The 1,116,886-nt window shown below is 42.8% G+C and overlaps 5 protein-coding genes, 2 long non-coding RNA genes and 1 pseudogene across 23 annotated transcripts; 5 read left to right on the top strand and 3 right to left on the bottom strand.

Annotated features, from left to right (window-relative positions):
• The first annotated feature begins 19,008 nt into the window (after positions 1 to 19,008).
• LOC137383701 (endoplasmic reticulum magnesium-transporting P-type ATPase-like) lies at positions 19,009 to 53,746 on the top strand. 4 transcript variants are annotated; one of them, XM_068056877.1, is made up of 6 exons: positions 19,009 to 19,110; positions 21,504 to 21,655; positions 23,461 to 23,563; positions 41,247 to 41,427; positions 45,096 to 45,402; positions 52,619 to 53,746. In XM_068056877.1, exons 4-6 carry the CDS (start codon positions 41,407 to 41,409, stop codon positions 52,798 to 52,800), a joined length of 510 nt encoding a protein of 169 aa, XP_067912978.1. In that variant the 5' UTR covers positions 19,009 to 19,110; positions 21,504 to 21,655; positions 23,461 to 23,563; positions 41,247 to 41,406; the 3' UTR covers positions 52,801 to 53,746. The 4 variants fall into 4 exon arrangements, with proteins under 4 accessions (XP_067912978.1, XP_067912977.1, XP_067912979.1 ...); XM_068056876.1 differs by having other exon boundaries at positions 19,009 to 19,153; XM_068056878.1 differs by lacking the exons at positions 19,009 to 19,110; positions 21,504 to 21,655; positions 23,461 to 23,563 and adding an exon at positions 30,480 to 30,530.
• Positions 53,747 to 70,939: 17,193 nt separating this feature from the next.
• On the top strand, positions 70,940 to 78,331 carry LOC137383702 (endoplasmic reticulum magnesium-transporting P-type ATPase-like). The gene is made up of 4 exons (XM_068056880.1): positions 70,940 to 70,994; positions 72,139 to 72,335; positions 74,608 to 74,780; positions 78,141 to 78,331. Exons 2-4 carry the CDS (start codon positions 72,209 to 72,211, stop codon positions 78,318 to 78,320), a joined length of 480 nt encoding a protein of 159 aa, XP_067912981.1. The 5' UTR covers positions 70,940 to 70,994; positions 72,139 to 72,208; the 3' UTR covers positions 78,321 to 78,331.
• A 4,158-nt stretch (positions 78,332 to 82,489) lies between these two features.
• Positions 82,490 to 148,323, top strand: LOC137383622 (endoplasmic reticulum magnesium-transporting P-type ATPase-like; annotated as a pseudogene).
• A 37,211-nt stretch (positions 148,324 to 185,534) lies between these two features.
• On the top strand, positions 185,535 to 252,167 carry epn2 (epsin 2). Of its 6 annotated transcripts, none has more exons than XM_068056502.1 (10): positions 185,537 to 185,687; positions 199,597 to 199,674; positions 201,633 to 202,428; positions 211,308 to 211,420; positions 218,605 to 218,712; positions 220,330 to 220,483; positions 221,447 to 221,614; positions 229,814 to 229,909; positions 233,824 to 234,042; positions 246,456 to 252,167. In XM_068056502.1, exons 3-10 carry the CDS (start codon positions 201,831 to 201,833, stop codon positions 246,773 to 246,775), a joined length of 1,776 nt encoding a protein of 591 aa, XP_067912603.1. In that variant the 5' UTR covers positions 185,537 to 185,687; positions 199,597 to 199,674; positions 201,633 to 201,830; the 3' UTR covers positions 246,776 to 252,167. The 6 variants fall into 6 exon arrangements, with proteins under 6 accessions (XP_067912607.1, XP_067912603.1, XP_067912604.1 ...); XM_068056503.1 differs by lacking the exon at positions 199,597 to 199,674 and adding an exon at positions 196,261 to 196,318; XM_068056500.1 differs by lacking the exon at positions 199,597 to 199,674.
• Positions 252,168 to 252,423: 256 nt separating this feature from the next.
• b9d1 (B9 protein domain 1) lies at positions 252,424 to 276,958 on the bottom strand. 3 transcript variants are annotated; one of them, XM_068056497.1, is made up of 7 exons: positions 276,834 to 276,958; positions 274,552 to 274,620; positions 265,462 to 265,573; positions 265,207 to 265,303; positions 264,497 to 264,559; positions 262,483 to 262,550; positions 252,424 to 261,738 (listed from the first exon to the last, which is right to left on the bottom strand). In XM_068056497.1, exons 1-7 carry the CDS (start codon positions 276,894 to 276,896, stop codon positions 261,614 to 261,616), a joined length of 597 nt encoding a protein of 198 aa, XP_067912598.1. In that variant the 5' UTR covers positions 276,897 to 276,958; the 3' UTR covers positions 252,424 to 261,613. The 3 variants fall into 3 exon arrangements, with proteins under 3 accessions (XP_067912598.1, XP_067912599.1, XP_067912600.1); XM_068056498.1 differs by lacking the exon at positions 276,834 to 276,958 and adding an exon at positions 276,498 to 276,633; XM_068056499.1 differs by having other exon boundaries at positions 261,667 to 261,738; positions 262,467 to 262,550.
• An 83,572-nt stretch (positions 276,959 to 360,530) lies between these two features.
• Positions 360,531 to 898,879, bottom strand: cacna1ha (calcium channel, voltage-dependent, T type, alpha 1H subunit a). 7 transcript variants are annotated; one of them, XM_068056489.1, is made up of 35 exons: positions 898,093 to 898,879; positions 844,392 to 844,474; positions 671,442 to 671,489; positions 671,067 to 671,200; positions 665,877 to 665,974; positions 647,469 to 647,628; positions 614,731 to 615,040; positions 563,560 to 563,652; positions 547,407 to 548,193; positions 538,526 to 538,917; positions 459,697 to 459,848; positions 458,347 to 458,532; positions 457,835 to 457,952; positions 456,940 to 457,095; positions 455,246 to 455,333; positions 454,939 to 455,147; positions 439,486 to 439,935; positions 433,796 to 433,896; positions 433,245 to 433,368; positions 432,942 to 433,010; positions 431,499 to 431,683; positions 425,798 to 425,924; positions 424,226 to 424,351; positions 420,048 to 420,137; positions 419,098 to 419,290; positions 415,916 to 416,067; positions 414,224 to 414,333; positions 405,516 to 405,649; positions 399,567 to 399,637; positions 379,306 to 379,384; positions 377,026 to 377,147; positions 374,302 to 374,631; positions 366,451 to 366,622; positions 365,190 to 365,362; positions 360,531 to 362,762 (listed from the first exon to the last, which is right to left on the bottom strand). In XM_068056489.1, the coding sequence occupies exons 2-35, from the start codon at positions 844,398 to 844,400 to the stop codon at positions 361,542 to 361,544; spliced, it is 6,969 nt and encodes a 2,322-aa protein (XP_067912590.1). In that variant the 5' UTR covers positions 844,401 to 844,474; positions 898,093 to 898,879; the 3' UTR covers positions 360,531 to 361,541. The 7 variants fall into 7 exon arrangements, with proteins under 7 accessions (XP_067912590.1, XP_067912591.1, XP_067912589.1 ...); XM_068056490.1 differs by lacking the exons at positions 671,442 to 671,489; positions 844,392 to 844,474; positions 898,093 to 898,879 and adding an exon at positions 681,269 to 681,351; XM_068056488.1 differs by lacking the exons at positions 844,392 to 844,474; positions 898,093 to 898,879 and having other exon boundaries at positions 671,442 to 671,548.
• Positions 672,885 to 711,143, bottom strand: LOC137383495 (uncharacterized). Its single transcript, XR_010977413.1, has 2 exons — positions 709,694 to 711,143; positions 672,885 to 673,307 (listed from the first exon to the last, which is right to left on the bottom strand). It is a non-coding gene; the product is annotated as an uncharacterized lncRNA (long non-coding RNA).
• Positions 898,880 to 955,139: 56,260 nt separating the features above from the next.
• Positions 955,140 to 1,023,563, top strand: LOC137383496 (uncharacterized). Its single transcript, XR_010977414.1, has 3 exons — positions 955,140 to 955,223; positions 959,322 to 959,454; positions 1,023,497 to 1,023,563. It is a non-coding gene; the product is annotated as an uncharacterized lncRNA (long non-coding RNA).
• The last annotated feature ends 93,323 nt before the right edge of the window (positions 1,023,564 to 1,116,886 follow it).

Raw genomic sequence — 1,116,886 nt, 5'->3', positions numbered from 1 at the left:
TATAAAATTGTGGTTTATGGGAGCTTGCTGTGCACAAATTGGCTGCCGCGTTTCCTACAGTGCAACAGTGACTACATTTCAATTGCTTTGAGATGCCCAGTGGTCATGAAAAGAGCTGTATAAATGCAAGTCTTTCTCTTTTTTTTGCATATATGTGTTTATATATAGATGCTGTGTGTATATCTAATGTGTCCATATATAAACTTTCCAGCAGGATTTATTGCATAGTGATCAGGAGCAAACTTCCATCTAATCTACTTATTGCATCTCTTGCTATCCCAGGAATACATCAACAACAACTTATATTTATAGAGCACTTTCAACGTAATGAAACGTCCCAAGACATTTCACAGGAATGTTATAAAGCAAAGTTAGACGCCGAGCTAAGTAAGGCCTAAAGCTTGGTCAAAGGTTTTAAGGAGTGTCTTAAAGAAAAAAGAGAGCTCAAGAGATGGAGAGGTGTTGGGCAAGCACTCCAGAGCTTAGGGTCTAGGCAGCTGAAGGCACAACCACCAATGATGGAGCAATTGAAATCAGGGATGCTCAAGAGGTCAGTTTTAACTTGAGTGCAAATATCTCAGAGGTTTGTGGGGCTGGAGGAGGTTCAGAGATCAGGACGGGCAAGGGCACGAAGGGATTTGAAAACAAGGATGAAAATTTTAAAATCAAGACGTTGCTTGACCAAGAGCCAATGTAGGTCAGCGAGCACAGGGGGGATAGGGGAACGGGACTTGAAGTGAGTTAAAACACGGGCAGCAGAGTTTTGGATGACCTCAAGTTTACCAAGGGTAGAATGTGGGAGACCACTCAGGACTTTGTTGGAATAGTTAAGTCTAGAGGTAACAAAGGTGTGAATGAGGGTTTCAGCAGCAGATGGGCTGAGACAGGAGCTAATCTGGTCAATATTACAAAGAGGCCACTTCCTACTACATGCACACAATACATTGTATTCCTGCCAATACTATGTTGGGATTGTATCATCGTACCTGCAGTACATTACTGAATGGTGACATGTCCCCTTGAAGTGGTGCTTTCAAACTCTGGGATCTACAAGTTAACTGCACAGATTATTGAGATGTTGCCGTGCAGTCAGTTCCATCCCTGAGCACTGCTTCCCTTTTTATGAATGATCAGGTAAACATCTGAGCGTTCATTTTTAAGAATTCTTCTCAGGTCCGCCCCTTGCACATTTCCCCTTAGCTTCCACCTCCGACGCCCCCAACCCCATTGCCCCCAGCAGTGATCTTGGTCACTTTGGATCCAAAGCCATGGATCCAACAGCTGACTGCTGCACAGGTCGTATCACACAACCCAGGTTTCAACTGTTGCTGCATCATTAGCAGATCAGCAAGATCCACTTCAGATTTCAGGGGCTGTAGCCAAAGCAAGGGGAAGCAAAAATGACTTTAAAAGTTGAAGACTAACTGTTCAATTTCTACTAGGCTGATAGCTAAATGCACTGCATATATTTAACAGGCCAAGCAAACCTGTAAATGCTAACTTCTGTCGTATTCTTAATTTGGCCCTTTTGCGCAACATGTTGCTTGCTGTTGAAAAGTAGTTTTTACATTCTTCCTGTGTTGCAATGAAATGCAAGTAGATTTAGCTGTCAAAAATGGTGATTACTTGCAAGAATGTTAATTATTTGCGATATAGAACTATTTAGTTTTCACTACAGAAGCAGTTTTTGAAGAGGGTTTGCTTTGACATTTCCCCTGTCATTAAGCCAACCCTGCCTCCAACCCCCACCTCAACTAGTAACTCCTCCCTGGTAAAGATGTTTCTACCAGGTCAAGTCAGCAATTCACAGGTCAGAGAGGTGGGAACTCTAAACAACCAGTGATAAATCTGCCACTAATTGCAGTAAAGAATGTGCTGAAGAGGTTCTTCAGGAATATGATTATAGCCAGCATTAGTAAATGGGAAGTTACTCCATATTCAAACTAAATTAGGTTTGGAAGTTGTGTTGTGTGGTTTACATTTTCAGTGCATACGATTCAAGCTTTCTGCACTGATTTACATTAACTCAAGGTGGTCAATCAGGCACAACTGATATTGGGAAATTTCCCTGTTTACCAACAACCAGACCAGAAAAAACATTATTTGCCCAGCTCCTTAGAAGCTCATTTGCAGAAATAATTGCATATGCAAATATAAACTTCTGTTACAAAATACATATTGCAAAAACAGCTGCCAATTTATTTTTGTGTCTGCAGTATTGGAAAGTCAGCTTGTAATGTTTTTACAATCTGGCATTAGTAGTCTGTTGAAACTATTTGTCTTACATTTTAATGTATACATCCATATTTATAAAATTATAGTATGTTAGCTGCTTTGTTGCATATATCCATTTCAGAAACGATATATGTAGCTATTATTCTGTTATTCCATTTTTTTTGAAGGGGAATGAAAGCAGATTTCAAAACCTTGAAGGGAAATAACTCGTACATGCTTATATGCAAATCTTCCTGCATCACATGGTTATGTGGTATGCAAATGTCAGTTCGATTCAGACAATTTCATCTTTCAAGACCCACAGTTTGAAATCAGATACTAGCCTCTTATTAAAAAAAAGTCTAACTTTTTTCAATCACTTTACATCCTTCCGGACTCAACATTGAGCTCAACGATTTCAGATCATGAACATTACTCCAATTTTTTCAGACAGCAGGTGGCAGTAATGATGCTGCTGTTGCCATTTACACCTCCGGACCCATCTTTTGTTTCTTCACTTGGCCCATTACCATCTCCTTTTGCCTTGCACAATTATGCCTTTTGTCATTTATTCTCTCCTGCCTTCCACCCTATCATACCCCTTCCCTTGTGTTCTTTCCTTCCCCTTTCCATGCCTCTGTACCTGTTTAAATCCTATTACATTTCTAACCTTCGCCAGTTCTGATAAAAAAATTAATGACCTGTAATGTTAACTCTGTTTCTCTCTCCATAAGTGCTTCCTAACCTGTATTTTCTGTTTTTATAACCTTTTTAATATTGGCTATCTGTTCTAGAATTCATGCTTCCTCACTCAGTAAAGATAAACATTTAATACCTATGATTTTTTTTTTGTCCTCCAAATGTTCCAAGTCCTTTCTTTCATCTTTAGTTTGATTGCCTTGGCTTCTAAGATTTTTCTTTCTTGTCTAAGTAAATTGTGTAATGGCTCAGATTCCCTTCCTGTGAACTCACTTGAATCAGCAGCTTTGCACAACGAGTAGTTAAGACACAGAAAAGTTCCTAGGTTCAATCATCAAACGAGTTGCTGATCTCAGCCAAGTTGGTAGTTGTGGTGGGCACTGTAATTCATCTCATCACCACCAGCGTGGGGCGATGAATGAAGGCCAAGATTCCTGCTCCTGGTTGTTGCCTGGCAACCACTTTGGCAAGTGGATCCACTTGAACAGCTTTTTTTTAAATCCCTGCTGGCTTCCATTACCTTTAATTTAACCAGAATGAATTTAAATTGTAGAAAAGCTAATTCTTACTAAGGATCTCCGAACTATTATTACATTTCACATAATAACAAAAACTTGCATTTATGTAGCACCTTTAAGTAGTAAAACGTCACAAAGAGGGTTACCAGACAAAATTTGGCACAGAACCATATAAGGAGATATGAGGACAGATGACTGAAAGCTTGGTCAAAGAGACAAAGGAAGAGAAAGAGTGAAGTAGAGAGGCAGCAAGGCTTAGGCAGGAAATTCCAGGGTGTAAGGCTGTAGGCACAGTCGCCAATGTTGGAGCAAAGCATTAAAAAAAATGAATTTTGCATACATAGCTTTTATGTTAAGAGTCCTTTCACGTGAGTATTAAAATGTCAATATTGCAATCACTAAATCCTTGACGCTCATCTTCTACTTAAAGTAACCTCTCGGGTTCATTACTGGAAGTTGGATGCATGACGGCCTTAAGCTATGATAACTGTTAAACAAACTGAGTAACAGAACAATGCTGCGCGATCACACTGCACCACAAAAGCAAAATACTGAGGATGCTGGAAATTTGAAATAAAGAACAGAAAATGCTGGAAATACCCAATAGGCTAAGCAACATCAGTGGAGAGAGAAACGGATGTGAGCATTGCTTCACAGCTTTTCCTCTGCTATTGTTTTCTGTCTGTGTTTGGGTAATTGAATTCCTCCATGATTAACATTCCAATCTGTTTTGCATGACAGGCGTTCCTTATCTGTTTAAGATTTACCTGCCCTCTCTTGGAGGGAGGGCTGAGCCATAACAACTGCCAATGTTATTTCTTTTGTTTATTACCCTTAACCTCAGTCCATGTTGCTTCAACAAAGGTACATATCTTGTTTGCTTCTGTGGATGCAATGTATATTGCATTTCTCCACCTGCTCTGTGAAGCCTGTAAACATACCTGACCTACTAAGCTTTTGTTCTTCTTGACATCGTTGAATCACCCAGTGGAATTATTCTGTAGAAAGATCAGATCAGCATGTTTTTTCCTTATCATATCTTGCTCAGTGGGTAGCACCCTCTCACCTCTGAGTCAGATGGGTAATGGGTTTAAGTCCCACTCCAGAGATTTGAGCACAAAACTTCGGCTGACAGTCCAGTGCCGTACTGAGGATGTGCTGCACTCTCTGAGGTACTGTCTTTTCAATGAGACGTTAAACCCAGACTCCGTCTGCCCTCTCAGGTGGACATGAAAGTTCCCATGGCACTATTCTGATAAAGAGCAGGGGAGTTCCCTCCGGAGTCATGCCCAATATTTATCCCTCAACCAACATTACTAAAACAGGTCATATAGTCCCTATCTCATTGCTGTGTTTGGTGCATTGCTATGCACAGATCAGCTGCTGTGTTTCCTACATTACAACAGTGACAACACTGCAGCAGTCCTTCATTGATTGTAAAGCACATTGGGATGTCCTGAGGTCATGAAAGGAGATACATGAATGCAAATATTCCTTTTTTCCTACCTTTCCTTTAACCAACAAGTGGTTAGGATTTGGAATGCATTGCCTGATAGGGTGGTGGAAACAGCTTCAATAGTAGTGTTCAAAAAGGAATTGGATAAATAGTCAAAGGATAAATGAATGGGCGGCACAGTGGTGCAGTGGTTAGCACCGCAGCCTCACAGCTTCAGGGACCCGGGTTCAATTCTGGGTACTACCTGTGCGGAATTTGCAAGTTCTCCCTGTGACCGCGTGGGTTTTCAATGGGTGCTCCGGTTTCATCCCACTGCCAAAGACTTGCAGGTTGATAGGTAAATTGGCCATTGTAAATTGCCCCTAGTGTAGGTAGGGAACATGGGATTACTGTAGGGTTAGTATAAATGGGTGGTTCTTGGTCGGCACAGACTCAGTGGGCTGAAGGGCCTGTTTCAGTGCTGTATCTCTAAATAAAATAAATTGCAGGGAAATGGGAAAAATGTGGGTGAGTGGGACTAACTGAATTGCTCTTTGGAAGAGCCAGCACAGATGGGCTAACTGGCCTCCTTTTGTGCTGTACTATTCTATGATTCGATGATTCTATAAAAGCTTGCCATTGTCTTTCCAACTGTGCAACCACTTGCTTGCATTGTCAATCATCTCAACCTGTTTCCAATAGTGACGAGAACAGTGTAAAGACATGCAGAAAAACAGCAGTGGCTCATTGCAAGCTTAACTGGCTTATTTTCAGAGGTTGAGAACAGATTCAATAATATCTGTTTCAAAAAACTTATGGCAGCCACCCTAAAAATAAATTCTGCTTATGCAGTGTTCAAAAATGTCCTTTTCAAATTTGTTTCCATTGTACAAACACTGTATCATAAAAAATATTATTGAATCTCAATTTGATGGGTGTTTAAACTGCAGCTGCACTGTTTTACAAAAGCTGATCAGCTTCTTGTGTCATTATAAAAGACTGGATTCTGATCAAGTAATTACTTTCTCTTGTTTTTTTATCACCAGCTCTTCTTTATTGACCTCGTTGTCACACTTTTTTGTGTCATCTGTGGCTCAGTGGAAGGACTCTTATCTCTGACCCAAAGGTTCTAAGTTTAAGTCCCACTCAAGATCTTGAGAATAATAAAAAAAAATCAATGCAGCTGCTCCAGTATGGTAATGAGTGGTGCACTGTTGGAGGTGCTGTCTTTCAGATGAGATATTAATCTGAGACCCCGTCTGCTCTCTCAGATGGACATAAATGATCCCATGGCACTATTTTGAAGAAGAGCAGGGGAGTTCTCCTTGGTGTACTGGCCAATATCTATCAATCAACATCACAAAGACAGATTATCTGGTCAACATCACATTCTTGTTAATGGGAGCTTGCTGTGTGCAAATTGGCTGCCATATTTCCTACATTACAGCAGTGACTACACTTCATTGGCTGTAAAGTACTTTGAGAAAAGTGCTACATAAATGCAAGTCTTTCATTCTTTAATTAAAGTGCTAAACATTGAATTGGTTGGTTTAGAATATAGATGTTGACATGGATATTGTTTTAACATTAAAATAAAATTGAAACCTTATTGGCACTGCTGATTTGAAACATCGAAAGCTCTGCCTTTAGATGACAGCATTGCCATTATTCCAATAACTTCATAATTTATCTTATTTATTCCCTCATATATAATTGAGGATGCAAACAATTATTAGTTCTAGATAACACTCGTTGGAATGTATTATTAATGAACTATCTAAAACGGTGGCCACTACAGATAAAAGCAGCACCTGTAAATGACAAGTAAATGGATCTGACTCGCTCCAATTGCAATAGCCACTGATTAAAGGTTCGGTCGTTTCCATGGCAGCTGGATTTTCAATGGGTTTGATTGTTTTCCTTCTGCAGCGGTTCACAAGCCCTATATTACTTAGTGTTTCATTTGGGCATGTTTTTAGCAATGATGGTAACATGGGAAGTGGACGGAGGAGATTTGGTATGTATTTTCAGAGGACTTACATTGATGTTCCATTTTGGAGATGTTATTATAAAGTTCAGGTGGATTTATATGCATAAAGCCATATATCGTAATCAAACAAATGGATTTCAGCTCTTGTTAATTGCTAGGGACATGTTGTGAATGGCGTTTTTAACTTTATAACATTCAGGAAAAAATATAGTTTGTAATAAAAAAGAGATGGTCTACTTTTTCATCCATTGAAGACACTTGACACTCCACTTGCACCACGTGCAACATACAGAGCACCATCCCACACGTATCTCTGAATCACTATGGTAAAGTTTCCATTGTGGGTGAGAAGATTGTGGTGAAATTTGTTTTTCTTAAATAACAATCTTAATTTTCCTAGGAATGATTATTACTCCTACAATCAGAAAATGTGGCTGTTTAGAATAGAAGAACTGCATAACTAAGGACTCTTGCCTTAATTGCTTCATGCACAGGTGTAAAAACTTTATTATTTCCCTAAAAACATTAAACCTGATGTTTTCATAAAAGTATATATTACTGATCGAAGTTGGTTCCTTTTCTATATGAGTATGCATGAATATCAATTATCTTACACATTGAATGGCTTTTATTTGACTTTTATCAGCCATATCTCAGTTGGTAGCATTCTTGCCTCTGAGTCAGAAGGTTCTGGGTTCAAGACCCACTCCAGAGACTTGAGCATAAGGGCAAGGCTGGCACTTCCCGTACTAAGGGAGGGCTGCACTGTCGGAGATGCCGTCTTTGGGTTGAGGCATTAAACTGAGGTACAAAATACCAGGGAAGAACTTTAAGATTTTTGGGGCAGATTTTGATTTTACATAGGTTTCACAATGTAGGTATTCTCAAATAAAAACAAGAAATGCTGGAAATACTCAGCAGGCCTGGCAGCATCTGTGGAGACAGAAGCACAGTTAACGTTTCAGGTCAGTGACCTTTCATCAGAACTGGCAATGGTTAGAAATGTAATAGATTTTAAGCAAATAAAGCGGGGATGGGGCAAGAGATAACAAAAGGCAAGGCGTTGATAGGACAAGGTCACAGAGAATAACTGGCCAGAAGGTCATGGAGCAAAAGTAAATGATATGTTAATGGTGTGTTGAAAGACAAAGCGTTAGTACAGATAGGGTGTTAATGAAAAATGAACAGCCCTGGCCCAAAGCACAAACGTCAAAAAAACAGTGGGCAGGCACATGGTAAGAAAGACGAATGATGAAACAAACTGAAATAAAATAAAATAAAAAAGAACAAAGAAAAAACTGAAAATAAAATGGGGGGCCCGTCATGCTCTGAAATTATTGAACTCAATGTTCAGTCTGGCAGGTTGTAGTGTGCCTAATCGGTAAATGAGATGCTGTTCTTCGAGCTTGTGTTGATGTTCACTGGAACACTGCAGTAAGCTCAGAACAGATATGCAGGCTTAAAGGGCTCAAAGCCAATAAATCCTTATAGGCAAGTGATATCTATCCAAAAGTATTAAGGGAGACTAGGATATGAATCCAGATGAGGTCCCACTCACTTGGAAACAAGCCAATGATGGTCGAGAAAGGTAATAAAGCATTGCTCTGGGTAATTACAGGCCCATTAGTGAGTAACAAAATGATAGAATTGATCATTAGGAACAAACTTAAGGATTACCTGTTTGATAGTAACTTAGTAGGAAGTGTCATGGTTTTAGAAGGGAAAGATCCTTTCTCTCCAGTGTCGAACACCTTTTGAAGGATTGACATCCTAATTAGGCATTGAAATCCCCATGGTGTATGCATAGACTTCCAGAAAGTTTTTGATAATGTACTACGTGAAAGGCTGTTACACAAGCTTAATGCAGTGGGTATTCCAAGTAAATCTTGAGAGTGGATAAAGAATTGAGTGGAAGAGATGAAGCAGCAGATACTGGTTAGGGAATGCCAGGCTGGATAAATGTGGAGTGCTCCAGTAATTGATATTGTGGCCCCTACTGTTACTGATCTGCATTTAGGTCATCCTTGTGCATGTACAAAGGGGCATTTTGTCTTGGGTAGGATGTGGAAAACTTTTGCTTAGAAGATCAACGCTTTTCCCCAGCAATTGGGCCAAACATCATGGAATCACTGTCTCAAAGGTAAGATTCATATCCTCAGTGATGCCAGCTGCATATGATCTGTCGCAGCTGGCCCATCTCTACATAGGGCTTAAAAAATGCAGGTATCCTTGTCCCTCGCCAGTTCTGCTCTGCTCCATTCCATTCCTTGTCCTGCAAGAGAGAGGGAAGAACATCAGTGATTGTGAAGCACTGTGTTTGGGTGATGTTCCTGCCATAGCTGAATAGCTGGAAGTATGTGAAGGCAGTGAGAGGTGGGTGTGAGGCTGGCAGCATTGGTAGGTATGTGAGGGTGAGGTGGTGTGTCTGGATGTTAGGCATGAGTCCTGAGTGCCAGGCACTGCTAATGGGGGAGTAATGTGGGTGTGGTGCGTTGATCATTGTGACAGGCTGGTGTTGTGGTGGGTAGGAAATGTAATATGAAGACGTATAGACTGACCTTGGCCACCCAAGTGAGGTCATTAGACTTCTTGTGGCCCTGCTGTCTGGTCCTCGAGCCAAGATGGCAGGAATTGACCTCACAGACAACCTTGTATCAATTCCTTCTGAGGGTGGTCCTTCATGGTCTCCTGGCCTCCTGCAGAACCATCTGTCCTCCTATCCACCTCCATCACTAAGGCCTCCAGCACTGCATCTGTGACCCTGGAGCCATCTCTCTGCCCTGGTGTTCCATTTTCCTCGTTTGGAATTACAGCAATAGCATTCCGCAGCAGCCTCCTGTAATTCAATGCAGCTTCCTTTTAAGAAGGACAGACTGCCATTAAGAACAGAAGGCTGGTTGCACGCCATGCTGTTAGTACACACTGCTTGGCCCCCTGCTGAATGCTGAGGCAGCCAGCAGCACAGAAGCAGCTTGCCCCAAATCTACTATCAGGTAAGTGAGGTGGCAGCACCAAATTAGTATGCTCCCTTCCTCCACCTCAACAGGAGCAGGCAGGAAATTATGACCCGCCCCTCACATGCCAAAAAAAAACATGGACCAATTTTTAGCCCCTTTTCTGCTCTCTCAGGTGGACATAAAAGATTTTACATCAGTATTCAAAGAAGAGCAGGGAGGTTCTCCCCAGTGTCCCTCAATATCGCTAAAGAAGCAGATTATTTGGTATCTTTTTTATTCTTTTCTTGGGATGTGGGCATTGAAGGCCATGCCAGCATTTGTTGCCAATCCTTAATTGCCCTTAAGAAGGTCGTGGTGAGCTGCCTTCTTGAACCGCTACAGTCCATTTGATGTAGATACACATACAGTGCTGTTAGGGAGAGAATTCCAGGATTTTGATCCAGCAACAGTGAAGGAATTATGATATATTTCCAAGTCAGGATGGTGTATGGATTGGAGAGGAACTTGCAGGTGGTGGCGTTCCCATACGTCTGCTGTCCTTTTCCTTCTGGGTGGAAGAGGTCACGGGTTTGGAAGGTGCTTTTGAAGGAGGCTTGGTGAGTTGCTGCAATGCATTTGTATATGGTACACATTGTTGCTACTGTGCGTCGGTGGTGGAGGGAGTGAATGTTGGAGATGATGGATGAGGTGCCGATCCAGCAGGCTGCTTTGTCCTGGATGATGTCAAGCTTCCTGATTGTTGTTGGAGCTGCACTCATCCAGGCAAGTGGAGAGTGTTCCATCGTACTCCTGACTTGTGCCTTGTAGATGGTGGACAGGCACTGGGGAGTCCGGAGGTGGGTTAGTCACCGCAGAATTCCCAGCCTCTGACCTGCTTTTGTAGACACAGTATTTATGTGTCCAGTTCAGTTTCTGGTCAATGGTAACCCTCAGGATGTTGATAGTGGGGGATTCAGTGCTGGTAATGCCATTGAATGTGAAGGGGAGACGATTAGATTCTCTTGTTGGATATGGTCATTGCCTAACACTTGTGTGGTACGAACGTTACTTGTCACTTGTCAGCCCAAGCCTGAATGTGTCCAGGTCTTGCTGCATATGTACAAGAACTGCTTCAGTATCTGAGGAGTTGTGAATGGTACTGGACTTTGTGAAATCATCAGCCAACATCCCCACTTCTGATCTTATGATGGAGGGAAGGTCATTGATGAAGCAGTTGAAGATGGTTGGGCCTAGGACACTACCTGAGGAACTCCTGCAGCAATGTCCTGGGACTGAGATGATTGGCCTCCATCAACCACAACCATCTTCCTTTGTGCTAGGTATGACTCCAACCAGTGGAGCGTTTTCCCCCTAATTCCCATTGACTCTAGTTTTGCTAGGGCTGCTTGATGCCACACTTGGTTAAATGCTGCCTTGACATCAAAGGCGGTCACGCTCACCTCATCTCTTGAGTTCAGCTCTTTAGTCCATGTTGGACCAAGGCTGTAATGAGGTCAGGAACTGAGGGGCCCTGACGGAACCCAAACTGAGCATCAGTGAGCAGGTCATTGCTGTTTAAGTGGTGCTTGATAGCACTGTCAACGATACTTTCCAATTCAATTTCTGGTCGATGTTAACCCCCAAGACCTTGATAGTGGAGGATTCAGTGATAGTCATGCCATCGAATGTCAAGGGAGATAGTTAGATTCTCAGATAATTAACAGAAGCAAACTTATCCAGTGGATTTTAGGAGTTAGCTCTCCCATCTCAGGCCTTCACACACTAAAATGCAGATTGGAAATTTGAGTACCATGCATGATATGCTGTCCTGAATTATACTCCCAATGCTGGAACTTCTGCCCTTGGAGTGCTAATTCATAAAAGTTATCCAGCATAATAATTAGATAAAAGACCTGTGATCAGTCCACATCTGGTTAGTCTACCTTTATTTACGTGTTGGAATTGTTCTCCATCAAAATAAACAATCCAATAAGTTTTAACATCAACACAATCTTTTGGTTCCGAGATGTTTCCCTTCATGAAAATATATGTCAAGTAAGTCTTGTTATGAAACACATCTCTCTGACAGGATTAGAGTCAGAGGGAGAAAAATCACTACCTGAACTGGTAACACAGCATTCCTTTAGCATACTTTCCCCATTGAAAACAGGATCGCCCACTAAGTTTGATTTAAATCAAGCATCAAGACAATAATAAAACAAAATACCATGGATGCTGAAAATCTAAAATAAAATCAGAAAAATGCTGGAAAGTTTCAGGAGGGCAGGCACCCTCTGTGGAGAGAGAAAGGTTATCGACCTGAAACGTTAACTTTGTTTCTCTCTCCAGAAATGCTGCCTGACCGACTGGATGTTTCCAGCATTTTTCTGCCTTTATATCAATGTCATAAAGCATTTTTCCCTTGTGATAAAACATTAATCCTAAACCATAATACAGCATCCAGCCAGTTCATTAATAAATGCAACCTGGCCATCTGCAATTTTTTGTTGTTGTTTGTAACAATTGCTGTTTTTCCATCCAATTCACATGAAATGACAGGTGAACACCAAGGGTTGTCCAGTGTTAAGGCATTGACTATATTACATGACCAAGTATCTGCACTTCTATCCGAGCATCAAAAGCATCAAAAGGAAAGAACATGGAAGGTATTCAAGCATGGCTTGTTTATTATTTAGTGCCAAAAATAGCATAACGTAACAGTCGTGGCAGCCCATCAAATAGAGCTCACAACAACCAGGGGTAAAACTTGACTGTTCACAGCAGAAATAAAATGATGCAAACAAAACCTTAAGAAAGGGATAGAAAAATAGTGAGTTTGTTTGCATACTGATGAAGAGAAAGCAAAAGAGTAAGTTTCAAATAGAGTTGTTAAGCGAAATAAACTCCATAGATGGGAAGAAGAGTGAAGCCCAACTGATGAGAATTGGAAACAATTTCATGCTCTTAAACAGTCAGAAAGAAACATATATCCCCAGCAAGTCCAGGAGGTGAGGGCATAGAACACTGAACCCATATATCTGCTGGAGTTAATTTAATTCCAAATTTTAAAGAAGAAAACAATGTTGATAATTTTATTAAGCTTTATAAGTAGTAGCAAACCACCAGGGTCCCATTTCCTTAGAGCTCATAAATATCCAGTTTGAAAGAGGAATGCATTTCTGTCTTAAGTTTTGATTGAGTGGCTGTTTCTTTAAAATTCAGTCATTGTGCTTTAGGGATTCAATGGCCAGTTCAGGCAGAAAACAGATGCAGCTTAATATAAAGAAGTGTGAGGTCACTTTGGATCTGAGGAAGAGAAATTGGAATATTTGCTTAATGATGAGGGACTAGGAGTTGTGGAAAAGCACAGAGATTCAGGTGTCCAAGTGTATAAATCGCTAAAAGCGAGTGAAAATGATGAACAGTAATTCAAAGAGTAATGGAATGTTGGCCTTTAGCTCAAAGGGGATGGAATACAAGTATGAGGAATTATTCATCTGGAGTATTGTTTTAATTTCTGGGCACCAAACCTCAGGAAAAAAATATTAACCTTGGAGAGGAGTTTTTTAAAATTCGTTTGTGGGATGTGAGTGTTGCTGGCTATGCCTGCATTTATTGCCCATCCCAATTGCCCTTGAGAAGGTGGTGAGCTGCCTTCTTGAACCGCTGCAGTCCTTGGGGTGTAGGTACATCAATAGTACTGTTCGAACATAGAACATAGAACAGTACAGCACAGTACAGGCCATTCGGCCCACGATGTTGTGCCGAACCTTTAACCTACTCAAGATCTAAGTAACTACCTACCCTTCATTCTACTATCATCCATGTACCTATCCAAGAGTCGCTTAAATGCCCCTAATGTATCTGCTTCTACTACCACCGCTGGCAGCGCTTTCCACGCACCCACCACTCTCTGTGTAAAGAACCTACCTCTGACATCTCCCCGAAACCTTCCTCCAATCACCCTAAAATTATGTCCCCTGGTGATAGCCCTTTCCACCCTGGGAAAAAGTCTCTGACTATCCACTCTATCTATGCCTCTCATCATCTTGTACCCCTCTATCAAGTCACCTCTCATCCTTCTTCGCTCCAATGAGAAAAGCCCAAGCTCCCTCAATCTTTCTTCGTAGGACATGCCCTCCAGTCCAGGCAGCATCCTGGTAAATCTCCTCTGCACCCTCTCTAAAGCTTCCACATCCTTCCTATAATGAGGCCACCAGAACTGAACACAATATTCCAAGTGTGGTCGAACCAGGGCCTTATAGAGCTGCAGCATAACCTCGCGGCTCTTAAACTCAATCCCCCTGTTAATGAAAGCCAACACACCATACGCCTTCTTAAACACCCTATCAACTTGGGTGGCAACTTTGAGCGATCTATGGGCATGGACCCCAAGATTCCTCTCTTTCTCCACACTACCAAGAATCCTGTCTTTAAGCCTGTATTCTGCATTCAAATTCGACCTTCCAAAATGAATCACTTCACACTTTTCCAGGTTGAACTCCATCTGCCACTTCTCAGCCCAGCTCTGCATCCTGTCAATGTCCCGTTGCAACCTACAACAGCCTTCCACACTATCCACAACTCCAGCAACCTTCGTGTCATCGGCAAATTTGCTAACCCAGCCTTCCACTTCCTCATCCAAGTCATTTATAAAAATCACAAAGAGCAGAGGTCCCAGAACAGATACTCGTGGAACACCACTGGTCACCGAGCTCCATGCTGAATACTTTCCATCTACTACCACCCTCTGACTTCTATGGGCCAGCCAATTTTGTATCCAGACAGCCAACTTTCCCTGTATCCCATGCCTCCTTACTTTCTGAATGAGCCTACCATGGGGAACCTTATCAAACGCCTTGCTAAAATCCATATACACCACATCCACTGCTCTTCCTTCATCAATGTGTTTTGTCACATCTTCAAAGAATTCAATAAGGCTTGTGAGGCATAACCTGCCCCTCACAAAGCCATGCTGACTGTCTCTAATCAAACCATGCTTTTCCAAGTAATCATAAATCCTGTCTCTCAGAATCTTCTCCAATAATTTGCCCACTACCGACGTAAGACTGACTGGTCTATAATTCCCAGGGTTATCCCTATTCCCTTTCTTGAACAAGGGAACAACATTTGCCACCCTCCAATCATTTGGTATTACTCCAGTGGACAGTGAAGACGCAAAGATCATCGCCAAAGGCGCGGCAATCTCTTCCCTCGCTTCCCGTAATATCCTTGGGTATATCCCGTCTGGCCCCGGGGACTTATCTGTCCTCATATCATTCAAAATTTCCAGCACATCCTCCCTCTTAACCTCAACCTGTTCAAGCATATCAGCCTGTTCCACGCTGTCCTCACAAACGACCAGGTTCCTCTCACTAGTGAATACTGAAGCAAAGTATTCATTTAGGACCTCCCCTACCTCCTCCGACTCCAGGCACAAGTTCCCTCCACTATCCCTGATCGGCCCTACCCTCACTCTGGCCATCCTCTTGTTCCTCACATAAGTGTAGAACGCCTTGGGATTTTCCTTAATCCTACCCGCCAAGACTTTTTCATGTCCCCTTCTAGCTCTCCTAAGTCCATTCTTCAGTTCCTTCCTGGCTACCTTGTAACCCTCTAGAGCCCTGTCTGATCCTTGCTTCCTCAACCTTAAGTAAGCTTCCTTCTTCCTCTTGACTAGCTGTTCCACATCTCTTGTCATCCAAGGTTCCTTCACCCTACCATCCCTTCCCTGCCTCATTGGGACAAAACTATCCAGCAGTCGCAGCAAGTGCTCCCTAAACAACCTCCACATTTCTGTCGTGTATTTACCTGAGAACATCTGTTCCCAATTTATGCTCCCCAGTTCCTGCCTAATAGCATTGTAATTCCCCCTCCCCCAATTAAATATTTTCCCATCCCGTCTGCTCCTGTCCCTCTCCATGACTATAGTAAAGGTCAGGGAGTTATAGAACATAGAACATAGAACATTACAGCGCAGTACAGGCCCTTCTATGATCACTATCACCGAAATGCTCTCCCACCGAGAGATCTGCCACCTGGCCTGGTTCGTTGCCAAGCATCAAGTCCAACATAGTCTCCCCTCTCGTCGGCCTATCTACATATTGAGTCAGAAAACCTTCCTGGACACACCTGACAAAAACTGCTCCGTCCAAACTATTTGCACTAAGGAGGTTCCAATCAATATTAGGGAAGTTGATGTCACCCATGACAACAACCCTGTTACTTCTGCACCTTTCCAAAATCTGCCTCCCAATCTGTTCCTCCATGTCTCTGCTGCTATTGGGGGTCTATAGAAAACTCCCAACAAAGTGACTGCTCCTTTCCTGTTTCTGATTTCCACCCATAATGACTCAGTAGACAAACCCTCCTCGATGACCTCCTTTTCTGCAGCTGTGATACTATCCCTGATTAACAATGCCTCTCCCCCACCTCTTTTACCTCCCTCCCTATTCCTTTTGAAACATCTAAATCCTGGAACATCCAACATCCATTCCTGCCCTTGTGATATCCACGTCTCCGTAATGGCCACAACATCGTAGCTCCAAGTACTGATCCATGCTCTAAGTTCATCACCCTTATTCCTGACACTTCTTGCGTTAAAATAGACACACTTCAACCCATCATACTGCCTGCAACTTTGCCCTGTCAACTGCCTAACCTTCCTCACAGACTCTCTGCACTCAGTATCTGCCTGTTCAACAGCTAACCCATCCACTGATCTGTGGCTCCGGTTCCCATCCCCCTGCCAAGGGAGTTCCAGGATTCTGACCCAGCGACAGTGAAGGAACAGCGATACAGTTCCAAGTCAGGATGGTGTGTGGCTTGGAGGAGAACTTGCAGGTGGTGGTATTCCCATGCATCTGCTGCCCTTGTCCTTCTAGGAGGAAGAGGTCATGAGTTTGGAAGGTGCTGTTGAAGGAACTTCGGTGAGTTGCTGTAGTACATCTTGTAGATGGTACATACTGCTGTCACTGAGCATTGGTGGTGAAGGGACTGAATGTTGAAGGTGGTAAATGGAGTGCCAATCCAGTGGGCTGCTTTGTCCTGAATGGTGTCAAGCTTCTTGATTGTTGTTGGAGCTGCACCCATCCAGGCAAGTGGAAAGTACAAATGAGATTCAGCAAAATGATATCAGGACTTAAAGGGTTAAATTATGATGCCAGGTTGCATAAACGTGGTTTGCATTCCTTTGAGTTTCAAAGGTTTAAACGATTAATAGATTCAATTTGATAGATACAAAGAAACTATTTCCTCTGGTGGAGGAATCGGGAATAATAGGGCGTAATTGTAAAGTTCGAGCTAGGCCATTTAGAAATTAAATTGTTACATTTTTGGCTCGATTCACTTTTATTTTTGTGTTCTCCATTAGATGATCTGGAGAAGTAGTTTTCTGCACCATTCAAATCGTTGGTCAAGCTTCCATTGGCCAGGAGCATTCCTATTGCTCCTGGCATCCATTGCCCTAGCTGGTTCCCATCACACTGAAAGGTAAGGTAAACTGAGAAATCTCTACACAGCAATAAAATTATCTATTTGAGCAAATGTAGCTGATTACAAAGACATTTCTCCTTCTCCCTGAATAGTTCTGATTTCCATGTGATTCAGTTTTATCATTATAGCGAGTCCCTGGTGTAAGCATTGAAGAGGTAACTCTTCTTTCTTCTTCTGGTGAATCACTTTCCAAAGAGTCATGTGGGTTATTGGAACGTCTGCATCAGCCTTTCAAAGATGAATCTTTAATATTGTGGGTGTTTTCAACATTGGCTGCTGCTTATAGAAGAGCACAAAATTAAAAGATTGCAGCATTGAAGGTGTTATTTTGTCAGCACTTTCTATTAAGCATGAGATATTCAAATATAACAGCACCCAAGAAGCCTTTTCAAATACAGGACGTGTATAATCGCCTGGAAATAAATTTAGAAATCTTGTTCTGGTGAAAGTTAGATCAGTATTTAGATTACCTTGCAGCTGGCATTAAGTGATTATTCTTCATGTGAGGCTGGACACTGAGTGCTTGCAGATCCTTTATCCATAACGTGTCACAGCTGAACCTGGATCCTAGCTTCAGCCGGCAGTCACATGCCTGTAGTTCTAGAAATGGTTGGTGGGCGTTGGTGCCAGCTGTGGCTCAGTGGAGAGCAAACTCACCTATAAATCAGAAAGTGGTGGGTTCATGTATCACTCTAAAACTTGAGTGTGATATCTGGGCTGATACTCCTGAAGGCAGTGTTACATTGCCTTTTGGTTGCAATGTTAAACCAAGGCCCTGACCAGCCTCTAAAAGATTCCATGGCACTATTTCAATAGAAATATAGTGACCTGGCCAATATTTATTCCTTAACAAAAACCAGTCATTGTTGCATTGCTTATGTACAAATTGGCTGCCTTACAACACTTGAAAATTACTTCATTGGCTGTAAAGTGCTTTGGGACATCCTGAGGTTATGAGAGGTGCAATAGATTTGCAAGTCTTTTTGGCTGGTGTGTTTGCTTTTTTTCTTTCCTTTCCTTGTTCAGAATGCAAAGGCTAGTAGCTGTGCTTTTTCTGGCTGAGACTTCTTAATTTGCCACATACTCGGGATTGAATATGGGATCTTGTTTGTTAATCTGTTAATTGTGTAGCAATTGTTTGCTTATATGCAGGTGAAGGGTGTTAATTGGGGTCTTACTTGAGCACTTATAAGCAAACACTCACTGAGACTGGTGAAGAGTTTTGAGTGAGGAGCTACATGTTTGTAATCATTTTACTCTGCACAATAAATTTGAATCTAAGTGAAGATAGGCTCCAGGATTATCCTTCCACAACAAGCTTTCTGGAGTTGAACACTGTTGAGCACCAGCTTTCCCCCATGTGACAACTCCTACATTTACCCACTGAATCATGGCTGGGTAGAGGTGGGAATCACATTGATCCTGACTAGATGCAAGAATTTTAAAGAAAAATTCCTTTTTTCAATAATTAATTATTTTCACTTTGTAAAGAATGAAGAATTACTGAATTTCAAAGGTGTCAAATAAGTTTGTCCCAATACATTCAATTGTGTTATCAATCACATTGAAACAAGTTGAAATCATTAATATCTGTCTTTTTTTTTTAACAAAATGGGTTTCCATTATTATTCACCACTCACACCTGAGAACACTCTGTAACTTTCAACTCTTCCTCCATTTTTCTCAGTCAAGATGCAAGACTCATTAACGAATCTGCCCTGCTTTTCTTCCTTGTGATAAACCTGACTGTGATTGGACTGCAGCAGTGGTTAAAATCTCGAGAGATCCCACAGAGGGTCCAGGCTATTCTGCAAAGAGTAAATGGTAAAAAGACTTCATGATGTGATAGTGGCTCAATGCCAGATTGGTAATTAGATATTTTAATAATTCTTCTGGTACTTTCCTAATGTGTTTATGATTTAAGTTTTAATTAGAACCCCAGAATTTGGAAGAAATAATTTCTGTCATGAACTGTACACTCCTCCTTCGTAGTCCATATCTCTCCAGTGGACCTACAGGAATGTCAATTAGTAAATCTGCCTACCAGTATGCTGGTTGAGGGAGATATTATAGCCCTGAGACCAGGGCATAAAGCACCAACATCCCTTAGAGGAATCCAGGTAACTTCTAATACAATATTGGTTTACCTCTTTAAATTTTGTAGAGTTATAACCTGTCTTTTGCAGTATTCTACCAACAGTTGAAAGTAGACAGCGTTTATGAATCTGCTTGACATATGGGTGTGGTACAGGGTTGCCAACCCTCCAGGATTAAAAACCAATCTCCAAGATGCTGCTATGAGCAAGCCAGGAGAAAAATCAATGGGGAATTTTTAAAAAAATGTTCTTTTTAAAAAAAAGAATCTTTGGATTCTTTTGTTTACTAGTTATAAAAGGATTAAACATGGAGTAAAAGGCAGTTTGAAAGATAACCAGGAGTCAGGTAAAGGGTAATGAAGAGTCTATGAACTTTCCAATTGGCTGGAAAGGTGGTGTCATATGAGTATGGATATGTTGGGCAACCAATGGCAGGAGAGTGGGGGCGGGGCAATTGGAGGCAGGACATCATGTGATTGCACCTCCAGAATTACATCCAACTGGAGTTGGCAACCCTAGTTGTTATGTTACTGGATTAGCAATCCAAAGGCTTCAACTAATAATCCAGAGAATGAGAGTTCAAATTGCGCCATGACAGTGAAGATTTGAATTCAAATTAAAAAGTACTAGTATCAGTAAAAGTGATCTGGAAGCTATTAGATTGTCATAAAAAAAAACCCCAACTAGTTGGAGCGTAGAAGGATGAGAGGTGACTTGATAGAGGGGTACAAGATGATGAGAGGCATAGATAGAGTGGATAGTCAGAGACTTTTTCCCAGGGTGGAAAGGGCTATCACCAGGGGGCATAATTTTAAGGTGATTGGAGGAAGGTTTTGGGGAGATGCCAGAGGTAGGTTCTTTACACAGAGAGTGGTGGGTGCGTGGAAAGCGCTGCCAGCGGTGGTAGTAGAAGCAGATATATTAGGGGCATTTAAGCGACTCTTGGATAGGTACATGGATGATAGTAGAATGAAGGGTAGGTAGTTAGTTTGATCTTAGAGTAGGTTAAATGTTCGGCACAACATCGTGGGCCGAAGGGCCTGTACTGTGCTGTACTGTTCTATGTTCTATGTTCCAGTTGACCAATGTCCTTTAGGGAAGGAAGTCTGCAGTCTGACCAGGTCTGGGCTTACAGGTGACTCCAGTCCCACATCAATGTGCTTGATGCTTAACTGCCCTTTAAAGTGGCCTAGCAAACCACTCAGTTAGCCCACCATTACTTTCTCAGCAGCAACTAGAGAGGGGCAATAAATGCTGGCCTTGCCAGCGATGCCCACATCCTAAAAATAAATAAAAGAACAATCACTGCTAGAAAAGTACACAGTTATAGAATATTGGGCGAGGGAAAAGGTGCAATTTAAATTATTATATTTTGTTTTCAATGTCCATATTCTCCAAGAGCCAGCTGGTTTGTATACAGACAGAAATCTTCAGTATAAAGTTATATTATTCCCTTTCTTTTCCTTGTTCTCCTCCAACACCAGTTCAGCCTGATGCAAATTTCTTGGCCTGGATATTGTGTTTTTCTTGCACCAAAGGAGGAGCAGGGTTGGGACAGGAAGTCTTAACATTTGGAACCTTAAGGAGCTTTGCATCGGCCATCAGTTTGCAAACCACCGCAAATCAGGTTCCCCCACCCCCCACACTCTCGAGCCACATCGGAACTTCAGGAAAATCGGAGCTACCCCAGCTAATACTCTGGGGACGGTTGTGCAAATCCCACCATGACAGTTGGTGGAATTTAAATGCAATTAATTAATAAATTCAATTAATTAATTTTTTAAAATTCTAGAAATGAAAGATAGTCTCAGTAATGGTGACCCATGAAACTACCATCAATTGTCATTAAAACTCATCTGGGTCACTAATGTTCTTTAGTGAAGGAAATCTGCCATGCTTACCTGGACTGGCCTACATGTGGCTGCAGACCCACAGCAAAGTGGTTGACTCTTAACTGCCCTCTGAATTCAGTTGTCAAGGGCAATTAGGGATGGACAGCAAGTGCTGTCCTTGCCAGCAATGCCCACATCCCATGAAACAAATACAAAAAAAAAAATCAACTTCCTGAAATGCACTGTTTTTTTAAAAAGCAGTAAAGTATGATTCTCTACTTCCATGTAGGATGAAGAACATGTGATTTTAGACAGGGGTGACATCTTTTGCCACTTCTCCTCACCTCCATCACCTCTTCAGAACAAAGAATTGAGCACCCACAGCCTTCTGAAGCCTCACCCTTTCAGAGTAACAAAAACACCTGTGGTTGAAAATATCCAGTAGGTACAAGGGTGCAGTTCTGTTCATTATTGATTCAAGAAAACTATAGTTACAGTGGTTGAATCACAAGGTCAAGCCTCCTCACACACTTCTGTCTCCTCCTCCTTTTACTCTTACAACCTGCTCCCTCTCTTGCAAAGCCATTATATATGATTTGTTGCTAAGGTCAACCTTTCTACTCAGTTTGTTTCCACTTGAACTTTAACATTGCTTCTAAATAACACAGAAGGCAGAAAGAAAACTTTTGTATTATATGTGCTATTAATAACGGAGGTTAAATTGGTGGTGTGATTTATTTGAAGGAAAATTCAAACAATAAAAGTTGTGTGCAATGCAAAACCAAGTACAAACCCCACCCCATTCTCTGATCTTTGTTCCCCCTCTAAGTCCTTGAATGTGTTGCCATCTTCCTGTTTGAATCCCTCTGACTGCAATTCTGCTTACATCTAAACATCAAAATGGCCCTAACCTAAGTCACAAATGAGGTTCGATGTGAATATGATGCTTTATGTCTCCTTATCATTATCGACTTCTCAGCAATCTTCAACATGCTCGACCATACCATCCTTCTTCAACACCTCTCTTTTATCCAGCTTCGTTGGAACTGCCCTTGCATGATTCCACTCCTACCTATCAGGATGTAGTCATAGCATCTCCATCAATGCCTTTTATTCTCACCCTGACACCATTATGTTGGAATTTCCCCAAGGATTCATCGTTAGTCCCCTTTTTCATCCTCATTTACATGCTGCCTCTTGGCAACATCTGTTCCAGACATGGGGTTGATTTCCACATGGATGCTAATGACACATCGTTCTCCCTCTTAATCATGTCTTATTTCCTTTTGTGTTGGCAGACTACTTCTTGGATAAATCATATCTTACTCCAGCTCAGTGTTGGGATGACAAAAGCCGCTGAGTCCATTCTCATCCCCGGGCACTATCTCAAACTGAACAGAACAGTTTGCAACCTCAGCATCCTGAATGCCCCTGAGCTAGTGTAGACTCCATGTCCTCTCAATCACAAAAACTGCTTAATTCCACTGCCATAGCATCACCCACCTCGATCTCTACCTCAGTCTTTCTGCTGTTGAAACCCTTATACCTGCTTTCTTCGCACCTTGTCTTGACTACTCCAATGCTCTTCTGGCTGGCTTCCCATCTTCCACTCTCCATAAACTTGAACCTGTTACAACTAAGTCCGGCTTGCCATCACCCTAGTTCTTGCTGACTTATAATAGCTCCCCACTCCTCTTTGCCTTATGCTTAAAGTCTTTAACTCCCTCCATGGCCTCACTCCTACCCCCACCCCCACGCACACCCCCACCCTCACCACTCTCCCGCAGCCCGATTAAACACTCCAAACATCCTGTTGTAGTTGGTTTTTTATGCATCACCCATCCACTGGCAGCAGAGCTTTTCTGCCCCCTGAGTTGTAGTCTCTAGCATTCCCACTCATTTCTCCTCAAAACACATTTTTGTCGCACAAACTTAACCCTCCCAACCATTAATTTCTTGGCTTAGTGTTGGCCATACTCTGCCATGAAACCCCTTGGTCCGCTATGTAATTTGTGTATCAGTGAGATTGAAGATTCATCGGAAATGAATAAACCTGGAAAAAATGTAGTTTTTCATTGTTTTCCTTGTGCCAATGCAGTTAAAAAATCTGTTACAACTTGTACATTTATTTTTACATTTGTTTATTTTACAGAAATGCGTTATACAAATGTAACAATTGAATTTTAATAAAATACAAGTATCTGACACCTCTTCAGTTTAAAACATGACTCTTCTATGTTTCATAGGCAATGCCTTGAATTGGGACAGCAAAGGCCCGTGACTGTATTGGATAATGAACGTTTCACTGCTCAAAGGCTTCTGGAGAAGTACATTGCTCCAATGGTTTTGGTATGTCAGTGTAATGATTGACCTAGGGGAGATCTTAGTTTCAGTTGATATGAACTTGGGTTCAGGATTTTGAGGATGAATTTATAACAATGCAACGTTCTCCTGGGTTCCTGCCACCCAAACACTTGAGCACATAATCCAGGCTGATGCTATAGTGAGGCACTGAGGACACGTTTTACTATCAGAGGTGCCGTCTTTCAGATGAGACGTTAAACCGAGGCCCCGTCTTGCTGTTTCAAGTGAAGTGGATCCCATAGCACTATTTTGAAGAAAAGCAGGGGCGTTCTCTCAAATGTCTTAGTCAATATTCCTCACCCAACACTTAAAAAAATCAGATTATCATGATGCTGTTTATGGGACCTTGTTGTGTGCAAATTGGCTGCCACATTTCCTACATTACAACAGTGACTACACTTCAAAAGTTCTTCATTGGCTATAAAGTGCTTTCGGACATCCTGATGTAGTGAAAGACTCTATACAAATGCAAATCTTTCTTCCTTTCAGACAAAGAGAGGATCAATTAACTTGTGATTGAAATTCGTATCCATAATGACTAATTATCCCATTTCAGATGCTTCAAATGGACATTCACACATAAAAAGATGGGGAATAAAGTCTGTTTTTTTATGTACAGCATGAGTTTGTCTGGTAGAAAGCCAATTTTGGGATGGCGATAACTAGAATCATAGAATCATACAGCATAGAATTAAGCCATTTGGCCAATTATGCTCTTTAAAAAAACTATCCAAACAGTCTCATTCCCCTGCTCTTTACCTGTAGTACAGAATATATCTCCTTTACAAGGAGATGTCCAATTCCCTTTTGAAAGTTACTATTGAATCTGCTTCCACCGCCCTTTCAGGTAGTGCAGTCTGGGTCATAAAAACTTGCTGTGTCAAGAAAAAAGTCTCCTCATGTTCCCTTTGGTTCTTTTGCCAATTACCTTAAGTCTGTTAAGTTTGGTTACCAGCCCACCTCCAGGTTAATTGAAAAATTTACAGGCACAATTTAACATTTAAGAGTTCTGAGTTGTGTTTATTTACATTGTACTTTTCTGTGTTACTGATCATCAATGGTCTACGATTTCTATTTGATGCTCCAGGGATAGGTTCATGGCAAGTTACCCTTCTACAACTTCAGGCAAGATAAGTGCTATGTATCACGTTTAAAAAAAATTGTCTTTATTGCAAGAGTTCTGGGTAACATCACCCGACTCTGCCCTCCCTCAGCTCATCCGCTGCTGAAGCCTTCATTCTTGCCTTTGTTAACTGTAGACTTGACTATTCCAATGTTCGTCCTTCCAAGTATCACCCTCCATAAACTTGAGCTCATCCACAATTCTGCTGCCCATATCTTAACTCACACCGTCCCGTTCACCATCACCCCTGGCCTGTGCTCACTGATCTACATTGATCTACATCAACTTCCAAGATATCTGTACTCCTCCAATTCTGTTCTCTTGCATATCTCTGATTTTAATCGTTCCCCTCCCACGGCAGACGTCCCTTCAGCTGCCCGGGCCCTAAACCTCTCTTCCTTCCTTTTAAGATGCTCTCCTGCTTGTCCTAATATCTCCTAATGTGGAAAAGTGTCAAATTTTATTCTCCTCCGACGCACCTAGGGAAGTTTACTGCATTAAAGATGGTATATCAGTATAAGTTGTTCTTAATGTCAAAAATATTCACCTTTGCACATTGGGCTGAATTTAGTGAGGCCGTTTTGAGTGGGAACAGAGGCATGGCGGAGGGGGAGATGGGGGAGGCCCGAGAATAGCATCAGATGCGTCCCACCTGGAAATCTAACGTCATGCCGTCCGGATTTGGTCAGTGGCGGGAAAGCTTCAAGGCAGCGTTGCCGCCCTGACGTGACGTGGTTGCGAATTAAATTGCTGAGCATGTAGTTATAATACATTTGCATGCAATTGAAAGCAATTCAATGGGGGCTTGGAATTAAGTGGAAGATGGGCAGCGCTCACGTGCCTCAGGTTCCCGACCATTGAAAGATGGTGGCACCAAGGTGAGGCCTCAGTGCCACAATGGGAAGGCAGCCATGTCTAGCATTGGATAGGGGAAAAATGGGGGAGCAGAGGCAATTGTTAGCCTGCAGTGCTGGGCACTCTGCGTGGGTGGACATGTTGCCTGGTGGCAATACAGGGTGGGTGTGTTGCTGGGTGGCATTACCGGGTGGCCATACTGCTGGGTGATCTGCACGGGTGGCCATACTATCGGGCGAGAGAGTTGACTCTCAGCATGGATGTATGAGACCCTTGCCAGGTGATCAGTTGGCCTCCAGAGCGTATCCTTGCAGAGATGAAGTTGCCTTGACAGCTTTGCCTTTGCTACTCATCTCGGCTTTGTCGCTAATGGCTCTCAGTGCCCACCCTTGAGCAATAGGTCAAGGAGGCAAGAGACAATCTCATGCTTACCCATTTCCAGCCACCATGATGGCTTCTCATAGTGAAATCAATAAAGACTCACCTCAATGCATTCATCCATCACCTCCTTCCTATTTGGGTTCCATGCCCAACGCCCAGCTTAACCACGTGCTCTGGCCCACCTGAGAAGCTTACCAAAGGAGGGCTGTGCCGACACTGGCAGCCCAATAAGGGAGAAGGGTAAAGTCAGCATCTCACAATTAAGGCATGAAAGAATAAGCATTTTTCACATTGAATGTGAACTTCAATAACAAAAAAACTTTGTGACACAAAACAAATGGCAAATGTCAAACACCTGTGAAACCCCAAGTCTAGGTGGTTTTCTTTATACGTTTGTGAGTGCTCCTACATGGTATGATCCCTGCCACAGCAGCTGGGCTGGAGACAGGCTGCTGATCAGACTGCCCCTTGGCCTGTGATGACTTCAGCAGGTGTCCTCCGGCTGCCTGAGGACTGGAGGGCCCCGGCTTTCTGAGGATTTCCTGTACCAGTGCAGGACTCAGGTGTCACAGCTACTGGAAGCTGGGCTCACTGGCAAAGTGGCTGAGGAGCCGGTGTCCACAAGCAGAGTGCCCTGAGGGGAGCCCCCAGGTGCGGAGGTCAGCCTCTCCTCCTCCCTTTCAAGACTCACTTGAATCTCCCTACTGAGCAGTTTTGGATGAGGAGCTGGAGAAGACTCCTTCTTGTCCTTCTCTCACCTTGCCACTGCTGTGTGGAATTCATGGCCAAAGCGATGCTGTGCAGGTCTGGGTGCATCTGTGGGATCTGGCTCTCATGGTAGCACTCATGGCATGGATGAACTTGTCCTCTCATGGTTGCTCATGGCCTCTGGCAGCTCCACTAGATGTTGCCTTACCTCTCTCTGCAACTCCAGCATGCCCTGTGCTGTCGACACTAGAGGCCCGTCATCAGTCTGGGGCTCAGCATGAGCCTGGACACCCACAGTCCTCTGAGTATCAGAGCCCTCGGCTGTCTCAGCTTCAGCCAGCTGCTTGGGTACACGTGCGGTGCTCTCACCAGCTTGTGACCCTGATTCTAAAGCCGAGCGTAAGCCCACTGAGGTGAAAGTTTCTGCGCTGGTGAAAGATGCCAGAGAGTCATGTGATGGTGCATCCTCTGACTGTTCCTCATGAGGAGTTGTCTGCTGTCCTCCTTCTGAGGGAGTCTCCAGTGGACACCGACCTGTATGAGAAAGCACAAATTTGTGTGGTTTAGGCTGTGCGGATATCCATGCATGATGTGGATGTCCAGAATTGTGTTGGATGTTAATTGAAGACAATCCTCACTCTTTTGCATGGAGACTCCAGTCTCACCATCCACTATTGATCCACTGACCTGGATCCCCGTTAAAGTCAGTGCTTCAGTCTCAGCTGTCGAGAGAGGCCGTATGTCTGGAATTCCTCTGCCAGTCCTAGAGGTCTCCCTTTGTTATGGGCCCGCTTGTCCTGCAAGTGGAAAGAGAGAGATAATACTTGGCAGGAGTCACTGCAACACCAGTTTCAGCAGTGAACAGCAAACAACAAATGACTCTAAGGCAGCAATGAAAGCCAGGCTGGCAGGGCTTTAAATATGGTGCTATCACCTCCTCTGGAGTCATCTGACACCACATTCGGCACCTCGTAGCCTGCCCCCATCGCGTGATTGGACGGGCCCCTGCCTCCATTATGATAAATGGCTGCCCGCCATGTGACTGCGGTGAGCCCGACACACATGTGACGAGTGGTGACAGTGCCCAATTCCGGATCTGCTGCCGGAAATTGCAATGGGAACACAAAATCCAGCCCATGAGAAGATTGAGTAGCCGCAAGTGAGTTATACTGAGAGTTAGATACAGAATAAATCTTCTTCCACTTCTCCAATATTGTAATTAGAGTCGAACCTCAAAAAGCCTTGATTATAATATCGTGACATTCCTATTTCACACACCAGCCACCCTTGCAGCCTCGATAAGTAACATTGACATTTAACTCATAGTATCACTAGACAATGATCAGATAGTGCGGTAGATTAGAATTAGAATTACTCCTTTTATCTCAGCACCCAAATTTGCTCTCTGTAAAGATTCGACAGTTTCAAGTTTCAAGACTGTCAAGGCAGTGCCCAGTAAATCTGCAGGTGCACGTCATAAAGAGAGTGTGGGTGCTGACATTCAGCACAGGGTTAAGGCAGCAGAGACGGTGACACACACAAGTTGCCACTGGCTAGATAAGTACAGATTTGGATAGTGGTTGGGAGGGGAGGAGTCAGTAAGTGTGGATTTGGGAGGGGAGTGGAGGGGGGGGGGGGTCAGTAAGTGTGGATTTGGGAGGGGGGTCAGTAAGTGTGGATTTGAGAGGGGGGTCAGTAAGTGTGGGTTTGGAAGGGGACTGGGGGTGGGGTCAGTAAGTGTGGATTTGGAAGGGGAGTGGGGGGGGGTCAGTAAGTGTGGATTTGAGAGGGGGGGGGTCAGTAACTGTGATTTGGGAGGGGAGTGGGGGGGGTCAGTAAGTGTGGATTTGGAAGGGGGGTCAGTAAGTGTGGATTTGAGAGGGGGGGGTCAGTAACTGTGATTTGGGAGGGGAGTGGGGGGGGGGTCAGTAAGTGTGGATTTGGAAGGGGAGTGGGGGGGGGTCAGTAAGTGTGGATTTGGAAGGGGAGTGGGGGGGTCAGTAAGTGTGGATTTGAGAGGGGGGTCAGTAACTGTGATTTGGGAGGGGAGTGGGGGGGTCAGTAAGTGTGGATTTGAGAGGGGGGGGGTCAGTAACTGTGATTTGGAAGGGGAGTGGTGGGTGTCAGTAAGTGTGGATTTGGAAGGGGAGTGGGGGGGGTCATTAAGTGTGGATTTGGAAGGGGAGTGGGGGGGGGTCAGTAAGTGTGGATTTGAGAGGGGGGGTCAGTAACTGTGATTTGGAAGGGGAATGGGGGGGTCAGTAAGTGTGGATTTGGAAGGGGAGTGGGGGGGATCAGTAAGTGTGGATTTGAGAGGGGGGGTCAGTAACTGTGATTTGGAAGGGGAATGGGGGGGTCAGTAAGTGTGGATTTGGAAGGGGAGTGGGGGGGGTCAGTAAGTGTGGATTTGGTAGGGGAGTGGGGGGGGTCAGTAAGTGTGGATTTGGGAGGGGGGTCAGTAAGTGTGGATTTGAGAGGGGGGGTCAGTAAGTGTGGTCGCTTTAAGAGTGATGTCCCTTTAAGATCTCAGTATGCGAATGAGCTAATTACCAGGATGTAGTCATGTGACTACAAGCTGAGGGTCACTCTGCAACTGTAACACGCTGAGGAAGGTTCTGTAAATAGTTTGTTCTGTACTGTGTATAATCATTTAGCTGTTAATAAACCTGTTAAAGATCTCCAGCATAACTCGTCTCCACACATCTCATTTTGTTGCATCAGACAACATAAAGAACTCATTAAGGGAGGGGGTTTGATAAGTCCACAATTCGGGCAGTGTGTGAGAGGGTTTGTAGGGGAGGCCCAAAGTATCTTCTTGGGGCCAGGCGTTTTGCGGTATGTGATTCGTACCCCTTCGCCCTCCCCTCATCCTGCAGTAGTGCAGCTGGGTGGTGAGATTAAAATTTGCCCTGTTGTTTCATTCCATTATTTTCTGGAGTTTTTTCTCCATTTACCCTCTTCTGTTTGTTTCAGCCCCATTTACATCCCCTTCCCAAGGCCAGTAAGGCTATCAGTACCCCTATGGTGCTGTATCCTTCCGATGAGACATTAAACCTAGGCTCCGTCTGCTCTCTCAGGTGGACATAAAAGATCCCATGGCACTATTTTGAAGATCAGCAGGGGAGTTCTCCCTGGTGACCACGCCAATATGTCTCCCTCAAACAATATCACTAAAAAAAAAAGATGATCTGATTGTAATCGTATTGCTGTTTGTGACAGCTTGCTGAGCTCAAATTAGCTGCTGTGTTTCCTACATTGCACCAATGACAACATTTCACTGGCTGTGAAGTGCCTTACAGACATTGTGAAAGGGGCTATATAAATGCAAGTATTCCTTTCTTTACCAGTGACTGTCAAGGATTGTATGAATGAAGCTTGGTTGACAGGCCCGTCAGTGGTGCTGTCTTGTCAGGAAGTGCCTCCCCTTCAGGCAGTGTCTTTCTTTCTCACTGGTGACATGGTGCAGGCCTAGATCTCACTCTGTGACCCATTTCGAGCATCAAGTCACATTTCTGGCATATTGCACAATGTTGCAACACCACAATGCCCCAGTTTGCTAGTCTGTACAACTGGATTTAACGGACACACATAACAATGTACCACAGGTGCAACTGAACTCTGTTACACTGCAGAGCAAAACGTTACATAAAAATACTGAGAATTTACAACACAGAAACAGGCCATTTGGCATTTATGCTCTACTTGAGCCTCCTCCCACCAATTCTGTCTCACCCTATCTGCATATCCTTCTATTCCTTTCCCCATCATGTGCTTATCTAGCTTCCCTTTAAATGCATCTATGCTATTTGCCTCAACTACTGTTTGTGTTAGTGCGTTCTACCTTCTCACCACTCTCGGGGTAAAGAAGTTTCTCCAGAGTTATTGGTTAGTCATTATCTTTTAATTATGGCCCTTAGTTTTGGATGTTAATGATTTAAGAGTTCATTAGATTTCCCTGAGTTTGTAATACAGCTAGATCCTTTGACTCAGTTCCATGTACATTTTCAAAATTATGTTTCGTGAAGAAAATCATTTCCTGTCAGAGAATCAAATTTTGAATAATGGGTGACATTTAGAAAGGGTTAGCATTGAAATTGTAGCTATTTTACCTGTCTGATTGATGAAATGCAGCAAATATCTCTGTAACAATAGTTCTATATAAAGCACAGCGCTCTTAGTAGAATAACATCGTAATATCATAGTACATTTTTTCTCTCTCTCACAAAGATTGAGACTGTCCATTCAACTGCAGCTGCTGCATTCCCCATTTCCTCCTGCCAACAAGCCGAACCTCCCCAGTAGATTTCCCTGCCTTAGCTCTGAACCCAGGTCTTTCTCTAATTTCTCTCTCATCTCCCCTCATGCCTTTTCTGAACACAACTTGTCTGTGAGCCCCATCTCCTGCTCCCTTGACAACAGTTTCGCTAAATTGCTGACCATCCAACTTCCCTTTCTGGCTTCCATGCCAGCTGACATTGCAAATGGTTCCGTTTTCTCAGGTTCTGCTTTCTCCCTCCTTTCAAAACTGCCATCACCACTCTCTTCCTCTAAAAAAATCCCATCCTCTCTCATGTCCTTGGAGTATTGCCAGCTCCCAAATCCACGCCCATCTTTCCTGCAAGTCCCTTTTGGAATATTCCCACAGGTGCTATATAAAAGCAAGCATTGAAAGCAAACGACTTGTATTTATATAGTGCCTTTCATGACCTCAAGACGGGTCAACGTGCCTGACAGCCAATTAAGTATTATTGAAGTGAAGTCACCTTTGTTGTTAATATTTATTATTCAAAATACTCTGTTTAAATTGTGTTAAATGTAACCAAAAATATAATGCTGACTGTGAAATAAAACTATTGTCCTCATGTCTTGCTCCATGATTGTCAATTAGACTTTCCATATGGCCTTGCAGCAAATCAATTAGTCCTTATATCTTACGCAAATATCATACCAGAAATGTTGGGGAACACAGGGCTTAGTGAGAGAGAGGAACTGAAGGAAATCAGTATTAGTAGAGAAATGGCGTTGGGGAAATTGATGGGATTGAAGGCCGATAAATCCCCAGGGCCTGATAATCTACATCCCAGAGTACTTAAGGAAGTGGTCCTAGAAATAGTGGATGCATTGGTGGTCATCTTCCAAGATTCTATAGACTCTGGAACAGTTCCTACAGATTGGAGGGTAGCTAATGTAACCTCACTATTTAAAAAGGGAGGTAGAGAGAAAGCAGGGAATTATAGACCAGTCAGCCTGACATCGGTAGTGGGGAAAATGCTAGAGTCCATTATCAAAGATTTTATAGCAGAGCACTTAGAGAACAGTGGTAGAATAGGGCAGAGTCAGCATGGATTTACGAAAGGAAAATCACACTTGACAAATTTACTAGAATTCTTCGAGGATGTAACTAGTAGAGTTGATGAGGGGAGCCAGTGGATGTGATTTATTTGGACTTTAAGAAGGCTTTCGACAAAGTCCCACATAAGAGATTAGCGTGTAAAATTAAAGCGCAATGGATTGGGGGTAATATATTGCGATGGATAGAAACTTGGTTGGCAGACAGGAAACAAAAAGTAGGGATAAATGGGTCTTTTTCCGAATGGCAGGCAGTGACTAGTGGGGTACCGCAGGGGTCGATGCTAGGACCCCAGCTATTATAGATTAATGATTTAGATGAGGGAACTAAATGTAATATCTCCAAATTTGCAGATGACACAAAACTGGGTGGGAGGATGAGTTGTGAGGAGGATGCAGAGAGGCTTCAGGGTGATTTGGACAAGTTGAGTGAGTGGGCTAATACATGGCAGATGCAGTATAATGTGGATAAATGTGAGGTTATCCACTTTGGTAGCAAAAACAGGAAGGCAGATTATTATCTGAATGGCTATAAACTGAGAGAGGGGAATATGCAGCGAGACCTGGGTGTTCTCGTACACCAGTCGCTGAAGGTAAGCATGCAGGTCCAACAGGCGATAAAAAAGGCAAATGGTATGTTGGCCTTCATAGTGAGAGGATTCGAGTACAGGAGCAGGGATGTCTTGCTGCAATTATACAAGGCCTTGGTGAGGCCACACCTGGAATATTGTGTGCAGTTTTGGTCCCTTTATCTGAGGAAGGATGTTCTTGCTATAGAGGGAGTGCAGCGAAGGTTTATCAGACTGCTTCCTGGGATAGCGGGACTGACGTATGAGGAGAGATTGAGTCGGTTAGGATTATATTCACTGGAGCTCAGAAGAGTGAGGAGGGATCTCATAGAAACCTATAAAATTCTAACAGGACTTGACAGGGTAGATGCAGGAAGGATGTTTCCGATGGTGGGGGAGTCCAGAACCAGGTGTCATAGTCTAAGGATATGGGGTAAACCTTTCAGGACTGAGATGAGGAGAAATTTCTTCACCCAGAGAGTGGTGAGCCTGTGGAATTCACTACCACAGAAAGGAGTTGAGGCCAAAACATTGCATGTTTTCAAGAAGGAGTTAGACATAGCTCTTGGGTCTAAAAGGGTCAAAGGGTATGGGGCGAAAGCGGGAACAGGTCACTGAGTTGGAAGATCAGCCATGATCATAATGAATGGCGGAGCAGGCTCGAAGGGCCGAATGGCCTACTCCTGATCCTATTTTCTATGTTTCTATGTTTACTGGATGTGTCATTAATTTGGATTATTTATGTCCATAAGTGAATGGTGTCCTCCCGGTGCTGCCTCTGACATTTCCTATATTTAGGTTCCTAGTCAATGCCTATGGTGAAGCCCGGATGGTTACCTTGTTAATAAAGCCAACATCAAATTATATGGTATGCAATTTTATAAAAAAAGGCATTTGTAAAATCAACACTAATGTCTGCACCTGTCCATGACCAAGTTTGTCAATTTTCCTCGCAAGTTGGTTAATTGTTTAAGTTTCTGTGCATTGCTGCTATTGATTTTAATTATTTTCCACTTTTGAATGCACCGATCAAGACCATTCTGTTCAATGTCAACTTACTGGTGAATACATTCTAGTAAAAAAAATTCCATCCAATCACATTCCAGCAGACAAAAGATTGCTGGAGATTCCAGGCAGATTCTTCTGCTCTTTAAACATTTTCAGGCGCAGGACCATTTCTGGCTCCCAATCCCACTGGTGTCCGTGGTTTGCCCACCTGTGTGACCATCCCAGAGGTGGCCAATTAAAGGCCACCTTTGAGCAGGCATGAGGGTCAATCAGAGCACCTGAGGTGGGGTGCATGCCAACCTCACTATGAAGTCTGTATGCTGCCGATCTGCATGGACCAGGAGAGGGCAGCACAGGAGTCATAGAGTTAGAGTCATTAAGGCATAGAAGGCCATTCAGCCCATTAATTCCATGCAGGCTCTCTGTGGAACAATCCTGTCAGTCCCAGTCCCCTGCTCTATCCCTGTAACCCTGAAAGTTTATTTCCCTCAAGTGCCCATCCAATTTCCTTTTGAAATCATTGATCTCCACTTTCACCACCCACATGGGCAGCGAGTTCCAGGTCATTATCACTCACTGTGTAAAAAAGTTCTTCATCACATCCCCCCCTGCATCTCTTACCCAAAACTTTAAATCTGTGTCCCCTAGTCCTTGTACCATCAGCTAATGGGAGCAGCTTTTCTTTGTCTGCCTTATCTAAATCTGTTATAATCCTGTACACCTCTACCATATCTCCCCTCAACTTCCTTTTCTCCAAGGAAAACAACCCCAGCTTCTCCAATGTACAGCTAAATTCGCTCATTCCTGGAACAATTCTGGTAAATCTCCACTGCACCCTCTCAAGGCCTCTCACATCCTTCCTAAAGTGTGGTGGCCAGAACTGGATGCAATATTCTAGTTGTGGCCTAACCAGAGCTTTATAAAGGTTCAGCATAACTTCCCTGTTTTTGTACCTAATGCTTCTACTTATGAAGCCCAAGATCCCATATGCTTTGCTAACTACTCTCTCTATATGACCTTCAACGATCTATGCACATGAACCCCCATGTCCCTTTGTCCTTGCACACACTTTAGAACTGTGCCATTTAGTCTATATTGCCACTGCCTATCCCTTCTGCCAACATGCATCATCTCACACCTCTATTAAATTCCATCTGCCACTTGTCTGCCCATTCTGCTAGCCTATCTGTTGCAGTCAATTGGTATCATCCTCATTGTTTGTCACACCTCCAAGTCAATTGGTATCAACAGCAAATTTTGACATTTTACTTTGTATTCCAACATCCAGTCCATATCTCACTGTTTTCTGCCCTAAAGCAAATTTTTTATCCAAGCTGACACTGACCCTCCTATTCCAAGATGAGGCATGATTCTCATTATGTGATGGGCAGTCTATCCCTTCTGCCCAGCACTCTCCAGTGGATCCGTCTGCAGGTGAGTTGAATCCACTTGCAAGCCTTTGCTGGCGGAAGTCCTGAGGATTGTAGTTTGTACCCTTAAAGTTAAAATTTCATGTTGATCTCAAGGAGCCTTGACCTCCTGCTCTGCTCTCGCCTCCTGTCAGTAGTCGAGCTGCAGATGAAACGGGTGTCCCATGTGCCCTTGGAAAAAAATCTCAGACTCTTCAACAAATGGATGCTAATTATTTCAATTAATGCCTCCACTGTCTGTTTGCCGCTGCTGCTTTGACTCTGCCTCTGGCAAGATCGTTCAAAGGCAGAAACATGTCAGGGAGCCAATGCGACGCACAACTTTCTAAATTAGCTCCCGGCTCCGCCTCCAAACCCACCTCCGTGGGGCAGGAAAGATTCTGCCCTTTGTCACCCCAACAGTTCCAATCACCCCATTATGTAAATTAAATAATATTGATTACATAATAAGCCCACAAATTGGATTCTGCAACATCCCACCCCCATCGCCCCAATAAAAGTTGACATGGTCTGGTGGGTGCACACAAATGTTCATTTCTGATGCATGAAATCAACATTAATTCAACAGTGCTACAGCTTAGGAAACTGGGATAAAAGAGGGGACGATGGATGCTGTGTTGCAAGGAAGTGAAGGCAATGGGACAGAGACACTCTGGAGGGAGTTGAAGGGAAAATGAGAGGCGCCTTTTGGTCGCCTGGTTGAGAGAGTGACACAGAGAGGGAGAAAAAAGAACCCGATTGTGAAGGGCAGTGAGGAAGTTTTTCACAGTTTCCAGGGTTGAGGATGGTGTGGAGAGAAGGAAACCTATGGGGATTTGGGGGAAAGAAAGAGACCCTTTTGAAAACGAGGCAAGAAGAAGAGAGAAGCTGAGAGAGCCATCCTGGTAGGCTGAGAATGGGGAAGAGATCCCCCTAGACAAATGTGGTTTCTAAATGGAAGAGAAAATTACTGTCCAAGCTTATTGAGCCCATATCATGAAACAATTGCTCTCTAAGTCACCATATTTAAAATAATTCATGGCATCTCCTGCCCCTTCTTCTAATTGGAAATAGAATCATTAAAAATATCTTTGAATATACCTGTTTACGTACAAGAGTTTTCTGAAACAAATCACAATATTAAAATCACCTGCTACAACTTCATAACAATTTTGAGATTCCTGTTTTCAAAGTATTACTGATTAACACCAACAACTTCCATCTATATAGCATCGTTAACATAGTAAACCATCCCAAGGTGCTTCACAAAATCAATTTATCGAACAAAGTTTGACACCGAGTTACATAAGGGGATAATAGAACAGGTGGCCAAAGCTTGGTTGATGCAGTAAGTTTGAGGAGTCTTAAAGAAGACAGAGAGAGAGAGAAGCAGAGAGATTTAGGGGGGGAATTCCAGAGCTAAGGGCCTCAGCAGCTGAAGACACAGTCACTAATGGAAGGACAAAGAAAATAGGGGATGTACAAGAGACCAGGATGGTAGGGCTGGAGGAGGTTGCAGAGATCGGGAGAGGTGAGGCCATGGAGGGATTCGAAAGCAGGGATAAAAATCCTACCATCCTGCATTTCATTAATTTAAGTTGCAAAATTATAATGTTTAAACACATAGATGAGGATCTAAGGGCAAACAGAAATATAGATTAATCCTGCCTGGAGTGTAACTTATTCAAACGTAAAAGTGTATTTGAACAAGGTTTTAAGAAGCAAAGTAAATATTTTGGTTCAGAAGTTGGAGCAAATGTTCATGCCATGGTACACTTCTCTTCAACAAAACCAGGAAACAGGAACTAGGTCTGGTTTTGGGTCTAAAACCTGCCTCTTCTGGGAAACTGATTCAGATTGCAATTTTCAAGTGGGAAAGCTTTAATTGGTATATGGATGGGTTTCCTGTCCTCATAGAGCCACTGGGATTGAAAATGGAAGTCAGTCAGATCAGGCGTGGGGCTCATATAGACTTTAATGGCAGCCATCACCGAGGCTGCTGGTTGTCCTGACAGAGAGAGCTGCCTTCCACAGCACCAGAGGGAAGCGAGAAGTCAGAGGGGAGCTGGAGGCCTGGCACTAGGAGCAGTGCAGACCCTTGTTTCATCGATGCCCACCTGGATCTAATGCTGGAGGCTGTGAAGGAGGTCCTCTTCCCAGAGTGTGGCCGGAGGAGGCCACCTCGTCATGCAGCAGGGATACCTCTCTGTTCAGTGTTCCCCCCCCCCCCCCACTCTTATTCCTCCTCTCTTGCCTCCTGCTCCTCCCCCATTGATGTCTCCTTCCAGGGCCTCACTGTCCTCAAGGTCCACACCTTTCTGGAGGGCCATGTTATGGAGAGCGCAGCAGACAACCACAATGGCTGAGACCTTTGCAGGAGTTATTGGAGGGCACCACCCGATTGATCCAAGCACCGGAATCATATCTTCAGAAAGCCGATGGCCTGCTCAGTGGTTGGCCTGCTGAGTAGGTGGCACTGGTTGTTTCGCCTCTGTGCCTCTGTCTGGGATCAGTAGCCATCTTTTCAAGGAACTTCTCTTGTCCCCTTGGATCCATCCGCGTACTTTGGGGGATGGAGTGAAGTACTGAGGCAGCCTGGACTGGCGAAGGATGACGGAGTCATGGCAGCTGCCAGAAAAGTGAGGTCGCCATAGAGGAAGCTCTTGTGGTCACCGACCAGTTGGGTGCTGAGGGAGTGGAAGCCCTTCCCGTTGATGGATTTCACTGGCCAGTCGCTGGGTGCCTTGATAGCCACATGGGTACAACAGATGATGCCCTGTACCTGGGTGAATCCAGCAATGGAAACTGAGCCCAATTCCCTCAGTGCTTATGCAGGCCCATCTGTAGTCTCCTGCCCTCCTTAAAATGGCATCTGGGACCTGCCTGATGAGTTGCCGACTGCGACATCCCACCTAGGTCCACAGCTGATCTCTGGAACAATCTGATTGCGTGGAAGTTTAGGGTGACAGAGACAATGACGGCTGCAGGTAGGGGACTGCCATGGCGGCCCTGAAGTCTCAGGGCATTGTGGATCAGAACACACAGGACCGAGACCAGTCTCCTATGGCACTGGTGCTCTTTCATTTGCAGGTTGGTGATTCTTGGGGTATGCACCCAATGTCTTGGGTAATTCCTCCATCCCCTTGCAGCTCCCCTTTCTGTGCTCCTCTGGTCTCTTGCTGTCCAGAAGGTTGCATCTGCCACAGCTTATTCTGTCCAATGTCAGAGTCACCTGTTTCTATCTAACCTCCGTCAGCTGGGCCTTAAGGGCTCACCAGGCCTTCCCGTACCATCCCCAGATGCCACAGTCAAGCCAGTGGACTCACCTCCCTACCCAAGCTCATGTCAATCTCCAATGTAACATTTGACTCCAATATCTGCAACAATATCCACAGTGAGACACATCTGAGGCAGCAAAGCTTCATTTGCTGTCTCTGCTTTAAATTAAACAGCCATTTCCATTGCCTTCATATCCTTCCACAATGCTCATGTCCTCAGTAATAAAAACAAGAAATGCTGGAATCACTCAGCAGGTCTGGCAGCATCTGTGGAAAGAGAAGCTTCTCTTTCCACAGATGCTGCCAGACCTGCTGAGTGATTCCAGCATTTCTTGTTTTTATTTCAGATTTCCAGCAGCCGCAGTATTTTGCTTTTACTCATGTCCTCAGTACCCTGCCATGTTCCCCCACCACCCCCCCCCCCCCCCCATGGCATTTCCCCCCATTCTCAGCATTTAAAAATAGCTAAAATAAAAGAAAAATACTGCAGATGCTAGATCCCTGCTCCTGGCAAGCCTGTTAATGAGCTCTTTAATGAGCTGAACAAGCAATTAATTGGACGCAGGTGCCCGACCCATTCTTTCCTTGCTAGCTGCAGTTTAGAAATTGCATCGCGATCCAGAGGCGACAGGACCTCGTGCCGACCTTTGGGAATGCAATCTTCGAATTGTGCTCGCCGCTGTCCCCACTCTCAGCGGGGTTTGAAAATCTGGCCCCACGTTTTAGTGACATAGCTTAGTGTAATATCTTTGGCCTAGAAATTATCCATACTTCATCCATTCAGGAACAGATCATACTGAAGCCCACTCTTGCGTTGATCAGTGGTTGCATTTTACATCCAGTCACTAATGAGAGTGATAAAATGAGAGAACTTGTTTGTAGATGGATGTGCTGTTTCACTTATATTTGCAAGTGGGGTAAAATATACCCAAAAATGCCATTACTAGGCCCAAAGGAGCTGCAAGGCCAGTTATAGTACCTCAGCTTTCAACCATAAATGTAAATCAGAAAAGCAAGAAATTGCATTTCTATATCGTCTATCATGAGTCTTGGACATCTCAAAGTACTTTACAGTCAATTAAATACTTTTTTAGTGTAGTCACTGTTGTAATGTAGAAAATGCAGCAGCCAATTTGCGCACAGCAAGGTCCCATGAGCAGCAATGAGATAAGTGACCAAATCATCTGTTTTTAGTGATGTTGTTAGAGAGATTTGGCCAGGGCACTGGTAAGAACTCCCCTACGCTTCTTCAAAATAGCGCCATAGGGTTTTCTAGGTGCACCTGAGAGGGCCTCAATTTAGTTTTTCATCTGAAAGATGGCAGCTCTGACTGCACTGAGGTAGATTTTGTGCTCAAGTCTCTGGAGTGAAACTCGAACCCACAATCTTCTGACTCAGAAGCGAGAGTGTTAAATTAAATGTTGCAATGAGATGAATCAGAAGAGATTGTTGCTACTGTTGCTGCCATCGATCCTACACTTAAGCCCACCCTTTGACCTGTGTAATGTAGAACTTATATAATTCCAGTTCACACCTATCTTCAGTGCAAAGTTCCTTTTGTGCAATTAACTTGTATTTTCGAACAACCTGCTGTCATTGCTACAATATCCCAAAAGATGCAACATTGCTAACTGCAACTTATCCTCTCTACATCCTGTTACCACCCACTCAGGTAATCATCAGTTCATATTTCATATAATTATGTCATATAAGTTGCGTGTTCTCAGGTACTGCTATGCCAAGAGATAAAAGACAAAGGTTTGAGACATCTTAACTATTCGACAATTTCTGTGAAGTACTGGTGGTTGTCCTTGATTATTGGTAACGGTTTGATACAGCAGTTTGCTCGGCCATTTCAGAGGGCAGTTAAGAGTCAACCACATTGCTGTGGGTCTGCAGTCACATGTCGGCCAGACCAGATTACAACGGCACATTTCCTTCCCTGAAGCTGGGTTTTTATGACAATCGGTAGTTTCATGATCATTGTTACTGACAATAGCTTTATATTCCAGATTTATTAATTAATTGAATTTAAATTTCCCCAACTGCCATGGTGGATTTGAACTCATATCGCTGGAGCATTAGTCCGGGCCTCTGGATTACAAGGAAATTCACAAAATGAATATTCAGTGGTACCCGCTTGATCCTTGAACCTGTTCTGCTCTCAGAATTAGGCCCTGTCTGCATATCAGACCCTTGTCTCTCCCAACAAGAGTTGACAGCCCTGTTTAGTGCACATAGCTTCATCATGTAAACAAAATAACTTTACTAAATGATATACAGTTACCAAAGCAAGTTTATGTATGTTTCCATCTGAAATTTTGAATCTGAAGGCCTCTGCTTTAACTGGTACACAAAGATTTAACCATTTATTATTATTGCTGAAAATAGAGACATGTCGTCGAAGCTTTTTGTCTTGCACTCATCAGGACAATCCACAAGAATACCAATGTAAGGGAAAACAAGAACTTTATACTGTATGAGAAGAGTTATAAGTTGTTGTTTTCCATCACATTGGTATTCTTGCGTATTGTCCTGACGAGTGCAAGATGAATATCTTCGACAACATGTCTCTATTTTCAGCAATACTCAAGTTCTGTTCTACCAAACGTCTAAATGTATTATTAAGCATAATGTTCAAGCTAAAGTAGGCTGGTAACCAGAGGACACAGATTTAATTGGCAAAAGAATTGGAGTGGGGAGATATGTAGAATTTTTTTTTTTACACAGTGAGTTGCTGTAATCTGGAATGCACGGCCTGAAAGGATGGTGGAAAACAGCTTCAATAGTAACTTTCAAAAGGGAATTGGATAAATACTTGAAAATTTGCAGGGGTGCAAGTAAAGAGCAGGGAAGTGGGGTTAATTGGATAGCTCTTTCAAACAAACCGACACAGGCACGATGGGCTGAATGACCTCCTTCTCTGCTGTGTAATTCTATGATTATATGATATTTTAGGTGGCCTTTTTTGTTGACTTGCCCCTTTAGGTGCTCTGCTATGTGGATAAACAAGGAATCCTCTCTTGGCCCAGCTCTTGTCCCGAATAAAGTCTTTTTCTTCACGGATGCACATCACTGAGCCAAGCCACAGGATGGAAACCTCCCAACCCCAATCATTCTGAAGACAGCTCTCTCCACCAGATGCACAATGCAGCAAGGAAATGAACACGTAGGTTGCTGACTTGTTTATTGCTTCTGTTCAACTGCAGTTTCAGGTATATTTTCCCAGTGACACTGAGCAGCCAGGCATTTAAGGCCACCTGTTGTGCAGAGAAAAACAAGGTCTCTCAAAACAGTCTGTTCCCTCATTGAAGGGACACACTGCGCCAAGAAAACCAGATTTTTACAAGGAGCAATAATCTTTTAAATAATTATTCAGCTGCTCTTTTACCAAATTTAATCTTACATTAAACTGCGACTTGTTTTAACAAAATTAAAGGCTGATATTAACGCCAGCGATTTATCAGAGTAGTGAAACATTCCATTCAGTTCTCTGTGCACTTGGAAAAACTTTACAACAAATTCAATCAAGTAAAATTATTCTGAAAGCATTTTGAGGTAGAAATTGCATGTGTCTTATGCGTCCATTTTATGTGTAAAATGGACTCCACATGCAATAAGTATTTTTAGATGTTTAAATATTTTTCTGGCGTTAAGCGGGCACATGCATTCCAATTTGGCACTGGGATGGCCTGCGTTCCTGGTAGATGCTTAAAACATTGAACTTGAATAGGTGAATTAGGGGGCCTAATGCCTGTTGAAGGACCCTTTTCGGAAATGAGTCAATGATGCCTATTCTGCCCAGGATTTATCAGAGCCCCCTGTGGCCACCAGCTAAAGGTATGTGTTAGGTGCCTATTTTGTCTACCAGGAGAAGAGTACTAGATCAGAGCAGGGCCTGTTCCCCACCAAACTTTATTTGGTTTGAATGATTACTTAAGTTATATGTTTAAGTTTTTAAATTTATGTGGCGGTGCAGCAGTCTACTGTGAAAGAAAGAACTTGCGTTTTCATTGCATCTTTCACAACCTTGCAATGCACCTAAGTGCTTTTCACCCAACAAAGTTCTTTTTAAGTGTAGTTGCTGATGTAACGAAGCATGTGCAGCAGCCAATTTTCACACAGCAAGGTCCCACAATGAAATAAATGACTAGATAATTTGTTTATAGTGATGCTGGCTGAGGGATAAATGATGGTTGGGGCACTGGGGCAAACTCCCCTGCTCTTCTTTGAATAGAGGTCATGGGAATATTTGTGCCAACCTCGGATGGGTAGACAGGGCAAAGTGCAACATGCAGAGTGGGCAAAGCACTAAGTGCAGAGCCACGCAGCAAGTGAGGTGTAGAATCTGTAACTGGCCAGCTCCCAACCAACAATTCTCACCTTGAAGAGCATTCTGACCGTCAGTAATTATCAGACTCTGATTTTTTTCTTAAATTAGAATTTACTCTTTTTTTCTTTAAGTAGCTTTAATTTCACCAGCAACTCATTGGATATCACTGGCTATATGTGATGCACTGTTAATAGTTAAGCAGCAAAGATGTAACTAACACGAACTTTAGATAAAAGTATCTCTTGCTCGGAAAGGACAATTGAATGTTGCGGTTTTTAAATTTTCTTTTCTGTTATCAGATAGACATTGAATAAAGCTCTTGGACTTCTGCCCTGATGCAGTGGATTTAGCAACATGAAGCTGCCAACTGAGAGCTTGTTCCCTAATATAATAATCCTTTCTATTAAAGATTCTAATTTTCAGATGTAACCTTGCATTTCCTGCATCATGTTTTGATATGTGGTGCAGAAGATGTGATTCTGCAGTGTTGAAATGTTGCAAAAACAATTAAGTTTCAGTTCTATGCAAGACCATCAAAGGGTTGTTGTTTATCGACAAACCTCATTTTTGCTCCCCATGAGGAAAGTGCAGACTGTGAAAAAAGTGAATGAGCCTGCCTAAAACAACATGCAAGGAACAAAGTATGAATGCTCGTACCTGGGTTTCACCAGTCTGTAAATATACTCTTGTGTGTTATAAAATCTGTTATTGTGACTGTTCAGTCATTTGGGGCTGAAATTACCCAGCCCTATGGCAATGAGCTCGGAGGTGGGTGGCCTGGCAATATGGTGGGGGAGGTCATTAGGAGGAAAGCTCAACGTCTTCCCACTGCCATGACATATTACCAGTGGCTTGGCTGAAGTGCCCAATTAAGGGCCACTTCCACCCCTGCAGGCATTTTGCCCACATTGGGAAAGCCTGTCACCACGTGGTTAGACTGCAAGGTAAACTCTGCTATCCTGCTAGCAGGACCTGGGCAGCCCCGTGGCTTTTTACTTTGACCCCCTTCCCACTGCCCCAATCGTCGGGACCTGCCTGCCTGGCCACAGCTTGCTGAAAGAAACTTACCTCCTCTTCAAGGGCACCTCATTATGGAGGCACCCTCCGTCCTGCAGCCTCAGCATTGGCCGCCGCTAGTGGTGGCACTGCCTAGTCTGCCAATCTGCTGGTCATCTGATTGGCCAGCTCCTGCTTTCAGTCCCTGGCAGCAGAACTTCTCAACTTCTGACAAATTTCTATCCTTCATGTCGGTTTCTTCTAACCTGAAGCTGAATATTTATTGATTTTGATTGACAAGCTTCCCTCCATTTAACCACAGGATGTGCAGCAGTTAGGCTTTATAGTCTTAAAGCAATGAAAAAATTTTCCACCTCAGCAACAGAATAATATATTGTATATTACATGGTGTAACACTGCTATCATTGTAAAGCAGTGCACCATCTGAGCAATGTCATGGGAAATCTGCTTGTTTGCAACTGGATTTCAATAGATTGAGCAAGTGAATCAAAGGCTTTGGAATGTACTTCAATGTAGCCAAATGTACAGATAGGCATATAGGTGCACCTAGTAAGGACCTGGATAGAACATGAGTGGGTGTCAGTTGAAAGCATGCGAGAGAGAAAACCATTTTGAATTGATTGTTGACTGCGTGCTCAAGAGTCAGGTTCTGTGGTAGGGGCTGTGGCCAAAGCAAGCAGGGTACTGGGCTGTATGTCCAGATTATTCACTACAATAACAAGGCTAGATAAAGCTTTGATAGCACCTCGTAGGATTCCCCATCACAGGTAGGACATTGCAACTCTGGAGAAGGTACAGAGAAGGACATCAAGTAACTGCAGCCTGAGATCATTAAGCTTGTGAACATAGACATGATACCTAGGTTGTGTACTCACTGAAGTGATGAAAACTTAGAGGAGATGAATGTGTAGCTGCTTTATAGAATAGAATAGAATCATTGAATGGTTACAGCACAGAAGGAGGCCATTCAGCCTGTCGAGCCCGTGCCAGCTCACTTCAAGAGCAATTTAGCTAGTCCCACTCCCCGGCCATCTCTTTATCCACTCTGTCCAGACCCTTCATGATTTTGAACAACTCTATCAAATCTTCTCTCAAATTTTTCTTCTCTAAGGAGAACAGCCCCCACTTCTCCAAGTTATCCACGTAATTAAAGTCCCGAAATGCTCAAACAATTCTAGTAAAAGCATTCTTTTAGATTATCAAAGACATGGACTACATGCAACTAGTGTGTTTGCATTGATGGAATTTGGTAGTACTGTAACTATTCATACAAACAAGAAGTAGGGGATGAGATTGGATGTCAGGAGAGTGACAGTCCTGTGGAACAAGCGTTGTCGTGTGTGTGCGAATTGATTCCCGTCCAAAGTTTTGCACCAACTTGAAAGCAGTCAGTAAAATTGGAAGAGAATTTGTACTGCTAGGCTGATCATGGGCAGCTCCTTAAATATGGCGAACTTGACTCAATTGTGTTTTTCTCTCTTCCTCAGTTTGAATTGCCGTCTGATGTTGTAATGGAGGATCACCATGCCAATTCTGCTATAGAAGTGCTGAGCCTCTCTCAGGACCAACAGGACCCAACCCGCATACAGTTTGATGATTCCAACTGGCCGCACCACAGTGCCTCACTAAGGCCACTTGGTCTTGGCATCCTGCTTGGCCTTTGTGATCCTGCATCGGCAGCCAGAGTCTTCCAGTTGACTGACCATCTCTCCCACATGGCTTTGCTCAACAGCAGACTGAGCTGTTTGCCCATTCAGATACCTGGGGGACTATGTGAATTGCCGAGGATTATTGGTAACAATGCACTTTCTTAAAGTGCGTTTTGCTGTTCACTTAATATTATTCAGCGCAGTTTATTTTGGGCATGTTTCATGATTGGGCTATTTTCTCCTCTGACTTTCCCAGCGTTGCAAAGAATCACTGACTTGAGTTTTGCTAGGTGATAACAAAAATAATGTTTTATTAAATCAGCCATAGAGTCATTATTACATAAAGCATGGGATTGTTTATCATTACAGAGAAACAGTGACATAGAAAGAGGAATCTGTCTGAACATGTCGAGTGCTAAGATTCACCAAAGTGTGTTTTCTATAAGGCTGTAAATATTTGTGTTTTGCTTTTTTGTCGCCAAATTATTTCAAAAACTTGCTGAAACATATATTTCCTAACATTATTTGAGTTAACGGGCTGAACTTTTCTGCTGAGGGTCCAGTCCCGTCTCTGGCGCTGAAAGCAGGAGCTAACCCAGCTCCAGCAGGCTGTGGGACCCTGAGATGGCATTTTACTAGCGGCAGCCAATTAACAGGGCCAATCAGAGGGCTGGCAGCTCAGCAGCCTTGGCAGTTGCACCGCTAGTGGTGGCCATTGCTGAGGCAACAACATGAAGAAGAGGGCATCTGAATGAGACGCCCCTCGAACAGCAGGTAAGTTATTTTTGAACAGCTGGGACCGGACGGGCAGGCCCCTACGACCAGCGGGGGGTGGGGGGGAGGGGGTCACTGTGCACCGGCGGCGCCAAAGCTGCCGCAGAGTGGCCATTGCCACGGGGCCCCCTCTGTGAGCCATGGAGCGGCCACAAAGTGGAGGCCCCCTCCCCCCGCCCGCCCGCCCAGGAACCAGCTGGAAGGCTCCTAAGATTTACCTGGTGGTCTACCCACACAGCGGCAGGCTCTCTCAACCCAGGCAAAATGCCGGCGGAGACGGGAAGGGCCCCTTAATTAGTCAATTAAGTGGATCAAATGGCTGTCCAGTGGGTGGCCACGCCATTGAGGTTCCAGCCGCTGGCAATGTCCCATGGCACTGGGAAGACATCAAGCTCCCTTCCCCATGCCTTCCCCTGCCATATTTCCAACCCTCCTGCCTCCTGCCTCCCGTCCTGTCACCAACGGGCCGGGAGAATTCAGCCCAAGGTTTCATCGGTAAAATATTTTCAAGCACTTATTTTTAACTTGAGAACAACCTTCTGACTCACAACAAGAGGAGGATTAGAATACCTTATCTTTCTTGCACTGAAAATATGTAAACCAGATTCAGGCAGAGGTTAATAGGCTCTTTTTCAGGTTAAAAGTCAAAATGCATCTTTTGTAAGCTGTAACACTACTCACGTGTTTTGTTCTTTCAAATTATTTTAAAATGAGTTGCAAGATTAATTTTAGCAGTTTTTTGAGGAAAACTATTAGGTGCTTATTTTTTTTACTTCAGGGAGAAAAAGAGACAGGTAGATTGCATAATACTACATCATATTTACAGCACAGAAATAGGCCATTCAGCCCATCTTATCCATGACACGTTATGCTCCACACAAACCTTCTCCCTCCCTACTTCATCTCACCTTATCAGCAAATCCTTCCATTCCTTTCTCCCTCATGTGTTTTTCTAGCTTCCTCTGAAATGCATCTATGCTATTTGCCTCAACCGAGCGAGGGAGCCGTGGTTTATGAAAGAAGTTGAAGCGCTTGTCAAGAGGAAGAAGAAGGCTTATGTTAGGATGAGACGTGAAGGCTCAGTTAGGGCGCTTGAGAGTTACAAGCAAGCCAGGAAGGATCTAAAGGGAGAGCTAAGAAGAGCAAGGAGAGGACACGAGAAGTCATTGGCAGATAGGATCAGGGAAAACCCTAAGGCTTTCTATAGGTATATCAGGAATAAAAGAATGACTAGAGTTAGATTAGGGCCAATCAAGAATAGTAGTGAGAAGTTGTGTGTGGAATCAGAGGAGATAGGGGAAGCGTTAAATGAATATTTTTCGTCAGTATTTACAGTAGAGAAAGAAAATGTTGTCGAGGAGAATACTGAGATTCAGGCTACTAGGATAGATGGGATTGAGGTTCACAAGGAGGAGGTGTTAGCAATTTTGGAAAGTGTGAAAATAGATAAGTCCCCTGGGCCAGATGGGATTTATCCTAGGATTCTCTGGGAAGCTAGGGAGGAGATTGCAGAGCCTTTCTCCTTGATCTTTATGTCGTCATTGTCAACAGGAATAGTGCCGGAAGACTGGAGGATAGCAAATGTTGTCCCCTTGTTCAAGAAGGGGAGTAGAGACAGCCCTGGTAATTATAGACCTGTGAGCCTTACTTCGGTTGTGGGTAAAATGTTGGAAAAGGTTATAAGAGACAGGATTTATAATCATCTAGAAAAGAATAAGTTCATTAGCGATAGTCAGCACGGTTTTGTGAAGGGTAGGTCGTGCCTCACAAACCTTATTGAGTTTTTCGAGAAGGTGACCAAACAGGTGGATGAGGGTAAAGCAGTGGATGTGGTGCATATGGATTTCAGTAAGGCGTTTGATAAGGTTCCCCACGGTAGGCTTTGGATCAGAAATTGGCTAGCTGAAAGAAGACAGAGGGTGGTGATTGATGGCAAATGTTCATCCTGGAGTTTAGTTACTAGTGGTGTACCGCAAGGATCTGTTTTGGGGCCACTGCTGTTTGTCATTTTTATAAATGACCTGGAAGAGGGTGTAGAAGGGTGGGTTAGTAAATTTGCGGATGACACTAAGGTCGGTGGAGTTGTGGATAGTGCCGAACGATCTTGTTGGGTGCAGAGGGACGTAGATAGGCTGCAGAGCTGGGCTGAGAGATGGCAAATGGAGTTTAATGCGGAAAAGTGTGAGGTGATTCACTTTGGAAGGAGTAACAGGAATGCAGAGTACTGGGCTAATGGTAGTGTAGATGAACAGAGAGATCTTGGTGTCCAGGTGCATAAATCCCTGAAGGTTGCTACCCAGGTTAATAGGGCTGTTAAGAAGGCATATGGTGTGTTAGCTTTTATTAGTAGGGGGATCGAGTTTCGGAGCCACGAGGTCATGCTGCAGCTGTACAAAACTCTGGTGAGACCGCACCTGGAGTATTGCGTGCAGTTCTGGTCACCGCATTATAGGAAGGATGTGGAAGCTTTGGAAAGGGTGCAGAGGAGATTTACTAGGATGTTGCCTGGTATGGAGAGAAGGTCTTACGAGGAAAGGCTGAGGGACTTGAGGTTGTTTTCGTTGGAGAGAAGGAGGAGGAGAGGTGACTTAATAGAGACATATAAGATAATCAGAGGGTTAGATAGGGTGGATAGTGAGAGTCTTTTTCCTTGGATGGTGATGGCAAACACGAGGGGACATAGCTTTAAGTTAAGGGGTGATAGATATAGGACAGATGTTAGAGGTAGTTTCTTTACTCAGAGAGTAGTAGGGGCGTGGACCGCCCTGCCTGCAACAGTAGTAGACTCACCAACTTTAAGGGCATTTAAGTGGTCATTGGATAGACATATGGATGAAAATGGAATAGTGTAGGTCAGATGGTTTCACAGGTCGGCGCAACATCGAGGGCCGAAGGGCCTGTACTGCGCTGTAATATTCTAATTCTAATTCTAATTCTAATGAGTCAACTTTGACCACCTACGGCAAAAGTGCGAAGAGAAATGCAGACTGGTTTCAATCTCATAATGAAGAGCTGGAACCTGTCATAGCCGCTAAGCGCATTGCACTGTTGAACTACAAGAAAGCCCCCAGTGATTTAACATCCGCAGCACTTAAAGCAACCAGAAGCACTGCACAAAGAACAGCCAGGCACTGCGCAAACGACTACTGGCAACACCTATGCAGTCATATTCAGCTGGCACAGACACCGGAAACATCAGAGGAATGTATGATGGCATTAAGAGAGCTCTTGGGCCAACCATCAAGAAGATCGCCCCCCTCAAATCTAAATCAGGGGACATAATCACTGACCAACGCAAACAAATGGACTGCTGGGTTGAGCACTACCTAGAACTGTACTCCAGGGAGAATGTTGTCACTGAGACCACCCTCAATGCAGCCCAGCCTCTACCAGTCATGGATGAGCTGGACATACAGCCAACCAAATCGGAACTCAGTGATGCCATTGATTCTCTAGCCAGTGGAAAAGCCCCTGGGAAGGACAGCATTACCCCTGAAATAATCAAGAGTGCCAAGCCTGCTATACTCTCAGCACTACATGAACTGCTAAGCCTGTGCTGGGACGAGGGAGCAGTACCCCAGGACATGCGCGATGCCAATATCATCACCCTCTATAAAAACAAAGGTGACAGCGGTGACTGCAACAACTACCGTGGAATCTCCCTGCTCAGCATAGTGGGGAAAGTCTTTGCTCGAGTCGCTCTAAACAGGCTCCCGAAGTTGGCTGAGCGAGTCTACCCTGAGGCACAGTGTGGCTTTCGTGCAGAGATATCGACCGTTGACATGCTGTTCTCCTTCGTCAGATACAGGAGAAATGCCGTGAATAACAGATGCCCCTCTACATTGCTTTCATTGATCTCACCAAAGCCTTTGACCTCGTCAGCAGACGTGGTCTCTTCAGACTACTAGAAAAGATTGGATGCCCACCAAAGCTACTAAGTATTATCACCTCATTCCATGACAATATGAAAGGCACAATTCAACATGGTGGCTCCTCATCAGACCCCTTTCCTATCCTGAGTGGCGTGAAACAGGGCTGTGTTCTCGCACCTACACTTTTTGGGGTTTTCTTCTCCCTGCTGCTTTCACATACGTTCAAGTCCTCTGAAGAAGGAATTTTCCTCCACACAAGATCAGGAGGCAGGTTGTTCAACCTTGCCCGTCTAAGAGCGAAGTCCAAAGTACGGAAAGTCCTCATCAGGGAACTCCTCTTTGCTGACGATGCTGCTTTAATATCTCACACTGAAGAGTGCCTGCAGAGTCTCATCGACAGGTTTGCGGCTGCCTGCAATGAATTTGGCCTAACCATCAGCCTCAAGAAAACGAACATCATGGGGCAGGACGTCAGAAATGCTCCATCCATCAATATTGGCGACCACGCTCTGGAAGTGGTTCAAGAGTTCACATACCTAGGCTCAACTATCACCAGTAACCTGTCTCTAGATGCAGAAATCAACAAGCGCATGGGAAAGGCTTCCACTGCTATGTCCAGACTGGCCAAGAGAGTGTGGGAAAATGGCGCACTGACACGGAACACAAAAGTCCGAGTGTATCAGGCTTGTGTCCTCAGTACCTTGCTCTATGGCAGCGAGGCCTGGACAATGTATGTCAGCCAAGAGCGACGTCTCAATTCATTCCATCTTCGCTGCCTTCGGAGAATACTTGGCATCAGGTGGCAGGACCGTATCTCCAACACAGAAGTCCTCGAGGCGGCCAACATCCCCAGTTTATACACACTACTGAGTCAGCGGTGCTTGAGATGGCTTGGCCATGTGAGCCGCATGGAAGATGGCAGGATCCCCAAAGACACATTGTACAGCGAGCTTGCCATTGGTATCAGACCCAGCAGCCGTCCATGTCTCCGCTTTAAAGACGTCTGCAAACGCGACATGAAATCCTGTGACACTGATCACAAGTTGTGGGCGTCAGTTGCCAGCGTTCGCCAGAGCTGGCGGGCAGCCATAAAGACGGGGCTAAAGTGTGGCGAGTCGAAGAGACTTAGTAGTTGTCAGGAAAAAAGACAGAGGCGCAAGGGGAGAGCCAACTGTGTAACAGCCCAAACAAACAAATTTCTCTGCAGCACCTGTGGAAGAGCCTGTCATTCTAGAATTGGCCTTTATAGCCACTCCAGGCGCTGCTTCACAAACCACTGACCACCTCCAGGCGCTTATCCATTGTCTCTCGAGATAAGGAGGCCAAAGAAGACTCCATGTGGTAATGAGCTCCACATTCTAACAACTCTCCAGTTAGAAAAATTACTCCTGTATTCCCTATTGGATTAATTTGTGACTATCTTATATTGATGGCCCCTATTTCTGCTCTCCCCTGCAAGTATAAGAATTTTCTGTACATCTACTCTATCAAACCTTAAAGACTTCCATCAGGTCACCCCACTGTTTTCATTTTTCTAGCATAAAAAGCCTTACCCTGTTCAATCTTTCCTGATGGGTATAACCACTCAGTTATGGCATCATCCTGGTAAATCTTTTTTGCAGCCTCTTCAGTGTCTACATCCTTTTAATAATATGGAGACCAGAACTGTTCACAGTACTCCAAGGTGTGGTCTAACGAAAGTTCTCCACAAGTTTCACATAATTTCTCTGCTTTTCAATTCTATCCCTCTTCAAATGAACCCCACTGCTTTGTTCGATTTTTTTATGGCCTTGTAAACCTCTATCGCTACTTTTAGTGATTTATATATTGAAACCCCAGATCCCTCTGCTCCTCCAACACATTTCGACATTTATTTTCCAAGGAGTATGTGACCGCCTTAAACTTCACACTTAATATTGAAGTTCATTTGCCAATTACAACTAATCTGCAAATTTATTGATGTCTTCCCACATTTTATTGCAGTCCTCCTCTGGCTTAACTACACCCCCAATTTGGTATCATCTGTAAATTTTGAAATTAAGTTTCAAATCCCCAAGTCCAAATCTTTTATGTAAATGGGAAACAACAGAGGCTCCAGCACCAATCTTTGTGGTACAGCTTTTCTCATATTTGGCAGTGAAGTAATTACCTTTAACCCCTACTCTCTACTTTTTGTTTAGTATTCATTAATACACAAAGCATTTGAAAATTCACTGGTATATTATAAAAGTGGGATGACCTGGTTAATTTCTCGTGTGTCACCATGATCAATTTAACTTTGAGTATCAGAATATTTAACTTTATTTTGGTTTATGTGCTTGTTAAGGCATGTTCAAAGATGAAACACTTTTACACCTCTTGTCAGGAAGAACAATCAACTGGGGTATTGTTTAATCAACGGAAGAGCAAAACTGCTTCTTTTGGTGTTTGATTAATGTGTTTTTGAGGTTTGATGTTTATTATTCAGGGAAATATATCTGTTATTTAATTATTGTCATCCAAATTGCCTTTTGGTAGAATCATTCTAATTTTTTTAGTGCACTGGTGCAACTTTATGAAAAAAAGTCATTTTCAGCAAGATAGGTTGCACGATATAGTTCACCCTGTATTCGTAGCTGTAAATTTTTAATACCTTAAACACCGCAGGTATGAGCCAAAAATGTTCCTGTTACCACTTCCTGTCAAAGATTAATTGAAGCCTATTTCATCTTGCAGGCTTCACCTCCTCTGCAAGGAACCTCTTCCACAAGCAAATGTATACTGCTGCGTACATGTCAACCACAATGACTAACATACAGGAAGCGTCACCATGGGAACCATCATTCATCACCAAGAGAAAGCTGCCTCTGAGTCATATGATAAACCTGCTTGTGCACATTTACGATGCAAGTTCGTAAATCTGCTTTTGATTTTCTTTTTTTGGCAATCTTGTGCGTCCCTATTCTTAACCTGATCTAGTGTACTTGATACAGAGACAGCAAGGATATTCCAGGGATGAGGGACATCAGTTACGCAGAAAACTAGTAAGACTCAAGCCTGTGTAATTTCATGTAAAACCAGCCCTGTTTGCACTTATAGAAAACAATTTTGTAAGTTATCACCAATTGTGGCATTAACACTGCAAGTACATGAAATAAAGGGCACAGTTTATAAATAAAAACAGAAAATGCTGGAAATACTCAGCAGGTCTGACAGCATCTGTGGAGAGAGAAACAGAGTTAACATTTCAGGTCTGTTTTTATTTCAGATTTTCAGCATCCGCAGTATTTTGCTTTTGCACAATTTATATATCACAGGCTAGGCCGCAGCTGAAGTATTGTGTCCAATTCTGGGCACCACACTTTAGGAAGGATGTCAGGATCTTGAAGAGGGTACAGAGGAGATTGACTAGAATGGTACCAGGACTGAGGGACTTCAATAATGTGGATGTACTAGGGAAATTGGGATTGTACCCGTTGGAGCAGAGAATCTTAAGGGTTTTGATAGAGTAAACAGGGAGAAACTGTTTCTAGTGGTCGAAGGGCCGATTACCAAAGGGCACAGATTTAAGATAATTGGCAAAGGAACCAGAGGAGAATTTTTTTTACATCGTGGATTGTTATGATGTGGAATGCACTGCCAGAATGTGTGGTGGAAGCAGATACAATAATAACTTTCAAAAGGGAGATGGATAAATACTTGAAAAGGAAAAAAGTTGCAGGACTATTGGAAAAGAGCGGGAGAGTGTGACTAATTGGATAGGTCTCTCAAAGAGCTGTCACAGGCATGATGGGCTAAATGGCCTCCTTTTGTGCTGTATGATTCTATGATTGTAATTGGCAATTCTAAGCTCTGTAAAGTACTGGAAGATATTTTTTTACTGTCAAAGTTAAATGTGATTTGAAGATTTAATTTTGTTGATTTTTTGTGCTCTTCAGGATGCGATTGTGTGTCAGCATCAAGTATGCTAGGTCAGGTATGGCATGTCTGATGTGGAAGCAAATGCCTGTTTCGTTGCTCCAACAGTTTGCTTTAAGTTCAACTTTAGAAAAGCACCAGTTTGAAGTCTTCTGTTTCCTATCCCTCTCTGACTGAGAGGGATAATTTAGTGCCAATTTATACCCAATGATATACCATGTTGCAGATTCAAACATAGCAAAATATGGGCGAGATTGGTCAAACTTAATTCTACATGGGACCCTTCTTACCAGTAGAATGGATGTCCTTCTCTTCTCAATGGACTAGATTTAAACCCAGGTTCCAGAAGGGAAGCAATAAAGCAACCTACAGACTTACCTTAGAGCTCTGATTTAAACCATTTGCTAAGTCCTTTGTGTATGTCTCTTTTCACACTCAACAGATCAGAATAAAGCTATATCCTATATATAATTTGCAGAATTACTTTCAGTAAATCACTGACCTGAGATAACCACTGGCACATATTTTGTATCTTGAAAAGCAATGGGTGTTACGTTCTTGGGTTCTTACTCGAGAAATGTTTTTCAGGTTGGGCATCTTGGATCACTCCTGTAGGCCAGCCTCACTCCCAAGAGCCTTTACATTCCAAATACCTATATCCAGAGACTTGAGCACCAAATCTAGGCTGCTACTTCAGTGCAGTTCTGAGGGGACGCTGCACTGTCAGAGGTTCTGTCTTTCAGATGAATCATTAAGTCAAGGCCCTGGGTCTGCCCTCTCCAGTGGATGTAAAAGATCTCATGATACTATTCGAAAAAGAGCAGGGGAGTTCTCCACAGTATCCTAGACAATATTTATTCCCCAACCAATATCACTTAAACAGATTATGTGGTCATTATCACTTTACTGCTTGTGGGTCCTTGCTGTGTACTAATTGTCTGCTGCATTTTGTACATTACAACAGTGACTATACTCCAAAAAGTACTTGATTGGCTGTAAAGTGCTTTGCGACTTCCTAAGGTCATGAAAGGTGCTGCATAATCTTGATCTTTCTACACTTTAGATGGCAGTAGAATAAATTCTTCACTAGACCATGTGTTAGGCTTTCACCTGGCAAACAAGATTTATTAATTTTTAAATCAGTAACAGAAGCAATGACCCACTGTAGATTTACAATCGTTACAGATTTGATTTGGATAGGCAGAAAAAAAAAGGTAAGTCTGTTAGAGTAAACTGAAATGTATACTGGATTGGATACAAGATTCCTGAATATTAATCTTTACAGGGTGATTTATTACTGACCATTCCTGGAGACTCTGGCCTATCTGTTTCTGGCTTCAGACAGATTATTCAATGTAAGACCAGCTGAGAAAAATTATTTCCACAAATACATTTAAAATATATGTGTCGTAAATGTAAAAATGCTGCTAACCAAACAAATATAAAAGCAGAGCCCATAAAATGATTTGAATTGAATGGCTTGACCCTGCCCCACTCCTCATTTCCCTCAGGCATCTAACCAGAGGTAAAAGGCAGGACTTTCGGCAGGAGTTAGGCAGACTGCTCAACATAATGTAAGTAAGTATGAGTGGGGAATTGCTCCAGGGACTGTTTCACCAGCACTGCCCTTCGCCTCACCTTACATTGCCGAAAGAGATGGGGGAGTGTAGAAAATGGGCCTGATTTTCATTCAGTGTAAGTGGGTGGGTTTTGAATGAGTTAAAATCTTGCTTATTCAGTGGCCATACAAAGGATTGTATATATAATCTAATATGCTTCCTGCTATTTGCACCTTTGCTGGAACGCCTTCTAGAGTCATTATGACACAGAAGGAGGCCATTCGGCCGTTGAGTTCATGACACCTCCCTGTACAGCAATCCAATCAGTCCCATTCCCCCGCTCTATCCTCTAACCTCAGCCCTGTAAGTTTATTTCCTTCAAGTGCCCATTCAGTTTCCTTTTGAAATCATTCATTGTCTCTGCTTCCATCACCCTTTTAGACATAGATATTATTAGCACCTAGTGTTGCTATGGTGTGCAGGATAATTATGGGCTTTTCTACTCCCAAATTCCCCCTGTGCTCCCGTTGTTCCTAATTACCAATCAACTGTTAAAAAATTAAGACAAGGGCCTCCCTGGGTAAAAGGGATTAGCCAACTAGCTTGAGACGTTTCCAGAAATCTGTTGCAACAATTAAGAGCACAATTCCAATTTCAGCCTCTTTTCTTTAAGAACAAAGAACAAACAAAGAACAAAGAACAGTACAGCACCGGAACAGGCCATTCGGCCCTCCAAGCCTGCGCCGATCTTGATGCCTGCCGAAACTAAAACCTTCTGCACTTCCGGGGACCGTATCCCTCTATTCCCATCCTATTCATGTATTTGTCAAGATACCTCTTAAACGTCGCTATCGTACCTGCTTCCACCACCTCCCCCGGCAGCAAGTTCCAGGCACTCACCACCCTCTGTGTAAAGAACTTGCCTCGCACATCCCCTCTAAACTTTGCCCCTCGCACCTTAAACCTATGTCCCCTAGTAACTGACTCTTCCACCCTGGGAAAAAGCTTCTGACTATCCACTCTGTCCATGCCGCTCATAACTTTGTAAACCTCTATCATGTCGCCCCTCCACCTCCGTCGTTCCAGTGAAAACAATCCGAGTTTATCCAACCTCTCCTCATAGCTAATGCCCTCCAGACCAGGCAACATCCTGGTAAACCTCTTCTGTACCTTCTCCAAAGCCTCCACGTCCTTCTGGTAGTGTGGCGACCAGAATTGCACGCAATATTCTAAGTGTGACCTAACTAAAGTTCTGTACAGCTGCAGCATGACTTGCCAATTTTTATACTCTATGCCCCAACCGATGAAGGCAAGCATGCCATATGCCTTCTTGACTACCTTATCCACCTGCATTGCCACTTTCAGTGACCTGTGGACCTGTACGCCCAGATCTCTCTGCCTGTCAATACTCCTAAGGGTTCAGCCATTTACTGTATACTTCCCACCTGTATTAGACCTTCCAAAATGCATTACCTCACATTTGTCCAGATTAAACGCCATCTGACATTTCTCCGCCCAAGTCTCCAACCGATCTATATCCTGCTGTATCCTCTGACAATCCTCATCACTATCCGCAACTCCACCAACCTTTGTGTCGTCCGCAAACTTACTAATCAGAGCAGCTACATTTTCCTCCAAATCATTTATATATACTACAAACAGCAAAGGTCCCAGCACTGAGCCCTGTGGAACACCAGTAGTCACAGCCCTCCATTCAGAAAAGTACCCTTCCACTGCTACCCTCTGTCTTCTATGACTGTGCCAGTTCTGTATCCATCTTGCCAGCTCACCTCTGATCCCGTGTGACTTCACCTTTTGTACCAGTCTGCCATGAGGGACCTTGTCAAAGGCTTTACTCAAGTCCATTTAGACAAAATTCACTGCCCTTCCTTCATCAATCATCTTCGTCACTTCCTCAAAAAATTCAATCAAGTTAGTGAGACACGACCTCCCCTTCACAAAACCATGCTGCCTCTTGCTAATACGTTTGTTTGTTTCCAAATGGGAGTAAATCCTGTCGTGAAGAATCCTCTCTAATAATTTCCCTACCACTGGCGTAAGGCTCACCGGCTTATAATTTTCTGGATTATCCTTGCTACCCTTCTTAAACAAAGGAACAACATTGGCTATTCTCCAGTCCTCTGGGACCTCACCTGTAGCCAATGAGGATACAAAGATTTCTGTCAAGGTCCCAGCAATTTCTTCCCTTGCCTCCCTCAGTATTCTGGGGTAGATCCCATCAGACCCAAGACGCCCAACACCTCCTCCTTTTTGATAACGACATGACTGAGACTATCTACACTCCCTTCCCTAGGCTCATCATCCACCAAGTCCTTCTCTTTGGTGAATACTGGTGCAAAGTACTCATTTAGTACCTCGCCCATTTCCTCTGGCTCCACACATAGATTCCCCACTCCTTGAGTGGGCCATCCCTTTCCCTGGTTACCCTCTTGCTCTTTATATACGTATCAAAAGCCTTGGGATTTTCCTTAATCCTGTTTGCCAATGACTTTTCATGACCCCTCTTAGCCCTCCTGACTCCTTGCTTAAGTTCCTTCCTACTGTCTTTATATTCCTCAAGGGCTTTGTCTGTTCCCAGCCTTCCAGCTCTTACGAATGCTTCCTTTTTCTTTTTGACTAGGCTCACAATATCCCGCGTTATCCAAGGTTCCCGAAACTTGCCAAACTTATCCTTCTTCCTCAAAGGAACATGCTGGTCCTGGATTCTAATCAACTGACATTTGAAAGACTCCCACATGTCAGATGTTGATTTACCCTCAAACAGCCGCCCCCAATCAAAATTTTTCAGTTCCTGTCTAATATTGTTATAATTAGCCTTCCCCCAATTTAGCACCTTCACCCATCAAGCCCATGCCAGCTCTATGTAGAGCAATCCAATCAGTCCCAGCCACTGGCTCTATCCCCATAGCCCTGCAAGTTTATTTCTCTCAAGTGCCCATCCAAGATCCTTTTGAAATCATTCAGCATCTCCACTTCCACCACACTTGTAAGCAGTGAGTTCCAGGTCATTACACCCACTGTGTAAAAAAAGTTCTTCCTCATCTCTTGCCCAAAACCTTCAATCTGTGTCCCCCAGTCCTTGTACCATCAGATAATGGGAACAGCTTTTATTTCTCTAGCTTATCTAAATCTGTCATTATCTTGTACACCTACTGCGGGCGGCACAGTGGCGCAGTGGTTAGCACAGCAGCCTCACAGCTCCAGCGACCCAGGTTCAATTCTGGGTACTGCCTGTGTGGAGTTTGCAAGTTCTCCCTGTGTCTGCGTGGGTTTCCTCCGGGTGCTCCGGTTTCCTCCCACATGCCAAAGACTTGCAGGTTGATAGGTTAATTGGCCATTATAAATTGCCCCTAGTATAGGTAGGTGGTAGGGAAATATAGGGACAGGTGGGGATGTGGTAGGAATATGGGATTAGTGTAGGATTAGTATAAATCGGTGGTTGAGACTCGGTGGGCTGAAGGGCCTGTTTCAGTGCTGTATCTCTAAACTAAAAACTAAACTAAACTAAATCTCCCCTAAATCTCCTTTGCTCCAAGGAGAACAACCCCAGCTTTTCAACCTAACCTTGTAGCTAAAATCCCCCATCCCTGGAGTCATTCTGGTAAATTTCCTCTGCACCCTCTCAAGGATCCTCACATCCTTCCTGAAGTGTGGTGACCACAACTGGATGCAGTTCTCTAGTTGTGGTCTAACCAGAGCTTTATAAAGGTTCAGCATAACTTCCCAGTTTTGTACTCAATGCTTCTGTTTATGAAGTCCAAGATCCCATATGCTTGTTAACTTCTTTCTCAGTATGTCCTGCCACTTTCAAAGATCTATGCACATGCACCCCTAAATCCCTCCGTCCCTGCACACTCTCTTTAGAACTGTTCTATTCAGTCTACATTGTCTCTCCCTACCCCTTGTGCCAAAATGTATCACCTCATACTTCTCTTTGTTAAATTCTATCTGCCACTTGTTTGCCCATCCTGCTAGCCTATCTATGTCCTGTTTGCCAGACCTCCAAGTTTGGTATCATCACAAATTTTGAAATTTTACTCTGTATTCCAAGATCCAAGTCATTTATATATAGCAAAAAAAGCAATGCTCCTAGCACTGACCCTTGGGGAAATCTACTGTCTACCATCCTCCAGTCTGAAAAACAGCAATTTACCACGACTCGCTGTTTCCTGCCCTTAAGGGAAATTTTTATCCAAGATGAAATCTAAGCTGGATTTCATTAGTCTCAATTTTGTTAACCAGACTTGTGTGTGTTACTTCATCAACACTTCCTTAAAATCCATATCGACAACATGCACTGCTTTCCCTTCACAACCTTTTCTGTTACTTCATCACAAAATTCAATCCGATTGGTCAAGCATGGTTTGCCTTTTCCAAATCCATACTGGCTCTCCGTAATTAAATCAAACCTCTCCAAGTGCCTGTTGATTTTTTTTTCTTGATTATTGTTTCTAAAACGTTACCCAGCACTGATGTTAAACTGACGGCCTGTAGTTACTAAGAATTTCTTTACACCCTTTCTTGAATAAGGGTGTCACATTTACTGCTCTCCAATCCTCTGGTACCTCCCTGGTATCTAGGGATGCTTGAAATATTATGGCAAGCCCTTCAGCTATCTCCACTACCACTTCCAGGTAACATAGCCACTCTAAGCACAGCCACTCTTTCCATTTACATCCTTCCTTTCAATGTTCACCTCATTCATTACCTCTACCATCTCCGCTTCTGCCGATATTTTGTCAGCATCCTCTTCCTTAGTAAACACTGATACAAAGTACTCATTAAGTATTGTAGCCTTCTCTTGCATCTCTAAACATACATCACCCTTCAATATTAACTGCTATTCAATTCTCATATTCTCTCTTTTCCAGTCTTATTTTCCTCTTCACTTCTCCTTTCAATGTTTTGTATTTGGTCTGGTTGTTGCTTGACATGCATCATGCACCCGTTTTTTGTTTCATCATATTCTCCATCTCCCTCATCATCCAAGGAGCCCTGGCTTTGGTTCCCTTACCTTTCACACTTCTTAGAATGTACCTAGCCTGTACCTGAAACATCTCCTCCTTAAAGATCACCCATTGTTCCATTACAGTTTATCCTGTCAGTTTTTTGGTCTCATTTTACCCCGGCTGGATCCCTCTCATCCCATCGATGTTAGCCCTCTTCCAATTTATAAGTTCTACTTTAGACTGTTCCTCGCTCTTCTCCGCTACTGATCTAAACCTTATGACACAATGGTCACTCTTACCCAAGTGTTCCCCCAGAAACACTGGGCCCAGCTCATTCCCAGCACCAGATCCAGCATTGCCTCCTTCCTAGTTGTTCCGAGAGCATACTGGTCAAGGAAGTTCTCCTGAACACATTTTAGAAATTCCTCCCCCTCCTTACCCTTTACTCTAACATTGGTTGGTTGGCATCCTTTCATCTATGAAAGATGATGGACACACAGCAAACAATCCATTTAGGGTGTCTTCACTTGGTGCACGCAAGTGCTGCACGTGAAGCTGCCAAGTGATGCTTTGAGTTCTTGTTTTGTCATTGGGGCCTGTTGCCAAGCTGCTGCAGCAACTGGTCATCATGGTCGTGCACACCAGTCCACAGGCTGTGTCGCCATTTCCCTCTTTTGGCAGCTGGTGACTCTCAGGTGCAATCATCGACATTTAGGGCCTTCATGTCATGCTTGCAAGCATCCTTAAAGCGGAGCTTTGGGCACCCCACTGGTCATCTGGCCCGGGATACCGGATAACTCAACATACAAAAGGTCCTTGGGTATGCGATCGTCTACGTCCTGCAGATGTGTCCAATCCACTGAAACCGCCTCTGTTTGATTAGTACCAACACACTTGGGAACTCTGCCTTTGAGAGGACTGTCACATTTTAGATTTTGTCCTGCTGGGAAATTACCCACAATGCCTGCTGTAACATTATTCCAATCAATATTTGGGTTATTAAAGTTTCCCACTATCACCACTCTATAGTTCTTCCACATCTCTGTGACTTCCCTGCAGATTTGCTTCTCTGTCTCACTCTCTCACTATTTGGAGGTCTATAGAATATCCCCAATAGTGTGATCATACCCTTTTTCCTTCTCAACTCTGACTACATTGATTCTGTTTCTGCCCCCTCAAGGACATCTTCTCTTTCCAATACTACAATGTCTTCCCTTATCAGTGCTACCACCCACCTCCCTTTTTTCCTTCCCTATCATTTCTGAACACTTTGAATATTAAGCTCCCAGTCCTCACCATTTTTAAGTTACATTTCCGTTATTGCCACTACATCATATTCTCGCATGGCCATTTGTGCTTGTAGCTCACCAACCTTATTCACCACATTTTGTGCATTTACATAAATGATTTGTAAACCTGTATTTGTATTCCTAGTAGCCCTTCTCAGTCTGCTCCTATCTAATATGGTACTACTTCCTTCTCTAGTACGAGCCACTCACTTCTTTACCCACCTTATTCCTCTTTTCTACTTCTATATCCTGGTGCCCATCCCCCTGCCAACCCATCCCTTTTGAATAGGTGCCTCCTGCCCAGAAATGGTCCCAATGCCCTAAGAATCTTAAGCCCTCCCTCCTGCACCAAGCTTCAAGCCACACATCGATCCTCCCGTTGTGTGATTGCCTTTAAGAGTAATGTACCTTTAAGATCTTGGTATGCAAATGAGCCAAGTATCAGTATGTAGTCATGTGACTACATGCCAGTCTCACTCTGCTACTGTAACATCAAGAGGCAAATTCTGTAAATAATTAGCTCTGTACTGTATACAATTGTTAGCTGTTTAATCTTCAAACAACCTGAATTCCACGCATCTCAGTTATGTAGCATCAGACAACATAAAAAGAGCTTCTCATTGCATGGTGGCAGCTGTGGTGAGAAGAAAAAAATCCAAGGTTGAAGACCACAGGAAAACAGCTTTTAAAACCTACCTCCCTACAGCTGGAAGAGAGAAAGTTAAATAAAAATACTGGCCCAAACAGGGAAAGAAGAAACCAGTTACCTCAAGCTGTAGAAGACAGAGCGTTGACCAACAGGCTGCAAGGAAATCGGGTGAGTCATTCTGCCGACGGCGAGGGATACTGCTTTTAAAAAAAAGCTTTGAAGCCCTTCAGATCGTTTTTTTCAAAAAGCTCTGAAGTGCCTAAAATGTATCTTTTTCAAAGCCTCTGTTTAAAAAAAGGGAGAAGACCCGACTTCCCTCCCAGGCTGAATGATGGTTGGCTCAGTTGAAGCTATAAAAAGAAACCCTATTAAATCACTCAAGTGTGAAGGGCTTTCATTCACTCAACCAGAGTTTTTAAAAAACTCATAAAACCACTCAAGTGTTAAAAATTGCCTATTGAACAGCTGTATAAACAGACTAACAGAAAAAAGGCACTTGAAATACCTATTGCACAGATGTGTAAACAGAACAGGCTTAGTGCTGGAAGTTGGACAAACAGACAAGCTGCTGCTGTCAATCAAATTAGCCAAGACAGTTTCTTAAAGAGGGAACAGTAGAGTCACAGAACTAACTCTTAAAACAAGTTTTAAAGCAAAAGAACAGGAGAAAAATGGATTCTAAGCTTCCCAACATGAACTGGAAAACCATGGATATCCTATCTGAGTTTCAACTGTTCAATCAGAGAATGCAGTTATGTTTCACCGACCAAGTGATGGTAGAACCAGCGATGCAAGCTCTAAAAATAATGATAGCGATTGGAAAGGAGGGATTGCACAGAATCAATACCTCTGAATTATCTGAACAGGACCAGAAAGATTCCGCTAAGGTGTGGAAAGTGCTGGAAGATCAGCTCCAATTGAGAGTGCATTTTCGAATTCACCGCCTGGAATTGATGTCCTACAGGCAATAGCCACAGGAATCAATAGTTCATAAGCAGATGCCGTAGCAAGGGCAATGAATGTGACTTCTCAGAAGCTGAGCTGTCAGATCGAATAATGGTGCTGGTGATTATATCAACACCCATTGAAGCGTTTCAGAAAGACATCTTGAGGAAAATGAAAGGTCACAGCATCGATGCACTGCTGGAAGATGGCAGGAAATATGAAGCCATTGTATCTGGACAACAGCACCTGCCAGTTCTAGGTGCAGCCAAAAGTATCGGCACCGTAACCAGGTCGAAAAGAGCAAACGAGTTGCTCCCACCCACGGCAGAATTGCCCTGCATTTTGAGATCTGTGCAAGGCGTGCAGTGTAAAAGGACACTGGGCCCACCTATGCAGGAATTCTGGCTCTGAATACGCAGCCAGAAGCCACGGTCGGACACGAGCCAACAGAAGACAGGTGCAGCAACAGGACAACAGCAGCAAGGAAAGCACCAGAGACCTGCATAAACACAAACCGATACATGAGGTCCACAGAAAAACAGACCTCAGACAAGACCCAGAGAAAAGTAAGTCTCAGTCAGAAGACGAGCAAGCATTCCACTTTGTGAACCTGACACACCATGTTGGTGAAGTCAAGCAACTGGAAGCTTTCCCCATTACTAACATCACATGTTCAAAGAAAGCTGGCAAGCATACACTCAAGGTCAAGATTGACATCGGCGCAAGTACAAATATCCTACCAGTCCGAATCCTTAAAGATAAGTACTGGAGTCATTGGAGATTAATGATACAACCAACAACTGCCAAACTATCTGCATACAATGGATCACCCATCCCTTGCAGTGACACATTAACAATGCAATGCAGATACAGCAAGTTGCCTTGGAAACTACAAATGTTCTACCCAGTAGTCATGAGTGGACCAGCAGTGGCAGGACTACCAGCATGTAAGGACCTCAACATCATCACCATCCATGAGACCATTGCTCTCTATCTTCCTATTTTTACTCTTACTTGCACGTGGCACTGAGAGTAATCCAGACAGTACTACCTTTGAGGTAAAAACAAGAAATGCTGGAAATACTCAGCAGGTCTGGCAGCATCTGTGGAGAGAGGAGCAGAGTTAACGTCTCAGGTCAGTGACCCTTCTTCACCTTTGAGGTCCTACCTTTTAACTTCCTCCCTAGCTCCTGAAAATCTGACCTTAGGACCTCATTACCTACTCTCTCTATGTCATTGGTAGTGACATGTACCACACTTTTGGCTCATTCCCTTCCCCCTGCGAATATTCTACACCCTCTCCATGATGTCCTTCAGCCTGGCACCAGGGAGGTAACACACGATGCGGGACTCGCAATGCCGATTACAGAAATGCCTGTCAGTCCCCCTAACTATGGAATCTCCTATAACAGTTGCATTTCTACTCTTTACTGTTCCCTCCTGTGCAGTCCTTTGCCCATTGATGCCACAGTCTGGACTGCACTCCTTCAAGGTGTCATCTCTCCCAGCAGTCTCCACTGTTGAGTACCGGTTTGAGAATGGCACACACACACCACATCCTGTCTCTTCCTACTCTTCTGAATGGTGACCTACCTACTATCCTGAACTCTCACTGCCTGTGAGGTGACCACCTCCTGGAACGTACAATCCAGGAAATTCTCATCCTCCCTGATGCTCCGCAGTGACCCAAGTGACCCTCAAGATGGATGAGAGATTCCCTTAGACTTTTGAAAGTAAATGGTTGATCCGCGTCCAACTTCAATCCTTTGATTTAAAATATTTTCCCTGTTGGATAACAAGAAGAGGCATTTCAGAGGCTGTAGAATTATTAATCTTTCATTGCTTCCGTCCATTCGACATTGTATCTACCTTAAATGTGGATGTTTTGAGATAATGGTGAATACACTGACCAGTAGTTAACCACACAGTGTAGTGTGTGGTTATTGGTTTTAATCTCAAGATGCAGTGGTGGCTATGGGGATAGTTCAAAGGCAAGTGTTTGTCAAGTGGTCCAAAAATAAACAATCTGCTGATGGTGAAATGATTAGTTCAGTGGATTGATATGGTCTTTCATTAGTTATGTTTATATCTGTACTGACATCTGTTTTTCTTCCAGATATATGTCAATTCCTATTTCTAGCTATGACCATATGTGTGAGTGAGTGTGCGTGAGTGTGTGCATGTGTTTGTGCGAGAGTGTATATGTGCGAGAGTGTATGTGTGTGAGTGTATGTGTGTGTGAGATTTTCGTGTGTCTGTGTGAATGAGAATTTGGGTTGGATTTTACGTGCAGGCAGCAACTCCTGCTCCTGAAGCTGAAAGTGGGTAGTGAGGCTGTGCTGGCTTTGGTGGGGGTGGGGGTGGGGGTGGGGGGTGGTGCCGGGGTGGGGCAGGCACAAGGGGCTGCAGAGACTCACATGCAATATCATCAGACCTGGCAGCATGGGGAGGCGCCCAGTGAGACGGACAAGTGGGGCTGGGGGGAGGAGTTCCAGAGTGTCAACCACTGGCACTATCTTTAAAAGCCAGGCAGCAGCACAGCAGAATGCAACAGCACTGGAGGGAGCAGGGAGTGGTGAGAGAGCCCTGGCAGCAAAGTGTGGTGAGAGAGCCGTGGTGAGAGAGCTGTGGTGAGAGAGCCCTGGCAGCAGGGAGCAGTGAGAGAGCCCTGGAGGCAGGGAGCAGTGAGAGAGCCCTGGAGGCAGTACAAATCAGAGAAATGGCCAAAGCTCAATCAAGCCGTAAGGGAACGAAGGGAAGTCCTTTTCCCTCAGGACAGCAGGAGGAGAATGGCTCTCAAACCAAGCAGGCCTGGATGGAGATAGCAGAGGAGGTCAGCAGACATGGAGTTGTCCCTACATGGCCATCTTCACTCCCAAGGAGAACGAGGCATTGCAGCTGGTTGGAATAGAGGCAGGCCAGGCTATTGCAGGTGGTGAGACAGGTGTGGAGTCTCAAGAGAGTGAGTGGCCTAATGGATGGACACAAGAGACCCTCAGGTGAGCACAAAGCATTGTGCTCATGTGTGCAGCACAGCTCACATAGAGCTCCAGATGATGTGTATTTAGAAGGATGTGTTGGAAAACGCATTGCCCTCTCATCAGTCTTTCTCTCTTTCGGGTCATAGACAAGAGTGACCAGCCACCGAGCCTGAGCAACAGCCTCCCCACCTCTGAGGTGGAACAGATCTCAGAGGATGCACCATCACATCATTCCCCTGTATGCCCCATCAGGGCAGATACTCTCACATTGGTGGATAGTCGCGTGCAGTTAGTAACAGGGTCACAATCTGGTGAGCACATCACAGACACACCCAAGCTACTGGTGGAGGCAATGACATCTGTGATCACTCACACTCTGAGGACTGTGGGAGGTCCTGGCGATGCTCAGCCTCAGTCTGATGACATGCCTCTGGAGTCATCAACAAGGCTTCCGATGCTGGAGCTGCAGCCTGCGGTGCGTGAATATCTAGCAGAGCTTCCAGAGGCTATGAGCACCCATGAGTGGACGATGGAGGAGTCCATCCAGGCCATGAGTGCAGCCATATCTTTGGCGTATGCCTGCATGGTATCCTCCATTGAGAGAGTGGCAGCCGTCATGCACAGCCACATCCAGAAAACCACCCAGTGGATGCCAGAGATACACGCGGACCTGCATGCCGTCACCTCCTCCATGAGCTCTGTAGAGCGATGGGTGGGCAAGAGGGGGATAAGACGTCAGGAGGCATCGCCAGGTTCTCATTGTCCTTGGGTGAGCAGGGAGGGCCAGGTGTGCCCTGATAGGGTGGAGGAGCATGGGCGGGCTTCTCTCAGGGTGCTCCTGGTGTGGACAGCTTCTCCTCAGCCACTCTGAGAGTGGCACCAGCGCCTCACAAAGCCACAGAGGACCTCAATATGCCAGGGCCCTCCAGGCCTCTGACAGCGAGAGAACGATTGCCACGGTCATCAACAGCCGTGGAACAAAAAGGTCAGCAGCCTGTCTCCACCTCAGCTGACAGTGCAGGGAGAGGCACCACGTAGGAGCACCCGCAAGCGTGTTATAAAGTCCACCTAGCTGCATTTAGGTTGCAAGGGGTTAGCTCCTGATGTTAGATGTCACCTTGATGTGTACTTGTCTTAAATGAATTGTGATATTGTGCGCTGGCTGTTGCAAAGGATGTGATGGGAAGGAGCAGACCAAGTGACGTCATGGCATTTCCCATGCTGTTGCCTCATGTGATGACAGCTCCAGGGAAATGGTAAATATCCTCATTTTCGGAGGAGGCATTGTGCTTCAGGATGTTCTCATTGTTCAAAATTTCTCCCCTCTGTAGCACCAGGATGTGCAGAGCACGGCACTGCTCTACAATACGCGAGACCTTTGCTGGGTATATTGAAGGGCTCCGCCAGATCTATCCAGGCATATGAACCTCATCTTCAGAATGCCTAAGCCCTGCTCAGTGATAGTTTGAAATTTTGTTGTGATATCGCTTATATCTCTCTTCTGCATCTGTGCTTGGGTTCTTCACAAGCGTCAGTAGCCACCTCTTCAGTGGGTAGACCTTATCAGCCAATATTCATCCTTCAAGGCACATTGGGATGGGGGGCTGGGGGGTGGCGGAGGAGGTGCCTGAAAAGGTGGGGCACCTGGGATTGCTTTAACATGTGGGAGTCATGGTAGCTTCCCGGGAATCTTGCACAGATCTGAAGGATCGGTTTGCGGTGGATGCAGACCAGTTGTACATTGAGCAAGTGGGAGCCCTTCCTGTTGATGAGGGCCACTGTCTGGTCTCTGGGAGCCTTGATGGCCACATGTGTGCAGTCGATGCCACCCTGCACCTGGGGGAATCCAGCGATGGCCCCAAATCCCTTTGCCCTCTCAGCCTGACTGTCCGGATCAGTGCGGAAGTGCACATTCTGGTTGTCCTTCTTGAACATGGCATTGGTAATCATCTTGATGTGGTGATGAGCCGCAGACTGGGAGGTTCCACAGATATCCCCAGAAGATCCCTAGAATCATCCTAAGGTGTAGAAATTCAGCGTCACAGTGACCTTCAACGTGACAGGCATTGGGTGCCTGCCATTTCCCATGAGACTCAGCTCATCCATCATCATGGCACACAGCTTGGTAATGACCTCCCTGGAGAGACGCACTCTTCAGTGATGCTGCTGCTCCAACATTTGTAGGAAGTTGACCCTCTCTGGGGAGTATTGTCGTCTGTTTACAAGTGGCTGATTGCGTGCCCCTCTGCAGCCTCCTCCTCCTAGCCTCCTTCCAGGCTCCTGATCCTTGAGCACCTCCGGTTGATGCTGCCCCACTGCCTGTGGCTGCAGCTCTCTCCCTCTCTAATGCTCCTCCTCACTGGAGGTTTTGAAGCTTGAATAAATGAGACCCATGCCAAAAAGCTACACTCAGTTCTCTAGGCCTCCCAACTCTCCTCTGCTCCGTAGATACAGGTGCCAAGTCCGAGAGGGCACTCAAGCAAAATGCCCCTGCTGTGATAGGCAAGTTGGCCCCTGCCAAGCCACTCTACCGCTCGCAATGGCTGCTGCCTGCAGCCAGCACCAGAGCACAGCCAAAGATCTCCTTCAGGCCTCCTTCAGACCTGCTCCAGCCAGCAGTGCAACCCTGCCAGTGGGAGAAGACCAAGAGGTCAGCGAGGCAGGCATAGTGAAGGCCAGCGGGAAGAGGTGCAGTCTTCAACACTGCCACTCCAACATCTGGAGATAGTTCATCCTCTGTCTGTACAGCCTTGCTACAGGGTACCTTCTTCTCCATGCTGGCGCCTGCTTATGGCCCCTCTGCTGCCTTCTGCCGCTTCCCCATCCCGAGTTTGCCTCTGCAGGTGGCCATGAGGTTGCTGCTGTGGAATCCCTGTGACTGCACCTCCCTCCCTCTTAGGTTCTCCTCCTTTCTGGAGGACTCTCTCCTGCAGGGATATGGTAGGTGGGCACTGCCTGGTCTGAAAAGTCACTCTGCCAGACGCTTCCTCCAAACACCCCTCTCCATATCCTGTTAGCCTCCTCTTAATGCATACATGTGCCAGCAGCCAGATGGCACTATGGAGGCTTGGCCCCAAAGCCCTGGCACCTGAACACCCACCTCCTCAATGCAGACTGCTCTGACCATGCTGCCCCAGCCTTCCTCTGAAGTTACACTACCTCACCCCACAACTGCTGAGTGCAGCAATGACCATTGCCACCCTGATATACCTGCCGGTGCTGCGACGCCCCGTGGCCCCTATGCACTTGCTGAAAATTGGAGCGGGCCCATAAGATGCCATTCAATTACAACTTTAATGGCCTTAAACTACCTCTTAATTGCCGTTTTAGCAAAAGAGCGCGCCGTTCACAGTTGACTTGCCACCCACCATTGGTAAAATCTGACCGTGCCAAAGCCACTCCATGCAATTCTTCACACACCACCCCCTCCCCACCCCAAAACATCCGGGCCTATGCGTGTGTGTGTGTAAGTGGCAGTGTGTGTGTGAGTGTGTGTGTGAGTGGCAGTGTGTGTGCGTATTTGGGAGTCTGAGTTTATGTGTGTGAGTGAATGTGCATGTCTGTGTGAATGTGTGTGTGTGTGTGGGAGCGAGTAAGTGAGTGTGTGTGTGGGAGTAAGTGAGTGAGTGTGTGTGTGTGTGTGTGAGTGAGTCTGTGTGTGAGTGAATGTGTGCATGTCTCTCTCTTAACCCTAGCTATGTCTACATATTCCCAGCTAGGGATGGGCAGAATATGATCGCAAGGAATGAGACAGTGGAATAATCCTGACATCATACATTAATCACCTTAGTGGCTGTCGGCACAAAATATGGTTCATCCTCTTTTTTCCTGAGCCTGTCCTCTTCAGGTTTTGTTCGATACCCCAGACCATGGGCCTTCTCCAGCCAGTGAAGAAGGGAGGGGGAAATCTTTAAAGCACCTCACTCTTCCACACCCATGTGTAAGGCCATAAGTAAAAAGAGGCAACTTCATCTATTTTCAAATGAATGGCATTTCAATAAATATATGAGAACATGGCACTGCACAATGCAGTATCTTGTTTGTCACAATTGCATGCTTACTTAGTATGACTATCAAAAGTTTGCTTTTGTGTTTTATTTTCAGTTCTTTGGATCTCGTTGTAAAAATACAAAGATGAATTGAATTAGGAATGTAAATTTAAAAGGCACCTGTGAAGGGCTAGGGAGTTTTCAAAGTTCAGGAGGAGGAGAATGTGTGGTTCTGATGGACAATTTGTTGTTAATGGAATGAGAGGACACTGCTGAGGTTTTTTTTAGTTGTTGGAAAATCTTTTAAATGGAGATAAATTCAAGCAAGTGCTGAACCTGTTTCTGGCTTGGACAGAGATCACCTCTAACACAAGGAGTGCTCCATAGATAGAATTATCAGGGCCAGAGTGATCTCCTAGACCAGCTTCGATCGCCATGGGGAGCTGGAGTGGAATTACACAGATTGTTTCTCCCAGATTGGTTTGGGTTTTTATCTGGGGTTCTTTGCCTCTACCAGGGGATCACATGGGGTGGAAAGCATATATTTTGTGACGCATAACTTATCACAATTGTGTGGAACAAGCTGGATGGACCAGGGAGAACTTTACCTGTCTGTCATTGTTTGTCTAACTTCAATAAGAAATGCAAACAATGAACTGAGCCACTTTGCTTCCAATCTGACTTTAACTGAATGGTCTTTGTGTTCACAGAAGCGATGCAACTTTTCTCCTACGGCTCCGCTGACACAGTTTTAGATGCTTGCGTGACTTCTGGGATGGAAATGATATTTGTCCACTTTCTAGATGTGCCAGGTAACAATATGACCATAATACCAGTGAATATTCAGATACATTCATATATCAGACGATAAAAGGATGTGATCGGGTAGATAGAGAGAAACTATTTCCTCTGGTGATGGGGGGTGGGGGAGGGAGTCCAGACAAATGGGGCATAACCTTAAAATTAAAGCCAGGCCATTCAGGGATGATGTCAGGAAGCACACCTTCACATGAAAGGTTGTGGAAATCTGGAACTCTCTCCCCCAAAAAGCTGTTGAGGCTGGGGGGCAAGTAAAAAGGTCAAACTAAGACTGATACATTTTTGTTGGGCCAAGGGTATTAAGGGTTATGGAACCAAGGCAGGTGAATTGAGTTAAGATACAGATCAGCCGTGATCTAACTGGATTGCAGAACAGGCTCAAGGCGTTGAATGGCCCACTCGTGTTCCTATGTTTCTACCTTCTTCTAGGCACCAATTAATCTAGAGCTCTGAACAGTAGTAGTGTTAAGTGGGATTGTGTGCATGCTGATAGTGAACTTGTAAGTCAATGTATGGTGCAGTGTGGAATGGTGACTCTGCTACTCTATGGCTGCCATCTTCACCTGAAAGAAAAGTGTGCCATGCAAGTTAGGCACAATGGTAAAAATGTGTACCAAAGGCCAATGATTTGTCCACGGTGCTTGAAACAGTAACTTCCCCAGTGGCCACAGTTCTCCTGAGTGATAGGGCCCCCACAAGTGAGAAAGAGTGCTCACTTTTCCCCTGCTCCAGACAGCAGCACGCTCCTCCAGTATGAAGGGCCTGGAGGACTGCACTGACCCAGTTGGAAAACTCCTTCATGCTGTTGGCTCCTGCGCTTTTTCTGGAGGGCGACTGTCAGCCCCAAGTAGGTCCATTTCCCTTTGCTGCACCTTCCTGCAGCAGGACCTCCAACTCTACAGCATCAGAGTGTTGCCCACATTTCTCTGTTGTACTATTGTGAACACTTGGTCCATTTTCCTTGCACGACCAACTTCCCATTGCAAAATACATCATAGACCGAGCCCTGTGCCACTGGTAGGTGTCAGCCTGCCCCATGGACCAGTATACCCTCACACTGCAACATTAGAGCTTTAATATTTAATAACTCATCATTTTTAATTTCTTTCCTTTTATAACAATTGATTGCTGTTACAGAAAGAAAGTCCTTGATTTTTACCAACGTGCCTGCCTGACTGGAGAGTGTATTGCTTTATCTTGTAAGCCAATGTTCCACACCCTGCATCCCAGTAATGATGGCAAGTGTCTCCAAAAGTCTTCGAGAACCAGAAGGTGCAGCCAAGCATATGCTAAGGAAGAAAAGATGATGAACTCTGGAACTTTGAACACTGATGGTTAGTCATAGATAACATGTGTGTACTAAAAACTAGGAAATGATCCATCAAATCACAAATACTTGAATTTAGAGGACACATATCTGTAACGTTGTGCTCCCAGGAAGAGTGTTGGGATAAATTTGCAGGTGTGTGTACACAGTGTGAGAGTGGCTCCAGACTGACATCACAGGATACAAGTATTAGCCTTATGTACCTTATTTCACTTTGCCCTTTCGTACTCATGAAGAGATTACAGCCGGCATTATCCTCCACTATCCCGCCCCACAATCATTGTGATAACGGTGGCAACAGTGGAATAAAGAGCACAGTTAAGCCCACTGTCGCATCTCCAGCCGAGCCCTGAAATTTCATCTGACCGCCCTTTCTCTACCCATCACACATAAGTGGCAAAGGGCATATCGGTCTTAGCAGGCCACTCCGTTTCCCTGCTGCCTTCTTTGTGTGCCAGCATTGCTCCCAGGGATCACCAGGATGGAGATGGAGGTAGTCAGCAGAGCAATGCCAGAAGGCCTATTGATACCCGTTTTGGGGGGAGCGGGTGCAGTAACAGGCAACTCTCAGGCCTGACAATGTTATCCTTATTAGACAGTAACAGCATGAGGTGAAAAAAAAAATCACACTGAAAATTCCCCTTCACCAGAGCTGACTTCAGGTGCATGATTTTTGCCCCCTACAGAGGGGGGAGGGCATGAAAATTCATGCTGCCAGCCGGTGTGCCTGTTTGCTGGCACATTCCTGCCCCCGGGCCATTTTATCAGAGGCAGGATCGGCGGCGGAAGGGGTATCATCCACAAGTGACGGATAGCCGATTAAGGGGAATTAATGGCCTATTGAGGCCTATTGTCAGAGGACAACTAGAATTTTCCAGTCAGCCTGTGGGCCCCCTAAGGCTTCGGGAACTAGGCCATCTGCCTGGACTAGCAGCAGACCTGGGGCGTAGGGGGCGGCGCTCCAGTCAGGCTTTGAAGCTCTCCCCCGCTTGCCAGGAGGAGGTGCCCTCTCTCTCTCTTCCTCACCTGAAATGCAGGCTGCTGCTCCTTCGATGCTGGAGGGCCTCCTATTGGCCCTCCAGCTTTGAAAGCCTACCTGCCATTCTTCATTGGACGGCAAGTCTGCCTCTGGCTACCATTGGCCAATTCAGAGAAAATCACTGCCAGGTGACTGTTTCCCACACAGTGTGGGATCAAGACCCCCATTTGACCCTGACTTTGGGGTCCTGACCCAAAACTTTGCCCCAGTATGTGACAGTTGAAATAATTGAAATATAGCTTTGGGCGCAGATTTTGCAGCAGCACTCATTGCTGACCTTGAAGAAAGCAGGCCACAAAAATCTAACAATCTCTGTGGTGTGGATTTCCCCTTTCATGATGTTATTTTGAATCTGGTGCCAAGTCAAGGGATGTCTTGGTCTGCAGCAGCAGTGATGTCAGCAAGCAGGGTAAGCAGTCAATCATACAAAATAAGAGCAAAATACCGCGAATGCTGGAACACTGAAATGAGAACAGAAAGTGCTGAAAATACTCAGCAGGTCTGGCAGCATCTGTGGAGAGAGAAACAGAGTTCACGTTTCAGGTTTGTGACCCTTCATTAGAACAGTAAACAAACTTATTTTTTTGAATGTGGAAAATCTTTATCGTAATGGAGAAATTTAACATTACACAAATATAAAATAAGCTTTTCAGGGTCAGTGAGGGTGTTCAGCAGTAATTGTGAACTTAGTATGCCATTAAAAACCCAGTTACACCTCATTCAACAAGGTGTAACGTTTTCAAGGATTTTGGCAGCAAGGCTAACATCGTAAGGGTGGAAGTTCAAAGTTTACCATTGACTGCAGTCTGGGCAAACCTCAATGGCACACCCTCTGGAGAAGAATAAAATTACTAACAGCAACTTTGGGATTTCCGCATTATTCGGCACATGTAAAAACTACAGCAGTCACTGTCAGTTTCAGTGATGTGATGACAGCAAACGCTAACAGTTTCACCATCATTATTACTGCAAAATCTGGGCCAGGGTTTCCAAAAACTCTCAAGGCAACAAACAATTTGCGGCACTGTAGTGAAGGAACCCATCAATATTTCTTGAATACTCATGCTACACTTACTTGATTCAGTATGTACATTTTTAACTGTTGTGATCCAAAGGTTTCCACAACAATGCTTAGCAAAATATTTAATGATATAAATATTCATTTATTCATTTTCTACCTAATTGGTGATATCTATGGCTTTATAATAACAAACACAATATATTTTTGCTTGAATTTCAGAATTAAATTTTGATCAGGAAGATAATTTCCATCCTCTTGGCAATCAGATCTTACTCAGTCTCATATCCTCCCAGTACCAAGCCAGACTAGACGTGGTCCATCTGATAGATGGCTTGGATAATGCCTGCATCCGATTTGTTTACTTTTCCTTGGAAGATGAGTTAAAAAGCAAGGTATAGACACAAAAGTACAAATAATTACTCATTTAAATATTGAGTATTGGAGTTGTGTTCTGTCTGGGGCTGAGGACACTACTTCTTATGTGCCATTTTTGTTGAAGACTTGCGAAAGAGAAAGTAATTTTCGTTATGTGCTCCCCTTGTGGCCTCGGCGGAGGTGGAGGCACCCTGCTCACTTGTCTCTGCCTGCAGCTGAGATGCACATGGTGGTTGTGTTCGTCATGTAGCTGCCTGTGAGGGCACATCCAGAGGCTGCTGCGCCTGCATCATTACAGGGGCAGCCTCCGTCACTGGGCACTGTTGCACAGATGCTCCCTCTGCCAGAGGGGCCAAGGAGGCTGATGATGATGATGGCGCCCCATGACGAGTGGCACCCTCATCCTCCTCGGTAACAACCTCGGCCCTTGACTGGCACTCCGGTTGGCTGGAGTGGACCAGCATCTGGGGCACAACTGGCATCCCCTTCAAACATCTCTGTGCCACCAGAACGACTGGCCAAGGCTATGTAGTGAGGAATGCATCCTATGAAAGTCAGTGTGCTGTTCCTGCAGACACTCCGAATGCTGCCGCATTTGGCGCTCTATGGAAGGTCTCAGGTGCTCAAAGCCCTGAGTCATAGTGGTGCAAATGAGCTGGATGGACTCCTCCATTCTCAACCCACGACTGCGCACTGTCTGAGGGAACTCTGGCATGTGGGAGCACATCTGTTGCCACTGGTCCAGGTACAGCCTCCTTTCCTGTGACTCCTGAGGCCCTGCATCTGTGCCCAACTGAGCAGGGTTATGTCTGTTCGCCATCCTCCGAGGGGGTCTGCCCACTGCTGTCGCTGCCTCTGGCACTTCCTCCTGCACACTAGTGCCGTGCTTATCACCCAGTGCCACCCTATCTAACTACATGAGGACCCACCAAGGTGACTGCTGCAGGAGGGTGCACTTGTAAGGTGTTTCTTATGATCTCTGATGTGGCTATGCTTGGCCCAGTGATGGTGACCGAGTTGGTCTAATTGCCTCAACATCTGCACCTCCAGGAGACACAGGAAGAGATCATGAGAAGTAGCCTTGAAGAGCAGAAGCCTCTGCACATGCTGAGGCTTCCCAATGTAACTCAGTCATCGGTATGCTGTCGGATAGGGTGGAGTGCAATGCACCCCCTTAATGAACGCATTGTCCTCTGTAATCACCATCTCCACCACGGATGCCCATTTTGCCATGACCAACCTCCTTGTGATCCACAGCTCTGTCGATGTCCACAGCTCCCTCCTTCATGGGAGTGATAATGTGCAGGTATAGAACCCAATCCACCAGTCTGGGCCCTCTCGTGGGCATTATGAGCCTGTTTCTCCTGCAAGGACAACAGAGAGAAATAAGGCACTGCTGTCCTCTATGACTAGTGCCAGCCAATCTTGTCCATTAGAAGCTGCAGGTTTCAGTGCTGGTACGTCCTCAGCAGCACTATGACTCTGAGTCATTCTCGGGCGTCAGTAAGTGCCCTGGGCACACACTCCTCCCATGTTCAAGAGCAGCATGCACCCTGAGGCTCCCCAGCTGATGTGTCTCCTTGCCTGAGTGAATCAGGTCATTGAACCTCCACCTACACTGAACCGAGTTTCTGAGCACCGCACTGCATCTGCTGACTGTGTTAGCTATCTCCATCCAGGTCTGCTTGGTCTGGGTGGGTCTCCTCTTCCTGCCATTCTCCGGGAAGAGGACCTCCCTCCTCACCCTCACGAACTCGAGGAGGACCTCCAGGTCCACATCCACGAATCGAGGGGCTGCCCTGCCTTAGGTTCCAGCCTCTGCCTCTCCTGAGACACCTTTCAAACAGAAAGTTAAGCAATGAAATGGCAGCCACAGTAATGAGCCCGCACCTGCACAGTCCCACCTCCGTTCCACCCCCTCGGCCACTAATTGGCCACTTAACCTGTCACCAAGCCAATTAAGGGGACACACCCATGAAAATCGGGGTCAGCGACTCTTCCCCAACCCCCCTCCCCGGGGTGGGTTTTGGACATGGAAACAGTCCCAACTTCGGTTTCCTGCCCCTGGAAGGAAAATCCCGCCCAAAGTCATTGGCGGAAGATTTCTTCTGTCCCGTATTATATATTAAGAATGCATTTACAATCTCGCCATGAGTAGTAAACACCACAAATCTTCCCCCATTGAGAAGGCGATGTTACAGTATGGTCCTCTGCCTTTGTTTTCTAAAGTGTTCTGGCAAATCTGTCAAGGTTTTGCTGTCAGACTTCCTTAATGTGGTGCTGGCATCAAAATGATAACTCAGGTATAAGACTTAAAAGGTGAACATATTGCTACAGGGCAGATGATTCTGGACGACAGTATTGGTATTGAAGTGTAACATTATTATGATAATGATTTAAAAACTCCTTGGTACATGGGGCTACTCTTCAAGGCCATTCCAGGTGTGTGCAAAGTGCCATCCTGTTGTAAATACTGAGAAATGATGTATGCTCATACCTGCACGTATTTTGATAATAAAATTAAGCTCCTGCAAGCAATGTACAAGAGCTGTCAATGTGGGCTTTAAGCTCAGTTAGAATTTGGCTCATTGCAGGGGCATGGAGTAAGGTGGGGGTGGGGGGGGCGTGGGTTGTGATTCCTACAGGAATTGGGTGCAACACCCCGTAAACAATTTTCTGGCCTCCACAAACCCAACTGACGGACCCTGTTACTAGAAAATGTACCCCACGGTAGTCAGGTTTGACACTGATGAAACAGGATCTATTGGACCCAGTAGCAATTTTCTATCCTAAAAACTCCTTTATGTTCATAAATTGAGTCAATGTTATTTTCACATGTGTGCTAGAAAATGGCTATATTCATAGAATTACACAGAATTTTACTGCCCAGAAGCAGGCCATTCAGCTTAACAGTTCTGTGACAGTGTTTATGCCTCACATAAACTTCCTCCCATTTTACTTCATCTAACCCTATCAGCATATCCTTCTATTCCTTTCTCCCGCATTGTGTTTATCTAGCTTCCCCTTAAATGCATCTATACCATTTGCCTCAACTACTCAACTTCAGAGTCTTCATTTGGATTTCAGTAGTGAAAGGGTTAACATTTGCTTTTTAAAAAAAGTGTACTGTCTGTCAGAAAATCTGTACATTTCCCTCTTTAAAACTGTTTTGTGAGTTTTCCTCTTTCTGTGTGATGCGAGTTGGTTTGACCTCACGGCCCTCTGCTGGTACATTCTAGAAGCGGCCAGATTGCTGTGTGCTAATGTGTGGGGACATCTTCATTATTTTGAACAGTGCAGAGTAGGTTCCAAAATATGAAGTTAGCCCGTTTATACAAGTTTATTTAAACACGTATATTACTTGATTGTGTTTGCAGGGATTTGCTGAGAAGATGGGCCTAGAGACAGGTTGGAATTGTCACATCTCCTTGCAGTCGGATGGTTTTGTCACAGAATCAGATCATTTAATGTCCTCTTTTCAAAATACTGTGGTGCAGCAAGGTTATATATCTCATTTCCAAAGTTTATTACTGCTTGTCTTGATATTTGAAACTTAGCTACCTGAAAATGCAGCCTTATTTAACTCAATATTATCAAGGAGCTTTCATCAGTGAACTCTAGCACTGGCTCTTAAGAAAGAATCAATTTTCTATATGAATTTTAAAAGTACAGCAATTTGATCCTGTGTCTATTCTATCACTCAATGTATTTGTGTCTATAAATGTCAGTTAACAATCTTACTTCTCAAGTCTGTCTTATATATACTAGCTATATAAGGGTTTTACTACATAAATTCTGACGAAATGCACTTTAAATTGTCTAATAGAGTGCTACTCTAATGAGCCTCTTTCATGATGAATTGATGTGTCTTTTTTATGAGTACATCATCCCTTGCTCTTGTCACTATCCACAGTATAAAAGAGGATTTGAGGCTTGTTAACCCGAATAATATGTATCCTGTCATTTCTATGAAGATTTCTCTATTATCTGCTCCATTTATGTAGTTTCCACTCGTTAATTCTGGAAATCCATTGGTCGGTGGGTGAGGCAATTCCAAGACAAAAAGAGTAACAGAAAATCACAGCGATTTCATGCAGAATCATTGATAAGAACCCGTGAGATCTGAATTATATCCAGGCGTGGCTAATCTAATATCACATGGAATGAGAGTGCAGTCCCATAGGTGCAAACGATTAGCATGGACCATCTCTGTCACAAACCATGGGCTAGGTAATCAGCTGGATTTCAAATTCAATGGTTAAAATTGAAGTAATATGAAATGAGGATTTCCACTGTGATTCTCTTTCATTCACCCAATATATAGCAATGAACTTTTCTGTCAACAAATTTAGTTGACTGTAGACCTCAACGGTTTTTAAAAATTGAACTAGCATTAACAGGAAGGCATTCCATGTTCCCACTCAGCCCAACACCACCTGCCCAAAGATTGATTATATTTTCAAAGTTTATAATAAAAGCTACAGCATTTCTCTCCCCCCTTTTCCCCTCCCCCTTTCCCCTTTGTCCCTCTCTCTCCCCCTCCCCCTTTCCCCTTTGTCCCTTTCTCTCCCCCTACCCCTTTCCCCTTCCACTCCTTCCTCTCCCTCCCTCCACCATCACCATTCTCCCCTTCCTCCTCTTCCTCTTCCCCTCTTTTCCTCTCTTTTGCTCCTCTCTACCTCATCTCTTCCTCCTCTTCCCCTCTCTCCATCTCCCTCTTCCCTCTCCCTCCACTTTTTTCTCCTTCCCCTCTTTCTCTTCATTTATCTCTCTATACATACACATTAAAAAAAAACACACAACATAAATTGCACCTCAAAGCTTTTGGAATCCTAGAAGAAGCTCATCCAGCTAAGATTAGGTGGAGTGCATGGAAAGATAAACATAGAAAATGGAGGCAGGCAGACAGAACACAGGGTTATATTGGCTCTGAAATTCTGTGGGCCCACCACTGGTCCCTCACTGTAACTCTGTCAGGAGACTGACAGAAACAACATCTACAGCAACGTCCTAAGGTGGACCACAGGAGTGTTATCGAACAAAATTTAACACTGAGCTACATAAGGAGATATCACGATAGGTGACCAAAAGCTTGGTCAAAGAGATAGGTTTTAAGAAGCATCTTAAAGGAGGAAAGAGAGGTACAGAGGAGGAGAGGTTTAGGGAGGGAATTGTGAAACTTAGGGCTGAGGCAGTTGAAGGCATGGCCGCCAATGGTGAAGCTACTAAAATTGGGGATACTCAAGAGGCCAGGACTGAAGGAACACAGCTATCTTGGAGCAATTGCAGGAGGTGTTATACCTGCCTATTTACCTCCTCTCTCTCCTCACTATCCAAGGCCACAAACACTCCTTTCAAGTGAAGCAGCAATTTACTTGTACTTCTTTCAATGTAATATACTGTATTTGCTGCTCACAATGTGGTGTCCTCTACATTGGGGAGACCAAACCCAGACCGGGTGACTGCTTTGCAGAACACCTCCGCTCAGTCCAAAAGCATGACCCCGAGCTTCTGGTTGCTTGCCATTTCAACACTTCCCCCCCGCTCTCATGCTTACATCTCTGTCCTGGGATTGCTGCAGTGTTCCAGTGAACATCAAAGCAAGCTCGAGGAACAGCATCCCATTTACCGATTAGGCATGCTACAGCCTGCTGGACTGAACATTGAGTTCAATAATTTCAAAGCATGACGGGCCCCCCATTTTATTTTTATTTTTTGTGTTTATTTTATTTTAGTTTGTTCAGTTTGTTTCTACTGTGCCTACCCACTGTGTTTTTTTCATGTTTGTGCTTGTGGCTTTTCAGTTTTCAGTCCACTAACACCCTATCTGTACTAATGCTTTGTCTTACAGCCCACCATTAACACATTGTTTGCCTTTGCTCCATGACCTTCTGGTCAGCTATTCTGTGACCTTGTCCCATCAACATCTCTTTTGTTATCTCTTGCCCCACCCCCGCTTTACTTGCTTAAAATCTTTTACATTTCTTGTATCTGCCAGTTCTGAAGAAGGGTCACTGACCTGAAACATTAACTCTGCTTCTTTCTCCACAGAAGCTGCCAGACCTGCTGAGTATTTCCAGCGTTTCTTGTTTTTATTTCAGATTTCCAGCATCCGCAGTATTTTGCTTTTATCTTGGAGGGTTGTAGGGCTGGAAGAGATTGCAGAGGTAGGGAGGCCATGGAGGGAATTGAAAACAAGGATGAGAATTTTAAAATCAAGATGTTGCTTAACCAGCAGCCGATGTAGGTCAGCGAGCACAGGGGTGATAGGGCAACGGGACTTGGTGCGAGATAGGACATAGCAGCAGAGTTTTGGATGACATCAAGTTGACAGAGGGTGGAAATTGGGAGGCCGGTGCTGGAATAGTCAAGTCTAGAGGTAACAAAGGCATGGATAAGGGTTTCAGCAGCAGATGAGCTGAGGCAGGACAGGGTCGGACGATGTTAAGGAGGTGGAAATAGGCAGTCTTAGTGATGCTGTGGATATGCAGTCAGAAGTTCATCTCAGGGTCAAAGAAGGCTGGGATTTTATTCTGGCGACAGGGATCTCGGTGATTGGAAAAAGCGACGTTGAGATCCCCACATCGCCTTTTCTCCAGAAGGCCCATTGAATCTAGTGCCTATCAGGCACTTAAGTGGACAGCAGCGGGCCTTCCACAGGATCAAGGACCTGTTGCCAGAGGTCCCACACTTGGAGAGCTGGCAGCTGCAGCGCCACCACGGAGGCAGTGGCTGCTGCTGGAGGAGGACCTACCAGTGGGCAAGGAGCGCCGCTGGACCCAGGCCACATTTATGTCAGGCGGGAGGGGTCTCACGGGGTGGGGGGGGTCGCAGGGGAGGGGGTCGGTAGCAAGGACAGGGGGGTGGCTCTCAGCGGGCCCCCCCCCCCTTCCAGATACCACGTGCCTCGTTCACGCACTGTCTTTTAACGAGGGATCACCACACCCCCACCCTGAACCTGGGAAGCAGCCTGCACAATTTTTCATGATGTGCCTCCTGTACGGAGACAGGGTCGCCCGCCACATAGCTCATGGCGGCTGTGCCGGGAGGAGGCCCTTAATTGGGATTAATTGCCCGGTTAAGGGCCTCAATTGGCAACGGGGTGAGAAGGCCGTTCACAGGCCTTCCTGTCCCGAACTGAATTTTGGCGGAGGTGGGATGGTGTCAGGAACCCCTCCTGCCACCATTCCACCTGATTTTATGCTTTCCCTGTCTCCAAACCTGCCGCAGGGGAGAACATAAAATTCCCCCCTAAGTTTTTGAACAGTCTGGTTCAGCCTCTGACAGTTCCCAGGGAGAGGGATGAAGGTGGTAGCTGAGGAACAGAGTTTGTGGCGGGGTCTGAAGACAATGGCTTCGGTCTTCCCAGTATGTATTTGGAAGAAATTTCTCTTCATCCATTACTGGATGTCGGACAAGCACTGTGACCATTCAATGACAGTGGACAGATCGATAGAGGTGGTGGTGAGGTAAAACTGGATGTTGTCAGCATACATGAAAATGCCTGCGTAGACAGTTTCTTTGGGGTTTCCTACAGTATCCTGCTGGAGCCTCAGTGGGAGACCAGTGATAGCCCCACAGAATTTCAAGGCTGTTGTATTTTTCAGAAGCGTATTGGTCAAAAGTAACATTCTTACCAATTTGTAAAGAACACTCAAAGATAATGGCTTGAACAATACATCCTAAGACGGGTCTAGTTCTTTTAGATTCTGAGACTCAGCAACCGATGAGAGAAGATGGGAGTCTATCAGGAAGCAATGGCCAAAGGTCACCAGACAGTGAAACGTGCAGCTTTATGGAGGATCTCAACCGGGTGAGACTGATGTACTAAAAATTTAGAGTGCTTATATGTGGGTGTGTACAGCTATATTAAATCACACCCTACGATGAAGTGCTGCATGTACATCATTGTGTTCACTCTTCATTTGCGCTACAAAATCAATATATTGTTATGACTGCAGCTGGAGCAATACATTGTAAATTCAGTCCCGTCACTCCACAGGTCGCAGCATATTATTAAAGTTTTCCCACCCAAACAGAAAACAGTCAAATTAAACACTCTAGTAACCTCCGGAATAAAGCAGACCAAAGCAGGTATCTTTAGACAACAACAAATTAACTATTTATTAAAACTAAATCTTAAGCACTATTAAGATAAAGCTATGTCTAAACACCTTATAACTTCTTATTTTAATCTAACTTCCCCATTCACACACGTACACTCAAAAATAACAGTAGTTAACCAATTTTAAAAGTGGTGTTTTTAAAGAATTAGCTGTTTCTTAAGAATAAATAAATAAGTAAGTCTTTGTGGCATCATGTGTGGCTAAGGTTGTACATCCTGGCTTATTCCTACAAATTCTTTTAAATGCTGTGAAAAGCCTGGTTAGGTCTTCACGTTGTTTTGCCTCTAAGTACAAAAGCATGTTGACCAATTTCCCTAGCCATTCTGTATTCGCTAATCTGATAGTTGGAGGTTCAATCTGAGAATTTTCTAAGCCCCCTTCTGCCACATCCTCACTATCCTTTTCCTTCTCAATAGTCCCGATCACCTGACATACCTGTACTGGCTTATCCTCCTCCCTGAGATAATATTGCTTAAACATATTGATGTGACACAACTGGTTCCTCTGCCGGTGATCAGGGGTGTTAATCAAGTAATCTACCTTACCCACTCTTTTGATCACTCTATATGGGCCAATGAACTGTGCTTTTAATGGTTCTCTTTGTAACAGTAACAACACCAATACTTCATCCCCTGGTTGAAAATTGTGGGCTTTTGCATTCTTGTCTGCCCATTTTTTCATATTGGCTTGGGATGCTTTAAGGTATTCCTGAGCTACACCACAAGCTTTCATGAGCCTTTCCTGGAGCACAGATACATAGTCCAGTATCGAAGATTCATTCTTTTATTCTAAGAATCTGTCTTTTATGAGCTTTAGAGAACCTCTTACTTCATGTCTGTAAACCAATTCGAAAGGACTGAAGCCTGTAGACTCATTTGATGAGTCTCTGGTGGCAAATGATAGAAAGTCTAGTCCTTTATCCCAGTCATGCGGATATTCGTGACAGTATGTTCTAATCATTGTTTTGAGACTTTGGTGGTATCTCTCTAAAGCTCACTGTGACTGTGGGTGATATGCTGAAGATTTCAACTGTGTAATCCCCAAATTGCCAATGACGTCTTGAAATATCTTCGTCATGAAATTAGAACCTTGATCCAATTAAACTTCAAGTGGTAACGCATATCTCGCAAAGAATTGGGTTAACTCAAAGGAATGGCCTCTGGAAATCAATAAGCCATATCCATGATAGTTAGAATGAATTGATTTCTGCTTTTGTTTTCGGCAAGAATGCTACACAGTCCACGAATACCCTGCTAAATGGTTCCTCAATCACTGGTATGGGAACTATTGGTGCCGGTTTTATGGTAGGTTGTGGTTTTCCCACCATTTGGCATATATGGCATGTCCTAGAAAATTGTCCCCCATCCTTAGTAAGAGCTGGCCAGTAATATGTTGGCTTATACATGATTTGGTCTTCCAAATTCCCCTATGTTCTGCAAAAGGAATGTGATGTGCTAACCTTAATATTTAGGTGGTACCATTATCTGTTCAACAACTGTCCAGTCTTCGTCCACAGGTCTATGAGGCAGTCTCCATTTCCTCCTCAAAACCCTGTTTGCCATATAATAGCAATTTGGAACTCCTTTTGCCTTAGCCATCTGTGCTATTTGGTATAACTCTGTGCTTGCTGTGCTGCAGTGACAGAAGATCTGTTAAACATCTCATTTGGATTATCTAAATCCCCAAATAAGGTTTCGGATACTTGTGCTCTGTTTGTAGTGCCACTTTTAACTTCAACAATGGATCCTGTTTAGCCATTGCTTGGGTTACGACACGTGCAGGAAATATTCCCAGAACTTGTTCCTGTAATTGCTCTGTTTCCCTAATTTCACTTGGTTCCTCTATAATTCTAGGAGAAACTGATACTTCTAATCTGGCCAAATCATTTCCTAGGCGTGGATCAATTCCCCCTACCGGCAAACTGTGGACAACTTTTACAGTTACCATCCCAAATATTAAGTCACTCTCTGGGCATACTTTATATAAAGGTATGGGTATATACTCCCTGCCAACTCCATTAACTAAAACTTTAGCATTCAGAGCACTCTCTGGTGGAAACGATATATCTTTCCCCAGCAAGAGTGTTTGGATTGCTCTTGTATCCCTGAGTATAATGATAGGTTTTCCTGCCTCACTTGAAGGATATGGAGTTACTTTCCCCTTTGACAAAAATTCACTACAACTTTTGGGTATCTTATTCTTAACCTCTACACTCACTTTCGTTTTTGTATTTGGTTTTACAGCTGCCATTAAAACAATAGCCTGGTCTGCTATACTCTCAGTTAGAGTCTTTTCCTCTGCATTAGCTTTGTATACCCCAACAAGTCCTATGGGTTTACCTCGCAATTTCCAGCATTCTGACCCATTTAGTGGTAATGATAACACTTCGACTTGCAAACCTCACTTTTACCCTCAGCACCTTCCTTTCTAGCCTGAGGAGGTGATCTTGGGGCATTCGCAGGTGTTCCTTCTTGTCCCCGGCTATTTGCCTTCCTTTCACTCTCCCACTTTCTATCCTTCTCAGGTTTGTGGGGGTGATGGACAAAAGGTTTTGGCTTATCTACAAGCTCGAAATCAGCATGCAATTTCTGCTGATTTCCTAGCTTTCAAAACTTTCTGATTATCTCCATTAGTTCTCACTACTGAAGGAATGGAATTTTTAAATTCTTCCAAGAGAATCAACTCTCGAAGGTTCTCATATGTGGTTTCCATCTTTAATGCCGACGATAAAAATTAATTTGCTTCACCCTCTCAAATACTACATATGTCTGCCCAGCCAGTCTCCGTATGTTCTGAAACTTCTGACGGTAAGCTTCAGGGGCTAACTCATATGCATCAAGAATAGCCTTTTTTGTCATCTCATAATCTGTAGAAACATCTTTAGGAAGCATGGCATAAAGTTCATGAGCTCTGCCTACCAACCTGCTTTGCATAAGCAGTGTTCAGCTTTCCTTCAGCCATTTCATCTGTTTGGCTATTTTTTCAAAAGGTATGAAAAATGCCTCTACGACCCTTTCCTCAAACTTAGGAAGAGGTTGTATAAATTTAAATAGCTTTTTGTTGGGTCCTGGGCTGAATTCAGATTCTTCCTGTCCCGAATTTTCCCTGGAGTCAAGACCATCCCTTTGTCTCAATTATACATCTCTTAGTTCAAATTCCCTCTCTTCTCTTTCATTTTCTCTTTTTTTTCCAATTCAAGTTTTCTTATTGCTATTTCTTTTTCCTGTTGAAGCCTAAGTTTTTCAATTTCCAACTGAATTTTGGCTAATTCCACTGCATCACTCTCTGACTTACTACCTTCTTGTTCCTTGTCTTTTTCTTCTAATTCCAGGTGTTGGGCTATCAGGTCAATTATCACTGCTTTTTTGGCACCTGATATCAATCCTAACCCCAATTTTGCCACCAATTCTTTTAGTTTATTCTTAGTTAAAGTTATCAACTCACTAAGGGAAACATTCTCCTTTGCCAGAAACACTGCTGCAACTGCTAATGCCATTCTGATGATATAAACTGTATCTTATTATACAAGAAACCTGGTTCCTTTTATTTTTCTGTAATTGGCGTTAGATTTGGATCCCAACAATCAAGTTTCCAATTAATATGATCCCAGATGTGAGAGCAATTAATATGATGCCAGACACAAGACCACAATTTATATGTTATCCCAGAGACAATTAGTCTGATTCTGATCCCGGACGAGCCCCCAATTAATATATTACGACCGTGGTGGGAGCACTACACTGTCAATTCAGTTCCATCACTCCACAGGTCGCAGCATATTATTAAAGTTTTCCCACCCAAACGGAAAACAGTCAAATTAAACACTCGAGCAACCCCCGGAATAAAACAGACCAAAGCAGGTATCTTTAGACAATGACAAATTAGCCAGTTATTAAAACTAAATCTTAAACACTATTAAGATAAAGCTATGTCTAAAGACCTTATAACTTCTTATTTTAATCTAACTCCCCCATTCACTCCCATACACTCAAAAATAGTTAAAAAGCAGTTAACCTGTTTTAAAAGTGGTGTTTTTAAAGAATTAGCTGTTTCTTAAGAATAAATAAGTAAGTCTTTGTGGGTTACATTCCTGATGGACGAGGTATTCTAATGTGAATATAATCAAATGCTACTCGAAGTCTTCAAAGAACAAAGAACAAAGAAAATTACAGCACAGGAACAGGCCCTTCGGCCCTCCAAGCCTGCGCCGATCCAGATCCTCTATCTAAACATGTCGCCTATTTTCTAAGGGTCTGTATCTCTTTGCTTCCTGCCCATTCATGTATCTGTCTAGATACATCTTAAAAGACGCTATCGTGCCCACGTCTACCACCTCCGCTGGCAACGCGTTCCAGGCACCCACCACCCTCTGCGTAAAGAACTTTCCACGCATATCCCCCCTAAACTTTTCCCCCCTCACTTTGAACTCGTGACCCCTAGTAATTGAATCCCCCACTCTGGGAAAAAGCTTCTTGCTATCCACCCTGTCTATACCTCTCATGATTTTGTACACCTCAATCAGGTCCCCCCTCAACCTCCGTCTTTCTAATGAAAATAATCCTAATCTGCTCAACCTCTCTTCATAGCTAGCGCCCTCCATACCAGGCAACATCCTGGTGAACCTCCTCTGCACCCTCTCCAAAGCATCTACATCCTTTTGGTAATGTGGCGACCAGAACTGCACGCAGTATTCCAAATGTGGCCTAACTAAAGTCCTATACAACTGTAACATGACCTGCCAACTCTTGTACTCAATACCCCGTCCGATGAAGGAAAGCATGCCGTATGCCTCCTTGACCAATCTATTGACCTACGTTGCCACCTTCAGGGAACAATGGACCTGAACACCCAAATCTCTCTGTACATCAACTTTCCCCAGGACTTTTCCATTTATTGTATAGTTCACTCTTGAATTGGATCTTCCAAAATGCATCACCTCGCATTTGCCCTGATTGAACTCCATCTGCCATTTTTCTGCCCAACTCTCCAATCTATTTATATTCTGCTGTATTCTCTGACAGTCCCCTTCACTATCTGCTACTCCACCAATCTTAGTGTCGTCTGCAAACTTGCTAATCAGACCACCTATACTTTCCTCCAAATCATTTATGTATATCACAAACAACAGTGGTCCCAGCACGGATCCCTGTGGAACACCACTGGTCACACGTCTCCATTTTGAGAAACTCCCTTCCACTGCTACTCTCTGTCTCCTGTTGCCCAGCCAGTTCTTTATCCATCTAGCTAGTACACCCTGGACCCCATGCGACTTCACTTTCTCCATCAGCCTACCATGGGGAACCTTATCAAACGCCTTACTGAAGTCCATGTATATGACATCTACAGCCCTTCCCTCATCAATCAACTTTGTCACTTCCTCAAAGAATTCTATTAAGTTGGTAAGACATGACCTTCCCTGCACAAAACCATGTTGCCTATCATTGATAAGCCCATTTTCTTCCAAATGGGAATAGATCCTATCCCTCAGTATCTTCTCCAGCAGCTTCCCTACCACTGACGTCAGGCTCACCGGTCTATAATTACCTGGATTTTCCCTGCTACCCTTCTTAAACAAGGGGACAACATTAGCAATTCTCCAGTCCTCCGGGACCTCACCCGTGTTTAAGGATGCTGCAAAGATATCTGTTAAGGCCCCAGCTATTTCCCCTCTCGCTTCCCTCAGTAACCTGGGATAGATCCCATCCGGACCTGGGGATTGTCCACCTTAATGCCTTTTAGAATACCCAACACTTCCTCCCTCCTTATGCCGACTTGACTTAGAGTAATCAAACATCTCTCCCTAACCTCAACATCCGTCATGTCCCTCTCCTCGGTGAATACCGATGCAAAGTACTCATTTAGAATCTCACCCATTTTCCCTGACACCACGCATAACTTTCCTCCTTTGTCCTTGAGTGGGCCAATCCTTTCTCTAGTTACCCTCTTGCTCCTTATATATGAATAAAAGGCTTTGGGATTTTCCTTAACCCTGTTTGCTAAAGATATTTCATGACCCCTTTTAGCTCTCTTAATTCCTCGTTTCAGATTGGTCCTACATTCCCGATATTCTTTCAAAGTTTCGTCTTTCTTCAGCCTCCTAGACCTTATGTATGCTTCCTTTTTCCTCTTAGCTAGTCTCACAATTTCACCTGTCATCCATGGTTCCCTAATCTTGCCATTTCTATCCCTCATTTTCACAGGAACATGTCTCTCCTGCACGCTAATCAACCTCTCTTTAAAAGCCTCCCACATATCAAATGGGGATTTACCTTCAAACAGCTGCTCCCAATCTACATTCCCCAGCTCCTGCCGAATTTTGGTATAGTTGGCCTTCCCCCAATTTAGCACTCTCGTCTTTGTCCATGAGTATTCTAAAACTTACGGAATTATGATCACTATTCCCAAAGTAGTCCCCTACTGAAACTTCAACCACCTGGCCGGGCTCATTCCCCAACACCAGGTCCAGTATGGCCCCTTCCCGAGTTGGACTATTTACATACTGCTCTAGAAAACCCTCCTGGATGCTCCTTACAAATTCTGCTCCATCTGGACCTCTAACACTAAGTGAATCCCAGTCAATGTTGGGAAAATTAAAATCCCCTATCACCACCACCCTGTTGCTCCTACATCTTTCCATAATCTGTTTACATATTTGTACCTCTATCTCACACTTGCTGTTGGGAGGCCTGTAGTACAGCCCCAACATTGTTACCGCACCCTTCCTATTTCTGAGTTCTGCCCATATTGCCTCACTGCTCGAGTCCTCCATAGTGCCCTCCTTCAGCACAGCTGTGATATCCTCTTTGACCAGTACTGCAACTCCTCCACCCCTTTTACCTCCCTCTCTATCCCGCCGGAAGCATCGATATCCTGGGATATTTAGTTGCCAATCATGCCCTTCCCTCAACCAAGTCTCAGTAATAGCAATAACATCATACTCCCAGGTACTAATCCAGGCCCTAAGTTCATCTGCTTTACCTACTACACTTCTTGCATTAAAACAAATGCACCTCAGACCACCAGTCCCTTTGCGTTCATCATCTGCTCCCTGTCTACTCTTTTCCTTAGTCACGCTGACTTCATTATCTAGTTCCTTACAGGCTTTAGTTACTACCTCCTTACTGTCCACTGACCTCCTCATTTGGTTCCCATCCCCCTGCCACATTAGTTTAAACCCTCCCCAACAGCGTTAGCAAAAGCACCCCCAAGGACATTGGTTCCAGTCCAGCCCAGGTGTAGACCGTCCAATTTGTAATAGTCCCACCTCCCCCAGAACTGGTCCCAATGTCCCAAAAATCTGAACCCCTCCCTCCTGCACCATCTCTCAAGCCACGCATTCATCCTGACTATTCTTTCATTTCTACTCTGACTATCACGTGGCACTGGTAGCAATCCTGAGATTACTACCTCTGAGGTCCTACTTTTTAACTTGGCTCCTAACTCCCTAAATTCTGCTTGTAGGACCTCATCCCGTTTTTTACCTATATCATTGGTGCCTATGTGCACAATGACAACTGGATTTGGATGAAGCAGTCTTCACTTGGATTTGATGAAGCAGTCTGGTTTTGATCGGCTTTCAAAATATTTGGCTGCAGCAGGCATCAACAGTTCCTTCAGCAATACCAAATGGTCTCTTAAAAGGGTTATTTCCTCTTCAGGCAATTAATTTGGTCTGTAGCTCCTTGTAGAATTTCTGCTGGGAGAGAATGGAGTGGCGCAGTGGTTAGCACCGCAGCCTCACAGCTCCAGCGACCCGGGTTCAGTTCTGGGTACTGCCTGTGTGGAGTTTGCAAGTTCTCCCTGTGACTGCATGGGTTTCCGCCAGGTGCTCTGGTTTCCTCCCACCACCAAAGACTTGCAGGTTGATAGGTAAATTGGCCATTGTAAATTGCCCTTAATGTAGATAGGAGAATGGTAGTGAATATGGGATTAATGTAGGAGGGGATGTGGTAGAGAATATGGGATTAATGTAGGATGAGTATAAATGGGTGGTTGATGGTCGGCACAGACTCGGCGGGCCGAAGGGCCTGTTTCAGTGCTGTGTCTCTCTATAATCTACAGCTCTTTTTCTCTTTGATACGCTTTGCTGAAGAGTCTGGTTCAGGTTTTATTTTGCCAGTTTTGCACACAGTCAAATCGAAACATTATACCATGTGACATCTCTCTCTCTCTTGCTGCTGCCTAGGTAACAAAATGCAGCTGTGGCTCATTGTTCTCAGAAACCTAACTTCTCTCCCTGTCTTAAATGCACACTGTTTTAATCCAAGGAGAAAAATAATACAAGTCCGTGACAATGTTCAAAGTAGTTAGAGGAATTTGTCTTCAGATTTCAGGTTTATGATGAGTGTCACATTGTTTAATCCCATTTGCTGTGTATGCTTTCAGTTTTTTCCCCTTACTCTACCATTCATTCCCTTCTCGATGTGTGCAGTAGTGTAGTGGGTAAGTCACCGGCCTAACAATACAGAGAATGAGAGTTTAAATCCCAGCAGTTTGAGAATATGAAGTCAATTTATATAAAAATGACCATGAAGTTGATTGACTGTTGTAAACACCTAACTGGTTCACTGAATGTCCTTTTTTATTGGGCATTAGGGGATATGAGAAGAGGGCAGGGAAGTGAAGTTGAGATAGAAGATAAGTCATGACTTATTGAATGGTGGTGCTGGCTTGGGGGTGGGGTGGGTGAAGTGGCACATGGCCTACTCCTGCTCCTATTTATTACGTTCTCTTTTAAAGGCAGTTGCTGATGTTTGGGGGATGGTCCTGTGCATAATGCCTTAGCCAAATGGCCATTCTTCAGAGGTGAGAATGGAAACTTGGACAAGGTACCAAAGGTTGGTTGGCGCCTGTGGGACAGTCCTTCAAAATGTGACAGTGCTTTCAGGAAAGAAAGATGAGAAAATGGAGGTTTACATTCCTCCCACTATCCCAACCCACACCTCCCCAACAACAACATCTCTCCAAATTTCCTGCCACGCTGTACTTCATGGATTCCCAGTTAAACTCCCATAATGTACATATACTTCAAAACTATATGAATTACTTTCTGGAATGTTTGGGTGGCAATTATTTGCTCACTTATAATGAAGGTTGCAGGGCCTGCTATAAATAAAACCTGACATTTGTTTCACAGGCCAAATTACCCAGGGGAATTGAGAACATTCGACCACACTTAGAGCATGTTGACAACGTTCCTCTTTTGGTTCCGCTTTTTACAGACTGTACTGCAGAAAGTAAGTACTGAGAATTGTTTGGATCAGTCACCGGCGTATCAAGTGGGCTAAGTTAGGAAAGAAATGTAACCAAGTTCTTTGCTCTGATAAGGTAGAACTCCATTAAACCTGCACGTCATCCTTTCTTTAAAGGGAGATTGCATCATACTGAAATTTCTTATTGGTGCCAACTGATAGCAACTGGCCTCTTGAACTTTCCTAATTTTCTTTGTTCCACCGTTGGTGGCTATGCCTTCAGCTGCCAAGGCCCTAAGCTCTGGAATTCCCTCTCTATACCGCTCCATTCTCTACCTCTTTCTCCTCCTTTAAGACATTGTTTAAAACCTACCTCTTTGACCAAGTTTTTAGTCGCCTGTTCTATGTGGCTTGGTGTCAATAATAGCTCTTATAAAATGCCTTGGAACGCGTTACTATGCTAAAGATGTTATTTATTTTTATATTTAGAGATACAGCACTGAAACAGGCCCTTCGGCCCACCGAGTCTGTGCCGACCAAGAACCACCCATTTATACTAACCCTACAGTAATCCCATATTCCCTACCACCTACCTACACTAGGGGCAATTTACAATGGCCAATTTACCTATCAGCTGCAAGTCTTTGGCGGTGGGAGGAAACCAGAGCACCCAGCGAAAACCCACGCGGTCACAGGGAGAACTTGCAAACTCTGCACAGGCAGTACCCAGAATTGAACCCGGGTCCCTGGAACTGTATATAGATGTTATATAGGTGCAATAAAAACAGAAAGTGCTGGAAATACTCAGCAGGTCAGGCAGCATCTGTGGAGAGAGAAGCAGAGTTAATGTTTCAGGTCTGTGACCTTTCATCAGATAGATGCAAGTTGTTGTTGTATCATCAGGAGATGATATTCAAGTGCATGGGAATTCTGCCCAGAGGGAGAATATCTATTAAAGCACCGGTGCCATACTTATTGCAATTCTCCAAAGTTGTTTTGGCTTATCAATTATCCATAATATGTAGTGAAACACCAGCCTAGCTGGCGCAAGTCCAGGATTTAGCTTCAGGCATGTGACCAAAATGGAAAGGGTAAATTCACACCTCTTTGGCATCAGCATTTTCGGTGCAAAGCCAACACTTTAAGCTTACTAATGCACATGCAAACACCCCTCCATTCTCTTGACAACAGAGTGCCATGGTGCTGCCAGTATAACTTGATGCTGCCAGCTTATCGCACTCCCAAAAAATACCTGCAGTGTAACTGACTCAGCTGGACTTTATATTATTGTGCTTGTGCAGGCCTGCTTTACCATGTTTCCTACCTGCTACTGATAGTTGGCTATCATGTGTAAGCGTATATGATTTAGGTCGGTATTAACACTTCAATGAAACAAGTGTATTTGTGATGACTATGGCACTGGTAACATTGCAGTTTTTTTACAAGACAGCATTGATGGATGATTCACTTCCTCAAACCTCTGTGAAGTGTTTTGTGATGCTTTTTCTTTGCTAAATACACACTTATAAATGTATATTGCTGTAGTTCCTTCTAAATTATATAATTACTACAGGAGAATTTTAGTGGGGTGCTACTAATCTCCTGTCATAACATTGGAGAAATGGCATAAACAGTTGGTTTGGGCCATTTTGCCATTTCTCCAGGGGTTTCCAATCATCTCCCAGCAGATAACTCCCATGGAAATGCCAAGGCTATTTTGTTTAAATTACTCGTAAATTTTGCATGGTGTTGTCCATGGTCATTTGATGAATGTAAAGCTTTTTTTTAAATCATAGAGAAGGTGGCAATGAAGTTGGGAGAGAGAATCCAAAAACTCTCTTTACAGTTCCACCTATTGGTCACAGCCTGCACTGCATTGTTACAGGCAATTGTTTACATGCAGAACTTCCATTCTAAATGATTAAATAGGCTGTTTCAGTGTTAAATATTTGCAGAAAAGTGTGACCAAAAACCATGACAATAGGAAGTGTGAACAAATATAAGATTTTAAATAATAAATGATTATTTTAATCATTGCCTCTTGAAATACATATGTTTTAACACCTAGAATCCAAAATTATGCATTATATGCATGATAAATACTACCAGGTAATTTGTTAAAAGGAATTAAACTACAGTAATATTCAATCACAGTTGAATTCAATTGAAAATATCAAAAGCTGAACAGAGTTTTGATTGTCTGGTGAACACAAAATACAAACTTAGTTTGGGAGTAAGTTAACTTAAATCAAAATTGTGGATATGCATTTTTTGTATTTCTCAGAACAGTCAGGATAACTAGGATAATTTATCCTAGTACCAAGGATAGGCCAAGGTTGGTGAGATCAATTTTAACAGAGGAAATCATTCATGAAAGACTGGTGGACAGTGAGATAAGTAGGTTCCAGTAAGAACAGCAAATCTGGGGTCTCTAGGAATTGCATTTAGGACTGGCACCCATGAGTCCAGCTTCACCTTTTATCAATATCAAGAACTATACTCCAAGTGTCAGCTGGGGCTCAGTGGTTAGCGCTCTTGCCTCCGAGTCAGAAGGTTGTGGGTTTAACTCCCACTCCAGAGACTTGAGCACAAAATCTAGGCTGACACTGCCAGTGCATTACTGAGGGAGTGCTGCACTACCAGAGGTGCAGTCACTCAGATGAGCTATTATACCAGGATCTCTCTTAGGTGGATGTAAAAGATTTCATTTTGAAGAGGCGTAGGGGATTTCTCCCTGGTGTCCTGGCCAGTATTATTCTTCAACCAACATTCACAAAAACAAATTATCTCATCATTATCACTTTGCTGTTCTGTGGGACCTTGCAGTGTGAAAATTGGCTGCCACTTTTCCTACATTTCAACAATGACTACACACCAAATGTACTTCATTAGCTGTAAAGCACATTCTGAGATTGTGAAAGATGCTATATAAATGATTTCTTACTTTATGCTAGCCACAATAACTAACACTTGGAAGAAATCCAATAGAGTTCTTCATTTTATGAGGAAGGAAAGAGAAATGAAAAACTCTGGAAAGAAATTATACATAATTAAAGAGAAAAATGAAGTGATACTAACCTCTGGAGCACTAATTTGATTGGTTGTGAAGTTGATGGTGGCTTGACATTAATCAAGTGCTATAATTTCCTCTGTTTGAGAGATAGAAAACAAGAGTAAATCAGATTGGAGAAGTAGGCCATAGTTACGACGTAGCCAGCAAATCCTTACAGTACAGCAGAAATGTCTCTTGAAGGTTGCCTCATTTCTCACTTTTAAAAAGGCACTGAGGATTAGTTTTGAGCAAACGGTGGGGCAACACCATTCCCCAGATATTTGTGTAACTCATGTGAATGTTGCAGTTAGTACCAATTAAAAAGGAGCAAATACACCATGGGAAAAGGAATGAGCTTTAATTAGAAATTGCATTTTTACGGCATACATTGCAGCCACAGAATACAATTACACCTGATGATTATCAAAGAATTAGACAGCACAAAATTGGGTCATTTTTTTCCATTTGTATTTTTCAATGGCTAGCACAAGCACAGTTATATCTTCATAACTACTTGCGTGTACATACTTAACTGGTGTCCTTAAAGATCCACCTCAGAGTTTATAAATGTCGCATTAATGAACTCAGAGCAAGAATTTTTTTTTTTAAATGTAAATTTACATTTCACGTATTTTTGAAACCTGAAACATGTTTTGTTTTATTACTCCTAACATTTCATGAAATTTCAGATCAAAATAATTGCTAAGCACTATAGGGGAATTTTAACAGGGAGCATGATTCAGTCGGGCAGGGCCAAACATGTTCAATAAAAGCAGCATGGGGGGCTGGGATATTTTAACTCCCAGGTTTTGTACATGCCATTGGTCAGCTACCACCCGAAATGGGCATAAAGCTGCAGAGGGTCGGTGAGTGGAGCAGAGGTTCTTGACCAGTCCCACAAGGAAAGTAAATGAACTTACCTCAAATAGCCTCTTCTGGTCCTGGATCCACTTCACCTGGTGGAAAAGCAGCAGCAGCAACTTCTTCCCTCTTTCAGGCTCGAGATAAAATTTCAATCACCCCCAAATTACAGAGACATGGATGGAGCAGTGTCGTGAGTTCCCATAGGAACCTCAGCATTTCAATTAAAGCACTTCTTGAGCATTATGCCAAGTGTTACTGCCTGTCTTGACACGCTATCTTATATGTGTCTCTCCTCAAAGCCATGTGTGAAATGGTGAGAATAATGCAGGAGTACGGAGAAGTGGTCTGCTGCCTGGGAAGTTCCCTTAATATCAGGAACATTGGAATCCTTCTACAAAGTGATATCAGGTAATGATTCAAGCCATACCCTCGCGATATGGCATGCTGCATTACAAAATTTTATTTTGTTGGCAATTTTTTTGTGCTCATCAGGATGTGGGATGTTGTTGTTGCAAAGGGAACATTTTGACACATTGAGCACCCAGTGTCAGCATGAAGCATTTCCCAGGTCAAGTATATCAAAGGTTGGGTACCCTGCCCCAGGATTGGCCCAAACTGTGCACTTTCCCACTTCGGTGTGAGTTCAATAATTTCTCATACTTGTCATCCCAACTTCACCACTAACCAAGTTCCTGAGTAAGATTGCCAATTCATGCCAAACCATTTGGCTCTTATAGCTAGCAGAGAGGAGGAAACTTTCATTTTATCAATCTGGGCTCTATTCAAATCTAGAGGTGATAAATACAGTGCAAACATATTGCATTGCCCATTCCCAGCACTGGTGGCATATGAGAGCCAGGCAAGATAGTATGGAGGTCAAATTAGGCAGTAGATTTGCAGGAAATGTTTGATAAGGAGGCTATAGCCACACGAGGACCCTCAGGTTTATCATGAGCATCACTGCTACACTTAGTGAGTTCTCAGTTTTGGCTACTATACCAGTCCAATGAGATGATTGGGTAGAATTTCTATGGGTGTTCTCCTGATCTGTTGCTGAAACTTCATAGCTACATGTAGTTACATAGAATTTACAGCACAAAAACATGTGTCATTCGGCAAAAGAAGTCTATTCTGGTGTTTACGCTCCACATGAGTCTCCTCCTGCCTTTCTTTATCTCCCCCTATCAACATATCCTCCTATTCCTTTCTCCCTCATGTGTTTATCTAACTTCCCTTAAATGTATCTATGTCATTCGTCTCAACTACTCTTCATGGTAGTGAGCTCCACATTCTCACTGTGCTCTGAGTGAAGAAGTTGCTCCTGATTTCCTTATTGGATTTATTAGTGACTTTCTTAGGTTTATGCTCCTAGTTTTGGACTCCCCTTACAAATCGAAAGACCTTCCCTAGATATTCAGCAGAAGATCAGCAGAAACCCGGGAGAATTGCCACAAATCGGCCACTTATACTGTTTCTCTGAGGTTTCCACCAATTTCTCACCAAAGTTACAGCAGAAGCTTGGGGAGGCAGTGGCGTAGTGGTAATGTCACTGGACTAGTAATCCAGAGCCCAGGCTAATACTCCAGGGATGTGGGTTTGAATCCCACCATGACAGATGTTGAAATTTGAATTCACTTAATAAATCTCTAATTCAAAGCTATTCTAATGGTGGCCATGAAACCATTGTTGTAAAAATCCATCGAGTTCACTAATGCCGTTTAGGGAAGGAAATCTGCTGTCCTAAGCTGGTCTGGCCTACATGTGACTCCAGACCCACAGCAATGTGGTTGACTCAGAAATAAGAAAGGTGTGATCACTTTGATGGGATTATACTATAGGCCCCCAATAGTCAGAGGGAAGTGGAGGAGCATGTATGTAGGGAAATCACAGATAGGTGTAGGAATTATAGGAATTAAGGGATCAGATGGGGAAGAATTTGTTAAGTGTGTCCAGGATAGTTTTCTGAAGCAGTATGTGGATGGCCCTACCGGAGAAGGGGCTACACTCGACCTCCTCTTAGGAAATGAGGATGGGCAGGTGGTTGATGTGTCAGTGGGGGAGCACTTTGGGACCAGTGACCATATTAGCTTCAAGATAGTTCTGGAAAAGGATACGACTGGTCCTCGGGTTGAAGTCCTAAATTGGGGGAAGGCTAATTTTGATGGCAAAGTTGAATGGGAGAGGCTGTTTACAGGTAAAGGGACGTGTGGCAAGTGGGAGGCTTTTAAAAGTGAGATAGGAAGAGTTCAGGACCGGCATGTTCCTGTTAGACGGAAGGGCAAGGCTGGCAAGTTTAGGGAACCTTGGTTGACGAGGGATATTGAGGGTCTGGTCAGAACAAAGAAGGAGGCATATGTCAGGTATAGGCAGCTGGGATCGAGTGAGTCCCTCGAGGAGTACAGGGGATGTAGGACTACACTTAAGAAGGAAATTAGGAGGGCGAAAAGGGGCCATGAGATTTCCCTGGCAGATAAGATAAAGGAGAATCCTAAAAGATTCTATAAGTATATGAAGAGTAAAAGGGTAGCTAGGGAGAGAGTAGGTCCCCTTAAGGATCAGTATGGCAATCTATGTGTGGAGCCACGAAAAATGGGTGAGGTCTTAAATGAATATTTCTCGTCCGTATTTACCGTGGAGAAGGTCATGGAAGCTAGTGAATTCAAGGGACGGAACATCGATATCCTGGAGCATATCAACATTACAAAGGAGGATGTGTTGGAGGTTTTGAAGCGCATTAAGGTGGATAAATCCCCAGGGCCTGACCAGGTGTATCCTAGGATGCTATGGGAAGCAAGGGAGGAGATTGCTGGGGCCCTGGCAGAGATTTTTGTATCATTGTTAGTCACAGATGAGGTACCGGAAGACTGGAGGATAGCTAATGTTGTGCCTTTATTTAAGAAGGCCAGCAGGGATAAGCCAGGGAACTACAGGCTGGTGAGCCTTACATCAGTGGTGGGAAAGTTATTGGAAGGGATTCTGAGAGACAGGATTTATATGCATCTGGAAAGGCATGGTCTGATTAGGGATAGTCAGCATGGCTTTGTGCGTGGGAAATCATGTCTCACGAATTTGATTGAGTTTTTCGAGGAGGTGACCGAGGATTGATGAGGGCAGGGCGATGGACGTTGTCTACATGGACTTTAGCAAGGCCTTTGACAAGGACCCGCATGGTAGGCTGGTCCAGAAGGTTCAAACACACGGGATCCAGGGTGAGCTAGCAAACTGGATACAAAATTGGCTTGGTAATGGGAGGCAGAGGATGGTAGTGGAAAGTTGTTTTTCAGATTGGAGGCCGGTGACCAGTGGTGTGCCGCAGGGATCGGTGCTGGTCCCTCTGTTGTTTGTCATATATATTAATGACTTGGATGTGAATGTAGGGGGCATGATTAGTAAGTTTGCAGATGACACCAAAATTGGTGGTATAGTGGACAGTGAAGAAGGTTGTCTAAGTTTACAACAGAATATAGGTCAACTGGGAAAGTGGGCAAGGGAGTGGCAAATGGAATTTAACACAGACTAGTGTGAAGTGATGCATTTTGGGAAGTTAAACCAGGGCAGGACATATACAGTGAATGGCAAGGCCCTGGGGAGTGTTCTCGAGCAGAGAGACCTTGGGGTGCAAGTACATAGTTCCCTGAAAGTGGCAACACAGGTAAACAGGGTGGTGAAGAAGGCATATGGCATGCTTGCCTTCATCGGCTGAGGCATTGAGTACAAGAGTTGAGATGTCATGTTACAATTGTACATAACATTGGCTAGGCCGCATTTGGAGTACTGTGTGCAGTTCTGGTCGCCACACTACGGGAAAGATGTGATTAAGCTAGAGAGGGTGCAGAAAAGATTCACAAGGATGTTGCCTGGTTTGGAGGGCTTGAGTTATAAAGAGAGATTGGATAGGCTGGGTCTGTTTTCCCTGGAGCAAAGGAGACTGAGAGGGGACATGATAGAGGTATATAAAATTATGAGAGGCATAGATAGGGTAGATAGCCAGAGTCTGTTTCCCATGGTGGGGGGGACTAAAACTAGAGGGCATAGATTTAAGGTGAGAGAGAGGAGGTTTAAAGGGGATCAAAGGGGTAAATTTTTCACACAAAGAATAGTGGGTATCTGGAATGAGCTGCCTGAGGAGGTGGTGGAGGCAGGAACAGTAGCGACATTTAAGAGGCATCTGGACAGGTACTTGAATGAGCAAGGTACAGAGGGATATGGAATTAATGCAGGCAGGTGGGATTAGTATAGATAGGCATGAAGGTCGGCATGGACGCGGTGGGCCGAAGGGCCTGTTTCTATGCTGTACGACTCTAGACTCTATGACTTTGAAAAGGTTGGACAGGCTAGACTTGTATCTGCTGGAGTTTAGATACATAACTTGATTGAAACATATAAAATCCTAAGGGGTCTTGACAGGGTGGATGTGAAAAAGTTGTTTCCTCTTGTGAGAGAATCTAGAACTAGGGGTCACTGTTTAAAAATAAGGGGTCACCCATTTAAGACAGAGATGAGGAGAAATTTTTTCTCTCAGAGGGTCGTGAGTCCTTGGAACTCTCTTCATTAAAAGGCGGTGAAAGCAGAGCCTTTGAATATTTTTAAGGCAGTGGTAGATAGATTCTTGATAAGCAAAGGGATGAAAGGTTATTGGGGGTAGGTGGGAACGTGGAGTTGAGGTTACAATCGGATCAGCCATGATCTTATTAAATAACGGAGCAGGCTCGAAGGGCCGAGTGGCCTACTCCTGCTCCTGGTTCGTATGGATGTTGGCATGTAGTGTAGATTTACTAGAATGATACCCGGACTCCAAGGGCTATATGACAAGGAGAGATTTGACAAACTACAGTTGTATTCCCTGGAATTTAGAAGGTTAAGTGGTTATTTGATCAAAGTTTTCAAGATATTAAGGGAAACAGAAAGGTTACATAGACAAAAACTATTTCCACTAGCTGGGGAGTCTAGGACTAGGGGGCATAGACTAATAAACAGAGTCAGGCCTTTCAGGAGTGAAATTAGGAAACACTTCTTCACAAAAAGAGTGGTAGAAATTTGGAACCCTCTTCTGGAAACCTCAATTGATGCTAGATCAATGGTTAATTTTAAAATTGAGATTAATAGATTTTTGTTAGCTAACGGTATTAAGGAATATGCCGCAAAGGAGGCTATGTGGTGTTAGATCGCTGATCAGCCATGATCTCATTGAATGGCGGAACAGGCTCAGGGGGCTAAATGACCTCCTCCTGTTCCTATGTTCCTATGACAGGAATAAGAGGGAATAAGTAGAGCAGAATTATCAGATGGAATGTTTCAAAATTAGTTCTGACCAAATTGGTCCATTTTATGCAATGTTGTAGACTCTGCCATCAATAATACTGAGCTGTGTAAGTTGCTTGCATATTAACCAATCCAGTGATGGAATTTTTGCTTTGAAATGTTGAATTTGCAGTTTTTCCTTGGATCCCTTATGTCCTTCTTGCTGCTGGGATTCTTGCAACAGGGATCATGAATACTCGACATCACACTCATAGAAAATTACACCAATCTACTTGTCCAGCCTCTTTGGTAGCTTAGCAAGCTCTGCTCATCTCAGAAACCATGGTAACATCAGCATCATCCAGCTAATCAAACAGGTATTTGAGAATTCCTGGAGATCTAAAAGGCACAGTAAACATCAGGTTATAAATGCAAAACAAAATCCACAAATCCCAGAAATTCCAAGATAAGAACAAAAAAATCCTGAAAATGCCCAGCTGGTTGCGTCATCTTGCTAACCACAAGTACAACGTAAACTCATTTTTCCTTTCTCTTTTTGGAATCATCTGTGCTTATTTCAGAACTCCAGTATCTGCAGTTTCTCATTTTTAATCTTAAATCTTTATGTTGATAGACTGGAAAGATTTTGAACAATTTAATTTTAAATCACGTTCCTACTTCCAAGGATCTCTATGTTTAGTCTCCAAACCAACTTGATCAGGAATTTGACAGTAGGCTCACTTCACCTATGAAAAATACTTGCCTTTTCTGTTTAATGCCATTCTTCTGAGCAGAAACCCAGATAACAATACACCTTTAACCAAATAGTAGTTAGCTTTGTTAAAGAAAAGAACTTGCATTTATATAGCATCTTTCATGACCTCAGAACATCCCAAAGCTCTTTCCAGCCAATGAAGTACTTTTGAAATGTCGTCACAGTTGGAATGTAGGAAACATGACAGCCAATTTGCACACAGCAAGCTCCCACAAACAGCAATGTGATAAATGTCCAGATAATCTGTTTTTGTGCCATTGATTGAGGGATAAATATTGGCCAGATCAATAGGGATAAGTCCCCACTCTTCTTCAAATTAGTGCTATATAATTGTTTATATCCACCTTAGAGAGCAGACAGGGCTTGGTAGACCATGTGAAAAGTGGCACCTCCAACAGTGCAGCATTCCCTCAGTACCACACTGGAGTGTCAGCCTAGATATCTATATTCAACTTGCTGGAATGGTACTTGAACCCACAAACTTCTGACAGAAGCAAGAGCACTATCAACCAAGCCACAGCTGCTACCCTGTCTGCCTCCTTTTCCATCTCTCACTCTCAATGTGCTAGTTGTCGCTTTTGCATGTTGTTGCACTGTTTGCAGCACAAAAATAACACAAAAGTGACTGTGTTATCTAATGACTCAATGCCGTAGCAGCCAATCATGTCTTACTAAAGTGCAAGCTAATGACACAATGAGTTGTGTTAGGACCGGAGATGCCTGTGGTTGCATTATTGAAATACAAATGAAATGCAGTCGCCATCGGGCAGCAGAAGGAAAGACTGCCTTTAAACTCATCTCATCCTCAGCCGTGACCCACCAGTCTGACCGTGTGGTGCCTGCAACTTGCCAGGTTCCATTTGAAAAGAGGCCACATTTACTGCACCCACTGTTGTCTTGGTTGAAATTGGCTAAGTCAATACAACAAGTGTGGACCTTGGAGTTTCTTAATCTCCATGACTCAGTATCATACCAAGTGGTTGTTTTAGCAACTGAAACACCACTGTTGCCTATCAATTTTATTCACACAGCGAGTTGTTATGATCTGGAATGCATTGGTTGAAAGGGTGGCGGAAGCAGATTCAATAGTAACTTTCAAAGGGGGGAATTGGATATATACTTGAAAAGGAGAAATTTGAAGAGCTATGGGGAAAGAGTAGTTGGACTACTTGGATAGCTCTTTCAAAGAGTTAGCACAGATACGATGGGCCAAATGGTCTCTTTTTGTGCTGTATGATTCAAAATGAATCTGGGCCTCACAATAGCTCCAGCCTTTTGCCCAGAACGCACAGGTTGCCCTCCCAGTTGCATAGCTGCCCAAAAGTTAAAATGGACTCCAAAGATTTTTATTTCTTTAGCACCTTATTGTATCTTTCATAAACATTTCAAATTGTTTCACAAAGAAGGAAGTTTGTTGTGAATTGACTATTGGATATTTTAAAAAAATAATAAGGTTAGCAAAGAGCCTAAAGAACTTTGCAAATCAAGAGAGGACGTATCTTAGTAACATTAAATCACAGTTTTGATTCTCTGTTTAAAATATGCGCTACACTGATATTTTATTGCTGTCTAGGCGCGTCAAATAAGCTCAGGAATAAGGAAATGCTTTCTGTTTCACCTTCAGTGCCAGCTTTCCCTGACAATGATACAGGTAATTTATAATTATTTTTGTTATGCATAATGTAGAAACATTCAAACAGATGACTGAAGGCAAGTAAAGCTATCGGGAGCATACAAACCACATGATATGAAGTGTAAGCAGGCATAAGCACTGGGAACTGCTGTAAGCAGCTTATGTTGTTGTTGTGCCCACCCCACCCCCTAGACATGATTACTTACCCCAGGTCTCAAGTGCTTCAGCTGCATGACTGCTTGAGCATACTGTAGTTACTTCCAAGTGAATGGTGATGTGGAGCTCCCTTGACTCCTCAATAGAAGACTACAAGTGGCAGTGTGTTGCTGAGCCACCATTGCACTATGTTCTCCTTGATTCATATTGGTTTTCCCTTCACAGAGTCAGAGAGACATATATGGCATAGAAGGAGGCCTTCGGCCCATCAAATCCATGCCGGCTCTCCCTCGAGCAATCCAGTCAGGCCCATTCCCCCGCTCTATCCCCATAGTCCTGCAAGTTTATTTCCTTAAAGCGCCCATCCAATTTCCTTTTGAAAACATTGATTGTTTCTGCTTCCACCACCCTCATGGACAGCAAGTTCCAGGTCATTACCACTCACTGCATGAAAAAGTTCTTTCTCACATTCCCCCTGCAGCTCTTGTCCAAAACTTTCAATCTGTGTCTCCGAGTCCTTGTACCATCAGTTATTGGGAACAGGTTTTCCTTATCAAACTTACCCAAGCCTGCCATGATCTTGTGCACCTCTATCAAATCTCCCCTCAATCTCCTTTGTTCAGTCTTTGTTGATAATCGGCACTCCAAGTACATCCATGTGGAACAGCTTTTGTTCACACTGCAGCCTGAATAGGTTTGTGCACTTGTTAGTGTGCAGGCTCTCAGTGTGCTATAATCCGTACACATTCTGGTGAATCTCGCATGTCTGATCACTCTGATAGGTTGATTACTTTGGGATACCTAACTTGCACGTAAAACAGCCTGATTCTGAGAACAACCCTAGATTATGCAACAGACACCTGCCACATTTTGCATGCATTTAGCATTCAAAGAAATTAGTGAATTTCTGATGTGATTGATTTATGAATGCATCACTGCATCACTGTGGAAAGCTGGTTGGGCTTGATCCTCTTGGGAATGTGAGTGTCTCCAGACAACTTAGTACATTGTCTATCGCTCCACAAAGACAAAGGAACCTTTTTAGGAATACGCTTTCTAAATTCACAATATTTTTGGCCAATTTAGTGTTCCAATATTAAGAAGATGTAACAGAGATATCTTGCAAACAGAAAGATTTTCCCATTACAGTGAAGGGGAAAGATTGAGTAAATGAGTTCATGGAGCTACACTTCATTATAATCTGATAATATTCCAGCTAGTCATGGACATAAAACAAATATGAAGCAAGCTATATTCTATAACTTTTAATTCATACTGTAACGGTAATATCACAGTCTTTCAATTCACTAGATAGAGATGTATTAATAAGACAAAATGATTCAGAGCAGGACTCTATTTTTCTGTGATCACATCAATAAGTTCGATATTGCTTGTTCTGAGAGTACAAATTGTACAGTGCATCCGATTAAACGTATTACATTCTTTTTCACTAAAGATGCTGATTTGAGATAACAACTTAAAACTTAGCAAGATTCGGAGGATAGTAAAATGATTAGAGAAAAGAGATAAATTCTTACCTTGTAAAATATTCCTAGCAATAAACACCACATAAGATGAAAAATTGTCTTGAGGTCTTATGGGAACCTGGTATAGTTATTACTGTATGTCTCAGGATTAAGATTGGGTGGCACAGTGGCGCAGTGGTTAGCACCGCAGCCTCACGGCTCCAGCGACCCGGGTTCGATTCTGGGTACTGCCTGTGCGGAGTTTGCAAGTTCTCCCTGCGACCGTGTGGGTTTTCGCCGGGTGCTCCAGTTTCCTCCCACAGCCAAAGACTTGCAGGTTGATAGGTAAATGTCCATTATAAAGTGACCCTAGTATAGGTAGGTGGTAGGGGATGTGAGAGGGTAATGGGATTAATGTAGGATTAGTATAAATGGGTGGTTAATGGTTGGCACAGACTCGGTGGGCTGAAGGGCCTGTTTCAGTGCTGTATCTCTAAAATAAAAATAAAATAAAAGATAATGTGTATGCGAGTCTAATTGCATGCTTCATGCCAATCAGGTTCTGGCTTCTATGGCTCAACTACCTCCACCGCTTGGGACAACAGATGTGCTTTGTCTCACTTGTGTCTACTTTCCTCTCGTAAGGTGAGACTTTGGTTTCCAGACACCTTTCCAGTCTAATCAGTTTGTGAAATGCATCCCATGGAGCTACTATATAACTATATTTAACGGATGGCAGAAAAAATAAATTTGACTGCAAACTGTGATTTATGACCCCAATCCTCAGTTACAAACACAAAGTTGCAAGTAAAAATATATACTTTTTAAAAATAGCATCACCGAATTCTGTGAAAAATCACTATTATAGATTTGAAGGCACTGTTCTTGGAGATGTTTTGCCCTAACCTGTTGAGCAAGAGTTAAGTGGAATGAGTTGTGTCTTGCTTTGATCTCCATAAGAAATGATTTAGCTGGGCAAGCATGGGGAATGTTAATGTTGTCTGGTAAAAAGAGAAGTCATTATGTTGAGTGCTGGTGTAGAGGCTGTGCAGTCGAGTCAAAACTGATTCAAATAACTTTTAATCAGGTCACTTTCCCTCGAAAATCAACTTTTAAATAGCTTAATCCATTAGAATATTTCATCTTTGAAAACACTCAATTCCTACAAAATCTCAATTTTAGCATATTTGTGTCATGCTTTATACCACGTGTTGTTTGATAATTGTACACAAAGAACTGGTATTCTTCCATTCTAGCAATTCCAAAATCGAAAACACACTGCTACAAGTAAATTACACAAATTTAATTCAATTTCGACTATTTTTAATCTATCAAATTTATTTGGACAAAATAAACTCTATCGGCAGTGGGATGACTGTGAAGTAATAGGAATGTAGGTCTTGAGTACTGTGTTATCTATGAAGCAGACAAAGTTATTTAGGTATACTTTCCGGAATATACTAAACCCATGGAAAATAATGGGTTATCTGTCTTCTCAGCATGTCTCTCCTAGGAAAACCTCCGGACAGCAATGTGATGAAAGTAGGTACAGGAAAGAATCTCAAGAGCCTACCAAAAAAGGCAAGTTTCAAAAGCTAATCTGTTTGACTCACCAGTTTGTGCAGGACAGTCAGTGTAGCTTGTTTGATTTTTTTGTGATGGCGCTGTCATGTGTTCGCAACCACATGTAGGGAGTGAAATTTAACTTCGGGGCAGGCTGTGTGGGTGTGAAGCAAGGTCAGCCGCCCATTGCACACCCGCTCAAATTTCCCCCTGAATGGTATGATTTAACTTAGTTGTTCATTTCTGTGATTAATTAATTAATTCTGTGATTAATTTCTGCCTGAAGGAAACATTTGATTGCTGAGCTTTCAGTGGATTTAATTTAATTGTTAAACTTTCACAGAACAGGGAGCCAATTAAGGCGTCACCCAGCTTAGATCTCTACATAGGCATAGATTGCATTGAACCAAGATGATTTTTGCTTCACTTTAACACAAAGAGCATGCTGTAATTCAGTTGTATAGTTACCCCTAAGAGGTAGTCCCACATCCCTCTGGCTCTGTGCCCACTGCGTCATAACTAAAGCCGATGTGAAGCAGAGCTTCGTAAAATTAACAGGCAATCCTCATTTTCTTTGATCTTTTTAGTGCTGACACAGACTGTAGCGAGTGTGATAGTTAAAATTCAACCAGTATATGGATGCATGCTAGTTCTGTTTTCCCTTAAGAGAAATGATGCCCTTATTGCGAATGATTTGTAAATATAACCCAGAACCAAAGGTATAAGTAAATATTGGTAGTCTCCACTAAGGGGCAGGATTGTTTTATTATTGAGTAATAATTCATATTCTATTACTGTATGCAACCACATGCAGCAGAACCTCACTCCAATTTTAAAGGCCTTAAATATTTAGTTAATATTTGTTGGTGGATGTATTGTATACTATTTATCTTTCATAAGTTATGCTAAAAAGGGGGCAGGGGAGTAAAGTTTTACAAAGCAACTCAGGTCTAAGTTCAAGAGGAAAAATAATAAGTAACCTGGTTTCTTCTCTTTCCCACTGGTGTAAAATTTGACACATTATCCTCCAATGTGTCAAAGTATTCTAACAGGATATATATAATACTTTTGGCTTGATGGACAAAATTTCAGTGAACTCCAAAAAATCAGAGAAATGCAACAATAGCAAAAATGCTCACATCCCTTCAGTACCATCACTGCTGTGAAACGTTCTTTTGTGTAATTTTGTCTATTTCATGCAAAACAATGGAATGTTGGCCTTATCTACAGCTCAAGTCAAGTCAAATGAAGTCAATGGAAAGAGAGTTGGGTGGACTGTAAAACAGGCAGCCCTTGAGACAGCTAAGAGGAATTTTACTGTCTCCAGGAGCTAAAGATTTGGCACAGGGTCGTAATTCATGATCTGCCATGCCAGTTGTGGTGGAGGTAGGCAGCAGGCAAACCTCAATCTCATGATTGCAGCATAGGGCCAAGTGTCTGCCACGCTGCTGCCTGCATCTGTGCTCAGCAGAGTGCCGGGTAACGTCCATTGACAGCACATGGTGCAGCCAGCCTTTTGTTCTTAAAGGAAGTCTGTCCTTTTTAAAGGGAAGCTGCCATGAATTACAGTGACTGCGGTTGAATTCCATTGCTGCAATTCTAAACAAGGAAAATGTAACACCAGGGTAGAAAATGGGCTCCAGGGTCACAGATGCAGTATTGAAAGTCTTAGTGGTGGAGCTTTAAAGGGGAGACACCATGGTTCTGAGGGCAAGAGGCCCTTAAGTACAAACCTCAGAAGGAGTTGAGAGCAGGTAGTCAGGGAGATCATTTCCCAGCGTCTGGACTCGAGGACATGGCAGCAGAGCCACAAGAAGTCTAATGACCTCACAGAGGTAGGTCAAGGTCAATGAATGCATCTTCACATGACATCTCCTACCCACCACTACACCAGCCTCTCACACTGCTCAATGCACCACACTCCCATCACTCGCCCAGCACCAGTCCCTGGCACTCAGGACTCACACCTAACATCCAGATCACATCACCCTCCCACACCTACCAAAGCTGCCAGCCTCACACCCATCTCTCGCTGCCTTCACATACCTCCAGCTGGACAATTTCACATTTTCCCACATTATACTCCATTTGCCAGATCTTTGCTCACTCACTTAACTTATCTATATCCCTTTGTAGCCTCCTTATGTCCTCTTCACAACTTATTTTCCTACCTGTCGTTGTGTCATTAGCAAAGTTAGCAACCATACCTTCGGTCCCTTCATCCAAGTCATTTATATAAATTGTAAAAAGTTGAGGCCCTAGCACTGATCCCTGTGGCACACCACTCGTTACATCTTGCCAACCAGACAATGACCCATTTATATCTACTCTCTGTTTCCTGTTAGCTAGCCAATCTTCTATCCATGCCAATATGTTACCCCTCACACCATGAGTTTTTATTTTCCACAATAACCTATGATTTGGCACCTTATGAAATGCCTTCTGGAAATCTAAGTACAGTACATCCACCGATTTCCCCTTTATCCATGGCACATGTTACTTCTTCAAAGAACTCTAATAAATTGGTTAAACATGATTTCCCTTTCACAAAACCATATTGACTGCCTGTCAAATCCAGGAACTCACCACAACACCTCCAAAAACACTCCAGAGTACTATGCAAAGCAGAGGTTTTTCAAAATTATCTTACCTGCAAGTTGGATGTCTAGCCCTTTAAGTAACCCTAGTGCAGAACCCAATTTGCAGCTGAATGCTTGATCTGTTGCAAGTGACTAGTGGATTCGGCCAATGGACCTGCGTGGTCCAAATTAGGAAAATGTGTTTTGCATCAGTTGGGTGAGCTGTGTGAAGTCATGATAGGACGAGTTCAGTTGCTTCTGCCACACATGGGTGCTCACATGGGCGAACCCTTTCTCGAGATGGTGCACCTTGCAGGCCCTCCAGAAGCAGCTGATGGGGTAAAGCACACCTCCAGGAGGGTGTTCAACTTTAGTTTTAGTTTTCAGATCCCATTTTCATGTCCCAGAAATTTCAATTGCACCGAATGACTTAGGCCCGAACTGTGTCTAACTATTTGGGAGTAAATCTACTCCAGCCTAATACTAATGTAAATGCAAGAAACGTGTACAAGCCGGTTTGTTTTGCAAGGGGAGGGTAGAGCTGTGTAAATGAGGAGCAAAGGCTTATCTTGAAGCAGTGTAAATGGTTGAAGCATATTCACGAATATTGATGTTTCATTGTAAAATGGGCTTAAATCAGTTATCCTCAAATTTCCTTGTGAGGAACCAATGCCCTTGTGCCAAACTGTTCCAGAAAATTCCAGGCCTATAGGCTCAAAATTATTCTGGAAAAATTGGCAAGCAGAATAAAGAAGGCTTGGAAGAGGCACTAGATTAGTTCCTGGGATGAGAGGATTGTCCCATGATGAAAGACTGAGTAAATTGGGCCTATACATTCGGGAGTTTAGAAGAATGTGAGATGATCTCATTGAAACACACAAGATTCTGAAGGGGCTTGATAGGGTAGACACTGAGAGGTTGTTTTCCCCTGGCTGGGGAATCTAGGAGCCACAGTCTCAAGGGAAGGGGTCTATCAGTTAGAACTGAGATAAGGAGAAATTTCTTCACATTGAGGATTGTGAGTCTTTAGAATTATCTACCCCAGTGTGTAGTCTCTCAGAATATGGGGAATGAGCAGGAAAGTGGGATAGAGGTAGAAGATCAGCCATGATTGTATTGCAAGGCGGAGCAAGCTTGAGGGGCCGAAATGTCTACTCCAGCTCCTAGCCGGAGTCAAAATAGTTTTCTGATAAGGAAGTCAAATGATCAATGGCAGAGATTGTGAAATGTCAAAGCAGAAATTTTCAGAGTTAGGAGCAAAACAATCCAGAACAAAGAAATATGTGCTGGATGCGAGTGAAGCACAACTGTTTTAAATTAGTAATACTTGATACAGACCAGAAAAGGGCTGGAAAGAATGTTAGCTCTGACAGGAGAAGATAAATCCCTACATGATCAATGTTTCAGGACGGAGGACATCCTCATCAAGTGCCAAGTGTTTCCTATTATTTTTCAGAAGTTAAACAATCATATTTACAATGTAATACTAAAACCACCCAATGTTTCTACTGTGGAAAAAAAATAAATTGAACCTGCAATGCACCAGCAGGAGTACAATACCCAGGTCACAATGATTGAAAGCCCAGCTTAAAGGCTAAATTCTTCAATCAAATTCTTCACATTGGGGTGAAATTGATCAACACCACTAGCACCATATGGGCTGTCAGCAAATCAACAGTCTGATTTACACCATACTTGTTTTTTTTAGCAAATGGAATTGTTCTTCCAACATGCATCGATATGGCACCATTCTCAATTTCAGGGCATCCCAAAAGTGCTTCATAAGCAATGAATTATGTTATAAGGTAGGAAAATGTAGCAACCAATTTGCACACAGCAACGTCCCACAGACAGTAGTGACCAACTAAATTATTTTTGGTGATATTGGGTGAGGAATGACAGGTGAGAACACCAGGAGAGCATTTCTCTTCTTTAAATACAGCCATTGAGTCATTTATGTGAGGGCAAACAGGACCTCGATTTAACATCTCATCTGAAAGATAGCACCTCTGACAATACAGTATTTTTTCAGTACTGCACTGCAGTGTCAGCCGAGATTACTTGTTCAAAACTTGGCGTGGTCTCAGAGGTCAATGTTATCACTGATCCAAGGGTGACACCTAAAATGAACAATATAAACAATCAGTACACTACCATTTGAGCATGCAGGAAATTAACTGATGTAAGATAATGTATTATTCTAATGAATATACTCATTAACTTGAATGTTTGGAATGCACTTTAGATACTCAACTTAGTAATACCCATTTCATCCCTGTTTCGTCAGGTTGCATTGCAAACATTGCTTGGCATTTCATTGCTTCCTTGCTAAATTGCTGGGTGAAGCATCTCCCCATGGGGAAATCCAACCCTCCATCTATTTTCATCTCCAAATTATATCTCATGCCCATCGGCCACTATCCACAGTAACATCAATACACTGAGAAGAGTAAGAGGCATGCCTGTCTGGATGTTTATCATTTCTGATAAATGATAAGAAGCAACAAAAAAAAGAAAATATATATAAAAATATATTGTCATGGTCCAATAAGGAGGGGTCGAAGGGTTTCCCTCTTTTCCCTCTCCTTGTTTGACCACAACAGGTTTAATTCTTTCTTAAAGTGGATATACTGGCCAATTCAGTAGGTGTTTGATTACTTACTTGCTACAATCGTAACAAGACCCAATTGGACAGCTTTTCTTGAGTTAACAAAGAAAAAGGTTAACTTTATTGTACCTAAACCGAACTAATAAAAATAATAAACAGAGTGCCAACTTTCACACACACACACACACACACTAGAGGTTTACACACACACAAATAGGTTAGAGTGGGGGAAGGTAGATTGGTTGAGTTCGAGTCTATAAAAAAGGTATATAGTCTGTGGAGTTTGGTGATTCGGCTGGCTTCCAGCTGAATTCAGTGGTCCTGAGGCTTTTAGTTTGAAGAGGTGGATGACTGGTTCAGTGGGTTTCTTGGAGACAGTGAGCAGATGATTTCCTCCAACAGAGTTTCTGTTTGTAGCCGGAGTATGCAAAGGGAGTCAGTCAACAGGCAGGATTTGAAAGCTTTCAAGCTGGAATAGAGAGAGAGGGGGGGAGAGAGAGAGAGGGACCCCACCTAGGTCTGCACATGTCAGAGTAAAGTTGCTTCTCCTTTCTCTGCTGCAGAAGAAACACCAGCTTAAAATCAAAAATGGGGAGGGGCTTGTCACATGACAGTCACTCAGTGATTCAAACAGAGCTGTTAGCAGTATTTCTCTGCTTGCTGAAAGAACAGGTAGTTCTTTTAAACTTCCTGGGTCTTGGTTCTTGCTGGGGACTGAGCAGACATTTTGTCTCCCTCCTCAGAAACATTGCAGTGTGTTAAGTGATTGCTTCTATTTCTTTTGTAAAATATGTTTTAAGTATTTATGTTTGAATTATGGACACTGATTCATCTGGAATCTTGAGGAGATAGTTTAGTTATACAGCACTGAAACAGGCCCTTCGGCCCATCTGTGCCGACCATCAACCACCCATTTATACTAATCCTACACTAATTCCATATTCCTACCACATCCCCACCTGTCCCTATATTTCCCTACCACCTACCTATACTAGGGGCAATTGCTAATGGCCAATTTGCCTATCGACCTGCAAGTCTTTGGCATGTAGGAGGAAACCGGAGCACCCGGAGGAAACCCACGCAGACACAGGGAGAACTTGCAAACTCCACACAGGCAGTACCCAGAATTGAACCCAGGTTGCTGGAGCTGTGAGGCTGCAGTGCTAACCACTACGCCACTGTGCCGCCCCAACTTTGGGGGGCTTTGTGGGGTTTTTAAAAAAGAAATCATCAGAGGTTCCTGGATTTGGTTAGTAAACACGTCTTACTGGAAGGCACCTGTCTGTTGATAATCACCCAGCAGGGGTTGTTTTTGACTTGGGGAGATGTTTACAAAGAAGTGACAGGCCAAGATTTATAGATGTCAGGAGGCTTGCTGTCTGGAAGGTTTTAGTTTCAGTTTGAACTGTTACAGCAGACAGTTGGTTTTGCCTCCCAGAAGAAGAACAGCTCAGCTCTCTTCCTTGAAAATAAATCCTGCATCTAATGTTCCAGATTCCTATTTGCTCCAGTATTTGAAGAAAGCCTGCATGTTTAAAGATCTAACGTGTCGAATGTGTGGAAACTGAAACCTTGCTGCTGCATTCCTGCTGTAAGATCTATTTGGAGCAGCTGTAACTGCAGCTTTTGGAAAGCCTAGCCAAACTGATCATCAGCATTGCCTGGAAAGAACTGTTCTAGGAAGATCCCATTGACAGCCGTCGACATGCATTTGGGACACCAAACCAAACAAAGGACACCTTTCCATATCTTCTTTTTTTGTCTTCAAGTATGATCACATATTCAGCCTAAGTGCTTTTGTTTTCTTTTGTTTTTTCAGCGCTTTGGCCAAAAAATTCCTCTTATTTATTATAGAGGTTGAGAAGATGTTTCCACTAGTGGGGGAATCTCAAACTAGGGGACCTAGTTACAGAATAAGGGGACACTGATTTAAAACTGAGATGTGTAGGAATTTCTTCTCTCAGAGGGTAGTGAATGTTTGGAATTCTCTACCCCAGAGAGTTGTGGAGGCTAGGTCACTGAAAGTATTTAAAGAGGAGGCAGATAGATTTTTGAAACATCGGGGAGTTGAGGGCTATGAGGAGCTGGCACGAAAGAGGAGTTGAGGTCTGGGGCAGATCAGCCATGATCTTATTGAATGGTGGGGCAGGCTTGAGGGGCCAAATAGCCTACTCCTGCTCCTGCTTCTATTTCTTATGTTCTTATTTTCCCGGTTAACAGTGTGTATGCATGTGTGTGTGTATGAGGGGGCGAAGATAAATAAGCCGCTTTAATATTTTAATTTGTGTATACGTTTTACTTCATTATTGGTTAGGACTTGGTTTATAATAAACTGATAATTTTGTGGTTTATTAAAGAATCCTGGTTGGTGTGTTTTATTCTGGGGAAAAATAGACTATATGATTGACTGTATCGGTAAGTGGGAAAATTTCAATGTATGTTGTGACCTGTGGAGAAGTGGGACTAGAAAAAACAGTTCACTCCTCCCGCATCAGTTGTAACAAGTGTAGGATACAGTTTTGCAAATTAGGTGACCATCCTAAGCTTTTCTTTTTTAAATGCCTTTTAAAAAATAAATTCAGTTCCCCAGTCAGTGGGTTAAAGCAAATTATCATTCAACAAAGCCTATTGGCGTAACAATATTATTCAGTCAATAGAAAATGTTGTAGTATTTTGACTAGTTGTTCGTCATGTTTTACTCCTAGACCCAGCAGTTTTTCGTGTTGTATTTTCTGGTGAAGTCTGGGTTGACTGCCTGCGTTCAGTTGGCATGCTTTGGATTGATGCTGCATGGGTTCTGCATGAAAGGACAATCTGAAACCAACTTCTCTTGTCATCCATTTGGACCATTCGTGTAAGTGGTATTTTGATCTGTGATATTATAGAATCATAGAATGGTTACAGCACAGAAGGAGGCCATTTGGTCCGCCGTGTCCGCACAAACTGTGTAATGCTGCTTATTTGTTTAATATACATACATGTATAGATTTTTTATGAACTATGCATGTTATTTGACAGCATATCACAAAATATTGAAAGAGAACTTACTACTGGTAATTCAGATGAACACCATATTTTACATAGCACTGTACTGCACAGTATACAGCCATCCCATAATGATGTACAGCAGATACAATATAACTTATCGCTGTCATGTTTAACACATGGAAGGATATGCAGTTAATGGAGCATAGTTGCCATGAGGAAAATCTCCAGTTTTGTAGGCATCAAAATTGGTAGTAAAGTATGCAGCTCAAATGTGTAATTCCCGATGGCTAGTGAGGGGTCTTCTGCAATCAGGGGACTTTCACCAGCATTTATTGTACATGTATATCTGATTTTAAGAGTAGCCCCAATGAGGAAGTGTGGCTCTACTGAGAGATATGATTCAAGTTCATGTCCAGCACTCCACATGAGGAAAGGCATGAATGGAAACAAGTTGCTTCTGAAACAAGAGAGAAATCAATATGGAACACAATAATAGTTGATGCTGCATCAACATGGCAAAAAAAAGGTGACTGGACATCTGCTTAAGAATTTTAATGGATGTCAGAATTGGTATAATTCTTCCTCAATGCAACATACTCTTTTACAAAAGCAAAATACTTTATATGCTGTAAATCTGAAATAAAAACAGAAAAAGCTGGAAATGCTCAGCTGGTCTGGCAGCATCTGTGGAGAGAGAAACCGAGTTAACGTTTCAGGTTGGTGACCTTTCATCAGAACTGGGAAAAGTTAGAAATCTAATAGGGTTTGAGTAAGAGAAAGGGGGGAGGGTAGAAAGAAGAACAAAAGGGAAAGTCTGTGATAGGGTGGAGGACAGGAGAGATTAAATGACAAAAGGTTTCATGGTGCAAGGCCAAAGGGAGTAGTAATGTGACAAGTAAAGAAACAAAATATGTGTCTCGAGGAGGTGTGAATGGCAGGAATACCTAGAAATACTCAGCAGGTCAGGCATCATCTGTAGAGAGAAAGACAGTTAATGTTTCAGGTGTGTGACCTTTCATCTAATGAAACACATCTCCCCCTCACCCCACCCCACCCCCCAACTTTAGCGTTCTGAAGGGACTGTTCCCTCCATGACATCCTGATCCACTCCTCAATCACCCCATCCTCTTCCCATGTCACCTTTCCATGCAAGCGCAGGAGATGCAACACCTGCTCTTCTACCTCCTCTCTTCTCACCGTCCAAGGCCCTAAACATTCCTTCCAAGTGAAAACAGCGATTACTTGTACTTCTTTCAATTTAGTATACTGTATTTGCTGCTCACAATGTGGTCTCCTCTACATTGGGGAGACCAAATGCAGACTGGGTGACCGCTTTGCGGAATACCTACATTCAGTCTGCAGGCGTGACCCGAGCTTCCTGTCACCTGTCATTTTACTTCACCACCTTACTCCCTTTCTGACTTTTCTGACCTTGGCCTGCTACAATGTTTCAGTGAGGCTTAACTCAAGCAACAGCACTTCATCTTTCAACTGTGCACTTTACAGCCTTCTGGGCTCAACATTGAGTTTGACAATTTTAGATCATAAACCCTGCTCACCTTTTGTTTGTGTTCCTTTGTTGGTTTGGGTTTTTTTCTCTTGTTTCTTTCTTATTTCCTTTACTTTGCGTTTGGACAGCAGCTACTCAGGATCCTGCCATTCACACCTCCTCTAGACACATCTTTTGTTTCTTTACTTGTCACATTACTACTCCTTTTGGCTTTGTACCATGAAACCTTTTGTTATTTAACCTCTCCTGTCCACCACCCTATCAAAGCCCTTCCCATTTGTTGTTTTTTCCACCTTTTCCCCTTTCATGTATTCTTTTACAGTTCTATTTAAGTTGAAGTGCTATTTTTATTTAGCTTCCAAATCTCCACTATATTTCAGTGTTCTACTATGAGGCAGATGTATAGGTCATAGAATAATAGAACGATACAGCACAGAAGGAGGCTAGTAGGCCCAATGTGGCTGTACTGGCTCTTTGAAAGAGCTGTCCAATTAGTCCCACTCCCTTGCTCTTTCCCCTTAGTCCTGCAAATTTTTCCCCTTCAAATATTTATCGAATTTTCTTTTTAGATATTTGAATTCTGGAATGTGGAACAAAATGGTTCCAGATGTCATTGGACCTTGAAAATTAACAGGTCTAGAATGTGTAAGGCAAAAAGCGAGATCACAGATATTCCAGAATTTCACTTGATTTATCTTTGGCGTGCAGGGAAAGAAATGGCTTTGTAGAACATTCCATTAGGAGATGAAATGGGGGGGGGGGGGGGTGGGTAGATTCCATGATAAGACAGATTGCACATTACCAAAGGAGCTCGTGGACTCTCTTTTCCGATTCCTCTGCCAATTTTGCATTGTAACAAGCTGCAGGGAATTGTAAGGACAAGAATAACCTTTCCTTGCTACATGCTTTATGTCCTTACAACTCTCTGCAGCTTGTTACAGTGCAAAATTGCCAGATGATCTATGAACAGAAAGTATCAAGGAAAAGAAAAAGTAGAAATGCAAATTTAAGAATATAGGGAATTGCTGGTTGTTAACAACCTTTTGTGATCTTGGGCTCAATATTACCAGTAGTTATCACTTTACCAACTGACAGTAGCCCTACTCACTGAGTTTGCTGCTTATATGCAAGATGTAAAATAGCATTGAGCTAATAAAATGTTGATATTAACTAACTGATTTCCATGTAATATTAAGTTTGTGATGGGGTTATTAAGACATTTTATCATAACATTCATTTCTTATTAACTGCATAGAATTGTGTGCATCATTGATTCAATTATTAGACAGATCTTTTATGTGTTACACAATAAATCCTACTTTAGCTGATTGATACAATGTTTGACATAAAGATTTAAATGCATATAATTCAAGACAGACTTTAATCAAGCATGACAAATGTTTAATAATTACCTGAGCCTCTTACAATTCACAGCATTAAATGAACTGGATACACATGATGTGGCCTTATGATACTTATTACCTTGGCACTTTAATCTTAATTGAAACAGGAATTCAACTTATGTGACACCCGATTGGTTTGGAGAATATGGAAATGCTCTTATGCTGGCTCAGACGATAGTAGCTTTTTTCATCCTTCTATATGGATGTAAGTAACTAAGGTTATTAAATTGAACGATATCAAGGACAAATAATTTACAAAAACAAATTCTTTAAAATCTGAAGCGTCTTAGTCTTTATTAAAATCTGAATATGTATGAAATATTTCTGGGACTTTCAGCAAGTCCGCTAATATGGATAGACATTTGTAATGTTACTTTACTGTTGAAGCTGAAATGAGATAAATTCTATACAAATGGTCCTCAAGGTTGGTTTCATTTTCTCTTTCTTTTGAATCCAGCGAAAACCCAAGTCTCTAAGGTCTGCATACTGATGCAAATTTTGAAAGGCCTACATCCCACATAATAGCTTTAATCTCCTGACAGATACATGAGACTTCAAAATTCTGAAAAAGGATCTCCTGACTTTTGCTTGAGTATTGTATTACTTTCTGACAGATTCTGTTTTGTTGAACTGTCCCTCCTATAAGTCCCTTTCGACTTTAATTATTAAGCATATACTGGTACAAACCGAACAATGATGGTGTCTTCTAATTAAATTGGATTATAATTTCAAAAGAAGAACATTCATTTGATTTCAGGAAAGTGTCCTGAGTATCACAATCACTCAACGAAGTGGCAAATATATTGCAACTTAATCAGCCCTTAGTGGACTATTAATGAATGTTACACAGAAAATTATTCAGTTCAAGATACTCGATAAACAGCACTAGGTGGCCAGAGGACTTTACAGATTAACCTCTTTAAAGGCATGTCTATATATGAATGTTTCTTTGAGGCTTTGTTCCATAAAGTTTAGGAGTACGAATACATTTACAAGACTAATGGTGGAACATAATCACCTTGCATATAGATGTGTTCCAGTAGATTCCTCTCTGTTCAAAGATTTAAAACACTCTACACAATGTTAGCGAGACACTTTATAGCTAAGTAGTGTCATTTTTGGAAGTCTGCAACTGCAGGTGCAATAGTAATTCTTAGATCCAAGAGTTGAGAGCAGTGCGTTTACTAGAAAGAAAGGTGGACATTTTCCAAACAGTATAAAATCTTTAGGGATAGCCACAATAAATGATCTAAATCAAGATACTGAACAGAATTTACACAGTTCATTGATCTCCGATTTCAAAAGTCAGATTTTTTGCCAATCACAAGCCTATGAACTGAAAATGTTCAAGAATCAGTGCTCTCTCCATCAGAATTTATGTATAATGAACCAATAGTCATAGAGAGATACAGCACCGAAACAGGCCCTTTGGCCCAACGAGTCCATGCCAACCATCAACCACCCATCCATTTATACCAATCCTACATTAATCCCATTTTCCCTCTCACATCCCCACCTTCCCTCAATTCTCCTACCACCTACCTACACTAGGGGCAATTTTTACAATGCCCAATTTACCTATCAACCCACAAGTCTTTGGCATATGGGAGGAAACTGGAGCACCCGGAGGAAACCCACACGGTCACAGGAAGAACTTGCAAACTCCGCACAGGCAGTACCCAGAACTGAACCTGGGTCACTGGAGCTGTGAAGCTGCAGTGCTAGCCACTGCACCACTGTGCTGCCCAAAAGTGATGTCAGTGGCTTTTGTAGAGCATTAATAGTTAATGGTTAAGTGCTCAAAAATAAAACTAATGGCCCAGATTTTGCAGTGGTAATGACAGTGCATTTGCTGTCATTACTCCAGTGAACTGAGAGCAATTTCTGGAATCCACACGTGTGCAGAATAGCACAGAACTCCAGAAGTTGCTGTCAGTGATTCTACACTTCTCCAGAAGGTGCACTGCTGAGACACCCTCCCCACCCCACCAAGAATGCATTCAATGGAAAATCATTTGAATTGACAAGAGCTTCCACTCATGCTGTTAGTCACACTATAATAACCCTTGAACAGTTACAACTTGATGAATGAGGTGTAACTGGGTTTTTAATTGCATAGTAACTTCATAATTACTGCTAAACACGCTCACTGATGCTGAAAAGTGTATTTTATATTTATGGAATGTTACATTTCTCCATAATGATCAAAATAATTCCAGTTTTTTTTTAATTATAAGTTTATTAAAAGTTTCTTTAACTTTATTTCAGCTGCTATCTTAATCCTATCATAATCACTTATTTTGCTATCTGAAAATTTAAATTGAAAGTTAAGGAAATTAAGTGTTTTTAACTTCCCGGTTTGCTGTGTATGAATACTTGAATGTGATTGGCTGCTTACCTGCTTGTTGACATCACAGCTGCTGCACTCCAAGGTATCCCCTTGACTTGGTGCAAGATTTAAACTGACATCAGGAAAGGAGAAAACCTTTCTTCGAGGTCAGCGGCAAGCACCCTTGATTCGCTTTTGACTGCAAAATGCAGGCCTATGAAATGCTTGTGACATCAACAACCAAGGTTATAATTCACTGATGCGGAAAATGACTATAAAATTAAAATAAATTTATTGGGTACAAATGGAAAGTGTTTATCATAAACTTTGAAATTTATGATTAGGTCTTTAAATACACTATTCTATTTCTTAGTATGTACGTCTATGAGTCATGTTCACCGATCCAATCCATTGTGGAAACAAAGCCCACTAAGTAACCGATGGTGGTGTGCTGCTGTCATTATTGCGTAAGTGTAACTCTTGCCAATAATTTGTCTAAAGATGATTTGGGTTATCATGCAGATGCAGAGTGCAGTAAAACCTGAAAGACTAAATTATACATAATGGAATATGCAGAAGCTTGAGAACAGGATGTAACTTAGGTAACAGTGAGGCAAAGAATATAATCCATTAGTGAAAAGCTAAACTGCAAATGAACAATTCTCAAATGAATCCTTGTAGCATTGCTTTGCTCATTTAAACTCCCACTCAGGCTATTCATGGACTCTGTAAAATGTCAACAAATATTAAAATGAAGACAGTCCATGATTTTCATTTCACCTCCTCCGGTTCACCTTCATCTCAATTTTTGTATCTAAGAGATATGGGCACAATTTTCGCTGCAAGCTTCTGAATCCCATCATCACCAAATAGGGGCCTGAAGCCTGCAATGTATGGGAAACAGTCACTCATTGTGGTTTTCCCCAATTTGGCCAATTAGTGGCCAGAGGGTGGGCTCGCCATCCAATTAAGGATGGTGGGTGGGCTCTCAAAGCTGGAGGGCCAATAGGAGGCCTTCCAGCTTAAAAGCACCAACAGAATGCCATGGCAGATAAGTGAGAGAGAGGGTGCCCCAACATTTTTCTATTTAAAATTAAAAATGGCCTTTGCAGCTGGGCCACGATTGTGGGGGAGCAACCCTTTCACAGGGCGGCCTGTGGCTGCTGCTGCACCAGGCAGGCAAGGGAGTCCCGAAGCCTGGCTGGAACACTGCCCCCCCCCACCCCCAGTCTGCCACTGGGAGGCGACCTCCAGGCAGCTAAACTGTCCCCCGCCGCCTGCGAGGACCTGGAGACCGACTGGAAAATCCCAGTCAGCCTCTGTTAACAGGCCTTAATAGGTCTTTAAGTGGTTTGATAGGCTCCCCGCCGCTTGCAGGTCAGTAGCCCTGCCGCCCCTACCCCCCACCCCCCCACCACACCTCCTCTGTGAAAATGGCCCAGGGGCAGGGTGGAGACAGGGAACCAACACACAGGCCAGCAGCATGAAACTCTGTGCCTGCTCACCTCCATTCCTGCTCCTGGTGTGTCTATAAATCTTGCCGTAAAACTTTATTTGAACTTACCTTTTTTTTGCAGAAGGTTACTGTTTCTTGCTATTGCTGTTATGTATCCTTTTCTGGCTGACAGAGTAATTAGGTGACCTTGTCCCCAGGCTTTTTATTGCTACTTTGATATTGTTACACCAGATCTCTTCTCCTTTTATGATGCCCGAGGAATTCCAAGGAATCCTGTAGGGGAGGGAGCAGAGGCAGTGCAGCCATATCAATGAGACAAGAAGATTCTAAATGGGCCCTTCCATCTCCATTTCTTATGGGTATGATAGTGGGCACCACCAATAGGAATGGCAACCCAAAAGAAATGAGTGTTCCAGACTTTGAGGACTGGGGAAGAATTAGTTTGATTAGGATACTGCACAGTGAGTCTTTATTGCAGCACTGTTAATTTGTAAGAAGATGGAAGATTTTCTGAAGCCTTGTAGGAACAATAGAACAAAGCTCAGATGACCACTTACAATGGTATCACCAGTAAAATAGAGAAAGGCAAAGAAGGTTGTGAGCAAGCAAGAGAGATTTTGGAGGCTGGAGCTGAGGGAAGGATCATCTAACAGATGACAAGCTTTTTTTCCCCTGTATCCTATCCCAGCATAAAGCAGTGTCGGGGGGGAGGGGTGCGGTGTGGAGGGTGATGCTGGAAGAAGCTCCTCAGACATGGCAGGAGGATTCAAGTTTTTATAGAGTTAAGAGATGCAGAGATTGAAATAAAAACGTTTTCTGGCTCAAAAGAGCAATACAAGATTCTTGGAGGCAGCTTTAATAATGCAGTAGACATGGGAGTTGCACTGAGGGTAAACTTTGATGTATGAGGACTCTACTGGAGCTGGAATAGTTGAAAAAGGGGAAATGTTTTCAATTTCACCATATTTACTACTTAGGTTTCTTCTTCACGTGATCCAAGTAAATGCAGCCGACCACATGTGGAATCATAAATTATCACATCTTGCCTTTCACTTCTCGGATATTCCTGCAGCAACTTGGCTTCTTGGGTCCCTCTGGCTGCTCCCACTGATGGCCATTAATGAATTTCTTAAACTTCATGAAATTAGGTGAGGGTGAAATCTACTACTTATTTGCAGAGTCTATAAATTTCTTAGATCAAAGGAGCCTGAGATTAGAAAAATATTTTCCCAAGTACTATGTATGAAATGCATTAAGATAACAGCTCATTCCTCTGCAATCGGTGCAGTTTCCTGGTTAACACATTCTACATGTGCTTACTTACAGTGATAGTTTTACAGATATGCATCAAGCTGTCTTATGGTTGTGATCTCAGAGCTAATCTAGAATCCAAGAAAGCAATTTTTGTGGTAGTTTAATGTACAACAGGAGTGTCCAACCTTATTGCGTGGGGGGTGGGGGGGGGGGCACATTACAATTTTTGTCCTACGTAGGGGGCAGGTGAGAAAATTTTGGAAAGATAAAAGCATTAAAAATTTATTTTACTATCAATCAAAACAAGAACTAAAGTGCATTGTTGTGAAGAAGCTTTAAGTGGGAAGACTAAGACAGGGAAGAGGGAGGGAGACAGAGAGAGAGAGGGACAGAGAGAGAGGGGGAGGAAAAGAGAGGGGAAGAGAGACAGAGGACTGGGGAAGAATTAGTTAGATTAGGATACTGTACAGTGAGCCTTTATTGCAGCACTGTTAGTTTGTAAGAAGAAAGAAAAATGTTTGAAGCTTTTTTTGGAACAATAGAACAAAGCTTAGACGACCACTTACAATGGTATTATCAATAAAATAGAGAAAGGCAAAGAAGGTTGTGACTGAGGAAGAGAGATTTTGGAGGCTGGAGCTGAGGGGAGGATCATCTATCAGATAACAAGTTATTGACTTACTTTCTCATCACTATGTTGAACACTGACTCAGTGGCATACCTGGCAATTTTTTTGGTTGCATTAGTAGTCAATGTCTGCCCGCACACTTGATATAGCAATGTGGTGTGTTCCCGCTAGATGTCCATCTGTCAGGAGTGATTTTGATCTCTTTCTCTCCCCCCTCTCTGTGTCCCTCTCTCTCCCCCTCTTTTTCTCTCCTGCTTCTCTGTGTCCCTCACCCTCTCTGTCTCTCTCTTCCCCTCTCTTTTTCTCTCTCTCTTGCCTTCCCTCTCTCTGTGTCTCATTCCCCTCCCCGTGTCTTTCCCCCTCCCTCTCTCTGTCTCTCCCCTCCCTCTCTGTCTCTCTTCCCCCTCTCTGTCTCTCTCTTCCCCTCCCTCTCTTTCTCACTCTGCCCCTCTTTTTTCCTCCCCTCTCTCTCTCTGTTCTCCCCCCCTGTCTCCCTCTCTGTGTCTCTCTCCCCATCTCTGTGTCACCCTCCCCCTCCCTATCTGTCTTTTCCTCCCCCTCCCTCTCTGTCTCTTCCTCCCCCTCCCTCTCTGTCTCTCCCTCCCCCTCCCTCTCTGTCTCTTCATCCCACTCTCTCTCTCTCTTCCCTCCCTCTTTGTGTCTCTCTCCCCCTCCTTTTCTGTGTGTCTCCCACCCCTTCCCTCCCTTGTGTCTCTTTCCCCTCCCTCTATGTCTCTTTCCCCCTCCCTTTCGGTATGTCTCCCACCCCTTCCCTCCCTGTGTGTCTCCCATCCCTTCCCTCCCTGTGTGTCTCTTTCCCCTCCCTCTGTGTCTCTCTTCCCCCTCCCTCTCTATGTCTTCCTCCTCCTCCCTCTCTGTCTCCCTTCCCCTCCCTCTCTATGTCTTCCTCCCCCTCCCTCTCTGTGTCTCCCTCCCCCTCCCTCTCTATATCTTCCTCCTCCTCCCTCGCTGTCTTCCTCCCCCTCCCTCTCTGTGTCTCTCTCTTCCCTCCCTTTCTGTGTCTCTCTGCCCCCTCCCTCTCTCTGTGTCTCCCGTCCCCTCCCTATCTGTCTGTCTCTCTCACTCCCTGCTCATGGTTCACTCCCCACTCACGGTTCGCTGCTCCTCGCTCCCCCATTCCCTCCCACTCCCTGAACTACACGAAAACAGCAGGGGCGACCTATATTTTCTCTCCTGGACTATTGTTTTCAGGTTTCACACTTGACTTGTCATTGTTTAGACTGTAGGAGAGGCTGCAAACTTCCTGACATACCTATGTAATCAGTTACCAGGGAATGCACTAGAACAACCCACTGTGATACACCCCCTGATTCTTCCTCTTTATGTGGAGGTTTCTAACCTTCACTTGCTAGTTCCCCAGGTACCACAGCCAAAGTCTTGAACACACCATATTGATTGGGGCAGGGGCCTTTGGAAAGATCTTGGCCTCAAAACGGAATGGGATGTGATCCTGGCAGTTTATGAAATCAGTGGGAGAGCATCTCATTTGCATGGAGTAAGGAAGTGAGTGCTCAAGATGGTCAACTCGAGCACTTACTGGCTCCATAGCTGCCATGCAGTGGGAATGCCCAGAGCCCTGAAAGCTCATCCTGTGCCACCTTCAAACATTTTTGTAAGGGGGCCTATACCATACTAAAAAAAAAGTCCTGGAATAGACATTTTCTGGGGTCTAAGTCATTTTACTAATCTGGCCCAGTTACTTGCCCAGTTCTACCAATCTACCACTCCTTACAAGGCCAACTGGGATTTCCTAACTAAAGCACATCCAGGTCTTGACATTATTACAAGCCGCTTCATCTGACTCCTGACAAAGTTGCAGTGGGAGTCTGACAGAATAGCCAAGGGACTTCCGCTCCCTTCTTCACTAATTCACAAGATAAAGACAAATGAGGGAGGAATCTTTGCTCATCAAACCCACTTCTACTGCTATCAACAGCATTAAAAACTCCAGAAGCTGCAGATCACCTATATTTACAGCATTATTAGTGTGCTCTAAGAGAAATTTGCCCTAGTCTTACTTTCTTACAATACTAGGAGAAATCCACTAGCCTGTATTAAATTTTACATTTGGAATATGATAATATAGTGGTTATGTAACTGGACTAGTAATCCAGAGGCCTGGACTAATAATCCAGAAAATGTGAGTTCAAATCCCACTATGGCAGTTTGAGAATTTGAATCCAGTCTTTTAAAAAAATCTGGAAATAAAAGAAAAACTGGTGTCAGTAAAAGTGGCCACGAAGCTGCCAGATTGTCACAGAAACCCACCTGATTCACGAATGTCCTTTGCTGGCCTAACCTGTACTTGACTCCAGGCCCACACCAATGTGGTTGGGTCTTAACTGCTCTCTGAATTGGCCTAACAAGCTGTTTTGTCAAATCAAACTGCTCAAAAAGGCCTACCACCATCTTTTCAGGGCAACAAGGTCTGGGCAACAAAATGCTACCTTGCCAGCAACGCCACATCCCAAGAATGATTTTTTTTAATGATTTGTAGTTCCTGCCCCCAAATCAGCCTCCCCTCTAGTTTGTAACATATCAAACTTGACCACTTTGCCTTAATTATTTCCACTTCATGGCAATCAGCATTTTTAATCACAGACGACTGTAAATGTAGAAACAAAGGAAATAGGAAATACAGAAAATAAATTGGAAGAAGTGCAAGAAAGAATCTGTGAGCAAGACAAACAAAATTCTGAAATAAATTATGGTAACGTAATTACATAAATTATGGTAATAAATTATGTCTATGTTAAGTAAAGAGTTCACAATTAAATTAGGTCTCAATAATAGACAAGGAAATAATCTGTGAACACAACTGGTGTTTCAAAGCCTTGTGGGATTCCTTCAACACTGAGAATTGTTTGAATTTAAGCTTGAGAAAGGCAAAGAAACATAGGAAATAGGAGCAGAAGTAGGCCATTTGGCCCCTCAAGCCTGCTCCGCCATTTAACTAGATCATGGCTGATTTTCTACCTCAATGCCATTTTCCCGCACAGATATCATTAATATCTAGAAATCTATCGATCTTTGTCTTGAATATACTCAATGACTAAGCCTCCACAGCCCTCTGTGTTCCCTGCTTCTAGGCACCCCCCCTCCACCCCACCCCCCGCAACCAGGGTAAACACCCTTCCTGTGTCAACCTTGTCAAGCCCTGTAAGAATTTTGTCTGCTTCAATGAGATCACATCTCATTCTTCTAAACTGTAGAGAATACAGGCCCAGTCTCCTCAATCTCTCCTCATAAGACAATCCCACCATCCCAGGAATCATTCTGGTGAACCTTCATTGCACTCATGGCAAGTATATCCTTCCTTTCTTAAGGAGACCAAAACTGTACACAATACTCCATATATGCAGGAAAAGCCCTCAAGTCACTATCAATCAAAGCTCCCAGCTTACTACTACTTTATAATTAAAAAAAACTGAACTACTGGTACAAATAGAAAATCTGTGGACTGGTGTACTTCTAGATTTACAGATCTCCCTTCTGGTGTTCTCAAATAACATATACAATATGACTTGGTCAAACGAGTATTAAGGGAAGCAGGGCTGAAATAAATCATGACATAATCTAGCCATCACGGTTAAAGATTAATCATTCAACATGCTAAAATATCACTTAACCATCTCCCAGAAACCATATATTTCCGCAAGGACAGGGCTTATGGAGCAGGAAATAGATCAGTCTGCCACTGGCAATGATAAAAAGGAAATGATAGGAAAGCATTGAATGGCAGCAGACTGGCAATAACAGAAATGTCAGCAATGACAGAAAGGCTTACAAACTGACAAGAGATATTATCTGAACCACAGAATAGTGCTAGTTTCAACTGTACTGAACAATGTATTAGTGATTCAAATCAAAAATATTCAACAAAAGATCAGTGAACATGTTCAGAGTAGGATCAAAATTATTTCAAAATCTATAAAATGTGCAGTTCAAGTACAAAGAGGACACAAGTCTAGAGCTCTCAATGTTTTTAATAGTAGGTAAGATTATAGTCTGTGAAATACAACTGAAATGTGTCTGAGTTTGATCTGTATTTCAATGTAACATTATTTTGAGAACTAAAATAATTTGAATGCACAGGGTCATTTAATGAATTGTAAATATTAAGATTGTAGTTTTGAATTCATATTATTTTCCTCATGTCATGTAGCATTTTGGGAAAAGAGGACAAATATGATAGTGTTCACTTTTATGTTTGATATCTTTGCAATTTCTGTTGTCAAACTATGCCATTTAGTTCATATATGGCTTTCAGAGATGATAGGTGGGGATGAGCATGGCTGCTGTCTCCCTCATCCATTCTCAAATCTTCCTGATCTCCCATAATTAGGTCACACCTTTGACATAGTAGGGTTTTTTTCTCACTTTACACATTTTGTGATGTAGTTAGGTCATTACATAATGTGCCTAAAGCTCAAAAGCTATTTCAATAACATTGAGATGATACATCCTTTAAAATGCTACAGTGAACAAAGATTAAGCATTGAAATAAAAGCGGATGCTGGAAATCTGAAATAAAAACAAGAAATGTTGGAACCACTCAGCAGGTCTGGCAGCATCTGTGGAAAGAGTAGCAGAGTTAACATTGCGGGTCAGTGACCCTTCTTCGGAACGTTAAGATTAAGCATTGTCGTCTAAACAGTATTTCTTTCTTTCATTCTTTTGTTCTTTCTTTCGTTCTTTATTAAACTTGTACCCAACCATGGGTCTAACAGGAACACTTTTGCCTCTGAGTCAGGAGGTTGTGGGTTCATAATCCCACTCCAGAGACCTCAGCATAAGAATCTTGGCTAACACTCCAGTGCTGCACAGTCTTTTGGATAAGATGTTAAACTAAGGCCCCATCTACCTCCTCGTGTGGACATAAAGGATCCATGGCACTAGCAGGGGAATTCTCCTTGGTAGCTAGTATTAATCCCTAAACTATCATCGCTAAAACAGATTATCTGGTCATTATTGCATTGCTGTTTGTGGGACCTTGCTGTGTGCAAATTGGCTGCCACATTTCCTACATTACAAAAGTCACTATACTTCAAAAGTACTTCATTGACTTTAAAGCATTTTGGGACTTCCTCAAGTTGTGAAATGCACTATATAAATGTAAATTCTTTCGTCCTTTCTTCTTTTTTACTATAAGAAATTAATTCAAGTCTCTCACTCCCCCAGCCCTGTCTTGTGGAAAATTCCCAGCGCATCTCTGACACTTCAACCCATAGCCCAATTTCTAACATAAAAGCAGTTCCAATGAAGGGTCACTGACCCGAAACGTTAACTCTGCTTCTCTTTCCACAGATGCTGCCAGACCTGCTGAGTGATTCCAGCATTTCTTGTTTTTAGCCCAATTTCTAACCTTCCCCCACCCATCCCCCCATCCAGTTTCTTAGCACATGTCTGTGCTATCAGTAAATAGCAGCAGAAAATGATGTAACCGAAATAGTAGAGATCCAGTGTCTTTCTCTGCTGAAGTGCTTAAAAATGTTTAATTACTTATAATTAAATGTAATATTCTTCAGGTAATAATATGGCTGCGTTTCACAGGTAACCAGTGTTTCAAACCAAAGCTTTATATGTTAATATAAGGCTATTTCCCACTGGATTACAATTGAATTCCTTCCCCATGAAGTCACACAGGACAATCTTTTGCCCTTTCTCACAATCACTGAAGAACAACATCAGCAAAGGCTGGGAGAAGGGTACCACACCATTTAGCTTCAAAATAATTTGGTTAACTCAAAGAGGAAGAGAAAACAGTTCCTCTAAATGAAGGGAAATGTAAGTTAGGCTAAAATAACACAGTTGAATTTTACCTTTTCAAAGGTCAGTCATATTAAAGGATCGCAAAACAATCGTTAAAAAGGCGCATTCATGGAACAACTCTGTAGTTATTTGCCTTTCAAGGGATGAAATGCTTGCTCTCTATAATTTTTACTGAAAAAGTTGTTGCGAGTACGTAAATGAGAAATCTCAATTTGCTGATATTTTCCCTAAAATTATCAATGGTGGATTTTTACCACATTAGTGGCATCCTGAAGTACAATTAGTGATTGTTTGGATAACAGGACTAACTTGAATACTACTGTTCATATATGGACTCAATAGTGCTAGCCAGTTTATTAACCTGGGTGTTAAATAAACAGTCTCTGCAGGGGGGTATGTTCATTCAAAACTCCAACTCATACTTTGTAAAGTTACAAAAATGCCTGGGAACATTTAAAAATGTGAGCATGTCCCCTGATGGTCTTGTAGATAAAGATGCTTTCCTCTGCAGTGCTAAGCCACATAGACTAAAAGGGACCAATTTCAAATTCCTCAAATGTGCTGAGTTAGCTGATCTGAAACAGGGCATTGTGGTGCTACAGTTGGCCTCAGAATGACTACGTGGGGGAGATACTGGCAACAATGGAACCATGTCCTGTTGTGAGTCAGTACCTTCAAGAGAGCAGGTATTCAGTATACAAAAGAGAACAGGAACATAGGCACGTACAACATTTGTTGGCTGTTCCATCTGGAACTTGAGTGTAATTCTGGCAACAACTCTCCTAGTGTGAGTCAGTACCTTGAGGAAAGCAGTAGAAGGTCTTAAGGATACAAAATTGAACAGAAGCATAGCAAAGGGTAACATCTGTTCGCAGTTGCATCTGGACAATATGAATTATACTTTTTGTTCTTAATAATATGTTTATGGATAGAATAATCACTCTACTCATATTATAGGGTATTGTGAAGGTCATAGTTAAGGGAAAATTAGCAGTTTATATACATTGCATACCATACCCGGTTCTGTCTGCATTTACAGAAGCAGTTGATTGCTTGTCTGGCAGTAAAACTTGGGACATGAATGTATCTTTGTGTTAAGAGCATAATTTTTTTATAATTCATTAAGCCTAAACAAAGAATTCTTTATTTTGGAATGGATAATACATCTCTTGACTAGAAACAAAATGGGTACTGTGCAAAGCTTTTATCTGAGGGATAATATTCTGTCATACTGTACACAGTAATAAAACAGCCAAAATGGGAAAATTTGTGATAAAACACCAAATATGTTAAATATCTGAATAATCTCAATACGTATATTGTGTAACTAGAAATATAAAAGAGCACATCTCCAATGGTCCAGTAAATGCACTAGGAGGTACTGAGTCACACTGACCAGGAAAGTTTCAAATATGATATATTCTATGCTAAGTTAGCCAACTTAGGGAAAGAACAGGGAATCGTACTACTGGCCTCAGTGGCACCAAGGATGAGGAAGGGAAAAATCAGCTAACGTTTCCAGTGCTATCTATTTTTTTTTAATTCATTCATGGGATGTGGGTGCCGCTGGCTAGGCCAGCATTTATTGCCCATCCTTAATTGCCCTTGAGAAGGTGGTGATGAGCTGCCTTCCTGAACTGCTGCAGTCCATGTAGGTAGGTACACCCACAGTGCTGTTAGGAAGGGACAGTGAAGGAAGGGCAATCTAGTTCCAAGTCAGGATGGAGTGTGACTTGGAGGGGAACTTGCACCTGGTGGTGTTCCCATGCATTTGCTGCCCTTATCCTTCTAGTTGGTAGAGGTCGCAGGTTTGGAAGGTGCTGTCTAAGGAGCCTTGGTGTGTTGCTGCAGTGCATCCTGTAGATGGTACACACTGCTGCCACTGTGTGTCAGTGGTGGAGGGAGTGAATGTTTGTGGATGGGGTGCCAATGAAGTGGGCTGTTTTGTCCTGGATGGTGTCGAGCTTCTTAAGTGTCGTTGGAGCTGCACCCATTCAGGCAAGTGGAGAGTATTCCATCACTCTCCTGACTTGTGCCTTGTAGATGGTGGACAGGCATTGGGGAGTCAGGAGGTGAGTTACTCGCCGTAGGATTCCTAGCCTCTGACCTGCTCTTGTAGCCACAGTATTTATATGGCTACTCCAGTTCTGGTTAATGGTAACCCCGAGGGAGTTCATAGTGGGGCATTCAGCGATCATAATGCCATTGAATGTCAAGGGGAGATGGTTAGATTCTCTCTTGTTGGAGATGGTCATTGCCTGGCACTTGTGTGAAGCGAATGTTACTTGCCACTTATCAGCCCATGCCCGGATATTGTCCAGGTCTTGCTGCATTTCTACACAGACTGCTTCAGTATCTGAGGAGTCGTGAATGGTGCTGAACATTGTGCAATCATCAGCAAACATCCCCACTTCTGATCTTATGATTGAAAGAAGGTCATTGATGAAGCAGCTGAAGATGTTTGGGCCTAGGGCACTACCCTGAGGAACTCTTGCAGTGATGTCCTGGAGCTGAGATGATTGACCTCTAACAACCACAACTATCTTCCTTTACGCTAGGTATGACTCCAACCAGCGGAGAGTTTTCCCCCTGATTCCCATTGACTTCAGTTTTGCTAGGGCTCCTTGCTGCCATACTTGGTCAAATGCTGCCTTGATGTCAAGTGCAGTCACTCTCACCTCACCTCTTGAGTTCAGCTCTTTTGTCCATGTTTGAACCAAGGCTGTATTGAGGTCAGGAGTTGAGTGGCCCTGGCAGAACCCAAATTGAGCATCACTGAGCAGGTTATTGCGAAGCAAGTGCTGCTTGATAGCACTGTTGATGACACCTTCCATCACTTTACTGATGATTATGAGTAAACTGATAGGGCAGTAATTGGCCGGGTTGGACTTGTCCTGTTTTTTGTGTACAGGACATACCTGAGCAATTTTCCACATTGCCAGATAGATGCCAGTGTTATAGGTGTACTGGAACAGTTTGGCTAGGGACATGGCAAGTTGTGGAGCACAGGTCTTCAGTACTATTGCCGGAACATTGTCAGGGCCCATAGCCTTTGCAGTATCCAGTGTCTTCAGTCGTTTTTTGATATCACGCGGAGTGAATCGACTTGGCTGAAGTCTGGCATCTGTGATGCTGGGGACTTCAGGAGGAGGCCGAGATGGATCATCCACTCAGCATTTCTGGCTGAAGATTGTTACAAAGGATTAAGCCTTATCTTTTACACTGATGTGCTGGGCTCCCCCATCATTGAGGATGGGGATATTTGTGGAGCCACCTCCTCCAGTTAGTTGTTTAATTGTCCACCACCATTCACGGCTGAATGTGGCAGGACTGCAGAGCTTAGATCTGATCCATTGGTTATGGGATCGCTTAGCTCTGTTTATTGCTGCTTACACAGTTTGGCATGCAAGTAATCCTGTGCTGCATTGGTCTCCTGGCTTGAGGGTAACAGTAGAGTGGGGAATATGCCGGGCCATGAGGTTACAGATTGTGATTGAGTACAATTCTGCTGCTGCTGCTGGCCCACAATGCCTCATGGATGCCCAGTTTTGCATTGCTAGATCTGTTGGAAATCTATCCCATTTAGCACTGTGGTAGTGCCACGCAACACGATGGACGGTATCCTCAATGTGAAGGCGGGACTTCATCTCCACCAGGACTGTCACTCCTACTAATGCTGTCATGGACAGATACATCTGCGGCAGGCAGATTGGTGAGGACGAGATCAAGTATATTGTTCCCTCTTGTTGGTTCCCTCACCATCTGCCACATACCCAGTCTAGCAGCTATGTCCTTGAGGACTCAGCCAGCTCGGTCAGTAGTGGCACTACCGAGCCACTCTTGGTGATGAACATTGAAGTCTCCCACCCAGAGTACATTCTGCGCCCTTGCCACCCTCAGTGCTTCCTCCAAGTGGTGATCAACATGGAGGAGTACTAATTCATCAGCCAAGGAAGGGCGGTAGTTGGTAACCACCAGGAGATTTCCTTGCCATTTTTGACCTGGTGCCATGAGGCTTCACGGGGTCCGGAGTCGATGTTGAGGACTCTCAGTGCAACTCCTTCCTGACTGTATACCAATGTGCCGCCACTCTGCTGGGTGTGTCCTGCCGGTGGGACAGGACATACCCGGGGATGGTGATGGCAGTGTCTGGGACATTGTCCTTGAGGTATGATTCAGTGAATATGACTATGTCAGGCTGTCGCTTGACTAGTTTGTGGGACAGCTCTCCCAACTTTGGCACAAGCCCCCAGATGTTCATAAGGAAGACTTTGCTGGGTTCGCCGTTTTCGTTTCTGGTGCCTAGATCTATGCCAGGTGGTCCGTCTGGTTACATTCTGTTTTATTGACTTTGTAGGGGTTAGATACAACTAAGTGGCTTGCTAGGCCATTTCAGAGGGCATTTAAGAGTCAACCACATTGCTGTGGGTCTGGAGTCACATGTAGGCCAGACCTGGTAAGGATGGCAGATTTCCTTCCCCAAAGGACATTAGTGAACCAGATGGATTTTTACAATAATCAACAATGGTTTCATGGATATCATTAGACTAGCTTTTAATTCCAGATTTATTAATTGAATTCAATTTCCACCTTCTGCTGTGGTGGGATTTGAAACCATGTTCCCAGAGAAATACCCTGGGTGTCTGGGTTACTAGTCCAGTGACTAGTATTGCTACTGCAGAAAATATATGTGTGGTTACATAAGAACAGGATTAGGCTTCACTGGGTACTGGTTGCCAGACTCATGCTGGAAGAATGAATAACTTGGTACTGGATAACTGGCATACATTGTTGCCATCAGCAGAAGAAAGCTAAGGGAAGAAATCTAGACAGAATATTAAAAGAGGGAAAAAAAATCAAAGGAATTAGATCTTGAGTGACTTCGTTCATTATAAGCCAAGACCTATAGAATGGATTTTGAAGTAACCTCCCTTTGTAGCCCCGACTCAGATGCCAGCAAAGCCCCCGTGGTTTCTGAATTGTCACTGGTGCCAAAGTAGACTAAGCACTTAAGTAATGTGAAAGAAAACTGATGAAACCTTTCTAGAAGACAATTGACAGATATTCATGACAGATATTATTATCATGGATCAGAGTGTGCTCCACTGAGTGCCAAGCCCAAGGGAATTATATTCCGTACAGTACTAAACTCAAACACTAAAGACAGGAGTACTTTGTAATTGTTCAGGCAAATTGTACATTTGTTTAGTAAAGAAAATTAGCATGTGTACATGGCTGAAAACACAGGTTAAGAAAATCTCAGTCAATAATTCAATGCATCAAACTTTAAAAAATTATCTTGGAGCACAGGACATTGGTCCCCAAAATTGGCCCTTGTTGCACCCGTTTTAATAAACAAATATGCCACTGCACCCTGACTAAACCTCATGAGATCTAATGAACTCATCAAGCAACAGAGCAAACTATCTTACTGGGTGGGAAACCCACACAATTGAATAGAACTCTGATTTTACACCCTGCCCAATATTGACTTCAGACAAAAGTAAGCTGATCATCACCACAGTTTGTTTCCTCCTCCTTGTCCCTCTTCTCTTTTTCATCCCTGTCGTCTTACTCCTCCACCTCCAGCAGATCACTATCATCAACCTCCTCCCTCCCTGTTCTTGTGGTTGATTAGTGGGCGAAGAAGATTGAATTAAGAATGGATGTGTCACACCCAGACGGAATAGAGATAGCTTTGCAGTTTTCTGTCAGCTGGGTCTTTTAAGAACTGTAAGTGTTGTTTTGCATCCCTCCACTTGCAACTGGCAGCAGTCCACTGACTTTGCAATCTCCCTTAGCCAAGACAGAGTGCTTCCTCAGCAGCTCTATTGCCTGCATTGGTATGTGTCCTACCTCTCCTGGGTCTATGTACAACAAGATTCACAGCGTTAGGTGAAGGCAAGCACCTGAAGGCTATCTCCCAAGTGGAAGTAGACTGCTGATTTAATAGAGAGGAGGAATGCTGGAAGGACCCTATCACAGGTGAGGGGCTGAATGCTGTTGAGCTTGTGAGGGGAGAGTAGGGCATTGAAGCACAGTGCATTATCCATGATGATGTGCAAGTCCATTTAAGAAGTGAGAGCTATCAGTCGGGGTGATGAGAAGAAAAGACCCACAGTACCCAAGTGAAAAGGAGGCAGTGACAGCTCTCTCACCTTGCCTGCCCTCATCAGGTCATTGGATTTTCTCCTGTGTGGTTCAGAGGTCCTGGGAGAGAGGGAGGTGGGACTCAGTGACAATGTCAGTTCCCTCTACATTGCTCTGGCAATAGCATTCAGAGGCTTTCTTCTGTGTCATCCCAACAATTGCTCGTCCATCAGAACCCAAATGTCTGCACTGGGGATGTTCTGGGCCCGCTAGGATCTTCTAGTTGCCACAAAAGGCTGGGGCTGCTTTACCCCTCCCAAAGTAGATGCTATCCTTGTGAAAGTCGACTTGAAAAAGCGCAGAAACCCCTTGGTAAGAAATCCGTACAGTTGCTCGTTCTGACAAAAGCTGGAGGAGAAACCTATCTCCTGGCCCTCCAAGAAGCTGCAATAAGTTGTGGGAGGGTTTTAAATGCTGCGCAGCAACTTTCCTTCCATCCACCTCTCTCCTTCCTCCCCAACACTTTGCTCTTGTTTAATATGGGATTTCCACTTGTGATCCATCACAGTATATGCAAATGAGATTACCCTCTGAATTCTGGCAAGGTCTGAGGTGCCCATCACAGGTAGGTGGATGTCCCACGCCTCCTGTTCAACTGCGGTGTAAGTAGCCCCGAAGAGTTTCAAGGTTAGTATACTTACAGTAATTGCAAAATGTTACTAATCTCCTCAAAGTCAAAAGTAACAAGGACACGTCACTTGTGCTAACCCACAATATAAAATTGATTCTTGAAACAGTTGCTTACTTATTATGTGGCGCTTTGCTAACAGAGTCTTGAACAAGGGTGATACCTCCGACAGATTCACACTGACTACTGAGTGACGCAAAGGCTGCCTAACATAAATCTCTGAACTGCCATATTGTTACCTCGATTCCCAAATGTGCAATATTTATTTACATAGTAAATAAAAGTGCCCCAACACAAACCCCTCTGGATTACCACTTACACAATGACTGCTGAGGGAGAGCACTTTTATGACTTTTCTACTGGAGAGGTGTTACGACCAGGTGAGGCCAGGGTCTAGGGGTTCCCTCTCCACCTTTGCCTGGTTTAACCATAACAGGGTTTAATTTTTAAAAACACCATGTTTTTAGCTCTCCGTCAGTGAATCCTTATTCACAGCTTCCAATTGCAAGGCAAAGAAATCAAATCAGACAGGTTTTCTTAGATTTAAACAAGAAAGGTGGAAGTTTATCAATCTTAAACTCAAATTCGGTTAATGACTACGAATATGTGATGTGACCACACTAGCATGCATACAAGATAAACACACACGCAGATAGAGACAGAAAAAGTAGAAAGAATAAAGGGGAAAACTTTGAGGCAATAGATGGGCGTATTGACAGTCCTTTGAGTTCAATGTGGAGTCTTTGGTTGCTGGTAAGTCTTGCTGTTTGTTGGGGCCCAGTGCACGCTTCAACTTGTTTCACTGTCGGAGTCTTTTTTTTCTTGAGGTTCAAGCAACTTCAGTGGGTCCGGAGGTTTGTGAGAAAGTGAGAGAGAGCCAGCCAGGAGAGAGGCTGTCTTGTTCCAGGTTCAGTTGCAATCTGCTGTCTGTCTTCAAACTGTTCTGTGAGGACAATTCAAAACCAGACCTGACCCAGCAGGTTAGTCATGTGACTCAAAAACAAGAAACGTTGGAATTACTCAGCAGGTCTGGCAGCATCTGTGGAAAGAGAAGCAGAGTTAACTTTTCGGGTCAGTGACCCTTCTTCATTAGTCATGTGACTCACTGTTTAAACAAACTCCTGTGTTTGTGGATTTCAAAGCTCTCGGTGCGGGGGAAGGGTGTAGTGCTGTCTCTTACCCTAACAAGATGTGGATCACCATTGCCCAGCTCAATCACTGTTAATTGAATCAGTGAGCAATTCTTTTATCTCTCCAAGCACTGTCTCTTAGTATGCAAATGTTTTTCCAGCCAAATGTCTGGTGATCTCTTTAAACACATCACTTCTTCACTCCAGCAACAATTTAATATTAATGTTCATATGATGAAATGAATATGCCTCATTCTTGGCAGGTTGGGGTCTTCATGGCAAGACGGAAAACAACTTGTTACTGCTTGGCAGGCTTCTCAAGACTCCAGGAATATTTTTAAAGATGTAACCCATGTGACCATTGGCGTTACACATGTAAATCAGAATGTACATGCACAGGAATGTATATATATATATGCATGTGCAGGCAGATTTAAATGTGATGCATTGGCATAATACTAATGATAGTATTTAAAGGGAATCTTGAAAAACCCATGAGGGAGAAAGGAATTGGAGGAAATGCTGATAGGGTTAGATGAAGTAGGGTGGGAGGATGGTCATGTGGAGCATAAATACGCACAAAGACCAGTTGGGCCATACGGCCCATTTTTTTGCTGTAAATTCTAAGTAGTACCTGTTAATCAGGGAGCACCTATGAAGCTATTATTGTGCAATGATCCAGTATGCTTGCATTATTTGAAGGTCCCAAGAGAATGTCTGTTAGGTGGCTAGGGCTAGTATGTTCTGTCACAACTTCAATTAGTAACTCTGACACAGCAGTAGAGAGTATGTAATAAGGCCCGTGCCACCACCAAAGTTACACCTGAGAACACCATAGTGGTGCTGAAACAATAACTCTAACAATGTAGGCTGACCTACATAGGCACCGGGTCCAACAACGTCTCAGATTTAAAATTCTCCTCCTTGTTTTCAAATCCCTCCAGGGCTTAACCCCCTTCCTTATCTCTGCAACCTCCTCCAGCCCTACAACCTGCTGAGATTTCTGCACTTCTCCAATTCCGACCTCTTGCACATCCCTAATTTTCATCACTCCATCACAGCCGTACCTTCAGCTGCCTGGGTCTTAAACTTTTGAATACCCTCCCTAAACCTCTGCAGTACTCTAGCATTCTCTCATCCTTTAAAACACCCTTAAAACCTACCTCTTTGAACAAGCTTTTGGTTGCCTCTTCAAATAGCTCCTTATGTGGCTTTGTTTGTTTACATGCCTGTGAAGTACCGTGGGATGTTTTACAATGTTAAAGGTACTATATAAATGCAGCTGCTGGTTATTCTCTGCACAGTCAGGTAGGGTGCTGCTCTAGAGTATCTTTTTAAATCAGGTATCCCTTAATGGAAGGCTCATTGAATCCAGTCAGTTTTCATCAGGGTTGCTCATATCTGTGTCAATCTGTCCTTTGAAATGCCTAAACACATCACTGACACTAATATGAAAGCAGTTTAAAGTTACTCAAAATTTTCAACACTGGGGGATATTAGAAGACTCGTGCTGCCCTCTCCAGTTTTAAGAATTTGTTAGGGAGCAGAAACAATAGCCAAGCTTTAATGGGAGTCGCTGAGGTTGACAGGGATGCAAGATGTTTCCTCCTATGACCTTAACAGTTAAAACTCTTAGCAAAAATAATCAGAGTGTAAGCATTCGATTGAATGCAAGACTTTGGCCGGAATTTTACGCCACTCCAATGAGCAGGACGGTGGCGGGGAGGTGGCGTAAAATGGAGCGGGAGGCTCCGGGAGGCTTTCCCAACCCACTCCTGCCTCTGCTGCCCTTTATCTAGGGCTGGGGGGGGGGGGTGCGAAAAATGGCCCCCCTGCCCCAGGCCAATCAGTGCCCTTAAGTGGCCACTTAAGGGCCTTCGCCCGCCTCCACGCGGATTTTACACGTGGCAAGCGGGCGTCCTGGAGCCAGGAAAAGCCACCTGGGAAAACCAGGCGGCTGCCGATCGTCCCTGATGGAGGGCTGCCTCCTCTACCCCAACCACCCCCAGCACCCAACACACCCCTCTTCCCCCCAACCGACCACCCTTGCCTCGCCGGGGCCCGACTGATTACTGCTGGCGAGGCAACCAAAACTTACCTTTTCTCCTAGCTCCACGTCTTCATCTATCTTCGGCTGGGCTGCAGTCCCAGCAGTGGCCACCGCTCCTGGTGGCACTGCTGGGACTAAGAGCTGCCGGCTCGCTGATTGGCTGGCATCTCAATAAGGTAGGATTTCCTACCTCAAGCGGGTGGAAGTCCCGCCTCGGCACAATTAAAGCTTGGGGACCCGTAAAATACGGAACGGATCCCCAGGCAAGGCGGAAGTGGGTTCGCCACCGACTTTTACGTCGGAGGCCGGCTCCCGTCCGCCCACCGTTCAGTTGCTGGGAATTCAGGTTGTTCAAAATTCATTAAAAAATCAGATTTCATACAAACAAATTTAAAATACACAAATCTCCTGTGCAATATTCTCAGTGCAAAATTAACACATCATTAAGGTTTCTATACGATGGGGACATGCAGACAACCTAGATAATAATAAAAAGACAACCTTTGAAGAGATTAGTACATAAGTGGACAAACTTCCAATTACTTCAAAGAAAAGCTCCATGGTCTTGCAGTTTGAAATCATATCAGCTGTGGTCATTGACCAGTAAGTGCTAGTTCCATCATTTAGGGAAAGAATTCCAATATCTCTGATGACCTTTACTGCTAAAAGCATTGATAGTCATATGCTAGTATGAGGAAATGCTCCCAGCAAAATCATTGGCAGAGTTCCTGCAGGGTTATGATTGCTCATGCTGAGCTAAATTTCTGGAGAGGTGCCAATGGGAAGTGTGCTAGACTTTGGCATTGTGCCTACTTATTATACTCATGTTAGCAAAACCATCTGTGCTAAGGTAGTAAGATGCCTGCCACAGATGAAGGGATTTCAGCTGCATAGTCATAGGGAAGGCAAGATTGCCATTTCCTGATCTCTCTGTACACACAGCTGTTGCAGCATTCACAGGCATTTCCCCCTAACAAAAGCACAAACACATCAGTTAATGGGATTTAACCATGTCCCTTCCTGTAATCAATAAAGCCCAATAATTCTTATTTCTATATTCATATTCCTCATGATGCAAGTAGGGTGGGGTGGGAACTGAGTTATGCTCAGGAGGTAAGTAACTAAACCCAGGAAATAACAAATAAAAGAAGAATCCACATAATTAGGGATGACCACAGAATTAAACTGTGGAGCAAAAGAGATCTGTAAGGACTTGTGTTTTGTTATTCTGGGCTATTGTGACAGCTGCCTGCTTTCTTCAATGGAAAAGAAGATCTGGCAGGGTGTAAAATAGGCTGCCAATTCATTATTGTTCATTCCACACTATCACCCAAGATCAATTTCACCCCCAATTAATCAAATAAAGATTCAACAAGTTCTGGGCTTTTGCAATAAATACTGATGAATAGCAATATTTGAACAAAAGTTAATATATTTGTAGAAACTGAAATTGCACAATTATTCAAAGAAATATATGCACCCCAAACATCTTTACTATCCATAGTAACTACCCTAGTATCTTTAATTATGTATTAGTGGAACTTAATCTTAAAATGAGTAGCTTATATTCTTTCATGTAATTATCTATAAGATGGATTTTTGACAAGCCACAATCAGTAGATCAAGTTCCTTTTTCCCTTAAAGTTGATGCTCCTATCAACAGCATATTCATTACAGTGAATTATTTGTCAATGATGGTCTCGATTCGTTGTCATGGCGCCTTTTAATCAAGCTTGAACTGAAAATCACAGACTAGATGTGAATCCTTTAATCTCTGCTGTTACGTTTAAACTGATGAAAGCCATTCGGCATCTTACACTGGAAAACACAGTGCATAAATTGAGCTGTCACCTGTGCAAACTAAATTAAACTGTCATCATGTATCTCACGACGTTGATGTTGCAGCTTCAAAAACATTCAACTAGGAGGAAATTTTATCCTACTATTGGAATTTCTATTAATAATAATGAGGATTTATTTCCTGTGTAAAATGAATTTCACAATAAGAGAGGATTCAAATACTATTAGTCATTGTCATCACATTTGCTTTACATACACCCGTAACATTGTTGGCATTCTTTGCTCAGGACTTATTTGGCAGAATTCCTGAAAACTGATAGTTTGAGATGAATGGACAGTCCATAATTTGTATTTGGAAAACTATTTTCTGGATCTCCAAGTCTGAGTTTTGGATTCAGATTTCTTAATGATTCAGTGCAAGGAATGATTGGCTATATATCTGTTGGTGCACTTACTGTTCCTTGGTGGGACAGGAGTGTGTACATTGATCTGAACTAAGCATACTAAATGGTGGAGAGTGGGAGTAGCAGGAAACTGAACTAATCCAAAACTGGCCCAGTGCAAATAACCTACTCACAATCACTGCTCAGACAACTGTGCAGCCCAAGAGTGCTTGCTGTGGGATTGTTTGAAGTCAAAGTAAACATTCAAAACTTTAAAATAATAAATATAAATTTTACAATGTATTTTGTTCCATGATACGCAAACCATGGCATTTTCTAGTGATTAATTCTTGGTGAATAATTCCTAATACATTGTGTCTTTAACAATGTCGCTTTCTTCTTCTACTGTATTTAACGTTGAAGGAATCAATCTCCATCCTAAATTAATCAGAATGTTCATTATTGAGGTTAATAAAAACTAACCTTACATATAGATCACTGGAAACTAAAGTGACACTGAAGAATTGAATCTCTGCAGCAGTTCTCCCAATTATCTGCCAGTACTTCAGAAGATTTGCAAAAACACGAGAGAAATAGCTTGGATTTTACGGTCAGTGGTAAAGCAATGGTGCTCGCCACTGACCTCAAAGAAAGCTGCCCACAAAAATCTAGTGAGCCCTGTGGCATGGTTTTCCCCTTGCCCAGTGGCAATGTCAATCTAGCATCAAGTCAGGGGGATGTCTTGGCATGCAGCAGCAGTGATGCCAGCAAGCAAGTAAGCAGGCAATCACACTAAAGTATTCACACACAGCAAACAAGGAAGTTAAAAGCACTTATTTATACTTCAATTTTAATTTAAATTTTCAGAAAGCAAAATAAGAACATAAGAAATAGGAGCAGGAATAGACATATGGCCTATCGAGCGTGCTTTGCTATTCAATGCGACCATGGCTGAACTTCGGCTTCAACTCCACCTTCTCACCCACTCCCCATATCTCTTGATTCCCTGAGTGACCAAAAATCTGCTTATCTCAGCCATAAATATATTCAATCATGGAGCATCCACAACTCTCTGGGGTGGAGAATTCCAAATATTCACCACTCATTAAGTGAAGAAATTTCTGCTTATCTCAGTCCTAAATGATCAGCCCCTTATCATAAGACTGTGCCTCCATGTTCTAGATTCCCCAGCCAGAGGAAATAACTGCTCAGTATCTAGCCTGTCAAGCCCCTTCAGAATCTTGTATGTTGCAATGAGATCACCTCTCATTCTTCTAAACTCCAGAGAATATAGACGCAATTTACTCAGCCTCTCATCTCAGGGATCAATCTGGTGAACCTTCTGTGTACCATCTCCAATGCAAGTATATCCTTCCTTAAATATGGAGACCAAAACTGGGCACGGTACTCCAGGTGTGGTCTCACCAAAAGTCCTGTACAACTGTAGCAAGACTTCTTTATTCTTGTTCTCCAATCCCCTTGCAATAAAGGCCAACATGCCATTTGCCTTCCTAATTGCTTGCTGCACCTGCATGCTGACTTTCTGTGTTCCTTGTACAAGTACACCCAAGTCCCTCTGACCATCAACATTTCCAAGTTTCACACCTTTGAAAAAAATTCTGCTTTTCTATTCTTACTACCAAAGTGAATAACCTCATACTTCTCCACATTATACTCCATCCACCATCTAGTTGCCAACTCACTTAAGCTGTCTATATCTCTTTGCAGTCTCTTTGTGTCCTCCTCATAGCTTACATTCCCACCTAGCTTTGTATCGACAGCAAACGTGCATTACTCTCTGTCTCTTCACCTGTCATTAATATAGGTTGTAAATAACTGAGGCCCCAGCACCGATCCTTGTGGCACTCCACTATTCACTACCTGCCAATTTGAAAATGGCCCGTTTAACTTATCCTCCATCTCTGCTAATATGTTACCCCCAACTCCATGAACCCTTATCTTGCGTATTGACCTTTTGTGTGGTACCTTATTGAACGCCTTTTGGAAATCCATGTATACTACATCTACTGGCTTCCTTTTATCTACCCTACTAGTTACATCCTCAAAAAACTGTAATAAGTTTGTCAAATACAAGTTCCCTTTTGTAAAACTTTGTTAACTTTGTTTGATCATACCATGATTTTCTAAGTGCATTAATAATAGGTTCCAGCATTTTCCCAGTGACTGATTCAGGACAGCTGCCCTGTAGTTCCCTGTTTTCTCTCTCCCTCCTTTCTTGAATAGCAGTGTTACATTTGCTAACTTCCAATCCATTGGGACCCATTCTGAATCTAGGGAATTTTGGAAAATCATAACATACGAACATATGAATTAGGAGCAGGAGTAGGCCACTTGGCCTCTCAAGCCTGCTCTGCTATTCAGTAAGATCATGACTGATCTGATTGTAATCAGCGCATCCACTATCTACAGCTACCTCTTTTAGAATCCTAGGTAATAAATGATTATGATTATATTAAGATAGGAGTTAAAATAAAGATAAACAAACATTAAAACATTTTAAAAATGTGGATTATTTTATCATTACGGACAAATTTGACATTTGTTACGATCATCTAGTTCACGAGTTGTATTAATATTTTAGAGGTCACTTTTAGTTTTGGGGAAATTAAATGTGCAGTTGTAAGATAATTTAAATTCCAGAATTTTAAAAGGCTGCAGGACACCCAAGAGATTGTATTTCAAAGATCTTTCCATGTGTGCTTACATGGACAAGGTTAGAGAGGTGAGAGCCATAAAACAGCAGGTGGCCTCATTTATTTGGGGAACTGTAGTCAGAAAGTCTGAAAGAAATTGTCCTGTCATTGCTGGCAATATCAATTATTCATGTGGGTATCCAAAATCAGATAGATGTTTTGGAATTGGAGGTAATTAGCTTAAATTGCTATCTGGGCCATCCCACCCATATCGCATTGCTATGGAGATAGACTATGCAGGGAGATGCCTGGTGGTCAGGTTTTATTTTTAACTCTGTGTTGGCTCACAGTCAGGCAGTTCATTCAGAAAGGCAGTTGGCTTTGAAAGCAGCTGGACTCAGAAGCACAAAGGCCATCAGGTACCAGGGATGTTCTTGATTTGAGTAAGGTCATGCTCAGACTGGGAGATCCAGATTCGTGAGGTGTTGTATGAGAGATGGAGGGTTGCCTAGTCGAATGCTAGCGGGAGAAGTCCCAGGAGATCTCATTATCTCAGAAGATAGCTGAGAAACTAAGGAAAATTGAAGTGAATTCCAAAGAGCTGTAGTACACTTTGGACTGATCCCAGGAGAAGTGAATGAACCACCAAGAATCTGTAAACTATAAGGGAACTCTTGGAGTGGAAGTAAGAGTTTTAGAGTTTAAAGTATACGTCTTCCTGTTCTGTTAAGATTTTCCATTTAAAAATAAGTAATTTCAAATTGTGGTGTTAATAGTTTTTTGCTTTGTTTAACTCTTGTACGGTAAAGGTTTGTGTTTAAAATGTGAAATCTTGTGACATAAATCTTTCAGTCATAACCGGGAGTGTGAATGTCTTTTTAAAAATGTTACTGGTCTCTAACGGAATCGTAACACATTCCACAAATATAAAATTAGCTTTTGAGGGTTAGTGAAGGTATTTAGCAGTAACTGTGGAGTTAGTACACCGTTTAAAAACCCAGTTACACCTCATTCAACAATGTGTAACTTTTTAAAGGGGTTTTCCAGCAAATCTAACAGTGTAAGAGTAGAAGTACACGTCAATTTAATTGATTTCCTATAGAGTGCATTCTACAGGGGGGGGGGGGGGAAGGTGCTGGGGCTGGGGGGCGTGGTGGGGGTATCTCAACAGTGCACCCTCTGGTGAAGCACAGAATCACTGATAGCAACTTCTGGATTACTCTGCACATGTGTGGATTCCAGCGGATGAATTTTACCAGTCATTTGGAGACGGGCTGGGAGGCAGGAGGGGTGGTAAAAATGCTTTGGGAGGGCAGCATGACGTGTTCCTGTTACCAGGGGATATTCCCTCTATTGGTGGCACAGCCAAGGCTGCAGAGCTGCTAGCCCTCTGATTGGGCCGGCAGCTCGGAGAGACGGGCCATCATCCTTAATTGGATGGTGGTCCCAGTGGCGGGCTCTTAATTGGCCGCCGTCAGTAAAATTGCCATGCGGTCCTGCCGTTCACCCGCACAGACTTGGGAGCCCCATTTGGTCCCGATATCAGAACATGAACTTTACTTCATGTCATTCAAAAACGGTAAATAATTGATCCAGCAGGATAGACATATTGGCCCAGGTTTTCTGATCTTTTTACACTGATAGGAATCTATTTAAAATGAATAGGTTGCCTTTGGTGTTTAAATTGGAAAACCTAGGTAATTGCATTCTCTGTATTGAAGAGGCTGGGATCCAGGCATTTCTGATGGAATTGCAGTGCTTCTTTTCACAATGTGGTGTTGATGGTCACACCTGGAGTTGTAGTACACTTGACTTGCCATCTTGAACAATGGGTTAACCTGTGGGTTATGGTGGCTGCAGGACTATGGCTACTTACAGCGCAAAAGAGAAATCTCAAAGGTAACTTATTTGAAGATTCAAGAGCCACCTAACCTAACTATCAATTCATTTTCTGTATCTTAGGGTTGTCATAAATACCAACTTTAGTTTAGACACAGTTCCTTGCAACCACGCCAAAAAGGGTCAAACACATGCTGATCTTTCTCATCTCTCCTCAGTGACAGCAAAGTCCCAATGCAGATTAAACTTGTAGTCTGTAAGATAATATTGTCAAAGAGTTCTTCATGGTTCACAGCTCCTAAACATGGAACTGATGAGTTTTCTTCAGGTTATGTATGAGACCCAGCATCAAGCTGTAAATGGAATTTGTGACAAGACAGGGAAATGGTTTGTGAAGGAGGTTCCAGCCTACTATGGCCCATCGCTTACCAATCCTTGAGGAAAAGCATCTAGTCCGATTCCATGCGCTAGGCTCACTCATCGCCAGCTGTTTCACCCAGATCCTGACATTAGAAATTTTCCTGCTGTAAAGCCAATTTCTCTTCAAGGATGCTTCACTTTTTGGATGGTTGGAATATCAAGGTACTGCCATGTCATAAAATTTCTTGCATAGATCCTTGCACAATACTAAAAGCAGATCTCCATCATTTAGCTCCTGAGGAAATACCAAGGTTTGGAATATCCACCACTGGAATGTGTTATGTGGAGCTGAATGTAAACAAGTGTTCATGTATCCAGGATGCAATGTTTTTTCTTGATTGGATCATAGCAAGACACATTTTATGAAAAGTTGAGGTGCTTATCATACCACTTGGTCTCTGCTATCGGTCTAGTGAGCCCTCAAATCCACATTAATGACCAATCACTTCGTACCTCTGGAGGAGATGACTGTGGCGGTGGAGGTGAGGGTGGAAAGGGGGACAGGTAAGAAGGATCTCTTTCAGAATTGAGTCAGTTCCATGGTGACATTTGAGGAAATGAGAAATTGGAATTGAGTTCATCCTCTATGGCAGATTTGGAAATCCAACTCCTGAGTGGGTCAGGCCCATAATACGTCAGGACACTGTTGATGACTTAGCAGCCAGGCTCCCTGTTATGACATGGAGGGGTGCACCTGCTCCTAGGAGCTGGGGTTCTTCCCAGTCAGTTCCAGATAATTCTGCAAACCAATAAGCTAATGGATACTGTGGTCTTAGTTGCACAAGTAGCAGAAAGTTTAGCACCACTCTGTGCTGGTATGCTGTGCAGCTTTAAGGTCATTGCATTCCAGTAGGCCCTAAGTCTTGGCATTTGCCAACCTGTGCTTAAATTCTCTGGTTTTAAGTAATCTTAATGTAAATGTACACTCCATGTCAGACAAAGAGAACCTATGAAAATTCAAATTTCTCAGTTGTTTGGTTTGATAACTAAAGTATGATGATGGGTTTCTGCACACATTAGACACCTTAGTGACCAAAGACAAAAAGTCTTAAGTGAAAAAGTATAACATGTTTTCATGTTTCCATCTTTACAGAATGCGAATGTGTTACCAAAAGAAGCAGAAGTTGCAGTTTGATACCAAACTTGGAATGAATTCCCCCTTCTGAGAGAAACTGGGAATTAACTCACTTTCTGATTTAAAAATTAAGTCATCCCTCTGCTTAGAACTGGGAATGATCTCATCCTTCAAATATAAACTGAGAAAATTAGTCTCTGATTCTGAATTAAAATAAATGTTGAAAAGGAAAGGTATTCAAATAATAGCTCATGCCATAATTACATGGATTTAAGTAATAAACATTAAAGCATTTCATTAGAATTTTAAATGAGGCAATGCATGATTTCTGTATTTTGTAGTCAACTTCTGCACTGGTTACAAATTTAAACATTATTTGTGAATATTTTAAATATGACTCTCGGCTGTACTTGTTACTATTAATAGAACAAATACATTTTATTCAACAGATGTCACTAATTCTGATCGAGAAAAGGCTACAATTGTTTCATTAGCTGTCAAAAACACAGTGCAATATTTTGATTTAGTTGTTTCTCTGCCATCGAGTGCAGTGCAAGAGAGGAAACAAATGGTTGTAAAACGTTGGGGAGAGTTGAATCAGTAGTTAAATAACTGAATGTAATAGAATAAGAAAAGTGCATGAAATTAACAATCTTCTTTCCAATTTAATATGGAGTAAAATACCGTTCTCATGATGGATTGAATTGTTTAGAAAAACCCCAAATCATTCAATTGTTTTGAATTGGAATTTGCTGTTAGTGAATTTCCTTTCAATTTGTAGTTACAAGGATGAGCATCCTTAACCTGTGTTGTGAGAGCGTTCTTTTTTCTATATGTTGTTTACCAAATGCTATAAGAATATTAAATGATTCTAAACCTGTGACGATGCGTAATATTTGGAAATATAGTCAGCTAACGGATTGGTTATACATTTCCTTCATTAGTGAAAACTATGCCACATTGTTACAGGAAGTGCAGCGTCAATCCAGCTTCTCAGCAGAATACTGCAAGCAATTTGAATTTTTTTTCGGTGGTGAGACCAGCTGGGGGAGTCGCATGACTTCAGCTTTCCGCTTGCAAATGCAGCTGGTGCTAAGCTAAATTTTGTAAGTCTCCAAGCAGTCCACTGAACACTTCTTAATAAAGGTTAAACTTTTAATGTTAGGAGGAGTTGACAGGATCGCAAGACCTTTTGTAGCTTTAAAGATTGTAACGTTAGTTGCAGGCTGATACTTAAGGATGCTTTCACAGAACACCATTTTGCCTGTTCAGGCAGCATAAATCCACACCGTCCACTGACGGCATGCTAAAACTAGTACAGGTGTCAATCTGCAGAATTGCTGGCATGCAGAATGAGTGCGTTACATATAAAAACAATGAAAGCTGACAATTTAAACAGCAAATTCTGATTGTTGTGATATTTTTTACACTTGAACCCTGATAAATATAGGAAACAAAATCTGGTGCTTGCATGAGAAGTGTATTTTGGCCAGGATACTTAAACCGCAGTTAAAAATTGCCTATTTCACAATCAATTTCACAATTCAAAATTAAAACACTATAAAGAAGCTTTTTTTAACATACAAAACTCTAATTTTATTTTTAAATTGTTAATGGTGGATTAACTATTTTGGGTGGATTGACTTTATTTTGTGCATTGAGTATTGTATACCAGATAATGGGAACATTTTGTATTTTCAGTCATTTCTGAGTTTGGACTAAATGGATAGTGGTTTGGAATTCACTGACTGGATTGAAGGATAGCGTGAAAATGTTCAATTTTTTTGCACAAATTTGAACATGTTAATTAAGCACACCACTGTTTAAATGGATCACATTTTCTTCGCAATCACCAGCTACACAGAGTTGTATGTTGCTTTTTTTCCAAAATATACTTTATTCATAAAAATCTGCAAAAATTACATTACCAGTTTCAAACAGCACCAAGTCAAGAAATACAAACAGTGCAAAGGAGGTCCATTTGCTTCATTACAATCATGAGTTGCCTCACAACCCTTCCATTTCACATTTGTCGTGTCAATTACATTTTTACATTTTACAGCAAATGAAAATTTTCCCAATACAGTTCGAGGGGTTTTCCATGGATCCAGCCCCTTAGTTCAGCTTAGTGGGGGGACCTTACACTGTGGTCTTTCCCCATTGAACCTTTGCTGCGGCTGCTCCAAGCTTTAGTGTGTCCCTCAGCACGTAGTCCTGGACCTTGGAATGTGCCAGTCTGCAACATTCGGTCGTGGACAACTCTGTGCTGGAAGACCAGCAAGTTTCGGGCAGACCAAAGGGCGTCTTTCACCGAATTGATAGTCCTCCAGCAGCAGTTGATGTTTGTCTCGGTGTGCGTCCCTGGGAACAGCCCGTAGAGCACAGACTCCTGTGTTACAGAGCTGCTTGGGATGAACCTCGACAAAAACCACTGCATCTCTTTCCACACCTGCTTTGCAAAGACACATTCCAGGAGGAGGTGGGCAACCGTCTCTTCCCCACCACAGCCACTGCGGGGGCATTGCACGGAGGGGGCGAGACTTCGGGCGTGCAGGAAGGATCTGACTGGGAGGGCTCTTCTCACCACCAGCCAAGCTACATCTTGGTGCTTGTTTGAAAGTTCTTTATAATCTGTATAATTATGGTGTAACTACATTCTGTCTGCCAGGTGTCAGCTGTACCAGGTATTTACATTAACACATTAATGTCCCAGTGAATGTAAATCATACTTCTCTCAATTCCAAGGCTAGTAGTGCATAACAATTATACTACCAAAATCATGCTGATATGACAGTTTGCCCTCATTTCTCAGCTACATACTGGGATAACACCAGGATTCCTACCAGTACAAATTAAAATGTAGCATGTCTAGTGTCATGCTGTAAAGAACCTGTAATGTCTCTGAGCAGCAAGAAACACATTTTATGAACATGAAAATATCCACAATTTATATCAAAATTCAAGAAGTACAAATTGAAGGTGATCACTAATGCGTATTCAGATGTCCTATAGACACTAGGCACCACACTATCAAATAACCCAAAAGGAAATAAAAAGAAATTGTCAAGAGAATGCATTCATGTTTGAAAAAATGTTGAGTGCATTTTCCAAACAGGTTACGCAATGCTGGAAGTTGTGGCAATTATTCATGCATTCAGCTAAGAACTTCACTTGGAGCACATTCATAGTATTATGCATTTGTAACATTAGTAACATTTGCGCCACACAAGGGCCAGGCAATGACCACCTCAAACAAGAGAGAATCGAACCATCTCCCCTTGACATTCAATAGCATTACCATTGCAGGATCCCCCACTATCCAAATCCTGGGGGAGGTCACCATTGACCAGAAACTGAATTGGACCAACTACATAAATACCGTGGCTACAAGAGCAGGTCAGAGGCTGGGAACTCTGCGGCGAGTAACTCACCTCCTTTCTCCCCAACGCCTGTCCACCATCGACAAGGCACAAATCAGGCGTGTGATGGAATAATCTCCACTTTCCTGGATGGGTGCAGCTCCAACAACACTCAAGAAGTTCAACACCATCCAGGACAAAGCAACCCGCTTGACTGGCACCCCATCCACCACCTACAATATTCACACCCTTCACCACCGATGCACAGTGGCAGCAGTGTGAACCATCTACAAGATGCACTGCAGCAACACACTGAGGCTCCTTTCGACAGCACCTTTCATACCCGCAACCTCTTCCTCCTAGAAGGACAAGGGCAGCAGATGCATAGAAACACCACCAGCTGCAAGTTCCCCTCCAAGCCACACACCATCCTGACTTGGAACTATATTGCCATTCCTTCACTGTCGCTGGGTCAAAATCCTGGAACTCCCTTTCTTACAGCACTATTAGTGTACCTATACCCCAAGGATTGCAGCAGTTCAAGAAGGCAGCTCACCACCACCTTCTCAAGGGCAACTGGCGATGCGCAATAAATGCTGTCCTAGCCAGCGACGCCCACATCCCCTGAACAAATAAAAAGCACCTTTTAAAGATGTTATACCTGTGGCCTCAGCGGTGTCACAGCTGAAAGCGTCATCTTTTAAAATTCTCATCCTCGTCTTCAAATCCCTCCATGATCTCACCCCTCCCAATCTGTACCCTCCTCCAGTCCGACAATCCTCCAAGCACTAGGTGTTCCTCCAATTTTGGGCTCTTTTGCACGCCCAATTTTCATCACTCCATCACTGGAGGCCGTGCCCTCAGCTGCCTAGGCCCTTAGCTCTGGAATTCCTTCCCTAAATCTCTCAGCCTCTCTACTGCTCTCTGCTTTAAGGTGCTCCATTAAACCAACCTCTTTGACCATGTTTTTGGTCACCTGTCCTAATATCTTACCTGGTTTAGTGTCAAATTTTGTTTGTTTAGCACCTGTGAAGCATCTTTGGATGTTTTATTTTGTTAAAGGTGCTGTTTAAGTGCAGCTTATTGTTGTCCATTTGGCAAAAAATTATAAACAACTCAGACAACCATTGTTGCTAAGTTACAATATCTGGAATTTAACATTGGGCGGGAGGCCTTGCCCACCAGCTGAAAAGTTGGTGGCGAGCCCCCCTCCACCAGGCCAGGGAGCCACGCCAGGATTTTTCGCTCCCCAGGCCTCAATTGGCCTTGGGTGGGACTTACAGCTCCTTGAGGCAGTAGGTCCCGCCTCATGGAACTGCCAGACAATCAGTGGGGCGGCAGCTCTTAGTCCCAGCAGCGCCACCAGGAGCGGTGGCCACTGCTGGGACTTTACCCAGCTTCAGCAGGAAGAGAAAGGATGGCCCTGGATAGAAGGTGAGTTTTAAGGGGCATTGGGGCCTCGCTGCGGAGAATCGGCCAGGCTCCGACGACACGGGGGGGGGGGGGGGAGTGCTGTGTGTTGGGGGTGGTTGGAGCTTCAGTGGCGGTCCTCCGTGGGGCACAGGGTGCCTGATCAGGAAGGCCACCCCCCAGCCTGCGAGAAGGCCACCTGGGTTTACCTGGCGGTGTTCTTCAGGCCTCTGCCGCCCACCCACCGCAGGTAAAATACATGCAGCGGCAGAAGGGGGTGCTTAAGTGGCAGTTAGTTGGCTACTTAAGAACCTTGATTGGCCTGGGGTGGGCGGGCCATTTCTGGCCACCGACGCCCCATGTAAAATTGCAGCGGAGGCCACTTGTTGGGGGGGGGGGGCCATAAAATTCCAGCCTAAATATTCAACAAACCAGATTTAAACCATACAATGCCATGAATGTGCATCAGACGACAGGCTTTATATAGATATGAAGTTTTTAGCTCAGCACTCATGTAATTATCACAACAACTAACACTGTATAACTTGTAAGTAGAAAAACGTACTGCTGAAGAATAATTAGTTGAAAGTTGAGAAATCAATTATTATTTCAAAGCTCTCATTCATGAATCAGGAGGTACCACAGAACCAGCCAATTTAATCACTGAAGTAAGTTTTTCACAATACTTTCAGCTACCATTTTCCTTCTTTCACCCAGGTCAATGCATCCAAGAAGTAATAGCTGGTATATCAAACAATACAAAAAATAACAAAATAAACTCTGAAAATTAACTCTAAAATTAAAAATATCTGGAAGAAGCTCTCCTAAATGCACCTAAGATTATGTCTGCAGGGTGAGGCTTGAGTTAGAAATTTCAGCCAAACTTTGCGCACTGGGGATTTCCAGCTGTTGTGAACAAATTGTGTGTGTAGGTGTATGACAAGATTGATGGAAGTTGTAGTTTTCTCCCGACCTCTGTGGAACATCGCCCAGAGCTTGCTGAAACATCCAGGCATGAAGTTTCCAAATAAATGTGAGGTGCAAGTCCTGGGGGAAAAAAATTAAAAGAAAAAAGGTTTAATTTTATACAGTGTAATCATAAAATAATTCTGAGTCAACGGTGTTGTTTGGGATGAGCATTTTATTGTATTACTCAGAGTTGGTCCCAAAGACAGAGGGGTTTGTTTATGAGCCTCTTTGATACCGATATCAGAGGTTGAAGATGGAGTTGGTCAATCAGCCAAGTCCAAACAGTGGCCCACCTGTTTAGATGCTAGTCACTGGAGTTGGAAGGGGTGAATCTCCTTGTGCAGTACTACAACCTCAGCAAGAATTATAAATCTACAGTGTGACGTAGGTAGGAAGACAAGGAAATCTTCTGTATTTATTCATTAACTGAGAAAAAGGAGGAAGCTTTAAGAAGGCAGGAAGAAAGAATAAATAAATAAAATAGAACTTTAATCAAAAACAGCAAATCCATTGATGGCCTTCTGTGCCTGTGAGGCCTCATCTGTCGTGAACTGAATGTACTGTCCAGCTCTGGCAAAAAGGGCATCAGTGACCTGCGAGATGCAGTGGTGTGCCTCTGTTTGCGAGATGCCACCAAGGTCTCCAGCTGATTCTTGGAAGGAGCCAGAAGTGAAGGTCAATGCCACAGTAACTTTGACAGCTGCTGGCAGGGCATAGCAACCAGTGCTGCAAGGTGTGAAGTCTTCAGTGACGAGGGCACAGTTAACTATAACCATCAGCCTGAAGAGTTGCAGTCTCCTGTGGCACTAGATCTTGGTCATCTCCAGGTAGTTCCGTCTTTACCGGTAGATCATATGCTAAGGATGTGGCCTCTGTGTCCTTCCTGCCTCTCATCCCTCTGTCCTCCTCTCCTGATGCCTAGGGCTCTGCTCTTCCTGTGGAGGGTGTTGCTCTTGATCACCACTGGGGCCAAAATCTGAGAGTTGTGCCCTCATTGCCAGCTGCAGCCTTTCTTCTGCTCAGGTGCCCCCCCCATTGTGCTTCGCAGCCTTTCCCCTTTTCTAATGCCCTTGTGATGCCAGGACAACCCTCTGCACTGCCCGAGCTTACTGCCAACTCTCCCAGCCACCTGCTGCGCTGATGACACCTGTTTCCCAATGGCCGAGTCCCCCCCATGCTCTCCACCCTTTTATGGACCCAGCTAATCCCCTGCGGCAGCCATGACTGGCTCCCCACCATGTACCCGCCTCCAGACAGTGAGTGCAGCGTGGTCCCCCTGCAAAATGCACAACATCCCCCTTTAACAAGCTCTTAATGAGATCCTTAAACATCTTAATTGACTTTCATCGTGGATCATGCAGGATCGTGGGGCCATCCTCCCCAACTCTGGTGAACATGGCTGGCACCAGGAACAGCGTCGGAAACCGGCATTGTGGACCCCAGCATGCCTCGACCCAAAAATCCAGCCTCTCTTTTGTGCTTAAAAATAGGACCAACATTATGCAACTGGTGGAAGAACAGACATACTGCGTTGGTCAGGTCTCCCACCAGAACCAAGCATGACACTTATGCATATATGAAAATTGGGGTCAAATGTTGCAGGTAGGACCCCTGATGCCATTTTTGTCTTAGCACACCTGACTACCACCAGTTCCTACTCCTGTCCACAAATCATGGGTGGTACAAGTTGGCCATTTCCAGCACAAATTAAAGGAATCCTCAGCTGCAGTCAGGAAAAGCTAGAAGGAGCATTTTTATTGCAATTGTTTGTGCGTTTTGGGATATTTTTCTGCATTAAAAGTGCTATGTAAGTGCAAGATGTCGTTGTTAAAAGTATTCAGTTTTAATGTTGCTATCGTAATAGGCTCTGCAAACATATGAAATGGGAGGAATGGCACTGTGAATGTAATTGGCAAAAACTAAACTAAAATATCTTTTATTTCAAATCTTACAGGAAAATTAAATATCAGTATTAAGTGTAAAAGTTAAATACAATTAATTATAGTTACAGTCATTATAATCTGAGACAGAGACTTGAAATGACTAGTTGAAATATCTTCCGGCTGTGTCTATGACATAGTAATAATTCTGTGCAAGACATAATCATTATGTTTCTGTGGTAAGTATGCTTCAGCATAGAATGATTGGCAGGTAAAATTAAGGAAAACCCGAAGATGTTTTCTCAGTACATTCAGAGCAAGAGGATAACTAAGGAAAGGGTAGGGCCTGTCAGAGATGTACAGGGGAACTTATGCATGGATGCAGAAGATGTGGGCAAGGTTCTTAATGAGTTTTTTGTCTCAGTCTTCACAAAGGAGAGGGTTGATGCAGACATTGTAGTTAAAGAGGAGTTTGAAATATTAGATACGATAAGCATAATGAGAGAGGAAGTGCTTGGGGGTTTGACATCCTTGAAAGTGGATAAATTGCCAGGACCGGAGGGATTGCATCCCAGGTTGTTAAAGGAAGCCAGGGAGGAAATAGCAGATGCGCTGAGGATCATCTTCAAATCCTCACTAGATACAGGCGAGGTACCAGACGATTGGAGGTCTGCGAACGTTGTACCATTGTTTAAAAAGGATGCGAGGGATAAGACAGGTAATTATAGGCCAATCAGTCTGACCTCTGTGGTGGGTAAATTGTTAGAGTCTATTCTGAGGAACAGGATAAACTATCACTTAGAAAGGCATGGATTAATCAGGGATAGTCAGCATGGTTTTGTTAGGGGAAGGTCATGTCTTACTAACTTGATTGAGTTTTTTGAGGAAGTGACAAGGAGGATCGATGAGGATAGTGTAGTGGATGTGGTTTACATGGATTTTAGTAAGGTATTTGACAAGGTCCCGCATGGTAGACTGATCAGTAAAATGATGCCCATGGGATACAGGGGAAGGTGGCAGGTTGGATCCAGAATTGATTCAGTGACAGGAAACAAAGGGTAGTAGTCGACGGATGTTTTTGAGAATGGAAAGCGGTTTGTAGTGGTGTTCCACAGGGCTCAGTGTTGAGCCCCTTGCTGTTTGTAGTATATATTAATGATTTGGACTTAAATATGGGAGGCATGATTGATAAATTTGCTGATGACACAAAAATTGGCCGTGTTGTTAATAGTGAGGAGTAAAGCCGTGGACTCCAGAATGATATCAATGTTTTGTTGAGTGGGCAGAAAAGTGGCAAATGGAATTCAATCCAGAGAAGTGTGAGGTATTGCATTGGAGGAGGGCAAATAAAGCGAGGGAATATACAATAAACGGGAGGATATTGAGAGAGGTACAAGAAGTGAGAGACCTTGGAGTGCATGTCCGCAGGTTCCTGAAGGTGGCAGGACAGGTGGATAGAGTGGTGAAGAAAGCATATGGATTGCTTTCCTTTATTGGTCAAGGTATAGAGTACAAAAGCAGGGATGTAATGCTGGAACTGTATAGAGCGTTGGTTAGGCCACAGCTGGTGTATTGCGTGCTGTTCTGGTCACCACATTAGAGCAACAACATAATTGCTCTGGAGAGAGTACAGAAGAGATTTACAAGAACGTTGTCAGGGCTTGAAGGTTGCAGCTATTAGGAAAGATTGGATGGGCTAGGGTTGTTTTCCCTGGAACTGAGGAGGCTGAGGGATGACTTGATTGAGCTGTACGAAATTATGAGGGGCCTAGATAGAGTGGACAGGAAGGACCTGTTTCCCCTGGCGAGGAGGTCAATTACCAGGGGGCACAGATTTAAGGTGATTGGTAGAAGGATTAGAGGGGATATGAGGGGAAACTTTTTACCCAGAGGGTGGTGGGTGTCTGGAATTCACTGCCAGGAATGGTGGTGGAGATAGAGATCCGCAATTCTTTTAAAAGGTACCTGGGCATGTACCTGAGGTGCTGTAACCTGCAAGGCTATGGACCAGGTGCTGGAAGATGGGATTAGTTTGGGAGGATAGTTTATTCGGCTGGCGCAGACACGATGGGCTGAATGGCCTCCTTCTGCACTGTACTTTTTCTATGGTTCTAATGATACATTGGCTCATGTACATTTTAACATGTAAAGTGCAACACATTGTATAAAGAATACACTTAGAATATCTGATGAATTTGCACAACATTATGTGATAGATGTATGGAACCTATGGGCACTATATGGGTGAAAAACATGAGATATATGGTACTGACATTTGACTATTTAAGGGTGTTTCAGTCTTGTGCATTTATCAGCTGTAGCAAAGTTCAAAAATCCAGGGAGTGGAGGAACTTACTGTTTTTCTCATTTTACAGCTGGCATTTCTGCACTAAAGTTTAAATTAACTCATAGGCAGAAGTAGTAATCCGGCTCCTGATGTCTCACCTTTGTTACAGGGTTTGATTCATCTTTATGATTTTATCTGATACACTCCTCTGCCTGGTATTTTGAAATAACGTGACACTATTGTGCCTCAATATCTCTAAAGATGGTGAAATGTTTGAAATAGTCGAGTTGTCATGGGGAAAGTATCATAAGGGAAGACACACCCTAGTTATGTCCTAAATATACGTTCAGCTGTTGAAAGGCAGGAGGATTCCCTTGCAGCATACCTCCATAGCATCATTGTTACAATAGCATCTTTATGGCCTTTTTACAAACCAGTTGCAGGTAAAAATTTTAACAGGATCTGTAGATTATTGCTATGTTCGAATTTTTTTTTTAAAGACTGTTGAATTAGCTGATCTCAGCCTGATAGGGTACCTGTAATTGGCCACAGCATTCTAAAGCTACAAAGCAGAAAAGTAAGTTGAAGATTCCTGACATCTATCCATTTGAACCCCCCACCCCTGTAAAAAAGTGTATTTGTGGGCATGGGCTCAGAAAGGATTCAAGCTTAATTTTGATGACCTCACAGCTGAATAGCTGGTTGACACTCAATTCCAGGATGCTCGTGAAGAATGACCACTGAGGTGAAGTACTGGAGAATGGCTGCCACCCTAAGAGTCAGCATGAGCCTTTATGTTTAGGAAAGGAGGAAAGTTTGGAGGGATACTTTAAGTGTTTAAACAGCTCAAATTTGGTCAGTTAATGGGCTGCAAAATAGCAATGTCATCATTCATACAGAGCAAATACAACCATAACATCCCTAGATGTCTCTCATGAGTGAAATAAACATGCACAGGGCTCAACAGAGAAACGCTATAAATGTGACTGACTGCAAAAAGATTCATAAAAATTCTTTGGCTGTGTTACCTTTTTTTTTGGTTAAGGGATGCCAACTTCTGATCAGTACCCAGTGACTCTTGCTGGGAATGTACACTTGTGGTCACTGGGAAATGTAATCTCATGGTCATATAAACCCTTTAGTGTTTAAGTACATTATTTTCAACGTTTAATTGCAATTTTAGCTGTTCACAAAGTGTTGAAATTATACCTTTGATTTTGGAACCTCAAGAAATATAAAATAATTTGCCATACTTGCAAAATGCTTACTGTGTCTACCCCTTACCTAAATATTTCTGGAATTTCCATTGTTTTCAAAAGGAATTCCTGTTATTCTTGAGTTTTTCTTGGGTTGAAGAGGTTGAAGCTGGGGCCAGTTAAAACACAATAGAAATTCACTATGAAAGCCCTATATAAGTTTGATGATTAGACAAAGTTTTGGGCTTCCAAAAGAAAACATTGCCAGTCTTGGTTCTCCCATCCTGGTTGTTCCTACATACTTGTGACATTCATAAACGACTTGGAAATTACATAAGTGATGTTATCAAACTAACACTTAATGCATTCATACCAATTTCCTCTCCCTATTGTTTTAATAGAGGCATTATCCCATTTAAAATGTATTTGATATGAGTCTGTTCAGCATTTATACAGTAACATTACTCATAGTAATTTCCAGACTGTTAATCATAGAATTCTGACTGAAGAGATGATGCTATCAGTTGAGTGACTTAATTCTAGCTAATAACATTGCTTTCATATTCCAGTACTTACCCTGATGTCTGTTTGTAAATGGTCTCTCAAATAAATATTGGCTGAAAGGGCAATGGCACTTAGATTATAATAAAAGCAAAATACTGCAGATGCTGGAAATCTGAAATAAAAACAAAAGTTGCTGGAAATACTCAGGAGGTCTGGCAGTATCTGTGGAGAGAGAAGCAAAGTGAACTTTTCAGGTCTGTGACCTTTCACCAGCACTTAGATTACCATGGCTCATCTAACATTGCATTGGAAATGTTTTGTCTATTTGAGCAACATTTATAGCCCACTTTGAGTCTTACAGCTGAGAACTAAGACTTTAATGTTGCGCTTGGGGAGCAGTCCGTCGGCCCTCGTGGGAAGTGGCCCAAGTGTCAGTGATGCTAAGCTTCAAATTTAGCAGGATTGAAGTTTTAGCTATTTTTGAAATTGTTTTAAGAGTGTGCATGAGCCTCATTATGGTGCCAAAATGTATATTGATTAATTTAAATGAAGCACCCATGTTGTATGGCTTTTGAACCCTGTGCATGCTGCTAAAGTGATGCATTCTCACTCATTTTAAGAACTTCTATACTTTGCAATTAAGAGATTTTCAATCTAAAAAAAAAGAGAGGCTGAGTAGCCTACTCCTGCTCCTAATTCGTATGTTTGTATTTTTAAGGCAGAGGTAGATAGATTCTTGTTAAGCAAGGGGGTGAAAGGTTATCAGGAGTAGGCGGGAATGTGGAGTAATCAGTTCAGCCATGAACTTGTTGAATGGCGGAGCAGGCTCGAGTGGTCAAGTGGCCTACTCCTGCTCCTAATTTGTATGTTCGTACGTAAAAACAAAGAGACATTTGGATTTTCAGAAGATTAACGAGACCATTACTTACCCAAACATTACCTCAGTAGCTGCGGTCCCACATCCAACCCCCACTTCCCCAGTTCACAAAAGAGCTTTACCCCCTCCAGACCAAGTTCACTAAGACACTGTAAATCATTCAACTTTTTAAATCTTTTACAAACTTCTTCTTCAGACCTCCCAGTTCCTACTGCCATTTCAACCCGTTGGTGTTCAGTTTGGCTCTTTAGCCCCGCCACTCACCCTGAGACCAGAATGGCAATCTTCTGCCCCAATCCTCTCAGTTAATGCCGGCATTCTTCCAAATCCAAAACAGCACTTTCAGCTGCAAAATTTTTCCTCCTCCCTCTTCCCTTCATTGCAATCCACTTCCCCTTATATTATTATCCATTTGCCCCTTCAATTGCCATCTATGTTCCCCTTTCATTGGCATCCACTTCTCCTTTCTTCTCTCTTCATTTCCTCCTTTCCTTGTCCCCATCATTGTCATCTATTCCCCATCACAACTCAGTCCAGCCCTTGTTGAAGTCCAGCTGCCAGTGTACCAGGAAAGGTTCCTCTTTCCTCTCAGTGCCACTGCTGGTTCTACGATAGGAGTTGCCACCTCTATATACCATAGGTGAGAACTCCTGTTCTCAGAAGAATTCTGAATACAGTATAGAGACTGCAATCCTTGCCCAAACACTGGCAATGGCTGGGAAGAGTGGGGCACCTGGACCAATACTTTAGCAACCTGACTCAGGTGGAAGTGGCACTGGAGAGGTGGGGCGCAGTTTGCAGTGATTATAGTCAGTAAAAGCTGACCAGTCCTCCAAAATGCTGTCACCATGAAATGCTGATGGTTGGCATGCATACTGCTACCCTCGCTGATCCACATCAGTTTTCTGTCCACCAAAGAATTAAATTTAAAATCTTGCCCTTGGGTTCAAATCTCTAAATGACCTTGCTCCACATATCCCTGCAACTTCATTCAGTCATCTAAAAAAGTACTTTTCGACCATGCTTTCAATTACCTCTCTGAACTCTCACATTGTAGTTTGGCATCTGGTCCTTCGTTCCTTTTATCTTTTTTTTCCTCCCCAGCCCCCATGTAAAGTGCCATGGCATATTTTCTATGTGAAAGGTGCTGTTATAAATATAACCTGTTGTTGCTTTGTTAATGTGACTCTATGTTGTAGGATTACTGCTTAGTGCATGCATAATACAGGTATATCTTTCCTTTCAGTGGGAGCACTTTTAGTCAACACTACCTTGGCATTCTTAGTCTGGTGAACCTCTTTCTCATTTGATTCCACAATCTATGAACATAGGATACCACAATCACTCAGGTGGCCATGTTCTTACACATTTGCTGTACATTAACTTGGGCGACAGAGTTCTCCTCAGCTTCAAAAATTATCTTCTTCTTGTTACAGCCGTGGGGTGTGACGTGAGTGGTTCCCACTCTTTAACTCCCCACCTGACCGCGGAAAGTGTATTTGTATTAGAGTTTAACCCCTTGATGTTTTATTTCTCAAAGAACCAGACAGCCACAGGTTTTCTTATAGGTTTTAAAAATCAGAAAGTCAATTGTTTATTGATCAATATGCCTTATCCCGAAATTATCACAACCTCATTCACTCATGCATTCACTTGCACACACACATACAAGAAGAACCAGATAGGGAAGGGAAAGAGGTAGGTGGATTTTAGTGGGGCAAGAAGAGTTATGATAAACCTGTTGGATTCTCTTGCGACTCAAGTTCTAGATAGTTACAGGCCTGAGATGATTGTAGATTTCTCTCTTGATTGAAGGTTCTGTTAAAGATGGTGGGTCACATCCAGCTCTATCTGCATGTGCTCTCTGGCTTGCTGGAATGCCAGCTATAACAAGTAGCTTCCACTTCTCGATCAGTCTCTCTCTCTCTCTCCCTGGCTATCTTTGTTTTAAGGTAAAACTGTGTTACCACTCACTTCCTGTTACGAGACACTCTGGTTTCTCTCCCAGGGTGATCACACAATGGTCCAGGATGTGGCTACTTAACACCTCCTTTGTTTTAGAAGATATTCAAATCTGGATTTTTTTAGGATGGGTGTAAGATGGGTTTCATTTACACTTTTTGGCTTTGAAGATTTGTCCTTTTTCTTTGTCAAATTTGGATACACAAAAAACGAATCCTTTTTTTCTTCATGGGCCATTTTGGACTATTGTTCACTTTTAAAAATAAAAGTTCATTTTTTAAAGACAAAGTTTGTTTTTTCATAACTCTTCAGAGTTAGTCTGTGAATGCTGTATCATTGCACTTCCGATGAGTGTGACATTCTGCTGTACTTTCTCTGGCAGCACATCCAGACTCGTCATTGAAGGTTCTCACTACTTGCTCCAGGCTGCATAAATATCTTCACCATAGTATGATGAGCAATCAACCTGCAAGAAGAATGACCAGCGGCCATTAAGATTAAGCAACCTTTTAAGGGTTCCCCCCCTCCAACGTGCCAAGGCTGCTTTGACAGCACCTTCCAAACCCACGACCTCTACCACCTAGAAGAACAATGGTAGCAGACACCACCACCTACAAGTTCCCCTCCAAGCCACGCACTATCCTGACTTGGAACTATATTGTCATTTCTTTACGGTCATTGCATCAAAAACCTGAAACTCCTTTCTTAACAGCACTGTGGGTGTACCTACACCAGATGGACTGCAGCTGTTCAGGAAGGCAGCTCACCACCACCTTCTCAAGGGCAATTAGGGATAGGCAATAAATTCTGGCTTTGCCAGTGACACCTGCATCCCATGAAAGAAATTTTTAAAAATGCACTTGCTGACATAAAGCTCCCTCCACACATGGAAAATACACAGGGAGGATATTTAAAATTAGGTGACCTCACCAGATCCATTGGGATCTGCAGCCTACTTTATCAGCACAGCTGCACACACAAGCGCCACAACTGTAACTGCATTTTTCCCATAGTCGGAGAATCAACCCTATAATTATTTGAGGATATGGACTGTCTTGATTTTATTTAAAGTGCATTGTTACTTGGAAGTGGCTGAGGAAAGTTCTGTTGATTTCATAAACTATCAGAAATGGTTTGTGGTGTGAAAGATCTATGGTTACACAGATTGCCAACATCTAATATAGAGCTGCTCTATCTACTTTAGTACATTATTTTCCCAGAGATTTTGGTACGAATAATGTACCAGTGATTTATATTCAAAGTTCAACCTGGTGGGAGCCTGAACAACATTGTGTTTAGAGCATTGTCCTTTCACATCTGATATTGGTTCAAATCCAGCTCAGACTGATGGAATGGAGATAAGGGTTGGAGATAAACTGGAATGAAGATAAGATCTTAACTGACACAAGTTTAGGCAGTCTGAATCCATTCCTCGTGCATATGCGGTCGTGGCACAAAAATAACTTAGCAGACCAGCTCAGAAATGCCAGCTGATGTGAGAAAATGGAAATGTTGCAAGGTTAAGGATGAAGCACACTGTTGGGTAAAACAAAGGAATCTTTACAGTATATCCAGCCATTGATGCATTTGATCTGGAAATGCTGGACGTTAACATTGGAAGTAATTTAAACCCCCAAAACAGATGGGGTGTTAAAACTTTAAAAAATCTCAAACCTGACCCCCAAAACTATCCACTTCCAGTTTTAAAAGCAGCAGAATGGGATGCAGGCAAGCAAACTACTCCCACAAGGCGGGTTAACAATTTCAATATTATAATAAGGCTGCATGCCTCATATTTAACCTGTATTCCAGGTGTTACCAGGGATGGCTGGGTTTTCCGGGCGTTGGGAATCCCAGCTGTTGAATGCAGGTGAGGACTTGCTTTGTTGAAAAGATCTTTACAGCACTGCATGTGGGCTGGGAGGAGCAGGGGTGCTTCCTCCCACCCCACCAATCGTACCTGCTTTCCAGCCCGCCACTGGACCACACTGCTCAGGATCAGGAATTAGACCCACCCATCCCCCTTCCATTCGGATCGGTGTCCTCCACCTCCAAGTTAAGGACTATGCCACCCGCTCCCCACCTCGTCCCCCCAATCCTGCAAACTCCCACTAATCCAACTACAGGCACCCTTGCTCCTCCTGGGCTACAGCCTCCTCTGGAGCATTCCCTGTACGGCAAGATGCCAAGCCTATCAATCAGATTGGCTTCCGGGCGGGGAACCTGCTTGAGAAATAAAGATGCATGCTGTGGAGTCAAAACTGCACAGCGTGCGCCCGGTCAAAACTCCTCCCCATCACTTCGAAGACATACCCCAGTAAATTCGTGCCACACAAGTGCCAGGCAATGACAATCTCCAACAAGAGAGAGTCTAACTAATTGCCTTTGATATTCAATGGCATCACCATCACTGAATCCCCAGCTATCAACATCCTGGGGGTTACCATTGACCCAAAAGTGAACTGGAGCAGCCACATAAAAACTGTGGCTACCACAGCAGGTCAGACGCTGGGAATTCTGCTGCGAGTAGCTCACCTTCTGACTCCCCAAAGCCTGTCCATCATCTACAAGACACAAGTCAAGAGTGTGTTGGAATTCTCTCCACTTGCCTGGATATGCATGGCTCAAACAACACTCAGGAAGCTCGACACCATCCAGGACAAAGTAGCCTGCTTAATCAGCACCCCATCCACCCCTTAAACATTCACTCCCTCCACCACCGACACACAGTGCAGCAACTCACCATGCCTCCTTCGACAGCACCTTCCAAACCCACGATCTTTTCCACCTCGAAGGACAAAGGCAGCAGACATGTGGAAACACCACCATCTTCAAGTTCTCCTTCAAGCCACACACCATCCTGACTTGGAAATATATGGCCGTTCCTTCACTGTCGCTGGATCAAAATTCTGGAACTCCCTCCCTAACGGCTCTGTGGGTGTACCTACACCAGATGGACAGCAGCGGTTCAAGAAGGCAGCTCACCACCACCTCTCAAGGGCAATTAGGGATTGGCAACAATTGCTGGCCCTGACAGCAACGCCTGCATCCCATGAAATGAATTTAAAAAAAATCAGGGCCAATGTGTCAGAAATGGAAGTGCCACCTGCCCACCATTAATGTTACTCACCTTCAAAAAAAAAGTTCACCTTGACATTGCAGTCAGTCCTGAGGTAAGACGATTGTTTACTGATGATGGCAATGATACCCTGTAAACAATCTTGGAAAACAATTTAGTTTGACAATAACGGCTATTTAATAAACAATTGTAGAACTAAAGTATCAAGAAATTGATTGCCAAGGTGTATTAGCCTACTACAGAGTATTAATGCAAAGGACAGCAGTGATGAAAAATGCAAAAGCTAACTTCCGATGATGGGAAGGGCCTACGTCTAAAGCATCATAGGAAACTTGTGGGCGTTATGTATGCTCATACTTGACGTGTGTTCTGGAAAGTCAAGTTTCCACAAATCCTACTATTAGAATATAAGCTTTCCAGGTACTTAACTGAATACAAATGAAAATGATCTAGAATGGTGAGTGACCACTCAACAAGGATAAAGAAGGTAGCTTCATTTTCTATTAGTGATTAAGAAGTAGGGAAAATAGGGAGAGCTGGAATGGAAAAGCTGAATGAACTTATTCTCTCAGGGATGGTTGATTCAGTATAACATATTTAGTGTAGGCGAAAGTTCGGCTTGTCTATTTCTGTTCCAGGAAACAAATGAGTGACTATTTAAAGTTCTCATTTTCAGAAATACATTTTTCTTTACCGAATTCAGTCGACCATAATGTCTAAATATAGAAGTTATTGAAATAGTTACGTAGTGAAACAACACAATAAAATGGGTGAATTATGGTGCAAAATTGAAACATTTACACATATTGAAATAAACATAAAGACTTCAAAAGCAGTAAAACACACATAATAGAAATAATGGTCACTTGGAATGAAATACAACACTAAGTGGTCAAAAATATTCTGAAATTGTATATAAATGAATGTTGTAATAAGTTGACTAGACCAAACTGGAATGGCTGCAATCCATACTAATTTGTGATTAGATTATGAGCAATCAAATACAAGCTAATTTGGTAATGAAATATTGTAAACCATTTGGTGTACTCATCAGGAGTACACTGATTAAGAATCCCCTGTGTTTTGTTGGCAGTGCTGAGCACTGAAAACACTCTTTTCTGCTGCTATGGCTTAAGTCGTCACCACCATTTAAAGACCTTAAAGCTAAGTGAGTGAAAAAATGAGCCTGATAAAACAATATTATGGTTTCTAATTAGATGGAGTTAAGGTGAAGATTATAATATATTGAATTTTCTGTATGAAATTATATGTAGTGCTCAGTTTAAGTAGAATGGATGATGAAAATTAAAAACAATAATTTAATTCATTGACCAGATGTATATCCAGCAATTGTTTTAAACTCAGCTTTGCCTCATTAGAAGGCAGTGAAATTCACAAGTGAAATACATACAAGGCTATAGCCTTGCTATTTTCCAAATAAAACATATTAAGATATTGCATCAGAGCTCGGTAAAACAAAGTTATTTATTCTTCAATTTTAAAAATGTGTGCCATGAGTTCTAATTTAAATGGCTGCAACCATATATATCAAGCAATAATGGATAACCAGCATATGTACATTATCGATTTTGCTACACTAATAATGGCTTTTCCTATGCTGGAATTAATGACGACTTGATTTCAACTGTCGAGCGGGAATATGGCAAAGCATGCAGTTGACCACTGTGGGAGAAGTAGCAGGAAGCGTGGCCAATTTTAACATCCGGGCTTCATTAACATGGCAAAACAGTTGGGAAGTTAGTGGGAAGCGGCTATCCAGCCATTAAAATTGAGTGGCAGGAGGCCGCCATTGGGGATTCATGGAAACGGTCCCAGCATAGAATCATAGAATGGTGACAGCACAGAAGGAACCATTCAGCCCATCGAGTCCATGCTGGCTTTCTGTAAGAGCTACGCATCTAGTCTCACTCCCCTGCCTTTTCCCGTAGCTCTGCAAATTTTTTCTCTTTCGATTTCCAAATTCCCTTTTGAAAGCCATGATTGAATCTGCCTCCACCACACTCAAGCAGCGTAATCCAAATCTAACCACTCGCTACGTAAAAATAGTTTTCCTCATGTTCCCTGTGGTTCTTTGGCCAATCACCTCAAATTAGTGTCCTCTGGTTCTTAACCCTTCTGCCAATGGAAACAGTTTCTCTTTATCTATTCTGTCCAGACCCTTCATGATTTTGAACACCTCTATCAAATCTCCTCTCAACCTTCTCTTTTAATTCATTCATGGGATGTGGGTGTCGTTAGCTAGACCAGCATTTATTGCCCATTCCTAATTGCCCTTGAAAAGGCGGTGGTGAGCTGCCTTCTTGAACCGCTGCGGTCTATGTGGGGTAGGTACACCAACAGTGCTGTTAGGAAGGGAGTTCCAGGATTTTGACCCAGCAGCACGGAAGGAACGGCGATATAGTTCCAAGTCAGGATGGTGTGTGGCTTAGAGGGGAACTTGCAGGTGGTGGTGTTCCCATGCATTTGCTGCCCTTGTCCTTCTAGGGGTGGTAGAGGTGGTGGTTTTGGGAGGTGCTGACTAAGGAGCCTTGGTGCGTTGCTGCAGTGCATCTTGCAGATGGTACACACTATGCTTCGGTGGTGGAGGGAATGAATGTTTGTGGATGGGGTGCCAATCAAGCGGGCTGCTTTGTCCTGGATGGTGCCGAGCTTCTTGAGTGTTGATGAGCTGCACCCATCCAGGTAAGTGGAGAGTATTCCATCACACTCCTGACTTGTGCCTTGTAGATGACAGACAAGCTTTTGGGAGTCAGGAGGTGAGTTACTCGTCACAGGATTACTAGCCTCTGACCTGCTCTTGTAGCCACGGTATTTATATGGCTATTCCAGTTCAGTTTCTCGTCAATAGTATGTTGATAGTGGGGGATTCAGTAATCGTAATGCCATTGAATGTCAAGGGGAGATGGTTAGATTCCGACTTATTGGAGATGGTCATTGCCTGGCACTTGTGTTGCGTGAATGCTACTTGCCACCTATCAGCCCAAGCCTGGATATTGTCCAAGTCTTGCTGAATTTCTACACAGACTGCTTCAGTATCTGAGGAGTCGCGAATAGTGTTGAACATTGTGCAATCATCTGCAACCATCCCCACTTCTGACCTTATAATTGAAGGAAGGTCATTGATGAAGCAGCTGAAGATGGTTGGGCCTAGGACACTACCCTGAGGAACACCTGCAGTGATGTCCTGGAGCTCAGATGATTGACCTCCAACAACTACAACCATCTTCCTTTGTGTTAGGTACGACTCCAACCAGTGGAGTTTTCCCTCTGATTCCCATTGACTCCAGTTTTTCTAGGGCTCCTTGATGCCATACTCGGTCAAATGCTGCCTTGATGTCAAGGGCAGTCATTCTCACCTCACCTTTTGTCCATGTTTGAGCCAAGGCTGTAATGGGTCAGGAGCTGAGTGGTCCTGACGGAACCCAAACTGAGCATCACTGAGCAGGTTATTGCTCAGCAAGTGTCACTTGATAGCACTGTTGACGACACCTTCCATCACTTTACTGATGATCGAGAGTAGACTGATAGGGCGGTAATTGGCCGGATTGGACTTGTTCTGCATTTTGTGTACAGGACATACCTGGTCAATTTTCCACATTGCCGGGTAGATGCCAGTGTTCTAAAGAGATGAGCCCCAGCTTTGCCAATCTATCCTCATAATTGATGTCTCTCATCCTCAGAACCACTTTTGTAAACCTTTTGTGCCTCCTCTCCAATGCCTTCGCATCTTTCCGAAAAAGTAGTGCTCAGAAATAGACACAATACTCCAGCTGAGGCCAAAGCAGTGTTTTAGAAAGGTTCACTATAACTTCCTTGCTTTTGTACTCGATGCTTCTATTTATAAAGCCCAGGATCCTGTATACCTTATCAACCATTTTCTCAAACTGCCCTGTCACCATCAATGATTTGTGCACATATAACCCCAGGTCTCCTTGTACCCCTTTAAAATTGTATCATTTATTTTATATTGCCTTTCCCCTTTCTAAAAACATATCACTTCACATTTTTCTTCATTAAATTTCATCTGCCGCGTGCCCGCCCATTCCATCAGCCTGCTATGTCCTCTTGAAGTCTATCACTATCCTCCTCACAGTTCACAATACTTCCAAGTTTTATGTCATCTGAAAATGTTGAAATTGAGCCCTGCACAATTAGGTCTAGGTCATTAATATAGATGAAGAATAACAGTGGCTCTAATATCGACCCCTCGGGAACCCCACTATATACCTTCCTCCAGTCCGAAAAACAACTATTCATCGGTACTCTCTTGTTTCTCATCACTCAGCTAACTTCATATCCATGCTGCCACTGTCCATTTTATTCCATGGACTTCAACTTGCTGACAAGCCTGTTATGTGGCACTTTATCAAATGCCTTTTGGAAGTTCATGTATACTGCATCAATCACATTACCCTCATCAACCCTCTGTTACTTCATAGAAAAACTCAATCAAATCTGTTAAACACAATTTTCCCTTAACAGCTCCATGCTGGCTTTCCTTAATTAATCCACATTTGTCTGTTAATTTTGTCCTGGATTATTGTTTCTAAAAACCTTTCCACCACTGAGGTTAAGCTGACTGGCAGTTGCTGGGCTTGCCCTTACACCTTTTTTGAACAAGGGTGTAACATTTGCATTGCTCTGATACCTGTATCTAAGGAGGATTGGAAGATTACGGCCAGTACCTCCACAATTTCCACCCTCACTTCCCTCCTAGTGACTTACCAACTCTAAGCACAACCAGCCTTTCTAATATCTCTGTCATGTTCAGTACAGACATATCGAGCTAGATTTTAAGAGCCCGCTGCCAAAAGAGCCGCCGCTATCTCCAGCTCGGCGGCTCGTTTAAATAGCCAGTGCAGCCTGCATAAGGAGGACATAAGGAAGCTTAAAGTTGTCCTTGGGAGCATATTGAAGAAAGCTTCTAGTAACTAATACTAATTGTTTTTAAAAATAAAAACAGAAAATGCTGGAAATACTCAACAGCTCTGGCAGTATCAGTGGAGAAAGAACGAGTTAACATTTCATGTCTGACCAAAGGTCATCAACCTGAACCATTAACTTTATTTCTCTCTCCCCAGATGCTGTCGGAACTGCTGGGTAACATACCCTCTAATTTTTTTTTGTAGCGCATGGCCGATTTAAGTACATGAGCCCTTTAAATTTTTTGTGTGTCCACGCACACGCAGTAACTTAAAGGGGCCGACTTGTATTCGGCCTGCAAGAAGTCTTTTGGGCTGTTACATTGCCTGAGTATTTCCCATATTTTCTGTTTTCATTTCAGATTTCCAGCATCCGCAGTATTTTGCTCTTGTACCAATGTTTATTACTTTGATGCACACAAAGAACAAGAATATGTATAAATATAAAGATTAAATAACAAGGAAGTTTTACAACTTAAAGTGATGGCTGATGAAATAACTGAAATATCTAGAACAAGGTACAGTATTTATTCCAAGTGGTGTGCGTTAAAAATTACATATACAGTAATGCATTGATTATATGGAAAGAACAAAACATTAAGACACCTTGCCTTTTTGCTTTCTGGTCCTACAATCAATTATCTCTGCTGCAAATACTGCAGGAAGAGCCTCAAACTATTCTTGATTGGATCACCACAATCATTATTTTTCAATTTCCTAATAAATCAGTGAATATTGCTGACAGAACATTAATAGACGGATATTGCCTGTGTATCATAAATTTCAGCCTGTTTCATCCTCAATATCTCTAATTGATCTTTTGACATAGTTTCAAAATTATCTGTAATTTGAAATTGACCAGGTTATCTTTGGAAGTCATAACATCATTTTCACTGTAGCAAAAATGAAATAAGAATAAAAAGTGGCATAATGAATGCAGCAAATACTGTTTCAATTATTATTATTGCGCTAAGGAGATATATTTGTAGCTGTTTTGTGTGTAAAAGGCCATAAAAATTCTGTTGCTATAACATATTGGAAGCAAGATAAGAGCAAGATATCTTACTGTTATTACTCATTCATTTCACAATTGCCCAATACATTATGGCCCGGATTTTGTGGTAGTAATGACAGCAAAACTGTCAGTGTTCACCGTGATTACTCCTCTGAAACTGACAGCAACTTCGGGAGTCCACACATGTGAAGTTAAATGCAGAAATACAGCAGTTGCTGTCAATGATTCTAACTTCCCATAGTCTGCGCTGTTGAAGATCCCTACCCCCTCTCCAGTCTGCAATCAATTAGAAAACACTGAACAGATAAGAACTTCTATTCTTACTCTATTAGCCTAATTGTAAAAACCCTTGAAAAAGTTGCACCTTGTTGAATGAGATGTAACTGGGTTTTCAATAGCATACAAAGTTCATAATTACTGCTGAACAGCCTCACTGGCCCTGAAAAACTAATTTTATATTTGTGGAATGACAAATTTCTCCATTACGGTAAAAAATAGTTAAATTTTTTTTTAAAGTTTATGATGTTTCAGCGTCTACTGAAATCTCAGGTGTCATCTTTTATTTTGCTCTCTGTAAAATTTAAATTGAATGTGAAAAATTGAATGCATTTTACTTCCTGGTTTCCTGTTTGTGAGAATACTTCAATATGATTGGCTGATTACCCTGTTTGGTGGCATCACTGTTGTTGGATGCTTCGAGATCCCGTTGACTTAGGCCAGATTCAAACTGATGTCGACAAAGGAGAAATCTATCCCACAGAGATCACTAGATCTTTGTGGTCAGTTTTCTTCAAGGTCAAAAGCGAATGCTGTCACTTCGCCGCAGACTATGACATCTGGGCCATTATTTGTACTTTATTTTTGGTCTTGGAATGTGAGTGGCAATGGCAAGGCTGCATTTATTCTTCATCCCTAATTGTTGTCTCTGAGAAAGTGGTGGTGAGCCTTTTGATCCACTGCTGTCCTTGTGCTTATGGTGTTTTAATGATACTCATAGGAAGGGGAATTGCAGGATTTTGACCGACCAATGATGAAGGAACGGCCATATATGTCAATGTAAGGATGATGCATGATTTGGAGGTAACGGTGTTCCCATGATGTTGCTGCTCTCATGCTTCTTGTTGGTAAAAATCTGGAGCTGAGAAATACTGTCAAAATAAGGCTGGTGAGTTTCTTCAGTGAATCCTGTAGATAGCACTTACTTCAGCCAGAGTATGTTTATTAAGTTCAGTGGCAGGGATGACAATCAAACGAAGTGATTTGTTCTGCATGGTGTCGTGCTTCTTGAGTGCTGTCACAGCTATATCCATCCAGGTGAGCAGTGAGCACTCCATTACACTTCTATTTTGAGCTTTGCAGATGATGGAGAAGCACTGACGGGTCAAGAGACGAGCCACTTATCACAGGGTACCCAGATGGCTCTAGTAGCCACAGTGTTGATATAGCTGGTCCATTAGGTTTCTGTAAATGTTCTGAAAACACTGAAAAGTCCCTCAAGAATTTACATTTGATATATTAATTTGATACATATCTTCTTTGATACTGCATTATTATAAGAATATCTAGTTAAAACTACCCAAAAAAACCCACAACCTCCTTGATGTGTAGCCACTTTTCCTAAAGGTTAATCTCATCCAAAAGTAGCAATGTTCAGAAATAGCTGCTGTCTGTTACTTAAAGGTCTTTGAAAGATATTTTACAGTGTTCATGCTGGTAGTTTGAAGCCTATGTCAAACAACAAAAGGCTTCCTGTGCTCAGGCATACTGACCAATTTTGTGCAAATGTGCTTTTTGTGAAATTCAATTCAGTCCGTTCGATTGTTTAATTTACCAGCAGCACAATATACATAACTTTGCTGAATCTAACATCTGTACAATATAAATGACTTAGAAATGCACAATTGGGATGTGTTAAAATGACACTTGGGATGTGGCGGAAACATCACTGAGATATAGTTGAAAAACAGTTGGCCTGTTAATAGCACAGACACTGAAATGTTGCACAGCTGAAGCACTGTAATATGGTAAAGCACATGTCTGGCTGGAAGCTGGTTTCTAGTACTGTTGGCCACCAGCAGTACAAGATGGGGAATTGGTTGGTTCAGTTTGTCATATTTAATCATCAATTATTACCTGACACAGAAACAATTACAGTAAAGTACTTATGATTGGTGTATTTAGACTGTTGTTACGATCACCTGTTTCATGGTTTGTATTAATTTTCTAGAGGTAACTTTTAATTTGGGAATTGATTTTTTTAAACACAAGACAAATGAAAACACCTGGTTTTAGAAGCTGGCAAACAAGCCTAGGGTCATTACAAATCAAAGGGTGGCCCATATTTATTTAGAAAGGTCATATTGGGAAGTGTAAAGACCTTCCACAATGGGAACCCTTCTTAACTTGTTGATGGAGACTGTGTATCTGGAGCTACCTCAGTCAGGGGTTTAAATTATTCATATGATTTCCCAGATCAAAGATAAGATTTGGAGTTGAAAATAATTAATTTAAATTGCTATCCAGGACATCTTGTATGTACCACATTGCTATGGGAATAGATGATGCAGGGGGTGCCTGGTGGTTTTTGATCTGTGTGTGCTTGCTAACACAGTCAGTCAGTTGGCTTTTGGACAAGCAGTTAGCTTCATATAAGCAGTTGGCTTTTGGAAGTCAGCTGGACTCAGCAGCAAAGAGGCCATCAGGAACGAGGGGTGTTTCTGTTTTGAGACTGGCCCGTGTTCAAGCTGGGAAGTCCAGATGCAGGAGGTGATCTCATACCTTGGAAGACAGCTGAGAAATTAAGGAAATCAAAGTGAATAAAGAGCTATGATCCTAACAGCTATGGTACCCTTTGGATTGGTCCTAAGAGAAGTGAAAAAACCACCAAGCTCCTGTATAGGCGACCATTGGGGTGGAAGTAACAGTCAAACAGTCTGTTGTGATTTAGAGTTTAAAGCATATAACTTCATGTTTTGTTAAGATTTTAAGTTGAAAATATGAGTATTCCAAATTGTTGTTAAGTTAATAGTGTTTTGCTTTATCACTTATACAATAAAGCTTTTGTTTAAAATGTAAAATATTATGGTGTACTTCTTTCAGAAATAACTGGTATTCGACTTTCTCTTTTTTAAAATTTAAAGGTCCCTAACGGGATCGTAACACTATTGATATCTATTTATATGCTTCTGATGATATAACTGGTAATAACTTTGAAGCAAAGAGCAGAGTTCAGCAGCACAAGTTCCCTTGCCAAAAATTTTCTTGACCAATCTCACCAAAAAGGTAGAAAAGGAAAGTATTTCTTTTAATTCAAAAAGCAAGCTGCAAGTCCAAAGTCCATAGTAAAGTGACTTGACTTCTAAAAGCCTGAAGACTGTTGGATAGAGTAAAGACTAAGAGAGTAAAGAATCCCACTGTGTTAAAATCCTGGGATGGGTTAGTCAAAATGTGCCATAAGTCTTTCCTTCAACACAATGGGGATGTAGGGAGGACGAAGTCTTGTAGGGTGTTGTATTTGAAGCTAAAATTGATAAGAAAAGGGCTACTAATCATTGTAGTATTGATAAAGTAGAGATGAGAGAGATTGTGATAAAAAAAGAGGGGAGAGGGAGAGAAAAGGAGGATGGAGAAAAACAACAAATGATTGCAAAGAGACCACAATACTTTGGCATAATCTCAAAACCACTGACTGTGTATTCGAACTAGATTGACAGTCTCATTCTTAAAACACATGGCCAGTGGAGGGCATGCCCTAATGGTAATGACAGGTATTGAACACTGTAAATGCCAATCACAAATGCCACCTTCAGGTGTAACAGGTCATGAAGGTAAATGTTGGTACCTTTAAAATGTTTTTTCCTTTGATAAAGCCTAACATAAGAGATTAGAGATGGAACGTTGTGCCACACTCAGCATTTTTAATATATAATGAATCGGCTGAACATTATTAGTAATGGTTTAATTTTTTTTTTACTGATAAGGCGAATTAAGAAATGCAGCTTTTTAATACACAGAATTTAATAAATATAAGTATTTCTCAGTTATTTTAAATTTGACTTGGGCTATTTGAGCTCAATTCCATCACTATTTTAATATGTCTTTTCCTATTCATTAATACTTTTCCATTTTGATCCCTATAAAACTTCTTATTTTCTTCCTTTACTGAGTCCTGTCATGCTTACTACTTTTCGTACATTGCCTCACTTTACCGAAATCTCTTTCTTTTCACCTAACAGGTTGTATTTCTCATTCACAGCACTATCTTACTATTGTGGTTTACACTGACAAACAAATAAGATTTTACACCCTTTTTTATGGGGAGGGGGGAGACGGTTTATGTTGGTATTAAAGCACCAGAATCTGGAATCAAACTAGTATATTGTATAGTTATTGTATGCAATAGTAAATGGCATATCCTCTATGAATGTCAACAATATTCATGAATATGTTACTATATAGATGTGATTTTCCACAAACACTGCAGAATAACAACTTTTGTTTGCATCATATCCTCTTCAGCAGTCCTATTTGCTTTACAATTTATTTTTATTTTCTTAGGCTGTATCTTCACATGGCTTTGTGACCTTTTCTGTTTGTGACTAAATAATTCACTGCATTATTGTGTTATTAAATACAGAATGTATTACTTGGTGATGCAAAGCATTCCAGGCTGGCTGTACTTTATTTATATGTCAAACTCATTAAATCCATGAAATTAGCTTTAAGGTCATAAAAGACTAGGTTGGATGAAACAGGACAATCCGGCAAATAAATTATAGAAAAGCTTTAAGGTACACGACATAAGTCTCCTTATTATTTTTAAGTTACATAACAATCAATCCAACCAATAACAACCAAAGGACCTGGGTGTTCACGTCAATAAGTCACTGAAAGCTAACATGCAGGCACAGCAAGCAATTAAGAAGGCTAATGATATGTTAGCCTTTATCGCAAGAAAATTTGAGTACGGGAGTAGTGAAGTCTTGCTTCAATTGTATAGAACATTGGTTAGACCGCAGCTGGAGTAGTGTGCAGTTTTGGTCCCCTTACCTTAGCAAGGATATTATTGCATAGAGGGAGTGCAATGATGGTTCACCAGAGTTGTCCCCGGGATGGCGGGACTGTCCTATGAAGAAAGATTTGGGAAACTGGGCGTGTATTCTTTCGAGTTTTGAAGAATGGGAGATGATCTCATTGAAACCTACAAAATACTTAAAGGGATAAACAGGGTAGAAGCATCTAAGATGTTTCCCCTGGTTGGGGAGTCTAGAACCAGGGGACGCAATTTCAAAATAAGAGGGAAGCCACTTAGGACAGAGATGAGGAGAAATTTCTTTACTCAGAGGGTTGTGAATCTTTGAAATTCTCTATCCCAGAGGACTGTAGAAGCTCAGTTTTTAAGTCTGTTTAAAGCAGAGATTGACAGATTTCTAAATACCAATGACATAAGCGGATATGAGGATAGTGTGGGAAAAAGGCATTGAAGTAGATGATCAGCAATGATTGTACTGAATAGCGGGGCAGGCTCGATGGCCTACTCCTGCTCCTATGTTCCTATCCCAATTCATTACAGGAGAGAGATTTCACAAGTAGAAGTGGAAAAAAATTATTACACAACCATAGATAATTTTTAGTCTGAATGATTGTCTGGAATCCTATTATTTAAGCTATTTAATGAAAATTAGTAAATTTAAAAACAGTTTTGCAAACCTTTAGCTATGCTGATTATCTCTGAACTCAATCAAGCCGATTTTACTTGTATATATCATCAGTGGTGGGTGAGGGGGAAACAGCAGTGTATACTATTAATTCAGACACATCCCCCACAATTTTCCAAATGATTTGGAAAGCTCACCTGAATTTCCAATAGGCAGTGACAGATTGCAACACTCCCCAATGGCTGCGCAAATTTACAACATCGTCCCTTTTGTGGTTTCTGATGTTTTTCACTTTTCTTCAACTTTTGTTTGGGAGGAGAGCAAAGGGAAGGACGGCATCACCCCTGAAATAATCAAGAGTGCCAAGCCTGCTCTACTTTCAGCACTCTATGAATTGCTTTGCCTGTGCTGGAATGAGGAAGCAGTACCACAGGACACGCGCGATGCCAATATCATCACCCTCTATAAGAACAAGGGTGACCGCGGTGACTGCAACAACTACCGTGGAATCTCCCTGCTCAGCATAGTGGGGAAAATCTTCGCTTGAGTCGCTCTGAACAGGCTCCAGAAGCTGGCTGAGCGTGTCTACCCTGAGGCACAGTGTGGCTTTCGAGCAGAGAGATCCACCATCGACATGCTGTTCTCCCTTCGCCAGCTACAGGAGAAATGCCGCAAACAACAGATGCCCCTCTACGTTGCTTTCATTGATCTCACCAAAGCCTTTGACCTCGTCAGCAGACGTGGTCTCTTCAGACTACTAGAAAAGATCGGATGCCCACCAAAACTACTAAGTATCATCACCTCATTCCATGACAATATGAAAGGCACAAGTCAGCACAGTGGCACCTCATCAGACCCCTTTCCTATCCTGAGTGGCGTGAAACAGGGCTGTGTTCTCGCACCTACACTGTTTGGGATCTTCTTCTCCCTGCTGCTATCACATGCGTTCATGTCTTCAGAAGAAGGAATTTTCCTCCACACAAGATCAGGGGGCAGGTTGTTCAACCTTGCCCGTCTAAGAGCGAAGACCAAAGTACGGAAAGTCTTCATCATGGAACTCCTCTTTGTTAACGATGCTGCATTAACATCTCACACTGAAGAGTGTCTGCAGAGACTCATCGACAGGATTGCGGCTGCCTGCAATGAATTTGGCCTAACCATCAGCCTCAAGAAAACGAACATCATGGGGCAGGACGTCAGAAATGCTCCATCCATCAATATTGGCGACGAAGCTCTTGAAGTGGTTCAAGAGTTCACCTACCTAGGCACAACTATCACCAGTAACCTGTCTCTCGATGCAGAAATCAACAAGCTCATGGGAAAGGCTTCCACTGCTATGTCCAGACTGGCCAAGAGAGTGTGGGAAAATAGCGCACTGACATGGAACACAAAAGTTCGAGTGTATCAAGCCTGTGTCCTCAGTACCTTGCTCTACGGCAACGAGGCCTGGACAACGTATGTCAGCCAAGAGCAACGTCTCAATTCATTCCATCTTCGCTGCCTCCGGAGAATCCTTGGCATCAGGTGGCAGGACCATATCTCCAACACAGAAGTCCTCGAGGCGGCCAACAGCCCCAGCATATACACCCTACTGAGTCAGCAGCGCTTGAGATGGCCTGGCCATGTGAGCCGCATGGAAGATGGCAGGATCCTCAATGACACATTGTACAGCGAGCTCGTCACTGGGATCAGACCCACCGGCCGTCCATGTCTCCGCTTTAAAGACGTCTGCAAACGCGACATGAAGTCCTGTGACATTGATCACAAGTCGTGTGAGTCAGTTGCCAGCGATCGCCAGAGCTGGCGGGCAGCCATAAAGTCGGGGCTAAAGTGTGGCGAGTCGAAGAGACTTAGCAGTTGGCAGGAAAAAAGACAGAAACGCAAGGGGAGAGCCAACTGTGTAACAGCCCCGACAACCAATTTTATCTGCAGCACCTGTGGAAGAGCCTGTCACTCTAGAATTGGCCTTTATAGCCACTCCAGACGCTGCTTCACAAACCACTGACAACCTCCAGACGCTTACTCATGGTCTCTCGAGGCAAGGAGGCCGAAGAAGAAGAAGTGGTGTTTGGGAGGAGAGGAGAAAGTGACAACCAATTGGAGCTACGTATTGTACGTTGATGCCAATTATATAGAATATCCAGAATGGCTCCATTACAGACACCAGGTGGCATGACTTCAAACTAGCTTGAGAAACTTGTGTTACTAACATGTGGCGTGGTTTCCGGTTAACGTAGCTCCGGACCAACTCTCAGACTAGTTTGTAGTTGCACTCCCTGACATTTACAATGGAGACACTCCAGGACATGCTTTACAAATAACAATCAATGTCACCAGAGTGGCTTAACATAGAACACTCAAGAGTTTCTATAGCTCAACAAAATTGATGATCCAAAAGTCAAAAGAAATTTCAGGTATGAGTATTGTTTTCTAATATAAAAAAGGGAACTATTTTGGACATAAATGTCTCCCTTAAGACTTTTGTTCCTATTTAGTCACAATGAAGCCAAGTGCATGCTGTCTTTCAGGCAATTTTTATTAATGGCTCACTTTTTCAACAGCGATTGGAAGTAAAATTTGATTTATTTTTGATTTCTTTCACAATTTCTTCTCTCAAGGTTTTTCAGAGATTAACATTGATTAAGCGACTCTGGCTTCAAGCCAAAGATAGTCGGGGTCAAATTGATCTCTGACAGAGATGTAAAATGGGCAGTAGCAGATTGGCTTATCAATGGAAGCAAAAGTCAAGCGGTGTGCCAGCCATCTGCTACCATTCATTTTGTACCCATGCCAAAAGCTGAATCTCACCGCCCACCCCACCCCCCACTTGACTTTAAGGGACTGGCTTAATGGATTTATTTGTTTATATTTTGGAATTCCAGTTTATACCAAAAAAATTTCAATATTTGGAGCTCTGCTATTTTATGATACCTATGTCTCCATGATGTTTCCGTCACAATACTATGAAACCAATATTTTACCTAACACATAGGACTAGAATTTCCTGAAACGTTGCACCAAAACCAAAATTCAAAAGCTTGTGAGAGCTGGTTGTGTGCAAATTGGCTGCTGAGTTTCCTACATTGCAACAATGACCAAACCTCAAAAAGTAATTAATTGGTTGTAAAGTGCTTTTGGCGGAGGTGGGGGTCCTGATATCACGAAAGGTGCTAAATATTTGCAAGTTCTTTCCTTCTTGTTCTACCTTGTCCTAGGTCACTATCTTTCCAATATAGGGTATCAACATATCAGAAGAAGAGGCCTCTTCCTCTCCATCCATCCTTAAAAAATTGAAGCATGAAGAGTAGGAATAACTTAACTGCAACATGTTCAACAAAGAAAATATTGTTTTGTATTATGTTCAATTCTTTAGGAAGGATGTCAAAGCCTTGCAGAGGGTGCACAAGAGATTTACTGGAATGGTACCAGTGATGAGGGATGTGGATTTAAGTTAGCAAAAGAGCCAGCAGTAAAATGAGCAAAAAATTTAGGCAGTGAGATTTGGTGATCTGGAATACACTGCCTGAGAGGGTAATGGAGGCAGATTCAATAGTAACTTTCAAAAGGAAAATGGATATATATTTGACGAGGAAAATTTGTGGGGAAAGAGCAGGGAGCTGGGATTAATTGGATAAGCTCTGTCAAAGATCTGGCATAGGAACGATGGACCGAATGGTCTCCTTCTGTGCTGTAAGATTCTAATAAAGAGGTAACAGATTCAAATGTTGTCGTGTGGATGGAGATTAATAAGATTTTGTTAGGCAAGTGTATGTTGGGTTAGGGGAACCAAGGCATGTAGATAGGGGCTAAGACTAATGTCCTCTCTCAATTTTTTTTCATTGTGCATAGCCTGTTCATTTGAACGTGTGGTACCTTTTAATCAGTATCTTAAAGCTAACAACTTGCAGGCAGCCCGCACAGTACCTTCTTTGTTGCTGCGTGGCTGCACACAACTTACAGAGGACATTGGCTAAGTCACAGATCAGCCTTGATTTAGTAGAATGGTGTAACAGGCTGGAGGAGCTGAATGGCCTACTCCTATTCCTAAGCACCATCTTACATCAAGTTGTATCAAATGTACAACACAGAAACAGGACATTTGGCCCATGCCAACATTTATGCTCCACATAAGCTTCCTCCCATCCCTCTTCATCTAACCCTATCAGCATAACCTTCTATTCATAGAGTCATACAGCACTGAAACAGGCCCTTTGGCCCACTGAGTCGGCACTGACCATCTATACCAATCCTACATTAATCCCATTTTCCCTCTCACATCCCCACCTTCCCTCAATTCTCCTACCACTTACCTACACGAGGGGTAATTTTTACAATGACCAATTTACCTATCAACCCACAAGTTTTTGGCATGTGGGAGGAAACCGGAGCACCCGGAGGAAACCCACGCGGTCACAGGGAGAACTTGCAAACTCCGCACAGGCGTACCCAGAACCAAACCTGGGTCACTGGAGCTGTGAGGCTGCAGTGCTAATCACTGCACCACTGTGCCACATGCTCACATGTTTATCTAGCTTCCCCTTAAATGCATCTATGCTATTTGCCTCAACCACTCCTTATGGTAGCGACTTCCACATTCTAACCATTCTCTGGGTGAAGAAGTTTCTCCTGAATTCCCTATTGGATTTAGAAGTGATTATTGGAGAGAGAAGTGTGAGGTGATGCATTTTGGGAGGACTAAAAAGGCAAGGGAATATACAATGGATGATAGGACCCTAGGAAGTACAGAGGGAGCTTGGTGTACTTGTCCATAGATCACTGAATGCAGCAGCACAGGTAGATAAACTGGTTAGGAAGGCATATGGGCTACTTGCCTTTATTAGCCGAGGCACAGAATATAAGAGCAGGGAGGTTATGATGGAGCTGTATAAAACGCTAATTAGGCCACAGCTGGAGTACTGTGTACAGTTCTGGGCACCACACTATAGGAAGGATGTGATTACACTGGAGAGGGTGCAGAGGAGATTCACCAGGATGTTGCCTGGGCTGGAGCATTTCAACTATGAAGAGAGACTGAAAAGGCTAGGGTTGTTTTCCTTAAAGCAGAGAAGGCTGAAGGGGGAACATGATTGAGGTATACAAAATTATGAGGGGCATTGATAGGAAGAAACTTTTTCCCTTAGCGGAGGGGTCAATAACCAGGGGGCATAGATTTAAGGTAAGGGGCAGGAGGTTTAGAGGGGATTTGAGGAAAATGTTTTCACTCAGAGGATGGTTGGAATCTGAAACACACTGCCTGAAGAGGTGGTAGAGGCAGGAACCCTCACAACATTTAAGAAGTATTTAGATGAGCACTTGAAACACCATAGCATATAAGGCTATAGGCCAAGTGCTGGAAAATGGGATTAGAATAGTTAGGTGCTTGATGGCCGGCACAGACATGATGGGCCGAAGGGCCTGTTTCTGTGCTGTACAACTCTATGACTTCATTTTATAGTCCCTAGTTTTTGAATACTCTACAAGTGGACAATGACAAATTGTATTTTTGTAGCATCTTTAAGGTAATAAAATCGTCACAGTGCTTTAGTGGGAGCATTATAAAACAAAATTTGAGCCACATAAGGAGATAGTAGGTCAGAGTTTATGTTAAAGTTTATGAATATAAAATTCTTAAAGGGCTTAACAGAGTAGATGCTGAGAAAATGTTTCCCTTGCCTGCAGAATCAGGAACACAGGTTTTCTTTTTCTTCTTTTGGGGCTCCTTATCTCGGGAGACAATGGATACGCGCCTGGAGGTGGTCAGTGGTTTGTGAAGCAGCGCCTGGAGTGGCTATAAAGGCCAATTCTAGAGTGACAGGTTCTTCCACAGGTGCTGCAGAGAAATTTGTTTGTCGGGGCTGTTGCACAGTTGGCTCTCCCCTTGCGCCTCTGTCTTTTTTCCTGCCAACTACTAAGTCTCTTCGACTCGCCACATTTTAGCCCCATCATTATGGCTGCCCGCCAGCTCTGGCGAACCCTGGCAACTGACTCCCACGACTTGTGATCAATGTCACAGGATTTCATGTCGCGTTTGCAGACGTCTTTATAGCGGAGACATGGACGGCCGGTGGGTCTGATACCAGTGGCGAGCTCGCTGTACAATGTGTCTTTGGGGATCCTGCCATCTTCCATGCGGCTCACATGGCCAAGCCATCTCAAGCGCTGCTGACTCAGTAGTGTGTACAAGCTGGGGATGTTGGCCACCTCGAGGACTTCTGTGTTGGAGATACGGTCCTGCCACCTGATGCCAAGTATTCTCCGGAGGCAGCGAAGATGGAATGAATTGAGACGTCGCTCTTGGCTGACATACGTTGTCCAGGCCTCGCTGCCATAGAGCAAGGTACTGAGGACACAGGCCTGATACACTCGGACCTTTGTGTTCCGTGCCAGTGCGCCATTTTCCCACACTCTCTTGGCCAGTCTGGACATAGCAGTGGAAGCCTTTCCCATGCGCTTGTTGATTTCTGCATCCAGAGACAGGTTACTGGTGATAGTTGAGCCTAGGTACGTGAACTCTTGAACCACTTCCAGAGCGTGGTCGCCAATATTGATGGATGGAGCATTTCTGACGTCCTGCCTCATGATCGCTTTCTTGAGGCTGATGGTTAGGCCAAATTCATTGCAGGCAGCCGCAAACCTGTCGATGAGACTCTGCAGGCACTCTTCAGTGTGAGATGTTAAAGCAGCATCGTCAGCAAAGAGGAGTTCCCTGATGAGGACTTTCCGTACTTTGGACTTCGCTCTTAGACGGGAAAGGTTGAACAACCTGCCCCCTGATCTTGTGTGGAGGAAAATTCCTTGTTCAGAGGACTTGAACGCATGTGAAAGCAGCAGGGAGAAGAAAATCCCAAAAAGTGTGGGTGCGAGAACACAGCCCTGTTTCACGCCACTCAGGATAGGAAAGGGCTCTGATGAGGAGCCACCATGTTGAATTGTGCCTTTCATATTGTCATTTAATGAGGTGATGATACTTAGTAGCTTTGGTGGGCATCCAATCTTTTCTAGTAGTCTGAAGAGACCACATCTGCTGACGAGGTCAAAGGCTTTGGTGAGATCAATGAAGGTTTACAGTGTAAGAAAAAGGGGTTAGCCATTTAAGACTGAGATGAAGAGCAATGTCTTCACTTAAAGGATTGTGAATCTTTTGAATTCTCTATCTCGGAAAGCTGTGGATGCTCAGTCATTGAGTATATTCAAGACAGAGGTCATTACATTTTTGGGTACTCAGGCAATTAAGGAATATGGGGATAGTGTGGGAAGGTCTTATTGAATGGCGGAGTAGGCTCAAGGGGTTGAATGCTGTGCTCCAACTCCTATTTCGTATACTCCACTCATAAATGTTAGCATGGGCTAGTTGGGCCGAGTGGCCTATTTCTACACTGTTTCAGCTGCGGCACATTGTGTAGCACTCTTGCCTTTGTGTCAGAAGGTTGTATGCTCAAATCCCACTCCAGGACTTGAACATAAAAATCAAGGCCAACACCAGTGCAGTACTGAGGGCAAGCTGCACTGTTAAAGGTGCTGTCTTTCAGATGAGATATCAAAACCTGTTAGGGGCTGAAGTCTGTTAATGGATGATAAATACCTGGTAGTTCAAGATAATAGGGTGAATAGGTGTTGGGTGTTAATTATTCAAATGTGTATTTTTTTTTATTTCCAAAATATACTTTATTCATAAAAATCTGTAACAATTACATTGCCAAACAGTTTCCAAACAGCACCAAAAAATACAAACATTGCAAGGGAGATCAGTTTCCTTCAATACTGTCATGAGTTTCTTCCCAACCCTTCCGTTTCACAATTGTCATGTCAATTACAGTTTTACATTTACAGCAATTGAGAATATTAACGATACAGTTCGAGGGGTTTCCCATGGATCCAGCCCCTCAGTCCAGCTTGGTGGGGGAACCTTACACTGTGGTCTTTCCCCATTGAGCCTTTGCTGCGGCTGCCCCAAGCTTTAGTGCGTCCCTCAGCACGTAGTCCTGGACCTTGGAATGTGCCAGTCTGCAACATTCGGTGGTGGACAACTCTTTGCGCTGGAAGACCAGCAAGTTTCGGGCAGACCAAAGGGCGTCTTTCACCGAATTGATAGTCCTCCAGCAGCAGTTGATGTTTGTCTCGGTGTGCGTCCCTGGGAACAGCCCATAGAGCACAGACTCCTGTGTTACAGAGCTGCTTGGGATGAACCACTGCATCTCTTTCCACACCTGCTTTGCAAAGGCACATTCCAGGAGGAGGTGGGCGACCGTCTCTTCCCCACCACAGCCAACGCGGGGGCACTGTGCGGAGGGGGCGAGACTTCGGGTGTGCATGAAGGATCTGACGGGGAGGAAAGAGCCACCCAGGACTGGTTGGTTGTTTGGAGTGGAGAAGTAAGCTCTGTGGCAAGTAATAAACAGTCTCTAACTAAGCTTCCTGGTCTTAGTAACTTCTTCTCAAGCAGGCTTGGAAGTTCTAGAACAAAATCAAGGCTCTCTCAGGTGGGTCTTAAAAGATCCCCATAGCACTATTTCAAAGATAGTGTCCTGTCCAATATTTAGCCTTCAATCAACATCAGAAAAACAGATTATCTGGTCATTATCACATTAATGATTGTGGGATCTTGCTGTGCTCACATTGGTTTCTGCCCTTCTTATAAACAGTGACTAATCTTTTCAAAGAAAGAAAAAGACTAATACTTCCAAAGTATTTCATAGGCTCCAAAGTGCTTCGGGTGGTCATGATAGGCGCTATAGAAATGCAAGTTTTTTTTTGTTATATGACGGGGGTTCCTTACCGGAGCTGGCTTTGTGCTGCCTTCCTGTCTGTGTCTCTCTCGGTTCGTGTGTTGTTGGGGGGGGAGTGGAGACCACACCTCCGCCAGTGTGTGTTGGTGGCACCGCCGCTGCCGCCATGTTATCGCGGGGCGGACTGCAGCAGCAGCGCGAGCGCTCGCTCGGCCGTTAGCGCGGTTGGGAGGAGGAGGGGGGGGGGGAAACGCCCAGAACCTTCGAGGCGCCGGCGTGCGGGCGCGGCTGCGGCGGGGACCGAGTTGCCATGAAGGTAAGAGCGACTACCCGAGAGGGATAAAGCAAATGAGGGATAATAACGCAGAGTGTTTGGGTGCGGATGGATTTGGGGGGATGGAGTGGTAAAAAGGGAAGCAGATCCTCTTCTCCACCTCCCCCCTCCCTACCAAAAAGAAACCCCTCCTCCATATCTCCTCATCCACGAAGCGAGTGAAAGCCGGGAGGGGTGACGCAGGCTTCGACCAGTAGTCAGGCCCGCCCGGGCTTTAAATTTGTTTTTATTGTTGGTGTCTCCAAGCGGAGCTGGACACCCCACTCCCGAGAGAGAGGGAGGAAACTTCGCACCGGTTACAGGCTGCCCTCGGGAGTTAGAATTGGGAGATGATGCTTCCCCCGCCAGCTTCTGTGCCCATTGACTGTGCGCCGTCACCCCCTGGATTAGTGGCTGCAAGCTGTCAGCGTGAATGAGGTGTGTTTTAAAGTGACTTCAATAGTAGGCCTGCCGATTCATCTCCCCAGTCCCTGTGAAATTCATCATGCTGCTGCAGTTGTCTTCAGAAAATCGTTTTTTAAATCAAGCCTGTATGTTTAAAAAAAAATTATAAAAATCATCAGTTCCTCCAAAGAAGTTCTTTTTGCAAACCTCGTCATCTACCAGAAGTGCATTTAAAAAAAAAATCTTATGAACTTTGCGCTGTTTCTGTAACCCTGGACCGTTTCCCCTCCCTCCCCCATTAAGTGTAACAAGGCATATCTTTCTCCAGCTCATCAAGGCAGCTGATATACGATTTTCACAGAAAAATTGACAGAATTGGGGCTTTTGATCCCCAAATCACTGGTAATCCTAATATCCTCTACTTAAAAAGGAATTTGATGACTTTAGTCACTGTAAGCCAGTGATCCTGGTAGTTATTGGGGTTTGGGTAAGGGAAGAACAATTCACGGGATTTGAACTGGAAAAAATGTTTTTCAGGATAGTTGAGGTGATATAAAGATTGTGGGTGAAACTGTTTGCAGACTTAATGTGCATAGAAATACTTGTATTTTTATATAGCACCTTTATATAGCACCTCAGGACATTATCGAGCGCTCTATGGCAATCAAGTACTTTTGAAATCTTGTCACTGCTGTAATGTAAGGAAAATGAGGTTAAAATTCTATTGATTGTAAGCTTTCAGAGAATATATTTTGCTGTCCCTTCTTGTGCATATAGGTCCATTGTGTATAAGTTACGCAAGAATGATGATGCAAATTTTAAATTGAACAGCTACTTGTAGGGCTGTGGTGAGTGAAGAAATTTGTGACATAGGACAAGCCAGATTCTAAGAATTCTTTTGTAAATAGGTATGAATAGAAATAGTTGCATCTTTCTATTGAGTAAATTCTTGTCTGTTCAGTCACGTTGTCATTCTGACACACCTTAAACAATAACGAAGGTGTGTACTCCTACATTCATGAATGGAATCTGCCCAGATGCATGGTAGCATAAAATATTACATATTATTTTGCATTATTTGCTTACACTTGTTTTATTTGTTATTTGTGGAAAGTGCAATGCTGCTGACACCTACTGAGCAAGGGTATAAAAGCTTTCAGCTCTGTCGTAACAATTGTTTATTGATATAGGTTATTTTATAGTAGTTTTAATTCTAAGTAATTTTTTTAAGTCTAATAGTTTTTGTTCATAAAATGTTTGATTTTTCTGGATGCAATGCATTTTCAGACTTGATGGATGTGAGCTACTAATCTTCCCTAAGTAAAAAGACCCATACAGTAAGTAGAGTTCGGATCTATACTTTTTAAAAAAAAAAATGTCTAGTATTTTGGAACTCCGTATCAGCAGTGCAACATTTTGTTTGCTGTTTTAAATGCTCTTTTATGAGCTTTGTAGACCACTCCATTGGCTGGTGGATGTTGACCATTCTTAAGGATTATCCTTTAGCTTGAAAGTGAAATGTTACCAAACGGTTTGTATAAAGTTTGATTAACTTTCATGACAGAAATGGAATACAACTGGACAATTCTGATCTCACAGCTGTCATAAACATGAAGATTATGCTGCTTATGGTACTCACTTTAGATGACCTGTTACAGTGCCCTGAGAGGGATTTGGATGAAGAAGAAATATTGGCCCTACGATTTTAGCTTTCCACAACGCCAGCTGTACTATCTTTTAGTTGCATCTTAAACATTCTTCAATTGAAGGACTATGTGGCATTTCTTCAGTGCTTTGCCTGTGTTGATCTAGAATTATGCACCCAAGTTCTGATTGAGAGCTCAAACCTATTAGCTTCTGTCTCTAAGACAAGAGTGCTACCAACTAAGCCAAGTTGATGTCCAAAATGCAAATTTTCCTTACCTAAGGTGGTAATGCTGAAAACTAACCAATAACCAGTGAAAGGCAATGCAACGATCATATATTAATGATACTTATAATGCAGCGTTCCTCTTTCCACCTGTGGTCTTCTGAATCTTGGTTGCAGTAATGTTGTTCAGGTTTTAGGCTTTCTTCTAAAGCTTGCCATTTATAAGGATGATTACAACAGGGGCATCATTATATATTAAAATATAATGTAGTAAATCTTAAATCAACATGCACTTCCATCAACTTTTTCTATCTCAAATTCCTTTATCCATATTTATAATAGAAACTCCGTATATAAACTTGTCACACTTAATGACATTCTTCTGCTAGCGGTGCTGCTACAGCACCTCCCCTGGTGTGAGACTGTGATTGTGACATGACAATTTGTGGATACAGTGGGAATGCCATGACTGATGCCTTAGACAGTAGGAGGAAGAAAATGTTACAGTAACTTTTGTGATATATTTAAGCTGGGCTGTACTGTAGGTTATCAAGGATTAATGATGGGGAAATGTTTGTCACAATACAAAATGTAAGCTCACTGCACACAATCTGTGTATGTATAGGACCTTAGTAGATCTCAAAGTGCTTAAAATACAATTAATAACTTTAAAGATTATTGTTATCTACAATAATGCCTTGTGGGTGTCTCGGGAGAGAAGACAGCTAAGGGAGTAAACCCAGACAAAAATTCAGAATGGTGTCCTGCAGGCAGTTATCTGTCATTTATCAGGCAGCGTTCCGGCAACTCCTGCAGCAGAGCTGGTACCAAACAGTACTTTTTTTCCCCCCTTTTGGACAGTACTAGCAATGGTACCTTGCGCCCTGGAGAGGACATTCTAGCTTTGTAGTCGGCCCCTACAGCCACAACAAATGATGTTCAATCCAGAAGTGACATACATCCCAGGTGCAGTTCATCGTCTCCTGAGACGGATGGATGCCATCATCGTTATCTAAGTAAAAGGGGCAGTTATTTTTGTGAGCATCAGGATCTCAAACTGCAATTAAGGTGACTGATCTGTCTTTGGTGAGACTGGTTGAGAGGAATGTTAACCAGCATTTAAGAAACCTTTGTTGTTCAGATTGTGGGATCTTCAGTATGAATTACTGGATCAACAACAGCAAGAACAACTTGCATTTATATAGTGCCTTTAACACAGCAAAACGCTCAAAGGCACTTAAAAGGAGCAATTATCAAAAAAAATTGACATCGATCACCAGACAGGAACTCCTTTGTTTAACATCTATAGGATGGTACCTTGATAATGTAGAATTCCCTCAGTATTACATTGTACTTTCTTTAACACAGAACTATCAAACCTAGAGGCAAGAGTCTTAGCAGCTGAGTCAAGTTGATATGCTATCTGCGACAGTAGTTATGAAATCTAGTCCAACTGTTGATTCTTAATGTATTAAATGCAGCTATCCAGTTACGAGCTTCTAATATCTTTTCTTCAAAAGGAAGACTTTATTCGTTTAAAAGGTCTAATAATAAACAGCTGACTCGCTTTACTCATTTGACGTTGATTTTGGTATCATGTTTTACTCCCTTGTGAACATACAAACATATGAATTAGGAGCAGGAGTAGGCCACTTGGCCTTCGAGCCTGCTCTGCCATTCAACAAGATCATGGCTGATCTGATTGTAACCTCAACGCCACATTCCTGTCTACCCCAATAACCTTTCACCCCCTTGTTTATCAAGAATCTGTTTGTCTACCTCTGCCTTAAAAATATTCAAAGACTCTGCTTCCACTGTCTTTTGAGGAAGAGAGTTCTAAAGAAGCACGACCCTCTGAGAAAAAATTTCTCCTGATCTCTATCTTAAATGGGCGACCCCTTATTTTTAGTGACCCCTAGTTCTAGATTCTCACACAAGAGGAAACATCTTTTCCACATCTACCCTGTCAAGACCCCTCAGAATCTTTCTGATGAAAGATCACTGACCTGAAATGTTATCTCGCTCTCTCGCTCTCTCTCTAGTAAAGACGAACACTGTACACACCACTCCAGATGTGGTCTCACCAATGCCCTGTATAACTGAAGCATAATCCTGATTTACATGCTGTACCTGCATACTAACCTTTTGCGATTGATGCGCTAGGACACCCAGATCTCTCTGCATCTCAGAGCTCTGCAATCTCTCTCCATTTAGATAATCTGCTTTTTTATTCTTCCTGCCAAAATGGACAATTTCACATTTTTCCCACATCATACTCCATTTGCCACTCACTTAACCTATCTATATCCCTTTGTAGCCTCCTTATGATCTCTTCACAACTTACTTTCCTGCCTAACTTTGTGCCATCAGCAAATTTAGCAACCATACCTTCGGTCCCTTCACCCAAGTCATTTATATAAATTGTAAAACGTTGAGGGCCCCAGCACTGATCCCTGTGACACACCACTCGTTACACCTTGCCAACCAAAAAAATGACCTATTTATGCCTACTTTCTGTTTCCTGTTAGCTAGCCAATATCCATGCCAAAATGTTACCTCCTATACAGTGAGCGTTTATTTTCTGCAATAACCTTGATGTGACGCCTTATCAAATGCCTTCTGGAAATCTAAGTACAGTACATCCACCGGTTCCCCTTTATCCACAGCACATGTTACTTCAAAGAACTCCAATAAAGTGTTAAACATTATTTCCCTTTCACTAAACCATGTTGACTCTGCCTCATTACCTTGAATTTTTCTAAATGCCCTGCTATAACATTATTAATAGCTTCTAACCTTTTCCCTATGATAAATGTTAAGCTGATTGGCCTGTAGTTTTCTGCTTTCTGTCTCCCTCCCTTTTTGAATAAAGGAGTTATATTGGCTATTTTCCAATCTAATGGAACCTTCTCTGAATCTAGGGAATTTTGAAAAATTAAAACCAACACATCAAATATCTCGCTAGCCACTTCTTTTAAGACCTTAGGATGAAATCCATCAGGACCTGGGGACTTGTCAGCCTGCATCTCCAACAATTTGCTCAGTACCACTCCTTGGTGATTGTAATTTTCTTGAGTTCCTCCTTCCCTTCCATCTCCTGATCTTCAGCTTTTTCTGGGATGTTACTTTTATCCTCTATGGTGAAGACAAATGCAAAATACCTGTTCAATTCATCTGTCATCTCCTTATTTTCCCTATCTTAATTCCCCAGACTCACTTTCTATAGGAACAATGCCCACATTGTTAACTTTTCTTTTTTAAATAGCTATAGAAACTCTTACTATCTTTTTATATTTCTAGCCAGCTTTCTCTCGTACTCTAATTTTTCCCTCCTTATTAATCTTTTAGTCATTCTTTGCTGCTTTTTATATTCTGTTCAATCTTCTGACCTGTCACCCATCTTTGTGCAGTCGTCTGCTTTTTTTTAAAGTTTGATCCTGTCTTTAACTTTTTTTTAGTTAACCACGGATAGTGGGTCCTCTCCTTGGAATTTTTCTTTCTCATTGGAATATCTATTCTGTGTATTCTGAAATATCCCCTTAAATATTTGCCACTGCATCTCTCTCGACAAATCCCTTAACCTACTTTGCCAGTTTTTGCTAGCTCTGTTTTCATGCCCTCATAATTGCCCTTTATTTAAGTTTAAAATACTGTCTTAGCCCCACTCTTCTCTCCTTCAAACTGAATGTAAAAATCGATCATATGATTGCTGATGCCCAGGGGGCGCCTTCACTATGAGGTCATTAATCCTATCTCATTGCACAATACCAGGTCAAGTATAGCCTGCTGTCTGGTTGGTTCCAGAACATGCTGTTTTATAAGAAACTATCCCGAAAACATTCTTTGAACTCCTCATCTAGGGTACCTTTGCCCATCTGATTTTTCCAGTCTATATGTAGATTAAAATCCCTCATGATTATTGCTCTACCTTTCTGACAAGCACTCATTATTTCTTCCTTTATACCCCGTCCGACCGTGCAGTTACTGTTAGGGGGCTTGTACACCACTCCCACAAGTGACTTCTTGCCTTTATCATTTCTCATCTCGACCAAACAGCTTCTACATTCTGGTTTCCTGAACTTGGGTTATCCCTCTCTGTTGTGCTAATATCCTCATTAATTAACAGAGCCATCCCTCCACCTTTTCCTAGTTTCCTGTCCTTCCAAAATGTCATGAACCCTTCAGTATTCAGGTCCCAATCTATGTTATCCTGCAGCTATGTCTCTGTAATGGCTATCAGATTGTACTTATTTATTTCTATTAGTGTTATCAGTTTATCTGTTTTGGTTCGAGTGCTACGTGCATTCAGATACAGAGCCTTTAGTTTTGTCCTTTTATTATTTTTGTAACCTCTAGCCTTGTCTATTGATTTTACTCTTAGATTTGTACTCATTGTCCCTTCCTGTCACGGTCTGTTTATCTTTTCCCATATTAATACCTTTCTATCTTGCCTTGTCTCTAGTCTTTGATTTACCAAATTTGAGCCCATGTCCCCACTATTTAGTTTAAAACCCTCTCTACTTTCCCTAGTTATGCGACTCCCTAGAACACTGGTCCCAGCACGGTTCAGGTGTGGATGTTCCTATATAAAAATGCAGCAAGTGATTCCAGAGTTTTAGCATTGTAATTTTTGGAAGAGGAAGTGGATGGAAGAGAGAGCATACTGTAACTGAATTAACGGGAAGTCTCACTTCCCAAGAACTATCTGGATATCACGATAATTAGATGAAGAAGACCATTTCAGCTCTTAATTTATCTTTCTAGTGAGGTTCTAATGTGTTCTCTCCTTCCACCCCACATTGTAGCATACATTGTTTCTTAATTGTTTGAACATTTATTCCATATGTTGATGAGCGAAGCATTTACCTATATCAATACTACAGTTACACTTTACTGTTTATAAACTGTGTCACCGAGTTCTTCTCCCACAATTTAATTGAAAGAAATGCTTTCGCTTAACTTTTACCCTTAACAAACTGATAGTTCCATCATATCACTCTGCCATCTTTTCTAAGTTGAAAATTCAGGGGGATTTTTATGCTCTCCCCTGTAGTGGGCTTGGAGGCAGAGAGAGCATATAATCAGGTGGGATGGTGGCCAGGGAGGGGGGAAACCCCACCACCTTCCTGCCTCCGCTGAAATAAAGTTCTTTTGCCGCATAGGGAGCACAGCAAGGAAAGCCATGCTGGTTGCTTGCTGGCTCCGGGCGGGGCCCTTGTTAAAAGGTCCTTAGTTCCTGAACGAGGGACCCAACATTGGGGGTGGTGGGGTGACAGCCACCCCCCTGCCTGCCCATGACCCCTCCCGCCATGTTTTACCTATGGCCTGGATCCAATGCCGCTCCTAGGCGTCAGGTGGGTGCTCCACCAGCAGCAGTCACTGCCTCCACGGTATTGCTGCTCAGTTAAATAGTTGCCGGCCTCTGGTTGGCTGGCAGCGCTGAGGGCGGGACTTCCATCACTGGGTACTTGATCCTGTGGAAGACCTGCTGCTGTCCAGTTAAATGCCTAATTGGCACTTGATTTGGCGGGCCCCCCCACAGAAGGGGAGATGGGGTGTTCTCACCAGCGCTTTTGCCAGAGGCCGAAACCCCCATCACCTGGATAAAATCCTGGCCCTCCAGTCTTGTATTCCACTGTTTCGGCTTTGTAGTTCAACATCCTATTAGCTCTGGATTGGTTGGACATATTTGGCATTGAGTCTGCTCGGCCTCCTAGGTATTTTGCAACTTGATTCTTAAGTATTTGAATGCCATTCATGGATGTCATGCAGGCCCCCACCTGCCAAGAATGAGGCATATTAATTTTGTCATATGAACATTGATTTTAAACTGTTGCTGGGAAGAAGAGAAGGCTTGTTACAAGGGCTGCCAGACACTTAGCTGAAAAAACATTTGCATACTAACAGACTGTGCTTGTGGAGACAAAGGTCCATTCCCTGACCCCTTCATCTCACAGTGGATTTTGATCACCACTCATTGAAGGTGTAAGGAAGAGCATTCCAGAGTTTTTTTTTGAACTGAGAAGAAAGACTGTTTGCTCCTGGAGTGAGAAGACTTCTCCTGTCTGCTCCCATCTACTTCTCACAAGCCTCTGGACCCACTGAGGGCACATGAACGTCAGGAGAGAAACATCATCTACATCGAACAAGGTTTAAGAAGAATACTGGGCCCCAACAAAAAGCAAGACCTACTTACAATTAAGGACTTTACAGCGAGCTCGAAGAATGGTAACCAAAACCATCTTCAGATATTGCCTCAAACGTTTCCACTTTATTTCTTCTCATTTTTCTGTCTATCTGCATGTGTGTATCACGCATGCATGCTAGTATGGGCGCATTGCGTATCCGTAGGAGTTAACCGCACTAGAGTTTAAGTTTTTAATAAAGTTTAACCTTTTTTTCTTTAAACCTAAGAAAACCTGTTTGGCTAGTTTCTTTGCCTTATAATTGGAAGTTAGTGAAGAAGGGTTCATTGAGGGGGAGCTAAAAGCATGGTGTGTTTAAAATTAAACCCTGTTAGGGTAAGACCAGGTGAAGGCTGAGAGGGAACCCTAGACCCCTTTCTCTGGTTGTAACAATGAAATATTTTTCCGTCCTGTACAAAGCATGTTACGTTAGTCTGCATTAAATTTAATCTGCCATTGTTCTGCCTTGTATTTAATTTTTTTTTATTCATTGTCAGTTTCTGATGTCTTCTGCTGAAACTAACTTCAGGTGATTACAAAGGGAGAGAGTAATCACCTAGGAACTTTGTGTATTTTGCACTAAAATCAAGTTGTGCAAAAACAAAACTATAATTTTAAATGCATTATCTCACTTTGCAATTATGTGGCTGAGAGAACATTTATGCATTTCAGTTGTTGGTTTCTGTGCATGTCAAGCATGACATGACTCAGCCATCTTTAAAACATTATTTTTGCTAATGAACTAGGTGAGGCAGCTAAAAGTCTATGCTTTATTTGTGGCTTATCAATGTCATGAGCTCATGTCTGACGATGACACAGCATTTGACACATCACTATATTCATGCTACCTGAACTGACCATTTTGGACAATATTTTTAGTTGATTAATGGAAACAAAAGTTGTACCATTCCATAAATTATATAAATGGATGCCTTAAAGTAACTAAGGATTTGGGTTTATTATAGCACCGTATGTTATGTCTCCGTGCAACGATTTACTTTTGGAGTGCAGTAGCAGGTTTATGTGGATAAGTTAATTGACCTAGGCTTTCCACCCCCCGCCCTGATTGATGAGCATCTCGGGTGTAGGGCCAAGGGTCTTATTAACCTGCGATGCAATTTTCCTTGCCATAAACTGGCCTATCATTGGAGGCAGGCTCCTTGACTTCTACCTTGACTTATGTGGCATAAAAGTTACTGTTTAAAATCACAAATTTTGTAATTAAATTGATAAATGGTAGGAACTTTGAGATGTTTCATGAAAACTGAGACCTTATCAGAATAGTATACTGTTGCAGAATTTCCATATATTTTTGTTAAAACTTGGAATCTATTTTTAAACCTTTTGGGGTTTTTTTTTTTAAGGGTTGACCAATAAACAAATACTGCAAAACCTGTGATTTCAAGTAAACGCCACGGGGGGTTTGAATTAGAGCTATTCTGTGTTGTGACAAGAGAATTTATGATTAGCATGAGACTTGCCTGGGAGAAAAATTTTGGTTTCACTTTGAACTGTTAAAAGATGCTGGTTTTTGGACTAAAAGGAGACAGTTGGAATCTGCATATGGACCTGTTAGGAGATCAGAAGAAAAAACAGACAACTATTACCTCTCTTTAAAGAATCCTTGCTCTTGGAAAGCAAAAGCTTGTATGACGTACTGTTGCCTCCTGTACTTTTGAAGACATCCTGAATATTTGCAGAAACCTTGCATCTTCAAATGAACTTTGCATCGAATGTGAGAGTACTGAAACTTCTGTTGCACACCTGATGGAAGACCTATGTGATGAAGCCTTCTGCAGTTGAATTTCTTTGCCTACCCAAACAGACTGTTCATCAACTTTGCCTGGAAAAATTCCTAGTGGCAACCAACTGTTCGACGTTGGGACACCTCGCCAAAACAACAGACTTCTATATTCAATTTTTTTTATTGTTCCTTCTGTTCGTTTGTAACAGCTATAAACAAAAATCCCTTTCTTTCCCAGTTAACCAGTTTTTGGATGTATGTGCGTGAGGGATAGAATAATAAGGGGCTTTACGATCTCACTTCGCATATATATTTATTTCCTTATTGGTTAAGACTTGGTTTATAATAAACAGATAATTTTGTTTATTACAGAAACCTGGTTGATGTGCTTTATTCTGGGGACAAATAGAGTATCTAATTGGCTGTTTCGGTAAGTGGGAAAATTTATTGATATGTTGTGACCTATGGAGAGGTGTGATTGAATTGACAGTGCACTCCACCTGCCTCAGTCGTAACAGTACCGTATTCTGGTATGAGTACAACCAACTTGTGATCCACAGTTTTGAAACAGGGCTTCTTTAAAGCAAAATGGTGGTAGTATGAAATTCTTGTGCTGTGTTCACCTGAACTGAAAAAATGCCCAGCAGTACAATTATAGCTTTTGTGCTTCAAATCTTGGATTGTGACATAGAGCATTTTCAGCTATCTGGTAGTAAGATAAAGCACTGGTGGAGGGAGCAATGTGAGGTGATCAGATAACATGTTCAAATGTATTGGCTTAAATGTAGTTTTTCCTAAAGTGTATTGGTACCAGTATGCAACATAAGCCTTGTGACAACACAGATCCTATTTACAAAACACTGGATGATTTGATGCCATACTCAGTTTACAATTTGATCATTAGGTTGATTTAACCTACTATGCTAGACTTAGTTGCAGCTTTGTTCTGTGTTTCTCATACACAAGCCCTGCTTGTGCCACCTCAGTAAGTGTGACAAGTATGAAATTTGATTGCTTTAAGCAACTTCTAATTCATTCCACTTTGTTATCAAGTCATTCAACTTTGCAACACAGCTACTGCTGTAAATAAACACCATCTGGTATAATCTTGAAACATTGATTGAACTGTAGTAAAGCTGATTCCAAATGGTATCTTTTATTTTAACAAGCACAGTGAGATGTTTGTCATCAATAACTGTCCCAAGCATTTTATAAAAAGATTATTTCAGGATAAGGACCTGAAGTGATCTTGTGTTTACATATTTGTGGGAACTCCATTATATATCTGATTTGAAAACAAACTCCATTGGCTGGTTCACAAGTAGTGTTGACAAATTTGCAGCTTTGTTAAAGGGAGATTTTCTGTACTCATTATCCTAGGCTTCAGCCACATTTGGTGTTATTGTTTTTAGTGATGCTGGGACTTGCGCAGAGCCAAGGCCAAGCTCAATCTTTGTGCTTCAGCCTAGCTTGAAAAGTTGTCCCAATCATTAGGTAAGTTTAAAACTTGGATGGACAGGGCCAGGAAGTTACAGCCCACTAATAGTTGTGCTTAATATTTTAGTAAAATATATTTCTGGAGTATTGTCTAAAATGGTCTTTGTCTTTTTTTTTGGTGACATTATTATGCAAGTGGAATAGTAGCTAAATACATAGCGATCCACTCAGTTACGCATCCTGATTGCAGGCATATTTACCCGATGCCCTGATTTCTTTACAATATACCGATCTGCAAGCTTGGTTATGAACATTTATATTTTGCCAATTCTTAATGCATTGTATATAATTGAGTTTCACTGTAACCATACAGTGGCTGAATTCAGCTAGTTATTGAATAAATTATAATGACTTTGAATTTTATTTTTGCTGAAGTAACTCTAGTACTTTTATTTTGAAAACTGCATCTACTTTGTATTCTTGAATACATTTTAAGTAATAAAATTGATCTTGCTTACAAGTATATTCCAATGGTGAGATCCTGGAAAATGTGGACCATTTTCCATATTTGGGGAGCCTCTGTTCGGCGAAGACAGACCTAGATGATGAGGTTCATCATCGCCTCCAATGTGCCAGCTCAGCCGCCGGCCTACTGAGGAGGAGAATATTCGAGGATTAGGATATCAAACCCAAATCTAAGGTCATGGTTTACTGGGCAGCAGTGATCCCTGAGCTCCGATATGCTTCGGAGACTTGGCTAACCTGTGGCAGGCACCTCAAAACACTGGAGAAATACCACCAGAGGTGTCTCTGCAAGATCCTCCAAATCAGGTGGCAAAAAAGCAGTCCAACAATAGCATTCTGTCCAGCACCAGGGCACTAATCACCCAAAACCAACTCTGCTGAATAGGGCATGTCATTGGCAGGCCTGACACCAAACTCCTGAAGCAGCTGTTATTTTCAGTTGGTCGCAGCAGGACGCTCCATGAGGACAGCAGAAATGCTTTAGAGATGTCCTCAGAGCATCCCTGAAGAGATCACACACCCCGGTCGACTCATGGGAGTTCTTTGCTCATGACTGTCCTAGGTGGAGAAAGCTCATTCAGGAAGGCATTGTATGTCTCGAGGGACTTTGTTGGGAACATGCGGAGCGAAGTCAAGGCATGAGAGAGAGCACACAAATCTCCAAACTACTCATCTACCTGACTCTTCCTTCAAGCACCAACTGCCCCTCGTGGCAGAGTCTGCAGATCACACATTGGACTTAACAGCCATCTCAGAACCCATCAAACCAGAGTGGAAGCAAGTCATCCTTGATCCCAAGGGACTACCTAAGAAGAACAACTTGTAACAAAATACCATAATTATGTTGACACTAACTTCAATAAAGCAGAAGGGGGCTGTCAAATCTTTTTATGTATGGTTCTCCATGGCCTTCCTCAGTCTGAAATGTGATGGCTAAGTAGTTTGTTTTAACAGGCTGAGGTTACAGCACCACCTTTGCAACAAGCAAGAATAACAGGCATTGTGGTGATATTTGTTTTACAGGTTACAGTGCTACCTCTGGAGGAAATACTAACATCAGGTGTACACAATGTACTTGGAAGTGTGACTGAAATTACAGTCTTCAGGATTTTTAATACATTAGTTAATCCTAGCATTGCACACAGGGCATTAATACTGATTATAATTTTCAGGTGAAGCAAGGTTGGATCTGTGCATACAAACATCATTTAGTCTCCATTTTAAAGTCATACATTTTGCCCTTTTTAATAAAAAAAACCTCAAATACCATAAAATAAGTATAGCTAAAATGCTTATAATTTGGGAACCAAAGTAATATAGTTGGTTGGAGCATGAGAGTTTATTTACAGTACAGGGAGCTGTGCTACAGTAAGAAGCTGTAAATGCAAAATTAAGGCATTACACAAATTATCAAGAGGGTTTAATTGTAATGCAAAACGTTTGCTTAGATGGTTTCACTAAATTTGATACAAACATGATAAAAATGTGACAATGAATAAGGCTTTGTAGATAGGAAGTAATTTTCACAACTTTTTAAAATGCTAGTAGCAGCTGTGAACGTTACTTTATCAGAGTGAAAGAAAGAAACATTTAATATAACCCTAAAGGTTAATGTATTTCTGGGGATATGATTCACTTATTCCTGCTGCTGTATTGTGCATGAGGCAATGATCTGCATTTTAAAACATTTTGGTAAGATTGAATTATTAATTATATTATCTGTTTGTGTCTCGCTGTTGTAAACAGTTCGTCTAAATGACTTTATTCCATGAAGAAATTGATTTACAACACCTTCATTCCACAGTAGCTGTGAAAAACTGACTGGTATGAGCTGCCATGATCATCTTTGGTGTGGATGTGGCTTAATTATACAGATTATATATACCTTAATTGTATTGTGTATGTGAGTTCTGTCTTGTGTTGTCAGTAATGCATTTCAGTAGTATATATTTACACTTTAGCATGCTTCTGTTGAATTTTCAGTGCATTATTTTAAAGCAGGTGTTAATATTTTTATTAAGCGATTTGATGCTTATGTTAAGAGTATATTTGTTTGCAAACAAAATGTCAATTGGGTAATCTCTTATTAAGTGCACTATATCATTATGTAAATTGAAGCCACTGTATAGAGGTCGTTCTTCTTCGTTGAAGTATGTGTTTGTCAGGTTATACTGAGCTTATTCCTCAAATTTTAGAGCAGCACTGTTCCTACGCAACCATGTGCACCGTGGTGCTCTTGTAGTGAAGGAAGTGAATATTTAGCGCATGTAGCAAGCATTACCTGGTTGATGGCTGCATTAGTTAACATTCCTCACTTGTGCAGGCAGATTAGTATGGGTATTGCTGCATTTCCCAGGCCAGTGTAGAAGTCTGGGGCAACTTCAAGGAAGACTGGAACCTATTGTTTACTGAGGCAGTTCTTTACTGAGTACTGCTAGCACTCCTTTTAACACAAAGCAATTACGTTTGTTTCAACTTGCTGTTAAAATAGTACGGAAACAGGATTTAGCTGAGCCTTGTATTAGGTTTTCTAGAATAGATACTGAATAAATGAATACATGACATGCGTTATTTGCAAGACCTATTATTCCTTGCATATTTGAACTTCCAACTGCATAATCGCACCATCACTAAGACTACCTTTTTCCGTCACTTTAATATTGCCCAACTTCACCCCACCTCAGCTCATCTGCTGAAACCTCATTCGTGCCTTTTGTTACCTCCAGACTTGACTATTCCACCGCATTCCTGTATGGTCTCCCACATTCTACTCTGTGTAAACTTGAGGTCATCCAAAACTCTGCTGCCTGCTTTCTAACTTGCACCAAGTCCTGTTCACTTATTACCCTGTGCTCGCTAACCTACATTGGCTTCCAGTCAGCAATGTCTTGATTTAAAAAAAAACTCTCATCCTTGTTTTCAAATCCCTTTATATCTCTCTATCTCTGTAATCTACTGCAGCCACACAACCCTCCGAGATAGCTGTGCTCATTAGTTCTGGCCTCTTGAACATTCCTGATTTTTAATAGCTCCACTTATTAGTGGCCGTGCCTTCAGTTGTCTAGGGCCTAAGCTCTGAAATTTCCTCCCTACGCCTCTCCGCCTCTGGACGTGTCTCCTGCTTTTTAAGATGCTCCTTAAAACCTCTTTGACCTAATATCTCCTTATGTGGCTCTGTGTTATAGTTTGTTTCATAATGCTGCTGTGAGGTGCCTTGGGACTTTTTATTACATTAAAGACACTATGTAAATGTATGTTGTGTCTATACCTGTAATGCATTGCTACAAATACCAGAAAGGCTGCACTTCCATTGAATTTGAACTTTATTTCTAGAAGCAATTTCAGTACTTTTATGGAAAGCCTGATAATTCTCATTCATGTCTTTTAGTAAATGAAACAGGACATAATTGGACAATAATTTTTTGAACAGTTTACTGAATAGTTGTGTAGCTTCCTCAAAGAGTAAGTTTCAGTGTTGGTGCTGATTACCTCATTGGTTAAATTTGCGTTAATATTGGTAGAGGTGGCCATGAACTCAAGATAACTTTGTTATAATTTGAACAGCAAAACTCCTCAACAAGATCAAATTTAGCATTAATCAGTTTGGTAATTTTTACCAGTATATTTTTTAAAAGTTTTGATCCTAATGTGGTTCAATTACATGCATAGAAAATCATTGTGTTGCATTTTATATAAGATTTGATAAATGTAAATTTTTGGAAGACCATTTTAAATGCTCTAGTCTTAATAACTGCTCTTATTTAAGCTGTGTTCTTTCACAGGTAATTTGCCCAACAATGAGAATTCTCTTCGAAGAGAGGAAATGATTTTACCAGAAGACCTACAACATGCGTTGAAGTATACAAAAATTTTATGAGTGGTATTCCCAACAGTAGTTGTTGGGATTAAAAATCATTGGTACCATTTGAGTAATTGAAAGAAGCCTTTTCTACTAGATTTCCTTTTTGACCAGGGTCACCATGACTACATCAGCTATTAGACGGCAAATGAAAAACATTGTAAACAACTATTCTGAAGCTGAAATTAAAGTACGTGAGGCAACCTCCAATGACCCTTGGGGACCTTCTAGTTCTTTAATGACTGAAATTGCAGACCTAACCTATAATGTAGTGGCATTCTCAGAAATAATGAGTATGATATGGAAACGTCTTAATGATCATGGCAAGAATTGGCGACATGTTTATAAGGCTCTGACACTGTTAGACTATATGATAAAAACTGGATCTGAAAGAGTTGCACAACAGTGCAAGGAAAACATATTTGCCATTCAAACTCTAAAAGACTTCCAGTATATTGATCGTGATGGTAAAGATCAAGGCATAAATGTACGAGAGAAGTCAAAGCAGCTTGTCACTTTGTTGAAGGACGATGAACGGCTCAAGTCAGAGAGAGCCCAGGCGCTTAAGACAAAAGAACGTATGGCTCAAGTTGCCACAGGCGTGGGAAGCAATAATCAAATTACTTTTGGTCGTGGATCTAGCCAACCTAATCTCTCCACAAGCTATTCAGAACATGAGTATGGAAAATCTGGAGGATCGCCTGCTTCGTACCATGGTTGTAAGTAAACTTTTTAAAATTATGTACATTTTTGTTTTGCAGTTTCTTGATGGTTATTGCATTTTTGTAAGTTTGGGTACAGTTATCCTAGAAAGGATATACTTCAAGCTATAACACACTACTTTAAGACTACAGTATTATGGCGATTGAAGTGGTGTGTTTTCTTTTTCAAAGTATTATGACACTTGACAGTATTTTGGGATACATTTTCATGAATAGCATAAATCGGTAGCTTTGCTTATTCTGTTTAGCTGTGATTGAATAATTTTATGACTTGTCTCAGCCTAAGAGGCTGAGAGGAGACCTAATTGAAGTATGTAAAATTTTGAGAGGTCTAGATGGAGTGAATAGGAAGGCCCTATTCCCCTTGGTTGAGCAGTCCATAACCAGGGGGCATAGATTGAGGGTCAGAGGCAGGAGGTTTCGAGGGGATTCAAAGGGAAATTTTTCCACCCAGAGTGTGTTGGGGATTTGGAACTCACTGCCTGAAAGGGTGATAGAGGCAGAAACCCTCATAGCATTTCCAAAGTATTGGGCTATGCACTTGAAGTACCATAACCTACAAGGCAGCGAACCAGGCACTGGAAAGTGGGATTGGGCTGGATGGCTACTTGTCAGCTGGCGCGGACGCGATGGACCGAATGATCTCCTTCTGTGCTGTAAATTTCTGTGATTCTAAAGTTTTAAAGTTCAAGTTCCAGAGGAAAATTTAGATGTAAGATGCTCCAGATTACAGGGAGGTAAAGGTGTGAAGAAGTATTATGAGTGAGTGATGTGGGTTTCAGTAGAACTGGGAAGGTGATCTAGAGTTATCCACCCAGTGGGGAGAAGATGGTGGGTATGGGAAGAACACCGAGGTATTGGGTGTGTGGAAAAGTGGGATGAGACACAAACAAGCCTGATAGATTGTAAGTATGACGCACAAAAAGTCCACACAGCCACAAGAAATACAAATTACTAGTGGATCTCCCATGGCATTATTTAGTGGAAGGTAGAAGATATGTTTAGTAAGTGGCTTTGATCATTCTAATTGAGGAGATATGTTGGGCTGGATTTTACGCCGGGCGGATGGGAGCTGGCCACCGACATAAAAGTTAGTGGCGAACCCGCTTCCACCCAGCCTGGGGATCCGACCCGTATTTTACGGGTCCCTGAGCTTTAACTGTTCTGAGGCGGGACTTCCTCCTGCTTGAGGGAGGATGTCCCGCCTCATTGAGCTGCCGGCCAATCATCAGGCTGGTAGCTCTTAGTCCCAGCAGCACCACTGAGAGCGGTGGCCACTGCTGGGACTGCATCCGAGCTGAGGACATGGAGCCATGACTAAAGGTATGTAAGGGTTGCCTTGCCGGGCAGATTGGCCATGCCTGGCGAGCCAAGAGTGGTCGTTTGGGGGGAAGGAGGCGTCTCGGGTCCTGGGGGTGGTTGGGGAAGTGGGTGCGGCCCTCAATCGGGCACCTTGTGCCCAGTTCACCAGTCTACGTCCTCCTCCTCCTGAAGTCTGTTATTCCCTACATTGTTTACATGTGTATTATGTCAGCCAGCTGTTGCTAGTTTGAATGGAATTCTAGTTGTTTGGAAGAAAATAAAACCCAGGCCAGTTTCTATTCCACTGAATTTGGAACTGTTTTGCCTTAAACTTGCTTAGATTTCCATTTTTTAAAGTAAAATTCCATATTTTAGAAAGCAATTTGATCCCAGAAATGTGCATCTGAGATGTTTGGATAAGTGTAGCAACTGTGGTGTGGTGTTAAGATTGTAATCAACAAATAAACCTTCCGTAATTAATTAATAATTGAAAGCCCACACAAACACTGCAGCAAGGATGGGCAATAAATGCTAGCAACGCTCACATCCCAAGAGCAAATAAAGAAAAAAACTGACTCCTCGACAGAATGAATTTTTCACTGCTGCCACCAGGTGGAAGTGTGAAATGTGTACACATTTGTGTGTTGACTTGGAATGGATATGAAAATCAGGCAGGGCATAAAATAGGCAGATGATCCACCACTGGCCATTTTCCTCCTGGTGGTAAAAGTGAAAATTAACCCCAGTGTCAATTGATTCATTTTGTACTACCATCTGCATCCTATAATAACCTGTTCACTCTCCAACAAGCTTCCAGTTAACTGATATAGGTGCAATTTCTGCTGTCTTCCACTGAAGCAAGTGTTCATGTAGTTGTAAGAAAATGAGGAATGCCTCATCTTTTACAAGCTTTGTTCATTTTACATTTTAATGTACCTTATGGCATGCTTTTGTGAATTCACTTATTTTTATATGCCTGATGGGAACACCGTATGTAAGACTAACATTTATTGTAGTTTTGTAATGTGATGTTTTTCAAATCTCTTGTGTTGACACATGGTGCATTTAATTCTACACAAGCTTCCCACTGTTTATGTAGATCTTCTCCAACTCACATTTTCTCCTAATAGAAGGGTAGACAAAAAAAGATAATTAAAGGAGGAACTCTAATACTTCTCTCTCAATGGTAATTCCACAAGAGGCAATGTGAACATTGCCAGTTGTAATCCAATATTGTAAAGAAGGAAGATGCTGTATTTAAACTGTTCTGAAACTATAATTGGAAAAATCAATGCATGAATATTCTTTGTTTTGCATAGTACTGGATTAACAGGACTCATCTTCATGCCCTAGCTGCTTACTATTGGCTTTGGAGTTTGAAAGGGCTAGATAAAAATATGTGCACAATAAATAGTTTATTGCCTGCTGCATAGCTTATAAAAAGTCTAAATAGCTTCTTAACAAGATGATGGGAAGCGTGGTTCAATATATGTGAAAGCACACTTTTTATCTTAACTTTACCTTTGTAGAGATGAGGGAGTGGATGTAAAGAGGCTGCAAATTATCTATTTTCTTCCCCACCCACCTTAGCTGTACGCTGCAAGGTGTGATTCCACTTTTGCCGACTCTGTCATACTGTAAATCAATAAATGTCTTTTTTTTTAGAAAAAACTAGTTGAAGCTAAAAGTTGGATGTAAAATTAATTGAATAAAAGATTAATTACAAAAGGAAACAATAACAGCAAATTGAAATGTACAAAGTAGAATGCAAACATTTAAATAAAATGAAGCTTTCCCTGTGAATAGCCTATCTTGTCTGCAAATATTTCAGATTTTTTCCCGCATTTATCAAAATATGTGTTCTAACTGAAACTGTTCATTGTTGCCATGCTACTGTCCCAATTTGGAAAAGTTTTTAAAGGTTCTTCTATTATGTGATAGCATAACTTTTAGAATTATAGAACTTTACAGAAGTAGACCAATAGGCCTTTCACACCTATGCTGGCTGTCTAAAAGAGCTATTCACTTAGTTTCATTCTAGTGCCTTTTCCGCTTACACATGTCAAATATTTAGTACAATATATGCTTAGCTACAATAACCAGCTTGCTTGAGTTTTTGATGAGGTAACAGAGAGGGTTGATGTAGTGTACATGGACTTCCAAAAGGCATTTGATAATGTGCCACATAACAGGCTTGTCAACAAAGTTAGAGCCCATGGAACAAATGAGACAGTAGCTGCATGGATACTAAATTGGCTGAGTGACAGGAAACAGAGAGTAGTTGTGAAGTTATTTTTCAGACTGGAGGAAGGTATACAATGGGGTTCCCCAGAGATCGGTGTTGGGACCCTGCTTATCTTGATATATAATGATGACCTAGACTTGGGTGTACAGGACACCATTTCAAATTTTGGAAATGAGACAAAACTTGGAAGTATTGTGAACTGTGAGAAGGATAGCAATAAATTTCAAGAGGACATAGGCTGGTGGAATGGGCGGGCAGGTGGCAGATGAAATGCAGAAAAGTGTGAAGTGATTCATTTTGGTAGGAAGAACGAGATGAGGCAATATAAAATAAGGGTACAATTCCAATGGGGGTGCAGGAGCAGAGGGAGCTGGGGGTATATGTGCATTGGAGGGCAGGTTGAGAAAACGGTGAACAAAGTATCTGGGCTCTTGGGCTTTACAGATAAAGACATAGAGTACAACAAAAGGAAGTAAAGATAAACAAGTATAAACACCTAGTTCGGCCTCAACTGGAGTATTGTGTCCAGTTTTGGGCACCATACTTTCAGAAGGATGTGAAGGCATTAGAGAGGGTGCAGAAAAGATTCATGCAAATGGTTCCAGGGATGAGGAAGTTCAGTCACGTGGATAGTTTGGCAAAGCTGGGTCTGTTCTCCTTGGAGAAGAGAAGATTAAGAGGAGAATTGATTTAGAGGTGTTCAAAATCATGAGTGACCTGGGCAGAGTAGATAGGGAGAAATTGTTCTCAATTGCTGAAGGATCCAGAACCAGATCCAGAATCATTTCAGATGATTCACAAAAGAAGCAACAATGACATGAGGAAAAACTTGTTTCCACAGCCATTGGTTAGGATCTGGAATGCACTGCCTGTGAGTGTGGTATAGGCAGATTCAATTGAGGCCTTCAAAAGAGAACTGGATAACTATCCTGAAGAGAGACATTTTGTAGGGCTATGGGGAAAAGGCATGGGAGTGTGGGACTAAGTGGGTTGCTCTTGCAGAGAGCTGGCACTGACACGATAACCGAATGGCTTCCTCCTGTGCTGTAACCGTTGTATGATTCTAACTACTCAACACAAGATTTTCAAAATCACAGTGACTCCTGACGATGCGGAGCATGCGCAGAGCGATTTGTGGACGTCATCATTTGCCAGTTTACCAGCATGCGCGCAATGACGTCCTCACCCCTCAATAGGCGTGATCACCGGCTCCCTCTTCCCACGACCCCTGCTTCAATCGTCTCTTTCAATTTCCCATTCCATCCCGCCTCACCGCTACCTTCCCTCTGTCCCCCGCCCACCCCACCGCTTGCTCCCAGCCTTATTTCTTCCCTCGGCTGATCGCTACCTGCCCCGCCGCCCAAAGAATCAGCGGAGGGGGGGGTGGCAGCATGGCCGGTGAGGGGGGCAGGGAACGAGCTGCCAAAATGGCAAGGTGGGGAGTGAGCGGCTGAGGGGTGACTGTGACACGGGAGTGAGCAGCCAAAGCGGCAAGGTGGGGAGTGAGCGGTCGAGTGGGGGTGAATGGCAAGGTGGGGTGCTGGTGGCTGAGGGAAGGCATTGGGAAGCGAGTGGCGAGCAGATGGGCATGGGAGGGAGCAGCGAAGAGAAGCGCAATGGCAGGAGGCAGCAGGATACTATTGGGGATGGGATGGAGGTGGCGATTGCAGCCATTGAGGGCATTTGGGTTTAATTTGTTTTTTGTGACATATTGAGCAGCACCATCTTTATTCCTAGCAGATGCCTGAGACGTCGCAGGCAGTGACGTTTCAGTGGATGAGGCTGCATTTGCGCATGTGCCAGTACTGCGCCACCTAATGGTTGCATTGTCAGAAAACGCAGCCTTTCAATAATACAGCAGTATCTTTCAAACAGTAAACAACTTGGGAGTATTTTATTTCTTTTAGTTTTTATACTTGTCAAGGTAAGAGAAGGCAGCTAACAACGTAAATCATACCTCAGCACCGTCCTCTTGAGAGGGAAGGAGCAATGTTAGAGAATTTTAACAATTCTTGTAACTTACTGTAAAGTGTTTGCTTATCTCCTAAACTCTCTATTTGGCTGTATTTAGAATTGTCATACCAAATTGAAGTCTGGTATTGGGAGCACAAAACTTTGTTTATTTTAAATGTTTGAAATGGACCTCCTTTTAATTTCTAGCTTCTCTTTCTGTATCTGCAGTGTGCCCTCCAGAGTTTCCCCAGGGACTCTGGTTTTTTTCTATATGGCGACACTCAATAATGTTGTTCGGAATTATGGGTTCGGCTTCATATGTAGGCTAATGACATTCAGCTCTAGTTCTCAGTCATTATGGCACAGAAGGCCATTGAGCCGATCAAGTCCATGCCGGATCTCTTGACCATTCCAGGGAGTTCCATTCCCCTGTTTTATCCCCATAGCCCTTCTCTCAATTACCTGGTCCGTTTCCTTTTGTAATCATTCATCATATCTGCCTCTACCACTCTTGTAGGCAGCAAGTTCCAGGTCATTGCCATTTGCTGTGAAAAAAAGTTTGTTCTCACATCTTCCATTCCCCCTTTCCCCCCCCCCCCCCCCCCCCACTCCCGTATCTCTTGCCCAAAATCCTAATCTGTGCCCCTTAGTTCTTGTACCATCAACTAATGGGAGCAGCTTTTCTTTGTCTGCCTTATCTAACCCTGTCATAATCTTGTACATCTCTTAACAGATCTTCCCGCAACCTCCTTTGGTCCAAGGAGAGCAACCCAGCTTCTCCTGCCTAACCCTGCAGCTAAATTCCCTCAAGCTTGGAACCATTCTGGTTGATCTCTTCTGCACCTTCTCAAGGACCCTCACATCCTTACTAAAGTGTGGTGACCAGAACTCGATGTTGTGGCCTAGCCAGAACTTTATAAAGGTTCAGCATAACTTCACGGCTTTTGTACCTAATGCCTCTATCTGTGAAGCCCAAGGTCCCATATGCTTTGATAACTACTCTCAATATGTTAAGATCTATGCTGTATATGTTGCCTCTCCCTGTCCCTTCTTCCAAATAGCATCACCTCACATTTCTCCTTTTATTAAATTCCATTTGCCACTTGTCTGTCCATTCTGCTAGCCTATCTGTGTCCTCTTGCAGTTGATAGGTATCATCCTCACTGTTTGCCACAACTCCAAGTTTGGTATCATCTGCAAGTTTTGCAATTTTACTTTATTCCAGTATCCAAGTCATTTTTACATGATAGATAATATATATATATATATATATATATATTCAAAAAAAAGCAGTGGTACGAGCACTGACTGTTGGGAAACGCCACTGTCTACCATGCTCCAGTCTGGAAAAACAATCATTTGCCACAACTTGTTCTTTTCTGTCCATAAGCCAAATTTTTTTAATGTAAGCTGACGCTGACTCTCCTAATCCATGAGCTTCCGTTTTGGTAACCAGCCTTTCATGTGGTACTTTGTCAAAAGCTTTGTTAAAATCCATATCTGCAACATCCACTGCATTCTCAACCTTCTCTGTTACTTGATCAAAAAAATCAATTAGATTAGTCAAACACGCTATGCCTTTTGCAAATCTATGCTGGCTATTAATCCAAGTGCCTGTTAAATTTTTTTTCCTGATTATTGTCTCCAAAACCTTACCCATCACCTTTCTTTGTTCCATAACAGCTCCTCCATGCTGTTAAACCAACATTATCGAACACGTTACAACTTTCTCCAACTTAATGTTGGGAAGACCAGTCGTTGTTTACATCCCCTGCCATAAACTCTTTTACCAGGATTCCATCCTCTGCAGCCATTTGCTGGGGGATGAACTAGATCATGGTGACCTGTTCAACACAGAGCTAAGCTTGCATTCCTCAGTCCTATCCATCACCAAGTCTACAGATTTCTACCTGTACAGCATTGCCCATCCTTGTTCCTATCTTAACTCCTCTACCCTGAAACCCTTATCATACTTTATCACTTCTAGACTCAATTACACTTCATGCCTTCCTGTCTATCTTCCTGTTGTTTTAAGTCATCCCTTAGCTTCCTCTCTTCCAAGGAAAACAACCCTAGCTGATCCAATCTTTCCTCATAGCTGCTACTTTCAGGTCCTGGCAGCATTCTTGTAAATCTCCTCTGTACTCTCTCCAGAGCAATTATTTCCTTCCTGTAATGTGGTGACCAGAACTGTACGTAGTACTCTCCAGCTGTAGCTGAACTAGGGGACATAGTTACAGAATAAGGGGACACCCATTTAAGACTGAGCTGCAAAAGAATTTCTTCTCTGAGGTAGTGAATGTCTGGAATTCTCTACCCTAGAGAGTTGTGGAGGCTAGATCACTGAAAGTATTTAAAGAGGAGGTAGATAGATTTTTGAAATATCGGGAAGTTGAGGACTATGAGGACCTGGCATGGAAGAGAAGTTGAGGTCTGAAGCAGATCAGCCATGATCATCTTGAATGGCGAGGCGGTCTTGAGGGTCCAAATGGCCTACTCCTGCTTCTATTTCTTATGTTCTTATGTAACCGGAGTTTTATACAGTTCCAGCATTACATCCCTGCTTTTGTATTCTATACCTCGGCCATTAAGGGAAAGCATTCCATATGCCTCCTTCATCACTCTACCTGTCCTGCCACCTTCAGGGACCTGTGGTCATGCACTCCAAGGTCGTCGTCTTCTTCTACCCTTCTCAATATTCTCCTGTTAATTGTGTATTCCCTCGCTTTGTTTGCCATCCCCACATGGATTACCTCGCACGACTCTGGATTGAATTACTACAAACAGCAAGGGTCCCAGCACTGAGCACTGTGGAACGCCACAGTTGGAATAAAAATGAAAATTTCCTCATTATCTTTCCTCCACCCCACAAAGCTAAACATGCCTTTTCAAGCTGATGTCGAAACCTAAATGTACATGGAAAATAACTTTTAATTTAAGCTTTTTAAGTATATTAGGGCTCAAGGTAAAAAAAAGAGTCCATTGATCAATATGTGACTGTATTAAGACAGCTTACAGAATCCTGTGAATTTGCGCAACTAGATGATCTCATTAAAGACAAGATTGTATTAGGCTTAATAGATCCCACAATGAGAGCATGTCTACTGAAAGAGGACAAACTTCCTCTCAGGGAAGTGATGTCAGAATAAAGATACATTTATAGGATGTGCTCCACTTACTTCAAAGTGGATGTATTTTCACTCTGCATTTAAAACTGTTTACAGTATCCCATTGCAATTAATTAAGTCTGAAGTGGACATTCTGTATTATTGCATGCACCTGTAGTTTGCATATGACACTGCAGGAATCACAATCACGTTGAAGTGTATTACCTGTTTTTGACCTTTAATGTTAATGTATTTCGATGTCTTTTTAGCAACCTCTCCACGAGCTTCGTCAGAATTGGAACAGGCTAGACCACAAACCAGTGGGGAGGAAGAACTTCAGCTGCAGTTGGCTTTAGCCATGAGCAGGGAAGCAGCAGAACAGGTACACCCCGCATGATTAGTTTCAGCCCATGTTCCTAGTATATTGCAGTTACAGATAGAATTGAGAGAGAACTGAAATCCCAGTTACCCTTCCCTTTGCTGTTTGTAATCAGTGTGTTTTTGACAAGGAAGATGTGTATGTTTCTTAAACCCCGAGTGTATAGCCAATTTGAATAACCAGTGACACCCACATCTCATAATTTTTTTTTAAAAGCATGCTTTTCATGGGTTTAAATAAAGAAAATTATTCACATGTTCACCCCGAAAGTCTTAACACTACGTCACTCACTCACCACTTGCACACACAGATACTCGAGAAAGAAAGCCTTTAATAGTGCACTTTTACCAATTTCAATCAATGGAATAGTTGGTAAGTCACGGGATTTGGCTCATCTTGGGGAAAGGGCATGCTTTGCAGGCCTGGTGAAGAAGGTGTTTTCACTGCTAAAATGTAGTTGGGTGGATTCAATAGCCAGAGTCGTATATCAAAGTCGTTACAGGATTCTCTTGAAGAGGTGGATTTTCAGCAGGTCATGAAGTTAGTTGCTTGTGGTCTCATTATACCAGAAGATCGGTTTTCGGTACTGGTGACTTGAAAAGGGACGGGCTTGGAGACTTGGTGTTATAGCCTCCAGTTCTTTAAGGCACAATGGTACTGCCCTTTACTGCTTTCTCTGCAGCTGGTGGTTTGCAGACTGATGAGTTTTCTCCCTGGTGCTTGGAGTAATAAGGTCTTTTAATTTGTGTTTAGTTCGAGTCGCTTTAACAGGCTCCAGAAGCTGCCGAGCGTGTCTACCCTGAAGCACAGTGTGGCTTTCGAGCAGGGCGATCGACCATTGACATGCTGTTCTCCCTTCGTCAGCTACAGGAGAAATGCTGCGAACAGATGCCCCTCTATGTTGCTTTCATTGATCTCACCAAAGCCTTTGACCTCGTCAGCAGACGTGGTCTCTTCAGACGAGAAGAAAAGATCGGATGTCCACCAAAGCTACTAAGTATCATCACCTCATTCCATGACAATATGAAAGGCACAATTCAGCATAGCGGCGCCTCATCAGACCCCTTTCCTATCCTGAGTAGCGTGAAACAGGGCTGTGTTCTCGCACCTACACTGTTTGGGATTTTCTTCTCCCTGCTGCTCTCACACACGTTCAAGTCTTCAGAAGAAGGAATTTTCCTCCACACAAGATCAGGCGGCAAGTTGTTCAACCTTGCCCGCCTAAGAGCGAAGACCAAAGTACGGAAAGTCCTCATCAGGGAATTCCTCTTTGCTGACGATGCTGCATTAACATCTCACACTGAAGAGTGTATGCAGAGACTCATCGACAGGTTTGCGGCTGCCTGCAACGAATCTGGCCTAACCATCAGCCTCAAGGAAACTAATATCATGGGACAGGACGTCAGAAATGCTCCATCCATCAATAACGGCGACCATGCTCTGGAAGTGGTTCAAGAGTTCACCTACCTAGGCTCAACTATCACAGTAACCTGTCTCTAGATGCAGAAATCAACAAGCGCATGGGAAAGGCTTCCACTGCGATGTCCAGACTGGCCAAGAGAGTGTGGGAAAATTGCGCATTGACACGGAACACAAAAGTCCGAGTGTATCAAGCCTGTGTCCTCAGTACCTTGCTCTACGGCAACGAGGCCTGGACAACGTACGTCAGCCAAGAGCGACGTCTCAATTCATTCGCTGCCTCTGGAGAATCCTTGGCATCAGGTGGCAGGACTACATCTCCAACACAGTAGTTCTCGAGGCGGCCAACATCCCTGGCTTATACACACTACTGAGTCAGCGGCGCTTGAGATGGCTTGGCCATGTGAGCCGCATGGAAGATGGCAGGAGCTCGCCACTGGTATCAGACCTACCGGCTGTCCATGTCTCCGCTTTAAAGACGTCTGCAAACACGACATGAAGTCCTGTAACATTGATCACAAGTCGTGGGAGTTAGTTGCCAGCGATCGCCAGAGCTGGTGGGCAGCCATAAAGGCGGGGCTAAAATGTGGCGAGTCGAAGAGACTTAGTAATTGGCAGGAAAAAAGACAGGCGCAAGGGGAGAGCCAACTGTGTAACAGTCCCGACAACCAATTTTTTCTGCACCTGTGGAAGAGTCTGTCACTCTAGAATTGGCCTTTTATAGCCACTCAAGGCGCTGCTTCACAAACCACTGACCGCCTCCAGGCGCTTACCCTTTGTCTCCTGAGACAAGGAGGCCAAAGAAGGAGAAGAAGACTTTTGAACATGTGACCACCTGATCAATACTGCTGAAGAAGGGTCACTGACCCTGAAACGTTAACTCTGCTTCTCTCTCCACAGATGCTGCCAGACCTGCTGAGTATTTCCAGCATTTCTTGTTTTTATTTCAGGTTTCCAGCATCTGCAGTATTTTGCTTTTCTTCTTTGTCTCCCGAGACAAGGAGGCCAATGGGTAAGCGCCTAGAGGTGGTCAGTGGTTTGTGATGATCAATACTGCTATTATCCACCCAGAATGATTTGAAGTTCAAAACCATGGCTACACAATGGGGGATGGATGGTGGCCATTCACATCTACTAATTGGTTTCTTACAGTCTCTTTAAGTCTCAAGCTCGGAGGCAGTGAATCTAGGAGTCCATAGGTGGTGAGTTTTGGGTAGGACCACAAACAGTAGGAGGTGTGAATTCCATAGGTTTCATCTTAGTATGCCCTTTCAAGGGAGGCACTCCACCCATGGTCATTCAATTGCAAAAGTCGTCTGTCAAGGTAGAAGTGCAGGGTACACTTTTTGCTGCATCTCTTTTCAAGTTGAATTATGGTATGTTAAAAATATGCTGCAAAGTAATTGCTCAACTGCAATCAGCTATCCACAAATTCTCGTGAATTGTTTGCATTATTTTTCTTGTCTTTACTTTAAACATTTTTGATTACATATTGTACTTACAATGCCTCCTATAAATCTTTGCCATGGCTAGTCAATTAACAACCAAAAGGTACTACTTTTTCTTTGGCCTCCTTGTCTCGAGAAACAATGGGTAAGTGCCTGGAGGTGGTCAGTGGTTTGTGAAGCAGCGCCTTGAGTGGCTATAAAGTCCAATTCTTGAGTGACAGACTCTTCCACAAGTGCTGCAGATAAAATTGGTTGTCGGGGCTGTTACACAGTTGGCTCTCGCCTTGCGCCTCTGTCTTTTTTCCTGCCAACTGCTAAGTCTCTTCGACGTGCCTCACTTTAGCCCCGCCTTTATGGCTGCCCGCCAACTCTGGCGAACGCTGGCAACTAACTCCCACGACTTGTCATCAATGTCACAGGACTTCATGTCGCGTTTGCAAACGTCTTTAAAGCGGAGACATGGACGGCCGGTGGGTCTGATACCAGTGGCGAGCTCGCTGTACAATGTGTCTTTGGGGATCCTGCCATCTTCCATGCGGCTCACATGGCCAAGCCATCTCAAGCGTCGCTGACTCAGTAAGCTGGGAATGTTGGCCGCCTCGAGGACTTCTGTGTTGGAGATGTAGTCCTGCCACCTGATGCCAAGTATTCTCCGGAGGCAGCGAAGATGGAATGAATTGAGACGTCGCTTTTGGCTGACATACGTTGTCCAGGCCTCGTTGCCGTAGAGCAAGGTACTGAGGACACAGGCTTGATACACTCAGACTTTTGTGTTCCGTGTCAGTGCGCCATTTTCCCACACTCTTTTGGCCAGTCTGGACATAGCAGTAGAAGCCTTTCCCATGCGCTTGTTGATTTCGGCATCTAGAGACCGGTTACTGGTGATAGTTGAGCCTAGGTAGGTCAACTCCTGAACCACTTCCAGAGCGTGGTCGCCAATATTGATGGATGGAGCATTTCTGACGTCCTGCCCCATGATCATTTTCTTGAGGCTGATGGTTAGGCCAAATTCATTGCAGGCAGCCTCAATCCTGTCGATGAGTCTCTGCAGACACTCTTCAGTGTGAGATGTTAAAGCAGCATCGTCAGCAAAGAGGAGTTCCCTGATGAGGACTTTCTGTACTTTGGACTTCGCTCTTAGACGGGCAAGGTTGAACAACCTGCCCCCTGATCTTGTGTGGAGGAAAATTCCTTCTTCAGAGGACTTGAACGCATGTGAAAGCAGCAGGGAGAAGAAAATCCCAAGAAGTGTGGGTGCGAGAACACAGCCCTGTTTCACGCCACTCAGGATAGGAAAGGGGTCTGATGAGCCACCATGTTGAATTGTGCCTTTCATATTGTCATGGAATGAGGTGATGATACTTAGTAGCTTCGGTGGACATCCAATTTTTTCTAGTAGTCTGAAGAGACCACGTCTGCTGACGAGGTCAAAGGTTTTGGTGAGATCAATGAAAGCAATGTAGAGGGGCATCTGTTGTTTGCGGCATTTCTCCTGTATCTGCGAAGTGAGAACAGCATGTCGACGGTCGATCTCTCTGCACGAAAGCCACACTGTGCCTCAGGGTAGACGCGCTCGGCCAGCTTCTGGAGCCTGTTAAGAGCGACTCGAGCAAAGACTTTCCCCACTATGCTGAGCAGGGAGATTCCACGGTAGTTGTTGCAGTCACCGCGGTCACCTTTTGTTTTTATAGAGGGTGTTGATATTGGCATCGCGCATGTCCTGAGGTACTGCTCCCTCGTCCCAGCACAGGCATAGCAGTTCATGTATTGCTGAGAGTATAGCAGGCTTGACACTCTTGATTATTTCAGGTGTAATGCTGTCCTTCCCAGAGGCTTTTCCGCTGACTAGAGAATCAATGGCATCACTGAGTTCCAATTTTGTTGGCTGTATGTCCAGCTCATCCATGACTGGTGGAGGCTGGGCTGCGTTGAGGGCAGTCTCAGTGACAACATTCTCCCTGGAGTACAGTTCTAGGTCGTGCTCAACCCAGCGGTCCATTTGTTTGCATTGGTCAGTGATTATGGGGGGCGATCTTCTTGATTGGTCCAAAAGCATTCTTAATGCCATCATACATTCCTTTGATGTTTCCAGTGTCTGAGGTCAGCTGAATATGACTGCATAGGTGTTGCCATTAGTCGTTTGCGCAACGCCTGGCTGTTCTTTGTGCAGTGCTTCTGGCTGCTTTAAGAGCTACGGATGTTAACTCGCTGGGGGCTTTCTTGTAGTTCAACAGTGCAATGCGCTTAGCGGCTATGACAGGTTCCAGCTCTTTGTGAGATTGAAACCAGTCTGCATTTCTCTTCGCACTTTTGCCGTAGGTGGTCAAAGCTGACTCATAGATGGTGTCTCTGATGTGGGCCCACTTGGTCTCCGCATCCCCTGTGGGAATGTTTTGAAGGGCTGTTACAAGTGAATTTAGAAATTTTTGTCACAGCTGTGGGTGAGAAGTTTTGTTTGTGTTGATGCGCGGGCGGCCCTTCTGCTTGGAATGGTGCAACTTCTTTGGTCTGAGTCTAACCTTGCTGCACACCAGGGAGTGGTCGGTGTTGCAGTCCGCACTGTGGAAGCTGCGTGTGATTTGAACACCTGTTTAAGGCGGCTCGCCTTGTGACGATGAGGTCTAGCTGGTGCCAACGACGCGATCTTGGGTGCCTCCATGAAACCTGGTGACAGGGTTTAGTGTGAAAGAACGAGTTGGCGATGCAGAGGTTATGATAGGTACACAACTCAAGCAGTCTCTGCCCGTTCTCATTCATCCTTCCAACGCCATAGCGCCCAAGGCAGGAGGGCCATGAGTCATGGTCGGCCCCAACCCTGGCATTAAAGTCCCCCAGCAGGAATAGGTGTTCGGTGAATGCATGAAAACTCAATAACTGTTTGTTTTCAGAGAATTGGTGGTTGCAAACATTTTGTTGTTTCCTATTTGACTCTTAAGTGAAGATTGCGTTAAATGATTTGTAAAACAGTGGCAATCTATCTTTTGCTATGGCGATGCTCTGTATAGAAATTTGGGTGGGAAAAGGGCATAGTAAATAGAGCTGATTACTATGAACTCTGTTATGGTCATTTGAACCTCCCATTTCCAATAACCAAACACTAAAGCTGTTTACATATTTGTTTTCTGTAATCAGCTATTGTAAAACTGTCAAATGTGGAACTTGAAACATAAATCTCAATTATCAAATGTAGTATGCATTTAGGTAGAAGTCATTAATACGTAGTTCATTTCACGTGTTTAGAAGAAAATAGTGTGCAGTATGATGAGAAACCTGCAGACTAAGATTGTGTGAATTAAAAGCCAATAATGGAATTTTCAGAGCATTTTTTAAGTTTGTAGTATTTTCAGGAAAGTTGGATATTTTGGAGGAGCACTGGCCATAGCAATATTGATGCAATTTGAATAAGACAGGATAGGTTCCAGGAAAGAAAGGAGGAGTGAAAGCCAAATATAAGAGGGAGGTTGTCAACCTGAAAATATGTTCTCATATCCTATCTGGAAATGTGTGTGAAATGCTACAAGAGCCTCCTCAGATGTGGGAGAAGATAAATTCTCAGTTCAGCTTTTTGTTAGCTTGTTTGGTTTAGAATTGAGCAGTACAACATCCAATGCATCCCATGTTGAGAGAATGGCAAAGGAATTTACTTAACTAGGTTCAGAATTTGGTAACAATACAAACTAGTTGCTAATGTTAATTGTGTATCAATTGTTTATATGCAGGTGAGGGTGTTAATTAGGGACTTATTGTTCAGTTACTGAGACTGGTGGAGGTTTTTGAGTGAGGGGTGTACATGTTTGTAATCCTTTTGCTCTGTACAATAAATGTGAAACTGAGAAATCATAGGCTCCAGCATATCCTTACACAACAAGCTTTCTAGAATTTTAACACTAGTAACTTGTGTTATACTGAATTGTGTAAGCTAATTTTTTGATTGCAAGTGAAAATCACTAAACTAAATGACATTTTGACAGCAGGTTACCAATTCCTTCAACTGTTTACTTAAATAGGTTTCTGTAATTAAAAGTAGAGAAATATATAATATAGCGGCTGAATACAAAAGAAGTATTTTGTGCACTGATCAGATTATTGTCAGACATGTATGTTTGAAGACTAACAATTGAGTTGTACATAAAGATAAGAAAATAATAATTGGATGTACGTGATCAGATACTTCCTCTTGGTTTAGTGCTATCTTAATAACTAGTGTCTTTCTTTTGGGTTAGAAATTTTTTTTAAGTTCCAAAAAGTAGTTTAACTAATTTGTCAATGTACATGAAGGGAATTCTTTGGTAACTAATTTTGTACTGTCATCCTTGTCAGGAGGATCGCCTTCGCCGTGGTGATGATCTTCGGCTTCAGATGGCCTTGGAGGAGAGCCGCAGAAATTCAGCTGTAATAGTGGGTAGCACTGCTCCAAAGAAGAAGAAGGTGAGAGTTATGATGTCCACTTCTGAATATAATCTAGAGGCCATAAATATTAGTTCCTAATAAATCCAATAAGGAATTCAGGAGAACAATCTTTACTCAGATGGTGATTTAAAAAGTGTATCATGCTACCGCAAGGAGTAGTTGAGATGAATAGCATAGATGCATTTAAGAGAAAGGTAGATAAGCACATGGAGAAAGAATAGAAGGATATGCATTGGAGTTAAATGAAGTGTCGGGGGAGGAGACTCATGGAGCAAAACACCAACATGGACCTACTGGGATAAATACCCTACTTCTGTGCTTTAGTACTTTGTAATTTTTTTTTTCAAGATTCATAGTCTGTTGATCAGTTTGTTGTCAAATTAAGGGAAATATTTTAAGATGACTATGTTGGGAAGAGGGGGATTTAACTTGGCAATCATTTAAAGAGTATCTAGTTTTTTAATGACCTACTTTAAAAACTTTAGTTACCAAACATATTTTTGTAGTGGAATAATTCAATAATTTTTCAACGACTGTATCACTCCTCTAGCAGTACTAGTGTGTTCTTTTTGTTTATGCTGTTCCTCTGTCAGAGTTGCCACTATTTATGTGGGGACTGATGAATAGTTTAGAGATACAGCACTGAAACAGGCCCTTCGGCCCACCGAGTCTGTGCCGACCATCAACCACCGATTTATACTAATCCTACACTAATCCCATATTCCTACCTGTCCCTATATTCCCTACCACCTACCTATACTAGGGGCAATTTATAATGGCCAATTTACCTATCAACCTGCAAGTCTTTGGCATGTGGGAGGAAACCGGAGCACCCGGAGGAAACCCACGCAAACACAGGGAGAACTTGCAAACTCCACACAGGCAGTACCCAGAATTGGACCCGGGTCGCTGGAGCTGTGAGGCTGCGGTGCTAACCACTGCGCCACTGTGCCGCCCATATAAACCTTAATTACTTGATAGAGGTCGTAACCTACTCCAAATGTAAGGTTTTTAAAAAAAAACCTAACCAACTACTAGACCAGGATATTGATTGGTATTGTACCATGGAGTATTGGAACACTGGTTTGTATCAATCTCCCATTTGCTGATTTATTTGTTCGTCATGCTGTTGTGGGAGGTGAGAATCAGAAGTTGAGCACTTTGCCATAGAAAGCAAGTGTCAATCATTGGCCCTCCTTGCACAGCTCCAGCAGCCATGTGAAAGAGACATTGGGAGAAGTTTGCCTGCCCACCCTTTCACTTGTGGATGATACAGGAAATAATAAATATCAGTCTGCGCCCTTTCAAAAAAAAAACTATTGCTCAATAATTTTTCAGTTTTGAAAGTAAGGGCCTGATTTTAATTCTGTGAATGGTTTTGAGTGTGTTTAAAATCAGGCCCTGAGAGTATGAATTATATAACTTTAAATGATAGAATGTTACAGATACAGAGGACGCACTTTTTAAAAATATGCTCCAATTTGGACGTCAGAAAATATGAAAATTGCTTTGAATGATGTATCAGCCTGAAAGCATCCCAGGTCAGAATATGTTTTTGTTTCACAGTAACTTTTCTTCTTGTATTTCTGACTAATAACTTTTTTCTTTCCTACCCTCCTCCCAATTACACAACAGGCATCCATGGTTACCCTCATGGATCCCTTACCAGCTGCAGCAGCACAAAAAACTGAATTTTGGGGAATATCTATCCGAGCAGTTCCTATAGTAAGACATGATCCATGGAGAGAAGCAGGCAGCCCAGTAGCATCAGACCCATGGCAATCCATTGGTAAGATTACATGTACAGTGAAAGTGCTGTTTGCATTTGTAAATTGTGATAACGTTGCAGGGTCCTTTTGGAATTTAATTTACCTGCTAATTTACATTTTAAGAACTAAATTCCCACTTTGCTGTATTATGTTGATTCAAATTATTGAATACTTTGAATGTTATCAGTACACAAAATTTCATCATAAAATGGCAGTTTACTGATTATGAAATGCATCAACTTGAATTAAATAAATTGAAGCTGTAGAGACATCTAAATATCTTCTTCAACTATCAAGCAGCTAGAGTACAAGTTGGGCGGCGCAGTGGTTAGCACTGCAGCCTCACAGCTCCAGGGACCCAGGTTCGATTCTGGGTACTGCCTGTGCGGAGTTTGCAAGTTCTCCCTGTGTCTGCGTGGGTTTTCGCCGGGTGCTCCGGTTTCCTCCCACATCCAAAGACTTGCAGGTGATAGGTAAATTGGCCGTTGTAAATTGCCCCTAGTGTAGGGAGGGAATATGGGATTACTGTAGGGTTGTTGGTCGGCACAGACTCGGTGGGCCGAAGGGCCTGTTTCAGTGCTGTATCTCTAAATAAAACTTATAACATGAACAATCAGTCAATAAAAAACCGAGAGCAATTTCCTTTGTGTGTGGTCAGAGTTATTCTGTAGGAAGTGCCATGGTATGTAAACTTACCAGTGAAGTATTTAATAATTCAATAGTGCCAGATTTCTTTTGAAATATAGTTTTTGAAATAGTTACTTGAGTCTTATTTTTAGGTGGTAATATTTTTCTGCTAGTACCTGACCAAGAGCTGGTAATATTCACCCATTGTAGTAACCAAGCTCAAATATCAGTTTATGTTGTAACTGGATAGGAGTCTAAAGCCACATCTGGTTATCTTATTCTTAGCTGAAATGTGCATTTGGAAAAAGTGCATTTTTTTCAGATCGAACCAAGGTTTTTATTTTGTTTGGTTCTAGATACCAAACCGACTGCTGCTGTTGATCCTTGGGGTGCTTCTACTTTATCTGCTACACAAACACTTCCTAAAAGTGTAGACCCATGGACTTCTTCACAGACAACCTCTGCTGTTCTGAAGTCTTCAGCTGACCCCTGGGGACCAGGTCCTTCAGCTGATTCTATTTCTGGTAAGCTTATTGAGCCCTGTGGCGGTGAAAGTGTAATTTTCCAGTTTGCCACCGATATTGTCAGTATGATGCACTCCAAGTATAGGCATAATACACGAATATGCATAGCAAAGGTCTTAGAAGTTGTCTCACATCATCATCAGAAGATATTCTCGACTACACCAGTGTTTTTTTTTCTCCCAACATTATCAACCTTTGAATTATCTCAGAGAAAGTTGATACAGTATTAGTTAGTGCTGAATTATGAGCAGCTTTTTTAATGCCCATTGGACATAGAGGATATAGCCTTAAATCGTTTATTTTTGCTGTTTGTAACATTAAGTGAAAATTGAATTCCATTGCATCCATCTGGGCAAAATTAAGTCCATGCCCAGAAGTGAAAGGGCAATATACAACCCTATCATATAGCCCATTCTACCAAATTGAAATTTTTAATGTTTTTTTTAAACATTGATTTTTCATGGAAATATTACGAATTGAAAAATGTTGGCATTTGTCATTTCACCATGACTTCTTAAAGTCAAATCAGCTGTAGGTTTATCTGTAGATCCACGGTTTAATGGCATACATCCAATGAACTTCATATTTCAGTTCAATCCTAGCTGCACAAATTGATGCACCTTGTTAAGATAGCATTCAACCTGCATGAATTCAAAAGCCTGTCAATATTTTTTTTTAAAATCTGATGCCGTACTGATATTCTGATAGATGTAGCTGGAACATTTAGTAAATATCGGCTGATCTTATTTACAAAGCGAACCAAAGACTTCTAAGGATGGAACGTCATTACTGCCTCTGCTTTAACTTGATTTACCTGGTGCTGTATTCAAATCTAAGTAGTTCTAGGATGGTAGATTTTGGCTTGCAGGGCTACAAATAAAGCACAAAAATTTCAAGCAAATCTGTTCTGTTATAGAGTCAGAGTTATACAGCACAGAAACAGGCCCATCATGTCTATGCCAGCCATCAATCACATATCTATTCTAATCCCATTTTCCAGCACTTAGCCCGTAGCCTTGTATGCTGTGGCGTTTCAAGTGCTCATCTAAATACTTAAATGTTGTGAGGATTCCTGCCTCTACCACCCCTTCAGGCAGTGTGTTCCAGATTCCAGCCACCCTCTGGGTGAAAAATTCTTTCCTCAAATCCCCTCTAAACCTCCTGCCCTTTACCTGAAATCTATGCCCCCTGGTTATTGACACCTCCACTATGGGGAAAAGGTTTCTTCTTATGTACCCTATCTATGCCCCTTATAATTTTGTATACCTCTATTGGGTCCCCCCTCAGCCTTCTCTGGTCTAACAACCCTAGCCTATCCAGTCTCTCTTAATAGCTGAAATGCTCCAGCCCAGGCAACATCCTGGTGAATCTCCTCTACCTCTCCATCCTTCCTATAGTGTGGCAACCAAAACTGTACACTGTACTCCAGCTGTGGCCTAACTAGCGTTTTATGCAGCTCCATCATAACCTCCTTCCTCTTTTTTTATATTCTATGCCTCGGCTAATAAAGGCAAGTATCCCATATGCCTTCCTAACCACCTTATCTATCTGTGCTGCTACCTTCAGTGATCTATGGACAAGTACACCAAGGTCCCTCTGATCCTCTGTACTTCCCAGTAAAGGCCTGCTACCCGACCCGAACCCGACGACATGTCGGGGTCAGGCCAGGCCCCTCTTCCGGGTCCGGCTTTCGGGCTCGGGTCGGGCCGGGTGGGGAGACACAGTAAGTGCTCTGCTGATAAGTATTGAAATTAAAATAACTTAGCTGAGCTGGGTGTCCAGGACGAAACTGAGTCTGTGCAGTGAGCAAGTGACAGCACTATGACGTCATCACGCATGCGCTGCAGGTTCGGTGTCAGGAAGGTAAGTAAAGGGATGGTTGGGTCGGGCTTGGGGCAAAATCTGAGGAGCTCAGGCCGGGTCGGGCTCGGGTCCACTGTGGTTCGGTCAGGTTCGGGTGGGGTTCTTTTTCCCGACCTGAGCAGGCTTTTACTTCCTAGGTCGTACCATCCATTATCTGTTCCCTTGCCTTGTTAGTCCTCCCAAAATGCTTCACCTCACACTTCTCAGGATTAAATTCCATTTGCCACTGCTCTGCCCATCTTACCAGCCCATCTATATCGTCCTGTAATCTAAGGCTTTCCTCCTCATTATTTACGACATCACCAATTTTCGTGTCATCTGCAAACTTGCTGATCATACCTCCTATATTCACATCTAAATCATTAATGTACGCTACAAACAGCACGGCTCCCAGTACTGATCCCTGCGGTACACCAATGGTCACAGGCTTCCACTCACAAAAACAACCCTTGACCATCACCCTCTGCTTCCTGCCACTAAGCCAATTTTGGATCCAGTTTGCCAAATTGCCCTGGATCCCATGGGCTCTTGTCTTCTTAACCAATCTCCCATGTGGGATCTTATCAAAAACCTTACTGAAGTCCATGTAGACTACATCAACTGCTTTACCCTCATCTACACATCTAGTCATCGCCTCGAAAAATTCAATCAAGTTTTTTAGACACAATCTCCCCCTGACAAAGCTATGCTGACTATCTTGATTAATCCTTGCCTCTCCAAGTGGAGATTAATCCTGTCCCTCAATTTTTTTCCAGTAGTTTCCCTACCACTGATGTTGGACTCACCAGCCTGTAATTACCTGGTTTATCCCTGTTACCCTTCTTGAATAATGGTACCGTATGCGCTGTCCTCCAGTCGTCTGGCACCTCTCCTGTGGCCAGAGAGGATTTGAAAATTTGTGTCAGAACCGCTGCTATCTCCTCTCTTGCCTCACATAGCCTGGGATACATCTCATCTGGGTCTGGGGATTTATCCACTTTTTAAGCCTGCTAAAACCGCTAATGCCTCCTCCTTTTCAATGCTAATTTGTTCAAGTATATCACCATCCCCCTCCCTGATCTCTACACCTACATCCTCCTTCTCCACAGTGAACACAAATGAAAAGTAACCATTTAAAACCTCACCTACGTCCTCCGGCTCCCCACACACGCCACTTTGGTCCCTAATGGGCCCTACTCTTTCCTTGATTATCCTCTTGCCCTTAATATACTTATAAGACTCCTTGGGTGTTTCCTTTATCTTGCCTGCCAGTGTTTTTTCATGCCCCCTCTTCACTTTCCTAATTACTTTTTTAAGTACCCCCTACACTTTCCATATTTTTTTTATTCATTCATGGGATGTGGGCATCACTGGCTATGCCAGCATTTATTGCCCATCCCTAATTGCCCTTGAGAAGGTAGTGGTGAGCTGCTGCCTTGAACCGCTGCAGTCCATTTGGGGTAGGTAGACCCACAGTGCTGTTTGGAAGGGAGTTCCAGGATTTTGACCCAGCAACAGTGAAGGAATGGCGATTATAGTTCCAAGTCAGGATGGTGTGTGACTTGGAGGGGAACTTGCAGGTGGTGGTGTTCCCATGCATTTCTGCCCTTGACCTTCTAGTTGGTAGAGTTCACGGATTTGGAAGGTGCTGTCTAAGGAGCCTTAGTGCATTGCTGCAGTGCATCTTGTAGATGGTACACACAGCTGCCACTGTGCGTCGATGGTGGAGGGAGTGAATGTTTGTAGATGGGGTGCCAATCAAGCGGGCTGCTTTGCCCTGGATGGTGCCGAGCTTCTTGAGTGTTGCTGGAGCTGCATCCATCCAAACAAGTGGAGAGTATTCCATCACACTCCTGACTTCTGCCTTGTAGATGGTGGACAGGCTTTGGGCAGTCAGGAGGTGAGTTACTCGCCTCAGGATTCCTAGCCTCTGACCTGCTATTGTAGACACGGTATCTATCTGGGTACTCCAGTTCAGTTTCTGGTCAATGGTAGCCCCTAGGATGTTGACTGTGGGGGATTCAGTGATGGTAACGCCATTGAATGTCAAGGGGAGATGGTTAGATTCTCTCTTATTGGAGGTGGTCATTGCCTGGCACTTGTGTGGCGCGAATGTTACTTGCCACTTATCAGCCCAAGCCTGGATATTGTCCAGGTCTTGCTGCATTTCTACATGGACTGCTTCAGTATCTGAGGAGTCACGAATGATGCTGAACATTGTGCAATCAACAGCGAACATCCCCACTTCTGACCTTATGATTGAAGGAAGGTCATTGATGAAGCAGCTGAAGATGGTTGGGCCTAGGACACTACCCTGAGGAACTCCTGCAGTGATGTCCTGGAGCTCAGATGATTGACCTTCAACAACCACAACCATCTTCCTTTGCGCTAGGTATGACTCCAGCCAGCAGAGGGTTTTCCCCTTGATTCCCGCTGACCTCAGTTTCGCTAGGGCTCCTTGATGCCATACTCTGTCAAATACTGCCTTGATTCAAGGGCAGTCTCTCTCACCTCCTCTTGAGTTTAGCCCTTTTGTCCATGTTTGAACCAAGGCTGTAATGAGGTCAGGAGCTGAGTGGCCCTGGTGGAACCCAAACTGAGCATCACTGAGCAGGTTATTGCTAAGTAAGTGCTGCTTGATAGCACTGTTGATGACACCTTCCATCACTTTATTGATGCTGAAGAGTAGGCTGATGGGGCGGTAATTTGCCAGGTTGGACTTGTCCTGCTTTTTGTGTACAGGACATACCTGGGCAGTTTTCCACATTGCAGGGTAGATGCCAGTGTTGTAGCTGTACTGGAACAGCTTGGCTAGGGGCGCGGCAAGTTCTGGAGCACAGGTCTTCAGTACTATTGCCGGAATATTGTCAGGGCCCATAGCTTTTGCAGTATCCAGTGCCTTTAGTCGTTTCTTGATATCACGCGGAGTGAATCAAATTGGCTGAAGTCTGGCATCTGTGATGCTGGGGACTTCAGGAGGAGGCCAAGATGGATCATTAACTCTGCACTTCTGGCTGAAGATTGTTGCAAATGCTTCTGCCTTATCTTTCGCACTGATGTGCTTGGCTCCCCCATCATTGAGGGTGGGTATATTTGTGGAGCCACCTCCTCCAGTTTGTTGTTTAATTGTCCACCACCATTCATGGCTGGATGTGGCAGGACTGCAGAGCTTAGATCTGATCTGTTGGTTATGGGATCGCTTAGCCCTGTCTATCGCATGCTGCTTACGCAGTTTGGCATGCAAGTAGTCTTGTGTTGTAGCTTCACCAGGTTGACACCTCATTTTGAGGTATGCCTGGTGCTGCTCCTGGCATGCCCTCCTGCACTCTTCATTGAACCAGGGTTGGTCTCCTGGATTTATGGTAATAGTAGAGTGGGGGATATGCTGGGCCATGAGGTTACAGATTGTGGATGAGTACAATTCTGCTGCTGCTGATGGCCCACAGCGCCTCATGGATGCCTAGTTTTGCATTGCTAGATCTGTTCGAAATCTATCCCATTTAGCACAGTGATAGTGCCACACAACACGATGGACGGTATTTTTTTAGATTAGAGATACAGCACTGAAACAGGCCCTTCGGCCCACCGAGTCTGTGCCGAACATCAACCACCCATTTATACTAATCCTACACTAATCCCATATTCCTACCAAACATCCCCACCTGTCCCTATATTTCTACCACCTACCTATACTAGTGACAATTTATAATGGCCAATTTACCTATCAACCTGCAAGTCTTTTGGCTTGTGGGAGGAAACCGGAGCACCCGGAGAAAACCCAATGTGAAGGTGGGTCTTCGTCTCCACAAGTACTGTGCAGTGGTCACTCCTACCAATACGGTCATGGACAGAAATACTGCGGCAGGCAGATTGGTGAGGACGAGGTCAAGTATGTTTTTCCCTCGTGTTGGTTCTCATCTAGGGCCTCCGCTGTTTTCAGCCCTCTGAATCTGCCATAAGCCTCTTTTTTTTGTTTCCTCATCCAATCCTCTATATCCCTTGACATCCAGGGTTCCCTGGACCTGTTGGTCCTACCCTTCACCTTTACGGGAACATGTTGACCCTGAACTCTCACTATTTCCTTTTTTGAATGACTCCCACTGGTCTGATGTAGACTTCCCTACAAGTAGCTGCTCCCAATCCACTTTGGCCAGATCCTGTTTTATCATATTGAAATCTGCCTTCCCCCAATTCAGTACCTTTACTTCCAGTCCATCTTTGTCCTTTTACATCACTACCTTAAATCTTAGAGTTATGGTCACTATCCTGAAAATGCTCCCCCATTGACACTTCTACCACTTGTCTGGCTTCATTCCCTATGATTAGGTCCAGTACTACCCCTTCTCTTGTAGGACTTTCAACGTGCTGGCTCAAAAAGCTCTCCTGTATGCATTTTAAGAATTCTGCCCCCTTTTAAGCTTTTTGCACTAAGACTATCCCAGTTAATATTAGGGAAGTTGAAGTCCTCTACTAATATTGCCCTATTATTTTTACACCTCAGATTTTCCTACATATCTGTTCCACTATCTTTCCCTGACTTTGTTTGTTTGTTTGTTCGGTCGGTCGGAGCTAGTACACTCCCAGCCAAGTGACTGCCCCCTTTGTAGTTTGTAAGTTCTACCCATATGGCCTCATTTCAGGAACCTCCTAAGATATCATCCCTCCTTACTGTCGTAATTGACTCCTTCAACAATAGTGCAATAGCACCTCTTTTTACACCCCCCCCCAGCTTTCCCGTTCACGCCTGAAGATTCTATACCCTGGAATATTGAGCTGCCAGTCCTGCCTTTCCCTCAACCACGTCTCTGTGATAGCAATAATGTCATATCCCCATGTGTTAATCAACGCCCTCAATTCATCTGCCTTGCTAGTAAGACGCCTTGCTTTAAAATAGATGTAGTCCAGCCTTGCATTATTTGCTTGTGCCTTAACAGGTCTATATTTGCTCTGCCTTCCAGACTGACTTAGTTTCTCTTCTATATTTGGCTGTACATCACCCGCTACAGTACCTCCACTCTATATCCCATCCCCCTGCCAAATTAGTTTAAACCCCAACGCCCAACAGCACTAGCAAAACTCCCAGCAAAAATGTTCAGGTTCAACCCGTCCAACTTGTACAGGTCCCATCTTCAGAAACAAACCCAGTGATCCAGGAATCTAAAGCCCTCCCTCCTGCACCATCTCTTCAGCCACCCATTCTACTGCTCTATCCTCCTATATACCTATACTCACTAGTACGTGGCACCAGGAGTAATCCAGAGATTACAACATTTGATGTCCTCCTTTTTGATCTGCTACCTAGCTCCCTAAATTCTTGTTGCAGGACCTCATCCCTTTCTTTACCGATGTCGTTGGTACCAATGTGAACCACGACCTCTCACTGTTTGCCCTCCCCCTTCAGAATGTCCTGCAGCCGCTCTGTGACATCCTTGACCCGAGCACCAGGGAGGCAACATACCATGTTGGAGTCATGTTTGCGGCCACAGAAACCTCTCTGTTTGCCTCTCTGTACCCCTTATGATAGAATCCCCTATCACTATAGCTCTCCCACCCTCTTTCCTCCCCACCTGTGAAGCTGAGCCACCCGTGGTGCCACAGACCTGGCTCTTGCTGCATTTCCCTGAGAAGTTGTCTCCCCCAACAGTAACCAAAGCAGAAAATCTACTGGGGAAATGGACCCAGGGGACTCCTGCACTACCTGCCTTGTTCTTCTGTACTTGGCGGTCACCCATTCCCTTTCTGCCTGCGCAGTCTTTACCTGCTGTGTGACCACCTCCCTGTACGTGCTATCCACGATGATCTCAGCCTCCCGGATGCTCCACAGTGTCCCCAGCCGCCACTCCAGATCCAAAATGCGGATTTCGAGTAACTGCAGCTGGAGATGCTTCCTGCACACATGTTTGCCCTGGACACTGGAAGTGCCCCTGATTTCCCACAATGCACAGACGGAGCACTCCACGCTGCTGAGCTGCCCTGCCATGACATGCCTTTAATTTACCCCCTTAAATTTTAAAATTAAATGTTGTTGCTTGGCTATTGGACAATTGACAGCAAAACTTTGTACTGCGTTCTTTGTCAATTACATTGCACTCTTAAATGAAAGCTATATTTTATATTTTATAAAAAAGTAACTACGGATGTGAATCCTGTTAGACTTTGGCATGCTTGCCTTTTACTAGTATTCTAATTGTTGCTTCTTAGAATTGAGCTGTGTAATTTGTTAATCATGACCTAAATACCAATAAGGTACTGATGCTGCATAATAATAAAGTTGTCTTAAATGAATAGCAATTTGAAGTAAATCTTAAAGTATAATTTACTGTGATTTCCCTTTATCACTCCTCACCCGCATTGCAGGCAGTACAACTTTTGACCCATTCAGCACATTAAATGGTGCAGTAAAGGATGACTTTGCTGATTTTGAGGATCTTCGCGCTTCATCAAAAAAAACAGGTAATGAAATGTTTATTTTGTTTACCTATGGCTCCAGTGTCATTTTCCCTCTTGATGCTGTTTCTTCATGTTTCAGCATGGTAGCCATGTAACCTGGCTAGGTGTAACTTTAATGGTTTCTATGTAATGGTTCTATTACCAGAGACTTCAGCTGGCATTAACATATTCATGCGGAAGGCGTCTCAAACATGTCATTTCCAATACATTTTCCTCCAAGTATATGCTGTTATTTGTTGATTTAGACACACGCTTGACTACAAAATACTCAGTGGGACCCCTTTGAATATGTATTTAATCCCTCAAGTAAAGGAGACCTGCACAGACTTGCAGCTGCAGTGTTTGAGTTATTTTGTGCTCCTTATTTGAGAGTTGCTGTTGAACATTCATTTTACACTCCTAGATGGTCGGTAATAATTTCCAAGGCTGGAATTTTATGCCCCCCCAAAGAGCGGGAAGGTGCCAGGGGCATAAATTGGAGCAGGAGGCTCGGGGGAGCCCTTCCCGACCCACTCCCGCCACCACTTTACACAGGGTGGCGGCACTGACAAACTGCCGGCCCGCCCCAGGCCAATCAAGGCCCTTAAGTGGCCACTTAAGGGCTTCCGCCCGCCGCCACGGGGATTTATCAGTGGCTGGTCGGGCGGCCCAGGCCCGAGAGAAGCCGCCTGACAAAAGCAGGCAGCTCTCTGACGACTTGGTGGTGGGGTGGTGCTTCAGGATCAGGCACCCTGTGCCCGATGGAGGGCCACCCCCACTGCTCCAACCACCCCTAACATGCGCCCCCTCTCCATCGCCCCAATCGACCACCCTTGCCCGACCGATCACCCCCGACAAGGCACCAAAAACTTACTTTTGTTCTCCGGGCTCCCCAACAACAGCATCCCACTGTCTGGGCTGCAGTCCCAGTAGTGGCCACCGCTCCCAGTGACGCTGCTGGGACAGAGAGCTGCCGGCCCTCTGGCTGGCAGCTGCATTAGGCGGGACTTCCTTCCTCAAGCGGGTGGAAGTTCCACCTCCGACCAGTTAAAGGCTGAAGAACCGCAAAATACGATCGGATCCCCAGGCCAGGCGAAGATGGGTTCACAGAGTGTGAACGGCTTCTGCCGCCGACTGAGAAGCCCCGCCCAAAGCTGTAATTTACTGAAATGCTTATAATTGTCAAAATAAAATTGTAACATTAAGTAGTTTCCAAAAGTCAGAAGCCCAGGATTAAAGCGCAGCCTGAAATTCATTGCCACCCTTTTTTTTTAAACAAAATTTAGTATTTTTTTTAATCAACTTTTTAAAATCTATGTTCCTTACTTAAATCACTAATTCAGGAGCCATGGGGGAGTCACTCCAGTTTCGGTGAAAGGATTATATTTTCATATGACCTGAAAATACATGGTACACAGTAGTCCAGTTCTGGCCTTTCATCATTTATGCTGGGTTCTTATAATTTTTGAGAGAGAACAATTATCAATTTTGACCCAGAGTTACCTTTAGTATCCTTCGAACCTGGCTCATCTGTCTGCTCCTCATGAACTCAGTAAAATCCAAATTATGTTCCTTTTGAATAAGACATATGTGTACATCCAATTAACAGGAAGCATAGTATTTTCATCTATTTAAAAAAAAAATGCAGGTTAATATTTTCGTGGAAATTGTAAATCCAGCACAGTGGTTGCTATTAAACCTTTTCTATTTGCAATGATTTTTTTTATGTCTTCCCTTTTTTTTATAAAACAAATACAGCATACACAGGAAGATGTTTTCGCAAGATTGCATCATTGTTGGGGAAGTGGAGATTATTACAGTTGGGTAGTCCTGGAAGAAGGTCTGGTAATCTAGGAGGAGTGTGAGGGTTTGGTATTGAGCAGGGACCATTGGCCTTGGAATAATTGGCAAGGGAGTCTGGGACCTGGGGGTGATATATTGAGAATATGGAAGTTGTGGAAGCAGTTCTGGGCTGTGGCAGTAGTGAGTGCGCTCGGAGTGAGCAGGCATAGGGCGGTGGCTAGGTGAACAAGTCCTTGGAGGTAATTATGGAACTTGTAAGCATCATTTATTAAGATTTACAAGCAACAGGAAGTGAATACTAAAATTGAATGCAGTATGAGGTTTGTGAGCAGGGAACCATCAGGGAAGAGAATTGAGGAAGAAGCAAGCTGTGAGAAAGTAAGACCAAACCTATCTACATTTTGGCTCCACTTCTCCCAAAAAATGATGTTTTTACAAGGCATACAGTTAGCAACTACAGTCCAAGATCTTTTACTGACCAAAATGTGGCTCCTGCTTCAATGTAATGAAAGCCATTTGTAGGAATTAAAGCTTGGCTACCCGGCCCAAACCCAACTACATGTGTTGGGTTCGGGTCGGGTCTGCATTCTGCGTCCAACATTCAGGGTCGGACCGGACCGGACTGTGCTGTTTTGTTTCGTAGTGTTTTCTTTTTAATCTACGATTTTTTTCTGTTTCAAGCATTGTTAGTTTCGGGTCGGGCATTTAAAAAAAAAAATTAAAGGGCTCGGGTTGGGTTCGGGTTGGCTGTTGTCAGGTCGGGCCCGGGTCGGGTTTTAATTTTACAGCCGAGCCAGGCTTTATTAGGAATCCAGCTCCCAGAAAAGTTTTGCATTCAAGGCTTATGACGTGTGAAAAGACTATTATTGGGAAGGCATGCTGAGCAGTTTAAAGAAGTTGTTCCATCACAGAAACTCAACTTTTCTTGGTGGAGGGAGGAGGGTAGGTCTGAGGATAATCAGTAGGAGGGAGGGTTGGGCAAGAGGCCTAATCTTTACCAGACTTTAGTGGGTGGCATTGTGAAGAACACTTCATATCTTGGAGACAGATGTGGGAGGAGTCAACCAGTGGTTAGTTAAATAAAAGATATGCTTGACAGAAGCATGACAAAAATAAAAAGTATTCTAGGAAGTGTTACTTGAAGGAAGTGCTCATTACATGCCAGGTTTTGAATGTGTTAAAGATGGAAATTTGTTCCCAATATTCCATCTATAAGCAGTAAGTTGCCACATCCAAGCTGCAGAATATGGCAGTTCAGATTTTCTTTCCTCACATATTTGAAAATTCGCATGTTTTGAAGTCTATTGTATATTCCAGAATTTAAAAGTTTCTTTCAGATTTTTCAGTTTAATGCATAGTCATTTCACTGCATCTTTTCTAAAAGTAGATGCAAAGGCGCCCCCGCCCCCCAGCTGTGTGTGAATGTTGTTAACTTTAGTAGAAAATGTATTTTTTGCATTCCTAACATTATCATCAGGTGAAGATGTCCAGGCAGTATCATCCATGCCGTATCAAATTTTGGAGAAGGTTACAGAATTTATAGATATGCCTTACAGTTCAAGGAGAAAATTTTGTTTCTTGATGCCAGCAATGAGAACCAGCCTCCAAAAATCCTCGTTTTACCTTGCTCCATGTGAACTAATATTGGCATTGAGAAAAATTGAAGTTCTTGGTTAACCAAAATACTGTGTAGTTGCAACAGATCAGTAACAAGTTTTGACATTTCTCACTAAGAAGGGAGAATGTATGTTATGCAATTTTCCAATTATATTGTTTACAAGATCAATGGTTATCAATAAACAAAAGTTAAATATGAAAGCTGGGGATGTTGAGCAAGATTGTGATTTTTATGGTTAAATGTGCTAATCTTGTGGTTTACAGTGCATGCAGTATTTGTCAGAACTATTGATAACCTGCAGAGAACTATTAGCATTATAGTAAAAATGTAGTATTAGACTACAGTAAATTGTTTAATTCAGGTTACTATATGCAAGAAATGATACAGACCAGTGGATCTAAAGACAAAGATTCAAGCTGTTACCTTCGCATTTGATAGCATGCACCCTTGCATTATAGAATTGCCTTAAGTTTTTTTTTAAACTTTTGAGTTAAATGTTCATCAATTTTTACTTCAGGTGAGACTGACATGTTGGGAGGAACGTCTAAGCCCAGTGGTTCAATTAGTCCAGATTTATTTGATCCTCAGCTTTCTAGCTCGGCTCCATCAAAGCAGACTGCAGCTCGAAAAACGCCAGAATCCTTTCTGGGCCCTAATGCAGCTTTGGTGAATCTGGATTCTCTGGTATCCAAGCCTGTGCAACCTTCCAGTATATCTAATCCTTTCCTGGCTTCAGGTATGCATTTCAGAAATTGAACTGGCTCCCTGTTCTGAAGAGTAGTGGTAATGCTCTGTAAATCACAACTTTTATGATTTTGGTAATGCAGAATTTCGAGATTATTTTGTGTCAGAGCTTGTATCTTTAGTTTTCTTTCTATATGGTGGAATTTATTGAAAGTAGATTGAGAATATGTTACAAGGTAGTCTTTGTGCTTGGAGCTTTCATATTGGCATTCAACCATATTTCAGTAAGATGGCTAATTCCAAATCTAATTAAAAATAATTAAATGACAGATTTCCCCAGGCCCCACACTGGTTTTACTGCAGTGGTTATTTAATACTGTCCTCAAGGTGGTTGCACACATCGAGAAATATTAGTTATTTTTCACCCCATCTGAGAGATGAGTTCAACTGATTTGTTGGTTATATAACAGCTCTGGCATTTTAATCAGTATTTGTAGTTATTGTGGTTCCTTCCAAGTCAACAGAGCATCACTATTCTGGCAGTAGGAATTCTGTAGATGTGGAGGAGACATGATGTAAAATGGAAATTACTTTCTGCAGCTTTTCTTCCCCAACTGATCTGCATGCATCATGCTTTGCCACTTGTTTGTTCCTTTGACACATAGCTTTATTGTGTTAGAAAGGGAAAAGATTATTGACGCAAAGTTGTTAAATGTTTGTCATAAAATATGTAAGCAGTTACTGTCATTGTACTGTATCTGAGATACTGGAAAAGAATTGCTGGTATTAAGCTTGCACACTATTATGCAGCCCATTTGTTTGTTAGATGTTACCGTGACTGGTTGTAGGAATTACATTATAGCTTTCCTCTCGGAGCAGCAGTTAGGTACTTTAGGTCCCACATTTAGCATGTTTGGTTCACTGGCATGAACAGGCTGATCAGCAAGCAGGTTACTGGACAGTTGCTGTGAGGTATCTGCCTTCCCATCCATTCATCTGCACCTGCACCCTGGGCTTATAGTACCACAAACCAGTAAGTATTTTCAGCCTATTTGCAGTTTATATTTGTTGTGCAGTAACAATGCACACGGTTTTCTGGAACTACCCCTCTTGATTGGTCCTTTTAATGTGCATTTACGAGAACTGGGAGCAGGAGTAGACCATTTGGCCCATCAGGCCTGCTCCACCATTCAATACCGTCATGGCTGATCTTGGGCTTCAATTCCACTTTCCTGCCCACACGCCATAATCCTTGATTCCATGAGAGACCAAAGAACTGTCTATCCCAGCCTGAAATATATTTACCGATAGAGCATTCACAACCCTCTGGCTAGAGAATTCCAAAGGTTCACAACCCTTTGAGTGAAGTAATTTCTCCTCATCTCAGTCCTAAATGATCAGTTCCTTATCTTGAGACTGTGCCCCCATGTTTTAAATTCCCCGACCAGTGGAATCTCTGTCTGTCCTATCCAGCACCTTCAGAATTTTGCATGTTTCAATGAGATCACCTCTCATTTTTCGAAACTCCAGAGAACGTAGGCCCAAATTAGTCAGCCTCTCATCACAGGAGAACCCCCTCATCCCAGGGACCAATTTAGTGAACCTTCGCTGTACCGCCTCCAATGCAAGTATATCCTTCCTTAAATGTGGAGACCAAAACTGTACACACTACTGCTAGATATGGTCTCGCCAAAACCCTGTACAATTGTAGCAAGGCTTCTTTATTCCTGTACTCCAATCCCTTTGTAATAAAGGCCAACATGCCATTTGCCTTTCTAATTGCTTGCTTTACCTGCATGCTAACTTTCTGCTTCCTTGTATGAACACACCCAAGTCTCTTTGAACAGCAAAACTTACTTTTCAAAAAACGTTCTGCTTTTCTGTTTTTATGATCAAAGTGATAACTTCACACTTCCCTAAATTATATTCCATCTGCCATCTAGTTGCCCACTCACTTAACCTGTCTATATTTCTTTGCAGCCTCTGTGTCCTCCCCAAAGCTTACCTCTCCATCTACCTTTGTATCATCAGCAAACTTAGATACATTACTCCCTGTCTGTTCATCTAAGTCACTAATATAGATTGTAAATAGCTGAGGCCCCAGCACTGATCCTTTTGGCAATCCAGGATATATGACATCTTCTAGTTTCCCTTTATCTACCCTACTAGTTACATCCTCAAAAAACTCAAATAAATTTGTGAAACAGGATTTCCCTTTTAGTTTTTTAAAAAAATTCATTCATGGGATGTGGGCGACGCTGGCCAGGCCAGCATTTATTGTCCATTCCTAATTGCCCTTGAGAAGGTGGTGGTGAGTTGCGTTCTTGAACCGCTGCAGTCCATTTGGGGTAGGTATACCCACAGTACTGTTAGGAAGGGAGTTCCAGGATTTTGACCCAGCGACAGTGAAGGAACGGCGATATAAATCCAAGTCAGGATGGTGTGTGACTTAGAGGGAACTTGCAGGTGGTGGTGTTCCCATGTATTTGCTGCCCTTGGTAGAGGTCGCGGGTTTGGAAGGTGCTGTCTAAGGAGCCTTGGTGCATTGCTGCAGTGCATCTTGTAGATGGTACACTGCTGCCACTGTGCGTTGGTGGTGGAAGGAGTGAATGTTTGTAGATGGGGTGCCAATCAAGCGGACTGCTTTGTCCTGGATGGTGTTGAGCTTCTTGAGTGTTGTTGGAGCTGCACTCATCCAGGCAAGTGGAGAGTATTCCATCACACTCCTGACTTGTGCCTTGTAAATGGTGAACACGCTTTGGGGAGTCAGGAGGTGAGTTACCCGTCTCAAGATTCCTAGCCTCTGACCTGCTATTGTAGCCACGGTATTTATATGGCTACTCCAGTTCAGTTTCTGGTCAATGGTAGCCCCTAGGATGTTGATAATGGGGGATTCAGTGATGGTAACGCCGTTGAATGTCAAGGGGAGATGGTTAGATTCTCTCTTATTGGAGGTGATCATTGCCCGGCACTTGTGTGGCGCGAATGTTAGCCTGGATATTGTCCAGGTCTTGCTGCATTTCTGCACAGACTGCTTCAGTATCTGAGGAGTCACGAATGGTGCTGAACATTGTGCAATCATCTGCGAACATCCCCACTTCTGACCTTATAATTGAAGGAAGGTCATTGATGAATCAGCTGAAGATGGTTGGGCCCAGGACACTACCCTGAGGAACTCCTGCAGTGATGTCCTGGAGCTCAGATGATTGACCTCCAACAACCACAACCATCTTCCTTTGCGCTCGGTATGATTCCAGTCAGCAGAGGGTTTTCCCCCGATTCCCATTGACCTCAGTTTTGCAAGGGCTCCTTGATGCCATACTCTGTCAAATGCTGCCTTTGTGTCAAGGGCAGTCACTCTCCCCTCACCTCTTGAGTTCAGCCCTTTTGTCCACGTTTGAACCAAGGCTGTCATGAGGTCGGGAGCTGAGTGGCCCTGGCGGATCCCAAACTGAGCATCACTGTGCAGGTTATTGCTAAGCAAGTGCGGCTTGATGGCACTGTTGATGACCCCTTCCATCACTTCACTGATGATTGAGACTAGGCTGATGGGGTGGTAATTGGCCTGTTTGGCTAGGGGCGCGGCAAGTTCTGGAGCACAGGTCTTCAGTACTGTTGCCGGAATATTGTCAGGGCCCATAGCTTTCGCAGTATCCAGTGCCTTCAGTCGTTTCTTGATATCACGCAGAGTGAATGGAATTAGCTGAAGTCTGGCATCTGTGATGCTGGGGACTTCAGGAGGAGGCCGAGATGGATCATCAACTCGGCACTTCTGACTGAAGATTGTTGCAAATGCTTCAGCCTTATCTTTCGCACTGATGTGCTTGGCTCCCCCATCATTGAGGATGGGGATATTTGTGGAGCCACCTCCTCCAGTTAGTTATTTAATTGTCCACCACCATTCACTGCTGGATGTGACAGGACTGCAGAGCTGAGATCTGATCCGTTGGTTATGGGATCACTTAGCTCTGTCTATCGCATGTTGCTTACGCAGTTTGGCACGCAGATAGTCCTGTGTTGTAGTTTCACCGGGTTGACACCTCATTTTGAGGTATGCCTGGTGCTGCTCCTGGCATGCCCTCCTGCACTCTTCATTGAACCAGGGTTGGTCTCCTGGCTTGATGGTAATTGTAGAGTGGGGGATATGCCGGGCCATGAGGTTACAGATTGTGGTTGAGTATAATTCTGCTGCTGCTGATGGCCCACAGCGCCTCATGGATGCCCAGTTTTGCATTGCTAGATCTGTTCAAAATCTATCCCATTTAGTACAGTGATAGTGCCACACAACACGATGGATGGTATCCTCAATGTAAAGGTGGGACTTAGTCTCCACAAGTACTGTGCGGTGGTCACTCCTACCATTACTGTCATGGACAGATACTGCATTCGAAAATATCTTAGTGTGTCGTCGGAGAGAGATGGATAAGTGGCTGTGGCATGGACCTGGCTGGAGACACCAGCAGCAACGAAGGACAAGACAGAAAGAGAGAACAGGGGAAGTGCACGGACCTGGCTGGAGGGTTCAGGGGATGGAGCTGGCAACCTGGAGGCACGAATTGGTGACTTGGAGCTGCTCCCTTCACTCACCTGGAGGACAAGATCACACCTACGTTTGTGGCGATCTGGGACCTGCCGGTCAGTGCCTTCAACATTACTAACAACATCAAGAGCTAAGGGAGTAAACCCGACACAGTCTGAAATGGAGTCCCATTGGACAGTTGGTGTTTCCCTCAAGTTAGCACCTTCTGGCAACTCCTGTAAGAATTGTCCCCAGACATATAGGCTTTTGTCTTTTCTTTGGACACGAGCCTACGAGGTTGAGAGAGGAGTGCAGATGCTAGGCAAGTCTGCGCCTCCTAAAACCATGCCTGGCTATTGTTGCGACCAAGGTGAGAGTAATGCACTTTCAATTCAGTCCCATTACTCCACAGGTCACAGCATATTATTAAAGTTTCCCACCTACCGGAAAACTAGCCAAATTAATCACTTTATTAACCCTCAGAATAAAACTCGCCAAACCAGGTATCTTTAAACAACAACAAATTAACTATTTATTAATAAACTAAATCTTAAACAGTACTGAAATAAATCTATGTCTCAAAAGACTTTATAACTTCTTCCTCCTCCTAATCCTCGTGCGCGTACGCATACATTCAAAAACCAACGGTTAATCGGTTTTAAAAATTATGGTTTAAATTAGAGCTGTTTCTTAGGAATAATATAACTGGGTTGTAAGTCTTGATGGGTTGCTTTCCTGGAGCGGTGAGGTGTCCCAGAGTCGAATAGCCCTATGCCACTCCAAGTCTCTAGACGAATTTGATGAACAGTCTGTAATAGATAGGCTTTCACGGCACTTCAGCTGCAGCAGGCGTCACGCAGCTCTTTCAACAAGGAGTATAGCAGCAGGTCTATTTGGATTTTGAATTAGCAGTCTAACAGTAAAACTTTACTGAGAATTCCACAACTCTCAAACACAAAAGGCAACAGAATGTCACTCCTGAGGCAGAGACTTCTCAGACTGGAAGTAAAAAGGAATTTGCTACCTCCAATAATGCAAAGATTCCTTTCCAGAGGTCGTTTCCTGTTTAGGTGAAACACAGCCTGTGGGCCAATGTAGATTTTGTGCTGAGAGAGAGAAAATCCTTCCTTTAAGGAGAGCATGCTTCACTGGTCTGCCAGATCAAACTGGTTCTGGCCAGTCTTTACACACAGTCAAATCGATACAATACAGCATGTGACCTCTCTTTTGCTGTTGCTTAAACAGGCTTGCAGCTTGCTCACTGTTCCCAGAGAATATAAAATCTTCTCTGTCTTAAAGGCACACAGACCCCCCCCCTTTAGTTTGGACATTATGCAGCAAACAAGCAAAAGTAACCTTTCGGCTTGGAAGCTGGAATGTGAGAACTATGCGCCCTGGAATGAGCAAGACCCACACTCCACAGCAAGTATATGCAACACAGCCCTGACGGACCCTGTGCTGCACAAGCTTGGTGTCAACGTTGCCGCTCTAAGAAATCAGATTAGCCGACAGGCTCTATTTGAGAGGCTAACTACATCTTCTACTGACCTAGAAAGAGTGCTGAAGATCGCCATGAGCATAGTGTAGGCTTCGCAGTGAGCAACCGGCTAATGCAGTCAATTGAGCCACCAGTAGCAACCTCTGAGCACTTTGTCTCCCTGCGGCTATCGTCTGATGGAGGCACAGTCAACATCATATGCGCCTACGCACCAACTCTGTATGCCAGCATCTCCATCCTGGGTGACTTCAGTGCATGTGTTGGGGCAGACAGTGATTCATGGCCAACATGCCTCGGTTGTCATGGGGTGGGCAAGATAAACGATAATTGACAATGCCTTCTTGAGCTTTGTGACCTGAATGAACTCTGCATCACCTACATCACCTTCCAGGGCAGACATTGTCACAAGGTATCATGGCATCACCCAATGTCTGACACCAACTAGACCTAGTTATCACAAGGAGATGTGCGGAATCTGCCCAGTGTTCTTCACACCTGCACCTATCACAACGCAGATTGTGACACTGACTCTGATCAGCAGCAGAGTGAAGGTGCACTCCCGAAAATTCCACCGCTCCAAACTCGATGGTCCTCATGTATCAACATCTCTTGCACAATGATACCAAATACCAACACTTCGCACTGTCCCTAGAACGCTTGCTAACCACCAAAGCCTTAATGGGAAGCATCGATGCTCGTATTGATGAAGCTTGGCAGTCAGTAAGCTCAATCATCTATGAAGCAGCAGAAGTATCATTTGGTATAAGGCGGAACCCGCAACAGGGACTGATTTGAGACCTACTCAGCTGAGATGATGTCATTGATGCAAAAAACAAAGCCTACATGATGGACAACATAAACCCAACAGCTAAGACACTGCACAACCTGAGACTGGCCAAGATAGCAGTGCAAAAAACAGGACAACACTGCGCAAACAAACACTGGATCAACTTGTGTCAAGAGATCCAAACTGCATGTGACAAAGGAAATCTATGAGTTATGTACGAAGGGGTCAAGAAGGCACTTGGCCCTACCATCATTAAAGTTGCTCCTCTGAAGTTGGCAGATGAAGTACTCACCGACAGAAGTAAACCGATGTCCCGCTGGGCTGAACGTTGCTGTGAGCTGTACTCATGAGAGTCAGACATCTCCCAGTTCATGCTTGACACTCTGCCTCAACTTCCTGTCATGGATGAGTTAGATGAAGAATCTTCATCATTGGAGCTTGAATAGGTCATAGACTGCGAACAGAAGGGCACCCGGCAAGGACGGATTCCCAGTTAAACTGCTCAAGCACAGAAAGGCCTGTCTATTGCCACATCTTTATGACCACCACCTCCTCTGCTGGAAAGTAGGCTCTGTTCCACAAGAGATGCAAGATGCCAAAATCATCACACTACAAAAACAAAGGTGACAGAGGAGACTACAGAAATTGCAGCGGCATCTCGCTCCTTAGTGTTACGGGGAAGGCCTTTGCTAGGGTCATTTATTTGCAGACCGAGTGTACCCCGAAGCACAGTGCAGTTTCAGTGCTGGCAGATCTACTGTGGACATGATCTTCTCCATACGCCAATTACAAGAGAAATGTATGGAACAGAGTATACTCCTTTACCTTGTTTTCGTGGATCTCATGAAGGCGTTAGACACAATCAGCAAGCAGAGTTACACAGTATTTTGGGAAAAATTGGCTGCCCATCAAAGCTTTTCGGTCTCATCCGCCCCTTCCATGACAACATGCACTGCACGGTACAGTTTGATATTTCTACTTCAAAGTGAAGAATGGAGTGAAACAGGGTTGTGTCCTACCCGCCCCCCCCCCCCCCCCCCCCCACCCTGTTTGGCATCATCTTCTCCATGCTCCTGGCCTTTGTCTTTCCTGCAGATATGGAAGGAGTCTGCTTGCATGCCAGGTCAGACAGCAAGCTGTACAATCTATCAAGACTGAAAGCGAAGGCAAAAACACATTGCATCCTGATCGGAGAACTCCACCACGCTGATGATGCTGTGTTAGAGGCTCACACGGAAACTGCTACAAAGACTCATGGACTGTCTCTCCCATGCCTGTAACTTGTTCTCCTAGACTATAAGTATCAAGAAAACTGTGGTCATGGGACAAGGTGTTGTATCTGCATCCCTGATCACACTAAATAACACCCCACCTGAATTGGTTAGCAGATTCTGCTACCTTGGGTCCACGGTGACAGACAATCTTCCCTTGAAGCGGAGCTCAATAAGTACATTGAGAAAGCAGCTACCACATTTGGCCGACTTGCAAAACGAGCATGGGATAATACCAAGCTGAACCTTAGGACCAAGCTGATGGTTTATAAGGCCTGTGTTCTCAGCACCGCTGTGAAACATGGGTGACTTACAGCTACCAGGAAAAGAAGCTCAATAATTTCCATCTTAGCTGTCTGTGGTGCATTATGGATATATCCTGACAAGATAAAATCTAAAATGCAGCAGTCCTCTCTAAGGCAGAGCTTCCAAACGTGTTGGCACTAATCAAACCGAGGCAGCTTCAGTGGATCAGACACATCTGCAGGACGAAAGACGTTCACATACCCAAGGACCTTCTGTACGGTGAGGTAGCTGGGGCCAGACAATCAGTGGGGCGCTCAGAGCTCCACTTCAAGGATGCTTTTGTGACCTGAAGGTCCTAAACGTTGACTATCGCGCCTGGAAGTTGCGAGTTGACAAAATAGGGAATTACTGACCCATCCTATGGACTGGTGTGCACTACCACAACGACCAGTGGCTACAGCAGCTTGGCAACTGGTGTCGACTCCGAAAACAACTCACAGCGTCACTTGGCAGCTTGACGTGTGGCATTTGTGGCAGAATCTGTATCTCAGAGATTGGCCTTCAGAGTCAGCAGCAAAGGTGCACCAAGAGAAGACACCCCACCTAAATGGATTGTCTGCTGTATGTCCATCTTCTGAAGATGGAAGGATGGCAACTCCAAGTTATCGTACTTGCGTCCTTTTTTGGCACTCAATTTCATAAGAAATTGACTGAAGAAAATATAGATAAGAAGCATTAATATCAGAACATCAATCAGGGTCTTTACACATGGAAAATGTAAATAGGAAATTGTTCTTCATCCAGCTAGAGGTTGCCTAGCTATATCAATATGGATGCAGGATTGTCTCTTTTTTTTTTCCCCTTCTGGGATCTTGTTGCTTCTGAATCACATGAAGGCTGTTTGATGCTGTGCTAGATACATGTCGTTTGGATAGCTTGAGGTTGGTTGCTTGTACTCCACATTATGATCCAGTACAAGGCCAGATGTACTTAAAACCTGGTATTTAATGGAAGTCTTGAGCTATTTCTGATCTGAGGCAAGCTGAAATACAGGAAATCTGTACTGGCTATTATGTTCCAATTTTCCTTGAAATGCATTGTAGGCCCCCACAACAAACCCTGGGCCATTGTCACCAATTCCACCCCCTTCATCAACAATTGTCTCAGACTATTTGCACATTCTGCATTGTCATACAGACCCCCACATGCCAAGAATGAGGCATATTAATTTTGTCATATGAACATTGATCTTAAACTGTTGCAGGAGTGAAGAAAGGACTTGTTAAAAATAGAATCAGCAGATACTTGGCTGGAGGGACATTTGCATACTAACAGACAGTGCTTGTGGAAACAAAGGACTATTCCCTGGTCCACTTAACCCACAATGGACTTTGATCATCTGATGAGGCAGCTGGTCACATGACTAACCTGGGCAACCTAGGGTTTTTTTTTGTATTGTGCCACAGAGAAAGACTCAGAAGGCTGTTTTGAACTGGAACCTGGAGCAAGATGGATAAAGAACTGGCTGGGCAACAGGAGACAGAGAGTAGCAGTGGAAGGCAGTTTCTCAAAATGGAGACGTGTAACCAGTGGTGGTCCACAGGGATCCGTGCTGGGACCACTGTTGTTTGTGATATACATAAATGATTTGGAGGAAAGTATAGTTGATCTTATTAGCAAGTTTGCAGACGACACTTAAGATTGGAGTAGCAGATAGTGAAGGGGACTGTCCGAGAATACAGCAGAATATAGATAGATTGGAGAGTTGGGCAGATAAATGGCAGATGGAGTTCAATCAGGGCAAATGCGAGGTGATGCATTTTGGAAGATCCAATTCAAGAGTGAACGATACAGTAAATGGAAAAGTCCTGGGGAAAATTGATGTACAGAGAGATTTGGGTGTTCAGGTCCATTGTTCCCTGAAGGTGGCAACGCAGGTCAATAGAGTGGTCAAGAAGGCAGACGGCATGCTTTCCTTCATCGGACGGGTTATTGAGTACAAGTCATAAAATGGCAGTTTACTGATTATGAAATGCATCAACTTGAATTAAATAAATTGAAGCTGTAGAGACATCTAAATATCTTCTTCAACTATCAAGCAGCTAGAGTACAAGTTGGGCGGCGCAGTGGTTAGCACTGCAGCCTCACAGCTCCAGGGACCCAGGTTCGATTCTGGGTACTGCCTGTGCGGAGTTTGCAAGTTCTCCCTGTGTCTGCGTGGGTTTTCGCCGGGTGCTCCGGTTTCCTCCCACATCCAAAGACTTGCAGGTGATAGGTAAATTGGCCGTTGTAAATTGCCCCTAGTGTAGGGAGGGAATATGGGATTACTGTAGGGTTGTTGGTCGGCACAGACTCGGTGGGCCGAAGGGCCTGTTTCAGTGCTGTATCTCTAAATAAAAAAAATAAATAAATAAGAGTTGGCAGGTCATGTTACAGTTGTATAGGACTTTGGTTTGGCCACATTTGGAATACTGCGTGCAGTTCTGGTCGCCACATTACCAAAAGGATGTGGATGCTTTGGAGAGGGTGCAGAGGAGGTTCACCAGGATGTTGCCTGGTATGGAGGGCGCTAGCTATGAAGAGAGGTTGAGTAGATTAGGATTATTTTCATTAGAAAGATGGAGGTTGAGGGGGGACCTGATTGAGGTGTACAAAATCATGAGAGGTATAGACCGGTTGGATAGCAAGAAGCTTTTTCCCAGAGTGGCGGATTCAATTACTAGGGGACATGAGTTCAAAGTGAAAGGGGAAAAGTTTAGGGGGGATATGTGTGAAAAGTTCTTTACGCAGAGGGTGGTGGGTGCCTGGAACGCGTTGCCAGCGGAGGTGGTAGACGCGGGCACGATAGCATCTTTTAAGATGTATCTAGACAGATACATGAATGGGCAGGAAGTAAAGAGATACAGAACCTTAGAAAATAGGCGACAGGTTTAGATAGAGGATTTGGATCGGCGTAGGCTTGGAGGGCCGAAGGGCCTGTTCCTGTGCTATAATTTTCTTTGTTCTTTCTCTCTTTTTTTCACTCGCGTGTGCGTGCGCACGCTCTCTCTCTCTTTCTCTCCCCCACCCCCCCCCCCCCCCCAAAGCCACTGGACTCACGGAAGACACGTAAACCTCGAGAGAAAACACTCTGACCTCGAAACAAGTTGAAGTGCACTGGGCCCCAACAAATTGCAAGTCTGATCAGCCACCAAAGACTTCACAGCAAACTCAAAGGACAGTAAAATAGAAACCCATCTATCGCCTCATTCATTCTTTTCTACTTTTCTGTCTCTATCTGCGTCTGTGTTTATCACTTATGCATGCTAGTGTGGTCACGTCACGCATTCCTGGTTGGTAACTGGATTAGAGTTTAAGATTAATAAACTTCTACCTTTCTTATTTAAAATCTAAGAAAACCTGTCTGAATTGATTTTGTTGTCTTACAATTGGAGCAGTCAACAAGGATTCACCTGAGGGGAAGCTAAAAATGAGGTGTTCTTAAAATTAAACCTTATTACGGTTAAACCAGGCAAAGGCTGAGAGGGAACCCCTAGACTCCTCCTTACCTGGTCGTAACTGCATCCTATTCGACCCCAACCTAAGCTAATACTGTACTTTCCAATATAAAAACTATCTATTTCCACCTTTTGTAACATCCTCCTCCTCCTATTTCCTTTGTCTCAGCATCCACTTTTGTCTATGCCTCTGCGAGGTACTATGGGACATTTTTCGACATTAAAGGCCACTGTATAAAGGCAAACTGTTGTCTTTATGAGCTTCTTTCCTTCTGCTTTATAACATTGTATTTCTACACCAGGAAAAAGATCTAAGGTGTGTGGTTGAGAATTAGAAATCTTAAACCTGTGGTGTGCAATAAGACAAGAACACAGATGAGTTTCTCAGTGTTACTGCTATTCTGCAATATATTTAAGATGCAGATATGATTGAATTATTTGTGTGGAGATGGAGTATTTAATAATTCTGCCTATTACTTTGGTGTGTAGCCAAATAAAACTGAGGTCGTCATGAGAGTGTTTGCAAAGATATAAAATTGGCAGTTAAATTGAGTAATATCAAAGATTGTAATTTAATGTAATTATTTTTGTGTCTTGTGAAAACTTAAATTTATTTTACTAATCAATTATAACCTTTTTTTTTGTAGGTTCAACTCCAGTCCAGGTCACTCAGATTAATCCCTTTCAAATTAACCAGCCGCAGCCTCCTACACTGAACCAAATGCGAGCAAGTCCTTTGATAGCCCCAGGACAATCTACGTTTGGCACCATGCCTACAGTCAGTATGGAGCCAATACCACTCACCTCCATGTCAGCACCAATGGCAATGGGCATGGTTCCAGTACCAGTTATTGGTAGGATGGGTACAGGAATGAACATTGCTGGAACAATGCCCCAACCGCTTGTATCAACAAGCATCCCTCCACCTACATCCCAGACCTCTACAACAAATCCTTTCCTATTATAAAAGACCAGAGGAAATATCTTCATTACAGAGCGGAAACCTAGATAGGGGCGTGGCTAGCTAAGTTAAATGTATTCTAAACTGCATTTATGGCTGTGGTGACAAATCCTTCACAGGTTTGGATTTTGCTGTGCTGGTTTTTATGAAGTGCATATTGACGGTGGTTAATTTTCACTATTTTCTAAAGAAGCTATTTGCTGCCAATGGAGGTATCATATGGTGACTGAACATGTAGTTGAGAACAGTGGTAACGTGAATCCAATATTCACACCAATTGAATCCTCCAATCCTTAAGTGCATATTACAGTTTGTCCAAAGGTAACATAGTGTTTCGTGTGGTATATTCACTGTTTTGCATATTTCACAAGTCACCTGACTATTGACCTGTTTCAAAAAGATTTAAAAAGGCCACAATGACTGTTTCAGGAGTTAGAAATTTGCTTCCTGATCATAAAAGCAAATTTGGAACTTAAATAACCAAAATCACACCAATAAAACTCCAAAACCCTGATTTCATAGTTGATGGATTGAAAATAATTTTGCAAACCTGTTCATAGCAGTAAGGAGTTTTTAATTGTGCTGTGTTCTGAATAGGCTGTTACAAAATTGCTTTTGAATTTGGACTGTTGCATGCACCTTTTTAATCGCTTTTTGAAGTAACGTTCTCGACACTGTTTAAGCAGAAGGTATCAGTTCGTGTTCAGTATTAATTAATCATGATGCAGTACTGATAGGATTGAAATTCCTTTTAAAGTTGTGATTATCAGAAATCATTGCAATGATAATGAACAAACTATTTACACAAGTTTCAGTAATTTAGTGGAGATTTTTTTAAGTGGGAGAAAGCTGCATGCATCAGTCTGTTTTTGTATTTGAAATCTAAGATTTGCTAATGATGGTTATTCTCTAGAGTATTTAAAAACACTTGTCTAGGTAAGAGGTTGTAGTGTTCTTCATTGTTAATGAAACAAAGTAGACACCAGACATTAGTAAAATATAGAGTTTAAAGGGGAAAAAACTTACATCAGTGTAACTTTGAAATATAGGTGCTTTTTATTTTATTTCTTTTAGATTTTATTAAGTAAAACAAACATTAAGCTAATTCAGGCTCTGCATCGGTATTTGCAGTTAATCCTGTACACTTTGCACAGCTTTTTTTTTTAATAGATAAGTCTTCATGTAAAGGTTAAATAGCCAAGTTTTAAAGTCTGTAATTTGCAACCATATTGTAGTTTACAAATGTTTTATGCTCTTTTTAACCTTTCTGTCTAGGGATTTTGGTAAGATTTTGCAAGCGTGTTTTTTAACTGCTTTAAAACATGTGTTGACAGGTGCCATGGAATGTGCGGTCCAAATTGTATCTTTGCTTCATTGTTGAGATTGAGCTCTGTATTTTAGAAAGAGAAAAGGGAATCCAGTAATTGAGAGTGTATTTGTCTATCGTGTTACGTGTCATGTTGATTCAACACTAAGTACATAGCAGTTATAAAGTTTTGTAATGAGTTTGAAAACAGATTTTCTTTTTGAATGAATGGATAACCAGATAGGTACTTAAGAATGAATTGCTATGCAGAGAAGGTAGATAGTAGTCTTATATTTGTATTTTAGTAACTTAATTGGACAGACTACAGTGATCAGTCCATGCATTTGCTTTTAATGAATGAGGAATTTTCTCTCAAATCCTCGTAAGTTGGCAGGAGTGGGTTATGAATTTGAGTGTGTGTTTTTCAGAGTTCATATGCTTATTTTATTGGCTAGGAAATGAGTTTTGTAGACATGGCCAACAGCAGGTTAGTATTGCTTTAAAGGGAAAGTGAAAAGCTTGGATTTGTTTTTCTCATCCACATTCATTTACTTTTATAAAAAAAAACAATAACCTTTGTTTCTACACCATTCATTAAGTACAAAAAGATGTGTTGGAGTGGTTTGCAGGGTATAGATAGCGAGCAATCTAGCATTATAATGGTAGTGATCAACATTTACTCAATATGGATATCAATTGCCAAGTAACATTTTTTCCAATAACACTCTTGTAATGCGTATAAAATGTTTTATACCCGCACTGGATACCTATTGTGAATAACCTGTTGCATATTTTTTTTATCCTGCTCAGATCTATATTCAGAAGTTGAATAGATTTGTTTGGTATCACCTGTCATCCATATTTAAGTGAAATACTGAGTTCCAACTGATATCATTTTGCTTAGATAGAGACGACAGGCCGTTAAAAAGAGAATACTCTCAGTAATAATTTAAAATATGGATGTGGAATAATTGTTCATGAGTCAAACTAATTTGCCTAGTTATAGCATATACAGACTACAGTGGTGTGCACCTTATTTCTTAAAAGAAAATTGCTGTTAATACATGTATGGCATATTAGGCAACTTGGAATTCTCCAAATTTATGAATATTGCTTTTGAAGTTAATTTCATACTTTAGTGTGCGCATTTTTTAGACAGAAAGTGGTGATCTATGTACCAAGCATAGAAATGCCACGAACAAAATTCATGCCAAGGAAGTTCATTTGGAATGTGATCCTATTTGACCTATCACATATGTTTATATTGTACAAGTCCAGATATTTTGAATTTATTTTGAGTTCTTGGGGTTCATGTGAGTGTGTGAGAGTATGCATGCGAAGAGTGCAGCCACTACTTGTATAGTCTTGCATTTAGCCACTAAAATGTATACAAAGCTTCTGGTAAGATTTGTATTGACAATTGTTTACTGTACTGTATAAAAAAAATCTTTGTCATTCTGTTAATAACTTTGCATCAATGTAAATGTATGGTTGTCTCATCTGTAACTTGTATAATTTCACATGTACTGTGGCTATGTATTCATTTTACTACAGGAAGTCGTACAGCAGGATTTTGCTGATCACTTGCATAGTTAATTTTAAATCCTTGTCTTTTTTTATTCAGTATCCTTAACACACCATGAATTAAGTAAGCCATAGAACTGGAAAATCAAAGGAAGACATCTCAATTGAAACTGCATGACTTTTCCTTGCTGAGATCAAAGCCAACACCTTATACACACATACTTATCTTTTTTTTTACATGTCCCAATCTGTTCTTTATATCGCAGCCACTCCTAGCTGCCACTTGTGTGACTTTGGCTGGTTTGTTCTCTAATAAATCCCTTTGTGATGGATCAGGACCAAAACCATGTTCCCGATGAGAATGGAGGAGGGCGATATCTTGAGTGACCACAGCGATGCTCACTATGCCCAGTTTCTCACCAAGTTTTAGGAAGACCTAGAGAGTAGTTCCAGGTCTAAATGAGCTCCTTCTAAACAAAATATTTTACATGATCATGCTAACCCAGTGTTCAGGCAACTTTCTGTGGTAGATATCAACCAGCTTGTTAATCACTGCTTTGTTAGTCATAGAATGGAAAAGAATATTTCTGTAATACAGTTATTATGTGCTGGGGTCTCAGTATCCAGGGTCGTCATGTATTTGTTAATTGTTGTGTATCTGCATTTGAAGAATTTACATATTTATCTCTCTATACATGCTATCAGACTGAGAAAGCTTAGGTAGTGTAATCTATTTGGTAGACTTCTTTAGTGAATCTGGAGCGATCCCTACAAAATACTTTGCAAGGAAATGTTTATAGGAGCTAGGTTCCATAAACCAAGAAAGCTAATTGTCCTACCAGAGAGCAGTATCCTGGACATTGGAAAAAAAAAAATTACTGGTGCTCATGTTGAGCAGCAAGGTCAGACCAAAACTACCGTAGTCACCAGTTTTCATTGTTTTCACGCCTTCAAAAAGTTTTGTAATATCTCATCAAAAAAATCTTTTAGTTTTACATATAGGATTAGTCTAGGATACAATATGTGCTACTTTTATAATTGCATTCATTTGGTTCTTTACATTTTTATTCAAAAATATTCACACAAACTTACTTTGTCCTCCTAATTGAGATAAAGTGGAAGTGTCTTTTACTAAAGATGGATGACATGGAAGTTAAGCAAGTTCAGAAAAATTACACTAATCTACATTATTTATAATGCAGGAATTTAGGAAGAAATTTTTGAATAAAAATATTTTTTGGAACTTGTGGAAACTCATGCTTGTACCCTTAGCCTATGCATATTTGAGTGTATATCTTCATTGTTTCTTCCCCTTTATTAGGTTGTCATTCAAAAAGTATGTAAGCTCTACTTCTGACCTTCTGTCAGTGCTGCTGTTCACCCCATAAGGTGCAAAAGTGTGAATGAATGGTGACTTTCCCCATGCTACTGTCGGGAAATATGGCTGATATCAGCAACGTAGGAGAATGGCAGACTGTGGCTGCAAACCTGTGTTTGTGCTTTGGCATATGGCAGCATGTTAAAAGTCCTAAAAGGCCTGAAACTCTTCAACTGCAAGTATCTATTCTATCTAATCTGTTTGGAATGAATTCCATGTTATTCAATGCAAGGTTATATTTTTCACGCACAATTGGGAACTTTAACTTCCTCCAAAACTTAGCACTGCACCATGCATGTGCAGTCATCCTTGTGCTTGGTCAGAATTCATGTCCATGCCTTGTTTTCAGGGGTAACCACATTATTCAATGTGAATAATCAGTATAATATGATTGGTACATTTTAGATCTTACTAGTGTACATGCCAAGAAAATGAATCCATGCTGGTTGCTTGCTAATATTGATACTTTGGTCTGCATTTGTCATCATGCAGGTTGGATTGAGTATTGCGTCAATTCTAGTTTTTAACCTGGAGCTGATGGATTCTTTCAGTACCACCAAACCCTCACCTTGAGTAGATTACAGTCGAAGCAATATAGCCAAAGCAGCATGGAATCCTTAGAGTACCTTGGTTACAATATGAGAGATTGGCTAATATGGTCAGGTCTTTTCACAAATGCTAATTTATGGCTGTTTCTTTTAAAAAAAAAATGAAGGTAACCCTTTTTTTTTGTGGTGGGAATTGGAGCAGGTAGGCACTTGTATTATGCGGAGAAAAGCAAGCCATTGAGGTTTTAATTGAAAAGCTTAGTAGAGGGACTGGCACCTTTTAATTTTCCAGTTACTTGGCTTATATGTTATAAGGCAAAGGATAACTGCATTTAAAGAATGAGGACTACTGCACATAATGGTGAGTAAACTACCTTTTCATGTATTATGTTCTGTATATCTACCAAACTCATCCATGATGCTGGGAGCAGGCTGCTTTTTATGGTATTGTGCTCAACTATCATTACTGTATAATATAATTTATCATTTGTACTATTGTAACATATGTTCTGTATCTTATTTTCTATGTAATGGTTTTGTAGCAAGTCACACAAAATCTTTATTGTTTATGCCATTTGAACAGCAGAAAAGATCCAGGGGCCTGTTGCTTAAATGATGAAATTAAACTGTTGGTATCTGTTACTGTGGTTTGGATATTTCATTTATTTTTTACAAGAAATATACATTCATATTGCTGAAGGGTACTAATTTCTCTGCAAAGGGTACTAATTTCTCTGCAATTCCCACATTCCTGTTCTTGATTATGACTTATTAACTATATAATCTGCATTATACATAAACATAATTGCAGTATTGACAGTTGGGCATTAAGTGGCAAGTGTCAGATATTGGACTTGATAAATGTATTTATTTTCCTACATGCATAACAACACTGCACTTAAAGTAATTAATTGATTGTGAAGCATTATGGTATATCCTCACAGCTCCAGCGACCCGGGTTCAATTCTGGGTGCTGCCTGTGTGGAGTTTGCAAGTTCTCCCTGTGTCTGCGTGGGTTTCCTCCCACATGCCAAAGACTTGCAGGTTGATAGGTTAATTGGCCATTGTAAATTGCCCCTAGTATAGGTAGGTGGTAGGGAAATGTGGGGATGTGGTAGGAATATGGGATTAGTGTAGGATTAGTATAAATGGGTGGTTGATGGTCAGCACAGACTCGGTGGGCCGAAGGGCCTGTTTCAGTGCTGTATCTCTAAACTAAACTAAATCCTAAGGATCTGATGAGCTGCAGTTCTTTCCTTTTGTAGAACATGGAATAAAATATCAATGTGTCACAGGCATTTATCATTTTCACTGATCAATGGAATTCCATTGCCAGTTTATAAACTAATGCAAAGACCTAAGCTATTTTTTCCCAACTGAAATAATAAAACTCAGGGATTTTCCTGGTCACCGTAATTTAATAGCACCCTAGATAGTGAAGTGAACTGTCAGGAATGGCTTTGCATCAATCAGGATACCTATCAATTTAGGTAGCATTTATAGGAAAACAAAACTGTAAAATTAATCCCTGACATTGAATGTCAACAAGTAAAATATTCAGAATATCACATTCAATAACATTCAATTCTAATCTGATACAATCCACAGATGACCTTTCTGTAGTTAGAACAGAACTTTATTAGGAGTGGGGCAAACAAACATAATTATGTAAATAATAAATGAGAGCCGAATCAATTATTTTGAGCTGCACCATTGCAGCCACCAAAATAGCACAAAACTGAAGAAGCTTTGGATAAACAAATTTCTCAATAAAATTAAAACTTTTAATACAAAAGTAATTCTAGGTAAGAGATCAGGAGGCAAGTATAATTCCAGCTACACAAAAACAAGAAATGCTGGAATCACTCAGCAGGTCTGGCAGCATCTGTGGAAAGAGAAGCAGAGTTAACGTTTCGGGTCAGTGACCCTTCTTCGGAAAAACATTTCTTGTTTTTGTTTCAGATTTCCAGCATCCGCAGTATTTTGCTTTTATTATAATTCCAGCTAAATCATCAGAAAAACTGATTAGCGTTAATTGTAAATAGTAATAGTTAAATTGGTGTGCAATATTTTGATGAGACTGTACTCATCTTCACTGCAAGCTAAAATTAGCACTGACCAATAACATTCTAGAAATACCCAAAATTTTCAAAATGGAAACGTTTAATGAAATAAAAATCTGAGTGTAACTGGGCTCAAATCCTTTTTAAAAACATCAGAAATTAATAATTCTGCTCCATAGAATTACAAGCGGCAAAAGACTTTACTTCAAACACTTCCACCTTTACACATTACTTCCCTGCTTTTAAAAGCCTTCTTAAAACCTAACTCTCCTAACTCTTCTATGATGAACCTGCATCGATCTACTCCTTTTCCTGTTCTGAAGTGCCTTGGTACCTTTTGTAATGCAAGTTGTTGAAAGAATGTACTAACTTTATGTACTTAATTGTCAGATGAATCTTAAATTTGTTTTTATAGGATCAATAATTAGATGAAAGTAATTAATAGAATCATGTACATTAATCAAATAATAGTATTTTGGAAGGTTAGCATAGAAACCCCAGCTTTTACAAATCTGTTGTGGTTTGGGGGCAGGGGGAAAAATTGCTACATAATTCTATGACTTGTAACATCCACTGTACAGTTCAACTATTACGATTTCAACATAAAATACAAAACTTTTGAATTTATGCTATATGCACAATCCTGATATAAAAAAAACTCCAGTATATTTCACGTTAGAAACTTTGGGAATTGAATGTGTATACATGGTGGAAATTTCACTGCCATGTCTGCACATTTGTAGTATAGGATCTGTTTCATTATGCAAATATTTTACTTATGCCTCCAATTTACTGCTGTGAAAAACTTTTATAGTTTGTGATTTTCGTGCAATATAACCATTCTGGTGCATTGTACATTTATTTTGGCATGTGAATAATACATTTCCTTGTGCAGTGAATCATACACACTACAGTATTCTTCAAATTGCTGAGTCTCCAATGGCTAACAGTTTACCTCCGAAAATCCTCTACTTAGAAACCATCTTCCAAGACACATGAAATAATGGCTTTTCAATATGAAGGAAGAGTAAAATGATCTGAAGTTTCAGCAAGGAAACACTATACTCTGTATATGGTAGGGTTTCAAAATGTGAATTTTTTTGTCACATCTTTAACTTTTGTATCCATAAATCACAGCTTTGCAGAACATGAAAAATTTTAACAAGGGAAAATAACATTGGCACAAAAGTAATAACATTTTAAGTTAAAGGGACTTTTAAAATTGAACAAATATTCAGCGTATTTGATATTGCAGCAGTTCTGAATTGTGGCCTCATCAGATTAGGAAAACATTAATGTGAATGTGTTGGTGTACAGTTGTTTTTTCTTGCATTGTTGAATTATTGTGGGTGAACGATGCAGTCATCCAAATTCAAAGCAGTCGCAGCAGAAACTTCTGTTTGTTTCCATCTATTCTGTAATTCGTGCACCTGTCATCATTGGCTTGACACTTAAGTGGAAGCAAAGCAGTTGGACAGATCTTTCCACGCTGGAGACTGGGGCTCTTTCAGACTATATTAAAATAAGTTAGGGAAGAGAGAGTAGAAGCACTAATAAATATATAAAAATTCATTAGAAAACAGAATAGTACCAGAGGACTGGTGTACCCAATAAGCTAATATGATTTCTATGTTTAAAAAGGGAGATAAAACTAGACAGGGGAAGTATAGACCAATTAGTTTAATGCCGGTGGTAGAAAAAATAGCATCATTGCTCAAACATTTAATAGGAAATTAGATACTGAAAATATATCCAGTAGTACGGATTTCAAAGGAGAGGTCATACTTGACTAACCTTATTTAATTCTTTTGAAGCAGTAGTGTTGATGAGGGTAATGCAGTTGATGTAATATGTTTGTATTTTCAAAAGGCCTTTGATTAGATTACTACATTTGGAGTTGGGACAAATAGCAGAATGAATAGCAAGTTGGCTATGAAACAAAGTAGCATAGGCGTTAAAAGGCAGTTACTCGGACTGACAAAAGGTGGGAAGTATAATGTCAATTAGTGGACAACATCAAATTGGGGGTATAGTCAATACAGAGGAAGACTGATAAAATACAGGAAGACATTAATAGACTTGCAGAATGGGTATGTAATTGCCAAATGAACTTCAATATAGATAAGTGAGAGGTGGTACATTTTGGTAGGAAGAGTAAGGAGGTCACATACTCCTTGGAAAGTAAGTATCTTAATAGGACAGAGCAAAGAATCTGAAGGTACAGGTAGACAAATCACTAAAGGTAGCGATGCAGATAAAAGAATCAATTTTTTAATAAAACCGAGCACTTCTAGAGGGATAGAATTGAAAAACAGCTGTTATATTAAACTTGTACAGCACCTTGGTAAGACCATACTTTGAACTTGCTGGTCTCCATTAAATAAAGGATAAAGAGGTATTGAAGGTGCAAAAATTTATTTGCTAGGATGATAACTGAGAGCTCATACCCATCAGGTAAGCTTGAGAAAAAAGACTGAGGGGAGACCTGATAGAGGTCTTTAAGGTTATGGAAGGGTAGAAGACATAGAGATGTTTCCACTTGTGGGGGAGACCAGAACTAGGGGCCATAAATATAAGTCACTAATCACTCCAATAGGTAATTCAAGAAAAACAATTTTACCAAATGAGAGATTAGAATGTCAAACTTGCTGCCACAAAGAATAGATGAGATGACTAGTATAGATGCATTTATGGGAAAGCTAAACATGAGGGAGAAAGGAACAGAAGGATATGTTGAAGGGATTAGGCAAAGAAAAGTGGGCGGAGGCTCCTGTGGAGCATAAACGTTGCTGTGAACCTGTTGAGCCAAATAGTATGTTTCTGTGCTGTAAGTACTATGTAAAGAGAGCACTGGTCACTGAAACTCTTGTCATTGATACTTTTAATAATTCTGATTGAATTGTATCTGGAAATCATTTGTCATTCAATCAAGCCAGTTTTTTTTTATTGCAATTTTTCCTTAGCTTTATTATGTATAATAGATAATTCTGCCCTGATCTCGCTTTGCAAGTCAATCTCAAAGTTATTCATGAAGTTAAAATACACAAGTTTGGTGATGGGCACTGTTTCATATGATCATATCCAAATTAATTGCAAAGTAATAAAAGCTGTACAGTGACACATTTGTAGAGCTCCTCAAGTGTGTCTGACCAATGCCATGAAAATGTATTTGGAACTTCTTTTAATCTTGGTAGGTTTTGTTCTATATCATTTTTATTGTATCATGTACAACTGTGGTATTGTGCTTTTCAACATACTCTTACTTCATGTGCTTAATAGAAAAAGGGTATTCTGAAATATTTTCATAAAAATTATGGGTTCGATTTTACCTGAGAGTGGGATTGGCTGAGAAACCATCTGAATCTCTGCAGCCTGAGGCCCAGACTATTAGCTGATGATAGGAATCTTTGACTGGATAGCAGGAGGCAGCCACGTGGGACACGAGGGAATGGTGCCTGGCACTATGGTAAGTGGTGGGTAAGGCCCAGGTGCTGGGGAGTCCCATAGTTTCCATGTGGAGTGCTGTTTCTGCATTTTGTTGTTGTTAGAATGGCATTTAAATAATTCTGACATTCTAGACTGTGGCCAGCTATTTCACCTTGGCCTCAGATTCTACTGTTCTGGACAAGGCCTGCACTTGAAGGGGGGTAAGTTCATAACTAGGCTGTGGAAGCCATATTTCAGTGAGTGATCAAGCTATGGTACATACTCCTTAGGGAGATCATCTAAGCAGTTCATATTGATTTATTCAAATGCAAATTATATTTCTTTCAGAAAATATTTTCGGATGCAGTAGATGAGTAATGTTAGATATGACATGTAGCATGCTTGAGAGGAACAGTTGACTGACCTATGGTTCCCAAAGCTGGACATTGGCTTTTTCCTTGATCATTACGTCCCATCCACACAACTACTGTGCCTGCTAACTTAGTGTCATCTCTTATACTTCCCTAGCCCACTTTGCCACATTATATCATCATCCAGATTATGACAGAGCTAGATAAGTTAGACAAGGAAAACTGTTCCCACTAACTAATGGTATGAGGACTGGGGGACACAGATTGAAGGTTTTGAGCAAGAGATGCAGGGGAAATGTGAGGGAGAACTTTTTAATGCCATGAGTGGTAATGTCCTGGAACTTGCTGCCCACTAGGGTGGTGGAAGTGGGGACAATCGACTTCCGAGAGGAAGTTGGATGACCACTTGAAGCAAATAGACTTGCAGGGGTACAGGGATTGAGCGGGGGTGAGACTGACTGGTTGTCTCCATGGAGAGCCAGCGTAGACTCAGTGTTGAATGGCCTCCTTCTGTGCTGTAAATGACTCTGATTGCGTTACCGAGATCATCAGTGTACTCTAGACTGGGACACGTTGATTTGCTGTTGTTCATGGCACTTTGGCAACTGTGTATTTGGAGAACTGCAATGATATCTCGCTCAGCATTAGAGTCCTTATAAAAGGTAGACAGGCAGTGGCTCTGTTGGAGAGAATTTATCTCCATTGCCTAAATGAAGACTGATGAATAGTGCCTGTCTGTGCTGAAAGCCTCAATTTCTTCTCCCTCAAATCTTAGATGGTCACGGGGTGTCATCACTGACAACTGTGTGAAATCTGAGAATTGTTCTAATAATGACAAACACACATGGATAAAAAGTGTTTTTTTTTTAAAGTAGTGAAGTACTTACATTAAAATACACAAGATTTACCAAGAAAAATGTGTATCATAACTATAGTTACTGGGTAACCCTTAACAATTCAGTTCAGATCCTTCTGAAATTGTCTTGAATTGTAAATTTTTATACCATCAGTTTTGGATTGAATTGAAATGTAGCTATTTCAAATGCATTTTGTTATACCAAATATCAACTAAACACACTCAATGAGTGAATGTATTTTAGACATTTGACCATGCTGATTAAGTACTTCATCCAGTCAAGTTGTGGAGTCCTTTTTGCCTATTGAAAATGTTTGATATGGGATGGATGGCTTTATGCTACCCAAGAGGTGAAAATATAGAGTCATAGGCAAGAACGCTACCATCAAGCCACGGTTAACGCTTGTCAGAGAAGTAACTGAGGCATGGTGTTAGAACATGGGCTTTATTCTGCATCTGATGTGGGTAAGTCCAAGGTTGAAGTGTTCCACACCTGTGCACTTACAACCCTTACCTCTTTTTATTTTGAAATGTTTCAGACAGGACATTTTGGCAACTTTACCTAAAGGGTCTGGAGGAGATTTTTTTAATGTATATAATGCTATTCGTATTCACTGCTAGACCTGGTTCTTGGGAATGAGGTGAGCCAAGTTTCAGTAGGGTTAAAGGCCGGTTACCCGACAACGTGTCGGGTTCGGGTTGCACTTCCAGGTCTGGCATTCGGGCTCTGCTTGGGCCGAATCAAACATGCTCTATCACAACCTCAGGTAAGTGGCTCCAATATTAATGTAATTTTTGGACTAGGAAGGTGGTTTTGTTATTTTAAGCTTGTGCAGATCAGCAACAAAGTGAAAAATGGAAGGTAGGTTAACTGATGGTTGGGTCGGGCACAGGAAAAAGTGGAAGGACTCGGGCCAGGTCAGATGTGACTCTGTCGGGCTTGCGTTGGGTTTTGTTTGCAGACCCGAGCCGGCCTTTAAGTTGGGGAACGTTTAGGGGACAGTGATCATTGTATCCTAACGTTTAGGCTGACTGTGAAAAAGGACAAAGAACAATCCAGAGTAAGAACAATTAACTTGGGGAAATCCAACTTCAATGGGGTAAGAATGGATCTGGGACAAATAAATTGGAGTCAAAGGTTGGCAGGAAAAATGGTAGCTGAACAACAAAGAGATAGTTCGGGAACAGTCAAGGAATGTTCCCTCAAAGGGGAAAAATAGGACAAACAAATCGAGAGCTCCCTGGATGACAAAAGAGATAGAAATTAAGGTAAAGAAGAAAAAATGTGCTTACGACAGATGCCAGGTAGAAAATACTATTGAGACCCAGGCTGAATATAGAAGTGTCAGAGGAGAAGTGAAAAAGCAAACAAGAAACAAAGACTATGAAAAGAGACTGGCAGTTAACATAAAAGGGAATTGTAAAGTTTTCTATAGACATGTAAAAGGATGGTAAAAATGAGGAGTGGGGGTCGATTTAGGGAGCAAAAAGGGGATTTATGCAAGGGGGATAGCTGAGGTATTAAATGAAAACTTTGTGGCTGTCTTTAGTAAGAAAGAGGAGGTAATTCAGACACTGGAAGGGTTTAAAATTGATGAGGAGGCATTGGACAGGCTGTCTGTACTTAAAATGGATAAGGCACCAGTACCGGATGAGATGCATTCAAGGATACTGAGGGCAGTGAGAGTGGAAATTGCAGGGGCACTGGCCATAATCTTTCAGTCTTACTTAGACTTGGGGCTAGTGCCAAAGGATTGGAGAATTGCAAATGTTTATATCTTGTTCAAAAAAGGATGTAAAGATAAGTCTAGCAACTACAGGCCACTCAGTTTAGCTTTGGTGATGGGGAAAATTCTAGAAAGAATAATTTGGGACAAAATTAATAGGCACATGTACAAATGCAAGTTAATTAAAGAAAGCCAGCATGGATTTCTTAATGGAAAATCATGTTTAACTAACTTGGAGTTTTTTTTGAAGAGGTAACACAGAAGGTTGATGAGGGCAATGTAGTTGGTGTCGATGGACTTCCCAAAGGCATTTGATACAGTACCGCACAACAAACATGTGAAAAAGTTAAGTGACGGGAAACAAAGAGTAGTGGTTAATGGATGTTTTGTGGGCTGGAGGAAGGTTTATAGTGGAGTTCTCCAGGGGTCAGCGTTGGTACCCTTGCTTTTCCTGATGTATGTTAATGATCTAGACCTTGATGCACAGGGCAAAATTTCAAAGTTTCCAGATGATATGACACTTGGAAGCATTGTGAACTGTGAAGAGTATAGTGTAGAACTTCAAAAGGACATAAACAGTTTGGTGAAGTAGGCAGACCAGTGGCAGATGAAGTGATTCATTTTTGGTAGGAAGAACATGGACAGACAATATAAAATATACAATTCTAAAGGGGGTGCAGGATAAGTTGAGAGAGCAGTTAATAAAACACACAGTATCCTGGGCTTTATTTGCAGGAGCATAGAGTACAAGCTCCAGGAAGTTATGTTGAACTTGTATAAGACACTAGTTTGGCCTCAGCTGGAGTATTGTGTCCAGTTCTGGGATCTGCATTTTAGAAAGGAGATTTTAAGTAATAGAAGCAAAAGTGACTTGAAAAACTTTTCCATGCAGCGTGTGGCTAAGGTCTGGAATGCATTGCCTGAATGTGTGGTGGAGGCAGGTTCAATTCAAAAGGGAATTGGACTGTTATATGAAAAGGAACAATATGTAGGGTTGTAGGGGAGTGGCACTAGCTGAAATGCTCATTCGGAGAGACGGTGCAAACATGATGGGCAGTATGGTCGTCTCCTACGCTGTAACGATTGTGAGATCAGATACAGTTTACAAAGAGGTTAGCTTTTCATTCAAGATAACTTTGGTACCTCAAAGTGCAGAATTAAGAGGGTTAGTGGACAATCTTTCTCTTGCTCCCTGTGAAGCAGTAAAGCGTGAGCTACAAAATGTTTACCCTTGGACATACCTATGTGTATAAGCCATAACACAGGAAGGCAAATGCCAGCAGGCTCAGGGACAGTTAAGTCATACAGCGGTATATTTTGTGGTACAATAACCTTTGGAAACGGATTTGTATTGTGAATTCATTCATAATGATTCACACTTTAAATACTTTTCAGACAGAACACAGGTGTTAATGTTATATAAAGTGCCATTCAGGGATCATACTCATTTAACTAGATGTTGGGTAGCAATAGGTGCTTTCCATTTCTAGGCGTGACTCTGAGTCTGATAATAGCTACGGCAGAGCTGTGAATCTTGGACCACAAACATGTATGTTATAAATACAGCTCATCTATATCCAGAATAGTACCGACTAATCAGTATTTTCAACTTTTGTTCCATGTTCTGTTCAGGCTGGGATTCCACTTAGAATCCTGTATTGTCTGATGGCTGATTATTAGTAGGGGTTGAATCATATCCAAGTTTCTTCAAGTCCTTGGTGACAATGTTGAAAGAGACGGTAACATAGCCTTGTGACAGAACCCTTGTAACTAAACATGCAAAAGAAAAAACAATGAGAATAATCCATTTGTTTCCATCAAAGTTCAAAACATTTAACAGAATACATTAGGTCAAATACTAGGAATGTTTTATATGTAACATTCTCTGATTACAAGTTCATTTTTTGGTAGCAATATGATGTTGGTCACACTAGGATAATGTAGAGAAAGATCTGTATTTTGACATCTCTGCTATTTAAGGGAGGTAGGGTAGGCAGAGTGAGTTAGAAGAACTAAAAGTAATTCTGGCAATATCACCATCTGATATAATTGTTGTATCTTTTCCTCAGGTAACTCTCAGCTAATTAATGCCTCTAAGCAGTCAACTCTACGTAAAATCCTTGAAGAAACAGATCTATAATTTTTTTTTTAAAAGGCCCAAAATGGGAAAAACACCATGCAGAGGAAATCCAGTCATACTTATGCTGGATCATACAACATGCCAGTTAATTAAATTCCAAACAAGTAAAAAAAAACTATTTGATCATTTTCTGTAGCCTAATTCTTAACCATGAAAGCACACATCAAGGCGAAGTAGTAAACTGTGCCCTTACTCCAGTGGGGAGGTTAGTTGAAAACTGTTACTGTAATATCTGATGACATACCATTTAATTTCTATAAAGGCAGCAGTTTTCCCAGTGTTTGTAACATATGTGATTTGATCACAAAGCTAACATCCCCTGTCCAGCATAGCAACAGCAAGTAAACTGGAAAATAACCTTCACAGGCACAGACCTTCTCTTCCTTCTCCTCGTGCAACCACTTTAGGATCTGTGAATTCTGGACGCCTTCCCATGAGCCAGCTAAACAAAACAAAATAGTTGAGTGCAGTCATAATCTCTTTAAGAAATTCCTACTCCTGTCCTGACAACTCACCAAGCTTATTCATTACATAACTGAGCTACCGAATCTAGCGTGGAGGTAGCTCAGCCAGAAAGTGGCAGAGCACTGGATTTTTCCTCAGTACTCTCGGCTAGGGGAGGGCCTCTATCAGGGTTCCTTCTCAGGACCAGTGACTCCTGCAGAGGCATTGTGGACCTGTCACCCGTCATAGAAATCACCCAATTTTTATTTCAGGCGGCAGTTTCTACAAGAGCCTGCTGATTCGCAATGCCCGTTTTACACCTGGGCTGTGAATTGAGAATCTAACCACCGATGTGATGCAGTCTGCAGTGAAATAGCTCAGCAGCATTCACTATCAAACTCCAAAGGAATTGGGCAAGGTGCCAGAGGATGACCTGTATTTCTGCAAGAAATCAATTAATATCAGGAGACAAGAGAATTTGAAAACTGGGTTTTAAAAGGAATATTAATGCAAGTTATGTTCAAACCCCTAGTGTTCCATTCGTTGAAAAAGCTAGGACTCAAAATTTATGTAGGTAACTGTTTACATAATTAAATTAAGACACACAGGGGCAATCTGTGAACTTCTGACTTTATCCTAAAATGAGAAGTAACTGATTCGTTATCACTCAGATCCATTCAAACTGCCTCCAGAACCTTTAGCAGGAAGCATTTACTAGATTGATCATGCTGCTCCAAATCATGTCCCCTACTTAATTTGACTGCAGGGACCTTCAAAGCAGTCAACTCCTACCAATATGCATTGATTAAAAGTAAAAATCTAACATACAATCCATTTTCAAGCTGAGATTGGCACATTTTCTCCTCTTATGAATTGAAAATTTTCCCAGCTGATAGCCATGAAAGCTAGGCAACATAAGGCTGGGGAATAAACCTCAGCTGTGGACTTGCAAAGGTATACTCCATTAAGTGCAAAATCTCATTTGTTAATTCTTTCTGCCCTGCCTCCCAATATTCTTAACCATGGAAACACATTAAGAACTTTGCATAGGTAAGAATCCATGTGTTACATAATTTTTCCCACAGTTTGTCAAATCATCATTTGAGCACATGAAACATGAAAGCAAAGCAACTTCACTGGTAACAGCACAAAATTGCGTATGATAAAAAATTCTGTTCTGAGGCATTGGCCATATTGCATCAACCCTCAGCCCTTTGCTGAGTTCGTAGACGCTGTTATCCTATTATACCAACACATTTTCTTTCCCCTAATTTACAAATGAATCTAAAATTAACTACCCTGATATTGGGTCTACATTCCTCATGTTTGTTAGAGTTTGCGATCAGCAACCCATTTCCTAATTTAACATTTTAAATGACTCAAATGCATCACTTTTGTGAGATACAAAAAAAAAAATCAGAAATTATGCGTAGTACTGAACTAGCTGCCATAAATCAAGCTGACTAAAGACTGCAACGTGTTCGGGGAGATGGGGAACAACATTATGCCACTGGATGGAACATTAAGATAAAATAGGACAAATCAAATGGGAATGTTACATAGCTCTTGAGGCATAGAAATCAACTCTGCCACCCTCTGATTCTTTCTCCTACTCATTCCCTTGAGAATGTGGTGGTGGGTCTTCTTGAATCATTGCAGTCTGTATGGTGATTCTTGTTATTCTTCTGGAACTGGTTCAAGGTAGGTTCAGCAGGGTAAAGAGGGGAGATAATGACTTTAAATAATCCTCAAATTTTTGGAAATGTAGAAATTACCACCAGATAATAAAGATAATGCTGGTAAATTGATTAAATAGATATGGCAGTTTAAGATTTGAAAATATATTTATAATGTACTCTGAGGTAATCAGACAATATGTTTTTACAGCTCATTTTATAGTTCTGACTAAATCTGACTAAATTGCGATTTCCAAAAGTGTAATACCTTGTAAGTTTTTGCAGTTTGGATGAAGACTCTGGGACAAACATTGGAATGGTTCTCTTATGCCTACAAAAAAGCAAGTTTCTAAAGTAAATTACTAATGCACCTAGAAATATTTCTTTAAAAACACATTTTTGTGCTGTAAAGATGTAGCACTTATAAATATTTATCTATCATTCTATGACTATCAAATAAGTTACACACTAATCTCATACAAAGTTTTGTTACAAAGGAGGTTTAACGCCTAGTTCTGGTAGTAAGCAGTGGAACCCATCCAGCAAAGAACGCTACTGTTTATATTTGCACCTGTGTCACATTTAATTATAGGCACATTTCTTCTAGCAGTCTTTTAAAATGACTTGCAATTTATTTCATGTACAAAGAAGCTCTCCATCAACAAAAAAGTGAATGCACTGGACATAACAAAGGCTTTGGGTCTCGACAACATCTGCTGAACACCTGTGCACCACAGCTAACTGCTCTACCTGCCAAACTGTTCCAGTATAGCTATGACACTGACACATATTGCCCAGGTCAGCCTCATATTTGTCAGTAAGTGATGGAAAGCGTCATCAAAAAATGCCATCAAGTGGCACTTCAGACCTCATTACATGTCTTAACATTAAATTCAAGACATTTCCTCACTGGGTCTGCAAAGCTTTCAAAATTATTCTAATACTAACCATAAAATGAATTTAAAAACTATGTCTTACCTTCCAGGGGTTGTGGGAACGTGAACACTGCCATAGCCTCGGACCACATCATTTCCAAACAGATCAGCTCCATACACACTTATTACTATCTGTGGCCCTTTAAAGAAGACAGACAAGCAGGCTTCAAACGACAATTAACATGTAAAATAAATGTGTCACTTATTGAAGTCATTACTATTTCATGAAATGTGTAAGTAACATTTTCATGGTTGCTAAAATTAAAAGATTTCCTGGATTAAAATAAAACAAACTTACAGCCAAATGGGTTGGTGCTCTTAAATGTGATCTCCATAGGGAAGTTCCACACAAAGTACTGATTGCAATCCCTATTTTTAGAGGTGATCTGGGATATCCCTTCCTCCAAACCCTAAAAGTAAATGTAAGAAAAAAGCACAAATAATAAACAGCAACTGCCATTACAAGCAGTAGTAAGCTTTTTCTTCCCTCTTTTTCCTGCAGATAGTTTTCCATTTCCCATGCCTTATTCAGCTGCTGCCATTCTATAACTGGCTACCAAGCCTGGTGCCTCTACTTGGAAGCACTTTTGAATTTCAAAACTGGCTGTTGAGATGGACTCACATCCTACCTTTCCACAATGTATTTTTGGAACTCCATGGTACAACACTGTAGACATACCAGAACAATCTTCTCAACATGCATCTGTATTAAGTGAACTGCATTTTATAATAATAGACAGACAGTACTGGAGATTGTCAAATTCACAACTGGATAGTTGACCTTTGCTTTTTAACAACATTATGTGCAACCTTTACTGGTTTGCTATTGCCCTCAAATGTGAGATAGCAAGAATACAACAATGAGAGCATTTTTTACTGTAATGTACATTTCAAAATTATTTCTAATGAATGCAGTCTAATGATTAAAATCGGCTACATTTGTTAGAAATAACCTTTAACAGATGTTGCCTGTTTAAACCCCCATGTTTCAAAACTTTGCAAAAGTTAGATATATTTTTGTACCATAGTTATGGTGTTCAGTTAAAATCAAGATCTCATTTGCCTGGTTTTCTATTTAAATTTTCAAACATAATTCATCTGATCATGGAAAATCTGGATAAGAACCTAGGAAATAGGAGTAGCAGTAAACCACAAGGTCCCTCGAGCCTGCTCCACCATTCAATAAGATCATGGCTGATCTAATCTTGGCCTCAGCTCCACTTTCCTGCCCGTTTCCCGTAACCCTTGACTCCATTATAGTTCAAGAATCATCTGTCTCAGCCTTGAAGATACTCAATGACTCAACTGCCACTGCTCTCCGGCATGGAGAATTCCAAAGATTCACAAGCCTCAGAGAAGAAATTTCTCCTCATCTTAAATGGGCGACCCTTTATTTTGCACATTTGCCCCATAGTTCTAGATTCCCCATGAGGGGAGACATCCTCTCAACATCTACCCTGTCAAGGCCCTGCAGAATCTTAAAATATTTCAATAAGATCACCTCTCATTCTTCTGAAGTCCAATGAGTATAGGCCCAACCTGCTCAACCTTTCTTTATAAGACAACCCCTTCATCCCAGGAATCAACCTAGTGAACCTTCCCTGAACTGCCTCCTATGTAAGTACATCCCTCCTTAAAAAAGGAGACCAAAACTGAATATAGGATAAAAGTAAACTACTGCAAATGCTGTAAATCTGAAATAAAAACAGGAAATACTCAGGAGGTCAGACATCATCTGTGGAGAGAGAAGCAGAGTTAACATTTCATGTCTGTGACCTTTCATCAGAGTTCTGAGCAAGGGGAAGAGCTTTTAATTGCTCTGTCCCCCAGTTCACCTACAGAAACCTTGTTTCATTATTTACTTCCTCGAAATAATCAAATTTGATTGTCTTCTTGGAGTTGCAAGTTAGAAATACCTATTATTGTCATAGCTCAACTTTAAACTTGTCTCCATATGTTATTTTACATTAAAATATCCTCAAAAAGCAGTCAAACATGGGAATAATTTGCAATACGCAAGTCCCAACTGGAACAACTGTTAGATTCATTACCTCATCAGGCTGCATGACTTTGGAATTAACTGTTGCATCAGTGCCTTTTAGTTGTGCATGCAAATAATCCCTTGAAAATGGTCATAACTAGTAATTTTTTGCAAAAAACTATTCATAGCTGTTACGATCAGGTGAGGAGGGGGTCACAAGGCTCCCCTCTTGTCTTCCTTCTTCTTTGACTGCAAGAGTTTATTCTTTTTAAACAGTGGATATGCTTCCCACTTCAGTGAGTGTTTTACCTTTGTTGTGATCGTAGAAGAAACAATCGGACAGGTTTTCTTGAGTTTAAACAAGAAAGAGGTGACTTTATTATACTTAATCTAAACTGGATTTAAAAAGAATTATGCAACACATTCATGCATGCACTCACAAGAGAATCACAGACACACAAATAGATTACAGAGTGATGAGGGGGAGATTTGTGGTTGTATTAGAGTCCAGAACAAATAAAAATTAATGCACAATATATGGGGTTGGATGATTCTGTTGTCTTCTAGCTGAAGTTGTGTTCTTGAAGTCTTTGGCTGGTTAATGTGCAGTTTGTGGCTGGCCCATCTGGTTCAGGTTTCTCTTGTAGGCAGGTTTGTAAGTGGCTTTCTTCCCCTGGTGTCTTTGTCTTGGATCCAAAAACCAGCAGCTAGGCTTCACACGCCCCCACCAGGCCTTCTGGAGAGAGAAAGAGAGAGAGATCTTCTGGCTTCTGCCCAGAATCAGTCACTGGCTTGTCTCGTTTGTTCAAAGATAACTCCCAGCTTTCACAGAGATGGACAGCCACATGACTGCCTCAGTGTATTGTCTGGAACCTTCTGATGAGATTCAAGTTTAGGAATGTCAGTCCCTCAGGCCGTTAACATTTACACCCTGAAGGGTGGGCCCTTTCAAGGTTAATGTGCAACGATGGCTTTGAATGTCCTGCTAATGAATGCAATCTCCTTTGGTTCATTCAATAGAGCAAGCCATTGTCTTGTGTACAGGCTCATCAGACATGTGTCTCCTCTTTGAGGCCTTGGAATGTGTAAGGTGTTCAAATTCAAAGTGCGGTGGCCATCTTGGCTGCCAGCTTTTTAAAAAAAAATTAACTAAAATTCCAGCTCGGTTTCATTAAAAGTTTAATCTAGGTTTCCAATCGATGAATTTTTAAAAAATCCCCTTTTGGCATAGCAGGTTTTCTTGACAATAGCTGTAACAGATTCTGGGAATAATCACACCAAGTAAAAATAATTAAATGCTTATATGCTATCAACATCTTTTGCGAGAAAAAAAAAATTATTAAAGTTGACAAGAGGCTTCAGAGAATAACCACTGATGGATTTAAAAGAATGCAGAAATTACCGACCTACATAGGCACACACAGTGAATGGCTGCTGGTCTGCACTGCTGGTACTTTATTTCTAGAAAAGTTTACTATGCAAAATGTTACTATAAATTTCCACTTTTGTTTTATTGATTGTCAAGATTTTATCCATGACATTCAACAAGCTCCGATAGGAAATCTTTTTTTAATTGCTCTATTCCCTTGGAGGAATAAGATAGAGTGCAGTGTATTTCGACAGATGTGGAAATCATTTAAAAATTCAAAATATCATGAAAGCACAGATATAAAATTATGCTTCTAAACTTATTTTTTTAATCATGTGAATGAATATTTAGTCTAAGGAAAGATAATTTTCTGTGGTGAAACTTAACTCTGCTCTCCTAATGGTTCAATCAAGGCCTTACAAGATATTATTAAGCAATGCATTTCAAAAGATTCAAGGTCAAATCTCTGGTCTGTGCAAAGCTAGCTGATTTCATCTTAAACTGTTGTTGAGACACTACCATAAGCTGATGAGAAACAAACAAATCATATAAATTCAATTAAAGCCCACTGATATCTAATCACAGAGTCTACAACTCCACCTTGTAAGCCAATAAATATACACAAGAACTATTACTAATTTATTTACTAGGGGAAAGAGTCTATTCACACTACAACTGTAGCATTGATAGAAAACAGTTTAATTTCATACCAACATTAAGACCATAGTGTAAATACAGCCCAAATCCAGAATCAGGGCTTGACCTGAAACTGGAGTGAGGCTTCCTGGAGGAGTTGCCAAATTGACACTACAAAAGTTTCAACATTGATGCAAAATGCAAACAAAACTAGTAAGGGCAAATGTTCCAATTCTGCAGTTCCCCCCATATGTGCTCCCAGCAGGTGAGACTCTGCATCAGGAGCACATGATCAGATCACCACCAAGAAACTATATTCTGTCGAGCAAACAGACCATAAGAATCCACAACAGCAGGTTCCTGGTCAAATTGGCCATGAAGGATAAGTTGGAGAAGTTAAGAATGATTGCAGGCACACAGCTAAAGGCATCAACACAAACGTGTCCTGATTTTAGCAGGAGAAATTGATTAAAATTAAAATTTTGCCCTCTAAATACGACTGAAAATCTTTCAAGTAGTAACAGCTTTAAACTGGAAGAACAATTATTCTGTCATCACATTACCATATTCTAGAGGAATAAAAGTATTTAGTCAAGCAATTTTAGAAAGCGCAAATGACTGGAGGAAAAACTAATTTTCAAACAAATTAATCTGAAGTATCTATCGACAAGTGAAGTGTAACATAGGCGCAACTCCATTAATTTGTCACAACTCCTTTACACAGTAAATAGTTTCAAAGAATATTTATAAATAAAATCATTTATCTGTGAAATTCAAGTTCACTTACAATAAGCAGGCAGTGAAACCTGAAATTTGGTGTTCAAGAATAATTCAATGACTACTTTTCAAACTGAGCCTGACTTGAACAAGAGCTCTTAATTTTAAACAACTTTCTGAAAAAAAAAATCTAGATTTTTATTTTCTTCTGCTTCTACCTAAAGGATTGATGATTTAAAAAGTAGTAGGTAATGTCTTCATTGATTGTTATTGATGATACCAATAAATAAGATTAATTGACAGAGGGGCAGAAAGCAGAGATACCAATTCTGTTCATTATAACACTTTGGTAATACCATAGTTCCCTTCAAAGCTCCCTGTGTGTGCGCGAGACAATCACTGAATTATTAAAAGAAGACTTCACAAGACAGCAACAAGGAAGAAATGATATGCACTGAAAGGGCAAGGAGCAATCCAGAGTAAAAATAATTAATTGGGGGGGCAACTTCAAAAAGGAGAGAGAATGCATTTTTTAAAATTCGTTCATAGGTTGTGGGTGTCACTGACTAGGCCAGAGAGGCGGTGGTGAGCCCCTTTCTTGAACTGCTGCAGTCCATGTAGTGTAGGTACACCCACAGTGCTGTTAGGAAGGGAGTTGCAGGAGGATTTGACCTAGCAACAGTGTAGGAACGGCAATGGTGTGTGGCTGGAGGGAAACTTGCAGATGGTGGTGTTCCATGCAATGGTTGTCCATGTCCTTCTAGGTGGTAGAGGTCATGGGTTTGGAAGGTGCTGTCAAAGGAGCCTTGGTGAGTTGCTGCAGTGCATCTTGAAGATGGTACAAACTGCTGCCACTGTGTGGCGGTGGTGCACGGTGTGAATGTTGAAGGTGGTGGATGGGGTGCCAATCAAGCGGGCTGCTTTGCCCTAGATGGTGTCTAGTTTCTTGAGTGTTGGAGCTGCACTCATTCAAGCAAGTGGAGAGTATTCCATCACACTCCTGACTTGTGCCTTGTAGATGGTAGACAGGCATTGGGGAGTCAGGAAGTGAGTTACTCTGACCTGCTCTTATAGCCACAGTATTTATATGGCTGATCCAGTTCAGTTTTGGTCAATGGTAATGCCATTGAATGTCAAGGGAAGATGGTTGCATTCTCTCTTGTTGAAGAATAATATCTGTCCCAAATAAATTGGAATCACAGATTGGCAGACAAAACTGTAAGTGAACAATGGGCAGTTTTAAAAGTTGATATAGCTTGGGTACACTCAACGTACATTTCCACGAGGGGTAAAAGGTAGGGAAAACAGATCCAGAGCTCCCTGGATGATGAGACAGTCAGAGAGTAAGATGAAGCCAAAAAAGGGTACATATGAGAGATATCAGGTGGATAATACAATTGAGAACCAGGCTGAATACAGAAGATTCAGAGTGGAAATGAAAAAGCAAAAAAAAGTGAAGCAAAAATACAGTATGAGAGGAGACTAGCAGCTAACATAAAAGGGAACCTAAAAGTCTTCTATAAGCATATAAATAGCAAAAGGAGGAATAGGGCCAATTAGGGACCTAAAAGGGGATTTGCGCATTGCGTCAGGGGACATGTCTGAAGTACTAAATGAGTACTTTCCATCTGTCTTCAGTAAGGAAGATGCTGCTACCCAAGTCATGGGGAAGGAGGAATTAGTTGAGACACTGGATGGGCTAAAAATTGATGAAGAAGAGGTATTAGATAGGCTGGCTGCACTTAAAGTTGACAAGTCACCAGAACCTGATGAGATGCATCCAAGGATACAGAGGGAGGTAAGGGAGACAATTGTGGAGGCACTGGCCATCATCTTCCAATCCTCCTTAGATACAGGGGTAGTGCCTGACCAAGGCCGGCTCAGGTCTGCAAATGAAACCCGACCCGAGCCCAACAGAATCACATCTGACCCGGCCCGAGTCCTTCCATTTTATCCAGCACCCGACCCAACCATCAGTTAACCTACCTTCTGTTTTTCACTTTGTTGCTTATCTGCACAAGCTTAAAATAACTCTAACTAAGCAACCTTTCAAGTCCAAAAAGTACATTAACATTGGAGTCACATACTGGAGGTGGTGATAAAAGTGTGTCCGACCCTGCCCGAGCCCGAACGCTGGACCTGGAAGAGCGACCTGACCCCAACACGTCGTCTGGTTCGGGTCAGGTAGCCATGCTCTAGTGCCAGAGAACTGGAGAACTGCAAATAGTACACCCTTGTTCAAAGAAAAGGGTGTAAGGACATGCCCAGCAACTACAGGCCAGTCAATTTAACCTCAGTGGTGGGAAAGCTTTTAGAAATGATAATTCGGGACAAAATTAGCAGACATTTGGACAAATATGTATTAATTAAGGTAAGCCATTATGGATTTGTTAAGAACAAATAGTGTTTATCTAACTTGCTTGAGCTTTTTGGTGAGGTTACAGAGAGGGTTGATGAGGGTAATGCAGTTCACGTGGTGTACATGGACTTCCAAAAGGCATCTGATAAAGTGCCACATAACAGGCTTGTCTACAAAGTTAGAGCCATGGAATAAAAGGGACAGTAGCAGCATGGATATGAAATTGGCTGAGTGACGGAGAGTACTGGTGAACAGTTGTTTTTCAGACTGGAGGAAGGTATATTAGTGGGGTTCCCAAGGTCGGTGCTAGGACCCCTGCTTTTCTTGCTATATATTAATGACTTGGACTTGGCTGTACAGGGCACAATTTCAAAATTTGCAGATGAGATAAAAGTTGGAAGTATTGTGAACTGTGAGGAGGAAAGCAATAAACTTCAAAAGGGCACAGACAGGCTGGTGGAATGGGCAGTAAATTGGTGGATGATTTTTAATGAAGAAAAGTGTGAAGAAATACATTTTGGTAGGAAGAATGAAGAGAGGCAATATAAATCAAAGGGTACAATTCTAAAGCGGATATAGGAGCAGAGGGACCTGGGGGTATATGTACAAAAATCATTGAAGGTTGCAGGGTAGGCTGAGAAATCAGTTAATAAAGGAGACGGGATCCTGGGATTTACAAAACAGGGGCAAAGAGTACAAGAACAAGGAAATTGTGATAAACCTGTATAAAACACTGGTTTGGCCTCAACTAGAGTAGTGTGTCCAGATCTGGGCACCACACTTTAGGAAGGATGTTAAGGCATTAGAGAGGGTGCAAAAAAGACTCAAGAAAAGTTCCTCATCCCTGGAACCACAGTTACATGGATAGGCTGGAGAAGCTGAGCCTGTTCTCTTTGGAGAAGAGGAGATTTGATAGAGATGATCAAAATCATGAGGGGTCTAGACAGAGTAGTTAAGGAGAAACCGTTCCCGTTAGCTGAAGAATCCAGAACCAGCAAACATTCATTTAAGGTGATTGCCATAAGCACCAGAGGCGACATGACGAAAAACTTCTTTATGCAGCGAGCGGTTAGGATCTGGAATGCACTGCCTGAGAGTGTGGTGGAGGCAGATTCAATTCAGGCCTTCAAAAGAGAATTGGATAAATATCTAAATAGAAAAATTTGCAGGGAGTGGGGCTGGGTGAGTTGCTCTTGCAGAGAGATGGCACAGACACAATGGGCCAAATGGCCTCAGACTGTGCCACAGCCATTCTATGATTCTATGAATGGGGAAAATACAATCTGCATCAGTAGACGCACAAAAAATTGTACAAAATGTTTCTAAACCCAACTGCATTTTTCACTTGCAAAATTAAAGTTTCATCTTCTGCCACCAGGTCTCAATCATATTCTAATAAGATTTTCAGGAAAGTTCGGTGTAACTTGCCAAAAGGGAAGATTGGCATAAATTTTGGTGTTACTGATACAACTCAAAATGCTCTCTCTTCACACAAGCCAAGTTTCAAAGGTTAAAAATCTATACTACTACTGCTTGTTTCTCACAGATCAAACAGATATAGTATGAAAATCTCACATACCCATCATTACGCTTTACTGAAAGTCTAGTGACAGCACTGCACAATGTAGATTTATGACCTTTCCAAATGTTAATTTGTCTACACTGCATCAAGCTACCTCATTAGTCAAGTTACATGACAAGTCTCATCATTGTAATGTCATGAAGGTGTCCCAAACTGTTCAATTATTACAAAACTGCATTTCTAAAATTTGATTTATACGAAAGTAAATTTCGTATATATGGTGTATAGAAATTGTTGAAAATCTGTTCTGCATAAAGAGAAGCACACTACTTTGCAGTCATCACATTAACAATTTATTAATTTATTTAAATCAAGTAACAAAGTTAGAGGAACAAAACAGCCTGAACGTAGGTTATTGGGAGCTCAAAAGAAATTCTCCTCAGGCAGTTTCTTTGGTTTAGAAATACATAATAAATATCATGATAAATATTTGGATGACTAACAAAAACAGCACAATCATTCAGAAGTGCATTGGATTGCTATGGCAGAAAACCTTATACTTATGCCATCACTGAAGTGACATTTCATTTGGATTTATGATTTTAATTAGCTACTGTAATGCTAGAATAATGCTACAAGGCAGCTGTAATTCCACAATGTCTTGGTATCCAGGGAATAGTTGTGTCACACTGGACAAACACATCATTCAGATAGTCATAGCAACTAAGCTTGCAATCATGTATTTATTATAGGAGGAATGCTTCTTATTGCGTTAATCTGAAACAAACGAAGTTGAATACTCACTGTTGTTGGAGCCCAGTCATGTCCATATACATAGGAGTATTTGCAATACAGCTCATCAAACTCAGGAAACTAGAAAAAGAAAATGTATGCAAATTACAATTGAACAAAGAAAAATTTGCAGAACTTTCCTATTGTCAATTACACAACTTCAATTAATCTTTATTGCAATGTTACTTTTAACACAAAATTTTGAGATATTCTTTCACTAAAGACTTTTAACATAATCAAAACTTCTCACTCTGGAAAAAGCTACATAAAGCTGTACATGTGGAAAAACAGGCCGAGGAATATAAATACAAATTTTGTCAACAGTCTGACCTTGTGACTTGTTTAGATTGTCATATTCTATGACTATAATTGGGAACTATTTTCTCCTGAGATGAAAAGACAGGTTTACATCTGATGGGCTCAATTTCCTTGAAATCTGCCTGTTATAATTCCTGTATTTATCATTGAAGAAAACAGCTTCCTAACTATCAATCTTGCTCCATGACAAAGTCCTTGTTTAAAGATTCAAGTTTCATAGCAACATTGTAACTGCTCCTTTCTTGAGTCCAGGTTTGTGTGGTGGCATGCCCATTGGAGTTAGACTGTGCAGAAACTCTGGAGGGTACAGAGTGTTATCATCTTTGTCTGTAGAATTCTTTTTAAATCACCTGACTGCTTTTCTAAAACTTCTTTATTCAAATCTAGTGAATCTTCATTTTTAGTTTAGCACAAAGAATAGCTTTTGAATAATAAGTTGCATCAAATAATTGTCCCTGCTATTTTGCCACACTTAACCAATTCCATTATCACATCCATGCCTCCCATGCCATCCCCATCCCGTTCTTGCCATCCCTCATGAAAACACTCTCTCCAGCCAGAGTCACTTTCTTGTTAGGCTCCCCTTACCTTCCAATTTTGTTCTCCACCAGTACCGCACCCCCCCCCCCCCCCCACAAAATCATCAACAGCCGCATGTGCGTTACGCGCTCCAGCCCTCCGCGTGCTCCATGCACTGCTCACCAACAGACACGCCCCTTAAACTGACCAATCAAAACAGTTCGGACAAAATCCAAGTATTATTATTATAACAGATACTTTAAGTGTAATTACTGTTGAAATGTAGGGAAACTAATTGACTGTTGGACAAGTGTTCAGTACAGGTTGAATCCAGATTAAGTACACAATTCACCATAAAATGAATCTCCACCATCTGCAGCACAGACACAAAACATATACCATTGAATATACAATACAGAAAGTTGAGGAAGTGAGAAAGACAACTGAGTGTATGTGACAGAGAGGGAGAGAAGCGTAGTGTGAAACGTGGCAGCCAATTTTCACACAGTAAAGTCCAACAAACTACTTGTATTTATGTAGCACCTTTAATGTAACAAAATGTCCCAAGGCTCTTCACAGGTGTATTATAAAGCAAAATTAGAGCAGATGACAAAAAGCTGACTTAAAAGGGAGTGTCCGAAAGGAGCAAAGCGAGAGAGAAAAGGTTTAGGGAGGGAATTCCAGAGCTTACAGTTTAGGTTAGGCAGCTGAAGGCACAGCCACAGTGACGAATTGATTAAAATCGGAGATGTTCAAGAGGCCGGAATTAGAGGAACGCAGGTATCTCGGAGCCCTGTGGAGCTGGAGGAGATTGCAGAGGTAGGAAGGGGTGAGGCTAGGAGGGATTTGAAAAGGAAAATGAGCATTTTAGAAATGGAGGCGTTGCTTAACCAGGAGCCAATATGGGTCAACGAGCAGGGGGGCAGTGAGTGAATGGGACTCAAATAAATGACCAAATTATCTGTTTATGATGATAATGTACTTGAAATGCCAGAGTAAGAAACTATTCCAAGAACAACAAAAAAATCTAAAAGGGAGAGAACTATTGTGTATGTGTGATCTGGCAAACAGAGCACAATTCCAAATAGTCCAAACTTTTAATGATTCTGCTTCTCACTTACTCCAGGGGTAAAGTTTTGATCTCTGTGCTGCATTTATGATTACAAAACACGTTTACTGTTTACAAAGTAACTGACGCGGTCTTTGAATTTTAATTAATAAAGGACACTCAATGCAAATTAGCCACAAAAGACTTGCAAACAGCGGGTTGGTTGCCTTGGGGATGGCCCCACCAGGCCCTGGTCGCGCGGCATTCTGGGACCTATAGTCCCTCGACTTCCATTGCCGACCCGCATCCAATGAAAACGTCAGACAAAGAACTACAACTCCCAGAGGGCAACACGCGCCGAACGCCCCGACTTTCTTTTACCTTATTTTTTTAAAAAAGCAATACTTACATCTGCGCTCTCAATCTGCCCATTGACCATTAGAAGAAAAACAGAAGGCTTCCCGGATAGCATGTTTCTGAATATTAAGCTTTTAACTCGCGGCCCACCACCTCCCCGCTCCTCTTCGTCTCCAGGACAACGCCCGCCTCTACGCATGCGCGCCATATGATTGACAGCCGCGTTGTTTCAGCCCACACCAACAGGGTACTTGCAGATAATGCTGCTAGCGCAGACCTGCCTGTTTCCCCTATTCACTTGTATTAAATTAATAATCCGCGACACTGCTTGATTAAACTTTTTTATCCAAAATATATGCAGTAATTATCGTGGTGCCATAAAATTAGCGCTCATTATTATTCAACATTTATGACACTAATTAAATTCTTCAGTGCCAAGAGTTGCATTAATTCTCAGTCCCCTTGTGTCATGCAATATTCCCCAAAGACGCTCACCTTGTTTGGAACATAGGGACAGGAATAGGCCAATCAGCCCCTCAAGGCTGTTCTACTATTCAAGCATAAAAGTTCGCACTTGGGAAGCAAAAATGGGGAAACATAAATAGGAGCAGGAGTAGGCCATTCGGCCCCACAAGTTTGCCCCACCATTCAATAAGATTATGGCTGATCTGCCCCAGACCTCAACTCCCCGATATTTCAAAAATCTATCTACCTCCTCTTTAAATACTTTCAGTGATCTAGCCTTCACAACTCTGAGGTAGAGAATTCCAGACATTCACTACTCACAGAGAAGAAATGCCTTCTCATCTCAGTTTTAAATGAGTGTCCCCTTATTCTGTAACTATGGCCCCCAAAAGGCCGGCTCGGGTCTGCAAACGAAACCCAACCCAAGCCTAACAGAACCACATCCGACCCCAAACCCCACCTGGCCGAGTCCTTCCATTTTTTCCCGTGCCTCACCCCACCATCAATTAACCTACCTTCCATTTTTCACTTTATTGCTGATCTGCACAAGCTTAAAATAACTGTAACAAAACCACCTTTCTAGTCCAAAAATTACATTAACATTGCAGCCACTTACCTGAGGCTGTGATAGAGCGTGGCCGACCCGGCCCGACCTGAGCCCAAATGCCGGACCCAGAAGTGCAACCCAACCCGAACCCGATGTCAACTCCTGTCGGGTTCGGGTTGGGTAGCCAGCCTTTAATGTCCCCTAGTTCGAGATTCCCCCACTAGTAGAAACATCTTCTCAACATCTACCCTGTCAAGGCCCTTCAGAATCTTGTACATTTCAATAAGATCACCCCTTATTCTTCTCCATACTCTGTCATAAAGTCATAGAGAGATACAGCACCGAACCAGGCCTTTTGGTCCACCGAGTCCACACTGACCATCAACCACCCATTTATACTAATCCTACATTAATCCCATTTTCCCTCTCACATCCCCACTTTTTTTCGTCAATTCTCCTACCACCTACCTACACTAGGGGCAATTATTTTTTAAACAATGGCCAATTTACCTATCAACCCACAAGTCTTTGGCATGTGGGAGGAAACTGGAGCACCTGGAGGAAACCCACATGGTCACAGAGAGAACTTGCAAATTCCACACAGGCAGTACCCAGAACCAAACACGGGCCACTAGAGCTGTGAGGCTGCGGTGCTAACCACTGTGCCACTGTGCCACCCAGTGGGTGGGTGTTGAATTTGCAAAGGACCAAACCTAGGAGTCTGAGTATTGATACTCAATATGCCAACCAACACAAAGCATCAGTCAACCACACCATTTAAATGTTGAACTACAGAGCCAAAACTTTGACTATGAGTAAGAGAGAACTGACCAAAGAATATAGGTCAAACCATACTTTGAGTGCAGGGTGACATTTCAGCTCCAGAAGTAGAGCAAAGAGACATGAGGTTGAATTCTTGTGTCAGTGGTCGACTTAATCAACATCACTAGAACAGATTATCTGGTCATTATGCGGGAGCTTGCTGTGCACAAGTTGATTGCTGCATTTCTGAAATTACAACAGTGAATACACTTCAAAAGTTCCTCATTGGCTGTAAAGTGCTCTGGTGCATCCTGAGGTCATGTATGGCACTATACAAATGCAAGTCTTTCTCTCTTTCTTTCCATTAAATCATGGCTGATATGGGCTCTGTTACTACCGATGTTGAGCTACAATCAAACAGGTTATGACTGACTGACTTTCTGAAATATTGGTACCATGTGGGCCGCGCCATGTGAGAACAGTGACCCACATAATACAACCACCATTTCCTTTTGCATTCTAGGGTGAATACTGTCAGGCCCAATAGCCTGATCTGCCTGAAGAGTCTTAATACGAGCCAGGACTATTTGAGAGGACTTCCTGAAGTGATTTATTACTTTAACCCCTTATTGGGACTAAACCAAATCAAGAGCACATCCCTATGAATCTCCTTTAATCATGTTCAAACCAGACCAATTCTCAGACACTTATTTGGCTCCATAGAATTGTACTAGCTTTCCCTCAAAGAAAGAAAACTAACAGAGAATATTACCATATTTTAATAATTATGGTCAAGTCATAAATATCCCAGATATTATAAGGGTCTGGGAACTTTCTTCAATATGAATCTCTCCACTTAAAGAGACACAGAGAGGGGGTTCTTGTAGTTGTCTACAGAATACTACATGAGACGAATTATTAACATTTATAGATTTATTAGAGAATTTAACATGCAATAAACATCTTCAGTGGATAAGTATATCATAATATCAAATATTACTGAGATATAACACATATTCTTATCTCTAACATAAAATGCAAAAGTTTAACCTTGTTAATATTACAGCAAAGTATCTTAGAATATCCATCAAAATTTACAGTAAACTTTTACCTTAAATCCACCAAGTAAGACATGGGATGAGAAGTGTTGTTTGAGGAACTCAACACCTCTAAGTGTTTGCTTCAGAACCTTTCATGTTTATACTATTTCTAAGGTGTCATATGACCGCTTAGCATATAGATTATACCTTTGTGTGTGTGTTTTTCTTGCTTTCAAAATTCATATTTGGTAGTATCATTAACTAACTCTCCACTTAATGTTTTACTGGAAATCCCCTGTTTTTTTCTGAAGTTGTGAGCATTTATCTGGTCAAAATGTTTATAATTGTATTTACTTGACCTCTTATTCCTGTAAGTCCATTTTCATTTTTTTTGTTATCGATAATTGCCTTTTTTATAGTACCTTAAAGCAACCTCCGGTAGTGTACATTAATGGTTTAGATGTGAATATAGGAGTATGATAAGTAAGTTCGCAGATGACATGAAAATTGGTGATGTCGTAAATAGTGAGGAGGAAAGCCTTAGATTATAGGACGATTTAGATAGGCTGGTAAGATGGGCGGAGCAGTGGCAAATGGAATTTAATCCTGAGAAGTGTGAGGTGAAGCATTTTGGGAGGACTAACAAGGCAAGGGAATATACAATGGATGATACGACCCTAGGAAGTACAGAGGGTCAGAGGGACCTTGGTGTACTTGTTCATAGATCACTGAAGGCAGCAGCACAAGTAGATAAGGTGGTTAGGAAGGCATATGGGATACTTGCCTTTTTTAGCCGAGGCATAGAATATAAGAGCAGGGAGGTTATGATGGAGTTGTATAAAACGCTAGTTAGGCCACAGCTGGAGTACTGTGTACAGTTCTGGGCACCACACTATAGGAAGGATGTGATTGCACTGGAAAGGGTGCAGAGGAGATTCACCAGGATGTTGCCTGGGCTGGAGCATTTCAGCTGTGAAGAGAGACTGAAAAGGCTAGGATTATTTTCCTTAGAGCAGAGAAGGATGGGGGGACATGATTGAGGTATACAAAATTATGAGGAACATTGATAGGTTAGATAGGAAAGGACTTTTTCCTTTAGCAGAGGGGTCAATAACCAGGAGGCATAGATTTAAGGTAAGGGGCAGGAGGTTTAGAGGGGATTTGAGGAAAAAAATTTTCACCCAGAGGGTGGCTGGAATCTGGAATACACTGCCTGAAGGGGTGGTAGAAGCAGGAACCCTCACAACATTTAAGAAGTATTTAGATGAGCACTTAAAATGCCATAGCATACAAGGCTACAGGCCAAGTGCTGGAAAATGGGACCAGAATAGTTAGGTGCTTGATGGCTGGCACAGACACGGTGGGCCGAAGGGCCTGTTTCTGTGCTGTATAATTCCATGACTCTATGACTCCGGAGCTAATTTGTCTGTATCAACAACCCCATAAACTAATTATGCTTATTGCTACCTCTTACTGATGTCACACAGGATATTTCAATGTATGTGTTTATCTTCCAATTCCCTGGCAACAGAAATTCTATTCTAACAGGGACCTTGAAATATTTAATTCTGCCTTCTTAAAGAGGAATTTCAGTGAGTTCTGAAAACTGACCATTTATTCAATCTTTAACTATATCTAAATGCTACCTAATTAAGCCTATTATACTGATATTCCATCACATTCCAAGAACTCCATCAGTACTAGCTTAGCAACATCTTCCATTGTGAAAACAGATGCAAAGTGACCATTTAACAAGCCCGCCATATTTTGATTCTCAGAATCTCTCAAAGGCCCTGTGTGGTTGGTGATCTTTCTCTCACCCCTAACATATCTCAAAAGCCCTTACTGGCAGTATCTCACCTATTCGCAACCTTCTTTCACACTACTTTTGGTCATTTTAATAGCTGATATTGTTGACTGCAATTTCATCTTATGCCTATCTGAATTATTTTTCTTTATATATAGTAAAATACTTCATTTTAAGGCTAATTTTTTGACAGATAGCTTTATCAAGATACTTGGGTTCCATTCTACCACGAACAAATTTCAAGACAAATAAAACGATCACACTTTGGAATGCACTCCCTAAACAATTTCCACTCACATTTGCATCACCTTCCTCAAACCTGCTACCAGTAAGGGAAACACAATAGCAGGATTTTTTTCCCATAAAAATGTAAACCATTAAACTTTTCTACAATTTCCACAACTGAAGAACTGGTGCAAACTTCAGTTTTCTATCTTAATTTAACTCATATCTCTGGAGGAGATGCAGTCATCCTCTGCGAGCTTCGAGTTCTATTGTTAATGCCAGATAACAAAACACAGTAATGAGTTCAAAGCAGCTCAGACAGACAATCATGAATATTTATCACTGGCAGAGCTTTGAAGGTCAGTGTAATGAGTTCTTTATGTTGTCTAATGCAACATAAATGAGCTGCGTGGAGTCTAGTTATGTTGAAGATCTCAAACAGGTTTATTAGCAGCTAAACTATTATATAGTACAGAGCAAACTATTTACAGAACCTTCCTCTAGGTGTTACAGTTGCAGAGTGACTCTGACTTGGAGTCACATTACAGCATTCTGGTACTTAGCTCATTCACATACTAAGATCTTACAACAGTCAAGCTATGGATCATATACACAGTCATTCAGCTATTTATGTTAAAATAAATCACTTGTCAAAAATAGTTTCCAACCACAGAAAACAGTTTCAACATGAATATTTGTTCATCTCTCAGTTTCATAGCCGCACATTTAAAAAAAAAGTATTTAATTTTTTTTGCCTTACCTTTCATCACAATATCCCTGGGTCAAAGAAGGGGAGGTGACCTGTTCCGAAGTCCTTACCAGTGGCATTCTGTAATCAGTACTTGCGGTTGTGCCAGGCTGCTCAATGGGACTCAGCTCCCCTTTTCCCTCTATTTGGCACCTCTCCACAACAGCGGAGGATAGCGTGCTCACTCACCTTGTTGGGAATCACTTGCAGGAACTGACAATCTACCATCGCTGTACTGGATTTGGAGTTCCAAATCAAAGAGCCAACTCGTCACCCAGCTGTGCATTCTCTTGTATGTTGTAAATTTGATCAGAAATGTTCAGTCAGTTGCAATGCTAATCACAGTGACTTACATGTGGCTTTTGTCATAGAAACATAGAAAAATAGGAGGAGTAGGCCATTTGGCCCTTCAAGTCTGCGATCATTCAATGCGATCATGACTGATCATCCAAACTCAGTACCCTGTTCCTGCTTTCTCCCCGTATCCCTTGATCCCTTTAGCCCTAAGAACTATATCTAATTCCTTCTTGAATATATTTAATGATTTGGCCTCAGCTGCTTTCTGTGGTAGAGAATTCCACAGGTTCACCACTCTCTGGGTGAAGATATCCCTCCTCATCTCAGTCCTAAATGGCTTACCCCTTATCCTTAGACTGTGACCCCTGGTCCTGGACTCCCCCGCCATTGGAAACATCCTTCCTGGATCTAGTCTGTCCAGTCCTGTTAGAATTTTGTAGGTTTCTATGAGATCCCCTTTCATTCTTCTAAACTCTAGCGAATATAAGCCTAATCGACCCAATCTCTCTTCATACATCAGTCCTGCCATCCCAGGAATCAGTCTGGTGAACCTTTGCTGCACTCCCTGCATAGCAAGAACATCCTTCCTCAGATAAGGAGACCAAAATTGCACACAATACTCCAGATGTAGTCTCACCAAAGCCTTGTATAATTACAGCAAGACATCCTTGCTCCTGTACTCAAATCTTCTTGCTATGAAGGCCAACATACCATTTGCCTTCTTAACTGCCTGCTGCACCTGCATGCTTACTTTCAGTGACTGTTGCACAAGGACACCCAGGTCTTGTTGCACCTCTCCCTTTCCCAATCTGTTGCCGTTCAGATAATAATCTGCCTTTCTGTTTTTGCCACCAAAGTGGATAACCGCACATTTATCCACATTATACTGCATCTGCCATGTATTTGCCCACTCACTCAACCTGTCCAAATCACACTGGATAATATAACTATAAATAAATGTTAATATAAAAGACAGAAAGAAAGACAAAAAGTAAGAAAATGCTTCAATATAGCACCTTTCGCGACTTCAGGACATCTCAAAGCATTTTACAGCCAATTAAGTCCTTTCAAGGTACAGTCACTATTGTAATTTTATTGTTAAATGCTTTGAATCCTCAGAACTTTCAGAAATTTAATCAAAAATTGCAACACTAGAACACAAAGACAATCTGTTTGAAAATATGTTGGGCTGAATTTTAATTCCAGGGTCCCAATCCCGACGCCGGGCTGAATTCCGGGTGGGAAACCCAGAGGTGGCCATGTTGAGATCCTGGAGGAGATTTTCAAGGAGGCGACCAGTTAAGAGGCCGCTGCCTGGAGCCCTGTCCAATTAAGGACAACAGGCACGCTCCGCAATCAGGAAGGCCAGTGGAAGCGCCCGATACTGTGGGCGGCCAGCATCCCCACTGGGAGAGTTGGGCTCTGCTGCTGTAGGTGGACGACCGTGAGGGTGCCTCAAAATAGAGGCGCCCTCTGAAGCCCTGAAAATGGAACAAAGTATAACGGGTCTGCAGAAGCCAGGCCATCATCAGAGAGGGGGAAACCCTCTACATGACCTGCAGCCCTAACTGTGGTCCTTACAGTCCAGCAGGTCCACACCTGGCTGCTCTGCAGGACGTGCCTCTCGCCTCCCTCGGCCTGCTGCTGGTAGGTCACCACCATTCCATTGATGGGCTCTAGTCACATTGCAGAGAGCAGATGCCATCCAGATGGTGTGTGAAGAGTGCCCTTAACTGGCAATTTAATTGGCCTAATTGGCTGTTACTCCCCAGAGGCCGCTTCCCTGAAAATAGGAAATAGGCCGCAGGCGGGAACGCTGGCTGGTAGTAAGAAATTGCTGGCATGCCCGCCTTCAAAGCGGCCTTGCCTTGGGATGAAAATTCTGCCCGTTTACTGTTCTTGATAAATCAAGCCAATTTTCCTTAGAGGTAAATCAACACGATTCATAAGAGCCAACCTCAAAACTCAAGGGGTCTGCGCAATACTGATGAAATGATAAGCTTCCAACAAAGTTGCTTTGCATTTTGAAGTCTGTCAAAACTCAAGGTTCTAACTTATTATTGTTTCTAAATCAGGCAACAATGATGGAAGCAAAAACAGAAAATGCTGGCAACACACAGCAGGTCAGGCAGCACCTGTGGGGAGAACAAATTGGTGTGTCAGGTACAGGCCCTTCATCAGAACTTAAATAACAGAAGGTCACAGATTATTTCTCCTTCAAATCCGAAACAAGAAACATAGAAAAGAATTTTCTAAATCCTCAGTTAGTAACAGCTTTATCTGCATCAAGCAATGCACAACTAAAACTATTCATAGAATTATGGAATTGTACAGCACAAAAATAATCCATTCTGTCATGTCTGTTCCAGCTCTTTGAAAATGCTATCTAATTAATTCCATTCCCCTGCTCTTTCTGCAAAGCCATGTAATTTTTTTCCCCTTCAAGTATTTATCCAATTCCCTTTTGAAAGTTACTAATGAATCTGCTTCCACTGCCCTTTCAGGCAACGCAGAACAGATTATAAGAACTTGATACATAAAACAAATTCTCCTTATCCTCCCCCTGGTTCTTTTGGCAATTATTTTAAATCTGTGTCCTTTGGTTATGGACCCTCCTGCTACTGAAAACAGTTTCTCCCTATTTACTTTATTAAAACCCTTCATCAACTCCTTATTCAAGATGTTGAATAGATCTTTTAAGAGACCAGAGGCCCACACAAAAATAGAAGTTAAAAATGGATCATTCTTTGAATGACCTCAAGTGTTCCCTTTAAGGACCCTCAGCCGGTGAGACCGTTCAACAGCTGGAGCGTTGGTGGCACATATTTCACCCATTTGCACCTTAAAATTTTAATTGGGTTCCGATGTACATCACAGAACCCCCAATTTGTACATTAAAAATGGCCCATCTCTTGAAACAGGCAGGCTGTCTGACCTACCCTATTGATGGCAGCACCGCAGTTGGCCAGGGCAGTAAGTGACTGGATGCCATTTTCAGGCCACGACTACCTGTTTAGATCAGGATGTGGCATCTTAAATCAGCCCCAGTTAGCCTGCAAACCCTTAAATGTCAAATCTGTAAACGAAGATGGAATGTGAGTACATCTGTCAAACCACTAGATGTCAGCAAGTCACTCTACCCAGGACAGCAATATTGTAATTTGCAGGACTCCACTAGCCCTGTTTATATGGGGGCACCAGGAAATGACTTGCTTCCTACCACAACAGTTGTAATTTTTTAATTTGATCAGCTAATTAGGAACCATGTTTCATGTGATGACAGTGACTCGATAATTAGCTCATTATTTGACAGAATTCTGAAAACAGAGGCAACCACATTGAAAACTAGAAAATGAACAACTAAATGTGGAACTGATTACGAAAAATGATGTGGGCATTTACATGCAGCCAACTAATTAGTCCCATGCCAAACAGTCCAGCTATAATTTGATAAACTCTGAGATCCACTTCTACAGTTTGGATGTTGACTTTAATGCAGTATAGATTATTAGTTTTAATTAAATGAAACAAAATGTGGGGGAAAAAATCAGAATACCGTATATACTCTCTAAAAGTCGAACTTGAGACCAAAATTTGGTGGGTTGACTTTTACACGAGTCATATTTTTGAAATTTTAACAAAATAATAGCCACCATGGCGACAAGGTGTAGAGTCAGATGGGTGTGCAGAAAACTGTATCCATTCTGGCAACATTCACTTACCCATTCCGCAAATTTACCATAGAACCATAGAAACATTACAGCACAGAAGGAAGCCATTCAGCCCGTTGTGTCCGTGCCGGCCGTAAAAACTAGCCCCCCAATCTAATCCCACCTTCCAGCACCTGGTCCATAGTCTTGCAGGTTACAGCACTTCAGGTGCATGTCTAGGTACCTTTTAAAAGAATCGAGGGTTTCTGCCTCCACCACTGATCCTGACAGTGAATTCCAGACACCCACCACCCTCTGGGTGAAAACGTTTTTCCTCATGTCCCCTTTAATCCTTCTACCAATCACCTTAAATCTGTGCCCCCTGATAATTGGCCTCTCCGCTAGGGGAAACAGGTCCTTCCTGTCTACTCTATCTAGGCCCCTCATAATTTTGTAGACCTCTATTAAGTCACCCTCAGCCTCCTCTGTTCCCTAGCCTACTCAATCTTTCCTCATAGCTGCAAATTTCAAGCCATGGTAACATTCTTGCAAATCTCCTCTGTACTCTCTCCAGAGCAATTATGTCCTTTCTGCAATGTGGTGACCAGAACGGTAGGCAAACTCCAACTGTGGTCTAACAAGCGTTGTTTTTCAACACACCATTAACATATTGTTTGCCTTTGCTCCATGACCTTCTGGTCGGTTATTCTCTGTGACCCTGTCCTATCTCCACCTTCTCCTTTGTTATCTCTTGCCCCACCCCTGCTTTATTTGCTTAAAACCTTTCACATTTCTAATATCTGCTAGATCTGAAGAAGGGTCACTGACCTGAAACGTTAACTCTGCTTCGCTCTTCACAGATGCTGCTAGACCTGCTGAGTATTTCCAGCATTTCTCGTTTTTATTTCAGATTTCCAGCATCCGCAGTATTTTGCTCTTATTTAAGCATTTTATACAATTGCTTTTGAATTCTATACCTTGGCCAATAAGGGAAGCATTCCATATGCCTTCTTCACCACTACCTGTCCTGCCATCTTCAGGGACCTGTAGACATGCACTCCAAGGTCTTTTACTTTTTCGACCAGCGTCATCAGCAAATTTCCCAATCATGCCTCCCACATTTAAATCCAGATCATTAACATATACCACAAACAGCAAGGGACCCAACACTGAACCCTGTGGAACGCCACTGGAAACAGCTTACCATTCACAAAAACATCCGTCGACTACTACCCTTTGTTTCCTGGCCCTGAGCCAATTCTGGATCCAACCTGCCACATTCCCCTGTATCCCATGGGCTTTCATTTTACTGACCAGTCCGCCACATGGGACCTTGTCAAATGCCTTACTAAAATCTATGTAGACCGCATCTACTGCACTACCCTCATCAATCCTTCTTGTTACTTCCTCATCTAATTGCGACCACTTGCTAGGCTTTCCCCTTTTGGCACTTTCATTCTTTGGCATCTTCATGAGCTGTGTGGAAAGCTTTCTCCAATCTCTGACATTCCTCTCTGATACTTTGAATTCTCTTGCTGCTACACAATTATTCGCCTTCTCTGCACACACAATGACTTTTAGTTTAAACTGTGCTGTGTATTTGTTATTCTTCCTTGGTGCCACATTGAAAAAACATTGGTGTCCTCGCTGAATGTTTGGCTATTTATAAGAGTGCGTGGTTAGAATGTTCTGTCTGCCCTCTGAAAGTTAAGGTCGACTTTTACATGAGATATAGGAAAAATTCAAGACGATTTGGCCTAAAGTCATGGATCGACTGTTACACGAGATCAACGTTTACATGAGTACATACGGTATATATTGTGGCACATAAAAATGGAACATTAGTGACGTAATGGCCCTGAAATCCATGTCTATTTTGGCATAATTAACTGAATTTGGAACAGATGGCAGCACGTGGCTGTGGAAATAGGGATTGACCAAGCAAGCCAGGTCTCTTCTGGCATCCCTGCCAGAAACTGGGATGGGCACCCTTATAGCCTGGTCCCTTTCCATGCAAACTTCATTCTAAGTACTACTGTGCCCACATACACCATATCCTGGGGGAAGTGAGGCCCATCAGGTTTTGAAATAGGGCTGTCAACTCTGCTTGGAAGTACTCCTGGAGGTTTCATCACTTGACCTTTGGCCTCCAGGTCAGTCAAGCAGCCTTTTTCCCCAGCTCTGATACATTTCGTAACCGATACACAAAAGCAATCAAAGAAAATGCAAAAGGAAACTACGTTTTTTTAAACACCCCTATGATTTTTTTTTTTAACCCCGAGTTGCTCACAGCATTGTCCAGGAGATTAGTCTTTCATTCTTGGAAACTCCAGGGCAATCCTGGAGGGTTGGCAACTCTGTTTTGAAATGTTAGCAATCAATTGTAGAGTGCAGGGTTTCATCTCCTCCCACTATTGCCACCCACCAAGTGGGTACTTGCTCCATTTATGCAAATGGCCCCAACTGAAGGAGTTCAGCAGGGGTACAACTTGTCAGCAGCCTCACTGCACCACTGTTACAGCTGTGGAATGGGTGCGGAGGATTTTCAGATCCAGTGTAACACAGGGATTAGATCCACAAGAAAGAAAGAAAGGCTTGCATTTCTATAGCGCCTTTCACGACCTCAGGACCCAAAGTGTTTTACATCGGTGAAGTACTTTTGAAGTACTGTTGTAATGTAGGGAACACAGCAGCCAATTTGCACACAGCAAGATCCCACAAACAGCAATAAGCAGGTAACCTGTTTTTTTTAAAAAAGTGATGTTGTTTGGGGAGAGCTCAGAAACCAATCTATGCAGAGCAAGATAAATGGGACCCATCCCGCCCTCACCCCACCAACTGAGTACAATGAAGACATGAAACTGTGCAATAAGAGCTAAAGAAAATGAACAGTTGAAGGCTCCTGTAAGGCTTCAAGATTTTTCTCAACTGTATTTTTTTTTATACACAATGCAAGTCCTTGTCCGGGCACAATGGGGTCACGCTAGTGAATGAATTATTGATTGGGAGTGTGGAAAAAAATGAAAATGCCTCAGTACATTCAAGGCTGAAGAATGTAAAATCTGAGCAGGAGAAAAAGGATTAAATGGTTCATGTACAGCTTGAAGTACTTTCTGGACTTTTTTTTTGAACAGGTTGCAAGAAACAAGAAGAATGGTATTGTATTTATTATTAACCAATTAATTTATCAATGGCATGGAAAAAATATAGGAAACCCTCAGCACATTTAATGCACCAAACTTTAAAATCTGCGCAAAGAAACACAACTAGAGGATTAAAAGCCTCCCGACAGGCGTTAAGTGATTTCATCACATTGGCTGCATACTTCAAGCAGTCAGGATCAGAGTGCCATTGTGCTGGTTGGTTCCTGGGAATGCAAAAATAAGCAGGAACACACCGAGTACATTTAAAGCACCAAATTGTAAAATCTCAGAAGAAACGTACCAAAAAAAAAAGGATTTAAATGCTCTGCATGCTTTTCTTGGTTTTGTTATGCACTAAAAGAAGCCAGCAGGCAAGATAGCATTAGACTAACATCAGAGGCAATGGAAGAAATGTAACAGCACCTCCTAGGATAGAAAGGCAAGTATAATCATGGAGATGTGACAATGTGAGCATTCGATGTAGCGCAACAGACATAGCCTTTAGTTGTGACTTTCGGTGTTTTCAAATATTCACACAGTGTGCAACAAATATCTTGACACAGGAAGTAAGAAAGTGCGACACAGGAAGTGCAGGCAGGCCTAAGAAATTTAAATCATAGAATCATAGAAGGTTTGTGACACAGAAAGAGGCCACTTGGCCCATTGTGTCTGTGCTGGCTGAAAAAAAAAGCCACTCAGCCTAATCCAACTTTCCAGCAATTAATCCACAGCCCTGCAGGTTACAGCACTTCAGGTGCACATTCAGGCACCTTTTAAAATGAGTTGCGGTTTTCTGACTTTACCACCCTTTCAGGCAGTGAGTTCCAGACCCCCCGCACCCTCTGGGTGAAAAAAATCTTTCCTCATCTCCCCTTCTATCAATCACTTTAAATCTATGCCCCTAGTCACTGACCTCTGTGTTAAGGTAAATAGGCCCTTCCCATCCACTCTATCCTGGTCCCTCACAATTTTGTACAACTCAATCAAATCTCCCCTCAGTCTCCTCTAGTCCAAGAACAACCCCAGCCTGCAATTTTCCAGTCCTGGCAGCAATATGTAACAATATATTATTCAGCACCATTCGCAATTCCTCAGAATCTGAAGCAGTCTGTGCCCGCCTGCGGCAAGACCTGGACAACATTCAAGCCTGGGTCGATAAGTGGCAAGTAACATTCGCACCAGACAAGTGCTGGGCAATGACCATCTCCAACGAGAGAATTTAACTATCTCCCCTTAACATGCAATAGCATTAACATCGCTGAATCCCCCACCATCAACATCTTGTGTGTTACCATTGACCAGAAACTTAACTGGACTTAACTTACTATAGCTCTTGTTTTAGTTTGTTTATGATCTATATTATGGTATAGAATCACAGAATTTTACAGCACAAAAGAGGGCCATCCAACTAGTCCCACTCCCCCACTCTTTATCCATCGCCCTGCAATTTTCTCCCCTTCAAGCATTTATCCAATTCCCTTTTGAAAGTTACCATTGAAGTTGCTTCCACCGTCCTTTCAGGCAGCGAATTCCAGGTCATTAAAAACTCGCTAAGTGGAAAAAAAAATTCTCATCTCACCTCTGGCTCTTTTTCTGATTGCCTAAAATTTCGACCAGATGCTGATTTTTTTCTGCAACCTACTATATGAAACAGAAAGTTGTTAATGCTTCCAAGCCTTACTGCATGATCAAATAATCTTTCAGGTTTTATTTGATAACATTTATAAAACCCTTTGTCCTGTATCATTCAACTTCACTTTTATTTTCAAGTAATAATGAAAAACCACACAAACAAACAATGGAATGAAAAACAGGCAGGTTCCACAAAGGGTGTACTGTCCCCTCTGCTCGATTGGAGCACAGGCAGTGAGGCTGAAAATTAACACCTCCCCAATTGCACCCCCCCACCCCCCCCCACACCAACACTGAAGAACAGGTTATAGGTGGAACTTCCAACAATTGGAAGATTTCAATTTAAGGATACAAAGATATATATGACCTATCATTAAACATACAACAGTACATTTACAGTAAGATTAATTTTAGTTTCATCCTGAATGTTTTCTTTAAAATGGTATTTCTTGACTCTGACCCCAAATAGATGCACCATACTGATTAAAACCACATGTTTTTGTCAAGTTCTTTCGACGTCTGTATATCAATATATAGACTCTGGCGAGTTGGCCAAGCTGGTGTTCTGTGAAACATCAACTTCAACCAGAATGGGATTTACATACTAAAATAAAAGCAAACTACTGCAGAGATTGGAAATCTGAAATAAAAACAAAAAATGCTGGAAATACTCAGCAGGTCTGGCAATATCTGTGGAGAGAGAAGCAGAGTTAACATTTCAGGTCAGTGACCCTTCATCAGAACTGGCAAATGTTAGAAATGTAATAGGTTTTAAGCAAATAAAGTGGGGGTGGGGCAAGAGATAACAAAAGGCAAGGTGTTGCTAGGACAGGGTCACAGAGAATAACTGACCAGAAGGTCATGGAGCAAGGGCAAATGATATGTTCAAGGTGTGATGAAAGACATAGTGCAGAGATGGTGTTAATTAACAGAAAATGAACTGCCCTGGCCAAAAGCACAAGCATGAAAAAAATGTGAGTAGGCATATGGTTAAAAAAAATGAACAAACTAAAATAAAAGATAATAAAAAAGAAAAAAATAACTAAAAATAAAAAAGGGGGGCCCGTCATGCTCTGAAATTCCTGAACTCAATGTTCAGTCTGTTAGGCTGTAGCATGCCTAATTGGTCAATGAGATGCTGTTCCTCGAGCTTGCGTTGATGTTCACTGGAACGCCGCAGCAGGACCAGGACAGATATGTGGGCATGAGAGCAGGGGAGTGTGTTGTAATGGCAAGCAACCGGAAGCTCAGAGTCATGCTTTCGGACTGAGCGGAGGTGTTCCGCAAAGCGGTCACCCAATCGGCGTTTGGTCTCCCTAATGTAGAGGAGACCACAATGTGAGCAGCGAATACAGTATACTAAATTGAAAGAAGTACAAGTAAATCGCTGCTTCACCTGAAAGGAGTGTTTGGGGCCTTGGATACTGAGGAGGGAGGAGATAAAAGGGCAGGTATTACACCTCCTGTGATTGCATGGGAAGGTGCTGTGGGAAGGGGATGAGGTAGTGGGGGTAATGAAGGAGTGGATCAGGGTGTCGCGGAGGCAATGATCCCTTCAGAATGCAGACAGGGGAGGGGAGGGGAAGATGTGTTTGGTAGTGGCATCACACTGGACATGGCGGAAATGGCGAAGGATGATCCTTTGGATCTGGAGGCTGGTGGGGTGGAAAGTGAGGTCAAGTGGAACCCTGTCGAGGTCTGGGAGGGAGGGGAAGGGGTGAGGATAGAGGTGCAGGAAATGGGCCGGACATGGTCGAGGGCCCTGTCAACCACAGTGGCGGGGGGGTGGAATCCTCGGTAGAGGAAAAAGGAAGACATATCAGAAGCGTTGTCGTGGAAGGTTGCATCATCAGAGCAGATGCGTCGGAGACAAGAAACTGGGAGAATGGAATGGAGTGCAGCGTGTGAAGAAGTGTAGTCGAGGTAGCTGTGGGAGTCATTGGGCTTATAATGAACATTAGTGGACAGGCTATCCACAGAGATGGAGACAGAGACGTCGTGGAAGGGACGGGAAGTGTCGGAGATAGACCATGTAAAGGTGAGAGAAGGGTGGAAATTGGAAGCAAAGTTGATAAAGTTTTCCAGTTCGGGGCGGGAGCAGGAAACAGCACTGATGTCATCAATGTACCAGAAAAAGAGTTGGGAGAGGGGGCCGGAGTAGGACTGGAACAAGGAATGTTTGACATATCCCACAAAATGATAGGCATAACTAGGACCCATGCGGGTTCCCATAGCAACACCTTTTACTTAAAGGAAGAAGCAGGTGAAGCAGCGATTTACTTGTACTTCTTTCAATTTAGTAAACCGTATTCGCTGCTCACAATGTGGTCTCCTCTACATTGGGGAGACCAAACGCAGATTGGGTGACTGCTTTGCGGAACACCTCCGCTCAGTCCGAAAGCATGACTCTGAACTTCCGGTTGCCTGCCATTTCAACACCCCCCACTGCTCTCATGCTCACATATCTGTCCTGGGCATGCTGCAGCATTCCAGTGAACATCAACACAAGCTCAAGGAACAGCATCTCATTTACTGATCAGGCACGCTGCAGCCTGCTGGACTGAATATTGAACTCAACAATTTCAGAGCATGACAGGCCCCCCTTTTTATTTTTAGTTCTTTTTTCTTTTTTATTATTTATTATTTTGTATTTGTTTATTTTATTTTAGTTTGTTTCATCATTCATTTTTTTAACCATGTGCCTACCCACTTTTTTTTCATGTTTGTGCTTTGGGCCAAGGCTGTTCATTTTTCTGTCAATTAACACCCTCTCTGCACTTACGCTCTGCTTTCATCACACCATTGACATAGCCTTTGCTCCATGACCTTCGGGTCAGTTATTCTCGGTAACCCTCTGTCCTATAAACACCTTGCCTTTTGTTATTTCTTGCCCCACCTCCGCTTTATTTGCTCAAAACCTATTACATTTCTAACATTTGCCAGTTCTGATGAAGAGTCACTGACCTGAAACGTTAACTCTGCTTCTCTCTCCACAGATGCTGCCAGACCTGCTGAGAATTTTCAGTATTTCTTGCTTTTATTTGGGATTTACATACAGACCCTTAGTGTTATCCATAAATTACTAATCTCTAGCTTCAGGGTCAATTTTCATCATATTCACTTGTCATTAATGGTGCAGTAACAGCCTCAAAATGTTTCTTCAGTACCTTCCATGTGTATTTTCCTATATTAAATTCCTACATTCCATTTTCCTACATTAAAATCTATTCACCATTACTTAACCAATCCACTTGATCAATCCAAATCTCTTTACGTGCCTTCAATTTTATTATATTTGGGCAACATAAACATTTTTATGACATCATTATAATGCACAAAGTACTCTTCTATTTTGACCAATAGTGCACTTAAAACCAATCCTTGCTACTGCATCCTCAATGCATTTTACTGTTTATCACCTTCTGCTCTACAATGTCAGAATCCACGTGTATGCTGACGACATCCAGCTCTACCTCATGACTGCCTCTCTCAACCCTTCCACGGTCTCCGAGCTGTCACACTGCCTGCCCAACATCCAGTACTGGATGAGCAGAAATTTCCTCCAATTAAATATTGGGAAGTCCGAAGCCATTGTCTTCGGTCCCCTCCATGAACTCTGTCCCCTAGCCACGACTCCATCCCTCTCTCTGGCAACTGTCTGAGGCTGAACCAAACCATATGCAATCCTGGTATCAGGATGATTTGAGCTTCCAACCACATACCTGCTCTGTCACTAAGACTGTTCATTTCTATTGTCTGATCCAGCCTCTGCCTAAGCTCATCCACTGTTGAAACCCTCATCCTTGCCTTTGTTACCTCTAGACTATTGCAGTGCACTCCTAGCCAGCCTCCCATCATGCATCCTCCATAAACTTGAGGTCATTCAAATATTTGCTGCCCATGTTCTAACTCGCACCAAGTTTGGAATATTTCACTACATTAAAGGCATCATATAAATGCAAGTTGTTGTTCTAATTTACGATTAATTTCATTGAGTTTAATCTCAAGTTTCTTCCTAAACCTCATATTTAGAATTTTATGGAATGGCTTCTGAAAAATTCAAGTAGATTTTCTGACAATATAGTTACCTTCTCACAGTACTGCAACTATGCTGTGGATGGTCCTGGTTCAAAGTATAGGTTCAGTATGTCAAATAGAATCTAGTTAGAAACAAACAATATCCAAATATAGTCTGGTCAATACATAAATGCACTGTGTTGAAATAACAGGGAAGTCTCTTTAGAAATGATTCCAACTTCTTGCCAAATTTGAGAAAAGCTTCAAGGCAGCTTGCAGCCAAATTCAAATTGTTAGAGAGTCCTATTTACCTTTCCAGCTTGATGGCAAATATCAATATTTTCAGATTCAAGCTTCAATTCAGAAAACCCCTTTCAATCTGTTTTCCAGAAGAAATCTGCAGGGCAGAGCAGACCTGGCCTCATGTTTATATTCCATCAATTATTTAAGCAACTTCTTAGAGTCATGGAGAGAAACAGCACTGAAACAGGCCCTTCGGCCCACCAAGTCTGTGCTGACCATCAATCACCCATTTTATACTAATCCTACATTAATCACATATTCCTTACCACATCCCCACTTTCCTTCAATTCTCCTACCTACACTAAGGGAAATTACCATTGTAAATTTCCCCATCAACCTGCAAGTCTTTGGCTGTGGCAGGAAACCAGAGCACCCGGTGGAAACCCACGCAGACACAGGGAGAACTTGCAAATTCCGCACAGGCAGTACCCAGAATTGAACCCGGGTCGCTGGAACTGTGAGGCTGCAGTGCTAACCACTGCACCACTGTGCCGCCCTCTTCTTCTAAAGGATAAAAGCAAAATGCTGCCGATGCTGGAAATCGGAAATAAAAACAAGAAATGCTGGAAATACAAAGCAAGTCTGCAGCATCTGTGCAGAGAGAAGCAGAGTTAACGTTTCAGGTCTGAAGAAGGGTCTCTGTCCTGAAATGTCAACTCTGCTTCTCTCTGCACAGATGTTGCCAGACCTGCTGAGTATTTCCAGCATTTCTTGTTTTTACTTCTTCTAAAGGATGTTCCGTATTATTTATAATTCTCTTTCTTTGCTGGGTTTTGCTGAAATGTTACATTTTTAAAAAGCAGGGAGAAGAACAGAACAAATAAAGATTGTAAACAAAGATAATAAGGCTAACCATCACCTGCCAGCTGAAGCTTATTGAACTTGTACTGGGAATTCTGGCAGTATGGTATTATTTTTCAAATCACTTCTTACTCTGGTAAATATTATTGTGTTGACATACATCAATAGTAATTGTACAGTCTTTACCTTTGGTAATTATTTTCTGTGGGTCACTGACTGGTACTAGCACTCAAAAACAATCATAAACCAAGCATTCAGATACAATGTACTGCCGATTAGAATCTGCTTCTATACAATTATGTAATCTTGGCAAAAAAAAATGTTGTGACTTTAATACAATGGCATCTTATCTTCAGAATGATTAATTTTAAATATCTTATCAATGGCTTGCAGTAAAGCAAACATGCATGCTGACACTGTGAAATGGAATACATATCCAATTATTAGATTTGCTTCTATTTCTTAACACAATGAGTGTCCAAGAGCTGCTATGCAGTCTTCTCATTCAACAAGGAACATAAGATCACATAAGACTTTGTGCATGTCAAGAAGTAAATAAAGCGGATGCACTGCATGGATACAGAAGTGCATGTTAGTTAATTATTGCCCTGGATTTTGCAGTCAGCAGAGAACCAACAGTGCTCACTTTCATTACTCTAAATGCTGCCCATAGACTTTCAATGAGCTTTTCCACTGCAGCTTGTAATTATCAGAAATCCATATCAGTGCAGTGCTCCCTATGGGGCATCTGGGACCTATGTGAACAGGGCAAGCAATGACATGTCTCTTCAACAATCAGATTGAAGAATCCTTACTGAGGCACGCAGACTCTAAACCAGGAAGTATAAGTTAGAATATTTAATTCAATGTAAAATCATGTACAGAAAGCAAAATAGAGGGGAAAAAAAGAGAGATAAAAGAGACAAAGTAAAAGAAATGTTTCATTTTAATTTAAAAAAATCTCCAACAATAATTAAACTCTGAAGGAATGAGACTCCATATTTATAAAAGTAATTTTTTTTAGCGCCGGAGAGGTTGTTTGGTAGTAATTAAGATTTATTGAACCATTTAAAATTCAGTTATGGACAGGTCTTAACTTTTTCTGGGCATTCAGTGTGTATCTAGTGGGTAAATACACCAGCTTCACGCTTTTGAATTACGAATTTCTTGGCAAGTGTAGCGAAGCCTGGGAAGGAGCAAGGAACATCGGGCAGCAACTTCCTAATGCCCACTTTTTATTCCACATGTGCCGATTACAGAAATTTCTGTCTAATTTACTTCATAATAATGACCTTTATTCTTACTGCAAAATCCAAGCCAATAGTATGATCTGGATGGACTGGGTGGAGTAGATCCTGGCTGTGCAGTACCATGGGAGTTGGCAGCCTGTTATACACCTCATCCGATTTTTATTTCCAACATCTCAAAATAAAAATTCAGAGAGATGTAAAATGGCTGCCGACTCAATTTCATCCATTTTACATAGGAGCAGGAGTAGGCCATTCAGCCCCAACAGCCTGTTCCATCATTCAGTGAGATCGTGGTTGCTCTGTATTTTAACCTGATCCATTTGCTTGTCTCCATATTCTTTTATACCCTTATTTAGCAAAGATTTATCAATCTCCAATTTAAAATTAATTGAGCTAGCAGCTACTTTTTTTGTGGGAAAAAAAATCCACACTTCTACTACCCTTTGTGAGAAGAAATGTTTCCCAACTCCTCTCCTGAATGGCCTAACTCTGATTTTTGGCTATGCCCCCTTGTTCTAGACAGCAGAAAATGTTTCTCTCTCTACCCTATCAATTCCTTTCAAAATCCTAAAAGCCTCAAACAAATCACAAGGGAATACAAGGCTAATTTATTTAATCTTTCATAATCTAACCTTTGGAGCTGTGGTAACATTCTGGTGAATCTGCACTGCACTCCTTCCAAGGCTAAGGTGCAGTACCCAGAACTGTACACAGTATTCCAGATGTAGTTTAACCAGGCCTTTATAGTTGTAGCAAAACTTCCTCCCTTATATAATCCAGCCTTCTTGTTATAAAGCTTAACATTCCATTAACCATTTTGACTATTATTTTTGTCCCTGATGACTAGAGTTTTATCTGTGTACATGGGCCCTAAATCTCTTTGGACCTCCATTATAACTTTTCACCATTTAAATAATACTTGGATCTATCCGTTCTCGATCATTTTTACACTATTATTCTAAAATATGTTCTTCTCCTTCTCTAGGTATTTCAATGACTTTAGTCCTTCTGGAACCATGAATCCAATCGTCCTGGCCTTGAAATAAAAGTAACACCATAAGGTGAAGGAATCAAGCTAGCTGCCAAAATATCAGCATATGCTGTACCTATGGACACAGACCAGCCACATTTTCTTGGAAAGGAACCCCTTTCTGCCCATGGATGGAATTGGCATTGGTGAACTCCATTATATGTGGTGGAAGCATACAATGACAGTTCAGTGGGGAGACAGGGACAGAAGGCAGGCGGACTACAGCTTTAAGAAATTCTAAGTAAGTTCAGTTTTGGAAACACAGGAAAACAGCACTGACACAGGTGGAAATAAGTAGAGCAGCTGCTTGCAAAAAGCAAAACAAGAGGATGAGTTGACTTTAATGGAAAAGGCCCAAAACTGCAACTGTGCTCCCACGCACATTTCAGATGGGTGCTAAGCATCTGGATCAGTGTTTGGGCATTTTGATCTTATGGGGCTATAGCCTTATTTACAGTCCATTTACAGGGCTTTAATGAGCCTCGTGTGCAGAAGGTATGCAAAGCTTCTAGTGCCATTAATCTTTCCAGAGAACAATATAATTGAATGTCAGCTGGAGCTCCATGGGTAGCACTCTTACTTCGGAGTCAGAAGGTTGTGGGTTCAGAAAGTTGTGAGCACAAAATCTAGACTGACACTCCAGTGCAGTACTGAGGAAGTGCTGCATTGGATGAGATGCTGTACTTTCCGGTGAGACATTACACCAAGGCCCCGTCTGCCCTCTCAGGAGGATGTAAAATAACCCATGGCACTATTGCGAGGAGGAGCAGGGGAGTTCTCCCTGGTTTTCTAGGTCAGTTTTTTATCCCCCAATCAACATCACTAAAAAATAGATTATCTGGTCATTATCACATTGCTGTTTGTGGGAGCTTGCTGTGTGCAAATTGGCTGCTGCGTTTCCTACATTCCAACAGTGACTGCACTTCAAAAAGTATTTCAGTGGCTGTAAAGGACTTTCGGATGTTCTGAAGTGAAGAAAAATACTATACAAAATGCAAAACTTTCTGTCATAAAGCACATCGTAGCATCGACCTCTGTATAGCAACACTGCTGAAAGTCTTCCTTATAACGCTCTGCTTTTGTGATCGAAAACATCTACCAGTGTTTTCAACATAAAATCAATCTTTGCCATCCCCTCAGGCAGTTTGCTGTTGCACACTGGAAAAATATCCATTTTTGCAAGCAATTGGTGCTGTTATTGATGAGTGATGGCATCACTGAAATAGATAAAGTCCGAGATTCTGTACATTGACCGTACAAAGAAAGAGCAAAACACTATGCTGGAAATCTGAAATAAAAACAGAAAATGCTTGAAATACTCAGCAGCTCATCGACCTGAAACGTTAACTCTGTTTCTCTCCATTTATGCTGCTAGCATTTTCTGTTTTTATTATAGTACAAAGAAAAGGTCCTATGTTCTACAGAATTATTCTCGTCTCTACCCTTTTCCTTCACCTACCAAACACACAGAGAAAATAATCGGCTTACAAATTCTTGTCAGCAAGATGATCATCAAGTATATTTTGGCTTAAGTCTGCCCTTACTGATCATTTTTTTTTGTCCAGCACATTTTTGTGTTTCACCCCTTTGTCCCTTTCAAGGCAGCATGCTTGACCAACTTAAGTACCAGGAAACACAATAGTCTGGATCTCCCTACACATGATAGTTCAGCATTTGTTGTAATGAAGCCTCGAGATACTTGGCAATATAGTTCACAGAAGAGTCTGTGATTTTCGTGCTACTGGAAGAAATACTGGTGTTATTGGGAACCTGCTTCATCACTTATTGCACATGAATGAAGTCACTCTCCTTCCTGAGCTATTTTTTCCAGAACTGGTCATGACAATTTCTCTAGTACTTTTGCCATGAGATTGATTTTCAGTAAATTATGTACATGGTTACTCCTTGTCTGGATAGGGTGGACTTCACAGTTCCGGTGATCTTTTCCTGTTCCTTTCAAATCTTCGTATGGCATTTCTCTGCTTCTCATCAACCTTCCTCACAGGCTTGGGGCTTCTTCACACCATAGCATTGCTCGTGCTGGCAATGTCAACAGTGACGTGAAGTAAATGAGGCAGGGCAGCTCCCTGTGAAGGCACTGGGACTCAACTCAGAAAAGGTAGCTTTTGCTTCTCCCTTTAAAAGAAGCACCACTAGCAGGGAATATAGATACAGACCCCACCTCTTACATTGCCCACGCTTATCCCAGGTGGCTGCCTAAATTGAGCAAATGGCACTAACCATTCCCGATTATCAATTACAAAGGCACTGCTTCCAACACATAAGTGAGCTGGCTATGTCAGGCCAATTCAGTAAGCTTAGGCGTTAGGGAGTCCGAACGATTTAGCATCCACCAGGTATAGCGGGCAAATCGCATTCGCACAAATGCGCCCACTATATGGGGTGGGGACTGTACATGGGTAGGTTGAGAGCTCAGTCCACACATATGGGCCAATGATATGGTTTCTCTGGACATTGATCTGTACAGATCTCAGTCGGCCAGTGGAGAGGATAGAGCTGCAAGACATCATGTAGCAAATCATGACTTTCAAACAAACGCAGACTTGGTGGCCTGTGTGTGCACACATTGCTGTTTCTTGATCCAACATAAGTGGGGCTGATTCTACCCTGCAAGATGCCCAGCCTAGTACAGTTCTGTTATATAAAGAAGATACTACATTTAGAATGGATCAGTCATCTTGATTTGCGTCAATATCACATGGAGTGTATTTTTTTTAAATTGAGAAAGCAGAGGTGAGGTCCAGGACTCATGGTTCCAGGCTAAGAATTAAGGAGCAGCATCAAGAATAGAATCAGGAAGCAGTAATTAGGGTGGGTTTTAAAAGTTTTAAGATTATTGACAACATTCCTGGGATCATTTTCCACTTCAATAGAGATGATCTCCACACTGAATGGAGCAGGGGGAAAAAGTTACAATAGCTTTCTTGATGAAAGTGGAAAAATTAAATACTTTGACATACATACACATATATATATATTATATATATATATAAAATTGTGTGTATACATATATAAAAAAAACCATTTCTTTTGACATCTCATTTTTGTGCTCCATGGGATAATTACTAATCACTTGACTGCATTCCAGAAATTCAAAATGAGGCAGTAACATTTAAATTAACAATATCCCTGCTAAGGATATTTTTGTAATCAATCTCGATGGGGGTACAGCTGAATGTGAAGCATCACAGAATTGAGCAAAAGTCACAGCGGTGTTGTTCCGGAATGCACTTGAGACCTGCGGTTCAAGTCTGCATTAAATAATTCAAAAGGGGCCTTGATTTCCCCTTTTCTCTTGTGCCGAATAAGCGGTGGGTCCTGAGCGTGCACAGTTGGATCCTCAATGAACACTAATTACTCATCCCATTAGGCTGTCTGCAGTCTCATTTATTCTTCCTGGGATTAATGTGTTTGCACAACATGTGCAGCCTGACGCTCACTGAGTTATTCTTTTGTTTTAGCCAGTGATGCCTTCTCACAAATGAATAAAAATGAGATTAAACAAATTCCAAGTAAACTTAATATTGTGAGATGCAGATTGATCACAGATTGGCACGCTAGTCTTAACAATTCAAGAAATTGAATCAATTGAGCAACAACCTCCTAGTGTTTTATGAATTATCATCTTATTATCTTTCAGCTCATCATCGTTGCCACTTTCAGTAATGTATAACGAAACGGCCGGTTATTTTGATGTTTGCAAAGATAAGAGAAACTGAACATTAAACATGTCAATGAATAAATAAAGCTTATTAGAATAAAGGATTGCTGGCGGTTCAACAGCACACAGAACTGTTTTCTGTGGATGAGTCAACATGATTACCCATCAGTAATAAAGTTGTCAGTCGGTGTCATGGCCAGGGCTGCTGACGAAGTAAATTGTATAAAACCACAGGGTCTAGGCTACAGGACAGTAATACCAAGCTGAAAAATATTCAAAGCTATTTATTTTAAATTTCCCCTCCCACCACCAATTTTGTTCTTTACTCCCCTGAAGGTTCTCAACAATGTCACAGTGACTTACAGGATTTAGGTTGATGAATTTGTTTTTCAATTGTGCGTCCAGCGAAGAGCTCCCAAAGTCCTAACGGGCCAACTCTGGCATCTTCTCCATTTTTTCCACCCTGGCATTAGTTGCCATGCCTTCAGCCATCCAGGCTGCAAGCTCTGGAATTGCCTCTCTAAACAACTCCATCTATGTACTTCTCTCTCTCCTACTTTAAGAAGCTACTTGACCAAGATTTTAGTCACCTGTTCTAATATCTCCTTTTCTGTATCAGTGGCAATATTTGTCAGATTCCACTCCTGTGAATCGCTTAAGGTCATTTTACCACCTTAAAGCTGCTGATTAATTGCAAATAGTTATAGTTGGACACAGAGTTTGACAAACTGAATTTGTAGTGTATGCTCACTAGATGGCTCTGTGTTCACAGTGTCTCAGCCTCACTATGCTCCAATATCCGTGAGCAAGTTACAACAGGGTAAGTTAGGGTTCAGTTACCAGGTGCTTTATTTTCTTGCTAATAGAGCTTGGTTAATTGGATTTGTTATCGTAAATAAATATTTAAAAAGCAAACCAGCAACAAGTGTGTATCTGTTGCTGGGAAAAGCCAGACCTATCAGATGTCTTTTTGAAGAAAAAGGTGTTTATTCACTGCCAACTGGGTTTATTGTGTAATTACAGCTGCTATATGACACAAAGACATATTTCATCCAGTCTGAGTTATATGGAATGGCCAGGGTGCCATGCAATAATTAATAATTTTCTTGATGACAGATGTGCGTCTTGCTGTGTTAATGGGTATTGTTTGACCATCCTAAATGAAATAAGCATACAATTTATTCTTCAGCTATGAGACTTTTAGAACGACCTGGTCAAGTATCTCACCTCAATGCACACAACAGTAAATCAGTGGAACAAGAATCTCATATGCGAGACTTAGAAACATCGGAACACGAGAAGGCTATTCAGCCCTTCGAGCCTGTTCCACCATTCAATTAGATCACAGCTAATCTTCATCGCAACTAAAAAGCGTTGTTCATTCCTGAGAGCTGATAGTCTATTAATGTGGCACATTGTGATTGTTATGGCAGGCAAGGGATTGTTGCCCTGTCATAGGCTAGCTACGTGGACTTTTTGGAAGTGACAATTTTTGGAAGGTTTGGCTTGCACTTTCCAGGAAAACAAGGGAATACAATTCAGTTACAGGGTCCAAATATATAATATATAATCTTTTTGTGATTTTGATCACAATTTTAAATAAAGTAAAACTTTACATTGGTATTTAGTAACGTATTGTTATTAATTCCGACATGACAACAGTAACATTACATTATAACAATTAAAAAGTACATCCTTGGCTATAAAGTGCTTTGGGATATCCTGAGGTCATGAAAGGCACTATAGAAATACAAGTTTTTCTTTTTTCATTAATGTGATGTAAATAGGACCATAGGCCAAGATTCATCTCGTTTGTCTTCTGCCGTCCTGGGATGATACAATGATAATGGAGTTGTTGACTAAGCATTGCAATCAATCTCTATCCATTAGTCTACAATAGATCCAAGGAAGACCCCAGTGGTGGAGATCTTTGGGAACAAGAGGTCCAAAGTCACTTTTTCCTCCCAAGCATACAACACTCACCATATGTCCCGTCCCAAATTACTCATGCACTTTGCCCCAAATTATTATATATGGTCATAACATATTCAAAGGGAGAGGAAAACCCAGCAATTTCCATTTGAAGAGAGTAAAACATGGAGGAGAAAATACTTTTGTATGCATTTCTGAGGAAATAGCTATTGCACAGTTTTGCTTTTGCATACTTTTAATCCACTTCAGCTGAAAATCAACCCTAATGCAATGATTCGCAATGACTCTTAGATGCTTTAAATTCTATAAATTCCATATTATTTAAACTCCTGAGGAATTCACTCCCCATTCTGTGCACCACCTAGTATCATGTACTTCCACATTTGGATTTTTAATTACAAAAAGACAGTATGACTGAAAACTGCCACTCGATCCAGTGAATGATTATGGTGTGTTTACAGCACAATAAAAAAAAGATAACAGGGGAAAAAATTTAACTTCATTTCACCCATTTTTTGGGTATATAATGAAGGGAAAACTTACCGAAGCCAGGTCAGGATCTCCTGTGGCTGATCTGTACCAAAGTCTGGCCGCCATAATTTTGTATCAGGCGACTTTTAGACGCCCACATCGCCCGCCTGAAACAGGCGCTAGGCCACTTTAATGTTGATTAAGGTACTCATGCCTGTTAGGGTGGATAGAGAGAAACTATTTCCTCTGGTGAGGGAGTCCAGAACAAGGAGGCATATCCTTAAAGTTAGAGCTAGGCCGTTCAGGGGTGTTGTTAGGAAGCATTTCTTCACACAAAGGTTAGTGGAAATCTGGAACTCTCTCGCAAAACTATGGGTGGCACAGTGGTTAGCACCGCAGCCTCACAGCTCCAGGGACCCAGGTTCGATTCTGGGTACTGCCTGTGCGGAGTTTGCAAGTTCTCCCTGTGTCTGCGCGGGTTTTCGCCGGGTGCTCCAGTTTCCTCCCACATCTAAAAGACTTGCAGGTGATAGGTAAATTGGCCGTTGTAAATTGCCCCTAGTGTAGGGAGGTGATAGGGAATATGGGATTACTGTGGGGTTAGTATAAATGGGTGGTTGTTGGTCGGCACAGACTGGGTGGGCCGGAGGGCTGTTTCAGTGCTGTATCTCTTAAAAAAAAATTGCTGTTGAGACTATGGATCAATTAGATATTTCAAAACCGGGGTTGATTGATTTTTGTTAGGCAAGTGTATTTAAGGGTTATCGTACCATGGTGATTAGATGGAGTTAAGATACAGGTCCACCATGATCTAACTGCATGGCAGAACAGGCTGAAGGGACTGAATGATCCACTTCTGACCCTATGTTTCAAGACCCTGATACCAATTTGGGCCAAACCTTGAAGTATGCTCACCGCTGTTGTTCCTGGTCTATGGCAGCCTATACAGCAGTCCTTACAGAACCCGTTGGAGGTCACTGAGGAAAGGGTGAGTTCTGCAGCTTTCACTTACCTTGACGTGGGCACTCCTTCTTCTTGTGGCTCCACAGTAAGACCACAGGCCACTGAAAGCCCATGCTCGACCACTCCCATTCACCTAATCCCCTCTCAGGACTTGCCTGCGGGCCACTTTGGCTGATTCTCTGAGTTGGCAAAGTTATATTGAGATGCCCAATTGGCCAGATCACTGGTATTATGGAGATAATCCTTGGAACTCTGTCTTTGGGCCTGCATTAAGAATGCCCTGCTAATTTCATGCTGTTTCCCCACTAAAACCAATTTCTCTCCCAATGAGTTTTGGACCTTTTTCATTGACTTCATCCAATCACTACATTATGCCAATCCTGAAAGAGGCACCGGTTATTTTGATGACTTTTATTCAGACAGCCTCGTCTGTGATTCTGCTGCATGACTTGCCAATTTATCACAGAACAGTAATAGATTAAAGGACTAAAGTTTTCTGCTTGTGCAAAGTACCTCCATTCATTTTCCTGAGGTTCCATCCTCCTGACCCATCTTTTCACAAATTCTTTGCCCCTCTTTACAGAGAATTATATAGAAATGACGAAACAGAAACAGGCCATTTCGCCCAACTAGTCCATGCCAGTGTTTATGCTCCACACAAGCCCCTCCCACTCTCCTTCATCTAACCCTAGTAACATAACCTACTATTTCTTTCTCCCTCATGTGCTTATCCAGCTTCCCCTTAAATGTATTTATCCTATTCGCCTCAATCACTTCAGGTAGTGGTGAGTTTCATTTTCTAACCACTTATTGGGTAAAGAAGTTTCTCCTAAATTCCTTACTATCTTATCTTATATTCATGGCTTCTCGTTTTAAACTACCCCACAAGTGGAAACTTTTAAGCCTCTTACCTCTATCTGCAGGAAATTACATCCACAAGTTGAAAGTAGAAGGTGTATATGTTTGACATCACTGCTAGGCTGTGCATCTTTTTCCAGCAACATAGAGACAAATGAAACCAAAACCATACTTTTATTAGTCTTCCCTCGGGTGGCGATGTCTGCACAACTCATCAATTCTTAGAAAAAAAGTGAATTTAATCAAATTTAGAATAATTTACTCCAATCCAACAGAATGGCAGCTCTGTATATGAGCAGTTGAAGAAGCACAGAAATCAAACCTGAGGTATGGATACTGCCTCTCCATTTGTTCTGTAAAACATACCCTAACATTGCAACTGCTAATGCAATGTAACATCGATATTTTCCTTTCACTTCACTTCAGTTTTCCTGCACCATTATCTCCATCAACCCTATACATTCACTGCTGCTTTAATGCCTAACAGCTCACTACTTGGAGTGGTTTGCCTGCCAATTATCTCCCCCATCTAATGGGCTATCAAAGATCAGAATCTCAGCATGTAGAAAATCATGATTGCAACAACAACGTGCATTTATTTAGCAGCTTTAACATAATACAATGACCCAAGGCATTTCACAGGCAGGTTACCAAACAAAATTTGACACCACTCAAAATTTGGTCAAAGTGGTAGGTTTTAAGGAACACCTTATAGAGGAGGTGTGATAAGTTGGTGATGCTTAAGGAGAAAATTCCAGAATTGAAGGCACTACCACTAATAGTGGAGCAATGAAAATCAAGGATGCACAAGAGGCCAGAATTGGAGGAGTGCAGCGATCTCAGAGGGTTGTAGGGCTGAAGGAGGTTAGTATGATAGGGAGGGGCAAGGTCATGGAGAGATTTGAAAACAAGCAACCTCACATTACAATGGAGTTACAATTGTGATATTTTGAGGGTTAATTGAGAACTAATTTCCAGCAAGAGGAAATTATTCCTGTAATTGAATAGCATCTGTAGTCCTGTCTAATGAGCAGTACTGTATATGTAGAAAAAGAAAAAAGACTTGCATTTATATCGCGCCTTACATGACCACTGGACGTCTCAAAGAACTTTACAGCCAATTAAATACTTTTGAAGCATAGTCACTATTGCAACGTATGAAAGGCGGCAGCCAATTTGTGCACAGCAAGCACCCACAAATGGCAATATGATAATGACCAAATAATCTGTTTTTTGCAATGTTAATCGGGGGATTAAATATTGGCCAGGACACTGGGGATAACTCCCCTGCCCTTCTTCAATATAGTGCCACCAGGATCTTTTACCCAAGCAGGCAGATGGGGCCTTGGTTTAATGTCTCATCTGAAAGACGGCACCTCTGACAGTACAGCACTCCCTCAGTACTGCACTGGAGTGTCACAATGGATATGAAAATGTAATTATATCACCCGAGCCAATGCAAATTAGATTTGAGGGAGGGGTGGGTGAATTTAATTGCTGTTTTCAATGTATTCATGATGTACAAACAGCACAGAGAATTTATTTAGCTGCGAAATCTGGATCGTAGTTCCACATTTGTGCCTTTAAAATGTTGTCTCAGTTACCTCCTACTACTTTTTTCCTTCCTACAATCCACTTGTTGAGTTCCCACTGGCCTCATTTGAATATGTCAGAGTGACAGGGAGTGGCAGAGCAGCTGTGAGTTTCTTGCTTTACACAGCTGTCGCATTCTGGATAACAGACTGAGATTTATGAATAGCAACAGCAGCCAGCATTACCCAATCCAAGGTGGCAGTGAGGAGTTTGGGAACTTTGTCCAGAAATTTCTGCAGCCTGGAAATACCCTTTGAATCCTTTTGTTTCTTTCTGTGGTACTTTTCTCTAAAAAGGGCCTGTGTGTGCTTCTGTCTCTCACAGGGTCAGCTCACCCATTACCCAATCCTACATTTGCAGTCAGGGCATCCAAAAAGCAGGTCTGGCTTTTCGTATGAGCAGTTACAAAAAGCAATCATAAAGGTTAATGGAGTGTTGGCCCTTATCTCAAATGGACTGGATTACAAAGTTATGCTCAAATTGCATGTGGAGCCTTGGTCAGACACCATCAAGGTTAAAACATTTATGCCAGCAGGCAGAACAATGCAAAAAATTGTAAAGTCCTACATATAGAAGAAAAAATTAAAAACATAACATAAAAAATAGGAACAAGAATAGCAGGCCTTCATTCAGTAAGGTCATTGCTGATCTTCTATTTCAACTCTACCTTCCCACAGTATCCCCAGATCCCTCGATTCCTGGCAGCCTCCCTATGGCCTCAGTGGGCAGGCCCCTCCTGAACGGGCATCTTGTGCTCCATGGAGGGTCACCTCAGCGGCAAGTGCCAACTCTGGAGGAAGACCCTCCCCTGCCCTCGCGTTCAACACCCCCCCCAACCCCTCACCAGGATCTACCCAATTGGCCCTAGCAATCCCTGACCCCACTTACTTGCACTCCGTGCCTTCTCAGTGGCTGCTGCTCCTGGGCCTTCTGCAGTCACAGCAGTGGCACTGCTCCTAATGGCACTGTTGGGACTGAAGAGCGGTTAGCCCTCTGATTGGCCGGCGGCTCTTGGAGGCGGGACATCCTGTCTTTGAGGGGCGAAAATACAGTGGTAACTTCCAGGGCCAGCGGAGGCGGGCATGCCCCGACTTTCCAACCAGTGGGCGGGGCACCACCTCCTCATTAAATCCGACCTGTAACTCTCATGTTCTTGACTCCCCAGCCAGGGGAAACATCGTCGCAGCATCTACCCTCTCAAGCCCTTTAAGAATTTTATATTTCAATGCGATCACCTCTAATTCTTCTAAACTCTAGGGTATATTGGCCTAGTCTACTCACTCTCTCCTCATAGGATGATCTCTTCATTCCAGGAATCAGTCCAGTGAACCTTTGTTGCACTTCCTCTAAGACACCTTTAGGTTAGAAGACCAAAACTGTACACAGTACTCCAGGTGTGGTCTCACCAAGGCCTTACATAATTGCAGTAAGACTTATTTACCCTTATACTCCGATCCCTTTGTAATAAAGGTTAATATACTGTCATGAACATGTGCTATGCCGAATGATGATTTTTTCCAATACATCAGTTGGAAACCTGAATTAAATTTTAAACAGAAAGCAGGAGTCAAAAAACTGATAAAAGGATCACTGCTAGCAGCTAAAATGGCCACTGCAATTTGCATCTAAATACCTCGCATGCCAATGTATTCAAGGTGGAGACAGAGGTCTGGTAAATTCTCCAACCAGAACAAAGGCTTGTGAATTTTGAATAAGCTACCTGCCTTGCTTTCATTAACAAGACATTAAAGGCAATCTTGGAGCATTAACACTGGTGGAGACGAACCACTCAAAGGGTAATTACTGAGACAATGGGACCGGAGAGAGATAGGAATTCTTAGACCTGATCTAATTAAAATGCTAAAGAGAGAATACACTGGGCTATCATGTGACAGACCCTCCATCTGTGTGAAAACTTTCAGTTCCTTCTCCCTACTGCAGACAAGCATCTGAGTTTGACCAGTGAAGGACCTAAGCAGGGTCTGTCTGTCTGTCTCTCTCTCTCCAGGCGATCTGGCAGGTTTGAACCCTGCCTGCTGGCTGCAAAACATCCAAGTCTATCATTGCTGTAGACAGTGACCCCAGGAAGAAAATCATGCATCACTGTCTCCAAGAAAACCTTAAACCAGGTGGCTCCATCTACCAGCCAGAAACTTTCAGGACCACGGATTCAGGTAGAAGACAGCTGAATTACCGGATTCCATAGACTGCATGTTCATTTTTGTTTGTTGTGGACTCTAATCCAAGTGTGTGTGTGTGTGTGTGTGTGTGTGTGTGTGTGTGTGTGTGTGTGTGTGTGTGTGTGTGTGTGTGTGTGTGTGTGTGTGTGTGTGTGTGTGTGTGTGTGTGTGTGTGTGTGTGTGTGTGTGTGTGTGTGTGTGTGTGTGTGTGTGTGTGTGTGTGTAAGTTGGAGCGTAGTTTATTATTTTACTTAGATCGGGTTTTGGTTTTAAGTACAATAAACTAACTTTTAAAAAATAAAAACAAGAAATGCTGGAAATACCCAGCAGGTATGGCAGCATCTGTGGAGAGAGAAGCAGAGTTAATGTTTCAGGTCAGTGACCCTTCTTCAAAACTAACTTTTTTCTTGTTTAAACGCAAGATTGGTTCTTTTATGATAATAGCACATAAAGGGTTAAACATTCACTGAATTGGTAAGCACATTCACTGTTCAAAAGAAATAAACCCTGTTGCAGTCAAACAAGGAGAGGGACAAGAAAGTAGCCTTTTGACGCCTGCTCACCTGTTCGTAACAATACTTTTGCTTTCCTAATTGCTTGCTGTGCCTGCATGTTAACTTAATAGATGACATGTGTACTTCAATCCAGTAAAAATAGCAATGTAAATTATGTGAGCAAGAACTGTATGCACATACCTCATGTCCCAAAGCACTTTATAACTAATAGATTAATTTTGGAATGTCGTCACTATTGTACTCATCAACACATCCAGGCATAGCTAGAAAGAAACACTTGCAGATCTTCCCTGCCAGGAATCAGCAGTATGAACAGGTCAGATGCATTCAATCCACCTGTGTAAATTCACACAGATTAATATAGCGGCACATGGTACAACCCCAGTAGAGGTGCACCAATGCGATACATGTTTAAATGGTCCAAGGCAGAATTCAGAAAACTGCAGGGAAATCATACAATGTCAATTCCTTTTGAATTAATCAATTTACATGAAAATAAACTGTGTTAATATCTTTTGTGAATGCAGGTTATAATGCCGATAACTAGGCGCTTCAAACAGTAGCATCTGCTACAATACATTAGCACAAACACTTTGGTATTAACAAAGGGGAATCACATTAAACACAAGAGACACAAAACAATAGTGACAGCCTTACAAGGAAAGGGGTTTGTTCTGTGTGGATCAGTTTCTACGAAAGATAAGCTTAAATGAACCATTAACATTATGTGGCTAAAAAGGTGCTGTTTATATTTGCTTTCTTACCCTCCATGGGGGTTCAATAGGCAAAACATTAAACAGCACAAATACTTTTTTATATATTCATCAGGCTGCTAACTCTCATCCCATAATTGGAATTTTGAAGGATAAACAGAAAGCAATGTCATTTCTAATGAGGAATGGATATTAGATTAGTAATAACATCAGTTTGATCATTGCAGTCTGACCTTTAATGCATATTTTGTGGAAAAAAATAAGCTGGCATTCATGGTAAATGGAACATTTAATGTTAAAGTTTTATTCTGTCATTTTTATATTTCAGTTACAGGATTAATGGATTGCTCAGTGTTTGTAATACAGCTTAAAGGGCTTCAAAGCTGATTCAAAGTTAATTTTCAATTTAAAATGTTAACAGTCATAAAAACGACTGCAGGGTTCCTTCCATGACACAAACCACCCCAGGATGGTCCTGAGTCATACAGATGGAATCACAGAAAGATGCAGCACTGAAGAAGGCCATTTGTGTTGTTCTCTGAAAGAGCTAACAATTAGACTGGGGGACTTAGATTGAAGGTTTTAGGCAAGAGATGCAGCAGGAATGTAAGGAAGAACTTTTTTACGCAGCGAATGGCAATGACCTGGAACTCGCTGCCCACGAGGGTGATGGAAGTGAAAATAGTCAATGATTTCAAAAGTAAGTTCTATAGGCAATTGAAGGAAATAAACTTGCAGGGCTGCAGGGATTAAGCAGGGAAATGGGACTAATTGGATTCCTCCGCAGAGAACCGGCATGAATTCGATGGGTTGAATGGCCTCCTTCTCTGCCTAAATGACTCCATGACTCTCTATGACTAAAATAAAAGCAAAATACTGCGGATGCTGGAAATCTGAAACAAAAACAAGAAATGCTGGATTCACTCAGCAGGTCTGGCAGCATCTGTGGAAAGAGAAGCAGAGTTAACGTTTCGGGTCAGTGACCCTTCTTCGGAACTGACAAATATTAGAAAAGTCACAGATTATAAACAAGTGAGGTGGGGGTTGGGCAAGAGATAACAAAGGAGAAGGTGCAGATTGGACCAGGCCACATAGCTGACCAAAAGGTCACGGAGCAAAGGCAAACAAGATGTTAATGGTGTGTTGAAAGACAAAGCATTAGTACAGATTAGGTGTGAATATACTGAATATTGAACATCAGCAAGTGCAAACCTGAAGAAAAACAACCTGAAAAAAACAGTGGGTGAGCAAACTGAACAAACTAAGATGAACTGAAATAAATACAAAAAAAATTGTAAAAAATGTAAAAAGGAATGCCAAAAAAAAAAGGAAGAAAAAATAACTAAAAATGAAAGTAAAGTGGGGGGCTGTCATGCTCTGAAATTATTGAACTCAATGTTCAGACCGGCAGGCTGTAGTGTGCCTAATCGGTAGATGAGATGCTGTTCCTCGAGCTTGCGTTGATGTTCACTGGAACACTGCAGCAATCCCAGGACAGAGATGTGAGCATGAGAGCAGGGGGGAGTGTTGAAATGGCAAGCAACCGGAAGCTCAGGGTCCTGCTTGCGGACTGAGCGGAGATGTTCCGCAAAGCGGTCACCCAGTCTGCGCTTGGTCTCCCCAATGTAGAGGAGACCACACTGTGAGCAGCGAATACAGTATACTACATTGAAAGAAGTACAAGTAAATCGCTGCTTCACCTGAAAGGAGTGTTTGGGGCCTGGGATAGTGAGGAGAGAGGAGGTAAATGGGCAGGTATTACACCTCCTGCGATTGCAAGGGAAGGTGCCCTGGGACGGGGACGAGGTGGTGGGGGTAATGGAGGAGTGGACCAGGGTGTCGCGGAGGGAACGATCCCTTCGGAATGCTGACAGGGGAAGGGAGGGGAAGATGCGACTGGTACTGGCATCACGCTGGAGGTGGCGAAAATGGCAGAGGATGATCCTTTGGATATGGAGGCTGGTGGGATGAAAAGTGAGGACAAGGGGAACCCTGTCACGGTTCTGGGAGGGAGGGGAAGGGGTGAGGGTAGAGGTGCGGGGAATGGGTCGGACACGGTTGAGGGCCCTGTCAACCACAGTGGGGGGAAATCCTCGGTTGAGGAAAAAGGAGGTCATATCAGAAGCACCGTCATGGAAGGTAGCATCATCAGAGCAGATGCGTCGGAGACGGAGAAACTGGGAGAATGGAATGGAGTCCTTACAGGAGGTAGGGTGTGAAGAAGTGTAGTCGAGGTAGCTGTGGGAGTCAGTGGGCTTATAATGGATATTGGTAGACAACCTATCCCCAGAGATGGAGACAGAGAAGTCGAGGAAGGGAAGGGAAGTGTCAGAGATGGACCATGTAAAGGTGAGAGAAGGGTGGAAATTGGAAGCAAAGTTGATAAAGTTTTCTAGTTCGGGGCGGGAGCAGGAAACGGCACCGATACAGTCATCAATGTACCGGAAAAAGAGTTGGGGGAGGGGGCCTGAGTAGGACTGGAACAAAGAATGCTCGACATATCCCACAAAAAGACAGGCATAACTAGGACCCATGCGGGTACCCATAGCGACACCTTTTACTTGAAGGAAATGCATGGAGTTGAAGAAGAAGTTGTTCAATGTGAGAACAAGTTCAGCCAGGTGGAGGAGGGTGTTGGTGGATGGGGACTGGTTGGGCCTCTGTTCCAGGAAGAAGCGGAGAGCCCTCAAACCATCCTGGTGGGGGATGGAGGTGTAGAGCGATTGGACGTCCATAGTGAAGAGGAGGCGGTTGGGACCAGGAAACTGGAAATTGTCAAAATGACGTAGGGCGTCAGAAGAGTCACGGATGTAGGTGGGAAGAGACTGGACCAGCGGAGAAAAGAGAGAGTCGAGATAGGAAGAAATAAGTTCAGTTGGGCAGGAGCAGGCTGACACAATGGGTCTGCCGGGACAGTCCTGTTTGTGGATTTTGGGAAGGAGGTAGAAGCGGGCTGTCCGGGGTTGCGGGACTATGAGGTTGGAAGCTGTAGAGGGAAGATCTCCAGAGGAGATGAGGTCAGTGACAGTCCTTTGGACGGTGGCTTGATGTTCGGTGGTGGGGTCATGGTCCAGAGGGAGGTAGGAAGAGGTGTCTGTGAGTTGGCGTTGAGCTTCTGCAAGGTAGAGGTCGGTACGCCATACAACAACAGCACCACCCTTGTCTGCAGGTTTGATGACCATGTCGGGGTTAGACCTGAGAGAACGGAGTGCCTCAAGTTCAGAGGGGGACAGGTTAGAGTGAGTGAGGGGGGCAGAGAAATTGAGACGACCAATGTCTCGCCGACAGTTTTCAATGAAGAGATCAAGAGCGGGTAAGAGGCCAGGGTGAGGGGTCCAGGTAGAGGGAGAATGCTGGAGGCGGGTGAATGGGTCTGCTGGTCGGGGGGAGGACTCCTGGTCGAAGAAGTGAGCCCGGAGGCGGAGGCGACGGAAGAAGAGCTCAACGTCATGCCGAGCGCGAAATTCATTGAGGTGGGGGCGTAAGGGGATAAAACTGAGACCTTTGCTGAGTACAGAACGCTCAGCATCAGAGAGGGGGAGGTCAGAGGGTATAGTGAATACACGGCAAGGGGTCAGATCAGAAGGGGTGGGGTCAGAGGGAAGTGAAGCGGAAGGAGGATCTGGAGGGGCATTAGTCCCCATCAGCTGCTGGAGCTTGCGTTCCTTAACACCTGAAAGGAAGAAAAAAAGTTTTTTGTTAATGCGTCGGATGAGACGTAAGATGAGATGAAACTGTGGAGTAGAACAAATTTGAGATAAGGTGAGACGGTGCTGCTGGAGAGAGAGGTCCAGTGTGTGCATATGGCGGCGCATAGCACTGAGTGTGGATCTCAGGATGCGGCGAGAGTAGCAGTCCGAGGAACGTTGTATTTCTCGGAGATACTCTCTATGACTAGTTCCACTCCTCTGCTTTTTCCCCAATTGCCCTGCAAATATTTCCTTTTTAAGTTGCTTCCACTACCCTTCAAAAAGTGCATTCTACATCATAACAATTAGCTGAACAAACAGAATTCTCATCTCCTCCCTGGCTTTTTTGCTGATTAGTTTAAATCAGTGTCCTCTGGTTACTGATCCTCCTGCGAGTGGAAACAGTTTCTCTCTATCTACTCTATCAAAACTCCTCATAATTTTGAACACCTCTATTAAATCTCCTCTTCTTGGTTCTAAGGAGAACAATACCAGCTTCTCTAGTCTCTCCAGATAATTGAAACCCCTCATCCCTGATACCATTCTGGCAAATCTCCTCTGCACCTTCTCCAATGCCTTGATGTCCTTTCTAAAGTGTGGTGCCCAGAATTGGACACAATACACTAGTTGAGGTCTAACTGGGGTAAGATTGTAACTCGAGTGGTTGTGTCGGTGTCAATGGGGTAGGATGAGGAAAAATAAACCAGAGCTGCTCCCAATTGTTATCCTGTGGCCTCTAGGAGGAAGAGCCAGTGTGGGTGTTGAGTGAGGGCAGGGTCAGGCTTGGCTGTGTTGTCCATTCACCACTGACAGACTGCCCTATGAAAGGGACAGCCTTGGCTGAGAAAGTAGAGGGCTAGCAGCAACCATGGAACTGTCTGCAGCATGAGTCATCACATTTGAAAGAGGAGGGAAGACAATTAGACAGAGAGAAAAGACGACATCTTTAGACACGATTAAATCACTAGTACTGATAATTTGCTTCTTTTTACATACAAACAAATATGCCCTCTGGCATTAGTTAAAAAAACTTAGTGATATGGAGAATCAAGCAACTCCATTCTGGCAGATTAAAAGATGTATGTTAAAGGCAAAAAAGTAAAGACTCACACTCCAAAAGTTTTGTTTACAGATGGAAGGCACCAGCCAGATAAAGAAACAAACTATGACTGATAGATTTACTTGGCATGTACTATTGTGTTTATAATAACCCTATTTGTCTTTGTTGTTGCAGGAAGTACTGAACAGACTGTACTTCACCATAACATTAGAAAAGGCTTCATGCATTTTCCAAGAAGATATTTATTTCTGACAATAGATTTTATTTTGTATAAAAAGACTCCTCACTGTAATTTTTTTGTCATTAGTTTGGAAATTGAAGTTTCTTTTGTATTGGGTGTTTTTGAAGCAATAGTCATCAAGGCAAGGTATGTTAGTGCTATGAATTGGACACTTTTTCAATCCGTTGCAGGCAGAGTAAATTTCTACAGAGAAAAAGAGAAAGAGGGTAAGAGAGATAGAGAGAAAGAAATAAGGAAATAAATAAAACATTCATTTCTTTCATAACCTCAGGATTTTCTGAAGTGCTTTACAGCTAATGAAGTACCTCTGAAATGCAATAATACAATTAACATGGCCACAACAGCAAACTCTCACAAACAGCAAGGAACAGATGACCTAATCAACTGTTGTGGCATAAATATTGGCCAGGATACCGGGGAGAATTCCCCTGCTCCTCTTCAACATCAACATGAGAGTGTAGACGGGCCCTCGGTTTAATGTCTCATTCAAAAGACAGCACAGTATAAGCCCAGTTACACACTGGACACAACAGATTCCCTAGTCGCCGAGAATGACATTTTAATTTGATTTTTTTGTTTATTTATTTGATTTTAATAAAGTTATTAAAAATATATATATACATAAAGGGGGCCTGAGGAATAAAGGCCCCCTTGACATAAAATATATTAAAAAAAGGGCCTGGGGTATAAAGGCCAACTTATAAAAAAAAAGAAAAAAGAAAAAAAACCAGATTCCCTAGTTCTGTCAGTAACCTACGGTCTGATGAAGTTAATGGTACAGGCATTGCACATTTATATATAACTTTTCTCAAAGCAGCTTGACAGGTCAGATTCTATTGCATTACCATGCATTCTGCAGTCACTAAGAATTATCAGAAGGACGCTGCTCTGAACACTACTTGACATGCTTGGCATACTCTCCCTCTGTCAAGTAGGTGACTGAGCTTCAGCAGCAGATTATTGTAACCCTAAATGGGCAAGGAGTGCTGCAGGCATTATTTAACTATTATATTTTCAATTTCGTCAACAGCAAAGAGGCTGGCACCTAAATTGTTATGGTATTAAACTGACCACTCTCGAGACCATGGGATTTAAGCAAACAAAGACTCTTATTCAAGCATATGCAAGGGAGATGTTCCTGGTATCCCAAGGAACCGCTCAGCGATACAGAGTTTGCAGCATGTATTTATAGTTCTTAACTTCTCAGTTTTACTATACAATTCTGTGACAGTCATCAATCATTAATCACTTTAGTCCATTACATACATCATGTTGTTAGTAACTTGATCAATAAACAATACAGGCTTAGCAGATGTTCCCTACTATTTCAATCTCTGGCCTTGAGTCTGTTGGTTCCTTGGTGACTTAATTGCCTGTCTGGCCTTCATTCCCCCTTATCTCCCTCCACAGAATAATACATTTACATGAACTGTTATTATTATCACTGCTGCTGAGTTTGCAGTGCCAGGGCTGACATTGGTCAAGTATCAAATCATGCCTATCTTCACTACAGTGCTCATTTTAAGATTATTAGTTACACTCTGCTGCTAGCCCTATTTAGCCTGATTTAAGACGAATCCCTTTTGCCCCACTTCATACATTAAGGCCTTCCAGGCTGACGTTGTTCACCATGTTTCCCTGCCAATCAGATGATAAGTTAACATACGCAGTTGTAACAGTAACCGGTTGGTGCCATTCTTACCTATCTTCAACTTAACTAGAGCATCTTCAGCAATGGCTTCTCTTTCCACTCTTAAGCTATTACCTCTGGATTCCCTCAAAGCTTTCCTTTAGCCCTTCCTCTTCCTCATTCTCATTTACATGCTGTCCTTTGGTGGCATTATCCACAGACATGGGGTCACTTTCCAGCAGGGGTCGGCCACGTGTCCGAATATGAACACCAGCGTCCGTGGTGAAAACCTTGAGGTCTGTGGTAATTTTAAATGTTTTGCGCCAAGCCTTTAAACTTGTCTTTTAAAATAACCTAGCAGCTGGGTTATTTTAAAACTGGGTTAGCCATCATACGGCCCGCAGGCTAGAATCCGGCCTGTTGAAGGTTTCCATCCAGCCTGCCAATCCTTTGTGACTGACAGCGGGCTGTCCGTGACTTGGCTTTGATTGACGGCTCTCCTAATAAGGTGTTTATCAGGCAGAGGGGATAAGGGGGAACCTGCGTCTGATGGACGGCAACCGCCTGTCTGTGATTGCTCAGTGACTGTGACTGGCAGCGGGCTGCCTGGGCGGGGGTGAGCGCTGATTGGCAGCTTGCAGCGCAGGAGCGCTGGGATCGGCCGCCCCTGCTGTTTTCGTGTGGTTCAGGGAGTGAGCGGGAATGGTTGCTTTGGGGGAGAGGGAGTGTGAGGCTGAAGGGAGAGAAGGAAGTGGGCCAGCACACAGTCAGAGGTACAGGGAGGAGTGGCATGGTGCTGAGGGAGCACGCTGAGAGTCAGGCAGCCCTTTAAACAAGAACTGGCCCAGGGAGCAGTGGGAGGGAGGGAGGGAGAGAGAAAGAGAGAGAGAGAGAGAGAGAGAGAGGGACACAGAGGAACACCAAAGGGAGAGAGAGGGACACAGAGCGGGGAAAGAAAGAGGTTAGAGAGATGGACACAGAGAGGCGAGAGAGGGAGGAAAGAGATGGACACAGAGAGGGGAAAGGAATAGGCACAGAACGGGGGAGGGAGGGAGAGAGGGGAGAGAAAGAGATCTAGATCACTCCTGACAAATGGACATCTATCTGAATTCTCTGCATCACTACATCAAGTGTGTGGGTAAACATTGACTACTTGTGCAAGCAAAAGCAATGCCAGGTATCGCACTAAATAGGGAGAAATATATTTTAAATCGGATTGTGTTTTGATGGCATTAGGTTGGCTATAAACTTTATATTCAGATTAATTGCCCCCATGTCCGTGGATTAGTCAATAATTGTGTCAAATGTCCATGGTGCAACATGTTGGTTCCTATCTCTGCCTTCCACGTATATGCTGATGACACCTAGCTCTATTTCTCCACCACCTGTCTTGATCCTTCCACTGCCTCTGTGTCATCAGACTGCTTGTCAAGGAACCACAATTTCCTCCAATCAAATGATGGGAGGACTGAAGCCATTGTCTTTGGCACCTGCCACAAACTCTGTCAGCTCACCAATGATTATATATCTCTCCCCAACCATTGTCTCTGGTTGGATTAGACTGTTTACAATCTCAGCAGTCTATTCAACCCTGACCTGAGCTTCCAACATCTTATCTGCTCCATCGTAATGACTGCCCACTTCCATCTCCATTATATCCCGCACTTCCACCCCTGCCTCAACTCATTTGCCTTTCATCCATGACTGTCATCTCCAAACTCAACTATTGCAAAGCTCTTCCAGCCAGCATCTCATCATCTTTCCTATGTCAACTTCAGTTCATTCAAAACTCTGCTGCCTGTAACATATCCTGCATCATGTCCCATTCACCTATCACCTGTGCCCTTGCTGCCCTATATTGGTTCCCAGGCCCCCAATTTAAAAAGCTATCTTTGTGTTTAAATCCCTTCATGGTTTTGTTCCTTCCTATCTTTGCTACTTCCTCCAGCCCTGCAACTACCCTTGCTGAACTCTCCATTCTTCTGACTCCAGTCTCTTGTGCATCCCCATCCTTTTGCCCATCATTAGCAAGTGCACCTTAAGACATCTAGGCCCCACCATCTAAAATTTCCTCCCGAAACACCTCCCTCTCCTTCTTTAAGACTCATCTTGAAACTTACCTTTTTGACCATTATCTCATTCTTTGGTGGAGTGTCCATTTATGTCTGATCATGCCTCTCTGTAGGCACCTGGGAGAATTTTCTTTGTTAAAGGTTTTATATAAATGCAAGTTGTCGTTGTATGGAAGCTATTAAATGTTTAAAATGATTAACTTCAATACTGTTATGAGCAAGTTTTTTTTTTGGTAGACTTGAAGAGGTTATAAATGCACTGTAAATAAACATTTTTCATCCTGTGGGTATTTTAGAACCTGCTGGGTGCACAGTCCTCTTGAATACCAGGATTTTATTTTGAGAACATGGATGATTTTCCCATGGCAAATGGCTTAGGGATCAGAATCCCTTGAGACACTGCTCAAAGGCAATGAGTCTTCCACTTGCAATTTTCTTCACTCTTGAGGTCATTTCCCATAATTTGCCATGGGACTTATGTAAGTACAACTAGATTCACGTCAAGCAGTCGTAGCTGCTAGCATTTTGTTGACAACAAAAAAGACATCACTGACCCCTTAAATAAATCGCTCATACTGGCAAACTCCTTCCTTTGACCTCAATAGCAACTGTATATAAAAAAGAATGGAAATTTAAAGCTGTGGCATGCTGGACCTTTCAACTAGTAAATTTAAAAGTATTTCTTGAATTTCTTTTGTACATTCAATTAATAAATAATCTTTTTTCAGAAATAATGGTGCAAATTGGTGAATATTTGTTATATTTTTTAAAATGTTGGAACATGCTGAGTAATGATTTTCTCATGGAAAACTCCAAAGAAAACAGAAGTTTTTTGTGCACGCGTATGCACGTGACGTGTGTGTGGATGTATCGTGTGTATGTGCGGTCTGTGCGCGTGCACGTGTGCATGTCGAGTGTGTGTGCATGTGATGGGACGTGTGTGTGCAGGTGGTGTGTGCGCACATAGGCCTAATTTTTTTTTATTATAGAGGAGCAGAGATGAGACCAGAGGTGGGCATGCCGGCAATTTAGTGCAATTGGCCGGCATGGCATGTTCCTGTCTCTGGCCTAATTTGAGGGAGGCTGCTTCGGTGGCAGTGTGGGGGGGTGGGGTTTCATGGGTTAGCCACCTGTCAGCAGGTAGGTAGCTAATTAATGTGCCTATTGAGGCCACTCTTCGCACACCATCTGAAATTTTCCAGATTGCATACGCACCTCCCACTGATGGATGGAGGTGGCCTCCCAGCATTATGCCAGGGGAATTCCCTTCAACAATGACAGCCTGGTAGCTGTGACCACACTTTATTTTTTAATATTGAAATGTCTCCAGTCCTTGCGATTGCCCATCTACGTCAGCAGCTTCCACCTCCTACCATTTTCCAGTGCTGAATGGCTTCCTATTGGCCCTCCAGTTTCCGGAGCCTGCCTGCCGTTTCATAGTTGGGTGCGGCAATTAATTGGCTACCTCCTTCAAAATCTTCCTCTGAGTCCTGCCGCGGGAATTGCGGGTTCCTGACCCACATTTCATACCGATGGTGGGATTGGGACCAAAAAGCTTACCCATGCTGTGTGTTGTTGAGGGGAGATGGGTATTTAAGTTACAAGTACAATCTTTAAAATATCAAGATAATGCATTTAAGAATCTTGCATAACACAGCAGTAAAGTCAGGAAGTATGTTAACAGAAGAATGGTTTAGGGAGGGAATTTTAGTGAAGCCTTGATAGCTGTGTATACAGACACAAAACAAATGTTGAGAGCAAAATTCTTATTGAAATATGGAGGAAGCATGTGGAGGAAGGAAACTTTCAGGAACAGTGCCCAGGAGCTTGGGGGAGGAAGGCAGACAGATTTTACCAAAGGGAACAGTTTTATATATAATTGGAAACTTATTCTTCCAAGCACAACAGTAGCTTGTGCACAGCTGGATGCAACTTCTGCTTCTCAAAGTCAGCTTCCAAAAACTTTGAAAAAGAGGATGGTTCTAGAGAAATCTCACTTGTAAGACCAAGTCAGCCATTACTGCTCTCTAGTGCCTCCTGTTGACCGAGAGAAAAACTGGCACAGAACTAGAGGGAGAGCAGCTATGGTGTAATTTCAGGAACCTATGGAAGTGTGATAAAACTAACAAAGTATTTTGGTGAGGAGATGAGAATTTTCTTCTCCTATAGTGAGAGTTTTAATGTATTTTTCTCACTTTTTTTCCTGGGTCTCACATTAATCTTAGCTGAAAACACTTGTTCTCTAGCTCCCGCTTACTCAACCCCTATGATGTAATGGAGAGTAACTCTGAAGGTTCCACCTTTCTCATCCCCAACCACCATGACAAAGCACATAGCTTCTGCCTGCTAATTCCTAATCAAGATGGAGGGGCTGATATTGTTTACTTAGCTGGCAAAGAAAACACATGGTGCAAATACATGCTCAACTTCTATACTGAAAATTGAACAAATCTAAAAAGGTCTAAAGTTATTAGTAATAAATACAGGCAGCATGAGAATAACTTGGCAGTGCTTGATGTGGCAGTCATCCATCAATGTACAGATAAAGAGAGTGGGTGACAAGCGGAGGAGGCAACTGCAATCCAGTCATCAATCTGCAGGAAGCACCATCAATAAATAGAAACACGATGCTCAACAAGGCCTGAATTCAATCAAGTGACATGGCAGTGAAATTAGGTCTTGAAATCCTAATCAAAGTTGTTGCAATTTATTAGCACAGTGCAGTGATATCAGATGCAGTATTATCCCGTTGTATTCTGTTTGTATTTCTCAGTCAAATATAACAACATATACAATTAATGTTTTGTTTTCAAGCTCAATTTTTACATTTTTGTGAGTACATTTTAAAATTTCTTTTTGCTTGGGGCAGGCTTTATTGTTTGTTTTCTTGTGCTTTCATCGCCTGCTCCCCATCTGTCTAACCTAATACCTGCAGCAAAGGTCAGTGTCAAGAAAACCTGCTATGCAAAACAAGGATTTTTAAATTCAATGATTGGAAACCTACATTAAACTTTTAATGAAACAAAAATAGCTGGAATCCTAGTTAAGTTTTTAAAAACCCTGGCAGCCAAGATGGCCACAATTTGTATTTGAACACCTTGCACATTCCAAGGCATCAAAAAGGAGACACATGTTTGATTGGCCTGTACCCAAAAAAAATGGCTTGCTGTATTGATTAAACTACTGGAGATTGCTTTCATTAGCAAGACATTCAAAGCCATCCTGCGCCATTAACACTGAAAGGACCAACCCTTCCAGATGTAAACATTAACATCCTGAGGCCTGACAGACTAAAATTCCTAAACTTGAATCTCATTAGAAGGTTCCAGAGAATACAGTGGCAGTCATGTGATTGTCTGTCTATCGCTGTGAAAGCTGGGAGTTTCCCTTGGAAAAGGCTGACAAACCAATGACTCAGACTGGGCAGAAGCCAGAAGGTCTGTGTGTGTGTGTCTCTCTCTCTCTCTCTAGAAAGCCTGGTGGGGCATGTGAAGCTAGCTGCCAGTTGCTGGATCCAAGACAAAGTCATCAAAGCATACAGAATAAAATCAATGAGTTAACAGCGCAAATAGAGACGAATGGGTATGATTTAGTAGCGATTACTGAGATGTGGTTGCAGGGAAACCAGGTGTAGGAATTGAATATCCAAGGTTATTCAGCATTTTGGAAGGATAGGCAGGAAGGAAAAGGAGGTGGTGTAGCTTTGTTTGTGAAGGAAGAGATCAGTGCTGTAGTGAGAAATGATATAGGCACTGGAGATCAAGACGTAGAATCAGTCCGGGTAGAAATAAGAAATAGCAAGGGAAAGAAGTCCCTGGTGGGAGTAATCTATAGATCCCCAAACAGTAGTTCCACAGTGGGGCACAGTATAAACCAGGAAATACTGGGGGCTTGTAAGAAAGGTACAGCAATAATCATGGGTGATTTTGACATGCATATAGACTAGATTAGTCAAATTGGCAAGGGTAGCCTAAAGGGAGAGTTCATTGAATGTATTCAAAATTTTTTTTGCAGCAATATGTTGTGGAACCAACCAGGGAGCAGACTATTCTAGATTTGGTATTATGTAATGAGGTGGGATTAATTAATAATCTCATAGTTAAGGATCCTCTAGGGAAGAGTAATCATAGCATGCTAGGAATTCAAATTCAGTTTGAGGGCGAGAAACTGGAGTCTCACACTAGCATTCTGGAGTTAAACAAAGGTAATTACATAGGCATGAGGACAGATTTGGCCCTAGTGGACTGGGCAGGAAGACTAAAAGGTAAGACAGTTGATGAGCAATGGCAGATGTTTAAGGAGATATTCAATTCCTCCCAACTAAAAATTATTCCAGAGAGGAAGATAGATTGTAAGAGGGGAAAAAAACATCCATGGCTAAGCAAGGAAGTTAAGGATAACATAAAGGCAAAAACTAAGGCAAACCATATTGCAAAGACCAGTGGCAGGCTCGAAGATTGGGAAACTTTTAAAGATCAACAAAGGGTTACTAAAAAAGTAATAAAAAGAGCAAAGGTAAGTTATGAAAGAAAACAAGCGTAAAATATAAAAACGGATAGCAAAAGCTTCTATAAGTATATAAAAGGGAAGAGAGTAGCTAAAGTGAATGTTGGTCCCTTGGAGGATGTGACTGGGAGTTAATAGTGGGGAACACAGAAATGGCGGAGACACTAAATCAGTATTTTGCCTCAGTTTTCACAGTGGAGGACACTAGTACCATCCCAATAGTAACAGGTGACGCAGAGGTTATAGAAAGGGAGGAACTTAGAACAATCATCGTCACTATGAAAAAAGTACTGAGCAAACTATTGGGATTGAAGGCAGACAAATCCCCAGGGCCTGATGGCTTACATCCGAGGGTCTTAAAAGAAGTGGCAGTGGAGATCGTGGATCCATTGGTTATAATATTCCAAAATTCCCTGGATGCAGGAAAGGTTCCAGTGAATTGGAAAAATGCTAATATAACGCCCTTATTCAAAAACGGAGGGAGGCAGAAAGTAGGAAACTGTAGATCAGTTAGTTTAACATCTGTCATTGGGAAATTGTCAGAATCCATTATTAAGGAAGTAATAACAGGACATTTAGAAAGTCAAAACGCAATCCATCAGAGTCAGCATGGTTTTATGAAAGGCAAATTGTGTTTGACTAATTTGCTAGAGTTCTTTGAAGATGTAACAAGTGAAGTAGATAATGGGGATCCTGTAGATGTCGTATATCTGGACTTCCAGAAGGCATTTGATAAGGTGCCGCACAAAAGGTTAATACACAAGGTAAGATCACACGGGGTTAGGGGCAATTTATTAGCTTGGATAGATGATTGGCTAACCAACAGAAAACAGTGAGTCGAGATAAATGGGCCTTTTCTGGTTGGCAAGATGTAATTAATGGGGTGCCACAGGGTTCGGTCGTCGGGCCCTAACTATTTACAATCTATATTAATGACTTGGATGCAGGGATAGAAGGTACTATAGCCAAAGTTGCAGATGAAACTAAAATAGGTGGGATAGTAAGTTGCAATAAAGAAATAAGAAATTTACAATTGGATATGGTTAGGTTAGGTGAATGGGCTAAAATTTAGCAGATGGAGTTTAACGTGGATAAGTGTGAGATTATCCATTTTGATCAGAAGAATAGAAAGGCAATTATCTAAATGGAGAGAAACTTCTGAGTGCTTCAGTGCAGAGGGAGCTGGGTGTCCTCGTGCATGAATCACAGAAAACTAGTATGCAGGTGCAGCAGGTAATAAGGAAGGCAAATGGAATTTTGGCATTTATTGCTAAAGGAATAGAGTATAAAAGTAGGGAAGCGTTGCTGCAACTGTACGAGGCATTAATGAGACCGCACCTGGAGTGTTGTGTACAGTTTTGGTCCCCTTACTTGAGGAGGGATGTAGTTGCATTGGAGACAGTTCAGAGGAGGTTCACTAGATTGATTCCAGAGATGAGGGGTTTGTCTTATGAAGAGAGATTGAGCAGTTTAGGCCTTTACTCTCTAGAGTTTAGAAGAATGAGAGATCTAATTGAGGTATATAAGGGATTGACAAGGTAGACGTAGAGAGGATGTCTCCTCTGGTGGGGTAATCTAGAACGAGAGGTCATAGTTTTAGGATAAGGGGTAGCAGATTTAAAACAGAGATGAGGAGAAATTACTTCTCTCAAAGGGTTGTGAGTCTGTGAAATTCACTACCCCAGAGTGCGGTGGAAGCCGGGACAATGAGTAAATTTAAGGAGGAGATAGACAGATTTTTAATTAGTAATGGGTTGAAGGGTTATGGAGAATGGGCAGGAAAGTGGAGTTGAGGCCGAGCTGAGATCAGCCATGATCGTATTGAATCGCGGAGCAGGCTCGAGTGGCTAAATTGCCTACTCCTGCTCCTAGTTCTTATGTCCTTATCAGGGGAAGAAAGCCACCTACAATTCTGCCTTCAAGGAAACCCTGAACCAGGTGGGCCAGCCACAAAATGCACTTCTACCAGCCAAAGACTTCAAGAACACAACTTCAGCCGGAAGACATCAGAATCACCCAACCTCACAGACTGTGAATTAACTTTTATTTGTTCTGGACTCCAATCCAACCACAAATCTACTCCTCATCACTCTGTAATCTCGTGTGAGTATGTGCGTGAATATGTAGCATAATTTTATTATTTTATTTAGATCGGGTTTAGATTCTTAAGCATAATAAACTCACCTCTTTCTTATGTTATGACCGACCGCTCCAGTCAAAGCCCCCAATCAAAATATACGATTCTGATTGTGGTGGGATCAACGCGCTGATAATTCAATCCCGTCGTTCCACAGATCACCTAACATATCATTTAAGACTTTCCAAATTAAAGAGAGACCCAGCCAAATTGTACCATCTATTAACCCCCGAATGAGGCTAACCAAACCAGATGTCTTTGAATCAACAAATTAACTCTTTAATTAGAAGACAAAATTCTTAAACACTATGAAGGTATAAACAACATTTAAAATGGAAAAAATTAGAGCCCTTGCAAATTTACAGTCCAATGTTGCTTGAAGTCCTCACAATGTTGCTTGCTTTCCTTCTCCAGTGAATTTCAACAATTAAAGATCTGCAAACACTTTCAACAGAATCAATCTGACTTTAGAGTTTTTGAGAGATAAAAGATAGTCACAGTACTTCCCTTTCTTCACTTTAAATTACCAGAGATCTCTGTTTTGGCTTGACTTTTTTTTAGAATTTTGAGAGATAATAATTAAACAGACTAAATCTTCTTCCTTCAGTTTAAATGGTTGAGAGCTCTTTCTTCAGGTGCCAACACCAGCTGTGTCTGTACGTCTCTGACTGTGTGTTTTGTTGGAACAAACGGTCTTCAACTAAAAGCCAGTTCAAAATTGAATAGTAACAAATGTAATGCATGAGACTCAATCCCAGTGGCTGTTTCTAACGGCAACCGAAAATGCACCTTTCTATAACTCTTGCTGGCTCTTAAAGCAATATTGATCCTCTGCAAACCTTAAAGGTAAACTGCATATTCCCGGAAAAAAACTACAGGACCATGACACTTATTTAAACTTAAGAAAACCTGTCTGATTGGATTTTTTTATAATCATAACAAGGGGTGAAAGGTAAACACTCACTGAGGTGGTAAGCACATCCACTGTTTAAAAAGGAATAAACCCTGTTGCGGCTAAATAACTCCCTCCTCGCCTGGTCATAACTGTCAGTCTTTGCCAATCCCTCCTGATATTGGGTGTCAAGAGGTCCCAGAGACTGGACAGGCAGAACACCCATGATGACTTTTTCTATCCTAAAGCTGCTGGTTGAAGTTTCCCTGCTCAATACAGCTCCAATGTTGTGGAGTAGGATATTTCCAGATGATTTTTGTTATCAACAGTATCAAATTTCTCAATTATCACCTCAGCCCCTCCAACGAAACCTGCTTTAGAAGCCCAGGTCATTTAACCTAGAATCATAGAATGATATGGAACAGAAAGAGCCCATTCAGCCCATCGGGCCTGTGCCTGTTCTTTGAAAAAGCTATCCAACTAATCCAATTTATCCAATTCTGCTCTTTCTCCATAGTCCTGCAATTTTTCTTTTTAAAGTATATATTCAATTCTCTTTTGAAAGTTATTAATGAATTTGCTTCCACCACTGTTTCTGTCATTCCAGATCATAACAACTGCTGCATATATAAAAATCTCTCCTCATCTCCCCTGGTTAAGTATTTAAAGTTTATTTCAAATATCTAGATATTGTAGCACTGGACGTGTTGTTCCTACTCGGTATGAACTGGCCCTAAGTTAACATATTTCACACATAGAAAACGCACTCAAGGAAACAACACTTCCATATTAACCACAAACAGCAACTTCTAAACCGAAGAACCACCAGAGGCTTCAGAGGATAGAAAAAGCAAGTCTAAAAACATTAGTTGCAATGGATTACTGATTTTTTTTTACGACTAATTAAAATAAATGAACTAAAATGTTCATTGCATTTCCTATTTTAGAATCTCCCAAAATGGCTGTGACTGTGAAAGCACATCTGAAAATAGATTAGTCACATTCTCCCAGGAACATACAATATTGAAATTACACCTTGACCTCCGGCACTCTTTATATTCCACAAGGAGAAGAATATGACAAGTTACGCATGGATTGAATGATATGGATTACACTTATTCCAATTTTAAGCACCACACAAATATCAGGAGTCACTGCAAGCCTAGTGCATCATTTATTTTAGTATTACAAACTATTTACAGCACAGAAATAGGCCATTGAGCCCAACAAGTCCACGCCAGCATTTATGCTCCACATGAGCCTTCGCCTTCTCTCACTCTTCTTCATTTAACCCCATCAACATATCCCTCTAATTCTTTCTCCCTCATTTTCTTATCCAACTTATCCCTAAATAAATCTATGCTATTCACCTCACCTACTCCCTGTGGTAGCAAGATCCACATTCAAGCCATACTCTGGGTAAAGAAGCTTCCCCTGAATTCCTTATTGGATTTATTATTGACTATTTTATATTTATAGTCCCTAGTTCTGGTCGCCGTGCAAGTGGGAGCATCTTCTCTAACATCTACCCTATCAAATGCTTTCATAATCTTGAAGGTCTCTAACAGGTTACCTCCGCAGTCTTCCCTTCTCTAGAGTAAAGAGCCCCAGCTTCTTCAATCTTTCCTGATAGATCTAACCACTCAGTTCTGGTATTATCTTAGTGTTTTCAGTAAATGGCTTCAACCTTGGACTGGGAGAGGGTTGGAGGGAATCAGCCAGGAAACTGGCTAGAAACTGATCATGTAGAGACTAGGTGAGGACAAGGTTATAATCAGCCCCGGCTGGTGCTTACTGTCTCAGGTCACATGTAAATAATGGCAACTTAGGGTAAGTGCTGGAGGATGGCAGCATCCATGAAATAGGGTCTTGGGATGAGATCAGCACCTAAAGAAGGGGTGGAGTGGGGGGAGGCATTAAGGGGGGGGGGGGGGGTGGTAGCAGAAGTGACAAAAATAAAATCCTAAAATGTAATACTAACACTTTTCCAAGAATGAATATTGCATTCATGAGCTAAGAAAGCTAAAATCATATTTATACCACACATATTTACCTACAGCATTGTATTTACAGAGGTTCAAAGGCTTGGCCTTTACTGCATGCTTCTTTTCCCCACTGTTCCTTTTGTTTCCTGTTTGATTGTGTGTCTCCAACCCAACTTATTCCCCTAACTTTTGGTCCCTCTATCTAAATCACTGCTTTGCCTCTCTCACTATGTCCCTCCTTCTCACCACTCTGCATTTCACAGGGCTCCCTGTGAACACTGAGGCCTGAGTAAATCTGCTGATTTTAGCTGGACCGGAGCATTGAGTGTGACAAGCCAACAGCCAACCCACCTCCACATATAAAAGAGTAATAATTAGCAGCATCATGATGTTCTTCTGCTTTAAAAAAAAATTATACCATTTTCATTCTTGGAAAATGAATGAAGGTTGACAACATGAACACAGTCTATTCCAAAATCCTGGTCAATTAAGGAAAATAAAGTACTCATCATGTATTCAATATGTATAATAGAGATCCACTTTTCTTTTTATAATTCCCCTCCCTACCCCCATTTTTTCACATGGTTTCTCTTAATTTTGCTCTTTCACATAGTTTAGCTCTTCTAAAAAGCTGGCACAGACACAATGGGCTGAATAGTCTGCTTCTGCGCTGTATGTATCTACAATAGAGTAGAGGCAATTTTACGGCCCCCCCCCCCTCCCCTGTTCAGTAGTGGAGTTATGATAAAGGTGGTTGACTTATTGAATGTTCCCAATCTGCTGCCATTTTACCTCAGGCCTTCCACTGAATCAGGAAGCAACCTCATTAATCTAAATAAATCAGGGTCCTGTGATGTCCGTAGGACCCCATGCAATTTTGAGGGGCTATTGGGTACATTTTGTGCAAATTGTTGCTCCACTCAGTAAAATCTGGCTGTAAAGAGAAAGAGACCCCAAAAATTTAAGTCTGAGATTATCTCTGTGGGACTGCTGGGTAAAGGCCTGCTCAGGTCTGCAAATGAAACCCGACCTGAGCCCGACAGAACTACATCTGACCTGAGCCTGAACCGGCCCGATGCCTTTGATTTTTTCCCACACCAGACCCAACCACCAGAATAAAGTTGATTATATTAAAGAGGTTGGGCTCTACCTTGGATGGAATCGCTCACTGCAGACTAGTGCAAAATGTTTCCCGCCTTGACATCCTGGCTGTCACTGTGTCCAACCCAGCCCGACCCGACCCGAGCCCGAATGTGGACCCGGAAGAGTGACCCTACCTGAACCCGACACATGTCATCAAGCCCGGTCGGGTAGCCATGTTCTACTGCTGGGTGTGGGGGGAAATCAGAAGTTTTTTTCATAGCTCCATGAAAATAAAATAGGCGGCTGCCACCCAATGCCCCTTGTCCTCACCCCCACACCCATAAACGTGGGCTCATGCAAAACTCTTCTGTCCATATCCAAACTCACACCGTCCCATTCATCCATTGTCTCGGCAGCATCCTGCAGCCCTACAACCCCCGAGATCTCTATAGTTCTCCTATTCTGCCCTCTCACGCTTCCCTGATTTTAATTGCTGCACTATTAATGACCATGCCTTTCGCTGCCTAGGCCCTGAGCTCTGCAATTCCCTCCCTGGACCTCTCCGCCTCTCTCTCCTCCTCTAAGACACTTCTTAAAACTGCCTCCTTGACCAAGCTTTGGTCATCTGTCCTAATAATTATGTGGCCCTGTGTCGAATTTTGTTTGTGAATGCTCCTGTGAAGCACCTTGGGATGTTTTACTACATTGAATGTGCTCTCAAAATGCAAGTTGTTGCTATTGTTGGCCTATCTTTCTTCCTGCCCTAATATTGTGCCGGTCTGGGGTGTGCAGCTTGCCTGCACCGTGTTAAAGATGCCCCACATTCCAAATGGCCCAGACCTCCTGCCAGAAAGATTGGGCAGCCGACTCAATTGTTAAAACCACTCCTAGTATGTGTGTGCATATTATCACACTCAATATACTTTAGTTACAGAGACATATTTCTTCATCATTTTTCTGCCCTACTGTTTAAAATATTTCTCGCTCCCTTAAGTCTGCCTAAGAGGGCAGACAAACTGTCTGCTACCGACTCTTTGCTTCTTTTCATCTAGTTGATCAGAGGTGGATGAGAGGAGCCTAGGATTTCGTCCTCTCCCTCCAGATTTACTTCCTCTCCTTGTACAGAATTAGCAGGCCTCTAATCTGAAAGCCTTCTACTCCTCTCCTCACAGGGCAATTGGATTTCATTGAGGAGAATTACAGACTCGAGTCCACACCTTATTCCCCGACAGAGCAACATGCTGGTGTGTCACTTGACCACCCCTGCATTTTTCAAATAATTATTATGGGTTTTCATTAATAAGACATTAATATTAATCAGATCGAGAGAAAAGTCTTGATTTTCTTTTACTCACACATGCAAACACCAACTAACTTGAATGGTTCTATCTGTAAACATGATTCTGACCTTTCCGTGACTTGCCATTTCAACTCCCTGTCCCATTCTCACTCTGACCTTTCCACTTGCAGCCTCCTGTACAACTTTTCTCCTTCAGAATGAGACTGATCTGTCGTGCCTTTTCAGTGCTGTCTGCTATAACATTAAATTTGCATAATTAACTTTGGGTGGTTGTAGCAACTATCTTGCAATTACATGGCAACAATGATAGCACTCCTCAGTACTGTATGATGTTTCTTTTAGCTCCCCTGCCTAGACTTTGTTTTTCTATCATCCCTATCCCTTTCTTTCAACAGGTTGATCTTTGAGTTCCCAACATATGATGAATTCCATCTTCCACAAGTCAAGGTAAATAATGGGACAAAAGCTCCAAATTTTCAGTATAATGCCAATAAAAATCCTAATCCCTGGAACCGCAAAGATCAAATGAGATTTGCGGCAGGAGGTGGGAAGTGACTCTTGTCACCTAGGAACAGCAGCTGCTGCTGTCATCTGTGCAGACTGACTTGTCTGACTTAAATCAAGACTGACTTCATTAGACTGCATGAAGAAGCAAAGGGAAAACATCTCAGCACAGGCATGAATTGTTTTGAAGTAATAATATCAATCTGATGCTGTCTACAGTATCAAAAGTACTCTGAAAGAGCAAAAGCTAGGCCTAATTAAATCAGTGGCTTTCAGAATGTTATCAGGAGAGCAAGCAATTCCTGAAAGATGTTAAGTGCTTGAACAAAGGGATCATGGGGTATAGATTCACATTGGGCGGTTGTGTAAAACGGGCAACTGTGAACTTTTACATTCTGCCTGACTATCATTTCTGTTGAAGTGTGTGTTACAATACCGTCAATTCACCTCATTCTCATTTACTTTATTGTACTGCTGCTGTTGATGATACATTCAAACATGGAGACAAATCTGTGCAATAAATTAAGCTGCCTCATCTCTTCAGAATGGCACTGTGTTTCACCTAATGATAAAATAAAAACAGGGAACGATGGAAATGCTCCGCAGGTCTGGCAGCATCTGTAAAAGGAGCGGATTTTCACCACCGAGGCAGGAAACAGGGGTCGGGTTTGTTTTCGGGTCAGAAACTAATTAAAGTTAAGATTTTCCCATGTTGGGGGAGTTGGGGGGGGGGTGGGGGGGGGGGGTGCGGGGGGGAGATTGATCCCTTAATTGATATGGCGACGGGTTCCCTGTCCAATTAGAGCCAGTGGGGGTAGGAACGGAGGTGGGTCAGATGAAGTGCGGGACTGATATAGACTCCTGCTGGTTGTCCTAAAGGAGAAATCTGCTGATTCTGACAAAGCTTCCACAGCACCAGAGGGAAGTTATACGTCACAGGAGAGCCGGAGGCCTGGCACCCAGGGCAGAGCTGCCCCTTGTAGAGTTTTGAAAATTGCATTGTGCATTTTGTTCACTAGATGCTACCATACACTCATGCCAGCAGAGAGGCAGAAAAATAAAAGTAAAAGAATAAAGAAGAATCCATTGTTTCAACAGCATGCAGTTTCATATCTTTTACTAAACTTGTCTAATCTTACTTCAGTCCCGAGAACACCACAGCCCTCGCTTCATCGTTGGAAGCCGTGAGAGAGAGGAAGGAGGTCCTCTTCCTGGACGGTGGCAGGAGGCGACCACTGTGGCGTGCGGAGCACTAAGTGGGTCACTGGGGTGTGTTCTCACTGTCTCTGTTTACTGCTTTCCTCTATTTACATTGTATATATGATGACACATTAACCCACATGTCTGGGACTCCTTTTATTGCTGCCGTGGTAGGAAAAGTAGTATGAGGTGGTGAGAGATAATGGGATCCTCCATGGCGATGGCAAAGTCTCTGGGCAGATGTGCTTCCTTCTTTGGTGGTACATGCTTAGATGTTCCAGGATGTGTCTTCCATGCATGTGTTAGCACAGATATCTCAGGCTCCCTTCTATGCCATACCCCTCAACCTGGGTCAGAGGGGTTCAGCTGAAATATGCCTGGATCTGGAGATGCCCGACATTCATGGACATCTTCAGGAGCCCTTCGTTGCACAGCCAACACACCTCTCTGTTCAGCATCATCGCCCTCCATCTCCACTTTCTCCTCTTTTCTCACCTCCCGCTCTTCCCTGGATGAGCTGTCTTCTTCCAAGGCCTCACTGTCCTCAAGGTCCACACGTCTCTGGAGGATCATGTTATAGAGGACCCAGCAGACCACCACAATGACATTGACCCTTGCAGGAGGGTACCACCTGACCAGTCCAGGCACTGGAATCGCATGTTGAGAAGCCTGATGGCCTGGTCAGTGGCTGTCCTAGTGAGCAGATGGCATTAGTTGTATCACCTCTGTACCTCTGTCTGGGATTCCTGTAGAGGGGTCCATGTCTTCAAGGGATATCCCTTGTCCCCTAGGATCTATCCATGCACTTTGGGGGTTGGAGTAAAGATGTGAGGTAGCCTGGACTGGTGCAGGATGAAGGAGTCATGGCAGCTGCCAGGAAAGCTCTTGGATGAAGCTCTTGTTGTGGTCGCCAACCAAATGGACGTTGAGCAAGTGGAAGCCCTTCATGTGTGAAATGAATGTACTATCCAGCTCTGGCAAAGAGGGTATCAGCGACCAAAGAGATGCAATGGTATGCAGTCGCTTGCAAGCTGGCACTAAGATCTGTAGCTGATTCTTGGAAGGAGCCAGAGGCGAAGAATTTCAAGGACACGGTGACTTTGACAGCCACTGGCAGGACATGACAACTACTGCTACGAGGCCTTCAGCGACAAGGTCACAGATTTCTGTGGCCATCTTCCTAGAGAGTCGCACCGAGTCTTGGTCATCTCCAGGTAGCTCCGTCCTTGGCGATCGATCCTGTATTGAGGAAATGGCCTCCTTTGCCTTCCTGCCTCGCTTTCTTCCCCTGTGCCCTCCTGGTGCTTGGGGTTCCGCCCTGCCTGCGGGAGGGATATCCTTTCCTCACCAATGGGCCCAAAATCTGACAGTTGTGCTTCCATTGCCAGCTGCAACCTTCCTTTGGACGTGACCACCCTATTGAGATTGACAGCCTTGCCCCCTGCTCTTCTGCCCCCCCATGATGCCAGGATGGGGGAGGGTGACGATCCTGTTAAATGCACTGCACCCACTCTCCCTGCCATCTGTGCAGTGTCAAGGGCACCTGCTTTGCCAATGCCGAGTCCCCCTTTGCCCCGATGACCCTTTTATGGGGGCTGAGCCGATGCCAGTTCCTCACTCTGTACCTGCCTCCCTTCAGCTGATCAGACACAGACACCTCCTCAAACCCGTGCACCTCATTCAAAAGTCCACCCTGCCCCTCCAACAAGCTCTTAACAAGCTTTTTAAGTACTTTAACTGTCCTGAAAGGGGATACAAGTGGGATCACTGTCCCGCCCCTGCTGTGGTGAACATTGCAGATGCCAGGAACGGCATCCTGAAACAACACACTGGTTGGCACCAGTATTTTCGGGACTGCCCCTCCAACTCCATTCCTAACCACGGGGGGAGGGGCCGGAAATTCAGCCCAACATTTCAGGTCAGCGACCTTTCATCAGAACTGGAAAATATTAGAGATGCAACAGCTTTTAGGCAAGTATAGGTGCATGGAAGGAGTGGTGGGGTAAGAATAAAAGGGAAGGCCTGTGATAGTGTGGATGCCAGATGTGATTTAATGACAAAAGGGATGTTGGTGCTGGGCAGAAGGGGGTGGTAATGGGGCAAGTAAAGAATCAAAAGATGGGTCTGGAGGAACTGTAAGTGGCAATCTAATGATGTGAGTTTCATCAGTGCCTCTGGGGCCAGCTCCACCTTTAGCAGCATTACAAACATTGTCCAAGGAACAGAGGATGCTATCCTTTCTGCCCATTGTCAGGCTAAGCAACTCAGATTTCCCACATGTCTAGTTTTGTGCTTTGCCCTTTAGAGACCTCCTGTAAAAGAAACAACTAGAAACAAAATCACAAACTTCAGCTTAAACAAACTGTGCAGTTGTTTTTTCTAAAATGTTATTTTGGTATTCTGATCACATCTGCCCAACTGAAGAGATGAAAGTCAAAGTAGCAAAGAGGGGACACCCCTAATTCTGAATCAGGCTGAAGAGGGAGACGAGAAAGAAATTGTTGGTAAATTGCCTTCTAACCCGCAGCACATCTCTTCTGCAGCATTCCTTCTAGGATTGATTATTTTGAGGCCTTCAATACAACTTAGCTCTCAGGCTGGGCCTTTCGGGGTGAGCGCGGCAGAATTCCTGGGGTAGCCCAGAAATACGTCAGACACATCCCAAAATTAGATTTTGACTTAACAAGGATGGGAAGAAGAAATTCACTTTGTGGGGGAATGTGTGTGGGGGCGGAAGCCTGGCAGATCTGGGTTCTATCCCAAATTTCAGCTCTCCATTTGTTACACCTGATCCCCCTGGATAATGCTGGAATTTGTAGCCTTAAATACCTTCGAGCACATAGAACGTAACACATTTATTAAGTTATTCAGTTCTGGATTATCTCATCCTGATCAAAACAGCAGCACAAGACATAGACGTTAAACTTTGGAGGGAGGAGAGAAAACAAAGAATTAGGACAATATTTAGTATGAATGCTCTGATTGTGTGCTCAAACAAACATAATTTATAGCACCAGACCAAAGCTGTATCTCTCTAACTTTCATTTTCCACTCAGTGTACCTTTTCCACTTGTTCTTTCTCATTACTGTTACAATCATGAAACTGAGCAGCAGAATGAGCTTTTAGAGCAACAGATGACTCTGCAGTTCTGACAGAAATCCCCTACTGTTGGTGAGCTAATACGAGAAAGCATTCATATTCCTGCAGCCAGTTGGACGCTTGACCTCCCTCTGGTTTGAGATTATCATCACTAACTCAGGAGTGTCCAAGTTCATGATACAGAACTTTAACTGTTCATAAACCTGAGTTTGCAACCTCGAACTTTGAGAGAGATAATTCTGGTTCAATGCCAAGCTACTGAATTTTTACAGCATTGACATTTGAAGTATGTCTTTAACAAGTATCTCAATGATCCTCAGTTTCCTTCTGACTGCATACAATTGTGTGCAATAATGCAAAGAAATAACCAAACTAAGCCCCATACTTCCACAACCTTTCCCAGAACCAACTGGATACTTGAGCAGGGTCGGAAATAAGTGGAAATTATGCAGCCTGATTTATCACTCTGTTATGTCACTCTGTGCCCACTTTCAGGGTGTTAAAAAAAGTATGTCAGAGTGTCGTCTTCAGAAAGAATATCTTTTGTGGGCACAAGTGTCATGAACCCTTAAAATAATTAATATTGGTGTTAAAATATTTCCATCATTTACATTCAACACCTAAGCTGGGCCATCATTTATAATGGTCAGAAGTGGCATCCTATGGTCATAACTCTGGCAGTCTATATATGCCATGGGAAACCTGTGCATAGGAGCTTCTTGACTATAAAGACCACTCGTGCAGCCCAAGGGGTGATCATCTGCAATAATGTGTTCTGGGGACTTCAATTGTTTTTGCATAAATTGTGAAGAATATCAAAAGTGATTCTGCCGACACAGCCAAAGCCCCTTTTTGGTGCTGAGGAAAATGAACACCCTTTGTATTTATCATGTACATTAAGAATTTCCTTTCTGAATTGGAAATAACAACTTTAGTAGCTGTCATTTTTCATTGGAACAATGCATGCCCAATATAACAAGTGACAAGTCATTTTCTCCCTGTCATACATTGCCAGCATACAGAGCCAAAGATCAATCACTGTTTCTTCCTTCCATTAATAAGACAACTGAGTGATTCTTGCTTACAATGGCACTTAGTAAATTATGAATATGGGTCAAAATTCACAGTCTGCCGTCACATGCTGCTTATGCTTTCAGTTGTGGAACCTCTTTTATCCAGACGATGATTAAAGCAGCAATTTTGTTGTAACATCTTGCTGGATCATTATTGCAAATTCAAGTCAACTAGTTTATTATGCCTGTGGGCCTCGTTTCTTTTCTAGTACTGGATTGTGCTTGTAAAATAGATGTTGATCCACCGAGAAACTTTGATTAGACCACTCAGGCCTTAATGCTGAAATAAATTATTTGGAGCCACAGGAAGCACAGTATTTAGTATTCCAGTGTTAACTCAATTGTCTTTTCCATAACATGCAGTTCTCCAGATGGCAGCATTTGAAATAAATAGTTGTTCATTAAGGTTTAATGGGCCTAACAATATGAAACTGCTGCAACAGTATGTTTCATAATAGATGAAGATCACTAGATAATTGCAGTTGAGGAACACCATTCAACCCATCTTAATTCATTCACCTAGAGAAATCCCAATGTTCCTCCCTGTAAGCATCCAATTGTTTCTTAGATAATTCCAGGGCTTTAGCCTCCATTAATCTATCTGGACATTTATTCCAATTTGTATGACAAAATTCCATTGATATCTGTCCTAATAGTAATTTGCATCTATGTCCCCCGAATTCTACTCCCATAGTTTAATTTAAAGTAATAAAGTAATATTTTTCATCACCCTTCGATGCCTTTGTAAGCTCACCTCTCAGATGCATCCTTTCTAGGCTGTTAGGTCCTAGTTTCTCCACTCTTTCTTAATGATTCAGATATCTACCACTAGGGATCAGAGTTGTGACTCTTCCTTGTACTTAAATGTTTCTTGTTTCTTGGCGACCAGAACTGGATGCAGTATTCAAATGCAATCTGACCAGAGCAGTACAGCTTGATTATTGCCTCCTCTGACTTGCATTCTGCTTCTTTGACTTTGTACTTCAACATCCCATTAGCTTTGCTGATAGCTGCTCTGCATTGGTTCAACATATTTCAAGTCGAGTTTACTAAGACTCTGAGATGTCTTCCAGCTTCATCACTAACTACTTTGCCAGTTTTCCCATGCTTGCTCCCCCCTGTGCTATCCTGCTTCAACAATTCATACGTCCTCTGGGTCTGGTGTATACCTTTCATTCCTCCAATTTCTCTTTTTGTCAATCCTATTATCACTTCTGCTATTTAATCATTTCCAGTTCAGCACCTAATCAGTTTTCCTTTCTTGCGCATGGGGCATTTAAACATTTTTTTTGTTTTGCCCTGCCATCCCTATCTCCTCCCCTGCCCTTTACCTTTGATCTGTTCCTCCTCAAAAGCTTTTTATCTCTAACACCATTCTGGCGAAGGGTAGTGGGATCTGAAACATTATCCCATTTCCTTCCTCCACAGATGCTGTCTAACCTGCTGTTTCCAACATTTTTAGTTTTTATTTCCGATTTCCTGAGTTGCAGTATTATGCTTTTTGTTTGCTCTAATATGTCACCGTTTCCTCCCCTTTAGCCAGTTTCTTACCACTCCCAAGGATTAACCCGCATCTCCACAGTTTTGAGTTTAATTAGTAACCTTTTATGTGAAACTTTATCAAAAACATTTTGTAAGCCAGGGTTGTTAATTAGATTATGTTGTACTAATGATCCTCAAGGCTTTTCCTGATAATCAATCCCATTATTTTACAAGGAATACAAGTGAGGCTAATGAGTTGGTGGTTGCCAGTGTTTGTTTTATCACCTGCTTTGAAACTGCGCACATTATCTTGCTCCCAATGTATTGGCATCTCTCTAGTGTCCACTGACTCGCACATGTTGATTGTCAGTGTCTCACAAATCTCTTCCCTTGTCTCTCAGAACTAGGGGATAAATATCACCTATCTCTGGGGATTTATTTGTTTTGAGTCCATTTATACTTTCAAGGACATCAATCTTACTTGTAACAAAGTCATTGATTTTATTTTGGGAGTTTTTTTGGGGTGGTGGGGTGGGGTGGTGGAGATATGTTGCTTGTGACTTCCCCAATGAATAATGGGAGACGGTGGTCATTCAGAACGTTTACTATTTGGCATTTGACCTCAGGTTCAAGACTATTTGCATATTTTGTCATTACTGTCGCGGAACAGAAAGAAATCTTTACTGTTATGCTTAGCCTCAGTTTTTATGCCTTTTTAAAACCAGGTCTCTTTCTGCCACTCCAGTTACTTTTTTTTAGATTAGAGATACAGCACTGAAACAGGCCCTTCGGCCCACCGAGTCTGTGCCGACCATCAACCACCCATTTATACTAATCCTACACTAATCCCATATTCCTACCAAACATCCCCACCTGTCCCTATATTTCCCTACCACCTACCTATACTAGTGACAATTTATAACGGCCAATTTACCTACCATCCTGCAAGTCTTTTGACTTGTGGGAGGAAACCGGAGCACCCGGAGAAAACCCACGCAGACACAGGGAGAACTTGCAAACTCCACACAGGCAGTACCCAGAATCGAACCGGGTCCCTGGAGCTGTGAGGCTGCAGTGCTAACCACTGCGCCACTGTGCAAACTCTTTTTGTTTGTTTTTGCATTTTCTCATATCCCAATGAGCCCCTTCCCCTTTCTCCCTACAATATTTCATTTGTTAGGTGGTGTCATCTTCCCAGAAGGTTGACTGCCATGGAGCGCCACCTCTCTGTCTTCTGCTGCCCTTACACATTCTGCATAGGTCAACTGCATCCAGTCCATTATACCCGTCATCCATTTTCTCCTGAGCTTCCCTGGCCCATGTTATCCGTCGATCTTTCCTTCCAACAATTGTCTCTGTCTATCTTCTAATGATATGACTGAAATATTGTATCTTTCCGTCTTTGAAGTTATGCACTAATTTCCTCTTTTCTCCAGCCATTTCCAGCACGTCCTTATTAGTCTTTCTGTCTGTGTAGGATATGCCGAACATCCTCCCATACGTCCACATCACAAATGCATTCAGCTTTACAATAGTCTCTTTTTTGTTGTCCATGTCTCCGAGGCATATAACAGATGACAAAATGTAACACCTCAGTGCATTCTTTTCCTAAGATTCTGGTTCAGTTTCTTTGATGTTAACACATCCTGCATTCTGACAATAAAAACAAGAAATGCTGGAAATACTCAGCAGGTCTGGCAGCATCTGTGGACAGAGAAGCAGAGTTAACGTTTCAGGTCAGTGGCCCTTCATCAGAACTGACAAACATTGGAAATGTAAAAGCTTTTAAGCAAGTAAAACGGGGGGTGGGGCAAGAGATAACAAAACAGGTGTTTATAGGACAAGGTCACAGAGAATAACTGACCAGAAGGTCATGGAACAAAGGCAAACGGTATGTTAATGGTGTGCTGAAAGACAAAGTATTAGTACAGAGAGGGTGTAAATAGACTGTAAAACATAAAGCACACCAAGCACAAACATTAAATTTAAAAAAAACAGTGGGTAGGCACAGTAGAGACAAACTAAACACACCAAAAAAACCTAAAATAAAATAACCAAATAAAAAAGAAAAAAAAGAAAAAATAACTAAACATAAAAACGGGGCGGGGGGGGGGGCCCGTTGTGCTCTGAAATTATTGAACTCAGTGTTCAGTCTGGCAGGCTGTAGCGTGCCTAATCAGTAAGTGAGATGCTGTTCCCCAGGCTTGCGCTGATGTTCGCTGGAACACTGCAGCAATCCCAGGACAGATGCGAGCATGAGAGCGGCGGGTGTTGAAATGGCCAGCAACCGGAAGCTTGGGGTCATGCTTACGGACTGAGCGGAGGTGTTCTGCAAAGCAGTCACCCAGTCTGCGTTTGGTCTCCCCAATGTAGAGGAGCAAATACAGTATTGAAAGAAGTACAAGTAAATCACTGCTTCACCTGAAAGGAGTGTTTGGGGCCTTGGATAGTGAGGAGAGAGGAGGTAAATGGGCAGGTATTACACCTCCTGCGATTGCAGGGGAAGGTGCCGTGGGAAAGGGAATGAGGTGGTGGGGGTAATGGAGGAGTGGACGAGGGTGTCGTGGAGGGAATAATCCCTTCGGAATGCTGACAGGGGAAGGGAGGGGAAGATGCGTTTGGTAGTGGCATCACGCTGGATGTGGCGGAAGTGGCGGAGGATGATCCTTTGGATCTGGAGGCTGGTGGGGTGGGTGTGAGGACAAGAGGAACCCTGTCACGGTTCTGGGAGGGAGGGGTAGGGGTGAGGATAGAGGTGCAGAAAATGGGCTGGCCAAGGTCGAGGGACCTGTCAACCAGAGTAGGGGGGAGTCTTCGGTTGAGGAAAAAGGAAGACATATCAGAAGCACGGTCATGGAAGGCAGCATCATCAGAGCAGATGCGTCGGAGTTGGAGAAACTGGGAGAATGAAGTGGAGTCCTTACAGGAGGTAGGGTGTGAAGAAGTGCAGTTGAGGTAGCTGTGGGAGTCGGTGGGCTTATAATGAATATTAGTAGACAGCCTATCCCCGGTGATGGAGACAGAGAAGTCGAAGAAGGGAAGGGAAGTGTCGGAGATGGACCATGTGAAGGTGAGAGAAGGGTGGAAATTAGAAGCAAAGTTGATAAAGTTTTCTAGTTCCGGTTGGGAGCAGGAAGCGGTACCGATGCAGTCATTAATGTACTGGAAAAAAAGTTGGGGGAGGGGGCCTGAGTAGGACTGGAACAAGGAATGTTCGACATATCCCACAAAAAGACAGGCATAACTAGGACCCATGCGGGTACCCATAGCAACGCCTTTTACTTGGAGGAAGTGAGTGGAGTTGAAAGAGAAGTTGTTCAATGTGAGAACAAGTTCAGCCAGGCAGAGGAGGGTGGTGGTGGATGGGGACTGGTTGGGCCTCTGTTCAAGGAAGAAGTGGAGAGCCCTCAAACTATCCTGGTGGGGGATGGAGGTGTAGAGAGATTGGACGTCCATAGTGAAGAGGAGGCGGTTAGGGCCAAGAAACTGGAAATTGTCAAAATGATGTAGGACGTCAGAAGAGTCACAGATGTCGGTGGGAAGAGACTGGACCAGGGCAGAAAAGATAGAGTCAGGATAGGAAGAAATAAATTCAGTGGGGCAGGAGCAGGCTGACACAATGGGTCTGCCGGGACAGTCCTGTTTGTGGATTTTGGGAAGGAGGTAGAAGTAGGCTATCCGGGGTTGTGGGACTATGAGGTTGGAAGCTGTCGAGGGAAGATCTCCAGAGGAGGTGATATCAGTGACAGTTCTGTGGACAGTAGCCTGATGTTCGGTGGTGAGGTCATGGTCCGGGGAAGTAGGAAGAAGTGTCTGAGAGTCGGCGCTGAGCCTCTGCAAGGTAGAGGTCGGTACACCAGGCCACAGCACCACCCTTATCTGCAGGTTTGATGACAATGTTGGGGTTAAACCTGAGAGAACGGAGTGCAGCAAGTTCAGAGGGGGGGCAGGTTAGAGTGAGTGAGGGGGGGCAGAGAAATTGAGACGGTCAATGTCTCGCCGACAATTTTCAATGAAAAGATCAAGAGTGGGTAAGAGGCCAGGAGGAGGGGTCCAGGTAGAGGGAGAATGCTGGAGGCGGGTGAATGGGTCTGCTGGTCGGGGGGAGGACTCCTGGTCACAGAAGTGAGCATGGAGGTGAAGGCGACGGAAGAAGAGCTCAACGTCATGCCGAGCACAAAATTAATTGAGGTGGGGGCGTAAGGGGATAAAATGGAGCCCTTTGCTGAGTACAGAATGTTCAGTGTCAGAGAGGGAAAGTCAGAGGGTATAGTGAATACACAGCAAGGGGCCAGATCAGAAGGGGTGGGGTCAGAGGGAAGTGAATGGGAAGAAGGATCTGGAGGGGCATTAGCCTCCATCAACTGCTGGAGCTTGTGTTCCTTAACACCTGAAAGGCTGGTCTTGGCTATCTCAATTTTCCTTTGGCTCTCACAATTACATCTCCCATATTCTGTGATAATCTGCCAAAGGTATGTGAACCTTTTCACTTGTTCCAGGACTTCCATTTACTTCAATTATCACTTCCACGGTTAGGTCTCTGCTTATCACCATTATCTTGGTCTTCTTCATATTCATTCTTAATCCATGTTGACACTCCTTTCACTTTGTTCACAATTTCCTGTAGTGCCTCTTCTGACTCTGCACTCAGTGCAGTGTCATCTGTGAATCACAAGTTGTTGAGTTCAATACACAAATGTTGCAACCTGGTAGATCTTCTATGTCCCTGCAGATTGCTTCAATGTACAGGTTGAACAGTTTTGGGAACATAACAGATCCCTGGCGCACTCCTCTTTTGATTGGGAAGCTGTCTGACAAGCCACCATCAAGACTCATCATCGCTGATTGATTCCAATATAGATTCTTAATTATCCTTTTATAATTTCTGTCAATTTCTAGTCTGAGTATTGCTGAAAATACAGACATGTTGTTGAAGCTTTTCGTCTTGCACTCATCAGGACAACACGCAAGAATACCAATGTAAGGGAAAACAACAAATTTATACCGTATGAGAAGAGAGTGCTGACTGATTGGCAAGTGGACTCTGATTGGTAGAGGCGTCGCCATGGAGAATGCACCGGTTTATGGTGACTGACAGTTAACTGCCGAGCTTTGTTTGAAGTTTAAACCAGGCAGCTTGACTCTGATTGGTCGAGGCATTGCTCTGAAGAATGAACCAGCGAATGGCTGTCACTTATTTTGTTTAGCTGAAACAGGCACAACGTTTTTACATATTCTTTCTGTCTGCAAAGAACAGGGACCTGTGTATTATTATATGCAGTTTCCAGTATGAGCAAATGCTCCACACTGCGAGCCCTAATGAACATCTTAAATTGGTTGTCACCTAAATTCTTCGCACACTGAGGATTATTTAGCAAATGTTGTCCAATCGCGGAATCACATCTAATGTTGGACACTGTGTTTTGAGCTTTGCAAGCACAGGCTGGTTGGACATGGCCTGCTCCATGACTGTTGTGAACAGCAGAAGGGACATGTTGTTTTATACGATCTGCCAGTCTTTGGGACGTACGGCCTATATACCTAGCATCACACTGGCATTGAAATTCATATATCACATTACTTATTTGTGTGATGGGCAGGATGTCTTTTTGCCTTGACGGCAGCATCCTGTTAGTGGCGAACACCACACGTGTTGCTACTGCACAGTAGCAGCATGAAAAAGCTAGCTTCACCTGTTGCTCAAATATTTGGGATACGTTACCCTTTGAGGTAGACTGGGCACTTTTCAGGGCCGCAAATGACAGCCTTAGGCCCATTCATAAGTTTGCACAATATACAATGAGACATGATCTGATCAGGGTAGCCATTGTCATGCAGGATGTCTTTGATTTGCCCTATTTCAGCATCAAGCTTGCATGGTGAGTAAATGGCTTGGATCCTATTTTCAAGGGGAGATGGTGGTATAGTGGTAATGTCACTGGACTAGTAAGCCAGAGACTCAGATGAATGCCCTGAGGACACGGGTTCAAATCCCACCATGGCAGCTGGTGGAATTTCATTTCAATTAATTGATTTTGGGCGGCACAGTGGCGCAGTGGTTAGCACCGCAGCCTCACAGCTCCAGCGACCCGGGTTCAATTCCGGGTACTGCCTGTGTGGAGTTTGCAAGTTCTCCCTGTGTCTGCGTGGGTTTCCTCCGGGTGCTCCGGTTTCCTCCCACAGCCAAAAGACTTGCAGGTTGATAGGTAAATTGGCCATTATAAATTGCCCCCAGTATAGGTAGGTGGTAGGGAAATATAGGGACAGGTGAGGATGTGGTTGGAATGTGGGATTAGTGTAGGATTAGTATGGATGGGTGGTTGATGGTCGGCACAGACTCGGTGGGCCGAAGGGCCTGTTTCAGTGCTGTATCTCTAAATCTAAATCTAAAGGTTATCGATAAGGCCAACCTTATAGCACATGGAACGGTAAGAATCCCAATTCGTGTATTGACCAGTGAAGGTAGGTTTGCGGTAGAGTCAAGCTGCCTGGTTTAAACTTCCAATAAAGCTTGGCAGTCACCGTAAACTGGTGCATTCTCCATGGCAATGCCTGTACCGATCAGAGTTCACTTGCTACCCAATCAGCACTCTCTTCCCATACAGTATAAATTTGTTGTTTTCCCTTAAATTGGTATTCTTGCGGATTGTCCTGATGAGTGCAAGACGAAAAGCTTCGATCCATATCTCTATTTTCAGCAATATTCAAGTTCTGTACTACCAAAAGACTAATTTCTAGTTTGTTCAAGCACTCCATTATTTTCTGATGGTAGACTCTATCAAATGCTTTCTCATAGTCTATAAAGTATGCATTCACAGGTTTTTGCATTTCCAGGCATCTTTCATTGACTAATCTCAAATTAAAAATGGCCTGTCTTGTTCTTTTCTTTGGTCTGAATCCTGACTATCACCTATCTCTGCTTCTATAAACTGGTCGTTCCTTTTCGACATGATTATTAGAATCAATTTCATCACATGGCTCATGAGGCTTATTGTCCTATGCTCTAAACACCCTAGGGCTTTTGGTTTCTTTGGCAGCTTAATGAACACTGACTGCACAACATCCTCAAGTAGAAATCCTGTTTTGTAAATTTTGTTGCAGAGGTCTGTCAGTATCCCAATGCTAACATCATTCAGGGCTTTCTGGTATTCTGTTGCTATCTTGTCGATTCCAGATGGTTTCTTTGCTTTCATCTTTTTGATCGCCGCACTGACGTCGGCCTCTATTATCTCTGGTCCTTCTCTTCCCTCTGATGGTACCAATTCACTTCTGTCTTCATCGTCATACAGGTCTCTGATGTACTCCACCCATCGTTTCTCTACACTTTCTTTTTTGAAGAGTGGTTCACCTTCCTTGCTCCTTATACAGCCACTATTTGTAGTTATTCTTTTTCCTCTTATCTGGCAATGCTTTACTTTTCTCATGCAATGCTCTCATATTGTGCCTTTTCTCCAGTTCTTCTATTTTTTTTACAATGGTCTTCATACCACTTTTCCTTGGCCGCTCTACATGCTTTTCTATTTTGGCTTATTCTTCTTTATTGTTCTTATTCTGTCTCCTTTTCTCCTTCATATCTAATATTTCATCAGTCATCCATTCTTGATGTTTCCTCCACTTGGTCTCAATTACTGCATATTTCATGTTCTGTTTCAACCTTTCCCACTGCCTTTCTGTCGCTTCCTCCTCACTAAGATCTTGATCTCATAGAACCATAGAGTTATACAGCACAGAAACAGGCCCTTCGGCCCATTGTGTCTGTGCCGGCCATCAAGCGCCTAACTACTCAAATCCCATTTTCCAACACTTGGCCCGTAGCCTTGTATGCTATGGCGTTTCAAGTGCTCATCTAAATACTTCTTAAATGTTGTGAGGGTTCCTGCCTCTACCACCTCTTCAGGCAGCATGTTCCAGATTCCAACCACCCTCTGAGTGAAACAATTTCTCCTCAAACCCCCTCTAAACCTCCTGCCCCGTACCTTAAATCTATGCCCCCTGGTTATTGACCCCTCCGCTAAGGGAAAATGTTTCTTCCTATCTACCCTATCAATGACCCTCATAATTTTGTATTCCTCAATCATGTCCCCGCTCAGCCTTCTCTGCTCTAAGGAACCACAGCCTATCCACTCTCTCTTCAAAGCTGCAATGCTCCAGCCCAGGAAACATGCTGGTGAATCTCCTCTGCATCCTCCCCAGTGCAATCACATCCTTCCTGTAATGTGGCGACCAGAACTGTACACAGTACTCCAGCTGTGGCCTAACTAGCATTTTATGCAGCTCCAGCATAACCTCCCTGATCTTATATTCTATGCCTCTGTCCCTTCCTGAAGTAAAACTTCATACTTGTTAGTAACCGCCACATCATACTTCTTCATCACATCGTCCTCTCTCAGTCTGTCTAGGTTGGCTTGGTCTTTCATGGGATTTCTTTTCAGGACTTTCAGCTTGATCTTCATCTTCATTACAAGCAGGCAGTGATCTGAATTCATGCCTGCACCTGGATAAGTGAAGGTGCTGTCAAAGGACACTTGGTGCATTGCTGCAGTGCATCTTGTAGATAGTACACTCTGTCACTGTGCGTTCGTGCTGGAGGGAGTGAATGTTTGTGGATGGGCTGCTTTGTCCTGAATGGTGTCGAGTTTCTTGAGTGTTGCTGGAGCTGCACCCAACCAGGCAAGTGGAGAGCATTCCATCACACTCCTGACTTGTGCCTTGTAGATGGAGGACAGGCTTTGGGGAGTCAGGAGGTGAATTACTCGTAGTAGGATTCCTAGCCTCTGACCTACTCTTGTACCCATGGTATTTATATGGCTATTCCAGTTCAGTTTCTGGTCAATGGTAACCCCCAGAATGTTGATATGCGGATTCAGTGATTGTAATGCCATTGAATGTGAAGGAGAGGTGGTTAGATACTCTTTTGTTGGAGATGGTCATTGCCTGGCACTTGTGTGGCATGAATGTTACTTGCTACTTATCAGCTAAAGCCTTGTGATAGAGGTGTGGGTTTGGAAGCTGCTGTCGAAGAAGCCTTAGTGAGTTGCTGCAGTGCATCTTGTAGATGGTGCACACTGCTGCCACAGTGCGTCAGGCTGTTGTTTGACTAGTCTGTGGGGCAGCTCTCCCAATTTTGGCACACACTAAGATGTTAGTAGGGAGGACTTTGCACGGTCGACTGGGCTGGGTTTGCCGCTGTTGTTTCCAGTGCCTCAGCTAATGCTGGGTGGTCCTTCCAGTTTCATTCCTTTTCTTAGACTTTGTAGCGGTTTGATACAACTCAGTGGACTGGATTTTATAAGCTTACCGCCAAAAAATGGCGGCCTGCCCGCCATAGTGCTGTCGCGATTCCATGCGTGGCAGCTCATTTAAATCGCCGGGGCGGGCCACCCCCTCCAACCCCAAATCACATGGAGCGGGCGGACTGTCCATTCCCGGAAAAGACAACAGCTGCCTACATGTAGGCGTTGACTCCCACCCCCATAACAATTAAATTAATTATCTGCCCTTTGCCCCCCAAAACACTTGTCTTTGCCATCTGACCTTCCCCCCACAAACTGCATAAACATTAATTACAACCCTTCCCAACATCCCCTACACCCATGACGTTAATTTGACCCCGTCCCCCCATACTGATAAACTTACCTCCTCCCCCCTCCCCACCAATGTTGTGCTTCATTTCCTCGGAAGGGGATCCGAAGGTGCGGGAATGCCGGTCTCTGGGCCAAAGATCACAGCCGGACATCAGGGGGCGATGTAACTTATTTAAATTAATTCTATTAATTGATTTAAATATTGAAATTGTGGTCCCATCGCCCAGCGGCCGGGAGGCCACCACGGTGCCTCACCGCTGCTGGGAAGATCAGGCCGGGCCCTACTGATGTCGAGGTTCGTGGCGGGCATTATCCAGGACCATCTTCAAGTGCCCCCCATCACCGATCCTGGCGTCGAGGACTCCTTAAAATCCAGCCCAGTGGCTTGCTTGGCCATTGCATAGGACATTTAAGAGTCAACCACATTGCTGTGGGTCTGGGTCAACGTTGGTGAATTCTTTATTATTATAACCGAAAGGTAACAGAAGCTCTTTTGGTCGGCAGCCATGTTGGTTGACTTTAAGAATGTAAGACTTAAATGTATGTAACTCTGAAATAATATTAAGTCTCTTCACCTTTCCTGCCATCTAAATTTGCATTCGTTGGTAATACACAACTGGGTTGTTCTCGGTTTGTTGACTAATATATTTCTGATAGCTTATATTATAATAGAAAAAAATTGCACAGGACTAAGTGGATAGCTCTTTCAAAGAACCAGCACAGTGGACTAAATGTCCTCTTTATGTGCTGTAAGATTCTATTATAAATTTCTAATAACATTCATTGCATATGGCTCTGCTAGCATTTCCTACATAATTCAATCTAATGAATCTCTAGTAATTTTGTGAAGAGTTAGTTGCTCCTGCTGGCAAGCAGTTCTTAATGACAAATAATTAGTAGAATGGTGCTGGAAGACAGACTGCCTACTGAGGGTCATTCCATTGACTCAGCACATGGAAGGGCCATGCCTCTTATGAATATTTCATGTCCAGTGGAAAATAAAGCATTATGATTCCTAGTAAACAAATGGTACTTTTATGAGAATATACATTACAACCAATTCCATTACGCAAAGGCCATACAGATTAATTCATGGCCTCTTTAAACATCATTTGATTTTATTTTAAATAATGTTGCTAATGTTACTGGAGCAACAGCTTTCTCTAAGCAGCCCCACCAAATATTTATAGCTTTATTGAAGCCAATGCAATGTAAAATCAAGTAAGGTGTACAATGCACAATTCATAACCCCCTCACCCCACCAAAGTTTAATGTTTCACCCATAGCCTGCTGCTATCTCAGATTTTTGAAATAGTTCTGTGAATACCTCTTGAATTCTGGAAACACTAGAACAAAAATAAGCGAGACCCATTATATTCAATCTTTATCCAGTGGGTGGATCCAGTTAAGTCACACATTACAGCAGTCTCTATGCATCATAAGCACTCCATTGGGCATGAAGCACGTTGGAACTGCCTGAAGTCGGTAAAGGCGCTATATAAATGCAAATACTTTCTTTCTAACATATGGTCAGCAAAGTTAGAAGCACATTACAATTTTATTTTTCGTTGTCTTCCAAACATGTTTTCTTTTTATATCAAGCATACAAGTAGAAATAAATGTACATAACAAAAGTCACTTAGAATAAACACGAAAATAGTAATAAAACTGAGATCAACTGATGATAATAAAACTTAGATCAACTGATGATAACAACAACAGGCTGTGCTTATATAGTGCCTTTAAAGTAATAAAACATCCAAAGGCACTTCACAAGAGTGTCATAGAGCGAAATGTGACACTGAACCACAAAAGGATATATTAGGGCAGATGACCAAAAGCTTCTTAAAGCGTCTTAAAGGAGCAAAGAGGGATAGAGAGGCAAAGAGTTTTAGGGAGAAATTCAAGAGCTTTAGGTCTTTGCCAGCTGAACATGAACGTGGAACAATTAAAATCAGGGATGCTCAAGATGCTAGAATTGGAGAAGCGCTGATATCTCAGAGAGTTGTGTGGCTGGAAGAGATTACAGAGGTCGGGAGGGGCGAGGCTATGGAGGGATTTGGAAACAAGGATGTGAATTTTAAAATTGAGGCACTGCTTAATCGGGAGCCAATGTAGGTCAGCAAGAGCAGGGGGTAATAGGTGAATGGGACTTGGTGCGAATTAAGACCCAGGCAGCAGAGTTTTGGATGACGTCAAGTTTATGGAGGGTAAAATGTGGGGGGTCAGTCAGCAGTTCATTGGAATAGTCAAATTTAGAGCTAGCTTTCAAGAAAACACGATATGCCAAATGAGGGATTTTTAATTCATCGGTTGGAAACTTACATTAACTTTTAATGGAAAAATTCCTGCAGTTAACTTTAAGGAAAACTGTCAGCCAAGATGGCCACTGCAATTTGCATCTGAAACACCTTTCCACATTCCAAAGAACCACCTGGAGACAGAGGTCTGGATAGCATGGACCCAGAACAATGGCTTGCTCTAAGTAATTGAAACACCTAAGATTGCTTCCTTAGCATGACATTCAAGACAATCTGAACACCTCGACTTTGAAAGAGCAAACCCTTCCAAGCGTAAAAATTGGTATCCTGGGGCCTGGGGAGCCAATTCCAAACATTGAATATCCTTAGAAGGTTCTAGTGAACACACAGAGGCCATCATGTAACTATCAGTTCATCTCTGTGAAAGCTAAAAGTTTCCTTGAACAAAGACAAACGGGCAGTAACTCAGACTGTACAGATAGCAACAGTTGGAAACCCACCTGCGACTGTGGACCTTCCAAACGTACAGATTGGTACAGAAAGAGACCGGGGAAGACAGCCATCTACAAGTCTACCTCCAATAAAGCCATGAGCCAAACGGGCCAGCCACAAAGTGCACTTTGACCAGCCAATGACTTCAAGTATACAACTTCAGCCAGCTGACCACTGAATCATTCAACTTCACAGACTATGTATTTCATTTCCATTTATTATGGATTCTATTCCAACCACACAATCTACTTTTCCATCTGTAATCTATTTGCGTGAATGTGTAGTGTAAAATTATTATTTTTCTAGATCGGTTTTAAATTGTTAAGTATAATAAACTCACCTCTTTCTTGTTTAAACTCAAGAAAACCTGTCCGATTGGTTCTTTCATGATCACATTAAAGGTAAAAGGTAAAACACTCACTGAGGTGGTAAGCACAACCATTGTTTAAAAAGAAATAAATGCTGTTGCATTCAAATAAGAGGAAGGACAAGGGGGAGCCTGGGAGCCCCTCCTCACCTGGCCATAACAGTAACAAAGACATGGATGAGGGTTTCAGCAGCAGATGGTTTGAAAGAGGGGCAGAATAGGGCAATGCTATGGAGGTGGAAGTAGGTGGTCTTAATGATGGTGCAGATGTGTGGTCAGAAGCTCATCTTTGGGTCAGATGTGACACCAAGGTTGTGAGCAGTCTGGTTTAGCCTCAGACAGCTGCCAGACAGAGGGTTGGAGTCCGTGGTTAGGGAACGGAGTTTGCAGTGGAGACCAAAGAAAATGGCTTCAGTCTTCCCAATATTTAATTGGAGGAAATTTTTGCTCATCCAGTGCTGGACATAGAACAAGCAGTGTGTCAATTTAGAGACAGTGGAGGGATCGAGACAGGTGGTGGTGCAGTAGAGCTGGGTATCGTCAGCATACATGTAAAAAGTGATGTGTGTTTTCAGATAATGTCACTAAGGGGCAGTTCTTTTGGGCCTCCTTATCTTGAGAGACAATGGATACGCGCCTGGAGGTGGTCAGTGGTTTGTGAAGCAGCGCCTGGAGTGGCTATAAAGGCCAATTCTGGAGTGACAGGCTCTTCCACAGGTGCTGCAGAGAAATTTGTTTGTCGGGGCTGTTGCACAGTTGGCTGTCCCCTTGCGCCTCTGTCTTTTTTCCTGCCAACTACTAAGTCTCTTCGACTCGCCACAATTTAGCCCTGCCTTTATGGCTGCCCACCAGCTCTGGCGAATGCTGGCAACTGACTCCCACGACTTGTGATCAATGTCACACGATTTCATGTCGCGTTTGCAGACGTCTTTATAGCGGAGACATGGACGGCCGGTGGGTCTGATACCAGTGGCGAGCTCGCTGTACAATGTGTCTTTGGGGATCCTGCCATCTTCCATGCGGCTCACATGGCCAAGCCATCTCAAGCGCCGCTGACTCAGTAGTGTGTATAAGCTGGGGGTGTTGGCCGCTTCAAGGACTTCTGTGTTGGAGATATAGTCCTGCCACCTGATGCCAAGTATTCTCCGAAGGCAGCGAAGATGGAATGAATTGAGACGTCACTCTTGGCTGGCATACGTTGTCCAGGGACGAGGGAGCAGTACCCCAGGACATGCACGATGCCAATATCATCACCCTCTATAAAAACAAAGATGACCGCGGTGACTGCAATAACTACCGTGGAATCTCCCTGCTCAGCATAGTGGGGAAAGTCTTTGCTCGAGTCGCTCTGAACAGGCTCCAGAAGCTGGCCGAGCGCGTCTACCCTGAGGCACAGTGTGGCTTTCGTGCAGAGAGATCGACCATTGACATGCTGTTCTCCCTTCGTCAGATACAGGAGAAATGCCGTGAACAACAGTTGCCCCTCTACATTGCTTTCATTGATCTCATCAAAGCCTTTGACCTCGACAGCAGACGTGGTCTCTTCAGACTACTAGAAAAGATCGGATGTCCACCAAAGCTACTAAGTATCATCACCTCATTCCATGACAATATGAAAGGCACAATTCAACATGGTGGCTCCTCATCAGAGCCCTTTCCTATCCTGAGTGGTGTGAAACAGGGCTGTGTTCTCGCACCCACACTTTTTGGGATTTTCTTCTCCCTGCTGCTTTCACATGCGTTCAAATCCTCTGAAGAAGGAATTTTCCTCCACACAAGATCAGGGGGCAGGTTGTTCAACCTTGCCCGTCTAAGAGCGAAGTCCAAAGTACGGAAAGTCCTCATCAGAGAACTCCTCTTTGCTGACGATGCTGCTTTAACATCTCACACTGAAGAGTGCCTGCAGAGTCTCATCGACAGGTTTGCGGCTGCCTGCAATGAATTTGGCCTAACCATCAGCCTCAAGAAAACGAACATCATGGGGCAGGACGTCAGAAATGCTCCATCCATCAATATTGACGACCACGCTCTGGAAGTGGTTCAAGAGTTCACCTACCTAGGCTCAACTATCACCAGTAACCTGTCTCTAGATGCAGAAATCAACAAGCGCAAGGGGCAGTATATAGATAAAAAATAAGAGGGGGCAAAGGATAGATCCTTGGGGGACACCAGGGTAATGGTGTGGGAGTGTGAAGAGAAGTGATTGCAGGTGATTCTTTGGCTACAATTAGATGGATAAGATATGGTATAATCTGTGAAGCCTTTAAATAGAGATGAACAAACTGTATAAGTTGTATCTCACGGGTGCCATTTCATGGACTACCTTTTCATGACTTTGTTGTACTGAAATGGTAAAAATGTTTTACAAAACTTTACAATAATTATGTTCATGGAATTCAATGTGCCTAATGGAATAAAAGGTATATTTGTAGAAGAAAAATATCATCAACACATTTGCTCATAATTCAGGAGATACAACCTCCAACTCATGAAAATATGATATAACTGGACATCAAATGCAGTACAGAAAAGTAAAGGTGCTAACTCACAAAGGAAAGTAAGCAGAAAATGAGTAGCTGACTGCTCTCAACAAGACACAGCAATGTACACAACACAAGCAAATGTTCCAGCATAAGTGAAGTCAGTACTGGAGAAAATAAAAAAACAGCAAGACTCTTCTAATGAAAGGCAAGAAACCAGAACGAAGTCAAATGTCAACATTTTGGGAATGTTGAAATGCAATTATAATTTCAGCAGAAGGAAAACCACCAGAGCAAAACACAGATCAAAACATCTCCAAATCAAAAGGACAAGATACGGGGGAAATTGGAAGCGTTAACAAGTGCACAAGTAATCACCACACTGCAGGCAAAGACAAGCCATCAAAATGGAAATCAACATCTTCCCCCGGCTAACAGAATTCATTTATATCTTTTCACAAAACTATAGACATGGGAAGGTTGCTCCCCTATCTGCACCTTGCATACAGGTGAGGTTCCAAGATCCAAATATCCTGAAGAAGTCAAGCTTCAACTGTGAAGACAGGAAGAATTCTGAAATAATGGAAAACACGTCAGTGTCGAAATGACCTTTTGTTAAAATCGACATTTTATAAAGATTAGAAATTATTCAAACTAAGGAATCTTCATATTACAACAATTCTTTATGTGAGGAGTATGTAAAGTTTGGTATATGGATAATCACTTAATTCAAAGGTCGAGTAATAATACACTGAATGCAAAGTATTTACTTATTGTCTTAATTGTTACCTCACAACTCATGTCATTTTGCCACAAAAGATACTTTTTCAGGAGGATGGAGAACTTGTCCAATTAGAATTCAAGTCAAACTCTTGCACAGCTCCCCAAAGCTGCATATGTTTGATGCAGAAAAATCCAACTGATAATACTTCATAAACAGTGAAGATTATTTAATGGAGCCACTTTACAAAGTCTCTTCAGACACAATGGCCTCAAAATGGGGTCAGTAAACTCACCATTCCATTGATGTCAACAATCGACCTGCTCTGCCAGTTAGCAAAAGTTAAAATCAACCCCAAAATTAAGTTAAGTGATTCAACAAATGAGAATTTTTAATTTTAAAAAGAGATTTTCTCTCCATGAGCTGATAGCTGTGCATATTGGTAACTTTTGCTTAATGATATTTTTCTCATGATAATCTCTTGCTTACAGCCTCTGCTATTCCCTCTCTGACTTCCTTCAGCACTCTGGTATGGATGTTACCGAGACCCGGTGCATTTCCCCTCTGAGTTCTGCCACTTTTTCAATACTACTTCCTTACCTGTAATTATCCTATTCAATTGTCTCAACCCCACCCTCTTTCATTCCTACTACCACTATGAGAAGACTGAGGCAAGGAGCTCATTTAATGGACAGGATTTTCCTTCCAAGGGCAGAAAATGGATGTTGGCATTGTTTCCGGGTTCCAGTTCCGCCCCCTGGGAGGGACGAGTCACAGTCCCCGATTTTGGAGGGGGCGGACTATTAATTGGCTAGAAGTCAGGTTGGGAGGCCAATTAGCGGACGTGGGGGTTGAGAGGCCGATTAGCGGACATGGGGGTGCAGAGGCAGGACTGAAAGCGAGCAGGCCCAATTTAAACGCACCATGGTAGCTGCTGTTTCACTGAATTACTTGCTGGAATAAAGATGGAGCAGGAGAGGCACAGGCCTGGAGCCCAGGGCAGGGCTGCCCCTCGTTTTGGGGCTCCCGACCTGGAGGTCCTCTTTGAGGCAGTGAGAGGGAGGAGGGAGGTCCTCTTCCCTGAGAGTGGCAGGAGACCAAGTAGGCCTGGATCAAAGTCTACAAAGTGAGCAAACAGAGTGTGGTCCACAGAAACTGGGTCCAGTGAGGGAAGAGGATCAACGATCTTATTCGCTCTGGCAAGGTGAGTGCAACAACAGACCCTCAGGACAAGGCTCTGGATATTCAACCTCCAGCAGTCACACCAGCTGAGGAGCCTGAGGGTGCATACTGCTCCTCAACATGGGAGGAGTTTGTGCCCAGGGTACTTCCTGACCCCTCAGCAAGTCTCAAAGGCACTGCTGAGTACCTGCCAGCACTGATACATACAGCTTCCTGTGTATATGAGACATTGGCATTGGCCGTAGAAGGCAGCAATGCCTTAGCCCTCTCTTTTTTGTCCTTGCAGGAGAAACAGGCACATAATGCCCATGCGAAGACCCAGACAGGAGGAGGGGTTCCCTACCTACATGTCAGCAGCACAATGGAAGAGGGAGCCATGGAGATCGGCAGGGTCGCTAACGAACAGCAAGTCAAGGAAAACGAGATGGACATCCCTGGTTCAGAGGGTGAATAGAGACTGCAATGCATACATTAAGGGGTGCATTGCACTCCAGCCTATCGAACAGCATGCCAAAGACTGAACTGCGTTGGGAAGCCTCAACATTGCAGAGGCATTTTCTCTCCAAGGCTAATTCTCCTGATTTCTTCTTGAGTCTCCCACAGGTGCTAATGTCAAGGCAATGGGATCAATTCCTGCACCATCACCAGGCCAAGTGTTGCCAGAGCAGAGCCTCGACCAGGCACAGTCATACCATACAAGTGCACCCACCACCAGTGCAGTGGATCCTTCAGCATGATTAGATAGGGTGGCACTGGGTGAAGAGCATATCAAGAGTGTGCAGGAAGTGAAAGAGGCAGAGGCAGCTCAGAGGAGGGAGACAGCCACAGCCTTGCTCAGCTGGGCACGGATGCAGGGCCTCAGGAGTCACAGGAGAGGAGGATGTACTTAGATCAACAAATGTGCTCCCACATATCGGAGATCTCTGAGGCAGTGCACAGTCAAGGGCTGACAATGGATTGAGTCCATAATAAAAACAAGAAATGCTGGAACCACTCAGCAGGTCTGGCAGCATCTGTGGAAAGAGAAGCAGAGTTAACGTTTCGGGTCAGTGAACCTTCTTCGGAACTATAATGGATTGAGTCCATCCAGCTCATGTGCACCACCATGACTCAGGGCTTTGATTAAACATGAGCTCCTCCATTGATGGAATGGCCGAGCTCATGTACAGCCATATGCGACAGCACTTGGAATGCATGCAGGAACTGTGCACTGATGTTCAGCGGATGCATACCACACTATGTAGCCTTCACCAGTCAGTGGCACTGATGGCGCAGAGATGCGTGAAGGGGATGCTAGTTGCACCCCAGCTGTTGCTCCCCTCCAGCCATCCGGAGTGCCAGCCAAGGGCAGAGGCTGTCACCAATGAGGATGAAGATGTCACGCCTTATGGGGCGCCATCATCATCAGCGGGGTCCTTGGCCCCTCTGACTGAGGGAGCATCTGCACAGCAGGGCCCAATGATGGAAGCTGCCCCTACAATGATGCCGGTACAGCAGCCTGTGGAGGTGCTCCCACTGGCACTTCCGCAATGACCACTATGTGCATCTCAGCTGCAAGCCGAGACAAGTGAGTAGGCTGCCTCCATTTCCTGAGTCCACAAGGTGAGCATCATGTAGAAATGGCAAAGAGCCAAGACCACCGCATCGGGCAGAGCACTGAGTTGGTTACTGGCATGTCTATCACATGTCGCTGTGCACTTTGTGTCTTTTTGAACACCATGTAATTATTGACACATGAAGCCAGACGTGTGAGCCTCCTTTTATTAACGGGAAAAGAGGGATCAAGTGGTGAACGGGAGCAAGGGTCACCTCAGGGTAGCTCCATCTTTGGCGGTAGATCCTATGCAGAGGGTATGATCTCTGTTGCCTTCCTGTCCCTTGTCCCTTTCCGCTGCCCTCCTGATGCTTGGGGCTGTGCCCTTCCTGCGGAAGATGTTGCCCCCCATCATCAGTGGATCTGAAATCTGAGAGTCGCACTCCCATTGTCAACTGCTGCCTTCCTTGTGCTCAAGTGGCCTCCCAATTGTGTTTAGAAGCCTTGCCCCCTCCTCTCATGTCCCCATGATGCCAGCAGGATGATGACCCCCTGTGCTCCCCGACCATTTTTCCCACAACCTGTGGTGATCCAATAGCACCTGTGTGCCAATGGTCAAGTCTCCCTCTGTTAGGGCCCACCTAATTTCCTGGGCCAGCCATGATTGGCTCCCTATTGTGCATCCATGTCCATGCACCTAGTCTGCCCCAGACCCAGCGTGCAGCTCTTGTGCCCCCACCAAAATCTGAACATGGTCCTCACCGAGGCCGTAATGAGCTCTTTAACTACCTTAATTGTTGTTATTACTGGATCGGGTGAGCTCTTGGGGCCACCCTCCGCAGCCCTGGTGAAACTCGCACAGTGATTTGCATCATTTTTAAGCCAATGGAAAAAGATTTGCATCTGCCACCGACCTGAAAAGATATTTAAATAAGTGTTTACTGGCTTAGTTTATTGCCCATCCATTACAGTGGTGATTGGTGTAAACTTAAAGTGACCACACGGGGATCCAAATATAGGGCATTGGAACAGGAAGTTACATGGCTGTTGGATAAAAGAGGGTGAAATTTGTCCAAGCAGGAACATGCAATGGCCCATAGCGAATCAGCAGTCTGTTTTACACTGTGCCCAATTTTCTCCATTGACTTCAAGATCTCCTAGGGGTTAATTCTCCCTTATACTTTCCTGAAGTAGTTTGCAATAACTAACAGGATAAAAATAAAGGAGTCCTAGTCAGATCAAACGGTGGTGTCTACTCTACCTCTTCATTTATCTGTAAAATCTAGAATCAAGATTCAAAATGTCAAGAGGCATCAGCTACTCCACAGTAATAATTTTGACACAAAGGATGATGATATTAACCTACTTGACTCTGCAAAAATGTAAATCATTACCTTATTAATTGCATTCATGATTTAACTTCCCTTCTTCAAAATTTCATGCTCCCTGTTGTTTGAGATTTTCAATTGTCAAAGCTTTGTCTGGAAATACAGAAGTTAGAAACTGGTTAACTGAATACCACTAACGCACGAATACCAAAAAATATAAAGTTGGAATTCAGGACTATATACTGAAAATATGTCCTATTAGACAGTGATTTAAATTTTTTTTAAAAATACTGTTTTGCTGTTCAGAGTGGTGCAGGAATGGAAAATGATTCTCTTTTCCCCAACATCAAGCACTCCTGGTTCAGCTATACTGGGATAAAAAGAGTAAATCTCTTCCACACGATCAATAAGCCTGAGCTCTGAACTCAGAAGAGTTCTGCACTCGTCTGAAATTTCCAGCAATGCTTGTACCCTATCTGAAGTAAGATTGGCATATCAGTGCCAATTAATGCTGAATTAAGGCTACCTTTATGCTTGCTTAAAATGGATTAAACCAATACAAACTCACCTCACTTTGCACAGTGAGAAAGAGGAGACTTCCATCTCATTAGGCTGAGCTGAATTTAAATCCATACATCAGAAATAAAGGGGCAACAGTCTAAGCCAGTGAACCAGCCATTCCTGCCAACATATGCAGAACACAGCCATGCTGTCCAACTTTAAAGTCAGCACTGATTACATATTTTCACTTTCATAAAGCATTTGATAAACCATCAAAAATTAGGGCCAGCAGTCTTTAATTGAGTTGGCTCCGAACCATCATTCCCAGTGCTATTTTGGATAAGCTTCCTAAAATATAACCTCAATGTTAGGAGTACTGTTCCAAACATTTTCTAAAAGCTTCAAATGCATACTAAACCTCCAGTAGTGTATCTTTTGCAGTTTTCAATGGTTTTGTTCAGGTAAGGGGGCAATCATTTGAAAACCTCTTAAGCAAAGACTCGATCTTACCCCAACTTCCAAAACACCACCTAAATGTTGATGTTGTTTCTCCAGACTTAATGCTCTTCTGAATTGGGAAAGAAGTTCTGTTTAGATAGTGTATAATAGGAAAAAAGTTACAGTATCTGTGAATATAGTTTTCCTTCTCTGTTCCTCATCTATTTTTGTGTTATCCAAACATGAAGAGTATTACCCACAATGTACAGTGAAAATGCAGGATTTCTTTTATTAAGACAGAAACAATTTGAACATTTTTATGTGAAACAAATTAGCCAAAAGCTAAAAAAAAGATAAGCACAGAAACAGGCATTTAAGAATGAAGTTACAGCTATCCCTTGCATGATGGATGCTATATAGTAAACATAAACAGGTTTGCTTTCAAAGGCGATGTTTAACACTATTGACCAGGAAATGCATGTAACTTTACAAATACCATCAATAACTTACCAAACTGTAAATAAAATGCAATTGAATAAATAATTTGCTGTTTGATTTTAACTTCATACAGTTTTTGTTTGACATTTTCCTAATATTAGTATGCCTTATTATTCTCTATGGTTTCTTTAATTTATTGCAATTTAACCTGGTTGAAAACACGACTCTTTCTTAAAAAAAACTGAACATTGAATTAGTTTATTATTGCACTGACTACAATCCAGTAGTAATTTGGTTCTCAGTAAATGAGTTTTACATTAAAAAAAAGTAAACATTCAGAATATGCAGCTAGTATGAGCAAGCGGAAAAGGAAAACAAAAAAAAATCTAAATTATATACGTTCCACTTAAACACCAGAAAACACCACTCAACTTGGAATTCAATTTTAAGTGTGCAAAACATTACAGTTCTATATAAAAATATGTGCATTATGAAGACATAATTAAATTATTTGTCACTAATACATAATTATTTGTATATACATTGCAAACATTACAGCACTGTACAGTTCTCATCTTCTCTGCACATCTGTATACTGTGGCTTTGCACAATAAAGTGCCAGTACACATAAATCTGACTCAAATCAATGTGATTGAGCTATGGGAAGCTAATCAAGTTCCATTCAAAAAATGTTTGCATATCCCATTTTTTTTTTGCATCCCTTTACAAACTCCTTGAAGCAATGACAAGGGATCAAACAACAGGTATCATTAGACAGAGTAATAGTCTCTGCTTTACAGTGGTTGATTGGCATGAATTAAGTCTTTCTTTGTCCTAGCAAATTTATCCATTTCAGCTATACCACAAGATCATCTGTGTCTTCTCGTGTACTAGCCATACGAATAAGCCCCCGCTTCCTAAGCGGGGTACTGGTGGCGTTGTGTATCTCTTTACTGTTTTCAGGCCTATGAATGTCAGGGTTTTCACTTGGCTTTTTTGAATGGTCTATTTTCTTCCGTTCGGAGGCCAGTAATTCTACCCTGGAATCTGCAGAGACACTAGAAGAAGGAGTTGAATGATTGCTGTCAGAGAACAGGTCAGATAAACTGCTTAATGAACTCACTTCTGAGTGGTCGAATGACAAGTCTGGAATGGTAAGATGCTTGCTTTGACAGGCCGGAGGAAATCGTTGGTCTGTTTTTGAGGTCTGATCCCCAGGCTGCAAGTCTACAAGTTCTAAAGAATTTCTGTGAGTCATAGACTCAAAGGACAGCGTGCGTTTGCGTAAATGCATCCTGGCTTCCGACGCTGCAGTGCGAGAAGCTGGCCCACTTTCGTTCTCTATGGGAGGCTCTATTGAGATACAAGGCGGGCTCATTTTTTTCTTTCTTCGAGCTGTAAGAATATATTCAGAATCTGACTGAACATGGACAGAAGGCTCTCGCTTTTCTTCGTCAGAAAACATACCTTCAAACTGTAAGCTTGCGTCTTCATTGTCAATCGATGGGCATATTTCAATTGAATGTCTCCTTGGGTCATCTGCCCAAGAAGGCTTTGTCAATAATCCCTGTGCATCAACACTATAGAACTTCTTTAAGTCTTTCTCTCTGCCAACTCCAGCCAAACCTGTTGTGCTGTTAGAGTTCTTTAAAGCCACAACAGACGGACTGGGAGACAGGAAAGGTGATAACGACAGGCTTCTCGCTTCGGACTGTCTCCTCCAGTTTCTCATCGAGTTGTTGATGTGCCGCACTTCTTCGTCAGCTGGGTCCACAGAGTTGCAGGAGGAGCTCGCTGGGCTGTTGCTGCCACTGCTGTGACTAGGCGAGCGGCTTGGGATGCTGTGCTGGCTGTAGACATGCTTGTGCGTGTAGACACTTGATTGCTTGTTGCGTTGAGTCAACAGTGGCGAAGGCTGAGGGGTGACCTTTGGAGACAATGGTGTGGGGTGTATTAACGGTGGAACCAAGATGTGATGAGGGGAAGCATTTGGTTGCAGACTGTCATAGGACTCTACCACCAGGCTGTTCTTAGACTCAATATTCAGAACATCTACAGAGTCATTTCTGACAGACTCCTGGAACATAAGCAATCACAAAACATCAGAGCAAATTCACACTGAAAAAATGTTTTATACCAAATACATTGTGAAACTTTTCTGCTGCTGCACAGCATTAATCTGAACAAATTAGTCTCTCTTGCCTTGTACGCTTGACTTTACAGACTGTCCAATCCCACTGCCCCTCTCACCAAGTTTTCACTTCCTACCCGAAAGGCAGTAACTCCTGCCATGGTATAGAAAGAAGAAAAATACATTTCATACAGTGGCTGTCGTGTCTTTAGGATGTCCCAAAGGGCTTTACGGCCAATTAATTTTTTTTTGTATTCATTCACAGGATGTGGTATCACTGATAAAGCTGGCATTTATTGACCATCCCTAGTTGCCCAAATGCAGTCTCATACAACTGAGTAGCTTCACAGGGCAGTTAAGAGTCAACCAATGTTGGTGAGACTGGGGTCAAATACAGGCTAGACTGGATAAAAGCAGCAAGTTCCCTTCCCTAAAGGACATTAGTGAACCAGTTGGGTTTTTAAGATAATCAACAGTATCATGGTTACTTGTAGGGACACAATTACTACACCACTGTACCCATACTTTTTGAAGTGTAGCTATTCTTATGTAATCTAACAAAGCAATGAGATAACACCCAATTAATCTGCAATTTTTGGCGTCGATAGAGGAATAAATGTTGGCCAGAACACCAGAGCTCTCCTAATCTTCTTCAAATACTGGCATATTACCTTTCATAGCTACCTGAACAGCTGTACAGGGCTTTGGTTTAACATCTCATCCAGACATCAGTGCAGCACTCCCTCAGCATTGTACTGAAGTGTCAGCCTAAATAATCTGCTCAAGTCCCTCCTCTTGGGTTTGAACTCAATGGGCCTGATTTTGCAGTTAGCAGTGAACAAATGGCAGCAGCCGTTCATTACACTTATACTCGTCCAGACATTCTGAGAGGTTTTGTACTGCAACTTGCTATGATTAGAAAGGCATTTTGGCATGGCACCTTCTCTAGGACCTGTGTGAACAAGGCAAGCAATTCTTAACCAATCAAACTGAAGAATCCTTAGAGAGATGCATAGAGTCTGAACCAGGAAGTGTCAGGTAGAATAGTTCATTCAATGCAGAAAGTGGAATAAAGAGAGGGAAAGAAATAGGGGATTAAGAGAGGGAGATAAAAAAGACAAATAAGTTTTAATCAAAGTTTTATTTAGTTTTTTTTAAAAACATCTCCAACAATAATTAAAATCTGAAGGAATATGACTCCACACTTATAAAAGTTGACTTCCAGTGCCAGAGAGGTTGTTTGGCAGTAATTAAGACTTTTAAAAAATTCTTTAATGGTTCATTGGCATTGCTGGCAAGGTCAGCCTTTGTTGCCCATCCCTAATTTGCCCTTCAAATGAGATCTCAGAGAGCAGTTAAGAGTCACCCACATTGCTGTAAGTCTGGAGTCACATGTAGGCCAGACCAGGTAAGGACGGCAGATTTCCTCTCTGAAGGACATTAGTGAATCAGATGGGTTTACACAACAATCGATGATAGTTTCATGGCACCTTTACTGAGACTAGCTTTCAATTCCAGAATTTTATTAATTAATTGAATTTAAATTTCACCACACTGTTAAAAATGTATTTACACTGGAATGGACAAGTATCTATCACGCAAGTATAGCAACTTCACACTATTCCAAGTGTTTCAATGCCGAGCCTCATGGTAACATACCGGTGTAGTGAAGCTTCTAGAACAGCAGGGCAACTCGGATAGCAATTTATTGATTTCCATGTGTAACTGCACAAGTGCAGTTGGCCGAAGTTGCTGCCTGATGTACAGTTTGATAACAGTGAGCATTGATAGCCTCACTATTATTTTTACCACAAAATCTGGGCCACCATCTTCTAACTCAGAGGCAGTAGTGCTTCCACTGAGCCAAGTTGGATCCATCATGCCAGCAACCCTGCGCTAATCCAAGTCACCTGTTCTCATCACATAAGCAAACTTCCAGCTTCCTAGGTGTGGGAATTCTGGCCAATTCCTTCCCTACACCACCTCCCTATGAGGGACACTGAACTCATTTATAACAGTTCAAGTACTGCATATCACCATACAAATCTCGAGGCATAGGCCTAAACATTTGATGACGCAGTATCCATTTTGAAGATGTTAAACGGGCACCAAATGTCCAAAAGGCAGGTGGTGTGTGCAAGTACAGTCTGTGCCTGAAATAGGCATTAGCCCCTTTGTCTCATGCCTCCTTTACTAATTGGAAAAGAAAATCAGGGCACAGTATAAAATGAGCTGCCGATTTGTTATCAGCCAGTTTTGGGTAACTGTCAATGAGCATAAATTAGAAGCAAATGCCATTAATTTCTGTTCCAAGCTGAGCCAACATGCTTTAATGCAAAATGTGAATGCTTTTTAAACAAAATCTATCAATACCTGTCTACGTTGCAGCCTGTGAATACTGGGTGATCCTGGTGGTTTCTGTGGAGGAGGGATTTTGGGGAGGGTGATCTGGCTGGTCGAAGCAAAATTATGAAGAATTACCTCAGCGGGAACTCCAAGATGCGTGGCAACTTCGACAGGCTGGGACTGGACTGAAGTCACAGACCCTAAATAAAAAATCCAGAGCAAAAACAAAACCCTAAATAAAAAAACATAAACCCAAAGAAATTTTTCAAATAAAAGATTCTTTTAATTTTTTTCTTGCAATTCTTCCCCCCCTTTGGAGAAGTTATAACTTATAGTAATTATGATTAGAATTTCCATTTTGTGATAGTATCTATTTTGCTCATTGATGAGAGACTATATTGAGTTACTCAGTTAGCCTATGCTTCCAAAAGTAATAGGTATAGGACAGAGTCAAGACAGACTCCAGAAAGCTGCTGATGTTGGCATCTCAAGGTTTGACTCTGGCTAATTGATGAGGAATACAAACGTTAAACACTTGAGTCCAGAAATTATGAAGCATTCCTGCCTTGAGCCTGGAGGGAGTCAACTGGATATGCTGGGTGCTGGCCCACGGATGAGATTCCTGTCTGACACTGTTGGCGTAGAACCTCTGTCCATCCCCAACAAGCCCACTGATGTATGGCATAGCCGAGCCAGGGGCTGGGATTTCCTAAATCAGGAGTTCCAGGTCCTAGGCCCTCAGCTGAATTCAGGTGTACCACTGGTGCAATATGCCTACTCTCAACAGGCAAGTCTCGTCAACAGCATTAGAAGTAGGACCAACCTGGGGGTCTAAGCTGGCGTAAGTCTGTGCTGAAGTGTGAAGTTTGGGGAGGTGTTGGTGGGGGAAATACTTTTTTTAAGCATTTTAAAGTGGCACCCAGATACAAGGCCACGGGAGTATCCAAGTTTCTCCTCGGGAGAGGGCAGGGGATACTCAGCACCTTCTCTCCCCATCCCCTGTCTGGTTAGCTCACAGTTGTATCCTCAAACCACCAAAGACCTGCTTCTGGAGGGTCTCCCTCCTGCTCCCACAAACTATGGCAGGAGAAGTAGTGGAGTTCTGCAGCAGGTGTGGTCCTGGTCTAACCCTCTCAGTTTTTCAAGGCTGTGCACTTCAGTCTGGCTCATTGGACTGAATTTCCAGTCAATTCAAGAAAAACACTGAATTTTCTGAATCATTTTTGGTTTGCTGATTGAAAACTTTCTCAATTCCCTTTTTTAAAATAAATACTTGTCGGTGACATACCCTGATGGGAATCCACTTCATGCAGAGGAAAATGAACTCGGGCTGATCTAACTGGGCGAAACATGTAGCTGTCGTTAGGTAAGGAATGCATTCGAGACACAGAAACTTTCCGAACAGTGAGCAAATTCTCTGTTCGATTCTCTGCTACCATTGTGCTATATCGAGGATCTTCCTGTTTAAAAACAACCAGAGAGGACTGTCAATTATTCATGTAGTGTAATATTACATTGGCAATATGTAGGATTGGTGCATTCATACCCACACAGAGCAATAAGCCAGCAAAGAACCACTGCCTTCTGGAACAGACCTCCAATAAAATGCTAAGAATTGCATAGGGCACTCAAAGAGCTCAGACATGGAACTGCCTGACTTTCTCAATTGCATAGGAGTCTTTAGCAGCAGTTAATTGATCCTTATGCTGCCGTCACTAACGGTCAACAACCGTGAGCAGAAAGAAAAATCCACCGAGTCCAGGTTCAGTACCATTTAGTAGTCAAATCACTTACACATGGGTTCATTGGTGTGCATACAGACCAGCCAGTTTTTGGATCTTTTTTGTATCATTGATAAAACCACAAGATGCAGAGCCCAGTGTAATGTATGGTGCATATTTTAGCACAAGGTGTGGTTTTTCTCTTGTTATTGATTTTTTTCTACTGGAGAAGTACTTTGCATTGGGCACTGCAGATGGAGATATCAGTATATTCTTGCACTGACCCCCAGTTAGTACTATTCACTTCATTTACATAAACTGGTTGAGAAACATGTTAACTTCAGATAACTGGTTTTAAAGAAAAAGCTAGTACAGTGCATATTCTATTTTTATTTAATGCCCTCTCTCCCACTTATACAATGGAGAAAAATGAACCAAAGGATTATTATAACTTTACTTTCTCTTATTGTACTGATATCTATTAGCTGGCATTGAATATTGTTTCATGTTTAGTATTCAGGATCAGTCTGAAAGGTTATAAATGGGATTTCCAGTGGACTTACTCTCATCACCGATGTTAGTGACACAGTTGCCTGCAGTGTGTGTGTGAGAACAGAATAGCAGGTTCCCGCAAGTAAAGAATGAACCTATCAGAACCTGGTACTATCTTAGGTGCCAGACTTACTGCATTGGACCTATGGAATGAGAAATTCTTCTGAATATGCCGTAAACCCAATCACAGAAGAGAAGCATCCTGACATTTCTGTCTCTAGCTCCAGCAATCATAAATTCCCCTGAGTGGGATTGCCCAATCAAAACGGTAATGTGGACATTGCTGAAGACTGACATCCACTGTGAACCTAGCTAGTATAGCCATAATAGATCATACTTAAGAACCTTTGATGACTGTTGGAAAAGGGAGCATTGATCCCATTATTTTGGTCCAGGTCCTATGTCTGACCACCTTCAGCTGCTTAATCAATGGCCTTTTCTCCAGCATAAGGTCAAAAGTGGGGATGTTCGCTGATGATTGCACAATGTTCAGCATCATTCATGACTGCTCAGATACTGAAGCAGTGAGTGTCCCTATGCAGCCAGACCTGGACAACAGTCAGACTTGGGCTGGTAAGTGACAAATTACATTCGAGCCATGCAAGTGCCAGGCAATGACCATCTCAAACAAGAGAGAATCCAACCATTGCCCCTTGACATTCAATGGCATTACCATCACTGAATCCCCCACTATCAACTTCCTGCGGGGTCACCATTGACCAGAAACTGAACTGAACCAGCATATAAGTACTGTGGCTACCAGAGCAGGTCAGAGGCTGGGAATTCTGCGGCGAGTAACTCATCTCCTGACTCCCCAAAGCCTGTCCACCATCTACAAGGCACAAGTCAGGAGTGTGATGGAGTACTCTCCACTTGTCTGGATGAATGCAGCTCCAACAACACTCAAGAAGCTCGACACCATCCAGGACAAAGCAGCCCACTTGACTGGCACCCCATCCATCATCTTCAACATACACTTTCTCCACCACCACCGCCGGGCATTGGCAGTAGTGTGTACCATCTACAAGATGCACTGCAGCAACTTCTCAAGGCTTCTTCGACAGCACCTTCCAAACCCACGACCTCTACCGCCTAGAAAGACAAGGGCAGCAGATGCATGGGAACACCATCACCTGCAAGTTCCCCTCCAAGCCACACATCATCCTGACTTGGAACTATATCACCATTCTTTCACTGCCGTTGGGTCAAAATCCTGGAACTCCCTTCCTAACAGTACTGTGGGTGTACCTTCCCCATATGGACTGCAGCGGTTTAAGGCGGCAGCTCACCACCACCTTCTCAAGGGCAATCAGGGATGGGCAATAAATTCTGGCCTAGCCAGCGACGCCCACATCCCCTGACAGAATAAAAAAAGGGCTTCCTAAATCTAAGTCCTCAAGCTGAAAGAGCAACATTTCAACCCGCTGTGCCACCAAGTCCCGCACAAAGTTAAATGGGCAGATTTCTTCTTACCGCACCTGGGCATACAGAGTCACAAAGAAAAACTGAGTGAGGAATCTGCATGCCAGTAATGGAGCCCACCTCCATACACTGTGTTAAGTTGATCCAATATAACCAAGTATATTAACAGAGAAATTTGCCTTCACTTTTTTAACGCCAAAAATGTCAAAATACTCCAGTCATTAAAGCCACATAGGAGTTTAAGAGTGACACTGATGATTCTACTCCAAATGTAGAGCTCTGCAATCTTCGTTCACTTCCTAGGCCTGCATTTGTTGTTGCATAATACCAGCACTGCCAAGGTTTGAAAAAAAATCTCACTGCCATATTTACACTTCATTTTGATCCTCTGGAGGTGAAATTGGTCTATGCCAGTAATGAAAAAAGGGTTCACAGCAAAGGGCAGCCTGCTTTACACCATGTCCCACTTTCTATTCCACTGGTTTCCGAAATCCCAGTACTGCAATGGACATCTGGGATTGCAAACACTATTGTCACCTTCACCCTTTCTTGAATCAGGATACCTGGTGTAAGTGTAAAAATGTAAAAATCTATTATTTTTAAATTTGTATGATATTTAAATTTTAATCTTTTACAACATTGAACTCTTATACATACAGTTAACTACTTTTAGAGTGATTAGTATAATTTGATATTGATAGGCATAAAAGTGACACGGAACAGAAAAATATAAGACTGGCCAAGAGAGTGTGGGAAAATGGCGCACTGACACGGAACACAAAAGTCCGAGTGTATCAAGCCTGTGTCCTCAGTACCTTGCTCTATGGCAGCGGGGCCTGGACAACGTATGTCAGCCAAGAGCGACGTTTGGTTTAGAGATACAGCACTGAAACAGGCCCTTCGGCCCACCGAGTCTGTGCCGACCATCAACCACCCATTTATACTAATCCTACACTAATCCCATATTCCTACCACATCCCCACCTGTCCCTAGATATTTCCCTACCACCTACCTATACTAGGGGCAATTTATAATGGCCAATTAACCTATCAACCTGCAAGTCTTTGGCATGTGGGAGGAAACCGGAGCACCCGGAGGAAACCCACGCAGACACAGGAAGAACTTGCAAACTCCGCACAGGCAGTACCCAGAATCGAACCTGGGTCCCTGGAGCTGTGAGGCTGCGGTGCTAACCACTGCGCCACTGTGCCGCCCACAATTCATTCCATCTTCGCTGCCTCCGGAGAATACTTGGCATCAGGTGGCAGGACTGTATCTCCAACACAGAAGTCCTCGAGGCGGCCAACATCCCCAGCTTATACACGCTACTGAGTCAGCGGCGCTTGAGATGGCTTGGCCATGTGAGCCGCATGGAAGATGGCAGGATCCCCAAAGACACATTGTACAGCGAGCTCGCCACTGGTATCAGACCCACTGGCCGTCCATGTCTCCGCTATAAAGACGTCTGCAAACGCGACATGAAGTCCTGTGACATTGATCACAAGTCGTGGGAGTCAGTTGCCAGCGTTCGCCAGAGCTGGCGGGCAGCCATAAAGGCAGGGCTAAAGTGTGGCGAGTCGAAGAGACTTAGCAGTTGGCAGGAAAAAAGACAGAGGCGCAAGGGGAGAGCCAACTGTGCAACAGCCCTGACAAACAAATTTTTCTGCAACACCTGTGGAAGAGCCTGTCACTCTAGAATTGGCCTTTATAGCCACTCCAGGCGCTGCTCCACACACCACTGACCACCCCCAGGCGCTTACCCATTGTCTCTCGAGATAAGGAGGCCAAAGAAGAGGCATAAAAGTACTATACTTAAAATCAGGATCTCTGTAAATTGCATGTAAAAATGAGTGATTTTTAAATCTTTGATCTATATAACGCCAGAAAGGCTTTTAACTAAATTAAAAGCACTGATCATCTGAACTGTGATGCTCTCTCCAAAGTGAGACATGACAGTGTGTTGATGATGTCCTAACCACTGATCACTTGATGATAATAAGTGAGCTAAGACAGAAAAAAGACAGAAGCGCAAGGAGAGCCAACTGCGTAACAGCCCTGACAACCAATTTTATCTGCAGCACCTGTGGAAGAGTCTGTCACTCTAGAATTGGCCTTTATAGCCACTCCAGGCGCTGCTTCACAAACCACTGACCACCTCCAGGCGCTTACCCATTGTCTCTCGAGACAAGGAGGCCAAAGATGGAGATAGATAGATAAGACAGTGAGTCTTGTTGAGGTATTTAGCCAGGGAAAGCCACCTCAGCCTAGCCCAATGCTGTCTGAACCAGATATTCACTTGCTCACCATTTAGAAGGGGTCACTGCACAGTAATCAGTGTAAGGTGCTCTGGCTGATTTTACTTCTCTGTAGCCTGACGGCATGTGGCCAATCACAGTAGCTCCCCCACTGCGTTTATTTGGGGTCGACTATCAGTAATTATGACTGTCTGTCTTTATAATGAACATATGTGACAACATCAAAGTCTGCATGAGGCAATGATCAATCCTTGGTTCACTGAACCATTTAGCACTTCATAATGTGAAATCTGTAATTCAAAATTATTTCTTCAAAACAAGTGAACTATAGCATACATTACATAACAGACTATTGCAAATTCTTGCAAATTACCAAACCACTTGTAGGTAAAAAGGCCCATTGAAACAAGAAATAGCAAGACAGTAATGTTAAACAGATTTCAAAGCCTATTTAAGTATTTACGTAAAGCAATGGTGCATGGTCTGGTGCAGACACAAGCACATTTACCATGTAAGAACTAAGCTTAGAGCAATAGACTGCATGAAATGGAAAATGTCATCCGTCTAAGCTGTAATGTGAATTAGTTTACTCAGAGGTAATATGTTTCATGAACATTGGAACTAAATATTTCCAGGTGGCTCGCTTTCATTTTTGCATTTAAGCTTAATTTTAGTTGGACAGGGCTTTGTTAATCCTCTACTGGTATGCTCGACTGAATGCTGCATTGGTGAAAAAGCATTTCATCTCCAAAAAGAGGAAAAAACTGGGGAGTTTATTGTGGGCTTCGTTTGACATTGCCTTTGCTCCGCCGATGCTTTGGCAAAAATCAATGCTCTAGAGTTTCTTGCCCAGTAAGATGCATGGTGGTGAGGACAATGGAGTTATGGATTTAAAAATTAAATCACTTGTTTTATATATATGTGTATATATATATGGAATAAGCAACAGATACCCCGGACAATTGCTTGTCTTTTTCACTTTGCTATCAGGGACTTGGGATGTCCTGGCACTGGGTGATTTACTTTATATGTCTGATGCCCCTTTATTTTATCCTCATCGCCTACAGGAGGAGAGAGGACAAACTGAAGGGGCAGGAGTAGGGTGGGGAGCAGTGAAAACTGTGACATGAAAGTAAAACAGTTCCATCAATAGACTGATGAAATGAAACGTCCAACTCAGCAAATCATTAAAAAGCTTTCTTTGTATTTCAATTTTATTTTGGGGGAATTAAAAATTATTTTATGGCACTTGCTACTGTAAACTAAAAATAATATTTGAAAAAAAGTTATTACTTTGTTTTGGAGTGCTTGTTCTCTGATGTTCAGTGAAAGGGCAATGAAAGTTCACACTTATGGTGAATGAAGTCCACGGCTATTAATGATGTCACAACATCACATACTCAAGAAACAATCTTTCCACTGAGAGTGGCTAATGGCAAAATATGATGCTGGCATATCCATTCTGTATTGGCTGAGATCATACTGATACAAAACCACTGATATAAAGCAAGAGACATAAATCAACGTGAAGTTTCCAGTCTGAGCACTGATCCAGTATAATCTGAAATGGCCCAGCCAGGCTCAATCAACTGACAGCCAGAGGTGTACTGTAAAAATCACTATTTCCTTGATGGAAGTAATGCTAGATTTGAAACTTGGATGAGCTCCAATGTTCCAATGCAAGAGAGGTAATTCCACTGTTTGAATACAGCCTCGAGTTTATTGGCGCAAAATGTAAAGCTTTGACCAGATTCCTAATTTGAATTTCTGGTTCAGGTTCATACTCATCCTTATAGGGATGTATCATGATTTTTTTTTTTGAGAAAGGCTGGGGCATTCTGTAAAAGATGTATTATTTTGTCTTAATCTATATTTATATTATATTACACAGTTGTTAGCTGCGGCTCAGTGATAGCACCCACGCCTTTGAGTCCGAAGGTGATGGGTTCAAAACCCACTCCAGAAAGCACAAAACCTAGGCTGACATACCAGTGCAGTACTGAGGGAGTGTTGCACTGTCAGAGGGTCCGTGCTTTCGATCAGACATTAAACCAAGCCCTCGTCTACCCTCTCAGGTGGATGTAACAGATCCCAAGGCACTACAGTTGGGGACCTATTCCCAGTGACCTGGCTAATATTCATCTATCAACCAACAGTACTTAAACAGATTATCTGGTCATTATCACATTGCTGTATGCAAAATGGCTGCCACATTTCCTACATTATAATAGTGACTAAATTTCAAAAAGTACTTCATTAGCTGTAAAGAGCTTTGAGACTTCCTAAGATTGTGAAAGGTGCCATATAAATAAAAGTCTTTTTCTCTTGGCACAATAGAAGTATTTGCATACCATGGGCTGAATTTTCCCAGCCCCTCGGAAGTGGCTTTGGAAGTGGGGAAGTTGAGGAAGGTTTGGGGGGGGGGGCAGGGAGGGGATATGGGGTTTAGTGAGAGGAATATTCAATTAACTTGTGTCGGGCTGAATCTGTGATATGTTCGCACCTCCGTGCTTTTTCCTGGAGGTAGGCTCCCAGCAGTGGCAGGCATATAATAAGGCAATTGGCCACTATTGTGGAAATGGATTGAAATTTATCTGGGAATCTGGAAAAGGTGCGGAGACAGCTTCACAGCGGGAGGTCTGAGCCATGTACTGCATGAGGCCTTTTATTACATTGTCAGCATTAAATCGCAGTGCTCAGGTCACCACAAGCAGAACACATGTCATTGCAGACAATTCTTGGAGACAGATGTCTCAACTAATGTAGCTCTTGCTGTAATGGCAGCCACTGCCGTCTGACTGAAGGCATCTCCATGGCATCTCTGTCGGTCCTGCTGCCAGCCCTTCAGAAGCACCCACACTGCAAAGGAGGCCAGTGGCCCTAAGCACTGACATGCTGAACAGACGTCCAGACGTTGGAACCCAGCTGCCATCCCTAAATATATGGGCCTCCTGGAGGCGGCTTTTTAATTTGCGGCCATTTCTGGGTTCCCAACCTGGAACTGAGGCCGACGTTGGGCTTGCCACCTGTGTGGGAAAATTCAGTCCAAGTGTGTCCTTAATATGAAAACAGAACCTCTTTTGCAGTGATACATTTGAATACATTTCAATGATACCCCAAGAATTTGGCCAACAAGCCTGCTAGTGATCTTTCTCTCCGAATAAAATATTTGGTTTAAATCACACTCACTGGTAATTGTTTTACATGTACTGGTGATTCAAGTCTTATTGACTCCTGGCCAGCTCCAGTAGCTCTGCTGTCAAGGATAGGGGTTTGCCCAATATTGCTGGTTGATGTTCCCTGGGCTCGTGACATTTCCAGCTCGATTTCTGCATCAAGCTCTGCATCCTCTTTGGCTTCCTTGTTGCTCTCCTCCAAGTGTTTCATTAGAACAGCGACCACAACATTGACCAGCACAAACTGAGCAATTAGAACAAAAGTGACAAAGTACACAGGAGAGAAGAAGGGGAGGTAGGTGAGGCAGTGCTTATCCTCACTGCCACATTCTCGCAATGTATCCTGTGAAAATACAGAAGAACAAAGAATCACTTTTTAGTAACAACTTGCATCAATACACCACCTTCAACATCGTATGGCTTGGTATTTACAGTGGTGAATTTGGATGGTGAGCATTGGTGGTGGAGTTTGAGAAGGTGAGTGAAAGAGGTTGGCTTTGATAAGGCTTTTGAAGCAGAGAGAGAGATATCAAGGTGAGGGATTTAGTAAGAAGTTGGGGCCAAGATAACTGAAGGCTTTGCCACCGAAGGCAGAGCAGAGAGAAGCCAGAGTTCGAAGAGCAGAGAGTGCATATTAGCACATTGGACTGCAGAAGGTTCTAGAGGTGGGGAAGAGTAAGGTCTTAGACCGTTTGTAAATGAGTACAAGGATTTTGAATTCCGTGTACCGAGGGACAGGGAGGATAGAAGTGATGGGGAGCAGGTATTAGTGTGGGATAGGATGCGGGTGTGTAATTCTGAATGAGTTGCAGTGTACATAGGATGGATGATAAGAACAGATTAGGAATATACAAGATGCATCAGGCTCTTAATTCCCTCATACTTGTGCTTTAGAAGTGCAACATTATGCTCACCTGTGAATCAGGAGACCAAATTATTCAACATTCATGACATCATGATAATCTGTTCAGTGAATGTAATTATTTTATTGTCTCCAGCAAGGTTTAAGTTTTGTTGCAATGCTGCCTTAAGAAATTAGACTGGACAGTATAAGACTTGAAAGTAATCTTGATTTAAAGATTACACCCATAAACTAATCACACTTCATTATTGCAATCTATGATTCCACCAGAACCCATACAGTAAATTTGACATATATTGGTTGTTCCCAACTATCTGTAATTCTATATTAGTCAGTATTGTTCTACACCGATCCCTCTTCAATAACCATTTACTTTGATGAGGTGATTCCATTCGGAATTCTGATTGCTGTTTTTTAAAAATCTTCTTAGGGCACTGAGCTGATCCTTTATAAATCGCCTCTTCCTGTGGCTCGTGTGTCTGGTTCAATCATAATTATAGTAATTTTACTGAGACCTTTGGCATTTCAAAAAAGAAAAGCCTCATTTCATGTGAAGGTCATATCACATCCTGTGCCCACATGCAGGGGCCATTATTTTGAAAGAAGATTAGTAGTTCAAATGACCACAAGGTACGGTCACGCAATTTAAGTCCTACCAATTCAAAGCTTAGTCAAAACCTGTATCCTGAGATAACTGCAATGATAGAGAAGGGAGGGCATGATTAAAATCTCCTAGTTTTTAAGGCAAGGGAAACCCCACTGCATGATTTTTAGCCAAATGGTGAACTGAAAAACAGAAAAATTAGAATTAGCTTTATTTCTGCAGCATAATGATAAAATATCAGCCTCTTACTCCCTGTAGCTGTTGTAGTTTCTTTGTAGATTAAACACCTGACAAAGATCGCTGTCAACCTGTGGAATACGATTAAATACGATGGGTATTTGAATTCCCATCCAGCTCTTTGCTAGGATTCCCACTATTGTGCCACTCTCCTTTTGAACCATCATTGCTGTCAATTTCACAAAAACAAGCTTAACCAACCTGTAGTTAGATTTTACAGCAAGCCTGTCAGAAAAATCATTGATTATTCCATCAGAATGTCTGTAATTGACAAGAAGGTCCAGTGGATAAGGTTAATGCATCTTTAAAATGTGACATGAATTTAGTACTCAGATCAAACAAGCTACTCATATTTGGATGGAGTTGTTGTAGGCATTGCACCCCTTCCCAAGAAAGAGTCCTGAGAATTCCAAACTAAAGGTGATAAAGCAAAGTGCGCTCTTTGCTAAAAGAAATTCTCTCCTTTTACGTTTGTACGTCACTCCAAGACAGAGACCTGGTGACCTCTTCCTAACCATATTTTTGCCAGTGCTGCTCTGTATCCAAAAGCAGGAAATGTCCCTGACTACTGTCTCAGTCTCCTTGCCCTTCCGTTTTTCCTTCCTCCTTTCTGTAGGGATGCGTGCCAGCCCTCTTCTGTGCCTCTCCTAGGCAACCCAGCTGCGATTAGGTAGCTACTGGTAGGGGAATCTGGCTGAAAATCCACCTTCATTGTGTAGCACTAATAAGCTACAACAGCACAACTGTCTGAAATATAACCACTCAAACAGAAATAAATCCAATTGTCAAGTATCAGCCATATATCTTACCTGTTGCATTAAAATTCAAAAACATTTTCCCAGAATATCATATCTTAATATATTTCCAATGATTGTAAGTAGATATTGATAATTACTGGTGATCAAAGTGAAGTGAGTTGAATATAAATACTGATAAATTAGATCATTTAATTTCCATCGAGACATTCTAATTAATAGGTTCCTGGTGTATTACTAATGCTTGAACTTAACAGTTTGGTTGAGGTAATTACATACCTTCATTATTCCATTCCAGTTATCACCAGTAGAAACTCGGAATAAAGTAAGAAATGCCATCCCGAAATTCTCAAATGTTGCATGTCGACTCAAGCCTTCACATGGATTTTCATCATTACAAACTGAAAAGCAAAATAGTCCAATGCCATTACTGAAGATTACCCAAAATGCTTTATATTACAGATAATTCACTTTTATTTAAATTTTTGCTGTTTTGTGCTAACCTTTAGTTCAGAAATATTTTAAAAGGAAGAAAATAAATGTGAAGAATTTTCAGATCTTATATTTAAAATGAAGAATGCTTTATTTTAACAGTCACAATTGGGCAGTTTAACTAAAATAAAGAACTGCATGTTCTTCTATTTATACAACAATAATCTATATTTATATAGTTCCTTTAATGTAATAAAATATCCCAAAGCACTTCACAGGAACATTATAAAACAAAATATGACACCTTACCACAGAAGATGATATTAGGTCAGAGAACCAAAAGCTTGGTCAAAGAGAGGTTTTAAGGATTGTCTAAACAAAGTGATTCCTGACAACGCAGCCAGCCACTGACATCATCAAGGTGCGCACATGCGCAGACGGGCTCCTGCTCTCTGCGCGTGCGCTGCGTTTCGACTTGCCAGGACTGGTTAGCGCATGCGCGATGACGTCATAGTGTGACGTGTGCATCTTTGGGCAAGGCGCATGGTCAGCCTCTGCGCATGCGCTTTACGCGTACAGCAATGCAACGCCAACGGAAATTCACGCATGCGTCAAGCTCTCCTCCTCCCCCTCCGCTCTTTCGGCCGCTCCGCTGCCCCCCTCGCTGCACTGTCTGGCCGCTCCGCTCCCCACCCCCCCTTGCTGCTCTCTCCGCTCGCTCAGCTATTTTGCCCGCTCCGCTCCCCTCCGTCCCCGGCCCGCTCGCCTCCCCCCGTCCCCAGCCCGCTCGCTCACTCTCTCCCTCCCGCCATTGTATGCTGCCATGTGTTTAGGTTAGATTGCCTTCGTGTGATTATTTGAGCAGCGCCATCTTTAGTCCTGGCAGCTGCCTGAAGTCTCAGACTGTGACGTTTTAGTGGCGCATGCTGCATTTGCGCATGTGCCACTGCAGCGCCACCTAGTGGTAGCATTGTCAGCAAACGCAGCCTTGTCTAAAGGGAGAGAGTGAGCGGGGGGGGGGAGGGGAGGAACGAGCGAGCGGGGGGGTGGGGAGCAAGCGTGGGGTGGGGGCGGGGAAGAAGCACTTCTCACACCCCTACTCTCTGCCCGCCTTACGATGACGTCTTCTGCACATACACCAACCAGTCCTGGCAATGTGGAACACAGCACATGCGCACAGAATATGAGCCAATCTGCGCATGTGCACAGATAGATGCAGTCTGATGACATCAGCTGTGGTCTGCATGGTCAATAATCACTTAGTTGTCTTAAAGGAGGAAAGCGAGGTGGAGAGGTGTAGGGAGGAAATTCCAGAGACTCAGGCCTGGGCAACTGAAGGTGCGGCTACCATTGGTGGAGCAATTAAAATCGGGAATGCACAAGAGGCCAGAATTAGAGGTGATCAAATATCTAGGTGGATTAGGGTCTGGAGGAGATTACAGAGACAGGGGGTTGGATTTTAAGAGCTCGCCGCAGAAAAATTGCCAGGCCGGCCTGCCCCCACCAATCGCGTGGAGGGGGCAGGTCTGTCCATCGCCGGCCACAGCGTCAGCTGCCTGTGTGCAGGCGCTGGTGCTATTTTATTGATTTGAGTTCCCATCACCTAGTGGCGAGGGGGTGGGGTGCGGGGGGCTGCCATGGAGCCTCGCCGGCGCCGGGAGGATCGGGCCGGGCCCTCATGGCATTGAGATCCGTAGCGGGCCTAATCCGGAACCATCTTCAGGCCCCGGTCCCGCCCCCCCCCCGCCCCCCCCCCAACCCCACCACGGAATCCGACACCTGGGGGAGAACAAAATCCAGCCCAGGGAGGGGTGAGGCTATGGAGGGATTTGGAAACAGGGATGAGAATTTTAAAATCAAGATATTGCTTGACTGGAAGCCAATGTAGATCAGTGAGGCACAGGGGTGATAGGGGAACAGGACTTGGTGCGAGTTAAGACACGGGCAGCAGAGTTTTGAATGACCTCAAGTTTACGGAGAGTAGAATGTGGGAGACCAGCCGGGAGTGCAATGGAATAATCAAGTCTAGAGGTAATGAAGGCATGAATACCTTGAAATAAACGGCACAAATATTAATTATGGCTTTTCACTGGCTATGACAAGGATATTGGTCAATTAAAGTCTCACCCAGCTTTCCGAAGAGCTCAACTCCAAGAGCCGCATAGATAAAAAACAAAAGCATGAACAATAAACCGAGGTTTCCCACCTGCAAGGCAAAAACAAAAGGATCTTTTATAGAATGGTCATAGCATTAATGCACAGAAACTCAGAGGGTGTCATTCAAACATTGCAGGCTATGGGGAAAAAGCAGAGGTGTGGGATTACTGGATAGCTCTTTCAAACAGCTGGTACTAGCACAACGGGCTGTATAGCCTCCTTCTGTGCTGTGAGATGATTTAATTCTGTGTCCTTATTTTTTTTTTAAAAAGAGGAATTACAGCTGCTTGACATATGATGCAAAATCACAGAATCAAAGAAATAAAAACACAGCAGAAGACCATTTAGCTCCTCTGGCCTATGCCAGTGCTTACACTTCAAATGGAGCTAGACATTTTAATGCCATTTTCCCTTGCTTTCTCCATATCGTTTGTGCTGCATTTAAATTAGCTTCATTTTTAAGAGCTCTCAACATTGGTCAGACAGCACACGATTAAACAAATCTCTCTCTGGGAAAAGATCCCAAAATATTTTTCTCCGTTGGCAAAAGAGATTGAAAATTCACTATTGGACAAACAGCAAATATGATAAAAGGTAATTGCGTTTCATATTGGACGTTAAACAAAGGAATAATTTTCAATTTAAGTATAAATCTGTCACTTGGGATTGGATGAGGATCATATTGTCCTAAAATGTTGACAGTTAAAAAAAAATGCATTATGTTCCTTGCTGAACTCAATGGTTTATCAAAGAAAATATTTTGTATAGTTTACATAAAAATCTTGGATTTTAGATCTTCAATACTCAAGGGTCTTCGAAATATTAAATATTAATAGCATTAAGTGAATCTGTGATTAATCTGCTGACTGCTTTATATTTATAAGGGAGCTATAAACACATCTTAAATTGCAAAGGTGACAGGATAGGGGGAATTTTAACTCCCGGATGAGAAAATAGCCTGGCGGGCATCTAGCCAATCTGGCAGTGGGAGGCCCAACTGATTTTAATGGCCAGAGCTCATTAACGTGCCGCTGGCTAACTTCCTGACCAAAATGACCAGGAAGTCTGCCATCTGGACATTAAAATTGGGTGTCTCAGGGGTCACTGGCGGGGCCCCAAGGTACGTTTGGAGATGGAAAGATGGAGTTATAGCACAGTCAGCAGTTCGGGAAGAAGGAGGTGACTGGGGAGGGCAGGCATACAATTCCCTTATAGAGCTTAAGAAAATGCAATTCATTTTCTGAAAGGACCTTTTCTCCCATTGATTGTTCTCCTTCCAGCTTCACCCTGTTGGAAAGCTGTCACTTCCCTGCTCTGGCCAGTGTGAAAATACCAATCCGTTCCTGATAATGTTATTGGGATATGTTTGCATATTTAAAAAAGGATTGACAATATCTATCTACCATCTACAAGATGCACTGCAGCAATGCACCAAGGCTCCTTTGACAGCACCTTCCAAACCCGCGACCTCTACCAACTAGAAGGACAAGGGGAGCAAATACATGGTAACACCACCACCTGCAAGTTCCCCTCCAAGTCACACACCATTCTGACTTGGAACTATATCGCCGTTCCTTCACTGTCGCTGGGTCAAAATCCTGGAACTCCCTTCCTAACAGCACTGTGGGTATACCTACCCCAAATGGACTGCAGCAGTTCAAGAAGGCAGCTCACCACCACCTTCTCAAGGGCAATTAGGAATGGGCAATAAATGCTGGCCTGGCCAGCGTCGCCCACATCCCATGAATGAATTAAAATCCCACTGGTTTTAGGCGAGTACCCTAGTTTGCCTGCAATTGGACATTGCCATTAGCAGGAAGCTAGCAAGCAAGTCTCCCACAACATTTTAACTGTCCCCCACCCCCATGGCAGGATTCTGCTGGGCAGGAGGAATTAACATTCCACCCCACCCTGCTTTTTCTGTAAACTGAGGCCAAATATGGCTTTGTTGCTTTCAGCTTAATAAGATGGCATTCACCAAAAAGCAGCCCTGATGACCAACGTAGACATGTCTTCCATACAGCAATTAGAAAACAATATTAAGATCCTCAATATTTGATCCAGATGCAAGGATCAGTATTACACAGGCAGGAAATATTCAAGTACTGGGCGCCAAATGCCGATTGAGTGACTGCTTTGCGGAACACCTCTGGTCACTCTGCAAGCCTAACCCTGAATTTCCAGTCACTTGTTATTTTAATTCTCTGGCCCTCTCCAACCTCTTTGTCCTCAGCCTCCTACACTGTTTCAAGGAAGCTCAATGCAAACTCAAGGAACAGCACCTCAACTTTTGATTAGGTACTTTCTACCCTTCTGGACTCAACATTTGTTCAACAATTTCAGATCAAAAACATTGCTCCCATTTTTTCCATTCAGTAGCTGTTGATGATTCTGCCGTTGCCATTTACATCTCCTCCCGATACCCATCTTTTGTTTCTTTACTTGTCCCATTACCATCCCCTTTTGCCTTGCACTAGCATCCCTTTTTAATCTCTTCTGCCTTCTGTTCTATCACAGATCTTTCCTTGTGTCCTTTCCTCCCCTCCCACCTTGTCCCTGCCCCTGTATTTGCTTAAAACATTTTACATTTCTAATGCTCCAATTTGTGTTTCTTTTTCGGCAGATGCTCCTTCATCTGGTGATCTTGATATTGGGAACTTTGACTAACACAAGCACTGAAGACCAGGGAATCAAGTAATACAAGCCCCCAGGACTTGAAGGGTGCGTTTGCACCCTTCAAGTTTAATATTGGTCTAAAAGTGAAACTGATCAAACATTTGTAGTGTGAATTCATCTTTAGTCCTACTACACATCATCACCATCTTTGGGGGCAAACAGAGGGAAAAATATTGAAGAGGCAAAAGTTTTGTCGTGCAGAATAAATTCCCTATCTATCACCAGGGGAGGAGCACCATCACCACAAGTACTGCTCCAAAATCCGTTCCCTAGCTACTGACTCCATCCCTCTCCCTGGCAACAGTCAGAGATTAAGCCAGTTTGTTCGCAACCTTGCTGTCACATTTGATCCAGAGATGAGCTTCTGACCTCACAGTCGTGCCATCGCCAAGACCACCAATTTCCACTACTGTAACATCGCCTGTCCCTGTCTCAGTTCACCTGCTGCTGAGACCCTCATTCATGTCTTCATTACCTCTAGACTTGACCATTACAACTCCTGGCTGGTCTCCCACATTCTATTCGCTGTACACTTGAGGTCATCCAAACTTTGCTGCCCACGTCTTAACTCACCCCTGTGCTTGCTGACCTACATCAGCTCTCGGTCAAGCAACATCTTGCTTTAAAATTCTCATCCTTGTTTCCAAATCCCCCCATGGCCTTGCCCCCTCCCTATCTCTGTAATCTCCTCCAGCTCCACAACCCTCTAAGATATCTGCGCTCCACTAATTCTGGCCTCTTGTGCATCCCTGATTTTAATCCACCATTGGCAGTCGTGCCTTCGGTTACCTAGGCCCCAAGCTCTGGACTACCCTCCCTACACCTCTCCACCTCACTTTCCTCCCTTTAAGACACTCCTTAAAACCTACCTCTTTACCAAGCTTTTGGTCATTTGACCTAATATCTCCATCTGTGGCTCAGTGTCATACTTTGTTTTATAATACACCTATGAAGCTCCTTGAAACTTTTATGTTAAAGGCATTATATAAATATAAGTTGTTTTTGTTGATCAAGGAGCAGGCCCACCACCATGTTCTCAGGGCAACTCGGGATGGGCAACAAAAATGGGGCCTCGTCAGCAATGTCCACATACCGTCAACAAAATGAAGTGGGGCAGATACGGCCTGTGAGCCTTACTTCGGTTGTGGGTAAAATGTTGGAAAAGGTTATAAGAGACAGGATTAATAATCATCTTGAAAAGAATAAGTTCATTTGCGATAGTCAGCACGGTTTTGTGAAAGGTAGGTCGTGCCTCACAAACTTTATTGAGTTTTTCGAGAAGGTGACCAAACAGGTGGATGAGGGTAAAGCCGTGGATGTGGTGTATATGGATTTCAGTAAGGCGTTTGATAAGGTTCCCCACGGTAGGCTATTGCAGAAAATACGGAAGTATGGGGTTGAAGGTGATTTAGAGCTTTGGATCAGAAATTGGCTAGCTGAAAGAAGACAGAGGGTGGTGGTTGATGGCAAATGTTCATCCTGGAGTTTAGTTACTAGTGGTGTACCGCAAGGTTCTGTTTTGGGGCCACTGCTGTTTGTCATTTTTATAAACGACCTGGATGAGGGTGTAGAAGGGTGGGTTAGTAAATTTGCGGATGACACAAAGGTCGGTGGAGTTGTGGATAGTGTCGAAGGGTGTTGTAGGGTACAGAGGGACATAGATAGGCTGCAGAGCTGGGCTGAGAGATGGCAAATGGAGTTTAATGCGGAGAAGTGTGAGGTGATTCACTTTGGAAGGAGTAACAGCAATGCAGAGTACTGGGCTAATGGGAAGATTCTTGGTAGTGTAGATGAGCAGAGAGATCTTGGTATCCAGGTACATAAATCCCTGAAAGTTGCTACCCAGGTTAATAGGGCTGTTAAGAAGGCATATGGTGTGTTAGCTTTTATTAGTAGGGGGATCGAGTTTCGGAGCCACGAGGTCATGATGCAGCTGTACAAAACTCTGCTGAGGCCGCACCTTGAGTATTGCGTGCAGTTCTGGTCACCGCATTATAGGAAGGATGTCGAAGCTTTGGAAAGGGTGCAGAGGAGATTTACTAGGATGTTGCCTGGTATGGAAGGAAGGTCTTACGAGGAAAGGCTGAGGGACTTGGGGTTGTTTTCGTTAGAGAGAAGGAGGAGGAGAGGTGACTTAATAGAGACATACAAGATAATCAGAGGGTTAGATAGGGTGGATAGTGAGAGTCTTTTTCCTCGGATGATGATGGCAAACACGAGGGGACATAGCTTTAAGTTGAGGGGTGAAAGATATAGGACAGATGTCAGAGGTAGTTTCTTTACGCAGAGAGTAGTAGGGGCGTGGAACGCCCTGCCTGCAACAGTAGTAGACTCGCCAACTTTAAGGGCATTTAAGTGGTCATTGGATAGACATATGGATGTAAATGGAATAGTGTAGGTCAGATGATCGGCGCAACATCGAGGGCCGAAGGGCCTGTACTGCGCTGTAATATTCTAATTCTAATAATTCTAATGATATGATCAAAGTCTCCATGAAATAAAAATCCACCAGGGTAAATTTTGAAAACGAGAAAAATGCTAGACCAGGTAGATAAAGGCAGGCTTGGTGAAAGTTACTATAGCTTAGAATTTCTGCATTAAAGATTTTTATTCAAGTCTTAAAAAGCAAACAATATGTTGTGTGAGATTCCAATCCAGGTAAGATGTCCTGCTTGACATAAATGTGGATCAAAGAATCAGGGTGGGAGGTCAGAGTACAAGATCATTACACTCGGGAATTTCTGGTGATTCATTTTAATTTCCACATTGGAAAAAATCCGACATACTAAGGATCAGCGAATCCTTTTATGCCGGGCTGTACGACATGAAGCCCACGGACAGCACGGCCTCCCAGTCCTTCCCGTCATCTATCACGGAGGTCTTAGATGACAGTATGCGGGAGAGACTGGACAAACCACTAACTCTGGATGAGCTGACAAATGCTGTCAGGTTCTTCGAGACGAGTAAAACCCCTGGAAGCGAAGGCTTACTGGTTGAGTAGTATTCGGCTCTATGGGACTGGATCGGCCCAGACACGCTGGAAATATACCAGAGTATGCTTCTGGCCGGTAGCATGTCAGAATCCATGAGGAAAGGCATCATCACCCTCATCTACAAGCGGGAGAGTGCGGAAATCAGAAATTGGCGGCCCATCTCACTGCTTAATGTCGAATACAAGATTCTGTCCAAAGTCATCGCCAGTCGGGTCAAGTCTGCTCTGGAGTTGGTGATTCACCCTGACCAGACCTGTACTGTACCCGGCAGGAAGATCTTTGATAGTCTCACGCGACTCTTTGAAGCTTTGAAAGAATATCGGGATTGTAGGCACAATCTGAAACGAGGAATTAAGAGGGCTAAAAGGGGTCATGAAATATCTTTAGCAAACAGGGTTAAGGAAAATCCCAAAGCCTTTTATTCATATATAAGGAGCAAGAGGGTAACTAGAGAAAGGATTGGCCCATTCAAGGACAAAGGAGGAAAGTTATGCGTGGAGTCAGAGAAAATGGGTGAGATTCTAAACGAGTACTTTGCATCGGTATTCACCGAGGAGAGGGACATGACGGATGTTGAGGTTAGGGACAGATGTTTGATTACTCTAGGTCAAGTCGGCATAAGGAGGGAGGAAGTGTTGGGTATTCTAAAAGGCATTAAAGTGGACAAGTCCCCAGGTCCGGATGGAATCTATCCCAGGTTACTGTGGGAAGCGAGAGAGGAAATAGTTGGGGCCTTAACAGATATCTTTGCAACATCCTTAAACACGGGTGAGGTCCCGGAGGACTGGAGAATTGCTAATGTTGTCCCCTTGTTTAAGAAGGGTAGCAGGGATAATCCAGGTAATTATAGACCGGTGAGCCTGACGTCAGTGGTAGGGAAGCTGCTGGAGAAGATACTGAGGGATAGGACCTATTCCCATCTGGAAGAAAATGGGCTTATCAGTGATAGGCAACATGGTTTTGTGCAGGGAAGGTCATGTCTTACCAACTTAATAGAATTCTTTGAGGAAGTGACAAAGTTGATTGATGAGGGAAGGGCTGTAGATGTCATATACATGGACTTCAGTAAGGCGTTTGATAAGGTTCCCCATGGTAGGCTGATGGAAAAAGTGAAGGCGCATGGGGTCCAAGGTGTACTAGCTAGATGGATAAAGAACTGGCTGGGCAACAGGAGACAGAGAGTAGCAGTGGAAGGGAGTTTCTCAAAATGGAGACGTGTGACCAGTGGTGTTCCACAGGGATCCGTGCTGGGACCACTGTTGTTTGTGATATACATAAATGATTTGGAGGAAAGTATAGGTGGTCTGATTAGCAAGTTTGCAGACGACACTAAGATTGGTGGAGTAGCAGATACTGAAGGGGACTGTCAGAGAATACAGCAGAATATAGATAGACTGGAGAGTTGGGCAGAGAAATGGCAGATGGAGTTCAATCAGGGCAAATGCGAGGTGATGCATTTTGGAAGATCCAATTCAAGAGTGAACTATACAGTAAATGGAAAAGTCCTGGGGAAAATTGATGTACAGAGAGATTTGGGTGTTCAGGTCCATTGTTCCCTGAAGGTGGCAATGCAGGTAAATAGAGTGGTCAAGAAGGCATACGGCATGCTTTCCTTCATCGGACGGGGTATTGAGTACAAGAGTTGGCAGGTCATGTTACAGTTGTATAGGACTTTGGTTCGGCCACATTTGGAATACTGCGTGCAGTTCTGGTCGCCACATTACCAAAAGGATGTGGATGCTTTGGAGAGGGTGCAGAGGAGATTCACCAGGATGTTGCCTGGTATGGAGGGCGCTAGCTATGAAGAGAGGTTGAGTAGATTAGGATTATTTTCATTAGAAAGACGGAGGTTGAGGGGGGACCTGATTGAGGTGTACAAAATCATGAGAGGTATAGACAGAGTGGATAGCAAGAAGCTTTTTCCCAGAGTGGGGGATTCAATTACAAGGGGACACGAGTTCAAAGTGAAAGGGGAAAAGTTTAAGGGGGATATGCGTGGAAATTTCTTTACGCAGAGGGTGGTGGGTGCATGGAACGCTTTGCCAGCGGAGGTGGTAGACGCGGGCATGATAGCGTCTTTTAAGATGTATCTAGACAGATACATGAATGGGCAGGAAGTAAAGAGATACAGAACCTTAGAAAATAGGCGACAGGTTTAGATAGAGGATTTGGATCGGCGTAGGCTTGGAGGGCCGAAGGGCCTGTTCCTGTGCTGTAATTTTCTTTGTTCTTTGTTCTTTGACTCAGTGATACGATCGCCTATGTACAGGGACAGGAGGGTGGACACCTGCCTCATCAGCTTGGACCAGGAGAAGGCTTTTGACAGGATATCACACACCTACATGATGGCCATGCTTTCCAAAATGGGGTTTGGAGAGGGAATCCATAATTGGGTCAAACTGCTCTACACAAACATCAGTAGCGCAGTCTCAATCAATGGGTGGGAATCATAAAGTTTCCCAATCCAATCTGGAGTCAGACAGGGCTGTCCTCTCTCCCCTGTCTTGTTTGTTTGCTGTATTGAACCTTTTGCTGAGTCCATTAGGAAAGATGCGGGCATAAGAGGGGCGACAATCCCAGGCAGCAGAGGCACTCAGGTCAAAGCCTCCCTATACATGGACAACGTCGCCGTCTTCTGCTCGGATCCGCTGTCCGTTCGCAGACTGATGAGCATCTGCAACCAGTTCGAACTGGCCCAGGGAGCCAAAGTTAACCATGGCAAGATTGAGGCCATGTTCTATAAATAAAAAATAAATAAATAAATAAAATAAACTGGGCCTACCAATCCTTTGTCCTCTTCACCGTCAGGTCAGACTATCTGAAAGTGCTGGGGATATGGTTCGGAAGGGCCGGGGCGTGCGCCAAAACCTGGGAGGAGCAAGAAGCCAGGGTACACCATAAACTGAGCACGTGGGGGCAGCGATCTCTCTCCATTATGGGTAAGAACCTGGTCATCAGGTGCAAGGTGCTCACGTTGTTGCTGTACGTGGCGTAGGTCTGGCCCATACCCCACTCCTGTGCCATGGCGGTCACCCAAACCCTTTTCCGCTTTATCTGGAGATGCAAAATGGACCGGGTCCTGAGGGACACTTTGTTCAAACCTCTGGATAAGGGTGGGAAAAATGTACCCAACATCGCCCTCATCCACCTTTGTGTGCGGCTGCATCAAGCTGTGTGTAGAACCCCAGTACGCAAACTCCAAGTGTCACTACGTGCTGAGGTTCTATCTGTCCCCGGTGTTGTGAAGGATGGGTCTCGTCACATTGCCGTGGAACGCTCCATCCAGTTGGACCGTGCTGTACCACCTATCCTTCATGGGAAAGTTTCTGCGGAAAAACACCTTTGACCACAATCCATCAGGCAGTGGTCTGCAAGGAATGTCCTCAAGGCCCTACGGGAAAAGGAGATGGTGCATCCTGTCGGATGGCTCCCCGAGCAGACCGGCAAAGTCACTTGGCAGAATGCATCATCACCAGAACTTTCAAACAAGCACCAAGACATAGCTTGGCTGGTGGTGAGAAGGGCCCTCACCATCAAATCCTTCCTGCAAGCCCAGAGTCTCACCCACTCCGCATGCTGCCCTCGAGGTGGCTGTGGTGGGGAAGAGACAGTCGCCTACCTCCTTCTAGAATGTGTCTTTGCAAAGCAGGTGTGGAAAGAGATGCAGTGGTTTTTGTCAAGGTTCATCCCAAGCAGCTCTGTAAAACAGGAGTCTGTGCTCTATGGGCTGTTCCCAGGGATGCACACCGAGATAAACATCAACTGCTGCTGGAGGACCATCGATTCAGTGAAAGATGCTCTTTGGTCTGCCCGAAACTTGCTGGTCTTCCAGCGCAAAGAGTTGTCCACGACCAAGTGTTGCAGACTGACACATTCCAAAGTCCAGGACTACGTGCTGAGGGACGCACTAAAGCTTGGGGTAGCCGCTGCTAAGTCTCAATGGGGAAAGACCACTGTGTAAGGTCCTCCCGCCATAGTGAACTGAGCAGCTGGACCCATGGAAAACCCCTCGGGCTGTATGCACCAAATATGGGTTTGTTGTAAAATGTACATTGTATGTAAAATGGAATGGAAGGGTTGTGAGGTAACTCACTCCTGTATTGAAGAAAACTGATTTCCTTTGCACTTTTTGGAATGTCAACTTGGTGCTTTTTTGAACTGTTTTGTAATGTATTTTTTTAAACAGATTTTTATGAATAAAGTATATTTTTGGGGGAAAAAAATTGGAAAAAAGGCGTTGCCACAAATTGAGCACACTGATCTTTGTGACTGATTTGCCGATCCACACTACTGTTGAGTGATGTTCTGCATCGGGAGTAGTCGTATTGCAAAGCTTACCTTATTGCAAATGTAAGATTATTGAGCTAAATAGCAGGCTAAAAAAGCAGGAAAAAAACTAGTATGTGTGTGCAGTCAAAGCAAAACAGATCCAATGCCACCTTAAAGTGGGACTGAGCTAGTTGGTAGCATAAATCATTTGTGGGATCGTCAATCAGAAAAATCGCTGGAGAAACTGTATCTAAGTTCTGTCATTACAGTTCCTGAGGCTGGACAAGAGTAATGTTGTATTTATTAAGACATCTCTTATGAATGCAGCGGGTCAGCAAAATATTTACGAGCTATTGCTAAGATACTGATTCTAGGATTTGTTCATAACTCAGTGAAGGGAATGACAATGACAGAAGCCATAATTAAGCACTAAATATCCTTTGTCAGAAGTGTGCAACACAATAAACTGGTCCTGTGCTGATTAACTGTGGAGGCCATTTAATCAAAGAATGAGCACTGTTTTTTATTGAGGGAACTCCAGACAAATGGAGATTGTTATTATTACAACTAGTTCCAGGAAAGAAAAGTTTAACTGCATAACATTACAGAGGTTGATCTACTCTGCTTTCAATGATCATGTTGTAATGAAGGGATTTCTTAGTGACTCAATTTTTTTTTCTGCAAGATTAATCCTATTGAATAACCCTTAGACTGCTGACAGGTGGGTCGGAACTTCAGTCCCTGGTCTGAATGGTTTGTTTTCAGCTCATTCACTGTGACATGAAGATGCATTTAATATAGCAGTACTAAAGTACTGAGACACAAGTGGTAGATTTAATTCGACCATATTAATCTTGAACTATATTACACACAGAAATACAATTTTTCAGAAATCTTTTTAACACTTTATTGCCCCATTGATCCACTTATTGACTTTCTTCCTCTTATTTTCTTTTTTTATTAAAAATGGAACCTGATGGACAACGTAATTTGGTATGGTGCCACCAGGTTGTGGTAGCCACTGATAAGTTGCCTAATTGGCAGCAATATTTCCTAATTAGGAAGTATCAAAGACTGACTTTGCTGCAATTAGGAAGCAACCAGGTCAATATTTAGAATCTGCGCTTTTGCACGTCTGAAAAAAATTGGCCTTTAATTGCTTGTCTACCATCTACAAGGCACAAGTCAGGAGTGTGTTCGAATGCTCCCTACTTGCCTGGATGAGTGCAGCTCCAACAACACTCAAACACTTGATTGGCACCCCATTCACCACCTTTTAAAAAAAAATTATTTCATGGGATGCGAGCGTTGCTGGCAAGGCCAACATTTATTGCCCACCCCTGATTGCTCTAGAGAAGGTGGTGGTGAGCTGCTTTTTTGAACTGCTGCAGTCCATGTGGGGTAGGTGCACCCACAGTGCTGTTAGGAAGCAAGTTCCAGGATTTTGACCCAGTGAAAATGAAGGAATGGCACAGTGGCGCAGTGGTTAGCACCGCAGCCTCACAGCTCCAGGGACCTGGGTTCGATTCTGGGTACTGCCCGTGTGGAGTTTGCAAGTTCTCCCTGTGACCGTGTGGGTTTTCGCCAGGTGCTCCGGTTTCCTCCCACAGCCAAAGACTTGCAGGTGATAGGTAAATTGGCCGTTGTAAATTGCCCCTAGTGTAGGTAGGTGTTAGGGAATATGGGATTACTGTAGGGTTAGTATAAATGGGTGGTTGTTGGTCGGCACAGACTCGGTGGGCTGAAGGGCCTGTTTCAGTGTTGTATCTCTAAATAAAATAAAATAGTTCCAAGTCAGGATGGTTTGTGGCTTGGAGGTGGTGTTACCATGCATCTGCTGCTCTTGTCTTTCTAGGTGGTAGAAGTCACGGGTTTGGAAGGTGCTGTCGAATGAGCTTTGGTGAGTTGCTGCAGTGCACAAGTGGTGGTGGGAGTGAATGTTGAAGAAGGTGGACGGGGTGTCAGTCAAGTAGGCTGCTTTGTCCTGGATGGTGTCAAGCTTCTTGAGTATTGTTGGAGCTGCACTCATCCAGGCAAGCGGAGAGTATTCCATCCTATTCCTGACTTGTGCCATGTCGATGATGGACATGCTTTTGGGAGTCAGGTGGTGAGTAACTCACCATAGAATCCCCAGTCAGACCTGATCTTGTAGCCACAGTATTTGGATGGCTGGTCTAGTTAGGTTGCTGGTCAATGGTAACCCCCCAGGATGCCGATGGTGGGGGATTCAGTGACGGTAATGCCATTGACTGTCAAGGGGAGATGGTTAGATTCTCTCTTGTTGGAGATGGTCATTGCCTAGCACTTGTGTGGCGCGAATGTCACTTGCTATTTATCAGTCCAAGCCTGAATATTGTCTGGGTCTTACTGCATGCGGGCATAGACTGCTTCAGTATCTGAATGCGGATGGTTACTGTACACTGTGCAATCATCAGTGAACATTCCCACTTCTGACCTTATGATGGAGAGAATATCATTGTTGAAGCAGCTGAAGATGGTTGGGTTTAGGACCCTGAGGAACTCCTGCAGCAATGTCCTGGGGCTGAGATGATTGGCTTCCAACAGTCACAATCATTGTCTTTTGTGCTAGGTATGATTCCAACCAGTGGAGAGTTTTTCCCGATTCCCATTAACTTCAATTTTGCCAGGTCTCCTTGATGCCACACTTGGTCAAATGCTGTCTTGATGTCAAGGGCAGTCACTCTCACCTCACCTCTGGAATTCAGCTCTTCTGTCCAAGCATTCACTTCCTCCACTACCCTTACACTGTGGCTGCTGTGCGTACAATCTACAAGATGCACTGCAGCAACTTGCCGAGGCTCTTTCAACAGCACCTTCCAAATCAGCTACCTTTACCACCTACAAGAGCAGCAGGTACATGGGAACACGGCCACCTGCAAGTTCCAGTCCAAGCCACACACCATCCTGACTTGGAACTATAATCACTGCTCCTTCACTGTTGCTGGGTCAAAATCCTGGAGCTCCCAATCTCGCAGCACTATGGGTGTACCTTCACCACATGGACTACAGCGGTTCAAGAAGATGGCTCACCACCACCTTCTCAAGGGCAATAGGGCATTGGCAATAAATGCTGGCTTTGCCAGCGACACCCACATCCCATGAACAAATAAAAAAATGAATGACTGTTTACTGCCAATGAAATACCATTTAAAAAACAAAGACACGTTGCGCCCATCTCCAAAATGGAGTATAGGAGCGGGAAGCCAGGGAAGTAAAGGTTAAGGTGAACCAATTTATATCCAACCATCTTTTGGCCAAAAAGAAATTGGGACCAAATAACTGTATTAATCCAGTCTTGGCTCAGTGGGTAGCACTCTTGCCTCTGAGTCAAAAGCTTACGAGTTCAAGCCCTACTCCAGAGAGCTGAGTGCATAATCTAGACAGACAACTTCGTGCAGTACTGAGCGAGTGCTGGAGTTGCTGCCTTTTGGATGAAATTTTAAATGGAGGCCTCGTCTGCCTTCTCAGATGGACAAGAAAAATTACTTGGTACTATTTTGAAAACAAGCAGAGTCATTCTCCTCATTCTGATGAAAGGTCACAGATCTGTAATGTTAACTCTGTTTCTCTCTCCACAGATGCTGCCTGACCTGCTGAGTATTTCCAGCATTTTCAGTTTTTAGTTCTCTGGTTTCCTGACCAACATTTATCCCTCAAACAAAAACAGTAAAAAAGAGAGATTAAAATAAAAGCAAAATACTGTTGATGCTGGAAATCTGAAATAAAAACAAAAAGTGTTGGAAATACTCAGCAGGTCTGGCAGCATCTGTGGAGAGAGAAACAGAGTTAATGTTTCAGGTCTGTGACCTTTCATCATCTATTATATCAGAAAAGAGAGATTACCTGGTCATTTACCTTTTGCTGTTTTGGGACCTTGTATAGCACTTAGAGGCATCCTGAGGTTTTGCTTATATTAATGCAAATTTGTTTTCCTCTTCTTTTAGAAACAGACTTGTAGAGCAAGAGAATTTCAAGCTCTAAGTTACTAGTGTATATGACAGCATAGCAAAATAGTTAATATGGCAGAAATGTCATTCCAGTTTGTTGTTTATGTAATATAGAGCAATAGTTCTGCAAATACATGCATTAATGATATTTCCTAATCCTGGATCATCTGTAATTCATCTGTAGTGAATCTGCTCTACATTGCTTCAGTAAATCTTCAAGTTGTATTTTACATCACAATCACGCTTGTCCAAATTACGAAAAGAGAAATGAAGATTGAGACAACAACGGTAACAACTGAGAAATCAAATCAGTGAAACATGAATGGTAAAGTAAAGTGTCCAGAAATTACTACTAAAGACATTCCTGATACTGCTTCATTGTTACAGGAAAGCAGAAACTAAAGTTTACTTCAGGAAGACGGTGAGTAAAAGTAATCAGGTAGCATAGTTTATCAGAATAATGGGGCTGAATTTTCAGGTTCTGCAGGGAGCGGGAACGAAAATACCGACACTGGCCGGCGTGCCACTTTCTTGACCCCGTTCCCAGCTCTGGCAAGTTTTACCAGGCCGGGGGAAGGTGGCCCCAAATTCCTGCCTGATCCATTAACGTGCCAATTAGCATCGTTAAAGAGCTCATTGAGAGCTTATTAAGGGGCATATTTGGATTTTTGGGGGCGCACGGCTGCATACTGGGTCTGGGGCAGATCGGGTGAATGGAGGCGGACACACAGCGAGGAGACAGTCATGGCCGCCCAGAGATTTGGTGGGTCCTGTGAAAGGGTGGATGGCACAGAGGGGGAACTGGCCATTGGCACACAGTGCCATCGGGTCAGGGCAGGTTGCGGGTAGAGTGGGCAGTAAGCACTCGGGCACTACAGGTGCTTGTCACCCTCCTGGTTTCATGTGGGCATGAAGAGAGGGCAAGGCTGACAAACATAATGGGGGCCAGCTGAGCACAAGGAAGACAAGGGAGGCACAACTCTCGGATTGTGGGTCCAGTGTCAATGAGGAGCAGCACCCTCCACAGGAAGGACAGAGCTCCAGGCATCAGGAGGGCAAAGGAGATGGACGAGGGGCAGGAAGGACATGGAGGCCATACCCTCTCTATAGGAACTACTGCTGATGACAGAGCTACCTCGAGATGACTGAAAACCAATGCCGTAGGAGACTGCGACTGTCGAGGCAGATGGTCACAGACATTTGTGCCCTCATCGCTGAAGACCTCACATCTTTCAGCACTGTTTGGCATGCCCTGCCAGTTGCTGCCAAAGTCATTGTGGCCTTGAACTTCATTTCTGGCCGCTTCCAAGGATCAACTGTGGACCTTGGGTGGCATCTCGCAAATGGCTATACACCACTGCATCTCACAGGTCACTGATGCAAGATTTGCAAGAGCTGGACAGTACCTTCAGTTCCAGACCTACATGGCCTCACAAACAGAGGGCAGTGGGTTTTGCCTCCATTGCTGGATTCCCCCAGTGCAGAGCATCATCTATTGCACCTATGTGGTCATCAAGGCTCCCACAGTGACCGGCCAGTCAGATTCATTAACAGGAAGGACTTCCAATCCCCAAACCTTCAGCCGGTTTTCAACTACAACAAGAGCTTCCTCCATGTGTGTGCTCACTTTCCTGGCAACTGCCATAACTCCTTCATGCTCTGGCAGTTCAGGCTGCTGCAGCTCTTCATTCCAACTCCCAAAATCCGTAGGTGGATTCTAGGGGACAAGGGATATCGCTTGAAGAGATGGCTACTGATCCCTCTACAACACCCCCAGAATGAGGCACAGAGGCGATACAACCAAAGCCGTCTGCTCATTAGGACAACCATTGAGCAGGCCATCGGGCTTCTGAAGATGTGGTTCTGGTGCCTGGACTGGTCAAGTGGCGCCTTGCAATACACAGTTGCAAGGGTCTTGTTCATTGTGGTGGTCTGCTGCGCTCTCCATAACATGGCCCCCTAGAGGGGTGTGGGCCTTGTAGAGAGTGAGGCCCTGGAGGAAGAGGCGCAGTAACGTGTGGAAGAGGAGGAAGAGGAAACGAAGGGGAAGTTGCAGAACACAGAGATGCCCCAGTTGCACAGGGAGGTGGCCAGCCCAGTGCGGAGCTCGAGGGTCTCGTCAGGATTCCATCAATATCAGGCATCATCTGATCCAGTCATGTTTCAGCTGAGTCCCTCTGACCCAGGATAAATGGCATGGTCTGGAACTCACTCTGAGTTGCCTGTGGTAAACTTTCATCGAAGACACAGCCTGGACCATGTAAACACTTACTACCAATGAAGGAAGCACATTGGCCCAAAGGTTTCACTGTGACAGTAGATGGACCCTTGCTTGCCTTCACTGCTTCACACCTCTTTACTTGTCCTGCCATTAATAAAAGGAGGCTTTCAGGTCTGGCTTCATGTGTCAATATTTGCATGGTACTCAAAGGAAAACATCGCACATTTATAGATGGAAGACAACCCAGTAACCCATTCAGTGCTCTACCAGACACAGTAGCCTCAGCACTCTGCCACTTCTATGCACTGCTCTTCCTGTGGTCTCAAATGAGGTGGAGGCAGCCTGGTCACTTGTCTCTACCCGCAGCTGAGATGCATGTGGTGGTTGTCCTTGTTGTGGAGCTGCCCATGGGGGCACATCCAGAGGCTGCTGCACCTGCACAATTGCAGGGGCGGCCTCCATCACTGAGCCCTGCTGCAAAGATGCTCCCTCTGTCAGAGGGGCCAGGCAGCTGATGATGATGGTGCCCTGTGAGGGGTGGCAACCTCATCCTCCTTGGAGACTGCCTCAGCCTTTGGGTAGCGCTCTGGATGACTGGAGAGGACCATCAGCTGGGGCACAACTGGCATTCACTCCAGACATCTCTGCGGCAAGAGCGCCACTGGCAGTCAAGACAGGCACATGAAGAGAAGACACCCCACTTAAATGGTTTGTTTGCTGCATGTCCATCATCTTTCATAGATGGATGAGTTGCATTGGGAAGCCTCAGCCCTCCAGAGGCTTCTACTCTCCAAGGCTAGTTTGCATGATCGCTTCTGGTGTCTCCCAGGTGCAGACATTGAGGTAATGAAGCCGACTCCCTCACCATCACCAGGCTAAGCACAACACCATCAGACCTCAGAAGAGGCACCGTCACACCTTTCAAGCATTCCCTCTGTGTTCTTAGTGTGGAATGCATCCTGTGAACGTCAGCGCGCTGTTCCTACATGCACTCAGAGTACTGGCGTATGTGGCTCTCCATGAGGCTGGTCACTCTCTCAACGGAGGGGCTCACGCGCTCATAAATCTGAGCCATGGTGGCACACATGAGCTGCATGGACTCCTCCATTTTCTGCTCTCACTCCCTCAGGGAACTTCGACATGTGGGAGCACATCTGTTGCCACTGGTCTAGGTACAGCCTCATTTTCTGTGACTCCTGAGGCCCTGCATCTGTGCCCAGCTGAGCAGGGCTGGGTCTGTCCTCCCTCCTTCGAGGGCGACTGCCCACAGCTGCCTCTGGCACCTCCTCCTGCATACTAGTGCCGTGCTCATCATCCGGTGCCACCCTATCTAACTGCACACGATGATCCACTAGGTGACTGTTTCTGTGCTGGTGGAGGAAACACTTCCCCCTCTAACCTTTTCTATATGCTGCTCAGTGCTCTCCTTCCACACAAGAAATACTTTAAAAATCCATGTTGAAGCTTGTTTGATTGTGATGTTATTGTGTTCTAAGTAAAGTATTTTTCAGCAAAGTATGTATTATAGTGTTTATGGAAGTCAATAAATGATAAGCCCCAGTGTGTATCAATCACTTCTATAACACTGATATCTTCAGTCACTCAATTGGTCACATAATTACTTTGCAACACATAGGGTCACTTAATTCAGTGGTCTTGTTATTTGTGCTAGATGTTAATTTAGTTGAACAGAATATTTTATTACATCTTTCAATTAGGCAGCCTTCCAATAAAACGTACTAGATGGGTTTACACACAAGTCTCTGTTCAAGTACATTATTTATAAAGGTGAGGCAGTTTGGCATTAACATTTATCAGTGAAGGCAAATCAATAAAGACTTAACAACAGACCACTGAGTTTTTTCTTAAAAGACATCAAATAATCCAAAAGAGAAAATAATGATTGTTCTGAAAGCTGTTTCATTTCTGTGCAAAATAACTTACAATTGCAAAAATCCTGCTGTTAAATCAATTTAGCTTGAAGTATTTGAAAAGTACACAGCTGGTAAACTGAATTGAAAACAATTACTTTATAATTTCTGTGCTGCAAATCATGGTCTCACTGGACCTCATGGAATTAGAACCAAGAACCATTGTTTCTGAAAGTTCATTACAGATATACATAATTTGTTCTGTAATCTCTCTGAATAAGGACTGTAAGGATATGCTGGAATTTCATGTTTATATATTTTTTTTCATTTAACCTGTGATGCAAAATATTCTCATTATATCCACACCCAGTGTCAGCATCAAACCCTCTCTAGTCAGTTATAGTGCCAACAGATGCAGTGTAAAGCTTCCTTCACTTCGCCCCAATGCCTGAAGATCATCCTCCTGTTTCTTTTACATTCTCAAAATGTGTGCATTACTGGCAAAATTGGCATTTCTTGCCCAATGATAGCTGCCTTTGAAAAGACCTTCTTGAAATACTGCAGTCCACATGGTAAAGGTGCTCCAAAAATGCTGTTTGGTAAGGAGTTCGAGGATTTTGACTTAGTAGCAACGAATGAATGGCAATATATGTCTAAGCCAGGATGGTGCGTGACTTAGAGGTGATGGTGTTCTCATGCACCTGCTGCCCTTGTCCTTCTAGGTGGTGGAGGTCGGGGGTTTGGAGATGCTGCCAAAGAAGCCTTTTTTGCATTGCTGCTGTGCATCCTGTAGATGATACTGATGGTGGAGAAAGTGGCTAGGGTGTCAAACAGAGACTATCTTGTACTGTATGATGTCGATCATTTTGAGTGTTGTTGGACCTGCACTTATGCGGGTAAGTGGAGAATATTTCACAATATGCCTGACGTGCTTTGGGGCGTCAGTAGGTGAGCTACTCCCAGCAGAGTACCCAGCCTCTGACCTGCTCTGCTAGCCAGGAGATTTATGTGGCTGGCCCAGTTATGTTTCTGGTCAATGGTGGGCCTCCAAGATATTGATGGTAGAGGACTCGGTGATGGTAATGTCATTGAATGTCCAAGGGCAGGTGATCCTACTCTCTTTTGTTGGAGATGGTTATTGACTGACATTTGTGTAGCACGAAGGTAACTTGCCACTTATCAGCCCAAGCCTGGATGTTACCTAAGCCTTGCTGCATGCAGGCATGGACTGCTTCATTACCTCCTTGAAAGTTTTCTGATCAAACCAACTTATAATGAATTTCAGGCATTTAGTTTTGTGGGCTGACATTTACCAGGAAGTGAGTTGAGAGAGTAGGAGGTCTATCTCACAGAAGAAATTAGTTTGGAGAAGATGGGTTCATTTAGGGCCCCTAACGCCAGCAGAAAGAGTAGACTTTCAATCCATCAGTCTGGGCACAATTTAAACCAATGTCCCAGATGAGAAAGAACAGTACAAAAAGTGGCTGTACCATTCAGACCCATGGGAAGTCCTTCTCTGAAAGAGTTCTGTTCCCAATGAAAAAAGTTTTCTGGCCAATTTGACCTCTGAAAAAGTTTTAGGCTTTCTAATAATCTAAGCAAAATGTAAAAACTGTGGGAGAAATGCAGTTTTAAAAGTTCTGCCCCAGTTCATCCTTCCTCTGCAACCTGATATTAATTACTTCTGCATCACCTGCCAACACTTCAGCCAGGCATGAAAACAATGCAATGAACTCTAAGTATGCCTACCAAGGAAGATTTTTTCACACAGTACATCTCATGCTAATCTACACTATTATCAGTGTCTGTAGCTCAACTGGCTTTGCTGTATTTATAGAAAGAGAGATTAACCCTGGTTATTTTCCCTTAACATCAATATCTTGTTTAACCTTCAATGCTTCACAATCCACGCATATAATCTAAAAATCACACTTTATGTTGTTATTGTTCAGCACAAATCTGCATTTTCCCTCAAAAAGTGATAATTACACATCTCTCAACTGATATTTCTGGCCAAAACCTAAATGACTTTCAAACTGTCACCTGACAAGAACAATGTTGCAAAATTATTGAAGAGAAGCTCACAATTTATGTTCTTATTGCACAAAATTCTATTTTGGCTCAGAAAACTGCAATTTTTATGGATGCTAAACTCGAGGGCAGAGAAAGTGATAGCAACATAACAGTTTCAAATCACTTTTAGAGACTTTTAAATCACATTACTATAACATACCTGTGGCAAAGCTTGCACAACTGTATCAAGTAAAGCCCTCATTCCAGTAGCCATCTTGAGCAGTTTCAGCACTAGGGATGCAGGAATTAACAAGATATACTTAATGCAAGTAATTATTGTAAATCCAGTATTGCACTGAGCATATAATATATATATAAATGTATTATGTGTTAACATGACTTGGATATATTATTTAAAAATACCAATGTGACAATAGGGTAAATTTTTGTCTTTACTGCCTGGATGGAAAGTATTTCCTAGGCGAAACCCTGAGATGAAAATTAGAAAGGATGGACACAGGTCCGTTATAGAGCTCACCTGACTTTCGTTCCATTTAAACTTGTTGGGTTCCAATATGTGCATAGAAGCCTCCACGCCTACTGTTTCTCTCTGCCAGGATAATATTTTCTACCCAGGCTGTACTGATAAAAATCGACCCTAATGCTTTAAACACATTCTCTCTTTCTCCTTTTTGAAATTTAAACTAGTCAGTGTTGGGATGTTGGTACAAAGTAAGCACAATTCTCCTGGCATACTGAGAAGTACTATCCGTATCAAGAACTTCCAGATAAGGTACACATTTCTCATATGCAAGATAAATCTCTCACCAGTCCAAAAAATGGCTCACCATTAGAACACCACGACAGCTGCACCAAAGTGACACTTTAATTCCCACACCTATCCTTGTAGCCTTATTGAATAGGACTATCAATTTAGTACCAGCAGTGCCAAATTAAATGCAGCATCTTATGTATCTAATAGGAAGTGGGTTGATACTACTCAAACTCAATTTAATTAGTCATTTCAAAGGCTGAAGAAAAGATTTGCATTAGTCTGAGATTGATTTAATCATAAAGGTTAAGGAGCACTTCATTTTAATTAACAGTGCATTGTTCAAAATTTAATTACTTTTACAGTAAATGAATAAGTACTTTTCCATCGGACCTTTACTCATCCATAGAATTCCTCACTGTCGAGATGCAGATGGTCCAAACGTGAAAGGGATTGTATGACTTTTATACCCAGAATAAATGAAACATGACAGGTGGTTGAGCCCATGACACTGGTAACGGTAAGCAAGGGGTTTCTCTCTCAGCTCCCTCTATTGTCTTCATGCTACTTCTTTGTCTGATTCTCTTCTCTTCAGCTTTTGTCTATTTCTTTTCTCCTCTTGTCATTTATGTGTTTATCTTATTTTGAACTGCTCTGTCTGTAGCCTTCTGTGTTTTTCACTGTCTATTTCATTGAATCCTTTTGGGTTAGAGGTGGTGTGTTGGGGATAGGAGCTGCTGTGGGTGGAGGTCACATTTGCTGTGTGGCGAATGCAGGAAAAATGTGGGTTGACGTTTCCACAAGTCCATTCCTATCCTCTTCCCTTCCTCTTGAATGTACAGGGAGTGCGAAAAGGTAGGGGAGCAATTTCCCACTCTGATTGCCCTCTCACTGACATTCCAATATGAGATTTTCCTCTGATCTAACTCCTCGTGGCATTTACTGCTATCCTCCACTTGCTGATCCGTTGCTACTATTTACTGTTGCCTGGTATTCCCTCTCCTCTCATATACCATTCTTTTGCTGCGCACCTCTCCCCATCAGAATGGAGTAGGGCTGGGAGGGAATGGAGCAGAGGCAGGAGCAAGTGAGGGAGAGTTGGAAAGAAGGCCTGCATGGCCGATGCATTTTAAATATTGGAACAGGGCTGAGCTGGAATTGGGAACTAAATGGTTCAGGCAAAGCTGGACACTGCCTAAACAGGCCAAATTGTTTAAATTTTGGAGTGGGCCACAGAGCTGAGAGTGTTACTGACTCTATTACTCTATATATCCATGACAGCCATGAATGGGCCCGAAATGGCTCAGGTAGTTTCAATTTTGTACTGGGACTGGAGAGAGCGGGGTGCAAAATAGAACAGGCAAGAAAGCATTTGATTTCTTTTGGTGTCCTGATGTGCTTGCAAGAGCACCACCTTGTTTCAGGAGGCCTGCAATTACAGCTTAACAAGCAAATATTGACATAAGTTTCCCATTACAAATGTTGACACAAAAAACATGACTTAAGAGTCACGAGACAGGAAGCAAAATGTTGCATAAGAGTCTGAATGGGTTAATTTTGAGAGAGTGTAAAGAATACCTCCTACCATGATGATATAAGAGATCATGTGAGAGAGAGTTGAAGCTGGATGCAGTGTGGCTTTAGAGGAGTCACTCAGACTAGTATGGAGATGTACATAGTTATACAATAATAAATATTAATTTCCTAACTATTCTAAGCTACAGAATCACTCTATGCTAGACTAAAAAAGGTGGCAGCGACACCAAATAAACATACAATATGGTGATCAATGGTGAGATCGAGACCAACAGGGTTTCTTAACATGTTACACTCAAGAGAAAATGAAAGGATTTAAAACGGGCTGACCTGAAAAAAGTACCAAAACTGCAGGACTCAAAGAGGTTGTAAAAAAGCTCCAGACAGAGAATTAGGGAGTTGCTGGTAGAAATCCGGTCCTGTGAGCACAGACTTTGAGTCAGAGAACCAAGCAAAGTTCGAGGATCTGGTGAGAAACCCCGAAAGAGGCTAAAAAAATCCGTCCCATATTGGTACCAGGCAGGCAGCACCGGGAAAGTCTTTGTTGAGGGCTGTTCCGAGGTCAGCGTCTTTATAGGTGGCGCCGGAGCGATGAAACAAGCAAGCAAAGAGGCTGCAAATACTCAATTCTCTATGAGAAGGGAGTTAAAGGACTGTGTTTTTTTAACTGTCTACTATTTGGTATCAGGTCAGCAACAGAAATACTCCACAGAACCACGGTGAATATTCTACAGGGCCTTGAAGGTATAATATGCCCAACGGACGACATCTTAGTTTATGGAGAGTCCATTGGAGAACATAACCTAAGGGTTAGAGGGGTTTTGAATCATCTGCAGGACAAAGACCTAACGCTCAATGAGAAGTGTGAGTTTCAAAAACATCCATTTGTTTTTTTGGACGCATTTTCAGCAGTAGCGCCATAATGGCAAACACACAAAAGACAAGAGCCAATAGCGAATTTCCACTTCCTACCTCTGTCCATGATCTTCAACAGTTTCTTGGCATGGTCAGTTGGTAAAATTCCTACCTAATTTAGCACAAGTCACACAACCTTTACGACAACTGTTAAGGAAAGCTCAAGTATGGTGCTGGGATGTACATCAATAACAAACATTTCAAAGGATCAAGGAGATGCTGATTTCTCAGAAGTCTTAGCTCATTATAACCCTTCACTTCCAACAATTGCGGCTCACGCCTCGTTTACAGGGATAGGGACAGTCCTTTTCCTAGAACAGCCAGATGGAAGTCGAAGACCTGTCTAATATGCGTCATTAGCATTGTCCGACACTGAGATGAGATACGCTGTGATAAAGAAAGAAGCTCTCGCAGTCACCTGGGCTTGTGAGAAGTTTTCAGACTATATTATAGGGTTAATGGATGTTTCTAAGAGACAGACCACAAAACCCTAGTTTCTTTACTTGATGAAAAGGAATTCACTAAGATGCCTCCGCGGATCCAGAGATTCCAGTTGAGGCTAATGAGGTTCACATACGAAACAGTATACGTACAGTGCAAGCAACAAAGGACAGCAGATGCATTGTCCAGAGCTATGGTTGACCATCCGACTCAAAAGGATGTTAACTTTGTTAAAGAAATTGAGTCATATTTGCAAGTCACTGCATCACAATGGCCGACAAGTTCAAGTAAACTCCAACAAATTCAACAGGTGCAAATGCAGGATGAAGAATGTATCTATGTCTGCCAATATTGCAAGCAAGGTTGGCCACAACAGAGTCCTAGTGGTAAGAGGATGAAAATCTTCTTCGAACACAGAAGACACTTTACTATATTGGATGATTTGCTGGTACATGACGAGAGGTTGGTGATTCCAGAGTCACTACGGGTAGATAACTTGAAGAAAATATACCAGGGTCATATGGGCATAACTAAATGTAGAGCACGGGCTCAGGCATCTGTGTGGTGGCCAAGAGTATCAAAAGGATACAGAAGAAATGGTTTCAAATTGTCACGTATGTGCAATTCACAAACAGGATCAGGGAGAGCCTCTTATCTCGACCAAATTCCCAACCAGACCATGGGAATGTTTGGCAATGGGTCTATTCATCTTTGATGGAAAATATTATATAATTGTTGTAGATTATTTTTCAAGATGGATCGAGGTTAAACGTATGTTCACAACAACAACTGAAGCAGTCACTCGAGTGTTACAAGAAATTTTCACAACACAATGTATACCTGATCAGATACTGTCCAATAATGGGCCACAATTTGAAAACGATTACTTCAAAATCTTTGCGGAAATCAGTGGATTTGTGCATATAACAAATTCCTCTAGGTATCCACAATCTAATGGAGAAGCTGAGCGAGCAGTAAGAACTATTAAAACACTGCTAAAGAAAAATCAAGACTTCCAAACAGCACTTCTGAGCTACAGAACTACTCCATTGTTATGTGGATTAGCACCACCCGAAATTTTAATGGGAAGAAAAGTTGGACGCAGCTTCCAATTTTACCTAAGAACTTACTTCCAGGGATACAAATCCAGAATTATCAAAGAGTTCAAGACAGAGAAAAGTCTTATCGTAAGAAACAAGCCCATAATTATAACAGGAAATACCATACCAGGAACCTACCAAAATTGTCAGATGGGCCAAAGGGTTGGTTATGAGGCCAAAACTGAGAATGAGTAATTTTCCAGAGGGAGGAGAATCTTATTTACTGAGAACTTCAGAAGGTACTATACGAAGAAACAGAATTAATCTTATTCCTTTACATCAAAGATGTCAATTGGTAATACATTTGGATGAATCAGATGTTGAACCTGAATTTCAGAAAGGTAGGGATACTACAAACTTCAATGAAGGCTGTCCAAGTCAAGAAACAAGAGTTCATAGAAAGACTACCAATTTTCCATATCTGACAACAGCGAGATCAGGGAGAGTTGTGAAGCCACCTGACAGATTGAATCTATGAAGTCAGAGACTTGCGGGGAGATGGGGTACAACGTAAATGAAAAGTGAATGTATGTAAATATATATTGGGATAAAGACTTGGGGGGGAGATGTAATATATGGGTCTGAAAGGGTTAATCTTGAGAGAATGTAAGGAATATCTCCTACCATGATGATACAAGAGATCATGTGAGAGAGACTTGAAGCTGGATGCAGTGTGGCTTTGGAGGAGTCACTCAGACTAGTATGGAGATGTACATAGTTATACAATAATAAATATTAATGTTCCAACTACTCTAGACCACAGAATCTCCCTAAGCTAGACTAACAAAGGTGGCAGCATACCAAACAAACATACAACACAAGGGTAATGTGCATGTCATACACAAGGCTTTCAATGCATTATAGGTTCCATTGTATTACTGAGTTTATTTTCTCTGTGAAAAATTGAAAAATAAACTATGCACGCCTACAGCTGAAATAAAACTGTATCAACCACCTGGTGCAATCCCATTAATTTTGCACCTCTCGCTTTGTCACTTAAAGTGAATTGGTCAAAGGAGTGCTTTGCCAACTGGCACTGGCACAGACAGCAAATGCCAACATAATTCAGAACTAAAACCTGATGGAAACCGTTTTCAATTGGAACCATATGAATTACAGCAAATAACAGCACCAGGGAGTGATGCCGGGACTGCCGTCTAATCCTGATGCTCAGAAATATCATTGGCGCTTCTTCATCAGGTTATTCACAACAACTCCCAGGCACCCATTATTCTTTATGCAGTGCGTTATTGCTGATATGTTGGGTGACCCGTAAAGTATAAATAGAAAAGAGATACACGAAAACATTTAATTACAAAAGCTCTTAAACTTTGCCATAGCTTTTTAAAAAATCTAGCAAAATCAAGAGAATTTTAAAAGTTATGCTAATAAGGGATAATACTACCTCTTGCAATTCGTAGCACTCTCATGATGCGAATGATAGTAGGATTAATAGGGAGTGAGGCATTAATTTCAATTTCTTCCAAGGTTATTCCCATTATTGAGAGAAGCACAATAGCCAGATCCAGTTGGTTCCACCTGAAAAAGTGTAATCGTAATTGCATTTGTATATTCCAAGAACACTGTAATCTGTGAGTGATATTCAACATACATTGCAAGAGTCATGGGCAATTTTATCATGGGAGAGATCACCTGCAAGTGATTTAATGTGTTTCAACTGAATTTATGCCATGGATTTCAAAACAATTAAAACATCTTCTTGTCACAAGCTTTTCCATGGACACAGTACCTCTTTTAAGCCTTTCACCAACCAGAAATATATTTAGACTTCAACAGAATACTCACCAGATGGTATCTGTTTGCTAACTTTATTTTTTAGACTGAGAACTAACATCTGGCTGTTCGAAACTCAGTAAATGAAATCCACATCGATCAGATACAACACACCAGGGTTGGTTTTTTTCCCAAAATGACTGTAATTAACCGGGGGAGAATATTAACATTCAAAGCACAAGCATGATTTCATTCCATGCTGTGGACTTCAGCATTATCATGAGCATCGAGGGAAAGGAATGATTTGAAAATTTAAAGGGATTTGCAGATAGCTGGCCTGATCAATTCTTTTGTCAAACAGTTTGCAGTTTCTATGCTTTGGGTTTGGAATAGAGAATTGGATGTAAATGCAAAACACTATTTTTGCTTCTAACAATATGTTACGACAACTATGGGTGCTAATTCACAAGTCTTTAGAGGCTAAATGCCTGCTGCCAGTGTAATATATGTAATATAGTGTAATGCAGTTTTTATGGCACATTAAAATTAGGCCCATGCAAAGTAGTACCCACTCCTTTTTATGTGTCCCTAACCAGCACTGGAAATTTCACATGAAATATCCACCAATGGAGAGTCTGTCCCTCGTAAAATCAAAGTTAGTAAAGCAAACTTGAAAGACCAACTTATCAAACATAATTAAGCAAAATAAAACAGGTCCAATAATATGTCGCATTTATACACTTGTGAACATCACAAGAGCATATCACATCCTAAACTTCTATTTCTTAAACCAAACTAAAGGGAGTTGTATATTTTAATAATCAGTGTCACGACCCGGTGAGAAAGGTGTCTAGGGGTCCCTCTCAGCCTTCCCCTGGTCTTACCGTAATAGGGTTTAATTTTAAACACTGTTTTTTTTAAGCTCTCTTTGCTGAATCCTTGTTCACTGCTTTCCAATTATAAGGCAAAGAAACCAGCATAAACAGGCTCTCAGGTTTAAAGAAGAAAAGTTAAAATTTATCAAACATAAACTCTAATTCAGTTAACGCCTACGGATACACGACGCACCCACGCTGGCATGCATGCACGACACACGCATGCAAATACGGACAGAAAAGAGAAGAAAAATAAAGTGGAAAAGCTTGAGGCAATATCTGAAGAGTTGTTATTACTGTTCTCCGAGCTCACTGTAGAGTCCTTGATTGTAGGTAGATCTTGCTTTCCATTGGAGCCCAGTATTCTTCTTGGACCTTGTTCGCTGTAGCAGACTTTTCTCTCTTGGGGTTCATGTGTCTTCAGTGGATTCAAGGCTTGTGAGAAAGAGATGGGAGCAGACAGGAGAGATCTTTTCAGTGCAGCAGCAAACAGACAATCTCCCTTCAAACTCTCTGTGGCCAGTTCAAAAGAAAACCCTGGTACAGCCAGTTTGTCATGTGACCAGTTGGTCTAACCAGTCGTGGCCCTTGTGGATTGTGTCCTCCTTTGCAGGCCCTGGAATGTGCTTTCTCACCTTCGATGTCTGTTAGTATGTAAATGTTTTTTTCCAGCCATGGTTGATCTGTTTAACAAGTCATTTCCTCGCTCCAGAAAGAGTTAAAAATTAATGGTCATTGCAAAATTGACGTGCATCATTATTGGCAGGTGGGGGCCTAGCATGTTATCAGTTTTAATCACATTTTTTAAACCAAAGGTACATCTGCAATGTTCACTTTTGACATATTTCAGCAGAAAATTGCAATTGTAAAGGCTTCAGTGAGACCACACCTGGAGTACTGTGTACAGTTTTGGTCTCTGCACCTAATGAAGGATATGCCTGCCTTAGAGGGGTTGCAACAAAGGTTCACTAGATTGATTCATGGGATGAGAAGGTTGTCCTATGAGAAGAGATTGAGTTGAATGGGCCTATACTGTCTGGAGTTTAGAAGAATGAGCCTTGATCTCATTGAAACATATAATGTTCTGAGAGGGCTTGACAGTTTAGATGTTGAGAGGCTGTTTCCCCTGACTAGAACTCGGGGGCAGAGTCTCAGGATAAGAGGTTGGCCATTTAGGACTGAGATGAGGAGACATTTCTTCACTCAGAAGGTTATAACCCTTTGGAATTCTCTACCCTAGAGGGCTAAAAGGCTTCCTGCTGTACCGTCATGACTCTATGGCTATGGATGCTCAGTCATTTTGGTATTTTCAATTCTGAGATTGATAGATTTTTGGACACTAAGGGAATCAAGGGATATTGGTGGGAAAGTGGAATTCATGTCACTGATTAGCATGATCTTATTAAATGGTGGAGCAGGCTTAAGGGGCCATATAGCCTACTCGTGCTCATACATATTTTTAATGTTCTCATATAAAATCCATTTTAACAGAAATGTTTGTTTTGAAGCTAAGAACACCAATTGTCATATTTCTACACTAAATGTTTGCTCAGATGAGATATCTGGAGACCCGATTCCAGAATTGTGGTTCTCACACTGTTACAGGAGGAACATATCGATAAAATCTATTTCTTTAGAACACAGTTTCTACATATCAGACAAATGAACTTTTAGTGAATTTAATAATAGTAGCTAGCTCTGTCAATTGAAATAAATAACATGAGCTTTCAAAATCCTGAGATTCTCTTCTCTCGTTGATACAAGTTATCAGGCAAGCCAAGAATGAGGAAAATTAATTTTGCCACATGAACATTGATTTTAAACTGTTGTTGGTGAAGAAAGAACTTTAAAAAAACAATTGGAGATTTTGGCTGGAGAAAGACATTAGCACATCAACAGACAGTATTTCAAAGGACAAAGGGGTTATTCCCTGCTCTAATTTAATCCACAATGGACTTTTGATTACCAGACATTGAAGCATTCCAGGTTAACTCCTGAGATGCCAAATATACAAACAGACGAGGTCAGACCAGTTTAGTCACATGACTGGCTGACTGTTGGAGTTTTTTGAATTTGAACTGGTCACAGGATTAAAACTCAGAAAGCTGTTGGCTCCTGGACTGGAAAAGGCCACTCCTCTGTCTGCTCTCATCTTGTTCTCACCAGCTTCAGAAACCAGTGAAGACACGTAAACTCAAAGAGAGAAAAGTCTCCTATGTGAACAAGGTTTGAGAAGAATACTGGGCCCCAATGAAAAGTGAGAGCTGTCTACAATCAAAGACTCTACGGTGAGCTGGAAACTCAGAAAGGGTAACAAAAAACCCCCTTCAGAGCCTGCTTCAAACCTCTCTACTTTATTTTTCTTCTGCTCTTTTCTGTCCCTATTTGCATGTATGTATCGCGTGTGCATGCTAGCGTGGGTGCATCATATATCTGTAGGCGTTAACCAAATTTGAGTTTAAGTTTTAATAAATTTCCCTTTTCTTCTTTAAACCTAAGAAACCCTGGTGTGCTCATTTATCTGCCTTATAATTGGAAAGTGGTGAACAAGGATTCACCAAGGAGGGAGCTCAAAACACAGTGTGTTTAAAATTAAACCCTATTACAATAAGACAAGGTGAAGACAGTAAAAGACTCCTAGACACCTTTCTCACCTGGTCCTAACAACGTAAATTTACAGCATATTTATCCATTAAACAAAAGGGACTACAGTTCTCACAGATAAGCTGTCTACCTATCTTGTGTTAAAGCAATTTACTTTTGGTTGGGATCATGCTCGTCAAATAGCCCTTTGCTTTTACTACTCTTTTTCCCTAAATCTTCTAGTACTTAAATTCTTGTATATTGGGATATCAGCACAGGATTGCATATACTGTACAGCAGGCTAGGTAAATGTTTCATAATATAAAAGTTTAGAGTTGCACTATCAAAAATTAACAGGGAATAGGCTATATCATAATCCTTTACATCTTATACACCTTCGTGTATTAATTCATCATATAGGGTATTACAGTGGAGTATGCATGTGTGAAGGACTTGAAGAACTATTCTGTGATATAATAAATACCACGATGAGCTTTCTGCTGAACTCCTATGTAACGCTAAGTAGGAAAAAAACTTGAGGCTTGACATAAACAATACTGTAACGGTTCTAGATGTTTTTGAAATAACTAGCCCGCTTTTGCTGTGAGCATTACATTTAATTATAATGGCCATAATTCTCAAATAAATATTTGTGATGCTTTAAGTTGCTCCATGCTACTGACTAGTAGGTTGCAGCCCGTCTCCCCCCAAATGAGTTCCTGATTTCATGCAGGCCATAGGTTGATAAGTGCTTCCCAAATAGAGACTTTTTTTTTTAAAGAATAGGACCAAGTATCTTTGACTGGGATTGAAGCCCCAACTGGGGGACCTAAGCTGTGATAAAAGGAACAAATTAAAAATACTTTTTAATAAAGTTGCAATTGTGAATCATCGATACCATTCCAGTACTCTTCTTACTACAGGTGTGGAAAAGATGAAGCCTTTTAATTATTTCTTCATTGGGTTAAGAAACATATTTTCTTCAATTTAATGCCTCCTGCAAATCAGGAAAAATGAGCCCTAAACGGTCACTAAATGGCAACTAACAACTTCAGACTCTCTGGTAAATACTTTTGCTGTACCCTTTCTACTAAAAATTTCCATCATCATAACTTGCAATATTAAATATTATTTAATTATAATAAACCATTTGCTCAGTCTTGCACTTAGGCATGATTCTGAATTTATGGAGCTAAGATCACGTTCGTTAGTAACTTGTTAGAAAGTGGATTCTGCACTCAAGATTATATTATATATGAAATAAATATATGCATTTATTTTTAATATTGGTTTTATACTCCTTTTACCTAATGATGATTTTATTTACACCATAAAGGACAGAATGCTCTATGGAACTATTACATGCTGCTGGAAGGAAACCAATATCAGTACAATGTTAACAAAGGGAACAAAACTGCTCAAAGCTGTTTTCTGAAAGCATCAATCTTGGCAGCACAGCACATGAAACTTGTTCAGGTTTCTGGTTGTATTTTCAACAAATCCTAGGTCGCTATTACGTTGTGTAGAACACTTCATTAAAAATTATTTTCACATGATTTCAAGTGATATTTCAATACTTTGACATTTAGGTATTTGATTTGTGTAGTGTAACAATTTTAAGATCAATTCTTGTTTGGTTTAATCAATGGTGTACAATAAGAAAAGAAACTTGAGCATTTTCTCTTCAGATGATGGTGACCTGGGAGTTGTAGAATGTATTTCTAAAAAGACTCACAGAGATTGGTCCACAGTGATAGGATGAAGAAAAAAATAAATTATTGGTTAAGTTACCCTGGAATAGTTCATGTGGAGCTGGTTGTCAAGTGCCAGCTATGCACAGTCTCGTTAAATGTATTCTGCATGGCACAGGAAGTTAATAAGAGGAAAAGGAAACAAATATAAGATTATCCTCTCCCAAAAATACCATGGTTTGCCTTCATCTATTTGTTGCAATGGGATGGTGCCTTTTTCTTTTAGAGGCACTTTCTTTGTTGACTTCTGCGCTTTCACAAGCTGCTATGAATATTTCATTGAGTTAATGCTCAGTGTGTCTACAGGTCAAGATCTTATTTTTAAGATTATCTCAGTAAAGAGATCCCTTATGAAATTGAGGGTTCTATTTGGAGTTAGTTATTGTGCCAAAAAGAAACCTTCCCTTCTAAGATTCTGACCAGAAAGGATGCAACAATATTGAATACTACTGTAGCTCTCCTTTCTATGTTACACCGAATTTTGCTGGAGCAGAGCATCTTACAGCATACAGCATTACTTAGACATTTTTCTGCACCCTTCAGCTCACAAACTTTTGCGCAGTAACTTGGTGAAAGTGCGAATTGCTAATGGTGTGGCAAGGGCAATGGGGCATCCAGGACCTTAGTGAACAATGACACCAATAGTGTATCTCCTTAACCAATGAGGTTTAAGAACTGAGAAAGAAACAGAAGAACGATAGAGAAGGTGAGTGAATTAGAGTGGATGAATTAGAGTCAAATCAAGTACAGAAAGGGATATAACGAGAGGGCAAGAAAGATTGTATTAAGAGAGAGAGGAAAAAAAAAGAAAAAATTTTAATTCCTCAGAACAATTTACCACCTGAAGGAATGAGATTTCACAGTTTAAATTGTTCCCTTTCTGAGCAAGAGAGGTCGAGTGGCTCTGCATTAAGTTACATCATTCAAAGGATACTTAGGCTCTTAATTACAAGAATTAACTTTTAGCAGCAGGTTTAATGGGAAATTAATGTACAAATCCACCAAGTTTTAGAAATAATGGGAAGGCTAAGGGCAAGATACTGTTCTTGAAAGCAAAGGCGGAATGCCATAAATCGACCAGCAAGTTCTGGAATTTCATAATTTATGGCGTGTAACTTAATCCTTAGAACTTGCTGGTCAATTTATGGATTAATAATAATGTGTATTATAAACACATGTTATTTTTCCAGTAAGAGTTGGTCCATCATCTTTGTTTCTTTCGGCAGCGTAAAGACCTCACTATATCATGAAAGGATCTCTATCATATCTCATTGACGGCACAAACTGCCATTGCAATGATTTCCCTACGGTTGACCAAAAGAAATGTCTCATTCCTGTAAATTAAAGGGTTGACTTTGATTTCGTCAGCCCACAGAAGCTTTTGCAGACTTCATCATTGTGCATGGGCAATCCTTAATTTAACTTTCTGGAAAGGCCATTTTGAGTGCCACACAACCACCTAAACAACCTCCATTCAGTACTACGACACTGTGTTTCTGCTGATAGTCACATTGGCTTCTAATTGATTTCTGTTGCAAGATTTGCACGTGACTTCCCAAGTCTCTAGGTTGACACAGATTTCTGGGTAGTGGTGTTCTAGTAATTACCTACCTGTGATACACAGCTAATTGCCTACCAATTATTTATTATTCATCCAGTTTGTGTGGTGTGTGTAACACCAGCAATGTAATATCAATATCAATACCCGCAAACTAGCCAACTTTCCCTTCAAACAAGCTCCTGTTATATTTTAATATTAACTCTACTCATTCTATGCTCCAATTTCCCTTTCCAACCTATTTTTAATTCAGTTTGCTATCCTTTTCCAAATTCCGTACCTCTTTAGATTTTAGATTTAGATATACAGCACTCAAACAGGCCCTTTGACCCACCGAGTCTGTGCCGACCATCAACCACCCATTTTATACTAATCCTGCACTAATCCCATATTCCTACCACATCCTCACCTGTCCCTATATTCCCCTACCACCTACCTATACTAGGGGCAATTTATAATGGCCAATTCACCTATCAACCTGCAAGTCTTTTGGCTGTGGGAGGAAACCGGAGCACCCGGAGGAAACCCACGCAGACACAGGGAGAACTTGCAAACTCCACACAGGCAGTACCCAGATTTGATCCCAGGTCCCTGGAGCTGTGAGACTGCGGTGCTAACCACTGCGCCACTGTGCCTGTCTCTAAAATGTTCCTATGCAGTATCTTGTCAAAGGTTTTCCTAAAGTCCATGAACACTACATCCACTGCATTTCCCCCATTTACCATGTCTGTTACCTCCCCAAAGAACCCTATGAGGTCTGTCAAGCATGATCGTCTCTTTTGAAAGCCGAGCTGGCTATTCTAACTATTCTCTCCTTTTCTAGTAATTTATATTTGATAAAAGTACCTGAAATTTTCCTGGCATAGATGTTGATCAAACTGGCCTGTAATAGCTCTGCTTTCTTTTTTAAACTTCAGTATTACATGCAATCTCTAGTCCTCTGGCACATATACACACTCAACAGAGCCTTAAAATACAAGTTGCAGGGCTCCTTCAGGATCCCAGGATGTATCCCCTCAGGCCCTGGTGTGTTTTCTTCCTTTAGCCTAAATAATTTAACTAAAACTTTCTTTTGTCCATCATAATATCACTTCGCTCGCTCTCAACCACTTCAGGATTCATCTCCTCTTCAATACCATTCTCTTTAGTGAACACTGATGTAAAATATTTACATAATACCCCTCTCCCTATTTTCACAAATTGACAATCCTCTCCTCCTCTTATTTTAACTATTCTCTTTTTACTAACATACTTGTAAAATACCTATTACTTTTGATAATTTTTGAAATTCTTTCCTTATATTCCCTCTTAGCTTTCAACATTTCTGTTCCTCCTAAATATATTATACACTGAGATTTTCATTTTCCATTCTCATCCAATTTGCAGACAGCTTTTTGTTCAGTCTTGATGCAGAGATTATGTAACATAATTTAAAAGGGAATTGAATAAGTATTTGGAAAGCAAGCATATGGGAATAGGAGCAGAGAGACAAGACGGCTGATTGTTCTAGTTAAGCAGCCAGCGCTGGCACAAGTGTGATGAGCTGAATGGCGTCTTTTCGTGATGCTATTTCTATAATTCACCATCAGTGAGGGAAAAAAATTTGCCTTACCTGTCTTTAAAGAATCTCCTGAAGCCAAATGCAATGAGTTTAAGAATAGATTCGAAGACAAAGACAATGGTGAAGACGTAGTTACAATACTTCAGAGCCTCTTCAAGGGACTGGGGGAGAGCAAGGTAAGGAAATGGCATTGTTAAAATACTAAAGGATTATTGTTTTTAATGGGAGATGATATATTAACATTAACCAATAAGGAACAAACACATAGCGCCAACCACAAAACATGTCCCACAAATGACAATGACTCACCAGTCCCAAATGCATATACATGTTCTTGCCATGACTGAAAATCAAAATGTATTTCAGTAGAACACATCTTATTTATAACCCAAGGTTGTATTTTTGTTGTGTTAACAATGATTTATCCTGTACAAGGAGTTGGCCTTTCACCTTGGTGATGCAAGTTCAAATCATGCCCAGCCTGACGGGATGGAAAATTTCCTTTGCCTCCTATTTGAAGTGAGTTTGAACCATCTCAATCCAGTTGTCTGTTTGGCACTACTCAGCCATCACACGCATAGAGGCCACAGTGGGCTGGATTTTGCCAAGATCACCGCTGTGCAGGACGTCAATCAGATCTTCCCACAGGCAGCCAATTAAGAAGCTACCTCCGGGGACCCCATCCAATTAAGGTCAGCGGGTGGACCAGGGAATCAGCAGGCCCAATAGGAGGACCCGCAGCAATGTCTAGCCGGTAGCCGCACTGGGAGAGGTGGGCGCTGTCGATGTAGGTAGGAGAACGTGAAGGAGCCTCAAGATGGCGGTGCCCTTACAAGAGTTATGAAAATGTAAAACATAAGTGTGGCCAAAGCTGCCAGATCGTTAGTGTGGAGGGGGAACACCTCCACAGGATTGTCTCTGGCCATAGCTGTGGCCCTTTGGCACCTGCGGCGCTGGGTCAGTTGGAGGGCGGGGGCAAGGGTGGGTGGGGTGTGGGGGAATTTAAAGGATGCCTCACTAGTTCCCTGGACTGCTGCCAGGAGGTCACCACCAGGCAATGGGGTTCATCTGCCGTTGGGAAGATCTGAGAGGCTTCACCAATTTGACCCTAAGTGGGGACTTAAAATTGAGATTAATTCGCTACCTGTAGCTGCTGGGCGGGTAGCTGGTGCTGGTCAGACCCTGCCTCCAACAAGATCGCTCAGAGGTGAGATTGCACCGCGGAGCTGCCCTGACCCAAGATTCTCTAATTTTGCTCCTGGTCCCACCTTTAAACCCGTCTCTGTGGGACCAGGACAATTAAGCCCAGTGTGCCTGGAGAGGGAAATCAAAAATGTCACAGTGGTAAAATGCAGCTACCCTTCTCAGAATGAAGCAGTGGCACATTGATGGAGGAAAGCAGCAGGAGCTTATTCTCCACCTAACTGTATTATACCTGCCCTAACTGTACCGTACTTGCCCTGGATATATTTGGTTCTGACACCGCATCCCTACAATGTAAAGTATTCAATGTCCTGTGCTAATGTTTCCCAATTTAACGAGAATAAAATTCTTAATGAAAACATTTTATTAAACTGCACTTTTTACTGGCTAGTAAACTGGTATTACATGGTGCGTGGTGTCGCCAAATTATTTTATTATAATTATTAATGAAACAGGAATTTTAAATTCACAGTTTATGGGTATCACAAGCATTTTCAAACTATATCAAGATAATATGTCTGCGTCTCTGCACACACTTACAGTTGGTTGGTGGTAGTGCTCCATGGACATAGTGATAACATTTATACCAATAATGAATGTGATGAATAGATCCAGATAGTGGTTGGTACACAACTTATGGATATAAAGTCGAGCAGGGGAGTAGTCAGCATAGTAAGGTCTGCGTTGGGCTTCTGGAGGAGACAAGAGGAAAGCAGAGAAACTTGATTACTTTGAACTTTCATAAGGAAAATAATAAACAGCAATGTTTATGTATTTGCCTGTTTTGTTTACATATTGAATACACTAAAATCACTTAATTTCTTAGCTAATCCTGGCATGAGTCAGCACCAACTAATGCATATCTTCTGGTTTACTGGATCTGAATTAAAGTATGGGTTATTATTGGTGGTGGTGTAGACATACGCTGCATTTCTCATTGTATTATAGACCAGGAACCCCACAATTAAATCCTAGTTTTCACTGATATTCACACTCCCAGACCATGATCTCCTCCAGATCATCAATGTGAAACCTGGTGGGGAGGATGGGCCAGAGGAACTGAGAAAAAAGATGAGGCATAAGACCTCCTGCCAATGTCACATCATTTCTGTGCATCTAAAACACCAGGAGAATAGCATTGTGGTTGCATGCAAAGGAGCACAGCTAGTCCAGCAACTCTTAACAGCCATACAACAATGTCTGAGTGCAAGATACACAGCAAGAGGATGAACTTTCTTTTACTAAAGATAGAAATTAATATGTCAGTGGTAAAAATTCACACATGCAATGTTGTGGCCTTCTGTTAAAGACATTTGGTATACTATATAAGAATTATAAAATTGAGATAGACAGTAATTAAGTGTTCTTAACACTAACATTTATGTAACAAGAGAATCTTGGTCATACTAATAACTTTGCTATAGAGCTCTGCTGAAAAGACAAATAAAATGAAGATAAATGCTTTAAAATGCACTAAAGCCATGCCAACAATTACATGAGTGGATCTTGTTCATGATATGGGTTAAATTTGTTCTATTGCAACTATCGAGGTGAGAAATATATCATGCAGATATTACATGCTAGTTTTGCAATAACGCATGCGATTTACCATGCACTGCTGCATTGCAGAGTGCTAGGTTAGGGAAGGTTGTCGAGGGAAAGTCACAACTGAGAAAACAGGGGAGGAAGGGAGTCAATTATATGATAGTGGGAGGGTTTTTTGGGTCTTCCAAAACAAATGGTGTACTTGAAAGGAATCTTTCCTTTCTCTGCTCTTTATGCCTAACTGTGAAGCAAACTGGTACTTTCCTTACATTAAAAGGTATTATATAAATTCAAGTTTTTTTACAACTATTGTTGTTTGCCATGAAAAGTTACCAATTTATAAGCACTAATATAAAAACACGCAAGGGATATTCAGGACCTAAGCCATCTGGAGTTTATCTGGAAAGAATCTCATTCTTGACCCTATTGAGATGCATATATTACTTGGATTTGTTGTTGCTCTTATTGCTCCAATTCCTCTCACCTTGGAAAAGAGAATCATGGGGTTCATTATATACCATCTGTTTGGCCAGTAATAACAATGTATTTTCATTGCTTTATTGGTTACTTTTATTTAAATATATTTATTAATATCAATAATCACCTTGCACATCGTTATCTAGGACATTGTACAGATTTTATTGCTTCAGCAGCACTGTCAAACTAGCATTAATTCCACGGTCTGAAGCAATAATACATATGTTGCAGGATGTAAACCATGCATGATAATCCTCCTTGCAGGGTACAAACTAGTATGATACTTTTTTTCATTAATGATGTTAATGAAATCTCTGGCGAGAATGAGAGAGTTGATAAAGTATAAACACCCGCATGTTTGGACAGTGTCCAAGTGGCCACCTCAGAGGTTATAAAATAACATAATGCAAGATTTAGTAAGACTCTTGAGAGACATTTCTGTAAGAGAAGCGATGCTCAACCAACTCCAGCAGGTGAGTGACCTTCATGACGTTTGATTTTTTTTATTTTCCACCAAGGGCAAGGGAGTGCACTGAACATCCTGAGCTGTGGAAGTCCAATCCTCCTTTAACAAAAAGTCATAATTCTGTGGAGCCTGAGCTAAAATGTGTCATGAATATATTTATAAGAAATTAAGATTCATCATATGCAATTACAGATAGTGTTGTGGAGCATAATTTCATTTTTGCACAGAGGCCCATGGAATTCCAAAACACATTAAAATTTAGCCTCATGCTTTTTCAAGCATGTGTGCTGTGTAGTCATCTTCTGGGGGAGACAACTAGGTTGTACCAAACAGTGTAAATGCAAGCCATGGGTAAGTCTACTGTATTGATCGTCCTACCCTCCTGGCTAAAGGAGATCAGGAGTGGGGAGAAATAGAGAAGCAATTTTGCTTGTTATTTGTGTTTAGAATAAATAAATCCGGAAATATGATAAAAACAAATTTTACAATTCTTCAACAAAACTGCCTAGCAGCAAGAGTGCAATAGGACATATTCCTTCTAATCACAATAGCTACATGATAGTAGTTGATAAACAGGTTGCGACAACAGGACAGCACTAAAACACAGCACAAACTACACATCTTTCTGAGTCTGCCACATTCAACCAAAACTCTGGGACTTCTCAGGGTTACTGCTTATGGCAAATATGAAACGGAAGAAGAAAACAATTTTTCCTTACAATCAAACATATTTTCCTATATTTCCCTACCTTCTAACGAGGTATGTGCTGCATAATAATGTGAATTTTCTACAAATGGCAATCAGGGAATGTATACTTTGAAAGATATATGTGAAGTCCATTTAAAAACTAGTTATTTCATGTTTCAATATTGTTGGGAAAGTGTATCTGTGCAACAAACATCTTAATGAAAAACAACAGAGATGCTTGATAATTGACTAGCAGATATTGTTGTAACTCTTAACGCACCCACCCCTCCCCACCAATCCCCCCACAAACATCGTAGGTGTTTTTGTCTGAAAGGATTAGGAACTTCTTTTCATCAGAAAAAAATTCTTCAAAATAAATGATGTATTAAAAAAACTGCAATGCAACCAGTCTTTTCAGGTCATCATGCAAAGTGAACTCAGCATGCACTGGCATGCTGTGGGGATCACATTCTCTTCCCAGTTTGGAAACAGGCAGGGCTCAGAAAGATTAAACATACTACCGACCAGCCAGGCACAGTTCCTTACTCCTGCGCTTTTTCTCCAACCGTCGCAGCCGCTTCTCCTCGCGCCGGCGAGCCTCCTCGGCCTCCTGGTGCTGCCGGCACTTGTGGAAGTTCTCAACCACCACCCCCACGAACATGTTCAGTACAAAGAAGCTCACAATCAGGAGGAAGGAGATGAAATACAGGAGCATCCAAGGGTTGTGGTTCCTTTGTGGCTGCCGATCGGAAAGAAATGTGCAGGGAAAAGAAAAGAGCGGAATTAGAACAAAGCATGGGACTAATTCGTTTCTACTACCAGATACGTAATAAAAAAAGGAACATTTTTGATTTCATGTTACAATCATTCCTGTTAGTTTGCACAGAATTGTTTCAAAAAAGGTTGATATAAACAAACATTACGTAGAATTTAGAGCACAGAAACAGGCCATTTGGCTCAATAGGACTGTGCAAGTGTTTCTGCTCCACATGGGCCTCCTCCCATCCTACTTCATCTAAACTTATCTGCATATCCTTCCTCCCTTGTTCTGATGAAAGGTCATTGACCTGAAAAGTTAACTCTGTTTCTCTCTCCACACATGCTGCCTGACCTGCTGAGCATTTCCAGCATTTTCTGTTTTATTCCCTGTATGTTTATCTAGCTTCTTCTTTAATGCATCTATGCTAATCGAATCAACTATTCCTTGTGGTAGCAAGTTATACATTCTTACAACTCTCTCGGTAAAGAAGTTTCTCCTGAACTATTTACTAGATTTATTTGTAACTATCTTACATTTATGACTCTCAGTTTTGGACTCCCAAGGGTAGAAATATTGCTACTAATCCTGCAATAAAGTTCAATTACTTGTATTAAGAAAGCTGCTGTTCATTTGGTTGCTGTAAATATATTGCAATTCATCTTATATCCAACGTAAAAACAAACTGTTGGTTGAGTTTAAATTGTTGCAAGGGAATTACAAAGTATTTTAGTATTACCTGCTTATCTATTCCTATAGCGTCAAGACCATCATACATTATATTTACCCAGCCATCTTTGGAGGATAAAACAAAGAGTGACATCAATGCCTGGAAAGCATCAGAAAGAAATACATGTATCAGTTTTTATAAAATATTTGTTTTTTTGGCCTTTAAAAATGAAAGCAAAAATTGATGAATAAAATACAAATTAGTCCAAACAAAATTATCTGTATAAAGAACAAAATAACATTGTTTCATTGAAGACCTCAGAATTATTGTCAGTTGATAATGGAGGTTACACCACCAGCCATGTTTCTGTCCACATTAACTAGAACAGTAGTATTCCATTATCGGATCAGAAAACTGATAAAGTTATTATTCCAATTCCACATCCCATATTATAGGCACCAGGGCTGGATTTTTAGATCCTGCTGGAAGCGAGAACGGAAGCAGGCGGGGGATGAAAATACTGGCGCCGGCCAGCGTGATGGTTTCCCATTTCCATACGAACATATGAATTAGGAGCAGGAGTAGGCCATTCTCGACATCAGCAAGTTTCACCAGGGTGGGAGTAGGATGGCCCCAAGAACCCGTACGATCAAGTAATAAGGGTTATTACGGTCATTAAAGAGCTCATTAAGAGCTCGTTGATGGCCATGTTCACATTTTGGCAGGGGTGCAAGGACTGCAGCTGGGTCTGGAGTAGACCAGGTGCATGGTGATGGATAAAGAAAAGGGAGGCAGTCATGGCCACTCCAGGGAATTAGGTGGACACCACAAAAGGTCGAACAGCACAGACGGGGACTCAACTGTTGGCACACAGGTGCCATTGGGTGAATAGAGGTTGCGGGGAGAGTGGTCAGAAAGCACTTGGGCAGTGCAGGGGATCATCACCCTGCTGGCATTATGGGGGCACAAGAGGAGGGGGCAAGGCTTATAAACACAATTGGGAGGCCACCGGAGCAGAAGAAAGCCAGCAGCTGGCAATGGGAGCCTGATTCTCAGATTTCGGGTCCAGTGGCAATGAGGAGCAACACCCCCACAGGGAGGGCTGAGACATTGACATCAGGAGGGCAGAAGAGAGGGACAAGTGCAGGAAAGCAGCGGAGGCCATACCTTCAGTATAGGATCTACCACTGAAGACAGAGTTATCTTGAGATGACCAAGTCTCAGTACTGGAGGAGAATGTGACAGGCAGATGGTCAGAGAGATTTGTGCCCTCGTCATGGAAGACCTCGCACCTCGCAGCACTGCTTCCCATGCCCTGCCAGTAGTCATCAAAGTCACTGTGGCATTGAACTTCTTCGCTTCTGGCTCCTTCCAAGGATTAGCTGCGGACTTTGGTGGTGTCTCGCGGATACCGTATTTGCGAAAGCTGGGCAGTACATACAATTCCAGATAGATGCGGCCTTGCAGACACACAGGAAAGTGGGTTTCTCCTCCATTGCTGGACTTCCCCAGGTGCAGTGCATCATCGATTGCACCCATGTGGCCATCAAGGCACTGACTGACTGACCACCCAGTGAAATTCATCAGCAGGAACAGTTTCCACTGCCTCAATGTTCAACTGGTCTGTTACCACAACAAGAGCTTCCTGCATGTGCGTGCTCATTTACTGCCAGCTGCCATGACTTGGGTTGGGTAGCCATGCTCTAACTTGAGGGTCTTGTCATGGTGCTGTCAGTGTCAGGGATCATCTGATTCAGGCTCGTTTCAGCTGGCTGCCTCTAACTAAGAGGACTGACATGGCATGAAACACATTTTGAGATACCTCTGAGAACACTTCTATTGAAGATGCAGCCTGGAACCCCTCAACCCTTACTGCCAATGAAGCAAGGACATCTACCCAGAGGTTTCACTGTCATTATTCATGGACCCTGGCTCCCCTTCCCCACCTTCCTTCTTTTCCTGTACAGCCATTAATAAAAGGAGGCTCATATGTCTGGCTTCATGTGTCAATGTTGACATGGTGCTCAGAAAGACAAAAAGTGCACAGTTACATGTGATAGACACCCAGTGACCCAGTCAGTGCTCTGCCCAACAGAGTGTCCTCCACTCTTGGCCATTTCTATGCAGTGCTCCCCTTGTGGACTCGGAGGTGGAGGCAGTCTGCTCACTTGTCTCAGCTTGCGGCTGAGATGCACATGGCACTCGGCATCGTCGGGGAGGTGCCAGTGGGGTTACCTCCAGAGCTGCTGCATCAGCGTCGTTGCAGGGGCAATCTCCATCACTTGCTCTGCTGCATAGATGCTCGCTCAGTCAGAGGGGCCAAGGAAACTGCTGACGATGATGGTGCCTTCATTCTCCTCGTTGATTGCCTCAGTGCTTGGATGCCACTCAGGATGGCTGGAGTGGAACAACAGCTGGGGTGCAACTGGCATCCCCTCCGAACATCTCCCTGCCATCAATTCCACTGACCGGTCAAGACTACATAGTGCGGCACGTATCTTTTGAACGTCAGTGCACAGTTCCTGCAGGCATTCCAAGTGCTGCCGCATATGGCTCTCCATGAGGGTGGCCACTCTCTCAATGGAGGAGCTCATGCACTCAAAGCCCTGAGCCATGATGGCGCACGTGAGCTGAATGGACTCTTCCATTCTCAGCCCACGACTGCGCTGCCTCAGGGCACGCTGACATGCGGTTGCATATCTGTTGCTGCTGGCCAAAGTAGAGCCTCTTTTCCTGTGACTTCCGAAGCACTGCAACTGTGTCAGCTGAGCACGGCTGTGCCTGTCTGCCATCCTCCAAGGGGGTCTGCTCATAGCTGCCTCTGCCACCTCCACACTTGTTAAGTGCCCATCACCCAGTGCCACCCTATGTAATCATGCGCAAGGCTCCACCGACGTGGCGGTATCTGTACTGGTGGAGGGAGCGCTTGTAAGTTGTGACAGTGCTTGGTCTGAGCTTTGCTCTGGCAGCGCTAAGCCCAGTGATGGTGAAGGAGTCAATCTTAATGCCTCAACATCAGCACCTGGGAGATACGCAAGAAAAGATCATGAGAACTAGCCTTGGAGAGCAGAAGCCTCCACAATGCCGAGGCTTCCTAATGTAACTCAGTCTTTGGCATGCAGTTGGATGCCTGGAGTTCAATGCACCTCTTAATGTAGGCATTGCAGTCTCTATTCACCCTCTCCACCAAAGATGCCCATCTTGTCTTCTCCGACTTGCTCTGCAACAGTGACCCTGGTGATCTCCATGGCTCCCTCTTCCAATGTGGTGATAACATACAGAAATGGAACCCCTCCTCCTGACTGGGTCCTCCCGTGGGCATTATTTGCCTGTTTCTCCTGCGAGGGCAAAAGGGAGCGAGATCAGGCACCGCTGGCCTCTATGGCCAATGCTAATGGCTCATATACAGAAGGAAGCTGCATGTTTCAGTGCTGGCAGGTCCTCAGCAGCACTCTGACTCTGAGCCATTCTGAGAGGTCAGTAAGTGCCCTGGGCTCACATTCCTCCCATGCTCAGGAGCAGCCAGCACCCTCACGCTCCTCAGCTGGTGTGTCTGCTGGAGACTGAATATCCAGAGGTCTGTCCTGAGTGTCTGGCATTGTAACCTCTTCCTGCACTGGACCCAGTTTCTGTGGACCACATTCTGTCTGCTCACTGTGTCAGCAGCCTCAATCAGGCCTGTTTAGTTTGAGAGGGTGGTCTCCTCCTGCCACCCTCAGGGAAGATGTCCTCCCTCGTCTTCCTCACTTCCTCGAGGATGACCTACAGATCGGCATCAGCAAAATGAACCTTCCCCAGGTTCCAGGCCTCTGCCGATTCTGCTCCAGCTTTACTCCATCAAATAATGCACTGAAACGGCAGTCACAGTAATGGCTGCTGTGATGGGCTTAAATTGGGCCCAATTTCTTTCAGTCCTGCCTCCCCGCAGCCGCCAATTGGCCTCCCAGCCTGCCCTCTAGCCAATAACAGTCTGCCCCATTAAAATTGGGGGCTGTGACTGCTTCCCCCTGGGGGTGGGATCATGACCTGGAAACAATCTCGACATCCTCTACCTGCCCCCAGAAGGAAAATGCTACTAAAATAATTTACCAACAATGGAAAATAGATAAGCAGGCCTGTAACTTTCAGGCTTATTGCTGTCTCCTGTTTTCAAGAAGGGCATTACATTTATTAATGTAATAAGTTGCCTTTTTACATCATGCCATCCCTAATTGATTATTGTATTAGATATACAATTTCAAACATACCTGTCCCAGATTATCAAAATTATATTTACGGCGGACCCATTTGAAGTTAGCTTGGAAACATTCCGACTTGTTTGTGATATTCCTGGTGTCATGTCCATCACAGTGGTAGAACTTGCCTTTAAACAACTGCAAGAAAAATACAGATTTGCGAAGAACAATTTTAGACCATTCAAACCACATCAGGGTTAAAAAGGAACCGTAGCCCTCTTCAACTCTCTGGTCCAATACCCATCCCCCAGTTTTCCAGGAACTTACCCAAAATTTATATTTCCCGTCAGGCGAGGTACCTATGGAGGTGTGACTAGCAGCAACAGCTCACCGTGATTATTCAGGTGAGACCCGAGGAACAATTTCTATCAATCCTTGGGCCTCTGCTTCAGTCCCTGCTGTCTTCATAGAGCTGAGTCTGGACCCAAAAATGGGCCCAGACAAATTTCTACCTCATAAAGTCTTCAAACTTGAATCCCAATAAATCCTTCAAGCTAGAACGTAGAAAAAATCCACATAATCCAGAAAGGGTTAACAGTGGAACTGGTAGGAACAGGAGCTTTTTCCCCTCTTCAGATTACAGCACGTGATTGAGAGAGAATATAACAATAGAAAAGGAAGGAGCTCTTACCCATATCAATCAAGCTTTAGAAAATTGTTACAACTGAACTCTTGAAATAAGTATACATAGCTTTCAACATAGAACACATTCAATATAAATGCATTCCACTGGTGGTTCTGTTGTCCTTTTGAGACAATTCAAATTTCTTGTGAGAAATTAGAAGGAGGTATTACCTCTGCTGGCTAGATGTAGCAAATCCTTTATATTTGTGATTTTGATTTTCTGCTATATAACTCAATCTCCCCGTCATGAGGTAGTGTTGGTCAATACCTGTGGCTATGTTCTAAGGACACATTCTGCCGTTGAAAATGACCAGCGGCACAGTGGCGCAGTGGTTAGCACTGTAGCCTCACAGCTCCAGCGATCCGGGTTCAGTTCTGGGTACTGCCTGTATGGAGTTTGCAAGTTCTCCCTGTGACCGTGTGGGTTTCTGCCCGGTGCTCCAGTTTCCTCCCAGAGCCAAAGACTTGCAGGTTGATAGGTAAATTGGCCATTATAAATTGCCCCTAGTGTAGGTAGGTGGTAAGAGAATTGTGGAGATGTGGTAGGGAATATGGGATTAATGTAGGATTAGTATAAATGGGTGGTTGATGGTCGGCACAGACTCGGTGGGCTGAAGGGCCTGTTTCAGTGCTGTATCTCTCTATGACTCTAATGGATCTCCCAGGTGATATGGACTTCAGATAGTTAAGTGGCACGGTTATGAATTTGATTTTGCTTTAGAGCCGCGCATTATTCATGTTACATTGACATTACGTGGAAGTGCTGTGTTCGGCCATTTCTTCGTTGCCTACTTTACTGTATGGTTGCAAAGAAGTTTAGAGAGATCTTGATAAGCATCTTTGTAATGAAAGCAGTGGTCTTTTAGTGCATCATAATCTAACTTACTTGCCTGGTTGCTAAATTCAGCTTTAGGTATTTCACTGTGTGTAGTCATATTTCATTGGCAATATCATATTTACCTGGACCCCTAGGATTCCGAAGATGATGAAGAAAGCACAGCAAATGAGTACAATATTCCCAATAGGTCTCAGGGAAGTTATTAAGGTTTCTACTACCAGTTTGAGGCCTGGAGCTCGACTGATGACCCTAGAAAAAGAATAAATTGCCATCAGTAATCAAAATGAATGGAATTGGAAGTTCCCAGAGTTACTAATAACAAAAGCGAAAGAAAATGTGCTTGGATAGCAAAATGAAGATGGTTTGATGAGTTTGGCCATGTGATTATATGGGAAGAGGGCTGCAGCAAAGGCATTGACCATATTTGGAAATACAGCTGGGGTGTAGAATGTAACTTGACTCTTCCCAATTTGAGTTATATCATGGCGAAAATAAAAATAATCCCTTTGGATTTCTTACAATGGGAAATCGCTGTCAACAGCTCACCAAAACTTGTAAGCTAATTTTCTCACTTAAAAGATTTCAAAGTATATTTTTTAGAAGTTCAAAATAGGTGGTTTCTAAGTGATCCACTTCCATGTGAGATTATTTCCATCCAATGTACTTTTTACCATTGAATGAAGCACATTGAGGAGAAGTTTTAACTCCCAATGGGGTCGAGCACGGAGACAGATGGGTGTGAACCAGCTCCATCCCGGCCCTGGGCCGGAGGCAGGGTGTGGGTCAGCTAGGCTACCTGCCTACAAGTGGCGGGGAGCCAATTTAGGGGCTTTGAAGCCCAATTAAGGCCGATTGTCAGAGGCCAACTGGAATTTTCCAACTGGCTTTCAGGCCTCCTGAGGAATCGGGGGACAGCCCAGCTATGGAAGTGGCCTGCTGGTGGCCAACCAGAGGGCCAGTGCTCCAGGCAGGCTTTGAGGCCCCCCACCTGCCTGCCTGGCCACAGCTGCGGCTGCTGGCCACCCTATAGAAGGGTTTCCTCCCCACAATGGTGGCCTAGCTGCTCAGTCTACTTTTTTTTAAACCTTTAAAAATTTGGAGAGTGGGCACCTCCAAACTTACCTTTGAGAGCCTGCCCACTGTCCTTGATTGAACAGTGAGCTCGCCCTCTGGCCACTAATCGGCCAATTCCAGGAAAATAGCATCTGGGTGACTGTGCCCCACACAGTGCAGGCTTCTGACTACCATTTCACCCCTATGTCAGGATCCTGAAGACCACGGGGAAAGTCTTTCCAATTTACTCTCTATGCATCCAGTGATAATAAAGAGTATCAACTTCAGCAGAGTAGAAAACAGGCAGCATCAGATTGCCTGCCCATTGTACACCTTGACCGACTTTCCTTATTGCTGATCTCAATGGCAAGGAGCCTCAAGTGGATGATGTGTACGATAGGCAGCAAATCTACTACTCACCCATTTCCACCACTACAAATATTATGTTACCTCCCACAGTCTTCCTCAAAAGACCTCTACAACGATCTGGATTGGCCAACAGCCAGCACCTACGACAGTCGCCCAGGACTGCAGGAGTCCTTTCCCCACCAGTTTAGTCATAAGTGTGAGAAACTGTCAGCTTATGCTGGATACTTCTCGTCAATTTATAGAGCTTTATTTCACTATAAACAGTGATGCTGAACAGGATTTGACCTCTAAGTTCTCTGGCAGGTATTATTTCCACTGGTTGCCACACATAGCACTATCACAGGCAAATGTGGGAAGATTACAAATACAAACTAAAGGAACTCCTCCCACATTTGTTACTACATAGAGCAATCATAGAATCATAGAACGGTTACAGCACAGAAGGAGGCCATTTGGCCCATCGTGTCCATGCCAGCTCTCTGCAAGAGCAATTCACTTAGTCCCACTCCCCAGCCTGTTCTTTGTAGTCCTGCAAATTTTTTCTCTTCAGATAATTATCCAGTTCTCTTTTGAAGGTCTTAATTGATCTGCCTCCATCACACTCTCAGGCAGTGCATTCCAGATGCTAACCACTCGCTGCACACGTTTTTCATGTTGCTGTTGCTCCTTTAGTGAATCAACTTAAATTGGTGTCCTCTGGTTCTCTAATGCCTCAACATCCTTCTGAAAGTGTGGTGCCCAGAAATGGACGTACTAACATATGAATTAGGAACAGGAGTAGGCCCCTCGAGTCTGCTCCGCCACTCAATAAGTTCAGGGCTGAACTGATTTCTCCACATTCCCACCTACCCCCGATAACCTTTCACCCCCGTGTTTATCAAGAATCTATCTACCTCTGCCTTAAAAATATTTAAAGACTCTGCTTCCACTGCCATTTTGAGGAAGAGAGTTCCAAAGACTCACGACCCTCAGAGAAAAAATTTCTCCTCATCCCTGTCTTAAATGGACGACCTCTCATTTTTAAACAGTGACCCCTAGTTCTAGATTCTGCCACAAGGGGAAACATCTTTCCACATCCACCCTGTCAAGAGCCCTCAGGATCTCATATGTTTCAATGAAGTCACCTCTTACTCTTCTAAATTCCAGTGGATACAAGCCTGGCCTGTCCAATCATTCCTCATAAGATAGCCCGCCCATTCCAGGTATTAGTCCAGTAAACCTTCTCTGAACTGCTTCCAACGCATTTACATCCTTCCTCAAATAAGGAGCCCAATACTGTACACAGTACTCCAGATGTGGTCTCACCAATGCCCTATATAACTGAGGCATAACCTCCCTACTTTTGTATTCAATTCCCCTTGCAATAAACGATATCATTCTATTAGCTTTTCTAATTACGTGCTGTACCTGCGTACTAACCTGTTGCGATTCATGCAGTAGGACACCCAGATCCCTCTGCATCTCAGAGCTCTGCAATCTCTCACCATTTAGATAATATGCTTATTTTTTATTCTTCCTGCCAAAACGGACAACTTCACACTTTTCCACATTATACACCATTTGCCAGGTCTTTGCTTACTCACTTAACCTTTCTGTACTCCTTTGTAGTCTCCTTATGTGCTCTTCACAATGTACTTTCCTACCTATCTTTGTGTCATTAGCAAATTTAGCAACTATACCTTCGGTCCCTTCATCTAAGACATTTATGTAAATTGTAAAATGTTGAGGTCACAGCACAGATCCCTGTGGCACACCACTCATTACATAGAAAAACATAGAAAAATAGGATCAGGAGTAGGCCATTTGGCCCTTCGAGCCTGCTCCACCATTCATTATGATCATGGCTGATCATCCAACTCAGTAGCCTGTTCCCGCTTTCGCCCCATACCCTTTGATCCCTTTTTCCCTTTTGACCCAACAGCTATATCTCACTCCTTTTTGAAAACATTCAATGTTTTGGCCTCAACTGCTTTCTGTGGTAGTGAATTCCACAGGCTCACCACTCTGTGGGTGAAGAAATTTCTCCTCATCTTAGTCCTGAAAGGTTTACCCCGTATCCTTAGACTATGACCCCTGGTTCTGGAGTCCCCCACCATCGGGAACATCCTTCCTGCATCTACCCTGTCAAGACCTGTTAGAATTTTATAGGTTTCTATGAGATCCAGCCTCACTCTTCTGAACTCCAGCGAATATAATCCTAACCGACTCAATCTCTCCTCATACGTCAGTCCCGCCATTCCAGGAAGCAGTCTGGTAAACCTTTGCTGCACTCCCTCTATAGCAAGAACATCCTTCCTCAGATAAGGAGACCAAAACTGCACACAATATTCCAGGTGTGGCCTCACCAAGGCCCTGTATGATTGCAGCAAGACATCCCTGCTCCTGTACTCGAATCCTCTCGCTATGAAGGCCAACATACCATTTGCCTTTTTTACTGCCTGTCGCACCTGCATGCTTACCTTCAGCGACTGGTGTACGAGAACACCCAGGTTTCATTGCCTATTCCCCTCTCTCAGTTTATAGCCATTCAGATAATAATCTGCCTTCCTGTTTTTGCTACCAAAGTGGATAACCTCACATTTATCCACATTATACTGCATCTGCCATGCATTAGCCCACTCACTCAACTTGTCCAAATCACCCTGAAGCCTTTCTGCATCCTCCTCACAACTCACCCTCCCACCCAGTTTTGTGTCATCTGCAAATTTGGAGATATTACATTTAGTTCCCTTATCTAAATCATTAATGTATATTGTGAATAGCTGGGGTCCCAGCACCGATCCCTGCGGTACCCCACTAGTCACTGCCTGCCATTCAGAAAAATACCCATTTATCCCTACTCTTTGTTTCCTGTCCACCAACCAATTTACATCTTGCATACCAGAAAATGACCCATTTATGCCTGCTCTCTGTTTCCTGTTAGCTAGCCAATCTTCTATCCATGGCAATATGTTACCCCCATACCATGAGCTTTTATTTTTTGCAATAACCTTTGATGTGGCACTTTATCAAATGCCTTCTGGAAATCTAAGTATAATACATCCACTAGTTCCCTTTCATCCACAGCACATGTAACTCCCTCAAAGAACTCCAATAAATTGGTTAAACATGATTTCCCTTTCACAAAACCATGTTGACTCTGCCTGATTACCTTGAATTTTTCTAAGTACCCTGCTATAATGTCTTTAATAATAGCTTCTAACATTTTCCCTAAGAGAGATGGAAAACTAAAACTAATGCATCAACTATCTCACTAGCCACTTCTTTTAAGACCCTAGGATGAAGTCCATCAGGACCTGGAGACTTGTCAGTCCGCAGCGCCAACTATTTGTTCAGTACTGCTTCCCTGGTGATTGTAATTTTCTTGAGTTCCTCCCTCCCTTCCATTTCTTGACTTACAGCTAATTCTGGGATGTTACTTGTATCCTCTGTAGTGAAGACCGATGCAAAATACCTGTTCAATTCATCTGCCATCTCCTTATTATTCATTATTAATTCCCCAGACTCACTTTCTATAGGACAAACATATATATATATATATTTATATATATTTATATATACACACACACATACAGGTTTATCATTACTTTCTTTTTATGTACTCTGTCACCTTATTTATAAAGCCCAGGATCCCATATACTTTATTAACCGCTTTCTCAACCTACCCTGCAACCGTCACTGATTTGTGTATATATATCCCCGGTCCCTCTGCTCCTGCACCCACTTTAGAATTGTACCCTTTAATTTATATTGCCTCTCCTTGTTCCACCATCGTCAGAGAGAAATAATATAATATTGGACGTATTTACTTCGCATTGACGAGATTTACAAAGTGAATTCGCAATATCAAATAGCCCTACACCAACATTTTAGTACTTAGTATTCCAGAAAAGAAACTACAGGAATAATTTCCGCCTTGTTCAAAGAGCCATTTTTCAAGCAATCAAATAGCAATATTTCAAAATTACTCTCATCTCCCGCACAGATGGTGGAAACTAGGAAGAAAAAGATTTTGAATTAATAATTTAAGAAAAGGAAAAGATTTTGAACTTAACTTTGAAAAGATATTAGAAAATGAATAAAATTAGTTCAAATTAAAGAAGGAAGACAGAAAACCATAGAATCATAGAAAAGTTACGGCAAACAAAGAGGCTATTCAGCCCATCGTGTCTGCGCCGGCTGAAAAACAAAACAGATAAGTCAAGAAAATAGGAGAGAAAAGGATGACAGGATGAGCAATTTTTTTTCCTTTTAATTCAAGTTGTATCTATTTTCATTGTGTAAGACTCATATTGCAGCAGTAAAGCTGCTCCTGATGTTTCAGTACTTCACAGCTCCAGGAGACAGGAATTCTACTGGCCATGTTGACAGTGTAAAAGTTAATATGCTGGTGGAGCTTACCGGAGGGGACGCAGTGTTCGTAGGAGTCGTAGTACACGGAGAATTCCAAGGATCTTTGCTCCTCCCGCTGATGCCAGGGAGACAATGATGTCAATTACAGAAACAAAGACCAGGATGCCATCCAAAATATTCCAGCTGCTTTGGAGATAGGCATTCTCACCAGAAAAGAATCCCAGTGCGACAACCTGAGGACAAACACCTGATATTGTAGTAGATTATCAATAAAACAATACCTTACCATTGACTAAAGATGAACATAGGTACCAACTTGGGATGCAGTGGAAGCATTGACCATATTAGAGGTACAAATAGGATGGAAAAATAGATGATCCACTCACTACATCAATGGTGCTGAAATAACTGATGAGTTTGAAAGAGATCTCAGATCCTTTGTAGACTTGACACTAAATATCTCAACCCAATGCCGAACAGCAACAATAAAACAAATGTGAGGTTAAATACAGAGCCAAAACAGTAGACTATAAGTCAAAGGAGATGATAATCAAACTGTAGAGTGCTCTGGTTAATTGGTATCTTGAAAAATACATCCAGTTATGGTCCCCAAGAAACAAGAGAGACATTTAAGCACAGGAAGCAGTGCTGAGAGAAGTCACAACGCTGATTCTTAGGGTCAAGAGGTCTGAGTTATGAAGGTAGACTGGATAGATTTGGGCTCATCCGCCTGGAAAGGAGGCAGTTGAAAGGTGCTCATATAGAGCTTTGCAATACTGTTAAAGGTATTAAAAAAAAGTAAACTCAAGAGTTTTACTTCAAATTAATCTGTGTGATTGGACTCGGGGACACAGTTTCAAACCAGTAAAAATAATTTTAAGAATGATATCAGGAAGTTCTTGTGATAAAGAGTGACCAATGTGTGGATTAAATTTCCAGTTACACTAATGAAGGCACAAAGCTTTGAAGCACTTAAGAAATAAATGGATGCCTCAATGATTGGTGGGAGGGGGGAGCGGGGGGGGAGCGGGAGAGAGTGTGTTGAGTGGATGCATTAAGATGAACTAAATGCCATCCCTCATCTCAGATCATCTTTTGACCAATGCTCCCTTTAAAATTTAGTTGTTGTACACAGTCCATTTTTTTCAGTGCACGGTTCCTTTAAATTTATGTGCAGAGTCACACGCATGTGTTATTTCTCACAGAACAAGGCCTGTGTGGTACCTTTCAGGTTACTAGGCAGCCGTGCACCTGCAGAACATAGTGGGAACATTGCCTGCAATCTTGCAATTTTTCTGCACCTCCAAACTGATGAAAGGTCATCAAACTGAAATGTTAACTCTGTTTCTATCTCCATGAGTGCAGACTGACCCGTTGAGTGTTTCTAACATTTTCTGTTTTTATTCCCATGTAACAGGCTGGACTTGTTCAGACATCCTCTTGGTTATATGCACAAGGTGAATAAATGCAAAAATGCACAAAGGAGTTTACCTTAAGAGCCATTTCAACAACAAAAATGGCAGTGAAGATATGATTTGAGACGCTAAGAAACATCCGTTCCTGTGGAGGTAGGAAAAAAAAGTAAATAATATTCTAAAGGGTTGGATAGTCAAATGAGATGTGAATCATTACACGACCAAATAATTTAAATGATACTTCTAAGCATATGACTGGAACACTGAAAATTATTGAGAGTAAAGAAAGCAATTAGCTGCACACTATTTATCACACTCAGAAAACAAGTCAAGTGAAAATGTAAAAATCAGTCGCTGAGATTGTATGACAGATACTCACTGTGCTGTTTGGGTCAATCTCGGGTCTTTCAAGAGCAATGGTGATGCAATTCAGAAATATGAAAACCAAGACCACATGATCAAACATCTTGTGGGCAATAATATTCTGGCACATCATGCGGAACCTGAAGGCGTGGAAATAAGGATCTGTCACGCACTTGCAAATTTTACCCAGAAAGACTGTCACTTTGTATTGTACTACATGGCGTTTACAGCACAGGAACAAGCCATTCAGCCCAATGGGTAATGTCAGTGTTTATGCTGCACATGAGCCTCCTCCTACCCTTCTTCATCTAACCCCATCAACATATCCTTCTATTTCTTACTAATTCATCAATTCCATCATTTTGATACAGAAAAGTACAAAAATAATGGGTTTAAAGATGAAAAGCAACACTTAATTTATTTTTGCAGCATACTGTAGTATGCAACTTGTAAAGTCACAATTACATATATACCATTATCTTTTAGACCACCTGGTGCTGGTGTTAAAAGTAGCTTTATAGGCCAATACATGAATGAAAAGCAATTTGAAATGAAAGCACAGTGTACCGGTTTTGAGGAGCGAATAAATAGAGTGCCCAGTCCTCATGTGTTTTACACCAAGCTGGTTTGTACGGCTCCAGAAATTGCCGGATTCTAAAACAGTAACTCTGTAAGCAAAGGAAAATGAATGATTTACTTTGTACATAGGTCAGTAATTACAATTAGCTTATAAAACACCAACAGTGATGAAAATTTTTGCACTCATCAGAAACTAAAGTTAAAGGGACGACCTTTATTAAAGGCAAGTCAAAGATCTGGAGCCTAATTTTCCTTCTGGGGTCGGGAAAATGACGGTTTCCAGGTCTTGTTCCCACCCTTGTGGGTGGGGGGGCAAACTGGGGTGGGGAGCAGTTAGAGGTGCCAATTTTCCCAACAGCAGTCACGGAAGAGGAAAGGCAGAGGGCTGGAACTGGGCCAGAGCAGCTCCTTGCTTCACAGACGCAAACCTGGAGGTCCCCCTTGATGCAGTGATGGAGAGGAGGGAGGTCCTCTTTCTGGAGGGTGGCAGAAAGCCACGCTCCCAAACCAAGCAGCCAAGAATCGAGGTCACTGAGACCATTAGCATCCAAACTGTGGTCAGGAGGAACTGGCTTCAGTGCCTGAAAAGGTTCAATGGCCTTATTCAGTCTGGCAAGGTGAGTGAAATGCCAAACCCTCTTAACAAGCTTCTTGATGTTCAAACTCTAGCAGACACTCCAGGTGAGGAGCCTGAGGACACATGCTACTCCTGAATAAGGGAGAAATACGTGCTCAGGGTACTTACTGGCCCCTCAGAAAGACTCAGTACCCTAGCTCTGTTGAGGACCTGCCAGCATTGATACATGCAGCTTCATATTTCAATGAGCCAAAGGCATTGGCCAGAGAGGCCAGCAGTGCCTTCTCTCTCTCTCTCTCTTTTGTCCTTGCAGGAGAAAAGAACTCATAACACCTGAGAAAGGGCACAGACAGCAGGAGGGTTACCTCATTTCCACATAGTCTCCACCATGGAGGAGGGAGCTGCGGAGATTGCCAGGGTGGCCTCCACAGGAGCAAGTCGGGGAAGGTGAGATGGACATTCCTGGTGGAGATGGTGAAAATATATTACAATCCCTAAAGTAAGAGGGTGGAATATACTCCAGCCCATCTGACAGCATGTCAATAAATCAGCTGCATTGGGAAGCCCCAGCATGGCACAGTGTTCTGCTTTGAAAATGCTAGTTCTCATAATCTCTTCTTGTGTCTCCCAAAAGTTCTGACGTGGAGGGGGAAGGACATATTCCTGTGTCTGCACCTGGGTAAGCACTGGCGTCAGAGACATCAGAGCAAGCACCATCATATCTTACAAGTGCACCCACCACCAGCTCAGATACAGTCACCTTGATGGGTCCTCACGCATAATTATATAGGGTAGCGCGGGGTGATGAGCACGTCAAGAGTGAGCAGAAGGTGGTGAGATAGACAGAGGCAGCTGCAGAGAGTCCCCTGCAGAGGAGGGAGGACATACACAGCCCTGCTCAGCTGATAAGGTGCAGGGCCTTGGGAGTCACAAGAAAGGAGGCTGTACTTAGACCAGCAGCAACAGATTTGTTCCCACATTTCAGAGATCCCTGAGACAGTGCATGGTCATGGGCTAAGAATGGAGTCCAATCAGCTCATGAGCTCCACCCTGGCTCAGGGCTTTGAGTGCATGAGCTCCTCCATTGAGAGATTGGCCAACCTCTTGGAGAACCATGAGCAGCACCATTCGGAGTGGATGCAGGAGCTGCACACTGACATGCATAGAATGTATGCCACACTCTGTAGCCTTGATCAGTCAGTGACACAGAGATGTTTGGAGTGGATGCCAGATGCACCCCAGCTGGAGCTCCCCTCCAGCCATCCAGAATGGCAACCAAGGGTTGAGACTGTCACCGAGGAGGATAAGGGCGCCATCATCATCATTGGCCTCCTTGGCTCCTCTGACTGAAGGGATCATCTACAAAGTAGGGCCCTGTGATGGAGGCTTCCCTGCATTGATGCCAGTGCAGCAGCTTCTGGAGGCACCCCCACAAGCACTTCCACAACGAGGACGACGGCCATGTGCAACTCAGCTGCAAGTGGAGTTAACCCTTGTCCCTGTGAATCCAACTACGGAGTTTGGGGGGTGGAATGAGGAGTTGCGACACCCTGTACTGCCGGAGGATGAAAGAGTCATGGCAGCTGCTAGGAAAGTGAGCGCACACATGCAGGAAGCTCTGGTTGTGATCACAGACCAGTTAACCGTTGAGGGAGTGGAATCCCTAACTGTTGATGAATCTCACTGGGTGTTCACTTTGTGCCTGCCATACCCCATCTCTCTGGAATTAACTCACAGTCCAGCTTTCAAGAAAAGGGCATCAGTGACCTGTAAGATGCAGTCGTGTGTAGTCGCTTGCGAGGAATCACCAAGGTCCGCAGCTGATCCTTAGAAGGAGCACTGGCACAGTGACCTTGAAGGCTACTGGCAGGGCATGGTGAGCAGTCCTGCAAGATGTGAGATCTCCTGCACTGAGGGCACAAATCTCTGTGACCATCTGCCTGGAGAATCACAGTCCCCTGTGGCACTGGTTCTCAGTCATCTCACAGTCGCTCCGTCTTCGGTGGCAGATTCTATGCTGAGGGTATGGCTTCTGCTGCCTTCGTGCCCCTTGTCCCCTCTCCACTGTCCTCCTGATACCCATGTGGAGGGTGTTGCTTCTCATTGGCAATCGACCCCAAATCTGAAAGTTGTGCTCACATTACTGGCTTTTGCCTTCCTTGTGCTCAGCTGGACTCCCAAAAATGTCTGGAAGCCTTACCCCCTCATCGTATGCACCTTGCACTGTCCAAATGCTTAGTGACCACTCTCCCTGCAGCCTGTGCACACCCTATGGCACCAGTGTGCCAATGGCTGAGTGCCTCTCTCAGTCATTCTGCCTTTTATGAGGCCACCTAATTTCAGGTACCGGCAATGTTTGGTTTCCTGCTGTGTTGCCTCCATGCACTTGGTCTACCGTTAACCCAGCATGCAAGCCGTGCGTCCCCACCAGAATCCCAAATTGCCCTCTACTAGCTCCCGAGTTCCCTAACTAGATTAATTGGCCTCATTGCCCAATCGGTTGGGTTTCTGAGGCCGGCCTTCTCCCATTCTAATGAAACTTGCCGGCGGCAGAAACAGCGACAGGAAACTGGCACTTTGGCTGGCGCTGCTATTTTCAACACCCACCTGCCCAACTCCTGCGGGACCCAAACAATCCTGCTCCAGGTTTTTGTTTAAATATCTTAGAATAATCAACTGACTATTGCTTTAAATTGAGAAATGTGTTATGTGAAAAGCTGAGACTTGTGGAACAGAGTGTCACCAAAGCTGAAAAGACAAGTGAAAGATAACACAAATTACAGGTTTGATGATGACATGCTTGAGTTGTGAAAAATGGGCATGAATTTCTTCTCCTATGACTGCTACCAGGCGTTCACCTGCGTGTGATTCAGTACCTACTCATTAATGCCATGATAACCCTTTTTGTTCATGAAATGGGTGATATTGGGGAGTTTGAGCCTGTAAGACACCAGACATAGCATCCACAACACCCTGCACTTTGGGGAGGTTTGCCACATGGTGGAAGTGCAGACCTTTTTGCAGTTCGCGGCTTGTTTCCATGTAAAAACTGATGAAGGGCTTTGTGCTGGCAAATCAGGCATTCTGTCACTGCTTAATGTTTCTGGTTGTGAAATATTTTTCTGTTGCTTAGAATAAATCAGTACTGTAGAAGTTCAAGGCAGTAATCACCTTTTAAATCTTCCCCTGTCCTGGAACTGGTCTGAAAATCTGGATCCAGGAGATGGTATATTTCTAGCTTTGCCTCCATTGCAAATCACAGCTACCTATTGCAAATTTCCCTTGACATATCATGGTAAGTACATCTTGATCTAGATACACATGCCCAACCAAATGCAAGGACACCTCTTTCTTATGCCTTCTTCACCAGCAAATATAGAGGTATCTTGAGCGGAATGCTCATGACTATAACTATAGGACTGCTGCATTAACCATTAAAGGGACACCATAGATGGCAGATAGGGGCTCATGACCAAATTGCTAAAATCAATGAATTGGACCAGAAAACTAGAAAGGAGGAAAAATGCATGGTAAAGAGTTAAATTAATGGGCAAAATCTGGTCTTAGAAGATTCTCGGGGGTTGGGACAATTTCTGCATCCTGACCCTGATGGTGTCTGCATACCGCCCGCCTGCGCGATCTTCCCAGAGGCGGTCAATTAAGAAGCCGCCTCCATGTTCGTTGTCTTAATAAGGATGGCGGGCAGGTTCCTGAGGTGAGATGCCCCAAGGACCCAAAGATGTGGATGGTCAGGAGTCCCACCGGGTTGAAGTGGGTGCTGCTGAGCATGTAGGAGACAGCAAGGGTGCCCCGAGGTGGAGGAACTCTGACGCCGAATGAAAATTTAAAAATGAGGAATGGCCACAACTAGCAGGCCATCAGTGTGGAAGGGGAGCCCCTCACACAACTGCTTGTGGCCACAGTTGTGGCTCTCTGATCGCCACTGCTCCGGGATGGGGGTATTTAGAGGAGGCGTCGATGGACCCCCCCTGGCCTGCCACAAGGAGGCCCCTCCAGGTACCTGTCAGACAAGGCTTCGGTGAGGGGGGGCCCGTCCGACATCAGGAATATCCCAACAGTGGCAGCATCTGCCCCCAATTAGTCCCTCAAGTCACCCTAATTGGCTGCCTGCCACTGTTGGGCAGGCAGCCACTGCTGCTGTGCACCCATCTCCAGCAGGATTATTCGGAACTGGGAACGTGTTGGGAGCCGACTCGATGCCCATCTCTTGGAATTTGTTCTTGATCCCACTTTCAAACCCGCCTCTGCAGAGCCAGGAAGATTCCACCCAACTAGTGCAAGCAGCCAACAAAATTTGCCTTAGCTGTTTTGCAGACAGCTTTTTTAAGACTGCAAGTTCCCAAATAACTGAAAGGACCATCCAGCTAGTACCAGTTCTATATGGATACTACAAGCCAACAGCGCAGCTTGGTGCTATGTCATGGAGCGGGCAGGAGATTAAAGTTAGTTTCAGCACATTTTCTGTGACTAATTAGGAGAGTGCCTACCTTGAGCACTCAAACTCAAGCCCACCACATAACAGCACACTCTGTACTTCAGGTGAACTATGGGCCTGAAGATTGTGCACCTGATAATGTGCACCCAGTTTGCAAAACGTTGTGACTAGTGCCACTGAAGCACAGCAATGCAAAACTGTCCCTCAACTGATCCAAAATTCTGAGAAATGAAATGAAATATTAATCTTCTTCAATTGAGCTATGGAACAGAACATTTTACAAAAATAATGGCCACTATAAAAAATATTCAAGTAGATATTTGGATCAATTAGGTATTTTGCTATTAGGATTTCGTAGAAGCACTTATGTAAAAATATTTAGTCAAAATGTTTATGTGGGATGGGAACAGTTGTGTTTTTAAGCAAAAACTAAGACTATTGAAAATTTGAAAGTGAGCTGTGCAATACTAACACATTAATGTATTTGTGCAAAATTTCTCTGCTATTTTGGCAAGACCTTAACCCATTTAAAATAATCCTAATATTGCACAGCAATTTCAACTTTGAAGACATAAAGTGATTCTATATGGCCTACATAAAATATCCCCCAAAATGCAAAGGTTTAATCAAACTAGGTAAATTTACATCATCGATTTCATCTTCATAATCATTTGGGTCATCTTTGTGGCTATCCGTATGAGGAAAGACCTCATTTGGAACATGTAAGGATTTGCCGTTGCAGTCTTGATAGTCACAAGGCGTCATACTCATAGGGTTCAAGGTCACAGGATGCCGCATTACTGGTACTTGAAGTAGCTCAGGCAAGTCTAAGGATCCTTTGGTGTCGAAAGATTCTGCTCGATGGTGCAAGGACCATCCACTGAGGCTTCCAGCTTTGCTAGACTTTGCATCTTCTGATTCATCATCTTCACCACAGCTTTCTTGGCCTTCACTTGAGAGCAGAGATTCCCTTTCACTTGATAGATTCTTCTTTTTCAGGCTGGGTGCCCTTCCAAGGCTATGCCAGCTTGACCGGCGACTACCCCAGTTACTGTTGGTGCCCCAAGGGGCACAAGGTGAACTGCGAATACTGGACTGGAAAATATAAGTACATATATAAACAGCAATGAAAGAGTAAAAGGATAAATACAATAAGATGCACTATAGATATTAACAATTCCATTATCTCAATTATTAAATATGGTAAACTGATTCTTCTACCCTTCTCCTGAGTCTTCTACTCTCCCCTCACATCCATGCTCTTACTGGGGTATCGTTCCTTGAATGTTATCATCGTAACAGTGCCTCATCAACAGCTATGTATCACAGGCGCCTAGCTCGAGTGTTAGCTATTCAATTGTCGAGGATATCAACGCCAAGTCTAACTCTTTCCTCACCCATCCTCCACAGACAGAAACTATCTCAGGGGTCACTAGATTGTAATTAAAGGAGGGAACTCTTGATCATTTTCCCCTTCCTATCCCTGGGGAACTGAAACTGATTTTAGTACGCATATTGCCACCCTGGCTGAGATCAGCTCACTCAGCACTGTGGGGACTTTCTTGATCTGCATGACAGTGTGTCATATGTGTTTACACATAATGGAGTCACTAAGTGAGGTCATGGCAAAGTGTTTCATGCTAGTCCCAATGCATAGCGACACTTTCTTTTCAATAGCACTGTCTTTCTCAGTATTTAAACAGTTGCAGATACAACTATGTATAGGTAGTAAGACTAGAAAAATAATACAACTGATAGGTCAGGGGGCATCCTTAAAATATTTTCTCAGCAGGTGCCTCATTATAAGAATACACCACTTACTGTCATAAACGAGGTGACGGGAAAGCTTTTGCTTTGTCTGTTGTCAAAACGACTTCCTTCGTAACAGTATTAACGTAAGCTTCCCAAACAGTGTAGGTGCGAGAACACAGCCCTGTTTCACGCCACTCAGGATAGGAAAGGGGTCTGATGAGGCACCGCTATGTTGAATTGTGCCTTTCATATTGTCATGGAATGAGGTGATGATACTTAGTAGCTTTGGTAGACATCCTATCTTTGCTAGTAGTCTGAAGAGACCACGTCTGCTGACGAGGTCAAAGGCTTTGGAGAGATCTATGAAAGCAATGTAGAGGGGCATCTGCTGTTCGCGGCATTTCTCCTGTACCTGGCGAAGGGAGAACAGCATGTCAATGGTGGATCTCTCTGCCCTAAAGCCGCACTGTGCCTCAGGGTTGACACGCTCAGCCAGCTTATGGAGTCTGTTTAAAATGACTCGAGCGAAGACTTTCCCCACTATGCTGAGCAGGGAGATTCCCCGGTAGTTGTTGCAGTCACCGCGGTCACCCTTGTTCTTATAGAGGGTGATGATATTGGCAACGCGCATGTCCTGTGGTACAGCTCCCTCATCCCAGCACAGGCAAAGCAGTTCATGGAGTGCAGACAGTATAGCAGGCTTGGCACTCTTGATTATTTCGGGGGTAATGCCATCCTTCCCAGGGGCTTTTCCACTGACCAGAGAATCAATGGCAGGCAGCCATAAAGGCGGGGCTAAAGTGTGGCGAGTCGAAGAGACTTAGCAGTTGGCAGGAAAAAAGACAGAAGCGCAAGTAGAGAGCCAACTGTGTAACAGCCCCGACAACCAATTTTTTCTGCAGCACCTGTGGAAGAGTCTGTCAATCTAGTATTGGCCTTTATAGCCACTCCAGGCGCTGCTCCACAAACCACTGACCACCGCAAGGCGCTTACCCATTGTCTCCCGAGACAAGGAGGCCAAAGAAGAAGAAGAAGAAGAAGAAGGAGTCCAGCACAGAAGATTCATCCCTCTGTTCTAAGAACCTGTCTTTGATTAATTATAGAGGACCTCTTATCTCATGTCCGTAAACCAGTTTGAAAGGACCCAGAACAGTGGCGCAGTGGTTAGCACCGCAGCTTCACAGCTCCAGGGACCCAGGTTCGATTCTGGGTACTACCTGTGCGGAGTTTGCAAGTTCTCCCTGTGACCGCGTGGGTTTTCGCCGGGTGCTCCGGTTTCCTCCCACAGCCAAAGACTTGCAGGTTGATAGGTAAATTGGCCATTAGAAATTGTCCCTAGTGTAAGCAGGTGGTAGGGAATATGGGATTACTGTAGGGTTAGTATAAATGGATGGTTGTTGGTCAACACAGACTCGGTGTGCCGAAGGGCCTGTTTCAGTGCTGTCTCTCTAAAGAAAAGAAATAAAGAAAATGGCATAAATTCAGCATAGCGGTGCCTCATCAGACCCCTTTCCTATCCTGAGTGGCGTGAAACAGGGCTGTGTTCTCGAACCTACACGGTTTGGGATCTTCTTCTCAATGCTGCTCTCACATGCGTTCAAGTCTTCAGAAGAAGGAATTTTCCTCCACACAAGATCAGTTGGCAGGTTGTTCAACCTTGCCCGTCTTAGAGCGAAGACCAAAGTACGGAAGGTCCTTATCAGGGAACTCCTCTTTGCTGATGATGCTGCATTAACATCCCACACGGAAGAGTGGCTGCAGAGACTCATCGACAGGATTGCGGCTGTCTGCAATGAATTTGGCATAACCATCAGCCTCGAGAAAATGAACATCATGGGACAGGACGTCAGAAATGCTCCATCCATCAATATCGGCGACCACGCTCTGGAAGTGGTTCAAGAGTTCACCTACCTAGGCTCAACTATCACGAGTAACCTGTCTCTCGATGCAGAAATCAACAAGCGCATGGGAAAGGCGTCTGCTGCTATGTCTAGACTGGCCAAGAGAGTGTGGGAAAATGGCGCACTGACACGGAATACAAAAGTCCGAGTGTTTCGAGCCTGTGTCCTCAATACCTTGCTCTATGGCAGTGAGGCCTGGACAACGTATATCAGCCAAGAGCGACATCTCAACTCATTCCATCTTCGCTGCAAGGAGACAGCCAACTGTGTAACAGCCTCGACAACCAATTTTATCCGCAGCTCCTGTGGAAGAGTCTGTCACTCTAGAATTGGCCTTTATAGCCACTCCAGGTGCTGCTTCACAAACCACTGACCACCTCTAGGTCTCACCTCATTGTCTCTCGAGACAAGGAGGCCAAAGGAAAAAAACGTAAGCTTATCAACAGGCAAATGTTATAGAGGTCACATGGCCAAAGAAGTAGCTTTTTTCCTTTGTGCCTGCTGCCACTTATTTATTTATCACCTATACCCTACTGTAGCTTTCAGTATCATCGTTCTTGACAATGTTTTTTTAAAAAATCAGTTTTAACCCTAGTCTATCCTATAGCTTTCACCCCAATTCTTTCTCTGCTAGTAACAATAATTGGACTCTGTAGCACATCATACTACATGTACTACATTTCGTAGTAAACATTGTAAATGATATAGGTGCCACTGTACAGGAGTCTGCAATGTGTTTAAAAGCGTGGCAGGTTCATCACGAATGGACGATATGGTATTTGGGAGATGGATCAACTGTGTTGGTGAAGAAAGAGTCAGTATTTCTTTGTCAAAAGTTTGAGATAGAACATATTTCTCATACAGTGTACGTATAATGTATAGTACATTCACCAGAAATACATTCTACATTTTTATGGGAGCAACAGAAAAATTAACAGAGAGGAGAAACCAGAAAGGGTGCTGGGCTATTAATATAATACGGTAATACATTAAATCTCTTCCTGCATGAACTGCTTTGCCTGTGCTGGGACGAGGGAGCAGTACCTCAGGACATGCACGATGCCAATATCATCACCCTCTATAAAAACAAAGGTGACCGCGGTGACTGCAACAACTACCGTGGAATCTCCCTGCTCAGCATAGTGAGGAAAGTCTTTGCTCGAGTCGCTTTAAACAGGCTCCAGAAGCTGGCCGAGCGCATCTACCCTGAGGCACAGTGTGGCTTTCGTGCACAGAGATCGACCATTGACATGCTGTTCTCCCTTCGTCAGATACAGGAGAAATGCCGTGAACAACAGATGCCCCTCTACATTGCTTTCATTGATCTCACCAAAGCCTTTGACCTCGTCAGCAGACGTGGTCTCTTCAGACTACTAGAAAAGATTGGATGTCCACCAAAGCTACTAAGTATCATCACCTCATTCCATGACAATATGAAAGGCACAATTCAACATGGTGGCTCCTCATCAGAGCCCTTTCCTATCCTGAGTGGCGTGAAACAGGGCTGTGTTCTCGCACCCACACTTTTTGGGATTTTTTTCTCCCTGCTGCTCTCACATGCGTTCAAGTCTTCAGAAGAAGGAATTTTCCTCCACACAAGATCAGGGGGCAGGTTGTTCAACCTTGCCCATCTAAGAGTGAAGACCAAAGTACGGAAAGTCCTCATCAGGGAACTCCTCTTTGCTGATGATGCGGCTTTAACATTTCACACTGAAGAGTGTCTGCAGAGTCTCATCGACAGGTTTGCGGCTGCCTGCACCGAATTTGGCCTAACCATCAGCCTCAAAAAAACGAACATCATGGGACAGGACGTCAGAAATGCTCCATCCATCAATATTGCCGACCACGCTCTGGAAGTGGTTCAAGAGTTCACCTACCTAGGCTCAACTATCACCAGTAACCTGTCTCTCGATGCAGAATTCAACAAGCGCATGGGAAAGGCTTCCACTGCTATGTCCAGACTGGCCAAGAGAGTGTGAGAAAATGGCGCACTGACACGGAACTCAAAAGTCCGAGTGTATCAAGCCTGTGTCCTCAGTACCTTGCTCTATGGCAGCGAGACCTGGACAACGTATGTCAGCCAAGAGCGACGTCTCAGTTCATTCCATCTTCGCTGCCTCCGGAGAATACTTGGCATCAGGTGGCAGGACCGTATCTCCAACACAGAAGTCCTCGAGGCGGCCAACATCCCCAGCTTATACACACTACTGAGTCAGGGGCGCTTGAGATGGCTTGGCCATGTGAGCCGCATGGAAGATGGCAGGATCCCCAAAGACACATTGTACAGTGAGCTCGCCACTGGTATCAGATCCACTGGCCGTCCATGTCTCCGCTTTAAAGACGTCTGCAAACGTGACATGAAGTCCTGTGACATTGATCACAAGTCGTGTGAGTCAGTTGCCAGCGTTCGCCAGAGCTGACGGGCAGCCATAAAGGTGGGGCTAAAGTGTGGCGAGTCGAAGAGACTTAGCAGTTGGCAGGAAAAAAGACAGAAGAGCAAGGGGAGAGCCAACTGTGTAACAGCCCCGACAAACAAATTTTTCTGCAGCACCTGTGGAAGAGCCTGTCACTCTAGAATTGGCCTTTATAGCCACTCCAGGCGCTGCTCCACACACCACTGACCACCTCCAGGCGCTTACCCATTGTCTCTCGAGATAAGGAGGCCAAAGAACAAGAACAATACATGAAATCTCTTCCTGATGTTGTTCACATTTTTAGGCTCTTCCCATTGACTGCTTGTTTTGTTGCTAAGATATTCTGCACTGTGTCAACAATGTGAAGCAATCAAATGTGCACACAAGATGAAGCAGCACATCGGTGCTGTGGTAAGTAATTTGGTTTTAGAACATCTTGAATTGAACACGTGGGAAGTGCTGAACTTAGCAAGTTTTATTCGCAATAAATCACCAAACTAATGCACCCATGAAAGCTATCTCACCATTTGGAACACTTTCAATAATCAATTACAATTAATTAGAGTTCATTTTAATATCCATTTTTTTCTATTCTAATGTCAGATTGGGTCAGTTGGCAACGCTATTGACTCTGGACCAGAAGGTTGGGGATTCAAATCTCACTCTGGGACATCAGCTCAACTACTGAGGGAATCTGGCACCATCGAAAGTGCTGTTAGTCAAAGTACTATCTGGTTGATGTATGTTTATAATCCCATGGAACTATTCAAAGAACAGTGGAAAGTCCTCCTGATGTCCTGTCCAACATCCCGTCCTCAACCAGTACCATCAAAAACAGATTAGCTGGTCATTCATCCAGTTATTCTTTGCATCACTTGTCTTTTATGTTTGCCAACATGGTAGCTGTTATGTTTACGCTAGGTTACTGGGTTTAATTTTGATATGCCATTTAATGGCAGAGCAATGCAGATTGTGTTGTGTTAAAATCACCAACTGGTTTATTTACAGCACTTAACTATAAAAGTTCTAACAGGATTTCAATACATGTCTTCGAGAGCAGCCAGTGCATGCGCTCTGTAGAAGCTTCTAGCTGTGTGTGTCTTAGTTTCACTTTTGACTCTGCAGTCTCTTCCATCGGCTTAAGCAATCAAACACAATGAACACAGATAAGTGGACAGACTGATACAATCAAACTCTGATCAATCAAACCTTACATTTTTCCCCCTTTTAACTAAAGACATTATTTTTAAATTAAAGTATTCTAAACAACAAACATATATACATCAAGTTATTTCTTAGCGTTCAACTTGTCTGTTTTCTCTAAGTACAGAAATAGTCTTTGAGATAGGAAGGTCTCTTAGGTCTGCGATTAGATTTATGAATTTGAGGTTGTGGATCGGTTTGATCAGCTTGATGAGGTGGATTATCAATATCATTCATAGGAAAAGGAAATATATCCTCATAACCACTATCCTCAAGATATCCTGGTCTGCTCCCTATCAAGCGTCTCACATTCCACTTACTGTTGTCAGCCAACATATAAGCATTTGTACCAAGTAAACGTTAAATCTGCTTTGGACCCGATACTGATGAAGCAGGTTTGTGGTCGCGATTTGGCTGTTTGATTCAAACCCAATCTCTGACTTTAAATTGTGGTTCCATCGCTCCGATACGTTTGTCAAAGTATGCTTTTGTTTTATCTTGTCGCTTTGTGATTTCATCTGCTTTCGCTCTGACATCTTCATTAACTGGTAGTGATGGCTTAAGAATGGTCAGTGACATGAGAAACTTACGACCCATCAGAAGCTCGGCTGGTGATTTTCCAATCACAGCGTGTGTAGGCTTTACTCCAGCTGCTATAACTCCGTTAACTAGAAAGTCAATCTCGGGTGCCGCAAATATGCATTTGTCCTTGTTGAGTGCCAAATTGTGTTTTACAAGTCGAGTCATCATTGCTGATAATCATTAATCATGTTCAGCTTTGTCCCTTCCGTGGACAACAATGCCATCAAGCAGGTTGAGCGTCCCCTCAACATCCGACAAGACTGAAGAAACTATCTTCCGGAATGCGCCAGGTGGCTTTCCTCGGTACAGAAACATACCTTCATGAGTAACAAAAGCTGTAATATATGAGCTTTGTTCTGCTAGAGGTATCTGAAGATAGCTCCATCGCATATCAAGCTCTGCGAAGACTGTCGAGTCATGAAATGATGCTGACAGTTCTTGAATTGTCGGAAGTGGATACTTGTCTCATATGATAGCTTTGTTGACTGCCTTTAGGTCAATGCAAAGTTAAAGTTCACCATATTTTTTCGTGCAATGACTAGATTTGATATCCACAGTGATGAGTTTATTCGTTCAATGATACCGTCAGCTTCTAGTCGTTTCAGCTCCTGTGACACTTGAGCAGGGATTGCAAACGGCAACCGTCTCGAATACTGTGAAACTGGTCGAATTGATGTGTTGATGCGAGGAGCATGACAGTACCCTTTGATCTCCCCAAATCCAGTAAATAAGGAAGGATACTGGCGTGTATAATCTGCATTATTAATCCCATTAATGTGTGCTCTGGTAGGGTCTTCAAGTTTGAATCCAAGCCGATCGAAATGGTTTACCCCCATAATGCTTCGGCCTTTAGCTACTTAGAAAGTGAACCTGTCTAGGGTAACATTTTTGTAGCATACTGGAACTATGATCATCTCCAAAACTGGAATGATAGTGTCGTCATAAGCTTGAAGAGTGTCTGTTGCAGGAGTGAGAGAGAATTGCGAAAAATATTGATGGGAGAGTTTGTCACTCAAAATAGATACTTTCGCGCCAACATCGTTAAGAAGTGACACTGAGATGCCTGCGATCTTGACAGAGCACTCCTTAAAGTGACCCGGAGCTTTACTTTTTGTAATGGTAAATACATGTTGTACCTCACTCTCAGGAAGAGACTCCTCTACAAGTCAAACTGATGAAGTCTTTTTCTTTGATGAGCTGCACATTTTTGCAAAATGGTTCCACTTTGAACAAGAGTTACACTGTTTCCCTCGAGCTGGACATGGCTTTGTGACTTGATGAGAATTTCCACAATTTGGCCACAGTTTTGAAAGTAACTGACCGTGATGGGGCACATTTTGATGAGGTTGCTAAGGTTTTCTTGCTCTTAAACCTTGCGCTGAAGCTGGTTGGGCAAGCTGTATCTGCATCCCTGAGTCTAAGGGTGCATGTGTGCGTAACGTCTTTGAATCCAACATGGCAGATTCGATCTGGACTGCTAGGGTCATGGCTCTTTCCTGGGTTAAATCATCATCCTCCATGAGAAGACGTTCCCTGATTCGTGGAATTGAAGTCTTTTCAATTAATTGGTCACAAATTAGTTAATTGGTTAGTGTGCCAAATTTGCATGTAGCTGCCAATTGCTGCAATGCTGTCACATATTGTTTAATGGACTCACCATGTCTCTAGGATCTCTGGCGGAATGCGTATCGCTCTTGCATCACACTTTTCTTTGGCCTGAAGTATTTTTCAAGAGCACTTACCGCCGTATCAAATGTCAACGTATCTTCTATGAGCTGCTCGAAAACTCGCTTACTTCTGCTCCTAAATGATGTATGAGTATTGCTTTCTTACGGTCTGCTGCTATATCTGGGCTGTCCATCCCTGTAGTGAGCAAGTGAGTCTTGAAACCCGAAGTCCATTGCTCCCAGCACAAAGGAGGATTTCCTGGCGTCGGAAGAAAAGATTCTGGAACTGGTAACATTAGAGTTTGTTGAATCATCCTCGTCTCCACGTTTTTGTTATGTTTACGCCGGGTTACTGGGTTTAATTTTCATATCCGATTTAATCTCAGAGCAATGCAGAAATCACACTTGTGTTAAAATTGCCAACTGGTTTATTTACAGCACTTAACAATCAAAGTTCTTACAGTATTTCAGTACATGACTTCCAAGCAGCCCAGGTGTGTGTTCTGTAGAAGCTTCTAGCTGTGTGTGTCTTAGTTTCACTTTTGACTCTTCAACCTCACCCATAGGCTGAAGCAATCAAACAAAGTGAACACAGATAAGTGGACAGACTGATACAATCAAACCCTGACCAATCAAACACTACAGTAGTAGGTACAGAATTTTGAAGTAATTTATTACAAATAAAATTCTAAGATGGATTTCTGAGAGGCACAATAAAGCACTACGTAAACAGAGGATTTTGTTCTACTTTGTTGTTGATGATATCACCCATAGTATTGGTTGGGAGGTGTTGCTGAGTTCAACACTGAGTGAATGCAGCTGCAATAACAATAATCAATGTACCCTGGTGCATAACTGTTTCTACAGGTGTTAATTCAGCTTCATTCCACTGCTGACCTTAGTAACTTCTTCCAGCTAGGAGCTGAAAAGGTGTCATCAACCCTCACCTTTTAAAGGAAAATAACTTACAGAAACAGAGATTATCGATAAATAGATGTTATAATTTATCCTTTTTTTTAAAAAAAAGGTATTCACGATAATGAGGCTCCTTCTGCTACGTTTCATTTTGGTAGCACTCCTTACATGCAAAAAGACAGCTCAGAATCCTTTAAAAGATGAAGGGAAGAAAGTGGACATTGTGCAAGAGGCAAAAATAACCTTGGAGGTCGTGAGCACAATCAAAAGGATTTCTTTTAATAAGACTTTTGAAAGGAGGGAGGAAGTTGGCAAAGCTTCACCCAATCCAGGCCTCTGTTCTGCCCTTGGGTCTCTCCTGAAACCAATTCTAAGACTCATTCTCGTTTCTGCTCTGAATACCACTGGACACTGTAACCGGAATTCCTGATCTCAGTGAGTGTCTGTGTTGAAATTCCAGCAACAGGAAAATAAAGTAGGAGTGTGAGAGCGATGCAGTGAATAGAGTTGGGGGCAAGCAAAGAGAGTGAGGTTAATTTTTGTCTGCAACTCTGGGGATATAACTGTGTTCTGAAAATGCTGAACGTCTTACAGATGGTTGGCACATAGGTGTTGGTGGGCAGGAAGAGATTGAAAAGTGGTGTGTTCAGCAAAATGTATGTTGTGGAAAGAATGGTTGGGGTGGAGGAACGTGTTGTATGATGTTGCAACAGTGAAATGGAACATCAGTGACAATAGAAAATTATAGATAGGAATGAAAATGACGTACATGGGACAGAAAAAGTTACACAGGCACAGCAAATGAGAGAATGAAAGTAGGAACGAGTGTCATTCAGCTGAATGAGAACGTGAGAAAGAAAAATACCTGGTTAAGCAACAGAAAGAAAGCAAATCTGGGGTGAAGAAAGAGAACAAGAAAATGTCAGATATCATGTAGATGAAATCTCAAAGGGAAGGACAGCAAATGAAAGGTTGAGTGTAGTGGAAATAGAGTAAAATGTGAGATCGAGAGAGCGATTGTGAGAGATTGGAAGCTAATGCAAGGTCTGCATAATGGATACTGAAATCAATAGAAGCAAACAATGTGGGAAGGTGATGGCTTGGAGAAAATAACTAATGAAAGAAAATTCAGAATAGGAAATGAAATTAGGAAAATAAACTGAAAGAGAGAAACTGAAATAAAAGCAATCTTTGATCTCAGTCACTTTTAGGTCAGCTTGTTTGTCTTTCACTAACAGTAAGTTCAGCACCGGACAAGCGATGTTGAATTGTACAAAATCAACTGGCTTATGCCAAGAATCACAAATATAATATAGCCACATTTATTGAAAAACAGATGTGTTTCATTGTTGATTTAATATGCATTTGATGTCACAGATCATTGAATATAATCCCTCCATCAGAGAGATTGAATGAACTTTACAAAAAGAATGAAGATGAAAACATAATATCTTCCTGTCATTAAACGGCATGTTATGTTCCCTAATTTATGGAAAAGAAGGCACACTTAAATGTTCAAAATTAATCTACATTGTTCAGTCTTTGCCACATTAATTTACCATACTATGTTCACTAGCATACAAGTAACATATCATGTAATTCCTTCACTCCACCATTTGTAAGTTGATCAATGTGGTGAAATTTAGCACTCATTATGATGGTTGGGTTAAATCATGTTTTACATATCATTACATAGGACTTAGGAGCAGGAGTAGGCTATTCAGCCCTTCGAACCTGCTCTGCTATTTTGATAACATCATGGCTGGTTGTGGTCTCAACTCCACTTTCCTGTCTACCCCTGATATCCCTTGACTCCCTTGTCTATCAAGAATCTATCTAACTCAGTCTTGAATAAATTCAATGACCCAGCCTCCACTACTTTCTGGAGCAGAGAATTCCACAGACTAAAGACCCTCAGAGAAAAACATTCCCCTCATCTCCGTCTTAAATGGGAGACCTCTTATTCTTAAACTGTGCATCCTAGTTCTAGTCTCCCGCACAAGAGGAAACATCCTCCCAGTATCCACTCTAACAATTCTCCTCAGGATCTTACATGTTTCATGAAGTTCACCTCCCATTCTTCTAAGCTCCAATGGAACAACTTGTTCAACCTTTCTTCATAAGATAAGCCCTTCATCCCTGGAATTAGTCAAGTGAACCTTCTCTGAACTGCTTCTTATGAAATTATATCCTTTTTCAAATAAGGAGACCAACAGTACTCCAGATTTGGTCTCACCAAGGTCCTGTACAGCTACAATAAAACTTCCCTACCTTTACACTCAATTCCCCTTGCAATAAACAGCAACATTCCATTTGCCTTCCTAATCACTTGCTGTACCTGCGTACTAACCTTTTGAGATTATACGCTGCATACCTAAACAACGACGGGGAAAAATTTGATAGCCCCTCCAAACAAAGGTGTATGGGGATCGCGATGCACAACCAACCCATGCATGCTGAATGCAATGCAGGCAGCACAGTGACTTTTGCTGCCTGCTCATGTCAATTATTTCAGCATCCAAGGAGCACTAACTGCGCTGTTGATTGATTGGACACTTGAGCAGGGGGTCAATATCATGAGAGGCTAGCACCACTTAAAGCTAGCCTATGCTTCATGAAGCAGGGTTAGAGCAGGTGCTGGCAGTCATGCTGGAATTGGGAAACCTTGACAAGTGGCACAGCATGCGAGACAGTGAGCTCCAAGGTTTTCAGACGTCGCACTGGAGGCCTTGGTGGAGGAGGTAGAAAGAAAGAGAGATATCTTATATCCAAAGGAACAAGGAGCCCCACGAGGCGCATGCTCAGAAGGCAGGAGGAGCAGATAGGGAAATGCAAGGAGCCAACGCCCAAGGACCTGGACACAGTGCCAAAAGAAATGCAACAACCTCACACTAGTGGTCAAGATGAATAAATGCATCTTCAAATGCCAAATCATACCAACCATACCACTATCCTCAGACATTGCTCAATTCAGCACACCTCCATCACTCACTTACTAACAATCTCGGTCAATCAGGACTCATACCTGAAATACTCAAGCACAATCCCACTGCTGCAAGCCTCACATCTGCACCTCACAGCTTGCACACACTGCCAACTATTCAACTATGAGAGCCACATCAGTCAAACAGATTACACAACATTCACTGACACACTTCCCACTCTCTGGCAGGACAAGGTGATACACAAGTGGATGCAGCAGGAGCTAATTGGAGGGGCACTGGTGTGCCTGCATGTCCTAAACCCCTATGCAGGAAACTGTTCTGGGTATTATAGGGTCACTCTTTGATGAGGTTGTGGCCAGCAGCAGGTTGGAAACCATCGAGAATGATAGCGTACCCTCATACTTAATCCCCCTCCTCATCCATCTTTCCCACATCCCACAGTTGCACTGAGCAGGTCAGAGGCTGGGAGTTCTGTGGCAAGTAACTCACTTCCTCCCCAGGTACAATGTACAAGTCAGAAGTGTGATGGAATACTCTCTACACAAGAAGCTCAACACCATCCAGGACAAAGCAGCTCGCTTGATTGGCACCCATCCACCGCCTTAAACATTCACTCCCACGACCTCCAGCACACAGTAACTGTGGGATGTAACATCTGCAAGATACACTGCAACAACTTGCTTCTTTGACAGCATCTTCCAAACCCCTCTACCACCTAGACAAACACAGGCAGCAGGCACACCGGAACATCACCACCTGCAAGATCCCCTTCAAGTCACACACCATCCTGACTTGGAAACATAGCACCGTTCCTTCATTGTTGTTAGGTCAAAATCCTGGAACTCTCTCCCAAACACCACTGTGCATGTACCTACACCACTTGCAAGGCAGGTGGTTCAAAGAGACTGTTCACCACCACAGTCTCAAGGGCCATTAGGTCTGGGCAACAAATGCTGGCCCTGCCAGTGATACCTACATCCCATGAACGAATGAAAAAAAAACTCCTTCAGCACCTGTCACTCCACTCCCTGTAGACATTTGGAGCTTTAAACAACTAGATAAAGCACCAAGCATTTGTAGAATTGAAGCAACAGTCATAAGTATTTAATCAGAACACAGCTATAAGTAGTTGATGGTCCCTTTAACTAGAGGCCCTTTAACTCTGATGCCCATGTTTCTGTCCTTGGCCTGCTGCAGTGTTCCAGTGGACATCAACACAAGCTTGAGGAGCTGCACCTCATCTTTCAATTAGGCACTCAACATTGAATTCAACAATTTCAGAGCATGACTGGCCTTTAAAAAAAAAAATATTTTTAGTGTTTTATTTTATAACCATGCACCTGTTTTTCAGGTGGTGCATTGGGACATTAACACTCTCTCTGGACTAATGCTCTGTCTTTCACCACAAGCCTTAACACATTTTTTGCTTTTGTCCCATGACTGCTTTGTTATTTAATCTCTCCTGTCCTCTGTCCAATCACACACCTTCCCTTTTGTTTGCTTCCCCACCATCCCCACCCCCCTAACCCACCCCCCCCCCCCCCCACCTCACTTGCTTAAAACCTAATTCTTTTCTAACCTATGTCAGTTCTGATGAAAGGTCACAGATCTGAAACAGTAACTCTGCTTCTCTCTCCACAGATGCTGCCTGACCTGCTGAGTATTTCCACCACTTTCTGTTTTTATTTCAGCGCGAAATTAGGACTGTTTACGCCAGTTGTTTTTGGGCTGCAAATGGCCTTGGAGCTCTAAAATGGTGTCCACAGCAAATGTGCACACTTGTAGGACAGATTTCACTGGATCCTATATTGGTGAAGCCATGTAATGCTGATTTGATGCCAGCGGTGCCAGTTTGGAGCTTGGCGGTCCAGTTTACACTCTCTTTTAAGCTCACACAGGTGAACATGTGTTCAGCAGCAGAAGCCCTTTACCTTTGCCAGTTCTGATGAAAGGTCACTGTCCTGAAACAATAACTCTGCTTCTCGCTCCACAGATGCTGCCTGGCCTGCTGAATATTTCCAGCACTTTCTGTTTTTATTTCAGATTTCCAGCATCTGCAGTATTTTGCTTCCAATTTCTCGTTGAGTGTTTAACGGCAATGGCTGTTTAACTTATTGTTGAAAATTTAATCAAAACTGTCTTTTTATTTTTATTTATTTAGAGATACAGCACTGAAACAGGTCCTTCGGCCCACCGAGTCTGTGCTGACCATCAACCACCCATTTATACTAATCCTACATTAATCCCATATTCCTACCACATCCCCACCATTCTCCTACCACCCATCTACACTAGGGGCAATTTACAATGGCCAATTTACCTATCAACCTGCAAGTCTTTGGCTGTGGGAGGAAACCGGAGCACCCGGCGGAAACCCACGCGGTCACAGGGAGAATTTGCAAACTCCACCTAGGCAGTACCCAGAATCGAACCTGGGTCGCTGGAGCTGTGAGGCTGCGGTGCTAACCACTGTGCCGCCCACAGATGTTCAACATATTACCTTCAAACTGACAAACTATTGAGAGCAAATTGTAAATTACAGAAAATAAGGTAAGAGTACATTTTCAGAGATTCTGCTTGGTGGAAATTCAGTGCAGTGTCTGAAAATTTACCCCAAGCTGGCTTAAATGGCACCTAATACCACATGTAATAAACATTCCCTGATAGTAGCAAAACTATCTAAAAGTATCTAATGGTGTTGTGCAACTCAGCAGCTTACCAAAGACCTCTGGTCATAATTCATAGGATCAATGGAAGCACTGCTGCCCCTTCTGGACTCTAAGTAAGAGTGAACTGAATCCATATATGGTGAACTCTTTGGTGTAGGCATAGGTGTAGCAGCAGTACGCATGATAATCGGTGGTGGTACACTGCTTCGCGAATCCAAATGTCCATTTGATGTCATGACAACTGAATACATTTTTAATTCTGTGGAAGATAGAACAGCTTTGAATAGAAAGGCAGCATTCCCGAAAGGGAGGTTTCTCAATATACAATAAATAACATTTATTCATAGCTGCTCTCACCGGGAGAAGGCTCTTTAAACTGTTCACATTCATCATCAAAATTAGCAGATGTTTTTTCTTCGTCTGTATCTGATCTGTTGGCATCACCCTGAAACATTAATTTAATAAGCAAAGATAAATGCTAATAATAAGAGGTAACTTGTACAATCTGTTATATTGCTAGAAAAACAAAATGGGTTAATGCCTCATAATTTCAGCCATGGATTACATGATTGTCTGCATACAATTTAACTTCAAGGCCAAAGGTTTTAAACATTTGAACTAGGAAAGGTAAAGAAATAGCTACGGAGCAATATTATCAATGTCTACTCTTGCAAGTGCCGCTAAGCAAAATGTACAAACATAGGAAAAGGAGTAGGACATTCAGCCCCTCGAGCCTGTTTCGCCACTCAGTTGGATCATGGCTGATCTGTATCTGAACTCCATTTACCTGCCTTGGATCCATATCTCTTGCCTTACAAAATTCTATCAATCTTAGTTGTGAAATTTACAATTAACCTAACTTCAACAGCTTTTTGGGGAGACAGTTCCAGAATTCCACTACCCTTTATGTGAAGATGTGCTTCCTGATATCACTCCTACATTACCTAGCTCTAATTTTAATGCTTTCCCCCTTTGTCTGGACTCCCCCCACCATTAGAAATAGTTTCTCTCTAAGTACCTTATCAAATGATTTAATTATCTTAAATGCCTCAATGAGATCGTCCCTTAGTCTTCCATACTCAATGCAATACAAACCAGGTCTATGTAATCTGTCCTCATAATTTAACCCTTTTAGCCCAGTATTATTTTGGTGAATCTGTGTTGCACCCACTTCAAGGCAAATATATCCATCCTGAAGTGTGGTGTCCAAAACTGAACACAGTACCCCAGATGGTGTCTATGCAGAGCTTTATAAAATTGTAGCATAACTTTTACCCCTTTGTATTCCAGACCCCTTAAGATAAAGGCTAACATTTCTTTAGCCTTTTAAATTATTTTTTGTGCCTGTCCACAACCTTTTAGTGATTTTTTTTTTTACATGGAATCCTCTATTGCTCCTCCGCAGTTCCTAGTTTCTCACCATTTAGAAAATGCTCAGATCTATCATCCCTAGTTCTAAAGTGGATAACTTCAGACTCTCACCATCGATATGTATTCTTTCTATTATCTGTTTAAAATGTCTGAATTGTTGTTTTCTGAAAAGCTACCCTTCTTGCAAGTGAATTGTTTTCGCTTAAGCCCATTCTTTTTCGTACATATTTTAATGCAGTATGTTCTTGCGCACACAATTATTTCTCCAGATTGTTTGAGAGGAAATTTCAGTGAAAGAAATTGTATCCACAATATTGTTTTTATTGGATTTCTAAAACGTTCCTGACCTGGAGGAATATGTCTCAGAGAGCTTTCAATAAGGAATTAGGGCATATGGTGGGCACTAAGAAGGGGGGAAGGAGAGGCAGAATGAGGAAGCTAGGACGGAGAACCCAATGGTATGATTGGAAAGGGTTTTAAGGGAGATTTATGAAACGAGGAAGGAGAAAACGTGGAGGGAACCAAGGAGAGAATTTCAAAGGGCAGGGTTGTAGTGACTAAACGTGCAGCCACTATTGATGGAGTAGAGGAGAATACAGGAATGGAAGGCAGGTGCTTACTAAGGAAAGATGGGGGAAGATCATATAAAGACTGAAAACCAAGTCTAGGACACAACTTACCTCTGCTTGGAAGCCTTCCACAAGAATAGCGACTAGTAAGTTGAAAAGCACATAATTGCCAAAAGTCATTAATGCCACAAAGTAGAGGGCAGCCCAGGGTGATGTGGAGGCCATTCCATTATACAGGACTACATTCCAATCCTCCTGAGTAAGGATCTGAGGACAAAAATCTTGACATTACGATTTGATCATGAAGCTATGGAGCGTTTGAGACTTGTGAGTATTCTTACTCCAGATTTCCAGTACAAAATGTGATGGCGTTGGGTAAAGGCACATTTTTTTTATTTGTTCATGGGATGTGAGCATCGCTGGCAAGGCCATCAATTGTTGCCCATCCCTAATTGCCCTCGAGAAGGTGGTGGCGAGCCACCTTCTTGAACTGCTGCAATCATGTGGCATAGGTACAGTCGCAGTGCTGTTAGGAAGGGGGTTCCAGGTTTATAACCCAGCGACAGTGAAGGACCGACGATATGGTTCCAAGTCAGGATGTCGTGTGGCTTGGAGGGGAACTTGCAGGTGGCAGTGTTCACATGTGTCTGCTGCCCTTGTCCTTCTAGGTTGTGGGTTTGGAAGGTGCTGTCGAAATGCTGCAGTACATCTTGTAGATGGTACACACTTAAAATGTTAACGTTAACAACATTGCACCAGGTCCTCACAGATTCATGTGGTTATAAAGACAATAATTAATGTGTGGGTAAAATAAATGACGGCAAAATTGTGCTCACTAATTAAAAAATGAAATATGTCCACTGCTATCTGTAAACAATGGTATTCTAACAACATGCTGTAAATTTGCCACAAAAAGATTGCCATTTTGAAGGAAAAAAACATTTTTCATCTCATCGTTATTTGCAATACAGCAGCAGCAGCTTTTGCTTTTGTGGGATAGCCTCACCTGAAAGACAGTGACAATTGCCCACAATAAAGAATCAAAATTCTTTCTGTCTGGGATTGTGTCTCCATTCTCAGTCTTCAAGCTGAATTTACATCCAAACAGGTGCATGCCCAGAATACTGTGTGTCAAAGCAGAATAACCTTTACAAAATTAGGAATAACATAACAGACATGCCAGCCAGCAGCATCTCACCCACAATAACCAGAATGCTTTTAAAACAAGTCTTACATCATTAAGAACACAGACATGAAATTTCTTGTTTAAAGAAAAGTAAACTCTCTTTCGAGAGGGAGTTGGATTGGTTCTTGACTGGGATAGAGATCGTATTGCATCTTTACGGATAACCCAGCTTCTGCTCCAGCCATTTTGAGTGTGGGATAGGCTCAATGGACCAGCTGGTCCTTTCCTGTCTGTCATTTTCATATGTTGCATGGTGAGTAAAATTATATTAGTTACCCTGCAATAAAAACACATTATGCTGAATTACCATGAAAATTAGTTTTCATAATCACCTGAAGATAAATATGAATAGCATGAGCAGCATGCAGAATGTAGCCACATTGTCCATAGTTTTCATCAGAACCACTAGCTGGCGTCGTAGTGCAGGCAGGAAACGGACCAGCTTCAAAACTCGGAGCAGCCGGAATGTTCTCAGCACTGAAAGACCACCATCAGACTGACCGATAATTTCCCACACGCTAATAATAAACAAGAAAATTATGTTTATCGCCTTATTTTTAGGATGAGCAGAAGGATCAGTCTGTCTGAGAGACTTTTTCTTAAGCATTCTCTCAGATTAATAATTCTTAAAGTTGTTTGTTAACTTCCTTATGCTCAGAGGAATGGCTGAGGAGGTTTTGTAATATTATTGCACTTCTTCAGATGTTTGTGATTGATCTTCATATGAAACAGTGTAAAAGGAACTTAAAAAAAAAAGTGGGTACAGGTATGGGGAAATTGCCAATGAATAAACACAACTCAACAGTAAGGATACCCTCAAGCTATCAAATTTAAATACCTTCGGGTTGAAAATGCACTGTACAATTATGGTAACAAATGCTTGTTTAGAACAAACAGAATAATGCTTTCTTTAAGATAGCAGACAAGGGAATATCATATATACGTATTTCGTAATATCACCCAGGATGATTTTGATCCCCTTGTTTGAATGAAAAACTGTATCGGAACAATATTTTCAAATTGTGATTAGTCTTCTTTCGTATCTTCAGGTTTCAAACTTTCTAGCAAGTCTCACTTGGTTCCCATTCTGTGCAAAGATTCAGCAAGCTACAGTCAGATGAGGAGTCCTAGGCTGAGAGACTGGAGAGTCTGAACATCAAGAACTAGGCTTAGAACCAAGGAGAATGCGGGGATGAACAGTGGGAACTTACAGCTGGGAAGGAAGCAAATCCAGATTCAGGTGCTTAGAACGACTAAACATCCTCCTTCTGGGGGGATGTGTAGCCTGTCAACTTCCTCCAAAGACTTCCCTACAACTAGGCACACTGGTCAAGCGCAGCTACTTCTCAATTTCATGTGCAGCAGCACTTAGGGTACCTCCAATCACATGAACAGCCCTATGTTTCAACTCAGGTTTATTATCTGGTTTTCTGTTCTGGCCAGATGTTGAGCAGCGAGGATCTACTGCTACATCAGAAGATTGAAACACCTTGTTTAGCCTTTTATAGATAGTTGATCACACTGCCATTCCTTGCCTCGGGACAGAGATGGGAAGAATTTTAACAGCTGGCATATCGCTTTGAACTCCAATTTGCATATTCAGTAAAGCATCTTCGTTGAATAAGTAGAAGTTCAAACATATACAACAAAAAGAGAGAGAGAAACAAGTATTGTAAAACTACCTGATAATGACGACAATGCCATCAAAGATGTTGTATGGATTCTTAATGTAACCAAAAAGGCCAAATGCAAGCAGTTTAAGAATCATTTCCAGGGCAAACATGCTGGTGAATACAATGTTGCTGATCTCCAGGGCATTGGTAAGCTCTTCAGGCTGTGAAAAAATTTGAAGCGCTCCATTAGCATTTATCAATGAAAGTATTTTATTGATTTACTAAAATAGCATTCATTATGCACAAGTGGTGTAATGATTTTAATTTTAAAAAACCAAAATAGACTAGCCTTGTATTCCTCTGAGTATAGAAAATTAAGGGGTGAACTAATTGAGATGTTTAAGATGATTAAAGTATTTGATAGAGTAAATAGGAGCAATGATTTCTTCTGCTGAGGGAGCCCAGAACAAAGGGCATCTTAAAGTTAGAACTAGGCAGTTCAGGGGTGAAGTCAGGAAGCACTTCTTCACACAAAGAGCAGAGGAATCTGGAAATCTCTCCTCCAAAAATTTCAAAATGGAGATTGATATATTTTTGTTAGGCAAGGGTATTAAGGGTTACAGAACCAAGACAGATATATGGCATGAACATACAGTTCAGCCATGATCTAACATGCTCAAAGGCAGAATAGCTTACTCCTGCTCCTATGTTCCTGAAGCATCATTCCACTATCCAAGGTTACCAACACCAGAAAATATGTATTTTTCATAATGTAACATATTTTTCTAAGAGTCATTTAAGAGTATGCCATTTAGTGACACCTACAACAATCTGTGTCTGCCTGTAAAATTGACACTGGCAAATGCCATTTCAACAGATAACATTTTGAGAATTTAGAATTTCACAATAATTAACTCAGCCGTTAGTTTGGAGACCAGTTCAACAACAGGAGCGTGCAGCAGACGATTAATATCAAAAGTGCTCTTGCCGATTGATGGACAAGAATTCATTGTAAAGCTGTTTAAAGCTTTACACTCTTCCCTTCTGTAGGTTAGGCTCCCCTCCTCACAAATGTTGATTTTTGATCATGAAGATGCTGAGGTGACCTGGTCTCAGGGTCTCCAAGTGCAACTCAATGTGCTACTGGAGAGTGTACAAGTGCTGAGTGAGATGATTGACCCTCCAATTTCCTTCCCCTTCCTTTGACAACCAGCTAGGATGGGGGATTCACTCCAAAATTGGATAGTTTTCCTTCCTCCTATAGTAACTGATAGAGCACACCCTCGAAACAGAAGTCCGGGCTTCAAAGAGCTTAGAAGCTCCATACTACATGCTAGGACAGGCTATCCTACGAAACCTAAAGAAAAATTGAACAATCAATACGCATTAGATGCCTAAGCTTCATAGACAAAGACTCTCCTTAATTCAACTATTTTCCTATGGGGATTCTTACTTTCTGGGTGGGAGAACACATGAATTAGGAACAGCAGTAGGCCATTCGGCCCCTCGAGCCTGCTCTGGCATTCAATAAGATCATGGCTGCTCTGATTGTGGCCTCAACACTTTCTTGTCTGCCCCCCATAACCCTTGACTCCCTTGTCGATCAAAAATCTATCCAACCCGGCCTTGAATATATTCAGTGACCCAGCCTCCACTGCTGTCTGGGGAAGAGAATTCCACAGACTAACAACCCTCTGAGAGAAAAAATTTCTCCTCTTCTCCATCTTAAATGGGTGACCCTTAATTTTTAAGCTGTCTCCCCTAGTTCTAGACTCCCCCACAAGGGGAAAGATCCTCTCAGCATCCTCCCTGCCAATTTCCCTCAGGATCTTATATGTTTCAATAAGATCACCTCTCATTCTTCTAAACTTCAATGGGTATAGGCCCAAACTGCTCAACCTTTCCTCATAGTATAACCCTTTCAACCCAGGAATCAGTCGAGTGAATCTTCTCTGAACTGCTTCTAATGCAATTATATCCTTTCTTAAGTAAGGAGACCAAAACTGTACACAGTACTCCAGATGTTGTCTAATTAAGACCCTGTACAGCTGTAGCAACACTTCCCTATTTTTATACTCGATTCCTCTTGCAATAAATGCCAACATTCCATTTGCCTTCCTAATCACTTGCTGCACCTGCATACTAAGAGCTGAAATTTATTGTCCTGGAATGGCAATCCGCCCATGTGGGCCACATGTCGTGGAGCCACTGCAATATAAAGAGCGAAAGATCATTTAAATAGCCGGGGCAGACCGGGACTGAGGGGATAGTGGGAAGGGGTTGAAGGGCAAAGATCTTTAAGTTTGGGGTGAAAGGTCGGACCAGCAAAGCATTGTTTTCGGGGGGAGGGATTGAGGGAAAATGAAACCTTTCTATATCATTGGTTGGTGGGGGGGGGGGCGGGGGGGAAGGGTGGAAGAGGGGTCTCACTTGTTTTTTATTGTGACCTTTCACATTTTCCCTTTAAAAATGCAAATTTCTTCGAAGGGCTTGAAGCCCTTTAAAAATGGCATCAGTGCCTGTGCACAGGCAGCTAACGCCATTGCTGGGGATGGACAGCCACTCCCTCCATGGCATCCGGAGCTCAGCGGTGGCTGATCCACGCAGGCGGACTGCTGACTTCAAAGCGTGGCGCTAGTAAAATCCAGCCCTTTATGTCCTCTTGACAACTTACTTTCCTACCTATCTTTGTGTCATCAGCAAATCTAGCTACCATATAGTCTGTCCCTTCATCCAAGTTATTGATATAGATTATAAATAGTTGAGGCCCCAGCACTGATCCCTGTGGCACCCCACTATTTACAGTTTGCCATGCTGAAAGTGACCCATTTATCCCTACTCTCCACTTCCAGTTAGCTAACCAACCCTCGATACATGCTAATATGTTACCCCCTACACCATGAGCTCTAATTTTGTGTAGTAACCTTTGATGTGGTACCTTATCGAATACCTTTTGGAAATCCAAGTGCACCAGATCTACAGGTTCCCCTTTATCCATGTTGCTTGTTACTGCCTCAAAGTACTTGTCAGCCTTTAGTTCCAATAGTTTTCCCAGTACCTTTTCCCTAGTGATTGTGATTGTTTCAAGTTCCTCCCTCTCTTTTACCTCTTGATTTTCAAGTATTCTTAGGATGTTATTTGTGTCTTCTAAAGTGAAAACAGACACAAAATACCCGTTCAACGCTTTCGCCTTTCCTTATTTCCCATTATTAATTCCCCAGTCTCACCCTCTAAGGGACTTTAGTTACTCTTTTCCTTTTGTCACTGACTTGTATTATTTTTCTCCTCGGATTAAATCAGTGTGCCTTTCAGACTCTTTTAAAAACAGTACACCTTTAAGACAGGGAGAGAAGTTTTGGATTTCTGGGGGCACAGTGTGCCACAGCTGCATTCTGTTATCTGGACAACAGCATGAGAGAGAGGTCATATGGTACAATGTTTCGATCTGACTGTGTGTAAAACTGGCAAAAAACAGTCTGAACCAGTTTGTTGGGAGACGCTCACCAGCAAAACGTACTGAAAAGGGCTGTCCATTCTCTCTCAGCAGAAAATTCTACTAGGAGCTACAGGCCAAATTAATTGCCGAAAGAGGAAATAACCCTCTGCAGCCAAAGAGTTTGAATGCCTATCAAAAACAGACTGTTTCATCAAATTCAAGTGAAGACTTCGAGTAGCCTTTGATTACTTTCATATTAGAATACTTTATCCATCAGGAACGTAACCCACAAAGACTTATTTATTTATTCTCAAGAAACAGCTAATTTTAAAAACACCACTTTTAAAACCAGTTAACTACTGTAATTTTGAGTGTATGTGTGTGAATGAGGAAGTTAGATTAAAATAAGAAGTTATAAAGTCTTTAGATACAGGTTTATCTTAATAGTGTTTAAGATTTAGTTTTTTTTTAAATAGTTAATTTATTGTTGTCTAAAGATACCTGGTTTGGTCTCTTTTATTCCGGGGCTTACAAGAGTGTTTAATTTGGCTGTTTTCCAGTTGGGTGAAAAACATTTATTCTCTGCTGCAACCTGTGGAGTGACTGGACTGAATTGGCAGTGTGTTGGCACCCCCCGCCCATCCCCGCGGTCGTAACATATTAATTGGGGGTTTGTCCGGAATCAGAATCAGATTAATTTGGGGGCTCGCGTTTGGAATTATATTAATTACTCGTCTCTGGGATAACATATAAATTGGGGTCTTACATCTGGCATCATATAAATTGCTCTTGCGTCTGGGATCATATAAATTGGAAACTCGATTGTCAGGATCCAAATCTAACGCCAATTACAAAGAAATAAAAAGAAACAGGTTTCTTGTATAATAAAATACAGTCTATATCATCAGAATGGCATTAGCAGTTGCAACAGAGTTTCTGGGAAAGGAGAATGTTTCCCTCAGTAACTTGATAATTTTAACTAAGAATAAACTAAAAGAATTGGCGGCAAAATTGGGATTAGAATTGAAATCAGGTGCCAAAACAACACTGATAATTGACCTAATAGCCCAACATCTGGAATTAGAAGAAAACAAAGAACAAGAAAGTAGTAAGTCAGAGAGTGATGCAGTGGAATCAGCCAAACTTCAGTTGGAAATTTAGGCTTCAACAGGAAACAGAGAAATAAATAGCAATAAGAAAATGTGAGGCTGAAAAAGAATCAAGAAAACTTGAACTTGAAAAAGAGGAAAGGGAGAAAGAGAGGGAATTTAGGTTAAGAGAGATGGAACTAAGACAAAGGGGTGGTCTTAGATTAAAATTCGGGTCAGGAAGAATCTGAATTCAGCCCAGGACCCAGCAAAAAGCTGTCTAAATTTATACAAGCTCTTACTAAGTTTGAGGAAAGTGATGTAGAGGCTTTTTTCATATCTTTTGAAAAAATAGCCAAATAGATGAAATGGCTGAAGGAAAGCTGGGCACTGCTTATGCAAAGCAGGTTGGTTGGCAGGGCTCATGAAGTTTATGCCATGCTTCCTGAAGATGTTTCTGCAGATTATGAGATGGCAAAAAAGGCTATTGTCGCTGTGTATGAGTTAGTCCCTGAAGCTTACTGTCAGAAGTTGCAGAACTTACTGAGATTGGCTGGGCAGATGTATGTAGAATCTGAGAGGGTGAAGCAAATTAATTTTGATCATTAGATATGGGCATTAAAGATGGAAACCACATATCAGAACCTTCGAGAGTTGATTCTCTTGGAAGAGTTTAAAAATTCAATTTCTTCAGTAGTGAGAACTCATGTAGATAACCTGAAAGTTTTGAAGGCTAGGCAAGCAACAGAAATTGCTGATGATTTTGAGCTTGTGAATAAGCCAAAACCTTTTGTCCATCACCCCCATAAACCCGAGGAGGATAGAAAGTGGGAGAGTGAAAGGAAGGCAAGCAGCTGGGGACAAGAAGGAACAGCTGTGAATTCCCCAAGATCACCTCCTCAGGCCAGAAAGGAAGGTGCTGAGGGTAGAAGTGAGGTTCGCAAGCCAAAGTGTTATCATTGCAACAAAACGGGTCATCTTCGTTCAGAATGCTGGAAATTGCAAAGTAAACCCATAGAACTTGTTGGGGTATGCAAAGCAAAGACTTTCCCCACTATGCTGAGCAGGGAGATTCCACGGTAGTTGTTGCAGTCACCGCGGTCACCTTTGTTTTTATAGAGGGTGATGATGTTGGCATCGCGCATGTCCTGGGGTACTGCTCCCTCGTCCCAGCACAGGCATAGCAGTTCATGTAGTGCTGAGAGTATAGCAGGCTTGGCACTCTTGATTATTTCAGGGGTAATGCTGTCCTTCCCAGGGGCTTTTCCGCTGGCTAGGGAATCAATGGCATCACTGAGTTCCGATTTGGTTGGCTGTATGTCCAGCTCATCCATGACTGGTAGAGGCTGGGCTGCATTGAGGGCAGTCTCAGTGACAGCATTTTCCCTGGAGTACAGTTCTAGGTAGTGCTCAACCCAGCGGTCCATCTGTTTGCGTTGGTCAGTGATTATGTCCCCCGATTTAGATTTGAGGGGGGTGATCTTCTTGATGGTTGGCCCAAGAGCTCTCTTCATGCCATCATACATTCCTCTGATGTTTCCGGTGTCTGAGGCCAGCTGAATATGACTGCATAGGTGTTGCCAGTAGTCGTTTGCGCAACGCCTAGCTGTTCTTTGTGCAGTACTTCTGGCTGCTTTAAGTGCTGCGGATGTTAAATCGCTGGGGGCTTTCTTGTAGTTCAAAAGTGCAATGCGCTTAGCGGCTATGACAGGTTCCAGCTCTTCATTATGAGATTGAAACCAGTCTGCATTTCTCTTCGCACTTTTGCCGTAGGTGGTCTCAGCACTACATGAACTGCTATGCCTGTGCTGGGACGAGGGAGCAGTACCCCAGGACATGCGCGATGCCAACATCATCACCCTCTATAAAAACAAAGGTGACCGCGGTGACTGCAACAACTACCGTGGAATCTCCCTGCTCAGCATAGTGGGGAAAGTCTTTGCTCGAGTCGCTCTGAACAGGCTCCAGAAGCTGGCCGAGCGCGTCTACCCTGAGGCACAGTGTGGCTTTCGTGCAGAGAGATCGACTATTGACATGCTGTTCTCCCTTCGTCAGATACAGGAGAAATGCCGTGAACAACAGATGCCCCTCTACATTGCTTTCATTGATCTCACCAAAGCCTTTGACCTCGTCAGCAGACGTGGTCTCTTCAGACTACTAGAAAAGATCGGATGTCCACCAAAGCTACTAAGTATCATCACCTCATTCCATGACAATATGAAAGGCACAATTCAACATGGTGGCTCCTCATCAGAGCCCTTTCCTATCCTGAGTGGTGTGAAACAGGGCTGTGTTCTCGCACCCACACTTTTTGGAATTTTCTTCTCACTGCTGCTTTCACATGCGTTCAAATCCTCTGAAGAAGAAATTTTCCTCCACACAAGATCAGGGGGCAGGTTGTTCAACCTTGCCCGTCTAAGAGCGAAGTCCAAAGTACGGAAAGTCCTCATCAGAGAACTCCTCTTTGCTGACGATGCTGCTTTAACATCTCACACTGAAGAATGCCTGCAGAGTCTCATCGACAGGTTTGCGTCTGCCTGCAATGAATTTGGCCTAACCATCAGCCTCAAGAAAACGAACATCATGGGGCAGGATGTCAGAAATGCTCCATCCATCAATATTGGCGACCATGCTCTGGAAGTGGTTCAAGAGTTCACCTACCTAGGCTCAACTATCACCAGTAACCTGTCTCTAGATGCAGAAATCAACAAGCGCATGGGTAAGGCTTCCACTGCTATGTTCAGACTGGCCAAGAGAGTGTGGGAAAATGGCGCACTGACACGGAACACAAAAGTCCGAGTGTATCAGGCCTGTGTCCTCAGTACCTTGCTCTACGGCAGCGAGGCCTGGACAACGTATGCCAGCCAAGAGCGACGTCTCAATTCATTCCATCTTCGCTGCCTTCGGAGAATACTTGGCATCAGGTGGCAGGACTATATTTCCAACACAGAAGTCCTTGAAGCGGCCAACATCCCCAGCTTATACACACTACTGAGTCAGCGGCGCTTGAGATGGCTTGGCCATGTGAGCCGCATGGAAGATGGCAGGATCCCCAAAGACACATTGTACAGCGAGCTCGCCACTGGTATCAGACCCACCGGCCGTCCATGTCTCCGTTATAAAGACGTCTGCAAACGCGACATGAAATCGTGTGACATTGATCACAAGTCGTGGGAGTCAGTTGCCAGCATTCGCCAGAGCTGGCGGGCAGCCATAAAGACAGGGCTAAATTGTGGCGAGTCGAAGAGACTTAGTAGTTGGCAGGAAAAAAGACAGAGGCGCAAGGGGAGAGCCAACTGTGCAACAGCCCCAACAAACAAATTTCTCTGCAGCACCTGTGGAAGAGCCTGTCACTCCAGAATTGGCCTTTATAGCCACTCCAGGCGCTGCTTCACAAACCACTGACCACCTCCAGGCGCGTATCCATTGTCTCTCGAGATAAGGAGGCCCAAAAGAAAAGAAGAATGCAAAGCTAAGGCAGAGGAAAAGATTCTGACTGAGACTATAGCAGACCAGGCTTTAGCTTTAACGGCAGCTGTAAAACCAGATACAAAAACTAATGTGAGTGTAGCGGTTAAGAATTAAATACCTGAAATTTATAATGAATTTTTGTCAAACGGAAAAGTAACTCCATATCCTTTAAGTGAGGGACGAAAACCGATCATTACACTCAGGGATATAGGAGCAACCCAAACACTCTTCCTGGGGAAAGATATAACGCTTCCACCAGACAGCGTCTTGAAAGCTAAAGTCTTAGTTAATGGAATTGGCGGGGAGTATATACCCGTACCTTTATATAAAGTATGCCTAGGGAGTGACTTAATATCTAGGATGGTAACTGTAGGAGTTGTCCACAGTTTGCCTGTAGAGGGAATTGATCTACTCCTAGGAAATGATTTGGCTGGATCAAAAGTATCAATTTCTCCTATAATTACAGAGGAATCTTGTGAAGTTAGGGAAATGGAACAATTACAGGAACAAGTTCCAGGAATATTTCCTGCGTGTGTAGTCACCCGAGCAACGGCTAAGCAGGATCCATTGTCAGAGGTAAAAGTGGCATCACAAACAGATAGCCAAGTACCTGAAACCTTATTTGGGGATTTAGATAATCCAAATGAGATGTTTAACAGATCTTCTGTCATTGCAGCACAGCAAGCTGATCCAGAGTTATACCAAATAGCAATCTTAACTAATGAACCAGTGTTGGCTGGTCCAAATTTTACTAAACCCTTTAAAATAGCGATCAATGCTAGCGACCTGGGGGTTGGTGCAATGCTATTGCAGGATGACGAATTGGGCATAGAGAAGCCTGTAGGGTACTTTTCAAGAAAACTAAATTGCCATCAAAAAAAGTTTGTCACTGTGGAAAAAGAAACATTAGGGCTTTTACTGGCGCTCAAAAATTTTGAAGTATATGTCTGCCAAGACTGTAAGGAAATACTAATATACACTGGCCATAACCCATTAATGTTTGTGGAAAAATTAAAAACCGAAATGCTAGAACATTTAGGTGGAGTCTGTTGTTACAGCCTTATCATTTGAAAATTGTATGTATTTTGGGGAAAAATAATGTTATTGCCAATGCTTTGTTACGAATTTAGCCATGTTACCTTATATGGATGGCAATGGTATAAAGAAAATTATATAAATTATCAGTAGAGTGAATGGGTGCATGAATGTGGAAAATGTTGGTGTGTTTTTTCCCAGTTTCTATTTTTTTGTTTTGATTTGTAATGAAACACATTTCGGGAACGACGTTTCATTTCTCCAAGGGCAGAGGTGTCACGGAATAGTATTATTTTCTCCTCGGATTAAAACAGTGCACCTTTAAGACAGGGAGAGAAGTTTTGAATTTCTGAGGCACAGTATGCCACAGCTGCATTTTGCTACCTTGGCAACAGCAGGAGAGAGGTCAAATGGTATAATGTTTCGATTTGACTTTATGTAAAACTGGCAAAAACTGGTCTGAACCAGAATGTTTGGAGAGACTCACCAAGTGAAGCTTACTGCAAAGAGCCATCCATTCTCTCTCAGCAGAAATTCTACAAGGAGCTACAGGCCAAATTAATTGCCTAAAGAGGCAATATACAAACTGGGTGGTTTTATTTTAATAAAAATAGTCAAGAGATGAAACTCTCCTCCGAACAAAGGTAGTGGAATTGACCTAAAAACAAGAAAGATCCACCCCTGCTTTACTTGCTTAAACCTTTTACATTTCTAATATTTGTCAGTTCTGAAGAAAGGTCTCCGACCTGAAATGCTAACTCTGCTTCTCTCTGCACAGACGCTGCCAGACCTGCTGAGTATTTCCAGCATTATTTGTTTTTATTTCAGATTTCCAGCATGTGCAGTAGTTTGCTTTTATTTATCCTCTTAATTGACCATTTTGTATTGCTGCAGGAACTGTTGATGCTTGCTGCAGCCAAAGAGTTTGAATGTCTATCAAAAACAGACTGCTTCATCAAATCCAAGTGAAGTCTTTGAGTAGCCTTTGATTATTTTCACATTAAAATACCTTATCCATCAGGAACGTAACCCACAAAGACTTATTTATTTATTTATTCTTAAGAAACAGCTAATTTTAAAAACACCACTTTTAAAACCAGTTAACTACTGTTATTTTTGAGTGTATGTGTGTGAATGGGGAAGTTAGATGAAAATAAAAAGTTATAAGGTCTTTAGACATAGGTTTATCTTAATAGTATTTAAGATTTAGTTTTTTCATAAATAGTTAATTTGTTGTTGTCTAAAGTTACCTGGTTTGGTCTGTTTTATTCAAGGGGTTACTAGAGTATTTAATTTGGCTGTTTTCCAGTTGGGTGGAAAACTTTTATTCTCTGCTGCAACCTGTGGAGTGATGGGACTGAATTGACAGTGCGTTGCTCCCACAGCAGTCATACCACTTTTTAAATACTTGTAGAAACTCTAACTATCTGCTTTTATATGTCTAGTTTGCTTTCTCTCATACCCTAATTTCTCCCTCCTTATTTATTTTTAGTCATTCTTTGCTAGTTTCTAAAATCTGTCCAATCTTCTGACCTACCACTAATCTTTGCAGTATGTACATTTTTCTTTCAATTTGATACTATCCTTAACTTCCTTAGTACATCATGGATGGTGCATCCTTCTCATAGAGTCTTTCTTTCTCATGGAATATATCTTTCCTGAGAGTTATGAAATGTATCCTTAAATGTCTGCCACAGCTTCTCTACTGTCCTATATTTTAACCTATTTTTCCAGTTCACCTTAGTCAACTCTGTCCTCATCCCCTTGTAATTGCCTTTATTTAAGTTTAAGGCACTAGTTTTAGACCCACATTTTTCACCCTCAAACAGAATGTGAAATTCCATCATGCTATGACTGCTGTTGCCTAGAGGCTCCTTTGCTATGAGGTCATTAATTAATCCTGTCTCATTGCACATTACCAGGTCTAAAATAGCCTGCTCCCTGTTTGGCACTGGAACGTATTCACGCAATGAACATACTCTATGAACTCATCATCTTCCAGGCTACCTTTGCCAATCAGTTTCGTCCAATATTAATGAAAATTAAAATCACCCATGATTATTGCAGCATCTTTCTTACAGCTCCCCATTATTTCTTCCTGTGTACTTTGTCCTATTGTGTAGCTACAGTTAGAGGGGGCCCTATAAACTACTCCCACAAGTGACTTCTTACCTTTACTATTTCTTATCTCTACCCAAACTGATTCTAAATCTTGATCTTCTGAAATAATGTCATCCTTAATTAATAGAGCCACCCCGCCACCTTTTTCTAGCTTCCTATCCTTCCGAAATGTCAAATACCGCTCAATAGTTAGATCTCAGCCTTAATCACCTTGCAACCATGTCTCTGAAATGGCTATCAGGTCATACATACTTATTTCAATTTGTGCTATCAATTTATCCATTTTGTTATGAATGCTGTGCAAAAGAAAATATAATCAGAACAAGCATTCACACAGGACCTTGCCCTTAAGAAACACACACACTCTTCAGGTCAACACTGTAGTTGGGTTAAACAAGCATAATTTGGATTGGCACAAGTCCAGTTCTTATGACAATTTAGAGATCTGAGAAACTCACCGAGGAACCTTGTTTATAATCAAAATTTTAAAATGTTCTAATGATGCACCTATTTATGAACTTGACATTGGAAGTGCACTACCATAAAAAAAAAACACCAAAAAAAATGATAATCAGCTTATGGGATTTAGCGAGAGCACTGTGTTCAATGCTGGTACAACAATAATTTAAGCATTACCTCCAGCATCGAAAATCTATATAGCTTTTCGGACAAGCCACTTTTTCACATAGGCACAAAACAGAACAACAAACTTGGCTATGTTTACACATGGCACCGAAGCATTGCATATTAAAATTGCAGCATGCAATCCTGGTAAGCATTACCAGTACTTCTGTCACATGTCAGGCATCGCATTTTGGTGTACCACCATAACTAATGCCTTTTTTATAAGCATATACACATAGATAACAAAACAGATATCTGTGTGCCTGGGTGGCTCAACAGATTTAAGCATTTAGACAATATTGATAAATCTTTTTAGCTCTCAAATGAACCTTTCAATGTGTAGTTGCTTTGTAACACGCTTCAGTATGTGTTAAGTGTTATGCTGTATTTATTAAACAGGAGCAAGATATTGAAATGTTATTTACTGGTACATTTCTCCCAAACCACAGTATCAGTTTTATTCCAGAATTCCAGTTAATTCTTTGCCTCAAACATTTCTGATGATAGATGGAACACCAACGACAGACAAAATCAGAACTAGTATGCAACGCACAAAATTTGATGGGATGCTCTTTCTTTGAAATAGCACAAAAATTGACTTATGGAGAGGCTGGCAAGGATAACTCTTATATCGTGACTTTCAAAAAAATGAGGCCTGCTGTTTTCCCACTGATTGTGTCTATTGAAATTCAATGGATGGAGACATTCACATTCCATTCATGCGTGTCTGGCACCTTTCAATGGTAAACTGCAAGAAGTTAAAAAGCACCTTTCATCTTTTTATGCAGCAAAATTTTTTTTCTAGGCTACATAAAGTCAACATAATGTTAGGCTCCCATTCTTTCCTAGCTCCACAATAATAAAACTTTTGTGTTTCGTGGCATGTAACAGATTATATTTGTTAGTATAACCATAATATAAGTGGGGAGTAGAGGGCTAAGACTTTACCACTAGAAAATAGTGCTCACTTGCCCAAACAGACTTAACCTCCATTACAAATAAAAATCCAAAAATATACCCCAAATGAAGTAACAAATGGGATAACCATTGTAATTTATAATTAAGTAATCGCATGATTATGACACAAGACTGGTGTTTTGAACACCAGTGAGAAACTAGTAACAAAGAATTATAGTTTCAAAATTACATGTTAGTTGTCGGGTGAGAAGAGGAGCCTCTCCATTATAGCAAATAGTAGCTTCAGAAACTTTCATTTAAAATTGTCTGGAGGCTCCATATTTTTTGTTATATGGGGATGATGTCACCAACTATACAGGCAAATGCAAAAGAGTTTAGCGATGTCATGAAGTGCTGAAATTGAAAGCGAGTCTCATCTTCTCACCAGGTACTTGTTAGTTGCAACATATAATTTTTAATCCAAAAATGGAACCTTTGCTTTGACAATTAGTCACTCAAAGTGATAAACACTGGCTGCATTGTCAACACAGTGTTCATTTGAAGGGAGAGCTCGTGGTGAAATGTCAAAGGAAAAGGGGAATCAGCAGAGACTTTAGATTGAAGAACATTAATCATCACATGACAGGTGATGCAGCATATGTAGGATGCGTGATAAAAAAGACAGTAGAGCGCGCGCTACTGACTGAAGATTAAAGTGAGTTCTGAATCCAGGGTCACTGAAAGCCTGGAGAGAATTTATTAAATTCCTCACATGTTTTAGCATGAAATCTGTGGGAGAATTTTCCACTCCTCGTTACTTTTGCATCAATAAAGCTAATGTAGGTTGTCAATAATAGTTACAGTTGCAGCTAACCAAATCTAAGACTCTTTTGTTGAACAAGCAACAAATTAATGATTAAGTTTCAGAATTAATTAAAATTTACCAAGAGCAAGGGAAACAGAACAGAAATCAAAATTCCATTCTGAAAGCGAACAAAAATGTTGTCAACTCGGGTTAGTTTTAAGTACAGGTTTCAAGAAAGGATGAAGGCAACCCCAATATAGAATGACAGAATATTTCACTGCTTGTATGTTTACCTCATCATTACTTCATACTATCCTGGAATTAAAACAATGGGCCTCACAGCTTCAGCGACCTTGGTTCAATTCTGGGTACTACCTGTGTGGAGTTTGCAAGTTCTCCATGTGACCGCGTGGGTTTCCGCCGGGTGCTCTAGTTTCCTCCCACAGCCAAAGACTTGCAGGTTGATAGGTAAATTGGCCATTATAAATTGCCCCTAGTATAGGTAGGTGGTAGGGGAATATAGGGAAGGTGGGGATGTGGTAGGAATATGGGATTAGTGTAGGATTAGTATAAATGGGTGGTTGATGGTCGGCACAGACTCGGTGGGCTGAAGGGCCTGTTTCAGTGCTGTATCTCTAAATCAAATCAAATCAAATAAATTAAACAAATTGCGGAAAAAGCTCACAAATGTCACGCCATATTTCCGCCATTATAACTTACTTCAAAATAAGCATGGGAGAGCAACTTGCCTCAGGCAGGCGAAGGGCCTACTATACATTGCGAAGTTGTGGCCTGATGATGTCATTGGCACTGTGATGCCACTTTAACCCTCAAAATTGGGAAACTTGCACAGGACCAACTCCAACAGCCACATCATCACAAGAGTCGTCAAAGAGGCCAAGCTAAGTACTTATATTGCCTTTTCTAAGGGTTCTTTGTGGACCAGGAGGAACAGAAGTACTACCCCAGGCCGCACAAGGAGTCCTTGGGCCTTGCAGTCTTGACAACCCCATTTCCTCCCAGCGTCTGCAGACCCCGGGGAACTTTGCATCTTAGCACTAACTTCATGCTGGGGACCATCCTTGGGCTTCTGCCCACAAGCCCTGATGTTGCTCCCACTGGGTTTCAGGTGGGAGACAGTGATGGAATTTTTAAAAATGAAGTACAGGAGTTAAAAAGATCCATGCCTCTTCATGGGGTGTTTCCCTCCTTGACCGTATTACCATTCTGCCTGAAAGCTCCATGAGTTGAAATCAACCCAATAGGTTTCCTTGTATTCAATAGAAATCTGGCTGATTTCTTCTAACATGACAATGTAGAACATGGTCCAGTGTTAATACCCAGATCCTAAAATTCAATTCATAAACAGTGAATAATAAGGCTGTTCTTTTCTTTTGGGCCTCCTTATCTCGAGAGACAATGGATACGCGCCTGGAGGTGGTCAGTGGTTTGTGAAGCAGCGCCTGGAGTGGCTATAAAGGCCAATTCTGGAGTGACAGGCTCTTCCACAGGTGCTGCAGAGAAATTTGTTTGTTGGGGCTGTTGCACAGTTGGCTCTCCCCTTGCGCCTCTGTCTTTTTTCCTGCCAACTACTAAGTCTCTTCGACTCGCCACAATTTAGCCCTGTCTTTATGGCTGCCCGCCAGCTCTGGCGAATGCTGGCAACTGACTCCCACGACTTGTGATCAATGTCACACGATTTCATGTCGCGTTTGCAGACGTCTTTATAACGGAGACATGGACGGCCGGTGGGTCTGATACCAGTGGCGAGCTCGCTGTACAATGTGTCTTTGGGGATCCTGCCATCTTCCATGCGGCTCACATGGCCAAGGCTGTACAGACAGCTAAAGAGAGAACTCAGAAACTAAAATAAATCTTTTTCATGCATGAATGATGCAACTTAAAACAGACTGTCCAAAATAACATCAGCATGCATTTTTGCAGCCTCATTAACTGTGTTAAATAGACAAAGAGACATTGCATTATTAGAATGAGCGCCCAATAAGACTTGTCACCCTTATTCAACCATTATCTGTCCCGACTAATACAAAACCTGTCATACACAACAAGGCGCAGCTGCCAATGCTACATGTTGTACCTCATTACAAATAGATAATGAAGTGGCATAAACAAAATCAAAAATGTACTAAACTTAAGCACCCAACAACATGCAACACACTGAAATTGAGTTTACTGAATGCATGTTGTCACCATTCTAAACATTGGGCAGCTACAGTAGTAAAAACATGTAGCAAAAACACCCATTTTTAAAATGGTTTGAAAATACAATTAGGACTCATGCTACAAAGAAAATTGTGCTCATGGAATGTGAAATAATTGCAAATATAAAATTAATTTGGCACAGTTGTAGTTTCCAGCTAATTAAAAATTTATGCTATGAGTCATCTGGAAATGTATTCCCCTTAGACAACACAGAAATAATGAATCTTATCAGTGCTGAATGTCAATAGACTAATTCCTATTAATCTATATACTTCAACAAATGATATAGTTTAATGATATGCTGATATGCTGTGGCTTTGCTCATTTGGCAATGATTATGGGATCTCTTTGATAGCCTGTGCTAAAGGATGAAAGGCAAAATGCTGTGAAAAAGCTCATCTGCGATGATGAAAAATGCCGGTTGTTAAAAAGGTTCCAGTAAATCGGCTGAGCAATGGGCTTGAACACTAACAGGGCTTCTGGACATTATTCAGAATGTATCATCTTAAGACTGCCTGAATAGATACTCAGTCATAATTAAAATAAAATCAAGATTCAACAATTATAGTAATAGTCTTCATTTAAAAAAATAAAGACTGCAGGGTATTAGAAACCTATTAACTTTTAAAATGTTTTTGTTAATATGCATTAGTTAGTACAGTGGTGCATAAAAGATAAAAATGCTTCTTTCAAATTCAGAAGCTGACTGTCTGAAAGCCTGGATATAAAATTAACTGCAATGTAAGTATCATTGCAATGACCAGTTTTGACCAGAACTCTAAATGCATTTGCAAGTTCAACAGAAGGTTCTGCTGTGGTTGGCAATTGTGACTAAACTGATGAGCAGGAAAATGCTGAGAAATGCAGACTAACAGATGTGCTTCTGTTTGGGAGATGGGGCGGTGGTGGGGAGGGGGAACAGGGTGTGGAGCAGGGAGAGAGAGTTATTTTTAACCATCAGAAGAACACATTCCAAATAATGTCTGTTCTAAGACATACTAAATCTGAAAATGCAGTTAATCAGCCAAGCCCACACCACGCACTGTATGTGCATGTGCTGAACAGCTCAAAGTCAAAGGGCACAGAATTAATGCACCACAAAAAAAACCAGTTTGGGCTAAAACAAAGCATTAAAGCAGCACACCAAAATATAGTATTTGAAATGTTATGTCTGCGCTTTTGAAAACTGCAGATGACACGGGAACTGAGTTTCCTGCCTTTCCGAGTCCCACAGACTTGTAAAGTAAACGACCGAGGAGGGCGGCAGAGTCAACTTTTCAAAAAACATTTTCTCAGTTTCATAAAGCAGTTCTGGAAAATACAGTAATTAATGTATGTACAGGAGACTGCAGATGTCTGGGAAAGACTTACATCATCATTTTAATGTGCAGAGGAGGATGAGCAGTAAAGGCCGGCTCGGGTCTGCAAATAAAACCTGACCCGAGCCCGACAAAACCACATCCGACCCGAGCCCGATCCGGCTCGTGTCTTTTCATGTTTTTCCCGCGCCCGACCTGACCATCGAAATGTTCAGTTAACCTAGCTTCAGTTTTTCACTTTTTAAGCTTGAGCAGATAAGCAACAAAAACTGTAACTGGACTTGAAAGGGGTTTAAAAAGTACATTAAGATTGGAGCCACGTACCGGAGGTGGTGATAGTGTGTGTCCAATCAGGCCCAACCCAACCCAAGCCCAAATGTCAGATCCCGACCCGTGTCGTCGGGTCCCGTCGGGTTCGGGTTGGGTAGCCATGCTCTAATGAGCAGTTGCTAGAATGATGGAAACTGACTGTCACGAGCCCCTCTACAAAACTGAAAAAAATATAGATTTTATTTATATTATCATTCCACTGATAAGGCAAAATAAACAAGAACACGGTTTCCTTCTTTTCACACACTCATTTTGTCGGCATCAAATGTTCTACTAGGTCTAGCTCAGACACACAGCAAAGCTTCGATACTAGCCCAACAATATGCCAATATTAATTCCAATCTCCTCATAGCACTTCTTACTGCACCAGTTCATTTTTCTAGTTCACACACCTGCCACCTCTATAGCTTTTTCAGTGCGAGTCTGCCAATGTGGTGACAGTCAAAGCTTAAGTTGTGGATTTGTGCCCGCTAGGAACTGTGACAATCATTTAGAATCAGACCCCAACAGCTGTCAGAGACAGGAGTCTTTCCTCCCACCAGTCTGGGCTGCATTTGAATGCAGGGGCAGCATTCTAACCCATTGCACCACCCCAGCCCTCACTGCTGCCTAATTATTCAATAATTGGAAACCAGCTACTGTTACCAAATATACAAAACACTAGGTAGAAATAAATGTTGGGGTTTACACAATGCTCCAGTTTATTAATGATCAGCATTGAAGTAGACTTAGAAAAGATCATCGACTCATACAGCACAGAAGGCAGTCATGCCTGCGCTGGCTTTTCAGTAGAGCTATCCAATTAGTCCCACTCCTCTGTTCTTTCCCCATAGTTGTGCAATTTTTCCTCTCCAAGTATAGATCCAATTTCTTTTCAAAGTTACTATTGAATCAGTTCCCACTATCCTTTCAAGCAGTGCATTCCATGTATATTCCAAAATACAATTAATTAGTCTTGTGGGTTCATCTGAAATACTGCACCAGCACAGAGCAGTACAGTTCCATTTAAGGGTCATGGATAACCACTGACATGCTTGTAAACACAGTGATGATGACTTTACTAAGACATCAATCAAGACCGATTCAACAAATTCTTAATTTAATTAAAAGCAAACATGGTTAATCCCTCCCCCGCCCAGCAAAACAAGTTGCAAATGGTGGGCATCTGCAACTGTGTAGACAAAACATGACGTACTTTTGGTGGAATTTTTATGGCAGGCTACTCTTGACTCTTTCAGGAACTGAGGCAACCCTTTAATCTGTAAAATTAAAGGCTCCATTCATAAAAGTTTCACTGAACAGAATTTTTTTGTAATTTTTTTTCCTTTAAAATTTTGGGGAAAAGCTGCAGAAAAACAGATATTAACAGTTCAATAAAACTTGCATCAAGTGTCAACAGTGAACTTGGGTACACCTGACCACTTCTGCTTTCCATTTTATTGCTGTGCCTTTGAGAATCAAATTTTGACAATCACTTTTGGATCAAAGCTGAGGGCACACTGTAAACTAGCCCTTAAATAAAGTTGGGCTATTGATGAAATGTTTAAGACTACAGACCTACCAGTTTAACATCTGCTGTGGGGAAGCTACTCGAATCTATCATCAGAGACTGAATGACTGAACACTTGGACAAGCATAAGCAAGATCAAAGAGAGTCAGACAGATTTATGAAGGGTAGATCATATCTGAATAATCTTGAGGTATTTGAGGAGATCTCTAGCATTATGGATAAGGGGAGTTTCTATGTTTTTTGTCTACTGCACTTCCAGAAGGCATTTGCTCAGGTTCCACACAAGAGATTATCAGCAAAAATGAGAGTGCATGGAATTGGTGACAACATTGTAATGTGCGTTGGAATTGGTTGGGAGGTCGGCAAAAGGAAGTAGGGATAAAGAGATCGTTCTCTGACTGTTGGGATGTAAAAGCAGGTGTTCCCCAAGGTTCTGTATTGATGCCTCAGCTTTTCGCCATATATTTTAATGACTTGGATGAAGGAATAGAGGGATGTATATCCATGTTAGTAGATGGCACTAAGTTAGGAGGGGCAGTAAGTTGTTTAGATGGGAGCAAAAGTTACAAAGGGACATAAGAACATAAGATTTAGGAAAAGGAGTAAGCCATATGGCTCGTCAAGCTTGCTCCACCACTTAATAAGATCAAAAAAACATAGGAACATAAGAACTAGGAGCAGGAGTAGGCAATTCAGCCCCTTGAGCCTGCTCCACCATTCAATATGGTCATGGCGGATCGCATGTCGGCCTCAACTCCACATTCCTGCCCCTTCTCCACAACCCTTCAACCCTTTACTAATTAAAAATCTGTCTATCTCCTCCTTAAATTTACTCAATGTCCCGGCATCCACCGCACTCTGGGGTAGTGAATTCCACAGACTCACGAACCTTTGAGAGAAGTAATTTCTCCTCATCTCTGTTTGAAATCAAGGGAATCATGGTTGAACTTCCACATCAACTCCACTTTTCTGCCCTATCCCCATATCCCTTGGGTCCCTTAGCGCCCAAAAATCTATCAATCCCAGTCTTGCATCTACTCAACGACTGAGCATTCACAACCCACTGGGGTAGAGAATTCCATAGATGCACAACCATTTGAGCGAAACCATTCTCATCTCACGCCTAAATAGTTGACCTCTTATCCTGAGACTATGACCCCTAATTCTAAACTCTTAAACCAGGGGAAACAGCCTCTCAGCATCTAAATTGTCAAGCCCTCTAAGAATTTTTACATTTCAGTAAGGTGAGATATAGGCAGATTAAGTGAGTGGGCAAAACAGTAGCAGATGGAGTTCAGTCTAGGAAGGGTGATGTCATCCACTTTTAATCCAAGAAAGTAAAATCGGAATTAATGGAGAGAGACTAGGAGCTGTGAAGGTGCAAACAGATTTAGGTATCTGTGTACACAAATCAGTACAAACCAATGCACAGGTACAAAACGTAATCAAAATGGTAATGGAATGTTGGCTTTTATCTCAAGGGGATTAGAATACAAAAAGTGAGGAAGTGATGCTTCAGTTGTACAGAACCTTGGTCAGACCCTATCTAAGGACATTAGAAATAGGAGCAGGAGTAGGCCATGAGGCCCCTCAAGCCTGCTCTGCCTTTCAATAAGATCATGGCTGATCTGATCTTGGCCTCAACTCCATCTTCCTGCCTGTTCCCCATAACACTTGATTCCCCAATAGTTTGATTATTTGGAGCACAGTTTTGGGCAAATTAGGGCAGTTGCAAATGATTCCAGCAGAAGGAGCCAGTCATGCTGTTGTGGGCATAATGCTGTCATTCACTGGGTAAGCTCCTTGCGAGTATGTGGGAATCAGCAAATTTGCTGCTGAAGGAGGAACAAAACCATAGTTTTCTTGTAATAAGAATAAAAGTCAGTGAAATGTGGTTCATAATATCTTTATTTCCATCATTTTAATTTATGTAAAAATACTAGCTAATGGTAAGGCAAATATCGTCATTACCAGTGTCATGGAAATAATTTAATATAAAAAAAGTCCTGCCAGATATAGAATAGATAGGTGCTTGATGGCTGGCACAGACACAATGGGCCGAATGGACTGTTTCTGTGCTGTATAACTCTATGACTCCATATCATGCACCATACCATTCCATAAAGCACAACAGCAAGCAACCCATGTAGGCCTTTGGCAATGCTGTCTGTAACTAATGGATAAAACATGTGCCGGTATATTGAACAAACCTTCAAATTCTTACTGCCTCAACGGCTTGAGGTGCTTCCATGTGAACTGAGTGGGGAATTATGAGCACAAATTCATGTTGTGTCACAATGTTGGACATCAGATTAGTGCAACACAAAGCCTCCCAACCCGCAAAGAAAATCTCTTCCTCCAAAAATGAGAAGGTACTATACCGATTAATTTTACTGTCAACAGTCTAAAGGTTAAACCTTGAACACAGTAGACAACCACGCAGCCTGTAACAGTGTTGCTGTGCTCCTTCATTGTCTGTCCAGTTTTGCTCATTTGTCTCCATGTCAAACACAGAGTAAAGGGAACAAAGCCCATTTGAAAACAATCAAGTGCTAAAGGAGCTGTACATCAATTCTTTGTGAGAAAGACCTTCAAGAGGAACTATAATCCAGAGTTTGATCTGCGGTCATTAATCGAACCATTTAATAAATAACATGTCTACACATCGTCAGCACAACACCAAACAAAACTCCCGAGAGTTCACGGCCCCTCATCAAAGATTGTTACAATACTGCCTTTATGTCGGATTAGGAGCAAAATTGCAGAGAAATATCATTTTAAATTTGCATCATTTCTCAGAACCAAACTTCTCTTTCATCTTAAAACATATATAATACAGTTTATGAACCAGCTGAACAACATATTTTAGATTGCTGACAATTTGAAGATCTTCATTAAAGACATTTTTATCATTTAGAGCAGGGTAGAGTGGTGGTATAGCATACGGTAACACTAATGGAAACAGGGAAATATTGCACCAACATTGGAGGATCTCAGCCTCAGCAACCTGGGTAGGTGTGAAGTGAAAGCTTGGTGCATTCTCATAGTGAAGTCTGGGGGAGAGAATTTTGGTGTGAGAGTTCATCGTCAAGCTGCTTTTGTGTATCTCTTAGTAGTCTGTTCAATAGCAATGGAGGCCTGGCAGCACATTGCTAGGAGAAGGTGAACACCCTAGGGAGAAATATACTGGTGGAAAGAAGCACTAAGGGGGTAAAGTGAGCTATAGGCTTGTCAGCTTGTTCCTTAAATCCTACTTTTACATAGCAAAGGGATTCTAAATACCTTACCAAAATTGATTTAATTTAGCAATCTGCATCATGATTGTATTTATAAACCAATGATTACCTTCTTTTCCCAATTTGTAACTCACAGCATTAACTGGAATTGATTCAGCTTCTCCCTTGGGGGATGTGGTAGTTTGCAATAACTTTCCTCAATGTAATGGGCATAAAATAACACAGTGGCTAACAGACTTAAAATTGGACATAAGGAACATACCCATCGCAAATATACACAAGCAGCAAAAACAATTTGCATTTATATAATGTAGTAAAACATCCAAAGGGGCTTCTCAGGAGCATAGTCAGCAAAAATTAACACTGAGCCAAAGAAGCAGCCATTAGGACAGGTGACCAAATACTTTGTTAAAGAGGTAGGCTTTAAGCAGCTACTTAACAACTACTTGCATTTATATAGTGCCTTTAAAATAGCAAAACATCCCAAGGTGCTTCACAAGTGCATTAACAATAAAAACAATTTTGACATCAAACTACAGAAGGAGATATTAGGACAGATCTCCAAAAGCTTTATCAAACAGGTAGATTTTAAGGAGTATTTTAAAGGAGGAGAGGTAGAGAGGCAGAAAGGTTTAGAGAGGCAATTCCATAGCTTAGGACCAAGACAGCTGAAAACATAGCCATCAAAGGTGCAGTGATTAAAATAGGGGAATTGCAAGAAGCTGGGATCTCAAAGGCTTGTAGGGCTGGAGAAGGTTGCAGGGATTGGGAGGGGTGAGGCCATGGAGGGAGTTGAAAACGAGGATGAAGATTTTAAAATGAAAACGTTGTTAGACTGGCAGCTAGTGTAGGCTGGCAAGCACAGTGGTGATGGGTGAACAAGACTTGGTCCAAGTTAAGATATGGACAACAGAGCTTTGGATGAGCACGAGTTTTTGTAGTGTGGAAAGAGGCTGGCCAGGAGACTACTGGAATGGTCAAGTTTAGAGATAATAAAGGCTTGGACGAGGGTTTCAGCAGCAGATGAGCTGAGGCAGGGTCGGAGTTGGGTGATGTTCTGGAGATGGAAGTAGGTAGTCTTGGTGATGGAGCCTGTAAGTGGTCAATAGGTCATTTCGGGGTCAAACATAACACCAAGGTTGTGAACGGTCAGGCTCAGCTTCAGACAGTTGCCAGGGATGGAAACGGTGATCAAGGAACAAAGTTTGTTGGGGGGGACCAAAGACAATGGTTCAGTCTTCCCAATATTTAGTTGGAGGAAATTTCTTCTCATCCAATATCAGATATCGGACAAGCACTGTGACAAATCAGATGGTGGAGGGTTCAAGCGAAGTGGTCAAGAGATAGAGCTCAGAGTCATCAGCGTACATATAGAACCTGACGTGTTTTCAGGTGATACCGCCAAGGGGTAGCATGTAGACGAGAAACAGGAGGTGGACAAGGATGAATGCTTGGGGACTTAATTGTAAATTTTAAGTCTGAGATTGACAGTTTTGCTAACCAAAGATGTTAAGCGATATGGCACAAAGGTGAGTATTTGGATTTATGTCACAGAGCAGCTTTATCTCACTGAATGGTGGGATAGGCTTAAGGGGCTAAATGGCCTACTCCTGTTTCAATGTTCTCAGCGTTCGCAGAGTCCTTCAGCATACACTTATACATGCTTTGTCTTTTTCATGTCACTTCTGGTTGGCTAGACATGAAAGAACATGCAGAGATACTGAATGAGAGCATTTCAAAATCAGTACTTTTGTCAAAATAGTCTTATTTTATTCCAGCATTATTTGACTGATGGATTTGCATGGGGCAATATTAAGAAATGAAAAACAGCACCATTCAAACCACACAACAGAACAGAGTACAAATGGTGTGGGGAGAGGGGATGCAGCTGTGATTTTCCTATGAAATCCTTGTAGAAGATATTCCTAGTACAGCATGGAGTTAGTCTCATGTTTGAAAGGAGATGATTTTGAAAAACCTCCAAGAATTTACTGCATAATAAGCTTCAGAAACTTACATTAGCAATGATTTTTCCCAATGTGTTGTGCTATACAAATAAAGATTAGTTTACACAATAAACTTTTTCATTCTCAGCGGCGTGTAGCTTGCTGTGCATGGAACCAGTGACAACATATCAGGCCAAAGATACCACAGACTAAAAAAATGTCCATGTTTGTGTCGGGAGGCTACCACTAGGGGGCATAAAGAAGCAACATTATCTGCACTTTTGAATGCCTGACGATAGATCAATAACAATCAGACCAGTTAACTGCATGAAGAAAACTATTGTAATGTTGCTGGAAAAAAATCCAAAAAAAGGTCACAGCCAAAAATGGCCGTTATCAGTAACATCTGTAATTACAATTGACACACAAATGCCTTTCAGTGTCCAACTTCAGATCTCCTGTATCTCTGGCACACATCCCTCTAAAATATAATCTGAAGAGGTGACAATTACCATCAGTACTTTTCTTAACAGTCAGAGTTTAAAAAAAAGTTGAAGTTGTAAATACTCTTGAGATATTTTTACTTACATTTAAAAAATCAGTTTCCAGTGCAAGTTCTAATGACACCATTGAGAACAACGGCTCAGGAGGAGTTTCTGCACTTGACAGTGTGACAGAGCTGAATCACCATGATGTCAGTTACCCAGGGTTTTACCAACAATCCTGTCATTCAACTTGACATATTCTAATTCAATTCCTACAAATGGTTTTACGGAGTAATCCCTTCTACTCAATTCCCTGATGTTATTATCCCTCACTGTTAAAAGAAACAAAGAAAACTTGAACTGTTTGATTTGATGGTGGGACTTCCTCTTAAAAGTGGTTCTGTCATTGTACATAAACTCTTGTGAGAATGCCCATATCTGTCCAATGATGCAAGACTGAAATTATTTAACAGGGTGCAGAGAAAAAGTATCTCTTGATTGTAGATTTAATCATGCCCAAGATCATTCAAACCACTGAATTTGATGAACAACTGGCTGATTGATTCCAGAGTCGACAGTAACACTGGTGAAAAGTTCCCATTTTTTGCCAAGTGCAGAGCAGGGGCAGGATTAAGATGAGTGTTTGTATTTTCTTTGCTGTTGATGATTACGGTTCTGGTTGGGCTTTCCACCAGCAATTTTCACTCATACTCACAGCAAAGGATCTGGCACACATTCCAGAACTAACTTCCTGAAATATAAACGGGGTATGAAATTACCCAGGTGAGACCCAACCAATGTGTGACTGTTTAAAGCGAAATAGGGTAGGGGGAGAGGAGCATGGAAAAAAACTGAGAGAGGAGCAGGGTCCAGTGGCTCAGGAGTGCGGTTTTCGTCCACCACACAACTGAGCCACTTGAGGCTGCCCTGGTTTGCCAGTTTTCCCATGCTCCCTCCACTCCCCACCCCACCACCCACTACGATTCTGCTTGACACATCCTCTGGGTCTCCCTCTTTCAGATGAGACGTTAAACTGAGGCACCATTGCCTTCTCAAGTGAACGCAAAAGATCCCACGGCACTATTTTGAAGAAGAGCAGGGGAGTTCTCCCTGGTGTCTTGGCCAATATTTATCCCTCAATCAACATCATTAAAAAAACGATTATCTGGCCATTTTCACATTGCTGTTTGTGGGAGCTTGCTATGTGCAAATTGACTGCTGCATTTCCTACATTACAGCAGCGACTACATTTCAAAAGTACTTCATTGGCTGTAAAGCACTTTCTAAATGAACGTCTTTCTTCTTTTTCCCTATCATCTTTTACTTCTTTAATTACTCTCACAATGCCTCATTATTATCACTTCTGTCATTTAAACATATTGTTGACCTAATCACTTTGTAGATCAGTTGGTTTACTTTTTGTGTTGATAGTAAGGAAGAAAGCTCTAGACGGCAGAAAGATATCAATGGATTGGTCTTGTAGACAGAAAAGTGGCAAATGGAATTCAGTCTGGAGAAGTGTTTGGGGATGGCAAACAAGGCCAGGGAATATACAATAAACAGTAGGATACTGAGAAGTTTAGTGGAACAGAGGTACCTTGAAGTGCATATCCACAGAACTCTGAAGGTAGCAGGACAGAGAGCGCTGTCTGCATGAAAAACATGCACATGGTTAAAAGATAAAAATAAAATTAAATTAAAAGTATAAAAAAAGGCCAGTCATGCTCTGAAGTTATTGAACTCAACGTTCAGTCCGCAAGGCAGTAGAGCGCCTAATCGAAAGATCAGGTGCTGCATCTCGAGCTTGCATTGATGGTCACTGGAACACCTGAGCAGACCAAAGACAGAAATGTTGGCATGAGAGCGGGGTGGGTGTTGAAATAGCAAACGACTGGATACTCGGGGTTATGCTTTTGGACTGAGCGGAGGTGTTCCGCAAAGCGATCACCCAATCTGCGTTTGGTCTCCCCAACGTAGAGGAGACCACATTGTGAGCAGCGAATACAGTATACTAAATTGAAGGAAGTACAAGTAAATCGCTGGAAGGACTGTTTGGGGCCTTGCATGGTGAGGAGAGAGGAGGTAAAGGGGCAGGTATTACATCTCCTGCGATTGCATGGGAAGTTGCTGAAGTGTCGGGGGTGATGGAGGAGTGGACCAGGGTGTCGCGGAGGGAATGATCCCTTCGGAATGCTGACAGGGGAGGGGAAGGGAAGATGTGTTTGGTGGTAGCATCACACTGGAGGTGGCGAAAATGGCGGAGGATGATCCTTTGGATGTGGAGGTTGGTGGGGTGGAAAGTGAGGACAAGGGGAACCATTGAAAAATTACAGCACAGAAGGAGGCCATTCAGCCCATCGTATCTGTGCCAGCCGAAAAAACTAGCCACCCAATCGAATTCCACCTTCCAGTATCTGGTCCATAGTCTTGCAGATTACAGCACTTCAGGTACATTTCCAGGTAACTTTTAAAAGAACTGAGGGTTTCTGCCTCCACCACCATTCCTGGCACTGAATTCCAGACACCCATCACCCTCTGGGTGAAATCCTTCTACCAATCACCTTAAATCTGTGCCCCTTGGTAATTGACCTCTCTGCTAGGGGAAACAGGTCCTTCCTGTCTACTTTATCTAGGCCCCTCATAATTTTGTTCACCTCAATTAAGTCACCCCTCAACCTCCTCTGTTCTAGGGAATACAACCCTAGCCTATCCAATCTTTCCTCATAGTTGCAACTTTCAAGCCCTGGCAACATTCATGTAAATCTCCTCTGCACTCTCTTCAGAGCAATTAGGTCCTTCCTGTAATGTGGTGACCAGAACTGTACGCAATACTCCAACTGTGGCTGAACCAGCATTTTATACAGTTCCAGTATTACATCCCTGCTTTTGTATTCTATACCTCAGCCAATAAAGGAAAGCATTCCATATGCCTTCTTCACCACTTTATCTACCTGCCCTGCCACCTTTAGGGACCTGTGGACATGCACTCCAAGGTCTCTCACGTCTTCTACCCCTCTCAATATCTTCCCATTTATTGTATATTCCCTCACTTTATTTGCCCTCCCCAAGTGCAGTACCTCACACTTCTCCAGACTGAATTCCATTTGCCACTTTTCTGCTCACTCAGCCAAACCATTGATGTAATTCTGGAGTCTACAGCCATCCCTGTCGCAGTTCTGGTAGGGAGGGGAAGGGGTGAGGGCAGAAGTGTGGGAAATGGGTCGGACACAGCTGAGGGCCCTGTCAACCATAGTGGTGGGGGAATCCTTGGTTGAGGAAAAAGACATTTTTTAAATTTAGTTTTATTTTTTTAACCATGTGCCTGTTTTTCATGTAGACAGAGCTGCTTATTATTCTGCTATCCACACTCTCTCTGGACTATTGCTTTGTCTTTCACCACAAGCATTAGCACACTCTTTGCCTTTGTCCCAGGACAGCTTTGTTATTTAATCTCTCCAGCGCTCTGCCCTATCACACACCTTCCCTTTTGTTCTTTTTCCTACCATCACCAACCGACCCCCCCACACCCCCTTCACTTGCTTAAAACCTAATTCTTTTCTAACTATTGCCAGTTCTGATGAAAGGTCACTGACCTGCAACGTCAACTCTGCTTCTCTCTCCACAGATGCTGCCAGACCTGCTGCGTATTTCCAGCATTTTCTGTTTTTATTTCAGATTTCCAGCATCTACAGTATTTTGCTTTTATTTTATGAAAATATAAGAGCAGGGAAGTTATGCTAGTTAAGCCTTAGTTAGGGTACTGCGCACAGTTCTGGTCACCACTTAGGTCCTTGGCAGCTGAATTGTGGAGTGATTAAAATCGGGAATGCTCAAGAGGCTGAAATTCGAGGAGTGCAGATTATCTCGAATGGTTGTAGGGCTGGAGGAGACTATAAAGATAGGGAAGGACAAGGCCATGGAGGGATTTGAAAACAAGGATGAGAATTTTAAAATCGTGGTGTTGCTTAATCGGAAGCCAGTGTAGATCAGCAAGCACAGGGATGATGAGTGACTGGGACTTGGTGGAAGTAAGAACACAGACAGCAGAGGTTTGGATCACCTCAAGTTTATCAAGGGTGGAAGATGAGAAGATGACTTTGGAATAGTCAAGCCTAGAAGTAACAAAGGCAATGGAATAAGTTTTAGCAGTAGATAAGCTGAGGCAGGGTGGAGTCAGGCAATGTTACAGAGGTGGAAATAGGGCACAGATCCATCATCAGAAACTCATCTTGGGGTCAAATACAACACAAAGTTTGAGAACAATCTGGTTCAGCCTCAGCCAGTTGCCAGGGAGAGGGATAGAGTTGGTGGCCAGGGAATGGACCTTGTGGTGGGGACCAAAAACAATTTTTTTGATCTTCTCAATATTTAGCCGGAGGACATTTCTGTTCATCCAGTATTGATGTCAGATAATTTCGAAACAGTGGAAAGATCAAGAGAGGTGGTGATGAGGCGCAGCTGGGTTTCCGGATAATGTTGCATGTAGATGAGAAATAGGAGGGAGCCAAGGATAGATCCTGGGGGAGATCCAGTGGGCATGGTGCAGCAGCGGGAAGAGACGCCATTGCAGGTGGAGATTCTCTGGCTAAGGCTGGATAGATAAGAATGGAAACAGGCAAGTACAGTTCCGCCCAGCTGAACAAGAGAGAGAGGTACTGGAAGAGGATGGTGTTGTCGAATATGTCAAAGGCTATAGACAGGGCAATAAGGATGAGGAAAGAAAGTTTACCATTGTCAAATAAAAGCCATTTTGTTCTAATATTTGTTTTGCCCTAGTATCTCCTTATGTGGCTCAGTGTCAATTTTGTTTGATAACGCTCTTGTGAAGCAAGGATTAAGATGAGGATATTTCCATTACACTGCCTTCAGATCATCCTGATATGATCTTTCTTTTTTACAATTCATAGCAATATTGCATAATACAAGGTTTTTTGCCTCATTATTTCAGCTTGTTTCTATAAATATCCTGATGAAAATTCCAGTATAAGAAAAAAATCCCCAGGAAGCTGGTCCCCTAGGGTATAACTGCATTAGTGGAGTGACTAGAAAATACAATTGGGCCTCCCATTGGACGCTAATTAGCTTGGCATAGGCAGCATTTGCACCGAAGGAAACACAAGTGGTGCCAAAAATGATAAATTCCAAAACACTGTGCTAGATAACTTACAGCAAAGTAATAAACTAGTCTATAGTTTTAAGTGGCCAAATGAGAGAATAACTATTTCACTGAAGGGGTAAATTTCCTCATAGGCCGTTACCTTATAGGAGGCACTTTCAGAATCAACAACTCTTCTCCTGGACAGACTGATGACCGCAATGAAACCTCCAATGCTTGCAACATGCTGATCATGCTGAATGTCTTAACAATATAAGGTTGCTGCTAGGTTACAGCTTCCTATGTGTGAATCCAAGTTTGATGGAACAACAGCAAGTCTCTGGCTGACTGACTGACTGTTCCCTGACAGCTCACAATACTAGCCATCGCAAACAAGTTAAAACATCACTTTTAAAAATTGAAGAGAGAACGGTATTAAATTTTAAAATAGATTTGTGCACTTAAGCAAGCCTGACAGATTAATATTTGTTAAAGGAACATGAACTTTTTCATACATGTACAGCGTACCATTCATTTTAACCAGAATAGGTGTGAAGCTGTTCTCTAACTGCTGCGTGATATTAGTCAAGTGACTCAGCTCATATAGAAATATGTTGCACAACTATAATGAGCCCACATGAGAATGAATAGCAGAGTTAGTAATTTATAAATATTAGCCTTACGCAGGCAATAAATTTCTTCATTTCCATAATGTCGCCTTGGCTTTGAACTTCCATTACAATAATATTTTTCGCTCAGATCTCAGCCTTTGAATTCATGACACTTCTTATGGATTCAAGAATTTTTGTGGCTTAATATTTCCTACATTGCAACAGTGACTACACTTCAAATTGACTTGTAAAGTGCTTTGGGACATCCTGAGGTTAGATAGAAATGCAAGCTGCTTTTCTTTTTTTCCAAGGACTTAAAATATAGAGTGTTATTTAGAGATACAGCAATGAAACAGGCCCTTCGGCCCACCGAGTCTGTGCCGACCATCAACCACCCATTTATACTAATCCTATATTCCTACCACATCCCCACCTGTCCCTATATTCCCCTACCACCTACCTATACTAGGGTCAATTTATAATGGCCAATTTACCTACCAACCTGCAAGTCTTTGGCTGTGGGAGGAAACCAGAGCACCCGGCGAAAACCCACACGGTCACAGGGAGAACTTGCAAACTCCGCACAGGCAGTACCCAGAATTGAACCTGGGTTGTTGGAGCTGTGAGGCTGCAGTGCTAACCACAGCGCCACCATGCCGCATATCTGATCAACTAGAACACAAAGCTGCTTCAGTTATGCTTAATATGCTCACACCCATCACAGTTTAAAATAAGGTACAATATGGCTGAATTTTGAGCGTTAACACATTGATCCATTTGTCATTTTAGTCAAAAAAATTGAAAACAAAACTCAAATCTACCTCAACATGTAATTTAAGCCATTGCAAAAATTTGATTCTAAATAACAATTACCTCCCCTGGTTCCTGTAGACAATTAATTTGGGAAGCAGATGGCATGCCTTGAATTGCTGTTGAAAATTTCATCCCAGATTCAATCCACTGCTTCATTTGCCATATGCAACGTATAAAGAATATTGGGTGCGAACGCTTGTTTATTCACAAGCTTGCAACTCTCCAGGGCATACAGCAACATTTGTGTGTCTGTTATTAGTTGCCAGGGAATTCTACTGTAGAAATACAAAGATATGGAAAAAAGCTCATCCTGATTACTATGGTCCTTTCAAATGGATGTCTTTTGAAGAGCTTGATTAATACCTCATGGCAGGGTGGGTTACATGTTACCAAATCACTTCTTCCCATGCACCAGAAATCATACAGTGCTTAATTGTCAACTTTTACAATCCATTAAATATAATATTTATTACCCCACCCAACAACCACCACCCCCCAGTCCCCCAACTATTGGTACGTTTCTATAGATCGTTGGAATGAAACTTGGCAACAGCTTGCTGATATAGTAACAGAGAGTGATTAGCCAGGCCTCCTGTTCTCCATGACTTGTTAGAGTCCTTGCAATGCCTATTGGAAGAAATTCATCTGTTTGTTACCTGTAACTACAACTTCCATCATACTTCACTGAAGCAGTGACATCCTGATAGATGGGGAACAGGTACTAAAGGAATCCTATTACTCTAATCGGAATTGAGCAGGATTGGGTGGAACAACAATTTCACAGCCTATCTGATTTTACTTGATCATGTCAGTTTCCCACTGGGCGGGTCAGATTAATGTTGCATCCGAAGATTGTAAAGCGAAAGGAAAAATTTCCAAGACTGAAAATGTAAAAATAGAGGAAAACTGAAGATTGAAGTTATAAATGGAGAGAAGACTCCACAAAACAGTCAAAGAGGGAGACCTGTTGGCAAATGAAAAGCTGAAGTGAATCAACTGCAGTTATAGTGTGCTCCTGTAAACTAGTTTTATTCTGCAGTGATAATAAATTGCAATAAAAATGCAGCATAAAAATTTCAAAATACAGAGATTTTCTACGAAAAACACAGTGTGGGCTTTGTATTAATGCCCAGAAAGATGATTGCGGTATTCAGAAACAGTCTCTCTGGGTTAGAATGAGTTACCTTCATTTCTCTCAGACGTTCTGTAACCAATTTATGCCTTTGTTCTCATCTTTTCTATCTATATTTGTTCTTTTTGCTTTTGTACCAACATCCCTTTGGTCATTTAATCACTCCTCCCCTCCATCTCATGGACCTGAAATGTTAACTCTGTCTCTCTCCCCACAGATGCTGTCTGACCTGTTCAGTGTCTCCAGCAGTTTCTGTTTTTATTTCAGATTTCCAACAACTGCTATATTTTGATTTTGTGTTATTGCAAAAAGATTCCTATCATATTCATTTTTAATGGCTTCTGCTCTGCCATGAAGTGGGATGCTTAACTCATCTGACAGTATTACTCCCAGATGTTTGCCAATAGTGCAGGGCCATGAAATTGAACAATATTACTAAGAGAAACCAAACAATATTACTAAGGGAAATTAAACAGTTATTTATGTATGTGCCCAGGCGCACAATTCCTTTCAGTGGTTCATTGCTGGAACATCTTCAATCTCGACTATATGGTACCATCAGTTAAGAGAAACCACCTCAACTTCCATGAAAAAGCACACTGAACGTAGGAAGGTTCCAGCTCAGTCTTTTTATTCCACTGGCAACAAACATGAAAGTGCACCCATGAAAAAAAAAAACTTATCTTAAAGAAACAAACAGGTTACAGTGGACAACTGTTGCTCACCACCCCTAAGCAGGAGAACGTTGAGAGCTTAACCCTTTGTTTCGAATCAGCAGTGTTGCAGACCTGTTTGTTAAACAATGGGACACAGGAATGCCTCACTTCAATCTCTTATCCCCAATCTTCACAAGGGGGATTTCGACTTAAATACTGTACTTGAAGCACTGCAAGGACAAGTTGAGTGCAGGTGTGCTCGTGACCCTCCTGTTGCTTGTTTCACTTAAACCCATGAACCACAGATTACCCTCATATCCAGATCACCAGAGGCCTCTTCAGCACCTCAGGGCTTCTCGATCCCTGTGGCTTCCGTGCTCCCTAGCTAGTCCTCCGTGGCCCTTGGTAATTGGATGCACACCCCAATTCCTCCTTGCCGGCACCACTTCCCAATCTCCGACGCAGACCTTAAGCCACTCTCTCTGGCTCTTTCTTCTCCTGCCCAACGCTTCTGCCTGCTGCCCATGGCGCCCTGGCTCCACCCCCAACCCCGCCAAAGGCACTGGCCCAGTCCCCAAAGGGACTTCCAGGTGCCAAGAACAGCCCCAACCTGGCACATTCCACTGGCTACTGGCCCAGAGGTGCTCACCATGAAGAGAATGTCTGATGAATCTGATGAAACAGAAGCTGCTCCAAACTCTGAGGAAATGCTTGTTCATCAGTTCACAGCAGCTGACGAGGAGACAGCACAACCCTTCCACTACACTTAATTGGTATCCTTCATTCTCACACTCCTGCATTACAATGAGCATTCTTGGTAACCTGGGTGTATTCCGGACTAACTGTCATCATATAAACTAGCTTATGTAATTTTCCTTTAGCCAATAAGATGATAGCTTCTCTAACTAGCAGGGGCAGAGCAGTTGGCTTGCAAGGTCCTTTAGCACTACTCTGGAGATTGCAATTGTTCTTTGAAAAACTAGAATTACCACCATGTTGCAGAGAGCACTTTCTCAATTGTAATTTATACTTGATTTTGTTTTCCACAATACTTTTAAGTTGTACTTTCTGGCTACCAGCAGGCGTGGCTATATAATTTAAGCTTTAAAAGAGGTGGGAGGGGGGTGGAAAGGGCTGATGACTACAGTGCAAGATGGGAGGCTCTGGTTATAGCATCGGACAAGTGTCTCTACCCTCACCACTGGGGTCAGAGTTCTGGCTGCTACGTCAGGTTTTATGTGTGGGATTGATGGAGAGATGCCAAAGAAACTCAATAGCTCATACAAAAACTCTCCCGAGTTAAATACAGTAAGTTGCCATCTGTGAGCCAGTATCTCAGTATAACTATAACTCAGTCCGCAAGCAGGACCCTGAGCTTGCGGTTGCTTGCCATTTCAACACTCCCCCCTGCTCTCATCTCTGTCCTGGGATTGCTGCAGTGTTCCAGTGAACATCAACGCAAGCTCGAGGAACAGCATCTCATCTACCAATTAGGCACACTACAGCCTGCCGGACTGAACATTGAGTTCAATAATTTCAGAGCATGACAGCCCCCCATTTTACTTTCATTTTTAGTTGTTTTTTCTTTTTTCTTTTTTACATTTTTACAACCTTTTTTTGCATTTATTTTATTTCATCTTAGTTTGTTCAGTTTGCTTACCCACTGTTTTTTTCATGTTTGCACTTGCTGCTGTTCAATATTCAGTCCGTTAACACCTTTTCTGTACTAATGCTTTGTCTTTCAACACACCATTAACATATTTTTTGCCTTTGCTCCAAGTCCTTTTGGTCAGCTATGTGGCCTTGTCCAATCTACACCTTCTCCTTTGTTATCTCTTGCCCCACCCCCACCTCACTTGCTTATAACCTGTGACATTTTTAATATTTGTCAGTTCCGAAGAAGGGTCACTGACCCGAAACGTTAACTCTGCTTCTCTTTCCACAGATGCTGCCAGACCTGCTGAGTGGTTCCAGCTTTTCTTGTTTTTATTTCAGATTTCCAGCATCCGCAGTATTTTGCTTTTATCTCAGTATAACTAGCTGAGCTGGCATCAGTTTGACATCAGTTTGACATCTGGTGTTAGGCCCGAGATGTCCTGGAGAATGTAATTTCACACTAATTGCAGCTCAGGCAATCTGCTGACTGGATTTGGAGAGCTCTCAATCCTGCAGGTTCTTTTCTAATATTAACATTTTAGCAGCAATCAGGGACTATTGAACACAGCTCCACACATGTTAAGTACACCTGCATGGTTGTGTTGACTGAATAGTGGGATGACTGTGATGGTATCTCAGTGTTGCCCGATCACACTGCTCTAAAAGCAGGTACCACTCTAGGTAGTTGCAGGATAACTTCTGGATTATTAAGCAAATAGGGAAATTGGAAATAAAAGGAGCATGACTTTTACATGTTTCGGGTCTTTCCTTACATGCTCAAAGAGCCTGCCGCTGGTATCGGAGGCAGGCCTGGAAATGGGTGCCATTCCTGTCCATCACGTGGGTGGCTGCCCCAACGTGACCACGTGGCGGGTGGCCATTTTTCTTCGTGGAGACACAGGTACCCCGCCCAATCACATTGTGGGGTGGCATGCGTGTCGCTGATTGCGGTGTCAGATGACTCTGGTGCAGGTGCTGGTGCAATATTTAAAAGCCTGCCAGCCCTGTATTCACTCCCTCCTTAGAGTCATTGTCAGCTTTATGCAGCTTAAAACGTTGACTGACTGGTTCCTGGACCCCCAACACCCAAAGAGGATAGCACAGGATGGCCGTGACAAGACACAGGGTGGTTCCATGGATCAGCGATGCCTCTCTGCAGATTCTCCTCCAGGCTGCAAGGGAAAGGCATCTCTTCCCCAGCGATGGCAAGAAGACGTCCTGCTGCCTGACCAAGCAAGCCTGGGTGGAGATTACAGAGGAGGTCAGCAGTCGTGGGGGTCACCAACCAGTATTGGGTGCAGTGTTGAATGAGGGTCAATTACCTCCTGCATTCAGCCAAGGTGAGTGCTCCATACCACTCTCCTTCTTGGGGATTGCATGTGACTACGCGGGAGGGTGCGTGACATGGGAAGGCTGGCACTACCACAGCGATGGCAGAGGGACTAGGGTATTACCTCATCCTCATCCTGACAGATGCATGGCTGCATCTTGGCCACAGGCCACCTTCTTTCATAGCTCATCACCATTAATTCCCCTGACAGCGTTTGTCAGCATGAGAGATATCAGATCCCCCAGTAGGGGATGAGGGGCTGACAATAGAACTGTCATGTTGATCTCTCTGCCAATTTCTACTATCTCCAACCTCCATCCTACTATCTCTTACAGGACAAGAGGGCCCACAATAGGAGGCAGATGGCCCGGACTGAATCACAGAATTGTTACACCGCAGGAGGAGGCCATTCGGTCCATCGTGTCAGCACCGACTCTCTGAAAGAGCAACTCCCTCAGTTCCATTCCCCCGCTTTCTCCCCATAAACCTGCACATTCTTCCTTTTCATATAACTGTCTAATTCCCTTTTGAATGCTTCAATTGAACCTGCTTCCACCACGTTTTCAGGCAACGCATTCCAGACCTTAACCATTCGCTGTGTGAAAAAATCTTTCCTCATGTCACTTTTGCTTCTCTTACCAAATACTTTAAATCTGTGCCCTTTTGTTCTTGATCCTTTCACGAGTGGGAATAGTTTCTCCCTATCTACTCTGTCCAGACCCCTCATGATTTTGAAGACCTCTATCAAATCACCTCTCAGCCTTCTTTTCTCCAAGGAAAACCAATCCTAACTTCTCCAATCTATCTTCATAACTTAAATTCTTCATCCCTGGAACAATTCTCGTGAATCTTTTCTGTACTCTCTCTAATGCTGTCACGTGTTTCCTCAAGAGTGGCGCCCAGAACTGGATGCAATACTCCATCTGAGGCCGAACTAGTGTCTTATAAACGTTCAACATAATTTCCTTGCTCTTGTACTCTATGCCCCTATAAATAAAGCCCAGGATACTGTATGCTTTATTAACTGCTCGCTCAACCAGTCCTGCCACCTTCAATGACTTATGCACATATATACCTAGGTCCCTCTGCTCCTGCATCCCCTTTAGAATTGTGCCCTTTATTCTATATTGTCTCACCATGTTCTTCCTACCAAAATGAATCACTTCACATTTCTTTGCATTGAACTTCATCTGCCACCTATCTGCCCATTCCACCAACTTGTCTATGTCCTTTTGAAGTTCTACGCTATCCTCCTCACAGTTCACAATGCTTCCAAGTTTCGTATCATCTGCAAACTTTGAAATTGTGCCCTGTACACCAAGGTCTGGGTCATTAATATATATCAGGAAAAGCAAGGATACCAACACTGATCCCTGAGGAACTCCACTACAAACCTTCCTCCAGCCCAAAAAACATTCATTAACCACTACATTTTGTTTCCTGTCACTCAGCCAATTTTGTATCCATCTTGCTACTGTCCCTTTTATTCTATGAGCTACAAGTTTGCTCACAAGCCTGTTGTGTGGAACTATATCAAACGCCTTTTGAAAATCCATGTACACCACATCAACAGCATTGCCCTCATCAACCCTCTCTGTTACCTCCTCAAAAAACTCAAGCAAGTTAGTTAAACATGATATTCCCTTAAGAAATCCATGCTGGCTTTCCTTGATTAACTCACATTTGTCCATGTGACTATTGATTCTGTCCCTAATTATTTTTTCTAGAAGTTTTCCCACACCTGAAGTTAAACTGACTGGCCTGTAGTTGCTGGGCTTATCTTTACACCCTTTTTTGAACAAGGGTGTAACATTTGCAATTCTCCAGTGCTCTGGCACCACCCCCAAGTCTAAGGAAGACTGAAAAATTATGGCCAATGCCTCTGCGATTTCCATCCTCACTTCCCTCAGTATCCTTGGATGCATCTCATCCGGCCCTGGTGCTTTATGCACATTAAGTACAGACAGCCTATCTGATACTTCTTTATCAATTTCAAACCCCTCTAGTGTCTGACTTACCTCCTCTTTCAACATTCCCTGGGTTGTATCTTCTTCCTTGGTAAGGACAGATGCAAAGTATTCATTTAATACCTCAGCTATGCCCTCTGCCTCCATGTGTAAATCCCCTTTCTGATCCTTAATTGGTCCCACTCCTCCTTTTACCACCCTTTTACTATTTATATGCCTATAGAAAACTTTGGGATTTCCTTTAATGCTAGCTGCCAGTCTCTTTTCATGCTTTCTCTTTGCTTCTCTTATTTGCTTTTTCACTTCCCCTCTGGACCTGCTATATTCAGCCTGGTTCTCACTAGTATTTTCTACCTGGCATCTGTCATAAGCACACTTTTTCTTCTTTATCTTAATCTCTATCTGTTTTGTCATCTGGGGAGCTCTGGATTTGTTTGCCTCACTTTTCCCCTTCAAAGGAACATATCTTGACTGTGCCCGAACTATCTCTTCTTTGAAGGTAGCCCATTGTTCATCTACCAGTTTTCCTGCCAGCTTTTGACTCCAATTTATTCACCCCAGCTCCATTCTCACTCCATTGAAGTTAGCCTTTCCCCAGTTAATTATTCTTACCTCTTTGTCCTTTTCCATAGTCAGCCTAAACTTTATGATACAATGATCACTATCCCCTAAATGGAGGCCTGCCGCCTCGCCTTGCCCCACGCTTGAGGAGTGGTGACCCTCAAGCTACACATCACCAACTATCTCTCTCTAATGGGGAGAGATGCCTATGGTCCTTTGGGACTCTGGCTAGAGCAAATGCCCTCCTACTGATAGTTGGTCCACTTGGCCCACCTCATTCCCAAGAACCAGGTTTTTAGCAGTGCCTCCTTTCTTGATGGACTAGCCACATTCTGCTGTGGAAAATTTTCCTGAACACACTCTCGGAACTCTTGCCCCTCACTGCTCTTTGCACTACTATTACCCCAGTCTATGTTTGGATAATTCAAGTCCCCCATTTTAACTACTCTATAATTTTTGCACCTTTCTGTAATTTCCTTGCATATTTGTTCCTTCATGTCCTTCCCACTAACTGGCAGTGGAGTTCCTGAACTGCGTCCTCTCACCACTGCCGAGGATGAGGCCTTGGAACTGGCAGGGACCCAGGGCGGCCGTACAATTTCGGACAGGGAGACTGGAGTCCCTGCGTAAGACCGTTCTTGCGTAAGAGAGTGAGGATTGGCTGCCATCAACATATACATTAATTTTGGAGACCCAAATCAGGCATGGTTGGCATGAAGAGATCTGCACAGCCTAACCCACACATGTGTGTTCTCTCATGCAGGTTGGCGTTCGCAGGAGGCTGCAGCTCCAGGGGGACAGCCATCAACCTCTGGGGAGGAGGACCACTCAGAGGATGCATCATCCCATGACTCTCCTGCACCTTCCACCAGTGCAGATACTTTCACCTCAGGGCGGAAACCATCAGTTTTACAACCAGGGTCACAAGCTGGTGAGAGCACCACACACACACTCGAGAAGCTGGCTGAGGCTGATACAGCCGAAGCATCCGACAGTCGGTGGATTGTGGGTGGCCAAGCCCATGCTGAGACCCAGGCTGAAGACAAGCCTCTGGTGTCGAAAGCATAGGACATGCTGGAGTTAGAGAGAGAGATATGGCAACATCTGGTGGAAATGCCAGAGGCCATACGCAGCCATGAGTGGACGATGGAGCAGTCCATCCATGCCAGGAGTGCTGCCATGTCCCAGGCGTGTGATTTCATGGCCTCCTCCATCAAGAGGTTGGTAACCCTCATGGAGAGTCAGATCCCACAGATGCGCGCAGACTTGCACACCATCACCTTGGCCATGAGTTCAATGCAGCAGGGGCAAAGTGAGAGAAGGACAAGGCATCTGGAGTCTTCTCCAGCTCCTTGTCCTTCTCTAGTGAGCAGGGAGGTTCAAGAGAGCTTTGAAAGGGGGGAGGAGAGGCTGACCTTCACAGCTCGGGGCTGCCCTCAGGGTGCTTTGAGTGTGGACACCAGCTCCTCAGCCTCTCCACCAATGAGCCCAGGTCCAGCAGCCACGATGCCTGACCAGAGTCCTGCACCAGTGCAGGAAACCCTCAGGCAGCCGGGGCCTTCTAGGCCTCAGACAACCAGAGGACACCCACTGAAGTCATTACAGGACAAGGGCAGCCCGATCAGCAGTCTGCCTCCAACCCCAGCTGCTGTTGCAGGGATCACACCATATAGGAAGCACTCACAAATATATTAAGACCACCTAGCCGCATTTTGGGATTCATGGGTGTAGGAAATATGTAACGTAGTGATTAATTGAAAGTTCTTTTGTGTAAATCATTAGCTATCATTGTCTGAATGCCATGTTCCATTATGCCTTAATTGTGAGCCTTTGACTTCTTCTTTCCCCCTTATGTCAATGCCAAAGTGACCATAGTGTTCGTTAGCATATATTCTCCCATAGGCACTAGCGAGCATAGCGGATGGTCGCAAGTTAAGGAACACGAATGGAAAGGAGGCGACAGAATACATGCATTTAGGTGAGTCTTTATTGGATTCTCTGTGAGTGGACATCAGAGTGGCTGGAAGCAGGTAATTATTAGGTTGTCTCTTACCTCCTTGGTGCACCGCTCAATCTGTCTGACATCCAATGCAAGGTCTTCACCATCTAGTGCTGCTTGCCCCTCTCCCTTCTCTGCATCCTCCTTGTCATTGGATGAGTGTCGCTCAGGCATCTCATCGTCATGTAAGGGATAGCCCCTCTGCAGTGCTAGATTGTGCAGAGCACAGCAGACCACCACAATACGTGAGACCCTCACTGGGGCATACTGCAGGGCTCCACCAGATCGATCAAGGCAGTGGAATCTCATCTTCAGAAGACCAAAGGACTGCTCGATGGTCACTCGAGTGGAACCGTGACAACTGTTGTACCTCTCCTCTGCTGCATTGTGAGGGTTCTTCATAAACGTAAGAAGCCATGAATTCAAGGGGTAGTCCTTGCCCCCGAGAATCCATCCCTGAAGGTGAGCAGGGGACCTGAAAAACTGTGGCACCTGGAACTGTCGAAGTATGCAGGCATTGTGGCTGCTTCCAAGAAAGTGAGTATCTACCTGCAGGAAACCTTTTTGGTGCTCGCAGAGCAGTTGAACGTTGATTGAATGGAAGCCCTTCCTGTTGATGAAGGCAGTTGGCTGGTCCATGGGAGCCTTGATGGCCACATATGTGCAATCTATCACACCTTGCACCTGGGAGATTCCAGCGATGGCCCCGAACCCATGACTCGCTTGGCATCACTGTCAGGGTCCGTCCGGTAGCACACATAGTGGCCGGCCCTCTTCAATAGGGTACTAGTCACTTCCTTGATGCAGCGGTGGGTTGCTGCCTGGGAGATCCCACACATGTCCCTGATGGATACCTGGAAAGTTCCAGATGCATAGAGGTTTAGTGCCACCGTGTTGTTCAGGATGACTGGTTTAGGGTCACACCCAAAATCCCAGAGGATGCAACTCGTCCTGCAGCAAGGTGCATAAAGCAATGACTGCCTCCCTGCAGAGCCACAGTCTTCACCAACAGTGGCGCTCGGACATTTTTAGGTAGCTGGTCTGAGTCCAGTGCACTCTGTTATATGTGGGTCTTTGTTGGCATGGCCGGCTACTCTCGTCACTGAGTTTCATGGACAGGCGAAGCAGTCTGTTGGCCCTCCCTCTGTCAAAGGCAATGTATCATGCCACGAGGGTTCAAAAAGACAGGGTGTATGAGACCCATACCAGGTGACCTGTGGGCCTGCAGATAACTGTTGATACAGAGAAAACCCTGCCTTGGCAACTGAGCTTTTGACAATTCTCTTGGCGGAGTCCCTGATGGACCTCAGAGCCCGACCCTGTCTTCCAGCAGTGTGAGCGATCAAACATATCACACAGCAGTTTGTTAACCCAATACAGCCTCCCCAAAGCCACTCTAAACCCTTGCACAGCCCGAGACCCCAGACCCTTTTGCACAGCCCCCAGACCCTGAACCCCCTTGCAGAGCTCCCTAAACCCTGAACCCCATTGCAGAGTCCCCAAAACGCCAAACCTCCTTGCACAGCCCAAGACCCTGAACCCTTTTGCACAGCCCCCGAGATCAGAAACCTCCTTGCAGAACAAACAGTAACACAATCTGACAATGATTTCCAAATACCCGTCTTCACCTACGCAGGAATGTTCAGGGCTGCCTCCCCGCCGTGGCATTGAGGTCCCTCGCCTCGGTGCCACCAGGTGTTAGCGGTCACGACTGCCTCCCGCCATCCACTAAATCAAAGGCCAATCATTAAATTGGTAATAATTAGATTTAAATGCATTTTAAAAAAACTGCTCAGCAATTTAAAATAGCTTCCCATTGTGTCAGGACGTCAATGGTGTTCTCCTGCCACTGACAAAATCCGGAACCGACGTCACAAAACTGCATTTCCGAGCGGATGATTCCTGTGCAATTCCTCATCCCCCCACGCTACTATTCCTGCCTTAAACGGCCACATTACATTCTTCCCGATCACATGCACAGTTGAGCTCTTCATTCTTGTATGTGGCCTGAACACCTTAAACATAGGGGCATGTCCTCATGCCATAATAGCTTAGCATTTGGTGTAACAGTAATATACCCTTACGATCTGAATTGGAAATCATTTGTATTATTATATACCTGCTCCCTCCCCCAACCACCACCCCATTGCCTGTCCACACTTTTCAAAGTTGGACTGAGAAAACACCTGGTAAGACGATGCCAAATATAATTGATTGAAGGATCACTGACCTGAAACGTTAACTCTGCTTCTCTCTCCACCGATGCTGCCAGACTTACTGAGTATTTCCAGCATTTCTTGTTTTTATTTCAGATTTCCAGCATCTGGAGTATTTTGCTTTTATATAATTGTAAGCTGTTTATTTCACAGTAAGTGAACATACAGAGAAACTGTTATGATCAGATTCATTTCAACTACTGCAATGTCTTCACATAATAATTTTAAAATAATGTACATGGTACATTTTCCACATCAGGGGGTCCGTTTTCTCTGACTTAAAACAAAATAACCCAACCATCCTCCAGCAATTTCTTCTGATACTTGTGAAAACTTCTGCTCACAGCTTCCTGTTTGAAGACCTGCCTGACTATATATGTTGCTAGGAGGAATTTTAACTCTCCCTGATCAGCAGGAAAACGAATGGGGAAGCCGTTAAAATGGAGCAACTCCATTTCATGCTCTGTTCCGTTGATTCCCCATGGTAGCACCGCTACATTTGGCAGCGTACAAGATTCCTGCTAGACACTGCTTTCAGGCAGGATTCAAATGTGGCCTGACAGTTAAAAATCAGCCGGGTCTTTGTCAAAGATTTTTGTGTGTGATTGCCTGTCAGGAACTAAAATAGGCTTTTCTATCTCTGTGTAATTTGTTTATCCCTGTGGCCTGAAAAGAGGGCATATGCCAGACAGAATGCCTGGAACTAGGGTTCTCCCAGCACAATGCATGTGAACTGTTTATCACTTGCTGAGACAGGTTAAGGAACTGCTTACTGTCTACAGTATTTAGAGAAGTAACATCAAAGATTAGCTCACAGGCATTTTAACTACCTTTAGTCTTAGAAGCTTTATCTAGAACTTGGATGAATACACAACCTTTAAAAGTAACTTTTTTTCTCTCCCCTAATCTTTCTGTAGAAAAATGCTCATGAAATCTTGAAACAAGACAAAGAGAGGGATACTACGGGCACGGAGATAGAAGTGTAGGAATTAGGCTCAAAAAACATGGAACCAAAGACCAATAAAAGTACAGGCGGAAAAAATTGAGCAGAAAGCAAAAAATGGAAAAATTAAAACTAAAGCTAAATGAAAAAAATAAATTAAGCAGTAAATTATAACTAAGTGGCTGTAGTCTTACTTAAATAAGGAATTAAAGTTATCAAGCAGAAGAAGTCCATTTCCAGCACTATCTGGCTTGTGATCTGAGGAGACTGAAGGTTGTTTCTTCCCATGAAAATGGTTACTAATTGCCCTTGACAATGAAAATCAAAGATAATTAGTGCCAGGATAGCGATTATTTTGTCTCATTCAAATCAATTTCCTATTTCTTCCTCAAAGCCAAAGCGGTATTTAGAAATCATTTTTTTTTATACAATTTTGTTCTGAGTCCTGAATATGCCAATTAAAAGCTGAAAGCCCTTCAAAAGTTAATTTCATATGGTCCTATTTGTGCCCAAAGTTAACATATCAACAATCCAAGATACATGGATGATTTACAGTGATCCAGGGTCAAGTTATGAGCAATGTTAAACTTAATTAATACCATCTGAGCTTTGCTTTCTGACTTTGGTGCCAGAAAGTAATACTCTAAATGAATTGAGAGACAGAATTAAACTCATCCAAATTGTCCCATCGTAGGTGCCCACTAGGCAGCAGATACTCTCATGACAAACCTTTCTCACTCACTATGTTTGACACTTGGTTATGGGTGCAAAATCATATACCAACCAATATTAGAATCAGTTATTACAGCAATATTCTTTGCATGCATACAGTTTGTTATATTTTCTTTGCCTCTAAAGCTAAATTAAAGGGTAGGGGGGGTGTGGTTCTTGAAATCCCAGCAGACAGCAAGAGAGCCCTTTAATTGGCTTTAAAGATTAGCTTCCGAGAAAACGGATAGCAGACAAATGACACTGGGTGAAATAATTTAAATTGTATAACTATGATGGAGTACTGTAGAAGGAGCAGCTGGGCAATGAAACCAAAGCGGGAAAGAATGCACATTTGTATCTATGTTTTCAATTCTCAACAGCGCAAACAGGGGGGTAATTTTGACTTCAGTGGAAATGAAAATAGGGAGAAATGCATAATGAGCTGCTGACCTAATATAGCTTGCTTTACATCACCACCCAAAGTGAAAATTATCCATGTTGTTTTCTTCAGTGGCAGTAAAAGCCCAATGCAAGATAAGCTTGTGGCTTAGAGATGTGTCCAAACAATTTTTAACGGTTCAGAACTCCTCAACATAAAACGGAAAGGCTTCCTTTCGCTCATGTGCTGGACCAAGAGAAAAGTCATGAGGTGGATTCACAGCAAAAAGAGGAAATAGGTAATAGGAGAGAAGGCTTCAACCTACCACCTTGTCATGGAGCATCCAGGGGCTGGTGGCTGTGCCTTCAGCCTTAAGGGCCCACTCTTTGGCCTTCCCTAAACTCCTTCACCTCTTCAAAACTCACCCTTTCACCAAACCTTTGATCATTTCTAATCTTCTTTGGCTCTTTGCCTGTTTTTCTCATGCCTCTGTGAATCAACCTGGGAACTATTATCAAATGGAGCAATCAAGTGTTGAGATGTATCTCAAGGACATTTAGTTGTAGTTGTAGTTGTAAGAGGAGGCTTCCTTCTGCATGTTTGGAGTACACATTGGAAAATTGAGCAGCCCATGATTTTACGTCTATTAACTTTAGTAGATGAAAAGTCACAGAATTGCAGTGTGTAATTTCCTGATATGTTCCTTAACAAATGCCAGTACAGAAAGAGAAAATCTTCCTTATAATGCACAAAACTGCAAAAAAATGTTCTAAATGTGGATTCAGGTTAGAATAACTACTTTCAACCTATGTTTCAATGATCTCAAGAAACATCATAACACTTGATTGGCTTCACTAATAATAGTTTCACACTGAGCGTGAACAGGTCAATAATTATACCCAAACCCTGTTTCGTTTTTGATCTTTGCCAAAGAACAATGTGTAGAAGTGACATTTCATGTTAGCTATTCCAATGTGCACAATCTCACACTTACTCATAAAAACCTTATAACTTTGAAAGCTTTTCAGTTTAAAATATTTATGGACAATGTAGTTTCCACCTTTCTAGAAATGGCCTACTTTAAAATCAATTTGTGTGGGCACCACAAAGAGCACAGCACTTGGTTCTTGACCAGAAATTCTTAGCCCAGAGTTTCAGTGTTGTTTCTCACTCAACACTACCTCCTTCAGTTGATTCCCACCCAGGCTGCTAAATGTGGATGCCACACAAAAGCAAACTGATCAGCATGGCCAGAAGGAAAAGTTAACAGCATCCTGCTCGAAACATACCTCCTGCAACTTGGATGACCAGAACATCCTATTTCCAGAGCTACGATATGAATATCTGGTGGCAATATGGCAATAAATGGGATACAAATTGGTGTTACGTGTTGAGAATGAAATAGACAAAAGAGTCCTTCAATGTAAGAACAGAGAACACGGATTTTAGCCTTTCAAGATTTTAAAGTATTTATGATGACAGAGAATTGATCTCTGTTGGATTTAGGTCAACTGTGAAAAGAATTCCTCATATGTTATATCTTGTTACATCCGTGAGTACAGAAAAAAAACAAAAATAAAAAATAAGCTTTCTGAATAAAGAATGCATAACAGTTACTTCATAAGTGAAAAACATCTGATCACTGATGAGCAGCTAATTACACAATGTCACTGGCTCAGGTCTGCTGACTCTTCACCTGGGCTGGCAAGTTCAAAGAGAAGAAAAATTAGGAAATAAAATAGCAAATAAAAATAAACCTGGCAACTATTTAACTTTATCGTGTAGTGAAAATAAACTTCCAAAACTAATTTAAATCATGCACCTCAGCTAAAGTGCTAGGGAATGATCTTTACCTAAGTGTGGAACCTCTGGAAACACAATAAATTGGTACTGGTGCAAGTTATATTTTACAGCTGTTGCAGAAACTGCCATAGATTGTGAGAGAGATCTTGAGGTTATGGTTAAAAATCCATTCTAATAATGCTAAAGAATATACATTTCTGCTTTTTCTATATGAATTTTAGGCCTGCTCAGAATCCAAATACAATTTTCTGTAACAGTGAACATTATTTACTTAAAATACATCTTCCTGTTGTTCTGTGCGAATTTCATACATAAATTAAGCAGATATAAACCAATCTTGACTGATGAAAGAGCCAAGCAACAGTGAATGGGAATTTTCTGCTGGTAATGCTATGACATCTCAAACAGTGGCTATCTTGGGGGAAGCAACATATGAAAGCCAAATAACAGTGCGTGGTCAGTTAGGATGAAATACTGAAGCATTCACTAAAATTTGATTGTCAGATAATATGAGAATCATTTTAATTCCAAATATCCCCGCGGTATTGAGTGGTTCAGATGTTTATTACTTGCTGTGTGGTTGAAATAGGGATGGTCAACAGCCAAGCCCACCAATAACTTTTATAATAGGTTTAGCTAGCTCACTAGATTTATACTGTAAGTGCAGAAGCAGGTCATCATCAGGGTGAAATTCCTTTGTTTAAAATGGCATTGAATGGCAGCGATAATACTTATGAAGATGCCCACAGAATTATGCATCCCATATCAAGGTAGATTCAGGGAGAAAAAAGCTCAGGAAAGGACAATTACAAATATGATCCTATGGCTCCAAACAGTTTACTATCCTAGTCAATTATGTCCTCACAATGGATGGAATCTCATAGTAAACAGTCAGTTAATCTCACCAAAATCCTTTTCATTTTCCACATTGCTAATTGACACTCCTTCAACATGTACACATGCTCTGTATTTTTCTCCAATATCCTTCATTTACCATTATCCAAATAAAGCCAATCCTTAGTCCAGCTTTTTAAGTTTGTCCTAATCTCAGTGAAATTTATCAATCTCCCAGAGACTTTTAGTTTTTAGTTTAGAGATACAGCACTGAAACAGGCCCTTCGGCCCACCGAGTCTGTGCCGACCATCAACCACCCATTTATACTAATCCTACACTAATTCCATATTCCTACTACATCCCCACCTGTCCCTATATTACCCTACCACCTACCTATACTAGGGGCAATTAATAATGGCCAATTAACCTATCAACCTGCAAGTCTTTTGGCATGTGGGAGGAAACCGGAGCACCCGGAGGAAACCCACGCAGACACAGGGAGAACTTGCAAACTCCACACAGGCAGTACCCAGAATTGAACCCGGGTCGCTGGAGCTGTGAGGCTGCGGTGCTAACCACTGCACACTTGTCACCAGAACATAAAGCTCAGCATTATCAGCAAGCCTATGGTGCTGGAAAATATACTCTCCACCAAACACTTTATGAATAGACTGAATAGCAGGTGACCCAAAGAGAGTTTTACTTTTGTAAATCACCATTAAGTGCGAAACCCCTTTTGCCATTCCAAAGTGCATGTCTTAACATTTGTCTGATAAAAGAATCTGAATGTATGACACCCTGTAAATTTCTAATGGCAAATATTGTTTATGGAATTAGGGAAGCCTAGACCAGGGGAAAATAGTTCCTCATCATCAAGGAGCTATGAGTAAATCGAATAATTGCAGATCTGTAGTTTGGTGCAAAATTGTAATGATGGCCGAGGAACGAGTGGTAGAACAAGAAACTTTAATGGGTTTCAAGGAGGAATTTAGACAGGTTCTTTTCAACAAATGGGATTGAGGGTTATTAGTAAATATAAATGAGAGAATACTGTGAAGGGGTAGGTTGGAAGAAACAGAGGTCTACTACTGCCTGAAGGAGTTACTACTGAAAGACTTGATGAAGCCATGACTACAGCCTCAGTTAAATTTATGTAAGTGAAAATACCACAGCCATGAAACAATCATTTTCTTTTCATGCGGTGGGATGGTTAAATAGTCTTCGTTTCATTTTTTAAATTATTATTTGGCACCCTGAGGGGTAAATACACATATACTATAAATCGTCACACAGAAAAGGCTGAGAATACTACTGGGTGAGAGCTTTCTTTTGAATTGATTTAATTTATGCAGCAAAGCACCTGTCATCAGAAAAGGTGATTGTATTTGTTAGCAATTTAATTATTTATGCCAGGAAAACTACACTTGACAAATTAATCTAGAAATTGATGAAGCTTACAACAGATTGCAAGCATGGAGTACTGACATCAACTGAAGAAAAGGCCCGCAAGGAAAATGCTCACTAATGTGAAAGGCACATTAACCAAAATGTTATAAGAGGCAAGTCTTTCTGCGTCCTGTCAAAATTATTTGGTTTGATCAAGCCTGACATATTGTTAACAAAATCATTTAGCAAGTGTGACTGCCTTACTAATCTGCAAGTGACTCTCAAAGTAAGACAGAAGTGATTGGTAACCTCTGCCAGGCTGCCACAACACCGAACCAACCTTATTATAGTCACAAATTACATCCAATGTGATTGTGACCATGGTAACCGATCCCTCTTTGTCCTTCTCGACCTGCCTGCAGCCTCTAATATGGTTGACCAGACCCACCCTCCTCCAATGCCTCTCCATCACTGTTAAGCTGGGTGGGACTGCACTCACTTGGTTCAATTCTTATCTATCCAGTAGCCGTAGAATCACCCACAATGGCTTCTCTTCCCAGTCCAGCACCATTATCTCTGGAGTTCTCCAAGGATCTATTATTGGCTCCATCCTATTTCTTATCTGCATGCTGCCCCTCAGCAACATCATCTGAAAACACAAAGTCAGGTTCCACAAGTAAGCGGATGGCACCCAGCTCTACCTCACCACCATGTCCCTCAACCCATCCACTTTCTCTCAATTGTCACACTGCTTGTTCGACATCTATTACTGGACGAGGAGAAACTTCCACTAACTAAATATTGTGAAGACCAAAGTAATTGTCTTCGGGCCCCACCATACAATCTGTTCCCGACTCACTGACTCCATCCTCTCCCTAGCAACTTTCCTAGGTTGCACCAGGCCGGTCACAACCTTGGTGTCATAGTTGACCCCAAAATGAGCTTCTGACCACATATCTGTCCCAGTACTAAGACTGACTACTTCCATCACTGTTCCAATGCTCTCCTGAATGGCCTCCCATTTTCCACCCTCCATAAACTTCTGCTCATCCAAACCTCTGCTGCCAATATCCTAACTCGCACCAAATTCTGTTCAGCCATTACCCCTGTGTTCACTGAGCTACACTGGCTCCCAGTCTGATGAGGCCTTAATTTTGAAATTCTCATTCTTGTTTTCAAGTCGCTCCATGACCTCATCTCTCTCTATCTCTGTAACTTCCTCCAGCCTTACAACTTTGAGATTTCCGAGTTCCTCCAATTCTGGCCTTCAGCGCACCCCAGATTTTAATCTCACAATTGGTGGCCGTAACTTCTGATGCCTATGTCCTAAGCTCTGGAATTTCCTCCCTATACCTCTCTGCCTCTTCACCTCTCTCTCCTCCTTTAAGATTCTCCTTAAAACCTACCTCTTTAAGCTTTTGGTCATCTGTTCTATAATATCTCCTGATTTGGTTTGGTGTCAAATTTTGTTACATCATGCTTCTTTGAGGCACCTTGGGACATTTTACTACCTTAAAGGTGGAATATAAACACAAGTTGTAGTTACTGAAAGGAAAACTCACCATGCTTATTTAAAATGTCCCGTCCTCTCTTTATTTTGGTCATTCACAAATTTTCTGGAATTTCTGATCTATTTTTCTGCCTTTATAATTTGCTTCCATATTCTTTCTGCTTTCAATTTTCATATCTTAGTTGTTGCTATTTGTTTAGACTGAATATTTAGTCTCTTTGTATTCTCATTTTGTTTAATTTCACCAAGGAGTGGTAAGAATGTGGAACTTGCGACCACAAGGAGTATTTGAGGTGAATAGCATAGATGCATTTAAAGGGAGGCTAGATAAGGACATGAGAGAGAAAGGAATAGAACAAAATGCTGATATGTTTAGATGAAAAGGGGTGGCAGGAGGCTCGTGTGGAGCTTAAACATTGGCATGGACCACGTCAGCTAAATGGCCTGTTTCTGTCCTGTAAATTCTTTGTAATCAATTCTGTATTCTTCCTAAATCCTCTATTCAGCTCTAACATCTGTTCAGATTTTAATATGCTGTCCATTAAAAAAAAATAAACAGGAATTAAAAGTTCTTTTCTTTTAAATATTGGACATGGGTTTCTGTCAGTTTCCAACATTCCAGTATCTTCACTGCAAAAAAATCCAATTCTCTCAGACCAGAGTTTTGAAATTCCACACACTTGGAGTCATGCATCTATTATTAGTTTGTCCTTCACCCGTTTCTAAACACTTTGCAGTACTTTTATTTTTTGTTTCAGTATGGGGATTGGAGACAGCAACTTCTGTAGGCTGCTCTCCCTGCTAAGATTACAGACTGGTTATCTGCTGCAGCCTCTGGAAGCAGATAAACAAAGGAGCTATGCTCTGCCTCAGTCTTTCATCACAAGACAGTAAAAGACACTCCAACCCAGGTCAAGATAATTTATCTCTTCAAGAGAAGAGATTTTAACCATGCACACATGCTCTCCAGTCTCCTCACACACTCCACATTTTCAGCAACAATCTGACACACTACATGCCTTCTGAGACACATGTTGGGTGCTCAGTCACCCAGGCCTCCTGATGCATTGCACATGGCTCAAGTATTGTCGCTTGCTTTCTTCAACACTGCACTGAGCTGTGCTCAGACATGCTCCATGTTTTCTGGCATGCTACACATTATACAAACACCTATCCCATACTTCCCAATAACTTTACAATGATCAAACCCGCTCCTAGTTTCTCCTGATACACTTGTCTGGAACTCAAGCACTCTCCTCTACCTCCTGATGCAGTGCACAGAGTTCAAGTATTCACCCCCGCCTTTTCACATATTACAGTGCTCATAAATTTCCCATAGGTACATATATAAGTGTAAAGGCATGAACCCACTTGATACAATAGCAGCTTTTTCACTAACATTAACAAGCAAAAGAAAATATACCACATTGCATTTTCAGACAGGGCACACGACAACTAGTTGAGTACCAATATGCAATGCCATGGAACACTTATCCTTGCATATCCTTGCAAAATAATCATATCAGAACTACATTACAATGCAAAAGTTGGAAAAACAGTTGTACAGCCATAAGATTTGATGTTAACAGGTGTGATGTCATGTTCATTCTTATGAGACCAGACTGCTTTCTTCAACACTGCACTCCTCCACACAAGATCAGGGGGCAGGTTGTTCAACCTTGCCTGTCTAAGAGCGAAGTCCAAAGTACGGAAAGTCCTCATCAGAGAACTCCTCTTTGCTGACGATGCTGCTTTAACATCTCACGCTGAAGAGTGCCTGCAGAGTCTCATCGACAGGTTTGCGTCTGCCTGCAATGAATTTGGCCTAACCATCAGCCTCAAGAAAACGAACATCATGGGGCAGGACGTCAGAAATGCTCCATCCATCAATATTGGCGACCACGCTCTGGAAGTGGTTCAAGAGTTCACCTACCTAGGCTCAACTATCACCAGTAACCTGTCTCTAGATGCAGAAATCAACAAGCGCATGGGTAAGGCTTCCACTGCTATGTCCAGACTGGCCAAGAGAGTGTGGGAAAATGGCGCACTGACACGGAACACAAAAGTCCGAGAGTATCAGGCCTGTGTCCTCAGTACCTTGCTCTACGGCAGCGAGGCCTGGACAACGTATGCCAGCCAAGAGCGACGTCTCAATTCATTCCATCTTCGCTGCCTTCGGAGAATACTTGGCATCAGGTGGCAGGACTATATCTCCAACACAGAAGTCCTTGAAGCGGCCAACACCCCAGCTTATACACACTACTGAGTCAGCGGCGCTTGAGATGGCTTGGCCATGTGAGCCGCATGGAAGATGGCAGGATCCCCAAAGATACATTGTACAGCGAGCTCGCCACTGGTATCAGACCCACTGGCCATCCATGTCTCCGCTATAAAGACGTCTGCAAACGCGACATGAAATCGTGTGACATTGATCACAAGTCGTGGGAGTCAGTTGCCAGCATTCGCCAGAGCTGGCGGGCAGCCATAAAGACAGGGCTAAATTGTGGCGAGTCGAAGAGACTTAGTAGTTGGCAGGAAAAAAGACAGAGGCGCAAGGGGAGAGCCAACTGTGCAACAGCCCTGACAAACAAATTTCTCTGCAGCACCTGTGGAAGAGCCTGTCACTCCAGAATTGGCCTTTATAGCCACTCCAGGCGCTGCTTCACAAACCACTGACCACCTCCAGGCGCGTATCCATTGTCTCTCGAGATAAGGAGGCCCAAAAGAAGTCATTTCAGAGTCACGAGCCTAGGTTTACTTACATGATAAACACGTACTGCTCTAAAGCTTCCGCTATTTACCAACCATACTTCCACAGAGCTGGAGGCTACTAGTCCTACTAATTGAAGTTGTTGATTTGAAGGTAAACAGTGCAAATTGAATAAACTATTTGATAATTCTTAAATGCATAAATAACAGTTTGCTATTTTTGTGTACATTTTTACAGTTAAATTAACATGCAATACAAAGTAATTCTTAAATGCATAAACATAGAGACTGAATTCAAATTTAAATGTGTTCCGATTGGTATTTTGCCAATGATGTGCTTTGCTTGTCTGTTGCTTGTTGGGTAATCAGTTTAGAATATGTGATGCACAAAATTCAAGGATCAGGCAAATCAGTTTCTCTGAATTTGCAATTTTTGTGCAAAAAATTATTACCATCAGAACTTGAGACAACCTTTAATGATAAGTGCGACCAATGGATTAATGAAAAACATCCATCAGAAGTATGTGATGTATGACTTCATATCTGTAAGTGACGCAGGAGTGTAAATTTAATTCGAAGAACGCACATGGTATGATGAACACAGTGCTCACTAGGAACATTACAAGGAAGTAACATATAATGCATAAGGTTCAGGTAAGGTTATTGTTATGACCGAGGTGGGAGGAGTGCACTGTTTATTCTAGTTCCACTTCTGCATGGGTCACATCAAATATTTAAATTTTTTCCCACTTACTGATAAGGTCAATCGTAGACTCTATTTTTATCCCAGAATAAAACACCAACCAGGTTTCTTTAATAAACAACAAAATTATCAATTTATTATAAAACAATTGCAAACCAGTAATGAAGTAAAGTATAAACACACAGATTGAAATATTAAAGTTCCCTTTTTACCTTAATCCCTAATGCTTACACACACATATGCCGCTTAACCAAAAAAAAAAGGAATTTGCGTTTTAGAGCTCTATTACAAAGAAAAACAGACAAAAAACACATTGTTTTAAATACTTGCTAATTCTTGAAAAAAAAAGAGAAGATATGGAAAGATGTCCTTTGTTTTGGTTTGGCGTCCCAAATGCGTATAGAGGATGTTGAAGATCAGTTTGGGTAGGCTTCCAAGAAATACAGCAACAGAAGTTTAAGACACAGGTCTTACAGGAGGAATGCAGCCACAGTTTCAGTCTTCTTACACTTGTTTTTCAGCTCTTCGAGAGATGGAAAACTGGAAGGCTTTTTCCAAACTGCTGGAACAGACTGAGTTGGGCTGGTTTGTTCTTCTTGGCAAGTTTTCTCCAACTATCTTTTCAAACCATTGTTCATATCCCAACTCACTGTCCAAAGCGAAACCATAAACAATGTCACAAGAATCATGCCTCCTGCCTTCTATAAATCTTGACCTGTCACTTCTCTGTAAACATCTTCCCCAAGTCAAAAACAATTATTTAACAACAGGTGCCTTCCAGTAACTCTCACTGACCCAGCTCTAAAATATGAGTCCTCAAAAAAAAGCTTTAAAATATAGAAGCACTCGTAACATTATCTTATAGGAGAAAATATGAAGCAACTTATAATATTTGAGCTCTTGAGGTGAATTAATATTTTGAAAAACACATGTGAGCTATGCATACTAGTGAAGTATTTGTGGCATTCTCACATTGCATGATAAGAGGTTTTACAATGTGGTCACTGTCATCATCTTTTGGCATGTATTCAACCTATTTGGGGAGTAACAATACCTAAATGATGTATTACTTTATCCTCAAGCAAGGCAGCCATGGGCGTTATCTGTGTTTTGTATTACCAGCTTTGGCAAATGGACGAGAGGGATCATTTCCAGAAAAATGAAATGACAAAAGACACATATTTACTCATGTTATAGTACCTTACAGTATCCAAATCCCCACAATTACAACCTGTACTCTGTAATGAATCTGTCATCTATCCTCATATATCTAAATATATGATTTTCTAATGACATTGCTTCTTTTATGTGCTATATCTTACACTGGGTGTGCCAAGTATGCCTCTGTGAGTGAGCTGCATTTGCTGCAACTTACTGGTGGACCATTCATTGTGCTCCGTAAATCAATTTCAGGTTGCTTTTGGCAACTTGCAGCAGATCTAACTCGTGAAGCTAGCCTGCTCAATCTATTGGTGCTGATCTCCCCTTGCCAATGGCCATCACTGATGCTTTCAGATGGGATTTATTGAGCACTTGTGTCTCTAATTCCATCTGTAGTCTTGCAGTAAAATCCATGGGTGTGATTTACTATTATTTCTATCAACAATTACAACATGTTTGGTAACAGTTCACTGACCATGAAACCTCACATATTATAGAAAGGATACACAATGCAAGGCAACAATTGCAATGGGAGCACAATACTTGATTTATTCTGTAAATAAGGATAAACTTGGAACTAAAATCAAGATTATAATGCTAAGTCTTTGATGTTCTGTACAATTCTGATGCTGAAGTGAAAACAATCCTGTCAACTTAAGGTGAGAAAGAGAGAGAGTTTGAAATACACAGCAGGTCTATCAGCATCGTAAATAAAAGATAGGGTAGCCTTTCATCACAACAGATACGATGAAGGGTCTATGCCTCAATGATCTCTCTTTGTAGATTTTGACCTGCTTTGTACATCCAGCACATTTTACTTTTAGTTAAGATGTCTAGCATTTGCAGTATTTCTTTTTTTATCTCGGCTATTTCGTTTTTAAAAGGAGTTATTAGCTTTTGCTGGGGGTCTGTTCCATATATTCACTACTCTGTGGGAAAAATATCTTCCCATTTATAGTCTCACTTGAGGTTTGCCAACTTTACATTTGTATCTCTAAGTTCCAAGCACACAGTTCAAATTAAATACTCAGATTACATATGGAGAAAAATCATTTAGACTAAACCTTTCAAGTATAGCATATACCAAGCTCTTTTGATGTGTAGTAGCTAGTTGGAAGGAAAGTCCCTTGTTTAATATTTTAGATATCCTTTAAGCTTAGCATCCAGAATCTCTCAGCTTGCAGTTCTTGGCAGGGCCTGGGAGCAATGGTAGCTTTTTTGACAAACTGTCATTTTCGCTTGCTGAAAAAAAATGAACATACTCTACATATAGCAATTGTTTCATTCCAAATTATTTTGAAGAATCATAAATTAACATTCTCTCAAGTATTACTTCCACTCTAAATTTTCCTTTTTGTTTCTTTATAATTTTATTTATTTCAATCTGATTCCATTTTTCTTACACATTCTTTTAGCAACAATAAATAGCATTTCTGACGCAAAACATCATTGATGCAAGAGGCATCACAATGGTGTACTCAGAACAAAAATGGATTCCAAGACTAAGGAGATGATATTAGACAGGTTACCAAAAGCTTGATTAGAGAGCTGGGTTTTAAGGTCTTATAGGAAGAGAAGGAGGTGGAGTGTTGGAGAGTTTAGGAAGGAAATTCCAGAGCATGGGACCTAGATTGCTGAAGGCACAGCTGCCAATGGTGCAGTGAAGAGAAGGGATTTCATAAACGCTAGAGCTGGAGGAACGAAGAGTATAGTGAGGCAGGAGTTGTAATTGGAGTAGGTTACAGATATAGGGAGGGGGGAGACCATGGAAGAATTTAAACACAATGATGAGAATTTTAAATTTGAGGTACTGAGGGACTAGGAGCCGATGTAGGTCAGTGAGCACAGAGGCCATGGGTAAATGGGACTTGATGAGGGTTTCAACACAGGCAACAAAGTTTGGATAAGCTGAAGTTTACAGAGGGTGCTGAATGGGAAGCTGGTGACTGTACTAAATAAGTCTGGAGATGACAAAGGCATAGATGAGGGTTACAACAGCAAATAGGCTGAGGTAGAAGATGTCCTGGAGGTAGAAGTAGGTGGTCATTGCGATGGCAAGCATTTTAAGGTTGGAAGCTCAGCTTGGGGTTGTATAAGATGCCAAAGGGGGAAAAATTTGTTCACATAGTGCAGCATACTTGCACCAATTCACCGGGTCAGGCAGTGGCACGACCTGTGCGCCATTCTCCATTGATATCATTGATACTGGAAGCGGCATTATGCGAACAAATTTCTCCCCCCAAGACTGCGAATAGTCTGGAGGAGATAACGGATAGTAAAAGGAATTGAATCAGTGGCAAGGGTATGGAGTTTGTGACAGGGGCTGAGAGCGAAGGCGTCAGTCTTTGCAAAGTTTAACTGGAAGAAGTATAAAGTTGTAAAGGGTTAATACCGAAGACAGTGAGAGGAACCCCTCCCACTGTATGAGTGAAAATGTGAAGTTGTTCAATTTGGCAGGAAGAATAAAAATGCAAAGTATTATTTAAATGTAGGACGACTGTAAAATTCTGAGGTGCAGAGGGATCTAGGTGTTCTAGTGCAGGAGTCACAAAAAGTTAGTATGCAGGTACAGCAAGTAATAAAGATGGCTAATGAAAAGCTACCCTTTATTATGAGAGGAATTGAAAATAAAAGTAAGGATGTTACGCTTCATTTACACAGGGCATTGGTGAGACCACATCTCGAATACTGTGTGCAGTTTTGGTCACCTTTTTTAAGGAAGGATGTGAATGCGTTGGAGGCGGTTCAGTGGCGGTTTACTAGATTGATACCTGGAATGAGTGGATTGTCTTATGAGGAAAGGTTGGAAAGATTGGGCTTGTTTTCACTGGAGTTTAGAAGAGTGAGGGGAGACTTGATTAAAGTATATAAGATCCTGAACGGTCTTGACAAGGTGGATGTTGTGAGGATGTTTCCTCTTGTGGGTGAGTCCAGAACTAGGGGACAATGTTTTAAAATTAGGGGATGCCCTTTTATGACAGAGATGAGGAGAAATTTTTCTCTCAGATGGTTGTGAGACTTTGGAACTCTGCCTCAGAAGGTGGTGGAGGCGGGGTCATTGAATATTTTTAAGGTGGAGGTAGATAGATTCTTGTTAGGCAAGGGAATCAAAGGTTATCGGGGGGTAGATGTGAGTGTGGAATTCGAAACGCAAACAGATCAGCCATAATCTTATTGAATGGCAGAGCAGGCTCGAGGGGCCAAATGGCCTACTTCCGCTCCTAGTTTGTATGTAACAGGCACATGAGATAGGCTTGAGGAGGTAGAGCAGCATGAAGGATGCTAGCTTAGAAGGCTTGCTGAGAGTGTATATAGTAATTGTAAATAATAAAGAATTGTTAGTTGACCTTTACCAGAGCCTAAGACTTTCTCTAGAATGACCTGCAACACTATTAATACAAACCCAACAATGCAACGTGGTAGCAATGGTGGAAGCAACCAGGAGAATTTGAACATCCTCTTACCTTTGGAAGAAACACCAAGGGAACAACAGAGAAATATAAAGATAAATACTGGCCCGGTACAGTAAGAAAAGCAGCAGATGAGGCTGTGAAGAACACTGCAGCCTCTCAGACCACACCACAGCAGCGTGAGCTCTGAGTCGGTACTTCCAGCGGTCCAGTCCGAGTCTTCATGCTGGGCGACGATCCAGAATCAGTGAGGCAGTGAAACTGGCCATTTATTTAAACGGCGCACTGGAGAAAATAAAAGAGTGCAGGACGCAATCTTGGTCGAATTGGCGAAATAGGCAAATACAGTCAGCAGCCATTGCTCGCCGAGGGAAAAAAGCGTGGTAATTGTCAGAAAGTGCGGGAAAGGTCAGGGACCACAGGAAAGCCCTGAACAAAACGCCAACACTTCAAGCCAAGCCTGAAAAATTTAAAATTAAAGGGGAACACCTGAGCAAAGCCTAGCAAACAAAGGGAAGCAATACGGATCCAAAATTGGGAATGCCTGCATGTTTCCGGAATCAAGAAGGTCCCAATCAGGTCTAAAATTGGCTAGTACTGAGAAGAAAGTTCTTAAAGTTCAGAATTGCTCCTCAACGCCATACCAGATCTGAAGTGGAGCAAGTGAACACCCTCCTGTATTCAGTAGGTGCGATAGCGTACGACGTAATTGTCCGCTGTCAAGGGATTAACAAGGCTACTGATATATTCAAAGAGGTACTCCAAGCCTTTGATAAATATTTAAATCTCCATACCAACAAAATCTTGGAATGAGCCTAATTTAATAATCAGGCACAGATGATTGATGAATCTGTAGACTCCTATATTAATGACCTTTATAAAGGGGCAGAAGGTTGCAAATATGGCGAATTAAAGGCAGAATTAATCAGAGGCAGGATAGTCATCAGCATAGCAGATGAATCCTTGTCAGACCTGTTACAATCCAAGGAAGACCTTACACTGGAACAGGCCATTCAAATTGTAAGACAGGCAGAAGTTTGCAAACAAAATAGGGACGTCCTACGAGCTGAAGACAAGATGAGAAGGAGTCCAATTCCCGTCCAACAGGTTAAGCCAAAGCCAGGGAAACGCTATGAGGAACAGAAGAAACACAGAGGTGAGAGGGCGCATGAAATAGGAAAACCTTGCCAACGGTGTGGAGCCAAGAAGACCCACAGACGAGAGCAGTGCCCAGCAAGTAAAGATGAGAGTTTTAAGTGTGAACAAAATGGACGCTATGGGAAGATGTGCCACAGCAAAATTTCTGTGCTTAAAGGTACAAAACAGAAGACCTTCTCGCAAAGAGCAGTGAATCAAGTACAGCAGTTCCCACAAGAGAAAGAACCAGGAGAGTTTTTGGGAGAAATCAGTAATCCAGACCAAAATATCTGGACAGCAGACATCTATGGGAATGGACACCTCACGAATTTTAAGCTTGACACAGGGGCTAGCGTCACAGTATTGTCTGACCAGGAGCCATGGGTGAAGAGACATTACCTGCAACCAACAAATATACAGTTGCATGGTCCAGGCAGGACACAATTGCGAGTAAAAGGCAAACACCAAGCAACTCCAGCATAAAGGCAGAGAAATGGTAGAGTCCTTACATGTCTTACACAATGAAGAATTTTCTTTACTAAGCAGGAATGCATGCTTGGAACTGTAGTTGATTAAAAAGGTAGCTGAAGTCAAGCAAACAAAGGTAAAGAATTCCTTTCAAACAGAATTCCTGAAGCTGATCACAGGGCTCGGAAGACTAAAGTAAGAGTACAGGATCACTCTGAAGGAAGGAGCCAGACTAGTGTGCATCTTCACACGAAGAAGAATACCTCATCCCTTATTAACCAAAGTCCAAGAACAACTGGAGGAGATGACAAGAATGGGCGTTATTACTCCGGTAACACAACCAACGGACCGCTGTTCAACCATGGAACTCTACGAATATGCATGGACTTAATACAGTTCAACAAAGCAGTAGCGTGTGAGATTCACCCAATGTCTACGGTGGATGACAGTCTATCAAAACTTTCTCAGAGCACTACGTTTACAAAACACAATGCCAATAGTGGGTTTTGGCAGGTACCCCTGGATGAGACCTCAAAGCTAGTAACTACATTCATAACACATTTTGGGCGGTTTTGTTTTAATAGGTTGCCATTCGGAATAACCTCCGCAACAGAGATTTTTCAATGATCAATGTCCAATATCCTAGAAGGGCTCACAGGAGTGATAGGCCACATGGATGATATTCTGATACACGGAATGTTCGTGGAAGAACATGACCACAAAGTCAGAGAGGTTCTACAGAGACTTCAAAAAGTCAGACTGACTTTAAACAAGAGTGTGAATTTTCCAAAACTTCGATTTGTTTCTTGGGCCACATTGCGAGCGGTGAAGGAATAATGGCAGATCCTCAGAAAACAAGGGCTATTAAGGAATTTCCTATCCCCACAACAGTTCAGCAACTCCAGAGATTTCTCGGAATGGTAAATAAACTAGCAAAGTTTTGACCTCACCTAGCACAAATAACTGATCTGCTGAGATAACTTCAAAGAAAACAGCAAGTGTGGTGATATGATGCCCACCAGGAACAAGCTTTCCAGAAAATTAAAGAGATGCTAATTTCTCAGGACGTGTTGGGACACTACAATCCTACATTGCCTACGACGATAGCAGCAGACGCCTCTTCAGATGGCTTGGGTGCTGTTCTTTTTCAGGAGCAACCTGAATGTTCCCGTAGACCCATATCCTATGTGCCAAGAGCACTGTCAGATACAGAGACACGCTACGCAGTTATTGAAAAAGAAGCTCTAGCTGTCACATGGGTATGTGAAATATTTTCAGGCTACATCATTGGAATACATGTGGTAATTGAGACAGACCACAAGCCATTAGTTTCCTTATTAGACGAAAAAGAAATAGCAAAATGCCTTCATGCATAGAAAGGTTTCGTCTCAGATTAATGAGATACACATAGGAAACTGTATGTGTCCAAGGGAAGTTCCAATCGTCAGCCGATGTATTATCGAAGGCAACCGTAGATCATCCATCACAGGAAGACGTGAGTTTCATATGTGACACAGAGTCATACTCGCAACACACAACACAATGTTGGCCAGCCAGCACACAGAAGTTGCGAGAAATACGATAAGCACAGAAGAATGATGAAGACTGCATTCACATTAGACAATATTGTACACATGGGTGGCTGCAAGAAAGTCCAGGAGGAAGAACAATGAAGATGTTCCATGAGTATAGGAAATACTTTACCGTAATTGACGACATTAGTTTACAACGACAGAATTTTTATTCCTACTTCAATGAGATCCAATGTCTTATATTGAATAGACCAAGACCATTTGGGTATAACCAAATGCACAGCAGGGGCACAATCTTTGGTATGGTGGCCTGGGATATCTAAGGATATCGAGACCATGATCAACAACTGTCAGACATGTGTGATACAGAGACCGGAACAGCAAAAACCATTGTTGACTACCCAATTTCCAACTAGACGTTGGCAAAGGCTAATCATGGTTTATTCATGTTTGGTGAGAAGTCATATATCATCATTATCTGCTACCTTTCCAGGTGGATAGAATTTTGATGATTACGTTCTATGGCCACCGAGGTAGCTATCAGAATCCTTACGGACATCTTCGTGACACATGGAATTCTGGATTAAATATCAGACAATGGATCACAGTTCGCAAACGAATGTTTTACCTAGTTTGTCGTGAAGCTGGGCTTTCAGCATCTTACAAGATTGCTGAGCTATCCACAGTCCAATGGTGAGGTAGAATGAGGTGTGGGAACCAAAAAATCTTTACTCAAGAAAAATGAAGATCTTCCTATCGCACTCCTAGTTTATCGTTCAACGCCACTGCTGAACAGATTATCACCAGCAGAATTACTAGTGGGAAGGCAGTTAAGAACAAAGCTTCCAGTATTGCCTCAACAATTAATGCCTGGATTGAAGACTCAAGACTACAAGAAAGTTCAAGAAAGAGAAAACTCCTATAGAAGGCAACAAACCCGGAACTACAATAGGAGATTTCGAGCGAGAAACTTATCCTCATTAAACAATGGTCAAAAAGTTTGGATACTTGACCTGGAATGAGAAGGTACAGTAAGCAATAAACACAAGGACTATCTGTGATTATATGGTATACGAACGAAAGGAAACTTGCAAAGAAATCCGAGGAATATAATTCCTATTCTGCAAAAGCAACGACCAATAAATCCATTTTCAAGATCCAGATGAAGATGAACATACCCAAACAGAATGGAATACTGCAACCCGTAGATATGAGAAACCAGGTCAGCAACCCACACTTCCTATGAGAACTACTGATCATCCCAGACGGATTACAGCCAGATTGGGGTGAGTTGTCAAACCTCCAATGAAACTGAATCTGTAATGTCAGAGACTTGTAGGGGGGGGGGGGTGGGGGGAAGGGGAGACAGTAGTAGAGAAGTCATAAATGTATAAATGTTTCGAAAAATGTTGGATAAAGACTTGGGGGAGGGGGAGATGTAGTATAAGGATGTAAAGGGTTAATACTGAAGACAGTGAGAGAGACCCCTCCCACTGTATGAGTGATGGTCACACGAGATAGGTTTGAGAAGAAGGTGGTATAGCAGCACAAAGGATGCTAGTTTAGGTGGTTTGCTGAGAGTGTATATGTAACTAACTAATAGAGTTGTTAGTCAACCTTTACCGGAGTCTAAGGCTTTTTCTAGAATGCCCTACAAGCTACTAATACAAACCCAACAATGCAACAGAATGCAGGTCAATGCAGGTCATCCAAAGGTATATTTTGGACAAACAGTCTGACAAAACAGAGGCATGTTGGAGAGGTAGAGCTGGGTTCTATCAGCTTAGATGTGGAAGCCGACTCTGTACTTTATACCATGGTAATCAGTAGGAGATTTCCTTGACTGTGGTGATATTGCCAAAGGGCAGCATATAGTTGAGTAAGAGAAACAGGCTAAGGAAAGATCCTTGGGGGACTCCAGAGGTAACCCTGCAGGGGTAGGAAGAGAAGCTGTTGCCAGAGATGCTGTCGTGACAAACTGACAAGTAGGAGCAGAAACAAACAAGGGCAAACCTACTGAGTGAAGGAGGATGGTACGGTTGACCCTGTCAAAGGCTGCAGACAGATCAAGGAGGACGAGGAGGAATAGTGCATTACTGTCACAGTAGCAGAGGATGCCATTTGTGACTTTAGTTAGGGCTGTTTCAGTGCTGTGTCTGGGACAGAAACCTGATTGGAGAGAGTCAAATATGAAGGTGCAGGAAAAATGGGCAGAAATTTGGGAGACAACAATACATTAAAGAACAAGAAATGTTGGAAATACTCAGCAGGTCTGGCAGCATCTGTGGAGAGAGAAGCAAAGTTAACGTTTCAGGTCACTGACCCTTCTTCAGAATGAGCAGATATTAGAAATGTGAAAGGTTTTAAGCAAGTAAAGCGGGGGTGGGGGAAGAGATAACAAAGGAGAAGGTGTAGATAGGACAAGGTCACAGAGAATAACCGACCAGAAGGTCATGCAGCAAAGGCAAACAATATGTTAATGCTTTGTCTTTCAACATACCATTAACATATTGTTTGCCTTTTCTCCATGACCTTCTGGTCAGTTATTCTCTGTGACCTTGTCCTATCTACTTCCCCCACCCCAGCTTTACTTGCTTAAAACATTTCACATTTCTAATACCTGCTCGTTCTGAAGAAGGATCACTGACCTGAAACGTTAACTCTGCTTCTCTCTCCACAGACGCTGCCAGACCTGATGAGTATCTCCATCATTTCTTGTTTTTATTTCAGATTTCCAGCATCTGCAGTATTTTGCTTTTATATTAATACATTAAAGAACTTTGGTGAGGAAAAGAAGGTTGGAGATGGGGTGGTAGCTTTCAAGGGCAGAGGGGTCAAGAGCTGGCTTTTTACAAGGAGGGTGTTGACGGAAGTTCTGAGAACAAGAGGAACAGTATCTGAGGAGCTGGGATCATTTACAATATCAGCAAGCAAGGGGGCCAGGAAGGAACATTTAAGATTGGATTAGAGATACAGCACTGAAACAGGCCCTTCGGCCCACCGAGTCTGTGCCGACCATCAACCACCCATTTATACTAATCCTACACTAATCCCATAATCCTACCAAACATCCCCACCTGTCCCTATATTTCCCTACCACCTACCTACTAGTGACAATTTATAATGGCCAATTTACCTATCAACCTGCAAGTCTTTTGGCTTGTGGGAGGAAACCGGAGCACCCGGAGAAAACCCACGCAGACACAGGGAGAACTTGCAAACTCCACACAGGCAGTACCCAGAATCGAACCCGGGTCCCTGGAGCTGTGAGGCTGCAGTGCTAACCACTGCGCCACAGTGCCGCCCTTTTGGTTTCTTTCATTTAGGCCTTTCTCCTCTTTCAGTCTGGTTTTGCTTCTGAAATTCATTTTTTTTTTGTTTTACTTTTCATAATTTTTCACCTTTTGTCTTCCTTTCCTTTACTTTTGTCAGTGGTTTCTCTGCTTTCATATTATCTTGGGTTCTGTTCTCTCATCACCTCCATCCCACTTTACATAACTCTACATATTTGCACTGTATTAGTACAAATCAGTTAAGCCATTTGCTCTTACACAGTCTCAGGAAATATGCTAAGATTCCATAAGAGGGTTTGTTTGTGCCTATAATAAATCTTTGAGGAATCTGCATGTGTACTTAGTGGTGCAGGATAGTCGCACGGAACATTTTAGCTGCCTGTTCGCCTGGCTTCTGCTGGGAGGGCAGGGTTAAAATTGGCCCTTTAGAATACTGAGAGCATTCTCAAAAAGAACTTTCCAATTCAATTCCCGGTCTCTTCTGAGTTAGCTGATCTCGGGTGGAGGGTACAACATCTAACTTTTGTGTCTCTGGGTTACTGTCGGCAAAATATAAGCAGAGTTCATGCTGCTGACTGCAATCCTTGCTGTGGACCTTCATTTGCAGTTTTCTTTGGTTTTAGTAGAACAACTACAAAGATGGCTGTTATGTATTCAAAGGATGGACTTGTGATGTCCGCCCCCTGTCCCGGCTACCCCCAACCATATTATATAAGTTTCGAACACTCACAATCCAAGTTCACATGTGAAAGTGAGCTAGGTTCCAGAGGGCTGTCAAAGCCTGTGCAAATATACCCCAGCAAGCATCACTGTCTCACGAGGAGGAGAAAATTAAATGACAGGGTGGGAATCTTATAAAGGCCTTGCTTGCTATGACTTGGTTATAATGATGATAGAATGTATTATTAACGCAGCTTTCTGGAGGCTGGAACTGGTATAAAATCTGCAGAATTTGCAACCAAGTGGCAAATGGATTTCAATGTATCATCCACTTTGGACCTAAAAAGGATAGGACAGGGTACTTTGTAAATGTAAAAAGCTAGAAACAGTGGAGTTCCAGAGAGACTTGGGGGTCCAGCTACATAGATCATTAAAATATCATGAACAAGTACGAAAAATAATCAAAAAGGCTAATGGAACGCTGGCCTTTATATCCAGAGGACTAGAATACAAGGGGGTAGAAGTCATGCTTCAGTTGTACAAAGCCCTGGTAAGACCACACCTGGAGTTACTGTGAGCAGCTCTGAGCACCACACCTTAGAAAGGATATATTGGCCTTGGAGGGAGTGCAACATAGAGGGGGTGGCCGCTGCATCCCTGGCAACGGCATCCGGCATTACTGCGCAGGCGCCGGAATCATTTTTAAAGGGCTTCAAGCCCTTCAGTGGCATTTAAATTTTTAAAGATCACGCTGCCTGGGAAATAACAATAAAATTTTAATTCAGCTTTGAATCCTATCTCCCAACCCCAATGGGTAATCTACATATAAATTGCCCTCTCTCCCCAGAAAAAAACTTTTATTTATAACACGAACTTTCCCCCCCGAAATTTGCTCCCTTTGACCCTCAACCCCTTCCCACCATCCCTGCAACTAATAAAAAGTGTTTTCCCCACTCCCCCAGCCCTCCCGCCTCCCACCAGTGTCTTGCCTCGGAACTCCAACGGATTTCTGAAGGCAGGCGAGTCGCGGCCAGTTAGCCATAAAATCGGTGTGGGAAGGCCACCTTCGGCAGGTAAGTTAATTTGAATGTTAATTATCCTCATTTTAATATTTTAATGAAGGCCCGCTGTCAAGTGGCAGGGGGGCCGCACCAAGGCCTCACCGCCGCCGTTAATATCTGGCGGGGCCTTCTCGGCGTCGTGGGTCGAAGTTGGCCGCTCCCGTTAGCATTTTACGGGCCTCCCCGCCATGACCCACAGCGTCAAGAGGCTGATAAAATTCAGCCCACAGATTTACCCGAAGGATACCTGAACTCCAAGAGTTAAATTACAGGGAGCAATTACACAAACTCGGGTTGTATTCCCTGGAATTTAGAAGGTTAAGGATTGATTTGATTGAAGTTTTCAAGATATTAAGGGGAACAGATAGGGTGGATAGAAAGAAACTATTTCCGCTGGTTGGGGAGTCGAGGACTAGGGGGCATGGTCTAAAAATTAGAGCCAGATCTTTCAGGGGTGAAATTATGAAATACTTCTGCACAAAGGGTCGTCGAAGCTTGGAACCTGCAACTGATGCTAGGTTAATCATTAATTTTAAATGCGAGATTGCTAGATTTTTGTTAACCAATGGGATATGGGGCAAAGGAGTTAAGTTGCAGATCAGGGTAGGCGGTGGCATAGTGGTATTATCACTGGACTAGTAACCCAGAGACCCAGGGTATTCCTCTGGGGACATGGGTTCGAATCCCACCACAGCAGAAGGTGGAATTTGAACTTAATAAAAATCTGGAATTTAAAACTAGTCTAATGATGGCCATGAAACCATTGTCGATTGTTGTAAAAACCCATCTGGTTCACTAATGTCCTTTAGGGAAGGAAATCTGCTGTCCTTACCTGGTCTGGCCTACATGTGACTCCAGACCCACAGCAATGTGGTTAACTCTTACATGCCCTCTGAAATGGCCGAGCAAGCCACTCAGTTGTACCTAACCGCTACGAAGTCAATAAAAAGGAATGAAACCAGACGGACCACCCGTCATCGACCTAGGCAGTGGAAATCGACTCCGGACCTCATGAAGTCTCATGGCATCAGGTTAAATATGGGCAAGGTAACCTCCTACTGATTACCACCTACCACCCTCCCTCAGCTGATGACTCAGTACTCCTCCATGTTGAACAGCACTTGGAGGAAGCACTGAGGGAGGCAAGGGCACAAAATGTACTCTGGGTGGGGGACTTCAATGTCCATCACCATGAGTGGCTCGGTAGCACCACTACTGACCGAGCTGGCCAAGTCCTAAAAGACATGGCTGCTAGACTGGGTCTGTGGCAGGTGGTGGGGGAACCAACACGAGGGAAGAACATACTCGACCTCGTCCTCACCAATCTGCCTGCCGCGGATGCATCTGTCCATGACAGTATTGGTAGGAGTGACCACCGCACAGTCCTTGTGGAGACGAAGTCCCGCCTTCACATTGAGGATACCGTCCATCGTGTTGTGTGGCACTATCACCGTGCTGAATGGGATAGATTTCGAACGGATCTAGCAATGCAAAACTGGGCATCCAGAAGGTGCTGTGGGCCATCATCAGCAGCAGAATTGTACTCAACCACAATCTGTGACCTCATGGCCCGGCATATCCCCCACTCTACCATTACCATCAAGCCAGGAGACCAACCCTGGTTCAATGAAGAGTGCAGGTGGGCATGCCAGGAGCAGCAACAGGCATACCTCAAAATGAGGTGTCAACCTGGTGAAGCTACAACCCAGGACTACTTGCATGCCAAACTGCGTGAGCAGCATGCGATAGACAGAGCTAAGCGATCCCATAACCAACGGATCAGATCTAAGCTCTGCAGTCCTGCCACATCCAGCCGTGAATGGTGGTGGACAATTAAACAACTAACTGGAGGAGGTGGCTCCACAAATATCCCCATCCTCAATGATGGAGGAGCCCAGCACTTCCGTGCGAAAGATAAGGCTGAAGCATTTGCAACAATCTTCAGCCAGAAGTGCCGAGTTGATAATTCATCTCGGCCTCCTCCTGAAGTCCCCAGCATCACAGATGCCAGACTTCAGCCAATGCGATTCACTCCACATGATATCAAGAAACGACTGAAGGCACTGGATATTGCAAAAGCTACGGGTCCTGACAATATTCCGGCAATAGTACTGAAGACCTGCGCTCCAGAACTTGCCGCGCCCCTAGCAAAGCTGTTCCAGTACAGCTACAACACTGGCATCTACCCTGCAATGTGGAAAATTGCCCAGGTATGTCCTGTACACAAAAAGCAGGACAAATCCAACCCGGCCAACTACCGCCCCATTAGCCTACTCTCAATCATCAGTAAAGTGATGGAAGGTGTCATCAACAGTGCCATCAAGCGGCACTTGCTGAGCAACAACCTGCTCAGTGATGCTCAGTTTGGGTTCCACCAGGGCCACTCAGCCCCTGACCTCATTACAGCCTTGGTTCAAACATGGACAAAAGAGCTGAACTTGAGGTGAGGTGAGAGTGACTGCCCTTGACATCAAGGCAGCATTTGACCGAGTATGGCATCAAGGAGCCCTAGCAAAACTGAGGTCAATGGGAATCAGGGGGAAAACCCTCTGTTGGCTCGAGTCATACCTAGCACAAAGGAAGATGGTTGCGGTTGTTGGAGGTCAATCATCTGAGCTCCAGAACATCACTGCAGGAGTACCTCAGGGTAGTGTCCTAGGCCCAACCATCTTCAGCTGCTTCATCAATGACCTTCCTTCAATCATAAGGTCAGAAGTGGGGATGTTCGCTGATGGTTGCACAATGTTCAGCACCATTCGCAACTCCTCAGATACTGAAGCAGTCTGTGTAGAAATGCAGCAAGACCTGGACAATATCCAGGCTTGGGCTGATGTGGCACGTAACATTCGCGCCACACAAGTGCCAGGCAATGACCATCTCCAACAAAAGAGAATCTAACCATCTCCCCTTGACATTCAACGGCATTACCATCGCTGAATCCCCCACTATCAACATCCTAGGGGCTACCATTGACCGAAAACGGAACTGGAGTAGCCATATAAATACCGTGGCTACAAGAGCAGGTCAGAGGCTAGGAATCCTGAGGCGAGTAACTCACCTCCTGACTCCCCAAAGCCTGTCCACAATCTACAAGGCACAAGTCAGGAGTGTGATGGAATATTCTCCACTTGCCTGGATGGGTGCAGCTCCAACAACACTCAAGAAGCTCAACACCATCCAGGACAAAGCGGCCCGCTTGATTGGCACCCCATCTATAAACATTCACTCCCTCCACCACCGACACACAGCGGCAGCAGTGTGTACCATCTACAAGATGCACTGCAGCAATGCACCAAGGCTCCTTCGGCAGCACCTTCCAAACCCGCGACCTCTACCAAGTAGAAGGACAAGGGCAGCAAATACATGGGAACACCACCACCTGCAAGTTCCCCTCCAAGTCCCACACCACCCTGACTTGGAACTATATCGCCGTTCCTTCACTGTCGCTGGGTCAAAATCCTGGAACGCCCTTCCTAACAGCACTGTGGGTGTACCTACCCCACATGGACTGCAGCGGTTCAAGAAGGCAGCTCACCACCACCTTCTCGAGCGCAATTAGGGATGGGCAATAAATGCTGGCCTGGCCAGCGACGCCCACATCCCGTGAATGAATTAAAAAAAAAATCAGCCATGATCTCACTGAATGGTGGAACAGGATGGAAGGGCTAAATGGCCTATTCCTGTTTCTATGTTCCGCACATTTATGGTATAGATTTTATATTTTTAGACATGAAACCATTTTGGATGCATTTGGATTTTTCCCAAAAAGCACAGTTATTTAAATGGTGCATGCACATTTGAACACTAATACCTACAGCAAAAGGCTTCAAGAGCATTTGTGCCTAATAAACACTGCCAAACTAGATATTGAGAAAGCAATGTTGAGAACCTACGCTTGGGGAACATTTCAGCTGTCAATATCTATCGACAAATACAAAGAGTACTCTTCATCAACCGCCTCCTGCAACCCCCGGAGATTACACAAAAAGGAACACTTGACACATAATTCTACAAAATACCATATTATTTGGCTGCCTCTCACAAAATGGATTTCCTCTGTACACTGACACTGTAGTTAGTTGGTGACACAGTTTAACATGACAGTTAATGATGCTGGGTAACAAAATGTCAACTGGCATCTCAGATTAAAAAAAAACTTTTTCTGAAGCTATTAAGGCTACAATGTTGTTGACAAGCTTTAGTTAAATGCAAAATATTTGAAGTGATCATGTCATTAATCAAATATTTTTAATGACACTGTGATCTGCAACATCGTGGGTCAAAAAATCTGTTGATTTGTGCAATTACTGTGAACTCATACCTTTCATGTTGAAAGTAAAACACATCACAGTGCATTTCTGCTGAACAACTTTGAAGCTCACCATTCAATCATTATACTTGAGTGAATACTGTTCTTCTCATGTTGTATAATGATGCAATACATCATCCAATAAAGGTTAAAGGTTACGTGGCATTATAGAATTCAAATTACAAATCACAAAAGTAAAAGTTCTGGGTAATTACCCTGAAATATTTAGATTGCATGTACGTTATTTATATTTTTTCTCGCCTGCTGTGCTGCAATCAAATGCTGATAATATCAGAGACAACCAAAATCTGCAGGGTAATTCCACAAATCAATGATGCCAAATCAATGTCAGTGTAAAGCAGAGCAACTTTAGATGTTTGTGTCATCCTCACTGAAGCTGTTGCAGTGGATTTAAAATTGATATGATGGGAATTTCAACTCCTGGGAGGGAGCGCAGCCTAGCAAGCAGCCAGCTGGCCTGGGAATGGCAATTCTGACCAATTTTAATCATTGAGCTTCATTAGCATGCTGCTGAGTTCCCACCCAAAATGGGAGGAAAGTCGGGGCCCACTGACCCAAGGTAAGTGCAGTGACAGGGGTTCTGGGGCGGACAGATCACAGGTCACAGGAGACCTACACTTCCGTTGTGTAGCCTGATGGAGCACTCCTGCTGAATCAGGTAATTGGACTGTGTTCCCACTTCATTTTTATACTTTATATAGCAACTTGACTTTATTATAACGTATAGCTGTGAAGTCCCACTTCAATGTAGAGCTACTTTATAAAGCAGCTCTATGACAGATTAATAAAATATGATACTTGGAACTGTGAACGTGGTATTTGCAGGGACTGAGGGGATGATAAGAAAATATGTTTGAAAACTGGGAGGAGCAGGACCAGGAAGGGATCAAAACAAGAAAGGAATAAACAGGAAAGCAAGCAAGATAAATTGTCATCTAAAGAACCAAATAAGTGCTCATGGGAATGGGCCTTTATTAAAAAAAAGTAGTGTTGGTCAATTATGCTTTACAATTGACACAAATATTCATGTCAGTTGAACAAAACATTTTTTGCTCTATGTATAAATATAGGTGACATGGCTGACAAAATAGCTGTAAGTATAACTGCCCATTTTCTTAGGTGTATTCAGCTACAGGTTCCTAGCATTTGCAGCAATGTTATAGTCTCCTGAAACTGCTACCCTAGCAGGTTCAGCTCCAGCCACACAGATTATAATGATTACAGCCTGGTAATTACAAGGTGCAATATTGTATGACCACTTCACGCAATCAAATTCCTCTGAAACATATTTTAACAGGAGACCAAAAATTCTTATTAAAATAGCAGACAGAGGACACATTAATTGCTCATCTGATCATACAGTTCAATATGCATCTTTTTAAAGACCTGTTCCCTATGCAAATTCAGAAATCATAAATTCTAACCATAAATAATAACATTTATCTCTTCAGGATAATTTCTTATTTAAAATATTTTAGGTAATTGTTTTATTGAAATGTATAGATTATTTCATGTATTTTATTGTGCTATATGGGGCTTGATTAAAAACACAAAACTGTTCATGAAAGAATAATGTACACTGCACTGTGCAAGGACCAGTCTAGAGAATTGTATATTCTTGCTGCAGGAGACAGGAGACAGGAGCAATTCTTATATTGGGAAATCTCTGGAGCCAGGATCTATAAACACCTTATTTTGGAAAATTACAAAACACTGGTTCAACTTTCAGAGGCAGATAAAGGTGGAGCTCAGCCTTTACTGAGATCCAAATACACAAGGTGATCCCATGAGTTTCCATTATTGCACAGATACAAAAGTGACTATCAACACTAATTGCACCAAGGTAGATACTAAATAAATAATTCAGCCACTAATTAAATCTGTGTGTTTTGTATGATTCCCTACTTTAAAATAGTTTTACAACCATACGTAACCATTTTGAAAAGGAAGAATTAATGGCCCTCATACTCCAACCCTACCAGACCACTAAAGCAGCTATAGGCACTGGCATGTTGCACCACAGACATTTGACAAAATTAAGCCATGGAAATGGGGGCAATTAATCTGTATATAAAGTGTACAGCCAACCTAATGCCATAAAAACACAGTCCTATTTAAAACACATTTCGCCCTATAAATAAAGTAGCTAAGCATACAATCATTAAAGGAGAGCAGCACAACTGTATTAGCTAGCTAACAAACGAAATAGTATGAAATGCCAATGTAAATTATTTTTGTTGACAGAATAGAACTAGCTATACCACGTCACAGGGTGGTAGATAGGCCTTATCGAATGACCTCTGTGGATTCACACTGTGTCAGGAATGCAAATTCATCCAATAAGCCATAAAACTCAAGGAGAGGATTGTTATTGTGGTTATTGAGGTGAGGCAGTAGAAAAATAAGCAATAACAAATCAGACAATTTCTCACAGTGCTGTCGTCACAAGACAAGTTATCCCATGGTCATGTATGTGCAACTTCCCTATCTGCTCGTAATATGTGTCTGAAGATAGGGCAGCCAACAACAGGGTAGTGATTTACAAATCAGGAGAATGTTATAGGATGGAGCAGATAGTACTTCAGCAAAGTCATGTAAAACAGTGGGACAGGAAGGGACAGAGAGATTAATGGTAGGTAACCAAGACTAGTTTATTCATCTTGACAGGCTGTTAAACTAGGTCCTCGATTCTAAAATACAGAAAACAGAATCTCTCATGGACTAAATGTCATTTGCTAAGCAAAGCGAATGACAAAATTAGATAAAGACAATTACAAATAAATAGGATCCTTCAGTTCCTTCAATAAAGCGATTCCCTTAAATTCACTATGTCTATATATCAGTCTATCATTGTTGATTCCGATTCAGCTCTGACATGATCATTATTAACAAAAAGCTTTTCTGCAAAATGTTGAGCAATTGTTACTGCATGTATTATTCAATTACAAAATATTTAGTCATTATCTGTAGAACTCCAGACTAACCAATTTATGTCCAAGCCAAATCTCCTACCCGGTAGCAAAGGTGTTCTTAAAACACAAATTATGAAACAGACAACTTTCAAATGACATTGGCCACTCAGGTTATCTGCCCTCAAACTGGATAGTAAATGATGCACATTGTAGTTACTGATCTTTGACATACTTGTAAAATTTGTCCTCTAATCCAATTCACAGCAAAAAAAAAGTTAATGACTGTATCTAACATGGTCGTTGAAACATAATAAATTTTTACTATGTCTTCCCCGACAAGTTTTAAAACTGAAAATGCAGCATGGATTTTGTTAAGGAATCATAAATTAAGGTTTATTAAAGCTATCGGTTACATTGTATTTACTAACTATTGTTTATAGGTCAGCAGCATTCTATTTTCATCAATATCACACAGCCCCGATATACCGTACTCGGAGAACATTGTATTTACTAACTATTGTATATAGGTCAGTAGCATTCTATTTTTGCCAATATCATACAGCCACCAATATACCGTACTCGGAGAACATTGTATTTACGAACTATTGTATATAGGTCAGTAGCATTCTATTTTCGCCAATATCACACAGCCCCAATATACCGTACATGGAACATACAGTGCGAACTTCTGGAAATTCCTTGGATTTTCTTGCCTGTTTTCCCCTTAATACAAGTGCTGGAACAATGAGATTCCAATTGGAATTGTGACATTTATATAGAACTAAAAGTCCAGTAACTTCCAACATGTCACTGACTTTTTGTCCCATGTGAAAGTAATGCATGCCAGAGCATAGAAATCGAGACATACCCTAAGTGACTTTTTCCATTTTAAAATGAGTTTACAGAACACATGCCTTTAAACTTGTGTTTTAAAATAATGTAGCTGCTAAGTTATTTTAAAACACAAGGTTTAAGGATAGGAGCAGGGGTGTCCAACCTTTTTGCATGGGGGGACCACTTACAATTTTTGTTTTACATAGGAGGCCAGTGAGACAATTTTGGAAAGATAAAGATATTAAAAATTAACTTACTATTAATCAAAACAACAAATGTGCATTTTTGTGAAGAAGCTTTAAATGAGAAGATTAATTTATTGACTTACTATCTTGTCACTATGTTGGACAATGATTTAGTGAGATACCTGGCATTTTTTTGCTTGCATAAGTAGTCAGTGTCTGCCCGCACACTTGTGTAGTGATGCAGAGTATTCCGGATAGATATCCATATGTCTGGAGTGATCTTGATTGCTCTCTCTCCCTCCTTGCTCTCTATGTTTGTCTGTCTCTCTGTGTCTCTCCCTCCCCCTGCCTCTCTATTTCCCCCCTCTCTGTGTTGCTTCCACCCTACCCATGTCATTCCCCCCCCCCATCTGTGTTGTCCCCCTGCTCACTCATACTCTCTGTCCCCCAGTTCTCTCCCCCCATTCTCTCTCTTTCTCCATCTGCCTCACTCTCTCTCTCCCCCCACTCTCTCTCTCTCTCCTCCAACTCTCTTTGCCCCCACTCTCTCTCCCCAACTCTCTCTCTATCCCCTCACTCTCTCTGTACCCCCCCCCCACTCTCTCTCTCTGTACCCCCCACTCTCTCTCTCTGTACCCCCCACTCTCTCTCTCTGTACCCCCCCCCACTCTCTCTGTACCCTCCCACTCTCTCTGTACCCACCCACTCTCTCCCTCTGACCCCCCCAAACTCTCTCCCCAAACCCCCCCACTCTCTCTCTCTGACCCATGCACTCTCTCTCTCTGTACCAACCGCACACTCCTCCCCCCATTCATTCTCTCTCTACTTTTCCCGCTTTCTCTCTGACCGCTGCTGAGAGCGGGAACAGCACTTTTGAACTTCGGACAGCTTTGTGGTTTTCCAGCGGACTTTAGAAAAAAAATCGGAACCTGTCGGAAAACCACGGCTGGAATTTTTTGTTGGGCAGGAGGCCCCACCCACCGGCCAAAAATTCGGTGGCGAGCCCCCCTCTGCCTGGGAGACAGGGGAGCCAGGCTGTGATCTTTTGCTCCCCAGGCCCTTAATTAGTCTGGGGCGGGACTCCCACCTCTTTGATGCAGGATGTCCCGCCTAATGGAGCTGCCAGCCAATCAGCCGGCCGGTAGCTCTTAGTCCCAGCAGCGCCACTGAGAGTGGTGACCACTGCTAGGACTACACCCAGCCATTGCAAGCAAGGTGAAGGACGACCCAGAAGACAGGTACGTTTTTAGGGCCACGCTGGGGTCAATCGGCCAGGCCCCGGTGGGGCAAGGGCGGAGTCGGTTAGGGGGGCAAGGAGGAGTGTTGTGCTTCGGAGGCAACCCTCCATGGGGCACAGGATGCCCGAGCAGGTGGGACACCCCGCAAGAAGGTCACCTGGTTTTACCAGACGTGGTTCTTGAGGCTTTTGCCTTATGGCCGCCGTGGGAGGAGGCCCTTAAGTGCCAGTTAATTGACCACTCTAGGGCCTTGATTGGCCTGGGGCGGGCAGGCTGTTTCTCGCTGCTGCCGCCCCATGTAAAATTGCAGCAGGGGTGGGAGAGGGTCAGGAACGGCAACCCCCACCCCTCCTCCCACTCAATATTATGCACCCCTACCCCCCCCCCCACCCCCACACCACCCCCCGCCCACCATCCCGCTCGTTTGGGTGCTATAAGATTCTGGCCCACAAATCTGTCCAAAGTTCAGATGCGCTGTCTCTGCTTCAGCACCTGTCAGCTATGAAACTGATACTTGCGATTTTTTAAAAAGCCAGTCTGAAGAAGCTAATGGGTAATTTCTCATCCCTGAAATTACCCGTCATGGACCCCAAAATTGATTACCATGGGCACTGGTGTCCATGTACAGACAGGCTGCGACCCCTGCATTGAAGTCACACAAAAAAAACCTGAAAAATCCAAAAGACATTACTTTGGTTACGCTAATTCCAATTAATCTATTATATGATTTTACGTGACTTGTTTACTCAATCAAGAGTAAAGCTCCCATCTAATTGTCTAACTGAACTGGAAACCTGTAAACTCACTATAAACCTACCGAATGCAGATCTACTAATAAGCTATGAATTTATTTCTATTGGTGAGGACAGATTCCCAGGGCTTCTTCCTTTTTAAATGGATCATTTGAAGTACCTCTATCACTAGGCCTGTGTATTTTGCAATCATATAAGTCAAAGCAGAGCATATTATGCCAGACACATGGGGTATAAAAAGTGTGAAATAAATTTACATTCTTCCAAAACTCTCATTTTTCTCTTTCTTCAAAACATCTCGTCAAATTTACAAATCATTAGCGGCAATTCAAATTTTGAGGCTTGGATATCATGTAGGTCAGAATTTTAAAATGCTATTGAAGCGGAACTCAAAATTATGTTCATTCTAACTCTCAAGTCCACGTATCAAAAAAATTATTTTTGTTCACACTCCGAAAAAACGATAACTGAAGTTAGACTACACTAAACATTACATCAAAGGAAGAGGAACAGAAGAGGAAATCAAGTGAAGCAAGACAAGTATATCAAAGAGGAAACAGATTAATCACAGGATCTGAAAGATAATGAATCTGCCTTATTTTGAAAAAACTGTACAATACTTTATTAAAATAAACTGTCAAACCATAAAATATAATTACCATAAAACATAATTACCATAAAATTATCTCTTTACAGTACAATTAATCTATTATCCTTTATTGGTCTATGCACTGCTGTAAATGTACTTGAACATTAAAAGAACCTATTCATGTGTTGAAGACAAAGGGCGATCTCAGATAAAATTGTTGCTAACAAATGCTAATGTACTATTAATAAATTTGAGTGTAAAGGTACAGGCAATTCTCATTACTGAATGTATTAATATAAATTGGTTTCCTTGATCAAGAAAGTAAGGCAGCAGAAAGCAGGCAGAATTTGGTTTGTTGTGCATTTAAGTTAGAGGCCTAATCTTTAACTTGTGTTCTGCTCTATACATGTTACTTAAGCAGGAGTTCTCAACTTTTTTGCTTCTAAGGACCTCCTCCCTTGTTACAAAAATTCTCCCGACTTTCCCCATAACACAAAACAAGTTTTTTTGTGTAAAAATTTGTTATACAATTTAACATGTATATTTATTATTATTGTTTCACATTATTTAATGCGAAACTTGTTGCTGGTGATGGGTACCAGACCAACGTTTGGGTGAGGGGCATGGGCACCAGAATGAGGCTCGGGTGAGAGGAATAGACACCAGATCACGGCTTGGTTGAGGGGTGTAGTGACGAGTTGCAGTTGCGAGCCTTCTTGCCCCTGCATGAGCACTGAAGCTCAGTTACTGAATCGAATGGTCATGGCACTCAAGCATGTGTTTTAAAAAATCATTAAAGAGAGAGCGAGAGAGGCGTGTCTGGATTGCACAAGACCTGCATTCTATACACACTCTAATTATTTTTGGTGAACCTCTTGAAACCTTCTTGTCCCCTCGGCATTTGTGCCTCCTTTGAAACCCCCTGACTTAAACTACAGTACAAACTCATTATAACAATATCTTATCATAAACCTTTTGCTTGACCCCTGGGCATGTTCCATTAGCGTCAAAATAGCAGCTTAAAACGCCATAAAATGAAGTTCTTATCAGGACTGCTTTACCAATCTTAAATTGGTAACGGAGGTTGATTGACATTTAAAAACCCAAATGAGTTATGGACTGCAAAGTATTATAAACTAGGAAATCATTCTAAAGCTATTGATGCTGTATATTTGTATTCTGCTGTCAAATCTTAATTACGGTAGAATTTGAGAATTATTGACCAAACATTTTTTTTCTCCACAAGCCTCCTCAAATCCCATAACATTTACTCATATTCATTATCTCATACATTGTCTGACAGGGTAGCCAGGTGGTCTACTCCCAAGCCTTTCTCCATTCTCTTAAGTTGGCCATCAGAAGTTTATGATAACTGACTGGCCTCACCAAATTCCAATTCTTCTCTTGTTGCAAATCATCAGGCCTCTGGTAGACACAGACTCTCAGTGACATTCAAAAATACAGTCAATTTTAAGCCTTAGCTCTAGCAGCCCACAGCAAATGCCACATCATGATGTTTTAACAATGTTTGCATGACACTAAAAGACAATTTTACTTGCTTTCCTATCTTGGTACTCCATTTTGGTTAAGAACAACAACCTCAGCAAGTCAATTAACCTTTAAATGTAATTTATGTTTTCTCATAATAAGCAGACTATATCTGTCTAATTAGCTTTCAAGGCTTGTCAAGCAAAATAACACAAAGGCATAACCAAGTCAGAAAACATTAAGTGCAAACCATTTCTTTTGCAAGCAAATCCAGTCACCAGACAGACAGAAACGTTAATTATTTTACCTGCTCATGGTACTCAATACCCATGCTCAAGGTGTTGATCAGAATGGCTATCATAATCCCACGGTTGAAATATTTACTTTCCACAATTCTTTTCATTTTTTCAGAGAATAATGTCCAGAGCAGGATACATCTATTCTTTCCCTTTGGTTTCTTTTTGCTCTTGTGTATCCGATCTCTTTGGTCACCTTGCGTGACGTCTTGTGTAAATTCGTACACGCCATCAGCATCAGAGTCACCACTTTCTGAATTGCTGAGCTCTAGCTCTGGGTTTTCCAAAATGCGGGCACAATAGGGGCAACTCTGAAGTTCACAAGTCAAGATTCCAGCCTGAGTATTGGGTGCAGAACATGGCATGTTGAGTCCTGACAACTTGCTTGCAGCTCGAAAGATTCCTTCAATAACGATATCCAAACAAAATTATCAAAATGCAGTGAAATTTATATAATTTGTTGCTACCTCTTACCGAAAACCTTAATAATAATATTCTTTATTATTTTTGTAACTTAACATTGCAAATATATACCTGCTATTCACTAAGACTGCCAGTTTAGTGGCATGAGATATTCGTTTATTTAATGAGTACATATGGAACATCTCTTGTGAATTATGTTGCTATTTCCAGCCAGTTATCGCTAAGGAGCCACCACATACCCAATTCACGTTACTAACTGAGCAAATATTATTATCACTCTGATTCCATTTGCATGGCAATGCAAACAGTAAATAGAAACCCAAAGTTCATCAAACGCTGCAATAAAATCAATCTGAATTGCAATCATTCAAAACTACTTAACAATTTTCTCCATATTTGATTCATTATTACATCTCCTGAATTAAAATATGAAGACTATCATTTTATATTCAAAAATATTCATCTTTGGGTTCAGTTAAAGACAAGTGAAGATAGATGAAACATTGAGGAAATCCTTTTGAGTGGAAAGACAAAATAACCATGGTGATGAGCATCAATATACCATTTTCTGGCATCATTATATCTACACATTGCATTGGGGAACTTTTAACAATCAAAAGTACCAATGGAAAACCAAAAGAACCTCTTCCTCTTTTAAAGACCACCTCACATTAGGCAAAAGGATGCCAGTTGGTATCATATCTCATTGTTATAGTTTACAAAAGCTGTCATTAGCCCTTCCAATCATTGAGCCACATAATAAATTGTGACCATGGACCTTTACTGTTTTATTGGCTGCACAGCTGAATTTGGTAAAATTTGGACCATTTTTGGTTCTTGCTTTCCGAGCTCTTGATGGTAAATTTCAGCACACATCTGCAGATGGATCAAATGTCCCTCAATGCATGCACACTACAATTTAACATATGCAGACTACTATCTCTCTCTCTCTCTGTATGCATGATCAGTGTCTCACAAAAAATTTCTCCTCAATGGAAAACAGCGTTTATGTCTTGGGTCATTCCAAGGAACGTTTCAAAAAGTAAACACTATAAAAGAGGAAGATTTACTCTGCATGTGTATAACAAGATTGTAAACCCATTCATAAGGAACAGATTTAAGATTTCATAGATAGTGTACAGAGGAATTCTTTCCCCCAAATTGTCTAATTTTAGAAAGTTCATACCTTGTGATGGTAATCCAGAAGCAAGGATGGTAGAAAAAAAAGTCAATAATCTGAAGTCGCAGTGAAGGCCTAACCGATGTTTGGCAGGAAGACAGTATCACTTGAATAGAGCTTTAATTTCATCCACTAGGCCACAATCAATCTATTTAAGATCAATGTAGCAATTTGTGCATTCATCTTAAATTGCTTCCAATGGGATGGTCAATGGACACTAATTGGCTTCATAGATAAATTATGATTACAAATTTGGGCAATAGGGTAGCTGACTATTGCAAATCGGTTTACTTTGGGGTGCTAGGTTAAAATTATTTCTCGGATACTGGTTCTTAGCAAATGGTCAAATCTCTTATTTCCTTGTGTTCTGTTCCACACATGTTACTTAAAATTAAGCCTTTTTTCCAATATAGTTTTGTCTTTTACCTCATCTTTTCACTTTGTTTCTATTTCCTTTTTCAACATTTATTTACTTTTCCATTTCATTTTCTATGTCTTGAGATCTATACTTGCAAATCTTGGTCAGAACTGAATCTTGTTCATATGTTTTCAAGTCTATTAAAACACTGGAATTATGTTATACTAGGCTTGATTTAAAAATAGACCCCAAAGGTCAGTGCAGTATGTTCTTTTTGATGCTAAGAACATGGAATAAATGACTTCTCATGTGTTTAGCAACAACCTGAAACAAGATGGTAACTTATTTAATGCACAAAAGATACTGAGTCAGAAGTCAGAGACATGGCTAAAACCGTTACTATGTACTGCATACAGATGCGAGAGAAAGATTAGAAAATTCTAATATTGGGAAAAAGTAAATTCTAAAGCAAAAACTCCCTGATGCTTTGTTAAAAAAAGCTTGCTGATTGTATTTGCTGGTAAGACTATTGTGTGAGAGATTATTCTGAAAATGTCATCTCAGATTTGAGTGCAGTTCCTAGGGATAAACAGTGGGACTCCAATTAACTTCACTTCTGAATTTAAAAATTAATAGCTGTGAGATCTTGGCATGTTTGTTTGAGGTTCTTTGCCAAAAAAGATACCAAAGGTATGGTGAGTCTTAAAGAAAATATTACAGTTCCGATATTTCAACGATGGGAAAAATGGAGTTGAGCTGACCCATTGTGCTGGCTCACAAGCATTTCTAGCACAGAGGGAATGCCTGGACGAATATTTCAACATGAGTCCCTCTGAATTTGGTTAGGTTACAGGTACAGGGAAATCTTGCCCAGATAGATTGGCTTGTTGCACAGTTAATGGTATTTGGAAAAGCTGTTAAAGTAGCAGTTAGCCCTTAAGGTTGAAGTTGTGCTGGCACTAAAAATGTGGAGAATTGTGTTGTAATGGTACAGCGCAGGCAAGTGGGCAACACTGCTCCACTTAACAATGAAAATCGATCTTGCGGCAGGAGTTGCATCAACGGAGGTTAGTCCTATTTCAGGCTGAAGGCTATCTTTCAGTAAAATGCCAACCGCAAGCTACATGAAGGCAGATTGAGTAAATGTAACCAGGCAGGTTCCTTGAACCTGGCTGCAAATGAAAAAGTTGTTTGCTGGTTTCCAGGTGAAGGCAAGGCTATGTGTGCTTCTCACGTTTCTGCACATTTAAGGACTGAAATTTGTGCCCACGGCAGGGCTCCCGGCACTGGGCCGAAAAGGCAGGGGGGTCTCCCGCCTCAGTCAGCTGAAGCTCCCCCAGAGCGAATCTACGGCATCGGGCTAATTAGGTGCTGGGATTCCCGTCCCTTTAAAGACGGAGATCCCGCCTCCAAAAGCAGCCAGCCAATCACAGGGCCAGCAGCTCAGCAGCGCCACTGGGAACGGTGGCCACTGCTGGTACTGTAGAGGCCCTGGACCCAGGACCAGTGCTGGAGACCCAGACCTTAGGTAAGTGAGGCAGTGTTACGATCAGGTGAGGAGGGGACGAAGGGCTCTGCTCTTTTCCCTCTCCTTGCTTGACCACAACAGGTTTATTTCTTTTTGAAGTGGATATAATTGCCAATTCAGTGAGTGTTTAACTGTTTACGCAACATGATCATAAAAAGAATCAATCAGACAGAATTTCCTGAGTTTAACAAAGAAAGAGATTAGCTTTATTGTACTTAAACCGATCTGAGTAAAATAATAAAACACACTCCGACTTTCACACACACACACACACAAACAAATAGGTTTCAGAATGGGGAAGGATAGATTGATCATATTCGGGTCCAGAGAAATAAAAGGGTATACAGTCTGTGGAGGCTGATGACTTGGCTGATTTCAGGCTGAATTCGGTGTTAGTGTGGCTTTCCTTTGATGGTCCTGAGGTTTCCAATTTGAAGATGTGGACGGTTCTCCTGGAGACAGTAGTGCGGCTGATTTATTTCAAGGAGTCTCTGTCTGCAGCAGAGGTGTTCCTGAGTGGTTCATGTGAGGAGGCAGGGTTCAAAGCTTGCAAGGTGGATTGGAGAGAGAGAAAGGAAGGAGGGACCCCACTCAGATCTCCCCTCTTAAGTATCTAGCTGCTCGACTCTCTGCTAGAGAAAATACCAGCTTAAACACACAGAGGGTGGGCCTGTCACAGGACCATCACCCAGTGATCAAGCATGGTGGTTACTAGTGTGTATTCCTTCTTGCAATTTAATCAGTCCATCTTTAGGAATTCCTTTCTCACAGCTAGGGTCCCATTGTTCAAGTGATTAGGTTTGAGTGGTTCGTCTCTACCAGTTGAATATTCAGGTAATGGCCTTGACACTTTGCTAATGGGAGCAGGATAGGTAGTTCACTCAGATTCCCCAGGTCTTTGTTCTTGATGGGTCTGTGCAAACATGCTGTCTCCATCTCAATGCATTGGAATGTGGAAAGTACAGTGATCCAAATTGGGGTGGCCATCTTTCGCTGCCGGCATCTGTTTTTTAAAAAAAGTTCATTTCAGGTTTCCAGTCGGTGAATTAAAAATCATCATTTGACATAGCATGTTTTTGTGACACCTCCAAACCATGTGAAATGAAATGCAACAACAGGAGCATAGCTGATAGTGCTATGATCTGGCTAAGTTTTCATCCGGGTTGATTCAGTGCTGAGTTGTACTCTGGATAAAGCATCAGTTATCACATTGTTTTTTCCTGCAACATGGGTAATCTTTCGGTGGTAAGGTTGCAAGAGCAGTCTCCATCGCAATAGCCTTGCATTCTGGGTTTTAAATTTCTCCACAAATGTCAAATGAATTGTGGCTGGTATAAGCTACGGTTTCTCTATATCCATTTCGGACATATACTTCAAAGTGCTTGAGAGCCAGTAACAGTCCCAGAGTTTCCTTCTCCACAGTACAGTATCTCTTTTGTTGTCTGTTTAATTGTTTTGGAGAAATGCCCACCTGGTCTCTCAATGCCTGACTCATCATCTTAGAACAGGACGGCACCTACCCCTAGGTCACTAGCATCAACTCCCACTTTAAATGGTTTGTTAAAGTTTGGAGCGGACCTTAGTGGTTCATTGGTTAAGATGGCTTTCAGCCTCTCAAAAGCTGTTTGGCTCATCCCTGACCACACTACCTTTGCTCTTTTCTGTAACACCTCTGTCAGTGGGACAGCTATATTATTGAAGTTTGGAATGAACTTGTGGCAGAACCCACACATCCCCAAAAGTCCCATTATTTCCCGTTTGGTTGTGGGGATGGGAAAGTCCATCAGCGCCTGTACCTTCGCTGCTCTGGGCAGCACCCACCCTTGACCCACAATATGCCCTAGTAGATTGCCTGAGCTTTAGTGAACTCGCTCGTTGCGAGATTTACCACTAGGCCAGGTGACTGTAACCTTCGGAAGAGGGCTTCCAACTGTCTAGGCGGTTTCCCCAGGTGTCACTGTACACTAACAGATCATCCAGGTACAGTACACAGTTGGGTAGGCCAGCCACTACCTGGTTCATCAGCCTTCGGAAGGTGGGGCATTTCTTAATCCAAATGGCATCACCCGGCACTGGTATAAGCTGTCTGGGGTGACAAAAGTCGGGATCTCTTTAGCTCGGGTGGTTCAGGGAACCTGTCAGTGTCCTTTTAACAAGTCTACTCTAACGATACAGTCTTCCAGGTCGGGAATTGGGTTGGAGTCAGCTCTGGTCACTGCATTAACCTTTCTGTAATCAATGTAGAGCCTTGTTGAGCCCCTGTTGGGCTTGGGCATGAGCACAATTGTGGAACACCAGCTGCTCTGACTGAGCTCAATCAGCTTGTGCTCCAGTATATACTGAATTTCCTCCTGAACCTGGGTCAATTTCCCGGGGTCTAGGCGATAGGGATTTTGCTTTATGGGAGGGGTCTCTCCTGCATCCACATCGTGTGAGGTTAGGGTTGTGCACCCTGGTTTGTCCCTGCAGATCTCTTTACATGCTGTGAGCAGCCTTGTTAGGTCTCCTTTCTGTTCTGCATTTAAATAGGTGAGTATGGTGTCTAATTTCCCTAACATTTCAGTGTTATCAAACCGGATGGGAGGGGGTTCAATTTGGGAATCCTCCAGGCCTTCCTCTAACTAATCCTCACTGTCCCTTTTTGTCCCTTTTGCCCTCCTCTTCCCCGACTGCCTGACAGACCTGTGCTTGTTGGTCCCCTTCCCGGCTGTGATACTGCTTTAACCTACTAACATGGCACAGCCTTTGCTTTTTCCTACGGTCTGGGGTGTCAAGTAAGTAATTCACCTGGCTAATTCTCTTTACTACTCTCTGCGGGCCACTGAACGGGGCTTCAGTGGTTCACCCTGTATTGGTAGTAGCAGTAACACATGGTCTCTGTGCTGAAATGTTCTGGCCTTGGCATGTTTATCTGCCTGCCTTTTCATTGCAGTCTGGGAGGTTATTAGGTGTTCCTGAGCCACCGCACAGGCTCCCATGAGCCACTCGCAGAACATGGAGATGTAGTCTAACATGGAAGATTCGTCCCTGTGTCCCAAACCTCTCCTTGATTAGTTTAAGAGGACTTCTCACCTCATGTCCATAAACTAATTCAAAGGGACTAAAGCCAGTGAACTCATTGGGTGAGTCCCTGTTGCAAACGGAAGAAATCCCAGCCCTTTGTCCCAGTCATTGGGGTACTCATAGCAGTATGCCCTCATCATTGTCTTTAGAGTCTGGTGGTCCCGTTCTAAAGCCCCTTGTGGTAGGCTGAGGACTTTAGCTGGGTTATGCCCAGATTACCTATGAGCTTTTGAAAAATACCGGATATAAAATTCTTGTCCTGATCCGACTGGATCTCGGCTGGCAACCCATTGGGTTAGCCCCTCCACCACTTCCTTGGCAGAGATAGTTATTAGGGGAATGGCCTCTGGAAATCAGGTAGCCACATCCATAAGATACTGGAGAGAAGATACTGGTAGCCCACAAATTGCCCACGGAGGAGGACCCACCTCCATCTTCACCCCCAAGCCTGCAGGGAGGTTGCCTTGTTTTACTAGGTGACCTCCTAGTGTTGTGGAGGCCCCTCCCTGCCACTGGTTGAATCCCAGCAACAGCAGGAAGAGAACCTTAAGTGGCAGTTAATAGGCCTCTTAAGGGCCTCAAGTGGCCTCTGGTTGGGAAGGCCATCATCACCTTATGCCGCCCTCGACAAAATTGCATTGCGACAGGGAGGCAATGGGCCCGCCACCTCCCGTTGCAATTCTATGGGCCTCACCACCTCTGAACACTTCTCATGGGGGCCCACATGATTTAGCTCTTCTAATGGGGTTTATCAGGTCTCTAAAGATGGTAACTCCTACATTTTCTGGAAGGTAGTATGTCAAGCATTGTATACAACCACTGGCCTTTGGAGGTTAAGGAGTGATTTGATAGGGGCGTGTAAATATATGAAGGCATGGAGAGAGTAGCTGGAAACAGACCGTTTCCAATGACTGAAGAATCTAGAACACGGGGATGTTGCTATAAGATCAAATGCAAGATACTTAGGACAGAGAGCAAGAGAGACTTTGTTTTTTACACAGAGGGGTGAGAGATTGTGGAATGCAGTAACAAATTAGTGATTGAAACAGAACACATTAACTTTTAAGAATTGGTTGTTGAAGGAAAGATGAATAAAGGGATAACATGTGGACAGAGCAGGTACATGGGATTAGGACTGTTGTTCATGTGGAGGATGACCACCAACACAGACTGGTTACTTTCATATTGTAATTTCTATGCAATTCTATGTAATGATCTTCAGCCCTGATCCAGAAATGTTTCCCCTTGGTCAATGGCAATGCATTTCCAGTCTGACATTGGTCCCCTGTTTCATTTTTGGTCAGATGTTTGACAAATGATTTATTTCAGGATCAATTTATTCAATTTTAATTCAATTCAACTCTAAACCTGACCTGAGCTTCCACGTTACCAGTGTCCGGTTTTTGAAGGCTCTGGGAGATACAGCAGCTCTCTGTCTAGATTGCTGACAAATTAAATCACAGCTTCACAACAAATGAATAAATAATGCCCAAAAATGGAAGATGTGAGCTGTGCCATATTGATTTGTTTTTGCTTTCCCAGGGAAAACAGGTTGTGAGATATTTTAAATTGATAAATGCAATGAATTTGCATTAAAAAAAGATTTTGTACATGAGCACTAGTTCTGGATGTTTTGTGTGTTGTGGATAGATGTTTTTGTTCTGTTGGTTAACTTATACAGATGATCAAGCTGAAAATGGTTGTTCGTGTTAGTGGTACCAGTATTCATAGCTTGTAGAACTTGCAGAGCAGCAGTAGAGCAGACAAGGCTATGTGAACTTCAGCGAAGTGCACCCTGAAAATAGTTTGAAACCATTTATGTGTTGTGGCCATATTGTTGCAAACTGTTGATCATCACTTAATAAAATTATGATCATCAGTGCTCTGATTATTAATCCTTCACTGTAGACGTTATCACATATTAACTATGTGAAGCACACTGATCACGCATATCTGTGACTAAACCTATACCAACAAAAGATGGACAGACCCAAATTCAATAAAATCAGAATGTTATATACTGTAACAAATTAATGGATATGAGCAATAACACAAATAATTAAGTATTTTCAAAACTGTAATCTTGTTTATAATTGCTGTGAGCAACTTGAGGTTTGGTCTAGCAATTCATCACATCAGAACTCCTCAAAGAGTTTACTGCCAGGTAATCAGTCGCAAGTGTGCATTCTTCTTAATCTTCTCATTTATCCTGCGTAATGGCTTTTAAACATCATTACATTTGTAAAATTGAGTTACTTCTTCACAAAGCTTTTAACCATTTAGAATTAATATTGAAGTGACTACTGAACAATCGCTGCAAAAAACAGTGACAATTCTTACCATGTTCTCCCACAAAATGGTGCAGTTTGCCATAGGAATCTGCCAAGCTCATGTTAGGGTTCCCTTTGCCCATGGTGATGGGTGTATTACTGCTTCTCTTGCCTTTTAGTTTTGGTGTGCAGCTGCTTCTACTAGTCACAGATGGAACTATTGTTGGGTAGTTCATGCCCCCGTGATGTGTAAGGCCAGCCATTAGTTTAACATTAGCTGCAGTGGAAGACTTGCATGTCATTTGTGGGCTTTCAAAGTGGCAGTCGGCATGGTAAATACTGTGAACAGACTCAGCACCTGAAGGAGGACTCTGGTGATTTAGTGCAGATGAAGGAAGCATGAGCTTACTGCCAGCTCGTAATGATTTCATCTCCATATCACAAAGTTCTGGACTGCCCTGCTGTGCCCTTGAATTACCATTGCTGATATGATAATGATGGTGATGATGATGATGATGGTGGTGAATTAAATGATGAATTGACCTTACACGTCCCTTACTCCGCTGTTTCCTCGCCTGACCATTTGAGCTGTTTGGGGTGACCTTCTTGCGCTGTTTATTTTGCCAAGTGTTGTAAAGGCGCAAAGTTCGCCGCTTCACTTTCCTAAAGAGGTGGCAAATGTATTTAAGGAGCTCTTCATAGAGGCTTCCTGGCTCAGAGAAACTGGCGATTGTGCTATCATTTGAAAGAAAGCGGGCTCGCTGCTCCTGCATTAACTGGTTCTCGCGTTGCTTTGTTTCTGAAAACTGAGTTGCTATGACAACCAGGCACAGGTTAATCATGAAGAATGAACCAACCTAAAGAAATGTTTTTAAAACACAAATATACAAAATCAGTTTGACATCCACAAAGACAGCAAAAATGTTCAACCCCTGCACTGGCAATCATTGGTCTTCATGCAATTGGTGTTCATTAACTCATTTTGTTTTGTTGGAACCAAAACATTAAGAATGGAACTCATCTCACACTCATGGAGGATTAAACATCTCAGAGATGCCTCATAATCAGTATTTTGATTTAATAGTAAATGTTGTATGAAGTATTGTATTAAAATGATGTTTTAAAATTGAAATAATTGAACCCCAAAACATTCCCTAATGCTTGTAGGAGGAGATTTTGTCGACATCTAGGGTACCATCCTCAGAACAATTCCCTGTTCAATAGGCTGGAAAAGAAGTTAATAAAGGGAGTGCTTTCTCACTACAAGTGCTCCACATTAAGGCAACACAGGGCGGATTTTCCTGACCAATACACAGGAAAATTGGCGTAATGCCTTTGCCTCTGTTCGGTGCTTGAATAACACTGCTCCTTAATTTTCTGTATGGCTTTTCAGGTGGCTGGATGAGAAGTGGGTACAGCAGCGTAAATTGCATGTAGATAAAGGAAAAACTTGGCACAACTGTTTCCAGAATGTCATTTAGGTGCTATCTATCTGAAAGGGTGCCAAACTCTGTCTTAATGGCACAAGTTGGCATTTTCAAGAAAGGTTATGACCTTTGGCTTTTGGCATTCAAAATGGTGTTTGCAGTTTCGGGGCTACTTGTTTCAGAATGCTGGGGCGTATTTTTAAATTTAAGTTCTGTTTGGTACTGTGGATCCTCCCACCTCTTTTTGCAAGGCTGCTTATTTGGAGCCAGAGATACTCCCTTGACAGCTGCTAAACAAACTTGCCTGGCCTTTCCAGAGCCACCACCAGCTGGTTACCACACAATGGGAATCCTCCTCCCACCCAGCACCCCCGGACCCCAATCATGCAACTATTCCATCCGACGTTGAATAAAAAGAAAAACTTCATAAACAAATTTACATTCTCCTCCCATTCCCGCACTATCATTCCACAAACATACACTTGTTTTTCCTTTTCACCGGCATTCAAAATGCTTAAAAAGAGTGATAAAATGAAAATGGAAAAATATCTGCCAGTATCTGTCTAATGCTTATAGTCATTTACGACACAGAAGGAAGCCATTCGGCTCATTGAGTCCAGGCCGGCTCTCCATGGAGCTATCCAGTCAGTCCCACTTCCCCACTTGGTTCCTGTAGCACTGCAAGTCTATTTCCTTCAAGTGGCCATCCGATTTCCTTTTGAAGTAATTGTCTCTGCTTACAGTGAAGTACTGACTTGGGGTTACATTAGAGTGCTAAAGTGGGAGTTTTGTGACTGAGGGAGTTCGGTGAGGAGGGAATGAGTTGCTCCTTTCATTTCCTACCTGTCCTCAAAGAGCGTGAGGGGAGCCAAGAGTTTCCAAAGAACACAGCTGACTGGTGAGTAAGTCCTGGTGGGTATTTTTCAAACTGGATTGAATTGTAAGTCATTGTTTAATCAAGACTTAGTTGATTTTTTAAAATTATTATAACAGTCTTCTAAAGTTTTAAATTTAAAGGGTTTAGTCATGGCAGGAGAGCTTAAAGCCGTGGTTTGCTCCTCTTGCTGCATGTGGGAATCCGGGAACATTTCCAGTCCCCGGGACCAGCATGTGTGCAGGAAGTGTGTCCAGCTGCAGCTCCTGGAAGCTTGGGTTTCAGAGCTGGATCGGCAGCTGGAAACACTGGAGCATCCGCGAGTCTGACAGCATCGTGGATAGCATGTTTAGAGAGGTGGTCACACCGCAGCTGAAGGGACTTGAGAAAGGAAGGGAATGGGTGACCATCAGGCAGTCTAAGAGAAACAGGCAGGTAGTTCAGGAGTCCCCTGGGATCCTGCTTGCAAATCGGTATTCCATTTTGGAGGCTGATGAGGCTGGTTCCTCCGGGGAGTGCGGACAGAGCCAAGCTTCTGGCACCACAAGCAGCCTGTCTGCACAGGAAGGGGGAAAGAGAGGAAGAACAATAGTATTAGGGGATTCTATAGTCAGGGGAACAGATAGGCGCTACTGTGGCCGTCAACATGACTCCAGGATCGTGTGTTGCCTCCCTGGTGCCAGGGTCCAGGATGTCACTGAATGGCTGCAGGGCATCCTGAAGGGGGAGGGTGATAAGGCAGAGGTCATGGTACATGTTGGTACCAATGACATAGGTAGAACGAGGGATGAGGTCTTGCATCAAGAATTCAGGGAGTTAGGCAGTAGACTAAAAAGCAGGACCTCTCGGGTTGTAATCTCTGGATTATTCCCAGTGCCACGTGCTAGCGAGTATAGAAATAGGAGAATAGCACAGATGAATGTGTGGCTTAAGAGTTGGTGCAGGAGGGAGGGTTTTAGATTCCTGGACCACTCGGACCGTTTCTGGGGAAGGTGGGACCTGTACAAGTGGGAGGGTCTACATCTGAACCAGAGGGGGACTAACATCCTTGCTGGCAGGTTTGCTAGTGCTGTTGGGAGGAGTTTAAACTAATTTGGCAGGGGGAGGGGACGCAGACTCCTAGCAGAATAGGGACACAGCTAAACACAGGAAAGCAAACAAGTCAGAGGGAATACAGTGGAAGTAAATTTCAAGGGAGTAAGACCAGGATGGATGGCCTCTACTTTAATGCCAGGAGTATTACAGGTAAAACGGATGAGTTAAGGGCAAGGATTGACACATGGAATTGTGATATAGTCGCCATCACTGAGACATGGGTGAGGGAGGGGAAGGATTGGCAGCTCAATATCCCGGGATATAGAATCTTCAAGCGAGACAGAGGAGGGGGTAAAAGAGGAGGGGGCATTGCAATATTAGTTAAGCAGTCAATTACTGCAGTAAGGAGAGATGATATCTTGGAGGGGGCATCAAATGAAGATTTATGGGTAGAGTTTAGGAATAAAAAAGGGACAGCCACATTGCTCGGTGTTTATTATAGACCACCAGATAGTCAGCGGGAAATTGAGGAGCAAATATGTGCGCAATTCACAGAGGTGTGTAAAAATAATAATAGGGTAATTATATTAGGTGAATTCAACTTTCCCAACATTAATTGGGATAATCATCATGTTAAGGGCTTAGATGGAGTGGAGCTCTTAAAATGTATACAGGAGAACTTTTTAGCTCAATATGTAGAGGATCCAACAAGGGAGGGTACAGTGCTGGACCTAATTCTGGGGAATGAAGCTGGACAGGTGGTTGATGTGTTGGTGGGGGAGCATTTTGGTGATCATGACCACAACATGCAACAATTTCAGCTTGTTATGGAGAAAGAAATAGACAAGTTGCAAAAAAAGGTTTTGGATTGGGGAAGAGGGAATTTTAGTAAAATAAGGCAGGATCTGGCCAAGGTAGACTGGAAAGAGTTACTTGTCGGGAAAGCTACAGAAGAGCAGTGGGAGGCATTCAAAAAGGAAATGGGGAGGGTACAGGCCCAACAAGTTCCCTCTTGGGTAATAGGTAGGAACAACAAGCCCAGAGAACCATAGAACACCAGAAACATTCAGGGTACGATGAGAAGGAAAAGAGAAGCTTTTAGCAAATATAAGGAGAGCAAATCAACGGAAGCATTAGTGGAGTATAGAAAGTGTAAGATGGAGCTTAAGAAAGCAATTAGGAGAGCAAAAAGGGGATATGAGAAAGCTCTGGCTGGTAAAAGTAGGGAAAATCTCAAGATATACTTATAGAATATCAATGGGAAGAGGATAACCAGGGAAAGAGTAGGACCTATTAGGGACCAAGGGGGAAACCTGTGGGTGGAGCCAGAGGACATTGGTCGGGTGTTGAACGAATACTTCACATCTGTCTTCACCCAAGAGAATGAGGATGTAGATATGGAACTCAGAGAGAGAGACAGTGAGGTTCTTGAGCAAATTGTCATAGGGTGTGACAAGGTATTGGAGGTTTTGGCAGGCTTAAAAGAGGACAAATCTCCAGGTCCGGACGACTTGTGTCCCAGGATGCTGTGGGAGGCAAGGATGGAGATTGCAGGGGCTCTGACCCAAATTTTTAATTCCTCTCTGGCCACAGGGTAGGTGCCAGAGGACTGGAGAACAGCTAATGTGGTCCCAATACTTAAGAAAGGTTGTAGAGATAAGCCAGGGAACTACAGACCAGTGAGTCTCACGTCAGTGGTAGGGAAACTATCGGAGAAAATTCTGAAGGAGAGAATCTATCTCCACTTGGAGAGGCAAAATTTGAATTGGAATAGTCAGCATGGCTTTGTCAGAGGGAGGTCATGCCGAACAAATTTGATTGAATTTTTTGAGCATGTGACCAGGTGTGTAGATGAGGGTAGTGCAGTTGATGTAGTTTACATAGATTTCAGCAAAGCCTTTGACAAGGTCCCACATGGGAGACTTATCAAGAAAGCAAATGCACATGGGATACAGGGTAACTTGATAAGGTGGATTCAAAATTGGCTTAGCTGTAGGAGACAGAGAGTGATGACAGACGGCTGTTTGAGTGACTGGAAGCCAGTGTCCAGTGGCATACCACAGGGATCTGTGCTGGGTCCCCTATTGTTTGTCATTTATATAAACGACATAGATGACTATGTGGGGGGTAGGATCAGTAAGTTCGCGGATGACACAAAGATTGGCCGAGTGGTTAATAGTGAGGTTGAATGTCTTGGGTTACAGGAAGATATAGACGGGATGGTCAAATGGGCAGAAAAGTGGCAGATGGAATTTAACCCTGAAAAGTGTGAGGTGATACACTTTGGTAGGAGTAATGTGACATGGAAGTATTCAATGAATGGCCTGACACTGGGAAGTTCCGAGGAACAAAGGGACCTTGGTGTGTTTGTCCATAGATCTCTGAAGGCAGAAGGGCAGGTTAATAGGGTGGTGAAAAAGGCATATGGGACACTTGCCTTTATCAATCGAGGCATAGATTACAAAAGCAGGGAAGTCATGTTGGAGTTGTATAGAACTTTGGTAAGGCCACAGCTGGAGTACTGTGTGCAATTCTGGTCGCCGCATTATAGGAAGGATGTGATTGCACTGGAGGTGGTGCAGAGGTGATTCACCAGGATGTTGCCTGGGATGGAACGTTTAAGCTATGAAAAGAGGTTGGATAGGCTTGGGTTGTTTTCGCTGGAGCAGAGAAGACTGAGGGGTGACCTGATCGAGGTGTACAAGATTATGAGGGGCATGGACAAGGTGGATAGGGAGCAGCTGTTCCCCTTAGTTGAAGGGTCAGTTACGAGGGGACACAAGTTTAAGGTGAGGGACAGGAGGTTTAAGGGGGATTTGAGGAAGAACTTTTTTACCGAGAGGGTGGTGACGGTCTGGATGCCCTGCCTGGGAGGGTGGTAGAGGCGGGTTTCCTCACATCCTTTAAAAAGTGCCTGGATGAGCACTTGGCACGTCATAACATTCAAGGCTATGGGCCAAGTGCTGGCAAATGGGATTAGGTAGACAGGTCATGTGTCTTTAATGCATCGGTGCAGACTCGATGGGCCGAAGGGCCTCTTCTGCACTGTATTATTCTGTGATTCTGTGATTCCACCACCCTTGTGGGCAATGAGTTCCAGGTCATTACCACTACTATGTTGCCCTTTTAAGATGGTACTTGAGGTGTGTCTGCCTATTCTAGTGTGCTTTCTAAGTGAATTTCCACTCCCGAGAATGTCTCTGGTGGTAAGCATGGATTACAGCTGCGAACTCTCTGCTGCAATGGGGATGGCTTGGCCTAGCCTGCCTTCTAGGATAGCTACAGTGAAGGATGGGTGGATGAGTAGTGTGGAACCGCTGCTACAAGAGAGAAAGAAACATCTGAGTCAAGGCCACTTCCATTCAGACTATTCTTGATGGCGCCATATCATTGTTCATTCTAACCTGCTGCTGCAGGGCCTTTGTGGTAACAATGACATCTTGCCAATGTGTCACTACCTGGCAAGCTCATCAAGACATCATGCCTAATGATGTGGCCAAGGCCTTAATGGCAGCTGTTTGAGGTGCCATTGTGGTCTTGCTGGCAAGGGGCTGCACTGCAAATGGCCCTGGAAATATCATTCTTTCCAAGACTGTGTGCAGATTTAATATGATGGCACTCAGATTCCACTCAGGTCGCTGCTGGACGTCTCTGCACTTGCTGGTGATCTTCCAATGATGCAACAACTTCTCTTCAAAATGTCTTCTCTTGAAATTTGGGCCTGACCTCACCAGCTAGGGAGGAAGGTGAGCTCATCCTTGAGCAAGGGCTTCCTGCTGCTCCTCTTCCACATGATCCTGTTCATATTCAGCAATACTCTGACTTACTCTCTGTGCTGTCCTCGAGCTGCATATCCAAACTATCTGAGATGTCTCCGAGCTGGTGAGTGAATAAAGTAAGTGTAGCGATGAGGGTTGCTAGGTGTGCTGGTGCTACTACTTTGCAAGGGGACGTTTGGTGACAAGCCTTAGTGGGGGGCCTATTCCGTAACTCTGAGAACTTCCTGCAAAGACATTAGAAGGGCACAATTATAAGAAGGAACTGAGAATGGTGGTACTGGAATGGCAAAAGTAAGCATACGACTTGGTGCAGATGCTCCCGGTCAGACTGTGTGGCATTCCACTGATAGGACAGCAGATTTCAGTGTTCAGGATATATGAATCCTGCACCAGGACTTGGCCAACTGCCAGTAAGAGATGAAATAGGAATGAAGTTAATTAGAAAGTGAACAATGCCATTTACGAAGCCCACGTGAAAAGAGGATGATAAGAGATCAAAATGAATTATATGCACGCAAGCTTGGGAACCTTTCTCGTGGGCATGCTTGTGCTAAGAAATTGGTGAATGTGGAAGGAAGATATAGAAGAATGAATCTAGGAGTACTTGAGAAACCGTAAAAAAGAACAGATTGTGAGAAACAGAATGCACAGAATCATCACCTTTTCTTTGACCACCCAATGGTCTACCTTACCCTTTCTGATGAGGTCTACGCACTCTTTCTGGTGCTGCATTCACATGCGACACTCAACGTTCCCAGAATTCAGTTTGTCTGGCACTTCTTGACACACTTTCTGCCCTCTGAGCCTGCCGCCAATTGTGCATCTCCTATGTGTTCCCAATGTCCACCCACTCCATTATATTGTAGGCTCACAGGAAGATTGCATGCAATTTCAGTTTGCTCTGCACAAATCAGGGCCCCACAACAGCAATTGCCTGGGAAAATCCACCCTAATACTTAAATTTTGTAATACATAATGTTAATCACCCATGGAGTTAGAACTTTGACAAATCCTCCAAATTTATTGGCCTGGATCTTACTGTAGTAATTAAGGGGAGGCTATCAGTGCTCACGGTCAGTATTGAACAAATCGAACAGCAACTTCCCGGGTATGTACATCTGCAGAACAATGCAAAAATCAGGAAGTTGCTGTCCAATTTGCCAAGCTTCTCCACAAGCTTTGCCACACCGGTACGTTGCCGATAGACTTGACCTTAAAGCACAAGAAGGGTATGAAGACGAGATACTTGTCCACTAGATACTCATTAAACACACCAGAAAGGATTAAAGGTTTATCAACTCATGTATAAGTGAATGTTTAATGGTGTGACAAACCTTAATTATTACCAAACCAACTATCTGGCACTGAGAGTTTACCTTAACAAATGTGGAGTCTCATTCCTTCAGATTTTAATTTTTCTTTGAGATTTAAATATATATACATTTTAATTTGTCTTTCTCTTTTATATCTCTTAATCACATCTTTATTACTCTATAATTTTACTTTCGGCACATGATTTTACATTGAATATTCTAACTTACACTTCCTGGTTTTGAGTCTGCAGGCTGAATTTTTGCCACAGAGGCGGGAAACAGGAGCTGGGTCTGCTTTTGGTTCAGAAACCTGCTTCTAGTGTGAAGCTCTGTAAAGTTCAAATTTTCCCCGGGAGTGATTCCTTAATTGATATGGAGATGGATTTCCTGTCCATTTAGAGCTAGTGGAGGTGGGACCAGAGGTGGGTCAGATGAAGTGTGGGATTCATTTTGACACCCTATGGCAGCCATCACTGAGGCTGCTGGTTGTCCTGAGGGAGATATCTGCGGTTTGTGCTAAAGCCTTCCACTTCACTAGAGGGAAGCAAGATGTCGTAGGGGAGCATGTTGCCCTGCACCTGGGGAAATCCAGCGATAGGGGCGAAACCCAATGCCCTCAGTCCCTGCGGGGCCATGTTCTTCGTCAAATGATTATGCTGTCAGGTTCGGGCAAAGAGGGCAGCATTAACCTGCAAGATGTAATGATGTGCAGTCATTTGCGAGATGCTACCAAGGTCTGCAGCTGACCTTTGGAAGGAACCAGAAGCGTAAAGTTTCAAGGCCACAGTAACTTTGATGGCTACAGACAGGGCATGGCGACCTGTGTTGTAAAGTGCGAGGTTTTCGGCAACGAGTGTCCAGATGTCTGTGACCACCTGGAGAGCCACAAACCCTTGTGGCACTAGGTCTCGGTCATCGGCAGGTAGCTCCGTCTTCAGCCTGAGATTCAGTGTGGAGGGTTTGATCTCCGTTGCCTTCTTGCTCTCTTTCCTCTCCCGTGCCCTCCTAATGCCTGGGGCTCCGCCTTTCCGCCCTGCAGGGTGTTGCCCCTCATCGCCATAGGACCCAAAATCTGACAGTCGTGCTCCAATGCCGGCTACAGACTTCCTTTTAGATGTGATTGTGATTGGCAGCCTTGCCCCCTGCTCTTCTGCCCCTGTGACGTCAGGAGGGTGATGACCCCGTTCGATGCCCAAACAGGGAGTGCCCACTCTCCTGCACAGCACTGAGGGCACCTACTTACCAAGTGCCAAGTCCCCCTTTGCCCTTCTGACCCTCTTAAGGGGCCAAGGCAATGCCCTGGGGCAGCCCTGACTTGCTCCTCACTCTGTACCCATCTCCCCTCTGCTGTTCAGAAACTGATAGCTTCTAAAAGCCGTTTGCCCCTTTAAATATTCCGCCCTCGCCCTTCAACAAGCTCTTAAATAGTTTAACTGCCCTCAGCTGGGAGGCGAGCAGGATTCCTGTCCCGCACCCTCCCCCGCAACCTCCTGGTGATCATTGCCCCCGTCGGGATCGGCACCTTGAAATTGACATGCCGCCCAGCGCTGGTATTTTATGGGCCCCCGCCTCAGCTCCCGACTTCAGCCCTGCATGTCTCAGTAAGGATTCTTCAATCTGATTGGTTGAAGAGACGTGCTGTTTCTTGCTCTGCTCACACAGATCCTGGATCCCCTGAAGAAGGCGCTGCACCGAAATGGATCTCCAGTTACCATACGTTGCCGTGCAAAAGCTCAGAGAAAGTCTGTGGGCAGCTGTAAGCGGAATAAATGACAAGCGCCATTCATTCACCACTGACTGCAGAATCCAGGTCATTGTTTTCAGAGTTGTGATTGTTGCAGGGTAGCACCAATTTAAAAAATATTTTTTATATTCAACACCAAAGACTAATTATTATAATAGCGATCACAGCAAAAAGGCAGTCTCAGTCCCTACAGCTGAATACATTATAAAAATGTAAGATGTCATTAAATACAAAGTTTAGCATTTGTGGAACTGGATTGAACAAGTATTAATTCATGCTAATTTCTCACTAAGCACATTCAACCAATTATTTTCAGAAAGTTAAAAAATGGCAACGTAATTGAATTTACAGCTGATGAAATTGCTCTCACTGTTAAGTATAAAGAGGAAGCATCTTGCATATTAGTTTATATTATGTATAATTTTAATTATATTGTCTGCTTTTATTTTGGCTTTCAGCAAAATAAATGCCTTTACCTCAGTTATGATATACAGTGGTTTCAATCTGAATTGAGTTATTTTCATCATTACACTTTTCTGACTGTCCAGGTCACTGATTTGGGAGTTCCATACATTGTTTTCCTCTAATTTTCATTCCAGTTTCTATGAGGCTATTAGTGCAAATGAATTCTGATGTTCTCCTAACACTAGCTGGAAAGCCTGTTCACCTCTCATATGAACTGTTACAGAGAATGGTGTAAATATATTTCTGTATGTTTCCGGCACATGCGCCCAAGCTTAGCTGAGTGCCACCCATGCATGACATATGGAATTAGTCCCTACTGCCTCAGAGACTCACCCAAAACTGTGGAAACTGGGGGATATGGGGGCAATATTACTTGTGTGAGATACCAAAGGGGAGCTTTGTGCACTGTGAGCACAAATCAAAAATTTGTACACACATTGCTAGCAGTTTTCCAACCTTTAAAATACATGTTTGCCTGAAATTATGATATGTACCTCTGGGGGATGAGCCCCACTGCTGCTTTCATGGACTTGTAAAATAAATTTTATAAAGCGTGGCCACATTGTTGCAGTGGAAAACAAACTGTTGTGAGTTTGATTAACCAATGAGTTTTAATGCGGAACAGGTAACAATTTCTGGGTGCTCTTCATATACATGCAGGAGAGAGTAGCTGAATGGAATCGCTCAATCTTGACTCATATTGCGGCGTAAGAGCAAGACCAAGAGAAAACAGTGTAAGATCAAAGTAGGATAATTGGCGGCAGAGAGTTAGTGAGAGTGGAGAGAGTGAGCCTGAGGGAAAATAGTGCAAGAGACAAAGTCAAAGCCAGAATGTGAGTTGAACACAGAAAACTGAGAAAGAAATTTAAAAGCAATGTCACTGCCACTGAGCGAGCCGATTGGTGGGTAACAGTAAATGTTAGTTTATTTGATGAAATGGTTCATTTTTTCACTGTTGAAATTCGCTTGATGGCAGTTTCCATTGTGTTTCAGCTTTATAGATATCCTTTCCTGTGCCTTTACTTAACTTTTTACTCTTTTAGCATCTCAGTCTTTCAGAGATCAGTTTCTCAGAGTTTTATATGTCTACGTCTGTGTCTTAGACTTAGATTTTGCTAGTTCAGTGCCAAGTGTTTAGACGTCAGTGGACTGGCTACTATAAGACACTAGGGGGGATCCTGTGACTGTGCATGCTGTTTTATGTGGGAACTTCAGGACACTTCATGTATTCTGGATAACCATCAGTGCAGGAAGTGCCATGAGCTTCAGAGCGTGAAAAACAGCTGGATCACTGCAGTGCATCCAGGGAGTCTTGTTCCAGGAGGTGGTTGCCCCCCTGCTACAGAAGGTGCAGAAAGTGAGGGAATGATTGAACACCAGATAGGGTAGGTGGAAGAAACAGGTTGTGCATGAATTCCCCAAGTCAGTGACACTCACTAAACAGTCTTGAATACTGGGGAGGGTGATGACTCCTTGGAGGAATAGAATAAGAATCAAACCTCCAGCACAATGGGGGATATGGTACATAGGGGGAAAAGAAAGAGTAGAAATGCAGTCATCATGATGGATTCAATAGTTTAGGGCTTTTCTGTAACCACAAATGTGATTCCTGAATAGTGTGTTGCCTCACTGGTGCCAGGGTAAAGGATATCATTGAGCAGGTGCAGAACATTCTGCAAGGAGAAGAGGAACAGTCAGATGTTGTGGGCCATGTGAGAATCAATGGCATAGGCAGTAAAAATGTTGAGGTCCTTCAGGCAGAGTTTCAGGAGCTAGGAAAAATATTTTAAAAAGGGTTTCAAAGATAGCAATCTCAGGATTACTTCCAGTGCCACGTGCAAGTGAGTATAGAAACAGGAGTATAATGCAGGTAAAATATGTGGCCTGAGAAATGGTGCAGGAGGGAGGATTTCAGATTCTTGGGCATTGGGACAGGTTCTGGGCGAAGGGCCACCAGTAGTAAAAGATGAATGGGTTGCATCTGAACAAAGCCAGGACCAATGTTCTCGCTGAAAGATTAACTAGTAATGTTGTAGAGAGTTTAAATTAATTTGGCAGAGGGAGGGTAGCCAGAAAATAACAAACAGGAGCAGAAGTGAAATCAGAGGACAGAGAGATGTAACCTATAGTAAAATTAGAAATATTCCAAAATTGCAGGGACCAGATTAAGAAAAATAGCAAAAGTGGCAAATGAGGCATTAAATTGTACGTGTATCAATGTGCATAATGTAACTAGTAAGGTTGGTAGCTGCAGGCACAAATTGCTGCATGGGATTATAACACGGTTGCATCAACAGAGGCATCGCTGAAACAAAGCCAGGAATTGGTTCTTAACATTCCTGGTTACAAAGTATTATGATGGAGAAACAAAAATATGGATGTTGCAGTATTGATTACGGATGATATTACAGTTCTAAATAGAAAGGCTACACTAGATGGCTCGAGGACGGACTCCATTTGGCTTGAGTTTTGGAAGAGAGGGACAGCTGTAACATTGTTGGAGTTTTTTTTTTAAATCGAGCTCCAGAGTGAAGGAGATAGATGAGCAAATTGGTTGACAAATTTCAAAGGCGTGTAACAAAAATAGAGTGGTATTATTAGGAGACTTTCATTACCCTAATATAGACTGGGAAAATGATAGTGCTAAGGGAAGGGAGGGAGAGGAATTTCTGCTTTGTTTACAGGAGAACTTTCTCGATCAATTTGCCTTCAGCCCAACAAGGAAGGAAAGAGTGTTGGGTCTAGTTCTGGGAAATGAAGCAGGGCAAATTGAATGTGTCACAGTAGCAGGTCTTCAAGCTAACAGTCACCACAGCATAATTCGGTTTTATTTAATTGGGGAAAGAGACCAGCAAATATCGACGGTAAAAATGCTCAACTAGGGAAGATCTGATTTCAGCCGTTTAAGAAGGGACCTAGCACTGGTAGATTGGAAAGGGAAATTGCAGAGTAAAGCAGTAACAGATCAATAGAGGGCATTCAGGGAAGCGATAGTTCAGGTGCAAACTAAGCATATACCTTTGAAGGGGAAAGATAGAGCATTCAGAACGAATGCATCCTGGATGACAATAGCAATAAAACAAAAAAGGCTTATGAATAATTTTGATTTATGAATCATATTATAAAATTAGGAAAAAGAGTTCTACACCCAAAGGGTGATAGAAGTTTGGAACTCTCTTCTCTAAATGGCAATTGATGCTAGATCACTTGTTAATTTTAAAACTGAGATTGATACGTTTTTGTTAACCAAAGGTATTAAGGGTTATGGGGTAAAGGTGGGTAGATGGAGTTAGGTCACAGGTCAGCCTTGATTTCATTGAATAGTGGAGCAGGCTCAAGGGGCTAAAAGGCCTCCTCCTGTTCCTATGACAAATGTCAGGAGCAAGATTCAGTTAATAACCAGCAGGATTATGGAAAGTACAGGACAGTATTAAAGAAGTTAATATGGGAGCCAAAAAGAGGCTACAAGAAAAGAATTAGCAGACAACATTAAATTGAACCCTAAAACATTTTATAAATATATAAAGTGTAAGTGGTTAGCTAAGGAAATAGTTGGGCCTATTAGGGACCCAAAAGAAAATATTCATGGAGAGGCAGAGGATATGGCTAAAGGATGAAATGAGTACTTTGCATCTATTTTTACAAAGGAAGTGAAGATTGCACTAAAAGGAGGGAAGTAATGGACAGGACAAGTCCGAGTGTATCAGGCCTGTGTCCTCAGTACCTTGCTCTACGGCAGCGAGGCCTGGACAACGTATGCCAGCCAAGAGCGACGTCTCAATTCATTCCATCTTCGCTGCCTTCGGAGAATACTTGGCATCAGGTGGCAGGACTATATCTCCAACACAGAAGTCCTTGAAGCGGCCAACACCCCCAGCTTATACACACTACTGAGTCAGCGGCGCTTGAGATGGCTTGGCCATGTGAGCCGCATGGAAGATGGCAGGATCCCCAAAGACACATTGTACAGCGAGCTCGCCACTGGTATCAGACCCACCGGCCGTCCATGTCTCCGTTATAAAGACGTCTGCAAACGCGACATGAAATCGTGTGACATTGATCACAAGTCGTGGGAGTCAGTTGCCAGCATTCGCCAGAGCTGGCGGGCAGCCATAAAGACAGGGCTAAATTGTGGCGAGTCGAAGAGACTTAGTAGTTGGCAGGAAAAAAGACAGAGGCGCAAGGGGAGAGCCAACTGTGCAACAGCCCCAACAAACAAATTTCTCTGCAGCACCTGTGGAAGAGCCTGTCACTCCAGAATTGGCCTTTATAGCCACTCCAGGCGCTGCTTCACAAACCACTGACCACCTCCAGGCGCGTATCCATTGTCTCTCGAGATAAGGAGGCCCAAAAGAAAGAAAGAAGAAGAAGAATGGACAGGACATTAATAGATAGAGAAGACATACTAAAAGATTAAGCATGACTGAAAGTTGGTAAATGACCTGGTCCAGATAGAATGCATCCTCGGTTGCTGAAAGAAGCAAAGGTAGAAACAGAAGAGGCATTGGTCGCAATCTTGCACTCCTCATTGGATACAGGAATAGTGCCAGAGGACTGCAGTGTTGCTAAAGTTATACCACTCATCAAGAAAGGGGAGAGGGATAAATCAGGAAACTACAGGCCATTCAGCCTAACATCGGTAGTGGGGAAGTTGTTAGAAACTATCAGGGAAAAGACAAACTTTCATTTAGAAAATCAAGGACAGCCAGCATGACTTTGTTAAAGGCAAATTATGTCTCTATAACCTGACTGGTGTCCCCTAATGGTCAGTTTTGGGCCCATTACCCTTTTCAATTTTTATAAATGACCTAAACCCGGGTGTAGGGAGCAGCTTTATAAAATTTCCAGATGACACAAAACTTGGCGAAGTAGTATATAGTGATGAGGATAGTTGTAGGCTTTGGGATAACATAGACAGGATGGTGAAATGGGCAGAAGCATGGCAGATGGAGTTCACGGCAGGGAAGTGTGAAGTGATGCACTTCGGGAAGACTGATATGGAAAGACAGTATAATATGAATGGCACGATTTTGACTTCAGGAACGATGTAAAGGATTTAGAAAGGGTAAAGAGGAGGGTTACTAGGATGTTACCAAGGATGAGGGACTTCAAAGGTGCTGATGGAATCTGATTCCATAAATAATTTTAAATTTTGGACAGGTACTGGACGATGAGGAATGTGCGGGGTTACAGACAAAAGTTGTGGATGTGGGACTAAGCATGCTCTTTCAAAGAGCTAGCACAAGTATGACAGGCTGAATGGCCTTCTTCTGTTTTGTAAGTTTCAATGATTTTACATTCTTGAAATATGTTTCTCTCCAGGTACATAATCTAACCTATTTTATATAGTTTATGCATCAAATAAAACTTGAAAATATGTCCACGAACAGTCCTTTAAAAATAAACTAAACAATACTTTTTTATTCTTTACCCACATACAATAAAAATCATCTGAAATTTCTATTCCATAATCATGCCCTAACCAGAAAGCTCAGACTAAGTAATATTTTGGAAAAGGTACGATATGCAAATAATCACCATTAAAGCAAGTGTAGACATTTAAGCTCTTAAATCACACATACTTACTATTATAAGCAATATAAAATATATAAAATTGTAAAAAGAATGTGCATCCATAACATAATACATGATGTCCACCCATCCTTCCAGGGTAATAACCTGGGGAGAAAGCAAACAAATATTACATTATTATGACATTTTGTTGAATAACAATAACAGACAAACAATTTCAGGATGCAAAAACCAATGATCATTTTTTCTATTTAATTCCATCCAATTACTTTGAGTGAGGGCTGAAATATTCAATCACCCAACACTTACCAAAATTGCAACTGATGTTATTAAATGTGCATGCATACAAAAATTTGCACATATATTACTTTATGTCTATCAGAAAAATGAAGTGATCTAAAAAAATTAAAAATGATTACTCCTCATCCTTTTATTACTTTTCTCATTTTTGTTTTAACAAGAGTGCATTACCAGTCTCAGACCAGTAGCAGTAGTTTAGGTTCCAGCCAGACAGAACCAATTTTACTCTTGGCGCCTGCCTGGATGTAATTTTAACTGTCCAGTTTCGGAGAGGCTCCTGGGCATGCCTGATTACATTCATGGTCAGAGCGCTCCTTCCCCTGATTAATTACCAAATCAAGATTGACACCACATTCGATTCACACTCTATAGGTGCTGAACTGAAGCAGTGCGAGACTACCCTCTCCAAGTTGGGCTCTGATTACTTTCACAAGGACTGTCAATACAGTCTAAAAGGTGGAGGATGGTTGCATGTTTGACAGCAGCAACATCCATTGCTTATTTAGTGAAATGCAGCCTGTTGTAAGCAGATCTGTAGATGCAGACGATAGAAGTAGCAGTAGGATATAATAAAAATTGCTGCTAACTAATGTCAACAGGGATTGAACCTTCTCCTGCGATGCCTTATCAATTGAATTTCCCTGTCATCCACCTTTGGCTCTTCCATGAAAATTATATATAAGGGAATCCCTATAGGGAAAACCCATGTTGAACTATAACACATGCCTATCCCATAGAGCTCATTGTCAGGCAGTTGGCTGCAGATCAGAAGAGTCTGCAAATTGGCCAATTAATTGCAAAAGTATCAACAGAAGTATAGTTTCTAAATTAAACTCTTAGGGCTGAATTTTTGCCACGAAGGCAGGAAACAGGAGCCGAGTATGTTTTCAGATCCGAAAACTTCCACCAGTGGGAAACTGATTAAAGTTAAAAATTTCCCATGGGGAAGCCCTTAATTGGTATGGAGACAGGTTTCCTGCCAGCTTAGAGCCAATGGGGGTGGGAACAGAGGTGGGTCAGATGAAGTGTGCGACTGATTTAAACTCCTGGAGAGCTCTGCAATTTGTGCCAAAGCCTTCCACTGCACCAGAGGGAAGCAAGATGTCACAGGAGAGCCAGAGGCCTGGCATCCGGGGCAGGGCTGATCCTCAGTTTATCCATGCCAACCTGGATCTAAAACTGGAGGCTGTAAGGGAGAGGAAAGAGGTCCTCTTCCCAGAGGGAGGCAGGAGGAGGCCACCTTGTCTTGTAGCAGGAGCACCTCTGTGTTCAGCATCACCTCCCGTCGCCTCCTCTTCCTCCACCTCTCTCACCGCCTGCTCCTGCTCCTCCCCCGATGAGTTGTCTCCTTCCAGGGCCACACCGTCCTCAAGGTCCACACCCCACTGGAGGGCCATGTAATAGAGAGTGCAGTTTACCACCACAATGACTGAGGAGGGCACCACTTGACTAGTCCAGACACTGGAAAGCATCTTCAGAAGCCCCACTGACAGATGACATTGGATGTATCGCCTCTGTGCCTCTGTCTGGGGCTCACATAGAGGGGTCAATATCCATCTGTTTGAGGGATATCTCCTATCTTCTGGGATTCATGCACACTCTGAGGGTTAGAGTGAAGATCTGAGGCAGCCTGCACTGGCAGAGGATGAAGGAGTCATGACTGCTGCCAGGAAAGCGAGCGAACACTGAAGGAAGCTCTTGTTGTGGTCGCAGACCAGTTGGACATTGAGGTAGTGGAAGCCCTTCATGGAGCCTTGATGGATCGCACTGGCCGGTCACTGGGTACAGTCGATGATGTCCTTCGCCTGGGGAAATCCAACAATGGAGGTCCTCTGTCACTGTGAGGCTGTGTATATTGTGAAGTGAATGTGCTGTCCAGCTCTGGCAAAGAGGGTGTCAGTGACCAGCGAGATGCTGTGGTGTGCAGCCATTTTTGAGATGCCACTAAGGTCCACAGCTGAACCTTGGAAGGTGTGAGGTCTTCGGTGAAGAGGGCACAGATGTCTGTGGTCATCTTCTTGGAGAGTCACAGTCTCCTGTGGCACTGGTTCTCAGTCATCTCCAGGCAGCTATGTCTACAGCAGTAGATCCTGTGGTGAGGGTTGGCCTCGGTTGCCTTCCTGCCCCCCTATCGTGTCCTCCTGAGGCCTGGGATTCTGCCCTTCTGCAGAAGGTGTTGCCCCTCAGCACCACTGGGCCCAAAATCTGACAGCTGTGCCCCCCCCCCCCGCCACTCCTTGCCAGCTGGAGCCTTCCTCCTGGGCAGGTGGCTGCCCAATTTTCCTTGGCAGCCTTGTTCCCAGTGATGTCAGGTGTTGCCAATCCCACTGTGCCCACTTTCACTGCCACCTGCACAGCACCAAGGGCACACCCTTACCACATGGCAAATCCCCCTTTGCCCCGCTGACCCTCTTATGCAGCCAGGGTGGTGCCCTGAGGCAGCCATGACTGGTTCCCCATTCCTTATCCATCTCTCTTCAGCTGATTCCATGTGCCCCTTTAAAAATTTCAACATCCAACTTTGACAAGCACTTAAAAAGATTTTAAACAGTTTTAATTGGCATCAATTGGGAGGGGAGCAGGATTCCTGTCCCACCCTCCGCCGACCCTGGTAAGCATTGCCGGCGCCAGTGTTTTCAGGGCCCCCCTACTCCATTCCCATCTTCGGGGAGCCCGAAAATTCAGCACAACCTCTACCTTGATCTGCTGCTATTGTATGCATGTGTTCCTTCTGATGAGGAGGACAGTAAAGTGGAATGATGAGATTTGGGACAGATAACATCATCCAATCCATACTCTGTGGCCTAGAAATTCAGCAGTGTCCAATTTTGAGCGCCTGATCTGCAGAGTTCTCATAGCCCGCACTCAAACTGGGAGGTCCAAGAAGTCCACGACTTTGGGCCACAGATGTCATTGTAATGTAGAAGGCGCATCAATAGGAGCCCTGACAAGCTCATGTGCTAATGCAGAGGGAAGTGTTTGGGTAAGGTGACGAGAGTCTGAAGTATTATTGGCTGAGTCTCAGAGTGCAATCAATGGGGTGGCTATGAGGTAAGGGCTGTGGGGAGATCAGGGGGGCCTGTAACTCAGAGATCTCAGGAGCAGCTGTGACTAAGGAGAGTACTAACCATTTTTTTCATTCCGTGCTACTTAGTGTTGGTTTTCCCAGAGGCAATCAGCACTGTTGCTGGCTGCCTCAGTCGCAAGCCAAAGTTGCAAGAGGGAGCAGAAGCAAATGTTAAGCCTCGTATTTGCATACGTTAACGGACTAATGCCTGCTTCTGATGTGGGTAAAGGATGCCTCTTGTTTGTCCCTTACCAAAATAGCACTGGCATAACCTTTACCAGAACTGTGTGTGCACAAAGTGGAAGCCAATTTAGACACAAAACAGCAGCCGTAGCGACGAAAACCCGAGCATTACGGACCCGAATTTCTAGCCCTGTATCTGCAGGAAGGATGCAGGCACAAGGGCACAAGCCAGTTCTGGCAGAATATTTTTACAGGTATAAAAAGTATGAAGGCTCTGCAAAATGGAAGTCAATACCATGAAATTTGCTCTGCTTTTGAGCAGGTTTTACCTAAAGAAACAACTTAAGATAGAGCCAACAAACTGCAAACCAACTGCTCAACCAATTGCCAAAACAAGAAAAAGAAAACCTACTGGAAAATATACTATACAAAAGTGAGTTAATTGTCACAAATTCTCTGGCATTGTTTGAAGATTTCTCAAACGTGATTTGCCAACAGGGAGAGAAGATTTTTTTATCCAGAATTCATACTCTGGTTTATTGATGCACGTCACTCATTTAGTTTATCGATATATCATCACTGTGTAGTTCACTGAACAAACAAACAGCAACACAAAATGGGTATGCCCCCTTAAAACAACGACTGGCTTGTTAAGTAAGCATTTCCTTGAAATATACAATGGAACCTTCTCTCTTTAATAAGATAACAGTTTAATTAATCAACAGTTTCACATCAGAAAGCAGCTGAATTAGCAGCTCTCTTGACTGCCTGATAATGTTCAAGAAATGTGTGAATTCATACTGAATTCTTGAAAACCATCAGCACAATTTGAAATTGCTGCATTCTCGACATTGATTGAAAAATGGACTCAGAGGTTCTTCAACATGCTTTGTCAGTCTGTGACTCAGAACCAAGACCAGCTCCCTCGACTCAGTGCAATTAAAAGATTCAGACAGGAATTAAACACACTGCAAGTAGTTTCGATCAATGCACTGCACTGCTCCTTATAGATTGCACAATGCCAGATTAATACTCACAGGGCTAAAAATTTGTTTTGCACCATTAGCGGGCATGGGGAGCATAATACGCAATTACCTGCGCCCAGCTGTGTTGAGGCAGGCAGCATGCAGACTTCATGCTGGGCTGAATTTTATTCTCCCGCTGGGAGCGGCGGCTGGTGAAAAAAATGACGAGCCACATGTGCGGGCCACGAGCATACCGCCAATCTAGTGCGCGGCGGCTCATCAGCATATGTTGGGCGGCCCGCCACCCCCAATCACGTGGCGGGGGCGGGCTCTGCGATGCCAGTAACAGCACCAGCTGCCTCTGCGCAGGCGCTGGTGCCATTTTTAAAGGGCTGCCAGGCCCGCACATTTGAAGCCTGTACACCACTTCCCTCCCCCCACCCCACACAAAAACACTGTGAATTGATATTTGGACCATATCCTCCCCCCAATACAAAGGAAATAAATGGTCGCCCCATTTCCCCCTGATAAAAAAAAACAATTGCATTTAATATGTGACTTCCCCCACACCTGCACAAAGTGCAGAGGTCACCATTCCCCCCCCCCCCCATTACAGTACACATGCAGATTTGACCCTGTTTCCACCTACCCCCCCACCCTCAACTACACTAAAAATCCTAAGCTCCCCCCTTCCCCACCTCGGTGGCACCAGATTTCCCTGGACAGGAAAGTGAAGGCGTGAGTGCCACCCATCACATGGAAGATCCCGGACAGCTGTTAAGATCATGGTGAATAGTATTTAAATATATTCATTTCCTTTATTTAAATATTTAAAGTTGGGTCCCATATCCGAGTGGCGGTCGGGGAGGGGGCTACCAAGGAGCCTCGCCACCATGAGTAAGATCGGGCCCTGCAATCCTGGCATCCGGTTCTGTGGCAGGCCGCTGCAATCTTCCGGACCCCATCCCGCTATGGAGCCCGATGGCGGAAGCTGAACAAAATTCAGCACGCTGTCTGCACATTTCAATGATTGTGACATGCAGCCCAATGTCAAACACCCTGCTGACTGGCTGCACACTCAGCAGGAGGCACAGGCGCATGTGTTCTGAAAAGCAACCTGTACCTCTTAAAGGGCACGTGCATTCAAGACACAGCAACTACTAGAAATGTGTCAGAAATGATTGAAGGCAGGAAGGAGGCAGCAAATGGAGCAATAGGCCAGAAAGAGGGTGCCCTGTTTCACTGGTATGGCACTGGAGGCCTTAGTCCAGGATGCTGAGGGTGTCTGGTATCCTTCATTTCATGGTTATGGCCAAAAGGACGTTATGATGGTCCACAGCAGAAGGATGGAAAGGTGGGAAATTGATGAGCAACAGTGATGTGGGGATGAGATTTCAGGGGAATTGGAGTCAGAATAGCTGCTCCCGGACAGCCTATGCAGAGCGGAGGATGCCTGCCAAAGGCTTGGTGGCAAGGGCTGCACCCTCATAACAGTGAGGTTGTAGAGAACAAAGCAAGCCATCATAAATTTGGATACATGCTCCAAGTGAGTACTGGAGGGCTCTTCCTGAGTGGTCCAGGGAGTAGAACCGTTGTTTCAGAACACCACTGGTTTGCTCCACAACGTTACTAGGGACTGCATGGCTCTCACAGGAGGTGCACTGTCCATGCAGAGGGGAGTCATGAGCCAGGTGTAGAGCAGATAACCCTGGTGACCAATTAGCCAGCTTCTAGTTCATCATGGTGGCTCAAATATGGCGGGTACTGCTCACAACTGCAAGATGAAAGCATTATGGCTGCTGCCAGGATATTGGGCATTCACTTACATGCTGTTCTGTGCATGGTCGCACACCAACTGCGTGTTCAGGAAGTGGTAGCTCTTGTGGTTGCGGTACATCTCCCCTTTAATATGTGGGGCCCGCAGAACCACATGCGAGCAGTCAATGGTTCCCTGCACCACTAGGAATCCCATTAGCCTGGCAAATGCATGTACCCACTCCTCCTGCTTCACTCTGGAAAGATAGAAGACTGTGAAGTCCCCTCTCCTGGCATACAGGGCATCCATCAATTCCCTGATGCAGTGATGCATGACAAACTGTGAGATGTGTGCAATGTCACCAGCTCCTGTCTGGAAGGATATACTGGCATAGAAATTAAAGGCAACAGTGATCACTGTCACCGGCAGCATTGTCCTCACCCTGCTGTGTGGCTGTTGATCCAGTTGGAGGAGGTGCTACAGTTCAGTGACCATCTGCCTGGTGAAACATAGCAGCCTGGCTGAGGTGAAGGTAGGGACAGTGCTCCCTGAAGACCCTTGGTGGGTAGGACCTTCTATTAAGAGCTCTCCTCCTCCTTGCTCTGTGCACAGCTTCCCCTCTTTGTTGCCTGTGCTCCATGTCCCTGTCATGCTGCAGACCATGAGGTACTGCAACTATAGCCTTGATTAGTGAAAAAGCTGGCTTTCTTCTGACTGGCCTCCAAGCTCCTCTGACTTCCTTGTCAAAGACCAACACCACTCCATTTTGAAAAGAAAAACTTTTTCAAACTCTCCTAACAATACTGAAAACAGCACTTCCCCTCACTCAGTAGCAGCAAAAGAAAGGCATAAGGCACATCAGCCACAAGTCCCATGCTAATCTCCTTAAATAACGTTAGTGGTTGAGTGGGGGGAGGGGGATGCAGGGTCCTTCCAGCAGCTGAACACATGAGTGTTTTAAGGGAGAGTGTTAACAGGACCTCTGATTGGGCACCAAACCAGCATTAGACACTGTTGAGCACTTGAAACGCCATAGTATAACAGGCTACGGGCCAAGTGCTGGAAAATGGGATTAGAATAGTTAGGTGCTTGATGGCCAGCACAGACACGATGGGCCAAAGGGCCTGTTTTGGTGCTGTATAACTCTATGACTCTAACGTCACAATCTTCCCACTCTACATGCTTCTGCTGCATGCACAGCACCATTGCGCTAGCACCCATACAATCATGGCGCACCACACGGGCAATGCAGGAAACAGTACGACTGCCATTTTATGAGCTTCGGGCTTCCATAGCACCATCATGCACGGCATTTCACAGCCAAATTCTCCAGCCTTAATTTCAACATTGGTGGATTTAATTTCACCATCAATATCTTGCAGCATTTTTCAAATTAACCAAGATAATTTTGCCATACAGAAATAGATACCACTCAGTAGTACCGCTTTCACTGAATACACACCTCAACATCAATTTTAGACATGTCCTACTAAACTATAACCTGCAGGTATAAAACTTTCACCTTTACATAAACGCATTGCTCAAGTCAGCAATAACAAAGCCCATGGAATAAAAAGGACAGTGGCAGCATGGATATGAGGGTGCTGAGTGACAGGCAACACAAAGTAATGGTAAACTGTTGTTTTTTTGGAATGGAGGAAGATATTTAGTGGGGTCCCCCAAGGGTCAGTACTAAGACCACTGCTTTCTTGATACATATTAATGATCTAAACTTTGGTGTCCAGGGCACAATTTCAAAATTTATGGATAACACAAAACTTGGAAGTATTGTGAGCTGTGAAAAGGTGAGTAATAGACTTCAAGAGGACGCAGATTGGCTGATGGAATGGGTGGACATGTGGCAGATGAAATTTTATGCAGAGAGGTGTGAAGTGAAATATTTTGGCAAGAAGAATGAGGAGAGGCAATATAAAATAAAGGATACAATTCTAAAGGGACCTGGGGGTATATGTGCAAAAGTCATTGAAGGTGGCGTCAGGTTGAGAAAGCGGTTAATAAGGCATATGGGATCCTGGGCTTTCTAAATAGAGGCATATAAAAGCAAGGAAGTTATGGTGAACCTTTTTAAAACACTGCTTCAGCCTCAACTGAACCAATTCTGGGCACCACAATTTAGGAAGGAAGATGAAGCATTATAAAGGATGCAGAAAGGATTCACGAGTATAGTTCCAGGGATGACGGACTTCAGTTACGTGGATAGATTGGAGCTGTTCTCCTTTGAGAAGAGAAGGTTGAGAGGAGATTTGATAAAGGTGTTTAAAATCATGAGGGGTCTGGGCAGAGTAGATAGAGGTGTTCTCAATGGCGCAAGGGCCAAAAACCAGAGGATACAGATTTAAAGTGATTGGCAAAAGAACCAAAGGCGACATGAGGAAAAACTATTTTCTGCAGTGAGTGGTTACGATCTGGAATGCACTGCCTGAGAGTGTGGTGGAGGGAGATTCAATTGTGGCTTTCAAAAGGGAATCGGATGAAGACCTGAAGAAAAAAAAATTGCAGGACTACAGGGAAAGGGCAGGGGAGTAGGACTAGCTGAGTTGCAGAGAGCTGGCATGAACACGAAGGGCTGAATGGCCTTCTTCTGTGTTGCAACCATTTGATGATTCTATAATTCTATGATTCTATGCCAGCAAATGTTTTCTCTTTGTGAAGTGAATGCTCAACATTAATCTTTCTCAAACTCTTGCTAGTTTATGTGGTGCATATTTATGGTGTCTCTTGTCAACTTGACTCAGTTGTGGGTATTTTTTTAATCATTCATGGGATGTGGGCATCACTGGCTAGGCCAGCATATTTTATTGCCCATCCCTAATTGCCCTTTAGAATGTGGTGATGAGCTGCCATCTTGAACTGCTGCAGTCCATGTGGGGTAGGTAAACCCACACTGCTGTTAGGGAGGGAGTTCCAGGATTCTGACCCAGCGACAGTGAAGGAACACCGATATAGTTCCAAGTCAGGGTGGTGTGTGACTTGGAGGGGAACTTGCAGGCGGTGGTGTTCCCATGCATTTGCTGCCCTTGTCCTTCTAGTTGGTAGAGGACGTGGGTTTGGAAGGTGCTGCCTAAGGAGCCTTGGTGCATTGCATCTTGTAGATGGTACACACTGCTGCCACTGTGCGTCGGTGGTGGAGGGAGTGAATGTTTGTAGATGGTGTGCCAATCAAGCGGGCTGCTTTGTCCTGGATGGTGTCGAGCTTCTTGAGTGTTGTTGGAGCTGCACCCACCCAGGCAAGTGGAGAGTATTCCATCACACTCCTGACTTGTGCCTTGTAGATGGTGGACAGGCTTTGGGGAGTCAGGAGGTGAGTTACCCGCCGTAGGATTCCTAGCCTCTGACCTGTTCTTATAGCCACAGTATTTATGTGGCTGTTTCTGGTTTTGGGCAGTTCAGTTTCTGGTCAATAGTAACTCCCATGATGGGGGATTCAGCAATGGTAATGCCATTGAACATCAAGGAGAGATGGTTAAATTCTCTCTTTTTTGAGCTGGTCATTGCCTGGCACTTGTGTAGCATAAATGTTACTTGCTACTTATCAGCCCAAGCCTGGTTATTGTCCAGGTCTTGCTGCATTTCTACACAGACTGCTTCAGTATCTGAGGAGTCACGAATGGTGCTGAACATTGTGCAATCATCAGCGAACATCCCCACTTCTGACCTTATGATTGAAGGAGGTGATTGATGAAGCAGCTGAAGATGGTTGGGCCGAGGACACTACCCTGAGGAACTCCTGCAGTGATGTCCTGGAGCTCGGATGATTGACCTCCAACAACCACAACCATCTTCCTTTGTGCTAGGTATGACACCAGCCACCGGAGGGTTTTCCCCCTGATTCCCATTGACCTGAGTTTTGCTAGGGCTCCTTGATGCCATACTCAGTCAAATGCTGCCTTGATGTCAAGGGCAGTCACTCTCACCTCACCACGAGTTCAGCTCTTTTGCCCATGTTTGAACCAAGGCTGTAATGCGGTCAGGAGCCGAGTGGCCCTGGCGGAACCCAAACTGAGTGTCCCTGAGCAGGTTATTGCTAAGCAAGTGCCGCTTGATGGCACTGTTGATGACACCTTCCATCACTTTACTGATGATTGAGAGTAGGCTGATGGGGCGGTAATTGGCTGGGTTGGACTTGACCTGCTTTTTGTGTACAGGACATACCTGGGCAATTTTCCACATTGCAGGGTAGATGCCAGTGTTGCAGCTGTACTGGAACAGCTTGGCTAGGGGCGCGGCAAGTTCTGGAGCACAGGTCTTCAGTACTATTGCCGGAATATTGTCAGGACCCGTAGCCTTTGCAGTATCCAGTGCCTTCAGTCGTTTCTTGATATCACGTGGAGTGAATCGAATTGGCTGAAGTCTGGCATCTGTGATGCTGGGGACTTCAGGAGGAGGCCGAGATGGATCATCAACTTGGCACTTCTGCCTGGAGATTGTTGCAAATGCTTCAGCCTTATCTTTTGCACTGATGTGCTGGGCTCCCCCATCATTGAGGATGGGGATATTTGTGGAGCCACCTCCTCCAGTTAGTTGTTTAATTGTCCACCACCATTCACGGCTGGATGTGGCAGGACTGCAGAGCTTAGATCTGATCCTTTGGTTATGGGATCGCTTAGCTCTGTCTATCGCATGCTGCTTATGCAATTTGGCACGCAGATAGTCCTGTGTTGTAGCTTCACCAGGTTGACACCTCATTTTGAGGTATGCCTGGTGCTGCTCCTGGCATGCTCTCTTGCACCCTTCAATGAACCAGGGTTGGTCTCCTGGCTTGATGGTAATGGTAGAGTGGGGGATATGCCGGGCCATGAAGTTACAGATTGTGGTTGAGTACAATTCTGCTGCTGCTGATGGCCCACAGCGTCTCATGGATACCCAGTTTTGCATTGCTAGATCTGTTTGAAACCTATCTCATTTAACACGGTGATAGTGCCACACAACACGATGGACGGTATCCTCAATGTGAAGGCAGCACTTTGTCTCCACAACGACTGTGCGGTGGTCACTCCTACCACTACTATCATATGGACAGATGCATCTGCGGCAGGCAGATTGGTGAGGACGAGGTCAAGTATGTTTTTCTTTCTTGTTGGTTCCCTCACCACCTGCTGCATACCCAGTCTAGCAGCTATGTCCTTTAGGACTTGGCCAGTTCGGTCAGTAGTGGTGCTACCGAGCCACTCTTGGTGACATTCTGCGCCCTTGCTACCCTCAGTGCTTCCTCCAAGTGGTGATCAACATGGAGGAATACTGAATCATCAGCAGCGGGAGGGCGGTAGGTGGTAATCAGCAAGAGGATACCTTGCCGATGTTTGACCTGATGCCATGAGACTTCATGGGGTCCGGAGTCGATGTTGAAGACTCCCAGAGCAACTCCCTCCCGACTGTATACCACTGTGCCACCACCTCTGCTCGGTCTGTCCTGCCAGTGGGTTTCACTTGATTGAAACATATAAGATCCTGAGGGGTCTTGACAGGGTGGATGTGGAAAGGATGTTTCCCCTTGTGGGAGAATCTTGAACTAGGGGTCACTGTTTAAAAATAAGGGATCGCCCATTTAAGACAAAGATGAGGAGAAATTTTTTCTCTCAGAGGGTCGTGAGTCTTTGGAATTCTCTTCCTCAAAAGGCGGTGGAAGCAGAGTCTTTGATCATTTTTAAGGCAGAGGTAGATAGGTTCTTGATAAGCAAGGGGGTGGGTGGAAATATGGGGTAATCAGTTCAGCCATGAGCTTATTGAATGGCAGAGCAGGCTCGAAGGGCCGAGTGGCCTACTCCTGCTCTTAATTCATATGTTCGTATGACATAGCCGGGGATGGTATTGGCAGTGTCTGGGACATTGTCTGTAAGGTATGGTTCCGTGAGTTTGACTACGTCAAGCTCTTGCTTGACTAGTCTGTGGGACAGCTCTCCCAACTTTGGCACAAGCCATGTTAGTAAGGAGGACTTTGCAGGGTCGACAGGGCTGGGTTTGCTATTGTCGTTTCCAGTACCTAGGTCGATGCTGGTAGTCTGTCTGGTTCCATTCTGTTTTATTGACTTCGTAGTGGTTAGACGCAACTGAGTGGCTTGCTAGGCCATTTCAAAGGGCATTTAAGAGTGAACCACATTGCTGTGGGTCTGGAGTCACATGAAGGCCAGATCAGGTAAGGACAGCAGATTTCCTTCCCTAAAGGACACTAATGAACCAGATGGGTTTTTACAACAATTGACAATGGTTTCATGGCCATCATTAGAGTAGCTTTTAATTCCAGATTTATTAATTGAATTCAAATTCCATCTTCTGCTGTGGTGGGATTTGAACCCATGCCCCCAGAGAAATACCCTGGGTCTCTGGGTTACTAGTCCAGTGACAATACCACTATACCACTGCTTCCCCACTCCGAAGAGACACGACCAATCCTGCCCACACAAATACAGCCAGGCATATAGCATATAGAGAGCCACGAAAAGCCTTAATTGAGAACGTATTGAACAAGTGATGAGGGGGTGCTGATAAAATGATGTCCATTGACAACACTTATAGGAGACAGTACTGTGTGCAGCACACTGTAGCAGCTGTGATAGCAGGTGCTTGCATTCTGTTTACAGTTAGTGCTGAACAGTCACTTCATATATCCACAGCATATTGTGTGATTTTATTTATTGGATTTGCTTTCGTGTTTCTAATCCTTAATGGGTGGCAATGACACCAGAATGTTTGAAAAACGGAAAATGTACTATTTTGTTCCCGCTGATTCAGTCAATCTTAGCCTGGGGGAACGAGGGTCTGAGAGTACAGGGTACTTTAATTGCAGAGAATATTGGTTGGTATTGAGCTATGACTTTATTAACTGCCTCTAGGAGATTAATTTGAATTAGTGCTGTCGATCTCAGTTAAAGGAAAACAGAACAATTCAAGTGAATATTTTGGAATCTCCAGCAGCGCGGGTGATTACAGAAACCACTGAGGATCCAGTGACTTCACCAGAACAATTATGTTAGCTTCATAGTGGCAAACCAAATTTTTGTTAAAGTGTACTTTTCTAGGATACCAATAGGCTCGCGCCTCTTCTGAGTGTTGCTATCCCCTGCTGGTTGTATAATAAGAACCATAGGAAACGTATCTGCCTAACATTCACAAACACTATTTAACAAATCAAGCTGAACCAAGGCACCCTGTAGGTGGTCGCTAATTACTTATTGGTGTGGTGTAATTTTGCAGTAAAACTGTTGAATATTCAGCAAAACAGAACATGAGCAGAAATTTACATTTCTTCCTGGGCAATACACTGTTTGAAGTAAAAAATCGTTTTAAAACATTACTTTAACATCGACACTAATATCTAGCGCTGCCCAAATGTTTTGATGTTGAGAAATATTCTGTTTGTTTCACAAAAGTATTCAATTTATATAAAATAAAAACAAGAAATGCTGGAAATACTCAGCAGGTCTGAGGACATCTGTGGAGAGAGAAGCAGAGTTAACATTTCAGGTCAGTGGCCTTTCATCAGAACTGGCCAATATTAGAAATGTGAAAGGTTTTCAGCAAGTAAAGCGGGGGTGGGGCAAGAAATAACAGAAGAGAAGGTGTTGATAGGACAAGGTCACAGAGAATAACTGACCAGAAGGTCATGGAGCAAAGGCAAAACGGTATGTTAATGGTGTGGTGAAAGACAAAGCATTTGGACAGAGAGGGTGTTAATTGACTGAAAAATGAACAGCCCTGGCCCCAAGCACAAACATGAAAACAAAACAGTGGGTAGGCACCGTAGAAACAAACTAAACCTTGCAGAGGCTCAGCGCCAACTCTCAGACACTTCTTTCTACTTCCCCCTGGACCATGACCCCACCACCAAACATCAAGCTACTGCCCACAGGACTGTCATTGACCTCATCTCCTCCGGAGATCTTCCCTCTACAGCTTCCAAACTCACAGTCCCGCAAGCCCGGACAGCCCGCTTCTACCTCCTTCCCAAAATCCACAAACAGGACTATCCCGGCAGACCCATTGTTTCAGCCTGTTCCTGCCCCATTGAACTTATTTCTTCCTATCTTGACTCTATCTTTTCTCCCCTGGTGCAGTCGCTTCCCACCTACATCTGTGACTCTTCTGATGCCCTACATCATTTTGGCAATTTCCAGTTTCCTGGCCCTAACCACCTCCTCTTCACTACAGACGTCCAATCTCTCCACACCTCCATCCCCCACCAGGACAGTTTGAGGGCTCTCCGCTTCTTCCTTGAATAGAGGCCCAACCAGTCTCCATCCACCACCACCGTCCTCTGCCTGGCTGAACTTGTTCTCACATTGAACAACTTCTCCTTCAGCTCCACTCACTTCCTTCAAGTAAAAGGTGTTGCTATGGGTACCCACATGGGCCCTAGTTACGCCTGTCTTTTTGTGGGATCTGTCGAATATTCCTTGTTTTAGTCCGACTCAGGCTCCCTCCCCCAACTCTTATTCCAGTACATTGATGACTGTATCGGTGCCGTTTCCTGCTCCCGCCAGGAACTAGAAAACTTTATCAACTTTGCTTCTAATTCCACCCTTCTCTCACCTGTACATGGTCCATCTCCGACACTTCCCTTTCCTTCCTCGACTTCTCTGTCTCTATCTCTGGGGCTAGGCTGTCCACTAATATTCATTATAAGCCCACCGACTCCCACAGCTACCTCGACTACACTTCTTCATACCTTGTAAGGACTCCATTTCATTCTCCCAGTTTCTCCGTCTCTGATGCATCTGCTCTGATGATGCTACCTTCCATGACAGCGCTTCTGATATATCTTCATTTTTCCTCAACCGAGGATTTCCCGCTACTGTGGTTGACAGGGCCGTCAACCCCCGTGTCCAGCCCATTTCCCGCAGCTATGCCCTCACCCCTTCCCCTCCATCCCAGAACCGTGACAGGGTTCCCCTTGTCCTCACTTTCCAGCCCACCAGCCTCCACATCCAGAAGATCATCCTCCGCCATTTCTGCCACGTCCAGCGTGATGCCACTACCAAACGCATCTGCCCCTCCCTTCCCGTCAGCATTTCAAAGGGATCATTCCCTCCGCAACACCCTGGTCCACTCCTCCATTACCCCCACCACCTTGTCTCCTTCCCACGGCACCTTCCCCTGCACTCGTAGGAGGTGTCATACCTGCCCATTTACCTCCTCTCTCCTCACTATCTGCAAACACTCCTTTCAGGTGAAGCAGTGATTTACTTGTACTTCTTTCAATTTAGTATACTGTATTCACCACTCACAATGTGATCTTCTCTACACTGGGGAGACCAAACGCAGACTGGGTGACTGCTTTGCAAAACACCTCCACTCAGTCCGAAAGCATGACCCCAAGCTTCCGGTTGCTGGCCATTTCAACAACCCCCCCGCTCTCATGTCCATATCTCTGTCCTGGGATTGCTGCAGTGTTCCAGCGAACATCAATGCAAGCTCGAGAAACAGCACCTCATTTACCGATTAGGCACGCTACAGCCTGCCGGACTGAACATTGAGTTCAATAATTTCAGAGCATGACAGGCCCCCTTTTTATTTTTAGTTATTTTTTCTTTATTTGTTTATTTTATTTTAGTTTGTTTAGCTTGTTTCTACGGTGCCTACCCACTTTTTTTTTTCATGTTTGTGCTTGGGACCAGGTTGCTCAGTTTTCTGTCTATTAACACCCTCTCTGTACAAACGCTTTGTCTTTCAGCACACCATTAACATACCGTTTGCCTTTGATCCATGACATGATCTGACCTCCGGGTCAGATATTCTCTGTGACATTGTCCTATCAACACCTTCCCTTTTGTTATCTCTTGCCCCACCCCCACTTTACTTACTTGCAACCTTTTACATTTCTAATATTTGCCAGTTCTGATAAAGGGTCACTGACCTGAAACGTTAACTCTGTTTCTCTCTTCACAGATGCTGCCAGACCTGCTGAGTATTTCCAGCATTTATTTTTATTTCAGATTTCCAGTATCTGTAGTATTTTGCTTTTATTCAATTTATATATTGGAAATAAAAACAGTGAGTCGTAGCATGCAGCATAGGTCAGCAAACAATCTGAAAAAGAAAGATTAGTGTTTTGAGTTCTGATAAAGGGCCCCAGGCCCCTATTTCAGACCATGATTGACTTCTGCGTTTTATATTTTTATGAGATTTGCGCAGCATTAGCAATTTCTATTTCATCACTTATACTTTGTTAACATTCTCAGATCCTTGCCTTTAACAGCAGAAGACTAAATTAACATCAACACCTTGTGCTTATATAGCTCCTTTAATGTAGAAAAACATTCCAAGCCACTTGAGAGGTCTGTGGAAAATAAATTAAGTGAAGTCGCAAACTGGACACCAATTGTCAATGCCTTTAAAATTCTGTTAAAATGTCTAGTAATGGCCATCTCCAAAACATGGAAATGTCAGGGTGCTACAAATAAAAAAGTCCCCAAGGCTGAAAACCATTGTGACAAACCCTTTACGTTGTGTAATAAAGTGCTGTGCCATAATGCTACGGATGCAATGTGAGCATGCCAATACTATGAAAAGGTACACTAGCGGTTTATCCATTCATGAAATACTGAAAAATTCACAGCAATGTTTATAATGCAGCAAAAGGTACTAAGGTTCCCTCCCACTTTCACTGAACATAACTCTGCTCCCTTGACCTCACCTCATACCAGCTCCTAACCACTCAACTTCCTCTTCTCATGAAATTGATCATCAATATCATCAACCTGTCTTTATCCTCTGGCTCACTCTCTAGATCTGTCAAAACTGTTGGCATCACACCCTCTTAAAAAAAAACATAGCAAGCAACTCATGAAAAAGGAAAAAACATTTATGGCCATGAAGAAAAATAGCACAGAATTAAGGCAGATTCAATTCAGACTGTAAAAAGGGCATCGAAATAGCAAAGAAAATTTTTGAATTGAATATAACAAGAGAAGTGAAGGATAATGATACAAAGTTTTTAGTTATTTTAAGAGAAAAAGAAAAATTAGGGATGGAGTGTGGTCACTGAAAATGGGATTAGGTGAGGATAATGACAACAGGCTGCAAAAGTTCTAATTTTTTTTTTGCCTCAGTCCTCATCAAGAATGAGACAGCTAACTTATTTCATGTGTAAAAGGAACTAGAGGGTGTTGTAGGAAAAAGAAAACAAAGACTTGCATTTATATAGCACCTTTTCAAGATCACAGGTTGTCCCAAAGCATTTTACAACCAATGAAGTATTTTTTAAATGTAGTCACTGTTAGAATGTAGGAGTAGACATAACGTAGAGGTAAGTTGAGGTACTACCAGCATGGTGTTGAACAGCTGTGCAACCTTAAAGTAAATAAATCTCAGGATAAGATGCATCCTTAAGGAAATAAGGGAGAAAACTAAACAAACTCTGGCACAAGTCTTCCAGAAATCATAGGATACTGGAGAGGCATCTGGGGACTGGAGAAAGGCAGACTCTTTTCAAAAGACAGAAGTTGCCCAGAAATCTACAAACCAGTAAGTTCCATGTCCATTGCGGGTAATGTTTTACAAACATTTTGAGAGAAACAAAATCATAAAAGACAGCCAATATACGTTTACGTAGGGGAGGTCTTGTCCATCTAAATGACCTTTATTTTGAGGATGTGATAAATAAGCTTGGTTGGGGCAAGGCAGTGGATGTGGTGTATTTGGATTTCAGTAAGGTCTTTGCTAGAGTTCCTCTGGAGAGTCTGGTATTGAAAATAAAGAAAGTGGGAATCAGTGGAAATATTTTACAATGGATACATAATTGGTTGACTGATAAAAGCCATAGGGTAATGTTTCAGGAATTGTCATCAACCAGGGAGAATGTTACCAGTAGGGTTCCACAGGATTCTGTTCTGGGATCACTTCATAAATAAATGGAGCTAGGAGTCCCAAGAAATATGATTACATTTGCAGGCTGATACAAAACTAATGAAGGTGGAAGACTCCAAAGCTGAAAGGATAAGTTATGGGACGATTTGAACATACTTTAGAATTGGACGGGCAGGTGGAGGATGTAATTTAATGTAGAGAAATTCAAAATGCTTTAGATGGGGAGAAGAAAATCCAGAAACCGACTACTACTACTTAAATGAAAAGAAAACACTGTGCATAGAAAAGGAAAGATTGGTGGGGTGGGGGGGTGCGATCCTATTAATGCTCATTGTTAGTGAGTAAAGCAAATCAGATATTGGGTCAATATTGCACTCCATTATTTTAAGGATTCATGGATGCATCTTATCCTGTTCAGTAACCATGCTGGTAGTAATATGAACCGTACCTCAACTTACCTCTACATTATCGCTACTCCTACATTTCACCAGTGACTACACTTCAAAAGTACTTCATTAACGGTAAAGTGTTTTGGAACATCCCATGGTCATGAAAGGCACGATATAAATGCAAGTCTTTCTTTTTTTTTTGACAACAGTCTCTAGTTCCTTTTTCACAGGAGGGCATTGCTGCATCTGATGCTGGGTAATGAGGTGGGCCAAGTGGACCAAGTGTCTTGGGAGAACACTTGAGTAAGAGTGATCATCATATTATAAGGCTTAGATTAATAATGGAGAAGAGCAAGGAACAATCTAAAGTAGAACTTTTAAATTGGAAGAGGGCTAACTTCAATGGGTGAAAAGGGAGAGTAAAGTGGAGGAAAAACTGTAATGGAACAATGGCTGATTTTTAAGGAGGAGATGTTTCATGTATAGGCTAAGTACATTCCAACAAGGGCAAAAGGCAGGTGAACCAAAGCCAGGGCTTCTTGGATGATAAGGGAGATAGGGAATATGTTGAAATAAAAAAAAGGGTGCATGATGCATGACAGGTGAATTTCTCAAGCCAGAACCAGGCCAAATACAATAAGTTGAGAGGGGAAGTGAAGAGGAACCTAGACTGGAAATGAGAGAATATGAGAACAGAATGGCAGTTAACATAAAATGTAACCCCAAAATTTTCCACCAACATGTAAATAGTAAGTGGCTAGTAAGTGGTGGGGTGGGCCGATTAGGAACAACGAAGGTGATATATGCTTAGAGGTGCAAGGCAAGGCTAGAATACTTAATGAGTACTTTGTATTGGTATTCACAAAGGAAGAGGATGCTAACAAAATATTGGTAGAAGCGGAGATGGTAGAGGTAAATGTTTGGGGTGAAAATTGATAGGCAGGATGTCCTGGAAAGACTGGGTATGCTTAGAGTGGATAAGTTGCCTGCTCCGGATAGCTTGCATCCCAGGTTGCTAAGGGAAGTGGGGGTGGAAATAATGAAAGGATTGCCATAATGTTCCAGTATTTCCTAGATATGAGGGAGGTACCAGAGGATTCCTAGTAACTACAGGCTGGTCAGTTTAACATCAGTGAGTTTTTAGAAACAATAATCAGAGAAATAAATCAACAGGCACTTGGAGAGGTTTGAGTTAATTAAATGAGCCAGCATGGATTTGGAAAAGGCAGATCATGTCTGACCAATCTAACTGAACTTTTTGATGAGGTAACAGAGAAGGCTGATGAAGAGAATACAATGGATGTTGTCTACATAGATTTTAAGAAAGCGTTTGACAAAGTACCACATAAAAGGCTGGTTAACAGATTTGAGGCTCATGGAACAGGTGGGCCAGTGTCAGCTTGGATAAAAAGAATTGGCTTAAGGGCAGAAAACAGCGTGACATGGTAAATGTTTTTTTCAGACTGAAGGACAGTAGACAGTGGTGTCCCCAAGCTTCAGTGCTAGGATCAATGCTTTTTTTTTGATATATAAAAATGACTTGGGTATTGGAATACAGAGTAAAATTTCAAAATTTGCTGATGATACCAATGTTGGAGGTGTAGCAAACAATGAAGATGATACCAATCGACTGCAACAGGACATGGATAGGATAGCAGAATGGGCACAACAGTGGCAGATGGCAATTAATACAGAGAACTGTGAGGTGATGCATTTTGACATAAGCGATAGGGAGAGGCAATAAAGACTTAATGGTACAGTTCTAAAGAGTGTACAGCGACAGAGGGACCTGGGAGTTCATGTCCATAGATCTTTGAAGGTGACAGGACATATTGAAAGAGTAGTTAGCAAAGCATATAGGATTTTGAGCTTCATAAATAGAGGTATTGAGTGCAAAAGCAGGGAATTTATGAGGAACCTTGATAAAGCTCTGGTTAGGCCACAGCTAGAGTATTGCATCCAGTTTTGGTCACCACACTTTAGGAAGGATGTGAAGATCTTTGAGAGGGTGCAGAGGAGATTTACCAGAATGGTTCCAGTGATGAGGGATTTTAACTACAAGGTTAAGTTGGAGAAGCTGGGGTTGTTTTCCTTCGAGGAAAGGAGATTGATGGGGGATTTGATAAAGGTGCACATGACTCTGACAGGTTTAGATAAGGTTAGATAAGGTAAGGTTAGATAAAGTTGTTCCCATTAGCTGCTGGTACAAGGACAAGAATACATAGAATTAAGGTTTCGGGTAAGAGATGCGGGAGGGATGTGAGGAAGAATGTTTTACGCAGTCGGTGACCTGCAACTTTCTACCATACCAGGGTGGTGGAAGTAGAGACAATCAATGATTTCAAAAGGAAATTGGATGGGCACTTGAGGGAAATAAACTTGGAAGGCTCTGGGAATAGGGCAGGGAAATGGGACAGACTGGATTGCTCTATAGAGAGCTGGCATGGACTTGATGGAGCTAACAGCCTCCTTCTGCACCATAATGACTCTATGAAGAGTTAGTTCAAACTATGGAAAAGAATGGTTGTTGAGGATCAATGAGACATATTTAAGTAATGTAACTGGACACAGATTAATCATATAAAGTGCAAGGTTAAATATTCTAGAGTGGACTATATCTGGTCTGTGGAATGAATAGACTCCAAGTGCACAATTTTAAGCCCGAGATGAGGGTGGAATGGAGGTGGGCAAATGTGGAATTTCCAGATGCCGGCTGGCGTGTCAGTTTCCCACCATGGGCCCAAGTCAGACCATTTTCCTGAAGGCCAGATTGGGCGAGGAACGGCTACTTGCTAATCAAAAGACCAATTAAGGCCATTGATCAGAGGTTGACTGGAATTTTCCAGTTGGCCTTTGAGCCCCCATGTTATCAGGAGTGCAGCAGATGCCTGGTGGCAGCCTCCTGGTGGCAGACCAGGCTTGGACAGTGCTCCAGGATCACTGAGAATCATCTCTGAGAACCACCCCCACCCCCCGAAGCTGCCTTACCTACCTTGCCACAGCTGTGGCTTCAGGCCATCCTGTGGAGAGGTTTCCCCTCCACAATGGTGGTTCGGTAGCTGTTGGCCATTTTTTATTTCAAATATTTTAAAAGAGCTGAGAGGGCATCTCAACATGGAGGTGCCCCCTCTCTCCTTTACCTGCAACAGCAGGCTGCAGCTCCTTCAGTGCTGGAGGGCCTGCTATTGGCCCGCTAGCTTCAAGAGTCTGCCCACTACCCTTGATTGGACAGAAAGTGCTCTCTCTGGCCAGTAATTAGCCAATGCAGCAAAAATCAATGTCAGATTACTGCTCCTACATGGTGTAGAGTCGGGACCTGCATTTGATGCCAACGTCGGGGTCCTGACACAAACACAAAATCCTGCCCCATGAGTTGCTTGTTCCTTTGCATCCTATCCATTCTATCATCTTAAAGCATCAAGGTATAACAATCAATTTACCCTCCTAGAAACATAGAAATTGGAGCAGGAGTAGGCCATTTGGCCTTTCAAGCCTGCTCCGCCATTCATTATGATCATGGCTGATCATCCAACTCAGTAACCTGTTCCGGCTTTCGCCCCATACCCTTTGATCCCTTTAGACCCAAGAGCTATATCTAACTCCTTTTTGAAAACATTCAATGTTTTGGCCTCAACTGCTTTCTGTGGTAGTGAATTCCACAGGCTCACCACTCTCTGGGTGAAGAAATTTCTCCTCATCTCAGTCCTGAAAGGTTTACCCCGTATCCTTCGACTATGACCCCTGGTTCTGGACGCCCCCACCATAGGGAACATCCTTCCTGCATCTACCCTGTCAAGTCCTGTTAGAATTTTATAGGTTTCTATGAGATCCCCCCTCACTGTTCTGAACTCCAGCGAATATAATTCTAACCGACTCAATCTCTCCTCATATGTCAGTCCCGCCATCCCAGGAATCAGTCTGGTAAACCTTCGCTGCACTCCCTCTATAGCAAGAACATCCTTCCTCAGATAAGGAGACCAAAACTGCACACAATATTCCAGGTGTGGCCTCACCAAGGCCCTGTATAATTGCAGCAAGACATCCCTGCTTCTGTACTCGAATCCTCTCGCTATGTAGGTCAACATACCATTTGTCTTTTTACCGCCTGTTGTACCTGCATGCTTACTTTCAGCAACTGGTGTACGAGAACACCCAGGTCTCGCTGCATATTCCCATCTCTCAGTTTATAGCCATTCAGATAATAATCTGCCTTCTTGTTTTTGCTACCAAAGTGGATAACCTCACATTTGTCCAAATTATACTGCACCTGCCATGCATTAGCCCACTCACTCAACTTGGCCAAATCACCCTGAAGCCTCTTGGCATCTTCCTCACAACTCACCCTCCCAGTTTTGTGTCATCTGCAAATTTGGAGATATTACATTTAGTTCCCTCATCTAAATCATTAATGTATATTGTGAATAGCTGGGGTCCTAGCACCGATCCCTGCGGGACCCCACTAGTCACTGCCTGCCATTTGGAAAAAGACCCAGTTATCCCTACTCTTTGTTTCCTCTCTGCCAACCAATTTTCTATCCATCGCAATACACTACCCCCAATCCCATGCGCTTTAATTTTATATGCTAATCTCTTATGTGGGACTTTGTCGAAAGCCTTCTGAAAGTCCAAATAAACCACATCCACTGACTTCCCCTCATCAACTCTACTAGTTACATCCTCGAAGAATTCTAGTAGATTCATCAAGCATGATTTCCCTTTCGTAAATCCATGCTGACTCTGTCCGATTCTACCACTGTTCTCCAAGTGCTGTGCTATAAAATCTTTGATAATGGACTCCAGAATTTTCCCCACTTCTGACGTCAGGCTGGCTGGTCTACAATTCCCTGCTTTCTCTCTACCTCTCTTATTAAATAGTGGGGTTACATTAGCTACCCTCCAATCTGTAGGAACTGTTCCAGAGTCTATAGAATCTTGGAAGATGACCGCCAATGTATCCACTATTTCTAGGGCCACCTCCTTAAGTACTCTGGGATTTTTTATTTTTACTTTTTAGAGATACAGCACTGAAACAGGCCCTTCGGCCCACCGAGTCTGTGCCGACCAACAGCCACCCATTTATACTAACCCTACAGTAATCCCATATTCCCTACCACCTACCTATACTAGGGGCAATTTACAACGGCCAATTTACCTATCACCTGCAAGTCTTTGGCTGTGGGAGGAAACCGGAGTACCTGGCGAATTTGCAAACTCCGCACAGGCAGTACCCAGAATCGAACCCAGGTCCCTGGAGCTGTGAGGCTGCGGTGCTAACCACTGCGCCACTGTGCATACCATCAGGCTGTGGGGATTTATCGGCCTTCAATCCCATCAATTTCCCCAACACCATTTCTCTACTGATTTCTTTCAGTTCCTCTCTCTCACTAAGCCCCATGTTCCCCAACATTTCTGGTATGATATTTGTGTCCTCCTTTGTGAAGACAGAACCAAAGTATGCATTTATTTGGTCAGCCATTTCTTTATTCCCCCATAATAAGTTCCCCTGTTTCTGACTGTAAGGGACCTACATTTGTCTTCACCAATCTTTTTCTCTTCACATACCTATAGAAACCTTTATAATAAATAAGGACTGTACATTTAGCGCAACTGACTTGACTAGTATTCTAAGCAGCCTTTGCATGAACAGTGAAAGCACTACTTTGGTCTATTGTACTTAATACAATCTTAGTAATCTGACTTTTAATACTGACAAATCTCTCCCATTATCACAATTTTTGCTCATTTAATAATCGAGATTGAACATAATTTTATATTATATAGAATGTACAGGGTTATGGGGAGAAGGCAGGAGAATGGCACTAAGTGATTTGCTCACTCAGAGAGCCGGTGCAGACATGAAGGGCCAAATGGCCTCCTTCTGTGCTGTAGCAATTCTGTGATTTTAAACATGCTCTGGCATCGTCAAATTTACGGTGGCATTTATTAATTAATTTTAAATCTAAGTTCAAGAGACTGGTGTCTGTTAAAATTTCACAATTTCATCTGAATGAAACATGAAGAGCAAAATGCAACATTATTTTTTATCAAAGCCAAAGTCAATTACTTCTGAATTCCAAGATAAAGGGTTGAAAGCCCGCCACTGAGATAGGCTGCCCACACACATGGAGCGCACATCACAGAGCTGGCATGATTCCAAATGTGGCAGCTCTTTAGCATGGCTGGGGCGGCTGCTGCACCCCACCCCACCCCGATGATATGGAGGGGCATGCCAGCCATCCCTGGCAACAGCATCTGGCACCACTGTGCAGGCGCCGGCGCCATTATTAAAAGGCTTAGAGCCCTAAATGGCAGGTTGAATTTTTAAAGTGACAGTCCATTAGAAAATATTGAAAACAATTTTAAAAACTCTTTCCATCCCCTCTCCCACCCCCCTCAATGCCTTACATTTAATGCCTTGCCCACTCACCCCCTAAAATACTTACCTTGACCACGTAGCCTTCCCCCCCAAAGTTAATGAACTCTAACCCTCAACCCCTTCTCATCATCCCAACAACCAATCCAAAGCATTTGACCCCGCTACCCTCTCCCGCACTGAGAAAATCACCTCCGACCCCGTCCTCACAGGCGTCACGCCTCGTTTCCCCAGACGGGGGCATTCGAAGGCATGGCAGTGCCGGCTGTCAGGATGAAGATCAGTGCAGCAAATCAGAGGCGACAGAACCTTCATTAATTCAGGTAGGTGAATTTATTTACATATGTAAATTGTGGTCTGGTCACTGAGCAGCAGGGGGGCTGCCACGAGGCCTCGCCACCTCTGCTGAGATCGGGCTGGGCCCTGCCAGTGTCGGGGTTGGTGGCGGGCTCATCTGTAGCAATCTTCATCCCCCCCACTGCCACCATTCCTGGCATCGGGACCCTTATAAAATCCAGCCCAAACAGTTTTAGGTCACTGGGTTTAATGCAACCAATGATGCCATCAATGAACCCGTAAAATCTCAGACCAAAATGGAATTCATTTGGGACCTAAGTAAATACATTTTTATTTTGATGTAACTTCTGAGATCAGCTGATAGTCCAGCGAATCAATGTATTAGAATTACGGCCATACTTAGGTGCCAGCTGTGGCTCAATGGGTAGCACTCTTGCCTGAGTCAGAAGGTTGTGGGTTCAAACCCCACTCATATCTGGTGTCACAAGGATTTCCATTTTGTGCATTAAAATTTGGGATTCTATATTTTTAAAAACTGAAAAGGATTTCAGTGGACATTGAAACATCTGGAGATAGCTGAATTTTATAAATGTTTTGAAATCGGCGCAGGCTTGGAGGGCCGAAGGGCCTGTCCCTGTGCTGTAATTATCTTTGTTCTTTGTTCTTTGTTAAAAGCTGAACTGGTAAACAAGGACTGGAAAGCAGGTAATTTCAAGGAACCAGTAGGGGGTTTGACCTCAGAGCTACCCTTTGAGTGACAAGAGAGAATTTATGACTTGGCATGCGACTTGTTTATGGAAGATTTTGGGTTCATTTTTGAACTTTAAAAAAAAGCCAGTGGATTTGGACAAAAGCAGGCATTTTGGAATTTGATTTGGACCTGCCTGGAGATCAGAAGAACAACCAGGAAAGTATTACCTCTCTGTAAAAAAATCCTTGCTCTTGAAAAGCAAAAGCTTGTATGAGGTGGCACTGTTATTTCCTGCATTTTCTAAGTAACCCTAAATTTGCAGAAATCTTGCATCTTTAAAAAAAGGGACTTTTGCATCGAATGTGAGAACTGATACCTGTTGCTACACCCCTGATGAAAGATCTATGCGAAGCCTTCTATGTGATGGGTAGGCATTCAAAGAACTAGGTTTAATGCAACCAATAATGCTATCACTGAACCTGTAAAATCTCAGACCAAAATGGAATTCATTTGGGACCTAAGTAAATACATTTTTATTTTTATGTAACTTCTGAGGTCAGAACTTCTGTGTGAAGTTCTTTGAACGCCTACCCATCACAGACTGTTCATCAACCTCGCCTGGAAAGACTTTGTGTGGCATCCAACTATTCGACTTTGGGACACCTTACCAAACCGAAGAACTTCCTTCCAGATCATTCCTTTCATTTTTTTGAGACAGCTGTAAACCAAAATTGATTTCTTCCTGGTTAACTGGTTTTTGGATTTATGTGTGGGCGCATGAGGGCTAGGAAAAGACGGCATTTAATATCTCAATTTGTATATAGATTGATGTCAGACACAGAGGGCGGAGTTCCGGTGCGGTGAGTATATAAAAAAACTTACCTCGGAGATTCTCGGAGCAGACTCGGAGGGCGGAGTTCCGGAGCGGTGAGTATATAAAAAAACTTACCTCGGGGATTCTCGGAGCAGACTCGGAGGGCGGAGTTCCGGAGCGGTGAGTATATAAAAAAACTTACCTCGGGGATTCTCGGAGCAGACTCGGAGGGCGGAGTTCCGGAGCGGTGAGTATATAAAAAAACTTACCTCGGGGATTCTCGGAGCAGACTCGGAGGGCGGAGTTCCAGAGCGGTGAGTATACAGAGTAAGTTACCTCGGGTGGGGAAAATAAAACTGAAAAAGTGACGTCACAGGAAAGCTGTGACCTGATTAGCTGGTAGGGAATCTGTACCGAATTTGAAAATAAAACTGATAAAAATTGATTAAAACACTAATTAATTAATTAATAAGTAGAGTAACTAAACCAGAGGGAGGGGATTACTGTATTTAGACAGCATTTAATATTTATTGTAGAAATCTAGCACTAGGGATCACATAGTGAAGTGTATCATAATTTAGTAAGGATTTAATAAGTATTTATTTATTTTATATAAATTAATTAATTAGTGATAGAAATGACAGTTAGAAGGGTGAAGTGCTTCACCTGTGAGATGTGAGAAGTCCGTGACTCTTCCAGCGTTCCGGGCAACTACATCTGCAGGAAGTGCACCCAGTTGCAGCTCCTCACAGACCGCATGGATCGGTTGGAGCGGCAACTGGATGCACTTAGGAGCATGCAGGTGGGGGAAAGCGTCATAGACAGGAGTTTTAGAGAAGTGGTTACACCCAAGGTGCAGGCAGATATATGGGTGACCGCTAGAAGGGGCAGGCAGTCAGTGCAGGAATCCCCTGTGGCTATCCCCCTCTCTAACAAGTATACCGTTTTGGATACTGTTGCGGGGGATGGCCTATCAGGGGAAAACAGCAGCAGCCAGAGCAGTGGCACCACGGCTGGCATTGTTGTTCAGCAGGGAGGGACAAAGCGCAGAAGAGCAATAGTTATACGGGACTCTATAGTCAGGGGCACAGATAGGCGCTTCTGTGGACGTGAAAGAGACTCCAGGAAGGTATGTTGCCTCCCTGGTGCCAGGGTCAAGGATGTCTCTGAACGGACAGAGGGCATTCTGAAGGGGGAGGGTGAACAGCCAGAGGTTGTGGTACACATCGGTACCAATGACATAGGCAGGAAGAGTGATGAGGTCCTGCAGGGGGAGTTTAGGGAGTTAGGTAGTAAGTTAAAAGACAGGACCTCTAGGGTTGTAATCTCTGGATTACTCCCTGTGCCACGTGCCAGTGAGGCTAGAAATAGGAAGATAGTGCAGCTAAACACTTGGTGAGCAGCTGGTGTAGAAGGGAGGGTTTCAGATATCTGGACCATTGGGCTCTCTTCAGGGACAGATGGGACCTGTACAAGAAGGACGGGTTGCATCTAAACTGGAAGGGCACTAATATCCTGGCGGCAAGGTTTGCTAGCGTCACTCGGGAGGGTTTAAACTAGTGTGGCAGGGGGGTGAGAACCAGAGCAGTAGGACAGCTAGTGAAGTAAATGAGGAGGACATAGTAAATAAGGCCAGTAGGACTAAGAGTAAGAGGAAGAGCAGGCAGGGAGATATTGCTGAGCACAGCGGGACTGGTGGTCTGAAGTGCATTTGTTTCAACGCGAGAAGTATAACAGGTAAGGCAGATGAACTTAAGAGCTTGGATTAGTACTTGGAAATATGATGTTGTTGCTATGACAGAGACTTGGTTTAGGGAAGGGCAGGTGTGGCAGCTAAATGTTCCAGGCTTTAGAAGCTTCAGGCGGGATAGAGGGGGATGTAAAAGGGGTGGAGGAGTTGCACTACTGGTTAAGGAGAATATCACAGCTGTACTGCGGGAGGACACCTCAGAGAGGTCATGCAGCGAGGCAATATGGATGGAGCTCAGGAATAGGAAGGGTGCAGTCACGATGTTGGGGGTTTACTACAGGCCTCCCAATAGCCAGCGGGAGGTAGAGGAGCAGATATGTAGACAGATTTTGGAAAGATGCAAAGGTAACAGGATTGTAGTGGTGGGTGATTTTAACTTCCCCAATATTGACTGGGACTCACTTAGTGCTAGGGGCTTGGATGGGGCAGAATTTGTGAGGAGAATCCAGGAGGGCTTCTTGAAACAGTATGTAGATAGTCCAACTAGGGATGGAGCCATTCTGGACCTGATATTGGGGAATGAACCCAGCCAGGTGGTCGAAGTTTCAGTGGGGGAGCATTTCGGAAGCAGTGACCATAATTCCATAAGTTTTAAGGTACTTGTGGATAAGGATAAGAGTAGTCCTCGGGTGAAGGTGCTAAATTGGGGGAAGGCTAATTCTAACAATATTAGGCAGGAACTGAAGAATTTAGATTGGGGGCAACTGTTTGGCGTAAATCAACATCTGACATGTGGGAGTCTTTCAAACGTCAGCTGATTAGAATCCAGGACCAGCATGTTCCTGTGAGGAAGAAAGACAAGTTTGGCAAGTTTCGGGAAGCTTGGATAACAAGATATTGTCAGCCTAGTCAAAAAGGAAAAGGAAGCATTTGTAAGGGCTGGAAGTCTAGGAACAGATGAAGCACTTGAGGAATATAAAGACAGTAGGAAGGAACTTAAGCAAGGAGTTAGGAGGGCTAAAAGGGGTCATGCAAAGTCAGTGGCAAACAGGATTAAGGAAAATCCCAAGGCTTTTTATACATATATAAAGAGCAAGAGGGTAACCAGGGAAAGGGTTGGCCCACTCAAGGACAGAGATGGGAATCTATGCGTGGAGCCAGAGGAAATGGGTGAGGTGCTAAACAAGTACTTTGCATCAGTATTCACCAAGGAGAAGGACTAGGTGGATGATGAGCCGAGGGAAGGAAGTGCAGATAGTCTCAGTCATCTCATTATCAAAAAGGAGGTGGTGTTGGGTGTCTTGCAAAGCATTAAGGTAGATAAGTCCCCAGGGCCTGATGGGATCTACCCTAGAATACTGAGGGAGGCAAGGGAAGAAATTGCTGGGGCCTTGACAGAAATCTTTGCATCCTCATTGGCTACAGGTGAGGTCCCAGAGGACTGGAGAATAGCCAATGTTGTTCCTTTGTTTAAGAAGGGTGGTATGGATAATCCAGGAAATTATAGGCCGGTGAGCCTTACGTCAGTGGTAGGGAAACTATTAGAGAGGATTCTTCGGGACAGGATTTACTCCCATTTGGAAACAAACAAACTTATTAGCGAGAGACAGCATGGTTTTGTGAAGGGGAGGTCGTGTCTTACTAATTTGATTGAGTTTTTTGAGGAAGTGACGAAGATGATTGATGAGGGAAGGGTGGTGGATGTTGTCTATATGGACTTTAATAAAGTCTTTGACAAGGTCCCGCATGGCAGACTGGTGCAAAAGGTGAAGTCACAGGGGATCAGAGGTGAGCTGGCAAGATGGATACAGAACTGGCTCAGTCACAGAAGACAGATGGTAACAGTGGATGGGTGTTTTTCTGAATGGAGGGATGTGACTAGTGGTGTTCCACAGGGATCAGTGCTGGGACCTTTGCTCTTTGTAGTATATATGAATGATTTGGAGGAAAATGTAGCTGGTCTGATTAGTAAGTTTGCGGACGACACAAAGGTTGGTGGAGTTGTGGATAATGATGAGGATTGTCAGAGGATACAGCAGGATATAGATCGGTTGGAGACTTGGGCGGAGAAATGGCAGATGGAGTTTAATCCGGACAAATGTGAGGTAATGCATTTTGGAAGGTCTAATGCAGGTGGGAGGTATACAGTAAATGGCAGAACCCTTAGGAGTATTGACAGGCAGAGAGATCTGGGCGTACAGGTCCACAGGTCACTGAAAGTGGCAACGCAGGTGGATAAGGTAGTCAAGAAGGCATACGGCATGCTTGCCTTCATCGGTCGGGGCATAGAGTATAAAAATTGGCAAGTCATGTTGCAGCTGTACAGAACTTTAGTTAGGCCACACTTAGAATATTGCGTGCAATTCTGGTCGCCACACTACCAGAAGGACGTGGAGGCTTTGGAGAGGGTACAGAGGAGGTTTACCAGGATGTTGCCTGGTCTGGAGGGCATTAGCTATGAGGAGAGGTTGGAAACACTCGGATTGTTTTCACTGGAACGACGGAGGTGGAGGGGCGACATGATAGTTGTTTACAAAGTTATTAGCGGCATGGACAGAGTGGATAGTCAGAAGCTTTTTCCCAGGGTGGAAGAGTCAGTTACTAGGGGACATAGGTTTAAGGTGCAAGGGGCAAAGTTTAGAGGGGATGTCTGGGGCAAGTTTTTTTACACAGAGGGTGGTGAGTGCCTGGAACTTGCTGCCAGGGGAGGTGGTGGAAGCAGATATGATAGTGACGTTTAAGAGACATCTTGACAAATATATGAATAGGAAGGGAATAGAGGGATATGGACCCCGGAAGTGCAGAAGATGTTAGTTTCGGCAGGCATCAAGATCGGCGCAGGCTTGGAGGGCCGAATGGCCTGTTCCTGTGCTGTACTGTTCTTTGTTCTTTGTCATTATTGGTTAAGACTTGGTTTTATAATAAACCATTAATTTTGTTGTTCATTAAAGAAACCTGGTTGGTGTTTATTCTGAGGTCAATTAGATTATCTAATTGGCTGTTTCAGAAGGTGGGAAAATGTATTGATATGCTGTGACCTGTGGAGAAGTGGGACTGAATTAACAGTGCACTCCTTCCGCCTTGGTCGTAACACTTGTCATTATCGCATTTCTGTTTGTGGGATCTTGCAGTGCACAGATTGGTTCCCAAGGTACCCACAACAGTGACTGCACTTCACAAAAGTACCTCATTCTTCACCTTCAATTTGTTCCCCCATATCAGTTTTCAATGTCATCTTAAGTGTTTCCAAATTTTATTTTACATTCCAATTTTAACTTAGAAAGTAGATTACTGGTTCTTACTGAGACAAAGAATAACAATTGTGGAGAATGGAAATTGAAGCATGATCAGGTCTGACACAGTGCTAAGTTGCAACTAAATATACACACTGTATCCAAATGTGTGTGCCTTTTATTCTCTGCGGTGGCAAATGAACTGCCCCAAGGGATTTCTGCAGGAAATCATTGCCGTTCTATGCCCCTGTTGATCTCACTGTGTGCCCTAGCTTGCACCTGGTGCTGCTATTTCTCTCCAGGAGTACAGGCAGTGGTATGGACTGCAAATGAGAACTCCTGGTCTTTAAACAGATCAGTGACTCACAAATAAAAACAGAAAGAACTGGAAATGCTCAGCAGGTCTGGTAGCATCTGAGAGAGAAACAGAGTTAATGTTTCAGGTCGATGACCTTTCATCAAAACTGGCAAAGGTTAGTAATGTAATATGTTTTGAGCAAGTGAAAGGTGGAGCTGAGGTGGGGGGGGGGGGGGGGGGGGGTGGGGAAGAACAACAAAAGGGAAGGTCTGTGAAAGGGCAGATTAAATGACAAAGATGTCATGGAACAAAAGGCAAAAGGAGTGGTAATAGTGGTACTAAAAGACAAAGCATTTGCCCAGAGAAAGTGTTAATGGCAGAATAATAAACAGCTCTGTCCAAAAGCAAAATAAGAAAATCAAGTTTAAGACCAGCACATGGTTTAAAAAAAAAACATAATCAAAATGGGGGTCATCGTCTGAAATTGTTGAACTCAATGTGGAATCCAGAAGGCTGTAGAGTGCCTAATCAGAAGAGGAGATGCTGTTCCTCGAGCTTGCGTTGAGCTTCACTGGAAGACTGCAGCAGGCCGAGGACAGAAATGTGGGCATGAGAGCAAATGGCAACTGACTCCCATTGCAGCCTAGTGACCCCTCTCAAAGCAAAGGAAGCAGCACCAGATGGGGGCTGCAGCTGGGGGTTGGGGAGATGCCATTGGAAATAGCAGGACATTGCTCTGTGAAGAGAAGAGTGACTGTTCAGGTAGCTTTTGGGGAAGGGTTGGTCTGGTTAGCCTGTTGAATATACGGATAAACTTAAAGCAACCTTATATTTCCTATTTGTTTAGATTTTCACTTATCAGTCCAAGGGCTTAATAAACTCAATTTGGGTTGGACTTGTGTGCGCACCACGGACAAAGTAAACATCCAAGCATGTATCACAAGAGGTTGTGATTATTCTTCCACGGAATGAAAACGGAGATGTAAAATGCAGTGACTAAAACAGCCTTGTGTGCAACATATGCAATCAATTTGAACAGCTCTATTTTATTGACTTATTTCAGTTAAAAAGGATATCAAAGCACAAGAACATTTTAACAACTACATTTTAGACTATCGATTGCAATATTCTAGAAGTGTGTCAGTCACATTTAGGCCTTGCTCAGTAGATTAAGCTGTAAGTACAACATCTATCTTTCAATGAACAGGATTACGAAGAAAATGAAAAACAAAAGGCTATGGAACCAGCAATGGCTTAGTTATATGAGGAAATCAGGGCAGTACAAAATTGGATTGTCTTTTTGACATTGAACCATAACATTGGCTTACAGCTTAAGTGGCACTAAAAGACTGATGTGAAATAAAGAAGCAGTTCAGTGAGGGATCAACGTCTTTATGGAGGTTATTCCTTATTTAGGCTAAACCAGGCACAATCTTCAGTTTCCCTCTGTATGGAAGAATTGATTTGCCAATGCTAAGTACAAGCAAGAATCTGAAGAATGGTTCAAGGCGCAAGTGCTGTAATCCCTACACCATTATCTACTTGGTTACAATTCATCAAATCAATACTTACAATATAGCAGCTGTGATAATAATTAAAGTAGTTTATATTCTTAATTTTTCTAAAGAAAGACAACTATGAAAGCAGTGTGGGCAGAATGTAAATTAAGAAAAATGTTCTTTGTTGGAGCTTTCATTCAAGCCTCAAATCACTTAACCCCACAGATTGTTTTCAAATCTCAGCTATGCTTATTAGGCTTTCCATCACCAAATTCACTTATGGAGCTTTTCCCATTCTTCAGTCCCCTGTAGTACTGACTGCTTAGCAAGTCTCGATTGATTACAGAATAGAACTTCTGATTTGTGCTGAATGGGAAAACGAGGACCATGCCTCAGGAATGACCATGACATGGGAGTGCTGGCCTGGAAAATTTCAGGTAAGTTTATTTATATTTATTCATATCATTCATTTAAATATTGAAATACTGTTCCCGTTGCCGAACAGCAGGGGGGCGGCCGCCACGGAGCCTCGCTGCCACTGGAAGGATCAGGCCAGGCACTCCCCGAGTCAAGCTTTGTTGCGGACTGCTGCCGGAACCATCTTCCAGCCATCCCCCGCCACACAGCCCGACCTTGTGGGCTTGGTAAAATCCAGCCCTCAGCGAGTGTTTATTTCTCAAATATTATTGAGCCTATCAGATGTAAACCTGCCTTTTCAACTCAGGAGAAAACAGTTGCCAATTAGACTTCCATAGTGTATGAGTATAAACAAGACACATGGTCAGACCTTTGACAAAATTTGTGTTTATATTCCACGGCCTGTTTTACATATGGACAACTTTATGTAGCTTTATCCAGAGTAAGAAGTTTTGATAATGTTAAAGTCTTGGGTGAAAGAATAGCTAGCAATCCTGTATTTTAAGAGCTACTGTAGCAATAAATATGTTTACTTGGCTATAAACATTTTGCTGGTTTCTGCTAGTTTTTGTAATATTTGTTAAGCAGATCCCTATCTCTGAAGTATCCCGTTATCTACATAAATTTGAGAAAGTACAGAAGTTGAAAAGATGAAAGGCTTATCAAGTTAAGGGCGGCACAGTGGCGCAGTGGTTAGCATCGCAGCCTCACAGCTCCAGCGACCTGGGTTCGATTCTGGGTACTGCCTGTGCGGAGTTTGCAAGTTCTCCCTGTGACCGTGTGGGTTTTCGCCGGGTGCTCCGGTTTCCTCCCACAGCCAAAGACTTGCAGGTTGATAGGTAAATTGGCCATTGTAAATCGCCCCTAGTATAGGTAGGGGAATTAAGGGAAGGTGGGGATGTGGTAGCAACATGGGATTAACGTAGGATTAGTATAATTGGGTGGTTGATGGTCAGCACAGACTCAGTGGGCTGAAGGGCCTGTTTCAGTACTGTATCTCTAAAAAAAAAGTCAATTCGTTCCAATTGGCAAAATAAAATGTGCACGACCATGGACTCTAGAACTGGTGTACTTAACTTCCTGAGGGTAGTGAATGGCTACAATTAAAACTTCCAAGAAAGATAAAGCTCTGGCACATTACTCCTTTCGACCCTGTTGTGAACTCCCACATATTATGTGACATTAATCCAATCCTGACATGGTGTACACCACTGGTAACATCTGCATCTTTTAAGCAGCACAAGAGGCATAATGTCCCATTGACCATGTATTTTTCTGGGTTACACAAGCCTGAATCCCATGCTTAGCCAAACTCCTTTTTAAAAGAACGAGCAGCAAACTGAGGATTTATTCCAGTGTCGTACTCTATGCCATTTTTTGCTGAACTCTGGTTCTATGATCAAAATCAAATTTAAGTCACTTGCTCACAATCAACATTTAAAACCTTAGATTGAATTTCCTCTTATTCTTTAATGGAATGAAAATAAATTCAAGAAGCTTATTGGTTAGTCTTTCCTCATGCCTAAGAATGGTCAAAATGTGGCTCTACCAATGAGTTGCACTGTATTCAGATAGAGTCATAGGGCTTAATTTTACACCGCCCCAGCAGGTCGGATGGTGGCGTGGGGGCGGCGTAAAATTGAGCAGGAGGCTCCGGGATGCCTACCCGCCCCAACACCTGCCTCCAGTCAACTTTACGGCCTTGGGCCGGGGTGGGGGGGGGGGGGGGGTGGGGGGTGGAAAATAGCCCGCTCGAGGCCAATCAAGGCCCTTAAGTGGCCACTTAATAGCCACTTAAGGGCCCTCACCCGCCTCCACAGGTATATTACCTGTGGCAAGCGGGCGTGCTGGGGACGTGAAAGGTGCCCAGCGATAGCTGCCAGCCGTTCCGCGTGCCGGGGGGGGGCCATGTCAGTCGGGCACATGGTGCCCGATTGAGGGCTGTCCCCGCCTCCCAACCCACCCCCAGGACCCAAGATGCCCCCTCCCCCCAAACGATGTCTCCAGCCTCACCAGGGAAGGACCGATCACCCTGGTGAGGCGTGCCCAACTCACCTGAACTCCATCTGGTCGGCTAGGCTGCAATCCCAGCAGTGGCCACCGCTCCCGGTGGCACTGCTGGGACTGAGAGCTGCCGGCTCGCTGATTGGCCACCAGCTCAACGAGGCGGGACCTCCTCCCTCAAGCGGGTGGTAGTCCCACCTTGGGACAATTAGAGCCCGGGGACCCTTAAAATGCAGGATGGATCCCCAGGATGGGCGGACACGAGTTCGCCATCGTCCTTTACATCAGTGGCGAATTCCCGTCCTCCTAAGGTAAAATTCAGCCCATGGAGTCACAGAGCTGAATTTTTTCCCAGTGGCTGAGGTCCCACCAATGAGGCCAAAAGTGGGAGGTGACCCCACTGCATCCAGCGGTGGGTCCCAAGGAGGCATATTGTCGGTGGTGGCCAATTAAGTGTCCGCCACCGGGAGTGCCATCCCAAAGAGCAGCCAGCCTATTCAGAGGGCCAGCAGTGAGGAGAGGGCGCCTCAATGCCAGACCACGCAGCATTGACCTAGGCACGGGAAAGGACAATGGCAAACCCAGCCCAGTCGACCCTGCAAAGTCCTCCTTACTAACATCAGAGGGCTTGTGCCAAAGTTGGGACAGCTGTCATAGTCATACTCACGGAATCATACCTGACAGACAATGTCCCAGACTCTGCCAACACCATCCCCGGGTATGTCCTGTCCCACCGGCAGGACAGACCCAGCAGAGGTGGCGGCACAGTGGTATACAGTCGGAAGCAAGTTGTCCTGGGAGTCCTCAACATCGACTCGGGACCCCATGAAGTCTCATGGCATCAGGTCAAACAGGGACAAGGAAACCTCCTGCTGATTACCACCAACCACCCTCCCTCAGCTGATGAGTCAGTACTCCTCCATGTTGAACAGCACTTGGAGGAAGCAATAAAGGTGGCAAGGGCACAGAATGTACTCTAGGTGGGGGACTTCAATGTCTATCACCAAAAGTGGCTTGGTAGCACCACTACTGACCGAGCTGGCCGAGTCCGAAAGGAAGTATCTGCTAGAATGGGTATGCGGCAAGTGATGAAGGAACCAACAAGAGGGGAAAACATACTTGACCTCGTCCTCACCAATCTGCCTGCCGCAGATGCATCTGTCCATGACATTATTGGTAGGAGTGACCACCACACAGGTGTTGTGGAGACGAAGTCCTGCCTTCACATTGAGGATACACTCCTTCGTGTTGTGTGGCATTACCACCGTGCTAAATGGGATAGATTTCGAACAGATCTAGCAATGCAAAACTGGGCATCCATGAGGTGCTGTGGGCCATCAGCAGCAGAATTGTACTCAACCACAATCTGTAACCTCATGGCCCGGCATATCCCCCACTCTACCATTACCATCAAGCCAGGAGACCAACCCTGGTTCAACGAAGAGTGCAGGAGGGCACGCCAGGAGCAGCATCAGGCATACCTCAGACTGAGGTGTCCACCTGGTGAAGCTACAACACAGGACTATCTGCGTGCCAAATTGCGTAAACAGCATGCGATAGACAGAGCTAAGCGATCCCATAACCAACGTATCAGATCTAAGCTCTGCAGTCTTGCCACATCCAGCCGTGAATGGTGGTGGACAATTAAACAACTAACTGGAGGAGGCGCCCCTAGTCAAGCTGTTCCAGTACAGCTACAACACTGGCATCTACCCTGCAATGTGGAAAATTGACCAGGTATGTCCTGTACACAAAAAGCAGGATATGTCCAACCCGGCCAATTACCGCCCCATCAGCCTACCCTCAATCATCAGTAAAGTGATGGAAGGTGTCATCAACAAGGACATCAAGTGGCACTTGCTTAGCAATAACCTGCTCAGTGACCCTCAGTTTGTGTTCCACCAGGGCCACTCAGCTCCCGACCTCACTACGGCTTTGGTTCAAATATGGACAAAAGAGCTGAACTCAAGAGGTGAGGTGAGAGTGACTGCCCTTGAAATCTAGGCAGCATTTGACTGGGTATGGCTTCAAAGAGCCCTAGCAAAACCGAGGTCAATGGGAATCAGGGTTGGAGTCTTACCTAGCGCAAAGGAAGATGGTTGTGGTTGTTGGAGGTCAATCATCTGAGCTCCAGGACATCACTGCAGGAGTTCCTCAGGGTAGTGTCCTAGGCCCAACCATCTTCAGCTGCTTCATCAATGACCTTCCTTCAATCATAAGGTCAGAAATGGAGATGTTCGCTGATGATTGCACAATGTTCAGCACCATTCGTGACTCCTCAAATACTGAAGCAGTCCGTGTAGAAATGCAGTAAGACCTGGACAATATCCAGGCTTGGGCTGATAAGTGGCAAGTAACATTCGCGCCACACAAGTGCCAGGCAATGACCATCTCCAACAAGAGAGAATCTAATCATCTCCCCTTGACAATCAACGGCATTACCATCACTGAATCCCCCACTATCAACATCCTAGGGGCTGCCATTGACCAGAAACTGAACTGGAGTAGCCATATAAATACCGTGGCTACAAGAGCAGGTCAGAGGCTAGGAATCCTGCGGCGAGTAACTCACCTCCTGACTCCCAAAGCCTGCCCACCATCTACAAGGCACAAGTCAGGAGTGTGATGGAATACTCTCCACTTGCCTGGATGGGTGCAGCTCCAACAACACTCAAGAAGCTCGACACCATCCAGGACAAAGCAGCCCACTTGATTGGCACCCCATCTACAAACATTCACTCCCTCCACCACCGACGCACAGTGGCAGCAGTGTGTACCATCTACAAGATGCACTGCAGCAACGCACCAAAGCTCCTTCGACAGCACGTTCCAAACGACCTCTATCAACTAGAAGGACAAGGGCAGAAAACGCATGGGAACACCACCACCTGCAAGTTCCCCAAGTCACATGCCATCCTGCCTTGGAACTACATCGCCGTTCCTTCACTGTTGCTGGGTCAAAATCCTGGAACTCCCTTCCAAACAGCATTGTGGGTGTACCTACCCCACATGGATTGCAGCAGTTCAAGAAGGCAGCTCATCACCACCTTCTCAAGGCCAGCGATGCCCAAATCCCATGAATGAATGAAAAAAAAATGGCCGAGGCGACCTCAAAGAGGGGCAAGTGGATTGGGGGACGCCAGGCCAGGGAAGCAGGCCCAAGAGATCGGGGTTGTGGGGGGGAGCGGGTGGTCACTGAGGGCAGGGGGCGCCATTACTGCGAGGATGGCCCTTGCTGCCAGGAGGCCCCTCTGTGGGCCATGGAGTTCCCAAAAAGGAGGGGCCCCCCGGGAGCCTTCTGGGAGGCCACCAGGTTTCACTGGATGGTCTCCCCACACGGCAGCGGGAAATCCCGATGTGGGCAAAACGCCCCACGCACCTCCCCACACCCCACCCCCAACCCTCACCGATGCCTCTCAGTGTCATTTTGCCAGGCTTCCACCTCCCAGTCTGTCTACAAAGGCCAAGTAAAATTCCAGCCCTAGATTAATTACGGCACAGAAAGAGGCCATTTGGCCATTCGAGTCCATGCCAGCTCTCTGTACAGCAATCCAATCACTCCCATTCCCTCACTCTATCCCCGCAACCCTGCAATTTTATTTTCTTCAAGTGCCCACCAATTTCCTTTTCAAATCATTCATCGTCTCCACTTCTACCACCCTCATAAGCAGCAAATTTCAGGTCATCACCACTCGCTGCATAAAAACATTCTTCCTTGCATCCCCCCTGCATCTCTTGCCCAAAACCTTAAATGTGTCCCCTAGTCCTTGTACCAGCAGCTAATGGGAACAGCATTTTTTTTCCACCTTATCTAAACCTGTTATGATCTTGTGCACCGCTGGCAAATCTCTCTTCAATCTCCTTTGCTCCAGGGAGAACCACCCCAGCTTCTCCAACCTAGCCTTGTAGCTAAAATCCCTCATCCCTGGAACCATTCTGGTAAATCTCCTCTGCACCCTCTCAAGGACCTTCACATCCTTCCTGAAATGTAGTGACCAGAACTGGATGCAATACTCTAGTTTTGACTTAACCAGAGCTTTATAAAGGTTCAGCATAACTTTCCTGCTTTGGTATTCAATATCTCTATTTATGAAGCCCAAGATCCAATATGCTTTGCTAACTATTCTCTCAATCTGTCCCGCCAGCTTCAGAGAATAATGCACATAAACCCCTAGGTCCCTCTGACCCTGTGCACTCTTTAGAACTGTGCCATGTACTCTATATTGCCTCTCCCTATCGCTTCTGCCAAAATGCATCGTCTCACACTTCCCTGTATTAAATTCCATCTGCCACTGGTCTGCCAATTCTATCTATGTCCAGCTGCAGTCATTGGTATCATCCTCACTCTTTGCCACTCCTCCAAGTTTGGTATCATCTGCAAATTTTGAAATTTTACTCTGTACTTCAATATCCAAGTCATTTACATACATCAAGAAACACAGTGGTCCTAACAATGAATTTTGGGGAACACCAGTGTATACCATCCTCCAGTCTGAAAAACAACCATTTACCATGACCCACTGTTTTCTGACCTTAAGCCAATTTTTTTATCCAGGCTGACACAGACTCTCCTATTCAACAAGTCTCAATTTTGTTAACAAGTCTTTTATCTGGTACTTTGCCAAATGCTTTCTTAAAATCCATATAGGCAACATCCATTGCATTCCTTTCGTCAACCTTCTCTGTTACTTCATCAAGAAGTTCAATTAGTCAAGTATGATCTGCCTTTTACAAATCCATGTTGGCTCTACTTAATCAACTCAAACCTTTCAAGCGCCTGTTGAGGTTTTCCCTGATTATAGTTTCTAAAACATTACCCACTACTGTCGTTAAACTGACTAGCCTGTAGTTATGAGGAATATCCTTACACCCTTTCTTGAATAAGTGTGTCACATTTGTGTTCCGACCAAGGCGGGAGTAATGCACTGTTAATTCAGTCCCACTACTCCGCAGGTCATAGCATATAAGAATAAAGTTTCCCACCTACCAAAGAATAGCCAAATTAAACACTTTATTTGTCCCCCAGAATAAAGCACACCAAACCAGGTTTCTTTGAACAACAACATTAACTATTTATTAGAAAATAATAGGTCTTAATTACTAATGAGATAAATCGATATATATGAAAACTTATTTCCTCAACCCTCATGCACACACACATACATTAAAAAAACGGTTAACTGGGAAAAATAATTTTTGGTTTACAGCTGTTTCTTAGGAATAAAAAGGAAAAAAATAAGATAACTGAGTTTATCACATTCTGGTAGGATGCTTTTGTTACAGTGAGGTGTCCCAGAGTCGAATAGTCAGATTCCACTCAAAGTCTCTCCAGGCCAGGTTGACGAACAGTCTTTGATGGGTAGACGTTCAAGGCAATTTGTCTGCAGCAGACGTCACACAGGTCTTTCAGAAGGGGTGCAGCAACTGGTCTGCTTGGATTTTTAAAAACAGCAGTCTAGCAGTAGAAGCTTTCTTGAGATTTCCTTCTTTGGCCTCCTTATCTCGAGAGACAATGGATAAGCGCCTGGAGGTGGTCAGTGGTTTGAGAAGCAGCGCCTGGAGTGGCTATAAAGGCCAATTCTAGAGTGACAGGCTCTTCCACAGGTGCTGCAGAGAAATTTGTTTGTCGGGGCTTTTACACAGTTGGCTCTCCCCTTGCGCCTCTGTCTTTTTTCCTGCCAACTGCTAAGTCTCTTCGACTCGCCACACTTTAGCCCCGTCTTTATGGCTGCCCGCCATTTCAGGATCTCCCAAAACACAGGAGGCAACAGGAACCATTCTGGATGTAGAAATTCTTCAGAGACTGGAGGCAATAGGAATGTGCCACCATTCAAAGGCAGGATTTCTTTTCAAGAGATGTAGGATTCCTTTACAGAGACAGTTAATACTTTTCTGGGTCTTCCTCTCTTGCTCCAGGCAGGTCAAAGCAAGATTTCAAATGCCTGCTCTTTATCCAACTCACTGGTTTTTAAATGTGTCCAAAGTGAAAAAAACTTTCCTGAGCTAATCACATGACCAGAGTGTCTCCTCTGTCACTCACAGGAGGTCAAAATCCCTTTGTTTCCTTGAAACTGCTTGTTTCTCCTATTTTTGCATGCAAAGTCAACATCCAAAATTTCCAGCTATTGGCAGGTGTCCAAGTCTACTGAAAATCCTTTTTTCACTTTTTTGAACCACACAGAAGTCTAAGATTTTAGTACAAAAACAAAACCTTTTGTAGGATTTGCCTGCTAAAATGCTCTGGCACCTCCCAAATATCTGGGGAAGACTGGAAGATTATTGCCCTTCCACTATCTCCACTCCTACTTCCTTTAGCAATCTGGGATGCAAGCCAATCGGATCTGGTGACTTATCCATTCTAAGGATAGTTGGCCTTTCCAGGACATCCTTCCTATCAATTTTCACCCATCCATAACCTCTACCATCTCCTCTTCTACTGATATTTTGTTTCATCATTTTCTCTATCTCCCTCATCATCCGAGGAGCCCTGGCTTTGGTTCCCTTACTTTTTGCCCTTGTTGGAATGTACCTAGCCTGTAGCTGAAATATCCCCTCCTTCAAGATCATAAATTTTTCCATTACTGTTTCTCCTGTCAATCTTTGGTTCCATTTTACCTGGCTAGATCCCCTCTCATCCCATTGAAATTAGCCCTCTTCCAATCATGAAGTTCCACTTCAGATTGTTCCTTGCTTTTCTCCTTTACTAATCTAGACTGTATAACATCATTTGATCTATAATTAAATTACATATCATAGTACTTCATGTTGATGGAAAAATGTATTACCGGAAATACAGCATTAGATTTTTAAAAATTTGTTTTGTAGTATGTAAGCATCGCTGACAGGGCCAGCATTTGTTGCCCATCACTAATTGCCCTCAGGAAGGTGGTGGTGAGCTTCCTTCTTTATCTTCTGCAGTCCATCTGGTACTGGTACAGGCACACCCACAATGCTGTTAGGGAGGGAGTTCCAGGATTTTGATCCAGCGATAGTGAAGGAACGGAGATATATTTCCAAGTCAGGATTGTTTGTGGCTTGAAGGGGAACTTGCAGATGGTGGCTCAAATGCAGGTGGCACAGTGGACTGTTCCAAAATGAAGGCATCATAACTGCTGCCAGGATACTGGGCATGATTTGCTAGGCATGATCACACATTAGCTGGACTTTGAGGGAGTGGAATTCTTTTTGGTTCCAGTGCAGGGCAGAGTAGACTTGTGGTGCCTGCAAAGTGATGTGCATGCACCATAGGGAAGCCTGCAATCCGAGCAAAGCTGCTTGCACACTCCATCTGCCTCCCTCTGGCAAGCGAGAATGAAATGTAGTTAGCACCCAGTGGACTGAATCGTGTGGGCCCCCTCGGAATGGGAACAGAGGCAGGGGCCCATAAAATTGCACTGGAAAGTGGGAAGTGGAGTGCCCATCGCCTTCCCAATACCTTCCTATTTAGTCTGGGGAAGGCCAAGGAAGGTCATCCCGCCCCAAGCCAAATGAGGCCCTTATGTGGCCCATTAATGGACACTTAAGGGCTGCTTCCCGCTTCCGCCTCAATTCAATCGAAGGCGGAGGGGCTGAATGCCTTGCGGAGACCCCACCAGGGTTGGTGGGGGGGGTTTGGGGGCAATTCAGGGCCCCTGCAGAGCCAACCCCTGCCCCATCAAAGACTCTCTCACCCACCCTTACTAACCCCACCACCCGCTCCCCCCCCACCCCATCCCATTACCAGGGCCTGCCTGACTGGCCCCGGCAACACCAACCACCTTTTCCCAGGATCTCCGACATCTTTGGCACAGTGGACCTCCTGCAGTACCAGCAGTGGCCACCACTCTCTGATTGGACGGCAGATCTGGAGGCGTGCACTCATCCCTTAAAGGGACAACATCCCTGATAGCAAGCAGTTAATTGGCTGCCCACTGTTAAATGGCTTTAGGAATCTGATGGAGGGCCAAGGTGGAGTCTCCCCCTGCCTTCCAGAGCACTGCCGGGACCCCCATTATCACAACAAAATTAAGCCCTTTGAATAGAGTGCCTCAGCGACCTTCCTTACACAACAAATTTGAGATGCTGCAAATATCTTCAGCACCATTGTGGAAGGACCTAGGCACATAAAAATTCATCGCCATAGTCATCTCACCAGCTACTGACAATACGGGTCTCCTCCTGCTCTGAGGTTACAGTTGTGGCTGCAATAGATGGCAGATTTCAGTGAGGACAGCCTTACTGAAACACAGACGTCTGACACACTTTCCTTGCTGAGGTTCAGGTAGAGAATTGCTCCCTCATGACTATGGGGCAATATCCCCTCCTGTTCAGAGCCCTTCTCCCAGTTCACCCCCCTCACCCCTTCCAGCAGCTTGTCCTGTTCCGTGAGGCCTCTGTTCATTCTCCAGGTCATGCTCTATTCTAAGGGGAATGCCATCTAATGCACCCATGTCTGGAAGCAGCTAGATTGCGAAGAAGCCTTGGAGTCAGCAAAATTCCTTCACCACCATTCCCTGCAGCCTTTCACAAAGTAAACAACGATAGAAAGTACCAACTCTTGTAAAGTTGTACTAACAGCCAGAAGAAACCTTTAAGTTCAGATGATCCCTTTAAAGAGCACTGCTGGGGGTCTTTCTTGCTGCTGAAAAAAGAGAGGGCATTAGCTGGTGTGTTGAGCTCCAAAATGGCACAGTTGGTGTTAAAACCAGTGTTGCATGCTGATTGATGTCACACTCTGCCTGCTCTGCATACTTCCACAAGCTGTTCACTGCACACCTATGCTAACGCCCTCACTAATATAGTGTCCAGAATGATTCACTCCAAAAGTTTGTGTGCACACCATGGGAGCCATTTTGGAGCTCTGCAGGCTCTTGTAGCACCCAAGAAATGGGTGCTAACAAGCCCAACTTCTCAGCCATTGGTAGAGTTTGAAATGTCCTCTATTAACAAACAGAGATATCCAACCAGGATAATAAAACTGTTGATGCTCGGATGACATTTTGTCCTCCTTTGACCACTGTGAATATTTGAGAAATATTACATTAAAAAAAATCAGTGTAACACAGTCAACTGGAGTGAAAGTGGAGTATCTTGTGGGAGTCCAGAGTTCAAATACCAGCATTGTAGCATTTATTAGGACTTTTTATTATGTGGGGTGAATCAACTCAATCCCTGAGGTACAAAAACGAACAAGACAAATCTAGATGCACTGAAATTTAACAAGTCACAGCGTGCACAGTTCTTTCAAACTTGAAAGTTCTTGACATTTCTGCATACCATTATTCCATTGAATGGAGCTCTGTCACCTTCAAAGGAAATAAAGAAACTTTCCAATGAGTTCAGGGATCAATTAAGAATAAACAATCCACATTTATGTTTCTTATTAACATGTATAACTACAAATGTTTTTTTTATTCATTCATTCATGGGATTTGGGCATCGCTGGCGAGGCCAGCATTTATTACCCATCCCTAATTGCCCTTGAGAAGGTGGTGGTGAGCCGCCTTCTTGAACGCTGCAGTCCATGTGGGGTAGGTATACCCACAGTGCTGTTAGGAAGGGAGTTCCAGGATTTTGACCCAGCGACAGTGGCCATATAGTTCTAAGTCAGGATGGTGTGTGACTTGGAGGGGAACTTGCAGGTGGTGGTGTTCCCATGTATTTGCTTCCCTTGTCCTTCTAGTTGGTAGAGGTCGTGGGTTTAGAAGGTGCTGTCAAAAGAGCCTTGGTGCGTTGCTGCAGTGCATCTTGTAGATGGTACACACTGCTGTCACTGTGCGTCAGTGGTGGAGGGAGTGAATGTTTGTGGATGGGGTGCCATTCAAGCGAGCTGCTTTGCCCTGGATGATGTCGAGTTTCTTGAGTGTTGTTGGAGCTGCACCCATCCAGGAAAGTGGAGAGTATTCCATCACACTCCTGACTTGTGCCTTGTAGATAGTGGACAGGCTTTGGGGAGTCAGGAGGTGAGTTACTCGCTTCAGGATTCTTAGCCTCTGGCCTGCTCTTGTAGCCATGGTATTTATATGGCTACTCCAGCTCAGTTTCTGGTCAATGGTAGCGCCTAGGATGTTGATAGTGGGGGATTCAGTGATGGTAATGCCATTGAATGTCAAGGGGAGATGGTTAGATTCTCTCTTGTTGGAGATGGTCATTGCCTGTCACATGTGTGGCGCAAATGTTACTTGCCGCTTATCAGCCCAAGTCTATATATTGTCCAGGTCTTGCTGCATTTCTACACGGACTGCTTCAGTATCTGAGGAGTCGCAAGTGGTGCTGAACATTGTGCAATCATCCATGAACATCCCCACATCTGACCATATGATGGAAGGAAGGTCATTGATGAAGCAGCTGAAGATGGTTGGGCCTAGGACACTAGGAACTCCTGCAGTGATGTCCTGGAGCTCAGATGATTGACCTCCAACAACCACAACTATCTTCCTTTGCGCTAGGTATGACTCCAACCAGCGGAGAATTTTCACCCTAATTCCCATTGACTTCAGTTTTGCTAGGGCTCCTTGATGCCATACTCGGTCAAATGCTGCCTTGATGTCAAGGGCAGTCACTCTCACCTCACGAGTTCAGCTCTTTTGTCCATGTTTGAACCAAGGCTGTAATGCAGTCAGGAGCCGAGTGGCCCTGGCGGAACCCAAACTGAGCGTCACGGGACACGTTATTGCTAAGCAAGTGCCGCTTGCTGGCACTGTTGATGACACCTTCCATCACTTTACTGATGATTTAAGAGTAGGCTGATGGGGCGGTAATTGGCCGGGTTGGACCTGTCCTGCATTTTGTGTACAGGACATACCTGGGCAATTTTCCACATTGCAGGGTAGATGCCAGTGTTGTAGCTGTACTGGAACAGCTTGGCTAGGGGTACGGCAAGTTCTGGAGCCAAGGTCTTCAGTACTATTGCCCATAGCCTTTGCATTATCCAGTGTCTTCAGTCGTTTCTTGATATCATGCAGAGTGAATCGAATTGGCTGAAGTCTGGCATCTGTGATGCTGGGGACATCAGGAGGAGGCCGAGATGGATCATCAACTCGGCACTTCTGGCTGAAGGTTGTTGCAAATGCTTCAGCCTTATCTTTTGCACTGATGTGCTGGGCTCCCCCATCATTGAGGATGGGGATATTTGTGGAGCCACCTCCTCCTTTTAGTTGTTTAATTGTCCACCACCACTCATGGCTAGATGTGGCAAGACTGCAGAGCTTAGATCTAATCCGTTGGTTATGGGATCGCTTAGCTCTGTCTATCGCATGCTGCTTACACAGTTTGGCATGCAGATAATTTAGAAATTATTCGAAATCTGTTTATAATGATTCCCTTGTTGTTGACAATTGAAATGAGAATGTAAACAGCAAAGTATATATGCAGGCTACATTTATAAAATTGCTCAGCTAACGTATCTTTATCACATATCATATCATCCAGTTCCCATGAAAGGTCACCAACCCAAAATGTTAATTCTGTTTTTCTCTCCACTGATGCGGCCAGACCTGCTGAGTATTTCCAGCATTTTCTGTTTTTATATCTTTATTGCTTTCATTTTAGTAAATGTTAGATCTCAGTAGAAAAGACAGCTTGTTATGGAGAATGGAATAATTTTCCAGATTTTCTCCCATTGTTTGCATCAAGTACTCCTCCTGTGGGCAAAATACCAGTTACACATATAATAAGGCTTCTTCCAATCTGCCCTAACAAATGTGCCATACTTCCAAGACTCACCCCCATTGCCATTTCTTATATTAGCCCAACTGGCCTCTCAGAGAGATTGGTTGTTTAGTGCCAAGAGTCTCAAATTATGATGGCTTTGTTCTATGAATTTCTGGAAACGAGTTTCAAATGGGCCAAACTCACTTAATGCTGACAGCAGAGGGGGTCGGGGAGGGCGATTCACTCAGTTTGGGACGTTGAGAATTAGTCCCAAAAAAAAAGAGAAAATTTGGACTATTTTCCTTCAATAAAAAAAGTTTCAGATAGATTTTGGAACTGACTGGTTTATCTAGTTACCAAAATAACTGCATCTTCAGTCAGAAACAACCACTGTCCCAATACTATTCTCCAGGCGTTTGTTGCTATTTTCCCTTTTGTGTATCCCCATTGTCAGCTTTCGCATTTCCACTCTGCTCTCATAAGCTGTAGGCCTATGGCAGTTAATAGGACTGACGTGGAGACTCGAAAAGCTGTGAACTCTTTATCAGAGAAACTCCGAGACATGTCCAGAACAGAAACGGTTTCAGAGAGAGTTGAAAGACGCTTACAAAGAAATTGAAATAAAGTTTTGTCTCATTCAGGAAAAGAGATTCTTCAGAAAGTTAAACAGTCCTCCCCCAGGCCAGTTTCCAGTTTTTCTCTTTGCTCTCCTCTCCTCCAAGCCAAGGTGGAGTAGTGTTTGCCGATTCATCTGTCACTCCAGCTCAGAATCAACAAAGATCAGCCAAAGGAAGCAGCCTATTTCCAACATTATTCAATGCTGCCATTCAAAACCAAGTCTTTTGAGGTGGAAGTTAAACACTAGAGTTAATTGGCTATATTGTGTCTAATTATTTTAATCATTTCATTGATGGTCAGCACAGCCTGTAGCATCACTGGATCTGCTTTTCTCTGTGCAACTATCCTAGTCATACTGAACATACTTAAAAGAACAAAACCTCTACCTCAATAGTGAGTAGTACATAATTCAGAAACATGTTGCTGTTATCTTTTAAAGATTATGAAGCAGAGGTTAATTTCAATAGTTTTATACAGTATAAAAATGTGTACAGCTATGCAAAAGGAAAACCTAAGAGAAAGTGGGAACAAACCAAACTTTGATGAAATCTTACAAAGTATTGTAAAATAATAAAAATATATGTAGTATTCATTTTTTTTGGAGCATCAATAAGTTTCATATTTTTGTCAGGCCACTCCCTATCATGCACCATTCTCTGGATAGCAAGATAAGACAGTGAGGCTCTCTAGTCAAGCATTAGGGGATATACAGTGACCTGGTATAAGAGAGGAAGGAGCAGCGGGACCCTAGGGAAGCCTTGCGAAAAGGTGCCCCGAACACCCAAAAAGCCACAAACGGCTCCTCGGCCGCAACTTCAAAGCGCCCGCGGGAGATGGCTCGGAGAGCATCTGCAGCGCACTGTCGGCAATGCTGGTACCGGCGCCCGAGGATGTCGCTCACCTCCCGAAGGACGCGGACGAGATTTCCAGGCGTCGATGGTGGGAACTGAGGAAATGGCTTATTACCTGCACCCCCTTTCCCTCCCCCCCTTTACACCCCCTTCCCCTCCCTTCCCCTCCCCCCCCTTCCCAGCTCCACCCTCTCAGCTCACCCCCCCCCCACGCACCATCTTCCCCCTGCACCCCCTTCCCCTGCACCACCCCACCCCCTTACAGCCCCCTTCCCAGCTCCCCCTCGCACCCCCCTTCCCTCCACCCCTCCCCTTCGCACCCCCTCCTCCCACCGGCATCATCCTACACCTGTGTAGGGGCCCTAACAACCCCACTGCCTTGTGGGCATCTCGGGAGAGACCAAGGCTGAGGGAGTAAACCCTAACAGAGAATCCGGAGCGGAACCCCGTAGGCGGTCATGTGTCACCTTTGGCATGTTTCCGGCAGTTCCTGCAGCCATACCGGTGCCAAATGTCGTGCTCTGCACTCCTTTGGACCCCACCAGAAAGGCCGAGATGGGGGTTTTGACGATTGGGCAACTCTCAACCTCCATACATTCACCCAGGCATGCGCCATGGAGAGGTCATTCCATAGTCGTCTCACAGCGACCGAAACAACACGGAAGACAGCAGTTACGGGTTATAAGTCCAGCCAAAGGCAGGAAAAAGACAGAAGCGCAAGGAGAGAACCAACTGTTTAACAGCCCCAACAACCAATTTTTTCTGCAGCACCTGTGGAAGAGTCTGTCACTTGAGAATTGGCCTTTATAGCCACACCAGGCGTGCAAACTACTGACCACCTCCAGGCGCTTACCCATTGTCTCTCAAGACAAGGAGGCCAAAGAAGAAGAAGGGTATAGCTCGCCATCTAATTTTAACTTCAACTCCCTGCAACTGACCTTCACCTCCCACCAATGGCATGGGTCAAGAGTAGGAGTTCATCATGTGCCCCAGTTCAACCTGCATCCGATCACTGTATGCCAAAGCCTCGTGCAATATCATAAACATTGTCACTGTAACATCAGATATATTTACCAATCCTTGCACAAGTCTTTTCCTTACTATCGGTGAGGAAGACTGAGATAAACTTTAAGGGGATTTAAACAGACTGGTGGAATGGGTGAACATGTGGCAGATGAAATTTAATGCAGAGGAGTGTGAAATTATACCTTTTGCGAGGAAGAGCGAGGAAAGGCAATATAAAATAAAGGATATAATTCTAAAGGAGGTGCAGGAGCAGCAGAATCTGTGGGGTATGTGTACACAAATCGATGAAGATGGCAGCACAGGTTGAGAAAGCAGTAAATAAAGCATACGAGTTCCTGGGCTTTATAAATAGAAGCACGGAGTACAAAAGCAAGCAAGCTAGTGAACCTTTATAAAATGCTGGTTTGGCCTCAACTGGAGTAGCGTGTCCATTTCTGGGCACTACACTTTAGAAAGGATGTGAAGGCATTGGAGAGGTTGCAGAAAAGATTTATGAGAATGGTTTCGAGATGAGGGACTTTAGTTATGTGAATAAACTGGAGAAGTTGGGCCTGTTCACCTTAGAGAAGGGAAGGTTGAGAGCAGATTTGATAGAGGTACTCAAAATCATGAGGGATCTGAACAGAGTAGATAGGGAGAAACTGTTCCCATTGGTGGAAATGCCGAGAACCAGAAGACACCAATTTAAAGTGATTGGCAAAAGAACAAGAGGCAATATGAGAAAAAACTTTTCTTTAAATGCAGTGACTGGTTAGGATATGGAATGCACTGGCTGACAGTGTGGTGGAGGCAGATTCAATTGTGGCTTTCATAAGGAAATTAGATAATTATCTGAAGTGAAAATAGTTGCAGGGCTATGGGGAAAAAGCCAAGGAATGTGACTAGCTGAGTTATTTTCAGAGAGAGCTGGCATGGATACAATGGGCTGAGTGGCCTTCTTCTGTGCTGTAACCATTCTATGATTCTTATCATAATACTATGTCATTCACAGCCTCAATGAATAATGTCAAGAGCAGAAATTCACAAGCAATCTCTCAAGATTAGCCAAATTTGTTTTGGATCTACTAAAACAGAATTATTCACAAGCGCACTATTGACATTACTATATTATAATGGAAAATAAATATTAATCTTTCTTTCTTCATCACAACTATAGTAATATTACAAAGACATTCTTAAATTATAGAACTTAGATGAATAGCTCAAAGACACTGATTTAAATTGGAATAATAACTTATTTATATAATGCCAGAATAAAAGGAAAAGAAAACAAAAAAATATTAATGATTTGGTACCTTACCTGAAAAATAGCAATCCAGGCATATCCTATATTATCAAAATTAATGGCACCCTTATGTGGGTTTATGTCTCCGGTTCTGCACACATTGTAATATTGATTCCAGTTTATGCAGCCACTTGTGTTGTTCATTTCCAGGCTATACTTTGGGTGATTGTAAGAATCTAAGCTAAGAAAACATTCAGCTCCATTTTCCTTCAAATTTGGAAGGTCCTGACATTTCTGCATGCCATTGTCCCGTGGCAGCGAGCAAATAAATGGAGTCTCATCTCCTTCAATCTGGTAATATAGAGGTAAAGAAACATTGTAATACCTAAGAAATAAAATGAGAGGGAATTAGTCAGTATTCATTCTCTTCAATTGTTTATTCACACTATTATATCAGTTAATTCAGATCAGAAAGAAATATAATTCATGACGCAAATGAATCTATGGCAACATCCCTTATTGGCAAAGTGCACATCATAAAGTGGATGCTCAGTATTGCAGCTCAATTTCGTCCATAGTGACGCACATTAGAGCAAGTGAAATTACATTTTTTAAAAACTGGTTCTTGTGCTCAAAGATTATTAGTATCACTGCTGGAGTTTTATTTTATTATTCTTCATGATGTGGACATCACTGGCAGAGTTGGCATTTATTATCCATCTCTTGTTGCCCTCAAGGAGGGCCACCTCCTTGAACCATTACAGTTCATGTGGTGAATGTGCTCCCACAGTGCTGTTAGGGAGGGAATTCCAGGATTGTAATCCAGCAACAATGGAGTAAGTGATAAATGCCCAATGATGAGGGATTTGGAGGGGAATAGTTTTCGAAAGCACTGATGCCGCTGCACTTATAAGTCATGTGGAAGTCATGTGTTTGGAAGGACATATTTTTAATGTTTGGACCCATTGTTAGGATTGGTATAACCTCATTTACGTAATAAGATAGAAGTTGTTCTACAGTAATATACATATTCTATACTTTGGCACACTTCCGAAACAGTGTGCAATTTCTATTTCCCACATCAGACTTGATTTGAGGCTTCTCTAAACATGACTTCATTCAATTTCATGCTATTTTTTGAGAAATGAAAAATCACGTTTGTGCTATAGATTTGTATCCATTCCATATAGGGTAAAAATATTAAAAGTCCTAAATTGAAGGAGTTTAATCATAGGGCCATACAGCACAGAAGAAATGGTATTCAGCCTAGCGTGCCCTCTTTGAAAGAGCTATCCTATTCACCCCACTCTCCTGCTCTGTCCCCATAGCACTGCAAATATTTCCTTTCAAGTATGTAGCCAGAAAAGGATGAAAAAAATTCTATCCCACCTCAGTGCTAGGTTCTTGGGTCCCATAGGTAACTGGAAAGTGCTTTAATTTATAGCCCAATCTGATCTCCAATTTAATCCAGGGCTTGAAAAGGTTGTCTGCCCCAAGATAAATTACCGTTTAGAGCACTGTCACATTCAGTTTCAATCTCCCAATTCTTCAGTGAAATAATAAGCGTATAATAAATTGTTTTTTTTAAATTTCCCTATTCACTCTTTTGTTTCTATAAATGTTTTATTTTGCAATCGCCAATTTTCTTTCCTGAAAGCATTGACTCCTTGCGGGGGTATGGTTTCATAGGCAACAAGTGTAAGCTATTTGACCATTTGACCATGGAGACCAATCACCTGATGTCCACAAACACACAATTTCAGCAGGGGTTACTGATAATAATCAGGAGTGAAAACCTTGGACAATTTTCTTTGAGGCAAACCGCAACACCCCTCCCGCCACTTTATCTAAGTAATGAATAGCACAGGCTAAGGATCAAATCTTCGATTATCTTTAAATTGCTCCCATCACCTTGTACAATATGTTACAAAGCATTTCTACTTCACTCAGAATATATTATAGGAATATGCATGCACCATTTGCTCTTCTTGGTATTTTGTTACAGCCCAGCAGGATGTTTCTGAAAAATACCATTCAATAGGAAAAGTGACAGAAAATGTTTACTTCAAAGAAAGTCAATTTCAAAAGCTGTGAGGAACATAATGTGTACTTGCTGTTTTCTGCTCTAATTTACTTCCATCTCCATCTGAAGGCATACAGTTCCACGCCCACTATGCACATTGTCCACATGGCCCCTGTGAGAGCCTAGAATTTCAGCAGGCTATTTGACTGTGGGTGCGTGGGGCAGAGAGCAATGAGCCTTCTGTCCTTGGTATGTGTTAAAACCATTATTAACACACATACTTATTACAGGAAGTAATTAGATCTTGTTCAGGAATGGAACCCTTGATTTTTAATTCCTCAACTTGGAGGTGCTGAAACCTAATTTAGTGATCCGACTGCTATTCTAGCAAAATCTAGAATCTAGAAATTATACACAGGAATTTCCTGATCCATAAGGTACAACTATTCCCTGGAAAACTAACTGAGCCATTGGGCCATACTGAGCTTAACATATTTGTGCCTGCTTTTCTAGACTGTCTATTTAATACAGTTTTTACTGTATGCAACTGTGGTGTTAGTGTCATTGTTAACCATAATGGCTTATTCCACACAACCCATTCAATGGAGGACAACATGCATTATCAAATCATTCACTAGTTGCAGCTTTAAACTGGATAAGAACGTCAAATACAACCATATTTATGGCTGGATGATAAGATTCTCTCTTCTTCCAGGCATGGCTTGCCCTTAGCTTCTGGACTCTGCACCTATTACCTTAATACTGTAACTGAATTTGGGTTATTTTCATACAACTTTTTCCATAGAACCTCACTCTCAATATTTCCGATAAGCTTCCCATAGCTAAGGCATCTCTGTTGGTTGTTAAAAGTAAATCAAAAACATTATACAGTATCTCTTTAATTTTAATGCATATAAAATGAATGTGGTTTGTGGAAATATGATGTGCTACAGTCAGGATTTCCTTGACCAAGAGTTTGCCAGGTTGACTGACTCCTGGATTTGTTCACATGCTACATATATATGACTAGGGTCATTAAAATCCATTTTTACTAAATTCCACCAACAAATCTCAGGAATTTTTTCAGATGGTGAATCAGTAAAAAATTGATATTCCCTCAAATTTGAGAAAACGTCAACATTTTCCATTATTTCCTTTTTTATTTGTGCACACTTCACATCTGTGCCATCAGCAAGCTCACAGATATGTATATGTCATGCTGGTGTCAGTGATGCAACGCACGCGCATCTATGAATCTAAATTTCAGTAGTTAGATAAATAAAGGCTGTACATTTGTTTCTTTGTTTCAAGGGGTCTGGATCTTCTTTAGGTACAATGTGGATTATTACAGGAATGGAATAATTTTTATACTCCAACAAAATGTTAAATCTTTCATTCATAGTCAGCTATAGAGCAAGGACTGCACTGCTCAGTTAACTCACTGACAGTCCCTTTAAAGATGAAGGTCTTTAATCAAAGACTGACTTAGGTCACACACCAAAGTATTGCAAAGCAAAAGCAAGATCACAACTACTGCTTTGAAAATGATCTCCAATGATTTCCCATTATAGCAGCAGATAAATGGCTAGAGACACAATAAATATGTTTTAAACTTGTCATTGAGGAAAAAAAGTGCTATCTAGAGGGTCTAAGTGAGAGTTTGATGGTGAGTCCCTGATCTGTCTATGCTCAGTTTGGCTATTTTATTGAATTAATTCCATGAAAATACAAATGTAAACAGGCAGATTTGCCATTGCTTCTTGAAGAATTGCCCCTTATGCTAGGATGGAACATGGCCATTAAAATCCCATAGTACTTGGTATACCAATTTAACTTAAAATACTGACTTTGTGTCTGGCTCACTTGGTAGCACTCTCGCCTCTGAAACACAACGTTCCAGGTTCAAGTTCCACACCAGGGCTTGAGCACAAAAGTCAAGACTGTCACTCCAGTGCATTACTGAGGGAGTGCTACAGTTTCGGAGGTCCCGTTTTTCAGATGAGACATTAAACCAAGGTCCCATTTACCTGTTCAGGTGGACGTTAAAGATTCCATGGCACTATTTCAAATAACAGGAGGGGAGTTCTCCCTGGTGTCCTGGCCAATATTTATCCCTCAATCAACATCACAAAAACAGATTATCCAGTTATTATCACATTGCTGTTTCTTGGAGTTTGCTGTGTGCAAATTGGCTGCTGTCTTTCCTACATTACAACAGTGACTACACTTCAAAAGTACTTAATTGGCTATGAAGCACTTTGAGACATCCAGTGGTCATGAAAAGCCCTATATAAATGTAAGTTTTTTTTATGAAGCAATAATTAAAACAGAAGTCTGCTAGTGTGCTGGAGCATATTCTAGCCAGCATGTTTCAGTGGGAATTAGCATAAAGTAAGGTCAATGTTCTTTATGTACATGCTCCTTCCACTTCTCAGGAAAATTGGTTCTTATGTTATATGAATAATGTATTTTCCAAGTTTGTACATGAAAGAGAGATTAAGTATTATGCAAAGACTGTTACCATCCGCTAACATTTCTACACAGTGTAAAGCAGCACAATTGCCTGGGGTACTAATTATCTGCTCTAACGACACAGCTACTACAGAATATGGAACACTCTCAAGACTAGGTAGGGCATCATTATAGCTTGTCTAGGTTTGAAGAAGTCTTAAACACAGCCCTATGATTAGAAATACCACGCAATCATTAAAATGCCATTTTCTGCTCACAAAAAAAACTAAAATAAAAAGCAAAATGTATGAACTTCCTTATTAGAAGTTTTCTTTTAAGGTTCCGTGACAGTTTCCATAAAGCATGTAGCTGAAATCTGTGCAATTACTTGCCAGTATATACAAACTGGCAGATAACAAAGAAAATTGCCAACAATAGCTCCTGCAAGAAGCACGTCAGTTTATAATCTTGTGTATCATCCCTTTTGAAGGTATATCGATGATGCGAAATTACAATAAACCAAGTTACATTATGCTTTTCCTTGATGTTGCAAGGCACTAATACCATTTTGAAGGTGTCAGCCATTACCAGGAAAAACAACAGGAGTTAAAAATTGAATGGAAAACACACATTACAGGGTCATTTCCCAATATTACTCTCCCAATGCAGAGTCTTAACCATTGGAAGAGCATATCAGAAATTTGGGAGCAGTTTTGTATGTTTGCCTGATCTTCAATGTAAATAGCCGGAAAATGACGTACAGCATATATGCCTGAATTTCTTGAGCACTTATCCAGGATATACAATTAACAGCAACTTGCATTTATAAAGCCCCTTTACATCCCAAAGCACTTCACAGGTGAGTTATCAAACAAAATTTGACAGTCATATAAGGAGATATTAGAACAGATGACCAAAGGTTTGGTCCAAGTGGTAGGTTTTAAAGAGCATCTTCAAGGAGCAAAGGGAGGTACAGAGGAGAGGTTTAGGGAGAGAATTCCAGAGCTTAGGGCTTAGGCAACTGAAGGCACAGACGTGAATGGTGGAGCAATTAAAATTGGCATTTTGATTTGGATTGGAGAATTGGAGGAGTGCAGATATCTAGAGTTCAAGGAGATTACAGAGATAGGGAGGGGTGAGGCCATGGCGGGTATGAAAACAAGGATGAGAATTTTAAAATCGAGGCATTGCTTAACCAATGTAGGTCAGCGAACACAGGGGTGATGGGTGAATGGGGCTTGGTGCAAGTTAGGACACAAGCAGCAGAGTTTTGGATGATCTCATAGAGAGTGGAAGATTAGATGGAAAAAAAAATCAATATATTTAGAGAAACCAAGACTGCTGAAAGGGGCACCATTATCCCCAAAATGTGCTGGTCAAACCTTTTTGGGAGAGAAATTCAATCGTATAGCGTCGCTAGACTTAGATGATTTCCCAGGGTTAGGCAATGCTGTGGGCCACAACCTGTGTGGTTTTCTTCATTGATATTATTGAAAAAAGCCATGCAGGTAGCAGCTTACAGCACTGCCTACCCCACTGAATTGAGCCAAGTCTGTGTGGCACTGCTTGTGAACAAATTTCTCCCCCTTTATAGTCACACAGTGCAATGATGTAAATTGAATTGATGTGCCTTTATGTGTTGCTTCTGTATGACCTAATTGTGGCAATGGATGAGTGGCTCCTTACTCACTGTTGGAGATATGCTTGTATGAAGCTGCAGTATCAATTTTACTTAAAGGAATACAGACAGCCATCTTCTAATGACTAGTGTAAAGTTCTGTGGCATTGGTGCAATGAAGAGCAGTAATTTATACCGAAATATATTATTTGGTGATTCATTTTGATAGCAAAACCTAGAAGTTACTGTTGATTATACTAGCAGACAAATGTTTAACATGCTCATATGACGTGCATTTGCCTGCTAGTTTAACGACGGTGTTAGCCATTTAAATAAACAGGTGAACATCCAAGTTAAAACAGTGATCAAAGGAATATCACCAATAGAAATTTGTAGGCTCAAAAAAGATTACAGGAAGAAAAAAGGCATATTATTTTGTTAATTGATTTACATGCCAGTTAAGAAGGATATATCCTATCATATGCTATATGTTATACACATCAGAAAATATTTATAAAAGCAAAATACTGCAGATGCTGGAAATCCAAAATAAAAACAAGAAATGCTGGAACCACTCAGCAGGTCTGGCAGCATCTGTGGAAAGAGAAGCAGAGTTAATGTTTCGGGTCAGTGACCCTTCTTCGGAACTGACAAATATTAGAAATGTCACAGGTTATAAGCAAGTGAGGTCGGGGTGGGGCAAGAGATAACAAAGGAGAAGGTGTAGATTGGACAAGGCCACATAGCTGACCAAAAGGTCATGGAGCAAAGGCAAACAATATGTTAATGGTGTGTTGAAAGATAAAGCATTTATACAGATAAGGTGTTAACGGACTGAATATTGAACAGCAGCAAGTGCAAACATGAAAAAAAAGTGGGTAAGCAAACTGAACAAACTAAGATAAAATTAAATAAATGCAAAAAAAAGATTGTAAAAAATGTAAAAAAGAAAAAGAAAAAATAACTAAAAATGAAAGTAAAATGGGGGGCTGTCATGCTCTAAAATTATTGAACTCAATGTTCAATCTGGCAGGCTGTAGTGTGCCTAATCGGTAGATGAGATGCTGCTCCTTGAGCTTGCGTTGATGTTCACTGGAACACTGCAGCAATCCCAGGACAGAGATGTGAGCATGAGAGCGGGGGGGGGGGGGGGGGGGGAGTGTTGAAATGGCAAGCAACCGGAAGCTCAGGGTCCTGCTTGCGGGCTGAGCGGAGGTGTTCTGCAAAGCGGTCACCCAGTCTGCGCTTGGTGACCACATTGTGAGCAGCGAATACAGTATTCTACATTGAAAGAAGTAAAAGTAAATCGCTGCTTCACCTGAAAGGAGTGTTTGGGGCCTGGAATAGTGAGGAGAGAGGAGGTAAATGGGCAGGTATTACACCTCCTGCGATTGCAGGGGAAGGCGCCCTGGGACGGGGACGAGGTGGTGGGGGTAATGGAGGAGTGGACCAGGGTGTCGCGGAGGGAACGATCCCTTCGGAATGCTGACAGGGGAAGGGAGGGAAAGATGCGTTGGTAGTGGCATCACGCTGGATGTGGCGGAAATGGCGGAGGATGATCCTTTGGATATGGAGGCTGATGGGGTGGAAAGTGAGGACAAGGGGAACCCTGTCACGGTTCTGGGAGGGAGGGGAAGGGTTGAGGGCAGAGGTGCGGGAAATGGGCCGAACATGGTTGAGGGCCCTGTCAACAACAGTGGGGGGAATCCTCGGTTGAGGAAAAAGGTCATATCAGAAGCACCGTCATGGAAGGTAGCATCATCAGAGCAGATACGTCGGAGACGGAGAAACTGGGAGAATGGAATGGAGTCCTTACAGGAGGTAGGGTGTGAAGAAGTGTAGTCGAGGTAGCTGTGGGAGTCGGTGGGCTTATAATGGATATTAGTAGACAACCTATCCCCAGAGATGGAGACAGAGAAGTCGAGGAAGGGAAGGGAAGTGTCAGAGATGGACCATGTAAAGGTGAGAGAAGGGTGGAAACTGGAAACAAAGTTCATAAAGTTTTCCAGTTCGGGGCGGGAGCAGGAAACGGCACCGATATAGGCATCAATGTACCGGAAAAAGAGTTGGGGGAGGGGGCCTGAGTAGGACTGGAACAAAGAATGCTCGACATATCCCACAAAAAGACAGGCATAACTAGGACTCATGCGGGTATCCATAGCAACACCTTTTACTTGAAGGAAGTGCGTGGAGTTGAAGGAGAAGTTGTTCAATGTGAGAACAAGTTCAGCCAGGCGGAGGAGGGTGGTGGTGGATGGGGACTGGTTGGGCCTCTGTTCCAGGAAGAAGGGGCGAGCCCTCAAACCATCCTGGTGGGGGATGGAGGTGTAGAGCGATTGGAGGTCCATAGTGAAGAGGAGGCGGTTGGGACCAGGAAACTGGAAATTGTCAAAATGACGTAGGGCGTCAGAAGAGTCAAGGATGTAGGTGGGAAGAGACTGGACCAGCGGAGAAAAGATAGAGTCTAGATAGGAAGAAATAAGTTCAGTGGGGCAGGAACAGGCTGACACAATGGGTCTGCCGGGTCACTCCCGTTTGTGGATTTTGGGAAGGAGGTAGAAGCGGGCTGTCCAGGGTTGCGGGACTATGAGGTTGGAAGCTGTAGAGGGAAGATCTCCAGAGGAGATGAGGTCAGTGACAGTCCTTTGGACGGTGGCTTGATGTTCGGTGGTGGGGTCATGGTCCAGAGGGAGGTAGGAAGAAGTGTCTGTGAGTTGGCGTTGAGCTTCTGCAAAGTAGAGGTCGGTACGCCATACAACAACAGCACCACCCTTGTCTGCAGGTTTGATGATCAGAAAATATTTATGCTGCTTTATCAAAAATTCCATAATTTTCTAGAGGGGAGGGTATAACTCTCCAGTTCTTCACTATACCCCTTTTTTAAATTGGCACTACCCCAGCGTACTTTTTCTTGGGGTCTCACACATTCGTGTGCTGCACTGAGGTTAAGATGCTACTTTAGGAGTTATATTTTAACTTTTGAGCCATTTCAATGTTTGTTTCTGAGCTTCAACGATCCTCATAGAGCCATAAAGTTACAAACTGTTCAAGATGATGCCATTTGTATTTAAACAGAACTTTTTTTAAAAAAACATAATCAATTCTCAGGACTGGAAGATTTATTTGCAAATAGTCATACATTTTCTAAACTTGACCTTGAAGTATCACTAAGACAAACCTCTTTGACATTGATTCATTATTTAAAGAAGAACCATAACATCACCAATTACACAATTTATTGGTGATTCCTAGTAGTCACAAGATGTGAAAAAGGCCAGAAAAGAAAAAGGAGCCATGTAACACTTTACTTGTGTATATGGATAGTAGTTGGCATGTACATGTATATGTGCATTTGAGCTGAACTGGACAAAGAATAGCAGTGCAGAGGAAAAGATGTTTCTGCTTTGTTTGCAACCACTGACAGTATCAAATGCTCCAAGATCATGCATTGCATGGAAAGACAGTTCCATTGACAGTGTGCCAACCACTGTAACAGATGCATACAACCCACTGTGCCAACATGTCATTGCTTAAACTGCCAATTCTTCTGAAACTAAGTAACACTGCCAAGTTTTAAATCTTGCCAAGTTTAAAGACAGCTTTATGTTTGTTACTTATGCCACTTGGGAACTGGATCGAGACTTCCCAAATATTTCACTTACAGTTGTCACAAGGACAAGACTACAACCTTCTCAGCCTGACAAGGGTTTGAATACACATACTGGTCTAACCTAGTCCCTTAAAACAACTAAAATTAACATACATTAACCCATGAAAACATGCCCTTCTTTTGGTCAGTTTTGTATGACATTGGCTAAATGAATACATCTTTACTGGCATAGAATGTTCATGAGATAGAATAATGACATATTTATTTTTGGGATACTGTGCACTGCATAAACTCAATCTAAGTCCAGAAAATGCATTTCACATTGTAGTCCTTGCACAAGCACTAAAGCCTGAGAATGTAGAAGTCACTCCTGTATTAAGTGCTTGAAGCAGATCGCACTGATGCATTTAAGGAGAGGCTTGATGAGGGCGAAGGGAATAGAGGGACAGGGGAATAGAGGTAATTAGACTGGATGAAAGTCTGTGTGGAGTATAAATACCAGCACAAACCAATTGTTTCTAAGCTGTAGATTCTGTATACTACAGCCATTCATTGAAAAATGAATAAGCTCTGCTTCTGAAGTCATCCTTCCTGCTCCCAGCATACGAGTGAGGTTCTCACTTAATGTCCATATGTGCACTTTCCAACAGAAAATACTCAATAGCAATCAGAAGCTGGAACTCTGGGCGACAATTTTCCATCCATAGCCCAGAGGTGATCAGAATAATCATGGTGCTGTTCCTGTGGAGACAAACTGACTTTGCACAAATGGATCTTGGGACTTTCATAATCTGCAATATTCAGTTAGTTTACTCAAAGTATCTTGGTTTATCTTATATTAACAATGCTGCTAGTGGGTTAATTTTCTCCACGGTACTGAGAGCTGTGCAGCAGTATCATAATCACACATCCAACATTTTGAGGTTTAACAAGTTTTACTTCCGATTCATTTGGCCAGGAAGTGGTACAAGTTATTCTTTATTTGTACATATTATGCTGATTTATAAATTACTGTAAAAATTCCTCACATACCAGGTTTGATCCCCAGACTTTACTAATCTCAGCCAGTTATTTTGTGTGTGTGTGTGTGTGCGTGTGTGTGTTGAGCCGGAAGGAAGGGGAGACGCCCACAATCTGGCTTTTAAAAAAAGGGTCGAAACTGCACAGAGCTTTGAAGGTTATCACATTCCAACAAATGCTTGTTTGAAGATTTTAATCAAAGTGTCACTCATTTGCATGCCATCTGATTCTGTCTGAAGTAATCAGGATTTCCTAAGGTAATAAAAATTCACTAGCTTCTGCTGCAAATGTTCAAAATGATCACCAGCAATTTGCTGAGTTAAGAGGCGAAGGAAAACAATAATGAAAAAATTTAATTGAAAATTAAGCTGTGTGAATAGCTATTGCCAAAAGGGAGAAGGGAAGGAAAGAGGAAAAAAGTGACAATTACAACAGCTACATGAGTTAAACAGTGCACTACATGGACTTCATAATTCCAATTAAATACTAATGGAGGCAAACAAATCAGATGTTTCTGCATTACTTCTGTCAGAAGCTACAAGGGAATTTTAATACAGTTGTACACTGCCAGTTATCAAGTGCTTACTGGTTACAGAGACATGGCTGCACTGAGTCCTCTGTTTGTATGTTCTTAAACAGTAGAATCTGTTTACCAGTCAGACAGTATAAACTTGCAGAACATCCGGTACTACCATGCACAATAATAAAAGCAAAATACTGCAGATGCTGGAAATACTCAGTAGGTCAGGGAGCATTTGTGGAGAGAGAAGCAGAGTTAACGTTTCAGGTCTGTAATCTTTCATCAGAACTCCAAACATCTACTATGCATTTCGCCCTTTTTAATGGGATTTTATGTATTTTTTAGAAACCAATGGAGCTCCTTTAACATTGCTCATAGTAAATCAGATGACAGACTATTTTAGAAAACAAATAATGCACAAGGCATTATTTCTGTTAAGTGGAACACAGGAACAGAAGGGTATCGTTTAATCCCTCCAGCCTGTTCTGCCATTCAATGAGATCATGGTTGATCAGTGACTTAACTCCACAAACCCACATTTGCCCCCATATCCTTTAATACCTTAGATTTTTGTTAACCAGTCAATTTCAGTTGTAAAATTAACAATTGATCTATCATTGGCTGTTGCCTGCAGAATAGTTCCAAACTTCCACCACCCTTTGTGTGTAGAAGCATTTCTTAACTTTACTTCTGAAAGGTCTGGCTCTAATATTTAGATGATGCCCCCTAGTCCTTGATTCCCCAAAAGTTTCTTTTCATCTACCCTATCTGTTCCCCTTAATTTCTTGAAAACTTTGATCAAATCACCCCAAACCTCCTAAATTCCAGGGAACACAACCCTAGTAATTTAACCCTTGGAGCCCAGATATCATTCTAGTAAATCTACACTACACTCCCTCCAAGATCAATATATCCTTCTGGTGCTCAGAACTGAACACAGTACTCCAGGTGTGGTCTAACTAGGCCTTTGTATAGCTGTAGCGTAACTTCTACCCCTTTGTATTCTAGTCCTCTAGACAGAAAGGCCAGCATTCCATTAGCTTTATTGATTATTTTCTGTACCTGTCCGTGACATTTCAACAATATATGGCACAGTGGCGCAGTTCACAGCTCCAGCGACCCAGGTTCAGTTCTAGGTACTGCCTGTGCGGAGTTTGCAAGTTCTCTCTGTGACCACGTGGGTTTCCGCCGGGTGCTCCGGTTTCCCCCCACGGCCAAAGACCTGCAGGTTGATCGGTAAATTGGCCATTGTAAATTGCCCCTAGTGTACGTAGGTGGTAGGAGAATGGTGGGGATGTGGTAGGGAATATGGGATTAATGTAGGATTAGTATAAATAGGTGGTTGTTGGTCGGCACAGACTCGGTGAGCCGAAGGGCCTGTTTCAGTGCTGTATCTCTAAATAAAATAAAATAAATATATACATCAAACTCTAAGTCCCTTTGGACCTTCATTGTTTCCAGCTTTTCACCAATTAGAATGTACGCTGATCCAACCTTTTTAGGTCTAAAGTGAATGACCTTACATTACCATTTATCACAGTTCTTCCCATTCACTTAATCTATCGATATCTCTTTCAAATTTTATGCTTCTATTTGCACGCTTACAAAGTTGTGGTGCGCTTTGTGTCATCATTAAGCTTAAATATGTGGCTCTGTATCCCATCATCTAAGTCGTTAATAAGAACAGTGAATAGCTGAAGTCCCAATACACATTCTTGTAAGACACCACCAGTCGCATCCTGCCAATTAGCGTACTTGCCCATTATCCCCACTCTTTATATTCTGCCACTCAGCTAATTTCCTAACCAGGTCAATAATTTGCCTTTGATTCCACGAGCTTCCATTTTAGCTAACAGGCTTTTAGGACTTTACTAAATGGCTTCTGGAAGTCCATATAAATTACATCCATAGACATTCCCCTGTCCCCTCCTTAAGTCACCTTTTCAGAAATCCAATCAGGTTCATTAGACACGACCTACCCTTTAAAAATCCATACTGGCCTGGACTTTGTGGTCTCAATAGCAGCAAACGCTGAGATGGTCGCCACTATTGAGAGTCGGAGCAGCACTGCAACGTCCGGTGTTTGCACTTGCGCTGAAAACCAGAAGTTGTGGTGCGCTTCGATGGGCTCCAGAGGAGCCTTCAATGGTGGTTCCGTCAGGCTGCTTTGTAAAGCAGTAGGGAGCTGAATACTGTCAATTTGGGCTGATTGCCCATAACGAGCACTAGATTTAACATGGATTTATTTAGAGATGGCATCAGCAGGCACAGAACTTGTTCGGAAGTGCATCCACAATTTAAACCACCCATTTAACAATCTTGTTTCAGGGGAATTAATGCACAAATTGGTCAGGAGTCAACCTGAATGGCCGAAAAGAAATTATTAAGTTTATATTAATCACAAAAAACTAAATAATTGCCATAATATTTTAGAATAATACAAACAAACATGATATTAATCATAGTATCACTGGCTGTGGCCTGCGGACTCTTAATAGTGGTGAACATCTCAGCATTTGCTGCTGTTGACACCACAAATTCCAGGCCAATATGGATTTGTAAAGGGTAGGTCATATCTAATGAACCTGATTGGATTTCTGAAAAGATGACTTAAGGAATGGACAGGGGAACGTCTATGGATAAAATTCAGATGGACTTCCAGAGTCATGAGATTACAATCAGATCAGCCATGATCTTGTTGATGGCAGAGCAGGCTCGAGGGGCCAGGCGGCCTACTCCTGCTCCTAATTTGTATGTTTGTATTTGATGTTTAAGATTTTTGTAATTTGTATTTAAAATAATCACAGTAATAGGATTTTAGTTATTTAATTGTTAATAATAAATGAAAACGTCCTTGCTCTCTGTTGCCATGGGGGCACCTTTAGCCTGGAATTATTCTAGTGTAATTTGTACAACATTTTTAATATGTAAATTGTTTTAATTGAAAGTTAAGCAAAAAAAATGGGCTCACGCTTTAGTGTGTTTGGAGAAAGGTGAGCTGAACTCGTGTGCATAAATTGAGGGCGAATAATGTAAAAACAATTTGATTTTAAATCCTGGTTTTTATTTTAGAGAGAATGACTAAATGAGATTTTATGTTGAATTGAACAGGTCTCCCCTGGCGCTCTGTGTCAATATAACACCGAAACAATCAGCTTTTCAAAGAAATCACGGTAAAAACACAAAGTCACTTTCAGACATTCCTTTACTCTTAATATATAGAAAAGAATCATTGAAAAATATATTGTATTTTTTAGAGTCATAGAGAGATACAGCACCAAAACAGGCCCTTCGGCCCACCGAGTCTGTGCCAACCAGCAACCACCCAATTATACTAATTCTACATTAATCCCATATTCCCTACCACATCCCCATCTTCCCTCAATTCTCCTATCACCTACTTACACTAGGGGCAATTTACAATGGCCAATTTATCTATCAACCTGCAAGTCTTTTTTTTGGCTGTGGGAGGAAACCAGAGCACCCAGCGGAAACCCACGCGGTCACAGGGAGAACTTGCAAACTCCGCACAGGCAGTACCCACAACTGAACCCATGTCGCTGGAGCTGTGAGGCTTCAGTGCTAACCACTGCGTCACTGTGCCGCCCATTTTAATTAGAGTCATAGAGAGATGCAGCACTGAAACAGGCCCTTCGGCCCACCAAGTCCGTGCCGACCATCAGCCATCCATTTATACTAATCCTACATTAATCCCATTTTCCCTCTCACATCCCCACCTTCCCTCAATTCTCCTACCATCTACCTACACTAGGGGCAATTTTTTTTTATGATGGCCAATTTACTGATCAACCTGCAAGTCTTTGCCATGTGGGAGGAAACCGGAGCACCGGGCGGAAACCCACGCCATCACAGGGAGAACTTGCAAACTCTGCACAGACAGTACCCAGAACTGAACCCAGGTCGCTGAAGAGCTGTAAGGCTGCGGCACTAACCACTGCGCCAAAGGTTTGATCACCTTTTGCATAATACTTGGCGACAGGGTTATCCTCTGAAGACATGGCTCATGACACCAGTGAGGAATCCAAGGGGTCATGCGGAGGAACGATACAATGAGAGCCATGCGGCCACCACAGTGACCATCGAATAAACTATAGGCCTGCTTAAGATGAGGTTCAGGTGTCTTGACCGCTCAGGTGCAGCACTGCAGGATGCACCTTCAAGGGTTGCAAGAATAATTGTCGTTTGCTGTGCCTTGCATAACCTGGCGACTGAAAATGGAGGCGCACTGGAGAAGGATCAGTGTCATCGCGATGTGTCATCAGATGACGATGATGTTTCTGATGATGAAGCTGGACACCACTGACTTGATGGTCATGGAGAGGAAGTTGAATTTAATTTGGATCTATGTGCTCGATAGACAAGGGTGTCTTTAAGAGGCACACGTTTCCATTGAGAGTCTGTAAATTTTCGTACAATAGGGATTACCGTATGACAAGACTAATTGTGAGGCTCTGAAAGGGCAAATTCACTTACCTTCATGGGGAGAGAGAATGCAATGATGCAATCCATCACATCATGAGGAACGCCACCCAGGTGTGAGACCTCACATGTTGAACTACTATTGTTGAGCAACGATGTTGGAATTGACTTCAGGAAAGCCATGACAATATCTCAGAGAACCTGATTTTATAACACATACAAATAAAAAACCTTTCAATTCACCCTGTGAACCATTAGTGATGTTAAAGTGATTTCTTAAATCTTTTCCGAGTGCTCTTTCGGGTGCATGATCCTTCGCTACCAGACACACCAGAGGCAGGTGGCTGAACTGTTTGCTGCCCTGCTTGTGATGACTTTGGCGGATGTCCTCTGCTTGCTCGCGGCCGTGAGGGCCCTGGCATCTCAGGGTTCTCCTGAGAAATCTCATGAGTACCCTGTAACACCCTGGGATTTCGCTGATCACATGTCCCTGGCAGAGGGAGCAAGGAGCTGGAGGATGCATCAGAGGCGCCCTGAGAGGAGCTCCCATATGCGATCTGCTGCCCCGTGCCCTCATGAGGCTCGGGTGATCCTCAATGGTGACATCAGAGGGATGAGCGGCCTCGACCTGGCACCAGCGCATCAGATTCTGCTCTCTGATGCTCTGGTCCAGGGAGGCCACAATCGATCTGACGTCACGAAGTGCATCCAGAACTGGCCCTTCCACTGCAGCCGCCAATCTGTCAATGGGGGAAGCCAGATGTTCAATTGCCTGAGAGTGAACAGAAATCATACCCTGGATGGATGTAGCCAGAGTTTGATTAATTGCACGCATTGTCTCAGGCAGCTTCGCCAGATTTTCAAGGACCGCTTGCTGCATCTGCAACATCTCCCGCCGAATGGATGTTCTCAAAGGCATGTCATCAGCTTGCTGCTCTGCACTGGCCTGGCCTCCCACACTCCTCCGACTGTGTGAGGCATCGGCCGATTCTGTCTCCGGTGGCTGGCCTGGCACCTGTGCTGTGCTGACACCTGGATGTGAAATCGAATCCACGGACACGCAAATCGCAACCGGGGTGTCTGTATCTGTGCTGGTACTTGGTGCGTCGCGAGGATGTGATGGTGCGCCCTCCTCAACCTCAGAGGTGGATGGTGGTACAACTGAGACGCTTCCTGTTCCATGCAGTCGGTCACCTGCTGGGAAAATCATATTGATCAGAAAGCCAGAGTGGAGAATATGTATTTGAGTCCATTATGGTCACATCAGTGTGATGGGACTTCTGAGGACTCATCAAAGCTCCCCCACCCCTCCGAAATGCACTCATACACCACTTTCTGGATCACTCACGATCATGGCCATGTCCACCGGCCTTGCCATCTGCTAAGGCTCGTCCTCCTTCCTCCCCTGCTATCATCAATGCGTCCTCCTCCATTCTACTGAGGAATGCAGGACAGGCCACGCCACCACCTGTCCGGGACCTCTCTCGGGAGTTGTGTGCCCTCTTTTCCTAATGAAAGAAAAAAATTAGGTCAAACATTTGTGCGCGCATTTCACGCAATCACCCAAATGGGTTGATGTGGCTTTTAACTGCTGTGCCATGCTGAGCGTGCCCTCATCAATACCTCCTTCCCGTTCATCTCACATATGCCCATCTTCCATCCCAATGCAAGGAGGCAGCCAGGCAATGATCACACAGGGGTTGCACATTACATCATGAATACAAATACACCTTCCCTTGACAAAATAACCATCAGATGAATGAGGAACGCCCCTTACCCGGGCAGAGCGAAGCAGGTCATTGAGGCGCTTGCGGCACTGTATCCATGTGCGCCGAACGACGCCACGGCTGCTGACCTCCTCCGCGACCTCCAGCCAGGCTCTCTTTGTCACTGTCGACGGTCGTCTTCTACCATCTGGGTTGAAGAGGATCTCACGCCTCTCCTCAGCCGCCTGGAGGTGGACCTGTAGTGAAGCATCCGAAAAACTGGGGGCTGGGCGAGTGCTTCTCCCCTCCATGACTTCCTCCATCTGTGTTTAAATCTCTAACTCCTTCTGCACTAACAGAACTGTAGCCTCTCAGTGAACCACAACCACTACTGCTGATTTTTAAACAATGAATGAGTACCTGGTCAATTTCATCGAGGTAAACATTTTTCAAGGGTTTATGTCAGACATTCCCGGATGTGGCTCCGCCCCCAATGATGTATATCTTCCCGCCCGCACCAGCCGATTCAGGTCTCAGTTACGCCGCGGGACCGCTAATTGGCTGCCCCGCGCGTGATGCTGGTGGATAGGAGACGCAGCGCGGGAACGGAGGCCGCATCCGTTTGAGTGCCGCCCGTGCCGGAGCCAGCGATTACGGTAAAATTCCGGCCAATGGTTTAAAATTCCTGCTATCCCTCTCATCTGGCCCCTATCATAGGAGTACATTCCAAGATTTCAAAATTATATACATAACAAGTTTTGACATTTTGAAACAACGAGGGAGAGGTGCCAGGGTTGGCTTTATGGGTCTGGAATGCACTCCCTGAAAGGGTGACAAATGGAGATTCAATAGTAACTTTGAGCTGAAGACTGACCTCACTGTGTATGTCTTCAGCTTGTGACAATATTGGGGGCGTGGCTTCACCGGGAATGCGCCTCGCGGCAAGGCCTGGAAGATCATCACATCGGTGGAGCACACTGCAGCAAGGAGCTGAAATTCTCGCTGCAGCCATCGATCGAGGTAAGTTTGCGTTTCTCAGTGCAGTCAGCAGCGAACGCCACTACTTTGCCACTGACTGCAAAATCCAGGCCCTGGTACTCTCTGATCAGCTCAAAATTTTCAAAGTTTTCAGTCACTCTATCCTTAATTTATGGGGCTCAATTTTAGCAGCGAGCTTCAAAGATTGTGGGGGGTGGGGGGGGGGGGGGGGTGCGGCGTACATGCAGGATTTACTCCACGGAGCTGCCGCAATATTAAATGCATTTACATGGCCTGGGTGGACTGCTGCCAGCCACCCCCCACAAATGACTTGGAGGGGGCAGGTGCTCCATCACCGGCCTCCAGCACCACTGCGCAGGCACCGGCGCCATTTTTAAAGGGCTTAGAGTCCTAAATGGCAACTCAAATTTTTAAAGAAGCAGTGCATTTAAGTGTATTAAAAATAATTTTAAAAATCTTTCCAACCCCTCTCCCGCCCCCCCCATATACATGCCATTCCTACCCTCTCCCCCACCTCCTCCCCCAAAATACTTACCTTCAATACCTGACCGACCCCCCTCAAAGTTCAGAAACTTTTACCTTTACCCCTTCCCATTACCCCCTCAACCAATCACGCAAGTTTGACCCTGCTCCCCTCTCCCACACTGAAATACTTAACTCCTTCTCCCCCACCAGTGTTCTGCATCGGATCTCTGGTTGGAGATCCGAATGCATGGGAGTGCCAGCCACCAACCATAACATCAGAGCGGGATGGCCGTTGGGACAAGGTAAGTAATTATTCCTTCATTTTAATGTTTTAACATGTTCATAGGAACATAGCAGCAGCAATAGGCCATTCAGCCCATCGAGCCTGCCCTGCCATTCGATATGATCGTGACTGACCATCCACTTCAATGCCTTTTTCCCACACTATCCCCATATCCCTTTGTCATTGGTATTTAAAAATCTGTCAATCTCTGCTTTAAACATACTCAATGACTAAGCTTCCATAACCCTCTGGGGTAGAGAATTCCAAAGATTCACAACCCTCTGAGTAAAAACATTTCTCCTCATCTCGGTCCTAAGTGCTTCCCCCTTATTTTGAAATTGTGTCCCCTGGTTCTAGACGCCCCAACCAGGGGAAACATCTTACCCGCATCTACCCTGTCTACCACCTCTCATTCTTCGAAACTCTAGAAAATACAGGTCCAGTTTCCCCAATCTCTCTCCATAGGACAGTCCCGCCATCCTGGGAAGACGTCTGGTGAACCTTTGTTGCCCTCCCTCTATGGCAATAATATCCTTCCTAAGGTAAGGGGACCAAAACTGCACACTGTACTCCAGGTGTGGTCTAACCAAGGTCCTATACAATTGAAGCAAGACTTCACTACTCCTGTACTCAAATCCACTTGCGATAAAGGCTAACATACCATTAGCTTTCCTAATTCCTTGCTGCACCTGCATGTTAGCTTTCAGTGACTTATTGACAAGGACATTCAGGTCCCTTTGTACATCTAAACTTTCTAATGTCTTAAGATGTAAGAAATAATCTGCACATCTATTCTTCCTACCAAAATGGATAACCTCACATTTTTCCACATATTCCATCTGCCACGTTCTTGCCCACTCACTAAGTCTGTCCAAATCCCCTTGACGCCACTTTGCATCTTCCTCACAACACACATTCCCACCTAGTTTTGTGTCATCTGCGAACTTGGAAATACTACATTTGGTCCCCACATCCAAACCATTGATATATATTGTGAACAGCTGGGGCCCAAGCTCTGATCCCTGCGGTACCCCACTAGTCAAAGCCTGCCAACGTGAGAATGACCTGTCTATTCTTATTCAAATGGATGTCCCGTCGCCAAGCGGCAGGGGAGAGGCCGTCACGACGCCTCGCAACCGCTGGTAATATGGGGCTGGGCCTTCCCAGTGTCGAGGCCCGTGGTGGGCCTCTCCAGGAGGCATTTTCCACCCCCCACCTGCCCCATGACCTCCGACGTTGTGGGGGCGGGGGGAGGTAAAATTCAGCCTATAGACTCTATTAATTTCTAGTAATAAAACAGATGCTAGCTGGTCTATAAAGCCTGGTTTGTGTCTCTCACCTTTCTTAAATAGTGGAGTAACATGCAAATTTTTAATCTAAAGGAATAGTTCCTGAATTATGAGAACTTTGGAAGATTACAGTTCGTGCATCTGCAATGTTCTCACCTGCCACTCTTTAGTGTCATTATTTTCTCCATTACTGTTATTTTGCTTATGCTAATTTTAGGAGTCCCTGTCCTTCATTAAATATTAATTTGCTTGGGATATCTGACATACTTTACTGTAAATACTGATGCAACATAATTTTTCAACATGTCCACCATTTTCTTATGTTCATTTACACTATCAACATTATCAGTTTTGAAGGGGCCCACATTGCTTCTGCCCACCCTCTTTTTGGAACAGAACTGTAAAATATTTGTGATTTCATTTGAAACTTACAAGTTTCTTTTCATATTTTCTTTTTGTACTCTTACTGTCTGCTTAGTTACCTCATTATTCTTTGTATGTCTCCCAATCTCCAGGATCTATGCAAGTTTTTGCCTTATTGTATGCTTTCTCTTTTAGCTTTATGTTGTCCCTACCTCGTCTGTTGTCCATGGCTTTTTTTTTTTGGCAAGTAAAGCTCTTTTCCCATAGGGTGAGAAATTGGTTCTGTGTCATGTTGAATTCTTTTTTTGAATACCTCCCACTGATCTTCTGTCTATTTACCCATTAACAGATATGCCTAGTTTACTGTGGACAGTCTCTGTCTCATTCCATTGATGCCAGCCTTATCTAAATCTAGAATTTAGTAGCTGTTTTGTGTTTCTCCCTTTCAAACACAACTTAAGATAAAGTTGCATCCATTTAAGACCATTAGGTCCAATTATGATTGAGTAAACAAGTTCAAATGTCAAAGATTAATTACTGTTTGGTCAAGGCCTTAAGATAAAACATGAAAATAGTTACCTGAGAAACAGTTCGGTTCCTTTTGAATTCATTTAGGAAAACAAAAATGAAATGCTGTTACAGACCAAGAGAAAATCTGCTTCCGGTTGTTCCACTGAGAAAATCATTCTAATGCATGCTAGTAGATTCTCCACATTGTACATATTGAGACTGTAGCATCTTCAAAATCACAGACACGGAGGCACTTACAATTCCCTTCAGCTGATGCAGTGATAGCTCTTTGAAGATGTCAACTCGAATCCCAGGCTTTTGAGAAAGGCTTAGGGATTTGTGTCAAATATGAATTTAAGTATTCAAAAGCACAAAATAGAACTTTACAGATACATTTATTCAACTTTTATGAAATAACACATTTTTATCATTTTTATTATGTTAGAACGCTTATTTTGACGATTGAATATTTGAATTTGGAAGGAAAATAAGTGGAAGAGAATTACAGTTTTAGGAAAAGAATTGAGTGATTTTCTGGGTTTGATTTCTGCTTTTTAATAAATTTTGATCATTCCTCACATTCAGTCGCTTTCTGATCTGTTGCTCATTTACAAATATGAAGGTTCAACCAATCAGTTGAAAGAAATTTCCACAATTTGTTTTTACCACATGGCGGGGTGGGGCCGGAATATGGGTCTGCCACGAAGGCCAGGCCAGGCCAGGCCAGATGCTCCCAGCAGCAGCTAGGCTCCGTGGCAGCTGCGATCTTCGGTGCAGTGGCCGGCACTCCTGCACCTTCAATTCCCCATCCGGGGAAAGCCAGCGTGACACTGGTGGGGAGGAGGGAGGAGTTAAGATTTTCAGTGCCAGGGACAGGGTGGGGGAAATGGGGTCAAATAAACGTAATGGGTGTAGGGAATGGTGGGAAGGGGTGAACTTTAAACTTTGTGCAGTCTGGGGAGTGGGGAAGGTCAGATTTAAAAGGTAAGTGTTTTTGGGGTGGGAAGGGTAAATAGCGAATGTAATTATAATTGGGGGTGTAAAAGGGGCATTAGATTTTGGGAGGGTGTATCTTTAAAAATTTAAATATGCCAACAGAGTTGGTTGTCCTTTAAAAATGGAGCCAGCGCCTGCACACAGACAGCTGAAGCTATTGCTGGCGACGGACAGCCCGCGCCCTCCATGTGACTGAGTGGGGGGGGACAGGCTACCCCAGCTATTTAAATGAGGCGCCACGTGGGAGATCACAGCACTCTTTGGCATGCGGCACGTGCATGCAGGCCGCCATTTTGTGAGCTCGCCGCAGACATAGTTGGTGGGCTCTTAAAAATCCAGCCCATGGTATGTGAAGTACCACTTTGTGACTCGAAGTTGTAAATGTTGTGACAGTCAGGTGAGGAAGGGTTGAGGGGCTTCCCTCTTTTCCCTCTACTTGTTTGACTACAACAGGTTTAATTCTTTTTTAAAGTGGATGTACTGGCCAATTCAGTAGGTGCTTGATTACTTTTTTTTTGATTCATTCATGGGATGTGGGCATCACTGGCTATGCTCGTATTTATTGCCCATCCCTAATTGCCCTTGAGAAGGTGGTGATGAGCTGCCTTCTTGAACCACTGCATTCCATGTGAGGTAGGTACACCCACAGTGCTGCTAGGAAGGGAGTTCCAGTATTTTGACCCAGCGACAGTGAAGGAACGGCAATATATTTCCAAGTCAGAATATCACAGTAAGGTCATATGAAACTTGAAGAAAATTGAAATTGTATGTGCCATAGAAGGACAAAGGGAATTTCAGCCATGGGAAAATCAACATTTTATATACATTAGTCAATATCCCAGTACTCTGCCATAACTTTTGAAAAGAGAATGTCTACAATGTAGATTAAGGCTTTAAAATACAGTTTACAGGACTCCAAAATGTGGCAAAATTGCAACGTCTCTTTTCCCTCCACGAGCAGGTAAGCACATTTTTCCTGAGCGAAGATATGACAATCATTTCCTATGTGTCATGTGGTCACTTATCATCTCTTGTGGCTTTCCTGGTGCACTTGGTTACAATGTTTGATGTATGACATTCACCAACTTAGACTCGAAATCACTTGGATATTCCCAATTTATATTTAGATGATGGAATCCTATATTTTAAAAAAAACTTCCCTTTTTCGCATGCGATTGCTAGCATTTCATACAGAAAATTCCTTCTTCCGTCTTCTTTTAGTCTGACCTGACAGCCTGCAGCATATTCCAACACAACTAGTTTTTGTAGCTCTCCACTTTTCAGGTATCCCTTACATATTGAGCTACATCATCATCTTTCCTGTTCACTTTATCTCTCCTTAACACTTATATGTTGCCTTCATTATTCTCTAGCATCATGTTCTGATATTACTACTATGTTCCCTACCGCCTCAAGAACCTACAGTTGCCGCATCCAACCTACTCCTAGCTTTCATTTATATGCATATTATAAATATGTCTCCTAACGTGGTCCCATTGCCTGGCTGCTCAAGATATCTGATTGCTGGTTGCAATGAATGGCATTACATAGCATGAATGGGCTTAGATCAATTTTTACCCCACTGACTTCAGATTTTTGGACCTGCATTCCAGTAAACAAATTATCTCTCAAAATGTACAAACAATTAGCAAAATTTAAAGTAAAAATGTAAAAATGCTGCCTTTGATAGCTTTGAGACTGCCCAAAATCCTGTGTGTTTATCCATATCTTATAAACAATGTCGTTGCATCATTTCACAGATTTGCAAAGCAGGAAAGAATCTTAATTATGCCCATTGCATTTTTAATTTTGTGAAGCACAGTAAAAGGGCAAAATACCACTGACAGAGATAATAACAGCGTTTTGTATCCAGCAACCCACAGGCCAGTTGGAAATAACACAGTTATTCAAAATGTGCTCCAGCAGAACAAAGGAGCCGTGCGCTGAATGCAGCACAATATATTAAAGTGGCTATTCAGCAACCAAAGTCTACTGAGGATTACTCTGCTGTCAAATTCAGGGCTAGATATTGTACTTGGTTTGCCACTGGAGAAAGAAAAGTAGATTTATGTATGACTTTCAACTGTTTGAGGATCCTGATAGCATAATAGTCATGGTGCAATAGGTTAGAGTTCTGTGGCCATATTGTCCGTGGAACAGGAAAGAGCTATATGGTCCCTAATGACTAGCACTTAATGTTGGAATTCTACAGTTCATCACGAATAGCAGCATGGGGTAGACTGTAGACTCACCAGGTGGAAAACTTTGAGTGTCCCATTAGACCATTTTGCATTGGAACCCCAATATGCTTCACCACAATGGTACCTTAAAATTTACCATCAATATGCAGGTAAAGAAAAACACAGTAAAGCACTAGCGATGTTATAAGGTTAACATATAGTTTTTTTTACTAACAGGATATGTGTTCAGATCAAGCATTGGCTGAGATGGTGAAAGTCACCTCTCTCTGCTAGATGTCAAGATCTTGCATGAAGTTAGTTCAGGGAAGTCTCTATACTGAACTTGCTACAAAGTTGAGCAATTTAGTCAGACACATCACAAGGATGACTGGCAAAAGAAATGAAAAAAATCTTGTTGGATTGGGGGGTGCTCTTGGCGTGAAGACACATGGGTCAGTCAAAAGAAATGAAGCTTTATACTATGTCTGAACTGTTCCACAGTTAACATGACTTTACTGGATATTGACACAGATGAAAACAGAAAAAGCATCTCCCATCTTGACAAGAATACGGTTACAACCAAAACGGGAGTAGTGCACTATTTTTCTAGTTCCACTTCTCCACAGGTCACAACATATATTTGATTTTTTTTCCTAGTTACCGATTCGGTCAATCATTGACTCCATTTTTATCCCAGAATAAAATACACCAACCAGGTTTCTTTAAAAAACAACTAAATTATCAGTTTATTATAAAACACGTCTTAACCAATAATGATGCAAAGCATTAACACACAAATTGAAATATAAAAGTTCCCTTTTTACCTTAGCGCCCCCCCCCAAACACACACACACACCCCCGTTAACTGAAAAAATAAAGCGATTTACTCTTTAGAGCTTTATTGCAAAAAAAAACAAAAATAAAAATACTTTGGCCAAATACTTGCTAATTCTTGAAGAAAAAAAAAAGATATGGAAAGATGTCAGAAGTCCTTTGTTTTGCTGTGGCATCCCAAATACGTGTAGACAGCTGTCACTGGGATCTTCTTAGAACAATTCTTGTCAGGCGACATTGAAGATCAGTTTGGACAGGCTTTCCAGGAAAAATTCAGCAATGGGGTTTCAGGCAGTTTCATGCACTTGTTTCTCAGTGCTTCTTAAAGAGATGGAAAAGTTGGCAGGCTTTTTTTAAAGACATGGAACAAGCCGAGTTGGGGTTAGCTCCCTTGACAGGTTTTCTCCAACTGTCTTTTTAACACTGTGCATATCACCAACTAACTGTCCAAAGTGAAACCAAAAACAATGTTGCAAGAGTCAAGCCTCCTTACCACTATAAATCTTGACCTGTCACTTCTTTGTAAACATCTTTCCCCAAGTCAAAAAAAAACCCTGCTCGGTAATTATCTGATGACAGGTGACTTTCAGTAAGGCCTTGTTTTTTTTAGCACTCCTTGATTCTTCCAGTAACTGTTGTTTACAAGCTCAGTCCAAAAGACGTTCTGATGACCTTTTTTTGAAAATAAAAATACTAAGTTCCAGCATCTATGGAATCCTTTTCAGTTTTAAAACCCAAGTCCTCAAAAAAATTTAACAAAAAAAGGAAGCACTCGTAACACATATTCACTATTTTGTTTTAGATCTGTGCTTCTGTTAGCAAATTAAACTTATATCCATGCCTTTATTATTTAAAATGATGAAAAGTTAGAGTGAATGAACTTTGAGAGAGAAAGTACTCTTTTGATGTAATGGATAGCCTCAGCGAAGTTCAAAGCCATTCACTGCTTTCTCAAATTATAAGAAATTTGACACTACTATTAAAACCAAGTTTTTTGTCTAATGAGACCACTTCATCCTGAAGACCATGGCCGTACAAATAGTAATGAACTCAACTTACTTAAAGCTCAAAATTACTTCTTGTTGTTATTTGCAGAGAGACACTTAATGTATCTGCATGGCATTCATCTGTCTCGCTACACTGACAAGGTGTTAAGTTTATTTTAAGTATTCGTCTGCTAATATCGCTAGCAGTTATTTTGAACCTTTCATGTCTTGAAAGAGGAGGGTAATAAGAAGTGAAGCTTCCAGTAAGATAAGGCTCTTTGAAATTTCTCCCTGATTTGCTAAAGTAATCAAGTCAAATTCCAAGATATGAATTTAACAGTACAACCTACCTTACACAACACGGGCCATTCCACCATGGCTCCAAATAGGCTTCAGAAGAATTGTTGTACAGAATAGTTAATGATCTGCTTTACTTATGCAGATGACCTTCAATAATGTTCTCAATTAATTATCTAACTTTTTACAAATTATTTATTCAATGCAGAATTATTGCTCATCACAATCTATACTTACAATCTGTAGGGAAAAGCTTTTTATTTTTTAATCCCTCGCCTCCAATAAAGCTGGACAATTTTGTAATAGTGTTCTTTGGTCATCTTCTGATAGGTTAAGTTAAATAGCCATATTAACTGATTTTCGGTTTCTATTTTACAGCCAATGGTCTGGAATTTTCTGAAACAGCGACCAGCACAATTGGACTGTTGTGTGTCCCAATTATCCCATGACGAATTTATGCCAAAACCTGCCAGAAAATTTATTAGAATATGCCACAGTACAGTGGTGATTCAGAAGTGAGATAGCCAATGGCCAATGTATTGATCCTTTAATGCTAACAGTTCAAAAGCTAAGATATAGCAATCACCAGCTAGGATATCATAATGTATTAAATTGTGGGGAGATGGTGGCGTAATGATAATGTCACTGAATTAGTAATCCAGAAGCCCAGGCTAATGCCCTCGGGACATGGGTTCAAATTTCACCACGCAGCTGGTGGAATTTAAATTCAATTAATCAATAAATTAATTGAAAGCTAGTCTCATTAATGGTGCCATGAAACTACCATAGATTTGTCATAAAAATCTATTTGGTTAACTAACGTCCTTTAGGGAAGGAAATCTCCTGTCCTTACCTGGTCTGGCCTACATGTGACTTCAGACCCACAGCAATGTGGTTGACTCTTAAGTGCTCTCTGAAATAGCCTTGCAAGCCACTCAGTTGTCAAGGGCAATTAAGGATGGGCAACAAATGCTGGCTTTGCCAGCGACACCCATATTCCAAGTAAGAATAAAAAAAGGATTATTTTGGTGTTTACCCAAGGTTAGATGTGATTCCTTGAAGCAGAAGTGATTAAAGAGGAGGACTGAATGAGGGAGGATCTGCCATGATCTGCAAGAGCCTGATCAGGAAGGGCAATGAGGAAGAAGTCAGAAGATGCCTGGAGACTTAACAGCAACTCATTTCCAATCCTGTGTTTCAGAACAGATAAGTCCACCATGAAACACAAATTGAGATTTATACGTTCAGAGACTGCAACTATAGGGGTTTCAAGTGTTATACAGGGGGTTCACAGTGAAACTCACTCCTAAATTCTCTCTGGAGAAAAATCAAATGAAACTGCCAATATTATTAATTCAGAATTCTGCCAACATATCACTGAATTCACTCATCAGTTTAAAAGATCAGACCACATAAAGCACTAAAAACAATCTGGAATAGTAATGAGCTTTTAGGCACATGAGATTCCGGTCTCTCCCCCATTGCCCCAACATTGCCCCAATTTTAACCAGCAGATTGTTGGCAGGTTTAGGGAAACCCAACCCTCCCTCACTCCCATTTTAAACCTCAGACGGTGGCAAGCTCACAAACTCATGTCTCCCTAGGCCAAACTATTTTGTTCTTTTCAATTCAGGCAATACTAATATTACAGTATTAGGAACAAAGGAACAGGAGTCGGCCATTCAGCCCATCGAGCTATTAAAGTTAATCAAATCAAGAACACCTTTGCATTGATCGAGTGAGTAGAATTTACTGGGATGCAACTGGACCCTCCTTTTGTTTTAAAACAAACTCTAGCAGCTGCCCTAAGGCTTAATTAAAGGGCAAGTGATCATTCCAAACAATTTTTGTAAAGGAAAATACTCTGACCTGAAATACTTTAGAGGATTTTAAAAAAAGTTTTAAAGGTTTTCATGACAGAAACAGAATTGATGTTTTTGAAACATGTTGGAAGTATTTCAGGCGAGAGGATCACTTTCTAATATGTCAGCTGTGGCTCAGTAGGTAGCACTCTCACTTCTAATTCAGAAGGTTGTGGGCTCGCGGTCCACTCCAAGACGCGTGTACAAAAATCTAGGCCGACACTCCAGTACTGAGGAATTGCTGCACTGCTGGAGGTGCCTTCTTTTGGATGAGACATTAAAATTGAGGCCCGGTCTGCCCACTCAGGTGGACATAAAAGATCCCATGACATTTTTCCAAAGAACAGCAAGGGAGTTATCCCCAGTGTTCTGGCCACTATTTACCCCTCAATCAACATCACAGAAACATTGCTGTTTGTGGGCACTTTCTGTGTGCAAATTGGCTGCTGCATTTCCTCTATTACATCAGTGACTATAGTTCAAAAGCACTTCATTGGCTGTAAAGTGCTTTGGGACATCCTCAGGTCGAGAAAAGAGCTTTATAAATGTAAATCTTTATTGATATGAAGAGGTGAAGCATTTTGAACAAAATAAAATGGAATTTTCTCCCACTTTAAGGAGTTCAGTGAAACCAGTGTATGTCATCTGATCACAGAATGCATGTCTGGTAGAGACATTTACACTTATGATTGTTAATATTTCCCATAATTGGCCATCAGGATTGATACACATTATACGTTGGTACTCTCTTAAAAGAAATGATGGTTTCTCCTAATGAATGTTTAAAGCATCCCCTGATGATAAACAGCCGCATTAAAAGGTTTCTAATGTAAACCCGGTTTCTTTTGAATAACTGATCTGCTTTATTAGTGAATTCGACTGTGTCTTTGTTTTTCTATGTCTCCCTGGTTTTACCATTTATCCTTAGTGTCATTTAATTCACTACAGTTCAGTCATCCCAAATATGAATTAAATTAAATCTTAAGAACCCATATATGAACTGTGATGGTGGCACCCTCAGATAAATAAAACATGTCAAACATGCCAACACACAGAGTGAGAATTTTGGAGGCCTGATTAGTGTATCAGCATCTGCAGACAATGCAGCTGGGCCTGTCCCCATTGCCCCATTACTCCCAAGTACTAGTGAACAAAAGCCGGTCCCACTCTCTTCTCAATGCCACTCCTAGCCCCAATGATTGGGTTTGCAAACACTACAGATGTTACTTGCCACTTGCAAAAATGGGAAGTGGGTAAAAGTTGGAAATGGTTGGAGGGAGGCGACAGCAGACAAGACTGAAGTTCAGCAGGTACCCCACAATTAACTTATTCAAAGGTAATATCAGTGTAATGGGGGCAATAGTCCAACACCATTCCTCCTTATTTGAATAAATACTAATGAACTCCCAGTGGCACCACTGAATGCACATATGGAAGGCCCAGATCGCTGATGATTGCACGATGTTCAGCACCATTCGTGGCTTCTCAGATACTGAAGCAGTCCGTGTAGAAATGCAACAAGACCTGGACAATATCCAGGCTTGGGCTGATAAGTGGCAAGTAACATTCGCGCCACACAAGTGCCAGGCAATGACCATCTCCAACAAGAGAGAATCTAACCATCTCCTCTTGACATTCAATGGCATTACAATTGCTGAATCTCCCACTATCAACATCCTGCGGGATACCATTGACCAGAAATGGAACTGGAGTAGCCATGTTAATAGCAGTCAGGAGTGTGATGGAATACTCTTCACTTGCCTGGATTAGTGCAGCTCCAACAACACTCAAGAAGCTCGACACTATCCAGGTCAAAGCAGCCCGCTTGATTGGCACCGCATCCACAAACATTCACTCCCTCCACCACCGACGCACAGTGGCAGCAGTGTGTACCATCTACAAGATGCACTGCAGCAACGTACCAAAGCTCCTTAGACAGCATCTACCAAATCCATGATCTCTACCACCTAGAAAGACTGGCTCCCTGTTTTTCAATGCATCAATTTAAAAATTCTTGTCCTCACAAGTCAGGAGTACGATAGAATACTCTCCACTTGCCTGGATGGGTGCAGCTCCAACACCACTCAAGAACTCGACAACATCCAGGACAAAGCAGCCCACTTGATTGTTTGTGGACAGGGTGCCATTCACTCCCTCCACCACTGACGCACAGTGGCAGCAGTGTGTACCATCTACAAGATGCACTGCAGCAACGCTCCAAGGCTCCTTAGATAGCACCTTCCAAACCTAAGACCTCTACCAACTAGAAGGACAAGAGCAGCAGATGCATGGGAACAACACCACCTGCAGGTTCTCCTCCAAGCCACACACCATCCTGACTTAGAACTATATCACTGTTCCTTCACTGTTGCTGACTCAAAATCCTGAAACTCCCTTCCTAACAGCACTGTGGGTGTACCTACCCCACATGGACTGCAGCGGTTCAAGAAGGCATCTCACCATCACCTTCTGATGGGCAATTAGGGATGGGCAATAAATGCTGGCCTGGCCAGCGACGCCCACATCCCCATAAACAAATTTAATAAAAGCAGCCATTATAGGGCAGAGGCCCGACAGTAACAGGTCCTGCTCTAGAATTCACCTCAAAAAATCCTTGTACCTTAATTTTAAGCCAAAACTTCACAAGAATGTTCAGTAAATTTGGGCCATTTCATTCATGGTCAATTCCCCATGCTTCCTTGAGTGAGCTGATGCCAGCCAACTTCATATAAGAAATGTGCTTTTGTAGAGAAATTTGGGTTAGCTTTACTGTGGAATTTTACTATCCAAACAGGCACAGCTTATAGCACAATAATTACAATCAATTTTATCATTGAAAACATTACAGTGCAATCTTGGATATATAACACTTGAGGTAGTTTAAAAGAGAAAAATTAACATAAATGGCATCTGCAGTCTTCTAACTCCTGCTCAACTGTCTCATCTCCAACTAACTTTTCGATCTGCACTTTTTCATAATGTTATATATCCTCCCAAAATCACAATCCATAAATAGAAATAATTTTGAAATGATCAAGGTTATTAACTGCTGGACCAATATGTAGAGGCCAAATCAAGTTTGAAAGAGGGTTGGATAATGCTAACGATTGGTGGGCAGTGTGTCCTGCTTGAGAAGTCAGTGGCCCTGAAAGTCAGCAGGCTGCTCGCAGCCTCTTACTGGGAGACCACTGAAACTGTGAAAGTAACAACAGAAACAACTAAGAGCAACTATACAATCCCCACAGAATTTCAGAGCCAGTAGCTAGTTTGACAAGACATATTGGCTTGGATTTTTACTGTCAGCTCTGAAGCAACGGTGCTCGCTGCTGATCTTGAAGAACACTGTCCATAAAGATTTAGTGATCTCTGTGTCGTGGTTTTCCCTTTTCCCAATGGCAGCATAAACCTGGTGCCAAGTCAAGGGCATCTCTTGGAATGCAGCAGTAGTGATCAGCAAGCAGGTAGGCAGCCAATCACATTGAAGCATTCACATACAGCAAACCAACAAGTTAAAAGCGCTTAATATACTTCACTTCTAATTTTAATTTTCAGAAAGAAAAATAAATGATGATTGGATTACGATAGAAGGTAAAATAAAAATTAACAAACATTAAAGAAATTCTTTTAAAAATATGTGGATTTTTTTTTTATCATTGAGGAAATTTGTCCTTCCGTAAATATAAAATGAGGTTTTCAAAGCCAGTGAAAGTGCTTAGCAGTAATTATGAAATTAGTACACTGTGGAAAACCCAGGTATTCTCATTAAACAATGCATAACTTTTTCAAGGGTTTTTAGAATGAGACTAACAGTGTAAGGGTGGAAGCTCTCGGCAATTCTTCTTCCAAAGCTCATAGCAACAATCTGCATCTGTAGGCATATCACCTCAAGGATGTAAACATAAGGAATTAAATTTTTCACAATGTTTGAATTAATGTTGCTGTCAAGGACAAGCCATTATGGTTTATATAGAGGGCAAAGTTCTCATCTGACCTGACTGTTCACCTAACCCAAAAAGTATCATTCTTAGGACGTACAAATCACCTGTCTGCCAAGCGCAGCTTCCCACTATGAATTATCTTTATATATACTTTAACTGATTATTGGACATTAAGAAAATACTCAACTAAAACAGATGAGGCTTCCTGCTTACTTTTAGAAAAGATCATAGATTATTTTAGGCTGGATTAAGGCCAGATAGATTTTAGATCTGTGTAATAGAAGAATGATTTTAGTGTGTACTAAACGAGACCAATCTGCTGATATGCAGTCTATATTAGAAATTCAAATCTTTCAGAAAAAAAACTATATCACAAAAAAACTTTCATGCAGTTTGTTAAGTGATTTTGGAGGGAGTACTTACATTGCAAAGCTGTCTTCAAAAAAACATCTGTTCCTTAGCAGCCCAGCCCAGAGCTGCACTCCAACAATCCCAAATATAAAGAAGACAAAAAAACAAAGGAGAAGGACATTGCCTAACATAGGCAGAGTATCTAGTAGTAAAGTCACTAGTATTCTCATACCTGGAAAATATAGAAATGCAAATGCACAATTAGTGAGCAGATTAATTTTTCTTTCAATTAAAAACAACTTTGATGACAAGCTCGACAGTTTTTGTTTCTTTCCCTCCAGTTTGGTAGAAAACGTATAATTAAATTTTGTTCTGTGAAAAATACCAAAATGTAATGATGATACATATTTCTATAATGTTCAATCTAATATATGATTGCAGTTTAAAGGGACAATGACATTTTGCACAAATATTTGGCCTTGACATTCTCCCCAAAAGTGTACAGGAAATTACAGTTGGCAATATTGTAGATCCATTTATTTCAAATAAACTAATGCTTCTGCTAAAATAAGAGAAAAGAATTTCATACGTAATCATTAAGTGTTTGCAAAATAAAATGTACAATAATCTTGTAGCCTACAATACTTTTGTGTCACCTCACAAAGCTTTATGTAAAATTAAGAACATTTTCAAAACACAAGCTTGGAAAAGGCTTAAGCATCTGCTGCAGTATGAACTTATCTCCAGACCTGGAGACCTTTCAGTGCAAATTGTTCCAAGAATACAGCCTAGTTGACAAATTTCCTTTATGACAAATTTCCTTTATGACAACACATTAATAGCCCATAACTCATTAATAGTATTTCACCTAAAACTGATGTAGTCCCTCTTCAACTCTGAAGCAATTAGTTTTCAAGGTTGCTATGCTCCATTGAACTTACTTATTTTGCTCATTTAAGAAATATATTGATTCCAATCAGGTTGATGCACTCCCCTCACTATCCCTGTGAATGTTTGCACTTTTCCTTTTTCCTTCTACACTGGAGAAAATGTGAGGCTTTGGCACTAATATGTGGTTTGCACACAGCTTTTCTCAATAGCTGTTATATTGGTTAACTGCACTGGTGCACAAATATGAATTCAACTTGTTCTAACATCTTGTTTTCTTAGTTTGTGGCACCTACGTTAACCACGAACCAAACAAAAACTTTTTGAACTTCTAAGCTTGTATGTTTAATTAGTGGCTGCTAATTGTGCCAAATAGGTAAGATACAGGACAGATACAGAAGTCCCTGAAATAGGGTGCAATTTCAGGCTTAAAATGATCAAATCATCCCTTAAGGTCTAGGTAACATGAATTATTCAATACTTGCTATAAGATGTGATGCGATTTGTGAGAATTACATCTAAACCACTGAGTAATAAATTGATTAGCTAGCTTGGCTTGCAAATTAAAAGGTAATGAATTAGAATCAGGTAGTTTTGTTTTTACACACTGCTATATGCAAATAGAACCAACATACTAAATTCTCTCTCCACAGATGCTGCCAGCCCTGCTGAGTATTTCCACTATTTTCTGTTTTTATTTCAGATTTCCAGCATCCACAATATTTTGCTTTAATTATACTAAATACTCAGCAACTTGCTCAAAAGCCAATTCTTTAGTCTGCAGGAATGAACTGCAAACCCTTGTGCTCATGGTTCTACCTTAACCCTGATTTTATTTTGATATCAATTTCAAGAAATGATTGACATGGAGCCTGCAGCTTACGGAATACCATACCAGACTTAATAAAGGGATAGGTACTGCACTTAAATAAAAAACATAGGCATTTTTACACGGTCATGTCTACTCTGCGTCACTGAGAAATTACTAAACCACATAAACTCAGGTCTATTGCAGTAAAATCTTAGGCTTCAGAGGCAAAGTTTATCCTGTCACAGTCAATTTGACAAGATGAGCACAATAGAATGCTCCATTTCTAATCATATTACTGGAATTCTCAACCTTGTGCTGAACACTGTATCCGAAATATATTGAAACCGCATGAATATAAATACTGCCTGACAAGACACTTCTTTCCCCCAAGGCAAAATATCTACAATATCAGAATTTCACAACTCACCCACCCACCAGATTGTTACATATTAACAATTTATAAATGAGGGATACTAATGCAGACCATAAACCAAAGTGTCACGATTGTTAATTATTCAGACCCTAGTATTCCTGTTTTTGTTTTGAGAAGCTATACTACTGTCAAAAGAAGAACAGCACCCTGTCATCAAGTAAATAATAAAGCTCTCTCCTCCAAGATTTTTATTGAGTCAAGTTGAATTTAACAATTTGTTTCAGTCTGTGCAGAAAACATATAGCCACAGTACAAGCATATCAAACCTGCTACTAATGGTGTAATACAAAAACCAGGAGTACTGGAAAATGTCTTTCAAGCAAAGGCCCGTGTCATAAGAAATTTCTTTGCAATTGAGGACTGTGGCTACAAGAGCAGGTCAGAGTCTGGGAAATCTGTGGCGAGTACCTCACCTCCTGACTTCCCACAGCCTGTCCACCATTTACAAGGAACAAGTCAGGAGTGTGATGGAATATTCTGCACTTGCCTGGATGAATGCAGCTCCAGCACTCAAGAAGTTCGACACCATCCAGGACAACGCAGCCTGCTTGATCAGCACCCCATTTACCACCTTAAACATAGACTCCCTCCATCACTGGCACACATTGGGAGTAGTGTGTACCATCTACAAGATGCAATGCAGCAACTCACCAAGCCTTCTTCAATAGCAGCTTCCGAACCTGTGACCTCTACCACCTAGAAAGACAAGGGCAGCAGACGCATGGGTACACTACCACCTGCAGTTCCTCTCCAAGGGCGGCACAGTGGCATAGTGGTTAGCACTGCAGCCTCACAGCTCCAGATACCCGGGTTCAATTCTGGGTACTGCCTGTGCGGAGTTTGCAAGTTCTCCCTGTGACGGCGTGGGTTTTCGCTGGGTGCTCCGGTTTCCTCTCACTGCCAAAGACTTGCAGGTGATAGGTAAATTGGCCATTGTAAATTGCCCCTAGTGTAGGTAGGTGGTAGGGAATTACTGTAGGGTTAGTATAAATGGGTGGTTCTTGGTCGGCACACAGGCCGAAGGGCCTGTTTCAGTGCTGTATCTCCAAATAAAATAAATAAAGTCACACATCATCCTGACTTGGGTTTGTATCACTGTTGTTGGGTCAAAAACCTGGAACTCCCTTCCTAACAGCACTGTGGGGGTACCTACACCAGATAGACAGCAAGAAAGTTCAAGTGGCTCACCACCACTTTCTCAAGGGCAATTAGGGATGGGCAACAAATGTCGGCCTTGCCAGCGAAGCTCATGTCCCATGAAAGAATTAAAAAAATTAGGTTTAAAAGCCTTTTAACTTGCTCCATGTTGACACTGATGCTGAAAGAAAGTAGTTTATTTTGTCACGGTTGTGAATAGATCACATGCTGCAGTTTTCACAATAAATATTATCCATATAAGTATACATGAAATGAAGGAATATTTACTGTGAAAGTCTTGCTCAATGTTATTTAAGACATATTTTAGGCATCCAAGTCACTAACTACTGTTGAAAGTCTTGACAGAAATTTTGAGAGTAAGTTTGGGCAGCCTTAATCTATTTCCCATTGGATAGGGCTATAGGAAGCACTAAATTGTGGCATTTGGAATCAGGAGCACTAGTTACTTCTTATTTGAATATTCAGTCTATTGTGTCTGACTGCTTCATTAATAAGTATTATTAAGTATTTCTGCAGCTATTTCACTCACTCTCGGTGTGTCCCGTGTTATTTCTGCTTTACTTCTCCACACTATAGCACAAAATAGAATAATTTATTTTACATTTATTGCCGGTGGAAAACGGCTGTTGGCTAATTGGCTGCCTGTTTTACACCCCGCCCGATTTTTATTTCCACTTTCTTCCTGGAGATAGAAGTGAATATTTTAAACCAGTCAATTTAATATCTCTGCAGTGGGAAGATGTTCCAGAGCATCATGTGGAATTCCATCAATACTTAATTGAAAAGCAGAGGCCATTAAGAGTAGTTAGAATGGATTTAGAAGTAATCGGATGGAATTCTATGAGAAACTAACTAAACTGGTAGATAAATTCTAACAGTAGAGAAAAGTAGAGCAAAAGGACATCGCACCTCATTAGCTGGCATTAAAATGCAGTGTTTCCCTGGCAAACAGTATTTAAGGCACTGGATTGATATTGGAGAATCTAATGCATCAGTCTCCATAAAAAAAATGAGGTCCTTAGTCTATGACTATGACTATCCACATAAAAGGTAAAATTTTGTGTAGTAGTAAGGTTCCTCCTCAATGCTCTCCCCTCCTTCAAGTACTGACCTACACTGTGGCATGGCTCCACATGGAGAAGTGGTATCCTACCCAAGTAGGATTTCATCATGTGGACAGTGAGCCATCAAATTCAGCTGGTCATGTTTGGTACCATAACTTCCCATGATTTTGGAGTGAGAGGTCTGGCCAAAGATATAGACACATCTCGTAGAAGTCAGGGAGGCACCATAGTTGCTGAAGTCAACATGGTACCAAGATTCCTTAGGACTTCACCCTTAAATTCTTGATAACAAGTTTAGAAACTGGAGGAAATAGGGATAATGAATAAAATAATCTTTTTCGCAGCAGAATAAAAGACATCCAATACTATGGAATCACAATTGATTAAGGTTCACAATTGATTTATATTGATGCAAATAAATAAATAGAAGACTTTCCCAGAATCTTGGAAATGTGGGAGCTTTGGTTGTGAGAATCACCATTGAAACATTGGATTACATTGTAACTCCAGTCATTATATATTCACTGAAGCACCAGCAATGGTGTGTTCTGCTGGCGTGGGTCCATTTTGAATGGCTAGTGTGGAAGTGAGTCTTTTACTCAATTTTAAACCAGTATATTTACAGTTATGGCAGAGATCAGGATGAAAATGACTTAGTTGTGGCCCTTGTACTGTAAATTTTTTTTAAAGGGTTAGGGAAGAAAAGTGATTTTTGATTACATGATTTTTTTTTAGATTTTAATACTTCAGGAACTGAAGTAACAGCATTCTTCTTGATTTATAAAATCAGGAAGTGGATACAGTAAAAGAGATGTTGAAGCTGTCATCTTTACCTAGTCTTTTCAAACATGATTACTCTGTGCAAGAATGCACATACAGACTGTAGCATAGAAGCATAGCAGTATTCTAATTTTCAATCTCTCTACAGGAACAGTTATCCCAGTCCACAAGGTTATCTGTAGCTCAGTTTTTATTTATTTATTTTTATTTAGAGATACAGCACTGAAACAGGCCCTTCGGCCCACCGAGTCTGTGCCGACCATCAACCACCCATTTATACTAATCCTACACTAATCCCATATTCCTACCACATCCCCACATGTCCCTATATTCCCCTACCACCTACCTATACTAGGGGCAATTTATAATGGCCAATTTACCTATCAACCTGCAAGTCTTTTGGTAGTGGGAGGAAACCGGAGTACCCGGCGAAAACCCACGCAGACACAGGGAGAACTTGCAAACTCTGCACAGGCAGTACCCAGAATCGAACCCGGGTCCCTGGAGCTGTGAGGCTGCGGTGCTAACCACTGCGCCACTGGTACAGCTTAGTCACTACCTTCACAGTGATCTGGATGAGGCAAAGACAAGTCTCCTCCATAATCCTGAGGTCATCAAAAACCCTGCTGCCCATGTCCTAATTTGCACCAAGTCCAGTCACCCATCACCTCTGTGCTCGCTAGCCTATCTTAGTTCCTGGTTAAGCAACAATTTGATTTTCAAATCCCTCCATAACTTCACCCCTCCCTATCTCTGTAATCTCCACCAACCCTATAACACTCCAAGATTTCTGCACTCCTCCAATTCTGCCTTGTTGAGCATCTCCGATTTTAATTGCTCCATTAGCAGCCATACCTTCAGCTGCCAAGGTGCTAAGCTCTCAAATTCCCTCCATAAATCTCTCAGTCTCTCTTTCTTCCTATACGATGCTCTTTAAAACCTACCTTTTTGACCAAGCTTTTGCGTCATCTGCCCTAATACCTCCTTATGTGGCTTGGTGTTACATTTTGTTTGATAACACTCCTGTGAAGTGCCTTGGGATATTTTATTATGTTAAATGCAAGTTAATTGGCCTTTATAGCCACTCCAGGCGCTGCTTCACAAACCACTGACCACCTCCAGGCGCGTATCCATTGTCTCTCGAGATAAGGAGGCCCAAAAGAAAAAAAAGAAAGAAATGCAAGTTGTCATTGTTATAAGAATGCGTCATTGGGTGTTGGCAGGTGAACACAAACCACCTGAAATATCACTGCACCTGAAACTGTTCCGCTCGCATTACATTATCTGGGGTGCTTGGTTTGGACCATGGGCGTATAAAATCACATCTTATAGGTCAGCTGGCACAACTGGTATCAATTCTGCCTGTTGCTTCTGGGTCAGAAGGTTGTGGGACGAACCTCACTCTAGGATGTCAGCATATAATTTGACAATTTAGTGTAGTACCAAGGAAGTGTTGTTCTTTGAACTGAGGCCCTGTCTGTCTGTTTTTATGGTTCAGATGGATGTTACAGACTGTGGCACCATTTCAAGAGGAGGATGGAGTTCTGGCGTCCTGGCCAACATTCCTCCCTCAACTGAAACCACCAGAAACAGATTAACTGGTCATAAATCCCCTGCCCCAACAATGTGTTTCAATCACAAACTCATAACATTTGCCCCTCCCCTTTATTGACTCGTGACCCCGAGCAATTCTGCCCAGTGCATGCCAAATGTGGCATATCTTGTCATCATCCTCATGTAGCTAGATGCAGGCAGGCCAAAACTAAATTTCACCGAGAACCTTTAACAGTCAGGAAAGAAAAAAAATCGATGACCACAAATGTCTAAGTTGGAATGAAATCCAGTTCTCAGAATTGAAAGGAATGTCTTGTTGCATCATCCTGTAGTTTCAAATACCTCAAAAATGCAACAGTAAATATGTATTTGCTCATTTTGAACTGTAGCCTAAAAAACCAAGGAGTACGAGAAGCTGTCTCTTTAAAGTCAAAAAAGCAAAAGCAAACAAAATGTACTAAATATCTATTTATAAATGATTTATTTCAATAATGTACTGGAATATCTGAAAGCACACGGACAGAAATGGTAACAATATTACTCTTATTTGCTTTTAAAAGATTAATTCCAGCCCTCCAGACTACCCTCGATCTGACCTGATGTTTACACAAGGGAAAAGTTGGCAGACTTGATCTTATTCAGCAAAAATTCAGTATGTGAGTCACTAGGAAAAGGGGTCTTAAAGCTCATGCTATACTGTTCTGAGTAAGAGTACAAAAACAACCTTTCTGGTTATCTGATAGAACAAATCATCTTTCTAGTCTAGTCTGCTATAAAGCTCGCCTTAACATTTTTTGTCAAGGAACACTTACACAATACTCTATTTTTTTTCATTTAAAATGAGCTGACAGCATTTATGGGGACAGATGAATTGCATTTTTGCAGTGAAGATTCTTCAAAGGACAGCAACTCTCTGAATGTTGGAAGGATGATAGTACTAAACAGTTCAAGATATACATTAAATACACAACCCGAAAATCCCAGCATCAGTGCTGGGATATGCCAACCCACAGCCACTGCCCCTGATGATGTTTGTGAGGTGAGAGAGCAGGACCAAAAAAAGTGGTAGTTTAGGGATGTATCTGCAGTACGCTTCTGCTAAAGACCTTTGAAATGTCAGTGGTAGCTGACCTAGGGGTGCTGGTGTGGGTTTTGGGAGGGCAATGTAGGAGAGGTGGGGGGTGGGGTGGCGGGGAGGGGGTTGGCCTGTGGACTCCGGACTCCTTACAAAGTGGCCAACTTCAAATCTTCTTTCCTTATAAAAACACTAGCCCCCGCATCCTTGGCCCTTTCGGCCAGGTGCTCTGGAGTTAGCACAATTTGGTAAATTTAAGAAAGTAGCGTTTAACTGAGATTTTTAGAAACAGTTGTGCAGATCAATTAAAAGATGGAAACCCAACTAAACCAACTTTGCAAGCTTATACATTTCTTTGAAAATATATTTGTTCTGTGACTAATGCTGTGACGTTGTAATACGTTATAGTTTTGACACTGGGGAGTTATCAAATTGACATAGTTCCTGGAATTACAAAGATCATATTCCAAAGACTGTTAGACAGCTATTGTGCCAGGTTTCAGAAAATAGTAAAGTTAGCAGCAGCATAGGATAATGTTAAGCTTGCATTTTGTTTGGTAGTTGGAATTCTGAAAGACAGGACATTTTCTGTATTTAAAATGCTTAAATTCCAAGGTACACCACCACCATCCCACCCCAGCCATAAAAAGGGCTGCAAAAGCTGACCTGTCCTCTGTTTATTGACTGATCACTTGGGCATTCACCTACACCAGTACCCAAGAATTTTTTTTTTAAATCCACAGGTCTGGTAAAAGCGCAGTGTAGCCTATACACTGTTAGGCTCCAAGGCCCATAAGAGAGAACGTTTTGCAGATGCAGTTCCCCAGCCATAGTTTGGATCAGTCAGAAAGATCTAAACTGCCAGTACCACAAAATTTATCAATGACCGAAGTGTTTTTATAAGTTAAGATTAAAAGCAATCCTCAATATTGAAATATGGATGTGAGGGCAGCCGCATTCCTTTGGATTGTTTAACGACAAAAGACATGCGTAGCCATGTGAGTTAGAAAATCAATCATTGCTCCAGAAATGAGCCCCAGGATGTCTTCATTCTTGTGCCTCATTTAAATCCCAATGGCCAACTCCCGCCTGTGCTAGCCAGGAGGTTGGTGGAAAGTGGTAGAAAATCTCGCAACCTCGACACCAACCGCTGACAAGACAAATAGGTGGTGGGATTGGCTGTCGGGTCATCTGCAGAGGTCTTGCGATCGGGAAAGGGTAGTGGGGTAGAGGGAAATGGGCCACTGTTTTCTTTGTGGACGGGCAGAAGGAGTACTCCTCCTGGTACTACAAAAAAAGTAAACTTTATATATATATATATATATATATTTTTATAAAAAACTTAACATTTTGGGACAATTATGACCCTGATCCTCTTCTTTGCTAGCTTCATCTGGGGGAGAAACCTCACTGCAGCTCAAGGCCACCAGGTTAAATTTGAACATGCAAATAAAAGGCCCCCACCAGGGTAGGTGTCCTTACTGTCTGCTCAGTTGTTCGGGTGAAACTTGGGAACTGTCAGCTCCCAGTGTCTCCAGGGCAGGTAAGTAACCTGGAGAATTTCAACCCTCACTTACCTGGTTAGGGTGTGTGCTCTCTGTGTGCATGCCTGTTTCAACCCTGAAAACAGGCCTACGGCAATCTCACCCCTAGGATGTTTTAAGAAAATGCAATTCGTGGAAGTTTTCTAATTTTTAGTGTAACTCATTCTAATGCGGTAAAAATGAATTCAAAAGACACAGAAAATACATAGATCTCAGGGAGGAGAAATAAAAAAAAAAGAAATCACTATAAAGTACCAGAAATATGACTTTGGGTACACTGTGCCTCAAATTCTTGGTGTAAATTTGTGAATCAGCGTAATCATGGGAAATTGTACATACGGCTCTCTATTAAGGAGGCCGGGGAGAGGGTGACCAGAGCCATGATAATGAGCCACTGTGCATACTGGCGGAGGTTTCAACGTATGGCATCAAAGGTCAAGAAAAATCAGGTATATCGTAAGTATAACACTTACACCGGATTTTCCGTGGTCGTTACTGGAAATTGGCTATATGCTGCAATCACTCATAGCTTTGGGCACAAATTAACATGGAATTCCTGGGTTGAATTCCAATTTCATTGTAAACTGAGGATAAAAATAAATACATATGTTACATTTCGAATTCCTATAATCCACTCTTAAGTTTTGATCATTTTTAAATTACATTTTATATAAAGTTAAACAATACTAGCAAGTGTCACTTCTGGTAATAAAATCAAACAAGTCCCTTTATAAAACAATAGTCCCCTACATTTTAGCATGTTTAATTTCCTTACATTAAAAGATTGATTCCTGAAAATTTGCCAGAAAATGGGATTATAATCCTTAAAACTGGTTACCATAGAACAGTTTTGCATCAAATGGGTCAGACACCAGAAGAGTTGATTACATTAAAGGTAAAGAAAGATATTTGAAGAATCCTTGAATCAGATTTCTAACCACTCTGAAGTGGTTAAAATTACATCTGATATCAATGATTCACAGAAGAACCAAGACTGCTAGTATACTTTTAATCAAAAGGCCAAATTCAAGTTACTGCTTTTTTACTTTAAATTCTAAAGTCAAGTTTAGCCTTTTAATTGATCAATGATAAATTGCATCCATTATATTGTTTTTCAATTCTATGTAATTTGTTGAATCTGGAATCTACTCACTTCAAAATTCAAAGCTAGAGTATTAATGTTTTCTTGCAATACTTAACTGGTCAGTACACATGAGGTACATTTGCTGACGTCCCACCCTGGCCTATCTCCTATTCCTCTGGCTGTTTAATTGGTAGGATACAACTGGGCACCCAGTTTTCTTTGAAACTCAGAACACACTTGCAGATATATGTTTTCACTGAACCATTACTCTGCTGTTACGATTTTACATGCATTACAAAAACACACAGTTAGTAAAAGCTTACACTGTTAAAATCCCTAGTGTTTAGTTTATTTCTTTGTCCTCTGTTGTATTGTTAAATTGTATTTAAATGCAATTTACCCATGCGCACTGCTACTTAATTGTGCATGTTACTGCAACTGCAGAAGCCATTTTAATTATCATAATAAATGTTCAAAGGGATAACATAATTACCAGCATATCCAGGAACAAAGGAAGTCATGTACAATTTTCTCTATCTATAGTAACTGCATTTATCATGATCTAGCAAAACAGATAGCAGCAGAAAGATTATTATGACTTTGTCTCCCATTTTCATTTCATTCTGAATTGCTTCCCAAAATAACTCCAACTTCAAACACAATGATTCTTAGCATCTGTTTCTTAAGTTACAGTTATGAAAATTTATGCAGTGTTGCATTGAAACAGCACTCAATATTTTGTGCAGTGATAACACCTGGATGGGTGCACTGCAACATACCTCCAATGTACAATACAATGCAGTGAGAGGGCAGAAATTTTCCCCACATGGTGAGTGTTATGAGAATCTGAAGAGTGAATGCCAGAACCTCCGATCAATGGGGAACAGAAACCTAACAATGGAGTCACATTGACCTGGACCTTCACCAATCCATCGCCATTAAAATATAACTAGCATTACACACTTGCCCATTGCTTTTCCCATTTGTGCCATAAAGGTGTTACAATTAAACCGTTAATTTGCTTCTGGACGTACTAACTTGTTAGGCCTTGTGGTTCAACTACTGAAATTGCTTCTGACATCATAAGAAAGCTGCTTTGATATCAGAGTAGATATTGTAACAACAACTTGCATTTCAATCGCATTCTTCGCATGCAAGAAGGCATCTTAAATCATCTGACAATCAGGAGGACAAACAGCTAGAATTCTCAACTGGGAACACATTGGAGGAGAAAAATTAGTACGAACAAGAAAAAAATTACGTAAAGTTTACTCTATTTACCTTTATAGCTATAAGCAGTGATGTAGGTACAACTAAGCTCATGATTCCAGTCCAACTGTAGCCTGCAATTCTAGCCATAACTGACTGACAAACAACTGTAAAAGGTAATGAAATAGTGAAACCTATCTGTGTTACTCTGTGTAAATAACTAAGTATTAGTGTGTGATTTATTTTTAAAATCAGCGCTATTTGGTTAGGTAAAGAAAATTAAAAGGTCCTGGAACTTTTACAAAAAAGATAGGCGAGCCACCAAACCTTCCATAATTTTGGCATGAGTCTCGCAGAAGGTTCAAAAATTAATACAGAACATGTATATAGCAGATCATGACCTTTCACAACAGGTTTTGTAGAGCCTTGCTAAGGTGACCCTCCCACCCTCTCCCACAACCCGGCAAACTGTGTGTCCTGCAGTATCCCGGGCCCAGCCATCTTCAGCTGCTTCATCAATGACTTTCCCTCCTTTATAAGGTCAGAAGAGGGGATGTTCGCTGATGATTGCAACTCCTCAGATAATGAACAGGTGCATGCCCACATGCAGCAAGACCATTCAGGTTTGGGCTGATAAGTGGCAAGTAACATTCGTGCCACACAAATGCCAGGCAATGACCATCTCCAGCAAAAGAGAATCTAACCATCTCCCCTTGACTTTTGAAAGATTACCAATACTAAATCTCCCAAAATCAACATCCTGGAAGTCACCATTGACTAGAAACTTAACTGGACGAGCAACATTAATACTGTGGCTACAAGAACAGGTCAGAGGCTGGGAATTCTGTGGCAAGTAACTCCCTCCTGACTCGGCAAAGCCTGTCAAACAGTTACAAGGCACAACTCAGGAGTGTGATGGAATACTCTCCACTTGCCTGAATGACTGTAGCTCCAACAACACTCAAAAAGCTCAACACCGCATCTATGACAAAGCAGCCCGCTTGACCGGCACCCCATCTACCACCTTAAACATAACTCCCTCCATCACCCATGTACCCTGGCTACAGTCTATACAGTTTGGTTGTTACAAAAAAGGCAGTACACAATTCAACATTCAAACATGTGTTTCACTTTGTAAGCATCCATCTTTATTCTTGTGTCTGTGGGTGCGTGGCCCTGGCTACTAGAGGGAGCCAATACAAATAGACTCACATTAAGTCACACACAGGGTCTTAAAGGTAACCTGCTCTGGTTACCATACCATAACATCTTCCTTTTTCCCTTTTTTTGAATTACTTATCCAAAAGAATAAAAGGAAAAATCGTACAGTGATCCCAATTACAGAACAATAACAAACAACAAATGTATAAATGTACGTTTTTTCAACAGTGTCCTTAAGTGTTCATAATGTTCTTTTCAATCGTGCGACCATTCCCTGCCAGAATAGAACATCTCTGGCTTGTCGGATGCAAGTGTCTACTTCAAGGTGATTGGACTCTGACCAACATCAGTGGCTGCATTACTTTAGGCACAATGACTTTCATGTCCTTGTAGAGAATTCCATTCTGCATTGTTATCTCTTCTGTGACACCGAAGTACTCTCGAACTGAGACTGGTACTTTTGCACTGTCATCTGTCCATCCATTCATCACCATGAATGTCAGTGTTTGTAGTGTCTGATCCCTCAAAGTCTCTTTCTGTATCTGGGTGAATGTCGTATCGTTCACTCTCAGGTCATCTGCTTGATTAATCTGTTTGACTTCATCATAGATTGGGTTAGCCTTTCTGCTACAGGGTTCATGTATGTAGTCTCTACTCAACCAGTCAACTATGTACATCTCCTTCCCAGGGCAGTACTTGGTATGTAGCTGGTAGTTCTGTAATCCCAGCATTATTTTTTGAAGCCTCTTTCATGCACTGCGAATGGCTTTGCAGAAGATTGGAACAAGTGGCTTATTATCAGTGTGCATCTTTCTCCCTTGTCTGTACTGGTCAAACCTCTCGCAGCTGAAGACTATGGCCAAACACTCCTCCTCTATTTGAGCATAGTTGCATTTTGCTTTGCTCAAGTCTTGTGAGGCAAAGGTAACTGGCTGGCCATTCTGAAGGAGAGTGGATCCAAGTCCTTTCTCTGATGCGTCACATTGGATTGTGACCTCTTCATGCGAGCTGTAGTACTTAAATGTGTGAGAAGTTGTTTGAGCTCATGTAGTATTTCAGCATGGTGTTCGAGGCACTCAAAGTAAACATCTTTGTCCGGCAATTTTCTTAGTGACTCTGCAACATGGAACAGTCTGAGTAGGAACATTGTCAGGTATGTAACACACCCAAGACGACAATGTCTTCTTGTCTTTAGCGGTTGGCATCCCCATAATAGCCTTTATTTTGTCCGGATCTGGGTGTGTGCCATCCTCTGTCAGCAGGTGTCCCATATAAGGCACTGATGAGAGACTAAGTTGAAGCTTCTTCCTGTTCAACTTCAAGTTGACTTGTTCTCTGCAGGAACTTGGCTAAGTTCTTGTCATGGTCAGCCACTGCTGCCTGACGGGTCCCACCACTGCCAAATACCAGAAAATCATCAGCTATGACATCAGCACCATCTAAGGCATCAATAATTTCATGCTGGCATCGTTAAAACTCTTCCGGGGCTGCTGGTATCCTGAACATCATACGTGTCCATCTGTAGTGGCCGTAGGGTGTAGCAAACATTGTGAGAAGCCAGCTATCCTCATCTAATTTCACTTGTCACAACCTGTCTTTGGCATCAAGAACTGAGAAGACATGAGCTTTAGATAGCATTGGCAAGATATCATCTACTGTGGAAATAGGGTAGTGCTAGCACTTCAGAGCCTTATTCAAGTCCCTAGGGTCAATGCAGATTTGAAGTTGTTAGGCTTCTTCACCAAGACTGTTAATCCATTCTGTTGGTTGTGTAACTTTGACAAGGAATGGCCATTCTTCAAGTCCATGGAGCTTCTGTTTCAAGGGAATAGCTACTTTACGAGCTGCATGCTTCACTGGAGGTACAGTGACATCTACGTCGAGGTGATACTCTCCTGGAAGGCAGCCTATGCCTTCGAAAACATCAGCATACTCGTTGATTACATCATGTGTAGTCTTCTCTACTCCCATCTGGTTAACTTCGTTCAAGGTCTGTGGGGTGTTTATCATAATCAATCCCATCTGGAGTGATGTTTTGTCTGACAGAAGAGGCATCTTTTGCACATCCACCACCTTGAAAGTGATCTTGTGCACATGACCCTCATGTTGGCAGGAAAGATCATGTTCTCCTCTTACAGGAATAGTAGTTCCATCATGAAGTCTAATCTTTGTCTTGTTAGGTCTAAATGCTGGGTGTCTTGTCTTGTCAATCTCTCACAACTGCCTGAATGAGATGATAATGCAGGTTGCTCCTGTATCAACTTGACACTCTGTCACTTGATCGCCACAAAATAATGGCAGAGTCAATTTCTTCCCTTCATCATGAATGTGGAGAGCTCCACATTCCTCCATAGCATATGTCTCATCTTCGGCGTCTGACATGTCATTATGATCCTGTACTTGATGTATTGCAAGAGCTTTCCTTTTGCAGACAGCCTAGAAATGGTTCGCCTTGTCACATTTCCTGCAGACCTTTCCGTATGCTGAAATAAAAACAAGGAATGCTGGAAATACTCAGCAGGTCTGGCAGCATCTGTGGAGAGAGAAGCAGAGTTAACGTTTCAGGTCAGTGACCCTTCCTCAGAACTGGCAAATATTAGAAATGTAAAAGGTTATAAGCAAGTAAAGTGGGGGTGGGGCAAGAGATAACAAAGGAGAAGGTGTTGATAGGACAAGGTCACAGAATAGCTGACCAGAAGGTCATAGAGCAAAGATATGTTAATGGTGTGTTGAAAGACAAAGCATTAGCACAGAAAGGGTGTTAATGGACTGAAAATTGAACAGCTGCAAGTACAAACATGAAAAAACAGTGGGTAAGCAAACTGAACAAACTAAGATGAAAGAAAATAAAATAAACACAAAAAAATATTAAATAAAGGAAAAAGAAAAAAAAAACTAAAAATAAAAGTAAAATGGGGGGCCCCGTCACGCTCTATAAAAAAAATTTTTTTTTGTGTTTATTTTATTTTATTTCATCTTAGTTTGTTCAGTTTGCTTACCCACTGTTTTTTTCATGTTTGTACTTGCAGCTGTTCAATTTTCAGTCCATTAACACCCTTTCTGTACTAATGCTTTGTCTTTCAACACACCATTAACATATCTTTGCTCTATGACCTTCTGGTCAGCTATTCTGTGACCTTGGCCTATCAACACCTTCTCCTTTGTTATCTCTTGTCCCACCCCCACTTTACTTGCTTATAACCTTTTACATTTCTAATATTTGCCAGTTCTGAAGAAGGGTCACTGACCTGAAATGTTAACTCTGCTTCTCTCTCCACAGATGCTGCCAGACCTGCTGAGTATTTCCAGCATTTCTTGTTTTATTTCAGATTTCCAGCATCCACAGTATTTTGCTTTTAACTTTCCATGTGCTGGATAGTTTTCTCGTTGTTTTCCTTGACTTCCTCCACATGTAGGGACACATGTTGGAAACCTTGCGGTTTATTTATGTAGACCTTTGGCTGTGTGACGTCTTTAGTTGACATTTCTTCATGCCGTATGTCTGCTTTGAGGAGCCTGCTGACCTTGTCTTGGGCTTGGAAGGTAACTTGATATGGCTGTAGCGCAGCTCTTCTTGCCCTCCAACAGCTTTGAGTTGCTGATGAGCAGCCTCACTAACTTCAAGGACTGCGATAGCCTGCATACTGTATCCTGCTCTCTCAACAATCTGGCTTGAGCCTGTCTATCTTGACAGCCTAGCACCAGCCTATCTCTCAACATCTCATCAAGTAAGATAATTTGTCAATTATCTTGCTTGGTTCTTTTGCATCATCCTCACTCATCCCAAGCCTTCTCAACCTCACTTTGCACTCCTGGCCCATTACAGCTCTCAGGGCTGCTATCTGGACTGTCTTCGGCTTCTTATCCAGTTCTGTAGCCACGAGATAATCTTGCCAGGATTCTTTAGAAACTTTCTAGTTCGTCTCTAAATTCCCCTTGCAGGACATCGGTTGCAGTGCCGGAATCAGGCAGCAGGCCACTTTGTTCTCGCTGCTCCAACAACTTCCGTGCAAAAAAATGGAAGCAAATCACTCAGGCTGCTAAATCTCTGCTCCCAATACGTCAGCAATGTATAGAGTCATAGAGTCATTTACGGCACAGAAGGAGGCTATTCGGCCCATCGAGTCCATGCCCGTTTGCCACAGAGCTATCTGGTTAATCCTACTCCCCCGCTAAACTTTCAAATTTTCAATGAAATCTGCCACTTCTGACACCATGGGCTGAACGTTATGAGCCAAGCATTGAGGCATTCATTTGTATTGCTATATCTATGCAAATAAGTGCAAATAAACATACCTGCTGTCCCACGCCAATATTTTGGCACTTGGCCGGAGGTCCCGCACCTTCCGTTCCTCACTTGGGGATTCAAGTCAAGACACTGGTGCAGAGGGGGGAGGATTTAAACTTTCAGGTCAGGAGGGGTGTGGGAGCAGGGAAAATTGCTCCAATTGGTTGTGGGGATGGTGGGAAGGGGTTGAGGGTCAAATGTTCTGAAGGTGGGGGTTGTTAAAGGTCGGCATTTTCAAAAGTGACTTTTGGGGGGGAAATGTCAATTTATTAAATGAGAACTCAGTGGGCTGGGGGAAGAGGGGAATCAAAAATAAATTAAAATTTTCTGACTTTTCTACCAAAATGGCACCTTTAAACATGCAAATGAAAGTGAAGGGCCTGAAGCCCTTTAAAAATGGCGCCGGCGCCTGCACAGTGGCGCCGGACGCCATTGCCTGGGACAGAGCGGCCGCCCCTGTACATCATCAGGGCGGACGCTCCGCCCCTCCATTTAAATGAACTCCCGCGCGAAATATCGTGGGGGCTCAGCGACGACCGCTCCGCCCTGGCAGGCCGGAGAGATCAGAGCATGCCACTGCGATTTTCATTGTCCTCATAAAATTCAGCCCCAAGTTTCGATTTGGTTGTCGCAAAAAAGCCAGCATACAATTCAGCATTCTAACATGTGTAAGCGTCCATCTTTATTCGCGTGTGTCTGTGGGTGCGTGGCACTAGCCACTAGAGGGAGCCAAGATAATCAGGCTCACATCAAGTAACACGCAGGGTCTTAAAGAAGGCCAACTGCTCTGGATACCACATACCATAACATATACCATCTACAAAATGCACTGCAGCAACTTGCCAATGCTTTTTTGACAGCATCTTCTGACCCTGTTACCTCTACCACCTCAATGGACAAGGGCAGCAAGTGCATGGCAACACCACTATCTCCAAGTCACACACCATCCCGACTTGGAAATGTATTGCCGTTCCTTCAAGATTCCTGTTAGGAAATCTTAGGACTCCCTATCTAACAGCACGATGGGTGCACCAAATCAAAAAGGACTGCAGCGGTTCAAGAAGGCGGCTGACCACCACCTTCTCAACAGCAATTAGGGATGGGCAATAAATGCTGGCCTTCCTAATGACGCCCATATCCCATCAACGAATAAAAGAAACTTTGATGGGTTCTGAGCTGGCAGTCAGTGATGGCTGAATTCCATCATTTACACCAGGATTGAAGATTTCAAGCCGAAAATATTCCCTTCATTCAACGAGCAGAAGAAAATCCAGTCTTGAAACACAGCAGTGAGTTCCAAGCTATACATGAACAAGACTCTGTGATAATCAAGGGAGAATCATGCACCATAAGCAGTGCTAAAGTCAAAACAGAATTCAGGCAGAAATAATATACATCAATTTTGAAAATAAAGGGAAATCATAAACTTACTAGGAACTCTGTTAATGGCTCTTAATGGCCTGAGAACCCGGACAGTTCGGATTGCTGAGAGACTTGCATTGTGTCCATCCAGGGAATATTCCAGCATCCTAGAATCAAAAATGCATATGTATATATATATATATATATATATATATATATAGTTATCATTCAAACCATGTACTATGTTAAGTTATTCAAATGAATTGAGAAAAAATAATCACTTTTTATTTGAAAATGTTCCTCTGTAGTTATGCTTGCCCATTAAACTGCTCAAGACAGATGCTTATCCATTATTATCAGGGGTAATCTTCTGGCCTTGAGGTCCCTGACATTGCCTTGCCTGACAAAATCAGATACAATAGCCAAAGTACATGTATTTGTGATTTAACACATCTATTTTGTTTTAATTGAGTAGCTCTTACAGTTAGTTTATGCACATGGCATAGTATAATTTCAAATTATTTTCGTAATTATAACAATTGAGATAAACAAACAAAATTAAACTGAGTGGTTCAAAACTGATGTCAAATTCACCTTTCAATGCAATAAAGGTTCTACAGCAGGTGTCACAGTTTTAATCTGTGACAGTTAAAATAAAGGACAGAGAGAAAGACTAAACCATGTAAGTGTGAGAATCAGCATGATCCTGAGCAAAATAGTACTGAAAAGTGAATGCTGGAGCATTTTACAGACTGTTGAAAGAGACTTTCAGTACATTCACTGTTGTCTGGAGCAGTGCAGATTTAAAAATTCCAAGCCTGCTACTGCTGTCCTTGTATAAAATGTTGTATTGTCCTCTTTGTTTAATTTCTGTGGATAAATCCAGTTTGTTAATTTTTGAGACCCTTAAGTGTGGTTTATTAATATTGTCTACCAGAGCACGTTGGAGACATACATCTAAACATAGAAACCTAGGGCTCGATTTTGTGCTGGAGGCGGGGCACCTACCGCCAGGCTGAAAAGGCAGGGAGAACCCCGCCTCTGCCTTTTCGTGCACCCCCACCCTGGAGGGATCCGCCGGTCTTTTTGGATCAAAGTTTAGGCACGGGGATCCCGCCTCCAAGAGCTGCCAGCCAGAGGGTTGGCAGCTCAGCAGTATCAGCAGCGCCACCAGGAGCTGTGGCCACTGCCAGTACTGCAGAGGCCTCAGACCCAGGCCCAGCACTGGATTCCCAGAATAGAGGTAGGTGAGGCGGGATCACCGGGGCCATCCGGAAGGCCCCGGTTAGGGGGGGTGGGGCTGGTGGTCTTTCAGTCCGGGGGGGGGGGGGGGTGAATCCCGGGGTGGGGTAAGGTAGTTCCTGGTGGGGGTCCTCCATGGGCCAAAAATTGCCCATGAAGGAGGGACCCCTCTCCCAAGCCCGCAGGGAGGGCGCATCATGTTACAAGGTGTCCTCCCCGTGCGGCAGAGCCCCCTGTTGCTGGTAAGATCCCAGCAGTGGTAGGAACAAGTCCTTAATTGGCCTCTATGAGGAGGCAGTGGTGTAGTGGTAATGTCACTGGACTAGTAATCCAGACATTCAGGCTAGTCCTCTGCGGACATGGATTCGAATCCCACCATGGCAGATGGTGAAATTTGAATTCAATTAATAAATCTGGCATTTAAAAAAATGCTACTCTAACGGTGACCATGAAACAATTGTTGATTGTTGTAAAACCCATCTGGTTCACGGCTGTCCTTTAGGGAAGGAAATTTGCCGTCATTACTTGGTCTGGCCTACATGTGACTCCTGACCTACAGCAATGTGGTTGACTCTTAAATGCCCTCTGAAATGGCCTAGCGAGCCACTCAATTCAAGGGCAATTAAGGACGGGCAATAAATGCTAGCCTAGCCAGTAACACCCACGTCCCATGAAGGATTAAAAAAAAATTATTAGGCCACTCAAGGACCTCAAATGGCCTCTGGGCAGGAAGGCCATTGTCAACCTATGCAGCCCCTAGGAAGATCACTGGGTGATGGGAAAGCGATGGACCCTCCTCCCCACTGCCCCCCCCCCCCCCCCCTCCACCTGATACTCCATGCCTCCACCGCCTCTGATTCTGCCTTGGGGGGCCCATAAAATCCTGGCCCTCGTATAAGCTTCAAAAAAGCTAACACAACCCTGAAAAAGTTGGCAGTTCAAAAAGAGTGATAGCCTCAGGGGCTTTGTGACATGCAAAGATGAGAGTTTACACTGAAATGGACTGTGATGGCAAGTGATAACTTAAGCTGCAAGGATACCCAAAATTTGAGCACTTTTATTTTAGGGAAGATCCTAAAATACACAAAAGTACAATTTGCAGTAATGCTGAATATAAAAATTACTGAAAGGGATGTGAATAATGAAGATGAGGTTTATTTTCTACTTATATTTTTGCTTTGTCAGGCATTTTGGAGCCCACTGTAATGTTGCCTTTCAAATCACAGTTAATCCTAGAAGGGTAAAAGATATTTTAAGTATGAAAATAAAAATAGTTCAATAACTCAAAATAAATGGGCTAATGTCTTCTCACTAAAATGGCAGACAGGAAAGTCAAAAATGTATATTGTTTGTCTGCAATTGTTGCCAACAGTAATTTATAGCCAATGTTACCTTTTTCAACCTTCTACTAGAAATAAAAGTCATTATGCCATTAAAAAAGCTAAGTCCACAAAGTGTGGTTTCCAGGAATAAGAGCTGAACATTGTGCTTTAAGAGTCATCTGCTAAACTGCATCCAGTCTGGAGGTGGCCTATATACTCTGACTGATTATTGATGCATGGATGTTGATTGCTCTAATACAAGTTGTGTGGGCTCTTTCCTGAGTTACCTCACAGTAAAATTATATTTCTGAATTCTGGCAATTCCACCAATGCACTAACAGGAATGCTTAATCAAGCCAGTTACTGCATTCATGCCAGATACTATTTTCTTAATTTCAAAAAGGTGTCTGCAACAAGTCTTATAAAAAAAATTCTCCATATACTACAGTATCTAGGCATGACCCAGAAAGTTCCGCTGAGGAAAATTTAATTTTTGAAAGCTTCATATAAGCAGTTTATTCTATATAACGTCTTTGGGAACAAGCATTAAACAAAAGTGACCTGAGACTGTAAGTCTCAAAAATTCTCAACTTAACACTTTACTGTCTCAAGTTTGTCTGCAAACAGCAGTGGGAAAAAAAAATAATTCTATCAGTTTTTGGGTTCACCTTTTAGTTGGTTCCAGCAGCTTCCAGTTGGATCTAACAGTGACCTGATTGGGGAAGTTGTCAATATGAATGAATCACAGTGAGAACAGCTGAATTTTCTTGCGAAATGCTGGCAAGCAAAGCTGATGCTTGACATGGCTATGAAGAAGAGAAGAGTGCAGTGGGAACTAATAATCTGGAATTGAGAGAGTCATAAAGAGTACAAGGTCTCTGCAGGGAGAAAATGTAACTGCCTGGCTGTGCTTCTGGTTTATGGGGAATGTAAATGAGGGAGGCCACTGCAAAAGGAAAGACTCATTAAAATACCCCTAATTTATATCACATTGGTGGCAGGGAATTATGAGAGAACCTGCACCATCAGAAAGGGAAGAATCCTGTCTTGCTAACCTTCTTGCCTTTTTTGAAGAAGTGACATTCCAAATGGACTACCCCAATTTGTTACCCAATTTCTGCACAGATTAGATCCAAAGTAATTGGAACCTGGGAACGGATAAGAAATTGGATAAAGATGAAGTGTATAGCAATTATTTTGGAGTGGTGGGGAAGTGGTGAGTGGAATGCCTCAGGGATTGGTATTGGGACAGTCCTGATTGGATTCAGGGGCTCAAAGCAAGCAGGTGCCATTCACAGGATTGAAGTGCAAAATTTTCAGAGAGAGAGAAAGTTTGGGCAACCTAAGGAATTCATGCTTGGCATTGAAATGGCTAAGTGAGTCATTGAAAGAGATTTGGTCAATTTAACTTACTTGACGCTCAACCTGTCAAAGCAAATCGAATGCTGACCTTTGTGAGAGGTGACCTTATATATTTATACAAAACAGCATGATGAGTTACAAAATATGGGGCCAATTTTCATCCCCAGGTATAAATCACTTCCAGTTTGGTTTACATTGCTTTAACGCCCACCTATACTGAATCTCAAGTACCAATAGCACTCAATTTTCTAACCTCATTGCATAATTATTACAACTCCAGTTTCAAACTGTGATGGCTCTAGGGATGACACGTTTTGCCAAAGCTGAAGGGGCAGGCGGATTCAGTGGAAGGCCAGGATAAAGGATGAGAGATCTCCAGGTGTAGGCAAAAGTCTGCAACCAATTGACGGTGCAGCCTAGCACCCGGCCCCCCCATTTTGATAGATGTTGAAAATGAAGTGATGCTGCATGAGAAGATTGTGAAGATGGTATTCCTCTGTGCCACTCCTCAGGTCAGCACTGCATATGTCTTCAGAAAATGCTGACAAGTTTGAGACTATCACTGGCCATTATTATCCCTGCAAGATCTATGCTGCATGTTTGCAGGGGAAGTGCCCAAGAGATGGCACAGTTCAGCATTCGCCTCTCTTGTTGATACAGACCCTGAGAAATTAGGATATCATGATCATTCCTAGGTAAGTTTGCCAGGGGCCACAGATATAGTTGTTGATAACTTGGCAGGTGCAACCAAAACAGGTAATGTTGGCTCCTGATCACTCTGACAAACCTTCTTTCATGCAATATCATACAAAACAATGGCATGCAGTGACTGGGGCTCTTCTGAATAATCTTCCACCATAGAGCTTGGTCAAGTATTCATTTCTTATTGTGGAGATGTCTGCTGGCACAGATGTTTTGGGGAAGAGAAGCCTGCAACAGTGACCGCCAAATGGCATATGCTACCTCTCTTTGCATATGTTATAATGAAGGTCTGGGCAGCAGGGCATACAGCAATTCTTAAACAGCCTGACTGGGCTGGCAATCCCCTGCAGCAAACTCTCTTCCTCAGAACATGTCAGCTCATGGATCCATATCGCCAAACCCTCTGGTTCCACTAAATAGAACTTGGGTCACCAAGGACAACTAGCACATATGCTGATGGAAGTCTAAAGGCCAGCTGAAAATAAAATTACAAAAAGGGCTTTTAAAAGTAACTTACATCTAGAATCTGCAGAGTTTTTAAAGGTCCTGCTAGCAGATTCATTTGAAGCTTCCTTCCTGTCAAGTTTCCATGAACATGTAGTGTATGGATTTTTAAAAATTGATTACTAACCCTGCCATTACAATGAAGAAATCCAGACGGTTCCATGTATCTCCCAGGTAACACTTCTGCCCAAATATTCCAAGAGCCACCATCTTTGTGACCATTTCCACAGCAAAGAATGCAAAAATAAAGTCATCAAATGCCTGATGGTTTAAAAAATCAAGAGTTTTAAGACATTTAAAATGAAGATGCAAGATTTTCTCACCTTATGCATTAGATATTAAATTATTGCACAAAAATATTACAAAATGTAGAATTTTACATTTATAAACCTTGCCACATCAAATTTTCAATTTAAACATGGATCATATAGTAATTTGTGTCAGGATAGACTGTTAATACATTTTGTGCATTCTACTTTACATTAAAGATGGGGCATCTTACCTGAAGTATGGTACACCTTTCAGACTCACAGTCCACATCTTCACATGGCTGAAACATTCCCAACGTAACACAATTCAAAAGGATGACCAACATGCTGACATGCTCGAACCATGTAATCATTGAATTAAGGACAACAATAAGCAAAGTATAAAGAATAAGTGGAAAATACGTTGAGAAATTCACAGGAAACAAATCTGAGGTACAGAGATGATAAATTTATGGCTCCAACAAAGCACTAACCTTTAAGCAGGAGACTAGGTAAACACAATTAAATTGGAGAAAGGAAACAAAAGTGATAACTTACAGAATCATGTTGGACCTCCCCTCTGATGGCCCCTATAATTTAAGTATAATTGTCTGGATAGGAGAGTCATTCTTTTTTAATTTGCTTGGCACAAAAACTGAGAGTCTAAAATTAGTGATATTATTTAGCAACATGATTCCACAACTCACAGCAAAAATACATAATGAGAGCTATGTATTCTAAGTATTCAGAAGATCTCAACCCTTTCTCTTCAACTGCTAAACAGCTAACAGCTTGATTGTGTTTTGGCAAATTATAAGCCAGAATATATGCAAAGATGCCAGACCAGTTTGTAATGATATATTAACATCTTGCTGAAATTGTTGAACCATGTTCTATTGATTCAAGTGAGGGCTGGTAACAATATTTGAACATTGCCAAGTTGAATCTTCTTCAGTACTCAGAGCACCTTTATAACATGTGGAAAAGTATACATCACTGCTAACCTCCAAGGACAACGAAAGTACCAAACACTATGAGAGTTAATCAGGTAGCCTGTCACATACCTACAGAATTCAATTCCTATACTTTTGAATCCTAAGAGCTCAACCAGTCTGTATGCGGTAATCCACTATCATGCTAGGTAGTGTCAAGATTAACATTATCTGGCACTCTGTTTAAGCCAGAAAGCCTACCCATTTTCCAGAAACCTCTGGATATTGGCATCCTTTGTTCATGAATATAAACCACAACAACCTAATATGATTTAAAGTAGTTTTCTATCAATTTACCTTGAACTCAATGATCAGCTGTTGATGGTAGGGACTGGGAGGAACCATAATAAGTCAACACAAAACAATCCCTTCAGATTCATAGCTTTATCTTCCACCCACGGAACCCATCCAGTCCTTTCTATATTTGCATAGGGCAGAATGTTTTTTTTGCCTTGAAACAGATTTCAGTTCTCATTTAGCACTTTTAAGTTTGGATTCTGCTTCAAGTTCTATATTGATAGAGGTAGCTTAAGATAAGTTCTGAAAACCCAAGGAGTGGAAACCAACCAAAGGGAATATCTCAAATTCTTACTATGCCTTCAGATGTCCCTGTCTTGTTAAGGCTTCTGGAATCTGACAGAAAGCATCCCTCCAAAAGAACTGTTTAACTACTTAACAAAATAATAAAGTATCGAAACAAAACAGTATCTTTGATGAAGTATTTTTATTGTTGAGGTTGAGAAAATACATACATCAGGAAAAGTGCCCCTTATCTTCATGCAACAAGAATTTAAGTCCCTAAAGCTAGCAGGTGGTCAACTTCTAGTTTAAGAACCATCTGTACAATATGTCCACAGATAGGTAAGTGAAATATGTACCTAAACTTTTAAGATATGAGTCAATACTTTCTCAACTACCTCTGATACCCAATCATGTGACGACAGTCATGTTTTCCCGAAGATGCTTTTTTTTTTATTCGTTCATGGGATCTGGGTGCCGCTGACTCGGCCAGTATTTATTGCCCATCCCTAATTGCCATTTAGAAGTTGATGGTGGCTGCCTTCTTGAACCGCTACAGTCCTTCGGGTATAGGTACACCCGCAGTTCAATATACGCTTCTAGTAAAACCTGCAAAAAAAAAGGTTTTGTGAGAATGTAGACATCTTACCTCTCAGAAGAGCTATTGCTCTATCTTGAAATAGCTAGAGTGTGGGGCGGGGGGGGGGGGCGTGCAGGGAGAGAGAGAGAAATATATGAGAGGAGTAGAATGAGTATATTAATCACAAGTTGATGAGGAACATCATTCAGCCCATTTTGGCTTTTTAAACCAGTAAGAATCAACAGGTTCTCCCCAACCCAGCATTCAACTGTCTCAAATAATCTCAAGGCTTTTTGTCTCTTTCGCAATGCCTGGAACTACATACCAAGTGTTCATTATTCATTGTATGATGAAGAATATCCTACCATCAGTTCTATATTTTCTTTTACTAGTTTGAACCTATGGCAACTTGACCTGTTGTTATGGTTCAGGTTGAAGTCATGATCCTAGTCTACATTTATCTATATTATTTGCTATCTTATAGTCTTCTCTAAGTTTACCCTTCAGTCACTGCCTTTCCAGACTAAAATGCTCAAGTTTCTCCAATCATTCACCATAATTTAGCCGTCTACGCTAAGGATCAGGCTCTCAATTGTGCAACTGACAGGAAATGGTTCAAAATTCCTCAGATTTCAGGTTTATGCACCCATTAAACAACAGAGTATATAAAAAAAGTATGTAAAGTCACAACCCCAAAAATAAATTAACGAAACATTTCCTATCTCTTTGAAGAGAGCGGTGAGAGGAAGTATTACAAGATTATAGAGCAGCTGCCAATTACTTGAGGACTTAAAATTCAAGCAATTCTGAAGAAAGGTCATCAATGTTAACTTTGTTTCTCTCTCCACAGATGCTGCCAGACCTGCTGAGTATTTCCAGCATTTTCTGTTTTTATTACTGAATTAAAGTATGCCTTAATGAATATGGATGTGCTTCCTAACCTATTGCAGGCAGAAATTTGAAAATCCAAGATGGGTCTCATTGCCCATTGCTTATGAAAGTCTGATTAAATAAGGCAAATGTGTAATGTATGTGTACTATCTCTGTCACAGGTGTAAGGAATTAGTAATTAACTTTCTGAACTGTCAGCAAAATAACAATGAATAATCAGCTGGCTTCAAAATTCAACTGGTGTTTTTGAAAATTAAACTAGCATTTACATGAGGTCTTGCTCTCTCTACCATCACTTTAATGCATTTTCTGCAGTTTAGAGAATACAAAAGCTGTAAGGTCACTGACCTGCAACGTTAACTCTGCTTCTCTCTCCACAGATGCTGCCAGACCTGCTGAGTATTTCCAGCATTTCTTGTTTTTATGGCAGATTTCCAGCATCTGCAGTATTTTGCTTTTATTACAGTTGTGTAGAGAATGTGTTTTGTTCTATTCTTTCACACACAGAAAGCCTCACTATTTCTTTTTATAAAACATGCAATATAAAATTTATATCATACTTTTAAAATCTGTCCTCTTACTTTTCAAAATTTGAAGAAAAGTTACTGAGTAGAAAATGCTAAAAGGTGACATAAAATATCCCTTCAGTATAGCTGATTGCCCAGGATGCATCTGTATTGTTCAATAAGCCACACTGCACATGCTCGCTCATACTGCAAAATCCAAAATAAACTTGCATATTCACAGCTCTGGGCAAAATCATAGAAGTCCAAGACCAGGTTCGTGGGAAATGCCGAGACCTTCAAGTGAAACCTTCAATTAAGGAATTAACCGATATTTGTAATGAGTTCTTTATGTTGTCTTGTGCAACATAAATGAGATGCGTAGAGTCCAGTTATGCTGAAGATCTCAAACAGGTTTATTACAGCTAACTTATTATGTACAGTACAGAGCAAACTATTTCTAGAACCTTTCTCTGGGTGTTACAATGTAGAGTGACTCTGGCTCAGAGTCACATGACTGCATCCTGGCACTTAGCTCATTAGCATAGTAAGATCTTAAAGGGACATCATTCTTAAAGGCAATCTTAAATGTTTGCTGATGATTGCACAATGTTCAGCACCATTCGTGACTCCTCAGATAGTGAAGCAGTCCGTGTAGAAATGCAGCAAGACCTGGACAATATCCAGGCTTGGGCTGAGAAGAGGCAAGTCACATTCGCACCACACAAGTGCCAGGCAATGACCATCTCCAACAAGAGAGAATCTAACCATCTCCCCTTGACATTCAACGGCATTACCATCACTGAATCCCCCACTATCAACATCCTAGGGGCTACCATTGACGAGAAACTGAACTGGAATAGGCATATAAATACCATGGCTACAAGAGCAGGTCAGAGGCTAGGAATCCTGTGGCGAGTAACTCATCTCCCGACTCTTCAAAGCCTGTCCACCATCTGCAAGGCACAAGTCAGGAGTGTGATGGAATACTCTCCACTTGCCTGGATGGGTGCAGCTCCAACAACACTCAAGAAGCTCGACACCATCCAGGACAAAGCAGCCTGCTTGATTGGCACCCCATCTACAAACATTCACTCCCTCTACCACCGACGCACAGTGGCAGCAGTGTGTACCATCTACAAGATGCACTGCAGCAATGCACCAAGGCTCCTTGGACAGCACCTTCCAAACCCACGACCTCTACCAACAAGAAGGACAAGGGCAGCAAATACATGGGAACACCACCACTTGCAAGTTCCTCTCCAAGTCACACACATCCTGATTTGGAACTATATCGCCGTTCCTTCACTGTCACTGGTTCAAAGTCCTGGAACTCCCTTCCTAACAGCACTGTGGGTATACTTACTCCAAACAGACTGCAGCGGTTCAGGAAGGCAGCTCACCACCACCTTCTCAAGGGCAATTAGGGATGGGCAATAAATGCTGGCCTGGCCAGTGACGCCCACATCCCATGAATGAATTAAAAAAAAAATCATAGAACATCCCCTTTCTTTCCAAAGATAAATCTCATATGGTAAAAGTAAAAACACATAACATTAGATATGAAAATTATTTACACATGGATAGAAATTGTGACGTTTACAAATACAGAGGCTCAAATGTCCATTCATCATCTCAGTGGTTTGACAGCTGTTGCTCGGGGAGTTTGCTGTTCTAACTGAAATTTCTCCCTCTCTGTATTCAGTTTCTGTTGCTCTGCTTTCAGCCTGCTAACATACTCTGTTGCTTTTCTCAAGATGACCAGCTTTGAGGCCTTGTCATTCTTGGAAAGTTCCGGCACCTCATCTCGAAGAACCAACAGACAATGCTTCAACTCATTCCTTCTCTGCCTCCTCAGGACATTGCGTGCCCTTCGCCTCTCCTCATCTTCCATGTCTGAAGGCTTGGGGCTCAAGGTCGAGGACTTGTTGGGGAAGGAGTGTTTGGCCTCATGGAGGTACCTGTCCGTTCTGGCTCATTGGGGTTCTGGCGGTTCTCCAGAAAAAAAAAGTGAAGGCGCAGCATAGTTGTACGGTTGCTGGGTTTCCAAACTGCAGTCAAAGTTTGTGAGCGGGTTCGGTCCTTGGAGATTTCCCCTTGGCAATTCTCTTCTGGATAGTTATGGTGTTGAGGTCCTTACACACTGGTAATCCTGCCACTGCTGGTCCACCCGTGTCTACCAAGTAGAATAGAACAAAGAAAGAATAAAGAAAATTACAGCACAGGAACAGGCCCTTCGGCCCTCCAAGCCTGCGCCGATCCAGATCCTCTATCTAAACCTGTTGCCTATTTTCTAAGGGTCTGTATCTCTTTACTTCCTGCCCATTCATGTATCTGTCTAGATACATCTTAAAAGACGCTATCGTGCCCGCGTCTACCACCTCCGCTGGCAACGCGTTCCAGGCACCTACCACCCTCTGCGTAAAGAACTTTCCACGCATATCCCCCCTAAACTTTTCCCCTCTCACTTTGAACTCGTGACCCCTAGTAATTGAATCCCCCACTCTGGGAAAAATCTTCTTGCTATCCACCCTGTCTATACCTCTCATGATTTTGTACACCTCAATCAGGTCCCCCCTCAACCTCCGTCTTTCTAATAAAAATAATCCTAATCTACTCAACCTCTCTTCATAGCTAGCGCCCTCCATACCAGGCAACATCCTGGTGAACCTCCTCTGCACCCTCTCCAAAGCATCTACATCCTTTTGGTAATGTGGCGACCAGAACTGCACGCAGCATTCCAAATGTGGCCGAACCAAAGTCTTATACAACTGCAACATGACCTGCCAACCCTTGTACTCAATACCCCGTCCGATGAAGGAAAGCATGCCGTATGCCTTCTTGACCACTCTATTGACCTGCGTTGCCACCTTCAGGGAACAATGGACCTGAACACCCAAATCTCTCTGTACATCAATTTTCCCCAGGACTTTTCCATTTATTGTATAGTTCACTCTTGAATTGGATCTTCCAAAATGCATCACCTCGCATTTGCCCTGATTAAACTCCATCTGCCATTTCTCTGCCCAACTCTCCAATCTATCTATATTCTGCTGTATTCCCTTCACTATCTGCTACTCCACCAATCTTAGTGTCGTCTGCAAACTTGCTAATCAGACCACCTATACTTTCCTCCAAATAATTTATGTATATCACAAACAACAGTGGTCCCAGCACGGATCCCTGTGGAACACCACTGGTCACACGTCTCCATTTTGAGAAACTCTCTTCCACTGCTACTCTCTATCTCCTGTTGCCCAGCCAGTTCTTTATCCATCTAGCTAGTACACCCTGGACCCCATGCGACTTCACTTTCTCCATCAGCCTACCATGGGGAACCTTATCAAACGCCTTACTGAAGTCCATGTATATGACATCGACAGCCCTTCCCTCATCAATCAACTTTGTCACTTCCTCAAAGAATTCTATTAAGTTGGTAAGACATGACCTTCCCTGCACAAAACCATGTTGCCTATCGCTGATAAGCCCATTTTCTTCCAAATGGGAATAGATCCTATCCCTCAGTATCTTCTCCAGCAGCTTCCCTACCACTGACGTCAGGCTCACCGGTCTATAATTACCTGGATTATCCCTGCTACCCTTCTTAAACAAGGGGACAACATTAGCAATTCTCCCGTCCTCCGGGACCTCACCCGTGTTTAAGGATGCTGCAAAGATATCTGTTAAGGCCCCAGCTATTTCCTCTCTCGCTTCCCTCAGTAACCTGGGATAGATCCCATCCGGACCTGGGGACTTGTCCACCTTAATGCCTTTTAGAATACCCAACACTTCCTCCCTCCTTATGCCGACTTGACCTAGAGTAATCAAACATCTGTCCCTAACCTCAACATCCGTCATGTCCCTCTCCTCGGTGAATACCGATGCAAAGTGCTCGTTTAGAATTTCACCCATTTTCTCTGACTCCATGCATAACTTTCCTCCTTTATCCTTGAGTGGGCCAATCCTTTCCCTAGTTACCCTCTTGCTCCTTATTTGCCAACTTGCCATTTTTGCATTGCATTGTTAATGTGCCATTGCAAGGAATGTCTGACCGTTGTATGTAAATAACTTGGCAGTTGTCGGTTGTCTCATTGATTTCCAACGTCTGTAGTACATATCTTTTAGGATTCAGACTGGTAGGATATTTTCACTAGAATGGTGTCAATCTTGACCTTGAGTGTATGTTTGCCAGCTTTCTTTCAGCACGACATTAATAGTGGCGAAAGTTTCCAGCTGTTTGATTTCATCAACATGATGTGTCAGGTTCACAATGTGGAACGCCTGTACATCTTCTGGCTGAGAACTACTACTTTCTGAGTCTTGTCTCAGGTCTGTTTTACTGTGGACTTCGTGTATCGGCTTGCATTTGCGCAGGTTTCTGACATTTTCCTTGCTGTTGTTGCCCTGTTTTCTGTTTGTTTGTGTTCTACCATGACTTCTGGCTGTGTCTTTGGAGCCAGAACTCCTGCATAGGCGGGCCGAGTGTTCTTTTACACCACATGCCTTGCACAGGTCTCGAAATGCAGGACAATTTCGCAGTCAGTGGGACCAACCACACTTACCACACAGCTTGCTTGCTCTTTTCGAGCTGGTTATCGTGCCGATATTGTTGGCTGCATCTAATGCTTGCAGGTGCTGTTGTCCATCTACAATGGCTTCGTATTTTCTGCTATCTTCCAGCAGTACATCAATGCTGTGATCTTTCTTTTTCCCCCAAGAGCTCTTTCTGAAATGCTTCAATGGGTGTTGATATGATTACCAGCTCCATTATTCGGTCTAACAGCTCTGTTTCTGAGAAGTCGCATTTGTTGCCCTTACTATGGCATCTACTGATGAACTGGTCTATTGATTCCTGTGGCTGTTGCCTGTAGGGCATCAATTCTTGGTAGTGAATTCTAAAATTCACTAGTAATCTGAGCTGATCTTCTCGTACTTCCCATATCTTTGCGGGATCTTTCTGGTCCTTGTCAGATAGTCCAGATGTATTGATTCTGTGTAATCCCTCATTTACAACTGCTATTAGTATTTGTCCAGTCTGTTTTTCTGGTTCTACAATTATTTGGTCTGTGAAGAATAACGACATTCTTTGTTTGAACAGTTGGAACTCTGATAGGATATCCAAGACCTTCCAGTTCATGCTGGGAAATTTGGTATCCATATTTCTTCTGTTATTTTGCTTTAAAACTTGCTTTAAGACTTGTTCTATGATTATGCACTGTTTCCCCTTCAAGATACTCTGTTATTTATACTAGCTGCTTTGATTGACAGGGGCAGGTGTTTGCTAGTGCTGTGTGTTTATCTTGCTTCCAGCACTTCAGCCTGCTCTGTTTACAGAGCTGTTCAATCGGCAGTTCAATGGGGTTTTTTAAACAGAGTTTTTTTTATGTTCTTCACACTCAGTGGTTTTAATGATTTTTTACTGTGGCTTTGGAAATGGAAGCTCTTATTCATGCTTGAGTAGTTTAATTGGTTTTGTTTTTAATCTTTGGCTGTGTGGATGAAGGCTGTGCAGTGATTTGGGTTTTCCTGTGTGTTTTCTAACAGACATCTCCTGTAATGGTGCTGACCTCGATCAGCTCTGCAAAGCAGTCAGGTCTTGCCCGTTTTTTTTCTACACAGAGCTTTTAAAAAAAAATCGATCCAATGGAGGACTTTAGAGCTTTTTTTTAAAAAGCTGTATCCCTCGCCCATTGTCACAATGACTCACCCAATTTACTTGCAGCCTGTTGTTCTGAGCTCTGTCTTCTACAGCTTCAGGTAAGTTCTTATTTTAATGTTTGAGCCAGTATTTTTTGAAACTTCTCTGCAGCGGCTGTAGGAAGGGTCATTTTCAGAGCTGTTTTCCCTGTGGTCTTCAAACCTAGACTTTGCTTTCTCACCACAGCTGCCACCATATAATTAGCTCTTTATGTTGCCGTGTGCAACATAAATGAGATGTGTGGAGTCCAGTTATGCTGAAGATCTCAAACAGCAAACAGGTTTATTACAGCTAACTTATTATGTACAGTACAGAGCTAACTATTTACAGAATCTTACCCTGGGTGTTACAGTTCAGAATGACTCTGGCTGAGTCACATGACTGTGATCTGGCATTTAGCTCATTAGCATACTAAGATCTTAAAGGGACATCACTCTTAAAGGCAATCATACAACAATATTGAAGACAATTTAGTGGATAACTTTAATCATATTATTGTAATTTTTTAAGAATTTGCTTAACTATTTATTTTGGACATTAGAAATTTAACTTGCAGAGATGGAAACAAAGTTCAGAAAGCATTTTGAGCAATTTGTGGGAATCCAGTGGCCAGATTGCAGAACTGCAGGGTGCTACACTTCACTGCTCCAGGTTAAAGTCACAACTATAATGTTTTTTAAAAAGCGGATTTTGGCAACTTATTCATTACTTTCTTTTGCACAAAATTGCTCAATAAACATACTTGTAGTTACAACTCTCAGAAACCATCAGCTCATTTTAAACCTTTTTTTGCCATAACTTGTGTAGCAGAAAATGAGTAATTTCAATAGCTACATCTTTGCCTCCAATTAATCAGATTAGTTTGTTCTAACAGCTTGCAGCCTATCTTCCAACTAACCTTATTAGTTGATACGAAGCTTCCAATACAATAAAAAGCTATTTTCTCTTGTGACAGATTAAGGGGGCAATTTTAATCCAACCAGCCCATCGGAAAACTGACTGGATCGGATGCAATGCTGATTTTATGCCCTGCTTGACTTTATGCTCCATTGCCACCCGATCCCACCCGCTGAGTTAAAATTACCCCCTGACAAGCTAACATGTGGGATAAAATGCTGACTGTCTACTTAAAAAGTTAATGGTTGGCTTATACGTTTGTGAGAAGAAATTGTTGGCAGGTATGAATCAGATGGTAAAACTTAGCAACTGTAAACCTTTGATTCGCATCCATAGTACAAGTGCAATTAGCATCTGGTAAAACAACAGATTTTACAGCAAGCGTGCATGACTCTGGCTTCAACCTAAAGAACTGAACTATTTTGTAGATATGATCAACATTTAAGAAAGAATATCTTTTTATGTATGATTTATCATTCGTAAAAACATTTTCACACACCCAAGAAATAAACGGTTCCTTTTTGTATTTATTTGGTGCACAGTGCACATTTTCAAATTTTACAGATGACACAAAACTTGGAAGTATTATGAACTGAGAGGAGGGTAGTGATAAACTTCAAGAGCAGGCAGGCTGATGGAAAGGGAGGATAAGTGGCAGATGAAATTTAATGCAGAGAAGTGTGAAGTGATTCATTTTGGTAGGAAGAATGAGGAGAGGCAATATAAAATAAAGCATATAATTCTAAAGGGGGTGCACGAGCAGAGGGAACTGGGGTTATATGTGCACAAATCTTTGAAGGTGGCAAGGCAGGTTGAGAAAGTATATGGAATCCTGGGCTTTATAAATAGGGGCAAAAGAATACAAAAGCAAGAAAGTTATGATGAGACTGTATAAAATCCCAGTTTGGCCTCAACTGGAGTATTGTGTCCAATTCTGGAGACGACACTTTAGGAAGGATGTGAAGGTATTGATGAGGGTGCTGAAAAGATTCACAAGAATGGTTCCAGGGCTGAGGGACTTCAGTTACGTGGCTAGACTGGAAAAAACTGAGGCTGTTCAAGATTAAGAGCAGATTTGATAGAGGTGTTCAAAATCATGAGGGATCTGGACAGAGTAGATAGGGCAAAATTTTTCCCGCTTGCAAATGGATGGAGAACCAGAGGACAGCGATTTAAGGTAATTTGCAAAAGAAGCAACAGCAACATGAGGAAAATCTTCTTTACACAGTGTGTGATTGGGATCTGGAATGCTCTGCCTGAGAGTGTGGTGGAGGCAGATTCAAACCAGGCCTTCAAAAGAGAATTGGATAATTATCTGAAGCAAAAAAAGTTGCAGGGCTATGGGGAAAAGGCAGGGAAGTGGGACTAGATGAATTGTTTTTGCAGAAAGCCGGCAGGGACACAATGAGCTGAATGGTCTCCTTCTGTGCTGCAGCCATTCTATGATTCTATGCAGCACTTTAAGCCAGCTTTCATAAATAGTAGTGAATATGCCTGCCTGTTTTGTCTATATTTCTTTATTCATCTTCCGCCATAGTCTCCTTCTGTCAGAAATTTTATATGATCATGTAATGACCTGATCACTGTCTTAATCTAAATCAAAGCTATACTATTCTCAAAATCCTGAGAATGAAAATAAAATACTAATACTATTTATGATAGGCTTTTTGATATTTTGAAACAAAAAACTTTATCATAGCAATAAAATAACTTGCCATACTATATATAAAAACTTTTTCAAGCAGAAATGAAGGGAAAAAAGCAGGGTTCCTATTTATATCATCCTTTTGATTGCAGAAGTATTTAAAAATATTAATTTTGATATTTATACAATCATTAAGCTCTCTAGAAGTTCATGGAAATAAGGGATCAAGAAAAATACTGCTTTTTATCATCTCTCTGCAATTAAATAAATTAAGCCGCTTCATATTCTTATAAGGCGAAAAGACCAACTACTCAAGGTAGAGTTTAAGTGGAAGTAAAGGAAAGGGAACATTTTTTAAACAAAATTGGTAGAAGTTTTGACTTAACTGGGCTATTCCAATGAAAAGAACAGAGGAGTGGGATGACTTCAATAGCCCAGATTATGCTGTGAGCGGGGAAGGAATGGCTTTTGCCATTTGCCTTGTCTTCATAGGAAATAGGAGGAGTAGGCCATTTTCCCCTCAAGCCTGCTCCCCCGTTCAACTAGATCATGGCTGATCTTCTACCTCAACACCATTTTCCCGCACTATCCCCATATCCCTTGATATTTTTAATATCTAGAAATCTATCGAGCTCTGTTTTGAATATATTCAATGACAGACTTCACAGCCCTCTGGGTAGAGAATTCCACAGATTCACCACCCTCTGAGTGAAGAAACTGCTCTTCAGCTCAGTCCTAAATGGCCTACCTCTTATTCTGTGACTGTGTCCTCTGGTTCTAGACCGTCCCCCCTTCAGCCAAAGGAAACATCCTTCCTGCATCAACCCTGTCGAGCCCTATAAGAATTCTGTGTGCTTCAATGAGATCACCTCTCATTCTTCTAAACTCTAGAGGAGGGCTGTCCAACCTTTTCGGGTGGAGGGCCGCATTACAATTTTTGTTCGGCCCAGGGGGCCGATGAGCAAATTTCGAAAGATAAAGGCATTAAAAATTTATCTTACCGATAAAAACAACAAATGTGCATTTTTGTGAAGAAGCTTTAAATGAGAAGACTAATTTATTGACTTACTTTCTCATCCCTATATTGAAGACTGATTCAGTGACATACCTGGCATTATTTTTGCTCGCATAAGTAGTCAGTCAGTCAATCTCTGCCTGCACACTTGATGTTGCGATGCAGAGTATTCTGGATAGATGTCCATAATTCAGGAAAGACCTTGATCTCTCTCTCCCCGCGTTGTGTGCGTGTCTCGTTCTCTCTCCCACCACTAACCCCACCCCTCCCGCCCCCTTTCCTCTTGGACCAGGGAACACACATTGAAATTTTTGTGCAAAAGATGCATGGGGAATATAAGGAAGCACTTTTTTTTTTAAACACAGCAGGCAGTAATGACCTGGAATTCGCTGCCCACAAGGGTGGTGGAAATGGAGATGATCAATGACATCAAGAGGGAGTTGGATGGCAACCTGAGAGAAATAAACTTGCAAGGGTACGGGGATTGAGCCAGGGAGTGGGACTGAGTCTGACTGCATAGCTCTGTGGACAGCAGGCATGGGGTCCATGGACAGAATGGCCTCCTTCTGTGCCCTAAGTAAATGACTCTTTGACTGTCTCTCCTCTCCTGTCCCCTCTCTGTCTCTCTCCCTCCCCCTCTCTGTCTGTCTCTCTGTCTCCCTCTCCCTCTCTCTCTGTACCTCTCCATCCATCCTCTCTCTGTATCTCTCCCCCCTCTCTCTCCACCGTGTCTCCAGTGTTCCCCACTCCACACTTAGTGTTCCCAACTCTCTCTGTCTCCCCTGTCTCTCTGCCCTCCCTTTCTGTGTGTTTCTGCCCCTTCCCCCCTCCGTCTCTCTTACACAGTTGCAGAGAGTGGACAGTCAGCAGATGGTTGGTCAATTCTTTTTTAAAACGTTGCACTATCAGTTTCAAGCTGACAGCTGCTGAAATCGGGAACAGCCACTTTCTAACAGACTTGGGATTTTCCAGCGGGATTTAAAAAAAAAATCAGAACCTGCTGGAAAACCCCCGAGTCTGTTGGAAAATGGCTGTTCCCGATTTCAGCTTGAAACTGACAGCTCAATGTTTTTAAAAAGGCCGCTTTATAAGAAGATAACAAAGGGAAATTTCTAATCTCATGCATGAATAAAAAAAAATCTCCAGTCACAGTGAGGATGAGGAATGGACCTGGGAACAGTTTACATCGACGGGCCGGATGAAAATGTTTGGCGGGCTGGATCCTGGCCCGTGGACCGTATTTTGGACAACCCTGGTCCAGAGAATACAGTCCCAGTCTCCTCAATCTCTCCTCATAGGAGAATCCTACCATCCCAGGGATCAGTCTGGTGAACCTCCTTTGCACTCCCTCTGTGGCAAGTACATCCTTGCTTAGGTAAAGTGACAAAAACCATACACAATAACTCCAGTTGCCCAGAGACTTTTAATCGGCTCGTTAACGGAGATTTCTAGTAATCTAGTAATAATGCCTGATCCAGTCTGATGCCCTCTACAGAGGATGTGTGGTGACTGTGAGCAGAGAAATCAACAGAGATATTCTTCAACCAATCAGATTGAGGAATCCTTTCTGACAAGCAGACTGCAAAGCAGAGAGTGAAAAAAAACAGGAAATACAAATTATATTTAAATCATTGACCAGGAAACAAAATTAAGATGGAGACATATACATGGGATTAAGTCATAGAGAGATACAGCACCAAAACAGGCCCTTCGGCCCACTAAGTCTGTGCTGACCAATAACCACCCATTTTATATTAATCCTACATTAATCCCATATTCCCTACCATTCTCCTACCACCTACATACACTAGGGGCAATTTACAATGGCCAATTTACCTATCAACCTTCAGGTCTTTGGCTGTGGGAGTAAACCAGAGCACCCGGCGGAAACCCACACGGTCACAGGGAGAACCTGCAAACTCCACACAGGTAGTACCCAGAACCGAACCCAGGTCGCTGGAGCTGTGAGGCTGCAGTGCTAACCACTGCACCACTGTGCCGCCCATGGAGAGATATATGTTTCGACCGAGGTGGGGGGGTTGCACTGTCTTTACTAGTTCCACTTCTCCACAGGTCACAACACATATTTAAATGTTTACCCATTTACTGATGTGGTCAATCATATATTTTACTCTTTAGCCCAGAATAAAATACACCAACCAGATTTCTTTAATAAACAAAATTATCAGTTTATCAAATAAGACTTATCCAGTAATGAAGCAAAGCATTAATACCCAGATTGAAATATGAAAGTTCCCTTTTTAAATTCCCCACCCACACACACTGAAATAAATACAGAAATTCTCTCTGCAGAGTTCTGTTACAAAAAAGACAAGAAAAGAATAATTTGGTCAAATACTTGTTAATTCTTGAAGATAAAAGAGAAGATATGAAAGGAGGTCAGTATCCCTTTTGGTCTGGCATCAGGTATACGGAGATGGGTCACTGGGATCTTTTCTAAAGCAGTTCTTTTCAGGCGGCATTGAGAATTAATCTGGCAGGTTTTCCCAGCTTCTCAGGAGAGATGCAGCACCTGGGATTTTAGGTCTCCCACAATGGATCTTTGCAGGGTTTCTTCAAAGGGGTAGAGAAAGAGAGCTGGGTGGTATCTTTTTCCTTGGCAGGCAAAACACCAACTGTCTTCAAAACAGTTCACACGCCAAACAGAAAGTCAACCTCCTAACCTACATAAACCTTGACATGTGGCTTCTCTGTAAACATCTTCCCCAGGTCACCAAAGTTTCTGTTTATTGAGCTTCTAGCACATAATTTCCAGTACAGGTTGTTTTCAAACCATCTCGTGTCCTTTCTGCGAACTTGGTAAAAAAAAACACATCCATGGAATCTTTTCAGTTTTAACACAAGTCCTCAAAACATAGAATATTAAAAAATTGAAGCACTTTTTAACATATAAATGAGAAAAACAGAAAAACTAAAAAAAGTATTTATTTAAAAATCTGCAACAATAATTTTCTTCTAAGGGAATGAGCCTCCACACTTGTAAAATTAAATATTCAGGGCCAGAGTGATTTTCAGTAGTAATTATCACTTATTACATCATTAAAACACAGTTACTCCTGATTGAACTAGCGCTAACATTCCCATTCATCTTTAGTACGAGACTAGTGATAATTACCCTAATTTCATGCCATTACAGTGATTTCTTTGCAGATTCCATCAGTGAAACCTGCAACATTGCAGCCTGTGGAGGAGCAGGGTATCACTGACAACAACTTCTGGATTTCCGCATTTAACTGCACATGTGTAGATGCTGGAAGTTGTTGTCAGTTTTACCTTGTAACAACAGTGAGTGCTGACAGCCCCACCATTATTAGTACAGCAAAATCTGGGTCATTGGCTCTTCTGGAGCCAGTAGAGGCACAATAGAATGAATGGCCTTTCTTCTGTGCTATAATAGTCCATGATCTATGATTCTATGGCCAGCAATGCCTTTATAACAGTGGACCTATTAAATGCATACAATTTACAGATTTTCTTGTGAGCTGGCACATATTACATTCTAACACCTGTTTGGTGCTATAAATAATGAATTAGCGTTATTTATGGGTCTCAAAATTTTCAAAGGCACAGGTTCATAAGTATACCCCACTGTAATACAATGACCTAAAAAGAAAAATATACTTGATTTTCATTTTAACAGAAAGGATAAGTAAAGGCAACAAAAAAGGATAAATTTGGTACACAGAATACACTGCCAATTTCATAAGCAGTATATTCTGGATGGGTATGAGTCATATATTTATAATCACTGTTTCCATCATTGCAACAACAAAGTAATTGGAAGACACATACATGTGAATGTTGGGACTTTTCTGGGTACGTCAGCAAGTATTACTTGGTCAATTTATTTAAAATAAATACAACCAGAATTATGTGTTTCATTAGATGGAATTACATTTTAACTATCGATATTATAAGAACGGGATAAATCCTATGGTAGCAAATGCAAAGTATTTCTTTCCCTAATTTCACCTAATAAACTAAGCTTGTAAATTTGAATTCTAAGATAATATTGAGTCTATAAAAGTTCACCTATTGTCAGTGATTCAATGATCCCATGACTGTTGTTCTGCTTGTTCAATATCAGTTTTAGTTACTTCCAGCTCAACTTGGGAAGTTGAAAGCCTTTGTCTTTGCACCCTGCAACAAACTCTATTCCCTTGTCACTGATTCCATGCTCCTCTTGGCCAGTGTTACAGGCTGAACCAAACCATTTGCAACTATAGCATCTTGCTCAACCCTGAGCTGAGCTTGAAATCCCATATCATTTCCTTCACTAAAGATGTTTACTTCCACCTCTACTACAATGCCTAACAGAGTTCCTGCACTGCTGAAGCCCTTTGTCACCTGCAGGCTCAATTACTCCAATAATCTCCTTGCTGGCCTCCCAATCTACCATAAACTCCACATATCCTCTTCTGCACTTGGTCTTGCTTGCCCATCACCCTGTCCTTGCCAATGTACACTGGCTTCCCATCTCCCAGTATCTCAAATTTAGGTCTGACCATGGCCACACTCTGTCCTTCCTCCACAACCTCCTCCAGTCCTTTATCATCCAACTCTCCATTCCTTTGGCTCTGGCCTGTTGTGCATTCCTCCCCTCCCTTTGCCCCACAATTGACAGCAGTGTTTTCAGCCATCCAGGTCCTACTCTCTGCAAAATCTTCCCTAAGCCCTCCACTCCTTTAAAAACCTCCCTTAGACCTATCTTTGATCAAGCTTTGCATTACCTCATCTAACATCTGCCTTTACTAGCTTCACATCCATTTATATCCTTCAATCTGTGAAGTACATTGAGATGGTTTTCATATCAAAGGTGCTATAGAAATATATAAATGTAAATTACTGTTGTCTATATGCACAAAACCAGGAATGTTTAGATTACAAGATGAACATGTTTGAAGACCCAGCAATACTTTGACTTACAAAAGCAAATTGAAATTGAAAAATAGGTGCTACTGTGAGTCCTAACCAGACCTGTTGCTACACCCCTGCTGAAAGACCTATTTGATGCCTGCTGTTATCAAATTGCCTTGAACGCCTACTCGTCACAGACAGTTCATCAACATCGCCTAGAGAGACTTTGAGTGGCATCCGACTATTTAACTCTGGGACACCTCATTGACCTGAAACATCCTCCCAGAATGCGACAAACTCAATTATTTTATTTTCCCTTTTATTCCTAAGAAACAGCTGTAAACCGAAAAATCCTTTTCCCCCAATTAACTGGTTTTGAGTGTATGTGTGTGTGCATGTTAGAAAGAACCGGGACTGATGTCCTAGGGGAAGTATTTGCTAGAGTGGTTGGGGAGGGTTTAAACTAAAATGGCAGGGGGATGGGAACCTTTGCAAGGAGTCAGAGGAGGGGGGATCAAAGACAAGAACAAAAGACAGTAAGGGGAATAAGAAAAGTGATGGGCATAGAAATCAAGGGCCAGAATCAAACAGGGCCACAGTGAAAAATAGTGGGAAGGGGACAAGTAATGTTAAAAAGACAAGCCTTAAGGCTTTGTGCCTTAACACGTGGAGCATTCGCAATAAAGTGGATGAATTAATGGCGCAACTAGATGTAAACAAGTATGATACATTCGGGATTACTGCAGGGTGACGAGGGATGGGAAATGAACATACAAGGGTATTCAGTATTTAGGAAGGACAGACAAAAAGTAAAAGGTGGTGGAGTTGCATTACTAGTTAAAGAGGAAATTAACGCAGTAGTGAGGAACGATATTAGCTCTGACGATGTGGAATCCGTATGGGCAGAACTGAGAAACACTAAGGGGCAAAAAAGGTTAGTGGGGGTTGTATATAGACCCCCAAACTGTAGTGGTGATGTTGGGAATGGCATTAAACAGGAAATTAGAGACGCATGAGATAAAGGAACATCTGTAATTATGGGTGATTATAATCAGCATATAGATTGGGCAAATCAAATTAGTCACAATACCGTAGAGGAGGAATTCATGGAGTGTAAATGGGATGGTTTTCTGGACCAATACGTTGAGGAACTAGAGAGCAGGCCATCCTAGACTGGGTACTGTGTAATGAGAGAGGAATATTGACAATCTAGTTCTGTGAGACCCCTTGGGGATGACCAACCATAATATGATATAATTCTTCATCAAGATGGAGAGTGACATAGTCGATTCTGAGACTAGGGTCCTGAATCTTATTAAAGGAAACTACGAAGGTATGAGGCGCACGTTGGCGATGATGGATCACGAAACGTTACTTAAAGGGAAGACGGCAGATAGGCAATGGCAAACATTCAAAGAGCGCATGGATGAACTGCAACAATTGTTTATTCCTGTCTGGCGCAAAAGTAAAAACGGGAAAGGCAGCCAAACCATGGCTTACAAGGGAAATTAGAATTTAGAAATAGCATTAGATCCAAGGAAGAGGCATACAAATTTGCCAGAAAAAAAACCAACAGACCTGAGTATTGGGAGCAGTTTAGAATTCAGCAAAGGAGGACCAAGGGATTGATTAAGGAAGGGAAAATAGAGTACGAGAGTAAACTTGTGGGGAAAATAAAAACTCACTGTAAAAGTTTCCATAGGTATGTGAAGAAAAAAAGATTGGGTAAGACAAATGTAGGTCCCTTACAGTCAGAAACCAGGGAATTTATTATGGGGAACAAGGAAATGGCTGACCAACTAAATGCATACTTTGGTTCTGTCTCCACAAAGGAGGACACAAATAGCATACCAGAAATGTTGAGGAACACAGGGTTTAGTGAGAGGGAGGAACTGAAGGAAATCAGTATTCGTAGAGAAATGGTGTTGGGGAAATTGATGGGATTGAAGGCCGATAAATCCCCAGGGCCTGATAATCTACATCCCAGAGTACTTAAGGAAGTGGCCCTAGAAATAGTGAATGCATTGGTGGTCATCTTCCAAGATTCTATAGACTCTGGAACAGTTCCTACAGAATGGAGGGTAGCTAATGTAACCCCACTATTTAAAAGGGAGGTAGAGAGAAAGCAGGGAATTATAGACTAGTCAGCCTGATGTCGGTAGTGGGGAAAATTCTAGAGTCCATTATAAAAGATTTTATAGCAGAGCACTTGGAGAACATTGGTAGAATCGGACAAAGTCAGCATGGATTTACGAAAGGGAAATCATGTTTGACAAATATACTAGAATTCTTCGAGGATGTAACTAGTAGAATTGATGAGAGGGAGCCAGTGGATGTGGTTTATTTGGACTTTCCAAAGGCTTTCGAAAAAGTCCCACATTAGCTTGTAAAATTAAAGCACGAGATTGGGGGCAGTGTATTGCGATGGACAGAAAATTGGTTGGCGGACAGGAAACAAAGAGTAGGAATAAATGGGTCTTTTTCTGAATGGCAGGCAGTAACTAATGGGGTACCGCAGGGAGCGGTGCTAGAACCCCAGCTATTCACAATATATATTAATGATTTAGATGAGGGAACTAAATGTAAACCAAATCTGCAGAAGACACAAAACTGGGTGGGAGGGTGAGTTGTGAGGAGGATGCAGAGAGGCTTCAGGGTGATTTGGACAAGTTGAGTGAGTGGGCAAATGCATGGTAGATGCAGTACAATGTGGATAAATGTGAGGTTATCCACTTTGGTAGCAAAAACAGGAAGGCAGATTATTATCTGAACGGCTATAAACTGAGAAAGGGGAATACGCCACGAGACCTGGGTGTTCTCGTACACCAGTCGCTGAAGGTAAGCATGCAGGTGCAACAGGTGGTAAAAAAGGCAAATGGTATGTTGGCCTTCATCGCGAGAGGATTCGAGTAAAGGAACAGGGATGTCTTGCTGCAATTATACACGGCCTTGGTGAGGCCACACCTGGAATAGTGTGAGCAGTTTTGGTCTCCTTATCTGAGGAAGGATGTTCTTGCTATAGAGGGAGTGCAGCAAAGGTTTACCAGACTGATTCTTGGGATGGCAGGACTGACATGAGGAGAGATTGAGTGAGTTAGGATTATATTTGCTGGAGTTCAGAAGAGTGAGGGTGAATCTCATAGAAACCTATAAAATTCTAACAGGACTCGACAGGGTAAATGCAGGAAGGATGTTCCCGATGGTGGAGGAGTCCAGAACCAGGGGTCATAGTCTAAGGATACGGGGTAAACCTTTCAGGACTGAGATGAGGAGAAGTTTCTTTACCCAGAGAGTGATGAACCTATGGAATTCACTACGACAGAAAAGCAGTTGAGGCCAAAACACTGTATGTTTTCAAGAAGGAGTTAGATATAGCTCTTGGAACGAAAGGGATCAAAGGATATGGGGGGAAAGCGGGAACTGGTTACTGAGTTGGATGATCAGCCATGATCATAATGAATGGCGGAGCAGGCTCTAAGTGCCAAATGGCCTACTCCTGCTCCTATTTTCTACGTTTCTATGAATAAGGAGTTTTGAAAACACTTTTCATACGTAGATTTATCTCATAAATTGTTTAAGACGTAGTCAATTAATAAATAGTTAATGTTGCTGTTGCTTCAAGAAACCTAGTTGGTGTGATTTATTCTGGGGGACAAAGAGTTTCTCATTGGCTATTTTTCATTTGGTGGGAAAATTTATTGATATGCTGTGACCCGTGGAGGAGTGAGACTGAATTAACAGTGCATTTCTCCCGCCTTGGCCGGAACACTGGCAACAAGAGATCTTGCTTCAGCTGTAATGCAAGTTTTAAAAAATCAAGCACACAAGAGATTACCAACTTAGCTATTTCACAAGAATTCATGGGTGACTGAAAATCTACACAAAATTTAAGCTCTACTGATTCTCGCACATTGATCAAGAATCCCATATTTAGAAGTGATTAGATTGAGCAAGATGGTGGTATTAATTTTACAAATTCAGTCAGTATTATATTGCGTTTTGAGAAGGCTATAGTAACTTTCTCATTACACCTAAAATATCAGGCATCTTTCATATATTATTATCCTCGATAGCACAGGGTACAGTAGCATTCTGGTTATGTTGGTGGCTGATATAAAGCCATGAGTTCAAATCCCACCATGGCAGCTAGGAAATTTAAAATTCACTTAATTAAACAGATGGAGAATTTACAAGCACAATGACCATAAAACAATCGGATTGTTGTAAAAACCCATCTGACTAATGGTTAGAAGGAAATCTCGCATCCTTACCTGGTCTGGCTTATGTGCAACTCCAGACCCACAGCAATGTGGTTGCCTCTTCTTCTTTGGCCTCCTTGTCTCGAGAGATAATGGGTAAGCCCCTAGAGGTGGTCAGTGGTTTGTGAAGCAGCCCCTGGAGTGGCTATAAAGGTCAATTCTAGAGTGACAGACTCTTCCACAGGCGCTGCAGATAAAATTGGTTGTTGGGGCTGTTACACAGTTGGCTCTCTCCTTGCACTTCTGTCTTTTTTCCTGCCAACAGCTAAGTCTCTTCGACCCGCCACTCTTTAGCCCCGCCTTTATGGCTGTCCGCCAGCTCTGGCGATCACTGGCAACTGACTCCCACGACTTGTGATCAATGTCACAGGACTTCATGTCGCGTTTGCAGACATCTTTAAAGCGGAGACATGGACAGCCGGTGGGTCTGATACCAGTGATGAGCTCGCTGCACAATGTGTTCTTGGGGATCCTGCCATCTTCCATGCGGCTCACATGGCCAAGCCTTCTCAAACGCCCCTGACTCAGTAGTGTGTATAAGCTGGGGATGTTGGCCGCCTCGAGGACTTCTGTGTTGGAGATACGGTCCTGCCACCTGATGCCAAGGATTCTCTGGAGGCAGCGAACATGGAATGAATTGAGACGTCGCTCTTGGCTGACATACGTTGTCCAGGCCTCGCCGCCGTAGAGCAAGGTACTGAGGTCTCTTAACTACCCTCTGAAATAGCAAAACAAGCCATTCACTTGTTTCGCTAGTACAATAACAGATGGGAAATAAATGCTGGCCTTGCCAGCGATGCCCACACCCAGTGAACGAATTTTTTAAAAAGTTCATGATACGCATGCATATGTGATTTATTTTGCTGACATTACCATCTTTCCAAATCTCCCAAAAGTAGCTTTCTAAATTTATATTCTTTTTGCAGTGTTATTGTTGGAAGGGATATCTACTCTGAAAGTACTTGAAGTTGCTAATCTGTTCATGAGAACAAAGAAAAAACTGTTACACTTTATTGGGTGTGACACCATTCCTCTGTGGAAAGTTAATCCGCAACAGTTCATAGTGCTCTATTATATTTAAAGCTCTATCCAGATACACATATTAACTGCAAACTGGAAGTTTGCCCTTTGCTGTTAATGTTAGCTTAGTTGTGCTAAGATTGACCTTTTTTGTGTATATGCATGCTTACTGGAATTTTCATATGTACTTGCTCCAGAACTGAAATCAATAGATTCACAAAGCTTATACAACGATCTACAAATACATGCTTTGCCTTGCCTTTGACCCCAGAAGCTTTCAGGATATGTATGGAGTTCGACTTTGGTGGTCCCCAAGACTGTTGTACTAAATCGAACAGTCATAAAGTAAGCTTGCTATCTTCATTTGTTTGATTTTGAGCTAAGACTCGATTGCGACTTAAATAATTAATGATACTGAATTTCAAAGAATCAAGCTTTGCACTTTTATTTACACCACAAAAAAGTTACCATCACTCAAATCGTTTTGTTTTCAAAGCCTCTAAAATCTCACTCCGCTGATTCAGTATATTGTTTGAAACTTTAACAAAGAACAGCATTTGCTTTATCCTGTCATTTTTTTTAGCATAGGATAATCCTCCACATTTTATTTTTCCTGTGCAATGAAGAGTAGAAAATTTGTGAACTAACTGGTGTAAAACCTGACTGTAAAAATGGCATGTTCAGAAATATATATAGGACTTTTCACCTCCTCCCTTTCCACTGTCCAAAGGCCCACAGTCCTTCCAGTTGAAACAACGATTTACTTTTATACTTCTTTCAATTTAGTAAATTGTGTTCACTGCTCACGACGCGGTCGCCTCTACCCTGGGGAGGCCAAATGCAGATTGGGTGATCGCTTTGCTGAGTACTCCGTTGAGTCCGCAAGCATGACTCTGAGCTTCTGGTCACTTGCCATTTTAAACCTCTGTCCCACTCTGACCTCTGTCCTCAGCCTCCTACACTGTTCCAGTGAAGTTCAACAGATGCTTTAAAAACACTAGCTTTTGATTGGCAACTTTACATCTTTCTGAACTCAACACCGAGTTCAATAATTTCAAATCATAACCACTGCTCCTACTTTTTTGGATAGCAGAGGATGATAATAATTCTTCTATTGCCATTTACACTCCCTCTAGATCCATCTTTTATTTCTTTACTTCTCCCAATACCACTCATTTTAATTCCGATTTCCAGTATCCGCAATATTTTGCTCCTGTAATACTGTTTAATTCACTGCCACCTCTCGTCCACGAATGCCCACCTTGAAGAAGTTCTGCTCTTCTCTTTGGCAGGATTTCTGTTTGTCTCTTCTACCTTGTTCACCCTCATTACCTTCTATTTCCTACCTCTTGTTTGATCAGGTCATAGAGGTATCTACCAAAACTCGCTTTCACAGCCACATCTCCTTCCTTAGCAATTATCTCTGGCTCCAACTTATTCCACATGAACTGCACCTGAAATTCCATCCTTCGTGTTTCAGATCTACCCACAATTACAGATATCTCTTAGACATTCAGAACTCCTTGAACCGCTGTTCTCGCTGCATCCGGAGATCTACAAACAATGCCATGCACTGCCAGATGCACACTCTTGACCTCTCTCTCTCTTAAGCAGCACTGACTCTCTCTATCTTAAAGCTGTCCTTGCCCACAGCTGCATTTCATCCTTCACCTCATCTGGCACTTCAACAAAAAACTTTTTATCTTCCATTTAAGTGTGAAGGATCACAAGTTTCAACAACGCATGGGTATGAACACCCTTCCGGATCCTTCTTCCCTTTGACTTCCCTCTGACCCCATTCCTTCTTTGAATCTCACCCCTTGCCATGTATTCACAATACCCTCCGATCTTCCCCTCTCGGACCCTGAATGATCTGTCCTTAGGAAACACCTCAGCTTCATCCTCTTATGCCCCACCTCAATGAATTCCAAGCTCGACACAATGCTGAACTCTTCTTCTATCGCCTTTGCCTCTGTGCCCTCTTCTTTGGCCAGGAGTCTTTTCCCCGCCTGGCGTAACCTATTACATGTCTCCACTATTCTCCCTCCCCTGGAACCCTCCCACAGGCCTCTTACCCTCTCTAGATCTTTTCATTGAGAACTGCCAGCGTGACATCAGCTGTCTCAATTTCCCTGCTCCCCTCACTCACTCTAACCTGTCTCACTCTGTTCTTTTAGGTCCAACCTTAACATCGTCATCAAACCTGCTAACAAGGGTGGTGCCATTGTTGGCTGGCTTACCAACTTCTACCTAGCAGAGGCCAAAAGCCAACTCTGTCACTTCCTCCTACCTCCCCCAGACCATGACCCCACCACCGAACATCAAGTCATTGTTTCCAGGACTGTCACTGAAGTCATCTCCTCTGGAGAGCTTCCCCCACGACCTCCAACCTGTACAGCCCGCTTCTACCTCCTTCCCAAAATCCATAAATAGGACTGCCTTGGTAGACCCATAGTTTCAGTCCATTCCTGCCCCACTGAATTGATTTCTTCCCAACTCCACTCCATTTTTTCTCACCTTGTCCAGCCTCTTCCCACATACATCTGTGACTCTTCTGAAGCCCTCCATCACTTCAACAGTTTCCAGTTTCATGACCCTAACCGTCTCATTTTCACCATGGACATCCAATCCCTCGACACATCCATCTCCCACCAGGCTGGTCTGAGAGCTCTCCACTTCTTCCTTGAATGGAGACCCAACCAGTCCCCATCCAGCACCTGCCCCGCCGCCACCCCACCCCCCCGCCACCCCACTCCACCCCACCCCACCCCCCCCCACCCCCACCTGGCTGAACATGTTCTCACATTGAACAACTTCTTGTCAACTCCATTCACTTCCTCCAAATAAAAGGTGTTGCTATAGGTACCTGCATGGGTTGTTGCTATGCCTGCCTTTTTGTGGGATTTGTGGAACATTCTTTGTTCCAGTCCTACTCAGGTCCCCTCTCTCTTCACTTTTTCCAGTACATTGATGACTGTAGTGGTGATGTTTCCTGCTCTCACCCTGAACTGGAAAATTTCATCAACTTTGCTTCCAATTTCCACCCTTCCCTCAACTTCACATGGTCCATCTCCAACTCTTCCCTTCCTTGACTTCTCTGTCTCCATTTCCGGGGATAGGCTGTGAACCAATATTCACTATAAGCCCACTGACTCACACAGCTACTTTGACTACACTTCCTTACATCCCGTTTCCTATAAGGGCTCTATTCCATTCTCCCAGTTTCTCCAGCTCTGTCACATCTGTTCAATGATGCAACCTTCTGGACGAGCGCCTCTGATATGTCTTCCTTTTTCCTCAAACGGTCATTCACCCCCAACCAGTTTGACAGGGTCCTCTGCCATTCTATTTAATGCACTTCTACTCTCACTCTTTCTCCACCCTCCCAGACCATTATAGGGTTCCCCTCGTCCTCACCTTCCATCCCACCAGCCTTTGTATTCAACGAATCATCCTCCACCATTTCTGCCACCTCCAGCGTGATGCCAACACCAAACACATCTTAACCTTTCAGCATTCCATAGCAACTGTCCCCCCTGTAATACCCTGCTCCACTCCTCAGTCAACCCAATATCCTCTCCTTTTCCTATGGCACCTTGCCATGCAAGCAAAAGAGCTGCAACACCCTCCTTTTACCTCTGCCGTTCTCATCATCCAAGGCCCCAAACACTCCTTCCAGGAGGAACAGTTATTTATTTGTACTTCTTTCAATTTATTACACTGTACTCACAGCTCACGATGTGATCGCCACTACACTGGAGAGACCAAACTGGTCTGGGTGACTGCTTCACAGAACACATCCATTCAGTACTCAAGCAAGACCCTGAGCTTCCTTGCTCCCACTCTGACCTTTCTATCCTTGGCCTGCTGCAGTGTTACAATGAAGCTCAATGCAATCTCGAGGAACAGCACCTCATCTTTCGACTGGGCACTTTACAGCCTTCTGGACTCAATGTTGGTTCAACAATTTTAGATCATAAGCTCTGCCCTTATTTTGTTTTTGTTTTGCTGGTTTGGTTTTCTTCGTTTCTTTCTGAATTACTTAGTGTTCGGATGGCTTCTATCCCGTCATTCACACAACCTCTCGACCCACCTTCTGTTTTGTTACTTGTCCCATTACCACTCCCTTTGGTTTTGTACCATGAAACCTTTTGTCATTTAATCTCTCCTATTCTCTACCCAATACAGATCATCCCTTTTGTTGTTCTTCCCATCCTCTCCCCTTTCATTTGCTCAAAACCTATTACAAGTTCTGATGAAAGGACACAGACCTGAAATGTTAACTCAGTTTCTCTCTCCACAGGTGCTGCCAGACTTGCTGAGTATTTCTGGCATTTTCTATTTTGATATTATATATAGGACCCCACTCCTGTCTATCAATTTGGACCAACAGAAGGCTCAGTGGGCTACGAAGAGTGTAAAAAGATCTGGAGAGCCAATACTATAATTCAAACTTGTCTAATTTGATACTCTTAACCCAAATGAAACAGCTCCTGAACCTGGCACTATGATCTCAAAGGAGTATGGACAGTTTTTTACCCCCATTATTACTTTATAAACCAAAGTAGGTGTAATATGCAGAACTCTGCTCCTGCATTGAGTAACTGTTTTTCTTCCTTGAATATCCTTTTAGATTTACTAGTTTTTTTCAGAGGTGTTTTGACCATAAAAATACTTTGTGGAAGATAATAATTAAACGGTAGTTGAAAAACATGGATAAATTATGACAGCATTGCAACATTTCTATCTAGATGAGGTTTGGGTTGTGGAACAAAGTTCATCTATGCATGTACAAAAACTTTGGTTGAACACACATGTACATTGAAGTTTCCAAAATATTACAAATCATACATTTTTACAATGCCAGAAATCAAAAATTGGAAAGACACTATGGGTACCTTGGTCTAAAACTGGCATAAGGTGGAATTATTTCACTGCTTAAAAATAGTACAAGATTACAAGTTAAATAATGAAGCCACCGGTTTATCCCAGCAAAGAAACATAAGAAAGACTGGCATTTATATCGTGCCTATCATGACCACCAGACATCCCAAGTTTTACAGCCAATGAAGTACTTTAGAAGTTTGGTCTCTGTTGTAATTGTAGGAAACCAGACAGCCAATTTGCACACAGCAAGCTCCCTCAAACAACAATGTGATAATGATCAGATAATCTGTTTTCATGAAATTGACTGAAGGATAAATATTGCCTGGGACACTGGAGATAACTCCCCTGCTTTTCTTCAAAACATTCCCATGAGATCTTTTACGTCCACCTGAGGGGGCAGACGGGGCCTCAGTTTAATGTCTCATCTGAAAAATGGCACCTTCAAAAGTGCAGCACTGGAGTGTCAGCCTTGATTTTTGTGCTCAAGTTCTGGAGTGGGACTTGAATCCACAACCTTCTGGATCAAAGATGAGTGTGCTACCAACTGAGACATGGCTGACACTGTGATAGTCATAGATTTAGCCTTTCAAAATTTTCAAGAAGCCACAAAATTAAAATGCTTTTCATTTCTAGTCTTGGTTCTCATTAGTATCAGCTTCCTGTCCAACACTTGCTGATTCCTTCCCACTTGAGCTTTTCTGCATGACAGCTTTTCTCCATAGAAATGGAATTTTACTCCTGTCCTCCCCACAGTACTCCTCCACATATTTTTAATCTCTTTACTTACCATAACAGCTTTCCTCCTTGTTCTCTGGCATCATGCTCATGTCCCTTGGACCCCTTCTCCCACTATCTTGGTATCTTGTGTCTGGTCAATTTTAAGATAGAATCTCATCTATCTCAATTGAGTTCAAGTGAATCTAACTTTAGTTGTAATGTATTTACTTGGCTTTGCAAGCTGTCTTGATGGTTAAGCTCAATATTTGTGGAATCAAGGAAAAAAAATAAATCAGCAAGACATAAGGTATAAATGTACCACCTGGAATCTAAGTCAGGTTTCGCACATGCTTTCATTCATCAGAGATACAGCTGCTGTTGCTGTTCAACTGAGCATGATTTCAGGTGCAACAGGAACCAACCCCCTCCCACCCCCAACTCATGTTATATAAAGGACTAACAATCCAACTGCCAGATGAGGTGCGTTTGACTTACTTTTCCTGATGCAGAATTAGTGAAAGTACGAGGCTGAATTTTATCAGCACGCTGCGCTCCATGGCGGCATGCTGTGAAGGCGGCGGCCTTCTGACATGGAAGTGCCGCCGCCGAGCCCTGCGATATTACGCATGGGGGCTGATTCAAACGGAGGGGACAGAGCGGCCGCCCCCGATGACATAGAGAGGGCAGCCGCCGCATCTCTGCAATGGTGTCCAGTGCCACCGAACAGGCGCCGTCGCCATTTTTAAAGGGCTTCATGGCCTTCAGGATATATCTAAATATCTAAAGGTGCCAATGAGCTTAAAAAATTAATAAACTTTTCATTTAACATTGAATCCCCTCTGGCAGGGCCTTCTCAGGGTCGTGGGTAGAGGCGGGGCACTCCCGCTAGCATTTTACATGCATCCCCACCACGACCTACGGCGTCGAAAGGCTGATAAAATTCAGCCCACTATGTTGTGCTAATGGAGGAGTTTTGCTAACTCTTTGGATTTTCATGGAAGTCATGCTGGATCCTGACAAGGAGGTTAGAGGAGTTATTTGGCCTGCCAGGAGAAAGCCTACTTCAGCAATGGGGGCTATAGTTACAGTCCTTTTTGGGCTACAGCATGACTTGGAAATGGAGCATAGGCAGCAAAGAGGGGAAGCAGTGTGCAGAGGAAGGAGGAGGAGTACTCTCAGTAGAAGCCCCTACCCACCAAGGGTTTTCAGGGAACGCATTTCCTGCCTCTGCTCAGCCAGTAGCAGTGCCTGAGGTGCCTGCGTTCCAACACGGGGATGCTCACTGATCTGTGCCACCTCCTGTAATACAACCTGCAGCCTAACAGCAGAGTGAGGCCAGCGCTTCCAGGGGCCGCCAAGGTCACTGTCACCCTAAATTTCTACATCAGTGGATGATGCATCCAGGCGGGTTGCAGGCAACATCTCAGTTCACCGTCCAGTCATCAGGGAGGTGAGAGAGGCCCTCTATAAAAGGAGAGGGGACTTCATGGCCTTCTCACTGACCAGGGAGAAGCCATAGAGAGCTGGTGTGGACCCGATGAGCCGAATGGCCCCCTTCTGTGCCGTTATGGCTCTATAGATGACTCTAAGTGGAGGACAAAACATATGGATTTGTCAGGCTAGCAGGATTTCAATGGTGCAGAGGGCAATCGACTGCATGCATGTGGCTCTGCAGGCCCCACATATTAACAGGGAGATGTTCAGTAACTGTAAGGCCTACCACACTATTAACATCTAGATGGTGTATGACCGTGACCAGAATATCCTCTTGGTGAATGCCTGCTGTCCTGGGAGCATTCATTTTCCGGCAGTCAGCTGTACCTACCATCTGTGGGCCACAACGAAGAATCAGAGACTGGTTGTTGGATGACAAGGGTTACCCGCTATGCACCTGGCTAATGACTCCCCTCTGCCACCCAACAACAGAAGCAGAGCAAGCCCATATGGAGAGCCGTGCAACAACGAGGAATAATCGGCATTTTGAATCAACGGTCCACAACCTGGAGCCTTCCAGTACTCACTGAGTTAGTGATGGCAAGGCGATGCATTGAAAAGCATAAGACATTGGTACAGCAGTGGATGGAAGATGCCATGTGAAGATACATTCACTGACCTGGACAACTTGTATGAGGTCACTGAAAATCTTCCAGCACTGCAGCCAGGTCCTTGGGGCCAGACTCTTGGAATTAGCCTCCCTTCTCAGGGCTGCCTAACCCCCATAGTACCAAAGAAAAATTACAGAACGGAAGGAAGACATTCAGCCCATCGCGTCCATGCCGGCCGTAAAAACTAGCCGCCCAATCTAATTCCACCTTCCAGCATCTGGTCCATAGCCTTACCGGTTACAGCACTTCAGGTGCATGTCCAGGTACCTCTTAAAAGGATTTAGGGTTTCTACCTCCACCACTGCTCCTGGCAGTGAATTCCAAACACCCACAACCCTCTGGGTGAGAATATTTTTCCTCATGTCCCCTCTAATCCTTCTATCAATCACCTTAAATCTGTGCCCCCTGGCAATTGGCCTCTCATGCTAGGCGTCCTTCCTGTCTACTCTATCTAGGCCCCTCATAATATTATACACCTCAATTAAGTCACCCCTCAGCCCCATCACTCACCCAGTGAACTCTAGCAATCAGGACTCATGCCTAATATTCAGATACTCCATTTCACCCTCACATGCCTGTCAACAATGCACCACACCAGCATCACAGATGCCAGACTTCAACCAATTCGATATCACCCCGCGTGATATCAAGAAACGACTGAAGACACTGGATACTGCAAATTCTATGGGCCCTGACAATATTCCGGCAATAGTACTGACGACCTGTGCTCCAAAACTTGCCGCGCCCCTAGCCAAACTGTTCCAGTACAACTACAACACTGGCATCTACCCTGCAATGTGGAAAATTGACCAGGTATGTTCTATAAAGTCCAACCCGGCCAACTACCTTTCCATCAGTCTACTCTCAATCATCAGTAAAGTGATGAAAGGTGTCATCAACAGTGCCATCAAGCAGCTCTTACATAGCAATAACCTGCTCAGTGACACTCAGTTTGGGTTCCGCCAGGGCCACTCAGCTCCTGACCTCATCACAGCCTTGGTTCAAACATGGACAAAAGAGCTGAACTCAAGAGGTGAGGTGAGAGTGATTGCCCTTGACATCAAGGCAGCATTTGACCGAGTATGGCGTCAAAGAGCCCTAACAAAACTGGAGTCAATGGGAATCAGGGGGGAAACTCTCCGCTGGTTCGAGTCATACCTAACGCAAAGGAAGATGGTAGTGGTTGTTGCAGGTCAATCATCTGAGCTCCAGGACAACACTGCAGGAATTTCTCAGGGTAGTGTCCTAGGCCCAACCATCTTCAACTGCTTCATCAATGACCTTCCTTCAATCATAAGATCAGAAGTGGAGATGTTCGCTGATGATTGCACAATGTTCAGCACCATTCGTGAGCCCTCAGATACTGAAGCAGTCCGTGTAGAAATGCAGCAAGACCTGGGCAATATCCAGGATTGGGCTGATAAGTGGCAAGTAATATTTGTGCCACAGAAGTGCCAGGCAATGACCATCTCCAACAAGAGAGAATCTAACCATCTCCCTTTGACATTCACTGACATTACTGTCACTGAATCCCCAACTATCAACGTTCTAGGGGTTACCATTGACCAGAAACTGAACTGGAGTAGCCATATAAATACCATGGCTACAAGAGCAGGTCAGAAGCTAGGAATCCTGCGGCGAGTAACTCATCTCCTGATTCCTCAAAGCCTGTCCACCATCTACAAGGCACAAGTCAGGAGTGTGATGGAATACTCTCCACTTGCCTGGATGGGTGCAGATCCACTCAAGAAGCTCGACACCATCCAGGACAAAGCAGCCTGCTTGATTGGCACCCCATCCATAAACATTCACTTCCTCCACCACCGACGCACAGTGGCAGCAGTGTGTACCATCTATGAGATGCACTGCAGCAATGCACCAAGGCTGCTTAGACAGCACCTTCCAAACCCGCGACCTCTACCAACTAGAAGGACAAGAGCAGCAAATGCATGGGAACAACACCACCTGCAAGTTCCCCTCCAAGTCACACACCATCCTGACTTGGAACTATATCACCGTTCCTTCACTGTCACTGGGTCAAAATCCTGGAACTCCCTTCCTAACAGCACTGTGGGTGTACCTACCCCACATGGACTGCAGCGGTTCAAGAAGGCAGCTCACCACCACCTTCTCAAGGGCAATTAGGAATGGGCAATAAATGCTGGCCTAGCCAGCGACAGCCACATCCCATGAATGAATTTTAAAAAATCTCTCCCTGCTTCCACATGCATCCAGCCATTCAGCTATGCCAAATACATGACCCAAACACACTGCAATACACCCACTGTCATTCTTCCCTCTCAGTTGAGCCCTCTGGAGGAGAGGGTGCTTCACATCATGGGAGTGGCTGTGCTGAGCCCATTGCATTTGGCATCACCAAGAACATTCAGGATGACAGTATGTTCCTGCCTTATGCCCTGTCTCAAATCCCACTTCATCCTCATCCTCTCCACCACCATCACTCATGCCTCCAGTGCCACATTAGACAACCTAGGAGCCCTCCCTCTTGCTTCATTTTCTGTTCTTTTTCTTCTATCCAAGTCTTCTACAGACAATCTGCAGGAGCTTCTGTACAATGAGTGCAGCTCCTCTTTAAGAGAGGCAGGCTGCCTTTAAGGTACACTGCCACCACCATGCACCACCCACCCCCCCCCCCCCCCACCCCGCCTAGCCATACATCGTGCTAGCCACACATACTGCAAAGCCCCCTCTTGAGCATGCTGGGCTGCACACTGAATAGCAGGCCTTGACGAATTTTTCCCCCCAAACCCTAACTGCAGAAAATGCACTTTGAATCCATTATTTTTTAGAAAACAATGTTTCTGTCTTCAGTTGCTGCAGAAGTCACTTGTCTTTTCAAGTATTCCCTGATCAATCCAAATGCAAATGCTACTTAACTGTAATGCTTGAACACTACATCAATTATTGGCACTCCAGAGAACAGTATTTTGAAAGGACTGACTTTTAGTGTGCTGAGTGAAGAGCTTTATTCTCCATGATTTAAGTAAAACATGAAAGTAAGATGTGATAATGACCAAGACTGATCATAGTTCATCATAAAAGTCATCTCAAATCATTGACTATGCAAAAAAGTTGGTTCCATCATTTCATGCAAAACCGACAAGGAAGAGAAATGAAGTGAAATTACATTATGAATTGTCCACTTTCCCCCTTTCACAGAGCATTGTAAACCATGAAACTGAAATTACTAAAAATGACAAGCAAATTAAAAATCAAATTTAAAATGCAAATTCAGCTGGAATCAGACTTACATTTTTTAAGCTAACTTAAATAACAATGCATGTGTGGGAGTACAGCAGACTGCAAGTCAGACTATGAAACTAGACTGAAAAACAACCCTATGGTCTTGGACGTCAATCAAATACAACCTATTAGAGGACAAGAGCTCATTATTGCAAAATGTGATTATCTGAATGCATGCAGCATTCATAACAAAATGGATGAATTGTTAGCTTCTTCTTTGGGCCTCCTTATCTCGAGAGACAATGGATACGCCCCTGGAGGTGGTCAGTGGTTTGTGAAGCAGCGCCTGGAGTGGTTATAAAGGCCAATTCTAGAGTGACAGGCTCTTCCACAGGTGCTGCAGAGAAATTTGTTTGTCGGGGCTGTTGCACAGTTGGCTCTCCCCTTGCACCTCTGTCTTTTTTCCTGCCAACTACTAAGTCTCTTCGACTCGCCACATTTTAGCCCCGTCTTTATGGCTGCCCGCCAGCTCTGGCGAACGCTGGCAACTGACTCCCACGACTTGTGATCAATGTCACAGGATTTCATGTCGCGTTTGCAGACGTCTTTATAGCGGAGACATGGACGGCCGGTGGGTCTGATACCAGTGGCGAGCTCGCTGTACAATGTGTCTTTGGGGATCCTGCCATCTTCCATGCGGCTCACATGGCCAAGCCATCTCAAGCGCCGCTGACTCAGTAGTGTGTACAAGCTGGGGATGTTGGCCGCCTCGAGGACTTCTGTGTTGGAGATACGGTCCTGCCACCTGATGCCAAGTATTCTCCGGAGGCAGCGAAGATGGAATGAATTGAGACGTCGCTCTTGGCTGACATACGTTGTCCAGGCCTCGCTGCCATAGAGCAAGGTACTGAGGACACAGGCCTGATACACTCGGACTTTTGTGTTCCGTGTCAGTGCGCCATTTTCCCACACTCTCTTGGCCAGTCTGGACATAGCAGTGGAAGCCTTTCACATGCGCTTGTTGATTTCTGCATCTAGAGACAGGTTACTGGTGATAGTTGAGCCTAGGTAGGTGAACTCTTGAACCACTTCCAGAGCGTGGTCGCCAATATTGATGGATGGAGCATTTCTGACATCCTGCCCCATGATGTTTGTTTTCTTGAGGCTGATGGTTAGGCCAAATTCATTGCAGGCAGACGCAAACCTGTCGATGAGACTCTGCAGGCACTCTTCAGTGTGAGATGTTAAAGCAGCATCGTCAGCAAAGAGGAGTTCCCTGATGAGGACTTTCCGTACTTTGGACTTCGCTCTTAGACGGGAAAGGTTGAACAACCTGCCCCCTGATCTTGTGTGGAGGAAAATTCCTTCTTCAGAGGACTTGAACGCATGTGAAAGCAGCAGGGAGAAGAAAATCCCAAAAAGTGTGGGTGCGAGAACACAGCCCTGTTTCACGCCACTCAGGATAGGAAAGGGCTCTGAGGAGGAGCCACCATGTTGAATTGTGCCTTTCATATTGTCATGGAATGAGGTGATGATACTTAGTAGCTTTGGTGGGCATCCAATCTTTTCTAGTAGTCTGAAGAGACCACGTCTGCTGACGAGGTTAAAGGCTTTGGTGAGATCAATGAAAGCAATGTAGAGGGGCATCTGTTGTTCACGGCATTTCTCCTGTATCTGGCGAAGGGAGAACAGCACGTCAACGGTCGATCTCTCTGCACGAAAGCCACACTGTGCCTCAGGGTAGACGCGCTCAGCCAGCTTCTGGAGCCTGTTCAGAGCGACTCGAGCAAAGACTTTCCCCACTATGCTGAGCAGGGAGATTCCACGGTAGTTGTTGCAGTCACCGCGGTCACCTTTGTTTTTATAGAGGGTGATGATATTGGCATCGCGCATGTCCTGGGGTACTGCTCCCTCGTCCCAGCACAGGCATAGCAGTTCATGTAGTGCTGAGAGTATAGCAGGCTTGGCACTCTTGATTATTTCAGGGGTAATGCTGTCCTTCCCAGGGGCTTTTCCACTGGCTAGAGAATCAATGGCATCACTGAGTTCTGATTTGGTTGGCTGTATGTCCAGCTCATCCATGACTGGTAGAGGCTGGGCTGCATTGAGGGCAGTCTCAGTGACAGCATTCTCCCTGGAGTACAGTTCTAGGTAGTGCTCCACCCAGCAGTCCATTTGTTTGTGTTGGTCAGTGATTATGTCCCCTGATTTAGATTTGAGGGGGGTGATCTTCTTGATGGTTGGCCCAAGAGCTCTCTTCATGCCATCATACATTCCTCTGATGTTTCCGGTGTCTGAGGCCAGCTGAATATGACTGCATAGGTGTTGCCAGTAGTCGTTTGCGCAGCGCCTGGCTGTTCTTTGTGCAGTGCTTCTGGCTGCTTTAAGTGCTGCGGATGGTAAATCGCTGGGGGCTTTCTTGTAGTTCAACAGTGCAATGTGCTTTGCGGCTATGACAGGTTCCAGCTCTTCATTATGAGATAGCACAGATAGAAATAAATATTTATGACCTGATAGCCATTACAGAGACATCGTTGCAAGATGACCAAGGCTGGACTTGAATGTTGAAGGTGTCATGATCCTGTCTTTTTTTTTCTCTCCGGGAGATATGTGGTGTGTCTTTAAGACGGCAAAGGATCAGTACTGCTTTAAGAACAAGCAGGCCTCAGGAGTTACCGAGAAGGTGCATTTTGGTTGCCGTTGGACACAACCATACAGAGAGGGAACCAACCAGCTTCAAAGGGTGCATCCTGGTTTCTTTGGCTACAGCCATTCAGGACTGAACAACAAGAGATACATTTGTTACAATTTAATTTTGAACTGGCTTATAGTGGAAAAACAGCCTGTCCCTATATTTCCCTACCACCTACCTATACTAGGGGAAATTATTAATGGCCAATTTACCTATCAACCTGCAAGTCTTTTGGCTTGTGGGAGGAAACCGGAGCACCCAGAGAAAACCCATGCAGACACAGGGAGAACTTGCAAACTCCACACAGGCAGTACCCGGAATCGAACCCGGGTCCCTGGAGCTGTGAGGCTGCGGTGCTAACCACTGCGCCACTGTGCCGCCCTGAATGAAGGGATAAAGGGCTTATCTTATGAAGAAAGGGTGAACAGGTCGAGCCCATACCTGTTGGAGTTTAGAAGAATGAGAGGTGATCTTATTGAAACATGTAAGATCCTGAGGGGACTTGATAGAGTGAATACCAAGAGGATGTTTCCTCTTGTGGGGGAGATGGGAAATAGGGACACAGATGAAAAATAAGACTTTTCCCTTTTAAGATGGACAGGAGGAGAAATTATTTTTCTCAAACAGTCATTAGTCTGTGGAATTCTCTTCCCCAGAAAGCAGTGGAGGCTGGGTCATCAAATTTATTCAAGGCTGAGTTAGATAGATTTTTGATAGACAAGGGAGTCAAGGGTTATGTGAGGCAGACAGGAAAGTGGAGTTGAGGCCAAAACTAGATCAGCCATGATCATATGGAATGGTGAAAAAGACTCGAGGGGATGAATGGCCTACTCCTGTTCCTAAGTCCTATGTTCCTATGATTATACGGTAACAGAGCAAACACTTTACATCTTTTGCAATTATGGCCGGAATTTTACAGTGGGTGGGCGGGAGCCGGCCTCCAATGTAAAAGTCAGTGGCGAACCCACTTCCACCTTGCCTGGGGATCCGTTCCATATTTTACAGGCCCCCAGGCTTTAATTGTTCCGAGGCGGGACTTACACCCACTTGAGGGAGGGAGTCCCGCCTCATTGAGCTGTCAGCCAATCAGCGGGCCAGCAGCTTAGTCCCAGCAACGCCACCACGAGCGGTGGCTACTGTTGGGACTGCAGCCCAGCATGCGCAGAAGATGCCTGAGAGCGGCAAAGGCAGGTAAGTTTTGGTTGCCTCACCCGGGGTAATCGGTTGGGCCCAGGTGAGGCAAGGGTGGTCGTTTGGAGGTAAGGGGGTGTGTTGGGATAGCGGGGGCTGTCCTCCATTGGGCACCCTGTGCCCAATGAGCAGGGGCCCTACCACCACCACCACCCCTCCACCCCCCCAACGACGAGATGATTGGAAGCTGCCTGCTTTTCCCAGCTGTTTATCAACACCACACCCCCCCACCCCTGCCCTACATAAAGGGGCCAGAGGCGGGAGCAGGTCAAAAAAGCCTCCTGGAGCCAACCTGCCCACCCACCCCCCCGCCTTCACCAAAACCATCCGGCTCGTTGGGGTGGTGTAAAATTCCGGCCTATGTTTTCGTCAACAATTGTGGATACCAAGGTCTGAGGCACTTGATGGTAAACCAAATCAGCAGCCCAATTAGCACATTTCTGTTATTAGATGTTTCAATAAATTGCTTTTAAAAAGATCCAACAGCTATGAACTGCATTCATGTCTTATTATTGATCATTGATGCCCCAATCCAGTTTAACTACTTCAGATATTACTCATTAATGGTGAGCTGCATAGGATAACTTTAGTTTGAGAATCAAGGATCCCTGCATGAGGAAAGATGTCAAATATATTCTACTGCAAGTTAGTCATTTTTACAAAAGCCAAAATCCACTCTCAATGATTTTCAACTTCATGAACATCGCCAAGGATGTAGGAGGATGCTGATTCATTGTTTATGTTAACTCAAAAGCCAGGTAATTGGGCATTATTAATGTAATCTTTTACCCAAGGTCTACAGAGTTACTTCACCTTATTGTAACCAAATTTGTCAGCTGATCAGAGATGCACGTCAACTGCCATAACGGAGAAACACATTACTTAAATCATCCTGCTCCTTTGCTCCATCTCCTTTTTTTTTTCTTTGGCCTTCTTGTCTCGAGACACAATGGGTAAGCGCCTGGAGGTGGTCAGTGGTTTGTGAAGCAGCGCCTGGAGTGGCTATAAAGGCCAATTCTAGAGTGACAGACTCTTCCACAGGCGCTGCAGATAAAATTGGTTCTCGGGCCTGTTACACAGTTGGCTCTCTCCTTGCGCTTCTGTCTTTTTTCCTGCCAACAGCCAAGTCTCTTCGACTCGCCACTCTTTAGCACTGCCTTTATGGCTGTCCACCAGCTCAAGCGATCACTGGCAATTACTCCTACGATTTGTGGTCAATGTCACAGGGCGTAATTTCGCGTTTGCAGACGTCTTTAAAGTGGAGACATGGACGGCTGGCAGGTCTGATACCAGTGACGAGCTCGCTGTACAATGTGTCCTTGGGGATCCTGCCATCTTCCATGCGGCTCATGACAATATGAAAGGCACAATTCAGCATAGCGGTGCCTCATCAGACCCCTTTCCTATCCTGAGTGGCGTGAAACAGGGCTGTGTTCTCACACCCACACTGTTTGGGATTTTCTTCTCCCTGCTGCTCTCACATGCGTTCAGGTCTTCAGAAGAATGAACTTTCCTCCACACAAGATCTGATGGCAGGTTGTTCAACCTTGCCCGTCTAAGAGCGAAGACCAAAGTACGGAAAGTCCTCATCAGGGAACTCCTCTTTGCTGACGATGCTGCATCAACATCCCACACAGAAAAGTGTCTGCAGAGACTCAGATAGGATTGCGGCTGCCTGCAACAAATTTGGCCTAACCATCAGCCTCAAGAAAACGAATATCATGGGATAGGACGTCAGAAATGCTCCATCCATCAATATCAGCAACCACGCTCTGGAAGTGGTTCAAGAGTTCACCTACCTAGGCTCAACTATCACCAGTAACCTGTCTCTCAATGCAGAAATCAACAAGCGCATGGGAAAGGCGTCCGCTGCTATGTCCAGACTGACCAAGAGAGTGTGGGAAAATGGCGCACTGACACAGAACACAAAAGTCCAAGTGCATCAAGCCTGTGTCCTCAGTACCTTGCTCTACGGCAGCGAGGTCTGGACAACGTATGTCAGCCAAGAGCGACGTCTCAATTCAGTCCATCTTCACTGCCTCAGGAGAATCCTTGGCATCAGGTGGCAGGACCATATCTCCAACACAGAAGTCCTCGAGGCGGCCAACATCCCCAGCACATACACCCCATTGAGCCAGCGGCCCTTGAGATGGCTTGGCCATGTGAGCCGCATGAAAGATGGCAGGATCCCCAAGGACACATTGTAGAGCAAGCTCGCCACTGGTATCAGACCCGCCGGCCGTTCATGTCTCCGCTTTAAAGACGTCCATCTCCTACAGCGTTATAAAAAAGAACAAGTACTATAAAAAGTTGTGAATAGATAGGTTAAAAGTATTATACATTGAAGACTACTTCTGTAACCAAAGAGCAATAATTAACTTTTAGCCTGTTACAATCTTTCAAATTCAGCTCAAAAAATGCATAACTGATTAATGTCAGTGATCTGTGTTAATATTACCCTGCTGTCAGGAGTGAAAAACTGCAAAATATTCCATGTCTTAGCTCACTTTTTTCTGCTTTACTTCCACAGCTCCTACACAAGTAAAGTACTATTACATCCAAAAAAAATTCTTTACATTTTGTGCTCTCAGTTAGAAATATCCAAGTTGGAAAATGCAAATTGTGGCATGCAGTGTCGGCATCAAGCATTCCCGGATAAACTGTGGAACGTTCTAGACTCTTACACCACTCCAACGACGTTTCTTTTCTGATGCGACAGCATTTAACATAACAGGCTTCCTTGGGTCTTTGTGCAAGATTGCCAATTAATGTTCAATGTTAGTCAGTTTTGTGTTGTAATGTCAATAGCAACTGGGCATAATCTCATTTCATACTACCCTTCCAGCTCTCTGTTTAGGGTGACTTCCTGCACGTCAGCCTAGGTTGGATTCAAATCCAGGCTTGGTGAATGAAAGAAGCATTCTAACATATAGACCCCAAAATTTTGTTTGTTCTATACTTTCCAATATGTACTTATTTTTATTTTTTATTTAGAGATACAGCACTGAAACAGGCCCTTCGGCCCACCGAGTCTGTGCCGACCAACAACCACCCATTTATACTAACCCTACAGTAATCCCATATTCCCTACCACCTACCTACACTAGGGGCAATTTACAATGGCCAATTTACCTATCAACCTGCAAGTCTTTTGGCTGTGGGAGGAAACCGTAGCGCCTGGCGGAAACCCACGCGGTCACAGGGAGAACTTGCAAACTCCGCATAGGCAGTACCCAGAATCGAACCCGGGTCCCTGGAGCTGTGAGGCTGCGGTGCTAACCACTGCGCCACTGTGCCGTACTATAGAAGCAATTGTGTTAGCACTTGCAATAACCATACTGAGATGGATCAAACCAAGAATTTTGATCTTCTGGGCAGCATTCACTAACTTCATGCAGTGAGCATCACAATTCTAAGAAGTCATTCAATCCACATGCAGACTTTAAGCTGCAGTCTATTCTCTATCCTCTACTCCAAAAGACACACTACAACCTCAATTGTAAAGACTTTGTAATATGGGGCTTTTTCTCAGCCAATTAAATTTCATATTTTATTGAATCTTAAGATATATGATTATATACATATCAGGTACCCTGTCATTATTTGGTTTAATTAAATTTACAGTACACAGACATACAGACTCCATTATGTCACCATCTTGGCTGGCAACAGACAAAAAATATTTTCACATTTACACAGTGCAAAACAAAGAAAAGCAAGTTTGTTTAGTACTTCAGACACTTCAGAAGATTAGTTTATATCCTTTATTTCACGTTCTCCTTACATCGACTATCTATCATGATATTCAAAGGAAGTACAATATTCATTTGTAATTACTTCAGTTTTGGAAGTGGGAGGGGATATTCTAGAAAAAAGTGAAGCTTTGTCCAATACATTGAGTAATCTCTGGCATTTTTAATGCAATTCAACATTTCATTTTAACCTTCTGTTCAGTGCTGAACATAACTGTTCATTTTATTACCCTGTATAGAATTTTGGAGTGGTTAGTGAAGTACGAAAGCATTTAAGTTTTCACGGACTGTCCAGGAAAAGTAAGCTGTGAAATATTATGAAGAATTATTAAAAGTTTTGGGAAAACAAATTTCAAAGCTTTGTATCACCCAATGGAACACTGCACACTTCTGCAGCTGACAGGAAGCACAATCAATGTATATTCATATGATTGTGTGTATGTTACTACATTTGGGGAAAGGATTCAATGGATGAAATCAGTAAACTACTATAAATCATATAGATTTTAGCACTTGACATGAGACATGTAGTTCAGCAAACCTGGTCAAGAAAGCATATAGTTTTTATTTTCAGGTCCTCTGGTAAAGTTATGGTTCACATTGCATAGGAGTGGACAACCCACCCAAACTGGTCCTTATAAGAAATTTCATCTATAATTTAGCAGCTTAACTTTTTTTCCACGTCCTTTGTACAAAAGCCCTATGGAGCAATCTTCAGTACCTTTAAGCAAAGGAGGCAGTAAACAAATATAACACTACTATTAAGCAAATCCCTTAGATCTGCCTTAGATTCCCATAGCTATATATTGGCTAAAGGAGAACATTAATCGTAGAACAACATTAATAATTGTGGGGAAATTTAATGTTCATATAGACTGGGGCAATGAAATTGACAAGAGTGGACTAGATGAGTTTGTAGAATGTTTTGGGGACAGTTTCTTGGAGCAATACGTTGTGGAACCGACAAGGGATAAAGCTATCTTAGATCTAGTATTATGTAATGAAGCATGGTTAATTAGTAATGTCGTAGTAAAGGATCCACTGGGAAATAGTGATCATAATACCATTGAATTCCCTGTGCAGTTTGAAAGTGACATACTCCAATCAAAAACAAGAATCTTAAACATAAAGAAGCCAATTATGCAGGTATGAGGGCAGAAATGGCTAAGGTAAATTGGGTAAATAGACTAAAAGGTATGGCAGTAAATTAACAAGGGCAAACCTTTAAAGAAACAATTCAAAATGTTCAACAAAATACATTCCAATGAAAAACAAAATCTCAGCAAGAAAGACTCATCCGTGGCTTACTCAAGAAGTGAAGGATAGTATTACAGTAAAAGAGGCTTAGAATGTTGCAAGAAAAGAGTAGCAAGTCTGAGGATTGGCAGTGTTTTAGAAACCAGCAAAGGGCCACCAAAATGTTGATAAAAAAGGAAAAAATAGAATGAGAGTAAACTACCCAGTAATATAAAAACAGATCGTAAGACATCGTATAGGTATATAAAAAGGAGGAGAGTAGCTAAAGTAAACGTTTGGTCCTTTAGAAGCAGATACAAGAGAAATTATCATGAGGAATGAGGAAATGGCTGAGGCATTGAACCAATATTTTTTATCTGTCTTCACAGTAGAAGACATAAGTTTCATAACAGAAATAGGCAGTAACCTAGGAGCTAAAAAAAAGAGTGAGGAAATTAATATCAGCAGAGAAAACATATTGGAGAAACTTAAGGGACTAAAATCCAACAAATCCTCAGGACCTGATGGCCTACACCCTAGGGTTTTAAAAAAGATATCTGCAGAGATAGTGGATGCACTAGCTATGAGTTTCCAAATATCCTTAGATTCGGGAACAGTCCCATCAGATTGGAAGTTGGCAAATGTTACACCACTTGTCAAGAAAGGAAGGAGAGCGAAAACAGTGAACTACAGGCCAGTTAGCCTAACATCAGTCATTGGAAAATGCTGGAACCTATTATGAAGGAAGTCTTAACATTGCACTTAGAAAAGCACAGTACGAATAGAACATGTCAACATGGTTTTACTAAAGGGAAATCCTGTTTGACAAATTTATTAGTTTTTTTTGAGGATGTAACTAGTAGAATAGAAAAAGGGGAACCAGTAGATGTAGTGTATCTGGATTTCCAAAAGGCATTCGATAAGGTGCACAAAAGGTTAATATGCAAGGTAAGGTCTCATGGAGTTGGGGGTGATATATTAGCATGGATAGAGGATTGGTCAACAGACAGGAAGCAAAGTGTGAGCATAAATGGGGCATTTTCAATTTGGCAGGCAGTGAATGGTAGATCGCTGCAAGGATCAATGCTGGGGCATCAGCTATTTTACAATCTATATTAATGATTTAGATAAGAGACAGAGAGTAATGTATTTAAGTTTTCTGGTGATGCAAAGGTAAGCTGTGGGGAGGACACAGAGAGGCTGCAAAGAGATAGACAAGTTAAGTGAATGGGCAACAAAATGGCAGATGGAGTATAATGTAGGGAAGTGTGAAGTTATTCACTTTGGTCATAAGAATAGAAAAGCAGAGTTTTTTTTTTGAAAGTTGTGAAACTTTTAAATGTTGATATTCAAAGAGTCTTGGGTGTGCTTGTACAAGCAACACAGAAAGTTAGCATGCAGGCATAGCAAGCAATTAGGAAGGCAAATGGCATGTTTGCCTTTATTGCAAGGGGATTGGAGTGCAGCAATAAAGTCTTGCTACAATTGTACAGGGTTTTGGTGAACAAAGAACAAAGAAAATTACAGCACAGGAACAGGCTCTTCGGCCCTCCAAGCCTGCGCCGATCCAGATCCTCTATCTAAACATGTCGCCTATTTTCTAAGGGTCTGTATCTCTTTGCTTCCTGCCCATTCATGTATCTGGAGACCACATCTGGAGTATTGGGTGCAGTTTTGGTCTCCACATTTAAGAAAGGATAAGCTTGCATTGGAGGCAGTACAGCAAAGGTTCACTAGATTAGTCCCTGGGATCAGGGAGCTGTCCCATAATGATAGGCTGGGTAAATTGGGCCTATATTCTCTGGAGTTCAGAAGAATGAGAGTCGATCTGATTGAAACATAAAAGATTCTGAAGGGGCTGGATAGGGTAGACACTGAGAGATTGTTTCCGCTGGTCAGGGAATCTAAAACATGGGGGCACAGTCTCAGGATAAGGGGCTGATCATTTTGGACTGAGATGAGGGGAAATTACTTCACTCAAAGGGTTGTGAATCTTTGGAATTCTCTACCCCAGACAGTTATGGATGCTGTATTGTTAAATACATTTAAGGCTGGGTTGGACAGATTTTTGGTCTCTCAGAGAATCAAGCGATATGGCGAGCGGACGGGAAAGTGGAATTGAAGCCTAAGATCAGCCATGATCGTATTGACTGGCGGAACAGGTTTACTCCTGCTCCTATTTCTTGTGTTTTTGTATTAAAAATAACTATAGTAAACAACTTAGCATGTAATTTTGACTTTGACCACTGCATGACTAAAACTAAATTTTATCCCAAATGAAGGTCTGCAAAGAACACCTGGAGTTAATAATGAAGTGTCAAAAATAAGCGTTCTAAAATTGAAAAAAGGCAAAGATCACAATAGGAAGGGATCTGGCCCAAATTAATTCGTAGTATGTTTAACTGGGAGCTCAACTGGCCAATCTCTGTGCATGGAGAGCTGGACCAGAGTCAAATGCCAAGCTTTTGGCTTCTGCTCCAGGTAAGAAATGACAGAAAAGGGCAGACAGCAAGAAGAATGACAGATATATTTAGAGTATGCTTTTGCATTTACAAGACCAGAATCAAACCAAAGTTCTTCTAGTGAGCTCAGTGCCAGCTGGCATCTATCAGCCATTCCTAAGAAAGAATTATACTTGATTAAGACGTAATTAAGTGAGACAGTGCATTGTTGACACAGATTAACAGCTGAAGACATTTTAAAGTTTTTCAGGTACACTGAAAACTAAAGTATTTAACTGATTTTGCAAGTTCCCAAAGCAAGCAAACATGAAGGCCCGTTTGGTAATGTCTCTTCCCCCATAAAAGGAAAGTTGCCTTTTTATTTAGCTGTGCTTTAGATGCCATAGTGTTTCAGTAATGGATACTACAGTCAAGTAAAGATACAAAGCAGTAGCAGTTGCTCAATCTTAGCTTAACATTGCAAACCATTTCACATTTTTCATGTAAATACAAAGCATTAAATTTATGGCAACAAACTCAATACTATTGGCAGGAAGGTTATGGGACTTTTCTTGCCAACTTATTCCATTCCTTTGATGCAGGACTATGTTGTATTAGAAGAATTTGCAAAGTAGTGTCGATTACCAAAACTCTCGGATACTTTGAACAATAGTTACAGGTTAATGATAAAATTGAAAGCAACAAATACAAGTCCATTACTATGGTATCAGATTTACTATTTGAAACATCTGTCTTCGAATACCTTTTCAACTTGTAGTGGTAGAAAACACAAGACCATCTCAGCAAACTACTAGTTATACTACTTTTTGTATCGATTTAGTAATTCTCCCAAATTGGCTTTAAAAGAAAATTATCTATTTTAATCAATTTTCAAATGGCCATGTAACATTTTCTCTTGGAGGGGCTACAAGGAGTTATCTGTGACATCTGCCATTGAAAATTCAATGTATAGGTCTCGATTTTCCCACAACCTTTTCCTTACCATGTTTTTCTCTAGGGTGTTCAAAATCTCCATTAGGTATTAGTGAATAAACCAACAACACAGTGACCTGGTGCTACAATCTATTTGGACAAGTTGTGCACTGGTTCTTGCAAAGCAAGGGCAATATATTTTCATGAATATGCCAACTTAATTTCAATAACAGTAATCCTTAAAGTGGAAGACTGCTGCATCTACACAAATTGCATGAAAATAATAATGCTATAAGTAATCTTTTGATTTACTTGTGGCTGAAGTATAAATAGTAAGAGTCATTTACTAAACAATATTTATATAGCCACACGAAATTCACAAACCATTGTTAAAGGGACATACCAATTGATTGTAACTTTCTATGAGGTACACATTGAAGACAGTTTAAGCAACTGGTCAATCTCCCATGATATGGGAGGGGAAAGATGAAAAGAGGGAGAAGGAAGGAAGGAGTCAGAAGAAGGGAAATTGGAAAAAGTTGAGGGGGATGGGGGAAAAGGAGAATGGGGAGAAGGGGGAAGCAATGGAAGATGCAGAGACAGGATGGTGACGAGGTAGATTGCAATTAATGGATGGGAAGGGGCAGGGAGGTGAGAGGGAAAGAAGGAAGATGGAGCAGAAAGGCAAGAGAAGAGAGGAGGGAGGATACAAGAAGGAAGAGGGGTGGAGGATAGTTGATGATTAGTAGCAATGGACTGGAACATTTTGACAGGACTCATTTAAATGCTCTGTTCTATCAGGGTGGAGAAGTGATCTGGGGTCAATTTCCCTTATCTTTGGGGTTGAGGGATTCGAGTGGGCTAAGCTTAATTTCTCTACTTAACCCAAGATGAGAGAGTGCATCAATGATCCTTGCATTCAGCCGAGGTTCTGGGAACATGGTCAGGTAAGGGATCAGTTGTATGGGTGAGTTGGAGCGGGTTGTTGACTGGTGGTGTGGTGGTTTGGAAGCAAGGAGGGACAGGGACAGAGACATATTGTCAGTAGAAACTGGAAAAGAAGTAACCAGTCAGCAGGATGGAGTGGAAGGGGTTCTGGGAGGGCTGTAAAGGGGCAATAAATTTTAGACAAAAATCAAATGTACTTTTAAATATTATATCTTCAGTTCCCTTACTTACCTAAAAGACATGGTTGTTGGCTACCATAGAGTCTCAAATACTTCAGCTGCTCCAGATTGACAAATCAGTGGCCAGAATCCACAACTGAATGTAGGTTTATTTTGGTATTAAATCCCAGGAAACCATCTATCAGCTATTGTTGCAGCAGCTAACATGACATGACATTTAACATTTCAAAACCCTCATCAGCAGGCCACTTACAGGAACAACTTATCATTATTGTTGTCACAATTGCGATGGGTTTGTTCAGAGAAACAGCCTTGCATAGGAGTTTGCATTTTGATGTGGAATACTGTGACCTAAAGATCATTTTGAAAATATGCTTTACATCAAGTAGATTTCTTCCAAAAAATAATATCTTGGGATACAGTTTATGAGTAATTTGAGATGTAACAGGTGGTAAGTGTAGCATGGTTCGGAGGGAACAAGGTGACGTTGGATCTACGGTTCTCAAAGCTCTCCACCACTTCGGTTTTCCTTGTATCATGTCTGGGTCTGTTTTAGCTTAACTGATAGAAATAGATTGCTATGATTAGTCCATTATCATTGTATCATGTGACTACCAGGATGGTAGAAGGTAAAATGGGTGGACTATGACCTCTCTACATCTAGCAATTCCCATGTTCCAGTGTACATTTTTAAATATATATAATGACATTACAACTGTATGATTATAGATATTATTTACAATTGCTTTTTACAAATACAGGGAAAAAAAGCAGATCCAATGAACTCATTCTTCCACAATTGGTAATCTAAGGTATGCATTGTTATTTCGTTTGATAAGACTTGTCCACAAAGGGTACTTGGGGTAGAATAGATTTGACACAATAGTATTTGTGTATAATAAGAGACTTTCCAGACCTGCAATAAAAATAAAACTACATCTTGCTACACAAAAATAAAGTGCAATGCTCTGCATCTGTTCCTATGGAAATCTGATCTGTCTGCACGTTTAGATCTTTGACAAATCGAGAGAGAAAAATATCTGATTTCTGTTTTGTAGTAAAGAATAAAAATATGTAATATGCCTAAGTTTAATCCATCACTACATAGTGATATTATCCATTTTAAAGTAACTATTTCCAAATTAAGGGTTATATTTAGAAGCAACCTGGTCTACTATGGACGAGAGCAGCAGTGCACAACAGATGAGCCAGCCAACATTTATAGCAACATTTAGCAACTAGATTACATTAACACATTTCACCATGAGTGACTAACATCACGTGTCTTAAATCATGAGTGACAATTAGGAGCTGTTCCTCAGATGCTGGGTAGCAGTAAAATAATACAGCCAATAAGTCATTGCTCAGGGGAAAAGCATCAATAAGTTGTCAAATGATTGTGTTAAGAAGTTGCAATGATGATGGATTTACCAACAAATGGGCTATAATTTGCTTATTTTACAACTTAAGGGTTAATTTCCAAGGTGTTCTACAGTAACAATTTGCATTTATCTTCTTCTTTGGCCTCATTGTCTCGAGAGACAATGGGTAAGTGCCTAGAGGTGGTCAGTGGTTTGTGAAGCAACGCCTGGAGTGGCTATAAAGGCCAATTCTAGAGTGACAGACTCTTCCACAGGCTCTGCAGATAAAATTGGTTGTCGGGGCTGTTACACAGTTGGCTCTCTCCTTGCACTTCTGTCTTTTTTCCTGCCAATTGCTAAGTCTCTTCGACTTGCCACTCTTTAGCCCCACCTTTATGGCTGTCCGCCAGCTCTGGCGATCACTGGCAACTGACTCCCGTGACTTGTGGTCAATATCACAGGACTTCATGCCACATTTGCAGACGTCTTTAAAGCGGAGACATGGAAGGCCTGTGGGTCTGATACCAGCGACGAGCTCGCTGTACAATGTGTCCTTGGGGATCCTGCCATCTTCCAAGCGGCTCACATGGCCAAGCCATCTCAAGCGCCGCTGGCTCAGTAGGGTGTATATGCTGGGGATATTGGCCGCCTCGAGGACTTCTGCGTAGGAGATATGGTCTTGCCACCTGATACCAAGGATTCTCCGGAGGCAGCGAAGATGGAATGAATGCAGCCGTCTCTCTTGGCTGACGTACGTTGTCCAGGCCTCGCTGCCGTAGAGCAAGGTACTGAGGACACAGGCTTGAAACACTCGGACTTTTGTGTTCCGTGTCAGTGCACCATTTTCTCACACCCTCTTGGACAGTCTGGACATAGCAGCGGATGCCTTTCCCATGCACTTGCTGATTTCTGCATCGAGAAACAGGTTACTGGTGATAGTTGAGCCTAGGTAGGTGAATTCTTCAACCACTTCCAGAGCGTGGTCGCCGATATTGATGGATGGAGCATTTCTGACGTCCTGTCCCATGATGTACGTTTTCTGGAGGCTGATGGTTAGCCCAAATTCATTGCAGGCAGCCGCAATCCTGTCGATGAGTCTCTGCAGACACTCTTCTGTGTGGGATGTTGATGCAGCATCGTCAGCAAAGAGGAGTTCTCTGATGATGACTTTCCGTACTTTGGTCTTGGCTCTTAGATGGACAAGGTTGAACATCCTGCCATCTGATCTTGTGTGCAGGAAAGTTCATTCTTCTGAAGACCTGAACGCATGTGAGAGCAGCAGTGAGAAGATCCCAAACAGTGTAGGTGCGAGAACACAGCCCTGTTTCACGCCACTCAGGATAGGAAAGGGGTCTGATAAGGCACCGCTATGCTGAATTGTGCCTTTCATATTGTCATGGAATGAGGTGATGATACTTAGTAGCTTTGGTTGGCATCCGATCTTTGCTGGTAGTCTGAAGAGACCACGTCTGCTGACGAGGTCAAAGGCTTTGGTGAGATCTATGAAAGCAACGTAGAGGGGCATCTGTTGTTCGCGGCATTTCTCCTGCAGCTGTCGAAGGGAGAACAGCATGTCAATGGTGGATCTCTCTGCTCGAAAGCCGCATTGTGCTTCAGAGTAGACACGCTCAGCCAGCTTCTGGAGTCTGTTTAAAACGACTCAAGTGAAGACTTTCCCCACTATGCTGAGCAGGAAGATTCCACGGTAGTTGTTGCAGTCACTGCGGTCACCCTTGTTCTTATAGAGGGTGATGATATTGGCATCGCACATGTCCTGTGGTACTGCTCCCTCATCCCAGCACAGGCATGGAGTGCTGAAGGTATAGCAGGCTTGGAACTCTTGATTATTTCAGGGATAATGCTGTCCTTTCCAGGGGCTTTCCCACTGGCTGGAGAATCAATGTCATCACTGAGTTCCGATTTTGTTAGCTGTTCGTCCAGCTCATCCATGACTGGCAGAGACTGGGCTGCATTGCGGACGGTATCAGTGACAACAATTTCCCTGGAGTACAGTTCTCGGTAGTGCTCCACCCAGCGGTCCATTTGCTTGCGTTTATCAGTGATCGTGTCCCCTGATTTAGACTTGAGGGGGGTGATCTTCTTGATGGTTGGCCCAAAAGCTCTCTTAATGCATTCCTCTGATGTTTCCGGTGTCAGAGGCCAGCTGAAGATGACTGCATAGGTGTTGCCAGTAGTCATTTGCACAGCGCCTGGCTGTTCTTTGTGCACCAATTCTGGCTACTTTAAGTGCTACGGATGTTAACTCGCTGGGGGCTTACTTGTAGTTCAACAGTGTAGTGCGCTTAGCGATTAATACAGGTTCCAGCTCTTCAAAGTGAGATTGAAACCAGTCTGCATTCTGCTTCTCACGTTTGCCAAAGGTAGTCATTGCTGAGTCATAGACGGCGTCTCTGATGTGGGTCCAGTTCGTCTCTGCATCCCCTGTAGGAGTGTTTTGAAGGGCTTTTTCAAGTGAATTTAGAAACTTATGTAACAGCTGTGGATAAGAAATTCTGTTAGTGTTGATGCGCGGACGGTCCTTCTGCTTGGGGTGATGTAGCTTCTTTGGTTTGAGTCTAACTTTGCTGCACACCAGGGAGTGGTCGGTGTCACAGTCCGCACTGTGGAAGCTGCGTGTGATTTGGACACTGTTTATGGAGGCTCCCCTTGTGACAATGAGAGCCAGCTGGTGCCAACGACGTGATCTTGGGTGTCTCCATGAAACCTGGTGACAGGGTTTTGTATGAAAGAACGAGTTGGTGATGCAGGGGTTGTGATAAGTACACAACCCTAGCAGTCTCTGTCCATTCTCATTCATCCTTCCAATGCCATAGCGCCCAAGGCAGGAGAGCCATGAGTCATGGTCGGCCCCAACCCTGGCGTTAAAGTCCCCCAGCAGGTACTAATGTTCGGTATTCGGAACGCTGCTAATGATATTATGGAGTTCCTCGTAGAACTGGTCTTTAACTTCATGTGGGGTGCAGAGTGTTGGAGCATAGATGCTGAGGAGGTGTACTGGACCAGAGGCGGGGTGAGCAGTCGGATGGACAGTATACGTTCCGAGCCATTTGAAGGTGGCTCTATCATGCTGAGCAAAGAGTTTCTGATGGCGAAGCTGTTTGGTGCGGTGTTACCGTCCACTTTTCGAGCAATGACCCTGAGCCCCAAGCATCCATTGAAGCAGGTGGACTGTTGCGGGATAGAACCTTTCTGACCGGGGGCTGCCAGGTTTGAGGCGGGCGTTAGCTGTCCAGTGATATGCGATGACCTCTCCCACCGACAAAGTCAACCCGTGGCAATCTCTACGCCAACTGAGCTGGACTTATAACCAATAACTGCTGCCTTCCATGTTGTTTTGGTCGCTGTGAGGCGACAATGGAGTGACCTCTCCATGGCGCATGCCTGGGTGGGATGTATGGAGGTTGTGAGTTGCCCAAGCGTCAAAACCCCTTCTTGGCCTTCCTAGTGGGGTCCAAAGGAGTGCAGAGCACTTGCATTTATTTCGTGCCTTTAACATAGTAAAACATCCCAAGGCACTTCACAGGAGTGTAATAAGACAAAAAAGTGACACTGAGCTAAAGGAGGAGATATTTGGGCAGGTAACTAAAAGTTTGGTCCAAGAGTTAAGAGGCGAGGTAGAGATACAGTGATTTAGGGAGAGAATTCTAGAGCCTAAGGCCTGGATGGCTTAGTTTAGAATAAGGGCAGTAGAGTTTGGGATCAGCTTGAGTTTATGGAGGGTGAAAGATGAGAGGCCAGCCAGGAGAGCATTGGAATAGTCAAGTCTGAGATAACAAAAGCATAGATGGGGTTTCAGCAGCGGATGGAGACAGTGATGTTACAGAGGTGGAAACAAGTGGTCTTTCTCTCAAGCTTCAGAACAACATCTCTGTACCCTGTTTCGCACCAGAAAGTGGAGCAAATTAAATTTCTCCTCCATTAACTCAATTTTTATACTTATCTAATCCTGAGAAAGTATTGAGATTCTGCTGATTGCCCTTAATCCTTGGTGAGCAACTGTTTTGGTGGACTAACTTTTGAAAACATATTTTAGAGTGGGAGCAGATAAGGAAAAAAAATGAAAGACATTCGTGCTTTCTAGCATTCTTAATCATCTATTTACTCGTAGCTACTTTTTACTAAACCCAGCTAGAGGATAATGTTGAAGAAAAATATAGCCCTAAGAGAGCATTTTAAGATGAGCAAGTCTCTTTCAAACCACCCAATAAATCCCTACGTTAAAGTCAAGAGGAAAAATGCTTTACCGATATACCGCCTGGACTAACTTTACACTGTGAAGCCTGTTAATGAATGTGAATCAGTATATTTATGTAAAGTTTAAGTAGTATTTCAGGAAATTCATAAAGCACATTTACTGAAAATGGAAAAGAGATGTAGCAAAAATATGATATTTCACAGACACTCAAATTTCAAATTCCAACCCATACAAGGGGCTTTGTTTTGTAGCTCATAAACAGCAAAACTTTACTGCTTATATATTTAATATCCTGAATTAATTCATCCATGTCTGTAATTGAAAATTTAAATGCACTTACTGCGAATACGTACCAGTACTTTATTACATTCTTCAGTTCACCAGTATATAATTTGCAATTAATGAGTACATTGACAAGCAGCAGCTTAGTACAGCATTATGCTTCAGAATCAGGAAAATCTTTAAAGTATTCTGTTTATTTATTTGCCCCACCATGTCACTCGGCATTATGCATCCCCTCCAAAAAGATTAGCAGAATGCTCAGAATCACCCACTTCTTCATTATTGCCTGTAATCCCACTTTCTACAGTTAGTTTTTTTTTAATTGAGACTGTAGCCTGGATTTTCCAGTGAGTGTTTAATGCCAATTTAAAATAAGTGAGTTACCATCAGAGGTTAAAGTAATGCCAATTGGTAAATCCAGACTGAATTGGTGCAGTTCTGCATCCTGCATTCCAAGTTAAGGACAACAGACATTTTCATCTGTCCAAACTAGGTTCTGACTCATTCTCATATTATTCAGGCATAAATGTCTTGTCCAACCACAATCAATGTGCAGAAAATGTAACCTCATGATTAAGTGTCACTAAATCCTACTGATATACCATAAACTCTATCAAAATTTCAACTATTTGAAGGAATAAGAACTACAGCTGTTTGGACTTGAAAACCAACAGTGAAGATGTCCTCTCTGTAATATATGTAACATTAACATTTTAAATGTTTGCACAGCACAGGAGGCAGCATTAGAGTGTCAAGGGACTTTTTAAACCCAATATGCCCAGTGTCTAGCTGAAGCAGTATGAGACTGCCTTCCACAGGGAATTTCACACCACTGCTCTCCAGAGTCAGTGAGTCCCAAATCCAGACTTACATTACAATGGTTTGTGTTCACAGCGCACCCGAAGCCATGCGAGTAATGGGGACAGACAAACCTTGCTTTAGAACTTGCTTTAGGTCCAGAGGGGAAGTGAAAAAGCAAATAAGAGAAGCAAAGAGAGAGCATGAAAAGAGACTGGCAGCTAGCATTAAAGGAAATCCCAAAGTTTTCTATAAATATATAAATAGTAAAAAAGAGTGGTAAAAGGAGTAGGGCCTATTGGGGACCATAAAGGGGATTTACACATGGAGGCAGAGGGCACAGTTGAGGTCTTAAATTAATACTTTGCATCTGTCCTTACCAAGGAAGAAGATGCAACCCAGGCAATGGTGAAAGAGGAGATAATTCAGACACTAGAAGGGTTTAAAATTGATAAAGAGGATGTATTCGATAGGCTGTCTGTACTTAAAGTGGATAAGACATCAGGATCGGATGAGATACATTCAAGGATACTGAGGGAAGTGAGGGTGGAAATCACAGAGGCACTGGCTATAATTTTTCAATCTTCCTTAGACTCGGGGGTGGTGCCAGAGGGCTGGAGAATTGCAAACGTTACACCCTTATGTAAAAAAGGGTGTGAAGATAAGCCCAGCAACTACAGGCCAGTCAGTTTAACTTCAGTGGTGGGGAAACTTCTGGAAAAAATAATTCAGGACAAAATTAATAGTCACATGAACAAATGTGGGTTAATTAGGGAAAGCAGCATGGCTTTCTTAAGGGAAGATCATGTTTAACTAACTTGCTGGAGTTTTGCGAGGAGGTAACAGAGAGGGTTGATGAAGGCAATGCTGTTGATGTGGTGTATATGGACTTTCAAAAGGCATTTGATACAGTGCCACATAACAGACTTGTGAGCAAACATATACCTCATGGAATAAAACAGACAGTAGCAACATGGATATGGAATTGGCTAAGTGACAGAAAACAAAGTAGTGGTTAATGGATGTTTTTCGGGCTGGAGGAAAGTTTGTAGTGGAGATCCCCAGGGGTCAGTGTTGGGACCCTTGCTTTTCCTGATATATATTAATGACCTAGACCTTGGTGTATAGGGCACAATTTCAAAGTTTGCAGATTATACGAAACTTGGAAGCATTGTGAACTGTGAAGAGGATAGTGCAGAACTCCAAAAGGGCATAGACAAGTTGGTGGAATGGACAGACAGGTGGCAGATGAAGTTCAATGCAGAGAAACGTGAAGTGATTCATTTTGGTAGGAAGAACATGCAGAGACAATATAAAATTTAGGGTACAATTCTAAAGGGGGTGTAGGAGCAGAGGGACTTAGGTGTGTATGTGCATAAGTCATTGAAGGTGGCAGGACAAGTTGAAAGAGCAGTTAATAAAGCATACAGTATCCTGGGCTTTATTAATAGAGGCATAGAGTACAAGAGCGAGGAAGTTATGTTGAACTTGTATACGACACTAGTTCGGCCTCAGCTGGAGTACGGAGTCCAGTTCTGGGCGCCGCACTTTAGGAAAGACGTGAGGGCATTGGAGAGAGTACAAAAAAGATTCAAGAGAATGGTTCCAGTTATGAAGATAGATTGGAGAAGTTAGGACTGTTTTCCTTGGAAAAGAGAAAACTGAGATCGAGGTATTCAAAATCATGAGGAGTCTGGACAGAGTAGATAGAGAGAAACTGTTCGCATTTGTGAAAGCATCGAGAATGAAAGGGCACAGATTGAAAGTATTTGGTAAGAGAAGCAAAAGTGACATGAGGAAAAACTTTATCAGGCAGTGATAAAGGTCTGGAATGCGCTGCCTGAGAGTATGATGGAGGCAGGTTCAATTGAAGCATTTAAAAGGGAATTAGACAGTTATATGAAAAGGAAGAATGTGCAGCCTAACAGGGAGAAGGCAGGGGAATGGAACTGAATAAATTGCTCTTTCAGAGAGCCAGTACAGACACGATGGGCCGAATGGCCTCCTTCTGCACTGTAATAATTCTGTGATTCTGAGAACTCATGATCTGCAAATTGTAGGTCAACTGTTCCTTCTACTAGAGCTGCCAGATCAGAGGTATATTTCTCATCGATCTTTATCCTCATGATTCTAATTCCTTACCCGACTAACTTATTTCTAATTTGAACATTCAAGATAACTTTATAAAGCTAATATAAATAGCACTGCACAAGAGTTAAGTGTTCATTAAATTCAACAAGCCGAGTAAAATTTCTCATATTAAAGTTTGCACAAAAATGTTAACATTTGGCTTTAAAATGTTTAAGAAGTCTGAACTGTTCAAGTTTATATGACTTTATGATTATAAGTATTTCAAACAAAATAGCCCATGTTCTACAGTAAGAAATAGTGCTCACGTGTTCAAATACTTCGGCTGGGAATTTCCTATTAGGTGTAATTGGTACATTATATCAAATTTTTACGAAAAATTCACGCCCATTTTGCCATCAACAATTTACGCCAGAATTGCTTGCCAATGTCAATAGCATACTCTGAAACTTAAAAATCAGTGTAAAGAGGAGGAAATCAGCGTACACAGTCAGGGCACAAGGAAAGCACAGGACCCACACCATGTATACTTTCTATAAGTATGAAAATTGAAGTTTGAAGCCATTGAACCATCATTTATGCTCATTAGGCAAAGCATGTTTATGAAAATGCAATTAGAGTCATAGAGTTACACAGCACAGAAAACAGGCCCTTCAGCCCATCCTGTCTGTGCCAGCCATCAAGCACCTATCTATTCTAATCCCATTTTCCAGCACTTGGCCCATAGCCTTGTATGCTATGGTATTTCAAGTGCTCATCTAAATATTTCTTAAATGTTGTGAGGGTTCCTGCTTCTACCACCCCTTCAGGCAGTGTGTTCCTGATTCCAGGCACCCTCTGGGTGAATTTTTTTTTACCTCAAATCCCCTCTAAACTTCCTGCCCCTTACCTTAAATCTATTCCCCCTGGTTATTGACACCTCCGCTAAGGGAAAAGTTTCTTCCTATCTACCCTATCTATGCCCTCATAATTTTGTATACCTCAATCAGGTCCACCCTCAGCCTTCTCTGCTCTAAGGAAAACAACCCTAGCCTATTCAGTCTCTCTTCATAGCTGAAATACTCCAGCCCAGGCAACATCCTGGTGAATCTCCTCTGCACCTTCTCCAGTGCAATCACATCCTTCCTATAATGTGATGCCCAGAACTGTGCACGGTACCCCAGCTGTGGCCTAACTAGCATTTTATACAGCTCCATCATAATCTCCCTACTCTTATATTCTATGCCTCGGCTAATAAAGGCTTGTATCCCATATGCCTTCCTAACCATCTTATCTACCTGTGCTGCTGCCTCCAATAATCTATGGACAAGTACACCAAGGTCCCTCTGACTCTCTGTACTTCCTAGGGTCATACCACCCATTGTATATTCCCTTGCCTTTTTAGTCCTCCCAAAATGCCTCACCTCACACTTCTCCGGATTAAATTCCATTTGCACTGCTCTGGCCATCTTACCAGCCCATCTATATCGTCCTGTAATCTAAGGCTTTGCTCCTCATTATTTATGGCACCACCAATTTTTCTGTCATCTGAAAACTTACTGATCATACCTCCTATATTCACGTTTAAATCATTAATGTACACTACAAACAGCAAGAGTCCCAGCACCGATCTGTGCGGTATACCACTGGTCACAGGCTTCCACTTGCAAAAACAACCTTCGACCATCACCCTCTGCCTCCTGCCACTAAGCTAATTTTGGACTCAATTTGCCAAATTGCCCTGGATCCCATGGGTTCTTACCTTGTAGAAGTTTTTCAATTTTTAGTGTGATTTATTCTGATGCCACAAAAATGCATTCAGAGAAACACAAAAGAGTGTGCCGGTCTCATTGAAGAGAAATAAAATAAATAAGTTAAAATTCAGTATAAATCTCGAGAAATATAACTTTAGGCCCTGTTGTACTTAAAATTTTGGGCTTAATTTTACATCCATTCCGACCCAGCAGGAAATTTGAATTTTCCATTCTTTTGCATGGGGTGGAGCTATGTTAATGAATGGCTAAAGGTCTGGGCAGAGAGTTTGAAGAACTGCCGCTAAGGATCGAGGAAATTCAGGCACAGTGTGAGAATGTCACTTATACCCAAATTTTCTCAACCTCCTGTGCCGGAAATTGGCATTGTGATTATGCATTTGTTTGGATGCAAATACCTAGCTGTGCAAATCTAAATTGAAACATTATGGAACAATAGCAAATAAGTACAAAAATAGGCTCATTACTCCTTTGATGTTAGTGATATGATCAACCTGGACACAACCGAACAAGACAAATAAGTTTCAATAATCTCATCTATCAGGTAAAGCTGGTTTAAGGCAAACATTCTTCTCTTCAATTGGTGGAATATGGCCAGTAACAAACAAGTTTTGATGTTGGAACTAACTGAGATATTTAATCCAGACCAGAGCTGTTAGTAAAATGCAAGTTGCATATTTTTAACCGATCAGCTCTGAATGCTGACAAATCTCTTTCTGACTATCTGAGGAACCAGGCCACCTTCAAAATGCGAACCTGGAATTACAAAGGTCTGAGGACAGTGTACCATGGCAGGACATCAAAAATACACAACATGTTATAGGAGATAGATGCTGTCATCTTATTACTTTGGGATTATAATATGAAGAATCCATCAGCATCAGAATGCAGAGTCAGTAACATTGCTGCAGAAAACATAAATATTTTATAAATGCAGTCATTTGGATTGTAGTCCATTACTTTAATATTCACATTAGCAAATTGCTGAAATTGCACTGTTTATTTCTAATGACATGGTTTAATTCAATGGTTCTCAAATGTTTTGCTTGAAGGACCCATTTTCAAAATGGATTAGTAATCATGGAACCCCATCTAAATTATATTATATGATACTCACAATATGAAAGTGCTGCATGTAAGGAGTATTTTAACAATTTACTTATAGCTATCAGTGAGTTGCGTGTGACTGCTTCTTACTGCAGTGTGCATCTGTCCTTCAAAGAAAGACAGACTTGCATTTATATAGCGCTTTTCATGACCACCAGACTCAAAGCGCTCTACAGTCAATGAAATACTTCTTGAAGTGTAGTTGCTGTTGTCATGCAGGAAACGTGGCAGCCAGTATGCACACATCAAGCTCCCATAAACAGCAATGTGATCATGACCAGATAATCTGTTTTTTGTGATGTTGATTGAGGGATAAATATTGGCCAGGACACCAGGGAGAACTCGTCTGTTCGTCTTCGAAATAGTGCCATGGATTTTCATTTGGGGCCTTGGCTTAACATCTCATCCGAACGACAGCACCTCTGACAGTGCAGCACTCCCTCAGTACTGCACTGGAGTGTCAGCCTGGACTTTTGTGTTCAAGCCCTGGAATGGGACTTGAACCTGGAACCTTGGTGTGATGCTTGACAATGACGCTCTATATCATTATATATCATTCCATATAAAAGCCAATGTTTCTTGTTTTTGAGGGAAAAATGGATGGAACTGTGGAATGTGGTCCTCAAAACACCTATAAAAATCCCATGCAATTAGTAACAGAATTTGATTTTCTGATGAAAGGTCACAGACCTGAAACATCAACTCTGTTTCTCTCTCCACAGATGCTGCTAGACATGCTGAGCATTTCCAGCACTTTCTCTTTTTATTTGATTTACTTAGTTTGGTAAAGCAGTGATGCTGCCAAGCACTGGGGGACCAGCTGAAGGAAGGTCTGAGACTCGGTTGAAGCTTTATGAATCTCCTCGAGTGACGGTGCACCAATGCAAAAGGCTGCAAACTCTATTAACGTTTGCCATATCAGTCCACATGGGACATTTAACCAAAATCAGCAGCAGACAGTTCTGAACAGCTACGTGGAGGCAAGCTGCCCTAATCACTGTGTCCTGGACAGCTGCCTATATCACCCACCCATAAGGCCAGCCCAGCTCTATAAGCACTTGCTCATTATTTTGCGGAGCCCAGTTTGAGAACCAGTGATTTAAGTGAACATAAACATTTTCAAATTGCAACAACTCTTATGGTCCTACAAACAAAATCTACTGTTACCCAGTAACAAAAATTAATAAAGTATTTTTGAAGTACCCTGTATCCTGTTAATACAAGAGCTGACAAAGTTGTCTATAAATAGATGAACCCATTAGCAGATCTATCTTCCTCTGTAACTATTTTTGCACTAAAGTGCATCAGCACTACTTTTTAATTGTATCTGAATTGAATAAAAATAGATTGTAAATACAGCAAAAAATGACTTTTTTTAGCACCTTTAAAATAGGAAAACATCCCAAGGAGCTTCACAAAGGAAGGAAGAACTCAGGAAACATGAAAATCTTCAAACATTTTATGAAAATGAAAATTAGGATATTTAAACCTGATTACTTAAATATGCACAAGATGGGGTGTCCTATACTTCATAGTTAGTGTCTCTCATCTCTCTTTTATGAGATTTCCACTGTTAAAAAACTGCACTGTACTCTATAGCACAGGAGATTAAAAAGTTGAGTGCAAAGATTTTACAAAAACAATGTTGGTGCTAATTAGCAATGATCTTATCCCTTGGGGCTAACAAGTATGGTACATTCTCTTTTAGCTTCATTGTGTAACCAATTTCAACAGTTTGCACATGTTTATAGTGACCTTTTTTTTATAAATTACTAAAGGGAAAAAACATTTTAAAAATGATTTATTTAGTGACAGGTTTTAGATTTATAACAGGAGAACAAAAATGTTAACTGTGACATTTCCACAGACTTGCCTTCAGTTATAATTGAATAATGAGGCAGTGAACTGAACCAGCTAGAAGAGCGATTAACAAACTGGCATTTGGAAAACTAAGAATGTGACTGTTAAATATGCAGTATGCATGTAGCCTACACAATACACAAATCAAAATTAATAACTAACCCTTAAAAACAGTCCTCTACAAAACTAAATGGGGAATATTTTACCCCTGAAGAAAGTTTCAACCTCCTTTTAAAAATCAGCTACAATGATTAATCAGCAATCACTTCTTGTGTTTTCAGTCTATTTTAGCACATTTTAAAAACTGATTAATATTGATTATGTCATTGGATAAAATTACTCAATTGGGTTACTGAGCCAGACCCAGACAATACAAGGAAGCACAATTAGCCCCCAGTAAATGTAAACTTAAGTGATGGAGAAGTAGTGACCAAGGGAAAAGTCTCAGGAAAGCAAAAATTACAAACATATAAATTGATAAAATATCTATTAATAAAAAATATAAAACAAAAATAAAATATTGAGTTCAAACTTTCCTTCTGATTGAGTGAAAAATAAAATGGCAGCCAAATTTAGACAAAGCAAGACCACTGGGAGGAGATCTGCAAGTACATTGTGACAAATGCTGCTGCTTATATAGCAGCATTAACATACAGATTTCCATGATCAATATTTCCATCAGAATTTTCAATATTAAGTGACCTATCAAGTCCAATCAAAATTGCGCCACTGCAGCAACTACTGTTTGTGGACAAAAAGTGCTTGCTATACACAAGATTTTTTAATAAGATAAATGGATCTAAATGATATCCCTGAAGACTATAATTAAATATCTGTCTTATATTTTGTGAAATATGTTCCTTAAAAATGAAGTAAATTTCAGTGATGTCATTCTTTTCACTGCATTCCTGACTCACTGCTCGCCATCTAATTACAGTATTCGCCGATAATACTGCATATTCTGGGTCACTGCATACCAATGTTTGAGAGATTTTGGGAAGTCGCCTCATGCCACTGACAGTAAAAAAAATTACCACCAGTAGAAGGCTAACTTTTTAAGCCTTTAAAGGTAAGTTTAACCAGCTGCCAGGTAGTAAAATGGACCAGTCTTACATTTTTACTATGAAATTGACGGCAAGACAATCAGCTGTTATTGATCATCAAAAATTGCACTCGGATTTGAACATCAGTTCACCTTTATTTTGTGCAGGTTTCTATATCAAAGTAATTATCATATGCATTAAATACTTGGGTATAGTTTTTTATCACTAGTCAGCCAATCATATTGCAAAGCTGGAGGTCTGTCAATCATACCTATCCAGCAAGGTATGACATCAGCTATAAGGCCACTTTATCATGTCAGGAACATTTACTTTGTAAAAGGGCAAATCGTTGAAAGCATAAAATGATGAATTCTCTTGAACTGAAATTCAGTATGTTTCTCTTTCCTGTGTTGCTATAAATTGCAAAAGTTAAGAAATAAATTAACAATAAATCATGCCACAACAAGCATTGAAAGGCAGGCAGCTTCATTTACTCAAACCAGGTTGATCCTCAAACATATTTTAGTCATTATCAAAACAGGGGTCCACAATGTGTCTCTACACAGACACCAGTGTCCGTGGTACAAAATGTTGAGCACCATGGCCAGCACAGACAGAGGTGCAGTGCAGAACAGAGCGGAGAGAGCACGCTGAGAGTCAGGCAGCCCTTTAAACAAGCCGGGTGGGGGGAGGTGAAGAACACAGAAGGAGGAGAGGGGGACGGACACGGTGGGGGGGGGGGGGGGGGGGACAGGGGGACGAGAGGGGGACGGACTCAGGGGGGGGGGGAGAGGGGGACGGGCACGGGGGAGGGGGGGAGGGGGGGAGAGGGGGACAGACACAGAGGGGGGGAGAGGGGACAGACACGGGGGGGGGGGGAGAGGGAAATGACACGGGGGGGGGGACGAGGGGGATGGACACGGGGGGGGAGAGAGAGGGGTGGGCACAGCGAGAGGGGACAGAGGGATGGACACACAGAGAGGGGAGGGGGGGGATGGACACAGAGACAGGGAGAGAGATATCAAGATCACTCCTCACAGATGAACATCTATCCAAATTCTCCGCATCGCCATATCACATGTGCGGGCAGACACTGACAACTATTGCAACCAAAAACAATGCCAGGTATCTCACTAAATAGGGAGAAATGTGTTTTAACTGGGACTGTTTTTATGGCATTAGGTTGGCTGTACACTTTACATACAGATTAATTGCCCCCATGTCCGTGGCTGAGTCAATAACTGTGTCAAATGTCCATGGTGCAACTTGTTGGTGCCTATCCCTGTATCAAACTACCTCTTTACATTGTAACTTCCCTGGACCGCAGTAACTTTGCTGCACAGCTTGTACCATATTTGGTAAAGTTGAATGGCTATCTGTACAAAAGGTGCTCATGATCAAAGGCAAATAAGCTTCACTTTTTCGTCAACTAAATAGATGCCAGATTTAAACATTTTATTTTATGCTGGTGCTTCAACTAAGATAGGCATTTGATTCCCTTTCAAAATATACAGATGTTCGCTAGCTTCCAGATTGTAAATACTTGGCAGCTATAGATAAACACACATGGCAGATTGAGGAATAACCAGAAGGGTTTTACCAAGTAGAAAGATCTGGGGCTGAATTTTTAGGCCGTGCTTAGGTCGGGAACGGAAACCGAAAATACCAGCGCAGGCCAGCAAGCCAATTTCCCCACCCCATTTCCAGCACCGGCCATATTTGCCGAGGAAGGTTTGGGGCCAGGAGAGCTACCAGCCCACATGTGGCAGGCAGCCAATTAGGCTCATTAAGAGCCTTGTTAAGCACTGTCAAAGGAGGATGACTGGGGATTTTCCAGGCGGCCTCCAGTTTCCCAACGCAACGGGGGGCAGTTTAACTACCTGGAGGTGGGCACCCAGTGGGATGCAAGGGTGCCAGTGCTCCAGGCATGCATAAAGGCACTCCCTGACATCCTGGGTGGAGGTGCAGCCAAAGGCCACCCGGTAGAGGGATTCCCCTTCAGCCCACACTGGTGGCCTGACTGCTTTTTCTGTTTTTTAAAACCTTTTTATAAAGTTGGTGAGAGGCGTCTCCGTGTTGAAGCACCGTCTCAGTTACTTACCATTCATTGTTGGCTGCTGCTCCTCTCAAACTGGAAGGCCTCTGATTGGCCCTCCAACTTTGAGACCCTGTCCATTACCCTTAATTGGACAGGGAAACTGTCTCCATGCCAATGAAGTGGGCGCCTCCTTAAAAATCACAATGAGCGACTGTTTTCCTCCGGGGGACAGGTTCAGGACCCAGAAACAGTCCTGACACCTGTTTCCTGGCACCCACCCACCCCCCGCTCCCCCACCCCCCGCCCCCCCACATAAAAGAAAAATAAATAAAACTATATAGTCTTAATGGCACATCTGGCCCATCGAGTCCATGCCAGCCCTCTGTACAGCAATCTCATCAGTCCCATTCCCCCACTCTATCCCTGTAGCCCTGAAAGTTTATTTCTCTTAAGTGCCTATCCAATTTTCTTTTGAAATTATTCATCGTTTCTGCTTCTAACACCCTCGTAGATAGCGAGTTCCAGGTTATTACCACTCACTGCATAAAAAAGTTCTTCCTCACATTCCCTGTTGCATCTCTTGCTCAAAACCTTAAATCTGTGTCCACTAATCCTTGTACCATCAGCTAATGGGACTAGTTTTTCTTTTTCTACCTTATCTAAACCTGCCATAATCTTGTACACCACTATCAAACCTCCTTTTCTCCAAGGAAAACAACCCCAGCTTCCCCAATCTAACCTTGTAGCTAAAGTCCTTCAACCCTGGAACCAATCTGGTAAATCTCCTCTGCACTCTCACATGCTTCCTAAGATGTGGTGACCAGAACTGGACACAATATAAAGGTTCAGCAAAACCTCCCTGCTTTTATACTCAATACCGCTATTTATGAAGCCCAAGATTCCATATGCTTTGCCAAATACTCTCTCAACATGTCCTGCCGCCTTCATGGATCTTTGCACATGAACCCTAAGGTTCCTCTGTCCCTGCACACTCTTTAGAATGGTACCATTAAGTCTATATTATCTCTCAGTAACCCTTCATTTCTGACATCCTGCCCCATGATGTTCGTTTTCTTGAGGCTGATGGTTAGGCCAAATTCATTGCAGGCAGACGCAAACCTGTCGATGAGACAGGTTTGCGTCTGCCTGCAATGAATTTGGCCTAACCATCAGCCTCAAGAAAACGAACATCATGGGGCAGGATGTCAGAAATGCTCCATCCATCAATATTGGCGACCACGCTCTGGAAGTGGTTCAAGAGTTCACCTACCTAGGCTCAACTATCACCAGTAACCTGTCTCTAGATGCAGAAATCAACAAGCGCATGGGTAAGGCTTCCACTGCTATGTCCAGACTGGCCAAGAGAGTGTGGGAAAATGGCGCACTGACACGGAACACAAAAGTCCGAGTGTATCAGGCCTGTGTCCTCAGTACCTTGCTCTACGGCAGCGAGGCCTGGACAACGTATGCCAGCCAAGAGCGACGTCTCAATTCATTCCATCTTCGCTGCCTCCGGAGAATACTTGGCATCAGGTGGCAGGACTATATCTCCAACACAGAAGTCCTTGAAGCGGCCAACACCCCCAGCTTATACACACTACTGAGTCAGCGGCGCTTGAGATGGCTTGGCCATGTGAGCCGCATGGAAGATGGCAGGATCCCCAAAGACACATTGTACAGCGAGCTCGCCACTGGTATCAGACCCACCGGCCGTCCATGTCTCCGTTATAAAGACGTCTGTAAACGCGACATGAAATCGTGTGACATTGATCACAAGTCGTGGGAGTCAGTTGCCAGCATTCGCCAGAGCTGGCGGGCAGCCATAAAGACAGGGCTAAATTGTGGCGAGTCGAAGAGTCTTAGTAGTTGGCAGGAAAAAAGACAGAGGCGCAAGGGGAGAACCAACTGTGCAACAGCCCCAACAAACAAATTTCTCTGCAGCACCTGTGGAAGAGCCTGTCACTCCAGAATTGGCCTTTATAGCCACTCCAGGCGCTGCTTCACAAACCACTGACCACCTCCAGGCGCGTATCCATTGTCTCTCGAGATAAGGAGGCCCAAAAGAACCCTTCATCCAAAATACATCACCTCACACTTCTCTGTAATAATTCCATCCGCCATTTGTCCATTCTGCTACCCAATCTATGTCCTGTTGCAGTCAATCGGTATCATCCTCGCGGTTGGCCACACCTCCAAGTTTGGTATCATTGTCAAATTTTGAAATTTTAGTCTGTATTCAACATCCAAGTCATTTATATATATCAAAAAAGCATTGGCCCTTGGGAACGCCACTGTCTACCATCTTCCAGTCTGAAAAACGACCATTTACCACAACTTGCTGTTTTCTCCCTTAAGCTAATTTTTTATCCAAGCTGACACTGACCCTTCTATTCCATGAGCCTCAACTTTTTAATCAGCCTTTTATGTGGCATCTTGTCAAACGTTTTCTTAAAATCCATACAGACAACATCCATTGCATTTCCTTCATCAACCTTCTCTGCTGCTTCATCAAAAAATTTAATTAGATTGTTCAAGCAACATCTACCTTTTACAAATCTATGCTGGCTCTCCTTAATTAACTCAAACCTCTCCAAGTGCCTATTGACATTGTTCCCTGATTATTGTTTCTAAAACCTTACCCACCACTCGTGTTAAACTATAGCTTATAGTTACTAGAAATGCCCTTCCACCCTGTCTTAAATAAGGGTGTGACATGTGCCACTCCTCAATTCCTTGGCAACTCCCCCATATCTAGGGTTGGTTGGGAGATTATGGCAAGCCCTTCCGTTATCTGCACTCACACTTCCTTTAGCAACCTGAAATGCAAGCCATCCAGACCAGGTGACTTATCTACTTTAAGCACAGCCAATCTTTCCAGTACATCCTGCTCATTTAGAACTAACCAAACCAGTAAAGTTAAAAATGAACATATATTTTCCACATTTTCTCAATGCTATTTCAAAAAGCCTACAGTAAAACAGAGGCATTTACACATGAATGTAATATCTACATTCAAAATAAACATGACAGCGGTGTTCTTCCCACTGTTTAGTCCTGACTTTACAATTGTAATTATTAGCAATGCTTCAGAGCTCACTGATGTTTTAACCCTTCCCTGGCCCTTTATCACAGAAGCAAAATACACACACACAATCTAGTTAATAACATAGCTTGATGCTAATCAACAAATTTATAAATGACGAGTTTTGCCATTTCCTACAGATCTATTCAAGCTGCCAGCCTCTCATCACTCCCGCCTACACAACTTCCATTAATTACATCGCTCCGCCAAGTCTGGCACAGTGAAAATGTTACATCTGTTGAAGGGAACTCTCGACAAAGAAACTCTCAGAGAAACAACAATTCTAAGATATTTGCTGCTGTTTCATTGTCTAGTGAACCTGAGTCTCCTCAAGCATATCTCTGTCAGGCCTAGGTGGCAGATTTGATCCACTACATGGGATAGTGCATGCTGCAAATTGTGCTCCTCCTATTCCCTCTACACACTCAGATTGCTTTCTTGTACTGCACTGTTAAACACCCAAAAATGGCTGCTATGATGAAACCTCCAGCATACTATTCACCACTGTTACTACTGTGGTGATAGTTGTACTTTAATGTATACTTTTCCAGTAAGCTCACTAACTCTAGGTCTGATATGGAGTCAAATAGTTACTTTTTGACTTGACTGTGCAGCTGCAGAATATTGTATCAGTTTACCAACAATGATTTTAACAAGAACAAATCATCTTCTTCCTCACATCTTGCTCAGCTTTGCTGGATCATTTTTGGAGGCGCTGGAATCCCAAAACATGGATAAACATGAACAAATACATTGTTTGCATTTTCTACTGCCATAATAGCTCTTTTTACTCATATCTATTTTTTCACTATGATTATCGAGTAGAGGAAAATTGGGCCCCAAAATTATCCTTACATGTCTATACTGGCATTGCATTGTATTTATTACAAGTAAATACAAGCAGTCCTTCATTATTGCACACTCCTGATATACCATGGCATCTGGCAGTACATCAGTCAAGAATTCCTCAAGACTGGAAAAATGATAACAGGAGTTCCTCCTTTTCAAAGCAACGTCGGCACAGATTGCAAGGATACCACTGTTCATCAGAAACACCCTATGTGCAAATTGCATATCGTTTTCATCGCTTTTTGTAGACACATTTAACTGTCTCAGTTGGATATTTAACTTTTATGACCAATTTGAATGTTTACAATCCTGTTTCAGTTTTAACTAAGCAACAGTGCCTGTATTGTTATATGTCTAAAAAGCAGTATTCATCTTTTACTGTACAATTTACAGTTCGTAAAATGTTTCTGAAAATCTTGATACAGTAACGATCATTTTTCTATACTGTTGAAAGCATAATTAATCCAAAGCTACAGTACAATAATAAAAAAAATTGCATACTCCCAACATATCTACCAAAATAGTTTTCAAATGACAACATATTTCAATTGCAATAACATATTTATGCTTCACAGTGGAGCTGAAGGACTCACTTTTTCAATTGGCCAGTGTGTCCTCATAGCTGAGTCCAACATGCATTTTCAAATGCCTTCATGGTTTTAGTTCCAGTTTTCGTATACATACAGCCCAAAGCTGCACACATGCCTGTTATTAAACTTAAGTCAATGTGTGTGCCAAAATTACATATTTTTATACCATATAGATGGTGAATTGCTTCCTTTGAATATTATGTGATAGGTTGGCCCTCAAGAAAGAACTGCGCTGAGAATGGGTGAGGCACTGATAACTAGGGAATTTTGCTTGCAATTGCAAGGAACTTCTGCAAGAGATTGAGGACAAGATAAAAGAACCATCAGGTGGGCTTTGCTTGAAATTGTTTATTGGATTTATGAACCAGAAGTGAGTTTGATTTTTTAGTTTGGCAAACTGGATGTTGTGACTGTAGCATCATGTACGACAAGTGTACTGATGAATAGCAACGTTTGTAAAAGACTTGCGCTCTCAACTGTAATAGTCCCAGTGGGAGATGCTATTTCATAGTGTTATATCGTGACACTCCAGAACATGCATGTATTTTTTATGAAAATGTCACCAATTGACATATAGTAACAGTATATGTGTGAAAATCCTTAGGTGGTGTGAATCTATCCACACATCAAGACTGTCAAGCATTGATAATTTAAATCTAAACATCACCAGATGTGTTCTGCAGGCTTTAATTATTTTTCAGATTTCCGGCAGTACCCTATGGATCTGGCCATGCTCACCTGGTTGACTGACAGCTCTAAAGATAAATGAAACACATTTAATATCACTACATCATGATTGTTTAACAATCAGAGAATTTCCCTTTTCAAATGTTCTTTCAAGTTATCTCTATTTGAGGCAGTACCATATAGCTAACAGAATTCATGCCAAGATTGTAAACAGCTATAAATAGTGGACACAGCCAGAACACAAAGGCATCAAAGCATGAATACCACCATCAACTCTCTTCTATTTTTTTTCACCTAAACCTTTAATATCTCCACTAAGCAGGCTGACCGTCCTATTTTAGGGTAGCAGGAGGGGATGTTGAAGACTATATTTACAAAAGCTATGTATCAAAACAATTAGTAAATGTGAGATAAAATTACCTTTGGCATAAAACAACTATCAGAATGTTTCCTTTAAAATGTCATTTTAATTTATTGAAGTTTATCTTTGATGGACTTGACAGTATTTATATGCCTTTGTTTTATCACCTGCTTATTTTATTTATAATGCTCTTAGTTAATTGCAAATAAAGGTTTCAAATATGTCTTTTGTTTTAATAAACATATGGGGCAAAATTTGACTGGTACAGAAAAAAGGCACAAAGATATCAGCGTGCAATTAACCCATGACTGTTGCTTCTGATGCAGGCAGCACACCAACTTCCTGCCGCCTGCTAGTTTGCATGACTGCTGCGTGCAGAGTGGCTGCGCAACTCAGCAGGGGTACCCAAGGTAATGCAAGGCAAACACCACTTAAAGCTAGCTTGCACCACTTTAGAGAGAGATGCATTCTGGCTCAAATAGGTGCTGGAAAAGTGAACAGGGGTGTGTGCGACAAGGTTCTCTGATGCTGCACTAGATGCCTTGGTGGTGGAGGTGGACAGGACAACAGATATGATTTATCCACAGGGAGCCAGGAGTCCTCCAGAAAAAACATTGCAAAGGCAGTCGGGCCTGTGGAGGTCAATGTCAGGAGTCAAGTCCCAATGAACCTGGATGCAGTACCACAAGAAGTTCAATGACCTCAGACGAGTGCCCAAGGTCAGTAGAATGTATTTTCAAATGCCATATCTTACCACTGCACCAGAGCCCAATCAATCACCTACCAACAATCTCGATCTGGATCAATCATAATTCATACCAAATAGTCACCTCACCCTCACACACTTAGCACTGCTGAAAGCCTCACAGACATATGTCATAGTTTGCATTCACTACCAATTATCACCCAAACACATTGCACGGCACTCACTGACTTCCAATCTCTTACAGGACAAGTTGGCGCAAGACCAGGGAAAACAATGCCTAACTGACAGGAGACAGTGGTTGCCATCATTGGACAGGCTATCACCAAGGCAGTGGTGGGGCTGAAACCATTGAAGATGACGGTATTGTCATACCTAATCCTCCTCCTCACACCCCACTTCCCCCTCATCCCACAATCTCTCCTGATTTATAAGCTGCAGATAGTGAAAGGATGCACCACTTGCTTTCCCCCCACTACCCTCATGACAACCTAACCCTTGTGCCTTTTTCTTTTTGGATACCCAAATCTGCAATTTGGCCAGGCAGTGATGGCACAGCAAGAGGTGGAAGAGCAGGAAGACAGTGATGAGGAAGAAACACTGTCACTCACTCTCACACTCTCAGCCACTGGCTCAGACACTGACACAGCATGTATTTTGGATGATAACTTAGAGACAGGATCTGCACACGGTGAGACAGAGGGCACAAGTGGCCTGCAGCCAGGGCAGAGGACAAGGGTACAAGAGCGGCACAGTGGCGCAGTGGTTAGCACCGCAGCCTCACAGCTCCAGCGACCCGGTTTCAATTCTGGGTACTGCCTGTGTGGAGTTTGCAAGTTCTCCCTGTGTCTGCGTGGGTTTCCTCCGGGTGCTGCGGTTTCCTCCCACATGCCAAAGACTTGCAGGTTGATAGGTAAATTGGCCATTATAAATTGCCCCTAGTATAGGTAGGTGGTAGGGAAATATAGGGACAGGTGGGGATGTGGTAGGAATATGGAATTAGTGTAGGATTAGTATAAATGGGTGGTTGATGGTCGGCACAGACTCGGTGGGCCGAAGGGCCTGTTTCAGTGCTGTATCTCTAAACTAAACTAAACTAAACACAAGAAATAGGAGCAGAAGTATACCATATTGCCCATCGAGCCTGCTCCACCATTCAATACGATCATGGCTGATCTTGGGCTTCAATTCCACTTTCCTGCCCGCTCCCCATATCCCTTGATTGCTTGCGAGACCAAAAATCATTCTATCCCCGCCTGAAATGTATTCAATGATGGAGCATCCAAAACACTGTGGGGTAGAGAATTTCAAAGATTCACAACCATTTGAGTGAAGTAATTTCTCATCTCAGTCCTGAATGATTGGCTCCTTATCCTAAGACTGTGCCCCCATGTTCTAGATACCCTGACTAGTGAAACAATCTCTCAGCTTCTACCCTATCAAACCCTTTCAGAATCCTGTATGTCTCAATTAGATTGCCTCTCATTTTTCTAAATTCCAGAGAATATAGGCCCAATTTACTCAGCCTCTCATCATAGGACAGCCCCCTCACTCTAGGGATCAATTAGTAAATCTTTGCTGCACTGCCTCCAGTGCAAGTATAACCTTCATTAAATGTGGAGACCAAAACTGCACACAGTATTCCAGATTCGGTCTCACCAAAGCCCTTTACAGTTTCAGTAAGACTTCTTTATTCCTGTACTCCAATCCCCTTGCAATAAAGGCCAACATGCCATTTGCCTTCCTAATAACCTGCTGCGCCTGCATGTTAACTTTGTGCGCTCCTTGTAAGAGTACCCCCAAGTCTGTGTCAACATCAACACTTACCAGTTTCACACCTTTTAAAAAATATTTTGCTTTTTTTATTTTTACGACCAAAGTGAACACGTCCCTACATTATACTCTATTTGCCATCTTGTTGCCCATTCACTTAGCCTGCCTATATCTCTTTGCAGCCTTTCTAGGTCCTCCCCGCAGCTTACCTTTCCACCGAGCTTTGTATCATCAGCAAACTTAGATACGTTACTCTCTGTCTCTTCATCCAAGTCATGAATACAGAGTGGAAATAGCTGAGGCCCCAGTACTGATCCTTGCAGCACCTGACTATTCAGGTATGACTCCAACCAGCGGAGAGTTTTCTCCCTGACTCCTGTTGACTCCAGTTTTGTTCGGGCTCCTTGATGCCATACTCAGTCAAATGCTGCCTTGATGTCAAGGGTAGTCACTCTCATCTCACCTCAGGAGTTCAGCTCTTTTGTCCATGTTTGGACAAAGACTGTAATGAGGTCAGGAGCTGAGTGGCCCTGGCCTGGCGGAACCCAACCCGAGCATCAGTGAGCAGGTTATTGCTGAGCAACTGGAACTTGTTGGCACTGTTGATGACCCCTTCCATCACTTTGCTGATGATCGAGAGTAGATTGAGAGGACAATAATTGGCCAGGTTGGATTTGTCCTGCTTTTTGTGTACAGGACATACCTGGGCATTTTTCCACCTTGCCTGGTAGAGTTGACACACTGCAACTGCAAAATGATGTGTACGCAGTCAATGGCATGTAAGGTAAGCTTGCTGCTATGGAAGCTCAGACTGCTGTCACGCAAACTCAGCTTGCTACCATCATGGCTGCAGATACCAATGTTCAAAGGGTCTGATTACTAAGATTGCTGATACACTGCCCTGGGGGAATGGCAGTGGCTCAGTGGAGCACAAACCTGCTGTACGTTATCAAGGTAACAGCATTCATCTTCCCACTATTGTCACTCCACCAGTGCCCTTGTTGTTGCCCAGTGAGCAAGAAAGCCCAGACTGCTGCCACCCATGCTGGGATGGTGAAGTCCGAAGCTGGGCCTTCTAGTCCTAGTGCTACTTGAGGTCGTCATGCAAGACCATCAGCAGTCTCTGCAGCAAAAAATTCAACAGCCATCCACCAGTCAGGTTACAGCCACTGGGTAACACCGCATAGGAGCATAAGAACATAAGAAATAGGAGTAGCAGTAGACCATTCAGCCCCTCAAGCCTGCCCCGCCATTCAATAAGATCATGGCTGATCTGTCCCTGTCCTCAACTTCTCTTTTGGGCCTGCTCTGCCTAACCCTCGACTCCTGAGATTTCAAAAATCTATCTACCTCCTCCTTAAATACATTTAGTGACCTAGCCTCCACAACTCTCTGAGGCAGAGAATTCCACAGATTCACCACTCTCTGAGAGAAGAAATTCCTTCGCATCTGAGTTTTAAATGTGTGCCCCCTTATTCTGTAATTATGACCCTTAGTTCGAGATTCCCCCACTAGTGGAAACATATTCTCAACATCTACCCTGTCCAGCCCCCTTAGAATCTTACATGTTTCAATAAGATCACCTCTCATTCTTCTAAACTCCAATGAATAAAGGCCTAACCTGTTTAGCCGCTCTTGATAAGACAACCCCTTCATCTCAGGAATCAGCCAAGTGAAACTTTTCTGAACTGCCTCCAATGTTAGTATAGCCTTTTTTAAATACAGGGGCCAAAACTGTATGCGGTACTCCAGATGTGGCCTCACCAACACCCGGTACAGTTGTAACAGGACTTCCCTATTTTTAAATTCTAACCCCCGAGTAATAAAGGCCAAAATTCCATTTGCCTTCCTAATTACTTGCTGCACCTGCATGCTAACCTTTTGTGTTTCATGCACAGGAACACCCAGATCCCTCTGTACTGCAGTATTTTGTAGTCTTTCTCCAACTAAATAATAATCTGCCTTTTTATTCTTCCTACCAAAGTGGATTATTTCACACTTTCCCACATTGAACACCATCTGCCAAATTTTTGCCCACTCACTTAACCTATCTCTATCCCTTTGCAGATTCTTTGTGTCCTCATCACAACATGCCTTCCCACCTACTTTTGTATCGTCAGCAAATTTGGATACACTACACTCTGTCCCTTCCTCAAAGTCATTAATATAGATCGTAAATAGTTGAGGCCCTAGGACCGATTCTTGTGGCACCCCACTAGTTACGCCTTTCCAACCTGAAAAAGACCCATTGATCCCGACTCTCTGTCTTCTGTGTGTTAGCCAATCCTCAATCCATGCCAACACATTACCCCAAAACCCTGAGCTCCTATTTTGTGCAATAACCTTTTATGTTTGCCACACCACCAAGTTTGGTATCATTGGCAAATTTTGAAATTTTACTCTGTATTCCAATATTCAAGTCAGTTATATATGTCAAAAATGCACTGGTCCTGCCACTGACTTTAGCACTGAACCTTGGGGAACACCACTGTCTACCATCCTCCAGTTTGAAAAACAACCATTTATTATGACTTGCTGTTTTCTGTCCTTAAGCCAATTTTTTATCCAAGCTGACACTGATCCTCCTATTCCATGAGCCTCAATTTTGTTAACCAGACTTTTATGTGGTACTTTGACAAATGCTTTCTTAAAATCCATATGGACACCATTATTTGAAACCCTTTCATCAGCCTTCTCTGTTACCTTATCAAAAAATTCAATTAGATTAGTCAAGCATGATCTGCCTGTTACAAATCCATGCTGGCTCTCCTTAATTAACTCAAACCTCTCCAAATGCCTGTTGATTTGTTCCTGATTATTGTTTCTAAAATTTTACCAACCACTGATGTTAAACTGACTAGCCTGTATTTACTACGAATGCCTTCTGGCAAGAGAGAATGAAATGTATTCAGCTCTCTTGGAATGTAGATCTTCAGTGACCTCCCTTATGCAACTGAGGGCGGCAAACTGCTCCAGCCTGGAAGAAGCCCATGCTTAAAAGCTCATGGCCACAGTCATCTTCACAGGCACTGGCAATGCCATTCTCGTCACGCTGAGATTGCAGTTGTGGCTGCAGCAGGTGGAAAATTTCAGTGAGAACATCCTTACTGAAGTGCAGATGTCTGACACACTGCTCCTCTGAGGTTTAGGTAGGTGAATTGCTCTCTGAACATCCTGGGTGGATATGGCTTCCTATTGTGAGCTCTTCTTCCCCTCCTCCTCTTCCAGCAGCTTGATCTGCTTTATGCCGCCTCTGTTCATGCTCCCTGGCATATTGTGGTCCAAGGAGAGTGCATGCTACTGCACCCATGTCTGGGAGCAAGTGATTTGTGCAGAATCTTTGCAGTCACATCTAAGTCCTTCAGGAGGTGCCACACCACTCCCTGTAAGTTTAGCACGTTACAGAACTCTAAACAATTGGCCATTACAAATTGCCCCCAGTATAGGTAGGTGGTAGGGAAATATAGGGACAGGTGGGGATGTGGTAGGAATATGGAATTAGTGTAGGATTAGTATACATGGGTGGTTGATGGTCGGCACAGACTCGGTGGGCCGAAGGGCCTGTTTCAGTGCTGTATCTCTAAATAAATAAATAAATAAATAAATAAATAAACCACCAAACACTTCTTTAATTTCAGAAACAGCCAGTAGAAATTGACTAGCAACTAACTTGTAAGTAGCTGATGATCCCTTTAAATAGGACTGGTGTGTGTGTGGAAAGGGGGTTCTTTTGCTGCCCAACATGTGTTCAGTTATGCATGTTTAAGAGACAGTGTTCGCTGGAGCACTGAGTTCCAAAATGGCAGCACTGGTGTCAAATCAGTGTTACATGTCAAGTAACATCACACCTGCCTTCTTCTCTTCTTTGGTCTCCTTGTCTCGGGAGACAATGGGTAAGCGCCTGGAGGTGGTCAGTGGTTTGTGGAGCAGCACCTGGAGTGGCTATAAAGGCCAATACTAGAGTGACAGACTCTTCCACAGGTGCTGCAGAAAAAATTGGTTGTCGGGGCTGTTACACAGTTGGCTCTCCCCTTGCGCTTCTGTCTTTTTTTCTGCCAACTGGAAAAAAGTAACATGTCAAGTAACATCACACCTGCCTACTCTGCATATTTCCAGCTGATGCTCCCTTGCTCACGCCAACACCTTCACCAAAATGGATATAATTTTGGAGTCAAATTGGCATTTGCAGCGCCAAGAAACCGGGTGCTAAGGAGCTGAATTTTGCAGCTACACAGTTGAAACTTGACCAAGACAAGTTGAGGTAGCTCTAATGGTAGAGTACTAGATTCAAATGTAGATTGCTAAGAATTCAGATTCCTGCTCAAATTAAATTGAAATTTGTCATAGAGAAGTTTTACCAGTTTTTGGACCACAAAGTAAGATGCAAAGATGTGGAGTGTTTTATTCCCTACAGAGCAAAATATTCTAACCAGAGCAATTACATTCTATGGAAGTGCTCTTCCTTCTTAGTCGTCAAAATCTGAAGTAGCACTGGTGAGCACCATTAAGGAGTTTCAAAAACATGTGGTATTGGAAGACAACCCAGGGAGGAGGGCACAAGGGGAGTATAACAAAATAATATAAAAATGGTTGACACTTAAGATTAAAAAACACATTCAAAAGGTAAAATAATTCTTTACATAGATGACAGCTGAGACAACTGCATTGGGTGATAAGAGTCACAATGCTAGACAGCTGAAAATGGAAGCAGCATTCTATAATGCAGGAATGACTTGTTCCCTTTGTTGACAAACATGCGAGTCAGTCAATCATCAGATTTAAACTGTACAGAAATATCACTACAGTCATTTCCTTGCATGTAATTTCACAGTTGCATGGCTGCAGTCAAAGTACTGCCTGGACCACAGCCACAGGGAAGAACAATTGACTAACAAACACTATGGCAACCTCATCTAAGGCTATTAGAAAAAAAGCTCTTTCCAGATGATGACTAACGAGAATTTAAGTGGAGAAGAAAGTGGAGTGACAGTCAATTACTGGCTTAGAGCGATTAACTCTCCCAAAGCTGTCTACCCAAGATAACTCGGAGTTCTGCATGTACAAGTCGGAACTAAATTTGTGTTGCAAGATCAAAACAACTGGTTAGAAATGGAATGCAAGTTTGACTATAAATTTTTTTAAATCATATTATCTGTTTTTCTATTCTAGTGTCTAAAATGGACTTGTGGATAAACTGTTAATATTAAAAGAAAAATTCCCATTTTTCATTTTCTTCACATACAGAATGAAATGGATAGTTTACTATAGATTCTATAATAGTGTAACAAACACTGCACATACAGTCTCCTTAATAATACAGCACCCTCATTTTAAAAGGTTAATGAAAGACCTGTGACTATTCACATGCTATCAGAACAGCTTTTGCTTTTCCTATAATGGAACCTACAAAAATCAATTGAAGCTAGGGATCGATGGATCATGAAAACATTTAACCCTTTCTTATTGAAGCTTTATGTTATCACCAATTTTTTTTCTTTTTCTTGCTGGAATTTAGCCCCATGAGCACTACCCACCCTTCCAATGGCCAAACTTCATTTGTGAACCTCAACACTCAATGGGCTGGATTTTATAAGCTGGCTGCCCTTCAAAAATGGCAGTCCCATTTAAATGGCTGGGGCGGATTGGCCCCCCCCCCCACACCCCACCTTCCGCCCCGATGACGTGGAGGGGGTGAGTGGTCCATCCCCAGCAATGACGTTAGCCGCCACTGCGCAGGCGCCGATACCATTTTTAAAGAGCTTCGAGCCCTTCCATTTAATTTAAATTTTTTAAGATATGGTGTTCATAAAAAATGAAATAAATTTATCCTGACCCTCTCCCACCACGCCCCCCCCCAATATCCATGGAAATAAAAACTTGCCCTCTCCCACCCAAAACACTTACTTTGTGCTCCCTACCATATCCCTCACCAAGTTCATCAACTTTAAATTTTACCCCTTCCCATCATCCCCTTGACCAACCTGATGAGTTTGATGCCGCTCCCCCCTTCCCCTCCCCCCACCTGCACAGAGAACCTTACCTGGTCACCCCTCCCCACCAGTGTTCCGCCTCGGGTAAGTAATTAATTCTTTCATTTGCATTTTTAAAAATATGTAAATTTTGATCCCGTCGCCGAGCAGCAGGGAGGGGCCGCCACGAGGCCTCACCACCACCGGCAATATCGGGCTGGGCCTTTCCAGTGCCGAGGCCCGTGGCAGGCCTCTGCCAGAGGCATTTTACGGCCCTCCCCACCATGATCCCTGAGGTCAGGGGTGGGGAGGCGTCGGGGCTGTAAAATTCAGCCCAATGTTGCCAGACGATTTAATTAGGGGGGGGACACAGATAAACCCAGTCGGATCTCAACCAACATCCATTCACACACACTTCCAGCAGGGGTTGCTGGGTAGTAATCAGCGTAGAAACCACAGCCAATGTTCCCTTTCCCCAATTGTAAGACTTCTAACATCGCCGCAAATTAAAATTGGCTAGCTCAGCACAGATTAGGTATTGAACCTGAAAAATTCCTGCACTGCTTAGCTCAGTTACTCCTCAATAAACTCTGAGTCATGATGCAAGTCCTTTGTTCTTGCCGTACAATTGGCAAAAATAACTGTAAAATTCACTTCATATTCAAACACAAATTATCCTTCCTTGTCAGCTGATCACCATTAAGCCTCTATTATCGGTATTCAGTCAGGAAGATAGCCAACTCAAGCAGAGTATGATGAGCAATTCCAGATTTTGCTCCCACCACATTTGCTTCAAGATGGTGGTTCACCTCAAGAAGCCAGAACTCAGCTAACGGAGATAAGTTTGAATGTTAGGCAGTCCATAAGTTTAACAAACCAAGGGTAAATTTCATCTTAAAACCAGCACTGTGGAACAATCACTGATTATAGAAACTCCCCAATTTTCCATTCCATTCATTTCAACAAAAATGAAGATCAGGTGGTTTCTATAACAGACTCCTGGCCCACTTCAGTGAACAGTTGAAAATTACTCCCACCAACTTTTGGATAGGGTCAAATCATTCAACCAGACCAATCTTCCTAAAAATAAAATTCAAATTATGAAATTGTGATTGCTGCAGAAAAATTAAAATAAAAGGCACTTTAGCTGGTTGTATTAAAAATGTATTGAACCATTAAGCTACTGCGTGATATTCCAAAGTTATTGAGCTCTCTGAGGGACCATGAATGTCAGCATATATTTACTTTATTTTACAATAAAACATCTGTTTTATATTTAGCAAACTGCACTTTACCCTTGGCGCAAAACAGACGTAATGCTGATGTGCAATTCTCAGTTAAAGATGTGTCAACTGCACATTGAGATTGAAGGCATCACCCCAGCTGCCACCCCCATACTATTATACCAAAAACTGTCAACACATCACGATAAAATGAGGGACTTTGGTTTAATATGAGAAACAACATGAACTGTTCTGTAGATTTGCTCCCAAAGCACTGTAACAGGCAACATTACTTTTTAAGGGCTGTTTTGTGAAAGTATATTCTGCTCATAAACATCCTTGCCTTTAAAAAAAAGTTATGTTTTTTTCAAGAAAGTATACTGTGCAGACTGCTCAGTTGAAAAGGTATTAAAGTTGCATAAGTGACCTTTCACATTTAAAACACCCTACCATGACATCAGTCTAAAACTTCATTTTTTTGTGCTTGATAGGGTACAAAGATGCAAGAGCTGTCCCTCAGTGACAGAGAAAAAAAATGATGGCATATGGCCAAAAGGGAAATTTCAACCAAAAACTGGAATGTTTATATGCATTTCCTTTTCCAAATGGCTTCCCAGCTGAGGTATATTCCTACTGGTGCTTTGTGATTTCAGGAGTAAAGTGCAAAATAGAACCACGTTGGATAATCCTCTTTCTGTGGGCCTGCTTGATTTTATGAACTGGCAATCTGCCAGGTCCTTCCTCTTGGCATTTAATAACCTTGTGTGGGTTTTTTTTTCCCTCTCCAACCAGCCCCCCCCCCACCCATAACTGCCTTGGTCCAAGGGTCTCCTCTTCGCTGCTCTGGGCCTCCTGCAGTGGCCACCGCTCCCAGTGATGCTGCTGGTACAGCTGAGCTACTGGCCCTCTGATTGGCTGGCAACACTTGGGGTGGGATTTTATCCCTTAAAGGGACGGCGCCCCAGACAGCAGACAGTTAATTGCCTGCCCACTGCTGAATTCTGCTGGGGGAATTAATAGAGGGCCGAGCCAGGTCACGCTACCTTCTGGTTCATCGCTGGGAACCCCGTCACATATAAAATTCAGCCCATGGAGTCAGAACGGCAGAGAAGGAAGCCATTAAACCCATCCAGTTCATGCTGGCTCTCTGTATAGCAATCCAGTCAGTCCCATTCCATATCTAGGCTGACTCTTGCCATCTATATTGGTTTATAGATAAAATAGGAGAAAATGCTAAAATAAAAGCTTTTCCCCAAATAAAATGTTTTACTTGTAGATATTTATTTATTTAGAGATACAGCACTGAAACAGGCCCTTCGGCACACCGAGTCTGTGCCAACCAACAACCACCCATTTATACTAACCCTACAGTAATCCCATATTCCTTACCACCTACCTACACTAGGGGCAATTTACAATGGCCAATTTACCTATCACCTGCAAGTCTTTGGCTGTGGGAGGAAACCGGAGCACCCGGCGAAAACCCATGCGGTCACAGGGAGAACTTGCAAAGTCCGCACAGGCAGTACCCAGAATCGAACCCGGGTCCCTGGAGCTGTGAGGCTGCAGTGCTAACTACTGCGCCGCCCTGGACAAGCGAGTAGACGAAACTGACAATAAAAATGAATAGTTTAAATTATATTAATATATATTAAAGAAGACTGCTACATTTAACTTTTAACAGATTTTTCTTTCCGAGTTCACAGAAACAGTGCCATAAAAAGTGAATGGTCCTGAGGGGATAATGATTAAAAGTACTGTCTGTTATATTTGACACTTTGTACTGCCTAAAGTTTTACTGTCTCTTTGAATCTAAAGCTTATAATTTGATTTATTCCACTGTAAGTCCAATTAGATAACCACATGTCCATTTAAATGCACCAACTTGAATGCCAGACTAGCAGTTAAAATCGCAGATAGGCCTTCAATTAGGAAACCAGATTTCAAAGCCAAATTTCGAACAACTTAGGTATCTCCTAGGCAGCGACTTCATCCGATTCACCCAAGGCAGTGGGAACTATTGATGCACTAGTCAAAACATAATTTGGTCAAGGTACACCATTCAGGCTATCCATAGAAATGGCAGTGGGTTGGAAACTCCCAGAAATGATGCAGAGGAATTTCAGGACCATTTTCTTAATTTTTTGAGCATATTGGTTTAACAAAATGATAGCCAACCCCTATACCTTGTCCATGATTATGTCTTCACTAAAAATGGCATCAAATTATTTCTTGCAATACAATGTGTACTCAAATTTCTTACATACCTCTCTCCCAAGTGATAACATTAGTGTAGGTATTCTACATGAAAATATGACCATGTAGCTGCAGACCAATTAGTTCAGTTCACACTGTGGAACTCCTAGCTCTGCCTCTGTAATCACTGAGCAGAGGACCATAAAAATCTGTAAACATATTGTAAATCAGCCGCTTGATGTTTTAAACATGTTCTTGAAATCACGGAACAGAGCAGACTCCTGCAGATAAAAGACTACCACGAGCTGTGGAATGAAGCAAACCAACTGGCTAATCATTCTGCTGTAATTTATAAATAATTTTGTAGGTTACAGTGACTAACCTCACAAAACAGCATTTGTCACTCTATATTAGGATGTCAAGCTAATATCTAATGGAATAACTTTAATTTTCCAGAGTGAACACAGTGGAGGCTAATGAATGATATTAAATGTGATTTAGTCAGTTCAGATAATGGCTGCTCTAACAAGGAAATGTCAAGGCTTTGCATGAGATTCAAACTAGTAGTAAACTACAGTATTAAATAACAGCACTTTACAGCATTTTATAGAATCAAAGTAGTTTATGGCACAAAAGGCACCATTAGGCCCATCTGTGCTGACCAAAAGAAAGCTATAGAGCCGTTCCCACTTTCCAGCTCATCATCCATAGCCCTGTAGGTTATAGCACTTCAAGTGCAATTCCAAGTGCTTTTTAAATGTGCTGATGGTGTCTGTCTCTACCACCCTTGTAGACAGAGTGCCAGACCCCCACCACCTTCTCAGTGAAATAATTTCTCAACTCCCCTCGCAACATTCTATCAATTACTTTAAATCCGAGTTATTGACCTCTCTGCTAAAGGAAATAGGACCGTCCGATCCACTTTATCTAGGCCCCTCACAATTTTATACACCTCAGTTAAATCTCCTTTCAGCCTCCTTTGTCCCAAAAATAACAATCCCAGCCTTTGCAATCATTCCTCATAGCTAAAGTTCTCTAGCCCTGGCAACATCCTCATAAATCACCTCTGTGCCCTCTCTAGTGCGATCATATTGTTACGACCAGGTGAGAAATATGTCTAGGGGTCTTTTACAGTCTTCCTGTAACAGGGTTTAATTTTAAACACATTGTGTTTTGAGCTCCCCCTTTGTGAATCCTTGTCCACAGCTTTCCAAATATAAGGCAAAGAAATGTGCACACCAGGTTTTCTTTAGGCTTAAAGAAAAGTGAAATTTATTAAACCTTAAACTTAAACTCTAATACGGTTATCACCTATGGATATAAGATGCGGCCACCCTAGCATGCACACGTGATACACATATGCAAATAGGGACAGAAAAGAGAAGAGAAACAAAATGGAGAGGGTTGAGACAGTCTCTAAAAGGGGGTTTCTTGTTGTTATTTCTGTGTTTGCAGCTAGCCACCTTGATTGTAGACAGCTCTTACTTTTCGTTGGGGCCCAGTATTCTTCTTAAACTTTGTTCACTGTAGGAGAATTTTCTCTATTGGGGTTCATATGTCTTCAATGGTTTCCGAAGCAGTTGAGAGCAAGACGAGAGCAGACAGGAGAGAGGTGTTCTCAGTCCAGGAGCTAACAGCCTTCTGAGTTGAAAATTCTGTTGGAAGCTCAAATTCAAAATACTCCAACAGTCAGTCATGTGACCAAACTGGCCCAACCACGTCTGTTTGTGTATTCGGCCATTTTAGTAGTTAACCTGGAATGCTTCAACATCTGGTAATCAAAAGTCCATTGTGGATTAAATTGGAGCAGGGAATAGCTCCTTTGTACTTTGAAGTACTTGCCTGTTGATATGCCAGTATCTCTCTCCAACCAAAGTCTCCAATTGTTTTTAAAGGAAGTTCTTTCTTCATCTTCAGCAGTTTAAAATCAATGTTCATGTGGCAAAATTAATTTTCCTCATTCTTGGCAGGTGAGGGGGGGGGGGGGGGGGAAGTTTGCCTGACAATATCCTTCGTGTAATGTGGTGACCAGAACTATACACAATGCTATAGCTGTGACCTAACTAGTGTTTTATGCAGTTCTAGCATAATCGCCCTGTTCATATATTTTATGCCTCGGCTAATAAAGGAAGGTATCCTGTATGCCTTCTTAACCGGCTTATCTACCTTACTATTACCCTCAGAGATCTGTGGACATGCAATCCATGGTCCCTCCGTTTCTCTGCACTTCTTACCATTTATAGTGCATTTCCTTGCCTTGTTTGCCCTCCCCAAATGCATTACCTTCACAAGATACAAAAATTGGACTTTAACAAATGGAGGCCATGATGAGTATTCCTAGCAAAATTAAGACAAATCTCCAGATCATCGTCCAACTATTTTGCATTTGATGCTTTGGAAAAGCAGATACAGATTAACAGAAAATTGAGGCAATTCTTTTATAACATGATTCCCCACTTGCACCAAGAAAAAAAATCATTCATCTGGAAAAAAGTAAATTACATTTATTCTCAGGTGAATTAAATCCTTGCTTTCTTATGCTTTAAAAATGCACAAAAATATTGTTTTCTAATATATAAATGGATGTTTCTGTAGACACAGCCAAAGTTGCTACTATACTATTATTTTTGCATCAATGCAAAGAAGTTTCCATGTACTGAGATGCACGAGTTTCAGTGTAACTCAGGGATCAGTCAATGATCCAACTCCCAAGTGCACCGAAACCAGAAGCTGCAGGTTGTCCCACACGGATTGGACATCCTACGATCTTTGTAAATTTTAGATATTTTTTAAACACTCAGCTCTTTGTTGCTCAGCTGATTGAGAAGTGCAGCTCATAGCATAAGGCAAGTCTGCTGGCCTCATGTTGCACTATACAATTAACAGTCTCAAGCAGACATCTGCAACTTAACAACAACCTCAAATTCACGAGATAGAGTGAAACACTGAAAAAAACATTTAAAAGCCGAGTCTTCATCAAATATGAGGGGTAGTTTTGTGATTTCACACTCACAGTGGGGAATACTGGGCAACAGTGTTGTTGTCCTGCATCTGTCCCACATTTTCTGTGAGCATGGTTTCCCTGCTGGAAGTGCGGGATCATGAAATCACACCAATGGTGTTTTCCTATTTTCTAAGGTTGCCAAGAGAGATTGCCAATGGTTATGTCTTGATGGATTCCAATTTCAGCCATTGAGCACCAGTTGCTGAATTGAAGTCCACATAAATCTTTTACATTTTTGGTCTGCTGTCCAAATATCTCAGCCGAGAAAGGTGTAGGGTACATTTGCGTCCCCAGCAATGCGGCGGGGCAGAACTTCCAGCTTCCACCTTGCTATGGCATTGACTTTGCCCAAAGATGTGTGTTCAACTAATATAAATTTGGGCGGCACAGTGGCGCAGTGGTTAGCACCGCAGCCTCACAGCTCCAGGGACCCGGGTTCGATTCTGGGTACTGCCTGTGTGGAGTTTGCAAGTTCTCCCTGTGTCTGCGTGGGTTTCCTCCGGGTGCTCCGGTTTCCTCCCACAAGCCAAAAGACTTGCAGGTTGGTAGGTAAATTGGCCATTATAAATTGTCACTAGTATAGGTAGGTGGTAGGGAAATATAGGGACAGGTGGGGATGTTTGGTAGGAATATGGAATTAGTGTAGGATTAGTATAAATGGGTGGTTGATGGTCGGCACAGACTTGGTGGGCCGAAGGGCCTGTTTCAGTGCTGTATCTCTAATCTAAAAATATTCAGAGGCAGGCTGTACAAATCAGGCCTACAATGCTCACACTTCCTCCAGTGAATGCGAAGGCAGTAACTCATCCCAAGAGTTGTGTTGACTGGAAACTAAATGCAGGGAAAGGAAAATACTAAGTGAATGTACTTTTGCACCAGCAGGATACAAAATCCGCTGCTTCATAGGGGGAAATGGCAGCTGTGGAAGGAGGAACACAGCTGAAAACACAAACCTCTGCAGAGAGGCTAGAAGGTTAGCAATCAACTGCAGGGAATTTAAAGTCGAAATTATGCTAGAAGAAATTCGAAGCAAGCGATACCAACTGTTTGGGATTAGGGACAGGAGATTACTGGAACAGGAATTCCAGGCCGTGTGGAGAAAGATTGAAGTAGGAGCCATTGTCTCATAGGTCACAGCTAGGATTACCTCCCAGTATCAAAAGAAATGTAATGAACTCACCAGAACAGGAAAGGGAATGTATCCTTGATCTATAACTCTTGCCTATACCCTATATGATTGTATTTTGAACTGTCTGTAATTGACAGTGACACCCAGTGTATTGATCCTCACTGTGATATAAGCATAAGTTGCACTCCATAATCATCAGTAATCTACAGAAATTGCAACACTAAGATTAACCTTCCCTCTTGGAGTGATGCTCACCAACAAAATTTCAGATCCTGTCTGAAGCTGACCCAGGATGCTATTTTCAGAAGATGTCACACTACCTGACTGTCCAGCAATTCTTCTCTTTATGGCGGCTTGAAGATATTATTACGTCAGCTGCTATTAACTTGTCCTTAACCTTAATTCTAATCCTTAGTTCTTTGACTTGTAAAGGGTAGTAACAGCAAATAAATCAAATAAAGCCACATTAAGGTATTTTTTAAAAAAACTTTTTGATATAAAAGTAAATTTATCTTTTAAATGAGGTGAACACAAAAATTATTCCAAAAAATGGTGAAATTTAACTCTGGAGGGTTAATTTTCTGCCTGCCAGAGACAAAGGAGGCCATGGCATTTTTGACCGATGGGTCTCATTTAAATTGCTGCTGGTCCACTTTGTCACTCATTCTGAGCAGGAAAAGGATGCAGAGCAGCTTTTAGCATAGAGTCACAGAGTTATACAGCACAGAAACAGGCCCTTCGGCCCATCATGTCTGTGCCGGCCATCAAGCATCTAACTATCCTAATCCCATTTTCCAGCACTTGGCCCGTAGCCTTGTATGCTATGGCATTTCAAGTGCTCATCTGGATACTTCTTAAATGTTGTGAGGGTTCCTGCCTCTACCACCTCTTCAGGCAGTGCGTTCCAGATTCCAACCACCCTCTGGGTGAAAATTTTTTTCCTCAAATCCCCTCTAAATATCCTGCCCCTTACCTTAAATCTATGCCCCCTGGTTATTGACCACTCCGCTAAGGGAAAAAGTTTCTTCCCATCTAACCTATCAATGCCCCTCATAATTTTGTATACCTCAATCATGTCCCCCCTCAGACCTCTCTGCTCTAAGGAAAACAACCCTAGCCTTTTCAGTCTCTCTTCATAGCTGAAATGCTCTAGCCCAGGCAACATCTGGTGAATCTCCTCTGCAACCTCTCCAGTGCAATCACATCCTTCCTATAGTGTGGTGCCCAGAACTGTTCACAGTATTCCAGCTGTGGCCTAACCAGCATTTTATGCAGCTCCATCATAATCTCCCTGCTCTTACATTCTATGCCTTGGCTAATAAAGGCAAGTATCCCATATGCCTTCCTAACCATCTTATCTACCTGTGCTGCTGCCTTCAGTGATCTATGGACAAGTCCCTCTGTACTTCCTAGGGTCCTACCATCCATTATATATTCCCTTGCCTTGTTAGTCCTCCCAAAATGCATCACCTCACACTTCTCAGGATTAAATTTCATTTGCCACTGCTCCACCCATCTTACCAGCCCATTTATATCATTCTTTAATCTAAGGCTTTCCTCCTCACTATTTACGACACCACCAATTTTCATGTCATCTACAAACTTACTGATCATACCTCCTATATTCACGTCTAAATCATTAATGTACACTACAAACAGCAAGGGTCCCAGCACCGATGTGGTACACCGCTGGTCACAGGCTTCCACTCACAAAAACAACCCTCGACCATCACCCTCTGCCTCCTGCCACTAAGCTAATTTTGGAATAAAAACAAGAAATGCTGGAAATACTCAGCCCATCTGGCAGCATCCTGTGGAGAGAGAAGCAGAGTTAATGTTTCAGATTAATTTTGGATCCAATTGCCAAATTTCCCTGGATCCCATGGGTTCTTACCTTCTTAACCAATCTCCCATGCGGGACCTTATCAAAAGCCTAACTGAAGTCCATGTAGACTACATCAACTGCTTTACCGTCATCTACACATCTGGTCATCTCATCGAAAAATTCAATCAAGTTAGTTTGACACGATCTCCCCCTGACAAAGCCATGCTGACTATCCCTGATTAATCCCTGCCTCTCCAAGTGGAGAATAATCCTATCCCTCAGAATTTTTTCTAATAGTTTCCCAACCACTGATGTTAGACTCACTGGCCTGTAATTACCTGGTTTATCCCTGCTACCCTTTTGAATAATGGTACCACATTCGCTGTCCTCCAATCCTCTGGTACCTCTCCTGTGGCCAGAGAGGATTTGAAAATTTGTGTCAGAGCCCCTGCTATCTCCTCCCTTGCCTCACATAACAGCCTGGGATACATTTCATCTGGGCCTGGGGATTTATCCACTTTTAAGCCCACTAAAACAGCTAATACTTCCTCCCTTTCAATGTTAATATGTTCGAGCATATCACAATTCTCCTCCCTAATCTCTACACCTACATCGTCCTTCTCCATAGTGAAGGCAGATGAAAAGTAATCATTTAAATCCTCACCTATGTCCTCTGGCTCCACAGAGATTGCCACTTTGTTCCCTAATGGGCCCTACACTTTTCCTGGTTATCTTCTTGCCCTTAAAATACTTATAAAATGCCTTAGGATTTTCCTTTATCTTGCCCACCAGTGGTTTTTCATGTCCCCTCTTCGCTCTCCTAATTACTTTTTTAAGTACCCCCTACACTTTCTATGCTACTCTAGTGCCTCCGCAGGGAAAGATCAGGTGGCCTCGTTAAGTCAGTGGACGGAGTTTCAGCAGGGTCTTGGGAAAAGTTGGGGAAAGGCCATGATTTTCCTTGCAGCGATGGAAGGAGCATTCCTGCTGGCCCCACAAAGGACATTTTGACTTAGCTGGAGGGTCTCTTCAACCTTTCCACCACCTGTCAACACGCTTCAGCCTGGCCCAAAAGCCACATTGGCTTCCCTGCTTAGACTCCAGTTAAAATGCCATCGGGGTCCTGGTGATGTAATAGAATCTCAATTTACATAAATTTATGAGACTTCCACCTCCTTTAATGTTGGTGCTTCATCCGCTTGCAGAAACCTGCAGATTAATATTGGAAGTGGTGAGAAGAGGCTGCATTCCACATGAGTAAATAACTTACTGATTTTTAACTGCCTACCCCCTCATTTTCGTGCAGGTGGGTAAGGTCAAAATTGACTCCAATGCAAAATACAGAATGAGGTATGACGACTAAGCTTGTTCATTCCTATGAAATATGGACCATTGTCATCATTGGATGTCCCTTGATTCGAGGACAACGTCTACTCAGGGTCACAAGTTTCTGCCATGGGTCTTCATGTGACTGAGTAGGTTGACTTTCAACCCACAGATCTTTGAGCATATGGGGCAAGATGTCCCATGTGATAGTGGGATCCAGAGTGAAGGATACGTTTTCTTTTCCTTCTGTCTCTGTGTTTTTTTGTGTCATTAAATTGTTAGGACTAGAAGCGCGATGCAACTTGGTAGACAAGTTGTCACCATTTTGAGTAGTTAGTAGCAATCTCCTCCCAGTCATTAAGGTCAATCTTGCCACACTTCAAGGAGAACTTCAAGAGTCATAGTCGGTTGCTTAGCTCAGATGGTTAGAAGGTGGTGCTAATAATGCCAAAGTTGCATGTTTAAACCTCATACTAGCCACTGTGGGTTTGCACCCTACAAGTCAGTGAATAACATTCCCCATATGGACCATAGGTGCTTATTAATTTATTAAGCCTCTTGCAGAGCTATATAAATAAGACAACACTTCCAAGGAAAGCAAGCTAAATATATAAATGCAAGTATTTCATTTATTCATTTAATATTCTGACCTCTAAAGCCAATTAAGAGATAATGTTACAGCTTCCCTGACCAGTTGCATTCTGCACATGATGTTCCCATAATCCCAAATCGGCAAGTTTCTCCACAAAATATTTCGTTCCCGGGAACTATAAAATGAGGATTCTAAAGCAAGCTTTCCATAACACAGTACACGACAATGCAGAATAATTACTACAAGCTGCACCTTTAACAATTAAAAGTAACTTCACACCTATTGTTTTCCCTCCTTTGATGCCTTAGTACTAAAGATCAGCTCATGATTTGGTTTGCTTACAAGCTCTGCATATATTTAGCTCCTGTTCAATCCTTCGCTCAACTCCATTAACCTGACCTTACCTTCCTTGACAACACAGCCTGTCATCTTATCTACCAGAGCTGCCAATCATGGTATATCCAATATAATCCAATATCCAAGCCTTAGTCTGCACACTCTTCATATTAAGACACCTATATCTCAAATAAAAATCAGCTAAAGTTCAATCCACTGGAGATATATCACATTGCAACAAGGATCACCTCAAGTTCAAACTATAGCATCAAAACGTTTTCTGAAGATATTATAAAGTTTTAACATAAAACACCCTAGTATACGACACAAATGCTAACTAATTACACTTGTTAGCTGATTTGTTAAAGTAGATCATAGGTTGAGCTTGTTACGACAGAGGCGGGAGGAGTGCACTGATAATTCAGTTCCACTTCTCCACAGGTCACAGCACATCAATAAATTTTCCCACTTACCGAAACAGCCAATTAGATACTCTATTTGTCCCTGAATAGAGCACACCAACCAGATTTCTTTATCAACAACAAAATTTAACTGTTTATTATGAAACCAAATTGTAACCAATAATTAAGTAAATCTATATACGAATTGAGATATTAAAGCTCCTTATTTTTCCTATGCACACACACATACATGCTAAAACTGGTTAACCGGCGGGGGTTGGGGGTGGGGGGGGGGGGGAGGGGAGGGGGGGAGGGATTTTAGTTTACAGCTGTTTCATAGGAATGAAAGGAATTATAAAAAACTTAGTCTGTCATGATCTGGAAGGAAGTTCTTCTGGTTGGTGAGGTGTCCCAAAGTCGAATATTTGGATGCCACTCGAAGCCTTTCCAGGCGAGGTTGATGAACAGTCTGTGACGGATAGGCGTTCAAATAACTTCAACTGTAGAAGGCTTCACATAAGGTCTTCCATCAGGCGTGCAGCAACAAGGATCTTCTTGGGTCTTAAAGTAGCAGTAAGAAGTAAAAGGTTTCTTCCAATATTTAGGATTTCTTAAACCCAAGAGGCAACAGTATAGCTTGATGCACGTATTCGTTAGAGATGGGAGGCAATAGGAATCTGCCACATTTGAAACACAGGGTTTCTTCTCAAGAGATGCAGGATTCCTGTACAGAGAGGTACTACTTTTTCTGGGTCTTCTTCTGATCTCCAGGCAGGTTAAAAATAAAATTTCAAACACCTGCTTTTTGTCCGAACTCACTGGCCTTTTAAAATTCCAAACTGAAACCAAAACCTTCCATTAAAAACTCATATGCCCAGTCATAAATTGTCTCTTGGCATAACAGAGGGTAGCTCTGAGGGCAACCCCCTGCTGGATTCCTTGAAATTACCTGCATTCCAGTTCTTGTTTAAAAGTTTAGCTTTAGTTGAACTTCCTTTCAAAACATCCATAAAGTTCAACTATCTGCAGGTGTCTCAATGTCTCCTGAAATCCTTTTTCAGTTTTTAAAAACACAGAATCCTAAGTTTTAATTCAAAAAAAAATCCAAAATCCTTGTAACAAGCCAAAGAGGTCAAAAATGCTTCAGTTGTTACCAGTATTAACAGCTGGTGAGAAGGATAGGCTTGATGCTTATTTTATGATTCCCAAAAAGGAGATATGTGACTAGCTCGAACACCCAATAACATTTCTATCTAAAATGAATTTAGGGGTACAGAACAATAAATGTAGCAACTTTCAAGACATAATTGTGACTAACCACCTTTTAAAAGGCTAAACTAACAATGAAAGAAAATTATATCTTCATAAATATTGAAAGTACACAGAAGTGAAGTAACACCACCAAGGGGCTTCTGAAGCTCTGGTCACATACTCATCATATTCACCTAAAATTCCTTTGTGTGCTATTTTAACACCATTGTTAACCTATTAATTGTTGGTCTGGTTAAAACACAAATTCATCATCCTGCTATTTTGCATCCAATACTAGATTTTTTTTTTATTATTATTCATTCACAAGATATGAGCATCGCTGGCAAGGCCAGCATTTGTTGCCCATCTCTAATTGCTCTCGAGAACAAGCTGTTAGAATTGAATTCTAAGATATTTCAGCCCTGATTTTGTTAATTAGAACAATCGTATGACAGATTTGGAATGGCCCAGTCAGACGACATGTGGGGGCTTATTTACAAGCTGAACTTAATGAAAATTATTTCATTTTCTTTTTCTTCCCTTTGCCCTCAAGTGTGCTGATTCTATATGGATATGGTTTCTTGGGTGCCAACAGCTCTCTAATCTCTGTCTACATAAACTCAGACAGAGAATATAGGCAGGATTACTCACCATAGATGCCACACATATCTATGGTACCACAGAGTCAATATTCAAAGATCAGGAGTCACTAGATAGGAATCACAGGCACTGACATTAACTGTTGCTCCATACCACACAGATAAGATCAGCCAACTCAGAGAGTGAGGGGGATTTTAACATGCAGTGGATTTTTGGCATGAAACCACTAGCTTCAGTTACATTCCGCCCATCCAAGGCCGAATAATTCCACGTAATTTTAATCGCCATGCCTCATTAACATGTCACTAGCCAACCTCCCAGCATTCTGGGTAGGAATGATCTCTGGCCCACAGAAACTCTACCCACCAACACTCAGGTATGTATGGGGATTGAGGTTCTAGGGATGTCGTGGTTATGGAAAGGGCAGAGGGGTAAGAATCCAGAGCCGGGGAGGTGTAATTTTTTCCTGTGGGGCCCAGATGTGCATTCCTGCTCCTTCCAAAAAAAGATATGAAAAAGTGCCCTGAAACCTTGCATGTCTTCTTCTGTTTCCAATCCTTTTCTGATTTGACTTAGCATGGTGAGAAAGCCACAGTGGTTTCCTTCTCAGGTCAGGGTTAAAATCACGGACATCAGACCATGATCTGCATGTTGGAAGAAGGGTGCCTTTGCTGCCTGCTCTGAAGAGCAGGTTAAAATTAATGGTGGTGGGATTCAAGTGATATATGGGCAGCTAAGTCATCCAGTTGATTCTAGCTGCCTATCCGCCCAGTTTCCACCAGACTGCAAGAGCTAACATTGACACCCAGGGTGTAAAATCAGGGAATTCTGAAATGTGTATACCTGAGTTTGACATTGACTGCGTACTTACCAACTGAGACACCCGGGCAGCTCAATTATTTCATTTTCAATTAGAATTTTCTTTTTTTTTTAATTCTATTACATGAAATTTGATTGACCTACTTTGCTTCTATTTGAGAGAGCAAAGAAACATTAGAGCAAAATCAACAAATTTGGCACCCCAACACAGAGCTCCATCTGCTGGGAGTGCATATCAGGAATTCTGGTGTGACGGTCAGTGCTTCCCACAGGATTTTCCAATAATTAAAAGTTGCCAAGCCTGAGTTTCCAATATGGGTCCCTAGGTCTTGAAGCTCTGCACCAACACAATTTCATAAAATCTAACCTATTGTTTTAAGCAGTACATGTAAACAAGTAGCAAGTGATTCTCAATTAACATTATGGCACTCACCAATCTGCAAAACATTTTTCATTTTGGCTTCAAATTGATAAGTAATGGAATACTGCCATTCCCTCGTACTTGTGCATTAAAATGACAACAGTTAATGCAAAACTGATGAAAATCCACTTAATATCATCTTCCTTAATATAAATGGTATAACAAATGAGCGGATTCTGAATGTTCTCATCAATATTGAAATATATTTTCAAGGATACAGTTTTGCAATCTGTGCCTTTGGGATCCAATGAGTGAGAGATAAATATAGCAATGTCTTGAAAGCAAAATGGTACATTTCCTGATTCTAAAATCGGCCTCGTTTCTGTAAAAATAAATTTGAAAGGGCAATTTTTAAGAAACAGGATGAGTCACAGAAATAATAAATACTAGAGGAATTTTAAACATAAAAAAATTCCATCATTGATGCCATGTAGATGTAGATCAAGAAAGCTGTTGCATAAGAACATAGGAACAAGAGTAGGCCATTCAGACCCGCAAAGCTGTACCCCAACTCAATTTACAAGATTTGATCCATATCCCTTGATACCCTCATCTAACAAAAATCTCTGTGTCTTGGAAATTGCAATTGACCCAGCATCCACTGTCAAATGGCAATAAGAATTTCAGATTTCCACTACCCTTTGTGTGAAAAGTTTTTCCCAATTTCAATTCTGAATTGCCTGGCTCTGATTTTTAAGATGATAACCTTTCGTTCCGGATTCCCCATCAGAGGAAATAGTTCCTCTGTATCTTTCTATCAAATTCCTTTATTATTTTAAACAGCTCAATTAAATCATCCCTTAACCTTCTAAACTCGAGGAATACAAACCAAGTTTATGCAACTTATTCTCATAATTTGACCCTTCATGTGCTAGTATAATTCTGCTGAATTTGCAATGTAACCCATCCAACGGAAGTATTTTTTTCCTGAGGTTCTGAACCAGAAACTAAATGCAGTGCTCCAATGGGGTCTGACCAAGTCTCTGTACAACTGAAGTATCACTTCCTCGCTTTTGTATTCCAACCCCCTTGAGGCTCACATTCCATTAGCCTTTGTGATTACTGTTTGTACCCTTGCACCAGATTTTAATAATCTTTGTATATGGACATCCAAATCCATTTGCTCCACTACCATTCCTCATCACCCACCCTGAAGCAAATACTTTGATTTGTCTTTTTGGATTCAAAGTGGATAACCTCACACTACCCTACAACGAGCTCCATCAATCATATATTTCCTGCTTATCGGTTTATCTATATCCCTTTGTAACTTCCTGATCCCATCTGCACAACTTAGTCGGTATCCTAACTTAATGTCCAACAGTTGCCTTATGTGAAGGTTTATTTTTTGCACAAGTAGTTGCAGATGTTTTTTTGAACTAAGGGAGACGTTCTATGATACGAATACCTGAACTGACTTTATGTAAACTTTTCTCTATGGCTCTTGCAGAATTACCAGGGGTTGGAAATAAAACAGGAAGTAGTGTTGGAAAATGATGAGTTTTATTTAATTTAAAGAACTACACTGAGATCTCCTGCTTGGAATTCTACTACAGTGTGTACTACTATATTGTGTAATACTGACAGATGGTCTGTTTGTGGGTGAGCTGTGGTAGCTGGCTATAGCAGCTTTCAGCTTGTTTACATGTTCATGATGGACGTCCTTTTGTTACCATGCAGTAACCATGGAAAGAACTTTACCTTGTTAATTGTTACTCTGCAATGACAGTTTCTCCTCTAGCTAGTTCAACATTAAATACGTTCCCCATTTTCTTACTTCTTGTGGATCAAACCTTACACTTATCTGCATTAAATTTAATCTGCCTTGGTTTCTCCTATTTATAAATAGCACCTCAGGTAGAATCATAGCATCTTGCAGCACAGGAGGTCACCTGGCCCATTGTACTTGTGACAGCTCTTTGAAACAGCTGTACGATGTCGTCCCATACCCCAGCTTTTTCCCATAACACTGCAAATTAGTCCTCTTCAAGTACATGTTCAATTGCCTTTTGAAAGTTCCCATGGAATCGGATTTCACCACCCTTTCAGGCAGTGCATTTCAGATCTTTACAAGCCTTTGGTCGGAATTTTACAGTGGATGGACGGGAGCCGGACTCCGACGTGAAAGTCGGTGGTGAACATGCTTCCGCCTAGCCCGGGGACCCGTCCCGTATTTTACGGGTTCCCAGGCTTTAATTGTCCCAAGGCAGGACTTCCACCCACTTGAGGGAGGAGGTCCCGCCTCAGTGAGCTGCCGGCCAATCAGCAGGCTGGCAGCTCATAGTCCCAGCAACGCCACCGGGAGCGGTGGCCACTGCTGGGACTGCAGTCCAGCCGACGCCATGGATCGAGGAGGGAAGGTAAGCAGGGGCATGCCTCACCAGGGGGATCGGTCCTTCGCAGGTGAGGCTGGAGCGGTCGTTTGGGGGGAGAGGTGGTGTCTTGTGTCCCGGGGGTGGGTTCGGAGGCGAGGGCAGCCCTCAATCGGGCACCCTGTGCCCGACTGCCATGCCCACCAGCCCCCCCCTCCCCTCCCCAACCGGGGCAGCCTTTCATGTCCCCAGCACATCCACTTGCCATGGGTAAAATACCTGTGGAGGCGGGCGAGAGCCCTTAAGTGGCCGTTAAGTGGCCACTTAAGGGCCTTGATTAGCCTTAGGTGGGCGGGCCATTTCCCACCCCTTGCCCGATGCCGTAAACCTGTCCGGAAGTGGAAGCGGGGTGGGTAGGCCTCCCGCAGCCTGACGCTCAATTTCACGCCCGCCCCCACGCCACCATCCGCCCTGCTGGGGCGGCGTGGAATTCCGGCCTTTGTGTAAAAAGAATTCTGATTTACTCTCTACTTTTTCCAGTTATTTAAATCTATCACCTCTGAATATCCAACCTACCCGCAAAAGGAGACAGTTTCTCCTCTCTTGCTCCATCACAACCCCTCATAATTTTGGATCCCTCTATTAGGTCTCACCTTAATCTTCTCTGCTGTAAGGAGACAACTGCAGTTTCTCCAATATCTTCACATAAATGAAGTCCCTTATTAGAACATTAGAACATTACAGCGCAGTACAGGCCCTTCGGCCCTCGATGTTGCGCCGACCATCTGACCTACACTATTCCATTTTCATCCATATGTCTATCCAATGACCACTTAAATGCCCTTAAAGTTGGCGAGTCTACTACTGTTGCAGGCAGGGCGTTCCACGCCCCTACTACTCTCTGCGTAAAGAAACTACCTCTGACATCTGTCCTATATCTTTCACCCCTCAACTTAAAGCTATGTCCCCTCGTGTTTGCCATCATCATCCGAGGAAAAAGACTCTCACTATCCACCCTATCTAACCCTCTGATTATCTTGTATGTCTCTATTAAGTCACCTCTCCTCCTCCTTCTCTCTAATGAAAACAACCCCAAGTCCCTCAGCCTTTCCTCGTAAGACCTTCCTTCCATACCAGGCAACATCCTAGTAAATCTCCTCTGCACCCTTTCCAAAGCTTCCACATCCTTCCTATAATGCGGTGACCAGAACTGCACGCAATACTCAAGGTGCGGCCTCACCAGAGTTTTGTACAGCTGCATCATGACCTCGTGGCTCCGAAACTCGATCCCCCTACAAATAAAAGCTAGCACACCATATGCCTTCTTAACAGCCCTATTAACCTGGGTAGCAACTTTCAGGGATTTATGTACCTGGACACCAAGATCTCTCTGCTCATCTACACTACCAAGAATCTTCCCATTAGCCCAGTACTCTGCATTGCTGTTACTCCTTCCAAAGTGAATCACCTCACACTTCTCCGCATTAAACTCCATTTGCCATCTCACAGCCCAGCTCTGCAGTCTATCTATGTCCCTCTGTACCCTACAACACCCTTCGACACTATCCACAACTCCACCGACCTTCGTGTCATCCGCAAATTTACTAACCCACCCTTCTACACCCTCATCCAGGTCATTTATAAAAATGACAAACAGCAGTGGCCCCAAAACAGAACCTTGCGGTACACCACTAGTAACTAAACTCCAGGATGAACATTTGCCATCAACCACCACCCTCTGTCTTCTTTCAGCTAGCCAATTTCTGATCCAAAGCTCTAAATCACCTTCAACCCCATACTTCCGTATTTTCTGCAATAGCCTACCGTGGGGAACCTTATCAAACGCCTTACTGAAATCCATATACACCACATCCACGGCTTTACCCTCATCCACCTGTTTGGTCACCTTCTCGTAAAACTCAATAAGGTTTGTGAGGCACGACCTACCTTTCACAAAACCGTGCTGACTATCGCAAATGAACTTATTCTTTTCAAGATGATGATAAATCCTATCTCTTATAACCCTTTCCAACATTTTACCCACAACCGAAGTAAGGCTCACAGGTCTATAATTACCAGGGCTGTCTCTACTCCCCTTCTTGAACAAGGGGACAACATTTGCTATCCTCCAGTCCTCCGGCACTACTCCTGTCGACAATGACGACATTAAGATCAACAACAACGGCTCTGCAATCTCCTCCCTGGCTTCCCAGAGAATCCTAGGATAAATCCCATCTGGCCCAGGGGACTTATCTATTTTCACTCTTTCCAAAATTGCTGACACCTCCTCCTTGTGAATCTCAATCCCATCTAGCCTAGTAGGCTGTATCTCAGTCATCTCCTCGGCAACATTTTCTTTCTCTACTGTAAATACTGACGAAAAATATTCATTTAACGCTTCCCCTATCTCCTCTGATTCCGCACACAACTTCCCACTACTATCCTTGATTGGCCCCGTTCTAACTCTTATCATTCTTTTATTTCTGATATACCTATAGAAAGCCTTAGGGTTTTCTTTGATCCTATCCGCCAATGACTTCTCGTGTCCTCTCCTTGCTCTTCTTAGCCCTCCCTTTAGATCCTTCCTGGCTAGCTTGTAACTCTCAAGCGCCCTAACTGAGCCTTCACGTCTCATCCTAACATAAGCCGCCCTCTTCCTCTTGACAAGCGCTTCAACTTCTTGAGTAAACCACGGCTCCCTCGCTCGACAACTTCCTCCCTGCCTGACAGGTACATACTTATCAAGGACACGCATTAGCTGCTCCTTGAATAAGCTCCACATTTCGTTTGTGCCCATCCCCTGCAGTTTCCTTCCCCATCCTACACATCCTAAATCTTGCCGAATCGCATCATAATTTCCTTTCCCCCAGCTATAATTCTTGCCCTGCGGTATATACCTGTCCCTGCCCATCGCTAAGGTAAACCTAACCGAATTGTGATCACTATCGCCAAAGTGCTCACCTACATCTAAATCGAACACCTGGCCGGGTTCATTACCCAGTACCAAATCCAATGTGGCATCACCCCTGGTTGGCCTGTCCACATACTGTGTCAGAAAACCCTGCTGCACACACTGGACAAAAACTGACCCATCTAAAGTACTCGAACTATTGTATTTCCAGTCAATATTTGGAAAGTTAAAGTCCCCCATAACCACTACCCTGTTACTCTCGCTCCTGTCGAGAATCATCTTCGCTATCCTTTCCTCTACATCTCTGGAACTATTCGGAGGTCTATAGAAAACTCCCAACAGGGTGACCTCTCCTCTCCTGTTTCTAACCTCGGCCCATACTACCTCAGTAGACGAGTCCTCAAACGTCCTTTCTGCCGCTGTAATACTTTCCTTGATTAACAATGCCACACCCCCCCCTCTTTTACCCTCTTCTCTGTTCTTACTGAAACATCTAAATCCCGGAACCTGCAACATCCATTCCTGCCCCTGCTCTACCCATGTCTCTGAAATGGCCACAACATCAGGATCCCAGGTACCAACCCATGCTGCAAGCTCACCCACCTTATTCCGGATGCTCCTGGCGTTGAAGTAGACACACTTTAAACCAAGTTCTTGCTTGCCAGTGCCCTCTTGCGTCCCTGTAACCTTATCCCCTACCTCACTACTCTCAACAGCCTGTACACTGGAACTACAATTTAGGTTCCCATTCCCCTGCTGATTTAGTTTAAACCCCCCCGAAGAGCACTAACAAATCTCCCCCCCAGGATATTGGTACCCCTCTGGTTCAGGTGAAGACCATCCTGTTTGTAGAGGTCCCACCTACCCCAGAAAGAGCCCCAATTATCCAGGAAACCAAAACCCTCCCTCCTACACCATCCCTGCAGCCACGTATTCAACTCCTCTCTCTCCCTGTTCCTCTCTTCGCTAGCACGCGGCACGGGCAACAACCCAGAGATAACAACTCTGGTTGTTCTCGCTCTAAGCTTCCACCCTAGCTCCCTGAATTTCTGCCTTAAATCCCCATCTCTCTTCCTACCTATGTCGTTGGTGCCTATGTGGACCACGACTTGGGGGTGCTCCCCCTCCCCCTTAAGGATCCCAAAAACACGATCAGAGACATCACGTACCCTGGCACCTGGGAGGCAACACACCAACCGTGAGTCTCTCTCGTTCCCACAGAACCTCCTATCTGTTCCCCTAACTATGGAGTCCCCAATGACTAATGCTCTGCTCCTCTTCCCCTTTCCCTTCTGAGCAACAGGGACAGACTCTGTGCCAGAGACCTGCACCCCATTGCTTACCCCTGGTAAGTCGTCCCCCCCAACAGTATCCAAAACGGTATACCTGTTGTTGAGGGAAACGGCCACAGGGGATCCCTGCACTGCCTGCTGGTTCCCTTTCCTTCCCCTGACGGTAACCCATCTACCTACTTCTTTTACCTGAGGTGTGACTGCCTCCCTATAACTCCTGTCAATAATCCCCTCCGCCTCCCGAATGATCCGAAGTTCATCCAGCTCCAGCTCCAGTTCCCTAACGCGGTCTGCGAGGAGCTGGAGTTGGGTGCACTTCCCGCAGATGCAGTCAGCAGGGACACTCTTGGCGACCCCTACCTCCCACATTCTGCAGGAGGAACATACAACTGCCTTTACCTCCATTCCCACTATTCTAGATTCCCAACAAATCTACTGGAAAACCAAACGAAAAAAAAAGTCAAAACTTGTTCGCTTAGCAATCCGACGGACTGAACTTTTTAAATAAAAAACTTACCTTATCAACACACCAGAGTCCTTTTTTTTTGGTTAGAGGAGGAGGATGGGTGGGAGACACTACACGTGTAGTGTCTCGGGTACTGCCACTGCCCAAATAAAGAGTTTTCCCTTACCCAGCAGTCCCCTGGTCCTCCGAATCCCTGGTATTATCCTGGTAAACCACCTCTGTACCCTGTCCAAGGTCTTGACATCCTTCCTAAAGTGCAGTACCCAGAACTGTACACAATACTCCAGCCGAAGCCTAAACAATGACCAGTAAAGGATGATTTCCTTGTTTTTGTATCCAATAGCCAAATATTCTACATGCATTTTTAAACATCTCATCAACTTGCCCTGCCACCTTCAAAGATTTGTGAATATGCACCCCCAGATCCTTTTGCCCTTTACCCCCTCCCCCCTTAAGATAGTACCATCTAGATTATATTGCCTCTCCATGTTGTTCCTCCTAAAGTGTTTCACTTCACAACTGCATCTGCCATATACCTACCCAGTTCTTCTGCAATTCATCAGCTGCTTCATCTACTATCCCCTAGTTTAGAATCATCTGTGAAATTAGATTGCATTTCTGAATCCTGGTCATTCATGTCAATTGGAAACAAGGGGCCCAGCATCGATCCATAGCACTTTAAACTCAGTAAATTTCCCAATCTGTCATTCACTACTCTAACTAGTATCTGCTGTTTCCTCCTTTTCTGCCAACTGCTTATCCATCTCCCACATTTGCCAAGGATAACCTCTACCTTTAAGCTTCAGAAACAGTCTTTCACACAGAACCTTACTGAAGGCTTTCATCAGCATCCAGTTAACTCTCAGCATGACACCCACATGAGCTTCTGGGGATCTCATATAATGATCAATGTTTTCAAAATTACCTTCAAAACCGATGATGCTTCAAAGCAAGAAGCTCTTGTCCCTCTCCAACATAATATTGCAAAAAATAATAGTATTCTTATGAATTGCTTATTCTCTCATTAAGGGTCAAGCTTTTAAAAGTTTTGAAGTTCAATGGAGCAAGATAATGAAGAGCAAAACAACAAAAATGTTATTAATGTTCTGCTCAATCTCCTGTAGTTTAATCCACTAACATAATTAAACCCACATGGCTATTTTCCCAGATGACCACAGACTACCTTGCAGTGATCTGACAACTTCAGAGGAACATAAAATCTAATTTGTCTGTTTTTGATTCACATCATGGCACAGCAATTGTGAGATATTAGATATGCACTGTCCGCTGTTTGCATTTTCCTTCAAGACCCAAGTATATTTGTTAATAAAATTATTTTGAATCTGCTTGAAATTAAATTCTGGAATTCATACTTCTTACAGATTAAAAAATAATCTTCTGACGTTTAGCCCATAAGTAAGAAGCTTTGGGTTGGGGAAGAGCCAGCCACAACGCGCGCGCCTGCGGAACTCCATACAGTTCCGAGGCGAGACATTGGTGGGGTGGGGGGAGGAGTGAAATTATCAGTGCAAGGAGGGCGGGAGTGGGGAAAACCTTCCACCGGTTTCCTCCCACCACCAAAAGACTTGCAGGTTGATAGGTAAATTGGCCATTATAAATTGCCCCTAGTATAGGTAGGTGGTAGGGGAATATAGGGACAGGTGGGGATGTGGTAGGAATATGGGATTAGTGTAGAATTAGTATAAATGGGTGGTTAATGGTCGGCACAGACTCGGTGGGCCGAAGGGCCTGTTTCAGTGCTGTATCTCTAAATCTAAAAATCTAAACCCTCCTATACTTTAATAGCGGCTTTAATTGGTGAAAAGTAGCACAGTGTAGGAATGCAGTAAATTAACATTGGTTCTGCACATTAGAAATATTTTTTCCGGAAGTAATTTTAAGAGTGTAGGAAAAAATTAACATCCATTCCACTTACGCTAAAATTATTATCCCTTAATGCACAAATAAAGCATGTGCTAGCTCTAACACACACAGTTTGACTATGTACAGCTCCTTAAGTGCCTACCATTTTCATCCACTTAAAGTGGTTCATTATCTATGAGGGAGCTTTGACAGTGACTGCTGGTAACTGAACGGGTCACAGCTGGGCCTGATCATGTCTTCACCAGACATCCACAGACATCAGGAACCAGCAGTGCTTTTTGGCTAGAGATCAGGAACTGGAATCCTAGCTGATGTTCCCCTAAAACAAGGGTGCTGAAGGCAACTGTAATGCTCCTACCATTTGCCTGACTGGGAATAGGTAGCATTGCACAGACGAGGATCAAACCTGGGATCCTCCTGGCTTGTAATATTCCAATGCTCACTGAGCCATCAGGGGACCCAACATTTATTTATTGTTTTACTTTCTATTATATTTACTTTTTATTATTCCCCCATTTTATTGCCTTTCTGCGAATGTCATCCTTTTACTTTCAGACTTTTTTGTGTAACTTTACTTCTTAATCTTTCTATTTCCATTTACCTCCTCACTCCCTTTGCATTTTTCTTTCAACATTTCTCGCTTTCTAACTTCTTTCCTCTTATTTAACGAGGTACCCACGTGAATTGAGGTGGCATCATCATTTAGGGGTTGATCACCTCCCTCTTAGAGGCTTGCACTCTATCCCAATGCTTAGCCAGCTTTCTTTCAACTTAAGAATGAGTATAAACAGCCAGCCCTTGATAAAACTGTATGATGCATCTAGTGAACTGGAACCGTACAAGTTTCGTAGGGCAAATAGATGTACCTCCCAAATCTGTTGGTTAAGTTACTGAAGAGAACATGTTCCAGGAGAAAGTGAAGCATTCCTGGGCTTGGACATCAAACTAATAGAAATTCAGATTGCCCTCTGTTTTCTCACACTAATCCTGCCATTAATTAAATCAAATATCATTTAGCTTCTATTCAGCCAGATTGTTTAAAAGCAGATAAGTGAACAGTTGCAACAAATTCATGAGGGCATCTGAGAGTTACATACTTGTTGGTGTGTGTGTGCCAGCTGCCGCCAGAAACCGAAGACAATGCATTTTGCAAATTAATTTTAAATCTGTCTTCAATCAATACTAATCACATTAGACATATTTTATGAATATATGCATTAGATGCTGTTTACCTCATGGAAGGCTACAGATTTAAATCTTGTTTAGTATTCCTACTGTTACTGTTCAATGGAATCTTGGAAAATGTTCACTTTCAAATAAATACAACACATAAGTAACTAACAAATTTAGGGACACACTAACATTATACACAAATACAAAAATACAAATGGGAAAAATATTCTCATATCAGGATATCCTTACATAGTTGTAGAATATTAATATTTTGCATCCAATGTACTGTACCCAAATTCAGTCTCTGAGGAAGCTGTGCTGATGGACGATCAGCTGGTGGCACTCCAGTGCTTGGCAGCTTGGTGATGGAACATGTCGAGAGAAAGATAATGATCCTTTTCTGTAGCTAATTGTCTTCAGATGATTCTCAGAGATACAATGTGCTACATTGGTGGCAAAATTAGCACAAAACAAACACATCTCTGCAAATCCAGACTGGACTGAGGCATATATTTGGCCTGAAAAAAACTCTAAAACTTTAAACCCAGGAGAATAGAAATTTTCCACTGCAGTCTGAATAGATCTTCACAGTTGTTCTCCTGGTTGATTCTCTTCTCACATGGTTGACATTATTCACAATGCACTGAAGCAAATGGAATAGCTGTGTCTATCAACCAGAATTTGCGAGTAGTTGTATCAACCTCTCCAGCACAAGATTATGCAGATGACTCTCTTGAAATGTGCTTTAATTTTCCCCACAAACTTTAAGATGAGGTCAAGTTAAATACTTTCTACAGGTAGATCTACCTGGAGAAATAGTGAAAGCAGCCTCTTCCATTTGAAATAACTCAGCTAGATTATATGCACCCAATAAAAACAAAAAGTGCTGGGAGCACTCAGCAGGAGGTCACCGATCTGAAATGTTAACATTATATTCCTCTCTCCATAGATGCTGTCTGACCTGTTGAGAGTTTCCAGCACTTTTTGTTTTTATTGTAGAAATTCCAACTTTCAGATGACACAACTCTTATTCAATCAATTGCTTTCCTCAACCACATGCACAAAGTCTGCAGTACTTCCCATTTCACTTGGTTAAGTACAACCATAAGAAGATATGGTATCTAACACTCAATTGCTAATGCAAGGTAAGTCTCTCAAATAATATGGAGTGGGCTGTGTCTAACTACACTAAAGCATATCCTGTGCAACTCAGTGTCACTAACTGGTCGACAAGGCTGTCACTGCAATTCAAATACCACACGGGTTGCCTCAGAAGGTCTAGCAGTGAAAAGCCTAAGCAAGTTACAGGAATCCTTAATGAACTACCAACTTTCTCCTTCTATAATGATTATTAAAATAAAGTCACATTTAAACAATATACTCTTGAATTTCTTTCATTAAACATTTCACAAATTTACCGCTTTTTAAAAGATGTATTGAATATACTGCACGTTAAAGACTATTCATTCTTCTCCCCCATATTAAGTGTCAGATTTGCATTGTGGAAGAGGTACTTAATTGATGGTCCATTCACCAAAAATATTAATGAAGCTAGGGGTCAGAGTCCAAAATCCAAATATTTAACTGTACAACTGATTTATTCAGCCTTAGCTATTGTTGAAGACAAAAATAATGGGGCATATTTTCATCTTTATCACCTGGTTGTAAAGTATCAACTGGGAGCACAGAGAGGAAAACCAGGTGGCGACAACTGCATGACCACAACAGAGCCAAACTGATTTTCTTTCCCTTTATCTATGTGGAGGAAATCAGGCAACCTCTGTTATGGGCTTGCAATGCTCCCTGTCAGATTTTCCCCTCTGTGCTTCAACCTGCAGTATAGATGGACAACAATATTGAATATACTGTTGTAGCTGATGTAGTGTTGTGGTGTTTTGAAATTGCAATTGCATTGTGCTTTGTGGACACTTGAATCTGCTGTAGAATATTTATGCTAGAAAAGGGAAAGTGAAAGTAAAACAGAATAAAGAAGATTGCATTATGTTCGACAGCTTGCTGTTTCTGTCTCAATCTCTGCCTCATATCCCATACTAAACTCAGCTAAACCTCACTCCAGTCCCGAAAGACATCACAGCTGATCTCAAGACAACACAGAAAACTGGCACAGCTTTCTGGTTTGGGCCTCATCTGCTCAGTAAAGAAAATGTATTTTTATCTTTAAAAAAATAATGTTAATGGAAAATTAATTAATGTTATAAAAAATGCTTAGAATTTTATGACATTTTGCCCTTTCAAAATTAGGAGATAAAATCTAATTCTTGTTGGAACAGCATCAAGTAAATATTCATCAAATTGACAGCATACAAAATATTCTGTACCCCACATCATTAGATGATAATTCACAAGAGATCATTCAGAATCACTACAGTAAAATTTTTTATTTTCTACCATGTTGAGATGAAATGTCAAGTGAATTTTCATTTCAACAATTACAATCTTCACAACAAGACTCAAAGCCAGCTGGACTCAAAATAATTTAAACTTCATAGCCAATATAATAGTTTAACAGCCTACCAATGGGAATTTTTATATTTCACTTCAAAACATATTGGGACAACTAATAAATACAATGCTGGTACTGCTGCTCTTTGTGTGCCCTGCTAGGAGGTCAAGTCATTTGTACAAAATATTTGGCACACCTGATAAGGTGATGGGGAAAGAATTACACCAGCGATGCTGCTTTGGAGATTCTGCAAAGGAGGATAGCTTTTTTGGAAATTAATATTATTCTGTAATAAAGAGCAGAACCACAACAGGTAAATGGGCTGATGGAAAATAAATGCTGCTTCACCTGTGTCATGAATCTGGTGAGAAAGAAATTTGCTGAGCCAGGTAAGGTGACTAAGATACGTATAATAGCGTGTGGCGTAATTTTAGAATGTTGTCTTAAAATGCATCTTAACTGTACCATTCCAAATCTGGGGCACTATTATGGAGGAAGGATGTATTTTGTCAACTGTTCATCTTTCTAAACGCACAGGAATGATCATGTTGTCCTCATGCACTATAGAGCGTTGCCATATAAATGTGTTAACCTTTCGACTTATTAAACATGGTGAACAATGAGAACCAAATATCCTTGCAGTGCTAAGTACCTGAATGGTCCATATTCACCCACTCACAGAAGGTGGTGCCCTATCGTGAACTTGTGTGGCACACATGGGGCTGAATTTTACAGACCCGCCCCGACATCGAGGTTGTGGCGGAGGGGGGGGCCAGAAAATGCCTCCGGTAGAGCCCCGCCACGGGCCTCGACACCAGGAAGGCCCAGCCCAGTATTGCCGACGGCGGCGGCGAGGCCTTGTGGTGGCCCCCACACCTGCTGCTGGGCAACAGGACACCATTAACATATTTAAATCCATTAAAATTAATGAATTAATCAGACCCATGCCTTCCATCCTGCTGTGGTATTGGTGCCAGTGGCCAGCACTTCCGCCCTTTCGGATCCCCATCTGGGGAACCAAGGCGGAACACTGGTGGGGAGGGGGGAGCTTGTAAGTTTCTCTGGGCGGGGTGGGTGGGGGGGGGGGGGGGGGGGGGTTGGGAGTGGGGTCAAACTAATATCATTGGTTTAGGGGATGGTGGGAAGGGTTAGAGTTTAAAGTTTATGTACTTGGGGTGGGTGGGGGGGGGGCGGGGGAGAAGGTCAGGTGCACAAGGGAAGTGTTTGTGGGGAGGGGAAGAGGGCAAGAAATTAATTGCATAGTTATTGGGGGGGGGGGTTTAATGTTTAAAAAATTTTTTGTAACCTCTTTCTTTAATAGTTAAATTGAATGGATGGGCTTGAAGCCCTTTAAAAATGGCATCAGTGCGCTGCTGACACCATTGCTGGGGACGGACAGCCCGCTCCCTCCATGTCATCGGGGTGGGCGATCCGCCCTGGCCATTTAAATGAGCCGCCGTGCTGAATATCGCAGCGGCTCTGCGACGTGTGGTCCACACGGGAGGACCGCCATTGTTTTCATCCACCGCCGATTACAGGAGCAGAAATATAAATTCCAGCCCCATGGTGTCTCATATTCTTCTTTCTGCGTATGTCCTTTTTAGATTTGGTTGCAGGAGCAGGTTGGACATAACAGGAAACTGCACATGAATATCGGATGAAGATCACCAGTGCTGTTTCAATATGAGGAAAGGGCCATGCTCATTTTGGGTTTGCAAGAAATAAAAGGAATGGGGTATGGGAAAGCCAGATCCTTTAATCAAAGCTCATGTCAAGTATCCTTTTGTTTTCATTTATAATCGTATTCATTCACTCCCTCACACACAGGCAAACATTACAACCGAATTATCTGTAGTGTGCTTACAATATTCTATAGGTATTTATAATAATGAGGGATACTGAGCAGATCAGATAAAGAGAGACTTTAACCAAACACTTAGAATTGAAGCAACTCTGAGTCACATACACAATCAGCTCCCATAGCCACTCCCTGACCACAAACATTCCCTGTCCACATCTGCCATTACTTACTGTGCATAATAATCAGACAAGATGATAAGACTTGCAAATGTCATGATTTTTTGAAAACATACGTTTAAAAAAAAAATTGTAGGAATTTCTGTGAAGACGCTCAGAACTAAGCTATAAGAATAAAGCTAAAACAGAAAATTCTGGAAACCTTCAGCAGGTCAGGCAGCACCTGTGCAGAAAGAAAAAGTTAACGGGCTGGATTTTCTGCCCCCGCCGGGGCCAGGAGTGGAGGTGGGTGGGGCAGAAAATTAGACCCTCCGCCCGCCATTCTAGCTCCCCGGCTCCAACCCGCCTCCGGACCATTTTTACGGAGGGCAGGATGGGGCCAGTAGAGCTACCCACCCGCTTGCAGCTGGTAGCCAATTAGGCTTATTAAGGGCCTAATTGAGCCCAACTAAAGGAGGCCAGCTGGGATTTTCCAGTCAGCCTCCAGGTCCATGCACTGACGGGGCCAGTTTAGGTGCTGGAAGGTGGGCACCCAGCGGCAGGCTGGGAAGCCAGCACTCCAAGCAGGGCTAGAGGCCCTCCCTGCCTGCCTGGGTGCAAGAGCAGCCACAGGCCGCCCTGTACAGGGATTCCACCAACCCTCCCACCCACCCACCAAAGTGATGGCCTGGCTTCTGAATCTATTTTTTAATTCATGATGTCAAAAAAGTTGGAGAGTGGGCGCCTCCATGTTGAAGTGCCCTCTCTCTTACTTACCTTCAATTACAGGCCTGCTGCTCCTCTCAGCTGGAAGGCCCTCCAGCTTCGAGCCCACCTACCACACTGAACGGAGAACCTGTCTCCATGCCAATTAAGGGGCACCCCTATGAAAATCCGAATGAGTGACTGTTACCCCTGGGGGTGGGATTCAGGAGGCGGAAACAGTCCCAACTTCTGTTTCCCACCCCTGGAGGGAAAATCCAGCCCAACATTTCAGGTCAATGAACTTCCACCAGAACTGAAACATATTAAAGATGAATGGCTTTTCAGCAAGTACAAAGCCAGGGTTAAAAGAGCAGGAAAAGAACATGGAGAGGCCTGTGATAGGCCAGAGGGAAGGTGCAATTAACTGGCAATAGCATTTCTTCTTCAAATAACAAAGTTAGCCCCCTGCCCACTACGAGCCCGACAGCTGTGCACTATCATGTACCAGATTGATTGGGCTCGCAGGATTCCCCTTTGAAAACTGTTGTGCGGATCCCCCACAACCCCCTTAATGAGCTTCTAAAAGAGCTTAATGTCTTCCCCATTCTCTCCCACTGCCCCGCCCTCGCATTAAAAATTGAAGACTGTCCCGGAGGCATCAAGTTCCGGAGAAGACCTCCAGAACCACAAGTTTTAAATCGCATCCACACTGGCTCCTGACCCCAGGACCTTTCAAAATCAGTGCCTTTACTTCAGAGGTTTGACTGCTAGCAGGAAATGGTGAGCGACACTATTAAATCCATATTAAATAAAATATTATAAATGTAAAATCAATACCACACAGCAGTCAAAATATTGGAATGGCATCCTCTGTAGTACACGTCATTCAAACCAAAACATCATATGCATTTTCAGTGACAGCCTATAGTGTATCTACTGCTTGCCATTACAGTGGAAGCATACTTGACACAACAAACTTAAAGTATTTAAGCATCTGGGTCCAGATTCCCTTTTGTATAAACAGCAGGACACAGCAACATAAACACAAGAGAATTTCGGAAATAGATCCAGATAAGTGGTGTCCCTACTGAATTTATACTTCTCATAAATTAAGGGCCAGGAATGAAAATTGCAGTACACACAGAATTGCTATAGTATTGCTGGCATCACAATGATTATTAACTCTGTCGGTCTTTTCCAGTTGATTTGTTTTCTCAAAAGGTGGCTCATAAGAGAAAATTTATACCCTTTCACCTACATATGGTTAGACCCAGTTTATTAGATAAAATGTCCTTTCTTTGTTAGTTAGAAGGGTCCTATTTGAAGAGAGCTTGGGCAGTTCCACAAGGACTCCTGATCAGTACGAGTATAAGTCTTTAAAGTTACACCTAATGTTCCTAAAATGTCACAAATCTATCAATCTCACTCAGACAGGCGACAAGAATGAGATTTAACGAACATGACTAGGCAATATATTATATCCGGCTCATAACAAACCTTGACCCCAATAACATATGACCACAGTTCAAAAAGTAACTCATTGCTGTGAAGCATCTTAGTGGTATGAAAGCATTATATATATTGATTCTTTTTCCCTAATTGCCACAAATAGGCAATGAATTCCGTACAAGAGTTTCATTCCCTACCATTAACTTCCGATACCTTGACGAAATCAATTGCAGGGTAGGGAACATGCAAAGTAGATGTTGGTGCTATCTGGAGTATTGGCTGGGAGTAATACATGATCTCCAATACTGTGAAGCAATTGAATTTACACACAGCTGAAATTATAGAATTGATAAAGCATGGTCACAATCAATCATTCAGCTCCCACATTCAGGTAGTCTCATTAATTTCTCCCCACCTTTTCCTACCTCTACTGGTACATTATTAGAAATCACTATTTAAACAAATATATTGCAAAAGAAAACAAACGAAGTGTAAAGTTACAATTTCTCCAAGCAACATTTAATGTTCACCCCTACTGCTCTGAGGGCATTAAGAGTCAACCAAGGAGAATGGGATTGGAGTCACATGTAGACCAGGCTAGGTATCAGGTGGGAACTTCCTTTAACTGTAGGGCATTAGTGAACCAGCTGGGTTTTTACAAAAATACAATCGCTTTCATGGTCATTTTTCCTGATGCTCACCCACAAATTACCAGCTTTACCAAATTGAGTTACAAACTTGCTTTGGCAGGACTTGAACTCAAACAATCTCTGGACTGCTAGTGCAGTACCATAACCACTAGAGTACTGCATTGTTTTATCAGCTCACGCTCACAAGAAATTGGGTTCCAACAAAGAAAAAGAATTATGGGTGTGATAAACCAAGGTTACAGCCAAATAACTTGATCTTTACCTGACATTCCAAGCTATACAAAAGATATGACGATATAATCAAGCTATAATTTTAACAAACTAGAAGTTTTCATGTGGAAGGCAATATATTTTACAGGGTACTGATAGAAAGCGTTACTGTATAGCACCTTTCAGAAATTCAGGAGATTCCAAAGCACTTTACAGCCAAGGAAGTATTTTTGAAGCATAGCCACTCTTGGAATATAGAAAATGCAGCAGCCAATTTGTCCACAGTGAGGTCACTCAAAAAGCAATTTATTTTAGTGATATTGGTTGAAGGATAGATATTGGTCAGGATACTGCCTTGCTCTTCTTCAAAACAGTGCCGCAATCATCACTTCTTTAAATTATTTATCATTCATGGGATGTGAGCGTTGCTGGCAGGACCAGCATTTATTGCCCATCCCTAATTGCCCTTAAGAAGGTGGTGGTGAGCCACCTTTTTGAAATGTTGCAGTCCATGTAGTGTAGGTACATCCACAGTTCTGTTAGGGAGGGAGTTCCAAGATTTTGACCCAGCGACAGTAAAGGAACGATGATATAGTTCCAAGTCAGGATAGCATGAGACTTGGAGGGGAACTTGCAGGTGGTGTTCCCAAACGTCTGCTGCCCTTGTCCTTCTAGGTAGTAGAAGTTGCGGCTTTGGAAGGTGCTGTCAAAGGAGCTTTGGCGAGTTGCTGCAGTGCGTCTTGCAGATTGCAAAATAGCTACAGTGTGTACATCTGTGGTGGAGGGAGTGAATGTTTAAGGTGAACAGTGTGCTGATCAAGTGGGCTGCTTTGTCTTGAGCTTCTGGATTGTTGTTGGAGCTGCGCTACTCCAAGCAAGTGGAGAGTATTACATCACACTCCTGACTTGTGCCCTGTAGATGGTGGACAGGCTTTGGGGAATCAGGAGGTGAGTTACTCGCCATTGAATTCCCAGCCTCTGGCCCACTCTTGTAATCACAGTATTTATATGGCTGGTCCAATTCAATTTCTGGTCAATGGTGAATCCAAGTTGTTGATGGTGGGAGATTCAGACATGGTAATGCTGTTGAAAGTCAAGGAAAAATAGTTAGTTTCTCTTTTGCTGGAGAAGGTCATTGCCTAGTGCTTGTGTGTCACAAATGTTACTTGCCACTTATCAGCCCAAGGCTGAATGTTGTCCAGATCTTACTGCATATGGGCACAGACTGTTTCAGTATCTGAAGAGTCTCAAATGCTGCTGAACATTGTGCAATCATCAGCGAACATCCCCACTTTTGACCTTACGTTGAAGGGAAAGTCATTGATGAAGCAGCTGAAGATGGTCGGGCTTAGGACAGTATCCTGAGGAGCCCCTGCAGCGATGTCTTGGGGCTGAGATGAATAGCCTCCAACAACCACAACCATCTTCCTTTATTCTAGGTATGACTCCAACCAGTGGAGTGTTACCCCCCTGAATCCTGACTTCAATTTTGCTAGGGCTCCTTGGTGCCATACTCTGTCAAATACTGCCTTGAAGTCAAGAGCAGTCACTCTCACCTCACCTCTGGACTTCAGCTCTTTTGTCCATGTTTGGGGTCTGGAGCCAAGTGGCCCCGGCAGAACCCAAACTGATAATCGGTAAGCAGGTTATTGCTGAGTAAGTGCCACTTGGTAGCACTATCAACGACACCTTCCATCACTTTGCTGATGATTGAGCATAGACTGATGGGGCGGTAATTGGCTGGATTGGATTTGTCTTGCTTTTTGTGGACAGAACATAACTGGGCAATTTTCCACATTGTCGGGTAAATGCCAAGATTGTAGCTGTACTGGAACAGCTTGGCTAAGGGCACAGCTTGTTATGGAGGATAAGTCTTCAGTACTACTGCCGGGATGTTGTTGGCACCCATAGCCTTTGCTGTATCCTGTACCTTCAGCGTGGAGCGAATCAAATTGTCTGGCTGCCATTTATGATGGTGGGGACCTCAGGAGGAGGTCAGCACTTCTGGCTGAAGATGGTTGCGAATGTCGCATCCTTGTCTTTTGCACTGACATGCTGGGCACCCACATCACTGAGGATGGTGATGTTTTTGGAGACTCCTCCTCCCGTTAGTTGAATTGCCCACAACCATTCACAACTGGATGTGGCAGGATGGCAGAGCTTTGATCTGATCTGTTGCTGTGGGATCGCTTAGCTCCATCCATCATGTGCTGCTTCCACTTTTTAGCATGCATACAGTCCTGCGTTGTAGCTTCACCAGGTTGGCATCTCACTTTTAGGTATGCCTGGTGCTGCTCCTGGCATGCTCTTCTGCACTCCTCATTGAACCAGTGTTGGTCACCCGGCTTGATGGTAATGGTAGAGTAAGGGATATGCCGGTCATGAGGTTACAGCTTATGCCTGAATACAAAGCTATTGCTGCTGATAGCCCATGGTGCCTCATGGATGCCCAGTTTTGAGCTGCTAGATCTGTTCTGAGTCTAGCCCATTTAACACAGTGGTAATGCCACATGACACGATGGAGTGTCCTCAGTGTGAAGATGGTAGTTCATCTCCACAAGTACTGTAAGGTGGTCATTCCTAACAATACAGTCATGAACATATGCATCTGCAACAGGTTGATTGGTGAGGATGAGGTCAAGTAGGGTTTCCCCCTTTTTGGTTTGCTCACCACCTGCTGTAAGCCCAGTCTGGCAGATATGTCCTTCCGAACTCGGCTAGCTCGGTCAGTAGCGGTGCGACTGGGTCGCTCTTGGTGACACCCAGAGTACATTCTATGCCCTTGCCACCCTCAGTTCTTCTTCCAAGTGGTGTTCAACATGGAGGAGTACCGATTCATCAGCTGAGGGAGGGTAGTAGCTGGTAATCTGTGGGAAGTTTCATTGCGTGTGTTTGACCTGATGCCATGAGGCTTCATGGGGTCCAGTGTCAATGTTGAGGACTCCTAGGGCCACTCCCTCTCAATTGTATACCATCGTGCCTCCACCTCTGGTGGGTCTGTCCTGCTGGTGAGACAGGACATACTATTGTATGGTGACATTGGCTGTAAGGTATGATTCAATGAGTATGATTGTGTCAGGCTGTTGCTTGAGTAGTCCGTGGGACAGCACTCCCAATTTTGGCATAAGTTCCCAGATTTTAGTGAGAATGACTTTGCAGGGTCGACTGGGCAGGGTGTGTCTTTTTTTTTTCTGGTACTTCGGTCGTTGCCGGGTGGTCCATCAATGTTATTCTTATTCAACTTTTCTGTAGCAGTTTTGTACAATGGAGTGGTTTGCTAAGCCAATTCAGGGGGCAGTTAAGAGTCAACCACATTGGTGAGGCTATGGAGTCACATGTAGGCCAGACCGGGTAAGAACTGAAGATTTCCTCCTCTGAAGGAGGTTAGTGAACCAGATGGGCTTTTATGACAATCCAGTAGTTTCATTAATATTAATGAGACTAGCATTTTTTTTTATTCCAGATGTATTAATTAATTGAAATTAAATTCCCCCAGCTGCTATGGTAGGATTTGAATTCAAGTCTCTGGAGCATTAGTCCGGGCCTCTGGATTACTAGTCCAGTAAGATTACCACTATGCTACCATCCCCCCACCTTCCACATTTAAAACGATAATTTTTCATTTACTGCAGTTATACACCAACCCATATCAAGCCCAATCGTACAAGACAACAGCTTTGAGGTGATTTTCCCCATTGTTTTAAACCCATCTCCTATCCATCACTAACACTTAATTTCACTTTTGCACTATCGCCGACCTCTGGATCTACCTCACCAAAATCCTAAATCACACTTTCACCCCCTCTAGATCAGATGAGGTTCAATGCAGAGAACATAGGCAGATGAAGTTCAATGCAGAGAAATGTGAAGTGATTCATTTTGGTAGGAAGAACATGAAGAGACAATATAGAATAAAGGGTACAAATCTAAAGGGGGTGCAGGAGCAGAGGCACATGGGTGTACATGTGCATATGTCATTGAAGGTGGCAGGACACGTTGAGAGAGCGGCTAATAAAGCATACAGTGTCCTGGGCTTTATTAATAGAGGCATAGAGTACAAGAGCAAGGAAGTTATGTTGAACTTGTATAAGACACTAGCTCGGCCTCAGCTGGAGTATTGCGTCCAGTTCTGGGCGCCGCACTTTAGGACAGACGTGAGGGCATTGGAGAGAGTACAGAAAAGATTCACGAGAATGGTTCCAGGGATGAGGAATTTCAGTTATGAAGACAGATTGGAGAAGTTAGGACTGTTTTCCTTGGAGAAGAGAAGGCTGAGAGGTGATTTGATAGAGGTCTTCAAAATCATGAGGGATCTGGACAGAGTAGATAGAGAGAAACTGTTCCCACATGCGAAAGGATCAAGAACGAGAGGGCACAGATTTAAAGTATTTGGTAAGTGAAGCAAAAGTGACATGAGGAAAATCTTTTTCACGCAACGAATGGTTAAGGTCTGGAATGCGCTGCCTGAGAATGTGGTGGCGGCAGGTTCAACTGAAGCATTCAAAAGGGAATAATGTAAAGGAAGAATGTGCAGGGCTATGGGGAGAAGGCAGGGGAATGGAACAGAGGGAATTGCTCTTTCGTAGAGCCAGTGCGGACACGATAGGTCGAATGGCCTCCTTCTGCACTGTAACGATTCTGTAATCTTTTGTTCTGATCCTCTACATCGACCTCTCGACTTCCACTCTGCATAACTTCCAACTTGTGCAAAGTTCCACCGCCACACTCTGCTCACTCATCATCCCTGCTGTCTCTAACCTATACTGGCTCCCTGTTTTTCAATGCATCAATTTAAAAATTCTTGTCCTCATCTACAAGACACAAGTCAGGAGTGTGATGGAATACTCTCCACTTTCCTGGATGGGTGCAGCTCCAACAACACTCAAGAAGCTCGACATCATCCAGGGCAAAGCAGCCCGCTTGATTGTTTGTCGACAGGGTGCCATTCACTCCCTCCACCACTGACGCACAGTAGTAACAGTGTGTACCATCTACAAGATGCACTGCAGCAACGCACCAAGGCTCCCATGACAGCACCTTCCAAACCTACGACCTCTACCAACTAGAAGGAAAAGGGCAGCAAATGCATGGGAACACCACCACCTGCAAGTTCCCCTCCAAGTCACACACCATCCTGACTTGGAACTATATCGCCATTCCTTCACTGTCACTGGCTCAAAATCCTGGAACTCCCTCCCTAACAGCACTGTGGGTATACCTACCCCACATGGACTGCAGCGGTTCAAGAAGGCAGCTCACCACCACCTTCTCAAGGGCAATTAAGGATGGACAAAAAATGCTGGCCAGGCCAGAGATGCCCAGATCCCATGAACGAATTTTTAAAAAATTAAATCTACAAATCCTATTATGGCCCCATTTCATCCCACTTGTGCAACCTCCTCCTTCCCATGCTCTCCAATCCTCTGGCTCTGGCTTTTCTTTTCATTCTTTCTGGATTAAAGTCCCACAGCAGGGCTTGAGCACAAAAGTCAAAGCTGACCCTCCAGTGCCGTACTGAGGGAGTATTGCATTGTTAGAGTTGTTTTTTTTGGATGCTGCTTGGGTGGATGCTATTTTGAAGAACAGTAGGGGAGTTATCCCTCGTGTCCTGGCCAATATTTATCCCTCAATCAATATCGCATAAAGAGATTATCTGGTCATTATCATGTTGCTGTTTGTGGGAGTTTGCTATGTGCAAAAATGGCCATTGCCTTACCTACATTACAACGGTGACGACACTTCAAAAGTACTTCATTCGCTGTAAAGCACTTTGAGATGTCTGATGGTCATGAAAAGCACTATATAAATGCACACATTTTTTCTTCCTTCCACCATTGGCAGAGCATGCTGCCTTCTCAGTCCCACTCTCTGAACCATTAAACGTTTTCACCTTTCTCATTCCCTCTCCGCCTTCAAAGGGATTCTTAAATCCCATTGCTTTAGCCAAGTTTTCAGTAATCTCTCATATCCCCATTCAAAATCCATATTTTGCTCTTTGAAGTGCTCTGAGGTTTATTTCTATGTTAAACGTGCTGCATAATTAAGTTCTTGCTGACTGGCCAAAATTGCCCTCAGACCAGTAATTTCCATTCTCCAAATGCCCTCGACTGTGTTGCAACCACAGAACTCCATCTTACCACCCATTAACCTACATATTCCTCTGTTAAACTATATACTTTCCAGACGAGTTATAAATGACATCATTAATAACCCACTCATGGCATCAGATTGAATCATTCATTGAATATTGTCCATATTCAAATGTCTTTAACCAGATACACTTTATGAAATATGGGACATTTGCTTTAATATACATTGTGATTGTTTGGCAGAATTTTTATCAGAACAGATTTAAAAGCACAACTGTCCAAAAGGTATGCATATCTTAAATTAAAAATGTTCCCGACAGTGGTACAGTTAGTTCCTGGCAGCTTCTGCATTGGTCCACTGGGTTTTCCAAAAAGCTTTTATTTTAGCACTATATATTGACTGCTCTGTATTTTCTGACACACTTTTAGCAATTATTAACTTTTTATCACCCACACGTGTTTTAGGAATTTCCACAATGTTTCATGGAAATTCACACTCACTTGTCATGAAAACCCTATATACCAAAGGGGAAATATTAATTTCATCGGTTGGAACCTTACATTAGACTTTTAATGGAAAATCTTTCAAGTAACTTTTTTTAAAACTGGCAGCCAAGATGGCCACTGCAATTTACATTTGAAACACTGGAAGATTAAAACTGCAGACGAAAAATCTCATCCAGCCTAGCCAGAACAATGGGGTGCTCTCAGTGATTGAATTATCAAGAATGGCTTATCAACATGGTCATCTACACCCATTGACTTTGAAAGAGCCAACCCCCTCCAAATGTGCCTGGACATCTTGAGGTGTAGCACCTAGAATCTCAGAGAAGATTCCAGAAAAACCTCATTAAACACAAAGGGACTTGACAGTGTCATGTGACTGACTGTGCAACTCTGGAGAAACTGTAAGCTTTGTCACACAGACAGCAGACAGACAGTAACTGTGTCTTTGTTATGGGGAGGCGGTGGCGTAGTGGTATTGTCACTGGACTAGTAACTCAGAGACCCAGGGTATTGCTCTGGGGACATGGGTTCAAATCCCACCACAGTAGAAGGTGGAATTTAAATTCAATTCATAAATCTGGAATTTAAAAAAAAAGCTAGTCTAATGATGGCCATGAAACCATTGTCGATTTTTATTAAAACTCATCTGGTTCATTAATGTCCTTTAGGGAAGGAAATCTGCTGTCCTTACCTGGTCTGGCCTACATGTGACTCCAGACCCACAGCAATGTGGTTGACTCTTACATGCCCTCTGAAATGGCCTAGCAAGCCACTCAGTTGTATCTAACCACTGGCACTGTAGTAATAAATGCTGGCCTGGCCAGTGACGCCCAAATCCCATGAATGAATAGAGAAAAAAAACCTGAAAAACCATCAACGAAGCAGGCTCTCTCTCCCCAGAAAGTATCAGGAGAAGATCCAGCTGTGACTGGGAACCCCCTCAAGCCTACAGAATGCCACAGCCAGCAACCAGGGGACAAGAATCAACTCCTCTCTTCTGCCTTTAGGAGCCCCGAGAAAAGCAAGCCCACTACCATGCATAGTGAGGACTGCAGAACTACAATTTCAACTGAGGACTACTGCACTCATATACCATATTTAAATTCCATTTATTCCAGACTTTAATCCAACCACCAAATCTGTTTTCCATATGTAATCTATTTGCGTTTGCGTGAATGTGTAGCGTATTTTTAGTATTTATAACCAGGTTAGAGTGTTAAGCATAATAAACTTACCTCCTTCTTGTTTAAACTCAAGAATACCTGTCTGGTTCTTTTGCAATTACGTTAGAGGAACAGGAGCAAGCATCCACTGAGGTGGTAAGCTCAACCACTGTGTTAAAAAAGGTTAAACCCTGTTGCAGTCAAACAAGAGAAGGGGCAAAAGGGGAGCCTGAGACCCCCCCTCTTCACCTGGCCATAACAGACTCATGACCACTTTGGTTGAAAGGTGACGAATTGGGTAAATCTGTCTCAGTTCAGTTCAGGTGAATGGGCTTGCACACAAGGTTTCCTGACCTAAATCTAGGAAATCCACTTCGGGCACGAATTTAGGTCTGTTTTGGTCTTAAAGATGGTATTTTCTTTATCTCCAAGCTAGTTAAACGTTTTAGTCTTTGACTCCTTAGAATATAATTTTTGACCCATTCATTACCAGTGGATCGAAAACCCAGTCCTATATTTGATTCATTTGACCAGTGCATGTTGAAATCTGATGTGGTCAGATCCTATTTAAGATTAGATTTTCATTCGCGTCAACAGTGATTTAAGAGTAAATTCTCTGGGGTTTTTTGCCCACATCGCAGCCTGTAAATCAAGTCACTGTGTGAACAGGGTTGCAAGGTTACAAACCAGATAGCAATAACAAAATAAAATAATAAAAATATACCTGGCAAGAATAATTTTAATGACTTAGGCCCAATTTACTAAATATTTCTACAAGCATGAATCAATTTCTGTGCAGTCTTTCTTTTTAGCCTGAACTGCAGTTTGTACTTTTTGTGATTCTCTTTGTGAAACTGTGATAGCATTCAAGTACAGTGTTTGCAGCATTTTGTATAAAATTCAAGAAAGAAAAGAGGCTGAAAGCAGTTCATTAATCTATTGCTTCCATTATCAGGCTATTTGCACAACGTCCTTGAAATAATAAACTGCTGAGAAACAGAGTAATTAAATAAAGAGGAATGATTATATCATAAAAATGACTTCATTGCTGGGATTTAATTTCCTTTTAAAGGAGCATTCAGCTCAATTTCTAAGCTAAGCTTCCAGTGATACTTCTTTTTTAGCATAATTTCTGTTCTATTGTGATGACTCTTTATCTAAACAGAGCAGGTAATTCTCAGCTCTTTCAGAGAGTAGGCAAAATGAGGGCTGAGCTCAGCAAAAGGAGTGAATGACTGAAATGGATACTGCATTAATTGTCAAACTCTCTCCTCAGATATGACATTCTGATAAGAACTTGCTGTGTGAAAGGGACAAGACATTCATGTTCAGGGGTATTACAAGATAATTTAACAGCTAGTGAGTCACCTGAGAAGTGGGAGAATATTATAATTTAGCAGGAGATAGATCAAACTGGTAGAAAACAGGAAAGCAGAAATTGAGAAAGAAAAGGCTTGGGTTCTTTTCTTGATCTGTTCTGATTTCTGGTTCATCAATCTGATTCAGTATCATTCACATTGGGCTTTGCCAAACCTGTACATTCAGAATTTACATAATGCCTGCTTAATATGAAACAGAAGACTACAATGCCAGCATACAAATAAAGACAACTATAAAATGTGTGTGCAAAATAGGTAACTGGTATATTTAGATTGTTAGTACTGTCAGGTGTGTAGACAAACCTACTCCACCGAAACCCTCCCTCACTAACATACCTTCATCTTCCATGCAAAGGACCAGCTCACAGGTACTTACTGCATTTATGCTAGTTTTCTGCATAGGTAGATTTAGGCCAAAAAATGTAGGCACAGCAGGGATGATATTCACTATTTAATGAACTTTAGAGCAATTTATTTTGTTATTTTTATAAGTTTTCTTACTAAGACCTGCATTGTAGTTTCTACCTCTTTGAGTACTTTTTATGGCATCAAAAAATGTTACATTAAAAATTCAAAAGCTGCCACGATTGCACTTTCTTGAACATGCAGTGCCTGCAGTGCATAAATGATGACTTGATGATGGCTTCAAAATTTAATTTTCACAGATAGAAAGAGGCTTAAAGAAGGAATATAGTATTAATTTTCGTTTTATTCAGGCCCCGATTGTTTACGCTAATTTCAGCTCCTTTATGTTGATTTTTTATGTTCCTGAGTATGCTAGTGAGATTGGTAGGAAATTCTGACATAAATTTTGGTCAGCAAGACTGGCATAAAAACCACCATAAATGGTGTCATCTCTTGCAACTAAAGCTGATCCAGGAAATCAGGGCCAATGTCTCATTAGAACATTAAAAGCTCCTTAAATATTTTGTGAGCACAAATGGTATTCTTTCTGAATGTTCCAAATAAAATTATACTAATGGATAAAGCACACTTTAAAAAACATTAAAACTCTGGGTGGCACAGTGGTGCAGTGGTTAGCACCGCAGCCTCACAGCTCCAGGGACCCGGGTTCGATTTTGGGTACTGCCTGTGTGGAGTTTGCAAGTTCTCCCTGCGACCGCGTAGGTTTTTGCCGGGCGCTCCAGTTTCCTCCCACAGCCAAAGACTTGCAGGTGATGGGTAAATTGGCTGTTGTAAATTGCCCCTAGTGTAGGTAGGTGATAGGGAATATGGGATTACTGTAGGGTTAGTATAAATGGGTGGTTGTTGGTCGGCACTGACTTGGTGAGCCGAAGGGCCTGTTTCAGTGCTGTATCTCTAAATAAATAAATACAAATGCTGGGAATCCGATATAAAACAGAAAATCCTAGATGGCATAGCAGAAAACATCCATTCAGTCTAAAAAGTGCCAGGTTTGATTTCCAGTCTGTGTGGGATTATCTGATCTCAGCCCGTGTGGCAATTGGAATGATGCAATTAGTATCAACACTCATGGGCTACGAAAAGAGAAAACAAAATAAATCAAGGCTGCCACTCCTCTTCACACTCTAATGACCCTTGCTGGCAATTGTAAAAGCAAGAATAGCATTGGGCTCATTTGTGATGCCTCTCTGGAAAGCAGCTTAGTATTTACATTCTGGTTTAACAGATGAACAATGGCAAATCAGAATAATATCAAAGGACCAGAAGCTCCCATGGAACTGTAGGCCTTTTGTTTGGAATGAGGAAACTGGAAGGAAAAATATACTGAAATTTTATAACAGGTAGATGAGCTTCAAAACGTAGGTTAACGTTTCAGTACAGCTTTTGGTCACAGCCTATCGTATAAATGAACATTCACACACTCAAAGTATTAAAAAGAGCTTTAACCTTTCAATTATCCAGCATCAACCCAAAAATTGCATTGATACATTGCGCGCAAAAATGTATGGGCAGGGCAACAAAGAAATGCAGCTAAAATAAAAGCAACATACTGCAGGTGCTGGAAATCTGAAATAAAAACAGGAAGTGCTGGAAATACTCAGTAGGTCAGGCAACATCTGTGGAGAGAGAAGCAGAGTTAACGTTTCAGGTCTGTGACCTTTCATCAGGACTGACAAAAGGTCACAGACCTGAAACGTTAACTCTGCTTCTCTGTCCACAGCAGCTGCCTGACCTCCTGAGTGTTTCCAGCACTTTCTGTTTTTATTAATGATATGTAGATCCTGCCTCTGATTACGCTGCCTCCAGCATCATTAGGAACATTTCCTGAGAGTGTACTCTGTAAAGAATCACATGGAAAGATGAAATTTACATGTTCGCAGGGCATAGTGAACCAGAAGTTAGCTTCTTTTGTAAATACATTCCTCCTTGCTCTTCTCAAGTTAATAATTTAAATTCCAAAGAAATAGCTTTTAAAATTGCTTCCTCTCCCCACCCTGCAACCCTCCCCCAACACTCCTCCAAAAAGCAATGTACAACATCTGGTATACATTGTGCCCATCACACAACATATTGTCCTTTTCCATGACCCACTTATCTTTGATTGCCTTAAATTTCATCAGGAGCAAACAATTAATAAGTCACAACTCAACAGTTTGGCAACATCGCAATCAAAATTAAAAAGCTGGAAATGTTTCTTCAGAGCAACCTTCCCTTGCATCACAAGCTTAAGGCTAAATTTGAAATACTTCACTGGAGCCTAAATTATTGAGATAGGTTTTATAAACCATTTTTTCAGAAATGTTAATAATTCCTCCAGTTGGCTGCTGTCCACGTCAATTGCTGCATATCACTCTTCATTTTGACAGTAGAAGGCAATTAGCCATGCCAGAACATTCTGCTTTTAAAGGTCCACCCCGTCTATTCATAGTAGAAAACTGTGAGATAACTGAATAATGCATACCATCAAGTTTGGGGTTTCCCTCTGAGATAAATTATCATATATAAGGTTCTGTTTGTTTTTGCAGCCTTCCCTCCTGCCCAGCAGCCCTAGACTCATGGTGGCCCTTCTGTCGAACTAAGATAACAACAACTTACATTTATATCGCACCTTTAACATAATAAAATGTCCCAAGGAATATTTTAAAAAACTACGACACTGAGCCACACAAGATGACCAAAAGAAGTTCAGATGACCAAAAGCATGGTCTTAGAGGTAGGTTTTAAGGAGTGGCTTAAAGGAGGAAAGCGAGATACAGGGGCAGAGAGATGTTGGGAGGCTATTCCAGAGCTTAGGTCCTAGGCAACCGAAGGCACAACCACTAATGGTGGAGCGATTAAACTCGGGGATGCACAAGAGACCAGAATTAGAGGAGCATAGATATCTGGGAGGGTTGTGGGGCTGGAGGAGATTACAGAGACAGGAACGGGCAAGGCCATGGAGGGATGTGAAAACAAGTATGAGAATTTTAAAATGATGACATTACTTGACCAGGAGCCAATGTAGGTCAGCAAGCACAGGCATGTTGGGTGAACTGGACTTGGTGCAAGTTAAGACATGGGTAGCAAAGTTTTGGATGACACCAAGTTTATGGAGATTAGAATGTGTAAGACCAGCCAGGAGTATATTGAAAGTCAAGTCTAGAGGTAACATAGCCATCAATAAGGGTTTCAGCAGCGGATGGACTGAGATTGGGGTGAAGTTGGGCAATGTTACGGTCTTAGTGATGGCGCAAATGTGTGTTCGGAAGCTCCTCTCAGGGTCAAATAAGACACCAAGGTTGTGAACAGGCTGGTTTACTCTTAGACAATTGCCAGGGAAAGGGATGAGTCAGTAGCTAGGGACCGGAATTTGGAGTGGGGACCGAAAACAATGGCTTCAGTCTTCCCAAAATTTAATTGGAGGAAATTCTGCTCATCCAGTACTGGATGTCAGAGAAGCAGTCTGATAATTTAGCCGAGTGGAGGAGTCGAGAGAGGTGGTGGTGAGGTCGAGCTGGGTGTTGTCAGTGTACATGGGGAGACGGTGGCGCAGTGGTCATGTCACTGAAGTAGTAACCCAGAGGCCAAGGCTAATGTCCTGGGGACAACAAAAACAAGAAATGCCGGATTCACTCAGCAGGTCTGGCAGCATCTGTGGAAAGAAAAGCAGAGTTAACGTTTCGGGTCAGTGACCCTTCTTCGGAACTGACAAATATTAGAAAAGTCACAGATTATAAACAAGTGAGGTGGGGGTTGGGCAAGAGATAACAAAGGAGAAGGTGCAGATTGGACCAGGCCACATAGCTGACCAAAAGGTCACGGAGCAAAGGCAAACAATAAGTTAATGGTGTGTTGAAAGACAAAGCATTAGTACAGATTAGGTGTGAATATACTGAATATTGAACATCAGCAAGTGCAAACCTGAAGAAGAACAACCTGAAAAAAACAGTGGGTAAGCAAACTGAACAAACTAAGATGAAATGAAATAAATGCAAAAAAAGATTGTAAAAAATGTAAAAAGGAATGCAAAAAAAAGGAAGAAAAAATAACTAAAAATGACTAAAAATGAAAGTAAAGTGGGGGGCTGTCATGCTCTGAAATTATTGAACTCAATGTTCAGTCCGGCAGGCTGTAGTGTGCCTAATCGGTAGATGAGATGCTGTTCCTCGAGCTTGCGTTGATATGTCCTGGGGACCTGGATTTAAATTCTACATGGCTGCTGGTGGAATTTAAATTCAATTAATTAATTTTTAAAATTCTGGAATTGAAAGCCGTGGCCAATAATGGCACCATGAAACTATTATTGATTGTCAAAAAAACCCATCTGGTTTGCAAATGTCCTTTAGGGAAGGAAATCTGTTGTCCTTACCTGGTGTGGCCAACATGTGACTGCAGACCCAGAGCAATGTGGTTGACTCTTAACTGCCCTCTCAAATGGCCTAGCAAGCCAGTCAGTTCTCAAGGGCAATTAGGGATGGGCAACAATTGCTGGCCTTGCCAGCGACGCCATGAAAGAATTCAAAATAAAAGTGAAAATACTGTGTTTTCAGATGATGTTGCCGAACAGCAGTATGTAAATGAGTAATAGGAGGGGGCCAAGGATAGATCCTTAGGGGACACCAGATGTACTGGTGTGGGAGTGGGAACAGAAGTCATTGCAAGTAATACTCTGGCTATGATTAGATAGATAAGAATGGAACTAAGTGAGAACAGTCCCACCTAGCTGGACAACAGTGTAGAGGTGTTGCAGAAGGATGGTGTGGTCAACCATGTCACAGGCTGCAAACAAGTCAAGAAGGGCAAGGAGGGGCAAGTTTACCTTTGTCACAGTCACATAGCAGGTCACTTGTGACTTTGATAAGAGCTATTTCAGCACTATGGCAGAGCCACAGATCCCCCGAATGGCCATTCTCTGTCCGTCAATTCCTGATTCAACATGCCTCCAATCACTCTACCCTAGCTCTGCAGTATTTGCCAGTCCTTTCCTCCCAAATACTCCGTTCCTCTGATTTTTGCCACTTGTTCATTTCCTCTTCTCTTCAGAGTTTCAGCATCAGTTCTCCCTTTCAAAATCCTCAGTGCCACTTTAACTCAAAAATCCATCCAATCTTCTCTTGGTGCCCCTTTGCTGATGGCTGTGAAGGACAATCCTTGAGAGGCAGGTTCTGCCACAAGTGCCACACATGAAGCTGCCAAGTGATGCTGTGAGTTGTTTTCAGCATTGGCGCCTGTTGCCAAGCTGCTGTAGCCACTGGTCATCGTGGTAGTGCACACCAGTCCACAGGATATGTCGCCATTTCCATCTTTCACCAGCTAATGACTCCCAGGTGCTTCAGTCGACATTTAGGGCCTTCATGTCACACTTGCAAACATCCTTGAAGCGTAGCTTTGGGCGCCCTACTGGTTGTCTGGCCCCGGCTACCCCAACATACAGAAGGTCCTTGGATATGCAACCGTCTTCCATCCTGCAGACGGGTCCGATCCAACGAAGCCACATCTGTTTGATTAGTGCCAACACACTGGGGAGCTCTGCTTTTTAGAGGACTGCCGCATTTGTGATTTTATCCTGCCAGGATATACCCATAATGTGCCGCAGACAGCGAAGATGGAAATTATTGAGCTTCTTTTCCTAATAGTTGTAAGTTGCATATGTTTCACAGCCATACAGCAAGGTGCTGAGAACACAGCCCTTAAAAACCATCAGCTTGCTCCAAAGGGTCAGCTTGCTTTTATCCCATGTGCGTTTCATGAGTCGGCCAAAGGTGGTAGCTGCTTTCCTTATGCGTGTATTAAGCTCTGCATCAAGGGACAGATGGTCTGTCAACATGGACCCAAGGGGCGGAGATGCAACACCTTGTCCCATGACCACAGTTTTCTTGATGTTCATAGTCAATGAGAACAAGTAATAGTCATGGGAGAGAGAGTCCATGAGTCTTTGTAGTTGAGTTTCTATGTGAGTGACTTACACAGCATCATCAGCATAGAGGAGTTCTCTGATCAGGACGTGACGCGCTTTTGTCTTCGATTTCAGCCTTGAGAGATTGTACAGCTTGCTGTCTGACCTAGTATGCAAGAAGACACCTTCCATATCTGCAGGGAAGGTGAAGGTCAGAAGTATGGCGAAGATGATGCCAAACAGAATGGGGGCTAGGACACAACCCTGTTTCACTCCATTCTTCACTCTGAAACTGTTGGAAGTGGAGCCATCAACGGTACAGTGCAGTGCACGTTGTCACGGAAGGAGCAGATGAGACTGAGGAGCTTCGGTGGACAGCCAATTTTTCCCAAAATCCTGTACAGCCCTGCTCTGCTGTGTCAAATGCCTTGGTGAGATCTACAAAAGTAAGGTAAAGGGGTATACTCTGTTCCCTACACTTCTCATAGCTGGCATATAGAGAAGATCATATCCAAAGTAGATCTGCTGACACAGATATTGCACTGTGCTTCTGGGTACACTCAGTCTACAACAAATGGAGTCTTTTAAGTATGACCCTAGCAAAGGCTTTCCCGTGACGCTAAGGAGTGAGATGCCCCTGTAGTTGTTGCAGTCTCCTCTGTCGCCTTTGTTTTTGTACAGTGTGAAGATTTTGGCATCACGCATCTCCTGTGCAACAGACCCTAATTTCAAGCTGAGAAGGTCATAAAGGTATGGCAATAGATGGGACTTCCCATGCTTGAGCAGTTCAACTGGGATTCTGTCCTTGCTGGGTGCCCTTCTGTTCGCTAGGTGATCTATGGCCTTCTCGAGCTCCAGTGATGAGGGTTCTTCAACTAACTCATCCATGACAGGAAGTATAGATTTTTATATTTATTCATATTGGCTACGTCAAATCATTTCTAGATACATAGCAACTTCATTGTGCAGCTGTTGGAGGATGGGGTGGTAAGGAAGCTGCTGAGATACGTAGGACACATTTCGTTGCAACCCCCATTGATTGGACCATGCAATCTGTAGCTTTGGTATCTCATTTCCCGACCTTGCGAGGCCACCTGGAAAGAAAGATGGAAAACATGTAGACAGAAAGAAAAGTATGATTAATGAAGAGCAGCAGAAAAGAAAGAGAGTGAGAAGCATGAGAGAGAAGCAAAATAGGAAAGAGAAACAAAATGAAGGGAGAGAGAGAGCAACACAATGACAGCAGACAGATAAGTAAGAGATCATATTCTCTGACTTACTGTGCTATGCCAGAGAATATGCGCGACTATTAAAAAAAAGTATGTCAAGCACACAATTTCACCAAACTTCCTATGTCACACATCCCTGTAACACCTTGGCATTGCACTTCTTATATGCAGTTTTTTGTATTCAAATTATTCAAATCCCTATAGTGCCAATTGACTGATATTCAAACTCATCCAGTTCATTTTGTCAAGCTTGATGCAAATTTCTTGCAGCTGATTGACTACTATGCAAATGCATTCATTCAAATTGCAAATTAATTGTAAATGGGTCATGAAAATTTCTTTGCAAGAAGGTGGACCAATCAAATTGTTCAAGCAATTTTGCAAAAAAAAAATTTCCAAAATTTTACCTTTAGCCGAACAACTAGACTTACACTGGGGAGACCAAATGCAGATTGGGTGGAATTTTGAGGAACACAGCCAATTAGGCCACAAGCATATGGTTGCCTATTACCTTAAATCTCTGCCCCACTTCCACTCTGACCTCTCTGTTCTTGGCCTCCCACAGAGTTCTAATGAAGCTCAGTGGAAGCTCGAGGAACTGCACCTCATCTTTCGATTTGGAACCTTACAACCTTCCGGACTCAATATTCAGTTCAACAATTTCAGATCATAACCACTGCTCCCATTTTTATCTGATAGTAGCTGCTAGCAATGATTCTACTATTGCCAGTTACACCTCCTCCAGACCCATCTTTTGTTTATTTATGTGTTCCATTACCATCCCTTTTTCTATGAATCATCCCCTTTGTCATATACATATAAACTGGAAAAATTAGATTGGCAATAGTAGCCCAGATGATGAGTTCATAGAATGCTTTCGAGAGAGTTTCTTACAGCAGCATGTTCTGGAACCAACCAGAGAGCAGGTTATATTAGACTTGGTTTTGTGAATTGTGACAGGATTAATTAATGACCTTAGAGTAAAGGCACCTCTGGGTAGCAGCGACCACAATATGACTGAATTTTACATCCAGTCTGAAAGAGAGAAGAGTGGGTCTAAGACTAGTATTTTAAACTTAAATAAGGGCAACTATGTGGGCATGAAAGCGGAGCAAGCTAAAGTGAAGTGGGTTACTAGGCTAGGCGATAGATCAATAGAGAAGCAGTGGCAAACATTTAAGGGGCGATTTCAGAATACTCAGAATAAATATATTCCTACCATAAAGAAAAATTCTAAGGGAAGGACCCACCACCTGTGGTTAACTAAAGAAGTTAACGAAAGCATCAAACTTAAGGAAAAAGCATATAATTGTGCAAAGATGAGTGGCAGGTCAGATGATTGGTCAGAATATAAAGAGTGGCAGAGAATGACTAAAAGGTTGATCAGGAGAAAGAAATTAGAGTATGAGAGGAAGCTAGCTAGAAATGTAAAAACAGTTAGCAAGAGTTTCTACAGATGTTTAAATTTTGTTGCTCTACGTGGCGCAGGTCTGACCCATACCCCACTCCTGCGCCGTGGCAGTCACCCGAGCCATTTTCCGCTTCGTCTGGGGATCTAAAATGGACCGGGTCCGGAGGGACACGATGTTCAAATCTCTGGACAAGGGCGGGAAAAATGTACCCAACGTGGCCCTCATCCTGATGACCACCTTCGTGTGCGGCTGCATCAAGCTGTGTGTAGACCCCCAGTACGCAAACTCCAAGTGTCACTACGTGCTGAGGTTCTATCTGTCCCCGGTGTTGCGAAGGATGGGCCTGGTCACATTGCCGCGGAACGCTCCATGCAGTTGGGACGTGCCGTACCACCTATCCTTCGTGGAGCAGTTTCTGCGGGAAAACACCTTTGACCACCGGTCCATCAGGCAGTGGTCTGCACGGAATGTCCTCAAGGCCCTACGGGAAAAGGAAACGGTGGATCCTGTCGGATGGTTCCCCGAGCAGACCGTCAAAGTCATTTGGCGGAATGCCTCATCACCAGAACTTTCAAACAAGCACCAAGACGTAGCTTGGCTGGTGGTGAGAAGGGCCCTCCCCGTCAGATCCTTCATGCACACCCGAAGTCTCGCCCCCTCCGCACAGTGCCCCCGCGTTGGCTGTGGTGGGGAAGAGACGGTCGCCCACCTCCTCCTGGAATGTGCCTTTGCAAAGCAGGTGTGGAAAGAGATGCAGTGGGTTTTGTCAAGGTTCATCCCAAGCAGCTCTGTAACACAGGAGTCTGTGCTCTACGGGCTGTTCCCAGGGACGCACACCGAGACAAACATCAACTGCTGCTGGAGGACTATCAATTCGGTGAAAGACGCCCTTTGGTCTGCCCGAAACTTGCTGGTCTTCCAGCGCAAAGAGTTGTCCACCGCCGAATGTTGCAGACTGGCACATTCCAAGGTCCAGGACTACGTGCTGAGGGACGCACTAAAGCTTGGGGCAGCCGCAGCAAAGGCTCAATGGGGAAAGACCACAGTGTAAGGTTCCCCCACCAAGCTGGACTGAGGGGCTGGATCCAATGGAAACCCCTCGAACTGTATCGTTAATATTCTCAATTGCTGTAAATGTAAAACTGTAATTGACATGACAATTGTGAAACGGAAGGGTTGGGAAGAAACTCATGACAGTATTGAAGGAAACTGATCTCCCTTGCAATGTTTGTATTTTTTGGTGCTGTTTGGAAACTGTTTGGCAATGTAATTTTTACAGATTTTTATGAATAAAGTATATTTTGGAAATAAAAAAAAAGTTTAAAAAGGAAAATAGTAAGTAAAGTGAGGGTTGGTCCTCTCGAGAGTGAAAATAGGGAGTTAATAGTAGATAATAAGGAAATGGCAGATGAAATGAACAAATATTTTGCTTTTGTCTTTACTATAGAGGATACAAAAAACATTCCAGTAACAGCTGTAAATCAGGAGGAGGAAGGAAGATAGGAACTTGGTGAAATTACAATCACCAGGAAAACAGTACTGAGCAAACTGATGGAGCTGCGGACTGACAAGTCCTTGGGCCTGATGGGCTTCATCCTAGGGTCTTAAAAGAGGTGGCTAATGAGATGGTAGATGAGTTGGTGTTAATTTTTCAAAAATCGCTGGATTCTGGAAAGGTTCCATCAGACTGGAAAGTACATACGAATTAGTAGCAAATATAACCCTCTATTCAAGAAGGGGAGGGAAGGCAGAAAATAGGTCTGCCATGTTGGAATTGATCATTAAGGAGGCTATAGCTGGTAACTTAGAAAAACTCAAGGTAATCAGGAATAATCAGCATGGTTTTGTGAAAGGGAAATCATGTTTAACCAATTTATTGGAGTTCCTTGAAGGACTAAAATGCACAGTGAATAAAGGGGAGCCTGTTGACATACTGTACTTGGATTTCCAGAAGGCATTCGACAAGGTGCCACATAAAAGGTTATTGCGCAAGGTAGGAGCCCATGATGTAGGGGGTAACATATTAGCCTGGATAGAAGATTGGCTGACTGGCAGAAAACAGAGAGTATGCATAAATGGGTCCTTTTCTAATTGGCAGGATGTGACAAGTGGAGTCCCGTAGGGGTCTGTGCTGGGGCCTCAACTTTTTACAATTTATATCAATGAGTTAGATGAGGGGAGCGATGGCTTGGTAGCTAAATTTACAGATGGCACAAAAGTAGGCAGGAAAGTACGTTGTGAAGAGGACACAAGGATGTTGCAGACCGATACAGATAGGTTAAGTGAGTGGGCAGAAATCTGGAAGATGGCATATAATGTGGGAAAATGCAAAGTTGTTCACTTTGGCAGGAAGAATAAAAAAAGCACAGTATTACTTAAATGGAGAATGACTGCAGAATTCCGAGGTGCAGAGGGATTAGGGGTTCTAGTGCAGAAGTCACAAAAATGTAATATGCAGGTACAGCAAGTCATAAAGAAGGCTAATGGAATGCTATCCATTATGACAAGAGGAATTGAAAATAAAAGTAAGGATGTGATGCTTGAGCTATACAGGACATTGGTAAGACCACATCTCGAATACTGTGGGCAGTTTTGGTCTCCTTGTTTAAGGAAGGGCGGAAATGCATTGGAGGCGGTTCAGAGGAGGTTTACTACATTGATACCTGGAATGAGCAGATTGTCTTATGAGGAAAGGTTGGACAGACTGGGTTTATTTTCACTGGAGTTTAGAAGAGTTAGGGGAGACTCGATTGAAGACTGAACAGTCTTGACAAGGTGGATGTGGAAAGGATGCTTCCTCTTGTGGGTGAGTCCATAACTAAGGGGCACTGTTTTAAAATTAGGGGTCACCCTGTTAGGACAGAGATGAGGAGAAATTTTTTCTCTCAGAGGGTTGTGTGGCTTTGGAACTCTCTGCCTCAGAAGGTGGTGGAGGCGGGGTCATTGAATATTTTTAAGGCAGAGGTAGATAGATTCTTGTTAGGCAAGGGAATCAAAGGTTATAGGGAGTAGACAGGAGTGTGGAAATAGATCATCCATGATCATATTGAATGGAAGAGCAGGCTCGAGGGGCTGAATGGCCGACTTCTGCTCCCCAAAAACTCAGCTTTGAATCGTATGTTCGTATTTAAATTCTCCTGCCTTCCACCCTATTACAGACCTTGTTTTTGTCAGGCGGCTTTTCTCAGGCCTGGGCTGCCCGACCGGCCAAAGGTAAAATAACCGTGGCAGCGGGCGGAGGCCCTTACGTGGATGTTAACTGGCCACTTAGGGCCTTGATTGGCCTGGGGTGGGCAGGCCAGTTACCACTGCCGCCGCTCCGTGTAAAACAGTGGTGGAGGCGGGAGCAGGTCGGGAAGGGCCCCCCGAGGTGGGTGGGGGGGAGGGCAGGGCATAAAATTCCAGCCTATGTTTCTCTCTCCACAGGTAGAGCCTGACCTGCTAAATATTTCCAACATTTTCTGCCTTTATTCCAGATTTCCAGCATCTGCAATATTTTGCTTTTGTGTCAAAATATTCTCTTTCTAAAAGTCGTTAATAAATGCACAGCTACTTATCCCTTTATGCCTAAATAGCACATTAACTGCCAATCATCAAAATAAAGTATACTACAAACTGAGTTGCCTCTTGGTCATAAAGTAATTCCCACTACTCGAGCAGAAAGATTGAATGATAGTGAACAATGAGAAAATAAATATTACTCCAAAGAACTATGAGCAATGTAGTGTTATGGTTAACCACATATAGAGAAATTAAAATATATAAAATTATGAAATATAAGAATTTAGGCATGAACTCAATTAACATTTCGCAACAGCTGAACACTTCACTTTTTAATTTTTTAATGGCTTCCTCAATAGCCATAGTAAGAAGTGATATTTAAGATTACAGAAATTACATAAAATATGACATCCCCAGAACATGGCTATTATCCCTAAGCAGCTCATTGTGTTGGCTTCAAGATAATACCAGCTTTATTTAGAAACAAATGACAGTAGTAGATCCTTACATAAAAGCAAATGCTTTTTAAGAAACAGTGAATCATTATTTTTCAGTAGATTTGTCAGTAATTCTACATTTTCCATCTCTGTCACTTGAATATTAACAAAAGTACATTTTTTAAAAACATTAGGGAGATCTAAATGAACTTGCTTATAAGCTCCCTTTTATCATCCCTACAGTACAAGCAATGTATCTGTTAAGAGTTTCAAGAATACTCAGACTTGACCTAAAATCTTAGAATTATTTTGTAGTGTTTTCAACTGAGGTAACAATTTACTAAGTTATCCTGAATATAGATGATGAAAATAATGATGGAGAAAGGCATTTTTGTAGCAGTGGAAGTTACTGTTGTGAAGTTGATATAGGACCAATGAATGACTCAAGTCATATGCAAGTGATCCTTACTTGTATGACATAAATGGCAAAGCTTCAAATAGTGCTGTTCCTGTTAATCAGTCTCTCCTAGACAATAGCATGGCCAAGAATACTATCTCATACACAAAGAATCAAATACAGAATTAACCATCACGGAGTTGGTCCCTCCAGCATGTACTGACTATATGAACTTGCCTGCCAATATGGTCGTACAAATTATCCAAGGCATTATCTGCACCCTGCAATCGTCAAAGCTCATAAGACTTTGTTACAGATCAATTTGCAGCATATCTCTGACAAACACTTCAGTGATGTCATGCTGATATATCCAAAGGTCTGTGTCTTTCAGTCAGAATGCTGGCAATTGTGAGTTGCTTTGCATAGTGCTGCAATTTTGATGCTGTCACTACAATGAAAGTAAAAAAATTTGCCTGTAATAAATCAGGAAACTTTCTTTGGGGCTTTGCATAGAAAGCATGTATGTGAAGTAAAATTGACTTCAGATGGAAAGAATTTGCATTTAAAGAGCACTTTTTACACTTTTTACATCCCAACGACCTTCACAGCCAATGAAGTACTTTTGAAACATAGGGCCCGATTTTCCTCCCAGGGACAGGAAATGGACATCGGGACTGTTTCCGGGTCCCGATCCCTTCCTGCTGGGAAGCAGTCACAGGCTCCGATTTTCACAGGGGCAGCCTGTTAATTGGGGGAGGGCGGGTTGGGTGGCCAATTAGTGGCCACGGGACTGAAAGAGAATGGGCCTGATGTAAACAGACCATGGCAGCCATTACAGTGGCTGCCATTTCACTGGATCAATTGTTGTATGACTCATGCAGCAGGAAAGGCAGAGGGCTGGAACCTGGGGCAGGGCTGCCCCTTGCTTTGTGGACACAGACCTGGAGGTCCTCCTCAATGTAGTTAAGGGGAGGAGGGAGGTCCTCTTTTCAGACGGTGGGAGGATAAGGCCACCCTCCCAAACCAAGTAGGGCTGGATAGAGGTGGCTGAGACAGCAGATGCAGTGTGATCAGGAGGAACTGGGTACCGTGCAGCAAGAGGTTCAATTAATTTCTTCACTCTGGCAAGCTGAGTGCAACACCAGACCCTCATCACAGGCCTCTGGGCATTCAACCTCAAGCAGATACTCCAGCTGAGGAGCCTTAGGGTTCATGCTGCTCCTGAACATGGAAGGAATGTGTGCCCAGGATAATTACTGACACTTCAGCAAGTCTCAGAGCTAGTGTTGCTGAGGACCTGATACATACAGCTTCCTATCTTAATGAGCCAATAGCATTGGCCATAGAGGCCAACAGTGCCTTGTCTCTCTCTCCCTTTTGTCCTTGCAGATATAATGGAACATAATTCCTGCAAAAAGGTGCAGACTGGAGGAGGGGTTCCCACCTAATACATTGTCACCTCCATGGAAGAGGAAGCAATGGAGATTTCCAGGGTGGCTGATCACGAGCAAGTCAGGGAAGGCAAGATGGGGCACATCTTCCACATTGCCAGGTTATAGCTGTACTGGAACAGCTTGGCTAGGGGCACAGCAAGTTCTGGAGCACAGGTCTTCAGTACTATTGCCGGAATGGTGTCAGGGCCCATAGCCTTTGCAGTATCCAGTGCCTTCAGTCGTTTCTTGATATCACACGAAGTGTATCAAATTGGCTGAAGACGGACATCTGTGATGTTGGGGACTTCAGGAGGAGGCAGAGATGGATAATCAACTCGGCACTTCTGGCTGAAGATAGTTGCAAATTTGTCAGTAATTATGCACTGATGTGCTGGGCTCCCCCATCATTGAGGGTGGGGATATTTGTAGAGCCACCTCCTCCTGTTAGTTGTTTAACTGTCCACCACCATTCACGACTGGATGTGGCAGGACTGTAGAGCTTAGATCTGATCCGTTGGTTGTGAGATCGTTTACCTCTGTCTTTCGCTTGCTGCTTATGCTGTTTGGCATGCAAGTAGTCCTGGGTTGTAGCTTCACCAGGTTTTGAGGCATGCCTGGTGCTGCTCCTGGCATGCCTTCCTGCCCTCTTCATTGAACCAGGGTTGATCCCCGACTTGATGGTAATGGTAGAATGGGGAATATACTGGGCCATGAGGTTACAGATTGTGGTTGAGTATAATTCTGCTGCTGCTGATGGTCCACAGCACCTCATGGATGCCCCAGTTTTGCATTGCTAGATCTGTTCGAAATCTATCCCATTTAGCACCAGGGTAGTGCCACACAACACAATGGGGAGGTATCCTCAATGTGAAGACGGGCCTTCATCTCCATAAGGACTGTGTGGTCGTCATTCCTAGCAATACTGTCATGAACAGATGCATCTGCGGCAGGCAGATGGCGAGGATGAGGTATGTTTTTCCCTCTTGTTGCTTCCCTCACCACCTGCCGTAGACCCAGTCTAGCAGCTATGTCCTTTAGGACTCAGCCAGCTCGGTCAGTAACGGTGCTACCAAGCCACTCTTGGTAATGGACGCTGAAGTTCCCCACCCAGAATACATTCTGCACCCTTGCCACCCTCAGTGCTTCCTCCAAGTGCTGTTCAACATGGAGTACTGACTCATCAGCTGAGGGTGGGCGGTAGGTGGTAGTCAGCAGGAGGTTTCCTTGCCCGTGTTTGACCTGATACCATGAGACTTCATGGGGTCCGGAGTCGATGTTGAGGACTCCCAGGGCAACTCCCTCCCTACTGTATACCACTATGCCAGCACCTCTGCTGTGTCTGTCCTGCCGGTGGGACAGGACATACCCAGGGATGGTGATGGCACTGTCTGGGACATTGCCAGTAAGCTGTGATTTGTTGAGTATGACTATGTCAGGCTGTTGCTTGACCAGTCTCTGGGACAGCTCTCTCAACTTTGGCACAAGCCCCCAGATGTTAGTAAGGGGGACTTTGCAGGGTCGACAGGGCTGGGGTTGCTGCTACTTCCAGTGCCTAGGCCGATACCAGGTGGTCCGTCCGGTTTCATTCCTTATACTTTTTAGTGGTTAGGTACAACTGAGTGGATTGCTAGGCCCCTTCAGAGGGCATTTTAAGAGTCAACCACATTGCTGTAGGTCTGGAGTCACATGTAGGCCTGGAATCACATGTAGGCCAGACCAGGTAAGTGTCATCATTGGACTAACTTTTTAATTCCAGATTTTTTTTTAATTAATTGAATTCAAATTCCACCTTGCACGATGGTGGGATTTGAACCCTTGTCCCCAGGGGAATACCCTGGGTCCCGGGAAACCTGTCCAATGACAATACCACTACGCCACTGCCACCCCATATCTCAGAGCAATCACTGTCTGTCACATCTTATAAGTTCACCCTCCACCAGCTCAGATACAGTCACCTCAGTGAGTGCTCACACGTGATTACAGGTGAGCAGGAAGAGGTGCCAGAGGCAGAGGCAGCAATGGACAGTGCCCCTCCCTTGGAGATTAGAGAACAGACACAGCCCTGCTTAGCTGGACAAAGATGCAGGGCCTCAGGAGTCACAAGAGGCTCTACTTAGACCAGCAGCAACAGATGTGTTCCCAAATGTCAGAGTTCCCTGAGGCAGTGCAGGGTCATGGGCTGAGAATGGAGGAGTCCATTCAGCACATGTGCGCCACCATGGCTCAGGGCTTTCAGCGCATGAGCTCTTCCATTGAGGGAGTGGCCAACCTCATGGACAGCCATATGTGGCAGCATTCGGAGTGCATGCAGGAACTGCACACCAACATTCACATAATGCATGCCACTCTATGTAGCCTTGGCCAGTTAGTGGCGCTGATGGTGTAGAGTTGCTTGGAGGGGATACCAGTTGCGTCCCAGCTGGTGCTCCTGTCCGGCAGTCACCAAGGAGGATGTGGGTGCTACCCCTCATGGGGCACCATCATCATCAACCTCCTTGGTCCCTCCGATTCAGGAACCATCTGTGCAGCAGGACCCGGTTATCGCCTCCATTGCCTTCCTGCCCCTCATCCCTCTATTCTGACCTCCTCATGCTAGGGGTCTGCCCTTCCTGCGGAGGATGTTGCCATTGGACTCGAAATCTGAGAGTCGTGCTCCTATTGCCAGCAGCTGGTGGCCTCCCAATTCTTTATGTAAGCCTTGTCCCCTCCTATGACCTTGCTATACCAGGAGGGTGACAACCTTCTGCACTGCCCAAGAGCATATAGAATACTCTCCCCGCAACCTGCACACACCCAATGGTACATGTGCGCCAGTGGCTGAGTGCCCCTTTCAGCTCTGCTCCCTTTTATGATCCCACCTAATTTCATGGGCCGGCCATTACTGGCTCCCCGCTATGTTGTTGCCTCCATGCATCTGGTCTGCCCCAACCCAGCATGCAGCCCATGTGCCCCCACCAAAGTCTTAACATGGCCCACTACAAGCTCTCAACGAGCTCTTTAAATACTTTAATTGGACTCATTTGGGAATCGGGCGAGTATTTCATAACCCTGACAAAACTCGTCAGCAGGAAACAGCGACAGGAAACCAGCATGCCACCTGGCGCCACAATTTCCATTGCCCGTCCACGCACCTCCGTTCAGCCCCAGTGGGACCTAAAAATCAGGCCCAAAGTCACTGTTGTGAAAGCAATCCGCTCGAACCTAAAAAGGCAAGTACTGAGGTGAATTCTCAGTTGTGAAAGGTATCCTCTGCAACCATGGGTGACGACACCTAAGCACTTTCCCAGGACCAGCTAATCAGTAATACAATGTCCCATCAGACATCTAAAGCAACCACATATATGTTGAAGAGCAATATTGGGTGTCTGGATTAATCTGGGGCTGGTTTGCATTATGGCCTGCAGAGGATCTGAAGGATTGTGGTGATGTGCTGTCTGCGGTATAATTTCACCATAGAAAGAGGCCTCCCCATGGGGAACAAGCAGAAGAAGCCTTAAGGTGAGGCAGAAGAAAATGCATTGCAATGCAACCTTCACGCAAATCTGACTTTATAGGCCCCCTCTTGACTATAGCTGGCTACTGCATGTACAATCCTGTAAATATCCTCCCACTTCTAATCACAAACACAGCATTAACTACAAAACCCTCTCAATGTGCATCAATGCATGAGAGTTCCCATACATGCCATTTCCAAACCTAGCCAAGCGTAATTGCTGCATGCATAAGAACTTTAGTGTGCTTATATCTTCTTACCACAGTGGTTTTCTTTAGTGTCAGTGAGAGATTTTGGAATTCTTAACTGTAATCTGGAGCTTCTCCCAAGTGCTCAGTGGCAGGAGAACAGTAAGTGGTTGCCTGTTACATTCCTAGATGAGCCTCTTAGATCGGAGATAATTATCCGGGCAGCTAAGTCCTCAGACGGATCTGATACAGTGTGAATCTTCTGTGCTAGCATGCATACTCGATACACATATGAAAATATAGACAGAAAAGAGAAGAAAGATAAAGTGGAGAGGTTTGAGGCAATATCTGAAGAGTTTCTTGTTACTGTGTTCGAGCTCACTGTAGAGTCCTTGCTTGTAGGTACTTCTTGCTTTTCATTGGGGCCCAGTATTCTTCTTAAACCTTGTTCACTGTAGGACACTTTTCTCTCTTGGGGGTTATGTGTCTTCAATGGATTCTGAAGCTGGTGAGAAAGAGATGGGAGCAGACAGGAGAAGAGGAGGTCTACTTCAGTCCAGGAGCCAAGAGCTTTCTGAGTTCAAAATTCTCCGTGGCAAGTTCAAACAAAACCTGCAACAGCCAGGTAGTCATGTGACCAGCTCACCTAACCAGTCCTGACCCTTGTGGATTGTCTTGACCTAACAGACCTTGGAATGTCTCCTCTACACACAATACCTGGTGATTAAAGGTCCATTGTGGGTTAAATTGGAGAAGGGAATAGCCCCTTTGTCCTTTCAAGTACTGTCTGTTAATATGCAAAAATGTCTTTCCAGCTAGGGGCCTGGCAATTCTTCGTGATAGGCCCCCTTTTCTTCCCAGCAACAAACAAAGAACAAAGATCAGTGCAGCACAGGAACACGCCATTCGGCCCACCAAGCCTGCGCCAATCTTGATGCCTGTCTAAACTAAAACCTTCTGCACTTCTGGGGTACATATCCCTCTATTCCCATCCTATTCATGTATTTGTCAAGACGCCTCTTAAACGTCGCTATCGTACTTGCTTCCACCGCCTCCCCCGGCACCAAGTTCCAGGCACTCACCACCCTCTGTAAAAAACTTGCCTCGCACATCCCCTCTAAACTTTGCCCCTCTCACCTTAAACCTATGTCCCCTAGTAACTGACTCTTCCACCCTGGGAAAAAGCTTCTGACTATCCACTCTGTCCATGACGCTCATAACTTTGTAAACCTCTATCACGTCGCCCCTCCACCTCCGTCGTTCCAGTTAAAACAATATGAGTTTATCCAATCTCTCCTCATAGCTAATATCCTCCAGACCAGGCAACATCCTGGTAAACCTCTTCTGTACCCTCTCCAAAGCCTCCACATCTTTCTGGTCGCGTGGTGACCAGAATTGCACGCAATAGTCCAAGCGTGGCCTAACTAAGGTTCTGTGCAGCTGCAGCATGACTTGCCAATTTTTATACTCTATGCCCCGACCGATGAAGGCAAGCATGCCGTATGCCATCTTGACTACCTTATCCACTTGCGTTGCCACTTTCAGTGATCTGTGGACTTGCATGCCCAGATCTCTCTGCCTGACAATACTCCTAAGGGTTCTGCCATTTACTGTACACTTCCCACCTGTATTAGACCTTCCAAAATGCCTAACCTCACATTTGTCCGGATTAAACTCCATCTGCCATTTCTCTGCCCAAGTCTCCAACCGACCTATATCCTGCCGTATCCTCTGACAATCCTCATCACTATTCGCAACTCCACCAACCTTTGTGTCGTCCACAAACTTACTAATCAGACCAGCTACATTTTCCTCCAAATCATTTATATATACTACAAACAGCAAAGGTCCCAGCACTGATCCCTGCGGAACTCCACTACTCACAGCCCTCCATTCAGAAAACCACCCTTCCACTGCTACCTTCTGTCTTCTATGACAGAGCCAGTTCTTTATCCATTTTGCCAGCTCACCTCTGATCCCATGTGCCATGAGGGACCTTGTCAAAGGCTTTACTGAAGTCCATGCAGACAACATCCACTGCCCTTCCTTCATCAATCATCTTCGTCACTTCCTCAAAAAACTCAATCAAGTTAGTGAGACACGACCTCCCCTTCACAAAACCATGCTGCCTCCCACTAATAAGTTCATTTGTTTCCAAATGGGAGTAAATCCTGTCCCGAAGACTCCTCTCCAATAATTTCCCTACCACTGACGTAAGGCTCACCGGCCTATAATTTCCTGGATTATCCTTGCTACCCTTCTTAAACAAAGGAACAATTTGAAGTTTAATGTCCATGTGGTGAAATTAATGTGCCTCATTCTTGGCAGGTGGGGGCCTGCATGACACTTGGGTACAGTGTACTTTTGGATGGTTTGCTGGCATCCCTTACCTTGCCTGCCTTGATAAAGTCATTAAACTTTGCCTAGCGCTCAGTGCTGAAGTTGGCACTGACTGCTCTAGCCATCTCCTAACACTGCTGCTGTGTTCCTTGCAGACCCGAGTTGCTCCAGGCCAAAATAAAATGCCTCCTTCCTCTTCCTCGCACTGTGCAGAAGAACTTTTACACCTTCATCCCGGAACTCAGGATTTCTGATTCCTCTTGCAGAACTCACAATCATGTCAGCAAGTTTTTTTGTTATGCATCCGAAATAAGTGTGTGTTGTGGCCTCGTATAATTTACTCCTGAGCTCCTTTAAACTTCTGCAGTCCTTGAAATCCTGGAGCAGAATGCCAGTTCACAAATGGTAAGCCCCTAACACCGGAAGCTCACCCTCATTAGGTTAATTAGGTTGGCCCAGGTATCTGAGGCAGAGCCAATTTACTTCTCATCAAGCTCTGCAATTGTGCTCTGCAACTTGTCTTCTTGTGATTTCACCTGAGCAGAAAATCTAAACTACTATATAGGTTTCTGTGATATGTTCCCCTCTGCCTTCAATGTAGTGTTGTTTACTTCATCACTTTCTTATCCTCCTGGATAGCCATGGGAACATCTTCATGTTTTGATTCAGGAAAATCAATGTTCAGCTTCTTCTTAGCCTCAGGTTCCTCTGTTTGAATTGGATAAGCTGGTGTTCCACAATTTGATAGTGCTCAGCTGTGCTTTAGCCATTTTTATCTACAAGGATCAACATTTACCCTCCAGCAATACTCTATTTTTATCACTGAAGACTGGGTTACAATTCTACCTCACAATTTCTTTGCTGCTGCAAATGAACTATGGTGAGGATTTTCTACAACTTTTTCCGTCCTGCCTATCACTTGAGTTCCAGTCCCAGTTCACGAGCTCAAACTAAAGTACTAGACCCTCCTTGGAGCAGTTTCAAACACAATCAATTTCATCTGAGTTCATATTTGCAATGAGAGTTTCTCACTTAGCAACAGTGTAGCCAGCAGATCAAAGTGACAATTTAATAACACCCTCCCAGACAATTCAACTTTCTCAATTTCATTGCATGTTAGACATTTCTATGAATTATACCATTTGTAGCCTCAGTCTCCAATATTTGGAAGGCAAAAAAACTAATTTATCTCCAGTAGGATTATCATTGTATTAAAACAAAAAATACTAAGCCTCAAGTGAAACTGAGCAGTGTTATTAAACAACTGAAAATTATATCCATCATGAACAGATAGAAATTGATACCTAATTAACACACTAAAGTTTCATTTGACCTCCTTATCGCAGTATGGATAAGTGCATAACCAGAATTAGTAAAACCATGCTCGATTATCCAGTCCAGTAAAACTGAATTCCAAACATAAAACACCTTTTAAATGTGGTTATTGATTTGATCAGCACCTGACCTAAAATATTCTCACAATGAAGACGGCATTCACATTATTTAGGAAACCACAGCGGTAAGCATTTATTTTAAATTGGAAAGCCACTTCTACGCCTCAAATTAGATGTGCTTAAGGAACCTGAGGCATGGTGCAGGAGGGAGGGTTTCAGATTCTTGGGACATTGGGATCAGTTTTGGGGCAGGAGGCCCCTATTCAAAAGACATGGGGTGCACCTCAAAATGACCAGGACCAATGTGCTTGCGAGAAGACTCACGAGTGTGGTTGGGAGGGTTTAAACTAGTTGGCAGGGGATGGGCACCAGCGTATAGAAGTAGAAAAAGAGGAATGAGGTGCATAAAGGAATGAGAGTGTTGGATAGTACTAGAGAAGGAAGTATTACGATATTAGATAGGAGCAGACTAAGGAGGACTATGAGGGATACAAAGACAGGCTGACAATGCATGTATGTAAAAATGCACAAAGTGTGGGGAGTAAAGTTGGTGAGCTACAAACACAAATAGTCATTTGGGCATGTAATGTAGTGGCAATAACAGAAATGTGGCTTAAATATGGTGAGGACTGGGTGCTTAATATTCTAGGATACAAAGTTTTTAAAATTTCTTTCATGAACATTGCTGGCAAGACCAGCATTTGTTGCCCATTCCTAACTGCCCTTGAGAAGGTGGTGGCAAACTGCCTTCTTGAACTGCTGCAGTCCATCTGGTGTAGATACACTCACAGTTCTGTTAGGAGTTCCAGGTTTTTGACCCAGCGACAGTGAAGGAATGGCAATACAAGTCCAAGTCAGAATGATGTGTGACTTGGAGGGGAATTTGCAGATGGTGGTGTTCCCATGTGTCTGCTGCCCATGCCCTTCTATGTGATAGAGATCACAGGTTTGGAAGGTACAGTCGAAGGAGGCTTGGCAAATTGCTGCAATGCATCTTGTATATGGTACATGTTGTGCGTCGGTGGTGGAGGGAGTGAATGTTGAAGGTGATGGGTGGGGTGCCGATCAAGCAGGCTGCTTTGTCCTGGATGATGTTAAGCTTCTTGAGTGTTGTTGGAGCTGTACTCAACCAGGTAAGTGGAGAGTACTCCATCATGCTCCTGACTTGTGCCTTGTAGATGGTGGACAGGCTTTGGGGAAACAAGAAGTGAGTTACTCACCGCAGAATTCCCAGCTTCTGACCTGCTCTTGGAGCCACAGTATTTATATGGCTAGTCCAGTTCAGTTTCTGGTCAATAGTTGATCATAGGGGATTCAGTGATGGTAATACTGTTGAATGTCAAGAGGAGATGGTTAGTTTCTCTCTTGTTGGAGATGGTCATTGCCTGGCACTTGTCTGGTGCAAATGTTACTTGCCACTTATCAGACCAGGTCTTGCTGCATGTGGACACAGACTGCTTCAGAATCTGAGTCGTGAATGGTACTGAACATTGTGCAACCATCAGTGAACGTCCCCACTTCTGACCTTATGATGGAGGGAAGTTCATTGATGAAGCAGTTGAAGATAGTTGGGACAAGGACAATACCCTGAGGAACTCCTGCGGTGATGTCCTGGGGCTTAGATGTTTGGCCCCAACAAACAAAACCATCTTCCCTTGTCCTAGGTATAACTCTATCCTGTGGAGAGTTTTCCCTGATTCTCATTGACTTCAACTTTGCTAGGTCTCCTTGATGCCACACACTTGGTCAAATGCTGCCTTGATGTTCAGAAAAAAAAGGGAAGAAAAAAAGGTTGGTGGCAGTACAGATTAGGGAACACATTGCAGTGTTGGAAAGGGAGGGTGTCCTTGAGGAGGCAAAGACAGAATCCATTTGGTCAGAGTTGGGAAGCAAAAAGGCACTTGGAGAGGTTTGAATTAATGAAGGAGAGCCAGCACAGATTTGGAAAAGGCAGCTCGTGCTTGACTAATCTAACTGAATGTTTTGATTAAGTATCAGAGAAGGTTGATGTTAAAGCAATGGATGTTGTCTATATGGATTTTGAGAAAGCATTTGACACTGGAATACAGAATAAAATTTCAAATTTTGCCAATGATACCAAACTTGGAGGTGTGGCAGATAGTGAGGATGATACCATTCGACTGCAATAGGATATATACAGGCTAGCAGAATGGGCAGACAAGTGGCAGGTGGAATTTAATAGAGAAGTGTGAAGTGATGCATTTCAGCAGAAGGGATAGGAGGCAATATAGACTAAATAGCAGAGTTGTGAAGAGTGTACAAGGACAAAGGGACCTGGGAGCTCTTATGCATTGATCTTTGAAGGTGGCAAGACATATTGAGAGAGTAGTTAGCAAAGCAAATGGGATCTTGAGCTTCATAGAAAGAGGTATTGAGTACAACAGCAGGGAAGTTATGCTGAACCTTTATAAAGCTCTGGTTAGACCACAACTAGAGTATTGTGTCCTTTTCTGGTCATCACACTTTAGGAAGGATGTGAAGGTCTTTGAGAGAGTGCAGAGCAGATTTACCAGACTGGTTCCAGGGATGAGGGATTTTAGCGACAAGGTTAAGTTGGAGAAGTTGGGGTTGTTCTCCTTGCAGCAAAAGGAAGTTGAGGGGTAGCGGTGTACAAGATTATGACAGGTTTAGACAAGGTAGAGAAAGAAAAGCTATTCCCATTAGCTGATGGTACAAGAACTAGAGGACACAGATTTAAGGTTTTGGGCAAGGGCTGCAGGGGGATGTGAAGAAGAACATTTTTATGCAGCAAGTTGTAATGACCTGGAACTCGCTGCCTGCAAGAATGGTGGAAGCGGAGGCAATGAATGATTTCAAAAGGAAATTGGATGGGCACCTGAGGGAAATAAACTTGCAGGGCTATGGGGATACAGTGGGGGAATAGGACTGATTGAATTGCTCAACAGAGAGCTGGCCTGGACTTGATGGGCTGTATGGCCTCCTTCAGTGCCGTTATGGCTGTACGGGCATGATTTCAATTCCTGGATCAGGACCGCCATGTCGCGATGACTTCTGGGTCCCGACCTTGTGCTGGTGTGACAACGCACATGTATGCACCACAATTTTCCGATACAAAGCACTTAATTGTCCATGAGTCACCTTTGACGCCCAATTAGCAGCAGCAGATGCGGGAGGAAGGCAGGTCAATGCCAGAAGCAGTCCTGTTTTAAAAGGAGAGCAGCAGCCATTTCTGAGGTTGACGTTCGTCCACAAAATGGAGGCAAACCAGAGCAAAAGGCAGTGGACAGGGAGGGCACCCATGCTACAAATAGGGAGTAGGTCCATAAAACCCAAAGGGAAAAGACAGATTAATATCTTGGGTGAGGATCAAGTCAGTTCTAACAGTAACAATAACTTCCATTTATATAACACCTTTAATTAAGGCAGACCTCCTAAACAGTAGTGTCAGGAGAATTAAACACTAAGCCAAAGAAGAGATAAGGAAGGGCAGCCATAAAAAAGGTCTGTTTGCCTGTACTTTCTTTTTTCATATGGTGTTAGACTTGCCAGCATTTCACCAGAATTTTCTGCTTTTATTTTGGTCTGTATGGAGTCCTCTCTCTCCAGTATACCTTGGCAATTTGCTGTTGCTGAGAACTCTATCATTTCTGCTGCCAGCATGGCGAGGGCCATCTCGCAGTCTTCTATGCTCATTGCTGACTTTTGCCTCTGTCCCAATGAAGCTGATCGCCCCCCGTTATGTCACTGCCTCCTCCTCCATGTCGTCAATTTCATGGTGCATTGAACCTGACCCACAGAAAGAAAATTCAATTCTGTCCCCTGAACGAGCTGTGAACATGTTTGTTAATGGCCTTAATTGGCCATTTAACAAGTTCAGGCAGGTGGCCTCTTCCACCTCCTGTCGTCACGTTCCAAAATATGAGTGTCTTTGTCGGGAAACCGGCACACTGACCTGGGAGCAGATTTCAGTGACCACTGCCCCCAAACCTGCCCTCACCAACAATTCAAAATCCCACCCCATGACTCTATTACTCTAACTCCCACAACCCAGTAGTCTCAACGAAGTTAACAAAACTTCTTGAAATTATATAGTTCGAAGCATAATCCAACTAGTTAAGTGAAAGGTGGACACAATTAATCATTTACATAGATAGTCAGGTGGACACAGACCACCTTAATCACGAACACAAGAAATAGGTGAAGTAGACCACATGGCCCATCGAGCCTGCTCTGCCATTCAATATGATCATGTCTGATCTTGGGCTTCAACTCCACTTTCCTGCCCACTCCCCATATCCCTTGATTCCCTGTGAGACCAAAAATCTATCCCAGCCTTAAATGTATTCAATGATGAAGCATCCACAACCTTCTGGGGTAGAGAATTCCAAAGATTCACAACCTTTTGAGTGTAAAATTTCCTCTCATCCCAGTCCTGAATGATTGGTCCCTTATCCTGACACTGTGGCCCCGTGTTCTAGATTCCCCAACCAGTGGAAACAATCTCTCAGCTTCTACCGTATCAAGCCCTTTCAGAACCTTTTATGTCTCAATTAGATCATTTCTCATTCTTCTAAACTCCAGAGAATATACGACCAATTTGCTCAGTCTTTCAGCATAGGACAATACCCTCATTCCAGGGACCAATTTAGTAAATCTTCGCTGCACCACCTCCAGCACAGCGAAGATTTACTACATTGGTCCCTGGGATGAGGGTATTGTCCTATGTTGAGAGGCTGAGCAAATATTCTTTCTTAAATGTGGAGACCAAAACTGTACACAGTATTCCAGGTGCATCAACTGTAGGAACATGTATTTAAAGAAATTGCTTACGGCACCTTGTTGTAAAACTGTGATGCAAGTTCAAAAGTTTGGCCTGTGGACCATCCCTCCTATTTAAGGTGTCATTATCTTACCAGGCCTATGCAATGAGCATTATTTTGAAAGTTATCAGTATGAGCTGCTCCACAATAAGTTTCTTACTAGCAGTGGTTCTCTCTCTAAGAGTCTTGGCTTTGTGTTAAGGGGGAATTTGAGGAGGACTTGACACAATATAATTCCGGTAGTGTGGAACACCCAAATAGAATTTTATGCAGCGTGTATTACGTTACAGGCGACCACTGGACAATGTGGATCACATTTCATACCTCGGGAGCCTCCTTTCAGCAAGGGCAGACATCGACGATGAAACTCAGCATTGCCTCCAATGTGGCAGTGCAGCCTTTGGTCATCTGAGGAAAAGAGTGTTTGACGACAAAGACCTTAAACCTGGCACCAAGCTACCAAGCTCATGGTCTACAGTGTTACCTGCCCTCTTGTATGCGTCAAAAACATGGACACTGTACAGCAGACATCTCAAAGCCCTGGAGAGATATCACCAGCCGTGCCTCCGCAAGATCCTGCGGATTCAGTGGCAGGTCAGGCACTCCAATATCAGTGTCCTCTCAGGCCAACATCCCCAGTATCGAGACACTGGCCATGGCTAGTCAGTTACGTTGACGGGCCATATTATTTGCATGCCTGACAGAAGACATCCAAAACAAGCTTTCTACTCCAAGCTCCATCACAGCAAGAGGCTACCAGGAGGACAGAGGAAACGCTACAAGGATGTTCTTAAAGCCTCCCTGAAAAAGTGTGACACCTCCACTGATTTGTGGAACTCTCTTGCCAGAGACCACCCAAAATGGAGAAGAAGCTTCTGCGAAGGTGCCAGCCAGTTCAAACAATGTCGACGTGCCCAGACAGCGACCAAGTGCAAACAGCGGAAGGACTGTTCGAAAATTCGAGCATCCCATTCACGTCGACGTGCCCAGGCAGCGACCAAGTGCAAACAGCGGAAGGACTGTTCGAAAATCCGACCATCCCATTCACTCGCCTCATCAAACACCACCTGCCCCACCTGTGCCAAAGTGTGCATATCCAGAATTGGACTATTCAGTCACCTAAGGAACCACAACACTGGAGTGGAAGAAAGTCATCCTCGTTCCCGAGGGACTGCCTAAGAAGAAGACAGGCAACCTGGTCTTTATCATTACTTTGCACAGATCCATAAACTGAATCACAATTTATAAATATGATACGAGGTTTTTGGAACAACAGTTGTTTCTAGAATATACATTGAAGTCTCACGGAAACTCTAGGGAAATCATTCAGGAAAATTTCTCTTTAAGTCGGTCATCTCACTCAAGCACACTCAAAAAAAATCTTGCACTCTTTAATGAGAAGGTAAAAGAAAACACTGCAATGCAGCCTCTCTGTTACTTGGTTTAGTTTAATATTTGGATATATATTCAGTAAATAAAATGCTCTTTCTGGGCTGAAAAAAATGGATCTGTCTCCATTTGCTAGTGCTCTTCGGGGGGGTTTAAACTAATTCAGCAGGGGAATGGGAACCTAAATTGTAGTGCCAATGTACAGGATGTTGAGAGTAGTGAGGTCAGGGATATGGTTACAAGGACGCAAGAGGGCACTGGCAAGCAAGAACCTGGTTTAAAGTGTGTCTATTTCAATGCCAGGAGCATCCGGAATAAGGTGGGTGAGCTTGCAGCATGGGTTGGTACCTGGGATCTCGATGTAGTGGCCATTTCAGAGACATGGGTAGAGCAGGGGCAGGAATGGATGTTGCAGATTCCGGGATTTAGATGTTTCAGTAAGAACAGAGAAGAGGGTAAAAGAGGGGGGGGGTGTGGCATTGTTAATCAAGGAGAGTATTACAGCGACAGAAAGGACGTTTGAGGACTCGGCTACTGAGGTAGTATGGGCTGAGGTTAGAAACAGGAGAGGTGAGGTTACCCTGTTGGGAGTCTTTTATAGACCTCCGAATAGTTCCAGAGATGTAGAGGAAAGGATAGCGAAGATGATTCTCGACAGGGGTGAGAGTAACAGGGTAGTTGTTATGGGGGACTTTAACTTTCCAAATATCGACTGGAAATACTATAGTTCGAGTACTTTAGATGGGTCAGTTTTTGTCCAGTGTGTGCAGGAGGGTTTTCTGACACAGTATGTAGACAGGCCAACCAGGGGCGATGCCACATTGGATTTGGTACTGGGAAATGAACCCGGCCAGGTGTTAGATTTAGATGTAGGTGAGCACTTTGGTGATAGTGATCACAATTCGGTTAGGTTTACCTTAGCGATGGGCAGGGACAGGTATATACCGCAGGGCAAGAATTATAACTGGGGGAAAGGAAATTATGATGCGATTAGGCAAGATTTAGGATGCGTAGGATGGGGAAGGAAACTGCAGGGGATGGGAACAATCGAAATGTGGAGCTTATTCAAGGAGCAGCTACTGCGTGTCCTTGATAAGTATGTACCTGTGAGGCAGGGAGGAAGTTGTCGTGCGAGGGAGCCGTGGTTTACTAAAGAAGTTGAAGCGCTTGTCAAGAGGAAGAAGAAGGCTTATGTTAGGATGAGACGTGAAGGCTCAGTTAGGGCGCTTGAGAGCTACAAGCTAGCCAGGAAGGATCTAAAGGGAGAGCTAAGAAGAGCAAGGAGAGGACACGAGAAGTCATTGGTGGATCGGATCAGGGAAAACCCTAAGGCTTTCTATAGGTATATCAGGAATAAAAGAATGACTAGAGTTAGATTAGGGCCAATCAAGGATAGTAGTGGGAAGTTGTGTGTGGAATCAGAGGAGATAGGGGAAGTGTTAAATGAATATTTTGCGTCAGTATATACAGTAGAGAAAGAAAATGTTGTTGAGAATACTGAGATTCAGGCTACGAGGCTAGATGGGATTGAGGTTCACAAGGAGGAGGTGTTAGCAATTTTGGAAAGTGTGAAAATAGATAAGTCCCCTGGGCCAGATGGGATTTATCCTAGGATTCTCTGGGAAGTTAGGGAGGAGATTGCAGAGCCTTTGTCCTTGATCTTTATGTCGTCATTGTCGACAGGAATAGTGCCGGAAGACTGGAGGATTGCAAATGTTGTCCCCTTGTTCAAGAAGGGGAGTAGAGACAGCCCTGGTAATTATAGACCTGTGAGCCTTACTTCGGTTGTGGGTAAAATGTTGGAAAAGGTTATAAGAGACAGGATTTATAATCATCTTGAAAAGAATAAGTACATTAGAGATAGTCAGCACGGTTTTGTGACGGGTAGGTCGTGCCTGACAAACCTTATTGAGTTTTTCGAGAAGGTGACCAAACAGGTGGATGAGGGTAAAGCAGTAGATGTGGTGTATATGGATTTCAGTAAGGCGTTTGATAAGGTTCCCCACGGTAGGCTATTGCAGAAAATATGGAAGTATGGGGTTGAAGGTGATTTAGAGCTTTGGATCAGAAATTGGCTAGCTGAAAGAAGACAGAGGGTGGTGGTTGATGGCAAATGTTCATCCTGGAGTTTAGTTACTAGTGGTGTACCGCAAGGATATGTTTTGGGGCCACTGCTGTTTGTCATTTTTATAAATGACCTGGAAGAGGATGTAGAAGGGTGGGTTAGTAAATTTGCAGATGACACTAAGGTCGGTGGAGTTGTGGATAGTGCCGAAGGATGTTGTCGGGTACAGAGAGACATAGATAGGCTGCAGAGCTGGGCTGAGAGATGGCAAATGGAGTTTAATGCGTAAAAGTGTGAGGTGATTCACTTTGGAAGGAGTAACAGGAATGCAGAGTACTGGGCTAATGGGAGGATTCTTGGTACTGTAGATGAACAGAGAGATCTTGGTGTCCAGGTGCATAAATCCCTGAAGGTTGCTAACCAGGTTAATAGGGCTGTTAAGAAGGCATATGGTGTGTTAGCTTTTATTAGTAGGGGGGTCGAGTTTCGGAGCCACGAGGTCATGCTGCAGCTGTACAAAACTCTGGTGAGACCGCACCTGGAGTATTGCGTGCAGTTCTGGTCACCGCATTATAGGAAGGATGTGGAAGCTATGGAAAGGGTGCAGAGGAGATTTACTAGGATGTTGCCTGGTATGGAGGGAAGGTCTTACGAGGAAAGGCTGAGGGACTTGAGGTTGTTTTCGTTGGAGAGAAGGAGGAGGAGAGGTGACTTAATAGAGACATATAAGATAATCAGAGGGTTAGATAGGGTGGATAGTGAGCGTCTTTTTCCTCGGATGGTGATGGCAAACACGAGGGGACATAGCTTCAAGTTGAGGGGTGATAGATATCGGACAGATGTGAGAGGTAGTTTCTTTACTCAGAGAGTAGTAAGGGAGTGGAACGCCCTGCCTGCAGCAGTAGTAGATTCGCCAACTTTAAGGGCATTTAAGTGGACATTGGATAGACACATGGATGAAAATGGAATAGTGTAGGTCAGATGGTTTCACAGGTCGGCGCAACATCGAGGGCCGAAGGGCCTGTACTGCGCTGTAATGTTCTAAAAAAAATTCTAAATTCTAAATTCTAAATTTTAAATCATAATCATGTTACTTAATTGCACATATATACTATGTACTTTTAATCTGCTGCTACTGCTGCTTGTAGCTACTCCTACCAGAACATCTGCTTTCACGGTATGTCACTCTCGTCCATCTTGCACCATCCTCAAACATCCACTGTAGCTCATCTGCAACCGCTCTGTGACATTCATCATCCAACTACGCCCAAGGCGACCCCTCTTTCTGCTGCCCTCCACTTTGCCCTCTATATTTGTGTACAATCTCCTGCTTATGTATGATGCCTTATACTGCGTAGTTCTTTTTCATTCGTATTGTTTTCTATTTCATCAAAGTTGAATGTTAAGTGCAGGGGTACTAAGTACTTATTTCAAAAATGAATGGGAATGGGGACAATCAAATGCCTTTTTCCAAAGATTAACTTTGAAATACTTTGCAACTATTTCAAAATGCTACTTTGTGAAGGTTACTGTATGAATGTTAACAAATTCACACTAAATTTCTTAATTTGATAACAGAGCTGTTCATCTTTTTAAGAAGTTATATACTAATCTTCCTACAGCATAATTTCATAATTTTATCACAAACACAGCATTTACTTAGAATAGCTTGGTGAAATCTTGTAGTTCTTACATTGTTTGAACTGTTCCATTTCATTAAAACTTGTCCTTTTTACGTTAAATGCAACTTATTTTAATCCAATTATTTAAATAGTGCTGGAACGATAATATTACACAATTTGTAATACTTGTCACTTACAAAATCATAACACATATTCCCTTTGCCCTCTATAAATAATCCATATATAGTTCCTACCACTTATACAGTCCACACTTGTCATGAGCAGCCACTTATATTGGGCAAACAGCGCTAGCCATTTGCCAGTACCATAGGAATTAATTACAAAAATGCCGCTTCCAACATATTAAGCGTGTTATATTTTGGGCCGTTCAACAGGGTCTTCTATATGTTTGGCCCTCATTAATCCCCTGCATTTGTAAATCACCTCTTTATCTTGATAACTACATTTGTCAAAAGGCATCAAAATGGAGCCGTAAAGGGGGAGAGAGAGAAAGAAGGAAATGCACAATCAAAACCGGCTATGAATTCATAGGCTGCCGTTTAATTCTTCGCGCATGAGTTTTATTTGGTCTCCGCCTATCAAGAATACATTAGGTAGCTTCAGTCTGTTACAGCAACGGAGTATGAAAGCTTAACACTGATATCAAAATGAGGACACTTAACCTATTATGTGTAACTGGCCACTGCTTATAGCGGGCAAATCACATGAACACCAACAGGCCCGCTATAAGCGGTGGGGACCGTAATTTATAATTGCAAAGTCCTTTTCTGTACATTTCCAATACTCTGAACTAGAAAGCAATGTACCAAACTTCAGAATAACCCTTTGTCATTCTCTAAATAAAGAAAATCTGGATATAGGTTACATAACTTGATATAAAGAACCCTATCACGCTGAAATTTCATTGATAGACTGCTTTGTGGGGTATGAAGAGTCTTAGTAATATGCCTTAAAGAGCATACAACCAACACATTTACAAGACTGTGCCAGGCACTGCTCCATATAGTAAAGGAAAATGCAGCATTTACCCTTTTTGACAGAGTCAGGGAAACTTGGCCTTCCTTGTGCATTGTTCTGTCACGTCACTGCTTGTGAATACATGAAAACACATCCTTTGCATTAAATTTATGGGGATTATACAGTTCTTACAAGTAGTAATGAATGAAACACCAACCATGGAAGAGTTATATTTTTTCCACTGAATTTTGCTAATCAACATGAAACTCCTATAGAATCATTCATAGCAAGTCTCCAACTTACTAGAATGAGGGTATTTTTTCCCCCAAAAATATACTTTATTCATAAAAATTTGTAAAAAGTACATTACAAAACAGTTCAAATTTGACATTTCAGAAAGTGCAATAGAGATCAGATTCCTTCGATACAGAACATGAAGTACCTCACAACTCTTACCATTCTATTTTATATGCAATTGTTATGAAAGTGCTTCTATTTTTAAAAATATTTTTTGAGGACTCGTGTTTAAAAATTGCAGAAATTGATTCATTTGAAAGATTGAAGAGATTTCATAGATGCTGGACTTTTTTTTTTAAACAACAAAAGGTCATTGGAAGGACTTCGGATTTTGCTTAAAAACAAACCCGTACTGGAAGTCATGTCTTAAGCTACATAAACAGCAGGAACCTTGATGACTATGGCTGTAATTGACAGAGGAGTGGCATATCAATATTTATGGTGGTCAAGAGTTGGTTTTGTTTTTGGATATTGTTTTGAGTTAGTTGGGCATAAGCCTGCTAAGTGAGAAGCCACCAGCTCATTCTTTTTCCACTTCTTTGAGAAACCCTGAAAATCCAGTGCGATAGCTGAAACCCCTGATGCAGTGATTCTCCTGGAAAGCCTGCTCGACTAATCCTCGACATCGCCTGAAAAGAACTGCTCCAAAAAGATTCTAGTGACAGCCGTCTTCATGTATTTGGACACCAGAATAAAGAACCAGCTGGGAGCATACCGTATATTATCCTTTTCTTTCTAGAATTAACAACTACAAGGCACATTCCAGAAAGAGGTGGACGACGGTCTCTCCCCCACCACAGCCACCTTGACGGCAGCGTGCAGAGGCAGTGAGACTCCGGATTTGCAGGAAGGATCTGACAGGGAGAGCCCTTCTCACCACCAGCTATGCTATGTCTTGGTGCCTGTTTGAAAGTTCTGGCGATAAGGCATTCTGCCAAATGACTTTGACAGACAGCTAGAGGAACCATCCGACATTATCCACCATCTCCTTTTCCCGTAGGGCCTTGAGGACATTACGTGTGGACCACTGCCTGATGGACTTGTGGTCAAAGGTGTTTTTTCTGCACAAACCTTTCCATGAGGGACAGGTAGTATGGCACGGACCAAGTGAATAGAATGTTCCGCAGCAATGTGGCCAGACCCATCCTTCGCAACACCGGGGACAGATAGAATTTCAGCACGTAGTGACATTTGGTGTACTGGGGGTCTACGCACAGCTTGATGCAACTGCACACAAAAGTGGCCATCAGGATGAGGGCAACGTTGGGTATATTTCTTTCCCCCTTCATCCAGAGGTTTGAACATCGTGTCCCTGCGGTCACGGTCCATTTTTGATCTCCAGGTAAAGCGGAAGATGGCTCGGGTAACCGCCACAGCGCAGGAGCGGGGTATGGGCCAGACCTGCGCCACGTACAGTAACAACGCGAGTGCCTCGCACCTGATGGCCAGGTTCTTACCCGCAATGGAGAGGGAGCACTGCTCCTACATGCCCAGTTTCTATTTCACCATGACTACAAGCTCCTTCGAGTTTTTTGCGCACGCCCCTGCCCTCCGAACCATATTCCCAGAACCTTTGAGAGTAATTTTAACCAAACCATGGGGATGAGAAGGTGGGGGGTGTGGTTCAGGCTGGATGCTGTTTTACTCACCACCTGATTCTAGTCCCCATTAAATTCAATGGAGAATAAAATAAGGCAGGGTGTAAGTTGGGTGTCTGACTCAAATCTGCCCATTCCTCCCCCAAGGTGGATTCGGTTAAAATTTCCCTCATTGTTTCCTGAAACTGAAATTGAACTGTCAGTTCCTGAGAAGCGTTTAAATACGAATACTGGTGATTTAAATTTCATGGCTCAAGCAGCAGATAAAGTGGGAGCATTTTCAAACATTTAATATGAAACACCTAAATGCATGTCCATCCTCTTTTGTAGATGGAAAGATATCAACCAGAGACCAGTAGTAAACAAGTGAACAGTTCTAGCGTCACAGGACCATGAATATTTCCTTCATCATCTGTAAGTGTAAACCTATATAGGGAAGAAAATGCCTATTATTCATAAAGAAATATTAAAGGAATGCCTTGAAATTGAATTCAACAGAACTTAGTGCTTTTTTTCCCCCCTGAAAGCACTCTCTCTTTGTGGAATTATTTTCAACTATATCTTTCCCAAGTGTCCCTTCATTATTTCCATAAAAGACTTTCTAGCAGTATATTGCAGGCTGGCAGTTGACTAATATATAGCAAATACGAAATTATAGATGGAAATTCTATCAAGTGAACAGATCATTTGCAATGAGGTTGTTGTTGTTGTAGCCATAGTCCCAAAGGACCATAGGCATCTCTCCCCATGAGAAAGACAGTTGGTGATGTATAGCTTGAGGGTCACCACTTAGTTTTAGTTTAGAGATACAGCACTGAAACAGGCCCTTCGGTCCACCGAGTCTGTGCCGACCATCAACCACCCATTTATACTAATCCTACACTAATCCCATATTCCTACCACATCCCCACCTGTCCCTATATTTCCCTACCACCTACCTATACTAGGGGCAATTTATAATGGCCAATTAACCTATCAACCTTCAAGTCTTTGGCATGTGGGAGGAAACCGGAGCACCTGGAGGAAATCCATGCAGACACAGGGAGAACTTGCAAACTCCATACAAGCAGTACCCAGAATTGAACCCGGGTCGCTGGAGCTGTGAGGCTGCGGTGCTAACCACTGCGCCACTGTACCGCCCTACTCTTCAAGCATGGGGCAAGGAAAGGAGGCAGGCCTCCATGAACTACCACAGCCGGTACGGGAACTGAACCCGCACCATTGCCGTCTTTTTACATTATGCTCTAGCTGTCTAGCCAACCGGGCTAATCGATTCCCCTTGCAAGGAGGTAAAAGAAGAGCAACACATATACTCAGGGTAAGAACATCATTTGTTGGGCCAGATGATTAATTTTGAGGTTTTAAAGCGTTAGATTCACAATTTTACAATGTTCATACTTTACGAATAGCATTGAGTTTACCTTGCCTTCATTAAAAAATATTGTACTCAAATCAGCTGCAACTAAACTGATCAAAATGGGTACTATATCAAATTAAACTCATTGGCCTGAAAATCCATGATCCTTGCTGCGTCTTTGTGGGAGTCCACTAGAAGGGTCAAAAACTAGGCTGGGCCCAGATATGCCAGGTCAGCCCATATATCGGGGGTTCCGGCTGACTTGTTGCAGCCTGAACATGACCATTGGCATAGGAGGAAAAGGGGACTCCCTACATCAAGAGTTTGTGTTTTTCTGGTCTTCAGTGGCATGGCAACAGCAGAAGCAAAACCAGCTTTTGAGGTTCACCTGGAAAATCAGGCCAGAATCGTGGGGTGCGTGCCTCTCCTTCCAATGTCTTCAAAGGGTAGGTGGTCAGGATGCACCTCTGGTGGCATGGCCACTCGTTATTGGCAGGCATATAAAGGAACCTCCCCAGACTCTGGAAGGTCTGCCACGGTCAGAAGCAGAGCTTTCTGGCTAGCACACCTCGGTTGTTATGCCACAGTTCACCCCATTTCAGGATTTTCGGTGCCAGTGCTACCAACACTACATAGTATGTGTATGTTATACTAGAATCATTTCTACAGCTTTATTTGGAAGTAAATAGCAAAATTAATCAGGTAAACAGAATCACAAAAGCCAGCAATAAGGTTTAAACTGTTGAGCACAAAAAAATCCAACAAGAAGAACCAGTTGCCATGCCAGCAAAATGATGTGTGCGTGCGATCGTGCACAAAAATGCCCTATAACTTCATGAGATAATTAATTTACAAAGAATAAATTTGTCTTTACAGACAGAGTAATGTAATTGTATGTTTTTGTCTTCCATTGCAGACCTAACGTCACACAACCCTGTCCATACAGCACAGCTTCATTAAATTGTTCACAAAACAGTCAACTCAAAACAAACAAAAAAACTCATACTTTTTATTATATAATGTCAAGAATAAATAATTCCATTGTGTGACAAGCATAAAACAAAATACTTTGTGCAGTCTTCAACCCTGCATGCAATATTTCTATCCAACAGCATATCCAATAGACTTGTTTTGTGGTTACAATTTAATTCTTTAACAAGTATAATAGAAGATCTGATACAATTAAAGTAGAATCAATATCTAATTTTCTGTATGTTTATTGATGTGGTAACAGTTCTTAAAAAGTGACAATAACAGAAATAAATCAGTTATGAAATATTAAATTTAAATAACATGCCAAACTTGAGTGTCAGTTGTGGCTCAGTGGATAGCACTCTTGCCTCTGAATCAGAAGGTGAGGTCAAGACCTACTCTAAAGAATTGAGCACAAAAGTCTAGGCTGACACTGCAGTGTAGTACTGAGGAAGTGCTACACTGTTGGAAGAGCTGTCTTCTGGATTTTTTTTTATTTGTTCGGGGAACGTGGGCGTCACTGGCTAGGCCAGTATTTTTTTCCCATTCCTAATTGCCCTTGAGAAGGTGGTGGTAAGCTGCCTTCTTGAACTGCTGCAGTCCTTGGGGTGTAGGTACACCAACAGTGCTGTTAGGAAGGGAGCTCCAGGATTTTGACCCAGCGACAGTGAAGGAACGGCGATATAGTTCCAAGCCAGGATGGTGTGTGGCTTGGAGGGATATTTGCAGGTGGTGGTGTTCCCATGCATCTGCTGCTCTTGTCCTTCCAGGTGGTAGAGGTCACAATGTTTGGAACATGCTGTCATGGGAACCTTGGTGAGTTGCTGCAGTGCATCTTGTAGGTGGTACACACTGCTGCCCCTGTGTGTTGAAGGTGGTGAATGGGGTGCCAATCAAGCAGGCTGCTTTGTCCTGGATGGTGTTGAGCTTCTCGAGTGTTGTTGGAGCTGCACCCATCCAGGCAAGTGGAGAGTATTCCAACACACTCCTGACTTGCGCCTTGTAGATTTTATTTTTATTTTATTTAGAGATACAGCACTGAAACAGGCCCTTCGGCCCACCGAGTCTGTGCCGACCATCAACCACCCATTTATACTAATCCTACACTAATCCCATATTCCTACCACATCCCCACCTGTCCCTATATTTCCCTACCACCTACCTATACTAGGGGCAATTTATAATGGCCAATTTACCTATCAACCTGCAAGTCTTTGGCATGTGGGAGGAAACCGGAGTACCCAGCGAAAACCCACGCAGACACAGGGAGAACTTGCAAACTCCACACAGGCAGTACCCAGAATTGAACCTGGGTCGCTGGAGCTGTGAGGCTGTGGTGCTAACCACTGCGCCACTGTGCCGCACATAAATAAGATGGTAGACAGGCTTTGGGGAAACAAGAAGCGAGTTACTCGCTGCAGAATTCCCAGCCTCTGACCTGCTCTTGTAGCCACAGCATTTATGTGACTGGTCCAGTTCAGTTTCTGGTCAATGGTGACCCCAAGGATGTTTATAGTGGGGGATTCAGCGATATAATGCCATTGACCGTAAAGGGGAGGTGGTTAGATTCTCTCTTGTTTGAGTGTGTCATTGCCTGGCACTTGTGGGGCATGAATGTTACTTGCCTGGATGTTGACCAAGTCTTGCTGCATATGGTTTTGGGCTACTTCTATATCTGAGGAGTCGCGAATGGTGCTCAACATTGTGCATCAGTGAACACCCCCACTTCTGACCTTATGATGGAGGGAAGGTCATTGATGAAGCAGCAGAAGATGGTTGGGCCTAGGACACTACCCTGAGGATCTCTTGCAGTGATGTCCTGGGATGGAGATGATTGACCTCCAACAACCACAACCATCTTCCTTTGTGCTCAGTATGATTCCAACTATTGGAGAGTTTTCTCCCCGATTCCCCCTAATTCCCATTGACTCCAGTTTTGCTAGGGCTTCTTGATGTCAAGGGCAGTCACTCTCACCTCAGCTCTGGAGTTCAGCTCTTTTGTCCATGTTTGGACCAAGGCTGTAATGAGATCAGGAGCTGAGTGGCCCCGTCGGAACCCAAACGGACCGTCAGCACCCAAACGGACCGTCAGCAGGTTATTTCTGAGCAAGTGCTGCTTGATAGCGCTGTCAACGACCCCTTCATCACTTTTTGCTGATGATCGGGAATAGACGGATAAGGTAGCAATTGGCCAGGTTGGAATTTTCCTGCTTTTTGCACACAGGACATACCTGGGCAATTTTCCACATTGCTGGGTAGATGCCAGTGTTGTAGCTGTACTGGAACAACTGGATGATACGTTAAGCTCAAGCCCCGTGCCCTCTCAGGTGGATGTAAAAGATCCCTTGGCACTATTTTGAAGAATAGCAGGGGAGCTTCCCCAGTGTCCTGGCCAATACTTATCCCTCAATCAAAATCACTTAAAAACAGATTACCTAGCCATTATCACATTGCTGTTTGTGGGACTGTGCGGTGTGGAAATTGGCTACCGCATTTCCTACATTACACTTCAAAAGTACTTTATTGGCTGTAAAGTGTTTTGGGACATCCTGAGGTCATGAAAGCCACGAAATAAATGCACTTTTCATTTGTTGTACATTAATACAACTATTTTAGTCCATTTAATGAGAAATATTATCAGGACATTGACGATGATGATTCAATAAACAAACTGCTTTAATTTATTTACTGAATGTTATAGATGAGTTGGTGATATTTTCAGGATCATATTTCATCTGCAAATTTGCCCACAATAGGACCCTGATGTACTACATGCACCTGTATCCATACAAGTTACAATGCAAGTTCAACTGATTTTAATATTTTCATGATGTTTCCTGGGACTATCAGGAATGAAGAAAGGGCTGGAATTGTTGGCGCCAGCAGGTAGTGAAAAGTTGTTGTTTGCCTATAGAGCGCTGGCAGTATTCATGGGAAAGAGCAAGCTGTCTCTGCAATGGAATTGTTTTCACCTTTTATTCCTCAGACCTCCCCTTCTGTGTTTGTTTCAAATTGGAGTTGTGTAACTGTTCAGAAGCGCCGATCATGTTATAGGGAGACTCGCTATTTGAAATACTTAACTGAGCCTTATGCAGAGTTTGTATGTGGTCACAGCACTACAGTTGTTGGTTGGTTGCATTGCGGTTCAATAGATGTACTGAGCATGGGGTAGTTCTCAGGCCTCCAGGTCTAACAATATTGGATGCTCACCATTTCATCATCAGTTCCAATGTGTTTTTTCCATAAGGAGAGGATTATATAGTTTATTAGAGAGTATATGGACCCATTTTAACTCTGTGCAAGTGGAAAGGTTTTGAATGACTTAAAATTTTGCCCTGTGTTTCAGACGATACATTTCAGATGTTGTTGGGAATAAAAGGAATGGTGGTTAAAAGTAAAGAAATTAATTTAAACTACAGTAGGTGAGGGAAACAAATTATATAGAAATTGAAACTAAATTAATTAAAAAATAAATAGGGGCAGCACAGTGGCGCAGTGGTTAGCACTGCAGCCTCACGAACCTCCAGGTTCGGTTCTGGGTACTGCCTGTGTGGAGTTTGCAAGTTCTCCCTGTGACCGCGTGGGTTTCCACCGGGTGCTCCGGTTTCCTCCCATAGCCAAAGACTTGCAGGTTGATAGGTAAATTGGCCATTGTAAATTGCCCCTAATGTAGGTATGTGGTAGGGAATATGGGATTAATGTAGTATTAGTATAAATGGGTGGTTGTTGGTCAGCACAGACTTGGTGGGCCGAAGGGCCTGTTTCAGTGCTGTGCTGTATCTCTCTATGACTATAAGGTAACATTGTACACTGAACTGTTTTAAGTATTTTATGAATAAAAGGAATAAGATATAAAACATACATACATATCAGTGGATCTCCCATGGTAAACCAAAGAATATTTATCCCTCATTCATCTCTTACCTGTCTCTGATATCTCCTTGTTGCTGTTTCTCTCCTGAAGCCTCACTTTCTCTTTTATCTCACTAACTTATCTTTTTTTTATCACTCCTTGTCTGCTTTGCTTTCTGTGCTCCCCTTTCATTTTGGGCGGTGGGTGAAGAAAGGCAAGAAGCCACCACTGACAAACAGGTTCATTTTCTGGTGGATGTTGCAGGCTAAATATGGCCTTTGGCAATTCCCTTGTAATCCCTTTGCCCATCGCTATGCTTCCCCCAGCCCCCTTCAAACCAATCTCTCCCATCACCCTTGCAGTTAACTCTTCCCACCCATTGCTACCTTACTCTTGTCATTACACCTACCTTTTGAAATATTCACTCAACTCTTGTATCCTCTCACTGGTAGGTTGCTTTACAGAGGGCAAGTGATAAAGTAACAGGTGCAATCAAATCTCACTTTGATTCAACTAACTACAGATCCTCCTCGAGCACAATACAAATGCCATATTATCCTCATTAGTGGGCTCGCTTAAAATTTTCTGGTCAGCCTTTTGATCCTAACTGGCTCTGGGTTGGAGAAGCGTGAATTTTATTCCCTAATCTAAACTAATTGACAGACTGCCATGTCCCTTTTTTCCGTGTACCAAAACAGTGGTAGGCCAGTCCTTTGATTCCTTCCCTGATCAGTGATTCGCCAGTAAACCCATCAATAAAACTAGCTATGTCTCCCCAACTCTGCACCCACCCACTCCCCCCACCCCAAACCAATCTTCTTTGGCTGTGGATTTGAAGAACGCATCTCCTGCTAGTCTCAGAATAAATGACCCTCATTCTATCAGTTTGAAATAAATTGTGAGCTGGAACTTTCCACAAACTGGTACATTTAGTTTTAATACGCATCTTCAATGCCTGCAGCATTTTTTTTTAAAATCACTTTGTTTTAAAACATACTATTTAGAAATAGTTCATTCCCAATTCCTTTCTATGAAGAAATGATGATCAAAAATCAAAAATACGTTCGCTTATAAGAAGTGACTATTTATGGTGTTGGATCTTTTCTGCCTCTTTTAGAGATAGCATGAGTTTGATATTTTTACTCAGCTAACTCTTCACTCTTTATGGTTTTGACAGCATCTCCAATGGCCTTGATATCTAGATAAATTTCTCACACTATGCCCAGGATAACAGAAAACATTTGTGCTAATTACTTCCTATCTTGTGTCTGTGTAGGAATTTTCTTTTGTCTTTGAAAAGCAGAGAGCATCACATTAGATCTTGTTTTAGCTTCTAACTAACAAACAATTTTATAGAACAATGATCAAATAAATATAAATGTTATGTAAGGTAATACAACGCATATATATCATCATGCAGGCCCCCACCTGCCAAGAATGAGACATTAATTTTGCCGCATGAACATTGATATTTAAACTGTCACCGGAGTAAAGAAAGAACTTGTTTTTAAAAAAAACACCAGACCCTTGACTGGAAAGATATTTGCATAGTAACAGACAGTACTTGGAAAGGACAAAGGGGCCACTCCCTGCTCCAATTTAATCCATAAATGGACTTTTGATTACCAGACGTTGAAGGCGGAGAGGCCAGGATTCCAAGTTAACTGCTAAAATGGCCAAATACACAAACAGATGTGGTCAGACCAGTTTAGTCACATGAGTTTGAATTAGAGTTTTTTTGAATTTGAACTTGCCACAGAGTTTTAAAACTCAGAAAGCTCTTTGCTCCTGGACTGAACATCTCTCTCCTGTCTGCTCCCATCTCTTTCTCACAAAACTGAAAACCCATTGAGGACATGAACCCCAAGAGAGAAAAGTCTCCTATAGTGAGCAAGGTTTAAGAAGAATACTGGACCCCAACGAAAAGCAAGAATTACCTACAAAAGGGCTACAGTGAGGTCAAAGCACAGTAACAAGAAACTCTTCTGATATTGCCACAAACCTCTCCACTTTATTTTTTTCTTCTGCTCCTTTCTGTCTCTATTTGCATGTGCATATCGCGTATGCATGCTAGCGTGGTGCGCAGCGTGTATCCGTAGATGTTAACCGAATTAGAGTTTAAGTTTTAATTTTAATCAATTTCACTTTTCTTTTTTAAAACCTAAGGAGGCCTATTTGTGCTCATTTCTTTGCCTTATAATTGGAAAGCAGTGAACAAGGATTCACCAAGGGAATGCTCAGAACAGTGTATTTTAAATTAAACCCTGTTACAATAAGACCAGGTGAAGGCTGAGAGAGACCCCTAGACATCTTTCTCACCTGATTGTAACAATATTTATAATAAATATGATTCTAACCAATTCCTTGAAAAATTAGAAAGCAATAAAATGTAGGTGCTAGGCTATTCTTATTGGGATAACGTCCTTATACAGCTTTTCCATTGAGCCAGCAAAACTTCTAAGCAAAGCCACCTAACTTCTTCTGAAGATTTCAATTGACTCAACTGGACGATACTCAACTTACTGAGTAGTTTCAGATCAGTTATTCAAATCCAGAAACCCCCTGAAAACAGTTGGTGTGGGCTTCCTGGATTTGAATAACTGGCAGTTACATTAAAATGTAACTGGCTGTCTTATATATATCTGAGCAAAACATACCACATGTATTTGTCTGAATATGGCTTGGCTGTTCCCTGTGGTACTTCAGTTAGAAAGTCAGGCCATTTGCACTCATGAAATTTGCATGAAGTTAGATTGGGACATGGATTTCTGCTGAAGCTGGCTTTTTAATACATTGGAAAGTAAAGTAAGAGCTATGAAAACTCTGGAAAATCAGCAAAACAGTAGTTATGCCATTATTCCAAGGTTTCTGCGGCTCTTCTGAAGTTATGGTGGATAAGCGACACCCGCCCCCCCACCCCCCCCATCCACCACTTTTATATCTTGTGATTGGGCTAAAGCAAGCTCTGCTAAATGAAAATAAGACAAAAAATACTTTGTTATGGGGCACCAAGCTATAGGAGGACTGGAAGTGGAATGTCAGTGCACTAGAATGGAGGAGGCGGGAGAGGGGAAGAACAACAAAATAGGAGCTTTTATTTGAAGATATGGGTATTTTGGGGGAGGGGAATGCTCAGTGGGCACAAAGTAGGGGTATTTGGTACAAGGAGGGGTTGACAGCAGCATTATGGACAGGTGAGAAATGGCGTGGCTGGTTTCCACTGGTCACCTCCCAACTGACTACAGATAGTGTTTTTATTTAAATTAGTGTTCCCCCACCCCCCACCTCCCCGCCCGTGTTTTGTTGAACAAAATACAAAGACAGTGACAGGTTTTCTCTTCAGTTTAAAACAGAAGATTAAATATGCATTGAATAATCACCCAAAATGTTAGCAACACCACCCACGCATGCATTCACTCTCCCATGCACACTCAAAAAAAGATAGGTAAAGGGCAAGAGGCGTTAAAAGTTCAAGGTGTAAAAGTCTGCTGTTTTCAAGAAAAACATGTGGGATCCTCTTGGAAGGTAAGTTTTAAAGTTGCAGGCCTGTTTGCTGATTGTCTTGCACTTGCTGGGTTGCTGAAAGCTTCTGGCAATCAACACTTCAGATTGAAGATGGTGCTGGTATTTCTTAGTTCAATTTTTACAGGTAGAGCTGTTGTTCAAAAGACACTCTCTTATTTCACTGCTGCAGTTGGTTGCCAGCTCATCTCAGCCACGTTCAACTGTCAGCTGGAATTGATCTCTATGACTGGAGATCCCAGACTGATGTTCTGATGTCTTGATGACTTCCTTTGTTTTCCAAAAAGGTTACCTTTAAAGGTAAATTCATAAAGTGTTAGTTTTGCCCATATGACTTTAGGCTTTTGGTTCTTGAGGGGCTTCTGATCTCATGTCATTTTTATAAGATGAGGGATAGTCACACTTTATTGGAGTGAACGTAGCTGGAGACAGAGCATCTACGAATGGCTTTTTTTAAACTCACTTTGTGGATAGCTCATATCCATGTATGATGAGCTGCTTAATTTCACTGCAGATAGGGTTTAATGAGTTTCCGTTCTAGTAGACATGGATGTGCAGGAGAAGGTATATGTCATGTGACTTTGTCATCCATCTTGTTGAAGGCAAGTCTTTTTAAATTGTTATTTTTAAATAACTCTTTGGTTTATTTTATATTTCCATCACTGCACTTCCCACGAGCATGACAGCAGCAAAATGCAGCAAGGGGGAGCAAGGATGGAAAAGGTACTAGTACCTCGGGCAGGAACGACAAAAGACAGCACAAGCAACCATGGAGTGGCTGGGGTGAAACTCAAGGGGTGGGTTAGGAGATAAGCAGAGAGGATTAAATGAAAGGATACTGGCTGGAGGGAATCATGGATGTTTGGAGTGGGAGCACAGCTGGCAAGAGGTGAAAGGAGAGTGCAGTGATGGGGAAATGCATGTGTACTCAGGTGGGTGGGAGTGGAAGACTTGAAAATCCACAGGACTTCAAAGCCCTGATTTATTTAAAAACAGCAAGCAGTGCCATTTAAATAAAACAAGGCATTCTATCAAAGCACTGGAAAGCCCTGCAGGAAATCCTGCCTTGTACTAAAAAAGGCCAGGCTCCCACCATCAGTGGATATAAATGTTTTAATAATTTTTAAAAATTTAAGTTTTCTTAAAAGTGCTCAAAGCACTTAGGAAACATAAAAGCAGTCTTATTTAGTGGAGAGGCTAGGGCTTGAAGCATAGCTGTTCACTGAATGCTGGGGATCCCATTAGGGATGTAGATGGCAGGAACAGGCTTCCCACCATAGCAGAAAGCTCCTACAGGAAATCCTATCTCCACAGTTAAAAATTCTGTGTTTCAGAGTTTTTAAAAGCATTAAAAATGTTCAAAGGATTTAAAGCCAGGATTTTCAGAGAGGCAAGACGTGAAACTGAGTCAGCCTGAGAAGAGTGGCAGTGCGAAGCACAGTACTATTTGTCTTACAGATGTATGTGGGAAGACTCAATAGAAGTTACGTATATAAATAAGGTAAAAACATGATAGTCAGGTGTAATGGAAGTTGTGTGACAGGAGGAAGTAATTAAGTGACAAAGTAGGAAGTGCACGCTACATGCAAGACTTTTATACATGTAGCAACAGATAAACATTGGTTTGCAATCAGCTCATATGGTACATCAGATTTTAAACCAATGGCAGATGAAAAACTGTATTTTGTAATTTTACATTTACCATGATTATGTTCTTATAATGCGCTGAGAAAGCTCTAACATTTAAAAATGTCCCTTCTGGAGGTACTGACTTTATGCATAGATGAAGAGATCTGACATGCATCATTTTCATTATAATAACGCCACTTGCAAGTGATTCAATGGCAGTTCACAATGTCACTTGCAATGAAAGATTTGAATATGAATTGTGTCATTGCATAACCAGTGTTCAGTAAAAATGAATCTTTTAATAGTATACATCAAAAGCCACAGCGATGTACTCTGGTTTTATTTAGCTATTCCAGCTACTGGTTGCTGTAAATAAACCAGTTCTTTGCAAATGGCCATCCATTTATATTCTGAAGCACACAGAATAATTACTTTCACAATGTGAAATTTTCAAGAACGGTGCAGCATAATCCACATGGAGCCACACTTTGAGGGAGTGAGGGTGGAGGAAAGAGGTAGAGACGAAGTGCTAGACCTCAACGATGATCCATCTGCAAAAACAGTTCTCAAAATTAAGATATTTTAATTTGAATCATCAAGTTTCCTGTTGTGTTGCTTATGGCAAGTTGGATCTTAAGTAGCTTTATAATGAGAAGTTATACCAAGTAATACACAATCCCCGCTAAGATGAGAGTGTGCTTAAGTCAATGTATCCCTTTAAAACCACAAAGTTTAATTGCTGTAAGCAAACACATCCTGAGGTCAGAACGTAAATACTATTTGGCAGAGATGAAAAAGTGCTTATACTTTTTTTGCTGGTCAGAAAAAAACTACATGAAACGACTGCCTTTCTTTTTTTACACATTTGACACACTGATTTTAATGGATACTCTCAAAGTGTTTATAAAATAGATTGCAATTGCTTTGTAGTAGGGATGAGCTCCCTGAATATGTAAATCTCTGCAAACGAAGTGGGTAAATGAAGGAAACTATTTTCTACAATTGCCACAATTATGTTCCAACACTACCTTGAAAAAAGTACTGTTACAAAAATATAAGATAACAACAGCTTGTGTCGCTCACTCACTGTACTGGCAACTCCCCCACATATTTGTCATTCTATATCTTTATGTTCCAAGTGCAACGTTTCTGTATGCAGGAGAACAGCTCTTAGCTTGGTTCTGTAATTTCCAAGTTTAGAGGCCATGTAATATGAGAGAAAGAGGGGAGGGGGGAAATGAGGGTGCATGAGAGAGCGCATGAGAGAGGGGGGAAGAGAGCGCATGAGAGAGAGGGGGAAGAGAGCGGGGAAGAGAGCGGGGAAGAGAGGGGGGAAGAGAGAGGGGAAGAGAGAGGGGAAGAGAGGGGGGAAGAGAGGGGGGAAGAGAGGGGGGAAGAGAGGGGGGAAGAGAGGGGGGAAGAGAGGGGGGAAGAGAGGGGGGAAGAGAGGGGGGAAGGGAGGGGGGAAGGGAGGGGGGAAGGGAGGGGGGAAGGGAGGGGGGAAGGGAGGGGGGGAGGGAGGAGAGGGGAAGTGAGAGGGAGAAAGAGTGAATCTAACCCAGACTAATAACTACTGCTCAGTAACTGTCAGATCACTGTCCGCCATGTAATTTTCTTTTAGTCAGAATGCCTACTCATCCCAAAGCTCACCATTAACAGCTGGGCTTAATCCACTGTCATGTCACCATTCATATACCTTTGCCATTAAAACAAATCATTCTGGATTCAGTATTTTCTGGCAGTTATTCATAAATATTAAAGCTCCAAACTTTTTCTTTGATGTTCTACACTCTGCAGCTCTTGCCTGCATCTGACACTACCTGGTGAGTGCAAAAAAAAAATGTGGAAATCATCAAATGAATACTGGATGGGAATATCAGCATGCACTGGTACCTACGTACTCAAACCCTGACCATGGTGTGATCACAGACGCTTGTGACAAATCTCACAGCACATTTGCGTGAGCATTAAAACACATAAATATGGGAGCTGCTTCTAAAAGAAACAAGTATACCAAAATATGTGAAATATATGTTATTTGTATTGAAGTACCCAGTATGTGTGCAGCTAGGGCATTCACTGGAGATGCCAGTCAACAGACTGCCAGTTCCTCACTGAACAGCATAATCTGGTTTGCTCTTAAGAAGCATTCCCTCTCCTGCAGAAAGTATGCAACAAACCAGATAATTCTTCCATTCTGTGTGCATACCATCTGTACACAAAGGTACACTGAAGTTGTACCTAATGTATATGAATGCTTACTTTCTACTGATTGCACATGCATTTAGAAAAAAAAAATTATACCAAAAAGTGCCAGAAATTAGCTTATGTGCTCAAGATCATTTTAAATCAGTTTCAAATAGTTGAAGTCCCTAAATTGCACACCATTTTGGTTATAGGGCTAAAGTACAAGTAAACTAAGACAATGCTCAATAGGAGTTACTAAAGTCCAGTGGTACCTGTCCAGATGAAACATCTATACTGGCAGTTATCCCCCATCATTACCAGTTCCAATCCATGTGCTTTACTTCTTATTTTTCCTCAGTTACGTCCAGTTTCTCGGTGTGCTCTTCCAGTGATATTGTTTTACATCTCCCACCCATACAGAGTCAATTTTTTTCCATTCATTCATAGGATGTGAACATCGGCGACAAGGCCCAAACCTAATTGCCCTCCAGCAGGTGGTGGTGATCCACCTTCTTGAACTGTTGCAGGCTGTGGAGCAAATGTATTCCCACAGTGCTGTTAGGTAGGGGGTTTCAGGATTTTGATCCAACAATAAAGTAACGGTGATATATTTACAAGTCGGGATGGTGTATCTTGCAGATGCAAACTTGCAGGTGGTGGTGTCCCGATGTGTCTGCTGCCCTTGTCTTTCTCTAGGTGGTAGAGACACCATGGCTGCAGTGCATCTTGTGGTGGATAGGGTGCCAATCAAGCAAATGGTGTGGAACCTCTTGAGTGTTGTTGGAGTTGCCCTCATCCAGGCAAGTGGACAGTATTCAATCACACTCCTGACTTGTGCCTTGTAGATAGTGGAAAGCCCTTGGGAAGTCAGGAATTGAGTCACTTGATGCAGAATAGCCAGCTTCTGATCTGCTCTTGAGCGGAATTTAGTGGGCCCCCGGGAGATGGGCTGAGTGGCGGGGGCAGGGGGGGGGGGGGGTCGCTCATAGAACTACAGCAGAAAGTGGGGGGCAGAGGGCCCATTGCCTTCCCGTCGCACCGCAATTAAGTCGAGGGTGGGAAAGACGGAAGACAGCCTTCCTACCTAGAGCCCAATTAAGAGGCCAATCACTAGCCACTTAAGGGCCTCTTCCCACCACCGCTGGAATTAAACCAGTGGCGAGGGGTGGCCTCTGCCACGTAGAGAGGTCACCCAGCGAAACAAGGCAATCTGTGCCCCACAGAAGGCCCCTGGTGGCAAAGGCTGCCTCTCCATGAACAGCCCCCCTCCGCCCTCAACGCTCACCCTCCACCCCCCTCGCCAGGGCCTGCCGCAATGGCCCCGGCGGCCCCGCCTCACTTATCTTGGGTCCGGGGCTCCAGCGCTGGGCCTGGCCCCAGGCCTGGTGCAGTACTGGCAGTGCCCACCGCTCCTGGCACTACAGAGTTGCCAGCTCTCTGATTGGCTGGCAGCTCTGGGAGGCAGATTCCCTATCCTTAAAGGGACGAGGATCCCGGAGCCAGGCTGTTAATTGCCCGAGCGTTGAATTGTGCCAAGAGGGCCCCGAAGGGCCGAGGCAGGGTTCCTCTTACCTTTGCAGCCTGGCACCAGGACCCCTGCCAGCTTGACTAAATTCAGCCTTAAGCCACAGTATTTATGTGGCTGGTCCAGTTGCTTCTGGTCAATGGTGACCCCCAGGATGTTGATGCTGTGGGATTCAACAATGGTAATGCTACTGAATGTCAAGCGGACGTAATTAGACTCTCTTTTGTTGGAGATGGTCATTGTCTGGCATTTGTGAGGCTTGAATGTCACTTACCATTCAGCAGCTCATGCCTGAATGTTGTTCAGGTTTTGCTACATGCCGGCATGGACTGCTTCATTATCTGGTGCGTCGTGAATAGATCTGAACACTGTACAATCATCAGCGAACATCCCACTTCTGACCTTATGATGGAGGGAAGGTCACTGATGAAGCAGCTGAAGATGACTGGGCCTAAGACAGTACCCTGAGCAACTCTTGAAGCGATGCCCTGTGGCTGAGCTGATTGGCCTCCAACAACCACAACCTTCTTTGCACTAGGTACAGCTTCAGCTACTGGAGAGCTTTCCATCCACCACCCCACCTCCCACCCGCCACCCTCGCCCCTACCACCCCCACCCCCCAATTCCCATTGACTTCATTTTTACTGGGGCTCATTGACGCTACGTTGGTCAAATGATACTTAGATGTGTACCTTCTAAAAGATGCAGTGCAGCATCACACCAAGGCTCCTTCAACAGCACCACCCAAGCCTCTACCACTTAGAAGGACGTGCAGCAAGCTTATGGAAACACCACCACCTCCAAGTTCCCCTTCAAGTCACACACCATCCTGATTTGGAAATATATTGCCGTTCCTTCATTGTCACTGGGTTAAAATCCTGGAACTCCCTCCCGAAGCACTATAGGAGTGCCTTCACCACACACACTTCAGCGGTTCAATAAAGTGGCTCACCACCACCTTCTCAAAAGCAATTAGGGATGGGCAATAAATACTGCCATTGCCAACAACGCCCAGATCCCAGAAAAGGATAATAAAATAAATAAATGAACCAATTGTCACACTGGCCAAAATTAGCGATGTTGATCCTTAGTTTGATAGAGTTTTTCTTGGCACTTATATATGAACGCTTCAGGCTTCTTCAGGATTATAATGCAGCCACAGATTGTTGCTGCAGTGGCAAATCAGTCGGTATGTGAGCTGCAGATCTTCTTGAGTGTGCACCTCCAGAGTGCAGCCAGCTGCAAACCAAAGCTCAAGTACAGCCTCCTATATGCTGTTTGTCAAGGCTTAAAGTCGACGCAGGTTGAAATGTCTCCCTATTTGTGCAAGTATACGTGAACAACTGCATCTCGGCTCTGGCTACGTTATCAAACGCAGCCATGAAGAAGAGTCCAAAGAGGATAGGTGCGCAAAAGCACCGTTGTCTGACTTCATTCCATCATGGAGCTGACAAAAATCTCTCTGGCACCCAAACTTGAGCTGCAGGTTCCACAGATTCTGCTGGCTGACCCAGTCAAAATTTTTCATCAGATCAATGAAGTCCAAGTCCTTATGTGCTCCATGCATTTCTTCTGAAACTATGTCAGTACCAATACATTTGCTCTAAGCCTGCACTGCATCTCTGGGAGATTTGAGTCAACAACTGTATGAAGCAGGCAACTGAGAAGCATCCTTGCATGTATTTTCCCAGCTATCGAAAGAAACAAAATTCCATGGTAATTGCTGCAGTCATTTTCTTCCTTCTACTTGTCAATGGTAACAATTAATGGATCCTTTCAGTTTTATGGGACAGTGCAATCTCTCCAGATGGTTTTGAAGAGTTTGTATCGTCAAGTCAATGAGAATCTTGCTGCTGCACTTGTAAATCTAGAATCTACTCGTACATAACCCACTCCAATTAAGCAAAAAATCATGCATATTCATGTAATCACATATAATTACATGTTGATATTTTAATATAAAAATCTATCCAGGGTGCAATTAGGCTTGTGCTTCCAAGGGTTAATTAGGTAAATCAGAATAGTATTGTAAAAAAATTGAAATTCTTGATTTCTCCAATTATGTACCAATTAGGTACACAGTAAGATGGCACTACAGTTATTAATTTGTACTAAACAGGGGGCTACACAGCACAGTCACTTAGCACTATGCTCTTTCATCTCTGAAACACATGTTTAAATCCAACCCAGCTCAACTGGATAAAAACCTGATCTCTCGACTGTCTTTAGGAGTTGTCTGTGGGTAGCCCAAATCCAGTTCCAATTGCCCATAATGTGGCATAAATAAGCAATAGGTTGGCAATCTTATTCAGAAAGGGCAAAAGGATAGTTAGTTTTACAAATAGAAATGTTAACCATGCACTGGGGAACACTTCTGATTTTAGGAAAGGGATGGTCACTAAATTGCACTGTTTGGGCGATGTGCTGAGAGTGCTATATGCAGGATGTGGCCTGTGTTATGCCTGATCTAGGAGCAATAGATGGTGTCACACTCTGACAAAAGTGAAGTGCTCCATGCCAGAGCTATCAGTTACCTCAATGAAGACAAAATTTCAGAACATAAGTTTTTAAACTGATACCTTTAAACCTGAATATTAGAGCTGAATAGTCAATGTACAAAAAAAACATATACTTTTTAAAACATCACGCGAAAGGCACCAGAAAACATACTGCAGCCTGCAGATGTCATTCACTTCTAATAATTGGATTAATTCATGTCAGTTTTTTTTTAAGTTCTTCCAGTAATGACTAATTTTCATTTATGAAAGCAATGGTTCTTGCTATCATACTATTTTTAGGTGTCACATTACTAGTATACTCAATGGTCTTTGCATATAAACCAATTCATATTTGCTACTGAAAAGCAGGCAAATTATTAAAATAAATCTGATTAATGGAAAGATTTTTGACTATGGTTTGAACCTCCTGTTGTGGCTGGTACCTGTTACTGCATTGCCAAATTAGCAGCAAGCCATCAATTAAAGACATTATTTTTAAGCTATACTAATATTTTGATATAATATTGCCATTGTACAAAGCTAAGCATGCTTTTACGTAAGCAAATGATATCAATATCAAATAAATTATATACCATATCCTCTAATAATAGCATGTTTGAATTTACTGACCTGCTGTCTTGGCAAAAACATCCTGGGTGCACAAGACAGTTGCTAAGCAACCAATCAATTATTACGAACTGTTTCTGCTGAGGCTATGTTAGCATACTTACGCAGAAAACCCAGGAATTTGAGACGACAAGCACAACAGGGTGATAAAGGGGCTTGCAGTCAGATTACTTTCAGTCTGCAGCATTTAAAGCAAGCCTTTACAACACATTAATAACAGAATTAATCTTACACATTTATTTAAATCAATAACATCTGCCACTACTAATCATGAACAGCCATTTAGAAGTATACAGCACTATGACAAACAAACCGACCTTTACTCTTAAAATCAACACCATGCGTAGCTGTTCCATAGTAATGAACACAGAACATTTAGATATGGATAATCAATTATTGATAAATATAAACCCTTATGTTTTATTTTCAGCACATATTCATCAGTGATCAAAATAATTGAATATTAAGACCAATTTGCACCAAAAATGAAATTGTTTCTATGTAATATAAGGAAGAGATGATTAGGTTTGTATTGCGAGATATATGCAGTTTTAAGTTGGTTTCAGGCCAAAAAGCCTAACTGCAGGAAATAATTATCAACAAATTAGATGAGCTAAACACTAAAATGAAAATTTCACTGAGCTAAAATTAAAAACACACTCTATAGTCAGATATATAAACCAACCTTGGACATATTGGAGATCCGAGGGAAGGGAAATAAGACTGGATACGTCACTTCACTGGTTCTGTGTTCCTCCTCATCTCAAGCTAAATAAGGGGGCAATGATTCCATGTGATTACAGCTTGGATAGCAGACCATCCTTTATATTATAACGGAAAGATTCAATAAATTTTAAGTATTGCACAGATAAATTAAAATACAGCAGTCAGCACTGTACTTTATCAAACTTAAAGTGAATTCTTTTCTTCCCCCTAAAGGAATATGTAAGCATTCAAAGTTGGCCTTTTGGATGTGCTGCTATCACCACTTGCCATTGACTACAGGACTGGATTGTCAAAATGGGAGTAATGTTAAATTTCCACAGAAGCAATAGCATTTCTGTTTGATGGAGTAAGAAAACTACAACAACCAAGGTAAATGGATCAGATTTTGTTCATAGGCTGTGTAAATTAAAATTAGCTGTTAGGCCAAACAGTGCGATTTTTGGTTGTCGTGATACACAAAGCCTGGGAAGAGCTTAAGTAAATAGATTACAGGCATCACCTGTAAATCACATCAGTGTACTGCAACTCCTACTAAAGTGCTTTGATTATTCTAAGTAAATGGCACCCAATGTTTGAATGAGCTGCTACTGAATACACAACTTTCCATGCCTATTATCAAGCCAGCTACCAGATCCTACCTATTTAGTATGTAAATTATTTATCTACTGAAATCTACTGACATACTTCTGCATGAAATAGATATAAATATGGTCATAAGCATTGCAATAGTGTCTGGAAGGGTCTCTCCATCACACATTCAAAAAGTTAATTTTAAATCAGATTTTTCCATGTAAAAAGGCACACTATATTGTAGGCTATCACAAAATTTATTTGCAAAAAATAAAGATTCTAAAATGAAATTTTAAAAAATCCATTTAGTGAGTGCAACAAACATTTACAAATAAGTAATCAAATAAAAGTTTTGCTTAGATCCAATCATCACAAATGCAATGAATTGTTTTTGGTAATGCAGATTTCTATATTTAACCATTTGTCTTTTTTTGACACAACTGTGGACTGCAGCATTAATCTTTAACATAGTTATAGCTTAAAATAGGAATTGTTTATACTGTTGTTTAAGATTTACAAGCATGCCTCTTGTCAGTAAACACACTTCCGCATCTCACTTAGTCATTAAATGAGCAATGAAAGTAACAATTCATTAGCCAAAAAGGGAGCAGCCTGTTAGGGACACAGTTCCCCATCGTCAAATGTCTCAAAGCTGTCAAAGCTGGAGGTGTAGCTGCACTTGACCCGTGTACCTAATGCTAACCACACTGCAAAAGCCAAATTTGACAATTATTCACAGGTATAAATTTCCAATTTATAATTGCTTTATCCCTGCTAGAAAATTGCTCTTAACTTACTACTCTGTATATTGCTTTATTCAGAACCTGTCAAAAACCTATGAGTATGTTGATAGACGATTATGAGATAGCAATGCGTTAGTGTAGCACCATGTTACAAGCATTACAAATACCTATCTTTAGTGTTACTTCACTGATGAAAGGGAAGTTAGTTTCACAATGGACACATCTCTGTGAAAGTCCATCCTAGGTAGCATAAAATCATAGAAACTAAGCCCAGCGCTGAGGCGGCCATTTGGCCCACTGAGGAAGCTTTTCAATTGGAACTCCATTTCCTTATCACTTCTCTGTAACCTTACTTTTCAAATACTTCTTTTGCTGCCTTTCAAATATTATAGTCTCTTCTAAATGGCCATTTGGGATAAGACTCGCAGAGGATCTTAATGAGGGGCAGGTTTCAGGTGGATGGGAAAGCGTAGTGAGTGCAAAACACATTCACAGGCATAAACCTAGTGCCCAGAGTATTTTAACTCTTCGGCCTCATCTACATGCCGCCAGTCGGCTGCATGCCCTAAAATGGCAAGTGGTTGAGGGATGGGAGAGGATCACTGCCAGCACTACAGGAAGGCTCACTGGCACACAGTTAAGTCATGGGCAGGGAGAGAATATTTGGGTAGGGCGTTATGGCGGAGGGGTGCAGACCAGGACAGTAGGGTCTATGATGTTCTTTGTGAAGCATTCAAGCTCCCCCCAGCTTCATTAGGGCAATTACAGTGACTTTTCTAATTTTAGTCCTTTTAAAACTTTTATTTAATAGAATTTTATCTCGACATTCAACTCCTGAGGACCTGGATTAAATAGCTTGTGAGGAGCAAGAGTTGTATAAGGCACTGGACACAGACAGCTGGCGCATCAACATGACTGAAACATCTCAAGCTGTCTTGCAGAGATCCCTTAACCATACTAAAGGCAGATATCTGTTGAATAGGTAGGTACTGTGTGAACTCTAGGGTTTTTCACAACAGCTGCTGTAAGACATTATCAGGTGGACAAGTGTGAAAATGTGTTTCATAGAACATGACTGAGTTGCATAAACACAAGCAGTTGTTATGAAAGTGCCGTAACTCCAATTGGTGGAATATTGCTTAGCAGGGTAGGGTTTGTGTCTGTGCTACGGTCAGGAGCATGGTAACAATGCACACACATTTTATAGCGAGTTGTAGTGCACAGAATGCCACTCATAACCTATCACTGAATAGCAGAGAGGTCAATGGGTCTCACTGGGATCAAGTTGGTTTAAAGAGGATAAAACTGGTGATGGAAAATTAGAACAAAGTGAACCATCCATGGCAGACTCAACCAGCCAGGTCTATGGTACTCCAAGGAACTGCACATAATTGGTCAGTCGCCTTGGCTCACCAACAGGAGCTGGGGAAGTAGAACTGTCACCAGGGATTCTTCCCATTTGGCTACAGAAAATGCTGTAGTGAGTGCCCTCACCTGAAAGATGCACCCTAAATAGCCAAGCAGTGGAAAGCTCATCAGTACTCTGTTACTCTGTGCTCACAAGTTTTGTGATTTTATCTGGTTCAACTAAAGCAGCACCTCTGCACATACTTGTGAGCTGCTATGCCTGGGCCATTGACAATCAATACCTGAGCTCTCCAGATTTAGTTAAGTAGAGTTTAAATGCTATATCATGCAAATCGTGATTACTTAGACAAAAAATGAGTTTTAAATTTTTTTTTTATCACCAAGTCTAAACAAAAACAGGTTACATTTTAATCAAATAGAAATTCAAAGTGAGTCAACTGAGGCATTTTTAAGAAACTTTTTATTATTACACAATATAATTCAACACTTGGACAATCTCATAAGTGGTCACTTTATGCCATGTTGTCATCTGTCCGTTCACTTTACTTTGATATCTTCCAGTAAAATCACAAAAAGAATTTTAAAGCAATAAATTTTACAAAAAGTATAATTTTAATAACTCAGTTACTGTTTGTTGTTCAACTATCTTTGCAATACTTGCGTCACTTCATTTATCTTAAGCATTCACTAAATGATCATTGAGCGACTACAAATGACATGAGGATAACTTATTTGTTTAGTATCATTATGTCTAGGATCAGTGTATTTCTCTACTGAGGTTTGAAGTGCCAATCATTGCCCTAATGTACTAGTGAATACCTCACACAAAACAGATTTTAGAAAGGAATTGGAAACATGCAATGAAATCCATATACCAAATACATTTTAGTGAAAGGAGTGTATAAAGTAGAACTAGATGCTGATGCTAATTTTCACATACCTATATCAGTATAACCAATCTGTGGATAAATTTAGCACATTTTAAGTAAGAGATTCTCACATATATACACAAGAGAATTGTCTCAAAGTGATACTCTGAAACCACTAAATTAATATTTTTACAGTAAATCAATGCTTTAAAAGGAAAGACTTGTTTCTTTATCAACCCAGTCACATTTCCAGAAATTTAAAAATGGTACAATTATTTCCTCTTCCCACATATGCCCTGGTTTAACTACTCTAAAGGAGAGAAAGCAATCATTTTCAACCCACAATTGCAAATAAAACTGAGATTCAATCTGTGTGATCCTTTTATTAAAAGGTGAGGATTTTGAATGTTTCATTGCTCCTCGAAGGATTGACAATGAATAGCACTACTGCACTTTACTGTCTCCTCCTAAAAATGCAAGAATACAACTTTATTCTCAAAATCAAAATTTCTCATCATTTATAATATGCTTCCAAGTTTGTAGGGTTCAAGTGTCTCTATCTTCATTTGTGTCAAAATATTTATTTCAATGGGGCCCTGCTTTGGTCACTGAGGAGAGAAAACAGAGCAACTACATAGAAGAGGCAAAGCATAGATTTTTCAAAAAGGGATTCCTGGAGCAAAGGGCATCCACAGGGATTCTATGGAATCTGCAAGTCAAATTTCTGTCTCTCAGCCATTAAATTTCTATATTTTTGATTTATTAGCACATTATTTCTGATACTGTATAGAGATAAAACATGCACTGAGCTTTCAACTTCCATTGCAAAAGAAAATTTGATGGGGTATATAAACAAGCAGCCAATCTGCTATCATCCATTTCATGCCTTGCCAAAGTTGAAAATGCTACCCATGTTTTCTATAATGATGGTACTGTTTTCCATTGGGTTGTGGACATGGCCTTATGTTAGTGAGGAATGGGTGTCCCCAGAAGTAGGTCAATATTGGCAGCACGTTCCCCCATACAGAAATGTCTGAAAGCACTGATGAAAAGTGTACATGGCAGCTGTGAATAATACCATGGGTTTTTGTCATTCATTATCACTTTACCCACTCAAACTGATGGTTAATAATGGTTACATTTAATAAAGAGGACAGTAAGACTACATAAGGTCATTGGGAGTGTTGTCTGAAACCTCAGAAGATGGATGTGTAAACATAAAATACATTATTCAGTAAATAGATTATACATCAAACACCACATAAAGTTCATTCAGAACTTAACGAGGCAGCCTGTCCCATTCTTCTTTGAAAATGAACAGTAGCCATTAAGGCACTCACGAGAGAAATCTAACTATTAATAATGCAGTTCAGTGATGTGCCTACAAAAAGAAAACCTCTGGTTGAATGGATAGTAACTTAGTAGTGAATAGGTGGGTACCAAGTTAAACCTGGCGGGAAAAGCTCAATAATGTTTCAGCTAATTTGGCTGAAAAGTTACAAATCTCAATAAACAGCTTGGTGAATTGTACCTAGGTGTTAGTTAGGTTTCCTTTTTATTATTTTTTCCATAGATGTTACTAAGGTTCAAACGTGAATGGCAATCATTTCAGGAGGACATCCTAACAATTTAAATGAATTAACCTGCTCTTAATAAAATGAAAGGCTAATCCACTCCCAGTTATGATATTTGTGAAGCACATGTACATTAGCCTCACCAGCATTCTAAGAGCAATCCCACCAAAGACAGACTAGTCAGAAGATTAATAAGAACACTTGGAACAATATCAGTATCATCAAACCCATGTATTAAAAAAACCATGAGGCAGTGTCATAAACCACCAAGGGAAGCTCTGAGAGATAACCCTGACCTCAGAATTTTAGAAATAAAATGTGCAATATGTTACCCGACTGCAAAATCATCCTTTTTTTTCTCTGGAGCCCACCATAAATCCAAGGTCCAAAAAGTGCAGCCTGATTTTTAACACTATATTCAGACAGGCCAACAACAGTCCTGTCCCCAGGTAGTATAGTTATATTCCTAACTGAGTTCAGCAGAGGCAAAGCTTCATCATATTCCAGTGGTGATAAATGCAGAGTTGTGGAACCACTGATCAAAACAACAGAAACCACCTATACATGATGACCTCCCTTTTTACTTGAAAATAATAGCCATATTGCATTTCTGAGCAAGAGGAGACTAAAAAGAGAAAGAATTACTAACATGAAGCTGTTTCAATCTCTATATACATTCCTAATCACAAACTCATCGAACACACTAGCAGATTAGTGAATGCAAGCTGACACTATGCAGATAACCTTCCCAAAAGTACAAACACACTAATGCAGGCCATTCACTTCAACCTCCTTCTGTCCCCATTTTGAATTTAGAATTACAAGCAACTTTCAAAGTCATTAGAAAAACAACCAAGACTACTTTTTCAACTAAAACTACCAGGATATAAAGAATGTACAATATGGCATTTTAACATATCACCACAAAATAGAATAATTCAACTTAGTAATCACATTGAAAGCTTTACCTAAATGCCAAGTTTGATCAAGTTACAGCAAATTCTGTATCAATCAGTTCAGCATGATCTGAGGAACCTTGCATATAAACAATTAATCCAAAATAACTTGCCATTGTGTTAGCACTCAATTTTATTGAGAAAAAACTTTACAAAGTGACATTCTATCACTAATGAAAAATTTGAATTACTTAAATTGACTATTTAAAATTGATGATTAAAATTGAATATTGCTTCCCCTTATCCGTGGTTGGAGGGGGTCGGGGGGTACATCACCTGCTCCCAGTGTCTATCCATGTTCTTATGCAAATGTGCAAGAGGTAAACCTCCTTCTGATGGAATTATTAAATCTTCACTTGGAAACTCCTCATGATAGCTGTGCTCACGGTAAGAAGAACTGGGGATACAAACTAACTGTTACAGTCAATTGAGGAGGGGTTGAAGGGCTTCCCTCTTTTCCCTCTCCTTGTTTGACTACAGCAGGTTTAAAACTTTCTTAAAACGGATGTACTGGCCAATTCAGTGTTTGATTACTTGCTTGCAATGATCAGAACAAGAACCAACTGGGCAGGTTTTCTTGAGTTAGCAAAGAGAGAGGAAGAGGAAGGGGAGGTGAGGGGAGGTGAGGGGAGGGGAGGAGGAGGAGGAGGATGAGAGGAAGGGGAGGAGGATGAGAGGAAGAGGAGGAGGAGGAGCAGCCTCCCCACGTGGGTCTGCTTCTCCTCTGCTGCGGAGAAAACACCAGCTTAAAACCGCAGATGGGGAGGGTCCTGTCACATGACACACTCAAACAGAGCAGTTTCCAGTATTTCTCTGGTTTTTGTAAGAACAGATAGTTCCTTTAAACTTCCTGAGTCTTGGTTCTTGCTGGGAAATGCACAGACATTTCGTCTCACACCTCACAGTCCTTTGCAATGGAGGATACAGTATTGCAAACCAGGTGTTCTTTTTAAGCTGCTAGAAGTCATCCTGTTTTAAATATCTTTAAAAAAAGTCTTTTTAAAAAATTCAAATCTCCAGTTAGTTGATTAAAGAAAATCATTCAACAAAGCACATTGGCATAACACTATTCCTTATACTGACTTAGCAACTGAGCCACAACTGACACTAATTGTGAGGTTGTGGTTTCAAGTCCCACCCCAGGATTTGAGCACTAAAGTCAAAAGCTGACAGTCCAGTGCAGTATTAGGGAAGTGCTGCACTGTCGGAGGTGCCTTCTTTCTGATGGGATATTAAACCAAGGTCCTCTCAGGTGAGTGTGAAAGATCCCATGGTATTATTTCGAAGAGCAGGGGATTTACCCAGGTGTCCTGGCCAATATTTATCCTTCAATCAACATCACAAAAAGAGATTATCTTGTCATTATCACATTCCTATCTGTGGTAGTTTGCTATGCATAAATTGACTGCCATGTTTCCTACATCACAACAGTGACATGATTTCAAAGGTACTTCACTGGCTGCAAAGTGCTTTGGGACATCCCATGGTCATGAAAGGTGCTATATAAATGCAAGTCCTACTTTTTATATTTGAATTTCTGCATTGCACCTTGGCAGACAGCTTAACTTGGTTTTTAAAATGATACTGGTCTACTCAAAACAGGCATCAAATATTGTTTAGCTTACGATAGTCATTATTGGTCATTACTAATATTTTTGTAATGTCCAGTAGTTGTACATAGAAAGTACTACAGTCATTGAAACAAAAGGACAACAATTGCTCAGCAATGCTAATGCCAAAGAAAAAAAGATTTGCATATATATTTGTCTACATACAGCATTTCCTATTCAGGCAGCACACGTTTATGTAAGATTTCAGTGACAGACACTGAGAATGAGTTATGGTACAGGAAAACAATAAGCAGTCCAGAAGCACCAGTAAGTGCAGCAGTACAATATTCAAAACCTTAATTTAGCTACTTTCAAGAAAATGCCAGATACAGAGACAAGTGGGGAAAGAGCTGGAAAGGATGACAAAGAGAAATAAACAGAGAAAAAAGAGACAGAGACATACATATAGTGAGAGAAAAAGAGAGAGATTTTCTCAGCAAGCAATTTTAAGTTGTCTGGGAGAGAACCTAATCCTGCCATTTGCCTTTAATGTATGTTAATATTCTAAACATTTATATATTTGATGTGATTTAGCCATATTTCACCAAGAATGGTGAAATTAGTAAAAGCACAAGAAGGTAACACCATACTTTAGTTATGTTTAAGTAAGTTTTCCAACCATTGGTTACAATAATGCAACACCTCATCTTAGCTTTGTCATCATGGTACCCATTTTGTTTCATATGCAGAATGGGGCTTCATTCCTGCTTTATTTTGTCCATTACAGCAACAAATTACAAAATAATGCTGTATTTTAGATTATGCCATGTTTGTCTCCAAAGAGTTCAAAATTTTGTCACATTTCAAATTCCTCAGACCATTGTCAAGATGTTATTACAGTGTATTAACCTATTGTGGATGTCATTACTAAAGTACAAATTAGCTAGAATACCAGATTTTACTTTGGAAACATAACTTTATATTTTCTAGAAAGTTCACTTGCAATTAAATGATGAGAAGATTTACAACACTCCACAGTATGTTCCTATTAACATATATGTGCATGGTGATAAAGAAACATTAAGTAGGGAACAAAGTGAACAAATGAAAATAAAGAAAAGGAGATGCTAAAACATGATGTGAAAGATGATTGATGTCAAAAAAGCATAAAAGCAAACACATGCATTAGGTCCATGTTAAACTACAGAGAAATAGAATGGAATAGGATAAAACTAAAGAAACACCCTTTTGAACATTTAAATGAAAAGGGTCTTAACTAAGGTCATCATAAAATGACACTGAAGTTCTTAACTGTTACCCTGCTGAACAAATGCAAACTCTATAAATTTAGCAGAACTACAATGACTAAAACTTTCAGGATTAACAAAGTTGGCAATGTACCAAAATAATCACATCCCAACATTATCCTGACAGTCACAGTTTTTCAAGTAACTGCTAATGTTTTTAAATCATAAATTCTTTATGCTTATCACTATCACCAGGTGTAAAACACTATTAAATCGTGACAAACAGATTCAGAAGCAATTCCCACTTAGCATTTGATTCTAGGTCAATTTACATAACGACAAGCACTCAACTCTCAAGTCCCTCAAACCAAAGGCCTATGTGCCAATTTCAGAAGTTCAAACACTGTCCATCATATTCATTGTTTACTAGGGACCAATTTAAGGGAACAGCCGGTTCCCAAATAACTGTAACAGAACATAAATCTTTTGAAAAGATAGAAGAACGACAATCATTCAAGTAAATGTTTAAAAAGTTGATTTTTTTTTTAAAGGTTCCATAAAGACTTATTGAAGGCCCTTGGAAACAAATGCAATGGAAGCTATTTATAAAGAGGAAGACTGGAAACAGAAATATCTAAGGTCTTCATTTCAGCCCGTCAAAAAGTACTACCAAAAAAATAAACAAACCTTTCTTTGTTTCAGATGGAGAAGTATCATGAATATTTTCCATAATAGCAATGTGGTGCACAAGGAACGTAATGGCGTATTTTGTAACGCTTTACATTATTACAATCAAAAACATTTGCCCAACATATTTTCATGAAGATATTATTCATGTTTACTCACAGAATTGTGACTGTCAGAAAATTACATTAAATGAATGTTTCATCAATAACATCCTTTTAAAAATCAGATAAATACAAAATATATTAAGTATTTTTTCATTCTTGGGATGTGCTTGTCTCTGGCAAGGCCAGCATTTATTGTTCACCCTTAATTGCCCTCATCTGGTACAATTTAGTAGCATGCTAGGCCACTTTAATTAAGAGTCAATCACATTGATATGGTACTGGAGTTAGATATAGACCAAACTGGGTAAGGACGGCACATTTTCTTTTCCAGAGGACATTAATAAACCAGTTGGGTTTTTATGACAATTAGACATCTTCACCAGCTTTTTATTTCCAGATTCTTTAGATAATTCAAATTCTCAAACTGCCATAGTGGAATTTGAACTCATATTAATTAGTTATTGGATTACTATTCCAGTAATATAACCATTGCACTACCATACCTCCTTAAGATCCTTTTATCTATTTATGTCCATTTATACATTTTAAAAGTATTTCTCCTTAGTGAGCAATGATGACATCATTGCATACTGAGTGGAGTTACTAAGTAGAATGAATATGCACAGTTCAACTCACAAAATAAGTGAAGCATTTAGGGCTAATGACCGCATCTCCAGTGATGTTATATTATGTTAGTATTTGTAGTATATTGTTCATTTGTTATTCGTTTGATATTTAGTAAATGGTTCATTTGAGGCCATTGTACAATCTGTAACCTCATGGCTTTGCATATTCCTCACTCTACCATTACCATCAAGCCAGAGTACATTGTGTGCCCTTGCCACCCTCAGTGTTTCTCCCAAGTGGTGTTCAACATGGAGGAGCACTAATTTATCAGCTGAGGGGGGGCAGTAGATTGTAATCAGCAGGAGGTTTCCTTTCCCGTGTTTGACCTGATGCCATGAGACTCCATGGGATCTGGAGTCAACGTTGAGGACTCCTAGGGTCACCCCCTCCCGACTGTATACCACTGCGCCACAACCTCATTTCTCTGGTGCATTAGTCTGGGCCTCTGGATTACTAGCCCAGGAACATTACCACTCTGCTACTGTCCCCCTATAGTACAATACAACGTTCACTGTTTAATTCTGCTTTACTCATATTCTGTTGGTAGAATAGCAGCAGAGGTTTTCTCACACTACTGAGACCATTAACTTAAGATCTCTTCAACAATGTCCTTGATAGGGAAAATGATCTGCTGCAGCTCAACATCCTGCAGCAAATTCAGCAAGTTACCACACGCAATTCAATTTGCCACCCTTTATCAAATGTCATGCCTTTCTTATTGGCTTATTTAGGAAACTTAGCTCAATAGCAATGTTGTACTAAAAGCCTAGAAGCAATGAAAATGTTGATTTCTAGGCAGATCTGAGCAATAACAAATGATTTGCCATAGTCACTGGCACCCATTGTTCAAACTGTAATTTTCAAATAACAGGCCTACCTTATAACCTTAACAATAAAAGTACATTTTTCCAACATCTGTCATGTTTTAAATTCTGCTAAGCTTGATAATGGGTGTAGGATATTGTCTTGACAACAGCCATTAATGAACTACGTTTTTAAGGACCACCATCATCATCCCTGTTCAACAGTTTTTAATTTATTGCTGCTTTAGACCTTTTTTCCAAATCTTTCAGCGTCATTGGAAAAATGATTAATGTACATAGGTCTGTAAATTTCACCAATGTGTGTAAAGTAATAATATTTTCACAATTTCAGATCCTCTTATCTTCATAACAGATAATACTCCACCATTAGAGAGTGATTGTGTCCACCACTACACTGGAAAGTCAAATCTAATGAAGCAGCCAAGTATCTAAAAAATGATCAGATTTCTAGCATCTCCAGTATTTTGCCATTGTAAAATGAATTTGATGAAATCCATAATGGACAGAACAGTGACAAATGAAATTCAATAGGAATATGTGTAAATACTGCATATTGGAAGAAAAATAGGTGGCATATGTACTTGATGAACGATGTCAAACTAGTTAAGGATGAAATTGAAAGAGATCCAAGTGTGTTTGCAAACTTAGCAATTAACATGTCCAGTCACTGTGGAATGGTATTTAATGAAGGAATTAGAATTTAAGCAATACTACTAGATCAATTGAGCATAAATAAGGGGATGACATCCTAAAACTGTGCGGTATACAGGTCAGGCCATTCCTTGAGTACTGTATCCAGTTCTGAGCACTAAGACGCAAAAAGGAGATTTGCAGCCCCAGAAAACAGTGTAGAAAAAAGCCAAAAAACTGACATTGCGGGGGTAATTTTAACCTTATCTGTTTGACAGGATCAGATTTACACCCAGGCCAATTGAAGTCAATGGAATGTGAAAACGGGCAGGGTGTAAAATGGGCAGTTGATCCAATTCCATCAATTTCTCATGGGTGGATTATGTTAAAGTTAAATCTCTAGTGTTAGAGGATTGAGTCCTGAGGAAAAAATAGAGAATGTTGCACTATTCAGCCTTGAAAAGAAGCAAATGAGAGGATGCCTTATAAGTGCTGTAACACACTAAACAACATTGATTAGGTAGATCTACAGCACTAATTCAAGGTGACAGTTGGACAAAAAAAAGCAAACTGGTGAAAGAAAAACTCAGAACTGGTCAGAATCTCTTCTATATGCAAAGAGTAATCAACATTTGAGAATGGACTTCTAGGTTGTAGGGATAAAACCCTTGGAGATGTTTAAGAGACAGTTCAATGCTGCAATAGGCAGACTGTATGTTTTCTAGATGGATGAACTGAGATTGAAGAATTGACTTTCCCCATCCAATTTAACTTGTGGTCCTTGATTTTTTAAAAATTAAATAGTGCAAATTGTATGATATGCTTTTTCCAAATTTTCAGCTCGGTCCCTGTACCATTTCATTGACCCACTGGGGAATACTATGTGTAAAGTCCCTGTTAACAACTGGAGACATCTCAATGTTTCCAATAGCAAGTATATCCCCATGGCATTACTCAGAGATCCCTTAACTGGTTATGCTATGAGGAACTAAAGAGTAACCTGTATTTTCATTTAAAAAACAGCTTTATTTTCAAAGTGCCCATTAAACAACATGTGCTTAAACCATACCTCTTCCTGACAAAGAGCCATCTATGACACAAGCTGATGTGAGATCATTTTGGTAGTTTACCAGTTAGATTTCTTTTGTTTGTAGACAACCATGCGGCACTGAGTGCAGGCCCCTCAAGAAAGATAGTGTGAAATAATGTTAAAAAATGTCAATACAGTTGTATGTTGGAACAGTACACAGGGTAAAAGTACTAACTAAATATATTTTTGTTCTGAAACAAAAATGGGGCTGCTTTTCCTCCCAACCTTTCCCACATCTAAGTCAGGTAATGCACTCTCCCAATGTACCCAACTTGACCTTGACTGACTGACTGTATGACTGGTTTTCATGTACAGGTAATTTAAGTGCAAGTACCAGATAGGACTCCCCCCTTGGATTTGATGCTTACTCTAAATAAGCCACCTTGAATTACCAGAAAAAAGTGATGCACCCAAAGGTAAATGGAAGTTACTAACTGCCTTTGATTTGAAGGCACAATCCTGCAATTCCTACTGCTGAGTTTTCATGGGCAGTCTTCAAGGCAAGGGTCCGTCATAACGATATCCACAGAAAATAACATGAGAGGCACTGTGACATTCATTCTATGAAAGTTAAATTGTATTTTGTTGCTCTTGCATATTTCAGGCAGGAGCTTCCCACCCCATCGGTTTGATCGCAGGAATGTGTACTACAGACCTAGGCCCTGATAGTTGCAGGAAAACTGGGAGGCCAAAAACATCTCAAGAACTCGGCAAGCCTTGGTACGGGGAGGTCTTGTGAACTTAATGGCAGGACCTCAATGTCTTTTTTTTATATCCATTGCGAGCCCAGCATTCAGCCAAACTGATAGCATAGCTGGCAGTTGGGAGAGAACACCAGTGGCAGGCGCTGTAGCTGAAGATTAGTGGGGACGGTCCCTGCCAATCGTCGATGGTGAGGGGGGTGGGTTGGGGGGAGGTGGTCAGTGGTTGGGGGCTGGGAGAAAGGAAGGTTGTGATCGCGCTGGAAGGAAGAGAGGCCGCAATGAGCAGTGGGGATAGAGGTTGGCGGTCAGGTTGGGAGGAGGCCAAAGGCTTCCTTGTGAGGCCTGGGTCCTGGTCCATAAGCAGTGCTGAGAAAGGCACTTAGTTTGTGGAATGAGCAGCTCCCGCCTCTTCTTCACTGTTGGGTTTTCCGACCCTGGGAAACCCATACAGCAGTGAATTTTAAATAGGGCTTCCTGTTGCACAGTGAGCTTGTGTGTGGCATATTGCATTTATTCAAGTCTTTACCCCAACATCCCTCAACTCTCTCCTGTCCGTATTGTGAGGTTTTAATATCGAAGCCCTGTTGTCCACGGAACCAGTGCACACAGGCATCAGGAAAATTGGTTTTAACATGTTTAAAAAACCTCACAATCTGACCAAGTTAGAACTGTCGAGTGCATCTCATCTGATCTAAAATAGTTAATTGTTTTATGCGCTAGAAGATCCTATTGTACTTTTTCTAATGTCATATTCCTGCAACTCAAATAAATCTAGCTTTGCATTTAGCAATTCCATCATCTGTTTAATGTGGGTAATTTCCACAAACCTGAATATTGGTGACATTGTTACCATAGTAACTTTATTGCTGAGAAACTTGATGGCATAGAGTGTCATCTCCTAACTGCACTAATAAGAGAAAAGGAAACTCTGGAGATTCATTAGGAATGTGTTTCCATGATAACTACAGAAAACTCGTAATATGTATTTTCTTATTCCATATGAAGCTGTTAAAGCTCTCTGGGGAAGGGGTCATATTCTGAAGATGAGCGACACACCTAACAAAAATCAATATAGAACTAGGAAACTCAGGATCAAAGCTACAGATTGGGTTCCCTCTACATAAACCAGAAAATGGAATTTCCCCTTTGACATGCAACAGAGAATAAGGCTCCCTCAACATACATTAAAAAAGACCCATGAAACTATGTTACAGAATGAACCTTTCAACAAGCATAACACAATTAGAAAGATCGCTGGACATACGCTTGCGATGCTTTCCAACCCAACCCCATCCTGATCGAAAAAGTTCCTTTGACATACACCAGAGAAGTAGCTCCACCAGCAAACTGGATGTAAACACATTTACTAGGCAAGTCATGCAATTAATTCATCAGAAGAAACACAGCAACTGGCACAAGTTGTTGAGCTCATATTGAACAACAAATTAGGTTTTCCCATGCTTTTTTTTAAAAACAGATCAAACCATAAAAAGGTGTTAAAATCACTTCAAGCCATTTATGGTGGGTGCTCAAACTTACTACACTGCATGTTACATGATCTGCAGTTAGTGAGTGAACTTAGTATTCTCGCTACCTAAATTTATAAATTATTCAAAGATGCCAATAGTGATAAGTTAAAGACAGAATATTGGACACTTAGTAAAATTACTCTGAAATAAAAACAGAAAGTGCTGGAAAAACTCAGCAGGTCTGGCAGCATCTGTGGCGAGAGAAGCAGAGTTAACATTTCAGGTCAGTGACCCTCCTTCACAACAGAGTTCTGAAGAAGGGCCACTGACCTGAAATGTTAACTCTGCTTCTCTCTCCACAGATGCTGCCAGACCTGCTGAGTTTTTCCAGCACTTTAAGTTATTTCAGATTTCCAGCATCTGCAGTATTTTGCTTTTATTTTAGTAAAATTATTCAGCAGACATCTGGTAAAAAAAAATTATGGAGATGATCTGAAGAATTTAGTCCAATTAATTTGCATGTAATGAAATGGAGGTACTTACTTCATCATTATTTTAAAGCTAAAAGGTACTTAAGGTTTGAAAATAGCTGCAAAGAATGACATAGAATATCCAACACAGGAATGGGCATTTCAGGCCAAGTCCTAAACACATTGACGCCTCTTGGCTATACATGCATCTCTGGCTCCCTACCTATTCATGGAATCCCCAAAAATGAGAATGACCAAAATGAAGCCTCTTAAACTTAGTTTGGTAACAGTTCCATTAACTGAGTAACAAAAGCCCTAGAGGTTTACAGCATAGGAAAAGGTCTTGCGGCTCATTGTATCTAAGCAAGATTCCATTTCCCCCCCATAGTCCTGTATCTTCCTCTGCTTCAATTATTATCCAGTCTTCCATTTAAAAAATCCAATGGCATCCGCCTCAATCACTTCCGTGGAAAAGCATTCCTGGCTCCAAAAGCCCTCTGCATAAAGATATTTTGCCTAACCTCTATCTTCACTCACTGAGACCACTTTAAATTTGTAAACCCTCACTGCTCACTTTGCAAAAAGAAAATAGTCTTTCTCTGTTCAGTCCTCATCTTATTACCTTTTTACTCTTTATATGCTTACAGCAAGCATTTAAATTCCCCTTTATGCTAGCTGCCAGTCTCTTCTCGTACACCCTCTGTGTTTCTGATTTCCTTTTTCCCTCCCTCTCTGAACTTTCAATATTCAACCATGTTCTCACTTGTATTATCAATCCAACATCTGTCACATGCTCCCTTTTTCTGCTTCATCTTACTCTCTATCTCTTTCATCATCCACGGAGCTCTGGCTTTGCTTGTCCTACCTTTGCCCTTTGTGGGAATGTACCTCAACTGTACCCGAACTATCTCTTTAAAGACAGCCCATTGTTTTATTACAGTTTTGCCTGCTAATCAATGATTCCAATTTACCAGGGACAAATCTGTTCTCACACCAATGAAATTGGCCCTCCTCCAATCTAGTATTTTTACTTTATATTGCTCCTTGTCCTTTTCCATGGCTAACTTGAACCTTATGATACTATGATTACTGTTCCCTAAAAGTTTTCTGACTGACACTTGAGCCACTTGACCCACCTCATTCCCCAAACCCAGATCCAGCAATGCCTCCTTCCTCATTGGGCTGGAAACATACTGATCAAGAAAATTCTCTCGAACACACTTCAGTACTTCAAAAACTCTTTCTCCTCTCTACCCTTTACACTATTACTATTGCAGTTTATATTCAGATAATTAAAGTCCTCCATTATCACTACTCTATAGTTTTTGCACCTCTGCAATCTTCCTGCAAGTTTTCTCCTCTATCATTCCAACTAGTTGGCACCTCTATTGTTTGACAGTAACTAAACAGATTCAGTAATTGAACTCTCCAGGACATCCTCGCTCCAGTACTGCAATATTCTCCTTAATCCATAACATTACCCCTCCTCCTTTCTTTCCTTCCCTATCTTCCCTGAACTCCTAGGCACGCTGAATAACAATTACGATAAATGCAATCTTTTGTAATTTTTATTTCAAACTTTATTTTAGTCATGAATAATTTCAGTTACAGAGAAAAGAGTACCATTTATTTTTTTTTAAAATTGAATGATTCCTTTAGTTACCTAAAGGTATGCTCTCCTAACTGGTTGTTCAAGATTAAAGGTTTCCATAATTCATTAGTAGTTTTCATTCATTGCTTTCTAGCTATATACTTTGCTATTGATTTATATGTTCCTTATATTTCAAGTTCCAATTTGCTGCTGTTTTACTTTGAGCTAATCAATAAAGAGCATTTTACAATTGTAAGGGTCGAAACAAGACTAACAATGGGTATAATTTGAAGAAATTAAGATATAATTATTATTACATAATATGCTTTGACAAAACTCAGAACTGTTTGAGAAATAGGGAAGTAGAATTGGTTGCAGCATTGGAGTTTTTCTGTCCCACAGGCTGAGGAGCTAGGTGGCACAAAACCACGGGAGAAATGCTGCAATTATAGTGTGACAACCCACATTATATAGGCAGTTTCCATTATAAATTTGGAGATGAAATTATAATGGAAAAAGTTGGCACAGGCAGTGTGCACAAACACAAGATTCTTATTATATTATAAATTAATAAGCATGAGATAACTGACAGTCCAGTGGATCTCCCATGACATTAGTCAAGGTAAACTGGATAATATGCTGTTTTATAAGAGCAGGACATTTTCCTAGGTAATGCACAGATATAATTCAGCTGCTGAAGTGGAACTTTAAGGCCACAAGCTCTTGACTATTTTTAAGTTCGGGTGAGTCAGTGTTTAACTGGTGAGGAAACTATGTAGGATGGCATCAATCAGAAGATTTCGGAAGCAAAACAGGTGGCCGAGCTAATGTTGTGCATTTTACACTGTCGGCTAAAATCAAAATTACCCCACATCTTTGAGGAAGGTCCCACTCTTGTCCAGGTTTTTATATATTTTTTTCTCAGCAGAAGAATAATCCACTAGTGAGTTGGACAGCATTGCTACATCAAACATAAGGTTTTGCTGCTACAAATTTTGCCATTTCCCATAAAAAATTCTTGGTGTTGCTTCACTACATGTCACGTAATTAAAGAAACAAAACACCCTTTATTTCCATTCATCTTAGAGCTGATGTTGTTCCAGCCAATGTAAGTTTTGATATTACACTGCACACAGAATACTTTCTTGCGTTTCTTAATTTTAACAAGGAGGTTTGCTGTTAGGGGTGGGGTTTAAACTAATTTGGCAGGGGGATAGGATATAGAGTGGAGGTACAGTAGGGATTGATGCACAAATATAGAAGAGAAACTAAGAGTGTCTGGAAGGCAGAGCAAATATAGACCTGTTAAGGCGTAAGTGAAAAATACAAGGCTGCATTGCATCTATTTTAACACAAGGAATCTTACTAATAAGGCAGATGAATTGAGGGTGTTGATTAGTGCATTGGGAATATGATATTATTGCTATCACAGAGACATGGTTGAGGGAGGGGCAGGACTGGCAGCTCAATATTCCAGGGCATAGAATCTTCAGGCGTGACAGGGGAGGGGGTAAAAAGGAGGTGGCATTGCACTGTGGATCATGGAGTCAATTACTGCAGTAATGAGGGATGATATCTTAGAAGGTTCCTCAAATGAGGCCATATGGGTAGAACTTAAAAACAAAAAGGGGGCAATCACTTGGCTGGGAGTGTACTACAGGTCTCCAAACAGTCAGGGAGACATAGAGGAGCAGATATGTAGGCAAATCTCAGAGAGGTGTAAAAATAATAGGGTAATAATAGTAGGGGATCTCAACTTCCCCAATATCAACTGGGATAGTCTTAGTGCAAAAGGCTTAAAGGGGGTGGAATTCTTAAAATGCATACAGAAGAGCTTTTTGAGCCAGTAATTGAAAGTCCTACAAGAGAAGGGGTAGTACTGGACCTAATCCTAGGGAATGAAGTTGGACAAGTGGTAGAAGTGTCAGTGGGGGAGCATTTCAGGGATAGTGACCATAACTCTAGGATTTAAGGTGGTTATGGAAAAGGACAAAGATGGACCAAAATAAAAGTACTGAATTGGAGGAAGGCTGATTTCAATATGATAAAATAGGATCTGGCCAAAGGGAGCAGCTACTTGTAGGAAAGTCTACATCAGACCAGTGGGAGTCATCCAAAAAGGAAATAGAGGCCAGAACCAACATCATCTGTTAAGGTGAAGGGTAGGACCAACAAGTCCAGAGAATCCTGGATGTCAAGGGATACAGAAGTTTGGATAAGGAAAAAAAATGGAGGCTTATGGCAGATTCAGAGCACTGAAAACAGCGGAAGCACAAGAGGAGTATAGAAAGTGTAGGGGGGTACTTAAAAAAGTAATTAGGAGAGCTAAGAGGGGACAAGAAGAAACACTGACAGGAAAGATAAAGGAAAATCCTAAGGCATTTTATAAGTATATTAAGGGCAAGAGGATAACCAGGGAAAGAGTAGGGCCCATTAGGGACCAAAGTGGCAATCTGTGTGTGGAGCCGGAGGACATAGGTGAGGTTTTAAATGATTACTTTTCATTTGTGTTCACCATGAAAAAGGACGATGTAGGTGTAGAGATCAGGGAAGGGGATTGTGATATACGTGAACATATTAGTATTGAAAGGAAGGAAGTATTAGCGGTTTTAGCGGGCTTAAAAGTGGATAAATCCCCAGGCCTGGATGAGATGTATCCCAGGCTGCTATGTGAAGCAAGGGAGGAGATAGCAGGGGCTCTGACACAAATTTTCAAATCCTCTCTAGCCACAGGAGAGGTACCAAAGGATTGGAGGACAGCGAATGTGCTACCATTATTCAAGAAGGGTAGCAGGGATAAACCAGGCCAGTGAGTCCAACATCGGTGGTTAGGAAATTATTGGAAAAAATTGTGAGGGACAGGATTAATCTCCACTTGGAGAGGCAGGGATTAATCAAGGATTGTCAGCATGATTTTGTCAGGGGAGATCATATCAAACTAACTTGATTGAATTTTTCGAGGCAGCAACTAGATGTGTAGATGAGGGTAAAGCAGTTGACATAGTCTACATGGACTTCAGTAAGGCTTTTGATAAGGTCCCGCATGGGAGATTGGTTAAGGAGGCAAGAGCCCATGGGATCCAGGACAATTTGGCAAATTGGATCCAAAATTGGCTTAGTGGCAGGAGGCAGAGGGTGATGGTCGAGGGTTGTTTTTGCAAGTGGAAGCCTGTGACCAGTGGTGTACCACAGGGATCGGTGCTGGGACCCTTGCTGTTTGTAGTGTACATTAATGATTTAGATGTGAATATAGGAGGTACAGCGAGCTCGTCACTGGTACCAGACCCACCGGCCGTCCATGTCTCCGCTTTAAAGACGTCTGCAAATGCGACATGAAGTCCTGTGACATTGATCACAAGTCGTGGGAGTCAGTTGCCAGCGATGGCGGGCAACCATAAAGCGTGGCGAGTCGGAGAGACTTGGCAGTTGGCAGGAAAAAAGACAAAAGCGCAAGGAGAGAGCCAACTATGTAACAGCCCCGACAACTAGTTTTATCTGCAGCATCTGTGGAAGAGTCTGTCACTCTAGAATTGGCCTTCATAGCCACTCCAGGCGCTGCTTCACAAACCACTGACCACCTCCAGGCGCTTACCCATTGTCTCTCGAGACAATGAGGCCAAAGAAGAAGATAGGAGGTATGATCAGAAAGTTCGCAGATGACACAAAAATTGGTAGTGCCATAAATAGTGAGGAGGAAAGCCTTACAGGACGATATACATGGCTAAGATGGGCGGAGCAGTGGCAAATGGAATTTAATCCTGAGAAGTGTGAGGTGATGCATTTTGGGAGGACTAACAAGGCAAGGGAATATATAATGGATAGTAGGACCCTAGGAAGTACAGAGGGTCAGAGAGACCTTCGTATACTTGTCCGTAGATCACTGAAGGCAGCAGCACAGGTAGACATTTGGGCTACATGCCTTTATTAGCTGAGGCAGAGAATAGAAGAGCAGGGAGATTATGATGGAGCTGTATAAAATGCTAGATAGGCCACAGCTGTACTGTGTACAGTTCTGGGTACCACACTATAGGAAGGATGTGATTGCACTGGAGAGGGTGCAAAGGAGATTCACCAGGATGTTGCCTGGGCTGCAGCATTTCAGCTATGAAAAAGGCTAGGGTTGTTTTCCTTAGAGCAGAGAAGTCTGAGGGGGAACCTGATTGAGGTATACAAAATTATGAGAGGCATTGATAGGTTTGATAGGAAGAAACTTTTTCCCTTAGCGGAGGAGTCCATCACCAGGGGACATAGATATAAGGTAAGGGGCAGGAGGGTTAGAGGGGATTTGAGGAAAAATGGTATCACCCAGAGGGTGGTTGGAATCTGGAATGCACTGCCTGAGGAGGTGGTAGAGGCAGGAACTCTCACAACATTTAAGAAGTATTTAGATGAGCACTTGAAACACCATAGCATACAAGGCTACAGGCCAAGTGCTGGAAAATGAGATTAGAATGGTTAGGTGCTTCATGGCCGGCACAGACACGATGGGCCAAAGGGCCTGTTTCTGTGCTGTATAACTCTATGACTCTATGACAAGTGGGATTTCATATTTGTTAAAATTAATTCACAGAGGAAAATATTTGGGAGAGTGTATCCTTTCAATTTGAAAAGCAAAACCAGAAACAGAGAACCCCAAGATGCTTGCACTGCATCTATAAAATAGCACATTATACAGAGCTAGAATGTTAAATAAACAGAGTGGCTATCTTCATTGGGTGAAACATTATTGAGCACGGGTGCATATCTGTATGTAATATATAGACACATTTACCAGTAATTATCAAAGGGAGGAAAGATATTTTTTTCAAACAAAACCGAAGATCACTTCTCCAATTTTGAATTGGGATTTCCAAACGTCATGTATAATATGTGGCAGAGATCTAGGACAAAATAAAGTCAGGATTTTGCAGAATTAATCCTTCATAGTTTCTAAATAAAGCAACCAATCCTGCTTAACTCATCACATTTTACAAAATTAGGTGAATTATATATCAGAGTAGCAAAAACACATTTGGTCTACAAATAAATAAAATTATTCACTTTTCAAATAGACCAAATTGCTTTTGTCACATGTCTACAAGATCCGGAAGGGAGTGTATAGCTCTGCAGTGCACTGCAAAAATAAAAGTAAACAAAACATCTTTAGAACATCCTAATTTATGATTGCATGGTCCAGAAATACATCATTTCTTGTTCATCACAATGTCTGTACAAATATATTATTCCCTTGCACCAAAACACTGCCATCTCCCTGCTTAATCTAGCCTTATTGCTTCTTTCAGCACTACTGTATAAGCTGAAGAAACAGAAATTTTCAATATATTTTAAAATAAACAGGTTATCAATAAGAGGAATTTGAAGGCGAACACAACTTTAGCAATAACTCTCAATACTTCCAGAGACTGTAATATGGCATAAAATTACAACCTCATTCAGAAATTGACCTTTTCGATTCAACCTCAAGAACTCAGAAGGAGCAAACAGTGGGTCTGATAAAAGCATGTTTTTCTTCTTATCTCAATGCCTAACCAGAGTGCCTTACTTTGTCTCACTCAGTTTCTCATCTTTAGCGTTCAATGTCATCAAAAGTAACCCACCCCTTGGTGGCACCACTCTTCATAGAATGGTTAAACACCATTTTGGAAAAATAAGCAGTGACTGGATCATTGCCATTATGCACTGACTGACCTAGACTGATGATGGCTAAATGGCATGTCATCCTAAACCCTGCAAAGACCAAGCAGTTGTTACTGGAGAAAATTTACAACTTTTATTGAACAGAATGTCAGCTAGGTATTCATTATAGTTCATCTTTTCAACAGACTTATTGACTTTGTCTGTTAGAAATTAGCAATAAGCTTAGCATATGTGGATGTATATGTCAGCCTGAAAAAGGTAAAGGAATAGGTTAGTGCTGTAAGTTTCGGTTTTACTGGAGACTGCTTAAGCATTCGTTTCTCTAGAAAAAAAACAATGGAGTGATTATTCTTAGGTGATGATAGCTATAGTTAGCCCAAAAAGATGCCATGGTCAGATGAGGCGGAGAACAATTGGATAGATACTTAAAACAAATAACCATACGACAATAACAACAAGAAAGGCTGGAAATACTCAGCAGGTCTGGCAGGATCTGTGGAGAGAGAGGCAGAGTTAACGTTTCAGGTCAGTGACCCTTCTTCAGAACTGGCAAATATTAGAAATGTGAAAGGTTAGAAGCAAGTAAAGCAGGGGTGGGGCAAGAGATAACAAAGGAGAAGGTGTAGATAGGACAAGGTCACAGAATAGCTGACCAGAAGATCATGGAGCAAAGGCAAACAATATGTTAATGGTGTGTTTAAAGACAAAGCATTAGTACAGATAACGGACTGAAAATTGAACAGCAGCAATTACAAACATGAAAAAAAACAGTGGGTAAGCAAACTGAACAAACTAAGATGAAATAAAATAAAATAAACACACAAAAAATATATTAAAAAAGAAAAAATAACTAAAAATAAAAGTAAAATGGGGGGCCCGTCATGCTCTGAAATTATTGAACTCAATGTTCAGTCCGGCAGGCTGTAGTGTGCCTAATCGGTAAATGAGATGCTGTTCCTCGAGCTTGCGTTGATGTTCACTGGAATGCTGCAGCAATCCCAGGACAGAACTGTGAGCATGAGAGCAGGGGGAGTGTTGAAATGGCCAGCAACCGGAAGCTCAGGGTCATGCTTGCGAACTGAGCGGAGGTATTCCGCAAAGCAGTCGCCCAGTCTGCGTTTCGTCTCCCCAATGTAGAGGAGACCATATTGTGAGCAGCGAAGACAGTATTGAAAGAAGTATTGACATTGAAAGAAGTACAAGTAAATTGCTGCTTCAGCTGAAAGGAATGTTTGGGGCCTGGGATAGTGAGGAGAGAGAAGGTAAATGGGCAGGTATTGTAAGGGAAGGTGCCATGGGAAGGGGACGAGGTGGTGGGGGTAATGGAGGAGTGGACCAGGGTGTCACGGAGGGAATGATCCATTCAGAATGCTAAGAGGGGAAGATGCGTTTGGTAGTGGCATCACGCTGGAGGTGGCGGAAATGGTGGATGATCCTTTGAATATGGAGGCTGATGGGGTGTAAAGTGAGGACAAGGGGAACCCTGTCGCGGTTCTGGAAGGGAGGGGAAGGGGTGAGGGTAGAGGTGCGGGAAATGGGCCGGACACGGTTGAGGGCCCTGTTAACCACAGTGGGGAGGAATCCTCGGTTGAGGAAAAAGAAAGACCTATCAGAAGCGCTGTCATGGAAGGTAGCATCATCAGAACAGATGCGTCGGAGACGGAGAAACTGGGAGAATGGAATGGAGTCATTATAGGAGGCAGGGTGTGAAGAAGTGTAGTCGAGGTAGCTGTGGGAGTTGGTGGTTAGTAGACAGCCTATCCCCAGAGATGGAGACAGAGAAGTCGAGGAAGGGAAGAGAAGTGTCGGAGATGGACCATGTAAAGGTGAGAGAAGGGTGGAAATTAGAAGCAAAGTTGATAAAGTTTTCCAATTCGGGGCGGGAGCAGGAAACGGCACCGATACAGTCATCAACGTACCGGAAAAAGAGCTGGGGGAAGGGGCCTGAGTAGGACTGGAGAATGTTTGACATATCCCACAAAAAGACAGGCATAACTAGGACCGATGTGTGTACCCATAGCAACGCCTTTTACTTGAAGGAAGTGAGTGGAGTTGAAGGAGAAGTTGTTCAATGTGAGAACAAGTTCAGCCAGGCGGAGGAGGGTGGTGGTGGATAGGAACTGGTTGGGCCTCTGTTCAAGGAAGAAGCGGAGAGCCCTCAAAGTGCTTCTGATATGTCCCTTTTCCCTCAACCGAGGATTCCACCCCACTGTGGTTGACAGGGCCCTCAACCGTGTCCGGCCTATTTCCCGCAGCTCTACCCTCACCCCTTCCCCTCCCTCCCAGAACCGCGACAGGGTTCCCCTTGTCCTCACTTTCCATCCCATTAGCCTCCATTATCCAAAGGATCATCCTCCGCCATTTCCGCCACCTCCAGCGTGATGCCACTACCAAATGCATCTTCCCCTCCCTTCCCCTGTCAGCATTCCTAAAGGATCATTCCCTCCGTAACACCCTGGTCCACTCATCCATTACCCCCATCAGCTCGTCCCCTTCCCATGGCACCTTCCCCTGCAATCGCAGGAGGTGTAATACCTGCCCATTTACCTCCTCTCTCCTCACTATCCCAGGCCCCAAACGCTCCTTTCAGGTGAAGCAGCGATTTACTTGTACTTCTTTCAATGTAGTATACTGTATTCAGCCTGCCAGACTGAACATCCAGTTCAATAATTTCATAGCATGATGGGCCCCCCATTTTACTTTTATTTTTAGTTATTTTTTTCTTCTTTTTTTAATATATTTTTTGTGTGTTTATTTTATTTCATCTTAATTTGTTCAATTTGCTTACCCACCGTTTTTTTCATGTTTGTACTTGCTGCTATTCAATTTTCAGTCTGTAAACACCCTATCTGTATTAATGCTTTGTCTTTCAACACACCACTAACATATTGTTTGCCTTTGCTCCATGACCTTCTGGTCAGCTATTCTGTGACCTTGTCCTATCTACACCTTCTCCTTTGTTATCTCTTGCCCCACCTCCGCTTTACTCGCTTCTAACCTTTCACATTTCTAATATTTGCCAGTTTTGAAGAAGGGTCACTGACTGACCTGAAACGCATGTCCTACGAAGAAAGATTGAGGGAGCTAGGGCTTTTCTCATTGGAGCGAAGAAGGATGAGAGGTGACTTGATAGAGGGGTACAAGATGATGAGAGGCATAGACAGAGTGGATAGTCAGAGACATTTTCCCAGGGTAGAAAGGGCTGTCACCAGGGGGCATACTTTTAAGGTGATTGGAGGAAGGTTTCGCGGAGATGTCAGAGGTAGGTTCTTTACACAGAGAGTGGTGGGTGCGTGGAATGCGCTGCCAGCGGTGGTAGTAGAAGCAGATACATTAGGGGCATTTAAGCGACTCTTGGATAGGTGCATGGATGATAGTAGAATGAAGGGTAGGTAGTTAGTTTGATCTTAGAGTAGGTTAAAGGTTCGGCACAACATCGTGGGCCGAAGGGCCTGTACTGTGCTGTACTGTTCTATGTACTTCTCTCTCCACAGATGCTGCCAGACCTGCTCAGTATTTCCAGCATTTCTTGTTTTTATTTCAGATTTCCAGCATCCGCAGTATTTTGCTTTTATTATAACCATACTACAAAGCTGTGTTAGGATTTTCATTTAACCTTGCTTAATCAAGATGCTTGCTGAAGTGTGGAAGTATGGAAATGTGTGGAAGTAGAATAGAAGTTACTTTAGTGAATGACCCTCTGGTTCAATAATCTGATCAGGAATTAGACCAGTTAGACTGGATAGCCATTATTAACACACCTTATCAACAGCATAAATAAACGATAACAGGCCAATCCAAACAATAGAGCCTGTGAAGTTAGTTCAGAGATGAGATGGAAGGGAGTTATAAAACCAGTCATGGGTAACAGCCTAGGGTGAGATAAAGAAAGATAATGTAAAGGACAGAAAGTACATGTTAACCCTCAAGAAGCTAACAGCAAGGGCTTTCACCCCTTGGTTTAGATAAAGAACTCGATATTTTATTGCATATTTTGTAATAAAATAAATCTTTATAGGACAAGCAGGCCCCATCAAGAATCCATCCAGGTCCACCCCTGAAAAGGGTATAAAATTAAGAGACTTTGAGAGGCCTCGTTGCAGTAGGCGGTGGAGAGAAACTCCCAGAAGTAGATCCATGCCAACATTCTTGGGTAGTTTGAGAAGTCACGATGACGTGAAGCACTAAGAAGAAAAGAGAAAGAAGAAAGAGCTGGTTGGGAATGCCAGTCATCCTGCCTGAACTGGACTGGTACTCCTATTTGTCATGGTCTTATGTTTTTGCTGTATAACTAGTATCTTATATTCCATTTTAAATGGTAATTAAACTCAACATACCCACCATATTGGTTGCAGTCAATGCCAACTGATTAGATACTTGATACCAATAACAAATTGTGCTTAAATTAAAATAACAAACTGTAAAGATTAAAATCACTACACGTCTTCTCCTTGAAGAACATGACAGTTTATCCTATTTAGAATGGTGAAAGCAATGACAAAAACATACTCTTTCCTACTTGCATTTATACAGTACCTTTAACTCAGACAATGGAATTATAAAAGAGACACAAATTCTAAGGAGAGATTAGGAGTGGTGACCAAAAGCTTGTGAAATAGGTAAATTTTGAGGAGGAGAGGGAGAGCTGGAGTGGTTTTGGGAGGGAATCCTATAGAGTGAGGGCTAGGTGGCTGGAGACAGGCCTACACCAGTGGGGTCAGTGGATAGGTGGGATGTGTGCTGGTGTTAATGAACAAGAAGCTGAAGTCAGAAGAAGGAAAAGTAGGCAAGGGCTGCAAGGCTGGATAAGGTTACAGAAATGGGCAGGAGGAAGGCCATGGGAGAATTAAAACACAAGAATTAGCATTTTTAATTTGAGGCATTGAAGGACCAAGAGCCAGGATTGGTCAGCGAGGACAAAAGCCATCGATGAGCAGGATTTGGTATGCTACAAGATAGAGGCAGCAGAGTTTTGGATATGCAGAAGTTTATAGAGTGGAGAATGGAAAGCCATCCAAGGCAGCATTTGGATAAGTCTGCAGGTGACAAAGGCCTAGGTAAGTGTTTCAGTGGTGTATGAGCTGAGGTCGTGGCAGAACTGGACAACGTTACAGAGGGCGGCACAGTGGCGGCACAGTGGCGCAGTGGTTAGCACCGCAGCCTCACAGCTCCAGGGACCCGGGTTCGATTCCGGGTACTGCCTGTGTGGAGTTTGCAAGTTCTCCCTGTGTCTGCGTGGGTTTTCTCCGGGTGCTCCGGTTTCCTCCCACAAGCCAAAAGACTTGCAGGTTGGTAGGTAAATTGGCCATTGTGGATTGTCACTAGTATAGGTAGGTGGTAGGGAAATATAGGGACAGGTGGGGATGTTTGGTAGGAATATGGGATTAGTGTAGGATTAGTATAAATGGGTGGTTGATGTTCGGCACAGACTCGGAGGGCCGAAGGGCCTGTTTCAGTGCTGTATCTCTAATCTAATAAAAAAAAAAGGTGGAAGTAGAAAGTCTTTGTGATGGAAAGAATATGGGTTTGGACGTTCAGCTTGGAGTCAAACAGAATGCTAAGACTGTGAACAGCAGTCAAAGGAGATAGAGTAGGCAGCAAGGTACATAGTTTGTGGTTCGGGCCAAAGACAAAAGCTTCAATCTTCCTACTATATACCTAGAGGGAGTTATAGTGCATCCAGAATTGTATGTCATATCAGTAGAATGATGTTTAAATTATTTAAATCGTTCACAAGAAGTGCTTTTTTTTCAATTTTGAAGGAAGCAATTATATTGGTTATAACTTTCCATACATATGGTGTAATCAATTTAAGTTAAAAGAGACAATTCCAACTGCATGATAAAAAATAGGAGAAGGCAGGCATTTTATAAACTAACTTGGACTGACAGGTTAGAACAAAGAACTGCGCACTGATTAATCCTTTCACCATTTGGAAACTTTTGGACTCATCAATTTATATGGAAATGATCTGCAGCAACACTGTCAAGATTATAGTACTTGCACTGTTACACTATTAGTCCTTAGTTCTTAAAGATAAGGATCTTTAGTAGAAGAAATAGCCTTTTCAAGACCCCCAGGAAGAAAAATGAAAGGCGTTGAATCTACCAACTTTCATCATCTTCCCCCTTCATTTTTGCTCCACCAGCAAGGCAAAACAAAATGTAGTCCATGAGTGCTTACAGAGAATGTTCAAGCCTTCACCTTGCATCACTGCATTATATTCTGATGTTGCTAGGATTTGAGAGACTGCTTTTCCCTAAATGCCTACAGTTGTAATTTGGAGCCCCAAATGCACAACTACCTGTAGCACCATACGGCTATGATATTTTGCAACTGAAAATGTTTAAAAAGTAGACTGTATTTAAAGAAACGCTCATCACAGTTTCACTGGAACGTTTAAATTTGTTATATGAGGTTAAAGAATCTGACATTATAATTGGTCCAATTTTGCTTTTCACCAATAAGTCTACCTCGAGAGCTGGAACACTGGTCACAGATATACTATAATGCAGAGATCACAACATTTATCTCTAACAAGCCAAAGGTACTTAAAAAGATGGAACTGTACCACAGCCGGCTGGAAAGTACTTAAAGTGACAGTGGTACAAGTCAAAAACAATGGGCTGAATTTTATGAGCCCTCCAGCATCTGGGGTCGTGGCGGTGGGGTGGGGGGGCCTGGAAAATTCTTCCTGGAGAGGCTCGCCACAACTCCCGACGCCAAGAAGGCCCCGCTGCATTTTACCGGCAGCGAGGGCTCGGTGCGACCCCCCGCCGCCAAGCAGCAGGGCCCTCATTTTCTAAATAAAACTTATGCAAATACATGTTAATTACCTACCCTGGACCGGGCGGCTGTCCCATGCTGATATTCCAGCCGGTGGCCAGAAGTCCCGCACCTTCCAATCACCGTTTGGGGATTCAAAGCGAGACATTGGTGGGGAGGGGGAGGAGTTTAATTTTCAGGTTGGGAGGGGTGTGGGAGCAGGGAAAACCATTCCGATTGGTTGCGGGGATGGTGGGAAGGGGTTGAGGGTCAAATGTTCTGAAGGTGGGGGAGGAGGGTTAAAAGCTGGGATTTTCCAAAGAGGTTTTGGTGGGGGGGGGGGGGCGGGGAATGTCAATTTATGAAATGAGAACTCAGTGGTAGGGTGGAGAAAAGGGTAATCAAAAGATAAAATAAAATTTTCTGCACTTTCTACCGAAATGGCACCTTTAAACACACAAATGAGAGTGAAGAGCCTGAAGCCCTTTAAAAATGGTGCCTGCGCAATGGCACCGGATGCCACTGCCTGGGACGGAGCGGCCTATGTTCAGCCCTATATGCGATAATAGCTGAAGTCAGTTCTATTTGCCTCACATTCAATAATACAATACTGAGATTAGGAGCCACATCTCGCAACTCTACCTTTAAACAGGAATTGCAGAAATATTCCAATCTCACAGCAGTAGGAAACTTTAAAGTTGACACAACATCTGAGGACTCCTGAAAATTTGCTGCTCAGAATGCAATGTGATTGCAATTTTAACCTCCTAATCAAGTAAAGCCTGACCAATCTGTAAAAGTCCTGCTTCTTAGCCATTATATTCTATTTATTCCCGAGGAAACTTTTGTTACCTGTTCGATGATGAAAACTAGTAACACATGTTATGTACAGCGAGAGGTAGATGCCTCACTATGGTGGGGAAAAGGGTAATCAAAGATAAATAAAATTAAAACACTGTGCTCAATGACCTCCGAAACATGCCTGTTTCAAAAAAATTTTGCATAAACAGTGGTCTAACATTTGCTGTTACAGGACTACTGCAATATCAAATCATCATGAGCAACTTTGGTCAGTTCAACGTAAACCTCTCTGAGAAAACAAAATTGTGCCAACATCTTATCCTCCATTATCTTGTCCAGAATCAAATCTAGATGTAAAATTGGTACCAATTCTCAGCATTCTACTGAAGGCAATATATAACCATAGTAGGAATAATGGAAACAACTAAAAACAACTCTCAAGTTACATATCGGAATATATTTTATGGTGTACCAAACTACGAGATCCTCCAATTATTGACAGTTGTAGCAGATTAAAATGAAGTCCCAGGCAGGGACTGGACATAAGGGAAATCAAGATATTTCCCCAAGTCCCCAAAAATAATTCTATAGCATTGTATTATCAGCATCCCCTTTTTGTGTGACTATCCCAAAGAATCCCAAGTCCTTCAAGACAAGTCAGTTTATTTCTGGTCCCAGAAGCACCAACCCTTCAGATATCTAGTTAACTAATCCATAAACGTGTATATTTAAATATAATAACATCATAAAGTACATTTCTATTGTCCTTTCATATATTTTCCAGTGACGTAGTGCAACAAAGATTTTCAGTTACTGGAATTAAGAATTGATCATTCAAAGCCTACAAGCAGACTTCAAATACATAAGCCGGAAGGATTTGTTTTGCTAATAACCTAAACATATAAACTGTTTTAGTATATTATAAAATCTTTATCGGGAAGATTACATTTTTTGAAAATCTTCAGGTCCAAAAAATACATGTGCACTTCCTGTCCATCACACTTCAGATATCACATGCAGTCTAACGAAAATGTCTGTTTTATACTTGGAATAAAAGGTATATACTGGAACAAAAACAGCATTTAGAATATACAGAAAAAGTACAGGGAAACTTCTTAATTGCCTGTGAGTAATCTGAGCCGGCGCTCACTTCCCAGTGAGATTTTGTGGCCTTATAATTTAGCCAAAAAATAGGGCTGAATTTTACCAGCCCGAGGCCATGGATCGCAGCAGTGGGGCCAGTACAATTCTGCGGGGAGAGGCCTGCCTCAACCCCAGACTTCGAGAAGGGCCCGCCACATATTACCTGCGGCAGGGGGACCTAGATGCGGGCCCCCCCCACCCCCACCACCGCCTGGTGGCAGGCCCTTTATCTGCATATTTAAATTAACATTAATGATATTTAAATAAACTTACCCGCAGGTGGCGGCCGTCCCACGCCGATTTTATGGCCGCTGTTGGTGCTTTGCGCGCCTTCGGAACTCCATATGGAGTTCAGAGGACAGAATCTGGTGGGAAGGAGGAAGGAATAAAATTTTCAGGGTGGAAGGGGTGGGGGAGCGGGGAAATCAATTTTTACTGGATGTGGGGAGTTGAAGGGTAAAAGTTAGAAGGTTGGGGGGGAAATGTTCGGGTAGGGAAAAAGGCAAGTGTTGGTCATTTCGGGCAATGAAATGACCATTGGCAGGGGTTGGGAAAGGGCCTCCACATCCTCATTATTTGTTAATAAAAAATTCCAATTAATGTACCTTTAAAAATTAAAATAAACTGTAAGGGCTTAAAGCCCTATAAAAATGGCGCCTGTGCAGTGGCGCCGGACGCGGCGGCCACCTCCTCTATGTCATTGGGGGGGGGCCACTCCGCCCCTTCTATTTAAATCAGCCCCCACACGCAATATTGCGGGGGCTCAGGGATGGCGCATTCGCGCGGGATGCACGTCGCCAGAGTGCATCGCCGTGAACTGCAGAGCACTCGTAAAATTCAGCCCATAATGCTTTGTATAATAATGTATTGAGTAAAATATATAGAAAGAGCAAAAGGGCAGTCAGCTCTTCCAGATCCTTCTCAAAATACTACAGAATGTTATACAAACAGGTCATCTGACCACCACGTTTATGCCAGTATTTTTATTCCATAAGGCACCTAGTCTAATTCCATTTTCCTGCTCTCTTCCCTTGCCCTTCAATAATCTTCTGCAAGCACCTAGTTGCTTTCCTTTCAAAGAAATTATAAACTTAGCTTCAACAACTGTTTGTAGCAAAGAATTCCACATTCTAACCAGCATCCGTGTAAAGATTATAATTTCTAATTTCCCCTTGAAGTCTCAAGTTTCCTTAAAATTTTTGCCTGGATACAGGATTGGCAACAGAGGATTGGAGAACTGATAACGTTGCACCTCTGTTTAAAAAGGGAGCAAAGAATAAACCAAATAATTACAGGCCAGTCAGTCTAACCTCAGTAGTGGGCAAATTATTGGAATCTATTCTGAGAGACTGGATAGACTATCACTTGGAAAGGCACAGGTTAATCAAGGATAGTCAGCATGGATTTGTTAAGGGGAGATCTTGTTTGACCAACTTGATTGAATTTTTCGACAAAGTAACAAGGAAGATAGATGAGGGTAGTGCAGTTGATGTGGTCTACATGGATTTTAGCAAGGCTTTTGACAAGGTCCCACATGACAGACTGGTTAAAAAAATAAAAACCCATGGGATCCAGGGAAATGCAGCAAGGTAGACAGAAAATTGGCTCAGTGGCAGGAAACAAAGGGTAATTGTTGACGGGTGTTTTAGCAACTGGAGGGCTGTTTCCAGTGGCGTTCAGCAGGGCTCAGTACTGGGTCCCCTGCTTTTTGTGATATATATTAACCATTTGGAGGTAAATGTAGGGGTCATAATCAAAATGTTTGTAGACGACACAAAGATTGGCCGTATGGTAGATAGCGAGAAGGATAGCTGTAGATTGCAGGAAGATATTGATGGTCTGGTCGGATGGGCAAAAAAGTGGCAAATGGAATTCAACTTGGAGACATGTGAGGTGATGCATTTGGGGAGGTCAAACAAGGCAAAAAAAATACACGATTAATGGGAACATACTGATAAGTGTAGAGGAAGAAGTGAAAGACCTTGGAGTGAATGTCCACAGATCTCTGAAGGTAGCAAGACAGGTCGATAAGGTGGTTAAGAAGGCATATAGAATCCTTTCCTTTATTAGCCGAGGTACAGAACATAAGAGCAGGGAGGTTATGCTGGAACTGTATAACTCATTGGTTAGGCCACAACTTGAATACTGTGTGCAGTTCTGGTCACCTCATTACAGAAAGGATGTAAATGCACTAGAGAGGATACAGAGGAGATTTACGAGGATGTTGCCAGGACTGGAAAAATGCAGCTATGAGGAAAGATTGAATAGGCTGGGGTTGTTCTCCTTGGAACAGAGAAGGCTGAGGGGAGATCTGATTGAAATGTATAAAATTCCAAGGGGCCAGGATAGAGTGGAGATGAAGGGTCTATTCACCTTAGCAGAGAGGTCAGTGACGAGGGGCATAGATTTAAAGTCATTGGTAGAAAAATTAGAGGGGAGATGAGGAAAAACCTTTTTCACCCAGGGGGTGGTCGGCATCTGGAACTCACTGCCTGAAAGGGTAGTTGAGGCAGAGACCTTCAACTCATTCAAAAGGAGTTTGGATAGACATCTCAAGTGCCACAAGCTGCAGGACTATGGACCAAATGCTGGATGGTGGGATTAGAATAGGTGGATCGTTTTTCAGCTGACACAGACATGATGGGCCTACTGACCTCTTTCTGTGCCTTAAACTTTCTATGATTCTATTACAATCTGAATCAGAGACATAAATCTACAAGTACATATCTATAAACTCCCTCAACACAATAAGCCACAATTGACATGAACGTGTTTACAGCAAAGGTACTTTCTCCCCTTATATGGAAAGGCCAGGATAAATATTACTTCACTTTAACAGTAAAATAATACAATGTGCATTACATGGCACCAGAATAATACTTCAGTCATTCTAAATCAACAGATCATTCATCCTACCATGGACGACACCACAGGAGACCCATTAGTTAATATATCTTAGTAAAATGTCACATCCAGTGCATTGATTCATCACTTTCCTGTCACACCTCAGCATCACGTTTTCTTCTGTAAAAAATTATGCCTTAGAAATTTCTTGCAAGTGATTGGCCAACATTTACTTTTCCTCACTCAATGAAAATGTCTTCTCGGTGATTGGATGATTTGCAAATTTATGTGACTCAAATTTATTCATTATAATGTGGCAACATGCAAATATCCAAGAAAGGAGAATGTGAACTAAGGAAATTTCCTCCAATTGCCGCCCATGGCATTCACATAGATTTCTGGTGCTGGCAATTTTGGTGCATGCATTAGCACGTGCGCAGAAAGCATCTGCCAGAAGGATGCAGAGTAGGCAGAACGAGACATCAATCAGCATGTAACAATGATTTGATACCAGCATTGCCATTTTGGAGTTCAAAGCTCCAGCTAATGCCCTCTCTTAACCCCACAGCTGAACATGCATTCATCAGCAGTAAGGACACCCAACCACCAACCCTCTACCAGACCTATTTAAAAAGGGATAATCAACTACTTACAGGTTAGTTGCTAATGGATTTCTACTGGCTGTTGCTGTGACAATAGAGGTATTTGGAGGCTTCCAGAGTTGTTTAAAGTTGCTGAAATCTACAGGAAGTGATGTTGCACATGCAAAAGAACTTTACGCTGACTTCATGGATTCTGCACAACCCACTTGCTCCCAGGCACTGGCGCAGCTGTTTGCATCCCCCTTGGACTACAGTATGAAAGGAAAAATGAGCAAAGCTAACATAGAGCAGTGCAAGCAGCTGGAAGATGGAGGAGGGAGGAAAGGGGCTCTTACCAAGAGGCCATATTCACCCAGAGTGTTCGAGGAGCAATTCTCCTACTTGAACTGCAGCGAGAACAGTCTGTCAGACGTCTGTGCCTTACTAACTAGTTTCTCACTGAAATCTGCCACCTGCTGCAGCCACAGAGCAGGTCAAGGATGACATTGTTAGTGGCTGTGAAGGGGATCGTACACATGAACTTATGTCTGGCTCCTTCCAGGTTGGAGCAGTCGATATTCGCAATATCCCCCAGTTCACTGCTGCATAAGGGAGGTCACTGAGGCTTGGTATTCTAAGAGAGACGGTTACATTTCATTTTCTCTTGCCCGAGAGAAGCAGGTAGAATGATCACATGGCTTTATGAGTATTGCCGCCTTCCCATGATATGGGTGCCAGCCACTGACTGCACGCCTGACAATTTGTGGGCGCCATGTTAACTCTGAGATGTACCTCAACCAAAAAGGATTCCACTCCCTCAACCTGTAGCTGGTGTGTGGGCATACGCAATGTACCAGACAGATCAATGCCTGGTACCCTGGCAGCAGTCATGATGCCTTCATTCTGCAGCAGTCCCCTGTACCATCTGCAATAGATACACCACAAAAAAAATCAGAGGGTACCTACTGGGTGTCAAGGGTTATCCACATGTCTCCTGACTCAGATGTGCAACCCATGCACATGTGGGCAGTTTGGATATATAAAAAACCATGCTGTCACAAGAAATGTGATACAGCAGACTATTGGCATGTTTAAACAAGAAGGAAGTTGGATGTCAGGATTAGGTACAAGTACACCGTAATCTTCAATGGTTTCAGCCCTGATGCTAGCTATGGTCTCCAGTCATGACCACGCCAATGATGGTGACGGCCATCTCTTCCTTGGGTTAAGGACATGTAGCTGTGTCTGTCCCCCAGCAATTAGGTGCTGCTGCCTCTGGTTATGTGCCACCATGTCTTGCAAGAAACAGTGAAGTGTGTAAGTGAGTGTAGTGCAATGTGTTTAAATGATGTGGCTGTCATGGTTGGATAGCTGGCAACGTGTGCAAGCTGTGACATGTGGGTTTGAGGTTTTTCAGCAGTGCTAAGTGTGTGAGGGTGAGATGAAGCTATGAATGTTTAATACAAGTTATGGTTTATCGAAACTGTTGGCAGGTGAGTGATAGGGGTGTGGTGGATTGAGCAGTGAGTGAGGCTACTGTTGCAGTTGGTAGGATTTGGCATTTAAACTGAAACTCACTGAACTTCTTGCGGCACTGCACCCAGGTCCTCAGGGTCAGAGTCCTAGCACTGACCAACACAACTATCTGCTCTCACTGCCTTAACAGAGTTTGTCAAGAGAGCCTCCTTGTCCCCTTGGACCTCTCTCCTCCTGTCCACCTCCTCCTCCAAGACGTCCAGTACACCCTCAGTGAACCTTGGAGCATGCTCTCTGCCCTGTTGCACCATAATTCAGTGCTGTCCTTGCTCACAGTTTTTTACTGCAACCAGTTCCAGTACCTGCTGCAGCAAGAATGCACCTTCCTTTTAAGAGGTACAGGCTGGTTTTAAGTGGTGCAGATTAGCTTTAAGTGGTACTAGTGTCACAAAAAAACTGGGCCTTCTGCTGAGGCGTGCAGCCCCTCAGCAGCGCGTTTAACGCTGGCTGCATGCAGCGATTAGGCAAATCAGCAGGCAGCACAAAGTCTGCATGGTGCCTGTATCAGAAGCAACGGTCATGGGTTAATTACACACTGCAATACCCAAGCCCATTTACCGGCCTTGTACAATTTCACAGCCAAGATGTCTTATATGATTCTCTCAGAAAATTCACAAAGATAATTTTTCTCAACCTGTAACAAAATTTATCCATTTATTGCAACAGATTATTTGAAATCAACTTGGACACGGAATTTTAAAAGCATTTTGAGGGGAAAAAGAATCACTTAGCAGCTAATATAGAGTTTTTGATTTGTGATAATCTTGGAGGAAACACACAAGGAGTGGGGGGAGAGAGAGAGAAAAAGTTGTGGAGTTGTAAGACTGAGTAGGGGAAGAGTGAGCGGGTGAGCAAGGATGAAAGGTGGGGGGGAACGGGAGAGGGAGGGGCGAGGGGGGCAGCGGAGGGAGAGGGAGGGGGCGAGGGGGGATGGAGAGAAATTTGGTCAAAAACAGATCCCCTAAACAGATTCAGCCGCACTTATATAAAAACACACATTTAATCAAATGCAATGTATTAACATAAAACCTGTTTAGAAACAGTTGGTTTAAGAATCAATATGAATTATTTTTCCCACATAACAGCTCCTCCACATTTATCGTCAATATAAACCTGAAAATATGAAGTTTTTACAGGCTTTTAGGGAACTCAGAGCCAGGAGGAACAATCCCTATAATTTCCACCTCTCTGTTGGCCAGGTTTTTTTTTCATTTTAAGGAGCATGACACCTCAGACACCTTGATCCTGTATTCTGTACATTTTTCAAATTGATTCTGCTAAATAAAACATGTTACAATTCCCAATAGCTATCAACAGTAGTAAATATGGCAAATCTGTTCTGTATTTCAAAGCCACAAACTCAACAAAGCTATTGGCCTGGACTTTGTGGTAGTTATGACAGCAAAACTGTCAGCGTCACCATCATTGTGCCTCTGAAGCTGATAGCAACTTCGACTCTGCATGTGCACCGTTAAATGCAGAAATCCAGAAGTTGCTGTCAGTAATTCTACTCTTCTCCATAGGGTATGCTGCTGAAGTCCCCACAGACTACAATCAAATAAACATCACTGAACTGATGAGAACCTACCCTTTTAAGCTATTCGTCTGTTTGTTGAATGAGGTGTAACTGGTTTTTTAACAGCGTACTAAGTTCATAATTATGGATGATAAACGTCTTTGACCCTGAGAAACTGATCTTCTATTCGTGGAATATCAAATTTCTCCATTATGAAAAATTGCACATAATGCTTCAAATTTGTTTAATTAAATTTTATTTCTGATTCAGTTTCTACCTTAACCTCATATGTATGTCCCTAACATTTGTTTAATTTTCTGTAAAATTTAATTAGAAGTGAAGGATAAATAGTGCATTTGACTTCCTTGGTTGCCATCTGTGAGAATACTTCAATGTGATTGGCTGCTGGATGTCTGGAGATCCCTTTGACTTGCAGGTAAATTCAAACCAACATCAGGAAAAGGGAAATCCATGCCGTAGACATCGCTAGATCTGTGTGGGCAGCTTTCTTAGATGTCAGCAGCGGACACCATTGCTTCACTACTGACCACAAAATTCCGGCCATACAATTTTATAAGCATTTAGTCATCAATGCTGCAGCTAATGGTAACACTGTGATTAAAGTGGAAATTACTTTAAAAACTCACCAAGGCTCTTTCAACAGCATTTTCCAAACCCGCAACCTATACCACCTAGAAGGACAAGGGCAGAAAAAGCATGGGAGCATCACCATCTGCATGTTCCCCTCCAAGCCACACACCATCCTGACTTGGAAATAAATTGCCATTCCTTCACTGTTGCTGGGTCAAAATCCTGGAACTCCCTCCCCAACAGCACTGTGGGTGTACCTACATCCCAAAGACTGCAGCGGTTCAAGAAGGCAGCTCACCACCACCTTCTCAAAGGCAATTAGAGATGGACAATAAATGCTGGCCTAGCCAGTGTCGCCCGCACCCACGAACAAACAAAAAAAATCTGTAAGTGTTTCTCCATTTCTCTCCATTTAGCACCAGTAACTGATGTTATAGTGAAAAATATATTATTCTCCTATGAATCCTTTGGAACACATTTTTGCGTGGGTTATCTATTTTACCTGCAACAATAAATCTTCAGAAGTAATAAAGGTGAGACAATACTTTTAAAGCTTGCTTGGCATTCATAGTATTTATCTAGTGATTGATCTTTTCTCATTAGTTGACAATACAAAATACTGTTGTGCTAATAATATCTGAAAAACTGTAGGTACGGTAAATGCACAAAGACATTAGATGTATGGCACTGCAGACTACAAAAGTTTCAAATTCCAAGTATTTCATTGCATTTCTAAACATGCTTTGCAAAATAATTTCTATGCCCGTTGACAGGAGTTTCTTTCAAGCCCTTAACAGAAATACGAAATACTGAATTTTGGCAAGAATCTGAGAAACTGCCTGGTAAATAACATGCAACCACAGCAATTTCTCTAAGTAACATTTTTGGGAATCAAACAAATAAGTGAGAGCCATGGGTGTAATGTACAAAGAAGGTTTTATATCACTGGCAGATCTCCCGTGGCATTGCGCATGTTGAGTAAGACGTTATATTGCTTTAAAACATGCGTTACATAGTGTAGTATGCAATGCATTATCAGGGCCACTGAGTTCCAGTGACTAAATAAAACTAATTCTGCTTTTATTACCCAGTATCATGGAATTTTTAAGTCATGACACTGTTCATTTTTCCATTAAAACTGTATATGACTTGCGTTGAACATTATACATTCGGGCTACCTCTAGGTATTTAATTTCTTATATTTAAAAATACACAGCATACACAGGAAAGTTACAGGCAACATTTTAACAAATTGGAGGTTTATATGTGGGGCTTATCAGTAGGAAGGAGTGGAGCTTAACAGCAGTAGTGGAGGTGTTGTGGAGGAGCACATGTCTGAAAGTTAGTGAATTTCTTGAGTGTGTCCAGGATAGTTTTCTGCAACAATATGTTCTAGAACCAACAAGGGGGCAGGGGAATATTAGATTTAGTAATTTTTAATGAGCCAGATTTAGTTAACAGCCTAATGGTACATGAAGATTTATCAAACAGCAAACATAATATGATCGAGTTTAACGTAGTGTTTGAAGGGGAGAAATGTAAAACAGCTGCTAAGATTCTAGATTTAGGAAAAGCTAACTTCAATGGAATGAGACAGAGAGTGGGAAAATATGTTAATGGGTAAAATAACAGAAGATTAGCAGGAGGTGTTCAAAAAAGAATTTAATTTGATACAGAACCAGTTTATACCAGTAAAGTGCAAAGGTTCTACTTGCTAAAAAGGAGAGCCATGGATAACTTAAGAGGTAAGAGACAATGTAAAACTAAAAGAAAAAGCATACAAAAATGCAAAAAAAAAACACAGATCCTGGTGAATGGCTAAGATATAAAGAATAGCAAAGGGTAACAAAACAGGTAGTAAGAGCTACAAAAAGGGAATGTGAAAAGAAACTTGCAAGGAATATCAATATCAACACCAACATTTTTTTAACAATTATTTTAGGAAAAATTGGGCAGTAAGAAACAATGTGGGCCCCTGGCAAACATCACATCAGTTTTCAATGAAAATAAGGAAATGGCAGACATGCTGACTTTGCATCAGTATTTACTGTAGAGGAAGAGGTCAGCATGCCAGCTATCCCAAGGAGACTATAACTGAATCAGGGACAGGAGTCAACAAAATTAACATAAATGAGATAACAGTAAAGGAGAAATTTATGGCACCAAAGAGCGACAAATCTCCAGGACCAGATGGTTTCCATCTTAGGGTTTTAAAAGAAGTTTTAAAGGAGGACATTGCAGATACCTTAACTATAACCTTCCAAACTTCTCTTGATTCGGGAAACGTTCCTTTAGATTGGAAAATTGTGCATGTCACTCCACTATTTAAGAAAGAAAAGAGGGAAACCAGGAAATTACAGACCAGTTAGCTTAACATTTGTTGTCAGAAAATTGCTGAATCCATAATTAAGGATAGGGTGATGAACACCTTGAAAATTTTCATCTGATCAGAGAGAACCAGCATGGATTTATAAAAGGTAGGTCATGCCTGACAAATCTGATTGAATTTTCTGAAGAGGTGGCTAAAGTAGTGGACAGGGGAAATGTCTATGGATGTTATTTATATGGACTTTCAGAACGCATTTGATAAAGTCCCTCATAAGAGACTGTTAGCTAAAGTTGTAGCTCATGCAATTGAAGGCAAATTATTGACCTGGTTAGGAAATTCGCTGAGTGGAAGGAGACAGAGAGTAGGGATAATGGGCAGGTACTCTAATTGGCAGGATGTGACTAGTGCTGTCCCGCAAGGATCTGTGTTGGGCCTCAACGATTCACTGCATTCATTGATGACTTAGATGATGGGATAGAATGCCACATATCCAAATTTGTCGATGACACAAAGATAGGGGGCATTTTGTCAGCAATGTAGACGGAATTATAAAATTACCAAGAAATTTTGATGGTTTAAGTGAATGGGTAAAACTGTGGCAAATAGATTTAGATATAAGCAAATGTGAGGTCATCCACTTTGGACACAAAAAGGGTAGAACTGGGTACTTTCTAAATGGAGAAAAAGCTAGAAACAGTGGAGGCCCAAAGAGACTTGGGGATCCAGGTACAGAGATCATTAAAATGCCATGAACTGGTAGAGCAAATAATCAACAAGGTTAATGGAATGGTATTCTTATTCTAGAGGAATAGAATACAAGGGGGTAGAAGTCATGCTTCAGCTATGCAAAGCCCTGGTTAGACCACACCTGGTGTACCATGAGCAGTTCTGGCAATTCATCTTAGGAAGGATATATTGGTCTTGGAGGGAGCACAGAGAAGATTTACTAGAATGATACCTGGACTCCAAGCATTGACTACAAGGAGAAATTATACAAACTAGAGTTGTACTCCCTGGAATTTAGACAGTGTTAGGACTGAGGCGGGAGGAGTGCACTCTTCATTCTAGTCCCCCTTCTGCACAGGTCAGAACATATATTAAAATTTTCCCACTTACCGAAACGATCATCATAGACTCTATTTTTCCCAGAATAAAAGACACTACCCAGGTGTCTTTAATAAACAACAAAATTATCAGATTATAAAACAAGTCTTAACCAGTAATGAAGTAAAATACAAACACATTAACCGGAAAAATTAAGGGATTTTTGTTTTTAAGAGCTCTAATACCAACAAAAAAACCCACTAGGGCTGAATACTTGCTCATTTTTGAAGAAACAGATCAGATATGTTGTGTTCCAAAACTGGCCTACAGTCTGGCCTCCAGGTACACATAGTCACTGGGATCTTTGAAAACAGTTCTTTTCAGGCGGCATTGAGAATTAATTTAACAGGCTTTTCTTCAAAGACAGGAGACGAGATTAGTTTACACAGTGGCTTTCTCAGGGTTTTTTTTTTAAAAAAGAGGGGTGCTGGAATGCTGAGCTGGGTTGTGGTCTTTTCTCCTTCCTTGGGAACTCTCTTCTCTCCTTGGAAGTTCACTCCCTTTTTATACAGTTCAACCCCAACTCAAAACAATACCAAAGTGAAACCAACAAAAGGAGACAACATTTTGACCTCCATCAATCTTGACCTGTCACTTCTTTGTCAACAATTTCTCCAGGTGTACAAAGTTCTCTGGTCATTATTGAGCTGGAAGTCAAGTGATTTCCCGGAAAGGCTTGTTTTCTTCAAAAGACCTCTCAGTGCCCCTTTTAAAAAACATTTCCAGGGACTGTTTTTCAAAGTCAAGTGGCCTTTACATTACCCCCTTTGAAAACCCCAAAGTTTAACATTTCTTCAACCTTTCAAAAATGAATCCTCAAGAAATATATTTAACAAAACACAGAAGCACTTCCATAACAAAGGTTAAGGGTGATTTGATTGAAATTTTCACGAAATTAAGGGGCACAGATAGGGCAAATAGAGAGAAACTCTTTCCGCTAATTCAGGAGTCTATGGTTAGGGTACATAAAGTGATTACAACACAGAAGGAGGCCAGTCAGCCCATTGAGTACATTTTGGCTGTCTGTAGAGCAATCCAATCAGTCCCATTTCCCCACTGTAACCCTGTAGCCCTGCAAGTTTATTTTCTTCAAGTGCCCATCCAATTTCCTTTTGAAATCATTCATTGTCTCAGCTTCCACCACTCTCATAGACAGTGAGTTCCAGGTCATCAGCAATCACTGTTCTCTCTCACATCCCCCTGTATCTCTTGCCCAAAACCTTAAATCAGTGTCCCCTAGTTCTTCTACCATCAGCTAATGGGAACAGCTTTTCTTTGTCTACCTTACCAAAACCTGTCATAATCTTGTACACATCTATCAAACCTCCCCCAATCTCCTTTGCTCTAAATCTCCTCTGCAACCTCTCAAGGACCCTTACATCCTTCCGGAAGTGTGGTGACCAGAACAGGACACAATACTCTAATTGTGGTCGAACCAGAACTTTATAAAGGTTCAGAGTAACTTGCTTACTTTTGTACTCAATGCCAATGCCCAAGATCCCTTACACTTTGATAACTGCTTTCTCAATATGTCCTGCCACGTTCAAAGATCTATGCAGATGAACCCCCAGGTTCCTCTGTCCCTGTACACTCTTTAGAACTGTGTCAGTTATTCTATATTTCCTCTCCCTATCCATTCTGCCAAAATGCCTTATCTCACCCTTCTCTGTATTCAGTGCCATCTGCAACTTGTCTGCCCATTCTGCTAGCCTATGTCCTATTGCAATCAAATGATATCACTCTCACTGCCTGCCACACCTCCAAGATCGGCATCATCAGCAAATTTTGAAATTTTACTCTATTCCAATATCCAAGTCATTTATATGTGCTTGCAGTTCACCACCCTTATTCACCACACTTTGTGTGTCTGCATACATGCATTGTAAATCTGTCTGTGCTCGTCGTGGTCCTTCTGAGTCTGCTCCTATCTAATATGGTACTACTTCCTTCCCTAGTACTATCCAACACACTTTTTGCACCTTATTCCTCTTTTCTACTTCTATATGCTCGTGCCCACCCCCCTGCCAATTTAGTTTAAACCCTCCCCAACCAAACTAAAGAACCTCCCCACGAGGACACTGGTCCTAGACCTGTTGAGGTGCAACCCGTCCCCTTTGAATAGATGTCTCCTGCCCCAGGACTAGTCCCAATGTCCCAAGAATCCCTCCTGCACCATGCCTCAAGCCACGCATTGATCCTCCCTATCTTCCTATTTCTACTCTCACTAGCGCGTGGAATTGGGAGTAATTCAGAGATTACTACCTTCAAGACCCTACTTTTTAACGTCCTCCCAGCTCTTGAAAATGTGACCATAGGACCGCAATACTTACTCTCTATGTCATTGATACCGAAATGTACCACAACTTCTGGCTCACTCCCGTCCCCTTGCAGAATAATCTGCATCCTCTCCAAAGCTTGAGCCAGAACTTTCAGGAGTGAATATAGGAAACACTCCTTCATGTAACAGGTGCTAGAAGTTTGGAATGCTCTTCCGCAAGTGGAAATTGATGCTAGATCAATTGTTAATTTTAAAACTGATATTGATAGACTTTTGTTAACCAAAGGTATTAAGGGACATGGGGCAAAGGTGGGTATACAGAGTTAGGTTGCAGATCAGCTGTGATCTCATTGATTGGCAGAACAAGTTTGAGGGGCTAAATGGCATACTCCTATTCTGATGAGTTGCAGGATTTTGGGAGCATTGGGATGGTTCTGGTGATTGCCAACCCGGCAGAAAGGAAACCAGGATTTAGTAGCACTGGAATGTAGCTTGGGGTTCTATTTAATGAGTCATTCCTGGGGTCTGCAGTAGGTCCAGAGACTTGACAGAAATGGGGGAGTAGGCTCCAGGACCACTGGGGGGTGGAGGTGACATATTGGTGCTGTGGTATATCACAACTGGTACTGAATTCCATCCCTAAACTTTCTGCCTCACTTCCTCTCTTTCCTCCTTAAAGCCTAACCTCTTTGACCAAGATTTTGTCATCTGCCCTAATATCTCCTTATCTGGCTCAGTGTCAAATTTTGTTTGATAACACTCCCCTGAAGTACTTCAGGATGTTTTACTACGTTAAAAGCACTATATAAATATGTTGTTGTTGCATGGATCTGATTGCTCTCATCTCTGGCGCAGGTGGGTCATAGCATTGGTACTTAACAACGTCTGTTCGCACTAAGGGAATTCTGAACTAAGACTGTACTGCGTAGCAGGATTTTGGTAGCACTGGGGTGAGGCACTAGAATCTGTCAGTAATGGTGGCAAGCAGTCCCAAGGTGTGGCAGAGCTGCAGAGGATTTTCTGGGATGAACAGTAACCAAAGGGAGCAAAGTTCCCAGATTCTGGTAGCAGTGCAGAGTGGTATCCAAAGTCCTGGGCAAGTCCTGGAATATGCATGGCAGTAGGGGTGGTGGGTGGAATGGGGTCCCGGAAATTGATAGGAGTCCCAAGTCTAGTAGCACTATGCGTGACCCCAGGGTGCCGTGAGCACAGTAAAATGAATATCAGGATTTTGGAGCATTCAGGAGTCAGGAGCACCACAAAGGATGCCAAGATCTGGGAACATACCGTCAATATCTAATATTAGGTTCAAATAACTGACGAGGCAGGAACAAAGTAAAGTTTGGTGGAGGGATCAGGATGACATTTACATTGGGCATGAGCAACAGAGAGTGGAAAAGGCAAGGTGAAGCTTAGGTAAGGGGATGGGGAGCAGAACAACTTCGCACTTTTGGGAACTGTATGCTACATGTCAGATTTTTAAAGATTGTAGGAAATAGGAGCAGGAGTAGGCAATTCAGCCTGTCAAACCTGCTCCGCCATTCAAACAGATCATGGCTGATCATCTACATCCGCCATTTTACCCCCACTATCCCCATATCCCTTGATGTCATTAATATTCAGAAATCTATTGATTTTTGTCTTTAATATGCTCATGATTGAGCTTCCACAGCACTCTGGGGTAAAGAATTCCATAGATTCACCACCCTCTGAGTAAAGAAATTCCTCCTCATCGAAGTCTTAAATGGCCTGCCCCTTATTCTGAGACTAGGTCCCCTTGTTCTAGATTCACCAGCCAGAGGAAGCATCCTCTCCACATCAACCCTATCACGCCCTCTAAGAATTTTGTAAGTTTCAATGAGATCACCTTTCATTCTTTCAGTCTCAAGAATACAGGCCCAGTTTCTTCAATTTCTCCTCATAAGACAATCCCGCCATCCCAGGAATTAGTCTGGTGAAGCTCCGTTGCACTCCCTCGATGATAAGCATATTCTTCCTTAGATATAAGGAGACCAAAACTGTACACAATACTCCAGGTGCTGTCTCACCAATACTTTATTCAATTGAAGCACTACATCCTTACTCCTGCACTCAAATCCCTTTGCAATGAAGGCTAACATACCATTTGCCTTCTTAATTGCTTGCGGCACCTGCATATTAGCTTTTGGTGACTCGTGAACAAGGACACCCAGGTCTCTTTGGACATCAACACTTCCCAACCTCTCACCATTTAAGAAATACTCTGTCTTTCTGTTTTTTCTACCGAAGTGGAACACTTCACACTTATTCACATTATATTCCATCTGCCATGTTCTTGCCCATTCACCAAGCCTGTCCAAATCCCCTTGAAGCCTCCTTGCATCCTCCTCACAACTTACAATCCCACCTAGTTTTGTGTCAAAGATTGTCAGACAACAGTAAATCAGGATAAAAATATTCCTCACACAGAATTTATGTATTTAAGTCCATCTAAAATTACCAAGATTATTTTACACAGTGCCTACAAGAGAAAAATTATACCAGTTGTCAAACATCCAATAGGTTTACTGTGTGTTGTACATATATGAAACAGCTACTGCAAAGATTCAAATTGTTTAAACATTTTGAAATCTTCTATTCACATACAAGCTGACTACAGATCTGATGTTTCCATGCACATGCATATTGACACTTGATAAATATTATATATAACCTTTTCCATTATGTTGGTTTAAAATAGAGCTACACCTAAGTCAGAAATATTTGTACATTTAAAATGAAATCTAAGAACTCTGAACAAGGTGAACTTTCAGTTCACTTCATTAATAAAAGTTTCTCAGTGTTTGACTCATAGGCAAATATTATTTAAAGATTATGATACGATTATACTTATTTATGACTGCATTGGAATATTTAATTGCTAATATGCCATCCATATTATTCCTTCACAATCACTCATATGTTTCCCATGACAAAGAATATTCCAGGTTGATTGCTATGATATATTAAGTATTTAGAGCATTTTGTGCTCATAGATATACTTAAGTGCATCAGTATACAGCCTCCTTCATTATAAATGCCGTACAAAACAATCCACTTGGCATAAAAGAACTAATACAGTAATGAGTTGGAATGTCTCTAAAGCACATTATCACCATCTGTTCCTAGCACACAAAAGTAATAAAAAGGGGAAACATTTATCATCCAAATTATAATCAAGGACAAAATTATTTGGCACTTGGAAAAGTTTGGGTTAATAAACGAAAGTCAGCACGGGTTTGTCAAAGGAAAATCATGTTTGACGAACTTGCTTAAGTTCTATGATGAAGTACAGAGAAGGTTGATGAGGGTAGTGTGGTTGATGCTATACGTTGACTTTCAAAAGCCACTTATTGAAGTACCGCATAACAGACTTGTTAGCAAAGTCAAGATCATAGGATTAAAAGGACTGTGACAGTATGGATACAAAATTGGCTACCAGACAGAAAGCAGATAGTGGTGAATGGTTGTTTTTTAGACTGGAGAGAAGTATACAGTGGTGTTTCCCAAGCATCACTATTAGGACCACAGCTCTGTATTATATATATTACCTGGACTTCGGTATACAGGGTATACTTTCAAAGTTTGCAGATGACGGAAAACTAGGAAATGTAATAAACAATGTGAGATTTCAGAAGGACATAGACAGATTGGTGAAATGGATGGGCTGGTAAAATAGCAAATTACATTTAGCACAGAGAAGCGTGAAGTGACACATTTTGGTAGGAAGAATGAGGAGACGCAATATAAACCAAATGGTATAATTCTAAAGGGGGTGCAGGAACAGAGAGCTCGGGATGGATGTCCACAAATCTTTGAAGGTGGAAGGACAAGTTGAGAAAACTATTAAAAAAGCATATGGGATATCTTGGCTTTATTAATTGAGGCATAGGCAGGATTTTATCCAGGCAGCGGGGTTCTCGACCTCTGGCAAAAATGCCAATGAGAACCTCACATCGCCCCCTTCTGTGATTCAAGTGCCAATTAGGCAATTAACTGGACAGCAGCGGGCCTTCGACGGGATCACGGACCCCAGTCCCACCCAAGGCCTAGGAGCAGCACTGGACACAGGCCAACAAGTAGGTCAGGGCAGGAGGGGTCTTGCGGGTTGGGAGTTGCAGGGTCAGCAGCAAGGGCAGGTGGGTGCCTGTCAGTGGACCCCACCCCCACCTTCCTGATGCCAGGTCCCTCATTCAGGCACCCCCCCCACCCCACCCTCCCCCATTTACAGGCCTTCCAGCCCCAGACTTAATGAGGTGGCCCCCCCCCCCAACCCGCCACCATCCCCTGACAACATGCTGTCCCCGCCTCCAAACCCACCATGAGGGAAGAGCATAAAACTCCCCCCAATAGAGTACATAAGAAAGGAAGTTATGCTAAACCTTTATAGAACACGGGTTAGGCCTCAGCTGTAGTATTGTGTTCAATTATGGACACCACACTTCCATAAGAATGTCCAAGGTCTAAGAGACTGTGCACAGGAGATTTACTAGAATGGTACCAGGCAAGAGGGACTTCAGTTATGCGGAAAGACTGGAGAAGATGGGTTGTTTTGCTTACAGCAGAGAAGGTTAAATGATTTGATGAAGCTGTTTAAAATCATGAACTGTTTTGATACAGTAAATAAGGAGAAATTGTTTCCAGTGGCAGAAGGGTCAGTAACTAGAGGACACAGATTTAAGGTGATTGGCAAAAGAACCAGAGGCGACAGGAGGAAACAATTCTTTACTCAGCAAGCTATTATGATCTGGAATGCACTGTCTGAAAGGGCAGTGGAAGTAGAGTCAATGGTAACTTTCAAAAGGGAATTGGATAAATACTTGAAGGGAAAAGATTTACAGGGCTATGAGGAAAGAGCAGGGGAGTGGAACTAATTGGATAGCTCTACCAGAGAGCTGGCACAGGCACGATGGGCCAAATGGACTCCTTCTGTGCTGTATCATACTATGATATTATGGATTCATGAAGTGTTATTTTGAGTTTGTAGCTCACAGCTACCATTAATTACATTATGAGCCGCTAATCAGAACATCAAATTGATTTTAACAGCATTTGAATGCGGTTTTTGATCTCAAGTTCCTTTTAGTTCTTTGCGGCAATCTTTACTGACTATCCAGAAGCAAACATTTTTTTTTTTTTTTAAAAGGATGCTCCTCCCATTTCACAAAACACACTGAGCCTGAAGGACCTGAAATGCAGTAGCTGGATGCCTGCTTACAACTGCCTGGAACACCAAATCCTGTCACATTTGGCAATGTCAACTCAATGACAGTTACTCAGAAAGTCATTTCATATCATGTCCCAAAGTGAAAAAAAAGAACTGCAGTAAGCCTTCAGTATTGCAGAAACTAGGTTTATGCTTTAATCCCAGGGTTTCTGAAATGAACTGCAGCAGAAACCTTTGCAACTATAATAATCAAGCTATGATCCCAACATTCACACTTACTCCTGGTTTACTGTTAATCTGCCAACAAATTTCCAGAGCTATCCATTCAATCATTTTTTTCCGCAGATACCATAGATCAAAATAAAACCTGCATACTGTCAACTGTATGGAGAAACTGTACTCTCTGCTATAAAAGGGTTCAAACAAACTCTAACACTAATGTTGAACTGATACACCCAATGGTCATTTCCAATCTACACATGTCATTTGCAAGTTGCATGTGGCAACAATTTAATTGATATATCACAAAAAAAAGAAGTCTTTATGTAAGCAGGAGATGCTGGAATGTGAGGTAATCATTGGTAAATGAACTATAATTTTTAAACAGTACCATCACTGCAAAACCACTAAATGGATAAAGTGAAATAAAAGTGCAATATACCTTAACATTTAACTATTGAATTATATTTTATGCTTTAGCCACAAGTAATATTATACTGGAACTATAACTGTAATATGTTAGCTTCCAACATATATGTAGCAAAATTACAAAAAAAAACCCATGGTAAACAAGCAGTACATAACTATGCTAACCAATGGTCTCAAATGCATGAAATAGTCGTAGTAAAAGCACAATAAGTAATATGTTGGACAATAGAACAACAACTTACATTTATATCACACCTTTAAGCTAATGAAACATCCCAAGGCACTTCACAGGAGCGTTACCAAATAAAAATGGACAGCGAACCGTATAAGGAGATATTAAGAGAGACGACAAAAGCTTGGTTAAAAAGAGGTAGGATTTACAGAGCATCTTAGAGGAGGAGAGGTTTAAGAAGGGAATTCGAGAGTTTAGGGCCGAGGCAAATGAAGACATGGCCACCAATGGTGGAGCGATTAAAATCAGGGATTGGAATAAATACAACTTTGGACACAAAACCCTACTATCAATTTGAAGTGGTGGCTCATTTCGAATTGTCTTTTTTACTTCACTTTCTTAACCAAAAAAAACTTACACAGCCTTGTTACTAGCCTTTTGCCAAACTCTAGCAATGCCAATGTATTCCCAAGCAGGCACTTCCTGGGAGAGTAACATTGAAAGAGAATGAAGATGGAAAATGCAAACGAGCATCTCCAGAAAGGCAGCTGTATCCAGGCAACCGCAGCCATTTTTCAGTTAGCCTCTGCACCTCAAAGCCTCAACTGTCACTCAACTGTGTGCGCAGGCGCCGGGTTCAGCCCCGTGACTTCCGGTTCCCCCCTTACTGCACGTGGCCAACACGAGGCCTGGGGAGTGGAAGGCGGTGAATTTCATCAATGGATGAAAATTGATGCAAAAAGAAACTGGGGAGCGGGATAGATTGATCTTATCCGATTACGGATCTAAATGCAATGCGATAAACGTGTGCGTTTGGCATTAGGACATAAGAAAATGTCTGAAGGTCCCCCCCCCCCCCACTTCATCTCGGGCCAGGGACAATCATACTGAACATGAACTCTTGCAGCAATAAGATAGAAGGTTAGCACACTGCACTGAGAATGTGTGGGTCGCTCGATCCAGTCTTCAGCAGGTAAAGTGCATTTGAAAAGAAACCCAGCCTTAGAAGCCCTTCCGTTGGGCACACGTTGCTGTTGCTATTAAAGTAATCGGTGCATCAGTTAAAGGCTAACCTGTTGTCTTCTGACTATATTCCATTGTAGAGTATACATGCGTAAAGGTAGCACCTTTTTAGACAATGTGCATTTTAAAGTAAATATTAGTCTATTACTTGTTGGAAATAGTGCGAAATAAGTTGTTATATTTGCACATTTCTATATTCATCTCTTGACTTTTATGATGTAGAATAGTCTGACGAATACTGTGGTCTCCATATCACAGAAGTGTTACAGCACAGAAGGAGGCCATTCGGCCCGTCGTGACTGCACTAGCTCTCCGAAGGAGCAACTTATCTAGTACCACTCCCCCCAATTTTTTCCTGGGAATCACAGATCTGTTATTGAAATTAAATTCCACCAGCCACCGTGCTGGGATTTGAACGCGTGTCCCCAGGACATTAGATTAGGCCTCTAAATTACTCGCTTCGTGACATTACCACTACGCCACTGACTTCCCTTACTGAATATAATGTGAATTTTAAAATGCAGGATGTTCGGGTTGTTCATGGGAATATTGTTTACCTATGCTATTATTCACAAAGTCAGCGTGAACTGCGAGGCAAGCACTTGTAATGTGTCTTGTGTTTTTTGTGGAGGGCTGTGTTTCTGGACGGCATTCTGCTACCATTTACACCTCCTCTAGACACATCTTTTGATTCCTCGTCTCACTCCCATCCCTTTATGCCTTGCACCATCATCTCTCCCTCCTTCCACCCTATCGCAGACCTTCCTTTTTGTTCCTTCCTCCCTGCCCCGCTTTCTCTTTTTCTTAAAACAGTGTTCCAACTCGTAAGTCCTCCCGGTTCTGAGGAAGGGTCGTCGACCTGAAACGTTAACTCTGTTCCTCTCTCCACAGATGCTGCCAGACCTGCTGAGTGTTTGCAGCATTCTTCTGTTTTTATTTTAGATTTCCAGCATCCCTACTACTTAGCTGTTGAAGCACTGTAATATCGATAGATATCACTACATTATTGACACCCATAAAACTAATACTTGACACAGGTCGTTTCATGCAAGTTGCTGGTTGCAATCCCAAAGACGCGATAAATCTCTATGAACATACACTAGGACAGCTACTGCTAGCGTGTCATCTTTTTCTCGGCATTAGTACATTTCCAGTTGAAGGACATGGATGCCAAAATATATTAGACGTGTCACAAATCATATAGTTGGTGAGTTTATAGAAAATGGCAACCTTTTTACCGTAGATAATACATCTGATTTCCAGGGACATCCTGTAGTATAGATAACAACCTTCACATTAGCTCTCAAAATGTAATGAGATATAAAACGAATAATGGAAGCGGATACAATGTATTTCACCTCTGAGGATTTTAAGAAAATGAAAACTTCAGGTAAAATATAAACCAGATTATTTGCAAATTAAAAGCTTGTGTTTTATGTATTAAACTGACAAACAACCTTTAACCAGCGCTGGCTCTTCAAAGTTCGCATGTATGTAAAATAGAATAAAAGGTACTTTGGGAAAGGATATGGGTTACAAACCACTTTGAGACACCAACTCCGGGGTCGGGTTGTCTGTTTGAGGCAGAAGAACACGGCGGGCGCTAGGGCCGGGTATGGGAGCTGCTCAGTGGTGGGGTCAGACGCTGTCTCCACTGCTCCGAGCTCCTGAGCCGAGAAGCTACTGCCGCTCAATGGTCCCATACTTTCCATTGCAATATTCCCACTGCTACCGCTACACAATCCTCCATTGTCAGTATCGGCGTCCGTCGGGAACCTGCCAGCCATCGGAACCCGGACATCCTCATTCCCCAGAGGGTGAACCGATTCTCTCCTCTCGCCATCAGTCATGATAGCTTGGAATTGGGAAATCTGATCAAACAAGAGTCACCCAAAATATTGATGAGTATGCCCACAGAAGCAAAGTATTCTTTGAGACATCACACGAATATAGGAACAGCAAACAAAAAAAAATTCAGAACTTTCTGTCTTAACATTGGAAACCCAGACTAATTTCGACTGCGCTTCCTTAAAGAGGCAATGCCCAGGTTATGTGTTTCTTTTTAAATTGCTTATACCATTTGACTCGTGCCACTTGATGTGGTCTGTAAGAGCTTTGACCATGGTCTAGTTAAATAGGTCCCACCACTAAAAGGTCCTCCATTGTTTTGTATCGTGATAAGGTGGCTGTTGAAACACTGTAATATCGATAGATGGGCCCCACTAAAAGTCTCGGATTGCAAATTGTACCAAGGGATTAAAACATTGAGTTCAAACACGTTCTACTCCATTTGACTTGTGAATTCAGCAAATAAATGATGCTGAAAAATAACATACGTTTGATTGTTTTCCAACTTGCAAGGGACCTTAATTTTTGAAACAAGCATCCTACTGCTTAACCACCCTTCACAAGACGAATGCCTAATCTATCTTACCTTAATATCGGTGAGTGATGTGTTCCCATATGTATAACCTTTGTCTTTCGATGACAAATAAATACTGTTCCTTCAGTCACATCAGGTTGTTGCACGGCCATCCCATATTGATGTATGTGTTTCGAACCAATAGAACTAAGTAGCCAAATGAACAAGAAAACGTTGTAGATCGTTACTGATCAGACTAGCACGCTGAAGAAGCCGACCGAGATCTGGCTACGATCCGGAGTTTCTTCAGAGAAGAGAAACAGACTGTGTGCCGGTAAGAGCGGGCTTCTTGCGGTCTGCGCTATCACCTCACCTCCGAACACCAGGAAAGTTCTGTTCCAGCCAGTGGCATACAGGAGGCACGTGATTCTGTGGGATCGGGAGGGAAATCAGCGACGCATCCTAGATCAATAGGGAATCCTTAGGTTTAGAAAGTCCATTGCAAAGTCTCCTCCCTCCCCCTTGCTATTTTATCTGTAGCGGTTTACGTATTTTTATTTTATAAACTGCATATTTTCAATTCGTCTCTTCCCTTTCTGAGGATATCTCTCGTTTTGGTTGTTGTTGTTGTTGATGAAAACGTTAATGTGTTAAGGGTTGCCTCCAGGTGTGGTGATGGATACTCGGGAGACCCCTCCGCCTGCGTGTCACGCAGATCAGGAGGGCAATTTCCTTGACTGCAGCTGTTAATTTCACTCCCGAAAGGTGGCTTGAAAAATAAATGGAATTCCCATTCACGTGTCCTTTTTTATTCTTCTTAAATCGATACTTTTACAGCCCATTCTCCCCACCCAACTCTAACCCTGTCACAAAAAAATCAATGAGCAAGTGCGAGATTTTCTTATCAGTTTTCACTGTCTTTACGAGTTCGTCGGGGTGAAAGTAGTGAGTTTATTTGCATCACGGATAGACTCCTGGTTTTTATTTGATTTCAATAATGGTTTGGAGAGGCGAGCTGTTGCCTGGGTACAGCGATTCCTTTGACTAAAATAAATCAATTCGCAGTTAATAACAAGTGCGATTTTTTTCATGCGTTTCAAAGGAGGAGGAAGTTTGAAACGTATGATTGAACATTCTGTCTAGATACTGTACAAAGAAACGTTTTTCTTTTCAAAGTTGAACAGTTTGTGACTTTGGCTTCATAATTGTACGAAAACAAATGAGTGACACTGTGGTATATTCCATCTCATTTGTGTAAATAATTGAATCCACAAACTCAAATCTTGCGAGCGCCTGCGCTCATCTATTAGCAGCGATAGGTCTGTTGGAGTACAGGGACTCCCGCCAGAAGGGTTCCTCTTTTGCAAATCCGTAAATAGAGGAAACATGAGTTGGCACTCAGAGAAGAGTAGAAATTTCGACAGGCTAAGGCAGATCGGTGGAGACACTGTCCAATTGAACCATAGAATGATTACAACAGAGAAGGAGGCCATTCGGCCCGTCGTGTCCGCGCCGGCTCTCTGCAAGAGCTTAATATGCAACAATAAAATTGTAAGATGGCTACAGTGTTAATCAGGGCTGTGAGAGTACAGAGTCTATTCGGTTAAAGCTGGCATTAGTGGTGCTCAAATGCAAAAACGTACAGACAAGCTGTGCAAATTGTGTGCCCTTTGCTTACTCATCTCCAACAAACACCATTGTAAACTGTTAAATGGAGCATCCCCGTGAAGTATGTGTTTGGAGACTTTGTTTACACGTTAGTTACTGCGCCTGTTCATATTGCCATGACCATTACACGTGCTTTATGTATTGCCATTGGATCAGTATTGGGTTCCTATGCCTACTGTATCACAACGACATCGGTAAGAGGTGATGACAGAGTTTTAGCCCATAAAACAGCAAAGTTTCATGGTGAAATGTGCGTGGCTATTTGTGTGAAAGCACCGTTAAGTTGCTAAGACAGCGTGGGCAGGTCAATGGAAAGAAGGTGCTGGAAGCTCTAAACCGCGATATGAGCGTGACGTAAATATGATTAATCCCAAAATACAACTATCATATAAATTTTCGAAGTGAAAGAAAGAAATTTCCTAATCGGCAATAACAAATAAAAACAGGAAATGCTGGAAATATTCAGCAGGTCTGGCAGCACCTGTGGAGAGAGAAACAGAGTTAACGGTTCAGGTCGATGACCTTTCATCAGAACCTGAGATATTAACTCCGTCTCTCTTTCCACAAAAACTGCCTGACCTGCTGAGTATTTCCGGCATTTTCTGTTTTTGTTCCTGATTTCCAGCATCCGCAGTATTTTCCGTTGTGTATATATTGCAGGATTCCCTCATTTCAGATGCATTTAGAGACTGGTGCGCTGTAAGACTCCGCGGGCTAGGTGGCGTACGAGCGGAATATCCTTACTATAATTTTTCTGAGGTTTACTTCGAGTAGGCTTTTTACACTATGCCCTGAGGGAATAGTTTATTGTGCAATCTGATAATCTCCGGCCAGGAACAAAATTCTCTCACTCTAATACCAGACAAGTTGACTATACCAGCAGACCCTTTGTCACCTTTCCTCCTCTTCTGGCTTCGTGGCGGTTAACTTTTGTTCCCATCGATGTACATCACGCAGAGTAATGCTGTAGTTAAAAGTTGTTTTGATGAATTTAAAACTCTATATGCAATCAACAACAAATGCTTGTAAATAGCTTGAAGTAAACAGCCTTGTTCCTCTCGCCTCTGAATTCTCATGTCCTGGGTTTAAATCCCAATCTAGGAACCAGAGCCCTTGGTGACGCATTCAATCTCTCAGGTGAATGTAAACGATCCCAAGTCACTATTTCTGGAAGGATACCGGAGATCTCTCTAGTGTCCTGGCCAATATTTCTCTCTCAATCGATATCCTTACCACCCCCCCCCCCCCCGCAAAAAAAAATACTTTATTCATAAAATATCTAAAAAAAAAATACATTACAAAACAGTTCCAATTTGACATTCTAGAAAGTGCAACAGAAATCAATTTTCTTAGATACAGAACGTGAGTTTCCTCACAACCCTTCCATTCAATTTTACATTTGCAATTCACAGCAAAACCATATTTTGGTGCATACAGCCCAAGGGGTTTTACACAGGTTCCAGCCCGTCCATATACGATGGCAGGAGGGCCTTACACAGTGACCTTTCCCCACTGAGCCTTTGCAGCGTCTGCCCCAAGCCTTACTGCATCCCTCAGCATGTAGTATTTGACCTTGGAATGGACCTCTACTGGCATCACTAAAGCAGATTATCTGGTCATTATCTCATTGCTGTTTGTGGGAGCTTGCTCTGTACCAACTGGCTGAGAGTTTCCTACATTGTAAGTGGTACATTTTACAACTACAATAATCGATACAACACATCAGAGATATGTATATCTCAGCATAAGACCACAGAGAATGAAGACAGTTTAGCATTTATTTGACTTTGCCTAATAGCAGCAGTATAGTACTTTCAGTCCATTTTGTAATTAACCTAGGTGGTTTAATACCACAAAATAGAAAGTATTAAAGACCATTAGTACAACAAATGCACACTTTACAGGTACTTAGTTGCACGTCTTGAGATCGTGATAGGCACTATGTGAATACAAGTTCTTCGTTCATTAGCATGTTGATGGCCTAAATGTTTGAATTCCTGGCTTGCAGTATACGAATTCGGGATTTGTGGATTGTCTCATGCAACTCACAATCATCTGTCTTACATTCTCCTGAGAAAGTAATCAGGATGTTAATTTTAGATTAACATTGGAAAATAACCATCAATATGTAAGGAATATATCTAGGAATATTAATGCTGCTGTTTCCTGACTCGTTGGATCCAGAATCAGTATTCATCAGACTGCCACACTCTTAAGGCCATACTTAGATTAGATTTCCCCTTATTTAGCTGGTTATAAGGAAACATACAAAACAGATTTTATTCAATGGATAAAAAAACTTTGATATTTTGACTATGTTGTCAGTGTAGTAAAATACTATGTCGGTAATCTCAATAAACCATAAAGATAAACATGAAATAGTGCCCTATAAGAAGTGGTACATTTTACAACTAAGATAATACAGATCCAACACATCAGAAATATACATATCTCAGCTTAAAACCACAGAGAAGGAAGACACATTTAGCATTTATTTGACTTTGCGTAATAGCAGCAGTATATTACATAGTACTTTGTCCATTTTGTAATTAACCTAAAAATATAAAGTATTAAAGACCATTAGTATAACAAATGCACAGAATCATAATGATACTTCCTAGTATTTAACATTATATAAATTGGCAGTGCGAATTCTGTGAAAACGTTCAGGATTCAGAGAAAGTGGAGATTTTCAGCATTCCTATCTTTGAGATAAAACTGTAAATAATTTAACGCTCAAGTGAAAAATGTTCACGTGTTACTGCCTCAGAAACGTTTTCAATGCCAGCGGGATTAGCCGACTTTTAAGCAGAATTTGCCCTACAGGTTATGACACGAGTCCTGTATAAATAACATTTTGTACACCAAGGTATGCAACATCGCAACCACCGAACTGCTGTTAAGGAAGGATTTCATATAAATAGCCTTGGTACAGCAATTCATAGCGTATTCGCGGACACTTTTATGGAAAATGAAAGTTTCGAAGGTGTATTATTCCACAACTGAAATTGAATGTTTTAATGCTGTCAGCTTTGAACCTTTAGACTTGCAGAGATTTCTTGGGAGAATTAATTCATGACGTCTGTATGTATTTGCATTGAAATAAACTTTATGCCCATTTCATTCAAAATTTTATTTCAGTTTTTATCAACTCCCTGATATAAAGTCATTATAATAAAACATGACTCTTTTAACTCGCCTCCTTGAAATGAGATAAAGCAGAACCCTTTTAAAACTCGCCACCAATCGCATTTTTAGAGGGATAAATATTCTGTTATTTAAGGTTGGTATTCCTCGGGTGTTTACATTTCTCACCGGTTCTATCGAAAACAGTTGAGGATTGGAAACGCTGGCACTCTCTAATGAGCTCGTTCTATCAATAAACACGAACGCTCTCAAAACGCACCAATGGCGTCGGTCTAATTTATTAACCCAAGTTGGGGTGTGGAATGGAAACGAAAATCAATTACCGGAGTCACATTGCTCACCGTGATATTGCATTTACTTGTTATTACCTGTTTGGCACAATGTGACTCCCCTTTGTGGGATATGTAACGTGATGCTGCACTGAGGAAAACACATGTTTACAACTGATGTGCTACGTTAATTTAACCCCATCAACATTATACTTCTCAGAATTGGTACTTACAATGAGGTGGTTGGATAGCACTGAATTACATACATAGGATATACCACACAGAAACAAGCCACTTGGCCCAATCAATGGAGACTGGCTCTTATATTCCACTGGAGCCTCCTCCCATCCCTCCTCATCTAAATCTATCATCATAATCCTCTATTCTCCTCTTCCTTATATGCTTGTCTAGCTTCCCTTAAATACATCTGTACTATTTGCTTCAACCACTCCCTGTAGTAGTGAGTTCCACATTCTCACCACTCTTTGGGTAAAGAAGTTTCTTCTGAATTCCCTATTGGATTTCTTGGTGGCTATCTTGTACCGAAGGCCTCTAGTTATGCTCTTCTTCGCAAGTGGAAACATTCTCTTGGTATCCACTCTATCAAAACCTTTCATAATTTTAAAGACCTCTATTAGGTCATCCCTCAGCCTTCTCTTTTCAAGAGAAAAGCGACTCAACCTGTTAATCCTTTCCTGATATGTATACTCATACATTTCTGGTATCATCCTTGTAAATTTTCTCTGCACCCTCTCCAGGGCCTCTGTACACTTTTTATAATATGGAAACCAGAACTACGTGCAGTACCCTAGTGTGGTCTATCCAAAGTACTATACAGGTTTAGCTCTACTTCTCTACTTTTCAATTCTATCCCTCTAGTGCTTGGTTTGCTTCTTTTAATGGCATTGTTAACCTAAGACTGAACTTCTAGTGTTTGGTGCATTTGTACTCTGAGATCCTTTTACTCCTCCTTTTATTCCTCTACCCCACCTAGACTCGCACCTTCCAAGTAATAAGTGACTTCCCTATACTTGCTACCAAAATGTATTACCTCACATTTATCTGTGTTGAACTTCATTTGCCAATTATTTGTCAATCTGCAAGTTTACTAATGTCCTCATGTAATTTGTTGCAGTCCTCAGTATTGATTATCCCCCCAACCACACCCCCTCCCCCCTCCACAGAGATGACTCAGGATAATTTTATCGCTTATGATATTTGCCCAATCTAAAATGCCTTAGGAAAACCTAAAATTGCTTTAAAAGATCTTCACAATTATGCTGTATAAATATACCTTTCTTTATCATATGGACGGAAATGTTTTTGCTAGTTGGTGTGCATCTTTTGTGATACCTTGGAATGCATTTTTGATGCAATGAAGTGCTAAATTTAAGACAAATTTACCAATAGTGACTAGAATTACATCCAAGTTAGGGGTGTGGGGGCGAGAGGAGAGAGGGGGTCTTCTTCCAAATGGATGCAGGAAGTAAGATTGACTGCATTTTAAGGACTGTATTTGCACATCTCGATTGTGCATTCTTCAGTCATTCTAGGGATTTCTGCGCTGAATCTAGCACTGTATTGGAGAAAGGTTGCTACCAGAGCTCCCTCATTAGAGTTTCAGTACATTAGTTTAAATAGTAAGCTTGAGGGTGTACGTTTATGTAGAATATTACAAAATTGCATAGAACATAAAGCCTAGAAAAAGGCCATTCAACCCAAGCAGTCTGTGCTGGTTGGTATTTAATCTGTACATCAGTCTTCTCCCACTCCATCTCAACCTTTCAACATATCTTTCTGTTCTCTTTTCTCAGTCTTCAAGTTTTCTATTATCATTTGTTGCTGTGGAGTTCTTTATACTCCAAGTTTGTTCTTCAATAGGTCTGTGGAGAAACATTTCACAAGCCTCTTACTCCTGAGGTATTGAAATGACATTTTCTGGGTTCTTTGAGTTTCTTCATACTACAGTCTGAACTGTGCTCTTACATTGTCTGAAAGCAAGCCCCAGAGAAAAAAAATGCCCAAATGCCTCCAATATTATGTTTGATTTGTATCCAAGGGTGTATTCTGTTAATTTACAAAAGGAACTTACAGATCCAGGAAAGACCATTGCAGTCCATCTAGGTTCTCCTAATGTTCAGCAACCCTCATATCTGTTAAATCTTTCTCCAGAAATGTATTCAACGCTCTTTAATTTCCTGATAAAATAAGTCCCTCAGTGCCTCATTTGACAGTCCATTCCATACATTTGCCACCTTCTGTGGAAAATGCTTCAGTCTAAATTGTCTTTTCGCTCTGTTCCTTTTAAATTTTGAAACTATTGTTAGTGAATTTTGGACAATGTTAAAAATATTGACATCTATCTTGTTTATACCTTACAGGATGTTGAATACTTCAGTCAGATCGCCGGGACACTTCTCTTCAGTGTAAACATTCTTAGCCTCTCCTCATAACTCAGACACCTAATCCCAGCTATTAATTTTGTTCGCCTTCACTGCAACCTGTCCAATACGTGGAAGCCTTTGTCGTAATACAATGAGCAAAAGTTAACAGTGGGCTCAAGGCAGAGCTGGACCAGTGCTCTCTATAAGTTCAGAATTATTTTTTGAGATTTGTGCTCTATTCTTCTGGCTATGAATCCCCAAAATCCTATATACTGTTTTCAGTGTTGCCATACACTTATGCTGTTGGCTTCAGTGGTCCGTTCACTGCTATCCACAAATTGCTTTTCTGTGTCATGTCTTGCAGAATAATGCCATTTAGTTTATATTTCCACTGCTTATTATCCTTTCCTAATCTCACACATTTTCATCTAACCACATTAAATTACATCGACCGCTTATCACCCCAGATCCCCAATCTATCCTGGCCTTTTTGTATTTGATTAACCTGTTCCCTCTTTTTTTGTCGTCTCTCCCAGTTTGGTATCATTTGCAAACCTAGACAGGTTTATTTCTGTCTCCACTTTAAGTCATCATTATACATTGAAAATATCAATGGCCCCAATCTCTGAGGCATTGCATTAGTTATCCTCTTCCTTGCGATCCAATTCTACATACAACTACTCAGTGCTTCTCAGCTTCAACCAAATTTCAATCCATTTTTGAAGTACTTCACCCATGAAATCTAAACAAACATTTACTGAGTTCCGGTTGTCAACAGGATTTGTTATCTCCTTAAAGGACACCAAGAGGTGCGTCAGCATGATCTTATTCCTATAAAACCATGCTGGTCTTAGAACAAAGAACAGTACAGCACAGGAACAGGCCATTCGGCCCTCCAAGCCTGCGCCGATCTTGATGCCTGCCTAAACTAAAACCTTCTGCACTATCCCTCTATTCCCATCCTATTCATGTATTTGTCAAGATACCTCTTAAACGTCTCTATGGTACCTGCTTCCACCACCTCCCCCGGCACCAAGTTCCAGGCACTCACCACCCTCTGTGTAAAGAACTTCCCTCGCACATCCCCTCTAAACTTTGCCCCTCTCACCTTAAACCTATGTCCCCTAGTAACTGACTCTTCCACCCTGGGAAAAAGCTTCTGACTATCCACTCTGTCCATGCCGCTTATAACTTTGTAAACCTCTATCATGTCGCCCTTCCACCTCCGTCGTTCCAGTGAAAACAATCAGAGTTTATCCAACCTCTCCTCATAACTAATGCCCTCCAGACCAGGCAACATCCTGGTAAACCTCTTCTGTACCCTCTCCAAAGCCTCCACATCCTTCTGGTAGTGTGGCGACCAGAATTGCATGCAATATTCTAAGTGTGGCCTAACTAAAGTTCTGTACAGCTGCAGCATGACTTGCCTATTTTTATACTCTATGACCCGACCGATGAAGGCAAGCATGCCGTATGCCTTCTTGACTACCTTATTCACCTGCGTTGCCGCTTTCAGTGACCTGTGGACCTGTACGCCCAGATCTCTCTGCCTGTCAATACTCCTAAGGGTTCTGCATTTACTGTATACTTCCCACCTGCATTAGACCTTCCAAAATGCATTACCTCACATTTGTCCGGATTAAACTCCATCTGCCATTTCTCCGTCCAAGTCTCCAACCGATCTATATCCTGCTGTATCCTCTGACAATCCTCATCACTGTCCGCAACTCTACCAACCTTTGTGTCGTCCGCAAACTTACGAATCAGACCAGCTACATTTTCCTCCAAATCATTTATATATACTACAAACAGCAAAGGTCCCAGCACTGATCCCTGCGGAACACCACTAGTCACATCCCTCCATTCAGAAAAGCACCCTTCCACTGCTACCCTCTGTCTTCTATGACCGAGCCAGTTCTGTATCCATCTTGCCAGCTCCCCTCTGATCCCATGTGACTTCACCTTTTGTATCAGTCTGCCATGAGGGACCTTGTCAAAGGCTTTACTGAAGTCTTCTTTTTAATAAGCCCGTAGTCTTCCAATGGCTCATCATTTGTTCCATCCAACATTTCCCCAATAAATGGATGGCTGATTGGCCTATGGTTCCTCTGTTAACTCATTACAGGAAAGGATCATGTTTTCTTTTCTCCAATCCTCAGACAGAGGATCCAATGATTAGCAATGATACTCACTATTACTTGTTGAATTAGCTATTTCTTTGATACCCTAGGACCCATTGTTCTGACATTATTTAATGTCTTACATCTGCCCACCACCTCTTTATTGGTTACGTCTATTTTCTTAGAATCTTAACATCTTGTCCTAGATATTCATCCCCAACAGTAGGAAGGCTGTATGTGACCTTCTTCATGAAGACGGATACAAAAAAGAGTTAATTTAGAGTAATTTCCATTCCCTGATCATTTGAACCCCAATTTCAAGTTGGAGCAGCAATTGGGCAGATAAATACTGAACTCTGTGACCTCAGTAGCACAGGGCACAGGCAATTTTAACTACTGGGCCTCATTTGTTTCCCACCTGAAACCAGCAGGAATTGGCAGCTGGTCAGTGGGCAGAAGCGTAATTTTAGGCAGCAGGAGACCACTAGCTGGGACTGAACAAATGGTCGCTGTCACTCATGTAAGTGATGGGGCGAGGGCTTCGGGAGAGTCTCACAATTGGGAAGGTTGGAGCCTTTGGCAGAGGAAGCCTGAACTTTCCTTTTGGGACTTGGAGAAGCACTCTTGTTCCTGGCATGAAACACCATATTGTAGAAACTGTTTACAAGGGTGTTCTGTTGCAGTAATCTGCTCTAGCTTTGTTGGTTATTGCATAGTATGAAGTCCAATGTCATTTCCTCCTTGTAGATTTGCTGGGATAATCTTCAAACAAGTGTCTTCTGATGCCAACCTGATCCCACCAGGCAAGTAAAGGGAAATCACAACCCCTTCCCTGCTGTTAAAATAGCGTCAGGCTACATCACACCTCTGTCTGCGTATTTAAAGAAGACCCCATTGGTTTCAGGTGGGTGTCATTGCCACCTGCTCAGAAAAGCAGGTTAAAATAGATGGCAGTGAGAACAGAGAGGGACGTTACAGAGAGTAAGTCTTCTACCTGATTTTTAACACCCTGCCTGCCTGGTTTTAGGGTTTTGGATTAAAGGGCAGTTAGGGTTAAAACTGCCTCTTTTGATATAATATTCCCAATTTGTGCAGCACTGTTTCCCTAACTGTCTGCTTGTTACAAATATATGTCTAAAAGCCGTTATATTAATCCTGATCTTGTGTGTTTTGATTTTCATGTCAGTTTCATCACTTTCCTAATTTTATTGTACTAATTTCTGTTCTCTGGTTGACATGTGGTTTTATACTTAAGGAAAGTGTTTTGTCTTAACCCCCTGAAGTACTTCCCTTTTCAACAGTCTCCTTTTTACTCTACTGCACTTCTTTCTGAGTGGTGTATGGTTATTTTTTTATTGTAACTTCTCCTTTACACCACTCCCTTCTAAATATCTGCTCCAATCTATCACCTTCAGATTACACCTCATTGCTCCAAAGCTGCTTTTTGAAAATTGAGTTTGTACAGCAATGCTTTCCTTCTCCAGCACAAGTCTGGCATGAAACACCATATTGTGGAAGCTGTTTACAAGGGTGTTCTGTTGCAGTAATCTGCTCCAGCCTTGTTGGTTATTACATAGTATGAAGTCCAATGTCATTTCCTCCTTGTTGATTTGCCGGGAAAATCTTCAAACAAGTGTTTTCTGATGCCTATGTTAGCATCTTTTACAAGTTCTTTTCTCTATGATATTAAATGGATTTTAAATTTGCAATAACTGAAAAAAATCCAAGGTATTGCTCCAACTTGCTCTAATGTAATGAAGCTAGTACAACCTTGAAGAAGAAAGGAAAACACTGAATAATGGAAAATCGTCAGTGATCAAAGAAATTCGCGCATACATAGCTAATGAATATAATATGATTTTAAAATTCATCCAGCTTTAGGTTTTTGATGATGGTGCAGACTGATTGGAAGTTCACAGGTAGATGAAACAACCTCTCTGATGTGCAGAAACATCCAGAGGGAGAGGATGGAAAGTGAATGCATATATCACTGAAGTAATCCACTGTCTGAAACTTACTAAATTCAATCAAATTCAATCACATATGATTGTTGAATCATAACACAGAAGGAAGCCATTCAGCCCTTTGTGCCTGCACTGGAGTGAAAATTGCAGTGACTACAAACTTTCTGAGATAATTCAAGTAGAGTACTAATCCACTCATTTTAGTAGTTCCTACATTATAACAGTGACTACATTTCAAAAGTATTTCATTAGCTGTTAAGCGTTTTGGGATATCCTGAGGTCATGAAAGGTTCTATAGAAATGCAAGTCTTTTTTTTTCTTTAGTCCAGTTTACTGTATTACATGGAATGTACAGTATAGAAACAGCCCATTCAGTTGGTGTTTATGCTCCACACCAGCCTCCTCCCATCCCTTTTCAACACTCCCAATCAGCATAACCTTCTATTCCTTTCTCCCTCATGTGTTTTTCAAGCGTCCTCTTAAATACTATTTGTTTCAACTATTCCTTGTTGGTGCCTTCAACAAACATTAAGTTTACATAATTCTCAGAAGGGTATATACCTAAAACATTAATTTACCTTTTCTCTGTATAGAGTTTGACCAAGCTGCTGTGTATTTTCAGCATTTCTAATTTTATTTCCTATTTTCTTCCATATATGGTATTGCACTTTCTACCCGCAGTTTCATCATTCCCAAAGATAATTGGTCAGCATGAATGTGGTAATCTCAAATACTTTTAACTGGACCTAAAATGTCATTACATTAAAAAGCACAGGTTTTTGGCCCTCCTGTACTTGTAACTATCCTTTCTCACACATTAAGAAATGTAGTCCTAGCCTAGTGTTTGTTTGCATTGGAAAACACTCAGGATTCCTTTCCTTCTGGAAGTTTCATCCAGCAGTCCGTGTGAGCAGATGAACAATTTATCAATGTACATGTTGTTCATACTAAGGAACCAAAGATACCTTATGGAAGGTGGAAGATGAGAGGAACTACTTTGGTATTCATTATCAAAGGATTTTACGTACACTTGTCAGTTAGTTGGTATAGTCCTTCAACCCAAAAAACAAATCCTGTCCACACACAATGGGGTTTATTTTCATGTGTAACAAACTGGTGGGCAATGGGTGTCCAGAATGCTGGTGCTAGGGGCTCACACCAGGGTGATTAATGCTCGGCATTTGTAGTAAGCTGTAAAATGATCCTTTTTGAAATCTTTATGAACATTTAGTGTGCATTTTGCTGGTGACCATGCAATGTTAGTTGGCATGAATATCAATGTTGGTCTTTGGGCAGATGCAGTTTTCCAGATGCCCTTTAGAGGGCACAGTGCCATTTCCAGCAACTTGCAACGCAAAATATTGTCAACATTAAAGGGGCTAGGGCAAGTCTGACTAACAGTGGGTAGCGTTCGTTACCCTGGCACATAAAATCTCTAATCACTAATGTTCTAGTATTTAAAGTCTTACTGACATTTTTTGTTAAAGAACATAGTGCATAATATAAGTAAAAGAATCAATAGTAGGCAGAGTGTATTGGTTAATTTGGGTATGGCACAGATGTGCATGTTTCCACCGTTAGTTAATTATTTAGTATGCTTAAATGACTAGAGTAACTAATATGTTGAAAGCTATTCTAAAACTGATGGTTAAACTAGATTGAGAAACAAGAAGAATTAAATGGAGTGATAAATATAGGAGGCAGACTATGTAGTTATGCTGCAAAAGATGAACCATAAAGAAAGTACAATGTAAAAATCAATAAATATTGCCAGCAAGGATCATTATAAATCTGCAAAGTAGTGCTTCATACTAAAATAAGGGGCATCAGGAACCTTAATGACGCTTGAAGGTTGTGATTTGGAGTATAGATGGTGGATATAATAAGCCAAGTAGAAGCTTGGTTAAAGCCTAAAAATGGCCATCAGTATCTGGTAGTGAGGTTTAACAAAGGAAGAGGAAAGATACTTTAGAGAAGTATGCTGAAGATTAAAAAATGTGATGCTAACAGGGTTATCTGTGTGGGAATAAGAATATTGGACAAAGAAGTCATAATGGACATTGGGGAAAACCGAAATCAATCTTTCAGATATGTTTGCTGGGTAATATATTGAATCTAAGGCTGAATGAGCTAAAGTAACGTGCAATATAACTGAAGATCTGAATCTTGCTCCCAAATGTATTGCCATTCTGTCTACTACAACAACAAAAAAATGCCTGATTGAGCAAGTCACTGTAATTTAATGGGCTGACTGACCTCTGTCAGAGCTCTAGAAGGAGTGGGGTCATACATTTGTAGCTTTCCATCTCCAAACTGCTCGTAAAACTTTTGAAACTTGAAAAGAAAGTTTTGGAATTTGGCCCTTCAGCCTATGCTGAGTCTCATTTCTCAGGCATTCTGAATTTTAAAAATTGAAATATCCTTCTATTGCTGTGCTGTGAGTCAGCTGTAAATAAATATGTCAGATAATGGCATTGTGTCATGTTAATATGGGAGTGGCTGAATTGCATGGCACCTCTCATTTCTGGTGGGAAATTCAGTGAACATGGAACTGGACAAGGATGCCATGGAGTTGGTCTCCATCCCATTTTCCACTCCTGGTTGGTGGAGTAGGAGTGGGAAATCCCAACAAATATATTACTTCCTTCCTCTACAACCATCACAATGACATTGCAGCATGCATAGACAATAATTTTGCTAGCCAAGGGGATGAAGGGCTAGGAGCCAAGGTGGGTAGATGTAGTTAGGATCAGATCAGCCATAATCAAACAGAGTGGCAGAACAGACTCAAAAATCTGAATGGCCTACCCTGTTCCTATATTCATAATATATGTACAGCATTCAATCTATGGTCAAATCGAGAAGCAAATGGAAGTAAAAGAATTATCTTATGCTTTAATCACTGCACTCACAAAACAACCCAAGGCAGTGCTATGATTCATAGTACAACAAAGATGATTCTGTGTTATAGGTTATAGAACCAGGAAGAAAGACGAAGCTCGGGCAAAATTTAAATTGTTTAAATTACTACTGGGATTGAAAAGATAGTAATTAATTCCAAGGACCTATAACTAGTGCAAGGGGATATTGATAAGATGGTAGAATGGGAAAAAATGGCATACGGAATTCAATGTCAGTAACTATGAAGTGGTACATTTTGCTTAAAGAAAGTAATAATACTTTGAAGGAAGAAAGGCTGGATAATGTGAAAGAGCAGGCATTGGGTGACATTTAAGGGTTTGAGTTCATAAGACATTAAAAGCAGCACCTCAAGTTGTTAAGGCCATTAAAAAAGGTAACGAATGGGAGTGAAAGTGGAATATAAAAGTTGGGATGTAGAGGGGAGTTGATATAAATCCTTAGTAAGTCAAAGTACTGTGGCAGTTTTGGTCTCCAACAGTGGCCAGAAGCCTCAAGGTTTGTAGATCCGATAGATCTCTAAAATAAAATATCTGACCTATCTTTCTGGATATTTTTCATCTAGCTGCTGGACCTCGAAGACCCTCTGATCTGAGGCAATGCCTATTGTCGGCTTTTTGGAGCACTCTTGCAACCACCCTAAGCCTTGGCACAGGAAATTTCGGCGAGAGATGGAGAACACGCTTTCCTACCTCATTAGCATTGGAACAGCAGGCCTGCTCTTCAGCAACCCCGGGAAATCCTGGGGCAATGTAAAAAAATCTCTACTTCCTCATAGAGCCAACTTAATATTGGGTGCAATTTTAACCTAACTCACCTAGCGGGAGACTGACAGGATGGGTGAAGCACTAGATTTACACCTGCGGCCATTATTATTCACTATTTTCTTAGTTGGACAGTAAACTCAGACCAGTGTTGCACCTGATCCCGTCAGTTTCCTGACTTGTGGGTTAGGTCAAAATTGACCCTAATGGGTCCTCTACCCCCTTTTTCCTGAGCTTGGTCCCTGGCAAGTAAGCATTGCCTGAAGGCAAAGGCCAGGAAAACTGCCCCATTAATGTGTGGCATGCTTTACACTAAACTTTTAATTTTAAGAAAAGAAAACTACTAGCCCAGATTTTGCAGTAGAAGTAATGGTCAAACTGTCAGCATTGACAATCATTACTCCTCTGAAACATACGCATTTAAATGCAGAAATCCAGAAGCTGCTGTAAGTGATTCTATGCTGCTCCAGAGAGTGCATATGTCGAGATCCCCCCTAGTCTGCAATCAATTAAAAAACACTGAACTGATGAGAACTTCCACTTTTATTCTCTTAGTCACGCTATAAAAACCCTTGAAAAAGTTACACCTTGTTGAATGATGTGTAACTGGGTTTTTAACAGCGTACTAACTTCATAATTACTGCTAAACAGCCTCACTAGCCCTGAAAGAATAATTTTATATTTGTGGAATGTCAAATTTCTCCATTATGATAAAAAAATCCATATATTTTGAATTTATTTTTAAAGTTATGATATTTTAGCTTCTAACCTAACCCCATATGTATGTCTCAATCATTTATTTTGCTCTCTGTAAAATTTGAAAATTAAAAATGAAAGGGATTCAGTGGCTTTTATCTCCTGGTTTGCTGCTTGTGGGAATACTTCAATGTGATTGGCTGCTTACCCTGCTTGATGACATCACTGCTACTGGATGCCTGGAGATCCCCTGGACTTGGCGCCAGATTTAAACTGCTATTGGGAAAGGGAATGTCTGTGCCACGGAGATCACTAGATTTTTGTGGGTAGCTTCCTTCAAGATCAGCAGTGAGCAACATTGCTGGGAGAAGCGGGGGTGTTTTGGTAATGTCACTGAACTAGTAAGCTAAAGGCCCAGGCTAATGCTCTGGGGACATAGGTTCAAATCCCAACATGGCAGCTGGTGGGATTTAATTAACTAATAAATTCAATTAATAAAAAATCTGGAATTGAAAGCTAGTCTCAGTAATAGTGCCATGAAAATATTATCAATTGTTGTAAAAACCCATCCAGTTCACTAATGTCCTTTCAGGAAGGAAATCTGCCATCCTTACCTGGTCTGGCCTACATGTGGTTGAAATGGCCTCGTAAGCCACTCAGTTATCAAGGGTAATTAGGGATGGGCAACAAATGCTGGCCTTGTCAGTGATGCCCACATCCCATGAAAGAATTTTAAAAAATCCAGGCTATTAGAAGTGTTTGGGTTGCATAATATTTGTTAGTCATTTTTCTTTTGAATGAATGTGTAATGTCTATCATATTTTTATAAATTTAATAAAAATGCAGCTGCATGTAATAATTTCCTTACACGTCTTAATGGGCTCCATCCCGCGCTCAAATTGACCTTTGAAATGGAGCAGTCAAATGAGCTGCCTTTCCTTGACGTGCTAGTTGAGAAATCTGCTAAGGGGTTCTCTACCTTCATTGGTCAATACACACGTTGGATTCTTACAGTTCCACGTGCTATATGATTGGCCTTATCAGCAACCTCGTCAATAGGGCCCAAGTCATTTGCTCACGAAGCAAGCTTGATGCTGAAATAGGACGAATCAAAGGCATCCTGCATGACGACGGCTACCCTGATCAGTTCATTTCTTGCTGTATATCGTGCAAACTTATGAACGGGCCAAAGGCCGTCATTTTCGACCCTGAAAAGTGCCCAGTCTACCTCAGATTACCCTGGAAGGGTAATATACCCAAAAATTTGAGCAACAGGTGAAGCTAGTTGTTTCACGCTGCTACTATGCAGTAGCAACACGTATGGTGTTCGCCACTAACAGGATGCTGCCGTCAAGCTAAAAAGACGTCCTGCCTATCACACAAATAAGTAATGTGATATATGAATTTCAATGCCAGGGTGATGCTAGCTATATAGGCCGTAGGTCGCAAAGACTGGCGGATCGTATCAAACAACATGTCCCTTCCGCTGTTCGCAACAGGCAAGGTGCAAGCCGTACCCAACCAGCCCATGCTTGCAAAATTCAAAAAACAGTGTCCAACATTAGATATGATTCCACGATTGGACAACATTTGCTAAATAATCCTCAATGTGCTAAAAAATTATGCTGACAACCAATTTAGGATTGTCAGTTGGGCTCACTTTATGATGCATTTGCGTGTACTGGAAGCTACATACATTAATACACAGCACCCTGTTCTTTGCAGACAGAAAGAGCATGTACACACATTGTGCCTGTTTCAGCAAAAAAAAAAATAAGTGACAGCCATTTGCTGGTTCATTCCTCAGGCCTTGACCAATCAGAGTCAAGCTACCTGGTTTAAATTTCAAACAAAGCTTGGCAGTTAACTGTCAGTCACCATAAACTGGTGCATTCTCCATAGCAACACTTCTACCAATCAGAGTCCACTTGACAACCAATCAGCACTCATACAATATAAATGTTGCTTTCCTTTACATTGGTATTCTTGTGATTTGTCCTGATGAGTGCAAGATGAAAAGCTTTGAGAAAATGTCTCTATTTTCAGCAATAAGTATTATGTTAAGATTGCTTTCCTTCCTTAAAATTGGTATTCAGTCTTCAATTTTCTTAAACTTGGTTCCTAAATGTAAAGACTCTTGATAAACACAGAAACTTGCATAAATGTTACCATGCTCTAAGTTACCATAATGTTTGCTGCAATGCAAATAAGGACATGAATTTTCATCATTCCCTATGGTACCAAATGGTGCCATCCTTCATATAATAGATGATACATACCTTTCAAGTCAGAAGGATATAGCCTTACATTTCTTTTGAAAGAAAAACAAAAACAAAGTTGAGAGTGGGAACTCTAGGGATAATTTTATGCTCTCCCCGTGGCTAGTTTGGAGGCAGGGAGAGCATTTAATTGGGTTGGATGGTGGTGGGGGTGGACCCTGCCACCTTCCCGCCTCCACCCCAATTAAGTCTGTGACAGGAAGATCTGTGGATGGACTTTCCGCCCCGCTGACAATTGAGGCCTTTAGGTGGACAATTAATGTCCAATTAAGGGTCTCCTCCTGCCGCCGCTGGTATTAGCCAAGCAGCGGGCCGGTCTGTCACCATACAGGGTGCATGCCAAGAAAACACATGCGGGTTGCTTGCCAGCTCCGGCGGGTGGGGGGGGGGGGGTTTCTCGTTAAAATTCACAGTGCCTGATTGAGGGACCTAGCATCGGGAAGGGAGGGGGAGCCCACTGAGAGCTTGCCCTTGCTGCCGACTCCCCTACAAGCTCCTCCCCCATGACTCCCACCCTGCGGAACCCCTCCTGCCCTGACTCAACTGTGGCTTGGGTCCCTCCCATCCGGTGGGTGTTCTGCTGGCAGCAGCCACTGCCTCTGCAGTGGCACTGCTCAGTAAAAGAGCTGTGGCTTCTGAATGGCTGGCTGCTCTCAGTAAGCGGGACTTCCATCGCCGGAGTCCTTAATCCCAGGGAAGGTCCATCGCTGTCCACTTAAGTGCCTAATTGGCACATAATGTGCTGGGTCTTCCCCAGAGGAGGTGATATGGGGATCTCGCCGGCACATCAGTCAACGGCCAAGACCCCTGTCACCCACGTAAAATCCCCCCTCTGTCTCTAAATGCTGATGGTACTTTTCATCCAACTCTGTATTCGAGCCATACTTTAAAAAGATGTGCACAGCTATAACATTGTGCCACACAAATCTCTAATTGGGTTATTTAAACATGGGCAGCTGAAGACAGTGATGACATGTTCAAAGTGCAGCATGTTGGGGGTTCTAGACAATGGCCGTTGAGCACCAAGGTAGAAGAATACATTCAGTTATCTGACTGAACACTCAAGTATAATATCAAGTCATTCCTTTCTCCTGACCCCAAGGGGTCTGAAAAATGCAACAGACTTGGCACATCAATTATTCATTAGCAATTTCAGTAAATATTTTATTTAGTTCGGACTAAACATTTCTGTGGATTGTGGCAAATATGATTTCAAGATAAACATGGCACTTTCTGCACTTTTACAGATGATCCAGAGTAGGGGGATTTTCAGTATGTCTGGTGAAACATTGAAACAAGATGAACATATGGCATTGTCTGAAGCAGCTTAAACAAACAAAGTAATTATACTGCATATTGTAGATGTTTCTTGGCAACATCCTCCAAACACCAGTTGTAACAACTTAAAGTTGCCTAAGGATTTTACATGAAAATTTGCAAAACAAATTTTTGTCAGATAAATCACCCACACTGGCCATTAGCTACATTTTTATGTCACCATGGGCACCATGTAACGTGCTAAATCTTGCAAAAGCCAGTTTTAATCATTTTTGATGATAGATGTGCACTAAAGACCAGCCTAAAGTAGTTGAGCATTCTCTTGATACTAGCCATGAAGCAATTTATAACATATCTCAATTTATAGCAACGATTGTTCAACCTAATCTCTGTAAACTTTTGATCATCCAAAACTCTGGTGCTTGTATATTACCCCGCATCAAGTCCCACTTACTTATCGCCTCTGTCCTTGCTGACCGACATTGACTCCCAGTCCCCCCAGCTTCTCCAATTTAAAATTTTCATCCTCGTGTTTAACTCCATTCAAAGCATCACTCCTCCCATCTCTGTAAACTCCTGCAGCCCTACAATTCCTCCAAAACTCTGCATTCTCTCACCCTTGTGCATCCGCTCTCTCACCTTGTGCTACCATTGGCAGCCGTGTCATCAGCCACCTAAGCCCTATGCTTTGGAATTCCCTCCTAAACCTTTCCACCTCTCCACCTTCTCGTCCTGTAAGACCCTCATTAAAACCCACTGCTTTGACCAAACTTTTGGACACCTCCTCCAAATATCTCCCTCTTTGGCTCGGCCTAAATTTTTGTCTGACTACAGTTCTGTGAAGCATGTTAGGATGTTTTTCTACATTAAAGGTATAGTATAAATGCCAGTTGTTGTTGTTGAGCTACACTCAGACCATGTTATGCAAAACTAGTGTATGTGTGTTATTTATTATTTTCTCTTCCAGTTATTTTTATTATGTATTTCTTAAGGTGGAACAAAATTTTTCCCAGACCTCAGGTTATATCATCACCTTTGAAACAACAATTTATTTTTATATCATACTTTCCATATAACAAAATATGCCCAAAGGTGCTTTTTTTGGAGGGGGCATGATGGATACCTACAAGGAGGTAGAATAGAAGCTGAGCAAGATGGCCAAAGATCAGAATAAAGGGCTAATTTCTGAGGATGGCATTTAAGGTGGGGAAAGAGGTAGCCAGGTAAAGTGATTTAGGAAGAGAATTTGATAAAGCTGAAGCGTATGCGTATGAAGCCCGTGTTCCTGATAGAATGGAGAAAGAGGGCCAGAGACAGAAGACCAGAGTCGTAAGAGTGGAGGGATCATGCTTAGTTGGAGAAGATTCAGGTGGGATGTAGTGACATCATGGACGGATCTGAAGAGAAGGATGATGGTTTTGCAGTTAATGCATTGGGATGTAGGGAGCTAATCGTATCTTTGAGGACATGATCTGTGGCGCTTTGAGTGGTTGGGTCGGATATGGGCCATTGAATTCTGGAGCAGTTGTAAGTTATTGAGCGTGGAGCTTGGGGGACTAATGAAGAGAGCATTGGAGAAATCAAGCCTTGAGGTGAAAAACACATGCAACTGGATTTCAGCAGCAACAAGGGTGCCGCAGGGACCTTAACTGATTATGTTGTGGAGGTGGAGATAAGTAGCCTCGGTGATGATGTAGGGTTTAAAACTCAGCTTGGTGGCAACCAACTGCAGACAGGAGGAGAAGAAATTGGAGGAGATGTGCTGACTGCTGAGAGGTGGAAAGGATGGGGTGCTCAAATGTAACAAAAGCTGTGGAGCACTAACGTTCAAGAAGGATAGCATGGTAGTAGTGACACAGGATGTCATTTGCAGGGGCAGAGCCCAGGACGGCGCAGTGGTTAGCACCGCAGCCTCACAGCTCCGGGTTCAGTTCTGGGTACTGCCTGTGTGGAGTTTGCAAGTTATCCCTGTGTCTGCGTGGGTTTCCGCCGGGTGCTCTGGTTTCCTCCCACCTCCAAAAGACTTGCAGGTTGATAGGTATTTTGGCCATTGTAAATTGCCCCTAGTGTAGGTAAGTGGTAGGAGAATGGTGGGGATGTGGTAGAGAATATGGGATTAATGTAGGATTAGTATAAATGGGTGGTTGTTGGTCAGCACAGACTCGGTGGGCCGAAGGGCCTGTTTCAGTGCTGTATCTCTAAATAAAAATAAAGAAGACATTTCACCCTCTTGACTAGGAAATGATGTATAGTGCAGGGAAAACAGGGAGAAAGCAAGGAATAGGAGAAAAAAGGTAAATAAGTTTTTTTTGTGGGATGTGGGCATCTCTAGCTAGACCAGCATTTATTGCCCATCCCTCATTGCCCTTGAAATGAGTGGCTTGCTGTCCCATTTCAGAGGGCATTTTAAGAGTCAACCACATTGCTGTGGGTCTGGAGTCATATGTAGGCCAGACCAGGTAAGGATGGCTGATTTCCTTCCTTAAAGGACATTAGTGAACCAGATGGGTTTTTATCAAACCAAATCTATGAATAGCAGTTTATAGGAAGTATTGATTTATTGCAACAATTGAAGGTATTGATTTATAAAAACAACAGCACATATACAATTGAAATGTGGCACCATTACAGATCTAAGAGTGTTGGGCAACTACTAATAGAGAAAGTATCTCCAGTTTGCTAACTAGAAGTAATAGTTCAATTACAGCAGATAGGAATGTAATAATATGGGCATTAATCTTGTCATCAAAAGAAACCATTACAAAAATGAAACGTGTGGTGAATTCAATAAAGAAAGAATCACCAAAAGGTTTATAGAGAATGAGATGATTTGAGTTATGCATTCTGGGCTCAGATAATTGGGGGTTTATTGGAAAAGGTTAGAAATAATTATATTCCAAAGCATTGGGATTTAACATACTGACCTGATTTTCTTCAAATTCTTTTCATGACTGTGAATGGTGAACAAGGTAGACCATGGACAAGAATGATATAAATAAAAAGACACTTAAAAGTAAGAAAAGGAAGGCTTAAAACTGAGGTATTGTAAGAAATGTTAAAACTGGATATTATGCACTGCGATATTATCAGAAGTTGTGTCAAATTTCTCATTCTGCTATTTGTAATAGATCCATTAATGGGTTTATTTTAGAATTTATATAATATTTTATGTTGTAATCTCCAGTCCTGTGCTATTCAAACCAATTGCCTACTAATTACTGTTGATGAACTATTCAGAAATAAACTCTGGGTTACTAAAAACATCTGGAATGATTGAGTTCTGCTGGTTTATTCCCAGTATTGCTATTTCAGTTATGGTCTAAGTGTGGGAAATATCTCCAATGGGTCAGCAATGAAAAAGGAGGACAAGTAATCCTGTAAATCAGCAATCAACTGCAATTAGGAGGCAGTTCAGCCTCTGAAATATCACTGTGAGGCAAAGCCATCTGTGATTTCAACAAAATTGCTGTAGACAAAAGCAAAATACTGTGGATGCTAGAACTCTGAAATAAAAGCAGAGAATGCTGAATTTACTCATCTGTGGAGAGAGAAACAGAGTTAACATTTCGGGTTGATGACCTTTCATCAGAACTTGCTGTATAATTTGGCATTACAGAGTGAGGGAAACCAATATGACAAACAAGGAGGCCACAAGCTCTACTACAGAGAGGAGGCACACAATTTACTAGACTGAAGTTCCCTCCTCGGTGGATCAGGAATGGGAAGAGGTGGCTGACAATAGGCAGCCCTAGTCAGCCACCACTTTTCTAGATCTTTCTAATGCACATGCAGGGCCCTTAACAATGCAGAGCGCAAGGAGATCCGAGGCCCCAGAATCTCAGTTAGCTGTCAGTGAAATCCTGCAGTCACCTGGCACGCTTAGGAAGTAATTGTCCCCATAATCTACCCAGGTAGTAATCTAGTAGAGCAGATCACATACCTGTTTAGTGACCCATCAGAATTTGAACCCATTGAAAGCACGGTAGAGCAAGACATTCGATACCTATCTTCCTTTTAACAAGTCTTGACTCCATCCAAGTCCTAGGAATGGGGTAATTTGCAAAACGTTGGCAGGCACCCATGTAATTTAGGGCTCCATGGGCATCTGCCTGTGGGTGCCAGCAATTTTAGAGCACAGCCTTGCTGTTGCCTCAAGGGGCTAAAGATTGGGGAATTGAAAGAAATTGAATTCATTCCACAGCAGTTTTTTCCTAACAAGAATTGATCTCCCTGCAATCAGTTGCTGCTGGAAAACAGGCATTGTGGGCCCCTCTTCCAGCAGCAGAATGCAATGCACAAGCAATACTGCAAATGCTGGGAATCTGAGATAAAAACACAAAATGCTGGAAATATTCAGCAGGTCAGGGAGCATCTCTGAAGAGAGAAACAGAATTCATATTTCAGGTCTATGGCCTTTCGTCAGAACTGGAAAAAGTAGGAGGTGTAACAGATTTTAAGCAAGTACAGAGCCAGGGAAATGGGATTGAGGGGAAAGAACAAAAAGAGAAGGTTTGTGAGAGGGTGAAAGGCAGGAGAGATTAAATGACTAAAGGAATGATGGTGCAAGGCAAAAGGGAATGGTAATGGGACAAGTAAAGAAACCAAAGATGGGTCTTGTGGGGGTGTAAATCGGAAAAGCAGAATCAACAGACATATGCAATACATATTCATTATGAAAGCATACTTTGCATTCTGGGCAAAGGAGGAAGAAATGGTGCCATTTTTGGCCAGTGATGTCATCCTACCAGTCTCACCTCCTGCTCTGATGTCAGCACAAACGAGATACGGATGGGAGAAGCATCCACTCACCTCCTGTTGGATTTTATCATTGGTCAGAAAATGGGCAGTGACCCAGTTGGAATGGACCCTGCCACAAATTCCATCCCTCTCATCCTCTGTAGTGTATGTGCCCATGGTGCCCTCACAGGCCCAGGATTTTTGGGCCCTACATCTCCAAAATGTAAATAAGAGGAGAGTGCAAAGAATGGAACCTGAGGCACTCTGGAGCACACAATGTGGGCATGAAAGGAGAGACCATTGCTGGAGATTTTCTGGTTACTTAAGAACACCATGGTCACAGACAGAACGTCATTGTGGGATTAATCTATGGTTCGGTCTATTAAATCATTCAACATGAGCCAGCTATTAGAATTTCTATGTAGCTCCTACATTTGTAACTGTTTAGCACATTAACCAAGTATTGGCCCTGAAATGAGTCTGGATCCACAATGATTCACATAAAGTTGCAAGATTATCATTTTTTTTTCAGATTCTTTCCTGCCATGTACTTTTTTTTATTCATTCATGGGATGTGGGCGTCGCTGGCATTTATTGCCCATCCCTAATTGCCCTTGAGAAGGTGGTGGTGAGCTGCCTTCTTGAACCGCTGCAGTCCATTTGGGGTAGGTACACCCACAGTGCTGTGAGGAAGGGAGTTCCAGGATTTTGATCCAGTGACAGTGAAGGAACGGCGATATAGTTCCAAGTCAGGATGGTGTGTGACTTGGAGGGGAACTTGCAGGTGGTGGTGTTCCCATACATTTGCTGCCCTTGTCCTTCTAGTTGGTAGAGGTCACGGGTTTGGAAGGAATTTGAATGAAGGACAGTAGGCAAAATTAATGCCATTATAGCACTTCATCACTTCATCTATTTACCCAGATATGGTCAGAAATGCTATTAAAAATCATAAAAGACTATTAATCATGCCTTACTCTGATCACCAAACCAGTAGAATAATCAATTTAATTCATTTATGTCTAAATGAGATTTTGTTTTTACAGGAAAGTTGTAGATCTATGATGCTCAACCTTAGACATATTGTTCCATCACTAACTATAGCCTGAGGAAAAAATGAGATAAGCTACTTAAAGAACAATGAAGTGACTGCTGCTTGTGTTTTGAATTGCGGTAAAATACATAGCACTGTCACTTTGAACTGTATACATCAGACTAATGTACTTTGAATTACCAAGAAAAGATGATACCACAGATTTCAAGCTGTTTATGGCTTGTCAATTACAAAATAAATCACAGCATGCGTTTACCACATTCCCAAGGGCATACTTAACCATCGCCAAAGTGATGGAGCTAAAATCGATCCCCAAAAGCTGTGTGCTGATTTGTACTGAACAGGTGGTTACTTCACAACTTTGATGGCACGGATTACTGGCAATTTCCAGGGACTGTTTTGTTTCCACTGTGTGTCGAGGAATCTGCAATTAGGATGTGTTTTGCCCTTTCACCATTCGAAAAGCGTCTGTCTATCTTTTGGTGTCCAAATGCTGACAAAATTATTGCAAATGGGGAAGGTCCAGATGGCTTACAGAAAGGTGCGAGATGAAGTAAGACAATCTGTGATTGGATCCATCCAGCAGTGTAGGTGGCATCGATTGGCTGGAATGGAAGAATACCGATCATGTAGGATGACCATTAGCTGTAGCAAAGTTGGGAATAATTAATGATCAAAACTGGTTCCAACTGTTGAACCGGGAGGACTTAAAGTAAGGTCCACCAGTTTTCCAGTGATTTGCAGAAAGTGCTACTAACAGGATCAAACTCCAATACAAAAGCAAAACACTGCGGATACTGCTTTCCTTTTTCTTGTCTGGTTTTAGATTTTCTCTCTCGTTTTTCTTTTTTTCTTATTTCAGGCAGCATCTGTTCACCATTCTGCCATTCACACCTCCTCTCGGCACATCTTTTATTTCTTTACTTGTCCCCATTATCCTTTGGCCTTGGCCATTGACACTTTTGTCATTTAATTTCTCCTTTCTTCCACCCTATCACACATCTTTTCTTTTGTTCTTTTTCCCACCTGCCCCTTTCCACTTGTTTAAAACCTATTACATTTTTCTAACTTTTTCCTGTTCTGATGAAAGGTCATCGACCTGAAACATTGGGCTCAACTGTGAATTTCACAATGGAGGGGGGAAACTGAAGTCAGAGCTTCTGGGTCCTGAACCCACCTCTGTGGGGAGGGGGGGGGGGCGGTGGGGGGGAGTAGATTAAAGTCACAATTTTCACTGGGACAACACCTTAATTGGATTGGAGTTGGGTTTGGTGGCCAATTGGTGGGCGCCATGGCAGCCATTATCGTGGCTGCTGTTTAAATCTGAAGGAAGTAAGCAGGAGACCTTCTGTGAGGATTGGAGTGACTGAAGTGTTCAAAGATGGCACTGAAAAGCCAGAGGGCTGGCAGCCGAGCAGGGCAACTCCCCAGTTCCCAGATAGCCATCTGGAGGTGATGCTTGAGGCTGTGAGGGAGAGGAGGGAGGTCCTCTTCCCGGAGGGTGGCAGGAGGAGTCCACCCAACCAAGTTAAAAACGCCAGGGTTGAGGTAGCTGCCAATGTCAGCGGCAGAAGCATTAGTGTAAGAATGTGGATCCAATGCCATAAGAGGTTCAATGACCTTATACGCAGCAGCAAGGTGAGTGCTACCCCCCAGTCCTCATTACAGGTCTCAACACATGCACTCTCTAGCAGAATTGAGGACCCTCAGAGCACATGCTGCTCCTGAACATGAGAGCAGTGTGTGCCCAGGGCACTTACTAACCCCTCAGCATCCGCAGTTTTGCTTTTAATAACCCCTCAGAATGGCTCAGAGCCAGAATGCTGCTGAGGACCTGCCACACTGATACATGCAGCTTCTAATGGATAGGGGCAGATAACATTGGCAACAGAGGAGACCAGTGCCTTATCTCTGTCTCTTTTGTCCTTGCAGGGAAAATTGGCTCATAATGCTCGGGAAAGGGTGACAACGAGTGGTGAAGTTCCCGACTACCAAAGGATGATGCCAATGGAGGAGATGAGCAAGATGGCAAGATGAGAACCTATGGGTTCAGATGGTGATTACAGAGAGGAAAGTGTTCAATAGTGAGATGCAGTGAAAGCCACCCCATGTGGAGGCATGCCGAGCACTGAGTTGCATTGGGTAGCCTCAGCACTGCAGTGGCTTTCACTCTCCTAGGCTGGTTCTCATGATTTCCTCTTGTGTCTCCCACCTGAGGATACCCTCTTCCCCTCCCCCTGCTGCTTCAGAGGAACCTCAGGAGACCAAGGAAGCACCATCACATCTGACAAGCGCACTGTCCACCAGTGCAGGTACTCTCAGCTCGGTGGGTCCTGGTGAGCGTTTAGATAAGGTGGCACTGGGTGATGAGCATGGCGCAAGTATGCAGGAGGAGGTGCCAGAGACAGAGATAGATGTGGGCAATCCCCCTCAGAGGAGGGAGGACAGACACAGCCTGCTTGGCTTAGCACAGCTGCAGTGCCTCAGGAGTCACAGGAAAGAAGGCTCTACCTAGAACAACAGCAGGTGAGGTGTTCCCACATGTCTGAGTTCCCTGAAGCAGTGCAGGGTCGTGGACAGAGTATGGAGAAGTCCATCCATACCTCAGGACTATGAGTGCATGAGATCTTCCATAGACAGTGTGGCCAATCATGTTGAGAGCCATATGCGGCATCATTGAGTGGATGCAGGAACAGCGCGCTGACATGCACAGGATGCATGTTGCACTGTGTAGCCTGTAGCAGTCAGTGGCTCTGTTGGTGAAGAGATGTCTGGCGTGGATGCCTGTTGCACCCCAGCTGGTGCCCCCTCCAGCCATCCGGAGCGCTAGACAAGGGCTGAAGATGTCACAGAAGAGGGTGAGTGTGCCACCCCTCATGGGGCGCCTTCATTATCCTCGACCTCTTGGCTCCTCTGACTGTGGGAACCTCTGTGCAGCAGGGACAAATGACGGAGGCTACTCCTGCAATGATGCAGCTACAGCAGCCTCTGGGTATGCTTCCTCGGGCACCTCCAAGGAAGATTGTCACATGCATCTCAGCTGCAGGCAGAGACCCGTGAGCAGATACCCTCCACCTCCTCCGAGGCCACAAGGGGAGAACCGAATAGGAGTGGCCGAGTGCAGAGGCCATTGCATCGCATGGAGCACTGAGTGGGTCACTGTGGTGTCTTCTTACTGTCTCTATGCACTATTTCAATTTGTTATCATTTTATAAATAATCACACTTCAACGCACACATCTGAAACTCCTTCTATTGGTGGCGTGACATAAAAAGTAGGAAGAGGCAGGAGATCAAGGGTGTGATCAAGGAGAGGGCAAAAGCTCTAGGCAGATGTGCTTCCTGGCAGTAGAATTGAAATGTTCCAGTCTTCACCCTCAATGGATGTTTTAGCATGGTCACCTCAGAGTCCACTGCATCCCGTGCACTTCATCATGGATCAGAGGGACTCAACTGAAACGTTCCTGAATCAAATGATCCCTGGAATTCATGGAATACTGAAGGGACGTTCTCGCCCTGTGCCGTGCCCGGCCACCTCCCTGTGCAGCCAGGGCACCTTGGTGTTGTGCATCCTCCCCCCTCCGCCTCCATTTCCTTCTCCTCTCCCACCTCCTGCTTCTCCTCTTTCTCTGATGAGCTATCTCATTCCAGGGTCTCACCTTCCTCAAGGCCCACACTTCTCTGCAGTGCCATGTTATGGAGAGTGCTGCAGACCAGCACAATGAGTGAGACCCTCGCAAGACTGTATTGCAGGGCACCACCCGACCAGTCCAGGCCGATGGCTTGCTCAGTCGTGGTCCTTGTGATCTTTGTCCCCTAGAATTCATCCATGCACTTTGGGGGTTGGAGTGAAGGTTTGTGGCAGCCTGGACTGGTGGAGAATGAAGGAATTATGGCAGCTGCCAGGAAAGTGAGCGCACACGAGGAGGAAGCTCTTATTGTGGTTGCAGACTAGCTAAATGTTGAGCGAATGGAAGCCTACCCTGCTGATGAATCTCACTGGCCTGTCACTGGATGCCTTGATAGGCACATGGGTGCAATCGATGATACCCTGCACCTGGGAATCCAGCGATGGAGGTAAAACCCACTGCCCTCTGTCCCTGCAAGGCCTCATCTGTCGTGAAATGAATGTATTATCCAGCTCTGGCATAAAGGGCATCAAAGGCCTGTGAGATGCAGTGGTTTGCAGCCATTTGCGAAGTGCCACCAAGGTCCACAGCAGATCTGTGGAAAGAGCCAGAGGTGAAGAAGTTCAAGGCCACTTTGATGACTACTGGCAAGGAATGGTGACCAGTGCTGCAAATTTCAAGATCCTCAACAACGAGGGCACAGATGCCTGTGACCACAGGCCTGGAGAGTTGTAGTCTCCTACGGCACTGAGTCTCTGTCATCTCCAGGTAGCTCCTTCTTCGGCAGTAGATCCTATGCTGAAGGTATGACCTCCGTTGCCTTCCTGCCCCTTGTCTCTCTCATCTGCCCTCCTGATGCCCGGAACTCCTGTCTTCCTGTGAAGGGTGTTGCTTCTCAGCATCGTTGGGCCCAAAATCTAAGAGACATGCCATTGCCAGCTGCTGCCTTCCTTGTGCTCAGCTGGTTGCCCAGGTGTCCTTGGGGCTGACCTGCCCCCTACTTGGCTGCCCTTGCGATGCTAAGAGGGTGACGACCCTCTGTGCTGCCTGAGCGCTGACTGCCACCCACTGCCACCTACGCTGTGCCCTGGGCATCTGTCTCCCAATGGTCGAGTACCCCACTGTGCCATTGAAATTTTTATGGCCCTGGAGTAATTTCCTGGAGTGGACATGACTGGCATCGCACTCGGTACCCATCTCCCTTCATCTGGTCTGCCCCAGACAGCACGTGTAGCCCATGTGGCCCTTTCAAACTCTCAACTCCCGCTGTTAACAAGCAGTTAATGAGCTCTCCAAGTGCATTATTTGGCCTTAATTGGAGAGGGGGCGGGATCATGATCCTGCCTTCCCCCCCGCCCTGGTGAATATGACCGGCACTGGGAATGGGGTCACAAAACCAGCTCGTCAGCTGGCACCAGTATTTTCGGGCCCTGCCTGCCTCCGTTCCCGCCTTTGGTGGGGCCAGAAAATTCAGCCGTTAACTCTGTTTTTCTCGCCACAGATGCTGCCTGAGTATTTCCAACATTTTCTGTTTTTATTTTAGAATCAAAGCCCATCCTACATAAGGTATAGTGAATGAAGGGTGCACTGTCATCAGAAAATATGATGTATGAGGATGGATGAGAGGTTGGCTGGCAACATTTAGAAGGTTAGATATTTCATGAAGACCAAGCTGTTAAGTCTTCTACTGTGGTCATGTCCCTCTATCTTTTTCCTCTAATATTGAAGCTGAAGATTCAAGAAAACAAAAAACACTCACAATTCTCCTGGCCTTGCATTCAATAGTTTGTCATTGAGATGTGTCATTGTCTACGGTGGGATTGAGTAACTAGTTGAACTATAATAGCTACAATTAAGGTGATGACCATCCAGGAATACCACAGGCACGAATCACTGCACTATACCTTCTTCCCCTGGGATTAAAAGGGCTGTTTATGTGCAATAGTGAAACAGTTGCTTTATTGACATTCATGGCATTTTAGCAACATATCAGGGGAAAGCTATTATTCCATTGTGTGCAAGAGAAATGTAAATAACCATCTAACAAAAATGGCTTTGGTCCTTTATCATCCAACTAGCTGTCATGATGAGGCACCGCTATGCAGAATTGTGCCTTTCATATTGTCATGGAATGAGGTGATGATACTTAGTAGCTTAATGGACATCCAATCTTTTCTAGTAGTCTGAAGAGACCACGTCTGCTGACGAGGTCAAAGGCTTTGGTGAGATCAATGAAAGCAACGTAGAGGAGCATCTGTTGTTCATGGCATTTCTCCTGTAGCTGACGAAGGGAGAACAGCATGTCAATGGTCGATATCTCTGCTCGAAAGCCGCACTGTGCCTCAGGGTAGATACGCTCGACCAGCTTCTGGAGCCTGTTTAAAGCGACTTGAGCGAAGACTTTCCACACTATGCTGAGCAGGGAGATTCCACAGTAGTTGTTGCAGTCACCGCGGTCACCTTTGTTTTTATAGAGGGTGATGATATTGGCATCGTGCATCTCCTGTGGTACTGCTCCCTCGTCCCAGCACAGGCAAAGCAGTTCGTAGAGTGCTGAGAGTATGGCAGGCTTAGCACTCTTGATTATTTCAGGGGTAATGCCGTCCTTCCCAGGGGCTTTTCCGCTGGCTAGAGAATCAATGGCATCACTGAGTTCCGATTTTGTTGGCTGTACGTCCAGCTCATCCATGACTGGCAGAGACTGGGCAGCATTGAGGGCAGTCTCAGTGACAACATTCTCCCTGGAGTACAGTTCTAGGTAGTGCTCAACCCAGCGATCCATTTGCTTGCATTGATCAGTGATTGTGTCCCCTGATTTAGATTTGAGGGGGGCATTGATGCTGCATTAACATCTCACACTGAAGAGTGTCTGCAGAGTCTCATCGACAGGTTTGCGGCTGCCTGCAACAAATTTGGCCTAACCATCAGCCTCAAGAAAACGAACATCATGGGACAGGACGTCAGAAATGCTCCATCCATCAATATCAGCAACCACGCTCTGGAAGTGGTTCAAGAGTTCACCTACCTAGGCTCAACTATCACCAGTAACCTGTCTCTCGATGCAGAAATCAACGAGCGCATGGGAAAGGCTTCCACTGCTATGTCCAGACTGGCCAAGAGAGTGTGGGAAAATGGCACACTGACACGGAACACAAAAGTCCGAGTGTATCAAGCCTGTGTCCTCAGTACCTTGCTCTACAGCAGCGAGGCCTGGACAACGTATGTCAGCCAAGAGCGACGTCTCAATTCATTCCACCTTCGCTGCCTCCGGAGAATCCTTGTCATCAGGTGGCAGGACCGCATCTCCAACACAGTAGTCCTCGAGGCGGCCAACATCCCCAGCTTATACACACTACTGAGTCAGCAGCGCTTGAGATGGCTTGGCCCTCTGAGCCGCATGGAAGATGGCAGGATCCTCAAGGACACATTGTACAGCGAGCTCGCCACTGGTATCAGACCTACCGGCCGTCCATGTCTCCGCTTTAAAGACGTCTGCAAACGCGACATGAAGTCCTGTGACATTGGTCACAAGTCGTGGGAGTCAGTTGCTAGCGGTCGCCACAGCTGGGGGGCAGCCATAAAGGCGGGGCTAAAGTGTGGCGAGTCGAAGAGACTTAGCAGTTGGCAGGAAAAAAGACAGAAGCGCAAGGGGAGAGCCAACTGTGTAACAGTCCCAACAACCAATTTTTTCTGCAGCACCTGTAGAAGAGTCTGTCACTCTAGTATTGGCCTTTATAGCCACTCCAGGCGCTGCTCCACAAACCACTGACCACCTCCAGGCGCTTACCCATTGTCTCCCGAGACAAGGAGGCCAAAGAAGAAGAAGAAGAAGCTGTCATGCCTCTTCTGGAAATGGAGAGTTCTTGAAATAATTAAAACTGAACAGCGGAAGGGAATCTTTTAACTTGCTCATGACTTTAACTGCTACAAAAAGTACAATTACAACTGTGCTGTTAACAGGACTAGAGAATTGGGCATTTATTCAGCACATTCAGAGGAACAAGATAGAGGGACATGGCCACAGTATGACATATTGGTCCAAGTCAGTGCTGTCATCTGTGGCTCACTTACCTCGCAGTCAGAAGGTTGTAAGTTCACATCCCACTCCAGTGATTAGCACTGCAGCCTCACAGCTCCAGGGACCCGGGTTCGATTCTGGGTACTGCCTGTGCGGAGTTTGCAAGTTCTCCCTGTGACTGCGTGGGTTTTCGCCGGGTGCTCCAGTTTCCTCCCACATGCCAAAGACTTGCTGGTTGATAGGTTAATTGGCCTTTATAAATTGCCCCTAGTATAGGTAGGTGGTAGGGAAATAGAGGGACAGGTGGGGATGTGGTAGTAATGTGGAATTAGTGTAGGATTAGTATAAAAATGGGTGGTTGATGGTCGGCACAGACTTGGTGGGCCGAAGGGCCTGTTTCAGTGCTGAATAACTAAACTAAACTAAAACAATATTGACTACACTTCAAAAGTACTTCCTTGGCTGCAAAGTGCTTTGTGGCATCCTGAAGTCATGAAAGGTGCTATATAAATGCAATTCTTTCTTTCACTCAACTTGCATTTTGCTTTGTGTCACATCTCAAGTTAAGTAATCTATCAAATAGGTTGCTTTCAAGTGTTTTTTTCTTCTCTCTACAGAGACTTACAGTTGACACCAGAGATGCAATGTGACATTTTGTGATGTGTATTGCAATGATACACAGAGGAATTCATGTAACATTCTATCTGAATCACACACAGGTCCAATCTTTTATTGAAAGGGCACATAGAGATTTATAACACGTAAGCGGCCTAGCTTGCTAGTATATCAATTCATTGAGCTTTACTGTGATAGGATATTCTTACAGATTTTATATTTCCTGAGATATCCCTACCCTAGCACAACTTATTTAGTGTCTGACATAAGCTCTTTATTACATTCTGGCTTAATCCCGTTCAGATTCACAGTTTTATGAACCATTTGTTCATTTTCAAGTAGCTTGAGATAGGCTATGTTGCAGAAGAAAATTATAGTGGCATAATTTGCTGTGATGAACTGTGTATGTTGTGAAGTCTGGAGAGTTGGGAGGGAGGGGAGGAGAGCAGGAAATTACACTGCTGGAGACCAGGGAACTAAATAAAATATTCTTGGTAAAGTATGTGTGGAATGGGAAGGGTGGAGGTGATGACCTATCAAATCTTGATGGCACCATTCCTGTTGGCTGTGGGTTGGGAGGGGTGGTGGTGGTGGTGGAGAGGGCTTTAGATTGTGTCCCAGAAGGACACTAATAGAGGTATAACGATGGCATGAAATATGGCTGGTTACCGGACAAACACTGGAAGTGGAAGGATTTTGAGGTGGTTAGTATCACACAAGAAGTTTAGAAGCATTTTATTACCAATGCACTAACCATTCTGAGTTGCAACATGTGTGCAAACTCTTAAACTTTGCTCATATGTTATTAACAACAACAACAACAACTTGCATTTACATGGCGTCCCAAGACAGGAGCATCATCCATCAAAATTTGATAATACGACCACAGAAGTAGGGGTCACTTCGCCCGGACACCAGTACCCTGCTAGATGTCTACCCAGTATTTGTCCTGTTGCAACTGGAAGCATTCTTGCCTCTGAGTCAGAAGGATGTGGGTTCAGGTCCTACTCACAGACTTGATCACAAAGTACAGAGCGCAATGTTGGAGGTGCTGTCTTTCAGGTGAAACATTAATTCAAGGCCCTGTCTGACCGCTACAGTAGATGTAAAAGATCCACAGTTCTGAAGAAGAGCTGGGGAGTTTTCCCCAGTGTCCTGGCCAATATTTAGCTCTCAAACAATATCACTAGAACAGATTAAAAGCAAAATACTGCAGATGCTGGAAATCTGAAATAAAAACATAAAGTGCTGGAAATACTCAGCAGGTCAGGCAGCATCTGTGGAGAGAGCAGCAGAGTTAACGTTTCAGGTCTGTGACCTTTCATCAGAACTGCAGTTCCAGGTCATAGATCTGAAACTTTAACTCTGCTTCTCTCTCCACAGATGCTGCCTGACCTGCTGAGTATTTCCAGCACTTTATGTTTTTATTTCACTATAACAGATTATTTGGTCATTAATATATTGACGTTTGTCAGACTTTGCTGTGTGCAAATTGATTGCTGCATTTTAACCTACACTTCAGAAGTACTTACCTGGCTGTAAAGTGCTTTAAGACATCCTGAGGTGATGAAATGTAAGACTTTCTTTTCTTTCAAATTTGAGAGTGGGGTTCCATCCCTTCACCTTTTGGCTCAGTGGCAGGAATGGTACCACGAGGCTAAAGGCTTGCTTCTCTATTCTCCCATAGTTACTGAATATTTTTGCTAATTATAGTCTTCTATTCTCATATTCCACATAAACAATTGGAAACTTTGTGAAGGATTTTCTAAGTGTGACTGTAACAGCAGGTGATTATACCAGAGTTCCTGCATATAATGTTGAGGAAGACTCAACCCCACACGTGATTGAGGCTGAACTGGTAGTCATGTAATAAATTTGTTGCTATCCCATAGCACAGCAATCTGAGCTTTCCTTTGCTAAATTAAACACACAATGTTCTAACAACACAAATTATGTTGGTTGCAAATACAAATCACATTACACAGAATTTACAGCACAGAAACAGGCCATTTGGTCCAACTGGTCCATGCCAATGTTTATGCTCTATACCAGCCTATTTCCACCCTACTACATCTGAACTTATCAAGTGTATCCTTCTATTTATTTTCCCCCCTCTTGTATCCATCTATATTTCCCTCAAATTCAGGGGTGCTGGGTTGGTTTGGGTAAAGAGGGTAAAAAGGAAAGACCATAAGTGATACAGGAGTGAGCCTTTGGCTTAGCAGTAGCATTCCTGCCTCTGAGTTAGAGAAGTGCAAGTTTTGAATCCCTTTCCAGACAGTCCTAGCAAGTGGAAAAAGGAGTTCTGGCTCTGACATCTGATTGACATCCAGCAGAATAGTCGCATCTGGTGGTTGTGGATGCCTCCACTCCACAATGACACCACCCCCCATGCCTCCCACCCCCACCATCGATAGGTCATGGGAGACCTAAAAAATTTAGCGCAGGGCTAATAACCCAATGGCTGGTACATCTCTTTGGCCTCCTTGTCTCGAGAGACAATGGGTAAGTGCCTGGAGGTGGTCAGTGGTTTGTGAAGCAGCACCTGGAGTGGCTGAAAAGGCCAATTCTAGAGTGACAGACTCTTCCACAGGCACTGCAGATAAAATTGGCTGTCGGGGCTGTTACACAGTTGGCTCTCCCCTTGCGCTTCTGTCTTTTTTCCTGCCAACTGCTAAGTCTCTTCGACTCGCCACTCTTTAGACCCGCCTTTATGGCTGTCCGCCAGCTCTGGCGATCACTGGCAACTGACTCCCACGACTTATGGTCAATGTCACAGGACTTCATGTCGTGTTTGCAGACGTCTTTAAAGCGGAGGCATGGACGGCCGGTGGGTCTGATACCAGTGACTGTACAATGTGTCCTTGGGGATCCTGCCATCTTCCATGCAGCTCACGTAATCAAGCCACCTCAAGTGCCGCTGGCTCAGTAGGGTGTATATGCTGGTGATGTTGGCCACCTCGAGGACTTCTGCGTTGGAGATACGGTCCTGCAACCTGACAACAAGGATTCTCCAGAGGCAGCGAAGATGGAATGAATTGAGACGTTGCTCTTGAGTGACATACGTTGTCCAGGCCTCGCTGCCATAGAGCAAGGTACTGAGGACACAGGCTTGATACACTTGATACACTGTTTCGTGTCAGTGTGCCATTTTGCAACATTCTCTTGGCCAGTCTGGACATAGCAGCGGATGCCTTTCCCATGCGCTCGTTGATTTCTGCATCGAGAGACAGGTTACTGGTGATAGTTGAGCCTAGGTAGGTGAACTCTTGAACCACTTCCAGAGCATGGTCACCGATATTGATGGATGGAGCATTTCTGACGTCCTGTCCCATGATGTTCGTTTTCTTGAAGCTGATGGTTAGGCCAAATTTGTTGCAGGCAGCCGCAATCCTGTCAATGAGTCTCTGCAGACACTCTTCTGTGTGGGATGTTAATGCAGCATCATCAGCAAAGAGGAGTTCCCTGATGAGGACCTTTCGTACTTTTGTCTTCGCTCTAAGAGGGGCAAGGTTGAACAACCTGCCATCTGATCTTGTGTGGAGGAAAATTCCTTCTTCTGAAGACTTGAACGCATGTGAGAGCAGCAGTGAGAAGAAGATCCCAAACAGTGTAGGTGCGAGAACACAGCCCTGTTTCACGCCACTCAGGATAGGAAAGGGCCTTTATCGGTGGGAGAGGTCATCACATCTCACTGGACAGCTACCGCCCGCCTCAAACCGGGCAGCACCCGGTCAGTAAGGTTCTGTCCCACCTGCTTCAATGCGTGCTTGGATTTCAGGTTCATTGCCCGACAAGTGGACTGTAACACCAGACCAAACAGCATGACAAAAAAGGAAAGAAGGTACCAGCCCTTCGTTTTGCAAGCTGGAACGTCAGAACTATGTGCCCTGGCCTGTCGGAAGACCTTACACAAACCAACGGTTCTCGGAAGACCAGCATCATTAACAACGAGTTCAGTAGACTCAATGTGGACATTGCTGCACTTCAGGAGACACTCCTCCCTGCGAGCAGATCTCTAAGAGAGCAAGACTACATCTTCTTCTGGCAGGGTAGGGATTCTGAAGAACCAAGACAACATGGAGTGGGCTTCGCCATCAGAAACTCATTGCTCAGCATGATAGAGCCACCTTCAAATGGCTCAGAACGCATACTGTCCATCCGACTGCTCACCGCCTCTGGTCCAGTACACCTACTCAGCATCTATGCTCCAACACTCTGCTCCCCACCTGAAGTTAAAGACCAGTTCTACGAGAAACTCCATAATATCATTATTAGCATTCCCAATACCAAACATTTGTCCTTTGTTCCTGCTGGGTGACTTTAACGCCAGGGTTGGAGCCGACCATGACTCATGGCCCTCCTGCCTTGGACGCTATGGCATTGGAAGCGTGAATGAGAATGGACAGAGACTGCTGGAGTTGTGTGCCTATCACAACCTCTGCATCACCAACTCGTTCTTTTGTGCTAAACCCTGTCACCAAGTTTCACGTCATTGGCACCAGCTGGACCTCATCATCACAAGGCGAGCCTTTATAAACAGTGTCCAAATCACACACAGCTTCCACAGTGCGGATAGGAAATGGCTGGTGCAATCTAATATTAAAACTACTTTCACACCCTTTTTGTGAATGTAGCAGAAAAAGTTTAGCAGATCAATAAGTTATTAGTTGAATTTCTTTGCAATGTTGATTTTTAAAATGTTCTATCTCTTTCTGTCAATGACCATAAAATGTAATTTCATCTTAGATAGCACAGCTGACTCACCAGTAATCTTAGCATAACTCATTAGAAATACATTTGTACGTAACTGCATTCATCATGGAAAGAAATTTGAGAAGAATTATAAGATTCAAATTTCATGCAGAACAGCCACCCTTTATTTCTCTGCATGATATTGAAGCAAATAGTTATCCTCACTCACACTGCCAGAAACCAGCGAATGGCTCCAGCATCTTTATTTAGCATCTTTAGTTTTATGTAACAAGTTGAACCATTTGAATATTCTTTAGATTGACAATTTAAATTATTCAGCTGTAATCTGATCAAGATATCTTATTTTTCATACTGAATTAGCTAACTACATTTTTGATGTTGGGCAGATTATACATCCATTTAACAATACAGAAACAAAAATTCTCAGGAAGTTTTTGATGTAAAACAAAATAAAATTCCAGAAACAAATGCAAATGACATAATGAAGCAGAAGCTAAAAAATGAAAAGTGAATAGCACCTACATTTGTGTATATCCAGAGGACTGATGAAAAGAACTTGGCCAGTAACAGCAGAATTTATTTCCACCTACCCACAAACACACAGTAGGAATTTGCAATGGGAATTTATTGGTCTCTTGTTGATTGAGAAAGAATTGCATTTCTGGTTCCTTGAAGTGCTGCAATCAAGAAACATCATAATATCAAGAGGTTTGATTGCAAGTGAAAATGGGCTGAAAATATATGCTTATGAACAGAAAGTCATTTGGCATGTTACAATCCTGCGATGAATGGATTATGAGGAGATAAATACGGACTTCTTCCTCTGCATAGATGGCAGGCAGAAGGTGTGCCGGATGATTCCTGTATTGCAGTTTTATAAGCAATCTAACTTGGAATGTGTTTGCTTTTCACATTAAATTATGATTTATCACCCGCGACACATTTTAAAACAATAATAAAAAGTATTTTTAGCCTTGAAATTCTTAGGTCTTTGCGTATCGACATTTTTTTTCCTCACAGTAGTTTACATTCAGCAGTTTACTAGACAAGAATTCACAGGACCACAGAGGAGCTGTTTTCCTAACACCTGCAGGACTGTAAATTGTCTGACATTAATAATCCCTCCTCACAATTAGATATTTACAACATTTCCAGAAGACGACATGAGGACCTATGGGGATAAGAAAAGATGTTTAAAGTCATGGAAATTCCAATAAAAAGTATTTTCTACCTTATGCGTTCCTGCCAGGTTTCCACCTTGCACCCTATATAACCTTGAGCTCATCCAAAACTCTGCTGCCGATATCCTTATTTGCACCATCCCATTCACTCATAACCCCCTGTCCTCACTGACCTATATTGTCTCCCGGTCTGGTAAGATCCTTTCCTATCTCTGTAACCTGCTCCAGCCCTGCGACCTTCTGAGATCTCTGCGCTCCTCCAGTTCTGCCTTCCTGTGCATCACCGATTTACATCGTTACATCATAGGTGGCCATGCCTTCAGCTGCCTAGACCCTAAACTCTGGAATTCTCTCCCTAAAAATCTCCACCTCTCTACCTCTCTCTCCTGCTTTTAGACATTCCTTAAAACACACCCTTTTGATCAAGCTTTTGGTCACTTGTCCTAACATCTCCTTATGTGTCCCAGTGTCAAAATGTGTTGCAGTACCTCTGCCTATCTTGGTGCATGCAACTGTCATGTGTGATAGGTTGATCTTTTACTGTGTTTGTGTGTTATGTGACATCCCTGAAGCTCTGTTGGATTGCTGCAACTCATTTAAGTACATATATCTTTGATGTTCCAAATAAAGAACTGATTTTTATTTACCATCTCCAAATGTTCCTGGGTTCTAGAGGTTCAACCCGTTTCTCCTGATTTTCCTATGGTTTTTGATGCTAAAAATAGAACCTGCATCCACCTGGAAAAACAAAGGATTTACATTGGTATTTAGAAAACAACTTCAATAATCCTCATTCTTTAAAAAGAGTTCAAGGGATAGGCCAAATAATTATAGGCCGGTCAGTCTAACCTCAATGGTGAGTAAATTATTAGAATCAATTCTGAGAGCCATTTAGAAAGGCACAGATTAATCAGGGATAGTCAGCATGGACTTGTTAACGGAAGGTCGTGTCTTACTAACTTAATTGAATTTTTTGAGGAAGTAACAAGAAGGATTGATGAGGGTAGTGCAGTGGATGTGGTCTACATGGATTTTAATAAGGCATTTGACAAAGTCCCACATGGCAGACTGGTCAGAAAAATGAAAGCCCATAGGATACAGGGGAATGTGGCAAGTTGGATCTAAAATTGGCTCAGTGACAGGAAACAATGGGCAGTGGTTGACGGATGTTTTTGCGAATGGAAAGCGGTTTCCAGTGGCGTTCCACTGGGCTCAGTGTTGGGTCCTTTGCTGTTTGTGGTATATATTAATGATTTGGACTTAAATGTGGGAGGCATGATTGGAAAATTTGCAGATGACACAAAAATTGTCCGTGTGGTTGATAGTGAAGAGGATAGCTGCAGACTCCAGAAAGATATCAATGGTTTGGTTGAGTGGGTGGAAAAGTGGCAAAAGGAATTAAATCCGGAGAAGTATGAGGTAATGCATTCGGGGACAGAAAACAAAGTAAGGGAATACACAATAAATGGGAGGATATTGAGAGAGGTAGAGGAAGTGAGAGACCTTGGAATGCATGTCCATAGGTTCTTGAAGGTGGCAGGACAGTTAGATAGAGTGGTGGAGAAGGCCGAGGTATAGAATACAAAAGCAGGGATGTAATGCTGGGACTGTATAAAATGCTGGTTAGGCCACACCTGGAGAATTGCGTACAGTTCTGGTCACCACATTACAGGAAGGACATAATTGTTCTGGAGGGAACACAGAGGAGATTTACAAGAATGTTGCCAGGGCTTGAAAGTTGCAGCTATGAGGAAAGATTGGATCGGCTAGGGTTGTTTTCCTTAGAACAGAGGAGGCTGAGGGGAGACATAATTGAGGTGAACAAAATTATGAGGGGCCTGGATAGAGTAGACAGGAAGGACCTGTTTCCCCTAGCAGAGAGGTCAATTACCAGGGGGCACAGATTTAAGGTGATTGGTAGAAGGATTAGAGGGGACATGAGGAAAAACTTTTCACCCAGAGGGTGGTGGGTGTCTGGAATTCACTGCCAGGAATGGAGGTGGAGGCAGAAACCCTCAACTCTTTAAAAGGTACCTGGACATGCACCTGATGTGCTGTAACCTGCAAGGCTACAGACCAGGAGCTGGAAGATGGGATTAGATTGGGCGGCTAGTATTTTCAGCTGGCGCAGACACGATGGGCTGAATGGCCTCCTTCTGTCCTGTAACTTTTCAATGGTTCTATGGTTTCAAGATTTCCATATGCCACACCTGCAACAGATTTAGTTTGAAAGTATTGCAAATATCATTGCAACATTAAAAAGAAATCTGTATTTGAAATTGTTACACAATGTTTTGTAATGAAGAGTTGGTAAGCATGGCAACAACTTAAGTCACTACACCAGTTAACGTCTGCAGAATAATGTCATGACATCTCTTGGTTCATGTGATTTTACTACCAGCTTATTATTAAAATTCCTGATACTCTTTTGCATAACATGGATAAGTGCATTTTATTTTAAGATATATATATATATATAATTATAATGTTTCAAATCTTATTTCTATAAAACCTTATTTTTTGTTGTCAAGGTTTCCTATTTTAAATCTCTATATCCACATTTATAATGAACTGCCTACAGTAAACTTGTCATGCTGTAATTGCACCCTCCTGTCAGTAGTGGCACTGTAGCACCTCAGTTTGTGTCACCCAGCTCCTCAGTCTATACTGTAAAGAAATTCCTAAGCTCCAACCAAGTCTAATTTTCTGCTTTGAAATTGCTATTTGACTAGAAGTAATAATATAAATCATAGTATTATATAAAAATAAGGACCAAATGGATGGCTTTAAAATGGTGACAGAATTATATCTGCATTTCACAGCCACATTCTTTTCCACCCCCTAACCCTGACTGCATCTAGTCTTCACTCCCGGGGAGTAACGCCAAGGGAGATCAACTGCTACAAAAACAACAACTTGTATCTATATAGCACCTTTTAATGTAGTATAATGTCCCAAAGCGCTTCACAGGAGCTTTATTAAACAAAATTTAACATCGAGCTACAACTGAACAAAATTGACTCCCGGTTAAGCAACTCCTCAATTTTAAAATTCTCATTCTTATTTTCAAATTTGTCCATCATCTTGCCTCGCCTTATCGCTGTAGCCTCCTCCAGCCTTACAGCCTTGTGAGATATCCGTCCTCCTTCAGTTCAGGCCTCTTGCACATCCCCAATTTTAATCACTCCACCACTGGTGGCCATGCCTTCAGCTGCTAAGGCCCTATGCTCTGGAATTCCCTTTCTACCCTCTCTCGTCCTTTAAAGTGATCCTTAAAACTTACCTCTTTGAGTAAGCTACCTTGGCAGGGGAAGGGGAACCTAAGAGTGGATTCAGAAGAGAGAAAAGAAAAGTTGGAAATGGAAGGCAGAAAATTAGTAAGCGTATTTGGAAGGCAGAGGAAACAAAGACTAGAAAATAGATAACAAGGGAGTTTGGCAGTGCTTAATGGCATATACTATATAAGAAGTCTAGGGAATAAGGCAGATGAACTGAGAGCACAGATTGACATGTGGGAGTATGATATTATAGTTATTCCTGAGACATGGCTGAAAGAAGGGCAAGAATAGCACCTCAACTTTCCTGGCTACAGGGTTTTCAGACAAGATAGAGGAGGGATAAAAAAACAATTATAATTACGAGGAGAGATGATATGGTAGAAGGATCATCAAATGAGGTCATATGGGTTGAACTGAAGAACAAAAAAGGGGCAATCACACTACTGGGAGTGTACTGTAGACCCCCAAACAGTTATAGGGAGATAGAAGAGCAAATATGTCGGCAAATCTCTGACAAGTTCAAAAACAATAGGGCAGTAATAGTGGGGGATTTCAACTACCCTAATATTAGCCGGGATAGAAATAGTGTGAATGGCACAGAGGGACTGAAATCTTCAAATGCATTCAGGAGAAATTTTTTAACCAGTACAGAGCAAGCCCAACAAAAGAGGGGCGGTTCTGGACTTAGTTTTAGGGAATAAAGCTGGGCAAGTGGAAGGGTCTTAGTTGGGGAGCACTTTGGTGCAAGTGATCATAATTCAGTTAGATTTAGGGTAGTTATGGAAACAGACAAAGCTAGACCAGGAATAAAAATTCTCAATTGAGGAAAAGCTAATTTTACTAAGCTGAGCTGTGATTTAGCTAAAGTGGACTGGAAACAGCTACTTGAAGGTAAATCAATGCCAGATCATAGAACATAGAACATAGAACAGTACAGCACAGTACAGGCCCTTCGGCCCACGATGTTGCGCCGAACCTTTAACCTACTCTAAGATCAAACTACCTACATACCCTTCATTCTACTATCATCCATGTACCTATCCAAGAGTTGCTTAAATGTCCCTAATGTATCTGCTTCTACTACCACCGCTGGCAGTGCATTCCATGCACCCACCACTCTCTGTGTAAAGAACCTACCTCTGACCTTCCTCCTCTTTTGGGCCTCCTTATCTCGAGAGACAATGGATACGCGCCTGGAGGTGGTCAGTGGTTTGTGAAGCAGCGCCTGGAGTGGCTATAAAGGCCAATTCTGGAGTGACAGGCTCTTCCACAGGTGCTGCAGAGAAATTTGTTTGTTGGGGCTGTTGCACAGTTGGCTCTCCCCTTGCGCCTCTGTCTTTTTTCCTGCCAACTACTAAGTCTCTTCGACTCGCCACAATTTAGCCCTGTCTTTATGGCTGCCCGCCAGCTCTGGCGAATGCTGGCAACTGACTCCCACGACTTGTGATCAATGTCACACGATTTCATGTCGCGTTGCATTCCATGCACCCACCACTCTCTGTGTAAAGAACCTACCTCTGACCTTCCTCCAATCACCTTAAAATTATGCCCCCTGGTGATAGCCCTTTCCGCTCTGGGAAAAAGTCTCTGGCTATCCACTCTATCTATGCCTCTCATCATCTTGTACCCCTCTATTAAGTCACCTCTCATCCTTCTTCGCTCCAATGAGAAAAGCCCTAGCTCCCTCAACCTTTCTTCATAAGACATGCCCTCCAGTCCAGGCAGCATCCTGGTAAATCTCCTCTGCACCCTCTCTAAAGCTTCCACATCCTTCCTATAATGACGCGACCAGAACTGAACACAGTATTCCAAGTGTGATCTAACCAGGGCTTTATAGAGCTGCAGCATAACCTCGCGGCTCTTAAACTCAATCCCCCTGTTAATGAAAGCCAACACACCATACGCCTTCTTAACAACCCTATCAACTTGGGTGGCAACTTTGAGCGATCTATGGACATGGACCCCAAGATCCCTCTGTTCCTCCACACTACCAAGTATCCTGTCTTTAAGCCTGTATTCTGCATTCAAATTCGACCTTCCAAAATGAATCACTTCACACTTTTCCAGGTTGAACACCATCTGCCACTTCTCAGCCCAGCTCTGCATCCTGTCAATGTCCCGTTGCAACCTACAACAGCCTTCCACACTATCCACAACTCCAGCAACCTTCGTGTCATCGGCAAACTTGCTAACCCAGCCTTCCACTTCCTCATCCAAGTCATTTATAAAAATCACAAAGAGCAGAGGTCCCAGAACAGATCCCTATGGAACACCACTGGTCACCGAGCTCCAGGCTGAATACTTTCCATCTACTACCACCCTCTGTCTTCTATGGGCCAGCCAATTTTGTATCAAGACAGCCAACTTTCCCTGTATCCCATGCCTCCTTACTTTCTGAATGGGCCTACCATGGGGAACCTTATCAAACGCCTTAGTGGGAGGCATTCAAGGAAGAGATAGTGAAGATTCAGAGCAAGTATGTTTCCTTAAAGAAAAAGGGTGTGACTAGCAAATCCAGAGTCCCCAGATGTCAACGGCCTTAAAGGAGAGGACAAAGAAAAAAAGGGAAGCTTAAGAACACAAAAAGTAGGAGCAGGAGTAGGCCTTTCAGCCCCTCAAGCCTGCTCTGCCATTCAGTAAGATCATGGCTGATCTGATTGTGACCTCAACTCCACTTTCCTGTCTGCTCCCCATAACCCTTGACTTCTTTGTCGATCAAAAGTCTATCTAACAGAGCCTTGAATAAATTCAATGACCCAGCCTCCACTGCTCTCTGGGGTAGAGAATTCCACTGACTAATGACCCTTTGAGAGAAAACATTTCTCCTCATCTCAGTCTTAAATGGGAGACTGCTAATTTTTAAACTGTGTCCCCTAGTTCGAGACTCGGGACAGATACTGAGAGCTCAATACTGCAGAAAACCTAGACGTGTATAAAAGGTGTACACGCAACATTAAAAAGGAAATAAGAAAAACAAAGAGAAGGTATGAAAACATAATGGCAAGTAAAATCAAGGAAAGCCTAAAGATGTTTTATAAATACATAGAGCAAGAGGATAACTAATGAAAGAGTAAGGCCTATTCAGTGTGAGGTAATGCATTTAGAGAAAGCTAACCAGGCAATGGAACACACAATGATTGAAAGGATACTGAGAAGTATAGCGGAACAGAGGGACCTTGGAGTGCATGTTCACAGATCCATGAAGATAGCTGGACAGGTAGATAAGGTGGTCAAGAAGGTGTATGGGTTATTAGCAGTGGCACAGAATACAGGAGCAGGAAAGTTATATTGGAACTGTATAAATCACTGGTCAGGCCACAGCTGTAGTACTGCGTGCAGTTCTAATCACTGCACAATGGGCATGATCTGATTGCACTAGAAAAGGTATAGAGGAGATTTCCGAAGATGTTGCCTGGACTGGAGAATTTTTGTTATGAGGATAGATTGGATAGGTGAGGGCTGTTTTCTTTGGAACAAAGGAGGCTGAGGGGAGACCTAATAGAAGTGTATAAAATTATGAAGGGTCTAGGTAGAGTGGATAGGACGACCCTATTCCCCTTGGTTGAAGGGTCCATAACCAGGAGGCGTAGATTTAGGGCAAGAGGGGATTCGAGGGGACTGGAACTCACTGCCTGAAAGGGTGGTCGAGGCAGAAACTCTCATCACATTTAAAAATTACTTGGATATGCACTTAAACCTGCAAGGCTGCAGATCAAGCGCAGCAAGGTGTGATTAATCTGGATCGCTCCTTGTCGGCTGGAGGGACACGCTGGGCTGAATGGCTTCCTTCCAAGCTGTAAATTTCTATGGTTTCTATGAAACTTTTAGTCATCTGACCTAATATCTGCTTATGTGGCTCGGTGTCAAATTTTGTTTGATAAAACTCCTGTGAAGTGCCTTGGAGACATTTTACGGCATTACAGATATGAATATAAATGCAAGTTGTTGTTGGTGGTGGTGGTGAAATATTAGGATAGGTGACTAAATGCTTGTTCAAAGAGGTAGTTTTTAAGGAGTATTTTAAAGGATGAGCAAGTGGTAGAGAGATGGAGAAGTTTAGGGAGGGAATTCCAGAGCTTAGAGCCTAGGCAGCTGAAGGCATAGCTGCCAATGGTGTAGTGAATAAAATCGGGGATGCGCAAGAGGCCAGAATCGGAGAGATCTCCGAGGTTTGTAGAGTTAGAGGTGTTTACAGAGATAGGGGGATGGGAGAGAAAGTCAAGGCCCTGGAAGGATTTGAAAACAAAGATGAGAATTTTAAACACATAAAAACATGTGTCTAGGACACATTCTTGTTAAATTTCTACACTACACTTACACCTGATTTATAAATATAAAATTTAAGTCAAACAGCAATAAAAACTGAATAGGTCAGAAATATACCAAGAAACAAATAGTGTGCAGAAAAGACAATCTTCAAATGTGAACTTTATAAAGCTATGAATAGGCAGTCAGCAGCAAATACAAAATTGATGATGATGCAATAAAATTGTAGCAATTAAAAAAAAAAAATCCTTTCAGCTGCTGTCTTGTGGCTGTAAACTTGCCTCTGGCTCTGTGAGGAGTGTAAGGCCTGCAGGTTTGTGACTCATCACAACTAACTGAAGAGAATGAATCTCCTCAAGCTACAGCTCCACGTATGCATTTGTGCTTTGACATCTTTACAATTGACAGCAAAACTGGCCATTCAAGAGCATACCCAGAACCACTGTTTGTGAGCTCTGCTCCCTTCAAGTATTGATGGAAGATCATTTCAGAGTTGAATTTGTCCCAGAGTCTTTTCAAAACCAATGAATTATGTAGATCAATTGGCATCAAATGCAATATCTAAACTTCAGTTACCTATTGGTACCTACTTACAGTATATCTGTCAGATCCAAGGTAGAGTACCTGTTTGATAATGTCTGTCACCATGAGCTTTCATAGGTACTGACAAATATATGTAGAGTTCTTTTCATTGGTGTCTCAATGTTAGCTACCTTTGGTATTAGTATGGCACCAAAGTACCAGTTAGGGAGCATTTTTCTGGTGGCATGTAATTGAGGAGCATTTAATGGTAGCATAGTAGTAATGTTACTGGGTTAGTAATCCAGAGGCCCGGACTAATGCACCAGAGATGGGAGTTCAAATCCCACCATGGCAGCTGGGGAATTTAAATTCAATTAATATATCTGGAATAAATAGCTATTCTCAATAATGACCATGAAATTACTGGCTTAATGTTAAAAACCCATCTGGATCACTAATGTTCTTCAGGGAAGGAAATCTGCTGTCCTTACCCAGTTTGACCTACATGTGACTCCAGGCCCATAGCAATGTTGTTGACTCTTAACTGCCTTCTGAAATGGCTTAGCAAGCCACCCAGTTATATCAAACTGCTACAGAAAAGTCAAATAAGAATAAAACCGGCTGGAACAGCCAGCACTGACCAAGGCACTGGAAATGACAAAGGTATACCCTGTAAAGTCCTCCTCACTTACGTCTGGGGACTTGTGCCAAAATTGATAGAACTGTCCCACAGTCTGGTCAAGAAACAGCCTGACATACTCACTGAATCATACCTTACAGCAGATGTCCCAGACTCCTCCATCACCATACCTGATTATGTCCTGTCTCACCTGTAGTGTGCAATGGGTTAATTGATCTGGATTTGATTGTATTAATCTGTTCACTGATCAGTGTTCACTGTGCTTGATTGCTTAAGCCTAGTGTTTTGAAACTGAAACTAAAGAGACAGGCGGGAAGGTTCTAGTAAAAACAGAGACCGTGCTCTGATAGAGACATTGTAATGAAATACTGAAAGTGCTAAGATATTTAAACATACTGTAAATAAATTAGTTGTTGATTTATAACTAGTGTCATCTCTGCATTGATCTGAGATAAATCAGGTATATTAAATATCCAGCAAACCGATGAATACATAATACCACCATCAGGACAGACCTATCAGAGGTCATGGCACTGTGGTATACAGTCAGGAGGGAGTGCCCCTGGGAGTCCTGAACATTGACTCTGGACCCCATGATATCTCACGGTATCAGGTCAAACATGGGCAAGGAAACCTCCTGCTGATTACTACCAACTTCCCTTCCTCAACTAATGAACCATGTTGAACACCACTTGTTAGAGTCACTGGGGATAGCAAGGGCACAGAATGTCCTCTAGTTGGGGGACTTCAATGTCCATCATCAAGAGTGTCACAGCAGCACCACTACTGACTGAGCTGGCCAAATCTGCCAGATTGGGCCTGCAGTAATTGGTGAGGAACCAACATGTGGAAAAATCCTACATGACCATGACAGTATTGGTAAGACCGACTACCGCACAGTCCTTGTGGAAATGATGTGCCTTCTTCACATTAAGGGCATTATCCGTCATGTTGTATGGCACTACAACCATCCTAAATGGGGTAGATTCAGAACAGATCTAGCAGCTTAAAACTGGACATCCATGAAGTGCTGTGGACCATCAGCAGCAGCAGAATTGTATTCAACCATTCAACCACAATCTGTAACTTCATGGCCTCACATATCCCACACTCTACCATTACCATCAAGCCAGGGAACCAGCCCAGGTTCAATGAGGAGTGTAGGACAGCATTCCAGGAGCAGCACCAGGCATAACTAAAAATGAGGTGCCAACCTGGTGAAGATAGAACACAGGACTACATGCATGCTAAACAACGGAAACAGCATGCTATAGATAGAGCTAAGCGATATCACAACCAATGGATCAGATCAAAGTTCTGTAGTTCTGCCACATCCAGTCATGAATGGTGGTGTACTATTAAACAACTAACCGGAGGAGGAGGCACCACAAATATCTCTATCATCAATGATGACCGATCCCAGCACGTCAATGCAAATGATGAGGCTGAAGCATTTGCAAACATCTTCAATCAACTCGGCCTCTTCCTGAGGTCCCTACCATCACAGTCTCTAGCCAATTCAATTCATTCCACATGATATCAACAAATGGCTGAAGGCACTGGGTACAGCAAAGGCTAGGGCCCTGGCAACATCCCAGCTGTAGCACTGAAGACTTTTTCTCCAGAACTAACCATGCCCCCAGCCAAGTTGCTCCAGTACAGCTACAACACTGGCATCTACATGACAATGTGGAATATTGCACAGGTATGTCCTGTCCACAAAAAGCAGGACAAATCCAATATGGCCAATTACCGCCTCATCCATCTACTCTCAATCATCAGCAAAGTGATGGAAGGTGTCGTCAACAGTGCTGTCAAGCAACATTTACTCAGCAACAACTTGCTCACTGCTGCTCAGTTTGGATTCCGCCAGGATTCCGACAAGCTCCAACCTCATTACAGCCTGGACCAAACATGGACAAAAAAATCTGAAGTCAAGAGGTGAGTTGAGAGTGAATGCCTTGACATCAAAGCAGCATTTGACTGAGGGTGGCATCAAAGCAACCTAGCAAAATTGTAGTCAATGGGAATCCACTGGTTGGAGCCATACCAAGCACAAAGGAAGATGGTTGTGGTTGTTGGAGGCCAATCATCTCAGCCCCAGGACATCACTGCAGGAGTTCCTCAGGGTAGGGTCCTAGGCACAAACATCTTTAGCTGCTTCATCAATGATCTTCCCTCCAACATAAGGTCAGAAGTGGGGATGTTTGCTGATGATTGTGCAGCGTTCAGTACCTTTTGCAACTCCTCAGACACTGAAACAGCCCATGCCTGCTTTCAGCAAGACCTGAACAATATTCAGGTGTAGGCTGATAAGTGGGAAGTAACGCTTGTGCCACACAAGTGCCAGGCAAGGACCATCTCAAACAAGATAGAATCTAGCCATTCTCCCCTTGACCTACAACGCCACTATCAACATTCTGGTCACCATTGACGAGAAACTTAACTGGACCAGCCACATAATCACTGTGGCTACAACAGTAGGTCAGAATTGTGAATTCTACAGCAAATAACTCACCTCCTGACTCCCCAAAGCATTTACAAAGCACAAGTCATGAGTGTGATCCAAATTTCTCCACTTGCCTGGATGGGTGCAACTCCAACAATACTCAAGAAGCTCTACATCATTAAGGACAAAGCAGCTCACTTGATCGGCACCCCATCCACCACCTTAAACATTCACTCCCTCCACCATCGGCGCCCATTGGCAGTAGTGTGTACCATATACAAGATGCACTGCAGCAATTCGCCAAGGCACTTTCCAAATCCGTAACTTCCACCACCTAGAAGAACAAGAGCAGCAGGCACATGGGAATACCACCACCTGTAAGTTTCTCTCCAAGTCGCACGCCATCCTGACTTGGAACTATATTCTGTTCCTTCATTGTCGCTGGGTCAAAATCCTGGTACTCCCTTCTGAACAGCACTGTGTGTGGACTGTCACCACATGGACTGCAGCAGTTCGAGAAGGCGGCTCACCACCACCTTCTCAAGAGCAATTAGGGCTGGGCGACGCCCACATTCTGTGAATGAATATTTTTTTAAAAATCACAATGTGGAGCTACATGGACTGCATGTGAACCAAGTACTGGAGCTGTTCGAATTAACTCATTTATATCTGTAGCATTAAAACACGGACACTTCTTAATTATTGGCCTAAAGGAAGAACTATGAAATATTAGAGAAGCACAGTTTGAACGTTTGATTGTTTTCTAAGTTAATGACAATTGACCAATTAAAAATACATTTGTGAGTTTTTTGACAAACATATTCAGTTTGAAATACATACAGGACTCAAAAATGTCGAAAATGTCCTGTGTCGGTGAATGACACAGGACTTAGTTGTATGGTTTCTTTAATATGCACACTTCTGCTCTTGGGTGAATTAGGAAACCACATTACAAGTGTTTGAGTTTTTACTGCTGTCATTCAGAATGCAGTTGATCATATAAAGCAAATAAATGAATCCCAGAGATGACTGATTAGTTCAAGCCAAGTAAATTAGGTAATAATAAATGCAAAAGCAGGTTTATGTCAGTCTCTTTACATCAGTTAAATGTTAATGTGAAAAACTGTGACTCAGGGACATTGTCACATGCATTACTGCTGTGAAATTATTTTTTCAAAAGCTGCAGTAATAACCAGAATAATTAAATAAATAATGTTGAGACTGGAGCTTGCTGCTGTGGACTGGTATGTGATGATCAAGGTCGGGAGAAGAAACACTTTTCCACTTTTATCTAGTGTCAAAATCAAGCCTTGCCAGATCATGTATGGCAGTAGATTAGATTCTGAAAACAGTCCATCCTATGGTGATCAAAAATGAGCCTTGACTTCAATCTTAAATGAAAGCCTCCACAGAATCAATGTGGCATTTTCTTTTCCCGCATCAGGATTCCTTTCAACCTGGAAATTCAATTGCACCTGAAAACAGCTTAAATAGTTCTGGCTTGCATCCTGGATACCTACAGAGCAGCTCGATCTATCGCATAATGACTGCGCGCCATATTGGATGCACAACATCATCGAATCTATAAATGAATCTTTTATCAATGATTTTTTTAAAAATTTGCCATTTCTTCATGAAGGTGATCCTGTTACAATCACCTGGTTCATGGCTTAGATTAATATTTTAGACGTAACTTTTAATTTGGGAATTGAATTTTTTTTAATGTAAGACAAATGAAAATACCTGGTTTGAGAAGCTGGCAAACAAACCCAAGGTGGTTACAAATCAAAGGGTAGTCCATGTTTATTTAGTAAGGTCATAATGGTAAGTGTGAAGATTCTAAACAATGGGAACCTTCCTGAGCATCTTCATGGAGACAGTGTGTTTGCAGCTAACTCGATCAGGTGTTTAAATTATTTATATGATTTCCCAGAACAAAGAGTTGATTTGGAGTCAAAAATAATTAGTTTAAATTGCTATCTGGGACATTCCATATGTACCACATTTCTATGGAGATAGATGATGTAGGGCGTGCTGGTTGGTGTTTTGATCTGTGTGCTCGCTAACAGAGAAAGCAGTTGGTTTTTGGAAAACACTTGGCTTTTGGAAGTCAGTTGGATTCAGGAGCAAAGAGGCCATCGGGAAACAGGGGTGTTTCTATTTTGAGGCAGGCCTATGCTCAAGCTGGAAAGTCCAGATTTGGGAGGTGATCTCATACCTCAAAAGACAGCTGAGAAACTAAGGAACCAATGTGAATTCCTAAGATAATAAAAACAAGAAATGCTGGAATCACTCAGCAGGTCTGGCAGCATCTGTGGAAAGAGAAGCAGAGTTAACGTTTCGGGTCAGTGACCTTTCTTCGGAACCGAAGTTCTTCGGGTTCCGAAGAAGGGTCACTGACCCGAAACGTTAACTCTGCTTCTCTTTCCACAGATGCTGCCAGACCTGCTGAGTGATTCCAGCATTTCTTGTTTTTATTTCAGATTTCCAGCATCCGCAGTATTTTGCTTTTATTTTAGTGAATTCCTAAGAGCTGTGGTAAACTTTGGATTGATCCCAGGAGAAGTGAACAAACCACCAAGATCCTGTAAAGAAGAGGGAAACTCTTAGGGTGGAAGTAAAGTCAAACAAGAATGTTCTGTTAAGATTTTAAGTTTAAATATAAATGTTTCAAGTTGCAGTGTTAAGTTAGTAGTGTTTTGCATTGTTTAACTCTTGTAAGCTTTTTGTTTAAAACTTGAAATCTTGTGGCATAATTCTGTAATAGCTGAGAATTCGACTTTCTCAATTTAAACAATAAAGGTCCATAACAGGATCATAACAGTACCCCTTTAAAATAGGTTCACTGATGACACAATTAAGAACATTAAACCGATTTTGATTCTCCCTGTGATCCTCTCAGAGCTCTTGAGATCCTATTTAGGCCACATGATTGCACGGTGCAACTAGCCACCTTGGAATGCATTGTAGCAAATAGATCTAAGTGTTTCAATCAAATCTGGTATACACTGTATTTATACTGTCCTGGAGCTTACCTTTAGTAGCATCAGCTGTGGCTCAGTTCTGGGTTGCTCGCCCGTGAGCCAGAAGGTTGTGGGGTCAAATTCCACTCCAGAGATTTAAGCAAAAAAACTAGGCTGACACTCCAGTGCAGTATTGAGGGAGTGCAGCAATGTTGAAACGTTAAACTGAGGACCCATCTGCACTGTCAGGTGGATGTAAAGGGTCCCACAGCAATATTTCAAAGAAGGGCAGGAAAGGAATTCCTGGACAATATTTATCTCTCAATCAGCATTATTAAAAACAGATAATCTGGTCATTATCACATTGCTGTTTGTGGGATCTTACTGTGTGCAAATTGGCTGCCACATTTCCTACATGTCAGTGACTATACTTCAAAACTGCACAGTGTTTCAGATCTCCTGAGGTTGTGAAAGGCACTATATAAATGCAAGTCTTCCTTTTTACCTGATCATCAAACCTGTAAAATCCATCCTGGCAAGCATATTAGGATATTGTTATCTTGTAAACCCTGTAACTGAGGGGGTTAGTGTTTTAAAAGCAAACATGTCTTTAAGTCAAACGCTGCCTGACATGATAGACTGGAAAATGAAAAATTTCACTGTTGGAAGGAATCAATCCATTATACGTCACATGTTACCAGCTCCAGATGACAGATGGGTTAGTCTTTAAACTGGTTTGTATTATGGCAGTGATGAAAGACTGCATGATTTGCGCCCTTACGCCAGTTTAAATGATAATTTTCCACTCACTTGGTGTTTGAGTTGTGACAGAAGTACATGCAACATTGTTTTATGATGCCAAATGTCAATTACTCATGCAGCCAGAACAATCATCCAGGACCACAATCTAAACTCGGCACTCATCGGCCCCTGTTTTAACTTAAAAATTTTGCAACCTATCATCATTGTGTATATTTGGACTGATCCAAGAAATAATCTTAAGTGCCATCAGAGATGCCTTTTTATGTATAGCATTTGCCCATTATTGCAAAAAGCGCTCAAGCGATTGTCAGCGTCCATGATGAATATTGCATTTTGGGTGGGAGTCGGGTGATAGTGCAGCCAATATCATGAGTTTAGAGCAGGCCCGAAAACAGGTGACCAGTGCTTCCACCCGAAATGGTTGGCACCTTACTTTAATATGCTCATTGGGATCCTACTGGACATGGACAGTAAGGAGAAAGGAACAGAAGGGTATGCTGACAGGATTAGATGAACTAGGGTGCAGAGAAGCTCATGTGGAGTGTATACACCTGCATGTGCCAGTCGGGTCAGATGGCCTGTTTCTGTGTTGTACATTCTATGTAATACTATGCAAAAATATGCACCCAAAGCCAACATTGCCACAAGTCGTCAGGAGAAGAGGTAAGAAGATTTTAGAAGGAAAATACAGAACTTTGTTCTATTAAACCTACTCCTGTGACTTCTTGAGCTGCAATGGAGCTTACTTTCATTGCTTCACTGAATTCCCATTGGTGACTGACATTTGAAGCTGTCAGTCAGATTTATGATGAATCTCAACAACTGATAGGCTACTGGGGATTACACTGTGGGGAAAAGCTAACACTTCACCCATTCCACTCTCCCGTATGACATGAGCAGCCAAAGTCCTGAAGAAGTCCGTAACACTTATGATCATCCTCACAGTTGGTGAAAGTCAAAGTGGAAGTGAACAGTTATGCATGACAGAGGAAATTAAAAGTAAGGAAATGGGAGAAGTACATAGCGGACAACGAATACTTGGCAGTAACTGGATATTCCGATGACAATATCAACAACAGAACCAACCCAAAGTGAAAACAATTGCTTTGACATTATTCCCATTCATCTTGCTGTCCTTCAATTTAAATTTCTATAATTTACAATGTTAGGAAAATTTTTGTGCCTAGCAGAGCATTTCTGACACCCAGCATCAGCAGTAGTGGGGAAATTCGTAGTGCAGCTATTAGTTTTTGTACTTTTGGTTCCAGTCAGACACATCTTTGTTCAGAATGGCTGGCTCCTGCCATGCTGGAATCATAACCAGCCATGTCCAGGAGTGAGTTCTGATATACACACCTGGACAGAGATTTTCCCAAGCTCATCTACCTGCTGACCCACGGCAACATTATCCGAAAACACAATATTCACGCTGACGATACCTACCTCTCACCACCACCTCTCTCGACCCCTCCACTACCTTTGATTTGACATGTTGCTTGTCCAATATCCAGTATTGGATGAACTGAACTTCCCTCCAATTAAATTTTAGGAAGACCAAAGCCATTATTTTTGGCTCAGTGTCAAAGTTAGTCTGGTTACACTCATGTGAAGTGCCTTTGGATATTTAACTAGATTAAAGGTGCTTATATAAATGCAAGCATTTGTTGCTGTGTATAGTCAGACATTGACTCTCTGGCTGGAACTGGCAGTGGATAACCAACTGGATGAGTACACACTAATTACCTAGAGCACTAGGTTGATGGAAACAGGCCTGATAGTGCTTCTTCTGCTCTAACTTCACAGAGCAGGGATGCACTTTAAATAATACTGTACTGCCAAAATTCAAACATGTACTGTTATTAAAATTAGTTACGCTTTTCTAGATACTTTGATAAATGCCAATGTCAGATGATGACATTTATTCCTGATTTCAGAGTACAGTATTTAAGTGCATATTGGAAAGCACAAACTGTATCATTATTAAGCTTTAGAATGTTAAGTGAACATTTTGCCTAAATAACATTGCCAATTGCATGCCAATGTGCCCTACAGAACTATTCCAAAACATAAATTATAAAGCAGAATAATACTGTTATTTAAATATTTTCTTTGTAGTTGGAGGCTTACCAGAAATTTCACTGCCTTACATATCTATCAGAATTTTAATGAGAATCTTTATTAAACAATAGTACTATGGGCTGAATATAATTATGTTGCAAAACAGTTTATTTATTTAAAACAAATTTACTGAGCTGAATAGAGTATTACATTGTCAGATGAATTGGCATAGCAATGGGGAAAGGAAAACAATTTATATTTATTCTATTTATATTATGTATTGAGTGTTGGGTGTACATCTTGCCATGGGGTTTACAAAGTAATCTCATGTAAATCCATCTCAGTATAGCTAATGTTGCCTTGTGTGGGTGAATGCCTGTGGAAATCTTGGTAATAGCTCTCTGGTGCCTTTAAACCATGTATGTTTACCTTAGGACATAACAAAATTGAATGGCTGACTGTATGAGGTAACTGAACTTATGACTCATTCAGCTGTCATGAGGTTTGAAGATTAACATTCATACTATGCATCAGTGTCTTTTAATGTCATAAAGTTTGGTGAGGTTTAGAATGATCAATGTAAGGCAAACGAGACTAGAAAATATCTTTGAAGCAGGAGAGCATTTGGCTGAGTTAGGCTATGGGGAACTAGGGGAGGTGCCTGAAACCCTATGGGTGTTCTCTCCAAAATGTGCAACTTAAGTTGATGCTGTGGCGAGAAGTAAATTACAGCACATTTGCCTTCCAGCATCAAGAAGCTACCGTCACAGCTCAGAGGAATGGCTTTACTGGGAAGCAGCAGGTCAGACTAATGGCTCAAGATGGCAGCAGGTAAAATTCAAGCATAGTCGGCCTTCTTTCCACACAGATAAAACTTGTATTCAAAGAACAAAGGTTCTCAGTAATGAATTGGACTAATTCCTGCAGTAACATGGGAGCTCACAATATTTTGGAGGGCTTTTGTGTCAGTTATTTTATTTGGTTCTTCACAGTCAACAGAACAAGTTGAACTTGGACCCAGTACCTCACAACCACCACTATTAGAGGTGGTTAAACCATGATCTAGGTGACTAACCCTCTAATTTATATGTCTCTATTTGGATACATAATCTGCCAACACAGGGACAAATAGTTTTACATGTTTGGACAGTTGTTGGCTCTTTCTAGTTGTTGATCTGAAATTTCCCACATGTTAGGCTGTGCCTACTCCAGTTCAGGAGTAAACTAGCGCAGGCAGGACAGAACAGAGGATTAATCCTTCCACTAAAGAAAGTTTAACACCATATTGTATTCCTCACTGAAAGTTGGAGCCATTTACTGATGATAAATCACAGAATATTTCTAAACATGTTGACATCATCAGCTTTTCTGAGCAACGCTTAATGGTTGGTATGGCAAGGGATCAGCTGATAGGAATTTCTCAACCACATATGGGGTTGGTACATCGACCAAAAGTTTTTGTTTATAGGATCAAATTGTTTTAGTGATGTTTAGAATTTCCTACAGATGCTGAACAAAGAAAGACCACATGGAAGATATGCAGTGATCTAAGGTGGCTTGCTTTGGACCAGCAAAGTGGAAGTAGCAAAGTATTGTATATTATTTCCTATGAATATATGTTAATCAGACTGGATAAAATTGCTTATAGCAAAGTAGCCAACAATTCAAGCCTGATTGGATTCTAGGCTTACAGAAATGAGATAATTCATATTAATGGAATGATACGGTCTTAGTGAATTGGAAGTTATAATATAAACAAAGCAAATTATTAAACCATTATCACTAAAACAGAATATATAATCATTCCTTTAGAAAATGCCATTATTCACCATTCTTTATTAGGTTATGTTTTCAATTATTAAATAAAGATACAAATGATTTTCTGGAATTTATAATGAAAACAATCCATTTTATTTGCTACTTATTAATTCAGAATCAACCATTTAAAGGAAAGTCAGAAATTAAAAAGATTTCCTTCAAATATTGTTACAGCATCTAATAGATCTGAATGCTGACATAATTATCTGCTTTATCTTTGTTAAGTTGCACATGAAAAACAGGTTTATGGTCAGGATATTACAGCTGAATTGAAAAATCAATTTACACATGTCAACAGAAATCAGCAATATTGTGCCACATGCTAAATTGACATCAAACGCTGAGCCCAGAGCTATGTTTTTCAATCTTGAGAGATGCATTCACTTTAAATCTTTTCATGTTAGATGTACTGTAATCTTTCGTGAAAACAGAACGAAGGACCTCAACGATAGACAATTCCATAATATTGTTGCAATTTTAATCTGATGCAACAGTTTTCATTTGTTACTAATAGGTGCCTAAGGATTGCATTTGGTGATGCGTTACATTTCAGCAACTTCATGCTTTTCTACAGTAGTTTCACACAAAGGTACTTTTCGGACAAAGAGCCCAAATATTTCAAAGATATGCAAGATAGGGTTTATCTTGAAGTACTGTGGATGGATGTCCTGCTTTTTCATGTTTTAGTTATATGCCTTTACTCCTTGTTACACATAAATAATAATGTTTCAAAATGGATCTGTGTAATGAAACACTTTACATCATTGTCCACCTCATGAGATCACTGACACTGGATACATCACATCCAGTGATTAAAAACAGATGTGACTCCTACTCCATCTCTCCATACTTGAAATGACTTATAGATAATTATATCAGAGATATAGCCAGGTAGGAGCAGCATTATAACATACTCAAGAATATATTATGTGTTACTCAATCATCAGCAACAAATCCAAAAACTTTGGCATTAAAATCTGTGCACTGGTGCCATCATAGCTCAGTACCATTACATAATTTTAGTCATTATTTTCTATGGTTTAGTGGCATTTTCTAGAAGTGCTCGAAAACCAAACCCTACCGGGAAAGTGATTTTTCCACTGTCTTGCGATTCACTGATATAGACTTACTTATTCAGGACATTCATCTCATTCATCAAAACCACAAGCCAGGAAATGTTTGCGACTGAATAGGTGCGTGGCTCTGTACTGAAGGAGGACAGGTCTGCCTAGACATACCACGCAGCCTCATTAAAGAGCCATCAACATGCAGCAAATGCTAGGCATTATGATTATGATCAGAAAGGGGACAGATATTCAATGCTGCCCAAGTATAAAACAGATGATTAGTCCCCTACGTCATTCTCCCCCCACCTCATCACCATTATAGAAACTGTCCATTCTCTATTTCCTATTTTATTGGAAATGAAAATCAGTTGGTTTCTAAAACTGCAATGCCAATTGTACACCCAAACAACAAGTTGCAAAACTACTCCATGGGAGTTATATTTATGTTAAGATACGAGCGCCCCAAGTATGAAACAAACTTTAAAACCACAATCAATTGGTCTCAATCCTAATCAACGAGATTCAACAGCTTGTGAGAAACACTCTGAATTCTGCTTACAAAGATACTCCTTAAATATTGGACAATCTGCTAGAACAGCCCTGATCATCCCAAAGCCTTTCTCAGAAATTTTAGTCTGACATTTGTGTTCTTGGAAAGTAGTTCAAGCAGTGATTAATCAAAGTTATGCTTTTTCATGGGACAAAGCAGAGGAAGATGAAGCGATTGGATATGATATGTGGTGATTCATTTATCTATATAATTGTGTGAACTTCACTGAGAGATCACAGCAGTCACACATTAGAAATATGAGAGATGGATGGTTCCTTGAATTGTTAAAGGGTGCATGATCCTATCTTATCTCTTGCAGTTCTTTGAATATATATTGTATTTGGGAAACTTGCCCACTGTTGATTTACTCTCCACTTCTTTTCTGCTTACAGAAGTTAAAAATTTATTGGTACAGACAAAATTTATTTTTAGGAAATTTATATTCTTACCAACATTATTGTTTCTGATTTTGTACTATTGTAGATGGTATCACTTGGAATGCCAGCATGGTGTTAAGGTTGCTTTTCTTGATGACTGAAATGCACAGCGTTGCTTTGCACTCTGTCAAGCTCTGCTTTATCAAATGGGGTTCTTGTGTTGCGGGAGATCAATATCCACATTGATTCCTCCTTATTTCTTTGTTTTCTTCTCTCTGCCTCCAGAGATATGGCCCTGATTTAAACCTCAACCTTTCACTTACTATTGTTCACCAGGGGAAACAATTGCCGACTACTGTTCTTGGCACTTCATGCTCTTGTTCCCAACGTAACCTCCTCATAATTACATTCATCTTCTCGAAGATAGTATCTGAATACCTAGATGAGAATTATAGGACCAAATCCATACAAATATGTTTGTGGCCTAAATACTCACCAGGCTCAGAGTAATCAGCTCATTACACTAGCAGTTTACAATCCCAGCATTAGTATTGATCACACTGTTTAAATCTAAATCTTCCACATCTGAACGCCAGAATGTACAAATTAACACTTTATTCCTGCCATAATTACCTCAATTGTTTAATATTTTGGATACTGCAGAACATCATTTATTTTGAAACACAGTGTTCATATTTTTATAGATTTTGGTGCTCCGAGGAAAACTCAGCTGAACATATGTCAGCTTTATCCTCTTGACTGATCCTTCATTAAGTAAAGACCATTATTCTATGCATGCACTTATTAGCTCCTCAGTGACGATGAATTCCAAGCCTACTACTGAACAAGGAGTAAGGTACTAATTAAATAAGAGCTAAAAAGCAAAGGTTGGCCTACTTCATGCATTGAGTTACCTGAGGGGATCCCTGTAGCTTAGTTTATAAAGTGCATAATCAAGCAAAATTGCTCATGAAAGTGTTTTTTCCCGACTCAATACAATCAGTGCTGGAACTAAAGGTTCACAAGATGGAGAGCTTCACATGATTCCAAATGATTCCAGAGCTAGCTGAAAATAGAAAATGTTTATTTGTAATGAGTGTATTTTTTCATACCTTAGGTTATATGATTCATCACAGCACCTCACAGGATTTGAACCCGCAGCTTCCAATACAACTGCAGCTCTACTCAGTGAACCCATTTTTTTCATCAAGGAAGACTATGTAACGAAAAATCCAAACAGATTTTCTGAGGTAAAAAAGGCACACCTATGTTCAAAATCTAATGATAAGATGGGAATTGCTTGTGTGGAAAATTCGGTCTTTTCCAAATTGATTAATTCAATAGGCAAGATATGTGATTTCCATTTGTTAGTAGAGGTAAGTTGCATTTCAGAACCATCGTTAATCAATTCGAATAGCACAATGTCCCAGTCCATAAGTGCCACACAGTGATAGAGTAAGGCTCTCCAACAACTCCCTTGGAACTGAAGTAACAGAAGGAGTCACTGGGCAGCGCAGAGTTGCTTCTCCCAAGAGAGGGATAGAATATTGCCCAATGGGTCAAAAACCTTTATGTTATGTATTTTGTAACCTTGAGGGGTACAACTTGTGCTTACACTAAAAGGCAATCAGGCAGGTAGATATTTGTGTTACATATTTTTGTCAAATGAAGCTCAATGCTCATGCCAGTTGGATCCAGGCTTTCCTCTAAGCATTTCTCCAATGCAACTTTATATGTTAATACTGGAGTTTACTTGGTTTTCTTGTATCGTCTATCTTAACCCAAAGTTTTAACATACACATGATAGAATGTACTTCAATATACTAGGTGTTGTTCTCTTCATATCTGTTTTGTGGTCCAAGTATAGTCCTTGAACAGCAGAACCTCACTTTCTCTTTTTGCTTCAGTGGAATCCTTGTGATATAAAATAGTTTCATGAGTTTTGTATTTACCATCTGCAGTTTCCTGTCAGGTATGACCGTCTTCCTTCTCTTGTAAGATGGAGTGGCTCAGCAACAATCCATGTTTCATTGATCAGCTGCTTAGGAGGCAGAAAATTAGGACTGCTTTCTCCAGCTTAATTCTCATATGGTTTCACACAGGACCAAGACTGGAATGATTATGTTTTTTTCTTAACAACCCGCAGGTCGACAATAAGCTTGGTTTCCCTTATGTTATCTAAGTTGCAAGATGTATGGTGGGTCAATTGTTGCTCGGACCATAGAAATGTCCTTCATGGAAGTCCACCAACTTAAGCTGAATAACTGTGATGCAAGTGGAAATATTGTGGTGTTCTGCTTACCCATTTTTAAGGAAGTAGGAAAATAATTACAGTATCTTCTCCTATATGATTAAACAAGAGTCATGGACCAGATTTGACATGTTATTTGGAACGGGAGGTGCCTTCTTCTGGTAACAAGTTCCACATCCTATTCACTCTCTGGGTAACAAGGTGTCTCTTGAATTCCTTATTGGATTATTTATCTTATATATATCATCTCTACTTTTGGACTGCCCTACAAGTAGGAACATCTTCTCTGCATCTATGCGATCAAACCCCTTGTAAGAAATAAGGGTTTTTATAGATTTTTCCTTGAATTTTAGGTAATGTACTTTATAAATGTTTGTGTGGCTTTTTGGTAAGTAAAGAGTTAACTGCTGATATGTGAAGAGCTGTTTGTATTGATTAAGTTAGGCGCAAATAAAGGATGTCATGCAATGATTAAGGATAGCATGTTTAGGAAACTAGACATTTATAAAGAGACAAAAGGTAAGAAGTTAGAACAATTCAGAATGATTAGATGGAAATTAGAACTGTTTAAAATCATTGAGGCTGTCTGCGGAATGTATAGTTTAACAATAAGACACAGGAAGAAGACAGTTGAATGGTTACACTGGCCGCATATACTAACTTTGTCGATTGTAATCCAGGAGATGGCCATGATTATGTGTAACGGTCTGCTGACGTAACTGTAGATAGGCGATTGATTATATTAATCGTATGAATGGAAGGAGTTGGTTAATTTTACAAAATCTGGTAGGAGAAATCATGAATCTAGTGGGTCGTGTTTAAGCTGAAGCACCTATTGTAATCCTTGTCCACCTTATACTACCTCTCTATAAGACAGTATGCTGTCATTCTGATACTGTGGGTAAACCTTATGCTTTTGTATGATTAAATGTGTATGAACCTTCAGTAACTATAGAGTTAGCTTTAGACATATGCAACCATTGGGAAATTACAGCTTGCTTAAAGTAAGGGTCAACAGTGTTACGCGATCAGACAGTGTGAATAATCAGAGAAGTCAGATGACAGAGGTATAATATGAAGAGTGGAATATGTTCCCTGTGTACAAATAATGTAATGAATAATGTGATTAACCAGACTGCTGGGCCCGACTGAAAATGTCAATTGGGGAAGGGGCTTCGTCATTAACAAGAAAATGAGTAATAAGCAATCAATGGGAACGCAACTAATGAACCTAAGGCCAAAAATAGATGTATTAGACCAGAGGCTGAATCACCAGAATAAGTGATTAGAACTGTATAAAAATCCCCGGAGCCTGTCCGAGGTACTCTACTACTACTACAAAGGGGAGAACATCCTCGAGAGTCCAACAGTTTCGGGAAAGCAAGGACCCGTGGACAGTCGTTGCTCATTGCCCATTGTTAAGTATATCTTAATAAATTCTAGTTTATTAACTATACTTTGGCTGTTATCCCTGTCTCACCAAACTGGTTGTCTTGTCCAAACTAAAGTAAGGAAAAGGGATATTTTTCCCTCATAATTTTAAAGACCTCTATTAGGTCACCCCTCACTGGTAATGGTAGCTACCAATTTATGATTGGTGTACTGCAATTTACATTCATGATAAAAGCATATTTATATTTCTAAAAACTTATAACTAACATAATACATCAATTAACTCTACTTCCATAGAGTTAAGACTGAAATTATACGGAAACTAGGTAAAAAAAAAGTATTAAATTCATTTTGACACACATTAGTTTTGAATTGCAAATGCGACAACATCTATAAATAGATATTATTGTATAATAATGGAGTGCTTTATGTGCTGAAAAAAGCAGAAGGCACTTCATTAGTCACTGTGTCATTTAATTGGACATTACATATGTTCATTTTTTGCATGATGAAGGAAAAATTATGTTGAAACTCTTATTTAATGTCAATTCCAATCTCCTTTTTTCATTTAAACAATAATAAAACTAGGATGTGGCTACAATACGGATTGGTTGACAGTAGTACTTTGACAACCATACTGGGATAATAATTGGGTGATAGTCTAAAACAGGTGATATTTTATTTCCGTTGACTGCAATGGGATTTGCTGACAGCCCGCCTACTTCGCCCTGTACCGAATTTTAACCTGCTCCTCTGTAAACGTCAGCCACGGCTACGTGATACCACTCTCGCCTTTGAGTCAGAAGGTTGTAGATTCAAGAGTATGGGAAGTCAACAAGAGAGTGAGATTAGGCTAGATGGCTTATGTGGAGAAAAACACTGGTACAGACTTGATGGGCAGAATGGGCTGTCTCTGCTGTAACATCAATGGCCTATTGAAATAACAATGAGCACACAAATGGCAAAAGAGCACAGACTATGATGATTTGTACTCCTGAGAAGGCAACAATTTGGAAATAGTTCCCTTCCTCTGCTTGGTGGTTTGGGTCAATGCTGAAATTGATGTACGTGTCAAAATTGGTCTTTCGCTACCTAAAGAACTCAGCCTTGACTGCTTATTATCTGACTCTAGAAATTCTCCATATGGGCATTACGTCAAAATCAAATGCTGTTGTATGTTTTAAGCCATGCTTATGAAGAAGGCATTTCAAGTATTCTTTACCCAGAGAGTGATTAGAATGAGGAACTTACTATCACATGGAGTAGTTGAGGAACAGTATAAATTCCTTTAAGGAGAGCTACATAAGTGCATGAGGGAGAAAGGAATAGAAGGATATAGTGATAGGATAAGACTAAGAAGGGTGGGAGGTGGCTCATGTGGAGCATGAACACCAGCACAAACTGTTGGGCCAAATGTTCTGTTTCTGTGCTGTAAATTCTTTTTTTGGGGTCAGTTAGATCTGTTGGCTAGATGGTTAGAGTATTGTGTAGAATAATGCCAACGGTGCAAATTCAATCTTTGTACTCGTTGAGGTAGCTCTTGGGGTCTGCCTCCTTGCCTTGCCCCATAGTGATATTGTAGCATTAGCCGTGATTAGCAAGCCTTGAACAACAAGGACATGAGCGAGGAAGAGAAATTCTTCTGTTATAAGGTTGCAGATATCAGTTACAGCCTGCATATTAATTCAGAGCATCCTCACACACCATTCCTCACTTACATCCAGAGAGCTAACTCTGAGTACACACCGTAGTTATCCTGAGGAAGGTGGTATTATGGCTCCTCCCAAATGCAGAGAATCATAGAATCAAAGAATGACACAGCACAGAAGGAAGCCATTCAGCCCATCATGCCTGTAGCAGCTCTTTGGTTGAGCTATCCAATTAGTTTCACTCCCCTGCTCTATCGTCATAGCCCTGCAAATCTTTTCCCTTCAAGTATTTATCCAATTCCCTTTTGAAAGTTACTATTGAATCTGCTTCCATCGCCCTTTCGAGCATTGCACAGAGCAACAACTCGTTACGTAAAAAAAAAGTAAATAGGACGTTCAAATTAAAATCAAAAAGGTTGGGTCAAGAGTGGGAGAGGTGGAAAGCAAAATACTTCTGCAGTTGTTGGCTTGCATCATTTTTACCAGTTACTATTGAAGTCACTGTTGTATATACGTGTTTAGAATTTAGTCTGGAAGTAGTTGAAGATTCTGTTATGTGGTACTTAAATGGGATCTTTGCAACACACTGCGGGGATTTTTTTTTCCAGTTCCTTTGCACTCGTTGCCATCCCTCTTCTGTTGCTCCGTTAGTTTTGTGTGAGCCTGAGTCCAGCAAAGACAATAAGTTCTACGTGATATGACTCTCAAAGGCTGAACGTCATCCTGAAGTTGTATTGTGCAACTGAAAATACCACCAGATACAGATATGTACCATTAGCAGCAACAAGTCTCAGCTGAAGTTCAGGATACTAGCGCTAATGCCACAGTTGAAGAGGAAAAACAAATAATGCTGAAAAATTGACACTTAACAAGCTCAATATTATCTTTACAGAAGTTATTCTCTCTTTTTCAGTACACCTGAATGGTATTCTTCAAATTTCACAGTAATACTTAAAAATAGTAACATTCTGTTCCCTGATTGACATTGCCATTAATGATTACCCATTCACCCACATGTGCCCCTTGGGTGAGGACATGAATGTTCTTAGCTGTGCCCAGGTAACTTTAGTTCTGATGAAGGGTCACTGACCTGAAACGTTAACTCTGCTTCTCTCTCCACAGATGCTGCCAGACCTGCTGAGTATTTCCAGCATTTCTTGTTTTTTATTTCAGATTTCCAGCATCTGCAGTATTTTGCTTTTATTCTACTCCCTTAGGTTTGCTGTTAGTATATAGATATTTTCTCGTTCCATTTTTCCCATCCTCTCATGTTTTCTCCTGTCATATTATGTTTACAGAAGTACTGGCAGCACCTCCAATATTCACCCAAGTGGCCATTCTTCATATAAGAGCCTGAATAATGGGTGTTGGCTAGTTGTTCAACTACAGTGCCATCACAGCTAAGAACATTCATGTCCTCACCCAAGGGGCACATGTGGGCGAATGGGTAATCATTAATGGCAATGTCAATCAGGGAACAGAATGTTATTATTTTTAAGTATTACTGTGAAATTTGAAGAATACCATTCAGGTGTACTGTAATTTGGAACATTATTACAAAAGAAAGACTGACAAACAAGGCAAGCAATTCAATCTTAAGGCATGATGAAACCAAAACTGACAACAGCTATGATGTTAAACAGGACTACAGCCTTAAACATGTTGGCATACATTTGCATTCTAAAGTTTTGTATTCATTGAAACTATTACTATTCAGTAATTAGTTCCATTAACATAACCATGGAGTTGCACCAGACACAAAAGATGCTGATGCAGGTACATTTGTAAACAATAAAGATAGAGGATCTCAAGTTATGGCATCACATAAATAACATTGCAGAAATACCAGGTTTCTCAGCAGCAAATTAGCAGGATATAAATAATGCAGGAAGAGAAGTCCTGTCATCCTTTTGTTTCTAAAATTCATTATATAGTTTAATCCTGTGCTGATCTGGGTGGTGCAGTGAATATAAAACAGTTCAATTAGTCTGCACTCTTTTTATAACTTTCACTTCTGCATTGTTAACTTTGTAACTGCAGCATAGTTCTTACCTATTCACTTGGTGACACTGTTAACGTTATCTCTGTTATACCTGCCAGGATAATAGTCTTCAGATCTGGCCATTTACATCTCCTCTATCAATATCAGCGTGAGCTTTTGCTTCACCTCCCGGAATGACCTCTTGGCACCCTGGTGAATTTGTCTAGCATTACAGATCCATCAATCTCCTAAGGTTATCATTATCATCTTCCTTATCAGTTATCAACATGAGCTGGTCTTGGCTGCCAGTGATCTTTAAGTGGGATGAGCACTAGTTACTGTACACCAGTTTTATTGAGCTAAGAAGCCTTTGATGTTAACCATTCTTCAATGGTCTGGATAACTTCTTTTCCTTCGACAAGCCTGTACTACATAGTTCAGTTTAATCTTGAAGAATGGTTTAGCCCTAAATCAATATTCTATATAAATGTTCATTTTTCTTTTCACTTCTCTTGATCTGTTTTGCGAATAGTTCTGGTTTTTTTTAGGTAAGTGCACATTGCTTGGAATCTGAGTTTGAAGTTCAGCTGGAGATTCCTCTCTGTACTGTGATGGGGTGTTTAGTTTAGTTTAGAGATACAGCACTGAAACAGGCCCTTCAGCCCACCGAGTCTGTGCCGACCATCAACCACCCATTTATACTAATCCTACACTAATTCCATATTCTTACCACATCCCCACCTGTCCCTATATTTCCCTACCACCTACCTATACTAGGGGCAATTGCTAATGGCCAATTTACCTATCAACCTGCAAGTCTTTGGCATGTGGGAGGAAACCGGAGCACCCGGAGGAAACCCACACAGACACAGGGAGAACTTGCAAACTCCACACAGGCAGTAGCCAGAATTGAACCCGGGTCGCTGCAGCTGTGAGGCTGCGGTGCTAACCACTGCGCCACTGTGCCACCCTTGATAGCTTGAAAAAACATCTGCAGAGTTCTTCCTGACTTTCTTGAGAACAGCAAAAGAAGTAAATAGTCTTCCAACTACATTTCATGAAGCAGCTTTTACTAGTGTAGTTTCATTCTTCTATGTCTTTAACTAAGGTCATATGCAAAGATATAAGATGTTGTAAAAAGTGGATGCATCCAACATTGAGTTATGTATACTCACTCTCATCATTTAGACTTCTATAAATCCCACAACCTCCTCTGCAGGATACAGTCAGTATTAATCCATTATAGCTGGTTGCGGGTCCCTGAATGGAAATGGTTCCCATAAATCTACACCTACTTTTTGACACAGTCCTTTAGGCAAATATAGCATCAGCAGTGGCTGGTTCATTTTGTCAGAAGGAGTAGCTTGGCACATAAGTTAGCAAACATGTTTGATCTATTATCAAAATGTGTGTCATCTGTTTTACTGTTTGTACAAAGTCATCTTTTCTCACACGTTGTTGGATTCCCAAATACTGATCCATCTCCCTGTCTTTTACCACAAAGAATCTGGTCTATGCTAGTTCCTCTTTCAATTTAACTGTGATTTTCATTGTCTCATGGCTGGTAAAAGTGCAATTTATCCATGAGGAGAGATCCTAATGTTTCCTTTCTGCACTCGTCATCGACATACAGTTGCCTCAATATCTAGTCTCAGTTTCACAGGGGTAATACTTAAGTTAGCAGTTGTTTAAAAAAGCAATGTGAAGTATAAATATATATATCATCTGTGATGAATAAATTAAGATCTCTGACCTGTATCGTTCATTGGACGTATTAACTTCATGTTCATAAAAACAGCAACTTTCATTTGTATAGCTTTGTTAATTTGCGTGGTTACTTCTAATGATTTGTGCATCTGAACCCTTCGATCCTTTGTGCCATTATCCCATTTAGAATCTTATTTTCCAAGGAGTAAGTGGCCTCCTATTCCTTCTGCCAAAATACACACCTCATATTTACCTATATTGAAATTCACGTTCCATTTAGATACCCATTCTTCAAGCTCGTTAATGCCTTCTTGTATTTTGTTGCAATCCTCTTCACTATTAACCATACCCCTAATTTGGTGTCAATCACATATTTTGTAATGCCACCTCAAATTCCTGAGTCCAGATCATTGATATAAATGGTGAATAGTGATGCCAGCAATGATCGATGAAACACCACTACCCGCCTACCACCAGTCTGAGTGATTATCTTTAACCTTGACTGTTTTCTTTTTTGTAGCCAGTTTGCTGTCTATTCAATTACTTGTCCCTTGACTACTGTATGCTCTGACTTGGTCATGAGTCTACTATATGACACCTTTTTGAAGGCCTTTTAAAAGTCTAAATCCAGGCTTTTAAACAGGCATGTTTTATTAGCACAGCACCCACTTAGCATCTGTTTTCGCCCTTTCCCCAAAATAACCACCCTCCCATGTATTCTGGCCTCTTATGCATCCCTAATTTCTTTTGCTCCATCATTAGTGGCAATGCCTTCAGCTGCTCAGGTCCTACGATCGGGAGTTCCCTCCCTCTCTCCACCTCCCTGCCCCTCCCTCCTACTTTAAGATGCTCCGAAAACCAATCTCTTTGACCAAGCTTATGGTCACTCCTTCCTTCAATCATAAGGTCAGAAGTGGGGATGTTCGCTGATGATTGCACAATGTTCAGCACCATTCGCGACTCCTCAGACACTGAAGCAGTCTGTGTAGAAATGCAGCAAGACCTGGACAATATCGAGGCTTGGGCTGATGTGGCAAGTAACATTCACGTCATACAAATGCCAGGCAATGACCATCTCCAACAAGAGAGAATCTAACCATCTCCCTTTGACATCCAATGGCATTACAATCGCTGAATCCCCCACTATCAACATCCTGGGGGTTACCATTGACCAGAAACTGAACAGGAGTAGCCATATAACTATCATGGCTACAAGAGTAGGTCAGAGGCTAGGAATCCTGCGGCGAGTAACCCACCTCCTGACTCCCCAAAGCCTGTCCACCATCTAGAAGACACAAGTCAGGAGTGTGATGGAATACTCTTAACTTGCCTGGATGGGTGCAGCTCCAACAACACTTGGGAAGCTCGACACCATACAGGACAAAGCAGCTCAGTTGATTGGCACCCCATCCACAAACATTCACTCCCTCCACCACCGATGCACAATGATAGCAGTGTGTACCATCTACAAGATGCAATGAACAACACACCAAGGCTCTTTTGACAGCCCCTTCCATACCCTGCAACCTCTACCACCTAAAAGGACAAGGTAAGCAGATGCATGGCAACACCACCACCTGCAAGTGCCCCTCCAAGCCACACACCATCCTGACTTGGAACTAAGTCGCCGTTCCTTCTCTGTTGCAGGGTCAAAATCCTGGAACTCCCTTCCTAACAGCACTGTGGGTGCACCTACCCCACATGGACTGCAGCAGTTCAAGAAGGCAGCTCACCCCCACGTTCTCAAGGACAATTAGGGATGGGCAATAAATGCTGGCCTAGCCAGCGATGCCCACATCCCATGAATGAAAAAAAAACCTGTTCTAGTCTCTCCTTTTGTGGCTCAGTGTTAAATTCAGTTTGATAATGCTTCTGTGAAGAGCCTTGGGACATTTTGCCACGTTAAATGCACTATATAAATGCAAATTGCTGCTGTTGTATACGCTGTATAAATGAATTGCTGAGATCATTCCATTCTTCAGTCCCCAGTTATTCCAAAAGTCAAATGCTGACTGCTAACCGGACAATTGAATGGTGACAGGGGTGGTGAGGTGTGGGGTTGGGGAGGTGTGGGGTTGGGGTTCTTCCAGATTACACTACCGAAATTCAGAATTGTTATTAGTTCATTTCCAGTGCACGTCATCTGTAACACACAAAGCAGTTGAGAATTCCATGTTGCCTCCCGTTGCTTTGGAACATGGTCTAAGTTTAATCCCAAGAAACCTGTGACGGAAGTGAGGCTGCAGTCAGCACAAACAGAATGAGGCTAGCAAATTAATCTTCATAACCAAAAGCTTAACACACTCATCAAACGCAATTTAAATGTTGGTCCATGTATGGATCTGGATAATCCTGCAGTGATTGTTGATGTTGATTGCCCTGGTTGAGTGGGATTGCACAGCAGAATCAGAGGATTGAGACATAACTGTCATTGCTTCTCTCTCCTCCGCTCAGATAATATTCATAAAATTGGTGACAGGCTAAATCCCTATTGAAAATGGGATGTCCTAGACTGCGGCTGGAATCCCTTTATTTACCAAATGTAGCAATTAAGTGGACAGGAGCAAAAGGTGATATTTGGCCTTGATTAGATGGTTGGTCCAAAACCAAATCTACCAACGGTGTCCAGAGAGAAGTATCTATTGAATTACTTGAGATTAACTTTGAGTACTGCAGACTTTTTAACTCACACCTACTTTTTCATTAGAATTAATGAGGACACCAGTTCTTTGCTTCCAGCCTTCTGTTGTATCAGGTAATTCTCATGATTGATGTGAGAATGACTTATCCGTCTCCATGGTGACTCCCCAAGGTTTTTGCATGGAACATCAGCGATGGAGGAGCAACCAATACAGTTGCTGGCTAACAGTTGTCTTAATCAAATCAAAACTCTTAGGTTGGGGTTTAATGTCAACACAACTGAGGAAATCAACCTCAACTTTACTGTTTCTTTCCATGGGAATTCATTGTTATTTTCCTTTCTTTGTCAGTATTATACCAAGAAAGCTCCTTTGCCTTCTTAATTAATTTTCATTTATTTTCATTTATGTTGACCTATTTCTGAAAATAAATCATATTCATTATTGGAAAGTGCAGAATTCAATTCATAAAATGCAGACAAAAAATCTGGAATCTCAAGCAATAAAAATGGAATTGGATTTACTCAGTGGCCAGTTGTCAGTGGCCCTGACAATTAGATATGCACTCCCCTCAAATTAGAATATTAATTGTGTGATGAATAAGTTGAACTGCATATACAGTCATCCCAGAATCAAGCTCTCTGCGAATGGTAATGTGAAGTACATATTATGGTCAAATGGTTTTATGGAAGTGTATGTGAATATAGTTTGTCAGTTTTCCTATATTTTGCTTTACCATTGGCCTATACTCAGTTTTATTTTATTTTTTCTTTTCAACTAAATTTGGCAACTCAAAATGTGGCAGGAGGAATAGTTCCCATACTGACAAATCAGGGCCAAGGCTAAATCCCATGTCTAAATGCATGTGAATTGTGCAACAATCAGACAGGCCCAAAGATCTAAACTGCACTTAGTTTGCACTGAAACTGTAGATTCAGACTGGAGCTGGGGACCAATGAGAAGGCTCCACAGCAAGGTAAGTGAAGTGGGTGGGTGGGGGTGTGTGAGGAAGGTGGTCTGATGCGATTGCGGGAATCCTGGAGTGGGCAGGCCCAAAGATTCCTTGTGGGGCCTGGAAGGAACACTGGAAGGACTTGCTGATCCTTGGTGACAGGTTTCCCAGGAAAGGTACTGACCTCGCTGCTGCCAGCTGGCTAAAATGTGATCAGGTTCTGAAAGACAGGAACTTGTCACCTTTGTTCCATCTAAACATTAACACGTGCTTCATCAATACATTGGACGGTAACCTGGCACACAAATCTCCCCCCTCCCCTGGCATTGACGAACCCGCCAGATTTTTGTTCCATTAAAATTAGGTGGGTTCTACAACAGGCAGGTGATCTGCTACACCAGGGTACCACCTAGCTGAAAATTACCCCCATTGTCTGTAAGCTGAAAAGGATGTTAGTCCCACAGATGTGCAGGTGTTTGAGAAGTCAAGACAGGGAAATAAATATTAAGGACAAAGAAGAGTCGAGGCAACCAGGACACATTTTCATTTACGCAACGAGATGTTGTGATCTGGAATGCACTACCTGAAAGGGTGGTGGAGGCAGATTCAATAGTAACTTTCCAAAGGGAATTAGATAAATACTTGAAGAGAAAAAAATTGCAGGGATATGGGGTAAGAGCAGGGGAGTGGGACTAATAGGGTAGCTCTTTCAAAGGGCTGTACGGGCATAATGGGTCAAATGGCCTCTTTCTGTGCTGTATCATTCAATGCAAAGTGTGTATGAGTATCGGCTAGGATTTCATTCTGATTTAAAAGCTTTTCCTTGCTGTACTATTAATCTGTGCTCGTCAAGCGTGACAAGTCTACAGAGAAGCACATGTCATCAGATTGCTAGGACATATGAAGGATGTGTGCTTGAGTAACCACGAGCATAGCTGTATGAGTTTAGTGTGAAGCAAGAGATTCAGCGTCATATTGTTTATCACAAATGCTGTAAGGCATTCCACAGGGATTGATTTATTGTCTTGTGAATAAATAAAATACCTTAGTCAGAGTTAACTGTCTATCATTTGTATTTCAGTCCAACCTGGTCCTGCTTTGCAAGCTGCACGGTTTGGAATCTTGCTATGTCACATGCATTCTGCCTCTGCAGCTTTACTTGAATTCACACACTATATTTACAGTGGTATTTCACAATGGAAACACTTTATTTTTAGTGATTGAAATTCTTCTTTGTGCACTATTTTTAAAACACCAGTTAAAATGTTTGCAATGAATTCTGCAGCAAAATCACAACTCCATTCAATATAACGCATACCAGAATGTGACACAAAAATATGTTAACCAATGCACTAAAAATAGAGCACAGAGGAATTTCAAACCTTTAATGTTTGAGAATTCTGATGCAGAATATTAATACAGCATTCTTTTTAATGGCCTGAAAAAGTTTGACTTCATTGGCAAGATTATTCATCTCTAGATATCAGAGATCAAAGCATTGCTTTGAAGATGCAATGGTTAGAGTTCTTCCATTATTGGCGACACACAGTTGGACTACTCTGCCAAATGTCTGGAATAATCCCTGTTGAGATTGGAATGCCTCAGGAGTCTGTAATAAAGTGCAGAGCAATACTTGCCTTTTACCACATTAATGTTCTCCATGAGCTGTATTCCACCAGAGTCTTCTTACTGAATATACTGGCCTTATATACAAAGTTACAAAGTATTTAAAGCACAGAGACAGGCCTTTAAGATGCTCCTTAAAACCTACCTCTTTGACCAAGCTTTTAGGTCATCTCCTCTAATGTCTCTTTATCTGGGTTGGTGTCATATACTGGTGTTTATGCTCCACACAAGCCTCCTCCCAGCCCTCTTCATCGAAGTGCATCAGCATATCCTTCTTTGCCCGCTCATGTGTTTATGCAGCTTTGCCTTGAACGCACCTATGCTATTCGCCTGAATTACTCCCTGTGGTAGTGAGTTCCACATTCTGACCACTCTCTAGGTAAAGAAGTTTTTCCTGAATTCAATATTGGATTTATTAGTGACTATCTTATATGTATGACTGCTAGTTGTGGTCATGCTCACAAGTGGAAACATCTTCTCTATGTATACCCTATTGAATCCTTTCATAAACTTAAAGACCTCTATAAGGTCACCCCTGAGTTTTCCTTTCTAGAGAAAAAAGCCCAAGCCTATATATACTCCCAAATCTGCTGTAGCAGTTAACTAAGTATTCAAGATATAATGCACATTCTTATGAAACAACTTGCATTTTATATAGTGCCTTTGATGTGATAAAATGTTCCAAGGCACTTTACATTAAAATATGACACCAAGCCAGGTAAGGAGACATTAGAGCAGATGACCTAAAAGCTTGGTCAAAGAGATAGGTTTTAAGCAGCATCTTAAAGGACGAAAGAGAGGTTGAGAGGCGGAGAAGCGTTTGGAGGGAATTCCACAGCTTATGGCTTTGGCACGGCTGCCATTGGTGCAGCGATTCAAATCGGGGATGCTCAAGACGCCAGAATTAGAGGAGCGTAGATATCTTAAATGGTTGTAGAACTGGAGGAGATTACAGAGATAGGGAGGGGCGAAGCCATGGACGGAATTATACATAAGGATGAGAATTTTAAAATTGAGGCATTGTTTAGTCGGGAATAAATGTTGGTCAGGGAGGAGAGAGTGATGGCTGAATGGGACTTGGTGCGACTTTGGACATGAACAGCAGAGTTTTGGATGACCTCAAGTTTACGGAGGGAAGAATGTGGGAGTCTAGCCAGAACTGCATTGGAATAGTCAAGTATAGAGGTAACAAAGACATGAATAAAGGTTTCAGCAGCAGACAAGCTGAGGGAGAGACGAAGTCAGATGATGTTACAGAGGTGGGAAAAGGCAGTCTTAGTGATGGCATGAATATGTGATCAGAAGCACATCTTGGGGTCAAATATTACACCAAGGTTGCAAACCATCTGGTTGAGCCTCAGACAGTTGCCAGGGAGATGGATGAAGTGGGTAACGAGAGACGGGAGTTTGGAGCGGGGAAAGAAACAATGGCTTCAATCTTTTCGATATTTAATTGGACGAAATTTCTCCTCATCCAGTACTGAATGTCAGGTAAGCTGTCTGATAGTTTAGCAAATGTGAAAGAGTTGACAGAGGTGTTGGTGAGGTAGAACTGGGTGGTGTCATTGTGCATGTGAAAACTCATGTAGTCTTTTTGGATGATGTCGCCAAGGGGCAGCATGTAGATAAAAAAGAGAAGGCGGCCAAGAATACATCCTTGGGTGACACCAGAAGCAATGATGTGGGAGCAGGAAGAGAAGCCATTGGCTTCTCTGGCTTTGATTAGATAGATAAGAATGGAACCAGGTGAGTCCAGTCCCACCCAGTTGGATGACAGTGGAGAGGCTTTGTTGGAGGATGGTGTGGTCAACCATGTCAAAGGCTGCAGACAGGCCGAGAAGGGATAGTTTACCTTTGTCACAGTCACATAGGATGTCATTTGTGACTTTGATAAGAATCGGTTCAGTACTGTGGCAGTGTATGGAGGGTTTCAAAATATCGAATTCTGGAAAAGATAGGCATGGATTTGGGAGGCAACAGCAAGTTCAAGGACCTTGGAGCGGAAAGGGAGGTTAGAGATGGGGCGGTAGTTTGCAAGGATGGTGGTGTCAAGGGTGGGTTTTTTGAGGAGAGGGGTGATGACGGCAGATTTAAAGGACAGGGAACAGGAAAGTCCCAGGATTGATCCCTGGCTTGTGCTGCTTGAGCTGAGCTCAGTCAGTACAGATGCTGCAACTGATGTCAGGTACCCAGGACTAGGGAGGATTACTAAGGAAACAAATCCACCGAGTTCCAGCTGCTGATTACTGTTCAGTGACTCTTGTTGGAGAGTGCCTATCAGGTAATTTGGGAAAGGCAAAGATTGGAGTCTGAAATGAGAACAGAAAGTTCCAGCAGGTCTGGCAGCAACTGTGGAGAGAGAAACAGAGTTAATGGCCGGGATAGTGCCAGGCCTGATCTACCCTGCGACGGCGAGGCTCCTTGGCAGTCCCCACTTTGCTGGGCAATGGGACCCAGATTAACATATTTAAATTAATGAACTGAATACATTTAAATAAAATCAACAGCGATTTTACCTTCAGGCCGCGATCTTCCAAGTGGCAGCCGGCATTCACGTGCCTTCACTTCCCTGTCCAGGGAAAGCAGGCGCCACCATGGTGGGGCAGGGGGGATCTTATGATTTTTAATGTAGTGGGAGGGGGGGGGAATGGGCTCTAATGCAAATTACTAATGTAGGGGAGGGTGGGAAGGGGAGTCCTCTGCACTTTGATCAGTTTGAGAGGGATAAGGTCAAGTGATGAAAGAAAATGTTTTGTAGGGGGGGCGAGGAAGAGGACAAATATTGAATTTAATTGTTATTGGGGGGAAAGGAGCCATAGATTTATCAGTGGTACATTGGGGGGTGGGTAGCCCTTTAAAAATTTAAATGACTCAGCAGGACTGGCTGCCCTTTAAAAATGGCACCAGTGCCAGGCATCGGAGAGCCCACCCTCCGGGTGGTGGGAGAGGAAAACCCAGTCCAATGTTTCTAGTCAGTGACCTTTCATCAGAACAGGCAAAAGTTAGAAATGTAACAGTCTTTGATCAAGTGAAAGGGGGCAGTGGGGAAGAAGAACAAAAGGGAAGGTCTGTGATAGGACAGAGGGCAGGAGAGATTAAATGACAGAGATGTCATGGAACAAAACGCAAATGGAGTGCTAAATAATTGTAGTAAAAGGGAAAGGCTTTGTTCAGAGACAGTGGTAATGGCAGAATAATGAACATCTCTGTCCAAAAGCAAAAACATGAAAAACAAGTTTAAGACTGGCACATGGTTAAAAAATAAACAATAAAATTTTTAAAAATAAAATAAAAATAAAAATAATAAATATAAAATAATTGGGCTCATAGTCAGAAATTATTGAACTAAGTGTTGAGTCCAGAAGGCTGTAGAGTGCTTAAAGGGAAGATGAGGTGCTGTTCCTTGAGCTTGCGTTGAGCTTCACTGGAACACTGCAACAGGACGAGGACAGAAATATAGACATGAGAGCAGGGTGGTGGATTAAAATGGCAAGCAACCGGAAGCTCGGGATCATGCTTGCGGACTGAACGGAGGTGTTCCCCAAAGCAGTCACTCAATCTGTGTTTGGTCTCCCCAGTGTAGAGGTGTCTAAAGGCCTGCTACCCGACCTGAACCCGACGACATGTATCGGGTTTGGGTTGGGTCGGGTCGCTCCTCCGGGCCCGGCTTTCGGGCTCAGGTCAGGTCGGGCCGGTCTGGATCAGGCCGGGTCTGGATCAGACACACACAGTATTAATTGGATTTGAAAGGTTGTTTAATAAGATGAAGATTGGAGCCACGAAGTCAGTGATTGTTTGGTCACGAGTTCAACAGAAACCCATGGAGTTGTGCCTAGACAGATTGTGCCACACTATGCCAGTATCTGTATTGCTTAAAATAAACACAGCAATTTCCCAAAGGCTCAGAAAATATCATTATACATTACCTAGACTCCTGCTTTACAGGTTTAAATACTTGCTGCAAGTTTATCCAGTGAGCAGCTGAGATGCAGAGACCAGGAAGTCCTGAGTGATTAATTATTATAAAGTATACAGTATTTATACAAAAAATATAAAATGATCACTGTCAGGACTCTAGTCTACACACATACTGTACTGCACTGTATGAAAAAATGGAAGGACTCGGGCTGGGTCGGGCTCAGGTCCGTTGTGGTTCTGTCGCGTTCGGGTTGGGGTTTTTTTTCCTGACCTGAGCAGGCCTTTAGAGGTGTCCACATTGTGAGCAGCAATACAGTATACTAAATTGAAAGAAGCACAAGTGAATCGCTGCTTCACCTGGAAGGAGTGTTTGGGGCATTGGATGGTGAGGAGAGAGGATTGCAGTCTGTTGGGATGGGGCCTACAGCCGATGCACCATCACTGTTGAGATTCATAGCTAAAGAATGGACAATTGTTAGGAGGTAATGGAGGCTCTTGCTTTCCAAAAAACTGACATGATGTTACTCTCTACCAACAGGCGAGGAGGGGAAAAAAATCAGATAAGTTTCGTTTGAGTTATCCCAACATCCAAAAAGGCTCCTGCAATAAATCACATTAACACTGAAGAGGTGAAATACCTCTCCCTTGAGGATTATGATACAAAACTGATTCAAAAGGAAATACAAGAAAGCTTTTGTTCTCCATTTCATATTTTTTAAACCAAACTCCGTCCGCCCGTCCTAATGCCCCCCATTCCTCATGAGAGTTGTCTGCTCATTGGCACCCGTCACTGTTATTTTCAAACTAACTGCAAAATGTGAAAGGAATGTGGCCTGATTCTCTCCAGTTCTCCCGTACTCACTTCAGTGAAGGATCTTGTTTCCACTCTTGCATACCTCTCACTGACAGCCCCACAGAGATCCGTAACTCACAACATGAGGGGGTTATGAATGCACAAAGTATTAGCGCACAAATGTCCTGTGGCTAAGAGTGGAATAAATTCTAATTGTAATCACGGAATGCACACTGCCTCACATCAATTTGATTCTGAAGACACCAGTGGGTTGGAAATTTATCAAGTACAATAGTTAAGATTCCCCAAGTGCAGCATTATTCAGAAAGACTCATTAACTGTTGATCTGAGCACTTTTCATCTTAATTTGCACAAAATGATAACATGCTATGTTGGCAAATTCTGCTGCCCAAACGTGGTATAGCAGTGGGGTGTCTATTCCTGCCTCCCCAGTGTGTCCAACCCAGAACATCTTTGTTAAGATGTACCGGTGATGTGCTGATTGCAGTGGTGGTAAGAAATGAGAAGCAATCTCAGTGCTCTGCTGTGAAAAGTTGCCAGGTGAACACCATGGGCCGAGCCATGGAGAGAATTGGACAGGAGAATAGGTTGCGGGGAACCTTTTTGGTGGGCTTGTCTTTGGATAGCCAGACAAAGAGCTGCAGGAGCAGTAAAGGCCTGTGAATAAGTTACTTGCACATGGATGTAGGAGCTGTGAGACCTGATGAAGACTGCATGGCCGGAAAAGGAGGAAGCACTGTGATTTCAATGCCTTAAAAACAAAATCAATAATACAATGTGAATGAAATTTCAGAAAGAAAACAGATTATCCTTTCATATCAACTATTCCAAATGTTTATCTTGTTGGCACTTGACAAGTTCACCCTCCTTAAGTGGATTGTTCCAGCTGACAATTAGTTGCCATGGTTACCACATGCCTGGGACATGTTCTACAGTTTCACTGTGTATCCCCTGCACGATAAATGCTTATATAGTGCCAATTTGCAACCATTATTACAGAGTTATTTCTCTCAATTAGGCCAACTGAATTATGATCTTATTAACATGGAAAGAAGGTCCTTTTTATCTTGGTAAAATATATTTTAGCTTTATGTAAATATAAATAATTTTCCCATTAAATTACAGTTTTACAAGTTCTAATGTCACAATTATTGCAGTTATTCTACAACCTCTTGACAGAATTCTTCACTTCCACCAATATACGTAATTTTCCAATTGCAGAAATTGTGCACCAGACATAAGCATTAAAACTATTGCTGTCTGTGGACCAATCCCTAATGTACTCAGACAGCATTGCTCTGCTGGATATTTTAACAAACCTGTTTAAATTAAATAGAAATGAACTGGAAGTAAGCTTCATAACATAATAAGGCATTAAAAACACTCCAAAATTTGCCACAAAACTGTTAAATGTGTGTTCAAATCAACTTCAACATTTTCAGCTATACAGTGAAAAGAAAGAAATACGTGCATTTATGTAGCACCTTTTGCAACTTCAGGACTCCCCAAAGCATTGTACAGCCAAAATACCTCCTGAGGTGTAGTCACTGTTATTATGTAAGAAATGGGGCAGCCAATTTGTGTGCAGCAAGATCCCTCAAACAGCAAGGTGCTCGTGATGTTGATTGAGGGATAAATATTGGCCAGGAAAAAAGGGAGGTAGAGTGGCAGTACCGAGTAGACATTGTAGTGTTGGAAAGAGAGGATGTCCTTGAGGGGGCAAAGACAGGATCCATTTGCTAAGAGTTGAGAAGCAAAAAGGCTATGATCATGCTACTGGGGGTATAGACCTCCAAATATTGTGTGTCATGCAGACCCCCACCTGCCAAGAGTGAGGCATATTAATTTTGTCATATGAATATTGATTTTAAACTGTTGCTGGAGTGAAGAAATGACTTGTTTGAAAATCACCAGACACTGGGCTGGAAGGACATTTGCATACTAAGAGACGCTGTTTGTGGAGACAAAGGGCTATTCCCTGTTCCAATTGACACAAATGGATTTTGATCACCAGACATTGAAGGTGTAAGGAATCGCATTCCAGGCCCTGCTAAGATGATACAATAACAGAGCCAGAGCTGGTTAAACCAGCTGGTCACATGACTAACTGGCTGGTCCAGGTTTTTTGAACAAGCCACAGGACAGTTTGAATTCAGAAGGCAGTGTGCAACTGAAGCTGGACCAAGGAAGCCTCTCTCTCTCTCTCTCTCTCTCTCGCTTTCTCCCAAGCCACCGGCCCCATGGAAGACACGCAAACCTCAAAAGAGAAAAGACTCCTACATCAGAACAAGTTGAAGCGTGAACTGGACCCCAACGAATTGCAAGACTTACCGGCAACCAAACACTCCACATTAAACTTAACAGACTGTAACTACCAGATATTGCCTCAAACTTTTCCCCTTTATTCCTTCTAATTTTTCTGTCTCTATCTGCATATGTGTTTATCGCATATGCATGCTAGAGTGGTCACGTCGCATATTCATAGTCGTTAACCAGGTTAGAGTTTAAGATTAATAAATTTCTACCTTTCTTGTTTAAAATCTAAGAAAACCTGTCTGAATTGAATTCTTTGTCTTACAAATGGAGCAGTGAACAAGGATTCACTGAGGGGAAGCTAAAAACAAGGTGTTTTAAAATTAAACCCTGTTACGGTTAAACCAGGCAAAGGCTGAGAGGGAACCCCTAGACCCCTTTTCACCTGGTTGTAACATGTGTTATGAGCTCACAGGACAATAGTCTTGCTTGTACTAAGTCTTTATTGAACTGCCTTCTGATGGATGCCTGCAATGGTAGAGGTCACATGACTATGGCATGCCAGGATGCACATTAGTACAGTATTGCATTTCTAACCCAAATATCCCCTTTTTCGTACAAAAAATTGCATGCATTATCATTTAAACTGTGAGTTTCCCAAGTTACTCACTAAACACACAACTGTTCTCATGCATTAGCCGTCCATTATTCTCGTATGTCTCTGCACATGCATTGCACACATAGTCTTTAAATCATGCTGGTCTCTGAATGGTGCTTGAGCGCATTGTCGTTGGCTGTTCATCTGGGTGATTTTCATTCTCCGGGGAGTGTCGTTCCTGTGTCACTTGTTGTTGCCGTGGTAACTGTTGTTCCATTTCCGTTGTTGGGGTGCTGTGGACCTCTGAGACTGATGGTTGATCAGTGGTCTGTGCAGATGGTGAGTTCACACCTTCCTGATCAGCCGCCTGCAGTGAAGGAACAGCTTCTCCAGTTGTGCGTATGTGCCTGTGGTTGTGACGGTATATCTGGTCGTTCATTTCCACCGTGTACGATCGAGGTAACAACTGCTCTACGCAGGTCCCAAGTTGTCTCTTGGACTGTCGCTTGTTGAGAGTGTTGAAGGTTTGTACCCCGACCAGCTCTCCAATGTGCAATTCTGGCAAAGGTTTGGCAGTTTTGTCAAAATGAAATTTGGCTTCCTGCTGTTTCACCTTGATAATGTTACTCACACCTGTTACTACTTCTGGCTTCAGTAGCTTTTTTGCTACCAGAAGAGTAGTTTGGGTGCAGCGTGACATCAGTCATTGTACTGGACTATTTTCCATGCGTTCAGTGGGTGTGTTTCTCCACTCGAGGATTGCCTTGTATACTCCTCTGCTGGATTTGCTCAATTTCTTTATGATTTCTTTGTCCATTTTCACTGCTGCCTCAGCCTTTCCATTTGACTGGAGATAGTGTGGAGATGATGTATGGTGTTGAATTTCCCAATCCTTTATGAAGCGGCTGAATTCTTCACTCGTGAACTGAGGGCCATTGTCGCTCATCACAATGTCTGGAATGCACGATAATCAGTTCCTGCGAGAGTGAAGAGGTCTACCCCCAGCTTCATCCAAGGTCTGGCTGGGATGTCATATGTCATCAACAGCTCTTTAGCTTGCTTAGCTTGGTACTCATTACACGCACTGCACTGGCTGATGTGGTCCTTGATTTCATTGCTCATATTTGGCCAGTAGAGCACTTCTCTTGTTTTCCTCAAACTTGACGCAATTCCTTGGTGGCTTGCATGGATGCGCTTTAGCATCTCTCCTCTCAGCTCCTTAGGGATAAAGACTCCATTTCCCTTGTACAAGATGCCATCTTGGGCTGTCAATTCATCTCTGTAAGCCCAGAACGCTCTTGCGACCACAGGTGTGTCCTTGATGCTTTCAGGCCATCCTTTCATCACTACTTCTTGCAACACTTGGAAAGTCGCATCTTGTTGGGTAGTTTGCTTTATTTGAGCAATGCGCTTGTCTGACACATTCAAAGTCTATGCTGGGTTGATAACTTCCAGAGCACGTCGAGCTGCAGTTTCACGTTGGATCTGGAAGATTTCACACTCTGTCGTAGCATCTTCTACTTTCTTCATAGGAAGTGCAGTTCTCGACAGCATGTCAGCGATGTACATCTGTTTCCTTTGCTTGTATGTCACATCCAGATGATATCTCTGTAACCAGAGTAACATTCTTTGCAGACGTTTGGAGCAGATAGTAGCTGCTTGAGGAAAATGCTTTGAAGGGGCTTGTGGTCAGACTTGACTGTCACTTTGTCTCTTCCAAGTAGGTATTGATGAAAATGTTCACAATCAAAGACAATGGCCAGGCACTCTTACTTGATCTGAGCATACCCTCTTTCCGTTTGGGTTAATGCCCTGGAAACAAATGCAACTTGTTGTTCTTGCTGCATTAGGGTTGTTACAAATCCTGTCTCACTGGCATCACACTGCACGTCCTTGGCAGTGAGTTGGCAAATTGGTTCACATTCTGACGACAAATTGGGCAAGAATTTTGCTAAATAGTTGATGAATCCAACAAATCGTTACACTGCTTTTACATCTGTCGGTCACTGCATCGCTGGTACTGCTCTCACCTTTTCGGGATCCGGGCGAAGACCTTTTGCTGTCAGTACATGACCTATGACTTAGGGCATCTTTAATTGCAATTTTTTCTTGTTAGCTTCAGGTTCATCAGGCGAGTTCTGTCCAGCAGTCGCACTAGATTTTGATCATGGTCAACAATGGCTTTTTCCACTGAGTCTCCGCATCCATAAACTAGCAGATCATCCACTATAGCTTTCACTCCAGGAAGATCACTAACTATCTCATGCTGTCTGCGTTGATACTCCTCTGGAGCCGTGGAAATGCCAAACGACATGTGCAACCATCTGTATCTCTTGAACGGCGTCCAGAATGTAGTTAGAAAGCTGCTGCTTTCATCCAGCTTCACTTGCCAGTAACCATTCTTCACATCTAGGGTAGTGAAGATTTTTGTCTATGCAAATTGTGGCAAAATTCTTTCGAAGGTTGGCATGGAGTAGTGAGATCTCTTCAGAGTTTTATTTAGATCCTTTGGGTTGATGCATACTCTCAGCTTTCCAGGTTGTTTCCATTGCTACCATGCTGCTAATCCATTCTGTAGGGGTTGTCACTTTCTTGATTACTCCCTTCATTGCCAGCTCTTCTATCTTGTCTTTCAGGCTGGCCTTGAGGGCAGCTGGAACTTTCCTCAGTAGATGCTGAATTGGTCTTACCCTCTCATCTATTTAGAGATGATATTCTCTAGGAAGACATCCTAAACTTGTAAATACATTGTTGTACTCCTCTAGGATCTGTTCCACGGTCAATGGTTTAGTGTGCTGCGACATATTGCAAATCTCTTTTTGCACGTTGAGGATTACCAGTCCAAGCTTTAGACTTGCTCCATCTGACAAGAGTGGCTTTTGCTTGCCGTCTATGATCTGGAACTCCAGATCTTCGTTTTTGTCACTGCTTTAGGCTCTCAGACTAATTTGTCCTCTTGCAGTAGTGTGATGCCATCATATTGCCTCAACCTTACTTTTGAGGGCTTCATTTTTGGACCGCCATGTTCAACCACTTCGCACAAGTCTGTGAAAATCATGATGTTGCATAATGCAACAATGTCTATCTGACACTTTATGTTGACTTGATATTCTCCTTCTGCAGTCATCATTCCAACAGTCACAAACTAATTATCACCTATCGACCTGACTGAACAAACCTGATGTATGGTGTATAGTGATTTGTCAGAATTTTCGGCTGACATCTCTCTAGTGGCCATCTGTACCTGCTTGTTGTGCTTCCTTCTAGCCAAACACTCGTGTGCAATATGATTTGGCTTCTTGCAGTGAGAACACTGCTTTCCACACGCTGGACATACCTTCTTTTCCTTTGTGTGATATCCTCCGCAGTATTTGCATCCTGCCCTTTGTCCGTGATCTTTCTGGCCTGGAATGTCTATCAGCATAATGTAAGACCTGGTTTGTTCTGCCATGAATATGCTCTAGCTGCTGGTTTACAACCACAGCACTTCTGTACATGTTGATCATTTTCCTGAGAGTAAGTTTCATCTCTCTCAGTAGCCGTGCTCTCACTGCGGGATCTCTTATGCCTAATATAATCTTGTTTTTAATTAGGTCATCTTTTAGTTGTGCAAATTCATAGGATTCTGCAAGCTGTGTTAATGCAGTCACATATTGATCATTGGACTCTTTTTCACCTTTGGCACTGATGTTGAACACATACCGTTCATACATTACGTTCAGTTGGGGTTCAAAGCATATCTTCAAGGCTTTCAAAATTTCTGTTGTCTGTTTTTTTTGTTCTTTGGAGAGATTCAGAGTGGAATACATTTTGTAACAGTCTCTCCCCAACAGTGATAAAAGTGTAGCTACTCATAGCTGTTCTGGTTTGTTAAGTAAATCTGTCGCAAATTTGTAATTTTGCCATTGCGAGTGGAGAAACTGCCAGTTCTGCTCAATATTACCTTTTATTTTGACTGGCGGTGGGAGAGGATTTGTAGCCATTGTGTCTTACCCAGTTCTTTCAGTGCTTCTTTGTTCCTTTTCTGTGATTTCCTGTGACTTTTAGCAGCCTTCAGTGGCTCTGAGCATTCCTGTGTTCCTCTTATAGTAGCTTTGCTTCGATACAGCTCTTCAACACTCAATCTCAGCTCCATTCTGACATCAGTCTAGCTTGTACTGTGTCTTTATTGAATTGCCTTCTGATGGATGCCTGCAATGAGTGCCTCATAGTAGAGGTCACATGACTACGGCAAACCAGGAGGCACATTGGTACGGTATGGCATTTCTATCCCAAATATAGTGAGAGAGAGGTAGAGGAAAAAATCTGCAGGGAAATCACAGAGATGTGCAAGAACTACAGAGCCGTGATATTGGGGGACTTTATTCATCCAAATATTGATTGGGGTAATGTTAGAGTAAAGGGTAAGGAGGGGGAGAAATTTCTCAAATGTGTTCAGGTGAACTTCCTTGACCAGTACGTTCTTGGTCCAACTAGGGAGGAGGTGATACTGAACCTGGTGCTAGGGAATGAGGACGACCAAGTGTCTGTGGGAGGAACACTTGGGTAAGAGTGATCATCATATCATAAGAATTAGATGAGCAATGGAGAAGTTGAAAGGGGAAGTGAAGAGGAAAATAAGACTGGCAAAGAGAGAATAAGAGAATAGAATAGCAGTTAACATAAAAGGGAATCTTAAGTCTTCTCCCAGCATGCAAATAGTAAACGGGTAGTAAGAGGCAGGGTGCGGCCTATTAGGGACAAAGTAAGTGATGTATGCTTAGAGATGTAGGGCAAGGCTAGAATACTAAACGAGTACTTTGTATTGATGTTGTTATGACCAGATGAGGCAGGAGTCTAGGTCTCCCCTCTCAGCCTTTGCCTGGTTTTGCCATTACAGGGTTTAATTTTTAAAACACTGTGTTTTTAGCTTCCCCTCAGTGAATCCTTGTTCACTGCTCTCTAATTGTAATGGCAAAGAAATCAAACAGGCAGGTTTTCTTAGATTTAAATAAGAAAGGTGTAAGCTTATTAACCTTAAAACTCTAATTCGGTTAAAACTACTAGAAATACGTGATGTGACCATGCTAGCATGCATACATGATAAACACACATGCCAATGGAGACAGAAAAGGAGAAAGAATAAAGGGGAAAGGTTTGAAGCAACAGCTGGAGTTCATTTACTGTTTGTGGATTAGATGTACAGTTTTTGATTGCAGTTAAATCTTGCGGTTCTCGTTGGGGCCCAGTGCACACTTTCAAACTTGTTTAGTTGAAGGAGTCTTCTCTCTTGAGGTGTTAGTGTCTTCAGTACATTCCCCTGGAACTTTGTGAGAGAGAAAGGGAGAGCCCTTCCTTCTATGTTGTCTTCAAATTGCAGTCTCTATTCTAACTGTTCTGTGAGCACAATTCAAAACTCCAAGTTGGCCAACAGGTTAGTCATGTGACTAACCCCTTATTTGGAACAACCTCTCCTGTGGTTTGTGGATTTCAAAGCTCTTGGTGGGGAGATGTAGTGCTGTCTCTTACACAGACATGATGTGGATCACTGTTGCCCAGACCAATCTCTGTAACTGAATCAGTGAGCAGTTCCCCTTGTCTCTTTTTTTCAACTGTCTTTTAGAATGCAAAACGAGCAGTCATGTTTCCAGCCACTGTCCTTCTAACCAAGCTATTTTTTCCAGTCCAGTAACAGTTTAAAATTAATATTCCATATGATGAAATTAATATGTCTCATTTTGGCAGGTGTGGTTTTCATGACAGTGTTTACAAAGAAAGAGGATGCTGACAAAATATCGGTAGAAGCGGAGATGGTAGAGGTGATGGGTGGTGTGAAAATTGCCAGTAAAGATGTACTGGAAAACCTGGCTATGCTTAGAGTGGATAAGATGCCTGGTCTGGATGGCTTGCATTCCAGATTGCTAAAAGAAGTGGGCGTGGAGATAGCAGAAGGGTTTGCCATAATCTTCCCTAGATACTAGCGAGGTGCCAGAGTGGCAAATGTGACACCCTTATTAACATCAGTGGTGAGCAGAGTTTTAGAAACAATAAATAATCTGGGAAAAAAAATCAACAGGCACTGGGAGAGGTTTGTGTTAATTAAGGAGAGCCAGCAAGGATTTGTGAAAGGCAGATCGTGCTTGACTAATCTAATTGAATTTGTTGATGAAGTAACAGAGAAAGTTGATGAAGGGAGAGCAATGGATGCTGTCCATTTAGATTTTAAGAAAGCATTTGACAGATTACCACATAAAAGGCTGGTTAACAAAGAAGGAGGGTCAGTATCAGTTTGGATAAAAAAAATTGGTTTAAGGACAGAAAACAGGGGATTGTGGTAAATGGTTGTTTTCAGACAGTGGAGTTCCTCAAGGTTCAGTGCTAGGACCACTGCTAATTTTGATTTTGGAATACAGAGTAAAATTTCAAAATTTGCTACGGGAATAGAGTGGGGGAATGGCACTGATTGGATTGCTCTATAGAAAGCTGGCATAGATTCCAATGGTGGAATGGCCTCCTTCTATGCTGTAATGACTCTATGACCTTGGTCACAGACCTGAAAGTTAACTTTGCTTCTTTCTCTACAGATGTTGCCAGACCTGCTGAGTTGCCCCAGCACTTTCGGCTTTGCTGCCACATACTTACTCTGCTTTGTCCCAGTGTCCTGTCCAGCTGAGATCCTCTTCTTCCACTCAAGTGTAACATTCCTTCTTGTAGGCATGCTGCACCTGGGTGAATAATCTTAATATTGCACATGCCAGAATGTGAGACTGAATTGTATCATAAAAGGCAAATACACAACAGAAATAAAGCATAATTTAAGCATATCTCCATACTATGGGCTTGTAATCACCTGTGTGAAAAGCCGCAGACTAATATGTATTTGGAATCTATATTCATTTCTCTGCTAACTGTTATGTGAAAAGACATGTAACTGGAATTAACAGTACTTCTTAAAGAACCAGGAAAATATGTTTATATTCTAGCTGCATTGCAAACCAGAAACATTGCATCAATAATTGTGATCAGCTGCTGCAGAAGCAAAGTGTGAACATGCGTCGATCTGTCATAGATGAAAAACCTGAACAGCACAGACTTCCTCACTAGTCCTGCATTAGTTTTCAAACATGTTCAAGAAAAACCTTGCAGCCAGAAGTTAGAACAGTTACACTGTGGAATCACCTTTGCATTTAAAGGACCAGAACAAAAACCAAAGATGGCAGAGGGGCGCTTTAGGGCGGCCCCACGGTTCAGCGATGCCTTCCTGCTCACTCTTCTACAGGCTGTGCGGGCGAAGCGGGAGGTCCTTTTCCCAGCAATGGTAAAAAGATGCCCTCCTGCCTGACCAAGGCAGCCTGGCTGGAGGTGCCAGAGGAGGCAAGTAACCTGTGGGGCCATCCGTCGTCAAAGGGTTCAGTGCCAGAAGAGGATGAACGATCATTCCCCCAGCCAGCCGGGGCCCCGCAGGCCTCGTATGCACAGAATTAGACCACCAAAGTCATCCACAGCCAATGGGCAATCTGATCAGCAGCCTTCCTCCAGTTAGGCTGCTCGCACAGAAGTGGCACCATGAAGGAGTTTCCAAAAACCACCGTGACCCAATTGGGTCAGCACGGGTGACACAACACTGTGAAAAGTTCAATCTCTAAATCTTCTTCACCAATATGTGTTTTGAATGAAGTGTTCCAGCATGTACCGATCATGTCTCCTCCCATTACATCATTGGCCTTTCGGAATTGACAATGTATGGAATAACGAAATTGCCATGCCAGTATTACTCATGTGCGTCTCCACGGAAGCAGAAACGTGGACAATGGCTCAGTCTGCTGCTGTCTCTAATGGTTGAGACAAAGACGTTGCAGATGCAGATTGCTGCACAGTAGGTGATCGAGGGTGCTGTGTGGCTTGCAGAGCTCATGGTGGTTCCTATGGAGCAGAGACCCTTTGTCTGATAAGCCACTGCCATACATCCCTAGCTCGCTGCTCACCCTGAAAGCGGTGCCTGGGGACCCTCTGCCCTCCCATGTCCCTTTCCTGTTGCAAGTCCTCAGCATCCTCATAGTTCAAGGAGGATTCCCGCTGACATCTCTCCTCATCATGCGAGGCTTGCCCCCTATTGGGTGCGTAGTTGTGCAGAGCACAGTGAGCAGCAAAGAAAGTAGCTGGCCTTTGCGGCTCATAGTACAGGGAACCACCCGATCCATCCAGGCAGTGGGAGCGCAGTTTCAGCATGCTGATCACCTGCTCAATGGTGGCTCGTGTAGCTCAGTGGCTGGTGTTGTATCTCTCTTCTGCAGCAGTGATGGGGTCTCTCACTGGTGTCAGGAGCCACGTCTGCAAGGGGTAGTCCTTGTGTCCCTAGCCCTTGTGTCCAAGAAGCCACGTCTCCATCTGAGCCATTTCAGTGAACAGCAGCAGCAGCTGGAACTGGCGCATTATCTAGGCCTCATGGCAGCTGCCTGAGAAGTGGGCACAGATCTGCATGAAGCATCTCCGGTGATCACATACCAGCTGTACCTAGATTGAGATGAATCCCTTAATGGTAATGTTTGCAGCTGGTAGCCTGGCGGGTGGCCTGATGGCCACATGGGTGTATCTATGAACCCTAACAACCTTTGGTTATCTGGCAATGGTGCCGAAACCGATGACCCTCTGGGCCTGGCTGTTAGGGTCTGAACTGAAGCGAACATACTCACTGGCCCTCGGGTGCAGGGCATCGGTGACCTCCCTGATGCAGCAGTGCAATGCTGACTGTGTGACCCCACAAAGGTCTCCGGTGGGCCCCTGAAATGAGGCATCGGCATATAGGTTAAAAGCTGCTGTCACTACGAGGGCCACAGGCATAGGATGTCCACCAAAGCCCATGGGCTGCAGGTCATCGTTGAGCAGGACACGGAGATGTGCCACTGCCTCTCTCTACATCCGCAGTCGCCTCTGGCACTGGCTCTCTTACATCCGCTGGTATGTCATGTGGGACCTGTAGATGCACTGCGTTCTATAGTGGCGTGCTCCCCTTGGCAGCTGCTGCTCACGACTGGGGGCTACTACGTGGGCTGCACCTGACTGTTGGTTTTGCCTGCGGCACATATGGATCCTCAAGAGAAGAGGATCAGACAATCTAAGATGAGCCATACCCATCTCCACGTGACAAATGGAGTTGTATCCTTCACTTATTCAGATGTTCCTAACAGGGCAGGCATTGTCTATATCACGGGTACATCAGGTGATTTTGTGGATCAACGATGTGGCACGACATGGCATTGCCCATGTTAGCTCACACTAAGAGTGGCACAGCATGACCACATAAAGATTCTCCCAGCTGCATCGATGGCCCCCACCAATCTTTACACTCTTACCGTTTCTGGTACCCTCCCCACACACAAACAAACAATGGTGCAGAGCGGACACCGTTTACAAAGGGAGGGTACGCAGTACCTCCCTTCATGCCTGCAGAGCTGTGCCCCCAGAACTACCATCCCCCCATCCAACCTCCTTTCCTGTTTGCAGAGTTGAGACCCCACAATACAGAGATTTACCTGCACTGTCTCCAACTGCTCCCTCTTCTGCTGTCCCACAGGCTTCTCTCATTCGTGAATGGAACAGCATGTGACAGCCGCTCAATCAGCGAAAAATGAGGGACTCATGAGCAACGAGCAGCGGGATGCATAATCAGGCCAGGTACGTAGTGCTTAACATATTTAAATTAGGGTTCCGCCGCTGAGCGGCGGGGGGTCGCACGGTGGTCCCATCACCGCCGGTAAAATGGGGTGGGAAATGTATGGCTTCCGGGGTGGTGGCAGGCATCTCCCGCTAGAATATTCTGGGCACCATCCCCCACCCCCTCCCCCACCCCAGCCATGGCCCCCAGAGACCATGATCCTGCAGGTGGTTTTTGTGTTTTTTTGGGAGCGTTTCAGCGCCATTTTCACGGCAATTCGCCCTTTGGGATTGGAAATCTACCGACAGCAGAGCTCCAGGCCAGGGGGTGTGTAACACCGTTAAGGTGGTGGTGAAAGATAGCGAAGGAGGTGCACACATCAACCGCGCCTTCTTCATTAAGAAAAACCTGATTGAATGCTGTGGATTCCAAGGTGCAGACATCTTCTGCCTGCAGGACTTCCCCAGCAGTGGATATTGCGATGTGATGTTCAAGAATGTGGCGGGTTGCATCAAGTTCCTGAAGGTGTTCAAGGAGAGAAAAAACCAGGCGCCGCTGTCGATCCTCACGGCAGAGCTGCTCTTCACACTGACGTCACAATGGAACCGGGTGGTGACAATCCACCTCTGCAACCCCCATGTTCCTGTCATCGATGTGCTCACCTTCCTCGCCAGGTAGCCGGCAGCAGCACCGAGGTCAAGGACCCATTTGGGACTTGGACCAGCAAGCGGCAGGTCAAGGTCACCTTGAAGGTCGAAGCCAATGCAGCCATTATCCATCCTCCCTCCAGCTTCGCTATCTGGGGAAGTCAAGGCTTCTTGGTTTACGTGGGGCAGCCCAGAGTTTGTCAGACCTGCGGCAAATCTGGTCATGTGGCAGCCAACTGCAGCACAGTTGTCTGCAAAAACTGCAAACAGGAAGGCCATCAGACAGAGTAAGTGCTGCAACCTGTGCGGTGGGGCAGACCACCTCTACAAGACCTGCCCCAAGTGCTGCCTCAGTTACACACAGGCGCCAAGGTCCAAGGAATGGCTGGAGGAAGGAACGGTCGCCTCATGCTGCGAAGGAGACCAGCAAACCTCCCCCCAGCGAGGAAAATCCGTCTGAGGAGAGGAAAGGGGAAGCAGCTGCAAGCAGCGACCCAACACCTACCCCGTGCCCAGAAACTCCTCCTCAACACACAGAATCAATGGAAGAGGACGCAGCAGGAAGCCAACTGAACGAGTGGCAAGTGCTCAAAAGGAAAACCACAAAGAAGAAGCCCCAAAAAAAGGAACAGTTCACCACCCAAACCAGTGACAAGAGGAGGTTACCGTCTGAAACGGACTACGGCAGCTGGTCCTCATCGGACGAGGGAGGGCCGGAAAGACGGCACATGCAAAAGAAGCGGCAGAATGCAAGGGAGCTGGAAGAGAAAGCCCCCCAGCTCCGTGGCACTGGAACCAGCGATGGGCCCAGCGCGCCCCAACCCCAAAGCGCTGAACCCAGCAAGATGCCCAGCGCACCCCAGCTCCGGGAAGCCAGGAGCAGAAACGTCCTCGAGGAGGAACAGAAGGGAAAGACACCACCAACAGAGGACAGTCCAAACCTTGCTGCCTACAAACCCCTCCCCCGCTGATGTTACCCCAGTGGAACAAAGCCCCCTGAGTGATCAGAAGCATTTTCTGAGCCCAACGAATGTGCAACAGCTTGTGCACACTATGGGTATGCAGGAACATACCCAAGGATTGGGACTAGTAAGGACACCTGATGTACTAAGCAACATCCAGTTTTAAATGGGCATAAAGATTGCTTCCATTAACATAGCGTTAAATCCACGATGTGTTTCGACCTTGGGTTACCTTGCCAAGCTCAAGCTTGTTTCTGCAGGAGTGTGGAATACCATTCCTCAGCACCTACAGACAATGGTCACAATGGTGGCCCCATGGCCATCGATCTGGTCAGAGGGAAATGATTTCCATTCCTCTGGCCTGGGTATTCTGCTGCGGGGAGGCAACTTCACCATCTCCAAAGTTAAGGAGGTGGCGGGCGGTCGCTTCCTCGTAGCAGACGTAATGTACAACAATGCTGCGCTCCGGTTACTCAACGTGTCCACCCCGGTTCAATGCAGCGAGTGACTGACTGTTCTGTAGCAGCTCCCACTGCTGCTGGTGACGTCCAGGCCGGTCATTCTCGGCGGTGACTTCAGCTGCATCATCAATGCAACTGGACAATCCGGCAGTGACGACAGCAACCTGGATGCTACGTCGAGATTCCTAATGGAAACAGTAAAAGATGCCAAACTGCACGACATCTTCAGCAGTCCTGCAGACGGAGCACAGCGTAAATACACCTGGTCAAGATCGGACGGGTCTGCCCGTTCCAGGATTGACTTCCTGCTTGTGTCCTGTGCTTTCACGGTCAGATCCACCAATGTCAAGCCAGTGTTCTTCTCTGACCACTGCCTCTTACTGGCCGACTTTCACTTACAGGCCGACCAGCGGGTTGGAAAGGGGACATGGAAGCTGAACGTAACACTGCTGACCCCCGAGAACATTGAGGAATTCAAAGGGGATTACAAAGGTTAGAGAACCGTGAAACCCCTCTTTGAGTCTCCGGTGCACTGGTGGGAAGTGATCAAGACAAATATCAAGAGGTTCTTTATCCTCAAAGGTATTCAGAAGGTGAGAGAGAGACAGAGGGAAATGTCCCGACTCCAGAAAAGAATGCAAAATCTGCTCCTGTCGATTGGGGTCGAGGTCAAGGAGGATCTCCAAGAGTTGAAGAGCCAGCAGGCCTCGCTCTTTGCCACGGAGGCCTCCAAGATCATCTTCTGGTCCAGAGTCCACTCCATTGAGCAGGAAGAACGTTTCTTCTTCAAAAAGGTACACAGAGAGAGCTCTGTGATCAGAAGCCTGAAGGAAGAGGACGGCTCCATAACATCTTCGCAGTCCAACATACTAAGGATTAGGAAATCCTTTTATGCTGGGCTGTACAATGTGAAGCCCATGGACAGCAGAGCCTCCCAGTCCTTCCTGTCATCTATCACGGAGGTCTTAGATGACAGTGCACGGGAGAATCTGGGCAAACCACTAACTCTGGACGAGCTGACCAAGGCTGTCAGGTCCTTCGAGATGAGTAAAACTCCCGGAAGCGATGGCTTACCGGTTGAGTTGTATTCGACGTTGTGGGACTGGGTCGGCCCAGACCTGCTGGAAGTATATGAGAGTATGCTCCTGGCTGGCAGCATGTCAGAATCCATGAGGAAAGGGATCATCACCCTCATCTACAAGCGGAAGGGGGAAAGGGCGGAAATCAGAAATTGGTGGCCCATCTCACTGTTTAATGTAGACTACAAGATTCTGTCCAAAGTCATCGCCAGTCGGGTCAGTCTGCTCTGGAGTTGGTGATTCACCCTGATCAGACATGTTCTGTACCCGGCAGGTAGGTCTCTGATAGCCCTGCGCTACTCAGGGATAGGATTGCCGATGTACGGGACAGGAGGGTGGACACCTGCCTCATCAGCCTGGACCAGGAGAAGGCTTTTGACAGGATATCGCACACGTACACGATGGACGTGCTCTGCAAAATGGGGACCGGAGAGGGAATCTGCAAATGGATCAAACTGCTCTACACAAACATCAGTAGCACAGTCTCAATCAATGGGTGGGAATCAGAAAGTTTCCTGATCCAATCTGGAGTCAGACAGGGCTGTCCTCTCTCCCCTGTCTTGTTTGTTTGCTGTATCGAACCTTTTGCTGAGACTATTAGGAAGGATGCGAGCATAAGAGGGGTGACAATCCCAGGCAGCGGAGGCACTCAAGTCAAAGCCTCCCTGAGCAGGGACGACGTCGCCGTCTTCTGTTCGGATCCGCCGTCCGTTCACAGATTGATGAGCATCTGCGACCAGTTTGAGCTGGCCTCAGGAGCCAAAATAAATTGCGGCAAGAGCGAGTCCATATTCTTTGGGAAATGTGTTTTTTACAGATTTTTATGAATGAAGTATATTTTTGGAAAAATAAAGTCAGAGGGCTGGTAAAGTTCAGCCCCTAGTCTTTGTCCAAACTTTTGGTCATCTGTCCTAATATTTCCTTATTTAGCTTGGTGTCAAATTTTCTCTGATAACGCTCCTTTGAAGTGACTTGGGACGTTTGATTGCATTAGAGGCACTATATAAATGCAAGTTGTTGTTGTAATAAACTTACCTTCAGGCCTCATCTTTACAATTCAGGTGAGCTGTAGCTGCCGATCAGGCACCCAGTAGGCCTGTAACCTGTTTTGATCGATTCCAAGGCTCATTGTTAAGTCTGGGAGGGGGAGGTGATAAATGGAGGTGGGTGTTACACTTTCACTAGTCACACAGTGAAGGATAGAATTGGAGCCTACTCTTTACATACTTTAGAAGTTTATATTTACAGAGACACACATTACGAACATGCACCTCCAAACCCTACCAGCATAGTTTCAGTTTGCTCCAATACACAGGAGCACAAGGTAATCCCCAGTCATTGCCTACCACCTGAATACGATTAAAAATCCAATTAATATACAATTAACAATGGGGAAGATGGAGCAGCAGTGGCCTGCAATTGTTTTGTAGAGCCAGGAGGAGTACTCCTGCTCCTCATGATGCCAAACAAAAAAAAGTGAGAAGTTTTGGGGCCTTTTTTTTGAACAACACCCAGCAGTCCTTTTATGGACTGCTCTTAAGGCAGCTCAAGGCCAAGAGAACTTGCTGATCACAAACTCTGACTTTTTCTAAACAAATCTTGGAGTTCGGGTTTGAAGTAGATACAGGTTTCTCATTTCAATATTGAAGAGAGGCCTGTGCTCATTTCAGACAGTCACCAGGTCAGCCTAAAACAAAAGGCTCCGACAAATTTAACAGTGGCCCATACACCTGTGCAGACTGGGTGCGGGCCTCTGCACTGCTAAATTAGTCATTGCTCTTCCCATAAACAGATGCAACAATGTTGAATTTAGGCACCCCAAATACAACTTGAACAGGTCCTCAAATAAAACACCTTGAGCCTTTTGTAAAAATGCAATGAAACACGCAATGCCTGGCCACTAAGAAGCTAGCAGGAAAATATCACCACTCATGCATGATCTCGCCCTGCCATGCCCGTTTAAGAATATGAAAGCAAGGCTGTGGACAACTAGTCAACATTCACATGTTTAATTTCCCTTGTTAAAAAACAGGAATATCCTGAATTACAGAAACAGAAAACACTAGAGCTGCGGTTGTGAAAATATTCCCAAGATTAATTTATGTAAAGTCACTGGGATGTTCACTAATGCAAACCACAGCAGTTGCTAGGCAACCATGTTGCATCTACTGTAATAACATGCACAGATACTCCTCCATAACTGAGGTGAGCCAATACACAATCACTCGCTGAAATATCACTTAGTTTCCTTTGGTTTCTAATTGCTATTTGAGCTAAGACAATAAAATTGCAGGACCATCAGCAATTTTAAAATAACAGAAATTGAACAAACATTTTGATAAGTGAATAACTATATAAGTGGGGTTGTGGTGTTTTTGAAAATATTTTCTAACGTGCAATATTACAGGTTTGCCCTTACATCAAACATTGCTTTTAATTCTTTTCTGCTGAGCTAGGGCTGGTTGTGCTGGAGGATACAATTATTTTTTCTTCCCCTTTACAACAGTTGACAGTTTTAAGCATTGGCAATTTAAGCGTGCTGCAAACCTGCAGGAGTGCAAAGTGTTTGTGTCAGGGTCGCAAGCGCAGATTGGAACTTGAGGTGTAAAACTTTGAGAGCAACCATTTCAGAACAGCCTTCTGCTCCTCATTGGTGTCTCCCGAGATCTGGTCTGATATTTCCCATGGAACTCATGACAGGCCTGACAGGGAAGAGAAGGCAACATTTCAAAGAAATTCACTAGCTCGGGGCTACCAAAATATTAATTGGACCACTGAATTTGACATCAAATGCATTGAAAGGGAGGGAGTGCCATGTCAGTGTGGCTGTTGTGTATGTTCTTATGAAGCTGAGTTGAGATACACTGTCAAAGAAATTCTATACTGAAGCATAGCATTCTCCATGTTTTTTTTTAGAATTAGAACATTACAGCGCAGTACAGGCCCTTCGGCCCTCGATGTTGCGCCGACCTGTGAAACCATCTGACCTACACGATTCCATTTTCATCCATATGTCTATCCAATGACCACTGAAATGCCCTTAAAGTTGGCGAGTCTACTACTGTTGCAGGCAGGGCGTTCCATGCCCCTACTACTCTCTGAGTAAAGAAACTACCTCTGACATCTGTCCTATATCTATCACCCCTCAACTTAAAGCTATGTCCCCTCGTGTTTGCCATCACCATCCGAGGAAAAAGACTCTCACTATCCACCCTATCTAACCCTCTGATTATCTTATATGTCTCTATTAAGTCACCTCTCCTCCTCCTTCTCTCCAACGAAAACAACCTCAAGTCCCTCAGCCTTTCCTCGTAAGACCTTCCCTCCATACCAGGCAACATCCTAGTAAATCTCCTCTGCACCCTTTCCATAGCTTCCACATCTTTCCTATAATGCGGTGACCAGAACTGCACGCAATACTCCAGGTGCGGTCTCACCAGAGTTTTGTACAGCTGCAGCATGACATCGTGGCTCTGAAACTCGATCCCCCTACTAATAAAAACTAACACACCATATGCCTTCTTAACAGCCCTATTAACCTGGGTAGCAACCTTCAGGGATTTATGCACCTGGACACCAAGATCTCTCTGTTCATCTACACTACCAAGAATCTTCCCATTAGCCCAGTACTCTGCATTCCTGTTACTCCTTCCAAAGTGAATCACCTCGCACTTTTCCGCATTAAACTCCATTTGCCATCTCTCAGCCCAGCTCTGCAGTCTATCTATGTCCCTCTGTACCATACAACATCCTTCGGCACTATCCACAACTCCACCGAGCTTAGTGTCATCCGCAAATTTACTAACCCACCCTTCTACACCCTCTTCCAGGTCATTTATAAAAATGACAAACAGCAGTGGCCCCAAAACAGATCCTTGCGGTACACCACTAGTAACTAAACTCCAGGATGAACATTTGCCTTTAACCATCACCCTCTGTCTTCTTTCAGCTAGCCAATTTCTGATCCAAAGCTCTAAGTCACCTTCAACCCCATACTTCCGTATTTTCTGCAATAGCCTACCATGGGGAACCTTATCAAACGCCTTACTGAAATCCATATACACCACATCCACTGCTTTACCCTCATCCACCTGTCTGGTCACCTTCTCGAAAAACTCAATAAGGTTTGTGAGGCACAACCTACCCGTCACAAAACCGTGTTGACTATCGCTAATGAACTTATTCTTTTCAAGATGATTATAAATCCTGTCTCTTATAACCTTTTCCAACATTTTACCCACAACCGAAGTAAGGCTCACAGGTCTATAATTACCAGGGCTGTCTCTACTCCCCTTCTTGAACAAGGGGACAACATTTGCTATCCTCCAGTCTTCTGGCACTATTCCTGTCGACAATGACGACATAAAGATCAAGGACAAAGGCTCTGCAATCTCCTCCCTAGCTTCCCAGAGAATCCTAGGATAAATCCCATCTGGCCCAGGGGACTTATCTATTTTCACACTTTCCAAAATTGATAACACCTCCTCCTTGTGAACCTCAATCCCATCTAGCCTAGTAGCCTGAATCTCAGTATTCTCCTCGACAACATTTTCTTTCTCTACTGTAAATACTGACGCAAAATATTCATTTAACACTTCCCCTATCTCCTCTGATTCCACACACAACTTCCCACTACTATCCTTGATTGGCCCTAATCTAACTCTCGTCATTCTTTCAAGCTCTCGTCAAGCTCTCCCTTTAGATCCTTCCTGGCTAGCTTGTAACTCTCAAGCGCCCTAACTGAGCCTTCACGTCTCATCCTAACATAAGCCTTCTTCTTCCTCTTGACAAGCGCTTCAACATCTTTAGTAAACCACGGCTCCCTCGCTCGACAACTTCCTCCCTGCCTCACAGGTACATATTTATCAAGGACACGCAGTAGCTGCTCTTTGAATAAGCTCCACATTTCGATTGTTCCCATCCCCTGCAGTTTCCTTTCCCATCCTACGCATCCTAAATCTTGCCTAATCGCATCATAATTTCCTTTCCCCCAGCTATAATTCTTGCCCTGCGGTATATACCTGTCCCTGCCCATCGCTAAGGTAAACCTAACCAAATTGTGATCACTATCACCAAAGTGCTCACCTACATCTAAATCTAACACCTGGCCGGGTTCATTACCCAGTACCAAATCCAATGTGGCATCGCCCCTGGTTGGCCTGTCTACATACTGTGTCAGAAAACCCTCCTGCACACACTGGACAAAAACTGACCCATCTAAAGTACTCGAACTATAGTATTTCCAGTCGATATTTGGAAAGTTAAAGTCCCCCATAAAACAACTACCCTGTTACTCTCGCCCCTGTCGAGAATCATCTTTGCTATCCTTTCCTCTACATCTCTGGAACTATTCGGAGGTCTATAAAAGACTCCCAACAGGGTGACCTCACCTCTCCTGTTTCTAACCTCGGCCCATACTACCTCAGTAGACGAGTCCTCAAACGTCCTTTCTGTCGCTGTAATACTCTCCTTGATTAACAATGCCACACCCCCCCCCTCTTTTACCATCTTCTCTGTTCTTACTGAAACATCTAAATCCCGGAACCTGCAACATCCATTCCTGCCCCTGCTCTACCCATGTCTCCGAAATGGCCACTACATCGAGATCCCAGGTACCAACCCATGCTGCAAGCTCACCCACCTTATTCCGGATGCTCCTGGCGTTGAAGTAGACACACTTTAAACCAGGTTCTTGCTTGCCAGTGCCCTCTTGCGTCCTTGTAACCTTATCCCTGACCTCACTACTCTCAACATCCTGTACACTGGCACTACAATTTAGGTTCCCATCCCCCTGCTGAATTAGTTCAAACCCCCCCGAAGAGCACTAGCAAATCTCCCCCCCAGGATATTGGTACCCCTCTGGTTCAGGTGAAGACCATCCTGTTTGTAGAGGTCCCACCTACCCCGGAAAGAGCCCCAGTTATCCAGGAAACCAAAACCTTCCCTCCTGCACCATCCCTGCAGCCACGTGTTCAACTCCTCTCTCTCCCTATTCCTCGCTTCGCTATCACGTGGCACGGGCAACAACCCAGAGATAACAACTCTGTTTGTTCTCGCTCTAAGCTTCCACCCTAGCTCCCTGAATTTCTGTCTTAAATCCCCATCTCTCTTCCTACCTATGTCGTTGGTGCCTATGTGGACCACGACTTGGGGCTGCTCCCCCTCCCCCTTAAGGATCCCAAAAACACGATCCGAGACATCACGGACCCTGGCACCTGGGAGGCAACATACCAACCGTGAGTCTCTCTCGTTCCCACAGAACCTCCTATCTGTTCCCCTAACTATGGAGTCCCCAATGACTAATGCTCTGCTCCTCTTCCCCTTTCCCTTCTGAGCAACAGGGACAGACTCTGTGCCAGATACCTGTACCCCATTGCTTACCCCTGGTAAGTCGTCCCCCCCAACAGTATCCAAAACAGTATACCTGTTGTTGAGGGAAACGGCCACAGGGGATCCCTGCACTGCCTGCTGGTTCCCTCTCCTTCCCCTGACGGTAACCCATCTACCTACTTCTTTTACCTGAGGTGTGACTACCTCCCCATAACTCCTCTCAATAACCCCCTCCGCCTCCCGAATGATCCGAAGTTCATCCAGCTCCAGCTCCAGTTCCCTAACGCGGTTCTCGAGGAGCTGGAGTTGGGTGCACTTCCCGCAGATGCAGTCAGCAGGGACACTCTTGGCGACCCTTACCTCCCACATTCTGAAGGAGGAACATACAACTGCCTTAACTTCCATTCCCTCTATTCTAAATTCCCAACAAATCTACCAGCAGTCCCCTGGTCCTCCGAAAACAAAAGGGAATTAACTTCTAAACTTCCACTGAAATTGACTTCCCAGCTATTAGCTCGCTCTCGCACCTCCGCTACTGTCAAGCTGCAGTCACCAAAACTAAAAACTGTTCCATACTATTTCAAAGTCATTATTTTTGTAGTTGCAGTATTGCTTCAGCAATTCATTCTTTCCCAGGAACTTGAACGTCATTGAAATCTTCACTCATCTCACTCTTTCCTCTGACAGTCTGCAGCGTTTTAAAGGCCCAAATCTGATCTCACCTGGGGCCAGATCTTGATCTGTTTGCTAATTTATGTGAAATGATGGATGTGATTAAAAACTTGCAGCACTGGTGGGAGAAAGTTTTAATACTGGTCTCCTGTATTCTTACTCCTGCAAAAAATGAACAGACTTAATAATAAGTTCAGGAAAAGCTAATTTGCACTAGTTAAGATCATTAACATAGGAACATAAGAAAAACAGTAAGCCATAAGGACATAAGAAATAGAAGCAGGAGTAGCCTAGTTGCTCCCTTGAACCTGCTCTGCCAATCAATAAGATCATGGCTGATCTTTGACCTCAACTCCACCTTCCCTCCCTTTCTCCATAATCCCTTGAATCCCTCCTGCTACTCAAGCCCATTCAATTAGATCATGAACTCATTCATATCCCTCAATATCCATACCTAACAAAAATCTATCAATCATGGTTTTCAAATTGAATTCCTCCCCTGTCAAACCTCAGAAGATTTTTTTGGAAGGAGAATTCCCAGAGTTCCACTACCCTTTGTGTGAAGAAGTATTAATGAGGAAGCCGTGCAGCACTCCACAGCTGCACAATTAAATTGAAAAAGCAGTGCATTACTCTCAGTCAGATATGGGCCAATGAGCTGAACGAACTGAAAAATGTTGAATTATCACCATAGCAGTGGCAGAAGCAAATGATACAAGTTCATGTGGTGTGGTGGGGACAGACAGTGCCCGGTGCTTCAGACAAATCAGTCATATTAAATGCAGTTTAGCTGGGAAAACAAAGGAAGAGAGTGGCTAAGAGATGGAGAGAATACGAGCCTTTTATATGGTGCCTGGTGCACACTTTGGGCCCACAGTAGAAATTTACTTGGGCTCATCATCATCTTCGCTGGGTCAAAATCCTGATACTCCCTCCCTAACAGCACTGTGGGTGTACCTACACCACACAGGCTGCAGCGTTTCGAGAAGACGGCTCATCGCCACCTTTTCAAGGACGATTGGGGATGGGTGATAAATTCTGGCCTTGCCAGCGACGCCCATGTCCCAAGAATGAATTACAAAAAGAGGATGCCTATTAGTACTGAAGCTGAAATAGTTTCATGCTTGGGCCCATAACCATGAAGAACTGGGTTATGACTGCTCAAACCTATTTCGCACTGGACCCTATAGCCAGAAGATAGACAATGCTTTCATCTCATCAGCCCAGCAGGATGTGAATATGTGCACCAGAGGTTAAAAAAAAAAACAGCATCTAACACATTGCTCCATGCAGTTTCCCAACCGGACATATTTGCATTGAAGTCTTTGTTTGGAGATATTCTAGTGTGGTCAGAGTGTGCCATAAAATGACCACACATCATAACCACCAGGAGCTTTCTCTTTCAGATCCCAGGGTGTCCTTCCACCTCCAAACCCAAGTGTGGAAGCTGAGCAGAGGTCAGACAAGATGCAAGCCCTATTAGTTTCAATAAAGGACTGTGATTAATGCCATGCAATGAACAGTCTGCTGTGCTCGCATTCTCTTGCTTTCTCCCGCAGGTTTCCAGTATTCTCCCTTCTGACCTTAGCAAATGAAGTAGGTGCGCTAATCAGCCGTTTTATTATAGAGGGGAAAGGGAAGAACACACTGTACTGAGAGTATGCATCCCCTTCCCACGCAGTATTATCTCTCAACTTGACCAACCTACCTATGATGCAGTGGTCAGAAAGGCAGCTCCAGCATCCCTTTGCACTGTAACGAATATTATCATGTAATTTACATACTACACCCAATTGAACTAATGCAATCATGCACTACACTTCTAAAGCAAAGATAAAACAGCAAATAAAGGACACAGCAAGCTCATGAAGTAAGATAAATTCTCACAATTTTAAATCTCCATTAAATGTCAGAAGAGTTGTGCTTTGGCTTATTAATCAGGTGAACACTGAATTCCCTTTGCACCTTTCAAAATATTAATTTATCATTTATTACTGTGTTTATAAAAAAAAAAGTCAAGCTTCTGCTGCTGAATAATGTGAAGAAAGTGATAACTGTGCACATACAATTATGTAGAAAACAGGACATTTTTGAGTGCACATTTCCCTTGCGTAGCTGCTGGAGGTGGCACTGCGAAGGCTTAGTGCTGCCTTTGTGGGGTGCCTTGCGCCACCAGTTGCTCCCTGCACATCCCTCCCCCCCCCAGCATTTGGTGAGGAGAAGCGTGTGAATCGACCATATTCTGACCCCACACAGCCCAACCGGCTGCTGTGATGCCAGGATCCCTAATTTGGGCAACGTTGGTCCTGTCAACGAATTCGCTGGTCACTCTGCAAACAACAAGTGTTCTGCTGCAAGGTGGGCCCTGCACCAACATTATTTAAAGGGCCAGCTACCCAAATTGCAGGTAAGGTAATTTTTAAGAACTTTTTCTATTGCCAAGGTGCCTGGAAGCACGACGGAGTGTTTTTGGAAGGTTTGTGGTGAGTTCTTGCATTTGCCAGGGAATGTTGCTGTTTCTTCTTGGGAGGAGTGGGGGGTAGGCAGAAGAATAGGTGACCCACACAAAGGCTGCAACAGGTATGGGGGCTGCAGTTGCAGTGCCTCTGGGTCTGTAGCACAACAGGGAGATGGAGCAGCAGCTGCACAGAGGGAAAATTGTACACAATGCTCTCTGCCAACTTGGAGTTAAGCTCCTCCCTGTTCCTTGACAGTGACAGGAGGCTGTCAGGCAGGCCAGCCAATGCACCCAGCATCTTGGTGTGCATGCCCATCAGCACGGTACATATTCTGCTCCATTGAGACCTTCTTTGTCCTCTGCAGCAGAACTCGTCTGTCGCCTCACCCTCTGGAGAGCTGGCAAACAAACTATCCTTTACCCCTGGCCTGACTGTAGCTCACTCATGCCCGCACGTGGTGTGGTGTACATGGACTTCCAAAAGGCATTTGATTAAGTGCCACGGAACAGACCTGTCAGCAAAGTTAGAGTCCATGGAATAAAAAGAACAGTAGCAACATGGATACAAAATTGGCTGAGTGACACGAGAGTGGTGATTAATGAATGTTTTTTGGACTGGAGGAAGGTTCAAAGTGGAGTACCCCAGGAGTCGATGTTAGGAACCTTGCTCTTCCTGATATATATTAATGACCAAGAGCTTGGTGTAGAGGGCCCAATTTCAAAATTTGCAGACATACAAAACTCGGAAGTATTGTGAACTGTGAGGAGGATAGTGATAGACTTCAAGAGGACATAGACAGGCTGGTGGAATGGGCGGACAAATGGCAGATGAAATTTAATGCAGAGAAGTGTGAAGTGATTCATTTTGGTAGAAAGAACATTCTTCTTTGGCCTCCTTATCTCGAGAGACAATGGGTAAGCGCCTGGAGGTGGTCAGTGGTGTGTGGAGCAGCGCCTGGAAAGAACATGGAGAGACAATATAAAATAAAGGGTACAATTCTAAAGAGAGGGGGGCAGTAGCAGAGGGACCTGGGTGTATATGTATAAATCATGGTGGCACGACAAGTTGAGATAGCGGTTAATAAAGTATTCAGTATCCTGGGCTTTATTAATAGGGGCATAGAGTACAAAAGCAAGTAAGTTGTATTAAACTTGTATAAAACACTGGTTTGGCCTCAACTGGAGTATTGTGCCCAGTTCTGGGCACCACACTTTAGGAAAGCCTGTGAAGGCATTAGAGAGGGTGCAGGAAAGATTCAGAAGAGTGGTTCCAGGGATGAGAAACTGCAGTTATGAAGATAGATTGGAGAATTTGGGACTGTTTTCCTTGGAGAAGAGAAGGCTGAGAGGAGATTTGATAGAGGTATTCAAAACCATGAGGGGTCTGAACAGAGTAGATAGAGAGAAACTGCTCCCATTAGTGGAAGAATCGGGAACCAGAGGGCACAAATTTAAGTTAATTGGCAAAAGAAGCAATGGTGACATGAGGAAAACCTTTCTCACGCAGTGAGTGGTTAGGATCTGGAATGCGGTGCCTAAGAGTGTGGTGGAGGCAGGTTCAATCGAAGCCTTCAAGAGGGAATTGGATTATTATCTGAAAAGGAAGAATGTGCAGTGCTATGGGGAGAAGGTGGGGGAGTGGCACTAGGTGAATTGCTCCTTCAAAGAGCTAGCACAGACATGACAGGCTGAATGGCCTCCTTCTGTGCTGTAACCATTCTATGATTCTATGTGCTGATTCCAACTCTACACTAGCCTGCAAGGTAGTGACAGGCAGTGCCAGTATCTAAGCTGGTGGCTGCAGTATCATATCAAATGATGGGGCCTCTTCATCACTGCTGTGCTGTTGCTGTCTCTCCTCCTCCTAGGACTGAGAGGGAGGAGGGGTGGGGTGGGTCCATGGTCACAACATCAGCAGCTTGGTCATCATGCCAGATAGCAGAATGAGGCTGTACTGAGAGTTGAGAAGGGGCAGGAACATACCATGTTCTCAATGTTCTCAGTGACATCCGATCCCGGATGCCACAGTTTCCGTCACAACTGGCCCCATGATGGCGAGAGCATCTACTCCGTAAGGTTCAGGAGACGCAGAGGGCCTTTTCCCCCACTGGTTCCCTTCTGTTGTGTGCCACCTTGCCCTGCAAGAGATAGGGAAGAATGTCAGTGATTTTGTTGCACTGTGTTTAGGTGATGTCCTTGCCATCGGTTGAATAGCTGGAGATATGTGGGGGCAGCGGGAGCTGGATGTGAGGCTGGTAACATTGTAGGTGTGTGAGTGAGGGTGAGGTACAGCATCTGGATGTTAGGTGTGAGTCCCGAGTACCAGGGTGTGCTGCATGGTGAGTGGTGGGGTGTGGTGCATTGAGCACCGTAAGATGTTGGTGATATGGCAGGCAGGAGATGTCATGTGAAGATGCATTCACTGACCTTGGCCACCTGTTTGAGGTCATACGAACATATGAAATTAGGAGTAAGAGTAGGCCAATCAGTACCTCAAGCCTGCTCCGCCATTTAATAAGATCATGGTCATTTGATTTCTTGTGGCACTACTGCATGGTTCTCGGGTCCAGACATCTGGAGTTGACCTCTCTGGCCACCTGCCCCCACTTGCTTCTAAGGGTGGTCCTTGAGAGCCTCCTGGCCCACTGCAGAAACATGGGGCTGAATTTTCCCCACAGAGGCAGGAAACAGGAGTCAGGTTTAGTTTCAAGTCCCGAACTCGCCTCCAATGGGAAACTGATTGCAGTCACAATTTTCACGTGGTGAGCCCTTAATTGATATGGAGACGGGTTTCTTGTCCAGTTGGAGCCCATGGGAGCAGGAATGGAGGCAGGTCAGATGAAGTGTGGGACTGATTTAGAATCCCAAGGTAGCCATCACTGAGGTGCTGCTTGTCCTGAGGGAGAAATCTGCTGACTGTACCAAAGCGTTCCACTGCACCAGAAGGAAGCGAGATGTCACAGGAGAGCCAGAGGCCTGGCACCCAGGGCAGGGCTGCCAGGAGAGTAGAAGCTGCTGCACTGCTGAGGCTACTCGGTGTGTGACTTGCTATCGGATGGAATGGCGTTCACTGCACCCCCTTAATAACCACATTGCCCTCTATAAGCATCAGGTCCACCAGAGACCTGTTTCACCAGGCCATAAGCAGAGAACTTCAAGGTCACAGTGTCTTTGAAGGCTACTGGAAGGATTTGGTGACCAGTGCTTCGAGGTGTGAGGTCATAGGGCACAGATGTCTGTGGCCATCTGCCTGGAGAGTTACAGTCTCCTGTGGCAATGGGTCTCGGTCATCCCCAAGTAACTCCGTCTTCAGCGTAGATCCTGTGTTGAGGGTATGGCCTCCATTGCCTTCCTGCCCTTCTTTCCTTCCCCATGCCCTCCTGCTGCTCAGGGTTCTGCCCTTCTTGCGGAGGGTGTTGCCCCTCATCTTCACTGGGCCCAAAATCTGACAGTCATGCCCCTTTTGCCAGCTGCAGCCTTCCTTGTGGATTGGTGCCTGTCGTATTGTAATTGGCAGCCTTGCCCCCTGTTCTTCTGCCCCCGTGATGCCAGGGGTGACCACACCATTCAATGCCCGACCGCTGACTGTCCTCTCTCCTGGCCACCTGCGTAGTTCCAAGAGAACCTCCTTTCCAAAGGCAGAGTCCCCTTCTGCCCCACTGACCCTCTTATGGGGCCGAGGTAATTCCCTGGGGCAGCCATGACTATCTCCCCACTTTGTACCCGTCTCCCTTCAGCTGGCCAGCAACAGACAGCGTGTGTCACCTATCTGCCCCCGTGAAAATATAAACTTCCCCCATTAATGAGCTCATAATGAGCTATATGACAACTTTAATTGGGAGGTGGACATGATCGCTCTCGGACCCTCCCCTACCCTGGTGAACATTGCCAGCGCTGGGAGCAGCATCTCAAAACTGACAAACCGGCTGGTGCCAGTATTTTCAGGCCTCGCTTCCCACCCACAGTGGGGCCCAAAATTTCAGCCTATGATGTCTCTCCTCCTGCTCACCTCCACCATTAATGCCGCCAGCACCCGATCCACTGGAATCCTCTCTCTGTCCTAGTGTTGACTCTGTTATCATTTAAATGGCAGTAATATTCTTCAGTGCGGCTTTCCTTTAAGAGGGACAGCCTGCCTTTAAGAAGAACAAGCAAGCTTTGTGCACAATGTTACTGAGCTCCCCAGCTGAGTGCAGAGGCAGCCAGCAGCCTTAAGGACACAACATGGGACCCGCTCGGCCAGACACTACAATCATGCAGATGAGGTGGGTGCCCAAAATTTGTGTGTTGCCCACCTCAATCTGAAAGGGCGTGGGCAGGTTGTGAATCATGACCTCCGCAGCCAGAAACAGGTGTCAATTAATTTTTAGTGGACTTTTGATGTCGAATTTGCATTTTCGAACTGTCTGGACAGTGTATTCCAAAACAATCCAAAACCCAACATATAGCAACCTCAATAAATATACAGTACTGAGGTTGAGTGCAAGGAAGCTTTATTTTGGATCTGGCCTATATTATACCTGATCTGAGAATGTTTGATGCAGCTAGTGAGAGGAGAAATATGAGAGGTGTTGCATTTCTCAGTGTGGACATCCACCACCTTCGAGCTGAACAGTAGAATTTTGTGCCAAACCAAGGAACATTTAGGCCCTGACACTCTTTTGGGTTCTACCGATCTCCTGTTCTAACTTCAGTCGGAGACTGGTAGAAATCTCAGAGAAACAGCATTCTGCACCCAGGGAGAGGTGAAAATGTGGAACTTACTACTACATGAATTAGGTGAGGCGAATAGCATAGGTTCATTTAAGAGGAAGCCAGAAAAGTGGGAGGGAGAAAGGATTGGAAGGTTATACTGATAGGGTGAGATGTGGGGCATTCGCGCCTGCATGAACCAGTTTGTCTATATGGCTTGTTTCTCTGCTGTAAATTTTATGTAATTCTACATAACAGCATAAACAACTGAAAATAGCAATCTAGCCATCTCTCTCAAGTTTACTGCGGGTCTCCCTCCAGAGCCACTGTCAGAATTTCAAGCCCTTAGCTTTCGCAATGTCTGAACAAAATTATAAATTGGGAATCATTTTATATTTTTCATATTGATGAAAAAAACGGTTTAAACTGAATCAGGTTCCAAATTTCAGGAAAAAAACATCAAGTCAATAAAGAAAGGCATCAAAATCCCCACAAATTGCAAAAGAAAGAAGAAAAAAATTAAAAAGCAACTGAACTGTGACAGGGAGACTATTAACGGACACTGTGATGCGCGTGTAAATCCTACTGGCTTCAACCTTTAACCTTGTGGTAAGATGTACGGCTGTATGTTACACGGTGTAAACTTGATGCTTAGTTTAGTATTTATATCCAACACATTTATAAAATAAGAGGCATGTGCCCCTGGTGATCTCTCAAATCTCCACCAGATGAAAAATATAAATGGTTTCAAATAGAAAGATCCGGTCTCACCTGAGATTGTGTCTCAGCTAATGGACACCACAACAGCCAATTACTTGAGTTTCACAGGAAAACAAAATAACATGAAAGCAGAAACATTGAAAATGAATAGCACAGCATAATTGCCCAAAGTGAAAGGAGAGAAGCTGGAAATGTGAAATGAAGAGAAAACATGGTGAAAATGCACAGCAATTTATTTGGTGTGTGAAATGGAAAGATAGACTCCTGATTCGGGTGGTGCACTAGTTCTGATGACGGATCATATCCAAAACAATGAGCTTCCTTTCACTTACTGATCTGCTGCCTATTTGTGGTATCTTCTCCTTTTATTTCTGCATGAGGGCCTATATATACAATAGGATACAGTAGTGTCTGCAAAGGTCTGATGAGAGGGGTAGGCAAAGTGACAGCATGCTCTGTGCTGTAAGATAAAGCATTGTTACCCAACATTGATGTAACAAATCCTAATCAGTCTAAAACCTCGATAGGATTCCCTTTGTCCTCACCTTCCACCCCACCAGCCTCAATATCCTCTGCCATTTCTGCCACCTCCAGTATGATTCTGAAGGAATTGTTCTCTCTGTGACACCCCGGTCTACTCCTCAGTCACCCCAGCACGCCTTCCCTTTCCCATGGCACCTTTCCACGCAAGCACAGGAGATGCAATAGCTGCCCTTTTACCTCCTCCCTTCTCACTGTTCAAGGCCACAAACACTCCTTCCAAACTAAACAGTGACTTTACTTGTACTTCTTTCAATTTAATATACTGTATTCGCTGCTCACAATGTGTTCTCCTCTACACTGGGGAGACCAAATGCAGACCGGGTGATCGCTTTGCGGAAGCCTCCGTTCAGTTCGCAAGCGTGACCCTCAGCTTCCTGCTGCCGGTCATTTCAATTCACTACCTTGCTCCCATTATGACCTTTCTGTCCTTGGCTTGCGACAGTGTTCCAATGAAGCTCAACGTAAGTTCAAGGAACAGCACCTCATCTTTCAACTGGGCACTTTACAGCCTTCTGGACTCAAAGTTGAGTTCAATAATTTTAGATCATAACCTTTGCTGGAAAAATATTACGTGAGGTGTAAAGCAGGCTTCCAACTGACTATCAGCTCTACTTTTAATGTAATGCCCATGTGAATTAGATGGGGAACCTGGCTGCAATCCTAATCCTCAGGTCTGGTTGCCCCTATGCAAACTCTATATAAAGGAAAGATCAGCAGCACTGCAGTACATTCAGACAAGAAGATATTTAGAGCAGAAGCACCATGGGCGATCATACACAACTAAATAACAGTGCAGCTAACTGGCCTGGAACAAGAGAAGGTGCAGAGGAGATTTACTAGAATGGTATCAGGGACAGTTATGTGGAGCGACTGGAGAAACTGGGGTTATGCTCTTTCGAGCCGAGAAAGTAGGGGTAGATTTGAGAGAGGTGTTCGGAATCATGAAGGCTTTTACAGTAAGATACAGTAAGAAGATGAGATAATGGTTCCAGTGGCAGAAGGGTCAGTAACCAGAGGACACTGATTTAAGATAATTGGCAGAACAATCAGAGATGACATGAGGAACAAAAAATTAGGCAGGGAGTTATTATGACCTGGAATGAACTGCCTGAAAGGGTAATGGAAGCAGATTCAATAGTAACTTTCAGAAGGGAATTGGAAAAATACTTGAAGGGGTAAATAATGCAGGGCTATGGGGAAAGAGCTGGGGAGTGGGGTTAATTGGATAGTTCTACCGAAGAGCTGGCACAAACACAATGGGTTAAATGGATTCATTCTGTGCCATATCATTCAATGACTATGTCAAATAAAATTTCTGCATGAATTTGTTTATGACACGAGTCTTCGTTTAAGGCACAAGATATAGAGGGTGAAATTGCTCTTCGGTAAAACTGAATTGGCAGCCCATTTCACACCCTGCACGATTTTCTTATCCAGCAGAGCCTTGTAAAATTTATCTCTAATTCTTTCTTTTTGTCAATGCAAATACATGCAACCCCTCGAGATCATTATTTACCTCTAAAACCTCAGAAACAAATTTATTCGGTCACTTAACAACAGAGATTGCAGTACTAAATTTTGTATCAAGGAATCTAGGACAGATCAGCTCTGCATCTCTCAATACATGTGTGCTGTTAGGGATGAAAATGTTTTTCCCCTCATGGCTTGTTGCTAGGCAAGCAGAGGCAGCGTGTGGGCGGTTTGGCTTTTCAAATCTGCTCAGCTTCTACGCCACGCAGCATCATACATAGGGAGATTCATGTACTTTGCACATCTGAAAGAACTTTTATTTTTGTAAGGGTTTGCCCACTGTGGAAATAAAGCTCTTTACTCAATATCCCAGCTAGCTTCCCTTTTTTTAATTAAAATGCTATCCTGAGTGAAGGTTCAGCAAGTCTGTGAATAATGTTCCTTGATGAAAGGTAGAGGTGAAGCAAGAGCAATCCCTGTACACTAGTGATAATGCTGACAATCATTCATGGCCTCGTAATGTTTTGACTGAATCGTCGTAATGTGATTAACCCAACATTAATCAAGATGACTGAAGGAACAAGAAACACTTACGAAAACAGATATCATATGACCAAATACATTGATGGTCAATAAATGAATTTATTTAATAATCAATACATAAAATATTGGAATTTTTCATACGTTTTTTAAACTGGCAAACTATTTTAAAGATTAGATTTTATCAATGTGCATTCTTGTTAAGCATTCTTGTGTAGTCAGTTGAAACTTCAAAATCATTGGATACTTCCAGTTCATATAATTCACTGCATTGACCAAGACATAGTGTTGAAACTGTTTGTCTTTGCAGTAATAGCCATCTAATAGATAGCCTGGAATAGGTTCATCTACAGTAAATCTGATTTGTCGGATTTAATGTAGTAACATTAACCATCCTGTGTCACACAATAAATGTGTTGTTGGCTGCGGGCTAGAATCTGTTTTGCCAATTAATGATATATATCGGCTGGAACTTCACTGTTACACGTTCTTTAGCAGCAAACAGTTCTCATGAAGTGTTTATCTGATCGCAGTTGTGCTATTTGGCCCATCACACAATTGGCTTGATGGGCCAGAAAGTCTTCAGTCTACTTATTGAATAGTCTTTTGCCCTCTCCACCCAACTTGGAACCAGTCTAAGAGCCTGGTGGACTCAAAGAAACAACATTTAAAACTGCGGCACAGTGGCGCAGTGGTTAGCACCGCAGCCTCACATCTCCAGCGACCCGGGTTCAATTCTGGGTACTGCCTGTGTGGGGTTCAATTCTGGGTACTGCCTGTGTGGAGTTTGCATGTTCTCCATGTGTCTGTGTGGGTTTTCTCCGGGTGCTCCGGTTTCCTCCCACAAGCCAAAAGACTTGCAGGTTGGTAGGTAAATTGGCCATTATAAATTGCCACTAGTATAGGTAGGTGGTAGGGGAATATAGGGACAGGTGAGGATGTGATAGGAATATGGGATTAGTGTAGGATTAGTATAAATGGGTGGTTGATGGTCGGCACAGACTCGGTGGGCCGAAGGGCCTGTTTCAGTGCTGTATCACTAAACTAAACAGCACACTGAAAAGAGAGTAATGTTCCTGCAATAAATTTATTGATCTCAACTATTCAACTCTGCTAACTGAATGATCACAACATTTCATAACTGGTTAGTCCACAGTCTTGTACCTAGATTCCACACTGTACCAGGAATAATATTGAAAATCTGTCCTTTTCAAGGGTTGCAGCCAATATGTTAAAATCAATATAGTACAATGAAAATTTGGAAGGAAATAAGTGGTCCCTTCACAATGTTTTCTTGCTGCACAGTACAGTTTCTAAGTGATTAAGCATACTGGCATCCCAGGTCTGGGAGTGGGATTGGTGGCACAGTGGGAGAGGGGTGTGGAAGCCCAGATGTCTGCTTGATGTTTCTCAGTTTCTACTGAAACTCACAGCCTCAGACACATTGCATGTTTTCCACTAATCTCCAGCATTCTGTTCATTCTTATTTCGTTTTTAGGTTTTTAATGTCAATTTTGCAAGGGAAAAAAAAGAGACTTTGTCTGCCTCTTAAAATGATACTCTGACCATCCTGGGTTTTGCTTCACTATTTTCAGCCGTCAAGAAAAACTTCCAAGGGTCTTTTTTTAATTAATTTTTGGGATGTTGGCGTCTCTGGTTAGGCCAGCATTTATTGCCCATCCCTAATTGCCCTTGAGAAGGTGGCGGTGAGCCGCCTTTTTGAACCACTATAGTCCATATGGTGTAGGTACACCCACAGTGCTGTTAGGGAGGGAATTCCAGGATTTTGACCCAGCGACTGTGAAGGAACGGCGATATAGTTCCAGGCCAGGATGGTGTGTGACTTGGAAGGAAACTTGCAGGTAGTGGTGTTTCCGTCTTCTGTTCTTGTCCTTCTAGGTGGTAAAGGTCCTGGGTTTGGAAGGTGCTGTCGAAGGAGGCTTGGTGAGTTGCTGCAGTGCATCTTGTAGATAGTACACACTGCAACCACTATGTACCGGTGGTGGAGGGAGTGAATGTTGAAGGTGGTGGATGGGGTGGCAATCAAGCGGGCTGCTTTGTACTGGATGGTGTTGAGCTTCTTGAATGTCGTTGGAGCTGCAATCCTGACTTTGCCTTATATATGGTGGACAGGCTTTGGGGAGTCAGGAAATGAGTTACTCGCTGCAGAATTCCCAGTCTCAGACTTGGCCTTGTAGCCACAGAATTTATATGGCGGGTCCAGTTACGTTTCTGGTGAATGGTAATCTCAAGGATGTTGAAGGCGGGGATTTGATGATGGCAATGTCATTAAAGGTCAAGGGGATATGGTTAGTTTCTATCTTGTTGGAGATGGTCATTGCCTGGCACTTGTGTGATGCAAATGCCACTTGCCACTCATCAACCCAAGCCTGAATGTTGTCCAGGTCTTGCTGCATGTGGGCATGAACTGCTTCAGTATCTGAGGAGTTGCGAATGGTGCTGAACACTGTGCAATCATCAGTGAACATCCCCACTTCTGACCTTATAATGGAGGTTAGGTCATTGATGAAGCAGCCGAAGATGGTTGGGCCTAGGACACTACCCTGAGGAACTCCTGCAGCAATATCCTGAGACTGAGATGATTCACCTCCAACAACCACAACAATCTTCCTCTGTGCTAGATAAGCCTCTAACTAATGGAGTTTTCCCCCTGACTGCCAGTGACTCCAGTTTTGCTAGGGCTCCTTGATGCCACACGTGGTCAAATGCTGCCTTGATGTCAAGGGCAGTCACTCTCACCTTACTTCTGGAATTCAGCTTCTTTGTCCATGTTTGGACCAAGGCTGTAATAAAGTCAGGAGCTGAGTGGCCCTGGGGGAACACAAACTGAGCACTGGTGAGCAGGTTATTGCTGTCTGAGTGCCGCTTGATAGCACTGTCGATGACACCTTCCATCACTTTGCTGATGATGTGAGTAGACTGATAGGGCAGCAATTGGCCGGATCAGATTTGTCCTGCTTTCATGGAGAGGAAATACCTGGTCAATTTTCCACATTATCATGTAGGTGCCAGTGTTGTAGGTGTACTGGAACAGCTTGGATAAGGGCGTGGCTAGTTCTAGAGCACAAGTCTTCAGTACTACAGCCAGAATGTTGTCAGGGCTCATAGCCTTTTCTGTATACAGTGCATTCAACCATTTCTTGATATCATGTGGAATGATTCGAAATGGCTGAGACTGGTATCCGTGATGCTGGGGATCTCAGGAGGAGGCATAGATGGATCATCCACTCAGCACTTCTGGCTGAAAATGGTTGCAAATGTTTCAGCCTTGTCTCTTGCCCTATTGTACTAGGCTTCTTCAACATTGAGGATGGGGATGTTTGTGGAGCCTCCTCCTCCTGTTAGTTGTTTAATTGTCCACCACCATTCACAATTGGATATGGCAGGACTACAGAGCTTTGATCTGATCTGTTGGTTGTGGGATTGCTTAACTGTGTCTATAGTATACTGCTTCCACAGTTTACCATGTATGTAGCCCTGTGTTGTAGCTTCACCAGGTGGGCATCAAATTTTTAGGTATGCCTGATGCTGTTCATGCTATGCTTTCCTACACTCCTTGTTGAATCAGGGTTGATCTCCTGGCTTGATGGTAATAGTAGAGTGATGGCCCACAGCTCCTCATGGATGCCTAGTTTTGAGCTGCTAGATCTGTTTCAAATCTATCCCATTTATCATAGTGATAGTGCCACACAACACAATAGAGGGTGTCTTCATTGTGATGACAGGACTTGGCCTCCACATGGTGGTCACTCCAACAATACTGTCCTGTCCTGGTCAGATACATCTGTGACAAGTAGATTGGTGAGGATGAGGTCAAGTAGGTTTTTCCCTCTTGTTGGTTCTGCAGTTTCAGTCCAGTAGTTATGAACCTTAGGACTTAGACAGCTCGGTCAGTAGTGGTGCTACCGAGCCACCCTTGGTGAAGCATGTTAACTACATCAGGCTGTTGCTTAACTAGTCTGTGGGACAGTTCTACAATTTTGGCACAAGTCCCCAAAAGTTAGTGAGCAGGACTTTTCAGGGTTGACTGGGTAGGGTGTGCCTTTTCCATTTCCAGTGCCTAGGCCAATGCCAGGTGGTCTGTCTGGTTTTATTCTTATTTGACTTTTCCATAGCAGTTTGATGCAACTGAATGGCTTGCTGTGCCATTTAAGAGTCAACCACATTGATGTGGGTCTGGAGGCACATATAGGCCAGACCAGGTAAGGACAGCAGATTTCCTCTGCTGAAGGATATTAGTGAACTTGATTGGGTTTTTATGACAATCCAATAGTTTTGCGATCATCACTGAGATTAGCTTTTTAGTCCAGATTTATTAATTAATTGAATTTAAATTCCCCAGCTGCCATGGTGGGATTTGAACTCATGTCACCGGAGCATTAGTCATACCACTGGATTACTAGTCCAGTAACATTACCACAATGCTACCATTTCCTCAGGTTATTACCTCTGGTCATTCACCTTTCACATGAAATTCAGTGCATTGGGAGAAGTGTTCATGACACCCAAAATTGTACATGAAAGACATGAGCTTGAAGAGTCACATCGTCTTTTGTCACTCCATACTTTATGAATTAATATGAAATGCTTGTAATTGCAGAACCTCCTCCCCCTACCCTCCCAACTTGGAGCCAGTGGAAGAGCTCATTGACTCATAGCAACAGACCTTAAACAGGACAGGGGAGATAAATAAAAACAGAGAATGGTGGAAACACTTGTGTGATTGCCTTTAGGAGTAATGTACCTTTAAGATCTTAGCGTGCTAATGACCTGAGTACCAGGATGCAGTCATGTGACTACATGCCAGTCCTATTCTGCTACTGTAACACCTAGAGGCAAGTCATGTAAATAGTTAGCTCAGCACTGTATATACTTGTTAGCTGTTTAATAAACTTGTTTGAGATCTTCAATCAACTGAACTTCACGCATCTCATTTATGTTGCATCAGACAATATAAAAAGCTTCTCATTACATGGTGGCAGCTGTGGTGAGAAAACAGAATCCAAGATTGAAGACCACAGGAAAACAGCTTTTGACACTGCCAACAGGTAAAAGAGAGAAAACTGAAAGAAACACTGGCCCAAACAGTGTACAGAAGAAAAAAACCTCACCTCCAGCTGTAGAGGACAGAGCTGAATGACAAGCTGCAAATCAATCACTGTGAGTGGGTGCGTCAATGTGCAGTCGGTACAGCAATACCAGTTAAAGGAGGGAGCTTTGAGGTGTTTTCAAAGTTGATTTTTTTCAAAGGCTCAGTATAGGAGGGAAGCAGGGAAAACCCAATCCCTGTCTTGAGCTGATCGATTGTTTTCAAAGGCTACACCACGCTGATCAGGTCTGCGCCATTACAGGAGGTGCCTGACAGTGAAAAGCATGGGAATCCTCCATTCATGCAGCTCTCAGCTAGAGCTATAAATAAAAACCATTAAACCATTTCAGCATGAAGAGCCTTCATTCACTCAGCCTGTGTTTAAAAAAAACTTTTAAAACCATTGTGTGTGAAGAACCACAGCTGTGTAAACAGAGAGGCTTGAGTGCTGCAAAAAGCAACTCTTAAAAAAAGCCCTTGAAATGCCTATTGCACAACTATATAAAAAGACAGACTAGAGTGCTGGAAGCTAGATAAACTTTGAATCAAACCAGCCAGTCTAAAGAAGAGAATGTTTTAAGGGAAATCAGTACAGAGTCACAGTGCAAGGTCTTAAAGCAAGTTCTTAAAGCAAGTCTTAAAGAAAAATGGACAGCAGGAACATGGATATCAAATGTTCCAGCATGAACTGGAAAGCTTTGGATATCCCATCTGAGTTCAAACTGTTCTAACAGAGAAAGCAATTATGCTTTACAGACCAAGTAATTGTAGAATCAGAAATCAGGCTGTAAAAATAATGATAGTGAATCGAAATGAGGGATTGCACAGAACTAATACCTCTGGATTATCTGAACAGGACCACAAAGATCCCGTAAAGATATGGAAAGTGTTGGAAGATCAGCTCCGATTACGAGTGAAATTTCAAATTCACCACCTGGAATTGATAGAGGTATTCAAAATCATGAGGGGTCTGGACAGAGTAGATAGAGAGACACTGTTCCCTCTTGTGAAAAGATCGAGAATGAGAGGGCACAGATTTGAAGTATTTGGTAAGAGAAGCAAAAGTGACATGAGGAAAAACTTTTTCACGCAGCGAGTGGTTAAGGTCTGGAATGCGCTGCCTGAGACCGTGGTGGAGGCAGATTCAATTGAAGCTTCAAAAAGGAATTAGAGAGTTATATGAAAAGGAAGAATGTGCAGGGTTATGGGGAGAAGGCAGGGGAATGGAACTGAGGGAGTTGCTCTTTCAGAGAGCCGGTGTGGACATGATGGCTGAATGGCCTCCTTCTGCACTGTAACAATTCTGTGATTCTGCCATCAGCAGATGCCATAGTAAGGGCAACGAATGCAATTTCTCAGAAGCTGAGGTGTCAGACCAAATAATGGAGCTGGTGATTGTATCAACACCCATTGAAGTATTCTAGAAAGACCTCTTGAGGAAAAAGGAAGGTCACAGCATTGATGCGCTGCTGGAAGATGGTGGGAAGTATGAAGCCATTGTAGCTGGACAACAGCACATGCAAGCACTAGGTGCAGCCAACAGTATCAACACCATAACCTTGTTGAAAAGAGCAAGCAAGCTGTATGGTAAGTGGGGTCACATTGATGCGTTCATGGAGACATATGAAAGAATGGACCTTAAGCTAAATATCTGGAAGACAAAGGTCCTCCACCAGCCTGCTCCCGCAACGCAACACTGCCCCATGACTATCAAGATCCACGGTGAACCACTGGACAATTTGGAACACTTCTCATACCTTGGGAGCCTCCTCTCAGCAAAGGCAGACATCAACGATGAAACTCAGCATCGCTTCCAGTGTGCCAGTGCAGCCTTCGGTGGTCTGAGGAAAAGAATGTTTGACGACAATGACCTTAAACCTGGCAGGGCCACAGTGTTACCTGCCCTGCTGTATGCGTCAGAAACATGGACACCATACAGCAGACATCTCAAAGCCCTGGAGAGATATCACTAGCAGTGCCTCTGTAAGATCCTGCAAATTCAGTGGCAGGACAGGCGCTCCAACATCAGTGTCCTCTCTCAGGCCAACATCCCCAGTATCGAGACACTGGTCATGGCTAGTCAGTTAAGCTGCATCGCCTGCATGCCTGACACAAGACTCCCAAAACAAGCTTTCTACTCCGAGCTCCGTCACGCAAGAGGCTACCAGGAGGACAGAGGAAATGCTACAAGGATGTCCTTAAAGCCTCCCTGAAAAAATGTGACATCTCCACTGATTCATGGGCATCTCTTGCCCGAGACTGCCCAAAATGGAGAAGAAGCATCCGCGAAGGTGCCAGCCAATTCGAACAACGTCGACGTGCCCAGGCAGCGACCAAGTGCAAACAGCGGAAGGAGCGTTCGGAAATTCAAGCATCCCATTCATTCACCTCACCAAACACCGCATGCCCCACCTGTGGCAGAGTCTGCAGAACCAGAATTGGACTATTCAATTACCTAAGGACCCACAACCCTGGAGTGGAAGAAAGTCATCCTCGTTCCCGAGGAACTGCCTAAGAAGAAGAAGTGCGGTCTGTACCATTCATGGCGAACCTGCCCTATATTTTGTGACCTGTGCAAGGCATGCGGTGCAAAAGGACACTGGGCCCACTTATACAGGAATTCTGGCTCCAAAGTTGCAGCCAGAAGTCATGGTCAGATGCAAAAGAACAGACAAAAGGGCAACAGCAGCAAGGAAAGTGCCATAAACCTGTATAAATGCAAGCCAATACATGAAATCCATGGCAAAAGAAACCAGACTAGAAATACGACTCAGAGAGAAGTAGTTCCCAGACAGAAGATGAACAGGTATTCCACATTGTGAACCTGACACATCAAGTTGATGAAGTCAAACAATTGGATGCTTTCGCCACTATTAACATCATGCGCTCAAAGAAAGCTGGCAAGCATACACTCAAGGTCAATATTGACACCGGCACTAGTGCAAATATCCTACCAGTCCGAATCCTCAAAGATATGTACTGGAGTCACTAGAGATCAATGATACAATTGACAACTGCCAAGTTATCTACATACAATAGGTCACCCATCCCTTGTAATGGCACATCAACAATGCAATGCAGATACGGCAAGTCAGCATGGACACCACAAATGTTCTACCCAGTAGACATGAACGGACCAGCGGTGGTAGGACTACCCGTGTGTAAGGATCTAACATGATAACTATTCATGAGAGCATTGCCAAGGGGAAATCTCCAAGGGCTGGAACCAGTTTACAGACTCTGACCAGCATCAAATGGTGCAGTCTGGAAACCCAGCAATAGCACAACTATGCTGTGCCTTCACTTCTGCTCTCTAGAGAACCGCCAGCACCACAACAAACCAGAACGGACAGGTATCTCCATGAGATCAAGTACTCTTCCCTCAACAGATCCTTGATCTTGAGCCCCAAGCCTTCAGACATGGAGAATGAGGAGAGGCGAAGGACTGCAATGTCCTGAAGAGGCAGAGGAGGAATGAGTTGAAGCATTGTCTGTTGGCTCTTCAAGATGAAGTGCTGGAACTTTCCAAGAATGACAAGGCCTTAGAAGTGGTCATCTTGAGAAAAGCAACAGAGCAGGCTGAAGGCAGAACAACAGAAACTGAATGCAGAGAGGGAGAAACTTCAGAAAGACAATGAGACAGATGAGACGCAAACTCCCCAAGCAAGCGTTGTCAAACCACCGAGACGACCTATGGACTTTTGAGCCTCTATATTTCTACATTCGCAACAAGGTAGATGATTTAAAGGCCCAAATAGAGGTAAATGGGTATGATCTAATTGCCATAACGGAAACGTGGCTACAGGGCAACCAAGACTGGGAACTGAATATTCAAGGATATTCGACATTTAGGATGTACAGGCAAAAAGGAAAAGGTGGTGGTGCTGCACTGATAAGGAGGGATAGGATCAGTACATTAGTAAGGGAGGATCTCAGATCGGAAGAACAAAATGTGGAATCTGTTTGGATGGAGCTAAGAAACAGCAAGTGGCAGCAAGCATTGGTAGGAGTTGTTTATAGGCCACCAAACAGTAGTGGTAGTGTGGGGCATTGTATTAATCAGGAGATTAGAGATGTATGTATCATGGGTAATACAGTAATCATGGGTACTTCAATCTGCAGATAGACTGCGTAAATCTAATGAGCACTAATGCTGTGGAGGATGAGTTTCTGGAGTGTGTTAGGGATGGTTTTCTAGAGCAGTATGTTGAGGAACCGACTTGAGAACAGGCTATTTTAGACCTAGTATTATGTAATGAGAAAGGGCTAATTAATAACCTTGTTGTAAAAGAATCTTTAGGGATGAGTGACCATAATATGATGGAATTTTACATAATGTTTGAAAGTGAGGTAGTTCAATCTGAAGCCAGGGTGTTAAATTTGAACAAAGGAAATTATGAAGGTATAAGGGGCAAATTGATTGAGGTGGATTGGGAAAATACATTAAAAGGTCTGACAGTACATAAGCAATGTATAGTCTTTAAAGAAATATTACATAGCTTACAGCAACTTCAAGGCACAAAAACCCCAAAAGTAAAGGCAGTCAACAGTGGTTAACAAAGGAAGTTAAGGATTGTATAATGTTAAAAGAAAAGGCTTATAAAGTTGCCAGAAATAGTAGTTAACCTGAGGATTGGGAGGATTTTAGAATACAGCAAAGGAGAACCAAGAAACTGATAAAGAAAGGGAGAATAGAATATGAACGTAAGCTCGCGAAAATATAAAAATGGACTGTAAAAGCTTCTACAGGTACGTAAAAAGGAAACGTTTGGCTAAGACAAATGTGAGTCCATTACAGGCAGAGTCAGGAGAATTTATAATGGGGAATAGAGAAATAGCAGAGAAGCTAAATATTTACTTTGTGTCTGTCTTCACTGAGGAAGATACAAGAGGTCTCCCAGAATTAGAGATCCAAGGGATTAGGGAGAATGAGGAATTGAAGGAAATTAGTATTAGTAAAAAGGTTCTATTGGAGAAATTAATGGAGCTGAAGGTTGATAAGTCCCCAGGACCTGATATTCTACATCCCAGACTGTTGAAAGAGGTAGCTATGGAGATAGTAGATGCATCGGTGATCATCTTCCAAAATTCTATAGATTCTGGAGCGGTTCCTGCAGATTGGAAGGTTGCAAATGTCTCCCCACTATTTAAGAAGGGAGGGAGAGAGAAAACAGGGAATTACAGACCTGTTAGCCTTACATCAGTTGTTGGGAAAATGCTAGAATCTATTCTAAAGGATGTGATAAATGGACACTTAGATAATAATGATATGATTGGGCATAGTCAACAGAGATTTATGAATGGGAAATCATGTTTGATGAACCTGTTGGAGTTTTTTCAGGATGTTACTAACGGCATTGATAAAGGGGAGTCGGTGGACATGGTATACTTGGAGTTTTAGAAGGCTTTTGATAAAGTACCCCACAGGAGATTGGTTAGCAAAATTAAAGCACATGGGATAGGAGATAATATACTGGCTTGGATTAAGGATTGGTTAACAGGCAGAAAGCAGGAATAAATGGGTCATTCTCGCATTGGCAGGCTGTGACTAGTGGGGTACCACAAGGATCAGTGGTTGGGCCCCAGCTGTTCACAATATGTATCAATGATTTGGATGTGGAGACCAAATGCAGTATTTCCAAGTTCGCGGATGACTCAAAACTAGGTGGGAACCTATGTTGAGAGTAAGATGCAAAGCAGCTTCAAGTGGAATTGTACAGACATAGTGAGTGGGCAAGAACATGGCAGATGGAATATAATGTGGAAAAATGTGAGGTTATCTACTTTGTTAGGAGGAATAGATGTGCAGAGTATTTCTTAAATGGTAAGAGATTAGAAAGTGTGACCTGAGTGTCGTTGTCAATAAGTCACTGAAAGCTAACATGCAGGTGCAGCAAGCAATTTGGAAGGCTAATGGTGTGTTAGCCTTTATCGCAAGAGGATTTGAGTACAGGAGTAGTGAAGTCTTGCTTCAATTGTATAGAACCTTGGTTAGACCGCAGTTGGAGTATAGTGTGCAGTTTTGATACCCTGACAGTAGGAAGGATATTATTGCCATAGAGGGAGTGCAACGAAGATTCACCAGACTTGTTCCCGGGATGACGAGACTGTCCTATGAAGAGAGATTGGGGAAACTGGACTTGTATTCTCTAGAGTTTCGAAGAATGAGAGGTGACCTCATTGAAACCTACAAAATACATAAAGGGATAGACAGGGTAGATGCAGCTAAGATGGTTCCCCTGGTTGGGGAATCTCAAACCAGGGGACACAATTTCAAAATAAGGGGGAAGCCACAGAGCAGAGATGAGGACGGTTGTGAATCTTTGGAATTCGGTAGCCCAGACGGCTGTGGAAGCTTAGTCATTGAGTATGTTTAAAACAGAGATTGACAGATTTCTAAATACAAATGACCTAAGGGGATATGGGGATAGTGTGGGGGAAAAGGCATTGAAGTGGATGATCAGACGTGATCATATTGAATGGCAGGATAGGCTCAATTGGCTGAATGGCCTACTCCTGCTCCGATGTTCCTATGTTCCAAATTTCACAATCTCTATCTTTCTGTAAATAATTTTGATGTTACTTAATGTTATATGTTTCCACTTTTAGCATATGAGACTTATCTTTGGAAAGAAGGGGGGATGGTGTGTGATTGCCTTTAAGAGTGATGTACCTTTAAGATCTTAGTATGCTAATGAGCCGAGTACCAGGATGCAGTCATGTGACTACATGCCGGTCTCACTCAGCTACTGTAACATCGAGCGGTAAGGCCTGTAAATAGATAGCCCTGCACTGTATATACTTGTTAGCTGCTAATAAACCTATTTGAGATCTTCAATCAACTGAGCTCCATGCATCTCATTTATGGTGCATCAGACAACATAAAAAGCTTCTCATGATGATACTCAGCAGGTCTGGCAGCATCTGTGGAGAGGGAGACAGAATTAGTAGGCTCGATTTCATGTAGCCGTCAAGGCTCCCGATGCCAGACCGAAAAGGCAGGGAGAGACCTGCCTCAGACTTTACGCAATCGCACCCCCCACCACCACCCTGGTGCAATCCTCTGTTGTTCCGGTGGCGATGTTTCTGGCACTGGGATCTCCGTCCCTTTAAAGATGGCGATCCAGCCTCCAAGAGCTGCCGGCCAATCTCAGGGCCAGCAGTTCAGCAGTATCGGCAGTGCCACTGGGAGCGGTGACCACTGCCAGTATTGCAGAGGCCTTGGACTCAGGCCTAGTGATGGAGACCCTGGCCTCAGGTAAGTGGAATGGGGTCACTGGGGCCAGTCCGGAAGGCCCCAGTGAGGGGGTGGTCGGCGAGCGTGAAGTCCAGGGGGAAGGGGATCTACGGAGGTGTGGGTTTTGCTGGCAGGGGTCCTCCGGGGGCCACAGATTGCCCACAGAAGAGGAACTCACCAAGCCCGTGGGTAGGGCACCTCATTTCACAAGCTGCCCTCCCTGCATGGCAGCGGCACCCCCTACCGCTGGTTAGATCCCAGTGGCAGGGGGAAGAGGCCCTTAGGTGCTGTTAATAGGCCACTTAAGGGCCTTAATTGTTCTCTGGGCAGAAAGGCCATTGTCGGCCTCTCCCGCCCCCAGGAAAATCGCTTGGCGACGTGCCGGTGACGGGCCCTCTGCCCCCCGCCTCCAATTACGATTCTATGGGACTCCACCTCCTCCGACCCCACCTTGGGGGGGCCATAAAATCCAGCCAAATATTTCAGCTCTGTGACCTTTCATCAGAACTAGCATGGGAGAGAAATGCTATTTTCTGCTGGTTTTTTGTTGCATTGGGTAAATTATTGAGCAGAGCTCTGGAACTACTCCACTGCAAATGAAACCATGTATTAAATCAAAGGCAAAAAGCCATCTTGGGTTGTCTGTGCATGTTTCGTCCCATTAACATTGATAGAGAATTGGGAATAAGTAACCCTCCCTCCACCCTAAAAGGCAGCTGACGCAGTGATTCCCCAAGAGGGACAAAAGGACCGAAAATATCAAATACTCTACAAAAGAAAATTGGACTCTCCAAGGATACATTGACCCAACTGTTTTCTTTGCACAAGAGAAAGTATAGGTATTTATAATAGAGCATGACATTTCATTTTTTACATATACATATATTTATACATATATAATGTGTGTGGATGATTTCTCCATTTGCAGTATATCAGCTTGTCATATTTGTTTTTCAGGAATAAAGTTACATGATGGAAATTCTATGCACACTGGAGGACAGGGGAAGATGATGATGGGAAAAACACAGTTCGAATTATCATTAAAGTTCTGTCTGATGTCCTGGTTATTGTTGTGTTAAATTACTATCGGATGCTTTATTGCACCTTAGCATGGAACCACACTTAATTCTCCAAAGATGCTAAAATTCCAATAGATAATTGGATTAATGAACAAGCCAGCACAGCACATGGGCCCTGAAATTAGGCAACACTCGGTTCTTTGCTGTACATATTGCTTACAATTCAATTTTGCACTAAGTTTTCAGAAGTGACGAATTAAAAAAAGCTTGATTAAAACAATGATAACATACTAGTTTTGCTTCTGCTGTGAGGCAAAAACCACAATGCAGATTCTAAACTGGCTTGAAATCCAAATGATTCACACTGGGGTCACGCAAATTGTCTGGATTTAACCATCCACTGGATTTATATATCCACTTAACCTCAAACAGGGTGCCTGTCGCACTGTATGTAAACACCATACAATTTATGGACTTGTTTAGTGACAGGGTGTCATAAGTAATTAGAATCAGTTCAAATCACAATACTAAGACCAAATTCAATTTCATCCATCAGGTAAACAGGGTGCCAGAGTTTAACACGTTCGACTTGAAATGCGATTTTTTTATATTTCACCCTGCTCATCCACTGAAAAAGCTGGATGAGCTGTGTCTAAACAACCTTTATGTGCTCTTTGTTCATAGGCACACCTGCCACTGCACAGTACTTTGAGGAGCATAATGAATGCTCCTGGGATTGCAAAGAAACCTTGCTGTGTTGGGCGAGGATGTCAAGTGTTTTCTCGTGTATTTGTTCCACACAAACCATGTATATTGTCAACACGTCTATTAGAAGGAGACAGAAAATTAAATCATGTCTTTTCACATGCTTAGTAGCTCACACTGGATTGATTATTGAGGGTAAGAAAGAGAAACACACCCATGCAATTTAAGGAGGGTGGGGTCAATTTTGATGCCCTTCAGCTGGCAGTAATAGGATGGTAACTGCCTTAGATGGGGGTCAATAACCTCACCATTCCATTAATGTCAGCAATGTAGCCAGTGCCATTTTATAAAGTGTCTACCACTGTGTGTCCACCTATTTCAGGTGATAGACCCTTACAATGTGGAAATCGGGGTCCTAAACGTAAATCGGACCCTAGTTGCCATTTTAGGTCAGAACTGGTTGGAGCCAGTTCAGTGGAAGCTTTGAACAATTCTTGGGTGATGCAAGAGAAGAGGCTCAGTGAATGTAAGCCTGAATCTAAATAAAGGAAACTACGAAGGTATGAGGCGCGAGTTGGCTATAGTAGATTGGGGAACTTTACTAAAAGGGTTCACGGTGGATAGGCAATGGATAATATTTAAAGAATGTGTGCATGAATTACAATAATTATTCATTCCTGTCTGGTGCAAAAATAAAACGGGAAAGGTGGCTCAAGCGTGGCTTACAAATAAAATTAGGGATAGTATTAGATCCAAAAAGGAGGCATGTAAAATTGCCAGAAAAAGCCGCAAGTCTGAGGATTGGGAGCAGTTTAGAATTCAGCAAAGGAGGACAAAGAAGTTGATTAAGCGAGGGAAAATAGAGTATGAGGGTAAACTTGCGGGGAATATAAAAACTGACTGTAAAAGCTTCTATAAATATGTGAAGAGTAAAAGATTAGGAGAAATGTCGCGAACAACAGATGCCCCTCTACGTTGCTTTCATGGATCTCACCAAAGCCTTTGACCTCGTCAGCAGACGTGGTCTCTTCAGACTACTAGAAAAGATCGGATGTCCACCAAAGCTACTAAGTATTATCACCTCATTCCATGACAATATGAAATGCACAATTCAACATGGTGGCTCCTCATCAGACCCCTTTCCTATCCTGAGTGGCGTGAAACAGGGCTGTGTTCTCGCACCCACACTTTTTGGGATTTTCTTCTCCCTGCTGCTTTCACATGTGTTCAAGTCCTCTGAAGAAGGAATTTTCCTCCACACAAGATCAGGGGGCAGGTTGTTCAACCTTGCCCATCTAAGAGCGAAGTCCAAAGTACGGAAAGTCCTCATCAGGGAACTCCTCTTTGCTGACGATGCTGCTTTAACACCTCACATGGAAGAGTGCCTGCAGAGTCTCATCGACAGGTTTGCGGCTGCCTGCAATAAATTTGGCCTAACCATCAGCCTCAAGAAAACGAACATCATGGGACAGGACGTCAGAAATGCTCCATCCATCAATATTGGCGACCACGCTCTGGAAGTGGTTCAAGAGTTCACCTACCTAGGCTCAACTATCACCAGTAACCTGTCTCTAGATGCAGAAATCAACAAGCGCATGGGAAAGGCTTCCACTGCTATGTCCAGACTGGCCAAGAGAGTGTGGGAAAATGGCGCACTGACACAGAACACAAAAGTCCGAGTGTATCAAGCCTGTGTCCTCAGTACCTTGCTCTATGGCAGCGAGGCCTGGACAACGTATGTCAGCCAAGAGCGACGTCTCAATTCATTCCATCTTCGCTGCCTCCGGAGAATACTTGGCATCAGGTGGCAGGACCGTATCTCCGACACAGAAGTCCTCGAGGCGGCCAACACCCCCAGCTTATACACACTACTGAGTCAGCGGCGCTTGAGATGGCTTGGCCATGTGAGCCGCATGGAAGATGGCAGGATCCCCAAAGACACATTGTACAGCGAGCTCGCCACTGGTATCAGACCCACCGGCCGTCCATGTCTCCGCTTTAAAGATGTCTGCAAACGCGACATGAAGTCCTGCGACATTGATCACAAGTCGTGGGAGTCAGTTGCCAGCGTTTGCCAGAGCTGGCGGGTAGCCATAAAGGCGGGGCTAAAGTGTGGCAAGTCGAAGAGACGTAGCAGTTGGCAGGAAAAAAGACAGAGGCTCAAGGGGAGAGCCAACTGTGTAACAGCCCCGACAAACAAATTTTTCTGCAGCACCTGTGGAAGAGTCTGTCACTCTAGAATTGGCCTTTATAGCCACTCCAGGCGCTGCTTCACAAACCACTGACCACCTCCAGGCGCTTATCCATTGTCTCTCGAGATAAGGAGGCCAAAGAAGAAAAGAAAAGATTAGTGAAGACAAATGTAGGTCCCTTACAGTCAGAAACAGTGGAAATTATAATGGGGAACAAAGAAATGGCAGAACAATTAAACACATTCTTGGCTTCTGTCTTCACAAAGGAGGACACAAATAACCTCCCAGAAATGTTAGGGAACCAAGAGTCTAATGAGAGGGAGGAACTGAAGGAAATTAGTATTCATAAAAAATAATGCTAGGGAAATTAATGGGGTTAAAGGCTGACAAATCCCCAGGGCCTGATAATCTACATCCCAGAGGACTAAAGGAAGTGGCCCTGGAAATAGTGGATGTATTGGTGGTCATCTTCCAAAATTCTATAGACTCTGAAGCAGTTCCTACAGTTTGGAGGGTGTCAAATGTAACCCCACAATTTAAAAAAGGAGGGAGAGAAAAAACAGGGAATTACAGACCAGTTAGCCTTACTTCAGTAGTGGGGAAAATGCTCGAGTCTATTATAAAGGATGTTGATAGCAGAACACCCAGAAAACAAAAACGGGATTGGACAAAGTCAGCATGTGTTTACGAGAGGGAAATCATGCCTAACAAATCTACTGGAATTTTTTGAGGATGCAACTAGTAGAATAGATAAGGGAGAACCAGTGGATGAGGTGTATTTGGATTTTCAGAAGGCTTTGATAAGGTCCCACATAAGAGGTTAGTGTGCAAAATTAAAGCACATGGGATTGGGGGTAATATACTGGCATGGATTGAGAATTGGTTGACAGACAGGAAACAGAGAGTAGGAATAAACGGGTCTTTTTCCGGGTGGCAGGCAGTGACTAGTGGGGTACCGCAGGGATCAGTTCTTGGGCTGCAGCTATTCACAATATATATCAATGACTTGGGTGAGGGAACTAAATGTAACATTTCCAAGTTTGTAGACGACACAAAGCTGGGGGGACTGTGAGCTGTGAAAAGGATGCAAAGAGACTCCAATGTGATTTGGACAAGTTGGATGAGTGGGCAAATGCCTGGCAGATGCAGTATAATGTTGATAAATGTGAAGTTATCCACTTTGGTTGTAAAAACAGAAAGGCAGATTATTATCTGAATGGTGATAGATTGGGAAAGGGGAGGTACAATGAGACGCGGGTGTCCTTGTACACCAGTCGCTAAAAGCAAGCATTCAGGTGCAGCAAGCAGTTAGGAAGGCAAATGGTATGTTGGCCTTCATTGCGAGAGGATTTGAGTACAGGAGCAAGGATGTCTTACTGCAGTTATACAGGGCCTTGGTGAGACCACATCTGGAGTATTGTGTGCAGTTTTGGTCTCCTTATCTGAGGAAGGATGTTCTTGCCATGGAGGGAATGCAAAGAAGATTTACTAGGCTGATTCCTGGGATGGCAGGATTGACGTATGAGGAGAGATTGGGTCGACTAGGCCTATATTCACTAGAGTTTAGAAGAATGAGAGGGGATCTCATAGAAACCTATCAAATTCTAACAGGACTAGACAGGCTAGATGCAAGGAGGATGTTCCCAATGGCTGGGGAGTCCAGAACCAGGGGTCACAGTCTCAGGATACGGGGTATATCATTTAAAATCGAGAAGAGGAGAAATTTTTTCACTCAGTGGTGCACCTGTGGAATTCTCTACCGTAGAAGGCAGTGGAGGCTAAGTCATTAAATATATTCAAGAAGGAGTTAGATATATTTCTTAATGCCAAAGGGATCAAAGGATATGGGGAGAAAGTGGGAACAGGGTACTGAATTAGATGATCAGCCATGGTCTTTTTTGAATGGTGGAGCAGGCTTGAAGGGCTGAATAGCCTACTCCTGCTCCTATTTTCTATGGAATTAATGATTATTTAAAGTTGAACTAAATTTGGGACGGGGGGGTGGTATTCTAACTCAGAAATGGACCGCAGCAAGAATTAATTTCCCTCCCACCTGTGGCAGCAGGAAGTCACGGTGATTCTAACTGGTGGGCCTTATTTAAATGCCATCAGTCCACTCCTGCCTGGAATTAGTGGGCAGAGGGCACAGAGTGGCTGACAGTAGGGGAAGATCGGGCGGCCCTCTGCTGCTCAGTGGTTTTCAGGTAAGTGTCAGAGACAGGCATTCAAGAGAGTCCAGCGAGAGAAAAGGAGGATGGAGTAGGGTTGCCAACGCAGTAGGTTGGACGCAGTTCTGGAGATTTCCCACTTGACCTCCCGCCTTCATGCTCCCGCTATTGGTTGTCCGACACATCCGCCTTCAGGGCACCTCACCTTCCCTCAGCCAATTGGAAAAGGAACAGATGCTTGATTACCCAATTGTTCAATCCTTGACTAACGGAACAGTCTTTTTCCCATCATTTCCCAAATGGGTTTCATAAAGTGCCACAAAAGAAGGCTTGTCAACAAAGTTGAAGCCCATGTAATAAAAGGGACAATGATAGCATGGATACAAAGTTGGCTGAGTGACAGGAAACAGAGAGTTGTGATGGCTGGTTATTTTTCGGACTGGGCGAAGGTATACAGTGGCTCCCCAGGGTCAGTGCTAGGACTCCTGCTTTTCTTGACCTATATTAATGACCTGGAGGGGGGGTGGATTTTATGCTGTCTCCCAAGGCGATTTTGGAGGGGGGAGAGCATTTAATCAGGCAGGATAGTTGGGGGGGGGGGGACCCCGCCACCTTCCCACCACCTTCCCACCTCCACCCCAATTAAGTCAGTGGCGGGAAGGCCTGGGAATGGCCTTGCCTCTTCGCCACCTATTAAGGTCCTTAAGGGGCAATTAATGCCCAATTAAGGGCCTCTTTCCACTGCCGGTATTAACCCAGCGGCAAGGGGGGGCCTATCGCCACACAGGGAGCATGACATTCAAACTTGTGCGGGTTCCATGTGGTCTCCGGGGGGGAGGGAATCCCTCGTTCAAAGGCACTTGGTGCCTGTTTGAGGGACTCGGCATCGGGAAGGGGGGGCCCACTGAGAGTCACCCCGCACCCCCCCCCTGCCCTTACACCTTCCTGCCCCAAGACCCATGCCATGAAACCGCTCCCGCGCATCACTCACCTGAGTCCAGGATCCAACACTGATCTAGGCCTCGGGTGGGGGTCTTTCTCACAGCAGCCACTGCCTCCCTGGTGGCGCTGCTGAGCAAAAGAGCTGCCGGCCTCTGATTAGCTGGCAGCTCTTGATGGGTGGGACCTCTGACCCCAGCGTTGTTGATCCTGGCGAAGGTGCACCGCTGTCCACTTAAGTGGTACTGAATTCGGCCTTCCCGAAAAGAGGTGACAGGACGCTCCTGCTGGCTCTCCAGCCAGCAGGCAAAATCTCCGTTGCCTACATTAAATACCACCCTTGCTGTGTGATCTCCACTTTTAAATGATTAATATTGGACTTGGTGGGCATGAAATTCGGTTGCATAGCGCCAGAGGCCTAGTGCCACCAGCCACTTTCCGCATGGCCCGTGCAGCGCTCTGTAAGGAGAAGGGCACACTCGTTCCTGTATGTGCCGGAAGACTTTGAATTAACGTTATCCTGACATCACGCAGCTGCCAAGCAGCCATGCAGGTCCAGGCAGCAGCTTCGTATTCTGCTGCAAGATGGGCCCTGCACTAACATTATTTAAAGAGCCAGACATCCAAATTGCAGGTAAGGTAATTTTTAAGAACCTTTTCTATTGCAAAGTTGTTGGGAGTAACTCTGGAGCGTTGTAGTGAGTGTTGCTGTATCCTCTCAAGGATGGCAGAGGAGTACAAAAGCAAAATACTGCGGATGCTCGAAATTTGAAAAAAAAAACAGAAATGAAAACAGATATTTGCTTTCCAGCATTTTCTGTTTTTATGGCAGAGGACTAGGTGACCTGTCCACACAAAGGCTACAACAGGCGTTGGGTCAGCAGTGGCAGTGCCTCAGGGTCAGCAGCACAACAGGGAGATGGAGCAGAGGCTGCAGAGAGGGCAAGCTGTGCGCCATGTCCTCTGCCAACTTGGAGCCGACTCCTCCCTGCTCCTTGATGGTGACAGAAGACTGGCTACCCGGAAGGCCAGCCAATGCACCCAGCATCTCGGTGTGCATGCCCATCGACAATCTCTTGAGTCCTCTGCAGCTGAACTCGTCTGTGACTTTGCCCTCCAGTGCGCTTGAAAATGAATCATTCTTTCCCCTGGCCTGGCTGCAACCTACCCGTGGCTGATCCCGACTCTATCCTCGCCTCAAAGGTGCCTGCAGTACCAGTAGCTGAGATGATGGCTGCGAGTGTCACATCAAGTGACAGGGCCTCTTCATCAGTGATGTACTGTTGCTCTCTCCTCCTCCTGGGGCTGCTGTGGCTGGGCGGGTAGCAGTTCTTGGGACTAAAAGCAGGAACTCAGAAGGGGAATGTTGGGGGTGACGGACGAGGGGTGGGGTGGGATGCAAGAGGTCCATGGTCCATAGCTTATTCTTCATGCCAGATAGCAGGATGAGGGTGAACTGAGAGTTGAGAAGGGACAAGCAGGTTGTGAATCGCAACCCCTGCAACCCAGAAAATGGGGAAACTGCATTTCTAGTCCTAGATATTGTTTTGGTACCTTAGAATGTTCCCAAATTCCTTTGCCTTTCGACTAATGATTGTGGAGTACAGGCTAAGAACAACTTGGAAATTTCATCCATAAATGCACAAATGTACATGCAATCTACTTAATGGGTAAACGAAAATCCTTGAAAGACTCAATCAAGAAAAACAGTCAACACAAAGAGCAACTTCTCTTTGTCTTTTCCCACCTTTGGGCACCCATCTGGCTTAAATATTGGAAGTTACATAATTAATGAATCAAGTGGTATGTGAAGGCCAATGTGACCAATAGCTAACAGGTTCAATCCAGTTAAGTTGGATAGCTCCAATCTTTGACATGACAGGCCGAGCACGGACACCTTTAAGATTAAGTGAGACATGACACTGGCATGAACAATGATGTATACCTGAGAAATGAAATATTGGTGTGTCCAGCTCTCTCAATGTTATGATTTGAGACTTATTATTTTGTGGCAGCTGTAAGGAAATATTTAATTTAACAACAGTGCTGTCGTGTGTCATTTTATGGAGCAGTTTTCATTTTAATATCCTTTACTAGCTAGAAAGACAGCTCAGCTTCCACCATCTGAATACATATCACAGCATTTACACAGTCATTTTTCCCAACTTACTTTATACAAACAACTTGGGCATGTAGTTGATCAAATACAGCCCTTTCAAAATAAGGTAACTCCAATCTCAGATCTAGTGTCAACTCCTAATAACAGGTATCTGAAAAAGGCCAATTGGGGAATAGGCCATAATGCGGAAGTAATTTGCTTTGGGATTAAGTGTTGCACTTTGGACTATAGAAAAGAACCCAGTTAATTTGAAGTATGGAATGGATGCATGCAATGATTGCGTACGTGGCTCGTAACATGGCCACCATAATAACAAATACCCTATCAGAGATCAAACATAATTGAAAGGTTGGGCATCCACCAGGAATTACGATGATTTAAAGGCTTTGTTTAAAAAGGATTATATTTACCAAGCAAATAGCTTCAAATAAATGGCTAAGGTGAGTGTCAAATTCACTTTCAGAGTAAGATTAGAATAGATCTCGTTGCAGCTTTTGAACAATGACATAAAAATTCAGCTACTTATGAAGATAGGATTATAAAATGTTGACCAATTTCTATTGTCTTAAGAATGCTAATGTTTCTGTTAAAATTTCAATTTGAGTTTAAATGCCATTTCTTGCTCATTCGTTTCGCGAAGCTTTTTTAAAGCGGATCTTTAAGCCTTAAAATCCGCATTTCTTATTGTTATTCAGAGTTGTTCAGCATTGAGTGTTAATAATTGCCTTAATTTCCAGTAATCTGCTCAATGGACTAACTATTGTCTGTACTACAATGCCACTCATTTTGGAAAGGGCAGGTATGTTAAGGAATTTTACAGATCAAATGACTAAAATATGTATTCGTTAAGACTTGGAAAACTGAAGCACAAACAAATGCAATAATAATAATTTAGGACAATATTGAACATGTAAGAAAAAGTGAACCATGAAATACAGCCATTCAGCCCATCCAAGATCATTGCACTGGTACTTCAACTCACTCAGCTATCCAATTGCATCATGAATGAATTAATGTCATTGACTGTACTACCTTATCTTATAAATTATTCCAGATATTGATTGCAACAATAGCAACCTGCTTTTATATGTTGCAGGAATTTATATAGAATCATAGAATTTATGTGATGGTGGAAAATCTTCACAGAGTTGTAACAAAAGAATCATTGAATGCCAAGCCAAAGGAAGATACATTATGAGGGGGTGATCAAAGACTTTGTCAAAGAGGTGGGCTTTAATGAGGGTCTTAAGGGAGGAGAAGGAGGGGGAGGCAGAGGTTCTTATTTTGGAAATTCTAGAGAATGGGGCCTAGACAGTTGAAGGCATGGCCACCAGTGATGGAGCAGAGAGTGTGTTGGGGGTGATGGAGGTCGGGGTGGGGGGCACAGAATGTAATAGATGCCAGAGTGAAAGTAGCAGAAAGTTGGGGGAAGGAGAGTTGGAGGGTTGGAGAAGATTACAGTCACAAGGAAGGCGTAGACCATGAGACTTTAAAGGCGAGGGTGAGAATTTTAAATTTGAGGCATGGGAGACTGAGAGCCAATGGCGGTCACTGAGGACAGGTATCATGGGCGAATGGGAATTCGTGCAATAATATTTTTTCTAATATTCATTTTAAATTGTTATTTTCCAATATTAATTAATCTCTCTTGTTCTAATGGTCTGACATGTTGGTATAAATATTTTAGGCTGAGGCTTCAATGCATTGGTGATAGAGTGCTGGTCCAGAAATACAAGCGCACCCAAAGCAGAAGTGCAGGGAGCAATTCTTCCACCTGAATAGATGAGGGCGAGATGTCTGTAACATTGGCCCAAATGCCTCGTTATCATCGAGCTAGGGAACTGGAGACACCTAATGGGTGCTGCTAGGCAGCTCGCCGGAGAAGAGGAATCAAAGATCAAGCCTCTGCCTCACCTGCTCTAGCCCTCAGGTAAATCATTAAAGGGATTGGGAGAGAGAGGTAACCCAACGAGGAAGGAGGATATCAGTGGTGATCAGGGAGGGTTGAGATCACGATGGGAGAGGGCAAATGATGGCCTGCAGCGACTTGTATGGTTTTAATGCAGGGCTGGAATGAGCGCTCCTGTTCCTCCCAGCTCTCAGTTCAGGGAAATACATTTTAAAGTCTGGCCTTTAGGTGGCAGCTCACAGTGGTCCCTATAAGGACCACCTATTAAGCCGCATGTGGACCAGAGCCAGTAAGCTGCTTTAGAACGCCTGTTGGGGGTAATTAGCTCATGTATGTTAATAAATCCCAGCCCTGAGAATGGATTTGCCTTCCCACCAGTCAGCATCTGCTAAGCCCAAGTCTTAGAGCCAGAACTTCCTGGGGCATAGATATAAAGTAATTGGTAGAATGTTTAGAAGGGAGCTGATGAGTAATCGTTTTACCCAGAGGGTGGTGGGAGTTTGGAACTCACTGCCTGAAAGGGTGGTACAGGCAGAAACCCTCATTGCACTTAAAAAAGTACTTGAATATGCACTTAAAGTGCCATAACCTACAGCGCTATGGACCAATAGCTGGAAAGTGGGATTAGGCTTGATCTTTATCAGCCAGCACAGACATGATGGGCTGAATGACCTCCTTCTTTGCCTTATATTTTCTATGTTTCTATGTTTCTAACTTCCTCCAGCTTAACAATGGGAAGGTCAAAGCCATGAGGATAGAAGTCCAGCTTGAGAGATACTGCAGAACCGGTGGTATCAGATCAATGGCCCATTACACGCCTTGAACACTGAGTGGCGTGTACAACAACCAGCCGACGTAATTCCGCCCATTTCACGCCCATGATGAATTTCTACACCATTGTCTTCATTCCCTCCCGCCCCCACCACAAAACCACCCTCTTCACACCGACTCCATTGCCCTCTCTGACCACTCTCTCAAGCCAAACCAGATCATAATGAATCTGTGTCCTGTTCAACCCTGAGTTGATTTCAAAATCCTCCAGGATATTCATTGTGAATCAGTATTTTGCTCCCTTGTGGATGCATCTGAACAATTAATTATTTCCTCTATTTTCCATGTGCTTTCAATCATATTCATCCTTTAAAGTTCTAATTTTTTCATTAATCTCCTTAACTGTTATAATACAGTGGGAGGGGGATATTGTTGTGATTCATTTCAATTCTACAGTTCTCGATACATACACAGAAACATTTCGGAATGTTTTACAGGACTGTAGATTAAGAGGACACTGAGTTGGGGGAGGGGGGAATGAAGGTCAAAGAAGAGAGCTTCAAAGAGATTTCAAAAAGCACAAAGGGAAAGGGCAAGGTTGACATGATGAAGGGAGTTCAAGATAGCATTAGCAAGGAAGCTGAAATGACAGAGAAACATAGGGCAGAATTTAATGTGCCCCATGGGAGCGTGTTGCAAAGGGGAGGGTGCTGTAGAATCGGGAGAGAAGGCGGGGCAGGGGTGGAGTGTCTGTCGCCTTCCCGATACCATGCAATTTTATCAGTGGCGCAGAAGGTTGAGGACGGCCTTCCCAATCAGAGGCCAATTGCAGCCTGCATTATGTCCAGCCTTGGGTGTACCTACACCAGATGGACTGCAATGGTTCAAGAAGGTGGCTCACCACCACCTTCTCAAGAGCAATTAGGGATGGGCAGCGATTGGTGGCCCTTGCCAGTGATGCTCACATCCCATGAACAAATATGAAAAAAATGTATACTCATAGTTAGAAATTATAAGCACAGATTGATTATGATTGGATAAAGATGGAAGTAAAAATATCATAAACTTTAAAAAATATATATATTTTAAAATGTGGAATTTTTTTTATCATAATGTAGAAATTTGACATTCCACAAATATAAATTAGCTTTTCAGAGTTAGTGAGGCTGTTTAGCAGTAATTATGAACTTAGTATGCTGTTAAAAATCCAGTAACATCTCATTCAACAAGATGTAACTTTTTCAAGGGTTTTTACAGTGAGACTAGCAGCATAAAAGTGGAAGGTATCGTCAATTCACGGATTGCTTGAGATTGTACTCTGGGATGACCTCAGCAGCACACCCTCTGGAGCAGTGTAGAATCACTGACAGCAACGTCTGGATTTCCGCATTATTCTGCGCATGTGTAGACTCCCAAAGTTGTTGTCAGTTTCAGTGGAGTAATTACAGCAAACACTGATAGTTTCGCCGTCATTACCACAGCAAAATCTTGCAGCCATAATGCTGTGAGGAAGGGAGTTACTTCAATGTGATTGGCTGCTCACCCTGCTAACATCACTGCTGTTGAACACCTGGAGATCCCCTGACTTGGAGCCAGATTTAAACTGCCATTGGAAAATGGAAAATCCACACAAGAGAGATCACTAGATCTTTGTGGGCAGCTTTCTTCAAGGTCAAAGCAAATGCCAAAATCCAGCCCAATATCATCATGTTAAAAGTTCTCCATTTTTCCTTGACCTAGCTATCTCAGCAATAAGCTCCATTTAACTTAATTTAGTTTGCCCTTTCTTTCCATTGAATCTTGCCTCCTTGAAATAATATTTCTGTCCTGTCTAAACTGTTCTCAGATGTGATTGCTCGCCCCCAGAGGTTCCATTAACTTCTGCATACTGGATACTGTGTTAATTGCTTGCCGGAAACAGGGCTAGATGTGAGTTCCCCCTAATGGGATCTATTCTATATTGTGTCAAGAAGTTAACTTGCACATTTGCTCGTTCTAATTCTGTTGCCTTTCTTCCACATTACTGAGCATGCCAGTTAATTGAAGTCACCCCTGATTACTATATTATCAGTGCGTATCTTTCTTACCTCATTATATAAGCACAATCATTTTTCTTTACCTCCCTGGAGGGTCTATAAGTGATGTGGATTGTTAACCATGTTCACTGCCTGCTTATTAGTGCAAGCCAGATTTGACAATTGCTTTCCCTGAGATACCATTTCACCATCTACCCCAACTCCTGAACATGTTTTACCTCTGGAAATCGAACTCAGGTCACCCTCTTAAGTAAGCCCAGGATTGCTCAGTCCCTTTGCTGTCATAATCTCCTTCCATTATTTATGCTTTCAACTCTACTATTTTATTCAGAATACTTCAAGCATGCAGGTGAAAGCACTTAACTGTGCTTTTTACTTTTTACTTAAATTCTTTTAACCTTCTTTAATTCTTCAGTTACTATGCTTAAAGGTAACATGCATAAATAAGCATATGATAATAGAGCAAATTACTTCTACAACCTGATTCAAGTGCCTGTACGCAGACTATCCGTATTGTGAGAAAGTAAGATTAAACTAAACAAAGAGAGATTTTCAATAGATCCTTAATTATAGATAAATCTATTTGATTTGAATCATTTCCAAGACAGTTAGGCAGCAGGGAGGGATTGGGTTGTTTTGGCCGTGAGTGGATTGTCAGCAAATAGGTTAAGTTACTCAAAGTGAGTTACCAGGAAATGACCACAATCCACTGTTTCTACTTGAATAAAGGTGATGCACACATCTTTTCACAGGACTTCAGACGAAACTGCGACTTGTTCCCAGGACGAGAACACAGCATTGGAGATTCTTGGTTCATTAATTTGGCTATTGTATTATTGGCTTATGTTTCAGCACTTGTCTACTGACACAAGCTTCATCTGGATTTAGTCTCAGTTGCTCAACAGAGTGCAAAATATATACCAACAGATACTGCTTTGATATAGCTGGAAACGCTCTCTTCTAGTTGAACTCCTTTATCCTGCCTAAATTATTTGACTCATCCCAAAAAAACTGTGACTTAAGCAGGATATTGATTTTTAAAAGAAATAAAATGCATCTCTCAACAAGCGGCTAGAACACTGTTCACTGTTATATCATTGTTTTTTGACTTATATCACCATTCCTTCACTGTTGCTGGGTTAAAATCCTGGAATTCCCTTCCCACCAGCACTGTTGGTGTACCTACACCCCAAGGATTGCAGCAGTTCAAGAAGGCAGCTCACTACCACCTTCTCAAGGGCAATTAGGGATGGGCAATAAATGCTGGCCCAGCCAGCGATGCCCACATCCTATGAACGAATAGAAAATAACGCACTATGTACATATACTACCTGGTATAGGTAACTGGCCTTCACTGAGTTAACTGATCACAAGTGAAATGACAGTAGGGGAGATATATTTGAGCTCAGTGCCTGGGGAAGGGGAAAAATAGCAAGGATTTTTTACTTCTGATCACTATCCCGTGACCCTGCGCGTGTGTGTGTGTGTGTGTGTGCGCACTTGTACATGTGTGAGTTACCCACTGTGACTAGATAGACTGCTGGCACTCAATGTCTAGGCACACATCTTTAAAAGGGCCTCTGGGGCATTATACTGAAGGGTGAGGAACTTTAATTGAAACATTCTCCAGCCACGAGTTAGAAAAAAAGAGGAGAAAGTTAAGGTAAGAAATACACCTTTGATACAGTTGAGGAGGAACTCCCAGTTGTCTCCAGCCAATTTAATCTCCACTCTGTTTACACCTCACTAACACTATATTGCCAGCTGTGGCTCAGTTGGCAGCACTCTTACCTCTGAGTTAGCAGCTTGTGAGTGGAAGTCTGATTTCAGAGACTTGGATATAAAAATCTAGGCTGACACTCTGATGCTGTTCTGAGGGAGTGCTGATTGCTGGAGGTGCTGTTTTTTGGATGAGACATTAAACCAAGGCCCTGTCTGCTCTTTCAGGTGGACGTAAAAGATCCCATGACACTATTTCAAAGAACAACAGGGCAATTATCCCTGGTGTCCTGGACAATATTTGTCCCACAATCAAGATCACAAAATTAGATTATCTGGTCTTTATCGCATTCCTCTTTCTGGGAGCTTGCTGTGCACAAATTGGCTGCCGTGTTTCCTACATTACAACAGTGAATGCACATCAAAAGTAGTTCATTAGCTGTAAAGCACTTTAGAACATCCCGAGGTGGTGAAAGGCGCCATATAAATACAAATTCTTTCTTTTCACTCATTGCTGAACTCACAAATGCCTCGAAGTGGGCTATAAACCAACAAAAATGCATTTATTGATCTACGTGACTCAGCACACATTAATAGGATGAGGTTTAATCCAAACTAACCCATCCTCATCTCTTATATATCCATTGTTTGTCTACATAACAGCAATGATTCCAAGTCAAAAATGATGAATTGAATGTCAAATGCTTTGGGATTTCTTGAATGTGTGATAATGCACTGTATAAATGCAAGTTCCTTTTTTCTTACATATAATGAGTTGGTTTTCTGTAATTGCACCACATGAGTCCTCAGAACTATTGAACCAATTAACATAATAAGCTTTCATCCCTTTCCTATTACTGCTCATATATAAAGGATTAGCCCTCATCCCTGCTCTGAATCAGTTCAGTGTCTCTGGCTAGAAAATGGACATGAAGGCATCGGGTGACGGGAGGATGAAGCTCAGTTTCCATCCTCAGCCAAGTAAAGTGTTGACACTCACTGTCAATACATACACAATAACGCGCATTTACATAGCATCTTTAATGTAAGAAAAATGTTCTTGTGTGCCTCATTGGAGGTTTATCAAACAAAGTTTGACACTGAGCCACATAAAGAGATGTTCGGACAGGTGACAAAAAACTTGGTCAAAGAGGTAAGTTTTAAAGTTTTAAGGGAGGAGAGAGAAGTAGAGAGGAGGAGAGGTTTAAGGTGGGAATTGCAGAGTTTCAGCCTTAGGCAGCTGAATGCAAAACCACCAATGGTCGAGTGATTAAATTCAGGACGCGCAAGAGACCAGAATTGGAGGAGAGCAGAGATCTTGGAGGATTGCAGGGCTGGAGGAGATTACAGAGATAGGGAGGGGCGAGGCCATGGAGGAATTTGAAAATGAGAATATGAAATGAGAATTTTAAAATTGAAAACATGAGTTAACACCGCCAGGAACGGGGAGGAGGAATTTGAGAAAAATAAAGCATTCTGGAATTATTTCCTTAAAAACACTCAAGGCAGGTGCTACTACAGCTTTTGCAAGTTACAGATATATAGACGGGAATTTTAATTCACCCCACTAAGAAGGAATTGAGCAGGTGAGCAGTTATAATGGAGCAGCTGAAATTCCCACCTGGTTTCTGCCAATTCTGGAGCATATCATCGCTGGTTTGGGGGTGGATGAACCACCTCTTGACTAAGGTAGTAACCTCATGCAAATCAATGCACATCAGGTGTCCAGGATGTCCTTGGGGCCTTGGTCCGATTTTAACCCAGGCCTGAGAGCTAAAGCCATCACAGCTTTCCTATTAGGTAAAACCAGCTGTCGGGAGGGTGAAGTCGTCCTCCAAAGTAAGTTAGACACTTCTCTTTGTGAAGCCAGGAGGAGCAGGAATAATCCTCCGGGCCCCACTGGAAAGTCACAACCTCCCCTGCCCCCTTCCATCTCCTGAAACCCACTCTCTGCTGTTTAATTTCTTACCGGTGATCCTTCCTTTGTACTACCCAGAAGCCTACAGCCACCTGTTGGCAAACTGCTGTTTTCTGCCCACTTCAAGTGAGCAACTAACCAGCAACATGTCCACGAGGCCTAGGAGTTAAAATACCACTGGCTTCAAATTTATGCCTGTGAGTGTGTCTTGCCGCTGCCCACACAGAACCTGTTGGGAGTTAAAATCCACCTCCCAGTTAAACATGACAGATGATGCAACTAGCTACAGAGGTCTAATAGACTCTGGAAAAGAAAGCTATTGCAAAATGTATCTCTTGTGTATGCATACGTATAATGCCCGCATACCGTGATGCCACAAGTCCTGGCCAAAGTGGAATTGAATTCTCCCGTCAATTATGCCTGGAGACCACACCACTGTAAGTGACTGGGATTTATTTTACCGGACATAATTTGTACGGTGTAACTAACTCACTGCATTGTGCTGGCAAAATAATCCTGCTTTTATCAGGAGTTTCCGTCATGAGTTCTGTTTGCTGCAGTTCGTACAGGCTCTGTTTAAGTAGACTCCGTTTGCTGTAAAATTTGCTCTGAGTCCTAACATAAGCCCTGGCCTTTGTTACTCATTTGATAACACAGTGGTATCAATACTTACTGCAATTTAAGCGTTATGTGTAGAGAGATGAAACATTTGTGAATGAAAGAATTAAGATGGTAGATTCCAAGGACAGATTTATTTCTTGAGATATAAATACTACAGACAAAAGGTGAGTTCCTTTAGATTATTTCAGTAGTTATCAACCTAAAACAATTTTTTTTTTACCAGATAATCCATTATGTTGCAAGTACATTTTTGTCTCTGTGGAGAATGCACTGAAATAATCAATACCAGTTCTCAACAATGTGTTTTTGCTGAAAAGAAATCTCATCCGTTGACAAGAGAACAATAGGCTTAACTTGCATTCTGCGTCCACTCTTTGGCACGAAGCATCATTACTGTCCTGTGTAATCCAAGTTACTTGTTTTCTCTGCAGTGTGAGCTAAACCAGTGAGTCATTATATCCAAGGCAATGTAAGTGCCACTTGGGTAAACGACTATTGCAGGTGCATTTTTTGTATCGATTTGAATTTTGTAATGAAAAATGGGAAGATTCTCCTGTCTTACTTCAGATAATAGAGTGATGAACTCATCAACCAGCAGGAAGCTGAATGTTAATAAACACCCGGCAGAAAAACACATCGAAGCAGCTGCTGCATTAGAAATGGGAGTAGGCCATTGAGCTCCTCGGGCCTGTTCTGCTATTTAATTAGAATGTGGTGATCTGTAGACCGACTCCATTTACCCACCTTTCCTCCACATCCCTTGATACCCCTCACCTAACAAAAATCTATCGACGTCGGTCTTGAAAGCTTCTATAGTCACAGAATCCACAGCCTTTTGGGGGGAAGAGAATTCCATATTTCCATTACCCTTTGGGTAGAAAAGTGCTTCCGGCTTTCCCTCCTGAATAGTCCAGCTCTAATTTTAAGATTACATCCCCTCGTTCTTGATTGCCCCACCAGAGGAAATAGTTTCTCTGTATCTATCCTATTGGATCCTCTTAGCATTTTAAGCACCCCCCCCCCCCCCCCCCATCAGAGCACCGTTGAATCTGCTCTATTCAAGGGAATGAGGGTCTGATGAAAGGTCATGGACCTGAAAAGTTAACTCTGTTTTTCTCGCCACAGGTGCTGCCAGACCTGCTGAGTATTTCCAGCATTTTCTGTTTATATTTCAGATTTCCAGCATCTGCAGAGTTTTGCTTTTATATTCAAGGGAATAGAAGCCAAGTTTATGGGAACAGTCCTCATAATTTAACCCTCTAAGCCTTGGTATAATTCTGTTTAAAAAGGAAGTGCATGCCCTTTCCTTGTGATGTTTAGTCAATACTGTGCCATGTTGTTGATAGGAGCTGGAAGTCCTTTCTTTCTACTCTTGAAAATGTGTTAGCCTCTATAGGTGGCTTGCTGCAGTTTTGTAATTTATGGCGATCATACTGTTGAAAGTTTATAAACCTGACGTTCTGTAATTTATCATTGGCTTGTTTATAATAAGCAAGCATTTTAAAACTGCAATATCCAATGCACATTCCAGTTTGCTTTATTTAGCCTTTTTAATTTTGTTTCTCTTTCCCCTGCATGTCATACCAGAATTCTTCCTTATTGACAGCAGCAGGGAGGCTGCCTAAAGCCAAGTTGATACAACCTCAGGGCCCAGCCCCTAGAGGGTAGCTTCTAATGATTAGCCCCAAAATTTCTCTCTCTCTGAGGAAGCGCTTCCATCTGATGCTTCTCTTTACTGCCAGACCATGATGGAACTGAGTCATGTCAGACATTGTGAGAATCAACCAAAGGTTGCTAGTTAGTGAAATGCATCTTTCAGCAATGTACTGATCTACGTGCAGGAATGATTTTAGGTTCACACCTAGCATGCTTTCACCTGTTTTCTTCCTGAAGTACTCTCACCCATCGCAACTTTACAATCATCAAAGTGAGGAGATAGAGTTTGAACCATTGGCAGCTGTGTTTTCAGTTAGGCCCTAAGCTCTGGAATTCCCTCCCTAAACCTCTCCACCTCTCTATCTCTCCCTCCTCCTTTTAGACATTCCTCAAAACCTACCTCATTGACCAAGCTTTTGGTCAGCAGTCCTAAGATCTCCTTATGTGGCTCAGTGTTCCATTTTGTTTGGTAATGTCCCTGTGAACTTTCTTGTGAATGTTCCTTGGGATATTTTGCTACATTCCAAGGTGTTATATAATTGCAAACTGTTGTTGTTATTGTTGAACGCAGAGCTAAAAGACTAGTGCATGGACTCATTACACCATGTAATCCCCTGAGGCAGCTGACTCTGACTTTGATAGGTTGAGAGGTGACCCAATAGAGGTCTTTAAGATTATGAAAGCATTTGTTAGGGTAGACGTAGAAAAGATGTTTCTTGCGAAGGAGACCAAAGCTAGAGGTCATCAATATAAGATAGTCACAAATATACCCAACAAAGAATTCAGGAGGAAATTCTTCACCCAGAGAGTGATTAGAATGTGGAACTCACTAATGCAGGGAGTAGTTGCCATGAATAGCATAGATGCATTTAAGGGGAAGCTGGTAAGCACATGAGGGGGTATGCCTATAGGGTGAGATGTAGAAGAGTGGGAGGAGACTTGTGTAGAGTCTAAGCACCGACATGGACCAGTTGAGCTGATTGGCCTGTTTCTGCGTAATATAAATCAGTACATCATAGGAATGATTTTCTTGACCTTTGAACCTGGACAATGCCCCGATCCAGGATGTAAATGGCAAGGAAAAAAAGGGATGGAGACCTACTTTGCTAAGTCTCTTCCCCTTTAAATGTCTTGGGATTTCTCGAAAATTCATGAGAGGAGGGGGGAGAGACCACGTTTTGACTTTGTAGAAGTATTACAAATTCAAAAGCTTTAAAAGATTCATTGAAAATCCTTATCCCTTAATTCTCATCTAGCACAAAAATGAAACACTGTGAAATGGATACTACAACATAATTATATTGCTCTTTAGTAGATTATATGAGACAACTGGTGAGACATCCGAATTGTATACTGCAAGGAGGGGAGGGGAAGGCAAAACACATTGAAAACCCAGGGAAGAATTTTGACAGCTGAGATTTCAATCTACAGTAGTTCCTAAGCTCATTTGCAGCTGAATTATGTAGTTATATAAGACTGCCTGGATTCCATTATGCAATCCATCAATGCCAGCACCTCAGAAGTGCCAGGGAATTCTTACCCACCTGTTCAGAGTGAATCTCGCACTGTCCACCTGAAACAAATGACAGAGAATCTTTTTTGTTCAACTACATTAGGATTCCAACAATCTCTGTGACAGCTTAATTGAAAGAGATGTCTTCAGGTCTGTCAATTCAGTGTTGTGCACATAAATTAACCTGGCATGAACTTAACCTTGAATGAATGGTGCATACATGACCACATATCATGCAAACCATCCAATTTTATGTCAACTCATTCAAACACAAATTAGATTTCTTTCATAAAATAACATTTTCAGATACAGTACTGACGTGCACAAGAAATTTGAAACATTTTTTATTTTTTTTTATTTTTTTTTATTTAGAGATACAGCACTGAAACAGGCCCTTCGGCCCACCGAGTCTGTGCCGACCATCAACCACCCATTTATACTAATCCTAACTAATCCCATATCCCAACAACATCCCCATCTGTCCCTATATTCCCCTACCACCTACCTCTACTAGGGGCAATTTATAATGGCCAATTTACCTATCAACTGCAAGTCTTTTGGTGGTGGGAGGAAACCGGAGCACCCGGAGGAAACCCAAGCAGACACAGGGAGAACTTGCAAACACACAGACAGGACCCAGAATCGAACCCGGGTTGCTGGAGTTGTGAGGCTGCGGTGTTAACCACTGCGCCACTGTGCCGCCCTATAGGCTGGATTTTAAGATCCCGCCGCCGATCTCGGCAGCAAGCTCAAACAATGGTGGGCCGCACGCCAAAGAGCCGCTGCAACCTCAAGCGCGGTGGCTCATTTAAATAGCCAGTGTGGCCCGCCTCCCAATCTCGTGCAGGGGACGGGCTGTTCGTCCCCGGCAATGGCGTCAGCTGCCTGAATGCAGGCGCTGGCGCCATTTTTAAAAAGCAGCTAATCCTGCCACCTAATTTAAATTTTGAAACACATACGCCCCCAAAATTAAATAAATACATCCTTATGCCCCTTTCCCAACCGCCAATAATGATTGCATTAACTATTTGGCCTTCCCCCCAAAACGCTTACCTTTTAGATCTGACCTTCCCACCAAACTGCACAAAGTTTGAAGTTCAACCATCCCACCATCCCCAACACCCATTACATGTATTTGACCCCACCCCCCCCCCCCCCCACTCTGACAAACTTACCCCCTCCCCCACCCCGCCACTGTCATGCCGCCTTTCCACAGACGAGAAATTGAAGTCATGGGAGTGCTGGCTGCTACGCGGAAGATCGTGACAGGCCCTCAGGATTGGAGGTAAGTCTATGTAAATGTATTAATTTTATTCATCATGACATCAAGGGCTTGGTAAAATCCAGCCTAACATGTGGTAAGTGTAGCATGCTTGAGAGGAACAAATGACTATGGACTAATGGTTCCCAAAATTCTCCACCACTAGGGACTTCTGAGGGTTGTGGTCTGGGTCTGTTGCAGACTAATTGATAGAAACTGATTGCTATGACTAATCAACAACTCTATTAGCATTGTATCATGTGACTTTCTGGGTGGTAAAAGGTGAACTAAATATACCTTGGACTTCATTCATCAGCAATTCCCATGTACCTATGGCACTAGGATAGGCCGTTATTACTTTTTATTGAATGATTTGTTTACAGAATCACAGAATAATACAGTGCAGACGAGGCCCTTCAGCCCATCGAGTCTGCACCGATGCATTAAAGACACCTGATCTGTCTACCTAATCCCATTTGCCAGCACTTGGCCCAAAGCCTTGAATGTTATGACATGCCAAGTGCTCATCCAGGCACTTTTTAAAGGATGTGAGGCAACCCGCCTCTACCACCCTCCCAGGCAGTGCATTCCAGACTGTCACCACCCTCTGGGTAAAAAAGTTCTTCCTCAAATCCCCCTTAAACCTCCCGCCCCTCACCTTAAATGTGTGACCCCTTGTAACTGACCCTTCAACTAAGGGGAACAGCTGCTCCCTATCCACCCTGTCCATTGCCCTCATAATCTTGTACACCTCGATCAGGTCACACCTCAGTCTTCTCTGCTCCAGCGAAAACAACCCAAGCCTATCCAACCTCTCTTCATAGCTTAAATGTTCCATCCCAGGCAACATCCTGGTGAATTGCCTCTGCACCTCCTCCAGTGCAATCACATCCTTCCTATAATGTGGCGACCAGAATTGCACACAGTACTCCAGCTGTGGCCTTACCAAAGTTCTATACAACTCCAACATGACCTCCCTGCTTTTGTAATCTATGCCTCGATTGATAAAGGCAAGTGTCCCATATGCCTTTTTCACCACCCTATTAACCTGCCCTTCTGCCTTCAGAGATCTATGGACAAACACGCCAAGGTCCCTTTGTTCCTCGGAACTTCCCAGTGTCAGGCCATTCATTGAATACTTCCATGTCACATTACTCCTTCCAAATTGTATCACCTCACACTTTGCAGCGTTAAATTCCATCTGCCACTTTTATGCCCATTTGACCATCCCATCTATATCTTCCTGTAACCTAAGACACTCCACCTCACTGTTAACCACTCAGCCAATCTTTGTGTCATCTGCGAACTTACTGATCCTACCCCCCACATAGTCATCTATGTCGTTTATATAAATGACAAACAATAGGGGACCCAGCACAGATCCCTGTGGTATGCCACTGGACACTGGCCTCCAGTCACTCAAACAGCCGTCTGTCATCACTCTTTGTCTCCTACAGCTAAGCCAATTCTGAATCCACCTTATCAAGTTACCTTGTATCCCATGTGCATTTGCTTTCTTGATAAATCTCCCATGTGGGACCTTGTCAAAGGCTTTGCTGAAACCCATGTAAACTACATCAACTGCACTACCCTCATCTACACACCTGGTCACATGCTCAAAAAATTCAATCAAATTTGTTAGGCATGACCTCCCTCTGATAAAGCCATGCTGACTATTCCTAACCAACTTTTGCCTCTCCAAGTTTAAGGTGATCTATGGTTCTGTGTTTGATAGGGTAAAACAATCTTAGCTCTGCACACCTTATTTGCCTTAGTTCTTCTTTCCTCCAATATTTCATTATTGCTTATTGGGAGAGCAATGTCTGAATGCTAATGATCAAATTGATATATTGTGATTTCTAATGTTTTAAGAAATGTATTAGGTGCCTCTCTTTAACAGCTCTTCATTCCCAGAGTGGTGCACAGACGTAAAATGGGATTGTTGCATAAAAATAATACAATACAATTGATATTTCCAATTATGCCATTCAACAAGCATTTTTATTCAATTCTCCATGGAGGTTTGTGCTACTAGAACTGCTCCAGCTGTAATATTCTTACAACAGGACGAAGAACATTACAACGTAGAGTATTCCTTCATACCAAGTCATTAAAAAAAAACCTCTTACTTTCTTTCATTCCCTCGTGCTCATCTCCCCATGATCCATTTTCTTCTCTTCCGACTGTGCTGACCCTTTTTGGAATGTAAACCTACAGGTGTCTGCAGTCTTCTTGTACCTTGCCTTTGTTTTATTGGGAGCCTGGACTATGCTGGCAGAGTATTTGACCAGAACAGAGGGACCACTAAAGCTGCATCCAATTCCGTCCGCCCCAGTGTCCGTGCAACAGTACTGTCTAGCAGGGTCTCGGCACAGTAACGATGAGTGTGGAAGCTGGCTGACCTAGGTTCCCTTCCACAGCCCAGGAGCCATTGCTGGGTTGTGCTAGCTGGGATTAACTGACTCCACTCACTTTCTTTTACTGGTTCACAAAAGTCAACATTCAATAAAATATTGCTCAGTAAGGGAGATTAACAGTTTCTTTAAATCATGTATCAACTCGCCCAGAAATTGAAATAAAATTGTACTTCCCTGTGAACATTTGGGAATTGATAGGCAGGTAAACTGCAGCTGGTCCATTAAGCTTGTCCCAAAAAGCATTATAGCTGTCTGCTTTAAGATAAACTTGTAAAATTGATTAAAAAATGGTACAGAACCTTAGTTAGTTTTATGATAGGATTTGTTGTGGCATTTAACAACAAAATAAGGAATTTACAGCTGGCAAAGAAATAGTAAAAGGTTCTCAGTTCAGCAAGAAAAACGTCTCAAATCAAAACTGAGCACTGAATACTGAGGAAGTACTACCCGATAGATTTTTCACTGCGGGTTTACTGTGTGTAAATGTGACGGCGGGTGAGAAATCAATGGGAGTTCAGACACACACACAGCCAAACAATTAAATGGTGTCTAAGACAATAACAGTGGCATCGGCTCTGCAGTCTACTTCAGTCTTGCTTCTGAACATAAGCATCCTCTTCACCTTCTTGCCCAAATGCTTATGCACCTTATGGTGAAACAAATAAAAGAGTTCTGATGAAAGGTCACAAACGTGAAATAAATGGGCTGAATTTTGTGCTAACGGTGAGTCTCCCGGCGCCAGGTCCAAAAGATGGGGGGATTCTCACCTCGGCCAGTTGGAGGCCCCCCCACACCCCGCCAGAGCCATTCTACGGCACGAGGCCAATTAACAGCCTGGTGCTGGTATCCCCGTCCTTTAAAGGTTGGGATCCCACCTCCAAGAGCAGCCGGCAGCGGTATCGGCAGTGCCACCAGGAGTGGTGGCCTCTGCCAGTACTCCAGGCACAGCGCTGGAGCCCAGAACTAAAGTAAGTGTGGCAGGGTCGCCGGGACCAGACCAGCAGGCCCCAGTGGGGATGGGGGGAGGGAGGGAGGCCGTTTACTGCAGGGGAAGGGGGGGGGGGGGGGGTGGTTCAGGGAGGTGCAGGTTTTCAAGAAGTGGCCCTTCGTGGCCCACAGATTGCCCACAAAGTAGACCACCCCCAAAGCCCGCAGGTACGTCTCCTCGTTTTACTGGGCGACCTCCCTGCGTGGCAGAGGCACCCCTCACTGCTGGTTAAATCCCAGCGGTGGCAGGAAGAGACCCTTAAGTGACCGTTAAGAGGCCATTTAAGGGCTTCAATTTTTGGCCTATCCTGCCCCCGACAAAACTGCATTGCAATGAGCCCTCTGCACAACCCACCCACCCACCCACTCCACACCTACTGTCGTGATTCCATGGGCCCCCCTGCTTCCGAACCCATCTCATTGGCACCCATAAAATTCAGCTCATTAACTCGGTTTCTCTCTCCATAGAGGCTACCTGATCTACTGAGTATTTCCAGCATTTTTTGCTTTTATTTCAGATTTCCAGCATCTGCTGTATTTTGCTTTTCTTATAGACTAATGAGTCAAGTTGCTTTTATAGATTTTGGGGGCTAAGAACCAGTGGAAAATCAGCTGAAATCATATTCTGATCATTCGCTGCGAACAAATGAAAAATAAACCTTCCACAATACTTTCCGTTTAAATTGGCATTTTGACGAGCTGCTTTCCTTCAAGACAAGACTAGCCAGGATGGAAGTTTCAGCGGACGGGACTTCTGCCCAAGCACTGAAATTAGAAGAGGCCTGCTTATGCCCTTCATAAGCATGCTGGACACATGCAGGAATAGGCTGCTGCTTGAGAGGTGCAGGAATGTATCAAATGAGACTGAGTCCCATTGGAAGCAATATCATGGTCAGAATATAATGAACGGCAGAGAATGACTGAAAGGTTGATCAGGAGAAAGAAATTAGAGTATGAGAGAAAGCTAGTTGGAAATGTAAAAATGGATAGCAAGAGTTTCTATAGGTATTTAAAAAGGAAAAGAGTAAGTAAAGTGAGTGCTTGTCTTCTAGAGAGTGAGAATGGGGAGTTAATAGTAGATATTAAGGAAATGGCAGATAAAATGAACAAATATTTTGCTTCTGTCTTCGCTATAGAGGATACAAAAAACATTCCAGTAATAGCTGTAAACCAGGAGGTGGAAGGAAGAGAGGAACTTGGTGAAATTACAATCACCAGGGAAGCGGTACTGAGCAAACTGATGGAGCTGCTGGCTGACAAGTCCCTAGGTCCTGATGGGCTTCATCCTAGTGTCTTAAAACAGATGGTTAATGAGGTAGTAGATGTATTGGTGTTAATTTTTCAATATTCGCTAAATTCTGGAAAGGTTCCATCAGACTGGAAAATAGCAGATATAACCCCTCTATTCAAGAGGTGGGGGAGGCAGAAAACAGGTAACTATAGGCCAGTTAGCTTGACATCTGTCATAGGGAAGGTGTTAGAATCGATCATTAAGGGTGCTATAGCTGGGCACTTAGAAAAACTCAAAGTAATTGGGAATAGTCAGCATGGTTTTGTGAAAGGGAGACCATTCAACCAATTTATTGGAGTTCTTTGAAAGAGTAACAAGCACTGTGGATAAAGGGGAACCCATTGACATTCTGTACTTGGATTTCCAGAAGGCATTCGACAAGGTGCCACATAAAAGGTTATTGCTCAAAGTAGGAGCTCATGGTGTAGTGGGTAACATATTAGCATGGATAGGAGATTGGCCAGCTAGCAGAAAACAGAGAGTATACATAAATAAGTCCTTTTCTGATTGGCAGGATGTGATGAGTGGAGACCCGCAGGGGTCTGTGCTGAGGCCTCAACTTTTTACAATTTTTATCAATGACTTAGATGAGGGGAGCAATGGCATGGTAGCTAAATTTGCAGATGATACAAAGATAGGTAGGAAAGTATGTTGTGAAGAGGACATAAGGAGGTTGCAGACTGATATGGATAGGTTGAGTGAGTGGGCAAAAATCTGGCAGGTGGAGTATAATGTGGAAAAATGTCAAGTTGTTCACTTTGGCAGGAAGAATAAAAAAGCAGAAATATTAGAGTCATAGAGTTATACAGCACAGAGACAGGCCCTTCGGCCCATCGTGTCTGTGCTGGCCATCAAGCACCTAACTATTCTAATCCCATTTTCCAGCACTTGGCCCGTAGCCTTGTATGCTATGGCGTTTCAAGTGCACATCAAAGTACTACTTAAATGTTGTGAGGGATGTTACTTAAACAGAGAATGACTGCAGAATTCCGAGGTGCAGAGGGATCTAGATGTTCTTGTGGCATGAGTCACAAAAAGTAGGTATACAGGTACAGCAGGTAATAAAGAAGGCTAATGGAATGCTATACTTTATTACAAGAGGAATTGAAAATAAAAGTAAGGATGTTATGCGTCTGTTATACAGGACATTGGTGAGACCACATCTCGAATACTGTGTGCAGTTTTGGTCTCCTTTTTTAAGGAAGGATGTGAATGGGTTGGAGGTGGTTCAGAGGAGGTTTACTAGGTTGATACCTGGAATGAGTTGGTTGTCTTATGAGGAAAGGTTGGACAGACTGAGCTTGTTTTCACTGGACTTTAGAGGAGTGAGGGGAGATTTGATTGAAGTATATAAGATCCTGAATGGTCTTGACAAGTTGGATGTGGAAAGGATGTTTCATCTTGTGGGTGAGTCCAGGACTAGGGGGCACTGTTTTAAAATTAGGGGTCGCCCTTTTAGGACAGAGACAAGGGGAAATTTTTTCTCTCAGAGGGTTGTGCGACTTTGGAATTCTCTGCCTCAGAAGGTGGTGGAGGCAGGGTCAGTGAATAATTTTAAGGTGGGGGTAGATAGATTCCTGTTAGGCAAGGGAATCAAAGGTTATCAGGAGTAGATGGGAGTGTGGAATTCAAGACATAAACAGAAGAGCCATGATCTTATTGAATGGCACAGCAGGTTCAAGGGGTTAAATGGCCTACTTCTGCTCCTTATTCGTATGTTCGTAGGTTGGGCAATACCTGGTAGGGGTGCTGAGCTACCCATTTTACCCAGTCCCCTCTGCTGGCGGTAACAAAGCCAGCAGTTGGTAAACCCACCTTTCAATTTGACTTTGAACAGTAGTGTAAAATGTGCAGGAGCAAGTCGACTGCCCGTTTGACATCTCTCGCAATTCTTATTTCTGGTCAAGTGTCATTTCCATTGACTCGCTATCACCCATTTTGCACGAACATGCAAAGTCAAGATCTACCCCACTTTGCAGACATTGCGAACTACAAAGACTTTCTAGAATTCAGAGGCTGAAGGGGTTAAGGAGTTGGTCTTAACTGATACAGCTGAGTATCAGGACTGCGCATCACTCAGACCTACTTGATTCAATTGCATGAGTTTCATTGGATTACAGTCCTACTAATAGAAGGAGCACTGTGCAATCCATCATTTGTGCACTTGCACCTTTTCTGTTGTCAATTTTCACCTAAATTCCCATGGCTTAAGGTATGGAAAGTGCTTCTCTGTTGGGTGAGTGGGTGGAGGGAGAGGGGGGACTAAATCTGCACTCTGCATCAAACAAACAGAAACACTTTCCTCTGTAGTATAATGGTGATTCCTCGGTATTTAACTTGGATACAGTTTTGCATTGGTGATGGGTTTCTGTGGGTATCCAATGTCTGGCCAGCCAAAAAAAAAATCAATGAATAAATAAACCCGTGAGGGGGAATAGAGCCAAATATCCCCCTTCAGCCGGTCAATTACAGACAGTGCTCATGAAGAAGTCAATAACCAGACCAAATTTTGTTGCAGATAAAAAAAAGTGTCACTGTAAGTAGGAACACATTGGGAAGGAAAGAAGAAAGATTGGGTGTACATATTTAATATCCCATCACAAACATGCAAGACTCAAAAGCAAGTAGCAATGCTTTTGAATGACGCTACAAATTAGCTCATTATGAAAAGGAGAACAAATAGCAACAATAAATGTATCTGTAACCAGATTATGATGGAAAAACATGTCAGAGATAAGGACTCAAAATAAATGAATTGTGGACTCCAGTGCAATTTGTGTGGGTTGTTCGAAAAGAACTAATCAAACTTTGATAATTGAATCCTTGCATGTGAAGCCCCTCGCACACTTGTGAGAATTGTAATCAGTGTGACCTGCGAAAAGGGTTTGAGTAAATGACAAGGATTGGAAGGGGCGCAGATTAGAAGCCCAGAGCTTTTGCAGATGCTGTTTGTAGATGTACACAGGTCAGAAAAACTTTAATTAAGGAGAGAGCTTGAATGACACAGCACTGCAAACAACTCACAGAGGAATTAAAATTAGATCACCAGAGGAAAACCATCTGCCGACTTAGATAAAATGTGTTTCAGAAGGTGAAGATATGTAAATTGACAGCTGTAATTAGATTTGTGAACAGGGAAAAAGCCTTAAAACACTGGAAGAGAAAAAGAAAATAACTCAGAGAAGTTCCAGTGATTTACTAGGTGAGGAAATGCCTTGCCAATTGGCACTTTTAAAGAGCAAGGGTTGCCACTTCAGGATCTGTTTGATGAACGGACCACAGTGTCTCAGCACAGTTTGGGAATAAAAAGACTGAGCCTTAACTTGCACTGTAAAAACATAACGTTCGAGTCTGAACTCTGTCTCTCCGCTGTTTAAGCAGAGGTGTTAATCTCATTTGTTTCAACAGATTAACACCTCCAACAGATTAACAGCTAGAGGAAATTCAGATGAAGGCGTTGAATATTTATACATGTCTCCCAAGTGGAATTTTAAACAGGTCCCCATATTTCTACCTTTTGTATCAAACGTTGTAGTCCTAATTTTAACCCTTCCCCGTCTGGCAGGGAATGGGTCGGACATGTTGGTTGAAACAGCTGAGTTCCTGACACACTCCTGCCCACCTGCATTTTAACCATGCACCTTTTTGAGGGGCACCAAGGATGCCATCTCAGCGAGGTGGTGGTCTTGTGAAAATATATTGGAATTGGGATCATGTGATGCAGTTAGTGCCCTAACACAATCAGAGACAAAATTCATGGCAGTCATGCCTGGTGCTGGAACCGCAAGTAAAATCAGCCAGAATTGGTTTCCTAAAGCCACAAGAGCAGTATTTATAGGGCCACTCACCTGCACCTAATTAGATCACAGGAAAGATTCTAGATCACTTCTTAACTTACCTACTTTTTCTGTGTTATCAGAAAATGAAGTACTTTTGACCTGTAGTCGTTGTTGTGATGTTGGAAATGTGGCAGTCAATTTGCACACAGCAAGGTTCCACAAACAGCAATGAGTTAAACGATCAGAAAATCAATTTCTAAGGCATTGGTTTGAGAGATAAATGTTGGCCAGGACAGCAGGGAAGAACATCCCTGCGGTTCTTCGAAATAGTCTTCTTCGTTAAAATTGCCAGGACCTCATGTGTGTTACATCATGGAGATTTATTGCTGCCCCAACCTCTTGCCTGCAGAATTCATACCCCGAGTTAAAATCAGGGCTTACGTTTTAATGTAGAGGAGACAAACAATAACCGCTCCTTTACGTGCATTCTCTCCTTGATTAGCAGCAAAATTATAGGCCTGAATTTGAAAAATGCAGATCGCCTACTGAAAAAAAACCTCTCTGTACCAACATTCATGGCACATGACAATTTAAAAACCCTCTGGACCATCACAGGTTCACCGATGAGAGGCTAAGGAATAAGCTTTCGCATGTGTGATACTTATCTTGGTAGAGGCAGGTACTAGAAACTTCAAAACATCCAGTTGCACAGAATTGTTTCTTATCCAAAATAACAGAATGCTATTCCTACATGTCACAACAAAAAAAAACTTTGTTGGAATTATTCAAAGAGATTACTTGATTTTTTTTTTACAGGGGCGACATGTGGTCAGGAATAACAGATGTTTCTTTGATGACTATTTCGGTGGATGCTAAACAAGCATCTGGACACAGAGGTTCAATTACAGCAAGAATTCCTCGCTACAAGATATGAAAGAGTCCACAATGCTAAGTGTCAGAAGTGGCAATGCATTACCCAACATGTTCTGCAGTGGTTGACTTGAAATATTCCTGCCTCTGTTTTAAAATTCATATCCTTGTTTTGAAATTCCTCCATGACCTCACCCCTCCCTATCTCCATTACCTCCGGCATTGAAACATAAAAAACTTAGAGCACAGGAGGAGACCATTCGGCCCATCATGTCCATGCCAGCTGAAAAAGAGCCATCCAGCCTAACCCCACTTTCCAGCTCTTGATCCGTAGCTTTGGAGGTTACGGTGCTTCAAGTGTATACCCAAAAAACAGTCCTGCACGATCTCTGTGTATCTCCAATTTTATCCTCTTGCCCATCCCCAATTTTCATTGCTCCACCATTGGTGCAGCATCTTCAGCTGCCTGGGCCCTGTTACGACCCAGCTGGGAGGAGTGCACTGTCTTTTCTAGTCCCACTTGTCCACAGGTCACAACGTTAAAAAATGTTTACCCAGTTACAGATGCGGTCAATCGTATACTCTACTCTTTATCCCAGAATAAAATACACCAACCAGGTTTCTTTAATAAACAACAAAATGATCAGCGTATTAACAAACAAGATTCATCCAGTAACGAAGCAAAGCATTAACACACAGATTGAAATATGAAAGTTCCCTTTTTAAATTCCCCACACACACACTCACACATACTCTGAAAATAAAATACAGAAATTCTCTCTGCAGATTCTGATACAAAAAAAAGACAAAAAAAGCATACTTTGGCCAAATACTTGCTAATTCTTGAAGAAAAAAGAGAAGATATGGAAGGAAGTCAGTTGCCCTTTTTGGTCTGGCGTCTGGGTATACAGAGATGAGTCACTGGGATCTTTTCTGAAGCAGTTCTTTTCAGGCGGCATTGAGAATTAATCTGGCAAGTTTTCCCAGCTTCTCAGGAGAGATGCAGCACTAGGAATTTTAGCTCTCCCACACTGGATCTTTGCAGAGATTCTTCAAAGAGGTAGAGAAAAAGGTGAGCTTGGCAAATTGATCTCCAACAGTCTTCAAAACAGTTCACAAACAGAAAGTCAACCTCCTGGCATCCATAAACCTTGACATGTAGCTTCTCTGTAAATATCATCCCCAGTTCACCAAGGTTTCTGTTGTTTATTGAGCTTAAAGCACATGATTTCCAACACAGGTTGTTTTCAAACAACATCTCAAGTGTCCTTTCAGTGAACTTGGTAAACAAATACATTCATGGAATCTTTTCAGATTCGACGCAAGTCCTCAAAAAAAAAAATTTAAAAATGGAAGCACTTTTGTTACAGCCCTAAAAACTGGAGTTCCCTCCCCAAACCTCTCAGCCTCTCTACCTCTCTCTTCCCCTTTAAAACTCTCCTTAAAATCTACTTTCACCAAGCTTTTGGTCACCTACCCTGATATCTCCTTTTTATTTTTTTTTTCCTTCATTCGTGGCAAGACCAGCATTTATTGCCCATCCCTAATTGCCCTTGAGAAGCTGATGGTGAGCCACCTTCTTGACTGCTGCAGTCCATGTGATGCAGGTACATCCACAGTGCTGTTAGGGAGGTAGTTCCAGGATTTTGACCCAGAGATAGTGAAGGAGCAGTGATATGGTGTTGGATTTTCAATCAGGTGTTGGGAACTGGAAATGGGGACGAGTTCCAGGTCCTAACCCCACACCATGTGCTTTAGGTGTGACCATGGGACTTTTCAAATCTTCATACGAACATACGAATTAGGAACAGGAGTAGGCCATTCGGCCCATTCGTGCCTGCTCCACCATTTAATAAGATCATGGCTAATCTGATTGTGGCCTCGCCTCCACTTTCCTACCTACCCCTGATACCCTTTGACTCCCTTGTTAATCAAGTATTTATCTACCTCTGTCTTAAAAATATTCAATGACCCAGCTTCCACCACTCTCTGGGGAAGAGAGTTCCAAAGACTCAGAACCCTCTGAGAGAAAAAAATTCCCCTCATCACTGTCTTAAATGGGGGAAACTTTATTTTTAAGCTGTGTCCCCTAGTTCTAGTCTCTCCCACAGGGGGAAACATCTTTCCACCCTGGCAAGTCCACTCAGGATCTTATAAGTTTCAATAAGATCACCTCTTATTCTGCCAAACTCCAATAGGTACAGATCCAACCTGTCCAACCTTTCCTCAAAAGATAACCCCCCCCCCCCCATCCCAGGTATCAGCTGACTGAAACATCTCCGCACTGCTTCTAACGCATTTATATCCTTTCTCAAGTAAGGAAACCAAAACTGTACACACTACTCCAGATGTGGTCTCACCAATACCCTACACAACTGTAGCAAAAACATCCCTACTTTTATATTCCATTCCCCTTGCAATAAATGACAACATTCCATTTGCCTTCCTAATCATCTGCTGTATCTGCATGCCAGCCTTTTGTGATTTACGTACCAGGACACCCAGATCCCTCTATACCTCAGAGTTCTGCAATCTCTCTCCATTTAAATAATAATGCTTCACTATTCTTCCTACCCAAGTGGATTACTTCACACTTTCCCACATTATACTCCATTTGCCAAATTTTTGCCCACTCACTTAACCTATCTATATCCCTTTGCAGACTCCTTGTGTCCTCTTCACAACTTACTTTCCTACCTATCTTTGAGTCGTCAGCAAACTTAGCAACCATACATTCAGTCCCTTCATCCAAGTCATTGATATAGATTGTAAATAGTTGAGGTCCCTGTGGCACTCCACTAGTTGCAGCTTGCCAACCCCAAAAAGACCATTTATCCCTATTCTCTGCTACCTGTTAACTAACCAGTCCTTTATCCATGCAAATATGTCACCCCCGACATCATGAGCTCTTATTTTGTTCAGTAACCTTTGATATGGTACCTTGTCAAATGCCTTCTGGAAATCCAAGTACACCACATCTACAGGTTCCCCTTTATGCACGGTATTTGTTACTTCATCAAAGAACACTAATAAATTAGTCAAACATAATTTCCCTTTCATTAAGCCATGTTGGCTCTGCCTGATTACATTGAGATTTTCTATGTGTCCTGCTATAACCTCCTTAATAATAGATTCCAGCATTTTCCCTATGACCGATGTTAAGCTAACTGGCCTGTAGTTTCCTGCTTTCTGTCTCCCTCCTTTCTTGAATAGAGGAGTCACATTAGCTATTTTCCAATCAGATAGGCCCTTTCCAGAATCTAGGGAGCTTTGGAAAATTAAAATGCTTCTTCTATCTCAGCAGCCACTTCTTTCAAGACCCTAGGATGCAATCTATCCAGCCAATTAAAGACCAGGGAGTGGGCTCGCTGTCCAATCAAGGACAATGGGTGGGCTCCTGATGCTGGAGGGCCAATAAGAGGCCTCCAGCTTTCAGTGTTCGTCAGTCTCACTGGCTGATCTGGAGATGGAGACTGTGAGAGACAAGCGAAGGATTATGTTTTAAAAATCAACAGCTGCTTGGCCATGATCATGGGGCAGCAACCTGTCCAGGCCAGCATCTGCAGCTGTGGCTCGGCAGCCAATATGGGTCTGGGGGTTGGCTCTCTCACATGATCCATTGCCCCCATCATCCCCCACCTTCTGCCCTGTGCCCACCATGTTGGCCTGGATGAGGTCCATGTTAATGTGGGCTGCTACATTGCTGACTGGAAATTCCAGTCAGCACGGGAACGAAGCCTTAATAGGCCCCTTTATTCACAATAATTGGTCTCAATTGGCTGCCTACAGCTTCCCGGCGGGGAGCTGATCTGACCTGAAGCCGCTCTCATTCAAAATGGTGGCACCAAATTGCGCATCTGCCCGACTCCGATCCAGACCCCAAACAGTTTTAAAATTCCAGCTGACTGTTCCAAGTCAGGATGGTGTGTGGCTTGGAGGGAACTTGCAGGTGGTGGTGTTCCCATCCATCTGCTGCCCCCGTCCTTCTACTTGGTAGAGGTCGCGGGTTTCGAAGGTGCTATCGAAGGAGACTTCACAAGTTGCTACAGTGCATCTTGTATATGGTAATCATTGTGCATCGGTGGTGGAAGGAGTGACTGTTTGAGTTGGTGGATGGGGTGATGATCAAGCGGCCTACGTTGCCTTGGATGGTTTCGAGCTCCTTAAGTGTTGTTGGAGCTGCATCCATCCAGGCAAGTGGGGAGTATTTCATCACACTTCTGACTGCGCCTTGTAGATGGTGGTCCTTAAGTGGCTCAGTGTCAAATTCTGTTCCTGTGAAGCATCTTGGAACGTTTTACTACTGTAAAGATGCTATATAAATGCAAGTTGCTATTGCTGCTATGTGGTAAGCATAGTAAAATCTTGAAAACATTTCTAAAAGATGTATTGATGATTTTCCAGCACAAAATGTTTGGAGAAATATATTCCTGTTTGAAAGACAATAGGAGTAATTTATCTGAAAAGGAAGAATGTGCAGGGTTAAGGGGAGAAGGCAGGGAAATGGCACTAGGCGAATTGCTCATTTGGAGAGCCGGTGCTGACACGATGGGCTGAATGGCCTCCTGTGCTGTAATAATTTTGTGATTTAGACTTTGGGCGATAGTGTGAAATGTGTGGTATCGATTATTGTTATACATCTTTCCCGATTTTCATTTCTTTTTTTTTGACCACTGATTATATTTTAATCTTTAACCATTAGTGGTACAAACAGGATTACAATAAAAGGGCTTTGAAATAAACACTTTGTGATCATAGATTGGATTAGGACAATGTCAGCGAAGTTGTAAAATCTCCAAGTATTTGAAGCTGTACCCATTTGCGAGTAGGGACCATTTTGAAAAAACAGAAAAAAGACATAATGTGAACTGCCTTTCTTTAATAAAAGCAAGATATGCGGATGCTGGAAATCTGAAATAAAAACAAGAAATGCTGGAAATACTCAGCAGATCTGGTAGCATCTGTGGGGCGAGTAGCAGAGTTAACGTTTCAGGTCTGTGACCCTTCTTCAGAACTGACAAATATTAGAAATGTAAAAGGTTATAAACAAGTAAAGCGGGGGTGGGGCAAGAGATAACAAAGGAAAAGGTGTAGATAGGACAAGGTCACAGAATAGCTGACCAGTAGGTTGTGGAGGTGTGAAGCTGTCCTACTCTGCCTTTCTTTGCTGTTCCTTCATCTCAGCTGAGTCAAAATCCTAGAATCCCTAGCTAACAACGATGTCGGAGTACGTTCCCCACACAGACTGCAGTGGTTCAAGGATTGGGACCCAATTTTGTCCCACTCTTCACTGCTATCTGGCCTGATTTCAGGTGGAATCTCAAGAATAAAATCCAGCTCCATTTCTGTGGCACTGGAGAGTTGTTCTCTTTAACAACGCCTGACTGACACCCATGTTGAAGTGGGGGAAGGACAAAGAGAGAGAGAGACAGTGAAGGAAGAGAGGGGTGGAAGAGAAAAAGGGAGAGGAAAAAGAGAAAGGGAAAGCCAAAGAAGAGGGAGTGGGGAAGAGAGAGAGGTAGAGATAGCGGGAGAGCTGGAAGACACAGAGAGAGAGAGAGGAATGGGAAGGGAAGGTAGAGGAAGTAACACAGCCTGTGGAAACACAATGCAGAATAACCATGTGGAAATAACCAGTTTAGCGTTGAAAATGAAATTGCCTTCTCTGGCTCGTGGCACAGACACACTACTTAAATAAATTAGCTGATGTTATTAAAAAAAAATCCTCCAGTGAACTCTGGAGACCTCAATTATTATTCCTCAAACCAAATACACACAAATTTCTTAACACAAAAAAAATCATTTGATTCAATCTGCTGGAGATTTTCATTTGCTTCAATAAACTGCAACCGAATGGTTGGAATTTTATTTTACCCTTGTCTGTCCTTCCCTCTGGGTGTATTTTGAAATAAAGCCATGTGAGCCATCTTCGAAGATAACTAACAGGTAAAAACACAACCTTTATAAATAAAACTTGCACTTACACAATGTGATTGTCAAAACATTGCTAAGTGCTTTACACAATCAGTTATTCTTGCAGCACAGTGTCTGTTATGTGGACACATTAATTAAGTAACCTTAAGATTCCATGGGATTTTTAATGAACTGAACCTAATCTTGCCACTAATTGAATGGAATTAGGGTCCTTGCAAGCCAAAGAAAGATTTACATTTATATAGCACCTTTCCCTACCTCAGGACGTCTTTTACAGCCATTGATGTTATTTTGAAGCGCAGTCACTGTTGTAATGTAGGTAACACGGCAGCCAATTTGCACTCAGCAAGCTCCCACAAACAGCAATGTGATAATGGCCGGATAATCTGCTTCTTTAATAATGTTGATAGAGGGATAAATGTCAGTAAGGCCACCACCAGTGGCAATCCTGTTCTTCTTCAAAATAGTGCCATGGAATCTTTGATGTCTGCCTGACAGGGCTTATGGGGCCTTGGTTTAACATCTCATCTGAAGATGGCACCTCCAACAATGCAGTGCCCCCTCAATACTGCATTGGAATGTCACCCTAGAATTTCACACATTGGTCTCTGGAGTGGGAGGTGAACCCACAACTTTCTGATGCAGAAGCAAAAGTATTACCCACTGAGACACAGCTGTGTATAACTAAACGCAACTAAATAATTGGTTATTCCCTTCCTAAATATTTTCCAAATAAAATGTCAATGCTGCCATCTAGACAAAAAGCCAGATACAAGAAACATTTATTTGTTCATATTATTGCACTCAGTCTTTACCTGTATAAAACTCTCAATAAGTGGGTGGATTTTGAATGAGTTAAAATCCCACCCAGTCTTCAATAATTTAACATTGAGTAATGTACCTGCTGGGCCCACCATTATACTGCTTTAAGCAGTTTGTGAAAATTGCACAAATATATCATCAACCATGAATATAATATTCATTGTGACTAATCCAATAATCTTGTTTTAAAATATAATGGACCTGATAAGCAATTTATGGTTTCAATATAGGATAGCAGATTAATTCAAATCACTTCATTAAAATTGAATAGCAATCAATTAACATTTGCATGAAATTCCTCCAAAGACCTTCTCCTTTATTCTTGGCCCATGAAGCAGACTATATGAAGTTTTTTAAACTTATTCTATTGGTCTGATGAAGGTCATGCCTAATAGCGGAGGACACCAATATGTTTGTAAAGAGTAGGAGAGAAGGTGAGCCAAATGAAGTAGTTGAAATTGGATGATCCCAATTTGGTTTTAATTGTAGAAGAATGGAGAAACCAAGGAAGATAAGGTGTTAGAAATATCAACAGAGAATTCTGGAAATACTCCGCATATCTAGCAGCATCTGTGGAGAGAGAAACAGTGTTAATGGCTGGAATTTTACAGTGGGCGGACGGGAGCCGGACTCCCACGTAAATGTCGGTGGCGAACCCGCTTCCGCCCAGCCTGGGGATCCGTCCCATATTTTATGGATCCCCAGGCTTAAATTGGCCCGAGGTGGGACTTCCACCCACTTGAAGGAGGAAGTCCTGCCTCAGTGAGTGCCGGCCAATCAGCGGGCCGGCAGCTCTTAGTCTCAGCAGCACCACCGGGAGTGGTGGCCACTGCTGAGACTGCAGCTCAGCCGACCGAGGAGGATACCAAGGATCTGGGACTGAAGGTAAGTTTGGGTTGCCTCACCAGGGGAATCGGTCGTGCCCTGGTAAGGATAGGGTGGTCATTTGGGGGGAGGTGGGGGCGACCCTCAATAGGGCACCCTGTGCCCAGCTGCCATCCCCACCCCGGGGTGCGGTAAGGCTGGCGGCTATAGCTGGGCGGCCTTTCACATCCCTGGCACACCCGCTTGCTGTGGGTAAAATACCCGAGGAGGCGGACGAGGGTCCTTAAGTGGCCATTAAGTGGCCACTCAAGGGTCTTGTTTGGCCTCGGGCGGGCAGGCCTTCCCACCCCCCACCCCCCTGCCAGACATCTGTAAACTTGGTCGGAGGCGGAATCGGGGCTGATAAGCCTCCCGGAGCTTGCCCCTCAATTTTACGCCGCCCCCATGCCACCATCCGACCCACTGGGGTGGCGTCAAATTCCGGCAAACGTTTCAGGTCAATGACCTGATGTTCTGATGAAAGGTCATCAACCAGAAACGTTAACTCTGTTTCTGTCTCCACAGTGTTATGACTGAGGCTGGAGGAGTGCACCGTTATTTCAGTCCCACTTCTCCATGGGTCACAGCATATCAATAAATTTTCCCACTTACTGAAGAACAGCCAATTAGATATACTACTTGTCCCCAAAATAAAGAACACCAACCAGGTTTCTTTAATCAACCACAAAATTAACCATTTATTATAACACTAAGTCTTTACTAATAAAGAAGTACATCCAGATACGAAAAGATTTTAAAACTCCTTATTCTCCTTAGCCTTCATGTACACACACATATATCCAAAAACTAGTTAACCAGGACAAGAAAAGGATTTTGGTTTACAGCTGTTTCATATGAGTAAAAGGGATCATAAAATAATTTAGTCTGTCACATTCTGGTAGGAAGTTCTTCGGTTTGGTGAGGTGTCTCAGAGTCTAATAGTCAGATGCGACTTGGCATCTTTCCAAGCGAGGTTGATGAACAGTCTGTGATAGGTAGACGTTCAAGGCAATTCAGCTGCAGTAGTCTTCAGATTAGGTCTTCCTTCAGGGGTGTAGCAACAGGTCTGCTTAGGTCTTACAGCAGCGGGGTAGCAGTAGAAGATTTCTTCAGATTTCAGGATTTCTTAAAACACAGGAGGTAACAGGAACCACACTTGATGCAGAGATTTTTCAGAGACAGGAATCTGCCACCTTTGAAGTACAGGGTTTCTTCTCAAGAGATGCAAGATTCCTTTCCAGAGAGAGGTAACACCTTTTCCGGGTCTTCCATTCTGACCTTCAGGCAGGTCAAAAACTAAATTTTAAATGCCTGCTCTTTGTCTAATTCACTGTCTTTTTAAAAGGTCCAAAGTGAAAGCAAATCCTTCCTAAACAGGTCACACATCCAGACATAGAGTCTCTCTTGTCATTCAAAGGGTATCTCTGAGGAGGTCAAACCCCTTGCTGGTTTCCTTGAAATTACAGGCTTTCCTTTCCTTGTGTACAAGTTCAGTTTTCTTTCAAAGCATCCATAAATTTAAACTATTTGCAGGTGTCTCAATGTGCACTGAAAAATCCTTTTTGCAGTTTTATTAAACACACAGAATTCTACGTTTTAATACAAAAACAAGAACCTTGTAACAACAGATGTTGCCAGACCTGCTCAGTATTTCCAGTATTTTCTGTTGTTACTTCAGATTTCCTGTATCTGCAGTATTTTGCTTTTGAAGATAAAGAGTTCTTTAGTTTTGAGATCCTAGGAAAGATCGAGTCAGAGTTTTTAAAAAATTCATTCAGGGGATGTGGGTGTCACTGGTTATGCCAGCATCTATTGCCCATCCCTAATTGTCCTTGAACTGAGTGGCTTGCTAGGCCATTACAGAGTCAACCACATTGCTGTGGGTCTGGAGTCACATGTAGGCCAGACCAGGTAAGGACAGCAGATTTCCTTCCCTAAAGGACATTAGTGAACCAGATGGGTTTTTACAACAATCAACAATGGTTTCATGATCACCACGAGACTAAATTTGTTTTTAATTCTAGATTTTTATTAATTAAATTCAAATTCCACCTTCTGCCGTGGTGGGATTCAAACCAATGTCCCCAGAGCATTAGCCTGGGGCACTGGGTTACGAGTCTAGTGACATTACGACTACGCCCCCACCCACCTAATAAAGTAAAATGATACAAGAAGTTTTGATTTCAACACAGCAAAGATGAAGGAAGGAAGAAGTAGTACTAAACCATGAACATGGCTTCTGCATCAGGTTGACAATACACACCATTTTTATACTTGGTGAGTCAGCTGTGACTCAACTGGTAGCACGCTCAGCTGTGAATCAGAAGGTTGTAGGTTTCAATCCCACTACAAGACTTAAGCACAAAAATCAAATTTGACAGTGCAGCACTGAGGGAGCACTGCACTGTTAGAGGTGCCGTCTTTTGGATGAGATGATAAACCGAGGCACAGGGTGGACGTAGAGTCATAGAATGATTACAGCCAGAAGGAGGCCATTTGGCCCATCATGTAACTCACCTAGTCCCACTCCCCTGTCTTTTCCCTGTAGCCCTGCAAATTTTTTCTCTTCAGATAATTATCCAGTTCTCTTTTGAAGGCCGCAATTGAATCTACCTCCACCACACTTTCAGGCAGTGCATTCCAGATCCTAAGCGCTGGCTGAATAAAAAAGTTTTTTCTCATGTTGCCGTTGCTTCTTTTGCCAATCACCTTAAATCGGTGTCCTCTGGTTCTGGTTCCTTACACCAATGGGAACAGTTTCTCCCTATCTACTCTGTCCAAACCCCTCATGAAATACTGGGTACCATTTTGAAGAAGAGCAGGGGAGTTATCCCCAGTGTCCTGGCCAATATGTATCCCTCAATCAACATCACAAAACCAGATTATCTGGCCGTTATCACATTGCTGTTTGTGGGATCTTGCTGTGTTTCCTGCATTACAACAGTGACTGCACTTCAAAAGTACTTAATTGGAAAACACTTTGGGACATCCTGAGGTCATGAAAGGTGCTATATAAATGCAAGTCTTTCTTTTCATCATTGCTAGCAGAAACTTACTGGTTAATTTCTGATGACAATTATCTGTGACATCCTGAGCAATCATGAATTGGATTAAACTGACTCTTAAGGTTCTTGCACAATGTGCTTGTTCACATATTTTGCCCTTTTTATTTTTATAACTGAACGTTCCCTGATACTTAGAAATGTCCCACATTTTAACTCACAATTCAGTACGATTGTTCCACATATTTTTCTCTCAAGGGCAAGGCATGTTTTTGGAGGGTACAAAGAAATGAAAAAAAAGACACAGCAGAAAGGTTTACCTGATTTTCAGAAAGGGAGTTAGAACGAAACAGAGTTAAAACTGAATAGTCATGTACAAAGCAATTCTTACTGCATAGCAAAACTGGGAATCCTGGAAATATTGATGCCTTTTGAAATATTTGTTAGTGGAACTTTTTAAGTTGCACCTACATGGTGTAGAATGCTCTTGTACACGAGCCAGCATTTCCAGTCACTAACGCAGAGTGTCAGCGTGAGGCACAGAACTACAAGCTATTAATGGTTAGAGCATGCTCCAAATTCTCACCCACAAATAATTGGAGCCTCCCCCACAAGTGCACTTTTAAAAATTCAGACAGTAATGCCAAGAAACATAATTAATATTACATAGATTTACATAGCATCTACAGGACAGAAACAGGCCATTCAGCCCAACCACACCATGCCAGCATTTATGCTCCACTCAAGCTTTCTCCCATCATCTAATTCTGTCAGCATAAACTTCTATTCCCTTCTCCCTCATGTGCTTATCTAGCTTCCCCTTAAGTGCACCTATGCTATTCACGTCAACTACTCCCTGTAGTACTGAGTCCCACATTCTCAGAAGTTTCTTCTGAATTCCCTATTTGATTTCTTGGTGAACATCTATATTGATGGCTTCTGGTTTTGCTCTCCTCCAAAAGTGGAAGCACTAGGTTGTATTTTATTATGGCAATGGGCATCCCGGTGGCAGACCAGAAGGCAGGGGGAAGACCCCGCCTCGACCCTCCATCAGACCCCTGAAGCCATTCAACAGTGGACAGGCAACTAACTGCTCACCATCGGTTGACTCAGTCCCTTTAAGGGACAAGCTCCGCCTCCAAGAACTGCAGTCCAATCAGAAGGCCGGAAGCTCTTCAGTACTGGCAGCGTCACTGGGAGCGGTGGCCACTGCAGGTACTGCAAGAGGGCTTGCTGTATGAAGATGTCAGGACATCCCGGGACAGATGAGTGGGTTTGGGGTCACCAAGGTCATTCAGGCAAGCCCCAGCGACGGTGTGGGGGTGGTTTAGTGAAGGTGGGGTGTCTTCCGGGCGGGGGATGGGGATGGCAGATATCACCACCAGGGTGGTGCCTTCTGGGGGACCTGCGTTACACCCATAGGAGGGCCTCGCCTGACCACTAGGAGACCGTCAGGCTTTACCTGGCAGTATCTCCCTGTGACGACGGACCCCTCCACCTTCCACAAAATTGAGTTGGAGGTGGGAAAAGGCCCTTATGTGACCAATAATTGGCCACTTAAGGGCCATAATTGGCCTGGGGCGGGAAGGCCAACCTCAGTTTTCCCCACCCCGGACAAAATGGCAGGTGGCCCAGGAACAGCGCCCTCTGCCATTTTGTTTCCCCCCCCCCTGCCCCTCACCTCCATGACCACCTCCAAAGTCAGATGAAAATTCTGCCCACTGTGTCTACTCTACCCAAACCTTTTAAATGTTAAAGACCTCTATCAGGTCAATTCTCAGCCTTATCTTGTCAAGAGTAAAAAGGTTCAGCTTGTCCATCCTTTCCTGATCGGAATAACTTTGTAGTTCTGATTCATCTTTGTAAATCTTTCTTGCACCTTCTCCAGTGCCTTGATTCCTTTTTATATTACGAAAACCAAAACTGTGCACAGTAATCCAAGTGTGGTCTAACCATGGTTCCATACCTGTTTGGTCGCTGTGAGGCGGCTATGGAGTGACCTCTCCATGGCGCTTACCCATTGTCTCTCGAGACAAGGAGGCCAAAGATACCTGTTTAGCATAACTTCTCTACTTTTCATTTCTACCCCTCATGAAATAAGCCCTAGTGCTTGTTTTTTTTTAATTGCCTTGTTAACCTTTGTCTCTACTTTTACTGATTTGTGTATTTGTACAGCTAGATCCCATTTAAATTCTTATTTTCCAAGTAATTTGTGATATACTTACTTTTCTTACAAAAATGTAATATCTCACATTAATCTAGATTGAAATTCATTTGCCAATTACATGTCCATTCTGCAAGTTATCAATGTCTTCTTGTAATTTGACCCAGTCCTCCTCAGTGTTGACTATCCCCCACAATTTGGTATTGTCTGCGCATGTAGTAATTTTGCTGTTTATTCCAAAGTCTAAATCATTAATATAATTGTGAACAACAGTGGTCCCACCACTGATCCTTGTTGGACACCATTTTTCACCATCTGCCACTCTGAATGGCTACCATTTACCTGTACTCTCTGCTTTCTGCGGAAGCTAGATAAGTACATGAGGGAGAAGTTTCTGCTGATAGGGTTAGATGAAATTGGGTGAGATGAAGCTTGTGTAGAGCATAAACACTGGCACAGATCAGTTGGGCCAAATGGTTGGGTTCTATGCTGTAGTTTCTATGTAATTCTATGCAATAAAAAAGGGAAATCAGATGTTGTCTATAATGATTGGATATCATCCATTTTACACCAATGCTTAGAATTACCCCCCTTCCCCTTCTTCCATCCAAACTCACGAAGAGTCTCTACGCCAACTGCTAACCTAGCTTTCCAGGTGGGGGCAGCCATGATATATAACTGTGGTGTTTTCTGTCTTCATTTCCACTTTTATTTTCTTATCGCAATGGTTAATGGTAACAGCCACTTGCATTTGATTTTACAGCAGCAAGATAACCTTGATGTCGTTGACTGTGGCACTCCTAAATCCTCAGACTGGAATGAGAATAATTACAAATCCACCATAAAAAAATGTGAAACTGTGGGATATGGAAAATAATCATTAATTGACCATAGTTTACAGCATTCTCAAATAGAGTGTTGCAGTTTAGGGTTCTGACACAATATTATAAATGGCTTTACCAATGATTGATGACACTACCTTTAAGGTATTATTTGTGTTCCTCTCCATGTGTCACACACACATGCATCAACCAATAGAATGGACAGGCAACCTGCACCTATGATTCTGCCAATTCATAGTTACAACTGCCCCCTAGCAATAAATGGAAGCTTGCCAGGGCCACCCACATGCCAGGAACCAATTAAAAAAACACCTTCAAAAACAGTCCTGAGTGTGTTCCAGTCTAGCTTTTGTGCAACTGAACTGAGCTGAATGATTGATAAAGGAATGAGTACAAAGAGGGCACGAGCAAAGATTGTATGGCTGATACCACAATATATTTGAGAAGAAAAGAAAGAAAGAACTTGCATTTATACACCTTCCTTTTCTCAGAACATCCCAAAGTTATTTTGTAGGCAAACATGGCAGACAATTTGTGCACAGCAAGATCTCACAAACAGTAAATGAGATAAAGTGAGGTTTTAATTGGTGGATGATTGATGCTAGGATACTAGGAGAACTCCCTGTTCTTCTTCAAATAGTGGGGTGGGGTATGTTAAGCCCAAGCAGTCAGGATCGTGGTTTAATGTTTCATCTGAAAGTTGTTATGATATAAAATGGCATAAAGTCAGCTAACAATGTAGCTAAGCCTTTCCTCTTGATCTGATTTTACATATGATAAATGCCACACAAGACAAATGAATGAATGCCTTAGCTTTGATTTCTTTAATGTAGTCTATACAATAATAAGCATTCTCTAAGTATCCACACAGCCGAAGCAGTAACCTAGTCAGAAAAAAGTGGAGGCGGACGAAGAGGGAGCCCGTGGAAAATCAAATTTAATTCTTCTGCAGAAGCAATAGGTGAGGAAATATGGAATTTTCATAAAAGTGTGATGTGATGGGATGATTCCCTAGTGAATGATCATCAATAGAGAAATGAAAACTCCCATGTGGAGTCAAATTTTCAAATAGCATTTATTATAAGCACTCAAGAATGAATCGAATCTTGAAGGTTGAAAAACTCTATATTGTTTTTTAAATTAAGCCATCAAAAAGCAAATCTTTTCTCATTCACCGTTATATAACATCTTCATAGAAGCCTTTCCAGTACTCATCACATTATCCATTAGTGTTGAAAGTGATCCTAATGACTGTGACCTTTCTCTTTTAAGAGTGAAGGCATGACAATTAGGTTGCTGGAGAGCACCAGTGAATCTGGTTGCTTGGGTATGGCCTGACTAAAAGTTAGATTAGAGATTCCACATACAGTTCCTGGAGGTTGAGTCATTCAGGTGGACAAGAAATGGTCTTTTCATATTATTATTCTGTTGCCCTGAAATTAACAGAATATTCAAAAGCATATGTTGACAGGCTTATGGGATAAAGCTTGTGGCATAAATGTATGAAAATGGCAGGCAGGAAAAGGCCAGCTGGTCCATTAAGCCTGTCCCTTGTGTACTCCCACTAGATATTCAATTGAGAATGTTATCTGGAGCTTACACCTCTGACTCCATTTGGAATTGGCTGCACTCTAAAGATTCTGAGCCCATCTGCTAAAACATTGTGGCCTCTTCTCTTTGGTGTGTGAACATGTGTCCATAGAGTCAGAGATGGAGATATTGGTTGCAGCTTTAATCTGCTTAGCACATTCCTCACAACATTCACCGCCATTTACTCTGTAGCTTGCCTCCTTTTCTCACTTCTGCCATAAATATAAGATCGTCCCTAATAAATCCAATAATGAATTCAGGAGAAAATTCCTTACCCAGAGAGTGGTGAGAACATGGAACTCACTATCACAAGGAATAGTTGAGGTAAATAGCATGGGCGCATTTAAGGGGAAGCTAGAGACGTTCATGAGGGAGAAAGGAACAGAGGATATGAGAGGTGGGAGGAGGTTCGTGTGGAGTCTAAAAACCAGCCTGTTGGGCTGAATGGTCAGTTTCTGTGCTGTAAAGTCTATGTAACTCTACGTAGGAAAATGATTCATTTAGTTGGCTTCTTTTGTTGTCTTTCCCCAACTATCCAGTTGGCTGAAAAAAAACTCCCAAAAGATAATTTTCCTACCAATCAATTAACAGAGATGTGAAGACTGCCAGGACCACGAAATAGGTTTGACCCAGTCAATCTTTGATTTATTTTTCCACATCAAACCAGGAAGTGACTGCCAAATAAGTGCATTTGATGGAAGCTTCAAAAGAACTCTGGAAATGCAAACAATGTGTGCTGTGCTGAGGGTTAAGTGGAGAAGCAATATGAAAGTGTCAGACTTTTAGGGATTAAAAATTGTAGCAATTAAAATCTTTATTTTCCAGCCAATGGGAGCCACCTTTGTGGTAACTATAGTGAAACATTCACTTCAACTAAGACTAATTGTCTAAGGCCTGTAGACTTATACTGTGGCAATTAAAAATTACACCATGTACACCTTGATTTATCTTGATGAATAGTCCTATTGCAGTTCATGACTACTGTTAGAGACTGGGTGTCCTTTGAAAGCCATGTCTGGGATGACTGTGGTTTAGTCAAAAAAACTTCCAAAAATAAGGTTGATATTCTTCTCAAACTATTCACCAAAGCAAAGGAACGTAATTTATAATTCCAAAGGGGACATTCCCTCCAGGACACCCTGGTCCACTCTCAACACCCTCTTCCCTTCCCACGGCCCCTTTCCATGCGAGCGCAGGAGATGCAACACCTGCCCTTTTACCTCCTCTCTTCTCAGTCAAAGGCCCCAAATACTCCTTGCAGGTGAAACAGTGATTTACTTGTACTTCTTTCAATTTAGTATACTGTATTCGCTGCTCACAATCTGGTCTCCTCTACATTGGGGAGACCAAATGCAGACTGGGTGACCGCTTTGCAGAATACCTCCATTCAGTCTCCAGATGTGATCCTGAGCTTCAGTTGCCTGTCATTTCAATTCTCCACCTTGCTCCCACTCTAACCTTTCTGTTCTTGGCCTGCTGCCGTGTTCCAATGAAGCTCAATGCAATCTCAAGGAACAGCACCTCATCTTTCAACTGGGCACTTTACAGCCTTTGAGACTCAATACTGAGTTCAATAATTTTAGATCATATCCGCTGACCCCATTTTGTTTCCTTTTTCTTTGCTGGTTTGTTTTTTCTTCTTACTTGTTTCTCTTGTTATTTCTTTATTTTGCTTTTGACAGCAGCTATACGTGATACTGCCCTTCACACATACTGTAGACTCAGTTTTTCTTCCTTCATTTGTCCCATTACCCATCCCTTTGGCTTTGCACTATGAACCCTTTTGTCATTTAATCTCTCCTGCCCTCCACCCTATCACAGACCTTCCCTTTTGTTCCTTTTCCCATCCACCTACCTTTCACATGTTCAAAACCTATCACATTTCTAACATTTCCCAGTTCCGATGAAAGGTCATCGACCTGAAATATTGGCCGGGATTTTATCCAGGCAACAGAGGTCTCGATGCCCGGAAAAAGCAACACCAAGAACGCCGCGTTGTCTCTTCTGTGGGAGGGCCGCCAAATCTAGTGCCAATTAGGCACTGAAGTGGACAGCAGTGGGTTTTCCATGGCATCAAGGACCTCAGTGACCTAAGTCCCACCCTCTGAGAGCTGCCGGCCAGTCAGAGGCTGGCAGCTCTTCAACTGAGCAGCACCACCGCAGAGGCGTTGGCTGCTGCTGATGGAGCACCTACCCGAGGCCCAGGCCCCAGGCTGGATCCAGGCCACAGGTATGTCCAGGGCTGGAGGGGTCTCGCAGAGTGGGGATCGCGGGGGAGATGGTGTAGTGGAGGGTCGGTAGCTAGGGCAGGAGCGTGGCTCTCAGTGGGCTCCCCCTTCCTGATGTCAGGTCCCTCGTTCAGGCACTAAGTGCTTTTTAACAAGGGACCCCTTCCCCGCACTCCGGAGCCGACAAGCAGCCTCCAAGGTTTTTGTGCTGTACTTCCCATGCGGCGACAGAGCAGTCTGCTGCACGGCTAATTGCAGCAGTGGGATAAGGCCCTTAATTGGGTATTAATTGCCCAGTTAAGGGCCTCAATTGGCAGCGGGATGGGAAGGCTGTTCACCGGACTTAATTTTGGTGGAGGCAGGAAGGTGGCAGAGCCCCCTCTCGCCACCATCCCACCTGATTACATGCTCTCTCCACCTCCAAACCCACCATGGGTGAGAGCATAATATTTCCCCCATTAACTCCATTTCTCTCCCCACAGATGCTGCCAGACCTGCTGATTAATTCCAGCATTTTCAAATTTCCAGCATCCACAGTATTTTGCATTTGTAAAGAAACCTTATTGCCTGACAGTCTGGCAGTTGATCAGGAATATGCAATAGCAATGTTCCTCATTACAGCCTTAGTTCAAACATGGACAAAAGAGCTGAATTCTAGAGGTGAGATGAGAGTGACTGCCCTTGAGATCAAGGCAGCATTTGACCGAGTATGGCATCAAGAAGCCCTAGCAAAACTAAAGTCAATGGGAATCAGGGGGAAAACTCTCTGCTGGTTGGAGTCATACCTAGCGCAAAGGAAGATGGTTGTGGTTGTTGGAGGTCAATCATCTCAGCTCCAGGACATCACTGCAGGAGTTCCTCAGGGTAGTGTCCTAGGCCCAACCATCTTCAGCTGCTTCATCAATGACCTTCCTTCAATCATAAGGTCAGAAGTGGGGATGTTTGCTGATGATTGCACAATGTTCGACACTATTCGCGACTCCTCAGATACTGAAGCAGTCCGTGTAGAAATGCAGCAAGACTTGGACAATATCCAGACTTGGGCTGATAAGTGGCAAGTAACATTCGCGCCACACAAGTGCCAGGCAATGACCATCTCCAACAAGAAAGAATCTAACCATCTCCCCTTGACATTCAATGGCATTACGATCACTGAATTCCCCCCACTATCAACATTTTAGGGGTTACCATTGACCGGAAACTGAACTGGAGTAGCCATATAAATACGATGGCTACAAGAGTAAGTCAGAGGCTAGGAATCCTGCGGCGAGTAACTCACCTCCTGACTCCACAAAGTCTGTCCACCATCTACAAGGCACAAGTCAGGAGTGTGATGGAATACTCTCCACTTGCCTGAATGGGTGCAGCTCCAACAACACTCAAGAAGCTTGACAACATCCAGGACAAAGCAGCCCGCTTGATTGGCACCCCATTCAAAAATATTCACTCCCTCCACCACCAACGCACAGTGGCAGCAGTGTGTACCATCTACAAGATGCACTGCAGCAACGCACCAAGTCTCCTTAAACAGCACCTTCCAAACCCAAGACCTCTACCAACTAGAAGGACAGGGGCAGCAAATGCATGGGAACACCATCAGCTGCAAGTTCCCCTCCAAGTCACACACCATCCTGACTTGGAACTATATCACTGTTCCTTCACTATCACTGGGTCAAAATCCTGGAACTCCCTTCCTAACAGCACTGTGGGTATATCTACCCCACATGGACTGCAGCGGTTCAAGAAGGTAGCTCACCATCACCTTCTCAAGGGCAATTAGGCATGGGCAATAAATACTGGCCTAGTCGGCAACGTCCACATCCCATGAATGAATAAAAAAAAACACACAACTTGAACAACTTCACGTGTCCACTGTGCATTGTTACTACAGCTTCGTTGCATGCATCAGGTTGTCTACAAGTGTCAAGGCTCTAAGAGCCGTGCAGCACTAGACACATATTGAATCTAAGATACTTGTTAGTAGATGAAGCTGGCCCAAGAAATATCAATGAGTGGCTACCAAATAAGGAAGAAGTTATGGGTGCACAACTCACGAAGGTTACTTTGACAGTACCTCCCTTCCCTACGACCTCTACCAGTAAATGGAACAAGAGCAGCAATATCATGGGAACATCACCACTCCAGTTGCCAAGTTCCGTTTCAAGTTGCAAACCATCCTAACTTGAAGATAGATCACTGTTTCTTCATTGTCACTGGGAAACATCCTGGAATTCCCTACCTAACATCATTATGGGATCACCATCATCACAAGGACGACAGCAGCTCAGGGAGGAGGCCCACTACCACCTTCTCATGGTAACTCGGGTTTGGTAATAAATGCTGACCTTGCCAGCATTGCCCACATCTCAGGAACAATAAAGGGAGATTTTGAGATGGAAAAGATTGGACTAACTTTGGAGGAGACAATACTTGCTATCACTAGAGTGGCCATAACTGAGGTCATGGCCAGCGGTGGTGCTAAAACCACTGAAGATGATGGTATACTCATACCTAATCCGCTTTCTCACATCCCACTTCCCACTCATCCCACAATCTCTTCTGCTTTATAAGCTGAAGATGGTGTCGTGGTAATGTCATTAGTCTAGTTATCCAGAAGCCCAGGGGAAATGGGTTCAAATCTCACCATGGCAGCTGGTGGAATTTAAATTAAATTAATTAATTGAAATAATCTGAAATTGAAAGCTAGTCTCAGTAATGGTACCATAAAAACCCATCTGGTTCACTAATGTCCTTTAGGGAAGGAAATCTGTCTTTACCCAGTCTGGTCTACATCTGACTCCAGACCCACAGCAATGTGGTTGACTCTTAACTGCCCTCTGAAATGGCTCAGCAAGGCCACTCAGTTGTTCAAGGGCGATTAGGGATGGGCAACAAATTCTAGCCTTGCCAATGACACCCACATCCCATGAAAGAATAAGAAAGGTGTGTCTGGCTTGACTTGCACTGGTAGTGTGCACACACCAGGGTTGCCATTTTGGAAGCAAACCAGCAGCCATAGTGCTGAAAAAAAGAGGCACTATGGAGTCAAATCTAATGGCAACAATTGTTTAAGAACGGCATACATTGCAATGCTACCCAGCACCTAGCTTTAGAAAATTATTAAAACGTTGACTGTCAAAATTATAGAAGTCACAATTTAAAAACTGTAATTTTATCAATAATAAATTGTCAGTTAGAATCCACATAATAACCAATATCTAAAGATGTACTGTCGTGATACCTTGCTACATATTTGACAAAGAGATAGTGGCCAATGTGTAAGGTTATATACACAGCAGAAAGGGGAAGGGCTCATAAGATATATAGATTGATAAACTGTCTCAAAGGAGCAGCAGTGGTTTTTCAGTGTTGACTTGGGTTACGCTCAATGGCTTGTGGAAGATAATGAATAAAGAAGAATGTGTATGCTACGCTCAGTATGAAAAAAAATTGAGTGCTGGTTAGTTCTCCTGTCACAATTGACAGGTTGAAATGTTTACATTGCAGAAATATCAATGGATCACTTTAAACTCAATTCAGCAAACTTACATTTTAACATTCTGTTCAACTTAAATTGCAATGCATGCTGAAACTACACATTTTACTGACTACTATTGATTTTAATGAAGTAACTGGTAGAAAACTACTACAGAGAAAGCATTTTAAGAGTTCCACTGCTGGAGTTGATTATGTCAGAAAAATGTATTGTTGATGCTAGAATCCAATCTGACATCTTGACTGTGTGTGGACCTCTTTGACTGCATGCTTCCTGCACTATTGTTCATGCTGGCTTATGCTTAATAAATCTTATATATATAAATCACACCAAGTCAAAGTTACCTGCGTTCTGTTGGCAAGTCAGTGATCCCTCCTGGCGCAAAACAAGGAGAGATTAAAAAAACACAACCAAGGCAGAGACACGGGTTGTCAGTCCAGTTTTTAAAACAGAAATACAAAAGCAGAATGCTGCAGATGCTGGATTTTGTTTCTTTTCATGTCCCATTACCACCCTTTTTGCTCTGCACCATCATCCTTTTTTGTCATTCCTGCCCTCCACCTATCACAGACCTTCCCTGTTGTTCTTTCCTCCCTCTCCCCTTTCCCTGCCTCTGTACTTGCTTATAATCATTCTTTTTACATTTGTTCAGTGGATTTTGGTGTCGCTGGCTAAGGCAGCATTTATTGCCCATCCCTAATTGCCCTTGAGAAGGTGGTGGTGGTGAGCCGCCTTCTTGAACCGCTGCAGTCCTTGGGTTGTAGGTACACTCACAGTGCTATTAGGAAGGGAGTTCCAGGATTTTGATCCGGCAACAGTCAAGGAAGGGCGATATAGTTCCAAGTCAGTATGGGATGTGGCTTGGAAGGGAACTTGCAGATGGTGGTGTTCCCATGCATCTGCTGCCCTTGTCCTTCTAAGTAGTAGAGGTCGTGGGTTTGGAAGCTGCTGTTTAAGGAGTCTTTCAATAATCTTATTGAAACATATAAGAGTCTAAGGGGACTTGACAAGGTGGATGTTTAGAATATGTTTCCAGTGGTGGGGGAATCTCGAACTAGGGTACATAGTTACAGGATAAGGGGGCACACATTTAAAGCTGAGATGCGAAGGAATTTCTTCTCTCAAAGGGTGGTGAATCTCTGGAATTCTCTACCTCAGAGAGTTGTGGAGGCTACGTCACTAATTGTATTTAAGGAGGAGGTAGATAGATGTTTGAAATATCGGGGAGTCGAGGGTTATGCGGAGCAGGCCCGAAAGAGGAGTTGAGGCCTGGGAGAGATCAGCCATGATCTTATTGAATAGCGGGGCAGGCTCGAGGGGCTGAATGGCCTACTCCTGCTCCTACTTCTTGTGTTCTTGGTGAGTTGCTGCAGTGCATCTTGTAGATGTGTATCAGTGGTGGAGGGAATGAATGTTGAAGGTGGTGGATGTGGTGCCAATCAAGCGGGCTGCTTTGTCCTGGGTGGTGTTGAGCTTCTTGAATGTTGTTGGAGTTGCACCCATCTAGGCTAGTGGAGAGTATTCCATCACACTCCTGACTTTTGCCTTGTAGATGGTGGACAGGCATTGAGTTACTCGCCGCAGAATTCCTCGCTTCTGACCTGCTCTTGTAGCCACGGTATTTATGTGGCTGGTCCAGTTCAGTTTCTGGTCAATGGTGATTCCCAAAATGTTGATAGTGGGGGATTCAGTGATCGTAATTACATTGAAGATCAAGGGGAGATGTTTAGATTCTCTTTTCTTGGAGATGGTCATTGCCTGCCACTTGTGTGGCACAAATGTTACTTGCCACTCATCAACCCAAGCTTAGATATTGTCCAGGTCTTGCTGCATCTGGACATGGGCTGCTTCAGATCTGAGGAGTGGCGATTGGTGCTGAACATTGTGCAATCATCAGCAAACATCCCCACTTCTGACCATATAATGGAGGGAAGGTCATTGATGAAGCAGCTGAAGATGGTTGGATACAGGACACTACCCTGAGGAACTCCTGCAGTGATGTCCTGGAGCTGAGGATGATTGACCTCCAACAACCACAACCATCTTTCTTTGTGCTAGGTATGACTGCAACCAGCAGAGAGTTTTCCCCCTGATTCCCATTGACTTTTCAGTCAAGGAGTCAAGGGCTCCTTGATGCCACACTCGGTCAAATGCTGTCTTGATGTCAAGGGCAGTCACTCTCACCTCACCTCTTGAGTTCAGCTCTTTTGTCCAAGAGCTGTAATGAGGTCAGGAGCTGAGTGGTCCTGGTGGAAACCAAACTGAGCGTCAATGAGCAGGTTATTGCTGAGAAATTGCCATTTGATAGCACGGCCTCTTCCATCGCTTTACCGATGATAGAGAGTAGACTGATAGAGCGGTAATTGACCGGGTTGGATTTGTCCTATTTTTTGTGTACAGGACATACCTGGGCAATTTTCCACATTGCCGGGTAGATGCCAGTGTTGTAGCTGTACGGAACAGCTTGGCAGGGAGTGCGGCTAGTTCTGGAGCACTGGTCTTCAGTACTATTGCCGGAATGTTGTCAGGGCCCATAGCCTTTGCAGTATCCATTAATGTAATCTGTTACATTTCTAACTTGTTCCAGTTCTGTTGAAAGATCATCGACCTGAAACGTTAACTCTATTTTTATTTTAAAGCAGTCAGGCTGAGCAAAGGCTGTACAGAGATTAGAATGCAGGGGAGTCATTTATCTACATTACTTGTTGAGGTCAATCAAAATGACTCACTGATATGGGAAAATAACATTTTCAATACTTTGTACTTGTATGTGAAGACAATTTGCACTGATTGAAATAAGTAAATTTGATCATAATTGTTGCACTGTACAGGCAATGAAATAAAGCAACTTAAATGATTTATATCTTATTTATTCTCACCAAGTTTCTGCCTTTGGAACGATTGAAGGATCACATCTGCAAAAGATGCAACAATACAGTTCAGGTCACAAAGGGGTCCCCCTTGTTGCACTCTGGCTTATGCTATTGTGCAGTTAGGTAATAGGCAGTCCAGGAACACTGCTGAATATAAGATGGTCAAACCACATACAGAAGTGACTAGCACTACTGCTCCTGAGAGCATATATGAAGCACCTATTTTGCCGACAGAGCATATTTAGCAAACTTGCTTGTTGTACTGAAGAGAAGAATGGCAAAGCATTGGTATCGATGACAATTTTTTTTGAAAGGGTGATTGGTTGTTTTCAAACCAAATAAAAGTTATCTCATTGCAAATTCAAAAAACTTTTGACTCTGATCCCCAGGTACTACTAGTAATGTCAGTGTGAGTCACCAAGCTTAATAAGCTGGCACATGTCTTTTTCCATCATGCGATAATTTGCGTGACTGTACTTCAATTTTATTTCTAAGAACTTGCCATTATTGCTCTGGGCACAAAATATGAAATATCCCACTTCCTGGTGCACTGAGGTCCTTTTCCTACAAGCATTATTTTCAGTATCTTAGGAAGAAACCAATACGAATGGGAAGTGTGTGTTTTACCTATCATATCATTTGGACAAGAAAAAGTATGTTTCCGTTTTGTAATGCAAGGAACGTAGCAACAAGAAATATTTTGGGCCTATTAACAGACTGGGAGGGGAAACAACAACGAAAATCAATATTTCAACATTACACATAAGGCTAAGAATTTATCACAGGCTCCAACAAGAGCTAAACAATCATGGTTGATATTGGAGTTATCTCAGCTGGACAGTCTAGCTTCTGAGCAAACAACAGAAACCCAACAGAAAATAGATAGTGTCTGATCTGTGATGAGAGAAACCTAGCTGGAAGGGAGAAGTGATGAGCAGTTCATTGACTGTTCCTGCACTCAGACACTAATAGGGACCTCATACTGTAGTCATTGTCTTAAGGAAATACAATCACATTTGCTCAATTGTTCAGTGAACTGAATGGCTTCAATTCAATTGGAAAGGAGTAAGTGAAATAGCAAGTGCAGGTTCCACTAATAGCATGAGAAAAACCTATTTATTTTTAGACCTTTCCATCAGGAACACCAGTGTGGCCTTCCTCGCTGTTCTAGCATGGTCACCTCCGCAACCTACGATAACAAATTATAGTTCACTGAGTCCAATCTCCTCAGTTGGTTATTGACATCTTTACATTTAAAATCTACATGTGTTTGGTGTAGCCAGAATAGCTTGTAGTAGGGAAGCTACAGAACAATGGACATAACAGATTATGCAGAGAAAACCGCATGTTTATAGTCCATTTGAGGTTACCAGGAGATATTGTAAACTACGAGAGAAACTTAACGGGCTGAAATTTCAGTCACTTGGCCTGGTGTAAACAGACGAAAATAGAGGGGCAATGATCCACTGCCATCATGGTGGCTGTGTCAATGTTCACCAGGGTCTACCACCTGATGGCCTGATCTTCACCAGCTAAGACATTTTTTTAAATTTATTTATTCACTGGCCTAACCAGCAGTCCTTAAAGGAATCATGGAGGAGTTTGAAGGCTGGAGGATCAGGAGTACTCCTTCAGGCTCCACTCGAAAACCATGGGGCTGCTGCCTGCCCAGAGCTTGCCACAATATCATATCGTCATCTTGTCCTTCAGTTCAGGCATGGCGGTTGATGCCGAAAACAAATGTCAACCAATTTCCAGGCGGAAATAAGTTGTGCGGTTCTGGTGGCTGAATCGTATCATGGGTATTACTGCACACAAGAGGGCAAAGTTCAAAAACAAGAGTGGAGATGAGGAGAGTTGTTGTGATCTGGAATGGTCTACCTGTAAAAGGTGGTGGAATCAGATTCAATAGTCTTTTTCAAAAGGGAATTGTATATACATTGAAAAGGAAACATTTGCAGGGCTATGTAGGAAGAGCGGGATAGTGGAACTAATTTGTTAGTTCTTTCAAAGAGCTGGCACAGGCACGATGGACCGAATAGCTTCCTTCTGTGCTGTGTCATTCTAATGATTCAATGAAGTTGAGTTCGTATGGCTCGGAAAGGAGAAGACACAGTGAGTGGTTGGGATCTGGAATGCACTGCCTGAGAGCGTGGTGGCGGCAGGTTCAATCAAGGCATTCAAGAAGGAATTAGATTGTTATCTGGAAAGGAAGAACGTGGAGGGCTATGGGGAGAGGGCGGGGAGAGGCACTCGGTAAATTGCTCCTTTGGAGAGTCAGCACAGACACAACAGGCCAAATGGCCTCCTTCTGTGCTGTAACAACTCTTGATTCTGTGATATCTAACTGAAGTGGCAATACTCACTGGTAGAGGGGATTTTAACTCGGTGTGGATTTCAGGATGTCAGGCAAGAGTCAATTCAGTGTAAGATAAGCATCTGGAACTGGTCGCTCACTTCTTGGCTTCAGTGCGGTCAGGAGTCAAATGGCAACTTGACTCCACTGTTGCTACTTTTGCATTGATGCTCATCAAAAAACACTTCTCATCTACACACACAAGTGTCACTATAACTGTACTCTGCAACAAATTTGACTACCAGGACCGAGGATTGCATAGTAAATGGAAACGAGCACCTGAGGGGATCTGCAGGTCACAAGTTGTCTGTCACCTAGAATCATGCAGTACAGGAGTAGGCCATTTGGCCCTTAATGCCTGTGCTGGCAATTTGAAAGAGCATCGCAAATAACCTACGTAATGATGTGAACTAAAGTTCTGAAGAAAGCAACGCTGAACAAGTTCTCTGGAGCTCCTGGGAATATTCTCCAACACTATCAAGCATTGCCCTGTATGTAACAAACTTTGTGAACTACATGCATATATCATCATCAGGTTTTAGTCTATTCCGTCTGAATATTAGTTCTTATGGAGGCAATTGTTTAAATGATACAGATTCAAGCTGCCCATCTCCCCATCGACAGTGCCATTGATCCACTATAAACATGCAATACTATGAGAAATTTTTTGTTGCCTTTAAAATGCATTAATCATACAGCACAGATGGAGGCCATTTGACCCATCGTGTCTGTCCCAGCTCTTTGAAAGGGGAAATTCTAATGGCATTGCCAAATTAATATTGTAATAAATTCTTTGTGTTATCTGATGCAACATAAATGAGATGGGTGGAGTCCACTTTGCTGAAGATCTCTAACAGGTTTATTAACAGCTAAACTAGTATATACAGTACAGAGCAAACTATTTACAGCACCTTCACCTGGGTGTTCCAGTTGCAGACTGGCTCTGGCTTGTAGTCACATGACTACATCCTGGCACTTAACTCATTAGCATATGGAAATCTTAACGGGACATCACTCTTAAGGCGATCATACAACATCCCCTTTCTTTCCAAAGATAAGTCTCACATACTACAATTAAAAAACACAAAATTAGATAATGTCAAAATTAGAATTGGATAACATCAAAATTAGTTATATGGGTTAGAGATGATAAAATTTACAGGTATAAGGATAGCGATTGTGAAATTTACAAGTATAGAGGCTGAAAAGTCCATATATCATCTCGGTGGAGTTTCTTATTTGTTCAGAGGATGTGGACGTCATTGGCTAGGGCAGCAATTATTGCCCATCCCTAATTGCCCTTGAGAAGGTGGTGGTGAGCTGCGTTCTTGAACCGTTGCAGTCCTTCGGGTGTAGGTACACCCACAGTGCTGTTAGTTTAGTTTAATTTAGTTTAGTTTAGTTTAGAGATACAGCACTGAAACAGGCCCTTCGGCCCACCGAGTCTGTAACGACCATCAACCACCCATTTGTACTAATCCTACACTAATTCCATATTCCTACCACATCCCCACCTGTCCCTATATTTCCCTACCACCTACCTATACTAGGGGCAATTTATAATGGCCAATTAACCTATCAACCAAAGAGAGTTCCAGGATTTTGACCCAGTGACAGTGAACGAACGGCGATATAGTTCCAAGTCAGGATGGTGTGCGACTAGGAGGGAAACATGCAGGTAATGGTGTTCCCATGCATCTGCTGCCCTTGTCCTTCTAGGTACTAGAGGTCATGAGTTTGGAAGGTGCTGTTGAAGGAGCCTTGGTGAGTTGCTGCAGTGCAGCTTGTAGATGGTACACACTGCTGCCACTGTGCGTCGGTGGTAGATGGAGTGAATGTTGAAGGTGGCGGATGGGGTGCCAATCAAGCAGGCAGCTTTGTCCTGGATGGTGTCAAGCTTCTTGAGTGTTGTTGGAGCTGCACCCATCCAGGCAAGTGGAGAGTATTCCATCACACTCCTGACTTGTGCCTTGTAGATGGTGGACTGGTATTGGGGAGATAGGAGATGAGTTACTTGCCGCAGAATTCCCAGCCTTTAACCTGCTCTTGTAGCCACAGTATTTATGTGACTGGTCCAGTTCAGTTTCTCATCAATGGTGACGCCCCCCCAGGATGTTGATAGTGGGTGATGCAGCAATGCTAATGCCAGTGAACATCAAGGGGAGATGGTTAGATTCTCTCTTATTGGATATGGTCATTGCCTGCCACTTGTGTGGCACGAATGTTACTTGCCACTTGTCAGCCCAAGTCTGGATGTTGTCCATGTCTTGCTACATATGGACATGGGCTGCTTCAGTATCTGAGGAGTCACAAATGGTGCTGAACATTGTGCAATCATCAGTGAACATCCCCACTTCTGACCTTATGATGGAGTGAAGGTCATTGATGAAGTAGTTGAAAATGGTTGGGCCAAGGATACTACCCTGAGGAACTGCTGCAGTGATGTCCTGGAGCTGAGATGATTGACCTCCAAAAACCACAACCATCTTCCTTTGTGCTCGGTATGACTCCAACCAGCGGAAAGTTTTCCCCTGATTCTGATTAACTCCAGATTTTCTAGGGCTCCGTGATGCCATACTTGGTCAAATGCTGCCTTGATTTCAAGGGCAGTCACTCTCACCTCACCTCTTGACAACTCTTGCTTGGGGAATTTGCATCTCATCTGTTGCTGTTCTTTCTGAATTTTCTTCCTCTCTGCATTAAGTTTCTGTTGCTCTGTCTTCAGCCTGCTAAAATTCTCTGTTGCTTTTCTCAAGATGACAACTTTTGAGTTCTTGTTATTCTTGGAAGCTTCCGGCACCTCACCTCAAAGAGCCAGCAGACACTGTTTCAATTCACTCCTCTGCCTCTTCAGGACATTGTGTGTCATTTGTCTCTCCTCATCCTCTGCGTTTGAAGTCCTGGGGCTCGAGGTCGAGGACTTGTTGGGGGAGGAATACTTGGCCTCATGGAGGTACCTGGCTTTTCTGTCTTGTTGTGGTGCTAGCAGTTCTCGAGAGAGCAGAAGTGAAGGCACAGCAGATTTGTGCGGTTGCTGGATTTCCGGATGGCACCCTTTGACGTTGACCAGCGTCTGAGAGCGGTTCCGGTCCTTGGAGATTTCCCCGCTGGAATGCTCCACATTGCCAGCCTTTGTTTCTCACTGGTTACAATGTCAACCGCTTCTTCTGAGTCACTGGAGCATGAAACACTGCCTGTTGACAAAGAACTTTCATCATCTGAGTTTGGATCTTGATTCTCTCGGTGGCATCTTAGAGAAGGGGCTGATACTCTCCAAACCAGGACCACTGAGATCCTGGAGGAACTGTGACTCAATCCCAGACATCAGGGGGCTGAACACAGGGAGAGCATCCTCACTGAGGTGCTGTACGGTATTGCCTTTGGAATCTCCCATGGCGTCGAACCTGTCCGGGTGCAATTGTTGTGAACCCTGGACTGACTCAATGCTTGTCCCTTCTTCTGTAATGGGTACCTTGGTGATCTTGTGGATGGTTACGATGTTGAGGTCCCTACACGCTGGTAGTCCTGCCACTGCTGGTCCTTTTGTGTCTACCAGGTAACATATTTGTGGTTTCCATGCCAACTTGCCATAGCTGCATTGCATTGTGAGTGTGCAACTGCAAGGGATGAGTGACCCCTTATATGCAGATAACTTTACAGTTGTCAGTTGTATCATTGATTTCTAATGACTCCGGTACATATCCTTCAGGATTTGGACTTTGCACTAGCCCCGGTGTCAATCTTAATTCTGATTGTGTGTTTGCCAACTTTCTTTGGGCATGTGATGTTAATAATAGCAAAAGTTTCCAGTTGTTTGACTTCATTAACACGATGTGTCAGGTTCACAATCTGAAATGCCTGCTCGTCTTCTGGCTGAGACTCACTCCTCTCTGAGTTTTGTCTCAGGTGTGTTATGCTGTGGACTTTGTATCAGCTTACATTGATGCAGATCTCTGGAGCTTTCCTTGATGCTGTTGCCCTGTTGCTGCATTGTCTTCTGTTTGTTTGTGTCCTACTGTGACTTTTGGCTGCGTCTTTGGAGCCAGATTTCTTGCATTGGCAGGCCCAGTGTCCTTTTGCATCACACACCATGCACAGGTCTTGAAATGCAGGACAACTTCACAGTGAGTGGGACAAACCACACTTATCACACAGCTTGCTTGCCCTTTTCAACCTGGTTATCGTGCCGATAGTGTTGGCTGCATCTAGTGCTTGCAGCTGCTGTTGTCCAGCCACAATGACTTTGTATTTCTTTCTATCTTCTAGCAATGCATCAATGCTGTGACCTTTCCTTTTCTCCAAGAGGTCTTTCTGAAACACTTCAATGGGTGTTGAGACAATCACTAACCACATTAGTCGCTCTGACAGCTCAGTTTCTGAAAACTTGCAATTGTTGCCCTTACTATGGCATCTACTGATGATTCTATTGATTCCTGTGGCTGTTGCCTGTAGGACACCAATTCCAGGTGGTAAATTCTAAAATTCACTCTTAATCAGAATTGATCTTCTAGCACTTTCCATATCTTTGCGGGATCTTTCTGGTCCACTTCAGGTAAACCAGGGTTATTGATTCTGTATAACCCCTCATTTCCAACTTCTATTAGTATTGTACAGCCTGCTTCTCTGATTCCACAATCACTTGGTTGGTGAAGCAGAACTGCATTCTTTGTTTGAAAAGTTTGAACTCAGGTAGGATATCAATGGTCTTTCAGTTCACGCTGGGAAATTTGGTAGCCATGTTTCTGCTCTTCTTTGGCTTAAAACTTGCTTTAAGACTTGTTCTATGATTCTGCACTGTTTCCCCGTTAAGAAATTCTTTGTTATTTAGACTAGCTGCTTGAATGGAGAGGGGCAGGTGTTTGATAGTGTTCTGTGTTTATCTTACTTGTAGGACTTAAGCCTGTCTGTTTACACAGCTATTCAATAGGCAGTTCAATTGCTTTTTTTTGGCTAGAGTTTGTTTATGTTTTTCACACTCGAGTGTTTTTTTTAACTGTGGCTGTGTAAATGGAGACAGTTCTTCATGCTCGGGTGGCTTAGCGATTTTTTTAACTTTGGCTGTGCTAAAGGAGACTCTGCAGTGTTCATAGGTTTCCCACACTTTTTGCTATTGGGCGCATCCTGTCAGGGCACTGACCTTGATCAGCCTGGGAAAGGATTTGGGTTTTCCCTGTTTTTTTCATGGAGCCTTTGAAAAAGAATCAATTTCTTAAGCACTTCAAAGCTTGTTTTTAAAAAAACTAGGATTCCTTGGCCATCAGTACGATGACTCGCCCAATCACAGGAATTACTTGCAGCCTGACGTTCTGTGCTCTGTCCTCTACAGCTGAAGGTAGGTTCTTTCTTCTTTCCACTTTTTGGGCCAATATTTCTTTTGAACTTTCTCTCCTTTGGCTGTTCGGAAGGGTCATTTTCAAAGTTGTTTTACCTGTGACCTTCAAGCTTAGACTTTGTCTTTTCACCACAGCTGCCTCCATATAATGAGTTATTTATGTTGTCTGATGCAACATAAATGAGATGCATGAGTCCAGTTTGCTGAAGATCTCGAACAGGTTTATTAACAGCTAAACTAGTACATACAGTACAGGGCAAACTATTTACAGAACCTTCACCTGGGTGTTACAGTTGCAGAGTGACTTTGGCTTGTAGTCACATGACTACATCCTGGCACTCAGCTCATTAGCATACAGAAATCTTAAAGGGACATCATTCTTAAGGCGATCATACAACAAATATCTGTTAGGATAGCATTCCAATCACTCTAGGATTTTCCATCAGCAGGTATGTTTGCATGAGGACCAGTTATTTTTCCCCCTGCTTCACTTTCAAGGTGGAAAGCCTTACTTTCAGCCAGCTGAGAACTGATATAAACTGAAGCCACCACGTTCCCCGGCCACCAGATTGGGGCTTGAGTTTCATGGCTGTCTGCTTGGGAGTCAATTCTTCAATCACTTGAGATGATCAGTTTCATTAAATATAAATACACTAACGATATATTTCACATTTCACGATCTCAGGACATCCCAAAGCACTTTAACAGCCGAATGTTGACATTGGACCTTGCTATTGGGGGAATCATCCCAAGGTCTTACCATAGCCCTTGGAACATGTGCCCTTAAATCTGCTATTGGTAGGCACTTGAAAAGGTCACAATAATTTAACATGCTGAAAATATTATTGAACTAACCCCCACCCCCCGCCCTGCAATAATCTGCCCTTTAGTGGTTTTGTGTTTAGATCAAGCATCACTCAGTGGAATCTTTCATAAAACGCCAACTACCAACTTGCGCTCTCTATATTCCAATTAATATTAATGAACTCACAAGAGCTTTACTGTGATTTGTGTACAATAACAATGATCATCCCCACATCCTGCAAAACTGACTTCATCGAAATACATTCATTGACGTCAGCGATGTCAGGAGATGTTTGGTGACCTGTCAGTTTGCGTGATTTGATTTGCTTGCTCCTGCTGTCTTGTTGGATGTGTGAATGCTAGGTTTCCACACGAGCTACAGACTTACACGAGACCAGAGCGTGTGGAAAACCTCCAGTGTAAAAAAGAGACTTGAGAGTGCACTGTGCAATTAATCATCGAGCTGTCATCACCTGAGGGATTTTCAAAACTGTCATCTCAATTACTGGGACCAGCAGCAAAGAGCAAGGTAATAACACAGAGTTTGGCAATGAGATCAGAAGCAGCATATTGCACAGGGGTAGGTGTTTCTTTAGAAACTAATGGTGGATGAGGTCATTAAACATGCAAACACCAACAGAACAGAGCTTTGGAGACTTAGGACCAATTAACAGGATTTTAAAAGCATTTGCAAATTACTCCTACACTGCTGTTTTATCTTTCCACTACCCTTTAGTGTTTTTTGAGACCTGTCACTGGTTTAGATGAGTGGTTTTGTGCTGTCTCCAACCTGTCATACTATTAATCCCTACCTCCACAGTAATAACATTTTCAGTATGTTAAATTGGTCTGACCTTTCTCAGTATCTGCCAGAAGCAGATTTAGGGAGCCCAAAACCCACAAATGCTCCAGGTGGCATGGCAATACCCTAGGGTGACACCCATCCTAATAGCAAGGTCCCAACATCATATAATTTACAGACCATAAACCCATTTGACAACAGAGACACATGCAATAAGTCGTCTTGCAAAAATGTACCACAAAAGATTGGGGTTGTATGAGGTGTGTTATTTTGACTGTGGCCACCAGTGTAACACAGGGGATAGTGAATCGGCACCTGTTTTATATCTACCCCAATTTTAATTTCCACTGACTTCAATGAAAATAAAAATGGAGAGAGGGACATAATGGGTGACTGCATCAATATCGCCCATGTTACACTAATGCCCAAGTCAAAATGACCCCCATTGCCTTTAAAACAGGAAAATACTTCGCTGTACATTCTGTTGCAAAATTGTCAATCCATGCTTGATAAATTTATTTGTCACCCAAAGTCCTAATTACCTCCAAAGTAATTAGAAATATGAAAGATTGACATCACCTTGGATATTTGCAGAGAAACAATTAGGGAAGGTTTCTTGTGTGCAATGTACAAAAATCATCAGCAATTGATAAGGAATGGACTCTAATTGCTACACATACAACACATAGGAACCTTTCCTCCAGTGTGTTCCTGGATAAAGAAATGGCCAACTCTTCATCCATTCCCTAAACCACACATTCCCCTTTTCCCAGACTGCACCTCCTGTAAAGGCAGAGCCCAGTAACACTTCTGACATTTTAATATCAGCTGTTAGCAAAAACAGTATTTAGATTAGTTATCAACTCTGAGAGAAAAGCCTTCCATTTATATATTGAAGATGCTAAATGCTTTAGGTTTTAAATCTATTAAAGAAACATGCAGGAAATAAACAGAAAATATCAAAGAGCTGTGAATCAGTATTTCTAAATTAATTGGGCCTTCATGGTAGCTCCTGGAGTCAACCTCTGGAATTTGGTATCAAATAAATAGCTTGTTTATCATTAGTATCTGTCAGGAAAAAGGGAATCCAAGAAAACTAAATATTAATTCGATGATTTTATGATAAATAGCTCAACATAACTACAAATCTAACTGAAACTTATGACAGATGTGCCCACATATGAACGTCAATTGGTATGGCTATTTAGCTAACATTTGCAATCCAACCAGGTTGTGTGGGTAGTTGACTTATTTGCACGGTGATATATTAGCCACACGCTATATAAAGGAAGAGGTATTACTCTTACTGGTGTCCCGAGACATATATAATGACAGCCAGAATTCAGACCGCAGTACCAGAGGGAAAGTTAATATCAAAACAATTTAGAATTTCCATTGAGATTTCCATTGAAATGAACATGCTCGAACTTTCCATCAGTCACTGAAGATAATAAGTAACAAACTTCCAAAATGTGTTCGAGGGAAGAGAGAGTATGAGAAGAGAATGGCAGCTAGCATAAAGGGAAATCTGTAAGTCTTCTATAGGCATAGAAATAGTAAAAGGATAGTAAGAGGAAGGTGGGGATGATTAGGGACTGAAAAGGAGATCCATGCATGGAGGCGGAGGGTATGGCAGAGGTTGGTAAATGAATACATTGCATCTGTCTTTATGAAGGAAGAACCAATGCTGATATGAGCTTTTTTTTTATTGAATTTCAAAGCAAATTGTTTAACATAATTTCAGCTCCTGCTGATTGTCCCTAAATGTTAACACCAGATCAGTTGGAATTCTGTCCAAGGATCTAGGAAGGGTGCCTGGAAATGATAATAGGATTGCTTCAGAAGTTATTCAAAAAGGACATTCAACTGCAAAACAGTGCTGGAAAACATGAATAAATTTTACTTTTTCACTCATTCAGCTAACACCGTGAAGTTCTGCAGTGCAGCGCATCCAAAATGGAAGTGAATTACTTTGAATTAAATCAGCTATAACCTCATATCAGAAGAAACCAATGAGTCAGTGGGGTTGCTGCATGATAATTATGGAACTCACCAGGCTCCGAATTATGCTGACGTGTGGCCCATTGCAAGAGACAGCCTGGCAATGAAATCACATCCATTAAACCCCAATGGGAATCCTCCTTTCAGTTTTAAATATAACAGAGATTGCGAGAGAAAGCTGGCAGGAAATGGAACACTACAAACTGGAAATGTCAGATACTCTGCAAATTAAATTAAATGCTCCAAAATCTCTGACAAAACTGGTCAAAGACGTAAATGTCTGCGAGTTTGATGAAGCCTTCAGCCAATATTGCTTATTGTCACATAAATATTAAACATTGCAGACTGGATAATCTTTCAAGTATGACCTAATTGTGAAACCAGAGAGGAAAATGAGTTGCTTGGGACCATCTGCCCAGGGGATCTGCTACGATCGATCATAAGTTGAACTAAGTCACACCAAACTCTTCCATCTTGGTGCCAAAACTGTTACAAGACTGCGCAGACGTGCAAGTGACTGTACAACCCAAGCATCGGGTCAGCACTTGGTCTCCTGACCACAATAAAGCAAGCGTTGGCAGACCAGGGGTAGCCTGGCACTGTGTGGACATTACACTGGGGGTGCTATAAATCCAGCCTGGTTCTATAGACTTGAATTTAATGCTCATCAACATTACGAGAGAAGGGCTGATCTTGGCCAAGCCTTCTATCACATTAAAAAGTAGCTGCCAAGTGAGTGCAGAACATAGAGTTCTGTCTTTGTTGAGCTCAGCACAGACAGCATTTAATCATGTCTGCTGGTGTTGCATTGTACCATACTTGATATCAGCTTATGAACAGTATGAATCTCCCATAAATTGTCATTTATACAAAGATTCTAAGCTGCTTCTCAATTCTATATATTTCAGGAATCTGTCTCCTTTAGCAAACATAACAGTGCATTATCAAAGTTAACAAAAATAACTTAGCTGTTTAAAATCAGTGTACCCTGAGCTAAGTGAGCAGCTTTCTTTAGGCTGCATGTAGTGGCACCATTATTCCCGGCCACAGTGAAGGTGATTAGACAAATTCCCCCATCATTCACACCTGGAGACCAAACTATGGTAAGTGACTGGGATTGATTTGACGTACAAAATTTCTATAATGTAATTATCCTCCACTCACTGCATTTTGCTGGAGAAATAATCCATCTTTCATCAGGAGACTTTGCTGTCGTCTCGATCATGAGTTCTGTTTACTGCAGTTTGTAGCGAGTCTGTTTAAATAGATTATCTTTGTTTAGGAAATGGACTGTTTACTGTATATCCTGCCATAAATCCTCCCCCCCCCCCACCTCCATCTCATTGGCAGATACGGTGGTGTCAATACTTACTTTTTTTTAAAAGGATCTTTATGCTTGTTCAGCTAACACAGTATCATGCAAAACAACACTACTTCAGGTGCAATACCAGTAACCTCAGCCCTTATTCCCCATTCACCAACAGTCCCTCACCTTCCCTCTGTCACTGACTATCACATCGTCCTCTTGGCCACAATGCAAAAATAAAAGCCAACACAATATAAACATTCCAAACCATATTTATAAATTAAATCACATCATATTGTATACAAGCTTAAACTAATCAGCCTTGTGCCTTGTATCTGCCTTCCGTGTGCCTTTGCCTGGGCTAATGCTCCAATGCAGTTCAACCCCAGTGGCTGCAGCATGGCTTGGAAGGCTGCAGACTTTCAGTGGAGGAGACTGCAGATGGCCTTGGAGAACGACCTCATGCAGTTCTGGGTTTAGAAAGCCTACCTGTGGACGGCACCAAAACAAAAAGTGCTGGAAATACTCAGCAGGTCTGGCAGTGTCTGTGGAGAAGCAAAATTAACGTTTCAGGTCTATGACCTTTCATCAGAACTGGCAAAGGTTTAGAAAATAATTAGGTTTTAAGCAAGTGAAGGGGAGGGGAGTGGGGGAGAGAACAAAGGGGAAGGTGTTTGATAGGGCAGAGGGTGATTAAATAACAAAGGTGTCCTGGGTCAAAGGCAAAGCATGTGGCTAATGCTAGTGGTGAAAGACAAAGCATTAGTCCAGAGAGAGTGTTAATAGTGGAATAATGAGCAGCTCTGACTAAATGAAAAGCAGGCACATGGTTAAAAAATAAAATATTAAAAAAAGCCAGTAATGCTCTGAAATTATTGAACTCAATGTTCAGTCCGCAAGGCTGTAGCGTGCCTAATCGAAAGATCAGTTGCTGTTCCTCAAGCTTGTGTTGATGTTCACTGGAACACTGCAGCAGGCCAAAGACAGAAATGTTGTCATGAGAGCAGGGGGGAGTGTTGAAATGACAAGCAACCAGAAGCTCGGGGTCATGCTTTCAGACTGAGCGGAGGTGTTCAGCAATGTGGTCACCCAGTCTGCGTTTGGTCTCCCCAATGTAGAGGAGACCGCATTGTGAGCAGCGAATACAGTATACTAAATTGATGTGCAAGTAAATTGCTGCACCACGTTGTCATGGGTGGCAGCTGTCTGGGCTGGCTGGCTGACAAGTAATAGCAAGGGCACTGACAGAGTGGCAGGGGTGGGAGCACTAATGCTGTCACCCTGAGAGAGGACAACAGGTTTGTGCAGCATGGAGCCACTGTCACTCCCCACGGGCGGTGCCTCAGCAATCCTAGTAATCTGTCGCAGGACAGATTGTTGGACTGCTTTGACGTTCTGCAAGCCCCTTTAAACACTGGTATCCACAGTCATGGCAGCTGGAGATTGAGCTTGCATGACATCAATCTAAGCTTCCACTGCAGCACTCAAACATTTGGTGGAAACTCCTTGTGCTGCAACGAAGGCTGAGACATCAGTAATCAGAAGCTGCATCATGGTTGGGTCCACAAGTGTGTTGATGGAGTTGGCCACCACTTCCACACTGGAATAATAGGCTGCAAGTTCCGTGCAAAACCCTGTGCCCAGTTGGTTACAGACTCCTTCGTGCTGCTTGACATTGAATGCAGTTTTTCTAACAGGCTTCCCAATGGACCAAGCATTTCGTTGTGTACACCCATCAGCTTTCTCCTGTATTCTGGCCCATAGAAGTCCACATCTGAGTCCTCTCCAGCAAAACTTGAGTGTGAACCAGGCCCTCTGGTGAGCTGGCACTATCCTTGCCCCTGCCCTGTCTGCAGTGCAATTGTGACTGGTGTCTCACCAACTTCTCCTGAGAGAAGGGGGCATGTGTATCCGTGAGTGCCATGTAATATATTTTGGATGGTGCTGCTGTCATGATTGAATAGCTGGCAATGTCTGCAAGCCATGAGATGTCAGTATGAAGCTTGCAACAGTGCTAAGTGCGTGAGGGTGAAGGGGCAGCACAGTGGCGCAGTGGTTAGCACTGCAGCCTCACAGCTGCAGCGACCCGGGTTCAATTCTGGGTACTGCCTGTGTAGAGTTTGCAAGTTCTCCCTGTGTCTGTGTGGGTTTCCTCCGGGTGCTCCGGTTTCCTCCCACATGCCAAAGACTTGCAGGTTGATAGGTAAATTGGCCATTATAAATTGCCCCTAGTATAGGTAGGTGGTAGGGAAATATAGGGACAGGTGGGGATGTGGTAGGAATATGGAATTAGCGTGGGATTAGTATAAATGGGTGGTTGATGGTCGGCACAGGCTCGGTGGGCCGAAGGGCCTGTTTCAGTGCTGTATCTCTAAACTATCTCTAAACTAAACAAAATATGAATATTAGAGTCCTGATTAATGGAGATTGTTGGTAGATGAGTGATGGGGGTGTGGTGATTTGAGCAGTGGCTGGGGCTAGTTGTGCAGTCACGGCATTTGAATGCATTCACTGACCTTGACCACTCATGTGACTGATTCCTGGGATGGCAGGATTGTCCTATGAGGAGAGATTGAGGAGACAGGACCTGTATTCTCTAGAGTTTAGAAGAATGAGAGGTGATCTCATTGAAGCACATAAAATTCTTACAGGGCTCAACAGGGTTGATGCAGGAAGGATATTTCCCCTGGCTGGTGGGGTCTAGAACCAGGGGACACAGTCTCAGAATAAGTAGGCCATTTAGGACTGAGATGAGGAGGAATTTCTTCATTCAGAGGGTGGTGAATCCTTGGAATTCTCTACCCTAGAGGGCTGTGGAGGCTCAGTCATTGAGTATATTCAAGACAGAAGTCGATATGTTTCTAGATATTAAAGATATCAGGGGATATGGGGATTGTGCAGGAAAATGGCATTGAGGTAAAAGATCAGCCATGATCTAGTTGAATGGCAGAGCAGACTCAAGGGGCCGAATGGCCTGCTCCTGCTCCTATTTCCTATGTTCCTATGTTAGGTCATTAAACTTCTTGCGGCACTGCATGCAGGTCATTGGGGCTGAACTCCGGGCATTGACCTCTACAGCTATTTGTTCCTACTGCCTTCTCATTATGTGTTTGGAGGCCCTCCTCCCCTCCACTGTGGATACAGGACGTCTATCCTCCTTTGCACCTCCTCTATCAAGACCTACAGTGTAGCCTCAGAAAACCTTGGTGCATGCTCTCTCCATTGGTCAGCTATTGTTGCTTGTTGGAGTTCTCTGGAGTTTAGAAGAATGAGAGGCGATCTGATTGAAACATACAAGATTCTGAAAGGGCTTGATAGGGTAGAAGATGAGAGATTGTTCCCACTAGTCAGGGAGTCTAGAACATGGGGGGACAGTCTCAAGATAAGGAGCCAATCATTCAGGACTGAGATGAGGAGAAATTACTTCACTCAAAGGGTTGTGAATCTTTGGAATTCTCTACCCCAGAGGGTTGTGGATGCTTCATCATTGAATACATTTAAGGCTGGGATAGATCGAGTTTTGGTCTCGCAGGGAATCAAGGAATATGGGGAGTGGCAGGAAAGTGGAATTGAAGCCCAAGATCAGCCATGATCGTATTGAATGGCGGAACAGGTTCGATGGGCCATATGGTCTACTCCTGCTCCTATTTCTTGTGTTCTTGTGTTTTTGTGTTGCACAGCACTATTCTGAGTAATCTCAGCACCTCCAGCAGCTACAATGCACCTTCCCTTTCAGAAGTACTGGCTAGCTTTAAGTAGAGCTAGCAAGTAATGACATTGGGCCCCCCAATATGCATGAAGCCTTTGAACAACCTGGTTAGCACTTATTGCAAGAAGACATCATGATAAGGAGCAGACAGCATGAAGATGGTGTGCTCTCTACATTACATTGAAAGGATGCAGGTTAATTGCACATTGTGATCCCCATGCCCCTTTTCAGGGGCTATCCAATTTAGCCCCCTCTATGTCCAAAACTGTTGAATCGGTTCTTATTATACTTAATTCTTTCAGACATTTATTCACTCCTATTCCTTAGAGAAAAAGCACACGTATTCCCCCAATTAACATTCTCGTTTTGCAAACAACAATCACACCCTCTCAAATAACAGTCAGGTCACTCAAAATTATTTATCTTTGCCTTGTACATTGGCGGAGAGCACTACAGCTCTAATGAGTAGTTTCATTTGTTACTGTTTAACAATAATTCAAGCAGAAAAGTAGCTGTCTAGATTACAGGTGTACATATTTCCCAATGTTATTAAATGTCAAGTGATGTGGGAAACCTTGGATTCTGCTTTGTGAAGCTGAACCTTATTACCTGAAGGCCATTTTGAAATGATTTACTTAACACAGTCATTTTCAGGAGGCATTAGGCAGAGCTTAGTGTGTGGCTGAACCACTTGAATGTGTTAATGTGGCTTTAGACCACAGCCCCAATTTTACAAGGCTCCATGGAACCAACAGAATCTCACTCGCAAAACACAGAGAGAAAAACCAAATGCATCAGATTTGCAGCAGGCTGCAGGTTGTGATAAAGAAACATGCTGCTATTTTTGGGACCATACTAATTCCCAGCACAGCCCCGTTAAGGGTTTATTTAGATGGATCCCTTGCTGGACCCCACAGCCTTTTTACCAACTACTGCATTGGAATTAGAAAGCCGTATACTAACAGCTACTCCTTGTAAAAAGAAATACTTGTATTCATATAGCACCTTTCATACTTCAGGACATGCCTAAGCACTTTTCAGCCAATGAAGTATTTTTGAAGTGTACTCAATATTGTAATGTAGGAAACTTGGAGCCAACTTACACACAACAAGCCCCCCAAAATAGCAATGTAATAGTGATGAGATAATAAGAATGTAAGAAATAGGAGCAGGAGTAGACCATATGGCCCCTCGAGCCTGCTCCGCTATTCAATGTGACCATGGCTGATCGTCTGCCTCAATCCACTTTCCCACCCACTCCCCACATCCCTTGATTCCCAGAGAGACTAAAAATCTGTCTATCTCAGCCTTAAATATACTCAACGACGGAAGATCCACAACCTTCCAGGGTAGAGAATTCCAAAGATTCGCAATCCTCTGAGTGAAGACATTTCTACTCATGTCAGTCCTGTTTTAGTGATGTAAGATGAGGATAGACACTGGCCAGGATACTGGGGAGAACTCCCCCTGCTCTTCTCCAAAATAGTGCCTTCTATGGATCTTCTATTCCCTTCCAGAAGGCATGGGGCCTTGGTTTAATGTCTCATCCAAAAAACAGCACTTCCAACAGTGCTGCACTCTTTCAGTTCTGCTTTGATGCATCAGCCCAGATTTTGGGCTCAAGGTTCTGGAGTTGGGCTTGAAACTACAACCTTCTGATTCAGAGGCAAAAATACTACCCACTGAGGCACAGTTAAACACAGACTGTAGAGTCACCATTAGTCCCTGTCCACTTTCCTCTGTTTTGTTGTACATATCTATGAGTGAAAATGTACCAGAAAAATACTAAAACTCACACTCTTCAAACATGTTGCTGATTAGTAAGAAAATGCAAGTTTAATGAGCCTATCATCAACTGGTAAGATGCAAGTTCAAAAATAACAATCCTCAGGCAACTCCAGCAATAGAATTTCTTTTTGCTTTCTCACTAATTATCTCGGTCCTTGATCTTCCTGTTAATGTTGAGTAAGGCTTTTGAATTGGGTGGGAGGTATCTCCAGCGGATCTGGACTTCTGCCCATTGGAAAACCCAGCCATGTTTCTGGCTCCAGGAGAGAAATTGGTGGTGTTATTTTTTTACACAAGCTATTTGACAGCAGGAGACTCTACCGGTTGGGGCCAAAGACTTTCTGGGGGAGGTCTTGGGGTCTTCCGCAGCTGGAGGCAGAGGCAGTCACTGAAGTGCCTCGTTTAAAAAATTCTCCCCAAATCCTCCTGCGGGAAAATTTTGATGTTTGGACCTACACACAGCCACGCTTTGAACATTTTAGGAAGGAAAATAGGAACCGGAGGACCCTCAAGCCTGGCCCACCACTCAATCAGACAAAGGCTGATCGCTATCTTAACTCCATCTACCCACTTTGGTTCCATATCTCTTAATACCCTTTCCTAATACAAATCTATCAATCTCATTTTTGAAATTTTCAAATGACCTAGCCTCAATAGCTTTTTGGGGGAGAGAGTTTCAGATTTCCACTACACTCTGCATGAAAAAGTGCATCCCCATTTCACTCCTAAACAATCTAGCTCCAATGTTAAGATTATGTCCCTTTGTTCTGGACTCCCCCACCAGAGGAAACGTTTTCTCTCTATCACAGAATCACAGAATAATACAGTGCAGAACTATCCACCCTAAAAATCCTTCAATGACCTTAAACACTTCAATTTGATTACCCTTGATCGTCCTGATAGGCCTGTCTTCTCTTGAGGCCCAAGACCCCATCAGTCAAACTCTGAGCATTTGAGACTGCAACTGGAAATGTGTTCCCTGCAGAAATCTGCCCATTTGACTAAAATAACTATGGCCACTTGCATTTATATAGCACTTTTAACATAGTAAAATATTCCAAAGCACTTCACAGGAGCGTTATCAAATAAAATTTGAGCCAGGAGATATTAGGTCAGATGACCAAAAGCTTGGTCAAATAGGTAGGTTTTAAGGAGCGTCTTAAAGGAGGAGAAAGAGATAGAGAGATGGGAGGGAATTCCAGAGCTTAGGGCCCATACAGTTGAAGGCATGCCCATAATTTTTTTTTTTATCATCTTGATAAAAAAGATTTACCTCAAACAGTTATCGACAGGCACCTCAAGTTCAACGTTTCATGAAAAAAGAAATGCTGAGTGTCCTTCAAGCAGCATCTGTTCAACTTATGTGAATCTTTGAAGATGCTGCTTTAACATCTCACACTGAAGAATGCCTGCAGAGTCTCATCGACAGGTTTGCGTCTGCCTGCAATGAATTTGGCCTAACCATCAGCCTCAAGAAAACGAACATCATGGGGCAGGATGTCAGAAATGCTCCATCCATCAATATTGGCGACCACGCTCTGGAAGTGGTTCAAGAGTTCACCTACCTAGGCTCAACTATCACCAGTAACCTGTCTCTAGATGCAGAAATCAACAAGCGCATGGGTAAGGCTTCCACTGCTATGTTCAGACTGGCCAAGAGAGTGTGGGAAAATGGCGCACTGACACGGAACACAAAAGTCCGAGTGTATCAGGCCTGTGTCCTCAGTACCTTGCTCTACGGCAGCGAGGCCTGGACAACGTATGCCAGCCAAGAGCGACGTCTCAATTCATTCCATCTTCGCTGCCTTCGGAGAATACTTGGCATCAGGTGGCAGGACTATATCTCCAACACAGAAGTCCTTGAAGCGGCCAACATCCCCAGCTTATACACACTACTGAGTCAGCGGCGCTTGAGATGGCTTGGCCATGTGAGCCGCATGGAAGATGGCAGGATCCCCAAAGACACATTGTACAGCGAGCTCGCCACTGGTATCAGACCCACCGGCCGTCCATGTCTCCGTTATAAAGACGTCTGCAAACGCGACATGAAATCGTGTGACATTGATCACAAGTCGTGGGAGTCAGTTGCCAGCATTCGCCAGAGCTGGCGGGCAGCCATAAAGACAGGGCTAAATTGTGGCGAGTCGAAGAGACTTAGTAGTTGGCAGGAAAAAAGACAGAGGCGCAAGGGGAGAGCCAACTGTGCAACAGCCCCAACAAACAAATTTCTCTGCAGCACCTGTGGAAGAGCCTGTCACTCCAGAATTGGCCTTTATAGCCACTCCAGGCGCTGCTTCACAAACCACTGACCACCTCCAGGCGCGTATCCATTGTCTCTCGAGATAAGGAGGCCCAAAAGAACAGTATCAGTATGAAACAGAAATTTTCTTACAATTTAACAGATTTTCTGCTGATTGCAGACAATTAAGATGACTTAAACCAAGTATGAAGCAGCTGGGTGACTGTTGTTTTTCTCCAGCTTTCTTCATCCCCTCCCCATCAAGCTAAGCTTCGCCGAGATCCACTGACACCTGCAGTGCTGCGGTCTATTGCAAAGTGGTCATTCTTTTTTGCATGACTTTATACAGTCAGTGTTGATGGGCTGTTCCATGCTAAAAAGAAAAGCTTGCATTTATATAGCACCTTTCGTGACCTCAGGACATCCCAAAGCACTTTACAGCTAATTAAGTACTTTTTGTTTCAGTGTAGTCACTGTTGTAATGTAGTAAATGCGGCAGCCAATTTACGCACAGCAAGCTCTCACAAACAGCAATGAGATAATGACCATCAATCTGTTTTTGGGTGGTCATTGAGGGGCAAGTATTGTCCAGAACACCACAGAGAACTCCCCTGCTCTTCTTTGAACAGTGTCATGAAATGTTTTATGCACACTTGAAAGGGCAAACTCCTGACATCTCATGGCACCTCCAACAGTGCAGCACCCCCTCACGACTGCACTGGAAGTGTCAGCCTAGATTCGTTGCTCAAGTACCTTGAGTGAGACTTGAATCCACAACATTCTGACTCAGAGATGAGAATGCTACCAACTGTCTCACACTGATGGTGGAGGGTATCATATCTAAGCCTGAACCTATCTTCACTTAGGCAGTCTCTAGAAATAATCACTGGATAGCAAATAGGAGTGGTAACCCCATGTTTGGTTTTGCTCCCTTGGACCAATTACAATGACTCCATGCCCTACTTCAACCAATGTCAACTAACATATGGATCAAACATGGAACTCTCCTGAGGTGAGAACAACCAAAACTGATGTATATAAAAGAAAGACTTGTATTTATAGAGCACCTTTCACGATCATCGGACATCTCAAAGCGCTTTGCAGCCAATGAAGCACTTTTGCAGTGTAGCCACTGTTGTAATGTAGGAAATGCAGGAGCCAATTTACACACAGCAAGCTCCCACAAATAGCAACGTGATAATAACAAAATATTTTTTTTTTGTGATGTTGATTGAGGGATAAATATTGGCAAAGACACTGGGGATAATTCCCCTATGTAAAAGTTTTCGCATATCGCCTCTGATTATTTTGCCAGGCATCTTAAATCAGTGTCCTCTGGTTATCAACACTTTTGCCACTGGAAACAGTTTCTCCTTATTTAGTCCATCAAAACCATTTACTATGTGGAGCGCCTCTATAAAACCTCTTAACCTTCTCTGCTCGAAGGAGAACAACCCCAGCTTCTCCAGTCTCTCCACATAACTGAAGTTCCTCATCCCGGGTACCATTCTAGTAAATCTCCTCTGCATCCTCTAAAAGAATGTGACATCCTTCCTAAAGTGTAGTCAGATCTTCTGTTTTATAAATTGCCAACATCCCTTCAGGGATTGCACTAATATTACAACATCAAAAGTCTTCTAATTTATGATCTGGAAATACTGCAAATCAAGGATCCATCCTGTCCACTTCTCTAATTTCACTTCAAAACCTCAGAGATTTTCAGGTGTCAAATGAAAGTAAATATTCTGAAGGCAACTGACAAAAGATACAAAAGATAGTAAACGATTAGGCATAATATAAATCTATGCATGCTATAGGTTTACTTGCACTGAACAACGTGGACCATATTCTCATTATCAACATACCTCAACAGGGGTAGAACATCCAATGGAGCAAGAACTAAAATGCAGGCTGCCTGACATGTTGTTTATTATCAAGGGTTTGCTTATGAAAACTGCAACAGTTCTTAACCAGCAGAGAGTAGCAGTACTAGCACCAAAATCCATGGTGATCCACAACAAAACGTTCACTAATAAGGCAAGTCCCAAATACATTTACTCCATCTGCTAAATTTCCAAAAAACAATTCTCACTTTAAAGTTAAAGCCTTGCACAACAATAACCTGGATTAATATAGCAATCTCAGCAATTAAAAAAAGATTCCAAAGTATTTAACAAAGGGAAAAAACAAAAAGGAGAAAATGCTGAACCCTGGTGGGAGAGACAGGAGAGGTGACCGAAAGCTTTATCAAAATGATAGACATTAGCATGGCTTTTAACAATGCAGGTAGTTAGATGGTGAGTACCAGAGTACAGAGAATGGCCATCATGCTCCTGCCACCAATAGTAGGGTGAAGAGATGCACAACAGGCCAGAGTTGGAGAACCGAAAGGTGCAAGAGGAGGTATTATATTGGGAGGGTGCTGAAGGAATTTGAAAATTAGGGTTTTAGTTTCAATAAACTGAGGGGAAGAGGGTGGCTAGTATAGATCAGCAAGGGCGGGAGTGATGGATAATCAAGACAAAGGCAGGATGTGGAGAACCTACAGTTTTGAACGAGTTGGAGTTCATAGACAGAGGACGATGGGCGGCTATCAATTCTCTCGACTTCATGGCAGCAGTTCTATCACAAAACGATGAAACATTTTGAGGATGTGTGAAATTATTTAATAATGAACAAGGCACGGGCTTGAGATTTTGCCATATAACAGTTGCTTTGGTGAGAGAAAATTAACTAAATCCTTGAAATGCACCAGCTTAGCAGCTAATTTATACCATTAGATCACTGTACTTCATCATCATATCCTACCTACCACTGGTGTTTAATTAAGTAAATAAAATATCCAGAATAAAAAGCCAAAAATGACAGTTGCACCTGCAGTAGGAACGAAAAACACACAGAGGGCATAATTAAAATTCAAATTACCTATGAGTGAGTACCAGTCCTTTATAATTCACTGCTGCTACTGTTTCAAAATGATCTCATGGGGGTCATTTACCTGCCTTTGATCCATATGCCTCAATACCTTCACCCAACAAAAGCATATCCATCTCAGTCTTGAAAATTTCAATGGATCCAGCATTGATAACCTTTTGGGGCAGTTCCAAATTTCCATTATTATTTGTGTAAAATTAAAAGTGCTTCCGAATTTGACTCCCAAATGACCAGCTTAATCTTCAGATTATGCCCTCTGTTATGGCTAGGTGAGGAGGGGGGTCTCAGGCTCCCCTCTTGCCCCTTCCTCTTATTTGACCGCAGCAGGGTTTATTCCTTTTAAACAGTGGTTGTGCTTACCACGTCTATGAGTGTTTTACCTTTCTCCTTTACTGTGATCATGAAAGAACCAATCGGACAGGTTTTCTTGAGTTTAAACAAGAGATAAGTTTATTATACTTAACACTCTAACCCGATTTTAAAATACCAAAAATGCACACATTCACACGAGAATCACACACACACACACACACACACACACACACACAGATTACAGGAGGGAAAATAGATTTGGTGGTTGGGTTAAAGTCCAGAATAAATGGAACTTAAATGCAGTCTGTAAACCAGTAGTCCTCGGCTGAAGCTGTATTCTTGAATCCTCGCTGGTCAAAGTGCACTTTGGTTTGCCTGCTTTGCTCAGAGTTGCCTGAAGGCAGAATTGCAGTTGACTCTCTTCCCCTTGTTCTGGCTGGGCTTCCTGTTAGACTTTTTGTCTCCAGTCCAATCTCCTGGTATTTCAGATGTAAATGGCAGTGGCCAACTTGGCTGCTAGTTTTTTAGAAATTGCTTGCAGGGCTTTTTCCGTTAAAAGTCTAAGGTAAGTTTCTAACCGATGAAATTAATATTTAACGTTTGGCATTTATGGTTTTTCTTGACACCTCTTTTTCTGGATCCCACCACCTGCAGGCAATAGGTTCTCTGTATCTATTCCACCAAATACCTAAATCATTTTAAGTATCTTCAACACACTAGTGAATGCAAACCAAGTTTATACAACCTGTCTTCATAATTTAATTTTGAAAGCTCTGGTATAATTCTGGTGAATCTGTGCGGTACACCCTCAAAGGCTCATATTTCTTTCCTGAGGTTTGGAGCCCAAAACTGACAACAATATTTCAAATGGAGTCTGACCAAGGCTCTGTACAACACTTCCTCACTTTTGAATTCCAACCCCCCTAGAAATAAAGGCCAACAGGACATTAGACTTTTTGGTTAACTTGCACAATAGCTTTTAGTGATTTGTGCGCATGGATACCTAAGTCCCCTTGCTCCTCCACAGTTCCTAGTCTATCACCATTAGGAAAATATTTTGATGTCTTTCTCAATCCAAATTGGATGACCTCACACTTCCTCACATTGAGCTCCATTTGCCATAGGTTTGCCCACTCACTTAGTCTATGTCCCTTTGCAATTTCCTCCTCCCATTCACAAAACTTACTGTGTCTGCAGGCTTCAAGCCTATCAGAAGCCTTCTTTACCTCTGCTGTACATAAGACACAATTCATTTGCTTTTCCTTTACTGGAGTTACATAGTATTACACAGAACATACAGCACAGAAACAGGTCTGACAGCCCAACTGCTCCGCGCTGGTGTTAATACTTCACATGATCCTTCTCCCTCATTACTTCACCTAACCCTATCAATATAACCCTCTATTCCTTTCTCCATCATGTACCTCTCTAGCTTCCCCTTAAATGTATCTATACTATTCGCCTCAACTACTCCATGCGGTAGCAAGTTCCACATTCTCACCCCACTCTGAGTAAAGAAGTTATACTTTAAAGAAGGAGCTTTGCAGCTTTAAATACTGCATCCAGCAAATCAACCAGCAAATGACCTCACTGACTACACTTAGTGGGCTGTGGTCACCATAGGGTAATTGGGCAGAGAAATATCTGCCCAGATACACAGAAACAGTTCTGTTCTGTGTTTGCCGAGCAGTGATACACGATTCTCTCTGTTTAGAAGCTGTAATTTTAAGATAGAGTTTGAGGTCAAAAGGCTGTATTTTTATGGGGCTCTAATTGCTATGTTTGGAAAGAAGATAAATCGATGTTAACCCTAATTCTGACAAATATCTTTCAGATAATTTTCTTTTTCCAAACAGCTGGTAAGTAATAAGCCTCATTATTCTGCAGTACAACAGTAGATATAGTTAAGATAGCTTTGAATTACCGACTCATTCCAGTGTTTTAATTTTTTTTGTAAATTTTACGCTCCTTGAGGTAAGGAATATTGAATCTAGGAATGGAACACTGTCCATATCAGGCACTGATTTATCATCATTAATCATCTCCAGATCAGGCGGCACATGGCTAAATGTAAATAAAGCCCTCAACATGCTGCTTTTCATCCAGACTCTCACCCGCCTCCACTCTCCATCAAAACCCCAACCCCGGCACTCCAACCAGACCCGCCCTCACTCTCCATCCAGACCCGCCCTCACTCTCCATCCAGACCACAATCTCCAACAAGTCCTCGGTGTCTATCTAGGACACAGTTCGATGCTGTTTGCCTTTTGTCATGACGTGCCCCTGTTGGAGAATTGAGATCGATAATTTCTGTTCTGAGATGCTAACCAGGGGGTGCTGTTCACACTCTACTACAGTGTTGGATGAATTTTACCATCACTGAGCTCTGAGTACAGAATGACTCTGCTGCCAAATATTATAGTGACAAAGGCAAAGCGAACTTCAAACCCAATTACTCAACATAAAAATTTCAAAACTTGGGTGAAATACAAGACGCTTTCTAAAAAGAACATTTGTATGAGGTGGGGGGAGGGGGGTGCGGGGGAGTGGTGAAGTGACCCTTAAAATTATGACTGTGCACAGAGGCACTTAGATTTCTGTTGAGAGGCGTTGGCCCCAATATTTTCTGTGGTGTGATTTCCAAGCCAGTGGCTTTAGGGGGAAGAATTGTGGTTGGGAAAGGCGGAGGTCTGGGACCAGTGTAGTTTTAACTTCACAGCATGGCTCTCTGCATGATAGCCAGCCTGATTGACAGGCTCCCGATCCGGTGGGGAGTCCTGCGGCAGAGGTCAAAGCCCAAGATGAGGCATAAGTTTCCTGCCAGTCATTGTAGAGATCATAATGGGGGAGAGGTGGGTATAGAGTCCCTTGAAGAGTTGGGAGGGTGATTGATGTGTTTTTGGAGAGAGATAGGGGGCAGAGATGGGAGGATCGGGCTGATCATGGGGTAGGGAGATGTCGGCAATCTGGTGGAGGGGCGGATCATGTGGTGGGGGGAGGCGTCAGAACACTGGGGAGGTTGCTTGGTGGGCTGGGAGGAAGCATTATTTATTCACGTACTGTTCCTCTTGGCCTACGAGCAGTGCTGGAAAGGACCATAGCTGTTGGATGCAGCAACCTTTGTCTCCTTTTAGTTGCCTGCCAGGATTAAAGCTGCAAGGGAGGTAGAATCTTAGGCACACAGACTCATTAAAAAATTTAAATGAATGACCTGCCTCCTAGGGGTGGATTGGTTGCCTAACCCCCACCCCACCTCCATTAAAACAGGAAATGGGCAGGTTCGTGGCAGGTTGGGTTTGGGTTTGAGAATTACTACATGTTTACTTCCCACCCAACTCAACCCAACCCAACCATTTTTGTGAGTTAAAATTGCCCCATTGTCTCAGCTATCTCCTTTCTGAGAGATCTGGTCAGTTAACCAGTGGGCACAGATTTAACATAACTGACAAAAGGACTGGACGGGGGGAAGGAAAGATGAGGGGAATTTTGTTACACTGCAAATTATAATGATCTGAATTGCACAGCCTGAAAGGGCAGTGGAAAGAGAATTGGATAAATACTTCAAAGGAAAAAAAAATGCAGGGCTATGGAAAAAGAGCAGGGGAGTGGTGTTATATTCCAGAAAGGATAGAACTGCAACCAAACTTCACACACTTTGATTACTTTACAGGGATGCACATTACAAACATGCCCCTCCTGACTCAACAACCACAATATCAGACTATTCCTTTTTATAATGGGAAAAATGAATCCCCAGTTAATGCCCATCACCTGCATACAATTAATATAAAATTAACAAGTGGGACTAACAGATAGCTTTTTCAAAGAGCCAGCACAGACACAAAGGACCGAATGGCCTCCTTCTGCACTGCTTCCACCACCCTTTCAGGCTGTGCAATTCAGATCATTACAAATTGCGGTGTAACAAAATTCCCCTCCTCTATGCAGAAGTTTCTATGAACGCCTCACTGTTGTAGAGTGCAGCAGGGGATTCCCCCAACATGGAGGTAAGCACCTGAGTGAGCAACAGTAAAATTACATGACAGCATCAAACGAATGCAGCAGAATGGTACTTATGTTATTAACTGGGGAGAGCAGCTGTTTCCAATTTCAGTGCCAGAATGATGTACAAATTCTTGCATAAATTATATTGGCAATGCTTGTGGAAATTCTCATTTGCTGAAAGGTTTTACATCCTTCCTTCATTTCAATAAAATGGCTTTGCTTTGGTAATCGGCACTGCTGCCTGGTACTGAAACTAAGGAGTTCATTCATTTGGGGACATGTTATTAGCAGCACTGCATGAGCCCTGTTTTCTTTAATTTAACAGCATGAATTCCTGGCATTAATAAAGTCCAGTTTATCCAACCACCCCGTCAAAAAGTTAATAAACGAACCGTTGTCACAGCCTCCTCAGAGTCAAAGAAATTCACCGTGAGGCAGTCACTGCAGGCATAATATTTTGCGAGCAATTAGTCCTCTACTCACTGATTTTCAGCCCTCCCTGAGGGCTCCTTGCCAGGGTGTCGTTTCAAGTACACTAGCACTCATTGCCAAAGTGGCCATTATTTACATGAGCCTCGAAACTCCGCCAAGGGAGGGTGGAGTAATTGGATAACAACTTGGTAATGAAAGCATACAGTAAAAGAATCATACTTGCTTCAAATGGGTTGAAAACTTAGTTCAATTTTCTAATTATTGTTGCAAAGCCAAAATGATTACCTTACACAGAGGATAGGCAATTATTTATACTGGGCCACTCCCACTTTTGATTTTGACTGTTGTCATCCCAGTGCTCAACTATTGTGACATGTGGCTGTCAGTCCAATCAGAGATTTGTCATTTCAGGCTACTAATACTGATGGTGCATAAACTTCCTGCTTTCCCACCACCCACACATATCACACAGGCACAGCTCTAATTAACTAGCACGATTCACATGAATTTCATGAAAATTAAGTAAGATTGGTGCAGAGGTAATCTCTCTCTCATCTCATTAAAATGTAATTACAATAAGCATTTAATATTTTGACATGCTGAACCAGGGTACACCTTGCTTCTATAGTAAATCTTATTCTGGCTCCTAAAGCCTGTTAAATATTTCAACTTCTGGTGATAATTTGGTTGTCTCGGATAGCGAATGAACTACACTCTCAGATACTATCGTGTGCATGACAATTCCCAATGCTGCCCTGAAATTCTAGGAAGGTGGGAGTTTTCTTCAGCTTTGAATCACAATTCCAGTCGGAAACTAATGGAACCCCCGAAAGAAACAAAGTAAATGGCACAAGACTGGAAAACCTCACATGGAATTTCAAGGCCTGTAGCTTAAATGTAGCAAATATTGAAAGGAATTTCACAGAGGGAATGGGAGAGAGTCAGATCCAGAGAATTAGTAGCAGAAGAATTAGAGGAAATTGCTAAAGGCACAGATAAGAGATAAAGTAGCACAATTTAAGGAGGTGCTTGAGGTGGGGAGAAAGGTAGAAACTTAACTGGACCAGCCACATAAACATAGTGGCTACAAGAGCAGATCAGAGGCTAGGAATTCTGCGATGAGTAACTCAACTCATGACTCCCCAATGCCTGTCTACCATCTACAAGGCACAAGTCAGGAACGTGTTGGAATACTCTGCACTTTCCTGGATGAGTGCAGCTTCAACAACACTCAAGAAGCTCGACACCATCCAGGACAAAGCAGCCCGCTTGATCGATACCCCATCCACCCCTTAAACATTCACTCCCTTCACCAGCGACATACAGTGTGTACCATATACAAGGTGCACTGCAGCAACTCACCAAGGCTCCTTCAACAGCACTATCTAAACCCGTGACCTCTACCACCTAGAAGGACAAGGGCAGCAGTTGCATGGAAACATCACCATCTGCAAATTCCCCTTCAAGCCACACACCATCCTGACTTGGAAATATATTGCCGTTCCTTCACTTCTAGGCTCAAAATCCTAGAACCTCCTTTCTAACAGAACTGTTGGTGTACCTACACCCCAACGACTGTGACAGCTCAAGAAGGTGGCTCATCACCTCTCAAAGGCAATTAGGGATGGGTAATAAATGCTGGCCTTGCCAGTGCAATCCACATCCCATGAATGAATAAGCTGGGAAGAAAGAATTAGGGAGGGAATTGCAGAGTGTAAGGCCAGGCTGTTGAAGCTGCTATGGCCAGTGGTGGAACGGAGTGAGGAGTGTTTGCAAAGAAGGCCAGAATTAGAGGAGTGATCTGCCATGTAGAGCTGGAGGAGGCTGCAGAGGTAGGAAAAAGGGAAGCCATGAATTATTTGCAAACAAGGATAAAGTTTTGTTTGGGTTTCCTTGTGGGACAAGGGGGAGCACTGGGCCTCCCCTGTCCCGTGAATGGATGTGGTCACTTTGGGCATCAGGTACAAGGAGTTTCAGGCTCAGTTGTGATGGCCTCACAGAATTCCAAGGGAAAGTACGAGTCTCTGTCATAAAGGGAGCAAATCCAAATAAAAATAGGAGGAAGAAAGGTTTTTTTTAAAGCATCCATCATTTACCACCACACTGTTCTGCCTGAGGGAGCTTTCCCAACTCAGCTCCTTTAACTGTTACAAGTAATTAGGAGATTATCCATTGACTGTGTTCAATCTCCAATTATTTCATATAGACCATACTGCTCTTCACAGGTATTCATAGAATCAATGAATAGTATAATACAGAAGGAGACCATTTGGCCCATCAAGTCTGCAATGTTTTTGGTTGCAAAAGGCTCCTTTAAATAGAAATATCAGCCTTTTAACCTTGAAATAACATGGTCTGCACTCACTGCCCTGTCTTATTCCCTTTGCACACCATCATTCCTCAGGCATTGATAGTAGGCCAGTATATCATTAGTCCTTTTGGGCCTCCTTATCTCGAGAGACAATGGATACGCGCCTGGAGGTGGTCAGTGGTTTGTGAAGCAGCGCCTGGAGTGGCTATAAAGGCCAATTCTGGAGTGACAGGCTCTTCCACAGGTGCTGCAGAGAAATTTGTTTGTTGGGGCTGTTGCACAGTAGGCTCTCCCCTTGCGCCTCTGTCTTTTTTCCTGCCAACTACTAAGTCTCTTCGACTCGCCACAATTTAGCCCTGTCTTTATGGCTGCCCGCCAGCTCTGGCGAATGCTGGCAACTGACTCCCACGACTTGTGATCAATGTCACACGATTTCATGTCGCGTTTGCAGACGTCTTTATAACGGAGACATGGACGGCCGGTGGGTCTGATACCAGTGGCGAGCTCGCTGTACAATGTGTCTTTGGGGATCCTGCCATCTTCCATGCGGCTCACATGGCCAAGCCATCTCAAGCGCCGCTGACTCAGTAGTGTGTATAAGCTGGGGGTGTTGGCCGCTTCAAGGACTTCTGTGTTGGAGATATAGTCCTGCCACCTGATGCCAAGTATTCTCCGAAGGCAGCGAAGATGGAATGAATTGAGACGTCGCTCTTGGCTGGCATACGTTGTCCAGGCCTCGCTGCCGTAGAGCAAGGTACTGAGGACACAGGCCTGATACACTCGGACTTTTGTGTTCCATGTCAGTGCGCCATTTTCCCACACTCTCTTGGCCAGTCTGAACATAGCAGTGGAAGCCTTACCCATGCGCTTGTTGATTTCTGCATCTAGAGACAGGTTACTGGTGATAGTTGAGCCTAGGTAGGTGAACTCTTGAACCACTTCCAGAGCGTGGTCGCCAATATTGATGGATGGAGCATTTCTGACATCCTGCCCCATGATGTTCGTTTTCTTGAGGCTGATGGTTAGGCCAAATTCATTGCAGGCAGACGCAAACCTGTCGATGAGACTCTGCAGGCATTCTTCAGTGTGAGATGTTAAAGCAGCATCGTCAGCAAAGAGGAGTTCTCTGATGAGGACTTTCCGTACTTTGGACTTCGCTCTTAGACGGGCAAGGTTGAACAACCTGCCCCCTGATCTTGTGTGGAGGAAAATTCCTTCTTCAGAGGATTTGAACGCATGTGAAAGCAGCAGGGAGAAGAAAATCCCAAAAAGTGTGGGTGCGAGAACACAGCCCTGTTTCACACCACTCAGGATAGGAAAGGGCTCTGATGAGGAGCCACCATGTTGAATTGTGCCTTTCATATTGTCATGGAATGAGGTGATGATACTTAGTAGCTTTGGTGGACATCCGATCTTTTCTAGTAGTCTGAAGAGACCACGTCTGCTGACGAGGTCAAAGGCTTTGGTGAGATCAATGAAAGCAATGTAGAGGGGCATCTGTTGTTCACGGCATTTCTCCTGTATCTGACGAAGGGAGAACAGCATGTCAATAGTCGATCTCTCTGCACGAAAGCCACACTGTGCCTCAGGGTAGACGCGCTCGGCCAGCTTCTGGAGCCTGTTCAGAGCGACTCGAGCAAAGACTTTCCCCACTATGCTGAGCAGGGAGATTCCACGGTAGTTGTTGCAGTCACCGCGGTCACCTTTGTTTTTATAGAGGGTGATGATGTTGGCATCGCGCATGTCCTGGGGTACTGCTCCCTCGTCCCAGCACAGGCATAGCAGTTCATGTAGTGCTGAGAGTATAGCAGGCTTGGCACTCTTGATTATTTCAGGGGTAATGCTGTCCTTCCCAGGGGCTTTTCCGCTGGCTAGGGAATCAATGGCATCACTGAGTTCCGATTTGGTTGGCTGTATGTCCAGCTCATCCATGACTGGTAGAGGCTGGGCTGCATTGAGGGCAGTCTCAGTGACAGCATTCTCCCTGGAGTACAGTTCTAGGTAGTGCTCAACCCAGCGGTCCATCTGTTTGCGTTGGTCAGTGATTATGTCCCCCGATTTAGATTTGAGGGGGGTGATCTTCTTGATGGTTGGCCCAAGAGCTCTCTTCATGCCATCATACATTCCTCTGATGTTTCCGGTGTCTGAGGCCAGCTGAATATGACTGCATAGGTGTTGCCAGTAGTCGTTTGCGCAACGCCTAGCCGTTCTTTGTGCAGTACTTCTGGCTGCTTTAAGTGCTGCGGATGTTAAATCGCTGGGGGCTTTCTTGTAGTTCAAAAGTGCAATGCGCTTAGCGGCTATGACAGGTTCCAGCTCTTCATTATGAGATTGAAACCAGTCTGCATTTCTCTTCGCACTTTTGCCGTAGGTGGTCAAAGCTGACTCATAGATGGCGTCTCTGATGTGGGCCCACTTGGTCTCAGCATCCCCTGTGGGAGTGTTTTGAAGGGCTGTTACAAGTGAATTTAGAAATTTTTGTAACAGCTGTGGGTGAGAAATTCTGCTCGTGTTGATGCGCGGGTGGCCCTTCTGCTTGGAATGATGCAACTTCTTTGGTCTGAGTCTAACCTTGCTGCACACCAGGGAGTGGTCGGTGTCGCAGTCCGCACTGTGGAAGCTGCGTGTGATTTGAACACTGTTTAAGGCGGCTCGCCTTGTGACAATGAGGTCTAGCTGGTGCCAACGACGTGATCTTGGGTGCCTCCATGAAACCTGGTGACAGGGTTTAGTGTGAAAGAACGAGTTGGTGATGCAGAGGTTAGTGATAGGTACACAACTCAAGCAGTCTCTGCCCGTTCTCATTCATCCTTCCAACGCCATAGCGCCCAAGGCAGGAAGGCCATGAGTCATGGTCGGTCCCAACCCTGGCATTAAAGTCCCCCAGCAGGAATAGGTGTTCGGTGTTGGGGATGCTGCTAATGATGTTATGGAGTTGTTCATAGAACTGGTCTTTAGCTTCAGGTGCGGAACAGAGTGTTGGAGCATAGATGCTGAGTAGGTGTACTGGACCAGAGGTGGTGAGCAGTCGGATGGACAGTATGCGTTCCCAGCCATTTGAGGGAGGTTCTATCATGCTGAGCAAGGAGTTAGTACCTTACTGATATTTGCACCTTGGTGCGTTTTATTGCATTAGAGGCACTACATAAATACAAATTTACAAGTTGTTGTTACTGATATTTATTTTCATTACAAGTTACATGGGTGCATTGATTAATTCCTACAAAGTTTCAGCAAAGCAAACAGCAGCAATAGCAGAGACATGGGGCTGAATTTTATGAGTGGGCTGCAAACCGCCGCGGCGTGCTCTCATCTCTGCGGTCTGCCTGCGCGGATCTGTTGTTGTTGAATCCCCGCGATATTTCGCACCGGGGCTCATTTAAATGGAGGGGTGGAGCGGTTGTCCCGATGATGTAGAGGTCCCCAGCAATGGCGTCTGGCACCACTGCGCACACGCCACACCATTTTTAAGGGGCTTCACGCCCTTCAGGTAGATTTAAATTTTTAACGGTGCCGCCACACTGAAAAGAGAAATAAAATTTTAGCGGAACTTTCAATCCCCTTTCCCAGCAAGATCCCCCGTCCCCCACTGAGTTATCAATAAACAAAATAACCTATCCACCTGGGAAACCAATTTTTTGAATGATGAAATTTCACCACTCACTTCAGCACCTTTGACCCTCAGCCCCTTCCCACCATCCCCACACCCAATCAGAGCAGTTTTCTCCGTTCCCCGCCCACCCTGAAATTTTCACTCCTCACCTCCCCCCCTCCACCAGTGTCACACCTTGGAACTCCGAACAGAGTTCCGAAGCAGCAGGAATTCCGGCCGGCAGCTGGAATATCGGTGTGGGATCGCTGTTGCTACAAGGTAGGTAATTATTCTTTAATTGTGATATAATTTGCATATTAAAATGAAGACCCCCACCACCGAGCAGCAGGGAGGGAGTGGGCCGCACCGAGGCCGTGCCGCCGCTGGTAAAATGCAGCGGAGCCTTCCCGGCATCGAGGGGCCTGGCGGGTCTCTCCTGGAAGAATTTTCCAGGCCCTCCCACCACGACCCCCGACGTCAGAGGGCTAGTAAATTTCAGCCCATGGATTGCGACTTCTTTACCCAGAGAGTGATTAGGATGTGGAACTCGCTACCACATAAAGTAGTTGAGGTGAAGGGCATCAATGGCTGTAAGAGGAAGCTAAATATGTACATGATAGAGAAAGGAATAGATAGTTATGGTGATAGGTTGAGATGAAGTAGGGTAGGAGGAAGGTGTTGTGGATCGTAAACTTTGGCATGGGCCAGTTGGGCCAAATAGCCTGTTTCTGTGTGATCAATACAGTGTAATTTATGCCATGTTAGAAAGGACAGAGTTGAACCAAGACTAACCCAACAAAAGGAAGAGGGGATTTAGGAGAAATGTCAAGCAATATGTTAAATCGTAGCGACTGGAAAGAAATGCAACTGTAGAATCAACATTGATATACATCCCTAAACGAATGTCATAATAGTTATGTTTTAGAAGCAACACTTTTATTTATGTTGCATTTACATGAGGAATACATACCTCAAGTATAAAATAAAAATGGGAATCACTGCATTTGCCATATATTCTAAATAGAGGCACTGAGAAAGGGGAGCGTGGGACAAATTGTTTTAATAAAACTCCGACAGCATTGGTAGCAATGCAATAACTCATCCCCTCCCACTTTTGAAAGTTTACCCCTTCCGTAGATTATACAAACATTTCCCCGAAAGCTGGGCTTCAAACCTGCTATATGAGGATGGAGCCAAATTGGCCGTGAGCCAGCATAAAGCTGCAATGAATCATGTTTCACTGAGGGGATTCCTGTGTCAGATGTCCCAGCGGAAAGCAAGCACCAGTTCTGGCTTCATGGCAGGTGCTGAGTTTATTAGCTGTGAACATGCCAGCCCCAGTGCCAGAAGAACTCTTGTCAGTGCAAAGAATTGTGAAAGCAGCAGATTTCGGGGGACGATTCTGCCGCAGGAACTGAACATGAATCCTATCGAAGTGATACATCACCAATCATCTCATCCTCAGCCTAACAGCAGAACCATTGGTTAGGGGTAATTTTAACAATAGTATAAAATGGGCTGTAACGGATTCAGCCACCCATTATACACCTCTCCTGATTTAATGAATAGTAATGAAAATTGGGGAAGACGATAGCACTAATTTTACAACTATTGTCCACCCAAGTCTAAGTTACTTCCTTCAAGTTAGCAGCAATACATGAAATAACGGGATTTTTTTTTCAGTCTGACCATACTAATTCTGATAAAGGATCCCACTTGGACTTATTCTGTGATATTGTGGTAAATAAGGGATCTGAACAACTTTAAAAGCCACTGGCATGATAACTGGGCTGGGGTTTACAGAAAGTCATGCCGCTGCTGTGTACACTCTTCCCTGGTGATTTTCACTGCAAGAGATTGATTTTTCTTGATGTTTCTAAAATTTTATTTCAAACCCTACTTTATGACTACACTCCTGGGTATGTCAGTAAATGTATGATGTTACGACCGAGGCTGGAGGGCTGCACTGTCTTTCTCTAGTTCCACTTCTCCACGGCCCACAACATATATTTAAATGTTTTACCCAGTTACCACAACGGCCAATTATATACTTTATTTTAGTTTCAGAATAAAATACACCAATCGGATTTATTTAATAAACAACAAAATTATTAATTCGTAATAAAACAAGACTTATTCAATAAAGATGCAAAGTTTATTAACACACAGGTTAAAATATGAAAGTTCCCTTCTAAATTAACTCAACACACAAACACACACACCAGTTAAAGGAAAAATAAAGAAATTTTCTCTGCAGAGATCTCTTTACAAAACAGACACAAATAAAATTTGGCAAAATACTTGTTAATTCTTGAAGGAAAAGGATGAGTTATGGTATGTTCCCAGCTGGTGCTTTATTCTGGCATCTAACTATGCATAGACAGCTGTCACTGGAATCTTTCTCGAGCCATTCTTCTCAGGCGATGTTGAGGATTAGTCTGGCAGGCTTTCCAGGAGAATCACTGCGTCAGGGGTTTCAGCTATCACACTGGATTCTCAGGGTTTCTCAAAGAAGTGGAAAATGCATGGTCTCTCAGCAGACTTACACCCAACTGACTCAAAACAGTATCCAAAAACGAAACCAACTCTTGGCCACCATAAATCTTGACATGTCACTTCTCTGTAAACAACTCCCATATTCATTAAAGCTCCTGCTGTTTACCTAGCTTAAGACATGTGACTTCTAGTAAGGGTTTGATTTTAAACAAAGTCCCAAGTCCTTCCAGTGACTTTAAAAAAAAACAATGTCCAGCATCTATGAATTCACTTCAGTCTTTCAAATGAATCAATTTCCACAATTTTTAAACGAGTCTCAAAAAATATTTTAAAATGGTTGCACTTTCATAACAAAGTATTATCTTATAGTGTACAGTATGTGAACAATAACTCTTGAAATGCATGTAAATGGTTTTCTTACAGTGAAGATTAAGAATAAGCATTGCTGAGTTCTGATCGTGTATTCACTTGCAGATAGAATGGATTCAAAATTCTAAAGCTTACAATTAACATGATTATTTCCTTTGTGCCCTGTGTGTGTTTTTTCCTGTGTTTTCAAATCATCCCTGTTGATATTCCCAGCATCTAAGGCTAATTGTAGTGCACAGCCAGAATCTTTATTGAGGTCAGTTTTTTGACACAAGTCTAGTGTTTTGCATAAATGGAAACATAGATTCCTTGGACTGAATTTTATGCCACCCCAGCAGGTCGGATGGTGGTGTGGGGGCGGCGTAAAATTGAGCGTGAGGCTCTGGGAGGCCTTCCCACCCCACTCACGCCTCCAGTCAACTTTACGGCGGTCGTGCAGGGTGGGGAAACAGCCCGCCCGCCCGAGGCCAATGGAGGCCATTAAGTGGCCACTTAAGGGCCCTTGCCTGCCTCCACAGCTATTTTACCTGTGGCAAGTGGGCGTGCTGGGGATGTGTAAGGCCGCCCAGCTATAGCTGCCGGCCTTTCCGCACCCCGGGGGGCACCATGGCAGCTCCCGGTGGCGCTGCTGAGACTAAGAGGTGCCGGCCCACTGATTGGCCAGCAGCTCACTGAGGCAGGACCTCCTCCCTCAAGTGGGTGGATGTCCCGCCTGGGGACAATTAAAGCCCAGGGACCTGTGAAATACAGGACGGATCCCCGGGCTAGGTGGAAGCCGGTTCGCCACCGACTTTACATCAGCAAATCCCTGTCCGCCTAAGGTAAAATGTATCCATAATTGTATAACATACGTTAGACAAGGAAAAACTGTTCCCATTAACAAATGGTACAAGTACAAAATATTTTCGGGCAAAAGATGCAGGGTGAATATGAGGAGGAACATTTTTACGCAGCGGTTGGTAATGACCTGGAGCTCGCTGCTCACAAAGGTGCTGGAAGCAGAGATGATCAATTACTTCAAGAGGAAGTTGGATGGCCACCTGAGAGAAATAGACTTGCAGGGCTATGGGGATCAAGCCGGGGAGTGGGACTGATAGCATAGCCCCATGGAGAGTTGGCATGGACTGGATGGGCCAAATGGCCTCCTTCTGTGCCATAAATGACTTCATGACTCTATTGCTCTATACAGGCAATATGGGTGACTTACAGTTCCACTTGGGGAGCTTCACAAAAGAGGTGAGGCCTGCGTAATGACAAAACTGTTACTGAGCATGAATTGCTTTTGCAGCCTAGCCAATATTTATCTCTCAATCAGCAGTACTTAAAAAAAACAAATGATCTGGTAATTGTCTCCTTGTTGTTTGTGTGACCTCGCTGTGCGTAATTTGGCTGCTGCATTTCCTACAACAGTGAGTGCACCTCAAAAGTACTTCATTGGCTGTGAAGTGCTTTGGCACATCCGGAGGTAATGGATAAAGAAGAAAAACAGAGGATTTCTTCCTTCCACGGAGTAATTAAAAAACAGAAAGTGGAACCTCGTATTATTCTGGGAATGCAGCTATAGAATGAGAGATAATTGACACTTTTTCTTCAGAAAAACCAAGGAACCTGCAGCCCACTGGACCAGTGGCAGCAATAAAAATCACACAATTGTAGCAGACGTCGGTTCAGCTTCTTGAATTTTTTATGCTTCAAAGCTACCTTTCAGCATGGAGGCAAGAAAATAGCTGTCTCAGCTACTTTCTCACTTACAGAACATTAAAGTTGCATGACATCATGCAGATGGTTCAATGTTCTACTTTGCTTTTTCCACTTTCAGTTATCAGTGTCAAATTCTGTTCCCATTCACTGTCT

This window comes from Heterodontus francisci, chromosome 24 (assembly GCF_036365525.1).
Source record: "Heterodontus francisci isolate sHetFra1 chromosome 24, sHetFra1.hap1, whole genome shotgun sequence".
Lineage (NCBI taxonomy): Eukaryota > Metazoa > Chordata > Chondrichthyes > Heterodontiformes > Heterodontidae > Heterodontus > Heterodontus francisci.
The sequence above is the reverse complement of the archived record's forward strand: the minus strand, read 5'-3'. Positions and strand labels throughout refer to the sequence as shown.

What these genes read in the sequence shown, in the direction of transcription:
- LOC137383701 (XM_068056877.1), top strand. Translation starts at nt 41,407, where the DNA reads ATGCAGCAAGGAAATGAACAC. An exon ending in TGCAGCAAGGAAATGAACAC is followed by an intron (nt 41,428 to 45,095) that starts GTAGGTTGCTGA and finishes TCTCTTCCTCAG; the next exon opens with TTTGAATTGCCGTCTGATGT. An exon ending in TGAATTGCCGAGGATTATTG is followed by an intron (nt 45,403 to 52,618) that starts GTAACAATGCAC and finishes TTCATCTTGCAG; the next exon opens with GCTTCACCTCCTCTGCAAGG.
- LOC137383702 (XM_068056880.1), top strand. Translation starts at nt 72,209, where the DNA reads ATGTTCCACACCCTGCATCCCAGTAATGATGGCAAGTGTCTCCAAAAG. An exon ending in TGGAACTTTGAACACTGATG is followed by an intron (nt 72,336 to 74,607) that starts GTTAGTCATAGA and finishes CTTGAATTTCAG; the next exon opens with AATTAAATTTTGATCAGGAA. An exon ending in AAGATGAGTTAAAAAGCAAG is followed by an intron (nt 74,781 to 78,140) that starts GTATAGACACAA and finishes TTGTGTTTGCAG; the next exon opens with GGATTTGCTGAGAAGATGGG.
- epn2 (XM_068056500.1), top strand. Translation starts at nt 201,831, where the DNA reads ATGACTACATCAGCTATTAGACGGCAAATGAAAAACATTGTAAACAAC. An exon ending in CTGCTCCAAAGAAGAAGAAG is followed by an intron (nt 218,713 to 220,329) that starts GTGAGAGTTATG and finishes ATTACACAACAG; the next exon opens with GCATCCATGGTTACCCTCAT. An exon ending in AGACCCATGGCAATCCATTG is followed by an intron (nt 220,484 to 221,446) that starts GTAAGATTACAT and finishes GTTTGGTTCTAG; the next exon opens with ATACCAAACCGACTGCTGCT.
- b9d1 (XM_068056497.1), bottom strand. Translation starts at nt 276,896, where the DNA reads ATGCTATCCGGGAAGCCTTCTGTTTTTCTTCTAATGGTCAATGGGCAG. An exon ending in GGCAGATTGAGAGCGCAGAT is followed by an intron (nt 274,621 to 276,833) that starts GTAAGTATTGCT and finishes TTCTTTTTCTAG; the next exon opens with TTTCCTGAGTTTGATGAGCT. An exon ending in ATGACTGGGCTCCAACAACA is followed by an intron (nt 265,574 to 274,551) that starts GTGAGTATTCAA and finishes ATTTACTTTTAG; the next exon opens with GGTTTGGAGGAAGGGATATC.
- cacna1ha (XM_068056488.1), bottom strand. Translation starts at nt 671,534, where the DNA reads ATGTTGGTCATCCTTTTGAATTGTGTTACGTTGGGAATGTTTCAGCCA. An exon ending in TGGAAGGCTTCCAAGCAGAG is followed by an intron (nt 455,334 to 456,939) that starts GTAAGTTGTGTC and finishes TTAATGTTTCAG; the next exon opens with GGTGATGCCAACAGATCAGA. An exon ending in TGAAGTGGATTCCCATCAGG is followed by an intron (nt 365,363 to 366,450) that starts GTATGTCACCGA and finishes TTTTTTATTTAG; the next exon opens with GGTCTGTGACTTCAGTCCAG.